Raw genomic sequence first — 1053090 nt, 5'->3', positions numbered from 1 at the left:
AGTGAAAGCTGCTTACTATTGGAAATAAACTAAAATTGGTAAGAAAATGTCTCTGAGCACTATGGGACTTAACATCTATGGTCATCAGTCCCCTAGAACTTAGAACTAATTAAACCTAACTAACCTAAGGACATCACACAACACCAATTGGTAAGAAGAAAAGACAATAAGGAATATACATATTGAGAGGCCGATGTCAAAATACCCAGACTCGTGAACAGAGGTCGACAAGAGGTTCGTGAACTCATACCACTTATTGCCCGAACCGCCCGTTTCTGAGACAAAAATATCCTTCTAGAATGGGAAGAGTTACCCCAAATCATAATACCATACGACATAAGTGAATGAAAATAAACAAAGTAGACTAATTTACGTGTCGAAGTATCACTCACTTTTGATAACGTTCGAATATTGAAAATGGCAGTATTAAGTCTTTGAACAAGATCCCGAATGTGGGCTTTCCACAACAGCTATCTGAACACCTAGAAATCTGAACTGCTCAGTTTCACTAATCATATGCCCGTTCTGCGAGATTAAAACGTCAGGTTTTGTTGAATTGTGTGTTAGAAACTGTAGAAACTGAGTCTTACTGTGATTTAACCTTAGTTTATTTTCTACAAGCCATGAACTGAGGTCATTTACTGCACTACTTGAAACCGAGTCAATGTTGCACACAACATCCTTTACTACCAAGCTAGTGTCATCAGCAAACAGAAATATTTTAGAGTTACCCATAATACTAGAGGGCATATCATTTATATAAATAAGGAACAGGAGTGGCCACAACGCTGATCCCTGGGGCACCCCCACTTGACAGTACCCCACTCAGATCCCACATCAGAACCGTTATCAACATTGTGAATAATGACCTTTTGCTGCCTGTTGCTCCTGTCAATTCCAAGAAATACATTTGTATGTAAAATCACTTGGTACTACTATGAGTAAATCGATGGCGCACTCTTAACGATGCAGAAAATCGTGATTTTGTGTCATTGGAAACGTTTTGCCGCGAATTTTCAAATCCACTGAATGTCTCAGGAAATACGTCTATCATAGCTACAGTTCATTTCATTATTTAACTGGTTAATTAACAATAATATTTTCAAGGCGGAGGGCAGTAAAAGGGAGATGCCGGTGTTGGTGCAATTGTCATATCAAATTGATATACCCTCCCAGCCCCAGATGACATCATGTGTTTACCTCAGACCTGCACATGGGTCCCAGGCATTTTTCCCTTCCCACGCCAGCCCTCCCCAACCCCGACTACACTCATTGTGGGGATTTCGAATTTTAGTGGGGATTTCGAATTTTAGTGGGGATTTCGAATTTTAGTGGGGATTTCGAATTTTAGTGGGGATTTCGAGTTTTAGTGGGGATTTCGAATTTTAGTGGGGATTTCGAATTTTGGCAGGAATTTCTTTGTCCTAGGGCTGCGCTGACGTTCGACACCACAACCCTCCCTGGAATTGTCTTTGAATTAGAAATGGTGGTGCCCTTTCTAGGACTCGAACCCTGGTAATTCTGGACAGAAAGACCAAGTGCTCAACACATGGAAACTGCCCAGATGCAGGAGAGGAAGGTTAGGTTAGTGTACTTTCTTTTTTTTTTGTTTGGGAAACTGATATAAAGATCGGTTCTAAATACATAATTCCCTCCCACTGGAGGTTCGAGTCCTGCCTCGGGCATGGGTGTGAGTGTTGTCCTTAGCGTTAAGTTAGTTTAAGTAGTGTGTAAGTCTAGGGATCGCTGACCTTCGCAGTTTGGTCCCTTAGGAATTCGCACACACAATTACAAAATTAGTCATAAAGATCAGACCTAGTTACACAACTACATGCATAGCATTAGTGTGCCTAAAATCGCAATACAGCTCAAAACATGACGATGCCACGCAACTGGTGTTATCCTGCAGGGAAAAACTTCACAATACCTCTCCAAACTAGCAGGAGATACACTCAAAATCTACCTTTCACCTACAAGCTGGCTGGAAAAAGGTTGGGGTGTAAGGTACTGTCTTTATTTATTTATTTTTTGCAGGAAATATATTCAACTATGAGCTGCTTGTGTTGGACAAAGGGGAGTTTAATAAGTGTATTACCTGTAAGCATACACCTGACGACTGTATGGATCGCTGATTCTCGCCAGAGTTTGCAAAGGACTCCTGCTTGACAAACTTCTTGCAGCTCAAGTAACAGAAGCCAATATACACTACCACAACTGATGGAAAATGCACCAATGTTCTAGTTACACATCTAAATTGTTGTGAAAAAAACCAGCACTCGAAATCAATAGGTCATAGTGGCCCAGTGCACTCTGGCCACTTTGAGGTGACAGTCCTTCGCCAACACGAAACCATGTATAGTCATGGGACGTCAGTACTTTCCAAGGGCAAAGAAATTCCTGCCAAAATTCGAAATTTCCACCAAAATTCGAAATCCCCACTAGGAGGGTGGGTGTGGGATGAGGTGGGATCAGGTGGGGAGAGGAGAGGATGTGGGGCCCCACGTGCAGGCAGAGACAAACATAAGACGTCATCTGGGAGTGGACGTTGTGGGTGTGGGTAGGTGTGGTTAGGGCATAATTAAATGATCAATTTCATTAATTTGTATATCTATTTGATACCAATTTTATATCAAAATTGTACCAGCACCACCATCTACCTACTACTGAGGCCTCATCATTAAGTACTAATGAACACTTCATGCTACTGACACTGATACAAGATATCAGTCCTAGGAATTCCTAGACTTTAAAGAATGTTTTAATTTGGATATCAAATGACAGAAAAAAGAGTTTCTTTGTGTGATATAATTACAAATTAACAATTGTTTGTTTTTTCCTTTACTTGTGTTGGGAAAAATAGCTTCTTGCCAAATTTCATGATTCTATGTCAGTCTAAAGTACCTTATAGATTTTAATGAGACAGTTTGCGACTGTCAGAATATGTGGTGTTCAAAATGGTTCAAATGGCTCTAAGCACTATGGGACTTAACATCTGAGGTCATCAGTCCCCTAGAACTTAGAACTACTTAAACCTAACTAACCTAAGGACATCACACACATCCAAGCCCGAGGCAGGATTCGAGCCTGAGACCGTATCAGTCACGCGGTTCCAGACTGAAGCGCCTAGAACCGCTCGGCCACACCGGCCGGCATATGTGGTGTAAATTGTCGTATCTTTACATCGTATCGACTTACAAGTCTAGCTTTTATACACCATCAAGGAACCATAGACATTAGTATGTGACATAAATTTCAACTCGATACATCCACCTGTCCCTGAGAAAAATGTGTCTTAGCAGACAGGCAGACAGTTGAATAACTAATTCCAAAAAATTATTTTCGTATGATGTAATCACAAATTAACACTTTTGGGAATTATTCATCCATTTTTACTTTTAAACCTTGCTTCTAGTCAAATTTCATGATTCAAGGCCAATGGGAAGTACCGTAAAGGTTTTAATGACCTAGTTTTCAAGTATCTTAACACATTTTATTGTTTGACATAAATAGCAATATATTTTGATTGCATTAATTTAAAAGTTTACATTTATTACATTGCCAAGGAACCATAGACGTGAGTATGTTACATACATTTTCACTTGTTACGTCCATCCAACCTTGAGAAAAAGGGGCCTTAACACATGGAAGGATCGACAGGTATCTGTATACAAATAAGGAAAAACTTTTTGTGTTAGATAATTAGAAATTTTCAATTTTCGAATGTTTTCCTTTCGCTGTAGTGTAAAAACTTTCTTTCTGCGAAATTTCGTGATTATAGGTAAACACGAAGACCCTGGTGATTTGCAAGTATCAAAATGTGAGACATAAATGGCCGTATCATTTGATTGCACCGACTTAAAAGTTTAAATTTATTGCATCTCCAAGGGGCTATAAACTTAACAGACGAACAGACAGACAGACAATCGTATAACAAGTGACAAAAAGTTTTTTCGCTTGATGTAATTACAAATTAACAATTTAATGATTTTATTTCTTTAGGTTGACTTTGAAACCTAGCTTCTTGCCAAATTTTATGATTCTAAGTCCACGGCAAGTACATTGATTTCTTGAGTGAGTTGGTATCAAAATATGACACAATTGACAGTAGCTTTTGAATGCATTAACATAGAAGTTTCAATATCTTACAGCACCAAGGTACCGTAGACCTTAGTATGCAGCATAAATTTAAATGAGATATGTCCACTCGTTCGTGAGAAACAGGGGTTTTGACAGTCAGACGGACAGACAGATAGGCAGACGGACAACAAAATGATCCTGTAAGGTTTCCGTTTATACCGATTGAGGTACGGAAACGTAAAAAGAAAAAAAATGTGAATGTGTAAAAGTTCCCTCGGGAAATATTATCAGCTACAGACCCTCAACATGTGTAAATCTAAAAAACTCAGAAAATTTTGAATTCTTCTGAATCGTTTTCACATTTGAAATATGTGCTTAATCGACAATCGTAGGAGAAACTTTGTCATATTTATTTATACCACCTAGCGAAAGAACCACTCTACCTATCCTGCGCAGCTCGTTGAAAATGCAGCCGAAATTCGCCCTCGTAGTGTCGCAAAACATGGGATTTGCTCCACTTTTGCCCGTATTACAGTTTCTGATCTCGCTCGTGGATTATCAGCTAACCGTTTTAAGGTTTCCTGAGAGAACAAGCCGCATTATTAATTGGGATGCTCAGAAAGGGGGAGATATTTTATAGCTTATCCTTTATCAGCTATTCAGTAAGCCCAGTTAAAGGTCCACACTCCAATATCTGTGTTTATTTGCCGTAAAGGTATTCTTTTGAGGTCCGTTCATTACGGACGGAGGTTCCGCATCATGTCCAAGCTGTCTCATAATGAGCTCATAATTTCCCTGTAGTTCTCTACTGTGCCACATGTGCGCAGGAGAACCGGGGCCTCACCCCCTCTCTCCGGAAATAAGACCACCAGAAGCCTCCTCCAGCCCTGGCATTGCGGAGACCAGTATACGTAGTTACCACGACAGTCTGAGACTGGTGCGTTAGAGCCGAAGAACCATAGGCCCCCTACATTACATCGAGTTTCATAAAACAATCTTCATTTATTCAACTAAGTATATCAAACCTAACAGGTATATATTCGAAAACGTCAAGATTAATTTAGAAACCTTTTTTTGCTACCAAACGTAGTGGGGAGCATACGAGTTAGTAAGTGGTTTGTGAAACTAGAGACACGCCATTAACTATCTGTAATCCTTGAAAAGTACGCTGTTGTCCAAAACATGGACAGTTAGAAGTAAGGACAGTTTGTGATCAGTTCGACATCTCACTTTTGTAAGTTTTAGTTAGAATAATAATGTCAACAGGAATATGAAGGAAAATCGAAAAAGTACCAGGTGAGGTTAGCACAGCTCAGTAGATGAACTCAGTAGCAGTAATTACTCCACACCTAGTGGTGATACGAAAATTAATAAAACATGTCTTCTGACTTCACTTACTTTGTGGAATGATTTACTTACCGTAATTTATAAAAATATTCAAAGTCTGTAATCATTACCAGTAGAAGTTAAACATAAAATTATGATCTTTTTAGACTTTTTCTACCTCTCTATGTAGTCACTGGTGAAATTTATCTAGAAATAGCACCGAAATCCAAGCAATAAACCGAGTGCCCGTTAAATACCAGCGCTCAGGTACGAAATAATCTGTTCCTATTATACTTTCGAAGAGGGCGTCGAAGTTTCGGCATTTTACTGTACTTAAAGACGTAGCAACCATGTAAATACGGTCTACGTGTCCCTGAGCGTCATCATATGTATTGCTACAGACACACAATTATGGTCTCTGTAATCGCAGACATTTTCCTCACATATGGCTTTGCTTAACTGTTTATGGAATTTAATTCTTTTTATCTCCTGCATAGTACTTTATAAAGTTTATCTCCACTGTAATGTAACACAGTTTCCAACAAGATTAACTGCAGCGCCCCAAACTATGAATTTTTAAATAAACTTTCAGACTTTATTTTTTTCTTGGATATCCATAATAGTCCGTGCGTCGCCAATTTTGTAGGTCGGCTGCATGAGAGACATCTTAATAATACAGTAGACGCGTCTTTCTCTGTTTTACAATACGTCAGTGCCTTGATCAATAGCGGAAGACATCTTAATAATACAGTAGACGCGTCTTTCTCTGCTTTACAATACGTCAGTGCCTTGATCAATAGCGATAAATTATTGGAACATGTTCTTAGGCAGACACGAAAAGCTAGTTTTGGACGGATCAGCAGAGGGCAAAGGTTGCATAACAATTTATGGAGGACGTTATTTGTAGTAAGTATACGAAGGCTAAAATTTTGGTGTAAGTTATGCAGAAGTGGATGGCCGCACCAACTAACTCAAGAGGTCGACAAGTTTACTAATATATGGTAACACAGGTGCTCTATCAGAAATGTAAGCACGTGCCGATTATTACTGTCAGTGCAAGCGTGAGATGGCTTTCCCACGTCGACCGTCTTATGATGAAGACATTTCTGACACGGATATTTCCCAATGAAGCAGTGGATTACGTGTTAGCCCATCTAGGGCGGACTGAACCTAGTCACTGTGTCTATTCTAAAGACTACGAGAGGAACCTGCGTCTTTTCCGAACTACGAGTAGGATAATTCCGACAGTGCCTTATGACGCACACAGTCGGGTGTAATTCCTAAGAATTCCTGTCTAAAGACTCCTGCAAAAAGTATACTCGCAGGACAGTCTGTTTAGATTGCATTTATGCTTAACGAAAATTTGTTTAGCGTAACCGTCATCGATGAATGTCTTAACATATGCAAAGTGTTGTCCTTCCATGCTGTATAATGGGAATAGAATACGTAAAATATATTAACATTTAATTAATTTATTGTGAAAATAGGGTGGCTATGCTCAGATCAGAGGGCTGAAAGGATAATCTGGAATTGAATCGAGTATATTACCTATGAGGTAAACAGTTGGGGTCATAAAGTAAGTATCCACGATCGTTTTTTCTGTGTAAGCAAAACGAACTACCGTTTCATTGTGGACCACAGACCTTGCCGAGGTGGGGCGGCTTGCGTGCCTCAACGATATGCAGATAGCGATAGCGTAGGTACAACCAAAACGGATGGGTAATTATGGAGAGGCAAGACAAACATAGGGTTCTTAAAGAGGGCTAGCAGCTTTTTCGGTAGTTGCGCGGGTAACTGTTTGGATGATTGATCGATTGATCTGGGCTTTTAACCATTCCCGGTGGCATGCGGCTATGATGTATGGTTGAATGATGATGGCATCCTCTTGGGTAAAGTATTCAGGAGATGAAATAGTCCACCATCGAAGCTCCGAGCAGAGACTACTGAAGAGGGTGTCGTCATCAGTAACAACAAAATTTGCATTCTTCTGGTCGGAGGGTGGAATGTTAGAGCCCTTATTTTGGAAGGAAGGCAACAAACCTTAATAACGGAAATAGATTGGTTGAAGTTAGATATAGTGGGAATTAGTGAAGCTCGACTGCAGGATTAACAAGATTTCTGGTCAGATGAGTACAGGGTTACAAATGCAAACTCGAATAGCAGTGATGCAGGAGTAGGTCTAATAATGAATAAGAAATTAGTAATGCGGTTAAGCTACGACAAACAGCATAGTGACTGCATTATCGTAGCAAAGATAGACACGAAGGCAACAGCCATCACAGTAGTAGAAGTTTATTTTCCAACTAACTCTAGCCGGCCGTAGTGGCCGTGCGTTTCTAGGCGCCACAGTCTGGAGCCGAGCGACCGCTACGGTCGCAGGTTCGAATCCTGCTTGGGAATGGATGTGTGTGATGTCCTTAGGTTAGTTTGGTTTAATTAGTTCTAAGTTCTAGGAGACTGATGACCTCAGAAGTTAAGTCGCATAGTGCTCAGAGCCATTTGAACCATTTTTTGAACTAACTCTGCAGATGATGAAGAGATTGAAAGAATGTATGATGAGATAAATTACTCAGATAGTTAGGGGAAAGGAAAATTTAATTGTGATGGGGGACTGGAATTCGATAGTAGGAAAAGAAAGAAGAGGGAGAATACTAAGAGGATATGGACTGGGTGAAATGAATTAAAGAGAAAGCCTCCTGTTAGAATTTTGTACAGAACGTAATTTAATCATCGCTAACACTTGTTTTAAGAACCATGAAAAAAGGCTGTATACGTGGAAGAGACCAGGAGGCAACTGGATCAGATTGATTGTATGATGGTAAGGCAGTAATTTCGGATCCAGATTTTAAACTGTAAGACATTTCCAACGGCAGATATGCATTCTGATCATAATTTATTGGTTAATTTGGGTATCTAAAAAACGAGATTGTCAGAAAGTGCAAAATGGCTAAACAGCAATAGCTGATGTACCCATGAAATGCTACAGAAGAAGAAGACAGGTATATACCGCCTATCGGAAAATTGAAAAGCCCTTTTGGAGAAAAGAAAAGTAGCTCTACAAATACAAAGAGTTCGGATGGATAACCAGCAAAGAAGGGAAAGCCGAAAGGTGGAAGGGATATATAGAGGAGCCATACAAGAGAAATGAAGTTGAAGTAACATTATTCAGGATGTCCCAAACGTAATTATCAATATTTAGGAGTATAACAGGAACGATCATTCGAATCGAAAAAGCCTAGTAAATGTGGGATCTAAAATTCATACCTTAAGAATTATGAGCTCTTCTTCATCTTCGATCCTGTGGAACAAATCCCTCATATTGCAAGCTCATTGCCTTCCATATCGACCAAAACAAGGGAAAAAAATTGTCTAGTAACATGAGTTACACAGTGCATACCTTAAGAGCTGCGAGCACTTGGTCAGTAGCAGAGATGCCTTCCACAGTACTGGAGATGAACAAGTGTTCATAGCCCTTAACGTATGAATTTTATCGCATAGCACTTCAGAGCTCATGTTTACTGGATTTTTTTATTTTGGCTTCATACCATCACCTCTAAAATATGAAAAGCAAAGAGCTTGCAGTAGAAGAGATTTATGTCAGAGTATTGAAGATCAAGAAGTTCTCATAGCTTTTAACGTATGAATTTTAAAGCTCACGTTTACGATACATTTTTGCTTCGAACATTTAGTCCTGTAATACACATGAATACTGACCGTTCCTCTTGCGATACCCTGCAGAAATGAAGGAAGTTGGCAAAGGATTGCGGAAAAAAGAAATATGTAGCATAAGTTTGACTAAAACACGGGGTCAGGTGATGGGATACATTCTGAGAGACCAAGGAATCATTAATTACGTACTGAATATGGGGTGACTAAAATATGAGTGCAGTGAGCAGGTTCAAATGAATGTTGGTTGCAATAGATGTTCAGAGATGAAGAGGTTTACACAGGATAAAGATGTGCTGAGAACTGAATAAAAGCGGTCTTTGGACAGAATACCATAACAACAAGCAAACAGGAATTCGATCAATTCATAATAGTATGACTGGTGTTCCTCTTATATGTCAGCCTTTGTAACAGAATATTCAGTGATCAGTTAAATATGAAGTGATCAGCTACAGATCCACCATATGAATGAGCACATTTGCTACATTCGAAAGTTATACATGCCATCATCGTGGTGGGGTCTTACTCATTTCTGACATTATTTGCTTTCCAGTTATCAGTCATCTTGTGTTGTTGCGTGTCATACCTGTTTTGTCACATAAAAAGCAGTGTGTATGTGTGTGTGTGTGTGTGTGTGTGTGTGTGTGTGTGTGTGTGTGTGTGTCCAGTGTCTACTACCAGATCCTTGGATTGATTCCAACCCAATCTGGTGTAAAAACAGCACTGTGGTGTTGATATCCTCCTAGCTCCAAAAGGAGTAGAGATAAAGGCAAAAACAGTTTTTTTTCCAAGCCACCGGCATATAGGCTGCACTGCATGACACGCATGTTGTGTAGGAACAGTATCAGCCTGACAAACCAATCTGCTTTGTAGGGCAGCCTACTGTTCATATCAAGAAATAGTTTCCTGGACAACAACATGTAGGACACCAATATGTAGTCTTGTTGTGGGAGTAGTATCAGCCTGCTTTACTGAACTGTATTTCAGGGGATAGACATGCTGATGGCCAAGGCTCACTACAGATTGAGGAGGAGGAGATGGACAGAAAGAGCGCGGAAGGGGGAGATGTATGAGGCAGGTTAAGATATAGGGGGTGATGGACATATGGAAAAGGAAGAGGTGGAGGCAGTCATGGAAACAGAAAGCGGGTGGAGAATAAGTTCAGAGTGAAATGGAAGCATGTATGGTCAGAGAGAAGGTGTGGAGAAATGGAGAAAGAGAGGGGGAGAAGGAGATGAAGATATTGAGATTGTGGTGAGGAGGAGATAGACAGACTGAGGTGTTAGGATGAGGTAGATGGACAGAGTGAGAAAGAAGTGGGAAGACAGAAGGTGAGGAAAAGGTGTGTGCGATATATATGTCGAATCCATTCAAGGGTGAAACGGCTGGAATAGATATAACGTCCATTTCAGTCATGAAAGTTGCGATGACACTCGTTAATAGGATAAGGTTGTGATAGAGCTCAGCAAGGCTTTCTTGTTGGCATTGAGCTTCTCTTCGAAGACAACCTTATGGACATTTTGGAGCAAACATTGACTATTGTTAACCAAATACGCTAGTTTATCAGGATTGATTTCCATCATTTCCCTCGTATATAATTTACTGGTCGTTGTAACGTCATATATGAACTTCGCTCGCATCTGAAGAGGAGAAAGGTAAATTTTTAGGCAGCTGATGGCGAAGCTCGGCGTCACTCACATAGCGAAAATGTTCAGCCGTCTTAGCAGATGTCCAACAATGCTGACTTCACATTTGTCCATGTGTGTTCTCGGTTGGACTTTGATGTTGGTGATATAATCTTCCTCCTTTATTTTCATAATTTCTCATATCATGCAGAATGTATGTAACAGACTGTAGAGAGGAAAAGTTCTATTCATCTACGCCTAGTTAATGAGCGAATATGATTGGAACGACTATGATTACGATGCACCTTGTAATAACATCTAATGTGGAGTCACGTCAGTTCCCAGTAAGACGTTTAACTCTAACCCCTCCCTTCTTTCATCATTAGTAGTATCCGAAAGGGGATGAATGACCATAAAGCAGCCAGTAGCCAGTGAAAAGGTCCATGGCCCATCCAGAATGTGGCCACCATATTCCTGTCCATGCAAGTAAAACAGGCATAGTTACATTTAGTTTAAACAATAATTACATCTACAACACCTAATCATCTACAGCACAAATTTTTCAAGGGGCCACTCGGCAGAGGAATTGCACGTACAGTACTTTTGACCTACTGACATCATCAGGGACGCGTGAAACGTTGATAGCATCATGACTGAGTCATGGAGCGAGACTGCAGTATGTCGGTAGCGGAAAATGCCACCATTATTATTGACGCTAATACACCACATGGCAAATATTTTCGTCATCGGACATATCATATGGTTAAACCGTGTACAGTGGTTGAGGTTTGAAACACGTTTGTAGCAAAATTACTACTATAACAAAAGCACTAAAAAAAATGTTAAGCACCTGTATGACATTGTCGGAAGCCAGTTTAATTTTACACACAAAAGCAAACGATTATAATTACAATTCTCCGTCACGGATAGCGCAGCCACCAAAGTGCATTAAGGTACTTCGTTTTCAGTGTTGTTGCCACGCCTGGTACGGTACATAAAGGGTGTGAATAGCGTTAGGTACTGAGTAATCACCGTGGTCATCACGGAGATGAGACGTACTCGTACTAGACACAGTGATCAGTGAGAGATATGTCAGATATCTGTCATATTTTTATCCCTTTCTAAACTGTTTATTTGCTTTTGACTCTTGTTAAATGCCTGCGAATGTAACCAACCTCTCGGATAGAAAGGTGTCATTGTATTGTTTAGCTTTGCATGCTTGACAAATGATAATATGGGCCCGCATTCCTGTCTCATTTCGTGACCCAGCCAACACGAAAATGAAATCCGACAATCGATGACAAAGTGGGAAATTAATAAAAGGAACATAGGAAAATCAGATAAGTAAGTCAGATAAGCAATAAGTCAGTCAGATTGCATTGAAATAATGTTATGTTTCGTCTGATGTAATTTTTTCGACTGACCGAATTCTCACATCAGCGGTGTCTGTCTATGGACAGAATGGACTGTTGTATTAGTCAGACAATGGAGAGTACCCCCACATAATGGATGCAGGCAACAATCTGGACAGCGGGACTTCAGAGTTCCTGTCAAGCAAGCCAGGAGTTCATCACGCTAGGAGTTTGGTGGAATGCCCAGTGGTGGTCGGCCTTCTCATTATCCTGAAGTTACGCCTCCGCGAGACAAGCTGGCATTAGCCGTGAGGGGACAGCCTTGGAACTGAAGTTGGGATACGCCCACCACAGACTTGCCTGTGCCAGGTGAGATTTGACAGTGCCCTGATTGACTATGTAGTTACGCCCCCAGCCAGACTTGGCCTCGACTCGCAAATTTTCTCTCTTCCGATAGATCAACAAAGGGAACAGTACAGAGAGCATTCGGTTTTTTAGATAGGTGAAGAGTGGTGGAGAACAGTAGCTTCCTGGTTCAGCGATCGATGGAGAGCAGATAGCGTTCGGGATCCGAGACGGCAGCAGAATGTAAGTGTTCTCGTTGTATTGTTAGGATTTAACTGAGATCAGCATCATGTGAAGTTTTGGAACCTTTCAATCAAGTTAGAGGCGTTTTACAACCGTAGTCATGATTCGTAAGTTTATCACTTCAATTTTGGCACAATTCAGGACTCAACGCTTATTGCAGTGGGTCTTGAGTTACCATGACTTGCTCATTTTGGAGAGGCACAGCGGTGTTACTCCTGGCGTCATGGAACAACGAACCATCGGGTATGTGAAGGCAAGGCGATGTATCACGGACATCTTGCGTCCTCATGTGTGGTTTCCATGTGACGCTATCATGATGTCATTTTCCAACAGGGAAATACTCATCCACATTTGGAACATGTCTCTATGAACTGTCTGCGTGATGTTGAGACACTCCTGTGCCCAGCGAGATCCCCAGATTTGTACCAGATAGAACATGTATGGCCGCACGGAGTGGCCGCGCGGTTTGAGGAGCCATGCGCGGATTGTGCGGCCTCTCCCGCCGGAGGTTCGAGTCCTCCCTCGGACATTGGTGTGTTTGTGTGTGTGTGTGTGGGTGTTTTGTTCTTAGCATTAATTAGTTTAAGTAGTGAACAAGTCTAGGGACTGATGATCTCAGCAGTTTGGTCCCTTAGGAATTCACAGCCTTACGTGGACGTGCATACTCCTACTGAAAAATCACATCACCTTTCAATCGAAGAAATGGCAGTAACACTGGAGTAACGGCCTGTGAAATGTAGCGGGCACTGTATATTTACCCTGCAGATACACCGCATGTGACCAAGAGTTGTAACCAAAGTCCCCCTTCCCGCCCCCCCCCCCCCCCCACCCCATCGTACACAAAAAATGTTGGGGTGAGACTTGTTGTTGCCGTGGTCGAAAGCACTCTGGAATAGGCAGCTCATCAGGTCCATGTGATACCCGTCTACACCTGTCACTTGCCTACAGACAGAACTTATTCTCGACTCTAAAGACAACATTGGGCCATTTCATTATCAGCAGCCGTGCTTGGCGCTGTCGCGGTATCAGTAGTAGCCAGGCCAGAAACGTAAGTTATCTTAATCCTGTTACAAGCAATAATTCCCAGTGGTCCCTGATGGCGCAGCAGGTGCAGTATGTGCCCGGATTCTGTCCCTGGGTGATCTTCGTTCTACCACAGCTGCTTGCATAATGCGTCGATCTTGATGTGTCTGCAATTCGCGGACGTCTAGAACTTAGTCAGATGCTGCCATTATCCACAGATCACTATTCAAATCAGTGACATACCACTGAGGCATTGTGTCCAACCGATGCAACAATCCGTCAATGCGTCCATCCGGCTTCCCGCAGCCCCTCAATGTGACCTCGTTCATAATTGCTGAAGCTGTTAAACAGGAGTACGTACTCGTCGGCCAAACAAGGTTGTATTCTAGAACGAATGTTTCAAACATTGTTCACTTATAAACTCAGCGTAGTCACAGCCTGCAGAGTGAAAACAGAGGGTATGCAGACAGGTCTCATAAGCAGCATCTGATTGCTTATGATCGTGACAAATGAATCACTGGCACTACAACCCCTGGGTACGCACTAAACGCAGTCCTTGAGTCTCTTTTTGATTTATTTTTTATTATTTCGGAAGGGTCCATCTCCCTGAGACTTCTCTACACATTAAGGTCTTACGATAAACATAAGTATGGTACTTCTGCAGCACTGATTAACGTTCCATTAGGTTGTCTTATGAGTCCATTCTAGTCTCTTTGAGTCCAAGAGACAATTCCCTGGAGCCATCTAATCCATTCATCTGGCTACGTGACCCTCCAACCTCCATTTCACATTCACTACAATCCACATCTACGTCACTACTCTGCAGTTCACATTCAGCTGCCTAGTAATGGGTTAATCGATTTTTCTGATCTCTCTCATTTTATGGCATGATCGTTTCTCACTATGCAGGTGAGCGTCAACAAAATATATTCGCATTCGGAGGAGAAAGCTAGTGATCGAAATTTCGTGAAAAGATCTCGCTGTAACGAAAAATACATTTGTTTTACTGACTATCACCACCCCTCGCGCATCACATCCGTGACACTTTTTCCCCTATTTCGTGATAATACAAAACGATCTACCTTCCTTTGATCCTATACCACGTAGCAACACTCCAGAAGAGGACGGACGACCTTAGTGTAGCCTGTCTCTTCAGTAGATCTGTTGCACCCTCAAGGTATTGTATCAGTGATACAGTGTTTGGCTCGAAGCACCATGGGACTTAACATCTGAGGTCATCAGTCCCCTAGACTTAGAACTACTTCAACCTAACTAACCTAAGGACATCACACATTCATGCCTGAGGCAGGATTCGAACCTGTGACCGTCGCAGAAGGGTTCCGGACTGAAGCGCCTAGAACTGCTCGGTCACAGCGGCCGGCGATGCATTATTTGTTTCACTCTCCACACGGCACTTTCTACACGATCGTTCCAGTGTAAGTTGTTCGTAACTGTAATCCCTAAGTATTTAATTAATTTTACAGCCAGATTTGTGAGGTTTAACTTGTAACCGAAATTTAAAGGATTTCTTTTAGTATACACGTTGATGACCTCACACTTTTCATTATTTAGAGTCAGTTTTCATTTTTGACACCATACAGATATCTTCTGATGACTTTACTACACCGTAAATGACAGTATCATCCACAACCATTTAATACAGCTGCTCAGATTGTCTCCTAATCGTTTATATAGATCAGGAAAGCAGAGAGCCCATAACACTTTCTAGGGGATCGCCAGATGTCACTTCTATTATAGGCGGTCGCTTCCCCTTAATTACTACGACCTGTGACCTTTCTGACAGGGAATCACTAATGCAGTCGCACAACTGAGACGATGCTCCATAGGCACGCAATCTGATTAAAAGTCGCTTGTGAGGAGCAGTGTCAAAAGCCTTCTGGAAATCTAGAAATACGGAATCAGTTTCATATCCCGTATCGATAGCACTCATTACTTAGTCTGAACAAAGAGCTACTTGTGTTACAAAAGAAAGACGTTTTCTGAACGCTTCTTGACTATGTGTAAATAGATAGGCTTTTTTTAATTTCGTAATGTTCGATCACAGTAAATGTTAAAAAATTCTACTAATTAATCCTTAAATACACTAACCAAAGCATCACAGTAGTTGTCTTTAACAACACGGATAATTTTCCTATAAGGATATGAAGCACGATTAGAAATGAATTCAACAAATAGTGCAGAGCAGCACAGTCCGTAGGGTACATGTAAAGCACACATGCAAAAAAATCTATTCATTCCAGCCTTTTCCTTGATCCATTTCTTTGTTTCATTGTCTCCCGAACTAATTCCTATCATATATATCTTTGTGTTTTTTGCTGATCGCGTCCTCATATTCACTGTGGCCACCTACGGTTCATACTTCTGCCGAAAAAATTGGTTTACAACATGGCTGGTTTCAGAGGTGATATGCACAATATACATGTTGAAAAATGAAATGTCCGGAATAGTTTAGTACCAACGTCGCTGATAATGTTCTTTCACACCAGTAACTTCCTGGAGATGGTACGAGTAATGCAAAACGAACTCTCCTATAGCAATAGTTAGTCCTCACAGATGGATGGTATTTTACAAAAAAGTACCACTAGTAAATTTCATGTCCGTCGCAGATCTTGACTGCTCCGGAGTACAACTCTGAAAATATGACGCTGCTAAAACTCCAGTTCCACAACGGTGTACTTCCAACCTACGGTTAACTGTGAGATAATGCTCTACTCGAGACGCTGTTCCCCACACCATATCTGTCGAAAAAGTAAGACTGGAGTAATAAAAAAAATAGAGAAAGTTTAAGGTTGTGCTTTTAATGTTTCAGATGTTCTGCATAATTTCTCCCTACTTGAGTACAACGCACAGAACATGCACACAGCCATGAGAAACTGTCAAGAAGTCCTTCTTGGAGATTTTGTGTTCAATTCGCATGTCACATTGGCTTGAACGAAGATTAAGTCGTTAAAGCGTTGATCTCTCATGTGAATTTCTGCATTTTGTCGTTTTGTATTAGTTTTGTATTGATGACATCAAGTCTCGTAACCCATAATGATTTTTTCCACAAAAGAATTGTTCGCATTTTGTATGTCAAACACTTGCTTTAAAGATACTGACCCATGGCGACTTGTGGCACATCAAGTGGACACATTCCAGCCGCACGTCCACTGCTTAACACTGTCTGCTCAGTACTGATCGGTCGAATATATATCTGTTGTTTACAGTAGTTATTTCAAGCTGCCATCGTAGTTACTTCTCTGACGTCGCTTATATGCCAGGAATAAAATCAGTCTTGGAACATTTTGTACGGACGCTGTATGTAGCATTAGCTTGCTTGTCATCCGCATAACATTTTTACTCAACCCGCACGATTTTACAAGCGTGTTCGCTGCTTCATGTTCTGTTTAGTCTACGGTAGTGGAAATCAATATAAAGGCATGGATTATGTAGCAAAATTAACATTGTCAGTTTCAATAGTTGCGCACAGTGTACATCCAATAGTATGAGATCTAGTATACTGATAAATGTGGTCAAATGGTATCGCATTTGATGTCAGTAGTACAGTATATAACAAGACATCAACGATTCAGGTGACCAAGTGTGGAACTCGGTATAAAGACAGTCGGGTCTGGCAGTGTTAGTGTAGGCGTACGTGCCTTTCTGCAGACAGGAAACAGCACCAATAGTGACAATGCATATTGTGTACATAAACCATGATTGTGACAATTCCAAGCGGTAAACAATTATCATGTTACGAAAAAGCAAAAATCGTTGTGTAGAAGGGAATGGTACTCTCTAATCGTTAAATCGCCAACCAACTGAACAGTTAAAGTATTGTGATAATTTCTTTAGATTGGGAGCACGATATGGACACAACGGAAAATGTGGTCAAAGTAGAAAATTATCTGAGACGTCGAAACCGATGCGTAAAGCAAGGGCCACAAACTGTTGTTCTTCTCACCTTGTTGCTGATTAACAATTGCCAGTAAATTCCTGACGTGTACGACAAATTTTGTCAAATGGAAACATCTTGTATTTAATAAATCTGATGTAACACCCAATCATAAACAGTCTAGATTGGAATGTACGGAAAAACATATGTCATGGACTTGACGATGGGAGAATGTAATCCTGAGTGAGGAGAAATTTGACTTAGATGGCCTTGATGGATTTCAGTATGATTGGCATGGTGTAAGAATAGACTGGCAAGTAAGAATAAGTAGAAGTTTTAGTAGTGGAAGCGTTATGATTTGGACAGCCGTCTTCACTAAAGGTAAAACACGCATTAAGTGGATGAACACTAGTATCAACTCAAGTATCTACACAGAGATGCTAGAGACTGAATGAATTAGAATGTATGAGGTCTCAGGGGACGAAAGCCTAATGTTTCGATAGGGCAATACGTCGGTGCCTGGTTCTGCTACAACAAAAATCTGGTTTGTAGATAAACATATCGATGTCTTGCCAAGGCCTGCACGTAACGTGCATTGGAACTCTGTGGGAAACCTTTGGGGAATACCTGCAAGGTGTGTTTATCGCGATGGAGGGCAATTTGAGGCCATATATGAGCTCCCACTCGGGAGACAATTTCACTGCAAGAACTACAGATCCTAACAAAATCAACGCCGAAGAGAATGTCTGAGATAATTAGGAAGAATGGAGGACGGACAGAGTACCAAAAGTGCAATAACACAACAGGACAGCGCGTGGCTGCATTAGAATTTCCATCCAGGAAATGCGAACGTCTTATTTTGTTTCTAGTGCTACGAAACAAACTGCCTAATTCCGTCATGACTGTCTGTGTCTGATATGGATCTTCTAGTTTCATATTAAAATCTATACCCGTATTCTTAAGACATTGTACATTACTGTCGTAGAAACCCTGCCTCTATGCTGATTTCCACTACTGTATTTACTACATTACAAAGGTTTCATACATCTTGTGTACGTATACTGGATTACAAGCGTGATAATGCTAATAGTGGTTTCTTTAGCGCTGCACTATGTTTTACAGGCTCAGCATTGACATTTAGCTTCCCCGTTCCTTAGTAAATTACAGCGAGATCTAGGAAAGGTCATGCGTCGACCTCCGTGTTAGCACAAGTACGGAGATAACACTGCTGGAGATGAAGTACGACCTGTGAGACAGCTCTTGAACTCTGTGTCGATGTATTATTGTTAATCGAATTCTGTGGCTTGTAGTATATGTGGCGCCATCTTTGGTGGGAACTTTGAAGAGTTTTATAGCGGTGTGAAGGGGCGGCTCCTTACTATATATTTTGGTACAGATGATCTCGGTGTACCTTACTTTACCTTGATGACCTGAAAGACTGTCACTGTCGATGTGTTATAGGTATAGATGTGTTACAGAGAAAGTACAAATAAGTTTAAACGAAGGCATTCTTTTCATTGTTATAAAAAATGCAAATGGTTCAAATGGCTCTGAGCACTATGGGACTCAACTGCTGAGGTCATTAGTCCCCTAGAACTTAGAACTAGTTAAACCTAACTAACCTAAGGACATCACAAACATCCATGCCCGAGGCAGGATTCGAACCTGCGACCGTAGCGGTCGTGCGGTTCCAGACTGCAGCGCCTTTAACCGCACGGCCACTTCGGCCGGCTAAAAAAAAAATGCATTTTATTTCGCTTTTACGAATTCCGGTCATATACAAGACATCTGCAACGCTCGACGTGCGCTTTGATTTAAAATATCATTACATCTCAATCAGATAATACATACAAAGTGGCTTCTTTCCTCATGATGAATGCGCAGAAAAACATTTGTTGCCTTCTAAAGTTACTTGAACGGTATAATTTGTAATAATTTTTTTTTAATGTTGCTGTGCCTTAGCCCGTCGTTTCGGCTTGTCACCCTTAACGGCCGTAACCTAGCATTGATAGTATTAACGTATGTCTATTTTTTTCTTTTGAGTTTTCGTAATTTAAAACGTAAGCGGGTGTAGCATGAGTAAGTGCACAAAACTTTCAGAAACAAATACTGTTATTTCATACGAAAATCGAGCTAGATGGTACAGTATTTAACACACTGGATTTTAGAAGATGGAGGTTCAAATCGGCTTCAAACTAGGCAGTTCAGATTTTTCGTAGCTTTCGCGAATTAAGTAAGGCGAACTTCAGGATAATTTCTGCGGGCAGTCTCTCACTTGTTTCCTGTCGCGTCATTCTCCAGTTTCAGAATATACTCTGTCTTTAAGGGCCTCGCTGTAGAGAAGACAATAAGGTCAAATCTTTCAAGAGTAGCTGTAGAAGTCAGATCATACAGTAATAGTTTTTTTTAACGTTGAAAGAAATTTTCGAATCACTAATTATTATTCCACATTAAGGATCAGGCACGAGCTTGGCACATAAAATATGTATGCAGACCAAATTACGAAGTGTATAATTTCCACCAAGTAAATAGCAATTAAATTAAGACATCGGTCAAACATATTTAAATGCAGGATATCAGAGTTGTAGTTTTTTGACAAGACAATATGTAGAAAGCTTCGTGCGAATTTTCTGGTTATACGTAAAAATTTACCAGCGAAATAAGTTTATCCTTATAATAATAGTATAACGTCAGCCCGTTCGCTACTGTAGACGTTTTATTTACTGAAAATTTATTGTCTCTCTTCATAATTATACAGTTAAGGGAGAATAATATACTTTAAATATCAACTTTCAAAAACGGTCAGTCAGGTAGGATAACGATAAAAAAAATAATTTTGTGATATGTGATTTCATTATGTGTATGAGCGACTACAACGTATCTACCTATATATCATATATTGATTGTCTCTGTTAAAATTTTAAGAAATTGAGTTACACTGGGCGTAATATGCTATTGCTGAATCACATTTGCGACTACCATTTCAATCTGTCGCTGGTTGTCTACCAATAATTAGCTATCACCAGTTATGGGAAAGGCTGTCTAGGGTATTAAAATCTTCCTGCATTTCAGCTTCTCAACGTCTTCACTATTATAGTGAGACCACACATTAGATAAATTTACTTTCACCGAACGATTCCGAGATCGACACGGTCGCGTTTAGAGGCCCTCTACGAGTGAAAATAAGGCAAAAAAATATTGAAAGCGAAAGGTACGGAACCGATATTGATCACTCGAATTATCATTATAACAGCTATGTGCAAAATTATGCTAACATGTTTCCGCAACAGCCACACACTCACTCCCAGCATGAGAACTAAAAAGTATACTGAAGCTGATGGAGGCATTTTTCGGATTTTAATTTGAATTGACGTAGAATTTTCGAGTATTTCGTATTAACAATTAGACAGATAAGACATTTGTGGCGTTCCGATTATAAGCAACAAGAAAAGTAGCGATACTTCCAAGATAAACTGAAAATTGAACACAAAAATATTGCAGATGTGATGAAATTCCAAATGTCTGTGTATCCATATCAATTCCCATCCTTGGTGGTAAATATGAAACATTCATATTATTTTCTCCATAGGTTATGGGTCAATACACAGACCTCCGGTACACAAAAAGCAAACAGTTTATCGTTTTATCTAAGTAATATAGGGTAAACTACAAAGGAAAAAAAAGCTCATCATCCCGCTACGCTATGTATTTATCAGCGTATTAGTTTCAGAGCATTACAAATCCATTTTCAACGCAAACAATTCATTTCGTTCAGTTGCTCTTGTGCAGGTAGTGAGTAAACGCCATTTCAGAGCAATGTTGCAGTAATATCAACACTGCTTGATATTATATGAAGACAAAACAAAGTAACCACTACACTAAACATGATGCTGCAACCGATAAACGATGTATTCGTATACGCGTAGGGCCTCGATCAAATACTTTCTCAATTTCTGTATGATGAGTTTTTGTTGTTTCATTATATTATGTGGACGAATGACAGGATGTATACTTCAACGGAGCCACGGATGTTTCGTTACGTCGTCGTATCAAAAGGGAAATGATCATAATGCACTATGAAGAAATGAGTTTTCGATTTTTTATTTTATGTAAAATACCGGGTGATTTTACACTTTAATTTAACGAACGTCTGCAGCATAATTAAATATAATCGTGAAAACCAGTAATGGGTATAAAAGATGTAAAAATTAATGTCAACAAACACTGAAGGATATGAGTACAATCATTCATACACTGCAAAAATAGCTGTGTCAGACGGAGGTGAATATTACACACCTGTCCACAACACGTACGACGTTCATTGATTGATGTACGCTCGTGAACAACAAAATATCGCGACTGATCGCGTTATGACTACCTCGTTCGTCCAAAGGAGGGTATTAAGCTGTTAAGAGCTATGGAAATTAAGTACGATAATGCATTTCATGTAGATTATCCCGCATTGCAGTCGTTAAGACCGATATTTTCACACTGAATTACTCAAAGCGGTATACTCAGTAGGATCAGCGTATACACTCGTAAATTTGATTTACTTTCCGGAAAAAAGAGCGCGATGGACAAACCGGAATCTATTTTTAGGTCTCCAGAGCCACCTGGCGGAGATTGGCGAAACGAGCCAGCGGCCACACCCCGCACGGCGGCCGGCGCGCGAGACGGCGGCGCAGGTAAACTCGTGTAAAGGCAGGCACATGCGGAGCTTAAATAACGAATGCGCGGGGAGTGAGTGGCTACACAGGGGTACACGGATAGGGGCGGGACGGCGACCAGAGCGCAGAGCAGAGGCGGCCGCCGCAGTGAGCCAGCTGGCCAGCCAGCCGGCCGGCCGGGCCTCACGGCAGAGAGGAGCACAGCAGAGCACGGGGCGCGCAGCGATCCTACCTGTTAGCGGCGCGCCGGCGTCCGCGAGAGTGCAGCGGTGGCGCGCCTGCGCGCAGGGTCGTATCTCGCCCGCTGTGGCGGCGCTGCGCCCCCAGGGCTGAGCCGTCACACGCGCCCTCCATTACACACTCCACTCCGTCCACCTGCCCTTCTATCCGCCAAATTGCGATACAGCAGACGTGCTACACTACGCCTACGCTGCTAACAGTCTGCCTACTGCCCATAACTCACTCCTTCAGCTCATTGCACCCCCAATAAATTTCCAGTAAACCCGTCTACATTTTTAGGCTTCCGTACTTCTATCGGTAAAAACGAATGGAATATTTGGTTCTCTGGCCGATTGTTAAAACCCCTTTTTCTCACAAATGAGTAGAGGTACCAAGTTGAAATTCATATCAAATACCAAGGTCCCAGCCCCTTGGCGTTGCAAATAATTTAAGCTTTTAAGTCTACGCAATCAAAAGGTACTTCCATATGCACTACTGGCCATTAAAATTGCTACACCAAAAAGAAATGCAGATGATAAACGGGTATTCATTGGACAAATATATTATACTAGAACTGACATGTGATTAAATTTTCGCGCAATTTGGGTGCATAGATCCTGAGAAATCAGTACCCAGAACAACCACCTCTGGTAGTAATAACGGTCTTGATACGCCTGGGCATTGAGTCAAACAGAGCTTGGATGGCGTGTACAGGTACATCTGCCCATGCAGCTTCAACACGATATCACAGTTCAACAAGAGTAGTGACTGCCGTATTGTGACCAGCCAGTTGCTCGGCCACCATTGACCAGGCGTTCACAATTGGTGAGAGATCTGGGGAATGTGCTGGCCAGGGCAGCAGTCGAACATTTTCTGTTACCAGAAAGGCCCGTACAGGACCTGAAACATGCGGTCGTGCATTATCCTGCTGAAATGTAGGGTTTCGCAGGGGTCGAATGAAGGGTAGAGCTACGAGTCGTAACACATCTGAAATGTAACGTCCACTCTTCAAAGTGCCGTCAATGCGAACAAGAGGTAACCGAGACGTGTAAACAATGGCATCCCATACCATCATGTCGGGTGATACGCCAGTATGGTGATGACGAATACACGCTTCCAATGTGCGTGCACCCCGATGTCGCCAAACACGGATGCGACCATCATGATGCTGTAAACAGAACCTGGATTCATCCGAAAAAATGACGTTTTGCCATTCGTGCACCCAGGTTCGTCGTTGAGTACACCATCGCAGGCGCTCCTGTGACGCAGCGTCAAGGGTAACCACAGCGGTGGTCTCCGAGCTGATAGTCCATGCTGCTGCACACGTCGTCGAACTGTTCGTGCAGATGGTTGTTGTCTCACAAACGTCCCCATCTGTTGATTTAGGGATCGGCTGCACGATCCGTTATAGCCATGCAGATTAGATGCCTGTCATCTCGACTGCTAGTGATACGAGGCCGTTGGGGTACAGCACTGCGTTCCGTATTACCCTCCTGAACCCACCGATTCCATATTATGCTAACAGTCATTGGATCTCGACCAACGCGAGTAGCAATGTCGCGATACGATAAACCGCAATCGCGATGGGCTACAATCCGACTATTATCAAAGTCGGAAACGTGATGGTACGCATTTCTCCTCTTTACACGAGGCAGCACAACAACGTTTCACCAAGCAATGCAGGTCAACTGCTGTTTGTGTATGAGAAATCGGTTGGAAACTTTCCTCATGTCAGAACGTTGTAGGTGTCGCCACCGACGACAGCCTTGTGTGAATGCTCTGAAAAGCTAATGATTTGCATATCACAGCATCTTCTTCCTGTTTGTTATTTCGCGTCTGTAGCACGTCGTCTTCGTGGTGTAGCAATTTTAATGGCCAGTAGTGTACGTCGCATATTTTGATAGTCGCAAAATCATTCATCAAAATCTATAGATGAGTTAATAATATAAATGCCTGGCCAGATGGCCTAGAAGAAGATGTGGGCAAGATTTCGGCTCGCGAGCCATATCCGGGCCCGAGCACCAAAGCGCTCAGCCTCGCTTCACATTTCACCCACCGATATGCTGCGCTGTCTGAGCGCAAGGAGTGGAAGAGGGGAAAACAATGAATGCGTCGCGTTTAAATGGCAGTAGAGTCATACTACATATAACTTGATTTTATATTTCACAGTTCTCAGTAACATAGATCACAGCTGGCTGCTGTGGTCGAGCGGTTCTATGCGCTTCAGTCCGTAACCACGCTGCTGCTACGATCGCAGGTTCGAATCCTACCTCGGGCATGGATGTGTGTGATGTCCTTAGGTTAGTTAGGTTTAAGTAGTTCTATGTCTAGGGGACTGATGACCTCAGATATTGAGTACCATAGTGCTTAGAACCATTTGGACCATAGGGCACAAACAAAACAAGTTTTCAGTATTAATTAATTATTTTTGCCGCGCTGAAGTCATCGTATAATTTTTGTCTGGTGCAGACTGTCGGCACACGGATAGACGCAAAAAATTTCACAGAGTTTCGCATTCAACTTGCTTTGTAATCGTGACTTATTTTGTTTTATCATCGAAAACAGGTTTTTCGACCAAATATGTCGATCGAAATACTGTAACACATTTGCGACCTCGGTGTGGAGACTTGGAAGATCTACCTGTGAAAAGTAATGTTGACGTTTTAACGTAAAACAGTTTTAACGTAAATAGATTTGTAACTGAAACTGGAATTACCTTGCAGGTGAATTACATATGCACATGCACAGGGCCACTTTCAACTAAAACTGCAAACTCTCTCGAAAACAGATGTGAGATAGACAGCGTTTTCAAAACCTGTGTAAAACCGTCGTTGTAGTTCTTGCAAGGTCACAATGAATTCTTCAGACTCGTGATGGCTGGGTGTTGTGTGCTGTCCTTAGGTTAGTTAGGTTTAAGTAGTTCTAAGTTCTAGGGGACTGATGACCGTAGATGTTAAGTCCCATAGTGCTCAGAGCCATTTGAACCATTTGAATTCTTCAGACCTCGTGCTTTCTTCAATGCCGGGACCTTAGAAAATTGGATTGTCTTTGTCAGAATGCGTCCCTTCTATTATGTGATTTTCTTTTCAAATGTATTACCGTCAAATCAGGAGTAAGTTGCCTTGGAATGTCTTACTGTGGGCAGTGTGCAACAAAGTCCATTTAAAATACAAAGTCCGCAATCCATTCAGTATGCTCTTACTGTCGTGCCTTCCACCCTTTACCTTCATAAATTCAATGATAGCGAGATTTAAAAATCGTTCCCGGCGTGCCCCTTGACTCAACCAACCCACGTTCCAGAAATACACTCCTGGAAATTGAAATAAGAACACCGTGAATTCATTGTCCCAGGAAGGGGAAACTTGATTGACACATTCCTGGGGTCAGATACATCACATGATCACACTGACAGAACCACAGGCACATAGACACAGGCAACAGAGCATGCACAATGTCGGCACTAGTACAGTGTATATCCACCTTTCGCAGCAATGCAGGCTGCTATTCTCCCATGGAGACGATCGTAGAGATGCTGGATGTAGTCCTGTGGAACGGCTTGCCATGCCATTTCCACCTGGCGCCTCAGTTGGACCAGCGTTCGTGCTGGACGTTCAGACCGCGTGAGACGACGCTTCATCCAGTCCCAAACATGCTCAATGGGGGACAGATCCGGAGATCTTGCTGGCCAGGGTAGTTGACTAACACCTTCTAGAGCACGTTGGGTGGCACGGGATACATGCGGACGTGCATTGTCCTGTTGGAACAGCAAGTTCCCTTGCCGGTCTAGGAATGGTAGAACGATGGGTTCGATGACGGTTTGGATGTACCGTGCACTATTCAGTGTCCGCTCGACGATCACCAGTGGTGTACGGCCAGTGTAGGAGATCGCTCCCCACACCATGATGCCGGGTGTTGGCCCTGTGTGCCTCGGTCGTATGCAGTCCTGATTGTGGCGCTCACCTGCACGGCGCCAAACACGCATACGACCATCATTGGCACCAAGGCAGAAGCGACTCTCAACCCTGAAGACGACACGTCTCCATTCGCCCCTCCATTCACGCCTGTCGCGACACCACCGGAGGCGGGCTGCACGATAGTGGGGCGTGAGCGCAAGACGGCCTAACGGTGTGCGGGACCGTAGCCCAGCTTCATGGAGACGGTTGCGAATGGTCCTCGCCGATACCCCAGGAGCAACAGTGTCCCTAATTTGCTGGGAAGTGGCGGTGCGGTCCCCTACGGCACTGCGTAGGATCCTACGGTCTTGGCGTGCATCCGTGCGTCGCTGCGGTCCGGTCCCAGGTCGACGGGCACGTGCACCTTCCGCCGACCACTGGCGACAACATCGATGTGCTGTGGAGACCTCACGCCCCACGTGTTGAGCAATTCGGCGGTACGTCCACCCGGCCTCCCGCATGCCCACTATACGCCCTCGCTCAAAGTCTGTCAACTGCACATACGGTTCACGTCCACGCTGTCGCGGCATGCTACCAGTGTTAAAGACTGCGATGGAGCTCCGTATGCCACGGCAAACTGGCTGACACTGACGGCGGCGGTGCACAAATGCTGCGCAGCTAGCGCCATTCGACGGCCAACACCGCGGTTCCTGGTGTGTCCGCTGTGCCGTGCGTGTGATCATTGCTTGAACAGCCCTCTCGCAGTGTCCGGAGCAAGTATGGTGGGTCTGACACACCGGTGTCAATGTGTTCTTTTTTCCATTTCCAGGAGTGTATATAGTCTCGATACTCTTCGTTCATTTCCACTGAAAACTGTTGCAACCGAAAACGGAATAATGGGTGCGACGTCAGACATTTTACTATTCGTTCTATGCAGGCAACAACCCAGAAACTCGTTGAAACTCTACCTTGGGAGGATATGTATATCATCCGATCTGCATACCCTGATGAGGAAAAGTTTGTCTGTGGACAAGGAGAGGAGCTTTCCCTTATGAGTATCTAGATAGTAAGGAAGAACACTACGATACCAGGCTACCCAACATACCTGCATTTACCACTACTTTCACACGCGGTGCCATAACTAGTGCAGATTGTGAGCATGCCGTGAATGTCCCACGTGAATTCAACATTCCCATTTTGGGTGAATACGCAAGACTATACACGGATACCAAGGTCTGCTTACTTGAGGATGTTTTTGAAAAGTTCCGGAGTGTATACATGGCCACGTACTCTCTGGTCCCCGTGTTTTATTACATGGCACCTGGGTTGTCCTTCGACGCGATGCTCAAGAAAACAAGGCGGAGCATCCAACTTTTGACTGATACTGATACACTTCTAGGTCCACTACTTTGCACTCCTCCGTGTCTTAGCACAATTCACGTCCTTGAAAGGCCTCAGTGATGCAATTCTTGACAGGAATGTCTCTATTATACCGGCAGGTTCTGTGTATGCTGGGAATGCAACACCTTTAAATATGAATTGTCTATCCTCATCATCACACAAACCTTAGAGATCAGCATCGACGTTCACACTCCAAGATGTCATTGTGAAATGCTCTGTGCCTGACATAGCACTTGGTCATTTGTGCAGCACGCTTGCACAACACCAGTAAGTGGGCAACAGTTAATCACACGACCATGTAGAACTAGAGCATACACTGCAATGTGTTCCGGGAAATTTGATGAGGATTCAAATTCCATTCGTACATTTATTGGGCCTGATTTAAGTATCTCATTCTGCTTAAAATAGTCTATTATGATTATTGTTGCCAGCTTCTTGAATTTGCGTGCCCTGGTAGGCACCCTTCCTGTTCAATAACTAGCATACATGTCAAATGCTAGACTGTATAGCTTCTGATACCACTGTAGCAGTAAATTGTCATATGGATAGAATTCTGAATTCAAGCATTAGTTAAATCACAGTTGTCAAGTACGGTGAAATCGTTTCTAAATTCCCCTTCCTGTTGGTCTGATACGAAAGTATGATGAATCTCGGTGTTTCCAACTCCACGGAGATTCTAATAGCCCATGTTTGTCTTCTCGCTGTCGGTAGCACTGGATACTCAAAAACCTCCAATGAGCGGAAAGTTAATGGCAGATATGTACCAGTATTCAGAACCTTTAAAAGCTTCAAGCGCTCCTCGTCTGTCACAGTGATGTGCGACATTTTCCACTTACAGGTGAAATAGTTTATCTAGCTTGGAAATATTCAGTCAATTTCTTCTGCCTTTTTGATGTTCGAGCTATCACCGCGGCAATATTTCGTATTTTTCGGAGCAGTAGTGCCTGCGTTGCATTAGCCTGTTCTTGACTTTCAAACCATTCTATACACTTGGACAGCATTGTTTCGGCCTCTGAATGGCTAATAGTTTGTTTTTCTTCATGATTTGAGCACTCGTCTCCATCAGCCCCTTCTTCTTCTTCTTCTTCTTCTTCTTTGGTGGCACTTTCGCTGGCAACAATTTCGTCATCACTCAAAATTTGAAAACCCCCGTCCACTTTGTCACACTCTAACCACTCTGATACTTCTTCTAACGTCAAATTTGTGCTGATTTGTAAATTATTGCACAAATTGACCATCTCGTCAACTGTCACACACTCAGGTTCCCCCGATTCTTCACCTTTAGGTTGAGGCCAAAGTTTATTACAGCCGTTCTTGAGATTTGACATTGACAGATCACTCCATGCACTGGCAACATTGAAAATGGCATCTTTAATACTGTAAGACCTTCAAAACTGTTTTACAGATGTTGATTCATCAGATGAGAGCAAACTTTCGATAAATATTTTTCTGTAACGACGTTTCATGGTTTCGACGATTCCCTGATCCATGGGCTGTATAGTGAAGTTGTGTTTGCTGGAAGGAAGAGACATGTTATGTTGCCGTCATCACTTTTCATTTCACAAGTAGGGTGCGTTGGGGCATTGTCTAATAGCAATAGCGCTTTCTGTGGCAACTTTTTTTCAGCAAATGTGCTCTAACTTGAGGTACTAATTGTTTGTGAAACCAGTCAGAAAAAAGTGATTGATCCATCCAAGCACTCTTCTGGGCGTAGTACTGTGCAGGAAGAGCATTCAAATTCAAATTCTTGAATGCGCGAGGTTTTCTTGATTTCCCAATCACAAGTAGGGGTAGCATTTGCGCAAACCATAGCAGTCACGCGATCTTTTTGTACTTTGAAACCTGCAGCAGCTTTTTCAGAGAGTGATGCTAATGTCTTTTGTGGTAAAGCCTTCCAATGAAGCCCAGTTTCATCACAATTGTAAACTTACTCCCTATCAAGATTCAATTCAGCCATTTTTTCTTTAAATTGTTCCCGGAACTCAGCAATTACAGAGCTATCCGCGGTGAGTTTTTCTCCACTGACATCAAGTTGGCGAATGCCATGACGAAATTTAAACTTGTCGAGCCATCCGATACTGGCTTTAAAAGATGAGTCACCATCAAGATTGTTGTTCATTTCAACAGCCTTGGCCATTATTATAGGCCCTGAAAGTGGAATCCCCTGACTTCTTGCTTGTATAAACTATCGATAATTTGCAGTGCCCAATTCATCATATTTTGCAGGTTTCATTGTCTTTCTTGTTCGCACATCTCCATCCATGCTCTGCATTGTTGACATATGTTGTTCTTTTTTATCAGCATCACGTTTTATATCGTTAACTGTTGTTCTTCCAATACCATAAATCAGCGCTACACTTGTCGCAGATTCGCCCTTTTTTAAGCGTTTTATAATTTCAAGTTTTTGATTAAGTCCTAAAACAACACGTTTACGTTTTTCAGACATTTTATCAAGTTCCTGTATCACACACACCTGCACTAAATACCGTAGTGTAAAATATTAGTCAATAAATCTTATTCAAGTGGAAAACACGTAACACGGCACAGCCCGCTAGATACACTGCGACAATTACAGTCTTCTCGCCACAACTGGAAACCGATCCAGTGGTCATCGTTGACTCACAAGTGAGACAAAGACAAGAAAAGGGGGAGATGTGTTAGCACGTCAACTGAAGGTCGTATTTTATGTACCATTCTACGGCGGGCGGGTACATTCACTTCCCACTAAAATAGAGTAAATAAACAAAGCGAACGCGTCACTGCACCTTAGAGCATTCTGTTATTACAGTATTACTATGCTGTTACAGCAGTGACGGTTAACAGAAACTGACGGTTTAAAGAGTGACGGTTAATCGAGTTTTTACTGTATTTATTCCTTTTTTTAACACGTGGTACCCAGTGAGTTCCTGTTCCTCCTGCTAATTTTGGGGCCGGCCGAAGTGGCCGCGCGGTTCTGGCGCTGCAGTCTGGAACCGCGAGACCGCAACGGTCGCAGGTTCGAATCCTGCCTCGGGCATGGATGTTTGTGATGTCCTTAGGTTAGTTAGGTTTAACTAGTTCTAAGTTCTAGGGGACTAATGACCTCAGCAATTGAGTCCCATAGTGCTCAGAGCCATTTTTTTGCTAATTTTGGATTCACAATTCCGCATTCTCCTGACTTCCACGTAGTATTCTGTAATGTATTCCGCATAAACACACCTTGTAATCTCAGAATGTGGGATTTCTTCTTAACAGACTTAAACAGATCTGTATTTGTAAGCGTTCTTTCCGGTAGGACTGTATGGGGGCTTTTTTTATTTATGAAGACAGCTAGTCCTTTCTTGTGTGGTTTCAGGTATAGCCCTTTTCCGATGGCTGCTGCCTCCATCATGCTGTTATGTTTTCATGTCTCCTTCAGTCCCTCCTGAGAGTTTTGTGTATTCTTGACTGTCCTGGCAATAGCCACAGCACCCCCAGTCAGTTAACCCACTGTCGAGAGACCGGCTACCGCATTAATGAGGAAGGGAATAAGTCCACCCGACGTCTTGGGTACTGGTAGAACCCTGGGTGGTTTAATCGATCTTCTTTTCTTCACTGCTTTCTGCTCCAGGGTGCATACATCGCTGTCAGGATGCAGTTTTTCATGCAGCCTTTGGTTGTGATCTTCTTCCTTAGCGCCCTATACACAGCGCTCATAACTTGGCTGAACTTATTTACACCCAAGGCCAGCTTAATTTAACCACGCGTAATTTTTCAACTGAAAATGCTGCAATGCGTTGACCTCTATAAGTATCCCTTCTCGCACGTATTACCTTAGCTTTATCAGCTAAAATTCTATCGGAGGTGTGAGGATCTTTATTTGCTGCGTAAGTGATGTCATCCTCCATAACGCTTCGTCGAGCAGATTTATTTTCTTATCACCTCGTGCCAATCGTTTTTGATGTTTTGTTCTAGATCCGCAGTAGTTACATACAGGACTGTATAATTCGACTGGTAGTTTGTCGAGAATACCCCCTGCTCCTCTAATATGTTTCCCATCACACACATTATGCTACTGAGGTGATTGTGGTCTGCGCACCCTGTTATGTAGCAAATCGTATGCGTCGATCCAGCTGCTTTGTGATGCGGTAAAACCAAGCCATTTAACCATCGCTCTAATCCTTCAGTGTCGTATGACCCTCTGCACGAGGTACACGTCTGGATACGAGCACTTCTGTAACTCCTAAGTGCAAACGCATTCTGCAATATTTCTGTACCACTGCTGTCCTTTAAGAGGTAGGTTCTAGGTTTCGTTCTATGCACTTTGGAAACTGTGAATATCTCGACTGACCAGTTTGGCATGTATGAATTCTCAAATGTTATCTTCTGATTTTAAATACCCGTACTTACTAAATCACTGACATTAAATTGCTGTTTGTGTTGGTCTAACATTTTAGAACGATTTTATATTGCATCTAGAAGTCTATTATCACGAAGATCGATTAGTCTCTTTTTATTGAGCGATATTTGGTTCGATTATACTGTGCAATTATTTGCAGGAGGGTATCAGTCTGTTCGCGTAAGCCATGGAGATTGAATTGCATCCACATCTGGGCTTTCACTGTTCTGTTCAGAGGTTCCACGATACTCGCCTTCATATGCATGGACGTCGAGTAATGACGTATTTCGTACTGCTCCATCACAGTCTTGAAATATCTATAGTAAAACTCGAAGCCGTGATCTGTCTGAAGGTTGTCTGGGCTTAGATTCGTCCCCGTCTGTGGCAGTCACTCAAACACATGCGTGACATCCTCACCTGTTTCCGCTCTCACGGGTAATGCCCAGGTTATTTACAGTAAATATCAATGACCATTAAAATATATTTTACTTTGTTATTCACACGTGAATATTCCCTCATGTCGACAAGATCTGCCTGCCACAAGTCGTCCAAATCTTTAGTCATAGCGTATCATTGAGGATATGTTTTGCCTGCTGGTTTTTGCAGTTCTCGAATTACAGTGTCCGTATTTATTCGATCATACCTCATTCTCTAAGCTCAGAAATTACTGAAACAACTTCATTCTAATCAGATATATTACCGGTCTCAGCAGATGCCAAGAGCAGCTGTAGCTGGTCAATTAGCTCATTGGGGTCGTCGTAATATATGTACTACGGGAGGCGATTGCTCATTAATGCTGAGTGTCAGTACCATCACCAATACTATATTTTCGCCATCCAATGTACACTGAAGCGCCAAAGATATTGGAATAGGCATGGGTATTCAAATTCAGAGATATGTAAACAGACAGAATACGGAGCTGCAGCAACGCCTATAGAAGACCACATTGTGTTGAAGCAGTTGTTAGATCTGCTGCTACAGCGACAGGTTACCAAGATTTAAGTGAGTTTGAAGTTGGTGTGGTAGTCGGCGCACGAGTAATGGGATACAGCATTTCGAACGTAGCGTTAAGTGGGGTTTTCCAGTATGACCATTTCACTAGTGCACCTTGAATATCAGGAATCCGATAAAACATCGAATCTCCGACATCGTTACGGCCGAAAAGATGCTGCAAGAACGGGACCAACGACGATTGGAATGTATAGTTCAACGTGATTGAAGTGCAACCCTATCATAAATTGCTGCAGATTTCAATGCTGGGCCATAAAAAGTGTCAGTGCGCGAACCATTGAACGAGACATCATCGATATGGGCTTTCGGAGCCGAAGGCCCACTCGAGTATCCTTGATGACTGCACGTCACAAAGCTTTACGCCTCGCCTGGGCCCGTCGACACCGACATTGGACTGTTGATGTCTGGAAGCATGTTGTGTGGTCGAACGAGTCTCGTTTCAAATTATATCGAGCGGATGGACGTGTACGGGTATGGAGGAAACCTCATGAACCATGGACGCTGCATGTCAGCAGGGGACTGTTAAAGCTGATGGAGGCTCTGTGATGGTGTGGGTATGTGCAGTTGGAGTGATATGGGACCCCTGATGTGTCTAGATACGATTCAGACACGTACGTAAGCATCCTGTCTGATGACCTGCATCCATTCAGGTCCATTGTGCATCCCGACGGACTTGGGAAATTCCAACAGGACAATGCGACACACCACACATCCAGAATTGTCACAGGGTGGCTCCAGGAGCACACTTCTGAGTTTAAACACTTCCGCTGGCCTCCGAACTTACCAGAGATGAAGATTATTAAGCATATGTGGGATGCCTTGTAACGTGCTGTTCAGAAGAGATCTTTACCCCACCCCCCCGTCGTACTCTTACGGATTTATGGACAGACCTGCAGGATTCATGGTGTTCATTCCCTCCAGCACCAATTCAAACATCAGTCGAGCGCATACTACGTCGTGTTGTTGCGGCACTTCTGCGTGCTCGCGTGGATTTGTATTTCAAATTGCTTTGGCTTTCTACATTCTTATGCAAATCAGTGAAAAGCGATATTTCATGATACATTTCCAGATCTTTAGGCAAATAATTTACAGCTTTTGTGGGTCTTAGGAAAATAAGGTTCAGTAGACCAGATGTTCTTTGAAACTGTCTGTTGTTATAGGCTGCTTGCAAAACGTGTATGGTTTTTCACCGCTGACACTGAATGTTTTGTCTATCCTAGCGCCTCTGTGATGGTTAATGAAATCGACAATAGCGTCATCGTCGCCGTTATGGAATTTCGCTGAGAGTTCATAGAGAGATGGAGTGATCGGTGTATAGGTCTCTTGCAGTGTCTGCTCCCACTTAAAATGCAATAACCTCAGCTACCGTAAATTCTATCGAACGGTCATCAGTGCCTCAATGAGTTTATGCTTGGTCGACATCTCGTTCTATACTTATCGGACATCTGTGTAGTGTGAGGTTTATATATCCGCTCTTCTTCTTCTTCTTCTTCTTCTTCTTCTTCTTCTAATGCTTCTCGCCCTTGTCGGTAACAGCTATTTCCCATTCAGTTAAGGTGCCTACTTTCTCTTAAATAGCATCACCCATTCATATAATGTCCCCTTCTGAATAACAGCCATTTCTGCTTCAGTTAAGTCGTTTACTTTTTTTTCGATCGCATTAACCTGATGATTCAGTGCATTCTTCAGTCTGAAAAGCGTATGATAACATGTCTCTACTTCCTTGCGTATGACTCCAACTTTGCGTTCGAGAGTTTGAATTTTCGCGTCCATGTACATGCGAATGATTAATCTATGCAGACCCATCTTATCACTTAGCTCCTGGCATGCATTTATCCATGGCGATGCGTATACTGATGTACTCACCTCTTTCCATGGCTATATATATAGTAACTCCTGGAAGCTTCGTCTATAGCTGCCATCTTTCAGTTTTCTCGTGTTATCAATAACGAGAAACCCATACTGTGAGTGATTCCAGCAATCTGCACGTATCTTTACAAAATCACTGAACTATATGAAAACGAGCCTGGTAAATGTGTTTTAAATTCAGGTCATCGTGTTTGAACGCTATAATTAGGTTTGAATTATCCCTCACCAGCTGTTTTTGGATTCTGCAATATGTCTGACTCAGATAAAATACATCAAGAGCCAATTGGTGACCAAAACAGAAATGTCGTCGAATTTGATCTAGGTTTTCACAGAAATATCGTAAAATATGAACACTGTGTTTGGCTTTACTTTTTCTGGTGGAGGGATATCACTGATGTCACTGAATGTCGTGTATTTCACACCATCTACACCCTGCAATATCTCCTGTAATAGTTGGTATATGGGCTGAAACAGTGTTTTTGAAAATACACATACATGCTCAAAGCAGACTCTACGTGGGGGTGTTAGCAGCGACATGAGAACATTTGTCATGCTGCTGTTGGATAGACCTACAATTACTGCATATATATTGTCAGCGAGGAGTATGCCATTCTTTTTCTGGTCTTCATGCACTCTGTCGCTGCTACAGTCTCTTATAACAGTCTTGATGCTTCATCCATCCTGCCATGATACTACATCAGATAATGGCGTGCAATGTGTAATGAAAACTATGCCCTGTCATGATACCATGTCAGGTACTGGTATTAAATGGGCTTTAACAGCGAATTTAGTTAAATGATATAAATTTCTGCTGTTGTATGTTTGCAGTGAAAATACTGGTAGCATTAGCTTTAGTGCTCGCAGTATAATACGAGGTAAGAAATAAAACACATACATGGTTACATACATTTTCATTCATTAATCATACAGAGGGTGGACAACATCAACAACTTCTTTATCTTAACACCAGCACAGAATGTATAAAATAAAGCGTTCTTATAAGCACAGAATAAAGCATGTATTTCTCGCAAACTTATTGGCAATGCATTAGTTTCCATTAACATCATATTTACTCACTGTTGGAAGTTATCTACATCCACACTGTTTATATGGAGATACTCTGCAATGTCCCTATACACAGCTTCAACATAAGGTAGCCATTAGTTCAATCTTTCCAACCCAATGGATAACACCATCTGTAGACCAAACAAGTTTGTAACGGTGGTGTGCTGTAGATAAATGGATGTGTCACCCAATTTCACATGAAGCAATGAGTCATCATACACTGTTGTAATGGATAGAGTTAGAGCAGCGCAATAAATGTCCGGAGGAAAACGGCTCGGGTGATACTCGACGGTCAACTGCTGCTAGATGTAGGCTTTTGCACAACACAGTTCATCCCATTCCATCTCTGTATACCGCACTTTAACACTTCTAGCTGCAATCTCGATATTTTTTACTACATGCCAGTTTCTATCTGCAGATGCTTCTATAACGTTATGTAAACGCTTTGAACTACTAGCGGTTAAGTTATGCACTGAAGTGAAAAGTAGTGCTGCACACGGCTTAATCGGTATCTTCTCATCCAGTAGATCCTCACTTTGTTCATACAGTATCACTGGAATATTCTGTGATGGCGGGCGTGCCTTATATCCTCGACATGATCTCATGCTGCGTTCCTATTGGCTACTTCCGGTTTCACGCGCCTCTGGTGGTATAGTTGTGTTAAGGGGGCACTTGGGGTTTCCTTGCAGAAGGACTGGGGTTCGAGTCACAGAAAGGGCACCGCTATTTTGAATTTCCTACCAATTCCCAGACGGAGGGTGGGGTGGCACGCCAGAACAGCCTTGGGGGACATTTCTGAAATTCCCAGCAAAATTCGAAATTCCCACCAATAAGGTATGTGGCGGAGGGGAAGGGATGGGGAGAGGTGGGGACACATGAGCAGGCTGAGGAAAACATATGGGGATGGGGCCAATTAATTTGTATATCAATTTGATATTAAAATTACTCTCGGAACCCCATCTCCCTACTACTGTTAGCATCGGAGAACTTTAACCTGAATCTGAAGCAAGCTGGACTTAGAATTTTTCGAGGTTTTGGAGTAACTTCGAAGTTGATAAAACTTGTTGCTGCTGCTCATAAGAAAAACAGATCTATCGCTGTCGGAAACTCAAACCCTTGTGAGCTCTGAAATTTATTACGCAATCCCTACCTGCATTCTTTTCAATAACTTGGGCAAATGCGACGAGTGAATAGTTGATCCTGAGAAGTTAATGCAGCCAGACTTTAGAAAAGTCCAACCTTTCACTGTGGCCCATATGGTGTGTTGCTAAATAAAACTTTAATAAATAGATAATTTGCTCAGTAGCGCTGGCAGCTCAGAGCTGTATAAGTGATCTATTGGACATTGACTTCCAAGTGAAATTTGTCCAGCTGAGTACTTCAGTTTTACGTTATCATGTCCAAGTTAGCCAGTGCACATAGGAATTAGTAGACTGTGCAGTACAGTCTCACAGCGTAATTACCGGGGAGTTTAAAGACACATATCCTGTAGATTAGTATGAACAGAGAAAATGAGTTTTTTCGGAAGTATGCAAGGGGAAACGCTTGAGCGGAACAGCGTTTCTGAAGATGTGGTGGTCGCAAAATAAACCATGGTCAGTGAAATAGTCACTCCAGACACCCACCAACTATTCATGTCAAACTGGAATTATGAAAGAAGTTATCAAAAAAATGTGGACACGAATGTATACCTACATGACCTGATACGTGAAGAATAGTTGATGGAGATTTTGATTCAAAGGCTACCATTCGGTGTGGATGGACAAGTTTCACTGTTGCTCCACCACAACGAGGAGACATTACTTTTAATACTGAATAAGATAGAAGCAACTACGGAAGAGGAATTCGGGAGGAATGAAAGAGACAGTAGAGTGATTGTAGAGTGCGGTCAGGAAAAGAGAAACAGCGACATTGGCAGTTTTCGTAATAGTGGGGCACAGAGGAATCCAGTTAATTTTGGAGAATATACGTATCCTAATTTTAATGTCCGCCGAACGCGTAATGTTTGCGATAATGACAGAAATAATAAAGGAAGGGTATTCGTGAGATCAATTCGCACGTGATGGATACTGGCGAAATGATCGCTGCGAACTTATGAATAATAGGAGGAGGACACCGAACCGATCACCAGAAATGAACAATCGTGGAGAACGCGTATCAACAGTTTTGGAATCAGAAAACTAAAAGACGTTCCTAACAGGACCCAGGTAGGAACAAACATTATAAATGGCTCAGCATCAATCATGTTAATAAAATGTGAAGGAAGAAAGATTGGGATTAACGTTCAGTAGACATCGAGGTTATTAGAGACGGAACACGAAATTGGATTGCGTGGAGGGTGGGGAAGGAAAACACCTGTACCCTTTAAAGGGAACCATCCCGGAAAATCTAAATCTGGCTCACTGGACGCGCTTCCTAACCTTCATCTTCCCGAATGCAAGTCCAGTATGCGCCACCCAGCCCGGAATGAAATTTAAAGACCAGAGAGATGGAAATGGAAATGAACGTTTGGCGTCATTGGCCGGGAGGCCCCTTGCGGGGCAGGTCCGGCCGCCTTGGTGCAGGTCTTATTACATTCGACGACACTTTGGGCGACCTGCGCGCCGGATCGGGATGAAATGATGATGAAGACAACACAACACCCAGTCCCTGAGCGGAGAAAATCCCCGACCCAGCCGGGAATCGAACCCGGGCCCGTAGGACGGCAATCCGTCACGCTGACCACTCAACTAACGGGCCCGACACCAGAGGGATGTAAGGCAAGATCTATTATATAAAATAAAGTCCTGTATAGTGGTACGTTAATGCCAGTTTCATACACAGATACACGGAATAAAGATAAATTCTTACGAGACACCGGCACTGAGGTTAGAGCTGTCTCAGCTGTATTATATGATCAGTTAAAGAATACTGAAATCATTCCAGTGGAATTCGTATCATTAGTGTCGTAGGGAACAAGAGTAAACTGATAAAGGGAAAAGCTTTAATAAGGTTTAAGATTGGATTGAGGGAATTCTAGAAGAGCATCATCATTCGCAACAACATTTTGAGTTTGCTCTTCGGTTTCGGCACGAATCGATGACATGTGGCCGGGCAATATTCTATGGAGTAACGAGACACATTTTACACGAGAGGATGGAATGAGTACACAGAACTGGCGAATTGGAGGTACTGACAAACCGCCTGTTGTGCACGAAGAGCCAGTGCACTCGCCATATATGTCTGCGTGCTGTTGGTTCACAAGCACCTTTATTCTCGATCCGTTCTTCTTTGAAGAGGGCCTGTCAGGTGTACCATGACGTCTGCAAGCTACCGAAACCTCAGTATACAGCATTTGATCCTGCTTCGGAAGAGCGCTACTGTGTGGAAACCACTGTTTTTCTAGAGGGGGCAGCACCTCATATTACCCGCCCAATGAAAAATATGCTTGATGCAGCCTTCCAAGAACGTGTTATCTCCAGAGGTTTCCCGATGCGTGGCCTGCAAGATCATCTGCTCCGAATCATTTGACTTTTGGCTCTGGGGATATGTAAAAGAATGCGTTTACCAGGGACACGTTCTGTCTCTACCTGATCTGAAGGCCAGCGAAGGAACACGTTGCTTAGATTCCAGCGGAACTGCTGCAAGCAACTGTTGATCAGGTCGATTTACGGCTGCAGCATCTCTTCGACGTTTCCCATGCTCTTATTCTACATTAACTGTGTAAGTGGTGGTCAATAATAAAATCAACACTATGCTTTTCTCACTAGTTTGACCTTATCTGTCCACTTCACGTTCCCAATCCACTACATATGGATACGTCTTTATTTAATCCACAGAGCCAGATTTACAACCTGTGGCCAAAATTGGAACTAAATTTTTTCAGCCTAAATCTACCAATTTCGCTGCCATACATAATTATAACCACCCTGTAGATAACTGTTTATTTAAAAAACTTGACATACACTGGTGAAATACATACAGAGAAAGTTATTCTTAATATCCTCATTGATTTAGTCTACAGTATGTAGTTCTTGAATTTGGATTTGTATGGTATATTTTAAATATTTTTCTTTGTTTTTGAGTGTGAACAGCAATATCTCATAAAGTTTTGGGAAAAATTTAACAGTATTCACGAATATTCACACATTATGTAATTAATTATTCTGAAATTTTCACATGTTTTTTGGATTCACTATTTTTAAATTTTTTATGTTGGACCAAAAAGTTATTTAGAAAACCATTTTATGCTGTGGTGAGATGTAAGATATGCATCTTAATCTCCATTATCGTAATGTAGCACAAGGGAGAATATTCATTTATATCAACAGTTCAGAAAGCAACTTGTAGCGTCAAAAATGTAAGAATATACGGGTGGCAACTAGCGCTGCCCATCAGTGTCGGACTGTCTTGTGTGAACTTGCATCAACTGTTATCTTGGCATGACACACTCTTCGTTTAATGTTAAGATTACTCTCTCTGCAACGCTTCTTACAGATATTAGTAGGAATGTTGCTTTTCTCTTATGGTGGCACGTGGTACGAAATTGTGTGATAAAGTATTAACTAAACTCAGAAGTATAGTTGTATCGCAGAGTTTGGGTTGTTAATTAACCGTTGATCTTCAAACTTTAAGTGACAGATATTACATATCATCTTGCTGTGGCACCATATGAATGGGTCAACATATTTGGAAGAATAAGGATAAGGGGATGTATAATCTTGTTTTGTCCTATAGCACATTAATGTTGTCATCTAGTGCAAATAAACGTGAACAACGGATGCAAGAACTTAATAGGAAAATTCCGTAAAGAAGGCTGAAAATCATTTGCAAAAGAAGGCAGTAAAACTTGGAAATGAAGTTGATGGGTTTTAATATTTAGCGCAGTCGAAGACAAGAGTGGATGGGCAGCAGGAGATATAAACGGAGTACTTTTGGTGAACTGAGTAGTGTTTTCAAAATTAAACCTCCTATAGTCTGAAACTGCAAATTTTCATTTAGCGTCTACTACCAGTTTTTATTTACAGCAACCAGATATGTACTTTTAACGCAGAATCTTTGAAATACGAACTCAGAGTGCTATGATGAGTCGAATAACCATAATCACCGTGACAGATTAGAGAGAGATAAATGGATGTTTCAGGAAATAAGTTGGCTGAAAAGCTTAATTATGACTGTGTTAAATCTGTTATGAAACCAGGAATTGGAGGCGGCCTGCATATGTAGCCATAAGACTGGAAGGTAAATGGATGAGCGAAGGACTTCATTAGATACCGTGGGATGGCCCAATAGGAGGAAGTTGAACTAGATCAGAAAACATGTACAAACAACGTAGATGCTCGTAAATGACGATCTGGAGAGATCTTCATACTGCAGTGGATGTCCGATGACTTACATTGATGATGATGATGGTGAGACAATACTACTTATGTACTGTCACTGTGACACATGACACTTGAAATCAGTGGCTTTAGTATGAAATTCAGGTGAATCTCATTTTCTCTAGTTATGTTGCTCTCAAATATAATTTCAATGGAGATATTTTGCAAAACGTTCTGTGTGGAAATTATCGATCGAAGCAAATTGAATAATTTATTTATTGTTTCCCATGTCATGCTTTTAACATATGAAACATTCTTAAATACCTACTTTAAAATACGCATCAATAACAAATTGAAAAGAGGCATCAAAATTCATGTTTATCACGTGAGCTAAAGCTTTAAAATTATCTGTAATTCTGTTAATGTCACTGAACGAGCGAAATGGTCACTCACATGTTAAACGTGTTGAAATGCGGACGGTGATAGTCACAGATGCATCTTAGTTTTACGAAAATTTCGGTACAACATTTTTGCTACGGTTTTATATTTTCTGCTACGGATCACGCTATAGACTACTAAATAGAAAACATGACAGCAAAATAATGTTTTATATTAAAAGATCCGTCTAATATTAAGTAACTGTTAAATGTGTAGATACAAAGAAGGTTGGCAAACATCTAACGTTTGCTTGTTAGAGGGAAACTGGATATTAGATCTGATTACGTAGTAATAAATTTGAGTACTTTGTGTGTCAGTTAGGGTATGATAATTATAGTAACCAAATAAAAAAGTCCTCAATGATTATTTTTCATTTCCAAGTAATGCTGTGGCAATATTATTCACTTCACCTATGTTCTTTCTGCAGAAGACATCTCGTTATTTGATCCCTTTAGTAGTGAGAGCAGGCTCATCTATTTTTATGTTCCAGTTTATCCCAGAGATATTTATTTCTATATCCCATCGAAATAATTGCAAAAGTAAAATTCTATGTACCGACTTGACAGAAAATCCTAGGAAGTTCTGGTCTTACGTTAAATCAGTAAGTGGCTCGAAACAGCATATCCAGACACTCCGGGATGATGATGGCATTGAAACAGAGGATGACACGCGTAAAGCTGAAATACTAAACACCTTTTTCCAAAGCTGTTTCACAGAGGAAGACCGCACTGCAGTTCCTTCTCTAAATCCTCGCACAAACGAAAAAATGGCTGACATCGAAATAAGTGTCCAAGGAATAGAAAAGCAACTGGAATCACTCAATAGAGGAAAGTCCACTGGACCTGACGGGATACCAATTCGATTCTACACAGAGTACGTGAAAGAACTTGCCCCCCTTCTAACAGCCGTGTACCGCAAGTCTCTAGAGGAACGGAGGGTTCCAAATGATTGGAAAAGAGCACAGGTAGTCCCAGTCTTCAAGAAGGGTCGTCGAGCAGATGCGCAAAACTATAGACCTATATCTCTGACATCGATCTGTTGTAGAATTTTAGAACATGTTTTTTGCTCGAGTATCATGTCGTTTTTGGAAACCCAGAATCTACTATGTAGGAATCAACATGGATTCCGGAAACAGCGATCGTGTGAGACCCAACTCGCTTTATTTGTTCATGAGACCCAGAAAATATTAGATACAGGCTCCCAGGTAGATGCTATTTTTCTTGACTTCCGGAAGGCGTTCGATACAGTTCCGCACTGTCGCCTGATAAACAAAGTAAGAGCCTACGGAATATCAGACCAACTGTGTGGCTGGATTGAAGAGTTTTTAGCAAACAGAACACAGCATGTTGTTATCAATGGAGAGACGTCTACAGACGTTAAAGTAACCTCTGGCGTGCCACAGGGGAGTGTTATGGGAACATTGCTTTTCACAATATATACTCGTATAAATGACCTAGTAGATAGTGACGGAAGTTCCATGCGGCTTTTCGCGGATGATGCTGTAGTATACAGAGAAGTTGCAGCATTAGAAAATTGTAGCGAAATGCAGGAAGATCTGCAGCGGATAGGCACTTGGTGCAGGGAGTGGCAACTGTCCCTTAACATAGACAAATGTAATGTATTGCGAATACATAGAAAGAAGGATCCTTTATTGTATGATTATATGATAGCGGAACAAACACTGGTAGCAGTTACTTCTGTAAAATATCTAGGAGTATGCGTGCGGAACGATTTGAAGTGGAATGATCATATAAAATTAATTGTTGGTAAGGCGGGTACCAGGTTGAGATTCATTGGGAGAGTGCTTAGAAAATTTAGTCCATCAACAAAGGAGGTGGCTTACAAAACACTCGTTCGACCTATACTTGAGTATTGCTCATCAGTGTGGGATCCGTACCAGATCGGTTTGACGGAGGAGATAGAGAAGATCCAAAGAAGAGCGGCGCGTTTCGTCACAGGGTTATTTGGTAACCGTGATAGCGTTACGGAGATGTTTAATAAACTCAAGTGGCAGACTCTGCAAGAGAGGTGCTCTGCATCGCGGTGTAGATTGCTCGCCAGGTTTCGAGAGGGTGCGTTTCTGGATGAGGTATCGAATATATTGCTTCCCCCTACTTATATCTCCCGAGGAGATCACGAATGTAAAATTAGAGAGATTAAAGCGCGCACGGAGGCTTTCAGACAGTCGTTCTTCCCGCGAACCATACGCGACTGGAACAGGAAAGGGAGGTAATGACAGTGGCACGTAAAGTGCCCTCCGCCACACACCGTTGGGTGGCTTGCGGAGTATAAATGTAGATGTAGATGTAGATCCGCATGAGAAGGAGGGAATCCCATAAACGTCAAGCATCAGTAGTAAAGAATTCCTGTTTATCTTTTCGTTACATCAGTTAAACTTATCAGTTGTCACTTAAATTTATCAATTTCAAGTCTTACTGAACTGAACTGTTTTGTCAAGATATTGACTAACAAGTTATCACCAGCAACTTCCAATGCTCTCATTATATTACAATGCAAGTAAATGAGGAATTGGTTCACCTGATAAACATCATTAGTTTTATGAGTTCTTCCCCGACTAGGGAAATAACAGATAACTGAAAAGCCAAAGGGAGGTAACAAAAGCATGTTAAGTCACACGCAGCTAGTTTGTAATCGTTGGATTCACGACTGAGAATTACTAGATCCGGCATTTGCCTTACAATGAAGGGAAGCCACACAGAAATACCGGTGGAACCGGTGGGTCCCAGCTGTTTTCAATTTCTTTCTTGGAGACAGCGCACAAGACAAACATATTGGTCCAGTGTATGCATATATATTCGAAGGTTAAAATAGAGCATTTAGATCACGTGCTTGGCTTGTTATGCAGCGCACCCTTATCATGACATCATCGGGTTTTTCTGTATACATATCGTCCTTCCTTCAACAAACGGCAGCATACGTTCTGTCATAGTTCCTTTCAAAAAGACACGGCAGCTGACGTTCTCCATCCCTGCTCTATCCGGCCTTGTGCTGTGTCTGCAACAACATAGTTATCGATGATGCGTTAAACTTAATTTTCCTTCCATTCTTCTTCAATTGCCAGTGAAAAACATGCAATGATTAACAGGAAATGATTCCACCGTGGTTGATAAGTTGTATACCGAGGAGGCATGTGACACTAGGTTTCAGTTCATTGAAAAGGTAAAAGAAGTGTTTATGAATTTTAATAAATTGTTATAGTTTCAAATCATTAACGAGACAGTCACATTTTTGGTAATACATCAACATAAGAGAAATTGTACATTCTGAAAATAATATTTTATAGTGTTTTTCTGGTTGCAGTTTTCAATCCAAAGACTAGTTTGATGCAGTTCTTAATGGTAGTCTACCCTGTGAAAGCCTGTTCATCTCTTAATTACTGCAGCCTAGATCCTACCTACTGTGCACATGCCTGGGTCTCCTCTTTCAATTTTACTTCACACGCTTCTTTTCTTTACCAAATTAGCAACGCCTTGATGTCTTAGAATGTGCCCTACCAACCAGTCCCTTCTTTTTGTCAAGTTGTGACATCAATTTCCTTTTGCCCCAATTTGATTTAGTGCCTCCTCAGTAGTTATTCGATCTACCCACCCAATGTTCAGCTTTCTTCTCTAGCAGCACATCTGAAAAGCTTCTGTTATCTACTTTTCTGAAATGTTTATAGTCCACATCCCCCTAACGTGCAAGGTTGTACTCCAGACAAATGCCTTCAGAAAAGAATTTCTAACACCTAAATTTATATTAGATGTTAACAGATTCCTCTTTCTCAGAATTTCTTTTCTTACTAATGACAGTCTGGATTATATCCTCTCTACTTGGGCCATCATAAATTATTTTGGTATCCAAAGAGCAAAAGCCATCTACTGCCTTTAGTGCCTCAGTTCCTAATCTAAATCCCTCGACCTCACCGAGTCAGTTCGACTACATCCCATCAGTGTTGTTTCACTTTTGATGTTCATTTATGATCTATTTTCAAGACAATATCCATTCCATTCAAATGATTTCCAAATTGTTTGCTGTCTCTGACGCAATTACAATGTCACTGGTAAACCTCTAACTAAACTTTGATTCCCTCTCCAAATTTCCTCAAGGTTTCCCTCATATCTGTTCATTGTACTGTATAAGATCAGTGACAGGCTACAGCCCTGTCTCATTCCATTCTAAATAATTTGTCTTTTATGTCCTGCTGCATTTGTAGCTGCAATCAGGTTTCCGTACAGGTTGTAAGTACCCTTTCGGTATATTTTGTTCTTCCTAAAGCAAAATTTCAAACAGTTCAGTCCAGCTAACATTGTCAAAAACTTTCTCTAAATCTACAGACGCTATAAACGTAGGTTTGCCTTTCTTCATACTACTTCCAGTGATAAATCGTAGGACACTATTGTCTCAAGTGTGTCTCAATTTCTCTGAAACCCAAGCTGATCTTCCACGAGATCAGCTTCAACCAATCTTTACATTCCTCTGTAGAGAGTTTATGTAAATGTTTCGCAATCATGACTTATTAAACTCATGAAGCGGTAATATTTTCTTTTGTCACCACCAGCCGTCTTTGGAATTAGAATTATTACCTTCTTCTTAAAATCAGAGAGTATTTCGTCGTGGCTGGCTCTTCCAAAGACCTCAGAAATTTTGATGGAAGCTATCTACGTTATGGGTCTTACTTCTCTCTAGGTTGTAAAACCAGTGCTTCCACCGTAGATGCTGCCACAACAAAATTTACACTAATTTTAAAAATATTAACTTTTTTATGGTTTAACTTTTGTGTACACATTATACTGAATGTTACTAAGATATTGATTTCCTTTTGTACGTTAAATGTGACAAACATTTTATGTACCGTCACTGGTTCGTGCATAGAATTATAAACGATAGGAAAAGTTGGAGGGAAGCTGAAAACGCGCGAAAAACATGTATGGACGGACGTGAGTGAGCACGCCAACTGTAGGGCAGTCACTAGTCTGAGGATACTGTTGAAGTATTTACAACCTGATGTAGAAGGCAACGTTGCATATTGCGGAATATTCCAAATTATTTGGACATCGCCAAGAAGAGATTTTATAGAGAAAATTGCATTAAGAGCCTCATTTGCGTTTTACTCTCCAGTGTACCGTTACAGATCTTTATCACTTCCAGACAATGTAAGGAGTTTTTATTAGAACTTTACTAATGATGGAATAAGTGTTTTCATTGCATTTGTTAAAAATGTGTGTTCAGTTAAACTATGTGTCTACATCATGTTAGCTACATTAGGGTCTTGTTCCTTGCCCATGAACTTTCCGAGTGATTGCACAATTACACAAGTGATAAGTTATTTGAACAGCTAAACACATTAACTGCTCAAGTCTTTGGAAACTTGAGTGAAACCTTTTTTCTATCCCGAGAGCTAATGCAGCCTTCAACTGCTCCACGTCCTCAGACAGTTAAATAACAGCATAAAATATTTTCTTACATTTCCTTGCTTTTGCTTAAGTAAGTGTTACAAAGTGTGTTTCATGTGCTCCGTGTTTATAAGTATGAAAAGTGAAGCTTAAAGAGTTATTGAATACTATATCAGATTTAGGGGCCCCATATTCTATGCACTGTGTTTGTCTACAATTACTTTTTATCAAAGAGTATTGAGTTCAAATCTGTCGTGGAGCACTTGCCGCGAAAGGCAAAGGTCCCGAGTTTGAGTCTCGGTCCGGCACACAGTTTTAATCTGCCACTAAGTTTCATATCAGCGCACACTAAACTGAAGAGTGAAAATTTCGTTCTTCTACGAAATTGTTTATCGGAGAATTGCTTCTAAAATTCGTTAACTGTTATATCTGTTTAAGTGTCCCCGTGTTTTAGACATTGTGTAGGTCGCTTATTACGCAGCTATCTTCAAAGATTGCGTTAGTATTCTACATGTCTGTGGAAAGGGAAGTGATTCTTAATGTATTTTGGTTACCATAACAGTTTTTGGGCCCCCATACACTAGAGACCATGTTGGCCAGCAATCAGTTGATTCGTTTTAAAGAACACGGTGTTTATCAAGCTCATCTGCTAGTAACAGTGTGTCTCAATCTGTTGCTGTATTCGTGCTTAGTAATAGATAATTTTGTGGAGGTAGCAAATGATTTATGCTGTAAGTATGTTTTCGTTTCATTACATTTTTGTTAATTATACTGAATGTAAAGAAAATTAAAATCTTAGGCTTCCTTACTGAATTTTGAAGATTATTGATATTTACTCTGAAATTATTTGTCCGAGTAGGACTGGCGACCGTTTTCATTCATCTTGCTACATACTGTGCTTCAGTTAGCGTTACTGGTTCATTGTCTCTTTTTAATACAAGGCTATTTCAGGTAACACAGACCGATTGCTATAAACCTTTGGATACACGATCACGATCAATTAGCCTTGTGAAAGGGGTAACACTTACTTATTTTGTGTACGATAGACAATATCAGTGCCCCCCTGCGGGTTCGGGGGTAAGAATAGGCCCGCGGTATTCCTGTCTGTCGTAAGAGGCGACTAAAAGGAGTCTCAAACGTTTCGGCCTTAATGTGATGGTCGCCTGAGGGGTTTGACCACTACCGTTCCAAATTTTCTGTTAGTGCGTACTATTTGGGGAAGGACGCCTTACGTGGTGTATTATATATTCATCTTGCCCTAAGATCAGGCACAACCGATATTGTCATGGAGTTGGCTTTCCACCGAGCTTCCAGCCACATCAGCTGCTGTGTGTTCCGGGCAGCATACATGCCCTCCATTATGAACTTCCATCTTTGCCCTTCTGACACATATGGATATTCGACACCCGACATCCAGCACGGTAGTCAGTCCGTTGTGGTGGGGTCGTCATGTACCCTCTTGGTGGTAGCCCCCTGACTACACAGGGATCGCACTGCTGATGCCTGAGCTGCTACCTCCCCACATATGCCGAGGAGTAGATGCCTATCCCTCTGGGGCATCAGGACTCCCGCCAAAGGCCATCCTGCCAGGTGGTCTTTGCTGTGGCTGGGTGGCGCCCGTGGGGAGAGCCCCTGGTCGGAGTGGGTGCCATCGGGGCGGATGACCTGCAATGAAGCGTGGTACATCATCTCTCGCTGGTGGGCCTCCACCAGCAGTCTCTAAGCGGTCGAGGTCTAACCTCAATGGCAAGAAATACGAACCAAGATCAATTCCCTCCCTGGCCACTCCATGGGAGGAACGTATGGCTAAAGAAGGCAGTGGAGAATATTCACCCCGGTACCTCGTGTGTACACGAGTTGATGGGGAATCGTTTATGTCGACCAAGCCCCAGTTTTTTGTAGAGCATTTAGAGGACAAGTTCGGGGAGGTGGAGGGCTTGTCCAAAATGCACTCTGGTTCAGTAAGTACTCATCAAAACAGCATCCTCTGCCCAGTCACGGAGGTTGCTCAATTGTGAGAAGTTGGGGGATGTTTCCGTTAGCATCACACCGCATAAGAGTCTCAACATGGTCCAGGGTATTATATGCCACAGGGATCTTCTACTGCAGTCCGACGATGAATTACGCGCCAACCTCGAACGACGAGGTGTTCACTTCGTCCGGTGCGTCCATCAGGGTCCGAGGGATAATCAGGTAGCCACCGGTGCCTTCATCTTGGCCTTCGAAGGTGATGTTTTACCCGAAAAGGTCAAGGTGATGGTTTACCGTTGTGATGTGAAGCCATACATCCCTCCTCCGATGCGGTGTTTTAAATGCTGGAAGTTCGGCGGGCACATGTCATCTCGCTGTACTTCCGGCATCACATGTCGAGATTGTGGACGTCCTTCGCATCCCAATACTCCAGGTGCTCCACCTCCCATCTGTGTTAACTGTGGAGAACACCATTCCCCCTGCTCGCCGGACAGTAGGATCTTCCAGAAAGAACGGAAGATAATGGAATATAAGACCCTAGACCGCCTGACCTACTCCAAGGCTCCATCCTGTGGCAATGACGTCAACCTACGTCGCTGCTGCCACGACGGTTCTCCCATCGTCACGAATCGGCTCTAAGATCGGTCAGAATCCACCAGCCCCCTTGCTTGTGGGGGGCACTTCACAACCTGTTGCTCCTGCTCCATCTACTTCAGGAGCAACACCCCCCCCCCCCCCCAAACAATCGGGGACATCAGTTCCCCCTTCCCAGCCGGAGAAGAGTAAGACTTCTTCGGCTACTCTCGCAAGGAAGGGGTCCCTTGGGGACCTCCCTTCGCAAGTTCCGACCAGTGGCACAGCAGACACCCGCAAGTGGCTCAAACAACCACCAGCCGCTGGTCGTAGGGCCTCACGGTCGTCGTCCGTCCCTGAGACTGACCCTGTGAAGCCCTCCAAGCCTGAACCACCGAAGGCACAACGAGAGAAACAGAAGAAAGTCCCCAAGAATACCGACATTGCGGCGGCACCCGTCCCACCGCTTCCTACAAGCTCTGCTTCTGAGAACGAGGTGGAGATTCTGGCGTCCGCTGAGGACCTCGATCTCGCCGGTCCCTCAGACGCCATGGATAGCGCTAGCACCGGTGCTCAATTGGAGGCAGCAGGTGACCCAGCGGCGTAATCTGCCTTCCAAGTCCCGTCACACCTTTCTCAGACATGGACAATACCATCCTCCAGTGGAACTGCAGTGGTTTCTTCCACCATCTAGCTGAGCTCCGACAACTTATCAGCCTTCACCCTTTCTTCTGCATTGCTATTCAGGAAACTTGGTTTCCAGCAATGTGAACCCCGCCCTCCGTGGCTATCAGGGTTACTATAAGAACCGGGCAGCTTATGAAAGGGTGTCTGGTGGCGTCTGCATATATGTCCTTAACTCTCTTCACAGCGAGTCTGTACCTCTACAAACAGCTTTAGAGGCTGTCGCTGCTCGGGTGTGGACGCCACAGGCTGTTACCGTCTGCAGTCTTTACCTTCCACCGGATGATGATGTTGCGCAGCATGTCCTGGCTGCGCTGATAGCCCAATTGCCGCCACCTTTCTTGTTACTGGGCGACTTCAACGCCCATAACCCTCTGTGGGGTGGGTCAGTGGCGACAGGTCGAGGCGCCACCATTGAGCATTTATTAGCACAGCTCGATCTTTCGCTTTTAAATGATGGTTCCTCCACACACTTCAGCGTGGCGCATGGCACGTACTCCGCCATCGACCTTTCGGTCTGCAGCCCTAGCCTTTTACCATCTGTCCAATGGAGAGTGAATGACGACCTGTGTGGTAGTGACCACTTTCCGATCTTTCTGTCACTGCCACAGCGTCAGTCTTCTCTGCACCCTTGCAGGTGGGCTATGAATAAGGCTGACTGGGACTTGTTTTCCTCTACTGCCGCTATTGAGCCTCTCTCTAATGATGACATTGATGCGGTGGTTCAATCGGTCACCACCGGCATCGTTACTGCCGCATCCGCCATTCCCCGTTCTTCTGGGTCTCCTCGGCGGCGGACTGTGCCTTGGTGGTCGCCTGAGATCGCTGCCGCGATTACAGATCGCCGGTGGGCGCTCCAGCGTCACAAGCGACACCCCTGCATTAAACACCTCATCACCTACAAACGGCTGCGTGCGCGGGCCCGCCGCCTCATCCGCCAAAGCAAGCAGGAGTGTTGGGAGTGGTATGTGTCTACCATCGGCCTCCATGTCTCTCCATCGCAGGTCTGGGCCAAGATCCGACGCCTCTATGGCTATCGGACCCCTGTCAGCATCCCTGCACTCTCACTGAATGGAACAGTTTGTACAGACTCCGACGAACAGCTTGGCAGAGCATTTTGCTCTTAGTTCCCCTTCTTCCAATTACCCACTAGCCTTCCGCTCCATTAAAGAGCGGATGGAACGTCGGAGCCTTTCTTTTCGAACCCACCATCCGGAATCCTACAATGTTCCATTCAGTGAGTGGGAATTTCACAGAGCCCTTGCCGCTTGCCCTGATACCGCTCCTGGGCCAGATCGCATTCACTGTCAGATGCTGAAACACCTTTCAGTGGACTGCAAGCGACGCCTCCTCGACCTTTACAACCGTCTCTGGGTCGAGGGTGAGTTTCCGTCGCAATGGCGGGAAAGCATTGTCATCCCCGTTTTGAAACCGGGCAAGAGCCCTTTGGAGGTGTACAGCTACCGCCCCATTAGCCTCACCAACGTTCTTTGCAAGCTTCTCGAACGGATGGTGAGCCGGCGCTTGAATTGGGTACTGGAATCTCGGGGCCTTCTGGCTCCGTCTCAGGGTGGGTTCCGTAAAGGCCGCTCCGCCACCGACAATCTGGTGAGTCTGGAGTCGGCCATCCGTACTGCCTTTGCCCGCCGTCAGCACCTGGTCGCTGTCTTTTTCGACATGCGGAAGGCGTACGATACGACATGTATTCATCACATCCTTTCTACACTTCATGGATGGGGTCTCCGTGGCCCTCTGCCCATCTTTATCCGAAATTTTCTGTCGTATCGTACCTTCCGCGTGCAAGTCGCGACCTCCCATAGTTCTTCCCGAGTTCAGGAGAACGGCGTGCCACAGGGATCTATCCTCAGTGTCTGCCTGTTTTTAATCGCAATAAACGGGCTCGCTGCAGCGGTGGGAAATTCTGTTTCCGCTTCCCTGTATGCTGACGACTTCTGCCTTTACTACAGCTCTGCTGGCATTGCAGCTGTTGAACGTCAGCTACAGGGCGCTATCCGCAAGGCGCAGTCTTGGGCTATAGCGCATGGTTTTCAGTTTTCGGCTGCCAAGACCCGCGTTATGCATTTCTGCCGGCGCCGAACAGTCCATCCTGAGCCGCGGCTTTATCTTGCCGACGAACTCCTCGCTGTGGTGGAGACCCAGAGCTTTTTGAGTGTAGTTTTTGATGCCCGGTTGACTTGGCTGCCTCATATTTGGCAACTTAAACAGGCGTGTTGGCGGCATCTAAATGCTCTGCGATGCTTGAGCCACACCAGCTGGGGCGCCGACCGATCTACCCTGTTACGGCTCTACCAGGCATTAATCCAGTCTCGTCTGGATTATGGGAGCCTGGCTTATGGCTCAGCATCGCTGTCTGCATTGCGGGTGCTGGACCCAATCTTACACAGCGGAATACGGCTTGCCACTGGTGCCTTCCCGACCAGCCCTGTGGACAGCATCCTAGTGGATGCAGGTGTCCCTCCCCTGCGGTTACGGCGCCAACGTTTGCTGGGCGCTTATGTTGCCCATGTTTTTAGCTTGCCCGGGCATCCCAACTATCGTCTCCTGTTCCCGCAATCGGTCGTCCATCTGCCAGAACGTCGGCCCCGGTCAGGTTGTACGATCGCGGTCCGCGTCAAAGAGCTTCTCTCCGGGCTTAGGGTTTTCACTGTTCCGCGTCCCTTCCGGGCCACTTTGCGTACACCCCCATGGTGTGTTCCTCGCCCTTGCCTTCGGCTCGACTTGGCACAGGGCCCGAAGGACTCAGTCCCTCCAGAGGCCTTCCGCCGCCGCTTTTATTCCATCCTGGCCACGTATCAGGGCTCTGGCGTTGTGTACACTGACAGTTCGATGGTCGCTGGTCGTGTCGGTTATGCGCTCACTCTAGGGGACCATTCCGAACAACGTTCCTTGCCGGATGGCTGCAGCGTTTACACTGCTGAGCTGGTCGCCATCTTTCGTGCCCTAGAGTATATCCGCTCTTGCTCAGGTGAGTCCTTCGTTATCTGTAGCGATTCCCTGAGCGGTTTACGAGCTCTCGACCAGTGTTTCCCTCGTTCGTTCTCGTCTGGTGATGGCTATCCATGAGTCCCTGCATACTCTTGCCCGTTGCGGCCGCTCTGTGGTCTTTATGTGGACCCCCGGTCATGTCGGTATCCCGGGTAATGAACATCTTGACCGCCTGGCGAAAGTGGCCACCAGTTCACCTGCTCTGGACATTGGCCTCCCGGCGACTGATTTGCGGGCACTATTATGTCGCAACATTTTCGACCTCTGGGACACTGAATGGCGCAACCTGCCCATGCCCAACAAACTTCGCCCTATCAAGGCGACGACGACTGTGTGGCGGTCGTCCCTTCGGGTCTCCCGCCAGGAGTCTGTTGCCCTCTGCCGGCTGCGCATTGGGCACACTCGGCTGACGCACGGCCACTTATTGCGCCGTGAGGACCCACCTCTGTGTCGCTGCGGCTCCGTTTTATCTGTGGTCCACATTTTGTTGGAGTGTCCGCTTTTAACTGTGCTCAGGCAGACGTTCGCGCTGCCTGACGCGCTCTCTGCCCTTTTGACAGATGACCCTGCTGTGGTTGGCTTAGTTTTGCGTTTTATTAGGGCAGGGGGTTTTTATCATTTAATCTAAGTGTTTCTGTTTTTTAGTGTTGATTCTGGCTTTTGGCCTCCGATTTTAAACTGAGTTTTTAATGTGTTCTCGGTGGTTGGCTTTTCCTTTTTTTTCTCTATGGTCGGCCAAACACCGTCACACTCTGTGTGATTTTAATTTGTTTTGTCTGATCTCTGTTGGCGTATTTCTTGTCCCGTGTCGTCTGACGTCTTTCCTGCTGTTCGTTTTTATTCTCTTTGGGTGGTTTTAATTTTTTGAAAAAAGGGACCGGTGACCGTTGCAGTCTGGTCCCTTTTGATCCCACCAACCAACCAACCAACCAATATCAGTGAGTACCATACACGTTTCCTGCGTGTTTGCGTACAGTGAAATAAGCCTCAGTGTCATATGTGCCATTGCCGTGAGAGGATTGTGTTATATGTTCTGTTACCGTGACGGAAACAGTGCTATAAGAATATTTACGTAGCGTTATGGCTTTTTAGTGTTCCGTCAAACTCTTATCACAGTATCGTACTTCCCATTTCAACTTCATCCACTTCCTTTTGCTTTGTATACTATTACCTTCATTTACTTGTATAGCCCTTCTCCAAATTCTTTCCACTTTTCAACTTCTGCACTTAGTACTGGCTTGCCAACTGAGTTCTTCATATTCATTTATGGAGAACGTAATTTAACAGACGATAACTGCAATAATAATTTCTTATTTACAATACAGGTACATGTAGCACATTACTGTAGTACTTTTAAACCATATTTAGCGTTTCTAACTTCGCTTCGTTCTTATATATTGTTCTGAGACAAATCTTAAACTGAAGATGGTTGACTGAGTGAACGGTGTGCATTTTCTTCCTGTTTACATTCATTTATCGTCAACTCCAGGAAATGGATGAGTGCCGGAACTGTGTGCTAGTATAGGAGAATCAAAGTCAGTTTTGTATTACGTTTTTTATAACGTCAAATTTACGAGAATAGTGTACTGCGATTCATTTTTGAACGGATCTTCAGGAGAGGAAATGAATTACCAAATAAAAAATGTAGGGTGCTATTTGAAAAAAGAAGTCCTGCTGTTCACGTCCTCCCAACAAAGCAGGCTACATGTCACAAGAGAGGCAAACATAAGGGTTAATGTGCCCCTAGCAGGTAAACCACACTTGCTTGATGCATTATTTTACTTAGCTTCTCGACAAAAAGTTATTTGGGGCGGATAAAATACATGGGACACACTGTATATACGCTACCTTATCAGAATAATCTGTACACATATTGGTGGACATTAATGTGGGGTGTGTGCACATTTCGCGACTTGAACTCTTCTAAGGACTTTGAGTGAGGTATCTGATCGTATTTGGAGGAAGGGTTGCCAGTAGTTCCCCAACAGCCGAAACCAAACAAGATAGTGATGTTATACATTGAGTTCTGGAGAGCAGTTGACGCGATAACTCCATTGGTACAGGCCACGACTCTGGGCAAGCTGGTCTGTTTAAGGAATTTGATTGTACCCCAAAGGATTGCTTCATAGATGCTGCTTTATGGAAGAGTCCATTGTCACGGTGAGACAATCAGTCATCGTCTCCAAACTGTTCCTCTACAGTCCGCAGCTCGTGGTCGTGCGGTAGCGTTCTCGATTCCCACGTCCGGGTTCCCGGGTTCGATTCCTGGTGGGGTCAGGGATTTTCTCTGCCTCGTGATGACTGGGTGTTGTGTGATGTCCTTAGGTTAGTTAGGTTTAAGTAGTTCTAAGTTCTAGGGGACTGATGAACATAGATGTTAAGTCCCATAGTGCTCAGAGCCATTTGAACCATTTGTTCCTCTACTCTATACAGTACACAGTACAGTAAAATATCTATATATACTTCCACATTTAGCATTTTCTTCAGCGCAATAAGGAGAACACACCCTAACCACAAAACACACCCTCATAACCTAACGACACTTCCTCTGTGTAGTGCTGTTGGCACTACACGTATGACAGGTAATTTTCTCCAGGGATTCACCCAACCCAAATACTTTCATCGGACTGCCACAGGGTATAGCATGATTCATCAATCCAAATCACTTGTTTCCAGTCATCCACTGTCCACTGGCGTCGCTTTCTACATCACCTCAAGCGTCGTTTAGCGCTGACTACAGAAATATGTGGCTTATGAGGAGCTTGTGAGGTAAGCCGACTGCGTGGTGCCAGACAAGAAGGGTAGCCCCAGCATGTGGTCCAGAGACGATGTGGCTGGAAATTCCATGGTGACGCTGTGTCGATGAAGGAGACATGCCGGGACTGCCAAAGATGGCGGACTTGTGAAACCTTAACGGTAGACATTTCACAGTTCATATAGAAATTATTAGTAGCCAGAGGAATCATGATACCTCAAAACGAAACATGTACATTACCATTATTTTCACAATGATTCTGACTGTGGAAGCAGATTTTCAATATCTTTATTAGTTTAAAGTTTAGTATCTCACCATAAATTATACAAATAACACCCAGCAACGAATTCCCAGAATCTATGCGGTTCATCCGATTTTGTCGATCGACGTGTCTTTAGAAGGCTATTAGTATAAACCCAATTGGCTATAAATTACAGGCATGTAACTTGAATAGTACATGAGTCATTGGAGGTCAAAGAGGCCGATTACTATCGATTTCGTCAGGTCATAAGTACTCCATAGTTACACCAAAAAACGGTAGCAGCATGCTTATAAATATGTTTATGCGTCTATGTCTTTGTTTATATCCCATATATGCTATTCATTAAGAAATTGGTTAAATATTTATTGTGTTTTAGAAAGCACATAGACATTAGTCTACTGGCCTACCTTCTGTTGATATTCCTTTGACATATGTTTATTTAATTTGTGTATGTATTTAATAATGTGTGTTTATGGTCCAGCCATAGGAATATTTATTTAATTTCAAGTTATTTAAATGTAAATCCAGTATTTCGAATGTGTTTCGTTATGTTTGTGAGTGTGCGTTGTCTTGAAGGCATGGCGGAAGCGCTCTAGCCAATCACAGCGCTCGTTACTACAGCAGGCGATTACTGATGTGGGGGAGGAGCGTCGTTCGGAGAGAGGACGGGGCAGTTCTGATGAGTGCGGCGCGAGGTACAGTCGCACTGGACACCTAGAGTTCTGAAGAGTGCCGCGCACAGGACACAGAGGAGTACTGGACGTGAAGGGGTGACGTACGGATGTAGGAAAGACTTGCAGAGTGAAGCAGTTTTGCGAATGGTCGTGGGGATAGAAACATTTCGTAGTGCCGACTTACGCACTTGTGACTATTTTACAGTAATAAAGGGCATTCTTAAAGGTACTTTGCTATCGTACCCATTATTTAAAGTCGTTAAAATACGAGTAGTACCTGTAGAATTTACCGGGTGATCAAAAAGTCTTTATAAATTTGTAAACTTAATAAACCACAGAATAATGTAGATAGAGAGGTAAAAATTGACACACATGCTTGGAATGACATGGGGTTTTATTAGAACCAAAAAAAAACAAAGTATTGTTAGACGCGTGAAACATCTCTTGTGCACCTCGTTTGGTGATGATCGTGTGCTCAGCCGCCACTTTCGTCATGCTTGGCCTCCCAGGTCCACAGACCTCAGCCCGTGCGATTATTGGCTTTGGGGTTACCTGAAGTCGCAAGTGTATCGTGATCAACAGACATCTCTAGGGATGCTGAAAGACAACATCCGACGCCAATGCCTCATCATATCTCCGGACATGCTTTACAGTGCTGTTCACAACATTACTCCTCGACAACAGCTATTGTTGAGGAATAGTGGTGGACATATTGAGCATTTCCTGTAAAGAACTTCATCTTTGCTTTGTCTTACTTTGTTATGCTAATTATTGCTATTCTGATCAGATGAAGCGCTATCTGTCGGACATTTTTTGAACTTTTGTATTTTATTGGTTCTAATAAAACTCCATGTCATTCCAAGCATGAGTGTCAATTTGTACCTCTCTATCTACATTAATCCATGATTTATTCAGTTCTCAAATTTATACTGACTTTTTGATCACCCAGTACTTAATTGCAATCTTTCATTTATAAGTTTCTATATATCATTCAAAATTTCTGAGTGATCGGAACCTTCGACCATTCGATTCATATATATATTCATATTGTATACTGTAGACTCAGCAGTATTTGGCTTGTAATGCGGCAACTACGTATCCCAGCCCCTAGACAACGAAACCAGCCGAAATTTTTAATATTTTTACTTTGAGTCTGAGGGTACATAGTTGAGGACCACCACACCATTTCATTTCTATTTGAAAGCCCGCAAGCTTGTCGACCTTTGTTCCCCATTCTTTTAACTTCCTGCGTACAGTCATTATGCTAGCTGTACTCCTGTAACACTGCAACTCACGAGTGCTCCCTTCCGGTGATTTCATGCGATTTTTACAGCTACCCACCTTAATGTTCAACGGTCCCTGTCGTTGAGTACATGAGATATGGGAGATCTCGGTTTAGCTGCGTTTGTTCCTTCTCGTTTCCACTTCACAATCACGTCACCAAAAGTTGACTTTGGCAGCTTAGAAGGATCGGTAGACATGTTACTCATTTACATCCAATTAAAAGTCCACGTTCGAAGTCGCTGAGCCCTCCCGACAGACCCATTCTGCTGTTCCTGCTCCTCTACTGACAACACAGTACTCCCTGCCTCCTTTTATACTGGCTGGCCCGCCGTTCGTGGTATCTAGTGGCTGATTCTCCGATACATAGGTTTGTCCAAATACTTTTGATCACCTAGTGTACTACAATCAGTTAGATCAGTATGATGTAACTATTACAACAGAAACTCACACAGTGCATTCCTAGGAGTTTTCGGTTCGGAAGACCTTCAAGAATCATAGCGTATCGCTATGCTAGCGTAGCGTACGCACTCAGAAAACAAACAGATCATAATATATTTGCATTTCTTATGCTGTTCAGTATCTTCCTATTATCTGCAGCATTATCTATTAAATATCGATTATATTGTCATCTGTGTCATTGTACGTGTACTGACTCATGTAAACACTCTACATGGAGTGGAGGAATATGGGTGAGAATTTTTAGCATACGTTGTATTTTCTGGTTTCTTAGATTTGCTCATTCTTCCAAATTGATTTCACCCTATTTTAGTAAATTCAGCAACAATCTTTCTATTACATATACAAACACACACAGGTACAATCATATTGGCATTCAGACATATACAATGTTTCTCTTTGGCTGTAACGTCTCTTTGTGTCATCTGTTTCGTTATTAAATTCGTTGTAAGCTGCTGACTTTGACTTCTCAGTTGTAAATCTTTCTCCAGTTCATAATTTACCTGAAACTCTTGTAATTTTATTGTAATCAAGATTTTAAACATGGCTGAAACAGTAACTGTTGAAATTCTTCACGGTAAATGATAACAGCCAAACAGTTGCAGGATAATGATTTATTAAAATTCTTGACCACGGTTTCGGTATATCTAAATATACCTTCATCAGAAGAAAAATACACTAAAATCAGAAATTACAATGAAATATGATAGATTATCACATTTCAGTACGTCGTATCACAAGTTAAAATTTCAAAAACTCATTATTTCAGCGTAAGTGCGTTGTAATAAAGTTATTCTGTGCCTTTTCCTGAACGAATAAAATCTCTGTTTTCATTTCCAGCTTTTATTATTTGAAGTTACTCTTCACAGTGCGGCTATAAAGCCAAACAACAAACGATCAGTAATGCGTTTCCATATGCATAAATGTACTTCAACGATTTTAAGAAGAATAGTCTCAATTTAGAATTGGCAATTTGAGTGAACACTGAAATGAATTTAATATCACGTAAGTTTAGTGGTTGAGAGTTTTTTCGTAGTTATCTTTTTTTACTGTTCAGCCACGGTCACCTCCAACGTATCATCTACAGATAAAAGTGGATTTGAAATCAAATATTTTCTGTAACATCTTTTTACAATTTTACCTTGTACTTCTACAGTTCAGCATTTCTTTACATATGACAGCACTAACTTATGAAGAAATTTTGGAGTTTGATACAGGCACTTTAGTACAGATAGTTCGTGCTGCAGATTTATATTTTAATTCAAGCCAAAATATCAGTTCGCTGGAAAGAAAGTCAAAATTCTGGACCAGATACGTTCACTCACACATCTTCGTTCTCTTAATGTATTTGTCCTGGTATATCGAATCTTGTAAATTAGTAGTTTTATAACCATATACATTCATTGGCAGTACATACAACGAAATTGCTGTCGAACAGTAATGTCGATACAGTAAGAGTAATAACGAGTAGAGAATTATACAGTACTTTAATACTTATTTTTCATTCTATAATAGGTACAAATGCTTGTGCATCTGTAAATATGTGTGGTGGTTACTTCTACTACCAACGTAGGACACTGTCGAGTAACTGGTGTTGTAGCTATCCGGAGGCGTAGTTTTATAACCATATACATTCATTGGCATTACATACGAGGTTTGTCCGGAAAATACGTATAAAAGTTGAATAATGTCGTTATGTTACAAGTTGCAGTCCCCGCCAGGTGGGACTACTGCTTTAATCAATCCCATCAACGCTCAGTTCGAGTCAGAGCACTCTGCGTGAAGGTGGGATTGCGCGGCAGCTTGTTGACAGTTACCCTTTTTCACCTGCCGTCGGCATGCAACTCTCTCTGATTGAGGAACAGCGAGTCAACATCAAGTTTCTTGCAAAGCTAGGCAAGAATGGCCGTGAGATTTTTGAGTGTTTGAAACAGGTTTACGGAGACAATTCTCTGAAGGAACCAACCGTGAACAAGTGGTTAAAAAGGTTCCGGGTCGGCCGAGAAGAAGTGAACGATGACCCTCGCCTAGGACGCCCGTCGACATCGAGTTCCGATGGAAATGTTGAACGAATTCGGGCTTGTATCTTAATGGCCGTAGATTGACAGTCAGAATGATTGCTGACGAGCTGTCAATCCCCAAAACAATCGTTCACGAAATCCTGACACAAAAACTTGAAATGAAGAAATTGTGTGCAAAAAACGTACCGAAGCTCTTGACGCCAGAACAGAAAGCAAAGAGGGTTCAGTGTCGTGAGGATTGGTTGGAAGCAGAGGAACGAGGGGACTTTCTCAACGGAGTCATCACTGGAGACGAATTCGATGTGGAGCTCAAATCTCAAAGCAAGGAATGGAAACTAGCAGGAGAACCGAGAGCAAAAAAGTCGCGAAAATCAAGGTCCAATGTGAAGACAATGTTGATTGTTTTCTTTGATTCTAGGGGCATTGTTCACAAGGAATTTGTCTCTCCCGGCCAGAGAGTGAACGGAAATTTTTACGTCGAAGTTCTGACACGTCTCAGAGCTCGTGTGGCCCGAGTTCGACCGGAGTTGGCAAAAGGGGGCAGGTGGATCCTTCAGCACGACAATGCGCCCGCTCACACGTCGCTCGTTGTGCGCGAGTTTTTGGCCCGAAGCTCAATCACCGTGACAGACCACCCGCCTTATTCACCCGATTTAGCCCCAAGTGACTTCTTCATGTTCCAGAAATGCAAAATAGTGCTTCGAGGGAGGCACTTGGGAGATGTGGAAGCCATCAAGGCGGAAACGACACGGCAACTGAACAACATCACAACTGAAGACTTTCAGCAATATTATCAACAGTGTAAACGGCGTTGACAGAAGTGTATCGCGTCTTAGGGCGAGTACTTTGAAGGAGACCGTATTGTAATACCTGAATAATTGTAAAATAAAGTTATTATTCAACTTTTGTACGTATTTTCCGGACAAACCTCGTATAACGAAATTGCCGTCGAACAGTAATGTCGATACAGTAAGAGTAATGATGAACAGAGAATTATACAGTACTTTAATACTTATTTTTCATTCTATAATAGGTATAAATGCTTGTGCATCTGCAAATATGTGTGGAGGGTTACTTCCACTACCATCGTAGGACACTGCCGAGCAACTGGTGTTGCTGTTATCCGGAGGCGTTGACGCACCAGTAGACGAGGCAGAACAGGGAGAAGGCGAGAGGGAAAAGGACGCGCGATGCGGCATCGGCGCGCTGCGAGCCCGTGGGGAAGCTGGCCATCCAGGTGCGCCACCACTGCCGCGGCGAGCACCTTCCGCCCTGGGCCGCCGCCTCCTTGTCAGCCGTGGGGCTGTTGGACTGCTCCTCCAGCAGCTTCTGCAACAAGCGCCGCAGCCCGTCACTTCCCACCACAGCAGTCGCTCGTGTCATTCAGTGCCATATTCAGCTGCCCCTGTGAGTCTTACGCAACCCGCAACGACTGCAAAAACCATGCGCGAGGTTTTCATATTTTCTCGCGCAAGCTGTTAGTCCCACAGAAAAAATAAACAGGACATTTTAACCGTGGCCTTCAGCGAACCCATATCCCACTACAAAGTTACATTACGCTAAATTTCCTACAAAAAGGTCTTGTTAATTTTCCTGTAGGACGAATTGTTTCCGCATAGCGAGAGAGGGAATATGAAGCTCACACACTTGGTTTTTGGAAGTGTTGCAGGTTGCATAAAACAAATTGGTAGGGACAGTGGAATCGCGTTGTATAATATAAAAAATGAAATTATAAACCGAGATCTCTTCTAGGGGTCAGCTGTATAACGATCAGTCCACATTTAGAGTACAGGTGAAATTAGAGTTGACTGTAGTCTGCTGACATGATCTTAGTATTTCGAATTATGATTGATACATTATGATACATCCCCTGGGCATCACGTGTGTTAGTGGTAGTGACTATGTAGTCAGACATGTATAAACACAATATTATTAGCGAGTATTTGCATTCAATAAATTGAACTTATTAAAAAACCATTGTTCCAGAGAATCCGCGACGTTGACAAGAATGTCTGAAAATGTATAATCTATCTTGAACCATACTGTAACGTTAATTTACATGTATGACTACAGAATAGTCTCAGGTTTGAACAAGATTGGTTATTTAGTTTCAAAATCTCTTGCAATGTTTGTGTCGCTGCAGCTGCTACAAATAAATTGTAAGAACCGACGAAATTTTTGTGAGAATATCACTCATCCAGAGCCAGAACCTAGTAGTGACAGAGATATGAAGCCTGGTGTTTTTCGATTACTTATACGGGATGTGGCTTGTGCCGTCAAAAATGTAAACAAATTGAAACCTTTTCACTCGGTACACCAGAGAGTACTTTGATGTAGTACTCTGAACCACCAAAACTGGAAACATGCTTAGTATTTGTGAGTTCAAATTGACATCAGATCGTAAAAGAGAATAGCGCTGGCCAGGATCAGACGGTCACTTTGGATTTGGCCCGACTATTGTTGTCTCGCTAGTGTTACTACGCACCGTGCCGGCAGTACAGCATACATGAGTTGCTGCTCCATTAGACAGACAGCCCACTATGACCCGTCTCCAAATATTAACATTAAAGATGGAAGACGGCGATAAATTTAGAAACTTAAGATGGTGTATTGCAGCAAATTTAAAAATTAAAGATGGCCTGTGACCAGAAATTTAAATAGTATACAGGATAGTGGTGGACAGGAGATTTAGTAATCCAAAGCAGTGGGAAACGTTGAAAAATATGTATCATGGCGGGAAACCACTGTGCAAATTGACAGTATTCGGTTACCTATCAAAATAATTATCGTAAGCACACACCAATTTCCTGGAGTGCTAAAACTTCATAACAATACACAAGAGCGCACGCACACACACACACACACACACACACACACACACACACACACACACACGCACGCACATGATACTTTACAGAATTCTCAAATGTATTAGAGCACTCAGAACCTTTTTTGTACTCTGTATTCAGAATTATTCATCCAAAATATTACGTAAAGGGTGAAAATTGGGGTGTTTCAAAGTGCGGTGCACAGTGCTCAAAGGTATCCAAAGGATTTGAATATATTTTGCACCACATTCTAAAGTATTTATCGAAAATTTAGGTAAAGTATGTAACTTGCAGTATTTCGAAGTACTTTACAAGGTGCTCAGAAGTGTCTCAATACCCTGAATTTTTTGTTTCGTATTCGAATGTATTAACATAAAGCAGAACTTGCGTACATACATAGTTCGATTTCCCGTTCAAGGCACAACGAAACCTCAATTTAATTATTTCCCACAACAAAATTGTTCAGTGATACTTGTTAAGTGTCACAAAGTGAGGACCAACTGACTCAATGAGCGTTTTGCTTATTCCGACAGGTCTTGTTTTGCTGACATTGTAATGCATTTGACTCTCAGCTCGGTGCAACTAGACACCATGCCGCATTGCGTAACACAAGTGATCACTACTGCTGATCTAACTTCTGTGCTGATAAAACGTAGCTTGTGCTGATTAACAGTAGGACAAGACACGTCGGAACAAGCAAAACGCTTAGTGAGCGAGCTAGGTCTCGCCAATGCCAGCCTACATGCCTTGTGATAACTAATAATCATCATTGAACAATTCAGATGTGGGAAATAATTAACTTAAGGTTCCCTTGTTCCTTAAATTGGAAATCTGGCTAGTATTAAAGTGCTACTTCATGTTAATACTTTCGAATATGACACAACAAATTAAGTGCTTTCAGATTCTTCTGAGCACTTTGTAAAGTACTTCGAAATACTGCAAGTTACATACTTTACCTAACTTTTCAAATGGTTCAAATGGCTCTGAGCACTATGGGACTTAACTGCTGTGGTCATCAGTCCCCTAGAACTTAGAACTACTTAAACCTAACTAACCTAAGGACATCACACACATTCATGCCCGAGGCAGGATTCGAACCTGCGACCGTAGCGGTCGCGCGTTTCCAGACTGATGCGCCTAGAACCGCTCGGCCATACCGGCCGGCACATTTTTCGAAAATGATTACAGTCACTGCAATAAAGTCACTATTGAACGTTGTTGCATCAAAAACTAATGCAATAACACAGGACTGAAAACTTCACTATCTGAGAATTTAGTAGTCAACATTGCCTTTTCTTTTCAGTAGTAACGAGCGAAATATATGTGAAATTTCGAATACTGCTGAGTAGTGAGAGACGAGTTTTGACGTGAGAATAACATTGTTTACTTTGTCAACACTCGTCAACAGGTGCAATTTAAGCTGTAAGTTCGATCAGTGATAGTGCTCATGTTTGTTTTGCAATGCAGCATGGGCGTCATATTACACCGAGCTCAGAGTCAAATGCATTGTATGTCGGCAAGACAAAATTGTCGGGACACGCTAAATGCTCAGCGTTGCCAACGCCTGCCTTCTTGCCTTAGAGCGCTTGACAGGCTTCATAGAACAATTTAGGTGTGGAAAGTAATTAATTTGAGGCTTCATTGCGCTTTATACCAGAAATAAAGCTATGAACGTACGCTAGTGCCATTTAATGTAACTTTTGGGTAAATACTTTTGAATACGGCATAAAAACTTCAGAGTATTCGGATACTTTTGAGCACACTGTAAATTACTTTGACTTAATGCAAGATACACACGAGCTATTTGTTGATCAAATACTTTTGAATATGGCGCCACAAGAAAATCAGAGCGTTTGCATACTTTTGAGCTCTCGGTAAAGTGGTTTGAAATACTGTAAGTTACACGCTTTCCGTAATTTTTCTATAAATACTTTTAAGACGCAAAAAAATTCAGAGCGTGCAGGTCCTTTTTAGCACTCTGTAAAGTGTGTGTTTGTGTGTGTGTGTGTGTGTGTGTGTGTGTGTGTGTGTGTGTGTGTGCGCGCTCCTATGAAAATATTTTTGGTTCAAATGGCTCTGAGCACTATGGGACTCAACTGCTGAGGTCATTAGTCCCCTAGAACTTAGAACTAGTTAAACCTAACTAACCTAAGGACATCACAAACATCCAAGCCCGAGGCAGGATTCGAACCTGCGACCGTAGCGGTCTTGCGGTTCGAGACTGCAGCGCCTTTAACCGCACGGCCACTTCGGCCGGCGAAAATATTTTTGATAAGTAATCGAATACTGCCATCAAGCACTGTGATTAGCTGAAAAATATTTACTGCCATGTTTCAATTTCCTTTACATTTGCTCCCATCTGCCATCTTGCATTTTTATATTTCCTATCCTTCACTATCTTAGTATTTTTTTTTAATTTCCTCGCGTTCACCTTTTAATTTTTTAATTTCGCAGCATTTTTAATTTTTGAACTTCCCATCATTCTCTATCTTGATGACGTCATTGGAAACGAGTACCTTCATACACTGTTCTCTGGTATATTTTATTTTGTTCTTAATTACTTCTCCCTTCGGAGATCGGGATTGATATGTAAGGAGAGTTCTCACCCGAATGAAATGCAATTAATGAAATAGAAACTTTTTTTATTTTGTAATCCAAGGTCACAGAAAAATTCTGCATTGCCCATAGACAAAAGCATGTGCATTTATGAAAATGCTTACTCTCAATGAATCAATGAAATGTAGTTGTTGTGCTTTTTCGCAGTTAGTAAGAAAAAAGATGCGTATGACAGGGAAAAAGACGATGTGAACTGCATTCGAAGAGCTGTTCTTCCCATGTTTTGCAAATCTGAGTTCTCTGAACGTTTGTGGAAGGCTTTCATCTTCTTTCAGTCGCTGCATTGTGTACAGTTCATCATATGCACTTTGTTAAGCACACTGTTTTGACTACTATTTTAGCCCCTGATAAAAGCAGAAACTAAAATTGTTAGCACTTTCAGATAAGAGGTTTACTCTCGATTTTTATAAAATAGAGAATCTCTTATAACCTCACACTCACCTATCAGTACTACGTGACATTCCGATGTGATGCGATCATCAGTCTGTACGCATGTCCTCTATAAATAGTGTGCGTAATGTCTCAAGTGTATCTGCTTTGCGATATTACCGTGTATGGAGTAACGTCGCCTGTGCCGTTCATTATTAGAGACCGAAGGAAGAGGATGAAACTGTGTTCATAGAAATCCTACTCCTCTAAAAAGCACTTCTGTCGTCTTTTGCTTGCTTTTCTTCTGTTTTAACGAAAACTTATTGCAGGTGTGTGTAGCTTTTCGTTAAGGTTCATCCTTACAGCCTTCATATCTTGTACCGTATTTGTTGACCCAAGGCCATATATCGAGATTCGGATGTATTCCGTAAACAGCATTTTGGAATTCCTACATGTCATCTCTACGTTCACAGATCTGCAATTTTAACAATGCAAGCGATATATACCTAGTTCGTCCTCGGTATTCGGTTTTGATGTTGCTGGTTGAAAGCGTGAGACGACTGTATATCTTTTTCTGCATGCTACGAGTGAGTCTTTTTTTTTCTCAATATATTTTCTGTTCCATGTGTTTATTTGCGTGTGAATATTATCGTGCTGCATTTAGTTTTATTAGCGATGTTGTCTGTGGTGTCACCGCCAGACACCACACTTGCTAGGTGGTAGCTTTAAATCGGCCGCGGTCCATTAGTACATGTCGGACCCGCGTGTCGCCACTGTCAGGGATCGCAGACCGAGCGCCACCACAAGGCAGGTCTCGAGATACGGACTAGCACTCGCCCCAGTTGTACGGACGACTTTGCTAGCGACTACATGGACGAAGCATTGCTCATTAGCCGAGCCAATAGTTAGAATAGCCTTCAGCTAAGTCAATGGCTACGACCTAGCAAGGCGCCATTAGTAACATTGCATGTATCTAAAGAGTCTCACTTGTATCGCCACAATCTCCAGATGTACCAAAAGGATGGATTAAAGTTAAGTATTTCAGAAGCTACGTACTTTTCTTTATAGCATTCATTACGTATCCTGTTTCAGACCTCACGCCCATCTGCGTGAGCGTAGCGCGTGCCTTTCGGCTTCCTCTCATTGTGTCTAGGCTGTCTTGTCTAGACACAACATTGTCAATGTTGTTTATCCTCTATGCCTAAGGTATACTGTAGTGTCTGTATTATTTATGATATGTGGTCATGGTCATATTACTTTTCAGTTTTTTTTCTGTATTTGCGTCTTAATTCCCTTGATAAGTCTCTGTACTACTTGGGTCTTATATAAATTGTTTTAACTGTGTGTTATATTATTTCTGTCTCTTTTTCACAGTTTTATCTACTAAATGTAAATTTACTGACCCTATTCACGCGCTAAGGGAGTTGCATGTCACATCGGAAGGTTCCCCACATTTTATCAACCGTGTTTACTTTCTTATACGACCCTCAGCAGACAATGAAATTTAGTCTGCCTTCGGGCGCCTTGCTGAGGATAGCGCTGGATTGCAACAGCGACGTGGGGGTACTTCAGTGGGGACGCGGTTTAATTCACAGTCATCCGCAGTGAAACCTTGTAAGACTTGGCAATATGGACGGTATATTGCCCTTTTCTGTCACCATATCTAAGCAAAACTCATCTCGCTTTCGCTTTCTGTCTTTGTGCAGAGCCACCTTCAGACCTGACGCGCCCAAAAGTCAATGCTCTTGTAGGTGGTTAGAAGTGTGCTAATATGTTTTAACTGAACCTGTTTCACTGTAAATATCGAATTTGTGATTAGCGTTATCTCAGTACTATTTGAGCCTTTGTCGACGTAATAATTGTTTCATTGGTTCACAGCCGTTGTGTCGGATAATGTTGAATAAGCTCCCCGTTATCTTCAGATGCTTACTTGAGGTGTCGCTGCAGTGGCTCGCCAGTATATACCCTGAACTCGGTAAAAAAGAGCAGGCGCCAAGGGGTTGGGCTGTAACGTCATCGGAGACGAATCATCGAGCACGGCGACATCCAATGCCCCAGCCGGAAGAAACAGGCCATGGTCTTCGCATGCGCGACGCGAAAGATACGCGACCGCCGAAGCGTTTTTCCTCGAAGTCTTCCGTGAAAAGGTTAGCTGCTATGGAAGACAAAGGGCAGACTCTTGGCGTCCAATTTAAATGTGCGGACTCCGATTCTCCGTCTGTGTTGACTCGTATTTTTTCACCTGCTTTCGATGATGCCTTAATATCGCCAGTGCTGGTTTCAATACCTTGCTGAGTTGAAACCCTGTGTGTCTATAATTCAGGACGTTACTTATACGTAATTCGAATGCTTCTTCCAGTACCTGGAAGTGTACGAAAGGATCTTTGTCTGTCGGTAATTCGTGCTGTGTTCCGTCTCAAGACAGTGTTCAACAACAGCAGACTTTTCTGGTTGACCCAATCTGGTGTGACGTCTATGTTCAGCTCACCTATCCATAACAGTGCGACCGTCTGGCCAGTATACGATTTCCCAAACTGGCACGGGGTTTTATATATCCCTAGTCTCCTTAGACCTAGGTTGTCTTTAACGGAACCCAGCATAGCTTGCAATCGCGCTGGAGGCCGGAAGACGCATTTTATTTGATGTTTCTTGAACAGCCTACCAATCTTAAAGGACACGCCACCAACAGAGGATATAAAAAACATCCTCGTGGAGTTCTGCGTTTCTTCTAGCTGTTCTTGAGGTTTAGTGCATGTAGGTTGAAAAGCATCACGGATCTGTTTATCAGGGTTACCGCTTTGTACAAACACAGACCAAATATGGCTACGCTCTGCTGATAAGCTCCCTGCATCTGAGATAACTCTAGCCCTATGAACGAGAGTCCGTCATACGCCAGTGCGTTGAGATGGGTGATGGCAGCTCGTAACTCGTAGATATAGGTCAGTGCGGTTTACGCAACACACTGTGATCCAAGGAACTGTCTTCTTTTCTGCGGACTAAGACACCTAAGAACTGGAGGTTTCCATTTATTTCTACTTCCTTATTGAAGCAAATGCTCGGATGGAAGGAGTTAAGGTGTTCCAGAAATGCAGGAAACGTTGCTACTCTGTGTGGCCAAACTACAAAGGTGAAGTCAACGTATCTCGAGAAACATTTAGGTTTCAACACCGATGAGGTGTTTTTTCCTCTAAGTCTTCCGTAAAAAGGTTAGCTGCTATGGGAGACAATGGGCTACTCATAGCAATCCATAGTAAGCATCCGAAGATTACGAGCTGCTGCCTCGCTAGAGAAACAAACTGTTGCGCGCTCTCGCATTTTTGCTCACATGTTTAGACTGGCAAACTATACCGACATTACTCATTATATAGCCTCTGCGGCCGCCAAGAGGTTCAAAATTGGTTCAAATGGCTCTAAGCACTATGGGACTTAACATCCGAGGTCATCAGTCCCCTAGAACTACTTAAACCTAACTAACCTAAGGACATCACACACATCCATGCCCAAGGCATTACTCTAACCTGCAACGATAGCGGTCGCACGGTTCGAGACTGAAGCGCCTAGAACCGCTCGGTCACAGCGGCCGGCCCGCCAAGAGGATCAAATAACAAACCACCATGGCATAGGTAAGGGAAAACATCCGTTATAGTAGGCGAGAATTAGACAGTGTCTCCAGGAGCTTGCTTTCATTACATCTGGATATCTCTTCGCGTCTCTCAGCGGGTTCTTGGAAACGGGTGGACGGTGCTATGTGTTCACTTTCGCGATGCCCGTGAGCCAATGTAGTAAGATTATTTCTTTTTGTTGTTACGATCACAAAGTGTATTTCTTTATGGGCTTTCTTTTTCAGTGTGTGTGTGTGTGTGTGTGTGTGTGTGTGTGTGTGTGCTATTTTTTTCTCTCCTACTTAATGAATCGGGCAAATAATATCGACCACATATCTGTACCTGACAATACGCTGAAGTGATAAGTCACGGAATACTTGGTAATATCGTGGCGGACCTGCTGGTGCTCGGTGTAGCGCAATAACTCGGCGTGTCACGCACTCAACAAGCCGATGAAAGTCCTCTGCAGAAATATTGAGATATGTTGCCTCTGTACCCGTTCATAGATTGCGAAAGTGTTGCTGGTGCAGGATGTTATGCACGAACTGATGTTTCGATTATGTCATATATGATGGAATTATGAATGATATATGATGGAATTCATGTCTGTAGATATGGGTGGCCAAAGCATTCGCTCGAATTGTCCAGAATGTTCTTGTAAACAATCGTGAACAGCTGTGTTTGGGAACGCGAAGTCAATGAGTGGCTGCAGATGGTCTCCAAAATGTCGAATATGAGCATTTATAGTCAACGAACGGTTCACTGGGACCGAGGGCCACTCAATTGCATTTAAATACAGCCAACACTATAAAGAGCCATTATAGCTTGCACAATGTCTCGTTGACAACTTGGATCTGTGGGCTCGTGGGGTCTGCATCACACTCGAACCCTACCATCAGCTCTTACCAACTGAAATCGGGACTCCTCTGACCAGGTCAGTCGTCTGGTGTCCAACCGATTTGGTCACGAGGCGCTGCACACTATGACGTGGTGTTAGCAGAGGCACTCAGGTCGTTCGTCTGCCGCCATATGCTATTAACGCCAAATTTCGTCACTCTGTCCTAACAGATCCGTTCATCGTACGTCCCACATTGATTCCTGCGCTTATTCCAGGCAGTGTTCCTAGCCTATTACCACTGACACTGAGGTAACGTCAAAAATTTGGTATTCTCGGCACACTCTTCGCGCTGTTTATCTCGGAATATTGAATTCCCTAACGGGTTCCGAAATGGAATGCCCCATGCGTCTAGCTCCAACTACTATTCCGCGTTCAGAACCTTTTCATTCCCGTCGTGTGGCTATAATCACGTCGGAAACAATTTCACACGAATTGCCTGAGAACAAATGACAGGTCCGCCAATGCACTGCATTTTTATGCCTAGTGTACACGACACTTCCTCCATCTGTATATGTGCATGTCGCTATCACTTGACTTTGCGACCTCAGTGTAATTTTGGAGCGTTTCTTTGTCAGAAGCTGTCAGACAGCAAGCTTACCATAGCGAATGCCGCGCTGCCGTCCTCGACGAGAGCCTCGCTGATCTCCTCCAGCTGTGCAGAGTGCTCCGGGCCGACGAGGCGGTTGTGCCGCTTGGCGGCGCCTCGGCACGCCTCTTTGCGGGCCAGGTAGTTGACCAGCGCCAGCTGCAGCAGTGCGCCGAACACGAACGAGACGCACATCCCGAGCCACACCTCGACGGCCATGACGTAGTTGACGACGGGCAGCGACTTTCTGACGCCCGAGGTCTGGATGGTGATGGTGAGCACCGTCGTGACCACCAGGCACGTCCGTGCCGTGATGGCTCTCTGATCCAGCCAGAACGATAGCCACGACACTATCACCAGCATAAAAGTCGGAATGTAGATGTGCACCATGTAGTAGCGGAACTCGCGTTTAAACACCAGTTCCACTTTAAGGCAGCTGTACTCGCCTGGAACATGGAGATAAACAATCAGTTCATCCACATTTCCACAAACGTTCTATAAATTACTGCAAAGTGTACACTGCCGGCCGAAAAAGTTCCGAGACTGATTTTATATATGACGTAGAAGCAACATCAACGCTGAGTGACAGCTTCAACTAAAATCTGCAAACAACAGATTTCAGCAGTCAGTGAAGTAAGGTGTCAGCATGCTAGTGTCATAACTCGCAATGGTTCAACATCTCTAAATGAAGAGGTCATTTAGTTATGCATAATACACTGAAGCGTCATAGAAACTGGTATAGGCATGCATATTCACATACAGAGCCGACCGGTGTGGCCGTGCGGTTCTAGGCGCTTCAGCTGGAACCGCGTGACCGCTACGGTCGCAGGTTCGAATCCTGCCTCGGCCATGGATATGTGTGACGTCCTTAGGTTAGTTAGGTTTAATTAGTTCTAAGTGCTAGGGGACTGATGACCACAGATGTTAAGTCCCGTAGTGCTCAGAGCCATTTGAACCATTCACATACAGAGATATGTAAACAAGCACAATATGGCACTGCGACCGGCAACGCCTTTATCAGACAACAAGTGTCTGGTGCAGTTGATATATCGGTTACTGCTGTTACAACGGCATGTCAACAACATGTAAGTGAGTTTGAACGTGGTGTTTTAGTCGGTCCACGAGCGATGGGACACAGCATCTCCAAGGTACCGATGAAGTGTGGACTTTCCTGTACGACCAATTCACAAACATGCCGTGAATATCAGGAATCTGGGAAAACATCAAATCTCCGACATCGATGCTCCCGGAAAAAGATCTTGCAAGAACGGGACCAACAACGACTGAAGAGGATCGTTCAACGAGACAGAAGTGCAACTCTTCCGAAAATTGCTACAGATTTCCGTGCTCGGCCATGAACAAGTGTCAGCGTGCAAAACATTCAACGAATCGTCGTCGATATGGGCTTTCGGAGCCGAAGGCCCACTCTTGTACCCTTGATGACCACACGATACAAAGCTTTACGCTTCGCCTGGGCCCCCAACACCGATACTTGGCACTTGATGAGTGGAAACATGTTTCTTGCTCGGACGAGTCTCGTTCCAAATTGTATCGAGTGGATGGACGTGTACGGATATGGAGACAACCTCATGAATCCATGGACCTGCATGTCAGCAGGGAACTGTTCAAGCTGGTGGAGGCTCTGTATCACTGATACGTCTAGATACGATTCTGACAAGTGACACGCACATAAGCATCCTGTCTGATCAGTTACATCCATTCACGTCCATTGTGCTTTCCGACGGATCTGGGCAATTCCAACAGCACAATGCGACACCCCACACGTCCAGTATTGCTACAGAATGGCTCCAGGAACACTCTTCTGGGTTTAAACACTTCCGCTGGCCACCAAACTTCTCATACATGAACATTTTTGAGCATATCTGCGATGCCTTGCAACGTGCTGTTGAGAAGAGGTCTCCAACCCCGCGTACTCTTACGGATTTATGGACAGCCTTGCAGGACTCATGGTATCTGTTCCATCCAGCACTACTTCGAGTCCATGCCACGTCGTGTTCTGGCACTTCTGCGTGATCGCGGTGGCCCTATCGCTATTAGACAGGTGTACTAGCTACTTTGGCTCTTCAATGTATTTAGAAGATGGAAAAAGTATTTGCAAAGAAAATCCAGCACACCTTCACTCCCGAACAAAAACGACGCATGGACGCCTTCGGCGACTTGTTCGAAATCCAAAACGTGGACAATTATGAATGACGAGACTTGGTGTTGTCGATATTAACGTACCGACAAACGACAAATTGCAGAAATTGACATGAAGGGTAAACACATTCGTGATCGAACCGACATTCAAGGCAACGGGTAGTATGAATAAAAAATTGGCCAGGTGCGAGTAGGACTTGCGCACAGGGAGTTCCATATAAATTTGGAAATTTGTGGTAAAGTATTGTGGGACCAAACTGCTGAGGTCATCGGCCCCTAAGCTTACACACTACTTAATCTAACTGGAAATAACTTGCGCTAAGGACAGCACACACTTCCACGCCCAAGGGTGGACTCGAACCTCCGACGGGAGGAGCCGCGCAAACCGTGGCAAGGTCCCTCGACCCCCGGCTACCCCGTGGAGCGGGAGTTCCGTATGAACTTAATTATGTATACATGCAGTTCATGCATTCTGATATCGACGATCTCGACTATTTTTTCCTGATATCGACATTTACACTGGCAAGATATCAGTCCCAAGGATTCCCAGACTTACGAGAACATTTTAATTTCAAGATTGAAATCGAATAACAAATGCCAAAAGAAATGTTTCTTTTGCGCGATATAATTATAGGTTAACAATTTTCTAATTTTTCCTTATCTGTACAGTGAAACCTTTCTTCTTGGCGAGATTCAGTATTTATACGTCAAAAGCAAGTACCCTATATGTTTTGACAATTGAGTTTGCGAGTGTCAAATTATGTGACATAATGGCCATATCTCTAGGCTGCATTGACTTAGAAGGTTCACATTTTTCGTCATCAATAGACAGCAGCTCTTAATGTGTTACATGGACGTGTGTGATGTTCTTAGGTTAGTTGAGTTTAAGTACTTCTAAGTCCTAAGGGACTAATGGCCTCAGAAGTTAAGTCCCATAGTGCTCAGAGCCATTTCAACCTTAATATGTTACGTAAATTTAAATCTGATACGTCCAAACGTTCCTGAGAAAAATGGTTTTGAACAGTCGGACAGATGGACAATGAAGCAATCCGATAAGGTTTCCGTTTTTACCTGTTGAGATATGGAACCCCCTCCCCCCCCCCCCCCCCCAAAAAAAAAAGAACATCTTCTGGAGAAGATTCCCAGATCAAAAGAACATTCTTTGAGAAAGTTGTCAGCATATTCTCTGACGAGGGAGTTATTTCTCACTACCTCCCATTCTTCTTGAGAAGGTTCTCGGTATGTGTTGTCTGCCATGTACGGCACAGAACACACGCGTAATCTTACATTTCATTCCTCTCGCTAAACATATAAATTATTCAGTGTACAAATATATAACTGGCATCAATGTGTTCTGTAAGAGTTGTTTTATGTTTAGATTTTAGTTTTATGTGCGACAACAAGTTAGTACGACTTATTAATAAGACAATTTACGAAAATGATTTTCTGAAGATGCTACAGAATTTTAAATATACGGGAATCTTTTCTGCTAATGAAGAGAGGTGAACACAGTATGCGGATGAAATCGTAAGCATATATCACATTTCCTTCTACTCCAAACCGGAACTCATTCAGAGTTTTCTAACACGAGATAATTTTGGTTAAAGCTTACACGTAGTGGTCCGCACACGTGCCAAGTACTGAAGCAGTCGTCCGTGCGGTTTCAATACGAGAAACATATCGCTAATTTTGTAATCAACTAGTTCCTCATTTTTCTGATCCACATACTTATTCTGAACTTAACAAAATATAAGACTTAAGCTTTGGGAAAAAATGATGCTGAAAAGCTGAAAATGTTACTGACACAGTTGTCTGGTACATACCAGTCTTCTCCAACACCAGTCAGAAAACCTGGGTCTGCTGAATAGCACGAAAATATTTTCATTTCAGCTTCTTTGAAACATCACCCGCGATTCTTTAATGATTTTCGGGAAGGAAGTTCACTAGCCAAATAGTATTTCTGTTGCTAAACCTGTATAAACGTCTACAGTAGCTCTCTTCTGTATTTCTTTGGGCTGTGTATATATGATTTTATTTCTTCCAAGCAACATAAATTCTGCCAGTTTCACTAGCAAAAGCTCGATAAAACTGAACCACAACGGAACTTACTCAGCTCGAAGTATACTACAGAGCTCATTTCAAAAAACGGAGAATGCTCTCCGTTTGTAAGAAACTTCTCTGCCTGTATTGACATGATATCGGAGAATGTTTTTCGCGATGAGCAACTTCTGTCACTCTTTTACTCAAGCTAACAAGATTCTCAAGTGAGTATATTCTCCGTCTCGCTTTACTCATGCGAACTTGAGCATGTTCTCCGAAATTCCGAGAACAAAGTACATTCTCCGTTTTATTCATACGACCCCATGTGACGCGCGAGCTGAATAATTTCCCAAAGCAAGAGTTTCTTGTCAATTTCACGATTTCACTTGGTTATATGAACATTCTGTCCGGTGTACTCAAGTGGGAGGGGGGAATTTACATAGAAACCCGAACCATTAAAACCACCATGCTAACCTTTCTCTATTCTTTTATGAATTCAATCTCGAAACTTTTCCGACTCACGGGGTATGGCAGAGCAACTTCCCATTGTGTCACTTATTAAGAGTCCTTCTCGTCTGAAGCGAGGAAGGAATAGCCGATTAAATGCCTCTGCGCCCGCTGTGAGTAGCCTGGTCTTCACGGTCCATATGGGACATGTACGTAGGAGGCTGCAGTACATTCTGTGATACCTCCTGTAATATTAGCAGTTGGAACTTTTATAAGTAGGCTTCGTTTACGGTTGTCTTTAAGCGTCTGCCGCTTGACATTTGTTCAGAGTTTTCTTGGCGCTTTCTCGTGATTCAAACATACTTGTGACCACTCGTGTTGCCCTGCTTTGTTTTCGCTTAATATCCCTTGTTAATCCCGTTTGAAATGAGTTGCGCAGTTTTATCGGTGGATGACACGAGTATTTTGTAAGCAATTTCCATTTTCCTTGCTCACTGCATTTTCCCAATGTACTAAAGTTTGCCACCTCTTTTACCTATCAGATTATTGTTTCCTTTTTACCTGTAAATTGCTACAGCCAGGAACGTGGATAAGCTGACTCACTGATCTTGTTATTAATTGGTATTTTAGTAGAGCGATAATACTTTTCTTCGTTTTTCGAAGGACACAATTTCACATTTCTAAATATGTATCGCAAGTTATTAATCTTTTCCTAAATTTAGGATATCTGAGCACCGTCTTTCGCATAGTAATTGATTACAGACAACTCCATCACCTGAGAAATTTACGAGTTAACTATTAATATTCTCTGTTAGTTCATCAAGGTGGCAAATGAACAACAAGGGTCACAACGAACTTCCTTGGGCTACGTCTGAAGTCCCTCCTACTTCAACAATGGACCATGGCCAACGAGACTGTTTAAGATCCATGGGAAGAAACGCTTTTTTTAGAGATGGATGTGGCTGATTCGAAGTTAGGAGACCCTCTTCGCTTTTCAATCGTATTCTCTATGTCTTCATGCTTCGCCTTCCCAATGAATATATTATATTTAGTGCAGCATCCCGAGGTAACGTAAAGGCTTCGAAACAGATGAGGCGTCATCAAAGCAAAAATTTCTATTTGCTCGGATTCCCTAAGCACCTTATAATACCCAAATAGCATTACTGCAGATGTACCCACCTGGAAAATGATTCAGTCATTATAAGATACATTTTATCTTCTTGAAGAGCATGGGAAATATGTACCACTATGTTGGGTACGACAACATATGGTAGTTTGGGGAAACGAGAAAGCAGACCAAGCAAACTTGGCATCTTGCAAGCAGCGTTGCTGACTCGATGTTCCATTTTTTAATGTCACAATTTCTTCACGCCATTGTACCTTCCATTATTAACAAGCAAGGACTTCAGCGCACACCGTCATACATGGTGATGTGGAATGGACGATGCACATAGAACCCAAATATTAGGAGCCACAGCTGGCAATCTAAAAGTACTGAGTAATTATTCAGCGACAACAACTGCTTCGTCACTAAGAAGAAGATCAATTATCAATGTTACACTTTTCTTCCCTTTTCTTCTGCCTGACAACAACTGAGACTTTATAACTTATACGGTAGGCTCACGTCGCTTTCAAAATTAGTCTGAATATTTACTTGGCAAATACAGAAACAAACAAAAATAGAATTAACAGAAATGCATTGTTGTGAGTACAGTTCAACCATGAAATACATATTACATAGCTTCGAGGGACTATAGATCGATGTCTTCTTTATTAATGTGGTATAGGAATCATCAGAAGTTAGATAATTACTAGAAATACAGAATCATTAACGCCTTAGTGAAGAAGATTTTGGAAAAAGGAAATAGGACGTCATGGACGGCACAGTGCACCACGTTAGAAATAGATGCGGGACGAACGTATCTAAGAAATTGAAAGTTTCCCTGTAAATAACTGAGCTCAACTACAAAAGCTGTTAATTTTGCATAGTTTGGAAAAAACTTTGTAGATAAAATTGCGCCACCAGCTATGCCAGATAAATCATAGCTACTATCAGACAATAATACGTGAAGAACCATTTTCAATTCTTTCTACGGAAAAGGAAATACAGAAAGCAATTCATTCATTGAACTCCAGTACGACTCCTGTCTTTGACAATATACGCTACCCAATGTTCAGCTATTTACCTTAAAAAGCCATCATTTTCTTATTGCAAATAGTGAATAAAGTATCGTCCAGGAAAACCAGATAAAAAGTTGAACCACACATGTTATTATTCCTGTACTGAAGCCCAACAAATCCTTCAACTGTTGAATCTTATTGACCAACAGCACTATCATCTTAGAAAGTGAAAACTCTGAATATAATGATAAAGAAAAAGCTTTAAACGTGACTGGAGTCAAGAAAACATCTGCAAAAGTCTCAAATTAACTTCAAGAGAGAAAAGCAAAAATAGATAATTTATTAACATACTTAAAGGTTGTGAACGAAAAGGAACATTAATTGGTGAGTTTTGGATATACGTAAGGTATATGACAAAGAGCAAATAAATATTTCTCAGAATTAGGAATGGCTTAGCAAACAATAGTGTTCATACAGGGGATCTGAAATTTCACAACAGAAAGAAAACAGCTACTTAGCTCGATAGAGAAAATCATTGGTCTGAGGTTAGCAAATATTCGCTATCAAGCTCGTACAGAAGATGTAGAATACCAATATATCGGTTAAAAGAAGACACCTCAGTTTGTATTTCAGACACAGAAACTATTCTCAAATGAGTTCTTTTCGCAGAGCAACGGCAACCGTACAGGTCGACTTCCCACAAAATAAATAAAACCCCAACAATGGTTTAACTAATAAAGTTTTATTGTTTACGATCGGTATCAGAATAAAGTAATTCTATCTTCTGGTATATACTGTTACGATGGAAACAGTATGTTACAATTCTGGATAGGCAGTAATTCAAAAATGAGTTCTACCCCATGAACCATGGATCTTTCCGTTGGTGGGGTGTCTTGCGCGCTCAGCGATACGGATAGCCGATACGGATAGCAATACGGATAGCCGGTGCAACCGCAGCGGGAGGGTATCTGTTGAGAGACCAGACAAATGTGTGGCTCCTGAAGAGGGCAGCAGCCTCTTCAGTAGTTGCAGGGGCAACAATCTAGATTGTTGACTGGTATGACATTTTAGCATCAACCAAAACAACCTCGTTGTGTTGGAACTGCGAGCGCCTGAAAGCAAGGGAAAAGCAGAGCCGTAATTTTTCCCGATGGCTTGCAGCTCTACTATATGGGTGGTAGTAGTAGGCGAGTTTTGTTAACTTGGCAGAAAAATAACCGATTATGGCTGAAGTAGAGAGGATATTAAATGAAGACTCACAATGGCAATAGAGGTTTTTCTGAAGAAGAGAAAATTGTTAATATAGAATATAAATTTAAGTGTTAGAAAGTCTCTTCTGAAAGTATTGAAAGTATTTGTATAAAGTGTAGCCATGTATGGAAGTGAAACGTAAATGATAACCATTTCAGACAAGAAGAGAATGGAAACCATTGAAATGTGTTTGCTACAGAAGAACGCTGGTGAGTAAGTGGGTAGATCGCGTAACTAATGAGGAGGTACTAAACAGAACTGGGGAGAAAAGAAACTTGCGGCACAATCTGACTAGAAGAAGGGATCAGTTGATAGGACACATTTAGAGACATTAAGGTATCACCAATTACTATTGAATGGAAGTGTGGAAGGTAAAATTTGTAGAGAGAGATCAAGAGATGAATGTTGTTTTGAAATGATAATTAAATCAAGATCCTACGCTGTCGACAGGCGTTGATACACATTAAGGAGGACAGTTGAAAATGTGTGCCCCTACCGGAACTGGAACCCAGGATCTCCTGCTTATATGGCAGATGCTCTATCAATCCGAGGGCACAGAGGATAGTGCGACTGCAGGTAGTCACCCCTTGCACGCTCCCCGTGAGACCCATATTCCCAACTTAATGTCCACACACTACATTCGTAGTGCCCCTGCCCATTACACTCATAACTCACGGCAGACAATCTGACCGAGACCCATAAGAGTTCGGGCAATACGTGTGCATCCGCACAGAAGGAGGTCAATAGCCGGTTAGCCTTAACTGTATGAAGATGGTATGTTGTTTTTGTGATTCGATGCAGCTATCCATGCGACTCTACCCCATGCAAGTCTCTTTAACGCCGAGTAACTACAGCAACCTACATCCTTCTGGATCTGCTTTCTGCATGCATTCATCTCTTGTTCTCCCTCTACGATTTTTACGGCCCACGATTTCCTCCAGTACTAAATTGGTGATCCCTTGATGCCTCAGAATGTGTCCTACCAACCGATTCCTTCTTCTACTCAGATTGTGCCACAAATTTCTCTTCTCCCCACCTCTACTCAGTACCTACTCACTGTTTACTTGATCTACCCACCTAATCTTCAGCATTCTTCTGTAGAACCACAATTCAAAAGCTTCTATTCTCTTCTTGTCTAAATTGTTTGACGTCGACGTTTTACTTCCATACACTCCATACGAATACTTTCAAAAAGGACTTCCTGACGCTTAAATCTATACCCGATGTTACAAATTTTTCTTCTTCACAAACACTCTTCTTACCATTGACAGTCTACATTTCACATCCTCCCTACTTTTACCATCGTGCTTCCCATGTAGTAAAACTCATCTACTATTTCAAGTGTCGCGTTTCCTAATCTAATTCTCTCAGCATTATCTTATTTAATTCGACTACATTCCATTATCCTCGATTTGCATTTGTTGATGTTCATCTTATCTCCTCCTTTCAAGACACTGTCCATTCCGTTAAGCTACTGTTACAAGCCCTTTGCTGTATCTGACAGAATTACAATGTCGTCGGAAAACCTCAAAGTTTTTATTTCTTCTCCATGGATTTTAATTCCCACTCCAAATTTTTCTTTTGTTTCCTTTACTGCTTGCTCAATATACAGATTCAACAACACCCAGGATAGGTCACAACCCTGTCTCACTCTCTTCTCAACCACGGCTTCCCTTTCATGCCCCTCGGCTTTTATTACTGTCGTCTGGTTTCTGTACAAATTGTAAATAGCCTTTCGCTCCCTGTATTTACCCCTGCCACTTTTAAAATTTGAAGGAGGGAATTCCAGTCAACACTATCAAAAGCTTTCTCTAAGTCTACAAATGCTATAAACGGAGATTTACCTTTCCTTAACCTATCTTCTATGAGAAGTCGTAGGGTCAGTATTGCCTCCCGTGTTTCTACATTTCCCATGAATCCAAACTGCTCTTCCTCCAGGTCGGCGTCTGTCAGTTTTTCCATACTTCTGTAAAGGATTCGTTTTATTATTTTGCAACCGTGACTTATCAAACTGATAGTTCAGTAATTTTCACGATTGTCACCACCTGCTTTCTTTGGAATTGGAATCATTATATTCTTCTTGGAGTCTGAGGGTATTTCGCCTGTCTCATACATCTTGCTCACCAGATGGCTGACTCTCCCAAGGCTATTAGCAGCTCTAACGAAATGTTGTCTACTCCCGGAGCCTTGTTTCGACGCAAGTCTTTCCGTGCTTTGCCAAATTCTTCACGCAGTATCATATCTCCCTTCTCATCTTCATGTATTTACTCTTCCAGTTCCATAATATTGCCCTCAAGTACATCTCCTTGTGGAGATCCTCTATACACTCCTTCCACCTTTCTGCTTTCACTTCTTTGCATGGGACTGATATTCCATCTGAGTTCTTGTTATTCATACAGGTGGTTCTCTCTTTTCCAAAGATCCCTTTAATTTTTCTGCAGGCAGCCTCTATCTTACCCTTACTGATATATGCTTCTACATCCTTACATTTCTCCTCTAGACATTCCTGCAAATCCATATTGCACTTCCTGTCGATCTCATTTTTTAGACGTTTATATTCCCTTTCGTCTGCTACATTTAGCGCGTTTTTATATTTTCTCCTTTTCTCCTTGTTACCCAAGGATTTCTACTAGCCGTACTTGATCCTCTGCTGCCTCCACTACTTCATTCGTTAAATCTACCCATTTTTCCTCTACTGTATTCCTTTCGCCTGTTCCTGTAAATCGTTCCCTAAAGCTCCGTCTGAAACTCTATACAACACCTGGTTCTTTCAGTTTATCCAGGTCCCATCCCCTTACATTCCCACCTTTTTGCATTTCTTCAGCTTTAATCAGCATAACCAATAAATTGTGGTCAGAGTCCACATCTTCCCCTGGAAATACCTTACAATTTAGAACCTGGTTTCGAAATCTCTGTCTTACCATTATAAATCAATCCGAAAGATTTAGAACCTGGTTTCGTAACCTCTGTCTTACCATTATAAATCAATCCGAAAGATTTAGAACCTGGTTTCTAAATCTCTGTCTTACCATTATAATTCAATGTGAAACCTTCCGGCGTCTCCAGTTCTCTTCCACGTATACCACCTTCTTTCATGATTCTTAAACCAACTGTTAGCTGTGATTAAATTAGGCTCTGTGCAAAATTCTACCAGGCAAGTTCCTCTTTCATTCGTTTCCCCAGTCTGTATTCGCCTACTAATTTTCCTTCTCTTTCCTTTCCTACTGTCGAATTCCAATCCCCCATGATTATTAAATTTTCGTCTCCCTTAACTATCTAAATAATTTCTTTAACTCATTATACATTTCCTCAATCTGCTCCTCATTTGCGGAGCTAGTTCGCATATGAATTGGACTTCTATGGTGGGTGTGAGCTTCATGTCTATCTTGGCTATAATAATTCGTTCACTATGCTGTTCATAGAAGCTTATCCGCTTTCCTATTTTTTATTCATTATTAAACATACTATTGCATTACCCCTATTTGATATTGTAACTCTGTATTCAACTGACAAGAAGTCCTTTTCCTCCTGCCATCGAATTTCACTAATTCTCACTATATCTACCTTTAACCTATCCATTTCCCTTTTAAAATTTTCCAACGTACCTGCCCGATTAAGTGATCTGACATTACACACTCCGATCCATAGAACGCCAGTTTTCTTTCTCCTGACAACGACGTCCTCCGAGTGATGAATACAATGAGCATATTCAGAAGGATGTGGGTTGCAGTAATTATTCGAAGACAAAGAAGCTTGCACAAGATAGAGCAGCATGGACAGCTGCGTCAAACCAGTCTTCGGACTGAAGACCATATAAACAACAACAAACTGATGACCGGCCATTACTCACATAAAGCGAAAAAGTAATTAGGTTATCTTCAACCCCACGCTGTCTGTTGAATAACGTTCCGTAGCACAGTTTGTAAATAGCAAACCTAAGATGTTATCAAAATAAGAAAATCCGTTACAAAACAATTATCCAATTACACTGAAGAGCCAAAGAAACTGGTGCACCTCCGTAGTATCGTGTGGGAACCCCGCGTGCACGCAGGAGTGCCGCAACACGCCGTGGCATCGACTCGACTAATGTCTGATGTAGTGCTGGGTGGAACTGACACAATCAATCTTGCAAGGTTGTCCATAAAACCTTAACAGTACTAGGGGGTGGAGTTCTCTTTTGAAGAGCACGTTGCAAGGCATCCTAGATACGCCCAATAATATTCAAGTCTGGCTGGTTCGGTGGCCAGTGGAAGTGTTTAAACCCAGAAGAGTGTTTCTGGAGCTACTCTGTAGCAATTCTGGATGTGTGGGGGGTCTCATTGTCCTGTTTGAATTGTCCAAGTCCGTCGGAAACGAAAATGGACGTGAATGGATGCAAGTGATCAGACAGGATGCTTACATACGTGTCACCTATCAGAGTCGCATCTAGACGTGTCAGGGATACAATATCACTCCAACTGCACACGCCCCACATCATTAAATAACCTCCACCAGCTTGAACAGTTCCCTGCTGACATGCAGGTTCCATGGATTCATGAGGTTGTCTCTATAACCGTACACGTCCATCCACTCGACACAATTTGAAACGAGACTTGTCCGACCAGGCCACATGTTTCCAGCCATCAACAGTCCAATTTCGGTGTTGACGGGCCCAGGCGAGGCGTAAAGCTTTGTGTTGCGCAGTCATCATGGGTACACGAGTAGGCCTTCGGCTCCGAAATCCCCTATCAACGTTGTTTCGTTGAATTGTTCTCACGCTGACAGTTGTTGAGCGTTCCCAGCATTGAAATCTGCTGCAATTTGCGGAAGCGTTGCACTTCTGTCACGATGTACGATTCTGTTCAGTCATCGATGGTCCGGTTCCGTTCTTGCAGGATCTCTTTCTGGCTGCAGTGATGTCGAAGATACGATGCTTTACAGGATTCCTGATATTCACGGTACACTCGTGAAATGGTCGTACGGGAAAATCTCCACTTCATCGCTACCTCGGAGATATTGTGTCCCATCACAAGTGCACCGACTATAACACCACGTTCAAACTCACTTAAATCTTGATATCCTGCCATTGTAGCAGCAGTAACAGATTTGACAACTGCGCCAGACACTTGTTGTCTTATAAATGCGTTGCAGACCGCAGCGCCGTATTATGCCTGTTTACATATCTCTTTATTTATATACGTATACCAATAGCAGTTTTTCTGCCGCTTCATTGTATATCTAGATGTACAGGTTCGGTTCCTCCCTAGTGTATAGAGTATCCATACTGTTTGATTTGGTTTCCCGTCTCGCGGATTTAAACCTTTCACCAACCATAGCTACATGCAACAACGTCATTTGCGTCATGTGTGGCGTCTCTCCCATCAGCTCTCTACTTTTTTCCTGTTAGTACAACCTGAAGAGCAAGACGATGGTTGCTGTCGGGATCCTATGTGTCTTTCGCTTATTGTGTGGTCCTTTTCCTCTTTTCAGTATTTCTTAGGTGTTTCGTGATTCTGCAGACATTGGTTTTCTAATGGATTGTTTCATTTTCGGAGTAAGCAAAATTATATGGGGTACACTCAAAAATAAAATTACCCTACACAGAATTTCGTAGCATCATTAAACGTCACACTAATTTCTTTTGGCCATAAAACTGGAATTAAATAGCAGTCACTACGTAGCAGTTATGAGATACCACCGAAACCTTGGTTCCACAAAACCAACAACAGCAGAAGAAGCATCTCCAGTTTAATAACGATGAGACTAAATTACTGGAATTTTCCAAGCCATTTTTACCCCCTTCTTCCGCCAAAAACACATTTTTAGTATGAGTGTGGAAAGAAGCAACTGTCAGTGTCAAACACTTTGCTATTTGCTTGCCGTCTACAAAGAATTCCGCAGGTAAACACAATGAAGAATCTGATAGCGGAAGATGTACCTTTCCTTGTATCCATCAGCACTTTCTTTCGATCAGGAGTTGTTGCCATCTTTGATCTAGTGAAAAAATATCTGAACAAAACGAATTTATACATTTAGTGCACGTTCAAAATAATAACACTAACGATATACATAGATAGAAAATAATCTAACATCAGTTAATGAAGGGTTATGATTGCACTGTTTACATTGTAATATGATACTTTATCAATAATTATTATGTTGCTATAGAGAAATTTGTTTTTAAATTCACTTTGCCATTACATAACCTGTGTCTTAATTAATATAGTTAATCTCAACGTGTGTTTTGTGTAATGTGTACACACAAGATGGTTGTAACGTCAAGAGTTCGAAACTAATAAAGAACCAAACAAATCAAAATCAAAATTATATTCCGCCGTTGTCTCGAGCTTGAGTCAAATAGCGTTCCGTCAACGGGGTCATGAATAGGATCACAGTTCACTCTAAATCAGGCGGTAGTGAACATGTCCCATCCATTTCAACTAACTCCAACGATAGTGGCAGGGGAGGTGGAGGGAATAACGTATTGCGAGAGAAATACAAAATATATGAATACATAATCGAGAGGATAGTGGACTACTGTTGGCGGAGGCACTAACTACACTGAGGTGACAAAATTCATGGGATACCTCCCAGTATCGTGTCGGACCTTCTTTTGCCCGGAGTAGTGCAGCAACTCGACCTGCAAAGGGCTCAGCAAGTCGTTAGAAGACCCCTGCAGAAATATTGAGCCATGCTCCCTGTATAGCGTTGTTCGTGATGAGAAGCAATGCCTGAAATTCTGTATCTTCAGCACATGACAAAATTCATGGGATACCTCCCAGTATCGTGTCGGACCTTCTTTTGCCTGGAGTAGTGCAGCAACTCCACCTCCAAAGGGCTCAGCAAGTCGTTAGAAGACCCCTGCAGAAATATTGAGCCATGCTCCCTGTATAGCGTTGTTCGTGATGAGAAGCAATGCCAGAAATTGTGTATCTTCAGCACATGACAAAATTCATGGGATACCTCCCAGTATCGTGTCGGACCTTCTTTTGCCTGGAGTAGTGCAGCAACTCGACCTGCAAAGGGCTCAGCAAGTCGTTAGAAGACCCCTGCAGAAATATTGAGCCATGCTCCCTGTATAGCGTTGTTCGTGATGAGAAGCAATGCCTGAAATTCTGTATCTTCAGCACATGACAAAATTCATGGGATACCTCCCAGTATCGTGTCGGACCTTCTTTTGCCTGGAGTAGTGCAGCAACTCCACCTGCAAAGGGCTCAGCAAGTCGTTAGAAGACCCCTGCAGAAATATTGAGCCATGCTCCCTGTATAGCGTTGTTCGTGATGAGAAGCAATGCCTGAAATTCTGTATCTTCAGCACATGACAAAATTCATGGGATACCTCCCAGTATCGTGTCGGACCTTCTTTTGCCTGGAGTAGTGCAGCAACTCCACCTCCAAAGGGCTCAGCAAGTCGTTAGAAGACCCCTGCAGAAATATTGAGCCATGCTCCCTGTATAGCGTTGTTCGTGATGAGAAGCAATGCCAGAAATTGTGTATCTTCAGCACATGACAAAATTCATGGGATACCTCCCAGTATCGTGTCGGACCTTCTTTTGCCTGGAGTAGTGCAGCAACTCGACCTGCAAAGGGCTCAGCAAGTCGTTAGAAGACCCCTGCAGAAATATTGAGCCATGCTCCCTGTATAGCGTTGTTCGTGGTGAGAAGCAATGCCTGAAATTCTGTATCTTCAGCACATGACAAAATTCATGGGATACCTCCCAGTATCGTGTCGGACCTTCTTTTGCCTGGAGTAGTGCAGCAACTCGACCTGCAAAGGGCTCAGCAAGTCGTTAGAAGACCCCTGCAGAAATATTGAGCCATGCTCCCTGTATAGCGTTGTTCGTGATGAGAAGCAATGCCTGAAATTCTGTATCTTCAGCACATGACAAAATTCATGGGATACCTCCCAGTATCGTGTCGGACCTTCTTTTGCCTGGAGTAGTGCAGCAACTCCACCTGCAAAGGGCTCAGCAAGTCGTTAGAAGACCCCTGCAGAAATATTGAGCCATGCTCCCTGTATAGCGTTGTTCGTGATGAGAAGCAATGCCTGAAATTCTGTATCTTCAGCACATGACAAAATTCATGGGATACCTCCCAGTATCGTGTCGGACCTTCTTTTGCCTGGAGTAGTGCAGCAACTCCACCTCCAAAGGGCTCAGCAAGTCGTTAGAAGACCCCTGCAGAAATATTGAGCCATGCTCCCTGTATAGCGTTGTTCGTGATGAGAAGCAATGCCAGAAATTGTGTATCTTCAGCACATGACAAAATTCATGGGATACCTCCCAGTATCGTGTCGGACCTTCTTTTGCCTGGAGTAGTGCAGCAACTCGACCTGCAAAGGGCTCAGCAAGTCGTTAGAAGACCCCTGCAGAAATATTGAGCCATGCTCCCTGTATAGCGTTGTTCGTGGTGAGAAGCAATGCCTGAAATTCTGTATCTTCAGCACATGACAAAATTCATGGGATACCTCCCAGTATCGTGTCGGACCTTCTTTTGCCTGGAGTAGTGCAGCAACTCCACCTGCAAAGGGCTCAGCAAGTCGTTAGAAGACCCCTGCAGAAATATTGAGCCATGCTCCCTGTATAGCGTTGTTCGTGATGAGAAGCAATGCCTGAAATTCTGTATCTTCAGCACATGACAAAATTCATGGGATACCTCCCAGTATCGTGTCGGACCTTCTTTTGCCTGGAGTAGTGCAGCAACTCCACCTCCAAAGGGCTCAGCAAGTCGTTAGAAGACCCCTGCAGAAATATTGAGCCATGCTCCCTGTATAGCGTTGTTCGTGATGAGAAGCAATGCCTGAAATTCTGTATCTTCAGCACATGACAAAATTCATGGGATACCTCCCAGTATCGTGTCGGACCTTCTTTTGCCTGGAGTAGTGCAGCAACTCCACCTGCAAAGGGCTCAGCAAGTCGTTAGAAGACCCCTGCAGAAATATTGAGCCATGCTCCCTGTATAGCGTTGTTCGTGATGAGAAGCAATGCCTGAAATTCTGTATATTCAGCACATGACAAAATTCATGGGATACCTCCCAGTATCGTGTCGGACCTTCTTTTGCCTGGAGTAGTGCAGCAACTCCACCTGCAAAGGGCTCAGCAAGTCGTTAGAAGACCCCTGCAGAAATATTGAGCCATGCTCCCTGTATAGCGTTGTTCGTGATGAGAAGCAATGCCTGAAATTCTGTATCTTCAGCACATGACAAAATTCATGGGATACCTCCCAGTATCGTGTCGGACCTTCTTTTGCCTGGAGTAGTGCAGCAACTCGACCTGCAAAGGGCTCAGCAAGTCGTTAGAAGACCCCTGCAGAAATATTGAGCCATGCTCCCTGTATAGCGTTGTTCGTGATGAGAAGCAATGCCTGAAATTCTGTATCTTCAGCACATGACAAAATTCATGGGATACCTCCCAGTATCGTGTCGGACCTTCTTTTGCCTGGAGTAGTGCAGCAACTCCACCTGCAAAGGGCTCAGCAAGTCGTTAGAAGACCCCTGCAGAAATATTGAGCCATGCTCCCTGTATAGCGTTGTTCGTGATGAGAAGCAATGCCAGAAATTGTGTATCTTCAGCACATGACAAAATTCATGGGATACCTCCCAGTATCGTGTCGGACCTTCTTTTGCCTGGAGTAGTGCAGCAACTCGACCTGCAAAGGGCTCAGCAAGTCGTTAGAAGACCCCTGCAGAAATATTGAGCCATGCTCCCTGTATAGCGTTGTTCGTGGTGAGAAGCAATGCCTGAAATTCTGTATCTTCAGCACATGACAAAATTCATGGGATACCTCCCAGTATCGTGTCGGACCTTCTTTTGCCTGGAGTAGTGCAGCAACTCCACCTGCAAAGGGCTCAGCAAGTCGTTAGAAGACCCCTGCAGAAATATTGAGCCATGCTCCCTGTATAGCGTTGTTCGTGATGAGAAGCAATGCCTGAAATTCTGTATCTTCAGCACATGACAAAATTCATGGGATACCTCCCAGTATCGTGTCGGACCTTCTTTTGCCTGGAGTAGTGCAGCAACTCCACCTCCAAAGGGCTCAGCAAGTCGTTAGAAGACCCCTGCAGAAATATTGAGCCATGCTCCCTGTATAGCGTTGTTCGTGATGAGAAGCAATGCCTGAAATTCTGTATCTTCAGCACATGACAAAATTCATGGGATACCTCCCAGTATCGTGTCGGACCTTCTTTTGCCTGGAGTAGTGCAGCAACTCCACCTGCAAAGGGCTCAGCAAGTCGTTAGAAGACCCCTGCAGAAATATTGAGCCATGCTCCCTGTATAGCGTTGTTCGTGATGAGAAGCAATGCCTGAAATTCTGTATCTTCAGCACATGACAAAATTCATGGGATACCTCCCAGTATCGTGTCGGACCTTCTTTTGCCTGGAGTAGTGCAGCAACTCCACCTGCAAAGGGCTCAGCAAGTCGTTAGAAGACCCCTGCAGAAATATTGAGCCATGCTCCCTGTATAGCGTTGTTCGTGATGAGAAGCAATGCCTGAAATTCTGTATCTTCAGCACATGACAAAATTCATGGGATACCTCCCAGTATCGTGTCGGACCTTCTTTTGCCTGGAGTAGTGCAGCAACTCGACCTGCAAAGGGCTCAGCAAGTCGTTAGAAGACCCCTGCAGAAATATTGAGCCATGCTCCCTGTATAGCGTTGTTCGTGATGAGAAGCAATGCCTGAAATTCTGTATCTTCAGCACATGACAAAATTCATGGGATACCTCCCAGTATCGTGTCGGACCTTCTTTTGCCTGGAGTAGTGCAGCAACTCCACCTCCAAAGGGCTCAGCAAGTCGTTAGAAGACCCCTGCAGAAATATTGAGCCATGCTCCCTGTATAGCGTTGTTCGTGATGAGAAGCAATGCCAGAAATTGTGTATCTTCAGCACATGACAAAATTCATGGGATACCTCCCAGTATCGTGTCGGACCTTCTTTTGCCTGGAGTAGTGCAGCAACTCGACCTGCAAAGGGCTCAGCAAGTCGTTAGAAGACCCCTGCAGAAATATTGAGCCATGCTCCCTGTATAGCGTTGTTCGTGGTGAGAAGCAATGCCTGAAATTCTGTATCTTCAGCACATGACAAAATTCATGGGATACCTCCCAGTATCGTGTCGGACCTTCTTTTGCCTGGAGTAGTGCAGCAACTCCACCTGCAAAGGGCTCAGCAAGTCGTTAGAAGACCCCTGCAGAAATATTGAGCCATGCTCCCTGTATAGCGTTGTTCGTGATGAGAAGCAATGCCTGAAATTCTGTATCTTCAGCACATGACAAAATTCATGGGATACCTCCCAGTATCGTGTCGGACCTTCTTTTGCCTGGAGTAGTGCAGCAACTCCACCTGCAAAGGGCTCAGCAAGTCGTTAGAAGACCCCTGCAGAAATATTGAGCCATGCTCCCTGTATAGCGTTGTTCGTGATGAGAAGCAATGCCTGAAATTCTGTATCTTCAGCACATGACAAAATTCATGGGATACCTCCCAGTATCGTGTCGGACCTTCTTTTGCCTGGAGTAGTGCAGCAACTCCACCTCCAAAGGGCTCAGCAAGTCGTTAGAAGACCCCTGCAGAAATATTGAGCCATGCTCCCTGTATAGCGTTGTTCGTGATGAGAAGCAATGCCAGAAATTGTGTATCTTCAGCACATGACAAAATTCATGGGATACCTCCCAGTATCGTGTCGGACCTTCTTTTGCCTGGAGTAGTGCAGCAACTCGACCTGCAAAGGGCTCAGCAAGTCGTTAGAAGACCCCTGCAGAAATATTGAGCCATGCTCCCTGTATAGCGTTGTTCGTGGTGAGAAGCAATGCCTGAAATTCTGTATCTTCAGCACATGACAAAATTCATGGGATACCTCCCAGTATCGTGTCGGACCTTCTTTTGCCTGGAGTAGTGCAGCAACTCCACCTGCAAAGGGCTCAGCAAGTCGTTAGAAGACCCCTGCAGAAATATTGAGCCATGCTCCCTGTATAGCGTTGTTCGTGATGAGAAGCAATGCCTGAAATTCTGTATCTTCAGCACATGACAAAATTCATGGGATACCTCCCAGTATCGTGTCGGACCTTCTTTTGCCTGGAGTAGTGCAGCAACTCCACCTCCAAAGGGCTCAGCAAGTCGTTAGAAGACCCCTGCAGAAATATTGAGCCATGCTCCCTGTATAGCGTTGTTCGTGATGAGAAGCAATGCCTGAAATTCTGTATCTTCAGCACATGACAAAATTCATGGGATACCTCCCAGTATCGTGTCGGACCTTCTTTTGCCTGGAGTAGTGCAGCAACTCCACCTGCAAAGGGCTCAGCAAGTCGTTAGAAGACCCCTGCAGAAATATTGAGCCATGCTCCCTGTATAGCGTTGTTCGTGATGAGAAGCAATGCCTGAAATTCTGTATCTTCAGCACATGACAAAATTCATGGGATACCTCCCAGTATCGTGTCGGACCTTCTTTTGCCTGGAGTAGTGCAGCAACTCCACCTGCAAAGGGCTCAGCAAGTCGTTAGAAGACCCCTGCAGAAATATTGAGCCATGCTCCCTGTATAGCGTTGTTCGTGATGAGAAGCAATGCCTGAAATTCTGTATCTTCAGCACATGACAAAATTCATGGGATACCTCCCAGTATCGTGTCGGACCTTCTTTTGCCTGGAGTAGTGCAGCAACTCGACCTGCAAAGGGCTCAGCAAGTCGTTAGAAGACCCCTGCAGAAATATTGAGCCATGCTCCCTGTATAGCGTTGTTCGTGATGAGAAGCAATGCCTGAAATTCTGTATCTTCAGCACATGACAAAATTCATGGGATACCTCCCAGTATCGTGTCGGACCTTCTTTTGCCTGGAGTAGTGCAGCAACTCCACCTGCAAAGGGCTCAGCAAGTCGTTAGAAGACCCCTGCAGAAATATTGAGCCATGCTCCCTGTATAGCGTTGTTCGTGATGAGAAGCAATGCCAGAAATTGTGTATCTTCAGCACATGACAAAATTCATGGGATACCTCCCAGTATCGTGTCGGACCTTCTTTTGCCTGGAGTAGTGCAGCAACTCGACCTGCAAAGGGCTCAGCAAGTCGTTAGAAGACCCCTGCAGAAATATTGAGCCATGCTCCCTGTATAGCGTTGTTCGTGGTGAGAAGCAATGCCTGAAATTCTGTATCTTCAGCACATGACAAAATTCATGGGATACCTCCCAGTATCGTGTCGGACCTTCTTTTGCCTGGAGTAGTGCAGCAACTCCACCTGCAAAGGGCTCAGCAAGTCGTTAGAAGACCCCTGCAGAAATATTGAGCCATGCTCCCTGTATAGCGTTGTTCGTGATGAGAAGCAATGCCTGAAATTCTGTATCTTCAGCACATGACAAAATTCATGGGATACCTCCCAGTATCGTGTCGGACCTTCTTTTGCCTGGAGTAGTGCAGCAACTCCACCTCCAAAGGGCTCAGCAAGTCGTTAGAAGACCCCTGCAGAAATATTGAGCCATGCTCCCTGTATAGCGTTGTTCGTGATGAGAAGCAATGCCTGAAATTCTGTATCTTCAGCACATGACAAAATTCATGGGATACCTCCCAGTATCGTGTCGGACCTTCTTTTGCCTGGAGTAGTGCAGCAACTCCACCTGCAAAGGGCTCAGCAAGTCGTTAGAAGACCCCTGCAGAAATATTGAGCCATGCTCCCTGTATAGCGTTGTTCGTGATGAGAAGCAATGCCTGAAATTCTGTATCTTCAGCACATGACAAAATTCATGGGATACCTCCCAGTATCGTGTCGGACCTTCTTTTGCCTGGAGTAGTGCAGCAACTCCACCTGCAAAGGGCTCAGCAAGTCGTTAGAAGACCCCTGCAGAAATATTGAGCCATGCTCCCTGTATAGCGTTGTTCGTGATGAGAAGCAATGCCTGAAATTCTGTATCTTCAGCACATGACAAAATTCATGGGATACCTCCCAGTATCGTGTCGGACCTTCTTTTGCCTGGAGTAGTGCAGCAACTCCACCTGCAAAGGGCTCAGCAAGTCGTTAGAAGACCCCTGCAGAAATATTGAGCCATGCTCCCTGTATAGCGTTGTTCGTGATGAGAAGCAATGCCTGAAATTCTGTATCTTCAGCACATGACAAAATTCATGGGATACCTCCCAGTATCGTGTCGGACCTTCTTTTGCCTGGAGTAGTGCAGCAACTCCACCTCCAAAGGGCTCAGCAAGTCGTTAGAAGACCCCTGCAGAAATATTGAGCCATGCTCCCTGTATAGCGTTGTTCGTGATGAGAAGCAATGCCAGAAATTGTGTATCTTCAGCACATGACAAAATTCATGGGATACCTCCCAGTATCGTGTCGGACCTTCTTTTGCCTGGAGTAGTGCAGCAACTCGACCTGCAAAGGGCTCAGCAAGTCGTTAGAAGACCCCTGCAGAAATATTGAGCCATGCTCCCTGTATAGCGTTGTTCGTGATGAGAAGCAATGCCTGAAATTCTGTATCTTCAGCACATGACAAAATTCATGGGATACCTCCCAGTATCGTGTCGGACCTTCTTTTGCCTGGAGTAGTGCAGCAACTCCACCTGCAAAGGGCTCAGCAAGTCGTTAGAAGACCCCTGCAGAAATATTGAGCCATGCTCCCTGTATAGCGTTGTTCGTGATGAGAAGCAATGCCTGAAATTCTGTATCTTCAGCACATGACAAAATTCATGGGATACCTCCCAGTATCGTGTCGGACCTTCTTTTGCCTGGAGTAGTGCAGCAACTCCACCTCCAAAGGGCTCAGCAAGTCGTTAGAAGACCCCTGCAGAAATATTGAGCCATGCTCCCTGTATAGCGTTGTTCGTGATGAGAAGCAATGCCAGAAATTGTGTATCTTCAGCACATGACAAAATTCATGGGATACCTCCCAGTATCGTGTCGGACCTTCTTTTGCCTGGAGTAGTGCAGCAACTCGACCTGCAAAGGGCTCAGCAAGTCGTTAGAAGACCCCTGCAGAAATATTGAGCCATGCTCCCTGTATAGCGTTGTTCGTGGTGAGAAGCAATGCCTGAAATTCTGTATCTTCAGCACATGACAAAATTCATGGGATACCTCCCAGTATCGTGTCGGACCTTCTTTTGCCTGAAGTAGTGCAGCGACTCCACCTGCAAAGGGCTCAGCAAGTCGTTAGAAGACCCCTGCAGAAATATTGAGCCATGCTCCCTGTATAGCGTTGTTCGTGGTGAGAAGCAATGCCTGAAATTCTGTATCTTCAGCACATGACAAAATTCATGGGATACCTCCCAGTATCGTGTCGGACCTTCTTTTGCCTGGAGTAGTGCAGCAACTCCACCTGCAAAGGGCTCAGCAAGTCGTTAGAAGACCCCTGCAGAAATATTGAGCCATGCTCCCTGTATAGCGTTGTTCGTGGTGATAAGCAATGCCTGAAATTCTGTATCTTCAGCACATGACAAAATTCATGGGATACCTCCCAGTATCGTGTCGGACCTTCTTTTGCCTGGAGTAGTGCAGCAACTCCACCTGCAAAGGGCTCAGCAAGTCGTTAGAAGACCCCTGCAGAAATATTGAGCCATGCTCCCTGTATAGCGTTGTTCGTGGTGAGAAGCAATGCCTGAAATTCTGTATCTTCAGCACATGACACAATTCATGGGATACCTCCCAGTATCGTGTCGGACCTTCTTTTGCCTGGAGTAGTGCAGCAACTCCATCTGCAAAGGGCTCAGCAAGTCGTTAGAAGACCCCTGCAGAAATATTGAGCCATGCTCCCTGTATAGCGTTGTTCGTGGTGGGAGGCAATGCCTGAAATACTGTATCGTCAGCACACTCCTCGCACTATGGATCTCGGATTATTGAATTCCTTATCGACTTCCGAAATGGAATGCCCTTCCGTCTAGTTCTAGCTACCCTCCCGTGTTCAGAGTCTGACGTCGGAAATCTTTTCACATGGATCACCTGAGTGCAGTGACAGCTCCGCCAGTCCACTGCCCTTTTACAGCCTGTGCACGTGATACTAATGTTATCTGTATATATGCATATCGCTGTCCTATGTCTTTGGCACCTCGGTGTATCAGTTTATATGCTCGACCAGATTCAATTAGAATTCATAAGCGTTTATGGGAACTAGAGACCTCAAATATGACAGAAAAATGAAGGAAACAAGAAATGGAAATATTTACTTTATTCGTAACTAATGAGCATTGTCTTAAGGAATGGAAATTGGAAATTTGTGGTAATTCCTATGGGACCAAACTGCTGAGGTCTTCGGTCCCTAGGCTTACACACTACTTAATGTAACTTACACTGACTTACGCTAAGGGCAACACACACAGTCATGCCCCAAGGAGGGCTCCAACCTCAGACGGGGGCTGCCGCGCGAAGCGTGACAAGGCGCCCGAGACCACGCGGCTCTAAAGGAATAAGAACTCCACTCTTTCCTACAACTGTTTGTATTTGTCTTGTTCGAACTGTATATAAGGAAAGGAAGACTAAACATCTGGAAGGATAACTTATAACAGAGGTTGGCAAACAAGGAATCCAGAGAAAAAGAACTGTCAGACGAGGGGATCAAGTAAAGAGGATCAGAATCATGTGAATACAAACTCTGTTTATAAAGGGCAAAACAGTGCAGTTAGCTTAAAATAGTGAGAACGTATTTCTTTGTGAGATCCATAAACGGAAAATGTGACTTATGATAAGGTTTCGAGAAGCATTAATGCTAAATATTTCTCTAAAGTCGGTCCATATTTTTCAGTACTTAGAAGGCAAAGAATACGGTGATACCTGTGTTTGTCCTGGCGTGGCAGTAATCAGTAACGAACTTCTCTAGCGTGAAGCGTGGAAGGCGCAGGTTCTTGACCACCTGCACCGGGTCGCCGTCTTTCCACATGAACACCAGGTCTTCAGTCGTCCAACCATCTGCAAATCGCACAATCTGCAGCAGCTCTCTCCTAATGTATGCTCAAAATTTTCAGCATTATAATAACCAAACAGAAAAATATATCACTAAGTAGCATAAGCAACTTCGTTTTTCTTTTATAACGAGTAAATGTATAACTATATTACGAATGTCCTTCTCGGTGCATTACGTATTGTTAAGGTTGAAGCCATTTATTGACACTGCGTATTACAATTTTTGAGCCTCCAAAACCACTCTCATCAGCGTGAGGTTTTACAATACTTTCTTAAAACATTTTTCTTTACGAACAAACTTGGGATACTGGACTCGCTATTTTCATAACCATCTCTATACGGGCTAACTTATGGATAATGCGCCAGAACTGGTTACTGCAACAGCTGTTTTTCTTTTGCAGTTATTTTAACATCAGGTCTTGCAGCTACAGATGATGACTGTTCAAATGTTAATGCCCAGATAATGCTGTGCAAATCCGTCACAGCACAGTTGTAGTAGGTTGTTGGTAAGAATAGTATAGTACCGTCAACTGTGGTGACAACAATGCGTCCATCAACACCGAATGAACATGGAGGGTGTACCTACCTACTAATCTTGCCTCATCGTGTAGTGTCACAACAGATCAATAGCAATGAAACCGAGGGCTAGTCAGTCGATCAGGGAAGTGCTTTATCACTATTCTACCTGACAAAAAAAGTGAATCGCCCAGATGGGGAGGTGGAAACTAAATGAAACTTCATGGGTTGAACGTGTATGTGATGTTATTTCAGTGATTACAAAATCAAATCAAGTTTACACAGAACTCGGCAGTATGAGCCCACTTATCATTATGACGTTGCACCTCTTCTGGCCTGGATATGTACACTGATTCTGTTGGGGAGGGTGTGACAATGCCTTTGTATCCTCTCCTGAGGCCAGCTGGCGCACGACTAGAGACACACGCCACTTGTGGACGAGTGCTGTTCCGTTGAAAGATGGTACGGCGATACTGTCGCATGAGCGGTAACACATGAAGGCACAGGCTGCCCTTGGCATACCGTTGTGTCGTCATAGTTCCTCAATGACCACCGGATGTGACTGGGGTCATACTCGACGCTGTTGAGCATTGGAGTAATGGGACGTCTCCCTAGGTCGTCGCCATACTAGCCGACGATAGTCATCCGGAGTAGTGCAGAACCGCGATTCGTCGCTGAACACAGTGCGACGCCATTAATTAACAATCCATGCACCCCGCCTCAAGGCACTATACACCGCCAAATGCGGTGATGTTTGCTGTGTTGCTAATGGCAGCCTAAGCACTAATGGTGCGATATGACACAGAAGTTGCGGGGAGTCCATCACCTGTTCTCGACTACAAGCGAAGGTGTGAACTGGGCTGCAACGTGCTTGGTGCACATTAAGACGATCCTCCCTTCTGGTGGTCAGACTTAGCCGACCGGCACATTCACGTCGAGTCAGGCTGCTCTCACGTTTCCACGCACTCCCACTTGTCACATAACCCACAAATCTGGATATTACACGTTCCCACAAGCAGGTGCCTGTTGAACTCTGTCAGGTGCTGATAACTGTGTTTCACAAGATTACGTTGCATCTCCGTGTCTTTCACATGGAAACTCAATATCTGACACTGCCCATAACCCTTATATATCATACCAGGTCTTGTAACAACACGTTCCAAGACATAACTAACGCACTCTTTTGGCTGTTCTGCCTTCAGGGAGTATTTCAACTCTTTGCACTTAGGGCCTACATAAATACCAATGGTACCCACATGAAAGAAATCATGATGCTATCCGACCATAACTTCCACATGTGTTTCACTTTTTTTTGTCAGGCAGTGTAAATGTGTTATCTCGCAAAATGCGAGAGTAATTTGCTGAAAAGCACTGTAATAATAGTTGCAAGGACTCCTCAAGCAGGAAATACATCGGAGGTCATTCATTTTTCTGAGAGATATGGTTCATCTACTACTGCGTAATTAAGTAAAAGAGCTCCACTATATATATTCTCAGGGACTTGAAACTGCTTCGTTTGATAGCATTAATGAGGCAATAAGTAATTATCACATCCCTCTCCTGGAGATTAATGTATGCTTTAGAAACCAGTATCGTTCCTTATCCTTTAAGAAATACCTCAATCTACTTCATGGGGTTGAATGAATCCAGTTAATATCACTACTTAGAATACAAATTGAACGCTCCATAGACCAATTAGACATGCTAACTTCACAACTACGTCACTGCACTTCACTGTTTTGCAAATTGTTCGCTCTTTTCACTTTTTCCGCCATTTGGGAAATCCTCCTGAACGCTCGGAGCGCATTAATAAAATCTTCTCTGGTTCAAATGGTTCTGAACACTATGGGACGTAACATCTGAGGTCATCAGTCCCTTAGAACTTAGAACTACTTAAACCTAACTAACATAAGGACATTGTACACATCCATACCCGAGGCAGGATTCGAACCTGCGACCGTAGCGGTCGCACGGTTCCAGACTGAAGCGCCTAGAACAGCTCGGTCACACCGGCCGGCAATCTTCTCTGGTTTCCGGGTAAGTGGATAGACCACCATGAGCTTTCGCTCGTATACTCCTTGCGCATTACCAAGTGGTAACAAGACGTCACTAGTGCTCACTTATTTGCCAAATAACGCAATAGTTACATTCCGCAGCCACCGCGCCCACTTGTAATTCGGCTGATCCTGTACGTCGTTATTGCGGTCGCCTCAGTTTTTAATGTAAATTACTTCTTCCATAATGCTACTTCAGAAACAGTTCGTTCCTGTAATGGCAGATGTATCGTCAAATGCAATTCGGCGTCCATTTAATAATATTTGTTCTTCTACGGGTGATTTTTCGGAATACCGTACACGTAAATTCCTTTAGTTTTCTGTCCGGCGTTCCTCCACAATTCGCACTATTTGCCCGATGTAACTATAGCGACACTTACATTATACTTTGTTTACGTCGAGTATTTTGATTTGTTTAACGTGCTTCACAGGCATCACGAGTTGCCCTGTTTTTGCTGGTCAATACACACCTGACAGCAGCTTAGGTCAACTGAGCAAATATTCCTGGAAATCAAAGCAGTTGGTGCAACTCAAAGCTAAAGGAGATTTTATTAATTCGTATCATTGCGAAATCATTTACTCGTTTACTCTGAGTAACATGAAAGAGCCAGCCGCCTGGATGAAGTCCCGTTCAATTTTTTTTTTTTTTAAATAATGGCAAATCTTCATTTTCCAATTATTCTCGAATGCTTGTTATTCACTGGTAGAGTAGTTTCGTTCTTCTATACTACAAGCTAGCAAAATCTTTCACACAGAACACCAACGGTCACGTTGTAAGCTACATATCGTGTATATCGAGAGTCGCTTTAGCACCGTTAGTGTTGCATTTGTTACGTCACATAAGCTGCAGCGGTTGGCGCGTAAAGGGAGAGTTGGGACTCAGTGTGAAAGATTAACAGTGGCTGAATCATTCGTCGGAGCCATAGAGTGAGATGCGCCTCCAGAATGTTGATTCAAGTATTAGACAGTAGCCAGTAATGATACGCGTACACGTGTGTGCCGCGATATAGTGCCAACGGTACGTTTAATGCAAAACTTAAGCTGAATTGTGCGTGATATAAGCTCACATTTGTGCCACGCCGCATGGACTGATCTAGTAAGATCGTAATTATGCTCACGAATTGATGATCAGTAGTCTTGAGTGGTCCGACTGTGAAAAAGACTACGAACAAGAAGCGTGAGTACACTCCAGTTCTGCGAAAGAATCGATTCAGCATTTAGTGATATTTCATCACAACTGCGTACCTTAGTTGGTATTATAGCGCCCACCCATTCCCTCAGCGTTGAACTGTGTATCGCATGAGTCTTTTCCGTAAGTAATATTAGTATCAAGAACGTCCAGAATAGCTTCATCGTAATTATTGGTCTATATTTCACGACAGATCTGTTTCGGCTTTCATCATCATATCAGCAACATGAGCATGCAATGTTGGTACGATCATTTTCATACCATACATAATACGTCTTGCACATGTGGTTGATTATGTATTGGTATCGACGTCTAGGTGAACTTGACGTTTATATTACGTCGATAGTAAACTGTCACGTAGCTGTCAGCGCTCACTTGTCCATAAAATTACCTAATTGTAATATTTGTTATATATTTCATATGTTTATCCACTAATTTGACAGTTCTGTTCTCTGATGTTGTATGTTTACAAAGTATACGCAAATAGACAGTGATGATGTATTTCCCACTGGCTGAGTTTCGACGTAGGCTATCTTTTATCCCATTCTGTGTTCCAGTATTTCAACACCGCTTTTCAGGTAGAATTTGTGTTTAAAACCTGTATGTTCGTATAATTTTTCTTGTGGGTAGTTTCTCATGTGTATATCAATTTTGAGTTCTTCAAAAACGATCACACTGGAACTTTTGGGTATGCTACGCACTATTACAAATTTGTATACGCGTGAGAAGCTATCCACAAGAAGTATTAAACGAACGCACAGATTTTAAACACAAATTCTACGCAAGATACTTTATTGAAACAAGGGAACACGAAAAGAGATAAAAATTTCAAAACAAATAACACATAATGACTGAAGATAGCCTACGTCGAAATCCAGCCAGAGGAATGTAACATCATTCCTCTCTATCTGTTATCCTTTCTAAACATATAACATCATAGTAAGAGAACTGTAAAATTACTGTCAATACATATTTAACGTATAACAAATATTACAGTTACGTAATTTTACGAACAACTGAGCTCCTACTGTAACGTGACACGATAGTGCACTGCCTACGTCATTAAGAAAAAGGATACAATGTTCCTTCGGACATGCACGTAAGTCCTAAGGAACATTGCACTGTTCTTCTTAACAACGTAAGCACTGTACTATCGTATGTATCTGCCGATATCAGGCAGCGACATTCAATTAAAATGGCCTCCCCTGTACGGGAACTATAGATTGTGACACAGGACCGACGACATTTGAAAGTTTGGGTCCGGCCGTGAGTCCTGTACGGATAACCACAGCGGTTGAGGTGACCGCTCGAGTAAGGCGGAAATCCGCGTTCGAGTCCCAATTCGGCACAATTTTTCACTGTTGTCATTCCCTTATGCAGCTGATAGCTGTTCGTATTCGCAACTGCGAATAGATTTTACGTACACTGAAAAGCCAGAGAAACTGGTACACCTGCCTAATATCGTGTAGGGTCCCGGGAGCACGTAGAAGTGCCGCTACACGACGTGGCATCGACTCGACAAATGTCTGAAGTAGTGCTGGGGGGAATTGACACCATGAAGCCTGAAGGGCTGTCCATAAATCCGCAAGAGTACGAGGGGGTGGAGATCTCTTCTGAACAGCACGTTGCAACGCATTCCAGATATGCTCAATAATGCCGGCCGGAGTGGCCGTGTGGTTCTAGGCGCTGCAATCTGGAACCAAGCAACCGCTACGGTCGCAGGTTCGAATTCTGCCTCGGGCATGGATGTGTGTGACGTCCTTAGGTTAGTTAGGTTTAATTAGTTCTAATTTCTAGGTGACTGATGACCTCAGAAGTTAAGTCGCATAGTGCTCAGAGCCATTTGAACCATTTTGCTCATTAATGTTCATGCCTGGCGAGTTTGGTGGCCAGCGGAAGTGTTTAAACTCGAGAATGTTCCTGGAGCCACTCTGTAGCAATTCTGGATGTGTGGGGGGTCGCATTGTCGTACTGGAATTATCCAAGTCCTTCGGAATGCACAATGGACATGAATGGGTGCAGGTGATCGGACAAGATATTTACGTACGTGCCACCAGTCACGGACGTATCTAGACCTATCAGGGGTCCCATATCATTTCAACGCCTCACACCATTACAGGGCCTCCACCAGCTTGAACGGTCCTCTGTTGACATGAAAGGTTCATGGACTCAAGAGATTGTCTCCATACCCGTATAAGTCAATCCGCTCGATACAATCTGAAACGAGACTTGTCCGACCAGGCAACATGTTTCCAGTCATCAACAGTCCAAAGTCAGTGTCGACGGGCCCAGGCGCGGTGTAAAGCTTTGTGTCGCGCAAAAAATGGTTCACATGGCTCTGAGCACTGTGGGACTGAACTTCTGAGGTCATCCGTCCCCTAGAACTTAGAACCACTTAAACCTAACTAACCTAAGGACATCACACACATCCATGCCCGAGGCAACATTCGAACCTGCGACCGTAGCGGCCGCGCGGTTCCAGACTGTAGCGCCTAGAGCCGCTCGGCCACCCCGGCCGGCTTTTTCGTGCAGTCATCAAGGGTCCACGAGTTGGCCTTCAGATCCGAAAGCCCATATCAATGATGTTTCGATGAATAGTTCGCACAGCATTGAAATCTGCAGTAATTTGAGGAAGGGTTGAACTTAAGTCACGTTGAACGATGTTCTTCAGTCGTCGTTGGTCCCGTTCTTGCAGGATCTTTTTCCAGCTGCAGCGATGTCGGAGATTTGATGTTTTACCGGATTTGTGATATTTATGCTAAACTCGTGAAACTGTCGTACTGAAAAATCCCTACTTCCTCGCTTCCTCGGATATGCTGTGTCCCATCGCTCGTGCGCAGCCTAAAACACTACGATCAAACTCACTTAAATCTTGATATCCTGCCATTGAAGCAGCAGTAAGTGATCTAACAACTGCGCCAGACACATGTCGTCTTATATAGGGGTTTCAGAAGTCAGCGCCGTATTCTGGTTATTTACATATCTGTGTATTTGAATACCAATCCCTAAATCTGTTTCTTTGGCGCTTCAGTGTATATTACGCGAAGCCTAATGTAGTGTGAGGAGGGCTATGCGAGAGGCGTTCAATGAATTCGAAAGTAAAGTTCTATGTACTGACTTGGAAGAAAATCCTAAGAAATTTTGGTCTTATGTCAAAGCGGTAGGTGGATCAAAACAAAATGTCCAGACACTCTGTGACCAAAATGGTACTGAAACAGAGGATGACAGGCTAAAGGCCGAAATACTAAATGTCTTTTTCCAAAGTTGTTTCACAGAGGAAGATTGCACTGTAGTTCCTTCTCTAGACTGTCGCACAGATGACAAAATGGTAGATATTGAAATAGACGACAGAGGGATAGAGAAACAATTAAAATCGCTCAAAAGAGGAAAGGCTTCTGGACCTGATGGGATACCAGTTCAGTTTTACACAGAGTACGCGAAGGAACTTGCCCCCCTTCTTGCAGCGGTGTACCGTAGGTCTCTAGAAGAGCGTAGCGTTCCAAAGGATTGGAAAAGGGCACAGGTCATCCCCGTTTTCAAGAAGGGACGTCGAGCGGATGCGCAGAACTATAGACCTATATCTCTAACGTCGATCAGTTGTAGAATTTTGGAACACGTATTGTGTTCGAGTATAATGACTTTTCTGGAGACTAGAAATCTACTCTGTAGGAATCAGCATGGGTTTCGAAAAAGACGGTCATGTGAAACCCAGCTCGCGCTATTCGTCCACGAGACTCAGAGGGCCATAGACACGGGTTCACAGGTAGATGCCGTGTTTCTTGACTTCCGCAAGGCGTTCGATACAGTTCCCCACAGTCGTTTAATGAACAAAGTAAGAGCATATGGACTATCAGACCAATTGTGTGATTGGATTGAGGAGTTCCTAGATAACAGGACGCAGCATGTCATTCTCAATGGAGAGAAGTCTTCCGAAGTAAGAGTGATTTCAGGTGTGCCGCAAGGGAGTGTCATAGGACCGTTGCTATTCACAATATACATAAATGACCTTGTGGATGACATCGGAAGTTCACTGAGGCTTTTTGCAGATGATGCTGTGGTGTATCGAGAGGTTGTAACAATGGAAAATTGTACTGAAATGCAGGAGGATCTGCAGCGAATTGACGTATGGTGCAGGGAATGGCAATTGAATCTCAATGTAGACAAGTGTAATGTGCTGCAAATACACAGAAAGATAGATACTTTATCATTTAGCTACAAAATAGCAGGTCAGCAACTGGAAGCAGTTAATACCATAAATTATCTGGGAGTACGCATTAGGAGTGATTTAAAATGGAATGATCATATAATGTTGATCGTCGGTAAAGCAGATGCCAGACTGAGATTCATTGGAAGAATCCTAAGGAAATGCAATCCTAAAACAAAGGAAGTAGGTTACAGTTCGCTTGTTCGCCCACTGCTTGAATACTGCTCAGCAGTGTGGGATCCGTACCAGATAGGGTTGATAGAAGATATAGAGAAGATCCAACGGAGAGCAGCGCGCATCGTTACAGGATCATTTAGTAATCGCGAAAGCGTTACGGAGATGATAGATAAACTCCAGTGGAAGACTCTGCAGGAGAGACGCTCAGTAGTTCGGTACGGGCTTTTGTCAAAGTTTCGAGAACATACCTTCACCGAAGAGTCAAGCAGTATATTGCTCCCTCCTACGTATATCTCGCGAAGAGACCATGAGGATAAAATCAGAAGATTAGAGCCCACACAGAGGCATACCGACAATCTTTCTTTCCACGAACAATACGAGACTGGAATAGAAGGGAGAACCGATAGAAGTACTGAAGGTACCCTCCGCCACACACCGTCAGGTGGCTTGCGGAGTATGGATGTAGATGTAGATGTAGATGTTACGTGACAATTTAATATCTATGTTATACTGTCATCAAGTTTGCCTAGACGTAGGTACCAGTATGTAATCTATCCAGTATGGCAGGTATGTTACTTATGTGAATGATCTCATCATCACTGTATTCGCAGGTTACTCGGAAAACGCAATGAGAGCCGAAATAGGTCTATCGCGAAATAAAGATGATAATTACGTTCCATCTGTTCTGGATCTTCTTTATAATAATATCATTATCTAAGATATACTACGCAGCAGGCTCAAATGAATAAATATTTTGAGTACAACTGCAGTAACAATGACACGGCGGAAGGCGCAGCCAGTGTAGGAGCTGCGGATAGGTGGGATAGCCGAGGTTAGTTTTCAGTCATTTTGGTGCAAGTAGAACCATTATTTATCGATTATACAGGGTGAACATTAATAAATCCGACAAACTGTGGGGACGGGTTCCTGGCTGGAAATGGAGGAGAAAACGTCCTATGAACGTGTGTACGGGAATGTATCGCTGCCACGGTAGATGGCGCTGACGAATGACAGTTCCTCTGATCATGTACCATTTCTTCCTTGTGTGTTGCAGGCTGTGTGACTGACGCAGCGTAGTGTAAGCAGCAGAACTGCCCGGTATTCATGTCGGGAACAAGCCGAGATGGTGTTCGTGTACGGCCAAGTAGATGGGAACGGCCGAGAGGCAGTACGGCTATACCAAAACAAGTACCCAGACCGACACCGACCACATCACCTACATTTCAAGACCATTTTGGGTGTTTGTGTGACCACATAATTGTACTTTGGGTTGCAACACGTTGGTGGACTACTTGCCTGGAGCTTGTACTAGGGTTCGTCTCAGTATTCCATAGAACCCGGTTCTCGAAATCTTGTGTTCGGACGGTCCGCCACCTCCATGCACGTTCGTCTATCTAAAGGACCCATGATCACACAAACGCCCAAAAAGAGTTTGAAATGTTGTGTGGTGTGGTTTGTGTCTGTGAAAGTAGTTATTTTGGCGTAGCCTTGCTGTCTCTCGACCGTTTCCATCTGTTTCGCCGCACACAAACACGATCTCGACTTGTTTCCGACGTGGATACTGGACCTTTCTACTGCTTACAGCACGCTGCGTCAATCACACAGCCTGCAATACACAAGGAACAGACGGCACGTGGTCAGAGGAGCTGTCATTCTTCAGCGCCATCTACCGTGCCAACGATGCATTTTCGGACACATGTTCATGGGGCCTTTTTTTCCTCAGTTTCCAGTCAGGAATCCGTCCCTTGCAGTTTGTCGGTTTTATTAATGTTCGCCCTGTATATCCTGTCAGCTGCACCGAACAAATTAGTAACAAAAGTATCACAGTGGCGACAAATATTAGATGAGGATACCAAGTGCTACCGTATCAACAGCAATGCTGTGTACTGAATGTAGACTCGACACTCACAGCTGGCCATCCTGATGGAGCACACCTGTCGATCGTGTGGGTACAGCCTCAGGTCCATGGGACACGAGAGTGTCATTGAGATTCTGCAACAAACAAGGAAATTATGTTATAATCGTAGGTCATTTACAAAAAAATGCATTGTGTAACTGTGACTGCAAGATAAGAACCCAGTGAACGAATTTATGAAACTGTAAGTTATCATCCCAGTAGTCCAAAAACAAGTGCGTGCGTAAAATTGTTTGTGCAAGCGTGGAAGTCTCTTCTTTCTTTTATATTTCATTAGCGTTCCTTTGTTAACCACAACCTCGTTTACTTTTTGGAGATCCTAGAAACCGGCCACTCAGTGCAGCATAGTATGTATAAAAAGCGCTGATAACCTCGCCATTGAGCACCCATAAACCACACACTCACCTTCATATAAATACGAGCATTTTCCTGAGTGGTTTCTTCAACGCGATAGGGAATTATGAATATTATGCCACTGTTATCCCACATTTCACACCTGATTTTAGGTTTACCAAGACATATTCAGCTAGCAACTGATTGTCGGCGAAGTTGATAAAATGGGTACAACAGTCAGCGTAGGTTCCAAAAGGATATTACGGTTCGTATCACATACCCAATAAAATACGTCTTTGAGTCAAACGCTAACCCAAATGTAACAAATTAAGTACACGCTTTATATTACATATTGGTTACCATTGGTCTAGGGGCAGTTCCATCATATGCGCCGACCGAGCCGGTCATTGTTTGATTATCCGCTATTTGGGAGCTCGTCGCTTCAGTGGTGTTTCTGCTTTTCTGTGTGTGACATCTTCTTTGTCTTGTTGCATACTTCGTTGGGTGGTAGTCAGACAGCGGCCTGGTCTGCTTCTGTTTCTTTCTCATAGCGTCCATGAGTGTTCCACATAGAGGGTCTGTGAGTTTTTCTTTTGATAAGTCGACACGTCACCTTGTAACAGACTCATGCCGATGTGCTCTTTGACCATTTATTATTGTATGTATACTAGCTTTTATCTTTATGTAAATTTATATGTACACGATGTATGAAGTAATTTGTTTATTTTGCTGTATAATCAATTGTGTATATTATGTAAATATCGCTGAGTAATCTCTGAGGGAATGTTAGGGAAACGTTAGGTTTTTGTCAGCGAACAAGTGTCGTTGGAGTAGCGGCATCTCTGGACGCGGGAGGGTGTTACGTCAGAGCGCGCGCTACACAGAGAGAGGAATCTGGTGTGACACTTGGTGAAGTGCGGACGCGTGGGTGGCGTGCACTGTACTGGAGGAGTGATTGTTTAGCTGCACGTGGCAAGTGATGAGCGTGAGCAGTGGAAGTATTGGCTGCAGCAACATCAAGAACCCGACACGCCAATATCATTGCCAATGACTCCCGTGCTCGCTAATTATCATGGAAAGAATCCAGCAGCAGTATCGTCGTCAGCAACTTCGTCGCGGCGAGAATGGACTGAAGTAAGATTGCTGCATCACAGCTTACTGTCAACTAGTTTTGTAACGGCGTTACTCAGCTTTGTGGTGTTTTCCGAGTGAATAATTAACATAGTTTAATCAAAACTGTTTACCCGTGATACTCCTAAAATCATTCACCAAGTGGGTTCCTGTCCTATCCTATTGTGACAATAATCCGAGTACCGTATATGAAAAATGAAAATTGCAGAGCCAGTTAATTTTGCTTATGAACTAAATAATTCAGTTAGATTAAAGATTTGAACTTAAAGCATTCAGTAATTTCAGTCTCACTAACTTGAAATTTGAACTTTAATCTGAGGCGAACTAATTGTTGCAAATAGTAAATCAACTAATCAAATTAAAATGATTCCTGGCACTATGAACAAAAGCACTAACTATAATTATGAGTGAATGCAAATATCAGTGATTATTGTAATTTGTTGTTAGTACAGTTCTGGTTCACACTTTGACTTGCAGTCGTGCTAAAGTATAATAAGTACCTTTTGATACAGTAATATTATCAATTTCTACTTCCCTGTTCAGAAGTCAATAGAGTTTCTTTTAATTATTTTTTGCCATTTTCCAAAATTCATATGAAAATAGTAGACGTTATTGTGAGGTAGCGCCATCTACATCTACATTGATACTCCGCAAGCCACCCAACGGTGTGTGGCGGAGGGCACTTTACTTGCCACTGTCATTACCTCCCTTTCCTGTTCCAGTCGCGTATGGTTCGCGGGAAGAACGACTGTCTGAAAGCCTCCGTGCGCGCTCTAATCTCTCTAATTTTACATTCGTGATCTCCTCGGGAAGTATAAGTAGGGGGAAGCAATATATTCGATACCTCATCCAGAAACGCACCCTCTCGAAACCTGGCGAGCAAGCTACACCGCGATGCAGAGCGCCTCTCTTGCAGAGTCTGCCACTTGAGTTTATTAAACATCTCCGTAACGCTATCACGGTTACCAAATAACCCAGTGACGAAACGCGCCGCTCTTCTTTGGATCTTCTCTATCTCCTCCGTCAACCCGACCTGGTACGGATCCCACACTGATGAGCAATACTCAAGTATAGGTCGAACGAGTGTTTTGTAAGCCACCTCCTTTGTTGATGGACTACATTTTCTAAGCACTCTCCCAATGAATCTCAACCTGGTACCCGCCTTACCAACAATTAGTTTTATATGATCATTCCACTTCAAATCGTTCCGTACGCATACTCCCAGATATTTTACAGAAGTAACTGCTACCAGTGTTTGTTCCGCTATCATATAATCATACAATAAAGGATCCTTCTTTCTATGTATTCGCAATACATTACATTTGTCTATGTTAAGGGTCAGTTGCCACTCCCTGCACCAAGTGCCTATCCGCTGCAGATCTTCCTGTATTTCGCTACAATTTTCTAATGCAGCAACTTCTCTGTATACTACAGCATCATCCGCGAAAAGCCGCATGGAACTTCCGACACTATCTACTAAGTCATTTATATATATTGTGAAAAGCAATGGTCCCATAACACTCCCCTGTGGCACGCCAGAGGTTACTTTAACGTCTGTAGACGTCTCTCCATTGATAACAACATGCTGTGTTCTGTTTGCTAAAAACTCTTCAATCCAGCCACACAGCTGGTCTGATAATCCGTAGGCTCTTACTTTGTTTATCAGGCGACAGTGCGGAACTGTATCGAACGCCTTCCGGAAGTCAAGAAAAATAGCATCTACCTGGGAGCCTGTATCTAATATTTTCTGGGTCTCATGAACAAATAAGGCGAGTTGGGTCTCACACGATCGCTGTTTCCGGAATCCATGTTGATTCCTACATAGTAGATTCTGGGTTTCCAGAAATGACATGATACGTGAGCAAAAAACATGTTCTAAAATTCTACAAGAGATCGACGTAAGAGATATAGGTCTATAGTTTTGCGCATCTGCTCGACGACCCTTCTTGAAGACTGGGACTATCTGTGCTCTTTTCCAATCATTTGGAACCCTCCGTTCCTCTAGAGACTTGCGGTACACGGCTGTTAGAAGGGGGGCAAGTTCTTTCACGTACTCTGTGTAGAATCGAATTGGTATCCCGTCAGGTCCAGTGGACTTTCCTCTATTGAGTGATTCCAGTTGCTTTTCTATTCCTTGGACACTTATTTCGATGTCAGCCATTTTTTCGTTTGTGCGAGGATTTAGAGAAGGAACTGCAGTGCGGTCTTCCTCTGTGAAACAGCTTTGGAAAAAGGTGTTTAGTATTTCAGCTTTACGCGTGTCATCCTCTGTTTCAATGCCATCATCATCCCGTAGTGTCTGGATATGCTGTTTCGAGCCACTTACTGATTTAACGTAAGACCAGAACTTCCTAGGATTTTCTGTCAAGTCGGTACATAGAATTTTACTTTCGAATTCAATGAACGCTTCACGCATAGCCCTCCTTACGCTAACTTTGACATCGTTTAGCTTCTGTTTGTCTGAGAGGTTTTGGCTGCGTTTAAACTTGGAGTGGAGCTCTCTTTGCTTTCGCAGTAGTTTCCTAACTTTGTTGTTGTACCACGGTGGGTTTTTCCCGTCCCTCACAGTTTTACTCGGCACGTACCTGTCTAAAACGCATTTTACGATTGCCTTGAACTTTTTCCATAAACACTCAACATTGTCAGTGTCGGAACAGAAATTTTCGTTTTGATCTGTTAGGTAGTCTGAAATCTGCCTTCTATTACTCTTGCTAAACAGATAAACCTTCCTCCCTTTTTTTATATTCCTATTAACTTCCATATTCAGGGATGCTGCAACGGCCTTATGATCACTGATTCCCTGTTCTGTACATACAGATTCGAAAAGTTCGGGTCTGTTTGTTGTCCATCGTCACTTACAACAGTAAGTAACCATTAATCTAAGTGTTATCTTGTATGTTTTCAAAATTTCTACTCTATTAGTTAATGATATTTCGACTGCAAACTATTTTCTTTCTCGCTTTATTATGTAAATGTTTCAATTGTTTTTGCTAACGTGCGTGCAGCCCTCTGTTGCCGCGCGTGTTCGAGTAATTCTTGACGTTGACTGTTCGGTTCATTAGTTCACCTACCGAACAGAAATTTTGCCCAATTGGCCTGGCGACCGTATTTCTTTTAGCTATAATTATTTCAGTAACTCTTCTTATTCTGTTCCGATCCACGTGGTACCCCTTGTCGTTGGCACAGTACGTGAATGATAGCACAAACTTTCGAAAAACCATACTAAATTTTACAGTAATTAAGTAGGCGGAATATGTCGCCCTAGAAGGCATCTTGTTGTTAACCTCCCCCTCACTTATCGACTTTATATTGAATCTTCGGAACGATAGTCTTTACAAAATTTTATTCCAATTGTTTAGGCACATGCTTACACGGTCATATATTTCTAACATTGTCCATAGAAGGGAAGGAGGACGTTACAACCTGCAGCCCGGATCTTTAGAAATATGTGACTGGTTAGCAGGCACTTTTCGTGTTTCAACTCTGGGTTTCATGGATTCTTCGTGAAATTCTTGAATCCCTTTCAAAAAGACAAGTTCCTGTTACAGCATGGTAATCAGGATCCCTTCCGGTATAGAGATCACTCGCTCAGTATGGTGCGAATACTGACACTGAATATACCAATGTTCCAATCGAAGGCAGAGGATCTTTATCTTAAGGAAGTTTCGGCCCACTATTGTAGCGTGAGAAGCATTTACCCGTGAACGTTTCCCAAGTCAATTCAAGATATAATGATACTACGGCCTACGTTTGGTGGAAATGCAAATGAAAAAGAACATTCCGCCTCATTTGCAATCTTGTGGGTCTCGCATTGATGTTACCCACAGCGGACAGGTGGGGACCTGTTTCCTGTGCAGAGTGGCGAGTTTTGTTCTACGGTCTTCCTTGGAACAGCGCCATAAGTTAACGGTTGTTGACCTTGTCCCCCCCCCCCCTCCCCCTCTCGTAACGAAATTGGGGCTGTATATTCCCAAGTTTCTGGCGATCATCTGACAATTGACACTATCACTGAGGGGGAATTTCCACTATTGCTTAGACGGTGGCGCGCGCGGTTCATAAGCGACGCCTCACTGAAGAGGGTGAAGAATTAGTTGTGCCTTTCCCTCTCCCACCTTCGACCCGGGCCGTGTTTGTCACTCTCTCCTGCAATGTGGTACCACGTAGGCCTGATGAGATGAAGACCGAGGAGGCAGCGTCTGGTATTCCTGCTGCTGCAGGGGCAGCTCGTATGGAGCGGCCCCTGAATCAGTGTGTGTCGCAGTCGTGTCGTTCGCAGCTTCCGTCATAATTCCAGTCGCTAACAAAGCAATTTCCTCCTGTTCCTCTGTCTGTTCTCGGTGATGGGGATCGTGATTTGCCGCTTATTGTTCCTCAGAGCCGTCTCCCGCTGTTTCTGGGATTCACTCTAACTGCTCTCCTTTAGGGAGTCGGTATCCCTTGCAGAAACACCCTTTTGTTGGACAAGCTTCTGACCCTGGGAAGTCACAGATCAATGTGAAAGTATACAAGACCCGCCCACGATGCTTACTGCAAAGGCTATCATGCCTTGCAGCCAGGTTAAACACCGTGTACAGCCGCAACGCGCAGCAGCGCGCAAAACAACCAAGGGTAAAGATTCAGCTGGGCCGGTACTAGCCTCCCGCTCTCGGATTCCTTATAGGAAAAAATGGTTCAAATGGCTCTGAGCACTATGTGACTTAACATCTATGGTCATCAGTCCCCTAGAACTTAGAACTACTTAAACCTAACTAACCTAAGGACATCACACAACACACAGTCATCACGTTCCTTATAGGACTTCGCGGTGGACTGTAATGGGCGTTTGATAGAATATTGATGCTGCTCTGTTGTTCTTTCTGTGTTTCTTTTTTTGATTAATGGCTCCAGCATATATATTTGTCACACTAAATGTTAACCGAGTGGTATCAGAGCAGCGTCTAGCTTCGCTGCATCAGTTTATCTGTGACTCCTGTGCGGATGTAGTGTTCCCGCAAGAATTCTTATTAATCAGTTTCCGTCTCCCTGGACTTTGAACTATTCTTAATGTAGCGCGAGAATTTTCGATGGGAACTCCCTTGCTCTTTCGAGAACGCATTCCCTTTGCTGAGGTAAAGGTTCCCGATTCTGACAGAGTTGTTCTATATGTACCGTCTGTTTCTCGTCATACAGTGGAACCTTCGCGTTTTTATAGAAGAGATTGTTTATCTTCTACGTAGGAGTCCTTGGGGTCTATTGTTGGTTGGTTATTTTAACTGTATTCTGCATGCTTTTGACCAGTCTCCCCGTTTTTATTATTGTCGAGATTTAAACTAGCTGATTAGCTCGATGCACTTGAAAGTTGTTTACGAGTAAATGTTCAACGTTGTTTGAATTCTACTGCGACTTATACTAGGAAAATTGACCGAATTTACTTATCGGATTGGATGCGGGATTCGTATTCTTCGACGTTGTCCCTGCTAGCTATTCTGATCACTGTGCGACGGTCGCCAATCATTCCGTTCCCCGCGGGTGTTAAATGTCGCTCACTTGGCAGGTCCTTCTCTCGATGATGTAATCCACAGTGTGTGGGAGCATAGTCTTCGATCCGCTATGAAGTACTCTACCACTTTGCCCTAGCTAAACCTAACCTCCGTCAAACTTTGATCACCTATTGTGCTTGTAGGGCGACGGATTTCCGGATAACTCATGAAATTTATTCTGCAGATCACAGATGTACGATGTGTTGAAGCAAAGTTGTTGCAGTTGAGGAAGCGACAGATGGAAGGGTTGCGGGTGCGATCGAGACCATGAGCACTAGTGGCGAAGGAATGGACTTCGTTATACTATCTGCTTCGACATAAATCTAGGCATCGCAGCTGTTGCATTACTACTTTTACAGGAGCTGACGGCCGTCAGCTGAAAGCGCACGCCAACGTACTTCACGCCTTACATCAGTACTATGAGGATCTCTACGACGTGGAAACACCTAGCGACTTTCTCTTCGTTCCGGCAATTGATTCTCCAGGTAGGCCACTCACCCGTGAACGGACACCGAATTCTTGGAAGCCCTTGCCCCTATTGGGCGCTACAGGTACATGTATGTTGAACGAGGTGCTAAATGGGGCAGCTGTGCCCGCTCCATTCAAGATGGGGAAAATTGTGTTGATACCTAAATATCCTGGACGTTATACTGTTGGTAATTTTCATCCTCTCACGTCACTGAATTTCGATTATAAGTCAGTGGCGAAAGCGGTAAAGTGCAGGATGTCTGTCTTGCTGGCGACTGTCGTTGTTGAGTATCTAAGTTCTCTCGCTGGTCCCTCTGTAACGCCGGAAATGCATATCCTCCTATTTCCATCTCTTGTACTATACATTTTTTTCCTTATTTTTTTAACTGAAGATATGAGAATTCCGCGTCTTTATATATTGTAATTGTTCTACTCTTTGTATATACATATACACTCCTGGAAATTGAAATAAGAACACCGTGAATTCATTGTCCCAGGAAGGGGAAACTTTATTGACACATTCCTGGGGTCAGATACATCACATGATCACACTGACAGAACCACAGGCACATAGACACAGGCAACAGAGCATGCACAATGTCAGCACTAGTACAGTGTATATCCACCTTTCGCAGCAATGCAGGCTGCTATTCTCCCATGGAGACGATCGTAGAGATGCTGGATGTAGTCCTGTGGAACGGCTTGCCATGCCATTTCCACCTGGCGCCTCAGTTGGACCAGCGTTCGTGCTGGACGTGCAGACCGCGTGAGACGGCGCTTCATCCAGTCCCAAATATGCTCAATGGGGGACAGATCCGGAGATCTTGCTGGCCAGGGTAGTTGACTTACACCTTCTAGAGCACGTTGGGTGACACGGGATACATGCGGACGTGCATTGTCCTGTTGGAACAGCAAGTTCCCTTGCCGGTCTAGGAATGGTAGAACGATGGGTTCGATGACGGTTTGGATGTACCGTGCACTATTCAGTGTCCCCTCGACGATCACCAGTGGTGTACGGCCAGTGTAGGAGATCGCTCCCCACACCATGACGCCAGGTGTTGGCCCTGTGTGCCTCGGTCATATGCAGTCCTGATTGTGGCGCTCACCTGCACGGCGCCAAACACGCATACGACCATCATTGGCACCAAGGCAGAAGCGACTCTCATCGCTGAAGACGACACGTCTCCATTCGTCCCTCCATTCACGCCTGCCGCGACACCACTGGAGGCGGGCTGCACGATGTTGGGGCGTGAGCGTAAGACGGCCTAACGGTGTGCGGGACCGTAGCCCAGCTTCATGGAGACGGTTGCGAATGGTCCTCGCCGATACCCCAGGAGCAACAGTGTCCCTAATTTGCTGGGAAGTGGCGGTGCGGTCCCCTACGGCACTGCGTAGGATCCTACGGTCTTGGCGTGCATCCGTGCGTCGCTGCGGTCCGGTCCCAGGTCGACGGGCACGTGCACCTTCCGCCGACCACTGGCGACAACATTGATGTACTGTGGAGACCTCACGCCCCACGTGTTGAGCAATTCGGCGGTACGTCCACCCGGCCTCCCGCATGCCCACTATACGCCCTCGCTCAAAGTCCGTCAACTGCACATACGGTTCACGTCCACGCTGTCGCGGCATGCTACCAGTGTTAAAGACTGCGATGGAGCTCCGTATGCCACGGCAAACTGGCTGACACTGACGGCGGAGGTGCACAAATGCTGCGCAGCTAGCGCCATTCGACGGTCAACACCGCGGTTCCTGGTGTGTCCGCTGTGCCGTGCGTGTGATCATTGCTTGTACAGCCCTCTCGCAGTGTCCGGAGCAAGTATGGTGGGTCTGACACACCGGTGTCAATGTGTTCTTTTTTCCATTTCCAGGAGTGTATTTATGCATTTATGTCGATGTATAATTGGTTTGTTTTGTAAATATTATTTGTATTTTTACGCCGAGTCTGGCCTAGGGAAAACTATGCTATGGAACAATTACATCGATAGGTCGTGTGGAGAACCAAAGTGTTTAGGATCTTTGGTAGTGTTAACTCTGCCGCATGGAGCGCGTGCAGAGTGAGTCTGGCTGGAGTAGGGTGGTGGAGCAGGTGTGTTGTGTGACGCTCCCGCGAGTTGCCGCGCTTTCGCGTTTTGGCAGCATGTAATTGCGCTCGACTTGCTATGATTGTTTCTGACACGGTGTTGCGGACGGGAAGCATTAGCTGGCGCACATCAAGAGCCCGTTTCGCCTGGTGACCGTGTCGAGAAGAAGGCGCGCCAACATCCAGCTTCTGCAACAGCGACAGCCGACAATGAGTGACTGTCGCCACCTCCCCGATCGACGACTGCAAACCTTCAATCAACCAACAAGGAAGAGTAAAAGCACGTAAAGTTTTAGAACTGTATCGCAGACCTCAGCTTTTCAAACCGTTGCCTCACAAAATTACAGCAACTTAGCATGAACCTTTGTTACTCATTGTCCCAATTGCATTACCAAGCAGGGTCCCTTCCTTTTCCGGAATGAACCCGAGTGTCGTTGAAATTCAAACGCCAGCATCAAAGTAATATCATTCGATTTCACTGCTTTAATTTCAAAGTTCAGTTAAAGTGTTCATAGCTGGCTACAATATTTAGATTACACAAGCACAAATTAAAAGTGCGAGTTTTGTTAGCATATTTTAGCTTACCTGTGACTGCAGCTCAGCTTGGTACGTACTAAATTTTACTATTGTTAATTGTTCAAAATCATTTAATTCCAGTTCAAAGTTAAATCCCTTATTTCTAAATTGCGTAGATTCAAGTAGCTTTTTTTGAGGTAGCCCAAGACTAACCTTATTTTATTGAATTTCGTAGTGCTGCAGAAACAAAGTTTCACTATTAATTTCAGTCACTAAATTAACTTTCAATTTCCCGGTTTTATTAATTCTTTTGCTAAATTAAGTCAGAGTGTAGCGAAATTTATTACTTCTGGCAAACATTGTTTTCACACAACACGTGTCAACCTTCAGTTGCCACGCTTTTAGTGCTAAATATATGTGCAATAAGCTTTCCTTTTCAGTTATTATAGTAGTTGTCCGTAGGAAGCCGGCCGAAGTGGCCGTGCGGTTAAAGGCGCTGCAGTCTGGAACCGCAAGACCGCTACGGTCGCAGGTTCGAATCCTGCCTCGGGCATGGATGTTTGTGATGTCCTTAGGTTAGTTAGGTTTAACTAGTTCTAAGTTCTAGGGGACTAATGACCTCAGCAGTTGAGTCCCATAGTGCTCAGAGCCAGCCATTTGTCCGTTGGACTGGCCACCGTAATTTTCCACAAATCTTAAATATCTAATTAGCGCCAGTTAATTGTTAACGCAACGACCGCACATTTACTTTCTTTATTAACTTTACCCCTTTCTAAAATTAATTTCCACCAGTTTCATTTGCATTTTTCCTTTCATTTAGATGTAACCCTTTCCTCCCTCTTTACCGACAGATTAACTTCGGTGACGATTGCTTTTCCCAAATTTCCATTAGGTACACGCGGTTTAATTTTTACTGTCATTAAGGTCGGTAAGTGAGGGGGAGTTTACACCTCTATTCTTACTCCTCTGGCCAAATACCGTGACGTGGTTTCTGTTGCTGCCGTTACTTTTGTCCATTGCGCCTTTGCCGTTTGGGATTTTAATAACTCTTTCGAACATGTAAATTTTGAATTTCTGCTTCGGATTTTGGAGGTGATCGGATTTACTGTTGACGTTTGTAGAGAGTTATCGAACTCATTCGTGGACATAGCAGCATCGGTGGCTAATGTGCAACTAACGCCCCCGATTACCACCGGTCGGGGAGTGCCGCAGGGGAACCCGCTCTCGGTGTCTTTGTCTTATCTCTGGAGCCGCTGCTTCGGAAAGTTGCGTCCCCGCTTCAGGTTGGACGCTTTCTGGAAGCGCCCTCTCAGTTATCACGTGCGCTGATAATGTTTTTTTACTCCGGCCACCTATGGAGATACCTCTGCTAAAGGCGATTAACGGTGATTATTGCCGTGTCATGCAAGCGCGACTTAACGAAGGTAAAAGTAAACGCCCTAATTTATGGGGTTTCGATGGAACAGCAATCACGTGGACTATTGCCGTGGATCGTCGTACGTCACTGGAAGTTGTTCTTGATCATTGTCCCAGTGGCTACGTTCTATTGGAAACCGGTTATTGATAAAATCGAGGAAGAAATACTGGAACATGAACGACGCTCTCTTACCATTCTTCAGACGGTAGGAATTTTGGGTACGTATGTGTTGTGCAAGACCTGTTACATCGCACAACTTTTCCCGCTTCGATCTATGATGCCTACGAAACGCAAGCAGTTCTCCTGTCTCTTTTTATAGTAGTGTCATATTTTCAGGTTGCAATACGAGATTGTGACGAATCCAAGTTCCCTCGTTGGATTGGGTTTTTCTGACGTTAAGAGGAAAGCACCTGTCTTAAATGTTTGGAGCACCATTTTAACGACTACTCGGGACTTACATACCTTTACGTCACGGCTGTTCGCTTTAGTGCTTCCAATGAGCCTTGATCCCTCTGCTGACTCTGATCGTCTGAATTTTAAGCTGAGACACATTCGAGGATTCTGTCGCACCGTGAGCCATTTGTGGGCTGACGTACAGCAGCGGCCAGCGCTCACGAGCAAATTTATGTTGCCCCGCTGGGAAGGGACTCCTTACCCAAATCCCGTTCAACAATTATCACCACGAATGTCCTGGAAATTTGTGTGGGCCACATCAGCCTCACGGTTCTATCGAAGGAAGCGGTCTCCTCTTGCTACAGACTGACCAAGAATTTGATTTCCACCAAGAGCGTCCAAATCTAACAGTGACACAGACAAATGCAGTTGGTGTGCTTCTCTAGATACGCTACAGCGCCGGTTTACTTACCGCGGTCACCTATCAAACTGTGCCTTTCTAAGGACAAAATTGGTTTTCCTTAGTCTATTGAAGCTGTAGTGGGAGGAAGTATTGAAGATCTGTCTCCATTCAGTAAATAAATGCAGTCAGCATCACCAGCTAGTGACTGCTGCCTATGACTGCTGCCTACAAATTATGGCCCGTAGGAACCCCGAGGATGAAACAATATAATTACATCCTGCCCATTTGGAGGCAACTGGGAAGACTCTGTCGACCAAGACAGTGCGCAAATGTTATGGGCAACAATTAAAAGGAGGTGGGCAAGAGAACACCTGGAGCGAAAATGGATCTGTGTGTCAGATGAAGCAGGATTTGCACGTTGCCTGACGATCGCCGTATAGTTTTGTAGTGTGGAGAGGTGAGGTACAAATGCACGGCTGAGGCAGGCAGTCTTTCAGGTTAATCAGTGACGTTTGAACTGTATTTACTTACATGAACTTGATTGCGCTTGTATGGGACCAGTTGAAACCTGTAGAGCCTCGTCACAGTAATCCTCCTCACACACTGGTTCACCTCAGGAAGACCAACGTCGAAGAGTGAGACAGGACTGAGCAGCAGCGTCAGGACCATTTTGTGGATAGCATGTCAAGGAGAATCTGACCATGCTAGCATCCACGGGATGCCACTATGCAGCACTGAATGTTAGCCAGCGACAGATTTTGATTTCAGTGATGTTTTGGTCTGAATCTGCTTGAGGATATAGGGAACCAATTGAAACTTGCAGTGTCTCGTCACAGTAATCCTCATCAAACAATGCTTCACCTCAAAAAGAACAGAACTCGAAGAGTGAGGAAGCCTTGAGCAGCAACGTCCGAACCACTTTGTGGATAGCATGTCAAGCAGGATCCGAAAAACTACCATCCACAGGATGCAACTATGCACCACTGAATGTTACGCAGTGACAGATTTTCATTTCACATGTGTGGACTTGTGAACAGATTGCCTTTGTTTTTGTTACTGTTTAGTTTTTGTTTCACAGAAATTCTTTATTTTATATGTTTTTGTTACATAAGTCTTACATTTCATTCGATGACCTTACTGAATTTAACCTCGCGAACGATCGTAAATATGGACGCGGTACAAAACGTTCCTTGAGCAGTACGGTCGTAATTAAAATGGCTGTCTAGTGTTGGTTACCACAGTGGAGTTACACGAAGCTAAGAGAAGAAAACCAGCAGGACTGCATTTCCATTACGTCAGGTGATCTGAGCAAAAATATACGCATAAAATAGCTAGCATCGTCGAATCCAGTACCAGGAAGAATTAAGCCTAGGGTTTAACATCCCGTCGATGCCAAAGATTTTAGAGCGGGTGCAAGCCCAGATATGACAAGGACGAAGGAGGGAATCATGCATATCCTTTCCAAACGGTACCTCCCAATAGTGACCTGAAGCGTTTGAAGAAACAGGAAAATTATAAATCCCATGTCAATCTAAAACAGAAGAGCGGAAAGTAATTAAGCATTCTTGTTCCTGTTGTTGTCAGACTGTCGCATAAATGTGACACCCTTGAAGTTCAGCTGTGGACATAAAATCACGCGGAGGCACACAGATGACGTAGGGAAGAAGGATCAGAGCTTAAAGTCCCACCGGTGACGTTGGAGCACTGCGTCGAATGCAAAAAGTTCATTGTCTTGTTGTTTCTCTGTTGACCTTTCAATTCCCGTACATTAGAAAGTGTAGTGTATACTGCGTATCCTTCTTACGATCTACTCATGCTCCAGCGACTGTAAGAGCTTTATTATTAAATACTGTGCGCGGAAACCATAATGGATGGGCTAGGTATGCCAGCCGCCAACCTTGTATACATCTCTGACCGATCGTCACAGAACGGTCGGCTACCGATCAAGAGACGCTGGTCTACTCAAAGATGAGTTCCAACTCATCTTACAGACTGGAAAAAGGTATGTCTTAATTTGCCACGTCCGCAGCTCGTTGTCGTGCGGTAGCGTTCCCGCTTCCCGCGGCCGGGTTCCCGGGTTCGATTCCCGGCGGGGTCAGGGAGTTTCTCTGCCTCGTGATGACTGGGTGTTGTGTGATGTCCTTAGGTTAGTTAGGTTTAAGTAGTTCTAAGTTCTAGGGGACTGATGACCATAGATGTTAAGTCCCATAGTGCTCAGAGCCATTTAATTTGCCACGAGGCAGCAACCCACTGACACACGTGCACCAGCTGTAAGAGGGATGCACGCAGGTGAAATTTTGTCTGTGGGTGTCGTATGGTTGTCCTAGGCAGACGAAAAGACCTCGTTGGGTTTCTGTGTGGAATGGTGACTTTACACGTGAGCAGAGATGAAATTGTTGACGCTTCTGTTGCTAGTGATGTACACTCCTGGAAATTGAAATAAGAACACCGTGAATTCATTGTCCCAGGAAGGGGAAACTTTATTGACACATTCCTGGGGTCAGATACATCACATGATCACACTAACAGAACCACAGGCACATAGACACAGGCAACAGAGCATGCACAATGTCGGCACTAGTACAGTGTATATCCACCTTTCGCAGCAATGCAGGCTGCTATTCTCCCATGGAGACGATCGTAGAGATGCTGGATGTAGTCCTGTGGAACGGCTTGCCATGCCATTTCCACCTGGCGCCTCAGTTGGACCAGCGTTCGTGCTGGACGTGCAGACCGCGTGAGACGACGCTTCATCCAGTCCCAAACATGCTCAATGGGGGACAGATCCGGAGATCTTGCTGGCCAGGGTAGTTGACTTACACCTTCTAGAGCACGTTGGGTGGCACGGGATACATGCGGACGTGCATTGTCCTGTTGGAACAGCAAGTTCCCTTGCCGGTCTAGGAATGGTAGAACGATGGGTTCGATGACGGTTTGGATGTACCGTGCACTATTCAGTGTCCCCTCGACGATCACCAGTGGTGTACGGCCAGTGTAGGAGATCGCTCCCCACACCATGATGCCGGGTGTTGCCCCTGTGTGCCTCGGTCGTATGCAGTCCTGATTGTGGCGCTCACCTGCACGGCGACAAACACGCATACGACCATCATTGGCACCAAGGCAGAAGCGACTCTCATCACTGAAGACGACACGTCTCCATTCGTCCCTCCATTCACGCCTGTCGCGACACCACTGGAGGCGGGCTGCACGATGTTGGGGCGTGAGCGGAAGACGGCCTAACGGTGTGCGGGACCGTAGCCCAGCTTCATGGAGACGGTTGCGAATGGCCCTCGCCGATACCCCAGGAGCAACAGTGTCCCTAATTTGCTGGGAAGTGGCGGTGCGGTCCCCTACGGCACTGCGTAGGATCCTACGGTCTTGGCGTGCATCCGTGCGTCGCTGCGGTCCAGTCCCAGGTCGACGGGCACGTGCACCTTCCGCCGACCACTGGCGACAACATCGATGTACTGTGGAGACCTCACGCCCCACGTGTTGAGCAATTCGGCGGTACGTCCACCCGGCCTCCCGCATGCCCACTATACGCCCTCGCTCAAAGTCCGTCAACTGCACATACGGTTCACGTCCACGCTGTCGCGGCATGCTACCAGTGTTAAAGACTGCGATGGAGCTCCGTATGCCACGGCAAACTGGCTGACACTGACGGCGGCGGTGCACAAATGCTGCGCAGCTAGCGCCATTCGACGGCCAACACCGCGGTTCCTGGTGTGTCCGCTGTGCCGTGCGTGTGATCATTGCTTGTACAGCCCTCTCGCAGTGTCCGGAGCAAGTATGGTGGGTCTGACACACCGGTGTCAATGTGTTCTTTTTTCCATTTCCAGGAGTGTATGTGATGATTTGATACAGCCACACGGCAGCCGTCAAATATGCGTGGCCGGCAACGTGGACGCATATATTCAATAGCAGTGGTGGCCACAACGTGACGTTTGTCTCTTGCCTCAGTTTGATGCCGCACTTCTCGACTTGGTAATACTCTCCACGTGCAACCTTCTTGACGTCTTGATAACGCTGTTCATGGCACTTGGCTCAAATGGCTCTGAGCACTATGGGACTCAACTGCTGAGGTCATTAGTCCCCTAGAACTTAGAACTAGTTAAACCTAACTAACCTAAGGACATCACAAACATCCATGCCCGAGGCAGGATTCGAACCTGCGACCGTAGCGGTCTTGCGGTTCCAGACTGCAGCGCCTTTAACCGCACGGCCACTTCGGCCGGCCATGGCACTTAGCAGTCAGTCTCTCTCGTATCACATAACGTGATAGTTATTCGCTCCACAGTAACATCGTTCAAGTAAAAATCGTTATTATTGTTTGTGCCATAAAATTACGACGTTGTCTAAGAAGTTTAATCGTGAAGACGACAGAGCAGTTTTCAATTACGAGTTGGTCCAGAAAGTCTTTTTTAGAGAGAGAGAGAGAAACTGTAAACCAATGTTTCCTTTGTGTACATTGACACTGTCACAGTTTAGGGAAAGTTATCTGAAACATCAATATGACACTAACCATTATGGTTTCAGTAAAGACTTCCCTGTTGGTTCCCGGCGGAAGAAAACTCATCTGACATCTTTCTCTCTATTTGTTATAGAGGGTGTTACAAAAAGGTACGGCCGAACTTTCAGGAAACATTCCTCACGCACAAATAAAGAAAATATGTTATGTGGGCATGTGTCCGGAAACGCTTACTTTCCATGTTAGAGCTCATTTTATTACTTCTCTTCAAGTCACATTAGTCATGGAATGGAAACACACAGCAACAGAACGTACCAGCGTGACTTCAAACACTTTGTTACAGGAAATGTTCAAAATGTCCTCCGTTAGCGAGGATACATGCATCCACCCTCCGTCGCATGGAATCCCTGATGCGCTGATGCAGCCCTGGAGAATGGCGTATTGTATCACAGCCGTCCACAATACGAGCACGAAGAGTCTCTACATTTGGTACCGGGGTTGCGTAGACAAGAGCTTTCAAATGCCCCCATAAATGAAAGTCAAGAGGGTTGAGCTCAGGAGAGCGTGGAGGCCATGGAATTGGTCCGCCTCTACCAATCCATCGGTCACCGAATCTGTTGTTGAGAAGCGTACGAACACTACGACTGAAATGTGCAGGAGCTCCATCGTGCATGAACCACATGTTGTGTCGTACTTGTAAAGGCACATGTTCTAGCAGCACAGGTAGTGTATCCCGTATGAAATCATGATAACGTGCTCCATTGAGCGTAGGAGGAAGAACGTGGGGCCCAATCAAGACATCACCAACAGTGCCTGCCCAAACGTTCACAGAAAATCTGCGTTGATGACGTGATTGCACAATTGCGTGCGGATTCTCGTCAACCCACACATGTTGATTGTGAAAATTTACAATTTGATCACGTTGGAATGAAGCCTCATCCGTAAAGAGAACATTTGCACTGAAATGAGGATTGACACATTGTTGGATGAACAATTCGCAGAAGTGTGCCCGTGGAGGCCAATCAGCTGCTGATAGTGCCTGCACACGCTGTACATGGTCCGGAAACAACTGGTTCTCCCGTAGCACTCTCCATACAGTGACGTGGTCAACGTTACCTTGTACAGCAGCAACGTCTCTGACGCTGACATTAGGGTTATCGTCAAGTGCACGAAGAATTGCCTCGTCCATTGCAGGTGTCCTCGTCGTTCTAGGTCTTCCCCAGTCGAGTCATAGGCTGGAATGTTCCGTGCTCCCTAAGACGCCGATCAATTGCTTCGAACGTCTTCCTGTCGGGACACCTTCGTTCTGGAAATCTGTCTCGATACTAACGTACCGCGCCACGGCTATTGCCCCGTGCTAATCCACACATCAAATGGGCATCTGCCAACTCCGCATTTGTAAACATTGCACCGACTGCAAAACCACGTTCGTGATGAACAATAACCTGTTGATGCTACGTACTGATGTGCTTCATGCTAGTACTGTAGAGCAATGAGTCGCATATCAACACAAGCACCGAAGCCAACATTACCTTCCTTCAATTGGGCCAACTGGCGGTGAATCGAGGAAGTACAATACATACTGACGAAACTAAAATGAGCTCTGACATGGAAATTAAGCGTTTCCGGCCACATGTCCACATAACATCTTTTCTTTATTTGTGTGTGAGGAATGTTTCCTGAAAGTTTGGTCATACCTTGTTGTAACACCCTGTATAATGTGATGTTGTACAGTAATTTTAAAAATAATTTTTTTCATTATTCCTCATTAATTTTAACTATTAATCTTCAAGCAATGCAGCTCCCTTTGAATCAATTCCATATGTTTGCGGCTCCCAAGGTTAAGGTTTGTACCACCACTGTATTGTTGTAAATAACGCAGGCCATTGGGTGTCCAGCTCTATCCCTCGACACAGATCCCATGTAGCAGCTCGTGATACATGTTAATTTATCCACCTGTCGTCCACAGACCTTGTCGTTCACAGAGCAGCATGGAAGCTGATAGACTACAGTGTTAATAGAATCACAAATTTCGTTAAGCAATGTGTCGCTGTTCGCGAGTTACAACCCATATGGAAGTTTAAAGTGCTGTGACAACCCTGACACTCCGATGGAGGGTAGTTCAAACAAGCAGTAGGTTCGAAAGTAAATTCTTTGCCAATAGCTACGTAGCACTCCACACTTTCATTGAACATCATTACACACGAGACAAACGTTTGCTTTACAGATGTTTCCATGACTGAAAATAAGTTCTTATGAGTAACTACGATATGTAGTTGATTTTAGCTGTTTGTCATATTTAAATCACTACTGTCACTATCCTTTTAAGGTCTCTTCTCCAGCATACCCTATAGACGTAAAGTAAAGAATTAAGCTGAATATAAATAATGCTTACGACATATTCACGTTAAGCTTTCCCATTAAAAGTATTTAAAACGTATTATGAAGATACGTGAGTCTATACTACCATTATAGATTTCTGTTATCATTGAAGAGTTTTTATTTCCTTACCTGGTACTGTAGAGAACGGACCCAAGAGGAAATATTCGTACATAGACATTAGGCATTACTACATCGTGAAAGTGTGCTTTCTTCTCGTTGCTAAAAAATAAATCTGGCATCCATATTCTGCTGGGATCTGTCAGTGTTAGATATTTGATTTTACCTGCAACAGGAAATAATGATTCAACTATTAGTCAAAATATGTATCAGTGACAATTTTCGTTAACTAAATACAGATAACTATAACCTCTTGCCAAGTATTTTTGACTAACAGACTAAAGCTTTCGAATGAGAGCCCGTGCAGTGTAATTTATCTGAAATAGAGCCATATGTCAAGATGTTGATCGACTTTCATAGTCATAGAACGCAACGGTAAATACCGCGTCAGAGAAGCAAAATACATAAGTAAGAGAGGATCAAAATTTCTAATGCTAGGTGGCTACAAATGTGCAATATTAGAAGTGTGATGTAGTGAGGAAATTGGGTGACCAGATGGAAGAGATGAAAAAATTGAAACTATGCTAACGAAAAGAAGATTAGGGTTGTTAGAGACGGAGAGGTTCATGTTTTTTCAAACACCGTTAAATGGTGTATGCATTTACTGCCTATCTCATGATTTTCGTTCTTTACGTCTACTCGTGATACACATACATGTGAAGAGCTGTATGAATAATGGGAATGCATCATTGTCTGTTTTTAACTCTCAACGAACGGATAAAATACTATATCCCACACCAACTTTAGTTTATGGTCACACTCAGTGCTCTGACTTCCTTGGAATGAATGGTAATAAATCCTAACAATTAGTCAATGAGATGTTACAACAGTAAGCCTGGAAGTTCGGAGGGGTTCCACAGCTAAATGCCATTATCGTAATTTCCCTCTCGGAATATCCCTGTTTTCTTCCTGGTGCCCAACAGGTCACATTTGCTACACTATCCACGGTTTTCTCACCCAAATCTGCTTATATTTACTACCTTTCACCTCAGCTACTAACCTTCCCCTATTGTTCCTCTGACCAGCCAAATTACCCGCATTTGATTCCTTCTGTACTGCTACCATACATATTTATCAGATATCATTACTCATTTTCGACGAGAATTGTAATTATCATTCTGTACTACTCAAGTGCTATGCAGAGTGTAATGCTGACTTACTGAGGATGTCTGATTAGGTGTAAGAGAAGGCTTTAAGGTCCTAACGTTTCCTAGCGAAATAAACGCATAAATAAATTTCGTACGAGTTTTCTTTTCTCCGCTTACAAGAGCTCCTTACCACGTGGTATGTGAGAGCTGTGTCTTAAGTCTGTCTGATGATTACGGGTACAGCGTGTTGTCATGTCAATGGCTTATGACGAGAGAAGTGAAAGGATGAAACCCGGTACGGCAAGAGCCTAATCTGTAGACCAGCTCCAAAGGACGTGCCAGTTTTAAAGACCCAATCTGACGGATGGATCACCATGAAATTAGGGAGGTTTGAAATTTAATACAGGACACGGAAAGAAATTATGGGAGTATGGAACATTTTGCTGCTACTTTTCCTCCCTTCACCGTTCAAACATCGATGGTGCAAATTTCTTTTACCACTGGGATTCGAACCGGCCACCTCAGAGTCGAGCGCCTCATACGGCGAAATCGGCTACGGATAGGAACAATGTCCCATGCGCAGAGACTGTCACAGAGACGTTGGACGAGGATAATTGGCCTCAACGTGCTACAGGCTACAATGGCTCGATTGCGAAGGCTTTAAACAACTTTCAGTTGAGCATCTGAGGGGTTTGTTGTTAAGCATATTGTGACAGTAGGAATTGTATTATTTTCTGGCTACACTGATCGTACCGTTTAGATTCTAATTTAGCCGTCGCCGAAATTTTGTTCCATCAGTGGAACTGTCTGAACATCAATCAGTAGGTCGAGGCTGAGAAAGCCGTAATGAGAAGGGACGGGATGAGCGAGTGAGGTAGGCGTGTTTTAGCAGCACATCGTCAAGTTGCATATGAACGTTTCAGCTTAAGTGGCAGCATGCTAGGGTACAGTTTTCGGGTTGCAAACGGACTGCGTGATTTACAGGGTATTGCGTAGGGGGAAAGGTGCGATCATAATGCATCTGTATTTGTGAGTCCATGCAGTGCTGCAGTCGCGCGGCAACTGCATAAAAGTGTCACTCGAAACGCAAATCAGTTCCTTGAATGTCTTTACATTGTCGTCTGTGGTCGATGTCGATGGGATTCCCACCTCATCAGCGCCGCCCGTCTTTGAGCGGCCGTGGTCAAATTACTGACCCATTTCACTACATTTGGACGCAACACTGACTTTGGTCCACGTACCGCTATAATTTCGCGGTGGATATATGTGCACTTCAAACGTTTTCCCACAAAACTCCTACTGTCCCGCGTATTTCAACTTGGAATATTTTTCCAGTGGTCGCGCCATTTCACTCCCACACCGCGATGCACCTGTTCTGTTCCAGAGCAGAATTGTGTTTGCAGGAAACCAAGAACACGTGTTCTCTTCTAAGAACGCAATGGTCTTAGCGTGGGACGACACGTGAAACTTAATTTTTTGAAATCTCCTAGTGTTTCCCTGCGTTCTGGTGAAGCCTGAGTTGAATAATGAGCCGCTCATGGATTGGAGTTTGCTTGCCACCCTTCAGGATCCAAAGTGAGCTTTTCTTGGACTGACTGAGACATTTTCTGTGGTTCAAATGGCTCTGAGCACTATGGGACTCAACATCTTAGGTCATAAGTCCCCTAGAACTTAGAACTGCTTAAACCTAACTAACCTAAGGATATCACACACACCCATGCCCGAGGCAGGATTCGAACCTGCGACCGTAGCAGTCCCGCGGTTCCGGACTGCAGCGCCAGAACCGCTAGACCACCGCGGCCGGCAGACATTTTCTATTGGACACAAAACTCACCAATAGTGGTCCGGTGTTGTTGATACTGGAAGGGTACTAAAACCATAGCAAAATCACTGAATTTATTCTAAAGGCCAGGGCTAACCACGTAGCTGCGGTGTGCCTATTACCTCACTGTAGTTATAAACTCCAGCCCTGAGGCGTCTCACTTATGCCACTCCCCCAGCAGAACGATCTACAAGGTGTACAACTTTGCTTCCGCCGTTTGCCGATAGGTGGCGACCAAGGTAAGTAGCGGTCGAAAGAAACCGATCTTAGACTTCAGGCATTTAGTTTGGACCTCGGTCAACATAACCTCATTCAGTCGATTTGTGCCTGCATCATAAAGTTGTTCTTGATTGAAAATGTCAGTTTACGAGCGTAATTCCCGTCATTAGCGGGAGATGTTACTGTTTTGTTTGAATATGAAGAAAACAGCGGCTGAGTCTCATAGAATGCTCTCAAGTACGTATTGTAAGGACGCTATTAGTGAAAGAACGTGTCGTGAGTGGTTTCAACGCTTCAAGAACGGTGACTTTAACGTCGTAGACCAGCATAGTGGTGGAACAGAGAATGTTTTCGAAGATGCCGAATTGGAGACATTGCTAAGTGAAGACTCACGTCAAACTCAAGAAGAATTGACACGATTAGTGAGAGTGACGCAGAAAGCCATTTCAAAACGTCTCTAGGCTATGGGCATGATTCAGAAACAAGGAACTTGGGTCCCGTGTGAGGTGGAACCAAGAGACGTTGAACGGCGTTTGCGTGTTTGTGAACAATTGCTTCAGAGGCAAAAACGGAAGGGATTACTGCATCACATTGTGACCGGGGACCAAAAATGGGTTCGTTACGATAACCCTAAACGCAAAAAATCATGGGTACATCCCTGCCATGCTTCCATGTTCACGACCAAAACGAATATTTACGGCTCCAATAACATGATCTGCATTTGGTGGGACCAGCGTCGCGTACTGTGAGGTGTTAAAACCAAGTGAAAGAATCACAATGGCTCGTTATCGAACGCAATTAATGCTCCCGAGTGGACCATTAAAAGACAAGCGGCCGCAATACAGCGATAGGCACGATAAAGTGATTTTGCAGCACGACAACGCTCGATCCCACGTTGCGAAAGAGGTCAAAACATACTTAGAAACGTTAAAATGGGAAGTCCTACCCCACCCGCCGTATTCTCCAGATCTTTCTTCCTTTGACTATCACCTGTTTAGATCAATGGCGCATGGCCTGACTGACCAACATTTCCGATCTCATGAAGAAGTCGCAAATTGGATCGATTCATGGATCGCTTCAAAAGATGGACAATTTTTTCGACGCGGGATTCGTACACAGCCCGAATGATGGGAGAAAGTAGTGGCCAGCGATGGAAAATACTTTGAATGATACATGTGTAACCAATTTGTTTCATTAAAGCCTCAAATGTTGGGGAAAAAACGGAGGAAGCAAAGTTGTACACCTTTTACATCGAGGCTATTGATTGATTCTTAAGGAACAATGCCGGGCGAGTGGTGACATAGTCACAGGTGAATCCTATTTTTTGAGAGGGTTTTTCTGAAGGCAGCTACTCCACTCAGTGCCATGAATAGGATGAGGAAATATGGCACTGAACGATTCAATGAAAACATTTTCCTCGAAAAATAATTTGCTGCCTCAAATCCTACGCTTCTTACGACATTCAATAACGAGGATGCTATTGCTCTAGCTGAAACTTATGTTAGCAACCTGGGCCATCAGGCAGTTATATGAACCCTGCACCATTACCATGATATTCGAGAGATAGAAACAAAAGACTATCAGAATGCTGTCAAACGGAAAAGATGTGAGAAGAAAAAGAATATCAGGGAATACTGTTAAGAAGTCCACATCAGCAACGTTCAACAAAACTTGGTTGAAGTCTCAGGTGATGACGATATGGAATGCCTATATTGATTTGGAAGATTCGCAACATCGGGTTACAAAGAACGTTGTGTCAAGTGTCGAGGATGCGTATTGCGGGCCCATATATAGTGAGAGGGTTCTGGTGAGGAATAAAATGCCTAGTTGTACGGAAACTGCCTTAACTTTTCTGAATCTACCTTTTGTTGGAAGGAATAAAGATTTTTTTTCATGAAAAATAATTATATTATCTAATAAATTTTTAACCTCAGCACGTAATTTGTACGAGATTTTTTTTCTCTCTAAACACACTTTTTCGAGGTTAAACCTGGTTTTCTCAACTTATTTAGCCATTTTTAACTGTGTGACCAATAGCAGGCAGCACTTGCTTTCTTTTCGGATTATTGATTGATTAGGTACTTTCCTTTTGTCCAACGATTATGAAAAATTCAGGCAGGTAGGAGGATAGTCTGACTATAAACACTACATTTTTGGAGTTTCCAGATCGACTGCAATTTAGCTAAACAAACTGCCAAACCTTAGAGTGGCTGTTATGCCCCTCCCTCTCACAAGAGCCTTCCCCATCCCCTCCAAATCTCAATCCGGTAGAAATTGACTCTCCCTGGTGTGGTGTTAATATGGTGAACTTTTGCGAGCGTTCGTTTGCACATTATTAGAAGGGAATGAACCATATTTAATGCAGCGTTCATAATCATTTCCTTTAACATTCAAAAAATTATTTGTCATGGTGGCAACACAATGAATAGCGTATTTTCAACTCGTCAAGTTTTACTATCGCAAAATACAAATAACTACAACAACTCGCAAAGTATTTTTGAATATGTGACTAAAGCTTTCTTAAAAGATCTGTGCACACCTCCACGTCTGGTATAAGTGGCAGTGGAGGAAGCGAAACAAATCGAAAAAAAAAATTGGATTTTATGATGACAGTTATCTTGCAACTGCTTTCTCCTGCGATCGCGACCCCTGAGCAAGGCTTTGCGACCTCCCAGGGGGGTCGCGACCCACACCTTGAAAAATACTGTTTTACAGGATGATGCAGGGACTGTATGTGTCCCTGTTGATTGTAAACCGGTCCTGCCGTAGTAAAACACTGCAGAAGTAGAATTTATGAAGTACGGCGCTATAATCGTACTTTGGACACCTGTGATACTTGTATTTGTATAGATAAAATACTTACTTCCAAACACAGTTACATAAATATCAAGTTTTATGGATATTTACGGGTCTGTATCTTGAAGTAAATAATTTCATTTGGGAAATATGACAACCACAGGAGTTTCCAAAACAACTGCAATGTCGTTCTTTACAAAAGACGTGACCAGTCAGGCTTTCAGAGACATCAGAGTACTTAAGACATGGAGAAAAAGATAACTATTATTATGAGTGAAGCTAAAATTAAATAAAATATGTATACAGGGTGTTTTCTGTTGATGACTGAGGATAGTGTACTGCACATTTCACCAGCATTTACCTCATTTACAGTGTAATAATCAGAGCCATTACAGGACTTATGTTTTTAGATTGTTTAGTACCTGCAAGAGAATGTGGTAAGAGCAAGCTATGGGGCAGGTATTGAATTGTGGATGCCTGGTAGGAAAACAGTTAGTCCATATTGACAGGCTTAGTCCAATTATTGGTTCAGTTACGATAGTGCGGAAAACATCAGGTTGTAAAGTTAGTGACATGTTGACATGTTTGAGGGAAGACTATTCGATGCAGAGAAAAAAAAAAAACAAAAAAAAGAAACACTGATGTACGTGCATATTACAGTACCATATACATACATCCTCTACACCTTGTATATTTAGAAGTAGATTTGATAAGCCATATTTAATGTGCATTATTCGAAAAACAAGATGCAATAGTTCTAGTAGCAACTATATCTCTTCTTTTCAGTCACGTAGTTTCCTACATACTTGGCAGGGACATCTCTACCGTGAATGTTTGAATTATGTAGTTACTGATCCATTCTCGTCATTGCAAACAGTGATCTTTAGATGCATATTAAGTTCAGGGGCTATGTTTCCGGCAGTCGCCTTCCTATTACAGATATCAAATATCTTCCTGACACGATCAATACTTTTATTTCTCTTTCACTACAGTGATTCCCAGACAAAGTGTCCCCAACAATTCAGTATGCTGTCATGACACAAGCAGCAAGTGCTTTGTCATTCGACCAAGAAGCGAAAAGCATTGAAATAAATTAGTGAATTTTGTAAATAATTGGAGGTAACTTGTATTCCACGTACTAATGCATTGTTTACATAGTGGGTAGAATAGCGTAAAATGTATGAGATTATAGTTAGTAAATTTCGGCTCACAAAATAATAAGAAGACTAAAAACTTAGAGGAGACTCTTAACACTTCTAGAAAACGTATAGTACAACTGCAAAACAAAATAAAACGTCAGTGCGTTGTCTCTAACTCAGAGAAGAAAACCCAGTAAATGTAATCATTATACTAGCGCGCTTATATTATACGTTTAAACCCCTGAGACATTAAAACACTGATAGTAATGAAATATAATGATAACAATAAGAGATGCAAACCTCCATAATCGTCAAACTTGAGCCTGTCGTCAAACCACTGCTCTCTGAACGTCAACTGCGCGTCATATTCCTGAAACAGTAACAGATATAACAAAATGGATACTCTTCAGTGAAGTTACCTTTGCAAGGTTCATCGGTACGTTATATTCTCGCAACATAAGAAAGTAATCATATGAACACGCATACTATAAGGCTATGCAGCGCCAGGCTTTTGATCAAGCATGCAGATAAATCTGTGTAAACTATCTGAAAAGTTTTTGAGAAAATAAATACTCCATACATTGTGCGGTATCTGCCGTTCACATAAACCATTAACGTTTAAGGATGGCATTGGATAATGATTTCGAAAACACCTCATCAGACGTAGCGTAGATGCTTACCAACAAATAGGCGGAAGAATACTAGTTGTACTATTGACACCGAACAGAACAGTGATAATCCTAGTGTACATGGCGACATCAACCTATGATGAAGAAGTGGAGAGAGTGTACATTGAGAGAGAAGGTGCTATAAACATAGACAAAAGACAAGACAACCTTGTCATTATGAGACAATGGAATGCATCAGTGGAAGAAAGAAGAGATGGCACTATAGGGGGACCATCTAGAGTTGGAGAAAGAAGTGAGATGGGAGATAGATTAGTATAATTGCGTACAAAACATCAACTAGTAATATATAACTTGTGGTTTCAGCACCACCACGGAATAGCTATACATATAAAGCCCCTGGAGATAGAATGAGATATGAAATCGACTTCATTCTAGTTAGACAAATGTTCTGGAATCAAATGAGAGAAGGTCCAAGCATTGACTCTAACTTGTGAGAAACTGGGTGTGAATAGACTAAAGGATGTCATGGTTAGGTCGACAAACGAGGAATAAACAAACATGGCTACAGTTATGTACAACATCAGAAGTGTTGAAGGAAGGAGTCCTTGACAAACAATATACTATGACCAGCAAACGAAATAGTTGGGAAACAGAAGGCAAAGCATGAAAAAAGAATGGACTACAGACAGCATAATAACACAAACAAATTAAAAATGTAACCTGAAACAAGACAATACTGAGGAAGAACAATGGCAATATAGAGCACTGAAGAATTAAATCACCAGTGAGTCAAAACAGGTTAAACAATAGTTCTTGGAAGACCAATGAAAGAGGTGAATGAACTGATCAAGGTAGGAGAGCTGGAATATGCCTGTAAATCAATTAAACTGGTCTTTGGAAACAGACAAACTGCAGTGGAATCCAAAATGAAGATGGAATAGTATGATATGAGCAGAAAGACGCAGTAGAAAGGCGGAAACAATAACTTGAAAAACTATATGCAGGAAATAATGAAGACCTGGAACTGGAGAACGCTGAGGGAATCCATCAGGAAGAAGAGGGAGACTATATCCTGCGCGATGAGTTTAACCTTCAGACTGGCAAATGAACCCTGATATAGCCACTGGAGTTGATGATATACCATCAGAACTTATTAGGTCTGCTGGAGAACAGCTACATGGAGAACTGTTCCATCTCATACGAGTTATGTATGAAACTCGGACGCTCCCAACAGACTTTAAAAAATGTATCACAGTGCCAATACCAAGGAAAGCAGCATCTGCATACAGATGTGAAGAGTATAGGGTCCTCAGCTTTGTATCACACGCCTCGAAGGTCTTGACCTCTATCGTTCTAAAGTGGATAGGAGGCCGGATAGATAAAATGATCACAGACAACCACATTGGATTTAGAAGAGTTTTAGGCGCACGAAAAGCAGTACTCGCCTTACACTTAATTCTTCAGGAAAAAATAAAGAACTGTCAAGACGCATATTTTGCCTTTACCAATTTAGAAAAAGCGTTCGACAGGGTAGACTGGCGACAGCTTTTTAACAAGCTGAGAGAGACTGGCATAAAGTATAAAGGCTGAACATTAATGCAGAGACTGTATAGAGGTGGCAGTGATGATGTGTAGAGGTGATCAAGAAAAAGCTGCTACTAGGCAGGGTCAACGACACGGCTGCTCACTCTCTGTCTTGTTCAACGAATACATTCAGAGGGCAATAGTGAAGTTATGGAGAAACTAGGAAACATAAGAGGAATTAAATTCATGGAAGCAAAATATATTTGCTGAGATTCGCTGATGACATCGCAGTGTCAAGTGAAGATGCAGAAAAATTAGAAACGATGGTGTTTCAAATGGAAATCACCACCATCTCTTCCTATAATATGAAAGTTAGTAAAGGTAAAATAAAAATGTTAATGGTGAGAAGACTAAACACCGTTGTCCAATGCTCAGTTAACAATTAGCCACTGCAGACGTCGAATCTTTTGTCTATGCAGGGAGTAAAATTACATCAGACGGAAGGTCAAGGAAGGATATTGTAAGTCGAACACACCAGGCCAAAGCTCCTTTTGACACGAGAGAGGAAACCTTTTCGCATCCAGCAGCACAGACAAGCATCTCAGGAAAAACCTCATAAAGATGTTTGCTTGGAGTGTGCTGCTGCACAGAATTGACACATGGATCGGCCATCTGCTGAGACATGAGCATATGATGAAAAGTATCATTGAAGAGACACCAAAAGGAAAAAAATACAAGAGGCAGACCGAGACTATAATATATCATCCAGATCATGGAAGATACCAGCTGCACCTCTTCTAGCGCTCTCAAGAGGAAGACCGGAGAAAGAAATGAATGGCGAACTACTGCTAACCAACCATATGGTTGAAGATCTACGAAGATTAAATTCATGTAGAGCACTATTGAGGATCTAACTCGCAGCTTCTAAGGATACAATACTATTTATGATCCAGTAGCAGACATCCATCTGGTTTTCAAATATTATTTAAGATCCAGTAATGCTTAACACCTTATGTCTAATGCTAACAGCTGATGTCTAATGGCTAATACCTAACAGCTAATGGTTAATGTCTGATAGCTAACACCTATAGCCTAACCCCTTACGCCTAACACCTAGTACCTAGTGCTACAAACGTCTATTTAGCATAAACATCGTTCACATACTTCAATTCAATGCTGATATATAGTAATAATACTTCATACTAGTAACGAGTACTGAAAGAGTGTATCTGCAGTGGATGTTAGCTGCTGGAAGGAAAAAACGGTGTTACCACCTCAATACGAGTATATTGTATTATAATATTATTGCCTGGGGACGTCTGCATGATGTATTAGCCGTTAGGCGTTAGATGTTAGTGGGTCTTAAAAAATATTTTATCGCCAGATGGATCTCAGATACTGCAGAGGAGGGAAACCCTTTTACCCCTGCATTCTCTTATAATGCTTTTTCCTCGGGTGTTATGTATTAGCCAGTAGGCACTAGGTGTTGCTGAATCTGAAATGGTATTCTGTTACTAGATGGATGTCAGTTACTGGAGATACAAACTGCATTACCTTTGCAATTTATATAAATAAAAATATAAATTTTCGTTTTTCAATAACTGTAAATCCCCGAAAGTTGCTCACAGATTGCTTTGAATTTTTGTCATAGGGTTGCACTGGAATCCACGTGTATTTTAGTATATCTACTGAAGCATCACATATAATACATAAATATGTTTGTAATAATGATGGGGGAAATCAATAAAATGGTTAATGTTCCTTTATATCGTAAATCTCCAAAATTTCTTCATCGATTGCTTCTAAATTATGACTCAACATTGCATTTGAATACGCGCGTGCTATTATATACCTAGTTTTATACACCTTTAATTAAATATGTAATACATAAAGAGGAAAAGTTAATATCAAAAGTCTCCAAAATTACTTGACAGCTATATTTAAACTAAAGGTCAGTCTTGATCACAACACTTATGTCTCAATAACATAGGTGACCGGTTTCGGTTATATTTATATAACCCATCTTCAGACCCATAGCTACCTTGGAGGATGGTAGGCGGAGCTCTCCTCAGCTCCTACGAAGTTAACTGATCAGTTGAAATGGTCACGCTTAAGAACGATGTAAGAAATAGGTGTCACGTAAAAGGTAGCGCGCTCTTATTTGAAACGGGAGTGGCTCTGGGGAGTGGAGAAGGCGGCAAGAGCGAACTGGCGCGCTACCTAGAGGAAGCAGAAAATTATCTAAATAAATAGAAATATAGACTGAGATTGTAAGCTTCAGCTGCGATAATAAATGAACTGTCGTAATGTGAAGACAAGGCTGCACTGCAAAAGAAATTACTTCTAATAAGGAAAAGGGAAGTATTTCATACTGTGGAAGTTATCAATCTGACTGCAAGAATTTTGAACAGTATGAACTGACTGAATAATTAACTTGGACATGAAAACTAGAGTAATTGGTTTAGCAAAATTTTATCACAAAAGCTATCTCTGATAACATAAGTTAGCCCTGATTGAATAAATAACAAAAATCATAATATTTTCTCATTATCTCTTTTCTGCACAAATCTAGTTAACACATTGCAATACTGCTGTGTCTTGAGCGCTGCTATGCTAATGCTGCAAATTACTGTATCTACACAGAGACACTCGAGAGGTGAAATGAGTTCTATGTTAATTGCAATCGAACTGTTTATCTAACATACTTGGTTGGATGATCCATTAAAAAGAATTATAGGAGTAAGATTGGTAAGAAAATGAAATATGCGCATAAATGATATATGTTTTTGTATATTGAGAAAAAAGTGCTCAAGGCAGATTTTATATTTCATTAACTTCTCAACATCCAAACAACACACTTTTCTATCTCTGAAATCTAACAATTTTCAGTACATTAACCAAGTTAGTTAATGGCGCAGCAATAGTGAAAAAATAACACTATTTTATTTATTTGACATTCCATTAGATTTCATCCTTCACAAATCAGTTTCATAATCATATTGATTGAACAAAATGATAAACTGAGACATCAAATTTAAATCATAATATTGCCATAGCTTCCTCACTAACACTACTTAATATCAGCAGCCTAACTCTAGCACAGCTGAACTTCGACTCTCCCTCTATCAACGCCAAACACTGTCTGTCTCATTGCGCCCTCGCGCAACTCGAAGTTACTCACTTAACTTCTGTGACACACCTTACAACATCGCTGCTCGTGCACAATCGATTCAGATATCAAAAATTCAGATAAAAAGATTATACATGACATCTATCAAAGTGCGGGAAGCAGGTCACAGAATCTGTATGCCGCAGTGACTGAGGCAACATCCTAGTGGATCAGGAGAAGCTTTGCCTGCAAATTTGCACGAAATTGCCTCAGATGAAGACTGCAAACGGCTTACGACGTAGCTGCGAGTCGTTGGGCTACTGTATGTAAAATTTAACGACACCAAGAAGAGAAATCGAGCCCATACAGTAAGATTCTTGCAGGATGTACACTGGGTAGTGTAGCCGTCATAATTGTTCGCCACAACCAAGCCTACAGCCAACAGATAAGGTTTTTTGTATTTTTACTTTTCTACAGCGTGAACCATTAATTTAAACTGTGTTTTAATTATCATTCTTGAACTTTAAAGAAACTGATTCACCCTGTCATTTCATCCTAGTCATACAACTATATAGGGCTCCTTCCTGGTATTTGATTAATCCGAGTATCCCGTTTTACAGACTTACGAAGTGCCAAGTTAATATAAAAAGGCACCATTTAAACTGTTTTTGTGTAAATATTAAAACAAATTCTTAACTATTGCAAAGTGTTACAGTAAAAGTTCGCTTGCGTAAAAGAGTGAAGCAAAGTTACTAGAATCTTTTAAGTGACTATACGTAATTAGTTCAAAGATTAATAGTTTCTGAAAGTAAATTCCAGTAAGAAAGAGGTTTTCTTGAAGTGAAATGTTCAGTATAAAAAGTGTGTGCTTTAGTATTTCAGTTTGTTGATTATGGAAAGTCCTTTTCTAAATATCCCCCCTGGCCAATTTTTTTAGCTTCCTTGAAGTTATCTACTGGCCTTTTCCCCTTTTAAAAACTTAACGTATAAGGGTGTAGTCCAACACTGTTTAAGTGGAGTAATATTTATTTGGAGAACAAATTTAAACAGTAGCAAGAAAGTAGACAAAATTCATACTTCTGCTTTTCCAATACTTCACTGTTTCATTGCCTGGATAGGATGGCGACCATTAGTACACGTTTCAAACCACTAAATGAACTTGGAACTGGGCTGTCCTAGCTTCATTATAATATTATTCATATTGCATTTCTATCTAATCGCTGGGTAAGAGCTTAGGAAAAGAAGTGAATAGTCTGATTTACTTACCCATTAGACACAACACACCGTCAAATCCTGTAGAAGGGGTGACTCTATTGATTAGCTTTTCCTATAAACAGGACTATTCTCCCATAGTGTACTTTATTTGGAAGCTAAACTAAATTTTAGTTATAGGTTTATATGTAACAACGTAAGAGACAGGTTTTCTGTTATTTGGGTAAAAGCACACTAAATTACAATAGTAGTGGCAGAGTTATAAATGGCGCCTGCTAACAAGGCCTTTTACAGTAGTTAAGAGTCCATAAGTAATTAAGCAAAGTCATACATTTTACAGATAGGTAGGATTCTTTTGAGCCGGCCGCGGTGGTCTAGCGGTTCTAGGCGCGCAGTCCGGAACCGCGCGACTGCTACGGTCGCAGGTTCGAATCCTGCCTCGGGCATGGATGTGTGTGATGTCCTTAGGTTAGTTAGGTTTAAGTAGTTCTAAGTTCTAGGGGACTGATGACCACAGATGTTAAGTCCCATAGTGTTCAGAGCCATTTGAACCATTTTTGATTCTTTTGGAAGAAGTATAAAGGTCTCAGGAGCACGAATTTGTTAAGGCAGTTAAGTGAAAGATACCGCGGTATAAATTCTTGAATGTGTGGTTTAAGCAATTATTACAAATCGATGAAGATAAGTATATGCAATACAGAGAAGTAAAGCTGGAGGGTAAGAGTGATGACACTTCTGTAAACAGTGATCAGGAGCTGGACAGAGAGGAATCGGTTTTATTGGTGTAAAAGGAGGTAGAAAATATTGATTACAGAAATGAGACTTATATGCTGTTAAGCCCATCTCACATTAAGAAAGAAGTAGATTCAGAGGAGGAAGACAAGGGGGTAGACAATAATCAAGAAAATGAACAACAACCAATTGATTTGTATACATTGCTACACAGTATGCAGACACAGGTGATAGCACATACAAACAATACTTCAATCCTAAGCGCACAAATGCTAGCACAAAACAAGAACTTTCAGGTTCAAAATGAAAAACTCGAAAGTCGGAATAAAATTGGTCATGCACAGGTTAAGGTTACTAAAAGTGTATCTGAACAATGGAAACACAGTCTAAAGACACTGCCAGTGCAAAAGAAAAACTTAAGAAACAGAGTGGACAAATAGAAAGGAATAACCAAAAGTTAGAAAAAAGTTAATAATAAAATAGGTCTTCTGATTTAGGAAATTCTTAACATGAAGAAAGATATGAAAGATTTAGGTGAAACTGTTAGTAATGTACAGGCAGAAATTGTGGACATTAATGACACGTTTGAAACCAAAGTAGAGAAAATACAGGAACAGATCGAGCCTACGGTAGAGTTAAAGGTTGAAGAAAAATTTTCCCGTGTTAAGAAAGCAATAACGAAAGCAAATGAAGAACAGATATCTCAACTTAGAATGACTGTTCCAGAGACTGAGAAAAATCTAGAAAGGAAAGTAGAGCATTGAGAAGAGAAGTTTTGCAATAACACTTCGAGTATACAAGAAAAAGTTAGTGACCTAGAAAGAAAGATTACGTATAATGGCTCTTATGTGGTAGACAGAACACCAATTTACAAGGTACTACAGGGTGAAGAAAATTCGACCCTTACCAAAAACACAGTGGATTATCCCCTGCGGATTTTATTAAGAACTGTGAAAGGCTCTGAAGCAATGACCTTCAGTGAATATAGACAGAAATTCTTGGACCAATATTGGTCCGAGAAGATACAAAATAGCCTCTGGCATGAGTTTATAATGGTGAGAATGTTCGGAGGTAAATGCCAAATGAACACGAAAGAATTTGGGCTCACTTAAGGAATCTAAGGAGTGACTCCGAGATCATACGGGATCTCTTGAAGAAATTATCAGAAGACTTCAAAAGAAATGTGGGCAGTAGCCACCGTACTTTTCTGCATTTTTAGAAAAAGTGATTGACGAAGACCATTGGCGAGAAAACAAGTTCCGTCAGAATAATAAATGCCGGAATGAAAGAACCGATAGGAATTACAGCAATGTTGAGTAGAATGATAACCAGTATTATGTTAATACTGTTCCTCTAACTATTGCAGAAGAGGACATAGGCAGCAAAACAACTCCCATAGAGAGGAATTAAACTAAATAACACAAATGTTGAGAGTTGGACGGATGCAGGAATATGATTCAGGAGGCCCAAACGCAAGAAATATTCTCGACATAGACAGAGAAGCTTCGATACTCTGCAATACAGAGCAGGTGAGAGGCTGGGCACTAGGCCTGCTGCTACAGGTGGTACTGCTGGTGAATCATAGTCGGCTAACAACTAACTGATTTTGTGCGCCAACAAGCCGCTGCAGCGGACCTTTTTAGCAGTGCAAATGTAGAGTGACATCACAAGACATCAGCTGAGGCTGTGAGTACGCCAGTAGACGGGGCATCGCCCGCTGTAACCAATCCAGAGGCTATGGACAGACAACGTGCAATAACTGAGATGGGGAAGAGTTTGTAAGAAATTGATAATAGGCGTATACAGATGAGAAATTTGTATGACTATATAAAGCAGTGTAACGAAAAAGAAGATAGCGATAATACGACCGCAAAGGAGGTAAAGGAGAAAGGTTTATTGTCTGGAGCTGCGCAGAGTACGCGAGCGGCCAATGCAATTAAATCAAAAAGCACCGTGCAGAGGATGCGTGTCGCTAATGTTAGGGAAAATGAAGAGATCGTAAGTAGACGCAAAGTAGGAGATGCAGATTTACACCTTGCTATCATTCCGTGACAACGAATCTGGAGATAACGTTTCTGTCATTTATAGGCCTGATTTGATGGACAACGAATTTATGCGATTGGTAAAAATCCACAAAGATTATGATTTTTATGAAGTGCAAGCTGATGTCGTCAAGGGAGACAAGGAAGTCAGTTCTGATGAAGATGAACTGCCAACCGAGGAAAACAACCTGCCTGCTACAAAAGATAAACAAGAGGAACTCGTTGCTATAGAACGAATCCAGAAATAGATGAATTTCGAGACTAGTGACGTTCTAGAGTTCTCAAAAAAATGAAAGGGCTTTCATGTTAGAAGCTGACAGTGGTAGCAAAGGCGCCAACATAAAATAAAAATAAAGAAATCAATCAATCTAGTGATTGAGAATCGGAGGAAACGAAGCTTATTGAGAAACTCTGTCTGATAGAAATGAGTATACCAGAAAATGAGAATATTTTGTGTGAAAAGTTGCCGAAACTGGACAGTAAACAGGGAAAAGAAGTTAGTCAAAAGGAAATAAAATCTCTAAATGACGAGACTTGTGAAGAAGCAGTAATGTCAGTACAGGATCCTAAGAAAGAGGAACCACCTGACAAAATGATTAGTAAACATCAACAACTAAAGATCATGAAGGATTTTGCTATCGGAAAGAAGAAAGAACCAGCCGACTTAGAATGTAAGGAGATAATGCCATTTCATGGTTAGAGGGCAATGAGCAAACCAATTTAGAAAACAACGAGAATAGAACTTTAAAATGTTATACTTAAAAGTGTGGAAATCAGTGCAGGTCAAAATTGACAGTAATGATTGTCCACAGATACCAAAATTTTACAAAATATTTAAAGGGATACTGTTTGTTAGAAAAGGGAAGAATAGTAAAGATTGTCAAGTCTGTTAGCCATCACAGTTTGAAATAGAATTGATTACTTGCATTTGACATATGGATATCATGGGGCGAAAAACTGCCATGAGAAAATTGCAAATATTGTCAGAATTGGGGGTAATGCTTCGAAAATGGTTACAGAACGCTTAAAACAATGTCATGTTTGACAAAGTGCTAAAGTGGCCAACAATACCAACAGAGGTGCTATGGAGAATCTCAAACCACTAGGTAACTTAGAACTACCGTCTGTGGACGTATATGGACCCCTACTTAAAACCACTGGAAATTTCACCTACATTATAGTTATCTTAGATGTATTTTCAAAATTTATTAAACTGTATCCAATCAGGAAAGCCAAAGCTAAAGCAGTTTTCCATAAAATATTGGAATGCTTTAATGAGACAGGGATACCAAGGAAAGTAATATGGGACAATGCTCCTCAGTTTATTGCAAAATTATGGTTAGAAGGAATGAAACAAAAAGGAATGCAAGTAATACATATTTCCGCCTACCATCCTTCTAGTAATCCAGTAGTGCGCTATATGCGAGTATTAGGAAGACTATGCAGGACATACTGTCACCAAAACCATAGAACTTGGGGCAAATTAATTCTTAAATTTGAAGTAATCATGAATTCATTGGTTTCACACCTGAAAAATTATGTTAGGCCATAAAACTAAAAGTTTGATAGAAGAAGTGCTAGAATACCAACCCAGTAAAGAAATGGGTTTGGCAAAGAAAAAGGAAATGGTGAGAAACGAAGTAGACGAAGGGCAGAAGCAAGAGCCAGAAGGCATAATGAAAAGGTGAAATTTTCAAAATTTAGTATCGGCGAACTAGTACTTGTTAAAGCCCACGAAAAGTCTAGCGAGATAAATAAAGTTATTTCAAAATTTAACACATGTACTTTTTTGAAATTCAAGTAATACCACACCCTAAAGCATACTTTCTGGTTTATCCTAAATCGATAAAACCACTAGGCACTTGGAACACTGTTGACCTAAAGAAGTATATACCAGAAATTTGTAAATTTGCAACTATTATTATTATACAATGTCTGTATTGTGTATAAATTTTATTGCAACCATATTAATATCTGTCAAGTTTCAGGTCCTGAAATACTTTTGTATAAATGCGCATTGATGGAAAAGTGAAAAAAAACTGTGTCACTCACACGACTGTAAAGTGAAATGCAGCGTAAGGGGCATAACAAACCCATGATTTTTGACGAAAAAGGACTGCCAAAAATTATGTCAAAAAAAAAGGCAGCATGCAAGGAAGGATGCACAAAGTATTCTTAAAGAAAATGTAAAATTGACTGCTTTTGATTTCATAAAGAGGCAGCCAAAAGATAAGTGTGTGCTAATGGTTCGCAGGAGCTAAGGAGGACTGCCATAATACCCATACAGGGGACAGCAAATTGTTTAATTAAAGTGTAGTAATTTTGTAGTATTAATGTTAAAATGTCTGTGTGTAAAGTGTGTTTTTATTATGTAACTTGTAATAGACATAAGTGTGTAGTGTTTCTTCAGGAGGACAATGCTTTAGTGTAAATGAACCAATGAAACCTATTATTTTTGCGTATTTCAATCACGCTTACCTGTAGGGATACATAATGGAAACAGGGGCATATATAACATTCATCCTGTTATTTCATCCTAATCGTACACCCATTTGGGTTCCTTCCTAGTGGGCCGGCCGAAGTGGCCGCGCGGTTCTGGGCGCTACAGTCTGGAACCGCGAGACCGCTACGGTCGCAGGTTCGAATCCTGCCTCGGGCATGGATGTGTGTGATGTCCTTAGGTTAATTAGGTTTAACTAGTTCTAAGTTCTAGGGGACTAATGACCTCAGCCGTTGAGTCCCATAGTGCTCAGAGCCATTTGAGCCTTCCTAGTGTTTGATTAAGCCGCGTATCCTGCTTTACAGACTTATGAAGTGCCAAGTTAATATAAAGATGCACCATTTAAATTGTTTTTGTGTAAATAATAAAAAGGGTTATAGTAAAATTCAGAGTGAAGCCAAGTTACTAGAATCTGTTAAATGACTATACAGAATTAGTTCAATGTGTAATATCTTTTGAAAGTAAATTCCAGGAAGAAAGATGTTTTCTTGAAGTGAAATGTTCAGTAAAAAAAGTGTGTGCTTTAGTATACAAGTATTTTAGTATTTAAGATTGTTGACTATGGAAATTCCTTTTCTAAAGGTCCCCTGGCCAGTTTATTAGCTTCCTTGAAGTTGTCTACTGGGCTATTCCTCTTTTAAAAACGTAATATGTAAGGGTGTAATATTTATTTGAAGAACAAAATTAAACAGTAGCAAGAAAGTAGACAAAATTCACGCTTCTGCTTTTCCAGTACTTCACTGTTTCATTGCCTGGATAGGCTGGCCACCATTAGTACATGTTTTAAAGCACTAAATGAACTTGGAACTGGGCTGTCCTAGCTTCAGTATAATATTATTCATATTGCGTTTCTATCTAATCGCTGGGTAAAATCTTAGGAAAAGAAGTAAATAGTCTGATTTACTTATCCATTAGATACATCACACAATCAAATCCTGTAAAAAGGGTAACTCTATTGATTATATTTTCCTATAAACAGGGCTATCCTCCTGTAGTGTACTGTATTCGGAAACTGAACTAAATTTTAGTAAAAGGGTTGTACGTGGCAACATAGAGACGGGTTTCTGTTATATAGGTAAAAGCATACTAAATTACAATAGTAGTGGTAGGGTTATAAGTTACAGTTCGAGGTGCAAAATCGGACCGCCCTCGCCCGGTTTCCCAGCAACACACATCCGCTGTTTATCGCATAGATCGGTCGTTCGTTATTTCTGTCGTTTAAAATAATTATCATGGCACACTTTCAAACCTGCGCGGTTGACTTAGAGATTAGTGCAGGTACTGAACTTTCCAGATGCCGTTGTGGCAAACGTATACCGAGAGTTCCTCGATTCGGGGAAAAGCACCATCGCGAGAGTCGCCACACCGTTGGAGGGGAAATTACTAAACTTTGTAAGTGAAATCAGCGGTGCCCCATTCTCTACGCCTTAGAATACACCAGTATAAAACCAGAAAAAACTTTTAAACGTAAAAACTATACAAAAATAAAATGCACCGCTGTGTCACTTCCTAAGATGCATTTCAATTATTAATCTATTCCACGTTTATACGGTGTGCACTTTGTAGATACATTTTGCCCGCACTTCGTGGCACGGTCCTGCTGGCTGCGAGGTGTTCGCTGGCCAGATACTCGGAAGTGGCCAGGCAGTCCGAGCGGTACAGTGTGCATTCCTCTCTCATCAGCGTGGGAAACACCCGCTTGCCCCAAAAACTGTCTCAAATAGATTGTCATAGATGTTAAAATATACTTGAGTTGCAAATTCCTTCAGCTCACTGAGGTGTTTGTTCGGATACTTTCTTCCGCAATAGAAATTTCTAGTTCGCCTACAATATGTAGCCATCTCCTTTTTCCAGTTTGGCATTAAATTTTAAATTGTTATTTAATGCTATGGACATTGTCAGTCCAAAAATTTAGATACTAATTAACAGAAAACAGAGAAACATTAAGATACTGGCTATAATGCTTCAGATTTTCTGTAGATTGTGTCCCATGACTCGAGTACAGTGCACCGAACGTCCATAAAACCATGTGGAACTGCCAGAAATGTCCATCTTTGAGATATTGTTAAACTGCATGTTACATTGGTTTAAATGTCGATTATGTCGTCAAAGCTTTGATTCTTCGTGTGAATTTCTGTACTTTGTCGCTTTGTGATAGCTTTGTATTGACAACCCCATGTCTCATAACCATTAATGATTTTCTTTTTTTCCAGAAAACAATTGTCCGCATTTTACATTTCAATCAAGTTGCAGCACGCATCCAAGTCGTTATTTTGTTCGGGAGTCAAGGTGTGCAGGACAAACCTTGCAAACGTTTTCCTCGTTTTGGAAATGTTCTAGAGAAACTCTTGAACACCTCATTTAGGGATTTGTTAAAGGAGGTACTCCACCTTGCGCAAAACACTATTGTTTTATTTTCTTCTAGTATCCAGACATATTTCACTTAAGTATCAGCGTCATTAGTGGGTTTTTATTTATTTTTTTTCTATTAAACAGGGAAAAATGCTTTTTACTACTTCTACAAATATAAATTAAAGTTTTTAAGGAAGTACTTAAAAGTTTGAAAATCACATAAGGTTTTGTATATATACTTTGCTATCACATGCTTTGGTGTTTCTGATTTTGTGTCCTTTACATTACAGTTGCTTTTCGTTCACAGTGTCATTTGCAGCCTTATTGATGTTAACGTAGAAAAGTTATATACCTCGAAATTTCACGATTGTAAATGTTGTGGTTAGGCCTAACATTAATTAATTCTGTTTGTAAGATTGTGTGATTGTGTATAATGTATGTATGTTTTTGTCTGTGTTTGCAGTATGTTTCACTTATTTTTTCCTGCTTTCCCTATTATCTTCAAAGTGGAACATTGCACTATTAATTTTCATTGCCACCTTTCATAAACTACGGAAACAAGATGACGAACAGCTGAATGTGTTCTGGATGGGAATTTTGAATCTTAATGAGGTGTACTTGCCACTGTTGTGTTTTATTGATTGGCGACTCCATAGAGTGCTGGGTGCACAACGACCAGATACGTGAAATTAGAAGGAAGGTCAGCGTTGGCCGTAATTTTGATGGCTTATTGACAGCAAAATCGATTTTCAATCGCATAATGATCATCTTCAGTGCTGTAGTGTGTATTGTGATCGTTTCATAGCTTTGGTTACTGATAATAACTTGACATCATTGCCTATGAGTTTTAATTTGTACACTACAGCACTGAAGATGATCATTATGTATGTGATTGAAAATCGATTTTGCTGCCAATAAGTCATCAAAATTACGGCCAACGCTGACCTTCCTTCTAATTTCACTGATGTGTTTGCTTGTTTGTGTGTGTGTGTGTGTGTGTGTGTGTGTGTGTGTGTGTGTGCGTGTGTGTGTGTGTGTGAGAGAGAGAGAGAGAGAGAGAGAGAGACTAATAACTTTTTTAAAATTTTTATTGCTGTGTAGGCACCTTTGTAGGTAGGTAAAGGTATGCTGTTTTCGTTTAATTATTTATTATTGTGTGTGTGCGTGTGTTTATGGGTTGGTGTTGTCTGATAGTTCTTCATGGGAGGGAACTGAGTTCTGTTGCAGAGGGGCGTATTCATTTATACTATTTCTCCTTCGACTATGGCTTTTTGTATTTGGTAGTTTCCTTAAATCGTTAGTATTGTGCTGGGATGTTGTTGCACTTGAGAATTTTCGAGCCGGTATTGATGTCTTTTGGGATGCGTTACATGATCATAAGATGTTCAGTCAACATGAATACAGCCGAGCAGTTATCACCACCAGCTAGAAAATTCTCAGCTGCAGTAACAGCCCACCACAAAAACTGATAATTGAAGAAAACTGCCAAATACAGAAAGCCATATCGGAAGGAAAACAAGTAATAAATGAATGTACACAGCTCGCTGCAACGAAAGTATGATCTCTGTCCTCAAAGAACTAGGAGATAAACACACATACACAATAATGGAATATAGCTGAACAAAATTCACAAACCTTCACCTACTTACACACACACACACACACACACACACACACACACACACATTGTCAGAGACATACCTCACATAAATTTAAAACTCCCACCAACAACACATTCAACTATTAAAAAAAATGGCTCTAAGCACAATGGGAACTTAACATCTGAGGTCATCAGTCCCTAGAACTTAGAAATACTTAAACCTAACTAACCTAAGGACATCACACACACCCATGCCCGAGACTGGAAACGAACCTGCAACAATAGCGGTCGCGCGGTTCCAGACTGAAGCGCCTAGAACCGCTCGGTCACTGCGGCCGGCCTTCAACCATTCAACTGTCCGTCATCTTGTTTTCGTAGTTTCTAATCAGTGATAGTGAAAGTTACAAAGCGCAGTTTTTCACAGTGAAAATAATGGGAAACCGTCAAAAGTGAGGGGAACATATTACAAATACACTCACAAACACACACACAATCTTCTACGTAGAATTAATAATGGGCTGAACCAAAACGTTTCCATTTGTAAAACTTGAAGGCAAATAACTTTTTTACAATAAATTATATGTGATTGTAAGTGACAGACAGCGAAAGGAAACCAGCTGTAATGCAAAGCATAAAAAAAATCAGGAAAACCCAACACATGTTAACAAAAGTTGAATACACAAAACTCTGTCTGTTTCTCAGATTTCTGAACCCTTTCTGAAACTATATATGTATATATATATATATATATATATATATATATATATATATATATATATATATTGTGTGTTTGTACATATGGTAAAGGGCATTTTTCCTTTTCAATAGAGAGTAAATGTAAGCCCACTGATGACTCTGAAACTCAGTGAAACATGTCTGGGCAATAGAAGGAAAGGAAACGATGGCGCTTCGCTAAACGCGAACACCTCCAGAAAGAAATTAACGTGTAAGCAAACTCGGAAAGAAGAGCTTCAACCTGAAGATGACTTAGGAACGTTGCTCCACTGTAATTTGAAGTACAACAACGTTGACATAATGTCGCACGTCCACTACTAAACACTGCGTGTTCACAACTGACTGGTCGAATGTACATCTGTGGTTTACAGATGTTAGTTCAAACTGGCACCATAGTTAACGGGCTGGCGATGCATATACGCCAGGAGATAAACTGACGGAAATTTTTAGACGGGTGGTGTATGTCTTTTCTCTTGAAATATGTAAGCCCAATGTCTCTTTACTACTGATCTGGGAGTGTTCCTTAATTCTTACGTCAAAATATATGTCAGTAAGGCCAATATAACTTTTTTCACTACTTCAACTTAATATTCTACAGACCCACAGATTTTCCAAACTTATAATTCTATGCAAAAACGGACATAATGTCTGATAGGATAGTCGCAATCAGTGATTTTACAATGTTACTTATAATCCGTCTTGATTTCAAAATGTTTATTCATATGACCGGTTTTGGATCATCTATAACCATTTTCAGACCTGATATTTCGGTTACAGGAGTAACCCGTCCAAATACAGAAACTTTCACATGCTGCGTCACATGTTCTAGATGAACCGAAACCGGTCATATACATAAACATTTTGCAAAGAAGATGGATTATAAGTAACATTGTTATAATTCTAAATTGTGACACATTTGAGTTTACGTTATCAGGTGTTCTTAATCCCGTAATTCTGGAATTTGTGCTCAGTCCTATTTACGTACTCCATAGGTGAGGTATTTGACCTTATCAAATGAAGGTTGCAAATATGACTTTTCATATGTTTATTTATTTATTTCCTTTTTTTTGCTTATGACTTTCAGGATCTCTCGCTCACACTCGTTTGCATCAACCGCTTTTTCCTCCTCCAGTTGGCATAACGGAAAGCTTATAAATCTGTGGATAACGCACATATAATCACATCAGTACAGATTGAATTACTACGTATTTGAAAAACATGTCAATCAGTTTATTACAAATAAATAATTCTTTCTACCTCAGATTATGTAATGTATTTAGTCTTCCAGTGCAGGCTGCTAAATTTCTTAGCGAAATTCTCCACTAGCAATTTGTTCTCATTGTACTGAATAATTCAGTAGGAAACGTGTCTTCTGTAATAAATGATGTCTTCCTTAACTGCATAAGAAAAATAATGCCTGCTGTAATTCCAGATAAAAAATTATCCATAAGCCACTAACATACATACTTCAATTCCGTGAGCTATAAAATGTTAAGGTTATCAGGCAGAGTGCGGACAGTGAGCGATGAAAAAGTGAGAGGATCTATAAATGTCTCAGAAGAAGGAATCTGCTTGTTGCTTCACACAAATCATTCTAACTTAGCCTTATCGAAGCATTCATCTTGCTGTCAACTCAGGGCTTAGTCAACGAGTCGGATTCCTGCAGTCATTCCAGTGTCTATGTTTCATTGCATGACAGATGGACATGCTTGTACTCCGATATTTTAATCTCTAAGCATTCGACTGTGTATCCCTTGTCTGACTTCAGTCTCCAAGCACAAAAGTAACACCGCATCTGAGAGCTAATCGCCGTAGACAAAATACGTAAAGTGCGAGGACAATAATACCAGGTCGGCCGGTGGTGGGCTCTTACCAGGAGGCGCTGGTAAAGCTTTTGGGTTGTGTGGTTGTGATCTGCGGAACTTTTCCGTTCCTACCGTTCCGTACAGTGCTGCGGTGCTCATCTTCTGAAATGCTCCTCGGTCCACTAAGTTTTGCCTATTCGGCAAGACTCAGCGGATTGAGCAGCACTTCTCAAGATGTCCAGCGCAGCTCTAGACGAAATGTTAGGAATGGAAAAGTTTTATGGATGACCACCATATACCCTAGCAGATTTTCTAGCAGCTAAGACATCTGCTCATGAAAGCCTGCGTTTTATGGTCTGCCTGAAAGGTTTAGGCCAACTGTGAAGCAGCACAAGAAGGATGGAGTTGAGCTGGCCCAGATCACCGCCTTAGAGCTGCAGGGCATGGGGGGTGAAGACTGACTACTGTCAATAGGCAGTCACACGTCACACGTCACAAGACGAAATCGACAGTTTGCGTCAACATTATATCAGCCGCCCACGATTTCACATAACACTGATTCGTCAAGTGAAAGGGACTAAGTGCTTCACCCTCCATCCCCCCTTCGCCCCGTCCCCATCTTATTTGCTCAATTCTGATTCATGCCTACGCCAAGTCAAATTGGCACTGAGACTACATATACAGGGTGAGTCACCTAACGTTACCGCTGGATATATTTCGTAAACCACATCAAATACTGACGAACCGATTCCACAGACCGAACGTGAGGAGAGGGGCTAGTGTAATTTTTTAATACAAACCATACAAAAATGCACGGAAGTATGTTTCTTAACGCAAACCTACGTTTTTTTAAATGGAACCACGTTAGTTTTGTTAGCACATCTGAACATATAAACAAATACGTAATCAGTGCCTTTTGTTGAATTGTAAAATGTTAATTACATCCGGAGATATTGTAACCTAAAGTTGACGCTTGAAACCTCCGACGTTCAGTTCTGTGTTGTAACAAACAGCTGCAACATACATCGCGCTTCTACAGAATGATCTGCCAACGTTGCTCGAAAATGTCCCACTGGAAACGCGTCGACGTACGTGGTATCAGCATGACCCTTGACAGGATGTTCGACGGGCGTTTCATAGGACGTTGAGGACGCATAAATTGGTCAGCCCGTTCTCCTGACCTTACACCTCTCGACTTCTTTCTGTGGGGTACGTTAAAGGAGAATGTGTACCGTGATGTGCCTACAACCCCAGAGGATATGAAACAACGTATTGTGGCAACCTGCGGCGATATTACACCAGATGCACTGCGGCGTGTACGACATTCATTACGCCAGAGATTGCAATTGTGTGCAGCAAATGATGGCCACCACATTGAACATCTATTGGCCTGACATGTCGGGAAACACTCTATTCCACTCCGTAATTGAAAACGGAAACCACGTGTGTACGTGTACCTCACCCCTCATGGTAATGTACATGTGCGTCAGTGAAAAAGACCAATGAAAAGGTGTTAGCATGTGGACGTAATGTGCTGTTCCAATCTCTTCTGTACCTAAGGTCCATCACCGTTCCCTTTGGATCCCTACGTAATTCGGTGCTCTCCTATACACACCACACTGGACTCGCATTCGGGAGGACGACGGTTCAATTCCGTCTCCGGCCATCCTGATTTAGGTTTTCCGTGATTTCCCTAAATCGCTTCAGGCAAATGCCGGGATGGTTCCTTTGAAAGGGCACGGCCGATTTCCTTCCCCATCCTTCCCTCACCCGAGCTTGCGCTCCGTCTCTAATGACCTCGTTGTCGACGGGACGTTAAACACTAATATCCTCCTCCTCCTCCTATACACACGATCGAACAGCGGAGGAGTGGTACTCAAACGTCAACTTTAGGTTACAATATCTCCGGATGTAATTAGCATTTTACAATGCAACAAACGGCACTGATTACGTATTTGTTTATATGTTCAGATGTGCTAACAAAACTAACGGGGTTCCATTTAAAAAAACGTAGGTTTGTGTTAAAAAACATACTTCCGTGCATTTTTTATGGTTTGTATTAACCAATTACACTAGCCCCTCTCCTCACGTTCGGTCTGTGGAATCGAGTCGTCAGTATTTGATGTGGTTTACGAAATATATCCAGCGGTAATGTTAGGTGACTCACCCTGTATATTAGTTTTCTTCGAATGATGACAGTAAACTGCACACTTCATCCGAACAAGCCTCGACAAGGCCAACTGTACCGACCGGTCGTCGTACCATCCTCGGCCGATAGGCGTTACTGGATGCGTATATGGAAGGACAAATGATCATCAAACAGTTTCCCGGGCGTTGTCAGTCTTCGTGACTGGAGCCGCTACTTCTCCAGCAAATAGCTGCTTAGTTGTACTCACAAGGGCTGAGTGCACCCAGCCGGCCAACAGCGCTAGGCAGACCCAGCCGGTGACCCATCCGAGTGCTAGCCTAGCCCGACAGCTCTTAACTTCGGTTATCTGACGGGAATCGGTGCTACCACAGCGGCAAGGCCTTTGGCGAATGACAGCAATAAACACTCAAGCGCAATTCACTACTTCTTTAGCGTTCAACGTGGATCGACCTTATTAGAAAAATTCAATATCTGAATAAATTTACTATAAGGCAGAAGCTACAACACGCAGCGTCCCACATGAAGGGGCACTAACTAGCTTATAGCATGTAGAGGGCAGAACTAGAGGCAGCAGGCAAAGTACGTTAGTTGTGACGGACTTACCATATGCTGATCATCTATTCTGCTGATGGAGCGTACAAAGATGTTAACTTTTACCACAGTGGGACTCTCTGCAAACGAGAAAACAAAGCAAACAAATAATTATTCAAAAAACAGAAAAAGTGTCTGCCTCAGCTTTTATCTTGCATTTATTACATATTGCTGCAACCAGCATAATACACGTTTAGCTATGGCGACATGTCTTTTTACGCTAAGGAAAAACAACACTTCAGCAAGAATAGATAACACAAATTAACTGTAAGAAATTGTAGTTTAAGATGATTCGAAAGAAGGCCTAAGAAAGCAAGATAGTATCTAACATTCTGCATGGTGTCTGTTGTTCTATGTCGTGTCTCCCTACAACTTCCGCGCAGCGACGCTCTGAGCGTGTTTTTTAAGGAATTGACTAGTTTGAACCTGGGACCTGTTGCTGGTAAGGAGACGCCAGACCACACATGACATGTAAAGTTCAGAAGAGTTCAGTGAGACTAGCGATGATATAACCAAATACTTCATGATTTCAGCGTCAGCTCCACTGCACTCCCTGTAAAAGAATCTTAATACTAACTAAATTTAGTGGAAGGGGTTCAAGGCTTTCCTATTTTTAGTTAGCTGGTAAAATAACGTCGAAAAAGCAGTTAAGTTTACCATTGGAAATTTTATTCTACTCACAAAATATTGTTTATAAATTGCACTATTGATAAAAGGAAATATTTTAATACAGGATGATAAAAACCAACTGCGTTCAACAAAAATGTGAACGAATATTCCCTGAATGGGTTTCCAAGTTCTACAATGGATCGAAGGATGACCTATGCCATGTCACATCTATAACCTAGGTTTAAATTAAGTTTCACAAAAGAGAAAACTATCAAAATGGTTTACAGTGACCCTCAATTATCTTTAATTGCTTATCTAACTTGTCGTAAATTTCAGTGGCTGATGTGGCTTCTCAATAATTATATAACAGAAAAATCATCGCGTTTCAGATTTTAACTTATGTAGCAAATGTGAATACCATGAGCTTTAATTGACGATCGACACTAGTATTACGCAAAACGGGGGTGTAACAGATGAGACTTCAGCAGTTCTGAGTGAAGCCTTATGCGCTCAAAAATTCAGCATCGCGTGCGTTCATTACCTTGTCGTTGGTTATGCAGCGTCAGAGGGCGGCGGGCGACGCAGCTCCATACAGCTCGCCGTCTCGGAAGCCACTCTCTCCTAACTTCTCCATAGTACAATTTACCGAAGTTGGTTTTAAAAAAAACTATCTGGCTGTGTTTTCATCCGACCAATCAGGGTCTCAATGTTAACCATAAGCTCCGCCTACAAAAATTCTGTCTATCCAATGAGAAACGTCATACTTTTCGTGGTGGGGCAATGTTTTTAAAGTTTGCAACGTAACAGAGACGCGAAAAAGTGTCACGCTAAAACTTGCAGCTGGTGTGGCCCTTTTAGTGTTATCGTAAGATCTATACTGTTCTTCTGTAGGGCTCTATCTATTAACATGGGCTGGGGGGTGGCCCTGGTGGTTAGCTGGCGACGTGGGTGTCCGTCCCTTATCGTAAGGCCTTCTAGCTTAACACGGTTCTGCTCTCGGCTTCTGTTATCGTTTCTCCCCTCGGAACTGCGTCTGTCATACGGTGGGAAGGTATGACATGCATTTAGGCATTCTTGTGTTAGTCTGTGGTATTCCATTTGCTCACTCGTTACTCGTATTACTTTGGTTAATTTAATGTCACGATTTATTCGGAGCTATGTGACATACTACTGGATTTGCTTATCATGTCAGGGTTTTCATGGAAGGTGTTGGATTTGCCTGACACCTTACAAGTAAGTATAGAAAAGAGGTGTGACAAAGAACACTGTGATGACGTTCTGGAACACTGTAAGCTAAGAAATTGCCTCTCATAGCCAAATGAACAATAGTTGACTGTTTTGCACCTTGTGGATATATTTTCAGATATGTATACCGCACTATGTTCTCATACGAGGTGTGACAATAAATAAGGGACCATGGGCCAAAGATGAACGACTAGTAGCTATGAAGTGTGTAGCCTTCTCAGTCGAATGCTGCACCTCTGGTATCTGTAGACAAATCTGTGAGGCCGTGGCCTTCATTCGTGTAATCATTGTCATTTTATTTTGCTGGAATGGCAAGTGTGATAACAGAGAAATCAACTGTCGTGAAGTTTCACATAAAACTTGGAAAAAACTTCTACTAACACCCAACTTTTATTAAAAGAAGTGTATGACGCAGACTTTATTATATATGCGAGGTTTTGAGCAGTTCAGGCGCTTCCAAGGTGTATGATTTTACGGTTTGGTCATCCAAAGCTTAGATACGAATCGAAACATTTAATGTTTTAAAAGTATTAAAATCTCCCTAATAACTTCTGGTAGCAGCATTAGCCGTTAATAGTTTCTTTATTATACGATCACGCACGACCGGTTCCGTAATGATTTAATCGCATTCTGTGGTGGATAACTAACCACTAACTCCGTCCGAACACGCCGAGGAAGGCCCAACGGTACCGACTGGCCGTTCGTCTCTCTCTCAACCGGTATGCATCACTGGATGTATAAATCGCGGGGCATGTGGCCAGCACACCACTCTCTCATTGTAAGGTTTGGTTACTGGAGCCGCCATTTATGAATGTAGTTCCTGAATACGTCTCACAGAGGCTGGACGCACCCCGCTGGTCAACAGCGCTCGGCAGACACAGACAGTGAACCATCAAAGTGCAAACTAAGCCCGACAGCGCTGAACTTCGTTGATCTTACAAGAGCCGGTGACACCTCTGCAGCAATGCTGTTGGCCTAATGTGTATAAATCTATGAAAAATATAATGAGAATTTAAAAAATATAAAATGGTAAAAAAGAGGAAATTCACCCAGAGAAATCGGGAACAAATACCCACATAAATAATCTAAGATTGGGTCACTAAAGATACAGTCTACTGAATTGCATTCGAACTGTGGGAAGCACTTAAATCCGATGATTATAAAATTAAACAGCCAAAATTTCAGTGGGTAGCAGGCGCAGCCAGTGTACATGAGCACTGGGAGCCGGAAGTATGGACCTGAAAAGTTCATATAAAACCCCGGAAAAAAGCTACACAGAATGAATCTGCGTTTGGATAGAAAATTTTAAAGACTTACCAGTGATGAAAAATCAAATGATGACCGCAAAGGCCACATGGTGGAAACGGGCTATTCCTGAAGTAGGAAGGTCAGGTCACCAAACAGCCTGTTTCACATATTGTTATTCAAGCTTTCGGCGCGTAAATGGGTCAGAGATAAGCAGCCGAGTATGGAAGTATACAGCTAGAGGGTGCAAATACGGAGACAGAAGAAACACGATTACGTACCAACCGAAAGTTGGGAACCGTTACAAAATAAAGAGGAGAAAGAAAGTAATTAATATAAAAAAACCAAGAAGGGAATTACAGAAAGCGCGGTATGAGATGCTATGATAAAAGTAGAAGTGCTGTGCAAAAAAAGGCCTGTGATAAAACACGAGTAATAGAAAAATTTTACAGAGTGGTTTATAGAAATGGTTAAAACTACAACTAAACCCATTAGGGGAACAAATTAAATGGAAAATAGTATCCGTTCCACAGCTACATTTACGCTGCTTAGAAATCAAAGATATTTGGTGAATGTAAGAAGAAGATGAATACGCTTGATCAAATAATGAAGATGCAGCAGGATTGGGCTATGTTACACGTCGAAAATCATGCTAATAAATACGTGTGCAGTAACTGTAGATCGTGCGATAAAAGACCAGTCTGTCTTCCGATGCGCAAGAGGCGAGATGTTCACCTACTCCAGTGCAAGCTTCAATGTGTACAATTGGGGAAATGTTGGTAATACATGCAAGCACATCGCTGAGGACTGTATCCATAGCCTCCTACACAATGAGGGTAGAGAAAAGGTAATGGATGACCATGTGGTGGACTTTTTGGGTCATCAGTCTTCTGATTGGTTTAATGCGGCCCGCCACGAATTCCTCTCCTGTGCCAACCTATCAGCTGAGAGTAGCACTTACCACCTACGCCCTCAATTATTTGCTGCATGTATTCCATGCTCTGTCTTCCTCTACAATTTTTGCCCTCTACAGCTCCCTCTAGTACCATGGAAGTCATTCCCTGATGTCTTAATATATGTCCTGTCATCCTGTCCCTTTTCCTTATCAGTGTTTTCCACATATTCCTCTCCTCTCTGATTCTGCACAGAACCGCCTGAACCCTTGCCTTATCAGTCTATCTAATTTTCAACATTAGTCTGTAGCACCACATCACAAAATCTTCGATTCTCTTCTGTTCTGGTTTTCCCACAGCCCATGTTTCACTTCCATACAATGCTGTACTCCATACGTACCCTCTCAGAAATTTCTTCCTCAAATTAAGATTTGTATTTGATACTACTAGACTCCTATACACCAGGAATACCTTTTTTGCCATTGCTAGTCTGCATTTGATGTCCTCCTTGCTTCGTCCATCAAAGGCTATTTTACTGCTCAGATAACAGAATTCCTTAACTTCATCTACTTCGTGACCATCAATCTTGATTTTAAGTTTCTTGTTGCTCTCATTTCTCCTACTTCTCATTACTTTCGTCTTTCTTCGATTTACTCTCAATTCATATTCTGTAGTCATTAGATTGTTCATTGCATTCAGCAAATCATGTAATTCTTCTTCACTTTCACCGAGATAGTAATGTCATCAGCGAATTGTATCATTGATATCTTTTCACCTTGAATTTTAATTCCACTCCTGAACCTTTTTTTTTTTAATTCCGTCGTTGCTTCTTCGATGCACACATTGAACAGTAGGGGCGAAAGACTATATTCCTGTGTTACGTCTCTTTTATCCGAGCACTCTGTTCTTGGTTGTAGACTCTTATTATTCCCTCTTGGCTCTTGTACATATTGTTTATTTCTCGTCTCTCCCAATAGCTTACCCTAATTTTTCTCAGAATTTCGAACATCCTCCACCATTTTACATTGTCGAACGCTTTTTCCAGGCCGACAAATCCTATGAACGTGTCTTGATTTTTCTTTAGTCTTGCTTCCATTATCAACTGCAATGTCAAATTGCCTAAAGCCGAACTGATCGTCGTGTAGCATATCCTTAATTTTCCTTTCCATTCTTCTGTATATTATTATTGTCAGCTACTGTGATGCATGAGCTGTTACGCTGGTTGTGCGATAATTCCCGCACTTGTCAGCTCTTGCAGTCTTCAAAATTGTGTGGATAATATTTTTCCGAAAGTCAGATGGTATGTCAGCAGACACATACATTCTATACAGCAACGTGAATAGTCGTTTTGTTGCCACTTTCCCCAATGGTTTTAGAAATTCTGATGGAATGTTATCTATCCCTTCTGCCTTATTTGATCTTAAGTCCTCCAAAGCTCTTCTAAATTCTGATTCTAATACTGGATCCCCCATCTCTTCTAAATCGACTCGTGTTTCTTCTTCTGTCCCATCAGACAAATCGTCACCTCATAGAGGCTTTCAGTGCATTCTTTCCACCTATCCGCTCTCTCCTCTGCATTTAACAGTGGAATTCCCGTTGCACTCTTAATGTTACCACCCTTCCTTTCAATGTCGCCGAAGGTTGTTTTGACTTTCCTGTATGCTGAATCTGTTCTTCCGACAACAATTTCTTTTTCGATTTCTTCACTTTTTCATGCAGCCATTTCCTCTTAGCATCCCCGCCCTTCCTATTTATATCATTTCTCAGCGACTTGTGTTTCTATGTTCCTTAGTTTCCCTAACAGTTTTGTACTTCCTTCCTCCATCGATCAACTGAAGTAATTCTTCTGTTACCTATGGTTTCTTCGCCGTTACCTTCTTTATACCTATGTTTTTCTTTCCAACTCCTGTGATGGCCCTTTTTAGAGATGTCCATTCCTCTTCAACTGTACTGCCTACTGAGCCATTCCTTATTACTGTATCTATAGCCTTAGAGAACTTCAACTGTATCTCTTCATTCCTTAATACTTCGGTATCCCACTTCTTTGCGTATTGATTCTTCCTCACTAATGTCTTAACTGTAGCCTGTTCTTCATCACTACTGTATTGCTATCTGAGTCTATATCTGCTCCTGGGTACGCCTTACAATCCAGTATCTGATTTCGAAATCTCTGCCTGACCATAATGTAATGTAACCGAAATCTTCCTGAATCACCCGGCCTCTTCCAGGTATACCTCCTCCTCTTGTGATTCTTGAAGAGAGTAATCGCTACTGCTAGCTGAAATTTATTACAGGACTATCTCCTTCCTTGTCCCAAGCCCATATTCTCCTGTAACCTTTTCTTCTAAACTTTTCCCAACAATTGCATTCCAGTCCCCCTTTACGTACTGTATTAATCTTTGTATATTCTCATATACTTTCTCTATCTCTTCATCTTCAGCTTGCGACGTCGGCATGTGTACCTGAACTATCGTTGTCGGTATTGGTTTGCTGTCGATTCTGATAAGAACAACCCTATCTTCCTATTCATAACGAAACCTACTGCCGTTATACCATTTTCTGCCACTGTTAATATGACTCTATACTCATCTGACCAGAAATCCTTGTCTTCTTTCCATTTCACATTACTGACGCCTACTATATCTAGATTGAGCCTTTGCATTTCCCTTTCCAGATTTTCTAGTTTCCCTACCATGCTCTGACATTCCATGCCTCGACTCGTAGAACGCTGATTATTCAATCTTTTTCTTATCGTCACTTCCCTCTTGGGCAGTCCCCTCCCAGGGATCCGAATGGGGGACTATTCCGGAATCTTTTGCCAATGGAGAAATCATCATTACACTATTTCAATTTAGGCCACACATCCTGTGGATACACGTTATGTGTCTTTAATGCAGTGGATTCCGTAGCCATCTGCTTCATTATGCCGTTGATCATTGCTGATTCTTCCGCCATTATGGGCATTTTCCCACCCCCAGGACAAGAGAGTGCCCTGAACCTACGTCCACTCCTCCGCCCTCTTTGACAAAGCCGTTGGCAGAATAAGGGTGACTTATGCCGAAAGTCTTCGGCCGCCAATGCTAATATTTTAATCAAAATTTCAGCAGTGGCGGGATTCGAACCTGGGATCAAAGATGTTTTGAATATTTTACCACATATAATGTCAGTGCTGCGGGATGGCGTGGAGATGCATTTCAGTATTCACGCAGAAGAATGCTTGTGCTGTAAACGACTACCTATTTCTAAATTGTCTAATATCCCTCATCCACTTGAGTCTACTCCGCAATGAACCATAGCTGTTCACCTTAAAGTTTGGAGAGCAACTGGCCTAGTTCGTAACACCCCTACCAGAGAGGGGAAAAAAGGGCGGAAACCAATATAACCTTGAATCTGGTCACGCGATAGGCTTCAGCCAATAGGATGACAGTATCTGGTGATGTCATCTGAGGTGATATAGGGCAGGCTCAGCAGCTCTGCGGCTTCAGTCTCACTCAGTCAGCCTGCTGCAGCAGCAGCAGCAGCAGAAGAAGAACCGTGAAGCGTCAGCAGCAGCGAGATGGAGCACACATATGCAGAATAGGAAGAAATGGAAAAGTAAGTATTGCATATCACATCTTTGTCTGTAGTTAGCATTAGTATTACTATTGAGTATTACTATTGACTGTTTTCATGTGTTGGTCTGTATGTAACGCTTCACCTCCACTTTGTTCAGCAGTAGCCTTCGACATGTCGAGGCCTGCAGGGTTGAAAACCAATATGTCGACCTCTGCCACATCCAGACCTGCAACAACCTACCGCCATTTTGTTCAGACCTGCACTGAGCTCTGGACGTGTAGCCGGCCGGTGTGGCCGTGCGGTTCTAGGCGCTTCAGTCTGGAACCTCGTGACCGCTCCGGTCGCAGGTTCGAATCCTGCCTGGGGAATGGATGTGTGTGATGTCCTTAGGCTAGTTAGGTTTAAGTAGTTCTGACTTCTAGGGGACTGATGACCACAGATGCTAAGTCCCATAGTACTCAGAGCCAATTGAACCATTTTTTTCTGGACCTGTGGCAGCAACAAACTACAGCATGTCTGAGCCTTTAGCGACCAAATAGGATCCTGTAGCACACATAGCCCACTGCAGTCAGGCAGCAGTAGCTGGCCGAGACACAAGCGGCAACAGGGAAGTAACCGATATTGTGACTTTTACGAGTTCCTAACCAGGAGCGAGTTTTATAATATCATCTGTGTGCTTTAAGACACTACTGGCCATTAAAATTGCTACACCACGAAGATGACGTGCTACAGACGCGAAATTTAACCGACAGGAAGAAGATGCTGTGATATGCTAGTGATTAGCTTTTAAGAGCATTCACACAAGGTTGGCGCCGGTGGCGACACCTACAACGTGCTGACATGACGAAAGTTTCCAATCGATTTCTCATACACATACAGCAGTTCACCGGCGTTGCCTGGTGAAACGTTGTTGTGATGCCTCGTGTAAGGAGGAGAAATGCGTACCATCACGTTTCCACTTTTGATAAAGGTCGGATTGTAGCCTATCGCGATTGTGGAATATCGTATAGCGACATTGCTGCTCGCGTTGGTCAAAATCCAATGACTGTTACCAGAATATGGAATCGGTGAGTTCAGGAGGGTTCGGGAGGGTAATACCGAACGCGATGCTGGATCCCAACGGCCTCGTATCACTAGCAGTCGAGATGACAGGCATCTTATCCGCATGCCTGTAACGGATCGTGCAGCCACGTCTCGATCCCTCAGTCAACAGATGGGGACGTTTGCAAGACAACAAACATCTGCACGAACAGTTCGAAGACGGTTGCAGCAGCATGGACTATCTGCTTGGAGACCATGGCTGCGGTTACCCTTGACGCTGCATCAGACAGGAGCGCCTGCGATGGTGTATTCAACGACGAACCTGGGTGCACAATGGCATAAACGTCATTACTTTCGGATGAATCCAGGTTCTGTTTACAGCATCATGATGGTCGCATCCGCGTTTGGCGATATAGCGGTAAACGCGCATTGGAAGCGTGTATTCGGCACCGCCATACTGGCGTATCACCCGGCATGATGGTATGGGGTGCCATTGGTTACACGTCTCGGTCACCTCTTGTTGGCATTGACGGCACTTTGAACAGTGGACTTTACATTTCAGATGAGTTACGACCCGTGGCTCTACCCTTCATTCGGTCTCTGCGAAACCCTACATTTCAGCAGGATAATGCACGACCGTATGTTGCAGGTCCTGTACGGGCCTTTCTGGATACAGAAAATGTTGGACTGCTGCCTTGGCCAGCACATTCTCCAGATCTCTCATCAATTGAAAACGTCTGGTCAGTGGTGGCCGAGCAATTGGCTCGTCACAATACGCCAGTCACTACTCTTGATGAACTGTGGTATCGTGTTGAAGCTGCATGGGCAGCTGTACCTGTACACGCCATCCGAGCTCTGTTTGACTCAATGCCCAGGCGTATCAAGGCCGTTATTACGGCCAGAGGTGGTTGTTCTGGGTACTGATTTCTCAGGATCTATGCACCCAAATTGCGCGAAAATGTAATCACATGTCAGTTCTAGGATGAAATATTTGTCTAATGAATACCCGTTTATCATCTGCATTTCTTCTTGGTGTGCAATTTTAATGGCCAGTTGTGTAGTTTAGTTTCTTGAGTTTCTGCGTGTTACTTTAATATCGAATAACCACAGTTCTCGCTTTTTCGTTTGCGCATGAAAGAAAACCGATTTTGTGGCATAGAAGTTCTTAATCAGAGGTAAATTACTTAGTTTCACCTGAGTGCACCGGCAGTTTGGTTTTTGAATCTCTGCGTTAGTTTTCCACGGTCTTTAGTGTGGACAGGGACTGCGATTATTGTGTGCGGATGCGAGTCGAGTTGGTGACTTTTCGCTCTCAACTTCACACTGTGATGGCTTCGGTTACATAGCTTGAGGCTGTAGTAGATGGGCACTACTGTTGTGGGCCGGTCGTGAGTATCCAACAGACGTCCAGCTAGTCTGAATCCTCCGATCGCTCCTCACCAGTGGCCAGTACCAGTTACTGCTCGCACTGCGGTTGACCCCTCACCTGTGGTCGAGTGGGAGTTCGCCCTGGGGCGTAGCAGGCGGCAAAAGACTTCCCAGGAGGCCGCAAGTAAGGTCTCCCCGGTTTGTCTGACAAACAGTTTCCAGGTGATGTCTGTGGCTGACTGTCGCTGAGCGAGATGCTGTCGCCTGTCCTGTTTCAGAGGAAGCCTTTCAACCTGCAAGATCCAGACAATCACAGAAGGTGGGATTATTGATAGTTGGGAGCTCCAATGTTAGGTGATCTATGGGGCCCTCTAGGGACATGGTTGCCAAGAAGGGAAACGAAAACCAATGTGCACTGTGTATGCATACCGGGTGGAGTCATTCCAGATGAGGAACGGGTGCTCCCAGATGCCATGAAGAGCACAGAGTGCAGCCAACTGCAGGTGGTTGCTCACATCGGTACGAATGATGTGTGTCACTTTGGATCAGAAGAGATGCTCTCTGGTTTCGAGCGGCTAACAGAAGTGGTAAAGTCTGCCAGTCTTGCTTCCAAGAGGAAAGCAGAGCTGACCATCTGTAGCATAGTCGACAGGACCGATTCCGGACCTCTGGTACAGAGTTGAGTGGGTGGTCTGAACCACGACCGTGTAGGCTGCAAATTCCTCGACTTGCGCCAAAGGGTGGTTGGGTTTCGGGTTCCGTTGAATAGGTCAGGTGTTTACTATAAGCAGTATTCTAAAAAAGGACAGACAGGAGTAGTGTAGGCAGTCTCCTTAGTAGGTCTGTTACTTTTCTAAGTGTACTGCCAATAAAAATCAGTCTATGGTTAGCTCTCCCCACAACATTTTCTATGTGTTCCTTCCAATTTAACTTGTTCGCAATTGTAATTCCTAGGTATTTAGTTGAATTTATGGCCTTTAGAGTTGACTGATATATCGTGTAACCGAAGTTTAAATAATTCCTTTTAGCACTCTCGTGGATGACCTCACAGCTTTCGTTATTTAGGATCAACTGCCTATTTTCACACTATTCAGATATCTTTTCTAAATCGTTTTGCAATTTGTTTTGATCTTCTGATGACTTTATTAGTCGATAAACGACGGCAAAGGGCCTACAACAATACATTGGGGAACGCCGGAAATCGCTTCTCTTTAACTCGATGGCTTTCCGTCAATTACTAGGAACTTCTGTGACAGGAAATCACAAATCCAATCACATAACTGAGACGATATTCCATAGGCACGCAGTTTCACTACAAGCCGCTTGTGTGGTATAGCGTATCTTCGTGTGTGTGCGCAGACCAGAAAGAAACAAGTTAAATCTGGATGTGAAAACCAGAGTTTTGAGGTCCCCATCGATTTGAAGGAGATATGCGCGATATTTATTGCATTTCAAAAAGCTTTATTTGGGAAATATTGTTTATGTGCAAAGAAAATAGAAAAACAGCCTGAAGATTTTTTTAAATACTGCATCCGATGTACGATATTTAAATAAATAATGTGTACATAGAATCTCAAGCTCCGTTTGTGTTTTATTTATTACCTCTCTCATTATAGTCCAAGTATTGCACTTACTAATATCGTTATTTTCAGTGCTGCGCCCATAATCATGCAGTAGCCGACAATTGCTCCCTAACATTTCTTCACCAGTCAGTGATAAAATGAATGACGAAGTTACTCTTCATGGATAAAATATATTGCTGAATTCTCTGTGTAGATAATATAGCTGAGTTGGTTAAGAGATGCAGCTGTAGTGGCTACACATACAGTTACCATTCTTACAAATGTGTCTTTCTATATATGCCCACTACTTGTCGATATCATGGCAGGGTGAGTGAAACATCCTCGTCACAAGGGCTTTGTTGTTGGTGACTGGTCCTGTGAAAATTCAAAACAAGACCTGAAGAAGAAGAAGAAAAAGAAGAAGAAGAATGGAACACTCCTTCCTGATAACATACGAACAGTTACTGTAGGTTCATCCGATTATGGCAAGACTAATGTCCTTATGATGCTGTGAACACACGTAGATAACCGAGCGAGGTGGCGCAGTGGTTAGACACTGGACTCGCATTCGGGAGGACTACGGTTCAATCCCGCGTCTGGCCATCCTGATTTAGGTTTTCCGTGATTTCCCTAAATCGCTCCAGGCAAATGCCCGGATGGTTCCTCTGAAAGGGCACGGCCGACTTCCTTCCCCATCCTTCCCTAATCCGATGAGACCGATGACCACGCTGTCTGGTCTCCTTCCTCAAACAACCAACCAACCAACCACACGTAGATGGAATCCTATTTGAATATGTTTGTGTATTTTCAAAAACACTGTTTCAGGCCAAGTATCAGCTATTACAGGTGATACTGCGCAGTGTAAAATGCGTTACACGCACGACATTCAATGAAAGTGGTGTTATCCTGCCACCTGAGAAGTAACAGCAAACACTGTGTTCATATTGGACGATGTTGCTGTGGAGAACAAAGTCCAAATTCTAAAATACTACTGTTTCGGTCGTCATATGGGTGCCGAGGTAGTTTATCTAAGCCAAACGTACTCCAAAATATGTAAACCTGAATATAGCCTTCAAACGAGATAATCTGCATTTAAAACACTTTTACCAAGCACATGTAGGAACTGACAAGTTCTTCAATGATTTTGTAAAGATATGTGCCGATTGCTGGAATCATTCGCAGTATGGCTTTCTCGTTATTGATAAAACAAGAAAATTGAACGATGGTAGGTACAGGCGAAACTTCTAAGAATTTCTGTGTAGATAGCTCGGTAAGAGACTTGACTATATCAGTATAGGCCGCACAATGGGCATATTAGCGTACATGTCTAGCTCTCAATCCGAGAGAATGGGTGTACATAGACAGAACATTCGCTTGTACATGGATGCGAAAATTCAGGCTACTGTGTATAAAGTTGGAGGTATACGCAGGGTTTTAGAGAAATACGAGTATTAGCAGACTCTTCTGAGAATGATCAGATCATTAAATGAGTTAGTTAATGAAATCGATAAGAAAGTAACCGACTTAACTGGAAAGGTTGAGGCTATTGAGGGGAAAATAGATGTACAGGTCGTTGTTGTTGAGACGGAGGAGCAGGCACATAATAAGAGGAAGAAGAGCGGATATATAGTCTCACGTTGCAGAGACATCTGATTAGTATGCACCGAGATGTCAACGAAGCGAAAGTCCTTCAGAGGCAGAAAGCCGTTTGGAGAGAAATTACGGTTACTAAGGTTAGGTCGTATGGATCGACAGCAAACACTAAAAGAGACCTTTAAGCAACGATGGTGCTGCCATTGGCAAATTCACCCGTCACTTCCTGGCCAGGTAGACAGGACATTTGGCGTTAGCAGGGGAAGATCGTTCATGCTGGGTACACAGCCTATAAATGAAACTGATGACACAATATAGGTTGTTGATAGGTGTTTTGAAAGAACACCTGGCTTAATGAATCTTACTTCCCTAAGACCCACGAAAAACCCCGTAAATTATTCAGTTAATGATAGGGAAATGTACCGTGAAATACCGCATTTGATTGATGTACGTAAGGTAGCAGAAAACCAGAGCAACAAGAAGTATAAAATCATTATAAAACCAATACTTGATGATGAATATAAAAACAACAACAGCAGCAGCAGCGGTGATGATATTGATATTGAGCATAAAGCAGTGAACAATCGAATCCCGCAGTATATATATCATGACGACCTCAATGCGCTAATAGATCGACTATGTCTGCTCATGGCATCAGCTGCTGCAGGTAATACGGCTCATTCGAATGAGGTTGTTTCAATAATCTAGGAGCTTAGAGGGAGAAGCATCATCGAATAAGTATGGAGACAGTAATGATTAGAGATTTGGATAACTTATGGTAGGATGATCTTGTAGATATGAACGAATATTCAAATGAGAATAATGGTTTCTGGTATGTTTTAATGGTTACTGATACATACTCCAAATTTGCCTGGGCATTACTTGCTAAAACGAAACCGGGGAGAAGTGTTGCGAATGTGTTTGAGCGTTTGCTGCAGACAGGAATGACCTCCAAACCGATCACGGTGGAGAGTTTCAGGACTGTGATGCATCGGTATGGAAAACATCACTACTCTACGTTCACCCACCTGAAGGCGAGTACCGTGGAACTTATGAACAGAACAATAAAAGGTCAAATGTGGATGCATTTTAATCTTCGTGGATCATGAAAATGGACAGATATCCTCCCAGAAATAATTGCTCTGTATAACGGAACCAAGCATAGCACAATAAAAATGAGACCAATCGATGCTCGTGATAATCTACTCATGGATACAGCGTACTATCGTATCATGTTTCTCTTGACGTTTACAAAGGACAGAAGAAGAAGAAGAAGACTGCATAAGGAAGAGCTTTAAACATTCCTTCATCAGTTGAGGTTCAGGTGCAATTTCGTACACTTTGATTTAAGAAAAAAAAATCATCTGTATTACGTGCAAACTACTTCCTCCCAATTTATTTGAGCATTGGTGAATAAAGTATCGCATTGATTGGACTGAAGACGGACAACAGCGTTCAAACATCACCGAGGCTAATAACAAACTACATCTGGACATTACTGGTGAAAAAGACATTGTAGAAATAGAATCTGGTGCAAACGACCTCGACTATTTAAACGATGTTTTAAAACATTCTGGAAAAGGCATTGAGCTACGTGCAAACATCAATACACTTAAATCTGAAACTAGGACTGTGAATGCAACGATTGGCTTTAACAAGAGAGTTTCAATGGGGGCCTACTGGGTTTCACAAAAGGACAGGTTTTGAAGAAGTATCCTAGTAAATTTTACAAGTCAGATCAGACTGTGGACATACTCTCTGTCAGCACAATCCGAGTCCAGTGTAACATTGCAACTAACTCCTATCTCAACGACAGTCTCATTAATACTATTTACGGATTCTTCTCCTCAGTTGCAACAGGATATAAGATTGCTGAGACTCCCACCAATGCAATATACCTTCCAATGACAATTCAGGCATTGGATTATTTGGAGTTGCGTATTGTAGACCAGACTAATCAACTGTTTGACTTTCGTGGTGATGAAATAATTGCACGAGTACATCTAAGGCGGGATGGGCGTACGGTATAAAACCAGTGCACGCAGTCCAGAGCACGCCACTTTGCTGCCGAACTACGAAGTGTTAACACATGGGAAACCTTAAGTCAATTGGCTTGAAACCTCGCAATGACATCTTCACTCAGTATAACCAGTCAGTAATGATGAGAAAATTATACCTCAGGAATACTTCTCTCATAAACCTGATGCTTCGACCACATTTAACAAGAATGATGAAATTAGGATTGTCATCCAGCACCAAGACGCACTGCCGCTAGCATGCAAGAGTTTCATATATTTGGAGGGGCCACTCAAGAAAGCCGAATGAAGTGGTACAGTGGAATCCAAGCTTACACGTAACGCTGTAACATTCCTGTTTCAAGAGATACGCTATGAAATCAGTTGGCTTGAGATCGACCGTACACGCTATGTCGGCATGACATCAACCCTTATAACATCTATGCATCTCTGCATCACCCACGGATCTGAATGGTTTAGAAAATGCATGATGGTTCATAGATGATCCAGTGGATAGAACAGTTGCAGAGTAAAAACGATTTAGTGCAGACATACCTCGAGAACTGCTTATGGGCTACTTTGATGGCGTGAAGCAGATTGTTATGAATGCTAAATAGGAACTCATTCTCTAGAGGAGAATATGTTCACAATCAACAAGATAATAATTATGGAAAATCCCTCACATCAGTGTATCACACAAGCAGCGTTTGAAGCTTTTAAAAGTTATGAATTGCGGTACATATCTGTCATTAACATTCCACTCTTGGGAGGTTTTCGAGTACCGTGTGCAAGCGACTGAAAGCAGACAAACATGCGTTATTAAAACCTCTTCGCAGCTAGAGATACCTAGGTTCATCATACTTGCGTTTCAGGCTGGTAGAAGAGGGAACATAGCCAATAATTCGACTGTATTCGACAACTGAAAGTTACCTGATGCCAGAATCTACCTGAATTCAGATTTCTACCAATATAACAATTTACACCTGCAGTGGGATGAAAATGTATGGAGTCTAGTATTTGACATGTATGCGAGGTTTCGTGCTTCTTACTATGAAAGTGCTGAAGAAGAAGAACGAGGGTGTCTACCCAGACCGCGGAAATTCAAGGAGATGTCACCGATCATCGTAACAGACTGCACGAAGCAGGTCGACGTAATTATGACTGGACCTATAGATGTACGAATTAAATTTGAATCTTCAGCAAATTTCTGGGGATGCATTGCAGCGCATGCTCTAGTTGTACATGACCGTGTGATTTACTACTGCCCGCCCACCGGTATTGTGCAACGAGTTGTATAAATGAACAGGTGCTGCGCCATATCCAGAGCATTTCACAATGGCGCCTCAAGGTGTGAACATCATTGCAGACACTCAGGGTTTTTATGATTATGAGCGTAGACAGTCTATGCTTAAAGATGTTGCATTCATAGAGTACACAGAAATGCCGGAATCTCAGCAAACATCGCATCATCGAGGTCTTTCAAGGACGTGAGAGTGCAAAGTGGCTAACACATTTCTGCCACGGAATTCAGAGGGATGTTCCTGGCATGCCGTATAAAGATATGGTGACATCGCATCGATTATTTGACCACACGAATACCATCATCTATGTGAAGAGGAAGGAGAAGATCTCATGGATGCGTCAAATTTTCAAGTTTGCTGCTATTCAATACCTGGAATTCTACCAGTGTCCTGCTCTCCACCGACGCAACAAGAAGAAGTTTCTGTGTCTGCTTATGAAAATGTAAAATTACTTTAAAGTTATATGAGAAATAAATGAATTTTTACCTCTTAATATGTGTGTGATTTCTCTTCGCCTTGTTCCCGTTTTGATAGTACACAGTTTCGTGCCGATATTATGTTCTGTGATATAATTTTATGCATGTTGATTGTATGCCTTTGGAAGTGGACGTGGTCACGTGCCTACCACTCCCATAATCCAATATGTGCTGCACAGTAGACGTAATTCCATACAACCATTCTACATATTTTGTTATTCTCTGTCTTAAACTTCACCTCCTTAATAGCAGTCATCTTAGAAAAACTGTCATTTGTGTCTTGCACAGCCTTTGTATGCACATAAACAATGCAATAGGGGATAGGTTTCTTGTAAATAACAACATCAAAAAGGTATGGTAACGAATTTTTTTTTCAGTTCACACACATACGAAATAGTTATTGAGATAAAAATCCAGTTCTTGACATTACAGTTCAGTTCTTGACGTACAATATAGTTCTTGAGGTACTATCTGACTCTGCTATTCCAATGCAGAGATACTTTTAACTTCATAGTACAACAGTAACACTAGTTGAGAATTTTTTTTACAATTTTTTTCCAGTAGAACTGGACGAGAATGTTTGCAATTTTTCCAGATATATAAATCTACGTCAAAAACTAATGTAGAGATACTTCTTTCTTTAACATTAAAACTAAATTACACAGTCCCAGTAACATGCCTTTTACAACAATACTGATGGACATGTACACATAGAAACTAATTTCCACAGTCCCAATAGCAAAAGTTTTTGCATAAGAATTATAATGTACTGTGAGGTATATGGAAATATACACTCAAAAACTAATCTACCTTGGATGGCTAGTGGCAGGTGAAAACTTAAAAATTATTCTATTTGCAAGACGCACATGTTTTGTAGATATACATATCTACAGACTGCAAATACACTGCGTATGAATAATTAAATATACAAATATTTCTTTCTGTTTATGATTTTTAATAAATATAAATACTTTTTGTTTATTCTTTTTTAAATTCTTTTGCTTTTTCCTTTTTTCACATGCTTTCCTTTTTTCACATGCATGGTGTGCATACATACACACTTTTTTTTATTATTTATCTTTTCTATCCACACATGGTGTGTGTGTGTGTGTGTGTGTGTGTGTGTGTGTGTGTGTGTGTGTGTGTGTGTTATGTATACGACAAACACACACACACACACACACACACACACACACACACACACACACTCTCTTTCTCTCTCTCTCTCTCTCTCTCTCTCTCTCTCTGTCTCTTTCTCTGCGGCACCATGAACACCGCTGTACAGGCACCGCTAACAGTCTTCGATAGAGTCTCGATACCGTATGACGTACACCCTCAGCCCGCCTTCCACAGCGCGATGCGCATATATTTGTGATAGCAGATCTACAAACTTCACAATCAGTAATCCATTCGTCTCGCCCTTCATTAGGCCGATAATCTTCTTGTTCTGTGGAACAATACCGTAAGGATTATAAGGCATGTACGAGAATGTGTATTACTTCATATTGATCACAGTTCTTCGCTTAATATGTGAAGCTATCTGTATGAATATAAGGTAATTTAGGGTCTGCGAAATGAGTTTTCGCAAACTCATAATGAAAGCGGTACATGTGGAATTTGGATAGGTCTAGTATGCACGTCCCCACATAAATAGGTTTCGTAAACTCTACTGCCATCCTCACCAACTCCAGAGCAACAAAGTTGTTATTGAATATGGCGACCCACTTAAAATTTGGTCTGGCAATGCATTTTCTTACGCCATAACATCCATCCCGTTTGGTTCTAATTATAATTTCACGTTGTTCCCAGAAATTCTCCATTGTTTTGCCGAAAATTGAATTATTTATCAATTTATAAAAATCTTTCTCAGAGTCACACGTCACGGAAGCTCTCTGTCACATATTCAAATCAATATACTCCTTCAACCAGAGGGACTACTTGAAGGAGATAGCCCAGGTCATCCAAAACCAGTTCCATCCCCAAGCTGAGACGTTGCTGGAGATTACGATAATGAATAACGTATCTCCGCTTATTCGTCAGCATTGTCATCAGTTTTGGGGTGGAGGCTCCTCACAGAACTAGTTTCTCTGGACACAGCGATAAATCAGCGTGCGCATTGTGCAAACTAATAGGGTATGTGAGTTCTGTGCCCACTACATATCCTACATCAGAATTAGCTGCCATACCCCATGATTTTCCACCTAATCCCTTGCATTCATCTTCGGGCACCCATCGAACCTCACCCATCGGCAGTGATTGCTGCGTGGTGTGCCCGTATAAGTTATTTACATTCCAGTACATTGAGTGACTCGAATCAAGTGATGCACTGAACGTCTCTCCCACACGTGGGTTATTCGCCTTTGCATGCCTGTGGACACATTGCATTGATCCCCCACAGTTCCCTCGCTCAAAGAAAAAACCATGTCAGCATCAGTCAATAATTCGATGCTGCTGTTCGTTTTCTTGAGCGTTGTATCCCGAGACAACCCTGGTGCCATGTAATAAAAGCGGGATCCAGAGAATATGTCGTCATGCATGGATTCCGGGATTTCTCGAAAATGTCCGCAAGCAAGGGCATGTCTGTGACCACGTAAATCCATGTGTACTCTCCTAAAGTGGAGATGTTGAATACCCACCACACAGTCGCGGCATTCTCATACTCTGCATGTGTTATGGCATCACCTGTGAGCTTTCTGGAGAGCGTAATTACGTCGGGTAGCCTGGTTTCATTGAGTTATCCTTACTGTCCACATACTTGTGTGGGTAAACCGCTTTCGTAGTCAAAAGCTGAAACTTTTCCTCGCCGAGAAACGCAGCTCGAGTGATATGCATATCCCCCCCGAGATAGGGATTCATGGGTTTCTGGAGTGGCGCCTGCATGAAACGTGGCGTGTAATTTTTGGTGTCATTCGTTTGGAGAATGAAATGCATTTCTCGACACTCTCAGGTGTCATACCCACTTAAGTTACAGAAGAAAACGGGTATGTGTCTTGGTAATCGGTACTTCAAATTGCAAGTATTGTGAGCTGTTCCATGGAACTTCCCTGTAAGATGACAGTGGTCACTACGAGGAGTTTCCTCTTCTCCCACAAATATGATGGCGTTATTGTGCAAATCTTGATTCTCCTTCGATTTTGTCGTGAGAACATTGTCTCTCTAAAGCTTAGCAGCCTCCCATGAGAGTTTTTCGAGCTCAGTAAGCAGACAAACCGCAGGATTATCCCCGACATAAAATTTGTAGTGGTTAAGAGTCGAATCATAGGACTATATAATTTAGTACGCTGCCGCATATGGTACGTTTTTTTTCTGTAAAGGTGCTATTTGAGGTCTTGGATCACGTTCCCAACTGGTCAGAGGAGCGAGGAGGCATTCAAAGTCGGCGTACACTGCAAATGGGGATCGCTCCTGTTGGTGAGTGTCATTGAATTTTATGAATTTGTCTTCCTCAGTAGGCGTAACAACACGTAGCTGGTCCTTGGAATCATACTCTACTAGATGCTCTGCTAATAACTTACCTGGGGAAAAATAATTCAGGCATCTGAAGCAAATACGATTTTTACACTTGCAGTTATTAAGTTGAGAGAATAGGAGTCTGGACATGTCTTTTATCCAATGATAATGATAGCTAATACCTTCAGAGAACAGTAGCATGTTTGCATGCAACTCATGCTCACCTGCAAATATTGAGAAATGGAGGCGGCCGATGACTGTATGTTTGTCCTTCACATCTGAGTTGCTTTTCTTCTCCAGGCCATAAACATGAGCCGGTATTCCGGTATTCTGTGCCTCTAATATAGGTACGTCCTGGATCTTGACGAGGAACTCGATACCTTCAAAGTTATAACACCCACGAATATTATTACCTACATAGCATGTACCGGGATGCTCTGGATGATCTCTGTAATTGTAATTTCTCTCGCAAGCCAGGATTGCAATAATGCATGCCTGATTATTGGTTCATGTGGTTCAAATGGCTCTAAGCACTATGGGACTTAACATCTGACGTCATCAGTCCCCTAGAACTTAGTACTACTTAATCCTAACTAACCTAAGGACATCACACACATCCATGCCCGAGGCAGGATTCGAACCTGCGACCGTAGCGGTCCGGACTGAAGTATCCAGAACCACTCGGCCACAAAGACCGGCGCCTGATTATCAGCTATTTCCGTACGGAGCTTGATATAGCTAGACCCTCCACTTACAGGATCATAGACATGTGTATGAATGTCCAGGTGTACTACTTGGCTGAGGCTTTAGCTGACCCTCTCCCTTCCATCTGGAGAAACTGGACCAGTATAGCAGCACTTAAGGTGGATTCACAAAATCACTTGGCGATTGACGTGCTCCGTGTTATCGCGCCATTTTCCCCCAAAGATAATGAAGACTTGTCTCTTCAGTGCCAGACAACTTCGAAGGGGGGCAGGGGATGCGATAGTTCGACGCAGAGCAGCGCACTGCATTTCATGGCGGAATACCGCGGATCACTGACTATTTTGAGGAGCTCCATCTACACCACAGGAAGGCATACCCTTAGAAACCCGACAGGGTCGTGGTACTGTCCTGCTGTGTTCTCGATCCTTGTTGTTCAAAGACGCCTGCAATCACCGAGTATTCTAACTGCAATATTGTGTCACTAACCTGATGTGCTTCACTAAAAGGACAGGAAAGGGAACCGCCGCTAGCCACAGGATCATATCCAGAACTAATAATACTAAAGGGTGACGAGGTCCATCCTGTCGGACTAGGCGAGGTGCACAGGGGTACGATCCGAGGCACACATACCTTCCGTTGCTGGTGAGGAGGAAACTCAGGGCTGGAGTAGGATTAGTTGGCAGGAGTGAGAGCCAGTGGGAACGCCCTCATTGCGGCGACGGTGTCCGGTGATGCTGCTGCTGCTGCGTGGTGGAGCCTTCACCATCTCCATCCCGGGGGGTGGGAGATCGTTGCTGTTCTTCTTCTTCTTCCGACGCAACGACCAATGGACGCCAGAGGGTATGTGACGGTGTAGAGACAGGCCCTGCAGCGGCCACAGCTAATGTTGCTGGCTCTAGTGCAGCAGCGAGTGACACTTTGCGCGGCGGTACTTGCCGCTCGGGCGCGTCTTTCATTCCTGCCCCCCAACCACCGCTCTAGGCACTCGTGTCACAGCTAGCTGTTGTGGTGTTGGTGGAGACTGTGGCGCCTCTGAAGCATGCGAATAACGACAACAATTAAGAATAATGCTCAAGATTTAAAAAAAAAAAATAGATCCTGTATCAAATGACAACATTTCGGAATAATAATAATTATATGCTGTAAACACAACAATTGCATTACAATCACTTTTCCCACTCTGCGTCCAAGGATTGAGCAGTTCAGCCGGGATTTCCAGTTGCACTGCCATCCAAGCCAGTATTTTCTCATCGTCCTCCGAAAGGGCGAGATGGCGCTGCCTTTCAGCTTCCTCAGCAGCCACTATCTCATGCACCCGCTCTAGCATTTCACCCTCGCCTTGGGCCCATTATCTCTGTCACTGACGCTACCTACAACAATAAGATGTTGAATGTAATCATTTCTTGCAAATTTTAGAGACATACACACATAAAATCGTACTGAAAGTCGTTTTCGTTAACTCACTGAAATATAAACAAGAAATCGTATTCTCTAGTTCACTGGAATTACGTATATCTGAAACACACTGAATATGAAAATTGTACTCTGATACTTACAAAACTGACTCGACTGCTCCTAGTTCTGGGCCTCGACACACACCTTTTAATCTCCTTCCCCAGCCACAGAAACACCTAGAAAAGCAAAAAATATGCTTCAGACAACTGAATGCTTCATGTTACAAAAAATAAATGTATATACATTTCCTAATCCTCATCATTAGAACCACAGTACATTACGTGAACAAAAAAAAAATATTTTCTGTAACAGCCACATGTTAAAAAAAATGAAGCAAAATAAAATTAAAAAGAAATGCACTTACGTTCTTGCTGCGTCTACTCGATTATTGTTGCTGGAGGCTGTTGCTGCAATAGTCTCTCAGCCTCCAGCTGCCAATCTAGATCAGCCAGCATCTCAGAAATGAGGCTACAACGACAAGACAAAAAGGACTGTAATACCAGCTATAGAATAAAAATTCGTCACACACCAAAATTACAGCAACTATCCCTTCAGAAGTTCGGTAGTATGAAGATATGCCTCTACCGACTGCGACCTAAAACGTGCTGTGAGGGATACTAAAATTTCGGGGCACACACAGGTACATTGACTGATTAGGACAATTAACTTATATGATAGACTGTCCTGACGAAGGCATTTGCTGCTGTTGCTACCACTGTCGCTGGAATTTGTACGCTTCTTTTTGTTTGTGGTGTCACCGCCAGACACTACACTTGCTAGGCGGTAGCCTTTAAATCCGCCGCGGTCCGTTAGTATACGTCGGACCCGCGTGTCGCCACTATCAGTGATTGCAGACCGAGCGCTGCCACACAGCAGGTCTACTCTAGAGAGACTCCCTAGCACTCGCCCCAGTTGTACAGCCGACTTTGCTACCGATGGTTCACTGCCTACATACGCTCTCATTTGCCGAGACGACAGTTTAGCATAGCCTTCAGCTAATTCATTTGCTACGACCTAGCAAAGGCGCCACATTCAGTTACTATGTATGAGAATGTATTCTGAACAGATAATACTGTGAATCATGTACCGTCAAGAGCGACGTTCATCATTAATGGATTTAAGTTAGGTATCAAACTAATTACGTCCGCTTTCTGAATTCTAATTCTTTGTCATGTTCCATATCTCACGTCAAAATAGTTCTTCCCTCCTCACGCCAGCCTGCGTGAGCTAAAACGCGTGCATTTTGGCCTCCACTAGTAACACGGTGTCGGCTCTTCTTCCAACACAACATTTTTTTTTCGAAAAAAATTGGCACAAGAACACACAATCAACCACACAAGCCAACTGACGAAGGCAGAATGAGAGTGACTGCACCACCTACACCTACATCTACATGGATACTCTGCAAATCACATTTAAGTGCCTGACAGAGAGTTCATCGAACCATCTTCGCAATTCTCTATTATTCCAATCTCGTATAGCGAGCGGAAAAAAACAAACTCCCATATCTTTCCGTGCAGCTCTGATTTCCCTTATTTTATTGTGGTGATCGTTGCTCCCTATGTAGGACGACGTCAACAAAATATTTTTGCATTCGGAGGAGAAAGTTGGTTATTGAAATTTTGTGAGAGGACTCCGTCGCAACGAGAAACGCCTTTGTTTTAATTACGTCCACCACAATTCCTGTATCTTTTCAGTTACACGACGAGGGTTTATGTAGCCTCTACCCCGTCTATCCGCCATTTTACCGAGGGAGCCAAGAAGAGTGCAGCATTGTAGCACACATGCAAATGAATGCTGGACTGAACACGCACGATAAGTTGGTGCTTGTCCGCCGGCCACAGTTCTGGCTCACTCGTGGAAAACCTCGCTTGCGGTCGACACTTCACTCTGTGGCGACTGCCGCCGCTGGCGGACGCGCCGCGGCTTTGCGGGCCCTGAGTTACGGCCATGCCTCATGTAGCAAACTACTGTGGTAGTGTATTTAACAGTATCTTTTCCGTGATCGTCTTCAGAGTTTCGACGTGGTATATTTTAGTTTCAGTGTATAAACAATATTCCCACTCGATGTATTTTCGAGTGTATTTGTCGTAACGTATTTCTATTTCATGTGCACCTGGGAAGACATGTCAGTGTTTTGTGCGCGAGTGTGTTCAAACCAAATTTTTAAGGCAACATTATCACATTTATTGAGGCGTTAAACACTTTATCTCATCTATGTATGCATGCAAATATTCCAGAGTAGTGGGAGAAGACTGAGAGGTTCCGCAAGTGTGCCGTAGTCTTTTTTTAGAGTATGTATTCAAGTGTGGCGGTATACACTGCAAAACTGAAGCAAATTGCTTTGCAGAGATCTTTTTGAAACCGTATTTAGAGACATATAGAGTTGGATTTAGTAGTTCCTGAAGTAGTTCATACTCAAAGACAAGGGTATTTCCCACAAAAGCGCGTGAAGTGTCTCAGGGACGGTTTTACAAGTGTGCCGCGAAGTTCTTTTAGAGTCCGTGTTCAAGTGCGGTGGTGGTATTCCAAAGAAAAAAGCGTGTAATTACATTGCAAATTGTTTAAATACTCTTGCATCACCTGCAAAGCTCTCTCGCCCGATTTGTGCAGAGGTGCCTTTAGTTCATGTGACACATTTGAGTTACATATGTGACAATATTCCACACTTTGCTTAAACACCAGATTTAATACCTCCCAAAGCAGTTTGTGGTCAATGATGAAGGGTATCTGTGTACCAGGGATGGGAAGGATGAAGACTGCATTTCCAACATGACAGGTAATACTTAGCGTATGGCCGCTCTGTGGCTTGTGGCCACTGCATGCCAGCACTGTCGGCCCGGCGCACTACCTGCCCCAGAGTCCCTGTGGCCCCAGACGCCATGTTCCAGAGCGAGTGAACGTCTTACCTCTTGCACTTTGGAAGACAGACAGGACGTTCATCGAATGATCTACAGTTACACCACATGCATTTATCCACATGAGTTGTGATGTGTAACTTAGGCCCATCCTGTTGCATCTTCATTATTGCATGAAACGTATCTGTCTTACTCATACATCCACCAAATATCATTGCTATCCAAACATTGTGCAGGTGGCCATGGATACAGTCCTCAGCTGCATGATTACAGCTAATATACCATTTTAATTCCTCCTTCTCCAGCACACCTATTTTCCCGCCAAAACTTGAAATTCCCGCCATAACGTCACTGCAATGTTGCCATATCTATGGCTGCCACCTTGGATCCACCATCTTGAATAAATTTGGCAACTATGAAGAGTGGGGTGGCGCCCCTGTTGCCCCACTACTGACATTCACCTCGATGACGGCGTTTTTGGAGACGACCATCGACGCAGTGTAGTAAAAATGTGATTCGCCCAAAGAGCCAAGATGTTCACATTAATCGAAGGTTGAATTCCGTGGGCTCGTGCCCACTGCAGTCATAATCGACGATGTCGTTGCGTCAACATGTGAACACGTAGAGGTAGTTTGTTGTGGACTCCATGTTCAACAATGTGCAATGAACGGTGTGCTCTGAAACACTTGTGCGTGCAGCAGCATTGTGCTCCTTCGGCGGAGTTGCCACAGTTCATCATTTGTCGAACTTGACAGAGCAGACAATCCTCTGAATCCCACAACCTATGAAGAGTCGTGGACGTCCAACTGTTTAGTGCCTTGTGGTAGTTTCACTGCCCTTCTACCTCTTTCCTTAGATGCTCATGACAGTAGCACATGAACGTCTAGTACAAGATGAGTATTACAAAATTACAGAGTGACCCATGAAAATCATTAAAACTGTAACAAAAGACATTAGAGGAACAATTAAATGGAGACAAATAACTGATCAATAGTCATAAATTAATACCGTACGTAGTTAGTGCAAAAATAGGCAGAGCCGTGCTGACAAAGGTATCATAAACTGGAAGGGCCAGCACACAAAAAAACAAGACCTATACCTAACGGAAGAGATTACTGAGGGAAACTGGAGGAGAGGGTGGGGCACAGGCAGTCCAAATTTGTGAGGATGTCACGACGTCAGCGTTCCAGTTGGCCATTCAGGGTGTGATAGTGTTACTGTTTTAAGGAGTACAAAATATGGACCTCCTCCGGAACGATACCGTTATGTTATATCCTTAAATTAGTGGCCAGTTCGGAAATAGTATGTCCAGTTTCACATAGATGAGTGGTAAGCGTAGACATAGAACCCTTGGTGCTCAAATCTTCCTTAAACCGAATTCGGAAATTACGTACCATTTGCCCAACGTAGCGGGTTGAACAGTTGAATGGATCAGCGCTAATGTTTGTGAAAGTTACCCAGAACCGAAAGCCCAAGTGAATCCAAACTGGATACATTTTGTAGAACAATGTACAACAACGAGTGATTGGTAGTGTAGACACATTTTCACGCTTAAAATCCGCAGTTTCCTCTGATGTATGACTGTATACTTAATGCGAGATTCGACAAAAGAAGGTCATCAAATGCAATTGAAGCCTGAAATCAAGGGTCAGTACGCCTTGAATATGTCAGTGTGAGAAATTTTAGCAAATGATGGAGTTGGAACGGGGCAGATTGATCGGTATCAAGCAAAGGGCTATTCAGAACGTAGCTGCACCACTCGTACAAGCCGGCCGGGGGTCCGAGCGGTTCTAGGCCCTACAGGCTGGAACCACGAGACCACTACGGTCGCAGGTTCGAATCCTGCCTCCAGCATGGATGTGTGTGATGTCCTTAGGTTAGTTAGGTTTAAGTAGTTCTAAGTTCTAGGGGACTCATGACCTCAGAAGTTAAATCCCATAGTGCTCAGAGCCATTTGAACCATTTGACTCGTACAAGACATGCTGCTACCCCAGTAATGCGTGTGTGAGAGCATAGAATGGAAGAAATTCGTAGGCTGTGGTAAGGGGGTACTGGACTATGCAATAGGATCCAATCCAACATATTGTCCGCATGATCATAAAAAAACATAAAGTTTTGTCCACATTACATAAGATATCAGTTCCTTATGGCAGCCAAAGTTCATCTTAGCACCTACACACAAATCGTCCACATCGCAACGTGTTCATTGTTCCTCATGACGCATTTCAGCCCTAGTCATCATCATAACAAAATAACACCTAAAACACTGTAGCGCGTCATTTACTGCCTTGCATAGAACAGCTGTTGAAGTGTTACACAGCATCTATGCTTCAGGTTTTATTTTTATCGTGTGATGGCCACGCCCGAACCGCGCCATAAGGAATAGACGGACTAGAAAATCATGTATACTGGATAAAACCCTCAGATGCAGAAAAGAACTTGGTGTGATAGAACTGAAATGTTTTTCAGCGTGTGATTAAAGTGATGTACGAGTAAGTGCGAAGTCTTCTACGTTCAACGTCAATTTGAATACAATCCTTTTGGGTAATAGGACACATTTATTTTTAAATAAATGTACTATTAAGAACAGAAGTTTTGCCCGTTTTTGCAGCGGTCATCTTCAAGCAATGAAGAGGATGACTGCAAGAAGTCGGTTTTAATAGTAGTTCCTGTTTCAAAATGAAGTTGACTAATTTCCAGAAGGATTTTATCCATGTGATTAAATTGTTCCACTTCTATTGGCAGTAACTGCTCGGCCAAAGACGATAACTGGCACACAATAAATTCTGAAATACAAGAGGAATGAGGGCGTGTGATTGTGAGAGAGATTCTTTTAAATGGTGCTCCGACGATAGCACAATTTTGGCATTATCTGATCGGCAAAATGGAGGTATTGAGCTTCGGTTGCAGTCTTTCTTTCGACGTATCATCGTAATATTTATTGATCAAGCTGTCGCAGCTAATGATCAATAATTGATAGGTCTGATTGTTGAAAGCCGGCAGCTTTCCTCAGACTTCCGACTCTTCAGCTGTCAGATATACTGCTGCAATGTGGCACCTAAGCTGTTAGTCCATGTGACACGGAGGCTGCACGTAAAGCACGTTGACTTCTTCATGGGAGTGTTAAAGGTGAGCAAGTGCGTCCACCTCCCACTTCGGATGCTGGTCAAAATCTCGGCTTCTGAAGAAAATTGACTTAAAGACACAGTTACACAACTTCTGTGTCCCACCTGATTGTCACTTTGCAGGATTTTTGGAAGGTCGTATCCGGAACAGTGTGTTGTCAGACTGTGGTGTCTTCCTGAAGGCCATCTTGACATTGCAAGTGTATCTCTGTGTGCGAAAGCGTTCAAGTTCCTAGAAATACTTCCTTCAAATGGAAATCGACACCTTGGTGATACTTAGTAACGCTTTAATTCGAAATCGAAGAGTAAAAGTCACAGAAAATTTCCAATATAGCTATGTATCACCATCATTTGCTTATCGTCTCTCTCCCAGCCTCGTATCACACATTAAATTACTATGGTAATTTCTTACTTCTTAATTAGCGAAGTTTCTAAACAAATTTTTAGTCTCAAATGCTTTGTTGTCTCTACGTAACTGTGAAGTTTTTTCGTCATCCCCTGAGGCTGTGGTTTAAAAACCTGAGCTACCTCCTACATGAACACTAACGTGACCAACCAACAGTTTGTTTTGTTATTTACATTTATCATGCAAATGATAAATACCATGTCCGGCTTCCCGCAGAATGTTTTTAACCAAACATGTTTCACCTATTCAAATAATGCATCATTGGTAGGCTACAAAATAAAATAAAAGATGTTCATCAACACTCATTTTGTTTTGTGACATATAACGCACAGAATTTCAATTGTATAGGTTACAGTTATACCAGTTGACAATTATTAAACTACATGAAATAAAATGGGCATAACGTCTGAACGGTTTGCGTTAGGACGTTGAAACTTCACGGTTGGCTGCGGGTAATTAGTATGCTGGTATGGTTTGGTTTAGAGACGAAGCCCACTTTCATCTGGATGGGTTTGTCAACAAGCAAAATTGGCTCATTTTGGTGTCTGAGCTTTCGCATTTCACGATCGAGAGGTCTCTTCACGCTCAGCAGGTGACTGTGCGGTGTACAATGTCCGCTCATGGACTAATTTGTGCGATATTGCTTGATGGCACGATGACTACCGAAGGGTACGTGAAGATTTTGAAAGATGGTTTCATCCCCATTATCCAGAGTGGCCCTGATTTTGACAACATGTGGTTCTTGCAAGGCGAAGCTCGATACCATCGAAGCAGGAGAATGTTTGAGGAGCACTTTGGGGACCGCATTCTGCCACTGGTGTAACCACAACCACTGGCATGGGCGTCGATTGGCCGCCATATTATTCGGATCTGAATACATGCGACTCCGTTTTGTGAGGCTATATTAAAGACAAGGTGTACAGTAATATTCCCAAAACAATTTCTGAGCTGGAAGCAGCCATTCAGGAGGTCATAGACAGCAGCTATATCCCGACACTTCAGGGGGACATGCAGAATTTCGCTATTCCTTTGCGCCACATCATTGCCAGTGATGGCAGGCCTATCTAACGTCTATAATCTTGATCCGAATATCTGTGGTGACGTTTATATATCGAATGAAGTGTGTGCACGTCGTAGTTTGTAACTAATTTACGTTTTTTCATGTTGTTCAGTAATTGTCACCTTGCAGGATTACGGTTTATCATTTGGTTTTTATGTTTACTGTTCTCTTTTCGAGGACGTTGTTTCTCGTGCAGGCAGTAGACGAACACATATAGGTCTACAGACAAGTATATGTCATACTTAGCATTCCGCATTGACACGAGCTTACTGCAAAGTTAAGCAAGGAGGACTGTGAAATCATGAGAGGTGTAAAGGATGGCAGGAGACAAGTGTGTTGGAATGAGATGGGAGGATGGATAGGTTTGGTAGAAACGATATATATATATATATATATATATATATATATATATATATATATATATATATATATATATGTGTGTGTGTGTGTGTGTGTGTGTGTGTGTGTGTGTGTCGTTGATCTTCAGTTGGAATTACTAAAGTTCTGCTACGGATATAACAAAACGGCGATCGGAAGCCTGTATAAACTCAGAAACTCTCTAATAGCGCACCGCGTTTACATTTTTCTGAATACAGTCTGGTGCTCTCGAACTAAGCCGCGCCAGTGTCATGTCCCGCCTGAGACAATTCGTGTGAATGTATCACCTCCGCTGTATCCTTCCCGTTCCCCTATTTTACGACTTTAAATGATTCAGCACACTCCTTTGCTGCTCAGCAAGAGAAAGAAAAGCTTCCTGATGACGGCCGCAGCTGTAGTGGGAGGAGGGACGAGTTAAACAGAAACACGCGTAGCCGCTGTGGCGCCACCTCCAGCGGCAGCGTGCGTAGTGCCGGCGGAGTGGCGGACAGTGGCAGGCCGTACCGCGGTGGCTGAGGAGGAGAGCAGCAGGCAGTCGGCCCTTATGGCGCCGCGGCCGCAGCCGTAATGCGCGCAGCGCAAAGATGATGGGCGCGCCGCTACTCGCGCGCCAGCTTTGTACGAGAGTCTGAAAGGAGGTGGCAGCCTCACTCCGAAAAGATGCTGGCAGGACAGCCGAGGAGAGGCGAGCGGCTGGTAAACCCCCCACCCCAACCATCGCAACATTAACAAAGCAACTGCTGTGCTGCGTCTACGCCTATTATTTTAAATCAACTCCCTGTCAGCGATGTACATAAAATTGTATGGCAATGCGAATTCGTGATTCTGTATCATATTGAGTCTTCTCAGAACCAATACACATACTGTTTTTCAAGTCATTCAAAAATAGAGAAATTAGTATCTCTACTCTACACTGAAGTGACAAAGAACCTGGTGTAGGGATGCGTATTCAAATACAGAGATATGTAAATAGGCAGAATACGACGCAAAAATGGTTCAAATAGCTCTAAGCACTATGGGACCTAACCTCTGAGGTCATCAGTCCCCTAGTCCGCCCCGGTAGCTGAGTGGTCAGCGTGACAGACTGTCAATCCTAAGGGCCCGGGTTCGATTCCCGGCTGGGTCGGAGATTTTCTCCGCTCAGGGACTGGGTGTTGTGTTGTCCTAATCATCATCATTTCATCCCCATCGACGCGCAGGTCGCCGAAGTGGCGTCAAATCGAAAGACCTGCACCAGGCAAACGGTCTACCCGACGGGAGGCCCTAACCACACGACATTTCCATTTATATCAGTCCCCTAGACTTAGAACTACTTAAACCTAACTAACCTAAGGACATCACACACATCCAGGCCCGAGGCAGCATTCGAACCTGCGACCGTAGCAGCAGCGCGGTTCCAGTCTGAAGCGCCCAGAACCGCTCGACCACCGCGGCCGGCAGAATACCACGCTGCGGTCGGCAACGCATATACAGTGTGGTCCATTGATCGTGACCGGACTAAATGCCCAACGAAATAAGCGTCAAACGGAAAAACTACAAAGTACGAAACTTGTCTCGCTTGATGGGGGAAACGAAATGGCGCTATGGTTGGCCCGCTAGATAGCGCCGCCATGTACAGAAACCAGATGGCAGTTACAAGAGTCGAGGAACATGAAAGGGAAGCAGTGGTTTGGAAGGGAGTGAGACAGGGTTGTAGCCTCTCCCCGATGTTATTCAATCTGTATATTAAGCAAGCAGTAAAGGAAACAAAAGAAAAAATCGGAGTAGGTATTAAAATCCATGGAGAATAATACAAACTTTGAGGTTCGCCGATGAGATTGTAATTCTGTCGGAGACAGCAAAGGGCTTGGAAGAGCAGTTGAACGGAATGGACAATGTCTTGAAAGGAGGATATAAGATGAACATCAACAAAAGCAAAACGAGGATAATGGAATGTAGTCCAATTAAGTCGGGTGATGCTGAGGGAATTAGATTAGGAAATGAGACACTTAAAGTAGTAAAGGAGTTTTGCTATTTGGGGAGCAAAACAACTGATGATGGTCGAAGTAGAGAGGATATAAAATGTAGACTGGCAATGGCAAGAAAAGCGTTTCTAAAGAAGAGAAATTTGTTAACATCGAGTATAGATTTAAGTGTCAGGAAGTCGTTTCTGAAAGCATTTGTATGGAGTGTAGCCATGAATGGAAGTGAAACGTGGACGATAAATAGTTTAGACAAGAAGAGAATAGAAGCTTTCGGAATGTGGTGCTACAGAAGAATGCTGAAGATTAGATGGGTAGATCACATAACTAATGAGGAGGTATTGAATAGAATTGGGGAGAAGAGGAGTTTGTGGCACAACTTGACCAGAAGAAGGGATCGGGTGGTGGGACATGTTCTGAGGCATCAAGAGATCACAAATTTAGCATTGGAGGGCAGTGTGGAGGGTAAAAATCATAGAGGGAGACCAAGAGATAAATACACTAAGCAGATTCAGAAGGACGTAGGTTGCAGTAGGTACTGGGAGATGAAGGAGCTTGCACAGGATAGATTAGCATGGAGAGCTGCATCAAACCAGTCTCAGGACTGAAGACCACAACAACAACAACAGGCCATACGGATATCAACTACGTTTTTTTTAAGTAGGAACCCCCATTTTTATTACATATTCGTGTAGTACATAAAGAAATATGAATGTTTTAGTTGGACCACTTTTTCCGCTTTGTGATAGATGGCGCTGTAATAGTCACAAACATATGGCTCACAATTTTAGACGAACAGTTGGAAACAGGGAGGTGTTTTAAATTAAAATACTGAACGTAGATACGTTTGAACATTTTATTTCGGTTGTTTCTATGTGATACATGTACCTTTGTGAACTTATCATTTCTCAGAACGCATGCTGTTACAGCGTGATTACCTGTAAATAACACATTGATGCAATAAATCCTCAAAATGATGTCCGTCAACCTCAATGCATTTGTCAATACGTGTAGCATCATTCCTATCAACAGCGAGTAGTTCGCCTTCCGTAATGTTTGCACATGCATTGACAATGCGCTAACGCATGTTGTCAGGCGTTGTCGGTGGATCACGATAGCAAATATCCTTCAACTTTCCCCACAGAAAGAAATCTGGGGACGTCAGATCCGGTGAACGTGCGGGCCATGGTATGGTGCTACGACGACCAATCATCTGTCATGAAATATTCTATTCAATACCGCTTCAACCGCACGCGAGCCATTTGCCGGACATCCATCATGTTGGAAGTACATCGCCATTCTGTCATGCAGTGAAACATCTTGTAGTAACATCGGTACAACCTTACGTAGCAGATTAGCATACATTGCACCATTTAGATTGCCATCGATAAAATAATGGGAGCCAATTATCCTTCCTCCCATAATGCCGCACCATACATTAACCCACCAAAGTCGCTGATGTTCCACTTGTCGCAGCCATCGTGGATTTTCCGTTGCCCAATAGTGCATATTATGCCGGTTTACGTTACTGCTGTTGGTGAATGATACTTAGTTGCTAAATAGAACGCGTGCGAAGAATCTCTCATCGTCCCGTAATTTATCTTGTGCCCAGTGGCAGAACTGTACACGACGTTCAAAGTCGTCGCCATGCAATTCCTGGTGCACAGAAATATGGTACGGTTGCAATAGATCTTGATGCAGCATTCTCAACACCGACGTTTTTGAGATTCCCGATTCACGCGCAATTTGTCTCCTACTGATGTGCGGATTAGCCGCGACAGCAGCTAAAACACCTACTTGGACATCATCATTTGTTGCAGGTCGTGGTTGACGTTTCACATGTGGCTGACCACTTCCTGTTTCCTTAAATAAGGTAACTACCCGGAAAACGGTCCGGACACTTGGATGATGCCGTCCAGGATACCGAGCAGCATACATAGCACACGCCCATTGGGTATTTTGATCACAATAGCCACACATCAACACGATATCGACCTTTTCAGCAATTGGTAAACGGTCCATTTTAACACGGGTAATGTATCACCAAGCACTTACCGTCTGCAATGGCGAAATGTTACGTGATACCACGTACTTATACGTTTGTGACTATTACAGCACCATCTATCAGAAAGCGAAAATGAATGGTCCAACTAAAACATTCATATTACTTTACGTACTACACGAATATGTAATAAAAATGGGGGTTCCTATTTTTAAAAAAACGCAGTTGATATCCGTTTGACCTAGGGCAGCGCCATCTAGCGGGCCAACCATAGCGCCATCTGGTTTCCTCCTTCAAGCTAGACAAGTTTCGTTCTTTGTAGTTTTTCCGTTTGACGCTTATTTCGTGAGATATTTGGCCCGGTCACGATCAATGGACCATCCTGTATAACACAAGAAGTGTCTGGTGCAGTTAGATCGGTTATTGCTGCTACAATGTCAGGTTAACAAGATTTAAGTGAGTTTGAACGTGGTGCTATAGTCGGCCCACGACCGATGGGACACAGAATCTCCGAGGGAGCTATGAAGTAGGGATTTTCTGGTATGATCATTTCACGTATGTATCGTGAATATCACGAATCCGGTAAAGCATCAAATCTACGACATCGCTGCGGCCGGAAAAAAAATCGTGCAATAACGGGACCAACAGCGATTGAAGAGAATTTTTCAACGTGACAAAAGTGCAACTCTGCCACTAATTGCTGCAGATTACAATGCTGGACCATCAACAAATGGCACCGTGTGAACCAGTCAACGAAACAACATCGATACGGGCTTTCGGAGTCGAAGGCCCACTCGTGCACCCTTGAAGACTGCACGACACAAAGCTTTATGCCTCGCCTGGGCCCGTCAACACCGACAGTGGACTGTTGATGATTAGAAACACGTTGCCTGGTCGGAGGAGTTTTGTTTCAAATTGTATAGAGCGGATGGACGTGTCCGGGTATGGAGACAACCTCATGAATGCATGGACCCTGCATGTCAGAAGGGGACTGTTCAGGCTGGTGGAGGCTCTGTAATGATGTGGGGCTTGTGCAGCTGGAGTGATATTAGATCCCTGATACGTCTAGACACGACTCTGATAGGTGACACGTACGTAAGCGTCCTGTCTCATCACCGGCATCCATTCATGTCCATTGTAAATTCCGACGGATTGGACAATCAGCGCACACTCCGCTGCAGAGTGAAAATCTCATTCTGGAAACATCCCGCAGGCTGTGGCTAAGCCATGTCTCCGCTATATCCTTTCTTTCAGGAGTGCTAGTTCTGCAAGGTTCGCAGGAGAACTTCTGTAAAGTTTGGAAGGTAGGAGACGAGATACTGGCAGAAGTAAAGCTGTGGGTACCGGGCGTGAGTCGTGCTTCGGTAGCTCAGTTGGTAGAGCACTTGCCCGCGAAAGGCAAAGGTCCCGAGTTCGAGTCTCGGTCGGGCACACAGTTTTAATCTGCCAGGAAGTTTCATATCAGCGCACACTCCGCTGCAGAGTGAAAATCTCATTCTGGAAACATCCCCCAGGCTGTGGCTAAGTCATGTCTCCGCTATATCCTTTCTTTCAGGAGTGCTAGTTCTGCAAGGTTCGCAGGAGAACTTCTGTAAAGTTTGGAAGGTAGGAGACGAGATACTGGAAGAAGTAAAGCTGTGGGTACCGGGCGTGAGTCGTGCTTCGGTAGCTCAGTTGGTAGAGCACTTGCCCGCGAAAGGCAAAGGTCCCGAGTTCGAGTCTCGGTCGGGCACACAGTTTTAATCTGCCAGGAAGTTTCATATCAGCGCACACTCCGCTGCAGAGTGAAAATCTCATTCTGGAAACATCCCCCAGGCTGTGGCTATGCCATGTCTCCGCTATATCCTTTCTTTCAGGAGTGCTAGTTCTGCAGGGTTCGCAGGAGAACTTCTGTAAAGTTTGGAAGGTAGGAGACGAGATACTGGCAGAAGTAAAGCTGTGGGTACCGGGCGTGAGTCGTGCTTTGGTAGCTCAGTTGGTAGAGCACTTGCCCGCGAAAGGCAAAGGTCCCGAGTTCGAGTCTCGGTCGGGCACACAGTTTTAATCTGCCAGGAAGTTTCATATCAGCGCACACTCCGCTGCAGAGTGAAAATCTCATTCTGGAAACATCCCGCAGGCTGTGGCTAAGCCATGTCTCCGCTATATCCTTTCTTTCAGGAGTGCTAGTTCTGCAAGGTTCGCAGGAGAACTTCTGTAAAGTTTGGAAGGTAGGAGACGAGATACTGGCAGAAGTAAAGCTGTGGGTACCGGGCGTGAGTCGTGCTTCGGTAGCTCAGTTGGTAGAGCACTTGCCCGCGAAAGGCAAAGGTCCCGAGTTCGAGTCTCGGTCGTGCACACAGTTTTAATCTGCCAGGAAGTTGCAACATCCTACATATTTTATATTACATTCATTACGACACCCACGATTCACGTTACATGTAATATTCGAAAGGACTTCAAAAAGTAAATTAAATATTATTATGGCATGTCAAGTAACTTTTATTGACTGTTGCACTACACTCCAAAGTGACACAGGTACATGATATTATGTTCAAGCAGTCACCGAGTCTTCGCAAGCAACGGTTGGAACGCTCTATCCGTCGCTAACTCCTGGACGACGGAAATCCGATCGTCGGTCACGGAGTCATTCGAGAACCGCTGTGTGAACGTCCTCATCGTCAGAAAATCTCTTTCCGCGCATGACACAAGAATTGCACTGTATGACGAATCATTATCACCCAAGTCTGTTCGGCCCTGATTAAGTTGTTGTCACTGTTTCACTACGGCTGGAGGTGACATCGCGTCTCCTTCATATACAGCCTGAAATTCATGCTGACTCTGTGTCTAATTTAGACGTTTTGCTTACAAGAATCGTACTTTCCCATGTACTACAACATAGAAGTCATTATCAATTGCTGCACCATTTGAGTCCACACTGTGACGCAGCTGTTATCCGTACTGCAGCAGAACTGTGTCTGCCGGAAACCCTTGACGTGTAATCTCTTCTGACAATGCGAAACTCTTGTTGCACAGTGGTCTTAGCGTGGAATGGTGCTTTCTGAAGTTCCTACGTATAACCTTACATCTACAAACCATTATGACCTAAATAGTCCAGAAAAAAGCACAGTTCATATTTTCTCATGTCAAGCGCAGCAGTAAAGACAGCTTACAGGCAGGTAGATTTAAAGTATGGGCTCTTGGCACCAATGGACATAAGATAAGGTGTCGAAGATGGAGAGAAAGGAAATGTGATGTAACAGAAGAAATTAATGTATTTTATCCATAATTGATGCATCTGAACTCCACGATCGTTCCTTTATAGAGAGGAGAATAACAACCGCTACTAGTCCAATATAAATTGATTTTATTTAACGCACGATCGCTTTCGAGCTTGTGCCCTTCTTCACATGGTTTACACTCATGTACACGTTTCGATACTCAGGGTTGTAGACCACTGTTTGAATAAAAACCAAATGACTCGTGATGACTAAATAGACACAGGTGAAAGATTTGGAAGTGGCTAAAAGACGTGTGTTGTAAAATATAATAGTACTTACCCATAGCTGGTGTATCCATATTGGTTCCATATGACGCTTAGCACTTTTTTTTATAAAAATTTACGTCTTTTACACGTTAACAGCAGATTAGTCACAATGCTAATTATGAGTGCTACCATGTTATGTCATTGATAAAGCAGTGACACTTTAGATGTTTGTAACTACAGAAGCACATGAACTCACGACAACCAACGTGTATACATTGCAGATCAGAGCTTATGGTCAAAGAGCTCAAGTCTAAGAAGTACAAAGATGTTACACAAACGAATACGTAACAGCTGGTACAAATTATCAAACTGAAACTGTCATATGAATGTGGAACCATAATATCATTTACAATTTATAGAACGATAGCTGTAGTTAAATGATTTTTTTTCTGAGAGCACCATCAGGTACAGTTTACAATTTTAAAACAGTACGGTAAAGTTGTGTAGAAATGATTTCTTTGCAAGGTATACTTATTCGTTGGGAATTTGCTGTGCTGATTTGAAGCTATGGATGTAAATTTCGAGCTCTTCAATAGGATTCATTTTCTTTCCTTTGTTGACAATTTGTAGTATCTGCAGGTTGTCTTTAATGGCTGTGGCTGAGTGGCCATGTTCTTTCAAATGTGTTACAAAAGTGAATTTTTATCAAAATTATTTATGCACAAGGCATCCACGTGTTCCCAGTATCTTACAATGACTCCTTCCTGTCTGCCCTATGTAGAATTGTGGCCAGTTGTCACATAAAGGTTTGTGAATTTCCAAATTTTTTCACAGCAAATCAGATTAGATATTTGTGGTAAGATGTTATGGGACGCAACTGCTGAGGTCATTGGTCCCTAAGCTTACACACTACTTAATCTAACTTAAACTAACTTACGCTAAGGGCAATACACACACACATACACACACACACACACACACACACACACACACACATGCCCGAGGGAGGACTCGAACGTCCGACGGGGGGAGATGCACGAACCGTGACAGGACGAAATTAGATACTGGTACTTGTCTTGCTTCAGTGAATGATGTGCTGTCGTAGCTGAAGGATATATGAATACCATTGTCGGGAAAAGGTTAGCAACTAGGCAAGAGATCTTTCCTATAAAGGGGATGCGAGAAAATGTGTGTGTGTTTTTTTTTTGTTTTTTTTTCTTGTTAATCTGATCTAGGAGATGTGCAGTGTTCCTTTTTGATTATCAGTTACATCTGGGTTGTTCGATTCCTGCGTGCAATTCCTTTGAAAATGTTCATTTCTTTTTTTTTTTTTCATCAAGAAACTCCGTCTTCATCTCTACACAAACTTAATTATGTATACAGGGTGAATTACCTAAAACTTGCACCGCAAATATTGCGGAAATGGAAAGTGCTGCTGATGTGCGGTTTCCTCAGAATGGATTGCTATTAGGGGCTCGTATTGTTAGCCAATAAAGAGATTGTAGTAATAGAAAGTTTATTTTCTATGCAAACATATACTTTTTAAATGGAACAATTCCTATTGACATTAACAAACTAAAAGTAGGATAAATTAGAATGTCAGTGGTGTTCGTTGTAGGATTCTAATGCCAGTCGTTTACGACATATCATGTTTTGAGAAGTTGCTGACTGACATTTGCTTGTACCATTCACTAGGCAGAGTTGCTAAGAGCGATGTTGTTGTTTGCTCACAGTGAGCTTATGTGTTCGCTGAGTGCACTGTGACTTGTTAGTCAGTGTGTGACAGTCCCAGCAATAGGACGTGAGTGGACGATGGGGGTTACCAATGTAGAAAAAGCTGACATGGCCATGGAGTATGAAGAGTGTGGGAAGAAAGCAGTTCGTTCTGGTACGGCGTATGCGGCAAGGGATCTCAATAGAAGCCAATCATCTCGCCATCTAGACAACGTAACAGAAGTAACAAACGACACAGAAGAGGGAAGAATTAACGTTCTTGCTGCTGTTGCAGTTGATCCGCATGTTAACTCCCGCGCGCGAGGATGTGGCATGAGTCAGGCAAGTGTCCTGCCCACTCGCCGTCGACACAGGTTCCACCCCTGTCATATCTCTTCCCATCAAGAGATGCATGGAAACGATTATGTGAACCGTGTTAACTTCTGTACGAGGGTATTACGACAGGATACTCCACAAGTATAATGTATCTTGTTTAGCGATGAAGCCACATTTACCAATCATGGCCAGTTAAATCGCCGAAAATTGCACTAATGGTCTTTTTATAATCCCCATTGATTTCGTCAACTGGGGCGTCAACGTTCAGGGAGCGTAAACGTGTGGTGTGGGATAGTGAAGCTTCAGTTCATAGGCCCGCTTTTCATAGACAGAACACTGAACGCCGACAAGTTCCACGGATGCTAGCAGACGTTACTCTGCAGACTAGGAGGAACCTGTGGTACCAAGATGATGGCTGTCCAACCCATAGTACACGAACTACTACAGCAGGTCTTCGTCTCCAAATCGTTGGATTGGAAACAGAGGACCTGTACCTTGGCCGGCCTGTTCCCAGGATTTGACGCCTGCAGACTTCTTTCTGTGGGGAAAGCTGTAAGACGAGGTATGCAAGGACATGCTAACTACATCTGTTGATATGCAACGACGTATTGTTGCAGTCTGCCCGTACATCTCCGCTGAAATACCAGCACGTATGCAGCAGTCGTTCAATACCAGACTGGAAGCTGAAAAATGGCTCTGAGCACTATGGGACTTAACACCTGAGGTCATCAGTCCCTTAGAACATAGAACTACTTAAACCTAACTAACCTAAGGACATCACACACATCCATGCCCGAGGCAGGATTCGAACCTGCGATCGTAGCGGTCGCGCGGTTCCAGACTGAAGCGCCTTTAACCGGGTGGCCACACTGCCCGGCAGACGGGAAGCGTTCATTGCCACTGCCGGTGGTCATTTTGAACACAGCGTGTGATAGTTAATAGTCTCGCTACTGGTCAGAATCCACATAACTAGTGTATGCAGTTGTGTTGTTCTTTACTGTGTGCTACCATAGTTACTGTACATGTGTCGGTGTGGGAGCTTTTCAAATACGAGATCATGGCCGCGTGGAGTGGCCACGCGGTTAGAGGCGCCATGTCACTGATTGCGCGGCTCCTCCTGCCGAAGGTTCGAGTCCTCCCTCGGGCATTGTGTTGTTAGCTGCCTCTGAGCACTATGGAACTTAACTATTGTGGTCATCAGTCCCCTAGAACTTAGAACTACTTAAAACTAACTAACCTAAGGACATCACACACATCCATGCCCGAGGCAGGATTCGAACCTGCGACCGTAGCAGTCGCGCGGTTCCGGACTGCGCGCCTAGAACCGCTAGACCACCGCGGCCGGCCATTGTGTTGTCCTTAGCATAAGTTAGTTTAAGTAGTGTGTAAGTCTAGGGACCGATGACCTCTGCAGTTTGGTCCCTTAAGAAATCACACACATTTGAACATTTTTGTACGACATCTCGTAAATGACTCGCACTAGAATTCTGCAATAAACACCACTGATATTCTAATTTACGCTCCTTTTAGTTTGTTAATGTCAAGAGGCATTGTTCCATTTAAAGAAGTGTATGATTGCACAAAAAATACACTTTATAAGTATTATTACAATCTGTTTATTGACTAACACAACGATCTCCTGACTACATATCCGTTCTCTGAAAACCACACCTCAGTTACACTTTCAATTTCCGTAATATTTGCTGTGCAAGTTTTACGTGATTCATCTTGTATACACAGTTCATCCATCGGCAGAATCGAGAATCTCGACGAGTTTTCCTGTTATCGATATCGATACTCAAAACAAATCGGTCCTGAGAATTCCAAGACTTTCGCGGAATGTTTATATTCTATGTTTACAGTTTAATTTTTTTCTGCTCTGCCACTCACTACTGTAACTCTCTTCTCTCCCACTCCTTGTCCCCTCTTCATAACCTGAGATACGAGAAGGGTGTAATTACGTCATTTTGGGTACCATAAAAGTATAAAAGGCAGGCTCACTAGCAGATTTCACGCAGCCTGCCAATACGTAATAGGTATACCTATGTATAATTTTGAGGAACTACAGCAATGAAAATGGAGATGTACTTTCACACACTTATTATGGGTTATGATGGCTGGGTGCTTCTTGCTCTTTTTTTAAAGTGTTCTTCAGTGTAATACGTCGTCAGAGGGAGAATTAATTACTTGCATTTCAGTCGTAGATGAAGCCTCTCTACTGAGTGATGCTATAAATGTTAATGCAGCCCAGAGCCGCAACGTGGTTCGTCATAAGCATCAGCTGCGGTATAACATTCTCCAGTCATATTAATATGACCACCGGTCAAAAGCCCATACAGTCATCTTTAGTAGCGAGAGACGTGAAGGGAGAGAGTCAGTGAGGTTATGAAAAGTACTGACACTGATGTGGAGCCATGCCGACTCCGGTGCCGTGGCCAGCTACGCCAGGTTTCTCGGTTTAGGATTTAAAAAAATGGTTCTGATGGCTCTAATAACTATGGGACTTAACATCTGAGGTTATCAGTCCCCTAGACTTAGAACTACTTAAACCTAATTAACTCCCCATGAACCATGGACCTTGCCGTTGGTGGGGAGGCTTGCGTGCCTCAGCGATACAGATGGCCGTACCGTAGATGCAACCACAACGGAGGGGTATCTGTTGAGAGGCCAGACAAACGTGTGGTTCCTGAAGAGGGACAGCAGACTTTTCAGTACTTGCAGGGATGATTGACTGATCTGGCCTTGTAACACTAACCAAAACGGCCTTGCTGTGCTGGTACTGCGAACGGCTCAAAGCAAGGGGAAACTACAGTCGTAATTTTTCCCGAGGGCATGCAGCTTTACTGTATGGTTAAATGATAATGATGTCCTCTTGAGTAAAATATTCCGGAGGTAAAATAGCCCCCATTCGGATCTCCGGGCGGGGTCTACTCGAGAGGACGTAGTTATCAGGAGAAAGAAAACAGACGTTCTGCGGATCGGACGGTGGAATGTCAGATCTCTTAATCGGGCAGGTAGGTTAGAAAACTTAAAAAGGGAAATGGATAGGTTAAAGTCAGATATAGTGGGAATTAGTGAAGTTCGGTGGCAGGAGGAACAAAACTTTTGGTCAGGTGAATACAGGATAATAAATACAAAATCAAATAGGGGTAATGCAGGTGTAGGTTTAATAATGAATAAAAAACAGGAGTGCGGGTAAGCTACTACAAACAGCATAGTGAACGCATTATTGTGACCAAGATAGACACGAAGCCCACACCTACTACAATAGTACAAGTTTATATGCCAACTAGCTCTGCATATGATGAAGAAATTGATGAAATGTATGATGAGACAAAAGAAATTATTCAGGTAGTGAAGGGAGACGTAAATTTAATAGTCATGGGTGACTGGAATTCGAGAGTAGGAAAAGAGAGAGAAGGAAACATAGTAGGTGAATATAGATTGGGGGAAAGAAATGAAAGAGGAAGCCGTCTGGTAGAATTTTGCACGGAGCATAACTTAATCGTAGCTAACACTTGGTTCAAGAGTCATAAAAGAAGGTTGTACACATGGAAGAATCCTGGAAATACTAGAAGCTATCAGATAGATTATATAATGGTAAGACAGAGATTTAGGAACCAGGTATTAAATTGTAAGACATTTCCAGGGGCAGATGTGGACTCTGACCACAATCTATTGGTTATGAGCTGTAGATTAAAACTGAAGAAACTGCAAAAAGGTGAGAATTTAAGGAGATGGGATCTGGACAGACTGATTAAACCAAAGGTTGTACAGAGTTTCAGGCAGAGCATAAGGGAACAACTGTCACAAATGGGGGAAAGAAATACAGTAGAAGAAGAATGGGTAGCTCTGAGGGATGAAATAGTGAAGGCAGCAGAGGATCAAGTAGGTAAAAAGACGAGGGCTACTAGAAATCCTTGGGTAACAGAATAAATATTGAATTTAATTGATGAAAGGAGAAAATATAAAAATGCAGTAAATGAAGCAGGCAAAAAGGATTACAAACGTCTCAAAAATGTGATCGACAGGAAGTGCAAAATGGCTAAGCTGGGATGGCTACAGGACAAATGTAAGGATGTAGAGGCTTATCTCGCTAGGGGTAAGATAGATACTGCCTACAGGAAAATTAAAGAGACCTTTGGAGAAGAGAACCACTTGTATGAATATCAAGAGCTCATATGGAAACCCAGCTCTAAGCAAAGAAGGGAAAGCAGAAAAGTGGAAGGAGTATATAGAGGGTCTATACAAGGGCGACGTACTTGAGGACCATATTCTGGAAATGGAAGAGAATGTAGATGAGGACGAATTGGGAGATACAATACTGCGTGAAGAGTTTGACAGAGCACTGAAATACCTGAGTCGAAACAAGGCCCCGGGAGTAGACAACATTCCATTAGAACTACTGACGGCCTTGGGAGAGCCAGTCCTGACAAAACTCTACCATCTGGTGAGCAAGATGTATGAGACAGGCGAAATACCCTCAGATTTCAAGAATAATATAATAATTCCAATCCCTAAGAACGTAGGTTTTGACAGATGTGAAAATTACCGAACAATCAGTTTAATAAGCGACAGCTGCAAAATACTAACGCGAATTCTTTACAGACGAATGGAAAAACTAGTAGGACCCACCTCGGGGAAAATCAGTTTGGATTCCGTAGAAATATTGGAACACGTGACGCAATACTGACCTTACGACTTATCTTAGAAGAAAGATTAACGAAAGGAAAACCTACGTTTCTGGCATTTGTAGACTTAGAGAAAGCTTTTGACAATATTGACTGGAATACTCTCTTTCAAATTCTAAAGGTGGCAAGGGTAAAATACACAGGGTGAATGGCTATTTACAATTTGTACAGAAACCAGATGGCAGTTATAAGAGTCGAGGGACATGAAAGGGAAGCAACGGTTGGGAAGGGAGTGAGTCATGGTTGTAGCCTCTCCCCGATGTTATTCAATCTGTATATTGAGCAAGCAGTAAAGGAAACAAAAGAAAAATTCGGAGTAGGTATTAAAATCCATGGAGAAGAAATAAAAACTTTGAGGTTCGCCGATGACATTGTAATTCTGTCAGAGACAGCAAAGGACTTGGAAGAGCAGTTGAATGGAATGGACAGTGTCTTGAAACGAGGATATAAGATGAACATCAACAAAAGCAAAACGAGGATAATGGAATGTAGTCGAAACAAGTTGGGTGATGCTGAGGGAATTAGATTAGCAAATGAGACACTTTAAGTAGTAAAGGAGTTTTGATGATCGTCGAAGTAGAGAGGATATAAAATGTAGCCTGGCAATGGCAAGAAAAGCGTTTCTGAAGAATAGAAATTTGTTAACATCGAGTGTAGATTTAAGTGTCGGGAAGTCGTTTCTGAAAGTATTTGTATGGGGTGTAGCATGGAAGTGAAGCATGGACGATAAATAGTTTGGAAAAGAAGAGAATAGAAGCATTCGGAATGTGGTGCTACAGAAGAATGCTGAAGATTAAATGGGTAGATCACATAACTAATGAGGAGGTATTGAATAGAATTGGGGAGAAGAGGAGTTTGTGGTACAACGTGACAAGAAGAAGGGATCGGTTGGTAGGACATGTTCTGAGGCATTGGAGGGCAGTGTGGAGGGTAAAAATCATAGCGGGAGACCAAGAGATGAATACACTAATCAGATTCAGAAGGACGTAGGTTGCAGTAAGTACTGGGAGATGAAGAAGCTTGCACAGGATAGAGTAGCATGTAGAGCTGCATCAAACCAGTCTCAGGACTGAAGACCACAACAACAAAAACAAACTAAGGACAACACACACATCCATGCCCGAGGCAGGATACGAACCTGCGACCGTAGCAGCAGCGCGGTTCCGGACTGAAGCGCCTAGAACCACTCGCCCACAGCTGCCGGCGGTTTAGGATCCATGGCGCAAAGAGCACGTTCGAGGTCGTCCCACATATTCTCAATCGGGCTTAAATCCGAAGAGTCTGGTGGCCAGAGGAGTATGGTAAACCCATCCTGACGCTCTTCGAACCACGCATCTAGATCGAGAGTTGTGTAGCACTTTCCATTGTCTTGCTGGTAAATGCCATCGTTCCGAGAAATAACAAACTGCATGTAGAGGTGGACACGGTCGCCAAGGATAGATGCATACTTGTGTTGATCCGAATGACGATATCGCCCAGGGGATGCCACTAAAACATTCCCCAGCACTTAACGCGCACTCCTCCAGCCTGAACCCTTCGAACGATTGTTGCAGAATGTTTGTTTTCAGACGTTTCACGCCCGATGGAGCATGAAACGTGATTCATCTGGAAACGTCACCTCTTGCCGCTCAATGGACGTCCAGTTGAGGTTTTGTCGTGGAAAGCCGGCCTTCGTCAGCGATGAACAGCAGTCAAACGGGTGCATAAGTCAGGCGCGTGCTGCGGAGTCCCACAAACAGCAACGTTCACTGACCTCTCGTCGAGACACTGTTGGTTCATATGGGCAGTCAGTTTCTCAACAGTTGCACTTCTGTTCTCACATGCACATCTCCGCATCTTTCATCCGAGGCCCATGGTACACCACAGTGTCGTCGACACTGGATAGCGCCCTTTTTCCAGGTACCATGGCGGTACGAGAGCAGTTTACAAACTTAGCCATATCGGAAGAGCTTCCAGCCCTTTGCTCGAAATCCAATCGTCATGCCGTTTTTGAAGCCAGACAAATCGCTCCACTTTTGCAATATGACAACGACTGCACTGCTTTCCACGCCACTCCGATAATGCACTGCTAGTCCTGCTAGTCTGGGAGTGTTTGTTGCACGCTGACGTCGCACATAGGCGGTGGTCACATTAATGTGTATTTGGAAAAACGCGCGCGCGCGCGCGCGCGCAGGCCCATCGCGTACCAAAGCGCGCCGTGCTACTCACCTGTGCCATTGTATCCCGGGGGCCGCAGCCGCGCGTCGTAGCGGCTCGGGCTCAGGACGTGCTCCATCACCTGCCTCTCCGCCTCCCGGATGTTAGTCTTCTGATCCGAGCATCTAAAGCAGAAAACCGGTCACCAGATGGCACTCCTACACAAAACGCACTGCACTATAAAGCGTCACCAGTTACACTGTTTTGTTAAAAGTATCCACATACCTATCAGCAGACATTAATATAGGATGTTTCCCCCCTTCGCCTTTACGGTAGTTTGAACTCTGCTGGGGATACCTTCATTGAGGTGAGGTGCGTGAATGTCTATGGATAAATGACAGTCTATTCTTTCTCAACAGCGCCAGTCACTGAAGGTATTGATAAAGGAGACTGGGGTCTGGAATGAGGTCGACGGTCTAAGTCATCCCAAAGGTTTTTCATTGAATTCAGGTCGGGATTATGGGCTGGCCAGACCGTTTCAGGAATGTTATTGTCCATAAATCACCGAATCATATATGCTTCTTTATGATAGTTTGTATTGTGATGCTGATACAAACAATGATCCTGTACTGTATGCAATAACCAACGCTGTAAAATTTGTTCCTATCCTCCCACATTTACCGTTTTCTGAAGCGCAACGCGGGGATCACAACCAAACCACGAAAAACACCCAACAACCGAAATTCCACCTCCTCCATATTTCACTGTTGGCACTTCAGGTTAACGTTCTCCAGGCGACGTCAAGCGTCACATAGCATCGATTACAGAGACGTGTGGCCTTTGAAGAGCAGCTCGACCATTATACCCTACTCTTTTCAACTCCTTACGCACTGCCTTTGTGCTAACTGAACTTCTGGTAGCGCTTTCGAACTCGCGAGTGCTTTCTTGCGCTGATTTCATGCAATTTTCTAGAATCATCTTCTGCAATGCTCGTCGGTCCTTCTCGGTCAGTACGTAAGGTCTGTTTCGTCTTTGTTTAGCTGTGGTTGTTCCGTGTTTCCACTTCACAATCACATACGCCAGCTTTCGACTTGCGCACCCTTAAAACTATTGAAGTGTCTCTGATGCATTTCTTACTCATGTGACGTCCAATGACTGGTCCACGTTCGGAGTCACTGAGCTCTCCCGACCAATCCATTGTACTGTTTCTGCTTCTCTACTGACAACTCAGTAGTCTTCTCATTCTTTAAAATATGTTCCAAAACACCGCGCATACAAACGGTATTCTTCCGGGGCTCATACCTCGAGTTCTGTTGGTGACAGAAAATTATGGTCAAGTGTTTTGGATAGCTCTTGTGCTAGAGACCATTCGCGTACCCAACAGAAGGATCGTCGTACTGTCACTATCCTCCAATACAGGATGAAAATTTGAATATTACACACTTCCGCCTCCTTAGGCAAGAGGAGCAAATCGAATCTCTTTGAATTAGATCTGATATACGGTGGGCTTCAAGGGGCTTATCAAGCAACCGTTAGTTCATACGTAGTTCCTTATAAAGTCCAAAAATATTCTTTTTATCATTTCTTCATGCTAAAACCGGATCGTGAATTCAAAGATGGCTATGCACAAGATATAGCTGTTAATTTTGTGATGTACTTCTAACATCCCAATTTCTAACAGTCCTGAAAATTTTCTTTGTGTCTCTACCTGTTTCCGAGATACGAAGATTCAAATTCACCCAACCTATGCACGTAACATGAGCACGTAAAACCCGGTCGGAGTCGATAACGTAATTTATAAAGTGATGTAGTGCGGAGAAATGTGTTTTAAAATGTCTCCGTTATCATCAGAATGTTGAAGTACTGAAGCACAAGCAACATTTTTGTGCACGTAACAAACCGTCTGTGGTGTAAAATTAGTTTTGCGTTATTTCAATTTCACAGCAGTAAACTAGTAAAATTTTACTGGCCAATAAAGTTCTTGTCATATGAGTGACAAGAGAACCAACGGAGAAATGCTCCTATCGGGGCACAAAAAATGCGAATATGGTTCTGTTTATAAAAAAACTCTCACTGAGAAATGAGGTACCAGGGATCTCACACTATCTTCCTCACCACCTTTAAAATATTTCCAAAAACTTTGGCATATAAACATATAATCGCTTAATGCTGAGAGAGAAGTAGACAGTGACTGGAGAAAATACGGAAAAGTGGGTGTGAGCTAGTTAGGGGAGCTTGTGGCAGTGAGAGATGAGTTGTAAGTTAAAAAGAGAGCGAATATTTTCGCATGCCAAAATTTTTGGGCAAATTTTTAAATGTACTGGACGATAGTAGACGGTGGTTGTGGTACAGAAAGAGCGAAGGAGACAATAGCAGTGTGAGGGAAAGAGAGGAACACAGCGGCAATGGAACATAGTTGACTGTAGCAGAACAGTGCTAGGAAAAGGGTGAAGGAGACAGTGCCAGGAAGGGAGGAGGAGAGGGAATAAGGAATAAAGAGAAGGAGAAACTGCAAGTGCGTGAGAGTCAGTGATAATGACAGACACACTATATGACAATAACAACGAAGAAGAGATAGAGAGATGGTGACAGCAAGAAGAGACAGCAGCAGTGGGAAGGAATGAATAAAATAGTACAAGAGGGACAAAGAGGAGACAGTGAGAGTAGATAGTAGTAGTAGGACAAAACGAAGGAGACTGTGGTTATGAGGCTCGATACGGTGAGAGTTAAGAGAGGTACAAAGAGATAATGACAATAAGTTGGGCTCGATGAGTAAGTAAGAATGGGCAAGTGAGGCTGGATGTGTATGAGCGACTTGCACTAGTGGGTGTGAGCGAGTTAAAGTTAGAAAAGTGTTTGGCATGGAGAGGTGAGCTGCATGTTAAAAAGAGCGCTATTACGTTCGTATTGAGGAAAGTAGAACGAGGAACTGTTTTAAACAAGAATATATTGGACTATTTTGTGCTCCAAGAGGACCATTTTTCCGATTGTCCTCTTACAGTGGCGGGTCCGACCATCACGATACCTAGTGGTCAATTCCGCATCACGTAGGGGTGTTCGGATACTTTTGATCAGATAGTGTGTATGTGAATTCATCGGACAAAAGATTAGTCACTTCCTTAAAAGAGCACCCTGTCCGCGTTGGAGCGCTGTATATGAAGTAGAACTGCTACCAGGCGGTCATGCGACCCTCCACTCCACACCTAAGGCATCGCATTCAAGTGATTTATATGTGCCAGCGGGTCATATGGATTCACCAGAGTAAGATGGGTTGATGTGCAGACCTGAGAGAATAGTAGAAAGAAGCCGTCATGTTTCGATGTGTCTATAACCACGCCGTGAATGAAGTTGCCCTATTTCTTATTACAACGAACGTTCAATAAGTAATACGATACATTTTCTTCTCGGTTAATTTCGATTGGAAATATGTGGAATTTGTTGTGGGACATAGTGGAATATTCATGCTTCAGTCCATGTTGTTTCATTTCCAATATGTGGCGACGCTATAAGTAGCCTTCAAAATTGCGTCTGTAACGGAGGTGCGTTCAATGCACAGATCTGTCAGTGAGTTTCTTTTGGCGGAAAACCAGAACATATCAGATGTTCATAGGCGCTTGCAGAATGTCTACCGAGACTTGGCAGTGAACAAATGCACGGAGAGTCGTTGGGCGAGGGGTTCTGTCATCATCGCCACAAGGTCGCGCAAACCTGTCCGATCTTCAGCGGGCCAGCTCGCCGCACACAGCTGTGACTCCTGCAATGTTGGAACATGCGGGCACTGTCATTCGACGTGACTGACGGATCACAATCAAACACCTTGCTGCACAACTGGACGTTTCTGTTGGTAGTGCTGACACAGGCGTCCACCTGTTGGGGTACTCAAAGGTGTGTACCCTCCGCGGTTCCTCGCCGTCTAACAGAACAAACAGTAACAAAGGCCCTACTGTGCGGAATTACTTGCGCGTTACTAGCCTGATCGTGACAATTTTACTGTCGAACATCGTCATAGGTGATGCAACATGGGTTCATAACTTCGAACTGGAAACATAACGGCAATCAATGGAATAGCGCCACACCACCTCTCCTCCGAAGATAAAGTTCAAAACCTCACCCTCAGCCGCTAAAATCATGGCGACGGTCGTCTGGGGCTCTGAGGGTTTTATTCTGCTTCATGTCCTCCCTCATAGTGCAACAATCAGTTCTGAAGCTACCCTCGAGAAACTGAAGAAATCCCTTCGGCGTGTCAGTCGCCAGAAAAATGCAAACGGGCTTCTCCTTCTCTATGACAGCGCAAGACCTCATACAAGTCTGCGCACCCGAGAGGAGCTCACAAAACTTTATTGTACTGTTCTTCCTGATCCATCCTGCAGCCTGGATCTCGCACCTTGCTGCTTCCCTCAGTTTGGCCGAACAAAGGATGCAGTTCGTGAATGATGTGACGGTTACTGATGCAACAAGACGTTGGCTCCGAGGTCGACTCGTAGAGTGGTATCATGCTGGCATAGAGGCGCTGCCAGTAAATTGGCGTAAGCATACCGCATTGAACGGAGATTATGTCGAAAAATAGGGCTTTGTAGTCAAAAGGTTGGGTAATAATATGGGGTATTGGAATCACTTTTTCAGAAAAAAATGTTGCATTACTTATTGAACGCCGGTCGTTTATCAACACGGATTCTTTAATAGTCACGTAACATGGCGTAAGAGCAGTAGTCACCAGGAGGTTCCAGCCAACAGGGACAGGAGACGAGGGTTACGTCTTGTCATCAACAGTCGGTTTCAACCTCGACAGGACTTGCAGCTGTCCAGCTCAACCAAGACCCGAGCCAACATTGCCAAAGACACCGTATGCAGTAGACTTCTGGAGTCGGGGTGCCTTAGAGAAGGCTATAGCTCACAACAGCACTCGAAGTTGCGCTTCTTCAGTGCGTCAAACGACACAGAAACTGGACACTAACTGACTGGAGGCGTATGGTGCGGTACGACGAATCGTCATTTTGCCCGTTCTCGAATAGCGCAGGGCGCCGAGTGCTCCGACAGTCCAGTGAGGCTTCTAACCAGCAGTGTGTAGAGGTTACCTGCCTGGAGGTGCATCTGTTGAGAGGGTATTATTCGTAGCATGACTTTCTTCCATTTGTTCAGGCTAACAATGGAAATGAAGGATGTTTATTTGTACATTCTCGATGGACAAGCGTCGTCCTTTATCCTACATCTTTACAGTGAGTGAGCTCTGGGCACTCTCCTCTTCCAAGATGACGACAGCCTTGTTCTTAGTGCTTCGTGGATATGATCCTGGTTTCACCAGTAGTCTGGGAGCGTATCACATTTGGACTGCTCCTCTCAGTCACTTCATCTTGTTTCCGCAAGAAGATCTGAGACTGTTTGGACTAGCGATCAAACATGACGCTCAACAGCTCTGTAGTTCATTAGCTCTGCGAACCTAATCATGAAAATATGGCTTCAGTTGGATACAGGTTACGCAAAGAAACTTGTAGACTGTCTTACTCGCCGAATTGGGGCTGTGCTGCACGATGCTGGCATGATATCTCCCGTGGAGGGTGTGACTAATTGTTTTTCCGCTTTGTTTACTTTTACTAGTTAAACAGAAATTCTTTCTGAACTTGTAGCGTAATTCGCTGCCACATGATGAATATGGCAGCTATATTTCCATCGTCGTGGTTATTAAGTTATTATACCGCCGTCTTAACTTCACATGGTAGAATTTGTTATTACCAACTGAAGAAACGTTATACGGGTAGGTTTCATTACAATGCCCAACACCTGAAAGAAATTATTTTCTTCAACCATACTTCCGCCATTTAGATAATTTTTCCTATAAATGAATGAATGGGAACTATAGGACTGTAACAGATCCAGAGTAATAAAACTTGTATACTGAGTGCTGAGGGATATACCTATATGTGAAGGGACCCTATGTGAGGGACAGACTCAGTTGGGAGATAGAGTTCAGAGCTAACTGCAGGCTGCTCGTTACGATCCAGTTTCGAAAAAGGAATTTTGAGGTAGCCATAAATACACGATCGGATTTGCCTGAATTGATTTTGTCCCTTCAGTTGTAATCTAGAAACTGATCGATCACAGCTGCAAAACAGTTCCTGTTTAAAGAAATTACAAGTTTGTGGGGTCTTTAGAGACTTTTAACTGCAATATAAATAAAATGAGTGTAGCTGCAATTAACTATATCAAATGAGCCAGCCGAACAAGGCATATCGTTGGAATTCAGTAGTTCATATGTTAGAACATATCTCTGTCATAGTGACACTAGTTATTTCAACAACTTTAGCAGACGATGAAATTTAGCTTGCATCCTATTGGCTGCAGCTATAGTTCCTTTCCCACCAAGCCACTCTGCCCCACTGATGTGGCATATATTGCGAAAACAAAATGCAACAATTGGGCCTCCACCTCAATGAAGCAGATTTTCTGTGTAAATGCTGTGAGACAAAAGAGCTGACCACTTGACACAGTACCGTCTCCTATATGGCATCATTGCAGCTACCAAGTCAAAAATTAAAAACGTTACATAATGGTACTACGTAAAATGGTTTTCTTTAAATATTTATAAAATAAATTAAATAATAATTTTAATGCAGTAAGCGAAACAATTTTTTGAATCACTGTCCACTGTACTGCTACTGTTCGAAGAGCCACATTACATACGTTTACCCAGTGCCGTAGTAACGGAATACCAAGAATGGTCTCCGTCGAATCGAGAGGTAGTTATGCTTATTTCGCTAACCTACGCGGTTTCCTGCCTAATGTTACACGACTGGCTCTTCAGAGAACCTGGAAGACCTCAACTGTGTTCGGTTTTGTTAACATTAGTATTTAGGAGCTGACGAATAATTAGTTCCACCAGACTTTTGCTACTTCAAGCTAACTGCTTGCTTCAGCAACCAGCACTAGTGCAGTATCATTGGTACAGCGGACAAGCGGTAGTGCTAGTTTATCGAACTGTACTGAGAGGATGGTAGAAACCATTATGAATGAAAATTCAAAACCTTAAACAGAATTGCGTGTTCATGGAATAGATAAATATTGCAAGAAAATTTATCGTTAGTGGGTGATCCTTCGGACAAGCTTCTACATCCCTAATACTTCGTGGGTTGAAATACAACTCAGTAATTAAACTAATCCATCCTGAACCATTTCAGTGGACCTCCAAGGAACTCCAACGTCCATTCAAATATGTGAACTAGTGTATCGAGCCCTTCTGCCGAAACAGTTTGAAAAGAAAACAATATTAACAGAACACTTACTATTCAGAAAAACTTTGTAACGATTCTTAAAGCGAGGAACATCCATATGCTCTATATCCGTTATTTTCGTTATTACTTTTCCTCTCATTGCTAGTCTCATTCTGGAATTTAATAATTAGTTGATTACATTTCCTGTTTCTTTCTTGTAAAATGTGACATCATGTATGATCTTGTGCCCCTGACACTGGTACTACTAAATACGATAAATAAATATAATCTTAAAAGTTCTTCGAATTTTACTTATGATCCGTCTCAATAGATAACTTGCCCAGTTAAATTTGTTCAAAGGCTGCGAAATAGTAGTTTACTCAACAGTGCCATCTCGTTGAGCAACGCAATTAATTATTTCAAATACCAAGCACAACATACTCGACATGAATAAACATCAACGACCTAAAAGAAGAATGGCAAAGAAAAAAGTGTTGGTTGTAAGAATATTATACTGATACGTGAATATGGAACTTGAGATGACAGCTGTAACTACATTTAATTCACCAGTGCTATGCGAAATCAGATCAGGATTTCTGCTCCTGATAACATTGCTCGTGCATCGTTAACACACTGTACGGTTACAAATGCCAACACTTTCGTCACACTGCCATGAAACGTAACGTGCAGTTAGCACGTGGGAAATGGGGCTAGTCCTCATGTGAAGATGAAATGTCTTGCGTGTCACCTTTCGTTTGTGTTACCAAACACGATCCACCGCCCTACTGATGGATTCATTCCAGTTTTCAGGCAACTACAGAAAGCGCTTATCTTTTGGCGCCGAGGAAAGTGGTTCACTGGTTAACAGTCTAACTCAGAGACGGGAGGACGGCAGTTCAAGCCCTCTCCCAGTCATCAACGTATAGGTTTCCGGTAGGTATTATAGATCGCGTATAAGTGCTGCGACGGTTCCCTTGAAAGTGACGCGGCCGATGTCTTTCCCCAACATGGGTTAATGATCCCTCTTCCGTTTAAGTCTTAGTACAGTGAGTGCTACTCAGGCGTTAGAGGAAAACCGCAGATTCAAATATGTACCAAGGGCAAAGAACTCAGGAACCTGTCGAGTAGCGAAGGCGAAAGGGCATCTAAATACCCATGAAAGCAAGAAGTGTTTGTGACATTAATTTCTGAACATGATTGACTGCTTGACTAAGTCATCCACAATATAGATTCGTGTGCAACTTACCGAGTCAGTGTTTAATGCAATATGTAAGTTCCACACGAACTAGAGAAACACAGCCCTTACTATGTCAAAATATTTAACCAGACTGTTGGCCGGCACCTGAACAGTTTTCGCTTTCAAAAGAAGCACGTTAGTACTGCCCATTCTCTATATAAGAGCTGAATCCATGTCTGTCTGTGCCATATACCATAGAATTATTTAAAATGGGTCAAGGAAAAATAGTAATGTTAGCAGGAGAAGCAAATGCTCATCCATTTACACGTTCTCAAGTACCTACAAAAATAGGAAAGAAAACAAAAAAAGACTAACATCATAATTCTTTTCTTTGTGGAGATCACAGAAAAATTTAATTGAATGATAAGTCTTTTAATAAGGTTGTATTTGCAATCAGAGATGAACGGTTGAGGCACTAGGAATAATTAACCAAAAACAGAAACGAAATGCAGAGTTGGAGCAACACATATGCCTTTACACTTACATTATGAACAATTACTTATTAAAGAAATCACATTCAGTTATATAGCACTAGACGAAATCACATTCAGTTATATAGCACTAGACAACAATCTGTTTGTGGCGTTGCATTGTTCCTTCTTAACCTCTTCGTGCATCTAACCTAACTTACTGGTACTGTAAGAACTATTGCAGTGAAACTCTGGTCATGGAATTCTTATACTTCGTTCTTATTTTCTGCAATTTTTACATAGCTTCCATCAAATTATTAAACCTTAATGAAAACAGTGACTTGAGAGTAAAAATGCAACAGTATCTACTTTGATTTACGTACAATATCCGACACTATAGTCATGATGCGTAATGTGTCAGCACTATGAGTACATCTTGGCACTTACGTGACTTTTGACAGATTCACAACCAACAGCACCAAAGCACAAAATCGTCGCAGCTTGCTGGGTGTTGCGCTCAGCATGATTCCTGTAAATGAAATCCGTATTTCAACAGCTTGAAACTCAACATATGTAAAACTAACAGTGCGAAATTCACATACTAAATAACATAGTTCAGCAATGTTCATGTTATGCTATAAGGAGAAGTATACCTGATATGTCTATTTTCTTAATAGCAATTACTAATATCTAGCCACCATGCCCAGACTGATACTGCCCAGAGACGTATGCTCAACCGGTCGAAATGGCGCAGTGGTTAGCACACTGGACTCGCATTCGGGAGAACGACGGTTCAAACCCGCGTCCGGCCATACTGATTTAGATTTTCCGTGATTTCCCTAAATTACTTCAGGCCAATGCCGGGATGGTTCCTCTGAAAGGGCACGGCTATATTCCTTCCTCATCCTTCCCTAATCCGGTGGGACCGATGAGCTCGCTGTTTGGTTCCCTCCCCCAAACCCACAAGGCAACGTGAAGACAGGTCACGTAAAGGACTGTTCTTATGCTTCGTAGCCTCCACAACCTAGCCTAGCAACTTCAAACTCTGTGTTTATAAATGGTTCACTCTCTTTCCTCTGTTATATTGTTCAGTAATTAGTTCATTTAGAACTGTGTGCGTCAGGTATAAAATGAAACTGACCCGGAATTTGTTAAATTAAAACTGTACAAAGTTGGCGAAAAATCTAAACCAAGAAAGTCGGCTATCCGGGCCAAGAGTCGTTAACCGACAATTGGATCCTATAGGAACGTAGTTCCATATCTAACGTTACACTGGCAGTGTGGATGTGTATTCCTATTAAAGATAGAAACTATCTTTAGATTTCTTATTTTTCATTCGATGTATTTTTCAAGTGCATAGATATATATGTAATATCTTCTAACTCTGCAGTTTTACCGGTTGTGATGAAAGGTAAGGGTTAAGAAGTGTGTATGTCATTGAAGATGCAAATGTTTGATATGCAGTTCCCAATGTTTAGAAGGGCCACCACCCTCTCTCCCGGTTACTTTTTAGGATCCGTCACTGAGGATTTTTATTTTAGTTAGTCTTCTTTGTCACAGAGGATGTGGACAAATCGCTCACGCCCTAAAACTCTGGCAAAATAGCGTACTCGGATCTTTTAAAATACGCGCTGAAATTCACAGTCCACTTCGAGAAGGAAGACAACTAGAATATTTTCTGCATACAAGCCCAAATGGAGGTGCCACCATATGAAATGTCTGAGGTGCAAATCGCTAAATATGAAAACACTACGGTAAACAAAATAAGTGCCGAAGAAATTATCAAATTCTCTAAGTTGTGGCAAAAGACATACCTTTATATAGCCCTCATCGAGATTCCTACACACTCTGTTATAACTCAAGAAATCGCCCGCATCTCGTGGTCGTGCGGTGGCGTTCTCGCTTCCCACGCCCGGGTTCCCGGTTTCGATTCCCGGCGGGATCAGGGATTTTCTCTGCCTCGTGATGGCTCGGTGTTGTGTGCTGTCCTTAGGTTAGTTAGGTTTAAGTAGTTCTAAGTTCTAGGGGACTGATGACCATAGATGTTAAGTCCCATCGTGCTCAGAGCCATTTTTTTTTTTTTTTTAACTCAAGAAATCACATTACGATGTCAGCCGTGGCATGGACTAAGTCGATCTCATGTTTAAGTGTAACACAGTTATAGATCGAATAGCATGCATCGTTATCTTGCAGTGCGAACAGAAACATCAAAGCAGAAAATGTCTTCGTGGACATATCCGATGGCTTGCTAAGATACTCGTTAAATGTATAATTGATGTCAAAAAAGGGCAACATTACAGATAGTGAACGCCACGAAGCCTGCTTACAAAGCGTTACCCGGGTAAGGTTAAGTGTACACAGTGAAACGAGACGCACAATGCCGAGGGGACAGTGTTTCAAGTACACGCATCAAAGAAGTAGGAGGAAAAAAGTTCTCAACATCAGCATTCCATTTATGGTAAATTCAAATTTGGTATTAGGCGGAAAAGCCGCGCGGGATTAGCCGAGCGGTCTCGGCGCTGCAGTCATGGACTGTGCGGCTGGTCCCAGCGGAGGTTTGAGTCCTCCCTCTGGCACGTGTGTGTGTGTGTTTGTCCTTAGGATAATTTAGGTTAAGTCGTTTGTAAGCTTAGGGACTGATGACCTTAGCCGTTAACTATCTTTAGATTACTTATTTTTCATTCGATGTATTTTTCAAGTGCACAGATATATATGCAATATCTTCTAACTCTGCAGTTTTACTGGTTGTGATCTTGCAGTGCGAACAGAAACATCAAAGCAGAAAATGTCTTCGTGGACATATCCGACGGCTTGCTAAGATACTCGTTAAATGTATAATTGATGTCAAGAAAAGGGCAACATTACAGATGGTGAACGCCACGAAGCCTGCTTACAAAGCGTTACCCGGCTAAGGTTAAGTGTACACAGTGAAACGAGAAGCCCAATGCCGAGGGGACAGTGTTTTAAGTGCACGCATCAAAGAAGTAGGAGGAAAAAAGATTTCACACACATTTGAACATTAGGCGGAAAGTTTCGCAAGACTACGAAGAATATGAGGACTAATGCTGCAAAAAATTCATAATTTTTGTCGCATAGACCTGAGTTTCGAGCTTAGCAAAGAAGATTCAGAAAACTTAGTCTAAGGATGATACTCTGTTAAACAATCTGCCTCACTAAACAAGTTATCATATGTGAACGACAAAACTAGTTCGAGGAGCGCATTCCATGTTTATGAAAAAATTAAGTTTTGACGTTCAAAGTAGCACCATACGTGGAATGACATACATTACTCGATGGATAGATCCCGGCGAAATGACAGTGTAGGAGGAGTATTGTGGAACAAGACTGCCGCCCATCATTTGATTTTTAATAGACGTCTAGAGCCTGACAGCCCTTCACTTCCAAGGATTCAGTAGTGTAGACTGCAGCCGGCACTGTATCTGTCTTCCTGTCATGAACACAATGATGCTGCCACCTGATCGGACACTTACTGAATAGATTAGACTAGATTAGATTTACTTTCATTCAAATTGATCCGCAGTGAGGAGGTCCTCCAGGATGTAGAATACGTCAGAAAAACAGTAATACATGAGAAACATTTACAGCTGAAACAAATAAGCTAATGTACCTTCTACCGGTCCCAAGTCGAATGATCGTCATTTTTTAATGAACACTATATGAAAGAATCATTTTACAAAGACTCATTTACTAAGATCGCATTAATGCACTGAATTTAAAATAAAGAAATGTTTTTTTATTTGTAAGGCAATCAACATAATAGAGCTACTACAGTACTTATTTACAATGAACACAGTACTGCACTGAAATGGTGCAGAAGTTAGATTGTACTTATACACACACACACACACATACACACACACACAAATCAGTTGGTTCTACTGAGAAATTCATCAATTGGAGTAGAAGGAGTTGGCCACCAATAAATCCTTTAGGCTTTTAAACTGAATTTCTTAGGTTGTTAAGCTTTTTATGGCTGCTGGCAAGTTATTGAAAATGGGGCTTCCTGAATAATGCACACCTTTTTGTACAAGAGTAAGTGACTTTAAATCCTTGTTAAGGTTATTCTTATTTCTAGTATTGCTTTCTGAGACAATATTATTAGACAAAGCTAATCATACACCAGACCGTAGCGGGAAGTACCTTGGTCTAGTTATAACATAGCATTTATATATTAGTAGAGTATTGGACTTTAGAATGAGAAAGAAAAACATCTCCAATTCTTAGTATCGGAATTACGCTACTGTTCAGACCAAAGACGTTATGCGAATGTAATGTAATTGTGTTACACGCTCCATGCGCTAGATCTTATTCCTTGATGGGAGAGAGGGTATCTGTTACCGTAAGAAGATGGCTTCTGTAAGGATAATTCTTGGAAAGGAAAGACGTGATCTAGCTGAGCCTATTGTGCCGCTAGTTGAATAATATAAGTAGAATTATTCAGAAGAACTATGGATTGTTTGTATGAAGTGTTATAATAATATTGTACATTGGAATATTGTGAAGACACTAATAAAAGCCGGATGCAGGAGACTGATGGTGAAGGGACGATAATTATTTCACTCTTTATGTTATTAACCTTTGGTAAGACATCGCAGTGCGTCACTTTGGAGGGTGAGGAGCCTGGACGCCGCAGTCGACTCTACAGCATACAGCTCCGCATGGAGCTGCTAGTTCCTGTACCTGACCCACATTGCACTGAGCGGAGGCCACCGACTGATTTACTGGTTGTCAGTTTTCAGACGAATGTGGATAAATTTATTACATACTGACTTAACACATTGTTGTAGGATTTTCTGAGGACAGCTGTCAGTAAAATCGAGGAGATAGTATAACGTGAGTAGATAGAACACGTTGCAGTTCAAACTAGTGCGTGTTGGTACGTGACAGTGCGGTCATAGAAAGTAAGAGCAGAAAATGTTTTCGCGGGCAGCCACGACGGTGAGCGGTAGAAACAAGAGGCAGTGCTGAAGCAAAAGCTTGCAGACTGTGCGAGCAAAATGTTAAAAATTAATTAAGTCGATAGTGTGCAGGTTATGAGGACGGACACGATGCTGAGACGATTGGGATTCAGGTAATTACTCCAAACAAGAAGAAGAAGGTGAATTTATACAACAAATATCCTACTTGAGATGTGGGTAGACGTCTCATCAAGCAGCAGCTTTAACGACGTTACGGACAACAGAAAAACTTGCAACATTGCGAAAACATGACAAGTTTTATTGCACAGAATTGGACCTCTCCGAGATACATTGTTCTGTCTATGGCATTTTATTTTAATAGATGTCAGAATAAGCAAGTCACAATGGGCGGACGGGACAATATAGTTTCAGAAAAAGCTTACTGCATCAGATTCTTACAAATAAATGAAACATCTGAATTAAAGCTGTCAGTCGTTTATTCATACGAAACGTGGATTTGTAGACTTCACGATGAAAATCTATGTCGTGGAAGTTATACTGAGTTAGCAGTATTGTCACACAAAGGCGCCAGTCAGTGTGTAATTGTTGGGCTATGCACGTATTTGCATGTAATCGTGTAGAGTTCAGCGCTCCACTTGAAAGATTATTAGAATTTGAGGCAAAACAAGCGCCGTAACTATGTAAGTGGTACAGAGGCAAGCTAGTGTTCCGGGGCTAACCACAGCTTACTACTACCAGCGCGATGTCATCATAACGCGTCTGTGCTTAACATACGAAGGATAGCACCATACTTTAGAAGTGAAATTGAAAATTAAAATAACTCTTCCAAACTTCGTCGGTGTATGCTTACAAACATTAATATTAACATTAAGTTTCAGAATGATCAAATGAATGTGTTAGGCAAAATATACAATCTTAAGAGAAAAATATGTGGCACTAAATAATAAAATTTGAAAGCTAAAAATTAGTCAGAATATGTCATAATTAAAAGTTATAAGTCTCAACTTGAACAGAGCAATATTTTGGCCAAAACCCGCGTTTTTACGGAAAATTGAAGCCGCTAAATATTAGACCCACAAAGCTGAAAATTCGTATACGGCCTCAGTTCCATGTAAAACCATCTGACACCAATAAGCTACCTCTGTCAGTTTTCATTTGTAACGAAAACGTCCTTATTCATGGTAGATTAAGTATCATTTGCATTTTTAATATAAAGTTCTGATTACAGCACTTGATTACATTCATGAAATAATACAGCTGTATCAAGTTTCAAAAACTAAATTGTAAATAATAATGGGTACGAGAAATCTTAAACAGGCAGTTCAGAGGTCATGTTCTACTGTTGGTTCCGTTCTAAAAATTCTAGCCGGAAAAGTTTAAATGCCGTCGAGTTAAAACTTTCAGGAACCAAAGCAAACTTAACTCTATCTGTATACAAATTAAGAGGATTGTAAATTGTTAAACGACGGAGTTATTAATTAACATGTTTCTGAGAAAGGGACTATTTAGGTACTCCTACCTGTGCATAGGGCGGTTAATAGCAGATGTTCTATTGGACAGTGCGCTGTGCCCCTATATAAATACAGCCAGAGAGGCAGTGAAAAGAGACACTTTTCACCGAGATATCAGTCTGTCCGCATCAGTCCAACGCCTGCGTGCGTTGTGCTTCGGATGAGCAGACTTGAATGCGTTTTCGGTAAAAGTTGGAAGTGAACTCGCGAGGACTGTACACCATCCACAATCGCTTAGATTTCACGGAAGTATTTGTTTTTGTTCCGCCCATAATGTTGACAAAACCGTGTGGAAAGTGGCGAGGTTTTTTTCACTTTTATGGCGAGCGATTAACTTTTGCGTTTAGAAGTCAGGGCGACAGACCATTTTACTTGGAACATCCCACAGAGGTGGCATCTGCACTGTTAATAATGTTGTTTCCGATAGAGACAGTAATTAGAATACGAAGAGTTATATTTCGTATGTGTGAACTTTTGCAAAAATATCAATCAGTTAAAAATCAAAACTTTTATCTATGGACATAGGTCCTGATACCGCTGAGTAAATGGCAGGTAGGAACAACTTATTTAAGTGAGAACAAAGAGTAAAGTGGACTTACAGACTGGAAGTTATCAGTATGTTCTCCATCGCTTTCTCGTTGATCGCAACATTTGTAAACGGCGGAGGTAGATGTAAAGCACGCACAGATAATTTAAGTGTCTTTTCATAATGAAATAATGAAGTAACAAGTATTTGACTTTATCCGCCACCCCACAAGTTTAAGTCCTTATCACCCCTTCCCCTCCATTTTCCTTGGGCGTAAACACGACGGTGTCTCCACCTTGCCGAGGTCTCCCTTTCGCTTTGACATACTGCTTCTTCGCACGTGACAATGTTTTCAAGCAATGCTACATCCATCGCCGCTGTAAGAGTGCAGGCGCATAGCTCGTCAACGCTAGGACGGAAATTGTGTGAACACCATTTAGCTGAACATGTTTTTCTGCATACATCTTTGAGCAAAATGATGTTTTCATTGGTCTTTTTAACTGTCATATACAGCTGTTGTATCTTTCTAACTGAGTACCTGCATTACGTCAGCAACGACAGGGAATTAGAGAAGTCGATTAGTTGGTTGGTTGCTTTGGGGAAGGAGACCAGACAGCGAGGTCATCGGTCTCATCGGATTAGGGAAGGACGGGGAAGGAAGCCGGCCGTGCCCTTTGAAAGGAACCATCCCGGCATTTGCCTGGAGCGATTTAGGGAAATGACGGAAAATCTAAATCAGGATGGCCGGACGCGGGATTGAACCGTCGTCCTCCCGAATGCGGAAGTCGATTAGTGATAAATGTTAGACTGACTAATAAATATAATGAAGATACAAATATTTGGATGCATGTGTTAACGAAACGCGAAAACTGTGACTGGCAGGCAGGCGGGAGAATGGCGTTGTTTGGCACCTACCTGCTGTGTGTGGACAGCCGAGACGCCAGCGCCCACCTCGCTTCTGCGTGTGTCTGCGGTGGACCCGCAGTGGGCACAGCCTCTAGCCGCCTCATAGCTGCCGGATGTGCCCCATCAGGGTCGGCTCGCCATTGGACGCGACCCACGCCCGGCTGCGCTCCTTTCACTTGTAGCTCCACCACTCACCCGCAATTTGCGACACCTATTAAGCACTTCAGCCCGATCTCGCAGTGACAACGGGTGTATATGTTTATACTGCGACTGTTTGTGTTCCTGCGTAGTTCGTCTCTCTCTCTCTCTCTCTCTCTCTCTCTTTCCCGCCCCCCCCCCCCTCCCCCACTCTTTATCTCTCTCTCAGCTCCAATAAGTATCATGGTACATATGCATCGTACCTCCATTTGGCAACGCGTCGTTACTGTTATTTGTTTACTTATTGTCTTTTACTGGCCTGGTTGAATAGGCACTACATGAAAAAAGAAAGGAAGGGAGATTAGTCATCAGTCCCCTAGAACTTAGAACTACTTAAACCTAACTAACCTAAGGACATCACACACATCCATGCCCGAGGCAGGATTCGAAGCTGCGCCGTAGCGATCGCGCGGTTCCAGATTGTAGCGCCTAGAACCCCTCGGCCACCCCGGCCGGCAAGAGAGATTAGTGTTTGATATCTTAATGTCCCTCCAACAATGAAATCCTTGGAGACTAATCACTAACTCGGATTTGATAAATGTCAGGTATCTCGGATTTTAACATTAGGTTGTCTGCCACTATCTGCTAAAAGTGCATGCACTATTTTCATTACACTTATAACGCTCAATCGGCCTTGACGTAACCACTTCTTCCGTCCTACTCACATCCCACTTAGCCTCCTGTACTGACGCAAAGCTATGGAAATCTTTCTCTGTCGGATGGTTGATGGAAGCAGTTGTGACCTGTGTAATTAATACCTTCACCACTTTTCTGGAAATAATCAGAACACATTAAACTTCTTAATCCCGCTTCTTCCGACGATGAGTCTGTGTTGCTTTGTGTGTGTGTGTGTGTGTGTGTATGTGTGTGTGTGTGTGTGTGTGTGTGTGTGTTGTAAATACTTTAGTAACCACACAGGTGAGATATTTACAACCCACCCACCCACACAAACAAACACACACACAAACACACACACACACACACACACACACGCGCAAACGCACAGAGGAACAGCCAAAATCTGTTCTAATAGAATGCAGGTTTCGTCAGCAAAGTCCCCTGACGAAGTGAACCCACACACACACACACACACACACACACACACACACACACACACAAATACACTGAGGTGCCAAAGAAACTGTTACACATGCCTAATATAGTGTAGGGCTCCAGCGAGCACGCAGAAGTGCCGCAACACGATGTGGCATGGATTCGAATAATGTCTGAAGTAGTACTGAAGGGAACTGATACCATGAATGCTGCAGGACCGTCCATAAATCCGTAAGAATTGGAGGGGCGTGCAGATCTCTTCCGAAAAGCACGTTGCAAGGCATCCAAGATAAGCTCAATAATGTTCATGTCTAGGGTGTGTGGTGGCCATCAGAAGCGTTTAAACTCAGAAGAAAGTTCCTGGAGTCACTATGTAGCAATTCGTGACGTGTGGGGTGTCGCATTGTCCTGCTGGAATTGCTCAAGTCCGTCGGAATGCACAATGGACATGAGCGTATGCAGGTGATCAGACAGGATGTGTACGTACGTGTCAGAGACTTATCTAGACGTAGTAGGGGTATCATCACTATAGCTGCAAACGCCCCATTACAGAGCCTCCACCAGCTTGAAGAATCCCCTGCTGACATGCAGCGTTCATGAATTCATGAGGCGGTCTCCATACTCGTGCACGTCCATCTGCCCGATACAATTTGAAACGAGACTCGTCCAACCAGGCAACATGTTTCCAGTCTTCAACAGCCCAATGTCGGTGATGACGGGCCCAGACGAGGAGTAAAGCTTTGTGTCGTACAATCATCAACGGTACGCGAGTTCTATACTGTACCGGCTCCTAATTTGTACCACTGGTATACAGTTAACATTTCTTGTACTATCCGACACTTCGAAGGTCAGCCTGAACTAGATGCTTCTTGGTGCCAAACTGTCAGCTATTAGTTGTGTCTTTAGGAAGAAATCGTCTGAAGGGGGCATTGGTTTTGTCGTAGTTTTCATCTAATTTTTTTGTGCGCGTAGCGAAGAGAATATAGTTATAAGTGCCAACATATTATTTTACTAAGTGATTAAAATAAACGAAATAATCTTAGTTTTCAAAGAGTCAAGACTCTTTATTCATTGTGGTCCGTTTGTAGAACCCTGACAAACAAGAGACGGCGACCTTGCCTATAATGTGCTGCTACAAGTATCCGATGTCCTACCAGTACAATGTCCGCCTGCTTAGCTGAGTGGTAACGTGCTTGCCTCCCATGTAGGCGGCCCGGGTTCGATTCCCGATGGCGTTGGAGATTTTCTCTGCTCGTGAACCGGGTGTTGTGTTGTCCTCCACATCATTTCATCCTCATCAGCGGTACGCAAGACGCCCAATACGGTGTCGATTGAAATAAGACTTGCACTCGGCTGCTGATCTTCCTCGGATGGGACCTGCCGGTCGACAATGCCACACGATCATTTCATTTTCATTTAGTGGTACAAAAAAAAAATGTGTTTAGCATTATTAGCGCAACATAATGTTTACAAATGATATGCTAATTTTTCTATGGTTTTTTTATCCTAAGCCGTCCGGGGTGGCCGGGCGGTTCTAGGCGCTACAGTCTGGAACCGCGCGACCGATACGGTCGCAGGTTCGAATCCTGCCTCGGGCATGGATGTGTGTGATGTCCTTAGGTTAGTTAGGTTTAAGTAATTGTAAGTTCTAGGGGACTGATGACCTCAGAAGTTAGGTCCCATAGTGCTCAGAGCCATTTCTTTTATCCTAAGTTATTAATTAAACTTTTTGCATTATAGTATGACAACTGAAAGCCGTTTAGAAGGTGGAGCTCAGATGAGTTGCATTTAGCTGTAACAGTATATCTAAGTGTGGGTCATGGATTAAATGTAAGCGCATGCATATACAATGTGTCTAATCTAGCAATTAAGAAGCGTGCTGAAAATAAAATAAATAATGCAAACGAAGCTATAAAAATGTTTGGTTTCAGTAAAGTGTTTCCAACGCAATTGACAATTTTGGAGCGTTCAGTAACTGAAGCAACATATTTTTTTCTCGGCCGATTTCGGTTGAAAAAATGCGGAGATTATTATTGGACATTGTGAAACATTTATGCTTCAGCTTCTGTAATTTCATGAAGTTTTGATAGGTGGGAGGGCTATACGGTGCCTTAAAAATGGCGTCTGTAACGGAGGTGCGTTCCAAGCAGAGAGCTGCCATTGAGTTTCTTTTTGCAGAAAATCAGAACATCACAGAAATTCGTAGGCGCTTGAAGAATGTCTACAGAGAACTGGCAGTGAACAAAATCACGATGGCTCGTTGGTAAGGCGTCTGTCATCTTCCCAACAAGGTCGCGCTGTCCGATCTCCAGTGGGCAGGACGGCCGCACACAGCTCTGATGCCTGCAATGTTGGAACGTGCGGACACTCTCAGTGAAATTCTCCTTCTCCAGGACAACGCAAGGCCTCAGGCAAGTCTGCACACCAGAGAAGAGCTCACGAAACTTCATTGGTCTGTTCTTCATCATCCACTCTACAGGCCGAATCTCGGGCCTTCCGGCTTCCATCTGTTTAGCCAAATGAAGGACGCACTGGTGGGAAGCATTACGTGGATGATGGCTAGATTACTGATGCAGTAAGACGTTGGCTCCGACATCGACCAGTAGAGTGGTACCATGCGGGCATCCAGGCCCTTGCAGTAAGGTGGTATAAGGCCGTCGCACTGAACGGAGATTATGTTAAAAAATAGCGATTTGTAGCTAAAAGAGTGGAGAATAATGTGATGTCTTGAAATCCTGAATAAAACCAACCTGCTTTCCCGAAAATATCTATTTCATTACTTATTGAGCATCCCTGGCTAATTCGTTAGCATATTCTTATATCTGAAGACATTATGTTCGATTGAAGCATGTTAGACGTAAGAAAACTTGGTTTCTACATTCCACAGAACGAAACAGATTCCGCCGTAGTTTCAATACAGTAGAAGCTACTGCAGACAAAAGGTGGAGGGCGGAGGTGGGGAGGGGGGGGGGGGGGGGGTTAAAGAGTCGACCCAAAAAAGAAAGAATGGAAGTCCAAGCGAAACGTCAAGGCCTACCCAAGTATCATGTGAGTTGACGATGACCCCTGCAAGAAATGTCGAGGGTAACGAAGGAGAAGAAATCTGGAACTACAGCTCCACTTCCGAGAAGGAAGCGTTTTGGAGACTCTATAAGGAAGACACCATAGAACCTCATTCGTAAAAGAGAGAAATGGTAGAGCGAGTTGTGCGAGGGAGATCGAATGGAATAAATGATCAGATGCATAATATGCAGATTGTGGATTCATCCAGAAGATGGAAGGCTGGGGAAAGAAGTGAAAAAGTTCCATTGCAGTTCCCGCAAGTAGTGATGCAAAAACTACAAAATGAAATATTTCCTCAAAGTTAGATTATTACATACCTTTATGCTCAGGGATTTTGTTTATGAAGGTGGTACATCTCATGCACCCAATGATGCAAATTAGGACACCAGAGTCCTTAATTGTACCACTTGCAGGCTTTTAGTAAGTTAAGTGCAGTGTGTCTATTTTCCTTAGAATCTCCATCATTTAAATCAGTTACTAAGGACAATATTCTGCAGTTGACGATAGCACTGTATAAATAATGTTCGAACTTAATGTTTAGGCTTTAATAAGTAAAGACTCAAAAGTGATGTAATTTGGGTATCTCTCCTCTACACTGGTGGAATAGGGGGCCTAAGATGCTGCATGAGATTCTAACTGTACCACAGGCGGGGGCACCCTGGAGTCGACACACTGCACGATCGTCCCGGTGCAACGGTAGTGGACGCACCTGAATGTTACATGGACTGGTGGGAGCCAGCCACAGAGCATACACTGACAACGCGCCGAGTGGAGCTGGCAGCCAGCTCAGGTCAGGGGGGGACTGGGCTTAGAGGAGCCGTCGGTGGCTGGGCGAAGGCTGCAGCGTGAATGCGAGGAGGCACAGAGCCCCGAGCTTCGGACCTCGGAGTACGAGTGGTGGCTGATGATGACGACGGTTGTCCATCAGATGCAGCAGCTCGGCGGCCGTCTGATTTCTGCCGTCGGCTCGATTGGCGACGATGGCACGCGCTGCCCATTGACGTGATGTGTCTCGACAAGTCATTTCCGAAGTCTTGCCGCACATTGACGTAACGTGTGGCCATTTGCCATGTCGGCTGTATCGTCAGTCACGTGTCTCTAAGACATTATCTGAACCATCGTGTCCCGAAATTTCTTGGCATCCCCAGTATATCGTCCGCACTGCAACACACCTCCCCTCTCCAACAAAACCTAGCTAAAATACACACTGAGATATACGCAGATATGACAAGTCTGTTGTTTTTGTAATTATAATAACTGCCTGAATCGGAACTCTGTACATGAACTGTGAACAGACAGTAGGATAGACCATATATGCTACATTTCTCCATATTACCATGTTTGCGTCCATTTTCACGAAACATTTTGCATTTTGTCCCATTGAGGCTTTAGGCAAAGCTGATAGTTCACGTAATTCACTTGTCCATTCTGCAGCACAGACCACTAACTCGTACAGATGCGGTTTTGTGATTCCTGGACGTCTTGTAGAATATTTTAATCTCCACGTCACAGCAATCACACTTGATCTATCTCAGATTACAGAATCAATATACATTTACTTTAAATCTATTTTTACCTCCAACGATTCATTACTCATCAACAATATATTCATAATATTTCCCTCGTTATACACAACCCTATTAATCAATTACGGGACATCAAGGATCAGTTGCAACACTTTTGGATCATCTTGCCCCAAAAGAGGATACAATGGCTTTGTGACACCCTTCCCGACAGAATCAGTGCTTGTATTCTGACCAGAGAGGGTGTAACGTCATGCTAAGAAGAGGGCTTGTGCTGTTAAATTATTTGTAAATTGGGCCGGACGCAGTGGACGAGCGGTTTTAGGCGCTTCACTCCGAAACCGCACGACTGCTACGGTAGCAGGTTCGAATCCTGCCTCGGGCATGGATGTGTGTGATGTCCTTAGGTTAGTTAGGTTTAAGTAGTTCTAAGTTCTAGGGGACTGATGACCTCAGATGTTAAGTCCCATAGTGCTCAGAGCCATTTGAACCATTTTGAGCCATTTGTAAATTTATCTGCAATTTGTAACCATTGAAAAAATATAACAAACACTCTAAGCCAGTTTAATTTCGTCCTCCTTGTCTGCGTGCTTCACTCTTTTTGTCAAGCAATGTATTATCATCTCTATCAGAGTTTTTGCTGTCGAGTTAATTATATTCTAAATTGTTTTGGCACAGTATGGAGTAATTGTGATTTGGTTGTCTGTATGTGGCATTGCTTCTTGCATGTCTCCTTTTAAGTTATCCCTGAATTGTTCATGCCAGTCTTCTCAGCTACTTCAAGCAAGTGATTGTTACCTTGTTGGCTACCAGACTGCTGTTTGGTAGTTACTTTTAATAAAATGTCCACACATTTCTCAACCAATTTCCAGATTTCTTTTCTAACTATTGCCCACAAACATTTGATTTTCACCTGAATTATTAATTTCAGACATTATACAGAGGAATTTTATTTTTTAACCAATTTCTTTTTATATTGCACAATATTTCTTGTAATGTGGAATAAATACCTCTTCTCTGTTTGCCCAAATCATTTCTTACAACTTGGTTTTCCTTGCAAATGGATCACTGTCTATATGCCCAAGGCGCTTTTTCCTCCTGTGAGCGTCTAATGGCAGTTGTCCGGCGTGCATGCCAATCTCGTAACGTATGGTGAGCTTCTGCACCATATATCGAGGAGGCAGTTACGGAAGCTGTAACTACTGATCTGTTTCTAACTACTCATCTGTTTTAACTGGCGAATGATTTGCTGTCCATCTGTTCGTGATAGTTAAGAGCAATAGCTGTCATGTAATCAGCATGTTATTGTTCCCTGGCTATGGACTCTATGGGCATTTATGCGCAAATCGAAGTTAACATGGCCCTCGTGACCTTGACGTTGGAGCCAGACATCCACGATCCGACCTAGTTCAAGTGCTTTGATATTACGCGTCTACAGTAGATTACTATTCGGATAGTCAGAACAAGGTTTGGAGACATTCGAAGCGCGCGGCACACTGAACTCTTCGCTTCGACAGGTGTGTCCTCTTACAACACAGCAGTCATTACCAGCTGCTGATTGAACATAATCCACAGATTTTTTGACAATCGCGAGCTCATGAATAAGCTGTCATACCACCATGATTGATACTCTGATACTCTGCTGGCGATTAAACCTGCAACACGATGAACGAATAAAAACTAGGCCGTTAAACTGGCATGAACTGTGCTACATGCTTGGATATGCAGTTACTTAATATTTCAGCGCAACTGCACAAATTACGTGGGTTTAACGTCATATCTGTTGTCTATATAATGAAAGATTGCGTAGCAGTTTTCACTTCCTAAAAACGAATTTGAATGTTGGTTGTTTGTGAAAAGATGACGTTATGCCCCAAGATGGGGAAACGCCTAGGAGCTCGGATTGTGGTCTCTCGAGAATGGGAGTCATCGTGTCGTGATGTTACTACTCTCGTTGTCGGGATCCCACGACTGTATGCAAATATCCAATCGATGAGTGCAGTAGGGCCTCACTCAACTACATGCAGGATCTGAGTAACCCCTTGCGGCTATCACCCGACAGTGGCGACATGTTGATCGCTCGACCGTGCGGAATCGTACAGCTACATCACATACCTTGAGTCAGGATAGGTTTTTTCCGAGACAGGTATCTGCGCGGACAGTGGGACGAAGTCTGGTGCACCAACCTTTGTCAGCCTGATAACCATCGTTGCGGCTGCCCTTAATACGACAGAGGAGAGAGGCATACGAAAAGTATTGTGTTGGTTGGCAGCACCAGATACAGGAGTGGCAATTGTGATGTGAGTGTAGCGCGGGGAATTTCCCCACCAGCAAACATCTATAAAGAATGGCATCAAAATTATATAATTTTGAGAAAGTGTGTAAGACAAACTTTACTGATTTTCGTAAATTCAAATAGTAAATATAGTGTGGAGTAAGGGGAAAAATATTGCTGAGTCACTGGGTTAAGAGAGACTGCGATTCTCCGATTACGATATCTTAACATCTTGTGTGTGAGATTGTTGTAGCGTTGGTCTTGCGGGGAGATGTAGAGTCCATAACCCTGAATAAAGGAGTCCAGCATCCAGTACTGAAGTCAGCACAACAGCCAGCACTGATGAGTAGTTCAGGAGGTCTACCAACACGGTTGCGGTTCAGGACAGAAACTGCCCTAAAACTCTAGCGTCGCGCGAGTCTGACAGCATACCATATCAGCTCAGCAGGCCGCGTTCAGCATTCAGCATGACATCACTGCATTCCACATCGTTATCCACCCCATGAGACACCGTGGTCAGTGATCTGGGAGGGGCTGATTAATCCTTAAAACCACATGTGAACCACACACATTGTGGTCCTGGCTCCTCCAAACAGGGCTACTGACGAGGCGTGTGTGCGTACGTCGCCAGAGGGCTGCAAACGGCGGACAAGGGTGTCATCCAATTCCACTCCGAGCTGATCCAGTGTCCTCAGCAGCCTTGTGTCCACTGGTGGATTCAGGGGAATCTTCTTCGGATTATGTGGTCACCAGCCGTTGCAGAAGACGCGACAACGACTTGTATTCTGATTAATAAATGGAATAATCTCGAATACTGTTTTACTGCACCTAATGACACCACCCAGGGCCTTTGTCTGCATCCTGACAAAGCAGTAAAGATTTCCAGCCCGGCAGTGGGCGACCCCTACAGAGCCTTGTTAAGGGATAAACTGTGTTCTGACATTGCGACAGGGCGGAAGGAGAGAGTGAGGGTGAATGGTGGAAATACAAGAGAAGGTAAGGCGCCAGACTGTGATAATTCATTTCCCTCCTTCAGAGGTCTGCAAACTGAAGAGCGAACACTTAATTTCCCGCTCTCCATCCCTCTGCACAACAGGAAGCAACTACAGGATGTTTCACAAAGCTATACCCACCATCTCGCAGCACATCTTATGTATTGCTGGCCACACGGTGCACAAGCATGTTCGGGTGGTGTTTATACACCTGAAAGTGCGTTAATACGACGTGGAATACGGTTATGAGTTGCTGATGGACAAGTTGGAGGAAACAGGCAGAAAGCATAAGAAACTTACATCAAAAAACTCAAACAGGAATTGGTTGAAATTGACGACAATATTGAAGAATAATGAGAAAGATTAAGAACAGTAATGTTGAAAATACCCAACGAGATACTAGGGAAAAGTAAAGTATCAAACCGGAAAAGAGGTCTGAAAATGTGGAATACAGAAACAGCTAACAATACAAAATAAAAACAAAATGCCTACAGCACCCGTTTACAAACACGAACAAATGAAGCCTGATGGATATATAAACACAATAAATTAATAGGGACGTATTCTACATAAATCTCTGCACAGTGTTCTATACTATTAGAGGGGAAGTTAATTCTTAGTTGTCCTCTACGTCAGCTGCAACATTCTTCCAGGAAAGGCAAGTTCCCTCACCACGAGCACTGCTTGCTTTTCGGTTTAGACTGCCTCCCCGTCATTTTATGTTCATTTCGCTTACGTGAGTAGGCAAAGTAAGTCATTGACCACGTGTTTATGTACTGCAGTTATTTTCAGACTATTGATTATTCATATGCAGTTGTTAAATGTGCTCCTACGCAAAAAAGTTCAACAGTTGAACGGTTAATTGTCTACCACACTGAACAACTGCTCCCAAGCGTAACATTCCGGCGATATGTACTCGACAAACAATGTTTCACTGCCTCCACTGTCAATGACTGGAATACTTTTCACAACATGAGAGAAAAAATGCTTCGCGTCAGTCTCATCTCCTCGAACACCTGAAGGAGTCCAGCGACGTAAATTGTCTCCCACTGCAACAGCATTAGGCCACCCAGATGTTATGGAAATTTAGATATTTCAGTTTGAGTGAAACAATGCATTACAGCAGATTACTGTTCTAGAGTTAAACATTACCAATCCAGCTCCATCAGATATACACACATTCATCTTGTATGTGTGGCAAATCACTATATTCAATTCAGTCCACAAGTGCCAGCAGTTCCTAAACGGAAGAGATTTGTGCAGTCTATCCGTAATACAATTAAGGGTGAGAGAAGTGCAGTAACTTCCTGTTCAGTCATTAATTCACCAAGCGACTATAAAAAAGAATTACGTGACTGTACACTGAGGTGACAAAAGTCTTGCGACAGCTGTGTTGAGATACACAGATGGTGGTAGTATCGCGTACACAAGGTATAAAAGGGCAGTGCACTGACGTAACTGTCATTTGTACTCAGGTAATTCATGTGAACAGGTTAACGGGTGATGGGAATTAATAGACTGTGATCACGGAATGGTAGTTGGAGATAGAAGCATGGGACGTTACATTTCGGATGTAGTTAGCGATTCAATATTCAGCTGTGTCCCCTGTCCGTCGAGAGCCCCAGGCATTGCCTCTCGCCTCGGACAACGCAGTGGCCGACGGCCTCCATTAAACTGGGTGTTGTGTGCTGTCCTTAGGTTAGTTAGGTTTAAGTAGTTCTAAGTTCTAGGGGACTGATGACTATATCTACATCTACATCTACATTTATACTCCGCAAGCCACCCAACGGTGTGTGGCGGAGGGCACTTTACGTGCCACTGTCATTACCTCCCTTTCCTGTTCCAGTCGCGTATGGTTCGTGGGAAAAACGACTGTCTGAAAGCCTCCGTGCGCGCTCTAATCTCTCTAATTTTACATTCGTGATCTCCTCGGGAGGTATAAGTAGGGGGAAGCAATATATTCGATACCTCATCCAGAAACGCACCCTCTCGCAACCTGGCGAGCAAGCTACACCGCAATGCAGAGCGCCTCTCTTGCAGAGTCTGCCACTTGACTTTGTTAAACATCTCCGTAACGCTATCACGGTTACCAAATAACCCTGTGACGAAACGCGCCGCTCTTCTTTGGATCTTCTCTATCTCCTCCGTCAACCCGATCTGGTACGGATCCCACACTGATGAGCAATACTCAAGTATAGGTCGAACGAGTGTTTTGTAAGCCACTTCCTTTGTTGATGGACTACATTTTCTAAGGACTCTCCCAATGAATCTCAACCTTGTACCCGCCTTACCAACAATTAATTTTATATGATCATTCCACTTCAAATCGTTCCGCACGCATACTCCCAGATATTTTACAGAAGTAACTGCTACCAGTGCTTGTTCCGCTATCATATAATCATACAATAAAGGATCCTTCTTTCTTGTTAAGTCCCGCCGGCCGCGGTGGTCTAGCGTTTCTAGGCGCTCAGTCAGGAACCGCGCGACTGCTACGGTCGCAGGTTCGAATCCTGCCTCGGGCATGGATGTGTGTGATGCCCTTAGGTTAGTTAGGTTTAAGTAGTTCTAAGTTCTAGGGGACTGATGACCACAGCTGTTAAGTCCCATAGTGCTCAGAGCCATTTGAACCAATCAGATGAGTCCCGATTTCACTTGGTAAGAGCTGATGGTAGGGTTCGAGTGTGGCGCACATCCCACGCTGCCATGGACAAGTTGGAGGAAACAGGCAGAAAGCATAAGAAACTTACATCAAAAAACTCAAACAGGAATTGGTTGAAATTGACGACAATATTGAAGAATAATGAGAAAGATTAAGAACAGTAATGTTGAAAATACCCAACGAGATACTAGGGAAAAGTAAAGTATCAAACCGGAAAAGAGGTCTGAAAATGTGGAATACAGAAACAGCTAACAATACAAAATAAAAACAAAATGCCTACAGCACCCGTTTACAAACACGAACAAATGAAGCCTGATGGATATATAAACAGAAAAGAAATCAAAGAATTTCATTAAAAGATACCATAGTGAATCCTGGGAAAGATTCATTGTTAATGCTGAATAAGATTCCCACGGAAGACAGAATATAGCGTTTAGGCTTATGAAGCACGTGAATAAAACGGAGAAAGATGTTGCAAACATTAATGTAATAACAGAAAATCAATGGATACACATTGCAGAAATTTATGGTAGGATGAAGATACTGAAGAAAGTTATTCTGTAAAATTGATAATAACTCGGATGAAATAGACATAAAAGATTTAAAACCAGCCTTAAATGTAAAAAAAAGAAATCCTACTGGCTTAGGTGACATTAATACTGAGTTAATCAAATATGGAAAAATATTTTAGAATTTTGCTGCCTCTATTTTTCAAATATATGTTAGAAGAACTGTTTTGTACTTGTAGATTGCAACACAGCTAAACTTATTTCCATATTTTGAAAAAGGCAATAGGAAAGGCACAGAAAATTATAGAGGAGTACGTATACTAACCGTAGAATATAAAATTTATGGGAAAATTCTTAATCGAAGACTATAAAGTAGCGCTGATGCAGTAATCTCAGAACAGTCATATTTCAGAAAGGGAAGTTCGTGTAATGGTAGTATATTCATAATAAGATTAATTATAGAAAAACGTAGGGAATTCGGATTAGAAACGCATTTAGCGTTTATTAATTTTGAGAAAGCCTTTGATAAGGAAAAACACCCCTTTTGGGAAGATAAAAGGTTTTCATAAACAACTTATTCAACTGGCTCTGAGCACTATGGGCTGAACTTCTGAGGTCATCAGTCCCCTAGAAGTTAGAACTATTTAAACCTAACTAACCTAAGGACATCATACACATCCATGCCCGAGGCAGGATTCGGACCTCCGACTGTACTGGTCGCGCGGTTCCAGACTATAGCGCCTAGAACCACTCGGCCAAAACAGCTTATTAATACCACTGATAATCTATCCATAAACACATGAATAGTTATATGTTTATTTTCGAAAATGTCACATTAAATTTTAATAAATCAAGATGTTTAACAATAATGCAGTTTGTCACTTACTTTACTTAATTTATGTATATTGACGGCCTAGTTATGAAGTGGAAAGGTGAAATACACTTAAGAATTAAAACAGGATCTAGCGTACCATTGAATACTCTGATATATGCTGATGACTAAATACTTATGCAGGAAACAGAAGATAATTTACCTAACATCCGTATGTAGGTTGAGCCAAAACACAATATATTACAACTTAACTATATCTACAGATAAAATAAAGATAATGGATTTTAAAGTCAGATAGAGAATAATAATAAATGAAAAAATTTTAGAATAGGTATCCCACTTTAGTTATCTGAGATGTGATATCAGTTTTAACTGTGACAAAGACATTGAGAAGAAGGTTAATAAATATCAAGGTATCTGTTGAACAATTGGAAGAACTTTAGGAAGAAAAACGAGAAAAGAAACTCAGACAAAGTTTTATAAAGTCTGGCTGCACTTACTCTCGTATATGGTTCTGAATCACAGCACAAATAAGAGAAATCACGTATACAAGCAGCAGAAATGAAGTTTATGAAACACATAAGAGGCTCTAATAAAATAGATAAAATAAAGGAATGAAACAATAAGATCAGATTTAAAAATCTTTTCAGTTAGTGGCAAGACAGGACAGAACAAAGTGAAACGGAAGGATCATGTTGATAGAATGACAGACAATAAATTGGCAAAAAAGATGCTGACTTACCGGCCGGCTGGAAAGACAGAACTTGGTAGCCCTCGCAAGAAATGGATAGCTGGATGACAGAGACCAGAACAGGTGCCTGCAACATCTAACCCTTGGAAGGAGATCATGATGATGGTGAGAACTTCAGCTAAGAAGTAGGGAAGTGCATGGCCACAATGCGGCGACCTACCGTCCCTCCACTTCTTCCCCTCTCCCTTCTTCCACACTGTTATACCCTTAGAAGACAGTTTATGCCTTAAAGTTGTTGTATTTAGTTTACGCTTAGTTAACGTATTTAAAACAATTACTATTTCTTTTTAATGTACTTCATTTAACAATAAACATTAATTTTATAGTATCAAAACACTATTTTTAGTAATGTATGATTTTTTACGTCTTCTACAAATCAGAATTATTAATCCTAGAGAAAATTAATGGGAAGTTTTCAGTAGGAAATTTAATTTATTTTCATTTTTTGCTGAGAAAGTGTTTCGATAAGAGCCTCAGTTTTCGAGTTATTCAATAAAAACATTAAAAAGGACTTTTAAACAACCTCCACCACCGCACTCGCATCCCAAGAGCCTGAATTTTTATTATGTTGTTAATGGCGCTCTCTCTTACCACTGTACAGAAATTTGCCCCTACACAATTTTTTCCATTAATTTTACTTCAGTGCCTGGACTACGACACATGGTGTGATGGTATGGAGTGCTATTGCGTATAAAACACGAGCGCCGCTAGTAAGTATAGCCCAGAGGTGCTCAACCTTTCTACTAAATGCAGTTTAGACCATTTAGATATCTACTTATTTAAAAATTCATAAAGGTTCAAGCACGAAACAATAATATAGCCAAAATGATGAATTTTAATTGCACAAAATACATAAAAGGTAATTTTCTCTCCATCAACAGTTGCAGGCCTGATACTCAATTTTCAAGATATTACACGCATGAAAAAAATAAAATGAAATATAGATAGCTAAAATGCTGAAAAACTTTGGCTTTGAACATATCATTGATAAGTTTGTTATAATCTGGTGAATAATTTGTCAGAGACAACCGTACACAGTCTGAAAGGCGAGGATGAGTCGGTTTATTTCTACACTTAGATTTCGCAACGTTCATCGTTCAAAACTCTGCCTCACAAAGATAAACTTATCCACTTTTACAATGTTAAAGTAGGTTTTCACACTCACTAACTTCCAAAAATAATCTGCATTTTATTCTGACTTTAAGGAAATGTCATTTTGAACTCTAATTGTTCCAGTTCACTCTCAGAACAACAAAAAAACTCTCATTTTACTTTAAGTATCTTCTTCATCCAGTTTTTGGAAAGGCTGAGTTGCGAAAGCTAGACCAAGTTCCATTGCCTTGAAAGCCTAAAATCGGTTTTGTTTTCCCACACACCATAGAAGTGGTATGTTTTCCTGTATTTAGCTGTACTCATTTTCCAAAAACATGTAACTTCACCATGGAGGAGGAAACACTGTTGCTTGGCGCCAGCTTTAAAAATGGTGAAATGCAGATGGAGACGAAAGAGGACGTACAGTGTGGTCAGAGCCACCGCCTACAAATACCCTACGAAACACTTTGTCAACAAACTGGTATTTTACAAAAGCAGCTCATTGAAACTGATTTCGAAGAAAGGTTTTGATGTATTGGCGCATAAAGCCTTGAAAATCGACCAAGAACTACGAGGTAAAGTAAGTCAACATTTCGACAGGTCTGTCCCGGTCTATCTCGATACAGAGGTTTCTCGAAGTCTGTCCTGTCCAGCACGTTCTCCTGATTTCTCACCCACAGCAAGCATCTGGACACGGGTTTCCGAGAGACGGTCACAGCACCGTTAGCCAGACACTACGACTGATGAACTCTGGCATAGAGCTGGAGCAGTAGGGAATAAGGTGTCTGTATCAAAGCTCAGTTCGACTCGATTCGCAGGCCGGATTAGAGCCATAGTTGCTGCCCGAGATGTCAGCTCTGTCTACTGACTTTACACACTGTATACGTCCAAATCACCTAAAAATGTAATCGATTATTCTGCCTACTATATTGTATACGCACAATAGGTAAAATTTCGCGCCGCGCGTGATTAGCCGAGCTGTCTGAGGCACTGCAGTCAAGGACTGTGCGGCTGGTCCCGGCGGAGGTTCGAGTCCTCCCTCGGGCATAGGTGTGTGTGTGTGTTTGTCCTTAGGATAATTTAGGTTAAGTAGTGTGTATGCTTAAGGACTGATGACCTTAGCAGTTAAGACCCATAAGATTTTACACACATTTTTAAAATTTCGCTATTTTCTATCCTTCCCGGTGTTGCAGTTTTCACGACCACTACATACCACTACTCGTTCTATAAAGCTTGGTGACGTGCATATACCTTCACTACTGAAAGAGAAATTCCTCCAGATCATGCAACATATTTTGCTGCCACTCTGCAGATTGGCTATGTACACTTCTTTGAGAAACTTAAGGAAACGACACATGAAGTAATGTATTAACACCTTGGTGGAAATGAGTGAAGGGGCGGGAGCATGTTGGTAGAGGTCTTCCAGTCGTGCACAGAAAGCTGGACGCTACATGGCTTGGCGTCAGCACGACTAGAGCGCCAAATGATAGTGGCGCCGAACGTGGGGCGGTTGGAGAAATAGAAAAAGTCAGTGGGTGGCAATCAGCGAGTAGATACGGTGTACTGTCGTGGTCTTCTTCAATGCATCATAGGCAAATTCAACATCTGGATGACTTCACAGGCCGGCCGGTGTGGACAAGCGGTTAAAGGCGCTTCAGTCTGGAACCGCGCAACCGCTACGGTCTTAGGTTCGAATCCTGCCTCGGGCATGGATGTGTGTGATGTCCTTAGGTTAGTTAGGTTTAAGTAGTTCTAAGTTCTAGGGAACTGATGACCTGAGAAGTTAAGTCCCATAGTGCTCAGAGCCATTTGAACCATTTTGATTTCACAGCCGATGAATCACCGGGAAACTGGAAGTAGGGCAAAGTGTGGCGTGTGTAACAGAGGAGTTTAATATGCCACACAGCATTGCCCCATCTGCGTGGGGAGCATTGCGGACCAAAGGCAGTGTTGCACGAAGGAGAGGAAGTGGTCGACCAACTACAACAGCAGCTCGCTGCATTGTGCTGCAGTCAAGAAGGGACATATGGTTAAACTGCTTGTGCAATTGTAACCAAATCTAATGGGACTGCTACACATGCAATCTCACGCTGCACACGGCGAGTGCATTCAGGCGGTCTCCTTGCCCGACGACCAGTGTGTTGCGTGCCGTCGACACCCGCACGTCGACGGTAAAATTTGCGTTGGTGCCGAGAGAATAGGGAATGAACCGACGAGAAGTGGGGTCGCGTGCTCTTCTCGCATGAGAGCGAATTCAGCCTGAGTAGTGATTCTGTACTACCCTCGTATGACGAGAGATCGGAACACGTAATGTACCCAGGACCATTGCCGAACAGGATAGTTTTGGCGGTCCAAGTGTTGTGATTTGGGTAGAAGAAGATGTGGAGAGGCATAATGTTGTATAGGCGTATACATGTCCAAATCTTTGAAAACGGTACACGCAGCGGTAAACGTCATCGTGATACTGTACCCATTCCCCATGTTCGACTTTTCAGAGTTGTACCCGGTTTTGACTTCATTTTTACGGATGTCATTGCGCAACATCGTTCAAAAGCGCAAGTGGAGAAGCTCTTTGAAGAAGAGGGTATTCTTCAAATGGACCGCCCTGCTCATTGCCTTAACTTAAATGGTGTCGAGCACGTGTGGGAAGCGTTGAGAAGACGTACATGCACCAACGACAATCCAAACATCCAGCAATTGTCAGACGCGCTAGTTGAGGAACTAAACGCCCTACCACAACAACTCCTTGCCACCTTGTGGCCTGTATGGGAGCATGTTGCACAGCGTACATTACTGTCCGCGGTGGTCTCACACACACTATTAAGAGCCATGTCCTAGTTTTGTATTGTCCGGGAGACCATCATAAATCGCGGTGACCATAGTGTAATTGAAACTTCCTGTCAGATTAAAACTGTGTGCCGGCCGAGACTCGAACTGGGGACCTTTACCTTTCATGGGCAAGTGCTCTACCAACTGAGCTACCCACGCACGACTCAGGCCCTTCCTTCCAGCTTTACTTCCGCCAGTACCTCGTCTCCAACCTTCCAAACTTCACAGAAGCTCTCCTGCGAAACTTGCAGAACAAGCACTCCTGGATTGAAAGGATATTGCGGAGACATGGCTTTGTCATAGCCTGGGGGATGTTTCTAGAATGAGATTTTCAGCCGGCCGCGGTGGTCTCGCGGTTAAGACGCTCAGTCCGGAACCGCGCGACTGCTACGGTCGCAGGTTCGAATCCTGCCTCGGGCATGGATGTGTGTGATGTCCTTAGGTTAGTTAGGTTTAAGTAGTTCTAAGTTCTAGGGGACTGATGACCACAGAAGTTAAGTCCCGTAGTGCTCAGAGCCATTTTTTTGAGATTTTCACTCTGCGGTGGAGTGTGGACTGATATGAAATTTCCTGGCAGATTAAAACTGTGTGTCAGACCGAGACTCGAAATCGGGAGCTTTGCCTTTCGTGAGTCGTGCTTGGGTAGCTCAGTTGGTAGAGCACTTGCCCACGAAAGGCAAAGGATCCGAGTTCGAGTCTCGGTCCGGCACACAGTTTTAATTTGCCAGGAAGTTTCATATCAGCGCACACTCCGCTGCAGAGTGAAAATGTTATTCTGGATATAGTGTAATTATTGTCTTTAAACAGAAGTGCCGTTTCTCTTCACTTCTGACATGACCGGTGATTGGTTGGGTATGAAAGATTTCACGCGCAGGTACAGCAATCACAAAAAGTTTATCTAAATGACGTAAAAGTACACTTCTGTGTTCTGTAGCATTAATATGGATTGAACCCCTAAAGTAATCTTCCCAAGGTCTCTCTTGATGGGACATTTCTAATTGTGATAACTAAATCACAGACAGTTTCTCTTGCTGAACCACCAGTTCACGGAAAAGTAATAGAACGTCTAAGCCCGAAGGATCACTCTAGAATGACAGTCTCAGAATCCGAACGCCCTAGTTGGCTATGATACCGTATGTGGGATGCCCAACCATGGACGCCAATCCTACCTGGCGATGACGAGAAGTCTGGCGGCGCGAAGTTACTACGTAGGAGGCAGCTCCATTTCGGCCTGCTGACTGCAACTCTGTCCAGGGTCACCGTTGGAACTACAGGACACTTCAGAGAGAGGCTCTGATTGAGGAACCGCGGCAGCGGTCTGCGTAATTGCCAAGCCGACATCCTGTGATGACGTCTCATATTGCGTGACAAATGACTTTTTTATGAGTGCTTATCATCTTCAATCAGACGTGGGAGGACAGTGACCCTGTAGCCCTGTCTGGAGCGGGCTGTATCGATCGATGTCCCTGTGTTCGAGTAGGACGTCACGAACAAGATCGATTTTCCTGTAGTGTTGAATGGCTTTTTCTTTGATAATCTCTTTTAGTGTAGCCATCTGGTTCGCGGATTGCGTACTGTGTATTCTTTCCCACGGTGGTGTTCTTGTAGACTTTCTATACAAATTTATCTATAACTGACAATACTGAATATTCTTTTTTCAAAATCTTGATGCGCGTGTGCTTTAGATACTCTACTCAACTGCCGAGCAATACTTACTGTTAATTGGCCCTGTGTTGCACATTAAACCAGCGTCGTGCAACAAAACATTAAAGTTAGTGAAATACTGATTTTGAAATAACGAAAACTCATCTAATGAAATGCCAAAAGTAACTAAATGTGTACTCAGTGAAAACTATTTAACTAACACTCAATATAGAGGTACATTATGAAAGTTGCGTGACATAAAGTCTGACTTGAAATTTACACAAAAATAAAATACTGCTATACTCAAGAGAAAACCTACTGCTCGAGATTATCTACACTGTTCATTCTCAATTTTGTAAGTTAATCTGCCTACTTAGCACAACACCTGGTAAATGTGACTACGAACTGTTTCCTCACAAAAATGCAAAGTCAGATCTGCACTGAAATAAAAGTGACTTACCTCATGCTCACTATGTTGTTTTGCGCCTGACATATTGAAAGCAAATAGAAACTAACAGATGCAACTCCTAAAGAAAAATATAAACTACCCACTTTTTTTCCTTGTCAGAAACAATCTGTGGCTTAGTGTGGCATAAAGTGAAATTCTCACACAAGAAAATAAACAAGACTTTACTAGGAACGATAGAGAAGGGTTTTACTTTAAAGTAAGTCGTTCTAGGAAAATTGAACTCTGACTATTGTCAGAAAGAACTGAACAATACAAGAAGAATGTAACAATCACTGAATTCACTCAATACAAAAATTAAAGACATTCCAGCGAGTGACATAATGAAAAGAAACAGATCAAAATAATACTAGTCATGAATGTCATTATTAATCTGACTAACAAAGATTTCCTCCAGTTAAGTTCTGCCACCAAACATTTCACTCTTGGGCATGCATTGGATACCCTCAAAAAATCTTCTCCGTCAATATAATCAATAACATATGTTTAAAAACAAGTTTGTATCTCCATAATAAAGTATTCCAGATAATTTCTCTCGGATTCACAAGTATAACATCTCCTTCTCTAAAGAGTCAGCTGCTCGCTACTATGCCTCAAATAAGAACGCTCCAGCGCTGCACAACTGTCTGGCGACTAAGCGCACCACAGATAAACTTAAACGCGGGGTCAAAGATTTTATTCACTACTCGTACCTCGTACAGCGTGTTCATTCATCTTTGTCCCAGTACAGTAAAGGTAAACTATTTACAACGTCAGGAAACACATGAAAACCTTACACCTTTAGTACCTACCCAAGAACTTTGTTTTGGATGACTACCAGAGAGCGAAGTCGAGTCTTTGAGGCTATTTGCCATACTGAACTGCCGTATAACGTGGCCGGAAGCACCTTGGCTTTATATACTCTCGATCTGGTCTTCATAAACAGTTGGTCGCAAATGAAAAGTGGCGCCATTTGAAGCCTTTTGCTCGTCTTTCCCCGGATATGGACATTAAAGTAGAGACCGGCGTCCAAAGTCAATCCGAGGTATCGGACATGGGGCGCCCATAGTACCCGATGTTCGTGAATGTATATGAAGTGTAGAAGAGGTCTTTTCTTAGATAAGCCTACTGTCGTGGTCTAGCGGGCGCTCAATGTCACTTTATTACTGCGGAACCAGGTGACCTTCATTAAGCTTTCTCTTGAGGCGGTTGACACTGTGAAGGTGCATCCGTGCGCTGGTAAAGAGTGCAGTGTCATCTGCAAATCGCAGCACATGGAAGTTCATTGATGTAGGTATTGAAAAGCACCGGCTACAGGACCGAGGCCTAGGAGAAGTGGGCCGGAGCGATATCCTTCGATGGTTACCGTGAACCGCCGATCTTATGGATAGCTGTCGACGAAGTGTGTGTAACAGTCCGGAACTGATGTTTGGGACACCATCTTCTGCACGAACCTTTCCTGCCACAAATTATCATACGCCTCCTCCCAATACAGGAAGGCTGCAGCCGTGGAAGTTGAGGTGTTGAATTTGTTGATAATGTACTCCACCAAATGAATAAGGTGCATTTTTACGGGCCTAATAGTTCCGTGAGTTCGCCCCCATAAACGATGGGCCCTGCCGTTGTCGGGGGAGGCTTGCGTGCCTCAGCGATACAGATAGCCGTAGCGCAGCTTGAGAGGCCATACAAACATGTCGTTCCTGAAGAGGGCAGTAGTTTTTTCAGTAATTGCAGGGGCAACAGTCTGGTTGACTGACTTATCTGGCCTTGTATCATCAGTCAAAAAGGACTTGCTGTGCTGGTACTGCGAACGGCTGAAAGCAAGGGGAAACTACTGCCGTAATTTTTCCTGAGGGCGTGCAGCTCTACTGTATGGTTCAACGATGATGGCGCTCTCTTGGGTAAAATATTGCGGAGGTAAAATTGTCCACCATTCGGATCTCCGGGCGAGGACTACTTAGGAGGATGTCGTCATCAGGAGAAACAAATCTGGCGTTCACATCCCTTAATCAGGCATGTAGGTTAGAAAACTTAAAAAGGGAAATGGATAGGCATAGTGAAGGCATTATTGTCACCAAAGTGGACTCGGATTCCATACCCGCCACAGCAGTACAAGTTTATATGTATCTAGGTCCGGAGATGACGAAGAGACTGAAGAACTGTACGACGAGATAAAAGAAATTGTTCAGATAGTTAAGGGAGACGAAAATTTAATAGTGATTGGTGACTAGAATTCGATAGCAAGAAAAGGAAGAGAAGGAGAATTGTAGGTGGATATGGACTAGTGGAAAGGAATGAAAGAGGAAGCCGCCTGATAAAATTTTTCACAAAACATAATTTAATCATCGCAAACACTCGATTTGAGAATTATGAAAGAAGGTTGTACACGTGGAAGAGACCTGGAGACACCAAAATGTTTGAGACTGAGTGTATAATGGTGAGACAGAGATTTAGGAACAAGATTTTAAACTATAAGTTGTTTCCAGGGGTAGATGTGCAGTCTAACCACAATTTATTGGTTATGAACTGTAGATTGAAACTGAAGAAATAGCAAAGACATAGGAAATTAAGGAGATGAGACCTGGATAAGTTGAAAGAACCACAGGTTGTTAAGAGTTTCAGAAGAAGTATTAGGAAACGACTGACAATAGCAGACGAAAGGAATACAGGAGAAGAAGAATGGGTAGCTTTGAGCGAAGGCAGCAGAAGATCAAATAGCTAAAAAAACAAGACATAGTAGAAACCTTTGGCTAACACAAGAGATATTGAATTTAATTTATGAAAGAAAAAAATATAAAAAATGCAGTAAATAAAGCACGAGAAAGGGAATACAAACGTCTAAAACATGAGATTGACAGGAAGTGCAAATTGGCTGAGCAGGAATGGCCAGACGACAAATGTAAGGGTTTAGAAGCATATACCATCACGGGAAAGACAGATGCAGCTTACAGGAAAGTAAAGAACAGGAAACTTCAAGAGACCTTTGGGAAAAAGAGAACCACCTGTATGAATATCAAGAACACAAATGCAAAACCAGTCCTAAGCAAAGACGAGAAAGCTGGAAGGTGGAAGGTGAACATAGAGAGTCTATACGAGAGAGATGTACCTGAGGGAATTATTTTAGAGGACATAGATGAAAATGAGATGGGAGATATAAAACTGCGAAAAGAATTCGACAGAGCACTGAAAGGCTTAGGGTGAAAAAAGGCCCCGAGAGAAGACGACATTCCATAGGAACTACTGATAGCCTTGGAAGATCCAGCCATGACAAAACTCTTCCATATGGTGAGCAAGATGTATGAAACAGGCGAAATACCTCTGACTTCAAACAGAATACAATTGTTTCAATCTCAAGGAAAACAGGTGATGACAATTGTGAATGTTACCGAACTAATAGTTTAATAAGTCATGGTTTGCAAAATACTAACACGAATTATTTACGGAAGAATTGAAAAACTTGTAGAAGCTGGCATCGGGGAAGATCGGTTTGGAACAATGTAGGAATATACGAGGCAATAGGTTAAGGGTAGGCAAATCTACCTTTATAGCGTTTGTAGATTCAGAGAAAGCTTTTGAAAATGTTGACTGGAATGCTCTCATTAAAATTCTGAGGGTAACAGGGGTAAAATACAGGAAGCGAAAGGCTATTTCCAACTTGCACACAAACCAGACGGTAGTTATAATAGTCGAGGGACAGAAAGGGAAGCAATGGTTGAGAAGTTGGTGTGGCAGGGTTGTAACCTAACCCCTTTTGTTATTCAATCAGTACATTGAGTAAGGGGTAAAGGAAACAACAGACAAATTTGGGGTAGGAATTGAAGTCCAAGGAAAAGAAATAAAAACTTTTAGGTCTGCCAATGACATCGTAATTCTGTCAGAGACAACGAAGGATTTGGATGTGCAGTTGAACGGAATGCACATGGTCTTGAAAGGGGGATATAAGATGAACATCGACGAAAGAAACTCAAGGCTAATGGAATGGAGTCGAATTAAAACAGGTGATGCTGAGGGAATTAGAATAGGAAACGAGACACTTAAAGTAGTAGATGACTTTTGCTATTTGGGCAGCAAGATAATTGATGATGGCCAAAGTAGAGAGGATATAAGATGCAAACTCGCAATGGCAAGAAAAGCATTCTGAAGAAGAGAAATCTGTTAAAATCAAGTACAGATTTAAGTGTCTGGCAGTCTTTTCTGAAAATATTTGTATGGAGTGTAGCCATGTACGGAAGTCAAACATGGACGATAAGCAGTTTAGACAAGTAGAGAAGAGAAGCTTCTGACATGTGGTGCTACAGAATAATGCTGAAGATCAGGTTTGTAGATCACGTAACTAATGAGGAAGTGCTGAATAGAATTGGGGAGCAAAGAAATTTGTGGCACAACCTGACTATAAGAAGAGATCGTTTGGTAGAACATATTCTGAGGCGTCAAGGGGTCACCAGTTTAGTACAAGAGGAAATTGTGGGGGTAAAAACCGTGCAGTGAGTTCAAGGGTTTTAAACAGTAAACAGATTCAGAAGGATATAGGTTGCAGTAGTTACTCAGAGATAAAGAGGGTTGCACGGGATAGAGTAGCCTGGAGAATTGCATCAAACCAGTCATCGGACTGAAGACCATAACAACAATAGCAACAGTTCTGTCAGCTGCAAGTGGCTGATGGATGCGGTGGGGCAGTACTCGGTCGCGGGTTTTACTCATCGTAGTGAGTAGTCTGATAGGCCTGTGGTGTGTGGCATGCCCGCCGGTCGGAGTGGCTGAGCGGTTCTAGGCGCTTCAGTGTGGAACCGCACGACTGCTGCGATCGCGGGTTCGAATGCTGCCTCGGGCATGGATGTGTGTGATGTCCTTAGGTTAGTTAGGTTTAAGTAATTCCAAGTTCTAGAGGACTGATGACCTCAGATATTAAGTCCCATAGTGCTCAGAGCCATTTTTTGTGGTATGCCGGAGGTCCTTACCAGACTTGGGTAGGTGAACAATCCTGGGCGTCTTCCATAGCTGTGGGAAGCAAATGAATTGTAAACACTTGCTAAATGTCCTGGTCAAAAGCACCAGAGGTATTCACGGAAACAGTATTAAGTGTTATGCAGTCTATACCTGGAGCCGAGGTGCCCTTCCTCCTCTGAATGATCTTGATTACGTGGAAGTCGTGAGGAGTGGTAAGCTGTTTATCCGTTGCCGCTGGAACTCGTTAGTGAAGTGCAGTGTTCATTGTTCCTCGCCTCGTTCGTAGTCTGGGAGGGTATTTTGCACCTTCTAGTCTCAGCGAAGGCCTCCGCTACTTGGAGGGGTTCGTAGACGACCTACTAGCTGTTACTCTTATTTTTGCTGGAGACGGAACTCCTCTATCTTATCTCCGCATCTCTCGTGTTTCCATTCTGCGAATCGAGATCTGAGTTCTCGCTGGAGTTTTTTGCATTTCCTCCTGTGGGTTCCAATACGTCTGCCACCTTCTCCATTATCTGTTCTTCTAATGACGTAACTTCTTTAGCAACGGCAGTAATTTTTCCAGTGGAGATGTAGCAAACTTCTGTAGCCGTAGCGGCGCGACGAATCGCTGTCCGAATCTTCGTGTTGTCCTAGTGATCGCTGTGACTATTTCCTCTTTCGGTCTGAGGATTAGCGTGGGACGAATAGTGTTCGTCAGGATTCGCCTATACTGGCCCCAGTCCATTGTTTTCTTGGTCCGAACTCTTGTGAGCAATGTGGTTCTTTATAGTACGGGCAGAAATGGACAGTGGTCAGAGGTGAGATCGTTGATTGTCGAAAGTTTAATTCCACCAGCACAGTTTTGGCGGATGCCAAGGATACCCGGACGGTGTCTACAGTCGAATGGCAAGTACATGGGGTCCCCACTTCTTAAACTTCCACGTCGAGATCTTGTGCTGTTGCCAGGAGTTCGCGTCCGCTTCTGTTGGAGCTGCGAAGTAGCCAATCCTGATGTTTGGCGTTTCAATCGCCACCAACTAAAGTCGAATCTTTAAGCGAGGTGAGTGCTTCAACTTCTTGCCGGAGTACGTTATTGCCGGGGGTGAGGTGTGCTGCCACGAAGGTGATATCGCCCATGTTTGTTCGATATTTTTACTGCAGCGGCCTCTATATGAGCTAGTTGAGGCAGGCCTTCTTAGCGGTGGGTGAGTGAGTGGCGTAAGAACACTGCTGCACTGCCCCCCTTTCCTCCCTCCCCCCCCCCCCCCCACCATGTTATGCTTGCCATTCCAGTAGGATACTTTATCACGCAGTCGGAAATGTTCATTTCCATGGATGTGTATTTCGCTCACAAGTAGAACATCCACATTGTGCAGTGACATGAACTGCTCCACTTCGACCTTCATCCGTTTTATTCCGTTGGTATTCCAAATTGCAACGTTGATGTTCTCTTGGCGAAGGGTTATCAATAGAGTACTGCCACGATTGGTTCCATCAGTACCATTATTTTGCTCAAGGCGTCGTGGGTTTGTTTTACTTTGGTGGCTGTATGTCTGATATTTGAAATCGGTTTGAAGAACGTCGTTAGGAGTGATATTAACTGTTTCATTGCGTCGCCCCAAAAATGCTGAAATTAGAACATTAGACATAAAAAGCGATCTGAATAAGTAAATCATACGATCTGTAAATTATAATAACAAACAAAATTGTGAGGGAAAGAAACCATATTGTTATAGTTACCACTGATGATGATTTACAGTAAAGCGAAACGCGTCTGGTCTTAATAAGCCTTTAATACAGTTGCTAAAGACAGCAGTTAACCTATACAGCTTAAATCACAGAGAAGCTGCGTTGGCACAGTCTCAGGGAATCCTTTAATGACGACTTCCAAGTCGCGGTCTTCTTGAGGCTGCTACCTGAGGTATTTCATATCGTGGCGTTCCAGGTAGTATATTTTATATTGTCGGTTCGTAGAGTACCAGAGACGTTGGTCGTTAAGTTTAACTCACTGACTTAATATAGTTTGTGGGATGGTAGACCAACAACTGGGGGCCTTGCTCGTTCTTCATGATGTCGACTTTTCATGTGCAGATGCGGTAGACTGAGTGTCCATTTGCTGCTGTGGGTAAAGTTCGACGAAAGACTTCCTTATCAGGACGTTGTACGTGCCTTGACCTGTGCAGACGTTCTTGCTGTATTGTTCCTGTACCACGGAAGGGACGACAGTCTTGGCTCGTCTTCTTTTTGTTGATTTGCTGTCGACTTCTTGGGAGTCAGTGTCATGTACAGGTTCCTGGACGGTCCTGTCCGCTGTCAATGGCGCCTGTGAAGTGTCTTGGTCGAGTTCGCTTTCTGAATAGGCGGCTGAATCTTCAGATGCAGAAAGGGGTGCATCAGATTTAGTCTCATCTTCCTAGTCTCTCCTGCTTCATCCTTTTCCAGCGGTGCGGCGCAGCGATGTCTCTTGATCGTGGATATGTTATGCTTCCTCCCTCATCATCTCCCTGATGTAATTTGTTGTCGTCGACTACGTGGCCGTGGTCTCCGAGATGGTTGGTGGGTGGGCGTGGGCGGTCTCTGTACTCGCGAGTTCTTGCCTCAGTCCTTCGATCCTGCCTTTGCCTACACGACGCGGGCTTGTCCTGCCTCTGTAGCAGCTCTGGCCGTCATAAAAAAAACCATACTACGAAACTTAAGTTCAGGCCAGTCCTCAGCTGTGACCTGCTCCTAACACTTCCCGTCCCTATCAGAGAAGGCAATTTTTTTTTTTTTGCTACGTTACAATTCGCATTTCGCTCGCAACAATGACTTTTTATGGTGATTCGAGATCGTCACGCTACGCTCCGAGAGTTCTTAGCGCTGTCTGAGCTGCAGTTACAGTTCCCTCAAAGCAAGCATCGTTTCTAGGGGAAATTGCCCTGTACTGATAGTCCAATATTTACCGAGTGAGTATTGACTGCTATTCAGTGTGATATCGTTTACTCAATATTTCTCTTGTCCGAACGTGTTTGCCTGGTGCCAGGAATTAAGTTTGATAGGGAGGTCAGCTTCCTGTAGCTCTGCTGCCTGTCAAACGCGCCACGGTCCGTCTGCAGTGGTCGGCAACGACAGATCAAAGGGTTTTGGGAAGTTCTCTCTAGTCGTAAAACTTCGGTGCGTGCTCTTTAAATCTGTCAAGCACGAGTTTATCATCAGTTGCGTCGTTTACATAGCTAGGAAGTTCTTCGGGACACGATATACCCGTCGAAGACCTTTGCTTTGAAGACGCTGGAGTTGGGTGAGATGAGTCTTTAGATAGCTAGGAAGTTCTTCGGGACACGATATACCCATCGAAGACCTTTGCTTTGAAGACGCTGGAGTTGGGTGAGATGAGTCTTCGCAGCTGTTCCAAGACGGGGCAGGAGTAGTCCATCATCGGCCACATGTGTGACCTAAAATCTGAACACCACATGTAGTGGAGAAAGCGGAACGCTCATTGATGAGCGAATAAAGAGCGCCTAGTGTGTTGGTTTTCATCGACATGGTGTTTCCATAGGAGCTTACCGTCCAAAGTCACAGCAATATGCTTAACAGATGGCGTCCATGGAATTGACAAGTTGAAGATTGTTATGTGGGGTATGTTCGACGGGCGCCTCCTAGTCAGTAGCAGAGTTTGACTTTTTGCATCCTTAAGACCCGTGCGACAGTCTGTCGCCCATCGTTCGATGACAGTGCAGGCAGTTTGTAGTCTTCACTCGACAGCTACTGGCCACCGACTCTGGCGGATGACTGCGGTGTTATCGGCGTAGACATATCTGGCGTATCTGGTGAACGTGTCAAAGTTCCTTGGTTGTGCGCTGGGGTAAATATTGTCGCGGAGCACGGACACAGCGCGACAACTTAGCGAACAAGTCACATCGCGGAGGTAGAATCGTGTCCGTGATTGCAGCACCGCGGTCGTAGCAGCGCGATCTGTTGATGAATAGCCGGCCTGTGTGGCTGAGCGGTTCTAGGCGCTTCTGTCCGGAACTGCGCTGCTGCTACGGTCGCAGGTTCGAATCCTGCCGAGGGCATGGATGTGATGTCCTTAGGTTAGTTAGGTTTACGTAGTTCTAAGTCTAGGGGACTGATGACCTCAGATATTAAGTCCCATAGTGTTTAGATCCATTTGAACCTTTTTTTATGCTGATGAGTAAAGCGGTTCTATTGGCGCCTGCGGGAGATTCCATAGACAACTAAATGGTCTACGTTTGTGGCATGGTAAGTTTACTAACATGGGAGGCGAGCGCGGGTCTGTGCCTGGTATGCAGTTGCTAGTGCTGGTTCTTGTAGACAGCAACTGACGCTTGCCCACCCACTGGAAGATCGTGTATGTGTGGTTGGCGGGTAACCGAGACACAGAAGTCTCATTGCGAATTTCTTTCTGTTACCGTCTGTTCTGTGTGCTGTAGACACTCTTTTTGTATGTGTAGTCCAAGTTTCATCGAGCTATGTTACTTGGCAGTGACACACTATGCGAAATGTACTTTCGTCCTTAAGTTTTTCACACCAGTGTAAATCCCCAACTGCAGTACAACAAACTTCTTTTTCACCTTCTTACCTTCAGGTGGGATGACATTTGACTGTGAACTGTAGAAACGTTGTACCACTTTCTCTCATTACGTTGCACAACTGCAGACATAAATCATTTTCTTTAATGCTATTAGTGTTACTTCGTAGTGACGAATGTTTGAGAAAACATGGGAATTCCATAGATCCAGAACAGTTTTAGTGACCAGCAGGTTACTTGTGTGTAACTGTACCGCCAGATAAGTTGTTACTCGAGATACGTAGCTTATTACCAGGACGTGCTGAAAAGTAACGTCTCCGAATTTTTTGCGAAAGCTATTAAAGCTTTTAAAATTAAACAACCGTTATTAACATTCTACACATTTATTCTTCATGTCTACGTATATACTGCTCAACTTATTGACCCTGGTGAGGAACACGTTTCTCCCAACGAGAGACCAGTTTGTTGAAAGCATGACTGTAGACTGTTCGACTTTGTCGGCTGAGCTACAACCTCAGCTATGCTTGCACCGCCTTATCACTATCAAACTGAAGTCCTCAAAGGTGTTCTTTAAGTTTTGTAAACAGATGAAAATCGGGTGGGGTCAAGTGAGGACTGCGTGGATGATGATCAGTGACAGTGAACCGATGGCGTCGGATTGTCGTCGATGTTGCAGCACTCGTGTCTGGTACGCCATTGTCATGATCAGAGGGAGGGTGCTCCACGAGTGGACGACTTATACGAATTCGAAACTCTATAACAGCACGCAGTTTGTCACGTACCGACATAATGACATTACGCACCGGCATGTTTCGCCCTACAATTCGGAGCCCTCTAGTGGCAGAGGGCTACAAATATGTTGACATGAAGAATAAATGTGTAAAATGTTAATAAATGTTTCTTTTATCTAAAAAGCTTGAAGAGTTTTCACATAAAAATTACTTTCCACTGTGCCCTCATATATCAGTAGATGCTGTCCATAATAAAAATGTCAAATAGTGCTCACATCACGGGAAATGATAAAGATGGAGGCCACACACTGTGTCCCCACAGTTACAAATAAGTTATGCTGTGTTGTTCTCATCGATAAACAGAAGGCATAAAAATGTTACTTTTTTCACATTATTGTGGAAATGCATACACAACTACGTATAGAGGACTTTGTAGTTTTTACTGAGATCTTGCAATAATTGCAAACAGACATCTGATATTCGAAAGTAATACAGGGTGAAAAGTGTTTAGACCGATAAACTCTGGGAGGTTGTAGGGGACATAAAAAAAATGGTTCAAATGGCTCTGAGCACTATGGGACTCAACTGCTGAGGTCATTAGTCCCCTAGAACTTAGAACTAGTTAAACCTAACTAACCTAAAGACATCACAAACATCCATGCCCGAGGCAGGATTCGAACCTGCGACCGTAGCGGTCTTGCGGTTCCAGACTGCAGCGCCTTTAACCACACGGCCACTTCGGCCGGCTAGGACATCAAAACAAATATTTTTCCCTAGTGTCATTTTTTCCTATGAGGAGTATTTAAACCGGTAGAGAAAGATTTCTCTGGCGGCAAATTAATTAAACCAACAAACACATTCCCATTCTTTTGTGACCAAGATTTTTAAAAATACCTCCATTGACACGTAAACAAAGGTTACACCGTTGGATCAGGTTCTGTCTGACACGGGCAAAAACTCCAGGAATATCCTGAATTGTTCCTGCTGCTGCTACTATCCGGGCAAACAGATCTTCTTCTGATGCAACAGGAGTTGCGTAAACAAGGTTGCGCATCTCTCCCCACACAAAAGAGTCCAGAGGGGACATATCTGGGTATCGAGAAGTCCATGGTACAGAACCATCTCTGCCAATCTACGTTTCTGGGAACCGTCGGTCCAGAAATCGACGCACATGATGACTGGAATGTGCCAGCGCCCCGTCATGTTGGAACCACATGCGTTGTCTTGTAGGGAGAGGGACGTCTTCCAGCAATTCTGGCAATGCTCTGGCGAGAAAATTGTAATAGCGCCTGCCATTTAATGGCCTAGGTAGCAGATACGGCCCAATTAAACAGTCCCCAACAACACCAACACACACATTACCGAAGAACCGCACTTGATGAGTGCTAGTAACTGTGGCATGTAGGTTATCCTCACTCCAAACATGCGAATTGTGCATGTTGAAGACTCCATCTCTCCCGAACGTTGTTTCATCGGTAAACAACACAGACGATGGAAACGTAGGATGCATTTCACACAGTTCCAGGTATCATTGCGAAAATTGTGCTCTAGCTCGATAATCAACTGGTTCCAGGTTGTGGACACGCTGTAAGTTAAATGGAAGTAACAATTGCTCTCAAAGGACTGGTCTTACATTCGTCTGAGTCGTCCCCAGGTCATGTGCAATTGGACGAGTGCTGATTGAAGTTTCGCGCTGCACATGTTGCCAGACAGCTTCCTCAAATTGCAGCGATCTTACCGTGCGACAGTTTCCCTGTCCAGGTAATCTGTTAAATGACCCGGTCTCACGCAGACGTTGGTACACAGCAGCAAAGGTCGTATGATGCGGGATACGGCGATTAGGATATTGTTGATAAACCCGCTGTGCAGCTCGTCTGTTGTGGTGCGCTACGTAGTACGCACCAACCATATCAGTGTACTCACTCCAGGATTATCGCTCCATTAGTAAATAGAGGCAACGCACTACTACACTGGTGGGCAGCAGTTGCCTATAACTGAAGAGCGTAATATGCCCTCTAACAACTGAAGATAGTAATATGGCCTCTAACAACTGAAGAGCGTAATAAGGCCTCCACTAGTTTAAATAATCCTCCTCCCAGAGTTTGTCGGTTTAAATACTTTTCACCCTGTATATTACTTATTGAATTACGATAGTGTTCATTTCTAAATGCTCATGAATTGTTGACCACTCTCCGTGAAGATGGGTAATTCCCAATACCAGGAGTCATCGTCATTTCAGATTTAGGTAGTGTTTAGGGGAAGTTTTTCTTTCACGGGCAACTTCTTGAGTCAGACTCGTATCTGCTTCGTTGTAAGTGAGTGATTCTCGTTCCATGTTTTGAAACCACCTTCGAATGAGCGAGGTGACACAGTTGGTAAGGCACTACATTCATATTAGAGAAGAACTTGACACAAAATCCCTCCAGACGTCCTCCTCCTACTATTGTCAGTGCGTATGTTTTCCGAAATTATGAAAAATTTCGTTTATAAGAAGTGCACTTGTTTTAGAATTAACGTATACTTCGTAGTAGGATATATATTTTCTAAATTTCTGTGACTATATTTACTTAACTGAGTTAATAACTTAATAGGACATAGAGAAACGTTACTTTGTCACACCTGTCAATGAAAATCCATCTTAATTTCGTAATGGTTTACAGTTTACCTATGGAAAGAGGGTATGGAATAAATGCTGGTTCACCAGTTCTATACGTTGACTTTATCATACGCTGAGTAATCATGCATAGAGATGCACACATACAATCGAATTTTGTTTAAGAGAATGGCAGTAATGAATCTTTACCAAGAAACTGTATTGCTTCTGAATAACGTTATTCATGGAAGTACATGTTCAAGCCCACAGTAAATAACATTGAGAAACAAAACACCACGAGTAGATCAGGAAAAGTATTCTCTCATTCGTCCTTTAAATGGTAGTAGGATACAAACGGAAAAGAGGGCATTAGCAGGAAAAGAACGTAAAATGATTGGATGAGGAAATAATTAGTCTGCTGTATTCTTGTTTCAAGAGAATTAATTTGAAAGGTGTTTTGAAATTTTGAAATTATTTATTATTTATATGGAATTATTTTCAGTAGTGTATTTAAATTACATGTGCTCTAAGAATTCGTATAGCTTGAGAGTTGTGACGTTAATAACAGAAGTTAAATACTACGTCAGTAGTTATACCCTGAGAGAGATACGTTATAAAAAGATCGAAAATTCTGATTGAAACTTTTATTTGTTTCTATATATTAAATAAAAAATATTCTGTCAGTTCAGGGACAGGTGTCACTTTATCTAGTTTGTTTCTTTTTTGATTATGTTCTCCAGCAAATCAATTTTGTTTTAAGTTACATAGATATTATTTTGTATTTGTATTTTTAGTGTTTCCAATTTCCGGCACTGTCCTGGGTGTCGTGAGTCATTGACTGTTTGGGTAATGTTCCCTCTTATCAAAATTACCTTGGGCTCTGCACAAGTAATTTTCATTGTAAAAGCTCTTTAACTTAAATACCACACCAAACCACTTATATATTGCGTCTTTTAGTTTTCTTCAGCCAAGTTTGGTTGATTGTTATTTTTAATTTTCTGTCCACTTTCGATATACTTTACATTTTGCATGTACTACACTGCCTACACAAGTAGTATTTTACATGCTGTTGATACTTCTCCTTAAAATTGCATTATCCTATGTATTTATATGATTGTACAGGTACACTATACGTGTAAAAGTGAATTTCCTTTATTGCAAACTTGAGAGAGTTGTTCTTTACCTTGTAGTGGCTTGCCAGACATTTCATAACCACTAACAAATAAATTGTACTTACTGAAGCCAGAAGCACATCTACCTAGAAATCGAGATGATTACTGATTTGCTTCAGGGCAATATATTTCAAAAAATAAACAGGACGTATCTGCAATGAATGTAGAAAGTGAGAGGGCTGGTAAAGTGGATCATAACAAGTATATTTCACAAAGCAACCTATGTCGGCATCTCTTAGCGTACGGCAGCTAGGCTTCGTTGAACAGGATCACGCTCCGCCAAGAGGGTAGGCACACAACATGCCATCCGAGTTGTCATGGTAGTATGTCTTCAGGGCAACAATTTCAATGTACACTCCTGGAAATTGAAATAAGAACACCGTGAATTCATTGTCCCAGGAAGGGGAAACTTTATTGACACATTCCTGGGGTCAGATACATCACATGATCACACTGACAGAACCACAGGCACATAGACACAGGCAACAGAGAATGCACAATGTCAGCACTAGTACAGTGTATATCCACCTTTCGCAGCAATGCAGGCTGCTATTCTCCCATGGAGACGATCGTAGAGATGCTGGATGTAGTCCTGTGGAACGGCTTGCCATGCCATTTCCACCTGGCGCCTCAGTTGGACCAGCGTTCGTGCTGGACGTGCAGACCGCGTGAGACGACGCTTCATACAGTCCCAAACATGCTCAATGGGGGACAGATCCGGAGATCTTGCTGGCCAGGGTAGTTGACTTACACCTTCTAGAGCACGTTGGGTGGCACGGGATACATGCGGACGTGCATTGTCCTGTTGGAACAGCAAGTTCCCTTGCCGGTCTAGGAATGGTAGAACGATGGGTTCGATGACGGTTTGGATGTACCGTGCACTATTCAGTGTCCCCTCGACGATCACCAGTGGTGTACGGCCAGTGTAGGAGATCGCTCCCCACACCATGATGCCGGGTGTTGGCCCTGTGTGCCTCGGTAATATGCAGTCCTGATTGTGGCGCTCACCTGCATGGCGCCAAACACGCATACGACCATCATTGGCACCAAGGCAGAAGCGACTCTCATCGCTGAAGACGACACGTCTCCATTCGTCCCTCCATTCACGCCTGTCGCGACACCGCTGGAGGCGGGCTGCACGATGTTGGGGCGTGAGCGGAAGACGGCCTAACGGTGTGCGGGACCGTAGCCCAGCTTCATGGAGACGGTTGCGAATGGTCCTCGCCGATACCCCAGGAGCAACAGTGTCCCTAATTTGCTGGGAAGTGGCGGTGCGGTCCCCTACGGCACTGCGTAGGATCCTACGGTCTTGGCGTGCATCCGTGCGTCGCTGCGGTCCGGTCCCTGGTCGACGGGCACGTGCACCTTCCGCCGACCACTGGCGACAACATCGATGTACTGTGGAGACCTCACGCCCCACGTGTTGAGCAATTCGGCGGTACGTCCACCCGGCCTCCCGCATGCCCACTATACGCCCTCGCTCAAAGTCCGTCAACTGCACATACGGTTCACGTCCACGCTGTCGCGGCATGCTACCAGTGTTAAAGACTGCGATGGAGCTCCGTATGCCACGGCAAACTGGCTGACACTGACGGCGGCGGTGCACAAATGCTGCGCAGCTAGCGCCATTCGACGGCCAACACCGCGGTTCCTGGTGTGTCCGCTGTGCCGTGCGTGTGATCATTGCTTGTACAGCCCTCTCGCAGTGTCCGGAGCAAGTATGGTGGGTCTGACACACCGGTGTCAATGTGTTCTTTTTTCCATTTCCAGGAGTGTATTTGTAACATCAAGGTGAAAGAGACTATGGGTTGAAGTTTTACGACCTTTATTTGCAAACGCTTTAGTCGACAACACTATGGATTTTCCGCCTCTTACTGGGTCGTGAACGCGTTGCTTATGGCTGTTCAAGTGCCTGTTTGATAGGTGTTGCCTAGAAGTCTACACATGTGCACACTGCGGAGTCTGGTTCGCACTGCATCACTTTGTCATTTAACGGGGATACTCTTGTCTTTGTTACTGCGTAGAGAGGACAGGAAATGGAGCGCTATTCTTGGGAGGAAAGGGCAGACAAGCACTGTGCTTATGGGGCGGTGGATAGAAATGCTCACGCTGCCCAAATTTTGTTCGTCCGGGGGTTTCCGAATCGTCAAGTCCAAGGCCCACGCACATTTACTGCCATCTACAGGTCCCTATGAGGGACAGGTTCACTTGAAGTACGTTTTCCACTGGCACGTTCTCGAAATGGCACATGTACATTTAAGGCCTACTTCGTAACCCAGTGTATTTATTTTGTGTTACATGTGCGAAGGGGTCTGACGGATGTGGTGGTCAATGCACAGTAGGGACTGAAGCGGAGGCGTTAACACTGCTGGAAAACACACCCTCAACAAGCTCGTGGGTGTAAGCCATTCCACAATTTGGTGTGTGGCACAAAGATGATTTTCGCAACTACTGCCTTCAGAAGGTCCAAGCCCTTAACACATACGATTTTCCACGTTAAATTGAATTCTGGTAGTGCTTTTGCAAAAGTGTGCCAGTGCCAATCAACCGTACTTTCCGAACCATGTGCCTTTTACGGATGAGGCATCTTTTACACGACAGGGCACATTCAACAGCCTCAAACAACATGTGTGGACACGGGAAAATCTGCAAGCTGCTTTTGTTTGTGGTCACCAAGATCGCCTCGTTGTCAACATTCGGGCCGGCTTGTTAGGTGGTAATCCTGTCGGTTAATACATGTGCCCCGCCAACTGAACGCAAACAGATACTTAAACATTTTACGAGAAACTCCGCCAGAGTTGTTGGAATATATTCCACTCCACGTGCGACAGCGAATGCACCTGCACACATCGCACATGCAGGGAGAATGCATTTGGATAAAACCTTCCGTGAGAACTGGATAGATCGCAATGGGCCGGCTGCATGGCATACACGTTCCCCCAACTTGACGCCCATTAATTTTTTCTTCTGGGGTCATCTGAAATATATTGTCTATCAAATACCCATTGAGACTGACGAAGAGCTGATAGCCAGCATTATGGCAGACTCCGATGCAATTTCCACTTTGCAAGGGGTGTCTGTGAGAGTGCGAAAATCACTCCAGAGTTGCTGGAACGGCGCGCATTCAAACAGGAGAGCTTAATTTTGAGCAGTTTTTGTAACTACATTCAAGCGCCAAAGAAACTGGTATAGGGATGCGTATTCAAATACAGAGGTATGTAAACAGGCAGAATACGGCACTGCGGTCGGCAATGCCTATTTAAGACAATAAGTGTCTGGCACTGTAGTTATATCGCTCACTGCTGCTACAGTGGCAGGTTATCAAGATTTAAGTGAGTTTGAACGTGCTGTTATAGTCCGCGCACGAGCGATGGAACACAGCAGCTCCGAGGTAGCGATGAAGAGGGGATTTTCCCGTACAACCATTTCACAAGTGTACAGTGAATATCAGGAATACACTAAAACATCAGATCTCTGACATCGCTGTGACTGATAAAATATGCTGCAAGAACGGGACCATCAGCGACTGAAGAAAATCGTTCAAAGTTACAAAAGTGCAACCCTTTCGCAAATTGCTGTAGATTTTAATACTGGGCCATCAACAAGTGTCACCGTGCGAACATTCAACGAAACATCATCGATATGGGCTTTCGGAGCCGAAGGCCCTCTCGTGTACCCTTGATTACTGCACGACACAAAGCTTTACGCCTCACCTGGGCTCTTCAACACCGATATTGGACTGTCGATGATTGGAAACATGTTGTCTGCTTGGACGAGTCTCGTTTCAGATTGTATCGAGTGGATGGACGTGTACGGGTATGGAGACAACCTCTTCAATCCATGGATCCTGCATGTCAGCAGCGGGCTGTACAATCTGGTCGAGGATCTGTAATGGTGTGGGGCGTGTGCAGTTGGAGTGGTATGGGACCCCTGATAAGTCTATTTATGACCCTGACAGGTGACACGTACGTAAACATCCTGTCTGATCACCTGCATCCTTTTATGTCCATTGTGCATGCCGACGGACGTGGTAAATTCCAGCAGGACAATGCGACACCCGACTGGTCCAGAATTGCTACATAGTGGCTCCAGGAACACTCTTCTGAGTTTAAACACTTCCGCTGGCTGCCAAACTCAACATATGTGAATACTGGGATGCCTTGCAACGTGATATTCAGAAGAGTTCGCCACCCCTCGTACTCGTAAGGATTTGTGGACAGTGCTGCAAGGTTCATGGTGTCAGTTCCCTCCAGCACTGCTTCAGACATTAGTCGAGTCCACGCCACACCGTGCTGCGGCACTTCCGCTTGTTCGCGGGGGCCCTGCACGATATTAGGCAGGTGTAGCAGTTTCTTTGGCTCTTCAATGTAGTGTCGCATTCCACTACAGCCATTTTAAGGTGATTCAGATCACACTGTCATTTTGATCCAGCGGACACCGCCATTTTTAACAATTCAAAACGATTGACTATCACAGCTTGATTTAGATTAAGTAAGTAATTCATAATTATTTGTTTTTATGTACATTCTGTACAAATGTATGCTACACATGCTCATAAGTAGGTTTCAAATCCCATTTTGTAATAACTGTCTTTGCGAATACTTCATACAAAACTATTCGTCTAAATGTCTATACACGTAGAACATTTGCATCTAATTCTTGGAGATGATCGATATCAGAAGTGTAGAATGTCGATCTTGGTCGCCAAAAAGTAATCCTACACGACACCAGTGAGATGCTGTCAGGTGACACCCAGAGTACCTTGCCCTCATTACAAATCCTACAAACGATGCAGATACAAGTCACTCATAGAAACTAATAAACACGCATGTGGTTGTTACACACTTATATAATGAAGCAGAAGACATCATATTAGTTATTACAATTTATTTTACCCTCTTTTGGTGTTTTTGTGTTTCATATTATTTTTTATATCGAAATTATTATTACTATAGCGTCTCTGTGAGTCAGAGCTACATTACTTACATATATGCGATGTACTCCAGAACACGTTACACTTCACATTATTACCATACCCACACTTTTTTTTTAATTCTTTCATGTTTGCAAGCTATACATGTTTAAGACGATGGAGGAATCAGTTACACCTTCGTTATGATCTTGTGAATAATTGCACCTAAGGACGTTGTGGCACTGGAAGGTTTTTTCCTTTTGTTTCATTTTCAACTACCCAAAATTAATTCTTTATTGACAAAAACAACCCATCAACATGAATATAGACATATATATCACTGTTAAGAAGTTTACAATAATCATTGGAATTGATATTGGCAATAAAATCATGTATAATCATCTTTCATTCGAAAGACAAAGGGAACTCGGTGAGATTTTTGTGGTGACTATACCTAGAGAGAAATGTATCATTGTCAGAAGGTTTACAATGATCATTGCAATATACATTGACAATAAAATCATTTATCATCACCTTTCAACTCGAAAGACAAAGCGAAATCACTATTGATGTTGAGGCCCCCACAATGGTATCTCTCCAACAAAATTACCTCATCATCATATTCATAACTTTCAGTTTTTACGGTTTTTAGGGTTTGTTTGTCGCTGTTCATTGTTGTGATGTGTTTACACCTGATCCGTCTGCGCTCTCTAATTTTATATCTTGGATTATAGGCAATTGGCTCTTTAGTGGCCTCTGTTTCTGATTGTATCTTATCTGCTTCCCTTTCATGCCCCTCGACTCTTATAACTGCAGTGTGGTTACTGTACGAGCTGTAAATATCCTTTCGGTTTCCGTACTTTACCCCTGCCACCCTTAGTATTTCAAAGAATATTCTTCTCAATAGTTTCAAAAGTTTTCTCTATGGCTACAAATGCAATAAACGTAGACTGACCTTTCCTTAACTTATGTTCTAAGATAACGCTTAGGCTCACTACTGCCTCCTACGTTTCCACATTTCTCCGGAACCCAAGCTGATCTGATGTCGGTTTCTACCAGTTTTTGCATTCTTCTGTAGATAATTCGTGTCATTATGTTGCAACTATCACTTATTAAACTGACAATTCGATAATATTCACACCTATCAGCATCTGCTTCGCTTGGTAGTGGATTTATTACATACTTCTTGAAGTCTGAGAGGATTTCACCTGTCCCATACATCCTGCACACCAGGTGGGATAGTTCTGTCATCCCACAAGGATTTCAATAGTTCTGAGGGAATGTCGCCTAATCGAGAGGCCTTTCGAATTAGGTCTTTTACTGCCCTCTCAAATTCTTTTCACATATCTTCCGTTGATCTTCATTACTTCTTCATCCCTATCGTTGTGAGAGTTAAAGGGCGTGGAAAGGAAGTAACAGTTCAGAAGGGAGTGAGAGTCGGCTGCAGTCGTCCCCAAAGTTACTTCAGTCTGTACAACTAGCAAGCAGTAAAGGAAAACAAAGAAAAATTTGGTATTAAGTTCAGAGTAAAGAAATAGGAACTTCGAGCTTTCGATGACGCTACAATATTATCAGAGACACAAAATGTCTTGGGAGGGCAGTTGAACGAAACGGGCATCGTCTCGGAGGAAGGATATAAAATGAACACCAACAAGCTAATCAAGGCCAGTAGAATATTGTCAAACTAAATCGGGCGATGCTAAGGGAATTAGACTTGGAAATAAGACACTAAAATTAGCGAATGAGTTTTGCTATTCCAACAACTAACTAACTGATGATGACCGATCTAGAGAGGATGTGAAATGCAGACTGGCTTTAGCAAGGACATCATTTTTGGAAAAGAAGAATTTTCTTTATATCTAACGTAAATTTAAATGCTAGGAAGTATTTTCTAAAGGTATTGGTCTGAAGTCTAGCCTTGCACGGCAGGCAAACGTGGACGATAAATAGTTCAGACAAGAAGAGACTAGATGCTTTTCAGATGTGGTTCTGCAAAAGAGTGCTGGAGATTAGATGGGTAGATTTTATACCTAATGACGAGGTACTGGACAGAACTGGGGAGACAAAAATATTGTGGCACAACCTGACTAAAAGATGGAGTCGGTTGATAGGATGCATTCTGAGACATCAAGGAATCATCATTTTCGTACTGGAAGGAAGTGCAAGAACTAAAAGTTATAGAAGAATATAAAAAATTAATATAGTAAGGACGTTCTAAAGGATGTAGGTTGTACTTATTACATGGAGCTGGAGATTCTTGGTTGGGCTTGAGTAGGATGGAGGACTGCATCAAACCTGTCTTCAGAGTAAAGACCACATCAGCTATTATCCTATGCCTATTTTTAACATAGATAATCTCAGTCATGATGTATAACGGGGAATTAGTCCTTGATTGGTAACACTTAATTCAGTTTCATTGAAATATTATGAAAAAGCATTGTTTAAAAATTATACTTTCGTACATTTCTTTCTGTAATTACCTTTTACTGCACTAGATGTAGTCCTGAACAATGGCATAAGTTTAACATAAGACTAGCTGGTAAGTAAACTGTTACAACTACAAAATTCTTCAGTCATGTAATTAATAAATAATTTCAGTTCCTTCTTCTAGTTTCCATTCAAATAAAAATCCATTGATTTAACTTACAAATTTTCAGAATACAGTATTCATACATTTTTATTACATTTCATTACATTGTATTTCATTACATTAACTGCAACATAGACTTACGTGACGCTTTTTTTAAGTAGTCGTTTGAAATTTGTAAGCAGTTTATATCTAATCATCCTAACCAATTAAGATGCCTGCCTCTGGAGCTGAGTGGTCTGGCTATGACGTGGAGGTCCCAGGTTTAAGCTCCAGTGCTGCTAGCTATTTTCCCTTGGTGGGAGCTGTAACTGGGTGAACTCGGCCCCGTGATACCATTTGTGGAGCTACTTGAGTGAAAAGGAGTGGCACCAAGCTAACAATCGCAGGGAGAGCGGCGTACTAATCGCCTCCCTTCCCTTCACACAGCATCCAGATGACGCCATTGGCTGAGGATGACGAAGCTGTCTTTCGGTCCCTACCGGACCTTCTGAGGTCAGTATGGTGGAGCAAGCCAATTGATTAAGATTGTTTTACGATTTATGAATGATATCAGCTGTGCATACATTGATTAAAGTGGGTTAATTGCCATTGTTTATTGGACTTCCTAGTTTGTGATAATAGATTCATTCATATCTAGAAAGATTGCTGTATCAATCGGAAAACTTCTGAAATTTTGTTACACCTAATGCATATCTGTCTTCCACCTAACAATTCAGTTTTCCTGTGTACGTTCTCAAACTCTTCGTCCCAGTCAACAGATTGTAAATAAGTTTTCGGTGTAATAATAAAAACAGTATCTATTTTTTTATTTTCCGCGTCAACTCTTCTACTGTGTAGACCTAACAAGCTCTGTGTCGTTGTTCTTCGGTTATTACCAAAATTTCATCACTTACTTCATCTTTTACATGACCTGCCAGGTTAGCCGAGAGCGTTAATGCGCTGCTTCCTGGACTCGGATTGGCGCGTCGTCTCCGGATTGAATCCGCCCGGCGGAAGGACATCTGTCCACCCCTCCAAATGAACCATGCCATATCGTACTTGACCCTGCGCACGATGTGGACAGAGGTAGTAGCAAAAGCATACTTCATCCTTTACATTCAGTAGAAATTTTTACTGTCTGTGTTTTCTTTTACGAGTAAATGTATTGATTTTGTATGTGTCATATGTTTAGAGTGATGATATATAAAACGTTCCTTGATTTCTTGGCAAATGTAGAAATTTAACTTTTAGACAATTTGAATCTTTTGAAAACTCGTTATCCATGCAGTTTTCAAAAGCCCTACTCTTTTTTAAGTGTTTCAATGTGTATCTGCGTGACTGGTATTCGAAAATCGCATTAATGCGTCTGTGTCTGCAGTTGACCGTTAGAATATTTGTTATGGAAGGAATATTCTGACTGTAAAAGCGTTGCAGGAAGAGACTCAGACGTGCTTCTGAGCAGCTCTACCCTCGAGGCGTTCTTCAAATGTCATGGTTGCTGTGGCATCCGCCGAAAGACGCTGCTGATGGTGGACCACTCGTCGGACGCGAAAAGTAAGTGCAGAGTTCCGTTGGTGACTTTCGCGAAGAGCGGACAGTTATGAGGCACTGAGTTTCTCCCTTCACTCTTCTAATACCTCCCATAAACATACATATCATCGAATCCTCCCATAGACGTACATATCATTAAAGACACGACATTGCGCTGCACAAACATTTAACAGAGTCATTCCCACTTTAGGCACCATCCACATGGCGTAGAAAAGCAATGGTAAACGTCATCCACTCGGTCAGACAGGAATACCTCAAAATGTCACTGTGTTTGGCCTTTAATTATACAGAATCACGGGAAAGAGACACGTTTCGAAGACCTGCATGCTGCAACTCGTCTCCCAGAGGAAGCTGTCCTGTCTTTTCCTTTGTTGTAAGTGAAATACCTTCCGTTAGATTTTTTATTCTAGATCCTCCCCATACTTGAGTAATGTCAGGCATATAGAAGATGCTTCATTACTTGTTTTGCATTAGTTTTCTTCTAATACTTGTAGACTTCCATTTCTCTCTCCTGGGTTCTTTAAGCGAATGAAACGTGTCTTCCTCATATGCTTAACAAGTTTCTTGAAGTTTTAAGACTAAATCTTTAGCCTTTCTTCCTTTTTTATTTTTATTCAAATCGCCGTCATATTTCACCCAGTCTGTTTTGTCCATTAATCCTCACTATTTCAACTATTATCTACCTCATTTAATGTTTAAGTAGTTCTCCACGTTGAGCCCGTGTTATTATTTTCATTAAGGTGAAATATTTGCAAGTCTTGGATGTGAGGTCCGCCAGTTATGCAAAACACCGTTTTTCTCAGTACCACTTCATAATAAATCTATGTTCTGAGAAGCTCCTTGACCTCACGAAGTTCTTTGAAATTCAACGCTCAAAGAAGACAAAATTATTTTGCTTTTGCTTCGAGAAGTAACAGTTCTTCAAACACAAAGCCGACCAAAGAGCATCATCTCGCCATATTCAGAATACTTAAAGACGTACGTCATGTACATTTTCTTCAACGACAGTGAACGCCTAATGAAAAGAATAGTCACAAGATTTCTTCGTAGTGATCTGTGATCTGCTCGACAGACACGCGCGAATTGTGGTTGCTCTTTTCCAACGTCAAATAGGCAAGAATACCATACGTATCGAGAAAATACGCGTAGCAGTACAAATGATTTTACTTGAAATTTTTACATTTCATCTATACAAATACGCTCTTTTCTTCCTCAGACACCCTCCATTTAAACAGGAAATTTTACAGACGCTGACAGATGAGGACGTAAGTTCTGCAGAGGCAGTCGCACATCTTGTGAAATTGTAGGAGCAGCGTCAAGTGAATAAATAACCTGTCTGTAAAGGAACTATGCCAAAATATGTCCTTCGTGGGCACATCAATATGTCAGCATGCCACAATTTCTGTGTCGATGCAATAACATACCTACGATACGATCTATGTCCAAAAGTGATAAATAGATGTCTGGAAAGGAAAAAAAAATGTGGAACCTGACCACAGAATATTTTATATTTACGAACATAACTACTTCCTTGCCGAAACCATTCTTGCTAGTTACAACAAATTCGTAGGGCACAATCTTTTTCAAAACAATTTTCCTCTTATGTGTGTTTGTGTGTGTATGTGTGTGTCGCGAATATTTTTCAGCAAAATTTCGTCGTCTTATGTAAGTGCGCATGGAGTTTATTTCGAGGATTTCTTTTCTAATTTATCAGCAACTCGTGGTCTTATGGTTAGCGTTGCTGATTCTCGATCATGGGCCGAGGGTTGTATTCTGACCGCGTCGGGGATTTTTTCAGCCGTGGAGTGTGTGTCTGTGTTTACCTCACACCACCGGCGTGCAAGTCGCCAAAGTGACAATAAAAAAGCTTAGTGCCATATGATCATTTCATTTGTTTCAATTTTAGTAACGATACCATAGTGTAAGAAGTCCAACTAAAATGTCTGGTGTCAACGACTAGTTCCTCACATCATTAAACAATATTCGCGAAACTAACAGTCGCTTTTAGTGCTCGTGCGGCCCAAGTTGCCTTCTGAAAACAGTTCCAGTATTATTTATACACTGAAGAGCCAAAGAAACTGGCACACCTGCCTAATATCGTGTAGGGCCCCCGCGAGCACGCACAAGTGCCGCAACACGACGTACCATGGACTCGACTAACGTCTGAAGTAGTGCTGGAGGGAACTGACACCATGAACCTTGCAGCACTGTCCATAAATCCGTAAGAGTACGAGGGTCAAGATCTCTTCTGAACAGCATACTGCAAGAGACATCCCAGATATGCTCAATATGTTCACTTGTAACGTCTGACAGAAAAAGTGTTGCAAAAGTGAAGTAAGTTTGTAATTAAGAAGCACATGAAAATGAGAATTCAGGTAAAGATGTAAATGCCGTGCTTCACTTCCAAGGAATGTCTAATGTGGACAGCATCACATCTCTCATTTCTGATCAATAGTAACATTTCTTCTATTTCACTTTAACAGAATTGACCATGGCAAACAGGTCTTTTTCTTTCAGCACTCAATTTGTTGATAAGTGGAAGGTGGAGAGAATTTTACAGAATGGGAAGATCTTTTCAGAATTACAGGATATTTTATTTTATATCACTATGCAGCACAATACGTAGTCAAATTCTAGTGATTTCAACTTACATCGCGTTGTAGTGGTTCTTTCTGAGTAACAGCGTTCCTTCGTTACATTCCTCTTTCCTTAAATTCTTAGATCAGTATTCTTCGTTATGTTTGTAATATTGCTTTCCTTTCTATCACAAACCGCTGGACACAAAAAATTCATGTCGAAAGTAACTGAACTGAAGTAATGCGTGATATTGTTTGCTACTTGTAGGAAAACGAGCGAATGGCAGGTTATAATATGTACACCACAGCAATCAGGCACTCTCGGTACATTCGTTGTTCCTCATGTCACGAACGATGGAACTTACACACTGCTAAACCTAGGGAAGATATTTTGAAGCACAAAGAGGCTTCTAGCCTGTCTCAAGTTATAAATCATGGCACATTCGGCGGTTTACCGAAAAAAAACGAAAATATGTAACTTTGGCATTTACACTGTCTCTCATTTCCGGTCTTCATACTAGAGGCAAAGAAATGAACAAACAAGATTTCTAAAAACATGAACCCAAACGACTTGCTCATGACGTAGCTTTTGTCAAACAGTTCAAACAAGCATTTCTGAAACACTATACGGAACAGAAAGTAATCATTTAAATAAAGGTCTCGTATACCAATGTTTAAATGGGTCTAAGAAGTGTAAAATTATTTCTCCTAGCCCCAGGCAGATTGCTAGCCTCATATAGATAGTCCCGAAAATTTGTGAATGTGAATTTATAATAGCTAAAAAAATACCTGTAACATTTGAAATGAAAAACGTGTGGCGCATGCAATACATAATTCCTGCATAAACACATAGTTAACCTTCTTATTATTTATTGCATGCGCCCTGCGTTTTTCATTATAAATCTTACAAGTATTTTTATAGTTATTAAAAATTCGGAATCATAATTTTTCAGGTTTATCTATTTGGGACTAAGAATCTGTGTAGGAGTAGGAGCAATTAATTTATACTTCTTATTCTCATTTTAAAATGTCGTATGTTAAAAATCTATTTTATCGAAATAATTATTTTCAGCTTTTTAGGCTTATTTGTGTGAAATTTTTTAAATGGATTTTAAACATTTGATGAGATTATAAGAGGCAAGTGTCAAATTTCAGGTTTGGGTCAGTGTCTTTTCATCTGATAATATCTGAAACAAAACAGTGATATACCTGATATCAATCTGTTTAACTGTCATTATCACAAAAATAAAATGAAAAGCAAGCAAAGTTAATTATATACGATTTTTGTGAGCTTTTTATTTCAGTGCTAGCCTTACACCCACAGTTTCGCTCTTATACACATATATCACATATATGGCATGGATCTCCTCCTCTCACTTGTCCCTGTCCATCTCCTTCTCCCCTCCCCCTCTCTGATCATCTGTTCCTCACGTCTCTCTCTTTCCATTTCTTCCTCTTCCTCTCTCTCTGGCTATCTAATCCACCCCCCTCTCTCTACCTATCTCCTCACTCGCTAGGTCCATTCCCTTCTCCCCCTGCATCTGTCTGTCTCCTCCTCCCACCTCTCACTATACTTATCGTGCCCCTCTCTCTTCTCAGCTGTGCCAGTCTGCATGTACTTATATCTCCTGAAATGCATTCTAATAGTACACACACAACACATCTGTTGTGAAGGGCAGCCTAAATATCAGACATTATCAATGTTGTGTTATCAAGTATCTAGTTCATCAGAAACTTAGTTAAAAATAAATATCTATGTACATCAGTCACATGAAAGGTGAAACACTAAGGTATCAGTGTATTTGAAACGTAATGCACATACAAAAAATTTGCAATGGTATTCTTAAAGAACTTTGGTCCTCAGAAAAACAATGGGACATAAAATAAAAATATACACCCCCAATCTACGAAAAACATCCTGGCATTATGTGAGAGTATATGCTGAAATATAGGAATGACAATTCCTATCTCAAGGATCCAGTTTAAGAGTTATAATTAATGTTTATTCTGATACAAAATTTAGAACTCGTGGAAACAACCATCTGGCACTAACACTGCATTCAAATATGGAGCTGGTGAGTTTAATGACCGATCGAACTGAAGTCCTTGCACCAGAATGAGAAGAACACGATAAAAATAATGACTAATGTCAAAATCAAAATACTGCCCAACAGCGAAGAGAATTTTAGAATTACAGGCGACCGAATAGAATCGATCAGTGAGACAATGACATGCAAAGAAGGGCCTAGGATAGAGCAATGGAAGCATTTAATCCAAATCGCTAACCAAATCGCCACCCGAAGCAGGAGACAGAGCACAGCAGTGATCGTGTTTTATGAGACCGTGTGCCAGTAAACTAAATAAAGTTTTGGAAATGATCCACTCCAAAACTAACGTTATGGGAAACAGGACAGAAGTCCCGACAAAAGTCTTTAAATGCAGAGATATCACAGATGTTAAAGAAGACCAATAGAGAAAGAGAGAAGAAAATAATAAAAACACCTTAGACAAATCAGAATTTACCAAACCACAGATTAAATTTCGTTGAAGCATAATTTATCCTTGTGAAATTCAACCCAATCCAATGAAAATGGAAGCAAATCTTTGGTAGTTTCTATTGCTGGTTCATTCCAAAATACTGTCTATCGTCGCCTGATCTTATGGAACTTACGAAGTTATTGCAGAAATGGGATGGGTGACATCAAGAAACATAGAATTAATAATAAAGAGGCGCTGTCAGTTGCCAGTACTTCATTGTCCTCATTTGAATGAAAATCTCTACTTCGGTTGTAAGTTGCGTGAACGTTCGTACGAAGATTTATATTCAGTATCAGATGAGAGAAAGAGATGGATAAAATTCTTGAAGTGATCTTAAGCAAAATATGAAGATTTCGATAAGACAGAATAATTCAATATTTTGCCATGATTGATTGTGTGTTTTACAAAAGAACTTGCTTAAATTCAGATAATTCGAGGCTATGTGTACTCAGTCATATCGTAGACAAATTTATTAAACAGTGCATGATATCTATGCTTGGTTTGGGTCATGCAAATGCGTACTGAACTTACGAGAAATTATAATTTTCGTAAGCATGGTCTGGAAATCAGGACAACATTACATTCTTCCAGTCTCTGTCAGTAAACTCAAGTTTCTACTGTCCAAGGTAAATGCATAGCATCATTCCACAAAATCCTGGATAAAATTTAGCAATATATTTTTAAGGCCCATTGTTGTGATCAAATGGAACTTATACTTGTTATGGAGATCTTCTATAAACATGTGTAGCTCTCTCCATTAAAAAAAATCACAGCAAGATTATGATTAAAAACTGAAAGATGAATACTTTGTAAAAACTATCAATCCCCCAGTTCGTTTTACTAGACTATGGTCCATAATTCTTTCAAATCTTAGGAAAGACTTTACGCAAGAACAGTGAAGTTGATACATTTTGATATCTTCGGTTAGGCCATCATCGAAACCATTATAACAGTTAATGCTCACAGTACAGCAGATTGACCCAATCGCATTTATGTACCTTGCTAACTGCCACGCCCTCCACACACAACACTCTCCTCTGGCCTCAGTGGCATCGATGTCACAGCCTAGTGTTTTAAGCAGTTGTGTAACTGCTTGTGGAATACGGCTCAAAATGTAAACACTGTGGTAAACGCAGAGTAACTCTTCATGTTTTTACAACACTTTTGCAACGCTTTCGTTAGTACGCAGTGACGCCGAGGGCACAATCTAGTGTTATGTAATCTAGTGTTGTGTAATTGCATATGGAGAACAGCTCAACAAATAGGATGGGAAATTAATAACCAAAGCAGCTAATGGTATGTTTAAAGTAACACATGTGGTGCAGAGGCCACCATTGTTTTTGATGTATTCAGATCAACTTTTTAGCCACTTACATGTCGCTGGACCAATTCCAGATATATAAATACGAATGTCAGCGTCCAAGTAGAATGTTACCTTGCACCGTTAGTTTTTTAACGATAATTTTCAAACAATCATTAATTTATATGAGCTGCTATGATACTCTTTTGGATAGTTAAATGTATATTGACATATATATGCTTGCCAGTGAAATTTGTATAGGGGTCATAACATTACTACAGTGTGATTGATATATAATTAGACCTACCTGTTTCTCAAAAAAATGGTTCAAATGGCTCTGAGCACTATGGGACTTAACAGCTATGGTCATCAGCCCCCTAGAACTTAGAACTACTTAAACCTAACTAACCTAAGGACATCACACACATCCATGCCCGAGGCAGGATTCGAACCTGCGACCGTAGCAGTCGCGCGGTTCCGGACTGCGCGCCTAGAACCGCGAGACCACCGCGGCCGGCCCTGTTTCTCATATCTGCATTTCCAACACATGTACTGCTTTTACTTACATAATTACGAACTTAATGTGAATTTTCCAAGCAATCTGAGGCTTTAGCTTTGTTATGCCAATGCTTAGACATAACACTAGTTCAGAGTACTCGTCAGTTTTACTGTATCTAAACATTAACATATTTTCAGTCATATGCACAATTCTTAACATGAATATTCCTGTTTTACGTGCACCTAATCTCATTTGTGTGAATATTTTTCATGCGTTTGTTTTTCTTTCTATGACATATATTTTCATGTCTTATGTTTTGTTCAAATGGCTCTGAGCACTATGGGACTCAACTGCTGAGGTCATTAGTCCCCTAGAACTTAGAACTAGTTAAACCTAACTAACCTAAGGACATCACAAACATCCATGCCCGAGGCAGGATTCGAACCTGCGACCGTAGCGGTCTTGCGGTTCCAGACTGCAGCGCCTTTAACCGCACGGCCACTTCGGCCGGCTATGTTTTGTCAGTTTTACATGTCTAAATAGCCAGCGAATCATAGATGCATAGATGCAGTAGTTCTCTATTTATGCACTGCTACACTACAGCAGGTTGCACCTGTTCAGTTTATTTGCTCTCTTTTGCTATTTTTAATTCTAAAAAGTAATAGATCTTTCTTATGCGTCTTATAGCGGTATGTGCGCCAGAGTTTAATGACTCAGCATTGTATTTTTGTATAATAAGTGTATGAATAGACAGTCACAGACATACAGTTGTAGTATTTGATATACAAATAGTTACGTCTGTCACTCACGTATAGATGTTGCTCGCTACCTGATGATAAAGTTAATAATTGGGTGACAATCTATGATTAATTAATAATCACTGATTAACGTAATTACTGTGATTCATTTTTCAATTGTATTTTTTAAACTTTTAATCTATATTTTAGTTCTCAATTTAGTTTTTACGAGAAGTTTCAATTTCGGTGAGGATATAGGGGTACAGTGCAATATAAATATTTCTATAATCTAGTCAGTTACAGCAGGTATTACTGCACAGGATGTCAATGCAACACTCAAACAGCGTAAGCATCTTAAAGAAATTTATTGCCGAAGACCAACGATGCCTTTTAGAAATCACAGCAAAAAAGCCAAATGCACCACTTCTGTATGAGCCACAACCTGGTTATGACGTATATATGGCTTACCTCTACTTCAGTAATGTCAGAGTGTAATTTTGTTACACAGTAGTAGGATATATTTTTATATATGTGATGTCCATAGTGAATATTCACTCTCCATTAATAAGTCCTAAATCAGTTTGTCCATCATCAACTTGACTTAATCATTGTCCTATCCCAAAGAAGATCACAAAACAATGTAAAGAGGAAATCACACACAGGAGGTGTGATAAAAATACATTTTGATTTAGCGATATCTTTCCAGAAACAAATTGAAAGTAGGTTTCCTGAAAGTCTCGCTTGATTGGAAGACAAATGTCGTAATTGGTAATCCCCTCCCTACACTCTTCTCGCTTCAGCCTCAGCTAGGTGAGATTTTGTGAACGGGAGCGAAGCTCTACAACAGGCTGGTCCACCCTTTAAAGTGAATGAAATATATTCTTTTTTAAGCTCACGAGATGAATATGTCACAGACATACGTCAGTATCAGCCGGACAGTCTATCGATTTAATTTCTTGACACAAGTGAACAACCATAGTTCTGGATAGCACAACTTCGAACGGAATTTCCAAGCAGAAATTTAAAAAAAGATTAAATCCTCCAGTCCCAGCTATGGGTTCCGGGAGTGTTCTCTAGGCTGCAAGTAAAATGCTAGAATTGGAAAACTCCTCCCGAATTTTCCCATTTGCGAGACCTGTTGTTCCAATTCCAGATCCTGGCGAATGCTGCAGGGAACTAATTTGAAGAAAAACGGCGGTTCGTACACGATGATGATTATTTGCCTGATTTTAAGCTGCATGTTATCTTAGAAAGGACTGCTTGTTCCATTTACGCATATATTTGGACTTTCGTACCTCATCGTGCCACTACAAAAACTGCCATTTACACAGTTACTACGTATGAATGTGAGTGTGAGCAAACTGTCTATAAGTAACTACTTTGCTTTTCTCTACGTTGACTGTCTGATTATAAGCAGAAGTAGCTACCAAAAAACGATTTCCGCGATTTCATGAGATTATTGAGTTTGTCACTAATGTTTGACTCTTCAGTAACTTTTGAATCATGTTAACCATAGATTAGGTGAAGAAAAACAAAAGCAGTGAAATTTCGCTCACAAATGAAACTTTTACGCGGAAAACAATAGAAGTTACTTGATTTAGGTAAACAGGGTAAATAACAATAAGAAAAAAGTATTTTTCAAAATGTGCATTTATTATTACAACAGTCATGACAACATTCAATAAACAACCTTACAACTTTAATTCATCATTTAATGACTTACTGCGATATTCTCTGTTCACTCAGACTCTTTTAAAGTTTTTTGACGTTTCATAATGAAGTTAACAAAATAGCACAACATTAGATTACAAGATGTCGGTACTCTTCTATTCTACGCTACGTCTCCTAACGCGAAAACACTATCAAAGCTTGCGCCTTCCTCTTCTTCACAAACTCACTCTCATTTTTCAAAAATAATTGCGCTTTCACAGTTTTTATATACGTATATAATATATTTCATATATTTATTCGTGCTAAGTGCTAAACATTACACACATTTCTAGAATATACAAATAATAGTAACCGTCAAACAATAACAAGGTATTACCGCTCAGACGGGTTGCGACCCTCTCGGCTGCTGTGAGCTACGGCTACCAGCAAAGCTACGTGTGTGCGCTCGATCCCGGCGCCCGACACGGCCGGAGCCCTGACCGGCTCGAGCTCGTGTGGCTGTCGCCTGCGGACTGAAGTCTATGTCTAGCTCTACGTCCCGCCCGGCGCACACGCGCTTTGCACCTACGGTTATTACGAGTATGTTTTGCAGCGGGTAATACATTTCCATATTTCAATTAACGCTTCTCGCTACGGATAAAGCAGTATAGGTAGTATAGAAACGAACGAGAATGTAATGCCCAGAAGGAAACTTCCAATTCAACCTGGTTGCTTGCAACCCACGACCAAACATCACGTGTCACTTTCCGACCGTGTATGAAATGAACCCTTCTGCCTCTCTATTTAGGGCTCTCATTCTGGTAAAACTGTTGTCCAAGTCAGCTTGTGACGTCTGCAGATTAAAGTAGAGACAGAGCTAATTTAAACTGTAGTTTCCGGAAAATTATGAAATTTCAATGGCCAAAACAAAACCGTCACTTTTACGGCAGTAATTTATTTACTAATTAAAGCACCACATATCACACAGTGAATTAGAAACTGATCAGCAACACTTTTGCAACCAGGCAAATAATTAATACTGTTTGGAAGACGTTTACATCGTGAACCTTAGATTTAATAGCGTCAATTTGTCATTACTTTGTTGTGTGGAAGCGTGAAATAAACTCACAAGTATGAAATCATTTTCTTCGGCTTCCCAGTTAAAATCCAAGAACCTGGATCTAATATGCGTTTAGCGTCCATCAGACAGAGACACGTCGTTATAAAACAAAATAGTCTGAAAGTAAAACAAACCGTAAGGTGTCTCACCTGTCGGATGCTTACAGGAGGGCAGAAGGATTCACATTTTGGCCACAGGTTTTCGTAACAAGAAGAAGTGATACTTTATGCAAAAACAATCGACAGTTCATAGCGCCAAGTAACGCTATTCAGTATACCAAAAAAAGTACCGCCTTAAGTGGAACGAGCTTCTGTAAAATTTTTATTTTGTCACTCTGCCACCCTGGATGCATCTAACGTTATTTGCCTCGAATATAAACTGATTCTCGCAAAAGTATACAAGTACTGCACGTGGCCATGCCATAGGACAGATCAGCACTGAATGTGATTGCTTTACGAGCCATTATATGTCGCACTGCCAAATACTTAGTCAAGTGTGTCACTAGGAATGTCTTAACATGCCTCTGGCCATCGAAGACATTGAGAATTCGTCGTCAGAGATAGGGGCATATTGTCTCTCACTTCCAGGCTTCTTCAGATGCTGAGTCAGATCCATACTGAGGAAGGCTAGCAGCGTCGTTCTCAAAGAGCGCACTGAATGTGGGAAAATGGCACAGATCTTCCTTTGAATTCGGCTGAGAGTCTGTAACGTACGGCAGGAAACTATTCTACACCTAGATATACCTACCGTAGCCCTGTAAGGGAAGACGATTGTCAATCTCACTCGCAGAAGTAGTCAGTACGTACACCGACGGCATCCGTCTTTCGAAGAATACAAAAGTAACAACATACACATGTGTTTCCACCCATTGAAAAGTTGTCTCTGAAGGTGGGCAAAAAGTCATTTTGTCTGTATTATCGTACAGCCAACAATTACCATTAAACTGAGTATTGAGTAATGGTAGTCTCTAGAGGTGTAAACATGTTGCACTGATACGCCAGTCTGACACAGGAATGCTAGTACGCCACTCTGGCTCGGGGAGAGTAATACATCATTGTAACACAGGCAGGCTACGTACGAGGATCGGGAAAACGACAAGATCCCTACAGAGAAAATGAGCGTCAATGCGGGAGAAGACATACAAGGAGTTCAGTCCTTTCCCAATGTGTCGGTGACTGTGTTCTGACAGCTATAGTGTGCAGTCTAGAAAGTGTTCGTGCAAGGAGCTGATTGTTTAATTACGAAACTGTAAAAATCTACACATTTACAAATATTTTTCTTCTGCGGTACAGGTGACACAAAAGTACATTTCATGATAATAGTAGATCAGCTTAACGGCGACAATTTTTTTACGTGTGAAGTATTGGCGGGAGAAGGGATCGTATTCGTGTTCTGTACGGGGGCGTGGGAAGGGAGGTAATCGTGCTGTAAGGAAGGTTGTAAGGCGGAAGCTGTCCGCCGCGGATGACCCTGCTTAGTCCAAATGTGTGTCGGTGTGCAGTTTGCTGGTGTCTGTGTGTGCTTGTGAGCTTGTGTGTCGTGTGTGTGTGTGTGTGTGTGTGTGTGTGTGCGTGTGTGTGTGTGTGTTGGCGATGACGTCCCACGCAGCTGGCTGCTGCTGCGATGGCGGCTGGCGGCTCACTCGCGGTCGTCCTCGCGGAACAGGTAGGTGGACCAGTAGACGAGGTTGAAGAGCGCGAAGACGAGCGGGAAGGTGATGCGCGAGATGACGTCGATGCGCTTGGAGCGCGTGGGGAACTTGGAGAGCCAGGTGCGGCAGCAGTTTTCGCGCTTGGGCTGCATGTGGATCTCGCACTGGCGCACCTTGTCCAGGCCTGCGAGGCCGGGCGCTGCGGCCGCCGGACCGCCCGGGTGTCCCACCAACGGCTTCTGCAACAGGCGCACCCGCTCACCGCCGCGCACTCCACACCACGCAGCACAGCTAAGACAGCCACTGCATCCACATCGTATTATACATTTATTTACTTATTTTACTTACGGGAAGGGTGTCAAACTCGCAGCCAGCTGCTCCAGTAGTATCGCACTTACTTGTCACGTTATGCTCGGGGGCCACAAAACCCAACTAGCAGTGAATACCGGGTGATCAAAAAGTCAGCATAAATTTAAAAACTTTAAAAACCACGGAATAATGTAGATAGAGCGGTAAAAACTGACACACATGCTTGGAATGACATGGGGTTTTATTAGAACCACCCCATATTGCGAGACGCGTGAAAGATCTCTTGCGCGCGTCGTTTGGTGATGATCGTGTGCTCAGCCACCACTTTCGTCATGCTTGGCCTCCCAGGTCCCCAGACCTCAGTCCGTGCGATTATTGGCTGTGGTGTTACCTGAAGTCGCAAGTGTATCGTGATCGACCGACATCTCTAGGGATGCTGAAAGACAACATCCGACGCCAATGCCTCACCATAACTCCGGACATGTTTTACAGTGCTGTTCACAACATTATTCCTCGACTACAGCTATTGTTGAGGAATGATGGTGGGCATATTGACATTTCCTGTAAAGAATATAATCTTTGCTTTGTCCTACTTTGTTATGCTAATTATCGCTATTCTGATCAGATGAAGCGCCATCTGTCGGTCATTTTTTGAACTTTTGTATTTTTTTGGTTCTAATAAAACCCCATGTCATCCAAGCATGTGCGTCAATTTGTACCTCTCTATCTACATTATTCCATGATTTATTCAGTTTTCAAATTTATACTGACTTTTTTATCACCCGGTACTTTGATGGGGGACTACCACATGCAAAAAGACTGCAAAAGGAGTTTCCACTCAAATGTTCTGCAGATTCTTTCCTGCAGAATACCCTGCTGTTGGGGCCACGGAGCAACAGCATTCTGACAAAGACTTTGGTCGAGATTCGTCTACTGTTTGTGCTTCAATCCCAAGCAGTACACTCTTCGGCTTCTCGAAGCAAATGCTGTTCCATCGTGGGCCCAACAGCAGCGAATTCTGAAAGGGATAATCTTGAACACTGCTAATTTCACCAATATCGGCTTTGGAATTTGACACCCTTCACGTGTGGCATAGTACATCACCTGAGTTAAATATCACTACCCTAAAATAAAAATATTAAATACGTGTTCAAAACACATAGGACATATAAAAAGAAATAAAACAAAAGATATAAAAACACGTAAAATATAAAAATCCACAAAATATACAGAAACACAGTGACAGGTGAATGTACATATCCATACTCTTTAATATATATATATATATATATATATATATATATATATATATGTGTGTGTGTGTGTGTGTGTGTGTGTGTGTGTGTGTGTGTGTGTGTGTGTGTGTTCCCAATCACCTCCTGAACCACTGGATCTATTTCAACCAAACTTGATACACGTATTACTTACTGCCAGGAGAGAAACACTGTAAAAGTAAGAACCACCTACCTCTCAAAGGGGTGTGGGCAGCGGTGAAAAAGAGGCATAGCTCACCACGCACAAGTAGACTAAATTCATGGAATGTTTGAGAATGAGAACACTTAGTGACTTAAAACAAGCTTCCCACATAATTTCAAAAATTTAGTAGACTTTTTCTCTCTCACATCCCCCACTAAATAATTAAAGGAAAATAGTTCATCGCTTACTACCTTTGCGCTGCTCATAATGTACACCTGTCCCATGGGGCAGGAACTTTTAATTCATTATTTCTTTACTAGTAACTCCAATCGCAACGCATTTTGCAGACATCATTCCCTTATACCACTAAATGTACCTCCAAAAAAAAAAAAAAAAAAAAAAAAAAAATACGAAAATGTGGGGAGAAATTCGCTTGAGATGTAAGTGAAAAATATGCTCAAATATGTGTGAAATATGTTAAATATATGTCACATGTGCACATTCAGACAAAGTTTTGGGTATAAAGCTCCTTCTAAACCTGCGGAGCCAAATTTGGCACACATTTTACTTACTATGTGGAAAAAAGTAATGTGAGAGTAAGAACCCGTTAATTCGTTTTTTTCTTGGGGGGGGGGGGGGTGCTTAACGTCAAAATAGAAGATGGGAGGAAAAGACTGCCAGACAGATGGTGGGAAGGAGGGAAATGGACACAAATCTGGGAGAGGAACAAATGGATAGAGGGAGGGAGAGAGTATGATGTACAGAAGAAGGCGGAGAACCAGATGAACAGAGAAAGGAAATAGGGGATGGAAAGAGAGAAGGGGAGGTTGAGGTGGCCAGAGGAATGAAAGAGTTGGCCAGAGAGAGGGAGGAGCAGGAGATGGACAGAGAGGGAAGGGAGTAGGAGAGGGACAGAGAGTGGGGTGAGGAAGTGATGGACAGAGACGGAGGAGCATGCGGACTTAGATGGGGTGAGATGGAGGTAGAGGGGCAGATGGATAGTGGGGGAGGAGCAGATGAACAGAGAGAAGGGGGAGAAGGGGATGGACAGAAGGGAATAAGGAGATGGATAATGAGATGGGGAAGGAGGAGATGGATTAACAGAACTAGAATAAATACATATCCCGGCTACGCCAGAGACTCGGCTGGTTGCTGATACATTCAACCATCTTTTCGCCAGCTTGTAGTAATTCAAAGTGGTCACCAGCGAAGGTTGTCAATGGGCAGCTTTCAACTATATGTTTAATGGTTTACTTAACAGCTCCGTAGGTTTTTCCCAATCCATGCAACGAATCGGCACATGTACCACAGTTTGTTCGAATTTTATTTAGGGTAGACCAGATTTTGAGAGGCTTATCGAATCCTGGTAGCTGCACTTCTATCTTAACTTGTTAAATGGTCGACGGTAGATCAACGCATGTGTAGACCCATGGGGACTTTCTTGTTGCTCGTGTTCTTTTTCCATAATGCTTTATATTTCCTCTTCCTTTGTTTTCTAGGTTTTTATAATACTTCTAGTTGATGTATTACTTCGGACATATTGTAACGCAGTAACAAATAGTCACAAATTCGTGAGCTTCAGTTATTGGCTACATATGCTAACATCATCTCTGATTATTTTTAACTTCAACACATACACTGCACAACAGAATTAAAGGATCACTTTTTCGAAACACCGTAACTGTTTCCTGTGGCAAAGTTTTAAATGTGGCTCAAACTGACAACAAACTTTCTCTATAATGAGGCAAAAGTGGGGCGACGGGTGACGTCACCAGCGGGCTCGGCGGCGCTTCAAACAGCAAGGTGCCGACACAAGCGGATTGAGGCCACACTTCATAAGTTCATTTGGCGTGTATGGTGGGTTGATGATGTCACATTGCCACCAAATTGCACCACAGTTCTGGCCAACGCCACTGTGTGGGCGTCACACGATGCGAGTGTCGTCACTCCCCGTCTTGCCCATATTTCACGCCTTATTTGGACGACTCTCCGATGGAAGTCTCGGCGGCGACCTCAGTGTTGGAATCACACGGTTTTCTAATGACTGCCCAAGAAAAAGATTTCAGACACACTGACACTCAGAATCGACGCGCAAAGGCTTTGGAGCGTCGCCCAGTGGGCACCAATGAAGCCACCCCTTTCCTTGGTCCTCTGATTCCCGCACATTTCGCAGTCGAAAACGACAGTTCTCAGTGCGATCAGCAGCTGTATGTCGTCCTTAACAACTTTTGATGGACGTTTAAACCCCTCTCTAGGGACAATGTTGAGCTGCATTCACATTGCACGTGATGGGAACCCTTTGGAGTGTAGCGCGACTACCATTTTTGTTCTCGTCTAAAATTTGGAAGAGACGGTTCAGAACCATCGACGAAACTTGAACAAGTTCTTCAGTAGCAGAAGGTGCTCATACATTTCCAGTCCTCCTGTTTCACGCCCTTCTGCAGCAAGATCATGGAGCCGTGCGGTAATGACACATGCGTGAATACAAAGGCAAACTACGCCACTAAGCCCTCTCCTCTCCCGCTCCCGAGAATATTAAAAATGTTTCTTTAAAGGGAAAACCTGCGAAGTAGTCCTAGACGCCTTAGGCAGACCACTTGACAGCCCTCCAATGCCAGGCATCCGCCTGCCTAGAATTACTTCACAGATTTTCCCTTTAAAGTACTTTTTTAAAATTCTCACTAAATGTGGCCGTTTGTCACCGAGGGTATTGCGGAACTGGGTGGTTTGGAGGCACCATTTTCCGTTAAATTGATGCATGTGTCAACATCGCAACCCCCACGCCGCAGGAGGGCCCGAAAAAGGAAGGCTGAAAAAGCACAATCATCTTTTGGTACTTCAGATCACTTTCAAGTTTCGTCAAATGATTCTGGGAGGTCCGTAGCGGTTCGAACTTTACACGAGAGCAAAATTGTGGTCGTGTTACACTAGAAAGGCGTCCTATCACGTGCAACAGGGATGCAGCCCCACAGTATCCTCAGAGAGGTGTTTAAATGTCCAGGGTTGTTAATAGCGTCAAAGCTAGTTAAAAGCATCCTCCAGTAGCTCATCGCACTGAGAACTGTCGTTTTCAACTGTAAAATGTGCAGGAGCCAACGCACCACGAAAAGGTGTGGTTTTATTGACACCCTTTATGCAACCCTCTCAGGCCCTTTCGTGTCGATTCTCAGCGGCGGTGTGTCTGAAGTATTTTTCTCGGCCACCACAAGAAAACCGCGTGATTTCGAGTGGTTCAAATGGCTCTGAGCACTATGGGACTTACCTTCTGAGGTCATCAGTCCCCTAGAACTTAGAACTATTTAAACCTAACCAATCTATGGACATCACACACATCCATGCCCTAGGCAGGATTGGAACCTGCGACCGCAGCGGTCGCGTGGTTCAAGACTGTAGCGCCTAGAACCGCTCGGCCACACCGACCGGCGAACCGCGTGATTTCAACGCTGGGTATCGCCTTTCACACTTCCGTCACAGAGGCGTCCCAGGAAGAGGTGAAATATGGGTAAGACAGGGTGTGAAGACATTCCCACCGGATGACACCTTCATGGTGGTTTGGGCAGAATTGTGGTGAAATTTGGTCACGGGGCTTCGAAAAAGTGATGATTTAAATCTGTTGCGAAGTGTATATTTAATCAGCTATTGGTATTGTTTGGCACACCAAGTACTCCCCCCCCCCCAAAAAAAACGCTCTCAATGTCACAAAAATTTCCTGCCTCACATGTTAAATTGCATAGTACGTATTTTCTTTGATCTAATGGATAAGTTCGCCACAGCAAGAGTCCAAGAGGCGCTAGGCAGGCGCACAGAGAAATTCTCACAGATCCAACATGCAAGTCGTCGCAGTTTCAGGGCATAGCTTATATTCATCAAGCTATTGATACAGTGCAAGACATGTATAATTTCTTAGATGATTTTCCATGTTACAGTTTAAGATATCCAGTGTATAAAATTCATAGATCTGATTTATTTCATATTATAGTTCAGAGTTCCACGAATAAACTCACTGCATTTTCCTAACTGTTATTACAATTCAGAGCCGAAGCAGACTAACAAGCAATTGATTACTTTCATTATTAAAGTTCCGAATTTTCCAATACAAGTTTCAATTTAAACAAGCCCATTTATGAATTTCACAGTTGTTAATGTACGCCCACATACTACATTCGCAGTGTCCCACCCCAACACACTCATTACTCGTGGAAGACATTCTTACCAAGTCCCGTAAGAGTTCGGGGAATATGTGTGCATCCGCACAGAAGAAGAAGGTCATGGCCGGTATTGCCAGAACTATATACTTATATGGATATGGTGTCGGATCTTTCGGAACGAAGACACCATATGCATATAAGTTTAAATATTTGCTTTCGCCACGCGTACTGACCAATCTAAGAACATATTACCCGTAATAGCTTTAATTATTAGTCTGCAGGTGAAGTAAATACTGATGTAATGTTTTCCAACACACAGTCGTGAGTCAACACTAAAAGCATCTGCACTTATGCCCCTTAATACCCTGTATAAAACAAGTAAGATAAAATCAGTACATAGTTTCATTAAATATCAGTACTGTACTGAGTGGTGTCCTATCTCAGTGCAATGAAAGTCATCTTCTTTGATAAATTAGCAGTGACTAACTATCTAGCTCCTAAAAGAGGGAAGTTCTGTAAAATGACTGATACGTTCATGCACAACGTAACTGCAAACCCATTACTTCGCAAAACATATGGCACTGTTTGATGTTATTAACTTTACATAAATCATCCTGAGAGTAGATACCAATCCTAAATGTTCTCATTAATTAACTTACAACTTTCTGTATGGCAGATTCCAATCTGTAGTAGGAATTGTGAACTGCTACATGTGATTCACTGACTATATTGGGAGGCAGTGTCCAGTAAATATTTGGAGACCAATATGTTTGAACACTAAATGGAATGTCTGTTGTAAATATTGAAACAGAAATAAATTCACTTTCATATATACGTAAACTAAAATATTTTATGCTCAGGTAAATACAACACTGTTGTAGATAAGTTTGAATGATATAACGGACTTACTCTGAACCAGGGCTTTGTATTCTGCCAGGTATTAGGAGTTTAATTATTGACTATCTGCTACCTGTGGCTGCGCTCACGGGTCAGCAGCTTTATTATGATGACTGATGGTGAGTAAGTAAGCTGTTGTCCGTTCAGTAACGTCAGCCGTCCTCATGTGTCTGCCTGTTTGGGTAAGCATAACTCGTGATGTGCATCCCACTCTCCCCTCGCCCAAACTGTCCCAATGCACGGTACACCAGCATGTGGAGCATCGCTGGCGAGCGGTGCTTACAGAGGGGCACGGGCTGGAGCATGCATCTATGCATCATTCTACTGAAGTAGGTATAATTACACATAGTGTATATTATGCAGCAAATAGTTTAGAAGTATGGATAAAACATACTGAAGATTGTATCATCATTGTATTCATTACTTTGAATCGTATCACGTAGCACAAATCAACCAATAAAAACATTTTCATAAATACGATAAAGATCAAAATTTAAAACCAAATAGTTTTTTCAAGGAGTAAATATTTTTCCCTACTTAGCAAAATAATCTTCAAATCAATAAGAATCTTGTGCTATACACTTTTTCTAAAGTAGCCTAACCGTAGCCTATGTTCATTCCTGAGGCTTCAAGCTGTCTCCACGCCAAATTTCATCGAAATCGGTTCAGTGGGTTAATAGTGGAATCGGGACAGAGTTACCTTCGTATTTATAATATTAGTCTGGAAAAAACTTTCAACTACGATATCACTTTTCCCATGATCCCCTTTTGATGAAATATAGCCTGCAAGGTGTCCGAAGCTGTGCTGAAGTTACCTGTGAAAAACCTGTGAAAGATATTAACGTGTTGAAACTGACGAACAGGCAAATATGAAGGTTTTAGGTAAAATTTTAAATCACGTGATGATACAAATCAGTTTCCATGAAATAAAGGTTCTGCTGTGTTCTAAGTTACATCCGAGTTACCTGTGAAAGTCACATGAAGCAGTGTTGGAGATTAGCAAGTTCAAACAGAGAAAAAAGCAGATATGATAGCTTTAGATAAAACTTTAAAATGCGATATCTTTCTCCCCTGATCCGATTTTTATGAAGTAAATTCTATGCGGTGCACCATACTGTGCTCAAGTTATCTGTGAACAACCCGTAAAAATTCGTCTAATAGTTTTGGAGATCAGCTTGTTCAAAAAGAGAAAGAGACAGATATGACGGATATAAATAAAACTTTAAATGACGATTTAATTTTTTTCACTATCCGATTTTGATTAAATATTGCTCATATGGTGTCCCAAAGTATACTCAGATTACAAGCGAAAACTCCATGAAAATTCGTCTCGTAGGTTTGGAGATTAGCGTGTTCAAACACATAAATTTACTGTCGGGTTGGGAAAGGGTGGCAAACTCCCGTTCGTGGTCGTTTTAAATGAACAGAAGGCAGGAGACCAGTTTGGGCAGTCATTGTACTAGGCACACTGACCATTACTTGAATGTCAACAGTTGTCACCACCCTGTACACAAGAAAGAGGTCCTGAACACGTTAGTACACAGGGAAAAGATTATTTTTGACGACGACCACCTCGAGTCTGAATTTTAATTTGTGAAACGCATGTTCAGGAAAATGGTTACACCAAGGGAGAAATTGCAGAAGCTTTCAAGTGCCACCAACTAAATACGCCTCGTGAAGCGGCGGAAGAGACCAAGCCAGCTACATTCCTTCCATACCGTGATGCAACTTCTAGCAAGATTGGGCGCGTGCTGAAGACACATGGACTGAGATCAGTGTTCTTGTCCCGCCTCCAGAATAAGAGATATGTTGTGTCCCGTTAAAGATAAAATAGATCTTCTAGGTCCCATAATGTATGATTTTCCATGTGATTGTGATAATATTTACATAGGTCACACTATTCGTACTGTTGATGAGCGTTGTGCAGAGCATTCGCGATATATCAAACCAAGGGAACCTGAGAAGCTGGCCGAGGCTGAACATTGCCTAGAAAATGGGTATAAAATACAATTTCGAGAGGTCTGACTCAAAAACCCTCAAACTCGGATTCTGTTATGAGAGAAAATAAACAGCAACAGTTTTAACAGAGACCAGTGGTACACAATTAGTGGGGCATGGGTACGGGGTTTGGACACTGGGCGAAAGCAAAGATGTAGACTTGACGCTTGTAGAAGCGCGGGAGCTTCAGTTTCAAAAGGTATTCACTAAAGATCTTCATTTTGTCGTGTGCTATCGAGAACTAGCATGTATTTAAATACGCAGTTAAGAATTATTAAACTCGTCTGAAATAGGTACTTGGTCTCCGAAGGAGACGGTTGCGGAATCTCATTTTGCTCGATATTGTTCGTTGCATTTGTTCGGGGCGGATGTCCCGTGACGTACGTTCAAGTTCATCGATGGTCCATTCACTAACTTTTTTTTTCTTTTTCAGAGGGCAGCTAACCCTCTGACCGAACACTTTGAGCTACCACGCCGGCGTCGTAATATCTGCAGTGTCACGTGCTGTGACGTGTGAAGACTGGGGTTAAATTTAAGGATGGAAGTATATCTGTGAAAAGATTCCCCGGAAACTTTGCTATCCTCAGTAAAAGTGAAGAAGAATTACCTGTTTAGCGTCATAACTGTCTAATGAGCAAAGAATGTGAATTGCGAGTAATCCGAAGTAAGACGAAAATAATAACAAGTACTGGTAATACAGGGTGACAATTACTGAACTATACGAAAAAAATGTAAATTAAATACAAACTACAGCGTGCATACACATTATTCAACACGTAAACGCCCTACGGATATTCGGATTTAAGTTACGACATGTTCAGTATGCCTTCCATCAATGGCTATGATATGACACAGACGAACAGCGAAATTCTGCACGACCCGCTGAAGTGTCGGAACATCGACGCTGTCGAGGACCTCCTGAATGTCTGTTTTCATCTCAACATTGGTTTTGGTGTTATTTCTGTACATCTTGTCTTTAATATAACCCCACGAAAAGGAGTTACATGTGTTCAGATCAGGAGAATATGGCAGCCAATTGAAGCCGATGGCAATGGCCTCTGAGTACCCCAGAGTCAGAATTCGGTCCCCAAAGCGCTCCTTCAGGACATCAAACACTCTCCTGCTTCGACGGGGTCGAGCTCCGTCTTGAATGAACAACATCTTGTCGAAATCAGGACCACTTTGGATAATGTGGATGGAATCTTCCAAAACCTTCACTTACCGTTCGGTGGTCGCCGTGCCATCAACGAATATCGCACCGATTATTCCGTGATTGGAAATTGCACTCCACACAGTCACAGACTTCTCGATCGCGAAATGCGGATTCTCAGTCCCATAAATGTGCCTATTTTGCTTATTGACGAACCCATCCAAATAAAAATGGACTTCGTCACTAAACCAAACCATGCGTGCGCATACTGATTCCCATCATACCCCGCGGCGTGCAGTTTAAATGTCCTAATGCAAAACCGTTCAGAAGTTATGGCGATTTTATTTCATATAGTTCCACAACGTTCACCATGTAAGATCAACGATAAAGCAGCATCACGGTTAGTGACCAGATAGTAGACGAAGTTAAGGAGTTTTGCTGCTTTGAAAGCAAAATAACGTATGATTGATGATACATGGGAAACGTAAAAACCAGATTAGCGCAGGCAAAGGGGACATTCATGTCCAAAAGAACCATCAAACATAGACCTTAATCTGAGGAAGAAGTTTCTAAGAATTTATGTGTGGAGAACAGCATTGCATGCTAGTGAATCATAGACTATGTGAAAATCGGAAAATAAGGAAATTGAAGCACTTGGGATGTGGTGCTATAGATTGACTGATACGGTAAGAAATGAGGAGGTTCTCCGAAGAATCGACGAATTAAGCAACATACGGAAAACAGTAAAAATAAGAAGAAAAATGTGATAGGACACATGTACTACATCAGGGAACGATCTCCTTGTCATTGGAGTGAGCTGTAGAGAGTGAAAAGTGTGGAGGAAAATAGACATTGGTATAAACGTACATTCAACAAATAACTGAAGACGTAGGATGTAAGTGTTATTCTGAGATGAAGAGGTTGGCACAAGAGGAATAAGTGGCCACCCGCATCAACCCAGTATAAAGATTAATGACACAAAGAGAGATAGAGAGAGAAAGAGCGAGAGGGGATCGCGTAAAAATGGTTCAAATGGTTCTGAGCACTATGGGACTTAACAGCTGTGGTCATCAGTCCCCTAGAACTTAGAACTACTTAAACCTAACTAGCCTAAGGAAAGCACACACATCCATGCCCAAGGCAGCATTCGAACCTGCGACCGTAGCGGTCACGCGGTTCCAGACTGAAGCGCCTAGAACCGCACGCCTACACCGACCGGCTAATCGCGTAAAAACTTATTTCAGATGCAGTGCAGTTGAAATATTTAACTTGCTAAATAGCGCTGGCGCTGGTCTGGGGACGGTGGGCTACAAAGCATCTTCCATAAATTTCATGATGTTGGACGGATTGAGTTGTTGTCTAAACATTCATTTGCACATACGTTGTTAAACATGTAGTGGGTTGGCCACTTAGAAGATTAAGAGCGTACAATGACACCTCAAGGTCCATATTTGTTTCTAGGTACGAAGATGTTTAATATCAATATATAAAATTCATTGATTGATTGATTGACTTTGTTATACCCTTTCGCCGTATCGCCGACGAGCAACGCTATACAACATTCACCTAAAAATGACGATACAGCGAAACTGTGGAGCTGAGGTGACTGGTATTTTAAACCAGTTAGGTACAGCCAGCGCGGCTTAACGTTCAGAGAAGCTGAATAGCTGATATTGACTGTTTATGTAATGTGCAGTCTGTTTCCTGTCACACCTCCTCAAGTTCTTCCGTGTATTTTTTGAGAGTACTTCTCTGTACTGAACGTCGAGAAGAGTAAATACTTGAGACACACGCAGAATGTAAGAGTTATTGACATTTATAAACAGTACTGTACACTCAAAATCTGGTTAGGTCTTCTGTATTATCGTCGGTGGCTTAGTATTCAGCTTAGGCTATTTTTTATGTTGTTAAGTGGACAAGGGTAGGGAATGAGATCGGTCGTGGCCATATTTTTAAGGAAAATCCAACGTGTGCCTCAAGTGATTTAGATATACCATGGAAACTCAAATCAAGATGGTAACATCAAATAAACAAAGTAGCACATGGTCGAAGATAGTGCAGTAGTAAGATTCCATAGCTGACCATAAAATGCACACCCTGACAACAAAAGTGAAGCACGAATGAGACATGGTCGGATGTCAATGTAACTTCGTACACGCTCACACCATCAGCGGGCACGCAAATAAATAGCTTTCCAATTCTCGAAGGGAACGTGAGTGCATTAGTGGTGTTCGTGTTCAGTGTTGCCATTAGGCGTGGTAGGGCATATAAAAAATTTTGAGTGATCGCTATGGAAGACACGTAGACCTAACAAAGTTTCAAGAGGCCCTCATTGTGGATCTCCATTTGTCTGACTGGTAGGATAGAGCAATATCCAGATTTGTAGGGCGTTCTAATGTGACGATGTTGGTCTGCACGGGTGCGTGAGGACAGGCACACTCGTCGTCAAGATTCCGGTCAAAAAAATGGCTCTGAGCACTATGGGACTCAACATCTGTGGTCATAAGTCCCCTAGAACTTAGAACTACTTAAACCTAACTAACCTAAGGACATCACACACATCCAAGCCCGAGGCAGGATTCGAACCTGCGACCGTAGCGGTCACGCGGTTCCAGACTGAAGCGCCTTTAACCGCACGGCCACACCGGCCGGCGATTCCGGTCAACCGCGTCTGATAACAACAAGAGAGGATCGCAATATTGCGCACCAAGCTTAATACAACTGTTTCACATCTGCATCTACATCTACATTTATACTCCGCAAGCCTCTCAACGGTGTGTGGCGGAGGGCACTTTACTTGCCACTGTCATTACCGCCCTTTCTTCTTCCACTCGCGTATGGTCCGCAAGAAGAACGACTGCCGGAAAGCCTCCGTGCGCGCTCGAATCTCTCTAATTTTACATTTGTAATCTCCTTGGGAGGTATAAGTAGGGGGAAGCAATATATTCGATACCTCATATAGAAACGCACCCTCTCGAAACCTGGACAGCAAGCTACACCATGATGCAGAGCGCCTCTCTTTCAGACTCTGCCACTTGAGTCCTCTGTCAACCCGAGCTGGTACGGATCCCACACTGATGAGCAATACTCAAGTATAGGTCGAACGAGTGTTTTGTAAGGCACCTCCTTTGTTGATGGACTACATTTTCTAAGGACTCTCCCAATGAATCTCAACCTGGCACCCGCCTTACCAACAATTAATTTTATATGATAATTCCACTTCAAATCGTTCCGCACGCATACTCCCAGATATTTTACAGAAGTAACTGCTACCAGTGTTTGTTCTGCTATCATATAATCATACAATAAAAAATCCTTCTTTCTATGTATTCGCAATACATCACATTTGTCCGTGTTAAGGGTCAGTTGCCACTCCCTGCACCACGTGCCTATCCGCTGCAGATCTTCCTGCATTTCGCAGCAATTTTCTAATGCTGCAACTTCTCTGTATACTACAGCATCATCTGCGAAAAGCCGCATGGAACTTCCGACACAATCTACTAAGTCATTTACATATATTGTGAAAAGCAATGGTCCCATAACACTCCCTTGTGGCACGCCAGAGGTTACTTTAACGTCTGTAGACGTCTCTCCATTGAGAACAACATGCTGTGTTCTGTTTGCTAAAAACTCTTCAATGCAGCCACACAGCTGGTCTGATATTCCGTAGGCTCTTACTTTGTTTATCAGGCGACAGTGCGGAACTGTATCGAACGCCTTCCGGAAGTCGAGGAAAATGGCATCTACCTGGGAGCCTGTACCTAATATTTTCTGGGTCTCATGAACAAATAAAGCGAGTTGGGTCTCATGCGATCGCTGTTTCCGGAATCCATGTTGATTCATACAGAGTAGATTCTGGGGTTCCAGAAATGACATGATACGCGAGCAAATAACATGTTCTAAAATTCTACAACAAATCGATGTCAGAGATATAAGCCTACAATTTTGCGCATCTACTCTACGACCTTTCTTGAAAACTGGGACTACCTGTGCTCTTTTCCAATCATTTGGAAACTTCCGTTCCTCTAGAGACTTGCGGTACACGGATGTTAGTAGTGGGGCCACTGAAATCATTTCGCATACCACCTCAACCCGTTAAATTTTTTTTTTTTTTCCTCCTTCTCTGTCGCGCGTGGTAACCGCGTGGTCTTGGGCGCCTTGTCACGGTTCACGCGGCTTCTCCCGTTGGAGGTTCAAGTCCTCCTTCGGGCATGGGTTTTTGTGTTGTCCATAGGGTAAGTTAGTTTAAGTTAGATCAAGTAGTGTGTACGATTAGGGACCAATGACCTCACCAGATTGGTCCCATAAGACGTTACCACAAATTTTCAAATTTCAGTTAAGAGTGTAAGCAAGGGCAAAGAACTTTCGATTTTGTCTCCAATCGATACAGATGTCATGGAAGACCTAAAATTAGCTTTAAATGGCTATGGATGGAGACTAAATTTGCCTCAATGTTGCTGGTGGAACTATTTACGCATCAGTTGGAAGGCAATTGAGAAACAACGGAAAACCTAAACCAGGACAGCCAAACAACTCTGCCCTGGCTACTAGCATCCCCGTGCCTTAACACGTGTGTCACATCGCTTGGTGATTGCGTGCTACTGGATAAAAATTCCTTGCTCTCGGAGGCCACTGAGATTCTCCATTTAAAGTATTGTTTGGCGTGTTGCAAAAGTAAAAGCCAACTACAAAATCGAGGGAGTAAACGAAAAGATTAAAAAAATATATGGAGAGTGACAATATTAAAACGTTGATTGTTAACTGATGAAGTTGCTGAAGTGACCTACCTGTAAGAATGACATTGCTCTCACATTATATTAGGGAATCAGAGATGGTAGAAAACCGGAATAGAAAGTGTGGAAATTTGCACTAAGGTGACAAAAGTCAAGGGATACCTCTTAATATCGTGTCGGTGCTCCTTTTGATTTCCGTGGTGCAGTAACTCGACGTGGCATGGACTCAACAAGCTGATGAAAATCCGCTGCTGAAATGTTGAGCCATTCTAGTTTTATAGCCGTCCGTAATTTTGACAGTGTTGCCGGTGCATAACTTTGTGCGCGAAACGACCTCTCGATTATATTCCATGTCGGGCGATCTGGGTGGACAAATCATTTGCTCGAATTGTCCACAATGTTCTTAAAACCAATTGTGAGTAATTGTAGCCCGGCTACATGGCGCATTCTCATCCATAAACATTCCACCGTTGTTTGGGAACATGAAGTCCATAATTAGCTGCAAATGGTCTCCAAGAAGTCTAACATAATCATTTCCTGTCAATGATCGTTTCAGTTGGACCAGAGACCACAGACGATTCCATATAAACACAGTCAACACCATTATGGGACCACCAGTAGCTTGCCCGGTGGCTTGCTGACAAATGGGGTCCATTGTTTTGTGGGGTCTGCGCCGCATTCGAACCTTGCACCGGCGCTTACCAACTGCAATCGGTACTCATCTGACCAGGCCACGGTTTTCCAGTCGTCTGTAGACCAACCGATATGGTGACGAACCCAGAAGAAGCGCTGCAGGCGATGTTGCGCTGTTACCAAAGACACTCGCGTCTGTTGTCTGCTGCCATAGCCCATTAATGTCATAATTAGCCACACTGTCCTAACGGATAAGTTCCTCCTACGTCCAACTTTGATTTCTGCGGTTATTTCACGCAGTGTTTCTTGTCTGCTAGCACTGACAGCTCTACGCAAACGCCGTTGTTCTTGGTAGTGAAGTGAAGGCCGTCGGCCACTGCGTTGCCCGAGGTGAGAGGTAATGCCTGAAATCTGGTATTCTCGGCACACTCTTAACACTGTGAATCTCGGAATACCGAATTCCCTAATGATTTCTGAAACTGAATGTCCCATGCGTCTAGCTCCAACAACGATTCCGCGTTCAGAGTCTCTTAATTCACGTGGTGAGGGCATAATCACATCGGAAACCTTTCACATGAATCATCCGGGAACAAATGACAGCTCCACCAATGCATTTCCCTTTTATACCTTATGTACGCGACACTACCACCAACTGTATATCCGCATTTCGCTTTGGTATTACTTTTATCAGCTCAGTGTAAGGGACGGATGAGACGTGTACACAGAGGTATATTAGACCTTCCAGGGTGAAAATTAACTGCAGCAACAAGTAGAAACATTACTTTTAGAGAGATCCAAAATGATTTCAATTTTGATTCACTTGTTTAATAATCAGATGTTTCAACCAGCCGCTATATTCTGCAACATCATCAGAGTCATCCAAAGGCAGCCTAATTTCGATAGCATGAATATACCACGACTGTATGATAAAACTAGTGGTGACTTTACTTCGTCTAGCATCGACTCCGGAAACTACGCATACAGAACCGTCGGTAAAGAGAAACAGTTATACCGAGTCCTTTTGCAAGGAACTCCCACGAGCTGCTTGGAAGACTGTCCTCACGCGATACAAATATTTTTTACCTGACAAACACGCATGAGCTTTTCGACAGCCTAACCAAAGAAGCTGGGATTTGTGACGTTGATGGTAACGTAATGACTACATTGAACAAAGGTAAGACCCTTTGTTGTGACTGTATGTGGCCTGTTGAAACTGTTTGCCTGAACAAGTGTCAAACGTGAATTCCTGCCTTTCTCCGGCTGCGCATTTCACAGCTACACCATCCAAGCGCGCCTCACGAATCGACACAATGTCAAGAATATTTGTGTTTGGTGAGAGTGACGGACAGTAACTAACATTCCATTTCAAAGAATAACTGCTAATATTTGTTTCAAATTCGATATATGTAAAAGAAGTGCTGGTTAGAGAAAAAACATGCCACTTCTCACTCTCTGGAAATAAGTACCAAGTAAGCTAATAAAAGCTAGAAAAAGCGTTGCATGTTGAATGCCGCATTTTGTTAGATAGTTATCAGAGTAGTGGAAACCCTCATGGTCATAGCAGGGAAATACTGATCATCGCTGCTCTATAACTGTCGTTAGTTACCACACGGATGACGGCTCGTCAGCAGTACTGGAGTGCCACAAAAGGTCGCCGCTACTACACAAATTTTGGTGACTGCTCCTCAGCTGAAGGGGCATGTCCAGGGCTAATCGACTTCATGCTGCATAATCGCATCCCGTCCGAGTAATCAGTCATGTGATTAAGTGTGAAGTATCAGGAATAAGAGGGTAAAATGAGGTAACTCAAGCTGACAGAGGCGCGCGGGATTAGCCGAGCGGTCAGGGGCGCTGCAGTCATGGACTGTGCGGCTGGTCCCAGCGGAGGTTCGAGTCCTCCCTCGGACATGGGTGTGTGTGTATTTGTCCTTAGGATAATTTAGGTTAAGTAGTGTGTAAGCTTAGGGATGATGACCTTGGCAGTTAAGTCCCAGAAGATTTCACACACATTTGAACATTTTTGAACAAGCTGACAGAGATTTTATTCTGTCGAAAAGGAGACGGCTTTGGGAGGCTTTTACAACTCAAGCGAGAAGAGTTGGTCAACAGGAGAGATCAGACGTGCAGTCACTTTAAAATTCTTAACGGTGTAGTAGCGAGAATGAGACTTGCTGGCACCAAGACAAGTGACCCTGAGGCAGGAAACGGTGGATGCAATGACTTGTGAGGCGTGCCTCTGGGAACGAGGCTAAGCTCAAAAGTGAAGTCGCGATTAATTGAATTGATAAAACACGATGGATGCTAAGATACAGTGCAGTACTCACATATTAATGCAGGTACCATCATACAGTGGCAATAATCGTTATAGTTAACGAAGTAATGGTCCACCTTTCTCAGGAGACAGAGAACGACGTTTTAGAGACGACCGCTTGGAGGAAGAAGAAGAACCTGTTACAGATTTAGGACTAAAGTGCGAAATACAGTGTCTGACTTAGTCATTTTGGCAGTAAAAGCTAATGGGTTCGCGCATTGATCTGTGGCGTAATTGAGTTACTTACGTTGTAATATTAGGGGATTTAACTTAGTCGTTTCGACAGTAAAAGCTAATGGATTCGCATATTGATCTGTGGCTTAATTGAGTTACTTACGCTGTAATGTTAGGGGAAAGTGCCACCCCCCCCCCCCCCGCCCCCCCACCCCCCATCACCCCCTAAAGCGGAACACTGGTGTCCTGACTTTTCATAATTCCGAACTCTAGTATCTCCTAGATACTTATGAGTAGGCCTTTCAACATCTATCCGTAAGGTTAATGTTTATGATTGAACCGTTTCATTTGCATGTTTGATTAAGAACTGATTGGGTTAACAAAATGTAGGTTGCAGTAGCGTAAGCGGACTTTCTTGTGTTGCTTAAACTGGACTTCTTATTTTTTTCAAGTTATAGTCTGCATGTATTAGTCCACAGTCTTACTCTCTTAGAATTCTCTTCTAGATTCCCAGATGATAATAGGATCCGTGTACAGTCACTAAAGCTATTAATGCAGTTCGGAAAAAGATGATGGGTTGTAATAAGGCTGGTAAACAGTTTAATGTTTCAAAAACAATATTTATGAGGTTGTCCAACAAAGTGTGCGTTACTGCTGAGGTAGCAGCAGAACAAAAAGAGGCAGAACTACAGTTCTGGACAAAGAACTTGAACAAGAAAGATTTCACTATTGTCTTGCTATTGAAGATTCTTTCTTTTGCCTCACTCATAATGATTTTCTAAGAACGGCCGTACAGTTGGCAGAGAGAAATAATACTGAAGAGAGGAGAAGAAGAAATTGCTGGGAAACAGCGGATCAGACTTTTTCTTAAACGCCACAAAACCAGATTGTCAGAAAGAAAGCCAACGGTAACATCCTACAGACAGGACTCATGGGTTTGGCAAAGAAAACGCAAAGAAATTCAACAAACTTTTGGAAGATGTCATGTTACTGTTATACTTTGAAACCAAACTAATATTCCTTTGATTTAATTCTCTCTTATAATTCTGTTTAGTGCTACTTTGATTATTTTTACAAGGCAATTATTTCTCAAACTCGCGAAGTGCGCGGTTTTTGAAAAAAAATTGTAATAACGTTTAATTATATTTTGTGAGGGTGAATTTAAATCGTGGATGAAGTTATAAAGTAAACATTACATCTTTTTAAAACATAATTCTTTACTATTTTCTAATTTTTTAGTGGGGGGCACAGTTCTCGGCTCTTTCTTCTAATAGTTAAGATTAATGAGCGTAACAACCAATATCTATAGGAGAATGATTCGCCCCATCTATAAAGATTTATTCCATTGTGACTTACTGTATTCTACGGTATTCTACCGCGCGCTTTCGTCAACAATTGCGATTTAGTCAGTTCCCTACCCATTATTGCAGCCGTCGGCTCGTTAGCTTCGAGTTTAGTAGTGAGTGGACCGGCAACGCATGTGGTGTTATTCCAGAGCTTCTATAATGTGAGTGACATCCGTTTGAAAATCGCTCGCGGTCATTTTGACCGCACTACGTTGTTTGCGTAATTTTTTCTGCAATTAGTTTCCTTACATATTCTCGATATTTTCCATTTCACAGATTTTGAAATATGGCAGAACCTATTAATTCTACAGGTAAGGGATCTGATGCAAGTAGCAGACAACGAGTGAAGACTTCAGACCGAAACTTCGAGGAAACTGTGAGCAGATGGATGGAGGAATCAGATGATAGTGGCTGTGACGATAATCCTGAAGAAACTGAACCCATTGTGAGTGAACAAACACTTATGTCAGAACAAAGTGCAACAGAAAATTACTCTGATGAAAGTAGCGATCCATGTGATGAGCAACAGAGAAGCAAATACGTCTATGGCAAGAATCAGTACAACTGGGCCAAAGCACCTCTGATCCAAGCTGTTAGAACTCCTCGCCATAACATCATTATGAAATTTCCATCCACCACGTTGACTACAGGAGATCGAAAAGACCAGTTTCATTATAGCTTCTCTATTTTGATGACGAAGTTCTCGATCACATTCTACTATGGACAAATGCTCAAATAGATTGCGTCAGGCAGAAGTACTCTCACAAAAGCAAAGCTGAACTTCAGAACCTGGATTTGGATGAAGTTTTGGCTTTTTTTAGGACATCTGATATATTCATCTATCTTTAAATCCAAATGTAAATTACATATTTGTACCTGATGGTTCAGGTTGTGAAATTTTCAAATGTGTCATGTCTAGGAACCGTTTCATAATGTTCTTGAACTGCTTATAGTTTGATGACTTTCGAACAAGAAAAGAGTCTCGAAGGTGACAAAATGGCAGCAGCCCCTTTTCTCTTTAGAAAAATTGTGGTAAATTCCCAAAAATATTCCAATTTAGGCACATGTGCTACTGTAGATGAGCAACTAGTTTCCTTCCATGGTAAATGCTCGTTTGTGGTCTAAATGCCAAAGAAGCCTGGTAAATATGGTTTAAAATTAATATCCTTGTGTGATGCAATGACCAGTTACTTTTATAATGGGTATATGTACACTGGAAAAGGTTCTGATGGTGATACTTTGCCGGACAATGATAAGAAACTGATGATACCAATGCAGTCTCAATGCAGTCTGTGTTGCGACTGTGTAAACCAATCTTTGGCCGTGAACGCAACATTACTGCTGACAATTGGTTCAGCTCAATTCAGGCTGTAGAAGAGTTAAGGAAAAGAGGATTGACTTTTGTTGGAACTGTAAAAAAGAATAAGAAAGAGATTCCGCAAGCCTTCCAACCAAATAAGCATAGGCTAGTTGGTTCGTCTTTGTACGGTTTTGCGCAAGGCATCACTCTATTGTCGCATGTGCCAAAGACAAACAAAGCTGTTCTTCTCGTCTCTTCCATGCATCATAGCCCCGCTGAGGGTACGACTTCTCAGAAACCAGAAATAATATCATACTACAATGCCACTAAATGAGGTGTGGATGAACTGGACAAAAAGTGCTTCATATACTCCTGCATTCGAAGAACGCGACGTTGGCCGATGTGTTTATTTTACCGTTTATTGGACATCAGCACAGTAAATGCATATGTTCTTCAGAAGAATTGATCAGATGAAGCTCCTGTTGACAGAGGCATCTTCCTGAAAGAGGTGGTCCGTAGTCTTGTGCTGAAACATATGCAAAAGTGAGCTCCGAACCCACGACTTCTGCAGGAGTTTAGACTAATGACCCACCGGATTTTAGGCCCCGATGCTCCAACAGAAGAAGCAGAGGAAGCAGAATTAGGTCCTAGGAATAGGAAAACGTGCAGAATATGCCCAGCCAGCAAGAAAAGAAAGACTTCGCAAGTTTGCTACATCTGCAAGATACCAATATGCGGCCGGCCGCGGTGGCCGAGCGGTTCTAGGGGCTTCAGTCCGAAACCGCGCGACTGCTACGGTCGCAGGTTCGAATCTTGCCTCGGGCATGGATGTGTGTGATGTCCTTAGGTTAGTTAGGTTTAAGTAGTTCTAAGTTCTAGGGGACTGATGACCTCAGATGTTAAGTCCCATAGTGCTCAGAGCCATTTGCACCATTTAAACCAATATGCATGTAGTGATGTTCCCAGGTCTGCAAGCACTGTTGTGAAAAATTGGCATTTGGAGGGCATTAATATTTCATGAGGTATTTTTTTTCAGGTTAAAAACATTACATTTTTTGTTCCATTAGTTCTTCAAGAAGAAATAAAAAATCTATGGAAAGAATATTTTCGTTACTAGCTTATGACAAAAATATAAATGTATTAGTTTACGTGATGTGCAGTAAACGTATCTCAATGCCAGTTTATCACTAATTATTTAATGTTAATGTTTTTATTTTCAAGTTTATTTGCATTGTATTAAAGATTCTGCCATATGCAAAACAGAGAATTTCAAAGGGATTCAAATTGTTAACATTACACCCATCTATAATTAAGAGGTCAGACGACCGCACTACAGTGTTAGTGTCTCATGTTTACCACTACGTTAGTTAAAGGTTAACTAACAGCGCTCTTGTTCTTGTAATCCAATCTCTGGTTCTCACTTCAGTTTCACGTTCTACTCTTCTATACCTCATTTGTTCTTGGATTTGATAATGTTTCCGTGTATTGCTATTATCTGTAAAATATGTTGTGAAAATAAGAACTGTATTACGATAGTTTACTCCAGGCAATCAACTAAGGCAAGAAAAATAGATTCAGGAGCGTGTCACTTAAGACTCCCAGTTTTAGATGCATCAAAACTTCCCACGTTCTACCATTAAAAAAGGAAATTTCCTTGTCATGGTATACGGGACCATATTGTCGTGTATTCTCATAGCTTTTGTTAATTTCCAAGCGCAAATTACGACCCAAATTAGTGTGGACATTTATGTGGCTGTATGAAGCCACTTACAAGAGTGTAGCTCCCTAAACAAGGGATAAAAATACGTCCGTCCTCTTCACATAGGTCAGATGAAACAACAATGATTTCTAGCACTTCCACTAACCCTGTAACGATATCCCGCGTATTTAGTGTTTTTCTCCGACATGTCGTAGATGCTTAGATAGGTAAATTCTCTAATCATGCTAATGTATGGCACCTGTTGTCAGCTTGAGTAGCTTGCACGAATAATTATAAGATAATAACAAAATTATTCGTTCTGCATTTTGAACGGCATTATTTTTTAGTAGATCCGTTCACATGTACAGCTACATCTACATGATTGCTCTGTTATTCACAATAAAGTGCCTGGCAGAGGGTTCAATGAATCGCCTTCAAGCTGTCTCACTACCGTTCCACTATCGAAAGGTGCGCGAGAAAAGTGAGCTCTTATTTTATCGTGATGATCATTTCTCCCTATGTAGGTGGGTGCCAACAGAATGTTTTCGCAGTCGGAGGAGAAAACTGTTGTTTGAAATTTCATGAGAAGATCCCGCCGCAACGAAAAGTGCCTATGTTTTAATGATTGCCACTCCAATTCACGTATCATGTCTGTGGCACTATCTCCTCTTTTTCGCGATAATACAAAACGAGCCGCCCTTCTTTGTACTTTTTCGATGTCATCCGTCAGTCCCACCTGATGCGGATCCCACACCGCACAGCATTACTCCAGAACAGGGCGGACAAGGGTCGTGTAAACCGTCTCATTAGTAGACCTGTTGCATCCTCTAAGTGTTCTGCCAATGAATCGCAGTCTTTGGTTTGCTCTACCACAACATTATCTATGTGATCGTTCCAGTTTAGGTTATTTGTAATTGTAATCCCTAAGTATTTAGTTGAATTTACAGCTTTCAGATTTGTGTGACTTATCGCGTAATCGAAATTTAGTGTATTTCTCTTAGCACTCATGTGAATAACCTCACACTTTTATTCATTCTGGGTAAAATGCCACTTTTCACACCATACAGATATCTTATCTAAATCATTTTGCATTTCGTTTTGGTCATCTGATGACTTTACAACACGGTAAATGACAGCATCATCTGCAAACAGTCTAAGACGGCTACTAAGATTGTCTCCTATACCTAAGATTGTCTCCTATACCTTTGATATAGATCAGGAACAATAGAGGCCGTATAACAGTTACTTGGGGAAAGTTGGATATTACTTCTGTTTTACTCGATGACTTTCCGTCTATTACTATGAACTGTGACCTTTCTGACAGGAAATCACGAATCCAGTCGCAACTGGGGCGATATTCCAAAGGCACGCAGTTTGGTTAGAAGACGCTTGTGAGGAACGGTGTCGATAGCCTTCCGGAAATCTAAAAATATGGAATCTATTTGACATTCCCTATCGATAGCACTCATTATTTCATGAGTATAAAGAGATAGTTGTGTTTTGCAAGAACGATACTTTCTGAATCCGTTTTATTCGAGGTACTTCATAATGTTCGAATACAGTATATGTTCCAAAACCCTAATGCAAATCGACGTTAGTGATATGGGCCTATAATTCAACGGATTACTCCTACTTCCCTTTTTGAGTATTGGTGTGACTTGAGCAATTTTCCAGTCTTTAGGTACAGATCTTTCTGCGATAGAGCAGTTGTACATAATAGCTAAATATGGATCTATTGTATCGGCATCCTCTGCGAGGAACATGACTGATACACAATCTGGACCAGAAACCTTGCCTTTATTAAGTGATTTACGCTGCTTTGCGACGCCGAGGATATCTACTTCTATGTTTCTCATCTTCGCAGTTGATCTTGATTGGAATTCAGGAATATTTACTTCGTCATCTTTGGTGAAAGAGTTTCGGAAAACCGTGTTGAATAACTCGGCCTTAGTAGCACTTTCATCAGTGACTTCACCATTGTTATTGCGCAGTGAAGTTATTGATTGCGTCTTGCCACTGGTGTACTTTATGTATGACCAGAATCTCTGGGGTTTCTGCCAGATTTCGAGACAGAGTTTCATTAGGTAAATTATTAAAAGCATCTCGCATTGGAGTACGCGCTATATTTTGAACTTCTGTTAAAGTTTGCTAGTCTTGGGGATTTTGCATTCTTTTAAATTTGGCATGCTTTTTTCGCTGCTTCAGTAACAGCGATCTCACCCGTTTTGTCTACCATGGGGGTTGAGTACCATTACTTATTAATTTATGCAGTGTATGTCTCTCAATTGCTGTCGATATGGACACATGAAGTGGGCGGTTTCTGAAAACTAAAGCGAATAGGAGCATCATCTGTGCACATATTCTGTTGTTGCTACTACGAAATGGCTAACGGCCTATGTTTTACTAGCGGTCGGAAGCAGAGGCTGGCCATGGGAAGGGCAGCTAGATTACCTAATCCGAATGAACCAGTGGCGATGGGGTGGTTTGGGCTACACGTTTCCAGTTTCCAGCAGCGCAGATCAGTTTCATCGATCTCCTCAGAAAAGAAAGCACTACATCGTAAATAATGCTGACGAGGAGATAACGGCTAGTTCCGTAACCCGATTTCCCCGAAACTTTGCTCAATGCTGGGGGAGACAAACACGTGTCTCGGCCTGTTCGTAGAAACTCGGCCGTTTGTGACAAAACGACAGCCAAAGTTTTCGACGTAATTTAGACTACTTCTAGCGTTTGGTAATGTCAGCCGAAACTTAATTAATGTTTTTATTTATTTTTCATTTATATAGCCATGTCCATAGAAGAGTACTACACGATTTCTTACCAAGCTAATGGATACAAGGACGGTACATTAACTGTAACATTGCAACTCGGTTTCACAATAATAGTCATAAATTTATTATACAATATATCCTCGGAGTAGTGAAGCAACTTAAATCACTTAATAAACGCAAGTCTTCTGATCCAGAGTGTATACCAATTAGGTTCCTTTCGAAATATGCTGATGCATTAGCTCCATACTTGACAATCATATACAACCGTTCGCTCGACGAAAGACCCGTACCCAAAGACTCCAAAGTTGCACGGTCACACCAATCTTCAAGAAAGGTAGTATGAGTAATCCACTAAATTACAGGCCCATATCGTTAACGTCGATACGCAGCAGGATTTTAGAACACGTATTGCGTTCGAACATTATGAATTACCTCGAAGAAGAAGGTTCGCAGGAGAGCTTCTGTAAAGTTTGGAAGGTAGGAGACGAGGTACTGGCGTGAGTCGTGCTTGGATAGCTCAGATCGTAGAGCACTTGCCCGCGAAAGGCAAAGGTCCCGAGTTCGAGTCTCTGTCCGGCACACAGTTTTAATTTGCCAGGAAGTTTCTTTACTTCGAAGAAAACTGTATTGACACACAGTCAACATGGGTTTAGAAAACATCGTTCCTGTGAAACACAACTAGCTCTTTATTCACATTCCGTATTTCTGGATTTCCGGAAGGCTTTTGACACTACCACACAAGCGGCTCGTAATGAAATTGCGTGCATATGGAATATCGTCTCAGTTATGTGACTGGATTTGTGATTTCCTATCAGAGAGGTCACAGTTCGTAGTAATTGACGGAAAGTCATCGAGTAAAACAGAAGTGATTTCTGGCGTTCCCCAAGGTAGTGTTATAAGCCCTTTGCTGCTTCCTTATCTATATAAACGATTTGGGAGACAATCTGAACAGCCGTCTTCGGTTGCCTGCAGATGACGCCGCAGTCGTTTATCAAATAATAAAGTCATCAGAAGATCAAAACAAACTGCAAAACGGTTTAGAAAAAATAACTGAATGGTACGATAAGTGGCAGTTCACCCTGAATAACGAAAAGTGTGAGGTCACCCACATGAGTGCTAAAAGGAACTCGTTTACTTCGGTTACACGCTAAATCAGTCTAATCTAAAAGCCGTAAATTCAACTAAATACCTAGGTATTACAATTACGAACAACTTAAATTGGAAGGTTCAAATGGCTCTGAGCACTATGGGACTCAACTGCTGTGGTTATAAGTCCCCTAGAACTTAGAACTACTTAAACCTAACTAACCTAAGGACAGCACACAACACCCAGCCATCACGAGGCAGAGAAAATCCCTGACCCCGCCGGGAATCGAACCCGGGAACCCGGGCGTGGGAAGCGAGAACGCTACCACACGACCACGAGATGCGGGCGTAAATTGGAAGGAAAACATATAAAATGTTGTAGGGAAGGCTAACGAAAGCCTGCGTTTTATTGGCAGGACACTTAGAAAATGTATCAGATCTACTAAGGAGACTGCCTACACTACGCTTGTCCGTCCTCTTTTAGAATACTGCCGCACGGTGTGGGATCCTTACCAGATAGGAGTGACGGAGTACATCGAAAAAGTTCAAAGAAAAGCAGCACATTTTGTATTATCGCGAAATATGGGAGAGAGTGTCACAGAAATGATACAGGATTTGGGCAGGAAATCGTTAAAAGAAAGGCGTTTTTTGTTGCGACGGAATCTTCTCACGAAATTCCAATCACCAACTTTCTCCTCCGAATGCGAAAATATTTTGTTGGCACCGACCTACATAGGGAGGAACGATCACCACGATAAAATAAGGGAAATCAGAGCTCGTGCGGAAAGATGTAGGTGTTCATTGTTTCAGCGCGCTATACGAGATTGGAATAATAGAGAAGTGTGAAGGTGGTTCGATGAACCCTCTGCCAGGCACTTAAATGTGATTTGCAGAGTATCCATGTAGATGTAGATGTAGAAGTAGATGTAGATGTGTGAATGTTATTTTCAGGGGTTACAATCTTTTAAAATTCTCGTATTCGTATGTTTTATTCTTATACCAATTCTTTTATCAGTCCTTGTATTTTATTCTTCAGGCAGATTTGGTGCACTACCTCGAATTACGTCGACTGTAGAAACTTTGGAAACATGGAGGTTTCGAACACCATGAGCGTCGTGCGAACGCGGGTTTGACACAGTGACATTCAATCGTATGAATATCAGTCGGACAAAAAACGTAGTTAATATTGCTAAAGATCTCACGCGTTGGCCATAATTTTGCGACAAACCATGCATAACGGATCACTTTACCGAAAACTGCCGCTTTACAATTGATTATTCATGACACGATACAAGAATCTCACCGGAAACAATTTCAAATAGTTTTCTGACACTTGTATTGTTTTTCCAAATCAATCCACCAGAGATATAGTTAGTATGAAATTACAATGAAATCCAGACCATTAGCTGCTTACAGAGGTTGATAAATATCAACGGGGGCAGCTGAAAATGTGTGCCCCGACCAGGACATGAGCTCGGGATTTTCTGCTTAGATGGCAAGCGCTCTATCCGACTGAGCCAACGAGGACACAGAATATCGTGAAACTGCAGAGACGTATCTCTGGCACGCTCCCAGTGAGATCCACATTTCCATCTTATTGTCCACACACTACATTTGTTGTGCCCCTGCCCACTATACTCATTTCTCGCGGCAGTCAATCTACCGATTCCCGTAAGAGTTTGAGCGATGTGAGTGCATCCACATCGAAAAAGATCATTAACCGGTAAGCCCTATCTATATGAAACTGCAATATCACCAATGGTATCTGTTCTTTCGGACATGTCCGAAAGGACAGATACCATCTTCATACAGATGAGGCTTACCAGCCAATAATCTTCTTCAGTGCGGATGCTCTCACATTTCTCAAACTCGTACGGGAAACGGTAGATTGACTGCCGCGAGTAATGAGTATCGTGGGCAGAGGCACTGCAAATGCAGTGTGTGGACAGGAAGTTGGAAGTGTGGGTCTCACGGGGAGCGTGCCAGAGATACGTCCCTGCAGTCGCAAGATACTGAGTGTCCTCGATAGCTCAGTCGGATAGAGCGCCTACTATATAAGCGGGAGATCCCGGATTCGAATCCCGATCGGGGCACACTTTCTCAGTTGTCTCCGTTGATATTTATCGACGCCTATAAGCAGCTAATGGTCTCGATTTCATTGTAATTTCAATCTTTGAGAGCTGCAAGGTCACCATCTTCATATACATAATTAGCAGGCGAATAAGGACAACATTATTTCAATATATACTGGAAAACATTCGTGTAGTAAACTTCTACGAACATGGGTAAACAGATGACAAGCTAATAAAAATAATAATCGCGTTTCGAACACGGAGCGCAGACGTGTGAAGCCATTGTGCCACCGCTTCGGTTGATCTATGTATTCGCTTAAAAGAACATAAAGTACCACGGAAATTTTGAATACCGTTTCTTCAGAAACGGTCGAGTATCTACGTATAAGCCGAGACACGTGTTCGCTTATTTTGATCCCTGTTCCACTGAGCTAAGTTTCTGGGAAATCGGATTACTTGCCGTGTTCTCCTCGCAGGAGTAAGAACTATCTGAGACTGTAATTCCTGCCATTTACTCAAATAGTTTCACTTCAACTGCTCTCAGTTCAAGCAATGCACGAACCACTCTGCCATGTTCTGGTTCATTCCTAGTTCTTGTGCAGATAAATTGTCTAGTGAATGCGAGCAAGACCGATATAACTGTTGTTCGGACTGAAAGCTGAATTTTTAATGTAATTTTTGTCCACAGATCTTACTCTTAATTTTAACTGTTGAATTAATAGACAACTAATAGCCCCTATTATGTGAAATATTATCCGTTTGGTGTGACCGGGATTTTTACGTAACCCTACAAGGTTTAATCGGGAGATTGGTTTACAAAATGAATATTTTGTAACAGTCCCTTCTAAATCATCAGCAACCTCCTGGGCTATCACAAGCCCGGCCTGTATTAACGGTTATGTCTGAGAAACCGTAACAGAAATATATACTGAACAATGGTTGATGTTCTCTTGATTCTTTGTAGGAAGTGTGTGCAATACTTCAGTGCCAGGCACTGAGGGTGAGAGGGATGTTTGGACTGCAACTAGTGCCTGACACTTTCCAAAAGCCAGACTGGAACGGCTAAACTGGACTGTTTACGTGGGATGGGTTAACCTGTGTCATGTCTGATCGACAGTAAGAGATATTCCGCCAAGTCACAAGCATCTGGAGACAGCTGTACGAAGCATTACAAACAAGGCAGTTTGTTGTGTGGCTGCTTTCTTGACAACTCAGAATTGCAAACAAACACTTGAGCAATTTACTGTGGAGATCGCAGATAGCGCGGGGACCTGCCACAATGAGAAACATGTGAGGATAAGAGTGGAGCTCCCGGATTACACGCCACCTGTCACAAGTCCGGAAGTTTTTCCCCACGCGCGAAGACTGGAATACGTGATTACACGGTTCGGGCAGTCGCTGGGTTGGGACTGCAAGTAGGGCTCGCCATTGGCAAAGACGATACGACGGAAAATTCAGCGGCCTACGGAACAGATCCAGGAGAATGACTAACAAAACTGTAAAGGACGAGGAGCCGAGAGATCATTGAGGCAGGGGGGGGGGGGGGGGGAGGGAGATTCATTCTGACAGGCAGTTAGAGAACAATGGAACATTCGGGTAGTGGAGATGCAACGAGGCAGGTGGAAAGTGAAGAGACAGTATTGAGTATCCAGTCAGTGAGTTAGCAATGCAGAGTCAGAGGAATCAGAAGAAAGAGTGGGTTTGACTTTTGGAGATATTCCAACGCACTTTCATCTCAGTCTTGAGACTTTGAATCGCATCGCTCTTTTATTCCAGTGTTTATCGACACTTTGTGAAACATTCATTTTCTGCTTCGTGCTGAATATATTGACATAGCGGTCCTGTATTTGGATCTTTAATCAGCACGTCTGCATTTTTCTGCGTCTGACATCAATTTGAAAATATTGTAATAACAAGATTTCTGCGACATAATTTCATTGGTCAACAGCTATTGGGAGTGCAAACACAGGAACACCGTTTCCACAGCAGTGTACTATCTGAAGGATGAAGCCAGCCCGCAAGGAAGCCAAGAAAAGCGTTAAGCCGCAGTACGCGGAAAATGAAACCTTCTGGCCGTCAACCTGCCACCACACAACGAGGTATTTCACTTACAGTGCCGACATTGCATCTTTCGCATATACTTTCATGAAAAATTGACTCCGTTAAGTGGCGAGATGAGAGACAAGTCGCCCCCATCTCCTCTACTTGCTCCAGTATTGAATCGTAGCTATGCCCTGAAACTGACATTATAATAGACGTAAATGTTTCCATGTTTCAATCCTTAAATAGATTTGTTTCATTAGCATATTAAATTTCATGATCTTCAGTTTATTTCATTTTGGCACCCGCGTAGGTTGACCTTATATTTGCATTTCATCAATTTAATATTTGAATTTACTAAATTTTGGCGCCTAGTGTGTGGTGACCTTCCTTGTCACTACTTGCATCCGTTTTGAATCCACTGCTCTTTGGCGCCCAGCGTATTGTCTCCCATTTCTCATTTTAATTTTAATACACCAGCATGGATGCAAGCAACAGAAATAAAAATCATCACGATTTTAGTAGTGCACATTTACCGTCTGTCATCTCTCCTCAGAGTAAATCCATTTGTATCTGAAGCCTGTGTGATTTTCTAATACGAAGGGTTCTCATCATGTTACAATTTATGGGAATCACTGAATCTGTATGATGAAACTTTCTGGCAGATTAAAGCTATTTACAGGACGGTGACTCGAACCTAGGACCTTTGCTTTCCCTTTCGCGGGGAAGTTCTCTAACAACTGAGCTACACATGCAGTACTCAAGACCCATCCTCACAGCTTCATCCTCTCCATTACCGGTGAGGATGTTCGTGAGTCGTGCCCGGTCAGCTCAGTCGATAGAGAACTTTCCGGCGAAAGGAAATGCAAAGGTCCTAGCTTCGAGTCCTGGTCCAGCATACAGTTTTAACCTGTCAGGTAGTTTCATATCAGAGCATACTCTGCTGCACAGTGAAAATTTCATTTTGGTTATCTCTATGATGGTTAAGTAATCATTTGTAGGATGATAAAAAAAATTAGGACCCATGTTAGCAAAAGTTACCTCCTTATACTGATGAACCAATCCTCTGCTCAAAATATTTAATACTTTTTATTTCATACCAAACCCATACAATGTTCTCCTAAATGATATACTTTGCTCTAAGCTATTGATAAATGCAGAATCACATTGTTATTGAATTTATAATAACGCACTAGAATTCCACACAAATGCGGGAGTCGAAGGAGATTCTGCAGGATATATGTTGTGGGTTGGCAGGAGAGCCAACACAGTGTTCATAGAGGAAGCCGAAAGGCACGCGTTTTAGCTCACGCAGGCTGGCGTGAGGTCTGGAACAGGACAAGGAAATTAGACTTTAGAAAAAACGGACGTAGCTGGTGGAATACTCAACTTTAATCCATTAATGGTGAACGTCGCTCTTGACGGTACATTATTTACAATATCAATAGTAACTGGTAATGGCGCCTTGCTAGGTCGTAGCAAATGACGTAGCTGAAGGCTATGCTAACTATCGTCTCGGCAAATGAGAGCGTATTTTGTCAGTGAACCATCGCTAGCAAAGTCGGTTGTACAACCGGGGCGAGTGCTAGGAAGTCTCTCTAGACCTACCGTGTGGCGGCGCTCGGTCTGCAATCACTGGTAGTGGCGACACGCGGGTCCGACGTATACTAACGGACCGCGGCCGATTTAAAGGCTACCACCTAGCAAGTGTGGTGTCTGGCGGTGACACCACAATATAGGTATCGACTGACATTGTTGCTCGTCAACAGTATTTCAACTGGATATTATGGTCTGTGCATTATGGAAAGATTGAGCCTAAAAGGCTCTGTCCGATGACGTATGCAGCATTTTTGAGAGTCGGTGAATTCACAGAACAGTCGGCGCTGAAGTTCTAAAAATTCTCTATGGTTACGCAAAGAACACCTGAATGACCTGAAAATAGGAGTGTGGTGTATCCAAAAGAGTTGTTGGACCAATAATTATCCACCAAACACCAAACAACGTCTTTCCATATAACTAACAACATTACTGGAACACATCTTGCCAATGCGTCCGTGACAATAATTGGAGAAGTTTCTGATGATAAAGTAGTTGACTGGCTTCCTATAGTCTTTCATCGTTAAGTTCAGATCTAAAGTATGCAGAGCACCGTTCAGTAGGTTCTACTGTTGGCCGTCGCAGTGCGCCAGACCCCAAGTTGTGATGTCACTGCAAATAGTTATTACTTACGCATGAGTTATGTCGTCGTTATTCTTGCGCGAATGACAGAAAACGGCACGCTAAAGCACTAAAAGGCTTGACTGTTTTTGCCAATCACCATGTCAAATATTTAAATTGTGTAATTCTTTTTTCTGCCAGTTGTATTTATAGAGTTTGATTCTTTGTATATGTTGTGGAAATGTGTGGAGTTGTTTCGTGTTCTTCGGTGAAACACACGTGCGGAAATCCGTTAAAAATTAACTACTTATTAAATAAGTGATAAATATCTTCCATATACTCGCTACCGTTTCGGCAGATTTCGTAAATAATACCTGAGCTTACCGAAGTTTTTATATAGAGTGTATCACGTGCGTGGGGATAAACGTAGGACATAGGAAAACTGCCTAATCTTGAAATTTCAACAATATGGTTTTACATTACACATACCTCACCGAGATGAAATATCCAACATTTGCTACAGGTTTTTCTGCTGCTCTCTCTCTCTCGTATCTTCAATTTCTGCTTTATGCCTTGTGTAGCGTACTACGGAGTTTTACAGTATATCATTTCATTGCTCTTCCTGATCGTACCAAATCTGAGGTTCTGTTTATTGCCTGCTGTTCATTGTTTTAACGAATCACAAAGATGTAGAATTTGAAGTTTTGTTTTATGAGTTCTACGATACGTTAGAGGTGAAAGTATACTCTAATTCTAGAATCGTGCGGATCGAAACGGCGGGATGCGCAGCGCAGATGCAGGTTAAATGCATCACGAAAGCATGTGCGAGAAGCGAGACTGCAACACAGACGTACAGTAACAGTTGTGCGTGACTGTAATGAAAAAGTTGTCGCATACGTTCCACGGGAAAGTGACTAACAAGATGACATCAATCGCGGGAAAATACGTAGCGCAATACTTACTTCCGTTGTAAACTTACAGTAAACAGAGTGTAGTTCGTGTGATCTAAATCCATGCGATTTTTATCTGTTGGGAATTTTAAAAGCTCGAAGAAAAACGTCATTTCTGCAACCAGTTTGACTGTTGGAGAAAGGAAGACTAAGCACTTCTGTGCACATACTAACTGTAGTTCTATCTTTGGATTAACAAGGATATCATCTTTGGTAAAGTGTGTCTCACTTAATAATGCAGTGATACAGTACTCCATGCAGGTGTAATCCGATCGGTGTTTACAGCACAAGGTAAGCAATGGTAGAATATTAAATTCAAATGACCAGTAGCCCACATATATTTAGTGAGTAGTCCTCGTTATACGTTGCCAGGGAAGCAACGTATTGCTATTCGCGTAGATTGAACAGGGAAAGTTTCTGGCGAGTGTTGTCGCAATCGTGCTTATTTTCAAAGGATGAAAAATCTAAGCTGCTGTAAAATATCTGGAATAGTAGCAATGTCTGTAAGAGTTTTAATCTGGCCATACATGACGTATAAGTTACCACAAACAAATTTATTAAACAAGAATAATATGGCGGATTTATGTTTCATAATATGTAAGACGTTGGAACTGCAACAGCAAAATCACGTCAGTATATTTTGCATGGGGTAGGACTACGCAACCAGGTTCGAGTAGCGAAACTGTTTAGTATTAATCGCTTTCCGCTAAATGATATAAATTGCAGAGTGAGACTTGGATCAAATCTTCAGCAGACGTCTGAAATCGATTAAAAGACATTAGCATTACAGATGGGAGCTATATATATATATATTACGAAATATGTACGAAATACAGATTAGCAGTTGGCAACGATACATGTCGACTGATTACGTAAGATGGCCGAACCCTTAACAGAACTGTACGATAAACGTCGTCATAACGGTACCTGTAGATAAATACAAGGCGAAATAATAAAATAAAAATATGTACGACATGAGATAGAGCGATACGTGCAAATATAATTTAAGTTGTGCTGTTTAGTTTCCACCTAACCACCACAAAGGAAACTGCGACATGTTCTGAAAGAAGCGCAATACTTGTGGCACTGTTGTTTTAAAAGCCGTTGCTGGAGGGAAGGAACAAACCAGATCACCATTTCACAAATCGCTCAAATTCTGAAACAAAAGTCTGTTATACAGCACGTAATAAATGCGCAATAAAGTAATCAGTTTATTTTAAGAAAGTTAGTTCAATAGCTCGTATATTTTCCGACACTGGCGCTACATCTGCATCATTTCGAAACTAGTTCCCAGATTATCCGGAAGAGGCGCTTTCACAGCTATGTTTATTGCTGTCAACCTTCCGTCCGGACTAATACTGAAGTTATAAATTGAGATTGTTGTTAAATACGTGTAATAACTGACAAAACAGTAGCGATTATGAATAGAAGGCAAGTTTTTTTTTCTTTTTTAGGCATTACGATTAACAGACGAATTTCAACGTGGATGATGTAATTTTCAAATAAAGTTCGTAATCGGTCTATTGTATTACCGACGTTCACATTGACTAAAATGTTTCTTTTAACGTGTTATGTATAACGGTTCGCTAATGACTGTAGAGCTTGCGACAGTTGCAAGGAATCGCTAATATTACCCAGATCCGCTTAAATCATCTTGAACGCAAATTCTCTTGTACTAAACAACAAATGAACCTAATTGATTGAGATTTCTGTTTGAAATTACTGTATTCATTAATTAGTGGGCTTCCCGCCTATTTTTAGCTTCCATTTAAATTTCAGACACCTGTTACAGCTTGACAGTAGAATTACTACATTTTTTCCAATGTTGCGAACACTTTTATGGTAAGACTTAACGAAAATGCCAGCTACGTGTGCAATAAACGTGCATATAGGCTCCGAAAACTACTATTTGTTTCTACAGTGTTCTGCAGAAAATACAAAATACAGTATCTGCCGCTTGCAACAAAATAACTCCTTATGTCACAAATATGCACACTTTTATGAAAGAAAGCGGAATAATATATGTTTCTCGCTGGAAGATACTTCGCATACCTGTATTCTGGTTAACTCATATGTCAAAAGCTGTGCATGTGTAATCAGTGATATAGTGGTTCATCACGTCGTTCAAACCTCAGTTTTGACATTGGCGTTTAGCATGTGCTTCAACAGTTATTTTACCTTGCGAAATGTACTAGTACTCCAGATAGGCAGAAGAGAATCATTCATTTCAGAATTTTTGTTCAAAAAATGGCTCTAAGCACTATGGGGATTAACATCTGAGGTCATCAGTCCCCTAGACTTAGAACTACGTAAACCTAACTAACCTAAGGACATCACACACATCCATGCCCGAGGCAGGATTCGAACCTGCGACCGTAGAAGCCGCGTGGTTCCGGACTGAAGCGCCTAGAACCACTCGGCCACCGCGGCCGGCAGAATTTTTGTAACAACATGATAAAAATATCTAACATTTTGTTTTCCTGAGAGCCATACACATATTATCTACAGTACATAAATTCATTAACCGCATGAGGTCAGATGACATCGTTTTAGAAACTTTACCTAAATGATTGAATTAATAAATTCAGTAAATTAAGTGCAGATTTCATGATTTAAATAGTGATGGTGTTCACCTTCTGTAATCATAGAGTAAACACTACGTAGACATCAAAGGACAGAGACTGCTTGCGTTACTAATGAGCTATGTATGGTACAATAGTGCACGACAGTTCTCCGGCCTTCCTTTATTTTCACTGTTTCATCAAAATAGATCAACTTAATTCGCAATGGACGAGCCGTTTACGGCGTTGTCTTCTTGCGCTCCACCGAAAGGAGAAAAAAAAAATCTGAACTTCTTCGCAACCTCTCGGAAAAGCAGATGCAAAAATTTACTGAACAGTGGCAGGAACGAATATAGACGTAGCTGGAACCTGGACTTAAAACTGAAGGCGATTCCCACTAACCGAACATTTTGCTAAAGGCAGCAGTATCAGTCTCGTTTCTTTCGTGTCAGTTCTTTTAAACGAAATTTTCCAGTGCAGCACCGTTTCCTGATCCGTAGCAGACTACTCTTCCGATGCCACCGAGATGTTCGGTTTTGAGCAAAACTTGCCACAGCGAAAGGACACTGTTCAACGTCGAGAAACAATCGTGGGCTGTACGCTGTTATAAATCATTCCTGAATAATGTAAACAGTCTCACTTCTTTTGCGTCGAGTTACTGTTTTCTCGTATTAAGCCATTCAGACCTGTATTTCTTCTGCTGGAAGGAAAATTTTTCTTTGCGTGGTAATTCTCTTTGTTGATATTTTAATGGATTTAGATGCAAGATTTTTACGAAAATATGTGGCCCTTACTTTGTAAACTTGGCTTCATTTTATGAACAAAAATAACTAATTACGAAATATTCTGTACTGTTATAAATAGAAAATAATCATTCAACAATTATCAGGTAAAATAACAATAACAGCATTCAATTATACAGTAGAATATAGTGAGCCAAACACACCCGCGTATTCTGGTGGTCGCGAGCTGCTAAGCATTGCTAAACTGATTTGCTGATATTTTCACAGTGATGCCCAACAACTGGCAGCACTTACGCATGATGAGAAGGTTGGACATTTACAAATGTGCTCCTCAGGATTCCATTGGGAAAAATACTTCTGTTGCAGCTAAGGCAGAGTAAAAATTAATGTACACAATTGTAGCTAAAGGGTCTGAAAGGGTTAATAATTTAAACTCGTGGATAAACGGTGGTGAAAGCATATGTCTCTATCGTAAGGCTACAAGTTTAAATATTTGGATGGCTGTGTCCATAATCCACCTTCCTTGCCACAAAATAATTGAAATCGAGTTTAGTGACTGTCACTTCATTGTTGGCTTAATCTTCGTCGTGGGCAAGGATATTTCTTAGAAAATAGTACTTATTTTTCCCGTGATTATCGTTACCAATATCAGCTACTGTTTCTGTCACAAAACCGTTCTTTGCGATGGAAGTCAGTCTGATTTCCAGCAATGTGAGGTACTTGCCGGGGCGTCCATGAAAATTTATCCAAGGGGGTGGGGGGAGGGGGCACGATTCTAACAATTTCATTATTTATATCGATGATTCAGTAAGTGCCATGCCGGAAGTATCACATGTTACAGGAAATACGCAAAATGTGTTGTATATCAAAAGATTGTTAAGACTCCCTTGAATTTTTTTTTTAAATAGATTACTTCGAGAACCCAGAGGCGAACATATTTATTTAGGGTATGCAAAGTACATCATTATATATTAGTAATATAATTATGGGTGCCCAATTTTTGGAAACAATAATGCTAATGGGCATATGTTTATGATTACATACAGTGTAGCTAATAAGTTAGAAAATAAAACTGGAAATATTCACGATATTTTATTCATATACAAATAATGGTGGGCTGATTCTGAAAATAAAAAAAATTGAAATTGGAGAAGAAAGAAACAGAATGGAGAAATCCATGTTGAATATCAACAACTACTTCTTAAAAGTAACACAAATTAAACAATACATGTCCCAGCTTCACACTTGTGTTTACTTTAATGTGTTATATATTTCACCATAAGCAAGTAAGTCAAAAACGTTTTGTTATTGTTTGAAATTATATCTAAAGTTTCTTGAAATTGGCTAAGCACGCTAATTATCAAAAACTGGACGATTTGATAATTTGCGCTCAATTTTAAGCAAAAGCTAGTTTTGCACACATCTCAATGTTTATGATGTCATATCTCCTAAACTATGTGCCATACAGATATATAATTTTGCAGCTAAATTCAGTAGTACACGTCAACATTATCTCGATAATGTATTGCGAATAGAGTTAGTAGTAAAGAAGTAGTAAACTAAATCGTCATGTCTGATGCGCCAGTTTTACTGCATGAAAATCGAAAATATAGTAAGTGATAAATTTGTTTCCTTTCATCATTTTGTGGGAGATGTCAGCAAAAGAATGTTTCGTAAAGGTCTAAAATTTTTGCAATTCTCTAAATGCTCTTCTCTTATACTGGCAGAATATAATGTGGCTATTTGCGCTGTGAGTTAAGCTGTCTCAATACAAATACACAGTTTCTAGCTGTAATACTTCTCATATTGTATTAAACCTTTAAGAAAAGATTATATCTCTTAATGTATAGATTCCGACAGCATTTTAAACTTTTAAATTCCGCGAAATATTGAAAAAATAGAAAATCATATTTTGTTATGCAAGCAAGCTTTTATATCGGCAACTTACGACTGGGATTGTGAACCATGAACAGGTGTAGCCGTTTAGTAACATAGATTATCACAGATACTGAATAGAATGCCTACAGCCATTACGGATGAAAATGTCCATCAAAATTAAGCACTCATTTCAGTAGCGGGCCATGAAATACAGTTAACAGGAGAGTAGGAAAAGTTAGGCCACTGCAAGAAAACACATTCTCCGTTGTTCATTCAACAAACAAGTCTCCCAACAGTACTGCTGGCAGTAAAGCTTTACGTAAAATGTCAGCAGCTTTAAGCAGAAGGAAACATGTGCATAACATGGCGACAATACATTTCAGTAGATGTCCGTAAGTCGGTATTCAGTATTGAAAGTTTGTATCGACGTTCAGAAAACGTTTTAGATAGACAGAAATACGTAGACAGCACAGTATCATTCTGCTGGAATGTGTTATATGTATATCGATGGTATCGACAGTGTCGAGAGCGCTCTCAATAATAAGTGTATAAGTGTGTACAATAGCAAGTTCCGTGCCGTGAGTGTGTTCGCTGTGTAAGGAGAGATGTACATTAATACGAGGGCGTGCTGATAAGAAATAAACTGAATTTTTATGTGAAAATTGTGAAAGCTCTTTCAATAAAACAATCGTTATTGACATTCTATATTTATATTCTTCATGACTACATATATATTGCGCAACATAGTCACTCTAGCGGCGAACACATTTCTTCCAGTGAGATATCAATTTTTTGATACCATCATAGTGGAAACTTTGACGTTGTTGACAGAACCACAAACTCACCTCTACTTGCACCACTGCATCGCTATCAAAGAGTGATCTTTGATGCAGCTGGAAATGGATGAAAATTGGATGGGGTCAGGTCGGAACAGTATGGAAAATAGTCTATGACAGTGAACCGAAGGCAAATGTCACGGAGCTCGTGTGTTGTCCAACACTGCCATGCGGGATGAACTCTTCGAATGCGAAACCTAATTACAGCACGCCGTTTCTCACGCACCCTAGTTATGTTACAAACCGCTATGTTACACGATAAATTTCGGAGCCCTCTAGCGACAGAGGGTTTCAAATAAGGAAATATGAAGAATAAATACATAGAATGCTAATAACAATTGTTTCACTTAAAACAATTTACGAGTTTTTACATGAAAAATTCGTAGGCATTACGTTTCCGGACGCCCTTGTGAAAACAATTCACGTGTATACGAACGTTACCCGCCGGTCATCAAAATACTACGTACAGGTCTTGTACAAGGGCATTATTGGAAAAGTGGTTATCTGTTGTAAACTAAAATGAAGACAGTCATTCCAAAAGCGTGTTTTGTGAATCTGGATGTTGCTGACATTAAGATACACTTATTTGATGGGGAAGACAATGGGCACTGGAAACGGCAAATGGAAATGAATTTGAAAATGGTGAAATGCTAGAGTGTGACTTCAAGAGCAGAAACGAGCGCAGACTACGCAGTTATTTGGGAAGAAGAGAACCTGACCGCAATGAATTACATATATGGAGTAATTTCGAACAAGCATCTTTGATCAGTGAGTGATAGGGATACTGCATTTGAGATAATGCAAAAGTTCGACGAATTATCCTCTGTGGAATCGGCAATACTGCTAACTGTATGGAGAAAGAAGTTAGACAATCCGAGATTACAAGATAATACTGACGTGGCAACATTATTAATTACTTTTGGATAAAAGTGATCGAATTTAAATTAGTATGTGCGAAAGTAACAGAATAAGAAAACTTAAACTACATCTTGAGATTCTTACCGCAACCTTTGAGCTGTATTGGGGACTTAATCGAAGTTTTGAAAGATCAGACAGTCAAATAAATTAAAAATAAAATTCAGATGATATGTGTAGAAGACGAAGATGGATGTAAATGTGCTAATTCCAATACATCACACTCTGAAAACAAAAATAGTACGAGTTACCAGGAGCAGTTATGTTACAGATGCAGCAAACGAGGACAGTACAAGAGAGACTGTCGCGAGTCAGCAACAAGCAGAGATTCATGGACACATTGAGTGCATCTTCGAGCGGCATCGAAGATAATAGCGCTATCAACAGAATGGAAACTGTATGAGCAGATTTGTAACGGAGGAACCGCCCACAATGACATGTAGTAATGGAATGTCAGGTAACAACATACACATTGATAGGTTATTGGATGGTGGCTGCACAGATCACGTTGTTCATAATGAAATTTATTTTTCTGAACGTATAAATTTAAGAGTCAGTGAAAGTAAAAATTGCTAATGGTAGAGTCATGTAGCTTTCAAAAGTAGGAAATGTAATTAGTCATTTTCCAGTTTATGGTGACATGATTCCAACTGAAACGAAAAATGCTTTTTTATATCAAAGACATAGACAGAAATTTGATTAGGTATGCTAAAGTAAGCGAAAAACACAAAATTTTATCTGTAGGCAATATCTCAAAAGTTTTTAAAAAAGGCAATAACTTACTTTGTGATTGCTTTGAAAGAAGACAGAGTGTACAAAATGGTAAATGTAACTTACAAGAAAGAAATTAATGTAAATGGCATTGTACACTTGGACATGTAAATTTTAACGATATGAATATGCTGTTGATCAGTTTATAAGACAGAAAGAAATCATTTTAAATGCATGTCCTCCATATGAACACGAATTAAATAGTACAGCTGAAAGATGAAACAAGTCAATTATGGATATGTCACAATGCCTGTTAGTTGAAGCAAGAATAGGTAGGATATTTTGCCCTAAAGTAGTTCACACTACTGCATACATTAAAAACCGCTAACACCATTGAAAAATAGGTAACACTATTGAAAAGAATATTCCTTGTGAGATACTGTTTGGAAAGAAACCTAATGTTAAACATTTAAAATTGTATGGAAACAAAATTTTTGTATGTGTACCAGAGCAATTGAAAAAGTCAAAGTTGGATCATAAAGCAGACTTCAGAACCATAATACAGGTCAGCTACAATGAAGTCGGATCAGAGTATTCATTAACAAAAAAAATAATGTTTCCTCTTCATGAAAAAATATAAAATTATCATTTCCAGACATGTTTATATCTTTCTTCACGAAGAAAAAATAAAATTATCGTTGCCAGACATATTGATATTGTGGAAGAAGACATATGGTTTATTGATGTAAAGGACTCTGATCATGGGAGTCAACATTTTAGTCATTCTGAGAGGAAAACCACAGACAATCAATATGTAAATGAGCAGATATAAGGAAAGAAAAGCGAAGGGTATTCAAGCAATCACAAAGGACCAGAATGTGGGCTGAGAAGGTCATCTACAGCATGTAAAGTGCCAGACAGACTTAATAATTATATCATGTGTATGTTCATTTAAATATGTAAACTTCTGTAGAGCCAATAGTCAATAAAATTTTGAGAAGGTGATGAGTACCAATAACTGATAAATTTGGAAACAGGCAATTTATAAGCAAATTGAATGCTAAAATAAAACTTAGGAGTTAGTAATTAAAACAGTGAATGTAAATGCTCTTCACATAAAGTGGGTTTTTACAAGACCAGATAACGTTTGCAAAGCAAGATTAGTTGTGGAGACATTCATTCACCACTTGCAGTGATGCAAGTATTGAAAGGTAAGCAGTCATAATGTAGTCAAAAGGGTTTCATTATAGAACAAATGACTGTATAGACTGTAGTTCTAAATGAAAACGTTTTCTCTGAGATTTATGTACAACAACCTCCAGGATATGATGATGAAACCAGAAGAGAATTTAAGGCATTTTCTGGTTTGAGAGAAAGTCATAGAGCATGGTATGATCGTTTGGATGAGTTTGTAAAATGTCTAGATTTTCAAAATAGTAAAGATGATTTTTGCCTTTATGTATTGATAACTGCAAATTATGTTCCCTAAATAACTGTGTTTGTTGATGATTTGCTAATTTGTGGTAGAAGTAAAGGTAAAATACATGAAGTCAAGAATACATTACCTAAGCGATTTCAGATAAAAGGATTTCTTGTGGGATAAATATTTACTATAATTACGTAAAAAATGTTATGACACTGAGTCAGGAAAGCGATATTGAATCTCTGTTCAAGAAATTTCGGATTGAACATTCAAAGTTAATACAGTACATCAATGGAAGTTAATTTGAAATTAGAACCAGTTCAAGGTGCAAGCGACGATACTGAGCACAGGAACTTCATAGGTGTTCCCTTGTGCTTCAGCTGAGGAACACAGTCAGATATAAGTTACCATGTGAAAAATTTGTGTAGATTTCAAAATCGTTGTAATGGCATTCACTATAAGTATGGTTTGCGAGTAATGACATATTTTTATCAAACAAAAGGTTTGTAGTTAATATTTGAAAAGACTAAAAACATTGATTTATTGTTCTTTAAATATGGATTTCACAGGTGATTTTGTAGACTGTAAGTCTACATCAGGCTGTGCAATTAGATTATATGGAAATTTAAAAGTTTGGGAATCTAATAAACTGGGAAGTGTTACAAAATCATCTGCTTTTGCTAAATATGAAGTATTGTTACAAGCTGTCACAGTCATTATGTCAGTTCTGCATATTTGTAATATTATTGATACAAAGTCTGATGAGCCTGTATGAAGACAACTCAGGGACAGTTAATATTGTTAGATATGGAAAATTTACTAAAAATTCGAAATGCATTAAAGTATACTGCTATTTTGAGAATAAATATTTTATGAATGAAAGTATAGATATTTGTGAAATAGATTCAGAATACAATGTAGCAGACATTTCTTCCAAATTTTTGAGCAAGTATAAAACTGAAAATTTTCGAGAAATGTTGAACGCATTTCATTGCAGTAGAAATGTAAGGACACATGTTGCAGTATGGTAAATTTATATTGATAGTATTGACAGTGTGTAGAAGGTTCCCAACGATGAATACATGTGTGTCCACAACTGTCACTCAGTTCTTTGCTGTGAGTATGTTCACTGTGTAAAGAGAGATATATATTGTATTTCCCTTGTTGTTAATAAATATATTTAACACAGTCTTTTTCTCAAGAATCGTTTTGCTACTATGGCTAATGTTTTGCATTAAAATTTACTATTACCAAGCTCGCCATCTAATGATGACATTGGGGCACACATCTGTATTATTATTAAGAAATATATCGTTTGTTACTATCCTGGGATGCTGCTAATTTTAATAGTTTGATTTTTATATTAATAGTACAACTTGCTCTGATGCAGTTGATGATTAGCTCCATGCTGGGAACAACAGAATAAAGAAGAGCATTGTGCATCAATATGTTCTCTAATATCAAGATACATTACACTTTCAGTTCCTTGTTGTGCAGCCATTGAGATCTGATAAAAATTACTAATATTTCTCTGCTGTCAGGTGCTATAGCCAGCATTATCTAAGAACGTTGTACGTTTGATCCCTATTGTATGTCGTTTGACATCTGTAATGGACGCCGCGAGGAGTGGCTACGCGGTTTGGTGTGCAGTGTCACGAATTGAGCAGCCCCTCCCACCAGAGGTTCCTGTCCTCCCTTGGGCATGGGTGCGAGTGTTGTTCTTAGCATAAGTTAGTTTAAGTAGTGTATGAGTCTAACGACTGATGACCTGAGCAGTTTGGTCCTTTAGGAATTCACACATATTCGAACATTTTTTGAGCTGTAATGAACATGATCACGAAAACGTGTTTGATGCGCTTCCTCTTTAGCTGTACACTGTTAGTGACTTCTTTGTTTCTCTAGTAGAGTCAGTAGTCTTCATTAAATTGATCACCACAGTAACACAAATGTTATATACGTCTTGTACAGTTTAATAAAGAAAATAAACGAGTTATGCATTTCAGACAGGCATTCGCTTAAAGTTTAACAAACAACATATGAAAAATCGAGATTAAAAGATTGATGAAAAATTTAAACAGAAATAATAACGTGCACTATTTATCAGACACCTAATGGAGGATATTTAGTACAGTGAAATGAGAACCAATTAAATAGCCCTCTGGGAATTGGAGACATGAATAATGTCAAAATAATTATTGTGTTATTTACATTTTTTAATATGTTTAACTGAATTATTTCAAAATGTTGTCAATTTAATGCATGCAAGTGTGGGAATAGAATTAAATGGAAGAGGTGTTCATATGAAGCAGAAATCTTTAACTTCTTATACTCTTGCAGCAGTACCACATCTGATGTCAGATAGAACCATTCCTGCACGGGTTTACAGTTTCTGTGTCGAGCTAGTGCCTGTAGTAGGTGCCATATAGAAAATGCAGGCTCTGGCATTTGCTCTTTTCACATTAGTATAACTTTGTTTTTATTGCACATTATTTACGTCCCTAGGACGAAGCTCAATATATAAAAATGCTTTGTAACGGCCATTTAAACTCCGCCTCCAACGTTGATATTTCTTTTGTTACTGTGGGGGAAAATTACTGAATATTAAAAGTAACTATGTAGAATCGTTGTTTGTAACGCCTTTCGTGTCATTCTGTAAGAACTATGCATACTTACAAGTGATATTTTCGTTTAATGGTATTTATTTTTCTTATTCTTTCATATGAAGTCTCGCTGGCTATCGACGATGGATAAGCAATAGCAGGTCAAATAATATCTATAGCAGTTGCCAGTATTCTCGAAAATTTTAGAAAAGGTAATACACAACTAGCTTCTTCACCATCTGTCAACAAATAGCATATTTCTAAAGTCATAGTTCAGATTTCTAACGGTTACAATTTTGTGAACACTATCTACACATACAGCAAGAATGTACTTCATTCATTATACAGAAAACTGCTGTCTACTGATATATTTTGTGGTCTGTTAAACGAATTTGAGTCTGTAAATCACAGTATTCTTTAAAATAAATTAGAATATTGCGTTGTAACAGGAAGTGCCACAAAATGGTTCAAATCCTATATCCTCAACAGGAAACAAAGGGGGTCAGTAGGAAATAAACGTTTACTAAGCTACTACGCGTCATCCAGCTGGGAACTAATTACGTGTACTCGTAGAATCCCACAATGTCCCTTCTTAGGATTCTTACTTTTCCTTGTCTATATTAGTGACGTCCTAACTGAAATATTACCACATGACAAGTTTGTTTTGTTTGAAGATGATACAAACAGTCCAAAAAAATAGCAAATCAGGTATAGGCTCAGAAAGATTGGTTAATAAAATTTTCTTTGGCATTAATAAATGGTTCATAGACAATTATTTGTCGTTAAACTTTGAAAAAAAACACTATATGCAACTTAAAACTTATTTGACGTTTCCAACTATTGTACGCCTAAAATATGACAACAAACAGATAGAAGAAGTTGACTGTGTTTCATTCTTGGGAGTACAGCTTGATAATAAATACAACTGGAAGGAGCATACGACAGCACCTAAACAAATCTCTGTTTGCAATGCGAGCGTTGTCAGAGGTTGGTGATATAAAAATTAAAAAAACTAGCATACTATGCTTGCTTCCAATCGATAACGTTATAGGGCATTGTTTTTTGGGGTTACTCATCAAACCAGGCTCAAGTTTTCTGAGTCGAAAAACGTGTAATAAAAATTATTTGTGGCGTGAGCTCAAGAACGTCCTGCAGAGCACTGTTTAAAGAACTGTGGATGCTAACTACTGCTTCAAAATATATTTGTTTCTTAATGCTTAAAATATATATGTCTATTTAAAACCAACAGCTCTATTCATGGAATCAATACTAGAAATAAGAATAATCTTCATAAAGATTTAAAATCACTTAAATCCAGAAAAATATTTATTATTCAGGACCACAACTTTTCAATAACTTGCCAGCAGCCATAGACAATTTAGCTAGTAATACAGTTCATTTGAAAAGGAGCCTAAAGGATTTATTGGTGCTCAACTCATTCAATTCCACTGATGAATTTGATAGTAGAACCGACTGACGTCTATATGTTACTATGTTACTAATAATTTCAAATAAGGTGAGTATTACGTACACCTTATCGGCAAGTACCGATAGACCGTTTAGACGCATAATTCAGTTTCCTACGGTCTTTAGTATGGACAGGAACTGCAGTTATTGTGTGCGGATGCGAGCCGAGTTGGTGACACTTCGCTCTCAGCTTCAGGCTGTGATGGCTTTGGTTACACAGCTTGAGGCTGCACTGGATGGGCACCACTGTCGTGGGCCGGCCGTGGGCATCCAACGGACGTCCAGCACGTTAAGAGTCCTCCGATCGGTCCTCAACAGTGGCCAGCCTAGTTACTGCTCGCACTGAGATTGACCCCTCACCAGTGGTTGAATGCAAGGTCACCCCAGGGCGTAGCAGATGGCGAAAGACTTCCCAGGCGGCCGCATGTAAGACCTCTCCGGTTTGTCTGACAAACAGGTTCCAGGTGCTGTTTGTGGCTGACACTGTCGCTGAGCCAGATTCTGCCGCCTGTCCTGTTTCAGAGGAAACCTCTCAGCCTGCAAGGTCCGGATAATCACAGAGGGTGGAATTATTGGTGGTTGGGAGCTCCAACCTTAGGGTCGTTATGGGGCCCCTTAGGGAAATGGCTGCCAAGAAGGGAAAGAAAACCAATGTTCACTCCGTGTGCATACCGGATGGAGTCATTCCAGATGCCGAACGGGTCCTCAACTGTTCCATGAAGAGCACAGGGTGCAGCCAACTGCAGGTGGTTGCCCACATCGGTACCAATGACGTGTGTCACTTTGGATCAGAAGAGATTCTCTCTGGTTTCGAGTGGCTAACAGAAGTGGTAAAGGCTACCAGTCTTGCTTGCAAGATGAAAGCAGAGCTGACCATTTGCAGCATAGCCGACAGGACAGATTCTGGACCTCTGGCACAGAGTCGAGTGGAGGGTCTGAATTGGAGGCTCAGACGGTTCTGCGACCGTGTAGGCTGCAGATTCCTCGACTTGCGCGAAAGTATGGTTGGGTTTCGAATTCTGCTGAATAGGTCAGGTGTCCACTATACGCAGGAGGCGGCTACACGGCTATCAGGGCCTGCGTGGTGTGGACTGGGCGGTTTTTTAGGTTAGAGGGTCTCGGGAAAACACAAGAAGGGCTTCAGTCACAAAAGGTGCAGGCCGAACACAGAACGTAGATACAAGAACCATCGGTATAATAGTTGTAAATTGTCGTAGCTGTGTGGGAAAGTACCAGAGCTCCAAGCACTAATAGAAAGCACTGATGCTCAAACCGTTAAAGGCACTGATAGATGGCTAAAGCCGGATATAAGCTCAGCCGAAATATTTGCGAAGAACTTAACGGTGTCCGAGAGGATAGGTTAAACACGGTTGGCGGTGGCGTGTTCGTTGCTGTTAGAAGTAGTTCATCTTGTCGCGAAATTGAAGTAGACACTTCCTGTGAGTTAGTATGGACAGAGGTCATTGTTGGCAATCGGAATAAAATAATAATTGGATCTTTTTACCGAACTCCCAATTCAGATGATGCAGTTGCTGAAAGGTTCAAAGAAAACTTGAATTTGATTTCAAACACGTACCCGACTCATACGATTATAGTTGGTGGTGACTTTAATTTATCCTCGATATGTTGGCGAAAATACATGTTTAATTCCGGAGGTACGCATAAAAAATCATCCGAAATTGTGCTAAACGCATTCTCTGAAAATTATTTCGAGGAGTTAGTTCATGAGCCCACGCGAATAGTAAACGGTTGTAAAAAAAAACACTTGATCTCTTAGCAACAAATGATCCTGAGTTAATAACGATCATCAAAACGGATACAGTGATCAGAGAACACAGGGTTATGGTAGCGAGATTGAATATTGTAACCCCTAAATCCTCCAAAAATAAACGAAAAATATACCTATTCAAAAAAGCAAATAAAAATACACTTGACGCCTTCCAGAGAGACAATCTCCACTCATTCCAAATTAATAATATGTGTAGACCAGATGTGGCTTGAATTCAAAGTAATAGTATCGGCAGCAGTTGAGAGATTTCTACCAAACGACGGAGCTGATCCTCCTTGGTACACAAAACGGGATAGAACTCTGTTGCAGGAACAACGAAACAAACATGCCAAATTTAAACAGACGCAAAATCCCCAAGATTGGCGATCTTTTACAGAAGCTCGAAATTTAGCGCGGACTTCAAAGCGAGATGCTTATAGCGGTTTCCACAACGAAACTTTGTCTTGAAAGCTGGCAGAAAATCCAAAGAGATACTTGTCATATGTGAAGTATGTTGGCGCTAAGAAACAACCGATGCCTTCTCTGCGCGATATCAATGGAGATACTATCTGCCAAAGCAGAGTAACTAAACACAGCCTTCAGAAATGCCTTCACAAAAGATAACGAAATAAATATTCCAGAATTCGAATCAAGAACAGCTGCCAACATGAGTAACGTAGAAGTAAATATCTTCGGAGTAGTGAAGCAACTTAAAAAAAGCAAGTCTTCCGGTCCAGACTGTATACCAGTTAGGTTCCTTTCAGAGTATGCACTAGCTCCATACTTAACAATCATATAAAACCAGTCCCTAGACGAAAGATTTGTACTCAAAGACTGGAAAGTTGCACAGGTCACACCAATATTCAAGAAAGGCAGTAGGAGTAATTCACTTAATTACAGGCCCATATCGTTAACGTCTATATGCAGCTGAATTTTGGAACATATATTGTGTTGGAACATTATGAATTACCTCGAAGAAAACGGTCTGTTGACACACAGTCAGCATGGGATTAGAAAACATCCTTCTTGTGAAACAAAACTAGCTCTTTATTCGCATGAAGTGTTGAGTGCTATTGACAAGGGATTTCAGATCGTTTCCGTACTTTTGGATTTCGGGAAGGCTTTTGCCCCTGTACCACACAAGTGGCTTGTAGTGAAATTGCGTGCTTATGGAATATCGTCTCTGTTATGTGACTAGATTTATGATTTCCTGTCAGAGAGGCCACAGTACGTAGTAACTGACGGAAAGTCATCGAGTATAACAGAAGTAATTTCTGACGTTCCCCAAGGTGTTTTATAGGCCCTTTGCTGTTCCTTATCTATATAAACGAGTTGGGAGACAATCTTAGCAGCCGTATTAGATTGTTTGCAGATGACGTTGTCGTTTATTGACTAATAAAGTCATCAGAAGATCAAAACAAATTGCAAAACGATTTAGAAAAGATGTCTGAATGGTGCGAAAATTGGCGTTGACCATTAATAACGAAAAGTGTGAGGTAAGTGACATGAGTGCTAAAAGGAATTCGTTAAACTTCAGTGACACGATAAATCAGTCAAATCTAAAGGCCGTAAATTCGACTAAATATCAATGAATTACAATTACGAACTTCCGCCTCTGGTAGCTGAGTGGTGGTCCTCGAAAAAGAAAAGTGGTCGGTGGGACGGAATGTCATAGCTAACGGCCCGCGTTCTATTGGCAGGACATTGAGAAAATGTAACAGATATACTAAGGAGACTGCCTACACTACGATTGTGCGTCCTCTTTTAAGATACTGCTGCGGGATGTGGGATCCTTACCAGATAGAACTGACGGAGTACATCGAAAAACTTCAAAGAAGGGCAGCACCTTTTGTATTACCGCGAAATATGGGAGAGAGTGTCACTGAAATGATACAGGATTTGAGCTGGACATCATTAACAGAAAGGCGTTTTTCGTTGCAACGGAATCTTCTCACGAAATTCCAGTAACCAACGTTCTCCTCCGAATGCAAAAATATTTTGTTGACGCCAACCTACACAGGGAGAAACGCTCACCACGATAAAATAAGGGAAATCAGAGCTCGTACGGAAAGATATATGATTTCGTTCTTTCCGCACGCTATACGAGATGGGAATAACAGAGTATTGTGAAGGTGGTTCTATGAACCCTCTGCCAAGAACTTAAATGTGATTTGCAGAGTGCCCATGTAGATGTAGATGTATAAATTCAGTGCTATTATACGATCATTGTGATTACGTGTTGTAAAGTAATTTTTTCTGTTTGGTGAATCATGGCTACAGTAGGCTAAGAATTACCATATGCACCTTATAGTGAAAATTTACAAGTTTGGTATTACCTTCCTCATGAAAATACCTTTAAGATTCCACGTCCCTGAGGATCATTTCCCATGGGATCTGAGGAAGGTACATTAGCATATCAATGTTTCTTCGTAAATATGTATTGTATATTCTTGCTTTATGACATGTCCTACCTCTTGGAGGAGCTCTTCGTTATTGTTCTATTGGAATGAAAAGTTCATCTAATCTAATCTACTGGCCGACACCAGTGGGTATACAGCAGCAGTTTTAGAGCTGGTTGTGAATCGTAGTGCTGTGTAGTCGTAGAGAAATGTTATTCTGCTTTTTTCATTAATATTTAAATAGAACAGTATCGAATCAGATAATGAAGGCACGCATCCGCGTCGGGAATAAACACTAGATCTAGAATTTCAGCGCGGGAAGTTTTAGTGATACGTCGTGGCGCACAGAATCTTGGTAATAGTTGGACGATGAACTAACAAAATACAGCTTGTGATGCTAAAAATCGATGTTCTCATATTCTAACATCCACTATCCAATGAAGCAGTTGGTGGCAGCAATACTTTAGTCTCACAGCACAGTTAACTGTCTCAGCGTAGCTACAGTCTTTAGGGGAACACTGCTCGCCAAGACGTAAGCCTGCCTGCTTTCACTGCACTGTCCTAGGTAGACGATGTTTTACAATACGTCTCTTCATTATACGGTTTACGTACAGTATATATGCAAACAAATCATTTGCAAAACTTACTTTTGTGACCGATTTCATACTTTCTTTTAAATATATAAAGCTGTCAGATTTTAGAAATGTTATCGAAGCATTGCTTGAAGTTGAACACATCACTGTTGTAGAAAAAAGAGGTCATCTCTTTTCACGGTAAAAATACTTAACGCACAGTTTAGGGTATCTGCCGTTCGATTTCTTTCAGTTTGTGCTGTTCACATGACAATTGTCTTCAAGTATGCGTTATAAAGACGACCAGTATATGGATTTTGAGCAGCAACTGACGATTTTCCTCTGATTACACAAAAAAATTGTGCAGCGCTGCATGGTTTGGATCCTTGTGCCCTGGAAATTTAAATGCAAAATAAAACTAAATAATCCTGGCCGTTTTTTATACCAGAAATTTTAGTCATACGGCTGGAAGTTATTAAGCAGTCATCCAACAGGTAGTTTTTAGCATTGCTCCTAGACTCAACATTCATTGCTTGATAATTACCAGCTGAGATCGAGGAATCGATACACGTCACTGCGTTACTGCCATCTACGTACATAATGTAATCGATACAGGACTATAACAAGTATGTTTCTTAGCCGTACACTGAACAGTATTATCGGACTTCATACATAAGGAAAAAATAGCGATGGTCAGGCTCCTGACTGGCATGCATTCCTCTCAACGTACGATACTTCTCGCAGCACAGTTTTCAGATTTTTTAAATTCCGTCTCCAATCGCAGTGCGGAAGATTTTCTGTGTTTTCTGGAGGGAGTCAGCATTTCCTCCAGATGCTCATGCGGTTTTCGAATGCCCCATGTACTCAACGAAAATATCAAGTTGTGGGAATCTGAATATCTTTCACCTACGCAACTTTATTGTTATGTCCTTTGCGTGACACGACGGTTACATCTTCCTAAACCGCTATTCCGCAACCTGTTCCTAGTTGCAGGGTGCCTAACTAACGGCTTCCAGGGGCAACAAGAATTCGACTTTCGGTATTTCGCGTAGTTATTGACCGAATTAAAAATACTGTCTCAATCCATTCATTAAGAAATATAATCTTAGGTTAAAACTTGAATACAATACGATAAATATTACAGGTAGTAACAGCGCAATAACAGGTAGTGCGAGCATCTCACGAGAATACTTCGCATATCACGATCGTACCAAGGCGCTGGACAATCTGTGACTGCTCTTTTACCACTGTAAGCTCCATGACAGTATTGCTTTTGATACTAATGTGCAGCTGGCCCATGTTTTCTAAATATCAGACGCACGTCTTGCTGTAAAATATAGGATGGTGTGTTTCACAGCAGTTTCCAGTGAATTTAACATCACGCACATATGGCAATTATCGGACTACGTGTACTTTAAAATGTATAATGCAAATTTCATCACACAAGAACATACATCACGTATGTTTTTGCTACATTTCATGTTTCATTAGTTTTAAAGTCATTTCATATACCTTTCTGCGAAGGAGCGTAAATTTACTGACTTTTGAACGAAATACTTTTTGCTTATTCTAACGTGCAAAACCAATATCATCTATAAAACGAAGCCCCATCAGCACAGCAAGGAAATCTGTATGAACTACCTAGAGATGGAATTGTAGTAAATCCGAAATCGGTAATGGTTTGATTTAAATAAACTTTTTTTGAACTATAGTTCAGTCTGGGTGCTGTTTCAAATTATAAATCTTATAATAATGTATAACTTATTCTGCTAACATATAACAGATTAATCTTCCAGCATATTAACAGTTATAATGTAACAAAATTATTCACACTCTGATGATTTGTCAATGGCATCCCCTCCCATTAAATTTCATTTGTCTCTCATCACTGTCAGCAACTGATTGCTAATAATTTTCTTCTGTACTGCCATCACCGCTTCCTCTCAGATATTTAATTAACGTTTTCGCGCAGTTTTCAATAGCACCTTAGCACTTGCAGTGCTGTTCGCTGCCTTCCATCACATCATTTTAGGCGCTTCTTCCTCAGTTTCCACAAAGAGCTTCTCAGCTTAGGATATAGTCAACGGTTTGTTGTTTGCAGCAGTGCGCTGTTTCATATGGACCCATGTACCTTCAATAGCACTGAAAATACAATGATCTGGAAGTAGAAAATCGGTTTCTTGCCTCTATCTTGTACAATTTGATCGACCATGTACCAATAGGTGGGCAGTCGCTGCTTCGTATGTGCTACAGTTCGAGCATTCTTCGAACCATTACTATGATCCATACCTGGTCTTTTCACCCAATGAGTAACTTCACGTTTCCTTATTGCCAAACTTTGTGTTTCCTCATGAATAGCAGAATAATACAGGGCACTGCCCACAACTATGACTGTTGGCCATGTTAGATTCCATTGTTTCCCAGCCTCTAGGTAATGCATGACCGACAAAGACCCAAAACCTTAGATGCACGGTATTACAAAGGTCATCCATGCATCATATCGACTGGAATCTTCATAGCCTTTCCCCAAGATATACCTCGATAATTCTCATCTGTGTCTTTCAGCATGCATGAAATGAAAATTTACAGCCTTTACGAGAATCCTCTTTCTCAGCCTACATGAAGTGTCGAATGTTCATTTCTCTTAAAGGATGTTCAGCAAAGCATCCCTGGTTTGAAAATTAAATATCTCGAAAACTAAGATCGACAGACCAGAGTAGCAAACGGTATGTTAATTGTGAGAGCTGTAAGAATTTTATGCAGACGTTATACAGATACATAGTGCGAAAAGCTGCTAACAGATGGCGCTGTAATCGTAATACATAGTGCCTGCTAATGTATGCTTCTGTAATCGCAAAAGGCAGTGCCTATGTATAGGGCGCCGCAGTTCAGAGGGACCATTTGCTGCTTTCCGAGCTGTGATGCCGTACCGAGTGGATTACTGTGAAGAAACGAAGGCGGTAGTGGTTCGCCGTTCAACAGAGCTTGTTCTATCGGCGACCCCATTCGGCCCTACAACGACAACAAACCGGCAGAAGTCCACGGACACCGAAACGGACAGCGACATGGAGCAACGCAGTCGTTACGCGACAGCCTCGGCTGAGGCAGCTTGTAGTCTGACAGACAGCTGTTGGACGGGGCTTGCCCCGTCGGCGGCCGCATCGCGCCGGCCACCTACGACTGACCGGTACAGAAGGACTAGCACCACGCAGAAGAGCAGGCGCGCACTTTTGGCGCACGAGAGCATGCCGCTGCACGCTGTGGCCCGCGTACTTGACGCAGGCGGCCCACCGTCCTCCCCTTGCGCCTCCTCCATGAGCAGCGCGGCCGTAGCTTTGCCTTCGCGTGCGCCAGTCTCGGCCGACCAGCAGCCGCGATCCGAAACGGAAACGCCGGCTGCCGCATCGGACGACACCATATCGCAGGAAACAGCACCTGCAACAGATGCGGCACAGACGCCGGAAGCAGAAAGGCAGCTCGCCTTTCTGATGGGCCACATCCCAGGGTCTAAATCGGCGGTCGAAACGAGGGAGGTAGCGAAGCACTCGCGCAAGCGCCCAGCTGAAGGCAACGCGGCAACGAACTCTAAAAGGTCCATCAATACCTCGTTTAGCAGCGCACCATCGCTCTGCACCCAGCGGAGAGCGTTGAGAACGGATCCAGGACCCTTACATCAACCATTAATGACGAGTGATTCATGCAGTCTAACCGCAAGCACACAGCCAGGCGTGTGGTACTTGCCCAACAATCTGCTGTAAATACAGGCAACCAGTTCTCCGACCTCACTGACGATGCAGACGAGGCCATGGGGGACCAACAGCAGAAGAGGTCGCCGCTGCCCCCTCTTGTCGTCACCAAGTGTACAGGCAGCTTCAAGGAATTTCTCAAGAAAATCAAGGCTGTGGTCAACATTTCGCGTAGTAGGGCGCGACCTGCATTGTGTCCTCACGATAACCGCAGAAGATTACCGTTGGGTGCTGGACCTCTTAGAAAAGGAGTGACTTCACAGCTTCATCTATTCCTTGGAGCCGAGGAAGACTCTTAAAGATGTCTTCTACAAGCTCCTCTTCAGTATGGACCCAGGGTACCTGCGTGAGCTGCTCAGAAAAACTGGGCTACCCGATAAGCGCCACACAGCGTATGAAGTCGCCCAGGGACAACTCCGACACGCTACTGTTCATTCTGGTCCTCTACGACACCATCGAGAACCGTAAAATCTCCCACCTGACCCACGTGGTGCACGTCGGTGTCACCTTGGAAAAACTCCGCAAGAGAAGAGGGCCGCCACAATGCTTCAACTGCCAGGGCCTGAATCATGTCGCAAAATTCTGCAAGATGCCGCCTCGCCACGTAAAATGTGCGGGGAACAATCTCAGTCTGGAATGCAAGATCCCGAAGACGGACACACCAAAATGCTGCAACTGCAGCGAGAAGTGTTGCGTGCTACCGAGGCTGCATCACCTTCCGGCGTACGGCTGCAAAACAACGAGGACGGCCAGCGCTTTCCACACTGGTCCCGACCAGGAAGGAACTTCGCTTCCGCTGCTACTCTGCGGCACCCGCCAAATAAGCTGAGCAGCGCTCTGGCGTCCCCACAGACGTCAAGAGCCTGTGCCGACGGTGGTAGTCGTTCACGGGAGCGGACCACCGGCAGAACACCCTGAGCCTACCGGAGCAGGCCGCTGGCGCGGACGGTGAGGGATCGCCCTGACCGCGAGACTGTCACCCCACAGCCCGCCTTTCGAGACCAGGAGGCGGCACCATCTCTCTGCACTGACAAGACTTTTACAGAGAACGTCGCGGAAGAAGCCAGAGCCATGAGAAAGGAGCTCAGGCGGCTTCTACAGCAGCTTCCGCAGATTATTACGTGTGCAGTGCAGTCGGCCGTCCAAGCCATTACCACTCCAGCTGCTTCCATACCCAGATATGGATAGACATATCCAAGGTCTACTCTTTTATGTGTGGAACGCAAACCGCATCAGAACCCAAGCGGGAGAATTCGGCCATTTCTGCATGACGAGCATGTGGAAGTCTGCCTCGTCACCGAGACTTGCCTGAAACCAGGCGTGGATGTGCGGGCAGCCAATTACCGGTGCTACCGCACCGACCAGGCGACTAATGGAGGCGGAACGGCAGTCTGCGTGAAGAAGTCGCTGCGCCATTACAACACCACAACACCAACTGGGAGCCCTTCCAGCAATACCTGGCAGAGACTGTCACCACCACGCCCGATCCAGACGAAGACAGGGTGGATGCCGCACTAACCGCATTCACACGCTACACACTTGCAGCGACAGATGCAGCAGCGCCGCAGTGGCCGAGGAAGCCGAAGGGCAACTCCAGACAGCTTCCCCTGGTCATCTTGGAGGCCATCCGCGAGAAAAATCGGGTTTTCAGTGATTGGCAGATCACGCAATATCCCACCACCAGAGGCTGCTCAACCGACTGCGCCGTGAGATATCGGTGGTCGTTGGCCACCACCAAAATCGAGACTCGGCATGCAAGATAGCCACGTGTAGGATCGACGACGGCAGCGCCTGGGCGATAATCAAGAGCTACCTGAGGAGGGGACAGTGCATCCTGGCCCTACAAGTTGGTCGTGACGCCGCTACAGAGTCAGACGTCAAGGCCACCGTACTCGTGGACGCCTTCACTGCAAACTTTACACCGGTGGACAATGAGGTCGACGAAGAGAGGATCCAGGAGGTTTCTCGCTGTATTTGAGTCAGCAGGACGAGAGCGACGTCATCGGCGCCACCACTGAGGAGGAAGTTCAACGCCACCTCACATTCCTACAGCCCAGAAAGGCAGGGGGATATGACAAGATCGACAATGCACCGCTAAAGAACCTGCCGCCGGAAGCAGTGTGCATTGTCACTGCGATATTCAACTGGCGTCTACCCCACTACATGGAAACACGCCGAGGTAGTCGCCATCCCATAGGCCAGAAGGAACCCTAGGCCGGCACAAAACTATCGTCCAATAAGCCTTCTGTCTTCCGTCTCGAAAACCATCGAGAGGATATACATCAAACAGCTATAGTGTCACGGCAGTGAAGAGGGCCTGTTTCCTGACTAGAAATTTGGCATCTGACGCCGTCACTCGACGCAACACCAACTCTTGCGACTGGTGGAGCAGGCGATGAGGGCCCTGCAACGTCACGAGTACCTAGGCGCGGTACTCCTCGTCGTTTCTTAGGCTTTCGATGGCATGTGGCACGTTTGCCTCCTATACAGGCTGCTGGTCCCGGTGATACCCGTGTTGCACGCTCGCCGGCTCAAGTTTAATGCTGAAAAAAGCCAAGCGTAGGTGTTTACGCGCCTGCAGATTCCAGATGCGCTGCAGCAAGTGCGGATCATGCGAGACCCCATTCCATGGTCTCTCTCTGGCAAATACCTCGGCGTCACCTTGGGCTGGCGCCTGACCTGGGGACTACACATCCGAGGTAGTCGCTAGGAAGGACGCGCTTGTTGTTTCTGCTACTCAGCCCCACGACTACTCTGCTCACATAATGCGGCACCTCGCTGTACATGGCACTCCTCAGACCGGTGCTTCAGTACGCGGCGGTGGTGCGGGGAAACGCGGCAAAAACACACCTGCAGATATTGCAAAGAGTGCAGAACAAAGCTCTCCGACCAGCATTTCATCTTCCCCGAGACTACAGCTCGAAGCATCTCTACAACATAGAGGGAATCCCGAATTCTGCGCGTCGGCGCGGACATCGACAAACCCGCTGGTCAGTGGACTCGGTAACCAAGTTCACTGGTGCTCGGCTACGAGATGGCCAGACCTGCTGCTTGAGTAACAAACCCGGCATCAAGAGAAGAATAACGTAAACAAGTGACAACCGAGAATATAAAGCCAAAACGAGAGGAAAATACACTCCTGGAAATTGAAATAAGAACACTGTGAATTCATTGTCCCAGGAAGGGGAAACTTTATTGACACATTCCTGGGGTCAGATACATCACATGATCACACTGACAGAACCACAAGCACATAGACACAGGCAACAGAGCATGCACAATGTCGGCACTAGTACAGTGTATATCCACCTTTCGCAGCAATGCAGGCTGCTATTCTCCCATGGAGACGATCGTAGAGATGCTGGATGTAGTCCTGTGGAACGGCTTGCCATGCCATTTCCACCTGGCGCCTCAGTTGGACCAGCGTTCGTGCTGGACGTGCAGACCGCGTGAGACGGCGCTTCATCCAGTCCCAAACATGCTCAATGGGGGAAAGATCCGGAGATCTTGCTGGCCAGGGTAGTTGACTTACACCTTCTAGAGCACGTTGGGTGGCACGGGATACATGCGGACGTGCATTGTCCTGTTGGAACAGCAAGTTCCCTTGCCGGTCTAGGAATGGTAGAACGATGGGTTCGATGACGGTTTGGATTTACCGTGCACTATTCAGTGTCCCCTCGACGATCACCAGTGGTGTACGGCCAGTGTAGGAGATCGCTCCCCACACCATGATGCCGGGTGTTGGCCCTGTGTGCCTCGGTCGTATGCAGTCCTGATTGTGGCGCTCACCTGCACGGCGCCAAACACGCATACGACCATCATTGGCACCAAGGCAGAAGCGACTCTCATCGCTGAAGACGACACGTCTCCATTCGTCCCTCCATTCACACCTGTCGCGACACCACTGGAGGCGGGCTGCACGATGTTGGGGCGTGAGCGGACGACGGCCTAACGGTGTGCGGGACCGTAGCCCAGCTTCATGGAGACGGTTGCGAATGGTCCTCGCCGATACCCCAGGAGCAACAGTGTCCCTAATTTGCTGGGAAGTGGCGGTGCGATCCCCTACGGCACTGCGTACGATCCTACGGTCTTGGCGTGCATCCGTGCGTCGCTGCAGTCCGGTCCCAGGTCGACGGGCACGTGCACCTTCCGCCGACCCCTGGCGACAACATCGATGTACTGTGGAGACCTCACGCCCCACGTGTTGAGCAATTCGGCGGTACGTCCACCCGGCCTCCCGCATGCCCACTATACGCCCTCGCTCAAAGTCCGTCAACTGCACATACGGTTCACGTCCACGCTGTCGCGGCATGCTACCAGTGTTAAAGACTGCGATGGAGCTCCGTATGCCACGGCAAACTGGCTGACACTGACGGCGGCGGTGCACAAATGCTGCGCAGATAGCGCCATTCGACGGCCAACACCGCGGTTCCTGGTGTGTCCGCTGTGCCGTGCGTGTGATCATTGCTTGTACAGCCCTCTCGCAGTGTCCGGAGCAAGTATGGTGGGTCTGACACACCGGTGTCAATGTGTTCTTTTTTCCATTTCCAGGAGTGTACATAAGACATGAACCACCGAAGCAGAAATAGCGCACTCTCGTTTAACCTGCATCAACCGTGCTTGGAATGCACGTGTGTCACGTCATTCTATCAGAGGGATCTTTTCCATCACTGAAACGTGGAAGGAGAAAGCCTACCGAAGGAAGAGGTTGAAATCACGTATTCTGTGGAACAACGTGTTTTTACGGTACTGGAATACCACAGACAACAATGGACAGTTTTCAAACACGTTTCAATATTCCAAAACAACCCTACGGGTAAACCACTTGCAACCAAATTCCAACGGAAAGGCAGTGTGCCTGATGATCTAACAGGGAACGTTGGCCACAGGCGAACTGTAGTTACTCCAGAAAATGTCACCTCGTTTTCTGTAATTATTAAGCAAAATCCGAGGAAACCCGTCTCAAGATTTTAGCAGAGACTGATTTTAAGCGATCCAGCAGGCAGAAAATACTGTGTTCTACGACAGACCTGGCGACAGAGTACAGTGCTAGAACACGTGCAAGTATTTCGGAGCACACAGCTGGGCGCGTATTTCGCAATTTGTGGCTCACAGTGTTTACTCAACGATGTCGGCAGTTGCGACGCAGTGAGCACACAATGACCGAGGTTCGAGACCGTGGATCAATGGAATCGTCTCACCTGATCTGATGAATCATGTTTCTTGTTATATCAGGTCGATGGTCGAGTCTTATATCTCTCGAAACACGGACGCCGGTGGGGCAGTGTTATGCTGTGGCGGACATTCACCTGAGCTTCCGTGGGACTTGTGGTGGTAATCTAAGGCATCACGAAGGCTGAAAACAACATGAATATTACAGCAGACCACCTGCATCCAATCAAGTTTGATGTCTTCCTCGACGGAAATGGCATTTTCCAGTAGCAATCCTCATTATAATCTGAGCAAAAGGGAAAAGGGCTCCTTTTATTTTTCAAAGTACTTTCTCAACGAAAAAAAAAAATCGCATGACTGGCTATGCAGCACGCTTTTCTTTTATCGTCTCTTTTCATGTGTTGGGTTTGCACCAGTCGTCGTCCTGGACACAGTTTGAGATGAAATAGAAGTCAATAATCACTAAACTCACCAAAATCGAAATATAGTACAAACTATATTTTAGATTGAACAGATTTCATGGCAAACAACGTGAAAAGACAGCACCACTTACACTCTAACACGCACACGTCTGGTTTGCAGTGCTACAACGTGGCTCCTGCTACGCACTGAAGCGCCGTCCGTCATTTTCTGGCTTCCTGCCGTCGTTAGAGAACGAAACGATACTACCGAGTTGTCAGAATCAAAGACACATCCATCGATCTAATATACTACCGAAGTTAGATTTAGATTCTAGTCTCTGTGTCCATCGTGAATGCTAGTTTTCAGTTACTTACTCAGTTTCGTGTTTTGGAAGACCGTGGCAGTTTGCAAACAGCACCTCCATACGTCGCACATTTTTATTGCATAGTAGCTTTCTGTAACTTCGTAACAAATTTCTAAGTTCTATGTGCATCTACAACTATGTGACTACTCCGCAATTTACAGGTAAGTGTTCGGCAAAGGGCTCAGAAAACCTCTTCCAGATTACTTCTCAACGGTTCCGTTCATGAGTAGCAAGTAGGAAAAGCTAACATATATAACTATCTGTGTGGTCTCTGCTTTTACTTCGTTTATTATGATGCTCGTTTCTTCTTGTGTAGGTGGGAGTCAACAAAAAATTTAGCATTAAGAGCAGAAAGTTGGTGATCAAAATTTCGAGAAAACATCTCGCCTCAACGAAAAACGCCTTTGTTTTAATGACTGCAAAGATACCATATCCATGAAACTCTCTCCCCTATTTCGTGATAACACAAAACGAGCTGCCTCTCTGTGAACTGTTTCTAAGTGTTCCGTCAATCCTGGCTGGTAAGGATACCATGCCGTGCAGCAGTACTCTAGAAGAGGATAGATGAGTATAATGTTTGCTGTATCGGGGATCACAGCCCTCCAGCACAACAGCTCGCCGACAGATGGCAGCGGCATCGTCCCAACATGGCATACTCAATGCTGATCACTTGCTCGAAAACAGGTCTCACCGTATCCCGACATCTCAGCAGTGTTTATGTCACGTGCGACTACAGCCAATCAATTCTCCATGGACGAGCTCTTTGGGTTTCACGCTGACCGCTGCCACGGTTCTTCAAACAGAAGCCCTCATGGAATCGGCCGCGCGGGGTAGCCGCCTTGTCACGGTCCGCGCGGCTCACCCCGCCGGAGGTTCGAGTCCTCCCTCTGGCATGGGTGTGTGTGTTGTCCGTAGCGTAAGTCAGTTTAAGTTACATTAAGTAGTGTGTAGGCTTAGAGGCTGTTGACGTCAGCAGTTTGGTCCCATAAGTCCTTACCACAAATTTCCAATTTTCTCATGGAATCCTCCCGTGACTTGACGTCCAACGCCAGTCTATCTGTCAGGGCTCTTCGCCTCCATCGCTCAGTGGAGCCATCAGCAGTCGTCCTCGAGCTATGCCGAGAGTTGGCCTCTATAGCACGGACCACTGGGACTCTGGTATTGCGGCCCGACACAGTGTTGTGTAATTAGAGGTAATTAATTCCTCGTGAACCAATACCTTGAAAATAGTAATTCTGATTCAGTTTTCCGTTGCTGACAATCCATCGGACTTACGTATCTCACTGGCTTCAAAGATAGAGACGTAATTCTGAACTAGTTCTCGTTGTGTGTAATTATCAGTGATGCCACAGGTTCTGGAAATCAGGGAATACAGTATCAGGGAATTTAAAACACGTCAGAGAAATCAGGGAAATATTAGGGAAATTTGAGAAAAACACTGGAGAAATCTCATGTTTGTCTCACTATATGAAATGGTTTGTTTTCTGAGGTGTCATGCATCGTCGCTGGCTGGGTGCAGCTGAGTACGTGCGCTGTTTCCCTAATCTCTCATTCCTGCTGCTTCTCCCCTTCCTACCGCCCCCGTCAGCTTACCGTCAGTGCTACCGCCATTTCTTGCCACTAGCCCAGCAGCTGCCGACGAGAGACAGGGAGGCATGAGGAGTGTTTGGATCTGATTCTCAGAGATTGTAGACGCAGCGGCCGGAGATGGCGATCATGTGTGCACGAGTTGTGTCTGAGTGATTATGTGAAAGTATATGTGTATGTGTTCTCATTTTCTGACGAAAGCTGTGGCTGAAAATTTAGTTGCGAGTGTGATTGTCTTTTATACGTGCCTGTCTATGGCTCAGCAATCATCTTGAGGGTGAATTGCTACCTACCCTCATTATTGTTCTCAGAGTATTTTAACAAGATATCTGTTGCATGGATTGATCACCGTGGTCTCATTTCATGAACATGCTGTCTGTGGCTCGTGAATAGCTGGCCACACGAGTGGATTTCCACGACGGGCCAAAACCGAAGTCCATTTTCGCGGCTATCTGTAATGTATCGGGGCTATCGATCTGCAGCCATTCGGTTTCCACTACTGTACAGACGCTGCCCATCGGATCTGGTCTCACCGATCTGCCCGCCGGTTCTGTTTGTGTGTAGCGCAATGGCAGCTGATTTTCATAATTTGTCCATGGACCCAGGACTGCAGTGCTCCTCAGCAGGCCAGAGACCATGGGCGATGGATTTCAGGAACTCCATCTTGTCTCACCACAAACATCTTGTACAGTTTGCCGCTTTATGAACGTTTCATTTGTTCTAGTACGTTTTGGCACTTCAAAAGTGGTTTATTTGTTAGAAAGTAAGGATGATAAGAAGCAAATTGTTAGTTGCTGGCGGTTTGTAAGCTATGTACTCATATGTTTCTCTAAAGAAAAATCACACAATAACTGTAAAATAATAGAGATGACGCAGTGGGTAATAACCGACAATAAGAGAGATAGTAGAACCAACATTTTATTGGCGGTCACATAGTGTTGGTTTACAAAATTCTTCCCCGCCTTATACATTTCTTTCAAGAGGCCTGCTTTTTTTCTTAACTTATTTCCCAAATCAGTGGAGGTATTTTAAATTTATCTTGCGACTCCAAGAAAATGCGTATTTTTGTCACCAAATGTGTTTCGCTTTATTGAAATAAAATAACATCAGTGGTCTTAATGAAACACATATACCATTTGGCTTGCTTTTTCCATCTAAAAACAGTTCATTACAAAAGGTGTTGACGTTAGTACTTAAGAGTTTTGCTCACATCAGGAAATGCCATCTACTTTCAAGTTTTTTTTTAGGTATTTCCCCGTTTCCAATATTGATTCTTATACCATAGCTGCAAAGACAGATCGTCAACTTACGTCTTAACTTACCCTTGAGATCTCAGAATTTGTCAGGGAAAAATGCTTAAACTTGTCTGGAAATCAGGGAAATATCAGGGAATTTCACTTGGGGAAACTTGTGGCAAACCTGATTGCGTTCCGAAGAAGGAGAATTGAAGTTTTATGCTCAGTCCAATAAACTTGCTTATCACTGTTTACCTGAGCTTTGGTTTCTGTGATTCGAATCCGGTGTTGACCACTGCAGTGTAGGCTGTCTACGTACTCGATGGTTATAATTAAACTGCAGTTACCCAAAGAGATCCAGTGTGGTCTGTAATTATCTTACGGCACCGAAACTTGATAGATACGACAATGTGTTAATGCAGAACCGATTTACGCTGGAAAAATTTTAGTTCCAATTTAGGCCAGAATATTGGAACACATTTCTCAGATTCCACTGGAACTGCTACAAGCAACTACTGATTACTTCGTTTTACGGATGTAGCATCTCTCGATGTCTCCGCTGCCCATATTGAACAAACTGTATAATTGGCAGTTATTAATAAAATCGACATTATGCCTCTCTCAATTGTTTGACCTTTTCTGTCCCCGTCCAGTTTCTAATGCATTATATATACGTCTTTCTTGCATTCACAGCGCCAGATTTGCACCTGGTGGCCAAAATTGGAACTAAGTTTTTCCCAGCGTAAATCAGTTCCGCTTTAACGCATTAGAATACCTACGAAGTTTCGCGGCCATACGATACTTGCAACCCACACTGGATCTCCGTGAGTAGCAGCACTTTAAATATAACCACCCGGTAGTACCTTTGTTCTATTAAATGTCTAGCCAATAATATGCAATCCTTGGTATGGTTTCCCGACAATGTTTTCTCCCTTAGCTTTTTGTACCGGTATGTTACTATGTTATCTATTGTGAATACCACTTCCCATTTACTATAACAGGTGTCAGGATATCATTCTGTGATTTGAAAGCCATAGACAACGCTGAACCTTTACTTCAACACTTTTTCAATAGTCTAATTCACTCAACTCCTTTAACATCCGTTCACCATAGTCCCAAGCTCACTTTGGTTATCCAAAAATGCGTTGGTTTCGCAAAATGGACTCAAGAGAATTATTTAAGCATCATTTGCCTTTGGCGCCTCCCACGCTACTTCCGTTATATATTTGAGTGACAATATAGCTTTATTCCAAGGCGAAGATATTTCTACTTTCATCTGACGTCACTTACATTTACAAGTAGCTAAAATGCGATCGAAGTAGAAAAAATCACGTAGTAAACTTTATCTGTATAGATCATTGCTCCTCAACTGATACACCCCTAAATGTTTTTAGACCAGAGCTCAGTTGTTGCAGACTTCTGTGAGAGTTCCCTCACAAAGAAGCATGCATCCAAAGTGTCGCCGATTTTACGGATCTTCCGCACGGCTGTAGTGCATACTTAAATGAAACAGATGCTGCTACAGTATGATGCGCTTCTCGAGAGTTTTTGAGAAATCGAGGTTCATAATTTTACGAGCCTGTTGAATACCATTTGAGAGAGCAAGCCGCAGTGCGTACGCGCAACCAGTTAAGGTGACATAATACAAATCTGCACCTACCGCGTTCCACTCTCTTCAATTTCTATTTTTCTTCGTTTTTTTCTAATCTTTCACCAAATACTTGTATCGCTACAACGAATAATGTTTTCTTGTGAAAGGAACAATAATAATACTGATAATCATAGAGGTATGGTATAAGCGAGATATTGCAAGGAATAGAGCCGTAAAGAATGTTTATTTATCGATACATTCATGCGTGCATAGCAGTGAAGTCATACCGGGTGTGGCGGGTCAAAGAAAGATATTTCATTTTAGGTGTCGTAACAAGTAGTTCTCTCGTCTTAACCTATTGGTGCAGTAGCAGAATTTATGATGATATGGACTGAATATTCATGTTAATTATACGTCACATACGTGTTTGTTAAAACATGTTGTAGAGAACTTATGCAGAAGCTATGAATTGTATTCATACTTCGAGCGGTAGAGATCGTTTCAGAATCGAGGGCGGACAGCAGAAGAAGCTCGAGAGGAAAATATCGTACAATAGTAGTAGTCGATCACGAGAAGAAGATTCGATGGCCATCTGAAATAATGACTTAATTGTTTAAAGTAATAGTATTGTTGTACGTTTGTATAAGGGGTTCAAAAACGGTTTAACGTAAGTCTTACGGTTAGTCGTTGTGGAGGAGTTGAACTGGGCAGTTAAGTCCACACAGGGGCATTCTCTCTGTAGTTGCATGCTGACTGTTACAATAAGCTGTAGTACGGATAGTTGCAGCGAAGTAATGGAGCTCACAGTGACATTATAGTCTGAATACTTAGAGGTCAAAAAAATTACTGGCTCGAGATAGTTGGCTGGTTAAACTCTGCGAGTTTCCATCAGTGAAAAACTGACTAGTGGTTACCATTGTGGATCACTGAATAGCTAATTAGGGAGATCTGGCTATGTAGTGGTAACAAGTGAGATTAATTAGTTTTTAGATGATCGAAATCTTTCCTAGATAGAAGCGTACAGGGACCAAGCACTTACTGTTGATACCTGACTGGAATTAAGGTCAAATGCAGATCTAGATTGTTCTGTATTTTGTAGCTAATGTTTCCGTTTAGGACACTCAAAGGTAATTGAGTGTTGGCATAATTTTGTATTTGTGGTAAGCGCACTCTGACAGAATCAAGTATTAGCTTTGTTATTTGGAGGATTTGTGGCACAGTAAGAGGATTGTGTGTTGCGCCATTGCAATAGAGGATGGATTCGTGGTTTAAATTGAGCGATAGTGGTTCAATTTGCAACGTGCTTTGTTAAACAGGCACTAGGGAATTTTGGAACGAAACTACATATTAGTCGTACAGTGCCGAACGCCAGAAAGCAACCACGATCTTCCCCGTGACGTTAGATAGTAACTTACTCGAATAACTTATGCTGGCATGTCACAGTAGTATCATTACGTTCATTTTTTTAGTGGCGAGTGGATATTAAATTAGGAAACAATAGTGGGACGCGATTCCCCAAGACCTGACGAGGCTTAAATTTCGGTTGAATTGCGAAATCTCAAGATCCAAAGTGCTGGTGGCACCAAGGTATTTTGTTCGTGTTTAGATATATGGGATAGTAAAGAATTGTTGGCACTCGTTCACGGCCATCTACTCCAGGTGTACACGAAAGAATTAAATAAAGCTCCAGTCGGTCAACCAAAAATAAAGAAATCCCGAATATTACTTAAAAATAAGTGAATTCTCCCTAAAAGTAACTGCAGTCCCAATTAAAAAAGAAAACAGTTAAGAAATTAACTTAAAGAGACGGAATTTAGAAGTTCATAAAAGAGATTTAAATACGAAGATATTATTAGGTTGCTACTAGTTACTGGAATGAAAGAAACAAAGATCAGAGATGAAATGATTTAGCATTACGTCTGACTTGATGATATTATTTGAATAGAATTTGATGCAAACTGAAAATAACCAAAGAAGAAAATATTACCCTCATAGATGGTTGAAATACAAAGAAATATTTTACAATTAAATACTTGAGAAATATAAATAAATAAAAAATAAAATATTTATTTAATACCGAAACAAGACAGACGTAACGATGTCGATAAAATTTCACCGTTGACTTATATTCAGTCATCCGTTTGATTTAAAATGGTCGGAATTAATTCAAAAGCTAAGGAGAAGCTGTGACATAACTTAACGTAATGTATCGTAAGCACGTCCCCTTAACTGAGTGGTCACCGCGTCTGACTGCCATGCAGCTGGTTCGGTTTCGATTCCCGGCCGGTTCGCAGATTTTCTACGCCCGTGGACTGAATGTTATATTGTCATCACCATCACTGAGACGCAGATCGACCAATGTGGCGACATCTGGAAAGACTTGAGATTCGGCGGCCGACCTTCCCCAGTTGGAGACTCCCGCCATCAGTGCCTTACGATCATACCATTTCAAGTATCGTAAGTTAAGGAAATTCCTTGAGCAATAGGTCCGGTCGCGATTAAATAACTTTGAGGGATAGTTGATTATTGGATTTATATTTAATTAGAGAGATATCTAATTAAGTAACGCGAGGTTCACGAAAGGCGAAGACATAACGACTGTTAAACTGTTTATTAAGACGCGCTTCCTGACTACAGTCTCAGTCAAAGAAAAGATCGATACTAATAATAATAAATTTTAATTGGTTACTATTCCAAATAAATCACATAAGGCTACATATTAATAAAACAGCACAGCGATCATTCACGAATAATTTTGTTGAATACAACAAGCTGATAATACGTATTCAATATATTGTGTTGTACGCTATTATATCTATACAGATTGCTTACCACTGCGTGTTGTTTTGTAAAGCACGAAAGCGGAAGTTTGATAGTATTACATTATTCGGTAAAACATATACCTGTAACGAATGTTAGCTACTCGTTAGTTAAAAGTCCAACTACATCTTCGCAACTTACCAACGACACCTAGTAGTAATGATCAACAGCCAGTTCAGAGGGGTTATTATGCGCAGTTGCTTGTACGAAATTTTAATTAAATAAATAAAAATTAAACTTCTCCTAGAACAGAGTAACATCTAATTTACGAGTAGGGCATACATACACATTTATATTTCTTCATATACGTATGCACGTCATTAGCGCTGTTTTCTGATCCAGGCTGTGAAGCATCATTCGCTACCAAGTACTTGTATAGCCGAACAAGAAGTATTGACTGCTGCGAGGATTGTTTAATTAGCCAAATTTTCCCCGTTCTCGCAGTCTCACTGAACTCCAGCAAAGGGTCGAAAGATGGTATGCACTTTCATTAAAATGGTCGTGCGCCCGTCGAGGCGCATCTGTACAATTGTGTGTGTAGTATCTGTTCTTCCGCCGGCCAGAGTGGCCGTGCGGTTCTAGGCGCTGCAGTCTGGAGCCGAGCGACCGCTACGATCGCAGGATCGAATCCTGCCTCGGGCATGGATGTGTGTGATATCCTTAGGTTAGTTAGGTTTAATTAGTTCTAAGTTCTAGGCGACTGATGACCTCATAAGTTAAGTCGCATAGTGCTCAGAGCCATTTGAACAATTTCGTCTGTTCTTCCGGATATATAATTGTATAAAGTCGATTATTCAACCCTTAGACTATATTGTTACTAATAAAATTCGCACAGAACAATATAAAATTACATTTTTATAACTTTTCAACAGCTTATTCAAGGATCTGCTGCGCCGTTATCTCTCTTTAGTGCCTGTTTTAGATTACTTTCAACGTTTATAATGGACGAGTAGAATGTGTGTTCCTTTTCCCTTTGTTAGAAATCAAGGGCTAATACGATTGCGATCATCCTAACCAGCCGTACAAACGCCACAGTCATATTGTATGCTTTTAGCAAAGATGCTTAGCACTGAATTAGTGTCTTTGCCTCATACGGTGAGATAAGATCGCTAAACTTCTTGCTTATGTCATCTGTGGTTCGTTTTCAAAACTCAGTGGCCATGGGACGTAGTGCTATCACTTAGTTTCTCACTCGCCCCTTAATTTATATTCTGTGGTCTGATGAAAACAGAAAAGAGCTTATTCAAAAGCTATACGTGCGACAGGGCTAAAGGGAAATTCATAAAACAAGGAATATCACAAAAATAACGATACTCCCCCCCCCCCCCCCCACGCCCAATGAACCATGGACCTTGCCGTTGGTGGGGAGGCTTGCGTGCCTCAGCGATACAGATGGCCGTACCGTAGGTGCAACCACAACGGAGGGGTATCTGTTGAGAGGCCAGACAAACGTGAGGTTCCTGAAGAGGGGCAGCAGCCTTTTCAGCAGTTGCAGGGGCAACAGTCTGGATGTTTGACTGATCTGGCCTTGTAACCCTAACCAAAACGGCCTTGCTGTGCTGGTACTGCGAACGGCTGAAAGCAAGGGGAAACTACGGCCGTAATTTTTCCCGAGGGCATGCAGCTTTACTGTATGGTTAAATGATGATGGCGTCATCTTGGGTAAAATATTCCAGAGGTAAAATAGTCCCCCATTCGGATCTCGGGCCGGGGACTACTCAACAGGACGTCGTTATCAGGAGAAAGAAAACTGGCGTTCTGCGGATCGGAGCGTGGAATGTCAGATCCCTTAATCGGGCAGGTAGGTTAGAAAACTTAAAAAGGGAAATGGATAGGTTAAAGTTAGATATAGTGGGAATTAGTGAAGTTCGGTGGCAGGAGGAACAAGACTTTTGGTCAGGTGATTACAGGGTTATAAATACAAAATCAAATAGGGGTAATGCAGGAGTAGGTTTACTAATGAATAAGAAAATAGGAGTGCGGGTAAGCTACTACAAACAGCATAGTGAACGCATTATTGTGGCCAAGATAGACACGAAGCCCACACCTACTACAGTAGTACAAGTTTATATGCCAACTAGCTCTGCAGATGATGAAGAAATTGATGAAATGTATGATGAGATAAAAGAAATTATTCAGGTAGTGAAGGGAGACGAAAATTTAATAGTCATGGGTGACTGGAATTCGAGAGTAGGAAAAGGGAGAGAAGGAAACATAGTAAGTGAATATGGATTGGGGGAAAGAAATGAAAGAGGAAACCGTCTGGTAGAATTTTGCACAGAGCATAACTTAATCATAGTTAACACTTGGTTCAAGAATTATAAAAGAAGGTTGTACACATGGAAGAATCCTGGAAATACTAGAAGGTATCAGATAGATTATATCATGGTAAGACAGAGATTTAGGAACCAGGTATTAAATTGTAAGACATTTCCAGGGGCAGATGTGGACTCTGGCCACAATCTATTGGTAATGAGCTGTAGATTAAAACTGAAGAAACTGCAAAAAGGTGGGAATTTAAGGAGATGGGATCTGGACAAACTGATTAAACCAGAGGTTGTACAGAGTTTCAGGAAGAGCATAAGGGAACAATTGACAAGAATGGGGGAAAGAAATACAGTAGAAGAAGAATGGGTAGCTCTGAGGGATGAAGTAGTGAAGGCAGCAGAGGATCAAGTAGGTAAAAAGACGAGGGCTAGTAGAAATCCTTGGGTAACAGAAGGAATATCGAAATTAATTGATGAAAGTAGAAAATATAAAAATGCAGTAAATGAACCAGGCAAGAAGGAATACAAACGTCTCAAAAATGAGATCGACAGGAAGTGCAAAATGGCTGAGCAGGGATGGCTAGAGGACAGATATAAGGATGTAGAGGCTTATCTCACTAGGGGTAAGATAGATACTGCCTACAGGAAAATTAAAGAGACCTTTGGAGAAAAGAGAACCACTTGTATGAATATCAAGAGCTCAGATGGAAACTCAGTTCTAAGCAAAGAAGGGAAAGCAGAAAGGTGGAAGGAGTATATAGAGGTTCTATACAAGGGCGATGTACTTGAGGACAATATTCTGGAAATGGAAGAGAATTTAGATGAAGCCGAATTGGGAGATACAATACTGCGTGAAGAGTTTGACAGAGCACTGAAATACCTGAGTCGAAACAAGGCCCCGAGAGTAGACAACATTCCATTAGAACTACTAACGGCCTTGGGAGAGCCAGTCCTGACAAAACTCTACCATCTGGTGAGCAAGATGTATGGGACAGGCGAAATACCCTCAGCCTTCAAGAAGAATATAATAATTCCAATCCCAAAGAAAGCAGGTGTTGACAGATGTGAAAATTACCGAACTATCAGTTTAATAAGCCACAGATGCAAAATACTAACGGGAATTCTTTACAGACGAATGGAAAAACTAGTAGAAGCCAACCTTGGGGAAGATCAGTTTGGATTCCGTAGAAATATTGGAACACGTGAGGCAATACTGGCCTTACGACTTATCTTATAAGAAAGATTAAGGAAAGGCAATCCTACGTTTCTAGCATTTGTAGACTTAATGAGAACTTTTTACAATGTTGACTGGAATACTCTCTTTCAAATTCTAAAGGTGGCAGGGGTAAAATACACATCTGGTGAGCAAGATGTATGGGACAGGCGAAATACCCTCAGCCTTCAAGAAGAATATAATAATTCCAATCCCAAAGAAAGCAGGTGTTGACAGATGTGAAAATTACCGAACAATCAGTTTAATAAGCCACAGATGCAAAATACTAACGGGAATTCTTTACAGACGAATGGAAAAACTAGTAGAAGCCAACCTTGGGGAAGATCAGTTTGGATTCCGTAGAAATATTGGAACACGTGAGGCAATACTGGCCTTACGACTTATCTTATAAGAAAGATTAAGGAAAGGCAATCCTACGTTTCTAGCATTTGTAGACTTAATGAGAGCTTTTTACAATGTTGACTGGAATACTCTCTTTCAAATTCTAAAGGTGGCAGGGGTAAAATACAGGGAGCGAAAGGCTATTTACAATTTGTACAGAAACCAGACGGCAGTTATAAGAGTCAGGGGACATGAAAGGGAAGCAGCGGTTGGGAAGGGAGTGAGACAGGGTTGTAGCCTCTCCCCGATGTTATTCAATCTGTATATTGACCAAGCAGTAAAGGAAACAAAAGAAAAATTTGGAGTAGGTGTTAAAATCCATGGAAAAGAAATAAAAACTTTGAGGTTCGCCGATGACATTGTAATTCTGCCAGAGACAGCAAAGGACTTGGAAGAGCAGTTGAATGGAATGGACAGTGTCTTGAAACGAGGATATAAGATGAGCATCAACAAAAGCAAAACGAGGATAATGGAATCTAGTCGAATTAAGTCGGGTGATGCTGAGGGAATTAGATTGGGAAATGAGACACTTAATGTAGTAAAGGAGTTTTTCTATTTGGGGAGCAAAATAACTGATGATTGTCGATGTAGAGAGGATATAAAATGTAGACTGGCAATGGCAAGAAAAGCGTTTCTGAAGAAGAGAAATTTGTTAACATCGAGTATAGATTTAAGTGTCAGGAAGTCGTTTCTGAAAGTATTTGTATGGAGTGTAGCCATGTATGGAAGTGAATCATGGACGAAAAATGGTTTGGATAAGAAGAGAATAGAAGCTTTCGAAATGTGGTGCTACAGAAGAATGCTGAATATTAAATGGGTAGATCACATAACTAATGAGGAGGTATTGAATAGAATTGGGGAGAAGAGGAGCTTTTGGCACAACTTGACAAGAAGAAGGGACCGGTTGGTAGGACATGTTCTGAGGCATCAAGGGATCACAAATTTAGTATTGGAGGGCAGTGTGGAGGGTAAAAATCATAGAGGGAGACCAAGAGATGAATACACTAAACAGATTCGGAAGGACGTAGGTTGCAGTAAGTACTGGGAGATGAAGAAGCCTGTGCAGGATAGAGTAGCATGGAGAGCTGCATCAAACCAGTCTCAGGACTGAAGACCACAACAACAACAACAACGATACTCTCTTATGTGTCGACTGAGATGAAATCTTGCCAATGAGTAGAACACACTAGGCGATGGCAATAAAACAGTTTCAGGGCAATAATTTATGTTCTACGTGTTTAAACTATGCAAAATGGGTGTGTCAGTAGACTGTAACACACAAATAGGCACAAGTTAAGGACGAAATAAAATTTTCCATGATACGTCACTGCCAACATAGCTCGATGAAACTAGGACATAGAAAGAACTGCTACGTATAATATAGAAGGTAACTGAAAGAAATAGGCTATGGGACGGAGAGAAATGACACTTTTTTTCAAATACTGTAATTACACTGAAACCGAGATTTATAATGGTCCCCTGGACGTTACAGAAGGCGTGACATGGTTCTTAATAGTGTGTGTCACCACACGGATGGCAGTCCTTGCTCAGCAACGTGCCCCAGAAATTTGGTAAGGATTTCTTGTGGTAGCGCGGTTGTCAACTGCTGGATGTTTGTTGGTGTCTATGCACATGGATGTGCTGTAATACGTTTCGTTCCCCACCGTATCCATCACTTTCTCGATGGGTTTTAAATCGGGGGAAAAAGACAGGCCAGCCCATTCACCGAATCTTCTATTGTTCTAAGAGCTCCTTCACATGTGCAGTTCCATGCAGTCGCGAATTGTCATCGATAAAAGTGGAGTTAGGGTCGAAAGCACATGATTAAGGAACACAGTGTGAACAGTAACGCTTACTGGTGAGTGTACCAACCTCGTGACCTTCATGGAAGCACGTTGCAGAGCAAGCACTGCCGTCCGCGTGATCACACACGCTATTGAAGAACCACGTCCTGCCTTCTGTAATGTCCAAAGGACCGTCATAAATCATGGTGGCTTCAGTGTAATTATTATATTTGAATAAATGTGTCATTGTGTTCGTCTCATTGCGCATTTCTGTCATTTGCCTTCTACACCATACAGTTTCAGTTCTTACTATGCCGGGCCAACTTGCATTGAGTTATGCTGGCAGTGACACATCATGCGAAAGATGCTTTTGTCCTGAAGTTTTACATACCAATATATTAATGACCAGTGCAGTTGTAATTCGTTGCGGAAAGACGTGGAAATACAGCAGCCCGCCTAAAGATATACCAACCCACATAGAACTATCGCGTTCAGGTTTTTTTTTCCAAAGACATTGGATATCTTTTTGGGAAATTCAGACACGTCCGTAGTGAAGTGACCTGTTCTCTATTGATCTGTAGTCCAGCGTACACGATGGCGTGCTCATTTGGATCTTTCTTTGCTGTGACAAGAAGTAGTAGCTACAGGCTTCTCTTACAAGGGAACGTGCCCAACTGTCAATAACGATGTTGATGAAACTTATCGGGTGTGAAGAAGGCGCAAAATAGTGCAATACACATTTTTTTTGTTTGTGCCCAAAGGATTCAACGCCACAGGCACTGGCTTGGGACGTATACAGCTTTCAATATTGGAAGAATTTTATGAGAAGACTTTCAGATCTAGTTCTGTTGAATGATTATGATGTCAATCTCCACTTGAGAAACACCATAATCAAGCTGCAGTCATTGGCATACAGTGAATTCTCTTCGCCAAGGCTTACCAATGTACTGAAATATGCCTGAATCAAATCAAGATATTTAGAATATCACCCATGACAATTTGAAATCCTTCTGAATTTTGTTTTATCGTCTTCTCCATCGTGTATATTACGTGAAGAAGTTTCGTTCATTTTACGTGCATGGTGTAAAAAGTGTCATGTTTTAAGCATTTTGTACAGTTTATCACTACTGTAATTATATCTAACATAATAATGAGTTACCTACTATTATTATTTTCTATAATCAAAATACACATATGTGGAATAGTAAACTAAGAAAACAAAAAGCCATGAATGTATAACGCAAAATAACAATTTAAAACATAAAACAACAGTAATGAATGTTTAGATATTTTAATTATGTACGTTAAGAATACTTTGACAGCGTATTTTCCAGAAATGGTATTTCAGAAACCGACTCTATTTCACAGGGATATAAATGGCTTGAAAGCCTCTTTTTATTTGTGTTGTAACAAAAATTTTCACTTTTTAAAATTAATTAATGGTGTCAGTGTATTCTGCAAAATTTAAAATTATTACAAAAGTTGAATATACAGTTTTCAATAATATTAACTGAATATCAACTTTCATATGAAAAACGCATTTGTATATCATCGTCCTGAAGATATTCCCTTTAAACCTAAAATGCCAAATTACCTTTCTGGGTGTGTTTGATCCCTTAAAAGTGAGATTAAGCACAAACAAACAAACAAAAAATACTTATTGCACTATTTTGTCCCCTCTGCACACCCGCCAAGTTTCAGCGAGATCGTTTATTTGCACTTGGGAATGTTCCTTTGCTAGTCTTCTTGAGTAGTGCCGCTTTCAGAGTCTTATACGCTCAGTGCTTCCATGGATGCAGAAGTGGCAGATCTCAGTGTTCTGTCATTCTGATTATCTGACTTGTCGTGAAGACAGCTTATACTGGTGTCGGCAAGTTTCGTAACCAAGAGTCAAGTTGTGGTCAGAAAACGATACTGTCTATGAAGAGCAGAAGGACGAAAATAAAAGCATGTGAATGAACTCTTACTCTGCAGCGGATTGTGCGCCATTTTTGAATCTTTCTGGCGGCCGGTATTCGAAGCCAGACTCCCGCCTAGTTCTGTAGGAAGGGTTCACATTCGAGCATCGGTCCTGCACGCAGTTTAAATCTGCCAGGAACTTGCATTTCACCCTTAAGACAACTGTGTGTGAGGATAAGACACCTGTGTGTGAGAATGGTCTGCCTCCAGTCTGTCCACTGGCTAACATTAAATGGCATCTGTAAATGCTGAGTGGATGCCGCTTTTCCAGGTTAGCTGCACTAGCTGCTTTCTCTCACGTTCGCAGCACCAACTGTCGTCCATTTCTCAAACATACAGTTGTCTGTTATGCACAGACGAAGCAAACGGATTACAGTGCTCATGCTTGCGATGTCTTGTTATGGCAAGTGCTACCGTGGGAGCAACGTACTGAACTGTCTTTTAATTTTCCATGTATTTGACAGACTTCTTGTAATTTTTGGAGTTTTCCTTAATTGAAGGAAAAAATGTTATCATACTTAAAGCATCGATGGATACATGTAACTCATTTATATTTTCGATCTTCTTTTTTTTTAATAATGAAGGAAAGGGAAGCATCCAAACACAGATTAATAGAACAGAAAGAACAGAGAGTATACAGTTACCTGTTAGGAAATGCTGCCAACCTTTAAAAAAAGTACATATAAATTAGCTCATTAGTGATTACGCAAACTGTCGGTTTACAACGTTTCGTTTTACTATTGTTAGTGCCCTCATCTGGAGGATTCATGCGATTAAAGCGAGTAGTCAGGGCAGGAAATCGTGTGAAGTAATTTTAAATATCTGCTCCGAAAATTACATGGAACATTTAATTACAGAAAAGATTCGTGAGGGTAACATATTAGATCTCTTGCATACAAACAGTCTAGAACTTTTTGACTCAGTTAACGCAGAGCAGGAAATCAGTGATCACTAGGCCGTTATAACATGAACAACTACGGGTGCTGTTCGGAATATAAATAATGATAAGATGATACAAACACTGACTATAAATGGACAAAATTCAGGAGTATTGTACAACGCGCTTTAGACAGCTGTGTTCCGAGTAAAGGATTTTCTAATTTTTTGAATTTATTGGTCTTTAGCTTACTCCATACAGTCAGTCAATACATACAAAAAGTATACGATATTGATGGAGAATTATTGTTAGAATTTATTATTTACAGGCAGGCACGCGTTGTAGACAGAACATACATAGTTGCAGATATACCAATACCGTACAATCAGTGTAAAACCAAATGTTATAGAAAATTTTAGTGCAGTCCACTGTCACTGATATATTTGTCTTAGATGCCGATAACTACAGCACCAGTGAATCTGTACATCGAGTGGTAAAGTCTACGATTCTGTCTTACTATCAAAACCGTCACGCAGATTGGCAAAGGATTACCGAGCTTCACAAGTTCTTGTAACAGACTTGTAGTACTTCAATGAAGTCTGCGGGGCCAAAAGAAAGTGTGATCGGCGTTCTCTTGTACTCTGCACGAGCAGAAACGTTCTTTAGAATGTGCAGCCTATGAAGATATTAACGGAAATATTCATGGTTAAATTTGCGCGAAGTTGTGATGGTAACAATCCGCTGTGGTTCATCAAACGTGTTACAAAGCTGACACGAAAGCAAAGAGAGTTTCACGGCACATTAAACGTACCAAAAACCTCGCAGACAAACAAATATCGAATGAAGACTATTTTAGCGTAAGGGAAAGCATGCGTTAAGCGTTCAGCGAAATCGAAGGTAAACTTCTGTCCATCAATTGGCCAGAAAATTCTGAGATGTTATGATCTTATTTTAAATCAATAGCGAGAATAAGACATCTGTCCAGACACGTATTGAACATAAACGTAATGAAACGGAGGATGAAAGAGACAAAATCCAAATATTAAATTTCTTTCCCCGACAGTGATTAATCGAGGAAGATTGAAGGTTGTATTGCAGCACCACCTTTCAATCGTCACGATGAACAACAGATCACAGGTGCCAAAAAGTGACCGGGGACTAGAAAATCAACTAAAATAGCTCATCTGACTAAAGGCGACAGAATAGCATGACATACTTACACGACTCTCCACAGAGTATGCTCCGCTTATAGCAACAGCCTACTGCAGGTCTCAGTAGAAAAGAAGCGTTGCAGATGATTGAGAAAATGTTCAGGTCATTCTTGTTTTCGGGACGGGTCGTCGAGCAGACGCACAAAACTATAGGAATCAAACTGGATTCCGCAAACAACGATCGTGTGAAACCCTGTTCGAGCTATTCGTCCAAGGGTCGCAAAAGCCAGTAGTTACTGGCGCCCAGAATGATCCCGTTTTCCTTGATTTCCAGAAGGACCAACCAGCATGTATGTGGGCCTAACGGCAAGCACTGACAATTCGTCATTTGATATTGAGTTACGCCGATTTTACCCCTGCCATACCAAGTTCAGCTGGAAGTCTTCGCTGTGTCTACCTGTTTATGTTGAATTCTCTTGGGTGGTTTGCTCACACTGGTGACAACTGTGTTGTACGTATACTCCGATAACTACATCGGCATAAACTGTGTGCCACTGATGAAAAGTTGGCTTGGAGCGGGACTAATTCTGTCTGTTTGTGGAAATACAGTGTTTGTGTAATTTCTTCATTGTCCACTTTGATCTTCAATTTGACAGATTTTCTATAAATCAGTCTTTCAACAAGCCAATCGGAAATTTTCTTCCCACCTACCGAGTGAGGGACGCAATGATATGACAGCCACCAAGATTAGTGTATTCCTTGATTTCCCTAAATCTCCGAAATTAAATATCGGAACGGTTTCTTTGAAATGTCACGGCAGAGTTCCTCATTCATATTTGTCCAATCCTAGAGTGTAATAACCTAGTCGTCAACGATTTAATAAACTTCAGTCTTTCATTTATTTTCTTCCTCCATCTTTGTCCAAATGAACTAGTTTCTCACCTCTAATTAATTCGATATCAACAGAAAGCTAACACTACTACTGACATTAAATATCAGCTTTATAGACGTGTTATTGTACTACTCACAACTCCAAATGCTGCTTTGATGTAGCCATCCGCGATGTTCTATCATGTGTAAGTATCTTAACATCTCCATAACTATTTCATCTTACGTATATCTGAACCTGCTTTGGTCTCTCTATACAGTTTATACGCCCCCATCCTTCCTTCCCCCTTTCCGGCCTTACCCGTCTTCGTCACCCCCCTCCGGCCAAACAACACACACACACACACACACACACACACACACACACACACAGACACTTGCACGTGCACGTGCACGTACACGTACATAACTCCATTAGCAGATTAACCATTACTTGATGGCTCAGGATTCATTTTCTTTTAATCTTATCTCCTCAGATTTATTCAGAATTTTTTCATTACGTACGTGTGTGAATACCTAAGGAACCAAACTGCTGAGGTCATCGGTCCCTAGACTTACACACTACTTAAACTAACATACGCTAAGAACGACACATACACACACACACCCATGCCCGAGGAAGGACTCGAACCTCCGGCGGGAGGAGCCGCGCAATCCGTGACATGGCGCCTCTAACCGCGAAGCCACTCCGCGCGGCTCAGCATAACTCTGCCGCATAACATTTCAAAAGCTCCTGTTCTTTTCTTGTTCTGTCGATCTGGTTTCATCTTCCTCCACCCTGGCCCATACGATCATGCAGGTTTGTCTTTTACTCTATCGAGCCCCAACGTCACTTTTCTGCATCACTCGGGACTATAACGATTGTGCGAGTTCCAAGTTTCAGTTTGACAGCTGCTTTGTTTCATTTTGTGACCACCACAGTGCAACGTATCAGTTCAAACTTCAAAACTAAGAGTCATGCTTACCCGGGGCAAATACATTATATTTTTCTGAATTTAGTTAATTTAAGGCAATTCCTGCATAATTTTAGACTGGGAATGTTTCATTTAACGTATATAATGTATCTAAACAAATGCATGATGCTCCAATTGGATATTTATATGGTTGTATTTTGAGTAGCACAGTCATGCAAGAGATTTTTGGGACAAACGATCACCATGAGAATTTTTTCAGTATTTTACCCGAGTCTACTGGTCAAAATGTATGGAAACTGGAACACTTCGAATAGAGATTAAAAAAATTATCTCAGTGTTGAAAGGGATATGAGGCTACATTTGATGAAAATACTTTTAGAAAATCTACATAAAATGAAACGTGTTACGGCAATGTTATCGCGTTGCGACTGTTGATACATTCCACAAAAAATCTGTGTGACACAGTTATTCATTTCTAGAGTTATGTCTCTCGCGAATTCCCTAAATTGCATAAGGCGAAAGCAGTTATGGTTTCTTTTGAATGGACGCGGCCCGTCTGCCTTCTTATTCTTCCCCAGCTCGTGCAGGCATTCAAAAAATCAGCCGCACGGCTGTGCAAGAAGTCCGAAGACTTGTTTGCTGCAGCTCTCTATGCTATTCTACCCATTACAAGACCCTTCGTCTCCGCGTAACTACTGCAATCTACATCCTTCTGAACTGCTCACTGTACTCATATCTTATTCTCGCTCTACGATTTTTACCCCCAACACACTAAGTTGGTGATTCATTGATGTCTCAGAATGTGTCCTATCAAGCAATCCCTTCTTATAGTCAGGTTGTGGCACACATTTCTTTTCTTGCCGATTGTATTAAGCATCTCCTCTTCAGTTACATGATCTACCCATCTAACCTTCAGCATTCTTCTGTAGCACCACATTTCAAAATATTCTATTCTATTTTTGTCTGCCGGCCGTGGTGGCCGAGAGGCTCTCGGCGCTACAATCTGGTACCGCGCGACCTCTACGGTCGCAGGTTCGAATCCTGCCTCGGGCATGGATGTGTGTGATGTCCTTAGGTTAGTTAGGTTTAAGTAGTTCTAAGTTCTGGGGGACGAATGACCTTAGAAGTTAAGTCCCATAGTGCTCAGAGCCATTTCAACCATTTTTATTTTTGTCTAAACTGTTTATTGTCCATGTTTCACTTCCATATATGGCTACACTCCAGACAAATACCTTCAGGAAAGACTAATCATTAAGTCGACATTCGATATTAACAATTTCTTTTCTTCAGAAACGTTTTTCTTGCCATTGCCAGTCTACATTTTACATGCTCTCTACTTCTGCCATCATCAGTTATTCTGCTGCTCAAATAGCAAAACTCGTCTACTACGAGGGTCACTCCAAAAGAAATGCACACAATTTTTTTTTTAAATCCATCTTTTATTCTACATGTTTGAAAGTCTTACAGTGTGTAGATACATCCTTTAAGAACAATATTTTCATTTCAATCCCTCTCAACTGCCTTACGCCATCTTGGAGCCAGCGCCTGTATACCCGCATAGCAAAATTCTGAACCAACCTGTTGGAGCCACAGTTTGGCAGCGTGCACAAGGGAGTCATCATCTTCAAACCTTGTTCCACGAAGAGATTCTTTCAGTTTCCCAAAGAGATGATAGTCACATGGAGCCAGGTCAGGGCTGTAAGGCGGGTGTTTCAATGTTGTCCATCCGAGTTTTGTGATCGATTCCATGGTTTTTTGACTGACATGTGGCCGTGCATTGTCATGCAACAGCAAAACATCCTGCTTTTTCCGATATGGTTGAACACGACTCAGTGGAGCTCGAAGTTTCTTTGGTGTCGTCACATACGCATCAGAATTTGTGGTGATTCCACTTGGCATGATGTCCACAAACAAGAGTCCTTCGGAATCGAAAAACACCGTAGCCATAACTTTTCCAGCAGAAGGTGTGGTTTTGAATTTTTTTTTTTTTTCGTGGGTAAATCTGCATGATGCCACTCCATTGATTGCCTCTTCGTCTCTGGTGAAAAGTGATGGAGCCATGTTTCATCACCTGTCGCAATTCTTCCAAGAAATTCATCTCCACCATTCTCGTACTGTTCAAAAAGTTCGCTGCATACAGTTTTTCTTGTTTCTTTGCGAGCCACTGTCTACATCCTGGGAACCCACCTGGCACAAATCTTTTTTAATGCCAACACTTTCAATATTCTGCAAACGCTTCCTTCCCCTATCTCAACGTAGCGTGACAATTCGTTCACTGTGATGCGCCTGTCAGCAGTCACCAATTCGTTAACACTCTGCACTTTGTCTGGAGTGTGTGCAGTACGAGGCTTGCCGCTGCGAGGACAATCCTCTATATTGCCGTGCCCGCTTTCATCGCGTAACCTGCTTCCCCTCCGACTAACTGTACTGCGATCGACAGCAGCATCTCCGTACAACTTTTTTAACCTCTTGTGGATGTTTCCCACTGTCTCGTTTCCACAGCACAGGAATTCTATGACAGCACGTTGCTTCTGACGAACATCAAGTGTAGCAGCCATCTTGAAGACATGCTGTGACGGCGCCACTCGCGGGAACATGTTGAACTAAGCTTGAAAACAAGCGGGAAGGATGTATCTACACACTGTAGAACTTTCACACATGCAGAATGAAAACTGTATTTTTACAAAAATAGTGTGCAATTCTTTTGGAGTGACCCTCCCACTTTAAGCGTCTTGTTTCCTAATCTAATTCACTCAGCATCATGTGATTTAATTATACTACATTCCATTATTCTTATTTTGCTTTTGTTGATGTTCATCTTATATCCTCCTTTCAAGGGACTGTCCATTCAGTTCAACTGCTCTTCCAAGTACTTTGCTGTCTCTGACTGAATTACATTGTCACAGGCAAACTGCATAGTTTTTCTTTCTTCTCCCGCAACTTTAATCCCTACTCCAATTTTTTCTTTGGTTTCCTTTACTGCTTTCACAATGTACAGATTGAATAACATTGGAGATAAATTACAACCCTACCTCACTGCATTCTCAACCACTAGTTCCCTTTCATGACCCTCGAATCTTACAACTGCCGTCTGGTTTCTTACAATCTGTACATAACAATTCGCTCTTTGTATTTTACCCTTGCCATCTTCATAATTTCAAAGAAAGTATTCCAGTCAACATTGTCAAAAGCTTTCTCTGAATTTACAAATGCTATAAACGTAGATTTACGTTTTCGTAACCTGTCTTCTATGATAAGTCGTAGGGTCAATATTATCTCGCGTGTTCCTACATTTCTCCGAAATCCAAACTGATCTTTCCTGGCATGTACCAGTTTTTCTATTCTTCTGTAAAGAATTCGAATCAGGATATTGCAGCCATGACGTGTTACACTGATAATTCGGTAATATTCACACCCGTCAGCACCTGCTTCCTTTGAAATTGGAATTATCCCATTCTTCTTGAAGTCTGAAGATATTTCGCCTGTCTCATACATCTTTCACGTCAGATGGAAAAGTTTTATCATGGCTGGCTCTCCCAAGCCTATCTGTAATTCTGACGGAATGTCGTCTACTCGCAGGGTCTTGTTTCAACTTAGGTCTCCGAGTGCACTGTCAAATTCTTCTCGCAATATCGTGTCTCCCATCTCTCCTTCATCTAAGTCCTCTTCCATTTCTTCCCTGTAAAAATCCTTTACATACTCCTTCCAGCTTTCCTTCTGTGCTTAGAACTTGTTTTCCACCTGAGGTCTTAATATTCATACAACTGCTTTTCGTTTCCCCAAAGGCTTCTTTAATTTTCCTGTAGACGTTATGTATCTTTTCCCTAGTGAGATATGCTTCTAAATCCTTACGTTTGTCCTCTAACCACTCCTGTTCAGCCATTTTGCACTTCCTGTCAATCTCATATTTTAGACGTTTCTATTTCCTTTTGCCTGCTTCATTTGTTGCATATTTATATGTTCTCCTTTTTTCAAAATTTCTTCGGTTTTAATCTATGGTTCATAACCAATAAATTGTGTTTAGAGTCCACATTTGCTCCTAGGAATGTCCTACAAAAATCTGGTTCCGAAATCCCTGTCTTACCATTACATAATCAATCTGTAGCCTTTTGATGCCTCCAGGTCTCTTCCACGTATACCTCCTTCTTTCATGGTGCTTAAACCCGGTGATAGCAATGATTAAATTATAACCTGTGCAAAATTCTACCAGGCGGCTTTCTCTTTAGTTTCTGGATGATTACATTATGATCTGTGCAAAACTCTACCTGGCGCCTTTCCCTTTCATTCCTTTCCTCCTATTCACCTACTATTTTTCCATCTCTTTCTTTTCCTACTATCGAATTCCAGGCCCTCATGACAATTAAATTTTAGTTTCCCTTAATTATCTGAATAATTTCTTTAATCTCATCATACATTTCTTCAGTCGCTTAACCATATGCCTAGCTAGTTGTACTGCTGTGGTAGGTGTGGACTTCGTGTATATCGTGGCTACAATAATGCGCCCGTTATCCTATTTATAGTAGCTTACCCGCATTAATATTTTCTTATTCATTACTAAATCTACCCCTTCATTATTCTATTTGATTTTGTATTTTTAACCCTGTATTCACCTGACCAGAAGTCCTGTTCCTCTGGCCGCCGAGCTTTACTAATTCCCACCATCTCTAACTTCAAGCTATTCAGTTCCCTTTTTAAGTTCTCTAAGTTACTTGCCAGATTAACATTCCACGCAACGATCCGCAGAACGCCAATTTTGTTTCTCCTGGTGACGACGTTCTCCTGAGTAGTCCACACCCGGAGATCCGAATGGGGGACTATTTTATCTCCGGAATAATTTATCCAAGATTATGACGTCATCACTAAACCGTACAGTAGAGCTGCATGCTCTCGGAAAAAATTACGGCGGCAGTTACCCCTTGCTTTCAGGCGCACGCAGTGCCAGCACAGCAAGCCCATTTTGATTGATGTTGGAAGGCCAGATCTGTCAGACATTCAGACTATTGACTATGGAACTACTGAAAAGGCTGCTGCCTCTGTTCAGAAACAACATGCTTGTCTGGCCTCTCAACAGATATTTCTTCGTTGCGGCTGCACCTACAGTATGGCTACCTGATCGGTGAGGCACGCAAGCCATCCCATCGACTGCAAAGTCCATGGCTTGAATTCAGGACATAGACAATGCAATATGGGCAAACCCCTATATCACAGCAGACCCGTCTGGCACGGCCAGCTACGCTCATACAGCGAACTGACTAGCGCAAACCAGGAAAGCCAAACACACGAAACAGAAACAAACCTCTCATACTACACAACGCGCTGCCGATTTTATGATCAAATTGACCTCCCTGATGACGACTTTGGCATTTTACAGGTACACTTTTCTGCGGCTGGCCCAGGAAATATCGCCAGAGACGATCTACAATGGTAACAACTCTCTACTAACATTTCTTAACACCCAAGTACGAACTGCCACTACTAGCACAAATCCACCAGCAGATATACTACCCGACCAGACCGTCGTACAGGATTTTATTTTTACTTTTTTTTCATGGCCCTTGCCGTGGCACTTGTTCATCCCCTCCCCCACCCTCTCCGTCAATCACTTTCTGTCTACTATCTCCTCAATGGGGTCGTATTAGTGGGTGATCGCACCCAGACGTGTGGTCAACATCACAGACCCGTAGCCTTTGACTCCTTGATTAGCATACCTAACACTTTTCGCAGAGAAGACAGTAGAACTTTCTGTGTTGGTCACCGTCCTAGTGCGGGCTTGCAGCGGCTCTACTTCTCTTCGTGCGTCTCACGATATCGTTGTCGACGGGACATTCCCATTATATCGTCACCACTGAAGCTGTATATCGCTAAACTAGATAACAACTAAAATTAATTAAAAGGCTTATTGTGTATGACTAGAATCAGTGTGACTTTATGGTGCCACAAACGAAACGAGAAATATACAATGTTAATGGAAGAACACCAATGGATATATAGTGAAGTAAAGAATCTGACTCAGAATTACGAACATACTTCATAATGAGACAACAATATCTCCAGCTTAAAAACAGATGAAAGAAATTGCTGTCAATGTTAGTCGTGGAAACTACTGTCGGTATTTACGATTTCAATTTCAGTGTGAAGTATGTACTTTATGTCTGCCATACACAGAGAAGACAAAAGTCATGGGGTACCTTCTAATATCGTGTCGAACCTCCTTTCCCCAGCGTAGTGCAGCAAGTCGATGTGGCGTGGACTCAACAAGTCGTTGGAAGTCCCCTACAGGACTATTGAGCCATGCTGCCTGTATAGCCGTCCATAACTGCAAAATTGATGCCAATGCAGTATCTTGTGCATGTACTGACCTCTCGATTACGTCTCATGAATGTCGATGGGATTCATGTCTGGTGATCTGGGTGGCCAAATCATTCATCGTAACTGTCTAGATTGTTCTTCAGACCAATCGCGAACAATTGTGGCCCTTTGACATGGCGCATTGTCATCCATAAAAATTACATCTTTGTTTGGAACATGGAGTCCATGAATGGTTGCAAATGGTATCCATGTTGCTGAACATATCCATTTTTAGCCATTGATCGATTCAGTTGGACCAGAGGACCTAATCCATTACATGTAAACACAGCCCACACTACTATGGAGCCGCCACCAGCTCGGACAGTGCGTTGTTGACAACTTGGGTCCGTGGCTTCGAGGTATCTGCGCCACACTCGAATCCTACCGTCAACTCTTACCAACTGAAATCGGGACTCATCTGACCAGGCCACGGTTTTCCAGTCGCCTAGGGCCACGAGCTCAAGAGGCGATGTCGTGCTGTTACCAAAACGCACTCGCGTCGTTCATCTACTGCGAAATTTCGCGGCACTGTACTAATGGATACGTTCGTCGTACGTCCCATATTGATTTCTGCGGTTATTGCACGCAGTGTTGTTTGCCTATTAGCACTGACATCTCTGCGCAAACGCCACTGCCCTCGGTCGTTAAGTGAAGGCCGTCGGCTACTGCGTTGTTCGTGGTGAGAGGTAATGCCTGAAATTTGGTATTCTCGGTACGCTCTTGACACTGTGGATCTCGGAACATTGAATTCGCTAACGATTCTGTTATGGAATGTCCCGTGCATCCAGCTCCAACTACCGTTCCGCGTTCAAAGTCTGTTAATTTCCGTCGTGCGGCAAATGACGTTGGAAACCTTTCCACATGAACCACCTCAGTGCAAATGACAGCTCCGCCCATGTACTGCCCTTTAATATCTTTCGTACAAGATACTATCGCCATCTGTATATGCGCTTATCGCTGTCCCATGTCTTTTTGTCACCTCAGTTGTAAGGCGTCGGACTTTGTGGACGTCTTACACGAAGTAATTAGAACTGCACTTTTATTTAATTGCGTTAAGAGATCGAGTACAAGTTATTTAGGTCATGAACATATGCGGGCAATGAGGATGATGTTACCAATCGCCCGTAGTGCATGCTCAAGGGCTAATTGGCAGTGAGAATAAGGCATAATGTTTTTGCTGAGGAAGCACAGAAAACGAAGACACGCTCAGTGAACTATTGGGCCGCTCCGCAGTGCGTGGCACGGATGGAACAGTGTTTTTGCACGGGCTTCCTCAATGTGCTGTCGTTGGGAGGTGGCCGTGTTCCGGAGTCAGTGGCGCAGCAGCGGACGCTGGCCTGCCGGCTGAAAGCCATCTCTTAGCAGTACACGTTTATACCGGCTCGGACCGTGGGAGAAGGTGGAATGGGAAGCGAAGCCTGTTGCGGCGAAACGGTTCCAGCCCAGCAGCAGTCCCGCGTCACAGTTTTTTTTAATGAAAAGAAAAAAACAGTGTTTTTGCTGGAAATTTCAACTCAACTGCTACATGGTCTTTACGGATTGGTGGAAAACTGTATGGCTCAAAGCAGAAAGGGGGCACTCATTTAGAGACAACCACTGTGATTGGACAGGAGTGTGCGGTCCTTCTGCTGCACTTTTACAATAGTGGACCTGTTGGTTTGGTGTAGAGGGCAGTCGGGTCTGAGCCTTCTCTGTGAGTGGTGAGGATATGTCACTATGTGCGCCATCTTGTGCACTATAGAGAGGCACCTAGATTCCGATTCATTATCTAGTAGATGTACCGGTGCATCTCTGTGAGCTGTATATTCGTCACTCAGTAAGCAGCGTGGGGAAATTAAGAAGCTCTAAGACCAGTTGGATGTTTGAAATGCTTTTTTTCTCGTGTGCTTGTAGTGAAACTCTGTCTTTATCTATTCGATGGGCAAGCAGCTGATCTCACTCGCACGCGGTACGATACCACAGCAGTTCACAGAGAGCAGTATTACTTACAATATTAGTCCAAGTGAGTAGGCAGGTTTCACAGCTGCAGCGAGCGACAATCGACGGTGTGGGAGCCACAATCAAACAATTAGCAAAGGTCGCTTTCACTGTCGTTTTGGATATGGTGATACCGCAGCTTGTCAGAATATAGCGTCTCGATTCAATCAACACGTTAAGTTCCATGCCACTGTGCTGTATTTAGAAGCTGTGAGACTTATTTTGGAGCTAGTTACTTTTCTTACTATTACTAAACGACATCGTTTTTTGTCAGTATTCAATCAGATCGCGTTGCGCAATTTATTTAAGAGGTTGACAAGCTCAATACGGATTAATACCAGGCCAAACTTAGAGAGATTGTTGAGGATAGGGGATATTCTTGTCAGACGAAGCTTATAACTGGATAAAAAAAATGATTTTGACAATAAATTTTACACATATTCATGCACAAACCATTTTTTTTCTCATTATAATTTCCCGCCCCCCTTACAGGGAGTACATGTACGTAATTATAGCTGGAATTATTTCTACCGCTAACATGAAAGTGTTAATGTCACAGCAAACGTTGAAGGTAGTAGAGGATAAACAAGGACATGATGATAATGAATGCTCCGTCACAACAGAACGCTGAAGAAAAATATTCTGATGGCACTGAATAAAGTCGTTGTTCTGAAACGCCTCCGGAAACACACAATGAGACATCATGCTGCGTATCGGAGTCTACATACGAGTACGTGCTGGCACGATGCATCAAAATCATGGGCGCATTTTCTGTTGGAATGCGTTCGCAAAGAGAACTGAGTGAGTCCGGACGGATCGCGATATTTGGGCCGCCAAGTTCGAACATTTCGTCAGAGATACCGCAGAATTAGATGTATCCAATAATGTTGTTACCAGCGTCAACAAAGCAGTCTTCACTTTGCTAAGCCTAAGAATCCAAAGCCTGGAATGAAATTAATCTGTACAACGCAATTGCTACATATCATCAATGAAATAACTATCCACTAAGCTAAGAGAGGTTTGAGTTTTAATAGGCGTGCAGCTATCCAGGAGCCACTGACTATGGGGACGATTGTGTGACGTCACTTACAGTGGTGCAAACAAAACCCAACATTTAGTATTGGAGCAGCGGGAAACGTTTTCGTAGTGATGTGTCCCGGTACATGATGCGGCACTCAGATGTGCACAGCTGGGGGATGCCCGGCGTATGAAATTTTCCTGCATATTTTGTGATGATAATCAAGTTCAGTAAGTTCGGTGGAAGCTGTGTGATAGTGTGGAGCCATTTCTTCCTGTCTGAGCTGTGGCAGTTAGGCTCCCTCGATGAAAATGTATACATGTCTTTACGAAATCGTTTTAGGCAATAGCGCGTCTTCGACAAGATGTCAACTGATTGATCACGTACCTTCTCGCGTGTAGCGAGGATAATTGCACCGTGGATCGATGAAAAGACTTGATGGACTCATCTGCACAAAGTTCCAACCCGAAACCTATCGGGTATATTGATTCTGATTCTCAGTGCGGTATGTTCTGTAAGAACTAATAACGCGTTTCACGCGAAAGGCAAACTAATTCAGCCTTCGGTGCTGTAGAACTTCGTAGACGGCTATCTCCAAAGTTAAAATGCTCTTTTAGAGCAAAAGTAGGTCCTCTACGTTGTAATTACACAGATTTCGTGAATCCAACCGACAGCAACTTTTCACCATATGGTGGTCCCTCCTAGCACTTGACTTATCAAAATGTAGAACATACGGAGATGCCAACAAATAAAAGATGGAGATCGAGTCCAGCTGAGCACACTTTCCTGTGCGACCCGTCTCTCATCATGCGGAAATAAAAGCTTGTGGGCTAATGATTTCTGCTGTCAGTGCCAGATTTGATAAAACACTCAACATATTAATTTTTTTTATTGTAGTCAAGACGTTATTACAGGCCGCCAATACGGCATAAATCGCTTCTCCCCTGCCGTACAATGAAGGGCCAAGAGAACTCTAATCGTAACATTGATCTCTTCCTGAAAAATGCCGAAGTAGCGGTATCATCAACTGCATTTCCTAATAGAATAATGTTGGAGTAAAATAGAAGGAATATAGCGTTACGTGTCATAGCGGAGCCCTGTAACTCTAATTTTGTCCGGCATTGAGTTTGAACTTGATAGGCTCTCTAGGTTTACTCTTCGGCTATGTAGTTATGTGCAGGGAGTTTTTGTCGTTAAAAAATTATTATGACATGCAAGAATATTTGTATATGATCAGCGCTTAGTGAAAAAACTGTATGTACGAGTACGTATTTGACCGGAGAGGATTAAGGTAGATGAACTGTATAAATCTATACGTGTGAAATGTGGATGTCATGGTGTTACCGGAGGGATCGAAAGAAATTTTATTTCATTCGCGAAGATGGACGCTGTTTTCTAAAGATTCTCGACGATATACTACCCGACAAATTGGATTGGCAGAAGAGAGAGAGAAAATTAGAAACTGGATCATGCATTTCCTTACGAGTTAGTTTAGGCAGTGCGAGGACGTCAGACAAATGTGTAGCACTCTCATACGGGAAGTGCTACAAGAAATATGCTGCGGTTCATACAGAGCCTCAATTTCAAACCTTTCTGAACCCACGTTCCAAAACGAATCACGAAACATACGAATCTCGCGTAATGACACCGATGGTATAAATACAGAAGTTCGGGATGATACAAAGTAGTAAAGGGAGAGAGCATAATGACCGTGGCAGGTTAGGTACGGACATATGTTGGCTTGAGGAGTGCAGATGTAAAAGTATAGAAAATTGTTTTCTACACTTAGCCACAGGAAAGATTAAGAAAAGTATTTTTCCTTTCACCTGAGAAATACATAGTCTTTCGCGAGATACCAGTCATTTTCAATACAGGTTCATATAATCTAGTCAGTTAGTAAACATCATGGACTTTGAACGCAGAAAGCGAAGATTAATTACAAAACTTGGTTTATGTGCCTTTTGCATGGCACTGATGTTCTTTTTTTGTGGTTTTAAAGAGACTACGTCCAAATAACCCCCTCTCGACTGCATCGCGTATGGGCAGACTTTTTACTGTGTTTTAAAATTAGAACCAGATTATTAGTGGACACTATCACTCGAAAGTAATAGAAAGGGACTTTAATTACGGTCGAGACTGGATTCCAGAAACGTTTTTAAGCGTTATCAGCAAACCAGGAGTTAAAATAAAGTTTTTCTTTGTCAATTAGTTAACCAATTTACTGTGGCGTAGTAAACGGTTCAGAAAAAAAAGAAATTTATAGACATATTTGATTTAAAAAAAAGAGCCATGGAGCTGGTAGCAAGCATTTCTTCCGTATTTATTGGTAACTAGTATTTTGTCCACGGGCGTACGCATATGTCACATATACTTCACGTATATGAATGTTTATCGTATATTTAACGTATTTCACACACTTTTGTACACATATTCAGATGTATCTGGTTGACACATTGATAAACACAAACAACACACAGATTGCGCTTAGAATAAGAGGCATTCAAATGAAAACAAGAGAGATGGGAAAAAGTAAGTAAACTGTTAATTATTTCAAAAGTAATCGCCATAATTGTTAATATATTTATCCCACTGTGCGACAAACGCTCAATGCCTTTAGGGAAAAATGTTTTCAGCTACTTACGGAACCATGATTGTATCCAGACGTGCATCTCTTCGTCCGAGTTAAAGCGACAGCCACATATGCCACGCGATTTCCACATTTTTTGGAACCCTAATTAAGATCATATGTGGCCGTCGAACTGCTTTGAATGAAGTGATGCACACCTGGGTACAGCCATGGTTCCGTAGACAACAACCGCAGTGCTTCATGAAGCCGCTGACCGTCTTATCTTACAGTGAGATAAACGTATTAACAGTTATGGCGATTAATTTTGAAATGATAAACAGTTTATTTACTTTTTCCAACTGTCTCGTCTTCATTTGTCTGTCCCTTATCCATTAAAAGTATTCAAAGTTACCTAAACACAGGGAATTAATATCAACAGGTCGTTATCAGACATGTTACAAGTTACGCTTCTCAACGTCATCTCCATTCCTAGGAATGTCAAGCTACCTTACACCATCAGTATATTTATACAAAGAAGGAGTCCTGTGTACACCAGGAATTTCGTTGAAATTGCTCCAGTCATTCCTGAGTTATGCTTTCGTGTCACCTCTTTCCGCCCCAAAACGCGGCCACACCAGTGCTAAAGATGTCTTAGTGTCAGAGTATTTTTCTCCGGACGGCATGTGATACGAGTGTCACGTTAGGGAGAAATTTCTGCAGACTTTACGGCGATGTGCTGACATGTTACCCCCAGGTGTGAAGAGTCATCTGGAGGACTACCAGTGAGTCTAGTGAGGCCGAAGACCATGCACTCGATAGTAACATCGATCGTTATCGAATATTTTTGCATGTCACAGCCTATCACTCCCACCCCAGCGCTTGGGTGGTAGAGTCAGGTTGTCCCGATAGTATTTTGTACAGGCAGTGAGTCATGTAAACACAAAATTTGGTTGACGCACTGAACGACACAAATCAAAGACAAATTATATTTCATACTTTTAAAGTAGATCATTGAGCTAAATACAAGAAAGAAATACCAACAGGCCATTTTAGACCATTGTTACATATCAACCTCTTCTCATCCCAACCCCTATGGGTAGTAAGTTTATCGGCCCGCCACAAAAAATGAGTCAACTATACATCACACCAATATTCAAGAAAGATAGTATGAGTAATCCACTAAATTACATGCCCACATCATTAATATCGATATGCAGCAGGTTTTTGGAACATATATTGTGTTCGAACATTATGAATTAGCTCGAAGAGAACGGTCTATTGACACACGGTCAACGTGGGTTTAGAAAACACCGTTCTTGTGAAACACAACTACCTCTCTACACACACAAAGTGTTGAGTGCTACTGACAATATATTTAAAATTGATTCCTTATTTCTAGATCTCCAAAAGGTTTTGACACTGTACCACACAAGTGGCTTGTAGTGAATGTGCGTGCTTGTGGAATATTGTCTCAGTAACGTGACTGGATTCGTGATTTCCTGTCAGAGATGTTACAGTTCGTTGTAACTGACGGAAAGTCATCGAGTAAAACAGAAGTGAGTTCTGGCGTTCCCCTAGGTGGTGTTATAGGCCCTCTGCTGTTCCTTATCTATATAAACGATTTAGGAGAGAATCTGAGCAGCCGTCTAGGTTGGTTGCAGATGATGCTCTCGCTTATCGTCTAGTAAAATCAGAAGATTAAAAAAAATTGCAAAACGATTTAGGAAAGATATCTGAATGATGCGTAAATTGGCAATTGACCCTAAATACTGAAAAGCGTGAGATCATCCACATGGACGCTAAAACTAATCCGTTAAACTTCGGTTACATGATAATTCCATAAAATCTAAAGGCCGTAAATTCAACTAAATACCTATGAATTACAACCAAGAACAATTTAAATTGGAAAGAATACACAGAAAATGTTGTGGGGAAGGCGAACCAAATACTGCACTTTATTGGCAGGACATTTAGAAAATGTAACAGATCTACTACGGAGACTGCCTACACTACACTTACCGGACTTGGGGTGGAAAACGAAGGCGTTTTTCGTTGCGGCAGAATCTTCTCACAAAATTTCAACCACCAACTTTCTTCTCCGAATGCGAAAATATCTTGCTGACGCCGACCTACGTAGCGAGAAACGATTATCATAGTAAAATAAGGAAAACCAGAACTCTCACGAAAAGATATAAGAGTTCCTTTTTTTCGATTGCTGTTCGATAATGGAATAGTAGAGAATTACTGTGAACCCTCTGCCGCGCATTTAAGTGTGATTTTCAGAGTATCCGCTGTAATGGTACTTGAATTACGTAACCATTACGACACCTCACCTGAACCTCTCGATACCAGCAATATTCTACTGTGTTTCTGTAAAATAGTTAACATATTTCTGCGACAACATTCAGATTTGATTTCATTAATATAGAGGTACTTCGATACATCGATATGTATATATTGCGATGTTATTATTCTTATGTGTATTCTTTCTTTTGTCACTATGATCTTTCACGTACTTGTAACTGTGATTTTTGTGCCCGTAAGCGGTTATTAGAGAGTCAAGCTTTGGTCGTCATGTTGAAAAGACGCAAATTGTAGTCAGTTTATGAAATGTGATCTTTAACAGCGAGGAAGATATTTTCAAGTATGTTTTATATTGTGAAGTGATGTTTTGGAACGAGTTACGTGATATTGCAACAAAAGTAATAAATAAGAAGTGTAACTTAAATTCGGAGTGCTGATTACTTTTTTACATCACCATTATCCTAACTTGCAGAAATTTAATCTTCAAGAATGGTTTATGAAACAAATCTATAAAACTTTTGAATATCGTAGAATAACACCTAGGCCTCTTTGCATCCGAGCTTGGAATCATCACTACCTAGATTTTCGACGATTAAGCCATGAGTTCACAACGAGACCAGCATGGGAAACCGAAAAGATGAGTGCCTAGTTTATCCATTATTTCAAGAAATGACTTTATTAACTGTGCTCTAATGACACCTGCCACTTAATATAACTTTGTTGTTGCCCGAAAATTCAATATTTAGCAGCGTGAGCAACACTACAATCATAATTAATTTTTGACCTTTGTTGTGGTAGGGTTGTTAGATCGTGATGATGCAGATGAATATATAGATGTGTCAAATTTGGTTGAAATTGTTCCAAGCGTCCTTATGTTATGCTTGCGTGCCACCCCCTTCCACCCCACTCTCAGCCGTAGAGGTGTTAAGGAGGATCTTAGTGCCACACTAATGTTTTTCCAAGTTGCAAGCGATACATGTGCCCTGTCTGATATGATACGTCACTGTTTTAGCACTTCCTTCCCATGCACACACACACACACACACACACACACACACACACACACACACACACACCACACAAACCACACAAAGACGTTGGCTGTGCTGTCATCCGCCTCTACGGATGGTAACTACGGATACATTACCCACATATTACTTTTATACAAATAACGAGCACACATATACAATATGTAGGTGATACTGGTCTAGATATTCCTTAGTTATGCTTCTGTATCATGTCATTTCCAGCCACACCGGCACCAATATGGAAGGCAAGTGGTTCTTATTTACACAGTGTTTCTTTCCAGATGGTAAATGATATATTACCAAATTTGATTGAATCTGGTCCAGACGCTTAGGAGGAGATGTGGAAAATACATACATACATATATTTCTATACTACACAAAGATATATATAGAAAAGATTTTGTCAACAATTCATGAAGGTACTGTGGAGACTCTGGTAGAAACATCTTGGCTGTGATGCATCGTACCCCATCAGCAGCTTGGAACGTGTATGCTTGCAGAGTGAGTGCGATGCTGGATCTCCGCCGGCCGCCGGGCGCGCACTTACCTGTTCGGTGCTGCCAGCTGGTGGCGGGGGTTGGGCGCCCGACCGTGGTCGAGCCGCGCCGCTCGCCTCGGCCACGGCGGGCGCCCGCGCAACTCGGTTAGCACCAAAAAGAAGGCCGTCTCGGCACGAGCGTCCCTCTGCGCGGGTGGCGGAGGGGTAGGGCGGGGGCGGGGGAGCTCTCCCTGCTGGCGCCTAACCCAATAACGCTACCCGCGCTCTCCTGCATAACTGCCGCAACACGGTTACTGCGCGCGCTCTGCTTTGACGGAAATGCTTCCGCTTTTGTACGACTAGCAGCATTAACTAGACACCGAATTGTTCGAGAATAGTAGCTCCCTTTTTACCGCATTTCGCTGGTTTACACGCATATTCTAATTTGCGGTATCTTCGAATTATCTTATTAACCGGAATTATCATGCAAAAGAGAACCGGGAAAAGCGCTACGTGATAAAACTGCGCAGAAATTCCTACTTACTGTAATGAACGTCCTGGAATGTAAAACAGTAAGCCTTCCTGAATCGTAATGACTACCGCAACCCGGCTACTTGAGTTATTATTGTCACGAGAACACGGCATGTCCCATCATCCGATTTCCCAGGAATTTCGCTCGGCTTATTCGTAGATACTCTACCGTTTGTACAAAATGACGGTCATGTTCGAAATATTTTCAAGGTACTTTATGGGTCTTTTACCGCGCGATATCTTCAGACGAAATTGAGGCTCAATGGTTAGCGTCGCAGCTGTTTAATTTTACACCGATTGTTTGAAACCCGATTACTGTTAAATTGATTTTATTTCATTTCTATTGTTTTCATTTATCTGCTCATGTCCGTTGAAAGTTACTACATGAATGTTTCTTATCAAATATGGGATAAAAGGGTGTTATATCAAATGTAAAATTATAACTGGATTTCATAATAAGTGTCACAGATTTATTATGTAATATATGCGTATGGCAAGTTGAGAGCTTACAATCTTTTTAAATTTTCATATTCTGATATTTCATTCTCACATCCATTCTTATGTTCATTTTTAAATTTTATTCACACGTTTATTCTTCAGGAAAATTTGGTACATTCCCTTGGATGTTACCGATCGTAGAAACATTCGAAATGCAGATATTTCGAACACCACAAGCATTGCGCAAAGGCAGGTCTGCCACAGTGAGATTCCATGGTATGAATTTCATTCTGGATCGAGCGAGGTGACGCAGTGGTTAGCACACTGAAGTGGCATTCGGTAGGGCGACGGTTCAAACCTGCGTCCGGCCATCCTGATTTAGGTTTTCCGTGATTTCCCTAAATCCCTTAAGGCAAATGCGGTGAAGGTACCTTTGAAAGGCCACGCCGTACTTCCTTGTCCATACTTCGCTAAACCAATGGGACCGCTGACCTCGCTGTTTGGCCCCACCCCCCGAATCAACCAACCAACCAATCTCATTTGGGAAAGAAACGTCGTTAGTATTTGTGAAGATTTCGCACGTTGGGAAAATTTCGCGGTAAATCTTGCATAACGGATAACTTTTCCGAAAACTGACGATTGTAGCTGATTATGAATTAACATACACTACAAGATTTTCACCGAAATCAATTTCAAATAATGCTCTCTCTTTTTTTAATTCGTTGATCTGACATACAATTAGTAGACGAATAAAGAATATCAGTATATACTGGAAAACACTCATGTAGTTCTCTTCTACAGACATGGGCATATAAATGAAAAACAAAAATAAAAGTAATAATCAGGTTTAGAACATGGAGCGCAAAATTAAGAATTAGCAACGCTACCCACTGTGCCACCATTACATCTGAGGCGATCCGACTGATGAAAGGTACATAAATTATCTCTAAAATACCTCGAAAACTTTGTCTTTTTTTTTCAGAAACAGTCGAGTATCCACAGACAAGCCAAGACAGGTGTTCGCTTATTTTGACCCCTCTTCAAAGGAGCAAAATTTCTGGAAAAACGTGTAATGGCATTTGCCGTGTTTTCGTCAGTAAGGAGAAACCACGTATTTATTCGAAGACTCTTTACAATGTTGTGCTTTGTTAGCCACTGTGCTGTAGCCAAACGTTAAGTTCGTATCTTCCTCGAACCAATGAACCACCTCATGAAACAAGTAACGAGAAGACATACAATTCGATACACAATCTGATCTGCTAGGTGACTTGACTTTCATTTACTGAGATATTTTATGCAGGTGAAGGTCTCTTTAAGTACCTGCAAAGCACATATGAACTGTACCTATACTTGTTACAAACTTCATTCATAATTTTTTACTCAATGAATATTACATACTGCCGTTTGACCACGATAAGTTGATCTTTTTGGTGATATTCCAGTAGCGAAGAAAATCGGCACTACTTGTAATGTAGTCGTATGTCTCCGAACGCTGCCAATATTTCTGTGTGAGTCACTTCCGCTTTCGTACACGTAAGAACAAAACACAGACGATGGTGCCAGCACTGCAGGAAGGAGTCGGCGCTGACTTTCCTTCACCGCTCTTCTGCCCACGGCAGTCTTCACGCGGAAGCATGACCTGCGTATTGCCATTCTCGACGACAACCGCGCGATTAGTCGGTTTACTGTGGCGAAATAGTGCGTAACACACACAAGTTCTATCAATCGATTACGGGTAAGAAATATTAGTTACGTGCGAACTGATACTTTTTTGCGTTTCTGGAACAGATTTCTTGTCTCATGTGACAGATTTTCTCCTTGATGTGATCCATCACGGCGCAGTGGTACAGAAACTGGTAAATAATTACGAGACTATTAACACCGAGTCATTGTAAAAATATTACACTCCCATGCCCTAAAACAATGCAATTACTGTATATTTAATGAAAATGAGAAGTCCACGTAAGTGCAGAAAAATTACTATCGTTTGAAATTAAGGCCGTTTGTGAGGTTTGTAATATTCTGCTACCCGAAGAAGGAGCGAGGTAGCGTCCTGTTTTAGGTGTTAGACTCGCATACAGGAGCCGCGGGCTTTCCAGTGATTTCCCTAAATGCTGCTATCTTAATCCCATTCCTTCTCGGTTATGCCGAAAGCAAATTCTTTTCTAGTGAGCGTACGACATCCATTCAGATAATAACAAAAAGTAGTTTCCTGTTTTATTTTCTCCAAATTTCTGAAAGAAGACTAACAGGTATCTGTCATTTTACCGAGAACGGCCGTAAAGCAAAAACTGCGTGCGTTCTATACATGGACTTCAATCGCGGTAACTTTCATGCTTATGAAATTGTTAGCAAAACTGACACACAAAAACTTGTTAGTCAACGCAAAAATCATGCCATGCTATTAGTTCGGTTATTGTAATTCTTTCGAATTCTGTTCTTACCTTTCTTTGTCAACTGACTGTAGAATGTGACAGGATGCGTACGTATATATTGAGAGTGACTTATATTGGAAAGTGACGCATCTCTTCGAGGAGCGAAAAATGCATGTATTCTTGTTTCGGTGAAGACTGTTCTTCCTGACCTGTAATGGTGGCGAGATGCAGTAAGGGCTATTTTTTTGTATAAAATGTCTACGGGAGTTAAATTATCTCGGCTGACGATCCTTGTATTTGCGCCATGTCTAAAGACCTCTGTGTCCATGGGACTGGCGTGATCATAATGGACACTGACGACGGTGCTATCAAGCTAGTAAGAATGGCACGCAACGAATACTTTACAATTTCAGCCAGCAAGCTTCATTTGGACTGGCTCTGGCTGTAGTCCCCCCTACCGTACTGATTTAGTCCTAACTGGTGCTTTAAGCATACAGACAAACAATAATACTTTTTTTACAAAACGGTCCCCTTGAATAAGATATGTTGGTTTAGTCGTAAAGCATAAGATTTTTATAGTGCACCTCTCCATTTATGTCCATTGCCAGCTATCTTTTTCATTTAGTCTTAACTACTTCATCCCGCAGCATGTACCTTATACACTCGGATATTAGCAAATAACAGAACGGGTAATTGAATATGCCCTTTTCTTACGTTTTCGTAAAAATAACTTAAAAATCGTTTTCTGTTTACTGTTCTTCCATCACAGAGCTAATAAGCTCATTGACGCTTCGACGAAGGTTTTATGTTTCAGGTCTGCTTCTTTATGTTTGATATAATCCTGTTTACCCACCGATGAAGAGACTTACAGCGGTGGAAAGAGCGAGGTGGTGCATTGGTTAAGACCCTGATTCCGGAGGAGCGAGTTTCACATTCCCGCAAGGCCTCGTATTTCTTGTTTTCCGTGTTTTAGATGACACTGAGATGGTTCACGCCGTTAGGTCACAATCGATTTGCTTCGTCATCCAACTGTGCTAGTGATCCGTCTCTAACGAACATGTTTTTCGCTTAAGTCTTTCTGTAGCATACCACGAGTAGTTTTTTTTTTTTTCTCTTCTTCGTCATGACCTTCCGTTCTGAACAATTTCATGGCAATAAGAACTCTCATCTGAACCAGGCATTTCTAGGACATCACATACCAACAACTCCGTAAGCGATAGTGTTTGAAAAGGTTTAATTATTTCTCTCCCTCTACAGAACAGACACCGGAAACCCTCAGCAAGGCAGTTTTGTGGTCTCGGAAGATTCGAAATCAGTTCTGGCCAACCTGGATTACGTTTTTAGTGGCCATCCTAAATTACTCGAAACGAATGTCAGGAAAATTCCTACAAGAAGCTACGGTTCATTCCTAGTCCATCCGCGAGGCTAAGCTCTAACCATTGTTCGTAGATCATACAGAAGAAGTGGAGGCCAAGGTGTTCTGCCAGACTGACGATTCCATAGAATCGTCAACTCGACTGAACACGCGGGAATATTTTTGTGGGTCATGAATTAAAGTATGTGTGTGTGGGTGGGCTGAGGGGTTGACGAAGTGGTATCAGGCTTTTATAAGCAGTGCTGTGCTTGAGTACGACTTGAATGGCACGAGCAGTTTACGTCATAGCGCAGGAAATCTAGCGCTATGCTTGAGTTCTCCACTGATCCGTGATCTTGCAACTTCGCACCATCTCCATAATGTGTCTTAGGGTATGTTCTATGTATTTTAGCATATGTTCCATGGTATGTTCTATGTATTTTAATAACATAAATAACTGTGAAACACGGACTGCATTGTCTTCCATGGTGCAGTTCATATGTAAAAACTCCAAACTAAGCAAAACTCCGTGCGAACAGGTCTCTGGAGACCCAACGGTACTGACCGTTGCCTTAAGGTATCACTGGATGCGGTTATGGAGGGGGCTGAGATCATCACATCCCTCTCCCGGCCATTGTCAGTCTTCGAGATCGGAGACGCTACTTCTCAATCACGTAGCTCCTCAATTTGCCTCTCGAGGACTGAGTGCACCCCGCTTGCCCTTAGCGCTTGACAGACCGGACGGTTACCCAGCCAAGGCTTAGCCAAGTCTGACAGCGCTTAACTTCGATGACCTGACGGCAACCGGTGTCACCACTGCGGCAAGGCCGTTGGCCATGTGTAAAAACAGCAACTTATAAATAAATAACAAATCGCAATCACGATTCAGTCCAGTTCACGAGATTTCGCTCGTCCCATTGTTTGCTGACATCTATTAGTACTAGGGTCACGACGGAGCTTGCCGCTGTAATTTATTCTTACGATAATAACACGAGTATTTCATTTATTACGCATTTAATTCATAATAAATATTTTCCTTGTAGTGAACGAGTGTTACCATCTTCTTTTCAAGCTGACTAAAAGCTGGTAACTTCTTTTTATTTTATCCTACTACGTGAACAGGTATAGAAATGCTCCCTTGCAACGCACTTGGTAAATCATTATAGTCTCTAATAACCAAATAAACTAATGTACTGATTTCGGGGTCGTGTGGTCTTTTTTGAGGGAGAACATTTGTCTTTGCTAGTTTTACTTTACAATACTATAAATATTTATACAGGTTGCCCCAGGAGGAATGGTTAATATTTAGGGACATGATGGGAACTATCATTCGAAGCGAAAAGAGTCTAGTAAACATGAGCTGTAGAATGCATACCTTAAGAACAATGAGCACTCATTCATCTTCGATACTGTCTGACAAATCTCTTCTGATGGAAGCTCTTCTCTTTCCATATTCTGAGAGATGGTAGTGTGGATCAAAACAAGAAAAAATGTCCAGTACACATAGGCTCTAAAGGCCACAGCTTAAGCGCTATAAGCACTTGTTCTACTTCACTACTGTGAAACACATATCTTCTACAGACCTGGTAGACATTTCTACTTCGAACAATCGTTCCTATCGTATCCTTAAATACTGACCGTTCCTCGTGGAACGCTACGTGTATCCATCCGTAATGTACGTGAATGCGTGTTTTTAATCAAATGACACTACATGATTCCAGAGACCTTTTCAAGTCCCAAACACCTTTGACGTATATATACAGACTGAAGCGACGAATGAGAATTTGTACTAAGGTCAGGCTTCGAATACGGCTTTCCTGCTAGGCAGATGCGCTAGCCGCTACGCCTCTGTAGTACGGTGGCTTTGCACAATGGTACAAACTATCCCAACTCATCTTCATCCTCAATCCAAATTCACGTGAATGGGAATTTCGATTGAGAAGGGAGGTGTGGTAGGTTAGTCCGTGCTGTTGTCCAAAGCTACTGTGGTAGGGTGGCTTAAGTTGTTAACGCATCTGCCTAGGAAGCAGAAGACCAAGGTCCGAATCCCCGAATTGGTACAACATTTCATTTGTCGCTTCACTCTGCATACATACATCATAGAATTGTTGTTGTAGATTTATTCAAATTTAGCAGCAGTATGTGCAGTGTTGGGGTATAATTTTGTTTCCGCCTGTGTTTCACGAAACTGTCAAATTTTAAGCAGAGTCGTAACATATTATGTGAAGTTCGCATTTCTTGCTTATCGCTTGCACTCGCATCGGGCGAGTGAAATGCCACGTGATTTTTCGAGCAGCGCTCGATGAAGTATCGAGATCTGCGACGTATCGGGAAATCTCGGGCCTGTTCTAAGCCGCATATCGTTTGCCCAGCCCTGCTTATAAGATACCACTATGTCACGTACAGCCTTTGTAAATTGTTTTTCGTGTGGACACGGTCGTGTCCACGAGGTCTGATTGATCGGACGTGTGAGGCGCGGTGGGAGGGGCGCGTGCCTACCATGGCAAAGGTGGTGCTGCCGTCCTCCACGAGCAGGTCAGCGGCCGCCTCGAGCTGCGCGGCGTGCTCCAGCTCTACCTGGCGGCGCTGCTTCTTCATGTTCTCGCGGTGCATGTCCGAGCGGCTCGCGTAGTTGACGAGCGCGAACTCGAGCAACGCGCCGAACACGAAAGTGAGGCACACGCCAGTCCACACGTCGATGGCTTTGGTATAGGACACGGGGGGCAGGGAGGCGTTGATGCCCGACGTCTGGGTGGCCATGGTGAGCAGCGTGGTCACGCCTAGGGACACCCGTGCCGGGATGGCGCTCTGATCGAGCCAGAAGGACACCCACGACACTATCACCAGCATGCAGCACGGGATGTAGATCTGGATCAGGTAGTAGCTGAACTCGCGCTTGAACAGCAGGTCCACCTTCAAGCAGCTGTACTCTCCTGCAACAAGCAAACACACCCACATTCAGAATAGTCGAATACAATCACTCGGAAATATTTGCCCCTGCCGCATATTCTATACGACGACAGAGCTAAAATTTTTAATTTCACAAACCGTCTATTTGCTCTGGTAGGTCCAGGTTCCCAACAGTGGGACAGACTTTTTGAAATCATCTATACGGTGATGTAGGTTAAGACCCCAAGTACGACACGTTTGCAGCCATTCACCCCGGTGGGTCTTCCTTTGCGAGTAATCGACAACAAAAAGCTTTAAGAATGTCGCATGATGCTCAAGGGCTTTAATTAAGTTACCTTTTACGGACTGTTTGTGTGGGATAGCGGCGAGGATAAAGTCTCACATGCAGTACATTGTGGGCTCGAATCTCATCAGGTGTTTTATATTTTTTATTTTATTTTAAAGCTTTATCAAAATGGCTTTGATCATTATTTTTATTTAATTAATTGGTTTAATTTTTTGTTACCTCTATCCCCTTGTCACAGCATTTTAATCACTGTATGAACTTTTCCATTTGTCCTCATTTTTCCTTTATATAATTTTGTACTCGGAATATTTGTGAATGTGAATCTAATTATATTTATTTATCTATTACAATGTTTAAACACTTGAAAATATCGAAAATAACAAAAGACATAAAAATAAGAGACATTCAATCCAAAATTAAAGTCATAACAACCATAGAACCATTTAAATTAAAAAGCTCTCATTCAACAAAAACTCTATAATCAATTATTAAATAATAAATACCCAAAATAAAAAGTATAGTTCTAGAAAAAAATAAAGAAAAAAAACTCAAAGAACAAATAGAAAACAAATTCACGGCCTAAGATGAAAAAATTCATATCATTGATTCCACAAAACAACATTTTTAATTAAAATACTTACGCAACCTAAACAAAAAAATATTCCCCCTTTAAACAAAGAATATTTAAAGGCAATCAATGTAAAAGTAAAAGATGATATTCACGAAAATAACCAAGAGAACAAGTATAAACACCAGAATAATAATTACCATAATCTATTTATATCGAATGTGCAATGGTGTTAAACTGTATTTTTCGTTACGATAAGTACTTTTTCTTGGTAATCATCATACAAGGATTCAAAACATAAATTCCTATTCCACTGTGGACAAAACAAAGCAGATGAAGATTTATAACGAGCGCAATAACATGACAGAAAATATCAGAGGATATAAACGAAAGAAAAGATATCAAAATTAATACATAAAATTAGTTAAACCCATATGACCGAAGGTTCCAAGCGAAAAAAGAATGATTTTAACATAAATTAGAGAAAATGAAGAAGTTGATACGATGGTTAAAATAACGTGATAAACAAATAGAAATAAAAAATTACATATAGATCATGTCACTGAATAAAACTAATGATCAGTCATTCGTTAAAAATTAAAAAATTAAAAAACTTGAAGTACCTGACGAGATTGGGGCCCGCAACATATTGTATTTGAGGCCCTTACCCTATCCATTACGCTACGAAACCAGTACGTACAACATCTTCAAAATTACAGAGCGTCACGCAAAGTTCTGTTTTTTCTTCTTTTTTTTCGTTGCTCGCAAACGAGGCCTAGCAGGGTGAATGGCTGCAAGTTGTCTTTTGCAGCCTTCATGGCTTCAGGAAATAATGCTGATATGATCTTATCGCAGGAAATACACGATCCAGTCACGTTAATCTGACCACCTCTAAAAAACCAGGATAACCACCTATTGCAGCGCTGACATGCAGGGAGAAAGTCAGTGAGGTTCTGAAATTGATATGGAGCCATGACGAGTCCAGCGTCGTGGCCAGCTGCTCTAGGTTTATCAGTTGAGGATCCATGGCGCGAACAAATAGTTGAAATGGCTCTAAGCACTATGAGACATAACATCTGAAGTCATCAGTCGACTAGACTTAGAATTACTTAAACCTAACTAACCTAAGGACATCACACACACCCATGCCCGAGGCAGGATTTGAACCTGCGACCGTAAAAGCAGCGCGGTTCCAGACTGAAGCGCCTAGAACTGTTCGGCCACAACGCCCGGCATATGGCGCGAACAGCCTACAGATTTTCGGTTGGGATTAAATGAGGGGAGTCTGATGGCCGGGGGCAGTACGGCAAACCCATTCTGGCGCTCTTCGAACCACGTACGTAGACTGTGAGCTGTGTGACATGTCGCATTGTCCTGCTGGTAAATGCCATCATGCTGAAAAAGAAACAAACTGCGTGCAGGAATGGACATGGTAGCCAAGGATAGATACATACTCGTGTTGATCCATTGTACCTTTCAGAATGACGAGATCAGCCAGGGAATCCCACGAAAACATTATCCAGACCTCAACGCTCCATTCTCCAGCATGGACCCTTCCGACGATTGTTGCAAGGTGTTTGCTTTCAACGTTTCACGCCGAACACGCCAACGGCCATCTGTCCCATGGAGCATAAAAATTGATTCATCTGAAAAGACCACCTGTCGCTACTCGTTGGACGTGCAGTTGCGATATTGGCATGCAATTTCCAGCCTTCGTCGCCGATGACAGCTTTCAGCATTGGCGCATGAACCAGCGCCTGCTACAGAGGCCCACACGCAGCAACGTTTGCTGAACGGTTGTTGAGCGGACACTGTTGGTTGCCCCTTGGCTCAGCTGGACGGTCAGTTGCTCAACAGTTGCACCCGCAGATGTCTCCGCAGCCGTCGTTCGCTTCTGTCATCTAAGGCCCGCGTTAAGCCACAGCTGACACGGCGCCCGTTTCACATAGCGCCATTTTGCCATGCACGGTACACTAAACCACGACGGCACGCGAATACTTTACTTATTTAGCCGTTTCGTAAATGGTTTCATCTTTTATTCGAAAATGAATGATCATGCCCGTTGTGATGTCAGATGCCGGCCGCGGTGGCCGAGCGGTTCTAGGCGCTACAGTCTGGAACCGCGCGACCGCTACGTCGCACGTTCGAATCCTGCCTCGAGCATGGATGTGTGTGATGTCCTTAGGTTAGTTAGGTTTAAGTAGTTCTAAGTTCTAGGGGACTGATGACCTTAAGAGTTACGTCCCACAGTGCTCAGAGCCATTTGAACCATTTTTTGATGTCAGATAAATCTCTCCGTTTCCGCATTGCGACAACGAGTGCACTATTTTCCGCATCCCTCCGCAAGCTTTATATACCTTCCACTGTTAGTGTTGCCACCTGTCATCTGTGAATGGTTATTCTAAGTTGACGTCAGGCATAGGTGGTGGTCAGATTAATGTGATTGCATTGTGTATTACAACTACATATTTCCAAACTTCATTTCGTTTCTGATTTCCTATTGAAGTAACTGCTTTAATACATCTGAGAATACTTTTTCCTTCAGGGTATCATTGGGAAGTTATACTATATAGCACGTGTAGCATAGATAATCACAGTGTGTAGTGGTATCGACCTTTTCGTGTTGTGTGGTTTCAGTTACAGTCCATTACAAAGTGTACCTTTCTTATAATATTCTTACTACGAGGGTCGTCCACAAAGTAAATTCCGTTTCTATATCCATCCACGGCAGCGCAACGATCGCTGTTCCGAGCATGCGCGGCAGTTACCGTGACTCAAGGAGAAGACATATACGCCATTATAAGATCGCTGCTGCCGACGTGTGCTTTGTAGCGCTTCTTTATAATGTCAGCCGTAATTGAAAATGCCGCCGCTGTAAAATCAGATCTGTGATTCGTTTTCTAAATGCAAAGAACGTTAATCAAAGAAAATTCATGGGCAAATCTGCGAGGTTTACGGACAAAATGCTATGAGTGGTTCAATGGGTAGAAGATGGGTCAGACTGATCAATGAAGGACTGATCAAGTGCAAAATGAAGAGCGAAGTAGACGCCCGTCTTGGTTACTGATGAACTGGTTCACACTATTGAAGAGAATATTAAGCAGAACCGTAAGTTTACACTTAGCGCCCTTGCTATGGAAGTCCCTCAAATCTCACGATCACTAATTCATGAAACAGTTACTGAAAAACGGAAATTTCGAAAATTTTGCTCACGTTGGGCACCCAAAATTATTACTGAACAACACAAAAACAACGGATGGGCAGTGCACTTCAGTTTTTGACACGCTATAATGAAGAAGGCGAAGGTTTTCTTTCTCGGATAGTCACGGGGGATGAAACTTGGGTATCGTACGACATCCCTGAAACATAACGGTAATCAGTGGAATATAGGCACACTTCATCCTCAACGAAGGTTAGGCCATAGCAAATCTCGACACTTCGAAAAGTCATGTGCACCGTTTTTTGGGACAGAAAAGGCTTTTTGTTGATTGATTTCTTACCACTTGGCCAAACAATCAATGCACGTGGTTACTGCGAGACCATTAAGAAATTGCGCCGCGCAGTACAGAACAAGCGCCGAGGATTACTGTCAACAAGTGTTGTTTTTTCCACGATAATGCCCGACCTCACACGGCGAATGTGACCAAACTACTCTTACGGGAATTTCACTGAGATGCGTTTGATCATCCTCCGTACGGCCCGGACCTCGCTCCTAGCGACTTTCATCTCTTCTTACACCTAAAATATGTCCATGGTGGTCAACACTCCAACGATGATGACGAGCTGAAATGACATGTTGCCACATGGTTGAAAACACAGGCGGCAGCCTTCTATAAAGAAGGCATACAAAAACTTGTGCCACGCTGTGACAAGGGCCTATAAAATTTCGGAAGCTATGTAGAAAAGTAGTTTATCAGCTGCAGATTTTTCTACAATAAATATTTTTTCTGCATCTGTTTGTTTCACATAACCAAACGAAACTTACTTTGTGGACATACCTCATATTACCGTTTTCGTCCTTCACCCTTTACGAACCGAAACAATATTATTGTAAATTACGGAAGTGGAAAAGAATCGTATTTGGGATCCAGTAAAGGTGATCTACATGTTTCTGTTGGCATGGTTGTATTCCGTGTCATGAGATGGGACTTTTTTAAACAACAATATCGAACCAGTTGCAGACAGTTTACATACCTGTGTTGGTTTTGCTGTTGCAGTAGTCGGTAAGGAACTTCTCTAGCGTGAAGCGCGGCAGGTGCAGGTTCTTGACCACCTGCACCGGGTCGCCGTCTTTCCACAGGAACACCAGGTCATCAGTCGTCCAACCATCTGCAACACCGTACCACGTATCAGGCCTGCTTCTGAGCAAACATAGTTTTGCCCTTGGAACGTTAGTCAACAAACTAGTTGAAATTACATGACACATGGTAATTCTGACTTGTAGGTAAAGCAAATTCCTGAAGTCTGTGTAGTTATTGTTTCAAGCTAGTATCCACTTCACTGGAATCATTTGAATTACTAAGATCGTTCTTTACAACAAACAAATCTTTGGTTATTAGTTAGCCTTCTGGATTCAAATCAGCGAAGTGGTGCGAACCTTTACATCAAATACCTGGAGACGAATCCCTTTCCCGGTTGCTACAGTAACTATTGCTATTTGTTTATCTCATTATTCAACTGTTTTCCATATCTAGCATGGTGTTCTCAGTATTAAATATTCAATGGGGATCCTGACATGAAATTTAAACTTAAAATGTCCTGGTCGCCTAACCCAATGAAGCAGATTCAAAATCACTAAATCCACTGAAATCAAAAAGCACTTTGGTCACATGTCACATAGAGCAGATAGGCGATGTCTTGACCGCTTTTACGAAACTTTCAGACAATCCGTCATGATTGTTAGTGGGCAGTGCACCATCCATCAAGACATACACTGTACGTCTGACCATCATTGATACTATGCAGCACGAGGCTACTACATGTGCTCGTTCTATCCATAAAGGCAACTAAAACTATGGATTTGTGTACAAATTTCCCAAAATAAAAGGTACTACTTTGTTGTATGTTCTTCCCTTATTCGTGATCGCAGTTCAAATTTGGAGTTTTAGTGAAATAATGAAAACACAGAGAATTGGAATAGCTCATGACAAATATTTCAATAACGTTATCGCTGCGGCTTTTGATACGGGAATACTGCGGAACATGTCCACAAGTTACGACTGTGAGGTGTGCATACTGCTTCACTCCGCTATGTTTTAAACATTGTACTGAAACCCGACGTCTGCACATCGAAGGCGAATAAGACAAAAACGTACGCCAACATAAATCGATTTTGTAAAATATAACTTTTAAGAACTCTAAATCTTAACATACATTAATTCAAGCAGATTTTAGATTTTTTCCGGATAACAGTCCATTTACGACTGTTGTGAATCTGCTGGTCCTAATTGTTACACGGGACGTATTTACGTATTTCAAAATCATTTTAATTCGGTTTCAGCTATTCGAACTACTGTACTTTCTCTGTCCATTTCAAACCAATCACCGCAGGCAGCAAACAGAAGGTAAAACAAATCAAGACAATTCAGGATTTTCTTCTCCACAAAGGCTGTGAAAGTAAGTCATTCTACTGGGTTTCGGCACATGTAAAATGGGGGAAACCTAATATCAGGTGCAACAATAGACTAAAGAAAATCTGCAGGTGACATGCTGTGCAACAATATGCCTTCCGCTAACTGTAGGAAATTTATTGGTAAAGAAAGTGATCATGCGCCTGGTTGGCTGGAAGTGGGACTGAAATAACAGTCGGTCCTTTTCAAAAACCAAGCGGGGTGTGCTCTAAACACCCCCTGGACTAGAATGCTGCCTGTGGTGCAAAGATCCCTTCTCTATTTCGAGGATGCACCATAAATCGGTCCTTAATATGTTCATTTAATTATGTACCACAAAATTTAGGGAAACATTTTCTATTTACTGGTTGAGGGCTGTTCATCCTCTTATTTGTGACTTGCATGCTGATACGAAAAATGCGAGAGGCCTCCAGATTTTGCTGAGAAAGCCTATATCGTAACAGGGTGTGTGCTTTTCTTCAACAGGTTGATCCCAACTAGCATAGTATCAAATGTTACGTATTTTGCAACTCTTGATAAGTATGAAAATCTTTGTTGTCTAAGCAATAACTTTATTGAATTTTATTTTAGTTCTGGTGGCTATTTTTCTATTTTACTTATTTAATTTATGTATTTGCCTACAATACCGCAGGCTCCAAATAACCATACCAACAAATGTTTAGATAATTTTACATGCAGTTTAGAGTGTATATGAAGTTTATTGTTAACAATAATATAGGACAGTGACGCAAGCATATTGTTTTGATTTCTTAATCTGTTGGTCTTACTCTGCGTGTCTGCTGCCAATATCTTTAGTGACTAGAAAATATGACGTCATACAAACTGCAAAGGTTACGTAAATTAACGCTCACATGTGAACCAAAGACGATAGCTAAACATTTCGCAAAATGTCAAGATTTTAGTTTTCCGACTATGACCAACAATTATAAAGGGAACGCTATAATCAGCCGATGACGCAGCAAAAGAGTATCGAGCCCTGATCTGCAGTTGTAAATGTGGATGCGATGATGCGGAACTCACAGCTGGCCATCCTCAGCGAGCAGACCTGCCTGTCGAGCGGGTACAGCTTCAGGTTCATCGGGCAGGAGAGCGTCAGAGAGATTCTGAAACACACACATGCGTTGCGTTGCTCATACTGAACAGCCTTGAAACATAGCGAAGAATATAACTAGTGTATTATCGACTTACATTTCGCTAAGCAAACTACACAAGTGAATGTAACAATATTTGACTATATTACGTATGAGTGTAATGACGAAAGTAGCCTTCTAAATTGTCGGCTGTGATCACGTTGTTATCGACAGTACTCTGATAACAAGATCGCACAGAAACTTCGTTGGTAATTTGCTCCATTACGGTCTCTGCTTGCAGCTGAGACAACGTAGCAGCTCCAGTGCAATCGTGAGAATAGTTGGAGACATTGCGTGCGTTTCTTCAGCGGTTAAGCTGATGCAATCTGTGAGCGTTCCTTCTATTTAATCCACCCTTTTTCCTGTGATACGGTGGCGACGTCATCCCCTTGATAAATTTTGAGTGTAAAGTGAAAAAACATACTCAGGTACGATGTCTCGGTTACCTCGCGCTACCTGGTGACGTTACAGCACAATGTGTCTACAACAGGGAGCTGCTACGTCCATTTCGTGCGTAGCTAAAATAATTTAAAGTCTGTACGTGGAATTTTTAGTCTCTTGTGCTTAATCAGAATACTTTTGCTAACAATAGCAACAACGTGAATTTTTGTTGGTATTTTCCCTCACCCGTAAATACATAGTAATGTACTCATGGAAAGACGGTGGAAGCGTAACATGCAAGCACAAAGAGAACACTTGCTTCTGCTTAGCGTTGAATGGAATTCTGTAACGAGGCACAGACATTATAATCCAAAATTTTTTTGTGTTAGTAAATTTTTCAGTCGCTCTTCTCACCTGATACTGTAGAGCACCGATCCATAAGGAAAAATACGTATATAAACGTTGGGCATGATAATGTTGTGAAAATGTCCTTCCTTTTCGTTAGAGAAAAATAAATCTGGCATCCATACTCTGTTGGCGTCTGTCAGTGTCAGGTACTTTATTTTTCCTGTAATAGAAGAACACACACAAGTGAATCAGCGGGGAATTTTCTTTACCTGATTAAGATCAACTTGTCATAATGATGCAAAATTTTAATACAAAACTACATGTCATATCGGTTTAAGAAGCTTAGCTCACAATATTGGGGGGGAGGGGGGGGGGAGGAATATTTATGTTTATCTTAACTGAGACGACTAGCGCTAGGTAGCTATTTTTCAAATATTGAGGGTATGCGACATTACGTGTCTTCAAGCGCTTTGGGCCTATTAGTATAGCGCAAGTTATGTAGGAGCAACAGGTTTAATTAGTTAGTTAATTAGTTACTTGTTCCACTGATCAATCTCATGGTAACCGTCATAATGTGGAACGTGTAAAGCGCTTAAGAAATGCACACATGAATCAAGGTTTTTCTTTTTTTGTAAGCTTAAATGTTTTTATTTACCTACCCCATTCCCATAAATGGCAAAAGATGTATACATTATACCTACAGATTAACCTATTCCTATTCAAGAATTCATCCATGGTACAGAAGGAGTTGTCAAGGAGATATAACATCAGTTTATTTTTAAAACTATTACTGCTGTGTGGCATCCGCTTATATCGACATTCATTCACATAAACGGTGAAAACTGGTTTGTAGAAGCGTTCATTACCGTCCTCAACACTTAGCAGTTATACCTTACATTTGAAAAAGAAGAGGCGCTCGATCTCATTTTTCAGCGTGTTCTGTGAAAAACCATAAAAAGTCACATTGTTTGGATCAAATTAAAGGACTGGGCATACAAACATGCTACGACTAACATACTAAGATGAGAGACTGAGAAATTTGAAAGCCTGGCGGGAAACCCAATCAACCTGATAAACAAAACTGAAACGATGGTGAACCCCGCGTTGTGTCATTGATGCTGTTTCCATTTTCCTCCTCTGACTTACTTGTATGGTAAGCAAAGGAAACAGTGTTTCATCAAATGCTGTTGTGGATACGACTCGAATTAAAGGAAGGTGGACGGAGACACTGAATTTAAAAACTAGCCTATATGTGCTAATGAGCGGGCCGCAGAACTTCAATTTGCGTTGAAGGCGTCACATTAGATTCAGAATTGTCAAGTTCCCTTCCTCCATAAGACAATGAGAGATGATTTGTGATTTAATTTTGAAGGATGATGCACAATCGTACGAGTCGGTAATATATGGCATTAGTCATCGTCTTCCAGTCTACGAAATTCGGGGATGAAACTTTTTTCTATTCTTGCGATTCGAATCAACTACCTCGGAATCCAGTTATGAATCGCTGTTACGCAGCCAGCAAATGAAGTTGCTTTCCAGACCTAGATTAGAACAGTTGCCTATTAGGCGTAGATCTCTTTTACTAGAGCCGTTCAGAACACTTACCGGGCCGATTCACACCTTAAAAGTGCAATCGCGTGGGTCCTGCGATTCCAAAGTATTCCCGTCAACCCTTCAGCTTTGAAGATACTGAAATATTAACAGCACTTCATCTACAAGGACGTGAAGCATCACATACTCTACTGATGCTGCCTCATTCAATATGGAGAGACTATTGGGAAATGCCATGGAATAAACCAAAAGTTTTGTTTTCTGATTGGTTGAAATACGTCAGCCGAGTATTGGTTGGACACACTTCATAAGTAAAGATATATTAAGCCTGTTTTTACTTTAGACGTGCAAACACGAGGTGTGATGTGGAGAAAGGAGTCACATTTGTATGTTGAAAGCGTGATTTTCCCCTCTCCTTTTCTATGTATTAACTAACTGGCAGTTACTGTGCTCGGTTAGCAACCTTTCATACTGTTAATCCTGCTCGCTTGTAAAGTATGTAAAAATGGTTCAAATGGCTCTGAGCACTATGGAACTTAACATCTGAGGTCATCAGTCCTCTAGACTCAGAATTACTTAAACCTAACTAACCTAAGGACAGCGCACACATCCATGCCCGAGGCAGAATTCGAACCTGCGGCTGTAGCAGCAGCGCGGTGCCGGACTGAAGCGCCTAGAATCGCACGGGCACACAGCCGGCGCAAAGTATATAAGCTCCATATCATTGGGAATAGACATTGAGATCGTTGGTCAGAGACGTCAAACAGCTCCAATAGGAGGGTTTCTAGTTGATCACGTGTTTTGCGAAACAGTTCGTTGTCGTCGGGAACGCTTGCGGCGAAAGAGAAGAAAGCGGCATTCGCTTCGCGGGGATGGTCGGGGCTGAAAAGGTCGGGCGACTGACTGGCACTAGGAGTAACCGTTGGGTCATAGGCTGTTGGTACTTAGCGACTAGTGTGATGTGGCCTGTGATTTTCCAGCTTCTTCTTTGGTTGATTTGTTGTAATATTGCTTCCGTCTATTTTTATAAATTCACGTGTGTAATTTATTTAATTCCGTCGCGGCTTTCTTCGTGTGTTTGCACACATAGCACTAGACAAGCTTCTGTGCTTTCAAAAAGTATCTCCTAGTGTTAATTCTGTGCTAAATATATTTCAATATTGTTTTGGTATCATTTTCGATTGCCCCTATGTAACTTATTCAGTTTAAACAATGTTTCTTTGTGAACTTATACATGTGGTAATAGACAATATTTTGAATGTCTATTGGTCTTAAGCATCTCCCCACAAAGCTTACTCCTCATTCAGCATGATTCCGTAGTGCTTTAACATCATTCCAGATTTTTCGAGAGTGTAGTTCACTCAGCTTTAACGTCTCGTATTCATGGAAATTTGGTACCGTGTTTTTTTTCTGATGAAAACATTTCAAAAGTTTTTTGCTATGGATTTTGGTATATTCCACGTTTAATTAATTTAATGTACTTAGTGCTTCCTTTGTCCATCTCGGCATGCAACGGTGAGTGATTTCAGTGAGGCACCTGTGCTAATAGGGTCTATCTCTGGGCTCGCAGATGAGGGGAATGTAGGAGCTAGTAGCTCTTTTGTGAGTGGGTTACGCTTGATTCCTTTCAGTATGTTTTGCTACCCACGTAGCATAAATTCAGACGTTTCTCCACAAAAACGTCAGGCAATTGATTACGCAACTGGACTTCGTTATCAGTTTCTTCCTTCCCCCAATTACTTGCTAGTTCATTGGGCTAATGAGATGTTTCTTGTTTCTGATGAGTTGTGAATTGATGCTTTTTGTTCCTGTTCGTCTATTCCCCTTCTTAATCGTCCTAGTGCTTGTATGCCGGGATTTCTGATTATGACAGACTCCTAGGTGGGAAACTTCCCAAGAATTTTTGTGTGGCTTACATACATGAACAACTATCTCATGTGCATTTCCCATATGACCCCTTGCAAGGTGAACTTAAAGTGCAAACTTGATTATATACAACTATCGTTATGGTATTGTCCAGTTATACTGGAAAAATTATCTGCTGGCTGCGATTGTATATTAAGGTTTATCCCAAGACTGGAACATATTTTACTCATATATGGTTCATGTTAATCCCAGCTTAAATGGTGACTGATAATCTTCCATTGAATTTTCATTCTTTCGGATGGAATATGTCTTTGGACCATTTACTTGTAGAGAGAAAACAGATTAAATAACGTTTCAAATTTCTCGGTTTTTCTTCCCACTGAAAATCTCGCTCTCGTCCAACTATGTATGTTTTGATGAGCTCAAGAGAAGAGGGGAAAAATATTACCTTCAGGAAAATGTTCGATCAATAGTTCTGTGTTGGTTTTGTCTAGATGTGGATCCTTTATTCTCAGGGCGAACGGGTTGAGCGCCCCGTCGATTAAAAGATCGTTGGAGGAAAGACACAGGCTTTTGGTTGAAGGACTGCAGTTAACGTTTGGAGATGTTCTACAGGCTACACATACCACGTTATAGGCTAATACGTGCTATCTTTATGAATAACTTCAAGTTAATATCCTATGTGAAAAAGGGTCTGGGACAGAAGTACACAAACCAGACAGAACAAGAGGATGAAAATCGGATACGTCCTTTTCCTATCTCCTCGGCTTAATCGATTTTGGCAAACGACAGAAAGCCGAAATCTTGATGGCCGGACCGATATTTGAATCACTGCCCTGCCTAATGCGAACTGAATGCCTTGAATGGCTTGACAGCTGCGCCCACTCACTCGCTTTTATTCTCTGAATGTTATCATACAATTCCTATCTAAGTTCTCGGCACAGCAAGTTTCTACACAGGACTTATGATTTAAATGTGACAGACAGTGAGGTAATACTCAGCTTTCGTACAAATCGACGTCACCTTCATCCCGACTTATAACTACTGCCTCCTACAGGTACGCTAACATTTTACATATTTATACGTTTCTATTTATAGTGCTTGGACTCATTCAAGCATTTATTCTCGAAAGGATTTCCTTGGCCCTTGATTAGGCCCGTGCGGTACAGACAGCGCACGCTGAGCGGCAGATACTTAGCGCAGCCAGCCAGTTGTGTGTGAGCCCGCTGAGGCGCAGGCTTTGTGTGACTCGTGAATAACACGCGACAACTGTCACTTGCAGCTTACCACCACCCACCAGGCTTCGCCCCATTAACTCACTGAGAAGTATACACCTCATTCTCCCTCGTATATTTCAGGAACTTCTGTATTATGGAGGGCGAGTCGAAGACATAGCTATGGTGGAAGGGTTTTGCGAAAATGCAATGCATCTGTTCAGAAAATCGCATTCAAGACACTTGATTACAGGTAATTAGTGTTAGTAGCGTATTGACCTTTACGATTAAACTTTCGACATATTGGCCGATTATCACCATTCGCACGGTAAAGCAACAACATTCATGTGACTTCCTGCTGCTTCTGCATGAATGACAGATATTTATTAGGCGTACTACACCGTACCACATCGTTGACTACTAACCAAGGTACGATCATATGGAGATTCTCGGCAAATATGTGATTGGCTCGAGGACTGTTTGCTTAATAGACAGCCGTACGTTATACTGGACGGTGAATATTCCACACAAACTAAAGTGGTGCAGCCTTTGCCCCAGCGAAGCATGACAGGAGCTTCAATGTTCTACATAAACGGTTTATCACATAGGATCGGGAACACTACTACACTGTTCGCTGATGATGCTGTGTGCACAGTAAAGTATCTTTGTTGAACGACAGTAGAGAACTGCTAAAGTACGTGGACAAGATATATAATTGCTGCAGTGAATAGCAGCTTTCTTTAATTGTGGATAAATGTAAGGTAATACCTATAACAAAGAGAAATACCCTGTTAGTATCTGATTTTAGGATTAATTGCGAACATGTTGAGCACGTGACTTTGTATAAGTATTCATGGCTAATAGTAAGAAGCGATATGAAGTGGATGATCGCTTAAAATCTGTATTACGGAGGGCGAGTGGAAGACATAGCTATGGTGGAAGGGTTTTGCGAAAATGCAATGCATCTGTTCAGAAAATCGCATTCAAGACACTTGACCGACAAATTCTAGAGTATTGTTCCTGGATTTTTGACTCCTCGTCAAGCGAGCGTCACAACAGGCACCGAAGGATTCAAGAGATACGTTGTTAGTTTCGTAATGTTCCTGTTTTGCTCATATATAAGCATAACAGAAATTCTCGTGAAATTTAAATGGGAATCTTTGGAAGAAAGACGATATACTAGTTCTCGCGAAACCCTGTTGGTAAACTTGGAGAACATGTATTCGATAAGAATGTGCGCCCATTATGATGTCGCCAAAGTATATATCGCGTAGGTATGATGAAGATACCATAATGTAAGATTAGGACACGCACAAAGACCCTTAAGGAAAAAAGGAAAATCATCTTCTGACTGATTTTGATGTGGCTCGCCATCATCTCAGAGTTCTACAGTTTTTACTCAGTACCTTGGAAGTTATTCCCTATTGTCTTAACGGATTTTCTATCATCTTGTCCCTTCTTCTTTTCAATGTTTTCCGTGTATTCCTTTTCTCGCCGATTCTGCAGAAAACTTCCTCATTCTTTATGTTGTAAGATCACCTAATTTTTAACATTCGTCTGTTTGACCACATCCCAAATGCTTCATTTCTCTCCTGGTCGGGTTTTCCCACAGACTACGTTTCACTACCGTGCAACGCTGTGCTCCAAACGTTCATTGTGTGATCGCCACCTATCCTGCTTTAAAGATCAGGCAAGCCTTTCATGTCCATATTCGAGGGTGAAGCGTGGACGTCGAGTACCTTGTAGCCTACTCGTGGTTTCACCCTCCTTCAAGCACTTTTCATAGATACTCACAACTGTAGCACGAGAGCAGGCGACGAGCTTCGCCGTTTCTGAGATTCTCGTTTGCAGACGCCAGTTCATAACTCTACCTCTGTGAAAGTCGCTAATGTCAGTCGATTTCGAGTTTGACGCCCGTGTCTTCGCTAAAATGAAACCACACCGATCGCTCTCTCTTTTCTCTAAAATCAGTTACGTGCAGTGTTTACCTTTTTTGGCACGTACTGCTACTGTCGAATCAACTAAATATCTGTTTCCTCTCTGCTCTGTTTACATACTCTCCTTACCGCTTCACGTGTCTGCAACGCAACCAGACGGGATTCCATCTCGTGGTGGGTATTGGTCATAATGTTCTGGCGCAGGTACATAGACACATCAAAAAAAAAGTTTTGCATCACCCCGGTCCCCAGAACTCTTGAAGATAGACGTTGACTGTGGATATTGTATCACAGACACAGTCCTTTTGACTGTTCGGAGATGTCACTAAGCCCGTCCAAAGATGTAAACAACCATGCATGAGCAGCGCCCATTAGACGGAGGGGTTACGGCAGCCGATCAATTCCAGTCATTCCACCAGGAAGGAGGTAAACGACTCGTGTTGTCTGGAGTTCAACCATTCCTAGACAGTCAGTACCAGGGTTCCATTGCGTCCGCATTGTTACTTTGTGCCAGGAAGGGCTCTCAACAAGGGAAGTGTCCAGATGTCTCGGAGTGAACAAAAGCGATGCTGTTCGGACACGGAGGAGATACAGAGACACAGGAACTGTCGATGACATGCCTCGCTCAGGCCTCCCAAGGACTATTGCTGCAATGGATGACAGCTACCTACGGATTATGGCTCGGAGGAACCCTTATACAACGCCACCATGTTGAATAATGTTTTTTGTGCAGCCACAGGACGTCGTATTACGACTCAAATCGTGCGCAATAGGCTGCATGATGAGCAGCTTCACTCCCGACGTCCATGGGGAGGTCCACCTTTGCAAACACGACACCATGCAGCGCAGTACAGATGGGTCAAACAACATGCTGAATGGGCCGCTAAGGATTGGCATTACGTTCTCTTCACAGATGAGTGTCGCATATGCCTTCAACCAGACAATCGTCGGAGACGTATTTGAGGCAGCCCGGTCAGATTGAACGCCTTATACACACTGTACAGCGAGTGCAGCAGGGTGGAGATTCCCTGCCGTTTTGGGGATGCATTATGTGGGGCCGACGACCGCTGCTGGTGGTCATGGAAGGCGCCGTAACGGCCGTGCGATACGTGAATGCCATCCTCCGACCGATAGTGCAACTACACTCCTGGAAATGGAAAAAAGAACACATTGACACCGGTGTGTCAGACCCACCATACTTGCTCCGGACACTGCGAGAGGGCTGTACAAGCAATGATCACACGCACGGCACAGCGGACACACCAGGAACCGCGGTGTTGGCCGTCGAATGGCGCTAGCTGCGCAGCATTTGTGCACCGCCGCCGTCAGTGTCAGCCAGTTTGCCGTGGCATACGGAGCTCCATCGCAGTCTTTAACACTGGTAGCATGCCGCGACAGCGTGGACGTGAACCGTATGTGCACTTGACGGACTTTGAGCGAGCGCGTATAGTGGGCATGCGGGAGGCCGGGTGGACGTACCGCCGAATTGCTCAACACGTGGGGCGTGAGGTCTCCATAGTACATCGATGTTGTCGCCAGTGGTCGGCGGAAGGTGCACGTGCCCGTCGACCTGAGACCGGACCGCAGCGACGCACGGATGCACGCCAAGACCGTAGGATCCTACGCAGTGCCGTAGGGGATCGCACCGCCACTTCCCAGCAAATTAGGGACACTGTTGCTCCTGGGGTATCGGCGAGGACCATTCGCAACCGTCTCCATGAAGCTGGGCTACGGTCCCGCACACCGTTAGGCCGTCTTCCGCTCACGCCCCAACATCGTGCAGGCCGCCTCCAGTGGTGTCGCGACAGGCGTGAATGGAGGGACGAATGGAGACGTGTCGTCTTCAGCGATGAGAGTCGCTTCTGCCTTGGTGCCAATGATGGTCGTATGCGTGTTTGGCGCCGTGCAGGTGAGCGCCACAATCAGGACTGCATACGACCGAGGCACACAGGGCCAACACCCGGCATCATGGTGTGGGGAGCGATCTCCTACACTGGCCGTACACCACTGGTGATCGTCGAGGGGACACTGAATAGTGCACGGTACATCCAAACCGTCATCGAACCCATCGTTCTACCAGTCCTAGACCGGCAAGGGAACTTGCTGTTCCAACAGGACAATGCACGTCCGCATGTATCCCGTGCCACCCAACGTGCTCTAGAAGGTGTAAGTCAACTACCCTGGCCAGCAAGATCTCCGGATCTATCCCCCATTGAGCATGTTTGGGACTGGATGAAGCGTCGTCTCACGCGGTCTGCACGTCCAGCACGAACGCTGGTCCAACTGTGGCGCCAGGTGGAAATGGCATGGCAAGCCGTTCCACAGGACTACATCCAGGATCTCTACGATCGTCTCTATGGGAGAATAGCAGCCTGCATTGCTGCGAAAGGTGGATATACACTGTACTAGTGCCGACATTGTGCATGCTCTGTTGCCTGTGTCTATGTGCCTGTGGTTCTGTCAGTGTGATCATGTGATGTATCTGACCCCACGAATGTGTCAATAAAGTTTCCCCTTCCTGGGACAATGAATTCACGGTGTTCTTATTTCAATTTCCAGGAGTGTATATCGGCAGTATATTGGCGTGGCATTCGTCGTCATGGACACGACAGATCACACCCTCATCGTGCACATCTGTGAATGATTTCCTTCAGGATAACGACATCGCTTGACTATAGTAGCCAGAATGTTCTCCGAAAATGATGTTTATGTTGATCTCTGTTCCAATTTTCTGTTCAGGTTCAGGAACTCTCGGAACCGAGGTGATGCAAAACTTTTTTTGATGTGTGTATATGTCATGTAGGGCTTGTTATTCCTTAACAAGAGTAGCAAAACTCACATTTCGTCGAGCTTTCCTGTTGTGTGTCCGTCGGAATGGTCTTGTAATAATAATATTGTGGTGTCACCGCCAGACACCACACTTGCTAGGTGGTAGCCTTTAAATCGGCCGCGGTCCGTTAGTATACGTCGGACTAGCGTGTCGCCACTATCAGTGATTGCAGACCGAGCGCCGCCACACGGCAGGTCTCGAGAGACTTCCTAGCACTCGCCCCAGTTGTACAGCCGACTTTGCTAGCGATGGTCACTGACAAAATACGCTCTCATTTGCCGAGACGATAGTTAACATAGCCTTCAGCTACGTTATTTGCTACGACCTAGCAAGGCGCCATTATCAGTTGCTATTGATATTGTAAAGAATGTACAGACAAGAGCTACGTTCAAAATTGATGGATTAAAGTTAGGTATTCCACCAAGTACCACCTTTTTTCTGAAGTCTGAATTCCTTGTCCTGTTCCAGACCTCACGCCAGCCTGCGTGAGCTTAAACGCGTGCCTTTCGGCTTCCTCCAAACCCCGTGTGTTGGCTCCTGCCAATCCACAACAAATATTACTGTGCCCATCTCTGTCATCCTGAACGTTTGTGAACAAAAGACTAGCGATATATTATTTAGCCGTAATATGATTTTCCTGCTTTCTTTCTTATTCTGCGGATGGAAGAAAATTAAACTTGCTTAATTATTTCTTATTGTTTTCAACAAATTCCAGTCTCTTATAGCGATTATTCGACAGAGTAAACTGTAGTATTAATTTGATTATTTGAATAGCTAAAACCGCTTTATAACTAAGAGCAGCATGGAACCTCGAAGTGTAACAATCATGCATCTCTGGAAAAATGTCGTTGGACGCAGGCACGATGGCTTGCTATTAAAGTCATGAAATTTTTCGACGTCGAGTAGATAGTGTGGCGTCGAGTTGATAGTGTACAAATTACGAGTGGAGGATAGTGGGATTAGGGTACCTACGCCAAAGAAGAAGCAACACGCTCCCAATGAGTATTCAGTTTATGGTAAGGATATGTTATTTTGTTACATTTTCGGCAATATTGTGAAGAATATAAGGATGTACTTACTTTTCAAAAATTTCATATATTTTGCTTCAAAAAACCTGAATATGTGGTTAGCAAAGCACACGTCTCAACAGTACTAGATGTAGTCAGTTGACAGATTAAACGTGAAGTCGTAGGTAAGCGACGAAACAGAATTACGAAGAGGGCTTATTACATTCCTACAGAACATTGTTTGATATCGCACATCTATGACTAATGCTGATTCACATAAAATAAACAGAAAAATTATATTCATGTTCAATCTAATAATTCTTACTCTTCATTCGCTGAAACAATTTGAGACGCTACACAGATTTGAAGGCATTTCTAGTTGTTTTCCGATACACTGACCTTTCATTTCATTATATACAGTTTAAATACGAATTTCACTGTCAAAATTTTGGAGGCTGTTCTGGGATATTTCCTGAAATTTCGTACAAGAGATCCGTAATCGCCGGCTGATCGTTACAGAGTAACTGTACTTCGTCTAATTCCTTACCCTCTTTTATCTTTCTATCTGTATTTCACTGAAAATTTGTATGCAACAGTTCAACAGTCACCAGTATGCAGTCTCTCATTTTTGGAAAGAAAATTTTCCATTCATTGTCGGTACTTACTGTTGACAACAATCGCGCCCATTTTCCTCTTCACCCTCAAGCGTGCTGTTCGGTTCTGTCTCAGGATTTCGTTTCCGGCAGGACTAGTTGTACTTGAAAAGTGATATACCGTAGTACGAATAGATTTACTAACGAAGAATTTTCCGATAGGCACCTGTTGCGTGAATGCACTGAGTGCAATAGGAGAACGATACAACGACGCTATTCTGAATTGTTACCGCAGCGTTTGTAACTACATGGCGGTACTTTTGCATCTGCCTGAGTCTTGTTGCATTACTCTGTGTTTTGCGTTGTACATTTCGGTGATTCATTATCACAGAGTTTTTCACTGATGTGTAATTATTTCCATGGAAACAAAGGAATGTGGGGTAAGAAAGTTAATGTATTATAATTACATTATTACACTATGACAAGCCCCTTATACCAATATTCTTAGAAAATAGCCCTTAGAAACCTTCTAAATTTTGGCAGTGTAACAAAACGATACAGACAAACTTCGAGCAGCTGCAAAGCGTGGGCCACCTCTATGGCAACAGACATGACTTCCATAAACTGGCGGACTGTAAGCGGGACTTTATGCAATGGGTCTGATCGTAGTCAGGACGTTAAAAATTTAAATGCTTTGTCGGATTTTTGGTAGAAGTATCCCGCGGGATGGATTCAGGCGAATGTTGGGAAGAATGTTCTTCCTCTCCGCCCATTGGCTTCATTCCTTCTGGATACGTCAAAGTTGTGTCGTATATGTATTTGTACAGTGTAAGTGAATACAATGTGTGCGTGTATAGCCAAATTCAAAAAATGTTCAAATGTGTGTGAAATCTTAAGGGACTTAACTGCTAAGGTCATCAGTCCCTAAGATTACACACTACTTAACCTAAATTATCCTAAGGACAAACACACACACCCATGCCCGAGGGAGGACTCGAACCTCCGCCGGGACCAGCCGCACAGTCCATGACTGCAGCGCCGTAGACCGCTCGGCTAATCCCGCGCGGCTGTATAGCCAAGTGCTGTGTAAATATTTTATGATGGTTATGAGAGAAGGGAGAGGGTGAATCCCGGTGGTGTGGTACAGCCTATCCTCTTAGATTGCGCCTTGGGACGCGCCGAAATTAATATCCCCATCCAACAGAGGGACCACTAACAACAGTGTCGCATGTCGCATGCCCTCACTTCGTGAGGCACTGTGGAGAGGTTTAGAATTTGGACCGGGGCACTGGCGTAAAGACTGGCGAATTAAGAAGGCCCCCACGTCTCCTTCCTCTTGCCGGTTAGATACCGGCAGTGAAAACTGCACCCATCACCAGGATTCCAACCAGCTTACCTTCGAGTCGAGCGACACCGCACAGGCGTGCGTTAGCAACCTCGGCTACGGAGGCGGGTTTTAAGGTCATTAGACGGCGTTAATGGCGACCCTCCACATCACAACACTGTAGAGACCGCTGTGCTCAGTGAGCTCAGAGTAGTAACTGACGTTTTCTGTCAAAGGCGTGATCTAGCGGAAAGCCTTTGTCGCTACAACCTCGACGCCTTGTAGCGTTAATGGTCTTAGTTTCTTGATGTGGGTTCCTATGCTCTACTTTTCCTCTAGACACACTCTACGACACCTCGAAGTTTGTCGATATAATTTTGTTATGACCTGTATTTCTCTCTCACCCCGTTATGACTAGGATCTGTGTGTGACTAAGCTCGTGAAATTAATGTGCAGTGTGACAAGTACCAACCTTTGAAGTCATTGAACTTGAGCCGCTCATCCATCCACTGCTCTCTGAATGTCAGCTGGACGCTGTATTCCTGCAACACATGAACACGTGGCCAACTCTGCCTGTGCGACCATTTTCGTACTTCTAGCCTATCCTACTTTGACTCTACACTTAATCACTGACTGCTTGACTTGTAAGTAACTGCGAAAGTTTCTCTTTTTTCTTTTACGTTATTGCTTTTCCTTTAGATTTGGACAATTGACTTTTCTGAACGTAAGAAAACAGTCAAGTACATAAATATCTCAAGGCCACAACAACAAACAACATTAAACATTGATCTAGCATACACATAACAACAGGCCAACATACTCCAAATGATCTGACAATAGTAATGCACGAAATACTAAAGCAAGTGTTGCAAAGAGAGAGAGAGAGTCTGTTAGAAGGAGTAAACAAAGTACATACTTGACACCGATTCAGAACATGCAAGCATACAACAATATTACAAAATAAAAGAGAGAGAAGAGAAGAGTAAGTGTAGCGTGTTACTGGTACCTTGTTCGGAGTCGCACACGCGGCGCCTGATTGGCGGCCGGGTCGGTGAGCCTGGCTCCTGTTGAGAACACGTGTAACAAACACATGACGCTGGGCCGAGGGCGGCGTGCGGGGTCCGGGCGGCATGCAAGCGGGGCAGCGCAGCGGAACATCTACAGGCGTGGGGGAAGGGGGCGGGCAGCACGATTATAGAAATGAGGAAGATGCCCAAATGTACACAGATGCCACTCTTGTTACGTGCCCACAAAAACCACGGGACGGGGCGAGGAGGGGGAGGGGGAGAGGGACGGGCCGAGGTGGGGGAGGGGGAGCGGGAAGGGGTGGGAAAGGGAGTGGGGGGCGCCCAGCACCGCCGCCGTCGCCTGTCTGCTCCCGCAGGGGGTTCCCCTCTCACCTGCTACTTGCCGCCACAACTGTCCCCTGACGAGATACGAGAGCTGTTTCTGGTTCAACAACTCGTTCTCATATCAGCCTAATGATCGAGTTTTTCGTGCAGGTAAATATATCATCGCCAGTGACAAGCAGCTCGCTTTATGTGTTGAAAGACTGACGAGGAAAAAACGGGTAAAAAGTGTGTTAAGGGGGTGTTTAAACGAAATCAATTAAAATTATGGGATCGTATTTATATTATGACATGTTGTTGTTGTTGTGGTCTTCGGTCCTGAGACTGGTTTGATGCAGCTCTCCATGCTAATCTATCCTGTGCAAGCCCCTTCATCTCCCAGTACCTACTGCAACCTACATCCTTCTCAATCTGCTTAGTGTATTCATCTCTTGGTCTCCCTCTACGATTTTTACCCTCCACACTGCCCTCCAATGCTAAATTTGTGATCCCTTAACCATACAGTAAAGCTGGATGCCCTCGGGAAAAATTACGGCTGTAGTTTCCCCTTGCTTTCATCCGTTCGCAGTACCACAACAGCAAGGCCATTTTGGTTAATGTTACAAGGCCAGATGTATGACATATATGACATATACATGCAATACTGATGGCTCCGGTCGGAAACTGATCCACTGAAAGAAAGCGCAACGGCTACATTTATAGAATTAAACATTTGTTGTGTCCCATCACTAATTATGTAAATGTGCCATCGCACAATAGGTCAGGCAACTCGTTTTGTACATTTCAGCTAATGACGTAATAAAGAGAAAGATGGGGCACGAGTGTTAAGCGAGGAGTTTCAGACCCACTAGAGACGTAGAATGCAATTCACCATGTCGAAACTCTTGTCAGAGACGAGTCAAAGCTCTGGTAATTAATTCTTTTAAGTACAGCGTGTACACGGTTTCGTGATATTTGAAAGGCTGCATCTTCTTGCATTTCTCCAAGCACAGCAGGCTATTCGAGTAATAGCCGCGCGGGTTTAGCCGAGCGGTCTCAGGCGCTGTAGTCATTGACTGTACGGCTGTTCCCGGCGGAGGTTCGAGTCCTCCCTCGGGCATGGGTGTGTGTGTTTGTCGTTAGGATAACTTTGGTTAAGTAGTGTGTCAGCTTAGGGACTGATGACCTTAGCAGTTAAGTCCCATAAGATTTCACACACATTTGAACATTATTCGAGTAATAACGAATGTGGAATAAGAGACGTATAGCCAACTACCTGGTAGTGGGTGTCCCAGTTGGGAATTGTTTGAGTTTCAATATTTCTCTTAGAATCAAGCGAAAACTCGACAAAAACCAGAGATGGCTGTCACTTTATAATTTAATTCCGAAGCAATACGTTCCAGACATCAAAAGTAATGCAAAATAAAGTCGATAATCTGTACATGTGCAGTGTATCTAAGGCACTATCGATCGAAGACAACGATGTGCTTCTTCAACAATAAGAAAGGTATATATGGTCATACGAATACTGCAGTTACGCGAACGGAAATCTCGTCATCTATCTGGAGAAAGATGAAGCTTAGTGTAACTTACACAGTAAAAAATGATGCGGACGGAGCTGCTAACATGATTTCTTAATAAAAGGAGAAAGTTAATGCGCCGCCGTTGAGAATTTTCATTTCTACGAGACACCCGCTTTTTATAGCAATTTTTGGTTTGTTCCTGTTTATATGCCATACTCATTTGTGTGAAAATTGACTGTAAGTGTTGCCATTTAGACAGGACCACTTTTTTACACTAGTAACCTTAGTTATGGGTCGATTTGCTAAGGAATGCGTCAGTGTATAGGGACGTACGCAACCGCCTTCCTACATCCGGTTGATTCTGTGTTTGTTCTTTAACATTTGTTTACACTTATATAATTCAGAAATGACTGTGACGAAAACAAGAGTGCGCGGCGAGGAAGATTCTGTGATGTGTCAGTTAAGTCAGACGCGAAATGCGAAGGCTGAGTGGTCCGTAGGACACGTTTGAGCTTGAGTGTGTATGTGTATGCGCATGCGTGCGTGTCTGTGTCTGTACGTGTGTGTGTGTGTGTGTGTGTGTGTGTGTGTGTGTGTGTGTGTGTGTGTGGGTGTGTGTGTGTGTGATCTGACATTATTATTTGAAACAGAGTCTTGTTCGTCACAGTTTATTGCCCGTATAGAGTTGGCAAATGCTTTCCAGCACACTGGTGTAGACTGCATTGATTTCTGTTACAGAAAATATAATGAGACTGTTGATGAACGTGGGATTGAAGTAACGGTATTTATAATTCAGTTCTACGTGTCCTACCATTAAATGAGATTTCCGGTGTTATGTTTTAAAGTGTTAGCGTTTGATGTTAATGCGGCTATTAGGTTTTCTCAACGAGAAAACGGACATCACGAAGCACGTAGGATGGTGTGACAATCGGGGGGGGGGAGCACCGGGAGACAGACAGGGTAGGTGGCGGCGCCTGGCGCCAACCCACGCCTCAGAGCGGCCTCATAGCTGGCTGCACTCACTCGCAAGCCATCGGCCGCTACCTCGCACATCTTCCAACTGTAGCTCCTCTGTTCGTGCGTTCACTGACAAAGCTGCTGGTCCCTTCGTTGCCTGCTCTCGACTTATTCTTCTGTTAAAATCGTGAAACGACAGTGAGGCAAAGTGATTTATTTTTAGTGAAGCAACCCAGTTTAATTTCTTGGTATCCGGAAAGTTAAATGTGAAACTAACAACCGTCAAATACATTTCGACGAATAAGCAGCCACTGTATCACACCGCCACGACCTAATAGCGTTGTTATTAAAATTTCCAGCCAGTGTCTGTCAGTTTATGTATCAAAGGAAGAGATAGAAAATCGGTCAAGCAGAGTGCTATAAAATTTATACATTAGTTTCTTGGGAAATAATTATTATGATAGCTAATATTTCATTCCACTGACAATTATCACTTCAACGGAATTTCAAAATACGGGTAAAAGTGAAAACATGCAAACACCAAACATTTTCTCATTGCCAGTGTCATGTTAAGCAATTGTGTAAGGTAACTGAGAAGGTAGCAACTAGTTCGCAAGACTGTAGTTGTTGCTCAAGTGCTTGCTTCGCTCGATTCAGTTATTTTCGAGTTATGCATGTAGTGCGGTGAGATTCGTTTCGAATTCATACGTTGCAACAAAAACAGAAAGCAGAGCAACTGAGGGAGTTAACAGTAAGCTTTAGAAGTACACATAACACTGATTTATTGTGGAAGCTACGCATGTCTCGGATCTGTTTTAGCTGTGCTTTATTTAGAGGGAAGCAGCGAGTTTAAGGATGGCAGTTTTAGGGCGGGCTGGAGGGCCAACCCGACATGAGGGGGTGGGAGTCTTCGCCCCAGGACACAGTCGCTGGAACAGCATGCCACCAAGCAGGCAAGATTCCTTCAAACAAACAGTCATGGTGTTCCAGGAAATTTGTACTCCCTGGCGAAGAGGCGTATGGTTATTTAAAAGTTCTCTTTGTGTATCTTTGCAACTACTGAAATAATTACGATTAAAACACAGAAAAATAAAATATCCAATGTCCAAATCATTTAAACACACAAAATTAACACATACAAAAGTTACTTTTAAAAAAATAAAATAATTTCAGTCTAACCCGCTCTGTGTTAAAGACGTATATCCCTTTTTAATCAAGCGAAATGTTATTTTAAATATTGCAGCTTTACAAGTTTCCTCTCATTATGCATTTTATTTATACAGCGTTACGTAATGAGATACCTGGTTGTCAAGCGTCAGTTTGAAGTTGCAGAGCTTAATACCTGCTTTGAATAACAATGGTGCATTTTAAAGTGCAGTTATATCTTCCCAAATATTTTGTTTCTTTTACAACATTACAAACTAACGCTACCATTCAGCCAGCATACTTACCTTCGTGAATCTGGAGATAACATCACAGCATCTTTAGGGCATAATTTTCACAGTATTGTATCGAAATATCTTAATTTTTATTTGTAATGTTTCTGAAATGAATGTTGTGAAAATAAAATGCCATAATGTGAGGAAAAGTAATTATATCGAGACCAGAGGAACTGTACTTTTGTGTTTAAATCTTATATTTAAAGTGTATAACCCAGATCACTTAACACACTATATGTTTAACCAATTTAATACCGTATCATGATACTCAAAGTTTAAAATATTTACTCGTACAATTGTGAGAGAATTCTCAACCTCAATTTTTAAAAATTATTTATTTCACTTACAATAACATGTTAGACATCAAACTGTTAATTATTTATAACTGATCCCTTCCCCAATTTCTTAACTCATTCATTAGTGGATGTTAATGGATAGCAGTACAGTAAACACAGGATAGCAGAAGCGGCAAAGGATACTGCTCTTGCTTTTGTGCTACGATATTTGTTTTCGGTTTCCAAGGAAAATCGCAGACTTTTTTTAAATGGATTGGATTTGAAGCATTGAATCAAGACTTTAGAAAGCTTTAAAAATGCAAAATATGTTATTAGCCTGGAACCAACTTCGTCCAGAGAAGGAAAAATTTTTTGGTTGGGAGTTTTAGAATATAATGTAAATGGAATGCTTTGAAATCATGAAAGATATTGCGATTTAATGTATTAAGTAGATTTAGAAGTGATGAATTTAGTGCGAGGTGGTAACGGCTTGCCTTAGGGTGCTCAGCGGAGCTATTTGCTCCATTTTTATGCATAAAAATGTAATCTAAAACTCGGCTCATCACCCGAAAACATACCATCACTCATGGCATTAAAACCTGAGAGACCGCAGAGAAGAGATGTATTGGTCACAGGATTTGTATGAAGCAATTATTTTATCGTTTTATTCAGGTGTCATGAAACATAACGATTTTGTTGTCAAGTGAAATATCCATGGATGATAACAGCTTCAGTGCACTGTTAGCATTGTACGACATCACAGCAAAATGTGAGTCCTGTCGCACTTCAACTACGAATTGGAATGCTAATTTTTAAGGTGCGAAATGCAGTTTGTGCACAAGAATGAACTTTGAGAAGCTCAGCAGTTGGTTGGTTCCAAATCAGCGAAGGCTAAAGGCTGGGCAAAAGCGTGCGCTGTCTGCAGCGGTCTCAGATCGTAGAACCGTCCAACAAAACGTAGCACTAGCGAGTGAGCAGCAGTATGGGTGGTTTCTGTGGGACTTAAACTCTGGCGTCCCAATGTAGACGCCAGTATACGTACATCAACACACAAGTTTACGTGGCCAGCACACTCACCATTTTATAATCGTCTATTTTGCTGATAGAGCGAAGGAAGATGTTCACTTTCACTATGGTGGGGTTGTCCGCTAACGAGGGAGGAAAAAAAGAAAGAACAAAATTATTCAATGCAGAGCAATGTTTTTGATTCTTAATTGATTTTTCTGTCTTTACTTTTTTTTTGTTTGGAAAATTTTACCAGCCACTACAACCAAAAAAACGTCTACCTCGAAATGCGGCGATACTCGTGTGTTTCTCTTCCTTCGGGCACAGCGCACTACGTACGAAACGCAATGGCCAACTCAACTGGAAAAGTACACACTCAACAACGGCAGATAACGTAACTTACGAATTAAAAAATATATATTTACGACGAAATGAAAGAGGAGCTAAGTAAGGCAAGCTATTAAGAATAAGAAAAGAAAAGTAAGAAAGAAAGGTGAGGTGTGTTTGCTAGTGAGGTGTAGCTGGTTGTCGACTAGGGTGAGGGCACGATGCGGGCTCTAGCGCATGCTTCTCCGCCCCGTCCCGTGCCAAGGATGTCAACGAACGAGCGCAGTCCGGCCGCCTCTCGCCTCGCGCCTCGCGCCAGTCGTGTCTCAACGCTCCGGCCTCCAGCGAGTCCGCAAACCGTGCGGAGCGCGGAGAACGTTCGCTGCACAACTTCTCTCGCGTTATCTCTGTACTGGAACTCTAAATTGATGTACCGCGCCTGAGATCGTTCCTCCTCAGTTTACACTGAAAATGATCCAAACTTTACTCGGTAAACTAACTACGGAGTGAATAACTTTCTGCCACAGAATTTTTGTACTTGTCACTGAATATATCACGTTTGCGGACCGTTTCGACCCTCCGTAGTCAAGGACTGATAGTGTAACACTTTTCTGTTGCGGAAAACAATGATGCAATAGTAATTTCGTGCTCTAACAAATGACTTGTTATTTGTTGATTGAGGCCGACAACAATTAACTCCTGATCAACAACTTTGGTGATATATTGTACTGAAATACAGCCAGGTACCAAGTTCGACTGGCAAACTGTGAAATGTTGTTCCGTCATCTTTCGGGCGTGCACTCGGGACAACGACAATTCTTCTTGCGATATTTCGGTTGGAAACCTCCCAGCCATCTTCAAGGCGAGTCGGAGACTGTGTTCATAGCGTTTGCGCGTGCCTATTTATACGGAGAGTCACGTGATACAAAGCTGCTGAGGATTGAAAGCGCGTGCGTCAAAGATATCAAAGTCGCCACTACTGCGCTAGTCATAGATAAGATGTATATAGCAAAGATAAACTTATAAGCGCAGAGAGCAAACAAAATAGTGCTGCTGCGAATCCACCGTGCTTTTAAATAAATAATTAATCTTTAAAAGTGGTAACATCTGTCGGAAGTAAAGATGCAGAAATTCTTTCCGAACGAAGGTGTGAAATAAGCGGTTTCCAAGCATTGTCAAGATGAAATCCTTCGTCACGGTTTAGCAGGTTGTCGGCTAGTTGTATTTCTACAGCTTCCTTAACAACTGAGTCCCAGAAAGATGAAGCAGTATTTAAAATCTTAACATCTTTATAATCCATGGCATGGCCAGTAGAAATGCAATGTTCGGCAACTGCTGATTTGTTGGACTGAAGAAGACGTGTGTACCTCCTGTGTTCGACGCATCGTTCCTGTACAGTGCGCGTGGTTTGCCCTATGTAACGTTTGCCACACTCACAATGAATTCCCTTGCGAGTGTGGCAAACGTTACATAGGGCAAACCACGCGCACTGTACAGGAACGATGCGTCGAACACAGGAGGTACACACGTCTTCTTCAGTCCAACAAATCAGCAGTTGCCGAACATTGCATTTCTACTGGCCATGCCATGGATTATAAAGATGTTAAGATTTTAAATACTGCTTCATCTTTCTGGGACTCAGTTAAGGAAGCTGTAGAAATACAACTAGCCGACAACCTGCTAAACCGTGACGAAGGATTTCATCTTGACAATGCTTGGAAACCGCTTATTTCACACCTTCGTTCGGAAAGAATTTCTGCATCTTCACTTCCGACAGATGTTACCACTTTTAAAGATTAATTATTTATTTACAAGCACGGTGGATTCGCAGCAGCACTATTTTGTTTGCTATCTGCGCTTATATGTTTATCTTTGCTATATACATCTTATCTATGACTAGCGCAGTAATGGCGACTTTGATATCTTTGACGCACACGCTTTCAGTCCTCAGCAGCTTTGTATCACGTGACTCTCCGTATAAATAGGCACGCGAAAACGCTATGAACTCAGTCTCCGACTCGCCTTGAAGATGGCTGGGAGGTTTCTAGCCGATATATCGCAAGAAGATTGTCGCTGTCCCGAGTGCACGCCCGAAAGATGATGGAACATTATGTCCGCCGGGAAAACTTCAAGAATCACTGTGAAATGTTATTCGAGGATGTTGACTATTCGTCTGTAAGGAACCCTTGGTTTCCGATGAAACATTACTATGTAACTACAAATATGTTTACTTTATGTCAAAGATTCTATCTACGTTACAATGGAATATTGTCTCTTATTACAGATTGTTCTTCTTTTCACGGTAAATGATAACAGCCAAACAGTTGCAGGATAAATATTTATTGAAATCCATGACCACGGTTTCGGTATATCTAAATATATCTTCATCAGAAGCAAAAATACACCTGAACAGGAAGACACCTTCATTAGCAAAAAACTTAGCAACATAACAGAGATAGAAGTTTTTTTTCCTTTATTGTTATTTTGACACCTTATACAAAGGTAGGCCGGCAGCGGGCAATACTACGCCGCTCTTCGGCCACAGATAATACATTTATTACAAGTGGAGACATCGAAAAACGAAACAACACGGTGAATGGACAACAGTAGACACACAAAGTTAAAAATACATGAAGTCGTTCATAAGTGCAGCGTCCAAAGAAAAACGTTCAGCACTCGGGCACTAACAGAGACGACAGAAATGGCACACGTGAACGAAGGAGCACAAATGACGAAATACTGAATCACTAACACGATGGCACACGCAAAACACTAGCGACGTTCTCCGGCGCGCGAATGTTCACTTAACGTGTGCGAGTCCGGGGACCTGCCAAAAGAGGAAAAGGTGGGGGAGGAGGGAGAGGGGGAGCGTGTAGATGCCAGTGGCAGAGGAGATGGGAGGGGCAGGAAAGAAGGTGGGGGGTAGGAGAAGCCTGGGGGGGAGGAGGGGAGGAGGAAGAGAGGAGGGAGAGAAGGGAGAGAGGGCGCCCTAAGGAAAAAACACAGGCTGTGAAAGGGGAGGATCAAAGTTGGTAGGAGGGGTAGATGGAGGAGATGAGGGCATCATCAGGGAGGGGGAGTTAGTGGAAGCCACCTTGGGCGAGGGTATGGAGAGTGGAGAGATGGAGAGCAGGTGGGACGTGGGAATACAGGCGCGGCAGCATACGGGGGTAGGAAAGGATGGGAGAGACAAGCGGGTGAGGGGGATCAAGTTTACGGGAGGTGTAGAGGTTCCGTATCCGTTCGAGGAAAAGGAGGAAGTGTGGGAAAGGAATAAGGTCATACAGGATCTGCGTAGGGGAGGGAAGACAGATGCGATAGGCGAGGCGAAGCGCATGGTGTTCTAGGACTTGAAGGGATTTGTAAAAGGTTGGAGGGGTGGAGATCCATGCAGAATGGGTGTAGCAGAGGATAGGGCGGATGAGGGATTTATAGGTGTGAATGATGGTGGAGGGGTCCAGACCCCATGTGCGGCCAGAAAGGAGCTTGAGGAGACGAAGGCGGGAGCGTGCCTTGGCTTGGATTGTCCGGAGATGGGTGGGTCCAGGAGAGGCGACGGTCAAGGGTGACGCCAAGGTACTTGAGGGTGGGGGTGAGGGTGATAGGACGGCCATAAATGGTGATACAGAAGTCGAGGAGATGGAAGGAAGGGGTGGTTTTGCCTACAATGATCGCCTGCGTCTTGGAAGGATTGACGCTGAGCAACCACTGGTTGCACCAAGTGGTGATCCGGTACGGATGGGGTTGGAGAAGGTGTTGGGAGCGTTGCAGGCTGAGGGCGTGGGCAAGGAAGGCGGTGTCATCGGCGTACTGGAGAAGGTGGACGGGGGGGGGAGGGGGGGGTGGAGGCGGCGGCATCTCCGGCGTATACAGAAGAAGAAGAAGAAGAAGAAGAAGAAACACTTACAGCTTTAAGTAACGATGAAAATTACCAAAGTATTACAAGCACAAAAACTTTTAGTCACTTACTAAAATCACATCCTCCACTGGAGATGCATAAAACAATCGTGCCAAAAGCGTGGTTTAAATGATTCTGTTATGTTTTTTATTCATGACAACAAATGGTTTCGATTTACTACAACATTTTGTTCGTTTTTGCTAGTATGTACCTAGTCTTTAATTGGCGTGAAAGTCTCGCGCATAGCACTAGTGCCCTCTCTCGTTGGATATGTTCCTTAGCGCAGGCTTCACCTGCCTGACACTAGGACACAGGCAAATTGGTGTTCATATTATCTATTGTACGTAGGTCTTTTAATTGGTCTGATATGTTTTATTATTAACATAGAGGGTTTGAATTAGCACAACCTTTAAAATTTTGACGCGCATGGGAATGTATCCCGGGTTTTAATGTGCGAGTGTGTCTCGCGCATACCACAAGTGCCCTCTCTCGGTGAAACTGTCTGTCCTAGTCCTCCCACACCCTCTTCACGCTAGTTCACAGGTTAAGTACTGATAGTATGCCGTGTTCGCATCTACCATCTCTTCATAATTATGCTGTACGGATGGAGGTAGTATTTTAACTACTGACGACGCCTTTGGCACGATTTTTCTATGCATCTCCACTGGAGGATGTGATTTTAGTAAGTGTCTAAAAGGTTTGTGCTGGTAATACTTTGGTAATTTTCATTGTTACTTAAAGCTATAAATGTTTGTCTTTATTTCCTTCTATCTCAGTTATGTTGCTAAGTTTTTTTCTAACAAAGGTGTCTTCCTGTTCAGGTGTATTTTTGCTTCTGATGAAGGTATATGTAGATGTACCGAAACAGTGGTCAAGGATTTCAATAAATCTTTATCCTGCAACTGTTTGGCTGTTATCATTTACCGTGAAGATTTTCAACAGTTGCTGGTTCAGCCGTGTTTAAAATTTTGTTATTCTTCTTTTCCTAGCGTACGCTCTACAACCATCTTTTATCCTGGATTTTGCGTTGTTTGATTTCTATGGCCGTAGTCATTCATATTTCCATATTATAACGTAACCTTATGTTGGAACAGAAATTTTCTGCAGAGTGTTCACGTGTTTCACGGTCGTTTTGTTTATTACAAGTCCAATAGAATGATGGAGAACTACACTGAGATGAAAGAAGTCATGGGATACCTCCTAATATCGTGTCTAACCTCCTTTTTCCCGGCGTAGTGGAGCAGCTCAACGTGGAATGGACTCAACAAATCGTTGGAAGTCTCCTGCAGAAATATTGAGCCATGCTGCCTCTATAGCGGTCCATAATTGCGAAATGTTGGCAGGGCAGGATTTTGTGCACAAACTGATCTCTCTGTTACGTTCCATAACTGTTCTATGCATTCATGTTGGGCTATCTGGGTGGAAAACTATTCGTTCAAATTGTCCAGAATGTTCTTAAAACCAGTCCCGCACAATTGTGGTCTGGTAACATGCCGCATTGTCGATTATAAATCAATCGTTGTTTGAGGACATGACGTCGATAAATGGCTAGAAACGGTCTCAAAGTAGCCTAACATCAGGAGGAGCCAGTCCATTTCATGTAAACACAGCCCACGCTATTATGGAGCCACCATCAGCTTACGCAATGCCTTGTTGACAACTTGGATCCATGGCTTCGTGGGGTCTGCGCCAGACTCGAACCCTACCATCAGTACTTACCAATTGACATCGGGACTCATCTGACCAGGCCACGATTTTCCAGTCGCCTAGGGTCCAACCGATGTGGTCACGTGCCCAGGAGAGGCTCTGCAGGCGATGCCACAAAGGCACTCGCTTCGATCATCTGCTGCCACACTGCATTAACGCCAAATTTCGCCAGACTTTCCTAACGGATACGTTCATCGTACGTTCCACATTGATTTCTGCGGATGTTTCACGCAGTGTTGCTTGTCTATTAGCAGCGACAACTCTACACAAACGCCACTGGTCTCGGTCGTTAAGTGAAGGCCGTCGGTCATTGCGTTGTCCGTGGTGAGAGGTAATACCTGATTTGTATATTACATTTTCACTATTGGTCTGTTCCGCATTTTATGTCACTATTCAACTGGAACTAATTATACTCGCTGTTGGTTATATTGCGTTTGTCAGTTTGGGTTTTTCTTTTATTTTAAGTACGCCTGGCTGTATGATGCACGGTGTTTGCTCTTTAATGTTTCGTCTTTTCTGTAAGAGTATATGTATGTTTGTCATATGTTGCTGTACAGTACTTTCTGTATTTCTGCGCCAATGTCGCTGTCATCACTGCCGTCGGCAGTTTGGTGTTTGTCTAATTGCGCTTTTATTTTACTTTAAAGGTGTGTTTATATATTAACTTTGTAATTTTGTGCTCTTCTATTTTTTGCGGTTATGTTTCTTTAGCACTTTATAACCTTTGTTGGCTGCATGGTCCTTGTAACCCAAAGCCAAAATAAAGAAATAAAAAAAGGTAACGAGACTGTGGATTGCGGACTATTGAATTATCTAATGATTTGCGAATTCCAACTACCATACCGCGTACTAAGTCTGTTAATTCCCGTCAGGCGGTCATAATAACGTCTGGAAAATTTCCACATCAATCACGTGACTACAAATGACAGCTCCTCCAAGGCACTGCCCTTTTATACCTTGCGTTCAAGATACGACCCTCATCTGTATACGTGCATATCGCTATCCCATGACTCTTGTCACCTCAGGGTAGTGTGACCATACTTAAACATGTGTCGTAAACAACCTAAAAAAACCAAGGTTGTCCGTACAACGCTTCAACTTTTCGTTAATACTGTGTTATGGACTCGGACCGTGCCCGATTTGCTTCGTTATCTCGGCAACATCGTTTATTTATGTTTACATTCTGGAGTATCGATTAATTTATTGCTGTGGTTCTCAGTGTTAAGTACTGGTCTACGGTTCGGCGTGAAATAATGTCTCAATACGGAGTTTATATGTTTTGTAATAGTTCTAATTGATTTGAGTTATGTATAGATCGTAACTGACCAGCTTGTAGTAGATATCGTCACAGACACAATCGTTAGAGTTTTCTGGTGCACCCTGTGCGATTACAGCAGTCACAATTTTCGACCGTTTCTTGAAATAAACAATACCTACAGAGCGAACCGGTGGAGTCTTTATCTTAAATTGATCCTGTTACATACAGGCTGGTCCATTGATAGTGACCGGGCCAAATATCTCACGAAATAAGCATCAAACGAAAAAACTATAAAGGACGAAACTCGTCTAGCTTGAAGGGGGAAACCAGATGGCGCTATGGTTGGCCCGATAGATGGTGCTGCCATAGGGCAAACGGATATCAACTGCGGTTTTTTAATTAGGAACCCCCATTTTATTATTACATATTCGTGTAGTAAGTAAAGAAATATGAATGTTTTAGTTGGACTACTTTTTTCGCTTTGTGATAGGTCGTGCTGTAATAGTCACAAACGTATAAGTACGTGGTATCACGTAACATTCCGCCAGTGCGGACGGTATTAGCTTCGTGATACATTACCCATGTTAAAATGGACCGTTTACCAACTGCTGAAAAGGTCGATATCGTGTTGATGTATGGCTATTGTGATCAAAATGCCCAACGGGCGTGTGCCATGTATGCTGCTCGGTATCCTGGACGACATCATCCAAGTGTCCGGACCATTCGCCAGATAGTTACGTTATTTAAGGAAACAGGAAGTGTTCAGCCACATGTGGAACGTCAACCACGACCTGCAACAAATGATGATGCCCAAGTAGGTGTTTTAGCTGCTGTCGCGGCTAATTCGCACATCAGTAGCAGACAAATTGCGCGAGAATCGGGAATCTCAAAAACATCGGTGTTGAGAATGCTACATAAATATCGATTGCATCCGTACCATATTTCTATGCATCAGGAATTGCATGCCAACGACTTTGAACGTCTTGTACAGTTCTGCCACTGGGCACAAGAGAAATTACGGGGCAATGACAGATTTTTTGCACGCGTCCTATTTAGCGACGAAGCGTCAACCAACAGCGGTAATGTAAACCGCCATAATATGCACTATTGGGCAACGGAAAATACACGATGGCTGCGACAAGTGGAGCATCAGCGACCTTGGCGGTTTAATGTATGGTCAGGCATTATGGGAGGAAGGATAATTGGCCCCTATTTTATCGATGGCAATCTAAATGGTGCAATGTATGCTGATTTCCTACGTAATGTTCTACTGATGTTACTACAAGATGTTTCACTGCATGAGCGAATGGCGATCAACTTCCAACATGATGGATGTCCGGCACATAGCTCGCGTGCGGTTGAAGCGGTACTGAATAGCATATTTCATGACAGGTGGATTGTTCGTCGAAGCACCATACCATGGCCCGCACGTTCACCAGATTTGACGTCCCCGGACTTCTTTCTGTGGGGAAAGTTGAAGGATATTTGCTATCGGGATCCACCGACAACGCCTGACAACATGCGTCAGCGCATTGTCAATGCATGTGCGAACATTACGGAAGGCGAACTACTCGCTATTGAGAGGAATGTTGTTACACGTATTGCCAAATGCATTAAGGTTGACGGACATCATTCTGAGCATTTATTGCATTAATGTGGTATTTGCAGGTAATCACGCTGCAACAGCATGCGTTCTCAGAAATGATAAATTCACAAAGGTACATGTATCACATTGAAACAACCGAAATAAAATGTTCAAACGTACCTACGTTCTGTATTTTAATTTAAAAAACCTACCTGTTGCGAACTGTTCGTCTAAAATTGTGACCCATATGTTTGTGACTATTACAGTGGCACCTGCCACAAAGCGAAGAAAGTGGTCCAACTAAAACAGTCATATTTCTTTACGTACTACACGAATATGTAATAAAAAATGGGGGTTCCTAATTAGAAAAACGCAGTTGATATCCGTTTGACCTATGGGGGCGCCATCTAGCGGGCCAAACATAGTGCTATCTGGTTTCCCCCTTCAAGCTACACAAGTTTCATTCTTTGTATTTTTTTCGTTTGACGCTTATTTCGTGAGATATTTGGCCCGGTCACGTTCAATGGACCACACTGTATATTTCCTTTCTCAGTCGTTCAGTTCGCCACAATTTTGCGCTGTTGTTATAACATTAAAGAAATTTTGTTGAAAGGGATGAGTAACTTATCTATTTGGTCTATTTAAATACGGCTACAGTGTACAGTGACATAAAACATATCTGACATTCTCAATAACATTACTCTAGTATGGCCTGGAGTTATAGATCCTGTGGATCAGAAAGCTAAGTCGACATCCCCGAACAACCTCAATGTGATCAGACAATGTTTTTACTTTTCATTACGGCGTGGTTTCGGTACAGAATATTCAAACTTAAATGACATTTTCTTTCTTTGGTTGACATTGTTTATAAATATACAAACAGCATCTAATTTATTACTGTTAATCGTTAAATTAGCGACGATCGCGAACATGGATGTCATAAACTGTAGTGTTGTATTATGTGTTTTGTACCCATGTAAGCAGTCTTACAGAAACATTGGCAGTTAAATATTTCTGAATATTTCACTATCAATAAGCTGAACAGTCGTTTTATTTGATAAGCGAAGCGAAAAATCTCTGAATTATTATAATTAAAAAAGCTCTTCTGCAGTCAGTGAATATTTTCTTGTTCTTAGCATCAGCGTATAAGCGCAAAAAAATCTCATTTTTCGCTTGCGCAAGTCGGAAAGCAATCTGAAAACGGCCGCTTATTACAAATAGCCGCATACGCCTATTATGCTGTGGCATGAGCTACTGTCACATGCAAAACAAATTTAAATATTCGCCATTAGCTTACAAAGCGACGTACACTAGTAATTAACCGAAAGCTGAAGACTTTTTTTTACATTTAGCAAACCGCTTCGGAGAACTGATTTATTTCGAAAACCTTTGTCAGAGGCTATTACATCGCTCTGCAAGGTAATTAGACGAAAATCCATTTTTACTCAGACCGAAGACAAAACATCTACGAAAGCGGCTCGGACTTAACGGATTATGGAAGGTAGAAATAGGAATCAAAAGTGTTGATTTTTATGTGAGTAACTAATCCGAGCTAATGGAAAGTGTTAACAACTCGTAACTAACATGAGGGGAGAAGTCTCCTCTGAGACGACTTACCATTGTAACGTCATCAATTTTTGAGATACTTCTCACAAATATGTTGACACGTACTGTTGCTGGGCCATCTGAGACGTGGGAAAGAAATCACACGGTTAATACGAATCGCCATGGCCGTCGGACACGGCACAAGTAATGACAACCAGGTGAAGCTACTGAAGGGTGGAGAAGCAGCTGCAGCAGACACATGCTGCGGGGCCCCGGGACGACAGACAACAGGGGTGTGGGGTGCGGCACTCCACGTGCAGTGGCGGCCGCACAGGCGCTGCCGCGCCGCGCTCCCTCGCCGCGAGGCCTCTAGCTCAGACCACAGCGCAGCGGCTCGTTTCGGGGCTACAGCCTGTACACGTCGCGGGTTGCAAGGAATGTCTTACTGATAAAGATATGGATAGTCGCTTTCATTTCCAAGTAACATTCTAGTAAACGGAAAACCTATGTCCTATAACGCTTGTGTTAGCTGTTATGGTTTATTCCCTGCCGTGTAGAGTAACCGTATGATAGTAAGTTTGTGTCTGCAAACAAACAACTGCCCCGTGAAATTACGTTTCGATACTTCAGAGAGAAAGAAGGGCAAAAGTTCTGACGTCTTGTGAAAAGCGAGGTCTTTGGTGACGGATCACTAGTTGAGGCAGATGAGAATAGGGTTGCAACTTCCTGGCAGATTAAACCTGTGTGTTGGACCGGGACTCGAATCCGGAACTTTTGCCTTTCGCCAGCAAATTACTCTAACCGACTCGATGGAGAGACGTCTACAGACGTTAAAGTAACCTCTGGCGTGCCACAGGGGAGTGTTATGGGACCATTGCTTTTCACAATATATATAAATGACCTATTAGATAGTGTCGGAAGTTCCGTGCGGCTTTTCGCGGATGATGCTGTAGTATACAGAGAAGTTGCAGCATTAGAAAATTGTAGCGAAATGCAAGATGATCTGCAGCGGATAGGCACTTGGTGCAGGGAGTAGCAACTGACACTTGACGTAGACAAATGTAATGTATTGCGAATACATAGAAAGAAGTATCCTTTATTGTATGATTATATGATAGCGGAACAAACACTGGTAGCGGCTACTTCTGTTAAAATATCTGGGAGTATGCGTGCGGAACGATTTGAAGTGGAATGATCATATAAAATTCATTTTTGGTAAGGCGGGTACCAGTTTGAGATTCATTGGGAGAGTCCTTAGAAAATGTAGCCCATCAACAAAGGAGGTGGCTTACAAAACACTCGTTCGACCTATACTTGAGTACTGCTCATCAGTGTGTGATCCGTACTAGGTCGGACTGACACAGGAGATAGAGAAGATCCAAAGAAGAGCGGCGCGTTTCGTCACAGGGTTATTTGGTAAGCGTGATAGCGTTACGGAGATGTTTAGCAACTCAAATGGCAGACTCTGCAAGAGAGGCTCTCTGCATCGCGGTGTAGCTTGCTGTCCAGGTTTCGAGAGGGTGCGTTTCTGGATGAGGTATCGAATATATTGCTTCCCCCTACTTATACCTCCCGAGGAGATCACGAATGTAAAAGTAGAGAGATTCGAGTTCGCACCTAGGTTTTCCGGCAATCGTTCTTCCTGCGAACCATATGCGACTGGAATAGGAAAGGGAGGTAATAACAGTGGCACGTAAAGTGCCCTCCGCCACACACCGTTGGGTGGCTTGCGGAGTATAAATGTAGATGTAGATATAGATCTATCCAGGCACGATTCTCGACCCACTCTCACAGCTTTACTTCCGCCGGTAGCCCCCCGTTCCCCACTTTCCAAATTTCACAGTTCTACGTACCGCGCGGGACTAGCACTCCTGGAAGAACAGGGTAGTCACTGACATCTTTAAAAGAAAGCTTAGCGGTATTCGTTTCAAGTGACTTACAGAAACCTCAGAAAATCCGTATCAGGGTGGCCAGCAGTAATTTGGTCGCCAATTACGATCTTGGTGCGTTAACTTCTGCATCACGACAGATTTGACGTTACAGAGTACGTATGAACATCACACAAGAGACATCCCTAGGTATTGTTCGTAATAAGGTATCCAGAATCTGGACGCACTCCTGTGTAAGAAGTGGAAAACACGTGTGAATTCAGGTACTGGAAAACCATAGTAATCGCTAACACCATAAAGTGGTCGGCACAGGAGAAGTGAGAGATTTGTAGGAGTACATATGACCAAGAGGTTCCATCAGCTCCATACACGAGAGGAAAGATTAAATTTGGCGAGATTGCAGTTGGTATGCCCAGTGCATGTATTTAATTCCATAGGTCACATCGGTGCTGTAACTGCAGTATGGTTCTCTGCGGAAGAACAACAGATTAACACTATATTTCAGCTACAGTGTTGTGATGTCAGATCCCAATCCTGAATCAAATAGACTGTTCAACCATTTATAAGAAGTAAGCTGACGATGAGTCAGTGGAAAGCTCGGCACTTTATTATCACGGAGAAGACACGCAGTCTTAAATAGACGAGGTGTCCCAGAGGTCTTTCCCTGATTACAAACATTCATAAGGTAGAAAGTATGACACACGTCTTTCATATTGAAGTGCAGGTAACATTTTCAAGTTTCTGTGTACAAACAATTAATGCATTTCGATGTGTCCTAGTTTCGCTGCCCGAAGGATATCCTGGGGATATTTGAATCCAATCCGTGGCCGGCCGGGGTGGCAGAGCGGTTCTAGGGGCTACAGTCTGGAACCGCGCGACCGCTACGGTTGCAGGTTCGAATCCTGTCTCGGGCATGGATGTGTGTGAAGTCCTTAGGTTAGCTAGGTGTAAGTCGTTCTAAGTTCTAGGGAACTGATGACCTCGGAAGTTAAGTCCCATAGTGCTCAGAGCCATTTGAATCATTTGAATCCCATCCGTGCGATGGTCGACATTTCGTGCGGAACGGATGTCATGACGTCAGTAATTCTGCGCCGTAATGTTGCGATGTCGTCCATTGGTGCTTCCTAAATCTGGTCCTCGACATAATCCCAAACAAAGAAACCAGGTGGTATTATGTCCAGTGTTCGCGGAGGCAAATTGATGGAACCACCACATCCGATCTATCTTCCCAGAAATGATTGTAGACATAATAGTAAATATGCATGTACACAAAAACTTGAATATGTCACACGCAATTCAAAATATTGTCTATGTGTGATATTCTATGCCTTATGAATATTTGTAATCAGGGTAAGACTTCTCTGACACCGGTATGCTATGACAACTGTCACTCGCATTCCCGAGGACTTCCCAAGCACAACGATCACAATCTATCAAACATCGACTGTTCAGTATATTAATAAGAATAGTATGGTAGCTGAAAGGAAGTATGAAAAGTTCGTGTTACTCCAGTTTTCATGTGCAAGGAGCTGAAACTAACTGGAAAGGATTAAGACACGGATTTCTCTTTGTTTACTGTGATCTAAAGGTCTTAAAGACTAAAACACCCGTCTTGAGCTAACTGAAGTTAAGCATTTTCTTAAACGACAGACTCGTAAACAAATGAAACTTTCACAACATCCCACTGAGGCCACCCTGGTGCAGATGATCTTCAGTCTCCCAAACTGCTGCAGGTAAGTAGTGCTATTTCTCAGGAAGGTAATATAAACCTCCGTGTTCTCCATTAACACGCGAATTGTTTGGTGGGACACTGATAAGTAACGAAATATCGAGACAAGGGGAGTTTTCGAATGCATTGTAAGAAATAGTGTTTCTCCTTTTTGTGTATCCTACATCGGAAATATTCTCAACAAGTCGTACGGGACTGAAAGACTAAAACAGCTTGAAACAACACTTCTTGGACAACAGTCCATATAATCCGAATTGGACATGTTGGCCATTCAAATGCGAAAGACGGTATTGCTCCAGTTAAAGAAATTAATATCTTGGTGTCAAAATGGCAAAGCCATCTTCGACGAAATGAGTACAGCAAGTATGAAATTATTTTTACTGTTATTAGTTGAACCTTGAAGATACAATAGAAATAAAAATAAGACGACAAATATACTGATGAATGATGAAGATGTAGGCGACCATTACTCACTGATCGTGGCTTATAGACAATGTTAACCAGATGATTTGGATTTGTTTGTAAACGTATGAGTGTAATAAGAGTACAAGGGATTACTCTGTACTGGAAGCACCGGTTCAGTGCGGTCGCTATGGTTGCCAGCTGATGAGATAGGCCATTTTTTCTTCAGTTCAGTAGTTTTACGCGTAGTCAGCAAAACCTGGAACTCGAGAGCAGCTGCACGCGCTGTACGTTTGTGGTTGGTGACGCAAGACTAGAGGGAGCGGAGCGGGCGCGGCGGCGCCTGTGCGCCTGTATACAGTAAGTAGTAGAAGTAGTAGTAGTAGTACCAGTACCTGCCGCTATCACACTATCGCTAACGCTAACGCGTGTGGGTGTGGGTGTGGGTGTGGGTGCTACAGCTAGCGCTCTGCCGGCTGCCGGGCTGGGCTGGGCGTGTCATCACATGGCTGCGTGGCTTGGCTTGCATCAAAGAAAACACAAAGTCTGCTCTGCTGCGTCTTACTGCTCGCCACTAAACAAAACCATAAAAAAACTAAGAGAAATGCAAAGGAAATAATCCAGTACTAGTTACGCTCGAGCGGTGGCAGACTCTCCAAAGAAACTGGTAGCATACATTACCCACGCTCTCTGAGGCTTCTGTCAGGGGGCTGGGCTGACATCCTTGGCATCAGACTCTCAATCGGGGGGGAAATTCGTAATGTGATCTGGTTTTGTGTTCAAAACAAAATGCTGAAGAATGCTAGCCTTTGTTTGTTCTTAAAATCTTTTGTATAATCTTTTGGCCACCAGCAAAAACACAATATTATGCCTCTTCTTTCGGCTTCAGCCACACTTACCATCTTGATGTCACTAATTGTTGCAATGCTTCGCACAAAGAGGTTAACTCGTACGATTGCTGGGCCATCTAGAGGTGGTAGACGGTAAAAAACAAAATTGGTAAAACTCATATTTTTCTTATGTTCGTCGAAGGAGTTTTGTTTGTTTAAAGCGTGGCAGGGGAGTGGGCGTGGAGTACTGGGATCTTATGCGAGAGGAAGCAGCGGGGGAGTGTTCACAATAAGTGCTGCATGTCAGCAAATAAACTTAAAAGTCAACGTAAAAAGTACCATTGACAACATACACAAACAGAGCGCTCCAGGCTTCACACCGGCGCTAAATCAAAGGAACGGAAATGTACACAACAAAAACTTCAGCTGTATAAATACATCAGAGGCATGGACAGCGACTGGTTGACAGGAAAGCCACAAGAAACTGAGTGTGTACCGACGTGTAGAAGGCGTCTACTTTGTTCTGAACTGTAAGTACTGAAAGTTGTGTTATGACAAACAAAAGCGATATATATAAGAATGCTTATCACATTAGATCTTGCCTTACTTTACATTTCGATTCATTAGCCAATACATTCGACTTAGTCAAGAAACTATAAGTGGTAAGTTACGAAAGCATCACTTACATCAATAATCTTTTTTAAATAAATTGTAGTATCTTTATATTTTGCATTCTGCATAAAATAACATTTTTTATAACTGGATTAACAAAATACAGCAATTGGCTCCGTCTCGATGCCTGAAATTGGAAACAAAGCGACCAAGAATGCCAGCCACTGTGCCTGCTCTCTTCTGTGAAGCCGGCAACCGTTCTAACATGCACAGTGCTCGGTGAGTGTTCGGTCTAAAGGGGAGAGTCAGTCCTTGCAATGTGCCTGTCTCTGTGCCTTCAAACAACTCTCACACGTATCGTCACGCAGTCATTACCTGATATTACTCGTATCATGTTGCTACCGTTTATTGTGCCGAAATTTAGTTCTTTCATCATCAAAATCTCTAGGTAACATAATATGATTAATACAATGACATATAAAATGAATAACTCCACGCACAGCAACGTTCTTTAAGAAAAGCGATCCTACTAAGTCGTACATCATCTGTGTGGTCCAAGCAGTAAAAATACATAATATAAAAGCAACAAAAAAAATCATAAAATTTCTTGATATTTACCTTATTAAATTTCGTAGAATATAAAATTATTACTGAATGACGTAGACTAGTGTGACCTATGTAGAATCTTTGAGACAGTTCAGTGACAGAAATGATCAGTTTCAAGATGCGTAAACTACGTGACATCTCTGTTTGCAAGAGCCTCGGTTTTGTTAACTCCCGTTTAAAATTCACATATGTTTTGCTTTGTAGATGATACTCTGCATTGATATTTGTACGTTAGACCACTTTAGTTCCAGGCCAGACAGTTCATCTTCATCTGATTCATTAATGTCATGATGAAAATTACAAACACTATCCAAGGTCCGTAGTTTTATTCGAGTACGCCGCCTTGTATAAGTGAACAAGAAATTTCAAATATCCGCGTACTTCTTGCTAACAAGAGGACCGTACGAACTTTCCCTCGCCGATTTGATCCATATTGACAGGATTTGTAGGGCATGACTGCTACTTCAACATACGCAACTCTCAAGCCTTTTTGAAAAAGTCGAGCCGGCCGAAGTGGCCGTGCGGTTAAAGGCGCTGCAGTCTGGAACCGCAAGACCGCTACGGTCGCAGGTTCGATTCCTGCCTCGGGCATGGATGTTTGTGATGTCCTTAGGTTAGTTAGGTTTAACTAGTTCTAAGTTCTAGGGGACTAATGACCTCAGCAGTTGAGTCCCATAGTGCTCAGAGCCATTTGAACCATTTTTTGAAAAAGTCGAGTTTGAACATTTTACAGGTAGTTATATATTTTACATTGTCGCTAGTACTTAAGAAGTCTGCAGCTGAGCGTGTTAAGCGGTTAGCTCCAGGAGCGCGTGATCCCTGCCCACACTTATTTCTTTTTTTTTTTTTTTTTTTTTTTGCGCGTAATTACTATGACTGTACAGGCTGTTTAGTAGTGAATGATTCATTATTATTTCCGCAATCTTTAGCCTGAAAAGAGGAAAACAAATTTCGTAATGAGACTGGGAAAAAATGTTTACACAAGAAATTTCAATCAAATCAGTACGGCCATTCAAATATATTTTATTTTATCTACATTTGTAGCAAGTAGAATGTGTAACTTTGGAACACTGTGAGAATCAGGATGATACTGATCATAGAAACATGGGAAACAATAATTATTGCAACATACAGCATGTGTAATGAACACTGAATCTTTGCATGTGCATGATTTTTTCAATGTGTCTACGGCAAAACAAATTTGGTTTACGCTTGAAAGTGATGCTGTGTCATCATACAATTTCGAGGTGTACCACGCATATTTGTTATTAGAATTACATGTGAATGAAATAATAAAAGAGTACCGGAAGCGAGATTCGACCCACAGACATCGAGAGTATGGAAATAAACTCTCACTCGCTTGGCTGCGGAATGCTTGAATACTGGTGACCGTACGAAGCTTGTAAGCATACATAAAATGTTCAAAGCCGATATTCTCGAAAAAGATTGAGAGTTCCATCGTATGTTGACGTTCTAGACGTTCCCTACACTGCCTGTCAATAGGATTCAGATGGGCGGAATGATGCTCGTACGGTGTCCTTGTAAGTTTATATGGCTGCTGATCAATATCGTAGCGTGAGTTTCAATACCGTAACTAGATGTAAACTTACTGTAAATTAGGAATACCTAACCAAATTTCTCGTAATTTTCTGTTTTACTGTGTCCCAACAGGAAACACAGTGAAATAGTTTCAAAGGCGATGAAGTAAAGTGTGACTGAATTAACAGTACCATAGACTACTGAAGACACAGTTATCACGCAAGGACTGGCAAAACAATCTGCGTTTTGAGAAACTGCTGGTGTGCTTGACTCAGCAGAGTCAACTACGCCGTTAATTGTTGGGAGGATGGCGACGGCTGAGAGCTGCAGGCGTGTGCTGACGACATGCAGTCTTGTCCCGTAAAGCTTTGCCTCTTCCCGTCGTGACTTGAGACGAGCGGGCGCCTCCTCTACGCTGGCACACGCACGTACACACTCCCAGACGCGCTCACAAGCACAAACACAGTACAGTACGCACATACGCACGGCGCTTCAGAACGCTGCAGGACAACAACCGCTCTTCGGTTGTAGCTCTGCCACACGAAACGTCTGCATATCTTTTAATACGCAGAGCAGTCACAGCCATCGGCATTGATTTGAACACTATAGTGGGCCTCACAACTAATTCAACCAGCCAGTTTAGAAGGTCCTAGAGGTACTCGTAGAATCAAAACCATCACACGAACCGTGAATATTTTAGAGGTGTGTGATCCTCCCGAACGTGAACGTCACACGCATTGCCACAGGATCTTTGGTGCAAAACACAAGGCAGTATATTCCATTGTACGCTCTATTTCATCCCATTTACCATTTTAAATGTGCCTAAAAAATGGTACGAGGGCAGTTTGGTAATTCACGTAAATTTCTATGAAAGTGTGGCAAATTTTCTAAAGTGGTATGAGTGTAATGCTTCAAAATCTTATACTGAAGATCGAAATAACTATCCTTTGTTTTCTCCCACCTGATAAACGTATAGTGTACAAAGTGGAAAAATGGATTTCATGCCGTCTGAGAATTTTAATTTAAACCCTGTAAGTGCAACACACATGAAACCAGTTTATGTCAGTATCACATGAACTGCAAAGGACATTAAAAGTGCATATTTATGTTCAATCAGATTGTGCATGCTTGCAGAGAATTTAGAAGGGAGTGTGTGGTTCGGATACACATTTGAGAAGCCTCTTTGAAATTTCATGGTATGCCGATAAAAAATCGCGTCGGTGTGGTATATACGTAATGATTCAGGTATTTTAACTGAATGATGTTTATTGTACACGCTGCAGGAGAAACTGTAAAAGAAATTTCCCGTGGGTAATGGTAGGTACCAAGAATAAAAACCAAGAAATTTTCAGTGAAGCACTTGGAAATTGTTTAGCATATTCTCCAGCACTTTTGCGAATATTCGTGATTGTGTTTAATCTGCTATCAAAATTACAGATGAAGACTGGTGAGATCAGATCGAAAAATGCGAACTCGATCCTTCGACAAAAAATTTGTGGCTGTAGTTTGTTTTGGATTTTATGTGTATAGTCTTAAAATATATCCTCAACAAAGGCAAAAAGCCATAAAACAGAACTCATTATATCAAAAGTGCAGCCTCTGAGCTTCGAAACGTCTCCCTACTAACACTAACTTTCTCCATTAATCCCAGTAATATTTTTCCATTTATCAAACTAGAAAACATTCCGTAATGAGAAGATACTTTTATCTGACGGTGTACTGATCGCTTCCAATAACGGATTAGCTTACTGAACGACGAAACCTAGTTTTCTGGTAGGATAAAACATTGAAAACTCGATCTGCTGAGAGTATAGCTATCGATGAACACTATTATTAGATAAAATTGTCTATTAACTGATTCATTAATTTCAATATCAAGTACCAAGCTTATCAAACTACTCTCGTACATTTTAGAACAGAAACAGTCTTTTGTTGGGAAATTAATTAGTGTCAGTTAATGACATTAAATAATTTCGGAACCAAGACTGTTTTTATTATGATACAAAACGAAACTGGTTGCTGTAGCACTCTTCCACAATGGAATGGAATAATTTTCACACTCATACAATTACGCAGCAAGAAAATCCAACATTCCTCACATTTATCTGTTCCCGGGAGCTCACTGTGATCGACAGTCGTTTATTCACGTTTTGGGATCGCCAGTTAAGCTATAAGAATCATCTGTGAGTCTGTTTGAAGGTTTGTGTGACCACAAGCGTTCCGCAGTTGATAGTAAATGTACCCTGCGGTGCAGACGTCTGGTCTGAGACTCTTTGATGCGGTCTGTTTCCATATGATCACAAGAGTGTACCAGAAGCGGTAACAAGGTTTCCTGGAAAGTAAAGCGAGCTGATCAATTTCACAGTGAACTGTCTTCATGGTTGTGTTTTTCCTAGTCACTAGCGCGCCATCCGTCAGTTCCTGTCTGAAAAATGCGTCAACGAAAGACATTAAGTTCTACACACAAATAGGTATGTATTGGTAATGTGACTGCAACGACTAACTGCAGTGTAATTACCTTTACATCAGTTTTGTTTGCCCTAAACGAAATTACCAGAGCTTCACCGATAAATTACAAATTATAAGCGAAGAATGATTTACTGATTTGGAGAATGAAAAGTTTCTGATTTTTTTTCCATAATCTTGTGATAAGTTTCCGCAATGGTACTTGATGTTAAATGTTAAAATATTTTCTCAGACAGTATCTGCCAAGAAATAATCAGTTTATAAGTTGCGACCAAATACTACAATGGTCATTCTGAGAAAAAAAATTAAGATTCGTCAATCATAAAAAAGTTTCTTTATACCGAACACTGAAAGAAGAAAAATAAGCAGTCGAGGATCCCATTCAGTGTATGGGAGCTCTTTACCGGTGGGACTGTAACACAGCTGGGACGTCATTTCCATTCCATTTCAACGGCAGTTAGTCAGTAATACGCTATTTCCAGTCTGCCTCTTTTAGATGTATTGATATCCGCTCCATTTCCTTCATTTATCATCGCATCGGTGTAATTCGTCTATTCCGCTCCCCCGCTAACGTGGAAGTTGTTTTGCTCAAGCGAATCGATAAACAGCCTGCTCCAGAAATGCATTCTTCGCTTGCGAATAGCGCCCGAGTTATTTCCTTCTTTGTCTTAAGTCTCGGCGCTTATTGAGTAGCGACGGAAAGGAACAGGTCGCTCGAAGAGAGGTGGTTGTCCTGCAACGCATTGCTTAGAACTAATTACTGTATCAGCTAAGGTGTCGGTGACTGCTTCATCATGCCAGTGCTGCGGAAAACGATCCCCGTTTCCTACAAAAGACAACTAAGTTATCACACACAATTAGTGCACAGGAAAGAAATATATACTAATCGTTACAGTTATGCAACACACGACAGTTCAAATCTACTACAGTCAGCTGCACACTTTATGAGCGGTTGAAAAATAATGATTGACACGATTAACTAACATTATGTAAACTAGATTATTCCAGAATGATCTTTAGGAAAGAAAGTTAGCTGGTGAGGAACGTCCCCAATAAAGTGAACAGGGAACAGTAAAAAACTAAATCACTTTTCATTCTGTGTGCTTTTGTGATTAATGTACATGTAACTCATATTTTATCTGTTACTCCTAGAATTATAGGTAGATGTTCTTAGCTAGAAACACGTGTGCAACACACTTCAGTAAAAATTGCAATACAAATAAGAATAATAAGTGGAATAGTGAACAAGTAAAAATCGTTCTAGACTTCTCTGTTAATCATTTTCGAACTGAAGAGGTTGTAGATAATGAAGTGTGCTACAACTGTTCTGGTGGCTTTTTAATTACGTTTTGTCAGATAACAGAACATTTTAGGAGCACATAATTAAAAGCTGGTGGCTACGACGTAAGCATTTTTTAATCATCTATGAAAAGCTTACAGTTGTGACTAAGGGAAGCACTTTGTAGTGTCATTCATTAAATTATGTCTTCGATAGACATCATTACTGATAAGGGAAAATATCTGACGCAAAAACTGCCGCCTGTCGAACAGATAAAATATCGTCATTGCAATACAGTATGTGTCCCCGTTTAGAAAATGCCTGCAGAAGACAAAGTATTTGAACAGGACATAATAAACCTAGGTATTCATTTAATATGTGTCACATACTCAGCTCATAAAACTCAAAGCATGCTTAACTATACTCTCTTAACGTGCAGAAGTAGCCAAGAAAGATCGCTGTATTAGTACGCTTACGTTGAGGTTTATGGCTAAATGTATTATGGTTAGCACAAACACCGACTTTCCTGCCATTTGACAAGAGTGACTAGAGACACTCATTGCTGACGATTGGTCAGGAGATTCGGAAGCATTCCGAACGAGGCTGAGACTATTAAGAGTACACCTCTCCCGAGGTTCAGCACTTTTTACTGTCTACGGTTCCTGGAAGACTGACGTACCACGTGTAGTGTTGTCAGAGGTCTTCCTGTCACGTACTTCAGCCCAGTTGACATAATACTTGGGGTAGTGGAGCCAGAAAATTCATTAGTTTCAGACCGAGGAGCACGTCCAAGTATTTGGTCGCCAGCACCCTGCTACTCGACGTTTGGCTCTACAGACAATAACACGGACCCTACATTACTAACTGCCTCCACTAATACTCATTTAGGGAGAAAGAACTTTATAATTCCAAGGAAGGTTACTAGAGTTGGAAGAAGAGTTAAATAAGATTACATTGGAGCAATTCGGTGTATCAGTTGTGCGGCGTAGAAACAAAGTCCGAACAGCAAGAAATGGGAACATAGCTTTAACTACAGAGGATCCGAGTAGGAAGGGAATTCCCATGTTTGGTTTATTATAAGCGCTAAAATTAAAACCAATATTTCAGATAGCGAAGTAAGTTCGGAATCTTGTTTTAAAACTGTGAATAAAGATTCTACATTGAAATCTTTTTAGGTCTACGCAACAACGTACCATATTCCGATGAGTAGGACGACTTTACAGTGAATAATTGGTAATATATTGTAAACGCCACTACAAGATGATAATGGGAGATTTAAATTCGAAATTAAGACAAAAACTCAGGAAGTATTTTTCAATGGAAGCATGTGATACCAGGAATGATAGTGGCCATACGTTAGTATAGTTAAGGAGAAGAACAATATATTATTATTCTGAATCACGAGAAATGAAATAGACACGACATAAAGAAACGACTAACGTACAGATACTCTCCGTAACGGACAAGATATTCATTTAACTTTTTATCAACTCTATGGAAAATCACTAGGGTGGATTTTAATAAGGCGGAGGAAGTCGCTGCCGCATAATGAACCACTTGCAAGTGGTGAGCGATAAACAGAAAGGAGCAATGAATGCGAATCACTGTTTTGTTTGGAATCCGTACACTTCGAAAATATCTTTGACTCAATTTTAACGAAATCTGTGCTAACAACCCCTAAAAGACAAAGTATTACTTCGACCTACGACAGTATACTGAGCGGAACAGAATAATTTTTCTTATCCTTAAACTGGAAGAAGTCCACCTCCGTAGCTGAGTGGTCCGTGCGTCTCATTTCTACGCCGAGGATCCGGGTCCGATTCCCGGTCTCGTGATGCCAACTGAGAAGTTACTTGAGTGAAAAGTAATGGCTTCGTAGCCAAGAAATCAGTCAACGGCTGGGAGAGCTGTGTGCTGGCTCCATGCCCCTCCGTACGGCACCCGAAAGACGGCAGTTGGCGTGAAGCTCAAGGGAATAGAACGGACGTAGGAATCTTACTTCTATTTCCAATCATAAATTCATGACTCAAAGGATGTTCAGAGAAATTTTACCATATTCTCAGCAATAACGTAAAGTAGATGTCTCCAGAGTGGTGAGCATATAAGAAAGAAGGAAGTAAGGTCATACTTTAACATCCCGTCGACGACGAGAACATAAAAGACAACTCAGATTGAGGAACGGTGAGGGAAGGAATCGGCCGTGTCCTTTCCAAAGGAACGTTCCCAGTATTTATACTGAACGATTTATGCAAACCACAAACAACCTGAATCCGGATGGTGGATAGGGAACTATGCAACAGATATGCCGAAAGCGAATTCAGTGACGTGTGACATGTTTACAGAAGAAATAAACATTATCGTTATAGAACAGAAAATGTGGGAAACAATAGTATTTGAAACAGAAGTAAGAGTTTACAGCAGATGCAAGATGTAACTTCCTAGGCCAAAAATGATCTTATTCGAAGTATCGCTGACAGTCAGGTTATTTCACACAGCAGTTTCAGTCAAGGAAAAATTCCGCATGGAATTAGGTAGGTTGACAGAATTCAGAGGATACGAGTTGGAAGTATTACGTGGAAATATTACTCGCAATTATTACGTAATCACAATTTAAGATACTGCAGGGAAGGAAACGAAGAGGAGTGTTACAAATAAATGGTGGCACGTTAATTAGTAGAAGGGGTGGCCTTAAAAACAGAAATGTAGAACAAATTACCATTTTAACAGATTTTATATATTCACGGAAAATAATGGCTGTTCGTTACATCGAAAGCAAAGTAATTTTTCATTTACGGTACTAATACTCTCTCGCATTTGTTTCAGCCGTCAGCTAATGCGACCAATTTGAATTCAGGTTTTTGAGACACAATGTAAATGTGCGCGTCCCCGTTGTCATTACATGCGTACCAATTTAGGTATCTCTCGCCTTCATTACTTTGCTCTGAAAAAGTCTATTTTTTCTTGATGTTAACGGCTTGTTCTACCCCTGACTTCTGATTGCAAGGATAGCTGCTGTCTATCGCTACACCCACAGAAATGGAAGAGCGTGAGCATAGTGAAGCATGCTTACTGACGTACTGAGCCTCAGTATACAGTATGAACGTTAATTTCATATTTGTGTGTGCTTTTAGTTATGTGTTATGTCTTTTTGTGAAGTTTGCGCCTGCGGCTAGGCCGGCTGCTCTGCGCACACACCCACCTGTGCCGTTGATCCCCGACGGCCGGATGCGCGCGTCGTAGCGACCTGGCCCCAGGATCTGGTCCAGCACCTGTTTCTCCTTCTCGCGGAAGTTCATCTTCTGCTGCGTGCACCTGACACACAAACGCGCCCTGCCTCCCATCACGATACCAACCATGCTCGGCTGTCTCTCTCTCACATACTCACTCATTCATTCTCGGTCACAGCTGCACACACACACACACACACACACACACACACACACACACACACACACACAAAACACACAATGTCTCTTCCTACACTAATACTGAATTAGGCGTCTATGATTATACTCGGTATAACAGATCACAGTAGTCCAAAAAATAAGTAATTTCGTTCAACAGGAAAGAACTCAGCTGGCCTAAGAATGATCTTTCAAGGATCTCAGTAGGAAACAGTTTAGTAAATTCTTCCTACGACCGCTGTTCGAAAAGTAAGGTTCAATAGGTCACGAAATGGAAACAACAGTGAAAATTCGATGAAGTTTTGCACAGGTGTGTTGGGCAGTGTCTCTACTAAACCTGTCGATCACGTTACGTCGCTCTTTTGAGGCCTGAGTACACAGTGAGATGCGGAGAACGGTAGTTCTCCGGCCAATTATAAGTGCCCGCTGAGGGGTTTCGCCTGATTTAATGCAACCCTACATAACGTACTTGTCATGCGTTTCCTTCTTCATGATAAGTCTCGACCGCACACTGCAGGGCAACGACCATGGCTCTGCAGTGTTTTCCACGAGAATTGTTTGATCATCAACCACAAAGCCTGAACTTAGCCCCCTCTGATGTCCATCTCTGCTCACATGAACCGATGGCTATTAAGACAACATTTTGACACAGACAAAGAACTGCACACCAGCACAGAGAAGTGGCGGGAGCACAGTCGACTGCCTTCTATGACAAGGGTATTGGAAGTTGGTACAAGGCTACGACAGATGTCTAGGGCGGAGCGCCAACTATGTAGGGAAGTATCTGGAAGGTGTAGCAAACTGTCGCAAACAAAACATTTTTTTCTTTTTATTGTGGTTTCCATTTCGTGACCGATTGTTCCATCCGTCCTGAGTAGCTTTTTGTACATTTTTCGCAATTCTGTTGAAACACACTGTGATTCAGCTACCTATGGGTTTTAAGGAATCCGCATCATATTCAAAAACCACGCATGAGATTTTTCTATTCTCTCACTCTCTATGTGGAATCTATCAATCCTACAGAGATAATGAACAGCACCTTGTTGCAGGATTTTTAATGTAGTTAAATTTTGTAACGGGACACGACTTCACTTGAGGTCACGGTTTTCGAGCTACTAAAGAAAAACGCGTTTGAAGGTTACTTTTGTAGGCTTTTCTTGAATAATTCGAAAACTGCGATCTCTAGCGAAAACGTATCCCATGAAAAAATTTAACTAGATTTATTTTCCTACAACAATGTCTCATTCAGTTTTTCTGTAGGACTAATAGTTTGAAGGCGTGGTGGGTTGCGTAAACCCATAGGTAGGAGCAGCTGAGTCGCCCTCTGTGGAAGACATTTGTGGACATCTTACATACGTAAGGTCACAGTTGTGTTGCACAAGAGGTCTGGTCATAACGTTACGCTCAATTACATAGATATGAAAAATTCTGGAAAACAAACTTTGGTGACTTCAGAAATCACAGATGCCTTTCAGTCTAGACTTAAAGGTACTAACAACTATAACAACTTTATTAAATGATAGCAGGCAAAGCAATGATTAACATCTATTATTTCCATTCGAAAACGGAGATTTAAAAAAGCTTGTAAAATAGAGCTAAAAATCCGTTGCCAATATTGACCCTACACAAAAAAGTCACAATAATCTTTAATCTTTTAAAATGTTTTGATAAAGGTGGATAAAACATTACTAAACAGTAAACTAGTCTACAAATAACACCTTGTTTATTTTACCAATTTAAATTAAAATCGAATCAAAAGTTATTTACAGAAATCGCAAACTTAAATGTCTCCTTCAGCCCCACAGCTACCTAAGTATATACATATTTGGAATATGACCCATTTAACCCACACTTTTCCGCAAATGATTTGAAGGAATTTTCATCGCCTAAGGTGCAGGTTGCATGACAAGTCTGGTGTACCCGCAGCGTTGATGACGAGGTCGTTATCGCTGTCCACAAGAGGAGGATCGCAGGAATCGTTGAAGAATTGGATCGTTTCGTGGGTCGAATTTTCTTTTTCTGAAGGTATGTCGTATTTCCACGAGCCCTGCCCACTAGCCAGTCTCCAGCCCCGGAAAAGCTCAACGTCGTCTTTTTGACAGCGCTTTTGTGAAGCGATTTGGTTAACTGATCTTTGTATGGCATTCAGTGATGAGGCTTCCAAAGTTTATAGCTGGATGGTCCTGAGAAGAAACGCGTGAGTCCGTATCTCGTGACAAATTCATTTTAGCCAGGAGATCTTTGAGATTACTTGGCTGCCTCTGCTTCTTGGCTTTAGATATTTGCCTTGAATACTTGTGGAGAGCTGTGCTAAAATATTGACATGTAGTAGTTTTGTAACCATTGTATATGTATTGCCATACGATAAATAAATAAATAATGATGAGACTAGTGATTCCTGCTTTGCGTCCCGATTTGTTGGTTCTCTTCTTAATCTTGGGGACAGGAGACATGTCGCCAGAGAATCCGCATTTGAAATCCCCATGGAATTGTGTCGTGTTTAAAGAGGGCCTATATTTACGGTAACCACACCTAAGCCAGGTGGCCCCTGTCACATGTAGCTAAAGACGTGGGTGACTACAGACGTGTTTTTAAAAGTAGCTTAGTATTCTGCTTTCCGTATATGACTGTGAAATTGTTTTAAACTAACCAAAAATACATTAAAAGAAAACTTTTCACATCTGCCAAATGTTTGTACTCTAGAAAAATTCCAATTCGCACAGTAAGCGACTTTACAATCCACAGTAGTTGAAAGGAAGTTTCCAGCTGTTTACTGGTATCTTCTATAAGCAAGCGGTGCCGTTTACAGTCCCGGACGCCTGTCTTCAGCACCTCCCATACCCTTTTGGAGAGGAGTACCCACATTTATGCCTATGCCCGTTTTTACATATTCTCTTCTACAGTATGCTCCAATAGACTGAACTTAATTCGTAACTGCTCTAAGTGTCTGTCGTGGCACAAGCCAGAGAGTGGCTCGTTCGTCAGATCCGAACGTTGCACTCAAGGAGCCCGCAGTTGCTGTTCGATAGGCTAGGCTGTAAGCGTACGCTCGCCCTACCCCTCCAATTAAGAGTCCTATAAGCAGCACTGGCACTCACTGCCATTACCTGCACGGTCGAGTTCGTGAGCGGATATCGACAACCAGTGCAACGTAACGTCAAAAGCCGCCTCTCAGTTCTTACTCAGGACAACAGTGAGGTATCCCACGTTGTCTAAAACTGTCACTGCCTATTTTAATGACTATGAGGTCATGCCATAGAAACCAAATTCGACATTTTAACTCGGTAGTAATCAAACGAAATTGAATTTGCTGTTGTCATCGTTAAAAGAGATTATTCGAATGCCAGAACGTTACCGTTACATGTTTCATTTCCAAGGATACGGGAGCAGGTTGAGAAAATTCAAGACGTAGCAGATGAAGACTGTATTGTTCGAGTTAATCCTTCTTTAAATGAACGCACTTTTCCAACGTTATTTCCTGACGTGTAATTCTGGTAGATCTAAAAATATATTCCTGTATTTTTCGATTTAAACCTTCCTTAAATGAACGCACTTTTTCCAATGTTATTTCCTGCAGTGTAATTGTGGTAGATCTAAAATTATGTTTTGCTATGTTCACCACATCCTCTTCGGTGGACTGAAAATATGTGCCAGTTACAGTGTGAATTAGTGGATGTCAGATGGCGCCGATTGTGATAAATAGGACAGACCTTCCAAACATCCTTATGGCAGATCTGCAGTTTTCCTGTTCCCAAAACATGTTTTCGGGTAGATACATTTTCTGGAAAAAAAATGATTTTTTTTCTTTTGCATCTTCTGCCAATTCGTCAGTATTTTTTCATACACCTGCTTTAAAACCAAAGTATTTAGGCTTAATGCTCTATCATCTGTAAGGTAAACAATAACAAGAACCCATTTTTCACCACACTAAACACTGGCAGCAATTATTGTGCAAGATGAACTAAACCCTACAAATATAAATTTTCCCTCATCTCAACGACATCACAACATGTGGCAGGAGTATATAAAAAGCAGCGGTCTTGGGTAACTTCTTATATGTTCATTACAGTACTGAAAATACTTCTTCCCACTGACATGAGGAATAACGTTGTTCATAAAGGGCCAGGGATAACAACTAGGAGCTGCAGTGGAGCGGCTTATCGCAATGAACTACGCGTCGGGCAGTGAATGCGCTAATCCATAATCTAGTAAACTCTGCTGTGACTACGTATAATGAATCAATCTTAAGGTCGCTGCTTGTACCCAGATATATCGGAATCCACGGACCGGAGCATATTTCCTTAAGAGTAGCGTGTTCATCAGCCTTCTGGTTAGTTTGAAGCGGCCATCCCCGATTTCCTCCGCTATGCTAAGCTCTTCATCCCAGAGTAGTACTTAACCCTATCTTCCCAATTATTTGTTGGATATATTCAAATCTACTATTTCCCCTACAGTTTTCACTCTCTGCAGCTACCTTTAGCACCTTGGAAATTATTCCCTGACGTCTTAACACACGACTTATCATGCTCATTCTTTCCACTGTTCCTTTTCCTAGCCGTTCTCCTCTTATCAGTCCGCTGAATTTTCAGCATCCTTTTGTAACACCACATCTCAAATACTTCAGTTCTCTTCTCTACTGGTTTTCCCCTAAGTCAACGTTCTCTTCCATATAACGCTGTGCTCCAGACACACATTCTCAGAAATGTCTTCCTCCACTGGAGGCATACGTTTGATACTAGTAGACTTCTTTTAACAATGATTGCCACCTTGCCTGCTTCTTCCATACTCCTTGCATTGCCATGCGTTATTTTGTTTACAGCTTACAGAATTCGTTCGCTTGGTCTTCTACGAGGTCCCCAGTTCTGATGTTAAGTTTCTGCTAATCTCAATTCTGCTACTCCTCATTACTTTCGTCTTTCTTTGGTTTACTGTCAGACCATATTCTGTACTCATTAGGCTCCTGATTCCACTTAACATGTCCAATAATTCTCCCTCGCTTTCACTGAGGATAGCAGAGCCATCAGCGAATATTATCATTGATGTCATTTCACCCCGAATTGTAATCCCCCTCCTGAGCCTTTCTTTTTTTCTTTCGTCATTGCTTCTTTGATGTACGGGCTGCAAAGTAAGGAAAGAAGCCTGCAATCTTTCCAGACGTTGCTTTTAATCGCGGCACTCCTGTCTTGACCTTCCAGTGTTATTGTTCTCTCTCGTTTCTCGTAAATATTTGTCCATTACCCGTTTTTCTTTATAGCTTATACCCGCTTCTACGAGGATTTCAAACACCTTGCACCATTTTACATTATCAGACACTTTTCCTGGGATCACGAATTCCTCGTTTTCCTTAAGTCTTGCTACTATTCTTAAAAGGAACTTCAGAACCACCTTTCTGCTGCTTTTACCTTTCCTAAAGCCAAAATGGTCGACATCCAACAGACTCAAAATTTTTTCCAGTCCTTTGTATATTTTCCTCGTCTTCAAATCCAACGTTCTGATATTTTGCTGTTGATTTCAATCGTTATTTCCGGTCCATCGATTGTGAACCTGTGCCGTCCCTGTGAACTGCAGGTAGCACATTTCAAGACAGACTTCACAGCCGGGCCGTCTATCGGCATTCAGTGCTCTACATATTAACTACTTCTGGTATTTGCTAATAGTCATAAAAATATGAGATTCCTATACATAACCCAAAAGACAACACTAAAATACGTTGTCGAGTCACATTAATGTGACCACCTGTCAGACTTCTGAATAACCATCTTTTACAGCGCGGATCACTGCAAGACGAGCAGGAAGACAGTCTGTGAGGTTCTTGAAGGTAGCTACAGGGATGTGGAGCCATGCCGACTCCACTACTGTAGCTAGCTGCGCCAAGTTTCTCGGTTGAGATCCACTGGGCAAACAGCCCGATCGATGTGGTCACACAGATTCTCCAATATCTTTCAATCCGGCGAGATTGTTGGCCAGAGGAGTACGGTAAACTCATCCTGCAACTCCTCGAATGTCGCAAGTACACCACGAGCTGTGACACGTTGCATTGTCCTGCTGGAAGATTCCATCATGCATAGGAAAATCTAACTGCATGTAGGGGTGGACATGGTCTCGAAGAATAGATGCACGCAAGTGTTGATCCACTGTGCATTCCAGAGTGACGAGATCACCCATGGAATGCGACGAAACCGTTCCCCAGACAACAACGCTCCCTCGATTGTTGCAGGGTGTTTGCTTACAGACGTTTTACGCCTACACGCCAACACCTGTCCGATGGGGCATAAAACGTGATTCATCTGAAAAGGCCACCTGTCACCACTCAGTGCACATCCAACTGCGCACTGGCGTGTAAATTCCAGCCTTTATCTCCAATGAACAGCAAACAACACACGTCCGTGAACCAGGCGCTTGTTGCGGAGGCCCATACACGGCAACTTTCGCTGAACGGCCGTTGAGGAGACACTGCTAATATCCTCTTGGTTCATCTGGACGGTCAGTTGCTCAACAGCTGCACATCTGTTCGCCCGAACACATCTCCGCAGCCTTCGTCCACCCCTCTCATCTATGACCAGTGATGCACAACAGTTGCCTCGACGCTGTTTTTTGATAGCGCCATTTTATCCTTGCACGATATACTTTAACCACGGGGGCACGCGAACACTCCTCAAACTTATCCGTTTCAAAAATGCTTTCACCCTTTCGCCGAAAGCAAATGATTATGTGCTTCAGGACGTCAGATAAATCGCTCGGTTTCCCCATTACGACAACGACTACACTTTTGCTTCCCCCGACACGCTTTATGCAGGGTGTAAATTTTAAGTTGACAAACCAGAATAACTCGATAAATAAGCTTCACACGAAAAAATGTGTAGAATCCAAAGTTGATTATTTTCGAGGGAGACATCTGCTGGTGCTAAAATTAGCCCGCCACCCCAGCCCCCTGGGGGGTCAACATTTGGGTCAACATTTGTAAAACTCAATTCCTCTCTCTCAGACCCCACCCTATGGGGAGAGAGGGAGAGTCTTAGTTTTAGCGAATCAGAATTTACGAAGTAAATAAGTATTTTTTATTTATCCGTAACCATTTTCCACGCAAAAATGAGAACATGGATTTTCTTGAATTACAGCGCCAGCTACCAAAAATCGAAACAAATGTTGAAGACAAAATGTACATAGTTTTTTTAATGTAGAATCTGATTCTGCAACAAGAAATGGGGGTTCCCATCTGAAATTTTAAAGTTTCCTCCCGCCCCACTCCCAGGGGGCTGGGGTGGCGGGCTAATTTTAGCACCAGCAGATGTCCCCCTCGAAAATAATCATCTTTGGATTCTACACATTTTTTCGTGTGAAGCTTATTTTTCGAGTTATTCTGGTTTGTCAAGTTTAAATTTATTCCCTGTATACCCTCCACTGCTAGTACAGCCACTTGCCTTCTGTGAGTGGTTATTGAACATTGACGTCAAACGTAGGCGGTGTTCATCTTAATTTGACTAGGCAGTGTATGAATACTGAGAGAAGGAAGTTAGCTGCAGAGCAGATCACGTACTCATCAACTGAGTCCCCTAACATATTGCATCATTCAGAAATCATGTCCCGAAAAATCTAAACTTGCAGTCTTTAACAACAGTGTGCCAGCAACAAGTGATTGAAGTGGGAGAGACGTGGCGTACATGCAAGCTGAGAGGCGCTCTAGTGCGATCGCAAGAGTCAGGCTGAAGAGCGGCCGAACGAAGTAGACACGTGAAACCATGCGGCAGTAGGCTTCACCGACGTCATAGGCTGAAATATTAACACATGCCTTAGAAGGGGAGGCCACGATGTTGGGATCACAGATGTACTTCAGGCTTCGTACACCAGTAGTAGGCCGTTAAAACAACGTAATCTACAAGTAGTAAGGTGCACTACCCCGGCAATTCTGAGAAAATTGCAAGAGAAGGTTTACGCGTCATTTATGGACCTGATGTTTCTGTTCGTAGGTGCCCGACATTACAGTTCATGGTGGTCAACTGGTTAGCGTTCGAGATACGTAAGATGAGCTTGTAAGAGGCGTCGGTTCGACTCCAGCTCAAACCTAATTTTTAATCTATTTTTTTTCATCACTGGTCATATTTAGCAATTTATATGACATTTTAGAGGTTAAGTAATTAAGAAAACTATGTGTATTTGCATGAAATCTTAGTAAATTTCATGTTATTTGACTACTTACTGTTTTTAATTAAATGTCATTATTAGAACAAACATATTTATAGTTATCGACAAGTAAACGAAGAAAATAGAGTTTTCCTGGAAATTTATGCCTGTTGGGATTTGCGAAATCCCTTATACATACAATCTGTTATGGTATTCGCAACTACTTTGCACCCCGACGCTTCGAGCTGCAGAGACAGAGGCAGACCACATTTGGCAGCTAACCTGTGCCGCGGTGAGACGTTGATAATGTAGCAAAAACAAATAGTGTAGGTGCAAATGTTTTGAATGCCACAGAATTTACAGTTGTACTACAAAAAGGAAGGTTTGAACGGAAGTCGAACCGTCGGCTCATACACTTTAGTCTTACGAAGCTCGAACGCGGACCACTTGACCACAATGAACTCTAGCCTGCGGCACCTATGCACAGATACATCAGTTACATAATAGACACGTAAAACTCCTCTTGCGATTTTCTCGGAACTGCCTTACTACTTGCACATTATGTTGTTTTAATGGCCTTCTAAAGGTGTACAGAGCTTGAAGTAAATTCGTGATCCCAACGTCGTGGCCTCCACTTGTAACATGGGATGGAACAGATTGATCCGTCTCACACCGTGACATTTCGATACGGCATGCTGCTGCTACACCTATGCTCAAATGTTGAACCAGTGGGTTGAACACACTCGTATCAGCTTCTAGAGTACATTACAAACAAAGCGTCAGATTGTACTGGCTCGTGGACATCGTCGATGGTGTGCTGAGTTCCAAATTGAAGAGGTATTGGACGAGTTACACTACACTGTTGAAACCATTGTGGATAAACACCAAGCATGGTGATTTGAGTCACCATTAGATACAATATTTCATCTCGAAGTCTTCATATTTACAGCTGTGTGAACAGCAACCGTTACAAGAGGAATAACAGAGGGCCTGTCTTTCAGGCTGCTCCACATTCCATACTTCGGCGACACAGTGCCTCATCTTGTGCGACAAAAAATATGCAATGTGTCTTCAAAACAAGAAGGGTGCTATTGCGTCTCTGACCTGCTACGTCACCCATCGATCTAGTCTGTAATATGGGTAGCCACTAATATTTTGCCAAAATGAATCCAAAGTCGCTGCTAGTGCATTGTACATATGCAGTCAGCGAATTGCTTTATTCCACAGGTACGCTTCCCAGATAACTCTGATTCGATGCTGCAATGTTTAGTGTCAGTTGGAACATCACATATTCTAAATCATTTATACACTCTCATATTGCTAAACTGTAGTACAAAGTTCATTTCTGTCACATGTATCCTTCTCGACGCAGTAATTTTCACGTTACTTGGACTACATTATGGCGCTAACAATCGAATCAGTTCTGACGACTATTCGTCACAAGATTCCCTTTGGGACCCAAGCGAATACTGCTACTTATTAATAGCCAAATTTGTACGGCGTTATTCCAGGGGTTACACTGTTGTTTGTTTGGACGTGAAGCAACATACACTGCCCAACTGTGTACTTAAATGAATCTACTCTGCTAATTCTCTAAGCAGTGTCATGTACATACACCACAATCTTATAAACGTAGTTATTGTAGTAGTAAATGTGTAAAGCGACTGTATCCGACCGAAGCTGACAACCAACACACCTGAATAATCGTAAAATTTAGGGAAACAGGCGTTCGCTTGTTAGGAATGGCCTGAAATAACAAACAAGTAAGCTTACACGTTTATGCCAACAGCAAAGTCATCCACTAATTTTAAATTCAGTAAATAATCAGTCTGTTCGGAGAGACTCGTTTCTGAATTAAATAATGAAAAACTGCGCCAGTACTTATTTTTTTATACTTAGCACAACGTTTTTGAGAATTTATTCTCATTTTAAAGTGTATTTGTATGGACACATATTTTCTATGATATTTGCATGTGTGATTTTCTGCGTCTCTTGTCTTTTTGAGGTTTTACTACAATCGGAAAATTAGAGAAAATTAATCTTGTATTTTTTATATGCTAATGTTAAACATGATATTTTTGTTTGTCTGTTTACAAGTATTGTGTGTTTCCATTACACAGAATTTCGCACGATACAAATTATCACTTACGCTTTTGTTTTTGTGATCAAAACAGAACGCAGACCTATTACGACATTATGGTTTACGGTGAGTTTGTATACAGCCCGGTGTGTTACATTTTCTGTGGATTACATTATATACATACATCCGGCTGTAAGTTATAAAATTTATTTTACCATTACTGATCATTGAATTATAGATTATGTTTCTATTTTCTCGTACTGTATATGAAGATATGTACGTACTGTATTTATGGATACTACTGCAATTGTCAAATTAAGGGTAAGCTTTTGAAAAAAATAAGTGATTCGCTGTGTAGTTTGTCATTGAGAGTTTTTTCTCTTTGCTGTTTGTGGTGTACAGAAATTTCAAGCTCCTCCATTAAATCAATTGTATGAGATTTTTAGAAGTGGCGGTGTATCTTAAGATCTTCTCCTATGTCTATCAATCGGTGTCCAGCGTTTTCATGAAACAGATGAAAACGAAAATAAATTCTCGAAACGCGTTGCGATAAGCATGAAAAAATATGTTAACTGGTGCATTTTTCATTGTTTAGATCATGAATGACACAGCCTGAAGCTTTCAGAAAACGTCGACAGTGATGTACGAAATTAATAGACTTGTTTATGAACGATAGTAGGTCACGAAAGACAGTTTTGACACTTACCAGGCATCTGGCACGTTGGCGGCCAGCAACAGCAGCGCACAAAGCCACCACGGCGTCTTGCAGAGGTCGCTCATCATGGTTCCTGCAAGCAGACCGTATGACATCTCACTAAATCATCAAATGAATCACAGTATAGCATGGGGGATCATACCTGAAATATGATGTTCCTTTGCAATTTCCAGTAGGTTTATGTAACCACTCCCACTTACGTCTAGCCAATATAATAGTAGGTTGGTACATAACCTCGAGCGTTTTTCCATAAGTTCAGTAACTCAACATACACGTAATAGGGCTTTAATCATCAATTATATTTATTCTCCTTCGCTATTTACTACAATCTATCAAGGTTGGGAAAACTTTTCGATTCCCCGACTGTAGAAATCACGAGGGTTTGAGGCTAAAAATTTCTTCCAGCAATGTTCGGAGCGCATTTTCATACGGAATAAAAGTTCAAAATAATGATTCTAATGTTCTGAGCACTATGGGACTTAACATCTGAGGTCATAAGTCTGCTAGAAGTTAGAACTACTTAAACCTAATTAACCTAAGGACATCACACACGTCCATGCCCGAGGCAGGATCCGAAACTGCGACCGTAGCAGTTGCGCGGTTCCCGACTGAAGCGCCTAGAACAGCTCGGCCACGGCGGCCGGCAAAAGACGTTCCTTGAAAGCTGTTCGATAGAGGGCGGTAAAGCTGAAATCTGAGGGTGCAAGATCAGATGAATACCTTAGGTGCGGAATGACTGCCCCACCCTATTTCTGTATAGTGCTTTTGTCAGTCTGTCAGAATGCTGGCGGGCATCATCATAGAGAAGCATCGCTTCGCGTGGTCTTCCTAGTCGTAGTGCTTGGAATGCGTCTGAAAATATTTAAGTTATTGACAGTAAATGTCAGCAGTGATGTTACACCTCGGGGTAACAATTCGTGGTACACCACGCCGTCGCTTTTCCCTCAGATGGTTAACGTTATCTTTTGTGGATGTGTGTAGGTCTTTGTACGGTCAGTTGCTGCTTTGTTTGGCCTCATCCATTCGTTTCTTTTCCTTACGTTAGCGTAAAGACACCATTTCTCGTCACCAGTAAAGATACAGGATAGGAATGGTCGGTGTTGTTCACGAGCCAGTTGATGACGAGCGAGCAGAGATGTCCACCCGCTGATTTTCGTGATTTTGGCTTAGAGCGTACGGTATTCAAACATCTGATTTTTGAACCATCCCCATTGCATCCAAGTATCGGAAGATGGTGGAATGATCATAGTTCATCAAATTTGCCATTTCTTGAGCACAGTTTCGTAGATCATTGTGCATTAATGCGTTTAAACGATCTTCATCAAAGCCCGATGGCCTTTCTGAACGTGGAGAGTCTCTATTGTCAAAACAATCCAACCAAAAACGAAAATTTATTTGGCTGCCGTTTTCTGACCAAAGACGTTAGCCTCATACACGGTGCAAATGTTTCTGGCTGCCACCGCTGCTGTCACCCCTCTATTGAACTCAAACATTAGAATATGTTGGAATGTTCCAATTTCTCCACATGGCATTACATTTTCTAGCCTCCACAGATCCACTTATTATCTAAAATTGACAAGGTAAACTCAAATACCAACACTGAACTACAAATAAAATATGTCAATGGATAAATAAAAGCATAGCAACCGGAATAACGGCATACAAAACAGAAACGCTACGGACTTATGTACCAGCCTAATACAAAGTGGCATTCATTTACAATTTCTATTTAAATTCTACAAAACATTAAATATCAACCGTCCAGCGTAACCTTTACAGTAGTTAAATTAAACGGAACTTCTCTGTTCTCATTTATCCACATTGAACCAATACATGCCTGAAATCACTTACAATAACTAGGTCTAATTCTCTTATTGACTTATATACCACAACTTTTGATACACCGCTGTAAATTCCGTTCTATATTAGAGCATGGATAAAAAGTTGTAAGAAATGACTCTCTAAAACCGAACATACTGTCTACAAAAGAAGGAAGTGCGACTCAACGAATATACTACTCGACTCTTGTGTCAGTCGTTTTATGTTCATTCGTTGGAAATATGTAGCATTCAGCACATGAGTGATATGTACCATGAAGCTTGAACACAAGGCATTTCACTTGAGTACACGTCCATCGGAGTGCGACTTCAAATATCAGCCCGTAAAAGCTTTTCTGTTTGCTGGACAGACAGATTACGAAGTCGTTAGAAAATATTTACGCAACGTCGTAATTTGTTTTGTTGCCGGTGATCCTCAAAACCGAATCCTATAGCTTTTTAGGAATTGTCCTGACACTGAAAGGACCTAATGCAGACGTTTGTTGATTCCAGTAAGTCCTACTCTAAAGGCGCTCACCACTAGATGAATTCATTCTATAAGTATACAGATTCACTGCATTAGTTGTTTTTTCCCCAACATTTTCTGGTGGGAGGCAATAATCAGCTATCGCTAACTACGGCTTATGCACATAGTTAAAAGCCGACACGCAGTCACTTATTAACACTCTGCCGTCCGGCGACAGCACCGTGAAGTCGTGCGTGAAATAGCGGTCAACAGCCGGCGACACTACAGTGGTGTCGTGTGCATAGTGTCGCTCAGTGGCCGGCGAGACCACAGTGATGTGAGCATAGTGCACAGTGGCCAGCGACAGCATTTTAGTATCTTTTGCATTATGTTGGTGTTTTGTTTAGGTAACAATAAGTTGCACATGTCAACAAGTTTTATATTTTTGTAAGTGCTTATGCCCTTTCATCATGGCAGACGAAAGAGACGATACGATTATTTACGATGAAGCGCGGGGCAAAACTTGGAGGTTGCCACTACATCGCGTACGTCTCGTCATGATACAGTTGACAGACTTTCCGGTCACATAAAGCAAGACCAACAACTTGGGCTACGTATTTCCGAAATGGATAAACGAAAATGGAGGAACTGCCATGTATGTCCCAAAAACAAAAAAGAACAACAAGCTTAAAGTGCAAGTCTTGTGGAGTTGCGTTTCATCTTGGAGACTGTTTTGCTGCATATCATATGAAAGAGAAATACTAAGTAACAAAGACAATGCAAATAAACAAATGCCGCGCTGATTAGCCGAGCGGTCTAAGGATCTGCAGTCATGGACTGTGCAGCTGGTCCCGGCGGAAGTTCGAATCTTCCCTCGGGCATGCGTGTGTGTGTTTGTCCTTAGGACAATTTAGGTTAAGTAGTGCGTAAGCTTAGGGACTGATGACATTAGCAGTTAAGTCCCATAAGATTTCGTACACATTTGATTTTTTTGAATAAACAAATATATGAAACAATCAAATTTTGTATTTATTTACGTATGTGTATCTTCGAAATTTCATGACAGTAAGGGAACAGGGTTGAGAACTTACGCGAACTAACGATGAGATTAGTAAAACGTACCATTTTATAATCTCCTGATAATGTCAAGAACGGCCGGCGACAATCCAAGTAATCCGAATTAGCGCTGCTAGTGTCAAGCGAATAAATTTGTACGAGACGTGCGGACGGGAAAGTGTTTATAAGTATTAATAGCAGCAGTCTCGTCCCTCTTTTTATCGAACCCTATGTTTAGAACGTTAAAAGTTTTGTTTCTCTTTCCTCCAATACGCGTTTCATCCGAGAAGTTGAAATTCTAAGTGCAATACAGTCAGTGAATATATGGTGGTATATTGCAAAATTGCCCAACGCTTGCGCTTAAATATCTGTTCAACCAGTTCATAATCCGCTGAGTGTTCGCAGGTACCTGTTGTCGGCAGATAAGGCTATCCTATTACCTCCGCGCTGGCACGCCAGCCACGTTGCGGTGAAAAATGCTGTTTACGCAGCTGCCGAGCAGTGTTGTGGTGTTTTATATTAGCTGATTAATCCCGGGGAGGGCTTTGTTTAGGCGGGCCGTTCTAATCCGGCGCCAGGAAGCGGCTAATGCGGACAGAACAATGCGGTCAGTGGGCGCATTGTGCCCCGCGACAAAGCTCGCCCGCCGTGTACTCCGCGCTCCGCCGTCTCTTAAAAGCGGCCGCGGAAGCCACCCCCAAAAAAACTGAAGAGTACCTTCGACAACAGTCAGTCTCAGATTCGCATAACGCACAACTATCACGAGAAACTGGCGTCCCATAAACAAATGAAGTCATCGACAAAAACTTCATACAGGGTGAAGGAATTTTTGGGACTGGATTATATCAATAGGAAGCAAGAGTAATGGTGGTATAAGTAAACTTCTAAATTTCTGTGTCAATGCTGTCAAATGGCTGGTATTAAATCAGTATTGTGGGAAACTGCTGCGAAAAGGAACAAGCCCCCCCCCCCCCTCCCCGCACCACTGGTAGCCGCGCGTGTTAATGCGACCGTTTCTGTGACGGGGAGATATGTCAACCCATGACCGACTCCTCCCCGCAGATTAACGACGAAGGGTCGATGTGCTGGCCAGCCTCGATGTGGCTTTTAGGAAGTTTTCCACATCCCATTAGGTGAATACGGAGCTGTTTCCCTCGTTCCGCCTCAGATACACGTTATGCAGACATTTAGAACACTTTCTCACACTTGCACACAGATTTTACTTTATACGCAGACAGATTGGGTACATTGCTTCTGCCCTGTGGGATGAATAGGAACTGATGACTTAGTTGTTTGATCTGCTTAAATATTCAACCAGAATCTAAACGCCATTACGCAGAAGGAACACGTATAAGAATTCCGCATCCCGTTATTAGAGATCGGCCCCAACCACGGGAAAAAGGGTGAGGATGGAAATCAGCAACGTGTTTTCAAGAAAACCATTCCTGCTTTCGCCTTAAAGGAGTCGCAAAAATTACGTAAAAGCGAATTCTGAATGGTTGGACGGAGATTTGAACCTCTGTCCTCTCGAACGCCAGTCCGGTATTTAATCACTATGCCCCTATTTGATTTTGTATTTATAACCCTGTGTTCATCTGAGCAGAAGTCTTTTTCCTCCTGCCACCGAACGTCACTAATTCCCACTACATCGAACTTTAACCTATCCATTTCCCTTTTTAAATTTTCTAACCTACCTGCCCTATTAAGGGGCCTGACATTCCACGCTCCGTTCCGTAGAACGCCAGTTTTCTTTCTCCTGATAACGACGTCCTCTTGAGTAGTCCCCGCCCGGAGATCCGAATGGGGGACTATTTTACCTCCGGAATATTTTACCCAAGAGGACGCCATCATCATTTAACCATACAGTAAAGCTGGATGCCCTCGGGAAAAATTAGGGTTGTAGTTTCCCTTTGCTTTCAGCCGTTCGCAGTACCCGCACAGCAAGGCCGTTTTGGTTAATGTTACAAGGCCAGATCAGACAATCATCCAGACTGTTGCCCCTGCAACTACTGAAAAGGCTGCTGCCCCTCTTCAGGAACCACATGTTTGTCTGGCCTCTCAACAGATACCCCTCCGTTGTGGTTGCACCTACGGTACGGCTATCTGTATCGCTGAGGCACGCAAGCGCCCCCCCACCAACGGCAAGGTCCATGGTTCCTGGGGGGGGGGGGGGGGGGGGGGGGGGACAGTACATAAATGGCGAAGTAAATGATAGGGTTACTGATAATGTTGGTAGCATTGGTAGGTAAAGAAACATAAATGAATGTGTGAGACAGAAACTGAGATCCGGTGAGTTCAATTCGTATTTTGTTTATTTATTCGTTTGTTTTGCACATCATTAAAACCGTACATCGTTCAGTGTTAATTCATTGTGAATTTTATTTCGATACAAAATATAAATTGCACTTTATAAATAATAAAAGTCAGTTGATCGCGTAACTCCTGCGCTTTTATACGACCAACGTTAATCATGATTAAAGGCAAGAGTTTCCCGTTGTTACTGGTAAGTGTGAATGTTAATTATGAGTAACAGAAACATGTTTTATATGAGCTCGACGAAGTATTGAAACGATATTTGACATGTTTTTGTTTTGCGTTTTTATTTTTTATTTTTTATTATTTATTTTTTTACGAAATTGTGTTTTCTAGCGCTATATGATTAATCTATATTTTTCTTTATTTTTACTATAACATCCCTCTGTTTTACGTTACAGATCAATAATTTTAAAATAAAATCTGAATCAAGCATTGGCTGTTTGAATGTTGGTACAAATACCGTGGGAATTTATAAATAACAGACACGAGAATAAGCGCGTATAACAGAAATGTTCCGTAGGTTGCACGGGCCTTTACGTATCCTCACTCATTTTCTAGACGGTCCACTGCTTCTGTTTATAGCGGATGTAAGAAGACATTAATCGCATACGCAAAGAAAGGGTTCGAAATGAGGTACGCCCGATGGTATGCAACAAGTTAACGTACAGGTAACGCGGTAACGATGTTAACTGACCAAGGGCACTAGGAAAACTACCGCAGACTGCGCTTGACACTGTACCATACAAGCGGCTTGTAGTGAAATTGCGTGCTTATGGAATAACATCTCAGTTATTTGACTGGATTTGTGATTTCCTGTCAGAGAGGTCACACTTCGTTCTAATTGACGGAAAGTCATCGAGTAAAACAGAAGTAATTTCTCTCGTTGTCCAAGGAAGTGTTATAGGCCCTCTGCTGTTTCGTATCTAAATAAGCGATTTAGAAGACAATCTGAGCAGCCGTCTTAGATTGTTTGCAGATGATGCTGTCGTTTATCGACTAAGAAAGTCATCAGAAGATCAAAACAAACTGCAAAACGATTTAGAAAAGATATCAGAACGGTGCGAAATGTGGCATTTGACCCTAAATAACGAAAAGTGTGAGGTCATCCACATGAGTGCTAAAAGGAACTCGTTAAACTTCGGTTACAGAATAAATCAGTCAAATCTAAAGGTCATAAATTCAACTTAATATCTAGGAATTACAATTACGAACAACTTAAATTAGAAGCAACATACAGAAAATATTATAGGGAAGGCTAACCAAAACCTGCGTTTTATTGGAAGGACACTTAGAAAATGTAACGGATACAGTAAAGAGATTCCCTACACTACACTTGTCCGTCCTCTTTTAGAATACTGCTGCACGGTGTGGAATCCTTACCAGATAGTATTGACTGAGTACATCAAGAAAGTTCAAAGAAGGGCAGCACGTTTTGTATTATTGTGAAATAGGGGAGAGAGTGTCACTGAAATGATACAAGATTTTGGGTGGAAATCATTAAAACAGAGGCGTTTTTCGTTGCGACACAATTTTCTCACGAAATTTCAATCACCAATTTCCTCCTTCGAATGCGATAATATTTTGTTGACGCCGACCTACACAGAGTGAAACGATCATCATAATAAATTAAGGCAAATCGGTGTTCGCATGGGAAGATATAGGTGTTCGTATTTTTCCGCGGACTGTACGAGGTTGAAATAATAGAGAATTATTTTGAAGGTGACGCGGTGGGCTGTGGCAGGCACTTAAATGTGATTTGCAGAGTATCCATGTAGATGCAGATGTAGATGTACCGTTGACAGTCTACGGTAGCGTACGGTAGTTTCACAACTCTAGTCGTGACAGACATCGATTACTTTCCGGAAGTTAAGAAACGGAACGCCATCCTGTGCTCCACATCCTACAACGTTCTGTATACCGTGTATCATGAAGTATTCAACGGGGAGAGTGAAGAGAAGGCGGAGGAGAAGAAGAAGGAGAGCAAGGTGGTTGTGACGAAGATGGAGACGGAGGCGCCGTTGCTGGGCAGGTGAGCGGAGAAGTGCGCAGCAGGCGGCGCGGGCACAATGGGTGCGGCGGCGAGGGCCGGATTACCGGCGGGCCGCCGGCCGCGGGCCACAATGCCGCAATTAGCGCCGCCAGCGCGCCCTGGCCGCCGTCTTCCAACTACTTACCGACGGGCCAGACCTCCAGCCAGTCTGGTTACTCTGCATCAAGCTGAAATGTTCGTTTACAACGAAATAGCATGTCTGTCCTAGAACTTCGCACGTTCGTCAGGAATTAGCTCGTCTGTAACCCTGTGATCGAGACTGGCCACAAACAGATTGTAATGATAAGCTGAAATGTTCTCTTCGACTTGTCTCAGGCTTCCGTGGCGGGTCGCTAAGTCGCTTTCGTGGCCGTTGCAAGAATCTGCACACACTTGGCGGTCTGCTACGCGCGAGACAAATTATGCAGTGCATCGATCCACGGGTTTAATGGGGAGTATTTTCTGGGGGGCATCTATTTCTCCTCCGTTCTGCTAAACTATTAAAACAGTATACACTGAGTGACAAAAGTCATGGGACAGCGATATTCACATATCTGACGACGGTACACAAGGATGAAACAGGCAGTCCACTGACGGATCTGTCATTTGGGCTCTGGCAATTCATGTGAAAAGGTTTCCGACGTGATTACAGGAACGGTGGTAGGAATTAGACGCATGGAACATTCCATTTCAGAAATCGTTAGGGAATTCAATATTCCGATCCACAGTGTCAAGACTGTGCGAAAGAACACCAAAGTTCAGGCATTACCTCTCACCACAATGGCCCGGCCCGAGTGGCCGAGCGGTTCTAGGCGCTACAGTCTGGAACCGCCCGACCGCTACGGTCGCAGGTTCGAATCGTTCCACGGGCATGGATGTGTGTGATGTCCTTAAGTTAGTTAGGTTTAAGTAGTTCTAAATTCTAGGGGACTGATGACCTTAGAAGTTAAGTCCCATAGTGCTCAGAGCCATTTGAACCTTTTTTTTTTTTTTTTTTTTTTTGTCAGCAATGCATTGTGCAAATTAGTCGTGGCACCATAATGTTGTGGGCTGTGTTTACATGGAACTGACTGGGTTCTCTGGTCCGAATGAACCAATCATTAACTGTAAATGGTTAAGTTCGGTTACTTCGAGACCTGTTGCTGCCTTTCATGGACTTCCTGCCGGCCGGAGTGGCCGAGCGGTTCTCGGCGCTTCAGTCTGGAACTGCGCGACCGGTACGGTCGCAGGTTCGAATCCTGCCTCGGGCATGGATGTGTGTGATGTCCTTAGATTGGTTAGGTTTAAGTAGTTCTAAGTTCTAGGGGCTGATGGCCTGAGATGTTAAGTCCCATAGTGCTCAGAGCCATTTGAACCATTTTGAACTTGCCTCGGGCATGGATGTGTGTGATGTCCCTAGGTTAGCTAGGTTTAAGTAGTTCTAAGTTCTAGGGGACTGATGACCTCAGAAGTTGAGTCCCATAGTGCTCAGAGCTATTTGAACCATTTTATCCATGGACTTCCTGTTGCCAAACAACGATGGAATTTTCATGTCTGACATATCATTGGGCTATAACTGTTCGCGATTGCTTTGGAGAACATTCTAGACAATTCGAGCGAATGATATGGCCACTCAGATCGTCCGAGATGAACACCGTCGACATATATGGGAAATAATCGAGAGGACAGATCGTGCACGAAATCCTGCACTGGCAACACCTTCCCAATTATGGACGACTATAGAGGCAGCATGACTCAGTATTTCAGCATAGGACTTCCATCCAGTTGTTAGGTCCCCACAACGTCCAGCTCCTGCACTACACCGGGGAAAAGAAGGTCCGACACGATATGACAAGGTATCATATGACCTTTGTCACGCCACTGTATTAAATCAATATAAATAAGGGTCGCCAGCATCGATATGACCCGTAAGACAAGATTAAACTTCTATGCGGTGTTCAAAAAATCTCTCCGCAGTGCCATATGATTGTTAGCCGCGCGTGCTGTATGCCGCAGTGAATATACCGAAACGAAACTCAGTGAAATACAAGTTATTAATTTATTGAATTTTCATTTTTAGTCACAAATTTTCACATTAAATGTTGAAAGTGTCCCCCCCTGTTGTTGAATACACAATTCAATTCGTCTAAGCCGGCCGCGGTGGCCGTGCGGTTCTAGGCGCTGCAGTCCGGAACCGCGGGACGGCTACGGTCGCAGGTTCGACTCCTGCCTCGGGCATGGATATGTGTGATGTCCTTAAGTTAGTTAGGTTTAAGTAGTTCTAAGTTCTAGGGGACTGATGACCTAACATGCTCAGAGCCATTTTTTGAATTCGTCTAATCATGCTTCCAAACACAAGCTGGAACATTTCTTCTGTAACAGAAGCAGTGAAAGTGGATATTGCAGTTTTCAATTCATCAATGGATTTTGGACGGTTTTTATACACAGTTGCTTTCGCTGCACCCCAGAAGAAAAATTCAGGTGGTGTTAGGTCAGGCGATCGTGGAGCCCAAAGTCTGTGTGACATTATGCGATCACCAAAAACATCAGCAAGCAGTGACATTGAAAAACGAGCTGTATGCGCGGTTGCACCATCTTGTTGAAAATAACCGTTCATTATTTCACTTAACACAAGTCCTCCTATGAATGAGTACAGAATATCACTGCAGTGTCGTTGTGCGTTTATTGATCCGTTGAAAAATATGGGACCAACAATCCGACGTCTAGAAATTGCAATCCAAACTCCTATTTTCACAGAATGAAATGGTTCCTCATGAATACACAATTGATTTGCAGTACTCCACAATCGCGAATTTTGCGAGTTCATGTACCCGGATAAATGAAACGACGCCTCATCAGTGAAAAACGTTTCATTAAGAAAATCCCTTCCACTTTGCTGAACGAAATTTTTGAACCATTGATAATAATGCAGTCTCTTTCCATGATCAGTATTTTTTAGTACTTGCACGACTGTCTCTTTGTATGGGAAAAGTTCTAATCTTTTCCTTACAACTGTGTGGGCCGTTCCGACACTAACAACGATTTCCTGGGCGAGTTTTCTTACTGACTTGTTAGGACTCATGGACGTTGTATCCCGGGAAAACTGAATTAAATGTTTGACGAACTGAAACTGTGTATTTACCGCCAGCTTTGAACACTTGTCGACTAAAAACACACGTTCTTCAATGGTTAGCATTTTAACAGTGACAAAAACGAAACAAACGAACAAAGGAATTAAACTTCAACGTTCACCTCAACATGTATCGACACACACCAACGATGCTACTGACTCTGGCCGAGATAAACGAAACAGTGGAACGTTTGGAGAGTCCACTTTAAGGGAAGTAACCCAGGCAGGCGAACAATCATACGGCACGCGCGGCTAACAATCATGCGGCACTGCGGAGAGACATTTTGAACACCCCGTACTACTCCAAAGTCAAGAATTAAAGCCCTGTGACAGTGTAACGACGTTCTGAAAGAATCTGCGATCCGACTACTAACCTGGAACATGTTAACCACTAACAGTTCAATATTTTAAGTTCCCCCGGTAACCTTGACAACAACGGAACATTAATACAATTCGGAATCAATACGGAAAGAGTGACACAGTAACACCTCGCTAAAATTTCCCGGGAAAAGAATAGAGTTTACTGGCCTCAGTGACAATCTGCAAGTCTGTCTCATTCACTAAACACCACCGTGCACTGCTACACTGGTGTGCAGAACTTAGGGACGAAAGCAGCTTTCGTACGATGTGTCACTGCCAACATAGCTGGAGGAAACTTGGGCCATACATAGAAAGAACTGTTACAGTACACTACAGAAAGTAACTGAAAGTAATACGCAATGACACGAACTGAAATGATACTTTTATTAAAAGACAATAATTACACTGAAGTCACTGCGATTCATAATGGATCCCTGGACGGTACAAGAGATTCAAATGGCTCCAAGCACTATGGGACTTAACATCTGAGGTCATTAGTCCCCTAGACTTAGAACTACTTGAACCTAACTAACCTAAGGACATCACATACATCCATGCCCGAGGCAGGATTCTAACCAGCGGCCGCAGCAGCCGCGTGGTTCCAGACTGAAGCGCCTAGAACCGCTCGGCCACCGCGGCCGGCCGCTACAAAAGGCAGAACATGGTTCTTAATAGGAGGTGTCATCACTACGGACGCCATTGCATGCTCTGCAACGTGCTCCCATCCTGGCCACAATGTTTGCAAGGACTTCTTGTGGTAGGGCCTTCCATTCATTCAGCAGCGTGGTTGAGAGGTGCTACGTGGCCGTTGTTGCGGTGCACTACGTCTCCTCAACAAGTGCTCTACGTGTACAACACACTCCACAAGCCACCTAATGGTGTTTGGTGGAGGGTACGTCTGGTACCACTAACTGAGCCCCCATACCCCGTTCCAGTCACAAATGGCACGTCGGAAGAATGATTGTCGGTACGCCTCTGTATTGGCTCCATTTTCTCGAATTTTCTCGTCGTTGTCATTAGGCGACATGTATATGAAATGAAGAAATATTCGTCCAACTCTCCCCCGAAAGTGCTCTCTCAAAATTTCAATAGTAAAGCTCTCCGCGATACCGAACGCCTCTCTTGTAATGTCTGGCAATGAAGTTTGTTGAGCGTCTCAGTAATGTTCTAGCGCCGACTAAACGATCCCGTGATGAAGCGCGCTATTCTTCGTTAGATCTTCTCTGTCCCTTCTGTCAATCCTACAGGAAAAATACTCAAGAATTTGTCGAGCAAGCGCCTTATAAGTCACTTCCTTCGTGGGTGAGTTACATTTTCTTAAGATTCTTCCTATGAATCTCAATCTCGCATCTGCATTTTCCCACTATTTGTTTTGTGCGGGCATTCCACATCAGGTCGCTCTGGATATTTACTCCTAGATATATTACCTTAAATACTGTTTCTAGTAATTCCTCATCAGTATGTAGTAGTACAGTAGTGGTTTCTTTCCTATGAACTTCGTTTACGTTCAGGATCAACTGCCAGAGCCAACACCATTTATCAACCCTCTGAAGAGCATTCTATAAATCCGTACTGTCTTCTGGCATTGCTGTTTTGTTATAGACAACCGCATCATCTGCGAACAGTCTTAAAGAGGGTCTGACGCTTCCTACTAGGTCATTTATAAACAATGTAAACAATAACGGTCCCATCACACTTCCTCGAGGTACTAGGGAATGGGATTTAAGCCAGGGGCATCGACAGGCCATCCATTCACCTAACAACCTTTCATTCCAAAAGCTCCTCCGCCTTCGCAGTATGACGCGGCGGCGCAGTCACACCTATAAAAATGAAGTTGCGTCGAATGCACACCTGAGAAGACGCACGTGGAGAAAGAGTACGTTTCAGTATAACGATGACCGCCGAGTGTATCACGCTCAAAGATTTTGAGGTCCGTACATCCATGCAGTATCATGCCTCACCTCCCATAACACGTGGATAAACAAAACGATCATATTCCATATTGTTACTGGGTGCCTTGCACACCCTGATAACATAACACATAATTCATCGATGTTACTTGGCAGTGACACATTATGAAAAGTTGCTTTAGTATGTCAGTTGTGCACACCAGTATACTTGGCTCCACAACTCAGTTTGAGGTCTCTGCCTGCTCGGTGTCTGCACACTCGCTAAACGGCAACATCTCCCTTGTTTCGATCTGAAATCCAGGACCGAGCGCGAGAACGGACTTTCGCAGTGTCTCAGTTTTTCTTACTGCAATAAATAACTCCGGTGATTACGGGGACCGCAATCTCCCGGCCCCTGTAACGCACTGCTAAAACACCGCCTCCGCCTCAGACAGCGCACGACTTTCACCCCAAAGTGGGCTGCAGGCAGACTCTTCAATCTCGCAAGCTCCAAACTGTTGCACGAAATTATTTAACATTTCGGTTTCCAGCCAATCAGAAACGGACGTAGAAAGTAGGTATTCTCATTTGCCATTTTCGGCTGCCAATTACAGTGCTCACGTGAGGTACTATTTCCTACAAATTTATCTGCAGTGGATGATGGAAACACTGCCCGTCCTGCGGAAATTACTGCACTTTGAGTGGGCCTCTTATACGCAGATTACTATCCACTTACGAGGATCAGGGAAAGACAGAACGTCAACAGCAGGCCAGAAAAACTTCATTCTCCCAGACACCGACCACGTCGTAGATATCTGCAGCTATATACACACTTCGCAAGCCATTGTGCCACTACTTGTCGTTTCCTTTCTTGTTTCTTTCGCAGACAAACGACTGTCTACATGCCTCCGTACAAACCCTGATTTTTCGAAGCTTATCTTCGTAGTCCTTACGCGAAATATATGTTGGTGGCAGTCGAATCGTTCAGCAGGCAGCTTTAAATTCCGGTTCCATCGAATTTTCTCAATAGTGCACCTCGACAAGAACGTCGCCTTCCCTCCAGGGACTCCCATTTGATTTTCCGAAACGTCTCCGTAACTGTTTTTCGAACCTACCGGTAACAAATCTAACAGCCCGCCTCTGAGTAGCTTCGACGTCTCCCTTCAGTTCCACCTGGTGCTCATCCCAAACACTCGACCAGCTCTCAGTAATAAGTCGCACTAGCGTCCTACATGCGGTCTCCTTGGCAGATGAACCACACTTTCCTAAAATTCTCCCAATAAACCGAAGTCGACCATTCGCCTTCCCCATCACAATCCTCAGATACTCGTTCCATTTCATATCGCTTCGCAATGCTACGCCCAGATATTTAAACGACGCCACTGTGTTAAGCAGGACAATACCAATTCTGTATCCGTACATTAAAGGTTTGTTTTTCCTACTCCTTCTCCTTAACTAACATTTTTCTACATTTATAGCCAGCTACCATTCATCATACCAATTATACTGTATATTGCTGCGCACACAGTTCGCCAGACCATATATGTGTATAGAAAATAATAGCAGTCCTGTCACACTTCCCTGGGGCGCTCCTGACGATACCCTTCCTTGATGCACACTCGCCTTTTAGATTAGATTAGATTTACTTTCATTCCAATAGATCCATAGTGAGGAGGTCCTCCAGGATGTGGAACATGTCAGAAAAACAACAATACATGACAGATATTTACAACTAAAACAAATAAGCTAATGTACCATTCCACAGGTCCCAAGTGCAATGATCGTCATTTTTAATGAACACTATATGAAAGTCATTTTACAAATACTAATGTACTGAATTTAAAATAAAGTTATTTATTTATTTCTAAGGTAATAAACATGTAATACAGCTACTATAATAGTTATTTACAATGAACACATTACTGCACTGAAATGGTGCAGAAGTTAGATTGTACTTACACACACACACACACATTTACAATGAACACATTACTGCACTGAAATTGTGCAGAAGTTATATATATATATACAAATCAGTTGGTTTTACTGAGAAATTCATCAATGGAGGAGAAGGAGTTCGCTACCAATAAATCCTTTAGGCTTCTCTTAAACTGAATTTCATTGATTGTTAAGCTTTTTATGGCTGCTGGCAAGTTATTGAAAATGTGTGTTCCTGAATAATGCACACCCTTTTGTACAAGACTAAGTGACTTTAAATCCTTGTGAAGATTATTCTTCTTTCTAGTATCGATTCCATGAATTGAGCTGTTGGTTTGAAAAAGTGATATATTTTTAATGACAAATTTCATTAAGGAATAAATATATTGAGAAGCAGTAGTTAGTATCCCTAGTTCTCTAAACAGGCTTCTGCAGGATGTTCTTGAGTTCACACCACATATAACTCTTACTGCACGTTTTTGTGCCCAGAAAACTTTAACTTGGCTTGATGAATTACCCCAAAAAATAATCCCATATGACATTATGGAATGAAAGTAAGCATAGTATGCCAGCTTTTTCATTTTTATATCCCCTATGTCTGACAAAATTCGCATTGCAAACAGAGATTTGTTAAGACGCTTCACCAGTTCTGTGGTGTGCTTCTCCTAGTTGAATTTATTATCAAGCTGTAATCCCAAGAATTTAACACTGTCCACTTCTTCTATCTTCTTGTCATCGTATGTTAGACATATGCTCGTGGGACACCCCTTACAAGTTCTGAACTGCATGTAGTGTATTTTTTCAAAGTTTAGTGACAAAGAATTGGCTAGGAACCAGTGATTAATGTCCACAAATATTTTATTAGCTGATCTTTCTAAGACTACGCTTGATTTGCTATTTATTGCAATGTTTGTATCATCGGCAAACAAAACGAACTTGGCATCTGGTAATGTTACTGATGAAAGGTCATTGATATACACAAGACGACAACATGCTGCGTTCTATTTCTTAAGAAGTCTTCGAGTTACCCACATATCTGGAAACATAATCCGTAGTCTCGTACCTTCGTTAACAGTCTACAGTGAGGTACCGTGCTTTTCGGAAATCTCGGAATATACACTCCTGGAAATTGAAATAAGAACACCGTGAATTCATTGTCCCAGGAAGGGGAAACTTTATTGACACATTCCTGGGGTCAGATACATCACATGATCACACTGACAGAACCACAGGCACATAGACACAGGCAACAGAGCATGCACAATGTCGGCACTAGTACAGTGTATATCCACCTTTCGCAGCAATGCAGGCTGCTATTCTCCCATGGAGACGATCGTAGAGATGCTGGATGTAGTCCTGTGGAACGGCTTGCCATGCCATTTCCACCTGGCGCCTCAGTTGGACCAGCGTTCGTGCTGGACGTGCAGACCGCGTGAGACGACGCTTCATCCAGTCCCAAACATGCTCAATGGGGGACAGATCCGGAGATCTTGCTGGCCAGGGTAGTTGACTTACACCTTCTAGAGCACTTTGGGTGGCACGCGATACATGCGGACGTGCATTGTCCTGTTGGAACAGCAAGTTCCCTTGCCGGTCTAGGAATGGTAGAACGATGGGTTCGATGACGGTTTGGATGTACCGTGCACTATTCAGTGTCCCCTCGACGATCACCAGTGGTGTACGGCCAGTGTAGGAGATCGCTCCCCACACCATGATGCCGGGTGTTGGCCCTGTGTGCCTCGGTCGTATGCAGTCCTGATTGTGGCGCTCACCTGCGCGGCGCCAAACACGCATACGACCATCATTGGCACCAAGGCAGAAGCGACTCTCATCGCTGAAGACGACACGTCTCCATTCGTCCCTCCATTCACGCCTGTCGCGACACCACCGGAGGCGGGCTGCACGATGTTGGGGCGTGAGCGGAAGACGGCCTAACGGTGTGCGGGACCGTAGCCCAGCTTCATGGAGACGGTTGCGAATGGTCCTCACCGATACCCCAGGAGCAACAGTGTCCCTAATTTGCTGGGAAGTGGCGGTGCGGTCCCCTACGGCACTGTGTAGGATCCTACGGTCTTGGCGTGCATCCGTGCGTCGCTGCGGTCCGGTCCCAGGTCGACAAGCACGTGCACCTTCCGCCGACCACTGGCGACAACATCGATGTACTGTGGAGACCTCACGCCCCACGTGTTGAGCAATTCGGCGGTACGTCCACCCGGCCTCCCGCGTGCCCACTATACGCCCTCGCTCAAAGTCCGTCAACTGCACATACGGTTCACGTCCACGCTGTCGCGGCATGCTACCAGTGTTAAAGACTGCGATGGAGCTCCATATGCCACGGCAAACTGGCTGACACTGACGGCGGCGGTGCACAAATGCTGCGCAGCTAGCGCCATTCGACGGCCAACACCGCGGTTCCTGGTGTGTCCGCTGTGCCGTGCGTGTGATCATTGCTTGTACAGCCCTCTCGCAGTGTCCGGAGCAAGTATGGTGGGTCTGACACACCGGTGTCAATGTGTTCTTTTTTCCATTTCCAGGAGTGTAGAATATGCCTGTTGCCTTCATCCATAGTTCGCAGTGTATCAGGCGAGAAAGGGGCAAGCCGTGTTTCACACTAACATTGCTTTCTAAAACCATGCTGGCTCATGGACATTACTTTTTCGGTGTCTGGGAAATTTAGTACAATCGAACTCAGAATATATTCTAGAAAGCTGTAGCAAAACGATGTTAAGGATATTTGTCTGTAATTTCCAGGATCCATTTTTTCACCTTCTTATGTACAGGAGTCATCTACGCTTTTCTTCCAGTCGTTAGGGACTTTGTACTGCACGAGAGACTCTCGATAAAGACTAAGTAAGGAGACAATGTCGTACAGTACTCTTAGGAAAATTGGACTGAGATTTCATCCGGACCTGGTGACTTATTTGTTTTCAGCTCATTCAATTGTTTCTCTGCGACAGTGATGCCTGTTTCTATGTCATCCATGCGGGACTCTGTGCGATGGTCAAACGAAGGTATATATAAGAGATTTCTTAAACGCAGAATTCAAAACTTCGAGATTCGTCTTTGGCCACACCAGTCTCGTCAATCAGTGAGTGGACGGAAGCTTTAGACCCGCTTAACAACTTCACATAGGATTAGAATTTTCTCCGATTCTCGGCCAGCCCCAACAATAAGAGCAGCAGCTGAGACATCATACATAACATAAATATAAGATTTTAGATCACGCTGACGTTATACTAAAAAAAAGCTCAATGTAGTGTGTGTTCCACAGAACTGATTTATTTTGTTAACTGTTTCGCGGATTACAAGGCCATCGCCAGACTTCAACTGATTATCGACGTCAAACAAGGTACAACATTCGTGGATCAAATGGTTCAAATCGCTCTGAGCACTATGGGACTTAACATCTGAGGTCATCAGTCCCCTAGAACGTAGAACTACTTAAACCTAACTAACCTAAAGACATCACACACATCCGTACCCGTAGCAGGATTCGAACCTGCGACCGTCATGATTGGTCGTCCACGACTCTTCACAGAGCTTGGGTATCTGTTCTGCAAACTACACTACTGGCCAATAAAATTGCTACACAAAGAAGAAATGCAGATGATAAACGGGTATTCATTGGACAAATATATTATACTAGAACTGACATGTGATTACATTTTCACGCAATTTGGGTGCATAGATCCTGAGAAATCAGTACCCAGAACAACCAACCCTGGCCGTAATAACGGCCTTGATACGCCTGGGCATTCAGTCAAACAGAGCTTGGATGGCGTGTACAGGTACAGCTGCCCATGCAGCTTCAACACGATACCAGTTCATCAAGAGTAGTGACTGGCGCATTGTGACGAGCCAGTTGCTCGGCCACCATCGAACAGACATTTTCAGTTGGTGAGAGATCTGGAGAATGTGCTGGCCAGGGCAGCTGTCGAACATTTTCTGTATCCAGAAAGGCCCATACATGACCTACAACATGTGGTCGTGCATTATCCTGCTGAAATGTAGGGTTTCGTAGGTATCGAATGAAGGGTAGAACCACGGGTCGTAACACATCTGAAATGTAACGTCCCCTGTTCAAAGTGCCGTCAGTGGGAACAAGAGGTTGCCGAGACGTGTAACTAATGGCACCCCATACCATCACGCCGGGTGATACGCCAGTATGGCGATGACGAATACACGCTTCCAATGTGCGTTCACCGCGGATGAAACCAATCATGATGCTGTAAACACAACCTGGATGCATCCGAAAAAATGACGTTTTGCCATTCGTGCACCCAGGTTCGACGTTGAGTACATCATCGGAGGCGCTCCTGTCTGTGATGCAGCGTCAAGGGTTACCGCAGCTGATAGTCCATTCTGCAGCAAACGTGGTCGAACTGTTCGTGCAGATGGTTGTTGTCTTGCAAACAACCCCATCTGTTGACTCAGGGATCCAGACGTGGCTGCCTGATCCTTTACAATCATGCGGATAAGATGCCTGTCATCTTGATTGCTAGTGACACGAGGCCGTTGGGATCCAGCACGGCGTTCCGTATTACCCTCATGAACCCACCGATTACATGTTCTGCTTACAGTCATTGGATCTCGACCAATGCGAGCATCAATGTCGTGATACGATAAACTGCAATGACGATAGGCTACAATCCGACCTTTATCAAAGTCGGAAAAGTGATGGTACGCATTTCTCCTCCTTACACGAGGCTTCACAACAACGTTTCACCAGGCAAGACCGGTCAACTGCTGTTTGTGTATGAGAAATCGGTTGGAAAATTTCCTTATGTCAGCATGTTGTGGGGGTCACCACCGGCGCCAACCTTGTGTGAATGCTCTGAAAAGCTAATCACTTGCATATCACAGCATCTTCTTCCTGTCGGTTAAATTTCGCGTCTGTAGCACGTCATCGTCGTGATGTAGATATTTTAATGGCCAGTAGTGTAGGATAGACGGTGATCTATGACATCTCTGCCGAAAGAACACAATGCTGGAGTACACACAAGTGTTTCGGAGCACACCGTTCATCGTACATCGTTAAACACGGCGCTCCGCAACAGACCACTCCTACGTGTTCACATTTTGATCCAACGGCATCGTCAATTACAATCACAGTGGACGCCAGACCATCGAGATACAACCGTCGATCAATGAAAGCGTGTCGGCTCTTCGGGTAAATCACATTTTTACTACACTAGATCATGGTCGTCTCCACAGACGTCGTCATCGAAGTGAGCGGCGACTCGAAAGTGCGACGCGGCTCGGGCGCAGGCTGGAGGGACTAGAATTATGCTAGGGGAAATTTTCTCCAGCGTTTGTAAGGGACCTGTGGTAGTAATCGAAGACACGTTGATAGTTGCGAACCACCTGCATCCATTCATGCTTGATGTCTTCCCCGACGGCGATGTCATTTTTCAGCAGTATAATTGTCCATGTCTCTGAGCCAGAACCGTGCTACAGTAGTTTGAGTAGCATTAGAGTGAACTCACGTTGATGTCTCGGCTACCAAATTCACCTGATGTAAATCCCATGAAAACCGTATGGGTCGCTATCGGGCGTCATCAAGCAAATCAGCGGTCTGTTATTTACGCGAATTACATGATTTGTGCGTAGACATCTAATTCCATATGCCTCCACAAATCTACCAACAAACTAGGATCCCTGATACGCATAATCAGTGATATATTTCGTTCCAAAGACGGACAAGCAAGCTATTAAGCAAGTGGCCTTAATGTATTTCGACATTTGATGGGATTTGGAAGAATTCCATTGTTCTGATGTTGTAATGATAAGAGTATATTTTTCGCCAATATATATGAAGGTAAAGAAAATCTTTTATTTTTTATTTCAAACGTGCTAAATAACAATGCCTCTTGGTCACCTCTTGGTCACAGGTTCAGTCAACAAAGCATCTGGCTTGTGTTCATGTATTAGAGTGTAATTCTGGTTTCTATGTGCAATTATAGTATTTCTGTTTTTTTAATTACTTCAGTGTAAATGGTGCTTAAATTACCTTGTCCTATTGAGGAAGAACCATGCCAGATGTGTACGTTGAATCACACTTCCACACACAGAACAGTTACACTTGTGTTTTGTTGTTTCGTAGGTTTTATAGTTGCTGGGGACTTAATTAATTATTTGTGTTAACGGAAGTTTTCTTTCATTCTTTGTTGTTATTCTATGCAGTCAGATTGCGTACTAATATCAGTCAGGGCCAACCGGTTACGAGACTGCGCAATCGGACAGTCACCTAATAAAATTAAAATTATTTGCACAATAAAATATAATTAAGCCCCCATGCACGTGGCGACCGCTGCTTCGGATCGTCCCTTGGAATCTTCTGATAGTAAAAATAGCAGACAGTAGTATTGTTGTAGTAATTCATAGTTTAGTAATTGGAATCTATATTGCATGTGTAGATTTGGTAACTGAACATTTGTAGTTATCTTGTTATTCTTTTAATGGTATTTTGGCAGAATTTAATTTTTGATGTCTTGTATACGGGTTTGACAATTTTGTGCAATTATGAAGATTTCAATTGTTCGTTAATCGTGTTTGTCGGTAAGCATTTCGTGTGAATGGTATTGTTGGAGATAAAGTGTCATTGTGTGTAATTTTCGTATAGTGACGAGTTTTGTATGTTTTGTAAATGATTACGCGGTCGATGAAAAAGGCAATAATGATGTACAATGAGAATGACGAAATTGTTAACATGGCGAACTCGCCAACACATGAGAACGGTATGATGAATAATGAAATAGAAAACAATTAATTAAGTCGTGAAAGTAGTCCGGAACCAGTTCAAAATTTTTCACAATCAAAAATTTTCAGAATTCGAGATTAACGACAAAAGATTCTGGAATAGTATCGAACACAGATAACTTTACGGCCATTTCGAAGGAAGTTAGTTTTGCGGGAAATGATAGGGGTGAAAAGAATTTCGAACCAGTTAATATGGAGCAGTTGATGAGTGCAATATTTAATTTGGGATCTGAATTAAAAACAGTGGTATCACGGATGGGAACAATGGAAACACGGTTAGACTCACTGGGATCGCAGTTAGGATCTGAATTAAAAACAGAGATGGAAACTTTGGCAACACGGTTAGACTCACAAATAGGAACAATTAAAACAGAGATAAGAACAATTAAAACTGATATGGGAACAATGGAAACACGGTTAGACTCACGAATAGGGACATGTTTCAAAAACATGAAAGATGAATTAAAGAAAGAAATTAGAGAGGAAGTACAACCGATTTTGAATGCTCACGATAACAGATTAATTTCAATAGAAGTCAGACAAAAGGAACAGGATAGAGAACAGGAAGAAAGAGATCGCGTGATAGTACAAAAATTTTCAGAGTTAAATTTACAACGTGCACACGATAAGGAAGAAATATTTGAAAGATTCGAGGAATCCGTGCCAAATGACAGAATAAATAACCTAACACAACAGTATGAACAGTTAACTACTAAATGTGTCAATGCTGAAACCCGAGTCGCTACACTTACGGAAGACGTAAATAAACAGAAACAACAAATAGGTGACTTATCGGAAAGAGTTGAGGAGATTGCAGATAAATTGACAAGTCTTAGTTTAAATGGGGACAGAGATTCATATGATATAGCTCCATTGCCATTTGCAGAAACCGAAGAGTACCAGAACATAAATAAGCATGTTGGAAATCAGGGAAAATTTAATGAACGCGTTAAAAGGGAATTTGAGGCATTACGAAAGCAAGTCAAACAAATTGAAGGCAAAATCGTAGGTAAAGACAGTAGAAGAAATTTAGAATCACAGATAGCAGAGGGGTTTGAAGAAAATAATTTGTTTCATTTACGAGATGCAACAAGAGAGCGCCAGGCGCGCGAGCTTGACAATAATCGACATTCGGACTGGGAGAGACGCGGCAGGTCTTTGTCGCCACGAGGAGAAAACTTTGATTATAAACACTTTTTAACTGTTCGGAAATTTAAGATCTTTCGCAATTCTAAGAATGACATACATCCATGTTCATGGTTAGAACAATTTATGCACGCAGTTCCACCAAATTGGCCAATAAGTCACAAACTGGAATTTATGTGCGGCTATTTAAGTCCTCAGGGGATTCGCTATACTAAGTGAATATGTGCCGTAGCGTGCAAGGGCCCCGAGCTGTTGTAGTGCTATTTCCCTTTTAGTTTTCTGCACTGCTGCCTACTCTTTTACTATTCTTTGTATCTATCAAAACAACTCTTCAACTATCAATCTATCTAGAGAGTCGGTAAGGAATAACCAGATATGACTATTTTACCCAAAAGTGATTTCGGAAATTACCATTTGGACTTACTGTAACCTCAGCAGCATTCATTAGTGGTTTAAACGAAATTTTACCTGTTTATTTTCGTGACAATATTACTTCATATGTTGACGATATTCTTATTGCTAAACGTTCTTGGAGCGAGCATAACAAAATTTTGAATTCATTATTGCGTATTTTTGCAAGAGTTGGCATTACTGTGAACTTGGAAAAATCTGAATTTGGTCGTTCTCAGGTGAAATTTCTTGGTCACATTATTTCTACAGAAGGTTTTCTTCCTGATCCAGAGAAACTAGACGCTATTCGTAATTATGCTGTTCCTACCACAAAACGTGAAGTTCGTAGTTTCCTTGGTGTCTGTAATTTTCTTAGACGCTTTGTTAGATTGGACAATTTGGCCACACCTCGTTTATGTGAACTATCTGGAAAGAATTCTAATTGGTGTTGGGATGAGGAAGCTCAATCAGAATTTGAACAACTTCGTGATGCTTTAGTTGCTGCTCCACTTCTTTCACATCCGGATTTATCTAAAGATTTTTGTTTGGCGACTGACTCATCATACAAAGGCCTAGGTGCACACTTATTTCAAGAGATAGAAGAAAACGGCGTTGTAGTACAGAAAACTATTGCATTTGGAAGTCGTGTTCTCTCTAATTTAGAAAAGAATTATTCGATTACGGAACTTGAAGCTTTGGCTGTTGTATGGGCTTTCACAAAATTTCGCATATTTTTGTATGGCAGGCATACTAAGGTTTACATCGATCATCGAGCTCTGGAATTTCTTATGTCAACAAAATTAACTCATGGAAGATTGTCACGATGGGCGTCGTATCTACAGGAATTTGATTTTAGTATTGTTTACATACAGGGTTCTTCAAATATTATTGCTGATGCTTTATCACGTGCACCTATGGGTTTGAAACAAAGTGCTGAAGAGGACTACAAAGAAAACAATTATTGTTTGATGTATATTCAAGGTGTTGCGTTTGAGAATTTTATTTCGTCTTCGCTCCAGGACAACGCTAAGGAGCAAAACAAGTTCCAATCTGGGAGGACATTAAGGAGAAGTGGAGGAGAAAGGAAAGCGTAGCGATTAGACAGTATTATTTAGGTCGCAATGATATTCTTTTTAAACGAAAATCGGTCGACAACTCTGTTTGGTTAGTTTGTATTCCTGATGAGTGGGTCAACAAATTGATTTGGTATACACATTTCAGTTATGCACACTTTGGTCCCAGAAAATGCTTTCATAAATTGCGAGAAAATGGCTACTTCAGTAATATGGAAAAACGTATTCGATCTGTTCTTGCCAAATGCAAATTATGTCAAAAGGCTAAGCAGCCAACTATTTCTCACAGAGCACCGTTGTTTCCTATCATTCCAGCGAAATTAAAGGACATGGCTGCAGTCGATTTGTTCGGTCCAGTGGTTCGTTCTACTAATGGTTTTGCGTACATTTTGGTAGCAGTGGAATTGACATCAAAATATGTGTGTTTTACACCTTTACGCAAAGCAACAGCTCGTTCAGTATCTAATGCTTTCATCAAACATTTTCTTTAAGAAGTGGGTCATGTTGATAAGGTTATATCAGATAATGGATCACAGTTTCGTTCTAAAATTTGGCTTCGTACTCTAAGGCGTCGTAAGATTAAACCAATTTTCATTTCACTTTTTCACCCTCAATCTAACGCTTCAGAGAGATGGATGAAGGAAATCAATAAATTGTGTCGACTTTATTGTCATCAGAATCACAGAACTTGGGATCAGTATCTTCATATTTTTCAAAACATTCTGAATGAACTCCCTAATGATTCAACTTCTTTACCGCCTATATTGATATTAAAAAATAAAGCACCGACAAATCGCATTTCTGAAATCGTTCCTTTTCCGCCTACACGGAAACTGCGGCATTCTGAAGTTGTGAACCTGGCTCTACAAAATATTGCATCTGCGGCTGCTAGAAGAGAGAAATCAGCTAAACGTCCTGGTCGTTTAAAAACCTTGTCAGTTGGTCAAAAGGTGTTAATTAAGTCTCATCGTTTGTCTCACAAAGGAAAAGGCTTGTGTCGCAACTTTTTTCTGCTTTATAACGGTCCATATAGAGTTCGCAAAATTATTCATGATAGCACTGTCGAAGTAGAAACTCTTAAATCACGGCGCTCTAAGGGAATACATCATATATCGAACGTTAAAATTTTTGAGGAATGACATACTTTTGAGAAACTAACAGTTATACGTAAACACACGGAGAGTACAAGGATACCGCGCCGTGTTCCGGCGGCGGCATATACTCAAAGCAACAGTCAAGTCTGTGCGGCCCACAAGGCAGTCGTTGACCGCAAACAATTACTTCCTACGTCATGCGTACCTACAGCTGATCGAGCGCTCAGTGCGAATGCACTGACAGCCGTAAACAAATACACAGTCTAATTTCTCCGAATAAATTCAGTATAAAGCTATAGTGACTTGATAAATTATGTTATTAACGTTCAGTATTTTTCAGGATACGGTTGTATAAAATATTTAAGAACTTCAGGAAAATTCTGTGTGTGTCCGACGTTAAGAGGACTTGCTATCGAGAAACTAATAAACTAAAAAGGTAACTATTAATTGAGTTTATTTTTCAGGTAACATATTTCCACTTGGTACGTACTTTAGACGTAATTTGCTGCTCGCGATTACGTGATTCATACTTCGTGTTAACTGATTTTGACAATGATTGATTAATGAACAGGGTTGTTAATTATGTATATTATGCATCGCTTGGCTGCACTGCTTTTTCACTGATGTCATATTTTTTTAATTATGTGCCTGCTGTGCTTATTTATTTAAATTATAATTGTCACCTGATTAATTGAGCTGATGTGGTTATGTATGTGGGTTACACTTTGTGATTTATGTGCTTGCGCCTTCATGTTTACTTATTAAGATTACATATGAACATTTATTTGCTTATGCTGGTATGATGCTAATGACCTGTTTATTATGTAAGATACATATTTGCTGCTTTGCGTATGGATTGCATATTTATACATATCTGTTGTTGTCATAACTACTCTTTAATTTGGTGTATAGAAATGCTGATATACTGTGTACAAACAGAGAGTTTAGGTCACACTATGGTATTAATTATAGATTGTTCACTTGGCAGAGCCTCGTTGTAGGGATTGTGCTACATCCACTTGTTCTCTACTGGTATATTTACTCGCTATTGCATGTTTCGCTTACGCTTGATGCCTTATATTTTAAGATAAGAAAATGAACTGCTGTAATTCTACGAACGACATTGGTACAAGAAACTTCATAGAAGCCACATGAGCTGGAGGTTTAATGGAAGCTGTATAAATTTATGCTAATAGGAAGGAAGCTAACGATATGACATACCAACACTAGGTTTAGACCATTGACAGTTATTACACTGCATTCTTCGTGAGCAATTGAGATAGTAAGTGACACTTGACACAAGAAATACTCCACATGTTTGCTTCTGTTTTGCCATGATTCTTAAAGTGGTGTACACACTGTGAATTATTATGATCATACACACTCCGTACTCATACTTACTTACTGAAAGTTATTCGAACTAAAGGCTGTTAGAGGTCATGTATGCATTTCTTTTATTTTATGATGGACAAGGTAACCAAAATGTATTTTATAATTCATAATGAGTAGAAGATTTGGCTCAGGTGGACTACACAGAGGTTGTGTGTGGACATTGTGTCTTCAGATTGCATGGGATGATAAATTGAAGTTTGCACTAGGATTTTGTCTGTACTTGTTCGAGGAGAGTTGTTATGGAAGTGAAATGATATTGGTAATAAGGTTTCTATGTATCGACGTATTGAAGAGGTATTATTGAGGTACTGAGATTGTGTGAAGTTGATGATTATTGGAGTTTTGGTGGACAAGAGGTATGGTAAATGATATTGATGATATTGATGATAAGGTTTATATGTATCGATGTAAGAGGTATTATTGAAGTATTAAGATTATGTGATGATGATGATTATTGGAGTTTTGGTGGATAAGAGGTGAAGTAAGTGAGGAGCATTTTTTTTTGTTCGTCTATATGGAACAAGGAGGATGAAGATGGCAGACTAGAACACTCAAGTGGAAAGAAGATTGTCCACACACACACTTTGTTAAATCAATAAGCAGTATTTTTTTTTTTTTTTTTTGAGAGTGGAAGTATTGGCATATCTTGGCACACTGACAGTTGTTCAGCAACTGTACATTTTGATTTGGCTTGGCAAACATTGGTCTTGACATGATGACTATGACGTTGACTAACTATTATTGACTGTTATACACTGTTACCACTACTACTTGATACACATGTTGAACATCAAATTCTGACAGAATTGCATTTGCATAGTTAACACTATTCAATTACACAGTAGTACTTAATGTGGATGAAAGATGAGTGAGTGTATCTTGGGTGTTTTCCTTTCCTAATCCCAAATAATTGGTACCGACCTATCTTCTGAATATTATTTTACTTGTTTGTTGTGGCTTGCACTGACACCCATAATTATTATAGGTTTACTGGTATTTGTGTATTTGTAATAGTTAATAGGACAATTATCTGATATCAATTGTGTGTTTATTATATTTTGTATGTTTAGTGTAAGAGCATTGATAATAATTTTGTAAAAGCAATTGTGTGTGCCTTCAAACTGTTGTTTGTGCTTGCACCTATTCAACATTGCTGGGTGCCACTTGGAAATGTTTAATTTCTGCTGATAAACTCTGATGAACTGTCTAATTGGTGATAGTGAATATTATGGACTGTTACCTGCATTTGTTCAACATGATGGATGCCACTAGGAGATGTTTAATTTCTGCTAATGAACTCTGATGACCTGTCTAATTAGTGATAGTGAATATTATGGACTGTTACCTGCAGCTGTTCAACATTGCTGGGTGCCACTGTTGGAACTGCTTCTATTGAGATAATGTCACTTGTTGGTGTCTGCACCTGCTCAACATTGCTGGGTGCCACTGATGGAACTGCTTCTACTGAAATGTCACTTGTTGGTGTCTGCACCTGTTCAACATTGCTAGGTGCCACTGATGCAATGCTTCTACTGAAATGATGTCACTTGTTGGTGTATGCGCCTGCTCAACATTGCTGGGTGCCACTGATGGAACTGCTTCTACTGAAATAATGTCAGTTGTTGCTGTCTGCACCTGCTCAACATTGCTGGGTGCCACTGATGGACTGCTTCTACTGAAATGATGTCACTTGTTGGTGTCTGCATCTGCTCAACATTACTGGGTGCCACTGATGGACTGCTTCTACTGAAATGATGTCACTTGTTAGTGTCTGCACCTGTTCAACATTGCTGGGTGCCATTGATGGAGTGGTTCTAATGAAATGATGTCAATTGTTGGTGTCTGCATCTGTTCAACATTCCTGGGTGCCACTGTTGAAGCTCTTTAAATACTGCTGATGAACTGTTATGAGACTACTATTTGCACCTGTTGATCATTGCTGGGTGCTACTGTTGGAACTGTCAACTACTCTGAGGAATCCTACTTGTTTATTGAACAATTGAAAGGATTTTGTGTGAATATTTGTATAAACTGAGTTTTTGTGTGTTTACTGTTTATGAGATGTTATGAGACTCTAAACTGCACCTATTCGTCATTGCTGACGCTATTGATTGAATTGTTTAACCACGTGATACTTGTGTAAACTGATATGTAAAATCATATATATGCAAGCATTTGTATTCCTTACTGTATTTTATATATTAGGTTATTGAAGGGTCAGTGCAAAGCCAAAATTTATTTAGTTATGTGATATTTACTTATTAATATTACATTTTAATTTTTGTCTGTATTTTTTGGACGAATTTGGTGGTATTTTCACCACCAATGCTGGCAAAAATACCACAAAATTCTAGCCCGTAGAGGAGGGGCATATGAAAGGTGGCTACACTGAGTCACAGCGCCAGAGATTGCGCCAAAGAGTATTATTCAGCCGCCTCCACTGGCAGTGCTTGTCGAGATGTGGTAGTGGAGAGTGCTTGTCGTGAAGTCGTCGTGGAGAGTGCTTATTGAGATGTGGGCAGTAGGAGTTCTGATGTAGCCGTGACTAGTTGTGAGCATGTTGTATGCAGTTGTTCTGATGGGCTAGACAGCCGATGCTGTTCGATTGCGGATGTTGTAAAGATTAGAGTGTATTTTTCGTCAATATATATGAAGGTAAAGAAAATCTTTTATTTTTTATTTCAAACGTGCTAAATAACAATGCCTCTTTGTCACAGGTTCAGTCAACAAAGCATCTGACTTGTGTTCATGTATTAGAGTGTAATTCTGGTATCTATGTGCAATTTTAGTATTTCTGGTTTTTTTATTACTTCAGTGTAAATGGTGCTTAAATTACCTTGTCTTATTGAGGAAGAACCATGCCAGATGTGTACGTTGAATCACACTTCCACACACAGAACAGTTACACTTGTGTTTTGTTGTTTCGTAGGTTTTATAGTTGCTGGGGACTTAATTAATTATTTGTGTTAACGGAAGTTTTCTTTCATTCTTTGTTGTTATTCTATGCAGTCAGATTGCGTACTAATATCAGTCAGGGCCAACCGGTTACGAGACTGCGTAATCGGACAGTCAGCTAATAAAATTAAAATTATTTGCATAATAAAATATAATTAAGCCCCCATGCACTCTCACCACGGACAATCCAGTGGCCGACGGCCTTTATTTAGCGATTGCGAGCAGCGGCGTTTGCGTAGACTTGCCACTATTAACAATGAAGAAACACTGTGTGAAATAACCGCAGCATTCAGTGTGGGACGTAGACGAACGTATCCGTTTGGAGAGTGCGCTGAAATTTGGCGTTGGTGGTTTATGACAGAAGACGAAGGCGTGAGTGCCTTTGCTAACAGCACGACATCGGCTGCAGCGCCTCTCCTCGGCTCATGACGATGTCTGTTGGACCCTAGACAACTGAAAAAAGTGGCCTGCTCAGATGAGTCTCGATTTCGGTTTGTAACAGCCGATGGTAGGGTTCCAGTGTGGCGCAGACCCCCCGAAGCCATGGACGCATGTGGTCAAGAAGGCACTGTGCAAGCTGTTGGTGACTCCATAATGGCGTGGGCTGTGTTTACATGGAATGGACTGGGTCCTCTGGTCCAACTGAACCAAAAATTGACTGGGAATAGTTATATTCGGCTACTTTGAGGCCATTTGCAGCCATTCATGGACTTCAAGAAGAACATTCTTGACAGTTCGAGCAAATGATTTGGCCACCCAAATCGCAAGACTTGCGTCCCACCGAAAATTTGTGGGACATAATCGAGAAGTCAGTCCGTTCACATAATACTGCAGCGCCAACACTTTCGCAGTTATGGACGGCTATAGAGGCGGCAAGGCTCAATATCTCTGCAGGGCACATCCAACGACTTGTTGAGTCAGTGACACGTCGAGTTGCTGCACAACGCCGGGCAAAAGGAGGTCCGACTCGATATTAGGAGCTATCCTACCATTTTTGTCATCTCGGTATACAAACAAAGGCAGAATGAGTGGTTCAGTTTTGTTTGACTCACAGAAGAGTATCACGGAAGCTCTAAGAAACCAGAACTGGCAAACGCTAGAGAACCAGTTATCTCGTAAAAGCCTGCTTACGACGTTTCATTTATCAGTTTTAAGCTAAGGATCTAGAAGTAAACTTCAGCTCCCTTCGAACGTACTTACCTGTGGTTTCTAGATTGAACTCGATGTATAATCGATGGAAGTTAATTCTACATCTACATCCATAATCCTCAAGCCACCTGAAGGTGTGTGGCGGAGGGTACTTTGAGTACCTCTATCGGTTCACCCTTCTATTCCAGTCTCATATTGTTCGTGGAATGAAAGATTGTCGGTATGCCTCTGTGTGGGCTCTAATCTCTCTGATTTTATCCTCGTGGTCTCTTCGCGAGACATACGTAGGACGGAGCAATGTACTGCTTGATTCTTCGGTGAAGGTATGGTCTCGAAACTTCAACAAAAGCCCGTACCGAGCTACTGAGCGTCTCTCTTGCAGAGTCTTCCACTGGAGTTTATGTATCATCTCTGTAACGCTTTCGCCATTAATAAATGATCCTGTAACGAAGCACGCTGCTCTCCGTTGGATCTTCTCTATCTCTTCTATCAACCCTATCTGGTACGGATCCCACACAGGTGAGCAGTAATCATGCAGTGAGCGAACAAGTGTACTGTAACCTACTTCCTTTGTCTTCGGATTGCATTCCCTTAGAATTCTTCCAATGAATCTCAGTCTGGCATCTGCTTTACCGATGATTAATTTTATATTGTCATTCCATTTTAAATCACTCCTAATGCCTACTCCCAGATAATTTATGGAATTAACTGCTTCCAGTTGCTGACCTGCTATATTGTAGCTAAATGACAAAGGATCTTTCTTTCTATGTATTCGCAGTACATTACACTTGTCTGCATTGAGATTCAATTGCCATTCCCTGCGCCATGCGTCAATTCGTTGCCGATCCTTCTGCATTTCAGTACAATTTTCCATTGTTACAACCTCTTGATATTCTACAGCATCATCTGCAAAAAGCCTCAGTGAACTTCCGATGTTATCCACAAGGTCATTTATGTATATTGTGAATAGCAACGGTCCTATGACACTCGCCTGCGGCACACCTAAAATCACTCTTACTTCGGAAGACTTCTCTCCATTGAGAATGACATGCTGCGTTCTGTTATCTAGGAACTCTTCAATCCAATCACACAATTGGTCTGATAGTCCATATGCTCTTACATTGTTCATTAAACGACTGTGGGGAACTGTATCAAACGCCTTGCGAAAGTCAAGAAACACGGCATCTAAAAGTGCTGTCAGCTGGTTTTATGGCAACTTTTCAAAAACGACACAACTTACAATTTATTTGATTTGTTCTACATTTATTGTCAGTATTGGCAATACGGTAACATGTTTCATCTGTTACATAAACAGAAGATTACAGGCAGATTCTTCCAATATCCTACTAATCAGACTAACAGTGGCAGATGGGTGTATTTTCACAACCCAGTTATGACAAAGTAATACCACTACATTTTCAGTTTACACGGTAAGTCAACACTACGTTTTGTGATAACTGATGTTACTGCACAGAAATATATGCAATTAACACGAAGAAAATGGCACCGTTATACAAACAGGCAGCAATCTTGTAGTACTGCACTATCGATGTTTAGGCACGAGCTGAATTTTTACCGAAGAGATTCCCAAAAGTTACAGCATGATATTTGCATAAAAACGTTAATCATACTAACGCGGAGATATCAGCGTGGTGGTAGCCGAACGCAGACGAAATATTTTTTGGTGGGAAGGGGTTTTTATAACCTGGCGTAAGATATTTTGGGATTTTGGAAACTACGTATTTGTTTATAATACTGCTTGGTTAAAATTTATTAAAATAGATGATCTATATGTTGAAGCAATAACTTTTTTTACAAAACAGTAAATTACAAAAGGTTACAAAACTATTTTTTATAGCTACGCCGTTAATTCCCTACTACATGTACAGTTGCTATGTTTCAAATTATGGTAATTATGTAAGTTCTTAATTAATGACTGAATTATTGGAGGGTGTCAGTCAGTCTAGAAAAAACGGGGCAACAAGTGTCTAACGATAAACTTTGGAATCAAGCATGTGTAATGACACAAAAAGTAATTGTGATTTTGGATGTTTCAGAACTTCAAGTTAATTAGTTACAGAAAATTTAAAACACGTTACCTTGAAGGCTAGATTCCAGATTTTCTAATGTTTTGTATCCATGTCTGTAAAATTACTGATTAACTCAGTCGAGATCTACAATATCCGCTAGTCTATACTAATAATTTCAGTTGTTAAATACTATTAATTAATATGATTTCCTTAAACCCAAATGCATTCTTGCAATTGGTAAATTGAAAATTATTAATTAAATCCAGAATTTACATGAAATAGTGCCTGAATAATAATTATACGGGTTTAGGCGTATACAACAGATATACGATGTGCATAGATATAGTGGAGACGGTGTAAGAAAATCCCTGACAGCTCGCAACATCGTTTACAACGGCTGTAGGAAAAAAACACTAGACTCCTAAGGAGCTGTGACAATACTGAGGCGCTGCCATACAAACGTATACAGAATCGCATTACGTTATTGGTCGAGATAGGCCAGCGAAGCTGCAACGATCAGCCCGCTGCAACTGTCAAGGATCAGTTTACGCCGACTCGACTAGAGCCTCAAAAAGAAAGAAAAAAATTATTAGTAGGAGTGCAATCATATCAAGTGGGGTAGTTCTAGCTGGCTATCTTATACCCCCGACGTCACTCCCGTAGGGACTGCTCAGGCAAGATTAGACAGTGTGCACCAAAACATAGTCATTCTTCCAACTCTCCATTCGTGACTAGACTGGGAAGAAACGCTAGCTTTTTTTCGTGGCAGTATTTATTTATGCGAACAAAAACGTGGAGCACAAATAGATAACATTTGTAAGCATTACAGAACACGCTGTAGACATGTATGTGCGGAATGCGTTTCGTTCTAACGGTAACAGTGTTACGGAGATTCTACAGAGATTCTCAGAAACTGCAGTGGCAGACACTACTGGAAATAAGTTGGTCCTAACAAAGTTTATTACTGTTAAAATTTTGACATCGTACATTCCAAGAAGAGCAAGGCAATATATTACTTCGTTCCACATACACCTCACCAACTGACCACCAAGGGTAATCCAAAAAAATGTATCTCGTACATTAACTTAACGGCAATCGCTCTTCCCGCGAGTCACTCGCTAATGACGCCAAAAGTATCCTCCGCCCCACAACCTGAAGTGCAGTGTGGAGTATAGACGTAGATGAAGATGAAAGGTATGGTTGAGTAAGGAAGAGGGAATCTGCGGAGAAAAGGCTTACTAACACGCTTTGCTCATTGCATAGAACGGAGTCCTATTAGTCTGTTTAATACACTGATCTTGTAATGGTGAAATGTCTTGTGAACATAAACATGAGCTTGTTAACGATTACTCGTTCAACGTAAGATGAAACTAGCAATGGAAGGCAGAGGCCAGAGAGTTACCTCTTTTCGTTTGTGTTAAGTTAAACTGTGATATTAATTATGACTAATTCTAATGGAAAATTGCAAAGAAAATTGAATGCAAAGAACGCGATCATTTTTGCTTAAAATTTGTGTTCGCGGCGCGAACGGGATGTTTTGATGTTATGGAGCTGCTGGAAATTTTTCAGCAGTAGCGGCCTACTGTAATCTCAGGCATTAGTCCAGCGGGCTGACTGATTTACGACCGACGCTGGCATCCGCGCCGTCCAGACGACACGAACGGCCATTTCTCTTGCGGAGTGTTCCCAGAATCGCATCACCCCGATTTGAAGCTACGGTGTTTTGAGCTAAAGTGATATTTTTCTCGCTCGAGATGTCATGTTGAAGAGATAATTAAAAGTATATGGTTCGCTTGGGTTGATGTTGGGCTAGATTAATGATATGCTAGCGCCAAAACAATTGGTCAAAGCTCTTTAGAAGCTTACGTTAGTTTCTCAGAATCGCCGCATATTTAACGATTTTTCTTCATTGTTTCTCATAAAGCAAGGAAGGAATTGAAATCAGAGCATATAATAAAATAATTTTCAGTTTTCGTATACATTGATTACTGGTGGTAACAAATTACACATTAGGTTTTTAGGGAAAACTATGTTTTATGGATCTGTTCTCGTAAAATCTCATTTAAAAATAGAGGAATTAAGCTCTCATTAATATCTGATAATGAAATGAAACAATATAGTTCCAGAAAGAGATTTTCAAGTCCCAAACATGTATGACGTGTATATGCAGACTGAAGCGACGAATGAAAATTTGTATCAGGGGCTCGAATCTCAGCCTTATTATAAATTTTCATTCGTCGCATCAGTCTGCATATACAGTATATATCACCTGATAATTATTATCAGTAAGCTAACAATGAAAATCTTACAATGTGGAGGCACGACATTAATACACTGATCACCCAGAGCATTATGATCGCCGAGCTACTATCAACATAAATCCGTCCAGGCGATAGCAGCCTCACCTGGCGAGGAATGACTGCTAGTCAGGCACAAGCCCGGTACACGGCGTATGAGCGAGCGTGCTGCCCGTGCACAGAATGAGGAAGGCGCGCCATCTGAGTTGGACCCAAGGCAGATTGTTATGGCTCGGAGGCTCGGAACGAGCATTTCGCAAACTGCACGACTTGTTGGGTGTTCGATGAGTGCTGTGGTGAGTCTCTTTAACACGTGGCGAAACCAAGGTGAAACTACGTACAGACGTCCTGGGGTTGGGTGGCCACCTCTCATTACAGATGTCGGACGTCGTAGACTGCGCAGACCGGTAAAATACACTACTGGCCATTAAAATTGCTACACCAAGAAGAAATGCAGATGCTAAACGGGTATACATTGGACAAATATACTAGAACTGACATGTGATTACATTTTCACGCAATTTGGGTGCATAGATCCTGAGAAATCAGTACCCAGAACAACCACCTCTGGCCGTAATTAAGGCCTTGATACGCCTGGGCATTGAGTCAAACAGAGCTTGGATGGCGTGTACAGGTACAGCTGCCAATGCAGCTTCAACACGATACCACAGTTCATCAAGAGGACCAGACGTTTCCAATTGGTGAGAGATCTGGAGAATGTGCTGACCAGGGCAGCAGTCGAATATTTTCTGTATCCAGAAAGGCTCGTACAGGACCTGCAACATGCGTTTGTGCATTATCCTGCTGAAATGTAGGGTTTCACAGGAATCGAATAAAGGGTGGAGCCACGGGTCGTAACACATCTCAAATGTAACGTCCAGTGTTCAAAGAGCCGTCAATGCGAACAAGAGGTGACCGAGACGTGTATTCAATGGCAGCCCATACCATCACGCCGGGTGATACGCCAGTATGGCGATGACGAATACACGCTTCCAATGTGCGTTCACCGCGATGTCGCCAAACGCGAACGCGACCATCATGGCGCTGTAAACAGAACCTGGATTCATCCGAAAAAATGACGTTTTTTCCAGTCGTGCACCCCGTTTCGATGTTGAGAACACCATCGCAGGTGCTCCTTTCCGTGATGCAGTGTCAAGGGTAACCGCAGCCATGGCCTCCGAGCTGATAGTCCATGCTGCTGCAAACGTCGTCGAACTGTTCGTGCAGATGGTTGTTGTCTTGCAAACGTCCCCATCTGTTGACTCAGGGATCGAGACGTGGCTGCACGATCCGTTACAGCCATGCGGATAAGATGCCTGTCATCTCGACTGCTAGTGATACGAGGCCGTTGGGATCCAGCACAGTGTTCCGTATTACCCTCATGAACCCACCGATTCCATATTCTGCTAACAGTCAGTGGATCTCGACCATCGCGAGCAGCAATGTCGTGATACAATAAACCGCAATTGCGATAAGCTACAATCCGACCTTTATCAAAGTCGGAAACGTGATGGTACGTATTTCTCCACCTTACACGAGGCATCACAACAACGTTTCACCAGGCAACACCGGTCAACTGCTGTTTGTGTATGAGAAATTGGTTGGAAACTTTCCTCATGACAGCACGTTGTAGGTGTCACCACCGGCGCGAACCTTGTGTGAATGCTCTGAAAAGCTAATCATTTGCATATCACAGCATCTTTTTCCTGTCGGATAAATTTCACGTCTGTAGCACGTCATCTTCGTGGTGTAGCATTTTTAATGGCCAGTAGTGTAGGACGGGCGGAGAACTGTGGTGGAACTAACTTCAGAGTTTAATGCTGGGCAGAGTAAAAAATGTGTCCCGCAGCCGACGACCTATGCAAGTGCCAATGTTAACACTATAACATCGACAACATTGATGGCACATGACCATCGGCATTGGGCGTTGGCGCAGCGGGAAAGCGTTGCATGGACTGATGAATCCTGATACCTTTATCATCATGCCAACGGTAAGGAGCGAATCCGTCATAATCCAACGGAACAGCTCCTTGACACCTGTACTGCAGTTCGAAGACGAGCTGGCAGCAGCTCCATCATGCTCTGTGGACATTCACGTGGGCATCCATGGGACAATTCAAGCTCGTAAAAGGCACCATGACGGCCAAGGAGTATCGTACACTTGTTACAGACCATGTACAACCCTTCATGATGACCATGTTTCCGGACGGAAGTGGCATTTTTCGACAAAATAATGTGCCATATAACAAGACCAGGAGTGTGATGGAGTGGTTCGAGCGACAGAGTGGCGAGTTCCAATTGATGTGCTGCCCCTCCCCCCCCCCCCAACTCGCTAGATCTGAGCCCGATCGAGCGCATCTGAGATGTGATTGAACGTGGCGCCAGAGCTCATCGCCTTCTCCACGGAATTTACGCGAATTAGGTGATTTGCGTGTCTAGATGTGGTGCCAACTTCCTCCAGCGACCATGCCACGACGGGTCGCCGCTGTTATCCGTGACAAATCTGAACATATCCGCTATTAGGTAGGTGGTCATAATGTTCTGCCTGATCGGTGTATATGTATGTACTTCCTTAGAATGTGTTTACTGAGAGAGCTGGCGTAACGGTTAGCACATTGGATTCCCATTCGGAAGGGCGACGGTTCAAACACTCGTCCGACCAACCTGATTTACGTTTTCAGCGACATCCGTGAATTACTCCACGGAGTAATTCACGGGATGGTTCCTTTAAAAGGGCACGGCCGATTTACATGCCCACCCTCGAAACAGTCGGCGCTTGTGCGGCGTTTACAGTAACCTCGATATCGACGGGACGTTAAACCCTAATCTTCCTTCTTTTCTTACTTACTTTCTTGCGAATATATTTCCGCAACCTTCATACTGTTCGTTGATGGAATCGATTCATGAAGGCATTCGTTGATATTACACTGCTTGCGTTCGATAGGATTTGTGACTACAGAACTTACAGGCTACTCGATTCTCCGGATGTTAAACCTCGTTGATATAGGAGTGCATTTCTCATATTTCTCCATACCGACAGACATTAATGACCGTAAAACGTTTCATTATCTTTTCTCTTGAAAACGTAACTGAGGGGTAGGAGCAAAGAGATAGAAGTGGTACTGCCCACAAAAATGAGATAAGTGCTTCTAGAGCATGGTAAGGCGTGTAAAATTGTTGTGCCAAAGGGATACAAGTGAAATTCCATTCTGTGCTTCTCCATAGTGAACTAAAAGGAAACTAGTTACAAGAAGTTACAATTACGTACATGTGGGGTTGTACTGATTTTTTATGTTGCATATTATCTAAATACGAGTAACTTTCTTATTTTCTTCCACCTTTCTAAGCTGCAAAAGAAATGGTGATCATGTAGCATTGCATAAATGTTTTTTATGGCTGCAAATAGCAATCTTATGATAACTGAATTGATAATCACAAATAATAAAGGATTACAGAGAAAACATAATCACATTCTTCTTAATTCACAACATTCTGGAAGGAAAGGGATACAAGCGCATACAGACTTTAAGAATTGTGATATAAAACTAATCATTTATATTAACCTGTAATTCCAACATGTGAACAATAAGTTAACATGCGAGCGAAAGAAGAAGAAGCCCACATAAATAAACTGACACTAATACGAATCTGACTTATGAATTGCTTCATCTGCTGACTTATAGCCTCTAGGCAGATTTTCTAAAAAAGTTATATTAAAAATAGGGCTTGTTTCAAGTACTTGATTTTTCACTCGTATAAAAGTGTTGACAATTTTGGAATGATTTTATTTGTTAAATGATTAAAAGCAGATCTAGAAGAATATGATTTTTCCAGTCGTTATTATTTTTGGGTGTGTTCTCCTGAATGAATGTAGAAATAATTATACCAGCATGATTATTTTGCATCTACATATACCAGCTTTAGTCTGGAACGTAATTAATTGTAATGTAAACTTGTGAATAATAGAATTAATGAATTTAGATAAATTGTACAGATGTCAGAAGATATATTGATTGTGTCCGGTATCGTCTATAATCACTAGTAGGGTAGCATAGAATCTTCTTCCAATATAGAAAAAAATTATCTAATAATTCAGCTACTGCTTTTTGAATCTATTTGTAGTAAAGAACATGCTCTCTCTTGAAACATATTAACTCGGGGTCTATTTTCAGTGACTGAGGCTCACAGAAAATGTTATCTGTTTTGTCAAAACGTTGAATCGTCATGGATGGTTGACGTACGGTATCTGATATTCACCTGTGTTAGCACACATTTGTGAAATGTTTGGTGCAGAAACAGTTACGGAATAGAGTGGAATAATACCGAGCAATCAGCTTTGAATGCAAGACAGTTATAAAATTATGTATTCGGGGTTTATCGTAACAATCAATAGCGAAAACTGACACGAATGTACGACAATACAAACAAAAACGTTCCAGTAAGTATGATTCCGCGAACCACCTGTTTGCTAGATAAAAGCGAATGTGTGGTTTAGAGCCGGCACTCACTACAGAGTAAACATTCTCCTAGTTAATACAAAGGAACTTGAAACGTAAACTTTATTCGAATTTCACAAATGTGCCACTATTCCGAAAGGTGGTACATGCATTATGGGGCATCGACATTTTCTTGTGAAAGACGACACATAACGCGCGAGTATGATCCAAGATGGCCAAGCAGGGGGTGTACCTTGGCCCCCAAAATCACCTATCTTCTAGATTTTTCTGTCTGCGGTCACATTAAAAGTGTATAGCATTCCGGTGGAAACGGTTGAAGAACTAAAGTACTATAGTGCACAGACTTGTTAAGTTTCACGAGATGGTCCAGAGATGTTTGAAGGAATTCGTAGCTCAATGCAGAAGCGAATGTAGTATTGCATCCAAAAGCAGGGACGACACATAGAACACCTCCATAACAGGTACTTGTAACATGTAACGTACTGAAGCAATACTGTATTTCTTTCAGAAATAGACCGTGGATGAAATCTGAAACCAATTAGAGAGAGACTTAGTCAAAAAGTTTACATTTTAAATGCATTTGTACTAGTTAGGACAATATTACGTAACGAAGTCATTGGCGGCTTGTAACCTCACATTCAGAAGTACCTCATAGAGTCTCTGAAGATCCATCTTTATACAGAAGGTTACGGGACCACGATTCTTATATATAGAATGTCGAATCAAAACAGCTTTCAGCCATCTAAATTTCCAGCTAGTATTTTATTTGAACAGCCAGTTTCGACCTCAAGCGCTTCACAGATTTGTAGGAACATTCCCATCTCTAGTCCAGTCAAAATAGGGGCCAGCACTCAGTGACTGGTATCCGTAGATTTTTGACACAGCACTTGGCGACTAAGTGAAGTGATTGGACTAAAGGCGGGAATCTTCCTACAAGTCGGCAGGTTGCGGACGTGAAGGTGGTGTAACGCAGCGCCGAAACTGGTTGCTCAAATAAAATAATAATTGGAAATTTAGACGGTTGAAAGGTGTTTTGATTCGACATTCTATCTCGTAAAGGGACGTTTACCCTCTTTACGAAAACTTTTTGTTTTTATTATCACATATTTTCACCTATCAATTTTCGCTGTTAATTATCATAGAGCCCGTAGATTCGTGTCTTGCTGCATGTGTGACGAGACTGTTGCTCGTTTCAGATATATGTCTTCGAAATCGAAATGATAGTGTCACCAAGTCGATGATTACATGAATTCCATTCCCACCGAGCAAGGTGGCGCAGTGGTTAGCACACAGGACTCGCATTCGGGAGGACAACGGTTCAATCCCGCGTCCGGCCATCCTGATTTAGGTTTTCCGTGATTTCCCTAAATCACTCCAGGCAAATACCGGGATGGTTCCTTTGAAAGGGCACAGCCGATTTCCTTCCCCATCCTTCCCTAATCCGATGAGACCAATGACCTCGCTGTTTGGTCTCTTCCCCTAAACAACCCAACCCAACCCAATTCCATTCTCTGTAATGATCAATTACACTAGAAGTTGGGCCTTTGTAAGTGAAAAAAAAATCTCCCTGCATAGTTAAATGACTTTGGTATCAGTTCCAATTTCTTTTTTTATATTGGAAAATGCTGCGCTTTTGAGAAAAAAAGGAAAGAAATATTTCACACGGCTAATTAATTACAAGAAAGCTTTGTGTAAGGTGGTTGGAAAATGCGAGAATGCATTTGTCACATTTGAATCTTCAAAGTTAATACAGTTGATTTTGTTCGCCGATTTGTCTGTTTGATTACATGTGGTCCGGCAAAGCCCATGGAAGCCCGTTTTTATGCATCAGTGAAGGCGAATCGGTTCAAACCGTTGTAAAACGTGATGGTCATTGTTTTCAGAGATACAAAATAGATAAATCTTGGTGACTGCATAGAAAACAGCAATACGAAAAGTAGGTATAGAGCTTTAATTATCGCCTCGAAAAAATTAACTTCTGTAATTAATTATTTGTTTGTTGGCACATGTCCAACCGTGCAACGCACTGAAATCACCGCTACCAGAGAAACCAAAACAAAATGGCTCAGCTCATTAATAACGTCCAGTACTGGGCAGTAGATCTTTTTCCGTTTTTGAAAAGCGAGGAAAAATGATAACACCTTAAAGTTCCGTCGACGACGTGGTCATCAGAGACGGAACAAGCTCGGAATAAGGAAAAATGGAGAAGGAAATCGGCCATGTCCTTTTCAAAGGCACCTTAGGGCATTTGCATTAAGCAGTTTTGGGAAGTCACGTGAAACCTAAACCTGGTTGCCCGAAAGCGATTTGAACCGTCGTCCTCCCGAAAGCAAGTCCACTGCACTAAACCTCGCACGGTTTCTATGTTAGTAGGGAAACAACGCTGCAACAATTCGTGCTGAGCTAGTGGACTTGCACAGTAACAACGGACCGTCATATGAAACAGTGGCAAGATGGCCAACACACGTCCAGTATGGTCAAACAAGAATGACTGACGAAGAATGAAGTGGCAGACTGTTTCTCTCTGGAGAACCAAGAATAGCAATAGCAGTGGAGGCTCTTGTGCTCCAAGATCAGCATTTCGCGATTCAGGTGACAGTGGAAAAAGTGAAAACCAGTCATGGATCAGTTTTTAACATCTACTGTGTTCCACAGCTGCACACACACCCATTTAAAGATGCCGCCGGACAGAGACTACAGTGTAGATATTGTAGCTGTGTCGTGCCAATCCAGATTGCTTCTTTAGCCGCCTAATCATCATGGACGAGTGATGGGTGTACACTATGACACAGAGAGAAGGCAGGTAATCAAGCAGTGGACATCTGTTGATTCGCCACTGCCAAAAACAGACGACGACCCAACCATCATTGGGCAAAGTGACTCTGAGTGCTTTTAGGGGCTACCATGGCGTGGTGCTAACAGATGATGCTCGTAAGAGCAAGCCGTCACAGGAGAGTACGGCCCAAGTCTGTTGACAAGATACGGGAGACTGTCGAGTCGAAGCATCGCGTTGTTGTCTCTGCTACACGACATCTACATCCACATGGATACTCTTCAAATCACATTTAAGTGCCTGGCAGTGGGTTCGTCGAACCACCTTCACAATTCTCTATTGTTTCAATCTCGTATAGCGCGCGGAAGGAACGAACGCCTATATCTTTCCGTACGAGCTCTGATTTCCCTTATTTTATAATGGTGATCGTTTCTCCCTATGTAGATCGGTGTCAACAAAATAATTCTGGATTTGGAGGAGAAAATTGGTGATTGGAATTTCGTGAGAAGATTCCACCGCAACGAAAAACGCCTTTGTTTTAATGATGTCCACCCCAAATCCTGTATCAATTCAGTGACACTCTCTTCCCTATTTCGCGATAATCCCCTTCTTTGAACTTTTTCGATGTCCTGCGTGAATGTTAATTGGCAAGGAACCCATACCTGGCAGACTATTCTAAAAGAGGACGGACAAGCGTAGTGTAGGCAGTCTCCTTAGTAGGTCTGTTACATTTTCTAAGTGTCCTGCCAGTAAAATGCAGTCTTTGGTTAGCTTCCCTCACAGCATTTTCTGTGTGTTCCTTCCAATTTAAGTTGTTCGTAATTTAATTCCTAGGTATTTAGTTGAATTTACGGCCTTTATATTTGACTGATTTATCGTGTAACCGAAGTTTAACGGATTCCTTTTAGCACTTATGTGGGTAACCTGACACTTCGTTATTTAGGATGAATTGCGAATTTTCGCACCGTACAAATATCTTTTCTAAATCGTTTTGCAATTTATTTTGATCTTCTGATGATTTTATTAGTCGATAAACAACAGTGTCGTCTGCAAACAACCTAAGACAGCTGCTCAGATTGTTTCCCAAATCGTTAATATAGATAACGAACAGCAAAGGGCCTATACACCACCTTGGGGAATCCCAGAAATCACTTCTGTTTTACTCGATGGCTTTCCGTGCCCCAATTCATTTTATGCAAGACACAGTTTCACACGCGGCTCCTTTGAGTTATGATATTTTGCCTCGTCTATCCCCTGACTCTTCCTCCTTATTCTCCTGAGCTGGCATCCAGTGATTCTTCCTGTTTCATCGGAAGATTAAACCATTGTTTTGGAGGCGTTCCCAGAGTGACGACAAGATGGTTTTCCAGGCGGAAAATTTTCTGAACAGCCAAATGCAGACTTCTGGTACCAAGGTCTCCGTCTAATCATTCGTCGTTGGGAAATATTGTCGCACTGGAGGGTGACTGTAGAGAACTAAAACCACTGCCACGTCTCATAACCGCAGCTGAATTTTTTCGAGGTGGTAATTAAATTTTTATAACCACCCCTCAAATTCCTGGACTAACTACATCAGAAAAGGATTAGCACAAGTATAGATTTAAAATAAGAGAAAAACATCGCGCTAGCCAGGAGATAGGATGCATACCTCGGTCGCCGGGAGGAAGCCGTCACTGCAGACTGCGGGGTCACGATCTGGAAGTTTCCGCTAACCGGCGGACGGGGTAGGAGGCAGCTATCGAACACCCACAGCGGGGAGCGGCGCGGCGCGGCGGGGAGGACGACCGTGTCGCGATTAATACCTGGTGCTCGTTACACCAATCAGCGGGGCTTAATGGGCGGGCGAGAAAAATCGCGACCAGCGTCGCCGCGGGGCGCCGGCAGGGATTTGGAAATTAATTGTGGACGCGGTGGCCGTGAGAAATTGGGTTTGCGCGGGATTACGCGGCCGGCGGCAGGCGGTGGGCGGTGTCCGCCGCGGATGAGGCGCGCTGACCCGAAAAACGGCGCCGGCCGCGCCGCGCCGTGCCGTGCCGCGGGTCCTCGCGCCTGATTGCGGCTCTGAATGCGGCCGGGCGGACACCTCTCCTCCCCTCTTCTCTCCTCCAAGGCGCACTAATCTCTGCCCACATCCGGAGTAATATGTGCTACACGTCTTGGCCGCAGGGGAATGTCTACCTCAAGGCACTGTGCTGGCTCCAGCCCTTTTCAACATTTATATCAGTGCTCAGTCGTTAATCTCAGATACCGTAAGATTTTTGTTCTTTTTCTTATACACACAGCCACGTCTACAATCTACATCACTGTAATACCCTGGTGATACCAGAAGATCTCACGTAGATCATACGTAGTTGTCTCCAATTGTCACGTATAAATTTGAAATTTGGCTCAAAGCTGCCTACAACCTTTCTCCTGTAAGGATGCAAAAGCGTGGAGCCCTGTGACGTCACTCTTGTGCTCGGCGCCGCTTCAAACAGCAACTTGCCGACACACTCGAAACAAAGGCCACAGCTCATAAATACTTGTGAGGTGTAAGGTGGGTAAATGTCGTCAGATTGGCACCAAATTTCACAGCTATTCTTTCCAACCTCATCTTGGACGTGTCACATGATAGGAATGTCGTCACACCCCCTTTTACCCACATTTAAAGGCTTATTTTGACAACTCTGCGATGCAGGTCAGAACCACGATACCCAGCGTTGAATCATACGGTTTTCTTATCGGCACTTGGAATTGACATGAAAAACGTCCAAGACGTGGCATAAAAGGCGACAGACAAATCAGCCTTTTTATTGGGGCGTTGATTTCCACACAAATCGTGGTCGAAAACAACAGTCAGCCGCGCAACTAACAACAGGACCACGTTCTTGACAATGTTCGCTGTGCTGACAGGCCCCGGACGATTTATCCTTACTCTAATGACGTCGTGGGGCTACAATCCTATTGAAGGTGATCTGACCCCTTTAGTGTATAATGCGACCGCAGTTTTTGCTCTTCTATACGGGGCGGAGCCTCTAAGTACCGTCCAAAGCCATTCGATGAAATCTGAACGAGATCCGAATCAGCGAAGGGTTCAAAATGGTTGAAATGGCTCTGAGCACTATGGGACTTAACATCTGAGGTCATCAGTCCCCTAGAACTTAGAACCATTTAAACCTAACTAACCTAAGGACATCACACATATCCATGCCCGAGGCAGGATTCGAACCTGCGACCGTAGCGGTCGCGCGGTTTCAGACTGTAGCGCCTAGAACCGATCGGCCACCTTGGCTGGCGCAGCAAATTGTGTTTATGCTTTTTCAGCCCTCATGTATCGCGCCCTCCTGCGGTGAGGTCGCTGAGTGGTCTAGTGGCTAGAGTTGCTGCCTTTGGATCACGGGGTCCCAGTCCGATCCCCGGCGGGGTTGAGGATTTTCTCTCCCCGGGGGCTGAGTGTGTGTTTTTCTCATCATTTCATCATCATTCGTGAATGTGGCGAGATTGGACTGTGTAAAGATAGGGAATTTGTACGGGCGCTGATAACCGCGCAGATGAGCGCCCCACAGACCAAGCATCATCATCACGAAGGGGTGTAACATCGACATGTGCGTGGATATAACGGCAATGAGTCCCTTAAAGGCCCCCCAGTTTGGCAAACCCCTCGGTGTCACCCACCCAGCTTTATTAAGCACCTTATGAGTGCTCCTACCAGAGAGTTGGGCACCCATTGAGCCGAGTGGTGCCTCGAAGATGCCGTAGGTTTTTATTTTCCTAATGTTCCGCCCTGTTTACCAGAGCAAAAACTGCGGTCATACTACAGACCAAAGGCGTCAGGTTATCTTGTGCCCCATGATGTGTTTAGAGCAGGGTTGAATCGGGTGGGAGGTGGGGAAGGGGGGGGGGAGGAGGAGAAGGGTGTCAGCAGTGTCGACCGCTGTCAAGAACCTCGTCTTGTTGCTCATCGCACTGCGAACTACCGTCTCCGACCACGAGATATGTGGTAATCAACGCTCCTTAAGCCTACTCCTGAGGTTTTTTCTTGTCGATCCTGAGCAGCTGTATGTCTGAAATGTTTCCCTCTCGTGTAAAAAAACCGCGTGATTTCAACCCTGGGTGCTGCGCTTCTGATCTGCGTCCTGGAGGCGTCAGAAGAAGGGATTAAATGTGGGTAACAGGGGCTGTGACGACCTTCTCATCGTGCGACACGTTCACAGAGATGTTGGGTAGAATTGTGGTGAAATTTTGTGCTGATGTCACGTCACTAACCCATCTAATACCTCACATGAACTTTTGAGCTGCGATCTTATTTTTGCATTTGTCCACACCTTGCTGTCTGAAGCGCCCGTGCCTGAGGGTGAGGTCACAGGGCGCCACGCTTTTGCGCCGTTATAGAGGAAGGTCGTAGGCACCTTTGAGCCCAATTTCAAATTTATGCGTTGCAGTGAGAGACAATTACAGTGTTTCGAAAATGTGATACGTTCTTTAGCGCAGTATATAACAGCAAGAGAGATTTAAGAACCAGATTTTAAATTGGCAGACACTTCCGGGTTCGCATGTTGTTGACTCTGACCAAAATTTATTACTTAAGGAATGCAAATTAAAGCTCGTTAAATTTGCGGGTAGGTAGGAAACAGAAAAGATGGGACCTTCATAAGTTGAAAGAACTAGAAGTTGTTTACCGTGTCCAAGGAAGCTTTAGTCAACCACTGACTGACGTAGGCGAAAGAAATGTAGTTGAAAATGAATTAGTAGCTTTGATAGCTGAAACAGTGGAGGCAGTAAAGGAAGAACTAGGCAAAAGACGAGCCCCAGTAGCAATCCCTAAATAACACTCGAGCTATGGAATTTAATTGACGACATGAGAAAATATAAAAAAGCAAGAAATGGAGAAGACTGAAGTCAATACAGACATGTAAAATATGAAACTCTGACAACACTGAAAGTGTACAAACACGATTAGAGAAGAGATACAAAAACTGTTGAAGCAAGCATAACTATGAGAAAACCGGCCGTGGTGGCCGAGCGGTTCTAGGCGCTACAGTCTGGAACCGCGCCACCGCTACGGTCGCAGGTTCGAATCCTGCCTCGGGCATGGATGTGTGTGATGTCCTTAGGTTAGTTAGGTTTAAGTAGTTCTAAGTTATAGGGGACTGATGACCTTAGAAGTTAAGTCCCATAGTGCTCAGAGCCATTTGAACCATTTTGAACTATGAGAAAAATAGCTGCTGTGTTCAGAAAAGATTTGGAGAAAAAGGAAGCAGCATCACGAGCTCAGTTAACAAGCAATTGCTAAGCAAAGGAGGGAAATCTGATAGGTGGAAGGAAATTATAGACAAAGATGGCTAATAGGTAAACGAAATATATCCAGGGTGTTCATAAATTCCCGTTACTTACTTTTAGGACTTGTGGAGAGGAGTGAGTATATAATATTTTGAATAGGAGCCCATATCCGGAAACGTACCGTTCCGGTGCTACAGTCGCTTGAGAACTTGTTTGCTAGAAAGGCGTGCAACAGGGTAGCCATAGTGGGCCTGGTAACGTCGGAATGGCTGATGTCATTTGACCACTTTCATACCTCTCTGACCTGGTTAGAGCCTCATTCACGTGTCTGTGAGTGTTGGAGAAATATGGTTCAAATGGCTCTGAGCACTATGGGACTCAACTCCTGAGGTCATAAGTCCCCTAGAACTTAGAACTAGTTAAACCTAACTAACCTAAGGACATCACAAACATCCATGCCCGAGGCAGGATTCGAACCTGCGACCGTAGCGGTCTTGCGGTTCCAGACTGCAGCGCCTTTAACCGCACGGCCACTTCGGCCGGCGGAGAAATATGGTTGAGTACACATTTGCATAATACACCAACATGATCCTTCTGAATGGAGCTCACGATAACGGAAAAGCTGCTTGTCACTTATCAGAATCATTCTCCAAAAAAAATGGTTCAAATGGCTCTGAGCACTATGGGACTCAACTGCTGTGGTCAGAAGTCCCCTAGAACTTAGAACTACTTAAACCTAACTAACCTAAGGACAGCACACAACACCCAGCCATCACGAGGCAGAGAAAATCCCTGACCCCGCCGGGAATCGAACACGGGAACCCGGGCGTGGGAAGCGAGAACGCTACCGCACGACCACGAGATGCGGGCATCATTCTCCACAACGTCCGGCTCCACCGTATACCCGATTTGCCACAGTTGCGCTACGGTTTTGTGAAAGGGTACATTCACCGTCAGCAGGCGTGACTATGGTGATCCAAGGAGACGCCGCACACACGAACTGGAAGAGGCCGTACTGCGTCACGTCAAAGGAAACTCGTCAACGACTACACGAGCAATTTCTTTGGCTATTAGCAAGTACTACTGTAATATAAGTGATGTACTGAGGCACGCCTAATCAATTACTTTTGAAAGTGGTCGCGTTACCAAAATGTTTTGAAATGGATACAGCAAGGAAACGGTACGTTTCCGGATATGGGTTCAGATTCAGAAAATTAGCTAGCCACACCCCTCTACAAGTCCTAGCAGTTTGTAAAGGGAATTTTTGAACACTGCATAGAAGCACTACACAAAGGAAACAAAGTTAAGGACACAGAAAGGGGTAAGGGAAGAGGAAGTGGATGAAGATTAAATGGGGGAAGCACTATTTTGAGAGTAATTTGGCAGTGCGCTAATAGACTGTGGTGGAAACAGCGCATGTAGAGTAGAGGATATTCCCTCTGTAACACTGCCAGCCTGCTCTTGCAGGTTACCACAGCAGATTGACGCTGGCAACTGCTTCAGCGTTATTCCACACCACCGGTCCCAGAACGTCAGTACGACCACCGTTCAGTAACCAGTCGTGTTACTGAAACCTGGGATGACACTTTTTTCAGCGTTACGACAGAGTGGCTACGTGACACGTGGGGCGTCTGCAAGACAGGGGAACATAAATAAGGGTACCTGGAAAACATAATAATACGCAAGATAATAGAAGTCCTATGACTTTCCTTCCTCATTTATTTTCAACAGTTTTCTAAATTGCTTGATTCCGTCCACTCTTCATCTCAGAGTATCGCTTACACCCACAGTCTTCGATTATTTCTTAGATATATTCCGAACCCTGACTTCCCCTACAGTTTTTGCCCCCTATGGCTCCCTCCAGTATCAAGTAAACTATTCTCCGATGTCTTAACACGCGCTGTATCATCTTCTCCCTTCTTTTATTCAGTGTTTTCCACATTACTTCTTTTCTTGCTTATTTTGTGAAGCACCTGCTCATTTATTATCTTATGAGAATATTTATATGGATATAGTGTCTGTCCTTTCGGACATGTTCGAAAGAACAGACACCATTGATGACCTGCAGCCGTCTAGAACGAAATTAGAATTATATTAATATAACTTCAGCTGCTAACGGGCGTTGACATATATCAACGGGGAGAGGTAAAAATGTGTGCCCCGACCGGGACTCCAACCCGGGATCTCCAGGTTACATGGCAGACGCTCTATCCATCTGAGCCACCGAGGGCACAGAGTATAGCGCGACTGCAGGCACTATCTCTCGCACGCCTCCCGCGAGACCCACATTCTCACCTTGTATGTCCACACACTACATTCGTAGTGTCCCACCCCCAACACACTCACTACTCGTGGAAAACTTTCTTACCAAGTCCCGTAAGAGTTTGGGGAATATGTGTGCATCCGCACAGAAGAAGGTCATGACCGGTATTGCCAGAACAATATACTTACATGGATATGGAGTCTGTTCTTTCAAACCTGTCCCCGTTGATATATATCAACGCCCGTTAGCAGCTGAAGGTATTAATACAATTCTAATTATGAGAATATATGCCTGTTATCAGAATATGTTTCTTTCATATATGTTAAATACATGTGTATGTATTATTACTGAAAGAATGTTTTCTCGTGTGATGTACTGCTAACCACATGCTAAATAAATAAATAATATTATCAGGAATAAAAATAGGAGCGAAAGATTATCTACAAGTTGTCCAAAAGCCAAATCGCAGTTATAAGAGTCGAAGAAAATGAAATGGAGGCAGTAGTTCAAGGAGGTAAGACATAGTTACAACTTACAGCCCCTCCCCTTGTTTACTCAATCTGTATATTGAGCAGGCAGTAAAGAAAACCAAATAGAATTTTGGAATAGAAGTTAAGGTTTAGTGAGAAGAAATAAATACGTTGAGATTTTCCGATGACATAGTAATTTTGTCAGAGGACTTGGTTAATCAATGTGGAACGGATAGTGCCCTGAATAGTGAGTGTAAGATGAAAATTAACAAAATTAAAACAAGGGTAATAGAACGCAACCGAATTAAGACAGGTTTTGTTGAAGGAATTAGATTAGAAAATGAAGCAATGGAAGTAGTGACGACTTTCCCTGCTCACCTATTTCCCTGGCATAAGCTAGGTAATAGTATACCTCCATACATGACGTCCGGCCGCAGGAACAAGACAGTGCTCAATTTAAAAATGGGTGAATGACCATCATGTGAGGATCGAAACAACGATGGTAACAATGGCAAAAATAGAGATATTAGTCATGTGTCGGAGTGTCTATCAGATGAAGCTTCTGATAATGTCTTAAACTCTCTCCCGCCTGTCATGCAATCCTGTTACCTTTTGCGCTGCCTTTCTCCATATCGGCTCAGTTCCTTGTTCGTCCGATACCATCACTGCGCAAATGAATACAAATAACTAATACGAGTCGACTCTCAGGTTTTCTGCAGGCATTGTCTTTCATAGAGCACTGTTTTCTAGCATATTATCAATTAACTGAATCCTGCCAATTTATTTACGTGCAGGACAATGTACGAGATGGTCCTGCTTTATTTCCTGAAGTCCTTAATTTCTGTCGGACGATCAAAACCAACGGAAGACATCGAAGGCAGATTTAATGAAATACATGTATTTTTCATCTCAGAAACTCATGTAATTGCCTCTGTATGTCCATCTTTTCACAGACGATTGCGCGACGTCGGCTGTTCAGAACAGAATGTCAAATCAAACATCCTTCAGCCGTCTAAATTTCCAAATTGTTATTTAATTGGACTATCAGTTTCGGCAATATATTACGCCATCTTCAGACCACATGATCGACATGTAGGAAGATTCCCACCTCTGGTCCAGTCAAAATAGTGGGCCAGCATTCAATAATTTGTATCCGTACATTTTTGAGACAACGATCTTCTCAAACTGTTTTTTCTTAGAAAAGACCTCTTAACACATGCGAAAGCTTTCAGTACACATTGTTGAAATACCGTTTAGCCATTGTTCCGAACAGCATTCGGAGAGTATTCAGAGAAGTCACGCAAAACATTCTTGTGATCCAGTTTCCGTGTGATCTTTCCCGGTGTCGGCTCATAATAGTGGGGGAATTTGAATTGTAGAAGAGGCTGAACCAATGAGAATGCCTTTGCGTGAAAAACAAGTCAATTATTTTGCAGTTACAGCACCAATTGGCTAAAAAGTCTCAAGTGTTCAACGAATTTCGAGAGCTGCCCTGAACTCGAAAAATCTCGACATTATAGATTCCATCGTGGACCCTCGTACATGAAACAATAAAGGTCCACCAGCGACATAGTGTTTACGTACCAGTCGACTGTATGGAATCAGCGCACGAACATGGGTCGACTTAGAGGTGTGACGCAATGACAGAAAGGCGCTACCGTGTTCGCCCAAGCCTATGACAACACTGTGAATGAAGATGCCTGATTTGATGGTGTATCAATGATAACTGTACCCCTTGTCTACAAGGCATGATAAACCACTAGCTGCAGTGTAATTCGGGGTAATAAAAGAGGTCGTAAGAAGATACTAATCGATAGGAACCGCGACGGGTGTCATGCCATGTCAGTGACAATCGGTTTCGACCCGAAATGAATTGCTGCTGTCTGGTAATGGAAGTCCACTTCAACCGATATTCGATCGAACGTTACGAAGGGGACTCCATCGCTGGACATTTGGAATCGCGTACCCCGCAAAAGATGACCGTTCACAGTGGAACATAGAACTGCATGTTTCCAGTCGTGTTGTGTATAATGTTGTCCGACGAGTGGCCTCTTTTCAAATGATGCAAAGAGTTGAATACACAGACAGCCCAAAGAGACGTTTAAACCGCAGATTGGGGAGGATGTAGGTCAGGTTTGAAGTGGTTCTGTGGATATTTTTCGTACCATGACTTAGGCCTACTCACTCAGATTACTCTGAACATGGTGCAGGATGGCTTGGTTCAAATGGCTCTGAGCACTATGGGACTTAACATCTGAGGTCATCAGTCCCCTAGAACTTAGAACTACTTAAACCTAACTAACCTAAGGACATCACACACATCTATGCCCGAGGCAGGATTCGAACCTGCGACCGTAGTGGTCTCGCGGTTCCAGACTGGCGCGCCTAGAACCGCTCGGCCGCACCGGCCGGCCCATGGTGCAGGATGTTTAAGTATTCTCGGTGATGGTGATTGCGCTGTAGACACTCCCGCCTTTCTAGATAAAACAACTTTATTCACAGGCATGTGCTCCTGGTTTGATGAACATTCGGCATCCTATTCAACTTGACTGGTCTTAGTCAACAGTGAGCGAAAAATCTGTAGCATTGCTTATTCTTGCAAGCATTATTATTTTCTTGTCATCCAGGGCACCTTTCGTGACGTAGCATGCAGCTGACGTCACACAGAAGTATTGATCAGTGTTTGAGACCAAAGAAAATTGCCACGTGTCGGTTTGTACAAGGCACTACAGTTCTTTGAGCTGCTTTTAGCTGACGTGGAATCAGTGGAGTGTGTTACGCCATGAGTGGTTACTCGGGTACGGCTTGTGCGCCAGAACTTCCAACCTATTCAGTAATTAAACCGTCAAATAATAACCAGACAAGTGCAAGTAGTACTCGCGTTTTGAGCGTTCGGCACAAACTTAACCATATACACAGATAGTTCACCTATAGGTCTTGATGAGTGAGTTTGCGAGTATCAAAGTATGTGACATTAATGGCCGTATCTTTTGATTGTGATGACAAGGAAGCTTAAAGTTTTTACACCGTCAAGGGATCGTAGAACTTAGTGTGTGATCTCAGTTTCAAATTGATACGTCTACCCATCCCTGAGAAGAAGGGATCTTAACAGAGGGACAACGAAATGATCCTGTAAAGTTTCGGTTGTTACCGATTAAGGTACGGAAACCTGAAATTTTCTAAAAGGGTAAAGAGTCTCTCTTCAGTGAAGTCATTATGACATATTTATTAAAATAATATAGATATAACATTTGTAAAATAAGATATGAACAGCGTGAATCACTTCCTGCCTTGTGGGGCTGTCACAGTGAATGTTTCAGGAAGTGATCCGTACTGGCAGTGGGTCATGGTGTGTACTCTTTGGCAGCAGTAGTGTGGTTGCGTGGTTTTGTCGTTGCGTCTCTTAGCACTGCCGACCGGTTATTTGTTAGAAAGTTATTTATTGTTCACTGGGTCCGAAAAGTATTCTTGTAACGTACGGGGATCATCTTACGAGAGGATTATAGATCATTGATCGTTGTTAGCACACGACTTGGTGATTATGGCTTTTGTTACACGCACTAAGACCACTTCGTGACTGAAATAATTGTCTAAGCCTGAATATCTGCATCACGTATAATAACAATTAATTTTAGCCAGCAGTACCTGCTCGAGAACCACCGCCTCGCCTATCACTGCGCTGGGGCAACCTACATGGAGTGAAGACGTCAGGTTAGTACAACTTACAGAAGTGTGCGACCTCTTTCATTGTGTTAAGACCCAACTGTGTCCGCCCCCCTCCCTCCGGCCCACTCACAGACACAGACTGTAGTCTCAGTACAAATGAGGTCAGTAACCTGGACACAGTACTAACATTTGTAGGGGGACGATATTTCTGAAAATAAATTTCGCCATTGTACATAGTAAACAACATCCCCGCAATTTAATACCTCTGTGGACTCTTATAGGCAATGAGTGTCTTCATCTCGATACGGCAGATTTGATGGAAATTGTGGATCTTGTTTCTTGCCGAATTGAGGCCGTTCTCAAAGCTAGAGGCAGCGTTAGACTGTATTACCTTTATGCTTTCTAGTGGGTTGTCTATCGTTTTGTCCGGTGAGCTTACGTTGCTGAGTTATCAGCTAACCTACACTGAGATGACAAAAGTTATGCGATAGCGATGTGAATATCTACAGTATTGCCAACACAAGGTATAAAATGGCAGTGAATCGGCATAACCGTCATTTGTACTCAGGCCATTCAAGTGGAAAGGTTCCCAGCCTGATTAAGGCCGCATGACGGGAATTAACAGACTTTGAACGCGCAGTGGTAGTTGGAGCTAGACGTCCATTTCGGAAATCGTTAGGGAATTCAATATTCCGAGAACCACAGGGTCAAGAAGGTGCGAAGAATACCAAATATGAGGCATTACCTCTCACCACGGACAACGCAGTAGCCGACGGCCTTCAGTTCACGACCGAGAAGCCGGGCGAAGTGGCCGAGCGGTTCTAGGCGCTTCAGTCTGGAACCGCGCGACCCCTACCGTCGCAGGTTCGAATCCTGCCTCGGGCATGGATGTGTGTGATGTCCTTAGGTTAGTTAGGTTTAAGTAGTCATAAGTTTAGGGGACTGATGACCTCAGAAGTTAAGCCCCATAGTGCTCAGAGCCATTGAACCACGACCGAGAACAGCAGCGTTTGCGTGGACTTGCCAGTGTCTCAATGTAGGACGTACAACGAATGTACCCGTTGGGATAGTGCGATGAATTTTGGCGTTAATGTGCAATGGTAGCAGACGACAGACGTGAGTGCCTTTGTTAACAGCACGACATCACCTGTAGCGCCTCTTTTTTTTTTTTTTTTTTTTTTTTATGGGACTCAACTTCTGAGGTCATTAGTCCCCTAGAACTTAGAACTAGTTAAACCTAACTAACCTAAGGACATCACAAACATCCATGCCCGAGGCAGGATTCGAACCTGCGACCGTAGCGGTCTTGCGGTTCCAGACTGCAGCGCCTTTAACCGCACGGCCACTTCGGCCGGCTTGTAGCGCCTCTCCTGGGCCCGTGAGCACATCGCCCGGGCCCTAGACGACGGAAAAAACATGGTCTGGTCAGACGAGTACCGATTTCAGTTGGTGAGAGCTAATGGTAGGGATCGACTGTGGCGCAGACTCTACGAATCCGTGGGCCAAGGTTCCCAACAGGGCACTGTGCAAGCTGATGTTGCTCCATAATGGTGTGGGCTGTGTTTACATGGAATAGACTGGGTCCTCTGGTCCAACTGAACTGATCATTCACTGTAAATGGTTATATTTGGCTATTTGAAGACCATTTGCATTCATGAACTTCATGTTTCCATAGAACAATGCCACTGGGTCATAACTGTTCGTGCCCGCATCTCGTGGTCGTGCGGTAGCGTTCTCGCTTCCCACGCCCAGGTTCCCGGGTTCGATTCCCGGCGGGGTCAGGGATTTTCTCTGCCTCGTGGTGGCTGGGTGTTGTGTGATGTCCTTAGGTTAGTTAGGTTTAAGTAGTTCTAAGTTCTAGGGGACTGATGACCATAGATGTTAAGTCCCATAGTGCTCAGAGCCAGCCATAACTGTTCGTGACTGTTTTGGAGATCATTCTGGGCAATTCGAACGAATTACCTGGCCACTCAGATTGCCCGACAAGAATCCAATCGACGTTTATGGGACATAATCGAGAGGTCAGTTCGTGCACAAAATCCTGTACTAGCAACACTTTCGCAGTTATGGACAGCTATAGAGGCAGCATGGCTCAATGTTTCTGTAGGTGACTTCCAAAGCTGTGCAAGAGGAGGTCCGACAAGGTAGTAGGAGAGACCCCCTGACTTTTGTCACCTCATTGTTAAGTGTCCAGCTTTAGGGAACAGAGAGCGCCTGCTGCAGCGACGTACCTGTAGGGATGCTGAGGCTGAGCTGTCCCTCGGACTTCAGAGGCGGTGGGAGCAGGGCGAGCGCGCGGCTGGCGGCCGGGGCGGCGCGTCCGGGGGGCAGTGCGAGTCCGCGGGCGGCACGCGGCGGTCTCTGCTGGCCTCGACCCGCGCCCGCATTACCTGCAACACGCAGCGCGCACTGACAGCGACCACCAGGCGGCACTGTGCTTACGAGCTGTAAAGCTACCGTAGCCTAATGTAAACTGTCGTAAGTGGACGTACCCCACGGCAGTCTTCGTAGTAGCTTTGGGCAGTTTAAGAGCTACCCGCGTTACCTGTCCGTTATAGTGTGCTGCATACCGTCGGGCGTTATCTCATAACGCTCTCTTTCTTTGCGTGTGCAATCAGCGTCTTGCTAGATGCTCCTAAAAATCGGAAGCGGTGAACAGTCTCACTAGTGGTATATAAGGGGACGAAAAATTCTTTTTTTCTACCTAGTTCCCCTCCTATGTGTCACTTAAAAGTAAACAATACTTACAGCAAAACTGAAATTGTCTACGTCAACGTTTAACTCTGGTTTTGTTCACTTGTTGACTTGTAACGTGGAACAGTGGGACGAGGTAGTAAAAAAAAACGAAAACAATACAGATTTATCATGTTGTTGTTGTTGTGGTCTTCAGTCCTGAGACTGGTTTGATGCAGCTCTCCATGCTACTCTATCCTGTGCAAGCTTCTTCATCTCCCAGTACCTACTGCAGCCTGCATCCTTCTGAATCTGCTTAGTGTATTCATCTCTTGGTCTCCCTCTACGGTTTTTACCCTCCACGCTGCCCTCCAATACTAAATTAGTAATCCCTTGATGCCTCAGAACATGTCCTACCAACCGATTCCTTCTTGTACTCAAGTTGTGCCACAAACTCCTCTTCTCCCCAACCCTGTTCAATACCTCCTCATTAGTTATGTGATCTACCCATCTAATCTTCAGCATTCTTCTGTAGCACCACATTTCGAAAGCTTCTATTCTCTTCTCGTCTAAACTATTTATCGTCCATGTTTCACTTCCATACATGGCTACACTCCATACAAATACTTTCAGAAACGACTTCCTGACTCTTAAACCTATTCTCGAAGTTAACAAATTCAGAAACGCTTCCTCAGAAACGCTTTCCTTGCCATTGCCAGTCTACATTTTATATCCTCTCTACCTCTACCATCATCAGTTATTTTGCTCCCCAAATAGCAAAACTCCTTTACTACTTTAAGTGTCTCATTCCCTAATCTAATTCCCTCAGCATCACCCGACTTAATTCGACTACATTCCATTATCCTCGTTTTGCTTTTGTTGATGTTCATCTTATACCCTCCGTTCAAGACACTGTCCATTCCGTTCAACTGATCTTCCAAGTCCTTTGCTGTCTCTGACAGAATCACAACGTCATCGGCGAACCTCAAAGTTTTTGTTTCTTCTCCATGGCTTTTAATACCTACTCCTCTTTTGTTTCCTTTACTGCTTGCTCAATACACAGATTGAATAACATCGGGGAGAGGCTTTCTCACTCCCTTCCCAACCACTGCTTCCCTTTCACGTCCCTCGACTCTTATAACTGCCATCTGGTTTCTGTACAAATTGTAAATAGCCTTTCTCTCCCTGTATTTACCCCTGACACCTTAAGAATTTGAAAGAGAGTATTCCAGTCAGCATTGTCAAAAGCTTTCTCCAAGTCTACAAATGCTAGAAATGTAGGTTTACCTTCTCTTAATCTAGCTTCTAAGATAAGTCGTAGAGTCAGTATTGCCTCACGTGTTCCCATATTTCTACGGAATCCAAACTGATCTTCCACGAGGTCGGCTTCCACCAGTTTTTCCATTCGTCTGTAAAGAATTCGCGTTAGTATTTTGCAGCCGTCACTTGTTAAACTGATAGTTCGGTAATTTTCACATCTGTTAACGCCTGTTTTCTTTGGGATTGGAATTATTACATTCTTCTTGAAGTCTGAGGGTATTTCGCCTGTCTTATACATTTTGCTCACCAGATGGTAGAGTTTAGTCAGGACTGGCTCTCCCAAGTCTGTCAGTAGTTCTAATGGGATGTTGTCTACTCCTGGAGCCTTGTTTCGACTTAGGTCTTTCAGTGCTCTATCAAACTCTTCACGCAGTATCGTATCTCCCATTTCATCTTCATCTACATCCCCTTCCCTTTCTATAACATTGCCCTCAAGTACATCGCCCTTGTATAGTCCCTCTATATACTCCTTTCACCTTTCTGCTTTCCGTTCTTTGCTTAGAACTGGATTTCCACCTGAGCTCTTGATATTCATACAAGTGGTTCTCTTTTCTCCAAAAGTATCTTTAATTTTCCTGTGGGCAGTATCTATCTTACCCCTAGTGAGATAACCCTCTCCATCCTTACGTTTGTTCTTTAGCCATCCCTGCTTAGCCATTTTGCACTTCCTGTCGATCTCATTTTTGAGACGTTTGTACTCCTTTTAGCCTGCTTCATTTACTGCATTTTTATATTTTCTCCTTCATCAGTTAAATTCAGTATTTGTTCTGTCACCCAATGATTTCTATTATCCCTCGTCTTTTTACCTACTTGATCCTCTGCTGCCTTCACTACTTCATCCCTCAAAGCTACCCATTCTTCTTCTACTGTATTTCTTTCCCCCATTCTTGCCAATTGTTCCCTTATGCTCTCCCTGAAACTCTGTACAACCTCTGGTTTAGTCAGTTTATCCAGGTCCCATCTCCTTAAATTCCCACCTTTTTGCAGTTTCTTTTGTTTTAATCTACAGTTCTTAACCAATAGATTGTGGTCAGAGTCCACATCTGCCCCTGGAAATGCCTTACAATTTAAAACCTGGTTCCTAAATCTCTGTCTTACCATTATATAATCTATCTGAACTCTGTCAGTATCTCCAGGCTTCTTCCATGTATACAACCTCCTCTTATGATTCTTGAACCAAGTGTTAGCTATGATTAAGTTGTGCTCTGTGCAAAATTCTACCAGGAGGCTTCCTCTTTCATTTCTTACCCCCAATCCATATTCACCTACTACGTTTCCTTCTCTTCCTTTTCCTACTATCAAATTCCAGTCACCCATGACTATTAAATTTTCGTCTCCCTTCACTATCTGAATAATTTCTTTTATCTCATCATACATTTCTTCAATTTCTTCGTCATTTTCAGAGTTAGTTGGCATATAGACTTGTACTACTGTCGTAGGCGTGGGCTTCGTGTCTATCTTGGCCACAATAATGCGTTCACTATGTTGTTTGTAGTAGCTTATCCGAACTCCTATTTTCTTATTCATTATTAAACCTACTCCTGCATTACCCCCATTTGATTTTGTATTTATAATCCTGTATTCACCTGACCAAAAGTCTTGTTCCTCCTGCCACCGAACTTCGCTAATTCCCACTGTATCTAACTTTAACCTATCCATTTCCCTTTTTAAATTTTCTAACCTACCTGCCCGATTAAGGGATCTGACATTACACTCTCCAATCCGTAGAACGCCAGTTTTCTTTCTCCTGATAACGACGTCCCCTTCAGTAGTCCCCACCCGAAGATCCGAATGGGGGACTATTTTACCTCCGGAATATTTTACCGAAGAGGACGCCATCATCATTTATCCATACAGAAAAGCTGCATGCCCTCGGGAAAAATTACGGCCATAGTTTCTCCTTGCTTTCAGCCGTTCGCAGTACCAGCACAGCAAGGTCATTTTGGTTAGTGTTACAAGGCCAGATCAGTCAATCGTCCAGACTGTTGCCCCTGCAACTACTGTAAAGGCTGCTGCCCCTCCTGTTAGTCAGACAACTTTGGTATTTATCTATAATAACAGGAAACTCTTGCCTTTGGTCATGATGAAGAACCTCCTATTGAGTACAAAATTACAACAATAAATAAATGTATCTTTTTATGTTTGTACATTTAAACTGTACTTGAATCAGACGTAAATGCTTTGGTTACGTAAAATCCCAGCAGTTATGCGATCGCCTAATTTTAATTAGTTACAAAGTGCGATGTATATTGTGTAAGAATACAAAACACACAATGGACTAACACTGTACGGTGTGCGGTTCCAGTTATGTGCAAACCAAAAGATCAAGCAAACAAACAAACAAAAAAGAAAAGTCATCAGCTTCCAGTTTCTCTCTTAGACGTTCTTTTATCTTTCTTTTCCTACGACTGCTACCGTAGTTTTCGTAGGTTACTTCTCTCTAGCACTAGTATAAAAATTTAGTTAGTTACATGTGCCATGGCTCATCTGAACGATTCTTTTACCGAAATGATGTGGAACGACTCAGTTTACAGGATGTTTATGCATGATTAGTGTTAACGTTAATGAACATGTTATTTTTTTCGTCCCATTCACTCAGTTGCACTTAAAAACTAGGGTTTTTTACAGGCTACCATTCTGAAATAAAAATTCGTACGTCGAACAAGACCTGTTCAGGGGATCCTACTTTATGTGAGATTTAGAAGTTGCTTTGCTGCCTGTCAGACATTTTACTTATTGGACAAATAACCAAAATTTTCTGTTGCTGCATATTGATAGCCTTTCTGAACCGCTGACAGCTTTAATAATGCGCAACAAGGAATATTTTTAAGGTTCTGTGTCGTACTAGGTAAAAATGGAATTCTTATAGAATCACTTAGTTGTCCTGCCTGTCTATCTGTCCAATTGTGTTCAAAACATCTTCTCTCAGGAACGGCTGGACGTATCAAGTTACAATTTATGTTACATACCAAGGTCTATGGGCCCTTGGCGGTATAATATACGTTACCTTCCAAGTGAATGCAATCAAAAGGTACGGCCATTTATATCATATTCTGATACCATGAACTCACTAATCAAGACCTATAGCGTACTTTCCTTTCGCCTACAATCATGTAATTTGGAAAGAAACATGGTTTCACAATACAACTAAAGAAAAAATCACAAAATTGTTAATTTTTAGTTATAACGCCAATTTTTTTCTTTGTTTGATGTCCGAGTGTCTGTGTGTCCGTCCATCCGTTAAGACCCCTTCTTCTCAGGAACGGGTAGACGCATCAAGTTGAAATTTATCTCGTGTTCTAAGGTCTATAGTCCCTTGACTGTGTAATAAACGTAAGCTGCTACGTCAACGGAAATGAAAAGAAACGCCGGTCGCTGTGGCCGAGCGGTTCTAGTCGGTTCAGCCCGGAACTGCGCTGCTGCCACGGTCGCAGGTTCGAATCCTGCCTCGGACATGGATGTGTGTGATGTCCTTCGGTTAGTTAGGTTTCAGTAGTTCTAAGTTCTATGGGACTGATGACCTCCGATGTTGAGTCCCATAGTGCTCAGAGCCATTTGAACCAGAGCTACGCACTCGCACCCACCTATCCTGTCCTACTCCAAACCTGTATCGAATTACTTTCCTCCCCCTGCGCTTTCCCAGTTTGAACGCATTCTGGTTTCTTACACTCAACACATCCAATGGTTTCATCCCAAATTTTGAACTCTTTGCTGCGTTTACACCAGCAAATACACCCAATGTGAGACCTGAGTGTCTCCACTCAGTCCTATACCTACACTATCTCCACGAGTTCCCTATGTTCTAACCACCATCCACGGACAGTCTCATGAAGTTATTCACAAGATAATTTTGTGTCACCTCTCTTCTGAATGGTCTGATGCGGCCTGCCACAACTTACTCTCCCGTTCAAGTCCCTTCATATTAGAGAATCGCTGACGACCAACGTCCTTGATTGTTTGTTGGATAAAATAAAATATTTGTCTGATTCTACTGTTTTTACTCCGTACGGATCTATCTAGTACCATACAAGCTATTCTCTACTGCCTTTACACATGTCCTATCACCCTAACCCTTCTTGCCGCGCGGGATTAGCCTAGCGGTCTGAGGCGCTGCAGTCTTGGACTGTGCGGCTGGTCCCGGCAGAGGTTCGAGTCCTCCCTCGGGCATGGGTGTGTGTGTTTGTCCTTAGGATAATTTAGGTTAAGTAGTGTGTAAGCTTAGGAACTGATGACCTTAGCAGTTAACTCCCGTAAGATTTCACACACATTTGATATTTTTAGCATATTCCTTTCCTTGCCTATTCTACGAAGAACCTCCTCATTTCCTATCTTTACAGTACACTTAGCTTTCAACATTTTTTATGGCACCAGTATCGAACGTCAGATGCTCTATTTTTCCAGTTTCCTCACTGTCCGTGAGTAACTTTCATACAATTCTATTCTCTGAATGTACATTCTTAGAAATTCATTCCTCATATTAAACATATGATGCTAGTAGACTTCTTTTAAACGCAGAGTGTCCTATGTGCCTGCATTATTCTGCTTCTTACATCCTCCTCACTTCTTTTGTTGCTTCCAAGTTAGCAGATTTAGTCCACTTTGGCTAATTTGTGGAACCCGATTTTAGTGTTAAATTTATCGCTAATCTTATTTGTGCTTCATTACTTTCGTCTTTCTTTGAATCACGCGCAATCCATATTCTTTTCATTCCATTTGACATGTCCTGTAATTCTTTCTCACTTTCACTGAAGACGGCAATGTTATCAGGGAATCTTATCACCGACATCCTTCCCCGTGAATTTTAATCTTATTCCGATCCGTTCTTTCTTAGTCCATATTCGGTACTCTTTAGACTGTAATTGTTCCTCATATTCACTGAGGACAGCAATGTCATCAGCGAATCTTATCACTGATACGCTCTCACTCAGAATGTTATTCCTACTCCGAACCTTTCTTTTCCTACCCGGCGTTTACCAACACAGAGTGACTTTTCGATGGATGTATAAATTTCGCCTGCTTAGAAATCAATTTGCGGATGAAAATACTCATCGACTCTTTTGTTCCCCAGTGGTTTGTGGAAACAGCCTCCGCAAACCACTTGTAGGCAGAACAAACAGTAATGTGCGAGACTTCCTTCTGGTTCACGTTGGCATTACACAATGGTTCACTGTTTTGTACCACAGCACTACGCAAGAAGGCAATAAAGTTCAATCTCGAAGGCTGAAATAAAATAAAAAGATGAATACTGTTGTCCTTCGTAAAAAAATAGCTCATTTTCGCGTAATCTAATCTGAAGTCAATTGTATCACAAAAGTGCAGTTTGTTCATTTCCTCGTCAAATCACAAATTAGATATACAATTTAAAAAAATCACACATTAGAGATACATTAAAAAATAACTGTCATTTTGAATAACAAGAAACAAAATTACACGCACAAAACGTACGTTACATATGCAATAGTATACTGACAAAATGAATTACCATCAGAAATGTTGCAACTGTTTACCTCCAGCTTGAAGACCGGCTTACATTCTTCTCTTGAAAGATGTGAGCCCACACAGGGAGACTTTCGTGCCTTACCGAACTAATTCAAATGCATGGTGTGTCCCTTCTTGCAAATTAGCAGCATCTGCTATTGCTGTATCGTGTGTCACTCTTTTCAAGTGACATCATAGACAGAAATTCAACTGACTTAGACATGGAAACTGAAGGCCATTATGCAGGTTCCACACCTAACTACCAAACATGTTACTTGTGTGATGCCCCACATGGCTGCTAAAATGAGCAGGTGGTGCCATCGTAAATGAATTCGGCCTTGTATATAACTCGACGCTTATTTATACACTAAAGAGCCAAAGAAACTGGTACATCTGCCTAATATCGTGTACGACTCCCGCGAAGTAGCAGAAGTGCCGCAACACGACGTGGCATGGACTCTAATAATGTCTGAATTAGTGCTGGAAGGAATTGACACCAGGACTCCTGCAGGGCTTCCCATAAATCCGTAAGATTGCGAGGGGTTGGAGATGTCTTCTGAACACCACGTTGCAAGGCATACCAGATATGCTCAATAATGTTCATGTCTGCGGAGTTTGGTGGACAGTGGAAGTGTTTAAACTCAGAAGAGTGTTCTTGGAATCACTTGGTAGCAATTCTGGATGTGTGGGGGTCTCGCATTGTCCTCCTGGAATTGCCCAAGTACGTGGGAATGCACAATGGACATGAATGGATGCAGGTGATCAGACGGGATGCTTACTTACGCGTCATCGGTCAGAGTCGCATCTAGACGCATCCTTGGTCCCACATCACCCAACTGCACGCGTCCCACGCTATTGCAGAGCCTCCACCAGCTTGAACAGATCCCTGCTGACATGCAAGGTCCATGGATTCATGAGGTTGTCTCCAGCCCGTACACGTCTATCCGCTCGATGCAATTTGAAACGAGACTCTTCCGACCAGGCAATAGGTTTCCAGTCATCAACAGGTCAATGTTGGTGCGGACGGGCCCAGGCGAGGTGTAAAGCTTTGTGTCGTGCAGTCATCAAGGGTACACGAGTGGGTCTTCGACTCCGAAAGCCCATATCGACGATGTTCAAGCATTGAAATCTGCAGCAATTTGCGGAAGGGTTGCACTTCTTTCACGTAGAACTATTCGCTTCAGTCGTCGTTGGTCCCTTTCTTGCAGGATCTTTTTCCAACAGCAGCGATGTCGGAGATTTGATGTTTTACCGGATTCCTAATATTCACGGTACACTCGTGAAATGGTAGTGCGGGAAAATCCCCACTTCATCGCTATCTCGGAGATGCTGTGTCCCATCCCTCGTCCGCTGTCTGTAACACCACATTCAAACTCACTTAAATCTTGATAACCTGCCTTTGTAGCAGCAGTAACCGATCTAACAACTGCGCCAGACACTTTTTGTCTTATATAGGCGTTGCCGACCGCAGCGCCTTATTCTGACTCTTTACATATCCCTGTATTTGAATACGCATGTCTACACCAGTTTCTCTGGCGTATGCATTCTTAACGTAACATCTTCATGAGCTTTCGAGGCTAAAATTTTTGAACACTGTGTGTGTCAGTAGACTTTGTTTCCTTAAGAGTGCACTAAGCAAAAATAATGGCTCTGAGCACTATGGGACTCAACTGCTGAGGTCATTAGTCCCCTAGAACTTAGAACTAGTTAAACCTAACTAACCTAAGGACATCACAAACATCCATGCCCGAGGCAGGATTCGAACCTGCGACCGTAGCGGCCTTGCGGTTCCAGACTGCAGCGCCTTTAACCGCACGGCCACTTCGGCCGGCAAGCAAAAATAGTGAATTCCTTGTCGTATGACATGTTTCAAGTACTTATCTATGAAACACCTCTGCGGCATGTACCAAGCACGCTTCTATCTTCGGATTATTTGGGTCACGGACTCCTTCACTGTTACACGGTATGAAGGATTGTGCCCCTCTTAAATGCCTGTTGACAGCAAAGGATTGTTTCTCGGATTTAAGAGCCTCCTACTTGTGAAGACTTCTCTGTGCAGACGACCGTGTGCTTCGGCGTTGCCGTCTCCCTGACCATACACGAGTTGCAAGTTCCCGTAATGCTCACATAATACGATTGCTTCTCGCTTCCCGTAAAACAATTTTTATTGTACTCGTAACACCACCATTTTATGGAATATTAAAAAAGAATTCCATTTTTCACCTCGATTGTATTAGGATCACAATACTTTGTTCGCACGATTAGCTGATTTCGGCGATGTGCCATTTTAAAGAGCTTACTCACAACCTCATATTTTTACATAGTAACCCTGTCTGAACGTAAAAAATATACGTTTGTCAATTAAATACATATTTAATAATACATTTATGGCTATAGCATCTGATATGGAAAAAAACATATACAACAGCACTGACAACTGTCTCGAGTAAGGGAAAGGATGTCACATTCACTCTATTCAGTCTCCACGTTGTGCTGCTGACCACGCCTGGACGAAGTCCGGGATTCCTCATGTTACAACTCTCAAGGATTAACGACCAAGCTTTTCGTGCATTTACTAACCGATGTTCTTAGTTAAGACGAAGCAATTTTTTGAAATCTTTTTAATGTGATCATTTACGTGTGAATTAGTTTGTTATATTCTTTCGACTTGTCTTTTGTGAGTTACAGCAGAAAAGAAGCAATAGCTACGTAAGTGTCATTTTGAGTGAGAAACTGCTACGTAAGTTTTTTTTAGTCGTTTTATTATTCCCTCTAAGTCGTTTTATTTTTCGGCGCGCATCGGAAATTCGCCTTTTAATGTATCGAGAGCAGTAATAGTTCCTATAACATCCCCTCGCATTTCCGAAATTACATCCATATTTGACAGTTTCTCCTTGTAAAAAAAAAAGAACAAATTTCTTATGCAGTTTCCTATGAAGTCTTCAAACAAGTCACAAAGTTGTTCCGACATTCCACGATAGTATTTTGTACACTAGGCGACAGTGCAGAGCTGATTTGGGAAGTCAAGGAACGCGGCATAAACATAGCCGCCGCTGTACAGGGTGACCCAGGAAGAATAGTCAGTATTCAGGGATATGACAGGAACACTCATTTAAAGCAAAAGAACTTCATACAGACATATGCCTTCCGCTGAATGGTTTCCTAGATAGAACACATTCACGTACATTTGCTACTGAGCTACTAGCACTCTCGTATGTGTCCTACCCACCCAACATCTTCGATATTTTATTTTAGCCCAACTTACCTCTTTCTTTTAACTTCTTTACTCGGGATGTATTTCTGCCATTAAACTAGCCCTTTGAACGCGCAGTTGTCCTTGGTGTGTTGTGAGAGAAGTAGTACGAGGGACTGAGATTGTATCAGAGAGAAGTTCGGTTAAGTGTTAGTATACGCTCTGGCTTGAAATCTACACTGACGAAGAATATGCAGATGTATGTTTATGACTTCTACGATGGCAGTGCCCTTGCGCCCTTGCTGCTGTCGAATTATACCGTTGGCGTTTCCCGACACGTCGAGTACCTGATCGCAGAGTGTTTACCAGAGTTTTCAGCACTTTGTGTAAAACAGGTATTCTTCCAAGTTCCGATTTGTCTCCTGATCGTGCAGTTCAACAGCCTGTGCAGCAACACATTGTTGAAATGGTGCAGCGTAGTCCTGCTACCAGCGCATGGCCACTTCCTGCACGTATCGATGTCTCACGTACACATGTATGGCGAACAAGACTTGCGGAAAACTTATGCTTATTTCACATACAACGTGCTCACAACCTTCATAATGGCGACAATGCCACCTGACTTGGATTGTTTCACTGGTTAAATGACAATCGCAATTTTCTTCCATTAACACTATTCACTGATGAAGTCACGTTTACACTAAGTGGAATCAATAACACTTATAATAATCTTCGATGATTGCAGGGAAATCCACAAGCTACAATGGAAACCAATTTATAGTTCGTTTTTCGATTTATATTCGATGCGTCATTATTTTGATAGATCGAGTCATTTTAGTAGAGAGAGTGACGGGATAGAATTACTTTGTATTTTTTGCAAAATTCGTTTTTCCGACACCTTGAGGACCTTGGTCACTGCAGTGTACTTCCAGCACGACGAAGCCACTGTATATTTTTACCAGACGTGTGAGGCAACATCTCAATCGCACTTACCATTATCTGTGGATTGGTTGTGATGATAGAATTATCTGGTCACCAAGACCGCCAGACCCTACGCCATTAGATGTTGATTTATGGCCTTGGACGAAGTTTATAAACGAAATGAACTACTTGGTCGCATCATGGATACTGCTGTCCTCATTAGGAAACTTGCAGAGGCATTCAGACAGCTAACACAACATATGTTCCCGGGAGTGCACAAATGCGTAGTAGTTGGTGGTAGGATATTCGAACATTTATTTTGAAATGCACAACAGCTGTAAAGTGACTTGTACGATAATTCTTAGACGTGAATGTGTTAAAAATGCGTATTTTTCACTTGGTACTTAGTGTAGCGCATGCTGCAATGTTTACTAGCAGCTGTGCAAGTGTATATGCTTACACCTGACAATGTATTGAATTGTAGAGAAAATTAATAACAATGTGCATTAACTGTGTTTTATCTCAGAAACCATTCGGAATAGAGCGTTCGTCTGTACGAAGGGTTTTGCTTCATATCCCTGAATATTGACCATTCCTCCACCGTATGCTCTTCGGTGATCTCGTCGACCAACAGAGCGAGCTGAATTTCACAGTACCTTTGTTTTCGGCATCCAGTTTTATTCCTAAAGAGGACATATTCGGTCTCGAAAACAGGGAAAGTGTTCTAACTTTCTACACAGATTTACGTCAGCAAAATAAGCCTGTCGTTATGTGCGTCCTTACAATGGGGATAACTTGCGCCTTCTCGCAATCTCGCCCGCATCAACATTTGTCTCGAAGCGCACGCTGATGTGTACCTAAAACGTTTGGTGTTTCTTCGTACAAAAACACGTTCTCAGAAAATCGATAATTCTGTGGAGCAGCTTTACCAGGTAATACGTGGCTGTATGCGCGCCTCGCGGCTGGCGGTGTGCCCAGATGTCTTACAGTCAGGTGCCGCCGGGAGTTCCACTGAAATACTCCTCAGCTATCTAAACTCGTTCGCTTGAGCTTTCTCAAAACACACCAGCGGTTCTGCGATAACTGTTTACGTAGATTATTTGAGGCGTTCGCGTGCACTTCCGCTTTTGCTGGGACTCCAGGAGTTCGTTGGAGTAAACAAAGTGAACGCTGCCTCGCGGCAGCAGTTTGGGTCCCTGCCCTCTGTAGTAACTGTCACTTGTATGCGTCAAATGCTGTTTGTTTTGGTTCTGTAGTCCAGATCGCCCCCACCTCGTCACCTCCCGCCTCAGTCACCACCCACCACTCCCTCTCCCCCCTCTCTCTCTCTATCTATCTGTCTATCTCCTTCTCTCTCTTACCTTAGAAGTTCAAAAGTATTACTTGCTCTGCACCTTATTCTTAGAATGTTTATTCAGTGTCTACTGGCTTAGTAAGAAAGTGTGAGACATCAGAACGTGTTGGCTGCGTGACTTACGCATTTACTACGTACGAAATTGCATTGCCTGTATTGTTCAGGTTAAGAGCGGTCGCCTTACCATTTCTCTCTCCCCCTCTCTCCCTTTTAAAACACTTTTGAAATGGAAACAACTCAGATTAAACAAAATTCACTTTTCTCATCTCTGAAGGAACACTGCATCGTAATTTGAGCAATAAAGACACTGCAATATCGTATTTATCGGTCGACACCGGACAAGCGAGCTTCAATTAAAATGTCTCTCTTTTATGGGAACATACGTAACGAATGTATGAGTACAGGTTGTTAATGTGTTTGACGAGACGTAGAGGTTTGAGTTTGGCTGTGAGGTGTGCTCGATTAGCCTGACGATAAGGTAACTGCTCGCGACAAGCGGGAAGTCCAGGTTCGAGTCCCGGTCCGGCACAAACTTTCAGTTTCGCCATTCCAAATACAGTTGACGGTTGTCCATATTCGCAACTGCGAATATATTTCTTGTACTTCACAACGGCTATTGTCGCCGCAGCACCTGTTCCTTCGGACATGGACTTGTCCGAAGGAACATTGCATCGTAATCTGATCAACAAAGGCACTGCAATATCGTATTTATCCGCCGACACTGGGCAAGCGAGTTTCAATTAAAATGTCCCCCCTGTACGGAATATACACAATGGATGTACGAGTCCAGATTGTAGGCACATGGCTGACGACATATAGAACTTTGGGTTTGGCCGTGAGGCGTGCTCGGATAGCATACATGTGAAGAGGCAGCTCGCGATAAGAGGGAAATCTGGGTTAGAGTCCCGATCCGACACAAATTTTCATTGACGTTATTCCATTATACAGCTGATGATTGTTCATATTTGCAACAATGGATACATTTCATGTATTTTCTTTGTGGTCTTCACTGTCTTTCAATCGTCGAAATCGTGCCAGAGTCTACTGTTTCCAATTGCTTAGAGATATGACAACAGCCAAATTGCAGTATGTGGCCAAGCGAATTTCATGGTTCAAATGGCTCTGAGCACTATGCGACTTAACTTCTAAGGTCATCAGTCGCCTAGAACAAGCTAAACCTAACTAACCAAAGGACACCACACACATCCATGCCCGAGGCAGGATTCGAACCTGCGACCGTAGCGGTCGCTCGGCTCCAGACTGTAGCTCCTAGAACCGCACAACCACTCCGGCCGGCAGCGAATTTCATATTCAGAGTCAATGAGGCTGTCTATCGTTAAAATATGTGGCAATATTCCGTCGCTTTTCTCTCTAGAGAATTCCCAATTTCGTTACCACCAGTTTCAGTTATCATTACTATCTGTTGCTAACGATGAAAAAAAACGTGTCCCCTATTAAGCAGCTGCCGAAAAGCCACACATCAATGATGAAGTCTAGGTTCTGGGACGAATAAAATAATTTGTGGACGATCAGCCCTTGGTACAAACAGCAATAGTGGGCCTTTACTATAATAAAATATAATGTCATGTGTTTGAACAGGCTAAAAGATCAGATATTGCGTCTGTGCATAATCGCGAAGCAAACACTGAAACAAGTCATAACCATTAAATATCAATATCCCGAGCTTCTTCATGTGGAACAACCACTCAGTCACTTAAAGAATATTAAGAATATGTAGTGTATCAATGAAGGTGATCGCCTCTTCCTACCGATTTTGAAGTTTGACTACTGATGTTGCTGACTATGGGATTAAGAAGAGTAAACGTCTACGGTTATCAGTCTTATATTCACCCTCATACCCTCATCCCCTCCTCTCCCCCTCCCCCCCCCCCCCCCCCGCATATTATTTCTGTGTCTGTAGATGCATTCCCATCCAAGACAACTTACTATGTATGCATGTCATGAAATTTCGACCTTTTCACATACGTGATTAGATATCCCATAGGAACGAAATTTCTTTAGAAAGCTTAGATGTTGCACAGAATCAAAAATCACTACCTATGGCACTGAGGATATCGAGGAAGAAGATAAAGTGTTGAGTTCCGCATGATCGAACTTTCCGGAACCTGTGATGAATTCCGTGGAGAATGCTACTCTGTGACAGATAGTCATAATACGCTCTATTATGGAGCTACAGATATATGTGAATGATGTACGGCATTAGTTCTGTGAATCAGTGAGCTCTCTCGTTAATACGACGAGTGGGACAGAAATGATAACTAAGCAACAGAAAAGTACAAACTACAAAAGTAACGTCTCTTAGTACCTTTCTATATCTTCGTTACTGTTTAACTTTTTGCATGAAAACGGTGATATCTGGATAACGGCAAACATATTGAGGCATAACTGTGTGGGCCACATTGCTACATTTCATTACTACTTGCGTACTTTGCTGCCCTGAGAATCAATCGACGTGCAACGTTCATTTATTATCTAGGTACGCTCAGTATCTTGGTTTATCATAGCACTGGAAGCAAAGGACCTGAGGTATGAAATATTTAGTTGTGGAGAACAAAGATATGTTACCACTTTCTTACAACTTAGTTTTATTCGCTAGCGCGAGTGCGACACTCAGTTCTGCAGTGACTTCTGCAGCTGCCGTCCTCTTATTTTTCACCAGAATCTTTTTTAATGCCCGTCCGTCACGATCGCTCAACACACACTTTCATCCGTATTGTAACTTAGCTTCCTCTCAATGCGGCATAAATCTTCGATACGGTGCCTCTTGAAACCCAAACACTTCGGCAATCTTGGTTACGGAAGCACCAACCGTACGAGCACCAACAACTTACCCACGTTCGAACAGACTTAGCTCCGACATAATGTACTGACAACTACAGAGAACACTGACATTTCCAAAGTACTGAGGACACCGTATAGACCCCGCTCGTGGTCAGATATGATAGCTCAACGTGCTACCTTAGCTAGCATCTGCATTTATGATCAAGCATGCATTTCTCGCGGTGCTTCCATGTTTGGGTCCAACCCATGTGCACGTTGCAGTAATTATGACACTGAAAGTAGGAAATTAAAAATGACTGGTAGGTGACCGCCAACTTTCTGAAAATAATTTACCTCCCAGTCGTTTATAGGTGCGCAGCTGTGACTAATACTCTGTAAAGAAGTCATGCGGGTAACATTTCGTGATGCATATTACAAAGTAAGTTATGTCGTCAGCGTAAATGCTTGTGGACTCACGGTTCGATACGGAAGGATTTTCACACCTGCATCCCAAAGATATCCTTCTCCAAAATTGCTGATTAAATTTATATCAACTTGTAGAAAATGTAATTCGTTTATGCGTAGCGCCTAGTCTAAGCACATGTCCCACAATTTTCTAGACTGATGCAATGCATTCTCTTATTGATTCCGTATCTGGACGCCCCTTTGTCGGCAGAATTTTAAGCTCTAACGTTCTTTCCTTCTGTCATCCTATACTCCATGATACGTAAAAACTCCCGTTGGTGTCGTATCATATATCCAAGTATTTTCTGTATTTCAGGTATAAATCATTGTTGGACAATGTTTTTGCAATAAAAAAAATTATCCATCAAATGCGACAACATCCGATATCGTTATATACAGAGAAACAGAGGGAGAAGAAGTAACTGTGATAACACTATAAAATATGTTTCAGCTACACTGAAATTGCAACCGAAATTCACGAAACCATTGCACGAAAACGGCAATACATACGTGACCTTTCTTCTCAGTAGCATATTTTCGGGTGATATTAACACACTCTAAATGACAAGGAAGCTGCAAAGATGAATCTGTCAGATTTTTAGAAGAATTTAGTGAAATATAAACACGCAGTCACTCTCCCTTGTCAGTATACTCAATAAACAATCGATGTGGAGACTTCGTTAAGGCTAAGAATTGTTGTCAAAGTTTCTATAGAACCATAAATGTAAAGTGTTCGTAGTGGAGAAACAACAAAATCCAAGTAAGTGTATCTGCTGGCCTATGACGTGAGCGTCAAGACGATGTTCACTTGTACGAAACATTACACGACATTTCTCTCCATGGAAAAATGATCACTGTGAGGGAAATCCCCGAGAATGCGGACAATGCAGGTTGGCGCGTGAATTTGGCAGTAGAGAGAGATGTGTTCTGGAACTGTTCAGATGCAGAGCAGAGATAACGCGGCGCGAAAGTGACGGTTTTAGTACGGTACGGTAACGTTGCTTATAGACAGTTAAAAGTGAGCTTACAACAAACACGAACTGGACTTGTGGTGTGTCAGCAAGTCAAATGGACAATAAGGCTTGCAGGATGCAACATTTCGGCGGAGACGGCTTGTGAGCGATATAGTTGCTGTTCCCGCTCAAAAAGCATATGGCACGCCTTGTGGAAGTCTGCGTAATTTACGACGGACTGCACCGACCAGCAGCAAGGTATGAAGTGACCAGTGTCTGCAGCTAATGTTGCAATGTGATCTTACTACCATATGAGATCCATTGATGAGCTCACGCCAGCACAAGCAACGAACTAGTAGTTATCGTACGACAGTGTTTTTATGAACAGTGCATTTTATACCGCCGCCATAACAAGTACATTTATCCGTAGCGAACCAGTTTATGTATTTATCAAGTCAAGTTCTCTACAGTGTAATGTCTGAGTGAAATAATAAGTTTGTGATTCAAAGTGCATTCCACGAATGTCATCAATTATTTACAGAAAATAGTTCATTATTATCCCAAATCCATCACTGTGTGTGCAGCAATACCAGTGAAAAGGCTACGTGAGTATCGGCGTATTAATGCAACAAGACGATATAATCGGAGTTAACACCGAAAATTTCCAACAAACGCTGGATTATACAACTGACAGAAGACGCCAGGTACTGTACCTCATTAATTACAGTTCAACCCGATATGGTGGCTTTTCAGTACATTATCAACGTAAAAACTCATTCAGTTTCATTAGAACAAAATGATTCTAAAGTAATGTTTTTAACGTCTCTAGTAACCATCAGTTCTATAGTGTTCACTGATTATTCAATTAAAGAATTTATTGCCACCACAGTACTCATTGTACCTTCAGTACAATGCAAATTCAGTAACATTAAAATCATTACTGACAGTTAGTGTAGATCAATCTAATTTACAGCAAGTTCAAGTGTTTATCATATGTGTGTGTATATTGTGTTACGTAAATGTTGTTCCACTGCTAGGCGTGATTAACGTACGCCAGTTAGTGCATTCTGTTCAGTCACTTCAAAGAGGTTATTTTTGTTAATGAAAATCAGAATTCATTTAACATTCGATTTCTTGTACGCCATCGCCAATATTTATCCAGTAATTCCGTGTAGTAGTCTGAACTACATAGCAAAGCTGGTCTAAAAATATTACAGTACATTCGGATAGTGGCATCGCAACACGTATTGTTGTGCTTCTGAAAAAAAAAAATAGCGTAAGTCTTTCCCCCGCAGACTACGGAACTTACATTTCGCTTAGTCAAGCTGTGCTTTCTATGCCATCAGATTGTATTCTGTGTAGTTGTTGATTGCAGGTTCCTGCATTAAAAAAGAAGATCGATATCATATTCCTGTTGAGTACGTTCCATGCTTGACGTACTCCTCCAAGAGATGAGTCATCATCGTCATCCTACTTAACCGCTCGGAAATCACTATAAGACGATTCGTCTTATTGGTGAAAAAGTTAATTGCCTTTACCTGCACACTGCCACATTCCATTCATTCTCCGTTTTCACTACATCGCCGGACAATTAAATTTCCTTCAAGTACCTGTACACTCTTTTCAGAAACACCATCGTACTCTCGGGCACAGATTACAGCGTGATGTTCAGTTTACATATCTGTCAACCGAATGTTAGACGGTTTCGTATTACATAGTAGCGAAGATATATGTACGTGATCGGATATACTTCGGAGAATACTGACAAAGTTTGGTGCGTATGTCAAAGAGAACGCTTAAAACACTTTCCTAGGAGCTGTTCTAGAGGCGCTACATAGGTGCCTGAGAATTAAGTGACAAATTGAAAGGTGTAACACGTTTTTCTCACAGGTTCATGATGATGATGTACGGTATTCTAATGGATTAAGAGAAGGGGACAATATTCTTTGATCGCCCTATTTAGAAATGGGCCACGAAAGGAAGCAATTAATGCAACTAATAAGTTATGAAGCACCCTAAGTCATTTACTACCCTGCAACTTTCAGAGTATGCGGAGCATTGTTAAGTGCCCGATACACACTTCCCGGTTTTGTAATGGGACCGTGTAGGATGATGATTATGAGGATGATGTTTGGTTTGAGGAGCGCTAGACTGCGCGTTCATCAGCGCCTGTACACATTCCTAATCTATACACCGTCCAATCTAGTCACTTTCGTGAATGATGATGAAATGATCAGGACAACCCAAACACCCAGTCCCCGGGCACAGAAAATCCCTAACCCGGCCAGGAATCGAACCCGAGACCCCGTGATCCAGAGGTAGCAACGCTAGCGACTAGATCACGAGCTGCAGACGACTGAGTAGGAATCCACATCCACTGACGTACAGCATCAGAATACAGCAAGTATCTTTATTTTCACTGCTGGACTGTAACCATTTCCATCAACGTAACAATACTGTTACAACATTAACTAATTGCTTAAAAATGTAATAGCTACTAAATACTCAATAAATTATTATCGCACTGCCACATATACTCTAGGAGTAGTATACCTACCGAGATGAAGTTCTTTGGCAGATTGCCATTCGTTGGCCGCGTTAATGATGACGATGAGAGCTTTGCGATTTGAGCACATGTGCAATTTCATTTAGTTACTGGGTCGTTGGATTCTAGCGGGACGAATAGGAATTTTGAGGAACAGAGCTACGATGAATATCAGTGAATACAAAATGTGAAAGTAATGTAGACCATAGTTGAACAAAATGTGAAAATAATGTAGACGATAGGTAATCAGTGGAAACGTGATGAGAGGAAGAATATTAACTGACAATACAGAGAGAAAAAAGATGATAAATTGTTCATAAGGAAGTAGCGTTCAAATTTAAGGTGGCTCAGTGGTTTAGGCGAAAAATCGTATGTGATGGAAGGGAAATCGTAATTATATTATATGATGTTAAACCCAAATTTTCGTAATTTTATTCTGGAACTTTCCAAAATGGGACTAACCAGAGTGAAAATGAAATTGGAAGAGTGGTGACGCGCTCGAGCGCGAACTGAAGCTGTTAAAATTCTTTAATGAACGTGACTATGATTACTTTGGCTTGTATGAATTACTAAATATAGACCGCACGCATTCTGTTACCTTCTTGAATTGAATGTGAAAAGTAACCAATTTATATTTAAATCGTACAGGAACATGGGGTGAGCACTAGACACACGGTCACAGCTCTTACGCTTACCTTGTTTGCCTGTGTGTGCGCCCCTCTCTCCCTCAGCTAAGGAATTTACGATTCTCTTTAATTAAACTGGCGGCCGCTAATAACCACTGAGATGTAGAACGAGCGGTAGTGGAAGCGTACCATGCGAACTAGTAAACTACTGCTTATTACCGTTTGGCACGGAAGCGGTAGAATTTCTGGATTGATTTTCCATTCAGAATTGGTCCTTCTCAGTTGGGATTAGCGATACAATGAGAATACAGAAACAACTGGAATACGTAAATGTGAATTTGGACGTAAAGCGTGAGAAGCCCCAGCCCGCTGACGCGACTTCCACTTTTTGGCAACGAGTCATACTTAGGTCGCAAAATCAGATCGATAATCTCTCAAGATTTTGCATGCATTGATTACAGTCGAGTGTGTGAAGCTGTGCCCGCGCAAACAGTTGTTTGGAGGGTCATCAGCTGAAGTGGGCGCAGCTTAACGATTCGGAGCACGAAGCTGTGTAGCCGCAGCGGCAATTTGGACAGATTTGGGTCGCGGTTAGGCCGGGCACGTCAGAGCAGCGCAGCCAGCAGGCAGCAGACGCCCTTGTAGCCTGCAGGGGCAGAGGACGGGTGTGTGGTCGGCGCGAGTGGACGCTAGCCGTGAAAGCCGATCATCTGCGCCGCTGCTTCGAAAATGTGAAAATCCACCGCTGCGCTCGTGTCAAACGTTCCTTTGTGGAACTATTTACCTCGCGCTGCCATGTAACCTGTTCAAGTGACTTTAGAGTCTCTAGAGCGCCTGCAGACACACTCCTGCAACACATTCATTTCTCATGTCCGCACATTGCATCAAGTGACCACACTCTCAGAAACAGAGAACTGACTTCGTTGCCTCGTTTCTTTCCCGTTTGGGCACTGGTAACTAATTAGAAGTCATCATCATGCCCATCAGCCGGCCGCGGTGTCGTGCGGTTCTAGGCGCTGCAATCCGGAACCGCGGGACTGCTACGGTCGCAGGTTCAAATCCTGCCTCGGGCATGGATGTGTGTGATGTGTTTAGGTTAGTTAGGTTTAAGTAGTTCTAAGTTATCGGGGACTGACGACCTCAGAAGTTAAGTCCCATAGTGCTCAGAGCCATTTTTGAACCATGACCATCAGCCTAGGTTTACCTGTTTCTTTATTTCACAGACACACACACATACACACACACACACACACACACACTCACACACACACTCACACACACACACACACACACACACACACACACACACACACACACACACACACACACACACACACAGCCACCTGGGGTAGCCGAGCGGGCTGAGGCGTCTTGTCACGGTCCGCTCGGCTGACCCTGTCGGGGGTTCGAGTCTTCCGACGGGCATGGGTGTGTGTGCTGTCCATAGCGTAAGTTAGTTAGATTAAGTAGTGTGTAAGCTTAGGGACCGATGACCTAAGCAGTTTGGTCCCATAATATCATATCACAAATTTAAACACACACACACACACACACACACACACTGTAGGTCCTTTGCTTCTTTACAATCTTTACACCTAAATTATTTTTGTGTTTCTTATTCTTTCACATGCGCCGGCCTGGGTGGCCGAGCGGTTCTAGGCGCTGCAGTCTGGAGCCGCGCGACCGCTACGGTCGCAGGTTCGAATCCTGCCTCGAGCATGGATGTGGGTGATGTCCTTAGGTTAGTTAGGGTAAAGTAGTTCTTAGTTCTCGGGGACTGATGACCTTAGAAGTTAAGTCTCATAGTGCTCAGAGTCATTTGAACCATTTTTTTCACATGGAGTCTGGTTAGCTGTGAATGGTAGGTACCGCCAGTACGTCAAATAATATACGTCTAAGCAAATAAGACGAAAAGTATATAGCCGACCGTTAACAGTTGGCTGTTGAGAAGCACTGTTAGAACTGCCCGCATTCGCAGTACTTCGTAGCGCGTCACAGCGCTGCGCAGGCGTTTTCGAAATATGTTATTCTGGTGATTCGATTGGCATAGAAACAGAGCATCAGAGAATCGAACTACACAGTAAAATCTTACTGCCGAGTCGCGAACCGACACGCAGTTTAGAATTTTGCTGTGAAAAGTTCCGTGGTACCTCGTGGCACAAAGAGTGTTGTGCTTTATCCGAAACTTGGTTGCACGATGGACGACAGGCAAATAAAATACTGTTCATGGTCCTAAATATCTCTGTTCTTTTGGTGGAACCTTAAGTACCACATTGGGCAACGGACTTGCCGCAGTGGATACACCGGTTCCCGTCAGATCCCCGAAGTTAAGAGCTGTCGGGTGTGGCCGGCACTTGGGTGGGTGACCATCCGGGCCACCCTGTGCTCTTGCCATTTTTCGGGGTGCCCTCAGCCTCTTGGTGCCAATTAAGGAGACACTCGACCGAACAGTAGCGGCTCCGATCAAGAATACCATCATAACGACCGGGAGAGCGGTGTGCTGACCACAAGCCCTTCCTATCCGCATCTTCAGCTAAAGATGACACGGCGGTCGGATGGTCCCGATGGGCCACTTGTGGCCTGAGGACGAAGTGCTAAGTACCACATTCATCTGAACCAGTTATTGATTCAACGTAGGAGGAGGTGTTACTGCATCGCAGAAGACCCGTCGTAACACACATACACTCTGGTGCGTGATAAAAATTCAAGTTTCGACATTATTTTTATCATCGATCTTCTGTCTCATCTTTATCACTATGCATATGGATATTTCTGCTGCTGCAGTTTCCCATACCTTCTTTTGGTAAAAAAAATCAACTACGCGTTTTCTAGACGCGGTGCAGCACATAATAATCAATTCCTGGCCCATTTGTATCTTTTGTCGTGCAGTAAGGAATTACAAATGTATTCCTAATTTTTTGTAAAATTCTCCCACCATCACTTATGAAGACGTATTTGAAATTTGATAAAAAATCTTGCTACAGTCACTTAACGCCTGTTTTTTTAGCATTTCTTTAGCTACTGTCCTATTACTTAATTTTTATTATTTACACTAATACACTCCTGGAAATGGAAAAAAGAACACATTGACACCGGTGTGTCAGACCCACCATACTTGCTCCGGACACTGCGAGAGGGCTGTACAAGCAATGATCACACGCACGGCACAGCGGACACACCAGGAACCGCGGTGTTGGCCGTCGAATGGCGCTAGCTGCGCAGCATTTGTGCACCGCCGCCGTCAGTGTCAGCCAGTTTGCCGTGGCATACGGAGCTCCATCGCAGTCTTTAACACTGGTAGCATGCCGCGACAGCGTGGACGTGAACCGTATGTGCAGTTGACGGACTTTGAGCGAGGGCGTATAGTGGGCATGCGGGAGGCCGGGTGGTCGTACCGCCGAATTGCTCAACACGTGGGGCGTGAGGTCTCCACAGTACATCGATGTTGTCGCCAGTGGTCGGCGGAAGGTGCACGTGCCCGTCGACCTGGGATCGGACCGCAGCGACGCACGGATGCACGCCAAGACCGTAGGATCCTACGCAGTGCCGTAGGGGACCGCACCGCCACTTCCCAGCAAATTAGGGACACTGTTGCTCCTGGGGTATCGGCGAGGACCATTCGCAACCGTCTCCATGAAGCTGGGCTACGGTCCCGCACACCGTTAGGCCGTCTTCCGCTCACGCCCCAACATCGTGCAGCCCGCCTCCAGTGGTGTCGCGACAGGCGTGAATGGAGGGACGAATGGAGACGTGTCGTCTTCAGCGATGAGAGTCGCTTCTGCCTTGGTGCCAATGATGGTCGTATGCGTGTTTGGCGCCGTGCAGGTAAGCGCCACAATCAGGACTGCATACGACCGAGGCACACAGGGCCAACACCCGGCATCATGGTGTGGGGAGCGATCTCCTACACTGGCCGTACACCACTGGTGATCGTCGAGGGGACACTGAATAGTGCACGGTACATCCAAACCGTCATCGAACCCATCGTTCTACCATTCCTAGACCGGCAAGGGAACTTGCTGTTCCAACAGGACAATGCACGTCCGCATGTATCCCGTGCCACGCAACGTGCTCTAGAAGGTGTAAGTCAACTACCCTGGCCAGCAAGATCTCCGGATCTGTCCCCCATTGAGCATGTTTGGGACTGGATGAAGCGCCGTCTCACGCGGTCTGCACGTCCAGCACGAACGCTGGTCCAACTGAGGCGCCAGGTGGAAATGGCATGGCAAGCCGTTCCACAGGACTACATCCAGCATCTCTACGATCGTCTCCATGGGAGAATAGCAGCCTGAATTGCTGCGAAAGGTGGATATACACTGTACTAGTGCCGACATTGTGCATGCTCTGTTGCCTGTGTCTATGTGCCTGTGGTTCTGTCAGTGTGATCATGTGATGTATCTGACCCCAGGAATGTGTCAATAAAGTTTCCCCTTCCTGGGACAATGAATTCACGGTGTTCTTATTTCAATTTCCAGGAGTGTATATTGTTCTTCATGAGAGATACTTGTAAACCGGCCATATATTGAGATTATACTCAATTTTCTAGCCATCATTAGTTATGTCAATAGTCTTCAGTGGCCCGTATCTATAGTATATGTGATATAAACAAGTTTAATTTGCAGCCGTTTTTGGGTTCGTCCAGTAAATGTGTCGTCCACAGTTTTACTTTCACGGTTTGGAAGCATTCCGAATAACCCACTGAGCGCGGATGGGTAACAACAACACGAGAAGAACACTTAGAGGTGAAAGGTAACCTCCTAAGACGCTTAGTAGAAACGTATTTCGGTTGGTAGGCTGATGGAAGCTAATGAAAGCAATCGTTCAAGTAGTGGGCAACTGTGGAAGGAGGAGAAATCAAGAATTGCGCTCATAAAAACTGAGGCAATCATTTGCTGAATACGTAGTTCGTATTTGGCTAACAAACATTGTAGACGTGCCTGGACGGGAAAATCGATCACATTACAGTCAGTTACCTGAATTTCTGTGACATCGAGCTGCCGAACCGCGGAGAGCTGTATGTTCCTCAGGAATAAATAAAGAGCCTAGTGGATGCGCGGGTGTCAAACGTGTATCAGTGTTATTAACGGTTTTGCAAGAAAGGTGCAAGGTAGTTGTCCGCCGGCCGGTGTGGCCGAGCGGTTCTAGGCGCTTCAGTCTGGAACCACGCGACCGCTACCGTCGCAGGTTCGAATCCTGCCTCGGGTATGGATGTGTGTGATGTCCTTAGGTTAGTTTGGTTTAAGTAGTTCTAAGTTCTAGGGGACTGATGACCTCAGATGGTAAGTTCCATAGTGCTCAGAGGCATTTGAACCATTTGAAGCGGCAGTTGTCCGGGTTCCAGACAAGAGCAAAATACAGATTCACGACCACACAGCCGCTTCGGGCATCTAACTCAAATTATATCAAGTGAAAATCAATGCTGCACAATTTGTGTCACCTAAAGCCAGCAAGAACCGTTAACTGGAAACAGGCCTACGAGCAGGGGCACAGTCCTCCAGCCTTTGCTTTCACTTCATCACCGACGCGCCAGTCTCCTTTGGTACAGTGAAGGTTGCAACAGGAGACATCAACAAGGCACAACTGTGATTAGTGAAGACAGAAAATTCTCCCTTGTTGTCAGTGACTGTCATCTGCTAGTGTGGTGTCGACTGGGACAGGGGCAACTATTGGAGAATATTGCAAATAAGTCGAACTATCTCAGCTCACCACGGTGTTGGAAGCTCCTGTTTCTGACGTCTGTTGAAGACATAACGGAAAAAAGAGGAAAAATAAGGACGATAACGATTTAACATCCCGCCGATGATGACAAAAGAACACACGGCAAAGATTTTAAATAAAATGCTCGCGCCGTTTTCGAAGGACTTACACTGCATTAATCGATTTAGGGAGAGGCTCCTGTGTTACCTAAAGAAATGCTGTTGTGTTAAATTCTGACTTTCCGCGACATTTATAGAAAGTAAAGCCGACCATCTCATAAAGAGGTGAAGTTGTAGAAGACTCAGTTTCTTCTTTAGCCGTATCTCATATGTTTCAATTCGTTCATAAACTTAATATAATTTATATACTTAATACAATTTAAAACTCCACACAAATCGCTTCGGTTCAAGAAAATGCCAAAAGGTGACGTGTTGGATCGAAACTAATTGAAGAGTACTAAGACAAAAAGTTTTAACAGCTTGGAGTGGTTGTTTTACAAGAAAATAACTCTTGAAAACATGCAAATCACGAATTTATAGCCGAATAATAGATGATAAATATTAAACTGTACAAGAGCCAGAGAGTGATCACAGAAACCATTGGAGTTATGAGGAAATGTAGATCATTGGGAGAAAGGTCAGATAAGGATGACCTTTAGCACAGTCCTTAGTCGTTTTTAGTGTAATGAATATAAGGACCTTTAAACTGTAATAATTAAGATGAAGGTAAGCCAAACCCTGCACTGATGACCAAACACAACAATGAAAGAAACGTGCACATATTTGAAAATAATCGGTTACATATCTGACTGATGTTATGGTGGATACTAAGCATAAGAAAGAGCAATAGCAAATTTCCGATCTCCAACAAACAGAATACAGGAAATCAAAAAGTGCTAGATTATTAAGAATGTTATTCCGTTAGAGAAAGAATAACTTTGGCGGAGAGTTTGCAAACCAAAGATAGCCGAAAAATAAACATTTTGACAAGACGTACATCCCAGTTAAGTGTCACTATATAGCTGGAAAAGATAAACATGCTTGAAAGGTAAAACCGACACATCTCGAAAGTAAGATATGGCTATGGACGAGAATAATAAAGGCAGTAGGAATGAAAGACAGGTGAGGTAAAGCAATAATAACGATTACGTCTTCATAGTAGGATAAATTTCTGAACAGACCGTTAGAGATCTAGAATTAAGTCTCGATCACCGAAACTACGAAGGGAGTGATATAAATGAGTCAAATTGAGTTACTTCCTCAATTTAAAACGTAATGTCATAGTTTCGTGATATTTCGCGATTAATATACACTGACTATGTATTAAAATGAAACAACTAAATGCATGTATCTTCTTCATTTAAGGATGTTATTTCGCGGTACCATCGTGTATAATGCATGGAAAGTTTCACCTCTGTAAATTATGCTTTCCTGTAACACATTATGCTTTGGAATTCGTACAAATATCTCATAAGCTATTCAACCTCTGCTATACACTGTTTACTCTTTAAGCCCGACTACTCTTTTGGTAAAGCCTCGACGCCAGTTTGGTGAAAGCGTCGTCGCTATGGCTGGGAGACCGAGTTGCCACTGGTGTTACGGTAGGCCGAGTTTATGCGTTCGTGAAACGGCTTCTGGTGCAGAATATCGCTAAGACAATTTCTCACCGCCACTGTTACACAGCTATGACCCAAGGTGAGATAAAAGGACAGGAAAACGAAGGTTCTAAAACACTCCAACAAATTAGTAACAAAATGACACAAACGAGTTTAAAAGGTTTACTTATCTATGTGATTTGTTCATTAATGAAGTCGGCAACTCTGCTTGTAATATAATACAAAAAAGGCTCTCAATGGACAAGTGCAAATAATCGTAGGCAAACTCCACAGTACATAGCAAATGCAATTTACAACAACAGTCTGTTCACTTCTAAGACTTCACTAAACGACGTTCACTGCCTAAGTCAGCCCTGGACGACGGTCTATAACCAAGTGGGCGAGAGCTGCTGCTCTATCTTCAGAACAGGCTTCTGTCCATTGTCGTCCGGCCATTGGCGGATGTACTCGGCTGGCAATTGGCCGAGACGAATTCGATATCTTCATCCTCAGCGGCGCCCGTGGCGCTGGTGGAACTCGCGCAAGTGGCGAGTCTCTATGACACTGGCGCGAAGTCGCACCTTCGCGCCTCGTACTTTTGCCCTGGCTGAATCTTGTTCGAACGACACAGCAATTTTAGTTGGTGTGACGTATTTGCCAACATTAATATAAAGTACCTGAGTTTTCAGTCGGCTGAGGTCGTTGAAATGACGTGACATTCGACGTCACACCCATCATCTTTTGGATATGTGCTGAAAAGGCATATGAGTTATCTTTGTATAGGCAAGAAGGTAATTCAAAAGACACGCAGTGCCGAAATAACACAGGAGAGAGCAGTCCACAGGAGTTCTTCCATACGTGGGATCACCGACAGCCAAGACCACAAGGATGCTGAAGAAACACGATGTCAAAACAGGCTTCTCAACACCACAGAAGATTAGAGATGCGATATGCTCCCCCAAGGTTCCTGAGCGGCTGTAAACGTATGGCTTCTCCAACAGCCCATATGAACACACACTGCTTGACATCGGACAGACACGACCCTACTTTCTTCTGTGTGCCTTGGAGCGCACCAGGTACGCCTTCACAAAGACAAACCGACCGTCAGTGAACATAGTGTGGATGGAAGCTCTCAATTTTGAGCTGACCATACTGCTGTGCAGGTCAGTGGATTTGGGGCAACATAATAAAGGAGGCCTCGTGAACACAGAAGGTGATTATTAAGTGAGGTCTGCCAAGCACCCTTTATTGGCCGCAATACTTCCCATCCAGACGGTATGATTGGTGGAATCTAATGACTAATGACTACATCAGGGCTGGAGCGTTGCCCGTCCCCCCTTTACACCCACTCTGTGATACTCCTATGGGCTAGACCTTCGGGTGGCATGCCTATGTAAACTCGAGCAAAACAGTGTTTCGATATTTCAGCAAGTAATGATAAGAGTGACACTCGAAACATCTCTCCATTTCGACTTACGGACCTAGCTGGAAAGCCAATAGTTTTATATTGGTTCTTTTCAGTGGGAAAGACAACGAGATGATACTTAGTGTTGTTAAATATTTTTAATCTGATGATGGTAATGCTTGTCACGAAAGTGTCAACAAAATCAGCTTGCATTAATAGTATTTATTAAAAATTCTTTTTGATGCTCTACTTTGGGACATTAGTACCCACCCACTACATGCGGCTAAAGCACATGCAGACATACGGTCAGTAGCTATTAAAAAGCATCATCTTTGTAGTCCATTACACACTGATGAGCTAAACCATTATGACCACCTCCTTAATAGTTTGTTTGACTGTCTTTGGAACGAAATAAGTCACTGATTCTAGGCATTAGGTATCCGACAGTTTGTTAGTAAGTTTGTAGACGTCGGCGTTATTAGGCCTCTACGCACAGGTCTTGTAATTCGCGGAAATAACTGGCCGCTGATTTGCGTACGCGATGATGGCGCCCGATAGCGACCCAGGATTTACATCAGGCGAATCTGGTCGCCGAGACAGCAGCGTGGGTTCACTATCATGCTCCCTAAACCATTGTAGCACGGTTCTGGCTCGGAGACACGGACAATTTTCTGCATCTACATCATTACTCTGCTATTCACAATAACGTGTCTGGCAGAGGGTTCAATGAACCACCTTCAGCCTGTCTCTCTACCGTTCCACTCTCGAACGGCGCGCGGGGAAACGAGCACTTAAACTTTTCTGTGCGAGTCCTGATTTCTCTTATTTTATCGTGATGATCATTTCTCGCTATGTAGGTGGGTGGTAACAGAATGATTTCGCAGTCGGAGGAGAAAACTGGTGATTGAAATTTCATGAGAAGATCCCGTCGCAACGAAAAATGCCTTTGTTTTAATTATTGCCACTCCAATTCACGTATCATGCCTGTAGCACTGTTTCTCCTACTTCGCGGCAATACACAACGAGCTGCCCGTCTTTGAACTTTTTCGATATCATCCGTAAGTACCACCTAATGCGGATCCCACACCGCACAGCAATATTCCTCAACAGGGTGGACAAGCGTGGTGTAAGCAGACTCTTTAGTAGACCTGTTGCACCTTCTAAGTGTTCTGCCAATAAATCGCAGTCTTTGGTTTGCTCTATCCACAAAATTATCTATGTGATCGTTCCAATTTAGGTTATTTGTAATTTTAATCTCTAAGTATTTAGTTGAATTTACAACCCTCAGGTTTGTGTGACTTATCGCGTAATCGAAATTTAGCGGATTTCTTTTAGTACTCATGCGAGTAACATCACACTTTTCGTTATTCGGTGTCAATTGCCACATTTCGCACCACACAGATAACCTGTCTACATCGTTTTTCAATTCGTTTTGGTCGTCTGATGTCTTTACAAGACGGTAAATGACAGCATCATCTACAACCAATCGAAGAGGGCTACTCAGATTGTCTCCTACGTCGTTAATGTAGACCAGGAACAATAGAAGACCTATAACACTTCCTTGGCGAAAGCCGGATATTACTTTTGTTTTACTCGATGACTTTCCGTCTATTACCATGAACTGTGACCTTTCTGTCAGGAAATCACGAATTCAGTCGCACAACTGAGGCGATATTCCATTGGCACGCAGTTTGGTTAGAAAACGCTTGTGAGGAACGGTGTCGAATTATACTGTTAAAAGATGACATCGGCATCGGGAAAGGCATCAATCATGAAGGGATGCTGTCAGTGCGTCTTCGATTACTTCCACAGGTCCCATGCAAGTGCTGGAGATGTCGTCTATAGCATAATACCGCTCCCATCGGCCTTCGTCTATTGCGCACTCCACGGTCAGAGCCGCCATGTGATTCACGCGAAGAGCTGACACGTTTCCATTTATCAAAAATCCCGATGGTTCAATGCGTACTGCAATCGTAGTTGACGATGTCGTTGACACAACATGTGAACACGTGGGGGTGATCTGTTGCGGAGCTTCGTCTTCAACAACGTACGAGGGACTGTGTGCCCGAAACACTTGTGCCTGCACCAGTATTGTGCTCTTTCGGCGGAGATGGCACACATCACCATCTATCCTACTTTACAGAGCAGACAAGCCTCCAAACCCCACGTTCTGTGAAAAGAAGTGGTCGTCCAACCACTTAGCGCCTAGTGGTAGTTTCACTTTCCTTCTACCTCTTTCCGTAGATGTCACGACAGTACCACGAGAACATTCGACCAGCTTCGCCGTCTTCGAGATACTCGTTCACAGGCTCTGCGTAATAATAATTCGTCCTTTGTCTAAGCCGTTTATCTCAGTAGATTTCCCCATTTTCATCCGATACCGTCGCTAGTGATCCACCGTCCGTTTTAGCTACACTTACATACTTTTGTTAGTGCGTAACGTGCTCGCAACGCCATTAGGCGGCATCCAACGTCACGGTGGTCAGTTTTCTTAATGTTTGGCTCATCAGTGCATGTACAATTCCGTACTCAATGGAACATGAAATAAACTGATAGTAAATGATCGAAATACATCCCATCAATTCAAAAAGTTTTGAGCCTAGATAAGTAAAAAAAAAAAATGGTTCAGGTATCCTACGTAGTCTCTGCCCTCTCCATACAAGTGAGCACAATGAACACAACGTCCATACAATCGTATGAAACCGTCAGAAATGTTGTTCAACTTGCGAATCACGATAGCTTGAATGTTTCTCACGTCGTCAAAGCGTTTACCCTTATGTGAATTTCGTAGTTTGTCGTTATGTAGAAGGTTCGAGTTGATAAGACCAAGTCTCGTCACCTGTGATGGTTTTACGCAGAAGAGAATCATCCGCGTTTTGCATTTCAGTCAAGCCGCGACAGGTATCCACGCGTCATTGTTTATGTTCGGGCGTCGAGGTATGTGGGACCAACTATGCACACACTTTTCTCTTATTCAGAACATTCCGAAGAATGTCTTAAAGACTTTATTTAGAGATTTGTTCGATTGCGATTTTTGATACATCAACGTTTACACACAAAGATCGCACGACCACTACTCAGCACTGCCTGCTCAAAATTGTCTGATCGAACGTACATCGGTTGTTTATAGTCGTTAGTTCATGCTGCCACATAGGGCACTGACGTCGCTTTACGACAGGAAGAAAATCAGTCCCGGAACTTTTTTGACGGAGGGTGTTCGTCTATGGTTCGCATGCAGCAAAGAAAACATAGCACAGTAAAACACCCATTCTGTCATCGCTACGAATATGTGAGCATAGTAGCCATTCGAAACTTTGTGAAAAAAGGCAATGTAGGTAACTCACAGCTGCCATGCTACACTGTACAACAAAATTGAAGGATCACTTTTTCGAAATCCATCAATTGTCTTCCATTGCGATGCGTAAGTTTGAAGTTTAGCTCAAAGATGCCAACAACCTTCCTCTGTAACAGCACTGAATCGTGGCACCCTGTGACGTCGCACTCGGGCAAGGTGTCGAGACATGCGAAAAAAAGTCCAGAGCTCAGAAGCTGATGTGAGCTGTAATGTCGTTTAATGATACCACATCGGCACCAAATTTCACTAAAATTCTTCCCAAAGCCAATGTGGGCGTACCACACGATGAGAATGTAGTCACAGCCGCTCTTCCCCACATTTCACACCTTCTTTTGACGTCTCTGCTGAGGAGGTCAGATCCGCGACATCCAGCGTTGAAATCAAGCGATATTCTTATGGGTCGCCAAGGAGAACATTTCAGACACATCGCCGCTCAGAATCGACACGAGAAGGTCTCAGGTAGTGGCATAAAGGACGTCAATGAACTCACCCTTTTCCTTGAGGTGCTGATTTCCTCACATATCTACATCTACATCCATACTCCGCAAGCCACCTGACGGTGTGTGGCGGAGGGTACCTTGAGTACCTCTATCGGTTCTCCCTTCCATTCCAGTCTCGTATTGTTCGTGGAAAGAAGGATTGTCGGTATGCCTCTGTGTGGGCTCTAATCTCTCTGATTTTATCCTCATGGTCTCTTCGCGAGACATACGTAGGACGGAGCAATGTACTGCTTGACTCTTCGGTGAAGGTATGTTCTCGAAACTTTGACAAAAGCCCGTACCGAGCTACTGAGCGTCTCTCCTGCAGAGTCTTCCACTGGAGTTTATCTATCATTTCCGTAACGCTTTCGCGATTACTAAATGATCCTGTAACGAAGCGCGCTGCTCTCCGTTGGATCTTCTCTATATCTTCTATCAACCCTATCTGGTACGGATCCCACACTGCTGAGCAGTATTCAAGCAGTGGGCGAACTAGCGTACTGTAACCTACTTCCTTTGTTTTCGGATTGCATTTCCTTAGGATTCTTCCAATGAATCTCAGTCTGGCATCTGCTTTACCGACGATCAACATTATATGATCGTTCCATTTTAAATCACTCCTAATGCATACTCCCAGATAATTTATGGTATTAACTGCTTCCAGTTGCTGACCTGCTGTTTTGTAGCTAAATGATAAAGGATCTATCTTTCTGTGTATTCGCAACACATTACACTTGTCTACATTGAGATTCAATTGCCATTCCCTGCACCATGCGTCAATTCGCTGCAGATCCTCCTGCATTTCAGTACAATTTTCCATTGTTACAACCTCTCGATACACCACAGCATCATCCCCAAAAAGCCTCAGTGAACTTCCGATGTCATCCACAAGGTCATTTATGTATATTGTGAATAGCAACGGTCCTATGACACTCCCCTGCGGCACACCTTAAATCACTCTTGCTTCGGAAGACTTCTCTCCATTGAGAATGACATGCTGCGTCCTGTTATCTAGGAACTCCTCAATCCAATCACACAATTGGTCTGATAGTCCATTTTTTGCGGTCTAAAGCGATAGTTTTCCGTGTGATAAGCAGCAGGAAGATGATCTTGATAGTATTTGGCATTGGTGACACTCTCTGACGTTTGAACCCTTCTCTAAAGACATTGTGAGGTTGCATCCTCACTAAATGAGATCGCAGCACTTTGGAGTACAGCGCGACTACAATTTTTGCTCTTGTGTACAGGATGGAACCACTAGCGACCGTTCAGGATCATTCAACGAAATCAGAACGTGATCCGAAGCAGCAGTGGGTACTTATGCTTTTTCAACCCTTCTATTTTCCACACTCCTGCGGCGTGAACACGTGGGAGTACAACATTAACATGTACGGGGATGAAACGGCAAAGGGTTCGTCTGAGACCCCCAGTTCCGCAACACCCTCAGTGCGACCCATGCAGCTTTCTTGAGCACGTTGCAAATGTACCTGTCATAAACTTCGACACCAATTTAACCGGCCAGCTGCTGTAGCGCCTGACAGTTACGCAACCCCCTCAGAACCTCTTTATGAGGTTTGCCTACTTTCTGTCACTAACAAGGGGAGGCCGCCAATTGTGAAATTCAGATTCGATTCATACTGCGCGTAATAGAAGCTCATGGCCAGAGGTGTAATGTGGCAAAGCACCAAGATGCACTTCTCAGCCGTTGTCGAGAAAATCGACAGTTAAAAGAAACCGTTGCGGTGAAATACTCTCTACGATTTGCACTGCACTCCAAAGGGCTCCGATCACATTCAATGATGATGCAGCCCCACAATGTCTTTAGAGGAGGATTGAAACGTCCGAAGGTGTCGGCACTGTTAAAGGTTGTCAAGAACATCTTCCTGTTTCTCATTACACTGGAAACTGTCGTTTTCGTCAGCGAAATGTATGGGAATCAACGCCCGAGGAAAAGGGGTCGTTTCACTGACGCCCTTTATGCCTCCACCTAGCCCTTTGCGTGTCGATTCGAAGCAGCGGTGTGACTAAAATGTTTTCCTCCACCATTCACAAGAAAACCGCTTATTTTAAAAGTTGGGTGTCGCACTTCTGGCCTTCACTGCAGAAACGGCAAAAGAAGGGGTGAAATGTGGGGAAGAGCGTCTGTGACGACCTTCTCGAAGTGGTGTGGTACGTCCACATTGGCGTTGGGAAGAATTGTGGTGAAATTTGGTGCCAATATGGCAGCATTAGACCACATACCACCTAACATGAGCATCTGTGCTGTGTAATTTTTTTTTCGCATGTCTTGACACCTCGGTGTTTGACCCTTCGCCAAGCCTGAGGGTGACGTCGCAGGGATCCACGGTTTTGCACCATTACAGAGGAATCTTGTAGGCACCTTTTAGCCAAACTTTCAAACTTACAAGTCATAATTGGAGGGATTTACGGGGTTTCGAGAAAGCTACCTTTTAATTCTGTTGCACGTCACCCAAACTTCAAACTTTATCCAATATTTTTAAGTACATTGAAGCGCCAAAGAAACTGGTATAGGCATGCGTATTCAAATAAAAACATATGTAAATTGGCAGAATACGTGTTGCTGTCGGCAACACCTACATAGGATAAGTGTCTGGCGCGGTTGTTAGATCGGTTACTGCTGCTACAATGGCAGGTTATCAAGATTTAAGCAGTTTGAACATGGTGTTATAGTCCGCGCACGAGAGACGGGACACAGCATCTCCGAAGTAGCGATGAAGTGGGGATTTTCCAGTAAGACCACTTTGCGAATGTTCCGTGAATATCAGAAATCAGGTAAAACATAAAATCTGCGACATCGCTGCGGCCTGAAAACGATACTCCAAGAACGAGACCAACGGCAACTGAAGAGAACCGTTCAGCGTGACAGAAGTACAGCCCTTCCGCAAATTGCTACAGATTTTAATGCTGGGCCCTCAACAAGTGTCAGCGTGCGAACCATTCAACGAAACATCATCGATATGGGCTTTCGGAGCCGAAGGCCCCCTTTTGTACCCCTGATGACTGCACGACACAAAGCTTGACGACTCACCTGGGCCTGTCAACACCGACATTGGACTGTTGATGACTGGAAACACGTTGTCTGGTCGGCCGAGTCTCGATTCAAATCGTATCGAGGGGATGGACATGTATGGGTATGAAGACAACCTCATGAATCCATGGACCCTGCGTCTCAGCAGGGGACTGTTCAAGCTGGTGGAGGTTTTGTAATGGTGTAGGGTGCGTGTAGTTGGGGTCATATGGGACCCTGATACGTCTTAAAACGACTCTGATAAGTGACACGTACGTAAGTAACCAGTCTGATCACCTGCATCTATTCATGTCCATTGTGCATTCCGACGGTGTTGAGCAGTTCTAACAGGACAATGTGACACCCCACAAGTCCAGAATTGCAACAGAGTGGCTCCAGGAACATTCTTTTGAGTATAAACACTTCCGCTGGCCACCAAATTCCCCAGACATGCACATTAATGAGCATATCTGGGATACGTTGGAACGTGCTGTTCAGAAGAGATCTCCACCCCGTCCTATTCTTACTGATTTATGGAGAGCCGAGCAGGGTTCATGGTATCAGTTCCCTTCAGTACTACTTCAGACATTAGTCGAGTTCATGCCACGTCGTGTTGCGGCATTTCTGCGTGTTCTTGGGGACCCTTTTTACTAAGGTCATTAGCGCCCAGTCACAAACGTTAGTGCACTAATAACGTAGAAAAACGCAAGGGGGCAACAGCAGAAAGTACTTACAAAGACGCAGACGCGTCATCAGCTAAAAGTTCCTGTAAGGTAGACGGCAGACACAGGACAACACGAGAGTGACCAAAACGGGGACAGGACAATAAAATATGGCGCACCGTCAATGGATGACCACAGGGGCACTGCGGGGCGGGGTCACGGGGCAACAGGTAGAAGTGTCTAAATCGGCAATGCCCAATCCGCAACCTGGCCAAAATGACCTCCTCTCTCCGGGAAGGGCGTGAGGAGGTCGTCCAAGCCGTCGGGATCGGTTTGATGGCCCTTAGCTTATTTTCATGGAGAGAGAACCAAGCATCATGCCACAATGATGAAACGCGCCGACAAAGAACCCCACTAACATCAGTTGATGGGACACAAAAGGAAGCTGTCCGAGGCAGGAGGACAGCAGCCTTAGCCGCAGCATCAGCAGCTTCGTGCCCAGGCACACCAACGTGGTCAGGAATCCACAAAAAAAGACACGAGCGCCGGTATCAGCTAGCGACTGAAGGGACCGTCGAATTCGTTGCACGAGAGGGTGGTCCGAGTATGGGTCACGGAGACTCTGAATGGCGGTCAAAGAATCAGAACAGATGGCATAGGAAGACTGACGATGGCGGCGGATATACTGAACAGCCTGATAGAGAGCAAAAAGCTCAGCTGTAAAGCTTGAACATTGGTCAAGGAGCCGGTATTGAAAGGTATCATCCCGAACGACAAAGGCACATCCGACGCCAGCAGTAGTCTTGGAGCCATCTGTGTAAATAAAGACGTTATTAGCGAGCCTCGAACGAAGTTCGACAAACCGCGAGCGGTATATCGAATCCTCGGTCCTCTCCTTTGGGAGTGAGCTAAGGTGAACGCGAACCTGAGGCTGGGGCCAAGGTGGCGTCGGGCTCTCACCCACTGGAAAAGTCGTAAGGAGGGTAAAATCAAGTTGCTGAAGCAGGCGACGAAGGCGAACTCCAGGAGGTAACAGGGCAGAGACATACAGCCCGTATTGGCGGTCGAGAGAGTCGTCAAAGAAGGAGAAATATGACGGGTGGTCGGGCATTGATATCAGTCGGCAGGCGTACCGACAAAGCAACATATCGCGCCGGTAGTTTAGCGGTAATTCGGCAGCTTCGGCATACAGACTCTCAACAGAGCTGGTGTAGAATGCTCCAGTCGCCAGTCGCCAGACGTAACCCCCGATGGTGGACAGAGTTTAGTCGGCATAAGACGGACGGCCGGTCAGAAGAGTAGACAAAGCTCCCATAATCCAGCTTTGATCGGACAATGGACCGATATAAGCGAAGCGGGACCATTCGATCTGCACCCCGATGAGAACACGGAGGACATTTAGGGAACGGGTACAACGAGCAACCAAGTAACACACATGTGGAGATCAGCAAAGTTTCCTGTCAAATGTAAGACCTAAAAGTTTGTTGTCTCCGCGAATGGGAGAGCAACGGGACCGAGATTTAAGGATGGTGGAAGAAAATGTTTGTTCATGCAGACCGTTTTCTCACCAGAAAAACGGAAACCGTTAGTGACACTCCAGGAATATAGACGGTCTAGACAACGCTGAAGACAGCGCTCCTTGAGAAATGTTCTCTGAGCGCTGCAGTAGATCGTAAAGTCGTCCACTAAAAGGGAGCCTGAAACGTCAGCTGGAAGGCAATCCATTATTGGATTGATAGCTATGGCAAAAAGGGCCACGCTCAAAACGGAGCCCTGGGGTACCCCATTCTCCTGGCGAAAGGCATCTGACAAAACAGAACCCACACGTACCCTGAACATTCGATCCATTAAAAATGCATTAATAAAAAGAGGGAGGCGACTGCGAAGGCCCCAAGTGTGCATGGTGCGGAGAATGCCCGCCCTCCAACAGATGTCGTAAGTCTTCTACAAATCGAAGAACACAGCCACGGTCTGGCGCTTACGCAAAAAGTTGTTCATAATGAAGGTCGACAAGGTAACTAGGTGGTCAACAGCAGAGCGGCGCCTACGAAAGCCACATTGGACATTGGTAGGGAGGCGTCGAGATTCAAGGAGCAGACGCAGCTTGTTAGGGAGATGGGGCTATAACTGGAAGCAAGGTGTTTGTCCTTTCCTGGTTTGGGTACGGGAACAACAATTGCTTCACGCCAGCGTGTGGGAACATGACCTTCAGTCCAGATGCGATTATAGGAGCGAAGAGGAAAGCCTTTACCTGCAGGAGAAAGGTTCTTCAGCTTCTGAATATGGATACCATCGGGCCCCGGAGCAGAGGATTGGGACCGGGCGAGTGCACTTTCGAGTTCCCGCACGGTGTAGGTGGCATTGTAACTTTCACGATTCAAAGACTGGAAAGAAGGTGGCCGTGCCTCCTCTGCTTGTTTTCTGGGGAGGAAGGCACGGTGGTAATGAGCAGAGCTCGAAACCTCCGCGGAAAATCGGCCGAAGGCATTTGAGACGTCCTCAGGATCCACAAGGACTTCATTCGCCACAGTCAGGCCAGAAATTGGGGAGTGGACCTTGGTGCCAGATAGCCGGCGCAGGCCACCCCAGACAACCGAAGAAGGAGTAAAACTGTTGAATGAGCTGGTGAAAGCCACCCAGCAAGCCTTTTTGCTTTCTTTGATAACACGACGACATTTTGCACGGAGTCGTTTGTAACTGATAGAGTTCGCCATCGTAGGGCGGCGTTGGAAGGTGCGTAAAGCACGTCGCCGAGCACGAATAGCGTCGGTGCATGCTGTAGTCCACCAGGGGACTGTGACTCGACGTGGAGAAGAGGAAGTACGAGGGATGGAATATTCAGCAGCAGTGAGAATAAATTCCGTGAAGTATGCGACTCTACACGATATTAGACAGGTGTACCAGTTTCTTTGGTTCTTCAGTATATCATGACTGATATCAGAATAAGAGAGTCGACGCACATGAGATGTGCTGCTACAGAAGAATGTTGAAAATTAGGTGGACTGATAAAGTAAGGAATGAGGAGGTTCTCCGCAGAATCGGCGAGGAAAGGAATACATGGAATACACTGACAAGAAGAAGGGTCAGGACGATAGGACATCTGTTAAGACATCACGGAATAACTTCCAAAGTACTAGAGGGAGATATAGAGGCTAAGGACTGTAGAGGGTAACAGAGACAGGCATACATCCAGTAAATAATTGAGGACGTAGGTTGCAAGTGCTGTTCTGAGATGAACAGGATGGCACAGGAGAGGAGCTCGTGACGGGCCGCAGAAAATCATTCAGAAGACTGATGACTCAAAAAGAAAGAAAAATCAGTCCCTGTCTGCAATTTTTAAACCCAGTTAGACGACTCAGTTGACCAGTCTTCCGGGATTATCCGTGATGACACACTTTTTGTATTTCCCTTTGTCAGGAGTATTCTTTTTTGGAGTTGCAGTAGTTTGTTGTTGAATGCATTTTTATTTTTAAAAAATGCTGCAGAGGAAAAAGCAGAGGGGGGGATTTGCAGCACGAGAACTGGTACCGGGGGAATGCCGTGTGGGGACAGGAGGCGGTGGGGTGACGTTAGCGTTCCACAGGGAGCGGGGACAGGCAGCGGAAGCGGGGCTGGCCGCGGCCCGCCCGCCGAGGCTTCGCTCATCCCGCGGAGGGCGGCGCCTCCCTCAGAGACTCGTTAAGCCTGCGCTCCGCTTCCTCTGGCCCGACGCACCGATTAGGTTGCGGAAACTGAGTTATCCGCGTGGAGGCGCAGGCGCGGAGCTCAGCTGATAAGTCCGCTAATTTTCAGCAAAATAGCGAAACGTTTTATTGACCGCCGTAACTGTTACTAAGAGTCATTTCTGTTGATGCGCACAAACACACTCAGTGCACACTTGTTTGTTGGCAGATATCCAGTCAGAGGTTTTATTTATTTACTCGAGTCCAGAACATAACATACATATACATATACAGCGCGCTCCGTTGGTCGTGACCGGGCCAAATATCTCACGAAAGAAGAGTTGTAAGTAGGCTGTTTAGGTTTTCTTATTGGTAACGCCAGGTAGCGCTCTGTATGAAAGTCACTGGCTGTGCCTTGTGCAGTCTGTGGCTAGTTTGCATTGTTGTCTGCCATTGTAGTGTTGGGCAGCGGCAGCTGGATGTTAACAGCGCGTAGCGTTGCGCAGTTGGAGGTGAGCCGCCAGCAGTGGTGGATGTGGGGAGAGAGATGGCGGAGTTTTGAAATTTGTAACACTGGATATCATGAACTGCTATATACATTATGACCTTTGAACACTATTGAGGTAAATACATTGTTTGTTCTCTATCAAAATCTTTCATTTGCTAACTATGCCTATCAGTAGTTAGTGCCTTCAGTAGTTTGAATCTTTTATTTAGCTGGCAGTAGTGGCGCTCGCTGTATTGCAGTAGTTCGAGTAACGAAGATTTTTGTGAGGTAAGTGATTTGTGAAAGGTATAGGTTAATGTTAGTCAGGGCCATTCTTTTGTAGGGATTATTGAAGTCAGATTGCGTTGCGCTAAAAATATTGTCTGTCAGTTTAAACACAGTCATGTATAATTTTTCAAAGGGGACGTTTCAGGGTCAAACGAAAAAACTACAAAGAAGGTGGTGGTGGTGGTTAGTGTTTAACGTCCCGTCGACAACGAGGTCATTAGAGACGGAGCGCAAGCTCGGGTTAGGAAAGGATTGGGAAGGAAATCGGCCGTGCCCTTTCAAAGGAACCATCCCGGCATTTGCCTGAAACGATTTAGGGAAATCACGGAAAACCTAAATCAGGATGGCCGGAGACGGGATTGAACCGTCGTCCTCCCGACTACAAAGAACAAAACTTGTCTAGCTTGAAGGGGGAAACCAGATGGCGCTATGGTTGGCCCGCTAGATGGCGCTGCCATAGCTCAAACGGATATCAACTGCGTTTTTTTTTTTTTTTTTTTAAAAATAGGCGTTCCCATTTTTATTACATATTAGTGTAGTATGTAAAGAAATATGAATGTTTTAGTGGAACCACTTTTTTCGCTTTGTGACAGATGGCGCTGTAGTAGTCACAAACATATGATATGGCTCACAATTTTAGACCAACAGTTAGTAACAGGTAGGTTTTTTAAATTAAAATACAGAACGTAGGTACGTTTGAACAATGTATTTCGGCATGCTGTTACAGCGTGATTACCTGTAAATACCACATTAATGCAATAAATGCTCAAAATGATGTCCGTCAACGTCAATGCATTTGGCAGTACGTGTAACGACATTCCTCTCAACAGCGAATAGTTTGCCTTCCGTAATGTTCGCACATGCATTGACAACGTGCCGATGCATGTTGTCAGGCGTTGTCAGTGGATGACGATAGCAAATATCCTTCAACTTTGCCCACAGAAAGAAATCCGCGACGTCAGATCCGGTGAACGTGCGGGCCATGGTATGGTGTTTCGACGACCAATCCACCTGTCATGAAATATGCTATTCAGTACCGCTTCAACCGCACGCGAGCTATGTGCTGGACATCCATCATGTTGGAAGTACATCGCCATTCTGTCATGCAGTGAAACATCTTGTAGTAACATCGGTAGAACATTACGTAGCAAATCAGCATACGTTCCACCATTTAGATTGCCATCGATAAAATGTGGGCCTGTTATCCTTCCTCCCATAATGCCACACTATACATTAACCCGCCAAGGTCGCAGATGTTCCACTTGTCGCAGCCATCGTGGATTTTCCGTTGCCCAATAGTGCATAATATGCCGGTTTACGTTAACGCTGTTGGTGAATGACGCTTCGTCGCTAAATAGAACGCGTGCAAAAAATCTGTCATCGTCCCGCAATTTCTCTTGTGCCCAGTGGCAGAACTGTACACGACGTTCAAAGTGGTCGCCATGCAACATGTGATGCATAGAAATATGGTACGCATGCAATCGATGTTGATGTAGCATTCTCAACATAGTCGTTTTGACATTCCAGATTCTCGCCCAGTTTGTCTACTACTGATGTGCGGATTAGCCGCGACAGTAGCTAAAACACCTACTTGGGCATCATCATTTGTTGCAGGTCGTGGTTGACGTTTCACATGTGGCTGAACACTAACTGTTTCCTTAAATGACGTAACTATCCGGTGAACGGTCCGGACACTTGGATGATGTCGTCCAGGATACCGAGCAGCATACATAGCACACGCCCCTTGGGCATTATGATCGCAATAGCCATACATCAACACGATATCGACCTTTTCCGCAGTTGGTAAAAGATCCATTTTAACACGGGTAATTTTGCATCACGAAGCAAATACCGTCCGCAGTGGCGGAATGTTAAATGATACCACGTACTTATACGTTTGTCACTATTACAGAGCCAACTATCACAAACCGAAAAAAATTGTTCCGACTGAAACATTCATATTTCTTTACGTACTACACGAATATGTAATAAAAGATGGGGGTTCCTATTTTAAAAAACGCAGTTGATATACGCCATCTAGCAGGCCAACTATACCGCCATCTGGTTTCCCCATTAAAGCTAGACGAGTTTCGTTCTTATTAGTTTTTTCGTTTGATGATTATTTCGTGAGATATTTGGACCGGTCACTAGCAATGGACCACCCTGTATAGCCGATAGATAGCAATTTACAAACAGTATAAGTACATGATTATATTCCATATGACATCAATTTACAAACAGTATAAGTTCATGATTAAATTCCACATGACATCCACAATTCCGCCGTTTGAACGGCTGTATCATTGGCGATAGCCAGATCGTCCATCGGGCATGGGGCTGGGAGGTTTCTACAGTTGAGCAGGTGTTGATGATCTTGCTGTTCGCCACATTCGCATAGTTCATCTCCTGGAGGGAAACCCCATTTCTTGAAATCGACTTTGCATCGTGATACACCAGTTCTCAGCCTGTTAAGGACTTTCCATGTTTTATATGGGAGGTGACATCCTTTAGCAAGCTCTTCTTTAGCCTTGTTCCAGTACCTCTGTGATAGTGAGTTACGCCAAACCTGTATTCGGCGATTTGCAGGTGACGTTAAGAGTGGTTCAGTTGAACTGAGGAAACTCTTTCTCGATCTTATTTAGAACTGGTTCATTCACAAGCTGAGTTGTGAGGACTTTGTTGGGGCTCCGCAATAGCATTCGAGGCTGCTTTTTACCGGATTAACGGTTTTCAACATGGGCGCTTGAGTACTGTAGCTTGAAAAGTTTTTAGTTTATTTTTGGTATCCAAATAAAGTGATGTGAGTTTTATATTTTCATTCTATGTGTCATATTTTTGTGTAGACATTATTCAAACAGTAGTTTTCAACAGTCAATATGTTGAGCCACACAGGTTCTGAGTACAAGAGATGTGATGTTTGGTTCTCAGTAGCACTGTCGTTGCAGTAGGCATCCTAAGCGTAGCTAGTGAGAGTCTGGTGTTGGCTATGCTACTGGGCAGATGGAAATACCTTGCAGAGCACAGAGGAGATACAGATGATGATGAACTTTGGTATACGATTTGGTAAGGATTAACTGGACAAATTTTGCTGCTAGGTTGCTGGCTTGCACGTAATTGGGATGGTGGAGAAACGGAATGTTTGAGTGTTTTTTTTATTGGTTTGGGTTAGTTAGATCATTGTTCAGACGAAAGTAAGTAAAGTTTATCAATTCACATGACTTGCACTCTGAGGTCATAGATTTTACCACTCCTTTACCATTTTCAGTAATTAATCACTTCACAGATTAATATTTTTATAAAAGATAATTTTTGTGAAGATGATTGTAATAATTAAACAATGAGTTTCAGTTTTTGCAATACAGTGTTTGAAGGGCTTGTTTCCATTTAAGTACTTTGCAAGTTCAAATTCCATCACCGTCACTTCACGAAAGAATTTCATTTTTTCTTTATTATTTGTTTCGTCGCATTGCGCTTTAAGTGAAGCGTGAGCTGCTTAGAATAGTCACACGTCCTCGCACTGCACTGCGCAAGGCTTTTTCTTTCCTGTTTAGCCTGTTTGCCACTGCGCTACTCATTATGTTCGTCACTCGAGCAGTACTAAGTCTCCGATCCCACAGGTAACACATATGAATTTATTAGGGCCGTTACGAACCCAGGCGTGCACCTCTTCATCCGAAGCAAATCAACGACCACGAAGATCTTTTTTCACAACTCCAAAAATTTGAAAATCGCATGGTGTGGTATCCGGACTGTATGGAGCCCGTGTAAGGGTTTCCCAGCGAAACTTCTACAGTATAATCAAACCAACAGGCACACCAGCTCAGAAAACTCATGGTGACCTTTTTCTTCGAGTGCAAGCACCCGTTGCTCATTGACTTTCTAGAACTCGCCGCCCCAATTAACGCACAGCGGTACGTGGTACACCTTGCAAACACTGAACCACGTCATGAAGTAGAAACGCGCAGGAACGTTCACGGTCAGCATCATTCTGTCGCAGGATAATGCCCGCCCACAAGATGTCAAGGCTGTTTCGGCTACGCTGCAGAAGTCTCGCTGGTAAGCCCTTAGATGTCCCACATACTGTTCCAAACTCTCTCCACGGGATTTCTCACAAAGTGATAAATGTACTATATTAATGAAAAAATAAATAGTCTACTTAATTATTTTCCATCTGTCTCGTTTTATTTGACTGCACCTTACACATTGTTCATACGCTCGATATTTTCGCCAGGGCTAATAGTTTTGGATCGCCTTTTTCGTAGATTAACACAAATTCAGCCAGTTATGAGTTCAGCCACCCATTTCGTACTCAGTCGAATTTAATATGGAGTATTTCACTGACTTGGGATGAATTTCGGTTTGCGATTAACCATTTTGACGACAATTTAAGAATCACTATGAACAAAACTATAAAGCAGCGCAAGATGGGAATGGGAACCTCACTTGAGGCACAGGTATAATTAACTTTTCTAAAACGGGTGAATAACTCATTGACATGAAATTATCGAGTAAAACAGAAGCGATATCTGGAGTTCCTCGAGGAAGTGTTACAGGTTCTGTGTTGCTCCTCATCTATTTAAATGATTTACGACAGAATCTGAGCAGCCCTGTTAGACGATGTTTCCTTTCCAGGCTAGTAAAGTTATCAGAAGATCAAAACCAATTGTAAAATGATTCAGGCAAGATATCTGTATGTTCCAAAAAATGTGAGGTTATTAACACGAATGCTAAAAGGAACGCTTTAAATTTCGTTTACATGATAAATCACATAAATCTAAAGGCTGTCAATTCAACTAAATACCTATGCATTACGATTACGAACAACTTAAACTGGAACGATCACATAGATAATCTCGTGGGAAAAGCAAACCAAAGACTGCATTTTATTGGCAGAAGTCTTAGACGATGCAACAGGTCTACTAAATCCATGCTCTTACGAATTATTACCGCAAGGTGCGGGATCCGTGCCAGACAGGATTGACGAAAGACACCGAAAAAGTTAAAAGAAGGGCAGCTCGTTTCTTATTAGTACGAAAAAGGAGGAGAGTATCATGGATATGATATGCAATTTGGGGTGGCAATCATTAAAACAAATGCGTGTTTTGTTGCGGCGAGACCTTTTCATGAAATTCCAATCACCAAATCTCTCCTCGCTATTCGGAAATATTTTGCTGACGCCAACCTAATCAAGTAGAAATGATCATTGTAATTGAAAAAGAGAAATCGGAGCTCGCACGGTATGATTAAAGCGTTGGTTTTCGGCGCCCGCTGATCGAGAGTGGAACCGCAATGACATACGAGGGAGGACGTGCTGAAAAGTAATACCTCCGAATTTTTATCTGAAAACTATTAAGCTTTTTAAACAAAATAAACGTTATTAACATACTACATCTTTACTCTTCGTGTCCGCGCATATATTTCTCAGCATAGTCACCCTGGCGACGAACACATTTCTCCCAACGAGAGACCATTTTGTTGATACCGTCACTGTAGAATGTTTAACATTGTTGACGGAGCGACAACTTCACCTCTGCCTGCACCACATCATCATTATCAAAGTGGAGACCTCGAAGATGTTTTTCGAGTTTTGGAAACAAATGAAAATCGGGTGGGGCTAAGTCGGGACTGTATGGAGGATGATCGATAATGTTGAACCCAAGGCGCCGGATTTTTGGAGATGTCGCAGCGCTTGTGTGTGATCTGGCGTTGTCATGATGAAAGAGAGGGTGCTTTATTTGTAGAAGAACTCTTGGAATCGAAATTCGATTACAGCACGCTGTTTCCCACGCGCCTCCATAGTTACGTTACACACTGGCATGGTACATGGTACACTTCGGAGCCCTCTAGCTGAAGAGGGGTGTAAACGTATAAGCATGAAGAATAAATCTGTAGAATATTAATAACGCTTCTTTTATTTGTTTTAAGAGTTTTTACATTAAAAATTCGGAGGCATAACTTTTCAGCACGCCCTTGCAGTTTGAAGGTGTTGCGATTGGCCTTCCGCCAGGCATTGGTGAGAAGAGGTTAGCCTGCTTAGCTGTGCGCCGGCACGGTAGCTCAGCGTGTTCGGTCAGAGGGCTGCTCGCCCTCTGTAAGAAAAAACTGAGTAAAGGAATCAACGATCAACTTGAACGGATGTCTTTTGACGTTCGTCCAGACCAAACGCAACGAACAATACCGAAAAAAATGAAAAAAAAGTGGTAACGTGCTTGCCTCCCATGCACCGCACCAGGGTTCGATTCCCGGTCGGGTTGGAAATTTTCTCCGCTGGTGGACTGGGTGCTGTGTCGTCCTCTTCATCACTGCATCCTCATCACCGGCACACGAGTCGCCCTATGTGGCGTCAACTGAAATAAGACTCGCACTTAGCGGCCGAACTTCCCCGGTTGGGGCCTCCTGGCAAGCAATGCCATACCATCATTTCATTTTTTTGCTGAGAATACATGTAAAAATAGATGTAGATTGTTGCGCAAGTGTGGCAACAAAACAGAAACAAAGTTTTGGTGATATCAATATGATATGAAAAAGCGCCTAAACAAGTCAGTGTTTGCAATGCGAATGATGTCAGACATAAGAGATATAAATATGAAAAAACTGGCATGTTTTGCTTATTTTCACTCCATTATGTCATATGGTATCCTATTTTGGGGTAACTCCACAAGCAGAGAAAAAATTTTTAGAGTACAGAAGCGTATAATAAGAGTAATGAGTAGTGTAAATCCAAGAACATCATGTCGAAACCTATTCAAAGAATTGGGCATATTAACCACAGCTTCTCAGTATATTTATTCCTTAATGGAGTTTGTTGTAAATAATACATCTCTTTTTCCAACTAACTGCTTAGTACACAGTGTCAATATTAGGAATAAGAACAATATACATAAAGATTTAAAATCACTTACTCTTGCCCAGAAACGAGTCCAGTATTCAGCAACGCATATTTTCAATAAGTTACCAGCAACCATTAAGACTTTAGTTTCAGACAAGGCACAATTTAAACATAATTTAAAAGAATTTTTGGTGGCCAACTCCTTCTATTCCATCCATGAGTTTTTCAACAAGTGCAGTAGACCATTTTAATGAAAATTTATTATACCTTAATTTTTGACAATACTTGGTTTGTAACAGCCAAGTAACTACCTACTGTGTGAGTGATGGATGTATGGAAAGCAGATGTAAGCCTTAAGTCTGTAAATAGTGGAAGTTTAATTTTAAATCTTGTACATAATCTGACTGTTCTTAACTGAGGATCACTTAAATGAATAACTTACTTTAATTTTTAACAATACTTGGTTGTAATAGCCAAGAAACTGGCAAATGTCTGAATGAAGGATTAAATGAAAGGCGATGTAAGTATTAAACCGGTAAATATTAGAAGTTTAAATTTAACTCACGTACATAATTTTACTGTTTATTGACTGAGGATCATTAAAATCAATGAAAGTCAAGTTTTTGTAATGTGTTGATGTGACATGTTCCACACCCAGGATGATTCCCTCTTATATGGGTCTATGGAATGAATAATTAATCTTATCTAATGTAATCTAATCAACGCAATCTAGATTCTGGACCGGGGAATTTCTCCTTAGCCTTACATCTTTAGATAATACTCAAGTATTCTGGATTGTTAATTACATGCTCCAGAAGGAACGCTTCCACGGTAAGAAAACAGGAGGTCATCGCCTCGGCACAGAAGCCTTCGTAAGAACGCTTAGCGAGAAAGCCGTAGCCGTAGCCGTAGCCGTAGCCGTAGCCGTAGCCGTAGCCGGGGCAACGAGACGCGTGGGTGAGGAGGGCCGCGAGCTGAGAGCTGGAACAACACGGCACAGCGCCTCATCGCAGCTCAACAAGCGGCACTTCGCCGCTGGCCGGGCGTCCGCTTGTCCTGATTTGCAATTCCGCTCGCAGAGGCTCGAGATCAAGCAGATCTGTCACTTGTAAAGGCGTTGATTGTCTGCCTTCGATGCACCCGTTCCTACTGTTTATTTAACTATCGCGAAAGTACTACTATTCCAAGGAGATACATACGTAACAAGCGTGCGTGATGGACACCAGCATCGGCAAATAGACTGAGTTTCGCCATTTTACGAATTGATCACAAAACAACATAGCTATGGGGCTACTTTTTAAGTTAAAAAATATCGAATATTATCGATTTTATGTTCATCTACTTCAATTGTCAAGATCAGGCCTTCTCTTACATCTATCCAGGGATTCTACATATTTTATATTTCAGTAATTACAAGTTAACCTAATACAGAACCTAAAATTCCGAAGTGACCGTAAAATAGCGCAGAAAGGAACTGTCTGTATTCATTCATGACAAGTACAACAACAAACACAAATTAGAGTCAGCTGGGTCTATACCAAGAGCGCTACCAGCAATATGGCACTTATTTGTGCACGGAGGGTAGGATATGTTGTTCCAGATGTGGACAGCAGCAAAGCGGGAGTTTCCGAATGTTCTTACTTTTTGTGGATGGGCACATGCAGGGTAATAGGTACGTGAAACTTCGTGTTTCCATCCTGACGAGACGACAGGTTTACAGCCGGCCGGTGTGGCCGTGCGGTTAAAGGCGCTTCGGTCTGGAACCGCGTGACCGCTACGGTCGCAGGTTCGAATCCTGCCTCGGGCATGGATGTGTGTGATGTCCTTAGGTTAGTTAGGTTTACTTAGGTCTAAGTTCTAGGGGACTGATGACCTCAGAAGTTGAGTCGCATAGTGCTCCGAGCCATTTGAACCATTTGAACAGGTTTACAATCTCTGATGCGAGGTAATGGGGGTGCATGCACATTCAAGAGACGATGAAGTAGACAGGGATAGTAAAATATTTATCTTTGCTCTTAGCGAATAGCTCACAGGTGACTGTCGCGGAACTATCTACTTAATGGAAGAATTCCAGCTCAGAGAATAAGAAACGTGAAAATCGCGGAACTAAAGTCAAATACGAACGTAAGAATCTGCTGATAGTAATTGGAATAATGTAACCAATACAATCACAAGCATCAATGCCTGTTTCCAAGGATACGAACCCAACTGAACATTTGTGGAATCAACTTCATCGGAGTTGTTTCGACCGTCTTCTTCTCCTGTGTTAGTGGATAGTGCAGTGGTACACAGAATTGGTTCAAATGGCTCTAAGCACTATGAGACTTAACATCTGGTGTCATCAGTCCCCTAGACTTAGAATTGCTTAAACCTAACTAAGCTAAGGACATCACACACATCCATGCCCGAGGCAGGATTCGAACCTGCGACCGTAGCGGTCTCGCAGACTGCAGCGCCTAGAACCGCACGGCCACTTCGGCCAGCAAGTCCCATAGTGCTTAGAGCCATTTGAACCATTTTCTGAAACACAGATAGAGACACTTCCATAATATGGTTTTCTCAATTGTATTTCATCCCCGAGCCTGACATGAAGTCACATGGTAATTGCACTCTGTGTGACATACTTCGCAAAATACAATCTTCGTTGCATGTGCACTACTCGCTTCGATTTTAAACCGTTCAGTACAGAGCGTAACATAATTTAGATAGCTTTATGCATCTAACTACAAGTTTATGTTCTTTTCATTTCTCCGCACCCCTATTCCAGTCACGTCTGTCTAAAAAGAGAATGTCAGTACATACATTTTTCCCTGCCACATTCATGGTCTCTTGGATGAAAGATAACCGCCGTACTGGAGAAGGAGTACTCCTACCACCATTCTGAACTGTCTGGTTCGGCTCGGCACTGGACTTCTCACGTCAAGCAGTCTGGAAAACCGCAGCCGTCAGAGTCAGTTGCCGTAGGCAATAACATTTTAACCGTAGGGGAATCTGTCGACTGTTGCAACACTGACTACACAGACAGCAGTGCAGCAAACCAATCGTCACGTCAGCTGTGGAGATTAACACGGGTGAGCAGCTGTTCAGTCTGTGATCATCTCCTCGCCGTGATGTACAGAAGCCATCCCCCCGAACACGTTACTCTACTAGTGCTGGAGACAGCCAGTAGCAGAAGGACAGAAAAACCGGCTTTAAACGAAACACGATCAAAAGCCGCTCGGAATGACGGATCACAGTCCTCATTGGTACACGCTCATGACAAGATACAAGAGCGTCGATAAACGCAATAACTACATTGTCGTTTTGGGGATATTAAGCTGCATGAAATGGGATTGTAACACAGCTGCCAGTATCGGAAAACGAAACAGTAACGTACTTCTCGATTACGTGTTCGTTGTCTCATGGCGCCCTGCAGCAAGAAAGTATAGCCCACAATTGCTGAAGAATTGTGTCATAATGTTGGAAGAAACATATGTCGGACATGAAAAAGCTTATGTAGCCCTCTATGTTACACGGCCACAATACTGTGCACAACATTAAGAGTACGTGTGCCCCTTGGACGCAGCTACGACCGACGTCTGCGAGTCTAGAACGGTGGTTGAACTATCATAGACCTGAATACATCCCCAATGATTTCAGTGTCTCCTGGAGTCCACTCCACGACGCTTCTCTGTCAGCAGAATGGAATTTCACAATTAGGTTCAATTGGTCGTTGACTGAGTACCTGTGCAACGCCGCCATGTTGACGAAAATGAGAAACAAAACGTGCAATACTTGTTGCGTTTATCCATGTCCCTCTAAATAATATGACTTCGTAAAAATCCCATACAACTAAACAATAGTCAACAATGGGACGAATAAAAGTTTTATAAGTGACTTCAGTCATAGACAGGAAACACTGTCTGCGAATTGCTTTCCCGGAATAAACTTCAAGTGTTTATTCTATCTTTCATTTGGCTACGAATGATCACAGCTATTTACTCGTATTTTGGAAATATAAACAATTGTGTGGAATTACTGATAATTTTTCTGTCACCTCAGCCTTTGATGGGAGGAGCTAATAATGTACACAACTGGTCTGTGAAATGTTTAACGCTACTAGGAAACTTGTTCGGAGTTTGTCTAAAAGTCTGTGGACAAACGTAATGCTTTGGAGTCCGTGCAGCAATGTCGGCCATAGTGCTGCGGTAGGGTAATGGTCAGCGTTCATGCCTATTAAGCAAGGATACCCGGCTGCAAGTCATTCTGGAGGCGAACCACGGCCGAATTCTAACAGCAGTGACTGAAAGACGCACTCGCACCAGCAGACGACAAGTTATACCTACCGCGAGTACGGAGAATCAAGGCCAAACTGCTACAAGTAAAGAAACAACAAATGAGAGGCGTCCTTACCAGATGCAAAACATATGGCGAAGTGGAAGAAGAGCCGCTCACCGTGCACCAACTTAACAGGGAAAAGAAGAGAGCCGCAGGAAAGTGCGCAAGTGAGTTGCAGGACAAGGAGGGGAAGATGCTTACGACTAAAACGGAATTAACAAAACACGTCGAAGACTATCTGCGAGACATGTTCCGATGAGAAGAGACAGACGACGCGGCAGCTGCTGAAATCTTGCACCAGACGAGGAGTGTGCTGACAGACGCAGACAGGGCGTTGCTGGCAGACAATGTCGACGAGGACGACGTCAAAGGAACGATGAAGACCAGCACCAGGTGAAGAGCACCGGCCGCCGACAGCCTCCCGTTCGAGTTCTACCTCGCGTAATGGAACGTGCAGTTCATAGACATGGTGAACGAGATACTCAATGGAGCTGAAATTACACATGGGTTTCCCGAAGGAATAATAACCCTAATTCCAAGGATAAAGCCGCCCGCCGCATTGGAGAGTTTTGCCCGATTACGCTCATCAACGCCGACTATAAAATAATAGCGAAATGCATCGTAAATAACCTGAAATCGGCGATGGGAAAAGTCATCTGTTCGTGGCAAACATGTGCGGTACTAGGAAAAAATATATTTGATGCCACATGCACCTACAGGGACATAATAGCACAGGCAGACACCATCAGAAGCGCCGGTGCCATAATTTCGGTAGACTTCGAAAAGGCTTTCGACGGGGTCGACCACAGGTACCTCATAGAAACACTAAACAGACTCTGTTTTGGGTAAAAATTTATCACAACCATACAGAAGATACTAAGTACTGCAAGACCGACAATAACAGTCAATAGTTGGAAAACAAAACAGATAAAACTGGACAGATCCGTGAGGCAAGGCTGTCCATTATCAATGGCTCTCTTCGCTATAGCACTGGACCCGCTGCTGCAGAAACTCTCAAACGACATCAGAGGATTTTCCGTAGGAGACAAATCCAACGCTGACGATCTAGGTAGGCATCTTTATTGAAAATCAGGAAGACACTGGGCGAGTAGAAACAATAATGAACACTTTCCAAAAGCGTCAGGCACCCAAACCAACCTCAGAAAAACAGTGCTACTGACGATCGGGAATCAACGGCTCAAACCAGACGGGCAATGGTATTAAATAGCAGAGAGCCATAAAGTCCTCGGAATATTTATACAGCCTGGTCCGCTTAGAATGGCGGCATACAACTGGAGAGACGTGCTACGCACCATCTCCAGACAGCACGCGAACCGAAAACTAACGTACAATCAGAAAACAGACTGGGTTAAACACGACGATCCTGTCGAAAGCATGGTACCTGGCGCAAATCCTAAGCATCCCCACCGAAATTGCGCTAGCAATTAAGAGCGCAGTATACTACCTGCTGTGGCGCCGAAATACATTCAGAGTGGCGCAAGCGACCCGCTGCCAACAGAAGAAGGGGGACTAGGTCTAGTGGATGTAAGGACCAAATGTGCGGCACTCCCATTGAAACGAACGCCCGCCATCCAGGACAAAAACTCTGACAGCGTCACAGCCACAGTAATTGCAAGATACAAGCCCACATCAGAAAAAGCGCCGGTCGACACGAGGCACATCCCTTTCAGTATGCGACACGTCAGGCTGCACTATGTCAACAAAAGCTACGCTGTGATCACCGTGGCGAATCTCGGTCACAGAACAGCCAAGAGAATGTACTGGGCCCTCAGGGGGAAGCCGGCGAAAAACAGAACTGAAAACAAACTTTCGCTGTACAACAGGAAACAAATATGGAAAAAGTCTCCAAAAACGCGTTGTCTAAAGATGCAAAGGAGACATGGTACAAAATAGTAAACAGAACGGTAACAACCAACCAAAGACTTCCGGAGGGAATGTCACCAATATATGGGAAGCATGCCAGCAGATGGTGGCCCACATCAACAGAACGGCGCCAGGAAGCAACACAGTGGAAGCAATCACTGCCCCAGACTCCAGCCCATTTCCACGGCCCCAAGCGGCTGGTGACTCTCTGGATCCTCGCCATGACGGCACACGCCATCATAGCGAGGAGGCAGACCGACCACATGGCCTTCCGGATGAACCTCTGGGAGGAGAACAAGACGATTTGTGGACAACTTGGTTGTGGAGAGAAGCACCGATTAGTATGATTAATTAATTATTCAAAAACAGTCTTAATCGCATTTATTATTATTATTATACCGCCAACCGGTTTAAACCCGACGTAGGGGTCATCTTCTGCGCGTTTACACCATTGGTCGACTGTTGGTTGTGTCACTCCTATCTGCATAGTTTCCTGCCGTTATGTAGACAGGAGTGACACCACCAGCAGTCGACCAATGGTGTAAACGCCCAGAAGATGACCCCTACGTCGGGTTGAAACCGGTTGGCGGTATAATAATAATAATAAATGCGATTAAGACTGTTTTTGAATTATTGGGAGAACCAGCAGCACAGGCGCTACCGTGAGAACTTCGCCTGCAGATTCCACTGCAGACAACAATTAGCAGAGTCCTCCCCAGCCTGTGGCCCACAGCAGCGCCACCAGACACCCCACCACACTCACCACAAGAAGAAAGTGTGCAGTGAAAGTGAATAAGTGCCTCTCGACTGAAATCGTCAAGTATAGTAGACTAAAGTATCTCTTCTCAGTAAAACAGTGCTGCAAAGTGCTCCCCGCTAAATATCTGTCATGCTCACATCCAAATAAGAGTCAAAAGTTCTTCCAATAGTCCTACCAGTGTTTTCTAAACGTATGTTTGTTATGAAAGAAAACATTTACTTCCTGTCATGCAGTGTTGCATAGCATCCAGGTATACTTCGTTCTTTGTACTATATTGTTCTAGGGTACAAGCGTTACTTAGTGAAAAATGCCTATTACTCAGAAAATTTGAATGGTTTCCTTTAAAAAAAAAAAGAAAAAGTCCCGGCCGTAGCCCAAATTTTAATTCATTCATTCAGCTTCCATAAATATCGTAGATGAAGTTGGGACTTAAATGTCTAGAGGGAAGTTTAATTATAATGCTTTAGAATAAGAACCAAATGTTATAAAATACTAATGACTGGAACGTTACCACTACGGTTTCACACAATAGCATTCAGATGCATATTCTTACAATCAGTGCTAACTTTAGAAAGACAGCAGAACAGTTTGATACGCGCTTTTTGATACTGCCAAAGTTCCATCAACTTACCAGTTAACCCTCAACTGCCGGTGACTGTTGCTTATGGTTCCTCGGATAGAGCTGCGAACAGAGAAACGAAAAGCTGTAGTAGCAGTCAAAAAAATTCAGAACATTAGATATGACAAAAGGAGTCAGCGTCGATAGGACAAGAGACATACTCATTCTGATCAAAGGATCTGGACGCCACAGTGTAGTGCGGAATTGACCATTGGAAGTCTCGACAGGCTGGTCCGCCAATATTAAAGGAGGCGGTGAGCACTGTGTCGTCAGTAGAGAATCACTAACAGCAGAATGGGTGTGTTATGACAGCTCAGTGACTTCGAACGTGAACCACTCATTGGATTTCACCTGTGTAAAAAATTCGTCAGGGACATTTCAACCCCTCTAAAGCTGCGCAAGCAGAGAACCACCACAGGTAATCCAAGACCAGGCAGACTTTATGTACTGGGCATGTACTCACGGACAGGGAACGACACACCCCATACGAGGTGCGACAATAAAGTAATGAGACTGATGTGAAAAAAATTATGCTTATCGTTTTAGTCAAGTTTAGTGTTGTCTCCTTCAAAGTAGTTCCTTTTCTGATTGCACACACTTTTTCCAGCGCTTCTGCCATTGATGGTAACATTTCTGGAACTCATCTTCTGTAATATCCTCCAAGACCCTCGTCACAGCTTTTTGGACATCTTGTGTTGTTTGAAAATGGTGACCCTTGACCGCCGTTTTGATTCTTGGAAATAGAAAAAAGTTGCACAGAGCGATATCTGGTGAATAAGGTGGCTGTGGTAGTACTGAAACTTGTTTTGAGGTTAAAAATTGCTGTACTGACAGAGCATTATGGGATGGCGCATTATCGTGATGCAGAATCCAATTATCAGCAATGTTAGCACGGACACGAAGATCTCTTTCACGAAGTCTTTCTAAAATTTCTTTGTAGTAATATTGGTTAACTGTTTGTAGAGGAGGCACCCACTCTTTATGTACTGTTGACACCCGTCCGTGAGGTTGATGATCGTCCACTGTGGTCTTCATCTTCAACATTCGTTCAGCCTTCACTAAACATTTTATGCCAACGAAAGACTTGAGCTCTTGACATAACCTCCTCTCCAAAAGCCTTCTGAAGCTTACTGTAAGTTGCCGTCACGTTTTTACCCAATTTAACGTAAAAAGAAATGGCATACCGTTGCGCAATATTGTGCGGTTCCTTTTCCATGACAAGAGACACACACACATGTTAACGTATTACAGCACAACTCACGACTGAGCACTTGTATCGACGTGCCGCTTGGGCTAGAAGCAGCTTATAGACTAAGGTCAAAGATATTGTGCCTACGCAAGCCTGCAGGGTTGCCACATCTTGCAAAGAAAATCAGTCTCATTACTTTATTGTCGCATCTCGTATTTACATCTGCTATAAAGTGTTAGGCTTCTCTCGATCAAATAGCGTATTTTTGCACTCCAAGAATGTCACCGTGAAATCTGATAAATCCTCCACAAGTTAGCTGTTGCTCACACGTGTCAGATGAACTCTTTGCTGCCAAAGTGTGGTCTATATATGACTCCCATCAGAGACAGTAGTCTTCCCGTTTTTTTTCGCAGTAGGTTCTGTTGTTTCATGATCATCTTTCTCGGATAGGGTGCTATCTCTGAGCAGTTTTATTGTTGCTTTCATTTTCTTCTTTTGTCTGACGGATACTAGGTAGCAGTTTTCCTTGTCTGGACGCCAAATAGTGAGGAAGAATTATGTGTATATATTTCGAGGCTCTGGTAAGCCATATTTTGGATTTGCCTTTGAGTAAATAGTAAGTTCTTAATACAAACACAGCATGCTGCAGTCTTTATTTGTATTAAATCCCACATATTTTATGGTTATATAAAAAAGATACAGACAAATCCCAAATATTTGCTTGTAACGTTGACATTTTCTTCAAGCAAAGCAAGCATAGCGCTAGTGTCGTTTCAAAGTAACAAGAAATGTTGCAACCTGAAAGGAAATGAAGGTACAGATATAGAGATGTAAAGGCAGATAAATAGTTAGAAATATTACAAAAGGCAGAAATGTTGATACTCATATGACGGATCTAAAACCAATTTATCTGAAATCGTTGGTCTCGAAAGATCCACATATTCACCACCAACATAAACAGGACTGTTACATAAGAACACAATTCGCACCCTCAGCTCTGTAGCTGTTACACCGTCTGCCAAAAATGTATCAGTTTACATGGAATCTTTCATGGTTTAAAGCTTTCTATCACGGTAGAAAGCCTCACAGTTATGAATCTGCTGAAGATGTTCGCATTTTTATCTTTCTCTAGCTCTCTAGAGCATGATAATGAAGTACCGCTTAACCGGACGTTGTCGGTTCGAAATCAGTGTTAAAAGAAATTTTCATCAATATTATTTTGTCCACAGTGGGGAGAGACGTAGCAGCATGTTCTAATTATGATCCGAGCACTGCTATCTTTCAGGTTTAATCACTACATTCTCCTCGGCGTCTGACATTTTAATGCTGATGTGTTCGTCAGAGTGGTGCTGTCTGATAGTAGTAGGCTTTGGGTCGGCAGCAAGTCCCACAATCTCCCTCCTTTCTGCCATATCCACTGCAAACCACAATTGTGACGGTACAATGCACCCTTATTCACATCACTCACTCACATTACTTCGTGAAGAAAAGCTGTAGTAGTGTCCGAATGAAGGAAACTTTTGCAATTATGGAGCTGAACATACCCGTCCGGGTCTATCAACTAACAATGCCATCTGACTTTAACTTAGAAACCTGTCTTTAATTCATTAGAGCAGCAATTTTCCTCTAACAAACGGTTGAGTTTTGGTACCATCCAAAAAACTGACAGTGTAGAAACATGAATTACGCAAAAATTGATATTTCTACGAATTGTTGTTTAGATAAATCTCTTATGAACCGCGAACAACACGATACGCTCTGCAAAAGCTTCAGCTCTCCTCACATTCTACTATACTATACAATTATACGAAAAAGAACCCAGCATTCAAAGTTAAATCTTCGCTGAGAGATGTCAGTAAACTTTGAAAACAGGACGTGATAATGTTATCACTTTTTGCGAGTAAATTTTTTTTCAGAATTTCTTGCTAGAGATTGTGAATTTATATTTTGTCCACGATGATGGTGGAAATTAAGTAAAATACTAAGTAGTCAGGGCTGATGACCTCAGATGTTAAGTCCCATAGTGCTTGCAACCATTTTAATTAAGCAGTCAGTTATGGAAACAAATAACAGGTAATTAAGGATTCTTAGGAATGGTACAGGCCTACAGGTAGTTTCAGTTTGCAGATGGGCAAATAACTGTGTCATTTCCAGATAACTTGGTGCCGAACGACTGAATTGAAGCCAAATAACTTGTGAGACAATTCTATCAGTGGAATACGAGAACGTACGAATGATTGTTTACTCTGCCACAAAGATTTATTATGTATATGGTTGCTAGTATTGTAGAGTACACAAACAGATCAGTATATAGGTGAATGAAAGTCACGCCGCTTTCATTTCCATTTCAATCATTAAATGAGTGTTATCACGTTCCTCTTTTTCCCGTTTACCAAATCAAATGGCTCCAAGCACTATGGGACTTAACATCTGAGGTCATCAGTCCACTAGACTTAGAACTACTTAAACCTAACCAACCTAACGACATCACACAGATCCATGCCCGAGGCAGGATTCGAACCTGCGACCGTAGCAGCCGCGCCCGTTTACCACATATTTCTGTCTTGCCCATTGCTGCTAGTGGACATAATCAAAACCTCCCTTCTAATAATTACTGTTTATTGTTGTATTTATCATGAAAGAATGTAAACTGTGTATAGTTTTTACCTGTACTATTGTTATTTTTTATTCCAAAATCTAGTATAACATGCTCATCATAATATATTCATGTAAAATATTTAGAATGCTTGGGTAGATGGAAGAGAGGGTCTGATGACCCTAATCTTGAGAAATTACACAGGATTATTTTTTTCCAACGTCTACGAACTCTAGGAATTGATCGACGAGAGGATACGGAACTAAAAAGATCTACTGAAGTTATGTCCGGTAATGCATGGTTTCCGCGCTAGAGACCATTTATTCAATCATGCTTCGTTAAAGAGACTTTGGTCTAATACACGCTGTACCATGCAATCACAGTTACCGACAGTATGCATGGTTTCCCCATAGAGGGTGGTACTCTTCCTCACAATTCGTGCCCTAGTTGCCTCTCCTGCCGTAGTAATTGGTAATGTTGTGTCCGATTCACTTCTCTTGCTGACTCACCTTGTATTGGATGTGATACAGCGTTGTACCCAATACTTCCGCATTCAAATCGAGAGCTTGCCGACATGGTGTTTACTTACGAAAAGGTAAATGGCAACGGGCGGCGGGCAACAATGGAGACCTTTCCATGCCGAAAACAACCATAGCGTTCTACGTTTGCAACGGCGTTGCGCCGTTTTCTGAGACAGGATCGTTTCAGGAAGCAGGAAATCATGAAGGACGTACACGAAATGTTCGCACAGCAGACTCGGACGAAAATGTTATTAACACTATGGAAGGCGACCGCCGTGTCTGTACCTGTAAGTTGGACCGCCAGTAGAGGGTAAGCCAGACGACCGTATGGAACATTCTCCATGACAATTGTTACTACCCTTCCCACTTACAGCGTATGCAGGGCTTACTAGCGACAGACTTCCCACATCGGGAGCAGTTTTGTCTCCGGTTCCTTCACCAAGCAACCACAATTCTGGGATTTGTGTCATCCATCCTATTCACAGATGACGCTACCTGCAAGCGGAGTGGTATATTCAACTTCCATAACAGTCATCTGTGGATGACAGCGAATCATCAGCATCGGTGCAGCCGGAATGTTTGGGCCTGGATAATCGGCAACTGTATTTTGGGCCCAGTCTTCCTTCCACGTCGCCTAACAGGCTGGAACTACAGGCGTTTCTTGCATGTGACTTTTCCTACCCTGCTGGAAGAAATGCCATTGATGATTCTAAGGATTATGTGGCTGCTGCATTATGGTGCTCCAGCCCACTTCGCGTAACGTCTGGACACATCTCAATCGTGTCTTGACTTACCGATGTATAAGACGAGGGGGTCCAACCGATGGCCTGTTCATTCACCAGATCTCAACCCGTACCATTCTTGATTATGGGGCCGTCTCAGAAGTATCGTGTAAGCATAGCCCATTGCACATGCGGAGACATTGGAGCAGAGTATTCATGCTGCTTTTGACACTGTTCGGATGCAGTCTGGCCAATGTGAACGTATGAGACAGAGCATGCTACGCCGCGAACACGTATGCGTTGAGGCACATGGAAAACATTTTCAGCACGTATTGTAACTGTGGCTGCATGGTACAGCGCGTATTAGACTGCTGTCTCTGTAACAATGTGTGACTGAATGAATGATCTCTAGCATGGAAACCATGCATTTCCGGGCATAAGTTCATTAGACCTTTTTTGTTCCGTATCCTCTCATAGATCAGTCCCTAGAGTTTGTACACGATGGGAAAAAATCACGCTGTATAAATCAATAAATAATAAAAAATAAATATCACATTGAGTGGGGGTAGGAAACAATAATGCAGGCGACTTAACCTTGATGTAAGTGGGTCCAACATGATGGAACCTAAACTGACTTTATAAATATTGATCATGAACACCCACGTCAGACGTTCTGTGAAAGATGGGTGGCAAGAGAAGGCAGAGTTTTGTTACCAGCTCATACAACTGATCTGAACCGTTCTGATTTGTTCATGTGGAGTCATGTGAGAACTTTTCTGTACGAGCCACGCGTCGGAATTGAACAGGTCCTAAAAGCAAGAATTATCTCTGGCTGTCAAACTGCTCTACCAACACCAGCGGTGTTCGAAAGAGTATGATGAAACTTTGTGTGACAATGTCAGGACTGCGTAGAAGACGCAGGGCGCCACTGTTGTGAGTCTAGCACATTGAGCATGTTGCACAAATAAGAAAAATTATCACAAACGTATTCCTGCTTGGCTTTTTATCATCAGAAGAGGCGGTCGCTGTGGCCGAGCGTTTCTAGGCGCTTTAGTCCGGAACCGCGCTGCTGTTACGGTCGCAGGTTCGAATCCTGCCTCGGGCATGGATGTGTGTGATGTCCTTAGGTTAGTTAGGTTTAAGTAGTTCTAAGTTCTAGGGGACTGATGACCTCAGACGTTAAGTCCCATAGTGCTTAGAGCCGTTAGAACCATCATCAGAAGATCAATGGTAAATAAACAATATTCTGCTTTTCGCTCATACCCTTAGACTGATTCCTTGGAACAAGATTTCCTTATCTTAAGCTAGCATACTGTATTTTCCCCTTATCCACCATCACACCATTACTGGCAGTTCGTATCATTTCAAGGAAAGACCCAGCATATCGACTATGAGTGCACCGCAGCAGTAGTCATTGTCGCGTGGCGGAGAGTGTGGGGAACAATGGGAGGACAGGAGGGGGCGTGAGAGGGGGGTTGCTAGAGGACGGGACGACAGCAGTGGTTCGATGACCCAGCGCCAATGCCTTGCGTCGGCGCCTGGCTCCATCCACAGGCTTACGTTAGCAGCATCACACGTTTGTGGGACGGGACTGACTTACCTGCAACCTCTAAAGTTCGACACAACTCAGCAGTTACGGTCTTTCCGGATGTGACTTGCTTTATGATTTACCATTGTAGGATGACTGACAAGTTAGTACATTTCTGAACTAGGGTCTTTCCTGAAACTCACTCATTAATAAAAGAACAGTTAACTGAAAAAGCCCCAAGTTTTTATTTGTTGACAGAGTGACGTTACATTCTTTGCCGAACGTACAAGGTCTTGGCTATTTGCGCCGAAAGAACTTTTAACGAACTTTATAATTAGAGCTCTTCTTTAAAGTTTGAACTTGTCATTAATGATTAATTGCCGCGAAAAAGAACTTCACTTGCGTAAAAGAGCCGAAGTATGTAAGTAACCTGAAGCGCTTCTTCCTTGCGTTCATGCAGAAGAACAACCATAAATGCAGTAAAATAATTCAATTTAAATAATCAATATGACTTTGATATTCAATTAAACATAACAGTATATTCGCTGCATTATTTACATATTTATGACGTACAGTTAATCTTACCATTTCACACCTGGAGCCTGAAGCTCGGCCTGTTCCCGATAGAAGTAAGAAAAATTGAGTGCACTTCTCATCGATAGAGTGTGAAATACGTTACACGACGATAACAAAGAGCTATTCAAGAAGTAACGAGGAAGAAACACATCAAAAGACAAGAAAAAAGGTGGTCCAGCGGTAAAAAGCATGACTTGAAACGGCGAGATCGCGAGACAAAATCCCGATCGTACCACAAATGTTTCATTCTTCGTCTTAACCTTCACATCCCAACGATCTGAGAAGTCGCCAGAAACGACACGTCATTCTGATTCCACGTTAAAACTGCGGGTCCTCTTTCCCTGATTGGATAACGTGGGTAGTTTAGGTACCCGCAAATTGCCGAAGTGGCGTCCTGTTGAAAGACTTACACCTGGCGATTGTCATTCAAAATTCTCCCATTTCAATTACTTTCACATTTATCAACTTACACAGAACGAGGTGTCCTCAACAATTAACGGTAATTTTTTTTTAGAATTTTATTTATTTGTCTACATCAAAGGTATCCTCTTCAAGAAATTCCCATTACATGTTATTCTCTTAGCAGCAATTTTTTCAGTCCCCAATACCCTTCTGGGGCCCGATTTTTGGGATAGTTTTTAGCTCTCTCTGCGATGCGTTTTTAATCTCACCTATTCTTGTATGACGACTGTCATTGAAGGATTTCCTTATTGCTGGGAAGAAAAAAAACCGCATGGGACCATCTCTGGCGATTATGGAGACTAAGGCATCAATTAAATATTGTTTTTGACCAATAACACACCACCAAGCGACGAAGTACAAGGTGCATTATCGTGGTGCAAAATTCATGGATCGTTTCGCCAAAAATCCACGCGTTTCTTTTGGATTGCTTCCCACATAACAGCGTGGAATTTGTAAATGGTAATGCTTACCAATCGTTCGACCTCCTGACGAGAACATGGTGCATTGTGCCGTTAAAAATCGAAAAACGCAGTGAGCATAACCTTCACATTTGACCGCACTTGACTATCTTTTTCTCGGTCTTGGCGATTCAGAATGCTTCCACGGGAACCACTTAGCCTTACTTTCGGCGTTATATCCGTAAACTCACGTTTCATCACCTGTTATGACACGTTTCAATAGTTATGAAGCGCTGTTTATTTTGTCTAGAGACTCCGAACCGACTTTCATTCAACGCTGCTTTTATTCGAAATTCAACAATTTTGGAACAATTTATAACGTCACGACTTTCACGCCCAAAACATCGGTAAACATTTCGTAGCATGAGCCAGATGATACCAACACCAACAGCGACTTCTCTGACTGTGATTCGGCGTTCGTCCACAACCATTTCTTTCAGTTTTTCCACGATTTCTTCGGTTGAAGATGGGGAATCCTGGCACTCGTCGTCTTCATGGGCTTTATCGGGACGCTTATACCACTCGAAAAGCTTGACTTTACTCATAACAGACTCACCAAATCCAATGTTTAACATTTTCAAAATTATGCTGCACTTTACTCCATTCTTACAGCAAAATATGATACGAATTCTCCAACCAGTTTCTTACGTCATAAATAATCGCTGATACTACCAAAACACGCATAATCTTTTTGAAAACACACCAAATATCCGCTGTGGAGAACAATGTACAGATACTTTTCAGGCGTATTTACCAACACAATGAAAAATATCGTGCGAATCGGACTAATTCAACGCGTGAAATGGCAGAATTTTCGTCACTTTTAGAACACACCTTGTACAAGAGACTTCGTTATCAATACATTTTCACGTGTTTGCTTCACAGTGAAATTTCCGGAACAATGTAGTGAAGGGATATGAAAATTATCATCACATCCCGCTGAGCATCATAAGCAAAATTGTTGAATCAGCAACAGCAGCGGCACATATTTCTATGCTAAAATGATGCCAACAGAAATTCAACTGATTTGGCGAGTGCATGGAGCCCAAAACCTCTGAGAAAAAAGGTCCAGTTTCAGAAAAAAGGAAACAGAAATGGTATACCAACTTGTAAATGATATTCATTATAAATTATCAGAATCCATCAGTATTATGATATACAATACCACAGAAGTAACTGAAAGCTCAGAATGCATAGCACTTCAAAATCAAAAAAGAAAGTTCTGACAGAATAACCAAAAGTCTATGAAAAGAAGATTCTGAGAAACATCGTGAGCGTATTCAAAGAGAACCACCGGTACTGGAATAGACACAACTAATGTCCATCTTTTCAGGAGAAGAAAATATGAGAGTGTGCTGAAAAGTAATGCTGCCGAATTTTTCATCTGGAAACTCTTAAAGCTTTTAAAATTAAAAAAAAAACGTTATTCATATTCAGATCTTTATTCTTCAGGTCTACATATTTATTTGTCATGGTAAGTTACCCTAAAGACGAAACATATTTCTCCCAACGGGAGGCCAATGTGTTGATACCGCCACTGTAGAATACTTCACTTTGTTGACGGAGCCTCAACCTCACATCTGCTTGCACCGCTTCATCACTATTAAAGTGAAGTCCTCGAAGTTGTGCTTTAAGTTTAGAAAACAGATGAAAACGGGTTGTGGCCTAGTCTGGACTGTATAGAGGAAGCTCAGTGACAGTGAACCCAAAGCGTCGCATTGTTGCTGATCTCGCAGCACCCGTGTGTGGTCCGGCACTGTCATATGAAAGAGAGGGTTCTCCACGTGTGGACGAACTCATGGAATTCGAAACTCGGTTACAGTACGCTGTTTCTCACGCACCGACGACGGTACATTACACTACGCCATGTTACACGCTAAAATTCGGAGCCCTCTAGCAGAATAGGGCTGTAAATACGTAGACACTAACAATAAAGCCGTAGGATCTTAACAACGCTTGATTTATTTGAAAAAGCTCTAAGAGTTTTCACATAAGAAATTCGGATGCATTGGTTTTCAGCATGTCCTCGTAAACATCACTCGAACGTGAAAATTTCGTTTTTGGTCTCCTGGTACGAATGAGATCAATTAAATATTTGACTATTTTTTTAATTAGAAAACCGTAGCGTTCTGATGCACCTATGTGCAGAAGTACGTGTAATAGCTCAGTACTCATTTGACATTACCTCTTTTAAATGTGACATCTAAAGAATAAAGCTGGTGACCATAGAGTTTCCAGTAAAATTGGGTGGGAGGGATGGGAGCGGCCTACATTTGCTGTCCGAAATTCCGCAAGAAATGACAGGCGATCACATATATAACATTTATGCCTTTATACGAGGCGTGTTTTTAAGTAAGGTCCGTCTCAACAAAAGTACACAACGAAAGGTTATTTCAAAAAAAGTAAATTTATTTTCAGAAAGTACAAACTTCACTCTATTTTTCGACATAGTTGCCAAGTTTGGTGAAATACGTGTCATACCTCTCAACCAATTTTAAAATACGCTCTTCATAAAAACTTGATGCCTGCTCCGATAGCCAAGATTTCACTGCCGTTTTCACGTCGTCCTTTTCATTGTAACGGTTGCCACTGAGGTGCTGTTTGAGGTGGAGGAACGGATGGTAATCGCTCGGTGTAAGATCAGGACTGTAGGGTGGGTGGTCTAAAACTTCCCAGCCAAAACTGTCCAATACATCGTGGGTCTGACCTGCAGCGTGAGGTCTTGCATTGTCATGGAGAAGGACAATTCCCTTTGTCAGCATGACACGTCTTTTGTTTTGAATCGCTCTGCGTAGCTTTCACAGGATTTGGCAGTATGAGTCTGCATTTTTTTGATAGTGGTTCCTCGTTGCATGAAGTCGACCAACAAAACACCATGCCAATCCCAAAACACCAACGCCATGATTTTGAGCTGGAGCAGAGTTTGTTTCGCCTTCACCTTTGCAGGTGAGTGTGTGTGTGTGTCTCCATTCCATACTTAGTTGCTTCGATTCGAGCGTAATATGCGAAACCCATGTTTCGTCTCCAGTTACGATCTGACTCAAGAAGCCGTCACCTTCTTCGTGATAATGAGTCAAGAACTTCATCGCACACTCAAATCTCTGGTTTTTGTGGTCCTCTGTTAGGAGTTTAGAGACCCAACTGGAGCATAGTTTCCTAAACTTTAGGTGTTCAGAAACAATGTTGCATTGCACTGATCTCCACAAGTCAGGAAATTCGTTTGACAGACCTGTTGTTGGGAAGCGCCTGTTCTCACGATTCCTCGCTTCAACCGAAGCCACCAAATTGTCTGTAAAAAAAGAAGGGCGACTGAAGAGGTCCTCATCATGGACGTTGCCACCGCCATCTTTGAATTCTCGTGCCCATTTACGCACTCATAACAGTATGACCGTACACTTTGCAAATTTGTCGATGAATTCCTGGAGCAGACAGGTTCCTTGCTGGAAAAAAGCGTATCGCTGAGTGAACCTCACACGCGGCGGGCGAGTGATAGTCTTAAACATTTTGAAAGCACAGGACAGAACCGTACAGCTTAGCTACAGAGCTGGTACACGACGCACGCGCTCGTAGCGGTATGCGCGCGAACTACTAGTGTCTACAACAAAACGGACCTTACTTGGAAACACCGCTCGTATGTGAAAATCCATAAGAACTAGCCTATTGCATGGCTCCATGGTAAGTGATAATCACCTGCAGGCAGCAAACATGTAGAGTGATCAGACATCGTTATGCTTTCCTGTGTCTGTAGTATCATAAATCGATACCACCCCCACTGCCGTCTCACAGTTGGCAATGGAAACACACGTTTACGATAGAAGCTGATAGCGGTCTCGTGGGGAGACAGCGGATCCAATGATGCGTGCCTGCTGAGCCACGCCTTGAGCAGCTCGCGACTACGAGGGCGCTTGCCACTGCGATATAGGATGGTCGTAGCAGGTACAAGGTCCAGTCTCAGTCGCAGTCTTTGATGGTCTTCAGTCTTAGTCAGTCCCTGACAGTTTGCTCGTGCATTAATAGCAGGATCCTCACGCTGCACGACGCGATGTCGTTTGCTTCTTGTAATAGGTGGACGCTTTTTTTTTTTTTTCTTTTGTACAGTTTCTTCGCAATGGTTGGAGAAAGCTACAAGTAATAATCATGTTTGCTCCAGTCCAGCTTCTCTACCACGCTGTAGCTCACGTCTCCTTACTGTTATGCACAAAGCAGTGTACAACAGCGCCCATCGCTTGGGTCACACTAGTAGCTGACGTCACTTCGAGGTAGTCTGTCGCTGCTGACGTCTCAGGTTTGCAGCGCCACCGTAATTTTCCCATTCATTTTGTATTTATAGTCTTCGGCTTGTTGCATTGTATTGACAGTGGTCTATTCGCCTGAGCTCTCCTATTGTCCCTTCGTTGCGTGATTATTGTTGTTCTTGACGATATTTAAACTTTTGTTGATAACAGTTTTTGAATTAAAAGTGATTGTTTTTCGGTACAGATGCGGTGAACACAGTAACCTACAAGTGCACGTGTGAAAATCATAACTATCTAGTCCCTTACTGAGCTAAGACTAGCTCTTTGCTAGGTCTGAATATGAGTCGAGACCCTATTTTATCTGCACGTGTTCGATGAAGCAAGCACACAAACAGGCGAAAGCCACTGGAGAGAGGTTGTCGGTTATTAGAATATAAACGACACGTAACAACAGATTTGAAATAGATAAGTATAAGTTATGGTGAAGTCTATGTTGATTTAATTCTATCACATTTCTTTGTGGGGGACCGTAGCTGGAACAATATTTTGGAGCGTAGCTTTGTGACTGCAGTGCGCTGCACCGAGCTGGTCCTGTCAGCGTTTCGCCGGCCGACGTTGCCGAGCGGTTCTAGGCGCTACAGTTTGGAACCGCGCGACTTCTACGGTCGCAGGTTCGAATCCTGCCTCGGGCATGGATGTGTGTGATGTCCTTAGGTTAGTTATGTTTAAGTAGTTCTAACAAGGGAACCTCCCCATCGCACCCCCCTCACATATAGTTATAAGTTGGCACAGTGGATAGGCCTTGAAAAACTGAACACAGATCAATCGAGAAAACAGGAAGAAGTTGTGTGGAACTATGAAAAAAATAGGCAAAATATGCAAACTGAGGCAACATTAAGGAGAATGTGAGCTTAGGAGCGCCATGGTCCCGTGGTTAGCGTGAGCAGCTGCGAAACGAGGGGTCCTTGGTTGAAGTTTTCCCTCGAGTGAGGAGTTTACTTTCTTTATTTTCGCAAAGTTATGATCTGCCCGTTCGTTCATTGACGTCTCTGTTCACTATAATAAGTTTAGTGTCTGTGTTTTGCGACCGCAACGCAAAACCCTGCGATTAGTAGACGAAAGGACGTGCCTCTCCAATGGGAACTGAAAACATTTGGTCGCAAGGTTATAGGTCAACCGATTCCTCCACAGGAAAACACGTCTGATATATTCTATACGACACTGGTGACGGCATGTGCATCACATGACAGGAATATGTTGTCGATCCACCTAACTTGTACACTTGGCGAATGGGTAAAAAGGTTCTTCTACCTTGCCCGACTTAGGTTTTCTTGTGGATGTGATAATCACTCCCAAAAAAGTGATGAAAACATAATAGTTTGTCACATAAACTGCAACAAATGAGTGTAACAGTTTCACAGTCGCACAGTTTTCCCTGTGATCTGTCAAAACATATGTTTTTAACGTTTTCAAATTTTTCTGTGTGTAGTCCGTCAAATCCTGCATATGTCAGAGCAAATCTGAACATGTCCTGGAATTTTGGAGAGCGAAGTTCCTTATGTGTGAGTGCCTGAACTTTGATAATTGTGTGCAAATAAAAAAATTAAGCTTTTCAGTCGAGTGAAGACTTGAACCACGGACCTCTTGCTCCGCAGCTGCTCACGCTAACCACGGGACCACAGCGCTCCTGAGCTCGCACTGTCCTTAATGTTGCCTATCTTGCACATGAACTACTCATTTTGTATATTTTACTTATTTTTTTCATAGTCTTACACAACTTCTTCCTGTTTTCTCGATTGATCTGAGTTCAGGCCTATCCACTGTGCGAACTTATAACTAAATCTGAAGGGGGTGCCATGGGGAAGTTCCCTTGTAAGTTCTAGGGGACTGATGACCTCAGATGTTACGTCCCATAGTGCTCAGATCCATTAGAATTTTTTTTTTTGGCAGCGTTACGAACGATAGGTTTCGTCGTAGTAAAATAGACCTGTTGCTGCCGTCTGCCACCCAGGTAGCTCATCAGTGCACGGGGGAGGGGGGTTGTGCTGCAAGGCAGCAGTGAGATGAGGTGATAAGCAGCGGCTGGTAAGGTGTGAGGTGGCGGCAGACGGAGCGCTGCGGACGAGCAGCGGGCCGGCCGGCTGGTGACGGGTGGGGGAATTGCCTTTATTCAGCAGCGCCTGGCGGCGCGTCGAGGGCCCTCCAGCGCGCCTTCCTGCCGGCGTGCGTGCGCGCAGCGCCGTGCGGGCTGCGTGCCCAGCAGGGGCACGCCGACACGTCCACCTGCCGCGCAACCCTGAGGGACGTCCAGGTTAGAGGAAGACTGCACTGTAGTTCCCTCTCTAGATTGTCGCACAGATGACAAAATCGTAGATATCGAAATAGACGACAGAGGGATAAAAAAACAATTAAAATCGCTCAAAAGGGGAAAGGCTGCTGGACCTGATGGTATACCAGTTCGATTTTACACAGAGTACGGGAAGGAACTTGCCCCCCTTCTTGAAGCGGTGTACCGTAGGTCTCTAGAAGAGCGTAGCGTTCCAAAGGGTTGGAAAAGGGCACAGGTCATCCCCGTTTTCAAGAAGGGACGTCGAACAGATGTGCAGAACTATAGACCTATATCTCTAACGTCGATGCCGGCCGAAGTGGCCGTGCGGTTAAAGGCGCTGCAGTCTGGAACCGCAAGACCGCTACGGCCGCAGGTTCGAATCCTGCCTCGGGCATGGATGTTTGTGATGTCCTTAGATTAGTTAGGTTTAACTAGTTCTAAGTTCTAGGGGACTAATGACCTCAGCAGTTGAGTCCCATAGTGCTCAGAGCCATTTGAACCATCTAACGTCGATCAGTTGTAGAATTTGGGAACACGTAGTATGTTCGAGTATAATGACTAATCTGGAGACTAGGAATCTACTCTGTAGGAATCAGTATGGGTTTCGAAAAAGACGATCCTGGGAAACCCAGCTCATGCTATTCGTTCACGAGACTCAGAGGGTTCCCAGGTAGATGCTGTGTTTCTTGACTTCCGCAAGGAGTTCGATACAGTTCCCCACGGTCGTTTAATGAACAAAGTAAGAGCATATGGACTATCGGACCAATTGTGTGATTGGATTGAAGAGGTCCTAGAAAACAGAATGCAGCATGCCATTCTCAATAAAGTGTGCCGCAGGGAAGTGTCGTAGGACCGTTGCTATTCACAATATACATAAATGACCTTCTGGATAACATCGGAAGTTCACTGAGGCTTTTTTCAGATGATGCTGTAGTGTATCGAGAGGTTGTAACAATGGAAAACATTACTGAAATGTAGGAAGATCTGAACGAATTGACGCATGGTGCAGGTAATGGCAATTGAATCTCAATGCAGACAATTTTAATTGGCTTCGAATACACAGAAAGAAAGATCCTTTATCATTTAGCTACAATATAGCAGGTCAGCAACTGGAAGCAGTTAATTAGATAAATTATCTGAGAGTATGCATTAGGAGTGATTTAAAATGGAATGACCATATAAAGTTGACCGTCGGAAAAGCAGATGCCACACTGAGATTCATTGGAAGAATCCCAAGGAAATGCAATCCGAAAGCAAAGGAAGTAGGTTACAGTACACTTGTTCGCCCACTACTTGAATACTGCTCACCAGTGTGAGATCCGTACCAGATAGGGTTGATAGAAGAGATAGAGAAGATCCAACGGAGAGCAGCGCGCTTCGTTACAGGATCATTTATTAATCGCGAAAGCGTTACGGAGATGATAGTTAAACTCCAGTGTAAGACTTTGCTGGAGAGACGCTCAGTATCTCGGTACGGGCTTTTGTTTGAGTTTGGAGAACCTACCTTCACCGAGGAGTCAAGCAGTATATTGCTCCCTCCTACATATATCTCGCGAACAGACCATGAGGATAAAATCAGAAAGGTTAGAACCCACACAGAGGCATACCGACAATCTTTCTTTCCACGAACAATACGAGACTGGAATAGAAGGGAGAACCGACAGAGGTACTCAAAGTACCCTCCGCCACACACCGTCAGGTGGCTTGCGGAGTATGGATGTAGATGTAGAATAGATGTTACTAGCCAAAGAGCACCAGCAAAAGCATTCTGTCATTGCTTTCTTGAAGGAAATAACCTTGTACAGACTGAAGTAATTCCGAGAACACGCGTAATTCCAGACGAGGCTTCGAACTTCCCCCTCCTGAAGAAAGGTTAATTCGCGAGGATGTCAAAGGTCAGACTACAATCCCTTCCCTAAAACTAATATATTTCACTTTACACTTGGACAACTTTCTGTTTAAAAGACAACTTTGTGCTTAAAAGACAGAGCCCGGGTATAGGTTAGAAATACCATTTTGGCTATCTGTTACGATGATATGAAAATGGCTCCCGTCCCGGGTAAATAAAAAAGAAGTTGTATTTGCAACTTTGGCTGGGTTGTCATTGCACTGCTATATTTTCTCTCATCATTTATTTGCTGCCTATTATTGCTATTCGTAAGACTTTTTTTCCGTTTCCCATTGGACAATTTTCAATTTTTTTTTTTTTTTTTTTTTTAGAACTGGCAGCAGACGCTGGTTATGCTTTTAGCTTAACATGAATTACAAATATACTGTTGAATACGCACTCAGTTCTTTAAATTAAATCCGAGGCATTTTTATTCTCCTATTTATTTTTACAGGGTTCACTCACTCTTCGTTTTGATTTGCTTTATGTACACGATCATTGACTGGATTAATCATCGTTTTGTTAATCTCAGGATACTGCATACACAACGTATTGGTCTAACTTTAGTTAATTTTCAACCTTATCTTCACAATTATTGCACCTAATTCTTCCGTTATTTGTTGAGTTTCCCTTGGATTAGAAACAAATAAAACAATTTCATCAGTAAGCTTAGGGTTTGCATTCACGTATGGAGCGCGGGAAGAATTATTGTTTAAGTGCCTCTGTGTGCCAGTAATTAATTAATCTTGTTCTCAGGATGCCTCTTTCAAGTAAGTGGAAAACAGTCTTAGTGAAATGCCGTTGCTCTGTCTAACTCACTTCCCAAATTTAAATTTTGTTAGTTCTTAATTTCATATACATTAAACTATAGCCTTATTTGAGATACAAAACCGCTTTCTCATTTTTCAAATGCTGTCATCATATAGACTGTCAAAATAGAGTCAAATGCTGCACAGATATTAAAGATAGAACGACAATACATACTCCTTGGTTATTTCTGTAACGTTCTTCACTGCTAAGCTACCGTACCTTAATTTCGTGATAGCTCTTCTGTTTCCTTATTTTTTCATTGCAACTATTAAGGTGTTGTTCTATATAATTGTCTCAGTCTTCTTAGATATGGATTTTGCGAATAATATTGCACATTTAATTTTTAGAGAATCTCTTGTTAATTTGTTTTATTTTTCTTTCAGTTTATTTGCCAGCAGTACTTTTATAATACTTCCATTATGCACTGTCGATGTTACTTCCGATTATGATTGACAGTAGTCCTACACTCTAAATTTCACCTCACAGGAAGTTTTTATCCAATGGAAGTCTGGCTAGATGTTCTGTAAGATCGAATCCTATTGACTAAATGATGATTCAGAACTGAATCAGAAGCCTGTCTAAGATCAAGAATACGGAATCCATCTGTAGACGGTTATTTCTAGCCTCCTAATAGACGAAGAGGTGGTTTTGAATGTGACGTGATCTCCTATTTCATAAACTTGTGCTTCTTTTAACAGATGAGATTATTACCGCAAGTAAATGCAGCATCTCCATTTCAAAAAGTTGTGTTTATTTTAACAGATGAGATTATTAGCGTAAGTAAATGCAGCATCGTATCCGAGGTGAATTGACGTCCACTGTTCAAATGATGCATAGAGGATCTGAATAAAAGGCTTTGGTGGTTCTGTAACGACCTTCGTTGTAGATTTTTCTACCAGTCCTGTAGGAGGCGGACTTCTCATTACCACGGATAGCCTAGGCATACGCCACTCATATCTCAAACGAGCCAGAGATTTCATAGATGTAAGGGGCTAAATCTCCTGTTTTAAAACAAAGATATGGTGGGTGTATCATCGATATTCTAAACTGAATTTGTTATTAATTTCTGAAAAGAATACAATAGTGGACTGTAAATAAGTCGCAGAGAACGTGAATATTAAATAGATGGTAGCCAAATGTCGAAACTTGGACAATGACGTCACAGACATGAAATCCTCCCAAAAAAAAAATATTCACGTTCATCTAGTACTACGCACTAACATCCAGACGAAATCGGAGAAAGAAATACGTAACACCTAAGAGAAGTATAATGGATTACCGGCAAGATCGATTAAATTTTCATGGAGTTAGAGGCCGGTATACTGTGCAGCCGTATTTACAAGGTACTTTATATTCGAGATCCAAGAAGAAAAAACATAGCTCATGGCTTTACTATACGGATTAAACTGTGGTGGAAAAGCACGAAAATACTTGATGTACCTATTACGACATTACGATACCGTTTAGTGTACCTACCAGTCCAAAAAGTTTCGGGATTTGAAGCATAAGAAAATAAAAAACATTAAGATGTTGGTTTTAATGCTGCAGGTGTTCTATATAATCTCGCCCCACATGCGTAACACACACAGAATGTTCATATAAGTAAGTGAAACTGTCAAAGAAGAAGTTCTTTGCGATGTTTTTCAACTCACGCGTTCTATTGGTTTGAATGTCAGTTATGTCGTCAAAGCGTTCATATGAATTTATACATTCGTCGTTTTGTGACAGATTCGTATTGGTAACACCAAGTATCGTCATCTTTGATGATTTTTTCCAGAAAAGAATTATCGGTGTCGCGGTAGGGCTCCACATGTCGTCGTGTTCGTTCGGGATTCAAGGTGTGCGGTACAAGCTTTGCACACACTTCTCTCTTCTTCAAAACATTTTGGAGAATTTATTGGATACTTGATGTAGAGACGTTTAGTTCGTTGCTCCACTGCGATTTGTGTCACAGAAACGTTGACATACACGCATGTCCGCTACTTAACACTGCCTGTTCACAACTGACTGGTCGGTTGCACATCGGCAGAATACAGTTTTTAGTTCAAGTGTCACGGTAGTTACTGCGCTGGGGTTACTAGTACGCCACAAATTAAACCAGTATCGGAACTTCTCGGACGGAGAGTTTACCTGCAACGGTTCATACGCGCAGGGGCCGGGGTATAATGGTCCTGAATGTGGGCTGTTTGCGTCTGGCACACAGAATTAGAGCCGTGGGAAATCAAATTGGCAAAGTGAGCTAATTTCGATGGCGTTATGCATGACCGGATCTTCGACAGATTAGAAACCTACAGTGCTCAAAACAAGATGGATCAGGCCTCGTGTGTGGCCGGTGCGTTCATTCCGCATCTCCTGGGAATATTTTAGGACAGAGGAAACATTCAGCTGCAGTACGGACATGTCACTCACATGCTATGCATGACCCACCGTCAGGATTGCTATACTGGCTTAATAGTCTGAAGTCCAAAAAGAACAGTACGTGTTCTCACTAGCAGCCTTACATAAGCCTCTGGGTGACATGTCTCCCGTGAGAATGTCTATCTCGCCTTCGACAGGCTGCTCTTCAAGCCGCAGAGCACTGCATTCCTCAGGGAATGCCACAGTGAGTGGCCTCAGAGACGTCAAGGTTGTCTCGTCATCACAGACGTCTCGCGACCTAGCCTGGAGAGTGAGTCTCGCCATCTATTCGTCTCGCGTGCCTGGGAAACTTTACATCGGGCATGGGACGCTCTACGTCGAGGAATTTCAGTCTTGAAACCTGTAGACGTTCAAGCCTTAATTGTGAAACTGTACAATCACTTTTATGTATATACTATTAGAGTTGAATCACGCATGAAGTATCGCGAATTTTATCATGATAACTAATTTTTCCGTCGGTTCTTCGTAGAACAACATTATAAAAAAATTAAACGCACTATACTGCTTATGTTCTACGGAGTTAATGTATTGCGTTAATTGGTTTTCTGCTTACAAGGCCATCATCAGAAATTAACTGATTAATGCCGCCAAAGAAGTTACAATGTTTATAAATAACATTAGAAAAGATGTTACACGTCTAGAGTGAGACACAAACACACTGTAAATGACATCTTTGAAGGTGTGGTGGTACTGACATTTAAAAATTATGGTTCACCTTTCTATATTTTAAATTGCGGCACTACCACGTTGTTAAACATGACATTTACTGTGTGTTCCCTCATATTCCTCCATTTTCCTGTCTTATTGTGATTGTTTATGTACTCCATATAATCTGTTGTACTAACTGTTAATTCTTTCTTTTAATTCATTTCTGCAGCGATTTCCACATTTAACACCCCCTGATGTAGTCTTGTCAAGTACTAATTTTATCTTATGTTATTGGGTTTGTTTATTAACGTAAACTGTTATTTACGCACGGTTTTTCTAATGAAATGTTGATGATTTTACTGTTTGCTCTCTTCATATTTATTTATTGTTCAATGTTTTACCTTTTAAATTGCATTGCCAAGAGACAGTGTCTCAATCAAGATATGTAACATCTTGTCCAGAGTAGTTTATAAAAATTGTAATTTTTTGGCGACAATAGTCACTTAACGTCTGAATGACGCCCAAGTAAGTTGGAAACCGGTTAACGCAATAAATTAATCTTGTAGAACATAAGTAACGCAGTGCTTTTCGTTTATTATCGCGAATCTGTTAATGTGACCTCAATTCCCATGAAAAAAAGGTTGGTTGAGCTTATTTCTGGAAATTGGAATTTTTTTTAATAATGTTTGGGCCATTAAAATCTTATTTCGTGTCATTGGACAGATAAATGTCCGCCTCTCTTGAAATCTTTTGTCTCTAATGAAGTTGGCGAAGTTTATTTCTGTCTTTTCATGGCAGAGGTAAGGCTGTTTGGAAAGTTCTTTGCCCGAATTGACGTGAAAGAGATTTCACTGAATGAAGTCAGGATGAGGTTACGTGAAGTAACTGACCCTTTAACAAACAGACAGAATCTGGTTTTGTTAGTACAAAAGCTAAGGATTTTCTAGTTGATCTTCCAAAAGCGCAATATCTGAAATTTCAAGATGAATGCATATCATTTTAGGAAACAATTATTGACTATCTGATGAGATGGAGTAAATTGCAACATTTTAACTGGTTATTTCAACAGATAAGAATTACATAGTATCAAGGAGAATATTCTTTCAAATGGCTAGGTCAGCATAGAAATTGTAAATTGAACGAAAGTGCTTTGTTCAATCAGGTCAGAAATCAAAGCCTTTTATGATAAAAAGTAAGTCAGATGCCTTAATTCAGTGGTTTGTTAGCTACCAAGAAGTCGGTACTGTTCCTCGGAAGCTGTATGTTAGAAGAGCAGTGCTCGGAATTGCAGAAAATAGTTCAGCCCGATGGAGGGCACCAATAACTTGTAAGTCATTTTCAGCCAGGTGTCCCGATACTTTTGATCACATAGTGTAGATACCCTTTTGGTTTTTGTATCATCCACTGACATTGCTGTTGCTTATACCAGAACTTCCTCGTTTGACAACCATACGGAAACACGGAGCAGTCAGTGCAGGTTTCTACTACAAATTTTGATTCGACCAACTAAACCACAATTATTGCACAGTGTCATTGGTTTCGTTTGTCACAACAATCATCTTCACATTTTACTGCCTTCATCACATTTTTTCATAGGAATAAGATAAGACAGTTATACTGTCTAGCGTCTCCTGTTCCATCTTGCTCCGTCTTGCACAGTGCAGTCACTATCGGGATGAACCACAAGACGGGACATCTGCAGCGCCTACTTCTTAATGTACACTACTACACTGGAGAAACAATACACAGTTGACCATCAAATTTTCCCCAACAAGAATAGCAAATAGCGTCATTACACCGTGCGCTTATAATTAAAGTGCAGCTAGTTACAAAGATGCAGTGTGAACTGTAATTACCGAGGGGCAGCGAAACTTAGTAGATATTCTTAGCGATATGCGAATTTTGGCGACCTGGTGCAAACTCCTGAAGCCATTAAATGCGTGAAAGACGTATAGAAATGTTTCAAAATGGCTCTGAGCACTATGGGACTTAACTGCTGAGGCTATCAGTCCCCTAGAACTTAGAACTACTTAAACATAACTAACCTAAGGACGTCACACACATCCATGCCCGAGGCAGGATTCGAACCTGCGACCGTAGCGGTCGCGCGGTTCCAGACTGTAGCGCCTAGAACCCCTCGACCACCCCGGCCGGCAATATGTCTGTTCTCTCAGATGCTGGTCACATGGGACTGTTGAGATCCTGTATGGTGCTAAGTGTGGCCCTCTTGAACCAACTCTGTGGATACCAGTGAAGAACCGAGTGTACATGCGGTATGTGTACATGCGGTATGTGTGATGACAGTGGTGGCTGCCTCTGGTACTTAGAAGTGGCCATGTTAATGTGACTCGACTTAGATGTAAACTACCACTGGTGTGAGTGAGCCGAATGATATTTTCGACAATCCGTTTTCATTTTCGTGAATAACACCAAAAAGGTAAAGTCTGAAGTTACAGATACGACCTATCTGTTCTGCACATACACCAATCAAGCAGGGTGAATATCTCTGGCTTCAGTTATCTTTGCGCACTCGCCATTGGCATACGCTGTGGGATTTCCGTATTTTATTCCAGCACTCTGAAAGCAGTAACGAGACTGGAAATTGTTCTAAGTTCAATTAAGGACTTAAATCAGCATTTCTCGAGAAAGAAATAGGAAGGTGCTCAGAAAGAGCACTGTTATTGGGTACCCTGGGGGTTGCAGCAGCTGTCAAAGTGAGAGCTCTATGTGGAACTTTAGAGACGTAGCAGAACTCAGCATTCGGGAGTAAGCGAGCGCGAAACGCATCCTTGTAATCAACTCAACAGCTTGAAACTGCTTGTGGAGAGAACAGTAGAAGATAATCTAGCAACACAGCAATCGTTTTCGCGAGAAAACAAGCGTCACTGCTGCCAGAACATGGGCACAATTGCTCAGTCTCAGCAGTTACCGATGAGGAAGGAAGGAAGAATACGTTTTAAATTCCTTCGATGCCGAGGTCGTTAGAGACAGGACACACATGGACTGAGGAACGCTGGGGAAGAAATTCGACGATGTCTTTTTGAAATTTGTCTCAATCGCGTAGGGAGACCCCGAAAAGCCTAAACTCGAAGATCCGCTGGAATTTTAAGATTGATGTTCCGTAAAGGTTACTGACATGTGTGAACTATTCGTCGTAACAGAGGCCTCAAGTAATTTCTCGTACAGGACAGCGCCTAGTGGTTCACAGAAACTTCCCAGTGCCCTACACCTGCAATCATACTTTCGATTCCACGCTGACCGTGGTATTGTTTCACGCAGGTGAAAGACTGTTTGCTCAGAGCCCAATTCGTCGTATTTTGCTCCGGCCTGTTTCGTTGGAGTAAATAGTTATTAATTTCAGTCCCTCGCTTCGGCGGAGCAGTGTTTGGAAATAGGTGTGCCATTATTAACAGTGGTGCGGCGGTGTGAGCGGCGGCGTTGCGTGGGAGCCGGGCGGCTGCTGGGCGGAGCCGGGATTGATCTCGTCCCGTCGCCATGGCGACCCGCCGGTGCAGCGAGGCCCGGGCAATGACGTCACCGGTTCCAGCGGTAGGCCCGGGCCTCCGCCGCCGCAGCCTGGGCGCGCCCGCCGCCAGCGCCGCCAGCGCCGCTGCGGGTAAACACAAACAGCTGCCGGCCTGCCGGCCCAGCCCTGGCCACACACGCCGTCCTCTCTCTTAAGCCTTTAAGCAAGAGACCCGTCACACGACGAACCAACGAGAGCGTGCTCTCGCTACGAGCTCCGTCATACAGCAGACCAGTGAAGGCGTGTCTTCACTAACAGATCCATCATACGACGGACCAATCGATTCCTGTCATATATCTGTTAATTTATCTGCTTTTTCTAGATTGTCTACATCTACATCTACATCCACACTCCACAACCCACCTTGCGGAGAGTGGCAGTGGGTGCCCTATACCACTATTAGTTTTTCCCTTTTCTGTTGTACTCGGAAATAGAAGGAAAAACGATTGGATTGTCTATATGCCTCTGCATGAACCCTAATTTCTCGTATTTTATCTTCGTGGCCTTCCTTCTTCAATCAGCTTCAAATGCCAGTTCTCTAAATTTTCTCAATGGTCTTCCCTCTACGGATTCCCATTTGAGTTCCCGAAGCATTTCCGTAACACTTGCGTGTCGTTCGAAACTACCAGTAACAAATCTAGTAGCCCGTCTCTGAATTTTTTCGGTGACTTCCTTTAATCCGACCTGGTACGGATCCCAAACGCTCGAGCAGTACTCTAGAGTGGGTCGCACCAGCGTCCTATGTGCAGTCTTCTCTACAGGTGAACCACACTTTCCCAAAATTCTCCAATAAACGGAAATCGACCGGTCGCCTCCACTACCACAATCCCCACATGCTTGTTCCATTTCATATCACTTTGCAACGTTATGCTCGGATATTTAAACGCCGTGAATGTGTCAAGCAGGACACTACTTATTTATTTCATTAATAGTACATGGTAAACCATCGCCTTGAAATGTAAGGTGGGTCGGATGATCTTGAATCCAACAGCAAAAACATCTCAGCATTACAATGTTTTTGGTATACAGTTGTTAATACTTTTTTTATAAATAATATGAAGAACATAATATAAAAATTTCTCTACGGTTACAGTGACTTGAGTGCTTAACAGTTGTTAAAATGGTTCTATACAATTTGTTTCTGCCTAGCTGATGAGAATATAATTTATACATGCAAATGTCAAAGAAAAATTAAAAGAAAACTGTAACACAATGTGTGTGGCGAAAATAATTTGCACTGTGTAGAGGGAAGTGATATACTGTATCTGGATGTGTAATATAACCTATGTAGCATGTTGGTTGGTAATGGCCTACTTCTACCTATTTCTGGTGAGATAGTCTCTGCAGAACCTCGAGCTATTTTCATCTAAAATGGTTTGTGCCTATGTATGTTTACTCTGTTTGTGTGTATTGGTATATTACTGGGAGTGTTGCAAGTCAGGACACTACATGATATTCAGCAGCTGTTTGTTTGTCCTATGGTTGGTAGTTGCTGTATATTCTATATGATTCTATATGATACCTTAGATACATACATCTGGTATTATACAGATTGAATACTGACCGAGCATTTGATACATGGGATACAAGAATTTTAGCTTTACATCAGAAATGCGCTTATGTTTGTAAGTTTGTTAGTAGAAAAAGAATTTAATTCGTTGCTACTTGGGCACAATATTCCTTAAAAAACTTAATACATTACATTTTTAATTTTATACATACTTCATACAGAAAATACATTTGATGTAGAAAATTAATTCATTGTAGCTTTAAGTAGAGAAGAGAATATATTTTTGTCTACACATACTAACACGAACAATACTGCTTGTGTGCAGTATAAACACTATGCAATATGTCGTTGGGGAGTAGGAACCTCGGAATAAAAGTTCTTCGATACTAATGCTATATCCGAACATAATAGGTCTGATCGTTTGTTCTTCGTACTCATCCGCAATAACTTATATTTTTCTACATTTAGAGCGAGCTGCCATTCGTCACACCAGCTAGTAAGTGCTAATCGATTAATAGTAAATTGAAATATTGGAATTACAACTGGAATATATGGCACAACAGTGTAATGACAAATAAAATAAAATTGTGTACAAAAAATAAGTCAGGAAAAATAATCATTCAACCCACCATGTAATATGGAAAATCATTTTTTATTGTTGAACACAGAAGGATATGTCTTTACATAAAGGAGACCTACTATACTCTACTCTGTTACCTAACATAAATTATACATTTCATTTAAAAAATAATAACATAAAATAATTTATAGGTTGTAGCACAATAATCAACATTATAGTCAGGACCAGTGAAAGACCCGGATTCAAAATAAGGCGGTTTTTCTTATATGAACATTAGATCACGTTTCTGCGACTAGCGTTTCAAATGGTTCAAATGGCTCTGAGCACTATGGGACTCAACTGCTGTGGTCATCAGTCCCCTAGAACTTAGAACTACTTAAACCTAACTAACCTAAGGACATCACACACATCCATGCCCGAGGCAGGATTCAAACCTGCGACCGTAGCAGTCGCACGGCTCCGGACTGCGCGCCTAGAACCGCGAGACCACCGCGGCCGGCTCTATCGTTTCAGTTCTAAGTGCTGGAGACATTATCACGAGCGATAAAGAGGGAGTCACTATTTTCAAATTTAAAGAAGTTGAGCTAGCGAAACTGCTTATATGTAAACGAGCAATGTTTGGTTCGTGACGTCGCCGTACCGCTGCCTAAGGTAACAGAGTCGTGCTGACGTGTATTATCGAGCTTATACTACGTAGGATTCACGTTGTTTCCTTTACTTAGCACTAAGATGAGAAAGAGATAAATACTTCAGTGTGCTACATGCTTCCAGGGTGTTACCTCAATGGTAAGAAAATTCCGGGAAGAAAAACACAGTGTCGAAGGGAGCGAGACTTCTGATTCGGGTATTTACTCTAAAGATGAAGAAACGAAGTGCTCACTCAAATATTTCACTGATGAAAAGTAAATGGAAAAAAATAGTCACCAGGAGACATCATGCTAATACCGTGGAACACCGCCTCTAACTTGATGATGACCTCAATGCGGCGAAAAATAGAGTCCACATGATTCTTACAGTATGCCACATCCCGCTCAAGTTATTCATTCACGATTAGGCCATGTAGAGCAACTAAAACGATGGGATGTTGATTGATACGTTTCACCAGCTGTGCAAAATAGTCCCAGACAGTTTCTATGGGATTACGATGGGGTGGTTTAGTCGGCCATTCCAGGTACGGCAGTGTGCTTGAATGCATACACAAAGCCCTGTGAACACAAATGTGGTCAATTTGGGAAACAAGAGAACTCACAGCATATTCGGTATGAAGATCCAGAAGAAAAGGCAACACTTCGCCACCAGAAATACTGAAATAAACATCCCTGTTCAAATTCAAGGTAATATGAATGAATAGACTCAAGTCATCGTACGATAAGCACCCCCAAAGCATCACAATTAGAGTTGTAAAACTACCGTAGGCTACCATAGACGATAATAACCAAGTGTCGATTACGATAGTTTTCCTGGTGGCCTTGGTAAGTTAAGATCGTAAACGTGTTACCTGAACGTTAGGTGTGTTGCATACCTGTCGGGCGTTGGCTCATTCCGATCGCTTTGCTTGCGAATGCCGTCAGTCCGTTACCAGATTCCCCTAAAAAACGGAAGCGGTGAACCGTCCAGAAGCTGAGTGAGGGTATATAAAGGGCTGCGCAACCTACGAAACAGTTTTGTTCTACATGGCTACCCTCCTGCCTGTTACTTAAAAATAAACAGCATTTATAGCGAAATTGACATTATTAATGTTTAATTCTGACTTTATTCTTAAGTCGTTAATTTGTAGCTTTAAACAGAGGATGCCGTAGTCAAAATAAAAAGAAATACTGATTTATCATATACCTTCAGAAAAAGCAAATTCCTCAAAAAATAAAGATAAAATTTTTAAAAAACTTACAAACCAAAACGTATCAACATCATTTCAGTACTTTGTTGAGCTTACATAATACATGTTTCTGTTATTCATAAAAAAAACTATCGCACTTATCAGTACTAACAGGTAACTCCTGCCTTTGATCATGATAAAGTATGTTCTATTTAGTACAAAAAACAACAATAACAATACAGATTTTCTGTGTTTGTATATGTAAACTGTACTTCCATCAAAAGTAACAGCTTCGGTTACATAAGAGAGCAAAAGTTATGCGATCAACTAATTTCTCTTACTTACAGAATGCAATTTACGGTCTATAAGAATACAAAACACACGATAGGCTAACACGGAAAGACGTGTGGTTCTAATTATGTGCAAAACAAACAATCACCAAAAACAAAGAGAAGACGTCGGCTCCCAGTCTGCCTCTGATTCATTCAGCTATGTTTCTTTCCCTACAAAAGCTACTAATACTACCGACAGGTATATCATTTACTACGTAACTTATGTACTGTACCAAAACTACCAAATCATAGTTTTGGTATAGCGCAACTCTAATCATAATCCACTTCCGGTCTGAGCTGCACCCTCCTCACACTAATGGGTAAATGACTCATTGGGCTGCAGACGCATTAGATGCCTTGTATCATTTGAGGAGAGGCGAAATTGCACCCGTCGGATCTCACTACACGCCTCAAGTCAGTTACTGTCCAGTTTACGCGATGTTTCGTTCGTTGAAAACGACGCTGTGGGCAATGGTCTTTTCTGAGGTAGCCGACTGCAATTGTCCTCTCTATACAACTCCCTTCGCCATGTTCTCTTGGACACTACTTGAGACTGACCTGCTTTCACTGGCAGCGGCAATGGAACCGACTGTTATAGACTCTCGGTCCTGTCGATTAGAATACTCTTACGACCACTGTTCTTAGGCCGCGTAACATGGATGCGGGTGATACGCCATTCCTTGGAGATAGGATGGACAGTCTGTGTTGACACCTCAGCATATTAGGATACTTCGTTCACATGTGCTGTCATGGACACCTCTCCCATTGTGTCACGCTACCACACCGACCAATGTTTCTGCACTGATTGCGTATCGCCAACTACTACGAACTCTCCCCATCACAACCACGACTTACATCAGAAATGGAGGATCACATGGCCACATGGTAGCAGTTCTACCTCAACTGCAGGCGCTTCAAAACCACCATTTTTCATGATGTGGCTAATAATTTGTCCGTTGAGCTATAGTATGTATTTTATTTCGTCGCGTCTAGTCTCGTGTCGTGCGTCCGCTTAGCCATTATTTGCCTACCACACGAGGGCACACGGTACATCTATCGCCGAGGTTAACCGGTTACTCGCACACTGCCTTATCAGAGAAGGCAGTGACTACTTCTTAGGCTTATAAACACAGTTTGTAGCAGGTTACTATTCTGACACCCTTAACAATGAACGAGCATTCTATCACCAGAAAGGAAAATTCTCCTATCGTGGCATAAAAAGGCGAATATGTCCGAAGCATAGTTAGGGATGTAAAAGAAGGGAACTATCTTTTGATCTGTCTGGCAGCTTCAAACACATCTTGGCATATTCGCCCTTTTTCACACGTTAACCCTACTACCCCGGCGCAGTGAGCTCTCTTACACCCGCACCCTTTTGTATGTGTGGTGAGGGGTTTAAAAAGAAATAGACACAAATTTACTGCCTTTAGAGACTGGGATGCATCTACAGTAGGAGGTATCCGAGAGAGGGGACACGTTCTGTTATATTGCACGAGAAGCCAAATGCCATGTTCGATAACATGATGGCATGTGTCATACGACTTGACATCATCAAGTATCACGCTGCTTTGCTGGACAGGATGCATTATATGATTTGACATGGTTACTAACACTAAGAAATAAAAAAACGAGAATATGTCAACATATATTGATTAAATATCTTTTAAGCTGTCAGATAAGCAGAAAAGCTTGTTCCGTTGTTCTGCATCATTAACTCGGACCAGGCCATATTCGCCTTTTTGTGCTGTGATAGGAGCATTTTCATTCTGGTTCTCAACTTTTATTCTGCCATAATTTTTACATTAGACCGCCTTAGCTTATCTACAGATACAAATTTTTGTTGACTCGGGCAACAACTGATCTGGTACAGGCTTTTTACTGCCTTTCGAACAATGTTGGTCGCATCTTGGCAACGGATAAAACTTTCACAAAACAACATGTATTGTCTACCTTCTTAGAAACATTGAACCGATTCGCACAAGTTGAAACATAGCAGGGACGCGAGTAAAGAAACTCACAAAAAATGTGGTTTTTTTTCAAGTAAAATCCGAATAAACCTAGATTTTTGAAAGCGAGGTGTCAATTAAACGGTAAGAACGCATTCTTAATTGACTCACTTTAAACTGTTTCCATGCCTTCAGCTCAGTTAAGAACTAATTGTAAATGCTACATTTAGCTCGGCTTTAAACCATCGTATATCGCCAACGGATAATAATTATTGGATAAAAATAATTCGTTTTGCCTTTATCATTTATCTCCCTGTTTACAAAGTTTGAACCGATTCTTATAACTTTAAAGCATAGAAGTGGCACGCTTCAAAAACCTCCCCTAAAAACGTTAAACCATCCTATTTGGACAATAGATAAAGATTATTGGATAAAACGTTCAAAGTTTGAACCAATTCGCACAAGTTTAAAGTATAAAAGTGGAGCGCTTCAAAAGCTTCCCAGAAAAACTTGTTTTCTGTACCTAAGACACAAACGAAGCGATATCTTTCAGATGGTTAGAACATATCTTAGACCACAGTCTGAAACACCAGTGGAGCAAACTTGAACCATCAGTCTCGCTCCAGTCCGGCGGAGTTATTTAAGGCTGATTGTTTTTGTCCGTAAAATTAGGACGAGGCCGATTGTCTTTGAACGTAAAATTCGAACGATGCACATGCAAATGGGAACAATAGTTGAGCATTAATTTCAGCCCAATTAATATCTTTTTCGAAAGGAATTAATCAATTTGCACAATGTGAATGGGCGCCAGCTCCGATTCGTTGTTCACACCTTGCTTAATATACTGTAACATAGCTACAATGTGACAGATGTTCGAATGGTTAAACAAATGGCCGCTGGTCCGGTCTAAACCAAAAACTTTTACTCCATGTTCCTAGCTCAAACAGGGATCGAGCACGAAGACCCAGGTCTCCCTCCCCCTCCCACGCCCCCCCCCCCCCCCCCTGCCTCAAATCCACTCCTCTACCAAACTGCGATTCTGCGCGCACCCATTTCAGACATATTTGTTAAAGAGCTTCCGCGCTGTAACGAAAATTTACAGTCCAACTTCAGTTTCATAAAAGGAAGATAGATTTAATACAACGAAGTGTGAACCCGGGCCGGCCGGTGTGGCCGTGCGGTTCTAGGAGCTTCAGTCTGTTCAGTCTGGAACCGCGTGACCGCTACGGTCGCAGGTTCGAATCCTGCCTCGGGAATGGATGTGTGTGATGTCCTTAGGTTAGTTAGGTTTAAGTAGTTCTAAGTTCTAGGGGACTGATGACCAAAGATGTTAAGTCCCATAGTGCTCAGAACCTTTTTTTTTTTTTTTTTTTTTTTTTTTTTGCGAACCCGAAGATGACAAGAATATACATATTTAATAGAGGAAATAAAATCTTGGAATGAGTTCGTGATTAAGCAATATAGATAGCATTATTCGCAAAAGGAACTGACTTTGACACAGGGCTACGTACAACCACTACGTTAAAGTTGTCTACATTAGTATTTCGCAGAGCAGCCGTGGAAAGAAATTCTGACGGCTTTCAAATACGACCATTAAAATTACTGACGATGAGAAAGAAGTAGATACTACAGTGCAATACATGCTTCCAGGGTTTTAAAGTAAAGCAACTGGTGCTTAAGTTACGGTAATAGGGACTCGTTGCCTAAGACAGTAAGATGTGTGATTCGAGTGTTTACTTAAAAATGGCTCTGAGCACTATGGGGCTTAACATCTGAGGTCGTCAGTCCCCTAGAACTTAGAACTAGTTAAACTTAGCTAACCTAAGGACATCATACACATCCATGCCCGAGGCGGGATTCGAACCTGCGACAGTAGCGGTCGCGCGGTTCCAGACTGATGCCCCTCGAACCGCTTGTGTGTTTACGCCAAGGTTGAAAAATCAAAGAGCTTACAATAAACATTCCACTGAAGATATGGACGTTAAGTGCGATTCATTTCGGTGACACTATGGACAATGTAAGAAAACATGAATTCAGCAGAGTATCACTACTTCTGACAAGGCTCATTTGAAAGTGTTGTTTCAACAGTTATGACAGGAAAAATATTAACTGCTAATGACTCGCCATGCGCATCAGGTGGACGACAGAAAATAAGTGTTTTGCAGGTACAGAGATCAATCTTCTTTGGGACGTGTGTATTACGCTTCACAAAATGGACATCGTCGACATTCAGGATATGTTAAAAACAAACCATTAACCTGCATTATGAACACCGAATGAAAAATGGCGCCTCACAGAGATCACAAATGTTCGCACGACCATGATCGAAGATGAAATTCTTGGAAGTCCCAAACCACGCAGGACGTTCACCTGGGTATCCACTCTTCAAGAATGCGTACAGAATCATACTGGTGTAACGGCGTGGCGAGAGCTGGAGGAATGTGATGGCATGCAACCGAATGCAAAACAGTCTGTCGTGGAGCTTATCGGTGAATCTTTAAGGCGTAGCTGCGGATTTTGGAATAAAACGTTTTATAAGCACGGAAAAAAAGCTTCCAGAAGCTGAATTTGTCCAGTGTTTCCAAATGGTATGTATTGCAATGCCACATATGAACTGCAATGTCACCCACTTTTAAGGAAGGGTAGTTGCTCTAAAAGGGTAATTTTTTACATGCACACCAGGAATCAAGCAAAAGTAAGTTATTGTGATCAGCTATTGGCCAAAAGCAGTGCTCATACCATAGTCGTAGTTCCCTTAGGCCCTGTTTCCCGCGCTTGCTTGCTGTTACGTAATTATTCCCCACTGCCCTTGCAACATAACGCACACGAGGAAGAATCATAGGGGACATAGCACCTCCAACATCTCGCAGCACAATAAATAACTTTCCAGCCAATTTGCCATCCAGATTAACAGTCGGCATAATTGTCTCTTGTACGTCTAATTCCCAGGTTTCATTTCATGTGCATTTTCTCTTCAAATCCCGATTGGTCGGATTTGAAAACAAATTTCTTACAGCACGATGGGATTACTTGGTTTATCTCATATTCAAATTTTAGTACTGATTCGGCAGTTTGCTGTGCATCGTCAAATTGACGCTTTTGTTTGAAATTTCCTTACCTTACGTCTTCCAGTTCTGTAGTACTGTATAAAGTTATGGAACCGTCAACTATTTCCCTGAAATCACTGTAATCCATGTCGGCCGCAATTTCATGTGCATAACGTAGCAGATCACTAATATGTACGACCTGTAAACGATATCGAGCATCCCTGAATGAGCAAAACACCAGTTTTTGTGGCAAGTGTGCCTTCTCCTCCCTTGAATTGCTGTGGACTTATTCGAAATCTGTTGATATTTTTTCTACTATTCTGCGCATGATCTTCTAATTACGGAATTGTGTTTAGTACCTACTCCTTGGACAACGATGGCTCTTTACTGCGTTTCACTGGAGACGAGATCTGTGGCTCCCTTTCCGACAAGAATGGTGAACTACGTGGCTCGACACCTGTTTCAATATGACTTTCACTGGTTAAGCACGTATCGTCCATCACTGTACTCCTCATGTACGTTGTCCGCACAGTCGAGCATGTACGACACCACACGTTCCACTGAAGCATCTTTCAGAAACGCTAATATTTCGTCTTCTTTCTCACACTGTAAAATTCCTTGGGTTCCTTTCTGACAAACTGTCAACTTCGGCAACTGTTGTGGTAGATATAATGCAATGTTCGCTTTGTATCAACACCACTAGCACTGTTGCACCGTCATGAGTTACTCGTCGACTGAGCAGTTCAAAAAAATGGTTCAAATGGCTCTGAGCACTATGCGACTTAACTTCTGAGATCATCAGTCGCCTAAAACTTAGAACTAATTAAACCTAACTAACCTAAGGATATCACACACATCCATGCCCGAGGCAGGATTCGAACCTGTGACCGTAGCGGTTGCTCGGCTTCAGACTGTAGCACCTAGAACCGCGCGGCCACTCCGGCCGGCTAAGCAGTTCAATTACGCTGCGTAACCTCGTGCTGTGTTCACCATTGGATACCTCCAGTTCCACGCCGTATTGCCATTAACAGCCAGTATTCTATTTGTATGGTAGGAAACATGTTGGGCGTCGAATGCCGTAACTATCATTGGCCTTTTGCGACCTCGCACTCAAGCGATTCCTTGTAAGGTACATGCTGGACTAAAACGCTAGTAAGAAACTCTAATAAAAGTTATTCTATATGTGAGATTCGACTTTTATCGATAGAGATACACGCATGATAAAATAGGAGGGATAAGATATGGTTAAGACAAACACATACTCCTGTGCGTTCCTACTGAAAAATGAAACATTGGGAATCGTATAACCAGTGTTTTATTTAGATGAGACGTGAATTCACGAACATTAAACTATAAATATATGCTGACTAACTGACTTTGAGGCGAGCAGTATTGTCGAAGGGATGTGCTGATAAACATTTCAACGCAGCACAGCATTCAGCGCGTGATGGAAGTCGACTTATAACAGTACCAGAGTATGCGCTTTTGATATATACGTCTCTCTCTCTCTTGTTTGGCGTAGTCATGACTGTGCGGTCTCCCTGCCCTGGCCCTTAGTTGTATTTGTCGGGCAATAAAAAGACGTTCGGAAGCTGGTCATAAGTGTGAACGATATCGTCAATCCGATGGTCTTTCAGAAGCGTTAGAAAACTTAACATTGTGACACAAATGAGGCGTAAAAATCAAAAAATATATTAGTTTTGTAATCATGATAGTAACAGGGTCTGCCTGTTTTTGTCTAATTTCCCCTATTACTTAGCGTAAGACAAAACTTATTGCCGGCCGGTGTGGCCGAGCGGTTCTAGGCGCTACAGTCTGGAACCGCATGACCGCTACGGACGCAGGTTCGAATCCTGCCTCGGGCATGGATGTGTGTGATGTCCTTAGGTTAGTTAGGTTTAAGTAGTTCTAAGTTCTAGGGGACTGATGACCTCAGCAGTTAAGTCCCATAGTGGTCAGAGCCATTTGAACCATTTGAACAAAACTTATTGGCTGCAGAAAAGGACTACATCGAAAAATAAGCACGTAATCTTTCACTGCCAGGCCGAAAACTTTTGTCTTTGCTCTCTCATCAACCGCTCCTTTAAACTAAGCATTTTCTATCGCGCCATAACAAGAATAACAATTCCTTTACCTCTAGGTGATATCTCGATTTCAATTTCTCTCGTTCGCTGCGTCACATGATTTGAAATTATCTAAGCTAAATACATAACATTCGATTGACAACAAGATAAACGCGCATAGTGCGCTTGTATGGTAAACCAGAGACTAGCGAATTACAGGGAACTCCTGTCGAGAGGCAAAGTGTAAAATCGTGTTATCGAATTTGCGATTGATGTTGATATGAAAACAGCTGGGAGGCCCGCAGTGCGGCAACCTGTGCCAGAAATAGCTAATACGCTGCGCTTTGTAAATAATGACTTTTATCGCCAACCAAAATAAACTGTGTACCAAAATATAGCAGGCGATTCTACGGAAACAGCGGAGGCAAGTCAGTAGGGCATGCGTGGAGATTTCTCATCTCTAGAACTGTAACAACGATACGGTGATTAATTATACTTTATTATACAGAGAACAATTACTATGGATCAGCTATAACAGCAAATCAGGTTTTTGTACTTTACGGAAATGAAATATTTCGACACGTGTTTTGGAACTATAGTTCAATTTCTGACAGGCTTTTTCTTTAGTAGACAAACAATACTCTGCGACAAATAAAACCATTTAGTTCCTTCTTTCATCATAAACAAATACATTATTTACAATAATCTACTTGCACACTCCGTAAGATTAGTGCATGGGGAAGGTTACTTCTCGTTGCTATTCGCTACCTTGAGTCTGAAACGAGGGAGAAACGAGTGCCTCTGGGCGCTCTAAACTCTCTAATCTTATCCTCACCATCCCTCCGTGGCGCACACGATGGAAACTGCAGTATTGACCCGGATTCTTAATCGAATAGCGTCTCTCCATATTTATTATCAGGGTTTCCAGAGAATAACTTCGCCTTTCTTGCAGGATTCCCATTTCAGTTTTTCAAATCATCAGTTACATTTTCTTTCGGTTTGTTAAATGCTATCTCTGCGGCTTCGCGTTTCCTTTGATGCCTGCTGGGATTCCCAGACAGTTATACTAGTGCATCTATACAGTTTCCAAAACATATGCACCGCAATTCTAAATCTTATGTTCGGCTTCCCTACTGCTTATTTCACGTGATTGCTCGTCGCTCGTCCAACGTCATATGGCCTCTTCTAATTACAACCAAAAGTATTTAAACAACGTAGCAGGAACGAAAAGGTAATTGTTCTCTTATTTACGTGAATTACCTTGCATTTATCTGCAGCATTTCCTTAAAATCATCCAGTCACGTTACAACGGCGTCTTCTTTGAGCACTCTGAGAATGCAGCTGGACGTAGCTCATAAATCGTTTCTGTAATCATAGCTTACCACTGTCGTAATTCACTCATTCTCATAAAATTGAGTTTCATCAAACTTTTTTCTCTGTAACGTCATGATGGTTACAACTATGGTAATGCCAGCATAATTATGCTTACAGAAAGCATCGTATTCGATATTGTGTGACACATTAATCGTCCTGTATTATCCATATACTTCCGCAAAAGGTTATTGTGAAAGCATAATATACTTTAATCCTGTGTTTTATCGTCTGAACGTTAGATTAAGTAAGAATTTTGCAGACGGATCCTAACAGCAGTTAGCTGTTAGCTCCTGAAGGCATAACACACGTAGTTGTGCCTGAAAACCCAATAGTATGGCGTGGAATACCTGCATACGTAAATTCCAGCAACCCGGAGACCTTCATTAGCACAGATTGAATTCGAACAATCAGACACGTGTGTTGGAAAAACTTAATTTAAATTTTTGCGATGCCGATACCTATCACAAAGTAAGTATTAGCCCATGATATACGCTTTCTGTTGCTCATCAAAACATGTCGCTGGCCTCAGTCAACTATTCATTATGTAGTTTACATTGCTGCACAAAGATTAATATAAATCCACAAAGTCAGCGGGGTGACATTTCATAGAATGTTAATGATATTTTGTTTCGGATATCTGTGGAGTGTTCGTTACCTTATGAATGAAGTATGAAGAGTTATTAACTATTCCCAACTAAAATTTCTAAATTTTCTTCATGTTCGCTATGATTTTTGTATAGAGATCTGTCGCTTCTCGTTCATCCATTGCTGTTGGTGCATGACGATTTCCAAGTGTTTAAGTTCCTCTTCATAAGCAAGTGTTTCAGGCAAACATTTTAACGTTGTTTTGATTACAATTACAGTACTTCACAGATTCTCTTCGTCATTCATAGTTTGTAGACCAGTGTCAGAGGTTATAAAACTCTCGATAAGGAACCATTATTAAATCCCCCGTGAACTTGTTGAATTAATCATTTTATTATCTACTGGAAGCGATTTCAAGAAAATCTTCAAATCAATTGGGTTACCGCTGCAATCGAACGTGGAAAGGCGTCGTGTCTGCGCATTGAAAAAAATGGCCTTCTGCTACAGCTCCCGTGCGAGTCAGTTGTTACAAACCTTGACCACTTTAAATAACAGGAAATAACCGTGTCTGAGCACTCAGCACGTCTGAATTCCTCACAGACCGGCCTCGTGAGTGACACTTTCTTAGTGGGGGGTCAGAAGGGCTTCCACTCAATTTCGACGTAACAACTGGAGAGCTATTTTAAGGATGAACGGCGTTTTTGATTATGCAAGACAGCTAGGGTGGAGACGTTTTCTTTTACTTTCTATAGAGGTCTTGCACAAGCATTCGAGGTGGACATAAATTCTGTGTGAGATGTGTCGATACTGTGATGAATGCATGTTCAGCGTAATGTTTGTGTTGTTGGAGAGGATACAGAGCATAAAACTAGCTTGCAGCACAGAATCCGTCCCACTAGAATATCAAGAAGGCAGCCGCCGAGCCATGTCCTCACCCTGCAGATGAATCAACGAAGCGTCACAAGTTCTCACTCCATATTATACTGCGTAGACGTTTGGAACAGGAACTTTACGTAAACATTTATCTCTAGTGGTCTAAATCGTGGTTATTTAAACTTCTATCTCAAACACTAGAACCTTCAAATGCAGCACCACGAATAAGCGTACAGAAGCGACCTGGCGTGGCTTTACCTTCCAGTGGTACCTGAGACAGAAGCTGCAGACATTCGGTAGGCATTTGGCCGTTTAGAAGGACAGCACCATGCAAGTTCTTCTTCTTTTTCTTCTTCTTCTTCTTCTTCTTCTTCTTCAAGGATTGTCCCGACATGAGACAGGTCCTCTGATGGCAGGCAACAGCCCAGCCACGAGATGGAACTTACATTATTTTTAAACCTGTGCCCGGACACCGCCGTCGCAAACGTCTGTAAGCCTAAGCGAGAGAAGTCGCGTGAGCCGAACTTTGTTCTGGATTTGCTGATTTTTAATGTTCGTGTTACGTTTCCGACGTGAAATGGAGAGTCGTACTGTCATTTCTTTAGACTAGTATGGAAAGAAGCCAAAGAATATGTCTCAGGCAAGTGATGTGTCGAAGCAACGGTTCTTAGGCCGGCGTACTGACTCGATTGTAATCCAGCTGTCCTGTTTACTAGATGAAGCGCCACAGAGCTTAACGATAGTGGAATTTAATGTCGGTAACTTGAAGAGGTGTCTGATAATACAGGCTGCACGATTGGCAAAGCTTTTCTCTTGTAAAGAGGGGCTGCCTAGCTTATTACACGTGTGAGTTAATGTTTACTATAAAACACTTTTATGGTTGACTCATGGCAATCGGCTGGGGATCAGCAGAAATTCCTCAATTGACATTTCGGCCCGATACCATTCATCCATCTTCCGAGTGCACTGAGAGACTGAAACTATGACACTCGTATCCGTGATTCTGTCACGATGGCTGTGAATTTAAAATAACGGAAGGAAGTGTAATAGCTTCAGTCTCTCAGCGCAAACAGATGGGTATAATGTATACGGCTGAAATATCACTTGAAGAAAATGAGGTTCTGCGGCTGCACCGTCGAAATCTAATACACTCCTGGAAATTGAAATAAGAACACCGTGAATTCATTGTCCCAGGAAGGGGAAACTTTATTGACACATTCCTGGGGTCAGATACATCACATGATCACACTGACAGAACCACAGGCACATAGACACAGGCAACAGAGCATGCACAATGTCGGCACTAGTACAGTGTATATCCACCTTTCGCAGCAATGCAGGCTGCTATTCTCCCATGGAGACGATCGTAGAGATGCTGGATGTAGTCCTGTGGAACGGCTTGCCATGCCATTTCCACCTGGCGCCTCAGTTGGACCAGCGTTCGTGCTGGACGTGCAGACCGCGTGAGACGACGCTTCATCCAGTCCCAAACATGCTCAATGAGGGACAGATCCGGAGATCTTGCTGGCCAGGGTAGTTGACTTACACCTTCTAGAGCACGTTGGGTGGCACCGGGATACATGCGGACGTGCATTGTCCTGTTGGAACAGCACGTTCCCTTGCCGGTCTAGGAATGGTAGAACGATGGGTTCGATGACGGTTTGGATGTACCGTGCACTATTCAGTGTCCCCTCGACGATCACCAGTGGTGTACGGCCAGTGTAGGAGATCGCTCCCCACACCATGATGCCGGGTGTTGGCCCTGTGTGCCTCGGTCGTATGCAGTCCTGATTGTGGCGCTCACCTGCACGGCGCCAAACACGCATACGACCATCATTGGCACCAAGGCAGAAGCGACTCTCATCGCTGAAGACGACACGTCTCCATTCGTCCCTCCATTCACGCCTGTCGCGACACCACTGGAGGCGGGCTGCACGATGTTGGGGCGTGAGCGGAAGACGGCCTAACGGTGTGCGGGACCGTAGCCCAGCTTCATGGAGACGGTTGCGAATGGTCCTCGCCGATACCCCAGGAGCAACAGTGTCCCTAATTTGCTGGGAAGTGGCGGTGCGGTCCCCTACGGCACTGGCGACAACATCGATGTACTGTAGAGACCTCACGCCCCACGTGTTGAGCAATTCGGCGGTACGTCCATCCGGCCTCCCGCATGCCCACTATACGCCCTCGCTCAAAGTCCGTCAACTGCACATACGGTTCACGTCCACGCTGTCGCGGCATGCTACCAGTGTTAAAGACTGCGATGGAGCTCCGTATGCCACGGCAAACTGGCTGACACTGACGGCGGCGGTGCACAAATGCTGCGCAGGTAGCGCCATTCGACGGCCAACACCGCGGTTCCTGGTGTGTCCGCTGTGCCGTGCGTGTGATCATTGCTTGTACAGCCCTCTCGCAGTGTCCGGAGCATGTATGGTGGGTCTGACACACCGGTGTCAATGTGTTCTTTTTTCCATTTCCAGGAGTGTATGATCAGTCAGTACAATGCGAAAATATGAAGTTCTATATATCTAAATACAAAATGTCAAATAAAAAACACCGTCTACACGTCCAATTTTATATTATTTTTTCTTTCAGTTTCGGCGTTAGACTACGCCATCTTTAGACCCACTGACCGACGTGTAGGAAGAATCCTACCTCTTTTACAATCAAAGTAGGAGGCAGCATACAGTCTCTGATGTCCACAGATTTCATTTTAACTGCGCGATCACTTCTTTCATCAACTGCAGGCTCAGTTGCAGATTGCACGAGAGGTGGGATTCTTGCCACGCGTTGGTCAGGTGGCCCGAAGATGGCGTAACATAACGCCGAAACTGGTAGCAAAATTAAAATTAAATTGGAAACACAGACGGCTGAAGTGGTTTTTGATTTGATATTTTACATCGAACAGCCGAGGTCCCGCACCCATACAGTACGAAGATGGACTTAACAGAGTATATTTAAATGGTTATTTATGATTTCTGCGCCGGCCGTAGTGGCCGTGCGGTTCTGGGCGCTACAGTCTGGAGCCGAGCGACCGCTACGGTCGCAGGTTCGAATCCTGCCTCGGGCATGGATGTGTGTGATGTCCTTAGGTTAGTTAGGTTTAATTAGTTCTAAGTTCTAGGCGACTGCTGACCTCAGAACTTAAGTCGCATAGTGCTCAGAGCCATTTGAACCATGATTTCTGCAACCAGTAAGTTACAATTTCGATAAAGTGATAATCTATGATGATCGAGTAAAGTAAAGGCGGCATGTCGCATGAAATATGAAAAACTTCATTTCGGAAATCCAGGACTCATCAGGGTTAGCAAACCAGAAGAGCATTGCTGGTGTAGGTTTCGTCGGTGAGAATGATTTACTCAGCTGCTCATAGGAAATTTCTGCAGAAATTAATGAGTTATTCGCCATACTGAACCTGTTGCTCAGTGGTAAACTATTCACCTCACATGCAGAAAGTACACGACACCAAAGATCATCTGAAGGCAGATTTTGACACAACGCACAAGACTGACAAAATAGTCCCGTTATGAAATTTTCGTGCAATAATGGACAGAGACACTAGTAGGTCTTGGAGGACATAATTGGGAGATAGAGCAATTGATCTATTCTTAACTAAATGTGAAGAATACGATTTTTTGATCATAAATATATTTGATGAGAAACATCGCTTCAAAACATCGTAAGGACATCGAAGATCCGACTATTGGTATTTAGTATACACTGTCGTATGAAAGAAGACCAGAGGATATCTGGATAACTAGGTCAGTGACAAGTGATGATGACTGTCTGATAACCCACTGATATATGCAGTCGTAGATGTAGGCAGGAAACATGGTACATGGTGAATTCAGACGTGGTGGAGAGCGCAAACAGCAGTAGAGAGACTTCTAAAAATTCGTGCAGGTTTTGGAGTGGAGTTGTTTGCTCGTGAGGGCACGGGGGCGCGCTACTTGTGCTGAGCACTTGTTGGAGGCCTCTCCAGAGCGGTGCCGAATGCGTTTTACGCAGGCACTGCGGGTGGCAGATAGTGCATAGCAGCTAGCAGCTGCAGTCTGTACAGTATCACTATTCTTAAAAGTCTCTTACACAACTCTTACATCGGCTTAACTTCTCACGCTTAGTTTCTCGTTCAAGTTCCCCTTAAGCACGCTGGTCAGCCAGAACATTATGACTACCTACCTAACAGCCGGTATGTCCACCTTTGGCACGGATAACAGCGGCGATGCATTATGGCATGGAAGCTGGAGGCCTTGGTAGATCGCTGGAGGGAGTTGGTACCACATCTCCACACACAAGCCACCTAATACCCGCAAATTCCGGGGAGGAGGGCGATGACTCTGACACCACGTTCAATCACATCCCATATGTGTTCGATCGGGTTCAGATCTGGTGAGTTGGAGGATCAGCACATCAATTGGAGCTCGCTGTTGTGTTCCACGAACCACTCCATCATACTCCTAGCCTTGTGACACAGCGCATTATCCTGTTGAAAAATTCTACTGCCGTCGGGAAACATGATCGCCATGAAGGAGTGTCCATCGTCTGCCTTCCGCAACCAGTGTACGATACTCCTTGGCCGTCATGGTACCTTGAACGAGTTCCACAGGACGCGTGGATGCCCACTTTAATATTCCCCACAGCATAATGGAGCTGCCGCAAGCTTTTCTGCGTCCTGCAGTACAGGTGTCAAGGACCTGTCCCCCTGGTGGCCGAGCGGTTCTAGGCACTTCAATCCGGAATCGCGCTGCTGCTACGGTCAGAGGTTCGAACCCCGCCTCGGGCATGGATGTGTGTTATGTCCTTAGGTTAGTTAAGTTTAAGTAGTTCTAAGTTCTAAGGGACTGATGACCTCCGATGTTAACTCCCATAGTGCTTAGAGTCATTTGAACCATTTTTTTGTTCCCCTGTAACACGACGGATTAGCGCCGTCCCGACGGTATGATGAAGGAGATATAGGGATTCATCAGACCATGTAACGCGTTGCCTCTGCGCCAACGTCCAGGGCCGATGGCCGCGTGCCTATTTGAGTCGTAGTTGCCGATGTCGTGGTGTCAACATTGGCACATGCAAGGTCGCCGGTTGCGGAGGCTCTTTGTTAGGAGTGTTCGGTGCACTGTTTGTTTTTGTTTTGTTTTAGAGCGCGAAAACAACTAAAGTCATACGTGCCCACGTCAGAGTCATAGAATACTAAAAAAAAGAAGTTAAAGGGACTCACATGTTAATCCCAATAGATGGAAGGAAAGAGAGCTAAGAAAAAGGACTTCCTCTTGGAACAAGGTCCACAAAATACGCCATAGAGACAACGGAGGTCCCTAACTAAAGATTAAATGTCTTTCGCTATACTGCTACCATAGATAAAAGTAAAACGCGGCCGACAGTCCGCGCGTCGTTCTCCAAACCGGCAAGTATACATCAGAACGGAACTGGTCAAAAAAAGGGCATTCGGTGAGGAAATGGCGAATTGGCGAATCGTCAAAGGCTGATGACAATGAGCACAAAGTTGTGGTGCATCGCCTCTTAACAAATGCCGATGGCTAAAGCGACAGTGCCCAATACGCAACCTAGCTAAATAAAATAGTCTCCCGCGGAGAGAGGGTCGAGACGAGGTCAGCCAAGCCGCTGGGAGAGGTTTAATTTCCCGTAGCTTGCTCCCATGAAGGGAATACGAGTGGTCGTGCCAAAGGGGCACACCACCTGCTGACAAATGGCAACACGTATATCATCGGAAGAAACGGAAGAACCAGCGGGCCAGGGTAAGATGACTGCAGCTTTCGCAGTAGCGTGAGCAGTCTCGTTTCCCGGCAGACCGACGTGACCAGGGACCCATATAAACATCACTGTGGCTCCTTCAAGAGTGAGCAGGTGGAAACTTTCTTGGATCCGTTGCACTAAGGGATGGACTGTGTACAACACACAGGCGCTCTGAAGGACACTGAGAGAATCGGAGCAGAGGACGCAATTGAAAAGCCTGTGTCGCCGGATGTACTCCGTGATCTGATATAGGGCGAAGAGCTCTGCTGTAAATACTGAGCAGTGTTCCGAAAGACGACACCGAAACTGGTTGGTGCCAATGACGAAGGCACACCCGACACCACGGTCAGTCCGAGAACCATCAGTGTACACAAAGGTACTATCGTTAAGTTCCGTGCAAAGGTGGAAAAACTTACAGCCATAGAGCGAATCTGGAGAAGCTGCTTCAGGAAACAAATGAAGTCCAAGTTGGACACAGGATGCCGCACGAAGCCAAGGTGGTGAACAGTTCACAGCCATGGGGAAAGAGGCAGGTAGCGTGAAGCTAAGCTACCAGAGTAGTAGATGAAAGCGAACTCCAGGAGGTAACAGAGAAGAGGGACGCGCCCCATACAGGCGATCAAAGGAGTAATTGAAGAGGAAGGCATAGGATGGGTGTCCTGGCATGGTAGACACATGACATGCGTATCCGCTGAGGAGAACATCACGTCGGTGTGACAGCGGTAGTTCAGCTGTTTGTGCGTAGAGAATCGCAACCGGGCTGGTGTAAAAGCCGCCAATGGCCAAACGGATTCTACGATGGTGGATTGTATTTAGACGGCATAAGAAGGACGGACGCGTAAATGCATAAACGGAATGTCCATAGCCTAGTTTTGAACGGGCAAGGGATCAGTACAAACGGAGGAGGGTGGTCCGAGGATGACCCGTTCCCCAGGAACTACCGCGTAGGACACATAGGACATGAGGAATCGGGTACAGTGGACGTCCAGGTAAGACACGTGGAAGGACCAAGAAAGTTTTCTATCAAGCACGAGCCCCCAGGAATTTTGTATTTTCAGTGAACGGAAGAGCAATAGACACAGTATGTAAAGGTGGAAGAAACCCGCTGCGTAGCCAGAAATTCATACAAACGGTTTTGTCAGTGGAAAAGCAAAAGCCGTTATCGGTACTCCACTAGTAAAGACGGTCGAGACATCGCTGAAGAGGCCGCTGAAGGTGATAAGTCTGTGGAGAACTGCAATAGATAGCAAAATCGTCAACGAAGAAGGAGCCGAAGATGCCGGTGGGAGAGACACCATAAGGGGTTAATGGCTATAGCAAAGAGGACGACGCTCAGGATGGAGCCCTGAAGCACAATGTTTTTCTGGATAAAGGTATCCGAGAACGCAGAACTCACACGTGTCTTGAAAACTCTTGTCTCTTAAAAATTCCTGAAGGAAACGGGGCAGGTGGCCTCGAAAGTACCACATGTAGAGAGCGCCGTCACAGTTCGCAGCTTGTCCTGTTTTACCAGTCTGCCCAGCCTATGACGCCCAACATCTGTAATGAGGGGTGGCCGCCAAACCCCATGAATCTGGACTTGGTTTCACCTTGGTTTTGCCACGTGCTGAAACACTTCCCATAGCACTCTTCGAACACCTGACAAATCGTGCGGTTTCCGAAATGCTAGTGCCGAGCCTACAGGCCATCACAATCTGCCCACGGTCCCACTCAACATACGGACTCATAATTTCATTCCTCGCCAGGTGACGCTGCTATAGCCTGGAGGTTCTAATGGCTCTGAGCACTATGGGACTTAATATCTGAGGTCATCAGTCCCCTAGAACTTAGAACTACTTAAACCTAACTAACCTAAGGACATCACATACATCCATGCCCGAGGCAGGATTCGAACCTGCGAGCGTAGCGGTCACGCAGTTCCAGACTGAAGCGCCTAGCCTGGAGGGTTTATATCGATAGTACGTCGTTTGTTATAACGTTCTGGCAGATCAGTGTATAGCTTTGTTAATAATTAACAGTGGACTGCTTTTTAAATTTTGCATCTTCTACCATTGTCTAACCGAACGACATCATGTTCATATGATTTTTTGTGTTGTTTTTTTAGTCTTTTGTCCAAAGACTGTTTTGTTGAAGGTCTTCACACTAGTCTATCCTGCGTAAATTTCTTCATCTCTGCATAGCATCTACAATATACATTCATTTGAATCTGCCTACTCCACAGTGCCCTTCATTACCAAATTGATGACTCCTTTATGTCTCAAAATGTGCCCCATGAACCGATCCCTTTTCTTCGTCAAGTGATGCCACAAATTTCTTTTCTCCCCAATTCTGTTCAGTACCTCCTCATTACTTAGATGATCTCCCCATCTAATCTGCGCATTCTTCTGCAACACCATATTTCAAAAGCTTCTATTCTCATCTAGTCTAAACTTTACATCGTCCACATTTCACTTCCGTGTAAGGCTACACTCCGGAGAAATATTATTAGTTAAGACTTGTTAACACTTGGAGATATATTCGATGTTAACAAATTACTCTTTTCCAGGAACCTGTTTCTTGCTATTTCCAGACTGCATTTTGCATTCTCTCTACTTGCACCACCATCGATCATTTCGCTGCCCCAACTGCAAAACTCATCTACTATAGTGGGTCTACAAAACGCTTCCGCTCGAAGGTCATACTAACCCCTCGCCTAGATATCGGTGCCTACATAATCGTTTCGGAGTCACACTGGGTTGCATATACGCTGCAACAACGCTTTCAGCTGTAAACTTTTTGATAGCCCCTTATAGTTTTACTGTTTCATTTGCTAACATAATTCCCTTATAATCTTTTGATTTGATTCGACTAAACTCTATTACCCTTGTTGTACTTTCCGTAACATTGACGCTTACAAAATAACAAGGACATACCCTCGCTTCTCTAATAAGCCACTGGATGTTACATGGTAAAAGTAACCCCAAAATTGCGACGTCACGAAAGAACAAATCGAAACTAAGATAATGTGTAGAATAATGAAGCATCAATACTTTGTTAAGATTACAGAGAGATATTACACTCGATGGCCCATCTAGTGGCTAAAATCATCAGCATTAACGTTAAACCCAGTAAATTAAAAGCAGTCAAAGAAGAGGGCGCGTGAACGTGTCAGTATATATACCGGATGTCTCTCCAGAAAACTGTCTAGCCTATTTTTTCTGGTGTTTCGACAGAACCGCAAAATGAAGGTTTATTTCTCGTCACAAACATAATGTTTTTTAATGTGTAATTTCATTCTACAAAGCGGTCCCAAATACTGTTACATTCTGTTTAGCGTTACGTAGCAGAAAAGGCAAAACACGGGGAACTCTAGAAGTGCTGCTGCTGCAAAACGGTGGCACACAGTCTGCAAGGCGGAGACTGGCTGGCGCAAGGGACGGGCCAAGTCGGCAAGGAAGACTTTGCAGCCAAGTTCTTATCGATATGATTAGTACCATAAAACATGTTATTAACCCGAATAACGCGTTACATTAAATGTAACACTTTCGTCGAATGAGCGAATACATTTTCACATAAAAAATAAATAAAGTCGTTTGCAATAAGAAACAATCACCTTCGCCCCAGAGCCCAATTTCCAAAGGAATCTTATCTGTTTCGGTTCTTGAGGAAGAATGGTCTGTCATTCCTCCACAGACATTCAGGCACCTCACTGTAACTGTCTCCAGCAGAGTTAAAGCCGTCATAAAGCCGAACGGTGAAAACACCCCATATTAATGTCCACTAATAAGTATCCGGATAATTTTGAGCAGATAGTGTACACATTGCGAAAACGAAATTGGAAACATTTGCAAGATTACCAGATAACATGTGCCTAACGAGTATTAGGAGAGTACAAACTGAGTGACTACATGGCATATCCACGACCAGCCTATCTCATTGGTCTTGGAAACATTCCTAGTGTACTGTAAGCACCCAGGAAGAAATCATTTGAAAACGTCAACCCTACAGCAATGATATTGGTATTCAAATTTTTTGGGGGGGCACTGGCGTGGTGGCCGGCCGCGGTGGTCTAGCGGTTCTAGGCGCTCAGTCCGGAACCGCGCGACTGCTACGGTCGCAGGTTCGAATCCTGCCTCGGGCATGGATGTGTGTGATGTCCTTAGGTTAGTTAGGTTTAAGTAGTTCTAAGTTCTAGGGGACTGATGACCACAGATGTTAAGTCCCATAGTGCTCAGAGCCATTTTGAACTGACGTGGTGCGATATAGGTCCAATTACAGTTTCTGTGCGACGGTTACATTGACCCTTCTGTACGGCGTTCACAGTTTGGTTAGAAGATGCCACTAAGGGGAATGAAAGTTGAGTCTTATTGTCCAAAAAACCAGAAAGTCGCAATTTGCAATGACAACGTGGAAGCAACTGCAGATGTTCTTTTTATCTAATTTATTGGCTTTCGAGACGTGCTCACACAGCCATGTCAACAGTGGAGCGTCAACGATGACGATACAAACATGAGGACAACATAACACCCAGTCTCCGAGCGGAGAAAATCTCCGATACGGTCGGGAATCGAACTTGGCCCATTTGGTTAGAAATCCATCGCTCTTACTGATGATGTTCTGAAGTGTAAAAGTCTACACTCTTCCTGCTATATCCTGTTGTACAGGAACAGTCACGTAAGTGTTGGACGGTAAGAAGAAAATGGAAGCTTGCAGTATTGAGTAGCATGGTGCACAGACACCAAGTCTGACGGTACAGCGACTCATTGAATATAAAATTCCATCTCGGCGCCTGAATATTAAGGACAGTCTGAACAAGTACCGCCACAAGCGGGTGTTTATGAGTCCGAGGTTCTGAACCTCCTTCAAGAAACTTCACGTGTCATATCTTAATAATACAATAGCCCGTAACATGCGATGACGAATAAGCTAGTCTCATTGCCGTGCACATTCGCCTTTTATGTCATCCTTCGAACAGGTGTGGAGTACGATAGAGGCGTGAATGCCTGAAAACATGTCTCACTTCTCTTTGACTTCACAGTACGACGCTATGACCGCAACAGGTGAGGCTTCAAATCAAAGTGATTTCTCAGTCAGTGTTCAGATTGATCATTTGTGTACTGTCATGGACGGAAATTTCAGTTAAAGTCCGTTTCAGTCGCATCATATCCCAATTTTCTTTGCGTTAATAAACAATTCTTTTCATAAATCAGAAAAATATTACCAGATACCTTAGTAAATACAGAGCAATTTACATGAAAGTATGTTGCTGCCAAAGAAGCGCTAGACAAACCTATCATACACGAACAAGAGCTGATGCAGTTTTCTCGCATCAACCCGGCATAGCAGGCAACTGCTTGTTTCAGATAGACATTGTAAGGAACACCTATATTTCTGAAGTGGAAATGGGGAACTATCACGGAAACTGTCTGGAAAAGCGTGTAAAATCCCCTAACAACCGCACCTAGACTGGCTGGTGCACCAGACTAACGGTCGTTTTCCAGTGCAGCAATCCCATCCGAGACCATCTCATCCCTGACAGGCTATATAAGCATTTGTGCTTATTGATTTACGGAAACCATTGCAAAGCTACATCGGGAAGGATGGAATGGGGTATGAACACCGTCCGTTTTGAATAAAATTTCAGAGCCTCAGCCACTGCTTCACGTACATCTAGATCAAACTACATATTCCGCACCGTACTCTTTTTCGTCTTAACTGACTACTCGAAACATGTGAGTTTATTGCAACGCCCCTGGCGTTTTTTTTTTCTGCACTGATTCTCATCTAAATCGAATGATCATTTTCGTTCATACGTCAGTGCCAAAATTCGTGTGTTATGAAATCTGTCTGTTGTGCAGTTTGGCACCTGAACGGTAAAAGTGGGGTTATGCGAGACTATCCCTTTTGCGAAAGAATCTAAATATAGCAACAAAATGTAGGAACACCCAACGATAATAACGTTTATTAAAGACCAAAGCAAAATTAATAGTGGATATTTTAGTCGAATGTCGTGAGGTAAATGCTCTACACTCCTGATAAAGGAAAGAAATATACACTTGCAAACACATCAAACAATATTTAAAACGTAGTGAATAGCGCCTTCTTTACTTTATCCTTCGTATCTTGTTTTCTTGCTAACGTATGTGCCTAATAACATCGAAAATTATTTTCCTCATCAAATAATTCTGACTTTTTGACTGTTAAAATAATTGTCATTGAAACACTTTCATGTATTAACCTTCTTATTTATGCTTGGTGAAGGGTTTTTCTCTGTAAATCGTGAGTACCTGTTTACTTACAATTATTTCGTTTCTCTAGTAGGCGAACACCAGTAGGAAAAGTCCCTGGACCTTGTTCAACCTTTTCCGTGTGTCACAAAAGCGAAGCAAACAACAAATTACATATTAAGAAGAGTCGAAAGCACAAAATCCACTAATGTTACAGGAGTGAGCTCCTCAGAAGGGGTTAACTTCTAACGTTAGCAGACTCAGCGAAAGTCCCCTGTTCTGCATTAACGAGTGTGCAACAGACTTTCCCACGAAGATCACGTCCTCGGCACAGTACAGAGCTCATTGACGTGATACACACACTCGTCATGAGGTTGGCGACTAATTTACAAGCAGGCACGAAAGGCACACGCACTTCAAACAGTCGATTTTTACCATAAAGTTGCTCGTGTGAAATGGGCTTTATTCTCATGTTGCCTACGTCAGATTACAATGATGTCAGCATAATGGCCGCACAGACTTCTTCCAATATACGTTCTCTAAAATTATCCATCAGGATAATACGAGAACTACGTGTTCTTTCTTCCAAGGATTCCCACTTAAGTTCCCTGAGCACTCCTTTCGCACTTTCACATGGGCTGTGCCGACCTGTTGTTATTTTAGCAGCGCGTCTCCGGATTCATTCGATGTCTGTAGTGACGCCCGCTTGATAAGGACTCCGTACACGGGAACAAAGCTTTAGAATTGGTCTCATTGGGATCTCGTATGCGATTTCCTTTACAGATGCAGTGGATTTTCTCTAAAACCATCCAGAAAATCAAGTCTTCAATTCGTCTTCTCTGACTCTGATTCTGCACGTTCATTCAATTTCATATCGCTTCTTAGTGTTACCCCTAAATAAGTACGCTACGTAATGTGCTCAAGATGTTCACCAATAATCTTGTAATTAGATACTACCGGTTTCTTTCTATTTTTATGGGCATTATCTTACACTTTTCGACTTTAAAGAGATCCGTGAATCCTTATATCAGGTGTAATTTATGACCAAGTCTTTCCGCAATTCCTTACGATCGTCTAAAGTTGATACTTCCCTGGATACAACAGCATCTTCAGTGAACAGTCCTATACTGCTACTTATCCTATATGATAAATCGTTTATGTACTTTGAGAAAATCAGAGATCCTATTATTCTTTCTTGGGAACACCCGGTGTTAAGTACATTCGCCGCCCAGTATAATGTATTGGTTTCTAATAGTCACATTTACGATGATACTCTGCATTATCGTATCGTGGTTAGTAGTTGACGAATTTCGAACTCCTTTCGGAAATCTAAGAAGATGGAGTCCACCGATCCACCTGTGTCTACTGTTTGCAACATTTCATGTATGAATACAGGAATCCGTATCTCATGCGAGTGTCTTTTTTTTTCGAATTCATCTAGATTGTTTGTGTGGTTGTTTCTTCCCAAGGACGTCATAATGTTTGAGCTTAAAATATACTCTGAGATTCTGCAACAGACGGACGTCAGAGACATTATCTGTGCATCCGATCTTTCACTCTTTATGTAAACAGATGTGTCATGCGCCCTTTCACTGTTAGCATACAAGATACTCTTCATAAACATGAAATAGGAAATGGGTCTAATTACGGGGCGTATTCAGTGTAAAATCGAACCTCGTCTGGGTGTCCAGATAAAATGTAAATGAAAATAAAGTGGTAGCTGTATGATATAACAGGTAAAGAAAAATAGAGGAAGGATCGACAAGTTCGTATCTCCGTAAGTCACTGAAGAGGTCGCATAGTGCATCTCTATACCGACAGTGCCACGTTGTACCTGCCACTTGTGACTAGTGGACTTAATCCAAGCAGATGTGTCTCGCCTCTGTGGAGCTGTAGGGACAAGTCGGCCTTGTGTTGTGGAGAGGGTGGCGGTTCTAAAGCCAGAGGAGCCAGCGCCGCCATGAAAGGGAAGCACAGGGGCTGATGTGTTTCGGAGCGCGGACAGCTTACGCAGATCAGGGCTGAGATCCGCCCGCCTTACCGTGGGCTGCATTGCCAAGCCTCTGCCCAGACTCCTGGCTTGTGAATGCTACGTGGCAGAACCCTCTATCTCTCTTGCCAAATACCTCCTCAACACGGCAAGGCGTCGCGTGGGCTATAGCGTTAGTTCGATTCCACCACTCAGATTTTTCTGTGGCCTTCTAATTCACTTTAGCAATTTCTTTCACACAAATAAGAATTCGAAAGTTAATGAAATATTAGCAGCCGAGTTTAGTTGTGGTATGCAGATTATAAAATAAAGAGTTCGTATATTCACACTGGATTTAGAAAGAAATACGAGCGCTTCTCATCTCTATGAATCGAATAAATTTCACTTCAGTGGCCTTGGGTTCCTACGAAGATAATGTGGAACTGTGACAGACTTACGAGGGAAGATTAGGGATTACTGTCCTGCTGCTGACGAGGTCATTAGAGACGGAGCATAAGGTTACGTATTGGAGGACGAGGCTAGAAATTTTCTAACGTGACACGACGTACACTGACGTTAGAAAAGTCATCGAATATCGATATGCACATATACAAATGCCGGTAGTATTGTGTACAAAAGATACAAAAGGGTAGTGTATTGGCAGAGCCGTCATTTGGACTCAGGCGATTCACATGAAAAGGTGTGCGACGTGATTACGGCCGCACGACAGGAATTAACAAACTTTGAACGCGGCGTGGTAGTTGGAACTAGACACAAGTGGCACGTCATTTCGGAAATCGTTACGGAATTCAATATTCAGAGATTCACAGTGTCAAGAGGGTGCCGAGAATACCAAATCTCTGGCATTGCCTCTTACCACAGGCAACACAGTGGCCGACGGCTTTCACTTAACGACCGAGAGCAGCAGAGTTCACGCAGATCTGTAAACGCTAAAAGACAAGCAACACCGCGTGACACAACCCCAGGTATCATTGTGGGATGTACGAAGAGCGTATCAGTTAGGACAGTGCGGCGAAAACTGGCGTTAATGGACTACGGCAGCAGACGACCAACGCGAGTGCATTTCTAACAGCACATCACCTGCAGCGCTTCTCCTGGGCTCGTGACCATATCAGTTGGACCCTAGACTGCTGTAAAACTGTGGTCTGATCAGATCAGTCCCCATTTCAGTTGGCAAGAGCTGATGGTAGGAATCGAGAGGTGGCGCAGATCCCTCGAAGCCATGGACCCAAGTGGTCAACACAGCAATATGCAAGCTGGTGCGATTGGTTTGAAAAACATTCTGGCCATTCGAGCGAATGACTTTGCCTCCAGGTCTGCCAACATGAATCCCATTGAACATTTTTGGTACACAATCGACAGGTCGCTTCGTGTGCACAAAATCCTATAGCGGCAAAACTTTCGCTATTATGGATAGCTATACAGGCAGCATGGCATGGCTCAGTAAGTCTGCAGAGGATTAGTAGCGAATTGCTGAGTTCTTGGAACGCCGAGTTGCTGCACTACGCTGGACGAAAGATGGTCCGATAAAATACACTCCTGGAAATTGAAATAAGAACACCGTGAATTCATTGTCCCAGGAAGGGGAAACTTTATTGACACATTCCTGGGGTCAGATACATCACATGATCACACTGACAGAACCACAGGCACATAGACACAGGCAACAGAGCATGCACAATGTCGGCACTAGTACAGTGTATATCCACCTTTCGCAGCAATGCAGGCTGCTATTCTCCCATGGAGACGATCGTAGAGATGCTGGATGTAGTCCTGTGGAACGGCTTGCCATGCCATTTCCACCTGGCGCCTCAGTTGGACCAGCGTTCGTGCTGGACGTGCAGACCGCGTGAGACGACGCTTCATCCAGTCCCAAACATGCTCAATGGGGGACAGATCCGGAGATCTTGCTGGCCAGGGTAGTTGACTTACACCTTCTAGAGCACGTTGGGTGGCACGGGATACATGCGGACGTGCATTGTCCTGTTGGAACAGCAAGTTCCCTTGCCGGTCTAGGAAAGGTAGAACGATGGGTTCGATGACGGTTTGGATGTACCGTGCACTATTCAGTGTCCCCTCGACGATCACCAGTGGTGTACGGCCAGTGTAGGAGATCGCTCCCCACACCATGATGCCGGGTGTTGGCCCTGTGTGCCTCGGTCGTATGCAGTCCTGATTGTGGCGCTCACCTGCACGGCGCCAAACACGCATATGACCATCATTGGCACCAAGGCAGAAGCGACTCTCATCGCTGAAGACGACACGTCTCCATTCGTCCCTCCATTCACGCCTGTCGCGACACCACTGGAGGCGGGCTGCACGATGTTGGGGCGTGAGCGGAAGACGGCCTAACGGTGTGCGGGACCGTAGCCCAGCTTCATGGAGACGGTTGCGAATGGTCCTCGCCGATACCCCAGGAGCAACAGTGTCCCTAATTTGCTGGGAAGTGGCGGTGCGGTCCCCTACGGCACTGCGTAGGATCCTACGGTCTTGGCGTGCATCCGTGCGTCGCTGCGGTCCGGTCCCAGGTCGACGGGCACGTGCACCTTCCGCCGACCACTGGCGACAACATCGATGTACTGTGGAGACCTCACGCCCCACGTGTTGAGCAATTCGGCGGTACGTCCACCCGGCCTCCCGCATGCCCACCATACGCCCTCGCTCAAAGTCCGTCAACTGCACATACGGTTCACGTCCACGCTGTCGCGGCATGCTACCGGTGTTATAGACTGCGATGGAGCTCCGTATGCCACGGCAAACTGGCTGACACTGACGGCGGCGGTGCACAAATGCTGCGCAGCTAGCGCCATTGGACGGCCAACACCGCGGTTCCTGGTGTGTCCGCTGTGCCGTGCGTGTGATCATTGCTTGTACAGCCCTCTCGCAGTGTCCGGAGCCAGTATGGTGGGTCTGACACACCTGTGTCAATGTGTTCTTTTTTCCATTTCCAGGAGTGTATTTGGAGGTACCCCATGGCTTTTGTCACCTCAGTCGATAGCTGCCATGCTTACTACGTTAAAGCTTTCGCTCTTACAATCGAAAGTTTAACTTACAAAACGAAGCTGGACCCTACGTCATAATTATTTCGAATTACCACTAAGGGGTCCTAAAAAGCATCCCCAGTAAAATGGATTAGACCAACACGCTTTTTTCTCGAAAAAACGTGGGTCAGACGTAAAGAAGCAAGATGTACTGCAGCACGGCTTTAACCTACATATCACCAAAAAATAAAAATAAAATTACTTACAGATCTGAGATGCAGACACCGGCTTCGACAAACTCAAGTATAATTGGTTTCGGTCTGTCTTCACGTACACAGTTTTACAGATACTAAGGAATGTTGCCGAAGTAAATCAGTCGGCCGAAGTGGCCTTGCTTTTCTAGGCGCTACAGTCTGGAACCGGGCGACCGCTACGGTTGCAGGTTCGAATCCTGCCTCGGGCATGGATGTGTGTGATGTCCTTAGGTTAGTTAGGTTTAATTAGTTCTAAGTTCTAGGCGACTGATGACCTCAGAAGTTAAGTCGCATAGTGCTCAGAGCCATTTGAACGATTTTTGAAGTAAATCAACATAAGAGCTTACGAACTAGGACTTCTGAGTATGCTTCTTGATATGGGTTTAAGGCAAAATATATGCAATAATCGCATAGTAATTTTGTCCATAGTTTCATCTCGACGTCCCTTCAAATGACAATCCGTTTCGTAAGAAAAAATGAAGAGAAAAAAGTTCGCAGACACGTGACTTGATCACTCGAACAACGCTCTGATTAACAAACACCAAACTCACCATGTATATAATATACACTTCGGGATAGATCAAATGTTCAAATGTCTCTGAGCACTATGGGACTTAACATCTTAGGTCATAAGTCCCCTAGCACTTAGAAGTACTTAAACCTAACTAACCTAAGGACATCACACACATCCATTCCTGAGGCAGGATTCGAAACTGCGACCGCAGAGGTCGCGCGGTTCCAGACTGAAGCGCCTAGAACCGCTCGGCAACACCGGTCGGCCAGGATAGAAACCCCGACCTTTTCGTTATCTAGGAAATTATTAGCCTCCGGAAATGATACAAATGTAAATTAAGTTTTGACTGTCCTATCGACTCCAACAGGTCCTAAATGGGGACTACCATATTTTAGACCTTGCTGTCCCTGATAAAGGAAGTGTGATGATCACTCCTTTAGACGAATTTCGGTATAATGCCATGTTTCTTGTGCAATCTCGCGCAATCTCCCAACAGGATTTGTTGATCATTTCTGCTCTGAGAAACAAACTCCCAACAGGATTTGTTGATCATTTCTGCTCTGAGAAACAAACTTGTGACGAAATGCGCAGCTCGTCTTTGAATCTTGTCAACCGCATCTGTTAATCCTACTTGGTAAGGACTCCAAACAACAAATGAAAGGACTTTGTAGGTGCCTTCCTTCATCCGTGGACTACAGTTCCTTAGTGTTCTGATAAGTATCAGCAACACTTCATCGTTTATATTGCATCTATTCTGAGCAAACGATTGCACTATGAATGAGCATTATGCCATACGCCCTCTAGAAGAAGTGTTGTCTCACGTCTCCAGTATTTCCTTCTTCTTAATCACGGGCCATAATAAATAGTGTCATGATTGTCCGTTTCCTTCATAGCACTTTAAAACTTCTGAACTTCCACTTCCCTTTTTTCTCTGTAGGAAAACAAAGGGGGAGGAGCAAACGGAATGAAACTTCACGGATAGGGAGTATGTGCTGTTATTTCAGTGATTACAAAATCAAGTCAAATTTGCAAAGAACTATGCATCCACTAATCAGTTGACGTTGAACCCTATCTGGCTTAGATGCATGCACTGATTCGGTTGGGAAAAGCGTCATAATGCTGTTGTATCCTCTCCTGAGGCAAGCTGTCCCAAAACTGTTGTAACTGATTCTTGATGTCCTAGATAGTGGCACAGGAAACGCGTTCACATCCGAGCTGGCCCACACATTTTCTATCGGGGACAGCTCTGGTGGTTTTGATGGGCACGGTAGTACATCAGCATCACGCAGACAGTTCATAGAGACACGTGTCAGGTGAGTGCATTGTCTTGTCGAAACGTTGCACCAAAATACCGTCGCTTTGGTGGTAAAACATGAGGACGTGACGTACCGTTGCGCCATTAAGGATTCCCTCCATTACTAACATCCATGATCTGAGGTCACAGCCGATGGTTCCCATACTATGACGCCAGGAGCGACACTGCAGTGCATCTCCAAAACGTTGGAGAATGGGACCTCTCCCCATGTAGCAGCGATACGTGCCAACGATGGCCATTTTGGGAAGTGCAGAATAGCTACTCATCGCTAAACGCAATGTGACGCTGTTTATCAGAAGTCTATACTACCCGCTCACAGCACCGTTCCAGATGTACCGTCTGTGTCGTGTTGGTAACGGCATCCAACGCATGGGGCGGTAACTGCATAATCTGGCCGCTGCTAGTCTCCTATCAGTGCTGTAGCATGACAAAGAACGACGCGGGGAGTCTACTGCTTGTTCGCGGATGGTAGCCGCAAATGTGAATGGGGTCGCGATGTGCTTGGTGAACAATGTGGCGACCCTCCCGTGTGGTGGTCGTCCAGAACCTTGACGATAAGTATGTCTGCCCTGACATTTCCGTGCAGTTCGATGTCGGACCTCTGTCACATTCCAATATCCCGCAAATCTGGGTGTTGCATTATTCAATCAACCAGCTAAGTGGAGACTTTCAACGAGGCACCTTTCAAACTCTATCACGTGCTTATGATGTTGTCTCACGCGAGTACGTGGCATGTCCGTGTCTCTCACAGTGACCACTCAAAATTTGACGCTGTTCGCACTCATTTCTACCTTGCCAGCCGTGGTAGCAACACTAAGCACGAACAACTCTAACGCACTCTGGTAGTCGTTTTACCTGCCACAGAGAATCGTTGCTCTAATCGTTTACTTATCCGCTCTATAGATTTTGTGTACATGTTAAAAATTATAGGAGCTAGCACACTCCGTGGTGGAACGCCGTTCTTTACATTCCTCCATCTGCTCCGCTGACCTTGAAATTCAACAAAAAAACCTTCTGTTCTGAAGAAAGCACCCAATAATTTGGGTGAGTTTGTAATCCCCAGTTATTTTAACACCAAACGGAAGGTATCTGCAAGGAACAACATTCTCCGGATATTATCGGGTACAACATGGGGGACTTCTCCTCGCGTCGTAAGAGCTTCTGCTGTAGCTCTTTGTTATTCAGCTGCAGAAAATGCTTGCCCTGTATGGGGCAGATCTAGTCATGTTAAACAAGTGGATATCGCCTTGAATGAAACCTGCGGACTCATTATGGGCTGTTTGAGATCTACACCACTTGATAAAGTTATTGTCTAGCGGGCACTCCACCTCCAGATATCCGTCATGAATGTGCCTCCAGATTGGAAAAGTCTAAGGCATTGAATCTGAAGACCCACGCACATCAACCAACAGTACCAAGGCTCAAATCAAGGAAAAGCTTTCTCCATTCAACTGAAAGCCTCACTGAACCACCTTAGAACTTTAGAGTCAACTCATGGCGTTCCAGATCCAGCCACCTCGCAGGATGGATGATCCCGACCGAAAGCCTCCCATCAGGTTACGAAGAAATCTGGTCAATATGGAAGACCCTCAACAGGCTGCGTTCTGGAGTTGGAAGAACGAAGACCAACTTGAAAAAGTGGGTATTTGCATGCGACTCCACAGCATGTGAATGTGGTGAAGAACAGAAAATGAGTCATCATCTTGTCTGCAGCCTATGCCCAACGTCATGTACGCCACAGAATGTCATCGGTACCACCAAGGAAGCATGCATACTGGTCACGCCGCATTTAATTGTAATTGTAATGCTTATAGTACCATGTTTTCGAACATTTCGTATAACTTGTAAGCTATAGTGTGTGTTTCTGACACGATTAAATAAATAAAATCCGCGGATGGTGTGTACGTGGACAAAACTACATCGGCATCCGACTATCTCTTCTGGCTGCTTAATTTTGTTTCAGGTAGTATAATTTAACGTCCCATTGATAGATAGTCATTAGAAATGAACCAGATGTGACAAGAGTGAATGAGAAACTAGTCAGCCCTTACTGATAGAACAAACATGTCTAAAGAAATTTCGACCAACTACAAATAAAGCAAGGAGAAGGCACGAGAATAATGAAAGAAGATTGGATTTGTGTGTGAAAGTGGCTACTCCTAAACAGCAACATAGTTTGTCAGGTGATAATACGTAGAATTCTAGGTCAATGTGGATCACAGAGTTTATTAGACCAAACAAGACTTCTATAAAAGTATATCGTATCACCACTGGGAAAGACAGTAGTGGTGTTCGATCTGTCATTCCACTGCACGAAATCTCAACAGCTTTGCAGTATCAAGGAGGCGAAGTTCCTTCATGGATTGTACTGCTCGCTTTACCTGCCAGTTGGTAGTTATTTGTATGACAATACATTCATTCAGCGGAGAGTTTCTGATAAGTGTAGTAATTAACCTGTGTTGCTGCCTTGTCTGCTAGAAATAGCAGCAGCAGAACATCAGTTTAACTGGTATGGTGACGTAGTTTATCGTTTACACAGTGACGTAACACGGCAGTATTCTTAGATTCATTATAACAAAAGATGTTTTCATTCAAGGTGACATTTTAAAGCAAGTGAAAGCTTGGAATCAGCCCTTCCAAGTACAGTAACTTTACAGCTCGGCCGCTGTAACACAAATTCGAACAACTTTGAGGCAACTTGAGTTTGACACCGAAAGAAACTGCGCTCTCCTATGAGAGCTAACATTGCTTTGAGACTATAAAGTTCCATTGCTTCGTACAATTCAAGATGTCAAGTGACCCACAGAGGTTCTGACTGATAGTACTTCTTTTCCCGACCCGACGTAAAATCTGCACATCACTAACATGGTCTAAGAGACAGTGAAGAGAAGTGGTATCCTGATACATCACTGTTCTAATGACTACATTTAGAGGTAGCACTAAAGTCGAAAGCTGTTGGAAATATAATTTGTAACTTTTTGTAACTTTTTTGATCTTTTTCGTGTCCACAAGCCACATTATAAAGGACTGTTGAAATCATAGAGACCACGTAGGTTCGCACCCACAAAACTGCAGGGGAGAGATGTCTTTTCATTTCATTCAGTGCTAGTCACGCACCATGTGAAGCGGTGCGAGAGACAAACACTGTCCTACTTGTGTGGCATAAGGTTTGGAAACATCCTCTTAGATCATACCTGAAAGTTGGAAACTGCAGAATACGCGCTCTTGAGCAGAAACCATCTCTGGACTATTGACGAGGTGAATTAGCTACGTGTGTTTCGAAAACGCTAAATTATATCCTTGGAACAGAACTTTTAATTGTTATAATTAGGTTGCAAATACACTTCTTTTAAACACCGCGGAGACGAATGTCAACGAGTTTAATGGAACTGCTTCCGCTGCAGCTATAGAATTGGAGTAAGGACAGGTGAATTGAAACTGAAGTTCGAAAATATTCAGAGTCGTCAATCCAACCAACTGATGGCAGCCTCGGACAGGAAAATGGTTGACAACAGATGAGTTCAACGTAAATGGTGCATGAGAGAAAATTAGTAGCAAAAATTTAAAGTAAAAATTATAAGACCCGGAAAAATTTGCGAGTATACTCTGGCTGTAGCCTCGGTACAGATCACTGTCATCTAAGTACGAGTATTTTATTTCTATTAATCTGTCAGTTTTGTTTCGTTTGATAGTACTACTGGGTAGACGAGTAGGGCCGGTCGCTGTGGCCGAGCGGTTCTAGGCGCTTCAGTCCGGAACCGCGGGCCTGCAACGCTCGCAGGCTCCAATCCTGCCTCGGTCATGGATGTGTGTGATGTTCTTAGGTTAGTTAGGTTTAAGTAGTTCTAAGTCTAGGGGACTGATGACCTCAGATGTTAAGTGCCATAGTGCTTAGAGCCAATTGAACCATTAGACGAATAGGATACGCTATTTTATATCATATCTTTCATATAATTTAGTTAATAGTTGCAACGGTTATTGACACAAACTTATCTGACATTTGTATTCATGAAGTGATTACAAACTGTAGGACACTGTGCGAAATAGACAACATGTGCAGAATACTACGAGAGAGGGATCAAACGACATAAATTTTTTTGGGTGTAGTAACATGTAACACAGCAATGTTTTGACTGCTGTTACAGGCAACCTTCATCAAGCTGACTACTTGAGGCCTCTCGTAGTAGCTGTGTTTGTGGTGAGTCCATGTCCCTCGTGCTGCCACATGGGAATAGGAAGCCTTTACAGGGCCAGCGGTACCAGGGAACGCGTGATCAGCGCTAAGTCGCCGCAACAGCTTCCACCTGCTTCTTCGTTGATAACTAATAAAATTTGCAAACTAACACTTCCATCATTACGAAGGACGCCTGTCTACGTCTACATCTACGTACATATTCCAAAAGCCATCGTATGGCCTATGACGGGAAGAGCACTGTACCACAACTGGTCAAAAAATGGTTCAAATGGCTCTGTGCACTATGGGACTTAACGTCTATGGTCATCAGTCCCCTACAACTTAGAACTACTTAAACCTAACTAACCTAAGGACAGCACACAACACCCAGTCATCACGAGGCAGAGAAAATCCCTGACCCCGCCGGGAATCGAACCCGGGAACCCGGGCGTGGGAAGCGAGAGCGCTGCCGCACGACCACGGGCTGCGGACACAACTGGTCACTCCCTTTCCTTCCAGCGAGGAATGCCATCTTTACCTGTGCTGGTCTGCTTGTTATATTCTCCGTGCTTCGTCCATCAACCCCAGCCCGCGGTTTCATATTCCTGCAGTATGTAGAAGTCAAAAGTCCGCGCATCATCGGTAATATTCGTGCTATCGCACGGCGTAACAGGTCCGTATCATTGAATAACTCACGCTACACCTGTCACCACGTAATGTACACCAGAGCCGAAAGGCAGTACATGACAAAAGATACCTTGTATCCTAGGAGATTGGTTAACTACCAATTCATATTTTGTGTTCATTAGACGGTTCATTTCATTTGACAGGTTCTGAGCAATGTAGTCAGCGAATATCATTGGTATCCTTTCGGTCTGAATTGTAATCACACTACTGAACATTACTTTTATTTCTGTCATTGTTTCTTCCAGGTGCAGTTTGAACACTGGGGGAATCCTTTGTTACACCATTCATTATCCAAGCACTTCGCTCTTGGTCTTTCATTGTTGTTCTTCCTTCCTGGTCCTTGTAAATTTGTATATTACCTAGTTCAAACATCTTGCTCCATTTTACATTGTTAAACGCTTTTTCTAGCTGAACGGGTACTATGAAGGAGTTTGATATTTCTTAAGTCTTGTCTCCATTTTCAAATGCGACGTCAGAATCGCTTCTGTAGTGCCTTTATGTTTCCTAAAGGTAAAACTATTCATTGACAGACCCTCTATTTACTTTTTCATTCTATATTATTTCATGTCAGCACTCTGGATGCATGAAATGTTACGCTGATTGTGTGAAAGTTCTTGTATTTATCTGCCATTACTGCCTTAAGAATTGTATGGATGATATTCTCCCGAAAAAAAAAAGAAATATCTTCAGACAAATATAGTTTGAATAATCTCTTTGGTTGCCACTTTTCGTAATGATTTTATATATTTCGGAGGAATGTTGCACATGTCTTCTACCTGGTTTGCTGGCACTTCTTCTAAAGCTATATAAAACTGCCCAAAGCTTGATTTTTTTCCGTGTTGACTGGGTGCTAGGATGCAACATGCGAGGCATTCTTGTTTCAGTGTAGTGTGTGCTACGACGCGAGACGGAACGGCTTCTTGGTCATTTTCGTTTAGCAGACAGGACGGGGTGTACAAGGTGGTCGGAAACAGTTTGAAAAGCTTGTGAGCGTATTCATGGTTGAGCTAAGAAATAACTGTTAAGAAAAAAATCGATACGTTGTGGCGTTTCCGATTTAATTAGAATTGAAGTTAGCCAACAGGCCGTTGCGCGTGTAGATTCAGGGGCCCGCAAGAGGCGGTGTCACCAAACGTGTTCTTCGTTTGATTTCTTAAAACCGAACAAGAGAGAGATACAAAAATTGGACATGGTACGGTAGGTAGTAAGGATCGAACCCGAGTCAAAGGCTGAGCAATCTCGTGCGTTATCGTCTACGCTATAGAAACAACTGACACTAATTGCATCTGGCGGGCAGCTTGAATCTGCAAGCGCAACGGCCTGATAGGCTAACTTCAATGCTAATTCACTCGGAAAGGGCACAACGTATCAAATTTTTCCTTAAAAATTATTTCTCATCACTACCTACCCTTCAGACGCTTATATATTTCCGATAGTGTTTCTGACCACCCTATATAACCACTCTCTCATTTCACGTAGCTGTCTTAATGCTCCCTTTGGTGCTTTTCTGGATGGTAAGAGCTAAAACGAGGTCTAAGTTTTATGGGCTTTCTGCACAAGTCTTGATCTGCCACCGTGAGTCAATACGTATGTAGTTAAGCTAAGCTCAAGAACTTGTGTCGTATATGGTACCTATGAGATCTGAATTTGTTACTGCCTCAGTACTGTGTCTTGATGCTTCACTCCGCAAAGAGTCTTTCCGAACCAGTCACTGAGAATGATTCTCTCTGCATTCGGAAGGAGAAATGTCAGCGTTAATAATTCATCTTGGGAGGAAGTCGTGCAGTCATGATCAACTGAGTCATCAGAAGTTCACGTTTTATTGTGCAGTGTTATTAATATGGAGATCGGCGAGTGCTCTTTGTGGTGCTTCTGTTTTATGTTGGTAATTAAGTAACGTTAAAGTTTTCTTCTCAACGGACGCATCGAATTTAGTGGTCTGGGTAAATCGTGTATAGGGCTGGTAACAAGGAGTGCGTCTATGACAACACGTTGCTTTCTATTAAGTCGAGACTCTGCTTTTTATTTAATGGAAAGCTAACTGTCTCACTATAATTACAGTGAAGGAAAGAAGCTAGAAAATAGCTTTTTTTGTGCTGGTTGGAAAACCGTGGGTATTCGTGGGAAGTCGGTGATGTATACCAACCAAGAAAGGAGATGCTACCTTGCAGCAAGCTGGCGTAGAGAAGTGAAATAACTCCTTGAACTCGTTGCTTTACGAAAAAAAGTAATATGAAACACGATAACAAAAGCCTGTTCGGTTGAAAACCAAGGTGAAGTTATAATACCCTAAACAGGATACTTTTAATGTGGTCCTATCAACATGTCACTCATGAGAGATGGATGCCAGATGACTAGATGTGGAAGAAATTGGAAAGGTCACCTCAGAAGTCCGACATCAGTTTTTCTTTCGTAGTTCTATTTTGCGGAGCGGATGTAAGGAGCTTGTCAAAAATTCAAAAGTAATAACTGAACAAATCAACAGACATATAAATATATATTTCATTAGTGCAAGGCGAATACTATTTATGAACTAGTGACATTACATCCAGAGCAATACAAGTACGTATTATCAAAAAGAAGACGAAGAGCAAAATTAGCGAATCGACTAAACACGAGACAAAAAACAATGTGGACATTTTTCGTAAACAGTAGCACGATGGCGATTATAAACTCATTTTATGAGCTGACATGACGTCACGAGCAATAATTTAGTGTGTCGGCAGAGCGTTAATTCTGTAGCATACACCAGCCTCCACTTCTCACTACCTGACACGGGTTTGCGTAACACAGGTAATGATCTTAGGACTGCGAGTAACCTTCCGGGAATTCGTTAAGCGACCTTCCGCACGAACAGCGGCGGCGGCGCCCACCGACACGACCCGCAAATCGGCTTCAGCGGCGAGCGCAGCCGCAGCCCGTGGTTTCATATGCCTGCAGTATGTAGAAGTCAAAAGCCCACGCAGCATCGATAACACCCGTGCTGTAGCGCGGCGTAACAGGTCCGTATCACTGAATAACTCACGGTGCACCTCTGTCACGGTGGAAAGTACGGCAGAGCCGGAAGGCAGTACATGACAAAAGGTACCTCGTATCCTAGGAGATGCGATCATCGCAAATTCACAGTAATACCGGACAGTGTGCTTCTCAACATCCTTCCTGTATCCTGGAAATATCACGGAATATTACAACATTTGTGTCTAAAATCTTTTCATTAACTAGATTTGTAATCCGTTCATAACAACACAGAACTTGGTGGATAATTTATCCTCTTTGGAACAAATAAGTGCTATTTACCTGAACACCACTTTTCTTAGCGAGCCCAATATGTCGCATAACTGACCTCGTTCTGATGCATTTGCGCGGTCATCAGCAGAAAAATAATGCTGATTGTTCATTATTTACATGGCACAGGTGTCCTACACGGCTTCATATGACCAAAGCGCCACTGAAAGCAGATATCAGATCTCTTGGCTGTCTACACACTAAAAGTTTGACTATCGTTTGGCTGTTAGTTTTGTGAGAGGTAAAGAACACTTTGAACATTTGTGAAAGTTAAACAAAAACTTTGATCCTAAACATATTACAAAATATGTCATGGTTGTTGGAGTATATATGTAAAAGACACCCTTGTTTAATGGGATCGTTCTTTTGAAAATAAACACATCGTAGCGCTATGTGTTAGTTAAATTTAGGCAAACTTTATCTTCATTCATGTGGAAGAAGTAATCTTCTCAAATAGCATTATTATTTTTGAAACACCCTGTATTAAGCGAACACAGAATGTACACAGTCAGTTCCAAGCCGTCCTCGTCAGTTTTTAATCTTATAACTTTTACGAAGGTTACTTGAACTCTCAGCTTGACAACGCATATAGAGGTACAAAATAACACCCTAGACGAATTTCTCTCGAAACGTTAAACGACTAAATACGATCTATTTCTAGCAAACACATAAAAGCAGGAAAAAGGCTGCACTCAGACTAAATAGACCACACAGTACGTTCCATAAAATTAGTGGAACCGCGCGACTGGTACGGTCGCAGGTTCGAATCCTGCCTCGGGCATGGATGTGTGTGATGTCCTTAGGTTAGTTAGGCTTAAGTAGTTCTAAGTTCTAGGGGACTGATGACCACAGATTTCAAGTCCCATAGTGCTCAGAGCCATTTGAACCATAAAATTAGTGGGGACTTTTGTACGTACAACTGCGGTAAATGAATAAAACTGTTACGAAAAAGATTCGCATGTGGCAACTATAGCTTGACGTCAGCTATTTTCGACACATGAAAATTTGTGCCGGATCTGGAGTCGACCCCAGATTTTCAGCTTCTAGCGAACTGTCACTTTAACCACTATTTCTTTCCTTTTTGCCCATAGGAAGATTCAAAAATCGAGAAAATGTTTGTCATCATCACAGTAAAGATACGATATGGTCAAACTCTTGATCCATGGCACTGCATTCATCTTAGTATGTGGATAAAACGTCGTACCTGGGATAAGAAGGGATGTCGGAATCACTGCTATAGGAGTAGCTCGCTGAATGAAGGCCAACATAAGTCTCGTCAACTTCTACACCTGCACGCAGACCCACATTTCAGACGATGTTCGCCTGTATCAGGTAGATGGCACTGGGGGCATACGTGTGGAATCGAGTCTCTGGCGATTCATATATTTGTGTTTGACCACCAAATAACAGGCCACTCTGGTGTCGGAATCGAGAAGAGCGCCATGCACTGAATGTCAGACCACCAGCCAAGTAACCGAGGGTAAATACACTCCTGGAAATTGAAATAAGAACACCGTGAATTCATTGTCCCAGGAAGGGGAAACTTTATTGACACATTCCTGGGGTCAGATACATCACATGATCACACTGACAGAACCACAGGCACATAGACACAGGCAACAGAGCATGCACAATGTCGGCACTAGTACAGTGTATATCCACCTTTCGCAGCAATGCAGGCTGCTATTCTCCCATGGAGACGATCGTAGAGATGCTGGATGTAGTCCTGTGGAACGGCTTGCCATGCCATTTCCACCTGGCGCCTCAGTTGGACCAGCGTTCGTGCTGGACGTGCAGACCGCGTGAGACGACGCTTCATCCAGTCCCAAACATGCTCAATGGGGGACAGATCCGGAGATCTTGCTGGCCAGGGTAGTTGACTTACACCTTCTAGAGCACGTTGGGTGGCACGGGATACATGCGGACGTGCATTGTCCTGTTGGAACAGCAAGTTCCCTTGCCGGTCTAGGAATGGTAGAACGATGGGTTCGATGACGGTTTGGATGTACCGTGCACTATTCAGTGTCCCCTCGACGATCACCAGTGGTGTACGGCCAGTGTAGGAGATCGCTCCCCACACCATGATGCCGGGTGTTGGCCCTGTGTGCCTCGGTCGTATGCAGCCCTGATTGTGGCGCTCACCTGCACGGCGCCAAACACGCATACGACCATCATTGGCACCAAGGCAGAAGCGACTCTCATCGCTGAAGACGACACGTCTCCATTCGTCCCTCCATTCACGCCTGTCGCGACACCACTGGAGGCGGGCTGCACGATGTTGGGGCGTGAGCGGAAGACGGCCTAACGGTGTGCGGGACCGTAGCCCAGCTTCATGGAGACGGTTGCGAATGGTCCTCGCCGATACCCCAGGAGCAACAGTGTCCCTAATTTGCTGGGAAGTGGCGGTGCGGTCCCCTACGGCACTGCGTAGGATCCTACGGTCTTGGCGTGCATCCGTGCGTCGCTGCGGTCCGGTCCCAGGTCGACGGGCACGTGCACCTTCCGCCGACCACTGGCGACAACATCGATGTACTGTGGAGACCTCACGCCCCACGTGTTGAGCAATTCGGCGGTACGTCCACCCGGCCTCCCGCATGCCCATTATACGCCCTCGCTCAAAGTTCGTCAACTGCACATACGGTTCACGTCCACGCTGTCGCGGCATGCTACCAGTGTTAAAGACTGCGATTGAGCTCCGTATGCCACGGCAAACTGGCTGACACTGACGGCGGCGGTGCACAAATGCTGCGCAGCTAGCGCCATTCGACGGCCAACACCGCGGTTCCTGGTGTGTCCGCTGTGCCGTGCGTGTGATCATTGCTTGTACAGCCCTCTCGCAGTGTCCGGAGCAAGTATGGTGGGTCTGACACACCGGTGTCAATGTGTTCTTTTTTCCATTTCCAGGAGTGTAGTTTTCAGTTGTATTTCGGGAATGGCCTCGCATCATATGGTAATAAACATCACGTGCCCTCTGCAGCCGCTCACCCCGCAGATTAGTGTTGACATAACTGAAGTCCACAAAAAACTCTTTTAAATGAGATACTGTCGGCGAAATATGCGCCACTGCAATGGGTGGCTCGTGAGAGGCGGACGCCAACTCTTCAATCAGAGTTCCTGTGAAGCTGTGCTGGCGGTGGTTCCACATCTTCATCATCGTGGCGATATATAAAGCAGCTGCTCTAACCTGCACAGTGACCATTCAGAGACTGCCCTTTGTGGTAGGGAGCGCGGGGGTGGCGTATCGCACTTTGATGATTATTACCACACTGCTAAAGTAAACAAAGACTGCCTGTAAACTGCGTGTCGTCATCTTCGGCGCAGGGAGGACCGTGTCCAGATGGGGTATCCTGGACTCCAAATAGAGATTGACATTAACCACCCGCTGGTCCACGTTCAAAGATCACAGCAAGTTGCTACCCACATCCGCACAGATGTCTTATAGGAGACGAGTATGAGAAGGTGTGCCGTCTGGCGAATTTCATGCGTAAAGGTAACACCCAAACATTTGATCGTGTCCCGGAGTGGGTATGGGGCAAAGCTCCCTCCTGGGAATCCGCTCTCGATAACCATTGCTCCAGACTTCTCCAAGTTGAAGCAGCTTCCAGCTATTGCCCCATACTGGGCAATTCAGTCCGCTGATCTTCGGACTTCGTCTGGCCTACGCACTAAAAGCACCACATAAGCACGACAGACTAAGGTAAGGTTTCTGAATGTAAATCCCAGCAGCCGACGTCGTAGTCCGTGTAACAGCGGCTGCATGGAAATGGCATACATAACCACCGACAGGGGTCAACCTTGCCTCACAGATCGGGCGACAGTGATCTTGTCCGCTATACGTCCGCTGATCGTAACCTTTGAAGTCGCGCTACGCAGAAGGCGCACGTCGAGACACGTCTGGTCTGTAAAGACGACTTGGTGAAGGACACTCAGAATGCGGGCAGCCAGAATTTTCGTAAATATCTTGAAATCGCTGTTGAGCAGCGTAAGATGCCGGTAACGGTCAATTCCCCTTCCAGCAAACGGCTTCGGGAGAAATACACTGCTGGCCACCGTAAATGCAACACCCTGAAGGAAGTATCCGAATCAAGTGAAATTTACACCATGGGTTTGCAGCGATGAGATACGCAACTGATTAGAATTTCAGCGCAGACGCACATCACGCGCCCCTGTGGCGCCACCTCATAGCGCCATTTAAGGCTTGGCGATTTCGACGAGTGTACGTTCGGCACGTGTGTTTACCTTGTGGTTGTTTCACAAGACGATCAGTTATGCCTCGTAGACAACAGCGAACATCTTTTGATCAAGTATCCGAGTTCGACAGAGGAAGGATAGTGGCTTACCGAGATTGTGGATTATCATACAGAGAAATCGCTAGTCGTGTTGGACGAAACCAAACAACTGTAATGCGGATATGTGACCGTTGGATGCAGGAGGGTACGACGGACCGACATGGTCTATCGCATTCACCTCGGTGCACCACTGCACGTGCTGATAGGCAAATTGTGCGCATGGCAATGACGGATCGCTCAGTGACATTCCGAACCATAGCACAGCACATTGCGTCTGTAACGCATCATCCAGTGTCTGCGCGTACCATTCGACGCCGTTTACAGCAGAGTGGTCTGTCCACAAGACGTCCATTGCTTCGTCTACCATTGACGCAGAACCACAGACGTCTCCGTCGCCAATGGTGTGATGACAGACGGATGTGGACGGCGGAATGGAATGACGTTGTCTTTACTGACGAGGCACGCTTCTGTCTGCAGCACCACGATGGTCGGATTCGAGTGTGGAGACACCGTGGAGCGAGGATGCTGGACAGCTGCATTATGCACCGCCACACTGGTCTTGCACCGGGTATTATGGTATGGGGCGGTATTGGATATTACTCTCGCACGCCTCTAGTATGCATTGCCGGTACTTTAAATAGCCGGCGCTACATATCCGAGGTGCTGGAGCCAGTTGTCCTTCCTTACCTTCAGGGCTCGGCCACAGCCACATTTCAACAGGATAATGCGCGACCACACGTGGCACGCATTGTCCAAAGGTTCTTCGTCAATAACCAGATTGAATTGCTTCCCTGGCCGGCTCGATCTCCGGATCTTTCGCCGATAGAAAACATGTGGTCCATGGTTGCTCAACGAGTGACCCAGATTACATCCCCAGCTGCCACACCAGATGATCTTTGGCAACGTGTGGAAGCTGCTTGGGCTGCTGTACCCCAGGAACACATCCAACGTCTCTTTAACTCAATGCCGAGACGTGTGGCAGCGGTGATCTCCAACAATGGCGGCTACTCTGGCTACTGATTCTGGCAGGAACCACATGTCACAGACGTCTGTAAACGTAATCATTTGATACTTGGTCAACATGTTATCTACAAAATAAATCTTGTTGTGCTACCTCTTGTCTTTCTTGGTGTTGCATTTACGGTGGCCAGCAGTGTATAATGATGCCGTCGACAAACCCAAGTGGCATCTGCACTGCAGGTTTCATCAGTCCTTAACCACTTCGGCTATCCTATCACGCCTCCAGGACCAATACAAACATCCATGTGTCACTTAGTCACAACTCTAATGCTTGCAGAATTTGTGATTCCCGCACACAGAGACAAATATTAGGGTATATCGTCATTTCAGCTCGTCGAGACATGCATACATCATTGATGGTTACAGTGCCTGTGTGTATATACACTCCTGGAAATTGAAATAAGAACACCGTGAATTCATTGTCCCAGGAAGGGGAAACTTTATTGACACATTCCTGGGGTCAGATACATCACATGATCACACTGACAGAACCACAGGCACATAGACACAGGCAACAGAGCATGCACAATGTCGGCACTAGTACAGTGTATATCCACCTTTCGCAGCAATGCAGGCTGCTATTCTCCCATGGAGACGATCGTAGAGATGCTGGATGTAGTCCTGTGGAACGGCTTGCCATGCCATTTCCACCTGGCGCCTCAGTTGGACCAGCGTTCGTGCTGGACGTGCAGACCGCGTGAGACGACGCTTCATCCAGTCCCAAACATGCTCAATGGGGGACAGATCCGGAGATCTTGCTGGCCAGGGTAGTTGACTTACACCTTCTAGAGCACGTTGGGTGGCACGGGATACATGCGGACTTGCATTGTCCTGTTGGAACAGCAAGTTCCCTTGCCGGTCTAGGAATGGTAGAACGATGGGTTCGATGACGGTTTGGATGTACCGTGCACTATTCAGTGTCCCCTCGACGATCACCAGTGGTGTACGGCCAGTGTAGGAGATCGCTCCCCACACCATGATGCCGGGTGTTGGCCCTGTGTGCCTCGGTCGTATGCAGTCCTGATTGTGGCGCTCACCTGCACGGCGCCAAACACGCATACGACCATCATTGGCACCAAGGCAGAAGCGACTCTCATCGCTGAAGACGACACGTCTCCATTCGTCCCTCCATTCACGCCTGTCGCGACACCACTGGAGGCGGGCTGCACGATGTTGGGGCGTGAGCGGAAGACGGCCTAACGATGTGCGGGACCGTAGCCCAGCTTCATGGAGACGGTTGCGAATGGTCCTCGCCGATACCCCAGGAGCAACTGTGTCCCTAATTTGCTGGGAAGTGGCGGTGCGGTCCGCTACGGCACTGCATAGGATCCTACGGTCTTGGCGTGCATCCGTGCGTCGCTGCGGTCCGGTCCCAGGTCGACGGGCACGTGCACCTTCCGCCGACCACTGGCGACAACATCGATGTACTGTGGAGACCTCACGCCCCACGTGTTGAGCAATTCGGCGGTACGTCCACCCGGCCTCCCGCATGCCCACTATACGCCCTCGCTCAAAGTCCGTCAACTGCACATACGGTTCACGTCCACGCTGTCGCGGCATGCTACCAGTGTTAAAGACTGCGATGGAGCTCCGTATGCCACGGCAAACTGGCTGACACTGACGGCGGCGGTGCACAATTGCTGCGCAGCTAGCGCCATTCGACGGCCAACACCGCGGTTCCTTGTGTGTCCGCTGTGCCGTGCGTGTGATCATTGCTTGTACAGCCCTCTCGCAGTGTCCGGAGCAAGTATGGTGGGTCTGACACACCGGTGTCAATGTGTTCTTTTTTCCATTTCCAGGAGTGTAGTGCCTGCATCTTCGCAATATAATGTGCTTCAGACATAGATGCTCACTTGTAGTCGTCAATGTGTCGGTTCATTCAGATATGCATGCATATGTACCTGTGAAGGTCACAATATGGTGAAGATACAATGTACTCATACGTTGTAACCACCAAAAAATAATATATTTCGGACACCACTTTTAACGTAAACATATGTACTGTGTTACGCGAAAAGTGGAATACTGAAAAAGAACTTAAATCTCTAGGACAAAATTTTTATAAAAGTTTATGCCGTCGTTGGATAAGCAGCAGCCAGCAGCAAGTCGTATACCGTAAGTTCACTTATTTGTTACATAGTTTAATTCTTAATTTCTTTGCGTGTTTTTGGGTACTTGCATTGTGTAATTCATAAATTTCGGGCGTATTATAGTATTTGAGAGTTGTAGCACCGCGCTTTAGTACCTGAATAGTGTAAAGTCGCGTTGTCGTCTGTCTTCTGTTTTTGTTTTGAAAGGCCAGTGTCGGTTGGTCACAGCCAGTGTGCTCCCTGCCGTCGTTGGATAAGCAGCTGCCAGCAGCAAGTCGTATACTCTTAGCTCACTTATTTGTTACATAGTGTGGCCTGAGCTCCCAGTTGATGCACATCGACAGCGCAGGAAGATATGTACATAGCTTCTTTTCTGTGTTTACTTCGTAGATTCTTACTTAAATTGCGTGTGAGTTTCGTATAGGAGGTGTAATTTCGAGTTTTCGTTACTGTAATCGTAAATTCAGGCAGATTGTAGCGCATTCGTTAGGCATTTGTGCAGGTTAGTTCATACATTCTTTGCGAGTTTCCCTTGCGTTATCTAGGCACGGACTCGTGTTTCAGTAACTGTTGTTCAACATCGATTAGAATGGACAGGGACTGTGATTGCTGTGTTGGGATGAGGGCTGAGTTGGCATCCCTTCGCTCACAGCTGCAGGTGGCGCTGACTTCGGTCGCGCAGCTTGAGGCTGTTGCCAATGGGCACCACTGTGGGGAGCCGGACTTGGGTATCACGGGGATGTCAACCTCGTCCCGTCTGTCCCCAGATCGGTCTGCCGCTGTGGTTTCCCCGGTTGCTGAGGCTGAGTCCTCGCCTGTGGTTGATTGGGAGGTCGTTCCAAGGCGTGGCAGGCAGCGAAAGACGTTCCCGGAGGCTGATCAGAAAGCCTCCTCGGTGCGTCTGACAAACAGGTTTCAGGTACTGTCTCTGGCTGAGCCAGATGCAGCTGCCTGCCCTGTTTCAGAGGATGATTCTCAGCCTTCAAGGTCTGGGCAATCGCAGAGGGTGGGATTATTGGTAGCTGGGAGCTCCAATGTTAGGCGCGTAATGGGGCCCCTTAGGGATATGGCGGCTAAGGAGGGGAAGAAATCCAGTGTGCACTCCGTGTTCATTCCGGGTGGAGTCATTCCTGATGTGGAAAGGGTCCTTCCAGATGCCATGAAGAGCACAGGGTGCAGCCAGCTGCAGGTGGTGGCACATGTCGGCACTAATGACGTGTGTCGCTTTGGATCTGAGGAAATTCTCTCTGGATTCCAGCGGCTTTCTGATTTGGTGAAGGCCGCTGGACTTGCTTACGAGATGAAGGCAGAGCTCACCATCTGCAGCATCGTTGACAGAACCGACTGCGGACCTTTGGTGTAGAGCCGGGTGGAGGGTTTACATCAGAGGCTCAGACGGTTTTGCGACCGTGTTGGCTGCAGATTCCTTGACTTGCGCCATAGTGTGGTCGGGTTGAGTTCCGCTGAATAGGTCAGGAGTTCACTACACTCAGCTGGCGGCTACACGGGTAGCGGAGGCTGTGTGGCGTGGACTGGGCGGATTTTTAGGTTAGAAGGCCTCGGGAAAGTACGGGGTGAGCTGCAATCTCAAAGGGTGCATGGCGAATACAGGACGTGCTTGGATCAAGGAACAGTCGGAATTGTAGTTGTAAATTGTTGCAGTTGTGCTGGGAAAGTCCCTGAGCTTCAAGCGCTAACAGAAAGCACAGAAGCTGAAATCGTTATAGTACAGAAAGTTGGCTAAAGCCTGAAATAAGTTTTGCAGAAATTTTTACGAAGTCTCAGACGGTGTTCAGGAAAGATAGATTAGGCAGAATTGGTGGTGGGGTGTTTGTGTCTGTCAGTAGTGGTTTATCTTGTAGTGAAGTCGAAGTAGATACTCCGTGTGAATTGGTACGGGTGGAGGTTATACTTAACAGCCGAACTAAGTTAATAATTGGCTCCTTCTAACGACCCCCAGACTCCGATGATATAGTTGCTGAACAGTTCAGAGAAAATTTGAGTCTCGTAACAAATAAATAGCCCACTCATACGGTTATAGTTGGTGGGGACTTCAACCTTCCCTCGATATGTTGGCAAAAATACTTGTTCAAAACCGGTGGTAGGCAGAGAACATCTTCCGAGATTGTCCTAAATGCTTTCTCCGAAAATTATTTCGAGCAGTTAGTCCACGAACCCACGCTAATTGTAAATGGTTGTGAAAACACACTTGACCTCTTAGCCACAAACAATCCAGAGCTAATAGAGAGCATCATGACTGATACAGGGATTAGTGATCACAAGGACGTTGTAGCTAGGCTCAATACCATTTCTTCCAAATCCACCAGAAACAAACGCAAAATAGTTTTATTTAAAAAAGCGGATAAAATGTCACCAGAAGTCTTCCTAAGAGAAAATCTCCATTCCTTCCGAACTGACTATGCAAATGTAGACGAGATGTGGCTCAAATTCAAAGATATAGTAGCAACAGCAATTGAGAGATTCATACCTCATAAATTGGTAAGAGATGGAACTGATCCCCCATGGTACACAAAACAGGTCCGAACGCTGTTGCAGAGGCAACGGAAAAAGCATGCGAAGTTCAGAAGAACGCGAAATCCCGAAGATTGGCTAATATTTACAGACACGCGAAATTTGGCACGGACTTCAATGCGAGATGCCTTTAATAGGCTCCACAGCGTAAACATTGTCCCGAAATTCGGTAGAAAATCCGAAGAAATTCTGGTCGTATGTAAAGTACACAAGCGGCAAGACGCAGTCAATACCTTCGCTGCGCAGTGCCGATGGTACTGTTACCGACGACTGTGCCGCTAAAGCGGAGTTATTGAACGCAGTTTTCCGAAATTCCTTCACCAGGGAAGACGAATGGAATATTCCAGAATTTGAAACACGAACAGCCGTTAGCATGAGTTTCTTAGAAGTAGATACCTTAGGGGTTGCGAAGCAACTCAAATCGCTTGGTACGGGCAAGACTTCAGGTCCAGATTGTATGCCGACTAGGTTCCTTTCAGATTACGCTGATACAATAGCTCCCTACTTAGCAATCATATACAACCGCCCGCTCACCGATAGATCTGTACCTACAGATTGGAAAATTGCGCAAGTCGCACCAGTGTTTAAGCAGGGTAGTAGGAGTAATCCATCGAACTACAGACCTATATCATTGACGTCGGTTTGCAGTAGGGTTTTGGAGCATATACTGTATTCAAACATTATGAATCACCTCGAAGGGAACGATCTATTGATACGTAATCAGCATGGTTTCAGAAAACATCGTTCTTGTGCAACGCAGTTAGCTCTTTATTCGCATGAAGTAATGGCCGCTATCGACAGGGGATCTGAAGTTGATTCCGTATTTCTAGATTTCCGGAAAGCTTTTGACACCGCTCCCCACAAGCGACTTCTAATCAAGGTGCAGGCCTATGGGGTATCGTCTCAGTTGTGCGACTGGATTCGTGATTTCCTGTCAGGAAGGTCGCAGTTCGTAGTAATAGACGGCAAATCATCGAGTAAAACTGAAGTGATATCAGGTGTTCCCCAGGGAAGCGTTCTGGGACCTCTGCTGTTCCTGATCTATATAAATGACCTGGGTGACAATCTGAGCAGTTCTCTTAGGTTGTTCGCAGATGATGCTGTAATTTACCGTCTAGTAAGGTCATCCGAAGACCAGTAACAGTTGCAAAGCGATTTAGAAAAGATTGCTGTACGGTGTGGCAGGTGGCAGTTGATGCTAAATAACGAAAAGTGTGAGGTGATCACCATGAGTTCCAAAAGAAATTCGTTGGAATTCGATTACTCGATAAATAGTACAATTCTCAAGGCTGTCAATTCAACTAAGTACCTGGGTGTTAAAATTACGAACAACTTCAGTTGGAAAGACCACATAGATAATATTGTGGGAAGGCGAGCCAAAGGTTGCGTTTCATTGGCAGGACACTTAGAAGATGCAACAAGTCCACTAAAGAGACAGCTTACACTACACTCGTTCGTCCTCTGTTAGAATATTGCTGCGAGGTGTGGGATCCTTACCAGGTGGGATTGACGGAGGACATCGAAAGGGTGCAAAAAAGGGCAGCTCGTTTTGTATTATCAGGTAATAGGGGAGAGATTGTGGCAGATATGATACGCAAGTTGGGATGGAAGTCATTAAAGCAAAGACGTTTTTCTTCGCGGCGAGATCTATTTACGAAGTTTCAGTCACCAACTTTCTCTTCCGAATGCGAAAATATTTTGTTGAGCCCAACCTACATAGGTAGGAATGATCATCAAAATAAAATAAGAGAAATCAGAGCTCGAACAGAAAGATTTAGGTGTTCGTTTTTCCCGCGCGCTGTTCGGGAGTGGAATGGTAGAGAGATAGTATGATTGGGGTTCGATGAACCCTCTACCAAGCACTTACATGTGAATTGCAGAGTAATCATGTAGATGTAGATGTAGATGTAAAATTGGGACTCGATAAAGGATCGCTATTTCTCTCACGAAGAACCCCTTGAGTGCGAGGTCGTAAGTTCATCTTCAGTAGGGGTCAGGTCAAGGAGTTGTGTTAACAATTGTCATCATTTCCTTTGGACCTTTGTTCCATTACAACGAGGGGTCAGCCCTGTTACTATGGATTTGGCGATGTTAGTGTCAGAGGGTGGCCGGATACCCTTCCTGTCGCCACCCCGAATCATTCGTGAGTTCCATATTTCTACCAGCAGTCTAGCTGGTACAGAGGCTGTGAATAGGGTATTAAAAGGAATAGGATACAAAGGTCGAGAGGTCCTCGTAAGCCACACGTTTCTACAGTCAGCGCTAAGCGACACTTGAAGTGGTGTACAGAGGACGCCACTGGACAGTGGATAAATGGAAACGACTGATGTGGTGCGATCAGTCACGCTATACCATGTCGCAGTCCGATGGAATAGTTTGTGTTTGGCGAGTGCCTGGACAACGTTACCTGAAATCATGTTTAGTGCCAACATCGACGTACGGAGGAGGTGGTGTTACGGTAAGGGGTTTTTTCGTTGCTAGCGTGTGCTACAATTATTGACATTAAGAAACTGCTAAATCCGGAAGAATATGGATACATATTACAGCATTGTACACTACACACAGTAGAGGAACAGTTCAGACCAATAACTGTTTGTATCGGGCCGGCCGGTGTGGCAGAACGATTCTAGGCGCTTCAGTCTGGAGCCGCGCAACCGCTACGGTCGCAGGTTCGAATCCTGCCTCGGGCATGAATGTGTGTAATGTCCTTAGGTTAGTTAGGTTTAAGTAGTTCTAAGTTCTAGGGGACTGATGACCTCAGATGGCCGGCCGGTGTGGCCAAGCGGTTCTAGGCGCTTCAGTCTGGCACCGCGCGAGCGCTACGGTCGCAGGTTCGAATCCTGCCTCGGGCATGGATGTGTGTAATGTCCTTAGGTTGGTTAGGTTTAAGTAGTTCTAAGTTCTAGGGGACTGGTGACCTCAGAAGTTAAGTCTCATAGTGCTCAGAGCCATTTGAACCATTTGAACCTCCGATGTTAAGTCCCATAGTGCTCAGAGCCATTTGAACCTTTTTTTTGTATCGGTATGAAAGTGCATCCTGTGGTGAAGCTGCATATTTCAGGCAGTGGTTTGTTGGAAATATCATTCCTGACACGGACTAGCCTGCCGACATGAACCCAATGGAACAGTATTGCAACGAGTTACAAAATCGATCTCGCTCCAGAGCCCAGTATCCAACATCGCTACCCTCTATAGTTTCGGCTCTTGAGGAAGAGTGTGTTGCCATTCCTCCACAGACGTTCAGGCACCGCATTGAAAATATCCGCACCAGAGTTCAAGCTGTCGTAGAGGGGAAGTGTGGAATGTCACTTTATATTACTGTCTGTTGTGTACGAATTCGTAAGGAGAGATGGGCTACAAAGTGGTGTGGCAACTGTCATCGAAGGAAAGCTGGACAGTAGAAATAATTAGCTATCCAATTAACAGAAGAAACAGATGATTTATCCTGACAAACCAAAACATTATGACCATCTGCTTAATAACTTGTTTGTCCGTCTTTGGAACGAAATATACCACTGATTCTGCATATCAGGGATCCGAAAGTTTGTTGATAGGTTTGTGGATGTATGTGCCATTAGATGTCTACGCACAGGTCACGTAATTCGCGGAAAAACCGGAGTGTTGATTTGCGTGCGGTGATCGCGCCCGATAGCGACCCAGGTGTGTTCCATAGGATTTACGTCAGGCGAATTTGGTGGCCGAGACATTAACGTGAGTCCACGATGATGCTCCTCAAATCATTCTTGCGCGGTTCTGGCTCCGAGACACAGACAACTATACTGCTGAAAGATGACATCGCCGTCGGGCAAGACATCAAGCATGAATGGATGCAGGTGGTCCCCAACTCTCAGCTTGTCTTCGATTACTAACGCAGGTCCCATGCAAGCGCAGGAGAAAGTCTTCCCTAGCATAATACTGCTCCCACAAGCCTGCTCCCGTGGCGCGCTGCACTCTTAGAGCCGCCGTTCACCTCGATGACGGCGTTTGTAGAGACGACCATTGACTTAGCAAAGCAAAACTGCTCGACGGTTTAATCCCGATGGTTCCGGCCCTCCTGCAATCGTAATTGACGATATCATTGGGTGCACGTGTGTACACGTAGGGGTCGTCTGCTGCAGAACCCCATGTTCAGCAATGAACGATGAATGGTGTGTTCCGAAACACTTGTGTGTGCACCAGCAGAGATGTCAGAGATCATCATCTATCCTACTTTAAAGAGAAGACAAGTCTCTGAATCCCGCGTTCTGCAGAGTGACGTAGCCATACAACCATTTAGCACCTAGTGGGAGTTTCACTGTCCTTCTACTTCTTTCCGTAGATGCTCACGACAGTAGCACGTGAACATTCGACCATCTTCGCCGTTTTCGAGATTCTCGTTCACAGGCTCGGTGTAATAATAATATGCCCTTTGTCAGAGTCGCTTATCTTAAGGTTTTTTCCCCATTTCCAGCTCATATCTTCGCTAGGGTATTCCCCCATCTGTCTCCACTCCGCTTACATACTTTCCCTAACTTGTCACGTGCCCACAACGCCACCAGGTGGCTTCCAACGTCACAGTGCGCAGTGGTCATAACGTTTTGCCTTATCAGTGTACTTAACTAGTATTTCCCCAAGTGTGTGATATACTAATAATGCTGCAGGAAACGGAGTCCAGCTGTGAAAATGTCAACAAAGATGCTGATCTCTATAGTAAGCACAAACAATGGAGGTGAAACTGCGACTAGGTGAGTGCGAGTGGGCTGGCCGTTCTGTATTGCGGAGGTAGAGGACGCTCATAGTACACAGCTACTGGAGTTGGGGCTCAGGGGACGCCGCGCCATTGGGTGCGCCAGATCCCGCGCCACCGCTATCGCCGTCAGACGGAAACCTGCCATTCCCTTACCAACCTCGATACGCCGTTGGTTGGTATCGATACGTGGTGCCACACTGTCGACTATAGGTGCCCAGATATTTTTAATCTCATCGTGTGTGTAGAGATAAACTCTGAGCCCCGCATGCCCCGAACGCGTTGCGCAGCGTAGGTGAGGCAGGGGCGGCGAGAATCAGGTCTCATCAGCCCTCACCTATAAAAAGACTTCCGTAAGACAGCAGCTAGCGCGGGCGCGAGCAAACTTAATCGCGGCGCTTCATTTACATAATGCGCGGGCATCGCGCCGCCCGGCCGCCGCGTTGACCCGGCCTTGTTCCACGGCGCGGCCCGCCCCCACGCCGCGCGACAGGCAATTAAGCTACCTGCGCAAACAGCGAGCACCCACATTAATTAACACGCCGGCCGGGCCGGGCCCGCGCTCACAAATGATGCTGTCACCTCCGCGAGCTGTCGCTATCCGCAGCAAAACCCTAAAATATCCCCCAGTGGCTAATCCTAGCACCGACGTTTTGATCTCGCGTAAATGAAGAATAATTTTGGGATGGACAACAACGATTCATTCAGCTATTAAAACGAATCGACAGCTGTGATGTATGCTGAGGAGAAAAAGCCGCAACACCAAGAAGGAGCTGTGCAGCATAAACGAAAGTTGGTAGGCATGTTTGTACATCTGAAAGATAATGTCTATTCAAATTTCACGCGCCGGCCACAGTGACCGAGCGGTTCTAGGCACTTCAGTCCGGAACCGCGAGACTGCTACGGTCACAGGTTCGAATCCTGCCTTGGGGATGAATGTGTGATGTCCTTAGGTTAAATAGGTTTCAGTAATTCTAAGTTCTAGGAGACTGATGACCTCAGATGTTAAGTTCCATAGTGCTTAGAGCCATTTGAACCATTTTTGAACTATCGAATTTCACGCTATCTGCATAAGAGTGGCGCTACTAGCGTCACTATGAGGATGCAAATGAGCTTTGCTTTAAATACACGCTGTAACGGTCGTGACCGTCAGTTACCTTTGAGACTGGGCGTGGTGAGTTTATGTCAACCAAGTATGCCTTTAAGGTTACAAAGACGCCATTACCAACAGCTCACTGAGTTTGAACAGAGTCGTGTAATAGTGTTACGAGAAGCTGGATGTTCCTTCTGCAGTACTGAAGAAAGAGATGGCAGGAACGTAGTCACTGTACATGATTTCTGGCAGCGGTGATCACGAGAACTGCAAGAAAACCGGGCTCCGGGAGCCCATGTGGCACTGTCGAAAGGGAAGACAATCTTCTTCGGCATGTGGCTCTGGCGCATCATACTGCATATGCAACAGCAATTTGAGCAGCAATTGACACCACAGTGACGCAACCAACTGTTGCAAATCGGTTACATCAAGGACAGCTACCAGCTAGACGCTCTGTAATGCGCGTTTTAATGCGCGTTCCACTGACACCAAATCAACACCATTTGCGGCTTGTTTGGTGTCAAGCGAGAGCTCACTGGAGGGCAGGATGTAGGTCTGTTGTGTTTTTCGATGGAAGTTGGTGCTGTCTCGGTGCCAGTGATGACCGTGTGTTGATTAGAAGAAAGTTGAGATCTTCCAACCAAACTGTCTGCATGCTAGACACTTGGGACATACATGTGGAGTTATGGTCTGGGGTGCCATTTTATGGCAATAGGACCATCCTGACTGCAGATTTGTACATCAGTCTCGTTATTCGACCTACTGCGCTGCCGTTCATGAACAGTATTCCATGGGGTGTTTTCCAACAGGATAGCACTCGCCCACACACCACTGTTGTAACCCAACATTCTCTACAGAGTGTCGACATTATGCCTTGGCCTGCTCGATTATCAGATAAGTCTCCAGGCGAGCACATATGGGAAATCATCGGACAATAATTCCAGTCATCCACAATCAGTATTAACCCCCCTGTCCTGACCGACCAAGTGCGAGTAGCATGGAACTCCATTCTACAAACTGACATCCGGCACCTATACAGCACAATGCATGCATCTTTGCATGCTTGAATTCAACATTCTCGCGGTTACACCGGTTATTAATGAACCAGCATTTCACATTTGCAATGGTTTATCTCGTGCTTACATTAACAGGTAATATTGCAATGTTACTCACTTTAAAAAGTTACCTCGACTCCCGAAAGTTCGTTACTCTTTATTAATTATTTTTTGGTGTTGCGATTTTTTTCCGTCAGTGCAGTTCTATTCAACTGGCCGATCGTTCCATAAATGCAAGATCTATTGCGGCTCCTCAATCTGTTCCTTCGTGGACGCCTATGTACAGATGCAAAAAATATTGTGATGTGGCCGCAGAAGCTACAAGAACAGCGTCGTCGTGTTGCTTTTCCACTGCATTCAGTGAGCTCTTAGACTAGACCTATCGCTATTGCTGTGAATCACTGTTAACATACAGCTGCCGGTAAATCAAATCCGTGGCCGGACAGAGCAATACCGAATGTAAGCTTTGAGACCAATACTAAAGTAGGTCTTACTTTTACCAAGAGCAAGTACCGTGAATGAATGAAATTATTCCCAGCTATACTAACACATACTGGAAGTCAGAGCCACCTCTTATTCCCAGCAACGTAGTAGGTTTTGTGCGGGACAGCTCCCAGCTCCCCTTAAGTGACGCGCGGAGTAGCCGCGCGGTCTCAGCAGCCTTCCCATGGTTCACGCGGATCGCCCCGTCGGAGATTCGAGTCCTCTCTCTGCCATGGGTGTAGGTTGTGCTTAGCGTAAGTTACTTTAAGTTAGACTAAGTTTTGTGTAAGCCTAGGGACCAATGACCTCAGCAGTTTGGTCCCATAGAAATTTACAACAACAAAAAATTTTTCCCCGCAAGTAACCCTGCGAAGCCTGATGAGAGAGCACTGCTCATCTTAATTTAGATATTTTTTAAAGAAAATCCTTTTGAAGCAACTGATGTATTTCGGTCGAAGCACGAAGTCAAAAATGTTCAAATGTGTGTGAAATCTTATGGTTCAAATGGCTCTGAGCACTACGGAACTTAACATCTGAGGTCATCAGTCCCCTAGAACTTAGAACTACTTAAACCTAACTAACCTAAGGACGTCCCACACACCCATGCCCGAGGTAGGATTCGAACCTGCGGCCGCAGCGGTCGCGCGGTTCCAGACTGAAGCGCCTAGAACCGCTCGGCCACAACGGCCGGCGAAATGTTATGGGACTTAACTGCTAAGGTCGTCAGTCCCTAAGCTTACACACTACTTAACCTAAACTATCCTAAGGACAAACACACACACCCATGCCCGAGGGAGGATTCGAACCTTCGCCGGGACCAGCCGCACAGTACATGACTGCAGCGCCTGAGACCGCTCGGCTAATCCCTCGCGGCAGCACGAAGTCAAAATACTTCGATTCCTATAACTAGTTTTTCTTTAAATAAGATGTTTAGTTACTATAAATTAATCAAAACAGCGACAAAGATACTTCATTAACTCTTGTAAAACTTCACCTAGAAAAAAAATCCATTTTCAGTTTCATAATACTTGATCGAATGGAAACTTTCGATACGCATCACGTCAACGTTCTGCTTCGTTTTTATTTTAGTGCCTTTTTATTAGTTTTTGCTTTTGTGTATTTTTAGCTCTTCCACACCCTTTCATCCTGTTTGAATCAATGAATTATAAACATTATCTGCATGCGAGGGCATAGTCTGTGAGGGGCTCTCGTTGTGATTTGAATGCACTGAGTTATAAGGGCCATCATTATATACGATCCAGACACATTGATCTGACCTTCACCTACGTGCGACGTCAACAAGCAATAACCATTCACACACGGCTGGTAGCAGCACTAGCTGTGGAGGATGCATAACGCATGCCGGTGGGATGCAGAAATCAGCGCAGTAGTTGTAATGCGGAAACCAGCTACGTTTGTAAACCGTTCGCGTACCACCGTGGTTCAAGTATCCCGTGCATCAAGAAATGGCGCTATCCATATCCGACGCCGTGGCAACTGTGGTGCATCACGAGCCATAGATGACAGGGGGTGAACAACGGCTGTAAAGATGTCTACGGGTGAATAGCAGTGCAACTGTTCAGCAACTGAAAATCAGTCACGTGACGAAGTTCAAACAAGTCCAACCGGAATCGAGCAAAAGTCAGACATATCACGTGATAAAGATTTTCCCCCGTTAGCAAGCAAACCCGACGTACAACAATCTACACACGAAAGCGCTGCTTCAATAACAGCTACTAAGAAATTGGAAATTTGTGGCAAGGTCTTATGGGAACAAACTGCTGATGCCATCGGTCCCTAAGCTTGCGCACTACTTAATCTAACTTACACTAAGGATAACACACACATCCATGCCCGAGGGAGGACTCGAACCTCCGACGGGGCGAGCCGCTCGGGCCTTGACAAGGCGCCTCAAACCGCGCTGTTACCCCGCGCGGCTACTACTAAGAGACGACGAACGTACGAAAGAACAGTTCCAAAGACAGCATTACTGAAATGAGACAGGCGCCTAAAAAGGACACTCAGGAATCTGCTTCTGACGCAATACTGGATAATACAGTCGGCAGTGACTCCATGACACAGAAACTCAATCATTTACCAACACGACAACGTGAAGTCTTGGCGTCACCTTCTTAACATATTGCCCGCCACCAGGTGCCACAGAGAATAGAGGCAGTCCATGCAAGTAAGGAAAACAAACATGTCACGGAAACCGGCGACAGTGTTCAAACATCCTCTTGCTTGCCTACCACTGACAACATTTCAAGCGGGGTAGCCGGTGTACGCAAATAGTAGGCAAGTGACAGCCACAATGTAAATACAGACCAGCTAAAAGTATAGCCACCTCGTTTGCATGCCTGTCAAGTCACAGCGAGGTATAAGAACATGGCGTCAGTATGTTCCTCCTGTCACCCTTACCTCTAAAGCAAGGAAGCACCAGCACACACGTACAAGAGTGTAACCCAACGTAAACAACATTAAAATCAATCTTGAGTATAACATGTAAAACTAAAGTTAATAAAAGTTACGAAACTTACACTGCGAGAGACACTTAAATGAAGTGGTCCGAGGATTTACAAATAATCGGGTTGCATGCACAAGCTAATTAAGCAAATCACATACGAATCTGACGCCGACATTACCCTATTACAAGATGTGACACAAACAAACTTGAATGTAGCTGGGTTTCTAACAATCGATCTCACGCTTCTAAACATTTACAAACAGTCAGGAAGTACCAAAAAGGCGGAACGAGCTGCCTTCTTGAAAGATGAAATAAAGTATCTTCTAAGACAAACCCGCCTAATCTACGTATAAGAGCCGACATCAACAGTGTACTTCTTGCGAAAGGCCACTGACCGAATTTTAATTACTGTAAAAAATTACACAACTTTGTGAAGAATTTGAGGTTCCAGGATGCGCGAGAATTTAAGCACCCCACACTTGTGAAACCTACTTTCCTGTGGTCGACTTCTGCCAACCGAACTGATAAAAGGTACATAATAGAGAACATTCTTCAGTGAGTGCTCACTGCAGATATCAGCCCGTTGCATTTTCAGATCACTGTGCGTCATATGTAAAGTTAAACCTGGCTAAACAGCCCGCAGAAAGGCATACAGGCCACTGGACGTTAAACGTTTCTCATTTAGATGATAAAGACTGACGCTGTCAGAACAACGTGGAACAACTGCCTACGTACACCCGGCAATTTCACGTCATAAGCTGACTGGTGGACCAACCTTGCTAAAAGACGCTTAAGAACATGTCTAACAACACACGGAAGAAGTAAAGAAAATATTTAAACTTCCTATCAGATTAAATCTGTGTGCTGGTACTGTACTCGAGCCAGTGACTACTGCCTATTCGCGGGAAAACGCTTTACCGACAGAGTTACCAGAGCACGACTCGCGAACCCGTGTTCTTAGCTTTACTTCCGTCAGTATCTTATCTCTCATCTTCCAACCATAACATTAGTTCCCCTGTGTAATTTGCAAGACTAGCACTCCTGGAAGTAAGGTTATTATGGAGACATGGCTTAGCCACAACATGGGGAATGTTTCCAGAACGAATTTTTCGCTCTGCTGCGGAATGTGCGATAATATGGTATTTCCTGGCAGATTAAAATTGTATGCCGGACCGGAATTCGAATTAGAGAGGATAGGCGATGGTGTACTGGTGGAAGTAAAGGAGTGAGAAAGGGTCGTGTTCGGGTAGCTCAATAAGTAGAGCCCGCGAAAGGCAAAGGCCCCTGGTTCGTGTTCTGCTCCGATATCATGTTTATCTCGAACCACGGGATTTTACTTCACCATCCTTAAGGAATTGTACAAAGAAACAAACCTTACAAATGAGCACACGTAACGGATAATCGGAGTTAAAGCGAAAACTCATAAGCATCAAAAGGTAAAGTTAGAAGGCCTGAAGATCAAATCCAAAGCAAGATTGATAGCAGAAGCCGAGACAGAGTGCATGTATCATATCATCAAATATCAAACCAACCACAGACGCACTTTGCTAGATGAGTTGCAGTCAGAAGGTAGGAATATATTCACTCACCAAAACGAGATGGTGAATGAAATAAGACGGCATTACTAGAATTTCTACACGGTGAGTCATACCGATGAGAATTTGATGGCTGAAGCCATACAACAGGTATGTATAAATCACTGAAGACGGCAATACAGAATTTGTAGCTGATTTTAGCATGGATGAAGTATTTGAATTCATATTAAATCACTAGCTGATAGGTCTGCAGAACCGGGCAGCATTCCCAAAGTGTTTTATCACAAATTGTTGGATAACACTGCAATTACTTTTACTGCAATTTTATGTGAATTAATTAGAGATGGAAAAGGGCAAAATTATTCTGTCTCAAAGTTGACAGTTTTGGAAACAGGAGCCGAACCTAAACATTTCAGCAGATATACCACGGGGGGTTTTCAGCTTAAATTTTCATCAATATGAGCACTTACGAGCATACAATTTTCTATCTGTTTATTACTTCTTGTTGGTGTACTAGGTTAATAGGAGGTGGGATACTTTTGACAGTATAAAACTGAATGGGCTACGCGTGTATGTATGTGTATGTGTGTGTGTTTTTCAAAATTTAAAAATAAATTGTTCAAATGGCTCTGAGCACTATGGGACTTAACTTCTGAGGTCATCAGTCCCCTAGAACTTAGAACTACTTAAACCTAACTAACCTAAGGACATCACACACATCTATGCCCGAGGCAGGATTCGAACCTGCGACCGTAGCGGTCGCGCGGTTCCAGACTGTAGCGCCTAAAACCTCTCGGCCACCTCGGGCGGCTCAAAATTTAAAACTAGCCCACTTGTGCTAAACCATTCTTTAAGTGAAATAATAAGCTCATAATCGCATTTATTACAGCATGTGCATTTGCCTCTGTAATATTGTCGCACACTCCGCAGTCACGTTAGAGGTCACACTTTTGAACCCCTTTAGGAACTTAATGTGCAGTGTGATAGTCGTGATTTGTTTCATAATGAAAAGTGGATCGCACACCCACCACATTATCTGAATGGTTTTCAAAGTTGGACGCCCTACAGTGACCATAATATTAATTTTCGGACATGGGTTCCCGTCTGAAAATTGGTCACTATACTCTCCTATTCAACAGAGTAGTGTTCCACTGGCTCAGCCCTTGCATATACAATGAGGTGAAAAAATTCATGGGCTAGCGATATGCACATATAAAGATGGCGGTAGTAAGGCACACACAATTATAAAAGGGCAGAGAATTAGCGGAGCTGTGATTTGTACTGAGGTGATTCTATGAAAAGGTTGCCGACATAATTATGGCCGCACAATAGGACTTAGACTCTGAATGGTAGTTAGAGCTAGGTACGTGGGACGTTCCATTTTAGAAATCGTTAGGGAATTCAGTATCCTGAGAGGCACAGTGTCAACACTATGCAAAGAGTACCAATTTTCAGGCATTGCCTCTCACCACAGACAAGGCAGTGGCCGGCGGTTTTCACTTAACGACCGAGAGCAGCGGCGATTGCGTAGACTTGTCGATACTAACAGACAAGCAACACTGCATGAAATAACCACCGAAATCAAATACGACAAACGTACACGTTAAGACAGTGTGGCGAAATGTGGCTTTAATGGGCTATAGCAGCAGACGAATGATGCAAGTGCCTTTGCTAACAGCACGACTTCACCTGGAGCGCTTTTCCTGGGCTCATGACCACGCCACTTGGACCCTAGACGACTGGAAAACCGTGGCCTGATCAGGTGAGTCACAATTTCAGCTGATGGTAGGGATCGAGTGTGGCGCAGACCCCACGAAGCCAAGCACCCAAGCTGTCAACAAGCTGATGGTGGCTCCATAATGGTGTGGGCCATGTTTACATGGAATGGAGTGGGTCCTCTGGATGTTTGGCTACTTGGACACCATTTGCAGCCATTCATGGACGTCATATTCTCAAACAACGTAGGAATTTTTATGGGTGACAATGCGCTATGATGCCGGCCCGCAATTGTTCGCGATTGAAGAACGTTCTGGACAATTGGAACTAATAGTTTGGCCACCCAGATCGCGTGGCATGAATCCCATCGAACATTTATGGGACATAGCTGAAAGGTCAGTTCATGTACAGAGTCCTGCACCGGCAATACCTTCACAATTATAGATGACTATATAGGTAGCATGGGTCAATATTTCTGTAGGGGACTTCCAACGACTTGCTGAGCCCTTTGCACGTCGATTTGCTGCACTACTCCAGGCAAAAGGGGGTCCGACACGACATTAGGAGGTATCCCATGGCTTTTGTCACCTCAGTGTACGTTACACTAGTGGCTGATGAGTTACATAACGAAATAGGTTACGAAAAACAATCCGAAATAACTTTGGTGACGCAGTTGCCAGACGTCGACGTCCTTCTGAATCCTAACTATATTTCCTGACACGTATTCTTTCTTCATAGATTATAGTTTGGCGTCGCGCGCAACACACTATGTGTTGTCGGCTATCCTTCCACACACCGTGTATAAAAGCTATAAATGCTGGGACTATAATTGCTGTCGTTTCTTACCATTAAGTACATTATCAGCTCTTGTTGACTTGTTGATTCCAAAGCTTTATTCTTCATTCTTTAATAGTTCCGTTCATGAACTACGCACTATTTTTAACCATATGTTTACGTTAGCAATAGATCGTTAAAACATCCGTATACCGGTATTTCGTGCAAGCAGCGAAAAAGGAGTATCTGTATTCAGCATAACGACCGGGCAACATCATGTAGTGGTTGCGAAACAGTACTGAACAGGAGTTGGGTGCGAGGGTGTTCAAAGCAAAGCCCAGCGACCAAGATTTAGGTTTTTTTGTGTTTTCCAGGAGCGTAACGAGGCTGGGGCAGCCGCGGCCTCATCTCGGAGCCCCCGAAGATACCGGGCCCTCTGGCGCCGAAAGAAAGAAACGAAAAACACAAGGAAAAATTGAAGAATAAACATTGATAAGCTATAATCAATCAGTCAAGTGAAGTCTGTCGCTGTATTAAAATAATCAAACTTGGTTTTCGAAATTAGTTGTGATAATCATTAGTCATCATTAGTCAACGTTAGCTAGCAGATGACGCTGTGCTCTGTGTGTCTTTGTACTCATAAGGGAAAGGAAACGTAATACGGTGAATTAAAGTTCACAGAAATGTTGTGTTTAATTGAATCTGAAGCGACCTAAATTTGTTGATACGTTCAATGAAAATACTCTTTGCACTTATATTGAAAGCTAAAATTGGTAGCGGCAGAAGACAAATGAATATCAGTGCGGAATGACACACATTTTTTTGGATTCCATTGAAGCAGCTACTCCCGTGAGCCGCTGCTCCGTGAGTACCCGGTTCTTCTTGTGTCAGATCAGGCGGCACACAATGGTGATGCGCAGATGATAATGCTACAAATAACTTATCAGCAAAATGAAACACAGCATTAAACAATGACGACTCTACTATCAGCAATATTGCGCACAATATCATTTGATCACCAGAGCTGGCAGCTCGCATTCCAGCGACCGCTATAGACTCAGTTCTAGGGAGACAATAAGGCAAGAAAATGTGGGAGCGCTGTACTTAGACTGAGGATACGAACTGCACTGGCACTAAGACAGAAGCTGAACCACCTTATTTCATTATATGTAAGCAGAAATAACTATTTCATACCGCGGGGTAATTTGCAAGAATGATTACCTGTCGAAGTCGCGCGGTCCAAACGATAAACGATACATATCGAACGTGCGATCGTAAATCGATCATGCAACCCTGGTGGCGGACGTTACGGTGGTCGCTACAGAAACTACAAAAGAGGACCGTCAAAAAAATACTTGTAATTGCAAAGGAGACGAGTTAGCTTACTCGTCGTCGGTGTTTCATCATGTGAAAGCCCATTACGGTGGTCTGGATGGATAATTTGGAAGGGTCGAACCATGTATTCTTCCTGATACTCGTTTGTTTTCCGCACTGTCCACAATGTAATTGTAAACGGTATTTCAGCCTCAAAACTGTTCTTACGAAGTTTTACACTCTTCGCACTACCACAGTGTACACAGTTCCTTCTTTCCTCGTCCGGTGGTACTCCATATTTGCGACAAAAATGCGAACAATTTTCTACGCTGGATAAACATGGAATTAGATTTTTCCAAATTTTCCGCCGAAGAAACGTGAAGAACACCAGACATCCCACTCACTAACGACATAAATCGTCTGGGATTCCCTAGCAACTCACAAATAATTCGCAGAGGTATGTAATTTAGAGCAACTAAAGGAATGACGGAAAAGAGATAAAAATGACGATCACAAATAATTCATCACAACGCCCGCCACCAAAGTCGCATGATCGATTTACGATCGCACGCTCGATATGTATCGTTTGGACCCCACGACTTCGATAGGCAATCATTCTTGGAAATTACCACGCATTTAATTCTGTTAATGAGACACCTATGATTAAAAGGCAAATTAATTTTTCTACGAAATTACAGTTTAATAATTAAAATTCGTCTATAATAGTTCGGAATTCTTGCAGAAATGTATTATGTCTTAGCTATGTGACTGAAAAACGTGTTTCAAGTCACCATAGTGATACACTAGACTTGTCGAAAAATATCTGAACGAGCGAAGACATATGGCACGGAAAGTTCGTAGGAGAACTGACAGAGACTAACCTTGATAAACAGTCTGACTGACTAATTTGCAAAATCAATATAAAATTAATGCATCCTAAAGTCAAAGACAACTATGGTCATTAAATATACATGCCTGTGAGGACTTACGTTATACGTCCACAGAAACGTGTGATAGATTTATGCATGTATTTCGGTGCCACGGACTGGCAGAGCTCAGATATCTGGCTTCCCTTTTGACTGCAGCCGCTGATCTGTTCGCAAATTGCAGCTCACGGTTTCTTAAGAGTTTACTGCCTGGAGCGGATGCACACACGTTGCTCGCCAGTCTTCTCGTCTGAGGCTGTTGCTCAGCAACGGCGTGGCCTGCTGCAGAGAGCGCTGTATTGTTGAGAACTGCGTCGCTTCGCGATACACATTCAGTGTAGAGCAGGGCCGGCCACGGCGTGCCATACTTCACACGTGGAGTGTGTGCGGGCCGAGGGCGTGCCGTCTCGGCTCTACTCGGTCCTCCTCGGAAGCAGCCGGAGCAGAGCGGCATTGCCTTTAGTATCGCCCTGTGGCAGTTTGCGGTTCGGCATAATCGTCGTATCAGCGCTGTTTCCCCTTCGCTATTTTTTTGTGGTATGGAGGTCGTTGACAGGGCCGAAGGCTGTTTGTGCAAAAAAGGGTGTTTAATGATCACAAGCCTTTAAAAGTGAATGGGAATGATAGAAGTAGGGTATGAGAATTCTCGGTTTATGTTATGCAGTCTCATAAGCTACAGGTACTGCAAATATGCTACGAAATGACGCTTCAGTCCCACGTAGAAAGAATTTAAAGAATCAGTTGGCAGTGAAACAGCTAAAAATTACAACGATACCCAGATAAGATTACTTGTTCTCTACATCTAGAAGCACTTTGTGCTAAATTTTGAGACGTGGAGCACGTGAAGAAACTGGTGGTACGAATAGCTAATTTTCTGAAGTCGCGCCGGCCAGTGTGCCCGAGCGGTTCTAGGCACTTCAGTCTGGAACCGCGCGACCGCTACGGTCGCAGGTTTGAATCCTGCCTCGGGCATGGATGTTTGTGATGCCCTTAGGTTAGTTAGATTTAAGCAGTTCTAAGTTCTAGGGGACTGATGGACCTCAAATGTTAAGCCCCATAGTGCTCAGAGCCATTTGAACCATTTTCTGAAGTCGCACAGCATTATTCCCCTGACAGATGTAACCGTTTTTGGTGGAACTGAAAGAAGAGTATGGTGACATTACAGATTACTGAAAAGTACGTTGGTTTAGTCAGGAGGTGCATCTGGAACAATTTTTCGATTTGAAACTCGCTATTATTGAATTCATTACGGAAAGAGGAGTGCAAGAGCGAAAATTACAACATCCGGTATGGAATGCAGATCACGTATTTTAAGTCGACTTGACTACACACTGCCGACATATGGACATTGTAAGGAAAGAAACAACATGTTTCTGATTTGTTGGGAATGCATTTAAAGAAGAAATCGCGTTGAAAAAGCGGCAAATTCTGGCAAACACAGTCCAGTTCCCTAAGCTTATTGGCGTTAAAGAAAACGTTTGAGGAATTGATTGTGGCCTTAAAAGAATTACAGGTTTAGTTTCCGACACGTTTCCAGGACACTGCCAATCATACATCAGTTTTCAAGCTGTTTACGAGTCCGTTTGCCACTTCAGTTGGAAGCTCTCCTGTGCATGTGCAGATGTAACTGACTGATCTGCAGGGTAATTCCTGTTTTAAAGGCAAATCCCTTAAACGATAACATTGTCCAGGACGTCTACATTCCTTTCCTCAGAGTTTCAACGTCTCCATAACGACGTTGCAACAGTTTTACAATATTACAATCAACATATGTGTGTGAAAGACTTTTCTTCTATTATGAGACTAAACGAGTCACGATTACGTGGCAACCTAAGTGCGGAAATCTGAAATTTTCTGCGTCCGTCCGTATGCTGACAGTTTGTGCCGAATAAAAATTACATGTCTTCGGCGGGCCAAAAATAATTACGTAGTACAAAAATTTGTTTTGGATTTTATCTATGTTGTTGAGAAACGGGAAACATAAAACCAAATCTTACACCGAATGTATTGTCATTTAAGTGAGGCGGGCTAGCAATTTCTCCCTCCTCGCGCTCAGACAGCGTGGCGTGGCGTGGCGTGGCGTGGCGGCGGGGGAAACGTGCCAGCCAGGCCGAGAGCAGTGGTACTCGTGCCAGGGGTCGAATTCCTGGCCACCTCTGCTCTAGAGAATATGTGAAAAATAATAACTGCACAGTTAAGGAATCCATCTAGTGTTCATAGCAGGGGCGTAACAAGGTTGGGACGAGCAGTACACTGGCTCCAACGATAGGGTGGCCCGGAAAAGGTGGAAAATAGGAAATAAAGGAGAAAAAATTAAAACGGAAAGTTATACTAATCAATCAACAGAACTCTTTCGCTCTGTTAAAATAATAAAACATTGTTTTGGAAATGCCCGCATCTCGTGGTCCTGCGGTAGCGTTCTCGCTTCCCACGCCCGGGTTCCCGGGTTCGATTCCCGGCGGGGTCAGGGATTTTCTCTGCCTCGTGATGGCTGGGTGTTGTGTGCTGTCCTTAGGTTAGTTAGGTTTAAGTAGTTCTAAGTTCTAGGGGACTGATGACCATAGATGTTAAGTCCCATAGTGCTCAGAGCCATTTGAACCATTTTTTTTGTTTTGGAAATCATCCTGACGTAAAGATGTGCGAATCATTTACCTCCTTTACCTATATCGGAGACCAGTCTGCTTTAGGGTATCTACATCAGTTCAATGAATATATAGAACTAAATGAGACTAAATATGAGCAAGTGTTTTGGCCAAGACTATGATGAAGCATCAGTCATGAGTGGCGTATACAATGATGTGAAAAAAGTCGCTTAAATTTAGTCTTTAAAGGTGCTGCAGAGACTAAAATGTTAATTAAAAAACATCTCTGTATCTCGAAACAATTGAAAACATCTAAAAATTTTTCGGTCTCACCATGCTACGGTGATACGCTTGAAGAACTTGTTTTATGAATACTTCCAAGATGAGAGTAAAGACACCAAATCCAACGTGTTGGACTGGCACATCAGAAACTATTTATACTCTTCAAGAGAGATTCATTGATGTTCTTAAAGCTCTGGAAAACATAATTCTTAAGAGGAAGAAATATGGACGAAGTTTAACAATGTATCTTAAAAACATTTAATATAAGCCACTGGAAAAAATTAATACAGCATCTATCGCCTTGCAGTTTGGACGTTGCAGCTGCATACTTCTTTTTGGCAACGGCGCTGTCGGACACAAAGATTGTAAATGAGGGTTTAACGCCCTGTCGACGACGAGGTCATTACAGACTGAGTGCAAACACGGGTAGAGTAAGGATGCGTAAGGAAATTGGCCATATCCTTCTCCAAGGAACCATCCCGGCATTTGCCTCAAGCGACTTGGGGAGAAATCATGGAAAATCTCAACCTAGATGGGTGGACAAGGATTTTAAGATGCGCCAAGCCGTTCCCGCAGTATGACACTTCACATTTTTAATAAGCGAATCAAATTAACCATCAATTAAAATCATGTTTAGACCGATCAATCTTATTTAATTCTAGTTACGAGGTTAACGACAGTGATTGTAGAGGAAATACCACCTTTTAATCTTATTCTATGTTTTATAATCGGGTTTTTGTGCGTGTAATGGTATATTTTTCACCAGATGTTTTGGAAAGCCAGCGGTTAGACAGAACAGGGGACGTCAGCCAAGATACCCCGCTGTGTTACTCTCTGGGGACAAGGGGTGACTCGTGAAGAACTCACAAGTGTTGACCCCAACCAGACGTGATAGGTATGCAGCTGCCCCGTATTGTTTGTTGGCTCGGCATCGTTCTGGTGTCCGAGGAGCACTGTTTCCTCATACTTCAGAAAACAGTACACAACGCGAGAGCCCAGCAGAACGTTAAGAACGGTGACCAATGGACATTCGCCCCAGCAAATAAATCGCGATTTTATAGCTAAGTCCTTCCGTTAAAGTACTTTCTGCTGAGGGCATCGCACCTCGCCCAGTGAGCCCTGAGAGGACTGGCGGAAGGGGGAACCATTTTAATAGATCACTATCTGCCTACTTCTCCCGAAAAGAGCCAAAGTGTTCATATACATTTCCTGCGTTTTTCACTGCTTGGTAAAGGGGCAGGCAAAAAGCCGGCCTATTCATGAAAGATTTTTGCACGGTTTCTTGATGGGAGAGAAACAGTAGCGTAAAAATTCCGCCTTTGTTTACAGCTGTGAGGATTCTTTCTCTTCGGTAGGTGATTTTTAGACGCACAGACTGAGCAGAGCACGCACAAGGTAAATTTCACTTAACAGCAAAGAGACGAAGAAGATACATTGCTGGGCAGGCGATGCTTTAGCATGACCGAAGTTAGGAATTTTCCAACCTTGCAGTAAATTCATGTATGCTCTCCTAAAACCAAGCAGACAGGTATATTTGTATATTTATCTTCATTTCTCTTTCCGGTACGATCGCAAAGTCACGTTACCCACCTGCGGCTATGTTGTGCTGAATTAAGACGTTAGGAAGTTGATTATCACTTACTGTATTACATTGACAGATACCTTGCAAATCTTAGAAGTACACCCGACAACTCCTGGAATCCATTAAATAAACAGTTCTTTATTAACCTCAGCAAATGAAATTTTAACATTTTAGCCTTCCTCTTTTTGAAAAGCTATGGTTTGTTTTCTACGTCCACCCTCCTTACTGACGGAAAGCCAAACATTTTACTGCTCAAAATAGCTAGTGCAAAGGGCTACATACATTTTGAAGTAGTTGCTGGCTTCCGCTTCACTGATGAAAAATTTCAAAGCCCCGTAGCAATATAGTAATTCATTAACAATTTCAAAAATCTGTGATACTCATGTTAAACAGGTGTCAGCAGTTCAAAAATAGACTTTTCGCAAAGCTTCGTGTACGTCGCTGAGAGAAGCGCCAGACAAGAGCTGCCTGAAACTGGAAACTGGCACGGTATGTACCGCTTCATAACACACGATTAATGGCCAATAGCTGTGCTAATATCCGCTCCGGCAGTAAGCTATTTGTGTGTCATGGCATGTTGGTTCACTAATGTCATAACCTAACGTGATGGGCAATGCGCTCATAAAGTGTAGCAGCAATTCACGTACAGTGTTCATCTACTGCTGCTCTGGCATTTAGGATACCTAAAAGTTCTGGAGGCCGTAAAATGATATTAAATCGTTACCAAACTAACATCAAAATGCAAAATTATATGCAAGTAGAGAACTTTAAGTTTATCGGTTGCTATATTAACTATTGATCTGTTAACTCACAACCGTTGCGTATTTGCGAGAAAATTCTCCATAAAAATGCAGAACATGTGGGTATAGAACACACGTTGGCACATCTGAGTTAATGCATGATTTTCGATTTTGTTTATTTGTTGGAATCAAAGCATTTATTTCACAGGTTTATCAAATATTACGATAAAGATTTGTTACGAATAGATAATTTTGAATACTTTTCAGAGCATTAAAGATAGCATTACTTGCAGTTTTTATTGAAATCTTTGTTCTTTGCTGAAAATTAATTTTAAAAAGCTGAAAATATGAAAGATTTCGCTTCTTCTTTAAAGTCACAGTTGCAACGCCGTACTTTCTGTACAAATATCTGCTCAGTCTTTTCTTTCCTAGTATACGTCGCACATGCAAAACTATTAACTCAAAGACGTTTTCTTACTGGCATTCTTCACCTGAGTAGCTCCTCCTGGAAGTTCGACTTGTGACTAGTTTACATCAGAGTAACCTACAGATGAGGCTGGGAGTGTAAGAATTTTGAAAAGGGATGACTGTTCCGTTGAAACCCCCACCAAAAATCAGGACCCAAGTTACAGTCTTAGTTGGAGATGTCCATAGGGGTGCAAATACCGAGGCCCAGGAGTGTATTTTCTGACTCCTGGGAAGCATTCGGTACAGTTCCTCACTGCTGAAGTAAGCCTCCTTCGAAGTTTCGTAACAGGTGTGGTATTACATTAAATACGAGCAAACAGAACTAAATACGTCCCTCTCTTGATATAAAGTGTCGCCAGAAGAGTAAGTAGAGTTCGGTCAACCAGTGAGTTCTGCGGATCGCCCCATTCTGCTCTCTCACGATGTCTAATGACTACCGAGGTCGCTCATACGGAGTAACTGGCAGTAGGTGGCAGCACAATGCATCTGATATGAAAAACGTACGATTTTGAGGATGTGCGGATACTTTTGATCACATAGTGTATTTCTCTGATGCTACCAACATATCCGATTTCGTTCAGGGAGGTAAGGCCATTGGAAAATTGCTTGCTGAATGTAGATAAACTACCAGACGAGCAGTGCTTCGATAAAAAAAGAAATATCACCTGACACACAATAGAAACGGATGTAATATACACGACGTTTCAGAACGAACTGTAAATATACCGCATAACAATTGCTAAGGAACAGAGACATTAGTGGACAGGAATAATAAGAGGCAGAGATGGACGACATGAAACACAGAACTTGCGTAATTGAGGTGGAGTGGATAATTCAAAAGAAAAAATGGTTCAGATTCCACAATATGGGATTGCAGGATAACAAATATAAACAACGTTCATCGTTCATGTCTGATACAGGTCAGACTCCCTAAAAAAGATCGATTACCGATTCTAAGTAAGGAATATGCCTTCCTCGGGCACTAATGCACATTTTCCACCTGTTATTCGTGCTGGTTACCAAACTGTTAAGAAATCCATGGGGGCTATTGTCTCACACCACTCTCAAGGTGGTTTTCAGTTCTTGTACGGTTTAGAGACGGGGTGTACGCTGAGAAACACGTGTCTGTCAAGAGCACTCCAGACAAGCCCTTCGGCTCAGGTCTGGGGAGTACACAAGCCCTCCCAAACGTTCAGTATCTTCACTTTCCAGTGTGTTCGAGATCTCAGCGATGCTGTGCGGGTGCGCATTGTCGTTCATAAACAGAAAGTCGGGCCTAACGCACCCCTAAAGAGGCGGACATGATCCAGAATAATCTCCCTGCAATACCGCTGGCTGCAACGTTATCTCGTGCAAAAATATGCAGCGGTGTTCGGCTACTGTGCATACTGCTTGCCCACACCATAACGCCTACGTCATACCGATGACGCTCATGAGCATTCTGTGGTGGGTAACGTGTTCCCCTTTCTCCCCACACTAACTGTTGACGAAAATCACTTGCCACAGTGAAGCGGCATTCGTCGGAGAAAATCTCTCTAAATCAATGTTGCTGACACTAACCAACATTCTCCTTACACCAACGAACTTTCTCTCGATAATGGCGTGGTTTAAGTGGGATGTATTTAACATGCTTCCTAGAATACAAACCAACCAGATTTAATCGCCGCGAAGTGGCTGTGGCAGACACACGTGTATTGGTAGCGGCTGCAGGGTCTGCAGCGATCATCCAAGGAGTGAGAAGTCTGTTCCATTTCGCCACTAGGGCTCCGTATCGACCCCCTTGTGGTGTGGTAGTCTGTCTATCACCAACGGCATGTTTTCGCATAGCATTTCCACCTTTAGCGGCCTTTTTAAATCGCGGGTTGACATTTTGGGACCAACCTATTACTATGACCACAATAGTGACAATCTGACCGCCTTCCAGCCGTCCAACTGCTCGTCAAATATCGAAAAAACTCAAATGATGTCTTGCAGACGTACTGTCGTCCAACATGGAATGTCGCACTAATCGGTTCCACAACAACCTTCGGCAAACACCGTCCTGCATGAACTGTTAAATGCATATAGAGCGTTCGTGCACAGGCTTCGCTGCACTTTACACATCCCGCCCTCTACATTTCCTTTTACTACCACTGGTCGGGTATTCCGTAGCAGTTGTCGGTTGTTCCGTACTAATTGGCAGCAGTTCCTTAAAAAGTGTAACTTGTTCCTTAGAAATTGTCATTAAGTGTATGAGAGCATTAGACTGTGGTAATACAGACTAATTCTAATAAAACATTCCGTATAACATATGTGCAGTTTTTGTTGGTTTCAGATATACAACTGGCTACAGAGATAAGTTTTCATTTCGTGTGTTGGTACTCTAGTTACTATGGGTTTATTTATCGACTGTCATTTTTGTTTTCAAGTTCAAGTTGTAAACTTCCACTGAAATTACGCTACAATTTTACAACTGTGGTTGTGACTTGTTGGCCAATTCTACAATATCGTTTATGTATGCCGCAAGCATTTACAGATTCTGAGTATGCCGATCTGGTACTTATGTGCAGATTTTGAAACTGCTTGGAGAGAATACGGTAGACGATTTCCTAATCGCAGATTGCCAGATTCAGGATTGTTTAATGGTGTTTTCATTAAACAGCATGAGACTGGGGCAGTGGCCAACAGCCATATTTCATCTGGCGGTCCGAATAAAGAGAGTGGGGATGAAGTAGAAGACATTGTTCAGTTGGTAGATAATAACCCTTTTACAAGCACACGCAGAATTTCTACACGTATCGGCGTTGCACATACACTGATAAGCCAAAACATTATGACCACTGCCCACCACGACGTTGGATGCCGCCTGGTAGCGTTGTGGCCACGCGACGCGGTAACAAAAATGTGTAAGCTGAGCAGACACGGACGGGGGATCACCGTTTCAACGTCAACATTAACAAACACTATACCGCTATAATTGCCTTCTCAAGAGCTACCGAACGCAGTTATAAAAACTATACGTCACCATTTAAAAAAACATACTTGTTTCAATATCTCCGTTGATACCAGTGCTAAAAACATTAACCAACCATAAACATACGTGCCACTCGAAACTCTACCACTTGCCGAAAACTGACGAGACTAAACCTGTTATAAGACACGTCTAAAATTCGGTTATGCACAGATGGGCTCTTTTTTCGTGGAACACTTCATGGAGTTATTGTAGTTTAGAAACTCCACACAATAGAAGACAAATTCAGTTTTAAATTTTATGTGATAAACAGAGACAACTTCGACAAACATCATCACTACATGCCTTTTTGAGATGTTGGTTTGGGCATGAGTTTAATTTCAAGGCAATGAGCACCATTATTCTCTATTAGTATTTATTCTGTTCATTACGGACAATAGATTTGATGCTATCGTGGAGAGAAAACTGTTAACGTTGTATCACGTGGTTATAATTAAAGTGCAGTTACTCACTCTTGTCCAGTATGGGCTGTAATTATCATATGACAGCGAAACGTGGTAGATATTTTGGCCACCAGATGGAATTCTGGTGCTGTACACTATTTGTATGACTGTTGACATCCACGCTATCATTTGACAAACCGTAACGTGCGTGACCAGTATGGCCATCGAGAAGAGAGACCGAGCACTGTTAGTGAAACTGTTTTACGTAAACGGCAGCAATTACAGTGCTGCATTGAGAGAGTATCACGGACTGAAAGGTCTGAGGAGAGGCTAATGCCATTGAATGCTTTACAGAATTCGAAAACATGGGTGGGCGTAGTGTTGGACCTATAAGAGGAAGGCGACCTATGCCGGTGGAAGTTACGGATGAAGTTGCTGTTGCTGTAACTGAACATGCGCCGCGTGCCCCATCCCATGGTCAAGAGTACGGGAAGTTTTGTGACTATATTACACTGGTACTGGCACAAGGTCCAGATGACCCACGAACAGAAACCTCATGATCCACAGCAACGTTCTGAATTTGCTCTCCGTTTTCTGGCACGGATCGAAGTTGTTGAGATGTGGCCGGACAATATTCTATGGAAGGACGAGGCACATTTTACACTAAAGGATGCAGTGAATGCACAAAACTGACGGATTTGGGGTACCGTTAAACCGTGTATTGGCAATGGCCTTGCCGCAGTGGTAACACCGGTTCCCGTGAGATCATCGAAGTTAAGCGCTGTCGGGCGTGGTCGCCACTTGGATGGGTCACCATCCAGGCCGCCATGCGCTGTTGCCATTTTTCGGGCTGCACTCAGCCTCGTGATGCCAATTGAGGAGCTACTCGACCGATAGTAGCGGCTTCGGTCAAGACTACCATCTTACGACCGGGAGAGCGGTGTGCTGACCCCACGCCCCTCCTATCCGCATCCTCCACCGAGGATGACACGGCCGTCGGATGGTTCCGGTAGGCCACTCGTGGCCTGAAGACGGAATGCTTTTTTAAACCGTGTATTGTGCACGAAGAGCCATTGCACTCGTGGTATGTGACTGTGTGGTGTGGATCCACAAGCACTTTTTTTATTCTAAGTCCTTTCTTCTTTGAACAGAATACACCCAGAGAGCCTATTAAGTGTACCGTAATGTATGCACGTTGTCGACACCTCTTTGCACACCATGTGATTCCTTCTTTTGAAGAAAGCAACTGTGTGGAAACCCTGTTTTCATGCAAGACGGGGCAATACCTCATGTCGCTCTCCCAGTGAAAGACCTGATTAACGCAACCTTCCACTAACCTGTTATCTCCGGCGATTTTCCAGACGCGTGGAATGCAAGATCATTTGATCTGAATCCATTTGACTTTTGGCTCTGCGGATATCTGAAAGAACGCGTGTACCAGGGACACGTCCGGTCTATGCCTGATCTGAAGGCCAGTATACAGAGTATACAAGAATACGTTGCTCAGATTCCATCGTAATTGCTGCGAGCATTTGTTGATCATGTCGTTTTCTGGATGTAGCATTTTTTCGACGTATCCGGTGCTTATTCTGAAAAAAATGTGTAACAGACGGTTCTCACTTGTTTGACTTCCCTACCCACGGTCTGTTTCTATACGTCTTTCTTGCATTCACAGCGCCAGTTTTGCGCCTGGTGGCCCTAACTGGAACTAATTTTTTCCAGCGTAAATCGGTTCCGAATTCATGCGTTACGATATCTACGAACTTTCGCTCCCATACGATAATTATAGCCAACACTGGACCTCTGTGAACAGCTAGACTTTAATTATAGCCACCGGTAGTAGGAGGTATGAATTTAGTGGTGTGAGAAAGTTCACCTGCAATCTCCACTCGGTTAATGGAGCACCGCGTTGGCTATCATAGTTCCTGAGTCAAAGAGTTTGTTTTCACAGTTGATTGCTGAGCGAGATGGCAGCAACTCATTTAGTCTTCTGTCCTCCAGTCTATAAATAATTAGCTGGTATTTATTTTCTGCTGCTGTAAGACGAAGGCAGATTCTTTGGAAAAACGGCCAGAGGAGACTGTATACTAGTCTGGATAAACCGGGCGCTCTAACCAGGTTTTGTATTCGTAGTGTCTTGCAGCCTTCAGGTAGTCATATATGCGGGACAGTACGATTTTTGTGGGTAAAACATCTAAAATTCTGAAAATGTCGCATCTAGACGTAATGAAATGCTGCCAACAGTTTGACAAAGGCGGCAAAGACGTGGGTGAGGGTGATGGGGAAGTCTAGATGTTGCACCATGGGATTTACATCTTTTCGTAAAGCTAAAAGAACGTTTGGAGGAAAGAGGTTTTCCAGCGACGAAGATGTTCACATAGGGGTTCTCGAATGGATTCGTAAGCAAGGAGCGGATTTCTAGCGTGGAGAAACTGAGCTTTTGATAGAGCGTTCTGACTGTTGTTCACAGAGATTTGTTAGCTATGTTGAAAAATAGTCATGTATCTTAGTCACCCTGAAGTATAGTGCAGTATTCAATAAAATTTACTTGACTTGGTATAATAATCTGTAACTTACTTTGTGAAGTCGTCTCCTATTTATCACACCGCTACTGTAACGCGATTATACGGTTTTTTTATTTATTACTCCACTCATAACAGCTAATAAATACTTACTTCTGAACTGTCACAGTTTGCATATTACTATTTACAGTTATTAGTGAGCCGTTACGTTAGTGTAAAAATTGTGGCGAGATTCTTCGTTGTTAACGCCTCTGTAATTTACTTCTTTTCCGTGCAGTCAGTTGGTACACGTTGGTGCACACAAACACACACATGCTGACTGAAAATGAATGTGCTGCACCACGGACACACTGACCGAACGCTATCAAACCTAAACTCCAATTTTTCCATGTCTGTGAGGTATGTTTAGTAAAATTTCTTCCTCACACGAGCTTATTTTCAGTACATAAAAAGCCATTCTTACGCATGAAATATGATTTGAATGTCTGATGACTAACGTTACTGCAAATTTTGAGCACGCCAAAGGACGTGCAGGTGCATCCTATCGCCATCTTTCGGACATGGAGAAAAGCGCAATCATTGGCATATCGGATATGGGAACATCGTAGCCACAGACCGTAGATTCAGCTGGCTGTAGTACAACGAGTGCGGGAATGACGAGTGACGAGGCAGACTCGAGGCTTTGGTGTGGCAGGAAACGAGTGGGACTACAACACGAGAACATTGTAGATTTATTTGACTGGCTTGATGAACGGATGGACGACAACAACTCAAATTTGAGCATAGGTTAAAGGCAGAGTGTCACCATGATTCGTCAGAAACGCTTTTCTGGAAACTTTGTTGAAATTTCGATTTGCCATACGTCGTTTACCGCTGACACCGTATCACAACAAGTGTCATGACCATAGAAAATTTTACTAATTTTAATATATGTTAGTTAGACCATAACGAGAAGTGGATACAAGCTTTCAGGCGCATGGAACAGATGGGTAATAAACAGGATGAAATAAGGAGTCCCCAGTCAACCGAAAGCTGTTTGCTTCTCAGCGGCTGACCCTTGAAGATTGTTCTTGACGGTTCGCCAAGCAGACGAGGGTAGAGGTCACAGGTGTCAGTGGTAATCTTCCGACGCAGGTAATGGATCTAAGAAAGCTTCCAAGGGAAAGTTCCGGACAAATATTGCAGAGAGCCGTGTGCACACAGAATCAGTGTAGAACGGACTAATTAATGTAGAACGGAAAAAAGGCCCAGAGAGGGGCAGATTATGGACAGTAGTGGTAGAAAGATTCAGCAAGTAATCCGAGAAGACGGAATGCAGTGACGTTCCACAGCAGCTCATGGTGGAGCAGCAGACACTTTAACTACGAGAAGACGGTGATAGACACTGGCGGACACACGGCATCTGTAAGCCAAGTAGCAGTTTTCAGTATTCACTGGAACAACACTGAACAGAGACAGCCTGTCTCTGTCTCAGAGAACTAAGTCAGAGAAATTTCATTGAATAGCAGGAAAAAGTACTGGTTGACACTTGTCTCTTGTACAATGCGGCAGGCGACACTTTGCTGATAGTGAATTATTTCAAACTTTTGGTGATACGTGATTTAGATCAAGTGGCAAGCAACTAGCAGCGAAAACACTCTTCTCTGACAAAGGTACTTCCTAGCGATTATTGAAAGCATCTGACATTCTCTTAAGAGGCTTTGGTCTGAAACCTTAGTAAACAAATGTGTTGGTTGGAACAGTAAGCGAACGACTAAAAGTAATAGCTTGCTACTTCAGCAAATCAGTCTTTCCAATTCCACGAAAATTATCAATCTGTTGTAACTGAATGCCCATCCACCTAAGGTTAATCCCTCTCATCTCCGCTATAAAGGTTGACCGATGTTGTCGCTAACGTCTTGATTGCGCCACACAGATAGCGCGGAGGGAAAACGAAAAGGAAAATAATGGTGTAGGAAGAGTGGGCCGGGACGCGACACAATAGAGACTTGGATATTGTAGGGCCAGAGTCCACTGGAACGTTAAGAAGCATTTTATGGTGTTCAGCAATCTGTCTCGCATCTGTCTGAGACGCTCAGAAAACAACTGTGCGTGGAAGCCCTGCAGAAGAGTCACAGCAACCAGCGGTACTCTAGATCCAGACTTCTCCAACCACTGGAAACATGTTGTGGGGAGCTATTGGCTATGGCAAAAGAACTGATTTAGTAACTGTTACGTGGAGGCTGAACGATCGGCAGAATGGTAAATCATGTCGTCATATCGTTCATGACCACGGTGCACTCCAGCAGTGCACTCTGCAGTTCACACCACAAACACGAGAGAAATGTACAGCTCTTTGACTGACCTTCCCGGTCCCCTGATTTGTCACTCATAGAGTATGTCTTGGGTGTGATGGGAAGGCGTAAACTTCCATACCATCCACCAGCCAGCCATGTTTATGAAGTGACACAGTGTATGAGTTCCCGGCATGGCAAAAAGTTTCATAAATGACATTGGGAGATGGTTTCGTTCCATGCCATAACTAATACAAGAGTGTATTTGTGTTCATGGGGAATGACACGTACCAGTTCCGAACGAAATGAAGCCTAACACGAGGGTCGTCCACAAAGTAAGTTCTGTTTCTATCCGCGGCAGCACTACGATCGCAGTTCCGAACATGCGTGGCAGTTAACTCTGCCTCAAGGAGAAGACATGTACGCCATTTTCAGATCGCTGCTGCCGACGTTTGCTTTGTAGTGCTTCTTTATAATGTCAGCCGTAATTGAAAATGCCGCTGCGTGTGAAATCAGATCTGTGATTCGTTTTCTAAATGCAAAGAAAGTTAAACCGAAGGAAACTCGTGGGCAAATCTGCGAGGTTTACGGACAAAATGCTATGGCTGATACAACGGTTAGAAGATAGGTCAGACTGTTCAATGAAGGACGTGATCAAGTGCACGATGAAGAACGAAGTGGACGCCCATCTGTGGTCACTGATGAACTAGTTCACCCAATTTAAGAGAAGATTAAGCACAAGCTCCTAGCGTCTTTCTTCTCTTCTTACACCTAAAATCTGTCCTTGGTGGTCAACACTTCAACGATGATGACGAGCTGAAAGAACATGTTACCACATGGTTGAATACACAGGCGCCATCCTTCTATGAAGAAAGCATACAAAAACTTGTGCTACGCTATGACAAGTGCCTACAAAATTTCGGAAGCTATATAGAAAAGTAGTTTAACAGTGTAGATTTTTGTACAATAAATATTTTTTTCTGAAACTTCCTGGCAGATTAAAACTGTGTGCCGGACCGAGACTCGAACTCAGGATCTTTGCCTTTCGGGGGGAAGGGCTCTATCATCTGAGCTACCCAACCACGACTCACGTCATGTCCTCACTTCTGCCAGTACCTCGCCTCCTACCTTCCTACCTTCATATCAGCGAACACTCCGCTGCAGAGTGGAAATCTCATTCTGGAATATTTTTTCTGTATCTGTACACGTTTGTTTTATATAAGCAAACGGAACTTACTTTGTGGACATACTTCGTAATTTATATCGGTTGCGTGATGAACATCTCCACACAGTCAGATGAATATCGGTCTGGTGCTCCACGGTGTAACACTTCCTTTAGTATATTAAATTTATGTTATAAATAAGAAACATTTAATTTCGAGGATTCCATCTGAAAACATTAGACGCATGTACAAGAAAGCTGTGCCAGCTATTTCCAGGACACAGAGCACGCCCATAAGCGAAACATAAGAGAGACGTGGTATACACAGCGGATAGTGGGCAAGCAGAAGGTGCGGTGACAGTCAGCTGTGGGGGAGGGCGGAGGGCGGGCCTGGGGAGGGGCACCGTGTTTAAAGCCGGTGTCAGGGGCATTAGCGGCCCGCCTGTGCAAACACCGCCACCGCCACCGCCACCGCCTCCCGCTGGGTGACGCAGGCGCCCGCTGCAGCGGCGGTCGCGTCGTCGTATTTGTGCGGCTCCTCCGCCTCCCCGGGCGGCCTTTTTACGAGCGCGCAGGTGACGACCGCTTTACGGCGTGCTTCCCGCGGCCACCGCCAAAGCGAAGGCGATCGCCGCCCGCTCACAGGTGCCACCCAGCGCCACCGCCTCGCCCGGAAACTGCCTGCCCCTGCGGAGCCGCCCGCCTTTATTCACGGCCTGGCGGGCGCCTAGTGCTCGCCCCACGCTACACACTCTTACCCAAGGGTCGGACGCAGGTCACAGTATTGCTACCAGAGACGGAACACCCGTAAATGTACTAGAGCAATTCGGAGAGAGCTTACTGCATACTGCAGGGGGAAACACCTACGTAGCAACGTCTTCTTTTTATTGTGCGTTTGTCCCGCATCGGCATGGTTATTGACAGACCTAGCATGGTTACTTTAAAATGTGGATGGATGTTCTTCCTGTCACTACACCCGTCACCCTTCCCCCACCCCCTCCCCGGGATGGTATATGTGCACCCCAATTGTCTGCGTGTACTGCCATACATGTGAAAGGTTTCGAAATGTTGGCGAATCTTGCAACTGACTTGGGAACCAGCGCGGTATTTACCTAATGGGATGCGCGGAAACCACCTAAAAGCCGCAAAAAGGCACACCGACCCTCGTCGTTAATGCCCTGGGTGGATTCTATCCGGGACAGGCGCGCCTCCCCGTCCTGAAAGTGGCGCTTTAACACGCAAGGCTATCCGGACTGGTCATATAGCGACATCTACTGCAGGCAAATGAACTAATCAAAAATGTACAGTAGCCAATATTAACAGCCGTTGTTTCCGAGTATCCGTCCATAGCCGAGGAGGTGGTGTGATCACGAATATTTTCGTTGATGTTCTGGATTAAATTCGAAACCTCTCTTCAGTAGCCGGCCGAGCGGTTCTAGGCGCTACAGTCTGGAGCCCCGCGACCGCTACGGTCGCAGGTTCGAATCCTGCCTCGGGCATGGATGTGTGTGATGTCCTTAGGTTAGTTAGGTTAGGGCACTGTTGACGGTGATCTGACCGGCGGATAGGGACGTTGAGCCCGACGGCGCTCTTGGTGCTATTCGAGAGGAGTAGGCTATGTGCTGGTACCGGGTTCAACCCTTTCTCTCACCGCCAACATCATCATCATCATCATCGTCATCATGATTGTTTAAACACTTCTGAGCTCAGTTTAATTAGTCTAATCTTGGTTTAATTAGTCTACCAGCCGGCCGCTGTGGCCGAGCGGTTCTAGGCGCTTCAGTCCGGAACCGCGCTGCTGCTACGGTCGCAGGTTCGAATCCTGCCTCGGGCTTAAGTACTTCTAAGTCTAGGGGACTGATGACCTCAGATGTTAAGTCCCATAGTGCTTGGAGCCATTTGTATTTTTTAGTGTACCGTTGCCTTCACGAGCCCTACGGAAGATGTAGTCTATTCCTATTCTCCTCGCATAAAACTGGCCCTTGAAACTCGGTCATTAGCTTTTAAGTCGATAATTGACGCCTGTCTTCAAGCGCCTGCCCGTTAAGTTTTTTCAGCGTTTCCATGACGCTGTCCCGTGACACTATAAAACCTGTAACCATTTATAAAAGTTCAGTATCTCCTGTTAGTATTACCTGGTATGCACACACTTGTGCGATATTCTATGATGGGTCGCACAAGCGTTTTGTAAATAATCTCTTTTGTAGACTGAACGCATTTTCCTAGTACGATACCAACGGAGAGAAGCCTGTCATCTCCTTTACCTACAACCAAGCCTACGCGATCGTTCTATTTCGTATCGTTACAAATTGATTGTAACACCAGCTATATATATATGACTAGCTAAGCGTCCGCTGTTTATCTCATGTAGACTGTATTGTTTGCGCAGATTATTTTCTTTGATACAACTTTTATGTTGTTCCCGATTGTACCATCATCTAAAGTTTTTACACTAATTAAGGTCGTAGAAGCACGGTCTTTTTCGCATGTACTTCTGAACAAAAAGTGATATCGGTAGTTTGAGTTGGAGGCCTTCATTAGTCCTGCCTTTTGAGTTCTTATGGCAATATTTACATATAAAATTTCGTCCCGTAACACATATTTCTTTAAAAGCCAAATACCAATTAAAAGTGTTTTAATATTAAGAAATATTTTCTAAAATTTTTCACTCCCTATTTCACCCCATTAGGGTTTGAATTTCCAAATGAAACACGTATTTTTTTTTTATTTCTAGTTGAGATGTCAAACACAAATTTTCACAGATGTAACTTCAAAACTACTTTACCAGTTCTTCAATATAGATTTATTTTCAAAAAAACTTTCACCCATTATTGCACTCCCACAAGAGTTAATTTTCCAAAAATGCTGAAACTCGAAGTTCTTTATTTCTGACCGAGAAACCAAATACCAATTTTCGTAGTTCTAGGTTCAAAATTGTCTCCATAGCGACATATTTTCAAAACACTTTTGATCACCTATATCACCCCCTTAGGGGTGGAATTTAGAAAAATCCCTTCTTAAAAAATGCCTACAATACCTCTCCAAATTACTGTCCTTAGCGGTTTGAACAAGTCAGTCAGTCAGGACTTTGCTTTTTATAAACAGAGATTACTGTAAGTACACCAGTGTACTCACTGATTACGGTACGTGTTAAAAATAGTCATATAGTAAACAATTCAAATACTTTGAATAATCTGTATCAATGCGCTGGTGAGCACTAAGTACATGAACACCAGTCACAGCCATCAGCTGGAGGTTTACAGTGCAGCTACAAGTATTCTGTTCAAGTTGTGAAAATAGCTGTAGGTCTAGTTTTTTATCTCAGAAACCGTAGTATGTCCACAGTTGCCAGGGGACACGCAATAACTGCAGTAAAAACAAGGGCTATATGAAAGATTATCGGCCTGTCTCAGATATGGCGTTGATGCCCATGTCGCTACCTGAAGTTCAATAACGTAAGCTAAGTACTAGCGTGATCAACGCATCCGTTTTGTTCATACTGCCTTTTGTAGTACTCGTGTCAATAAAATGGATAAACTCCAATAATGCACTGTCATAAAATCGTTTGTTTTGGACGGCTTTTGAGCAATGGAAAGTGATAAGAATATTGTTCCTTCGCATTCAAAAATTAAGAAATGAGATATGAAATTCAGATGTGGATGTATTTTTCTTGAAGGTAACCGATCTGAAGCCTGTCTCGAAAATTCAATCAGAGATGACGAAGCACATAACATGATGCTGAATGATCAGCGATTAAATGTATGTGAAATATTTGAGTCCATTGGCATACCAGAATAAAAAGAACAGTAAATTTTACATGGGGAATTAAGAGTGAGAAAGCTTGTCGCCTTTGTTGAAAGCTGGAAAAACAAGATCCGAGAATGAAATAACTGTGCAACGGATGGAACGTTTCAAAAAGTACATAACTGAATTTGTGCGCCCTATTATTATCTTAGATGAGACATTGGTCCAACTCTCCACACAAGAAACGAAAAGCAGTCGAAGCATTTAGTAGAGTCTGACGATCCCACACCAAAAAAGTTGAATTTCTTTTTCTACAGAGGCTACCACTACTGTTTTACGGGACTCAAACCAGATTATTCTTGTTGTCCACATTACAAAGAATAAAGCAAGTAACTAAAATTATACAACTCTTCTAGACCTACTTTACAGTAAAATACTTTAGATTCAGTGTTGATAGCAACAGAAACGATCACATTCCGTTATGACTATGCTCCTGATCACAAAAGGGGCTCTAGTCACAGGTAATGAAATCCTCAGGGTTGTGGTGTACAAATTATAAGGATGTCTGCTCTAGTCTCCTTATTTCTCAACTTTTACCTCCCGTGTATTTCTACACCTAAAAATTCTGTGGGAGTCGGTATTGGCAGCCGTATATGAATATTTTTCTTGTCTTCCAGATCGGACTTCGTGGATGGAAAATGTAAAACTAAGTGCATTGCACTAAAACAGTACCAAATTGTAAAATAATTAATTTTTACACTAAAATGTTTCGATGACAAGCCCAGCATTTTTCCCTTCTCTCTGTTGCCCAAACCAATTCCGGAATCTATGTGGCTAAAGAAAAAGAAGAAACGTTTCTTGCATAAGTACACGGTGAAATATTCATCTTTGTTTTAGCTTGCAAGCATAGAAACAAAATACAGTGACCGTGGTCAACGCTGCGTTTATCTTCAAGGTGCTCATTCCCATCCTTCGGAAACAAGGCCCTACAACCGCATAATGACTGATAAGTTCCGGTGTATTTAATTTAAGTACACCGACTACGGTGTATTTTAGAGTAAACAAGTAACTACGGCTTTGCTTAGGGCGCGGCTACTAATGAGAAAGGAGAGCAGAGAAAGCCGCGAAGGCGGCCCGCGGGCCAGATGCGGAGAGGGCTGGCTACTTTAAGCTCGCGGTGAGCGCAAGAGAGGCCCACCAAAATGGTGACGCACTTGGAAAATTAATTTGCTACTCAGAGAATGGCTCAGCCACCGACTGCTGACCTCAGGGTTCAATTCGAGGAAAACTCCTCTGAGAAAGCTACTGCTGACCCAAAGCACGTTACGCAGGAGTAATAACTGGAGAAGCACAGCTACTTGTCGGTTCTAAGAGTTCATAAAACCATCACGAAAGTAGCACATGCGATCCCTTCGTGACGTAGAAACTAAGTGCAAGTCAGATTTAATCGTGTTAAACGATAAAGCGTAATCCTTCCCAAATAAGGATACAAAAACAATTAAAGACGAAAACTGTTATCAAGAACATAACGAATAAACAAGGACAATAGTGGCTGCAATGTATGTTCTTCACAGCCTCCATCATTACAACAATACACCAGAGACTTCTTCAACTAAAGTTTTCGTTGACCAACAGCTATTAGTCAGAATGAAACATCCATTGCTTCATCTTCAATGATTCATACTTCATGCAAATGCTAAAAATCGTGATAGCTCCTAGTAAATTTAAGTCAGATAATCTATATAGTGTTTAGTGTCCATTTGTTTAGAAATTAAGCATGCACGTCATGGTACATTTATCTTTGTAAATATCATGTGTTGTACAAAAGATATCATTTTTTCGATTCTAATGGATCAGGACAGTGTCTTTCGGAGATTCATAGTCGAGGTCAAAGGTATAAATTACGAGACGCGAATGTGAGAGTCGGGGCGGGAGGGAGCAGAGTGAAGATCATACGAGACATGTTGGGTCGGGGAGGAGGAGCGAAGAACATCCATGCCCGAGGCAGGATTCGAACCTGCGACCGTAGCGGTCTTGCGGTTCCAGACTGCAGCGCCTTTAACCGCACGGCCATTTCGGCCGGCACGATATTGATAATAAGCATTTAGCGTCATCTACCTTTGATCATAATTTATAGAAATACGTAGATGCTTATATTCTTATAGACAGGTGTTGATACTAGTGCATATTGCTGTGTATAACATTCTGTTGATTATGAAGCTTCTCGAAAGCAATCGTATATGGTAATTAGTAACAGCCTACCAACAGCTAAGCAAGCATGTGAATAGTGTAAGGGATATACTTATACATAGCTCTCACCGAAATCTATCAAATGTCGTTGAATGTCGCATCAGTTTCATTAACGGAGTCAATTTAAAACTGTGGTAATGTAGTATACTTCTGGATTAGTTGCAGCTGTGGAACAGCTGGTCGTATTAGACAGTTCTGATCATTAGTAACAGAGTATCAAATTTATCTTTAATTTGCCATTTTTGCCTACTGAATATCTTTATTCCTTCAATAAATACCACGAACAATGTGAACAATATAAAATGCTACTACTACACTTTACATCCTGTCTGAGAGCGGCCATCTCTTTACGCTTAAGCAGCTCGCACAGTTCACATTAGCCAGCTTTCTCCCACTCCTTGCCAATGACGGCGGATCTCCTGGGTAACGTAATGCTTCCCCCTCTAAGGACGTCTACCTGTCGGCAAGCCTCTCGTCGTCACCCCGCAAGTCCATCTGCGTGGGCAGACCCTCAAGCGAAGAGCTGAAAAGTCCCCTGTTTTCCACATAACTCGTAATTTTTGAAAACTCTTTGCCATGTTCAGTATATTTTCATTCTACTTTATTCTCCCAAAATCTTCTAAGAAACTTGGATACTGACATGTCTAAAAATATAGGGTAAAGTGACCTACATATGATACAAAATCCAAAAAGAATCTATATTTTTGAGATAAACAGAGTAGCTGTTAGGGAAAAATTGTAAATGTTAGAGAGTACAAACAGCTTTAAAATGACACTGTATTTAACTGTTTAAAGTTACGAAAGTAGACTAAAAGAAGTATGGACTGCAATTGTTGAGTATGATACTTCTCGTTTAAAATAAGAACTACATGTGATATTGTACACGAAACCAGAAGGTTCAGGTCTTAAAAACGATAAGGACAACAGACAAGACAATACAAACGTATAACTGGGATTTGTTCTGTGCAGGATATTTCTAGGATATTTATGGCATGAAATGAACGTCACAGAGATCTACAGAAATTTCTTTAAGAGTTATTCCTATTTGTAATGCTACCAAGTCAACCAGCAATGAGGAATAACTGTTTACAATCATACTTAATACACTGACATGGCTGGCTCTGAGCACTATGGGACTTAACATCTGAGGTCATCAGTCCCCTAGAACTTAGAACTACTTAAACCTAACTAACCTAATGACATCACACACATCCATGCCCGAGGCAGGATTCGAACCTGCGACCGTAGTGGTCGCGCGGTTCCAGACTGTAGCGCCTAGAACCGCTCGGCCACACTGGCCGGCCAATACACTGACATTAATACAAAAATAAGAGATACGTTAGAAAGAATCATTGCTTTATATTTTGTCATGAACATCAACAGGACCGTTAAACACAAAGCAGATTCCTCGTTTGGTATTTCCCACACCAGTAACAACATGAGGAATTGGAGTTTTTCCCTATCACATCACTCTTATTAATAAGAGAAGTGTTTTTCATTTAATTGAAAAACTTTACTGTCCATGTCCACAGACTTTAGAGACATATCTTCTAGGTCTTTCCCAGTACCTTCTTTAGGGTGCTGACATATCTGTAGCTGTATGAATTACTCTTTCCTGCCGAAATTTAGCCAAGATTTTATCTCCTCTACCTAAATGTGTTGGATCTGTCATTACAATAGGTGCCTGAGAAGCAACTGGCCTTCGAAATGTGTCCTTTGGTTGCCTCCTCGCAGGCAACTCAGGCTACTACCCAGGTTTTGTCTGACAAGGCACATTTTTAAAATTCTCAATAGCTATGGGCGGGTGCAACCGAGGGTTTGGCTGAAATGGGGGATTTTAGAGAGACACTTTGCCGTTTTCTTTACGCATTTCTCAATGTCGTACCCTTATGTGATGACACCACAGGAGAGCATGAAACAGGAGCACTCAAAAAGCATAAGGACTCGTTGGCTACGTAACTTTTCACAACTAAGTCCTTGTATAAAAAGTTCTCAGTTCATTTGCCGCGTCAGGTTCGCATAAAATTCCAAGCTTCCGATGATAGCTTCCATTATCGTCGTCAGGAGCTAAAACTGACTGTCAGTTTTAATCCCTGACGACGATGATGGAGGGCTGGAATTTTACCGAATTTGACCCGGTAAGTGAACCGAGAGTTTCTTATATAACGACCCATTGATGCTTCCGATAATGTTCAAATTTCGTCGAATGGTTCTGAACGATCCCTAATGGTCACACCCTGTACAGAAGGCATAAATTGTGGTCGTAGTGCTCTCCAAAATGGGGACAGCACATTCAATAGGCTTGCAGCTTCGTGATGTCCATCGCGTAGGAATGAATCATCCACGAGGTGTCAACAGTACCAAAGTTTCTGCAGAAGGTCTTCCTGCGCTCATAGAACTGAGAACTGTCGTTTTTGACCACGAAATGTGTGGGAATCAACGTCCACGGAAAGGAGTGGTTTCATTGACGCCCTTTATGCCACCCCCTACCGCCTTTCCATTTCGCTACTGAGCGGCGGTGTGACTGAAATGTTTTCCTACGCCATCCAAAAGAATATCTTGTGATTTCAACACTTTGAGCCGCGTTTCTGACCTCCATCGCAGAGGCGTCAAGAGAAGGGGTAACATGCGGGTAAGAGGGGTTGTAACGAGCTTATCATCGTGTGACATGTCCGCGGTGGCGCTGGAAGAATTCTGGCGAAATCTGGTGGAAATGTGACATAGTTAACCAATGTTACACGTCAGACAAACTTCTGAGCGCTGGCCTTTCTTTCGCACGTGTCGACACCTTGCTGTTTGAAGGGTCGTCGAGCCCGATGGTGACGTCGCAGGGCGCCACACCTCCCCCCCCTTTACAGAGGAAGGTCGTTGGCACCATATTTCAAACTTATCCGTCGGAATGGGAGACAATTACGGGGCTTCGAAAAAGTTATCTTTTAATTCTGTTTTGCAATGTATTTTGGTGTAGAGCGTATAATATTTAAGGATTATGTTGACGGCTTAATAATTATCTCCATGTAATAAATGTGACAGTAATGAATAATTCAGCAGATAGAGCGTAAGTTTCTGTGTATGTAACACAAATGTGGAAAATGTTGCTGTGTTCACATTTAGTTTCAGTCTAAAGGTGCTGTTTGCCAAAATTACTTTCTACTTACAGTGAAACAGAAAAACAAATTATGAATAACTATTCCAAAACAATAGCATCATAATTGACATATGTGATAGATATGGTTTTCTTATGAACAGTTGGTGTATCACTTTTACGACACCTTACCCTAAATGCTTGCACCAAAATGATCCTTTGCTTTGGCGATGATCCCCCATGGCTCGCCCGAGCCCGGTATGCTATTTCAGGCGAGAAAGAGCCGCGCCGTTCCAGGCTATCAGACGAAGCAATACTATATTTGTATACGTATCGGTTCCATATTTGCAATCTTGCCATCTTTTATTCACGGAATATGAATAAGGCGACCGGGAATGGAGGACAGCGGTGTAGATCCGAAGCGATCTGGACAATGCCGGCGGCAGACAATGGCGCTGGTGGAGGCGCGGCGGCTGGGCTGCGCTGCGGTGTGCGGCTGGGGGTTCGGCTGTGTGGCGGGTTGCGTCATTAAAGGGGCGCCCGGCCTCGTTAGGGCGGCCGCGAATAATGCCGACTCGGCCACGCAGGTCTCCGCGCCTCTCGTCTCTGCCCGTCTCTCCTCGTCTCGTATCGGCACACCAGGACCACCAGCCAGCCCAGAGGGCAGCCGCTGCGGTCGCATCGACTGCACGCGATCGCCAACTCTGCGGACTCAACTCTCGACAAGCGCGTATTGCGTTCTCACATCCCAGCTCAAAACTTATTGCTTATGGTCGGTGGTAAATGTTGGACTGTATTGTGACAACGTCGCCTGGATTTCCGATACGTTAGACATATACCATTCCCTCTACATCTTGGAACGCCAGCTCTCCGCCTCGCCTTCCGTATCTTTCAACCCTCTCCCACTCGATCCCAGCGTAACTTATTAATTTGCTATTTCTCCTCTACCACAATGACCACCTACTGATTTCCTTCACTTCCCATAAGCTTGATACTCCCCTGATCGGCTGGCTGCTGTGGCCTAGTGGTTCTAGGCGCTTCAGTCCGGAACCGCGCAGCTGCTACGGTCGCAGGTTCGAATCCTGTCTCGGGCACGGATGTGTGTGATGTCCTTAGGTTAGTTAGGTTTAAGTAGTTTTAAGTCTTTGGGACTGATGACCTCAGATGTTAAATCCTATAGTCCTTAGAGCCATTTGAACCATTTTGAGCTCTCCTGATTCATCTCCGATTATCAAGCTTCGTATTCTACAGAACTTGTACCGGCACATCCTCCGAAGCTCACATACCAATGCACACTTCTCATTCTGACTCAACGAAACTCTACCACTTCTCCCTACCTGACCACTAAATCCCTCCCACAATCAATTCATCTACATCTACATATATACATGGCGGTGAATACCTTGTACCACTGCTAGTCATTCCGTTTCCGGTTCTACCTGTAAATGCAGCAGGGAAAAAAGACCATCTATATGCCTGCGCAACAAGTCTAATTTCTCTTATCCTGCCTTCGCGTGTCTTACACAAAGTGTGCGTTGGTGAAAATAGAAATATTCTCTGCAAATATAGGTTCTCTAAATCTTCTCAACAGCTTTTCATGAGAAATACGTTTGCGTTCACGATGCATCTCCATAATGTTCGCGTGTTGATTGAACGTACTGATAATAAATCTAGCAGCACGTCTCTGAAATGACTCGATTTCTTCCTTTAATCCTACATGGTGTGGATCGAAAACATTCGAGAAGAACTGCATCGCCCAAGTGTCATATACACGGTCACCTTTATAAATGATCTACATTTTTCTAAAATTAGCCCAATAAATTTAAGTCGAGCATTCCTTTTCTATATTGCCGACCTTACGAGCATGTTCCATTTCATATCGCTTTGCAAACATTACGCTTACACCGACGAGCTGAAACATTATGACCACCTGCTTAACAGCTTGTTTGTCCGTCTTTGCAACGAAACACATCACTGATTCTGTGTATCGAGTCTCCGACATTTTGTTGGCAGGTTTGTGAAAGCATGTGACATTAAATGTTGATATGTGGCGCCGTTGAAGCCAGTCGCTTCTCTGTATTCATTTAAGATCTCTGTGATCGACTCTGTATCGCGTGGCCGCGGGTTTCCTCTTTGGTCGCTTTTCAGCTATTTGGGCGCACGTCGCTGTGGGGCAGTGGAGTAGCACGAGGGGAGGCTTTGAGACTTAGTCTCCCCTGTATTCGTGCTTAAAAAATATTCAATAGTAATTCATAACTAAAATATAAACAATTTTCTGCTAAGAGCTCTAACTGTGCGAAGACATCAGTTTCGTAGCCCGCGCCGCACCCTGAGTATTGGTGTATTTACCTGCTTGAGACTCGTTTGCTCTCAGTCTCTGCCTCCCTTGCTTTAGCTGGCTGTGTGCGCCTGCACCTTAGTGGCATTTTCGGCTCCCATCCACTTCCCCTCTTCCACGAAGGCCGGTGCGCTTCCTTTACTAGCAGGTATCGAGACTCGTCTCTGCCGCTTCTATGCGGGCTTTTAAGAGGGAAGTGGACAGTCGCGCTGCTTGTGTTCATAGTCATTTTTGTGTGATTTTAGTACATATTTTCGTTATGTCGGCAGCATGAGTGGGCCTGCAACTGAACACCTTATAGCATTTTTATTAAAAACTCCTTTTTCTACATTAACGTACGAAAAGTACGCACTTTTCAGACAGCCTGGTACAAAAAGTATATGTGGCTGACTGCGAATGCAGTTAATAACATATTATATTGTTATATACGTCTTCTGTTTGGTGGTGAAAAGGAATGATGCAATGAGAGCATTTGTACAATAAAGAATTTTGACAGGAAAGCACAAAAGCATCAGATATCAAAACGTCACCTGCAGAACAAAGAATCATTTAAGTTATTGGGCAAAAGTAGAATGAGTACGCCCTTTCAAAAGCCGCTCGTCTGACAGCAACAAAATACAACAAATAAGTTACATCCAGCAGGAGAGTATTGGCTCGTCTTATTCAGGCAATTGTATTTCTTTGTAAACAAGAACTAGCCTTTGCGGGCATCGAGAAGACGAATCCTCCGGCAACAAAGGTAACTATCTGGAATTGTTAGATTTACGAGCTCAAGGAGAGCAGATAATCCGAGACCATATGTCATCATCTTCAACCTGTAAAGGAACTTCTCCAGATATACAGAATGATGTAATAGAAATGATAACTCTGGCAGCAAATGAGAAAATAAGATCTGAAATTCAGAACTGCAGTTTCATTTCGACTCAAACTGATGAAACATTTGACGTGCCATGCAAGAGTTAAAAGAGTATAGTATTCAGATTCTGTATTGCAAACAAAATTGAGGAAAGATTCGTTGGATTTTACGATGTTTCTGGAGATAAAACTGCTGAAGGTTTGTCAAACATTCTTTATGCAGAATTGAAAGAACGGAATGTGGAAAGAAAAGTGGTTAGTCAAACATATGATGGCGCTTCGGTAATGGCGGACAGAGAAAGAGGACTACAACAACTAGTGAAGCAGTTTTGTCCCTATGCGCTGTTTATTCATTGTTACTCACACCAACTGAATTAGGTACTGTTACATGCTTCCAAAATCATACAAGTACGCATGTTTGTAAGTGATCTTACTGCATTCCATTCGTTTTTCAGCAAATCATCAAAACGAACTGTACTGCTAACTGAGAAAGGATTTAGACTGTCACATGCAAGCAACACTCGCTAGAACTTTCATTACAGGGCCGTTTCAACAATATCTAGTCATTTCTCAGAGCTATGTAGTGTTTTTAATTATATAGTTGATGACACAGACTTTCAGTAGAACCCAGAATCTTTGAGCTGTGCTGTGCGTATGAAACGACGGATGGATATTCCTACTTTTGTCCACTTGCTTTGCTTCTACCGAGGGTGATTTGTTTATGTTGATCATCTCTTTAATGTTTTTCAGTCAAAATCTGTCAGTATAACTGCTTGCCACGACGAAATAAGAACTGTTTTTGAGAAACCTACGACAATTAAGAACGGAATGCATTAAATGTAGCCGGCCGAAGTGGCCGTGCGGTTAAAGGCGCTGCAGCCTGGAACCGCAAGACCGCTACGGCCGCAGGTTCGAATCCTGCCTCGGGCATGGATGTTTGTGATGTCCTTAGGTTAGTTAGGTTTAACTAGTTCTAAGTTCTAGGGGACTGATGACCTCAGCAGTTGAGTCCCATAGTGCTCAGAGCCATTTGAACCATTAAATGTAGTTTGTGTTTGAATGGCAACTTATGATTCTGTGACAGCCAAAAGACATCTTTCAGGGCACTAACTTACGAGATACTGGTTTTGCAAATTGTTCAGATAAAAAGAAGATTTCATGACTTTCCCCAAATTCAGTTTGTTGAACTTTTGAACGAACAGTGTTTCCCAAACTATCAAAAAGAATTCCCAAAGTTGAAACTGCTTCAGTTATTAGAACAGTACCCTTTTTTCAAACAAGAACAACATATACGCTGATGTGAAAAAACACTTATCTCCAAGAATCCTCGTAAAGTACATTGTCGCCCGCATCTCGTGGTCGTGCGGTAGCGTTCTCGCTTCCCACGCCCGGGTTCCTGGGTTCGATTCCCGGCGGGGTCAGGGATTTTCTCTGCCTCGTGATGGCTGGGTGTTGTGTGATGTCCCTAGGTTAGTTAGGTTTAAGTAGTTCTAAGTTCTAGGGGACTGATGACCATAGATGTTAAGTCCCATAGTGCTCAGAGCCATTTGAACCATTTGAAAGTACATTGTCAACAATCATTTAGACTCTATTTATGAAGAAACAACGAAGTTCCTGCGTTCGGTTTTGACCCTATCTGCAACTACAGCAAGCAGTGAGTACTCTTAATCGAATGGAGAATTGTTTAAGGACTTCAGTGTCCAACACCCGGCTGTCGTGTTTGAGCACGTTAGCAATAGAAAAGACACTACTTGGAGAGCTATCCAATGATGAGATCTTTGTAGACCGAGTTATAGACTTGTTCGTGGACAGAAAAGACAGGCGCATTGCACTTGTGTACAAGAAAATATAAATGCTTCTTCTCTTGCTGCTGGAGTTCTACAAATTTGTCATCGTTTCTTGAACAAGTTAATTATTATTATTATTATTATTAGTGGCGATGGCAGTGGTAGTAGTAGTAGTAGTAGTAGTAGTTGTAGTTGTTGTAGTTGTAGTTGTTGTTGTTGTTGTTGTTGTTTTATTTGATGCATTTTGTTTCATTTGTTTAAATTATCGTTTATTATACTATTTTGTCTCCCTATAATAAATGTAGAGTCTCCCCAATCTTTACAAGCACGCTACGCCACTGCTGTGGGGAGAGGGCTGTTTGGGTCGGTTGGTTGACGCTCCGGTGTGTGGTCTGGTTGTCGGCGGTCGCGCTTTGCGCATGCTGTGCCTATTTCCGTCACGTGGGCAGTGGGGCTGTGGACGGAGGCCTGTGTGCGGTCGGGAGTGTGTACTGCGTCTAGTGAGACGGCGATAGTCTCTTCTGTGTTGCTAGACGATATGAACCTGTGACAGTTGCTTTGGAGGGTATCAGCCTGCAACGGAACACGCAACAGAATCAAACGGTGGGAATTATTCAGGTTCTTAAATGTCTGCTGTATACAGGGTGGTCCATTGATAGTGACCGGGCCAAATATCTCACGAAATAAGCATCAAACGAAAAAACTACAAAGAACAAAACTCGTCTAGCTTGATGGGGCAAATCAGATGGCGCTATGGTAAGCCCGCCAGATGGCGCTGCCGTAGGTCAAACTGATATCAACTGCGTTTTTTTAAAATTGGACCCCCATTTTTTATTACATATTCGTGTAGTACGTTTGAAATATGAATTTTTAGTTGGACCACTCTTTTCTCTTTGTGATAGATGGCGCTGTAATAGTCACAAACGTATAAGTACGTGGTATCACGTAACATTCCGCCTGTGCGGACGGTATTTGCTTCGAGATATATTACCCGTGTTAAAATGGACCGTTTACCAATTGTGGGAAAGGTCGATATCGTGTTGATGTATGGCTATTGTGATCAAAATGTCCAACGGGCGTGTGCTATGTATGCTGCTCGGTATCCTGGACGACATCATCCAAGTGTCCGGACCGTCCGCTTGATAGTTAGGTTATTTAAGGAAACAGGAAGTGTTCCGCCACATGTGAAACGTCAACCACGACCTGCAACAAATGATGATGCCCAAGTAGGTGTTTTAACTGCTGTTGCGGCTAATCCACACATCAGTAGCAGACAAACTGGGCGAGAATCGGGAATCTCAAAAACGTCGGTGTTGAGAATGCTACATCAACATCGATTGCACCCGTACCGTATTTCTATGCACCAGGAATTGCATGGCGGCGACTTTGAACGTCGTATACAGTTCTGCCACTGGGCACAAGAGAAATTACGGGACGATGACAGATTTCTTGCACGCGTTCTATTTAGCGACGAAGCGCCAATCACCAACAGCGGTAACGTAAACCGGCATAATATGCACTACTGGGCAATGGAAAATCCACGATGGCTGCGACAAGTGGAACATCAGCGACCTTGGCGGGTTAATGTATGGTGTGGCATTATGGGAAGAAGGATAATTGGCCCCCATTTTATCGATGGCAATCTAAATGGTGCAATGTATGCTGATTTCCTACATAATGTTCTACCGATTTTACTACAAGATGTTTCACTGCATGACAGAATGGCGTTGTATTTCCAACATGATGAATGTCCGGCACATAGCTCGCGTGCGGTTGAAGCGGTATTCATGACAGGTGGATTGGTCGTCGAAGCACCATACCATGGCCCGCACGTACACCGGATCTGACGTCCCCGGATTTCTTTCTGTGGAGAAAGTTGAAGGATATTTGCTATCGTGATCCATCGACAACGCCTGACAACATGCGTCAGCGCATTGTCAATGCATGTGCGAACATTACGGACGGTGAACTACTCGCTGTTGAGAGGAATGTCCTTACACGTATTGCCAAATGCATTGAGGTTGACGGACATCATTTTGAGCATTTATTATATTAATGTGGTATTTACAGGTAATCGCGCTTTAAAAGCATGCATTCACAGAAATGATAAGTTCACAAAGGTACATGTATCACGTTGGAACAACCGAAATAAAATGTTCAAACGTACCTACGTTCTGTATTTTAATTTAAAAAACCGACCTGTTACCAACTGTTCGCCTAAAATTGTGAGCCATATGTATGTGACTACTACAGCGCCATCTATCACAAAGCGAAAAAAGTGGTCCAACTAAAACATTCATATTTCTTTGCGTACTACACGAATATGAAATAAAAAATGGGGGTTCTCATGTTGAATGTTTATGTTTCGTGGTTCCTGTGCAAAGCCAGTGTGAACTGCTGTTGTAGTCAGTGATTGCAAGAGATTTAATTTGGCTGCAAAGAGTAATTGCATTCCTGTTTTGAAATCCTTCTAATGTTTTAATGATTGTGTCGCTGTGGATACTGCCCAGTTGCTGTGTGGTTTTATGTTATTTCAGTGGTAAAATAAGCGGTGTGCGTCATCCGTTGCAGCTGGTCGTTTAAACCGCGGGACGACGACTTGGCGGCAGCCAGTGACTTGTAATAGATGGCGCGGTCGCTGTGTTTATCAGCAGACTACAATTCTTCCGCGAATTTAAGTTGAGGATTTTATTTTTATTTCTGGTGACTCCGAGGTGCCCGTCTTTCTTTCTTCACCGTTCCTTACGGCTTTCATTCAGTCTCGACCGGAGTTGTAGTTTCCGCGCACCTCTGCCGGCCATTGCTTATCTCTGAAATTTTGTAATACCTGAAAGATGCATTTCATTGTACTGGGTTTTTAATATCCTATTCAGAGGGAGAAATTGTGAGTTGTTGCTGTTATTATATCTTAAAAGATGTCCTGTTCCTGTGGCAGTTTTTCTCAGTAAACAATTATTTATTTTATTGTTGGTATGGTTCTTAAGATTTATGTAAAGAGAGTTTTAAAACTATTTATTGTTTGGGGTGGGCTTTGACGCCTGTAGTCATATTGTCTGTTTAGTAATGTTTCAAATGCTAGAGCACTTATGTATATTATTCTGTTGTAACAGCAGTTTGAGGTTGTCATGCAAGTGTTAAATAATATCTGTTGAAAATTACAAGCTAGAGTTTGTGTTTGATTGGTTATTATTGCCTTGTCTTTATTCAGTTGAAGTGTCCATGAGCGTGTGTCGCATGTCTCAGATGGGTACGCACAGGTCGTGTAATTCGCGTAATAAACAAAGCGCTTCTTTGCTCAGGCGGTATGCCGCCTGATAGCGACCCAGAGAGGATCCATAGAATTTACATCAGGTGAATCTGGTCGACGAGACATCAACGTGAATTCACTATAATGCTCCTTAAACCACTGTAGTAAGGTTCTGGCTCCGAGGCACTCACAGTTATACTGCTGAAAGATGTCATCGCCGTCGGGGTAGACATCAAGCATAAAGGGATGAAGGTTGTGGTAGCCGTCAACGTGTCTTCGATTACCACCACAGATCCCCCGCAAGCGCAGGAGAATGTCTCACATAGTATACTACAGCTCCCACCAGAATGCGTCCGTGGCGAGTTGCACGTTTCGATCCACCGTTCTCCTCGATTAAGGCGTTTGTGGAGACGACCATCGACCTAGTGTAGCAAAAATGTGATTCACCCGAAGAGCCGACACGTTTCCATTAACCGACTTTCCATTGATCGACGGGCAAGTCCTGATGGTCTTGTACCCAACGCAAACTTAATTGATGACGTCGTTGCGTCAACATATGAACACATAGGGATGGTCTGCTGCGGAGTTCCAGGTTCAAAAATCTGCAATAAACGTTGTACTCCGAAGCACTTGTGAGTGCACCAGCATTGTACTCTTTCGGAAGAGATGCCACAGATCGCCGTCTATCCTACTTTACAGAACAGGCAAGCCCCCAAACCCCACATTCTTTGAAGAATCGTGGACGTCCAAGCAGTTTAGCACGTAGTGGTGTTTTCAAAGTCCATTTCCGTATATATTCACGACAGTAGCACGTGTACATTTGACCAGTTTCGCGGTTTTCGAGATGCTCGTTCATAGGCTCTCCAGAATAATAATCTGCCCTTTATTAAAGCCGCTTATCTCAATGGATTTCCCCATTTTCAGCCCATATCTTCTCTAAGGTGATCCCTGTCCGCTTCTGCTCGGCTTACATGCTATTGTTGCCGCGTCACGTCCTGCAACGCCACCAGGTGGCATCAAACGTCGCGGCGGGCAGTGGTCATGATATTTTGGCTGAGCAGTGTATTTAATCGACATGACTGTGTCAAGTTGTCTCCTATTAATACTGTATTGGAACATGCCAGGATTCTTTATCCTATTCATTCGAATTAACTTACCATTTTGCTACATTTAGAGCAAGCTGTCATTCATCACATCATAGATAAGTTATGTTTAAGTCATTCTGTATCTTCCTCCAACCATTAAACGACGACACTATTCCATACATTACAGCAGCATTATCAAAGAGTCACAGATTCGCGCTCACTCTATGTATCTGATTGTTAATGTAAATAGAGAACAAGAACGGCCTCATCACACTTCGCTGGAGCATCATGATGATATTCTTATATCTGACGAACACTCGCCGGACAGGAGAACGAACTGGGTTCTACAACATAAGAAGTCTTCGAGACATTCGTATATCTGAGAACTGATTCCGTATGCTTGAATCTTCGTTAACAGTCTGCAGTAGGGCACCATGACGAATGCTTTCCGGAAATCTATGAACATCGAATATGTCTCTTGCTCTACATCCATGGGTCGCAAAATATCGTTCGATAAAACTTCTTCACATATGCCGCCCTCTCTTTTTGACAGCTTGATTTATGGTCCCCTGCAGCCATACGTATTATTAAATTAAAGTCCCACCCAACGTTTTTCTGTCTGCATGTGAACGTTAATCTCTGAAACTACTGTAGGGATTTTGGTACGGTTTTTATTAATATATAGACCATTTTACGAGAGAGGTTTGTGTATATCTATCTTCTTTTCTTTTAGTGAGTATTTTCTCCATCTAATACGGATTATGTTGTACTCCCGCCTTAGAAGATTTATTTTATTTAACTTTGCGGCCGGTTGCCCCTCCTGTCGCTGGAGTCACCTAAGCGGGAGCGCTTGTGATTGGGGGGAGGGGGGCAGTCCTCTGTCCCCTAGGCTATCTATCTATATGTGACCTTATCTTGACTCCAGAATGAGATTTTCACATTTCCATAGCGTCAAGGGGTGAACGTTTTTAAGTTCCAAATTTGTTTCAAATGCTTGATTAGCGCGCCAGCGAAACAATCATACACCGAGTTGACAAAAGTCATCGGATACCTCTTAATATCGTCTCGGACCTCCTTCTGCCCGGCGCAGCGCAGCAACTAGACGTGACGTGGACCAAACGAGTCGTTGAAAGTCCCCAGCAGAAATGTTGAGCTATAGCCGTCCAATACTGCAAAATTGTTGCCAGTGCAGAATTTTGTGCACGAACTGACCTCTCGATTACGTCCCATAAATGTGAGATGGGCTTTATGTCGGGTGATCTTAGTGGCAAAATCATTCGCTCGAATTCTTCGTAACGTTCTTCAAACCAATCGCAAACAACTATGACCCTGTGACATGGCGCATTGTCATCCACAAAAGTTCCAGCATTGTTTGGCAACATAAAGTCCATGAATAGCTGCAAATGGTGTCCAAATAGCCGAACATAACCAGGATCCTTTCGATTCCGTGTGAACACATTCCACACGATCATACCTTGTTGACAACTTGCTTCCATGGCTTCGTGGGGTCTGCGCCACATTCAAACCCTATCATCAGCTCTTACCAACTGAAATCGGGACTCATCTCACGAGCCCACAGTTTTCCAATCGTCTATGGTCCAAACGATATGGTCACGAGCCAGAAAGGAGGTGCAAGCGATTTCGTGCTGTTAGCAAAGACACTCGCGTCGATCGTCTGCTGAAAAAGCGCATTAATGCCAGATTCCTCCGCACTGTCCTGACGCATACGCTCGTCTTACGTTCCGCATTGATTTCTGCAGGTTTTCGCTGAGTGCTGCTTGTCTGCTAGAACTGACAATTCTATGCAAATGCCGCTGCTCTCGTTAAGTGAATCCGTCCCCCACTGCTTTGTCCGTGGTGAGATGTAATGCCTGAAATTCGGCATTCTCGGCACAATCTCGACACTGTGAATCTCAGAATATTGAACTCCCTAACAATTTCCGAAACAGAATGTCCCATGCGTCCAGATGCAGCTACCATTCCGCGTTCGAAGTCTGTTAATTCGCGCGGTGCGGATATAATCACGCCTGAAACCTCTTCACGTGAATCATCTGAATTCAAATGACAGTTCCTCCAACGCAATGCCCTATTATACCTTGTGTAAGCAATACTACTGCCATCTGTGCATGTACATATCGCTATCCCATGACTTTTGTCAGATCAGTATATAATGTTCATTAACTCACCCGTAAGCCACACGCTCACTCCAGTCGCACGAGCTCCTCCATGGGCGAAGAGACCTGAAACAACAGAAAACATATTACTTTCCGCTCACTCACTTGTCAAACAAGTTGAAACCATCATTGCTGTACTGGATGTTACATTATCTACTACGATAAAAGTAGGTAAACTTACCACTGAAGCATTTTTATTTTTTATTTTTAACATTTATGTGAAAATCAGTCATCTGTAACAACGCTGGTAACACGCATGACGCATTTTCATTAGTGTTAGTAAATGGAGTTTTTCTTCTATGCAAGTAACTACATTTTCTCAAGACATTTTCACGAGAATGAATTAACCTTCCTCTCGAACCTGTACGAATTAAACTGAAGATTGTCATACCTCCAAGATATGCAGGCAGATATCGGGTTCATCTACGGCCCTGGCCTTTTTGTACCAGCAGCCGCCTGCTCGTTGCCCAATGTCGTAACGATAGCGGTAGATGCCGCGTTCCCGTGAAATTTCTTCGGCAGAATAATACCTGAGGCCGACGATCTTCGCTTTAGTCCATTAGGTATTCCGTTTACCAATCTATATTGGCACTGAACGAGGATCGGCTCCCAGTAGAACGAGTTTCCAGAAAATCACCGACGTCAATCGATGTCTGATTGCAGGGTTGCGATACGGTCCAATCTGCTGGATTTCATGTGATGGTGCGTAAAAAAAGAAATAAAATAAAAAAATAAAAAAGGAAAGGTAGTTCTAAGAGAGAGAAGAATGAGATATGTGAATTCATTAAGAGGTTTTTGATAACTTCAGTCGTTGACTTGTACCTAAATGAGAAATCGCAGTGGTCCAGTCATTCTATCCCAGGGTCGAAAAGAAATCAGAACTCGAATCTTTTACACCAAATGGTCATCCTCTAGGCAGCCAATTATGCAGAGACTGTACAGTAAATATTATTCTTACAACACATGGCACTACAATGGAAGGGACATACTCTAATTTTGTGAAGAAGTACCATTCCATGATGGGAAATATAGTTTACAAGAGAGTATGTCAAAACTGATTCGCAATGTTGACACAACTCTTATATAGTTCATACTGACCTCCGTCCTCCTTTATTTTATTGTTATGCTGTTGTGGTCCTGCTATGAGAGTTTTATCCTAATTCCTCTATTTGTCTTCCTTTTGTTGCAGGTAGATTATGACCGTTCCATTAGAAGATTGTATCAAAGAGGAACAACAAGCGGTGATACAGTTTCTTGTGGTCGGAATGTATACATGGGGCTGCAGTCCATTAAATACTTTCGGCACAATACGGGAACAGTGTCTTGCCGAGTCGGACTGTCTACGAATTGACTGCAAAATTCAAAAATGGTCGTACAAGTGTTACGCATGAGGATGGAGGCGGAAGATCTTCCGCGACCACAAATGATAACAACACTGAGCGAGCACGTGACTTGGTTCTGGTACACAGACGAGTGACTATTGCTGAGTTAGCATATCGCTTGGAAATTAGTCACGGTTCCGTTTGACGAAATCATCCACAGCAAATTTGGTTTTCATAAAGTCCCTGCAAGATGCAGCCCGAAACAATTCATAGTGCTGCATGAACAAACGCGCTTCTAAATCTACCAAAAACATTTCGATCGCTGTGATAACGAACGTTACGACTTCTTAGACAGAATCATCACTGGGTGACGAAACATGGATCCACCATTACGAGTCGGAGAGTAAACGGCAGAGTATGGAATGGAAACATTAACAATCACACAGCAGGAAAAAGTTCAAAGCCCAACCATACACACATAAACTGATGATGCTTACAGGTTTTTGGGACACACAAGGCTCAATACTGAGACATTATCAGGAGTGGTACAGCAATGAACAGTGCGCGTTACGATGAGATGGTTGCTGACAGACTAAGGCTTGCGGTTAAACGCCGTGGATTACTGTCGAAAAGTGTTGTGTTATTGCAGGACAATGCTCGTCCACATACCGCTGCCCACACTGATGGAAAGCTCCGGAAACTGAAGCAATGCCCCATCCGCCGTCAGGTGCTGATCTTGTCCCTTACGACTAACTCTTGTTTGGTTCACTCAAATGGTTCAAATGGCTCTGAGCACTATGGGACTTAACTTCTGAGGTCATCAGTCCCCTAGAACTTAGAACTACTTAAACCTAACTAACCTAAGGACATCACACACATCCATGCCCGAGGTACGATTCGAACCTGCGACCGTAGCGGTGGCGCGGTTCCCGACTGCAGCGCCCAGAACCGCTCGTTCACTCCGGCCGGCGTTTGGTTCACTCAGCGAGGCATTAAGGAGAAGTCAATTCACATCGGACCAAAAAGTGGAGGACGCGGTACATGAGTGGATCGATGCTCAGCCGAAAAGCTTCTCTTCTGAGGGTACCAGGAAGCCTGTGCAACGATGGACCAAGTGCGTTGAAAGCAAGGGGACTAGATGGGAAAATGATGTTAACGTACGTGTACTATTTCTACTGCAGTAAAAGGCATAGTTACGTTGCGAATAGTTTTTTTGCTTATCCTCGTAAAATAATAAATCAACTTTTTATTTGTTTTTTTAAAGATAAATGTGAGGCAGGAAATAATAGAGGCTTGTTAGAAGAGTTAAAGGCGTAACAAATGTCCCCGCTAGGTATAGATCCGAAGTTTTCAAAATATAGCGAGCTTTATTGTGCGTGTGTCCTCCTTTGCAAGGCGGCGACGAGAATGGCCGTGTGGAGGGGAGCGGTGGGTCGCGTTGCGGGGTGACCCTGACCCTCCAGACGGCGTGAGTCAGGCAGGACAGCCGACAGCCGCGGGCGGCCGTCTCTACACCGCCCCGCTCTGCTCTGCTGCGCCCACGACAACAACGCTGCACCTCGCTGCAGAAACGCTGAAGTTTCGCTTCGCGTCGCTTGCCATTGCCGAGCATCCCTCAGTTCTCCACAATTACTTACGAAGCTGCAGTACGAACGAGGGTTTTTCACAAAGCTTTAATTACCTCATAAAAAAATTTATATAAGTGATTTATGCAGATTGTTATGAATTCATGGTACACAATGAAATCCTCACCTGGCAGAAGAGAAAGTGGGGTGTAATTGGATAGCTAAGGAGAAAGCTAGATAACAGTGACTACTTTCATTGTTGGGACTACAAATTTATTTCAGAGAAAGGTAAACAAGGCACGAACAATACATATGAACTATGGAGAATTATTTTTGATGATTTAAATTACATTTAATATAACCCAGAATTGTGCAACATGTGGTTAGACCCAATACATCTACATCTACATTTACACTCCGCAAGCCACCCAACGGTGTGTGTGGCGGAGGGCACTTTACGTGCCACTGTCATTACCTCCCTTTCCTGTTCCAGTCGCGTATGGTTCGCGGGAAGAACGACTGTCTGAAAGCCTCCGTGCGCGCTCGAATTTCTCTAATTGATCTCCTCGGGAGGTATAATTAGGGGGAAGCAATATACGAGGTGCATTCAAGTTCTAAGGCCTCCGATTTTTTTTCTAATTAACTACTCACCCGAAATCGATGAAACTGGCGTTACTTCTCGACGTAATCGCTCTGCAGACGTACACATTTTTCACAACGCTGACGCCATGATTCCATGGCAGCGGCGAAGGCTTCTTTAGGAGTCTGTTTTGACCACTGGAAATTCGCTGAGGCAATGGCAGCACGGCTGGTGAATGTGCGGCCACGGAGAGTGTCTTTCATTGTTGGAAAAAGCCAAAAGTCACTAGGAGCCAGGTCAGGTGAGTAGGGAGCATGAGGAATCACTTCAAAGTTGTTATCACAAAGAAATTGTTGCGTAACGGTAGCTCGATGTGCGGGTTCGTTGTCTTGGTGGAACAGCACACGCGCAGCCCTTCCCGGAAGTTATTGTTGCAGTGCAGGAAGGAATTTGTTCTTCAAAACATTTTTGTAGGATGCACCTGTTACCGTAGTGCCCTTTGGAACGCAATGGGTAAGGATTACGCCCTCGCTGTCCCAGAACATGGACACCATCATTTTTTCAGCACTGGCGGTTACCCGAAATTTTTTTGGTGGCGGTGAATCTGTGTGCTTCCATTGAGCTGACTGGCGCTTTGTTTCTGGATTGAAAAATGGCATCCACGTCTCATCCATTGTCACAACCGACGAGAAGAAAGTCCCATTCGTGCTGTCGTTGCGCGTCAACATTGCTTGGCAACATGCCACACGGGCAGCCGTGTGGTCGTCCGTCAGCATTCGTGGCACCCACCTGGATGACACTTTTCGCATTTTCAGGTCGTCATGCAGGATTGTGTGCACAGAACCCACAGAAATGCCAACTCCGGAGGCGATCTGTTCAACAGTCATTCGGCGATCTCCCAAAACAATTCTCTCCACTTTCTCGATCGTGTCGTCAGACCGGCTTGTGCGAGCCCGAGGTTGTTCCGGTTTGTTGTCACACGATGTTCTGCCTTAATTAAACTGTCGCACATGTCTCCTTCAACTGTCGATGAATTTCAATTGGTTTAACACCACGCAAATTCAGAAAACGAATGATTGCACGCTGTTCAAGTAAGGAAAACGTCGCCATTTTAAGTATTTAAAACAGTTCTCATTCTCACCGCTGGCGGTAAAATTCCATCTGCCATACGGTGCTGCCATCTCTGGGACGTATTGACAATGAACGCGGCCTCATTTTAAAACAATGGGCATGTTACTATCTCTTTCCAGTCCGGAGAAAAAAAATCGGAGGCCTTAGAACTTGAATGCACCTCGTATTCCATACCTCATCCAAAAACGCACCCTCTCGAAACCCAGGCAGCAAGTTACACCGCGACGCAGAGAACCTCTCTTGCAGAGTCTGCCACTTGAGTTTGCTAAACATATCCGTAACGCTATCACGCTTAGCAAATAACCCTGTGACGAAACATGCCGCTCTTCTTTGAATCTTCTCTATCTCCTCTGTCAACCCGACCTGGTACGGATCCCACACTGATGAGCAATACTCAAGTACAGTTCGAACGAGTGTTTTGTAAGCCACCTCCTTTGTTGAGGGACTACATGTTCTAAGGACTCTCCAAATGAATCTCAACCTGGTCCCACCTTACCAACAATTAATTTTATATGATCATTCCACTTCAAATCGTTCCGTACGCACACTCCCAGATATTTTACAGAAGTAACTGCTACCAGTGTTTGTGCCGCTATCATATAATCATACGATAAAGGATACTTCTTTCTATGTATTCGCAATACATTACATTTGTCTATGTTAAGGGTCAGTTGCCACTCCCTGCACCAAGTGCCTATCCGCTGCAGGTCTTCCTGCATTTCGCTGCAATTTTCTACTGCTGCAACTTCTCTGTATACTACAGCATCATCCTCGAAAAGCCGCATGGAACTTCCGACACTATCTACTAGGTCATTTGTATATATTGGTAAAAGCAGGAACTCTGTAGGGAACAAACGGGCAGTGTTTTTTTTTTCCCGTCAGGAACGGTACACATTGATACTCAATAAAGTAACCTTCATTCTACCCTGTACAATACTCATGGGCCCCCTTCTCACACTTTAAATACTTTGCCGAATCATCTGATTTTCTTGTTGACGGGTAGGTCTCTTTACGAAGAAGACAAGGCGTTTTATTATCATCTTCAGAACAGCTGTTTGTCTTACGTGTCTTCAGACTCTTATGACTCTTTTTTATGATGTAGACCCGGAGACCTTCAACATTTTTTTAACCTGTAGGGAAGATGCTTTAGTTGCATTGAGTTCATTTTTGTATGAAGGCACCGTAATCACGGTGTATTTTCCTCTTCACCTGGATGTTGATGGTTCGTCGTAATGAGGAATTGACTTCACACTCTCCGGCGATACAGTGAATGAAGACTGTGTCTGCATATCAGTCGACGGACCAGGATGTGGAGAAGGAGCAGTAACTGACTCTGTTGTGTTCTCGGAATCTGGCATTATTCTTTCTGTTGTATCTGATCGTGCAAATTCCTCTTCGCCAAATGCATTTGCATTAAGCGGGAAGGTGACCATCTCTTTCAATTCAGATAGGTCATTCTGCATCGTTGCTGTTCTATTACATGTAAGTCCAAAGAACTCATCTATTTGGTACTGAGTTGCCACTCTTCCTGGATGGCTGTTACGCCATGTCTTAATTTCCTGACCGTTTGAAGCGCTTAATGGCCCCATCTCAAACGAAAACACACTTCTTCAATAAGGGATAATTAATCATATTGTTTGTTAGGAAAATAATCTAAAACTGGTACAAAATAATCGTAAATTGTAGTTATAATTATTAAATTGTAGTTATTAAAACGTGTACATACAAGTAGCGCATCGTTGAAAGTATATGCTTCTTATGTCACATATATAAGTTGTAAGCAACGAAATCATGGGGTAAAATCAACTAGTTACCGTTTTACCCCATCAGCTCTACTCGGTTTTACCCCAACTATACCTTACCTGAAAAATCCCTTCTGTATTAGAAAGAAACTGAAGAATCGTTTAATATGGCATATGTTCATAAAGCCTGTTAAAGGTGTTATTGATTGTATTACTAGTTTTAACTTCTAATATGACAGAATAAGTTCCTTATTAAACAGAAAATATCATAAAATAAAGCACACAAACATAAAAATCTAACAAATCATTTTTATCTACATCAACGCATGTGACACTACGAAGCCTCATGGCGGTACTGACGTTGCCGGGTGTCTTCATGGTCTAACGGCCAAAAAAAAAAAAAAACAAAAAAAACAATGTTACAAACTCGCAAAAAGAATATGATGATTGCCGGTTTCATCCTCATACCCGATTGCACCCCAACTTTCATTACCGTAGCACACCGCTAGAGGCGTGGAGTGTCTTGCAGTAATAGGTTTCCTGAATATGAAGATGAACTATGTTGCAACAATGCACGCTGAGTTGGTGGAAGTGTGCGACAATAAGACACCACCATATGACACAGTGATTAAGATGGTGCAGACGCTACCTTGTCGTCAAACAACTCTGAATGACGAAGGGCGAACTAGTAGATCCTCTCTGTGTGAGGAGCCGTGAGTAGCAAGAGAAGCAGACACCCTGGTGCCCGAGCACCGACGCCTCACAATAGAGGCAATATAGACAAAAGTGAAAATGAGCCATCGATTAATTTTCAATATCTTTCTCGACATTTTGAAAATGATAGGTTGCCATCCGCTGTAATTTCGCGACTGCTCAGACTCATCAACGCACACGCTGGCTGCAGTTGTATCCAACCAATCCAGATTTAGCCGCCACATCACCATGGGCGTATACTGGGTGTAACACTACGCCCGTGAGACAGAGGAGCAAAGGAAGCAGTGGAATTATGTGGATCCACCACCGCCGAAAAAGACGAAGGCCGACTCGAAGCTTCGAAGCCCCATTACTTTTTCCCTTACGGATCCACCAGTTAATAACATTTGGCGGATAAACCAACTGCTCGCAATTCTAGGAATACCGACGCATTGAATGTTAACACTAACACCACTGGCATCTGAATCTCATCCTTTACTTTTTGCATGGTATTTTTAACATCAGTGACAATGTCTGGCACTCATTCTCGTTTCACTTAGTTGTATCGATGCACATGCTGTCCTTGTACCTACAGTGTGCAACACGCAAAGATATATGCTCCAGTCTGTGTGCTTAAGAACTATACAGTATGTTTCAAAGACTTCCCATGAAACGGTTCGGTGTGGCAGGTCACATCAGATGGAGCAACATCTGTTAGAGACAAAACATTTGCTGAGGCTTCCTGGCGACAATAGGCGTCCCTTTGTATTGGTTATGCCCCTGAGAAGCGGCTGGCATAGGCATTCTGCTGCGTGAGTATGCTTTGTGGTTGCCTACAAGCCAATCAGATGCTCCCCATGAAAGAGAGCAGACCCAGCCCAATAAAATTAAAAGTTTCTGATTTACATCTAAAATACTTCCCTCCGCTTAGAGACACTCATTCTTAAGGTGCAGACTAGGAGGAATCTGTGGTACCAACATGATGGCTGTCCAGGCCGTAGTGCAGTAAGTACGATAGCATGTCTTGAAAAATCGTTTCAAAATTGTTGGATTAGAGACAGAGGACCTGTACCCTGGCCGGCCCGGTCCCCCTTTTTAAAGCCTGTAGATTTTTTCTGTGGGGAAAGCTGAAAGTCGCCGTCTGAAAAGACATACCGACTGCACCCAATGATATGCAACGGCGTATTACTGCAGCTGCTCGGACATCTCCGCTGAAATGCTAGCACGTTTGCAGCAATCGTTCCATACCAGACTGGAACATAATATAAAACATATGATGGTCAATTGTCTCGTTACTGATCACAATCCACATACCTAGTGTATATATTTGTGTTGTTCTTTTGTGTGAGCCACCACAGACATTGTACAAGCGTCGTTGTGAAAACTTTTCAAATTAAGATACCTAGTAAACGACTCGCACTGCAACAAACACCACTGAGATTCTAATTTACCCTACTTCTAGTTTGTTAATATTGTAAGTATGCTCTTTAGGTTTTTATGTTGGTAACGTCACGTAGCGCTCTGTATGAAAATCACTGGCTGTGCTGTGTGCAGTCTGTGGCTGGTTGGCATTGTAGGAATATTTGTTGTTGTAGTGTTGGGCAGTTGGATGTGAACAGCGCGTAGCGTTGCGCAGTTGGAGGTGAGTCGCCAGCAGTCGTGGATGTGGGGAGAGAGATGGCAGAATTTTGAGAGCGGACGATCTAGACGTGTGTCCATCAGAAAGAGTAAATTTGTAATACTGGATATCATGAACTGATATACACTCCTGGAAATTGAAATAAGAACACCGTGAATTCATTGTCCCAGGAAGGGGAAACTTTATTGACGCATTCCTGGGGTCAGATACATCACATGATCACACTGACAGAAACACAGGCACATAGACACAGGCAACAGAGCATGCACAATGTCGGCACTAGTACAGTGTATATCCACCTTTCGCAACAATGCAGGCTGCTATTCTCCCATGGAGACGATCGTAGAGATGCTGGATGTAGTCCTGTGGAACGGCTTGCCATGCCATTTCCACCTGGCGCCTCAGTTGGACCAGCGTTCGTGCTGGACGTGCAGACCGCGTGAGACGACGCTTCATCCAGTCCCAAACATGTTCAATGGGGGACAGATCCGGAGATCTTGCTGGCCAGGGTAGTTGACTTACACCTTCTAGAGCACGTTGGGTGGCACGGGATACATGCGGACGTGCATTGTCCTGTTGGAACAGCAAGTTCCCTTGCCGGTCTAGGAATGGTAGAACGATGGGTTCGATGACGGTTTGGATGTACCGTGCACTATTCAGTGTCCCCTCGACGATCACCAGTGGTGTACGGCCAGTGTAGGAGATCGCTCCCCACACCATGATGCCGGGTGTTGGCCCTGTGTGCCTCGGTCGTATGCAGTCCTGATTGTGGCGCTCACCTGCACGGCGCCAAACACGCATACGACCATCATTGGCACCAAGGCAGAAGCGACTCTCATAGCTAAAGACGACACGTCTCCATTCGTCCCTCCATTCACGCCTGTCGCGACACCACTGGAGGCGGGCTGCACGATGTTGGGGCGTGAGCGGAAGACGGCCTAACGGTGTGCGGGACCGTAGCCCAGCTTCATGGAGACGGTTGCGAATGGTCCTCGCCGATACCCCAGGAGCAACAGTGTCCCTAATTTGCTGGGAAGTGGCGGTGCGGTCCCCTACGGCACTGCGTAGGATCCTGCGGTCTTGGCGTGCATCCGTGCGTCGCTGCGGTCCGGTCCCAGGTCGACGGGCACGTACACCTTCCGCCGACCACTGGCGACAACGTCGATGTACTGTGGAGACCTCACGCCCCACGTGTTGAGCAATTCGGCGGTACGTCCACCCGGCCTCCCGCATGCCCACTATACGCCCTCGCTCAAAGTCCGTCAACTGCACATACGGTTCACGTCCACGCTGTCGCGGCATGCTACCAGTGTTAAAGACTGCGATGGAGCTCCGTATGCCACGGCAAACTGGCTGACACTGACGGCGGCGGTGCACAAATGCTGCGCAGCTAGCGCCATTCGACGGCCAACACCGCGGTTCCTGGTGTGTCCGCTGTGCCGTGCGTGTGATCATTGCTTGTACAGCCCTCTCGCTGTGTCCGGAGCAAGTATGGTGGGTCTGACACACCGGTGTCAATGTGTTCTTTTTTCCATTTCCAGGAGTGTATATATGATGACTTTTGAACAATATTAAAGTAAATACATTGTTTGTTCTCTATCAAAATCTTTCATTTGCTAACTATGCCTATTAGTAGTTAGTGCCTTCAGTAGTTAGAATCCTTTATTTAGCTGGCAGTATTAACGCTCGCTGTATTGCAGTAGTTCGAGTAACGAAGATTTTTGTGAGGTAAGTGATTCATGAAAGGTATAGGTAATTGTTAGTCACGGCCATTCTTTTGTAGGGATTATTGAAAGTCAGATTGCGTTGCGCTAAAAATATTGTGTGTCAGTTTAGTGTTGATCAGAATAAGTAAAGATAGAAGTGTCTGAGTACGTTCAGTTCTGCTCAGCTGTTTGAAAATCAAATAACTTAAGGGGTTTACCAGCACAGTAATTCATAAAGTTTTCTAAGGGGACGTTTCAATATCAATAGGTATTCTTCATTTAAAAAAGTGTATGTTCGCACAAAAAATACACTTTCTAAGTATTATTACAGTCTGTTGATTGTCTAAACAATAAGAGCCCCTGACTACCATTGCATTGAGCGAGGTAGCGCACTGGCTAGCACACTGGACTCGCATTCGGGAGGACGACGGTTCAATCCCGCGTCCGGCCATCCTGATTTAGGTTTTCCGTGATTTGCCTAAATCACTCCAGGCAAATGCCGGGATGGTTCCTTTGAAAGGGCACGGCCGACTTCCTTCTCCGTCCTTTCCTACCCCAATGAGACCGATGACCTCGCTGTTTGGTCTCTTCCCCCAAACCAACCAACCAACCAACCAACCATTGCATTGTGTGAAAACTGCACTTCATAAGCGCTTTCCATTTACGCATTATTTGCAGTGGAAGTTTTAGGTAATTCACCCTGTTTATATATTCGAAACTGATACAGGTAAAACAGGATTGTGACTGGAGTGGTGGTGCGGTGACACTTCTGCTGAGCCAACATTCGAGTTAGTAGTGTCTGGAACAATTCTTCTCGAGACATGCCTAGTATCCCCTAACTCTGTCTCAAAGTGCACGGAACTAGAAACTGCCGTAAGAGCGCACAATCAGGTGAGCCATCAGCGAGAGGAAGAGGGCTGGCAAGTGCGGTGACAGGCCCGCTGGTACGGCAAGGAGCGGCTCTATTCGTGGCGGCTGGCGGCTGGCTGCCTTCCCACGGCCGCCATGCGTGATGCACGCCACTGCAATCCCACCCCACACGACACGCGGCGGACGCTTTGATCCGCAACGACTACGGACCTGCCGAAAAAGTCGTGCGGATACTTGTTTGTCCCCGTAACTGCGACCGGCTCTTTTTCTTCTAGAAGAACGCCCTGCGTAGGTGGCCCCTCAACCAAACCATCTCCTCACTCATGTTCAAAAGTTATCACACAGGCGAGTGGAGAAGGGCAGGCGCACAGTGACAACAGATCACTGTCAGAACTGAACACTGTTTTTCATTGCGAGAAGCGGAGCAACAGTGTCTTCCTGCAAGGCGTCTTGGGCCAAGCCGTAGTGTCTGTATTCTTTGCACTACATAAAATCACATACATTGTTGCTAAATGCTTAAAAAGATAAATTACAGAACACAGAAGACGTACTTGCACTCAGATGTCCTCAGAAAAGTATTATACGAGGCCTGTTCAGAAAGTAAGCTCCGATTGATTGCCAAATTGAAACCACAGTGAACATCAGAAATGTTTTACTTCTAACAATTAGCTACACCTTTCAGCTACTTCTCTACGTAGTCGCCGTTCTGACTTAGACTTTTGTCATAGCGTTGTACCAACTTTTCAATAGCCTCATCATAGAAGGCAGCCGCCAGTGCTTTCCGCCAGTTCTCCACGCTGGCCTACACCTCGTTGTCTGTGTCAAAATGTTGTCTTCAAAGACAGCGGTTCATGTGACGAGAGATGAAACTCAGGGGGAGACAATTGCGGACTGTATTGTGGGTAATCTAACATTTCCATTTGAAAACGATGCAGGAGCATCTTCATTGCCCCTGCAGAATGCGGCTGAGAATTGTCTTGAAGAAGAAACAGCACGACAGTTATGTAATGTTAGCTGCATAGCTTCAGGCGAAATTTCTCACCAGGCCCTCGTACTTGGCGGCAGACACTATTTTCTAGACATCTTTACGCACTCACTGCGAGCTCAGAAATGAGAAGAGCGACGTGATGCTAGCTGGGGTTATACTAGAGACACTACCCAACACATCTGTGCAAAGCTTTATAGGATTTTCATAGTCGTTTCCATTTCGCGACCGATCGGAGCTTACTTTCTGAACGCCCCTCGTACTTTGCTTAATTCAAAAATGCCGCGCGGGATTAGCCGAGCGGTCTTAGGCGCTGCAGTCATGGACTGTGCGGCTCGTCCCGGCGGAGGTTCGAGTCCTCCCTTGGGCATGGGTGTGTGTATTTGTCCTTAGGATAATTTAGGTTAAATAGTGTGTAAGCTTAGGGACTGATGACCTCAGAAGTTAAGTCCCGTAAGATTTCACACACATTTGAACATTTGAATTCAAAAATTTACCTGCGTGCGAGTCGCCACATCCACAGGAAGTACTAATGTACCGCTTGGAGCATAATCACATACCATAGTATTTTGTCAAATTATGAGATAATGTTACTGTGACTGTGTGAAGCTACAGACAGAGTGTGAGTGAAAGTAGTATCAGAGACCAATGTGTTCAGTATTCAATTACAAATCTGACTTTCGTGGTGTCAAACGTAATGCCCACTTCTATAATATTTCTGTGCAAAGAACAGTTTAACGAGATTCGTTTATTTTAGTTTCAGCTAATGTTCATGCAGTAAAAACTGCTGAAAAAGCTGTTGCCCTACTTGCATCTCTGCGAATGTTTGTCAGCTTTGATTCAGGGATAGCCAGGGAATGACACTAGAAATGAAAACGAAACATTAATAGAAAATAAACTCAGTCTGTTCGAAAAAGCACGTATCTGAAATCAACATCTGCTGCTGGGTAGCATTCAACAGTATGCTGCTCCGCTCTGTGCGCTGAAACATTTTGGATCCTCCTCGGTGTTATGTCCACAAGGTGGTCGAGTCGTTGCTTTCAAAACTGCCCCATTCTTTGGCTGCAATTCTTCTGCGGTTATCCAGCTGAAACATTGACTCTCAAAGTGGATAGCAAGTGAAGGACACTATCTCGATATTGCACAGCTTTCAGATTACCATCGATGGCGAGGAAAGGCGTGCGACATACTTTCATTATACCCGTCCTGAACGTGACCCATCTGCCTGCTGAACCGGTGGGACTGCGGACCTGAGACACGTGTTGGTGCCTGCCTGTCTGTCCCCACACCGATATGTCGTGTGTTTCAGGGAAGACACAATGAGAATATCGCCCAGGTAACCACTGAAGAGCAGTTTTCCTAGAATATTGAAGGAAGTAAACAGAAACTACTACGCGGAGTAAGTTATTTACAAGGAAGTCATACAAATATGTTTAAGTGGACGAAGGCCAAGATGAACAAAAAAAGGATAAAGTCTGCATTCGCTAATGTTCGATTTGTGTAAATTCAATGCTGAATATCACTTGGAAACATTCGAAGGTTAATCACGCGATCAGTACAAAGGTGGCATAAGATCAAATTCCGAAAAGGTCAGGTCACTGTCCTAAGCTAGATAGGGATTTGGAGCTAAACATTACAGAGCGACTGTTCGATGATGATTCCTTAGCGAGTTTCTGATTGATGGGCTCTAAATGCAGCTGGTGCCTCGCCCAGACAGCTCGAAGGAATACCCGGTTCGATAGCTGAGACCGAACGGCCGATCCAAGCAGCCAAGCAAGCATAGTCTCTAGGCGAAATTGTCCTGTACTGGTGGTGCAGTGTTAACAGGGTGGGTATTGTCTGTCATTCGGTGTGGTATTGGTTAGTTATCGCTTCCCGTGTTTGTATGTGTCTGCGTCCTGTTGCTCGTCTTCTTGTGGACTTCATCGATGTGGTGCTTCCAGAGGATTTGACGGTCAAAAGTCACACCACCGTACTTTACTAGTTGGCATCCATGGAATTGGCAAGTCGAAGAGCAGATGTGGAGGATGTTCGGCGGACGCCTCCTAGGCAGTTGTAGAGCTTGACTTTCGGCAGTATCAAAACCCAAGGGCCAGTGTGCTGCCAGAGCAGGCAGTTCGTAGTCTTCGCTGGACAACTTCTGACCACCGACTCCAGCAGAGGAGTACGGTGTCATCGGTGAAGATGTATATGGTGACACATGGCAACGCAGGGAGATCGAACAGGAGATCCGTGGTTGAGTGGCGTCCTAAATACTGCACGAATAAAGCACAAACTACTCGCGAGCACATGGCGGCGTTGTCGTAGAAGTGCACTCTGCTGGCAACGGACTCGGCACATTTCGTGGCGGTTGTCAGAGACACTGAGCACAAGTCGGCACGTAACAGGTGCTCTTGACGTTGTTGTTCAGACAATTTACAAGCATGCGGGAGGATTGCGGATCGTTGTACTGCTTGCAGACGCTGGTGCGTGAAGGGGCGAACGATGCCTGTAGCGTGGCCACCTGCAGGACGCGAGTGTGTTGCAGGTTGCCTACTTGTACGGAGCACACACCATGCATTCTCATACAGCGATCCTCAGGCTTCAAATTCTGATCGGTTAATAGGTCTCAATGCCTTTGATTTATGTTGTGTCCATGTGCACCGTTGCTCACCTTCGGAGCGCAATCAGTGACTTCAGCTTCATCAGCATACCTGCTGATGATTCACTGTCCTGCACCACACGTTCGCAATCGTTGGACGTTGACGTTACACCTGACGAAGCCAATGGGGACTGTCAACAGATCAATAGTGCGTGTTTCGGTGGTTTATATGGCCATGATTGGTAAATGTGGCTTCATCACTAAAAGACATACATGATACATCTTGAGCGTCCTGTCTCAATGCTCAGGCACAGAAGTTAACACGATTCTCATAATCGTTTCCATACAGCTCCTGGTGGAGATAGATGTGATAGGAATGGAATCTGTGTCGCTGGAGAACACGTAAGACACTTTCCTGGCTCATGCCACTTCCTCGTGCATTTTCGCGGGAGCTAATGTCCGGATCAATTGCAGCAGCTGCCAGCTGCAAGAACATTAATTTCCCTCTCTTCTGTCATCACTTGTTTCCTTCTGTTATGTTGTCTAGATGTTACACAACCCCTTTCATTAACTGGATGAAGAGACTGGTAAATAATTTCCGAGATGGTTGACGTCTATTGGGATATCTTGTCGCATACACCGTCTAAAAACGAACTGCATTCTTCCTGTACTCTCCATACATCATGAGCATGTCGGCTTCTTCCCATCGTCCACTAACGACCAACTGCTTGGACTGCCACACACTGACTAGCAAGTCGTAATGTACTCAAGTAACACACAGTCACACTGTATAAAAACATAACAACATCGTACCCAACAACAATGCAGGTTGAATGGCGAAAACAAGTGTCGGTGTGCAAAATTTTCAAAATACAAAATAGAATATATTGTTAACGACTCACACTAGAATCCTACAACAAACAACTCACATTCTAATTTAGCCTGCTTTTAGTTTACTATTGTTAATGTTTGCACAAAATGCATTCTAAGCATTATTACGATCTGTTTATTGGTTAATAATATGAGATTCTGACTACCAATCCATTCGGTGAAAAACGTACGTCAATAGCATTTTTCGTTTCCGCAATATTTGCGGTAAAGTTTTAGGTGAATCGAATTTTCCAGGATAGGCCTATATGTATATGCAGCTGTACAGAATGTTTCGAAATCTTTCCGTGAAACGTCTAGGCATAATAGATAACGTCACTGTAAACAATTTTTAGCCGGCCGGAGTGGCCGAGCAGTTCTAGGTGCTTCAGTCTGGAATCACGCGACCGCTACGGTCGCAGGTTCGAATCCTGCCTTGGGCATGGATGTGTGTGATGTCCTTAGGTTAGTTAGGTTTAAGTAGTTCTAAGTTCTAGGTAACTGATGACCTCAGCTGTTAAGTCCCATAGTGCTCAGAGCCATTTGTAAACAATTTTTATTGGAGTCAAAATGACGCTGACGCCTCCGATTGACTGTAGGCAACCTTTAGCATTCGTTGGTCCTGGGGCGACGAGATATAGCGGAACTAGTACGGCCCACTAACCAGACTTGCTGCGTAGAGTGATTTTTAACAAGAAGACCTTAAGAATGAGTGTCTCTGAGAGAAATATTTTAGAAATAAATCACGAACTTTTAGTTTTGCTGGGTTGGATGTACTCTTTTTCATGGGGAGCAGATGACTGGATTATAGACAATACTCAAAGCACACCCACGCTTCAGAGTGCCTACGGTGCTGCTTCTCAGATGCATAACCAATACAAAAGCATTCCTATTGTCGCCGGGAAGCATTAGCAAATATTTGATCATTAACAAAAGCTGCTCCGCCTGATGTGACCTATCACACATGACCGTTCCATTCAAAGACTTTGAAACACCCTATATAGTTCTTAAGCAAAATGTTTGGAACACATACCTTTAACTGCGTGTTGCACACTGCAGGTACGAGGGTAATCCAAAAAGTAAGGTCTTCTATTTTTTATAAGTACATAGACCTGTTTATTTCAACAATGGTTTACATCAATTTACAGCTTGAACATTTAGCTACTTTTCGACATAATCACCATTTCTGTCGATGCATTTTTGTAGACGCTGTGGCAGTTTTTGTATGCCCATGTCATACCAGCTCACCGCCATGCTGTTTAGAAAGTGATGAACGTCTTCTTTCACCTCGTCGTCGGAGCTGAATCGCTTTCCGGCCAAATGTTCTTTTAGCCTAGGGAACAGGGTGGATAGGTGATTATGTTCCACTGAAACTGTTGCAGGAGAGCAACGGTTTGCCGAGCGATGTGTAGGTGAGTGTTGTCTTGGCGAATGTGTGCTCCCTTGCTCAACATCCCTCTTCTCCGGTTCTGAATTGACCGTTTTAGTTTTTTTAGAGTCTCACAGTACCTGTCAGCGTTAATTGTGGTCCCAGCGATTCAGCTCTGACGATGACGAGGTGAAAGAAGAGGTTCATAACTTTCTGAACAGCATGGCAGCGAGCTGGTATGACATGGGCATACAAAAACTGCCACTGCGTTTATAAAAGTGCAACAACCGAAATGGTGATTATGTCGAAAAACAGCTAGATGTTCAATCTGTAAACTGATGTAAACCATTGTAGAAATAAACACGTCTATGTACTTATAAAAAATTGGAGACCTTACTTTTGCGATTACCCTCGTACAACTATAGCATGCGCATCGATACGAACTAAGTGAAAAGAGAATGAGCACCTGACATCGTCGCTGACGTTAAAAATACCATGAAAAAATAAAGGATGAGGTTCAAAAGACAGTGGTGTTGGTGTTAACGTTCAATGCATCGGTATTCCTAGAATTGCGAGCAGTTGGTTTTGTCCGCCTCATAGTATGGTCCTACATACGTAATTCCACTCATGAGTTATAACTTAATCTAGATACAAAGCTCCTTGTCAACTTAATGTGGCACCAGTATTGACAACTTGTGGTCTCTCTTCCACATCGAAATGTGGCCACTGTCAAGGCTAGTGTCGGTGTTACACTGTATTAGCCTGATGTCTGCTGGAGGTGTCTGTTCCTTATTTCTCTCTCTCTCTGTTTGTTTTCCAGTGTGCTTCTTATGCAAAATTCTAAAGTCATACGCGATAAACAGTAACAAATGCATTTCAGTGATTAACTCCTTATCGTTTATTCCAGCATACTTTTACCAACCGAACCTATCTACAGTCAATGAGATCGATATTGGAACCTCATTATTTCGAAGGAGGCTTTTCACAGATGATGCAGTTGTCTATAAGAAACTATCAACGCCAGAAGACACTATCGATATACGTAATGACCTACAGAGTATTGTTGAATGGTGCAGGCTCGAGCAGTTGACCCAGTACGTAAAGAAATCTAACATATTGCGCATACTTAAGAAAGGAAATCCTCTACTGTACAACTACACTATCTATGGGAAACTGATGAAACCAGTAATTATCGTTATTCTCTAGGAGTATCTATCCAGAACGAGCTTAAGTGGAATAATCACATAAAACAAATAGCAGGAAAAGCAGATGTCAGACTCTGATTCATAGAAAACGGTTTGAACGACATGTAACTCATTCACGAAGCAAGGCGCTTGTTTGACCGATTTTTAAGCGGTGTTCGTTAGTCTGGGGCCTTTACCAGGTAGGATTCATACAAGAGATAGAGAAAATCCAACGAGAAGCGGCGCTTTTCGTCACGGGATAATTTAGTCAACAGCACAATAGCATTACATAGATGCTCAACAAACTCCAGTGGCATATCCTGTCACTCCGTCTTCAGGCCACAAGTGGCCCATCGGGACCATCCGACCGCCGTGTCATCCTCAGCTGAGGATGCGGATAGGAGGGGCGTGTGGTCAGCTCACCGGTCTCCCAGTCGTTCAGATGGTTTTCTTTGACCGGAGGAGCTACTATACCGTCTAGTAGCTTCTCAATTGGCATCACGAGGCTGAGTGCACCCCGAAAAATGGCAACAGCGCATGACGGCCAGGATGGTCACCCATCCAAGTGCCGGACACGCCCGACAGTGCTTAACTTCGGTGACATATGCTAGAAGAGAGTAGTGTTACGGAGAGTTTACAGATGAAGGTACGAGAGAGTATTTTCCGGAATGAGTCGGACAACATAGTATTTCCTCCCTTCACATCCCAAGAAATGACTACGATGAGAAAATTCGAGAAGTTAGAGCTAATACAGAGCTTCCCGACAATCATTCTTCCCACACGCCATTCGCGAGTGAAAGAGGAAAGATGCTATCAGTTAGTCTTACCAGAAGTACGCTCTGCTACACATCTTCATGTGGCTTGCGGAGTATTGATGTGTAAAAGCCCTTGCACTGAACAAAGAAGCAACGAACACAGAAATTCCCTTCTCTTTTCATTGCCTCCTCCCCGCTCACCCCACCCCTTGCACAACGTGCAGATCCTGACACACACAGCCACCAAAAAAAACGAAAACTGAACTGTATGCAGCCATCAAAACATAAATAGAAAACGACAGAAGGGCATTTGAGAGTAGTAGGATTTGTATCGACACTTAGTTTCACCTTCTCCTTCCCCCTCATACTAATCAACGGCATAAGCGACATTACTCTAGACACGGTAACTTCGCTGTTTCCTACACAAAACACGTATACTTAAGACACTATACACACTTTTTATACAGAATATGGGTACAGACTGATGATCAGGTTGCAACGGAATGTCTCGTGCCGAAGCGGCAAGGCTTCATCAAACAGCATCAGGTTAAGACGTCAAGTATCACTATTGATATGTGTTGTAAGAAACTGTCCGTTTTAGAAAAATCGAAATTTAGTCTCTCTTCTGAGAGTGTGAACAGTTGCAGTCACTTTATTTATTAGAGGCTAAATCGGTATTCACTATTAATATTAATGATAAAATGATTGAGAATCATAGGAAGAATCTTAAAGAAATGTAGCTCATCCTCTAAGGATGGCTTACAAGGTGCTTATTCGACCGACTCTGTGGAGTATTTTTCACCTGTCCGGGAACCTTAACAGGTAGGACTGACAGAAGACGTAGAGAAGATTCAACGAAGAGCGGCTCGTTTCGTGACGGGATCGTTTAGTCGGCTTGAGACCGTTACAGACATGCTCATCAATCTCCAGTGGCAGACGTTACAACAGAGGCGTTGAACATCACACAGAGCTTTACTATTGAAACTACGAGGGAGTACTTTACGAGAAGAGTTTGAAAGCGTATTGCTCGCATTAGGAGTGATTTAAAATGGAAAGATCATATAAAGTTGATCGTCGGTAAAGCAGATGCCAGACTGAGATTCATTGGAAGAATCCTAAGGAAATGCAATCCGAAAACAAAGGAAGTAGGTTACAGTACACTTGTTTGCCCACTGCTTGAATACTGCTCAGAACTGCGGGATCCGTACCAGATAGGGTTAATCGAAGAGATAGAGAAGATCCAACGGAGAGCAGCGCGCTTCGTTACAGGATCATTTAGTAATCGCGAAAGCGTTACAGAGATGATAGATAAACTCCAGTGGAAGACTCTGCAGGAGAGACGCTCAGTAGCTCGGTACGGGTTTTTGTTGAAGTTTCGAGAACATACCTTCACCGAGGAGTCAAGCAGTATATTGCTCCCTCCTACATATATCTCGCAAAGATACCATGAGGATAAAATCAGAGAGATTAGAGCCCAGACAGAGGCATACCGACAATCCTTCTTTCCACGAACAATACGAGACTGGAATAGAAGGAAGAACCGATAGAGGTACTCAAGGTACCCTTCGCCACACCCCGTCAGGTGGCTTGCGGAGTATCAATGTAGATGTAGATGTAGGTGCTTCCTCCCACATACATCTCGAGAAATGACTACGATAAGTAAATTCGAGAAAGTAGAGCTAATACAGAGGCTTACCGACAATCATTCTTCCCACGCGCCATTTGCGAACGGAAAAGGGAACGGGAGGGATCAGCTACTGGTACCAGAAGTACCCTCAGCCACGCACCGTGAAGTTGCTTGTGGAATATTGATGTAGATGTAAATGTAGATGTATAAGAACCGAACGTGGTTTGTTCTGGAACTCTCACACGCTCTGCCAGCAGCTCATTAAAAGTTGCTTGACCCCTGCGCACTGACGGCCGTTTGGAAGTGCTCTGCTACTATCGTGAAAAGGCTAGCGTCGGAGAACGGCGACACTGCCAAATAATACTTCCTAATTTCCCGTAAACCTGAAAGCAATTCATTTTCAGCCTTTATGCGACAAAAATCCCTTTGCGAGCGCTCTAACAGACTGAAAGGGCCAGGAGGCAATGTTGTTATCATTAGTCTTTTCATTTAGCGTGACGTCAGCCAGGGCGGATCGATAAGCTTTCGGCTTTAATTGACGCTCACATTGAATATAGCATCGGCGCCGCCGCTGCTGCTGCTGCCGCTCCCAGCCTCTCCTCTGACACCTGCCTCAACACCTCTTGTCAGCCGGTCCACACAAGTGGGTCCAAGTAATCGAAACATTGCACTAGTCGGAAGATAGGTCCCTACAGTACTTTTTGTTGAACGCCATTTCATTACAGCAGACTCTTATCAGCGAATATCTGCGTTCTATGCGATAATATACAGGGTGACACAGAAAAAACGGGGACTTTTGAAACATCCAACAAAACTATAAAAAAATTCTACGTACAAAAAAATTTATTGACAGCAATTGAATCACTACAATTTGCCTTTTAAGATACAGTAATCCAGACTGTCATTGTATGAAGATTACGCCCACCAGATGTCATCCTCCTATACGTACACATTCTTCCAGTCTGCTCTTGAGATTGCTCATTAATAGAGACCGGATTATATGCATTTACATGTTGTATATGCGTTTTCATATTTGGCTCCTTTGAATATTTTAACCAAAAACTAGTGACGATGCATATTTTCGCTCTATGTTTACAATATTTTATAGTCTGGGAGACGAGTCTTTGGTATTGACAGCTCGGTAGCGTCTTTCCGTTGCCTAGCGACCGCAGGCAGGCAGCCAATGACGGCCTGACTTTGAGCGGGTAGCAAGGGCCACGTTGCCGCTCTGAAACCCGGTCGCGCGCGCTTATGAAACTTACCATTGTCTCGCGTGCAGGCGGTGCGGTCGTTCGTCGTTTGTCTGAAGTTGAATTCGCAGTTTATTTAGTTTTTGTTGTTTTTAGTGTTTCTTTGTTTGTTTCGTTGTAAACAATGTCTAGTGCGGCGGGTAGTACCAGCCCAACAGAAGAAGTAAAACGGAGGAAGAAAAGTGTGCTACACACCCAGGCCCGTGAATTCGTGTGCTCTGTGAGGGATTACTTTGAGAAAGAGAAGGACAAAGGTGGGCCCTTAATTCCTGTTGTTCAGGTTGTGAAGAGAACTGCAGCAGCATTGAAAATAAGTAAGAACACTGTTGTAAAGATAGGGAAAGAACAGTATAGTGTAGATTGTGACGAGAGTGGCACAACAAAGCTGCACACACCAGGAAAGAAGCGACCGAGAAATAAGCAGGTGACAGCTTTGGACGATTTTCACAAAGACGCTATTCGTCGTCATATATTTATTTATTTATTTATTTAACCTGGCAAGATTAGGGCCATCAGGCCCTCTCTTACATCTAACCAGGCATTCTACTTATTTTACATTCATATGTTTTAGTAGGCATGTTAAACTACATCTAGTACAAAAAGTGAAATAAACAATTTGAAAGGTACACCTGGAAAAATACATACATATAGAGTTTATATTCTTAGGTCACAAGTACTGTTATAATTAGACATTATTGAAGAGACAGATTTTAGATAGGAGTGCCGGCAGCAGGGAGTATGAGGGAGACTCATGGTGAAGGGAGGAGAAGAATAGAGACATGATGAAACATAATTAAGGAAATATAAAGGGAAAGAAGATTGCGTGGCTAATAGAGAAAGATGAAAAGGAAGGCATCTCAGGAGCAAGATAGGAGACGCTAGCTTTGCTATTTGACAGATGAGGGGATTGTCCTTGTACATTAGTTTTGTGGAGAACTTTGTGAGGATGATAGTAGGAAATGCTTCAACTTCTTCTTAAAAGCAGCAGGAGATCGAATTTTGCGCAAGGTAAGGGGCAGTTTGTTCCAGAGGCGGACAGCGGCAGCTGAGAAGGAGTTTGCAAAAGTTTTTGTTTTGTGAGTGGGCACAGTTAGGATACCAAATAAAAGTGACCTCGTGTTTCGATTATGATGACATGACAGGTTTTTAATCTCTGAAGCAAGGTACTGGGGTGCTGCGCGATGAGGAGTCGGTGGAGTAGACATAGAGTGTGGTAGTCACGCAATTTGTCCGGCCGCAGCCACCCTAGCTCGGAGTATGAAGCACTAACATAATCATATTGGCGAATGTTGCAGGTGTAACGCACACAGGCATTCATGGTTAGCTCTAGCCGTCTTTTGTTTTCACTACTCATGCCTTGTTGAATCACATCACAATAGTGGAGGTTCGGTAGAACGAGTGCTTGCACGAGCTGGCGTTTCAAGTCCTGTGGAAATATGTTCCGAAACTTTTTGAGAGCATAGAGACAAGCAGACGTCTTTCGGCACACTGCGACTGTATTCTCCGCCCAGTTGAGATGCTCATCCAAAGTTACACCCAAGTTCTTCACTGTTTTCTGATATGGTATTGGAGTACCGTCGAGCAGAATAAGAGGTAGCCGTTCGCGGAAATCTGAACTTATTAATTTCTGATGGGCTATTAAGATTACTTGCGTCTTTTTTGCATTTAGTTTAAGCCCCAGGTTTTTCGCCCATCTCACTACTGAAGACAGATCATCATTCATCTGAGCGATTGCAGTGTTTACATCTTCAGGTCTGACGCTTAGGTAGAGCTGGAGGTCGTCGGCATAGAAATGATATTTACAGGAGGACAGAACCGACGAAATATCGTTGACATATAAAGAAAACAAAAGTGGTCCTAAGACTGATCCTTGTGGCACTCCCGAGGAAACATGTTTCCAGGAAGATTTTTCATTTACGCAGACAACACATTGCTGTCTGACTTTTAAGCAGCTTTCAAACCATCTCATTGCACTATCAGAGAAATTAAGCTGTTGCATTTTTCTGAGCAATATGTCAAAGTTAACAGTGTCAAAAGCTTTGCTGAAGTCCAGTAGCGTCAATATTGTTGCCTTTCGATTGTCGATGGCATATTTCAGGTCATCAGTTACTTTAATTAGAGCAGTGTTTGTGCTGTGATGTTTACGGAAACCGGATTGAAATTTGTCATATAGGCTGAATTCATGCAAGTGTTCAGTGATTTGGTCATGAACAATATATTCAAGTGCTTTGGAAACAGCAGGCAGTATGCTAATTGGTCGGTAATCACTAGGTAGTTGCGGGTTTTCGATCTTAGGGATGGGTCGAATTAGGCTTCTTTTCCATGCAGTAGGATATATTCCGTTCACGAGGGAAAAATTAAATATGTCAGTTAAGACAGGTACTAAGATATCGGCAACATTCTTAATCATGGTTATACCGATACTGTCGTTGCCTATTGCATCAGAAGAGATTCTCATTATTGCTTTTCTTGCCGTATTTGTTGTTACATGTTTTAGATGGAAGGTATCGTTGTTAGTTATCCTGTTTGGGGATTCTTGTGGACGGTAATTATCAGCTGTGCTGGTATTCAGAGGTGCAGAGAAGAATTCATTTAATTCGTTAGCTGACACATGAAAAGTAGTTTCCGATTTTGCCTTTCCGACCCCCAAGCTACAGAGATTCTTCCATAGAGTCGTGGGCGTCAGATCGCTGCATACAAGGGAGCGAGCGTGCCTGATTTTAGCATTGTGAATGCATTGTTTCACTCTGTTCCGTAGCTTTCTATATTCTTCGAAACGCTCGGGTTTCGGATCTGCCTTGAAACGCCTGTGGGCAGCATCCCTATTAGTCATCATTTGACCTAATTCAGCTGTCAGCCATGGAGCAGGAGATTTTCTTACACGGATTGTGCGCACAGGTGCATGTTTGTCATAGAGGGCAGTGAGTTTATCACCAAGTTCATTAATTTTGCCGTCGATTGTGGGTTTTCTGATTATTTGATGCCATAAGATTTCTGAGCAATCGGCTGTTAGAGCGTCAAGGTCAATCCGTTTCATGTTCCTACAAGTTATGTAACGCGATTTGATCCTTGGGGGCTGCACAGAGTAGGCCAGGAATATTACATCATGTGCTGAGAGGCCAGGGGCCGATGTTTGACCAACATCTCTTACTTTGTCAGTCTGTTTCGTTGCGATTACGTCTATAAGAGTATGACTGTGCGCCGTATGGTGTGTAGGTTGTAATGGAAGAATGTTCATGCTATTGCAACTAAACAGTCTTCTTAGGTTTATTGCGGAGGGAGTGTCTCTTAGCAGGTCTATGTTCAAGTCACCCATTACGATGACATGTTCGTATTGACACTGAAGTGAATGTAATTCCGACTGGAAGGAACTCATTGAGCTTATTTTTGGCGGCTTGTACACGACGCCAGTCAAGAATTTCCGACTTTGTATATTTATTTCAATGAACATGAATTCAGCCTCTTTTTCTTCAGCAGGATTTGACGTACATAAGACTTTCGCTTTGAGATCTGTTCGTATATACGCGCCGACCCCGCCACCTCGCTTTTTTGATGTGTCTGCCCTAAGAAATGTGTACCCTGGGAGATGAAAAGATGCAGAGGATATGTGTGGTTTCAACCACGTTTCGGATAAGAGGATTACGTGGTAGTTTAGTTGGTTGAAGAGGAGGCTAAGTTCTTCGTAATGCGCAGGTAAAGACTGGATGTTGCAGTGAGCTGCTAAAAGCTCTGACACGTTCCGCCGAGCAGCCTGGAGTAGGGTGGCAGACTGGTTTGTCCCTTTGTTGGGCACTACCTGCCCCAGTGCCGAAAGAAAGGCGCCTGCTAAAGATTTCCTGAGGTTGCGGGAGTATAGAAAATGGATTAGTGGTATTCTGTGCAAGGAGAATATGACCAAAATAGTGACGGCTGTGTGTCACTGTGTGTCCTCTGTCGTACGAGGAGAAATGTAATTAGCGTATTTGAAACAGCTTAGGGTGGAAATAAGGGAGGAGGGAGTGATTTAAGAGGCCGATGCTGCCAGCAGAGAGAAGTAAGCTTAGTAATTATTTGATTATCGTAGGAAGCTAGAATTAAATTGAAATTTACTAAAGTGATACTGGTAGTGATTATCGTAGGAAGCTACAATTGGATTGAAATTTGCTAAAGTGATACTGATAGTGATTTTTGTTATGAACAATTTAAACTGAAGAGATGGGTGATTAATGAACTAAAGGAGAGACTAATAATTGCAATAGAACTATTTCAGAACGGAAGAGAATAAACTGAGAAAATGAAAAAAGAATTAGCAGTAACTAAAATTAAGTAATGGTTAGAGCTACAGACACAAAAAATAGTGAAAAGTTAATACAGTTACAAAAACAATTAGTTGAAGGTACAAATATGGGTATAATTAAAAAATTAATAAAATTACAAGACTATATCTGAGTATTGGGGCTGTTACAATTGCAAATGGTGTTAAGTTTGCACTTTTGGCTCGAGTAGCTTCACTTAATACTATTCAGTTCTGTCATGTTTGTGACTGTCTTCTTTCCAGCTGCTGTCTTAATGATTACTCTGCCATCCTGAGTCCACACATTCTGAAGACCGAAATGGGATATGGCACTGTTTAAAATCTTTAGCCGTTCGTGTGTCAGATCTTCCCTTATTGTAAGCCCTGTCCTTGCTAACTTCTTCTTCTGGGTAAAGATCTCTGCCCTTTTTCGGTACGAGACAAATTTAATTATTATTGGACGAGGTTTGGTGGCACCTGGTAATTTTCGTCCCACCCGATGGCTCCTGTCAATGTCTGCCTTGGTCACTTCAACGCCTAATTTTTCACGCGCAACCTGTATAAGCAGGTTGTCCGTGTCTTCTTCCTTATTTTCTACTACTCCAAACAGTCGTAGACTATTTCGCCTTTAATACTGTTCTAGTTCGTCAGTTGCGGCAGATAGTTTGACTTCCAACTCTCGTGCCTTTTTCTCGTATTCAGACACAGACTTTTTTAGTGCTGTAATTTCGGCAGTATTGGCCTCAACAGTTTCACGCATTTTGGCCAATACTGCTGCCGTTACAGTATACAGTATACAGTATACAGATCATATATACAGCTATTATAAGAGAAGGGAACATCCCACTCTATCTAAATTACAGGTGTCGCTTCAGAAAGACGATCTTTTTAAAGGGAGCAAATTTTCATTGCGTACAGTGTTGAAAGACATAGGCTTCAGCTATTCACTGTTTAACGGACGCAAAATATTAATGGAAAGGACAGATGTAGTTGCATGGCGGTGCAGATTTCTGCGCAGGATCATGGGTGTGGAATTCGAAAGTATAGTGTGGTTAGATGAAACTTTACGTAGAGACTGGAATGATGGAACGCCCGAGGGGACAATGGCAGTGCCTGTTGGCAAAGGAGGGCGTATTATTGTCTTACATGCAGGAACATCGAAAGGTTTTGTGCCAAACTGCTTGAAAATGTTTCGGTCAAAAAAGACGGGAGATTACCATGAAGAAATGAACAGTGTAGTATTTCAAGAATGGTTCGAGACATCGCTTATGACGAATCTGACAAGTCCATCAGTGATTGTTATGGACAATGCGCCTTATCATTCCGTTGTTCACGATAAGGCACCAACCTTGGCAACAAAAAAAAGACGATATCATTCAGTGGTTGAAACGGCAAAAAGTAGATTTCAGAGAAGATTTAAGGAAGGCGGAACTGCTCGAAATTGTGGCACAAAAGAAACCCCAATTTCCAACATATGTAATTGACGAGGTTGCTAAAAGGCACGGGCATGAAATCGTTCGGCTTCCTCCATACCACTGTCACTTCAATGCAATTGAAGGAGTCTGGGCGCATATAAAAAATTACATTGCTGCAAACAATAAAAAATTCACGATCTCTGAAGTGGAAACTCTCCTTCCAGCAGCTATCTATAAAGTGACAAGCGAGACGTGGGCTAAAATTGTAAACAGCACTGCAAGTGCCATCAGAGAGGCGGCCAAAACCGAAGGGGTTGTGGAAGAATGCATCGAAAATTTAATTATACATCTGGGAGAGAGCAGTGATAATTCGACTAGTGCTGAGGAAGACAATGTCAAATCAGATTCTGACAGTGATGTGAGTGGTGTTTTTCCATTACAGTAACTACAACGTATTCAGGAATGTAAGGAGGGAGTTTGCTATCGATCTACAACCAGATCATCATATTGTGAGCACTTTCTTCAGATTATAACTCTTAATACACTGACCAATTATTCTGTAGCTTGTAGTAGAACAAATTAATAATGCTAATACTTAACAATGGAAACCAAAAATGCTAATGTTCAACAACTTGCGAAAATAGTTTTCATTTCAGTTGTGAAGTTTAGCAAATAACTTTATTACGTTCCAGCATCTTAGATACTTGTACTAAATAGCTCTTATCAGTTTTCGAGTTAATATATTTCAAGCATCAACTTTAAATAAATTCACGCGTACCAATACGACTTGTATTTTGTCTCGCTTTAATTTCTGCGGCTAGAGAATGCGTGTAGCAGACAGGGCGCCGCGTGCTGTGAGCCACGTTCGGCAACAGCGCCGTTTGCCCGCCGGAACTGTCAGTACCAATCACTCGTCTCACGGACTATAAAAATTTTGACGGGCGTAATTATTATTTTTCGTAAAATAACTAAAATAAATATTAGTGTTTTGTTGCTCTCTTTATTTTAGTAGGAGACCAGCCGTTTTTCCATAAATCTCGTAAAGGCAGTTTTCGACTAAATTGCTTACCAAGAACCTGTTTTAATACATCTTCCCGAATTCAATTAGCGCTGTAATACTTGGAAATCAGGCTTTAATTTGAAGTCACAAGCGAAACGCATTCAGCGTTGTGTAAAATTGCTAACAAACTATAAACTGTGTTTTATGACATTGTAATACTGGTTAACAATATTATCGCGCTGACCGCAAGAGACTTCCTCAGATGCCAATAAAACAAAACACTGGTTTAAACAATGTGAAATATCTGAAGACTAGCTCCTCTCTACGAAAGATATTAAAATATTTTTCTTTCTTTCGCTCATCTAGACGTATTACCCATCACCTGGTAATCTCAATTTATCTCTTGTGGCTAGTCATATATGTCCCACGATTGCAGGAGGGCACTCTTTTGTAGTGTATTTTGATTTACAGTATGTTACATTTTGCAGCCAAGATGTCCTTCCTTAGTTAGTTGTAAATGATATCTTTTGTGAACACAGCCTTTATTTTACTTTTACCAGTTTGGTTGTTATGTTGATACAGTTAGCAAATTTTAACATAGAAAGCGACAAATACAGTTAAGGGATATTCCTTAGTGCAAACTAAGGATACTGAGGGACGGGTAATACACCAGGAAAAATACGGGTACATGAAAAAGTGACCTGTTTCCACTCCACAGATTCTACGAAGGACTGTCTTGTCATAATTTAAGACGAAAATGAGTCGCATTGTAAAATAAAATCAAAAATTTTACATTGGTGCCGAAACGTACGTCTGTATGACTGAAGGAAAAACGTTTGTTTTTCACGGATGACCAGTTACCTAAAACCAAGTTTATTTCGTATACGCGGATAAAAATTAGAACTTCAACGTTCATCAACGTGATTGAAATATATTTAAATTAACACGAGATTAATGAGGATATATAAGACTCCATAGTGACATAAATACCAGTTATACGAGTAAATCTCAAGTACCGCTTTCAAGTATCTTTATTAATTCACACGCAGAACTATATACATCTCCTATGAGACTATTTTGTAAACAGTAACTTACAAACGGCACATTTTAAACAGTGGAAGCAGCTCTTAAAATACTGTCGCTTTTTTTACGCTGCTAAGAGAGTATGTTTGTATGCCTTGGGTTTCACAGTGACACCAAACTGAGGAGAGCAAAACAGATGACCCCCATCTTTCACTTTAGCTATTTATATACCGCAGAACGTAGACTCCCACTCGTTGTGGGCGCTGCCAACCCTGTAAGACTTTTCTCTCATCTAGTTGCAACATCTCTCACAGCTGTTGTCTCTTTTGAATGAATTAGTAGTGCTGTCTACGGTATAAATCTTTTTTTTATTTCTTTCTTTATTATTTTTTTCCAATCGTATTGACCAACTAGGATCACGTTAACAACTTCAGTTCCTCTTCTTTTATTTATTTATTTATTTATTTATTTTTTTTTTTTTTTTTTTTTGCGGTCGCAGTCTGGTGACACAAATTAGGCTGTTTTTGTTAGTTTTCGGGCAAGGTAATGGTGACAATGCTACATCACACAGAAATCATGACAAAATACTGGTGCACGTCATGTTAGAATTACTCCGCAATTGATTTCTTCAGAAAATATTTTATTTTTTTGTATTCGCCTTGATTCTAGCAGAACATTTTGAAAGTTGATTCCGTTTTGTTCCGTAGCGACTAATACTTCTTGAAATAACTAATGACTTTTATTTGGTTTGAGTTTTGTTCAAGTTTTATTTCTAGTATTTTGTTATACAGAATGATATATATTTTTGATGCACTTTATTGATTTCTTGTATTCTGTAAATAACTTCATACGCATACTAGGACAATTAAGCATTCGTTGCCCCGCCTCACAGATATTTCAATCGAGATAGCAACTATTTCGCTGATGTACCTCTTTTACCACTACGACAAGTTGCAATTAAATATTTTTGATTCTTATTCACCACTCTAGATTACGTGCGAAGCAATGTTCAGCAATTAACTCTCTCGAATAATACTTACAGAAAATGTTCGTTTGACGACTTTGTAACATTTTATAGATGAACAGCACACGACAAAGCTCCTGCATCACGCTTCTTGGTCACTCCAGTATGGTGTGATGTGTGTACTTTTACACCAGTGTGGTGAAGCTCGTGCTTAAATGTGCCACCTGTATCGTAAACGAACTGTAAATCTGTGATTTTTTTATGGTCATTCACATTCAGACCCATTGCGACGGTAAGGAACGGTTGCTGCTGACTGGTTTCTCATCCAGACAGCATCCCATCCGGGCAAGATAGTGGGGTCTTTACCTGTGATTACTCGTACTATGCAACGTCCCCTTAGAAAAATTTATGAATTACTGTGCTGATAAACCTCTTACATTATTTGATTTTCAAACAGCTGAGCAGAACTGAACGTACTCAGACATTTCGCTCTTTACCTAATCTGATCAACACTAAACTGACACACAATATTTTTAGCGCAACGCAATCTGACTTTCAATAATCCCTACAAAAGAATGGCCCTGACTAACATTAACCTATACCTTTCACAAATCACTTACCTCACAAAAATCTTCGTTACTCGAACTACTGCAATACATCGAGCGCCACTACTGCCAGCTAAATAAAAGATTCAAACTACTGAAGGCACTAACTACTGATAGGCATACTAAGCAAATGAAAGATTTTGATAGATAACAAACAATGTATTTACCTTAATAGTGTTCAAAAGTCATAATAAATATATATAAATATCAGTTAATGATATCCAGTATTACAAATTTACTCTTTCTGGCGGATACACGTCCAGATCGTCCGCTCTTAAAGTTCTGCCATCTCTCTCCCCACATCCACCACTGCTGGCGACTCACCTCCAACTGCGCAACGCTACGCGCTGTTCACATCCAATTGCCCAACACTACAATAGCAAAATTCAACAATGCAAACCAGCCACAGACTGCACACATCACTGTCAGTGATTACCATACAGAGCGCTATGTGGCGTTACCAACATAAAAACCTAAACAGCCTACTTACAGTACTTTAAACACTTTGGCTATGCATCTCTCTGTGGAAAAAGGATAGCTCGATGTAGTGATAGGGCCGAGCCACGTACGTCTGCTTTCATGGCCCACAGCTAATTCTCTGCAAATAATAACCTGTACCTGTGATCCTGCAGTCAAATAGCCAATCCATTGGCTTGAACTGCGAATTAATAAAATACATAGAAATATAAAATGAAAGTTACACGAATAATTTAATAATTTTATGTTCTAACGTCTGTAATTGATGTAAATGACTGAAAATTAGGCTGGACAATGTTTATGCAAGAAGAGACATCTCAAATAAACCAAAAGTGGTCCTACGATAATCAAGTACAATATAGACAGAAATACACTTCTAAAATGCAACAAAGTTATGTTGATAGCGTTATGTGAATAGTGGCAAAATCCCAAAACTAAATTGTTAGCCGGCCGCGTTGGTCTCGCGGTTCTAGGCGCGCAGTCCGGAACCGCGCGACTGCTACGGTCGCAGGTTCGAATCCTGCCTCGGGCATGGATGTATGTGATGTCCTTAGGTTAGTTAGGTTTAAGTAGTTCTAAGTTCTAGGGGACTGATGATCACAGCTGTTAAGTCCCATAGTGCTCAGAGCCATTTGAACCATTTTGAACTAAATTGTTATCAAATATACGGGGAAACTAAGCTCGTTTCGTGATCAGAATAGACGAAATACTCATCAGCTTAAAACAGTACAGAGTTCACAAATTCACACACGCGATAGTAACTCGTACTCTGTCTGTTCTTAGTTCCGTAAATCAAGCGGCAAAAGTTACAGTCCTACTCTGGAGCACATTCAGATCCCGTGAAATATAAAGTTTCTCCAGAAGTTATAGTATGGTAGCGGATGTTCACAGCGCAAATCAAACTCCTCCACTATCCAATATCCCTCGTTACTACAGGCAGGTCTGCCTCCTTCCACCACTCGACATAAGGTGTCTAAGAGTCGCTCCCTCGAGCGCTTCACCCAAGAAGTCCCAGTCCCCACTTGAGTTCACCATTGTTCTGCCACTGTCCAACTCTCATTGTCTGAAGGCGGTCCCCAGCAAAAATACATCGTCCTCAGGTTCTACATACATATGTTGACTCATCCTTACCGCTTCCCCGACTCTAATATTTAAATAAAGAAACGTTATAAAAATTCTGTCACTCACAGATAATTTACAGTAATCATAAATAAAGGTTTTTCCACAAGTAAATATGCCAGTATCATTTCGCAAGTGCTCTCACGTTAAATGAGAATTAATTGTCGTCAAACATTATTTAAATAATTATTTATGGCCTCTTGAGAGAAGCGTCTGTTCGTTCTCTTTTGAATTGCACTGGTCGCTAACACATGCGATTGCTGCTTTTAAATTAGCACGGTTTTTCATAGCGCTTGCAGTCAACATTTAAATAAGTTACTGGCAAAACAGTAAATTGTTCATTAAATAAAAACCCAAGTAGAACAAAATATGAGGTATTCGTGCTGTATTCATTTGCTGTGTAATTGTGGCATACGATGTGCTGACAAACATTTGCATAATGATACAGATAAAAAAAAGACGTCATAAATTAATAAATAAAACAGATAGAGATACTCGTACATAGATTTTAGCGATGATGGCTATAGTGAGATACTGTTTGTTGAAATTCCATGAAGCGATTAAATGTTGTTAATTCAGAGAGGCTAACTGCGTGAAATTTTCTTCCCTGTCAAATATTGATTTCTGTGTTTTTAAAGATATTGAAATATTGCTGTGCCAGTGGATGTGCCTCATTTTTCTGAGATCACTGATGTATTCAGATTCGCTTTAATATTTGGCTGTGAGTTATTGTCGAATCTCAGAGACCTGTAACGTAGCCATCTTTAACAATGTCTCTTTCTCTGCCTCGTGATGACTGGGTGTTGTGTGATGTCCTTAGGTTAGTTAGGTTTAAGTAGTTCTAAGTTCTAGGGGACTGATGCCCATAGATGTTAAGTCCCATAGTGCTCAGAGCCATTTGAACCATTTTTTTAAGAATGTCTGACACTCCGCCATTTTTTGAAGCATTGTCTCCTGCACAAAGGCAATGTAAGTGATTGCCGTCCAAATTTCCAGCTTTGGGATTTATCCGTTTCTGGTGACGCTGCTCGCCTCTGCACTTGCTCACGCCCAAAACTCGTCCAGCCGACTCGCACCCAATGCACCAAGCAAATTCACTACTCCTCAATACCAGTACCAGGTGAACGAATCACTGGCGCCGGCCGCAGTGGCCGAGCGGTTCCAGGCGCTTTAGTCTGGAACTGCGCGACCGCTACGGCCGCAGGTTCGAATCCTGCCTCGGGCATGGATGTGTATGATGTCCTTAGGTTAGTTAGGTTTAAGTAGTTCTAAGTTCTAGGGGAATGATGACCTCAGATGTTAAGTCCCATAGTGCTTACAGCAATTTGAACCATTTGAATCACTGTCCTACATAATCCTAACGTTAAACCATCCTACTTACATTACGACCTTACTTTGTAACTTTTCGTATCGAAGATGTTGTACACTGAAGCGCCAAAGAAACTGGTATATGCATGCGTATCCAAATACAGACATATGCAAACAGGAAGAATACGGCGCTGCGGTCGGCAACGCCTATATAAGACAACAAGTGTCTGGCGCAGTTGTTAGATCGGTTATTGCTGCTACAATGACAGGTTATCAAGCTGTAAGTGAGTTTGAAATTGGTGTTATAGTCGAGGCACGAGCGATGGGACACAGCATCTCCGAGGTAGCGATGAAGTTAGGATTTTCCGGTACGAGCGTTTCACGACTGTGCCGTGAATATCAGGAATCCGGTAAAACATCAAACCTCCGACATCTCTGCGGCCTGGAAAACATCCTGCAAGAACGGGATCAACGACGACTGAAGATAATCGTTTGTACAACGAGACAGAAGTGCAACCCTAATTGCTGGAGATTTCAATGCTGAGATATCAACAAGTGTCACCGTGCAAACCATTCAACAAAACAACATCGATGTGGGCTTTCGGAGCCGATGGCCCACTCGTGTACCCTTGATGACTGCACGAGGCGAAGTCTTACGCCTCGCCTGAGCCCGTCAATACCGACATTGGACTGTTGATGACTGGAAACATGTTGCCTGGTCGGACGAGTCTCGTTTCAAATTGTATCGACCGGATGGTCGTTTACGGGTATGGAGACAACCTCGTGAATCCATGGACCCTGCATGTCAGCATGGCACTGATCGAGCAGGTGGAAGCTCTGTGATGGTGTGGGGCGTGTGCATTTGGAGTGATATTGGACCCCTGATACGTCTAGATACGACTCTGACAGGTGACATGTATTTAAGCAACAATATCCATTGTGCATTCCGACGGACTTGGGCAATTACTGCAGGACAATGCGACACCACACACGTCCAGAAGAATTGCTACAGAGTGGCTCCAAAAACACTCTTGTGGGTTTAAACACTTCCGCTGGACACCAAATTCCCCAGACTTGAATATTATTGAGCATATCTATAGTTCAATTCTTTTATCTTGGCGGCTCACGCATGTCCGCCCAGACGCGGGAGATCGCTGCGTTGCCAGTTGCACTCGACGCACGCGCCAAGAGAAGCAGCGCCATGGTATAGCATAGTTCGCAAGCTTACGTTTAGTGGGGTGCGCGCAGTTCGTGAAGTAAAGCCACCACGGCCGCATTAACCCTTTCGCTGCTACAGAGACGGGCTCCCCGCATTCCGCGCTGTGCGCGATTTTGTCACTGCACTGCTCGCCTGTGCTGACACATGGTGTTCCGACTGCTTTGACACACTTATCATTCGATTTCACAAAAACTATTTGGCCCAAAAATTAGATTTTTACACATTTTCTTGACTGATACCTTCCCCCATAAATGACTTAATTTTGTTTCGATTATCAACGCAGTTATTATACAGCATTAAATATAGTAAACCATTGCACGAAATTTTGAAGAGTTTGCAGAGGTAAAAGTCCATAGAGTATACTTTCCGTATGCTCGATTTTAGTTGCCACAACGTTGCGAATGAAATGTGGACAAGATACCTAAATTTCATATAAAATTTACTGTATAACAACATCTCATTTCATTTAAGTACCACATAGGTGTCGTATGTAATATTGAGATATATTCCGTCTTTCGCAACTGTAACAAAAGTTTTATTTACACCGGGCGCGTTTGGCATTATTTTAAAGCACTTCAATCAATCAAAAGGAAGTAGGCACAATACATTAAACAAAACTGTAGACTTACAAAAACATTCGAACTTGAATATACCGTCTATTAGTGAAGTGCTCTGAGCTATGTCAAATATAATTTTTGTGTGTGGCACACACAAACAGCATTTATTTGCTAAAACACTGATCAGCCGACACAAACGTTGAATTTTGTGTTACTGCAGCACAAAACTACGAAAGGTGACTTGGCAATGGAGGAGACAAAATACTGTCCACTGAAGATGCTTCAAAAGAGAGAAACGCGTCTGGTCTAAATAAGTCGCTTATTACAGTTGCAGAAGAGGAATATATTTCAATACCATTGGTAAAACTGCGACTGTGGAACAAAAACAAGAAAGAGAACGTGAGTACCATTGTGTATGTGCCATACCTTCCATTGACTGATGTGCTTTAAAATAAAGCCAAACGCGCCCGGTGTAAATAAAACTTTTATTACAGTCGCGAAAGACAGAATATTTCTCAATATTACATACGACACCTATGTGATACTTAAATTAAATTAGATTGTGTTATACAGTAAATTTTATATGAAATTTAGGTATCTTGCCCACATTTCATTCTCAACATTTTGGCAACTAAAATCGACCATACGGGAAGTATACACTATGGACTTTTACCTCTGCAAACTCTTCAAAATTTCGTGCAATGGTTTACTACATTTAATGCTGCATAATAACTGCGTTGAACATCGAAACACAATTAAGTCATTTATGGGGGGAAGGTATCAGTCAAGAAGACGTGTAAAAATCAAATTTTTGGGCCAAATAGTTTTTGTGAAATCGAATTATAAGTGTGTCAAAGCAGTGGGAACACCGTGTCTCTGCACAGGCGAGCAGTGCAGTGATGACAAAATCGCGCACAGCGCGGAATGCGTGGAGCACGTGTCTGCAGCAACGAAAGGGTTAATGAAGAGACCATGCACTAGAAATTTCAAAAAATTGCATTCAAACGAATAAAATTCGTGAAGTAAGACACTTCGATATTGTTTTTAAATAAAGAAAATATTTAGCACTGCTCAAGGTTCGAATTCTTCACCTTTCGCTTACAAACCCAACGCCATAACTGCTAGCTAACGCAGCATTTTTTTAACTCTTTATTTTTTTTAATTAAATCTCATTTTGCTCGCTTTTGTTCGTTGCATCTGCTCGGGGCGGACGTCGTATGACATCCATTGAAGTTCGTTGTTGATCAATTAACTCAGTTTTTTTTTATTACAGAGGGCACGTAACCCTCTGACCGAACACGCTGAGCTACTGTGCCGGCAGCTCGTCCTACGATGTAACTGCTTGGGGACTGTAACAACACGTCATGCAAAATACTGACAAACACTGTTGGTATGACTATGAATTACTCACACTTCGTCGAAGTACAATAGGAAATAAACAATCACCGCTGTTCTTTATTGCGAAAAAGCGGTTCGTGAGATTGATACAAACACCTTTCCTTGCTATCGCCTGAATTAGGAGTCTTATTGCTTGTTTGGTTTAATTAATTAATAGAATATGAAGCAGCTGGTACAAAGAATGCTTTTTCCAAACTTTCTACAAAAGAAAGTCTGCTATCAAGACATTGCTTTTGTTCTATTACTTTATTTATGACTGAACGTTTCTAAAATTGAAGACACTCGTCCGTGCTCTGTTCTGCAGTCGAGATCTGGCAACGTCGTTCTCTGTTCATTGGCTGACTGTGTTTTGTGACGTCAGATGCGCAGAACGAACCTAAACTCGGCCGCCAACATAAATGACGCGCACTTTAGGATTCCTTGCACGTGCTATGCAGAAGAGATATCTACCCTTTCGTATTCTAACGATTTATGGTCAGCCCTGCAGGATTCATGGTGTCAGTTCCCTCCAGCACTACTTCATACATTATTCTAGTCCATGCCACGTCGTGTTGCGGCACTTCTGCGTGCTCGTGGGAGCCCTACACGATATTAGGCAGGTGTACCAGTTTTATTGGCTCTTCAGTGTATGTCAAAGTGAACTTTAATCACATAAAACGCCTACAGTTATTTTTAAAAATCTCACCGAATCGAGAAGAAAGTGCTCGAATCGGTCACGTTTTAGGGAATTAGAAGTTCATCCAACATAATACCCTGACTGCTGGTTTCCAATAGAACCTGTATTTTGATACAGTCGTTGAAGTCCTTTGTTTACAATGGACAAAATAATATTAAGATCTTCATTTTGACCATCGGTTGATTTGTAATTCAAACAGATAATCATCTTGAAGATGCTTAGGGTAAAGAAAAGGTAATGTCTGTAGTAAAAGATTTACCAATAAGACGTTCGAAAGCTAAAGCTACGTGTTCTCGCCCTATCGGTTTATCGGTTTGTTCAGTATGGACCGACCGCCGTCCCATTCTCTACCAATAGCACCACTCCGTTTCAATCATCCTCTTCCCCTTCCCCAAGGAAAATCCCTGGCATTATTGAGAGTCAAACCCGAGTCCTCTGCGTAGCAGTCAGACAGGCTGACCTCTTAGTTACGGAGGCGGACGCCAAGTTGACGTGATATGACAAAACTAAGCTATAACGACGAAATGGCATATCTCTTGAATCGTAATCCTATTAGGAGAAATTTAATAGCGCATAAAGACCTATTTGACACAGAATACAATGCAGGAATACAGATTACACGTCAAATATTAACCCAGATCCCATTTAGTGCTTAATTATTAAAGAACCCAAACTATCGCATGATTAACGTTCTCAAGCAATGAAAAACATTATTCTCCACATAAGTATATGTTAGTATTAGACCAGGTACCTCAGGTGTTTACATACCCCCGACGACGTGATCGTTAGAGACTGAACATAAACTCTGGTTGGGGGAGGACGGGGAAGGAATCGGCCGTGTCTTTTTGAAGCAACAACCCCAACATTTGTCTTAAGAACATTACGGAAAATATAAATCGGAATGGCCGGACAGGAATTTGAACCAGCGTCCTCCCGAACTCCTTAACCACTGTGCCGATTCGCTACATACCATTATCCATAAAAGTTTATTTTTGTTAACATCATTCACATATCAAGGAAAAATCAGTATTTACAAGTAATAAGTCAGTCCATCGTTACACTTAAATAACTTTTTTAACACTACATACTAAGGCCGCGTATGCAGTGTAACTGATATTATCAGGATGTTCATCCTACATTTTCGATAAGTTCCTAAATTTCACCATCGCTCGAATTAGGGGTAAACAGAACTGACGATTGCCCGCCATTCCGGGCTCTGACTTGTGCAGACTGTCGGTTGTACTCGTAATTTGTTACAGCTCACGTCAACAAGTGCAAGGCGTCTTCAGCAAGTTTATACCTCCGGATGTAACAAACTGTCGCGACACATTTCACAGCACATATATTGTGCTTACTGTAGGAAGCAGGAAGCCTAATACTGCGGCATTCGGCGGAATAAAAGGAGCTCACTGTCGTATCTGAATGGCTTAAACATTAAAATACGCATGAAAGTTTTACATAAGTGCTTGGAATTTCGTAGACGAACGTAGTCTAAAGACACACTATGCTTTAACCGAAAGCTTGTGAAATTTATGTAAAACAAGATCGCAAGAACAGCATCAACTTAGCTAGATTATGACTAACCTGAATCGAAACGAACAGCTGTCACACTATGGTAGTATTCTAGTTCTTCAACAGTTTCCATGTGCTGCCTACCCCAACAAATAATCTCTGTCGACAATACTGTGACGCAAATTCTCAACAGTTTACACCTACTGTAGAGAACAGAGGACTAATTAAATCTCTTGTGTGAATTCGTAATACGTAGGATGTGGTTTAATAAAATATAAATACCTTGAAGGAATTTTTAAAACCTTCGAAAATTCTACACATTTTTGTGTAAGTCATCTATTACTACCAATGTTTTAAAAATACTGCACAGTCTAGGACACATAATCCAGAACAGTCTTCCTATTTACAGTTTAAAGCTGAAGAAATCTGGACACGGAATTAAGAAAATAAAGAAATAAAAACTTTTCAGGTTGCCAGTGGCATTATAATTCTGCCAGAGACAGCAAAGGATATGGAAAAATGGTCGAAGGAAATAGAGTTTTGATTGGAGATTGTAAAATGAATATAAACAAAAGCAAAACGAAGTTAGTGGAATGAAGTGGAATTAAACCAGGCGATGCTGACGAAATCAGATTGGGAAATGAGACAGAAAAAGTGGTAGATTAATTTTGTTGTTTGGGTGCCAAAATAATTGTCTATGGGCGAAGCATAGATGATATAAAATGCGTTTCTGAAAATGATAAATTTTTTGACATCTAATACAGGTTTAAAAGTGAGAAAGTCTTTCTTGAAGGAATTTGTATCGAGTGTAGCCTAGTACAGAAGTGAAACATGGACGCTAAGTATCATAGTTTAGATAAGGAAAGAGTAGAAGGATTCGAAATCTAGTGCTATACTAAAATGTTGAAGATTACATGGATACTAAATCATGAGGAGAAACTGAAACGAGCTGTAAAAAAAAAAAAATAAAAAAAAAAAATAAAGGAAATGTATGGCACAACTTGATTCAAAGAAGGGCTCGGTTGCTTGGTCATATCCTCAGACATCCAGAAATTGTCGCTATGATGATGGAACGAACTGTAGCGGAGTAGCCGGCCGGGGTGGCCGAGCGGTTCTAGGCGCTACAATCTGGAACCATGCGACCGCTACTGTCGCAGGTTCGAATCCTGCCTTGGCCATGGATGTGTGTGATGTCCTTAGGTTACTTAGGCTTAAGTAGTTCTAAGTTCTAGGGGACTGATGACCTCAGAAGTTAAGTCCCATAGTGCTCAGAGCCACTTGAATCATTTGGAGAGGAGTAAAAATTGTAGAGGAAGACCAAGGCTTGAACACTAAGCAGCTTGAAATGGACGTAGGTCGCAGTAGTTTTGCAGAGATGAATAGGCTTGCACGGGATACACTAGCGTGGTGAGCTGATTTAAGCCAGTCTTCGGACCGAACACCACCGCAACAACAACAACAAGCTGTCCTCGAAGAGCTTGGTGGAGCTGTGCAGCTCTGACGGTGCGGAGCCTGTAACGTGTGCTACGTGGGGAAAAAAACTGCTGCGTACAATATTAAAGTGTCTATCGCACTCTGATTACTTGTCAGTAGGCAGCGGGCATCGCTAAAAAGAAAACACATATTCTAGCATTGCGTACTCTGCCAACATTAATGTTGTGCCTCTCCCATCACTGCACTTAGCCCGCCAGCAGCTTAACGGAGCACAGCTGCGAACTCCTTTCAAGTTGTCGAACAAAGCGTGGCCGGAGCTGCCAACTCCTTACCTGCGAGAGTCGCGGGCGCCATCAGTGCGAAGTGCGCGCGCATTACTCCGGCCGCTGCCGGGCATTAGGGCCCGACTGTCGTTTGTCATCCGACGGCGCACTTAGTTGTGTTACCTGTCGCACCGTACGCTGCCTCGTGGACAGTGCTTGTAGGTTGCCATGGCTGCAGATGTTGTCGTTTTGCGGTATTCTGCAAGTCTGACGAGGAGAACACGTCAAGCGCCATCACCCGATTTCCTAGGAACTTCGCTCAGTGAAAGAGGAGTCAAAATAAGCGAACACGTCTCTCGGCCTAGCCGCAGGTAGTGGACCGTTTCTGAAAAAACGACGGTCAAAGCTGTCGCAGTATTTTCTAGGTATTTATGTGCCTTTTTTTCGCGCAATATTCTCAGACGAAATGGTGGCTCAGTGGTTCGCTTTTTAATTTTGCGCCCAATGTTCGAAACCCGTTTATTGTTTTTAATTGTCAGCCCCGATAGCTGAGTGGTTTCCCGGTACGGTAGCTCAGCGTGTTCGGTCAGAGGGTTAGCTGCCCTCTGTAATAATAAAAAAAAATGAGTTAATCGATGAACAACGAAACTAAACGGATGTCTTACGACGTCCGTCCCGAGCAGATGCAACGTACAAAAGCGAACAAAATGAGATTAAAAAAAAAAAAAGTGGTGAGCGCGGCGGTCTGCCATGCCGAGGGGCCCGGGTTCAATTCCCGGTTGGATCGGAGATTTTTCTCCGCTTAGGGACTGGGTGTTGTGTCGTCCTCATTATCATTTCATCATCATCAGTGGAAGGCAACAGGAAACCCCCGCTGGAATCACTTCCCTAGACGCTCATGCGGTGGACCTCTCTGACGAGGCTTCCGCCATGGCAAGACCTGCCGTAAGGCAGAACACAAAATTTATTTTTATTGTTTTCATTTATTTAACCCGCATCGCACGTCTCGTATCAAATCATGGGATCAAGGGCGTTATACTGACTGTAAAATCACAGCTGGATTTCAAAATAACAGTCGTACATTTATTTTATAATATATGTGTGTATGGCATGTTGAGGGGTTACTTTTTTAAAAAAATTCTCATATTCTGATACTTCATTCACAATTCTTGTATTATTTCTTATATTTTTTCACATGCTTATTCTTCAGGAAGATTTGCTGCATTCCCTTTCATTATACCGATCGTTGAAACGCTCTAAACACAGATATTCTGAACACCACGAGCACCGCGTGAAGGCAGGTTTGCCAAAGTGACATTTCTTCGTATGAATTTCACTCATCAGATAAACATCATCGACATTAGTGAAGGTTTTGCGCATAGGCAATAATTTCACAGCAGACTACACATAAGGCAACACTTTTTCGAAAACTGATGCTTGCAATAAATCATGAATCAGGATACACTACAGGAATTTCACCGCAAACAATTTCAAACAATTTTCTTATTTTTTATTCATCTGCCATACAGTTATGAGGACAAGGTTATATAAATATACACCAGAAAACATTCGTATAGTAATCTCCTACAGACATGGGTATATAAATCATACAAAAATAAAACTACTAAAAAGGCTTCCAGCACCCTGCGCCAAATTAAGAAGTCCCGAAGTTGACCACTATGCCACCATTTCGTCTGAGGATGTCGCGAGCTATAAGACACATGAAGAACCAGGAGAATACCTCGTAAACTTTCACCATCCTTTTCTCAGATATGGTCGAGTATCTACAGGTAAGTCGAGACACGTGTTTATTTATTTTGAACCCTCTTCCATCGAGTGACGTTTCTGGGAAATTGGGTATTTCCTCAGCTAATTCTTTTTTTTGGGTGTGATTCAACAATACATAGGGCATAGGTGCACATACTTTTATATGAGGTACCTTAAATGTATTCATTTTACTGTGTTACTCGTTTTTTATCTCTGCGTCTAATTATATTTCTGTAAACACGTCACATAATTTACTACCTGACGTTTCCCGCACTGTTGTAACTGCACCATTAAGTGGACTACGCCTGTCAGTATAGACTAACCGTCTTATGTGCACGCTTCCACACTTCAACACCAGTCCTGCTGCCCAAGGGAAAATCACATTAAAGGCTTGCTCTTGCCATATGCACTTGTATGTACTAACCAAAATAACAACATGCTGCTCCTTGTAGCTATCATTGTTAGTCTGCAAAATAGTGATGTAATGTTGGTCAGAAAGCTGTCCTTAGTCACCGATAAAGATATCTGCACTTATACCCCTAACATACTGTATACGACACCGATACGGATTCCACCAGTTTTCATCGATATAGTGCGAAATTCAGCATTGAACGAGAAGTCAGGCAAGGAGATTCTGTATCACTAAAGTTGTTCTGACCAATTCTAGAGGATATTTAGAACATTTCTGAATCGATACTGATGATATTACACAGGATTATTTCCAAATACCTTTGGACTTTCAAAAGACGACTGTAAAAACTGCAAGTGATACAGAATATAGACACGCGCCAGTGGACAGAGCATCTATTCAAGTTCGTATGTCACAGGTGCTCAATATGGGCTCAGTTTATGACGTGGCAAAAGTCAGTACGTGTGGGTAGTTCATTTATGTCGCAGACATTATTTGCCTAGGAAGACTCAATGGCAGCCCGCTTAAGGAACCTGTTCGCTGGGTTGCCTATATGCAGGCGCAAACTAATTCGTTGCAACTGTATGGGATGCATGATTTGTCTACGTGTTCCGACACCCCGACCCCCAGGGCAACCAGCAACAGTGCTTATTACGAATCGAAATATGGAGAGATGCTCTGTCAACTGATCGGGGTGCACCCAGCCTCGTGATGCCAATTGAGGAGTTACTCGACCGAATAGTAGCGGCTCCGGTCAAAGAAAACCATCGTAACGACTGGCAGAGCGGTGTGCTGACCACACGCCCCTCCTATCCGCATCCGCAGCTGAGGATGACACGGCGGTCGGATGGTCCCGATGGGCCACTTGTGGCCTGAAGACGGAGTGCTCTCTATCAACTGATACCTGTTTGTTTTCTGTGTGTCTTCTGAAACCCCAGAGGTACTTATAGTAACCCTGCGCTGTTCGCCTATACTTCATAAAACGTCAACAATGGAGATCAAATGTGACTGCATGGGACAGCAAACAAACTTCTGTTACAAATGTGCGAGAGGCGTTCAATAAGTAATGCCACACATTTTTTTTCTGAAAGCATGTTGGTTTTATTCAGGATTCTAATACACCATACTATTCTCCACTCTTTTGGTTACACAACCCTATTTCTCATCATAATCTCCGTTCATTGCGACGGACTTACGCCACCTTACTGGGAGGGCCTATAAGCCAGCATGGTACGATTCTGCTGGTCAATGTCAGAGCCAACTTCTCGGTGCATCAGTATCTTACCTATTATCTATGTGCTGCTTCCCGCGGAGTGCATCCTTCATTGGTCCTAACAGGTGGAAATCGGAAGGTGCGAGATTGTGGCTGTAGGGTGGATGAGGAAAAACAGTCCAACGATATTTTGTGAACTCCTCTCTAGTGCGCGGACTTCTGCGAGGCCTTGAGCTGTCATGGAGAAGGTGAAGTTCGTTTGTGTTTTGTGGCAAGGAACATCTCGAATGAGTGTGTCCGCACATTCCGACATTTAAAGAGACCCTGTTATACAGCTGCGTGCGGCAGACTGGTACGCAGGAGATTGGGCAGGTTTAGGCGACTTCGCTGCGACGATGACAGACACCTCGCCCAACAACTTCCCGTGCACTTGATCACTCCCAGGATTCCGTAGACGTTCTACAAGCGCCTATGATTACTGGCGACGCTCTGGTTTTCCGCCAAAAGAAACTCAGTGACAGCGCTATGCTTGGAAGGCACCTCCTTCACCCCTTTCAGACCCCCACCCAAACTTGAAATGAAAATTTTGAAATAAATGCATTTTTGTAACTAAAAAAAGTATAGAATCGTGAAACAATTGCTTAGAAAATTTTATTTTTTAATTTTCATACAAATTTTGATCCCACACGATTGTGTGGGTCGGGATTATCTTACATATTTATGTCATTTCTTGCAGTGATATTCACGAAAGCAATTAGTGTCTTTTGACAAATAAATATTACACTTCATACATCTTGTTCTCGTCCTCCTCTTGCAATTTTTTTGCCTGCAGCAACGAGCTGAAGGTAAATCATCAACAGTTGGCCAGTGATGATATCCGTCTAGCCGCTTCTCATCACATGGTGTGTTTGCTGGTTTGTACATTTTATTTGGTGGCTCTTCATCGGATTCACTTTCATGTTCCTGTCCTGAAGAAGAAGAAATTAGCGCTTCCCCAATCACTTGCCGGAATCAAAGAACATCTAAAGTGTTTTTCATTTGTACTTTATTGGCTTCGCATTCAACTTTGTATTGTAACCAGGAATTGACGCAAGCCAAATCAAGTTCATGAATCACAACTTTTAAAGTCCATTTTTTTGTCTTCAAGAAAGTCCTGTAGGTCTCCATCATTTGGTCGCAGAGGTCCACTCCTCCCATACACAGGTTGTACTTCACTACGACTGCAGGACATGGCACTAAGATGTACTTCTTTTCTGGTTTACTCCATCTCTCCACATTGCTTACAGGTTCACATCCTGTACAAGTAGAGGCAAGGGTCACAGCTTTTGAATCTTTCCACTGGACAATGACTATTTTATCATCGTCCCTGCAGAATTCATCCATATCTCCTCTCTTCAGTTTTGATTCTTCTGTCAGGTGAACTGGTTTCACTCTGTTTTTCATTATGGTTCCTGTTCCTGCCAGCCCTAAGTAACTGTTGCAATAATGGCAGAGCTGTAAAATATCTGTCAAAATATAGTCTTGCACCTTGAGGTAACGTTTGAACAAGGCGAAGTATTACAGATGGCCCAGGCCGGCCGAAGTGGCTGTGCGGTTCTAGGCGCTACAGTCTGGAACCGAGCGACCGCTACGGTCACAGGTTCGAATCCTGCCTCGGGCATGGATGTGTGTGATGTCCTTAGGTTAGTTAGGTTTAATTAGTTCTAAGTTCTAGGCGACTGATGACCTCAGAAGTTAAGTCGCATAGTGCTCAGAGCCATTTGAACAGATGGCCAAAGACCAAGGCCATCTGGCAGAGGAGTTGATTTACCTTGATAAAATTCAAAATCAAGCACTAAACCTTTCGTTGTTGCCAAACCAAAGTTTTTAATTCCCAAAGGGCGCGGTTTGTTTGGAACATACTGAGACAACGTGCAGCGTCCAGTAAATGGTACCATTTGCTCATCAATGGAATAATCATTTTCAGAGGGGCGTGGAAGTCTCAGACAAGCACTGCGTACAACATTAATTGTGGGTTGTACTTCCCACAATCTATTACTTTCTGATTCACGTGGAATGTTGCTAGTGTCCACAACATGCAGTGCTGTTCTGAGAGTGAAGAACCTGTCTCTAGGCATACAATCTGCAATAGTTGGCATACGCAATGACTTCTGCCAGTACATACGTGTACGAGGATATCTAATGCATCCCGTAAGTATATGCATGCCATACAGCTTCTTTATCTCTTGAGGATTTGTATGAAGCAACTTCCCTTTCTTCGAAAAGTAGTAACTGTGCAGTCAGATGCTAACTGAAACAAACCTTCTGGGTAGTACTCGCTGAAATAGCTCATTGGAGTTTCAATTTCCTGTCCTACCTCACGCTCTGACTGCGCAAACATTTTGGAGGTGAATGGTCTTTTTCAAAATGGCTCTGAGCACTATGGGACTTAACATCTAAGGTCATCAGACCCCTAGAACTTAGAACTACTTAAACCTAACTAACCTAACGACATCACACAACACCCAGTCATCACGAGGCAGAGAAAATCCCTGACCCCGCCGGGAAGCGAACCCGGGAACCCGGGCGTGGGAAGCGAGAACGCTACCGCACGACCACGAGCTGCGGACTGGTCTTTTTCTCCATTTGACAAACGACGATATGTTTCCACTGGTTTTTTTAGAATTCTTTCTACTGTGTTGACTGGAAAAATTGTCCTGAACTTCTGGAGCAACTGGTAGTATTGTTGAAGAAGCATTGTTACAATTTTCCTCCTCGTCAGAAGATTCAGAGCTTTCTCCAAGTCTAGGTTTGATTGTTGGAAGAGTCCAAGTTGGATCTAACAATTCGTCATCACTACTGAAGACTTCCACTTGAGAGTCATCTAATATGGCTAGAATTTCCTCGTCAGTAAGCCCTAAAACGAAACAAACAAACGAACTGTGAAAATAATGCGTAAATACAATAGTAAAATGACTTATCTATTCCGCAATCTGTTCCGAATCGTATCCACAAACTTCGACCGAAAACGACCATATGCTGGTAAAATAGTCCCAACAGGCACAATTGGGCGTGTGGACGTTACAGTCATTGTAGCTATGAAAGTATTTAAATAATTGTGGCGGACATATTTTTATTTACTTCTGTACATCTTTCGGAATCTCAAACACAATTTTCCAAATATCAAAACGCAATAAATAAAGCACAATAAACATTTACCTCGACAGACACGCTTCCGACCCGCCATCTTGAAAATTACCAAAGATTAAGACACAAGATCTCGCGTCTGTAACGAGATATCGATATAAATCGCATTGTATACGAAACAGCGATTCCAGCACACTCGTGTGACTTGGGACTCAACTGCATAGCGGAATAATATGATGCTGCAACGCAAATAAACTGCACCCACAGAATTGTGTGTATCGGGTCTGAAAGGGTCACAGACGAAATTTTGAAGGCTACGCATAGTGCTGCCACCAATCGAAAATTCATTAAACTATAGGCGGTGAAATGCGAACATTCCACGGTATCCCACAACAAACTGTGCATTTTTCAACCGAAATAAGCCGAAAAAAAAATTGTTTCATTACCTACTAAAAACCCACCGGGCACTTGGAAGACAGATTAAGTTCTCCCGTGAAAATGGTACAAAACGTTCTTGTTACATGGGACCGCAGACTGTATGCATTGTTGAAAGTACGTCATATTCCGCTTATTTTTCTGTTGCAGTTCGACGTTACGTCGTTGTCAAGCATAAATAATAGGTGCTATGTTGTGGCGCAGATAAATGTTATAAGTAACGGTGCCCTGGCAGGGCCGTGTTCCACTTTACAACAGATGTGACCACTGACATAAATGCATAATTACGTCACTCGCGAACTTTCTTATGCAAGTCGAAGCAGAAATTCGGCGGTATAGTATAAGTCACAATTTAGTAACAAAAGCATTTGTTGCAGCATTTCAAACTGTAAGTAAACGGACAGTACGAATCTCCAACATACCCTCTTTCCCTTTAGACAAACTTAACTTGAAAAATACAGAATAAAATTAGATTTCTGTTCTGTATAAAAGCAAGTGGTTGTCCACTGTACGTTCCTTAGGAGGAAAGTTCTTAAAGTTTCCTGAAATATTTTCGGTTCACGGTCATTAATTTTGTGGTAAGTTCCTATGGGACCAAACTGCTGAGTTCATCGGTCCCTAGGCTAACTTAAAGTAAATTGCGCTAAGGACAACACATATACCCATGCCCGAGGGAGGGCTCAGCCACCGACGGAGGTAGCCGCGCGAACCGTGGCAAGGCGCCCGAGACCGTGCGGCTACCACCGCGGCTCACAGTCATTATTTCTTTGCATTTACAGAAATTCATAAAATTATTTTCTGATCATGCCAGCATTCTACAAGCACTATTCCTAAAGTCTGACGCCTTGACAACTGCACACCGATAATGACTTATTAGATAGATAATTTTCAGTAGGAAGTAGATCAGGACATCACTTTCTCCAGCGATTTTCTAAAGGCCAGCCCGGTGCAAGGGGCACGCTCACTGGGATAAGCTCGGTGGCCACGGCCAAAAAAGTAGGTTTATACATTCACTGGCACGCCTGTAACGCTGCAGGAAGTAGCTTCTAGAATAGTTAGAGTACAGATTAGTTCTAACCCATTGAACAACTAACTTATCATTTCCTGTAGCATGTAAGTATGTTAAAATAAGAATTAGAAAGCGGTGCTAAATATCACTGAATTGTATTGTAGATGTTAAGACCCACTAATGTATACCGTCCGGTGTGGTCGAGCGGTTCTAGGCGCTTCAGTCTGGAACCGCGCGACCACTACGGTCGCAGGCTCGAATCCTGCTACGGGCTTGGATGTGTGTGATGTCTTTAGGTTAGTTAGGTTTAAGTAGTTCTAAGTTCTAGGGGACTGATGACCTCAGATATTAAGTCCCATAGTGCTCAGAGCCATTTGAACCATTTGAACCATTTGAACCCACTAATGTATAAGGTGGTGGGTTGTTATGTATGATATTATTGGATTGAATAAAGAATTAAAAAAAAAATAAAAAACAAAATAAGTCTGACACCTAATAGCTAATTCAGACTGGACGTAATTGTGTATTAGTAACGCTGATGGCATATTCTACTGTTCGTTTCATCAAAATCTATTGAAAACTCTCTACGTTTTCAAATGACACGATTTTCAAGTTTAGTAGAAAATTTAATGAATGAAAAAAGTTTAAATTTTATTTTCTCATCTCAGGGAAAAGAAGAGACTCAAAAATTATAATAAAGGTAAATAGTACGTGGAAGTATAACCAGAAACATTTTATCTTGGATGACTACTTCATTTTGTAGGTATTATTTACCAACAACGCACAGATTTATATGTATTGTAGTAGGCAGGGAAAAACACACTGAACTGTTGGGCAAATAAGAAAAGAAAGTAAGTTCTGTGAGTTTCCCTTTACTTCGAGCGCTAAAACATAATTTATATTACTTTTGGCATTACTTTAGATTTTATTATCAGATATTCCCACGTATGGAATTATCGTGAAAGACTGGCAGTACTAACAATGGTTCAAATGGCTTTGAGCACCATGCGACTGCACTTCTGAGGTCATCAGTCGCCTAGAACTTAGAGCTAATTAAACCTAGCTAACCTAAGGACATCACACTCATCCATGCCCGAGGCAGGATTCGAACCTGCGACCGTAGCGCTCACGCGGTTCCGGACTGAAGCGCCTTTAACCGCGCGGCCACACCGGCCGGCACTGGCAGTACTTATATGTCATTTATAAAATAATAAATATGCCACAAGGGCATTAGTCACAAAGATATTTTTTATATTAAATATCTTTGTGACTAATGCCCTTTTGGCATATTTATTATTTTATAAATGACATATAAGTACTGCCAGTCTTTCATGATAATTCCGTTCTTATAATTTGTATCATACGTTTTTAGTCATAATTCTATGACCATGCTATAGACCGTTTTTTGGTGTAAATTCTGAGGAAGACACTCCTAACAGTGTCGAAACCCGGTTAATTCGTTAAAAATTGGTGACCGAGGGCTGTTTTCTTTTAATTGTAACTATTCGCGGTCTCTGAACGTGCAGCCATGTACAAAATTTTGTCTACTTAAACCTAACTAAACTAAGGACATCACACACATCCATGCCCGTGGCAGGAAATGAACCTACGACCGTAGAGGTCGCGCGATTCCAGATTGTAGCGCCTAGAACCGCTCTGCCACTCCGGCCAGCACAAGTGAAAAACAAAGGATGCTGCAACCGACTGCAGTGTTGACAAAGACGTAAGTTCGTGAACTTTGGATCAACCACTGAAATGTAATTAATGACATAAGAAAATGGTTCAACTGGCTTTAAGCACTATTAGACTTACCATCTGAGGTCATCAGTCCCATACACTTACAAGGGAACCACCCCATCGCACCGCCCCCCCCCCCCCCGCCCCCTCAGATTTAGTTATAAGTTGGCACAGTGGATAGGCCTTGAAAAACGGAACACAGATCAATCGAGAAAACAGGAAGAAGTTGTGTGGAACTATGAAAAAAATAAGCAAAATATACAAACTGTGTAGTCCATGCGCAAGATAGGCAACATCAAGGACAGTGAGAGCTAAGGAGCGCCGTATTCACGTGGTTAGCGTGAGCGGCTGCGGAATGAGAGGTCCTTGGTTCAAGTCCTCCCTCGAGTGAAAAATTTACTTTTTTTTATCTTCGCAAAGTTATGATCTGTCCGTTCGTTCATTGACGTCTCTATTCACTGTAATAAGTTTAGTGTCTGTGTTTTGCGACCGCACCGCAAAACCGTGCGCTTAGTAGAGTTATTTTTTTTCATAGTTCCACACAACTTCTTCCTGTTTTCTCGATTGATCTGTGTTCCGTTTTTCAAGCCCTATCCACTGTGCCAACTTATAACTAAATCTGAGGGGGGTGCATGGGGAGGTTCCCTTGTTAGAACCACTTAAACCTAACTAACCTAAGGACATCACGCACATCCATGCCCGAGGCAGCATTCGAACCTGAGACCGTAGCAGGCGCGCGGTTCCGGACTGAAGCGTCTAGAAACGCTCGGCCATTGCGGCCGGCTAATGACATAAGACGGTGCTGAATGAACAAGAGTCGGAAATGAGTTTAACCGTGGCATCGCACACACGTATATGGAAAGCCATTTAACCCCTATAGCTCATTTGCACAGAGTGATTGTTCACTTTGGCGCTTCCTGCGGCCAGGAGAGGTCAGCGCGCGAAGCTGTTAGCCAACACCGGTAACTGCCGGCGGGCGCTGAGCTTCCGCCGTGTATCAGCGCTAACAGGCGGCCGGCACGCGATCCGCCCATTACTGGACGCTCGCTGTTTGTTGACAGGAACCAGTCGCTAGGCAATACCGCCCTGATTGACAGGCGGATACCTCTGACAGAGTGTACCTGCCGGGTGACAAAGAACCGTCAGCCTGTGTACATCCCCGCTACGGTTCTTTCCAAAAACAACACTTCAGCGATAAATGACACTGCATGGCGGGTCCCCAGGAGAAGAAGAACCCTGCGCATTTTCTGTCTGGTAGCGTAACTTCAACTTTGAATAAGTTTTCCGAGATATCCTCCACGGCTTTACGCGCACGTCAGTACAATAATAAATGTGCGATAATTACAACTGCATTAAACCTGTGCACATATTCTGAGCAACGAGTGAATCCTAGGTATCTACGTCGCTCAAGTCAGTCTTTTATTGTAGTACAAAGATTTGTGCTGGCATATGAAGATGTTTTCGTTGATCAAATAACTTCTCTTCAGCACCCAGCGTTTGGACAACAAACAGAGACCGTACGAGCTCAGATAACTCTTCGTTCACAATATCCAGAAGTCTGTAGGTATCGGTTCCCACGCTCAGACCATGTTTATTAATATGTGGTAGCCCCAGTACAATTCCACCTTGTCGCTAGGTAGAAGTTCGTATCAGAATGGACTAGATGAAATTAGATGAGGATAACTGCTCTCCCCATGAATCCTACATCAAAGCGGTCACAACATGGATGTGAAGCAAGCTACAAATTTTGCTCATGAACTAATAAGTTTAGATTACAAGCACTCTCTACAGTTTTATAGATGAAGCGTACGGCAAGCATATAAAAAAATTTTCGTCTATAAATTATTCAAAATATGCACGCTAATCTACATAGATTTTCTAACATAACCACTGTTAAAAAAGTACATTTTTCCAAGAATCGTCACTGACTTACAATAGTACATTATCAATCGTGATCTGAAGCCAATTGTCAATCTACAGTACATGAGTGGTATTATCCCGCTTTTTCACATTGGATTTCGATATGCGATTTTTCGCAACTAATATTCAGAACTACACCTACATTTACTTTTTTGCCTCCTCTACCATTGCATTTTATCCCAGTGGGGAAACACCGACTTAAACAAATTATACTGTATCAACTGTAACAACAGAATATTTTTATAATAACATGCCCCATGCATGTATCGGCGATTTACGATGTACAGACATGGTTCTACTGGCCATCAAAGATATTCCACCGCGATCACCACACCAATGCCTTGCTATCTACAAGGTCCTATGTTAACTGGTTCTTCTACATCTACATCCATACTCCGCAAGCCACCTGACGGTGTGTGGCGGAGGGTACCTTGAGTGTCTCTATCGGTTCTCCCTTCTATTTCAGTCTCGTATTGTTCGTGGAAAGAAAGATTGTCGGTATGCCTCTGTGTGGGCTCTAATCTCTCTCATTTTATCCTCATGGTCTCTTCGCGAGATATACGTAGAGGGAGCAATATACTGCTTGACTCTTCGGTGAAGGTATGTTCTCGAAACTTTAACAAAAGCCCAAACCGAGCTAGTGTTCGTCTCTCCTGCAGAGTCTCCCACTGGAGTTTATCTATCATCTCCGTAACGCTTTCGTGATTGCTAAATGATCCTGTAACGAATCGTGCTGCTCTCCGTTGGATCTTCTCTATCTCTTCTATCAACCCTATCTGGTGCGGATCCCACACCGGTGAGCAGTATTCAAGCAGTGGGCGAACAGGTGTAGTGTAACCTACTTTCTCTATTTTCGGACTGCATGTCCTTAGGATTCTTCCAATGAATCTCAGTCTGGCGTCTGCTTTACCGACGATTAATTTTATATGGTCATTCCATTTTAAATCACTCCTAATGCCTACTCCCACATAATTTATGGAATTAACTGCTTCCAGCTGATGACCTGCTATATTTCAGACTTCAGACTTCATAATTATAAATGAAAGCACAACATTCATGTAAAATTACAAGTTTTCCATAGTTAACGATCATGTCAAGATTGCATGCTTGTAGCTGCTCATCTGCATTTCACAGTCTTTCCCTAACTGTTCGCACTGTGCCAACTTAGGTCGTAGCGACGAAATTTAGATAACATACTGTAACGTTTGTAAAGTCATTTCTCTACTTATGGTTCAATTGGTTCAAATGGCTCTAAGCACTATGGGACTTAACATCTGATGTCATCAGTCCCCTAGACTTAGAACTACTTAAACCTAACTAACCTAAGGACATCACACACATCCATGCCCGAGGCAGCATTCGAACCTGCGACCGTAGCAGCAGCGCGGTTCCGGACTGAAGCGCCTAGAACCGCTCCGCCACACCAGCCGGCTTCTACTTATGAAACTTACATTTCATGGTGTATCAAATGCTGCACATTGCACATATCGTCAGTGTGAAATTCACTCACCTGCTAACAGTAAGCGTAATAAGATCCACGGTAATCTTGCTGAAACTCGATGAGCGGCTACTCAGCTTCGAATGTGAGACTAGTCACGAGGAATTTGTTTATACGTCGGTGCCGAGGGTGGTGGTGGTGGTGGTGGAGGAGGGGTTACAAGAGAGGGGGAGATTGGGAGGGTTATTGCATGTGTGCTATCAAACTTCTTCGTTTTAAGTGTGGGTGCGATAGGTTTCTACGAAGCACGCGTCGCGCTCGGGAGAGTGCTCGGTTGCGGAAGATGTGACACGCGAAAGCCTAGTCGAAGCCAAGCGCAACTAGCGTGCTGTGCGATTTCCACGAAATCGCCACTCGAGAGCCTCGGGTAAGTAGTTTTTGCCACGAACTCGCGCAGGTAGTAAATTTGAGCAGATAAATACCACCAGTCGTGACACGTCGTACGAGACCCGCCAGAGACCCGGGTCACTGGCGGCCACTCGGCGTTCGTGCTACTCCGAGTTCAAAGAACTACACAGCAGCGGAACGGCCTCATTTGAACACAGAAAATGCTCAGGCGAGTTTAGGAGACAAGCATTTTCTCACGTGAACGTATGTCCACCTGGTAAAATATCAGTCACCCACAAAAAGAGCCCCATGGTCGCACTGGAGAGCTGCAGAGGTAGTAGAACTCTGTATAAGGCGACCATGGAACCCTCCACCGCTGCCATTCGGTTGTATGGAATCAGAACAGAAAGTTGGGGACACATGGAGATGTTACGTGATACCACGTACTTATACGTTTGTGACTATTACAGCGCCATATGTCACAAAGCGAAAAAAGTGGTCCAATTAAAACATCCATATTTCTTTACGTACTACACGAATAGTTAATAAAACATCGGGGTTCCTATTTTAAAAAACGCAGTTGATACCCGTTTGACCTATGGCAGCGCCATCTAGCGGGCCATCCCCTAGCGCCATTGGTTTCCCTCTTCAAGCTAGACAAGTTTCGTTCTTTGTAGTATTTTCGTTTGACGCTTATTTTGTGGGATATTTGGCCCGGTCGGACCACCCTGTATATATGCATCGCCTTAACTGTCATATTTAAATATTTCGCGTTTCAATCTAAAAATCGATTTGGATTTACATACACTGAAGGTACAGTAGTGGATTATGAAGCTCCTGTACAATATTATAAGGCAGCTTCACATGCACAATGACTATCAGATTTCGCGAAGAGTGCACCTTGCGAGCTTCACTTTACAGTCACCCTATGGTCGCCTATCTAATTCTGTCTGCGTTTCAGTTTGTCAGCCTAGGGCAGCTATTCATCGTGCCAGTCCTGTGAGGTAATCGGAAATACCTTTCTCAGAAACCTGATATCAGCATATATATTAAGTTTCTGTCATTTTTAGTCTCTCATCTGCGTGACGTGGTCTCGAAATTCCATTTTATTTGTAGATTTACTCATTCCTAAAGCACAGCTAATTGCAGCGAATTGTACTTATTGAACTTTCTACAAGAAATATTGTCTCATTTCTCATTCAATTTCAATTTCCCTCCATCGAAGAGGAGATGGTAATTCTGAAGACTCCGGCTTTTAGAGACACGTGTCGGCATTTCAGATAATCAGTAACACACAAGTATGTACACAATAGCAGAAGTCGTTAAACTCTCGGGTCATCTGCTCACGCCAGTTAACATCGTATGATACAACATTCCAGTGCAATATCAAAGAAAAGATATTACCGTTTAATGCTAGAAGTAAGGAAACAGCTATGATCGAGAAGTGGATACTTGATCGTAACATTGCGTCTTATGTTAGAGAATAGAAAAAATGTTCAAATGTGTGTGAAATCTTACGGGACTTAACTGATAAGGTCATCAGTCCCTAAGCTTACACACTACTTAACCTAAATTATCCTAAGGGCAAACACACACACCCATTCCCGAGGGAGGACTCGAACCTCCGCCGGGAACAGCTGCACATTCCATGACTGCTGCGTCGCAGACCGCTCGGTTAATCCCGCGCGGCCTAGAGAATAGACCAAAGTCATAGAAATCCATAGGAATGTTTGGGCAATCTAAGTTGATCGACGTAAAAATAAATTAAAAAATATAGTTAATTATCTATTTTACATACTCCACAAGCCCCCTTATGGTGGGTGGCAAATGCTTCTTGGTGCAGTACTGTCATTCCCTTGTTGCCGTTCAGTCGTGAGTAGTGCGAGGGAAGATTGACTACTGGTAAGCCTGTCTACCATTACTTTCGTGGTCTTTCCGCGGGGTACATGCAAGTGGAAGCAATACATTGGTTGGCACTTCTCGGAACGTACACTCTCAGAATGTTAACAGAAATCCACACTGTTAAATGCAGCGTTTCTCTTTTAGCAATTCCGTAACTCTTTCGCGCTTATTAAACGTACTTGTGACGAAATTCGTCGCTCATCTGTGAACCTTCTCTGTTTGTGATGTATCACATTTCTCCTGGCTGCGACATAACTCTATCCGTTTAATTTTGTGGTTTTACATAACGTTTTTGTCTGATTTTTTCTCCTCAAATATCCTTTATTAGGTTAGGGCCCGCTGCTTCGCTCGCGTAAACTGCATGGCCTGCACAGATTTTTTGTTTCTATTTAGTCAAGTTTTTATGTTGATCACAAATTTCAACACCTTCTAAGCTTTTCACGCTAAGGCCAAAAGTACTTCGTGCTAAAAAACGATTCTGGTAGCTGGAGTCCAAAGTTTTTGTTAATCATGTCTTTAGCGTTCTTGCTGAGATATTTCCATAGCAATTTTCATCCCCTAATAAATTTCTTCGTATCTAACCGAGAAGTGAAATACAAATTTTCATAAATGTAGCCATAAATTTTTATAATGCAACGAAATATTTTCTTAAAAATTTTCATCCCCTGTTGTCCTCCTTTAGGGTTTGAATTTCCGAAAACACCGAAAGGAGCATTTTTTATTTCTAACTGAGAAGTCAAATGCTAAGTGTCACAGATATACTCTTAAAAATCCTTTAGTTGTTCTTCAGTAATTACTTTTTTTTTAAAAAAATTTCATCCACCCTTTTACTCCGTTAGTGGTTGAATTTCCAAAAATGCAGAAACACGTATTTTTTATTTTCTGACTGAGAAACTAAATACTAGTTTTCGAGTTCTAGCTTCAAAATTAACTTAATAGCGACGTCTTTCAAAAAGCCTTTCATCCCCTATTCCACACCCTTAGGAGTGGAATTTCGGACAATCCCTTCTTAAACGATGCCTACAGTATAAGATCCACACCCTCTCCAAACTTCAAGTTTTTATCCTCTAGCGGTTTGGGATGGTCGATGATGAGTCAGTGAATCAGTCTTACCCTATTTCATCCTCTTAAGGATTGAATTTCCAAAAACAGTGAAACACGTATTTTTCATCTATAACCGAGAAGCCGAACATCAATTATCAAAGATTCAGCTTTAAAAATCCTTTCGCAATGAAATTCTTTCATAAAACATTTCACCCCATACTCACCCCTACAAGGGGTTGAATTTCCAAAAACAAAAAACATGCCTATCTTTCATTTGTAACAGAGAATTTCCAAAAACAGTGAAACACTTTATTATTTCTAGCTGAGAAGCTAAATTTAAATTATCATAAATTTAACTTTAAAAATGCTTTGATAATAACATATTTTCATAAAAAATCTCATTCCCTATTTACTCCAATAGAGGTCTAATTTCCAAAAACACTGAAACATGTATTTTGTATCTGTAACCGAGAAGTCAAATACCAGTGTTCATACATGTAGATTTAAAAATACTTTAGTAGTTGTTTACTAATGATAAATTTTCAAAACAAGCTTTAATCCACCATTTCACCCCTATAGGGTCACATTTCCAAAAATGATGTAACACTTATTTCTTTACTTCTGAATTGAGAAACCAAATACCAATTTTCATGCGTCTAGCTTCAAAACTGCCTTAATAGCGCCATTATTTTTTTTTTTTTTAAAGAAACCTTCATCATCTGTTTCATTCCCATATGTTTGGAATATCGAAAAACTCGTTCTTAAACGATGCCTCCTTAGCGGTTTGGGCTGTGCGATGATGAGTCAGTCACGACGTTATCTTTTATATACAGAGATTATAGGATAGGGTTAGGCGCTCACTTGACCAATATTATCTTTATCGCCGTGTCATTTTCAGGAGTCATAAATGAAATGAAAGAGAGGAAGATTTAATTTGTCTTTTTGTGGTTGTGAAGTTGAACCAACTCAAACTGAGTCGGCTTCGCGTTTTAGTAACAGATGTGCTAAAACACTTAGTGAGTCTCAAAATATAGGTGGCTGACAGAAATACGAAAACAGAAAAAAAACACATTACTGTTCCTAATACGATGTAGGAAACCCTCTGGCATTCAAACCAGCTTCAGAATTCATACATACTCGTCTTTTATGGCTTTCAAGGATACATCATACCACTCTTCCTGCAAGATCGTGGGAAGTTCAGATGGATAGCAATCACGCACCCTACCCTACAAAATAAACCACAAAGGCTCAATAACCTAGAGATCTGGTGACTGTGGAGACCAGGGGAGATACACCACTTCGTCCTCGTGCTAACGAAACCAGTCGTGGACGATGGAACTGTGCGAACAGAGGTCCTGTCGTCTTGGAACAGAGTATCACCATTGGAGAACAGACATTGTACCGTGGGATGGACGTGATCAGCCGAAACAGTCACACAGACCTTGGCAGTAATGCGACATAGACTGAGTAACCATGGGAACCATAGAATTCCACGATATGGCTGCCCTGATTATCACCGAACTCCTGCCACTCTTGGGACATAAACCCACCAGAAGTTGAAAACAGTAAGATAAGGCTGATCCGACCAAATGACGTTTCGTCACAATCGTCTTCAGTGACCGTCTGTCACGGTCAAGCATATACACACTTGCACCCGCGTTGTAACTTAGCGAATAATATTTTTCTGCTTTCCCTGCATGCGGTATAAATCTTTGATACGGTACCTCTTGAAACATCAAACACTTCGGCTACGGAAGCACGCACCATCAATAATTTCCTCTTGTTCTGTTTCACTTAGCTCCGACATAATGGACTCACAACTACACTGAAGAGCCAAAGATATTGGTACGCCTGCCTAATATTGTGTAGGACCCCCCACGAGCATGCAGAAGTGCCCCAACACAGCGTGGCATGGTCTCGACTAATATCTGAAGTAGTTCTGGAGGGAAATGACACCATGAACCCCTCAGGGTTGTCCATAAATCCGAAAGAGATCTCTTCTGAACAGCACGTTCAAGGCACATCAGATATGCTCAATAATGTTATTGTCTGGGGAGTTTGGTGGCAAGCGGAAGTGTTTAAACTCAGAATAGTGTTCCTGTAGCCACTTTGCAGCCATTCTGGACGTGTGGGGTGTCGCATTGTCCTGCTGGAATTGCCCAAGTCCGTCGGAATGCACAATGGACAAGAATGGATGCAAGTGACCAGACAGGATTCTCACGTATGTGTCACATGTCAGAGTCGTATCTAGACGTATCTGGGTTCCCATATCACTCCAACTGCACGCACCCCACACCATTACAGAGCCTCAACCAGCTGCAACTGTCCCCTGCTGACATGCAGGGTCCATGGTTTCATGAGGTTGTCTCCATACCGGTAAACGTCCATCCACTCGATACATTTTCGCACGCTGACACTTGTTGATGGCCCAACATTGAAATCTGCAGCAATTTGCGGAAGGGTTACACTTCTGCCACGTTGAACGATTATCTGCAGTCTTCGATAGCCCGGCCGCAGCTATGTCGGAGATTTGATGTCTTACCGGATTCCTGATATTCACGCTACACTCGTGAAATGGTCGTACAGGAAAATCCCCACTTCATCGCTACCTCGGACATGCTGTGTCCCATCGCTCGTGCGCCGACTATAACACCACTTTCAAACTCGCCTAAATCGTGATAAACTGCCATTATAGCAGCAGCAACCGATCTAACAACTGCGCCAGACAATTGTTGTCTTATATAAGCGTGGCCGACCGCAGCGCCGTACTCTGGCTGTTTACATCTCTCTGTATTTGAATATGCATGCCTATACCAGTTTACTTGGAGCTTCAGTGTATAGAGAACACTGTTCGAACCACGACTGACACTTGTATATATATTGACGACATCGCACAGGGGCTGTTCGTGGTGAAATACAAAGCGCAACCTGCAGGCTTGATTAGCATCTGCATTTATGTTCAAACATGCATTTCTCTCGGTATTTCCATATTTTTGCCCAACCGCTGTACGTTGGCGTGGACCACATTATTCAGCAAATTAGTCAGACATTTTACATTTTTGTTAACAATTAAGAGGGAAGGGAGAATATCGACGCAACCAGATTTCATGCATCAATTATATCTGTTCTCTGACTGACAAGCAATACTGGTCGGACAACGGTTTTGTAAATTCCGTTGGAGGCTGGACTACACTTCCTGACGGTTCTTCCGATCAATCTCAGACTAACATCTGCTTTTCCTGAAGTTATTTTAATGTGTTTGTTCTACCTTAAATCGCTCCATCCGCGTAGCCCGAGGTATTTAATGAATGTGACTGCTTCCAGTGATTATCAGGAACTGCGTAATCAAGCAGTAGTGAATCTTTTGGAAATTTGTGGCAAGCTCCTATGGCACCAAACTGCTGAGGTCATCGGTCCCTAGGTTTACACACTACTTAATCTAACTTAAACTAATTTACGCTCAGGACAACACAAACATCCCTGCCCGAGGGAGGATCGAACCTCCGACGGAGGGAGCAGCGCGAATCGTGGAAAGGCGCCTTGACCACGCGGCTACCCCGCGCGACAGTGAATCTTTCCGTCCGTTTATGCATAATACGTTACATTTGTTTATGATGTGGATCAACTGCCAATGCTAGCGCAAAGCGACGATCTTTTACAGGTCTTCCTGAACTTCGCTACAAATTCCTGAAGTGGCGACTTCTCTGTGTCAGCATCATCCGCTACCAGTCTCAAGAAGTATTTTCCAACGTCTTCTAATCCGTTATTTATGGTGATAATCAGACAACACCTAGGGTGGGCACTGCGAAATCTCACGTAGAAATCATTTATTAGTGTAGCAATAGCATTATTGCAACGGTTGAAGGAAAAGTTTGAATGTCTGTGGCGTAGAAAGAAGAAAAAGAGTAGTTTCATATAAGACTGTGAAGAAAAAATGTACCATCGTCGCCGTGAAATGAAATGGAAATGGAAAAAAGTATGGCGACGAAAAATTTGACATTTTCTTATCGATTGGGCTTATAGAATAACATTTTACGCAAATTTTTGTTTATAATGAAAGTCTGTGAACTAATTATAAAAAAAATTAAAAAATGGCAGAGGAAAGACACCTGACGTGGCTTGAGAGAGACATATGGTACTGTTCGTGCTGAACTTCCAGTTTATTTTACTGTGCTCCGAGGAACGCCATCATCGTTTATAAAGAATGTCCGTCCTCGGAGACCAAAAACAGGAAAAGTTAACGTAATATTGGTAAACTGCAGGAGTATCCAGGGCAAGGTTCCTGAATTAGTATCTCTTATTGAAGGAAATAGTGCGCATATAGTATTAGGAACGGAAAGTTGGTTAAAACCGGAAGTGAACAGTAACGAAATCCTAGACACAGAATGGAATATATACCGCAAGGATAGGATAAACGCCAATGGTGGAGGAGTATTTATAGCAGTAAAGAATTCAATAATATCCAGTGAAGTTATTAGCGAATGCGAATGTGAAATAATCTGGGTTAAGTTAAGTATCAAAGGTGGGTCAGATATGATAGTCGGATGCTTCTATAGACCACCTGCATCAGCAACCGTAGTAGTTGAGCGCCTCAGAGAGAACCTGCAGAACGTCGTGAAGAAGTTTCGTGATCATACTATTGTAATAGGGGGAGACTTCAATCTACCAGGTATAGAATGGGATAGTCACACAATCAGAACTGGAGCCAGGGACAGAGACTCTTGTGACATTATCCTGACTGCCTTGTCCGAGAATTACTTCGAGCAGATAGTTAGAGAACCAACTCGTGAAGCTAACGTTTTAGACCTCATAGCAACAAATAGACCGGAACTTTTCGACTCCGTGAATGTAGAAGAGGGTATCAGTGATCATAAGTCAGTGGTTGCATCAATGACTACAAGTGTAATAAGAAATGCCAAGAAAGGAAGGAAAATATATTTGCTTAACAAGAGTGATAGGGCACAAATCGCAGAATATCTGAGTGACCACCATCAAACGTTCATTTCTGAGGAAGAGGATGTGGAACATAAATGGAAAAAATTCAGAAACATCGTCCAGTACGCCTTAGATAAGTTCGTACCGACTAAGGTCCAAAGCGAGGGGAAAGATCCACCGTGGTATAACAATCATGTACGAAAGGTACTACGGAAACAAAGAAAGCTTCATCATAGGTTTAAGAGTAGTCGAATCATAGCTGATAAGGAAAAGCTGAACGAAGCGAAAAAGAGCGTAAAGAGAGCAATGAGAGAAGCATTCAACGAATTCGAACATAAAACATTGGCAAACAATCTAAACAAGAACCCTAAAAAGTTTTGGTCATATGTAAAATCGGTAAGCGGATCTAAATCCCCTATTCAGTCACTCGTTGACCACGATGGCACCGAAACAGAGGACGACCGAAGAAAGGCAGAAATACTGAATTCAGTGTTCCGAAACTGTTTCACTGCGGAAAATCGTAACACGGTCCCTGACTTCAGCCGTCGCACGGACGCCAAAATGGAAAATATTGAAATAAACGATATCGGAATTGAAAAACAACTGCTATCACTTAGTAGCGGAAAAGCATCCGGACCAGACGAGATACCCTTAAGATTCTACAGTGATTATGCTAAAGAACTTGCCCCCTTTCTATCAGCAATTTATCGTAGATCGCTGGAAGAACGTAAAGTACCTAGCGACTGGAAGAAAGCGCAGGTCGTTCCCATTTTCAAGAAGGGTCATAAATCAGATGCGAATAATTATAGGCCTATTTCGCTTACGTCAATCTGTTGTAGAATAATGGAACATGTTTTGTGTTCTCGTATTATGACGTTCTTAGATAATACAAATCTCCTTCATCATAACCAACATGGATTCCGCAAACAGAGATCATGTGAAACTCAGCTCGCCCTATTTGCCCAAGAAATTCACAGTGCCGTAGACACTGGCGAGCAGATTGATGCCGTATTCCTGGACTTCAGGAAGGCATTTGATACGGTTCCGCACTTACGTTTAGTGAAAAAAATACGAGCCTACGGAATATCGGACCAGGTTTGTGACTGGATTCAGGATTTCCTAGAAGAAAGAACACAACATGTCATTCTTAACGGTTCAAAATCTGCAGATGTAGAGGTAATTTCGGGAGTACCGCAGGGAAGCGTGATAGGACCTTTATTGTTTACAATATACATAAATGACTTAGTTGACAACATCGGTAGCTCCGTGAGGCTATTTGCAGATGACACGGTTGTCTACAAGAAAGTAGCAACATCAGAAGACTCGTACGTACTCCAGGAGGACCTGCAGAGGATTAATGCATGGTGCGACAGCTGGCAGCTTTCCCTAAACGTAGATAAATGTAATATAATGCGCATACATAGGGGCAGAAATCCATTCCAGTACGATTATGCCATAGGTGGTAAATCATTGGAAGCGGTAACGACCGTAAAATACTTAGGAGTTACTATCCGGAGCGATCTGAAGTGGAATGATCACATAAAACAAATAGTGGGAAAAGCAGGCGCCAGGTTGAGATTCATAGGAAGAATTCTAAGAAAATGTGACTCATCGACGAAAGAAGTAGCTTACAAAACGCTTGTTCGTCCGATTCTTGAGTATTGCTCATCAGTATGGGACCCTTACCAGGTTGGATTAATAGAAGAGATAGACATGATCCAGCGAAAAGCAGCGCGATTCGTCATAGGGACATTTAGTCAGCGCGAGAGCGTTACGGAGATGCTGAACAAGCTCCAGTGGCGGACACTTCAAGAAAGGCGTTACGCAATACGGAGAGGTTTATTATCGAAATTACGAGAGAGCACATTCCGGGAAGAGATGGGCAACATATTACTACCGCCCACATATATCTCGCGTAATGATCACAACGAAAAGATCCGAGAAATTAGAGCAAATACGGAGACTTACAAGCAGTCGTTCTTTCCACGCACAATTCGTGAATGGAACAGGGAAGGGGGGATCAGATAGTGGTACAATAAGTACCCTCCGCCACACACCGTAAGGTGGCTCGCGGAGTATAGATGTAGATGTAGTAGATTGCTTCCCCACCTAGATCCATTTATGGTACTCACAAGATCCCCTTCTCGCATAACGATGTGAAATCGACACGTCGATAACAATGATGAGCGCTACAATGCCGATCGTGTGGCGCGAAACAGCACTGCAGTCTGGTCCGCGGGGTTGCATATTTCAGTCTCGTTGCCTATTCATATTTCCGAACAATTGTTCCTCATTCACATATTACACAGGCGCTGGCGGAGGGTTATGCATGTTCACGAGAGATGAAAATGTATTGACGTGGTCGTTTTATCATCTGGCCGGCGAGTGGGAGAGAGGGGGAGAGGTGGCAGAGAGAGAGAGAGAGAGAGAGAGAGAGATGGCGGGGTGCGGCTACACAGCCTGTATGGCTCCGGCAGCGGGACTGTCGATAGCCAACTGCCGAATAGCGGCCGTGTGAAGCAGCGGCAGCGGCAGAAGCAGGGGGGCCAACTTGTAAAGGTCACGGGGCACTGCGGACGCGGCCGCACGGACCGTTACACCGGCTGCGACAAGTGCAGCTGCTGGACCAGCCACCGTCGCTACCTCTACGAGCGTCCTGCGGGGTGAACGCACTGCACGGCCGCCCTAACATGACCCTGCTATTGTCGCTTCGACGTACAGGAAGAGTGGGATTTGGCTGGACTGGAGTTGGGCGAGGGGTTGTGCACACGGGATCAATTTAACAATAATTTATTCAACATCAAAAAATTTTAAGTAACGGAACTGAATTCACTTACAGTAGAGCAATATAACAGTCGGTAGCCCAAGAGACTGAAAGACGTGCACTTCATTCAGCATTCAGTGCTCGTATTTCATGTTTCTAATCCCAGCATTCTGGTATTCGCGAATTCTTTACAGACGAATGGAAAAACTGGTAGAAGCCGACCTCGGGGAAGATCAGTTTGGATTCCGTAGAAATGTTGGAACACGTGAGGCAATACTGACCTTACGACTTATCTTAGAAGAAAGATTAAGGAAAGGCAAACCTACGTTTCTAGCATTTGTAGACTTAGAGAAACCTTTTGACAATGTTGACTGGAATACTCTCTTTCAAATACTAAAGGTGGCAGGGGTCAAATACAGGGAGCGAAAGACTATTTACAATTTGTACAGAAATCAGATGGCAAAAAGGGTTGTAGCCTATCCCCGATGTTATTCAATCTGTATACTGAGCAAGCAGTAAAGGAAACAAAAGAAAAAATCGGAGTAGGTATTAAAATCCATGGAGAAGAAATAAAAACTTTGAGGTTCGCCGATGACATTGTAATTGTGTCAGAGACAGCAAAGGACTTGGAAGAGCAGTTGAACGGAATGGATAGTATCTTGAAAGGAGGCTATAAGATGAACGTCAACAGAAGCAAAACGAGGATAATGGAATGTAGTCGAATTAAGTCGGGTGATGCTGAAGTAATTAGATTTGGAAATGAGATACTTAAAGTAGTAAAGGAGTTTTGCTATTTGGGGAGCAAAATAACTGACGATGGTGGAAGTAGATAGGATATAAAATGTAGACTGGCAATGGCAAGGAACGCGTTTCTGAAGAAGAGAAATTTGTTAACATCGAGTATAAATTTAAGTGTCAGGAAGCCGTTTCTGAAAGTATTTGTATGGAGTGTAGCCATGTAATGAAGTGAAACATGGACGATAAATAGTTTGGACAAGAAGAGAATAGAAGCTTTCGAAATGTGGTGCTACAGAAGAATGCTGAAGGTAGATGGGTAGATCACATAACTAATGAGGAATTATTGAATAGAATTGGGGAGTAGAGGAGCTTGTGGCACAACTTGACAAAAAGAAGGGACCGGTTGGTAGGACATGTTTTGAGGCATCAAGGGATCACCATTTTAGCATTGGAGGGCAGCGTGGAGGGTAAAAATCGTAGAGGGAGACCAAGAGATGAATACACTAAACAGATTCAGAAGGATGTAGGTTGCAGTAGGTACTGGGAGATGAAGGAGATTGCACAGGATAGAGTAGCATGGAGAGCTGCATCAAACCAGTCTCAGGTCTGAAGACCACAACAACAACAACAATCCCAGCATTCTGGTATTCGGTAATATAATAATTCAGGCAATATTAATAATTTCTATGGGTTGCCTAATTTATTTGACGATGTTTACAGTTTGTCTCACACTAATCTGTGAGAGGAGCGTGGCGCTAGGAATTTTCTTCATTTATGGGCGAGGGCAGCAGTCTCCCTAGCGGCAATAATGGCTTCCCGTTTGCCATCCTTTTTCCGATCGCCAGGGTACAAGTGGTGTCGTTTGAACGATCAAAGTTTCTCCTGTTCCCAGTTCCCCAGCCTGCCTTACCAACCTTGTAACTGCTATTCCTGCTCGATTTTAACGTCGCGAGGTCGCCTCCCTGTGAGATTCCGGCCCTCTGATTGGCCAGTTCAGGTGAGCGGCCGTTTATCCCGGGTAGTCGCCAACCGTCCTCCGCGGGTGGATAGTGGACAAAGGAGCAGTAAGGGCAGTTCTAGTGTGACCGTGCCGGAGACTGGAGGTGCTGCTTCCAGGAGATGAAGTTCGGTAAGCGTGAGCGCCGACGTGCACTGTAGCTTGGCGCCCTGAGGCCCAGAGGGAACCTTATAGGTCATTTTACTGATGTGCGTTCCTTGAATTACGGTTTACGCAATTTTTCCGGGCTATAATATTGTAGGTTTGCTTGTACAGTTGGGCATAATGTGCAAGATATGTTGGTTAGTCACAGTAGCTTTCAATACGGCACTAAAGTATATACTTTCATGCTCACTTTCCCGCTTCGTCTGGCAGTAGCTCTTTCAGTTCTCCCGTGCAAAATTCGACTCAGAATTTAGGTATTCCTAGCTTGAAAACTTGTGCCCTTTGTCCTACGCCACGTGGAGAGTGTCTGGCGCCCCTTCATGTTTCGTTAACGTAGTCGGACCGCGAGCCAAAGTTATCTAGTGTCGCCTGTATGAATAGTTTCTCATCTTGCTGGTTATATTCCTTTAGTACAGGAGGCTACCTAGCGATTCACCCCCAGTAGCATCTTTCTTAGTCCTTGGTTGATTCATGGTGGTGATCGTTGCATGCCTGCAACCCCTTCCTTTAGTAAATTGAATCCCATTTGATAATACGGCGATCGTTCCTGAAATTCCTTTGTTCCTGCTATCGTGGCTTATTATGAACGTACGTTGGGGCAGGCTGCTGTACTCAATTCTCTCCTCTCCCACTCCCATTTGGTTGTATAATTGTTCAATACTCAACTTTTAAATAAATGAGCCCTTTAATCTTTACATTCTCCCTTTCATTACGTGAAATCACCCTCAGTGTCGCAGTAGAATAATGCAGAACAAAAACGGTTGCTATAAGGTGTTGCAGGTCTCGCACCTTCAATGATAGGATAAAGACTCAATATCGCGCGACTGGCACGATCATTGCACGCATGGCACCGAGAGTAGAATAATAATTTTCAATTCTCCCCCATTGATAAACTGGGAAGTGTTCACGGCTCAGTGTGAATACGTGAGCACTAAATCCACTTGATGTGGTGGAAGTAGTGGCCTCTGTTTTACCTTGCTGGTTTAGAAAAAATATCAGAATTACAGCCTCTTCAGCAAGGGATAGTAACCTGTAAAATAAAACGAGCCACCGCTTTTAAGACTTATGTAGGGCCAGAATACTGAGCCACAAAATATCCTTAGCAAAGAACAGAACAGAGTAAAATATAGAACAATTTCAATCTGGCCCTGGAAAGGGTGACTAGGTAACAATACAAGAATTTAAAACGTTGGGTACGCTGCCCTTACTATATAAGCTTCAGTCAAATATTGAACCACAAAATATCCTTAAGAAAGAAAAGAACAGAGTAATATATAGAACAATTTCAATCTGGCCCTGGAAAGAGTGACTACGTAAAAATACAAGAATTTAAAACATTGGGTACGCTGCCCTTACTATATAAGCTTCAGTCAAATGAAAACAAGACAGGTGGAAAAAATGGGCCAAGTGCGAGTGGGATTTGCGCTCAGAGATTTCCGTACGAACTTAACCATATATGATGCATCCTGGGTATCGAGAATCTCAACAATTTTTGCCTGTTATCGATATCAATACTGGCAAGATGTTAGTCCCCGGAATTCCAAAACCGTATCAAAATCTCTACAGTAGTTCCTCAAGCTAGGCCGGACATAAAGAAGGAAGCGAGTAATGAACTTTAGTTTATGTAGGTAGAAAAAGAAGATTTAATAACACATTTTTTAATTAATTACTAAAACATGACTACAATTTACATTTTCGTTTTCATGCAGTAATGTTCGACGATTATGCTTCTGACGTGTGATGAATGCAATGTATGCTCAAATGTCAAAAGATATTTTTATGTAATACAATTACATTTTAACGTCCGTCCCGATAACTGAATGGATGCCGGCACGGCAGCTCAGCGTGTTCGGTCAGAGAGCCGGTTGGCCTCTGTAATTAAAAAAACTGAGTGGAAGGATCAACAAACGAACTTGAACGGATGTCATGTGACGTCCGCAACGACCAAACACAACGGTCAACAACGAACAAAAACAAAAACAAAACAAAAAAATGGTCAGCGTGACGGACTGCCGTCCTAAGAAGCCCGGGTTCGATTCCCGGCTGGGTCGGGGAGCTTCTCCGCTCAGGGACTGCGTGTTGTGTTGTCTTCATCATCATTTCATCCCCACCCGGCGCGCGGATCCCCCTAATGTGGCGTCGAATGTAATAAGACCTGTACCAAGGCAGCCGGACCTGCTCCGCAAGGGGCCTCCTGGCCAATGACGCCAAACGCTCATTTCAGTTTAACAAGTTTCAGACTTTTTACTCTACTTGTGCTATGAAACCTTCCTCCTTGCCGAATTTCATGATTTTAGGTCAAATGAAAGTTTCCCATACTTTTTGATGTGAGATACATTGACTTAAAAGCTTAAATTTTTTGCATCACTAAGGGACCATAGACAGTAATCTGTAACATAAATTTGGACTTGATGTAACAACCTGTTACAGAGAAAACGGGGTCTCAAAAGACGGACGGGCAGACAAACAAAAAAATGGCAAAAAATATTTTTTCCTGTGTTATTACAAATCAACAATTCTCGATTTTTTTCCTTCACTTTTCTTCTGAAACAGTGTTTCTTGTCATATTTCATGATTCTAGGTCAACGGTACGCACCCTACTGGTTTTGATGAGTACGTTTGCCAGTATCAAATTATGTGACATAAATGGCCGCATCTTTCGATTGCATTGACTTAGAAGCTCACAATTTTTACGTCACAAAGGACTCATACACTTTAGTACGTGGCATAAACTTGAACATGATATACCAAACCGTTCATGACAAAAAGGGTCTTAATAGTCAGACAGACAGACAGAGAGATAGATCGATAACAAAGAGATCCTACAAGGGTTCTGGTTTTACAGATTCAGGCACGAAACCCTAAAAAGTAAGTAAATTGTTTATTATTTCAAAAGTAATTACCATAACTGTTACTACTTTTATCCAAATGTGAGAGAAGACAGTCAATGCCTTCACTGAAAAATGTTTTCGATTGCTTACGGAACGATTATTGTACCCAGGAGTGCATGTCTTCGTCTGAAGCAAAGCGAATTTCTTCAGAGCTTCAAAAACATGAATTCGCATCGGGAAGGACTGTATGGAAGATTTCTAAGGGCTTCCCAGCGTAGCTTCTGCTGCCTAGTCGAACCGACAGGTATCGCAGCTCCGGGAATGTCATGATGACATTTCTCTGTGACGATTAATACACTACTCACCATTAAAATTGATACACCAAGGAGAAATGCAGATGATAAACGGGTATTCATTGGACAAATATTTCATACTAGAACTGACATGTGATTACATTTTCACGCAATTTGCCGGCCGGAATGGCCGAGCGATTAAAGGCGCTACAGTCTGGAACCGCAATACCGCTACGGTCGCAGATTCGAATCCTGCCTCGGGCATGGATGTGTGTGATGTCCTTAGGTTAGTTAGGTATAAGTAGTTCTAAGTTCTAGCGGACTTATGACCACAGCAGTTGAGTCCCATGGTGCTCAGAGCCATTTGAGCCATTTCACGCAATTTGGATGCATAGATCCTGAGAAATCAGTACCCAGAACAATCACCTCTGGCCGTAATAACGGCCTTGATACGCCTGGGCATGGAGCCAAACAGAGCTTGGATGGCGTGTACAGGTACAGCTGCCCATGCAGCTTCAACACGATACCACAGTTCATCAAGAGTAGTGACTGGCGTCTTGTGACGAGCCAGTTGCTCGGCCACCGTTGACCAGACGTTTTCAGTTGGTGAGAGATCTGGAGAATGTGCTGGCCAGGGCAGCAGTCGAACATTTTCTGTATCCAGAAAGGCCCGTACAGGACCTGCAACATGCGGTCGTGCATTATCCTGCTGAAATGTAGGGTTTCGCAGGGATCGAATGAAGGGTAGAACCACGGGTCGTAACACATCTGAAATGTAACGTCTACTGTTCAAAGTGCCGTCAATGCGAACAAGATGTGACCGACACGTGTAACCAATGGCACCCCATACCATCACGCCGGGTGATACGCGAGTATGGCCATGACGAATACACGCTTCCAATGTGCGTTCATCGCGATGCCGCCAAACATGGATGCGACCATCATGATACTGTAAACAGAACCTGGATTCATCCGAAAAAATGACGTTTTGCCATTCGTGCACCCAGGTTCGTCGTTGAGTACAGCATCGCAGGCGCTCCTGTCTGTGATGCAGCGTCAAGGGTAACCGCAGCCATGGTCTCCAAGCTGATAGTCCATGGTGCTGCAAACGTCGTCGATCTGCTCGTGCAGATGGTTGTTGTCGTGCAAACAACCTCCTCTGTTGACTCAGGGATCGAGACGTGGCTGCACGATCCGTTACAGCCGTGTGGATAAGATGCCTGTCATCTCGACTGCTAGTGATACGAGGCCGTTGGGATCCAGCACGGGGTTCCGTATTACTCTCCTGAACCCACCGATTCCATATTCTGCTAACAGTCATTGGATCTCGACCAACGCGTGCAGCAATGTCGCGATACGATAAACCGCAATCGCTATAGGCTGCAATCCGGCCTTTATCAAAGTCGGAAACGTGATGGTACGCATTTCTCCTCTTTACACGAGGCACCACAACAACGTTTCACCAGGCACCGCCGGTCAACTGCTGTGTGTGTATGAGAAATCGGTTGGAAACTTTCCCCATGTCAGCACGTTGTAGATGTCGCCACCGGCGCGAACCTTGTGTGAATGCTCTGAAAAGCTAATCATTTGCATATCACAGCATCTTCTTCCTGTCGATTAAATTTCACGTCTCTAGCACGTCATCTTCGTGGTGTAGCAATTTTAATGACCAGTAGTGTATACAGTGGTACTTCGACACTTTACAAAAACTGCAGCTCGCCATCAAGTCCAAACACCCTAGGAATGTTAACAGACGGCATCATTCCGTTGGAGGATGATGCCCGCCCATTACTTGTCAAGATTATTTCGACTACGCTATAAAAGTCTCGCTGGAAAGCCATACATATTGTCCATACAGGCCCGATCTCTGCCCATGCGATTTTCATATTTCTGCAGCCCTGAAGAAAGACATTCGCGGCCGTCTATTTGCTTCGGACGAATAGGTATACGCCATGGTACGATCATGGTACCCGCAAACATTTTTCCATGGAGGGGTCTTGTTTCACAGGAGGATAAATGTATTCTTAGCTATGGCGTTTGCTTTTGTCATAATATACAGCTTAATTACTTTTCTTTCATCTATCTTTCATTTGGCTACACGTTATACAATGCAAGTGAAAACTTTGGAAGCCAGATACTACTTGACTTATTTATGGTCAAAGTTATAACTTATAACTACACCTTGTCCTATTGTAATTACCAATACCAGCTACCAGGACACCCTTTAGTAACAACACTAGGAAGCTACCCAGGCAAATGTCTGAATGAATAGTTACTCAGTTACATACTTGACAGTCCTTTCGTATAAGGCAATGCAAAACAAATCTTAGCGAACATGCGACATTCGCTGGTTAACAGGCAACGAATTAACACAATAAAACCATGAACATTATCTGATGCACTGTCGCAGTGAAAAACAATAAACCTTTGAGAAACCAAGACAGAATCAACTCTTAACTCATTCTTTAGAGGGTCAACCACGTCAACTCTATTCCATTTGGTATGTAAAGTGTATAGGAGACACATGAAATACCCTCAGACTTCAAAAACAGTGTAATAATTTCAAACAAAGTAGGTACTGGCAGGTTTGAGTATTAACAATCCATCAGTTTAATAACTCATGGTTGCAAAATACTGACAGAAAACTGAAATGAATTGTAAATAGATCAGTTTACGTCCCGGAGGAATGTGGGACCACACGAAGCAGTGGTGACCCTACTATCTTCTAAGACAGAATTAGAAAGGCAATCTTACATTTATGGTACCTGTAGAGCTTTTGAAAAAGTCAACAGGAATACATATTATGAAATTCTGAAGGCAACAGGCGCAAAATACTTCTACTGAAACCAGACCGCAGTTATAACAGTCGAGGAACATGAAAAGGAGGCAGTGAAATTTGGCTATAGCCTGTTCCCAATGTTATTCTATCTGTACAATGAGCAGCTAGTAAAGAAAACCAAGGAGAAATTTGGAAAGAAAATTTAAGTTCAAGGGAAAGCAATGAATACTTTAAGGTTTCCCGACCACATTTTAATTCTGTCAGAGGCGGCCAAGAACAAGATCATTTGAATGGAATGGACACTGCCTCGAAAAAAGGTTATAAGATGAATACCAGCAAAAGTAAAATAACGGTAGTGAAATGTAGTCGAATTGACTGACGCGATGATGAGGGAATTAGAGATGGAAAAATGAGACGCTAGATGTTGCAGATGAGTTCTGCTATTTGGACCGCAAGATAACCAATGAAGTCCGAAGTAGAAAGGATAGGGCTATGTAATGCAAAATGGTAATATCAAGCAAAGCGTTTCTATAAAAGAGAGATATGTTGAAATATAATCTAAATTCATGAGTGTTAGGAAATATTTTCTGAAAGTATTTGTCTAGAGTATAGCCTTATATGACACGTAAACGCTGACTATAGCTTGAGAGACCAATTTGGCACTTTTTATACAACAGCCGATTCCGGCATCCTTTGCTTTAAGTTTTGCCAGGTATTTCGGATAACTTTTGGGAAAGTTTCAACATCTACATTAACAAGCTTATATCACTTATATCACTGTACTTATATCACTGTACTCGTTTTCAAGAGCTTTCAAAAGCCATTCGAAAACATCACCACATTAAAAAAAGAAAAGAAAACATAGATTCGCTGTCGCTGTTAATACAAGATTTAAGTGTAGTACCCAATCACTCACACAACAAAATTACGTATCCCTGTCATTAGCAGAAAACCCGTTTTCGGTACCTCGTTCCGTTCATGAAAAAAAGGGGTGCAAGGGTGTACATCGCGAACATCAACAATCTTTTCACACTATTTTGAGTTCTTTTGAACGATGTTTCACGTGTGACGATATTATTAATAGCAGGATGACGTCTTACTACGACGTGATCAGTTCAGTCGCACACCGGCTGCGACACCGTCAAGTATTTTGTAAAGAAGTCTACGGATTGTCTAGTCAGTACGCAGTGTAAACATATCGCACAAGTGTTACTAATTCTCTTTTCCATTCACGACAAAAGCTTTTCTTGGAACGTTCGTGAGACTTCTTAGTAGGTATTATTAACGAATAATTCACCACTGGCATTGAAAGCATCAACTATGTACACTAAGGTACAAACCTTCTTCATTATCTACTAGACGACAAGAAAGTATTGCGAACCTCTTCCTTTATTTTTCGGTCCAGATATAAGAACAGGTGACGGTAGTATCCATCATAACACGGGTTAATCAAACAGTGGATTAATTATGCATGCTTCTCTTTAATCTTCATTAGTTATTCACGAGATCTGGACCGCTGACAACGCCAAGTCGTTGAGCATTAGTTACACTTGGCATTACCTCCAGGAAAGGGGAATAAAGTGTTTTGTGTAATAAAAGAGCTGTGCGCGCTCCGCAGAATAATGCCTCGCACAGTGGCGGTGCTAGCTTGGCAGATCCACCTGCGGCCCGCAGGTGGCGACTCATTACAGAGGGGCGGCTGCGCACGCGCACTGCAACCCGGCGGCAGCAGCGGCGCGCGCATGCGCACGCCTTCTTTCATCGCGCATTCCATTAAGCCGGCCCTTGCGGCCGCGAGCCTTTCTTATTTAAAATTGCCTCTCGTCGCATCGCCCTCGCTCTGCTAGACGCCGCCATGAAAGCACAAATAGCCGCTGGCTGTAATAAGCCGTAATAGAGTAGGCGGCGCCACTCGGCTCGCTGGAGATCTGATTTCAGGGCCCGCGACGCGCTGGGTGGCTCCCTCTTGCCACCACGCCGTTGCGGCGGCATTCCGCCACGTCCCCTCACAACGTCGTTAAGATCACGGGCTTGCGAGGTGCTGCAGGAGGCGCCAGGTGGCTCAGACTCGCTGACGCTGGAAACTGCAACGTCCAGAAAGAATAGTCCGAACGAACACGAACTCGGTGAACGGCAGAGGAGTGTACTAGCGATGAATAGACGGTCCAGTCACATTAATGTGACCACCGTCTATGTTCGACGTCAACGTGCACAGACGGCGGGTAGCAGCACTACCAGTGGAGGGTACACAAAGCGGGTCGGGGGGATGCAGGTAACAGCGCAGTCGTCGTAAAGCGGAAACGGAGCCATTTATCTGACGTCCAAAAGGATGAGATCATTGTCTTTCGGGACAAGGCCAAAAGCGTTTCGGAAACGGCCAAGTCTGTAAACTGTTTGTGTGTCACCGTTGTTAAGATATACGGCGCATGGCAGAATGACGCCATCCAAAACCGGCGCCGAGGCAACTGCGGTGCACTTCAAATGGTTCAAATGGCTCTGAGCACTATGGGATTTAACATCTGAGGTCATGAGTCCCCTAGAACTTAGAACTACTTAAACCTAACTTACCTAAGGGCATCACACACATCCATGCCCGTGGCAGGATTCGAACCTGCGACCGTAGCGATCGCGCGGTTCCAGACTGTAGCGCCTAGAACCGCTCGGCCACTCGGGCCGGCTTGCGGTGCACTGCAGGCCATAGACGAGAGGCGTGAACGACAGCTGCGCGAAGATGTGTGCGGGCGACCAGACGTGTAACTATTCAGCAGCTGACAGTCCAAATGAAGCAAGGGCCTACCAACAGTGTCTCCTCAACGACCCTACGACGAACGGTGGGTGTCCGCAGCAGGCGCTTGGTTCATGCAGCCAATGACTGCTGTTCAACGGCGATGAAGGCTGGAATTTACACGTCAGTACTGCAACTGGAGTGACAACAAGCGGCTTTTTCAGATGGATCACGTTTTATACTCCACCGGACAGATGGTCGTTTGCGTGTACGGCTAGTAACGTCTGAAACTAAATGCTCTGCAACAATCGTCGGAAGGGTCCATGGCAGGGGATGGAGCGTTATGGACTGGGGAATGCTTCCGTCGCATTACCTGGATGTTCTCGTCATTCTGGGAGGAACGATGGATTGACACAAGCACGCATCTGTCCTTAGCAACCTTGTCCATCCCTATACGCAGTTTGGTTTTCCTCGGTAGGGTGGCATCTTCCAGCAGGACAGTGCAACGTGTCACGCAGCTCGCAATGTACGGGCGTGGTTCGCAGATCACCAGGATGACTTTACTGTACTCCTCTGACCACCAAACTCGTGGTATCTTCCAGCAGGACAATACAACGTGTCACGCAGCTCGCAATGTACGGGCGTGGTTCGCAGAGCACCAGGATGACTTTACTGTACTCCTCTGACCACCAAACTCCTCGGATTCACACCCAATGGAGAATCTATTGGGCCACCTCGATCAGGCTGTTCGTAACGTGGATACCCAACCGATAAACCTACCGCAGGTGGCCGCGGCACTGGAATCGGCATGGCTCCACATCCTTGTACGTACCTTCCAGAACCTCATTGACTCTCTTCCTGCACGTCCCTCAGCGGTTGGAAATTCGAAATTTGTGGTAAGAACTATTGGACCAAACTGCTGAGGTTATCGGTCCCTAGGCTTACGCACTACTTAGTCTAACTTAACTAACTTACGCTAAGGACAACACACACACCCATGCCCGAGGGAGGACTCGAATCTCCGAAGGGGGGAGCCGCGCGAACCGTGACAAGACGCCCATAGACCGCTCGGCTACCCCACCGGCTCTCTCAGCGGTTATTCAGGCTTTTGACGGGTGATCACATCCATGCTACTGGACAGTGTAATTAAGGTTGCAGACAGACAGGGTACATACAGACCAGAAGTGCTCCTTCCTGTGTGACTCAGTATTACACCTAATTAATTCACTGAAGCGACTTCAAACAACATGGAAACGTGTTAATAAAGCACCAGCATCATGCGAACAGAAGGGCTCAGTGGTTCATTACATGTGCAACGACCGATTCTGCAGCTCACACGTTTGTTTGTAAGAATCATACTGGAGTTGGGACATGGACTTGTAAGAAACTGGTATAGTAAACAGAACTGCAGAGCAAACAATTGACACTGGCTACATATTGCTCCCTTACTAGAACATATACGGAAGACAAAAGAGAATAGCTATACTGGGATGAGCTGTTAGCCCATGTATTTTATGTTAGGCATAAAGCAACCGAATATAAAAGAGTCTTCTGTCTACCTTGAAAAAGAACGTCACAACATAAAAAGTAAATTTAGATCTGAACACAATTAGCATTTCCAAAATTTATCAAACGTAATCTGAAGCTCTGTTTCATGAAAAATACAGCATTAGAGGAAGAATTTTGGTCTTTAGGTAAAGTTGCTTTCAATAAAAGAATTAGCATAAAATTCTCAAATTCGCCAACGAAAAACGATTTGTAGTTTGGTTGCTTTTTAGCTTAGTAATTTTTTATTCATTTATGCTGAAAAGCGTATAAATAGCAAGGAGAATGTTTTTCGGTAAAATTGACAGCAAAGATTTCGGCTTTCGAGCAGTAGAGCTAAGAAAAAAATTTTAAAAAACGCGCATTGACTAAGAAGCGAAAGACGGTATTATGGTGAGCAGAAACCTGGGCTGAAAGAGAAGAAAAGACGCAGAAAATGTGTTTGTCAGTCAGTAACTCCAGACCTCCGGAGTAAAAACCCAATTGTGACCAAGGACTTTTCTGGCACTTATCGCTTCTATTACCTTTGGCAATGATTTATTAAAGTGAATCATGGTATGTTGCGCCTAGGGTCGGAGGCCATTTTACTTGTTGGTTCCCTAAAACTGACTGGGTAAGGCACATCAGAAGCCGACGGAAAGTGAGGGCAAATCGTCACCAACGTGTCCAGAAAACTACTGAGGTACTCAGGCCAACCTTCGCATTGTTCGCCTCTGTAAACGAGGCGGCTAACGCACACCTGTCTGATGGGACTCGACTCGGACTTAGCCGGTTCGAACCTCGACGGTAAAATAGAAAAAAAGTTTACCATCGACATTTGTCCGGCAAGGGAATAGGCTGTGACGTAGTGCATCTGATTACCGTTCCTTATGCCAGTGCCCTGAACTTAATTCCAAACCTTCCCGGAGTGTCTCATGCATGAGGCTACGTGGCACAGTTGAGGGTGATCCGTCCGAACGTTAAGCACGGTGGCACCCTTGAGAGGATTAAGCTATGTGCCGGCACCAAATGTTACCCTATTCCTTCTCTCATTATTCTACAACACATACATGGCACCACACTGCACTGAGCCGCAGTGGGATAGCTATATACACATATACAGATAGCGACAGTATCGCATACACACGGTATAAAGAGCAGTGCATTGGCGGAGCAGTCATTTTTATTCAGGTGATTCGTGTATAAAAATTTCCGATGGGATTATTGTCGCACGACGGGACTTAACAGACTTTGAGCGCGAAGTGGTGGTTGGAAATAGACGCATGGAACATTCCATTTCAGAAATTTTTAGGCAATTCAATATTCCGAGTTCCACACTGTCAAGAGCGTGCCGAGAGTACAAAATTTCAGGCATCACCTCTCAACATGGACACTGCAGTGACCAAAGGTTCAAATGGTTCAAATGGCTCTGAGCACTATGGGACTTAATTGCTGTGGTCATCAGTCCCCTAGAACTTAGAACTACTTAAACCTAACCTAAGGACATCACACACATCCATGCCCGAGGCAGGATTCGAACCTGCGACCGTAGTGGTTGCACGATTCCAGACTGTAGCGCCTAGAACTGCTCGGCCACCCTGGCCAGCGACCAAAGGTCTTCACTTAACGACCGAGAGCAGCAGCATTTGCGTAGAGCTGTCACTGCTAACAGACTACTAACACTGCGTGATATAACCGCAGAAATCAATGTGAGACGTACGACGAACATTTCCGTTAGGACAGCGCGCCGAAATGTGGCATTAACGGGTTATGGCCACAGACGACCGATGCGAGTGCCTTTGCTAGCAGCACGACATCGCCTGTAGCGCCTCTCCTTGATTCGTGACCACACCGATTGGACCCTAGACGACTGAAAATCCGTTACCTGGTAACATAAGTCCCGATTTCAGTTTGAAAGAGCTGATAATAGGGTTCGTTTGTGGCGCAAACCCCGAGAAGCCATGGACCCAGGTTGTCAAAAAGGCACTACGCGAGTTGGTGGTTGCTCCATTATGGTGTAGGCTGTGTTTACAAGAAATGGGCTGGGTCCTCTGGTTCAACTGAACCAATAATTGACTAGAACTTAGTTATATTCAGGCACCTGGAGACCATTTACAGCTATCCGTGGACTTCATGTTCGCAAACAACGATGCAGTTTTTACCGGATGACAGTGCGCTATTTCACTGAGCCACAACTGTTCGCTATTTTTTGAAGAGCATTCTAGATAATGGAGCGAATGATTTGGTCACCTATCGAACATTTATGGGACATAATCTAGAGGCCAGTTCGTGCACAAAATCCTGCACTTGCAACACTTTCGCTATTGTGGAGGGCTGTAGAGGCTGCATGGCTTAGTATTTCTGTAGAGGACTTCCAACGATTTATGAGTCCATGCTACGTCGAGTTGCTGCACTACCCTTGGCAAAAGGAGCTCCGACACGATATTAGGTATGAGGAGCTATCCTATGACTCTTGGCACCTCAGTGCGTACACGCGTTACAATCGCCTGCGCTCAGCAGGTACACTTGAGACACAGTTATCATACTTCACGTGCAAAGCGACCGTTGGGTTCGGAGTAAGAAAGCTTTTTCTGACAAGAAGGTTGAAAAACTCCTTGGATTCTCCAAACCAATAGGATTTTTAAATAATACTACGTTCGCTTTCTGCTATGTAAGTTTATTGTGCTATTGCAGTTTGGGTAATTTTGTGTCACTTGTAAGCATAAGATTTGATGTTATATGTTGTAAGGAGGATATAAGATGAACATCAACAAAAGCAAAACAAGGATAATGGAATGTAGTTTAATTAAGTCGGGTGATGCTGAGGGAATTAGATTAGGAAATGAGGCACTTAAAGTAGTAAAGGAGTTTTGCTATTTGGGGAGCAAAATAACTGATGATGGTCGAAGTAGAGAGGATATAAAATGTAGGCTGGCAATGGCAAGGAAAGCGTTTCTGAAGAAGAGAAATTTGTTAACATCCAGCATTGATTTAAGTGTCAGGAAGTCATTTCTGAAAGTATTTGTATGGAGTGTAGCCATGTATGGAAGTGAAACATGGACGATAAGTAGTTTGGACAAGAAGAGAATAGAAGCTTTCGAAATGTGGTGCTACAGAAGAATGCTGAAGATTAGATGGGTAGATCACATAACTAATGAGGAAGTATTGAATAGGATTGGGGAGAAGAGAAGTTTGTGGCACAACTTGACCAGAAGAAGGGATCGGTTGGTAGGACATGTTCTGAGGCATCAAGGGATCACCAATTTAGTATTGGAGGGCAGCGTGGAGGGTATAAATCGTTGAGGGAGACGAAGAGATGAATACACTAAGCAGATTCAGAAGGATGTAGGTTGCAGTAGGTACTGGGAGATGAAAAAGCTTGCACAGGATAGAGTAGCATGGAGAGCTGCATCAAACCAGTCTCAGGACTGAAGACCACAACAACAACATGTTGTAAGTAGGCTGTTTAGGTTTTCTTATTGGTAACGCCACGTAGCGCTCTGTATGAAAAATCACTGGCTGTGCTGTGTGCAGTCTGTGGCTAGTTTGCATTGTTGTCTGTCATTGTAGTGTTGGGCAGATGGATGTTAACAGCGCGTAGCGTTGCGCAGTTGGAGGTGAGCCGCCAGCAGTGGTGGATGTGGGGAGAGAGATGGCGGAGTTTTGAAATCTGTAAGACTGGATGTCAATTATGACTATTAAGGTAAATACATTGTTTGTTCTCTATTAAAATCTTTCATTTGCTAACTATGCCTATCAGTAGTTAGTGCCTTCCATAGTTTGAATCTTTTATTTAGCTGGCAGTAGTGGCGCTCGCTGTATTGCAGTAGTTCGAGTAACGAAGATTTTTGGTGAGGTAAGTGATTTGTGAAAGGTATAGGTTAATGTTAGTCAGGGCCATTCTTTTGTAGGGATTATTGAAAGTCAGATTGCGTTGCACTAAAAATACTGTGTGTCAGTTTAAGCACAGTCTCGTATATAATTTTTTAAGGGGACGTTTCATAATGTAATAAAAATAGGTTAAAGAGAGAGTTCTGTGCCACTCTTGATGGCAATATAGTCAGTGGTTGCTATCAATGACAGCAGTAGATCTGCTATTTAAGATAGGTTGAAGATTTCTTCAGGTTGCTCACAGAATTATCTTATACCTCGATGACGTCAATTGGCGCAATATCAGTGTGAAACCAAATTCTAAGACAGCAAATTTAACCAATTGTAGCGAAGTTGGTCTGTCGAACCTCGGCATTTCCCCTAGTTCGGGGCATGCTGCTACAAAGTGCGTGTGTGCAACCGATGAATAAAAAAGCGTTGTATGCAGCAACGGAGATGTCTTCGACTACACAATGTGACCATACCATTTGATAACCGCCATCTTACCCATATGTCCGTAACGAATCAAATATCTTATTCCACAGTGTTGGCTCAACTCAGGAATGCTGCAATGGATATCGACCTGCGTGGCTTCTACGCAATCCACAGCGTGTTACCCAGGTCATATCTATGACAGTGTGTCTACATTCACTGACCAGAGACAATAAATACCTCGGACTCCAATGGACACTTGACCACTGCCGTTGGTGTGCTGAGTCCCTTCAACCTGTCCTACAGACCTTGCGGACTAATATGACAGTTTGCATTGTTGGCCGGCACAACGGACAAATGCCATACATTACGGACGGGGGCTACATTTCAAGAAAATTCATCTCCATTCTGCCGTACTGACGAAAGGAAACTGCTACATAATTGACGTAGTCGACATTTCTGGGATCTGAATGGTCGGCAACTTCTTCGTCAGTCATCTCTGGCAACCACTGTTGTTGGTTTGTGGAGTCGCACAATCAATGCCGCACATGACCTCAGTGGCCCCACCTGACTAACGTCCGAGAGGCAGATATACTGTTCATACAGCCATGTGGGATGATACAGTCGCGTCATAAGCTTTGAGTCAGGAATCGTGCTTATTAGTTCAACGACAACACTGTACATGGGACAGACACCACGTCATCTCTTCAGACGAGTTCCGGTTCTGCGGTTTCGATAGATGTATACGTGTGTAGAAGCTCCAAGGACGAACAGCGTTGCAAGATTCCATTCGTCGTCGTTGTCATCATACGGGCTCAGCATCTTGCGCGATGGTAGTCGGTTATCCTTAGCAACAAAACACGATCTTCTCTGGTTCACATACCCATCATTTACACACCAGTCTATATATTTATGACGGTTTAAGACCTGTGCCTGCGCGTTACTTTCGAGTTCTCCGTGGCATTATACTTCAACAAGATAGCGCAGGACTGCATGGTGCCGTGCTGCCCTGATCTACCTCCATAACTAGGGAGCTTGACTGTTGCCTTGGCCAGCAAAACCTTCCAGTAATTCACTTATTGAGAACGTCTCGTCATGGACTGTTAGCCACAACGATTTATGAACTTACAGAACTGTAGTAGTTTGGAACGACGTACACGTGTCTGTCATCCATGATCAGTTTGACTCGAAGCCGTGCTCAGTTAAAGGCATTGTTGCCGCCGGATAATTCATCTCTGTGTACTAAAATTCGCACTCTCTGCATTAAAAAAATTTAAAAATTTCTTCTTTCCACCGTACTGTATCAGCATTCCCACAATATGCAAAATTTCGTATTTTGCTGTCTTTGCTGGTGTTACAGTTTAAAATGACCACTATCGATGTTTAACAAGGAATGTGTCAGAAGCCCATTGTAGAAGAGAGAGGGTCCAACCCAGTGACCTGTGGTGATACGTTCCTCTCATTCACGTGGAAACGTCTAAGATATCAAGTCTGGCTAACGGCAGCTAGTGTCAGCATCGGTTATAGGGAGTATGTTCTCGAGCCACGCTACTGCCAAACATCTTCAACGCTTCATAACTTCCTAAAGCATGACTTCGCCGTTGTCTGCTCATAGGACATTAGGTGCTTATCGCGAGAAGCACACAGCTCTTTCAGTGTCGTCGCATTTTGCTGTTGAGTGCTCCATAGTTGATGCTATTTACTTCAAAATACGAAAACCGCATGAATAGTGTAGTTGGTGCTATTTTCATTAAGGCAAACCAATGCCATTCAGCATATTTCGTTTACTGACTGAAACACGAACTTCGACGTTCGAAAGATAAGCTATCGGAAAGGTATCGAGCTTTCTCTTGCAGTTCAACGGATCTCGGTAATTCAAACGCGTGAAGCGGAAGAGATAGCAACACCGTAGTCGTACACTTAAATACCAGTACCGGAATATGAACCTCCGTATTTCTGCCTTTAATAAGAAAGCCCGTTTTGTGGGGATGAGATGGGAAAATCTAAGACGGTACTGTTTTATTTGATGTGTGATGAGACGCAAACAGCTTTAACGGGTCTAAACTCTAATCCTGCTCTACTGGAAAATGGGCTGTGCTGGATTACTGGTCCAGTAACAACAACGGTATGATACAGAGGCCAGCGAAAAGGTTGTAACTGGCACAGTTATATATAAAACACGTTAGTTACAGCTGACTGAAAACAGCAATAGGATGAAGCAGCAGTTGCATTGTCCACATTTCTGTGTGTATCCCACCTGATGACGTGACAGCTGTCGACGTAAGCCCCATTATAACAAGTTAAGAACGTTAAGCAGATCTTCGCCAAATAAAAGTTAGATTTAGTATTTGTAAACATAGACACGTATTCCAACGAAAATCTTTATCATCAGCTATCTTCCACTATTCTTGCTTCCACCGAAAATCCGCTAAGTAGTCTCGCATATATTTCGTTGTTCAAATACCAGTTTAACGTTCAAGACTGAGCACCATGCCTCCATTTGTAAGATTAGCACGAAGGCCAGCTGATGATGCACTTCAGTGACAGAAACTGAATCTTGCACAGTTACTGAGAAACCGCACAAAAGGATTCAGCTACGGCGCTTATCTCGTTGCTACAGCCCTGGAAAGATGTGTAACATTCGTCTTATTTTAAACAAAGCAAACATCCTACAGAAAATTCGAATTTATTAACTTCCGCTAAAGCTGTATATGTTGTTCATCGATGATTACGAAAATTAAAGCTGTCGTTAAAAGATTGGTTTATGAATATTTTAAACAAGCGTTTTCTTCTCATTGTTAAAATACGCTTCAACCAATCATCATGTCAGCCTTTACCGCTGATATGATGTAATTTATAGGTGTCTGTGATGCAGTTAGAACAGAGAGGTTAACATTGGTGTTTCTTTAACCTAATCCGAGGGTAATATAGATCCAGAAGGATGGCTACCTCACTGAATTATATAGGGTTTTCTTCATTTAAACTACGTTCTACGTATCTCAGTTCAGTTTTTTCTAGATACGCTATGTGATCAAAACTATCCTGACACCAGGCTGAAAATGACTTACAAGTTCGTGGCGCCCTCTATCGGTAATGCTGTATTCAATATGGTGTTGGTCCACCCTTAGCCTTGATGATAGCTTCCACTCTCGTTGACATTCGTTCAATCAGGTGCTGGAAGGTTTCTTTGGGAATGGCAGCCCATTCTTCACGGAGTGCTACACTGACGAGAGGTATTGATGTCGGTCGCTGAGGCCTGGCACGAAGTCGGCGTTCCAAAACATCCCAAAGGTGTTCTATAGGATTCAGGTCAGGACTCTGTGCAGGTCAATCCATTAAGGGATGTTACTGTCGTATCACCACTCCGCCACAAGCCCTGCATTATGAACAGGTGCTCGATCGTGTTGAAAGATGCAGTCACCATCCCCGAATTGCTCTTCAACAGTGGGAAGCAAGAAGGTGCTTAAAACATCAACGTAGGCCTGTGCTGTGATAGTGCCACGCAAAACAACAAGGGGTGCAAGTCTCCTCCATGAAAAACACGACCACATCATAACATCACCTACTCCGAATTTTACTGTTGGCACTACACACGCTGACAGATGACATTCACCGGGCATTTGCCATACCTACATCCTGCCATCGGATCGCCACGTTGTGTACCGTTGATTCTTCACTCCACACAACTTTTTTCCACTGTTCAATCGTCCAATGCTTACGCCCCTTACATCAGTCGAGGCGTCGTTTGGCATTTACCGGCGTGTGTGTGGCTTATGGGCAGTCGCTTGAACATGAAATCCCAGTTTTTTCACCTCCCACCTAAATGTCATAGTACTTGCAGTGGATCCTGATGCAGTATGAAATTCCTGTGTGATGGTCTAGATAGATGTCTGCCTATTACACATCACGACCCTCTTCAACTGTCAGCGGTCACTGTCAGTGAACACACGAGGTCGGCCTGTACGCTTTTGTGCTGTACGTGTCCTTTCACGTTTCCACTTCACTATCACATTGGAAACAGTGGACCTAGGGATGTTTAGGAGTGTCGAAATCTCGCGTACAGACGTATGACACAAGTGATACCCAATCGCCTGACCATGTTCGAAGTCCGTGAGTTTCTGGAGCACCCCATTCTGCTTTCTCACGATCTCCAATGACTACTGAGGTCATTGATATGGAGTACCTGGCATTAGGTGGCAGCACAAAGCATCTAATATGAAAAACGTGTGTTTTTGGAGGTGTCTATTACTTTTTGAACATACAAACATGCAAGGATTATCAGCGCCGAAACTTCAATTATTTAAATTTATCTATTAGATTCTAAAAAAACTATTTTCTAAGTCAAAGCTTCACATTTATATTTACGTATATATACTGATCAAGCCACAGCATTGTCATGGCGGAGGATACATTGTACCAATATCACAGATTTCCTTCACTATTCCATTCTCGTATAGATCGTTTTACAGTTCTCCGAATGCACACGAATTTCTCTCATCTTATTCTCATAATTCCCGCACGAGATAAACGACGGAAACAGCAGAATAGTCATTCAATTTTGAATATCAGCTCTCTAAAGTTACCAATAGGATTTCGCATGAACAGAGTAGCCTTGCTTCCAACGATTCACAAATAAATTGCCCGGCACTCTGTCTTATGGACTATACCGACCTGTTATGTTCTACCAGCATGTTTCTCAGTTCGTTCGATGTGTGATGTTGTTATTCTTGTAGCTTTCATTCTGAAGATCGATTTGTTGCAGCTAACCCGTGCTACTCTATCCTGTGCAAGCCTCTTAATCTCTGAGTAACTACTGCAGCTTACATCCATTTGAACATGTTTACTGTTTTCAGGCCTAGCTCTACCTCTAGAACTTTTATCTTCCACTGTTCCCTCCAATATTAACTGATGATCCCTTGAAGTCTCAGAAAGTGTACTACGAGTATCAACTGATCTTTTCTTTTAGTCAAATTGTGCCACAATGTTTTGTCTCCTCCCAAGTAGCCATGTAATATGCAGCATTAATCTGTAGCATCACATTTCAAAATCTTCTATTCTCTTCTTTTCAGGAGTGCTTATCGTCCACGTTTCACTTCAGAACACTGACTATTACCCCAAATACTCGCACACTACTCCACCATGATCGCGCTAGCGTCTTGTGTGTGGCTTCTGCACTGCTGTTTCCAAAACCGATAGGTCTTCCATTTACCTGTCCTACTAATTTTACGTGTTAGACTTAACTCACCTAACTTCGTAGTATTACACATAAGTATTAAGCTTTTTGACGGGCCGGAGACGATTGTCGTATGCCGTCGGATTATTTACCGTTGTAGCGGGAACTAGCGTGCTTTTATTAAAATTGAAATAGTGCTGCCAGCCATCACACTAAGTGGAAATACTGTCCTGATGGTTCTGTATTTCCTTACGTCCGTTCAGCGACGACATTTTCCTGTAGATAACACCCCTACACGAACAATCCGATAGCGTCTGCGACCCTATATGGTCCGTCGTTTATCCATATTAAGTTCGCCTCCGTAGCTGAGTGGTGAGCCCGGATGACTTCTTTGCGGAGGACCTGGGTTCGATTCCCGATACTGCTAGCGATTTTTCCTTGGTGGGAGGTCTGGTATGCGGTGCTACTCGACCGACTGCTTGCAGTCCCAAGGTCAATAAACCCGACAACGGCTGGGACAGCTGTGTGTTGACCACATGCCCCACCATACCTCACCCAATAACATCACAGGCAGAGGGTAACACGACAGTATTCGAGCCCCATTGCCCCGTCTATGGTCAACAGCGGAACATTACCTTTTTATCTTCTATCCAGGTGAAAAACATTAGTGGCCCGTTGGCTCTTCTTTAGGGGATAAGTGATGTTACTTTCGTTATTGTTGTGCATTCGCCGTCCATACTAACGCAATGAGAACACTTAGTGAAAAATTCTTCGAGGAAATCACATATCTGTGAGGATACTCTGTATGATGGTATCTTGTTTAGCAGGCGATAACATGGCATAACATACTACCCTCAGTTGAACTGATAAGAAAAACAAAAGCGTCTCCATACATCAAGCGTTCGCCTTGCCCTCGTTCTGTGGACAAATCACGGTTGGGCAGTCCCGAAAGGCAAGAGATGTTAAAATAGCTGTGAATAAGTTCAAAATACGCTGCAAGAACCATAGTTTTGACAGTACTCAGGTAGCATACTTTTCAAGATGACGAATTGTTACAGGTAATAACGCCATTGAAGATGGGATAACCTGCAACTGCAGCGAAACACGTGCGGGCAGCGAACAAGAAGATCGCATTGTGTTGTGCTGAAGGCGGCCACCGCATCCCAATCGTCGGTAGCGATCAGCCCTGATTGCACGGTACCTCAAGGACTGAATAATTGACCAGCAACAGGCACCGTCCCAGCGGCAGTTAGCAGCACGCATGCCCGCTGGCCGGCACACACGGCAGGTATCGACGCACCCATCGCTGGCAGTGGCTGCTCACTGCTCACCGCTCACGGCTTCCCCGGAAGATAACGGGGCGCCGGCAAACACGCTTTGCACTGCGGACGTAGCCGGCTTATCTGATGGCTGCGGCGGTCATGCGTGCGCCAGTAGCGTTTACCAGGCACGTTACTTTTTAGAGCCCTCTAGAGAACGGCAGCAGAACTGGTATGGAAAGCACTGTAGCACTTCATTAAACTAGCACTTTAAGGCAGCCCCCAAACCGGAGGACGGTTTGGACACCACCTGCAGTGTGCTACACTACTGGCCATTAAAATTGCTACAACACGAAGATGCCGTGTTACAGACGCGAAATTCAACCGACAGGAAGAAGATGCTGTGATATGCAAATGATTACCTTTTCAGAGCATTCACACAAGGTTGGTGCCGGTGGCGACACCTACAACGTGCAGACATGAGGAAAGTTTCCAACCGATTTCTCATACACACACAGTAATTGACCGACGTTGCCTGGTGAAACGTTGTTGTGATGCCTCGTGTAAGGAGGAGAAATGCGTACCATCGCGTTTCCCAATTTGATAAAGGTCGGATTGTAGCCTATCGCGATTGCGGTTTATCGTATCGCGACATTGCTGCTCGCGTTGGTTGAGATCCAAAGACTGTTAGCAGAATATGGAATCGGAGAGTTCGGGAGGGTAATACGGAACGCCGTGCTCGATACCAACGGCCTCGTATCACTAGCAGTCGAGATGACAGGCATCTTATCCGCATGGCTGTAACGGATCGTGCAGCCACGTCTCGATCCCTGAGTCAACATATGGGGACGTTTGCAAGACAACAACAATCTGCACGAACAGTTCGACGACGTTTCCAGTAGCATGGACTATCAGCTCGGAGACCGTGGCTGCGGTTACCCTTGACGCTGCATCACAGACAGGAGCGCCTGCGATGGTGTACTCAATGACGAACCTGGGTGCACGAATGGCAAAACGCCATTTCTTCGGATGAATCCAGATTCTGTTTACAGCATCATGATAGTCGCATCCGTGTTCGGCGACACGCGATGAACGCACATTGGAAGCGTGTATTCGTCATCGCCATACTGGCATATCACCCGGCGTGATGGTATGGGGTGCCATGGTTACACGTCTCGGTCACCTCTTGTTCGCACTGACGGCACTTTGAACAGTGGACGTTATATTTCAGATGTATTACGACCCGTGGCTCTACCCTTCATTCGATCCGTGCGAAACCCTACATTTCAGCAACATAATGCACTACCGCATGTTCCAGGTCGTGTACGGGCCTTTGTGAATACAGAAAATGTTCGACTGCTGCCCTGGTCAGCACATTCTCCAGATATCTCACCAATTGAAAACGTCTGGTTAATGGAGGCCGAGCAACTGGCTCATCACAATACGCCAGTCACTACTCTTGATGAACTGTGGTATCGTGTTGAAGCTGCATGGGCAACTGTACCTGTACAAGCCATCCAAGCTCAGTTTGACTCAATGACCAGGCGTATGAAGGCCGTTATTACGGCCAGAGGTGGTTACTCTGGGCACTGATTTCGCAGGATCTATGCACCCAAATTGCGTGAAAATGTAATCACATGTCAGTTCTAGGATGAAATATTTGTCTAATGAATACCCGTTTATCATCTGCATTTCTTCTTGGTGTAGCAGTTTTAATGGCCAGTAGTGTATACGGGCGTAGTTCTATAGGAAGCTCTGATTAGGGAGGGGGGAGCGACAACATGTTTTTTCAGGGTTCCGGCGCGAGCTAAGCTGCATGCGATAATAGGGCCATGATACGGTGCCTCTGTCTTTGCAGATTCTGTTGAAGTGCAGTAGGTCTAAAATACTGTGAGCTGAGAATCTAATCGAGGCAAAATGCTACTGAAGATATGCAGAGCTACCACAAATAATTGAAGAGGTTTCACAGATCTATCTTAACCGATCTAAAGTATTCGACATCCCAGTGTAATGATGATTTGATCACTTGATGTCAGTATAAAAGGAGAGTATTGTGTTGTCACTAGAGAATCAGAAACAGAAGAATGGGTCAGTCTGCAAAGCCAAGTGACTTCGATCATGGAAGTCATTGGATGTGAACTGAGAAAAAATCCATCACTGGCATTTCAGCGCCTTTAAAGCTGCACAAGTCGACATTGGTGACGTGACTGTGAAGTGGAAAAAAGAGAAACAACCGTAGCTACATCAACAACAGGCAGGTCTCATGTTGTAACAGAGCCAGTCGAGCATTGCATTTCATAAAATCAGCAGAAAGAATCACTCCTGAGTTTCAAAGTGATACCAGCAGTCAACCTCGAATAATGACACTGCGTCGGGAGTTGGAAAGCATGGGGTACAGTGGCCGAGCACCCCCTCAGAAGCTACGCAGTCCTGTAGTCAGTGTTAAGTGACGCTTGAGGAGGTGTAAAGAATGACTGGAAACGAGCGATTTTGTATTATGAACCACGCTAGGCCGTGTGGCGATCCGATGTAAGGGTTTGGGTTTGTCGAATGCCAGGAGAAGGTTACCTACCATCATGACCTATGTAGTGGCGACATTGAAGTGTGGAGGGAACGGTGGTACGGAATGGACGTATTTTTCGTGGTTAGGGTGTTGTCTCCTTATTCCACTTAAAAATACGTTAAACGGGGAAGGATATGAACACATTTTTCAGCAGTCTATACTCCATACAGAAGAGGAACAGTTCGGAGACGTTTCCTGATTGTGTTAGCATGACAGAGCACCCTTTCACAAAGCAGCATCTGTGAGGCTACGGCTTGCGGCCAGTAACGTTCCTGAAATAGACTGGCCTGCTCAGAATCCTGACCTGAACACAATGGTACACCTTTGAGATGTGTTAGAACATCGACTTCAGATCCCAGCGCCCAACATCGCTACATTCTCCAGTTTAGTCCCTTTAGGAAGAATGGCCTGCCATTTCTCCAAAGATAAACAGAAACCTCACTGAAAGCGTTCCCAGCAGAATTCAAGATGTCATAAAAGCGAAGGATAGGCACATCCTACATTATGCCCACCAATAACCATCCTGGTACTTTTAGATCAAATAGTGCAAATTGCTGGTCATTAAAACTGCAGCACCAGGACTGATAACAAGTAATGAAATTTTACATATGGTTTGTACAGTATGAACAATCTGTGATTAAATTTTTAGGTGATTCGGGGATACAGAGTGTGTGAAACGTAGTACAGAGCGCTACGACCTCGGGTTGTAGGAATGATTCCAACCCAGCTGGTCATAGAGTCAAACTGAGCTTGTAAGACAGATACAGTCGACATTCCATGCTGCTTCAGCTCTACAGCAGAGTCCATCAATCCTAATGGCTGATGACTGATAACACGCCACTCTCTCGGTAACCCATGACCAGATGTTTTCAGTGTGTGAGGAAGACAGTCGAACTCCTGACTATAGGGGTAGGCCAGGGTAAGACGGGCATCATCTACATCAGGGGTTCCCAAACTTTTGTTTGTCAGCCCCCCTTCTGCCGAAAAGAAAACTTCCGTGCCCCCCCCCCCCCCCCTTAAAAAAATATAGAGATTTTTATTAACTATCGAGAAACTATTGAAAAATTTGTGATGGTGAAGTCATGTAACATGGTGGGCTGTTAATGTATCGAGTCTCAGTTATTACGTCATCAGTCTAGTCTTGTGATTATAAGCCACTCCGAATGTAAAGAAAGTCCTTGGTAAACAAGGAAAAATATTTGCGACCTTTGCAGATTAGTGGATGCGGGCCATTATTTTAAGTTGAGTGTAGCTTATTACTTTCACTCATTATCAAAATAGCCACTCAGTCACGGTGTTAACGAACATCACTAATTTGTACGCCTATAGCGCTCCCCATTGTCATTGCGCATAGGTTGGCATTTATGTCAACGACGACAGCTACCGAACGGCGACAAAGGCCCAGTTCCCAGAACCAGACAAAAAATAAAAAAATTAGTTTTACGGAATAATCGTGCAGACTACACAGAACTTTAAAAAATACGAATAAAACAACTTCGTTACCTTGATTACATTCCCTTGCTGCACACCATTTCTTCACCCGTATACGATTTTAGGACTACTCTTCGCTTGCCATATCTAGGATAATCTTTCGCTGTGTCTTCATCCAGAAGAAATAGTATTATTAGTTGAAATAACATGCCACACGTAACATCAGAATCCATAAGGATCAGGCGCAGTATTTATATTTAAATCAGATTCACTGTGTTTATTTTACATTGTTTCTTCGAAATAGTTTTTTATAATTTTACAGTATTACCTACATGTAAGGATAGTTAGGAGGAAAATAACAAGTTCTCTTACAATGTGACGTATTTATTATAAAAATATTATTTCCACACACATATGACAAGAAACAAACAAATAAATCAATGTGAAGGATGAGCTTGCATATTTTTTACAAAATTTTGAATTCTTGGCTGAATAGTAGAAACTGCGCAACGTAAATCATTGGCAATACTGAGTTCGCTTCTAAGCTTATTTTTTATCGCCACTACCGCTGAAAATGCTCTTTCGCACAAATAAGTGCTTGAAAACGGTAAATACAGTTTCAGTGCTTGTTCTGCTGTGCTGGGATACACCGTGAGATATTTCACCCAAAATAAAGGCTTATCCATCTTCTCAAAGTCATACTTCGCTGCAGAATCATTTTTAATTTCTAAGACTTCCTCTTGTAGTCTGTCTGGCAACACATCCACGTCAACGTGAAATGAATCCGTCGCTAACCTATAATAAATTTTATCATCACAACTGTTAGGGAAGTATCGTTCGAATTCATCAGTGAGGTGCTGCAAATGGTTCGATATTTTACTCTTAGTATCAGTATCCTTAAAATCGTTTTGGAATCGTGCTTCTTCCAGGATTCCATACAATCTGGGAAATCAGAAATAATTGCAGGCTAAAATTTTACGTTTCCATAGTTGCAACTTATCAGTAAACGCTTTGATGGCATCCCGATGAAAAATTATGTTTGACTCTCCACCTTGTAATTTCAAATTCAATGTGTTTAATGATTCGAAAATATCTGACAGATAAGCCAATGCAACATGAACACCGGGCTTTCTAAATTCAACGTACAATTCAGCATGTTTGTTATTTTCCAAAAACTGCATCACTTCGTCTCGAAGTTCAAATAATCTTCCTAGCATATTTCCTTTTGAGAGCCAGCGTACTTCTGTATGAAGTACTTTGCTCAGAAGGAACACTTGTACTAGTTTCGCATTCACGTCGTGCACATTTTTCTGGTGACAAAGGGCATGACCCTGGCGTCCAAATTACGAACCCGCCAGTTCATTTGAAGCGTTTACAGTCTATTAAAGCCACTGTAATCGCATCACATGGGCTGGCTCTGAGCACTATGGGACTCAACTGCTGAGGTCATTAGTCCCCTAGAACTTAGAACTAGTTAAACCTAACTAACCTAAGGACATCACAAACATCCATGCCCGAGGCAGGATTCGAACCTGCGACCGTAGCGGTCTTGCGGTTCTAGACTGCAGCGCCTTTAACCGCACGGCCACTTCGGCCGGGCATCACATGGGGATCCGCGGGTTGACAGGGCAATAAAACGGCATTTTTGCAGTTACGCAGTATAAGTGATTATTACTCTGATGAACATAGCCTACTACGGCTAAAAGTTATAACGTGATTACGTTCAGTTCATGTGTACAAATGTACGGAATAGTTAATACCTGACTTTTCTGTTTTCCAATTGTCAGAAGTAAGTTGTTTACAAATCTGATATATTAGAATTAATGCATATCGTCTTCGCAGTTTTGAGAGTTCTGTGTGTGACATTCTAAACGTGAAATTCTAAACGTGATCTTCAAAAGCTGTATATTCTAGGATAGGTTACTGAGATAGGATTGCGGGAAGTGGGACGCCAAACGATTGCATTTAGCACCATAATCTATCATTAATATCTGCACATTCATTTTTATTAAAATATCGATATTAAAAAGAAATATTCGGTTTATACCACTAACTCCACCCGCGACCCCCTTGCAACATCTACATACGCACTCCGCAAGCCGCTGTATGATGCATGATGAAGGGTACTCTGTACCACTGTTAGTCATTTCCTTTCCTGTTCCACTTCCAAATACAGCAAGGGGAAAACGACTGTCTATATGCCTCTGTACGAGCCCTAATTTCTCTTGTCTTCATGCTCCTTACGTGAAATTTACTTTGGCAGCAGTCACCTTCAGATGCGAGTTCTCTGTATTTTCTCTTTAGTGCTAATCGAAAAGAACGTCGCCTTTCCTCCAGGGATTCCCATTTGAGTGCCTGAAGCATCTCCATAGGGCTTGCGTTTTGTTCTCTTCTACCGGTGACAAAACTAGCAGCCCGCCCGTGAAATGCCTTGATGTCGCCCATTAGTCCGACATGGTGCGAACCACAAACTCAAGCAGTACTCAAGGACAGGGCGCACTAGTGTCCAATATGCGGTCTCCTTTTGCAGACGAATTACACATTCCTAAAATTCTCCCAATAAACCGAAGTCCACTATTCACCTTCCCTACTACAGCCTTACAAGCTCGTTCCATTTCATATCAATTTGTATTGCTACAGCCAGATAATTAAACGACGTGAGTGTGTCAAGCAACAAACTACTAATGCTGTATTAGAAACATTACAGGCTTGTTTTTCCTATTCATCTGGATTAACTTACATTTTTCTACGTTTTCCAGCTGCCATTCCTCACACCAACTATAAATTTTGTTTAAGACATTTTCTACGTGGCCAACAGATGGTGCTGGAAAGCAACACGTAAGCGACGCAGCATGAGAATCGTGTATAAAATGAGTTGTAGTTAGATAGGGAGTCAGATCATCCCTAGCCTGGCTAATAAACGCGTGCTGGAAGGTACGACTTTTGTGGAGGATGGCGCTCCACACGAATTACTACCCGTGTGAAGGATCTCGTGCTCACATCGTTTGGTGAGGATCGCGAACTGGACCGCCACGACCGTCATGTTTGGCGTCCTAGATCTCCAGACCTCAATCCGTGTGACAATTGGTCGTGAGGTTGTCTGAAGTCGCAAACGTACCGTCGTCGTCTGACCTCATTGCGGATGCTAAAAGACAAAGGCCGACGGCAATTTCTCACCATACCCACTACACGCTATACAGTGTTGTCCACAACATTCTCCCTCGACTATAGGTACTGCTGACGAACGACGGCCAACATTTTGACCATTTGCTATAATGAACAAAATTCAGTCAATTGTTTTGCTAATTATTGCTTTTGTATCATATGAAGCACCATCTGCTCGACCTTTTTTGCGCTTTTTGAAGTTCCAGTAAAATCACATGCCATTTGAAGCATCTGTGTCAATTTTTGCCTTTCTACCTACATTACTCCGTGAAATATTGAACTTTCAAATGTTAACAACTTTTGGGTCACCCTGTACTTCCGTGTTGGCTATACCGAGCCATTATCGCCCTAATAATGCGTCTCTGAAATTCGACGACGTCTAGCACACGCTATAGAAATAAAATAATAAGGTAAGAAGAGAGAATATGACAAAAGTTAAAAACCATTGGCTATTCCTGTGCTCCTACATCGATCAGAGGTTCGGTTTCTCAAGGATAATAAAGAAATGAAGTTCTGAGATGTACGGCTAAGGTCGCAAGTTCTCTGAGTGTCAGTCAATACGTCTAAAGATCCAGGGTGCAGTCCGCCGCCACTTATCGCCCCTTTCATTCTGACAATCAATTTTTAATGTGAAAAATGCAGAATTGCATCGTGGTCTGGCGTCCACGTTAAGTTGTAGGCCCCCCAACAGCTTGCTGGTTAATTTGGTTCAGAGGTCGGCGGAGGAAAATGTCGTACCACTTCCAACAGGACATTGCCTAGCAAAGCACTGCAGTTTTCAAACCAGCCTTATTATTGAGAACAACAATAACTTATGAGAAAACACAAGAAGGGAAATTATAGGTTAATACAGACAGGTTTACGGAATAAACTTCTATAGAATGGGTCACAGTCTCCTTGTTCAACAAAGAGCAAAAAGTTAACTGATATGACGAATGAATACATGGGAAGACTAATAAAGCCAATAGGAAGCCCTAGCCCTGAGCCTACTGCATGATGGAACAACAAGATTCCTCTTTTTCCTGGCCATATCCGGTATCTTCACGTGCTCGACATGTTATTCTAAATTTCGCAATGTTAGCGGTAGAGGGTGGCCCTTGTCGGGACGAAGCATGTGTACCCCAACCCCATCTCTCTGTGTCTAGTGGTATCAGATGGAAAGTTTGAGAACGTGTGTAAGTTTGTGTATTGTGTGGCTGAGGCGGGACGTGGCTGCCAGGCCGGTAGTCACCTAGTGGGATGGGATAAACCGTCTAGAAACCACATCGAGATTGGCCAGCGCACCGGACCAGTCGTTAATCCTCGCCTCCCCATATCCCGGGAGCGACACGCTAAGGCGCGCAGGTGTCCGGTAGGTCTGACTTTAAGAGTAAATATTCATTACTGGTCAGCTTTGATTTTCATCACAACACTCAGGGTTATACTAAGGAAACATTACAATATCGTTGTACTAAAAGTTCAAATGGTTCAAATGGCTCTAAGCTCTAGGGGACTTAACATCTCAGGTCATCAGTCCCCTAGAACTTAGAACTACTTAAACCTAACTAACCTAAGGACATCACACACATCCATCCCCGAGGCAGGATTCGAGCCTGCGACCGTAGCGGTCCAGACTGAAGCGCCTAGAACCGCTCGGCCACCGGCGGTCGGCTGTACTAACAGTACTGAAAAACATGTATACTAATAACAAAAGTAGTCTAAAGGCTCTTGTGTACTAGCTCGCTTAACATCATCTCACTTCCTAACGACGTCTGGCAACCAGTGCTGGAGAGTCTCACGCAGGCAAATATCCCAGAAAATTATTACACGTGTCTGGCGATATTAGACACACTTCGTAACCGGTGGCAACAATTAAGCAAACTCCGGAAGTGATTGGTGGAAAAGAACTTTACTGAACAGTTTCTTACGAAATGTTGAACTATTTTTTTGTACAGCTTCTCGGTATAGAAGTAAGGGTAGAACACTTGCGCAGTAAGAAAACTACGTACTTCAACAGCCGTAAGTCCGACCAAGGGAGATAAATTTCAACAATTATCATGAACAAAGAGGCTGATGCTTTTCCACTGATGGACTGTGCGGCTGATTCCGGCGGAGGTTCGAGTCCTCCTCGGGCATGGCTGTGTGTGTGTGTGTGTGTGCGTTTATCCTTAGGTTTGTCCACCTTTGTTGAGGGCTTTTACCCAACGTGCCACTGTTCTGTATGGCATTGCCGAGTCCCCGCAAGGCTCGTGAAGACCTTGATGACACTTTCGTGCTGTACGACCTGTGGCACATTCAATTTTGATCCAACTCCGTTGTTCCGGTTTCGAAAGCATGGTGACACCGTTACGTTAGATCGATCGCTCACAAGTGACTGTGTTTCCCTCGAGTGTGCGCACGCCGGTGACGTGAGACGGGCGAGTCCATTTGCTCGGAGATAGGGTAGGTATGTCAACAACGTGTCCTATCAGCGACAATAGTAGATTACATTGCATAGTGTCTCCACTGCAGTGTTTCCACTATTTAAGCTCCGACCTACGTATTATTTAAGTACACAAATTAACTCAAGTCAGGCCGAAATCTATACGGAATCGAACAATTAAATTGAATCCGGAAGTTCTGAGGAGACAAGATACAATACAATCTGCAAATAGAAAAAAATCAATTACGTAAAATTATGTTTTCGAGGTGATAAACAAAATTTTATGACATCATCTTCTATTATACGTAAATTGAAGGTAGAGAAGGGAAGAAAGGAGAGGAAATGGGAGGGATCACTGCTGTCAGCTGCGTTGGGACATTACGCAGAATCGGCGGCGACGAGCGAAAATGTGTACCGGACCGGAATCTGCACTTACTAGGCATCTGCGGTGACACCACAGATTCATATAATTTCGGAAACTTCATACACTTAAAGAGGACTGACAATTGTTTTTGTTATTTCGTGTTCGATATTTGGCTCTGTTGATTACATCTGAAATTTTACTCACGTAACGGAGACCAATAATACTATGCCTTTCGTCCCGGCGGAGATTTGTCCTTAGGTTAATTTAGGTTAAGTAGTGTGTAAGCTTAGGGACTGATGACCTTAGCAGTTAAGTCCCATAAGATTTCACACACACATTTTCCACTGAGAAAGATATAAATTATGGCTTCCGATTCTGCCAAAATATTGCCTTGTACACAATTTTCTTTGAACTGATATTACACTTAATTTTATTAGCAGAGGCAGTTGCATTTTCATTGTCGTGCATCTGCTTGGTGAAAATGCGAAGAACTGATACCAGCGGAAAGTAATGCATATTGGACTGCACTTCTGGATTAATACCTAAGCCTCATTTTCATACTGCACTCTCTTGCAAGGGCGTTCCAAGCTCCCAGCTAAATTCCGTATCGTCACGGATTCACGCGACATTCTCTTCTTCTAGCGGGAACGGGGCAGGCAAAAGAGAGCGCGCAGAAGAAAGGGCGGAGTAAAGTAGAATGGTTGGCGCCTTGGAAAGGTTCCCGCGCGCCTGTTACGTGCGGCTCAATGCGGCCATTCTCTCGCAGGCTCCGGCAGAATCCCTGCCAAAGTTGCAGCGCCCTGGGCCGGGCCCGCCTCCCCGGGCGCTGGCGGCTCATTCGCCGCGCCAGCCACGCTCCCTACACACTACACTACACTACCTGCGCCCCATTGTCTGTGCTCCGTGCGCACTGCTCCGCCGCACGTGTTTGTCCTTAGCAGTAAACTGCCGTTTACAAAACTTTGTTGGAGTAGCTTCACGGACTTGAGCGGTCGTTTGCATTCAAGTGAAGCTAGTCAAGATTCTACCTTTGCTAGTTCTATTGCGAAAACTCGTCAGAAACTTATGCACCTCATCAAACAAGGCCAGAAAAGAAATAATCATATTATTGGTCGAGTAACGTAAAAAGTTAACGTTTATAAACTGACTATGAACATGACGAGACGGGAACATCCTAGATCTACCTCTATTTACGTACCACAGAAGTCAATGTACAGTGCATGGTGGAAGGTACATTGTCTCAATATCTTGGTTTTTCTTTTTGTATTCCGTTTTCGCCCTAAGAGAGTAGAAAACGACTGCCTCCATGCCTCTGTAAGCGCCCTGATCTCTGTTATCTCATTATCATGCTTCCTACGCGAGATATACGATGATGGCCGCATAGCGGTCGCACTGTCTTCTTCAGACACAGGTTCTCTATCTTCATCCAACAGGGTTTCAGCAGTTTAAAGTAACCAAGAATTTCTGTTACACTTTCGTAAGAATTAAACGAACCTATTACAATTCAAGCAGTGAGTCTCTGAATCTGTTCGATATCTGTCGCCATGACTACTTCATACGGAATTAGACACTGGAACAATAGCCCAGAATTGATCGCACTAGCATTTCGTAAGCGAATTCCTTAACATATGCATTTAATTTTCAGAGTACCCTTCCAAATAATCTAAGCGTTCCGCTCGCCTTCCCTAATACTGATTTTACGTAATGGTTACAATTCACATCGCTTCTTAGAATTACACCTAAATATGTATGATATGTGATGCCATGGGGGACTGGAAAGCAGTTGTAGGGAAAGAGGTAAAAGAAACGGTTACAGTAGTAGGAATGAGAGAGAAGATAGAATAACTGAGTTCTGCAATAAGTTTCAGCTACCAATAGCAAATACTCTGATCAACAGTCACAAGAGGAGGAGGTACATTTGGAAGAGGACGGGAGATACGGACATATTTCAGTTAGATTGCGTCATGATATGGCAGAGATGCCGAAATCACATATTGGATTCTAAGGCGTGCCTAGGAGCAGTTATAGGCCCAGATCATAATTTAATAACGACGAAGAGGAGGCTAAGTTTAAGAGACTAGTCAGGAAGAATCAATGCACAATGAAGGGAGATATTAAACACCAAGGAATGAAGAGATACGCTTCAAGTTCTCTGTTCCTGTAAATATTGCGACAATAATTTACAACTATCGAACACTTTCCGCACTACTGCATTACAGCAAGCAGGAATTCGTCCCTGATGTTACGTGATAATACACTGTCGTATTACTAGTAATGCATTACGTAGTTCCACTGCTACTTGACAGTACTACAGAACACAAGCAATGAACACTTTACAGCACACCTTCCATACAGCACATAGCAACCAGAAGTCAAGTTCACCACACCAATGTTAGAGTGACTACCTTCAATATATAAAGGACCAAGTAACCTACACAATACTTTTGTTCTACGTAGTTACCTTCCTGTCACTTAAAAATAAACAGTATTTATAGACAGATTGAAATTGTCAATTTTTAATTAAAATTTTATTCGAAAATTGTTGATCTGTAAATAATGCCCTACATCTCGTAAACATTTAAAGATAATCATTTTCATGCTGCATTAAGAAATGCCGACAAAACGATTATTTGCTTTGCTACCAGTTTCGACGTAACTAATAATCGTAAGGCAACATACATCATCAGTTAAAGTGCTTCCCCGGTAACCAGGAGGTGCGGACTACTGGTTGAGTTCATCATTTAATTTTGATAGGGGAATTTTGGTTCAGAGAGACAGCCAACACGGTGACACCGGTGAAACAGGACTCATCATACAAACGTCTTGAGGTGATGTGCCTACTCAATGCCTGGCGCCTTGAAATATCTCACATGAGACTTGTGCTAAAGCTTGAGGTGACGGATGGAGCAGCAGTGTGTAAACATCCTTCTGTGGCATCTTCTGGGACTGTCATTCAACAAAGAAACATTTGTCCACGGAGAGCACTTGTCTCTACAAACTGCCTGTAATTTTTTACATTCTCCCACGGCCAATGATTTTGCGCAACAGAAATGCTGTTGAATGATCTCGGACCTAAGCGCGGACCCAGCATAGTTGTGTGAAATATTATACGTCATAAACAGCATATGTGGCGTACCTTTCTCACTACACGATACAAGGGCTGTGTGAGGGAGGAGGGAAGATTAGGGTTTAACGTCCTGTCAACGACGGCGTTGTTAGACTGGCCACCAGCACGAAATTGGGGAAGAATGGGCAAGGAAATCGGACGTGCTCTTTGAAAAGAACCATCTCCGAATTTGCCTTTAGCGATTTACGTAAATAACGGGAAACCTAAACCTGAACAGCCATACCTCCGAATACGAGTCCAGCGTCTTAACCACTGTGCCGTATGCCGGCCGAAGTGGCCGCGCGGTTCTGGCGCTGCAGTCTGGAACCACCAGACCGCTACGGTCGCAGGTTCGAATCCTGCCTCGGGCATGGATGTGTGTGATGTTCTTAGGATAGTTAGGTTTAACTAGTTCTAAGTTCTAGGGGACTAATGACCTCAGCAGTTGAGTCCCACAGTGCTCAGAGCCATTTGAACCACTGTGCCGTATCGCTCGACTGCTATACGAAACGCGCTCTATCTCCCTAAATACCAATGGTATGCTACGTCCTGCTGACATGGAACTAGCGCTTTAACTACACTGCCAACGTTTCTGTCCGTTTAGAGCGTTTATTGGTCGTTGTACGCGTAGTAGAATAAGTACAGTTTCATGACATATTCACTAATTCCTCTGTGTGCTTAGCCGGAATGGTATTTTGGTATTCACGCTTTCATTCCTCGCACATGTAATATATAAAATATTTTCTTTTTCCAAACTGTAGCTTACAGGCACATTGCACCATACAGAGAAAACCGTGTATACGTTCCATTATATAGGCGCCTTGCAGGCCATCGTATCGAACGTGGCCGGCAATCTTTCTCCTAATGCATTAGCGCTGTGCCGATGGTAGCTTAGTATCGACTTCGAGTGTAACAGTTCATCAATCACCTGTACAGGCCATACATTAACCCATGGTGCTCGTCACAGAAAACCGAATATACGAAGATATGCTGAAAAATAATGTCTCTTAAAGCATTTTGAATAAAACAAACGTTATTAACATTCTTCATTTTTCTTCTTCATGTCTAAATATTTGCAGCCCTCTGCCACTACTGGGCTCCGAATTGTAGCATCTGGCAAGGCGGTGTGTAACGTAACTATATCGGTGCGTAAGAAACAGCGTACTGTAATCGAGTTTCACCCAAGGCACCCACACAGCACAGGCACAGTAGAACGTCGATGATATTCTACACACCGTTTTGTTGTCCTTCATGGCAAGCCATCCTAGGCTTATATTTCAGCAAGATAATACCCTTCTGCACACAGTGAATTTTCCTACCGCTTGTTCGTGATTTCCAAACCCTACTTTGAACAGCGAGGTCGCCATATCTCTCCCCACCTGAGAATGTTGGAGCATTATGGGCACGGCTCTCCAACCTCCTCGGGATTATGACGAACTAACGCACCAACTGGATAAAATTTGGCACGATATCCCTCAGGAGGACAGCGAAGAGAGGGCCAGAGGTGGACCAACGGCGTTATTGACTTGCTCAGTTTGTGAAGCTCATTCTCTTGAATAAGTCATCCAATTTTTCTGAAACTGTAATCGTTTATTTGTCTGCACATGCGTATAACATCCACCGATTCCCGTGCCTTTCAGGTAATTCCTTTTTTTCTCTTAGAGTGTGTATCTGAAAGTAGCATAATACCATCATATACGGGATGGATCGAAAAGTAATGCCTCTTGCTTCATAAAAAAAATTAATAATGAACATATAGTAAGGGAATTATTACAGATATGTGAAATGTCCTGTACACAGCACTACCGGTCAACATAGTCACCATACATTTTTAAACATTGGTGCCATCGCTGAACCCAAACTTCAAAACCAGTTAGAAAAATTTACGAGTGTTACTTCTTGACGTATGATTTTAAAACAGTTTTAACTTCATCAATGAAGGACGTATATGAGGACTCTGTCATGGATATCAACGATGTGCGGCGTTGTTTGAAGAAGTTTGGCAATGGAGAAACGGACTTGCAGATAAAACGCGCAGCGTCCCACCGACAACATCTATCGTCAATGTCTTTGAGGACGTGCTAATCAAATAGCTCAAGGAGATAGACGCATTGCACTTCACAGTCAACCGCTTTGAAATCATTCTGAGAAAAATGGGTCAAGAAGCAAAATTCTGGATTCTTCCAAAGTGGTTTTGATGCGTGGGTTCAACGATGACGCAAACGTGTAAAAATGCATTGTGACTACGTTGAACGGTACTGCTGTGTAGACGATATATCAGACTATTATCTGTACTAGTGTCGCATTTATATATTCATTGTTAATTTTTTATGCCACAAAAGCCTTTACTTTTTGTTCCACCCTGGTATATACAAAACTAAAGGATTCTAAGTATGAAGCCCATACTATTTTTAGTTCTCGACAGAATCGATTTTTTTCATAATTTTGTGTTCTGCCAAGCTGCAAAAGCTAAAAACCTAAAATTTTAATAGTTTATGCATTTGGGTAACGAAAAATGAAACTGAAAATCTGATTTAAACAATTTCAATATTTTTCTTCTTGTAAGTAAAATTTCTATCGGCTTATCTGATAGACTAGCAATTTTCAACATATTATTCATTATGTAATATAATTACTATGGAGGAAGGCAATGGCAAACGACCTCCACAAGGACCTTGCCCAGTAAGGCGGCGCGGGTCTCCTGCGTCGCTCCCCTACGCTCTGTAAAGAAGTATGTGACTCATAATCATCATCATAATGACTATGTACCAATTTTCATGTTTGTAATTGTAATAATCAAAGATACAGTGCGTTTTGTATCATCACATTCTGAGGTGATAGCCTGCAAAAGTTCCTTTTGAAAAAAATCGCTTTCATGTTTATAGGAGTAAGGGATTCTAATTAATTTCATCATATCAAGAAAACTACGAATAATAGAGAAAAAATTGGTGTTAACATAGGTTCCCAAGTGGAGGAACTATTCTAAGCATCATATGACTTAAGGTACCTTTCTTAGCCTCAAGCAGATGGCATGATGCAAGGAAGTTGAGCGTTCTCTCAGACGTCCAAGCCCGTGAACGATACTCATGTCGTTCTGGAACAGGGGATTCAAGTCGATGCCTAGTAGTCGGTGCAACCAGTCTAGGCTGCTGAGCTGTCTGTGCGATTAGTCCGTGCTAGCATGCGTGTAAGTTATTACCTCGTGCCTTGTACAGCAGTTTCGTCTTATTGAATGTTGTATTTTGGAGATAACAATGCTATTATTATATTGAAGTTTAAGAAAGTGAGTGTTTCGAGTGGTATTTTAATAATCATACACAGTGAATTGCGAATTAGCGCCTTTCGGAATTTGGGTCTTTGTGGGCTCTATGCGTAAAATATCGCGTGGCAAGTGGAGTATTTGAACTTACCAATGTTATCCCCAGCATATTTACTGTCTAACTAGATCTCCAATAATCATTTAAATTAGTTAAGTCGAGAAATTGGGACAATAACAGTCTTTGAACATAGTAGCGTGTTTGGTGCGGCGTCTTCGGTGTGAACTACCAAAATCCAATAGACGCGTATTTTACTAGGTTAGATTTAACCATATTTTTAAAAGCATATCTTACATTAATAACCAAACTCAAGACAGTGGTTTTCAATAGATCTGAGATGTCAATAGATGGCCTGAAGACTACAGGTAATTTTTGGACTTCTTTTCGATTACCCATTCGTGTGACGTGCCGGCCCTTGTTGCGTGTGTCGAAAATAAAATACTTTCGGTAGAGGAGATTAAACAATAAAGACTAAAACTAACGACCAAAGGAAACTGGCCTCTTTAGGTTGACTCTGCATTACTGAACAGAGCAATAATTTTCCGTTTTCCGAAGTTATTTGCCGATAACCACCACACACAAGAAATATGCAAACTACTACCCGCTGGTATTACAGAGAGACTGTGTTACAATGCTACAGCAATTCAAATTGTCTGGGCGTCACTTTAGATAGGTCGCTTAGCTACCGCAACAAACTTCCGAAAACAGCCGCAAAAGTGAACATCCACAATAGTTTATTGTAAAAGCTAACAGCAACTTCTTGGGGAGCAGACGCAAACACTCGGAGAAATCAGAAGTGGCTTTATTCATCAGAGGCGTACCGTTCAGCCGTATTTCTCAACAGTTTCCACACTCACTTAGTGGATGTTCAGCTTCGACAGGTCATTGAATCTGGTACGCTTCTCTCTAGGTCTGTTCAGTGGTTCCCTGTATTAAACATTACACCACCTCACACAAGAAGACAGCAAGCCCTCGTTCGTTTGTGGATAACAATGAAGAATTCAGCAAGGCACTACAATCTTATTGAAATCTCGTCACCCAGCCTTGAAGAACTTCCATGAACCTGTTAGCCACATTGTTCTATCTTGTGGCTGCTTGGAAACTGGAATGATCATCTTCGCCCAGTAACGCTGATAGCGAATCGAAAAACGAACTACCAAACTCCCGAGTTTCAACTTTCCACGCGCCACCTGACGTAAATTGATCCGAGCCAGATGTGCGACGACCATAACAACTGCTACTCTTTACAGCTGGGTATGGTGAGACTCACCAAAGTGTGACTGCACTGAGGTGGCACAGACATCGCCACATATCGTTCAGCACTGCGACTTCGTGTTTCCTCTGGGTCCTTTGAAAAACTAAAAGTGTCCATAATTAGAGTTCCAGTCTCAAAATGCTGCAGAATGATGTCAAATTTGAATAGCATATTATTGACGCAAGGGGAGATGGCATGGAACAAAAAATTAATGAATGTTTGACCAATAGATGCCGCCGAAAGCATCAATATACGACACCAACAGACGCGCGGCAGTCGGCTGTTCCTGAGTTTGCGTTCGAGACGCCCAGTATGACTGCCTCCATGAAGGGTGGCGCTGCCGGTAAAGCTCTTTTACAAGAACAGTGACTGTGCGCCAGTACTCCCACGGAAGTCCCGGACATCCAAGAGAATGACAAAAGGCATTGGTCCGATGTCTGCTAAGGGTCTGGAGAAAATGATTACAACATTGGAGAAGACAGGTTCTTTTGAAGTGCATTCTGCCAGAGGCAGGAAAGCAGTTGATCCGATGTCTGTAGAAGATGTGGCCACAGCACTGCATTGCAGGTGGGATCGAGCGTTGGTGCGCAAACATGCAGTGCACAGGGAATTGCCTGAATGTTGGCCACGCCTGTGAGCACGGTGCATAAATTCAGGAGTTGCTTCCTGACGACATGTAGCGGGAAAAACGGTAGCTCTGGATTTCTTGTTCGCATGGAAGTGGACAATGAATGACCATGGAACATTTTGTGGACAGTCGAGTTCCATTTCCATCTCCGAGGACATGTCCGTACTCAGAATTACAGATTATGGGCAACGGAAAATCCGCACGCGCTGCAATATTCTACAAAGGTCATTGTGTAGTGAGGGTTGCCGGCATCGCTTAACGCAGAAGGTAAGTGCTGCGTGTCCTGTTACCTGTAACGTCACTAGGTGACGCTACGAGAGTCTCTTGCGCACCAACGTCATTTCAACCCTTCAACAGCGTGGATGTGTGGGTAGGATCATTTTTATGCAAGACGGCGCTCCTCCGCACTTTACACAACTAGTGAAGCTACTGCTGCAAAGACATTTCGGAAATGCTAGTATAATCAGCCGTCGTTGCCTGCAGTCTGGCCGTCCAGATCGCTTGATCTGGCATCCAGCTGTGAAAGTTATCTGAAAGACGTCGTGTTTATTGCTCCAATTAGCAACGTTGGTGAAGTGTAGGCACGCATTGCGCAATGCATTCTGAACGTGAACCGCGAGACGCGTCGATCTGCTGTGGAACATGTTATTTCTCGATTTCAACTTTCGCCAGAAAATAGTGGACAGCATTTGAACATGTCTTGTGTCAGCCTCACCACAGTCAGAAAGCGATGTTATCATGCTTTTCATGCGGTTTTTGGTCCCAGGACAATTAAAAACCGATTTTTCCCATGGAATGTGGTGCGACCTTGTTGTGGTGGATGGGCTTACCTAACCAACAGTGACACAACTGTTGACTGCCGAACTTGCGCAGTCACGCACATTGAGCAGTACAGATGGCGTAATTTGCAACTTAAACCATAGTCCGATTCATGTCATTTGTTTTACTTTTACTTTACATGGGGAAAGGGCCTTATCGACCATACGCCTGCTCTGTGAGTCTCTTCCACTTCTGCCTGTCCAATGCACTGTTTGTCCAGTTGCTGTTGCTGTTCATCCTAGTTGTGTCCTCCCTAATGTTATCTCGCCATCTGATTCTGGGTATCCCTCTTCCTCTCGTTCCATCTATTGCTCTGCTGAATGCCATTCTAGGTGGTCTATTCTGTCAGTCTTGCTATATGGCCTGCCCAATTCAACCTTCTCCTCTTGAGCACTTTGACGATGTTACGGTGTTTGTACAGCCTTCTTAATTCTTCATTTCTTCTTATTCTCCATTCCATGTTATTTTCGTCGTATACGGGTCCAAAAATTTTCCTTAGCACTTTTCTTTCGAATATTAACAGTTTTTCTTCAGTTTTCAGTTTTTCTTCATCTTTCTTTCTAAATATTAATGTCTCACATCCATATAACATCACAGGTATAATGGTCGATTGATATAAGCTGATTTTCAAGTTACTGCTAAGTGATCTTTTTCTAAGAATTTTGATGAAGCTAAAAAGTGTCTTGCTTGCTGTTGATAAACGGGCATGTCATTTGTAGTCGGCAGAATTTACGTTAAGACGCTTAGGGCGCCATCTATTGGTAAAACTTTCGTTAAATTTTTTGTTCCACGGCGTTTCCCCCTGCATCAATAATCTACTGTTCAAATTTGACGTCATTCTTAGCAGTAGCTCTCTTTCTACGACCTCTTGAAACTGAAACTTTAATTAAGAACATCCTGTACATGAAGCTGATTCAAAAGCAGTTGAGTGACTGGGAAAAATGGACATTGATTTTTGACATATTTTGTTCTGTTTATTTAACTGGTTGTTTATAATTTTTATTTGGAATTGTTGATTGGCTTGTGATCATCTAAGAGCATCACGGTGAAAGCGAGGCACCATTGTAGGTAGAAAATACTAGAGAAACAAAACCACATTCGGTTACTTTAATTGATATTTGTATTAGACGACAGGGAAATATCGAGCGCATGCGTTTAGTGGTGCTGCAGTTTCCGCTGGGCAGGTGTGTCGGTGCTTTATAATAGCAGCGCGACCTTTTATCGCGGCAGCAACCGCGGCCCCGCTTTGACGCCGGCTGCGGTCGCTCTGGCCCGCTGATCACGCTGGACCGCAGCGCGCTGGCCCACATTCAGTATGCAAAATCACGCCACGTACTCGCAATACAGCCACCATGTTTCAGAAGCGTATTTTCGGTTTTTCGTTTGATAAGTGAAGTGTGGTATTTTGCGCGTCACTGGACGGATCGGGCTACCTGCTGCAACCTGTATTTTACGATCGCTCCATTTTGTGTGTTATACATGTGCTAACGCTGACAGGTGGATTTTTAGGCGTACATCGTCACTCGCATATATCAGAAACATCTTTCACAATATACGTAGCTTCCATTCACTTTTGCTGTAAGCAAGCTTAGTCTACAGTATTTCTCCTACTAGTTATCGTCTGTTACGGTCGTACCAGCGCTATCTGTACGTTAGGGGTGTTGCCTACCTATGAGGGGTTACCTCATAACGATAGCTTCCCTTACGTATACGACCAATGTCTTACTGGATTGCCCTAGAAACCAGAAGCGGAGAACCGTCAAAAAACTGAGTTAGGATATACAAAGCGCCGCTTAGCCTACGGAACATTTTTGTCCTAGACAGTTATCCTACTGCCTGTTATTTAAAAATAAATAAGAGAGAAGTGACTGCATACACTACGCTTGTCCGTCCTCTGTTAGAATACTGCGGCGCTGTGTGGGAGCCTTACCAGGTAGGACTGACGGAGCACATCGAGAAAGTTCAACGAAGGGCAGCACGTTTTATATTATCCTGAAATAGAGGCGTGAGTATCACTGACATGATACAGGATTTGGGATGGACATCATCAAAACGCGTTTTCGTTGCGGCGGAATCTTATCACGAAATTTCAGTCACCAACTTTCTACTCCGAATGCGAAAATATTTTGATGACGCTGACGTACATAGGGGACACGATCATCATTATAAAATGAGCTGCACGGAAAGATATAGGTGTTCGTTTTTTTCACACGCTGTATGGGATTGGAATAATAGAGAATTAGTCTAAAGGTGGTTCGATGAACCCTCTGCCTGGCACTTAAATGTGATTTGCAGAATGTCTATGTAGATGTATTTGTAGCAATACTGAAATTTTCAATGTTTAATTCATGTTTTATTTGAAAATTGTCGATTTGTAATGTGAAACAGAGGAATAGTGTAGTAAAATAAACACGGGAACAATACAGATTCATCATGTAGTGCCATTAAACGCAGTTTCTACGAAAAAGGTAAAATACAAGTAAATAAAACGCAAAACAAAAATATGTCAGACATCGTTTACCACTTCGTCGAAAGCATATAAAACATGTTTACGTTATTCATAAGTAACTTTCTCATTATCAATAATAACAAGAATTTTTTTCGTGGTAAAGAACGTTCTATTGGGTACAAAATAACAACAATAACTACTTACATTTTAATGTGTGTGGATGTAAACTGTACTTGCATCAAACGTAATTAGTTTGGTTACATAAAAGCGCAGAAGTTACGTGATCAATTTATTTTTATTGTTTATAAAATGCAATTTATATTCCAAACAAAAAAAGAAAAAAGTTTCCAATTTCTCTGCTGCACATTCATTTTTTTCTTTCCCTACCAATGCTACCAATACCACCAGTAATCTTACGATTTACTACGTCATTTATGTACTATACCATAACAGTAGTCTTGGTACAGTCCAACTCTAGTCACGGATAATGCAGTACATAGCTTTGAAACATCCTGCCAGACTGAGTACGTGTGCCACACCAGTGTGCGAATACGGACACTCTCTTTTCAAGAGCGCTGACCTTACCTGCTGAGAATTTAACGTGCACCTGCTTTTCGGACTCCAAAGATAAAGAATTTGGCAAAGAATGGCTTAGCTACAACCTAATCATAACGTTTCTCATCCTTACAGACGATATCACACTGTAACGAAATAGGTTAAAATTGTGTCGCTGGTTTAAAACCTGTAATCCACCGTTATGTGCCAATCTTAACAGCAGTAAAATTGGGACATAACGATGGATTACAGCAGTGGTACTTGTTATTATCATATCTTGGAAACATTATTTATTGTTAAAATATTTAACGCATGTTCCTTTCTTGTGATCTAGATTATTTGTCCATTTGCAGTAAATACACTCTGAATACATCGCTATAGTACCACAATCGTAATGGCGATTTCTTTACCATAATACAAGGACATTCAAAGTTATTAATGATCGCCACAGTATCAGTGACACGCTCAACACTTTCATATCCCATTCTCCCCTTTTTCTTAGTACGGATAACTGACGTTCTACAAGTATCATACAAGATAAAGCGTATGAAAGTAATGAGGCTACATTTGCTACCAAAATATTCTTTCTCAGAACTGCGACAAATGAAATAAAAGACTCGATTATGATTCACTAATTGATTTTTCGTCAAGTCATTCTAACCGTACTGAAGGACTCATTGTAAGAAATATTATGTAGGCAACTATAAATTTTCGTAAGTACAAGACTATGCAAGATTACTACATATTTACATATCGATTCAGATTCGCTAGAGGTAGATTGTGTGACCCTTACATGGCCAAAATATGCTCATAAACATGGCTTTTGTAATTTTAAGCAAAATTATTGTCTAGTTAACTTACGTAGGACGAAATTTCATAACTAACGCACTTTATGGCTCCATAGACAATATCTGTCCACCAGCAGCACAGAGTAATCTGACGCTAAGCAAAAGGTGGAACATTTGGATATTTCAAAAAGTGGCAACAGTCACCAAATTTCAGTAAATTTCATAAAATTATACAATTATTTATGCCATTCAGATCGAGGTAATTTCTATAGCGGGAGATAACTGGAAAACATGGACAAATCAGACCATCCCAATTAATTAAACATCTAAACATTGCTTATATCAATGAAAGCACGATATGTAATTTTATTAGCAAAAAAAATCTCGTAGAGTGAGGCCATGCGACAATGTTGATAGTGATCTATCCAACGTATGGGGCTTAAAGCTCTGTGGTCCCTTACTTTTCACTCCTTTCTCTATCACATTCATCAAAAACGTATGCACGATATTACTTTCCACATGCATTCATCAGCGTTACCTACAAGATTCACATTTATGATACACCATTCAAGCTCAAGTTCACAGTGCCTGAAGAAACAGACGTTTATAGCTAAGCGGCTGTACATAGTCCTTGGAGTTTTCTGGTCAGTAATACCTTATGTCTTTAGTAATAACCTAGAAAGATAGAAATTGAAGTAATGGGAGCAGACTACGAGGATGCGACGAGAAATTGTATCTTTCTGTGTTCTACGGAATTATTTTTGGTTCAGTTTTCCTGCCCAGTTATGTTCGTAAACTTGTTATTGTCCAGCTACGACATTACTTATATTTACCTCTCCACAGTGGCAGCATATACGATTGTAAATGACGTCTGAAAAATGCTGGAAAGAAAAACGATGCCCCCATACGACTTCCTATTGTAGGTTCCTTCGGGGAATTTTGCCTGAAAATCGCAACTTCTGAATCGCGGCTGCTCTTTAAAACAAGTTCCTTGTATGGATTTACTTATAGTGTCAAAACATTTTCTTATAACAACAAGATTTTACTCTAGAATTAATCTTTTTGCATGCACTGCAGCCGAATCATCTAGAATCTTCAATTGATTTTTAAAGTGGAATAACAGAAATTTCATTCTGGTTGGCTGTTTATAATATTATTACGTGAAATCGTTGCTGTTGTGCAGTTATGTTTAACATACTTTAGGGAAATGAATTTTTCATTTAATCGGTCCTCAGGCACGTTATAAACAGAATCTAAAATTTCAGTCACTTCAAGCATAGAATTGTCCTTTTTAGTTGAAGAATATTCAATTGAACAGACATCAGTGAATGCAAATGCCACAAGTAGGCTTTACCTAACCTACGTAAAAAAAAAAAAATGTTTTGTGACTTGCTTTCAGATTTCAGTAACCTTTCAATGGCTGGGAAAAGAGACAATCGCCTAGTTTTCGCATGAGACAGGATTTGTTTATAATTTACGTCAAAAAATTCGCAGAAAGAGTGTAACTGTTCCGTTCTAACAGAGTAAATAGAAAAAATATAATTATGAATTTTCATGATGACACACACCAAATCAACAGAAATATTAGCAGCCCCTTGCTGAATTGCGTTATGCAAATTGTGATCGATAATATCGAGGATCCTGTTGGCACCTGAAGATATTTAAGAAATGAGCGATAGAACGGGAATAATAGCAAATCTAATTTTATTACGACGAACTTCGCGAAAAAGGAGGATAATGTAAAAATCTGCCCGGACCCCGGACACAGAGATAAAAAGGAGGACAAGTCTGGATTTATCCAGACGTCTGGTCACCCTAGACTGATAGAAGAGGTAGGGAAGTTCCAACAAAGAGCAGTGCGTTCCGTCACGGGATCGCTTAGTCGGCGCGAGAGTGTTCAAATAGTTCAAATGGCTCTGAGCACTATGGGACTTAACTGCTGAGGTCATCAGTCCCCGGCAACTTAGAACTACTTAAACCTAACTAACCTAAGGACGTCACACACATCCATGCCCGAGGAAGGATTCGAACCTGCGACCGTAGCGGTCGCGCGGTTCCAGACTGTAGCGCCTAGAACCGCTCAGCCACCCCGGCCGGCGCGAGAGTGTTACAGAGATGATCAACAAACAACAAACTCCAGTTGCTGACGCTACGAGAGAGGCTTTGTGCATCACGGAAAGGTTTACTATTTAAATTGGGAGAGAGTATTTTCCGGGAAGAGGTGGACAACGTATTACTTCCGCCCACAAAACGCGAAGATAAAATTCGAAAAATTAGCGCTAATACAGAGACTGACCGATGCTCATTTTTCGCACGCGCCATTCGCAAACGTAAGAGAGAGGAAGAGCTCAGTGGTACCCTCCGCCACACACCGTCAGGTGGCTTACTGTTATAGATGTAAGTGTAGAAGTTGTGTCGTCAACAGGAGCGTCCCCGGAAGGGAACGGGCAAGCATAGAGGTCCGGCCGGCGTGGTGCGGGAACATGCGCCGTTCTGTTCCGTGACTGCGGCCAGCATGTAGGCAGGGCTATTGAATGCACGCGACCACTGCGCCAAACTGCTATCGGTTCACTACGTTTCCGTGTGGAACGCAATGACTAGAAAGTTCGGTGAAACACACTAGGCAGAAGTCGAACGAGGTGGCCATTTTGATAAAGTTTCCAATGCTCGTAACTTTCACGGAAATAATACAATAGGAATATTATTACTACTGGTACTGCAACTGTCACATTGCAAACTTCAGTCTCATGTACACCAGTGGGGGAATAACCTTAATCAGAAATTCTACACTGTGAATGTACTGTCTTCACTTCAGCAGCTACATCTGTTTCTATCTGCAGCCTTTACTAACGTTCGAACTTCTTAACTCGTTTCTCTGCCAGTGATACAGACAAGGAGACGTCCCCAGCGGTGGGATCGACTTTTTGCAAGCAAACATACGGCGATGCAGGTTAAGATCCCGGGAGTCATACCCTTCAGCCACTCAACCTTGTGGGCTCTCGTTTGCGAGTAAGTGACAAAAAAAATTTCTAAATTTTGCACGATGCTCAATGACGTTAAAATAATCGATCTACTTAGTCCGGTTGTGTGGTGCAGTGGATAGAAGAATTTGCTACATGTGCTAGAGGTTGTTGGGTCGAATCTCGTCGGGTGCAGTAACAATTTTTTAATTTTTAAATCTTTTTCTAACTGACTTTGATCATTATTATTATTCAATTAATTGATTTCTATGTAATTTTTTATTTCTATTCCTTTGTCACGCTATTTTAATCACCGTATGAACTTTTTTAATTTGTTTCATTATTTCTTTGTATCATTCTTTTTCCAATTGGAATTTTTTTGTGAATTTCAATTTGATTATACTTGATGTATGAATGCAGAGTCTCGCGGCGATAACATTGAATAAAATGTTCTCGGGTTTCCAACCGCGTCAATTGCTTAAAACTACACGAGCTTTCGGCCAAGCACTCTTTGGCCACTGTCAAGTGGTATGCCTGCCAGTGGGCTGTTGGTGCGCCCTTATATACGCTAGCTGCCGGCTGTGACGTCACTGGTGCCGGTGACATTGCCATATATGGGCATGTTTTGAGTCAGCGTTCGATGTGCCCTCTTCAACCGCACGATCGCTGGATCCCATGCAGCGCTGAGCTGTAAGTCACCGTCTCCGTTCAGGGTGTTTGCGGTAATTTTTATTTCAATAGGTTACTTTATTAAACTGTCCCAGAAGCCGTTAGTGCGAGCCACGACAGAGGTATCGTCAAATTTTATGTGGTGACCGTTTTCTAACGCAAGCTCAGCTAACGCAGATTTCTCTGGATAGCGTCGGCGATAATACCTCTCATGTTCTTTCCTGCGTTGTTCCACAGTGCGCACTGTTTGTCCGATGTACTTCTGGCCACACTCACAAGGTATTATACTTATCTATTATAAAATTCAATTATTTGAAAATTTCGATTTATCAGTTAAAGAACAGAAGTCCAAATAATCTATTTATATTGACTGTGCAGTGGGGTGAAAAAATTATTTTTCGTTACCACATGTGCAATTTGTTTTGCTGGTAATCGCCATACAAACATTTAAAACATAACCTAAGTACCTATTGCAATTGCACTATGTACAAAATAACGTACATGAAGATTTAAATGAAAGAAAGGTTTATAAGTACAACGAAATTCAAACAAAATGAGAAATAGATAGAAAGAACGCAATAACGTGGACCAAAAACATAAAAGACATAAAATTACTTAAAGGCACATGAACAAAGATATCAAGTGGAAAAAGGATGATAGGAAGAAAAATGAGAGCAAATGAAGAATTTGATATTATGATTAAAATTATGTAATGTAGGAACGGAAATATAAAATCATAGTTGAATCAGTTAGATAAAGATTTAAGAATAAAAAGTGGGTAGAGCACAAGGCAAAATTTGAACCCACAACCACCTGCATGTGGAGCTACTATCTTATCCGATACACCATGCAACCATACTAGTTGCGATACCATTTTTATAGCTACTCTGTGTCACATAAAATTCCGAATTTTTTTTCGTCAGTTACTCGCAATTGAAGACCCACCAGGGTGAACGGCTGCAGTGTGATATCTTGGATCTTAACGTACATAACCATATAGACTGTTTCAAAAAGTCAATCCCACTGCTGTGGACCTCTCCTTGTGAGAGACGTAATGGAAGACGTACATTTATCTGAGTACATATTTCATTAAACTACATCCCATCAACTAGGTACGGTATTTTATCATTTCATATGCAGCCTTTACCATATTCTACTCGGGCCAATGACCATAGGAACGAGCAGGCTGGAATGTTTCCCGATGTTCGACCTCAGCGGAGACCGAACTTCCGTTGGGGCAATACAATATTCCACCAAGAGCCTTGTGGAATTTCTTCGCCAGTTAGAGATTTTCCCGTGAAGTTAGGGAACTCCGGTGACTATTAGGTAATAAAAATACAGCACGAAAGGAAGCCGCAACTTGCATAGCGTTGCACTAGAGATAGAGGGTCAGAACCAATGAGAATGCCTGAGTTTGTTCCAGACGCAAATGAAGGTGTAGCCACAGCTCTGACTAGCTCAAAAAACGAAATTTTAAATACTTTCAGGAATTGGTAGCTAATTGCGAACGTGATAAATCGATACTAAACTCCCTTGGAGGGACTCAAGTGAGTTCTTGACGTTCTTAGGGACGCAAGATAGGAGTCGTAATTTGCGGCAATAATTCACTTTCTTAGGACAGAAATGTATGATCAGTAGCGATCAGAAGTATCACTTTTCGGATACGAAGCTTAAAATCACGGTTACATTTCCATGAGCATGAGTGGAATTTCATCGGAAGTTCCGACTCTCTAAGGCAGAGACCTTTATACATTTATTTTAATTTATTAATTCTTTTTTTTCACATAACGTGCACCCTAGAACAAGGGTGTACAGAATTGCTGGTAACGCGGGCCGCAAACCCCTCTTTATGACTACATAAGTGCCACAAGTGCGGGCCGTGGACTGTGCAGCCCTGCCTTGGAGCTTAGGTCCTATGAAGATCATGTGTCACAATTATTGTTATTATCCACAAAGCAATTAGGGTATTTCTCGTGATATTTAGTTTACTGTACTGCCCTGATTCCCATATCAAGATCACATTATTAAACCATTACTAACAATAATATGATAGTAAAATTGTGTAGAAACGGAAGAAAGATAAAAGGGTAGAAAAAGAAAATTAGTGACTGTGGATCGGGATGGAGAAGAAGGCAAGGGACTACATAGTTAGAAAAATTTAATAAATAACAAAATAATAGTACAAATATGTTTAAAAATACAAAAATGAATACGATTCTGCTAGGGGTAAAACTGCGCGTAATTCTATTAGGTTTTGTCCAACATGATGAGGGACAATCCATCAGTCGCAGTACATGACTCCATATCCGGAGCGCTGCAGCAACCCGCCACCTGGCATCGAAGTCAGAAAATTTAGCGTCCTTCATTCCGCATATTTCTAGGCCTGTCTTGAGTTCGTTTGGTTTAGAAAATATCATACACTCGTACTCTTCAAAAACTTCAGTCGAGACTCGTGGTGCTTGCTGAGAACATCCTGTCTTTCAGACCAAGCACTGACATCAGAGTGGGCCAGAGCTGTAGGACCTGTAATACTTCTCTCTACTTTGTTTTGATGCTGGGTCTTCTGTTACGCGGTGCTATTGACGCTGATGATGACAGCTGTTAGGGTACTTAGGAAGGTGAGCACGATGCGATTTAGCATAGTCGGATGAAGGAACACAAGCAGGTCACAGATTGTTAAGCGAATAGTTAGCTGTAGAAGATGTTAGTCAAAGAAGTGGATTTGATATGGCCTGCTAGTAAGAAAATAAATGAGATTGTTTCGGTGGAAGAGTGTTTGATAATGTGCGACTGGTTGCACTTCGACATCCCTTGATCTGTTATCTTAACAGCTTATAATTTAAAGATTCCGGAGATTGTTTCCGTGTAATTTAAAGATTCCCATGAAGTTACTGAGTGAGTTTGGAAATTATTGTTCCCTCCCTGGTGGTAGGGCTCGGAATTTATTTGAGTGAAATCAGATTTACACAAGGCTTACGTCGGTGGTGACAGTTTGGTAAGAATTTAAACGAGAAAGGCAAAGATTACCGAGTTCGAGTCTCGGTCCGACACACGGTTTTAATCTACTAGGAAGTTTCATATCAGCGCACATTCCGCTGCAGAGTGGAAGTTTCATTCTGGAAATTTAAACTTATCTTGCAGGTCAAATCGAGAGTGGCGACTCGTAGCAAAACTGTTCCACAAGCATCTACATCTACATCGACTTGTGTATCTGTCTACTCAACAAACCACTGTGAACTGCGTGGCATGGGGTCCTTTCCATTGTACCACTTATAATCGCTTGTATGTGTTTCATTCATGTATGGAGCGTAATATAATTCATTCAATCTAGTCTTCACGGTCCCTACCGAAGACATACGCTATACGAAGTGCGACAGTAAGGTAATGAGACTGATGTGAAAAAAAATGTTGCTTACCGTTTTAGTTAAGTTTAGTGTTGTCTCTTTCAAAGTAGTTCCCTTCTAGTTGCACACACTTTTTCCAGCGCTTCTGCCGTTGATGGAAACATTTCTGGAACTCACGTTCTGTAATATCCTCCAAGGCCCTTGTCACCGCTTTTTGGACATCTTGTGTTGTTTGAAAATGATGTCCCTTGACCGCCGTTTTGACTTTTGGAAACAGAAAAAAGTCGCATGCAGCGATATCTGGTGAATAAGGTGACTGTGGTAGTACTGAAATTTGTTTTGAGGTTAAAAGTTGCTGTACTGACATTATCATCATGCAGAATCCAATTATCAGCAATGTTGGCACAGACACGAAAAACTCTTTTACCAAGTCTTTCTAAAATTTCTTTGTAGTAATATTGGCTAACAGTTTGTCCAGGAGGCACCCAGTCTTTATGAACAATTCCCTTGGAGTCAAAGAAGCACGCAAGCATGCATTTCACTTTCGTCTTTGACATGCGAGCTTCTTTTGGTCTTGGTGATCCCTCTGAGCACGATTGCAAACTTCGGCGTTTTGTCTCTGGATCGCACTGAAAGAACCAACTTTCATCACCAGTGATAACACCGCTCAACAATTCTGGATTGATTTCCGTTTGCTTTAACAGATCGGTTTCTCGCTGTTGTGGTGTGAGATTTTTGGGGACCATTTTTGCACAAATCTTCCTCATACCAAGATCTTCAGTTATTAGTAGATGAACCGTTTCTCGATTGATGTTCAGTTCTTCTGCAATCATTTTCACGGATCATCTTCGATCAGATCGTACGAATTCACGCACCCTGGCCAAGTTGACATCCGTCCGTGAGGTTGATGGTCGTCCACTGCGATCTTCATCTTCAACATTCGTTCTGCCTTAACTAAACATTTTATGCCAACGAAAAACTTGAGGTTTTGAGATAATTTCCTCTCCAAAAGCCTTCTGAAGCTTACTGTAAGCTGTCGTCACGTTTTCACCCAATTTAACGCAAAAAGAAATGGCATACCGTTGCGCAATATTATGCGGTTCCATTTCCGTGACGAGGGACACGAACACGTGTTAACTTATTACAGCACAACTCACGACTGAGCAGTTGCATCGATGTGCCACTTGGACTAGAAGCAGCTTATAGACCAAGGTCAAAGTTATTGTGCCTATGCAAGCCTGCAGTGTTGCCACATCTTGCAATGAAAATCAGTCTCATTACTTTATTGTCGCACCTCTTATATTCCTGTATTTCTCGCTTAATACTGGACCTTCAAACCTCTTAAGTACCCCATTAAGGTACGGTTGATGGCTATCATCAAACGTCTGCCATTTAAGGTGGAGTAGTTCAGGGGATTGACCCTACTATGCCTAAAATTATTTCGTTCACCAATGGTGGCGTAATTACATTGAGGGATGAACTGCCACAAATCGCATGCAGATGGAGCAAATGGACAGCAGCAAAGGATGTTTCTTTACGATTTCAAGCTATGGGCAGGGTGGGGAAAGTTAGAAAATTGTAAAAATGGGCACAGAAAAAAACTCGGAATTGTTTCCTCTGTGAAACGGTGATAACGATGGAAGTATTACACTAGTTGTTACTTCTCCTGTCTCCAAAACAGGGAGGTTTTAGGGATTTAAAAGTGGCGCGCGCATTTTAATCTATCGTTATCGCATCTACACTACCGGCCATTGAAATTGCTACACCAAGAAGAAATGCAGATGATAAACGGGTATTCATTAAACAAATATATTATACTAGAACTGACATGTCATTACATTTTCACGCAATTTGGGTGCATAGATCCTGAGAAATCAGTGCAGAGAGCAATCACCTCCGGTCGTAATAACGGCCTTGATACGCCTGGGCATTGAGTCAAACAGAGCTTGGATGGCATGTACAGGTGCAGCTGCCCATGCAGCTTCAACACGATACCACAGTTCATCAAGAGTAGTGACTGGCATATTGTGACGAGCCAGTTGCTTGGCCACCATTGACCAGACTTTTCAAATGGTGAGAGATCTGGAGAATGTGCAGGCCAGGGCAGCAATCGAACATTTTCTGCATCCAGAAAGGCCCCTACAGAAACTGCAACATGCGGTCGTGCATTATCCTGCTGAAATTCAGGGTTTCGCAGAGATCGAATGAAGGGTAGAACCACGGGTCGTAACACATCTGAAATGTAGCGTCCACTGTTCAAAGTGCCGTCAATGCGAATAAGAGGTGGCCGAGATGTGTAACCAATGGCACCCCATACCATCACGCCAGTATGGCGATGACGAATACACGCTTCCAATGTGCGTTCACCGCGATGTCGCCAAACACGGATGAGACCATCATGATGCTGTAAAAAGAACCTGGATTCATCCGAAAAAATTACGTTTTGCCATTCGTGCACCCAGGTCAGTGGTTGAGTACACCATCGCAGGCGCTCCTGTCTGTGATGCAGCGTCAAGGGTAACCGCAGCCATGGTCTCCGAGCTGATAGACTATGCTGCTGCAAACGTCGTCGAACTGTTCGTGCAGATGGTTGTTGTCTTGCAAACGTCCCCAACTGTTGATTCAGGGATCGAGACGTGGCTGTACGATCCGTTACAGTCATGCGGATGAGATGCCTGTCATCTCGACTCCTGGAGATGCGAGACCGTTGGGATATAGCACGGCGTTTCGTATTACCCTCCTGAACTCACCGATTCCATATTCTGCTAACAGTCCTTGGATCTCGACCAACGCGAGCAGCAATGTCGCGATACGATAAATCGCAATCGCGATAGGCTACAATCCGACTTTTATCAAATTGGGAAACGTGATGGTACGCATTTATCCTCCTTACACGAGGCATCACAACAACGTTTCACCAGGCAACGCCGTTCAACTGGTGTTTGCGTATGAGAAATCGGTTGGAAACTTTCCTGATGTCAGCACGTTGTAGGTGTCGCCACCGGTGCCAACCGTGTGTGAATGCTCTGAAAAGCTAATCATTTGCATATCGCAGCATCTTCTTCCTGTCGGCTAAATTTCGCGTCTGTAGCACGTCATCTTCGTGGTGTAGCAATTTTAATGGCCAGTAGTGTATTCTAACCCTGGTTGCACGGTAACGTAGCTTTGCAGAAAGCGCAGCGCTTTCTCGTCGGCAGCTATTATCCCCCGTTAATTAAGTCTACTTGCATCTGGAGCAGTGTATCCGGTTTGAGTTTTGTGCACGTCTCAGCCCCGTGCAGAAGAGCACGGAGAAGGAGCAAGGCCGGGCTGACCTACAAACGCTCTGCTGGAGCGGCGAGCCCCGCGCTAAGCAGGGGGAGGCGAGGCTGCCATTAAGAAATGAGAGCGGCGCTGATCATTTCGGTCCGAGGGAAGCGCCGGGACGCCGGATATTTACGTGCCGCCTTCATCTGGCGAGGAGGAAGGAGTAGGGCCCCGCCGAGCAGCGCCGATGATACGCAGCGGCTTCCATTTCCTCCTCAAGCAGTGTCGCCGCCCTTATTATCTACTTTATTCTGGAGACCCGAGGGGACCAGATTTACATAATTCCGCTGCAGCTAGAAAGTGACACCACTGCTAATCAAAAGACTGTGGCAATATGGAGGGCTCACCGGAAGTGCATAAAATTCATTACAAAAAAGACGAAGGAAGGTTAGTCGCTCTCACCGACGACAAGGTCATTAGAAGCACGGCAAGCAGTCGGACAGGCCGAAGGCGGGGCAGTATATCAGACGCGGCTGTATCAACGCGTCATTCGCTTTAAGCGTGTTACATTCCTGACGTTGCTCTACTGAGAATAAGATGGAGGTGGCGGGGAAAATGAGCGCAAGGAGAGCTACGAGAGAAGCGTTCAGTGACTTTCAAATTAAAATTTTGACAGGCGATCTGAGACGAAGCCCTAAGAAGTTTTGGTCTTACGTCAAATCAGGAGACGGTACTCAGGCACTCACTGATCATGCGGGCACCGAAACGGAAGATAACAGAGAGAAGGCCGAAATACTGAATCCGGTCCTTCGGAAATGCTTCGCCGCGGAAGATCGCAGTACGTTCTCTGCTTTCAATCATCGCACGAATGCCGAAAGGGCAGATATTGAGGTAAGTGATCGCGGAATAGAACAGAAACTAAATCGCTAAGTAGCTGAAAGTCGTCTGCACCAGATGTAATGCCTGTAAGGTTCTACAGAGATTATACGAGAGAACTTGTTGTCCTTTTAACAGCAGTTTATCGTAGGTTGCTGGAGCAATGAAGGGCATCCAGCGACTGAAAAAAAATGTCAGGTTATTCCCATTTTCTAGAAGGGCCATAGGATACGTGCACATCATTATAGGCCTGTTGTAGAATTATGGAACATGTTTTGTGCTCACGTGTTATGACCTCCTGGAGAACGAAACTCTCCTCCACAAAAATCAACATATATAGATCCACAGTGCTGTATACTCCAGAGCTCAGGTTGCTGCCGTGTTCCTTGACTTCAGGAAAGCATTTGACAGCGACGTGCACTTACCGTTTAGCGAAGAAATACGAGCTTACCGAGCATCGGAACATATTTCCTACTGGATTCAAAAGATAGAACTCAAACTGTCGCTCTGAACGGGGTTCAAATGGTTCGAATGGCTCTAAGCACTATGGGACTTAACATCTGAATCTGAGGTCATAGTCCCCTAGACTCAGAACTACTTAAACCTAACTAACCTAAGGACATCACACACATCTATGCCAAAAGCAGGATTCGAACCTGCGACCGTAGCACCAGCGCGGTTACGGACTGAAGCGCCTAGAACCGCTCGACCACAGCAGCCGGCTCTTAACGGGGCAAAACTGACACATGTAAGGATAATTTCCCGAGTACCCCAAGCAAGAGTGGTTGTACTGTAGAACCGTTACTGTTTACAGTGTATATAGATGATCCATTAGAAACCATAGGAAGCTCTTTAAGACTGTCCGCAGAAATCTATTACCGTATAACTACATTGCTGGCGACAAAATACTGGAAACAGTATCTATTGTAAAATATGGAGTAGTAACTATCCAGAGCGACCTTAAATAAAACGACCACACAAAACAAATAGTAGGAAGACTAGGTGCCAGTCTGGGATTCATAGGAAGAATCTTAAGGCAGTGTGGGATCGCTTAGTTGGCTTGAGAGCGTTGCGCAGATGCTCAACAAACTCCAGTGACAGACTCTGCAAAATAAGCGTCGTGCATCACGTCAGGTTCACGATTCAAATTCCGAGAGAGTACGTTTGGGAAAGAGTAGAACAACATGCTAATATCTCCCACATACGTCTCTCGTAATGACGGCTATGAGAAAATTCGAGATATTACAGCAAACACGGAGGTCTACCGACAATAATACTTCCCATTCGCGAATAGCGAATGGAACTAGTTTTGGGGGGGGGGGGGGGGCGATTTAGTCAGTAGTACCAGAAGTACCCTCCGTCACACACCTTTAGTTGGTTTGCGGAGTATAGATGTAGATGTAGGAAATGCATCCAGGCGAAAGAATTGTAGACGATTCAAGGAAATTCTTTGCCGGATTCCACGAGACAGGGAGACAACGACGTGGTGGAGTCTGGGTAATGACGTTAAGGACAAGTAGCAACAGCTTGGTGAGTATCGCTGAAGAGCATACTGCACGGAAAAGTATCGAAGAGGCGTTTATCCAACGATGATGACGAACAAGATGTAATATCTTGCATTTGTAAAATTTACTGCACCACAAGGGTATCGCCACGAAACAACACAGGGAAAGAAATGTGAACGGAACGTGTTTCCTAGGGCTCTACGAAATCCTCTGGTTAGTCAGTACGTCTAGTCAACGACTAAGAGAAATGTAAACAAAATCGCATCGCCCAAAAGAGAACAGACGATCCGCCAATGGAATTAAGATTTTTGTTTTCGTGTCTTTTGTTGTTCATCTGGTGAAACAAAATAAAACAAGTGCTTAATTTCAATCTCTAAGGCTTCTCCGACAATCCAACAAGAGCGGTAGAAAGTTTTGTATTGTACGCCTTCGTATTCGGCAGCCCACAGGACAGTCTGTTTGTTCCAGGACGTTCTGTGATTTATTGCTTGCCCCTCTGAACCTCAGTATTTTCTGCGCAACCCACCATTTCATTGAAAGCTCTGAGTCAGGGCTTTCGTAGCGTCGGTGGTCTCATGCTAAAGGCACTGGTACTTCAAAATAAAATCACTAAAATGGTGGGTTGCGGCAGAAACCTCAAGGGTTAGACCGTCTCTAGGCCACTGCCACTACGTATCATGCCAAGGCCAAAAGATTACGAGCAAATTTTTTATATAAGTACTTGTACTTTTAGCGTCAGCAACAACACCTAAACAATTACTACTAGCTCATAATGGCAACAATCTTCACGGAGTCACTCCAAGGAATATCTAGTCGTTAATGTGAGAGGAAGGAAGGGAAACTTTTCGTGTGTAACAAAACCCTGTCACAGTCATCCTTCTGATTGCTCCTACTCTCATCACGTATCTGTGCGTTTTTGTTATTATGCACTGAAGCGCTAAAAAAAACTGGTATAGGCATTGGTATTCGAATACAGAGATATGTAAACAGGCAGAATACGGCGCTGCGGTCGGCAACGCCTATATAAGACAACAAATGTCTGGCGCAGTTGTTGGATCGCTTTCTGCGGCTACAATAGCAGGTTATCGATATTTAGGTGAGTTTGAAAGTGGTTTTATAGTCGGCGCACAAGCGATGGGTCACATCAACTCTGAGGTAGCGATGGAGTGGGGATTTTACCGTGCAACTATATCACGAGTGTACCGTGAATATCATGAATCCGGTAAAACGTCAAATCTCCGACATCACTGCGCCCTGAAAAGGATCAAGAACGGGACCAACGACGACTGAAGAGAATCGTGCAACGTGACAGAAGTGCAACCCTTCCGTAAATTGCTGCAGATTTCAATGCTGGGCTGTCAACAACTGTCAGCGTGCGAACCATTTAACGAAAGACCATCGATATGGGCTTTCAGAACCTAAGGACCACTCGTGTACCCTTGATGAATTCACGACACAAAGCTTTACGCCTCGTCTGGGCTCTGGACCCATCAACACCGACATTGGACGGTTGATGACTGGAAACATGTTGCCTGGTCGGACGAGTCTCGTTTCAAATTGTATCGAGCGGATGGACGAGTACGGGTATGGAGATAACCTCATGAATGCATTGACCCTACTCGTCGACAGGTGATTGTTGAAGCTGGTCGAGGGTCTGTAATGTTGTGGAGCGTGTGTAGTTGGTGTGATATGGTACCCCTGATACGTCTAGAAACGATTGTGACAAGAGACATGAACGTAAGCATCCTGTCTGATCACCTGCATCTTTTCATGTCCATTGTGCATTCCGAAGACTTGGGTAAATTACAACAGGACAATGCATCACGCCACAGGTGCAGAATTGCTATAGAGTGACTCCAGGAACACTTCCGCTGGCATGAACATTGTTGAGCATATCTTGGGTGCCTTGCAACGTGCTGTTTTGAAGAGATCTACACACTCTTACGGATGTATGAACAGCCTGCAGGAAACATAGTGTCATTTCCCTCCAGCACCACTTCAGACATTAGCCGAGTCCGTTCCATGTCGTGTTGCGGCACTTCTGCGTGCTCGCGGGGGCTCTTCAGTGTAGCTTGTGCATTTAAAATTCACACTATCTCTGTGTCCATAAATTATTTTACACAGCCAACGTAAATAATTGCGCGCTGCTACCCCTACGCATCTGGGATCTCTGGAATTGACCCACGGTCACTACATTGATGTCCAACTGTACAAGTAGAATCGGAGCGCTTCTACTTAGATTAATGTGAGCGATTGTTCTTCTAGATTCATCATTGAGTAGCACTTAATCTAGCGACTGCACGTTAATCAACTCGGTACCTGTGCTAGCCACATAGACACAGTCGGTGCGCGAGTAATTGATTTACCTCACGCTAAGACCAACGTGAGCTCTAACATTCTCCAACGACAACAGGGATCACAGAAAATATTTTTTTTAACCGAACTCCTTCCTTTCGACACATTCCCACGGGATAGGAAAATTAAAACTGCACCGTAAAATATTTACAATGAGATTGACGCGGGACTCTGCCTTGTTAATGAACTGTGCAGAAGATGCTGGAAATAGCCACCGTTGACGTCAAGGCTGAGCTCCATTTATCAAACTGTGATACACGCTTAGCAGCTCTGACCGAGGGACAGCAGCAGTAGTGTTTTGGCATAGTTCTTCGAATGTTGTGAGGCTTATCTGAGTAAACCTCGCCCTTCAATTTGCCCCACACTTAAAATCATAGGGAGAGGTCAATCGATCGAGGAGGCTGCGAAACACCTCATGTACTCGTGACAACATTGTGAATCAGGTGTGTGCTGTTGCTCATTGTAAATGAAAATATCCATTCAGTTGTTCGTCTTCTGTGACTTAACCCACCACGGATTAAGTAGGTTCTAGACTTGCCGTTTAGCCTTAATAGTTCGATGAAAGGATCGTGTTACGATGCGGACACGAGGCAGTGCATACCTGACACCAATCTTGGGATAGTGCAACACCTCTTCGAAGAACTGATGGAGATTTTGTGGTTCAAAATGGCGTATGATGTGTGAGTTCACATGCTCTAACTGTGTGAACCAGGCCTCATCTGAGGATCCATAATTTCAGATTGCATTTTATCCAGGAACCGCTGGCAGAACTCAACACGCGAAAGTTCATTTGATCGCTTTAACTTGAATACGGCAATAGATTTGTAAGCATATATGTGAAAACCCTCTTGGATAATGTTTCGACACGACGATCTCTTAATTCCCACTTCCGCATATTGATATTTCGTCGGACTTTGTTCCAGGCTTTCTTTCAATCGAGCAATGCTTTCTGGTGTACGAACTCTTTTCGGATAGTTACGGTTTTTATTCGCTATAGAGCCCTTTTCCCGTTATTTTTGCACTACGTTTTGGACTGCAGACTTTTTGGAGGTTTTGCCAAAATACACTCCTGGAAATTGAAATAAGAACACCGTGAATTCATTGTCCCAGGAAGGGGAAACTTTATTGACACATTCCTGGGGTCAGATACATCACATGATCACACTGACAGAACCACAGGCACATAGACACAGGCAACAGAGCATGCACAATGTCGGCACTAGTACAGTGTATATCCACCTTTCGCGGCAATGCAGGCTGCTATTCTCCCATGTAGACGATCGTAGAGATGCTGGATGTAGTCCTGTGTAACGGCTTGCCATGCCATTTCCACCTGGCGCCTCAGTTGGACCAGCGTTCGTGCTGGACGTGCAGACCGCGTGAGACGACGCTTCATCCAGTCCCAAACATGCTCAATGGGGGACAGATCCGGAGATCTTGCTGGCCAGGGTAGTTGACTTACACCCTCTAGAGGACGTTGGGTGGCACAGGATACATGCGGACGTGCATTGTCCTGTTGGAACAGCAAGTTCCCTTGCCGGTCTAGGAATGGTAGAACGATGGGTTCGATGACGGTTTGGATGTACCGTGCACTATTCAGTGTCCCCTCGACGATCACCAGTGGTGTACGGCCAGTGTAGGAGATCGCTCCCCACACCATGATGCCGGGTGTTGGCCCTGTGTGCCTCGGTCGTATGCAGTCCTGATTGTGGCGCTCACCTGCACGGCGCCAAACACGCATACGACCATCATTGGCACCAAGGCAGAAGCGACTCTCATCGCTGAAGACGACACTTCTCCATTCGTCCCTCCATTCACGCCTGTCGCGACACCACTGGAGGCGGGCTGCACGATGTTGGGGCGTGAGCGGAAGACGGCCTAACGGTGTGCGGGACCGTAGCCCAGCTTCATGGAAACGGTTGCGAATGGTCCTCGCCGATACCCCAGGAGCAACAGTGTCCCTAATTTGCTGGGATCCTACGGTCTTGGCGTGCATCCGTGCGTCGCTGCGGTCCGGTCCGAGGTCGACGGGCACGTACACCTTCCGCCGACCACTGGCGACAACATCGATGTACTGTGGAGACCTCACGCCCCACGTGTTGAGCAATTCGGCGGTACGTCCACCCGGCCTCCCGCATGCCCACTATACGCCCTCGCTCAAAGTCCGTCAACTGCACATACGGTTCACGTCCATGCTGTCGCGGCATGCTACCAGTGTTAAAGACTGCGATGGAGCTCCGTATGCCACGACAAACTGGCTGACACTGACGGCGGCGGTGCACAAATGCTGCGCAGCTAGCGCCATTCGACGGCCAACACCGCGGTTCCTGGTGTGTCCGCTGTGCCGTGCGTGTGATCATTGCTTGTACAGCCCTCTCGCAGTGTCCAGAGCAAGTATGGTGGGTCTGACACACCGGTGTCAATGTGTTCTTTTTTCCATTTTCAGGAGTGTATTTCCATTATTAAACTCTTGCTCGTTTTCAACAAATTGAGCTTTACGTAACATTCGGTTATGCAAACACTGCTGTTTTATCATAACCAACGTTCCATGTTTCATTCAAGTGTTCACTAAAAACGTCAGCTTCTCGCTCACTCAAACATACTGACACAGCGAAGTGATCGGGATGAGATGAGTATGCCCACAAATGTGACAAAAACAACCGACTGATACAATGAAATCACGGTTTCCATCGTTTTTAATGTCCTTAAAAAAGGGTTAAATTGTCCGGGGAGGAGTGGCGTCAGCAGTGGCAAAATTTGTCAAGAACGTCGTCCTCTTGTACGTGGCAATGCAAAGTGTCGTTTTCTAATGCGAAAAAACAATAAACGTCCCTATGGAAGGGGTGGTTTTATTGATGCTCATTATGCTACCTTATGAGGCCATTTCTTGCCGATTCTGAACGGCAGTGCGTTCGTAATGTTTTCCTCGGCCACCCACTAAAAACACACCTTATTTCAACGCTAGGCATCGCGGTTCTGACCTTCATCGTAGAGACGTCAAATGAAGGGGTTAAATGTGCGTAAGTAAGGGTGTAATGTGTCTCCCATCGAGTGATACGGCAACGGTTGCGTTGGCCATAATTATGATGAAATTTGGTGCCAATTATACATCGTTAAACCACTTTGCAGCTCAAATGAGCTTCCTAGCTCTTGCCTTTTGTTTGCATATGTCGACATCTTACGGTTTGAAGCATCGCCAAGCCCAAGGGTGACGGAGCAGTTTGCCACGCGTTTGCAGCTTTACATCTACATCTACATCTACATCTACGAGATTACACTGTATTTCACAATTAAGTGCCTCGCAGAGAGTTCAATGAACCACCACCAAGCTGTCTCTCTACCGTTCCAGCTGGAAAAACGAGCACTTAAATTTTTCTATGCGAGCCCTGATTTCTCTTACTTTATCGTGATGATCATTTCTCCCTATGTAGGTGGCTGCCAACACAATGTTTTCGCAATAGGAGGAGAAAACTGGTGATTGAAATTTCATGAGAAGATCCCCTCGCAACGATAAACGCCTTTGTTTTAATGATTGCCACACCAATTCACGTATCGTGTCTGTGACACTATCTCCCCTATTTTGCGATAATACAAAACGAGCTACCCTTCTTTGTACTTTTTAGATGTCATCCGTCAGTCCCACCTGATGTGGATCCCACACCGCATAGCAATACTCCAGAATAGGGCGGACAAGCGTTGTGTAAGCAATCTCTTTAGTAGACCTGTTGCACCTTCTAAGTGTTCTGCCAATGAATCGCAGTCTTTGGTTTGCTCTACCCACAATATTATCTATGGGATCGTTCCAATTTAGGTTATTTGTAATTGTAAAATGGTTCAAATGGCTCTGAACACTATGGGACTTAACATCTGAGGTCATCAGTCCCCTAGAACTTAGAACTACTTAAACCTAACTAACCTAAGGACATCACACACATCCATGCCCGAGGCAGGATTCGAACCTGCGACCGTAGCAGTCGCGCGGTTCCGAACTGAAGCGCCTAGAACCGCATGGCCACCGCGGCCGCTGTAATTGTAATCCCTAAGTATTTAATTGAATTTACAGCCTTCAGATTTGTGTGACTTATCGCGTAATCGAAATTTAGCTGATTTCTTTTAGTACTCATGTGAATAACTTCACACTCTTCCTTATTCAGGGTCAATTGCCACTTTACGCACCATACAGATATCTTATCTAAATCATTTTGCAAGTCTTTTGATCATCTGATGACTTTACAAGACGGTAAATGACAGCATCATCTGCAAACAATCTAAGACGGCTACTCAGATTGTCTCCTATGTCGTCAATACAGATCAGGAACAACAGACGGCCTATAACACTTCCTTGGGGAACGCCGTATATTACTTCTGTTTTAATCGATGACTTTCCGTCTATTACTACGAACTGTGACCTTTCTGACAGGAAATCAGTCTCATAACTGAGACGATACTCCGTAGGCACGCAGTTTGGTTAGAAGACGCTTGTGAGAAACGGTGTCGAAAGTCTTCTGGAAATCTAAAAATATGGAATCAATTTGACATCCCCTGTCGATAGCACTTATTGCTTCATGAGTATAAAGAACTAGTTGTGTTTTTTTCTCTGCCTCGTGATGACTGGGTGTTGTGTGATGTACTTAGGTTAGTTAGGTTCAAGTAGTTCTAAGTTCTAGGGGACTGATGACCATAGATGTTAAGTCCCATAGTGCTCAGAGCCATTTGAACCAACTGGTTGTGTTTCACAAGGACGATATTTTCTGAATCCGTGCTGACAATGTGTCTATAAATCGTTTTCTTCGAGGTACTTCATAATGTTCGAATACAGTATATGTTCCAAAACCCTACTGCAAATCGACGTTAGTGATATAGGCCTATAATTTAGCGGATTACTCCTAGTTCCCTTTTTGGGTATTGGTGTGACTTGAGCAACTTTCCAGTCTTTAGGTACGTATCTTTCTGTGAGCGAGTGGTTGTATATAATTATTAAATATGGAGCTACTTTATCAGCATACTCTGAGAGGAACCTGACTGGTATACAATCTGGACCGAAGGCCTTGCCTTTATTAAGTGATTTAAGCTGCTTCGTTACTACGAGGATATCTACATCTATGTTTCTCATCTTTACAGGGGAAGTGAGCCAAATTTCAACCTCCTGCGTCGCACTAGGAGATAATTACTGGTTTCAAATAAGTGATCCTCTAATTGTATTGAGCAGTGAAGAAGTAGACTGGTAAAATATGCAGCTAAACTGACACGTGAGCCACCAAAGTGAAGTCAAATCAAAGAATAGCTTCTATCTGGCTGAAGACTACACGACGTTTATTGATTTATTTGCGCGTTTAATTGGATAAGTTGCGATATAACTACTCGTGTATTCTTGTAATCTCCCAGTGCAATCCATCAACACACCTAGAACAACCCTCATGACTTGTCAGCTGCTACAATTATAAACAAGACAATTACACTGTGTTAATATGAATTATTTTTATATTTGAATGCATTCACATTTTTATTTTTTAAATGTTTTGTATGATGGTAGTACAAAAATTTTAGGTGGTTATTACTATCTAACGAAAGAAAAAGTAATGTAATGTCTAACTCTTCCTATCGTTATCGAACTTCGGAGCGATATGACGTCCTGGACTATTGTTCACAATATATTTCGATACTGCTTATTAATTACAACTGATTACGAATCCCTCGCACAGTATTACACAAACTTCGCTGAAAACGTCTTCTACTGAATATGCACAGACTGCAGTGTGAGTGGATATAAAAACAAATTTAGCGTTTCTGAGTATTAGGCCAAGTTAATTAGATTTATTGTAAGCATAACATTATTACCATCGGCGCACGCATATTTCAACGATCGTAAACGCTATAAATATAAAAAAGAAAACAAAGCACACTGTAAAATCCTCAACTGAGGATATAGTGTATTCTTTGAACGCTCTAGTTCATTCAAAATGCGCGTTATTGAACAACTTTATGTTCTACATAAATTCATTCCTTCCATTTCCATGTCATGCAATTGTAATGAACCATAAATATTGTTGTAATATTAACATAATTTCTGCGCACATTAATGAAGCAGTCTGTGATGTATATGTAAATTTAATTTGTGTCTCAAATTGCTCCCGGTTAACGAATGATATATTGCGGGGTCTTTGACATCAAGTGGTGCGTCCACTGGCGTAATTTTTTCGTCCATAACTGCATGTCCACTGTAAAATCCAGCGCTGCATGCAGGTTATCTTGTTGAAAGTTAGCAAGACCAGATAATCACTTGGACAGTTCTCGTGAACAACTGTGTCTCAAGTGCATGACGAATTGGGTCAGTCAAAACTACGTGTACAGCAAATCAATTCTTAGTTGTAAACTGCCTGATCCCAAGTGCAGAAAAAAGTGCGAAATTTGGTGCAAGTTAAATGAAATCGGTTGGGCGCTGCATCATGCTATACACCGTTGTATTTAATTTTATTTTGACAATCGGTTCCCGTGAAAACCTGACTGTCTTCGGACTATCCGTACAACTGTATATCAGGTGCATACAATAACTGTACGTAGCACTCAGAAAACATTTTTAATCGAGTATTCACAGTTTCACTTAAGAACACAAAGAACATACTTATAAAAACCGCATTTAACCGAGCAATTCACAACTACAATAATTATTCAATGCTCGTACTGTGACGGTACACGCCGAAACGCCGTACCAGTACCTCCGACGAAAAAAGCTTTAAAATGTTTTAAGACGTTTAAATTTAAAAAAAGGAACAGTACCGCAACTTCCTTTTTTTTTATAATTCGCTTGTCAACTTCCACAGTTTCCCGCCTGTCATATCTTCTTCCTGAAGGACCCTTGAATTCACCACATCTATTAACACTTTCTATTGATTTCTAGGTGGACTTCCACGTTTTCTTCGCTCAGTTGATGTCCATTCATAGATTCTTCTTGGTCATCGATTATCATCCAGTCGTTGGAGTTGACCACACCAAGTTAATATTTTTTTCCGTCTGTGGCATCGAGAATAGTCTCTTTTTCTCCTATAACTTCTCGTAATCTGTCATTTCTGTTATGTTCTCGTCTGGAGATTCGACAACATTTTTTGATATAACTTGTGATATAACTGCTAACGGGCTTATGCACTCGTGTCTTCCATTATAAACTATCAACACGTGTGGAGTAACCCTGCTGCCTTGTTTAATGTTACATTTATAAAAAAACGACAATTATTATCACACTGTATTTATGTGAGTTACATTTATTTCACAATGGTCGATCAAAAAGTTTCCGTTCGAAGACCGTACAGACCAGAGTCGGATTTCCAATCAGAAAAAATCCTCGCAAGCATTGAGGTAATCTTACCAACGACGCAACATGTTGAAGATATTCCGTTGGTAAAACACTTGAGTCCTGCTGTGTGAAGAAGTCCGGAACTACCTGCTAAGCTGTTCAAAACCACCTGCACATATTTCCAAATTTAGTCTTCCAAATTTTAGAAGCTGGTGGCTGGTGGTCATTGATCAGCAGACCAGATTCCATTCGCATCCACTGTTTCTTAGTAAACTTCCCAAATTTGTCAGAATTGCTTCAAGTAGTGCATAGGATTACGGTCGCGGTGACACTTGAGAGACAGAGAGACAAGGTGGAACAAACAGTCTCTCTGCAACTAGTAATCGTATTCCAGTGCCTCATAGCATGAGTTAATAGTTGACTATGCAGTTTTTATATACTCATTTTATACCATATTGAAACAAAATTCATTCTTAAAACTTAAGGAATTTTGTGTGTCAATAATATACGACCTATACAAATATATTTAATTTAGCGTTTCCTAACAGGATAGAACAGGGTGTTTCCTCAAAATGGAACTTATGTCATCAGGTGATAAGAAGCAATAATTAACAAGTGATACAGCAGATTTCTTAAAAAAAATATTATTGTATTCATTAATTTAAGAACAACAGAGTAATTTTCAATAGTTTGAAACAAACATTCAAAAGTTCTGTCACTGACTACTAAGCAGTTCAGGCTTTATTCAGTTCTCTTTTCCTGTTCTCGTGCTTTGTATTCATGGAGAAGAAGATTCAATAGAGCATTCGTCCATCACGATTAGATTATTCGTAGTTTTATTGAATCACTTTAGTCGAATGCCGGGACAGTTCGTTAGACAAGATCACGCCTTCCCCAATCCCAGCTAAGCCAGTCATACGTCTGTAATGACGTCGTTGTCGACGAGACGTTGGAAACCCTTACGTTCCTTCCTTATTTTGTGTTGTTGTACGAGAAACCAGTAAGCATCAAATGAGAAAACGTGATTGTTCTTAGTTTTAATCTGTACACTTGCGTTCTTCCTTTTCTATAATTTTGCAGCAATAGAAGTGGTCGGCATTACCGATTCGTCACCATAAAAACGTTAGATTTATGTGGTAACTCACTTATGGCTAGAATCATAGGTTGTAGCAATTATATGCAACCGCTCACTCACAGAAATATCCGTACCTTGAGACTGGAAAGTTGGTCAAGTCTCACCAATACCCAAAAAGGGAAATACGAGTAATCCGCTGAATTACAGGCCCATATCATTAACGTCGATTTGCAGTAGGATTTTGGAACATATAGTGTGGTCGAACATAATTAATTATCCCGAAGAAAACGATTTATTGACACATAGTAACCACGGATTCAGAAAATATCGTTCTTGTGAAACACAACTAGCTCTTTATACTCATGAAGTAATGAGTGCTATCGACAGGGGATGTCACATTGATTCCATATTTTTAGGTTTCCAGAGGGATTTCGACACCGTTCCACACAATCGTCTTCTAACCAAACTGCGAGCCTGTGGAATATCGCCTCAGTTGTGCGACTGGATCCGTGATTTTTTGTCAGAAAGGTCACAACTCATAGTACTAGACGAAAAGTCATCGAGTAAAACAGAGACAATATTCGGTGCTCCCCAACGAAGTGTTATAGGCCCTGATCTATATTAACGACATACGAGACAATCTGAGTAGGCCTCAGATTGCTTGCAGATGATGCTGTCATTTATCGTCTTGTAAAATCATCAGATAACCAAAACGAATTGCAAAATGATTTAGATAAGATATCTGTATGGTGCGAAAAGTGGCAATTGACCGTGTCATCTATCGTCTTGTAAAATCATCAGATAACCAAAACGAATTGCAAAATGATTTAGATAAGATATCTGTATGGTGCGAAAAGTGGCAATTGACCGTGAATAAAGAAAAGCGTGAAGGTATTCGAGTACTAAAAGAAATCCGTTAAATTTCGATTACGCGATAAGTCACGCAAATTTGAAGGCTGTAAATTCAACTAAATACTTAGGGACTACAATTACAAATAACCTAAATTAGAACGATCATATAGATAATGTTGTGGGTAGAGCAACCCAAAGACTCCGATTCATTGGCAGAACATTTAGAAGGTGCAACAGGTCTACTAAAGAGACTGCTTACACCAAGCTTGTCCGATCTATCCTGGAGTATTGCTGTGCTGTATAGGATCTCCATCAGGTGGGACTGACGGATGACATCGAAAAAGTTCAAAGAAGTGCAGCTCGTTTCGTATTATCGCGAAACAGAGGAGATAGTGCCACAGGCATAATAAGTTAAATGGAGTGCCAGTCATTAAAACAAAGGCGTTTTAGGTTGCGAGGGGACCTTCTAGTGAAATTTCAGTCTGCAGTTTTCTCCTTCGATTGCGAAAACATTATGTTGGCACCCACCTACATAGAGAGAAACGATCATCACTATAGAATAAGAGAAGTCAGGACTCGCACAGAAAAATTTAAGTGCTCGTTTTTACCGCGCGCCGTTCGAGAGTGGAACGGTAGAGAGACAGCTTGAAGATCGTTCATTAAACCCTCTGCCAGCTACTTTATTGTGAAATTCAGAGTAATCACGTTGATTTAAATATAGATGTAGATGTAGAGTCCCGTCGCACTGGAAAAGTATGATTAGCTTTCGTGACAAAGTCCTCTCTCACTGGAAAATGGAAAGTGTTGTTGCAGGAAATCTATATACAGCATGAATATGTTGAAAATGTATGGCAATATCCTCGCATCGGACCGCCGAAGCCAGTTACAAACGTTCTTCAAGCCTTCACGAGTAATCTTACCTTCATTAATCAGGAAGTATCACGTACCAGTCGACAAAACTCCAAATGAAATTACTCATTGTTATTAATCCATTCCACACCTTCGCATCCATTCAAGTCACACGCCTTTACTTCAGACTGTTATGGAATATCATAATTATACGTTCTCCGTCTAGACTGTCATCACTATAATCTATTCATATAGCGTCTATCCCCCTAGAAAGCATGAGTGACAGAAGCCTCCCATTTCAAAATTTTGAGGTTAACAATGATATCAAGATGGCCTCTGGATATTCGGGAAATGCGTTCATCTACATCTACATCTACATGGATACTCTGCAAATCACTTTTAAGTGCCTGGCAGAGGGTTCATCGAACCACCTTCACAATTCTCTATTATTACAATCTCGTATAGCGCGCGGAAAGAATGAACACCTATATCTTTCCGCACGAGCTCTGATTTCCCTTATTTTATCGTGGTGATCGGTCCTCCCTACGTAGGTCGCTGTTAACAAAATATTTTCGCATTCGGAGGAGAAAGTTGGTGATTGGAATTTCATGAGAAGATTCCGTGACAACGAAAAACGCCTTTCTTTTAATGATGTCCAGCCCAAATCCTGTATCATTTCAGTGACACTCTCTCCCATATCTCGAGATAATACAAAACGTGCTGCCCTTCTTCGAACTTTTTGGATGTACTCCGTCAGTCCTATCTGGTAAGGATACCACACCGTGCTGCAGTATTCTAAAAGAGGACGGACAAGCGTAGTGTAGGCAGTTTCCTTAGTAGGCCTGTTACATTTTCTAAGTGTCCTACCAATAAAACGCAGTCTTTGGTTAGCCTACCCCACAACTTTTTCTATGTGTTCCTTCCAATTAAAGATTTTCATAATTGTAATACCTAGATATTTTGTTGAATTTACGGCTTTTAGATTAGACTGATTTATCGTGTAACCGGAGTTTAACGAGTTCCTTTTAGCACTCATGTGAATGACCTCACACTTTTCATTATTTAGGGTCAACTGCCACTTTTCGTACCATTCAGATATCTTTTCTAAATCGTTTTGCAGTTTCTTTCGATCTTCTGATGACTTTATTAGTCGATAAACGACAGCGTCATCTGCAACCAACCAAAGACGGCTTCTCAGATTGTCTCCCAAATCGTTTATATAGATAAGGAACAGCAAAGGGCCTATAATACTACCTAGGGGAACGCCAGAAATCACTTCTGTTTTACTCGATGACTTTCCGTCAGTTACTACGAACTGTGACCTCTCTGACAGGAAATCATCACAAATCCAGTCACATAATTGAGACGATATTCCTTAAGCACGCAATTTGACTACGAGCCGCTTGTGTGGTACAGTGTCAAAAGCCTTCCGGAAATCCAGAAATACGGAATCGATCTGAAATCCCTTGTCAATAGCACTCAACAATTCATATGAATAAAGAGTTTGTTGTGTTTCACAGGAACGATATTTTCTAAACCCATGTTGACTGTGTGTCGGTAGACCGTTTTCTTCGAGGTAATTCATAATGTTGGAACACAATATATCTTCTAAAATCCTGCTGCATGTCGACGATAACGGTATGGGCCTGTGATTCAGTGGACTACTCCTACTACCTTTCCTGAATATTGGTGCAACTTCCCAGTCTTTGGGTACGGATCTTTCGCCGACGAACGGTTGTATGGAGCGTTCTTCCAGTACTACGGTGTGAGAAGCCAATACGTCTTTTTCTTACGATAGCATATCCGTTGCAGCACATTCGTGCCCTGTAAAAAACGCTGATTCTGGATTCTACATCGTGGAACAAGTGGAACGCTGAAGAGGGACGTTTCAGGCAGCCACTGGGCGACAGTCGCGCGTTTCCAGCCGGCAGAAGCTGCCGGCACAAAGCGGTCTGTCAGCCCCGTTGTTGCAGACGCCAGCCGCCAGCTGCACTGTGTCCTTCCCCTCTAGCTGTTTGTGGAGAACGTTTTGTGACTCTCCGGTACACAGGGACAGTCTGACGTGACTGAGCCGTGCGTGAAGGTTTAGCCGTATTTCCACAAACTGGGGGAGAACTTACCTAACGTTTAAGAAATTCGTAATTTGATATCTGGAATGTGAATACAGTATTTCTGTTAGTATTGGGAACTTAAAAGACGCCTCCTTTTACTTCTTTAGGCATATATAGAAGGAATGATCGAACTGTGTTACATTTTCTTTTTCTACTTACGAGCTCATTCCGTTTTAGATGAGCAACAGCACGTATCAAACACATGACAATAATCTGAACTAGGAACATGATGTAAAGATTACGGTACAGTTAACCGTGCGGTCTAACGCACAGCTTACCGGATTAGGAAGGAGCGCCTGGTTCCCGGCAGGAATCCACCCGGCGGACTTGTGTCGAGGTCCGGTGAGCTGGCCAGTCTGTGGGTGGTTTTTAGGCGGTTTTCCATCTGCCTCGGCGAATGCGGGCTGGTTCCCCTTTTTTCACCTCAGCTACACTATGTCGACGATTTCTGAGCAAACAAGTTCTCCACGTACGCGTACACCACCATTACTCTACCACGCAAACATAGGGGTTACACTCGTCTGATGTGAGACGTTCCCTGGGTGGGGAGGGGACGGGGGAGGGGGGGGGGGGCGGGTCCACCGGGGGCCGAACCGCACGATGACCCTGAAAGAGTGGTTCGGTATGGGGCGGTGGAGGGGTAAAGTGGACTACGGTGGTCGTCGTGGGGTCGCGGACCACTGCGGCTGCGGTGGAGACGGAGCCTCACTGTCGTTTCTAGGCCCCTGATTAGCATACAATACAATACAATACAAAGATTCCAGTAACTCCTGGTAACAATGTCGCCCTCTAAAACCCCTTACTTTCCTTGCATATTGTTTTCAACTCGGAAAAAAAAAACATATGGAGAGCTCCACACAACATGAAAAACCGTGAAGTCTTGTGAACAATTTGAAATATGGAACAGTTTTCGATGGTAATACTACTGTCACAGTCCTAATAAGTTTTCCTTCTTTTTTGCTGTCGAATTGTTTCTCTTTTGCCATTTGTTTAGTGCTACCACTTTTGCGACTATGTACTCCATACCAATGGTGGCCGTTCTTACTGCCGATAGACGATAAGCTATGTGAAGTGGCGGCGTTACATCAGAATAGGGAAAGGCAGTTGGGCGCTCGCTCCCGTTTGGACGCATATAGTGGAGCAGAGTGGAGGTGAACCAATATTTGGGCGTCAAACTTATTTATTATTAACTCATTTACGAATTAACTGGGGATGTCTCCAGCGATGGCGATATGTCAAATGAGATAACAAATTTGATTGTTATATGTTTCTTGCAGTGACATACACAACACATGCAAATGCATTGTGCGCTCTGTACTCAGCATATAAAGATCGATCAACGCCGTAGTCATAATCTCGTCGCCAAAACTGACTGGTTATGTTCACTCAGTAAGCGCTTAGGACCCAGTACAGTACACAATGAGCAATCTAACAACTTTTTCCAATACACAGGGTGTAATGGATGTAAGGGTATATATCTTTACATGTGGTACCTTAATGTATACGCACATCAGCGTGTACATTGGTTTTTTTGTACATCGAACAGTCTTTCCACAAACACATCACATACTTTACAAGCTGAAATTTCAACACGGTTGTAACTGCACCACTAAGTGGACTAGACCTGTCAGTATAGACAAACCGTTTTGCGTCCACACTTCAGTACCTGATGCGCCGCCCAGGGGAAAATAAGAAATAATGGCTCGCTTTTACCATGTGTACTTGGAGGCACTAACCAACCTAAACACATACGACTTGTAATAGCTATAATTATTAGTCTGCAAATGGCGTAAATACTGTTGCAGAATTGTTCAGTACTCTATCCTCAGTCACCAATACTCGTTACATCTTTGAAATGTATGCAGGTATTCCTTTTCTGGGCAACATGCTGGCGTAATATAAGGGTTTACGGTATGTCAGACTCCACCCAAAAAGATTCCAATCATTACTAGAAAAACCTCCATAGTTTAAACTCTCCGGAATGAACTGTCCATCTGTGGAGTGAAGCAAAGAAGCTTCACAGCAGGGGACCGAACTGGGCAGACCTGGTGTAGCCAGTGAGTTTCAATGAGACCTGTAGACCTCCAGGGCTCTTCGGTTGCTTTACGTAGTGGTCCATCCCTCCCCCCCCCCCCCCCCCCCCTCACAACCACCAGCCCCCTAGAGATAGCCTTTCACCGTCAGCATATCTCAAGAGGGGTGCCGTTTAATTGGAGAAACGCCTCGGCACACAAACAAGTCATTTTCTGAGTGGTAATACCAACAGGTTTTATATGTCTTGGAAAAAAAGCGACTGCGTTGGTTTTAATGCAATTACTATGAACATTTTCCTATAGTAGTCTTTAATAGATGAAGTCACGAGTGCACTGACAGGACGGTTTCATTTCCATTGGGAATGGCAGTGTTAGTAGAATAACGGAACAGTAGCTGAGACGGCTATCTTGCTCTTCACATTTCCAACGTTTTCCCCCTGATATAGCGAGCGAGAAGCCTCAAGACAAACATTAACAAACCTTAAAGCCAGAACAATATGACTGCCTACTAAACGAAGCTTTGATCCCAGTCTGGAATGCAACACAACAGAGATAATGTGTGGCGTGGATTCCACAAGTCACCCGACGGGGTTGCCGAGAACGCTAACGCGCTGCTTCCTTGACTCGGGTAGGCGCGCCGGCCCCGGATCGAATTCGTCCGGCGGAATAACGACGAGGGCCGGTGTGCCGACCAGCCTGGATGTGGTTTTGAGGCGGTTTTCCATATACCACTATGTGAATACCGGGCTGGTCCCCCCATCCCACCCCAGTTACACGACTCGCAGACATTTGAAACATGTTCGCACTATTTCATGATTTACACTCGACACAGGCAGCTGGGGTACATTGTTTGTGTCCCAGGGGGTATGGGGCGGCGACAGGAAGAGCATCCGGCCACCCCTTCAAAGTTAACCATGCCAGCCGGCTGGTGTGGCCTAGCGGTTCTAGGCGCTTCAGTCTGGAACCGTGCAAGCGCTACGGTCACAGGTTCGAATCCTGCCTCGGCCTGGATGAGTGTAATGTCCTTAGGTTAGTTAGGTTTAACTAATTCTAAGTTCTAGGGGCTAATGACCTCAGAAGTTAAGTCCCATAGTGCTTAGAGCCATTAGCCATGCCAAATCCGCATTTACAAAGCAGACCCCGCCAGTCGGGATAAATGCTTGGAAAGAGAGAGATGGATTCCACAAGTCCTCAGTAGGTTTCCAGAAATCTATGGCACCAGATGTCTACTCACAGGTGACGCATATTAACGTAAATTACGGGCTAGTGATTTGTGGGGAATGACCCGGCTTCCGATATCATCGCAAATGTCTCCTATCGCTTTCAGATCAGGCGAATTTGGTGGCAAGACATCCTCATAAGTTCACTGTCATATTCCTCAAACCACTTTAACACGATTCTGACTTAGTGATACTGTCAGTTATCCTGCTGTAAGATGCCATCGCCATTGGGAAAGACGCCAAGCATGCAGGTATGCAGGTAGAATTATAAAACTACTGTAGGCTACCGTACGCTACCACAAGTAAGAGTAGATTATCTTAGTTTTCCCAGTAGACTTAGTCACCTAAGATCCTATCTGTGTTACCTATACCTCAGGTGTGTTGCATACCTATTGGGCATTTAGATCACTTTGTTTGCGTCTACAACCAGTGTCTTACTAGGTTCCCCTAGAAACCACAAGTTATAAGCCGCCTAGAAACGGAGTGATGATGTATGAAGGGCCATGTATCCTGCAGAACATTTTTGTATTACATAGCTATCCTTGTATACGTTACTTAAAAAATAACACTATTTACAGCAAAATTGAAATTGTTAATGTTTAATTCAAGTTTAATTCGAACATTGTTGAATTTTAATGTGAAACAAATTATGTTGCAGTAAAAATAAAAAGAGCAATAGACATTTATCATGTACCGCTAGATGACGTAATTTCGTAAGAAGAAAAAAAACGAAAAAATTAAGAAATATCAAACAACTCTTCAATACTTTGTCGAGCTTATATAAAATATATTTCTGTTATTCACAAAACTTTTCCCACTTATCAGTAGTAACAGAAAATTCTTGCCTTTGATCATGATGATGAACGTTCCACTGACTACAAAATTACAACAGTAATTACAGAGATTTTTTTAATGTTTTTGGGTGCAAGTGTAATTGTATCAACGTAAAAAACATTCCATTGGCCACAAAATAACAACAACAATTACACACATTTTTTTGATGTTTGTGGATGCAACTTCACACGTACCGACGTAATTGTTTTGGTTACATAAAAGCGCAGATGTTAAGCGATCAATTAATTTTTCTTATTTATAAAATACAATTTATATTTTGTAAGGATATAAATTACGCAATGGGCTGACACTGAACTGTATGTGGTTCTATTTATGCACATTGATTTATGTTTCTTTCCTTACCGATACTGCCAATAATACCGGTGATCCTAACATTCACTACGTCATTTGTGTAGTGCACCAAAACTACGGAACCGTAAACAAAATATCCACGGGTGTACTGCCGGTATACAGTGTCGAACGGGCACAATATGTCGCCTTCATCAGGTGAACTGACGGACTGAGCTCCTGTGAACGTGCCGGCACGGAGATCCGTACGCTATGGCTGCTCAGGGGGAACTGGGTTCGGTCGCGGCGGCAGCCGATTTAAATACCCTCCACCCGCGGCGCGCTCACTCCGCCGTCCGCGCCCCGGTCGCGCGGTGGAACAGATTGCGACGGCGTCTGAGAAGACGTCGGTGTGATGGCTCTGTCAGCCGTGGTCGTCACAACTATACGTTTGCTGGATTTACTCTCGATTAACCCAATCGCTGGTTCCCACGCCTTGCTAAGATTATAGCCACAGTCACGGTTTATGAGGTCGTCATTGGTGCGAATTTCGATGGCCTCTCTAACAACGCTGCCCCAGTAGCTCGACGTCTGTACCAGAATCCTCGTGCGTTCATACTCCATAGCGTGATTTTCAGACAAACAATGTTCAGCGACCGCCGACTCGCTCGGATACTTCAGTCGAGTGTGCCTCAGGTGTTCACGGCATCGATCCTCGACGGTACGCATCGTCTGACCAATATACGACTTGCCACACTGACACGGAATCTGGTACACGCCGGCCTTCCTCAAACCGAGGTCATCTTTGGCGCTCCCCACCAGTGCACGAGTTTTATTCGGAGGACAAAACACAGTTCCGACTCGGTGTTTCTTCAAAATGCGGGCGATTTTCCCCGAGAGAGCGCCTGTATATGGAACAAACGCAGTGCCTACCTCCTCCCTCGTGATTTAATCCATCTCCACAGGTTGTGCTGTAGTGGTTGGGCGGAGAGCACGTTGAATCTGCCACTCTGAGTACCCATTTTTTCGAAATACCGTAGTGTTGACAGAGCGCAACTCTGTATGCATGTGATCCGCAATAATGTTCACGTGCTCCACAGCGGTCATGATGTCTTTGTTTACCAGCAAAGGTCCGATGGAAGTGCAGCTGAATGTTCTCCGCCCTACTCGCCTGCATCCGTGCCGCGGTGCGTGTCTCGAGCAGCCGTATCAAATGGTTCAAATGGCTCTGAGCACTATGGGACTTAACTTCTGAGGTCATCAGTCCCCTAGAACTTAGAACTACTTAAACCTAACTAACCTAAAGACATCACACACATCCATGCCCGAGGCAGGATACGAACCTGCGACCGTAGCGGTCGCGCGGTTCCAGACTGTAGCGCCTATAGCCGCTCGGCCACCCCGGCCGGCCGCAGCCGTATCCAGATACGATCATCTGCCTGGTGTAACAAGAGACGTAAATCATCCGAACAGTCGACACCGTCCCAGTGAGCGATGGTCCACTCTACGTTCTGGTGCGCACTGCAATCGCGACTCACGACGTCGTTGGGTTAACATGGGCGCCCGTAGGGATCATCTGCAGCAGAGCCTCACGTTACACACACAGGGTGTGCTCCAAAATACTTGTGCCTGCCCCTACGTTGTACTGAGTGTACTCTGTTGTCAGATCTCCCACAGATCGCCACCTGTTCTAATGTACAGAGCGGCAAACCTCCGACCTCCACATTCTGCAATGAGGCGCGGGTGTCGAACACCTTGTCGCCTATTCGTAGTTTCACCGTAATTCAAACATTTTCTACAGATGTAATGACGAAGTAAATATCCCAGAATTCGAAACCAGAACAGCTGTTATCATGAGAGACATAAAAGTAGATATCTTAGGTGTTGCGAAACAACTCAAATCACTTAAGAAAGGCAAGTCTTCCGGTCCAGATGATATACCAATCGGATTCCTTTCAGAGTATGCAAACACAATAGCGCCTTTCTTTGCAATCATATACAGACGATCACTTGACGAAAGGTCTGTTCCTAAAGAATGGAAAGTAGCATAGGTCACACCAACATTCAAGAAAAGAAATGGGAGTAACCCATTGAATTACAGACCCATATCAAAATTCAAATGTGTGTGAGTTCTTAAGGGACCAAACTGCAGAGGTCATCGGTCCCTAGACTTACACAGTACTTAAACAAACCCATGCTAAGAACAACACACACACCGATGCCCGAGGGAGGACCCGAACCTCCGGCGGGAGGGGCCGCGCTGTCAGTGACATGGCGCCTCTAACCGCGCGGCCACTCCGCGCTGCAGACCCATATCACTGACCTCAATTTGCAGTAGGATTTTGGAGCATATACTGTACTCGAACATTATGAACCACCTTGAAGAAAATGACTTACTGATACATAACCAACACGGATTCAGAAAACATCGTTCGTGTGCAACGCAGCTGGCTCTTTATTCGCATGAAGCAATGAGTGCTGTCGACAAGGGATCTCAGATCGATTCCATAGTCCTAGATTTCCAGAAGGCTTTTGATTCCGTTCCTCACAAGCGACTATTAATCAAATCGCGTGCATATGGAGTATCGTCTCAGTTGTGTCACTGGATTCGTGAATTCCTCTCAGAGAGGTCATAGTTCGTAGTGATAGACGGTAAATCACCGAGTAGAGCAGAAGGGAAATCTGGCGTTCCGCAAGGTAGTGTCATTGACCCTCTGCTGTTCCTAATTCACATAAATGATCTAGGTGATAATCTGAGCAGCCTCCTTACATTGTTTGCTGATGAAGCTGTTATTTACCGTCTAGTAAAATCATCAGACAATCAATTCCAATTACAAAATGATCTACAGAGAATTTCTGTATGGTGCGAAAAGTGGCAATTGGGACTAAACAAAGAAAAGCGCGAGGTCATCCACGTGGGTACTGAAAGAAATCCGATAAATTTTGGGTATACGATAAATCTCACAAATCTAAGGGCTGTCAATTCGACTAAATACCTAGGAATTACAAGGCCGAGCAATTTAAATAGGAAAGACCATGTAGACAATATTGTGAGGAGGGTGATACAAAGACTGCGCTTTGTTGCCAGAACACTTAGAAGTGCAACAAACCCACTAAAGGGACAGCCTACATTACACTTGCCCGTCCACTGCTGGAATATTGCTGCGCGGTGTGGGATCCTTACCAGGTAGAATTGACGGAGGACATCGAAAAAGTGCGAAGAAGGGAAGCTCGTTTCGTGTTATCGCGCAATGGGGGCGAGAGTGTCGCTGATATGAGTTGGGGTAGCAGTCACTGAAACAAAGGCGGTTTTCTTTGCGACGAGATCTATTTACGAAATTTCAATCACCAACTTTCTCTTCCAAATGCGAAAATATTTTGTTGACACCCACCTACGTATGGAGAAATGATCATCAACAAAAATAAGAGAAATCAGAGCTCGAACGGAAAGATTTAAGTGTTCCATTTTCCCACGCGCCATTCGAGAGTGAAATGGTAGAGAAATAGTATGAAAATGGTTCGGTGAACCCTCTGCCAGGCACTTAAGTGTGAATTGCAGAGTAACCATGTAGATGTAGATGTAGATGATCTGGACAGTAGCATGCTAACGGCTGACAAGCTTAACGTTTCCGACATGGTCGTTCTCATGTGCTGGACCATAACTGTTTAGCCTCTGTCAAAGTAGGTAATGAAACTTCCTGGCAGATTAAAACTGTGTGCCGGACCGAGACTCGAACTCTGCAGGAGAGCTTCTGTAAAGTTTGGAAGGTAGGAGGCGATGTACTGGCGGAATTAAAGCTGTGAGGACGGGGCGTGAGTCGTGCTTGGGTAGCTCAGTCGGTAGAGCGCTTGCCCGCGAAAGGCAAAGGTCCCGAGTTCGAGTCGCGGTCCGGCACACAGTTTTAATCTGCCAGGAAGTTTCATATCAGCGCACACTCCGCTGTAGAGTGAAAATTTCATTCTAGAAACGTAGGTAATGTCAGTTAATTTTTCCATTTACGACCCATATCGTCGCTAGAGTGAGTCGCTATTCGTCTCTGCTCCATTTATATACAGGGTGGTTACAATTATACTTTCCATACGGAAAACTATTTACCGTATGGATACCCAACTTTACAGGAACGATGTTCAGATTGTGTGCTGCAGGATTTGCGTTGTTAGTAGTGTTAGTGTAATAACTTGCCGTTAGACGCAGGTACTGGTACGGCGACGTAGAGTTGAAACAGAAGCACCAGACCGTAACAGAAAGCCAAAGTGGGTCTGGACAAGGTGAGCAGGGCTTTACTCGTGAAATTAAAACAGTTGCAATAGTGTTGCTGCTCTTCGTGAGTATCGACCCATTAAAGGAACGCAGAGAGGTTGTCTTTCTGCACCGGGGTTGAAGATCACGATTCGGAAGTTCGCATTGACTGGCGATTTGCGAATTGTCCCTGGGAGAGGTCGACGGCCAACCGTGCCACAAATTGTTGAAGAAGTAGCTGTTACCATGGCTGAGAACGCTGGACGCAATGTGTGATCTTGAAGCAGTTCGCAAGCTGTCACGACAGTTGAGCATCCCATGGTCCACCGTTCGAAAAGTGCTGCGAACGATTGTGGAGTGATAGCTCTCGTGCAGATCCAGATTGTCGTGGATGCAGATGGTCGTCACATTGAATAACGTTTGTAACCTGTAACCTAAACATGGTACGCAATCGGCAGATGTTACCATTCCATGAGGATATTAAAATATATTTCTTTCAAAGGGTAGTTATTCCTCTTTCGCACGTCCTTAAAAATGCTTTCACAAAGTGTCATTGTTCTACGATCACTTGTCTTTCATGGAGGCCCTCTCACGCAGCGGAGGTTAGAATACAGCCACGCTATACTTTCCTTAGTGGTTGAGGTCCCCGCAGCCGTATCACACGGCATTCCATCTCGCGCTGGACACTGTTCGTAATCTTTTGACTCGTCATTATGCGTCGTTGAACTCATACATTCAAGAACTTTCGATTGCCGTTTAGTACTTAAATGCTTAATTTAAAGAAATGACTTCAATATCTCGGTATAAAAGTTTACTCAGAGTATTAAATACCAGCAAAATACACTACTGCCCATTAAAATTGCTACACCATGAAGATGACGTGCTACAGACGCGAAATTTAACCAACAGGGAGAAGATGCTGTGATATGCAGGTGATTAGCTTTTCAGAGCATTTACACAAGGTTGGCGCCGGTGGCGTCACCTACAACGCGCTGACACGAGGAAAGTTTCCAACCGATTTCTCATACACAAACAGCAGTTGACCAGAGTTGCCTGGTTAAACGTTTTTGTGATGCCTCGTGTAAGGAGGAGAAATGAGTACCATCACGTTTTCGACTTTGATAAAGGTCGGATTGTAGCCTATCGCGATATGCGGTTTATAGTATCGCGATATTACTGCTCGCGTTGGTCGAGATCCAATGACTGTTAGCAGAATATGGAATCGGAGGGTTCAGGAGGGTAATACGGAACGCCGTGCTCGATCCCAACGGCCTCGTATCACTAGCAGTCGAGATGACAGGCATCTTATCCGTTTCGGTGTAACGGATAGTGCAGCCACGTCTCGATCCCTGAGTCAACAGATGGGGACGTTTGCAAGACAACAACCATCTGCATGAACAGTTCGGCAACGTTTGAAGCAGCATAGACTATCAGCTCGGAGACCATGATTACATTGACGCTGTGTCACAGACAGGAGCGCCTGCGATGGTGTACTCAACGACGAACCTGGGTGCACGAATGGCAAAACGTCATTTTTTCGAATGAATCCAGGTTCTGTTTACGGCGTCATGATGGTCGCATTCGCGTTTGCCGACATCGCGGTGAACGCACATTGGAAGCGTGTATTCGTCATCGCCATACTGGCGTATCACTCGGCGTGATGGTATGGGGCGACATTGGTTACACGTCTCGGTCACCTCTTGTTCGCATTGACGGCATTTTGAACAGTGGACGTTACATTTCAGATGTGTTACGACCCGTGGCTCTACCCTTCATTCAATCCCTGCCAAACCCTACATTTCAGCAGGATAATGCACGACCACATGTTGAAGGTCCTGTACGGGCCTTTCTGGATACAGAAAATGTTCTACTGCTGCCCTGGCCAGCACATTCTCCAGATCTCTCACCAATTGAAAACGTCTGGTCAATGGTGGCCGAGCAACTGGCTCGTCACAATACACCAGTCACTACTCTTGATGAACTGTGGTATCGTGTTGAAGCCGCATGGGCAACTGTACCTGTACACGCCAACCAAGCTCTGTTTGAATCAATGCCCAGGCGTATCAAGGCCTTTATTACGGCCAGAGGTGGTTGTTCTGGGTACTGATTTCTCAGGATCTATGTACCCAAATTCCCTGAATATGTAATCACATTCAGCTCAAGTATAATATATTTGTCCATTGAATACCCGTTTATCATCTGCATTTCTTCTTGGTGTAGCAATTTTAATGGCCCATAGAGTACTTGTCTATTCGTTCTCTATCACTCGCCGAAAACGTTAACAACGACTTCGTAATACATTGTGAGAATCAAGAACGTTCACATTACGTGAGACACACTATACTTACTCAAATGAATCAAAAATTTGGAACTATGCACTTAATACAGGTCAAGAGTAACCGAAAACCTTGGTGTAAAAAAGGTTGTACGTTGTAGCTGTTAATAATACCATAATAAAACGAGAAAAATAGTTATTCTATTGCAGGACTTTAATATTTCAGTAATCTATATCTTTTAACACGAAGCTAAAACAGAAATTTCAATATTTAATAATGAATTCTGGCAGTATAGTAAGAAAATTCTGATCTTAATAATAACGTCTTTCGTTAGTTTGCCGGCCAGTGTGGCCGTGCGGTTCTGGGCGCTTCAGACTGGAACCGCGTGACCGCTACGTTCGCAGGTTTGAATCCTGCCTCGGCATAGATGTGTGTGATGTCCTTAGGTTGCTTAGGTTTAAGTAGTTCTAAGTTCTAGGGGACTGATGACCTCAGAAGTTAAGTCCCATAGTGCTCAGAGCCATTTTTTAAAATAAAACTGATTTCGTCAAAAAAGATCAACTGTATCAGAACGAATTTCGAAAGTGAATAAAAAGTCAAAATATTATGTATATAGCTGAGACACCCAAAATAAATTTAGACATCTGATTCATTTTTTGGTCTCCAGGTGGCTTATACTTACCGATGAAACAAGAAGCGGAATAAACTGATGGAAAACAACTTTGCTTCAAAAAACCGTACAAAATTTTATTTTATACCTTTTTTATATTTTCCTAGCACTGAAGGAGTAAAATTATATGTAAAGTTATTAAACGTTCTCAAAACTACAATGGACTTACCATATTTTTTTAACATAAACCCTTGACTTACATTCTTTTCACAAACTTTGTAAGGCACTTACAGCATTTTCAAGAAAACAAAAGAATGGCACTTACTTCTTTTTCCATGTAAGTTTTGTTCCCTTTATACACTTTCATAAAAGGACTGTTTTCATGTTTTGTATTTTGATATACACAATGTTTTCACAAAATTAATATAATCATCCAATATTTAAGACACACTTTTAGTTGAATATTGAAAATTTTTATTTTTGGCACTTACATCCTATTCCATTTTTTTTTACACAATTATACGGTTTTAAAACAAAAAAGCACAAGGTTCGTCAGGAAAATACAAACGTTTTCAATTCGTTATTGCGGCTTCTTCGTCTGACCCGCAAAATTTGCAGGGCACCTATTTCTGCCACTAGCTTTCCTCTTTACGTCGACAAAAGGAAAAGGAAGTCGAAAATCAGACTCGACACTGCATCGTGGCTCCCAGCTCGTATTTGTTCCGCTCTGGTTTTCGGCGGTATTGCGAATCCTTCGGCTTATTACTGACGCAGAGTCCGCGGAAGCTGCTGTGATGAGGAACAGCGTAAGAAATGAATACCTGGAGTCCGGATCGGATGAGCCCCCGCAGCCGCACGTATCTTTATCCGCGAAGGCTGAGACAGAGATGCGGCGCCTCAGACAAACAAATGAAAAGAAAAATGTGACGGCCCGGGGAGAATCCGGCGCGCTGAATACTGCGCCGGGCGGCCCACAAAAGGAACCCCCGGCCCCGTTATTACCTCCGTCGATATTGTGCGCGCCGCCTTCCCCAAAAGCTGGAATCCGTGGCCCATGTGAAACCAGCGAGCTTATATATAATTGGTACCCTAAAATGCAGCAACACGCCGAGGCTCTTCTGCGATGGAGGATAAATAATTGTTCCTCGGAAATTCGTTCAGCAGCTTTGAGTTCACATGGTTTTCTTTTGTTTTTTTTCTGGATGGCCACCGGACAAAGTGTAAAGTAAAAATTATTCCATTCCATCCTGGGGTGTTGACATAGCTATCTTATTATGCTAATACTAGAAACAGTCGTAGGTTGCAAAATGTTCTTTATTAACTCAAGAACGACGCCTTTCGCCCTGGTGGGGTATCCTGAGCTTATCTCATGAGCGCTGCTTACAACAGTCAGAGCAGCACAGAACAGAACCACGCGTACAGGCTCTGAATATGGACCCACATCAAAACGGCGCTGGAGGCCCGTCCGCATTCACACAGAGTTTACACATGAATAATAAGAACACGAGTGAAGTATTGGGCTAGTAACAGTGCATCCCTCGCTTACAGCGCTGTCTAGTGTCTGTCATTGTTACTAGCCCAATCCTTTGCTCGTGCTCTCATTATTCATGTACGTATGCTCTGTGTGAATACGGACAGGCATGCGGTGCCGTTTTGATCTGTGGCCATACTCAGAGCCTGTACGCGTGGTCTTGTTCCTCGCTGCTATGACTGTTGTCACCAACCCTCGCGGGATAGCATGATGATGCTCTACCTGGGCGAAACGCGCCTTTCTTGACTTAATAAAGAAATTGTGCCGGTCCTACAACTGTTTTTAATATTAAAGTGTTAAATCTCTTCCTTAAAAGAGCTCACTCGTCGCTTTGGAGCGCTGTTACAAGGCCCACTACTTCTGAAGAAGATATTTTTACAAATATCGATATCTAGGTCAAGAGCTAGTAAACGTTTATTTTCAACTGGTTGGCTGATTTTTCAGCCTCTTCAGATTTACACAGTTCCCGTTTCGCAGACATGTTTAAGAGTTCTAATATGCTTGTGGAGAAGGCGGTGTTGACCTCCTGTTTTCTGTGTGAACTTTTGCATGTTACAGTTTGTGGTTTTCCGAGTACGCACCTATGGGGAAAGAAGGTTGTGGAATGGTATGGCGGTCGACTCCCACCATATGCTTGCCTGTAGATATCGTAAGTAATAGCCAGAACTGACACAGGTGAAAGTATACGATAATGGCAGCTAAATCGTTCCAGTAAACACTGGGCCGAAAACGAGCCATTTGCGAGGTACTTGTGAATGTGTTTTATGAGCCTCCACTGACTTTACTATGAGCTGTTGCCCTTGTTAGTACAAATGTGCACACACAAAAACAAAAAGATGCAGCACGAAGGCAGAAGGCGTGCCAGTCTCTCGGTAACCAATGACAAGGTGTTTTCAGTGGGTGAGAGGTCTCTACAACGTGCCGACCAGGAAAACTGTCGAACACCCTCTCTATCGAGGTAGGCCAGGGCAACACGTTTTCAACGTGCGGTCTTCCATTATATCACTCAAATAAAATCTAAGAGGCAAAAAGACGACGCCCCACGAAGATATTATCCAAATGGCGCGGAAATCGGTAGTCGTGATATATATGTACAATCAGATGGTTATAATTTTTAAAAAAATTGGCTTATTTATTCAAGAGAAAGACCTTCACGAACTGAGCAAGTCACTAAAGCGTTGGCTCACTTCTGGTCCTCATGCAAGCAGTTACTCGGCATTGATTGACAGAGTTGTTGGATGTTCTTCTGGTGGGATATCGTGCCAAATTCTGTCCAGCTGGCACTTAAGATCGTCAAAATCCCGAGCTGGTTGGAGGGCCCTGCCTATAAGGGTCCATACGCTCTCAGTAATCATGTGTTTGTCTGTACATGTACATCAAGTCTACCAGTTTCCGACCCATCCGGATAATTCCTCCACGATGCATCGTCTTCTTTTTGTCTTATAGTGTATTTGAAATGTTAAATGTTCATTTAAGTGCTCGTCTAATTAGTTTCAAATTTCTTCTACGGCACCTGGTGTTGTGCCTGCTTGAGGGGACGTCGACATATTTTGCTACTGATGCAAGATGGAAAAGTCGAGCAAGGCCGGTACCTCGGCTTTAATGCAAGAAAGGAAGAATGAATTGATTGTTGGTGTTAATAACGGTCATCCCCTTTACCTCCTCTGCATTACTGCAGATGTGTCACTGAGCACATTTGTTCTGTGCATGCAGTACACGTAAGGCGCCTAGTTGTTTCCACTGCACTGTGTGGAATACGAAGATTCTATTACAGTTCACTAACCTGCTCTCTTCAAGTTGATGTCCCCAGCGCAGAAAACAGCACGCAGGTCGTAGGTTCTGTATCTTGAGGCTGAAACTAATTTTTAGCGAGGTTCTGTTCTGAAATAATGTATCACTTCTTTGGGATGCCACTCGCGTATTTTAATATAGCCACACGAGAAGACTACATGATCTTAATACAACACATTCTGGCCGGCCGAAGTGGCCGTGCGGTTAAAGGCGCTGCAGTCTGGAACCGCAAGACCGCTACGGTCGCAGGTTCGAATCCTGCCTCGGGCATGGATGTTTGTGATGTCCTTAGGTTAGTTAGGTTTAACTAGTTCTAAGTTCTAGGGGACTAATGACCTCAGCAGTTGAGTCCCATAGTGCTCAGAGCCATATGAACCATTTGAACCAACACATTCTGATACAGCAAAGTACATGATCAAACACAACGTTTACGAAAATGTATCTTTACACTGTTTGTGGCACGGGTCTGTGCCTCATAACTACCGGAGTGAATCTTTTAATACTGAATAATGGCAAACACATTCTGCCACGGACAACATGACTGTACATCTCGACTGCCTAATCCAGAGTGACGAACAGGAACTTAAATAAAAACTGGAAACACATGCTACGACAAACAACAAATCTGTTCTTCTCGACTGCCTAATCCAGAGTGACGAACAGCCCGAAACACTTCACGCGCCATACCAGAAAAGGCTTGACCCGAACGCTTCCGAAGTGCTTCGTCTGCAATTTCGTCAGTCTTTTGTTTTTGATTTAATTTGTTTTTAATGATTCTAGAATGACTGATTGATAGTCAGCTGTTGAGAGATATTTATATTAAAAAGTGACGTCATTCCAATGAGTAGTTTAACTAATAATTATAACTATACTTCAACGTTGTGGCGCCCTTGCTCCGAACACAGCAGCCAATCACAGAGCAGTAGCATTATGCAGGCGGTCTTTCTCACGGGAATGGTACGGAATCTAACATCTGTCACAGGTACCTCACACCACATTTCATCTATATACTTCTTGCATCTCCACTGCTCTGGGAACAGCTTCTTGGAGCCTAATATGATGGCTGACTAAGCCAGAAATATTACAGCTTCCAAGATGATCTGCGATAATTCTGGGCCACCTAAGAGGTATTAAGCACGCCACTTGATACGGTTGAAGAACTGGACAATCGAATTCTCACGATTAGACAGGTGACCCGTTGGTGTCTGAACGAACTAATAACACACTCCAGACAGGAGTGCGGTATTGAATCGGAATGTGAAGACGACATGTGGAACGCTTCCGGTAACAGGTACGAGAGTACATACAGTAACTGTGAGATGTAACGTGCTGAAGCAGTACTGTAGTTCATATTAAGGTAGGCCATGGATAAAATTTCAGCCCAATTATGGGGGGGGGAGACCCGAAAATTTGCATTTTAAGTAAATTTATACGCTTATGAAAATACACTATAAGACAAAAGAACGACACACCACGTAAGAACTATCCGAATGGAGCGAAAATCGGTAGATGTGATGTACATAGAAAAACAAATTATATAAAATATATAGTAAGATGTAAATATATAAATATATAATATATATAATAATATATAAATAATATTATTTAAAACAAATAGATTATTTATACCCCAGAAAGGGTGCCCACGTATGGTCCTTACGCAATCAGTTATTCGACTTGGCATTGATTGATAGAACTGTTGATGTCCTCCTGAGAGATGCGGTACCAAATTCTTTCCAATTGGTGCGTTATATAATCAAAATTTAGAACTGATTGGAGGGCATTGCCCACAGTCTTCCAAACATTCTCAACTGGGGAGAGATCCGGCGACCTTCCTGGTCAACGTAGACTTTGGAAAGCGCCAAGACCAGTGGTAGAAACTCTCGCCGTATGCGGGCGGTCGTTGTCTTGCTGATGTGTAAGCCCAGGATGGTTTCCCATGAAGAGCAATAAAACGGGGCGTAGAATATCGTTGATGTATAGCTGCGCTATAAGAGTGCTGTGGATGACAATCAAAGGCGACCTGATATGAAATGGAATGGCAGTCCAGACCATCCAGTTGAATCTTGTCAGGCCGTATGGTGGGCGGCAGTCAGATTGGTATCCTACCAGTGTCCGGGGCGTCCCCAGACACGTCTTCGCTGGTCACTGGGGCACAATTCGAAGAGGAACTCATCACCGAATAAAACTCCAGTCATTGTGATTCCAGGCCGAATGTCCCCGATACCACTGCAAATTGGCTTGCTGGAGTACAGAGATCAATGTTTGTCGGTGCAAGGGGTACTGTGGGCTCATACCCCTTCGTGTGAGCGGGCTATTAATTCTCCTTGTTGTCACTGGAGCACCATTTGGACGTCGATGATAATTACGAATCCGAGGTTCTCAGTGTCTTCCTGACGATTCCTCGGTTCTCACGTCCTGTCTCTCTAGGTCCACCACCTCCTTCTTGACGCGGTGTACGGTCATGGTTCACTCATTTTTTCCAACAACGTGGAATAACGGCATGGCACTAACTCGAATGTCGAGCGGATGCCCGAGTGCTCCAACTGGCCTCTCTCAAGTGCTGACATCGGCGTATACTGTTCACGCGACTGTTGCGAGGCATAGTTACCGTCTAACGCACGGCTTTCCGGAGTGAGAAGTAGTGCCTGGTCCCCGCACGAATCCGCTCGATGGACTTGTATAGAGTCCGGTTAGCCGGCCAGTCTGTGGATGGTTTTTAGGCGGTTTTCCATCTACCTAGGCGAATACGGGATGGTTCCCCTTATTCCGCCTCAGCTACACTATGTCGGCGATTCCTGTGCAACCAAGTTAGACACGTACGCGTACTCCACCATGCGAACATGGGGGTTACACTCGTCTAGTGTGAGGTGTTCCCTGTGGGAGTGGGGGGGGGGGGGGGGGGGCGGGGTCCACCGAGGGACAAACCGCACAATAACCCTGAAAGAGTGCTTCGGAGTGGGGCAGCGGAGGGGTGAAGTGGACTTCGGTAGTCGTCTAGGGTTGTGGACCACTGCGGCTGCGGCGGGGACGGAGCCTCTCCGTCGTTTCTATGCCCCCGGTTAACATACAGTACAGTACAATACATGCAATACTGTCTAACTGAGTACACGGAATAAAATTCGCAAAGACTTTATGCCCTGGTATCATTATGTCCCCTGTTTACTATCCTTGAGAGCTGCACGATGAAACTGCGCTGCAGCGCCAAACTGCGAATACATAGAAAGAAGGATCCTTTATTGTATGACTATATGATAGCGGAACAAACACTGGTAGCAGTTACTTCTGTAAAATATCTGGGAGTATGCGTGCGGAACGATTTGAAGTGGAATGATCATATAAAATTAATTGTTGGTAAGGCGGGTACCAGGTTGAGATTCATTGGGAGAGTGCTTAGAAAATGTAGTCCATCAACAAAGGAGGTGGCTTACAAAACACTCGTTCGACCTATACTTGAGTATTGCTCATCAGTGTGGGATCCGTACCAGATCGGTCTGACGGAGGAGATAGAGAAGATCCAAAGAAGAGCGGCGCGTTTCGTCACAGGGTTATTTGGTAACCGTGATAGCGTTACGGAGATGTTTAATAAACTCAAGTGGCAGACTCTGCAAGAGAGGCGCTCTGCATCGCGGTGTAGCTTGCTCGCCAGGTTTCGAGAGGGTGCGTTTCTGGATGAGGTATCGAATATATTGCTTCCCCCTACTTATACCTCCCGAGGAGATCACGAATGTAAAATTAGAGAGATTAGAGCGCGCACGGAGGCTTTCAGACAGTCGTTCTTCCCGCGAACCATACGCGACTGGAACAGGATAGGGAGGTAATGACAGTGGCACGTAAAGTGCCCTCCGCCACACACCATTGGGTGGCTTGCGGAGTATAAATGTAGATGTAGATGTAGATGTATTCGTCCATCGGCAGCCAAAGTTTACAGTTTTGCATTTTGTGACAAATTTCCGTAAATCTTTCGTGGTGCGATTTTTTTTCTGAAGTTACTGGCGGCTTGTAAGCTAACATTCACAATTAATTCTCGAACACTTCGTTCGTGAACACGTGTTTACGGGAACATTTTTGCTTCTTTTATCGTATACTTCCGGACGTGTAACTTTTCGGTACTAATTATGATACAGCCTGCGTACTCTGTAATCCTATCAGAGAGTTGTTAGTGGTTTAAAACTGAATTAATATTTGGATCAGATCAACCTCGAATGTTTTGTTGTTACATTTTTCACCGTTCGGCGTTTCCAGCACCAAGAAGAATAACTGCACGAATATATCACCTCATTATTGTTACTCCCGCGTGAAGCGGAGGAGGCTCCCCTGCTACCTTCTCTTTTTCTTGGGTTTCAGCATCTCGTCTCATCGACCGGGGTGCCATTAAGACGGGGCTCGCGGAGATTTAACGAGGGTGCGGGAGGAATTCTCAGAACTTCTGTACCTTCGCCTGCAATGACTAGAAGGATACCAGGCAAAACGGGAGTTGATTCTTTCAGGTTGTGTATCCACTACCATAACGGAGCTATAAGTCCTCTGCATGCATCTGTGAGGTACCAAGCACGTTAGAGTTGGCTTTTCGTCTCGAACATAGAAAACAAAAATACTTGGCCAACAAAAAATCGGATAAGAGTTTTAAACGAAATCAGAAATAATTTTTTTCGTGGGACGTACAGTGGTAAAGTACAAATTCCTTTACTTCTGCTGACCTGTTTTTCATTGCTTCGTTGACAGTCTGTAAGTTGCAGTTCTTACTTTCTACAGCAGTTTCCATTGCCAAATACAGTCTTCCTGCCTCCCGTTGCAGGTGTCCCATCAACCAGTTTTAGCGTTTACTGCAAATGTCTTTCCGATCTTGTTACACATGGCTTTTAATTTCGTGCTCACAATCTTTTCTGTAAAGATATTTCATTGCGTCCTGTTCCTTCTTTCTCGGCTTTTCGCCCACATACGTAGCCTCTCGATAAATACACTGCTATAGATTAATATTAATATTTTTCTCATGGTTCTAGGCCCATAATTGAAACTAATTGATTACAACTTAGAGGAAAAGTGTAATCGCTCTCTGCTATTTGTATTTTATACCTTCATTATGTCGTTCGTGCCGTGTAGAATTGTGTCCTAGAAAGATAAATTGCTCTGTCCCAAAAATTAGATTATTTACATGTTGCTGTGACTAGTCACAATCAGAAGACTGCGCCACTGACCTGCGACAAATTTCCAAATCTCTCCTCTTATGTTCTGTGAAGTGATAGCTCTTGTATTGTCCCTGAAACTGGCACTCTTAGCTCTGAAACGGGCCAACATTTTCACCAACTTTTGTGAGACCTTAAGACCATCTAAGATTACAAGAAAAACTGTAGAGGGAATATGATAGAACAACTGATTAAAATACTGTACCGAAATACAGTGAGGTGATAAAAGTCATGGTATACCTCCGAATATCGTGTGGGACCTCCTTTTGCCAGCCATAGTGCAGTGATACGACGTGGGATGGACTCTACAAGTCGTCGGAAGTTCCCTGAAGTAATATTGAGCCCTGCTGCTCCTACAGCCGCCCATAGTCGCAAAAATGTTGCCGGCGCAGAATTTTGTGCAGGAGATGACCTCCCTATTATGTCCCATACATGTTCAGAGGGAGTCATGTAAACACATCACAGCCCACACCATTATGAAGCCACCTCAAGCTTGCACGATGTCTTGTTGACAACTTGCATCCATTGCTTCGTAGGGTCAACATCACACTCGAACCCTACCATCAGCTCTCACCAACTGAAATCTGGACTCTTCTGACCAGGTCACGGTGTTCCAGTCGTCTAGGGTCCAACCGATGTGATCATGAGCCCAGGAGAGGCGCTGCAGGCGATTTTCATGCTGTTAGCCATAGCCCATTAACGCCAGATTTCGCCGCACTGTCCTGACGAAAGCGTTCATCGTACGTCCCACATTGGTTTCTGCGGTTATCTCACATAATGTTGCTTGTCTGTTAGCACTGACAACTCTACGCAAACACCGCTGCTCTCGGTCGTTAAGTGAAGGCCATCGAACACTGCGTTGTCCTTGGTGAGAGGTAATACCTGAAATTTAGTATTCTCAGCATATTCTCGACACTGTGGATCTCGGAATATTGAATTCCCTAACGATTCCCGAAATGGAATGTTCCACGCGTCTGGCATTCAAAGTTGTTCATTCTTGTGAAGTGGCCGTAACTGCGTCGCAGAACTTTTGATGCGGATCACTTGAGTATAATGACAGCTCCGCCAATGCATTGCCCTTTTGTACCTTGCGTACGCGCTGCTAGTCTACTGGCGTCTGTATATACGCATATCGCTATCCCACGACTTCTGTCAGCTTAGTGTACAGGGACAATAAAAACAGTGTGGAATACCAATTCGTCTTTGGTCTTCGTGAAAGTGAAAGGAAAATGGGACAGAAGGATACATGCAATCTTATAAAGTGCCAGAACTCGAGGTTGATACGTTACTAACAGGGAGCTTAATCATAAAAAGGTGGCGAGCGTCGGTTTCCGGTCGGAAGATGGGGGTTGAACGGCGAGCATGTTCTAATCGAAAAGCAGGCAAGCAGTAAGTAAATGCAGACTACCAGATACCAGACTTTGTCACAGTCGACGGCTCGGTGTCCATGTAGGCTAATGACTCTAGAAGGTCATGTAGCACTGTTGACCTTGACAAGTCTGTCAGATGAAGACGTTAAGCTAGACGGCCCCCTTGGCATTGTTCCAGTAGAGTAGGCTATGTGCCAATACCGTGCTTTACCCTTTCCATTCCCGTCCTGTACCTACCAACAACCCAAACACAACTGTACGCTCTACACTCTTTCTTCACAAAATCAAAGAATGGAAATTCCAGGCAGAAATATTAACAATGTACAAAGAGACAGGTAGATACTTACCGTAAAGAGGACAAGTTAAGTTCGGCCGCAGCCTTCATCAGTAAAAGAGAGAAACATACCATTCAGACACACAAGCGCACTGCATGCACACATGACCGAATTCCAGCCCAGGATGCTGGAGTTGGCGGTCATGTGTGCATGCGGTGTGCACGCGTGTATGAATGGTGTGTGTCTCTCTTTTTCTGATGAAGGCTGTGGCCTAAATCTTTATGTAAGTATCTTTTAATTGTGCCCGTCTACAATTTAATGTGTCCTCTTCACGGTAAGTAGCAATCTGTCTTTTGCTACACTGTACACATTCTTTACAGTCATTCTCAAAATACCAATACACATTTGGCAAGTTGGACATCCAAACTGTCGGAATGGTGACACGTTGAAAGGCTTTCATTAGCAAATTAATCACATAGATGTAAGTGCAGAGCGGTTCATGTACCGCGATAACGCTGTTTCCGGCGTTGCGCGGGAAAAAGTGGCCATGTATACACGCTGCAGACTGCCATCACTACACGGCGCTGCAGCCCACTGCTCGGAGACTGTGGCGGGTTGCGGATCTTATTGGATCCATTCCAGATTTAAAAAGAAAAACAAAAGCACTGCCAAAAGCGCACTAGTGGTGTCGTCTATTGCACTGTGCTGTTTGAGATAATCGCAGGTCCGAAATTTCCTGGTAAAATTAAAACTAGAATGAAATTTTCAAATGGTTCAAATGGCTCTGAGCACTATGGGACTAAACATCTATGGTCATCAGTCCCCTAGAACTCAGAACTACTTAAACCTAACTAACCTAAGGACATCACACAACACCCAGCCATCACGAGGCAGAGAAAATCCCTGACCCCGCCGGGAATCGAACCCGGGAACCCGGGCGTGGGAAGCGAGAACGCTACCGCATGACCACGAGCTGCGGGCATATGAAATTTTCACTCTACAGTGGAGTGTGCCCTGATATGAAACTTCCGGGCAGATTAAAACTGTGTGCCGGACCGAGACTCGAACTCGGGACCGCTGCCTTTCGCGGGCAAGGGCTCTACCAACAATTTTTTTTTTTTTTTTAATCTTAGTGTGCTCTATATTGTTCGTTGAATTTGTTCGTGGCGGACGTCCGACGACACTCGTTCAGGTTGTTCGTTGACTCATTTACTCAGTTTTTTTTGTTACAGATGGTAGCTAAACCCTCTGACCGAACACGCTGAGCTACCGTGCCGGCTTCACAGAAGCTCTCCGCTCTACTGGCGGAATTAAAGCTGTGAGGACGGGGCGTGAGTGGTGCTTGGGTAGCTCAGTTGGTAGAGCACTTGCCCGCGAAAGGCAAGGGTCCCGAGTTCGAGTCTCGGCCCGGCACAAAGTTTTAATCTGCCAGGAAGTTTCATATCAGCGCACACTCCGCTGTAGAGTGAAAATTTCATTCTAGAAACATCCCCCAGGCTGTGGCTAAGCCATGTCTCCGCAATATCCTTTCTTCCAGGAGTGCTAGTTCTGCAAGGTTCGCAGCAGAGCTTCTGTGAAGTTTGCAAGGTAGGAGACGAGATACTGGCGGAATTAAAGCTGTAAGGAGGGGCCATGAGTCGTGCTTGAGTAGCTCAGTTGGTAGAGCACTTGCCCGCGAAAGGCAAAGGTCCCGAGTTCGAGTCTCGGTCCGGCACACAGTTTCAATTTGCCAGGAAGTTTCAAAATTAAAACTGTTTGCCGTTCTGGGATTCGAATATGGGCTGTTTACTTTTTGCGAGGATGTGGTCTCCGGAGTGAGCTATCCAAACTCGACTTTCGAATTCCTCCCGCCCCCCTCTCTCCTTTAAGACACCACTCTTTACTTCCACCAGTATCTTTCCTCCCGCCTACCATACCCCTGCGTACCTTGCGTAACTAGCACTCCTGGAAGAAAGTACTAGTTATGCAAGCTATGCAGGAGAAATTTTATGGGGTATTGGAAGCAGGAGGAGAGGTACTGGTGGAAGTAAAGCTGTGAGGACGAATCGTGAGTCGTGTTTGGATAGTTCAGTCGGTAGAACCACTTGCCCGCGAAATGAAAACATCCCAGATTCGATTACTGGTCCAGCGCACAGTTCTAATATACCAGAAAGTTTCAGATCAGCACACAGTCCGCTGCAGAGTGAAAATTCATTCTGGAAGCCTTAGGTGTTTTGGTAAATAGTTAGTTCCCTGAAGAAGAAGGTTGCACTGCACTGTTCACATACTCATCACAAGTTACGATTTCTGGGGAAAAAAACGGTCCAATAATTAGTGTTGCACTAATTTCAAACCACACTCTTCTTTTTACATCAGTCAGAGGCTCTTGATGTAACTGACAAAGATTTTCAAAACCTCAAAACCGTTTCTTTTTCGAGTTCGCTTACAACGAGAGACGCAACCATTCGTCAGTGAACAAATAAGAACATTTCGTGATTTGCCTCTCCATCACGCACAGACTGCGGTAGCCTGTTGCCGTTCAGATGTCGAGCAACAACATATGAATTGACCAGTAGAAGCACTACCGTTACTTTAAAAGGGTTCAGAAAGCCATGTATTTTACGATTATAATTTATGCCTGCTTATAATTACGGATATTTTTATTTCAATTCATTTCTCCAATAGTTTTCGTTACTACTGTTGTTATTGACTTTTCTAAAGATCTCCTGTTCACATTACCCTTTTTGTCAGTTCCTTACATTTTCGCATGGAATCTATCTGCCAGTAACCGTTTATTTAAGCAATCTACAATCTCAAACTTTGTACTAATAACATTCACATATAATTCGTCTCCAATTCGTACTTGTTACAGGGCAACTCGTTAGGAACTAAACAGCCTCCACATGTCTCCTTGACTAAAGAAAATGTCTAACATTGCTGTCGATCTATTTTATGATGAGTTCACATCTGCACCTGCGTATACCTAACAGAACTAGAAATAATAAATGACAAAATAACATAATTTGAAAATTACTACATTGGACTCATTTGACGGAAGGGTAATCTGCTTCACGATTTATCCTACACAGCTAGCAGAAGTTGCAAACTCTTACTCGTTCTCAGTGAGCCCTGAGTCACGTGGAAGACTTAAAAGGAGTGTGCGTGTTGTTACCTCTTATCGCCATCTACAGAATATGTTAAACGAGAGTTAGAGGCGTGAAGGGGAAGGAAGATCAGGACTTCACGACAGTCGACAACGAGGGCATTAAGTAGGCTCGGGCACAGATTGGGCAAGAACAGAAATGGAAATATGCCGTGTCATTTTAAATGGAAGTACGGGTGTGGATCACGTGGCGGGCTAGAAGTGGTGTGCGCGTCACGGGGTGTGGTTATATGCATACATTCAAGTACAATCGTATCCGCTGGTCTGGGACACTTGTATTTGCCCCACCCTGTACAAAGACAGAAAGATGGTAATTTTTTATTGTCAACATTTGCAACCTTTATCATTAATTATTAGACGGATAAAACTTTAAACGGGAGTCTGAACTCAAATAGTAGCAACTATTTATTCACAACCGATACAAAAGAGTTACATGTCCGCACCTGTTACTGTCCTTCAAAGTAGTCACCAGTGTTGCGTAGAACCCGTTGCCAGCGATGCGGAAGGTGTAGTATATCGTTAGCAGAGCCTGTTCTGTTGATGGTGCGAATGGAACGGGCTACTGCCTGTCGAATCTCTGGAACAGTTCTGAAGCGAATACCACGAAGTGGTTCCTTCATCTTCGGAATCAAATCAAAGTCGCAAGGACTTAAGTCCGGGGAGTATGGTGGATGGTACAGTACTTTCCAGTCCCATCGACCGAACAGAGCAGCCACAGATTGCGTTGTATCCGCCCACGCATTGTCGTGCAAAATGGTGGGTGCGTTGTTCAGAAAGTGTCGCCGCTTCTTTCGCATAGCTGGTCGCAGGTGATGCTCCAAAACCGAACAGTGATACTGTGCATTGACGGTCTGCCGTGGAGGAACGTAATGCGTTAGGATAACACCATCACAGTCGTATACGAGAGTCACCATAACTTTCGCCATACTGGGGCTCTGACGCACTTTCGACTTTCGCGGAAACCCATAATGACGCCATTCTTTGGATTGGCGTTTCAGTTTTGGCTCGTACGATGTGGTCCATGTCTCAGTGTTACGAGACGGCGAAATAAAGCCTCTCCTTCGCACTCATAGCGCTTCAAATGGTTCAAATGACTGAGCACTATGCGACTTAACTTCTGAGGTCATCAGTCGCCTAGAACTTAGAACTAATTAAACCTAACTAACCTAAGGACATCACACACATCCATGCCCGAGGCAGGATTCGAACCTGCGGCCGTAGCGGTCGCGCGGTTGCAGACTGAAGTCATAGCACTACAATTGCCTCTGAGCAGAGTCGTAAGGCATCCATTTCTGCATTTCCGTCAAGACATGCGGAACCCATCGTGATGCAATTTTTCGCATGCCCAGGCGTTCCTTCAGAATGCGAAGCACAGTCGTATGCGCTAATCCTGTTTCGTGGGCGAGCTTACGAATCGTATGGCGTCGATCACTGTCCACTGACGCATGCACTTCTTCTTCAGAGACGCTAGGACGACCTGCCCAATGCATGTCTGCCACAGTTTGCCGATCTTCGTTGAAGGCTTTTACCCAACGTGGCACTGTTCTGTATGGCAATGCCGATTCCCTGCACGCCTCTTGAAGACCTTGATGACACTGTCGTGCTGTTCGACCTCTGACACATTCAATCTTGATCCAACTCCGTTGTTCCTGTTTCGAAAAAGATAGTGACACCGTTACGTTAGAGCGCTCGCTCACAAGTGACTGTTTCCTTCGATTGTTCGCACGCCGGTGACGTGCGACAGGCGAGTCCATTTTCTCGGAGGTAAGGTAGGTACGTCAAGAACGTGTGCTATAAGGGACAATAGTAGATTTCACTGCATAGTGTCTCCACAGCAATGTTGCCACTATTTAAGTTCCAACCTGCGTATAAATAATTATTTTCAGAATACATTAGGCTCCTGTAAATTAAACCTGGAATGTAATTTCAATTAAGACAGTCATAATAAAACTCATTTGAACTACATCCTGTTCTAGAAGGATCTGGAAGCTACGTACGTAACACTTATAGAAACTTTAGACGCCAAATGCGCTATGATAGTTTCAGTTGTTGTTGAGATTGGTCAATGTAACTATCAAGTCCTTTCTGTTGTGTTGAAACGTTGCTCAGTGCATTTACTTAACAAGTGGTGTTGTAGAAAGTGTCAAGAATTTATGAATAAATACTACTGATGTCAAAAAGCAATAATGTTCCAGGGACTTTCAGTGAAAAAAAGAACCTTGGACCTATTAACTGGAAAGCAAAAACAGGAAAAGACACACCAGAAAACGAGACAGCCATAGCAAGGTAAGTAACTTCTATCCTCTAATATAATGTTTCTGCTCTTATGAAATTACAGCCGGCCAGTGTGGGCGAGTGGTTCTAGGCGCTTCAGTCTGAAACCACTCGACCGCTGCGGTCACAGGTTCGAATCCTGCCTCGTCCTTAGGTTAGTTAGGTTTAAGTAGTTCTAAGCTCTAGGGGACTGATGGCCTCAGTTGTTAAATCCCATAGTGCTCAGAGCCATTTTTGAAATAATATAAACGTTGATAACAATAGAATAGTTAGTTCAACGGCGGATATTTACTTTCTTTACATCTACGAGCATTTTGATAACAACGGATGTGTAACGATATTAGATACTTTTTCATCCTGGTACACGATTATATCCTCGCGCCACAGTGCAGTTGTTCGCCGCCAGGGACGTTAAAACAATGTGGCGCGCCATATTGATAAAATTGAGTACCGTACGTAGGTGTTGACTAACGTAGGTGCTGACTAACGACTGTTATATCATTCGCTGTTTCTATAGCTGGTTCGTTGTCTGATAAATGCAATGTTATGTGACGCCTTCTCGATACGACACCCTTCGGTTAGCACATTATGGACGCGTCAGTTGAGGTCGCCGCTTGTTTATGCACGGCACGCCAAGCCGTCCGCTTTAATTATGGTGACGCGCCGTGTCCCGCTTTGAGCGCGCGCCAGTAAACACACGCCGACACCACCCGTCCGGCGCAGAGTCTGTCGGCAGACATCTGGTCCCGCTGCGTAGGCTGCGGAAAATGTGGTCGTAGTCGAGAACGCGGATCGTTAACGTCCCGTATTTCTCGCTCTCTTCAGGAAGCTTGCCACCTAAATATCGTCCAGTGCATTCAGATCTCTACTTGTGATTTCACTTCGCTATCCATCTCTGCGTTCGAAGGAAGAGAGGATGTGACTGTTGAATTACTGCGCATCGCATGACAAAATCATTACCAGTAAGTTTTATAAGCTTTTGTAGCTACCCTAGGTTTCGAAAGCAAGTTTTCGTCTTCGGAAGATGTTTTATGTCAGTTTTCATGTGTGTGCGTACGATGTTCTTGTGACCTGCAATTAGTTTTTCACATCGCTCCCAGCAAACATAATTTAGATGAGGTACTGCCGGAAGTAGAGCTGTGAGAAAGGGACTCGAGTCGTTCGTGTAGGTCAGTTGGTAGAGCACGTGCCTGCTAAAGACAAGGGTCCCTAGGTTCGATTCCCAGGTCCACTTAACAGTTTTAATCTGGCAGGAAGTTCCGTCATTTACACTGTTTATTCAAAAGGTCTCATTTTTGTCGAAGCTGTGGAAATGTACACAGATCACACGCAAAATACATCTTTTACATTTTGTAGTTGTAATAGTTGACATACTTGTTCATTTTCATGCTGTATTGTGCCTAAATTAATGCAGTGGCTGATCCTTCACAGTCGCGATGTACGAAGAGTTGCCCTTTTATCTTTCAAGTAAATATCTCTAGCACAGCATTTGTGAATCGTTCCTGTATAATCATGACACATACTTACAGATAAATTCACTGTTTTCAAAGAGAAAATGTCAAAGTAAAAGTCCCATTCCTGTCCCTGAAAGAACCAAAGCGCTACAAAAGCGAGGAATTATGCCAAAAGAAGCCTGAGAAATGGCAAAATAATTAGTCTGAAGCCTCGTTCTATATGTACGTCTGCATTGTAAGTTACATTATGGTGTGTGAAGAAGAGTATTCCATACCGCAATAGTTTCCCCTCTTTCCTGCACCATGAAGAATGACTGTCGATATGTCCTCGCATGAATTTGAATTTCCATGATTTTACCGTTAGGGTCAATCGGCAAAATGTGTGTGGGTGGGAGAGATATGTTGCCCGAGTCATAGAACGCCTGCTATCCACCTTTTGGTCACAAGCTTCCCCGAGATGTCCGATACCTCTCTCATAGCGTCTGCCATCGGGTAGCATCACCTGTATCTCACTTCCACATTCACTAAACGATCCTTTGATGAGATGCGCCTGTCTTTTCTATTAACGCATGTTGTTAAATGTTCCAAACTGATAAGCAACAGCCCGCATCTCGTGGTCGTGCGGTAGCGTTCTCGCTTCCCACGCCCGGGTTCCCGGGTTCGATTCCCGGCGGGGTCAGGGATTTTCTCTGCCTCGTGATGGCTGGGTGTTGTGTGATGTCCTTAGGTTAGTTAGGTTTAAGTAGTTCTAAGTTCTAGGGGACTGATGACCATAGATGTTAAGTCCCATAGTACTCAGAGCCATTTGAACCATTTTTGATGAGCAACAGTCGAGAATCTATGTAAAGCCTGGGAGTTGCAGGGGTAAGCTACGTGATCCTGCTGTCATCTAAGTCATTGTTCTAAATTTTGGATAAAAATGTTAATCATCATATTGAAAAACATTTTCGGAGTCACTTTATTTAGTTACTGGCTTTACTAAACTCACTACCGAAACTCTATCAAGTTTGAAAGAAATTCACTCTGACACAGTTTCCGAATAGTATCAAAGAGCCGAATCATCACGGTTTCAGAAAGTATCGCTTGTGAAAAACTCGGCTTCTCCATTATATACTGCGAACTATGGATCAAAGGCAACAAGGATATTCCATATTTCTACATTTCTGAAAATCGCTCGACACGGTGCCCCACCGCACATTGTTAACAACGTTACGAGCGTATGGAGTAGGTTGCCAGGTATGTGAATGGTTCGCAGACTTCTTAAGTAAGAGGAACTACTACGTTGTCCTCGACGGCGTGCGTTTATCAGAGACAAGGATATCGTCAGGAGTGCCCCAGAGAAGTGCGACAGGACCGCCGTTATTTTCTATATACTTAAATTGTATGGCGGACTGGATGAGCAGCAGTCTACAGTTGTTTGCTGATGATGTTGTGGTATGTGGGAAGGTGTCCTCGTTGACTGTAGGAGGATGCAAATGACAGCTAGCTCCAAATGTAGAAAAATATAAGTTAATACGGATGAGTACGAGAAAGGCACCCTTAATGTTCGGATACATAATTAGTAGTGTCCTGCTTGACAGTCACGTCGTTTAAATATCTGGGCGTAACGTTGAAAAGTGGTACGAAATGGACGAGCATGTTAGGATTGTAGCAAGGCGAACGATCGACTTCGGTTTCTTGGCAGAATTTTGGGGAAGTGTGGTTCACCTGTAAAGAAGACTTCATGTAGGACGCTAACGCCAGATATTCTTGAGCACTGTCCGAGTTTTTGGGGTCCGTACCAGGTCGAATAACAGGAGGACACCGCAGCAGTCCAGATGCGGGGTGTCAGATTTGTTACACGCAGAGTCGAGTAACACGGAAGTATTACGGAGATGCTTCGGGATCTCCAAAAGGCACCCCTCGGAGGAAGGCGACATTCTTTTCGAGGAGCACTATTGAGAAAATTTGGAGAACCAGTACTTTAAACTGACTGTAGAATTACTTTACTTCCGACAATATACATTTGACTTAAAGACCACAGAGATAGGTGAAATTTGGGCTCATACGGAAGTATATAGCTAGTCGTATTTCCCTCGCTCTGTTTTTGAGATGGACGGGACGGGACATGACTTGTAGCAAAACAGGGTATCATTCCCAGGTGGCTTGCGGAGTATGTATGTAGACGTACGTGTAGAAGGAGGTATGCCACCTGTCATTTTACACTACTGGCCATTAAAATTGCTACACCACGAAGATGACGTGCTACAGACGCGAAATTTCACCGACAGGAAGAAGATGCTGTGATACGCAAATGATTAGCTTTTCACAGCGTTCACACAAGGTTGGCGCCGGTGGCGACACCTACAACGTGCTGACATGAGGAAAGTTTCCAACCGATTTCTCATACACAAACAGCAGTTGACCGGCGCTGCCTGGTGCAACGTCGTTGTGATGCATCGTGTAAGGAGGAGAAATGCGTACCATCACGTTTGATAAAGGTCGGACTGTAGCCTATCGCGATTGTAGTTTATCGTATCGCGACATTGCTGCTCGCGTTGGTCGAGATCCAATGACTGTTAGCAGAATATGGAATCGGTGGGTTCATCAGGGTAATACGGAATGCCTTGCTCGATCCCAACGGCCTCGTATCACTAGCAGTTGAGATGACAGGCATCTTATCCGCATGGCTGTAACGGATCGTGCAGCCACGTCTCGATCCCTGAGTCAACAGATGGGGACGTTTGCAAGACAACAACCATCTGCACGAACAGTTCGACGACGTTTGCAGCAGCATGGACTATCAGCTCGGAGACCATGGCTGCGGTTAGCCTTGACGCTGCATCACAGACAGGAGCGCCTGCGATGGTGTACTCAACGATGAACCTATGTGCACGAATGGCAGAACGTCATTTTTCCGGACGAATCCAGGTTCTGTTTACAGCATCATGATGGTCGCGTACGTGGTTTGAGACATCGCGGTGAACGCACATTGGAAGCGTGTATTCGTCATCACCCTAGTAGCGTATCACCCGGCGTGATGGTATGGGGTGCCATTGGTTGCACGTCTCGGTCACCTGTTGTTCGCACTGACGGCACTTTGAACAGTGGACGTTACATTTCAGATGTGTTACGACCCGTGACTCTACCCTTCATTCGATCCCTGCGAAACCCTGCATTTCAGCAGGATAATGCACTATCGCATGTTGCAGGTCCTGTACGGGCCTTTCTGGATACAGAAAATGTTCGACTGCTGCCCTGGCCAGAACATTCTTCAGATCTCTCACCAATTGAAAACGTCTGGTCAATGGTGGCCGAGCAACTGGCTCGTCACAATACGCCAGTCACTACTCTTGATGATCTGTGGTATCGCGTTGAAGCTGCATGGGCAGCTGTCCCTGTACACGCCATCCAAGCTCTGTTTGACTCAATGCCCAGGCTTATCAAGAGGTGGTGGTTCTGGGTACTGATTTCTCAGTATCTATGCATCCAAATTGCGTGAAAATGTAATCACATGTCAGTTCTAGTATAATATATTTGTCCAATGAATACCCGTTATCTGCATTTTTTCTTGGTGTAGCAATTTTAATCGCCAGTAGTGTATCTGTGGACACCCAGCCAACATATTCATGAACAACAGCATGAAGAGCAGCTAATGGGATCACCAATTAATGGACTCTTAGCCAATATATTCGGGAAAAACATGTAGTGAGTAGCAGCTAGAGATTCAACACACAGAGCCATGGTCTGGTCAGATTCCTGAGGCTACCGAACAATCAGTCTCCTGCTGCTAGGTAGGTAGGCACAAGGCATTTGGAGAGCCCCTGTAGTGCAGGTCTAGGAATCTACACCCATTTTAGTGACAGAAGAGGTCTCCGGTTTAGACCAGAAGCTCCAAAGCAGCGGGCCCTGGAACGAAGTTGTAGATCTGAGGCCCCTCGAGTAGTGCTAAATACGTTGACGTCTTCGTTCAGTCTTCGTACAGAACCAAGAATGGTCTCAAGTCCCACGTGAAAGGCGTCATTGGTGTCGAAGTAAGCGACAGACTGCAGCAGACTGTCACTCTTGTTTCAGTTTTTCCTGGGATGAGTTGTTCCACCTTGCGGGCATTTCTTCATGATGTTATTCTCTTAGAACCCATCACCTGCCTAATATTTGAATGGCTTAATCTAACAGCCCCTTATTTCCCGTCTTTAGCCACATTCTCTTTAAACAGATAAAGGTAAACTGGAGCCACTGCTCACATTAATACATCAGCATGACGGTGTTAAGAAAAGTCTTAATAACATATTTCACCTGTATTTTTGTGCCAAGGAGCTGTTTTGGTGTCTCTCATAAATTCTCATTTTCTCTTGCAGGGTTCACGTACTGGTCGTATTTCATAATATTAGTGTTGCTGTTACCTGCGAAATAAGACAGACTGCCATGTTTTGGCGGCGCCACTGTCTGACAAACCGAAATAAACCACGCGGGGCCTTCGTCTTATTTCTGTGATCAATGCGGCTGTCTGTAGTTATTAATGTCTAAGGAAAGCCTACACAATTTATATGTTTCCACAAGAAAATAATTCTGAATTCTCTATATCAAACTTCTCTTGCTGCTGCTAATGTGGTGGAAAGATTAAACAGTGAAGAAACTCTCGGATAAACAGTGAAGAAACTCTCTCGTTACAAAACTTCTCTACAGGAAGGGCACCCGGCCACTGACATTATGAAATCAAAAATGCAGACTCCGTGAAGCTGCGAACACTAGGCATCTTCTTGAATTTAACTAACAAGGGGAGGCCGCCAATTGTGAAATTCAGATTCGATTCATACTGCGCATAATAAAAGCTCATGGCAAGATGTGTAATGTGGCAAAGCACCAAGTTGCACTTCTCAGCCGTTGTCGAGAAAATCGACAGTTAAAAGAAACCGTTGCGGTGAAATACTCTCTACGGTTAATAAATTTCTACAGCGTCGTGGCGCAGCGGTAAGCGCTCGGGTTCGTAATCCGAAAGTCGCCGGATCGAATCTCGCGCCATGCACTTTTTTTTATTATTAGTCTTTTGTAATTCAAATATATATATATATATATATATATATATATATATATATATATATATATATATATATATCCGGCGACCGTCGGAATATAATTATTAATGAATTGCTTATGCATGTTGGTGAAGGCGGATCGCTCTCCAATTGTACCGCCTCCATTTTTCAGTTTTTTTAACAGGGTGTACCAAAGCTCTCCCGTCCGCACTGATTTTCGACGATGTTATAAGTTACGCTAGGGACCGCATCTACCTTCTTTCGAAGTTAGCAGGCAACTACGCTGTTATGCGGCGGCTCGTTTCGGCCCATTCAACATCTGTCCTTCAAGTGTAACGAGCGAGTAACGGAGTTCACATTTCATACCTGCCACAGCAAATTTGTGTTCGTGGGGTCTCTATTCTAATTCGAACGTTTGACTTACGCTATACGTATTCGTTTCGGAATATCGTTTCTACGTCTTCCGTTAACTATACGTGGTTAACATTATGAAGACAATTAATAACACTTGTGAAATACAACTTTGTTTGCGGAAAACAATGATGTTCGAAGTCGCCAGTTTTTCCACGACAAACGACTTTCAACAACTTATTAGATGCATAATTGTTGCAACTGATTGCCGGGAATTTATATATATATATATATATATATATATATATATATATATATATATATATATTAGAATTACAAAAAACAAATACTAAAAAAAAGGGCGCATGGCGTGAGATTCGATCCGGCGATCTTCGGATTACGAACCCGAGCGCTTACCGCTCCGCCATGACGCCGCAGAAAATTATTAATCGTAGAGAGTATTTCACCCCAACGGTTTCTTTTAACCGTCGATTTTCTCGACAACGGCTGAGAAGTGCATCTTGGTGCTTTGCCACATTACACCTCTGACCATGAGCTTTTATTATGCGCAGTATGAATCGAATCTGTATTTCACAATTGGCGGCCTCCCCTTGTAAGACGAGAAAATATTACTGCACAAGTTAGACCATTTCGGAATTCGATCTTCTCATACTTCAAGAACAGACAGCAAAAGGCCACTGTCCACAGTAGTGAAAAAGGCTATGAGGTGGCGTCTGATTCGGGCACAGTCAAGTGTGGGGACATAGTTAAGTGCTTCATGGGTCAGTGCAGGCACCACTACTGTTTTTTTATATACATAGGTGAACGGTATGTTTCTAATATGAAAGTTGAGTTTAAAATATTTCTGTTTGCTGATGACATAGGCGTGGTAGTTGAGTTCAACATATGCAATGTATCAAATACTGTAGTTCAAGATATAAGTTTTTGTCTTATAGAGAATGCATTGGTACTAAATCACAGTAAAACTCAGTTTCTACAGTTTATCATAAACAGATCAACTAAAATTGACATTTTGATTACATAAATTTGGCATATGATTAAGAGTCTGAACAATTCAAATTTCTGGTGCCGAAACAGATAATAAACTGTCATGCTACATACAACAAAATAAGCCTATCTATATATGCAAAATTAAAACACTATAAAACAGTTACACAACCAGAAATAACGTATGCAGCTGAAACTATCTTCAAAACAACTAATACAGCAGAAATTGACAGAATACTAAAAATAGAAAGAAGAATAATTAGGACATGTATAAATAAACAGTATAAAATAAATGGACATTGGAGAATAGCATCAAATGAAACAGTAATAAGAAAATAGAACCAGTCATGAGCACGATCAGGAAGAAACGCATCTCATTCTTTGGACATCTGATGAGAACTCCAGAAAACAGAATTAGTAAAAAAATAATACAAAAATTGTGGAATAGCAAGAGCGACATTAAATGGATCACAGAAATTAAGGAATATATAAAAGAACTCCAAATTACAGTAGATGACCTAAAAAACAAGACAGAGAAAACCAGAATACTGCAAGACCCGCAAACTAGACTACAAATGAAAATCAATAAAAGGAGTACAGGAAGAGTGGTCTCAGATGAAGAAAAATAGAAAATATCTGAAAGAATAAAGAAATATTGGGCAGACGGAAGAGCAAAACACCTTTCATATAAGAATAGACTCTAATAATTATACTACCTAAATATCATATTAAGTTATTGTTGAGCCAAATTGTATCCCTGTGTAACAACTTGTTTACAATTTGTATTTTTGACTAGAGTGGTCCAATGAAGGCCATAAAATAAATAATAATAAACTGTCATGGAAAGCCCATGTTCAGGGTCTTGTTCAAAAACTGAATGCATCTTTATTTACAATTAGAACAGTATCTGCAATAAGTGAGGGTCCAAAACGAAAATTTTCAATAAGCTACCAGAAGAATTCAAAAAAATCTTAGCAGTAAGCCTCGCACATTCAACTCCAAACTGAAGAATTCCGTCATGGATCACTTCTTCTATTCTGTCGAGGAGTTCCTGGAGAAAAGTGAAGCTAATTCCTTATATTGTTGTTTATGGCAATATATACTCGCGGATTGTCATTTGCATAGGATTCGTGTACATTTTATTTTATTTTTATTTATATTAATTGCATGTACTGACTCTTTCCATGACCATGGGGATTTTCTGCTCGATTTTGCCCAACGGAACTAGACGTATAAAATTTTAAAAAAGTACGGGATAAGGCCAGGAAAAGGAAGACATTCTAAGCTTTATGCTCACCCAATGTGCTATATGTAACAGTATGTTTCTCTGAATGACTTACAATGAATGCCAGATGGGAAAAGAATGTCACACACAGTGTTGCTGCAAGACTTACCGCACTGTCAGTACTAAAAGACTGGATTAATAAAAATAAATAAAAGTTTTAATGTTTCAAGTTGATCTACATAGTCTCCCTCTCCCCTCCCCCACTCAATCAGGCACACACACACTTGAGCATAACGCACAGAACTTTCATACAGTCAAGTGAAACTGTCACGAAAGTAATTATTTGGAATATTATTCAACTATCGATTCACTTTCGCACTTTCTTCGGCCTTGGGAACCATCAATAATCCATTCAGCACTTTGTTGTTTTGTGGTACGTTCGTACTGATAACGTCAAGTCTCGTGGCCCGTGATGATATTTTCTGCGCTTTTAATTTCAACCAAGTTGTGGCAGGCGTCCACGCGCCGTTTTTGTATGGGAGTCAAGGGGTGCGGGACAAGCATTGCACATAATTTTCCCTTCTGCAAAATATTCTGGGGCAGGTTTGAACCCTTGATTTAGGGATCTCCGTAGGTTGCTCTAATGCGATTTGTGATACAACCATGTTGATACACTCCAGCCACAAGTCCACTACTTAACACTGCTTGCTCGAAACTGATCGGTAGAATGCACATCTGCTGTTTACGATAGTTGGTTCAAGCTGCCACCGATAGTTACTATGCTGACATCGCTTATAAGCCAGGAATAAAAGCAGTCTTGGACCGATTTTGTATGTATGTGTCTGAATGTATGGACTCACGTAACGATGCGAGCAGGGTGTGAAGTAAGTTTAGTATTATCTGCTCACCAAAGATAAGCTGGGGCTATTTTTCGACTTTATGAGGACTTAACATATCAGCGATATTGATGGATCAATTTTAAGGTAAATGAAATACATTTAGCCTAATCCCATCGACGGCCCTTCATGCTGTGAGTATGAGTCTGTTGTACACAAAAGTCCTATAAATCTTAGCCTTCTCGAAACTATATCCTACAGATGATGGTACAAATGTACTGGAACATATTTGGTCAATAACAAGATTTGTTGTTTGCGTACTCTTGCGCAACGCAATTCCCATTATTTAACCTGCAAAAATGGCTGTTGTCAGAGCATCGATTGATAACCTATAATTAATAATAAGATATAAAGAGGCCTCGTTTCACTAGTCTCCCTGATTAATTTTTGTGAATCTCAGGAAACGAAATTCCAAATTATAACATAACGTTTTGGTTCCGTCTGTTACAGGTAATCAACGTTTATTAGAAGAAAAGCACTGTGAATACAGAAACCGCATGCCGCAATTTTAATGAATAAACTATCGATGGCTTGACCCACGCGATATTCTCCCAACTCCAAAACTGATATAAATCTAGTTCATATCCTGGCCACCATCTCGGTCGAGTTTCAATCCTGTCGAACATATCTGTTTTCTCAGATAGTACCAACTCAAATAGTACGAGCTAGTTTCTCATAATCACAGGATCTGCATGCTTTGAATGTCGACTTCTGGCGGCATTTACCTGAAGTTCTATTCGCAAGCACAGTGCAAATTTTTTGGATGCTAACTGCAGAATAACACGTCGCTGAGCCGGTGGTGGCCATGTTGTGGCGTGTCAGTGTATATTCGACTGAAGTCGTCTATACAGTTAGGCACGATCTTAATAGCCTGATTTTCAAACAGTGATACTAACATCTCTAGAAATTAATTGCATTCTTAAAGTCAAAAAAATGTTAATGGTACTTACTGAAGAGTGGAGCGTTGAATAATAAATCTTGGAACGTCACCATGTAAGCCGATCCATTGATCTTCTAAGGCAGCCTTCGGTTATGCTACAGTTCTTAATGATTCAAATGTTGGTTGTTTTTTGGTATTACCGGTTATTTACCGCACAATATTTGATTTAGCGACACTTGAATGAAGGTTGAAAGATACTTGTCTTTTACTAGTGCAAGGTACTGTTAGGATGAGCTGCGCAAAATATCTCTTTCCTCATTTCCTAAATAGCAGGGATGACTATCCAAGTAGTGCCTACGTTTGCTTGTCTCTAAAAAGTACCAGACACAACATTTTAATTAATAGGCCAATTTTTTAAAATATTAATTAATTAACTTGACAAAAGATGCCACCTTATAGATCTTTTGATGGTTTAACAAAATACCAATCCATATACTGATATGCAGTAATCAGGGTAAATCTCATTGAAACATTATTAAGGAGAGCTGCAAACTGACTGATTTTAAGGATCCTGACTAGGGAACGGTATGGCGCTCTGAGATGCAATCGCAACGAATTTAGCAATAATTAACATTTATTTCCACATTAAATGAAATACACACACAGATGTTAAGTTAAAACACACTTACGTGGAACGCTGACGCGTGAATCTCGACACATGGTACGTTATACAACGCAACAACTGTACCAACACGTATGGGGGCAAGTCTGCTAAATTACTGTTTACAATTTATGAAGATCGCACACCATGTTCACACTGATCGCTCACACAGCAAAAGACAGAGTTTAGAAGAAAGCTTCGCAACTGCACAAGTAAGTTCACTTGGTCAGAGTGTGACTGGCTTTAACGCTCAATTTCAGAGAACAAAGCCGCTTCTGAAATTCCTTACAACTCAGTAATTTTGTAAGTAAATTTGCCAAACATGAACACATCTACTCCGCGATGAATTTGAGGTTCCAATTCGAACACGACAGGTGTTTACGTCGAATTGGAGCGTCATGGTTTACAAAGAAACGCACTTCGTGCAGTAAAGTACGGGCTACTAAGTGATGTGTTGGTAAATGTGCCAACACCTTGTAGATAGAGGAGGCCGAAATGCACACTATCTAACGCAGACGGGCGTAATTCTGGAACAGGATAAGTAGTGAATTCTAATAAGAAAAGTATGCAGCTCCTCGAATACTTAACTTTTATTTATCGTTGTTGTACATCGTTCTTCTTGTTGAGACATTTCATACGATAACTATCAAACGATGTAAGGCTAATGGCGCCTTGCTAGGTCGTAGCCATGGACTTAGCTGAAGGCTATTCTAACTGTCTCTCGGCAAATGAGAGAAAAGGCTTCGTCAGTGTAGTCGCTAGCAAAGTCGTCGTACAACTGGGGCGAGTGCTATCCCGTATCTCGAGACCTGCCTTGTGGTGGCGCTCGGTCTGCGATCACACAGTGGCGACACGCGGGTCCGACATGTACTAGTGGACCGCGGCCGATTTAAGCTACCACCTAGCAAGTGTGGTGTCTGGCGGTGACACCACACTAAGTCCGTGAGAGTGAAACAGAAATAGGGCGACTATGCCTGGAGAGAAAGATGGGCGAGAGTACGTGATATTACAGCGGCATTTCGGCACCAAAGGAGAATATCTTTTTCAATTTCAAATTCATAACTACGTTCTGCATGTCTCTGTGTAATGCATTATTATGGGTCCACGCCATATATTTCCTTCCTCACTGTTGTCTGCTAGTATGAACGTGTGGTTCGTCTGTAGCTGACACTCCAGGTTCCCTTAGTTGTCAGGAGGTTTTCTTGACTGTTAAGAGTAGTTGAGCCAACTTTCGTGTAGAGTTATCAATATGGCTACGTTGGCTCAGAGAGGCATTAATGGCCACTTGACAGCACCCATTGTGAGGTCGGACAGGTACAAACCGCTTACGCTCTCTGGGCCCTCCCGGGTTGCTGTGTAGACCCCAGCGACAGGGCAGGTTAGTGGAAGCCGGTGAGTAAGGATGTTCTGAGTGGTATCTCTAGCTGCTAAGCTGAAGTTTGTAAGAGTTAGCTTCGCCTGAGTTTCCGGTAGATGGTTCAAATGGCTCTGAGCACTATGCGACTTAGCTTCTGAGGTCATCAGTCGCCTAGAACTTAGAACTAATTAAACCTAAGGACATCACACACATCCATGCCCGAGGCAGGATTCGAACCTGCGACCGTAGCGGTCACGCGGTTCCAGACTGAAGCGCCTTTAACCGCACGACCACACCGGCCGGCGTTTTCGGTAGTCACTCTGTTGTGTGGCACTGATAATCACGCTGAACCAATTATTTAAGTCAAGGAACGGTATGAATTTCATCAGTATTCGGGTTATTAGCTGAGATCTTTTGTGCAAGTGCAACTTGGCGTGGACAAGCGGTGCCGGCTCGTGATGTACAGTTTTAGTTAGTTTTGTGTATTATGTATGAATGTGTCGTGTGCTTTGTGGAATGTTTGTTTTAAATTTTATTTAATTTATCGCCCTATTTCTGTTTCACTCTCACATACTCTACTGCACCACGTGCGTTTCTTTGTAAACCATGACGCTCCAATTCGGCGTAAACACCTGTCGTGTTCGAATTGGAACCTCAGATTCATCGCGAAGTAGATGTGCTCATGTTTGGCAAATTTATTTACAAAATTACTGAGTTGTACGGAATTTCAGAAGCGGCTTTGTTCTCTGAAATTGAGCGTTAAAGCCAGTCGCACTCTGACCAAGTGAGCTTACTTGTGCAGTTCGGAACATTTCTTCTACACTCTGCCTTTTGTTGTGTGAGCGATCAGTGTGAACGTGGTGTGTGATCTTCATAAATTGTAAACAGTAATTTAGCAGACTTGCCCCCACACGTATCGGTACAGTTGTTGCGTTGTATAAAGTACCATGTGTCGAGATTCACGAGCCAGCGTTCCACGTAAGTGTGTTTTAACTTAACATCTGTGTGTGTATTTCTTTTAAAGAGGAAACAAATGTTAATTATTGCTCAATTCGTCGCGATTGCATCTCACAGCGCCATTCCGTTTCCTAGTCAGGATCCTTAAAATCAGTCAGTTTGCACCTCTCCTTAATAATGTTTCAATGAGATTTATCATGATTACTGCATATCAGTATATGGATTGGTATTTTGTTAAATCATCAAACGATCTGAAGGTGGCATCTTTTGTCAAGTTAATTAATTAATATTTTAAAAATTGGCCTATTAATTAAAATGTTGTGTCTGGTACTTTTTAGAGACAAGCGAACGCAGGCACTACTTGGAAAGTCATCCCTGCTATTTAGGAAATTAGAAAAGAGATATTTTGCGCAGCTCATCCTTACAGTACCTTGCACTAGTAAAAGACGACAGGTATCTTTCAACCTTCATTCAAGTGTCGCTAAGTCAAATATTGTGCGGTAAATAACCGGTAATACCAAAAAACAACCAAAGCATCACGAGGGAGCGATAGTAAAATTTGTAATAAACGCAGAGGACTCGTTCCTCGAATGTCTCCCTTGAATCAACTCTGTCCAGACAAGCAGTTTTAGCTCGTCGCATGTGATCGTAGATATAGAAAACCAGGCTGCATTAAACCGTGAGTGTCGCTGCGATAGAATTCTCTAAAATGTTAGCAACACTGGTCTCAACGACTAATAATTACTGAGGGTGCCTTCATCCCCTGCGCCTTTTCGTTATTGAGAACCAATCAGAAAATAATCGGGTGGTAACCCGATTACGTCTTTGTGTTTAAACTTATTGCTAATGAACTAAAATTTGTAAAATGTTCCATAAACAATAAAAATACACAGTTCAGATAGAGCTAGAATTCAATTGTAGTTCGTATATTTCACGCTAGTTGTTCTTTCACTCCGTTTAAGTTATGAAAAACACCTGATGGTTTAGGCAAATCCACTTAAAAGCTGCACAGTAATGGAAACAGAATAGAAGCCCGTGTCGCAGAACAGTGATAGCGCAGTCACTGCTGCTTTCGCGACTTTTTCCTTTATGGGCACCCTGATGTAACTGTGTTTCCATTCAGCAATTTTTTCTTTCAAATGAATAATTTTGTCGCATTAACTGCGTATCACACAAATTTTAGATGTAATGAGGAAAACCCAAATATTTCATAAACGGTCAACAAATTGTAACAATGTTTTTGCAAATGGTACTACGTAAAGAGATGGGTATTTTTTCTGTTTGATGAACTCAAGTAATTTCTTTATCAACCAGGACACTGAAATACATGTAGTTCTTTACAGACGAAAATTTGTAATTTTTTGACGACATTCTAGACATACTGAATAGAAATGAAAATCTATACAAAGCTTGGAGCGAGAGGCTTCTAACAAACGTCCCGTTACACGATGTTTACTTGGCACTGAACGTGGAACTGCATAGAGCCACAAGACCTGTGGCACATTTTTCTGTTACCTGCAAAAGTTTACAAGCTTTACATCACTGAATTCTCTTTGCAAGAGACCTTAAATTTTGCCAAAGGGAAACAGCCCCATAAAAAAAGTTTCTTCAGTATCAAAACCAATTAAATATGAATCACAGAAAAATTGTCACTTCTTTGACTACTATCATTTTTCGTAGACGTTGTTTCGAAACCTTGAGCCGCTTACAAAGTACTAAATATGGCCCGCTCTATATGAGGTCAGTTCTAAGAGCAGATTCACCTTCACAAGTAGAGTTAGCTTGGCACGGAATGTTTCCAAAAATTTCCTCAGAATTTGCTTCTCATTCACTTTTTCTCCGTCTGCATCATTTCTCGATTAACTCATTTCCTTCCTCATCCGCCAGAAACGAATTTAATCCGAAAACCGATTACAGAGTGCTGAACAGTCGTGAGAAACATAGCTGTGTGTCGGATAAGCTAAAACGCGACGAACTGTGCGAGGTAATTGGTCGTCTCGTCGCACGGCTGGCTATGCAGAGGTGGCGCTCGCGTGACGTCGCGGAGGGCCCTCATCTGCATAAACAGCGGCACCAGAAACGCTCCGCAGTGCTGTCTACGTGATCACAGCAGCCGCCGCTCTCCCATCCGACGCACGCGAAAAGCCCCAAACTCTGGCCGCCACTGTGTCCGCAGTCTGGCTGCGGGTAATTTTAAGGGCTGGAAAAGTCTGCCGCAGTCCCGTGAACCTACCACGGCACGATAACGTCTGTTTCTGGAGTGAAAAATAGAAGTGTACAATATTGTGAAAAAGTCTTGTTGTCGTGTGCGATTTAATCGCTGCCATGACTGCGAACAATTTGTCACATAGCGCTCACAATTTATGAAAAGAGCTCTACCGCTTGAATTGTTCTCATGAAGAGAAGGAACAAAAATACATGTCATCCTCTTTGTTTTGCGGCATCGTTTTCCACGGTTTAAGATATACAAGTTTTATAGGATAAATATATTTTACAACCGTAATGAAAATGTTCAGACCAAACGCGTTTCGTATTGTTCTAAAGCATCTTCAGTGGTCCCTGTAACGATTCGGTTTTTCTATTTTACAGTTTTATTCGACACGATAAGTCATGAGATAGCGATACGTACATACACGGATGGCGATAGTGTAGCGTACACAAGGTATAAAAGGGCAATGCACTGGCGTAGCTGTTATTTGTGCTCGGGCGATTCATGTGAAAAGGTTTCCGACGTGGTTATGGCCGTTACAGAGAACCATCGACTGCTGATGAATGGAGTCGCATTGTGTTCAGCGATGAATAGCGGTTCTCTCCTACCCCAGATGACCAGCGTAAGCGAGTATGTAAGCGATCCGGAGAGAGGTCCCATTCTTCCAATATTTTGGAGAGACACGGCAGTTTTTCTGCTGGCGTCAAGGCGTGGAGAACCATCAGGTATTGTGTTCAGCAATGATTCATGGGCCTGCACTTTGCCGGTTACTCACCGTCAGCAAGTATGGAGACGGCCTGGCGAGAGATACCACTCTTCCAACACTTTGAAGGCGCTCATCGGTGTTACTCCTGGCATTATGGTGTGAGTAACCGTCGGGTATGACGGCAGGTAAGGTTTGGCTGTTGACGATTTTTGTCATATGCTACCCGACTGTCCGTCTGTCCCCTGTTTCTCAGGAACGGGGAGACGTATCAAGTTGAAATTAATGTCATTTTCTAATCTCTAAGGCCCCTTGGCGATGTAAGAAAACTTAAGCTTATGCAATCAAAAGACGCGGCCATTTATCTCACATATATTTGGAAACTCTCAAACCCACTCATTAAATACGGGAAATGTATTAGCAACTGCGAATGTGAATCACCATCGGCTGCATATTGGAATGCTGACAGAGAACATTTGTGGCGGAGAGGGACTCGAACTCGGTTCAAATGGTTCAAATGGCTCTGAGCACTATGGGACTTAACTTCTGAGATCATCAGTCCCCTAGAACATAGAACTACTTAAACCTAACTAACCTAAGGACACCACACACATCCATGCACGAGGCAGGATTCGAACCTGCGACCGTAGCGGTTGCGCGGTTCCAGACTGTAGCGCCTAGAACCGCTCGCCCACCCCGTCCAGCCTCGAACTCGGATTTTCCGTTTTACGCGAGAGGTGGTTAATCGCTTCGGCTATCCGTGCATGAATCGCGGCCAGGACCAAACTTCCATATGTTGTTATCCATGTGTCACAAACTACACTCGTTCGTTGCGTATATTACAGTCCAGGAAGGACATGTACGTACGCTCCAAGGAGCATTGCATCGTTCTTATTAAGAACACAGGCAGTGCTATTTCGTATTCACTAATTAAAATCTGCGGGGTCCTTCCCGTTCACCTACAATCATAAAAGTTGGCAAGAAGCAAGGTTTGACATACAAGTAAAAGGAAAAATCCGAAAATCGTTAATTTGTAATTATATCAAACATAAAAAATATTTCTTTTGTCATTTGGTAACCGATTTCAAACATGAAATTGAAACATTCTCGAAGGTTTTGGAATTCCCAGGACCGATATCTTGTCAGTATCAATATCGATAACAGGCAAGAATCGTCGAGACTCTCGAGTCCTGAGATTGATCAACATTCTACATATATAATTAAGTTTGTACGGAAGCCTCAGAGCTCGGGTTCTACTCGGACCTGGCCAGTTTTTAAAGAAGCAATTAGCTAGAAACATTAAGAAGTGTTTCATCAATATATTCAGATTACGGAAAGCTTTTCTAAATTGTTATGCGAGTAAGTTTTCCATTAAGAGAAAAGAAACAAAGCTCTTCGCTCAGTTCATCGATATGTAAAGAGATGCGAGTATTAACCATACAGAAAAATTATCCCATTTTTACTCCATATATACCCTCTTTCTGTTGAACACAAACATGTCGTGATCGCTAAACGTCATATTGCTTTCCTTGAGAATCACTTGTGCGACGGCGCGGTTTCTTCCGTCCCTTTTACGACGAACCCGCACCTACCTGTGAATATTGTCTCAGCAGATCATCAGTAGGGAAGCCGAGCGAAACCTACTGTACTTCGACGTGAACCAGGCTGCAATTAAAGTCACTAATCTACGTTCCGAGAGAAAGTTTTATCACGAAATGAAAGGTTGGAAATTTTGTCCTCAATTAATATATCCTGAAACTTAGGTGAACAAGTATCACTGCCAAGCCCGTGCTAGTCTCAACACAGTCACTTACAATCCCTTTCACTCACGTTAGCAAGTTTATGGTGTTGCATTTCCCGAAAACGTAATAGCTACAAAAATACGGATTGTTTTTTATTGAGAATGCTCGCCAAATATTAAGTCTGTCGGTACCTAATGCAGTCACAGTTTTTACCCACCGACCTGCTCAATAAGCCACACGGAATTTATGTCTTTTCCCGTCACAAAATTCACTTAAAAATTCCGAAATTTCTACACACCAATCGGAATAATTATGCCGTCACTTTACAACGCTTTCGATGTATGAAACACTGCTAGATCCGGCAACTTATCGTATCCATCGGAACTACTACTACACACGTCCGAACTGTTTCATGGCTAGGCTCCGACTCCTCTCTAGAATACTCTAAGTCTTCTCTACCAGCAGAGAAAGGCGCGCGAAGAATATTGCTTTACCATTGGTCAGTTTACTCAACAGGCAATAACAAAACAACATTCTCCCGCGTCAGTCCGCGTTTTTCATCAATAACCAATCGCAAGTAAACCTAACGACTGAACTTTTTACCGACGTAATTATCTAATATGCTGAAGTTTTATTTATGCATAAAGTTATTTACTATTGTTATTTACACCTGAATTAACTTTTCCTTCACCATTACATACTTTACAAATCTATTCTATAAAAATCCCCTTTGTCCACATCCATACTTATTCGAAATGTTCACACACTAAATCCCACTACATAACTCGTTAAACAGTTATCTTCATATTAACCTTAAACCACACTCACGCGTCATTCATACTGCTAAAATACAATTATAACATTTTACATACACAAAAAGACATAATAACACTTTATGAAAATACTAGAACAGTTTATGAAAAACATTCTATTACTTTAGTGCACCCTAGTGGGCACAATCGAAACTAAATCACAGCCCCCTATCCAATACTGTCCTCTATTGGCTGATACGTAAACTACGTGCGCGTCCAGTCTCGCGTCACCGTCTGTCACTCTCCAGCTCTGAGACACATCTCCCACTTAACCGCCTCCAAGGCACGATCGGTATACGGCGCTACGCCTCACTCGGTTCTACTTACGTTTCAGATGATGTTTACCCATTTGGAACTATCTTTCTTTTTATTGTTTTATTTTTAGCTATGCTGCAAAGTAATGCGAGTGTTCTGGACGCCACTTCAAATGATAATAGTAAATGTGTCTTATCTGTACTGCGTGGCGCGGCTTACGTTTATAGAGCAGGAGAAGCGCCGTCTTTCAGGCTCAGGGGGCCGCTCTCTGGCGCAGTACTTACTGGCCGGGTGTAGAGGTGAGCAATGGCGGCAGTGGGAAGTGTCCTGAGCCGCCAGTAAATTGCGGCCGGACAGGCCGTAAGCTGCGCCAAGGTGTGGCGGCGGGCATTACGGCCTCTTGAGTCGGCCCGTTCCGTGTCTCGCGCTCGTCCACTACCGCGCCGCGACGAACTCCAAGTTCGAGACGTGGAGACCCAAGCGCAAGCAATAGCCGGTGAAACTATGAGGTAAGATATGCAGCACCGTAGACGCCATATCCGATAACATGGGAGTTAACGCACAGCATCCTTTTTCGATTGATTTTCCGAAGCTTTTACACCAGCACGAAGAAGTAAGAAGAGTACAGTTCATCGTTGGAGGCTGAACGCCAACTCAGTTGGAGAAGAATATCAGCAATAATTAGTTGTATACACCAGGAGAACTACTCTGGGAATCGTATCAAGTGAAAGGAAAAATTCCTGAGGGTATTTTCGTTCCGTCGTTACAACTACAAGAAAATGCGTGTTTTTCTCATCAGTTGTGCTTCGCTTTATTGAAGTAAAACATAAGTGGTCTGTTTTACAATTTAATTTGTTTTTAAGATCGAAAAACAGTTCGTTAACAATTTGTTGGTTCTCACTTACTTTAACTTATGCTTGGTTTTTCGCCTACATCATGAAATGCCGTCTGCTACCACGCCTTTGGTTTCTTTCTTCATTAGACTCTCATGCTTGTAGCCTAAGTTTTCGATACTTTACAGAACTATACATTTTTTACATTTTACACAGCTCATTTTCGTACATCACTGTTTACTGTTTATCTGTATACTTTTAAGTATGTATTGTCTTTTGTAGTGTTGGCAACACTGACACTACTTTGTCTTTGACCTACGCCTTTTTTTTTCTTTTTCTCTGTAGTTAATTATATATCTGTTACTCTATTTAATTATGTTGCCATGTATTTATATACTTTGCAAAAATAGTGAGGGAATAGTAATGGAGTTTTTTGTGAACAGATGGGGGGGGGGGGGGGGGAGAGAGAACCACTTATGTGCACTCAACAAGCACTTAAGTGTCTCTCTCTCCATCTATTCACAAAAAAAAATCGAAATTCGTGTAGAAGCTACTTTCGCCAGGACAAAAACTGATCTGCCTTGAGGAATTGCAGAACTTACTGGGCGCTACCGACTACGATCTTCAGTTTCCCAACACAGTTATAACTAAAAATGATTCACAGATCAACAAAACTGACTCAGAAACAAAAGCACAGTCGTTTGCAATGGAAGCATCCTCGTCCTCAAGGCTCATGAAAACATGGTAAAATCGAAAGAAAATCAAAATGATGTTGAATGTCTTTTCTGATAAATATGGAATTGTGCATCAGGAACACATACAGTGTGGTGCAAAAAAAAAAAAAAAATGCTTCTGGCAGCAAAAAAATGACTGTTGCGTATGGATAATAAAAATGGTTCAACTGGCTCTGAGCACTATGCGACTTAACTTCTGAGGTCATCAGTCGCCTAGAACTTAGAACTAATTAAATCTAACTAACCTAAGGACATCACACACATCCATGCCCGAAGCAGGATTCGAACCTGCGACCGGAGCGGTCGCTCGGCTCCAGACTGGAGCGCCTAGAACCGCACGGCCACTCCGACCGGCGTGTGGACAATACTCTAGCTCATTGGTCACATCTGATTAAAAATTTACTAGCCATAAACGAAATAAAAGTTGTTCGCCAAGTTCCCTTCTCACTAAACAAGACTTCGTATTATGGTAGTTTCTGATATTAAAGACGACACTGAAAGGATCCTCTTTGAGATAGATATATGATATGAAACGCGATCGTAGAGCTACGCTACAAATCACTTAAATGACGTCTGTAAATTCCACAGAAGTTTCTAGCAGTGGAAGGAGGCTACCCCAGATGGTGAAAGAGAAATGCAACCTGAAGATATGGAAAATTTCTGTTTCAGTGCAAAGGTGGGATTGCTACCATACTGTATGATGACAACAAACACATGAGAGTTCTGAAAACATCGAATAACCCTAAAACACCACAAGAGTTTCTGAAAAAATAAGACTGGAACTGAAACGCCCCTGTGAACTTTTCGCCACCTGTTGGTAGGTTCAAATGGTTCAAATGGCTCTGAGGACTATGGGACTTAACATCTGAGGTCATCAGTCCCCTAGAACTTAGAACTACTTAAACCTAACTAAGCTAAGGACATCACACACATCCATGCCCTAGGCAGGATTCGAACCTGCTACCGCAGCGGTCGCGCGGTTCCAGACTGTAGCGCCTAGAACCGCTCGGCCACCCCGGCCGGCTCTTGCTAGGTACATGGAAGGTATTCTTAACTTCCATCACCTATGAGACCTCTGTGTGATCTGTCGACGTTTCCAGAATGCAGCCCTCTACCGCAATGTCTACTCGATCACGGGCCACGCCTACCATCCTTCGACTAACCTCACTAACTGATTGCCGGAACTGGTCGTTAACTTACATGAAATTATTTTCACCTCGTCCGAAAAATCTATGAATTTATTGTGTATTAAATGTTAAAATAGTATTTCAGTCTGGAACTAGGACACCACACTTTCCCAGACAAGGCTTTATCAAAAAATGGTACAAACATCTGAGCACTATGGGACTTAACATCTGAGTTCATCAGTCCCCTAGAACTAAAGACATCACACACATCCATGCCCGTGGCAGGATTCGAACTTGCGACCGTAGCAGTCGCGCGGTTCCGGACTGCGCGCCTAGAACTGCTAGACCACCGCGGCCGGCAAGGCTTTATCGTTTGAACTTCGTGAACGCATCGCTGCTACCCACATGGGGCTTCAAATGTCAATGGATCCTCTCCACTACTTTTAAGCTCTCCACTGTATCCGTTTTCTCTAGATATTAGTCCTAGAGCATCGTAGGGCAGTCTCGGATATATCTGGAATAAACAGAGAAGAATCGATCCGTAAGGCGTTCTCGAATGGATCTCTTGAATGAACGCTGCCCGGGAACGCAGATAATTCGTCACAGATGGTCATAGATGTTCAAAAGTAAATGATAGGAAAATGCTGGCAGTACATGGATCAACGTGGACGTTCGTGAGCACACTCAACACGCTGCCAAGACACATTGGTAACCGTCAGAGACTGGAGATGGTGGATATGGCGTTATATAGCATGGGCTCCAAAACACTGGAACAATTCAGACTGGATCTCGTAAGAAGAAAGGGCTGACCATCAAAGGAAAAGACAGGTCGCAGTGCAATTGCTAATAGTGTTGATCAAAGCTGCACATGTAGGAAGAAATCATGCTGAATGTGGTAATGTCGAGAGAATAGTTTTATTGATTAGTGAAACTACCAATAACAGTTAGTAGTAAGTAATTATATTATGTATAATAATGAATCCAATATACATGCCGTTTGGATGGATATGATCTGTAGTAACTGCCTAGTTTATACTATAGTTCATAACTGTCAACGGTTAAATAAAAACTAAAATATAACAGCATTCATTCGTCTCGTGCGCATATTAAACAGTTTAAAAGATACTGAAAACGACAAAATCAATTTCTTTCCTCCTCCATCATTTCGCCCCATCACATAAACTAGCCGAAAATGCACATTTCGGAGCACACAAAAGGCGAATATGCTCCTCTTTAAAAGACTGACAGGAAAGTGGACGACCAATGGCATCAACCCGCCTTCCTCACCAAAAATTTTGGCATTACACATTTGCGCTCTTTTACCACAGCACGCTTTTAATCCTTTTACCCAGTCTCTCTTTGCAGGTAATCATTCTTAGTCAGCATTTCTTTCTCACTGCCACTATACGTCCTCCTCCCATTGTTGTACAAGTACAGGGTTGCACGATTAAAGTTCCAGTTTCAAAACGCTCCAGAAAAAAAAGAACTACTGCTCAGAATGATGTCAAATTTGAACAGCGTATTGTTGACGCAGGGGGAAACTTCATAGAACAGAAAAAAATTTAACGAAAATTTGACCTATAGATGGCGCTGTAAGCGTCAGAATATGGGCACCAACAGACGCGCGGCATACGGCTGTTCCTCTGTTTGCGTCCGAGACGCTCAACATGACTGCCTCCATGAAGGGTCGCTCGCTGCTGGTAAAGCTCTTTTACAAGAACAGTGACTGTGCGCCAATAGCCATGCAGAAGTTCCGGACACTTAAGGGAACGGAAAAAGGCATTGGTTCGTCGTACGCATGCTAAGGGTCTAGAGAGAATGATTACAAATTTGAAAAGGCAGGTTTTTTTGAAATACAGTGGAGCAGAGGGAGGAACGCTACTGATCTGACGTCTGTCGAAGACGTGGCCACAACACTGCAGGGGAGGTCGAGCGGCGGTGTTCGAACATGCAGTGCATTGCCCGAATGTTGAACATGCCTACGAGCGCGGTGCAAAATGCTACGAAACATCCCGCATTGCTCTGCATTCAAAATCACCCATCTTCAGAAAATGCTTCCTGCTGATTTGCCAGCAAGACAAACGCTCACTCTGGAATTTCTTGCTCGCATGGAAGTGGACAATGAATGGACATGGAACATCGGCGGACAGATAAAGCCCATTTCCATATTCAAGGACATGCCAATGCGCAGAATTGCAGAATATGGGCAACGGGCAACGGGCAACGTTGAATCAACACGCACATCAGCCGGACCACTTCATTCGAGAAAGGTGACTGTGTGATGCATATTTGTGTAGGCGTGAACGTGCCACTGTACAGAGGCAGCACGTCATAAAGTTTTATGAGGCCTCCCGGCCAACAATGCTATACCATCATTTCATTTCATTGGTGTAAAAAAGGCGATTAAAATTATATAGTTTGGTGACCTCATAACCTTTGTGATGACCATAGGACCTTTTCCGTGTGTTTACCACGTCAGTTAAAACTGCATTTACGCCTCGGACCGGATATTACGTGCTTATTTAGCGTACATAAGTACCGTAAATTTGAACCTCTGGATCCAGGTAACGGAAACTGATACTGAAAAAAGTTTCAAGTTTTCCCGAAAACATCATCTTAAGAATATATTGTAACAATTTAGATGATTTGTCATGAATATTTTGTACCAAAAAATCATGGTTTTTCGGGGTTTTCTCAGGAACCGTCTGTGAACTAATGGTGTTTTTATGAGCCGTCTAAAGCCTACTCTAGACCGCACATAATGCCGAAAAAAAACAAAAGAAGAAAGAGATTCCTCAATTTGTTTGAGCTGGAGAAAGTATGTAACGTTTCAGTACATACTGTAGGATAGCTACAGTATGTTCGTTCTTCCGATAGGTATAGTAATAGTCGCTAGGCCAAGGCCTATCCAAAACGCTTGCCCCCTTGTATTTGTGGTCAATAGAACCCGAGATATGACCGACTGAAAAATCACATTTTGCTCGCGGCTCTTTTGAACACATTGGCACTGTCGTGCCCGGACCGATACGGATTTAATTATTTAAAGTAATGTCTGCTTTCAAACAGTCGATAAAATAGTTTTCATTGGAGCATTATATTTTTTAGATTTTTATTTTTCCTGTTTCCATTGTTATGACGTATATATATAATGAAGAGGAGTCTGGTTTTCTAGAATATTCCAGAATATTTTAGTTGTCCGCACTATGACGTTAAAAATACGAGTACCCGAGTACTAGAATCGTCTGCGGTTCACAGCCTAAGTCTTACGTTCAGTTCAGTCTTAAAACATGTCAGTCAGTAGTCGACGCCCCAGATTTTTGTAATTAAATACGTGGACATGTCTCAAATTGCATTGTAATTTAGCAATTGTAAAGGAAGGTCAAGACATAAAATGCCGGGAATATACTTGAGAAAAATTTACTACCAGAAAATCGTGTACCAGTAGTGGAACCCATAGAAATTAAGGTGGAACATGAGAAACAACGACAGTGCTACACATTTTCTTACACACTTAATAGTCACCTTGTCCAAAGAAATACACTTTAGAGAGTCATTGTCAAACGTGTAGGGTATGCGAAGAGCCATCTAGTTCAGGATCTCAAGAACTCAGTACTGCTGAAAGAGGCTTACTAGGCCACCGAAATGAGATACTGTAAGGAACACAGCCATTTGGAACACACACAGCATCTAGAAGAGCTGGAAGTGACTCATTCAGGAGCTCATGGATCTACAAATGTGTCTGAAATCATGCAGTATACAATCCTTCTCACAGCTGTTTAATAGTACATAAATGATGAGTCTCACACAACGAATAAACACACACACACAATTTTTTAACTGTTACCTGGGGCAACGGACAATCTTATCACAGAGACAAGTTAAAAACAGCTTCAATCCTCCGGTTACAGCCAAGGCTTTCCGAAGGTACCCTTGATCATCTCCCGGGTTCGATTCCCGGCGGGGTCAGGGATTTTCTCTGCCTCGTGATGACTGGGTGTTGTGTGATGTCCTTAGGTTAGTTAGGTTTAAGTAGTTCTAAGTTCTAGGGGACTGATGACCATAGATGTTAAGTCCCATAGTGCTCAGAGCCATTTGAACCTTGATCATCAGACAAATATCGGAAATATTCCCAAGTGGGAACCCCTTTACCTCACTCATAACATGCTGGGAATTACCTGAAACATAACAAAATTCCACAACAGTCTGCCCCGCCCTCATGGCTGGAGCGTGAAAGATGCAAAAAGAAAGACGAAATATCGGAGCTGCGCAACTGGCTTAGAATAGGAGGAACCGAGGGTGGCCGGCCAGAGTGGCCGAGTGGTTCTAGGCGCTACAGTCTGGAACCGCGCTACCGCTACGGTCGCAGGTTCGAATCCTGCCTCGGGCATGGATGTGTGTGATGTCCTTAGGTTAGTTAGGTTTAAGTAGTTCTAAGTTCTAGCAGAAAAGTAACAAATTGTGTTAGCTGTAGTACTAATATAAAATTCAAATGTATCAAATAGGACCCACTAATTGTATAAGGTGGTGGGTTGTTTGTATGATATAAGAATATTGAGAATAAAGAATTTTTTTTTTTTTTTAAAAAAAAAAAAAAAAAAAAAAAGTTCTAGCGGACTGATGACCTCAGATGTTAAGTCCCATAGTGCTCAGAGCCATTTGAACCATTTTTGACCCGGGGGTGACGTGGCGGGGGGGGGGGGGGGGAGCAGGGAAACACAGTCGCGCTTTTCTTATCCTTTCAACTCTGACGAATGGAATACTGTAGTGCTAAAAAATCATAATTTCTCTATGGAAGGCAACAATTACGGATTCACGCGATCGCCTAAGAGGAATGCAAGATCCGTTTGGCAGCGAGTGTCTTCCACACTGATTAGAGATCCTCAAGAATATTACAAAAATATTCACAGAACGATTGTGCTATCGATATTGCCCCGTGCTCTTTCACCACTGGTTGCAAAGTTGGGATTTATGACGTTTTTCAGCGGTCACATCTATTTCCAACCCAAGTAAGGAGCAGAAAATGTGAAATTTGAGAAGCAGCAGTAATCCCGAAGTAAGTCGTTAGTAAAAGACCGATGCTATTCGTTTGCTTCACATGACCACAAACAATAGGACTTGATAAAGCGCAATAATGGACGCGAGTCCATTTACTTCTATTTTATCTCGTTAGCGAGCAATTCCAGTGCAGCGTGGTGACTGACCTCCATATAGCGACGTAATCTATGTCCCCTTCTTACGTTACCCCCATTTGGAACTCCGAAGTTTGATTGATGATCTTTCCTAATGGTACCATTAGGCCATTCACGATAGAATCGCACCGCAGAAGGATGTGAATAATATAAAAATTTCCCCAAGTCACATAAGCTGCCCACCTCATACAGGATGTCGGCGATCAATCCTTGTTGCACCTTTCTCTGACCTCGAATACGATGAGTAGATTGCTTATGAGGAGCAGTCTTATGCAAGAGTAGCCCAAGTAACGTCTCTGAATGCAGTCAGAGGTGTGCAACAAGCTCTCGGAAAGGAATAGTGTGGCGCTTCCTAGCGTTTTCGTTTGTGTGAGCTAGAAAGGCTAACACAGTTCGTATTCTATGGTGTGTATTTCACTGCAATTGAAATCTTATGGACTCTTTTCGAGAATATCAGCTACGGTTTCTTGAACGGAGATTGTCCATAAAAGAGTGTTTTTTAAGAGGCTTCGATACACTGTGTGAGTGTAGTTTCTTTCCAGTGTCGGTGGTGGTTCTGGGTGACAAGATTAAATAAATCAAATTGAAATAGACAACACAATTTGACTAATTGAACATAACCCCGAGAGTGCCAATAGAATGACACCTGCGCAAGTGGGTGTTTGACGGATACGAGTGTGGAGCACGATACGCGAACAGGAGCGGAAGGAGATAATGTCAAGCCTCAGGGATTCTATGAATGCGTAATTGGTGATCACGAATTAATTCCACAGATGCTGTTTACTGAGGAATCAGTGCTTACCCTCGTCGGAACCAGCAATATCATGTCGGCGGGAGATAATTCAAACTCTTCTATGAGGTATTTTCAGTGCAGGTTCTTAATCACAAGATGCTGTGTGTCATTTTTCATAACGAAATCTTTTGTCACATCCCAGTAACCAACCTTCTCGACGAGGAATGGAATCTGCAGTTTACCAAAACAATGTGGCCGGAGTATTTGGGATGTTCCTTTAGCAATTAAGACTGGATATTGCTTTTCAAGGATGGAATCGCTACATATCCCTACATTATCTCAACTAGAGCGTTGTGTCGGTTACGGTGGTCTTATAACACCATAATTAATAGTATGAACCCCATATCTTCCTGCCATAGGGCTAGTTAGGGAGCAGACTCTTCAAGAAAGAAGTGCAAACGAGAGACGCATTGCTTTCTCGTGCCTTAAATACTTGAGCATGCATTAAAGAATAATCGAGCCATTGGCACCAAATAGCTGCACACCAGCTTTTGATACGTATCGCAAAATTCACGGCAGTCTAAGAAGAAAGACATTTTACAGGAGTTATCAAGCATATTATCAATAAAAGAAACACGTAATGATATGTTAATGTACTTTTATCTGCGTCATTTCTATTCTTGGCAGTTTCAAGCCTGCATGAAAGAAACTGTCGAAAAAGGAGCACATTGTTATCACATTTTTCCTTTGGAATGATTCACGCTATCATTTCTTAACGAATGTCTATTTTCTGCTGACATATCCTGTATATGAATTCAAGGAGAACTATGCCTCGACGTACGTCAATAGCTACGTATTAGTTACTTCTAAGAAACGGTCGTAGTAATCTGAATGAACAGAGAATTTTGAACGATACGCTTAGCAGTACAGTGAACGGAATCGATCAAAATATTAACCAACAAAATAGGACACTTCTGTAATAGGCGAATGCCATTCTTCGTCGGTCAGTAAAAGTATACGTCGCAAGGTCAACATAAAGACATACACTTTGGCGGAATTAGTTTGAATGAAAATGTCTGTATTCAGATTTCATCGACTAACTGCACATCGTAGTAGACGTGATCGATGTTTCCCACCCCATGAGTCAATAACGCATACAAACGGCTCCATTTTTACGTAAGGTTGCAGAACTTTATCCAAAAACTAAAAATACGAGTCGGTTTCTTTTGTGATCCCTCCCGATTTTGTGGCAGTTGCGTACAGATGCTGTTGCCGTTTTGTTATTGGATTTAAGTATTACTGGACTCGAGGACCGAATCTGCCCCTGACTTAGTAGGGACAAACAAATGCTGTGGGTAACAGTTTTATGGAAATTGATAATCCGTGCAATCAAGATGATAAAATCTAGTTTTAATAATATTTAAAATTGTTGTTTCTATTATGAATAATTCCATTGTATCTTAAGACGTCACAAAAACTACTGATAACATTATATTTGAAGAGGAGCGCAAAAATTCGAAGCTGCGCTCTACCCACTGTGCTACCAACTCATCTGGACACAAGTTGCGCGAGAGGACTGATGAAGTGGCGTAGAAACTCTAACCGTTATCTTCTCGGAAATGGAGTGTTGGCACCAATGCCAAATTATGTGTCTCTTTATTTTCACTCTTCTTTTACCCTGCCAAGTTTCGACAGTATCAGAGAGTGACCTAAGGAAGGTTTCCTTGTTAGAAATGAGAAGCAACTGAACTTCCTTATTTCTTTTCTAGATTGCAAAGCCTAGTTGGCGACACAGCTATATGATGTGTCCGACGAACGAGATCCCATGTCAAAGTTGGTATTTCACGACGGTAACACAAGTAAGGACAGGCGCTGCCTACCGCAGCAATGAATGGGACTCGTCGGCGTATACACACCCTCAAGAGGTTGTCGTTGCTGGAAGAATAGTTTCATCAGACTGCAATGCTGCTCGCCTCACTCTGCAATCATTGTTTACGACGATCATTGGTCTGAGCCGGATCCAGTAACGCGAGTTGTATACTAAGTCAGAAATTTATAGTCACCTTACACTGAGAGACGATAATCATTCTGTGTTGTATCAGGTGATAAGTCATAGAGTGCAGCGACAATAACAAATACACTTATCATTACTGTGTATCTGGAAGTTTACAAGTTAAGTATTTTAGATTGTTCACAGATTAATAATTTGGTATAATATTTTGTGTATGTTGTAGTACTCACTCGACCTACTCCAGAAGTACCAGAAGTGGATTTTGGTTTGTTATGACCCACTAAACAATGGCGTTTGGCTGGGGCCTCCCGTTGGGTAGACCGTTCGCCTGGTGCAGGTCTTTCGAGTTGACGCCACTCCGGCGACCTGCGCGTCGATGGGGATGAAAGTCCCTGAGCGGAGAAAATCTCCGACCCAGCCGGGAATCGAACCCGGACCCATAGGATTGACATTCCGTCACACTGACCACTCAGCTACCGGGGCGGACTATGACCCACGTATGAGCTGGTACGAATGTCTCAAGTGTTTTTTTTTTCTTTCGGCTCTATATGTCACATTCTAGAGTTACCAATAGATTTGCAAAGGAGCCTTACTTAACCCTTTCTCTACTAGAAGAAAGTCATTAATATATGGTTCTTTTAATTGATGACGTAGTCAGAGATAACAGTGTGAAAAAATGTTCCCCACCGTTTCGTTCACCAACGCATGAGATGGTAGGACGTACAGGGTTATTCGTAGGAAACTGTAAATTTGTGGTAAGGTCTTGTGGGACCAAACTGCTGAGGTCATCGGTCTCTAAACTTACACACTGCTTAATCTAACTTACGCTAAGGACGACACACACACACACACACACCCATGCCCGAGGAAGGACTCGAACCTCCGACGGGGGGTGGGGATGGGGGGGGAGCCTCGCGGAACGTGACAAGGCTCCTAAGACCGCGCTGCTACCCCGCGGGGCGATTATTCGTAAGTACCTCTAGGATTTCATTTCTAAAGACGACTTCCGAAAAACAAGACATACAGAAAACAGACACGCATCAGTGGACAAAGCATATCTCCAAGTTTTTAAATCGTATTACAGGTGCTCGCTATGGGCACCGTTGTGACGCGATAGTCGCCAGTATGTGAGTGCAGTTTATGGACACGAATTGTCCGGGACGGTAAGACAGCAACCTGCTAAGCAACTATGTTCAATAGGTTGCCTACCTGTAGGCGCGGTGATGTGGAGCGGATCGCAGCAGAGGATTAACAATGAAAGACATTGTAAATCTACTGAGTCTACAGTTGCAAGATGTAATTATAAGAATTCTGCAAACCAAAAGAACGCTCACGTTATTAGCAGGACAATGATGCACGGCAATAACCTGCAGCAAATTTCCACTGATTCTCATACAACCAATAGTGGGAAACTTACGTCATATGGTAGTGAAAGGGTTAAACTGTGATGGGACAGTGTGGAAATGAAATAGAGGTACTACTGTCAGAACCAATGCACAAGCGATCCCCAAAATATAATACAAGTAAATCCACAATATGTATGGACAAATTCTCGAATTCTAACTTCATTGGAAATCTGTCGAGCGATCTTGGAGAATACGTTCGATGCGAGAGAAGACAGGCATAGAATTGTTCAGATATGAGTGAGTGATCACAGCAGTAATAAGACCTGTTGCATTCGAACCTTGTCCAACTCATGCCATAGCGAATCGAAGATGTTAGCGAGACTGTTACACGGTCCCGTCACATTAATGTGACCACCGCCTATGTTCGATGTCAACGTGCAATAACAACTCACAGACGATAGGTGGCAGCACTATCAGTGGAGGGTACATAAAGCATGTCGGGGAGACGCGCAAGCCGACCTCGTTTTCTTTTCAAATTTATAGATCGCAATTTCAGCTACCCCTCTCTCCTTGTCCCCTACAGCCACCCCTGTCTCAACACCACGACTTACCAGTTCCGCAGTCCCCATCACCAGCACTCTCCTGCCTCCCTTCATACCCACCTTCCTTTTCATCAACGATCTACCGTCACAGGTCAGGTCCTTTTGCAGTATTAGCGAAAGTGTACAGCATTCCATTTTTAACGGTCAGTGTCTCTTCTGATGAAATCTTCTCGGGCTTCCATCCGTGTAGCTGCATTGAAAATCCGCGACGTTTCGATGAGTGCCATTCTCATCATCTTCGCCAGATGATGGTTCAGATGGCTGTAAGCACTATGGAACTTGACATCTGAGGTCATCAGTCCCCTAGACCTAGAACTACTTAAACCTAAATAACCTGAGACCATCACACACAGCCATGCCCGAGGCAGGATTCGAACCTGCGACCGTAGCAGCAGCGCGGTTCCGGACTGAAGCGCCTGGAACCGCTCGGTCACACAGGCCGGCTCGTCGTCAGAAGATGTAGAGAATGACTCATCGAAACGTCGCGGGTTTTCGACGCAGATACCCGGATGGAAGCCCGAGAAGATTTCATCAGCAGTATACACCGGGAAAGCCTACATTCACATATGAATTGTCTCTTCTGTCGTGTTCAGTGTTTTTTAAGTGTTTTCTCTACTGTCTAGTGCTTTCCAAGTGTTTTAGCTATGCTACCTGTCCACATTTTATCACTGTTTTTAAACTATTTATAAAGACAGCATTATTTATTACATTCTCCCATTAACATCACTTTTAAAGCAATATTGAATTCGTGGTAAATATATCTCTTTGTTTTTTGTTTAGTTTCTAAGCCAGAAAATAATGTCAACTGGCTAAAGAGCAGGTTGAGTGCACCGCTGCCAGCCCACGCACCCGCTTACTTGGGGCGAGTGGGGATAAATAACAACTAAGGGAAGAAAAGTCTCGCAAAACACTGCAGTCGTTGTCGTAATGCAGAAATGGAACGACTTATCTGATGTCCAAAAGAACATGATCATTGGCTGTCGGGGACGACGATGGAAGGATTTCCTAAATAGGTAAGTCTGTAAACTGTTCGCGTAACGCTGTAGTGAAACTGTACTGCGGATGGCAAAATGGCGTTATCGAAAACGGGCGCCGGGACTACTTTGCTGCACGAGTGGCCATAGATTAGACTGATGAACGACGGCTATGGATGCGTTTACGGACAAACAGACGTGTAACTGATAAGCATCTGACTGCTCAGATGAGCCAAGGGGCTACCAACAGCGTCTCATCAACGACCGTACGGCGAACTTTGCTGCGTATGGACCTCCGCAGCAGGCGCCTGATTCGTGCACCCGTGCTGACTGCTGTTCACTGGCGATGAGGGTTGGAATTTGCATGCCCATACCGTAACTTGCCGTCCACTGAGCGGCGACAGGTAGTCTTTTCAGATGAGCCGCGTTTTATGCTGCATCGGAAAGATGGCCGTTGGCGTTTACGGCTTGAAACGTCTGAAAGCAAACACGTTGCAAACAGAACGGACTGTTATGGTCTGGGAAATGTTTTCCTGGCATTGCCTGGGTGATCTCGCCAGTCTGAAAGGCACAACGGATCAAGACAAGTATGCATCTATCCTTGGGAACCATGTCCATCGCCACATGCATTTTGTTTTCCTCGGCAAGATGGCATCTACCAGTAGGTGTATCCACTGTTTAAATGTATCCACTGTTTAAAAGTACATAACTTGCAATCTGATAGACAGAGCTGTCTCATTTTTGGTGAAAGTGTAGTTTAAAGTCCAACTTAAAGATATCACTGTAGGTGTTCAAAATGGTCACAATTAACATCCACACACAAGCGATGCCGCCGAACTGCAGCACGAACTACTGACTGCGATGTTGTCGTTTGGACATTTGCAGATGAATCTACGATGGATTCTCGAATTTCATCCAATGTGCGAGGATTTTGTCGATAAACGACGTCCTATAGTGTTGCCCACAGGTAAAAGTCCAGAGGAGTTAGGTTTGGGGAACGTGGTGGATACTCCACAGCACCTCTACGGCCTATCCATCTTCCTGGTAGATTTTCGTCGAGATACGCCATAACACGATTTTGGTAGTGGGCTAGGGCACCTTCTTGTTGAAAGTAAACACTTCCATCTCCATACAAGTCTCGGATGGCAGGTAAAATGGATGTCTGAAGCTTCTGAAGGTACACCTCACCGGTAACTGTACCAGGAAGATTGATAGCCCGTAGAGGTGCTGTGGAGTATCCACCACGTTCGCCAAACCTAACTCCTCTGGACTTTTACCTGTGGGGAATACTAAAGGACGTCGTTTAGCGACAAAAGCCACGCACATTGGATGAACTTCGAGAATCCATCGTACATTCATGTGCAAATATCCAGCTGAACACGTTGCAGTCAGTAATTCGTGCGGATATTAATGGTGACCATTTGGAACACCGACAGTGTTAAGTTGGACTTTAAGCTACACTTTCACCAAAAATGAGACAACTCCGTCAATTAGTTTGCAAATTATGGACTTTTAAACAGTGGATACATTTTTTTGTACCCCTCTGTAAATGCAACGTGTCACACAGCTCGTACTGTACATGGATGTTTCGAAAGCACTAGGGCGAGTTTACCATACTTCCGTGGCCACCAAACTCCCCGGATTTAAACTCAATCGAAAATCTGTGGAAAAATCTTCATCGCGCTGCTCGCTCCATGGATTCATAACCGAGGAACCCTGTCGGTATCTTCCAGAACCTCATAGACTCTGTTCCTGCACGTCAAGCAGCGGCCCGCGCTGCAGAAGGTTGTTGGTTACCCAGACTTCTGAGAGGAGCCCACACTAATGTGACTGGACAGTGCAGAACGAGTTGCGAAACACGGAGAGCAGCGCGAATGCGCGCCGTACCGGCAGGCGGCAGCAGGCGGTGGGCGGGAGGTGGGAGGCGGGAGGCGGTATCGGCTCGCGGCTTGGCGCGGCTCATCTGCGGGTCCGGCCGGCCGGCCGGGGCGCGGCCCAATCGATAGCCGGGCTGCAGCGCGCAGATGCCGCACCAGCCAGCCAGCAGCAGCAGCTCCACGCCGCCGCTCTGCGCCGTCCGCCGTCCGCGGTGACAGCCGCGCGCTCCACGCACCACCACCGCCACCACGGCCCTGCTACGAGTCTCTCATTTGCGAGCCCTGTAACGCTGACTACTCACGTACTTTCACGAGACTTTCGTGAGTGGCAATAATATACTGACGGAAATAAAATCCAACACCAAAAAAAATTATTAATGTTCAGTAATGAAATTTCGGGAGCACATTTATCTGGGTAAGATGAGTGATTAACATTGTAACATTATACACTACTGGCCATTAAAATTGCTACACCACGAAGATGACTTGCTGCAGACGCGAAATTTAACCGACAGGAAGAAGATGTTGTAATATGCAAATGATTAGCTTTTCAGAGCATTCACACAAGGTTAGCACCGGTTGCGACACCTACAACGCGCTGACATGAGGAAAGTTTCCAACCGATTTCTCACACACAAACAGCAGTTGACCGGCGTTGCCTGGTGAAACGTTGTTGTGATGCCTCGTGTAAGGAGGAGGAATGCGTACCATCACGTTTCCGACTTTGATAAAGGTCCGATTGTAGCCTATCGCGATTGTGGTTTCTCGTATCGCGTCGTTGCTGCTCGCGTTGGTCGAAATCCAATGACTGTTAGCAGAATATGGAATCAGTGGGTTCAGGAGGGTAATACGGAACGTCGTGCTGGATCCCAACGGCCTCGTATCACTAGCAGTCGAGATGACAGGCATCTTATCCGCATGGCCGTAACGGATCTCGATCCCTGAGTCAACAGATGGGGACGTTTTCAAGACGACAACCATTTGCACGAACAGTTCGACGACGTTTGCAAAAAAATGGCTCTGAGCACTATGGGACTTAACATCTGAGGTCATCAGTCCCCTAGAACTTAGAACTACTTAAACCTAACTAACCTAAGGACATCACACACATCCATGCCCGAGGCAGGATTCGAACATGCGACCGTAGCGGTCTCGCGGTTCCAGACTGAAGCGCCTAGAACCGCTCGGCCACACTGGCCGGCGACGACGTTTGCAGCAGCATGGACTATCACCTCGGAGACCATGGCTGCGGTTACCCTTGACGCTGCATCACAGACAGGAGCGCCTGCGATGGTGTACTCAACGACGAACCTGGGTGCACGAATGGCAAAACGTCACGTTTTCGGATGAATCCAGGTTCTGTTTAAAGCATCACGATGGTCGCATCCGTGTTTGGCGACATCGAGATGAACGCACATTGGAATCGTGTATTCGTCATCGCCATACTGGAGTATCACCTGGCGTGATGGTACGGGGTGCCATTGGTTACACGTCTCGATCACCTCTTGTTCGCATTGACGATACTTTGAACAGTGGATGTTACATTTCAGATGTGTTACGACCCGTGGCTCTACCCTTCATTCTATCCCTGCCAAACCCTACATTTCAGCAGGATAATGCACGACCCCATGTTGCAGGTCCTGTACGGGCCTTTCCGAATACAGAAAATGTTCGACTGCTGCCCTGCCAGCACATTCTCCAGATGTCTCACCAACTGAAAACGTCTGGTCAATGGTGGCCGAGGAACTGGCTCGTCACAATACGCCAGTCACTACTCTTGATCAACTCTGGCATCGTGGTGAAGCTGCATGGGCAGCTGTACCTATACACGCCATCCAAGCTCTGTCTGACTCAATGCCCAGGCGTATAAAGGCCGTTATTACGGCCAGAGGTCGTTGTTCTGGATTTTGATTTCTTAGGATCTATGCACCAAAATTGCGTGAAAATGTAATCACATGTCACTTCTAGTATAATACATTTGTCCAATGAATATCTGTTTATCATCTGCATTTCTTCTTGGTGTAGCAATTTTAATGGCCAGTAGTGTAGGTTAATGTAAGTGCGACACAACGCATTGCAAATGTAAAATGCTAATACATTAATAACCGGTGTAACCGCCATCATGTTGAATGCATGTATCCAAAAGTGCACGCATTGCGCTGTACAGGTGCCAGATGTCAGTTTGTGGGATGCAGTTCCATGCCTGTGGCACTTAGTCTGTCAATACAGGGACGGTTAACGCTAGAGTTGTTATCCAATGATGTCCCGTATGTGCTCGATTTGGGACAGATCTAGTGATCGAGCAGGCCAAGACAACATATAGAGCATGTTGGCCATAACAGCAGTATGTTGGGAGCGTTATCCTGTTGGAAAATACCCATGGAATGCTGTTCATGAATACCAGCACAACAGGTCGAATTATCAGAATGACGTTCAATTTTGCAGTCAGGACGCGTGGGATAGCAACGAGAGTGCTCCTGCTGTCATACAAAATCGCATCTCGCACCATAACTCCAGGTGTAGGTCCAGTGTCACTAGCATACAGACGGGTAGGTTGCAGACACTCAACTGGCCTCCTCCTAACCGACCCACGGCCATCACTGGCACCGAGGCAGAACCATCTTTCATCAGAAAACACAGCGACCTCCACCCTGCCCTGCAATGAGCTCTCGCTCGCCACCACTTAAGTCGAAGATGGCGGTGGTCTGGGACAGTGGAAGCCGAGCTTGGCTCGGAGTTGTCATTGAAGTAATCAATTTGTAACAGTTCGTTGTGTCACTGTGGTGACCTGCTGCTCAAATCGCTGCTGCTAATGCAGTACTAGGCGTCAAAGCCACATACGGAACACCGTAGTGCCAGGTGGCCCTCCAAAGCCCAGTGTTCTTGCGACCGTACACTCTCGTGACCACCGCTGCCAGCACTCATGAACAGTACCAACATTCCTGCCAAGTCTTTCTGCAATATCGCAGAAGGAACACCAGTTTCTCGAAGCCCTATTACACGACCTCGTTCACAGTAACTGAGGTGCTGATAATGGCGTCTTTTTTGCCTTAAAGGTGTTCTTTTCTAACATCAACTCACCACGTCCAATTTCAAAGGAAACTGACGCTCTCAACCGTGACAGCGTGTATTTAAAGCAAAACTGATTTGCATCCTACTAGCGCCACTCTTGTGCGACAGGTGCGAAATTTGAATAAATACCTTCTTTCAGATGTTTATGTCGCAAATCTCCTTCTTGGAGTTGCGATTTTTTTTTCCATCATTGCTTGTTCTCCAATTCTTCTTGGAGCATACTCTCTCGGAATTTCACTGATAAACCTCCCCGTGATGCGCAACATATCTCTTGTAGCGTCTGCCGCTGGAGATCGTCGAGCACCTTTTCAACGCTATCACGTGACTAAGCGATCAAGTGACGAAATGCCCCGCTCTTCGTTGGATCTTGTGTATCTCTTCTGTATGAGGCGATCAAAAAGTTTCCGTTTCTACATCTACATCTACAATCCGCAAGCCACCTGACGGTGTGTGGCGAGGGGTACCTTGAGTACCTCTATCGGTTCTCCCTTCTATTCCAGTCTCGTATTGTTCGGGGAAAGAAAGATTGTCGGTATGCCTTTGTGTGGGCTCTAATCTCTCTGATTTTATCCACATGGCCTCTCCGCGGGATATACACTCCTCGGTGAAGGTATGTTCTCGAAACTTCAACAAAATCCCGTGCCGAGCTACTGAGCGTCTCTCTTGCAGAGTCTTCCACTGGAGTCTATCTATCATCTCCGTAACGCTTTCGCGATAACTAAATGATCCTGTAACGAAGCGCGCTGCTCTCCGTTGGATCTCCTCTATCTCTTCTATCAACCCTATCTGGTACGGATCCCACACCGGTGAGCAGTATTCAAGCAGTGGGAGAACAAGTGTACTGTAACCTACTTCCTTTGTTTTCGGGCTGCATTTACTTAGGATTCTTCCAATGAATCTCAGTCTGGCATCTGATTTACCGACGATTAATTTTATATGATCATTCCATTTTAGATCACTCCTAATGCCTACTCCCAGATATTTTATGAAATTAACTGCTTCCGTTGCTGACCTGCTATATATTAGCTAAATGATAAAGGATCTTTCTTTCTATGCACTCGCAGCACATTACACTTGTCTACATTGAGATTCAATTGCCATTCCCTGCACCATGCGTCAATTCGTTGCAGATCTTCCTGCATTTCAGTACAATTTTCCATTGTTACAACCTCTCGAAATACTGCAGCATCATCCGCAAAATACCTCATTGAACTTCTGATGTTATCCACAAGGTCAATTTTCTTGTAATTTAGTACGACAGCCGTATGAAATGCGAGAATCGTATTCCCATTTGTGAATGTCTCTAAACTTAGGGTCCACGGTGCATTGGTTACAGTGCAAATTTGTGCCGGGCTGGGACACGATCCCGAATCTTCCACTTGACGCGAGCGTTCGCCCTGGTCGCCTCAGCTACCCGAACACGCTTCCTGGACCGCAAATGCGAGTATCTTTCTTGCACTTCTTGTAATTGTTTAGACGTTCTTGTGGCGTTGCTAACGTAGCTTCCAACGCTTTCTCCGAGATGACGTAAGTGTGTTTCGAAGTCTTTGTATCAAACATCATAGGGAAGAACTTCTGTTGGAGACAAAAGTTCGTCGACGTTTCCTGACCATGCCAGAGGTCGTTTTGTATTGATTGATTATGCTCACGAGAGGCGCAGTGCCCAAGCACTCTTAAATCTGCATATGAATTGTGTGTTGCCTATAAACCACTCGTCTGCTCCGTATGAAATGGCGTAGGCCCAGCAAAATTAAAGTTAGTGCTTCCCTTCTAAAAAACGTTTCTCGGTTTAAAGACACTCATTTTTACGGTTTTATTATTCAAGAACACTATATAAATTTACTGGGGTAGGTAGTATGCAGTATACCGGGTTAGTAGTCCCTGTTAGTTCGGTGAACACTAATCGTTCCAGAGCCGGCGAATACTAAAGGACGGCTAGCGACGCTGGGAAGTGGCAGCAAACACTTATACACATAGTAACTTGAAACAGTACTGCACAAATGCTGAATAGGTCACGTAATAAAACATCATCAGTTGGTGAATGCATCTTACGTGTTTCGGGATAAAATGTTGGCAGATATCTGTGAAATAGAAGATACAAAGTCATATAGTAACAGCAACAACGTTGCCATGGCGCTACACAAAAATATCCGCAGGTTACAAATAAAGAATACGTATCAGATATATCGAGTCGTACAGATGAACAGAAGGTACATTGTACGTACGTAACTGTCAGAGGCGGACTGACCGCTGCACAGTGGTAACAGCATCACGAAACAAAATTCTACCTTCAGTGGAGCTACACGGTGCAAATGACGAACAGCTATTCATGCGCTAAAGATCTAGTCGAAAATATGAAATATTTACATACTTGTATTAGTGGCTTACAGCGCCAATGTGGCAGACAAAAATCTTAAAATAATAAGTAAAAGAAGAAAAATGTTTCAGAAACAGTACAGATGATTACAATGGCGTACGTTCCACGATGAGAAAAATTGTGACGGATGATCCAGATAATATAAAATAACAATATTTGGATCATCAGTAACTATATCTGTCATCGTGGAACGAGAACGTTGTAAAGATCTGCACAGGTTCTGAAACTTTTTTTTCTCATTATATCTATTATTTGGCGCTATAAGCCACCAATTTAATTATGCGTATATTCTATATTGTCAGCTGGAGCTTTCTATCAATATGACTTTATGTACTATTTTTAAAAAAATTTAGCACATAATCAATTATTTGTCACTTGACGCTGTGTAGTGCCACTAAGGACAGGCTGTCGCCGCCTACCGGTAGAATTCCGATTCGTCGTGCTGTTATCATTCTGCCTCTGACAGTTACGTACGTATCATATAACTTCAGTTCGTCTGCACAACTCGATGTATCTGGTACGTATTCTTTACTTGTTAGCTGTGGAAATTTTTGTGTAGCGCCGTGGCGTCGCTGTTGCTATTACTAAATGACTTTATAATCTCTGTTTCACACATATCTGATGAGGGGTTACCCCCGAAACATGTAATATTCATTCACCAGTTGATGTCGTTTTATGAAGTGACCAGTTCAGCATTTGTGAAGTACTATTCCAATTATATAATATGGTCGTATGCTTCCTTATTATCACATCTGCAAATGTATAGAATATTTCATATATTACGCAATTTTTAAATTAATTGGTAAAGCTTTGTTTTCAAGTTTACAGCATTGTATTTATTACTATTAATACCGATTCTCAGTCCAACTGCTTGATCAATCTTTGTTTGTGTATTTCAGGATCTCAGTTGCCGTGGAACAGTCCACAAAGAAGGAACGTCTTACCACTGTGAAAACCCGTTACAGAACCGGCGAGTGCTATGCAGAGATTGTTCGGAGACTTCGCGGTATCTTGGGACGTTATAATCTTCTTAAATTTCTGCTGCTGATAAAGAAATTCGGGGAAACCCGGTCCGTTGAACCTTAAAATCGCCCGGACGAAACAGTACCCTTTGTATGGAACACATCATTGCACTGGTGCAAGGCAGTGTGTTTGTGAGACCTCACAAGTCACTTCAACGTCGTTCTCAACAACTGGGAACTTCGACGGCCTCTTTGAAAGGAATTTTGAGGAGGGATCTTCATATGTACCTATACAAGAGTCAGTTGACGCAGTATCTTAAACCCACAAATCACTGGAAATGGGGAAATTTCGCTGAGTGGATTCTCACAAAACAGGAAGAGGACAACAATTTTGCAAAAAGAATAGTTTTCAGGGGCGTGGCACATTTTCATCTGTGTGGGTTCGTTAACCGACAAAACTGCCATATATGGGGTGAAGAAAACCCTAGGGTGATCCACTGCCAATCACAGTTTGGTGTGGCTTATGGGCAGATGGTGTGATCGGCCCCTTCTTTTTTGAAAATTTCGACGGTAATGCGGGAACAATTATCGGTAAGCGTTGTCGTGGAATGGTCAGAATTAATTTCGGGTCTGCTCTGGATGAAGTGGATACAGTCCATAAGTAATTTCAACAGGAAGGGGTTACATGTTACAGATCCCGCGAGACAGTAACCCTACTCTATGAAAAATTCCCTCAGTCTGTGATCTCACTTAGTGCGAAATGACCTCACCGACCTTATGACCTTACTGCATGCGACTTCTTTTTATGGTGTTATGTGGAATCTAATTGAAACTTCCCCTTTGTATGTAAAGAATAACAGTGCTGGAAAAACTCTTACGTTATTTAATTTTCAAACAGCTGAGCAAAACTCAACGTACTCAGACAGTTTCCTCTTTACTTATTCTGATCATCACTAAACTGACAAACAATATTTTAGCGCAACGCAATCTGACTTCCAATAATCCCTACAAAAGAACGGCCCTGACTAACAATAACTTATAACTTTCATGAATCACTTAAGTCCAACCAACCACAGACTGCACACAGCGCAGTCAGCGATTTTCATACAGAGCGTTACCAACATAAAAACCTAAACAGCCTACTTACATAATGTCTAAGAGAACAAACCACAAACAGTTACGCCACTTAAGGAAACAATTCAACGTGTCATCAACGACATCAACAGAGATATCTGTGAAGGGGCCATCACGAACTGCATAGACCGAGTAACTGCCTGCCGAAACACTCGGGGGGATATATAACAAGACAACAAGCACTCCGTCTTCAGGCCGCCGTGTCATCCTCAGGTGAGGATGCGGACAGGAGGGGCGTGTGGTCAGCAGACCGCTCTCCCGGTCGTTATGATGGTTTTCTTTGACCGGAGCCGCTACTATTCGGTCGAGTAGCTCCTCAATTGGTATCACGAGGCTGAGTGCACCCCGAAAAATGGCAACAGCACATGACGGCTGGACGGTCACCCATCCAAGTGCCGGCCACGCCCGACAGCGCTTAACTTCGGTGATCGCACGGGAACCGGTGTATCCACTGCGGCAAGGCCGTTGCCCGGGGGGATATATGCCTGTATGCCTGATATAATTTTCCGCATTCAAATAGGTGTATATGTAGATGAAAATAAGAAAGAATTATATTTCAATGCATTTTTGACTTAATTATTGCATGTTTAAAAATTGCGTAATATATTAAAGACCCTATAGTAATGGTCCTATCACACGTTCTTGGGTTAGCCCTGCAGTTACCTTTGTATATGTAATTTCTTTGTTTTAAGAACGACAAGCTGAGTTACGTATCCAAGGGAGTAGTGACTAAAGTCATAAATCTGGTCGATGCCGTTTTGCAACCATTTTCCCTAACCGTAGACAGTAACCCTTAAATGCTAAATACACCTGCATCAACATATACAGTCCGCAAGGCACGTTACGATTTGTGGAAGACAATATTTCCTGTATCACTAAAAATATTCTTACACACGCTCTGCATTGTGTTACCACAGCTATTAATACCTTAAGGTTAATGTATAACATAGTCTAAGCTGACCTTAAGAAATATTTTAATTTTCACTGCTATTTATGTGACAGCTGTTCAGGAGCTTGCCAAGTACTAGTACCAAGTGTTGCTTGTCACTTCCTTGTGAACAGGTACGATGTGTAGCTGGCTCATTTTGTCTTGGGTCTTCTCATTGTGCTACAGTGACATTTGAACTCGTTGTTAATCTATAACGAGTTTTGGCACAAACCACGTGTTAGTGAAACTGTTGTCGTGGGTACTAAAGCACTTGGCAAAGTCCTAACATCGTCGCCTCAAGAGGTTCGTTGAACTTAACCAGTAGTGGAAATTAAAATAGTCCGTAACAGTATCTGAAGCGGTGTTTCGCACATACCTTATCGTGTTGCGTTGTTATTTCTCCCCTTTGCTGCACGACTCAGGAATCGTGCGCGGGAAGAACTATCTTTGGTCATCTCCTGTATGAACACGAATCTCTCCAATTTTACGTTAATGGACTTTTCCTGAGTTATACACGGTATGTGGGAGGAATCAGCATGGTAGTTGACTCTTCTAAGAACGCATACGCTCGGAATTTAACAGTGAGCCACAGCGTGACGCTCTATTCCTCTCCTGTAGGTCTGATATTGGTGAATGGAGATACATCACCGAGGCACATTCGCACTTAATAAACGAACCCGCTCTTCTTTTGGTCTTCCTTATTTCTTCCAGTGACGCCCTTCTTTCGAATACTTCTCTGCGGCCGTTCAACTCTAAATCGCTCCATACGCCTACTCCAAAATAATTAATGAACGTAGATTTTCTAGTGTTTGTTATACAATCCTGTAATCGAACAATGATGAGACCTTTCGCCTATTTATTCGCAATATAGTACATATGATTTTGTTTAAGGTCAAATGCCAATCAATCCCTGCACTGTGCTTCGATTTTCGGCACGTCATCCTGCACTTCGCTACAATTTTCTGGCGTTGAGACCTCGCTGTATATAGCAGCTACTTTTGCTAACAGCTTGGCGGAGCTCCCGACCTTCACCACTATGTCATTTATAGATACTGTGTGAAACATGGTTGGTAGGTACTCAGAGAGCGCACAGGATAAGGTTATGATTGTGGATGGGGCCGTAAACAGTTACTGTGAGTTGCACAATCAAACACACAACTTTATTTTTCTAACAACCACTTATTTACACATTGCTTTAAAAGATCACAATTAGACAATACAGCCGAAGGCCTAGTTAAAGAAAACTTGAGATGCTTTCTGGGCTGAAGGCCCAAAACCACACCAAAAACAAGAATGGCTGAAGGTCTGGCCTAGAAATCAAAAGCAAATAAAAATAGAAGTTAAAATTTTTTTAAAAGAAAACATGCAATTGAAAACAATTAGCGGCTGAAGGCCTACACTACATGTCTGAAGGACAACTATAATCAAAAGCCGGTCTAAGGCGCGCGCTGCAGTCATGGACTGTGCGCCTGGTCCCGGCGGAGGTTCGAGTCCTCCCTCGGGCATGGGTGTGTGTGTTTGTCCTTAGGATAATTTAGGTTGAGTGGTGTGTAAGCTTAGGGACTGATGACCTTAGCAGTTAAGTCCCATAAGATTTCACACACATCTGAACATAATTAAATGACATTACAAACATTTTTTCTAACCAAGAAATTTCTTTTTAAACTTACAACAAAACGGCCGAAAGCCTAATTAAAGAAATATTAACTTATTGCACGGTTGAAGGCCACAAACAAAACTGAAACAACGGCTGAAAGTCTGAATAACAAGTCAGACAAACAATTTAAAATAAACACCTTCCTTCTTATAAAAAATTTCTTTAAAGAATACACACAGCTGAAGGATTTATTGAAAGGGGATCATGTAAATCCTCGGCTAAAGGCCACACATAACACATCGAACAACTAACGGCTTAGGGCCTGGATTACGAACAGTGGCAACCCAAACTAGGGACGGCCCAAGGACCGACCAACAATTTAACCAATTCCCTTCCGTCCGACCAACGGCACAACGATGGAAAATGTCGGCCGAGGACGAGGATACAAACAGCGCTACGTCTTCAGAAATTGGCGTCTAAAAACCGCCAAGGGAACAATAACCACTATAAGCAAAATGTGAACCAAACAACTTAAAAGGCTCTCGAACTACACGCCGTGCCGGGCAGCATCAACACGGCGAGGAAAGTCTCACTGCCCGAAAACTACGCGGACGACCAGGGCAGGTAACTGGGGCGTTAACGGCCACAGGGCAGAAAATACTGCTGGTGCACTTCGCTGGCAAGTAACAGTCAATTTAATAATTAATCGCAGTATAGGAAGACGAGTGAAAGATTTCGCTGACTCCAACACATCATATGTTGCTGCTAGCCCGAATGGCCCAGGGAGCAACAACCTGCAAATGAACAAAGAGATGTCACAATAGTTAAGGGTTCATGACAAGTTAACTGATCACTCAACTTCAGCGTCCAGGTTCGGTAGCCAACGAACTTTGTCGCTCTCGCTGATAGCACCTCACGATCCGACAGTGCGTGCAGGCCGCAAGTGGTCCCGGCCTGGCTTCGCACTGTGGAGACTTCCTCGCTGCTCCATCCCAACCGACTGACAACCACACACATCACCACCACCCGGAAACACTAGCGGTCACACCAAAGATAGTACGACATTAGTACTATCGATAAGAGCTGCTGCTGCCACTCAAGGAGGCAAACCAGCAACTTCGTAATGCCAGTCAGTAAGGAAAAAACAAGATGCCACTCGATATGACAAAACAACAAACGGCATGAACGTGAGCCGCACAGAGTTCACTGTGAACAGTGTCTGTCCTGTAAAACATTCATAGTGTACGCCAGAAATTATTTTTACATGTGAAGATTTCTCTACGTTAAGAACGACATGCTTTGTTCTCTTTCATAGTAACTCCTTTATTCAGTCGCAAAATTGGTGTGATATACCCTCCGCTAGTATTTTGTTCATTAGGTGACAGTGTGGAACTGCATCAAACGCCTTCCGAAAGTCAAGGATCACGTCATAAACGTGGGTGCCGTTAGCTACTGCCTTCTGGATTTTCGTAAACGAAGAGTGCGATCTGGGATTCACTAAATCTTTTTTTGTGAAATGTTTCTTGATTCCTAAAGAGGAGACTTCCGGTCTCAAAACTTTTTATTGGACTCAAAAACTTTGTCAGACACAAATTTATTTAACATGGTAATGTATGACATTTAGAATACAGTATCTGGAAACTAGGCGGATGATCCTAAAATGTATACGTTAGGTCGTCCAGTTTTCGTGTGCTATCTCTGTGAGCAGTTGCATATACTAATAGAGAGATTTTTTGTTTCGCAATTCCGACCATCTCTTCTAATGTATTCTTTTCATCTAGTTGATGCAGACTATTGACACAGTATTCGCAGTTGTCGTACAATTCTCACTTCGAACTCACAATACACTAGACTAATCTTTCCAGCAGGTGATGACATCACCCATCTGGAGGCAACGCGACTGGCTACGACAGACTGCTTTGATTGTGATTTAGTTTCTGTCGTGATGTGGTGGGTGCATGTACATCAACAGTAACCGATCGGTGCACTAAATCAGTTTTCAAATGATCGAAACGTTGAAAAACAAATTAGTTTTCGCGTTTTTTTGCCCAATATTCAACAAATGAGGCACTTATCTTAAATACCATTTTCTGGTATGACGATAGACCATCCAAAACAAAGATTTTTTTTGCAGTAGGGAATTCTAGTACGTGCCTTTAAACAAAACGCATTGAGAATACCACCATTTCAAAAAGCACTATAAATAAAACTTTTCCGCGAATAAAACCGACAAGTAACGTATGTTATTGCGTAACGAGTATCAACATAACGAAACAAACTTGTATTGATATCCAAGTCATCACCGAGCCATATAGTAAAATTTTCTCATTGTTCTAATATGAAAAGCTGACACAATACAGTGCTTACTTTTAGGATCACTGTTTTTGATGGCTCATTTATTTCATACTCTCTGAAATTTTCTAAAATGGCTCTGCAGCGCGTGAACGGCAATGCATGGTTTGAAAAGACTTGAGAAAGTCGCACTGTTAGAATGTAAGCAACCTTTTTCTTTCTTAGTTGTAACTAGTTGTCTACGCAAAGATACATTTCATTCAAAGAAAAGTCTGCAGACTATAAGCTACGCTGATTTGTTTACTCTGTGTGACTTAATCGCAGTTAACGGCTACGTCCATGTAATGTAGGGGGTACCATTGAGTATGTTATTTGTGACTGGCAAGAGCGAAAATTACACAACAGCCTTTTTATTGAAACAAGGAAATTAAGCTGAGACATTTTGGTGAAGACAAAAACAATATTGAAAAGAAGATTTGCTTCTGGAGAGCGTAATACGAAATTAATCTGCGATCTTGTCAAAGTGCCGGCATTTCTATTTGGTAGCAAAAGCAGGCAAACAATTCTCGCTGAGTGTGTCGTCTAATGTTTCTTGATTCGCTTCTTTGTGTGTGACGAGAAAGTTGAGGCAGCAATGAAATGGAGAAAGGAGTGAGAAGTTTAAAAAGAAAATAGCACACAATGCACCAGGGACATATTGTTTGAAAATAAAAAAATAGTTTGATGCTTCAACGAAAAATGCCACCACGTAAATTTAAAAAAAAAATAACACGACGAAAATTGAGACCCTGATAATATGATACTTGCGTGCTAAGGCGAGTAAGGATGAAAGAACAACTTCTTCTGTTTTGCTGTTGACGGATTTATAAAAAGATACTGTCCTGCGTGAATGAATAAAATCAGTAGCTTCAATGTTTATCAAAATGATTGATACTTACGATACCTGTAATCGTAATAATAAAATCAGAAATCAGAATTCGGTACTGTTTTCATTGATGAGAAATCTGCACGATTGTACACAAGAACAATGGACGCCAAACGAGTTGACGCACTCGGACCTGCATTTAGGACGGCGGCTATAATGCCCTGGCAGCCATTCAGATTTAGGTGTTTCGTCGTTTCCTAAATCGCTTATTCCAAATTCCGGGATGGTTCTCTCGAAAATGGTATGACCGGTTTCCTTCCTGATGTATCCATAATCCTAACTCCGCCACTAACGGCCTTGTCTTCTACAGAATATTAAGCCCCAATCTTCCTCTGTTTTGTTAGATCTGTGACAAACGTTTTGCCTCAGTGACGTGAGAACACTTGAAAAACCCTTCGTTGTTATGTCTTTTACAGACTGCACAAATATTATGCAGCTATAGAGGAGCTGTGCTTTCTGCTGCCTGAGTCTCAAAACGTGCACAAGCCTGCGCTGCTACTGTAAGCAGCTCGGCGAAATCGCGAGCTCTGCAGACGAGAAACGGTGCGGATTCCAGCCGGCTGTAAATTAACGGAAGGACGGGATTAACGAGCCGAAATTGGCTGTCCGTCACGGAGAAAGAGCCCGCGGCTACCCGCGCGCGAAGTTCAAAGGTCGCGTGCTGCAGGCTGGCGAGTGGCGACTGGAACTCTTCATAAGGCCGGTCACAAGACGCGCGCAGCAATATAGCCTACCGCGGCCAGGGCAGAGGCCCGCGACCCACTCTAGGTATGTCCACCTAAATTTCCCGTGGCTCTCTCCTTTTATGAAGAACGAATACCAAACCCCAGGAAAATTCCTAACGCAAGACGGACTAGATACTCATTCCTGGATGATCTTTCTATCGGCACGACCTTAAAAATCAAATATGGGGCTTATGATGAAATGTTGGCGTCGTTCATATACAATAAACAGCCGGGTGCGTCTTTGCCGATTTTGTTTTTGTATTAGTATACTAGACTTTTCCCCTACGCTTCGCCCACTTATGCGATTGACACGTATACTGAACACCCCTTTTCCTCCCCCTCTCTCTGTACACCTTTTCCTCCCTCTGTTTGTCTGTCCACATTATCCTCCCACCTCATTCTGTATATTTACCCCTCCCCACTCTCTCTGTCTCTTCACCTTATCCACCCCCTCTTTTTCTCCACTTCCTTTAACCTCTCTCTCTGACTACATCTTCCTTCCCCTCCCTCTGACCATACCACCCTCCCCTCCCTTTTTCCATCTCTACCTCCCCTTCTTCCTTTTCCACCTGCCCACCACCCCTTTACACCATCTGCCTAAAGCATTTCCTTCTCCTCTCCTGGGAGGTTATAAACCCCATAGTGCTGATACGCTGTGCCAAATATGGTTCAAATCGATATACGAATAGACAAGTGACCCATACAAGAGTATTCTGTTACTACTGTAATGAAATTTGGTTCTTTTCTGCAAACCAAATGGAATTGCAGCTACTCTGTATCAAAGGCACACATTGTACAAGGTGATGGAGCAGTTAGTAAGACTTGCAGGACAAAGTTTTGGGTTCTAATACTCTTCCGACTATCAAGAAAATATTATGACGAGTGCTCGAATGATTCCATAAGCCCATTGCAGGTTTTATGCCCCATTACTGCCCAACATGCAAAGAATGGTGGTAAATATTGAATTATCACCTTGAAAATATAAAGTTGCGTAATTAATTTTCTGTTTGTTTGCAGGAACCTCCGTGGTACACATTGAAAACCTCTCGCCACTGTACCGTAGCACGATGGTAGAAGCGTCAAAACAAAACGACCCGACCCAAGTTGAGCATCATGCTGCTATTGGTTTTATGTATTTCAAGGAGAACAAAGTTGCGAAAATTCATATTGAGTTGGTAGTAGCGTACTGCAACAATGCACCATAGTATGACACAGTGGTTAGAAGGCGCAGGCACTTCCAAGCGATCAAACAAGTCTGGATGACGAAGTGGAAGACTGTCTGTCTGTCAAGAAACAGGTGATTGAAGACCCGTCGGACCATGGAACATTTCAGTCTGTATTTCACGTGACCACCTCTCAATGATGTCAACAGTTGCTAGTAACAACATTGCTTCGGATTTCTCATTAAATTACACGTCCTCTTTCCTCGGTAGGTTAGGGACACACTAGTCGCCGAAATGGCGTCATATTGAAGTACTTGCACAAGGCCACTGAGCAGCGTGGAATTATGATGTCTGTTACAACAGAAGTGGAGCCCCTGGTGGCCGACGACCGGGGCATAACAATCGAGACGAAAGTAGAAAAAAATAAAAATCAGTCGTGGATCACTTTTCAACATCCTGAATATTTTTGACATGACAAAGGCCACCGCCCGCTGAGTTGCGCTACTCGTAGAACATATTCAAAATGCCCGCAGTACCATGGCCGCAGTGGAAAAGCTGCGGCAGCGACCGACCAGTCCTAATGATTTCTGTAGCAGCCTAATCACTATGGACGCGTTCTGGGTGTAAGAACCAATGACAAAGGAGCAAGGCAAGCAGTGGGAATATGTGGATTCGCCACCGCCGAATACGGGAAAGACCCAACCATCATCAGGCAAGAGGATATGGTGTGTTGTTTACACTCCCGTGGTGTGGTGCTAGCAGATTATGCTCGTAAAAACCATTACAGGAGCATGCTACGTAAATCTCCTGACACGGCTGCAGCATGGTGTCCAGACGAAGCGTGGTGGGAATTAAGAGAGATTCCCACGACAAAGCTACAGCTCGTTCTGCACACGACACTATCCCTAATGCTCATTATTTTTCCTATCAAAACTTTCCTCACCCCTCGTTTCTACTGATGAAGTGTAGAAATGCTCAGCCATTCTCCATAAATTAAAATCATCGCTGAGTCCCGTTTCATCGAGATTTCAAATACCAAATGAGTGCTTCAACAGTTTTCAACACATTAAATCAGCACTGGGCGTGTATTCGGTAGGAGACATGTAGAATTCCCGTTGGTTTTACTCACTCCAGGCTAATTCTTGAACTCCTGTTCCAACAGGCATGATTGATTCCTCGCGCACCCCCCCCCCCCCCTACCCCCACCCCCACTTCGCACTTCCTTTTTCAATTCGATTGGAACTAAGTTTCTAACTGTAAATCAGTTTCAAACAGGGAGTAATATTTTTGTACAGAACTACTTGTCGAGGCCATACTAAACGCGGCTTTCAGTTTATTTATTCTTGCAGTTACTTCTTTATCTCCAGTATTTCAGCCTTGACATTTGAGAAACTTGCGGATATTTCGTCGACAAGAAATAATTCCAAAATAAAACTGTGGATTCGACGATAACTCCGTATGTTCTTTTATTTGCATGTACACTAAGACGAAATAACCAAGAAAACACAATTAACACTAAACAAAACTCTCTGTCGATAGTAAAGACTGTCTGTCAAACAAGCGATTCACCTTTTGTCTCTTGCGTTACCTATTTGCATAGAAACCGTTATTTTATTTTATTTCGTCATAGCATTACGTCGACGATTTTTCTATCAGATCTTTAGCAGAAATCTGCTACTTTAAATGTAAGTTTCTGGTATTTTTATATTTCATTTTTTTTCTGTGAGACTGTATATGTAGCACCGGTTTTTTTCATTTTTTCTTACTTTACAGCACCATCAAACGTTTGAAGTAATCTCTGTCCGTACGGCCACAGTCAGAATTGTGTGATGAGCCAACAACAGCTGTTCAAAACTTATGTTTCCTTTCATTTACTCTTGGAAATGCCGTTCAGTGAAACAATTAATTCATACTGTAGGACATAGGATCTACATCCATACTCAGCAAACCACTATGATGTGCATGGCACAAGTACTTCATGCTGTACCACATATTAGGATATCTTCCTGGTCTCTTCGCATACGGAGCGCTGGAAGAATAACTCCGTAATTGCCTCTGAGCACCCTGTAAGTAGACTTACCTTTTTTTCGCGTTCCCAGCTGGAGCGATGCGTGGAAGGCCAAAATACATCTCCATCAATACTCTGCAAGCTGGCTGACGGTATGTGGCGAAGGGTACTTCTGGCACCACTAACTGATCCTCCCAACCATAAATTGTTCTACTCGCGAAAGGCACGTGGGAAGAATGGATATCGGTAAGACTCTGTGATGGCTCTAATTTCTCAAATCCTCTCATCGTGGTCATTTCGCGAGTAGAATGTGGGAGAAAGTAATATGTTGTCACACTATTTCCAGAAAGTACTCTCTCAAAATTTCAACAGTGAACCTCTCTGTAATGCACAATCCCTGTCTTGTAGCGTCTGCAACAGGAGTTCGATGATCATCTCTTAACGCTCTCGCACCGACCAAAAGATCCTGTGACAAAACACGTCGCTCTTCGTTGGATCTTCCCTTTCTCTCAGTCCTACCTGGTAAGGATCCCAGATAGATGAACAATACTCAAGAATCGGGCGAACAAGCGTTTTATTAAGCCACTTCCTTCGTCGCTGAGTCACATTTCGTTAAGGTTCCTCCTACGAGCTACAGTCTCCATATGATTTTCCTGCTATTTGTTTTATGCGGTCATTCGACTTAAGATCGCTCTGAGTATTACTTCTATATGTTTTACGGTAGATCCTGATTCCAACAATTTGTCATCAAGAGTCTAGTTGTTCAGTAGTGGCTTTCTTTTCCTATGTATGTGCAATATGTTAAATTTATTTATGTTCAGGGTGAAGTGCCAGAGTCTGCACCATCCATCAACCCTCTGTACGTCATTTTGCGAATGTCTTCTGGCGCTGTTACTTTCTTAAAGACAGCCGTATCATCTGCGAACAGTCTTTAAGAGCTTCCGACGGCTTCTGCTACATTAGTTATAACTAGCGTAAACATTAATGGTCCTGTGACACTTTCTTTGGATACTCCAGAGCCGGCCGCAGTGGCCGACATGCTCATGATGTATGGAGAGTGCAGGAAAAATGCAGTTCGCTTTTAGACGGAGTATGCGACAAGATATCCCAATAGACGTCAATCATCTCGGAAATTATTTATCAATCTCTTCATCCAGTTAATGAAAGGGGTTTTGTAACATCTAGACAACTTAACAGAAGGAAACAAGTGATGACAGAAGAGAGGGAACTTAATGTTCTTGCAGCTGGCAGCTGCTGCAGTTGATCCCGTTCAAATGGCTCTAAGCAGTACGCGACTTAACTTCTAAGGTCATCAGTCGCCTAGATCTTAGAACTAATTAAACCTAACTAACCTAGGGACATCACACACATCCATGCCCGAGGCAGAATTCGAACCTGCGATCGTAGCGGTCGCTCGGTTCCAGACTGAAGCGCCTAGAACCGCACAGCAGTTGATCCGGACATAAACTCCCGCGCAAATGCACTAGGAAGTCTCATGAGCCAGGAAAGTGTCTTATGCATTCTCCAGCGACGTAGGTTCCATTCCTATCACAACTATCTCCACCAGCAACTGTATGGAAACGATTATGAGAATCGTGTTAACTTCTGTGCATGAGCATCGAGACCAGACGCTCAAGATGTATCATGTATCTCTTTTAGTGATGAAGCCACATTTACCAGTCATGACCAGATAAACCGCCGAAACACGCACTATTGATCTGTTGACAGCCCCATTGGCTTCGTCATGTGTAACGTCAACGTCCAATGAGTGTGAATGTGTGGCGCTGGATAGTGAGTCATCAGCAGGTATGCTGATGAAGCTGAAATCACTGCTTGCACTCATAAGGTGAGCAAGGGTGCACATGGACACAACCTAAATCAAAAGCATTGATGCCTATTAACTGATCAGAATTTGAAGCCTGAGGATCGCTATACCAGAATGCTTGGTGTGTGCTCCCTACAAGTCAGCAACCTGCAACACACTCGCGTCCTGCAGGTGGCCGCGATAGAGGCATCGTTCGCCCCTACACGCACGAACGCCTGCAAGCAGTACAACGATCCGCAATCGTCCTGCATGTTTATAAATTGTCTGAACAACAACATCAAGAGCACCTGTAACATGCCCACTTGTTGTCCTCAGTGTCTCTCACAACAGCCACGAGAGGTGCCAAGTCCGTTGCCAGCAGAGTGCAGTTCTATGACAACGGCACTGCGATCCCCATGTGCTCGCGGGTAGTTTGTGCCTTATCTGTGCGCCGCCACAGTATTTAGGACGCCACTCAACGACGGGTCTCCAGTTCGACCTCCCTACGTTGCCATATGTCACCAGATACGCCTACGCCGAAGATACCGTACTCATCTGCCGGAGTCGGTGGTCAGAAGTTGTACAGAGAAGACTACAGACAGCAACACACGGGCCCTTGGGTTTTTGATACTGCCAAAACTCAAGCTGTACAACTGCCTAGGAGGCGAACATCCTCCACATGGGCTCTTCAACTTGCTAATAACGGACGCCAACTGTGAATTACCGTGGTGTGACTTTTGACCGTCAAATCTTCTGGAAGCACATCGATGAAGACCACAAGCAGACGAGCAACACGACGCATACACATTCAAACATGAGAAGCGATAACTAAACGCCAGCCGCTGTGGCCGAGCGGTTGTAGGCGCTTCAGTCTGGAACCGAGCGACCGCTACCGTCGCAGGTTCGAATCCTGCCTCGGACATGGATGTGTGTAATGTCCTTAGGTTAGTTAGGTTTAAGTAGTTCTAAGTTCTATGGGACTGATGACCTCCGATGTTAAGTCCCATAGTTCTCAGAGCCATATGAATCATGTGATACTCCGGAAATTACTTTTACATCTGACGATCTCGTTCCGTTAAGAGCTACGATTTGAGTCGCAAATTTCGTATTCTTTTCACTAGACGACGGTGCGGGACGGTGCCACCTACGGATATCATGGAGCAACAGAGCGTGCTCAATTCCGCAAGATCTCTGTTTGCGGAATTCATATTGACTTGAATAGACAACATTTTCTTTCTCCACAAAGTCTTAATTCTTAAGCATGAAATATGTTCCATAGCTCTACAACAAATTGACGTCAACGATATAGACCTCTTATTATGTGGACCTTCCTGCGACCTTTCTTGGAAATGGTAGTGAACTGCGCTTTTTCTCAGAGCCAGGTATCCCTCGTTGCTCCATCGAACTAGGATAAACTGCTGCTAGAAGTGGAGCTAGTTCTCTCATATAATCTCTGCAGAATCTTACAGGTATTTCATTTGGTTCTAAAGCTTTCCCACTACGACGGCATTGCAACTGCCTTTCCATTCCGCGATCAGTTATATTAATATCTGCCATTTCGACGTTCGTACGATTTTTAAATGGCGGGACCGTATTACGTCTTCCGCCATTATACAGATTTTGAAGGCTGAATTCAGTATTTCGGCTTTCTGATTGTTATCTTCCGTTCGAGTATATACCTCAGTTAATGCAGCTTCCCGAAATTAATTATTCTTCAAGCACCTGTCCATGACGCTCTCCCATGAGTCAAGCAAACTTGTCACCAGTCGTGTTGCCACTCTTCGTATAATTTCAGTATTGCCTATTAGTCCTATTTGGCATAGGACGCTCAGGTTTGAACAATCTTGTAGGGAGGATCGCACGAGTGTTTCATAAGCAATCTCGTTTGGTGACTGCCTTTCCCAGCATCCTATCAATGAACTGAAGACTACCACCTGTTTTACCTCCGATTGAGTCCATATGATCATTCCATTTCGTATCCCCACAAATTGTTACACCCAGGTCTTTCAAGAGCTGCTTTTATTTTTATTATTTGTTTGGAAGTCCGATCGGTCATGAAATGCAAACCACTATGAAAATCAAGAATGTTTGATTTGCAACATTTAACCACACTTTCCGGCTTCTTCTTTACATAGTTGCCCCTCCGACTTTGACATATTTCGTAGCGTTGTGCCAATTTTTTAAAACCCTCACCACAGAAGGTCTCTTGTGCTTTCCGCCAGTTCTCTACGCTGGTGTGCAGGTCGTTGTCTTTGCCAAAATGCAGTCATCATAGGCAGCAGTTCACGTGAGGAACGAGATGAAAAGCGGAGGGAGCCAATTCTGGGCTATGTGGTGGGTTCTCAAACTCTTCCCATCTAAAACGCCGCAGGAGCGTCTTTGTTGTAGCTGCAGTGTGCGCTCATGATTATGAAGAAAGACCATGCCTGATGACAGCATCCTCCAAGCTTGTTCTGAACTGCCCTTCGTGCACGATTTTTCGAGTCGTCTAATCTACTCGCTAAACAAGATCGTTATCTGACAGTCGCCTCCTTTCCTGACCGCCTGCATCACGAAATTCTGTACGTCCTGCTTCAAAGTTCCTGCCCCACTGCCACACTTTTTTTCACGCTTGGCAGTTATGTTCTGCCTTCTGCAAGAAATCAGGCTTAATCCCTCGGCGTGAAGAAATCGAATGACAGCACGTACTTCATACCTGGTGGGAGCCTCTGTTGTTCTAAGTATGTTTACGTGCTCACTGTGTGCTCACAACTGGAAAGTGCAATGTGATACGATCGACGACCTTCCTAGAGACAGTGCGCAACACACCAGCACAAAGCTTCGCTCGATTTTAATATCGCGTCCTATCGTACTTCAAAAGAAAATGCCCTTCTAATTAAAGATTTGATTGACTCCAGTTGCGACACATTGATATCATTGTGTACAAATATCTATGACGTACTTAAGTCTGAAAATCTGAAGCCATAATGGATGTTACCGATAAACTGTATGCCCATTTGACTGGGCATATTCTGGTCCTGTTAGCAGTTGATAAGAATGGTAAATCAGCGTGCACCCTTGTGAGATACGCTCATTGGAAGAGGGGTCAAAATAAGCGAACACGTGTGTCGGCTACTCCGTAGATACCGACCGTTTCTGAGAAAACGACGGTCAAAGGTTTCGAGGTACTTTATGTAGCTCATAGCGAATAAACTGTTCACCCAAAGTGGTAGAACAGTGGTTGGCGTCGTGGCTTCACACTTTTGCTCCCCAGGTTCGAAACCCGATATTTATTTTTATTTCTGTTTGAGGCGTAGCGCCTTCGCATCGCTCCTGTCACTTGTTAAGACGATATCGCTATAGGCATGAGTCATCAGCAGATGTCACCAGCTGACATGGACCTGAGTTACAGAGTTGCTCGTAGTTGTACTAGTAGGCGGCAGAGGTCAGCAGTTGACGGACAGTGCTACCAGTCGTAGTCAAAACAATGTTGTAAAGTTATGTTTGACTAATATTTAATGTATTTGCATTATTATAATTGTTTTATATGTGTAGTAATTAGCAGTGTGAGTGTTGTATGAGTGAAGAAGAACAGAATTAAATGAAAATTGTTTTGTTTATTCACGAAGTACCAGTTAAACTATACAGGGATTTACTATAATTAAATGGGCAGTCAGTTTATGGTACTAATAAATCGTGAGCAGAACACAAATTAATCGGTAATTTCGGAACGAGTAATTTTATAATTGATACTTTCCTAAATTTATTTATTTAGCAATTTCCATAGAAAGAAATATTTTACTATGATTGGTCATTGAAGTAAAGCGCGGGTTAGCGCGGGATAATACTGCAACCTGATTTGCTGCTTGTGATATCAGCCAATCAGAAAAACGCAGGCTCGCGTCAATCAATGCAGGGAACAAAGCCTTTGGCGTGATCTAGAGTCAGTCGGGGCTGAGGGTTCGAACTAGTAACATGTCATTGAAAGCAGCTCCGACGAAAGTACTATAAAATCGCGGGAAAATGCTAATTACGAGTTCGCGAAGTAGTACAAAGCGTATTTAAGTGAACGGTATAGTGGAAGTCGTGTGGAATTTCGGACAGAATATCAAAATTATTGCTTTTGACTGTTAGTTAAAACCGCGTGGCGTGTTGTGCGATCTAAGACTGGAACAGGTATTACGTGTAGAGCAGAGTGCTCAACATGTGAGCGAGCATTCTCATAACTAAACAATCCAGTGAACCTTATTAACTTCGGTAACGGGTCTAAATACCATAAACTGGCTACGTGTGTGATTGTGGTGTGCGTGGGAACTTTACATTGTGTAGCAACTTAGTACGGACTTGGCAGTATTAACTGTGATCTTTATCGTAAAAATACACCTGAAAATTTACATTGCCAAGTTAAAACATTTATTTCAGTACTAGCACATCCCGTTTACCGGACAATTCTATGTATGTTGCGACCTGCAATAGACAGTAGTGGTCTAGTATTTCCTACTACAGCTTTTAGCTAGACAAATGAACATTGCTGGACATTGGCACGGCGGTAAAAAGTAACGTGCCGCGCTGCATGTTCCTCATTTATCTATTTATGTATATCTGGCGAACGAATTAAAAAATAAAAAACAATAAATTAACGAGAATTATTTGAAACTGTTATTGGTGAAATTCCCGTAGTGTATCTTGATTCATAATAAGTTGCAAGCGCCAGGATAGATAAAGTGATCCGTTACGCTTTATGACGAAATTATTGCCAACGACGTTTCTTTCCCGAGTGAGATTCATACGAAGAAATGTCAGTGTGGCAACCTTGTCTCCGTTCGATGCTGCCGTTATTCGGAATTTCGGTTTCGAATTTTTCTACGATCGATATCATCCAAGGAAATGCACAAAATCTTCGTGAAGAATAAACATGAGCATAAAGTATAAGAATTCATACTTTAAAATGAAATATGCGGTAATGATAATTAAAAAAATTAAATCCTTAAAATAACATACACACGTACCCATATATTAAATAATAGATGTATAGCACGTATTGTGGAACCCAGTTGTAATCTTACAATTAACATAACGTCTTTGTATCCCTTAACCTGATAAGAAACGTGCATATAGGAACGCTCTACCGATATGGATATATTATATAAATATATAAAAATAAAGGAAAGAAACAGGCGTCGAACACGGGGCGCAAAAACTGAGAGGCCGCGACGCTGGCCACTGTGCCACCATTTCGGCTGAGAGTATCGTCTGCTAAAAGTCATCTAAATCAAGTCGAAATCTTTGGCCGTCGTTTTCCCAGAAACGTTCGAGCTACGGATAAGCCGATACACGTGTTCGCGTATTCTGTCTCCTCCTGTTCCACCGAGCCAAGTTTCTGGGAAATCGGGCTGTGGCACTTGCCGTGTTCTCCTTGTTACTACGCTGTGCCGGCAGGCAGACTGCTTAGTTTTCTAGGGGCAACCACTGTCCGGAAACGAATAATCCTAAAATCATCCTAATTAGTTATGCAGCCTATTAGTCATAGGTGTAAGGTGTTCAACAAACTGTAACTAACAGAATTCCTGAGCCTGTACTGCGTCTTCCCAGAGCCTTTATTGTCGTTATACTTGTGTAGTTGTGTTTCGTACCAAAGCAGTAAAGTTGTTGACAGCGTTACAGCATGTACCAGCACACAGGAAATTAAATGAGCAATGTACTTCTTGCATACGGTAAATTCTTTGTCGAAGGCAGTGATGCTACATGGCTGCACGTGCGGAAAGGTTTCTCAACAGGAACTCTCCACATTATCTGATGGAAAGTTCAAGACCATATAACTCGCCTGGAGTTTTTCCAAAACTGTCTACCTTACGCGCAGCTATGTGCATTTTTCGTGATTTTAAATTTTCCTCTACGTACAGAAATAGTGTGTGTCATTGAGAAATTTACTGTAAGTATGGTATATTGCATCAATTATTCAGCATTTCTGTCCTCTGTTGGGTGTCAATAATAGAGAGCCGGCTGTCTGTACATGGTTCGAACAGTTGTCTTTGAAGAGGATATTTTGGAATACTTCGCAGAAAAAAGATATTGAAGATTATAGTTTAACATGCCGTCTGCAACGAGGTCATTAGAGACGGAGCACAAGTTTGGAATGGTGCAAGGATGGGGAAGGATATCACGCGTGCCGTTTCAAAGGGGCCATCCCGGCATCTACCAGCAAGTTAGGGAAATCACAGAAAAGATAAATCAGAATGGTCGGAAGCGGATTTGAACCAGCGTCCTCCCGAGTGCGAGTCCAGTGTACTGACAATTGCGCCACCTCATTCGGTACAATTCGAAGAGGAATCCTCCACCAAAACTCGCCAAATGGCGCAATCACTGATCAAATCTCATACTAGCGTGTAGATTCGCGCGGCTACCCCCGTCGGAGGTTCGAGTCCTCCCTTGGGCATGGGTGTGTGTGTTGTCCTTAGCGTATGTTACTTTAAGTTAGATAAGTAGTGTGTAAGCCTGGGGACCGATGACCTCAAAAGTTTGGTCCATTAGGAACCTACCACAAATTTTTTACCACCACTAGCGTGTGGAGAGTTGTTTGGGAACAAAAGTTACGTCCACGTCAAGTACAGCCAGTCCAGGGTACAGTAGTGCGGGGCTATCAACAATGAATACAGTTTTCACGATGATATTTACAGCGTTGCAAACTCCAGCCATAATTCTCGACTTTGGTGCTATTTATGTTCACTCGGGCGGCAATGTGAACTTGGACAAGACTCACATCTAAAACGAGCTCCTTGTTCAAAATGGTTCAAATGGCTCTAAGCTCTATGGGACTTAACATCAGAGGTCATCAGTCCTCTAGACTTAGAACTACTTAATCCTAACTAACCTAAGGACATGAAACACATCCATGTACGAGGCAGGATTCGAACCTGCGACCGTAGCAGCAGCGCGGTTCCGGGCTGAAGCGCCTAGAACCGCTCGGCCACAGCCGCCGGCTGAGCTCCTTGTACAGGCCTTTAAGGCCTAAGGGATGTCGACCGGCCTCCGTGTCATACCTCGTCTTGCGGCATTATATGAATGCGGTATGGAGGGGCATGTGGTCCACACATGATTCTCCTGGCCGTTTTGCCGCATTTCCAGATCTTGGAGCCGCTACCTCTCACTTAAGCAGCTCATCAACTAGAATCACGAGGCTGTGTGCACCCCGTAACAGTCCATCCACTAAGGGAAAGTCGTTGGCAGTACAGGGAACCGAACTTCGGTCTTCCGCATGGTAGCCATCCATGGTGACCACTCAGTTACTGAGGTGCGCAACACTCATCTTTAGACAGACTGTTTTTGCGACTGTTTGGAAGCATCCAACAGAGTTCAGTGTGAACACAGAAACCATATCTAATGTCAACCAGGCTATTCAGCACTGACCCTCGTCAACATATCCTATTAGATGAGATACCACTATGATTTCGTCAGGTAAAGTGGCTGTAAAATGACGAAGCTCCAATTCATTTTGAAATCGAAGGATTCGTAGGGGGAACCCGTTCGGTGGCCACTGTGATCAGCGGACCTTGCACCTCTTGTCTATATTCTCTGAACCACATTTCACCCCTTCTTTTGAGGCCTCTGCTATTAGGGTTAGAACCCCGACGACCAAGGCTCAAAGTAGGCGGTTTTTTTTATGAATGGCCGAGAAAAACATTCCAGCCACACCACTTCTCAGTATCGGCACGAAAAGGCCTCAGGTGTTAGCGTAACGGGCGTCGATCAAACTACTCTTTCCTCTGTGGCGTTGAGTCCCATTCAATTCGCGATCGAAAACGACGGTTCGCAGTACTATGAGCAATATGACGACGTTCTTGATAACCTTTGACACCTCTGACAACTCCGGGCGTTTCAGTCCCAGTCTGAGGACATTGTGGAGCTACATCCCCATTAAACGTGATCTATCAACTTTGGAGGACAGCGCGACCGCGATTTTTGCTCTTGTGTACGGCCTGGAACCACTAGGGACCATTCAAGACATCTGAACGTTATCCGTGGCGGGAAAAGTTATTTATGCGTTTTTCCCTCCTTTTCCTCGCCCCCCCTCCCCCCCCCCCCCCCCACCCCGTATGTCGTGTGCATGCGAGGATGCAACATTAAGACATGCTTGAACAAAACGCCAAAAGCTACCGCAAAGACCTCCCAGTTCGGCAACACCCCGGGTACCACCCACGCTCCTTGGTTGAAAACACTACGAATATACTTGTCTGGAAGTCTTACATACGTTAAGCCTCTTGGCCGCACTAGCGCCTGAGTGTTAGGCAACCCTTTCGACACCCCTCAGGCGACGTATGCCTGTCTTCAGGCGTTAGAGCAGCCGCAAAGCAGAATGTCTGTCCAAGGGACCCTTTGCCGTTTTATTTACAGACATCTTAATCTTGCACCTTCCCGTGATCACGCCATAGGAGGGCGGGAAAACGGAGGGGCCGAGCGGTTGTAGGCGCTACAGTCTGGAACCGCGCAATCGCTACGGTCGCAGGTGCGAATCCTGCCTCGGGCATGGATGAGTGTGATGTTCTTATGTTAATTAGGTTTAAGTAGTTCTAAGTTCTAGGGGACTGATGACCTCAGCAATTAAGTCCCATAGTGCTCAGAGTCATTTGAACCATTTTGAAAACGGAGGGATGAAAATGCATAAATATCCTTTCCTGCCAAAGATCACGCTCAAATTTCGTGGAATGATTTTGAACGGTCGCTAGTGGTGCCACACCGTACACAAAAGAAAAACTTGCGGTCATGCTGCCCTCCAAAGGGTTCAGATCTGTTTTAATGCGGATGCAGCCCCACAATGTCCTTAGAGAAGGATTGGACCGTCAGAGGATACCAGCAGTGTGAAGATTGTTAAGAAAGTCTTCCTGTTGCGTTGCGAAATGTGTGGGAATCGACGCCCCAGTGAAAAGGGTGAGTTTATTGATGCCCTTCATGCTGACCACTGACGCCTTTTCGTTCCGATTCAGAGCGGTTGTTTGTCTAATGTTTACATTGGAATTGTGGAGAAGTTTGGTGCCAAACTGACATCATTAAACCACCATTCACATCACATGAACTTCTGAGCTGTGGCCTTTTTTTCGGACGTGTTGACGTCGCACGGCGCCACGCTTTTGCACAATTGTACGCACTTTTGAACAAAATTTCAAAGTTATGTATGGCAATGAGCGATAGTTACGGGGTTTCGAAAAATTGATCCTTTAATTCCGTTGTGCAGTATAAAAGTGAGAGTGCTTTAGCCATACTTTGTCGATCGTGCATCATCTTGCACCTAGAAACGGAAGGAAATATTTTGCCATATAGCATGTGATATTTGAACATGAGCTGAGTTTCTTTACTCTTAACAATTTTACTTGTCTGTAATGTTTAAATTTATGTTAGTTTCCAATAGCTTCTATTTCAACTTGTTACTAGTGTTTGATAATACTTTTACATAATTTGATTGCGCTTGCCGATTATTGGTGTGAAGTGAGTAATAATGTAACAGATAGGCTATTAAATTCAGTACTGATAAGATTTTATTGATTGTGACGCTTTCAAATTTCGATAAAATATTTGTTCTTAGGCACAGGACCATGTTGTACATTTGAACACTTTTTCACGTTTGGAAAGACGTTACATTTTCAGAGTAATTGTTGTAATTTCAAAAAAAGTACAGCAGCACACAAAAAACTGAATGCAATCACTTAAAAAAGAAATAAGAAAATATATTAAACTTCAATAGATGCGAAAGTCTGAAAAGTGTTACATTGTGCAACACTCTCCCCTACGAGTAATACCTTGACTATATGGGATTTTTTAATTTCTTTTTTTTAATGAAGCAAGTCTGTATTTTGACAAAAACGCGCTCTCTTCATTTGAAACATCATCAGCGTTGCCTCCTTTCATCCTTCGCGTGTGATCTCCCAGACAGTGGCGGGGTTATTGATCACACACAGCATTGCACTGCACAGAAATAAGTACGTGTTTGTATTATTTCGCTGTATGAAGCTCGTGATTACGCACAGAAACGCCCAAATGATGCTTCTGTGTGTTTGTACGAGTTTTTCACGTAATGTCAGACAAGGATACCAAAGCGACACGAGCAGCTATATGGAAGCAAGATTTTGCCATCTCTGTTCGTAATCACCAACTTTATTCAGGACAAACGAGTAGGCCTATCTATTGCTATGTAGTTCATCGCTCCATGTATGAATAGAGAACTTACGACAGTACACGTTACGGATGTATATTGACGACAAACTTTCCACTAATGTTGTTCTGAAACAAAGATATGATCAAAACCATGATCTGTTACATTTCTAAGAGACAAAATTACCAAAAATTGATGGTTTTGTTGAGTGACGTTCACCAAAGACATTTCTTAGCTCAATATCGACCTAACCTGTTTACTAAGAAATACTCGAAAAAAATCATAAATATGCTCGTGTGGTGACAGTTTTGCTTGGACTTTGAAACAGTAACAGTTAATGTTTCTTGAGATTAGGAAGAATATGAAATGAAAAACGGTGGCAATAGTGCATATTTCCGCCAATTGTAATGTTGCAGCACAAGGCACTTATCTTCCAAATCACTGGATGGCCACAATTCGATAGTTAGTCCTGCGAGACTTAGGCATTTGAGCTGGGCCTCTCTGTCCTGTAAGTTGGGAGGTCCGGTCTCTAAGGAGCAATAGTATATCATCCCATAAAAGCTCTGTGGGGAGCGATGCAAGTAATCGACCAAGTAAGCCCACATGCAGCTGCGGAACCTTCTAACTCGACGCTAGACCTTACACATGGGTGAGGCGTTCTCAAAGCTAGCCACTTCTACGTAGCACCTGGAACAGACTCGCCGTCCACTCTAGCAGAACTAAAAGAGTCCTTGAAACATGTTTCATTAGTAAACATAAGGCGGAACAGATAGGAACAGGCAATCTCATGGAACAGTCTCGACCGGGAAAAAAAAAAGAGAACGTTAGGATTGCACCCTCCATCAATGTCAGGTTCACTATAGGCTTAACTGTTTGAGATGCTTCGTATTAATAATAATTCACCAGAGCTGCTTTTTTACATTTTATTTACCACAACAAATTTCGATCGATGGCTCACTCTCAAATGGTACCTAGATACAATCAAGTCACTACACAAATTACAGTAGCATGTATAATTTTTGTTGTCAAATCTTAAATTTTATTTTTCAATTAAAATCTACGTTTGTTGTGTTACGTTTGTGCATGACTGTCACAATATCGATTTATGTGACAGAGTTATGCTTCATTATTAAATTTATGTCGTTGATAGAAATCGATTTTTATCATATTCACAATTTAGGGTTCTCTTTTGTTGTGAATTGCCCAGCACTGGCCAGAATTTTGATGAAGTTACCACCATATTACCACTATATTACTAAGTTCTGTTTGTTCGTTTGAAATGTTAACTGGAGTTTTTCCCAGATTTGTGTAGATTTCTATTTCCTATAAGGCGTTCATGTAGCTTCATTTTTTTCGCTCTATGAAGAATGGAAAGATTAGTGCTTACGCCTACTGTACAGAGTCGATTATCTCGAAGAAGCATACTAAATGTGGAGAGGTTGTTTTCCCTTTTGTTTATGTGCTCTTTTTAGCAAATTTTCGTTCTGTTTGTTCGATATGGGATATGTCACAGACTTTGTACTTAGTTTTATATATTACTGATTGGCTGTATTTTTGAGCTTTGTCTGTTTTGTGTGTTATGTTCATTTTTGGTTTATTCTATGCGAGAAAGCTAATGTTAACTTAGTATTACGAAGTTTTTTACTTACTTTTTTGGAAATATTTCCCATATTTGGTAATGTAACGAATATTTCGTTATTCTGTCTTTCTACTTTCGCTAATGTTATCTCGTCATTTTTGTTTGAAAATTTGGCGCTAATTTTCTTTGTGTAGCTATATTTTACCGAATATTCTAGGAATGCAGCCGTTGCTTGCAACTACAGTTTCAATTATATCCGATTCTGTCTTTGTTCTCTTTAGTAAGGGGAACTCAAAAGTCGCGATTTATCATGGGATTAAATAACATTAGCGAAAGTAGAAAGAATTCTCAGATTACCTGAATTTCTGCTTTACTACAGGTAGAATTATGTATTTAATTAATTCCAGATTATATTGTTATTCAGATCCTGTGGAAAATTATTGATTTTTGTGCGTAGATTAATTGCTTCGGGAATATAAAAAACTTGTTCCTCGATGACCTGGAACTAAATGGCGGTAATCGGAAAGTTAGTGTACTGCCACTTATTAATTCACAGACGACTGCGTACAAAATTGTAATGCTTTTCTCTGCTTTCAACTGTTGAGTCAGGAACTGAAAACGGTACTGAATAGTAACTGCGATTTAACGGATCATCTCAAACAAAACATTTCTGTCACTCAGAAAACCACTTTCATCACGTGTTAATTATTATCACTACTTTCCTCGTCCTGCTTCATTAAATCCATGAAGGTTCTAGCCGATACTTCTGGCCCATAATTCACAGTTATTATAAAACTTTTCGATGTGGCTATCGTTATCTGTACTTCAGTCCTGTTCAGTGTGGTCAGAAGAGACTGAACCGTAGCTGAATTCTGATAATGAGTGGATTTCGTCAACATTAGTTTTTTATACCGTACACCAAGGAACTTACCTGGTCAGCCAGAATATTATGACCACCTACCTAATAGCCGGTATGTCCACCTTAGGAACGGATAACAACTGTGACGTATCGTGGCATGGAAGCCATGAGGCCTTGGTAGGTCGCTGGAGGAAGTTGACACTTACATCTGCACACACCAGTCACCTAATTCCCGTGAATTCGTGGGAGGAGGGCAATGAGCTCTGACGCCACGTTCAATCACGTTGAGATCCGGCGAGTGGGGGGGGGGGAGGGGGGAGGGGGGGGGGGAGCAGCACATCAGTTGGAACTCGCCACTGTGTTCCTCGAACCATTCCATTACGCTCCTGGCCTTGTCACATGGCGCATTAATTTGTTGAAAAATGCCACTGCTGTCGGGAAACATGATGGTAATGAAGGAATGTACGTGGTTTGCGACCAGTGTACTATACTCCTTGACGTCATGATGCCTTGCACGAGCTTCACTGAGCGCTTGGATGCCCACGTGGATGTTCCCCAAACCATAATGGAGCCGCCGCCGGATTGTCTCCGTCCCGCAGTACTGGTGTCAAGGAACGGTTCTCCTGGAAGACGACGGATTCCCGCTCTCCCATGGGCATGATGGAGAAGGTATTGGGATTCATCAGACCGTGCAACGCTCTGCCACTAAGCCAACGTCCAGTGCCAATGGTCACATGCCCATTTGAGTCGTAGCTGCTCATGCCGTGGTGTTAACATTGGCACATTCATGAGTCGTCGGCTGCGGACGCCCATCGTTATGAGCGTTCGGTGCACTGTGTGTTCAGACACACTTGTACTCTACCCAGCATAAAAGTCTGATGTTAGTTCCGCCACAGTTCGCCGCCTGTCCTGTTTACCAGTCCGCCCAGCCTAAGACGCCCGACACCTGTAATGGATGTTGGCCGCCTTACCCTATGACGTCTCGACGTGGTTTCACCTAGGTTTCGCCACGTGTTGAAGACATTCATCGAAGCACTTCTCCAACACTCGAAAAGTCGCGCAGTTTCCGAAATGCTCTTGCCAGGCCATCACAGTCTGCCCTCGATCAACTGCAGATAGATCGCGCGCCTTCCCCATTCCACATACGGACAGCACGCTTATTGATTGTACATGCACCGCCCTTGTGTCTCACTAGCAGTCATTCCTCGCCAGATGACGCTGCTATTCCCCGGACGGGTTTATATCGACAGTCGTTCGGTGATCGTAATGTTCTGGTTGATTAGTTTGTACTAAAGATCTCTTAACTTAAAAATAGACGAAAAATGCATAAATAGTTTCTGATGGTTTGCAGAATTTTCAAAAAGCGAAAGTGAAATGGATATTTGTGTTTGAATTTCTTCTATTCGGGTAACTCGCGATCGATGAACTTCAGTTTCGTGTAAGTTTTAACATAGTGGTATTTCCCGAGCTGCCTTGAATGTAACAAAATTACAAAATGGCTCTGAGCACTATGGGTCTTAACATCTGAGGTCATCAGTCCCCTAGAACTTAGAACTACTTAAACCTAACTAACCTAAGGACATCACACACATCCATGCCCGAGGCAAGATTCGAACCTGCGACCGTAGCGATCGTGCTGTTCCAGACAGAAGCGCCTAGAACCGCTCGGACACACCGGTAGGCAACAAAATTACAGGGATCTATTCATTCCGCATAGAGAAGTACGTCATAGATACATCGCTCTCCGTAGGGATGCTAAAGTTAGCTGATATCAGACAAGAAAGCGTAGTTAATGGAAAACATCTATCTTGTCAATGGAAATCATCTACCTTGTCCTCTCGTTTCACGCGGCGTTTTAAAGAAATTCGACTCCTGTTTGAACAGACAGCACACACTGATTTGCTGATGGCTCACTGTGAGGCATTTTCATGAAAATGCCCAGAAAAGATATCCTATGGAGTGGAGGTGAGACAATTGCAAATGAAAATCGAATTTAAGAACATTCTTTCTGCAACGGTCGAACTTACTATTAATAAACATTTGTAAACTGGAAACAGCCAACACCAAAAATGGGTGTGATTTTTTTTTAGTCGCAGTATTTCCTCCACTCATCCCTCGATACGTCAACAGACAGCCGCCCAGCTTAATAGCTGTGCTGTGAAGTCTTTTACTGCTATTGTCTGAGATTTATGTTCAACAAACACAATTAACACGGTGAAACGCTTGTACAGGCATATACAATTTGTTGCTGTCGTGGTCTTCAGTCCAGGGACTGGTTTGATGCAGCTCTCCACGCTACTCTATCCTGTGCAAGCTTCTTCATCTCACAGTGCCTCCTGCAACCTACATCCTTCTGAATCTGCTTAGTGTATTCATCTCTTGGTCTTCCTCTACGATTTTTACCCTCCACGCTGCCAATACTAAATTGGTGATCCCTTGATGCCTCAGAATATGCCCTACCAACCGACCCCTTCTTCTAGTCAAGTTGTGCCACAAAATTCTCTTCTCTCCAATTCTCTTCAATACCTACTCATTAGTTATGTGATCTACTCATCTAATCTTCAGCATCCTTCTGTAGCACCACATTTCGAAAGCTTCTATTCTCTTTTTGTCTAAACTATTTATCGTTCACGTCTCACTTCTATACATGGCTACACTCCATACAAATACTTTCAGAAACGACTTCCTGACACTTAAATCCATACTCAATGTTAACAAATTTCTCTTCTTCAGAAATGCTTTCCTTGCCATTGCCAGTCTACATTTTTTATCCTCTCTACTTCGACCATCATCAGTTATTTTGCTCCCCAAATAGCAAAACTCATTTACTACTTTAAGCGTCTCATTTCCTAATCTAATTCCTGCAGCATCACCCAATTTAATTCGACTACATTCCATTATCCTCGTTTTGCTTTTGTTGATGTTCATATTATATCCTCCTTTCAAGACCCTGTCCATTCTGTTCAGCTGCTCTATCAAGTCCTGACAGAATTACAATGTCATCGGCGAACTTCAAAGTTTTTATTTCTTCTCCATGGATATTAATACCTACTCCAAATTTTTCTTTTGTTTCCTTCACTGCTTGCTCAATATATAGATTGAATAACATCGGGGATAGGCTACAAACCTGTCTCACTCCCTTCCCATCCACTGCTTCCCTTCATGCCCCTCGACTCATAACTGCCATCTGGTTTCTGTACAAATTCTAAATAGCCTTTCGCTCCCTGTATTTTACCCCTGCCATCTTCAGAATTTGAAAGAGAGTATTCCATCAACATTGTCAAAATCTTTGTCTAAGTCTACAAATGCTAGAAATGTAGGTTTGCCTTTCCTTAATCTATTTTCTAAAATTCACCCAAATATATTTACGTTTGTTGGTGAATGACGCAACCAGCTATAGTCATTCAATAAACTATCATTAACGGCCGTGGAGTTCACAATATTCAACAAGAATAATATAACGTATTTATGTTTACTGATTAGTCGATATGTAGTGATTGGGCATAAGTTACCAATTCATATTTCTTTTCGAGCTAGATGTGAAAAGAGAAAAAAAGAGGAAGAGGAAAAGAAAGTGAGCAGAGTCGCGACTCCTTAGAGGTTAGATCCAAATCGAACGGACGCGGCCGCCTGGTTCCCAGGGAGCAGTTCAATCTCGTTTGACGACGCGCTTACTGCGACGGAAGGCCTGAATTCACGGCTGTAATGGCTCTCCTCAACGGCGGCTTCGCGAGGCTCGGCTGATCCCCGTGCTTGAGGAGATTTCGCCTGGCCAACAAAACTTTCCCGTTACGTTCTGTAGCAGGCCGTCCTCTCACTCCGCGAACAAACCGATCACTAATGCGGATCGCTTTCCCGTTTTGACGGTTCCAGTTGATTCTCGTGCTGTGAAGGCTCATATGGCGTAAAATGGTCGAGAATCAGTCGTGTTTCATATAATCAGCATAATTACAAGTTCCGATAGTAGATCGATCGAACAAATGAATGTTACGTAATTTATTTTCGAAAGCTTTGTTCTAGTTCCAATTGTGACAACGCTATCCGGTACTCTGAACGGATGCTTATATTCAGCGTGACGGATTTTGTTGCTGATGTACACGTCGTCACCGTTTAGCTGCAAGTCAGACCTTCCTGATCATCAACTGCATTAAGACTTCTTATAAATTTCAATTCGTAAGATAGAGTCTTATGTTCTAGATTATGGTTTTCACGACAGCTTCTTCTTTTGGTATTGAAACACACACCTCCAGTTGCTACTTAGTTGGTATTAGTACACAATCCATTTATAGTTGGAACAGTTCGTTACATATGTTAAAACATCGCAATCAAAGATAAGGTCAGTTGGCAAAGTTTTAGAATCATATGCCCAAAGCTACCTGTAACTATTTACTTGACCAGACTTCAGTGGGCGTTAAGGCGTTCGTCGCTTCCATATGTATCACATATATAGCAATGTAATGTTAAATCCGTAAAAGGGAATGAAAATGTTAGTTGACATACAATGAAGCGACAAAGAAAGTGGTATATGCATGCATATTCAAATACAGAGATATGTCAACAGGCAGAATACGCCGCTGCGGTCGGCAACGCCTGTATAAGACAACAAGTGCCTGGCGCAGTTGTTAGATCGGTTACTGATACTACAAAACAAGGTTGTCAAGATATAAGTGACTTTGAACGTGGTGTTACAGTCGGCGCACGAGCGATGGGACACAGCATCTCCGAGGTAGCGATGAATTGGGGATTTTCCCGTACGACCGTTTCACGAGTGCACCGTGGCTATTAGGAATCTGGTAAAACATCAAATCTTCGACATAGCTGCGGCCGGAAAAAGATCGTGCAAGAAAGAGACCAACGACGACTGAAGAGAATCGTTCAACGTAACAGAAGTGCAACCCTTCGAAAATTGCTGCAGATTTTAATGCTGGACAATCAACAAGTATCAGCGTGCGAACCATTCAACGAAAAATCATCGATATGGGCGTTCGGAGTCGAAGGCCCACTCGTTTACCCATGATGACTCCACCACACAAAGCCTTACGCTTCGCCTGGGCCCGTCAACATCGACAGTGGAATGTTGATGACTAGAAGCATGTTGCGTGATCTGACGAGTTTCGATTCAAATTTTATCGAGCGGATGGATGTGTACGGCTATGAGACTAAAAACCCATGGACCCTGCATGTCAACAGGGGCATGTTCAAGCTGATTGAGGCTCTGTAATGGTGTGGGTCGTGTGCAGATGAAGTGATATGGGACCCCTGATACGTCTAGATACGACTCTGACAGGTGACATGTACTTAAGCATCCTGTCTGATCACCTGCATCCATTCATGTCCATTGTGCATTCCGACGGACTTGGGCAATTCCAGCACGACAATGTGACACCCAACACGTCCAGAATTGCTACAGAGTGGCTTCAGGAACACTCTTCTGAGTTTAAACACTTCCGCTGGTCACCAAACTCCCAAGACATGAACATTATTGAGCATATATTGGATGTCTTGCGACGTGCTGTTCAGAAGAGATATCCAACCCCTCGTACTCTTACGGATTTATGGACAGCCCTGCAGGATTCCTGGCGTCATTTCCCTCCAGCACTACTTCAGACATTAGTCGGGTTCATGTTAGGTCGTGTTGCCGCACTTCTGCGTGCTCGACGGGACCCTACACGGTATTAAGTAGGTGCACCACCAGTTTCTTTGGCTCTTCAGTGTATATAAGGAATACGACGAAATTAACTGTCATATACATTTTGATGGTGGTAAATGATGGTATAAAACCTTGCAATATCAGATGCTGTTTGCCAAAGTTGCATTTAGGGTGGAATAATAGTACTTGGAAGTAGATCATTCAGTTAAAACAGCGCGATTTGAAGGTACCAATATTGCATATAGTACAGCATAAAGACTGAGGGCATACAACTTCATTCGCGTAATCAGTAAACTACGGTGTTAGTTAATAAGTGGAAACTGTAAATAAAAGGTGTAACTAACTTATTGCACTTAATGTGGTAATCGAAACTATTAGTGAATGGCGAACAAATCATCTCCGGCAAGCCGATGGGAGTAAAGTCACTTCTTCATGTATGAATCAGTCTCGCCATAATCGCTGGAGCAACTTCATTGAGACGTTTTAAAAACCGTTCCTGTAATCTGGACTTACCCGAGTCCCACATTTTCATGCACTTGATGTTGGCAATGCTCACAACGCTATAACTGTGACGACATTGTCAACCGGGCTGCGAACTCAGGAGACAGAATTGAACGAAGTGGATAATCTTCAACTAGTTAAATCTGTTCAGTGTGGCTCGATAATTCTTTATGGCTTTCACTTTTTTCTTGAGAACTTAAAGAAATATTTGTCGTTGTCGTAAAAAAACTGCTTTTGTGTAGCGACAAAAACCTAAATTATCGTAATATCTTATTTTGTAGGAACATAATTTCTAGTCAGTGCTCGCATTGTCGTTTCAGTTTGTAAAAAATTAAAAAAAACACAGAAATTTCAGGCAATAGCAACAATTAGAAAACCGAAAATCTGTAGCTAATACACCACTTACTTCGTAACAATTAACTAAAATAGTATGAACTTCGGATTGCAGTAATTTAGGGGACAAGCAAAATATCTGAAGTCGAAACCTGGTAAGTTTCATAAAATTATGTATGCTTGTTTTTCACTTGTTTCAGTATTTCTGCAATTAAAACTCTGAATTATTTTCTATCAATAATAGAAAGGACCAAGCAAGTTACATCTTCTTCTTTAGGGGACTCTTATCAGTTCATCCCAAGTCAATTGCTAGAGAACTATTGCTGAAATGTCTTTTCCTTAGGAAAACTCGTACAGAAAGGGGCGGAAAACAAAACTAAAATTCTTTTGTACATATGATTACAATGTTACAACACTCGTCGGAGGTAGCGTGGCAGAAACTGAAATCAGCAGACAAGGCCACAAAAATTCCGAAAAACTGATCGATTGCTCCTATCAATTTTTGAGGATGCAGTTTCCGGGCATATCATTCGGCAGTGCTTTTCACACTCGTGCCGTATCAAGAAACAATAAAAAAAAGACAAAAATCTTATCAGTTACTAACGGCATTGAAACATATACTGCCGGAATGTAAAGTATTAAACCATGAAGACATTGACCAAACGTAACTTAAGTAATCATACTCTAGTATTTCCATGCCTGTAAGACACGGTCGACTATAGTTTCAACCTTATGTAAGCTTGTTTTCAACATTTTCGGTACAAGAGAAAACCAAATTATGTGAGTACACTAGTAGCCATTAAAATTGCTACACCACGAAGATGACGCGCTACAGACGCGAAATTTAACCGACAGGAAGAAGATGCTGTGATATGCAAATGATTAGCTTTTCAGAGCATTCACACAAGGTTGGCGCCGGTGGAGACACCTACAACGTGCTGACATGAGGAAAGTTTCCATACACAAACAAAGTTTCTTATACACAAACAGCAGTTGACCGGCGTTGCCTGGTGCAACGTCGTTGTGATGCCTCGTGTAAGGACGAGAAATGCATACCATCATGTTTCCGACTTTGATAAAGGTCGGATTCTAGCCTATCGCGATTGCGGTTTATCGTATCGCGACATTGCTGCTCGCGTTGGTCGAGATCCAATGACTGTTAGCAGAATATGGAATCGGTGGGTTCAGGAGGGTGATACGGAATGCCGTGCTGGATCCCAAAGGCCTCGTATCACGAGCAGTCGAGATGATAGGCATCTTATCCGCATGGCTGTAGCGGATCGTGCAGCCACGTCTCGATCCCTGAGTCAACAGATGGGGACGTTTGCAAGACAACAACCATCTGCAAGAACAGTTCGACCACGTTTGCAGCAGCATGGACTATCAGCTCGGAGACCATGGCTGCGGTTACCCTTGACGCTGCATCACAGACAGGAGCGCCTGCGATGGTGTACTCAACGACGAACCTGGGTGCACGAATGGCAAAACGTCATTTTTTCGGATGAATCCAGGTTCTGTGTACACCATCATAATGGTCGCATCCGTGTTTGGCGACATAGCGGTGAACGCACATTGGAAGCGTGTATTCGTCAGCGCCATACTGGCGTATCACCCGGCGTGATGGTATGGGGTGTCATTGGTTACACGTCTCGGTCACCTCTGTTCGCATTGACGGCACTTTGAACAGTGGACGTTACATTTCAGATGTGTTACGACCCGTGGCTCTACCCTTCATTCGATCCCTGCGAAACCCTACTTTTCAGAAGGATAATGCACGACCGCATGTTGCAGGTCCTGTACGGGCCTTTCTGGGTACAGAAAATGTTCGACTGCTGCCCTGGCCAGCACATTCTCTCACCAGTTGAAAACGTCTGGTCAATGGTGGCCGAGCAACTGGCTCGTCACAATACACCAGTCACTACTCTTGAACTGTGGTATCGTATTGAAGCTGCATGGGCAGCTGTATCTGTACACGCCATCCATGCTCTGTTTGACTCAATGCTCAGGCGTATCAAGACCGTTATTACAGCCAGAGGTGGTTGTTCTGGGTACTGATTTCTCAGGATCTATGAACCCAAATAGCGTGAAAATGTAATCACATGTCAATTCTTGTATAATATATTTGTCCAAGAATACTCGTTTATCATGTACATTTCTTCTTGGTGTAGCAATTTTAATGACCAGTAGCGTATATAGCGGTTGCTGAGTGTGTCTAATGCTCCTGGAGACCGACAGGAGAAGATCGCATGCATAGAGGATTTTCGAGAAGGCTTATCGTCATCTTGCGGACTGAGGGACGTCGAATCAGTAGAATGAGGGATGTGGGAGCATCATACCGACAGATCACATAAAAAACATATCTGTTTAATGTATGTGAAATCTTGTATCAATCATTCGCCTACTTAAAAGAAATTCGTACATGTGAACGTACTTTTTTGGCGATACAGTGTATGTTCTCTTATTTTATTTTTGTAAAACAAACTGGATTGTAATACCGAACAGATGAGTTAGTTGTATCGTAGCCAAAGATAGCACTTTATTCTGTCACGTTTCTAGAATAGATTAGAATTCTTTTTAACAAGAGAATTTTCTCTCTTTCATATTTTACTTTCCGCGTACTTCTGCCTTTTTCTGTCGTGAGTTTCAGCTGTACACTTGTAAGTGGCAGTTCCTGTTATTCAGATTAAATAGATCATATTTTAGTCATAATGTGTACTGTACTTATTTCAAAGCAATTTACCTTTTACGATTCCTGTCCTGTAAATACCATTTTACATGTATTTTTATTGTTCCAGTGGCCACAAGAAAAAGACTGAGGGCGGATTCTTCGGTGATACAGCGACCAGACGCGTTACGTGTTCTTTCGTTATCTATTCATTATCAGAAAGCAGAACCGCCCTGAGATTTATTTACCGATCGTTTCCACTTTCTTGTCTACAATTTTGCATAAGAGTTCTGTTAAACAGTTCGGTCATCTATTACATAACAATCACGCCGCTGCTCGCTTCGTTGGCCTGATATCGTGGATCCATCGTTTAAATACGAAGACAGACCGTCATATAAGCCCACACCGGCTCATAATTATTCTGAACTTCCAGCAAACTATGCCAGGCACATAAGTGTGATTTGCAGAGTATCATGTGGATACAGATGTAGAAAGATTAATTTTTTCTGTTTATCATAATTAGAGCTTTGTCTGTCTCGTCGCGGTATTCAAATTACGCAAAACTTTTGCACCCACAGCCATTTTATTTCGCGACCTTCCGAGAAAAAATTTAACCAAATATCTCAGTCATTAGAGAGAGGAGGAGGAACTCTTCAAGTGAAATGCAAAACGAGTGATTACGGATGGACTAAAGACAACAGTATGGAAGGGAAGAATAGGCTTAGGTCCTAACTGAAGGACATCACGAGAAGCTCTGTCGAATTAACGAATGGCAACAGTTAGAGGCGCGCGGAGTAGCTGCGCGGTTTCAGGCGTCATGTCACGGACTGCGCGGCCCCGGCCGTGTTTGCACCTTTTACAGTTCACACCATATCACAGAGAACAGGTTTTTGAATGGTGTACAGCCAGAGTCAACTGGGACAGTGGGTGGCCTTCTACGATGTTTAGCGATGAGTCTCGCTTCTATTAATGGTGGTCACATGGACGCCAATGAGTCCGCAGACCATCTGTTCAAAGATCATCATAGCAAGGAGCGATTCTCGGGACCCACACCTCTCCAACTGCTGGAATCATGTTGTAGAGAGCTGTAGGGTAAGACAGCAGGACTAATTTGGAAAATAATGAACGAAGGTTCAATTTGCGCCAGTATGTGCCAAGAAGTGTAAACCCTTTTGTCATAACCTTTCACAAACTGCAGTTTACACAACAAACGCTTGAGTAATGTACTGGTCCCTGACTGACCCGTCCAGTCGCTCACGGCATATGTCCGGGATATGGTGGGAAGGCACAAATTTCCAGTACCAGCCTCCAGCCAGCAATTTTCGTGAACTGACACTATGTGTTTCGGGCTGCAATAAATTCCTCTAGGTCACATTAGAGAGTGTCTGCTTTCAAGCAACAACGCATACACTTGCGTATTCACACTCGAAGAGCTCACACCTCATATTGATGTTGATAATGCACATCAGTTTCGAGCGGAATGAAATGTGATTAACATCTCCACAAAGTTTGATAAATATGGGAGCACCGCTTCATGGTTTAGCACTTTCCATCAGTATAGAATGAAATGTGGCGTAACGGAAATGAAAAATAGTACATAAATTTGATAAATATTACCCCTGAGAATGTATCTGAATGAATCGACCTGCAAACAAACAAAATAGAGAAACGTAATGGGTGGAGAAGAAGCGAAAGTGTATTCACCACTGTACTGAAAAAGACTGAAAATTTGGTACAGTCTGGCTTCGTGCTGGTATGCATTTTGACAACAGCCGTCATAGAATGAGCCGCAACAGAAGACAATCGAAGCACTTGAGATGTAGTGCTACAGAAGAATGTTGAAAATTAAGTGGAAAGTAAGGTAAGGAATGAGAAGCTTCTCCGCAGAATCGGCAAAGAAAGGAGAAAGGAGAATTTGGAAAACACTGACAAGAAGAAAGGATAGGTTGATAAGTCACGTGTTAAGACATCAGGAAATAACGTACTAGAGCGAGCTGTAAAGGGTACAAACACATATGCTATGGAAGACATACAAACTTTCATAGGTGTAAGATCAAGATATATTTTAAAAGCCAATTGGCTGTCATGCACAGCCAGTTTGGGATACTAAGGATCCTATATTCAGGTGGTATTAACTCTGTATGGTTGGCATTTATGTTCGCACCTACTTATAGACTAAGCCGACACCACAAGCAGTAGACAGCAATGTGAACGTCAGTGCGACCACGCATCACACTAAGTCTTGCTGAGCTATCATATGACGACTGGAGCCCTAAAATTCGAAACATGTACATTTAATACAAGTTCGTAAAGCATCAACGATTGGACCAGTATTCTAAAATTGACATAAAAGTTAGAGAAATACGTATCAAATCGTTGTGCGATGTACGTATGTTGGTATGAGAAAATATCTGTCAACTCCTGCCAAGAATCGTCTTCATATGACTGAGTATTTTCGTCTGGTCTCTGATGGCGTCATTTCTCAACGGCACATTACACACTGAGCAAAAATAAGAAGTTCCGCTGGCGCTCTACCAGAGGAGACTGATTAGTTTCTAACGGCTATAGAGACCTCAACTGAGAATTCCTTTCACTTAGCAAAGAATACATTTTCGTTTTATCAGGAACTAAATTACACACCACTTGAAGAGTATCATTCGGATGTCACATGCTACGTGAGATTTGAGCACGCTGCTTATCTTTCTCCTGCAGTAGTCTATGTGGGTGGAATTAATTTAGTCGACTCAACAGAAAACTTTTCCAGAAAATTCCACATGCGCGCCGACCTTAGACATAAAAACTAATTCAATTATAGTGCCACGTCACTGCTCCTGCAGCCGAACAAAACTAAAGGATTTTCTTTATCAGTTTTCAGGAGAACCTGTGTGGAGCCCAGAAAGAAGGAAAGTGGTCCATGCAGGTATAAGACTTAGATGAATGTCAGTGGAACACTGCCAGCAAAACCAAGTGTTCGGCTTGCGCTCCCCATACCGCACAGGAGTGTAATCTGATACGAACTTTTGCAAGAACATAAACTACTCCGCAGTGTTATAAAATCATTCTGAAATATTGTCAGGCTGTGCTCCATCAATGAGAAAAAAAGTGCAACAGCTCTACAGACTCTTTCTTCAACAACTAAAAACAGTTGTTGTGTGAGCTACATTTCGTTTAACCATACTAAACCAACAAGTTTCATGTTAGTTACTGGATTTCAAGTACTCACGCGATAGTCACCTGAGTGACGAAGCTTCCTGAAATCACTTCTTACTTCCAGCGACTTTGTTATTACCGAGTACAGAGATGGCCTATTACCAAAAAACACAACAATCATTTATTGCCCTGTTTTCCTTTTCCACTTAAAAGTGTAGTATATCACGCCAGCCCAAAAAGTTTCGAGTTTTGATTAATGTAAAACAGAGAAAAGTTATTATGCTTGTTTGAAGGCTTCGGGTATTGTATACATTCTCCTCCCGCTCGCGTACAACGCACAGAACGTTCATACAACATGTGAAATTGTCAGAAAAGCCCTTTATTATGACGCAATTCAACTCGAGAGCCGCGTTTCCACCTTCTTCGGTTTTCGCGATCCATCAGAGACTCCTTGTGCACTTTGTCGTTTTATGGTAGATTCGTACTGATAACGCCAAGCCTCGTCACCAAATCGTATCCATCGTAGACTGCATATTTTTCTACATTGTATCTTAACTAAGCACTTAGCTGAAATTCCTTTCTACCAATTGTTACCTTTGTGTTAGAGTATGTACACAACATGATCTGCCTCGTAAGAAGTAAACATAATGCATGACAAGCATTTCCATTAATAAATAAATGGTTTGTTGTCACTGAACAATCTGCAGATATGTGTCATTGACAATAGCTACGTACAACATGAAAGGGCATTTATTAATGCCGTGTTATTCATTTGGGAATCGAGGCACAGTTGGCTGATTAATGAGTCAGTTCTTCCTGATTACATTGTACTGTTTCGTAATTAGACCGTCACAGTCTGCTTAAGCGTTGCAGCTGAACATCAGTGGGCTTTCCTTCATTACCATATAATCTGATTATCTGACGCTGATGAGTGTCCATCTTCGTACTTACGGACACGGCTCATTCTGACATGTTTCCGAGAAGCCTGAGCAATATTTCGAGCAAATAAACAAAGCACCAGAGCTACAAGTTGGCCTAATTTCTGAATGCAGAGAAATAGGTAGGAAAGGTAAAGTACCAGTGATACAGAAATTATAATGGATGGAGAACTGGTCCATATAATTAATATTTGAGAGATTGTCGGTCTCAGTAATGCTAGATGAATCATTCTGGTATTTGCCTTCTGCGATTTAGATCAAACAAGGAAAAACCTAACTGAGCACGCTTAACTTGAAACACATGGAAGTACGGGAGTCCTGCGACCATTAAACGGTTAACTGATCACGCAATTATCAATGAATAAGGCAGCTGAATAGCAAGAATCCACTTGTTATAAAAAAGCTACAATCGATGCGTTTCGGCCATGAGCCATCATTAGAACATCAGAAGCAAATTCAATGCAAAGTATCGAGCCAACCAGTAACTCTACTAACGTCAATGCACAACTGATATAATATTTTGTATTAAGCAGGTTACTGATATTCTGATGATGGCTCATACCAGAAACCCATAAGTTAATTGTTTTTATACCAAGTAGACCTTGTTGTTTAGCGACCTGAAGCAGTCTTATGGCGTGCTCAGTTAGCTGAGAATTAAACTACTCTGCCCTACATTATGACAATCTAAGATGAAATATAGTGATCTAAGATGAAAACATTACTACTTTGTACCAAATTAATAATTTTATTCACATATCATTTTAAAATGGCCTAGACAGCACACTAATGTCGGAAGATTCAACCCAGTGTAGCGCCTCGTCGAATGCTTCATACAGAGCGGGCACTCATTTGTAATGTGTCTCATTGTCTGAAAGTGACCACAGTCATATGTACTGCAGTGCAAAGGCTCCTTTTGTGGATGTTGTACTGGGTGGTTATAATTAAAGTGCAGCTACTCACAGAAGTCCATTGTGGTCTCTAGTTATCGTATGGCAGCGAAACTTGGTAGATATTCTAATGCGTTAATGCCGAACCGATTTACACTGGAAAAGATTAGTTGCAATTTTGGCCACCAGGTGCAAAAGCAGCACTGTGAATGCAAGGAATACGTATGGAAATGTTACCTTATGTAATCAATTAGGAACAGGACGTGGGCAAAAAATGTCAAACAGATGAGAAAGGCATAATGTTGATGAGATTATCAACTTCCGCTTACACAATTTGTTCAAGATGAGCACCGAAGACGTCGACGAGGTGCAGTAGAGCGCCATATTTTGAGCTGGTGGCCAAAATTTGAACTAATTTTTTCCAGTGTTAATCTGTTCCGCTTTAACGCATTAGAATATCTACCACGTCTTCCTGGCATACGATAATTACATCCTACAATGAACCTCTTTAAGTAGCTGCACTTCAATTATAAGCACCCGGTGTCTGAACATAACTTCTTCATTCCAGTACCGGTTAAGCTGTGCCCATACCTCCCTAAAATGAGGAAAGTATGGATCTTAAACAGTTTGGTTGTCCGTAAGTTGGTGGTTCCGGGTTTTCGTGCCTTGCCACTTACATTTCCAACACTGGACTCGCGTGAGGGAGGACTACTGTTCAAATCCCCGTCCGACCCAGATTTAGTTTTTCCGTAATTTTCCTAAATCGCTCCAGGCAAATACCGAAATAGTTCCTTTGAAAGGACACAGCCGTTTCCCTTCTCCATCCTTTGCTAATCCGAGCTTCCGCTTCGTCTCTTCCTCTCTTCCTTTTTCACGTTTCCATTCAGTGTACCATTTGATCCCGGTGGGTATGTTGTTCTTCCGAATGTAAGTCGAGGGACTGATTCATTTTTAAAAACTTGCCTGCAAAGGTTGTAGACAGACGCCTTCCGACGAAGGCGAGCTGGAAAGGTGTTCTACAGTTTTGGCAGCCAGCAAGTAGGTGTAGATCTGATTGTGCCACTAACGGTACTCACAGCTGCATTGATTTAAAGTCACTTCTTTCACATGAGCGCTGTACAACGAAACTGGCTCTCAGTATTCTTCTGTGGAATACACCAACGGAAGGGATGCTCCACGGATAACTGATCTACATGTTACCCATGTTTCACATCAATTGTTTCAACAGCATGTTCATAGAAAATTACTAAACTGTCAGAATGGTCATATCACTCTCACTAAACTCTATGGCCATACACTGAGGTAACAAAACTCATGGCATAGCGATATGGATATATACGAATGACGGTAGTATAAGCCGGCCGCTGTAGCCGAGCGGTCCTAGGGGCTTCAGTCCAGAACAGCGCTGCTGCTACGGTCGCAGGTTCGAATCCTGCCTCGGGCATGGATGTGTGTGATGTCCTTAGGTTAGTTAGGTTTAAGGAGTTCTAAGTCTAGGAGACTGATGACCACAGATGTTAAGTCCCATAGTGCTTAGAACCATTTTGAACGGTAGTATAGCGTACACAAGGTATAAAAGGGCAGTACAGTGGAGAAGCTGTCGCTGTCATGTGAAAAGGTTTCCGACGGGAATTAATAGACTTTGGACGCGGATTGGCAGTTGGAGCTAGACGATGGGACATTCCGTTTCGGAAATCGTTAGGAAATTCAATATTCCGAGATCTACAGTGTGACGCGTGTGCCAAGAATACCAAAGTTCAGGCATTACCTATACCACAGACAACGCAATGGTCGACGGCCTCCACTTAGCGACCGAGTGCCGCTACAATTGCACAGAGATGTCAGTGTTAACAATCAAGCAACACTGCATAAAATAACCGCAGGGATAATGTGCGACGAAATATGGCGTTAATTGTCTATGGCAGCTGACGACTGGCGCGAGTGCCTTTGATAACGGCGCGACATCGCCTGCAGCACCTCTCCTGGGCGAGTGACCATGGGGTTGGACTCTGCACGACAGCCTTGGTCAGATAAGTCCCGATTTCAGTTGATAAGAGCTGATGGTAGTGTTTGAGTGTGGCGCAGACCCCACGAAACTATGCATCCAATTTGTCAATAAGGCAATATGCCAGCAAGACAGTATTTACTTAGAATGGACTGAGTCGTCTGGTCCAACTGAATCGATCATCGACTGGAAATTGCTATGTTCGGCTACTTGGAGACGATTTTCAGCCATTCATGGACTTCACGTTCCCAAACAACGATGGAATTTTTTTGGATGTCAATGCGCCATGTCACTGGGACACATTTGTTCGTGACTTGTTTGAAGTACATTCTGGACAGCTCAAGTCCATGGTTTGGCTACACAGATCGTCCACACATGAATCCCTTCGAACATTTATGTGACGCAACCGAGAGGTCAGTTCGTGCATAAAATCCTGCACCAGGAACACTTTTGCACTTACGGACGGTTGTAGAGGCAGCATGGCTCAGTATTTTTGCAGGGGACTTCAAAAGATTTGTTGAGCTAACGCCATGTCGAGTTACTGCGCCACGACGGGTAATAAGGGGGTCCGGCAGGATATTAAGTGACATCCCATGACTTTTGTAACCTCAGTGTAATTTACCGGTGGACGTAGTGTCTTGGACAGTAATATGAGTATCTAGTACCGTTCTCTGTAACTGCACTCTACGTAGACCCGATTACAAAGATCTCATCTCACAAAATTCAGTTCCATGTGATACCCAGATACCCTCAAATGGTCGAGGCATGTTTGTGGTAATGCAGGCCCACCCATACACGTCACACTGTGTTTGAAATCCAGTGCTGAGCCTCGGTGCACACGCTAGCCAGAGGAGTTCAAAAATGGTTCAAACGGCTCTGAGCACTATGGGGCTTAACATCTATGGTCATCAGTCCTCTAGAACTTAGAACTACTTAAACCTAACTAACCTAAGGACATCACACAACACCCAGTCATCACGAGGCAGAGAAAATCCCTGACCCCGCCGGGAATCGAACCCTGGAACCCGGGCGTGGGAACCAGAGGAGTTGAAGAGTATCTTCGAGAGCGCGTTGCGTGACACGAGAAGTTTCTGCACAGACATAGTCTCCCTGTGAGAGCACTGCTCTTTGATGTTAAAGAAACGCACCAGGCTGAGCTGGCTTACTGGACGAGTGTGGCGACATGAGGGCGAATGTCGTGTGCCCTTCCTGGACTTATCCAAGTAAACATGCATAAAACGGTTTAGTACTACAGTCCTAAAACGACCGCCGACGTACATAGTTGGCATCAAAAGGATAATTTTCTGGGACTGGAAGACGTAATAAGGAACCATCCACAGTATGGAGAGCTATGGTACGTCATAAATTGGCAAGGGACGCCACCACAGCTAATATTGCTCTGTATGCTATCGTCGGGTGGAAACTCTGCATTGGTAACTGACGTCAACGGCCCATGGCGGTTTTCTGGTAAACATTATATCTGTATCAAAGTGTCACAGTGTTGCCAAGTTGTTCGTGAAGTAATTTCAACGGCATGCACACAGGAAATAAAGCAAATTTGATGATGTCATACGATACTGACAAAGCATATCAAAACTCGTCATATTGTGGCGAACGGTGATGGGAGGCATAAGTTTGAATGGTTTAAGACACGTAAGTGGAAGGATGAAAATGCAGGTATGTATTGTAATCACATAAAATTGTAACTTCAAACATACATTGCCTGAAACCTTCAAAATTTTTCATGGGTCTGGACGATGATCATTAGCACATTATGGCTAATATACACAAAAAGAGGATGCTCCAAGTCTTCGCGTCAAAGCTATACTCATGGCAAAAGACCCAGAACTGAATGCTTTGAGATTAGAAACTAATAGTTCGAAAATAGATTCTTTTTTACTTTAAAATTTACGCTATAGCTCATTACAACTGTTCAAAGCGAGCACCACCAATCTTATTTTTCCAGTCGCTCTCTCTCTCTCTCTCTCTCTCTCTCTCTCTCTCCCTCCCTCTCTCGCTCTCTCTCTCTCTCAGCTATACCTGTTGACCTGTTGTCTTTTGTACAAAGGAACAGTCAGCTAGGATCTTTCTTATATAATAAAACAGCCTCAACGGCATAAAGACTTTTCTTTATTTACTGGTGACCGTTTTCGACCGTTCTTCTGGTCACCATCAGACCGCTCAGCCATGGGAGTCTGCTGAAGCTGGCGAGGAGCAGACGCCATTCTAGGAGGCATATAACCACTGATTACCTAGCCTTGTTAAGCTAATATCTTACCACCCACCTCCACTTCAGTTGTGCTGGAGATCTACAAGCCAAAGACTTCACGTAATCCATATAGGAAAAAAATATGACGTACAAACAACGTAGACGGTTGTGTATCGTTTTTTAAGGTAGCGCCGTCATCTACGACGCAGAAACAAACACAAACTGTTAAAAAATTTCCGAGACTAATTTCATTCCTGGCGTATAACCAACGCCTGCTCAATAACTACGGTGGCAGCTAGGACTAACAACTGTAAACAAGTGATGTACATTCGAACAGTCAGTTCTGTGTAGGCAGTCTTAAGCAGTGGGCGTGCGGCCTTTAGTGTATCAACATAGTTGCGTCACGCATCACAATGGAGCAACATCGGTAAATCAAGGGTTAAAGACATTCTCCAGAATGTTTTCAAGAAGAGAAGAGTGTTTGCGAAGTCTGTCCCCACACCTTGACTCCCGAACAAAAACAAAGACGTGTGGATGACAGCAACGACTCGATTGAAAAGCAAATGCGGACTATACTTTCTGCAAAATAATCATTACGTGTCAAATACCACCAAACGATAAAGGGCAGAAGTTCACATGGAGGGCCGAAGTTTTGGCGACGTAACCGATTTCAAGTCAATGTGACGCGTGAGTTGAACAACATCACAAATAAGGTGTTTTCTGACAGTTTCGCATGGTTGCATGAAAGTTCTGTGCGTTATACGCAAGTGGTTTGACTAGGTAGAGCACTTGAACTTACGAGGCTAAGCACAGTGCTGCAAAGAATTCTCCAATGCAATCTGTTCATCGATATATGACCTTGAAATTACGATCGTATTAAGACTCAAACCTTGTAACATGTGACTGAAATTTCATTCCTGTGGGAATAGCATTGATTTCTCATTTGTCATTAGTTAATGACGAAAGTTTCCTGTAGGTGAAGTCCCTACCCAATGTTAATGTGTGAGTCCTCGACATGGAGGAGGTGGCTTCGAATCCAGATTATGGAATAAATACTCACCGTGATGTTTGGTTGTGAAAGGCAGAATAGATGATAACCGTACCATTCTTACCAGCAGACAGTGTACCGGTACCTTCGCATCACCTTGTGGCATTGTGCATGTGGCTCTGGAATATTCATGCTGAACAAATGAAATACGCAATTTCAGTACCAAACAAATGAAATCCTCTCCGATTCAGCCATCTAAAACAGTAGGGAACTTTACAGCCAACCAATGTCAGATCCTAGTAAGGATGGGAAAAATCGAGCAGTTAAAACCGGTACCGGTATTTTAATTCTTAATAACCAGTAGTATTCGGTATTTGTTTGGTCTCGGTTCTAACAACTGGCTTTTTTTCGAATAACTGGGCCAAAAAATCGAAATATCAATTAGCTGCAGTAGCACAGCTAAAATTTTTGTTTATAAAATTTCTATTGCTTTGCCGCGCGGGATTAGCCGAGCGGTCTGAGGCGCTGCAGTCATGGACTGTGCGGCTGGTAAGTGTTTGTCCTTAGGATAATTTAGGTTAAGTAGTGTGTAAGCTTAGGGACTCATGACCTTAGCAGTTAAGTCCCATAAGACTTCACACACATTTGAACTTTTTTCCATTGTTTTGAAATATTGAACTATTTAACAAAATGGAAAAAGCAATTAGTGCTATTTTAATAACAGCGTCGATTGGAACGAACAACAAACACATGGTATAAGATTTGGTACAACACTTCTGAGAGAATAAGGTATGTGTTACCATGTGGCGTGGCGCGTAGGGTGATGCGCGTGTAGTTGCAGTGTGCGAAACTTGCCTCATCTGGTCCATATGGTAGTTTCTCGCTGTTGTCGTCGGACATCAGTTGCATTACAGAATGGTACCATCCTCAGTCTGGAAGTATTTTATGAAGTGTGGTTGCAATAAAGTATAATGCCCCATTTGCATCAAAAGATTAAGAACCGGAGGAGCCACAAGAACTTTCGACATCATATAAGTAGAAAACTTAAAACTTAACAATTGATTCATAGTTGACAATAAAAACAGAAAGTAGCTGATCTGCAGCATGTGTCTACATAATATACCTTTATGTGCCTGTAACTGGACAAATTAACGAGCCGGCCGCTGTGGCCGAGAGGTTCTAGGCTCTTCAGTCCGCAACCGCGCTGCTGCTACGGTCGCAGGTTCGAATCCTGCCTCGGGCATGATTGTGTGTGATGTCCTTAGGTTAGTTAGGTTCAAGTAGTTCTAAGTCTAGGGGACTGATCACCTCAGATGTTAAGTCTCATAGTGCTTAGAGCCATTCGAACCATTTGAACAAATTAACTTGAAAAACAGAGTACTTCAACTACAGTTTTCACCCTTAAACACTGTCTATCCGTAATGGCAAAATGGGGTGTGATCCTCCATTACAACATTATTTTGAGAAAAGTATCAATAAATTAGAATCAATAGAAGACTATTGGGGATTTTTTTGTAGTATTTAACCAATTATCACTTTTCGAAGCAAAGCAGCGAACGGTGCAATGACTAAGTTTTCTTTTATTTGACTATTTAATATAATATTTTGAGATATATGATCTTGAAACCGAGGGGTCACAGTTTGGGATGTTTTTGGTCGACTTCTGTTTTTATTGGAGAAAATAATGGAATTAAAAAACTGAAAATCGGTTGTTTCAGAAACCAATTCTAGCGGTTTTAACAATCAAGCTAAACTCGCATTGAAAAAAAAAACGATATAATTAAAACCGGTTGTGTCAGCAATAACCGCCATCCCTACATCGACATCTACGTGATTACTCTGCTATTCACAATAAAGTCCCGCGCAGAGGGTTCAATGAATCACCTTCAAGCTGTCTCTCTGCCGTTCCACTCTCGAACGACACGCGGGAAAAATTAGCACTTAAATTTTTCTGTGCGAGCCCTGATTTCTCTTATTTTATCGTGATGATCATTTCTCCCTATGTAGGTGGGTGCTAACAGAATGTTTTCGCAATAGGAGGAGAAAACTGGTGATTGAAAGTTCATGAGAAGTTCCAGTCGCAACGAAAAACGCCTTTGATTTAATGATTGCCACTCCAATTCTCGTATCATGTCTGTGACACTATCTCCCTTATTTCGCGATAATAGTAAACAACAATACTCCAGAATAGGGCGGACAAGCGAGGTGTAAGCAGTCTCTTTAGCAGACCTGTTGCACCTTCTAAGTGTTCTGCCAATGAATCGCAGTGTTGGGTTTGCTCTACCCACAATATTATCCATGTGATCGTTCCAATTTAGGTTATTTGTAATTGTAATCACTAAGTATTTAGTTGAATTTACAGCTTTCGGATTCGTGTGACTTATCGCGTAATCTAAATTTAGCTGATTTCTTTTAGTACTCATGTGAATAACTTCACACTTTTCTTTATTCAGGGTGAACTGCCACTTTTCGCACCATACAGATATCTTATCTAAATCATTTTGCAAGTCGTTATGATCATCTGATGACTTTACAAGACGGTAAACGACAGCATCATCTGCAAACAATCTAAGACGGCTACTCAGATTGTCTCCTATGTCGTTAATATAGATCAGGAACAATAGAGGGCCTATAACACTTCCTTGTAGAACGCTGGATATTACTTCTGTTTTGCTCAATGACTTTCCGTCTGTTACTACGAACTGTGACCTTTCTGACAGGAAATCACGAATCCAGCCGCACAACTGAGGCGATAGCCCGTAGACACGCAGTTTGGTTAGAAGACGCGTGTGAGGAACGGTGTCTAAAGCCTTCTGGAAATCTAAAACTATGGAATCAATTTGACATCCCCTGTCCCTAGGTCGTAGTGTTGGTTCAAAATGGTTCAAATAGGTCTGAGCACTATGGGACTTAACATCTGAGGTCATCAGTCCCTTAGAACATAGAACTAATTAAACCTAACTAACCTAAGGACATCACACACATCCATGCCCGAGGCAGGATTCGAACCTGCGACCGTAGCGGTCGCGCGGTTCCGGACTGTAGCGCCTAGAACCGCTCGGCCACCTCGGCCGGCGTAGTGTTAGTGTTGCGTCAAATCTGAGTAATTTATTTGGTAAGAAGAGTGCGTGGCTTGTCTGGCCCATTGCGTCTGGACAGTACCTGGAGGCCTGTTGCTAGCAGGTAGACAGTGTCGTTGACCCCTTAGCAGAGCGCTAGGCCTAGGGGGCACCGGTGTTGCGAGCGTGAGCAGGCGCTAGGCCGGTGGGACGGCGCGGCATGGCCCCCAGAAATAGCGAGCCGGGCGCGCCGCCACGCACGGCCGCAGCGCCCGCTATTCCCGTCTCTTGTCCTCCGCCTGCAGCCGCCCACCGCGCGAGCGTGTGTGAAACGACTAACTGCGACGATTACCACCTGCTGTCCTCTCACCCCCAACCTCTTCCGCTAAAATGTGATCGGCTTTGAGGCTGCAGTCTTTCCGCGCGGATGTGGTGCGATATTAAGTCTCAGGGCTCTCACACAGCGTATGTGTCGAAACGTTACTATTTTTTGCTTGCAGACCGCGATGTCGCTATCGAGCTACAACGCCGAAATGTATCGTCCCTGTACTTACGTTTTTGTCAACGCTAATACTTACCTAAAGCAAAGTACATCTTTTTTCGCTTGTGCCATTTTCCCGCAGTTTTCACAGGTTCGGTATTATGACAATCGGATTTGGCATGGTTAATTGAAAGGGGTGGCCGGATGCCCTTCCTGCCGCCACCCCAGACCCCTCGGATCAGAATCAGTGTACCCCAGCTATCGGCGTCTAGTGTAAACCATGAAATAGTGCGAACGTTTCCAAATGTCTGCGAGTCGTGTAACTGAGGTGGGACTTGGGCACCAGCCCGGTATTCACCTAGTGAGATATGGAAAGCCGCCTAAAAACCACATCCAGGCTGGCCGGCACATCGACCCACGTCTTTAAGCTGCTGGGTGTATTCGATTCGGGGCCGGCGCAGTTGCCCGAGTACAGGAAGCAGGTCATTAGCGCTCTCTTTTTTTTCTTTTTTCCCCCCTCATTTTGTTCGTTGTTGATCGTTGTGTTTGGTCGTTGCGGACGTCACATGACATCCGTTCAAGTTCGTTTGTTGATCCTTCTACTCAGTTTCTTTTTATTACAGAGGCCAACCGGTTCTCTGGCCGAACACGCTGAGCTACCATGCCGGCGCGCTCTCGGCTAAGCTGGCGGGTCACTTACAGCAAAGTAAATCTGTTATAAATTTGGTTCTCTCCCCCGGGACTAACTTTTACACTAGATCTCTTAATGTGAATAGCTCCCTTCTACGACATCTGTGTCTGTACTGCTAAAGTACACTGTCGTGACAAAAGTTACGGGATAGTGATATGCACGTATACGGTTGTCGGCAGTATTGCTTACTCAAGGCATGAAAGGGCAGTGCAGGGTGGGGCTGTCATTAGTACTCATGCGATTCGTATGAAAAGGTTACCGGCGTGATTATGGTGATTCGCAGTAATGTTCACGTAGGCATTAGCGATCATGATGCCTACGATTACTATCATAGGTTCCATGGAAACCGAAGTGAATGTAGCAAATACTGCCCTCACAGGGCTGCGTCCGTGGCAGAGTGCATGTTTCGAGCAGCCGTTCGCCTGGATGATAACGTATTCTGACACGGTCATCGACCTGCTGTAATAAGCAACCTCATTCATCCGACCATACGACATGTTTCCATAACCACTGCACTGTCAAAGATGCCATTTACTGCATGTGCGTACCTCACTCTTCACGTGGAACATTTACTATGTGCACGTACACTCTGTAATCAAAAGTATCCGGATACCCCCAAAAACATACGCTTCGCATATTAGGTGCATTTTTCTGTCACCTACTGCCAGGTACCCCACATCAGCGACCTCAGTAGTCATTAGACATCGTGAGAGAGCAGAATGGGGCGCCCCGCGGAACCCGTGGACTTCAAACGTGGTCAGGTGATTGGATGTCACTTGTGTCATACGACTGTACGCGATGTTTCCACACTACTAAACATCCCTAGGTCCACTGTTTCCGATGTGATTGTGAAGTGGAAACGCGAAGCGTCACGTACAGCACCAAAGCGTACAGACCAAACTCGTCTGTTGACTGACAGAGAACGCCGACAGTTGAAGAGGGTCGTAATGTGTAATAGGCAGACATCTATCCAAACCATCACACAGCCATTCTAAACTACATCAGAATTCAATGCAAGTACTAAGACAGTTAGGCGGGAGGTGACAAAACTTGGATTTTATGGTCAAGCAGCTGCTCATAAGCCACACATCACACCGGTAACTGCTAAACGACGCCTCGCATGGTGCAAGGAGCATAAACATTGGACGACTAAACGGTGAAAAAACGTTGTGTTGAGTGACGAATCACGGTACACAACGTGGTTATCCGATGGCAGGGTGCGGGTATGACGAGTGCCCGGTGAACGTCATCTGCCAGCGTGTGTAGGGCCAACAGTAAAATTCGGAGGCGGTGGTGCTATGGTGTAGTCGTGTTTTGCATGAAGGGGCCTTGTACCCCTTGTTGTTTTGCGTGGCACTATCATAGCATATGTCTACGTTGATGTTTTAAGTAGCTTCCTGCTTCCCAGTGTTGAAGAGTAATTCGGGGATGGCGATTGCATCTTTCACAGAATTTTAAGGCGGAGTGCTTTTTGGAGCCAGAGGAATCGGACATTCCATTTCGGAAATCGTTAGGGAATTCAATATTCCGAGATCTACAGTGTCGTGAGTGTCGTAAAAAAAATGTAAATGTCGTGTGACTAGGGCGTCCCGTCGGGTAGACCGTTCGCCAGGTGCAAGTCTTTCGATTTGACGCCAGTTCGGCGACTTGCGTGTCGATGGGGATGCAATGATGATGATTAGGACAATACGACACCAAGTCCCTAAGCGGAGAAAATCTCCGACCCAGCCAGGAATCGAACCCGGGCCCTTGGGATTGACATTCTGTCTCGCTGACCACTTCTTTTTTTTCATTTTGTTCGATTTAGTTCCTTGCGTTTGGTCTGGACGGACTTCACAAGACATCCGTTCAATCCGTTCAAGTTGATCGTTGATTCCTCGACTTTTTTTTTTGCAGCGAGTACGCAGCCCTCTGACAGAACCCGCTGAGCTACTGCCGGCTTTTTTTGTTCCATGTTGTTCATTACATGTGTTCGGGGCGGACGTCCCATGACACCCGTTCAAGTTCATTGTTGATCCGTGCACTCAGTTTTTTTTTCTTACAAAGCGCAGCTAATCCTCTGACCTACCCTATCCTGTGCAAGTTTCTTCATCTCCCAGTACCTACTACAACCTACATCCTTCTGAATCTGCTTAGTGTATTCATCTCTTGGTCTCCCTCTACGATTTTTACCCTCCACGCTGCCCTCCAATGCTAAATTTGTGATCCCTTGATGCCTCAGAACATGTCCTACCAACCGGTCTCTTCTTCTCGTCAAGTTGTGCCACAAACTCCTCTTTTCCCCAATTCTATTCAATACCTCCTCATTAGTTATGTGATCTACCCATCTAACCTTCAGCATTCTTCTATAGCACCACATTTCGAAAGCTTCTATTCTCTTCCTGTCCAAACTATCTATCGTCCATGTTTCACTTCCATACATGGCTACACCCCATACAAGTACTTTCAGAAACGACTTCCTGACACTTAAATCTATACTCGATGTTAACAAATTTCTCTTCTTCAGAAACGCTTTCCTTCCCATTGTCAGTCTACATTTTATATCTTCTCTACTTCGACCATCATCAGTTATTTTGCTCCCCAAATAGCAAAACTCCTTTACTACTTTAAGTGTATCATTTCCTAATCTAATTCCCTCAGCATCACCCGACTTAATTCGACTACATTCCATAATCCTCACTTTGCTCTTATTGATATTCATCTTATATCCTCCTTTCAAGACACTGTCCATTCCGTTCAACTGCTCTTCCAAGTCCATTGCTGTCTCTGACAGAATTACAATGTCATCGGCGAACGTCAAAGTTTTTATTTCTTCTCCATGGATTTTAATACCTACTCCAAATTTTTCTTTTGTTTCCTTTACTGCTTGCTCAATATACAGATTGAATAACATTGGGGAGAGGCTACAACCCTGTCTCACTCCCTTCCCAACCACTGCTTCCCTTTCATGCCTCTCGATTCTTATAACTGCCGTCTGGTTTCTGTACAAATTGTAAATAGCTTTTCGCTCCCTGTATTTTACCCCTGCCACCTTCAGAATTTGAAAGAGAATATTCCAGTCAACATTGTCAAAAGCTTTCTCTAAGTCTACAAATGCTAGAAACGTAGGTTAGCCTTTCCTTAATCTTTCATCTAAGGTAAGTCGTAAGGTCAGTATTGCCTCACGTGTTCCAATATTTCTTCGGAATCCAAACTGATCTTCCCCGATGTCGGCTTCTACCAGTTTTTCCATTCGTCTGTAAAGAATTCGTGTTAGTATATTGCAGCTGTGAATTATTAAACTGACAGTTCGGTAATTTTCACATCTGTCAACACCAGCTTTCTTTGGGATTGGAATTTTTATATTCTTCTTGAAGTCTGAGGGTACTTCGCCTGTCTCATACATCTTGCTCACCAGATGGTAGAGTTTTGTCAGGACTGGCTCTCCCAAGGCCGTCAGTAGTTCTAATGGAATGTTGTCTACTCCCGGGGCCTTGTCAAACTCTGTCAAACTCTTCACGCAGTATCGTATCTCCCATTTCATCATCATCTACATTCTCTTCCATTTCTATAATATTGTCCTCAAGTACATCGCCCTTGTGTCGACCCTCTAAATACTCCTTCCATCTTTCTGCTTTCCCTTCTGTGCTTAGAACTGGGTTTCCATCTGAGCTCTTGATATTCATACAAGTGGTTCTCTTTTCTCCAAGGGTCTCTTTAATTTTCCTGTAGGCAGTATCTATCTTACCCCTAGTGAGATAAGCCTCTACATCCTTACATTTGTCCTCTAGCCATCCCTGCTTAGCCATTTTGCACTTCCGTCGATCTCATTTTTGAGACGTTTGTATTCCTTTTTGCCTGCTTCATTTACTGCATTTTTATTTTTTCCCCTTTCATCAATTAAATTCAATATTTCTTCTGTTACCCAAGGATTTCTACTAGCCATCGTCTTTTTACCTACTTGATCCTCTGCTGCCTTCACTACTTCATCCCTCAGAGCTACCCATTCGTCTTCTACTGTATTTCTTTCCCCCATTCCTGTCAATTGTTCCCTTATGCTGTCCCTGAAACTCTGTACAACCTCTGGTTCTTTCAGTTTATCCAGGTCCCATATCCATAAATTCCCACCTTTTTGCAGTTTCTTCAGTTTTAATCTACAGTTCATAACCAATAGATTGTGGTCAGAGTCCACATTTGCCCCTGGAAATGTCTTACAATTTAAGACCTGGTTGCTAAATCTCTGTCTTACCATTATATAATCTATCTGATACCTTTTAGTATCTCCGGGATTCTTCCATGTATACAACCTTCTTTTATGATTCTTGAACCAAGTGTTAGCTATGATTAAGTTATGCTCTGTGCAAAATTCTACCAGACGGCTTCCTCTTTCATTTCTTACCCCCAACCCATATTCACCTATTATGTTTCCTTCTCTCCCTTTTCCTACACTCGAATTCCAGTCACCCATGACTATTAAATTTTCGTCTCCCTTCACTATCTGAATAATTTCTTTTATCTCATCATACATTTCTTCAATTTCTTCATCATCTGCAGAGCTAGTTGGCATATAAACTTGTACTACTGTAGCTGGCGTGGGCTTCGTGTCTATCTTGGCCACAATAATGCGTTCACTATGCTGTTTGTAGTAGCTTACCCGCACGCCTATTTTTTTATTCATTATTAAACCTACTCCTGCATTACCTCTATTTGATTTTGTATTTATAACCCTGTATTCGCCTGACCAAAAGTCTTGTCCTCCTGCCACCAAACTTCACTAATTCCCACTATATCTAACTTTAACCTATCCATTTCCCTTTTTAAATTTTCTAACCTACCTGCTCGATTAAGGGATTTGACATTCCACGCTCCGATCCGTAGAACGCCAGTTTTCTTTCTCCTGATAACAACGTCCTCTTGAGTTGTCCCCGCTCGGAGATCCGAATGGGGGACTATTTTACCTCCGGAATATTTTACCCAAGAGAACGCCATCATCATTTAACCATACAGTAAGGCTGCATGCCCTCGGGAAAAATTATGGCTGTAGTTTCCCCTTGCTTTCAGCCGTTCGCAGTACCAGCACAGCAAGGCCGTTTTGGTTATTGTTACAAGGCCAGATCAGTCAATCATCCAGACTGTTGCCCCTGCAACTACTGAAAAGGCTGCTGCCCCTCTTCAGGAACCACACGTCTGTCTGGCCCCCGCAACAGATACCTCACCGTTGTGGTTGCACCTACGGTACGCCCATCTGTATCACTGAGGCACGCAAGCCTCCCCACCAACGGCAAGGTCCATGGTTTAAGGGGGGGGGGGGGGACGAGTATGCTGAGAATACTGAAGTTCAGGCATTACATCTCACCACAGACAATTCAGTGGCCGGTGAGCTTCAATTAATGACATAGAGCAGCGGAATTGGCGTAGAGATGTAAATGCAAATAGACAAGCAACACTGCCTAATATAACCGCAGAAATCAATATGCAACGTACGACGAATATATTCGTTAGGGCACTTTGGCGCAATACGTCAATGGGCTATGGCGGCACGCGGCTGACGCAATAACCTGTGCTAACAGCACATCGCCTGCAGCGCCTCGCCTGGGCTCGTGACCATATCGGTTGGACCCTAGACGACTGGCCTCGTCAAACGAGTCTAGATTTCCGTTGATAAGAGCCTGATGGTATCGCGCCGAACCTACGAGACTATGTACCTAAGTTGTCAACAAGGCAGTGTGCGATCTGTCGATGCCTCCATAACGGCGTGAGCTCCGTTTACATGGAATGGACTGAGTCCTCTGGTCCAACTGAATGGATCATTGACTGGAAATGGCTATGTTCGGCTACCTGGAGACCATTTTCAGCATTTCATGGACTTTATGTTCCCAAACAACGATGGATTTTTTATGGATGACGATACACCATGTCACCGGGCCACAGTTGTCCGCGGTTGATTTGAAGTACATTCTGAACAGTTCGAACAAATGATCTGGCCACCTAGATCGCCCGACGTGAATCCTATCGAGCATTTATGGGTCATAATCGAGAGGTCAGCTCGTGCACAAAGTCCTGCACCGGCAACGCTTTCTCACTTAAGAACGGCTATAGAGGCAGCATGGCTCACTATTTCTGCACGGGACTTTCAATGATTTGTTGAGTCCACACCAGGTCGAGCTGCGGTACTACGCCGGGCAAAATGAGGCCCGAAACAATATTAGGAGATATTCCATGACTTTTGTCACCTCAATATAAACACAAAGGATACATTCCGCGAGGGCGTGTTGAAAAGTAATGCCTTCGAATGTTTTGTCTAAAAACTCTTAAAGCTTTTTAGATAAAACAAACTTCATAACATTATAACTCTTTATTTTTCATGTCTGCATATTTATTTCTCAACATAGTCACTCTGGCGACGGAAACATTCCTCCCAACGACAAACCAGTTTGTTGGTACCGTCACTGTAGAACGTATGACTTCGTTGACGGGGCCACAACCTCATCTCTGCCTACACCGCTTCACCACTATCAAAGTGAAGTCCTAGAATGTGTTCTTTTAGTTTTGGAAACAGATGAAGATCGGATGGGACCAAGTCAGTACTGTATGAGGGATGACTGACGACGGTGAACCCAAGGCGTCGGATTGTTGCAGATGCGTCTGGTCCCGCATTGTCATGCTGAAGAAGAGGGTGCTCCATGAGTGGACGAACTCTTCAGATTTGCGCTTTCAGTTTCTCAGGCAATGACAGAGTTATGTTGCACACTGCCATGTTGCATGCTACAATTTGGAGCCCTCTAGCAATGGAGGGTGGCAACTTGTGTCAGCAAAGCGGAAAAGGCGACTGAGTAAAATGCATGACATGCAATCCCTCTACCAATATTGAGAACAGGGTAAAAAATTCGCAGGCATTACTTTTCAGTCTGCCCTCGTTACTGGAAGCAATGTCCCTAGTTCCTGCTCTATTGTCGTTTGGCACGCGAGATGGACTGCCGGTACCTCGCTGTGCAACCCGAATTCATCTATTCCAGCGTGCTGGTTACTATGCCAGACTTACGTTGGAGGAAGTTATATGTTTTCTGACGTGATTCGGAACGTGACATATAGGAATTTTTAGAATAATCTTCCCTTGATCTAAGTAGATAACGATCCCACAAGGGATTGCTAGAACAACGATTTGGTATGTGACCTACTTCGTGTAAGAATTACACTTTCTTAGGATTCTTTCGATAAATATAACTTTTGAATCTGCTTTGCACGGCTTTATTTATATAATCGTGTCATCTTAAATCACTCCAGTTAGATGGACCTTTTTTGATTATGTACATAAGTTAAATTACGTCGTAAGCTGCATTAAAAATATTTCAGTTGTCCATTTATTTACGTTGAAGGCCAGCTGGCAGTCTTTGCAATAGACAGTGACCCTCTGCAAATCTATCGGCATTTTATAAAACTTTTCTATCGACGCCACGGCCCTGTACACAATTATGTCGTCTGCGGTAAGATGCTCCATATCATTTAAATTCAGGCTGTATCAAAAATACTTCTACAAATTTTAGGGTACGATTGCTTATACAATAATAAAATTGTTCACATAAACACGTACGAAAATCCTTCGTTCCTAAGTTATTGGAGGCAATTATCGTTCAATGTTAAACTGAATTTTTAACGAAGAACTATAATTCTTTCTGATAGATAATAGTGTGATATTATCGATGTATGTCAGTTTGCTGAAGCACTTACTGTGTCCCTCATGTCCACGTGCTGCTACGGAAACGTGTTTATATTTGACATTTGTAAAATATAAGGTTAGTCTATCCTGAACCACATGTACAGTAGTAATAGTGAGTTACCTGGTAAGTTCCCGTTTAATTAATGGGGGTGGCAAATTCATCACCTGAACACCAAGATGTAATTTTTAAGTACGGCTGCACAGATAGTAGGTATACATCTGAATACAGACAGAAAACAACTGCGTCATCCAGCTCTTGCTGCCGTTCATCAACGCGTTACTAAGGCATGAACAGTCCAGCGCTATTTGAAAACGTGTGACTGTCTATGATCCGACGAGAGCATACGGGAGGTCAAGCAAATGGCGGACATTTTGACTTCTTGAATTGAGAATTTCATAAAATGGCCTTTAATTATCACTCAAAGGCGAAGGCTTTTCGTTCATGTGTTTATATAGATCACCTCTAAGAGCTGTAAAAGTGTTACTGATACGTCCGCTATATTGCAGACTGAGAAGAAATAAAAACTTTGAGATTCGCCGATGACTTTGTAATTCTGTCAGAGACAGCAAAGGACCTGGAAGAGCGGTTGAACGGAATGGACAGTGTCTTGAAAGGAGGATATAAGATGAACATCAACAAAAGCAAAACGAGAATAATGGAATGTAGTCGAATTAAATCGGGTGATGCTGAGGGAATTAGATTAGGAAATGAGACATTTAATGTAGTAAATGAGTTTTGCTATTTGGGGAGCAAAATAACTGATGATGGTCGAAGTAGAGAGGGTATAAAATGCAGACTGGCAATGGGAAGGAAAGCGTTTCTGAAGAAGAGAAATTTGTTAACATCGAGTATAGATTTAAGTGTCAGGAAGTCGTTTCTGAAAGTATTCGTATGGAGTGTAGCCATGTATGGCAGTGAAACGTGGACGATAAATAGTCAAGAATAAAAGACAAGAAGAGAACAGAAGCTTTCGAAATGTGGTGCTACAGAAAAATGCTGAAGATTAAATGGGTAGATCACATAAGTAATGAGTATGTATCGAATATAATTGGGGAGAAGAGAAATTTATGGCAAAACTAAAGTAGAAGAAGGGGTCTGTTGTTAGGACATGTTCTGAGGCATCAAGGGGTCACCAATTTAGTATTGGAGGAGAGCGTGAAGGATAAAAACCGTAGAGGAGGACCAAGAGATGAATACACTAAGCAGATTCGGAAGGATGTATGCTGCAGTGGGTACTGCGAGATGAAGAAGCTTGCACAGGATAGAGTAGCATGGAGAGCTGCATCCAACCAGTCTCTGGACTGAAGACCACAACAACAACATTGCAGAGTGCAATAATTTCGTCGTGTCGCATTTAGGTACGGCAGAATCTGCTTTCCCTTGAAAATTCACCCCCCACCCCCACCCCTCACCCTTTAAGAGAGAGACGTTTGCCAGGACGTTATCAGTAAATCAAACACGTTTTCCGACAGCCTGTAAAGTCGTATTTTGTTTGACTGGTGGCAATTCTTCATTAATCCATTCTTGCAACGTAAGCTTTATGCACCACGCAAAGCTTTTTCCCTTTCTCGATTTTTCTTGTAATTTTTTGGATTCCGTACCACATTCGGTAAAAACTTAACACTTATAGGAACACTTTGTTGCCCGTCTGTCAAGTCTCCTTTTCTCCGAACAGGAAGAGGTATCAAGTTGACGTTTATGTCACATACTACGCTCTACAGTCCCTTGACAGTGTAAAAAAATTTACGTTTCTAAGTCAATGCAGTCAATATATACGCCCATTTATGTCACATATTTCCGATACTCGCAAACTCTATCATTAAAATCTACTGATGAACTAACTGTATAAGTAATTAAGTTTGTACTGTCCCTCACTGCGCGAGTCCTACTCCCATTTGTTCCATTTGTAATTTCCACCTCTAATTACAACGGCAGGTTGTCTTGACCGCTGACCTTTTGAGGGAGTGCAGAATTTGTGACAGTAGTATGCGTTACTCTGGAATATTTGTAGATACTCAGTCACTTCCTTTTATTAATTTCCGTATACCCCTGTTTCGATTGATCATGGGACGAGTTTGCAGTCGATTGTGGTGTTACATTACACCGTGTTGAGGCCCCTCAGGGATACCACATGATCACACGGAAACTGGGTAATCACCACTATACATCTTATAAAGGACACAAAATATCGGTCTTCGCTATACTGTACTTTCTTTCCTACTTATGATGTGAACGGCAGAAAGCCACCAGACAGAACTGCCATCTAGTTTCGCAGATACAGAAAAGGGGAATTTAAGAAACCGTAACTACCAAACACAGGGCCGCACTGCCCTGCTGAACATTGTGTAGTAATGCTTGAGGCACTGAACTAGCAGTGAGTAGGACTGAGGTTCAAACGGCTTTCTGTCCATCGTCATTTACACTATCTGATCAGAAGTATTCGCTCGCCTATTGAAAGACATTAATATGGGGTAGTGTGCCGCCATCACCTTTGTGGAGGCTTGAAGTATACCGTAAACACTTTCAATGATGTGTGTAATTGTCTGTGGAGGAATGGCAGGCCATTCTTCTTCAAGTGCCGAAACCACAGAAGGTAGTGATGTTGGACGCTGGGATCTGTAGTGAAGTCGACGTCCTAACTCATCACAAACGTGTTCCAATGGGTTCGGGTCGGGATTATGGGCAAGCCAGTCCATTTCAGTAGTATCATTGTCCACATAACGTTGTCCAGCACATGCTGCTTTATGACATGGCGAGTCGCATGCTGATGCTAAGAATCCTCGTCTCCGAACTGTTCCTCTACTTGTCCAGTACACAACATATGTTCATATTCTTCCACATGTTGCGTTTTCTTAAGCGCATTAGGGACCACACCCTAACCACGAGAAACACCATCATATCATAACACGACCTCCTCTGTAATTCACTGTTGACGCTACACGTGATGGCAGCTAAAGTACTCCAAGCATTCACTGAACGCATTGTTTGCCCTATCTGAAGTGTCAGTTAGCACTGACTACAGAGATTTGTAGCTTCTGAGGAGCTGCTCGACCGTTGTAGCCCATTACGTTTCATCCCCCACTGATCATCATTGTGCTAGCTATAGTGCTGGGTTAGAACCAACCCATTTCCCCACAGCATGGTGGCGAGGAGCTGTTTGCCTCCTTTCTACTCCACTTGTTGACCACATAATGGGGACGTTCATTTTTTTTTTTTTTTTTTTCGCATAAGCGACATTCGAAGTGACTTCGTCTGAGTCGAGCAGCGCCACTCTACCGTGCCCTAGAGTCCAAAGTTCCGGAGATGAGTAACACAGAATGCTGAACGAGTCCAAGGCAAAATCAGGTTGGCGCGAACTGTCTGCGTTTCATTCTAGTCTCGTGACAATATTTCAGGAATAGCAAAGAACCAAAGTTAATGAAAGCTGGAGGTTAACTCTTATGTTGCGAAAAGAGAAAATTTATAGCAACTTTTTTTTGGCTGGAGAAACTGGGAGATAAATGTTACCCCCTGAAAAGAGAAAATATGAAGCATCTATCTTCGCAGAACATCTTTTCAAAGCCAATGTAGAGCTGTATTCGTTATGTGCCAAAAATAGAGGCAAGATGAGATTAAATTTAACAAGAATTATTTTTTCACACAATGTAGGCTTCCACTTAAAACTTCCGGGCTGATAGGCCGTGGTCGATGTATAAAATTCCCCCCTGACGTTTCGTCTCCGAGATAAAGCGGCGAACTGCAAAGAGAACTCGAGGAAGCGATGATTATATAGGCAATGCAGAGGGCGCCACTGTCCATCATTTGGCGTCGGCTATGTAACTGTCTCTGTCAATGCCAACATTCTCGTTTGAAAGTAATCGATTGGAAGTTTTAAGTGAAGAAGAGTTATTTTTGTCCGGAAGCAATCACACAGAAAGTTCAAAAGCATACATACTGACAAAATTGTGGCCAAATAATATCTGTTCCATTCTGCGCATGTCTGCAACGTGCAGTATTGCTGCTAAATACCCCTTCAGTTTGTTTGAAGCTCTAAACCACAAAAATCGTGAGAAAGCACGTGGGGACTTAGGAAAAAGACAAGAAAAATCGCTGAGACGTTGAGGCTGAGGTCGGCTCTTGGGATATGTCCAACTGGCTGCACTCATTAATCATAGCTCACAGAGGGAAACTTTACAGCCTCTGGTGCCATTCTGGAGTCAGTTCTATTCAGGCGCGAATCCAGGGTAGCGTTAGGTTACAGAGGTTATGGTGGACTTCTACCCCTCTCCTTTCTTTCTTTCTTTCTCGGGGCCTTTGTCCCGCTCCAACGCGGGGTTGCCTTTGTTAGTACGGATTTGGCAGTGGTAATTGCAGAGGGTGGCCGGATGCCCTTGCTGACGCCACCCCAAACCCCCCGGGACGGAAGTAGTGTACCCCAGCTGTCTGCGTCAAGTGTAAGTCATGAAATGTCTGTGAGTCGTGTAACTGAGGCGGAACTTGGGCACCACACCGGTATTCACCTAGCGGGATGTGGAAAACCGCCTAAGAACTACATCCAGGCTGGCCGGCATACCGGCCCACGTCGTTAATCCGCCGGGCGGATTCTATCCGGGGCTGGCGTGCCTACCCGAGTCCAGGAAGCAGCGCATTAGCGCTCTTTGCTACCCTGGCGGGTACTTCTACACCGGTATTCACCTAGCGGGATGTGGAAAACCGCCTAAGAACTACATCCAGGCTGGCCGGCATACCGGCCCACGTCGTTAATCCGCCGGGCGGATTCTATCCGGGGCTGGCGTGCCTACCCGAGTCCAGGAAGCAGCGCATTAGCGCTCTTTGCTACCCTGGCGGGTACTTCTACCCCTCTCCCCCCCTCATAAAAGACAACATTTTAGTAGATCTACAACTACATATATACCACGCAAGCCACCGTACGGTAAGCGGCGGAGGCTAGCGTTAGGTTATGGGGGTCTTGGTAGACTCCCCCTCCCTTTAAAAAAACGTTTTAGTAGATCTACATCTACATTTACATACGTTCTCAGTAAGCCAGCGTGCGGTGCATGGCGGATGGTACCACGTACCCCTACTATTCATTTCCTTAGTCCACTCGCAAACAGAGTCCTATTTTCTCGAATCTTATCTTCGTGGTCCTTAGGCGAAATGCTGAACACTCGCCGACGGGGACAGCGTACTGGGTTCTATTACTAAACAAGGCTTCGAGACACTCTCATATCTGATAACCTAATCCGTATGCTCGGATCTTCGTTAACAGTCTGCAGTGCAACACTGTGTCAGACGCTTGCCGGGAATCTAGAAACATGGAATCTACTTGCCATTCGTCCATGGTTTGCAGGATATCAGGTGAGAAAAGGGCAGGCAGAGTTCCGCACGAGCGAAGCTTTCTAAATCAGCACTGATTTATGGACGGAAGCTTTTTCGTTTCAAGAAAATTTATTATATCCGAACTCAGAATGTGTCCTTGAATTCTGCAGCAAACCAATATTAAGGATATTGGTTTGTAATTATGCGAATCCATTAGTACCTTTCTTAAATACAGGAGTCACCGGCGGTTTTTTTGTTTTTTTTGTTTTTTTTTGTTTTTTTTTTTTCAGTGAACTGTAACTTTGCGCTGGGCTAGAGATTCGCGATAAATGCAAGTTAAGTAAGGGGCCAAAGCCACCGAGTAATCTCTGTAAAACTGTAGTGGGATACCATCTGGACCTGGTGACTTATTTTCTTTCAACTCTTTCAGTTGCTTTTCTACGCCAGGAATGCCTGTTTCTATGTCCTCCAAATGGAGTCAGTGCGACAGTTAGACGACTGTATCTTTGGTACGATCCTCCTGCGTGAATTTCTTAGACATGGAATTTAAAACTTCAGATTTCCTTTTACTGTCGTCTAGAGGCACACCAGGTTGATCGACGAGTGACTGGATAGAGGCCGTCGACCCGCATAGTGATTCTACTATGACCAGCGTTTTCTCGGGTTGTCGGTAAGATCTTTCGCAATGGTGAGATGATGGAAATTGTTGTGTGCATCGCGCATCACTCTGCTTTTGGACACACGAGTTTCCACTAACTTTATCCTGTCGACATCTGCGGTTAGTAATTGTTGTACTCACCAAATAAGTTTGGTTTTCAACATAAAGGTAGCAGGACGCGACCCCATGGAAACCAAAAGCCTCGAAAACAGCAACGTATTCTAGAAATTATAAACCATGTTTAACACAGGAAACATTTTTGCTGTTTGCGATAAGGGCCCCCCCCCCCCCCCCCCCACAGGGATGGCGGTAGAGAATCTCTCTCCCAGGGGTAGGGCCCATGCACTGGCTGAGCGATCCAACAAATCACAGGAAGTTAAGGAGGGGAAGTCAGTAAGTGAAAGGTCGTCCACGAAGGAGAAAAAAATAGAAACAGAACAACTGTCTTCGCGAACGTATGCAGAAGGGTCTGAAGTAAACAGCATTCCTCTCATTTACACGCTCGTATAACCATCCTCTGCAGCCCTGTGCTCACAGTCTTAGTACTTGGAGAAATGCTGTTAATGGAGAGTGCACAACTCGATTTTTATGTTTTGTAAATTACTATTTTGTCAAAGCTGTGTTGGGAGGTAGTTGCTGTCATTGTTCTCAGATTAATTGGGTGACACATGTAGTTCTCAAATCATTTGACGAATGCTTTCAAATGCTGAATTATAATTACCTGTACATTATGCTAAAGCGACATATTAAACACAAACGTAAACAAAGTGCTATTACTACCTTAAAACATTTAATATATTTTATAAAATCCGTGGAAAGTTAAAAGGGGGTGAGGGGTGACTGTAAGTATTACTTTAGGGAGGGGGGGGGGGGGGAGATTGTAAGACGGGGACTGTAGCAGCAGCAAAAACTGTGACTACCCTCCTCCAGCCCGAGCCCTGGATCCACGCTTCACTGGCTGTGTTACGTCTGGTGGGACAACATTAGAAAGCAGTCCCCGAGTGAGTTAACATTTCAGTACAGATATATTTTATTCTGTCGACATAGTTCGTTTACAATATGTATGGGTAGTACTATTCAAAAGGTTACACTTTGATCTTTCCCAGTTGAAGCGACAGGGGATATTTTGTGGTGACCTGGTAGTAAATCATACACGCAGTGCCAAAGCTGCCTTGTGGAACACTATCGATTGGAGTGGCTGGTTTTTAAAGTTGATGACAACGGGTGGAAAGCCAGCCGGCAGAGATTCTGTACCGCGTTACGCCATTGCTGATGCCAGTGAAATAATATCTCGTCAGCCAGTTACGTACACGTTATTAGGAGTGCACTGTGCTTTATTGAAGGCTCCTCATCCAGCGGGTCACATCTGGGGACATATCACACCGGGCTGGTACTTAGTGTGAAGCCAGTAACGTAGTAATTTTGCTCATTAAATAACTACATGCGGGACCGGCATGTGCCCGGCAGTGTTTGTTCCGACGATCTGACCCTGTCTGTTTCTACATCTACATCTACATACATACTCCGCAATCCACCATACGGTGCGTGGCGGAGGGTACCTCGTACCACAACTAGCATCTTCTCTCTCTGTTCCACTCCCAAACAGAATCAGGGAAAAATGACTGCCTGTATGTCTCTGTACGAGCCCTAATCTGTCTTATCTTATCTTTGTGGTCTTTCCGCGAAATGTAAGTTGGCGGCAGTAAAATTGTACTGCAGTCAGCATCAAATGCTGGTTCTCTAGATTTCCTCAGTAGCGATTCACGAAAAGAACGGCTCCTTTCCTATAGAGACTCTCACCTGAGTTCCTGAAGCTTTTCCGTAACACTCGCGTGATAATCAAACCTACCAGTAACAAATCTAGCAGCCCGCCTCTGAATTGCTTCCATGTCCTCCCTCAATCCGACCTGATAGGGATCCCAAACGCTCGAGCAGTACTCAAGAATAGGTCGTATTAGTGTTTTATAAACGGTCTCCTTTACAGATGAACCACATCTTCCCAAAATTCTACCAATGAACCGAAGACGATTATCCGCCTTCCACACAACTGCCTTTACATGCTTGTCCCACTTCATATCGCTCTGCAATGTTACGCCCAAATATTTAATCGACGTGACTGTGTCAAGCGCTACACTACTAATGGAGTATCCAAACATTACAGGATTCTTTTTCCTATTCGTCTGCATTAATTTACATTTATCTATATTTAGAGTTAGCTGCCATTCTTTACACCAATCACAAATCCTGTCCAAGTTATCTTGTATCCTCCTTCAGTCACTCAGCGACGACACCTTCCCGTACACCACAGCATCATTAGCAAACAGCCGCACATTGCTATCCACCCTATCCAAAATATCATTTATGTAGATAGAAAACAACAGCGGACCTACCACACTTCCCTGGGGTACTCCAGATGATACCCTCACCTCCAATGAACACTCACCACCGAGGACGACGTACTGGGTTCTATTACTTAAGAAGTCTTCGAGCCACTCACATACTTGTGAACCAATCCCATATTCTCGTACCTTAGTTCGGAGTCTATAGTGGGGCACCGAGTGGTTTCCAGCTTAAGTATTGCGTTGTCATGAGAAATATTTTTTATATGTGAATATAAAAGACAGCAATATTTAACTAAGGCTAATATTTGCTTTCCGTCTATCTCTTGAAAGAGTCCAATGCAATTTCTGTGGTATTTATTAAGTCATTTCTAATTTTGTTATTATACAGTGTAGCTGGAAACAGCCCACACAAATATTGTTTAGTGAGTGTTACATGCTACTCGCAAGATCGGCTAGTAAGTGTTTTTCATTACATTTAAAAAGTACTCTGAAAATTATAATTTCTTGCGCGTAATTGACAGGCTATCCTCACATTAGATTGATACTATATTCGATTCAATGCTTTTTGTATGGGGTAGAAACACCATGAATAGCCAGTATTTACAACACCTGCTAAGTGTGATTGAAGACAGCGCGGCGGTGTAGACGTTCTCAGTCGCCACTAAAAATACTGTTTACTGTTATCACTGTCAGAAATTATTCCTGAACCGCAAATCCTGATAGACGAATTTAATGCTGGGTAAATAAAATTACAGAGTCAAACACTAACGTTGGCCTGGTTGAGGCAACACCTACACTTTGCTGAGAGACAAATTAGGATCAGATTCGGCAGATACTTGAAATGCTGCACTCCCGAATATTCTCCGCACTGTTGAGACTATACAGCAGACTATACAGCGTGGTTTAGGTTTTAAAATTACTTAAGAACAAATCCAAGTTTTTAATGTAAATCAACATAACATTTTCGTTGACACCCGACATCCCATGAAACTGCCCATATTGTTTATGCTATAATCCACAGAAACATCACTAAAACGAAACTGGAAGTATCAAAAAAAGTTATGAATGCTGATGACAAAAAACTAAGGGTATTCGAGAACCCTTAAAAATCAAAGCTTCATGAAGATACCTTGCAGATCGAATTGTGGTGGGGCAACAAGAGAACATGTGAGACACACGGCGCTTCGACTGCAGAGCAAAATACAATGATGAGGATCATCTTCGCATATATACCATTGGCACGAGGAATGTTTGACTATTAGCACCGAGTACGTCATACTGGACGGCGAATGTACCACAAAAACGAAAATAACACCAGGTGTGCTCTAGGAAAGTGTAATACGATCTCTAATGTTTTCATTATACGTTAATGATTTATCACATACGATCAGAGGCACTATGAAACTCTTCGCTGACGATGCAGTTGTGTACAGGAAAGCAGGGTCGTTGGACGATCGCAAGAAACTGCAGAAAGACCTGCACAAAACATGCACTTGGTTTAGTGGATGGCAGCCCTCTTTAAACGTGGATAACTGTAAGATGAATCCAACAACAAAGACAAAGAACCGTATCGTATCTGATTACAACATTAGTGATGATCATTTTGAGCACGTCATATCGTATTAAGTAGTGTGGTGGTGTCGAGTGGAGAAACCCAGTACAGAGTTCTGGAACCCGCAAAGTGCCTTTCGGCGATAATAAGACATGATTAGCAAGTTAATATTGATTAATTCAGATTTACAGTTATGTGTCTTCTCGGCAGCCTCGGTTGACGCCTCGTGCCAGAGATACGGAGGAAATCCGCTGTTTCCTGTTGTGGCTCAGCTGTGCTAGAAGCCAACGCCGCTACATCAGCAGTTCGGCCGAGGTCTTGCGGGCTGCCGTCTGGTAAGCGAAGCCTAGCGTTACATTGCGCCCCCACGCTGCGTTAGAGCATCCTTGACCCCATTCTAGAAGATGACGATGATTCGCATTGACCCATCGGGACGCACTGCACTGTTGGGGCTGACCCTGCCCCACCAGATAAGTAAATCTTGGCACCCAGCAGTGCCAGCAGCAACGATCAGGAACAGAGGTACCACACGGTCCTCGCACCCAGCAGTGACGCTGATGTTAGTGCGATAAGCACCGCTACGTGTGCTGGTGTTGGAAGACCCTCACTCTCCCGATCAGCGAAGTAGAAGGCGGCCAATGCAAATTCCCACGAGTGGCAGTTCATGGTTACTTGGATGTTATTTTTTTAGGAACGGCAAGCAGCGTGTTCACGAGACTGTTGGAACATCTAACACATGGATGTCACTACACCGTGATAGTGCTTCGGTATAAATGCCATCGATCTTAATGACCAACTGAGTTCAGAGCTGGAGAACTGAAGCATACACGGAAACGGACAGGAGGCAGTGTTGTGAGGCTCTGTTCGTTATGACCAAACGTGGCCTGCTACTTTGCCAGTGGTCAGCAGTCCTCGTTCCACTGTGTTTGTTAAACAATTTGTTACAGGCTATTGACTGCACTGTCACGTTTCTGAAAGGTGTTATCGCGTATAAGGTATAGCTTGTTGCTCTACATAACAAGAGGTAAGAAATATACCTCTGTTCTCTCTCTCTCAGTGGATGTTGTGCTGAATGATCAATGATGATTTTTGCCAATATAGCAATGTGTGCTCATATCCGTGACCGACTTAACAGTGATGATTGTTTCTTTCTACTGCACAGCCGTATCACCACCTCTTCCTGGTGTCGCCTGTGGCTGAACTAGAGGGAACTTAAGTAAATTTTTAATTTCTTTCCCTTTGCTACTCTGTGGCGTAACAGTATTTAGCAGTAATACTATGAAGCAATATGCAATAGGGAGATCACATAAAATCACTATTAGGGAAGGCCAATAAAAGACTCATATTTGATAGAAGAATTATGGGAGAGTGAAGTGCATCTGTATAGGAAGCTGCAAGCGACGCTGGTATGACTCCTGAACAAATACAATGATACATGGACGCTTACATCGACTTAATTGAAATGTAAATGTTTCCTGGAATCAAAACCATTTCGGGTAACGAGACTTGGTGTTATCAATACGAACCTACCACAGAACGACAAAGTGCAGTAATTCGCATGAAGTGTCAAAATGGTTCAAATGGCTCTATGCACTATGGGACTTAACTTCTGAGATCATCAGTCCCCTAGACTTAGAACTACTTAAACCTAACTAACCTAAGCACATCACACACATCCATGCCCGAGGCAGGATTCGAACCTGCGACCGTAGCAGCAGTGCGGTTCCGGACTGAAGCGCCTAGAACCGCTCGGCCACAGCGGCCGGCACATGAAGTGCCAATGTGGTGACGACATAACCGACATTCAGATCATTGTAACACACTAGTTGAACAACGTTCCAAAGAAGTACTTTTCTGACAGTTTCACAATGCTGTGGGTACGTTCTTTGTGTTGTACTTCAGTGAGGGAAGACTATGAGGAAAATATGAAGCATTAAAATATCATCTCAACTTTTCTCTACTTCTTACTAATCCAGACTAGAAACTTTTTTGACTGATGGGGTAGGTGAAAAGGTCAAATAGGTTCGTCTAAGGTATTGAAGGATCAGCAATTAAAGATCTATGAAATTGCTAACGCGACATGAGATTAGAATAACGAGCACGTTGCCCTCTAAATATAGGACCAGTTATCAGAAAATTCTATGCAAGATCTATGCCACGCTTGTTGAATAATAACCAAAAGCAAACGTGATGTGTTTTTTTTTAGCAACGTTTGGACCGTTTCCAAAATAAATTCAAATAGCTGTGATTCGTTACTCTGAATGAGATGGAAAGTCCCCGGCTTCACGCCGGAATATAAACAATAATTAAAACTTTGGGCGGATGCCGGTGGTTCCGCGCCAAGGAAAGAAAATTTTTGTTTGATGTACTGAAATAGCTAATGATTTCGGGTTACTATACCGATTCATCTTATTGACTATCTTGCAAGGGGTGAAACAATAAGCAACTAGAACTATATAAGTTTTCTGTGAAGACTCAATGAAAAAATGATGCGTGATCAGACGCTTTGATTACAAAATAAAAGATGAGTTTTGACGAAGGCAATATACGTGCTGACATGGTGTTTTGCTAATGGGAAAAGTGAGCAATCTGAAGTAAGATTGTTGGAGCAGTGCTGTTTCCAAGATTAGTTACCCTTTTTCCACTTCCAAGGAAATTCGAGACAAATGATGAGTTGATGGCAGCCATATTTTGCAGACCATCCAAATCCCACTTCAGGGACGTACTGGACGCCCTAGAAAATCGTTGGACAAATTGCATTGATGTAAATGACACTGTGTCGAAAAATAATAGCATTTTTTTCAGAATGAGATTTTCACTCTCCAGCGGAGTGTGTGCTGATATGAAACTTCCTGGCAGATTAAAACTGTGTGAGGCACCGAGTTCGAGTCTCGGTCCGGCACACAGTTTTAATCTGCCAGGAAGTTTCAATTGCATTTTTTGCAAAAAAAGAAAAACTGCCAGATCGAGATAATTTCGCCTCGCTCTCCTGTGTGGTAAAATAATAATCGACATTTGTAAACGAAAACTTCTCACGAGGTTACGTTTTGAGAGTTGGCAAGATAATGGTTGCAGCTCTCCGACGTAGATACGTGTAACTTCCAAGGGAACAATTATGAGTCTAAATTTCGCTGCCTCTTAGCCGGCGTATTCGACACTGAAAGTGTGCTCACAATGAATAGACGCGCAGCTTTGAGCCGGCGCCTAAATTTAGCCGAGTTTCGAAATACTGGGCGATGAGAGAGCGGAGTGTTTCCTGGGAGCGCCTGAGTGCGTGGCTACCTAGAGCGCGAGATGGCCGGCCAAGAGACGCCGATCAATGGCGGACCACGCTCATACATCTGTCCGCTAACAGGCCGCTTTCAGCTGACGGCTTACGTTATCCCTTGCGGTTAATGCTGAGGGGAACTATAGCATCATTACCCACAGAAAGTGCCCCATTACAAACGCAGAACGCGTGTATAACACTACGTCGTCAAAACTCAAAGCTCTTTTTGGGATATGAAGGGGTTATGCATTAGCTCCAAATGTACAAGACAGCAACTAATGTAGTCTGTCACTAAAATTACGAAGCCAAGAATAAAATTTTTTGGCAGAGCAGTGACAGACAACATTTCAGAACATAAAAACTCTTATTTTCTGACACGCTGTTTTTGAAATACGATGAATTAACGTGCTGAAATAACGAGTCATCAGTATACAGCCAAGTATTGTAAAACTCGATTAAAATAACAATACGTGCTAAAATCAAACAAGAACAACAGACGTAGTCCTACACAACGAACAGGATTCAAAATACAATACTGAGATAAAGAGGGGTCATGAGCTACAAATGCTATCATTTAAGGGTACGCTTGGCAGTGACTGTGATGAATATGTAGTCAAATAGAAATTGTTGTAACCAGCCACATTAGTTGTTTCCATTACGCGTTTTTCAGAATAAAACCTTCATCATCATCAGGTGAATTCATATTATTAATTATGCTTGGACGTATTGTGTGTACGACATTTGCGTAACCTGAAGCACTGTCTTTGACTGGTCACTGGCATCTTTTCCAGTTGTTCTTCGCTGTTATTACCTCCTAACACTCCATGTTTGCTTACTTCAGTGGATAGTATGTGATTTCAGTACGATGGTGAAAGCAGCCTGTGACCACAGAAAGAAAAGATTATTCAGAAGCCGTACTTATATTATTATTTATATTTATATTATTTATGTTATTAATAGACAGAAATCCACCTGACCGAGCGGTTCTAGGCGCTTCAGTATGAAACCGCGCGACCGCTACGGTCGCACCTGCCTGGGGCATGGATGTGTGTGTTTAGGTTAGTTAGGTTTAAGTAGTTCTAAGTTCTAGGGGATTGATGACCTAAGAAGTTAAGTCCCATAGTGCTCAGAGCCATTTGAACCATCTGAAAGAACCTGTTGGTGGAGCTGTAATGCTCCGAAACTCTTCGAGATGAATATAGTATATATACAGAATATAACATGACGAAAAAACGACGCACCACAAAGGAATTATCCGAATGGGGCGTAAATCTGACAGGTATAATAATAATGTCGTGTGGCGAGGGCCGCCAGTCGGGTAGACCGCGCGCCTGGTGCTAGTCTTTCGATCTGACGCCACTTCGGTAACTTGCGAGTCGATAGGGATGAAATGATGATGATTAGGACAGCACAACACCCAGTCCATGAGCGGAGAAAATCTCCGACCCAGCCGGGAACCGAACCCGGGCCCTTAGGATTGACAGCCTGTCGCGCTGACCACTCAGCTACCGGTGACGGACATCGGTAGAGGTGATGTACATGAACAGACAAACAAATGATTACAATTTAATAAAAATGGACGATTTATTCAAGAAAAGAGCTTCACAAATTGAGCAAATGAATGACGCGTTGGTCCATCTCTGCTCCTTATACAAGCAGTTATTCAGCTTGGAACTGATTAATAAAGTTGTTGTATGTCCTCCTGAGGGATATCGTGCCAAATTCTGTCCAATTTGCACGTCGAGTCATCAAAATCCAGATCTGGTATGAGAGTCCTGCCCATAATGCTCCAAACGTTCTCAATTTAATGGAGATCCGGCTGTCTTGCTGGCCAAGGTGGCGCTTGGCAAGCAGAAACTCTTCCCATGTGCGGGTGGGCATTATCTTGCTGAAATGTAAGACCAGGATGGCTTGCAATGAAGGCAACAAAACGTACCGTAGAATATCGTAGACGTACCTCTGCGCTGGAAGGGTGCCGCAGATGAAAACCAAGGGGGTCCTGCTATGAAATGGAATGGCACCCCAGACCATCATTCCTGGCTATCGAGCCACATGGCGGGTGACAATCACGTTGGCATGCTACTGCTGTCCGGGGGGTCTACAAACACGTTTCCTCTGATCAACGGGGTTGAGATTCAAGCATAACTCATCACTGAAGACAGTCCTTTTCCAGTCTATGAGATTCCGGCCGAGAACGTGTCTGGAGACGCCCCAGACAGTGGGTGGATACCAGTCTGACTGTCGCCCGCCATAGGACCGGATAATCAGGGGTGATGGTCTGGGGAGCTGTTTCACTTCATAACAGGTGCCCTTTGGTTGTCATCCGCGGCGCCCTCACAGCACAGCGGTAAGTCGAGGATATTATGCTCTCCGCTTTGTTGCCCTTCATGGTAAGCCATCCTGGACTTACATTTCAGCAAGATAATGCTGGCCTTCAACGTGGCGGGAATTTCTACTGCTCGTTTCAGTGCTTGCCAAGCCCTGCTTTGGCCGACAAGACTGCTGGATCTCCCTTCAATTAAGAACGTTTGGAGCATTACAGGCAGGGGCTTCCAACCATTTGGGGATTTCGATAATCTAACGTACAGTTGGACAGAATTTGGCACGATATCCCTCAGGACATCCAGCAACTCGTTCACTCCGGGCCAAGCCGAATAACTGCTTGCAAAATGGCCAGAGGTGGACAAATGCCTTACTGAGTTGCTCATTTTGTGAAACTCTTTCTCGTAAATAAATCATCCAATTTTTCTGAAATTGTAATCATTTGTTTGTCTGTACATGTACATCACATCCACCGATTTCCGTCCCATTTGGACAATTCCTTCGTGGTGGATTGTCTTTATCTCTCCCCGCCCCCCCCCCCCTCCCATCTCTCTCACTCTCTTTTCGAGTGCACTATAGATGTACGGTTACAGCAGTTTGTACTTTCAAATGAAGATCATAAAAATCAGTAACATCAATCACAGATAAAAACAACCCAGAGTAACTCAAGATAAAGTCTATAATAAAATAGCAATATGAAATAGTTAACAAGGGACCAAATTGTTCTAGGCGACTAAATAAATGTAAATGTCGTGTGACTAGGGCCTCCCGTCGGGTAGACCTTTCGCCGGGTGCAACTCTTTCGATTTGACGTCACTTCGGCGACTTGAGCGTCGATGGGGGATGAAATGATAATGATTAGGACTACACAACGCCCAGTCCCTGAGCGGAGAAAATTTCCGACTCAGCGTGGAATCGAACCCGGGCCCTTAGGATTGACATTCTGTCGCGCTGACCACTCAGCTACCGGAGGTGAACGACGTCAACGATATAGGCCTATTATTATGTGCATCTTCCTGCGACCTTTCTTCGAAACGGAAGTGACTTGCGCTTTTTCACAAAGCCAGGTATCCTTCGTTGCTCCATCGAACTACGATAAACTGCTGCTAGAAGTGGAGCAGAATCTTACAGGTATTTCATTTGGTTCTAAAGCTTTTCCACTACGTATTGACGCTCCCTTTCTATTCCGCGATCAGTTATCTTAATAGGTACCATTTCGACATTCGTACGATTTTTAAATGGCAGCACCGTATTACGATCTTCCGCAATGATTCAGATTTGGAAGGCTGAATTCAGTATTTCGGCTTTCTGACTGTTATCTTCCGTGTGAGTATTACTACGAATATATACTACGAGTATATACCTCAGTTAATACCGCTTCCCGAAATTAATTATTCTTCAAGCATCTGTCCGTGACGTTCCTCATGAGTCACGCAAACTTGTCACCAGTCGTGTTGCTTTTTTTTTTTCCATCGTTGTGTTTGGTCGTTGCGGACGTCACATGACATCCGTTCAAGTTCGTTTATTGGTCTTTCCACACAGTTTTTTATTACAGAGACCAACCAGCTCTCTGACCGAACACGCTGACATACCGTACCGGCAACCACTCAGCTACCGGGGGCAGACTCTAGACGGCTGACCATTTTATAGCCCGCATGATTGGGGTAACTGGAACTATGTAAAATAGTCTTGTATAGCTGCCATAACCTGTTCGTTAAATTCAAATGTTCTACAATCACTTACTGCATGATGTGCAGAAACGAGTGAAACTCAGAGTGTGTCAAATTTGATGAATAGGCTGACTATACAACAATTCCGTAGCCCTCAATTTCCACGTTGACAAAGCACGTTCATAAGCAGGTGCATTGTCCTGAAGAATAATGTTCTCCCCCTTTTGCCACCTAGGCCTCTTTACATACAGGGGTTGAACGAAGTAAAATTAACATATATATAATAAAAGTACTCAAAGGAAGCCTGTCGTACATTCCCGATCGCAAGTATTGTAGCTGGAACAGGAAAGAGCATAGCTGTGCTATGCGAAGCATTAACCGTCACACATTGCTAGGCAGCTTGCGTATCGTAGATGTACACTCCTGGAAATGGAAAAAAGAACACATTGACACCGGTGTGTCAGACCCACCATACTTGCTCCGGACACTGCGAGAGGGCTGTACAATCAATGATCACACGCACGGCACAGCGGACACACCAGGAACCGCGGTGTTGGCCGTCGAATGACGCTAGCTGCGCAGCATTTGTGCACCGCCGCCGTCAGTGTCAGCCAGTTTGCCGTGGCATACGGAGCTCCATCGCAGTCTTTAACACTGGTAGCATGCCGCGACAGCGTGGACGTGAACCGTATGTGCAGTTGACGGACTTTGAGCGAGGGCGTATAGTGGGCATGCGGGAGGCCGGGTGGACGTACCGCCGAATTGCTCAACACGTGGGGCATGAGGTCTCCACAGTACATCGATGTTGTCGCCAGTGGTCGGCGGAAGGTGCACGTGCCCGTCGACCTGGGACCGGACCGCAGCGACGCACGGATGCACGCCAAGACCGTAGGATCCTACGCAGTGCCGTAGGGGACCGCACCGCCACTTCCCAGCAAATTAGGGACACTGTTGCTCCTGGGGTATCGGCGAGGACCATTCGCAACCGTCTCCATGAAGCTGGGCTACGGTCCCGCACACCGTTAGGCCGTCTTCCGCTCACGCCCCAACATCGTGCAGCCCGCCTCCAGTGGTGTCGCGACAGGCGTGAATGGAGGGACGAATGGAGACGTGTCGTCTTCAGCGATGAGAGTCGCTTCTTCCTTGGTGCCAATGATGGTCGTATGCGTGTTTGGCGCCGTGCAGGTGAGCGCCACAATCAGGACTGCATACGACCGAGGCACACAGGGCCAACACCCGGCATCATGGTGTGGGGAGCGATCTCCTACACTGGCCGTACACCACTGGTGATCGTCGAGGGGACACTGAATAGTGCACGGTACATCCAAACCGTCATCGAACCCATCGTTCTACCATTCCTAGACCGGCAAGGGAACTTGCTGTTCCAACAGGACAATGCACGTCCGCATGTATCCCGTGCCACCCAACGTACTCTAGAAGGTGTAAGTCAACTACCCTGGCCAGCAAGATCTCCGGATCTGTCCCCCATTGAGCATGTTTGGGACTGGATGAAGCGTCGTCTCACGCGGTCTGCACGTCCTGCACGAACGCTGGTCCAACTGAGGCGCCAGGTGGAAATGGCATGGCAAGCCGTTCCACAGGACTACATCCAGCATCTCTACGATCGTCTCCATGGGAGAATAGCAGCCTGCATTGCTGCGAAAGGTGGATATAGACTGTACTAGTGCCGACATTGTGTATGCTCTGTTGCCTGTGTCTATGTGCCTGTGGTTCTGTCAGTGTGATCATGTGATGTATCTGACCCCAGGAATGTGTCAATAAAGTTTCCCCTTCCTGGGACAATGAATTCACGGTGTTCTTATTTCAATTTCCAGGAGTGTATATGTAGTAATGTACCACCTAGTGAACGAGAATATCCACCCGTCTCTTACTAGCTATCACAGCACTCGTAAGTGAAATATACTCTTAAAATTTCGTTATGGCTGACGTTTCAGATTTCACAAGAGAGACTCTCTTGCCGGAGCCTCAGCAACGTAAACGGAAATCCTCATTGACCTTGGACGAAATACCCTGTGGACCTTAATTGCAGTTTATATCAAACTGAAAAAAATAATCATTTTCCAGGTATAACGACACCGAACGCAGTAGCTAACTGCTAGCGATAGAAATTCTTTGAAGCAGATTGTAGCCAACAAGGAGTACACCCGTCTACAGTATCACCTGCCCGGATAGCAGAAAGCGTTAAAGCGCCGCTTTCGGGATTCGGGAAGACGAGCCTATTCCCGATCGAATCCGAGGCCTAGTGATTTAGCCAGCCTGAATGGGGTTTTGGACAGCTTCCCACATTCCATTAGGTGAATACCGGGTTATCACCCTTGTCCATACTCAGATACACTTTACGCAATCATTCAGAAAACTTGCTGACAGTTGCACATAGGTTAACTCCACGTGCGGACAAACGCGGTAGATAGATGCCGTACTTAGCGAAGGGAGCGGTGAATAAGAGACTGGGGACCTTCGATATTTAGTCTCTTCGAACCCTTAATCAGCAGCAGACTGTAACATTAAAAACCATCTGGTATGGAGAGGGTGAATATTTTGCAGGAGGAATGAGTAGGTAACACTGACTGATAACCATGACTTGCATCTCTCCATTCGACAGTAATTCATGCAAAAGGCACCCCAACAGCTTTCTAATAAGAATTTCCTTATTCACAGGTGTTCATCCTATTTTGTCCAACACCTGTACGTTTCCATTCTGTTGTTGTAGGAGTCTGTTGTTGTTCGTCTCTTTGTAAGGTAATCAACCTTTTGCGCGCCAGGAAACAGTGTCTTGGAGCCACAAGTTCCCATCCACTGCCTTGATTCCTTTTTCTTTTCTGTGGTGAGTGGCAAATCCACGTCTCGTCCAAGAAATCGAAGCAGAAAATCAGTCCAATCCTTTTTATATGATATATAGACGGGCAAGCAATAGATTTTCGCATTTATTTTGGTCAGTTGGCAGCAAATACGGTTTTAATCTTGATAAAAGCTTTCTCAAAATTAATTCTTAATGTTAAATGCAACATAAAATTTATTTTAGTACTACTAAGGCGACATCAATGTCGGATAACTTTAATTGTTGGTCGATACCACACTGCGCATCTTCTTGATATTTTCATTTGTGATTTGATTTTAAGGACTACCTTCACGTGTATCGCCTTGAAGAGACGTATGACAGCCTTTGAACTGAACATCTCGTATTTAGCTGTTGAAACTCATGGAGCAGACCCCTTATAAGACTTCATCAATTTGTAACGAATTTCCATGAGCAATAAAGAATCAAAAAGAAAGAAGTTAGTTGTTTGAACGAAACGCATATACAGCGCAACTACTTTCAAAATTCAAGCAAATAGATATGTTCTTAGATCAAGTTGACAGTCGATTTACATTGTTATGCAACATGAACATGCATGACAACAACTACATCTTTTATTTCAACGCCAGGTCCTTACCAGACTGAGAAATTTTCTAATTGCCTTCGTATTAGGCACATGTGATATCTGCAGCACATAGCTCATGATGTACGGTACGTAATGCGATGTGCACTGGTTAAGGAGGTATAAATGATCACGGACAGGCTATATGTACATATTTCGTTCACTAACGCCATGCGTAAAATAAGCGGAACGGTGACTCGCCTTCAGGGAAAAAAATCCACTAATTCTTAAATAGCGCCGTTTGCGAAGTGTTTACATATTCCCGCAATGAAAACATATCTTAGGTGATTAATGATACCACTAACTTTCATGAAAACTGCGTAATTAGATGTGTCATTGATGTCATCGGTCGTGAAGCGATGAAAAAAAAAAGATGTGGATCTATTCTAACTGCCAAACTACTGTAGATAGAGTGATCCTTCTCCAATGTGACACATTTTACGTCTCATAGGGTGTATGCTTTGTACAGGCATACAACAAACGCTTTTGGAACAACAGAAGCTTGTGGTCGCAGCAGTACAGTGTAAAAAACATATTAGTGGTATTGTCTTGAACCTGAGCGCTTGTGGAATGCACTCTTGACCAATCTGGTTTGAAATCGTTCCTCGAATATTACTTTCACACATTACCTTCAAGCCAAAAAATTCTGCTTTTAACACGGCTGTAACCGCCACGAAATGACTGTATGAGCACCATTAAACGTCTGAAGTTCTCCCCTCGTCGCCGGCCGGGGTGGCCGAGCGGTTCTAGGCGCTACAACCTGGAACCGCGCGACCGCTACGGTCGCAAGTTCGAATCCTACCTCAGGCATGGATATGTGTGATGTCCTTAGGTTAGTTAGGTTTAAGTAGTTCTAAGTACTAGGGGACTGATGACCTTAGAAGTTAAGTCCCATAGTGCAGAGAGCCTTTTGAACCATCTCCCCTCGTCCTTAAATTTCCCATATCTTAACCTGGTTAAGCATCTGTGGGGGTACCCGGATCGTCGTACTAGCCGTTTGAATACCGCACGACTCATCCCTCAGCAATGTGAGAGACACACCAGAGAGTTTTCGTCGAATTGAGGTACATCAAACTCGTATAGCTGCTGCGTGTGCTTCAAGTTACCCTGGTTATCGGCACGTGGTAACAACAGTTTGACCCATCAGTGTACAATATGCGCTTTAATTACTCGAGCCTTTTTGAACAATCATACTGAGCGTTTAACATTTGTTAAACAACTACGGTATTTCTGACATAATGATAATACCACAAACAACCCAGATACAGAGTTAAGAAAAGTAATTCTTAAATCTAAACAACAAATTGTGGAACAATAGTGAATGCTCATAAGAAAACGAAAATATTAAACTAAATTCAGTGTCTAGGTTTTCCACCTCCACTACGCCTTAGGGGCTAATTTGGTGTACAAGTTGCAAACATCATGTATTTTTGCGTTTTTAAGTTTGTTATTGTTAGATCATGTCGCTTTGTACCAAAAACGGGCGCTGATAACGCTACATTTCTACAACGTAAATAGTTTGAACGTCATATTACCTGTAGTTTATTACATTATTAATTTATATTCCACATCTACTGCTGGCCTGTTCTGTAGTAGGGGAACTTCCGCTCCCTCAGCATGGAAGCTCTATACCAAGTTACCATTATTTCTACATTACCTACACAAATAACCTACAATTAATTTAAATTTACCACACAACAGTGTAGAAGTAACATAGCTCGTGGTCAGAACCCAGCGGAGGTCAGTGTCTGTGGGAACTAACACGTTTGCTGCCAGATCATACCGGCAGTCCAGTGGAGCGCGTCACCGGCGGCTACAGGCTGCTGGTTGGCGGTCCTGCCATTCCTGCTCCTCTACCGATCAATACTGTATGAGATGCAGCCACTGTGCAAGCTCTTTGAGGTACCATTGGTTGTACGTAACGCGCTTGTCCTTCGAAGTCATCCTAATCATTTACAAATGTTGACGCTATCCAAGGACTATTTTGTCCATTTATTTTTATCTCTAACTATTTCACTTACACTTTTATTTGGCAGTGTTTGCCTTGGCACAGAAGCAACATGTGTAGGGGCTCCGGAGGAGTAACAGTTGAAGAGCAGTTCCGACAGTCTCGCCACCCCGAACTGTGAGAGCTGGCAAAAATCTCTGCTCGCTCCACTTTGGATACGATTATGCTTGCACCATGTAGTACGCAGAATCTGGTACTCAGCAAGTTTAATAGTCGTGTTGTCAGTTCACAAGAATAACTGTGGAGCTGAACATGATCACTCTAATTCCTCAGCGACCTCGGTGTCACAAGAAAGGAAAGAATATTAGGCTTTAACGTCCCGTCAAGAAGGAGCACAAGTTCTGTTTGGAGAAGGGTTGGGAAGGAAATCAGCCGCACTCTTCAAACGAACCATCCGGGCATTTGCCTAAGCAATTTAAGGAAATCATGGGACACCTAAACCTGGATGGCCGCCATCCACCAGAATAGGAGTGCACTGAGTGTCTCGCACAAGCTAATAGTCTAATGGTGGGCCTCAAGGCTGGTTGACGAGACTGCAGCCGCATTGCAAAACGTTGATGAATTACATCGTGGATGGGAAGAGTTCTGATCTCTGCTTTCTTATTCGCAAACGAAAGACAGCTTCCTATCTCTAATAAGAGGTGATGTGATATTGCTCAGAAGGAAAACTCCCCATCGCACCCCCCTTCAGATTTATTGGTAAGAGGGCTCAGTGGACAGCACCTCAAAAACTGAACAGAATGGTCCGAGGACAAATAGTGAAATATAGAACAGCGTAAAAGATCAACAGCGTCGTGGTTAAGTGCTCACAGCGTCGCCAAGCGGGCGATCCGTCTTCAAATCTCCCTCGTTCGCTGTATTCTAATTTGTGTCTGTGTCGTGGTGTAACGTCCGTTTGCAACAGTGAGGTGTAAGGTAGGAACCTATAATGACAGTTGATTCTGCACTACTACTGTATTAGCAGTCGAATGGGAACCGCAAACATATGATGGCAGAGTGATAAGTCAACCGAATCCTCCATCAGAAAACATGTGTGGTGCATCGTAGGCGGCATTAGTGACAGTATGTGTGTCATATGATAGGAATTTCTTATCGACGCACCTAATTTATACGCCTGGTAAGTGAGTGAGATATGCCTCCTTGCCCAATTTAGGTGTTCGTCTGAATGTGAATGTGATCACTCCCAAGGAAATGATGAACACATAACAGTTTGACACATAAGCTGCAACAAATGAACGCAACAGTATCACTATCACGCAGTTTCTCTGTGCTCTGTTAAAACATGTTTTTAAGGTTATCAGGAGAAAGAAAACTGGCATTCTACGGATCGGAGCGTGGAATGTCAGATCCCTTAATCGGGCAGGTAGGTTAGAAAATTTAAAAAGGGAAATGGATAGGTTAAAGTTAGATATAGTGGGAATTAGTGAGGTTCGGTGGCAGGAGGAACAAGACTTCTGGTCAGGTGAATACAGGGTTATAAATACAAAATCAAACAGCTGTAATGCAGGAGTAGGTTTAATAATGAATAAAAAAATAGGAGTGCGGTTAAGCTACTACAAACAGCATAGTGAACGTATTATAGTGGCCAAGATAGATACGAAGCCCATGCCTACTACAGTAGTACAAGTTTATATGCCAACTAGCTCTGCAGATGACGAAGAAATTGAAGAAATGTATGATGAGATAAAAGAAATTATTCAGGTAGTGAAGGGAGACGAAAATTTAATAGTCATGGGTGACTGGAATTCGAGAGTAGGAAAAGGGAGAGAAGGAAACATAGTAGGTGAATATGGATTGGGGGTAAGAAATGAAACAGGAAGCCGTCTGGTAGAATTTTGCACAGAGCATAACTTAATCATAGCTAACACTTGGTTCAAGAATCACAAAAGAAGGTTGTATACATGGAAGAATCCTGGAGATACTAAAAGGTATCAGATAGATTATATAATGGCAAGACAGAGATTTCGGAACCAGGTTTTACATTGTAGGACATTTCCAGGGGCAGATGTCGACTCTGACCACAATCTATTGGTTATGACCTGTAGATTAAAACTGAAGAAATTGCAAAAAGGTGGGAATTTAAGGAGATGGGACCTGGATAAACTGACTAAACCAGAGGTTGTACAGAGTTTCAGGGAGAGCATAAGGGAACAATTGACAGGAATGGGGGAAAGAAATACAGTAGAAGACGAATGGGTAGCTCTGAGGGATGAAGTAGTGAAGGCAGCAGAGGATCAAGTAGGTAAAAAGACGAGGGCTAGTAGAAATCCTTGGGTAACACAGGAAATATTGAATTTAATTGATGAAAGGAGAAAATATAAAAATGCAATAAATGAAGCAGGCAAAAAGGAATACAAACGTCTCAAAAATGAGATCGACAGGAAGTGCAAAATGGCTAAGCAGGGATGCCTAGAGGACAAATGTAAGGCTGTAGAGGCTTATCTCACGAGGGGTAAGATAGATACTGCCTACAGGAAAATTAAAGAGACCTTTGGAGAAAAGAGAGCCATTTGCATGAATATCAAGAACTCAGATGGAAACCCAGTTCTAAGCAAAGAGGGGAAGGCAGAAAGGTGGAAGGAGTATACAGAGGGTCTATACAAGGGCGATGTACTTGAGGACAATATTATAGAAATGGAAGAAGATGTAGATGAAGATGAAATGGGAGATATGATACTGCGTGAAGAGTTTGGCAAAGCACTGAAAGACCTGAGCCGAAACAAGGCCCCCGGAGTAGACAACATTCCATTAGAACTACTGACAGCCTTGGGAGAGCCAGTCCTGACAAAACTCTACCATCTGGTGAGCAAGATGTATGAGACAGGCGAAATTCCCTCAGACTTCAAGAAGAATATAATAATTCCAATCCCATAGAAAGCAGGTGTTGACAGATGTGAAAATTACCGAACTATCAGTTTAATAAGTCACAGCTGCAAAATACTAACGCGAATTCTTTACAGACGAATGGAAAAACTGGTAGAAGCCGACCTCCGGGAAGATCAGTTTGGATTTCGTAGAAATGTTGGAACACGTGAGGCAATACTGAGCTTACGACTTATCTTAGAAGAAAGATTAAGGAAAGGCAAACCTAAATTTCTAGCATTTGTAGACTTAGAGAAAGCTTTTGACAATGTTGACTGGAATAATCTCTTTAAAAATTCTAAAGGTGGCAGGGTAAAATACAGGGAGCGAAAAGCTATTTACAATTTGCACAGAAACCAGATGGCAGTTATAAGAGTCGAGGGCCATGATAGGGAAGCAGTGGTTGGGAAGGGAGTGAGACAGGGTTGTAGCCTCTCCCCGATGTTATTCAATCTGTATACTGAGCAAGCAGTAAAGGAAACAAAAGAAAAATTTGGAGTAGGTATTAAAATCCCTGGAGAAGAAATAAAAACTTTGAGGTATGCCGACGACATTGTAATTCGGTCAGAGACAGCAAAGGATTTGGAAGAGTAGTTGAACGGAATGGACAGTGTCTTGAAAGGAGGATATAAGATGAACATCAACAAAAGCAAAACGAGGATAATGGAATGTAGTCGAATTAAGTCGGGTGGTGCTGAGGGAATTAAATTAGGAAATGAGACACTTAAAGTAGTAAAGGAGTTTTGCTATTTGGGGAGCAAAATAACTGATGATGGTCGAAGTAGAGAGGATATGAAATGTAGACTGGCAATGTCAAGGAAAGCGTTTCTGAAGAAGAGAATTTGTTAACATCGAGTATAGTTTTAAGTGTCAGGAAGTCGTTTCTGAAAGTATTTGTACGGAGTGCAGCCATGTATGGAAGTGAAACATGGACAATAAATAGTTTGGACAAGAAGAGAATAGAAGCTTTCGAAATGTGGTGCTACAGAAGAATGTTGAAGATTAGGTGGGTAGATCACGTAACTAATGAGAAGGTATTGAATAGGATTTGGGAGAAGAGAAGTTTGTGACACAACTTGACTAGAAGAAGGGATCGGTTGGTAGGACATGTCCTGAGGCATCAAGGGATCACAAATTTAGCATTGGAGGGCAGCGTGGAGGGTAAAAATCGTAGAGGGAGACCAAGAGATGAATACACTAAGCAGATTCAGAAGGATGTAGGTTGCAGTAGATACTGGGAGATGAAGGAGCTTGCACAGGATAGATTAGCATGGAGAGCTGCATCAAACCAGTCTCAGGACTGAAGACCTCAACAACAACAAGGTTTTTAAGTTGCGCTCCGTTTTGGAAGTCTGGACTCTTGAATTGCTTTGTTGTAACATAGTTCACACCCGTTTATTTGTTGTATTTGTATCTCGGCTGCTCTCACTATTCATCACATTTACTTGCGACGGAAACGTATTCTTACCACATGACTCATATTCTATAACCAATGTATAGTATGAAAACTGCCAAGACTACAGAAAGAGAACAAACATTTCAATGATCGGATGACAGTTCACAATGTTGTGGGGTAGAAAAAACGAAAAAAAAGCAGGCACGACGGAGTGTTGAAAATCGCTCGTCCAGTTTCCAGTCCAGCACCATAACCACTTAACTACGACGCCGCGACTGTACCGTTTCTCTCGATGTAGCACTTATCAAGCTTGGACCGTTCATTGTTTCTATTTTCCTTTTTTTTCAAATCTCAGTACACCTTCTTCCTATTTTCATGCTTGATCTGTGTTCAGTTTTTGACGGCTCTCCACTGAGCCATCTTACCACTAAATCTGAGGCGGGTGCGATAGGGAGATTCTCTAGTTTGTACCGGGAGCCATCTAGCTGCTGTAAGTAGAAGTACATCAGATATTACGCAAATGACTTGCCGTAGCTGAATAAACGCTACTTAGGTGTGAAACTGTTGAACCATGTGCCTGAATAGTACTCATTTGATGGGTAACCCAATGGTAGTGCTGTCATTGACATTTATAAAGCGGTTCTTCTTTTTTTTCCGTGAAGGCTCATTATGAGCCACAATTGTTCAAATGTCTACAACAGATAAGAGTAATAATGAGAACAGAAAGAAGCAAAAGTGTCAAGAGTGTTAGAGCGTACCATCACGTCAATATCTAAGTTGTAAGAGACCAAACAGTAGTTCACATTGGCCACTACGAGATAGGAAATCAACTGCGACGTCATTGAGGAAACCATCATGTCTTTTACCCGCAATAATTTAGGGAAGCTGTGGTAAAAAAGGCATCCGGGTCGGAAAGGAATTCCTGTTCTCCAGAATACAATCCTAAAGTCTTAACCACCGCGCTCTTTGCACGAACGGGTGCAGTACTTTACATGGCTGTTAAGAGAGACGTCCGTCCACTCCCCTTAAATGGACTGACCAACGCGTCGAAGAATCTGAGAATACAGACATGACCAATAGCAATCTACCGCGACAAGGGCTGTCTACTTATATTCTTACCCACTTACAGCAGATCAGAGAGGCAGGAAGCAGTATTTTTGTAATCTACATTATTTCTAATCCACAGATACTGATGTAAGATGGCATTTTTCCTGCCTACTCGGGAGTTTTCATATTTTCTCAGATGGTTTCTGTAGATAAAACTAGTACTCCGCACTTGCTCTATTCGATAATGTTACCCAACCAATAAGCGAGCAGCACTATCACACCGAACATAAAGTGGTATGGTGTGCGGCATTATTAAGTTACTTGTGTTCAAAAAAAGGAGGATTCGAGTTTAGGTATGTTTCTGGGCGTTCTTGCCCCACCGTCTTTGTCGCAGAATAGGTCCTAAAGCTTTCTTCTTATTAGATGTCAAAATTAGGGAGAAGTATTTGTGAGCTTCTGTGTTATGAACTGAGGCATAAGCAAACTGGAAAAAGCACTATTCATGAAGATAGCTCCCAGTCTTTAAATATTTCTAATTTATTCGCAGGTATAATAGAGAATTACTGTCTATTTTTGTGAAAAAGTGTATTTACACAACGTTTACACACGTCGCTGTTACGTTATTACGTAACTTCACAGTTATTAGCTTTAGAGATTGTTGTTGTTGTTACGTCTTTAGACTGATTAGAAGCAGCTCTCCATGCAAGCATACCCTGTGTAAGTCATCTATGCATAACTACTGAACGTACATCCGTTTTACTCTGCTTACTGTATTGGAGCTTTGATCTCCCCCTACAAGTTTTACCACATTCACTTCCCTCTGTTACCAAACTGCTTAGCCGGCCGGAGTGGCCGAGCGGTTCTAGGCGCTACAGTCTGGAACCGCGCGACCGCTACGGTCGCAGGTTCGAATCCTGCCTCGGGCATGGATGTGTGTGATGTCCTTAGGTTAGTTAGGATTAAGTAGCTCTAAGTTCTAGGGGACTGATGACCTCAGAAGTTAAGTCCCATAGTGCTCAGAGCCATTTGAACCATTTTTGAACCAAACTGCTTATTCCTTGATGCCTCAGGATTTGTCCTATTAGCCGATCTCTTCTTTTAGTCAGGTGTGTGGCACAAATTTCTATTTTACCCAACTCTTTTCGGTACGCCCTTACTAGGTATTCGAACTAACAACACAATCTTCGGCATTCTTCATAGCACCACGTTTCGAAAGCAACTGTTTTACTCTTGTCTGAACTGTTTGTCATCCAGATTTCAGTTCCATACAAGGCTACACTTCAGACAAATGCCTTCAGGAAAGAGTTCCTAAATTTAAATTTGCATGCGATATTAAAAATTTCTCTTTTACAAAAAATATTTTCTTGTCATTGCCAGTCTGCATTTTACATACGCTCTGGTTCAACCATTATTCATCATTTTGTCCCTCAAATAACAAAACTTATCTGTTATCTTTAGTGACTTATTTCCTATATAATCGCTGCCTTAATTCGACCACATTACAGTACCCCTAATTCACCTTTGGTTGATGTTATTATATTAATTAACAGTATCTCACTTCGACTTTAACCACTAGGCTATTATCAGCATTAATTTAATTCTAAAACAAACAAACAGTAACAAGCTAACCAAGCGAATACTTCAGCATACCTAAACTTTATGTTTGATCTCGGTACCCGTTTCGAAGGCTACCAAAGCTTTAGCATTGCTGCTTAGTATGATAACTTCACTACGGAATGTAACAGTTTTACTAAGTGTAGCCGAGAGATAAAAGTTTGCTTTGCCTATATGAAAACATTCAAAGCCGTTGTGTAAATTTTCAGACTTTTTCTAAGAAATTCATAGTACAGAATATTATAAACAAACCAAAAGGCGATGGGAAGCACAATTCTGCAGGAAAAGGCGATATAACATTACCCGAGTCATCATTGTAATGCATTCATTTTTCCCATTTGCCTTTATGGCAAAAAGGTGTATGGTGGTGACGTAAAGTTCCTTGTCAGCAGACTTTGCGCCAATGTCCTGGGTTAAATTCCAAACCCATCCGCAGGACAGAACATAAAAGGACGAATGAAGAAGTTAAATAATTCGTGAAGATAATGAGAGTGCTGGATAGGATTTGACTCAAATGGGGAAAAGAGCTGGTCTTTGTTGAAGATATCACCCTTGGATTTGCCTGAAGTAATTTAGAGCTGTGTCATAAATGTGGGACAGTCATTTTAACTTCATTCCTCCCGAACACGAATTTAATGTCTTAAATAATTTGCCATCTCGTGTGCCAATTACCCACAGTCACACGTTTTTTGTTTTACACAGGACAAAAACAACTTTGCAAGATACTCTGCTGATAAGTTCGCGATTTCGAGTGGGAGAACTATTAAGCATCTTTGCGGCATATTCTCGAACTATCTGAACCAACAAACTTGGCCGTCTAATTGCTGGTCAACCCAAAAATATAAAATTTATTAGTTTCACATTCAAGTTGTTTCCCTAGAGTGTTCGGCTCACTGGCGCAGTCGATATAGCAAAAAATGTCTAACAAACTTAGAAAGCAACCTTTCGTCTGTGATACTTTTCCGTAAATTAGGTTGGAGAAATCTGGATGATTTGAAGAAAAGTAGAATTTTTGCGTAGAAAACTTATAACTTTGAATGGTACTAAAATCAGCACTTCAGTGTTTATCTGTTTACATCGCTGACTGATTGTCCGATGCGCCATACGGTTCGAACCATTTTGCCTACCGTTAATATTATAATTACTAAAACCGGTGTTAAGTTCTTGCTGTTCGCTGTTACTGTCGTAGTAAGTTATACGTCACTGACAGCATTTCCTGTTGGATAAACCAACAGTGCGTACTCTACGACGTCTTGACACGTCAGTGCTAGTCCTTCACTACCGCCAGATATTTTCCTCACAAAATCGACAGTGCTGTTTCTCCCAAAACAAGAAGAAAGAAGTCATCTATATACACAAGACGAGCAAATTCGCTACACTTTCGCCGGCTGGCCTACAGCCAACTACTTACGAGGTTCATTACGCTCACTCAACTAGGGATACAAGCACAAATGTGGAGAAAAACAAAGAACAGTAGTACAGAAACTTGCTACAGTGCCTAAGTGCCATGCCTATGGTTCATGCCGACATGCCATGAACAGGCCAAACATTACTCTTCACGTTGGCCCGTAGTGTTATCAAAGTTCGCGATTCGAAATAATGAAGGATGATATTTAACAACCCGGTAATATCGACGTCATTAGCTTGGAATGGAGAAAAGCATCTGTCGTGGGCTTCTTGAAAGATACATCCCACAATTTTACTTCTCCGGTTTGAGGACACTGCTGAAAATCTGAATTAGGAAACTTGTTTTTTTTTTTTCTCAAATGTCTAAGACGTGTAGATCTCTGACAGCTCGATACTCGGGTTTAAGTAAGAGCGATCCTCGACTAGGGCTGTCAGTGAGGAAAATGAGAGATACCCGTAATCAGGGGATGGGTCTCAGGAACAAGATTAGGCTTCCCCGTCGAGGGATTAGTAAATCGATTTGGTATGAAATATCAAAAATACTTCGTAAAATACTTTTACTCGTGGAGGCACACACGTTGGAACTCGTTCCCATCTATTGCCGATTGTAACCTACTACGGCAAGCAGTCACTATGAAGTGGATTGTTGTAACATAGCCTTTATTTGACATAAATAACGGAAAAAAAATTTAAGCATCAGGACGTGACTTGAGTTCGGTAATTAGGTACACTGCGTGCCAGTATAAAAAGCGACTTTAAAGGATATAAGAACGACTGGGGCTATTCGCAGTACACTCACAAACTCCAATGCTGAAATTTGCCGCCTCTATTGTCAGTATGGTATTAATATATACCTCTAGTCCCAGATCTTTAGTGTCAAAACTATAAAAATTATAGGGTATGCTAAACTGAGTATTAATGGTCGGAAATGAATATTTAGTTTTATATAAACATAAACAAGATACACCACATTGCATTTGTTCAAAAGTATCGACCGCTAGTCTCATTGGGTGGATTAGAACGACACATACACTACTGGCCATTCAAATTGCTACAAGAAGAAATGCAGATGATAAACAGGTATTCATTGGACAAATATATTATACTCGAACTGACATGTGATTACATTTTCAAGCAATTTGGGTGCATAGATCCTGAGAAATCAGTACCCAGAACAACCACCTCTGGCCGTAATAACGGCCTTGATACGCCTGAGCATTGAGTCAAACAGAGCTTGGATGGCGTGTACAGCTACAGCTGCCCATGCAGCTTCAACACGATACCACAGTTCATCAAGAGTAGTGACTGGCGTATTGTGACGAGCCAGCTGCTCGGCCACCATTGACCAGACGTTTTCAATTGGTGAGAGATCTGGAGAATGTGCTGGCCAGGGCAGCAGTCGAACATTTTCTGTACCCAGAAAGGCCCGTACAGGACCTGCAACATGCGGTCGTGCATTATCCTGCTGAAATGTAGGGTTTCGCAGAGACCGAATGAAGGGTAGAGTCACGGGTCGTAACACATCTGAAATGTAACGTCCACTGTTCAAAGTGCCGTCAATGCGAACAAGAGGTAACCGAGACGTGTAACCAATGGCACCCCATACCATCACGCCGAGTGATACGCCAGTATGGCGATGACGAATACACGCTTCCAATTTGGATTCACCGCGATGTCGCCAAACACGCATGCGACCATCATGATGCTGTAGACAGAACCTGGATTCATCCGAAAAAATGACGTTTTGCCATTTGTGCACCAAGGTTCGTCGTTGAGTACACCATCGCAGGCGCTCCTGTCTGTGATTCAGCGTCAAGGGTAACCGCAGCCACGGTCTCGGAGTTGATAGTCCATGCTGCTGCAAACGTCGTCGAACTGTTCGTGCAGATGGTTGTTGTCTTGCAAACGTCCCCATCTGTTGACTTAGGGATCGAGACGTGGCTGCACGATCCGTTACAGCCATGCGGATAAGATACCTGTCATCTCAACTGCTAGTGATACGAGGCCGTTGGGATCCAGCACGGCGTTCCGTATTACCCTCCTGAACCCACCGATTCCATATTCTGCTAACAGTCATTGGATTTCCACCAACGCGAGCAGCAATGTCGCGATACGATAAAACGCAATCGCGATAGGCTACAATCCGACCATTATCAAAGTCGGAAACGTGATAGTACGCATTTCTCCTCCTTACACGAGGCATCACAACAACGTTTCACCGGGCAACGCCGGTCAACTGCTGTTTGTGTATGAGAAATTGGTTGGCAACTTTCCTCATATCAGAACGTTGTAGGTGTCGCCACCGGCGCCAACCTTGTGTGAATGCTCTGAAAAGCTAATCATTTGCATATCACAGCATCTTCTTTCTGTCCGTTAAATTTCGCGTCTGTAGCACGTCATCTTCGTGGTGTAGCAATTTTAATGGCCAGTAGTGTAGAATGTTGATATTCTCTCTCCCTCTCTCTCTCTCTCTCTCTCTCTCTCTCTCTCTCAAATATACTCATTGTCTGTTCTACAATGAAACATTTAGCTAAGACTCTACCAGTGTGTTCTCCTTCAATTTCTAAAGGGGTTTTAACCATAAAGTGACGTTATGTTACACCATAGGATGTCACAGGTAGAGCGGCCACATTACAATTTTGTATTGTTTTCCAAACGAATGAAACTAACGTCGATACAGAAACTAAGTAGTTTAGAAACACGTGCATCACGTACACTGCTAATTTTTTAAAACCTCACACCACCCGAAATATTCATTTCAGAACACTGGGTCCCGGTCTCAAAATACTCGGTTTATGATCGTTTGTCGTATGTATAATTTTGAACCTAAAGGTTTGAGACACACCATACGCATATCCTGAACGAAGTCAACCAGTCAGTAGCTTATCATTTATTTAGAAGGACAATAACACCACACCGATTTCACACTGTTCTAGGCTATTCTCGATGTTGGTACAGTTATTTAATGCAGTGACAAAACGTAGTTTATATTGTTGTTTCCTAGTTTTATGTTTGTCTGACTAATCACTGTCCTTTTTTACACAGAGCTAGTTCTTTAACATAGTAAACCATGAGAAACGTGCTTAGAAACAAAGAAGTGTTACCATTGTATTAGCGCATTACTTGTATTTGAGTGCTCAGTGATGCGACACACAGAAAAACGCGAAATAACACCATGGTGTTTGCAGTTATCGCTCTTCATCCCTTACGTGTTCTTTTCCTTAATTTTAAATTGCGTTGAATGTTTCTATCGCCACTTAGGATGAGGTAAGAAAGAATGAAACCCGTGTGATGTTATTGGCTATTTACATAAATGGTGGAAAAATGATGTGTTGTCATGCTTTCATTCATTTGCTTTGAGACGCGGAGTTTCACATACGCATTACGGATATATTAAAAAAACTGACCCAATCAAAGAATCTTATAATCCAAGGAAGTGACTTCAGTTTCTATATCAAACAATCTGATTAAGCATCTAAACACACTGACGGATCTCGTGAGATATGCTCTGAGATGGCCTCCTAATCAATATAGCAGTGACAACCCCTCCCCCCCCCCCCCCCCCCTGACCCCCCTTGTGCCTTCAGAGTCCACCTGGCACAATCTAAACCTCTAACGATAGTGAGCAACGTCTCGCTATTCGAAAGCCTCAATTATGTTCAGATACTCAATACGCAAAACAGTTTTCGAGACCAAACAAAACTGACGATACGATCTCTGCAACCGACTATCACGTATTTGTTCAGTACTATTTTGAAGTAGTTAATAGTGTACTTAAATCAGAAAAAAGAAACTCTTCTTTAAGTGATTAACTCCTGGGAAAAGTACAAGCGAATTTCTTGTTAATAGTTGTGGCTAGTCATTTAATGCTAGGGGAATCGGATTACTGACCGAAGCAGCAGCCAAGAAGGTTGTTATCGCGTACTCAGAACCCTGTATGATTCTGATACTCAGTTACAATTGTCAGCGCAGCGTGTCCTGAGCATAGTCCGCATTATGCTGCGTCGCCACCACGCAATTTGCTGCATCAGTCACAACATCCGATTCAAAGCCTTCTGCCCTTGCATTTCATTACATTTTCGTTAACATTCTTAAATGAAATGCCATAGTGCGACGCCAGAGTTTGGTGTTTCGACGGGCAGTGATATTTCCAAAGAGACTGTCGCAACGTTCGGCTACCGCAGAAATATGGCGGATCTGCAATGTGCAAAAGAGGCCGATGTGGTTACTCTGTTCTGCCCACAGGTACAGTGTGCTGGCTGTCACAGAAAGTGTTACGCCGTCAGTCGAGTTCCACGTGGGTAGACGTCCGCTGTGATAGCCGGAAGTACGAGGCAGCCGCTTCGTTAGGCCTAACTGTCCATACAACTGGCCACAGCTAATTACTCCCGCCTTCGTGCTGAATTTTCCTACGCGAACGAACGCTTTAGCGTCATTTTCATACACTACGTGTTCAACGCCGCAACAACAAATCGCCACCAGTCGAACTCTTCCAGCATAAGATTTCGATGGAGAACGATGTGCGCTGAAGAACGCTGAAGTGTGGACAAAAGAGAGCTTTCACTGGGCGGCAGGCCAACGACACGAGCGAAAATAGACAACAGAGGCATGTTGTTCCTTTAACTAGACCACCTGCGTTACCAGATTTGCTGCGTCTAAACTGAATCGTCAGCTTCTCAGGCACAAAAATGCGTCCTCAATGCGAGCCAAAAAAAAAGTCTGTTTCAAATGTTGTTAAGTTTTTTCTGCGTCCATGCATGTTACACGTATGTCGTACACGTCACCTCATAACTAAAAGATAAAAATGCCTTTGTTGTCAAGCTCTAAGTGAGTGCTGACGCAACACACGTTTCGAAGCACCAAAATACAGGCCTATATGTGATCAAAAGACTGATTTGACATGTATAATTAAAGTCGCGATGCCAAGTTAAGATATGCTGGTTGTGAAACTACTATTTGCTACCACTGACCGTGATAAACGATATCAAACATTACGTTTCAGTTGTCACATATTTGAGTGTTACACAAATATTATACACGAACATAAATTAAAATGTGTCATTACATTGGTATATACAGAAGATGTACATACTTCTGCAACTTTATTCATACCCAGATGTAAGTAACTTTACATATGACAAATATGTGTCTTCACTTGTAGAAGAAAATGTACGGGATTACAATTTTATGTACTAGTTACCATCACGTGTAAATAGAATTTTAGTGTACGGTTAGTCCTCGTATACTTCCCAAGCCACTTGCCATAGTTGAGAGCACATCTCAACAATGTTGTCCCCTCTCCATGCTAACCCATTTACTAATAATGCTTCCTCATCTGAGTAAGTCCAGGTGTACTTCCCAAGCCACTAGCCATAGTTGTCAGCACATCTTAACAATGTTGTTCCCTCTCCTTACTAACCCATTTAGAAATAATGCGCCCTCATCTGAGCCATCTTATTTTCATCTCTCCTTCCAAAGATATTCGACGGAGGCAGCAGAACTATGGCACAGTCTACCTAGAAAAGAAATTCTGTAAATTTTACGGGAAACCGTTTCACGTGATCATCGTCCCTTCCTTCGAAAAATTCCTATTCCGGTTCCCAAAGCAATTTTGTTACTCTTCCGCGTAGGCTCTACCGAATTCTTACGCGAGTCTTAATTATTTCGATGTCTACCGTCGGATTTGCTTGACAAGATCACCAAACGTTAGAGCGATACTGTAGAATAGGTCGCACTAGTATCTCGTCTTAGTCTCCGTAAAAGACGCGTCGCACTTTTCCGGAACTATTACGACGAATTTAAGGTTTGCTTTCGTCTTTCCTCCTAATGATGTGGACATTGGAACATGTCGAAAACTTTCTGCTGCTTGCGGGTAGGAACATTATTAGGGCGTAACGTATTATAAATTTTGCGTACGAGGAAAAATATGTCTCTCCGTTGTAGATCTGTGAGAATATATTCTAAAAAAAAACCTTCGATGAATCATTCGAGGCGTAACTGGAGAGGATAGATTAATCGATCATCGCCCGGAGGCTCAGAGATACGGTAGATGACAGAAAGATTTTGGCAGGCTGGAAAGCAGCTCGGCGTAGCGCAATGAAACGCTGCGCGGCCCCACCCATAGACACCGCGTACCTAGTGCGCGCGCGTAGCCACGCACCCGCACGCGCATAAACACACACATACATGCACCCATACATACACAAACACGCACGGGGTGGCGAGGATGCGTGGTTTGGCTAGCGGCCCACGGTGCGGTCTGGGGCGCGCGTGCGTGGCAGCGGCGGCTGCGCCGGCAGCGGCGACGGCGGCGGCGGCAGCGGCGGCCTACCTGCGGTGCGGCGTGGCGAGGCGTGCGGCACGTGCGGCGGTAGTCGCGCCACTGCTGGTGCCGGCTGCCCGCTGCCGGGCCGCGCCTCGCCTCGCCGCTCGCGCTGCGCCCGCGCCTATCGATCGCTCGCCTCGCAGCCTCCGCTCCGCTCCTCTCCGTCGCCATGGCAGCTGCAGCGCCGCTGCGCGCGGATACCTGGCCGTCCCCGCCCACGCCCAGCGCCCGCCGTACAGGTGTACCGCGCCACCGACACTTGTTCACACGCCGATACACGCGCAAAGGCGGCCGCCTGCCTCCTTCCCCTGGGGCCGTCTGCATTGCATTTCTGCAGATACCTCCCACTTTTCGAAGACAGATTCTTCCCCTGCAGGTGTCCCTATCTCACGAACGTGATCACTGAAGGTTACCTAAAGTGCTCAGTTCTCGGTCTTATGTTCTGCGACATAGACGTCTACCTCCTAGACCCATCTGCGATGCATTTCTGCAGATACCTCCCAGTTTTCAAAACAAGGGTAGGTCTCATCTGACTTCACGCATCGCCAAAGGTTACCCAAAGGGTCTTTTCCTTGGTAGAATGTTCTGTGACATACGGAGATGTTTCGACCACTCCAATGGGCACCCCTGGGGGAACGCGACATTCTTTTCGAGGAGCACTATTGGGAAAATTTAGAGAACCCGTATTTTAAACTGACTGTAGAACTATTCTACTGTCGACAACATACATTTGACGTAAGGACCACAGAGGTAGGTGAAATTTGGTCTCATACGGATGTATATAGCTAGTCGTATTTGTGAGTAGGACAGGACGGGACATAACTTGTAGTAGTACAGGGTATCATCCCCAGGTGGCTTGCGAAGTATGTATGTACATGTAGAAGGAGGTATGCCACCTGTCATTTTACATTACTGGCCACTACAATTGCTACACCACGAAGATGACGTGCTACAGACGCGAAATTTAACCGACAGGAAGAAGATGCTGTGATATGCAAATGATTAGCTTTTCAGAGCATTCACACAGGGTTGGCACCGGTGGCGACACCAACAACGTGCTGACATGAGGGAAGTTTCCAACCGATTTCTCATACACAAACAGCAGCTGACCGACGTTGCCTGGTGAAACGTTGTTGTGATGCCTCGTGTAAGGAGGAGAAATGCGTACCATCACGTTTCCGACTTTGATAAAGGTCGGATTGTAGCCTATCGCGATTGCGGTTTATCGTATCGTGACATCGCTGCTCGCGTTGGTGGAAATCCAATGACTGTTAGCAGAATATGGAATCAGTGGGTTCAGGAGGGTAATACGGAACGCCGTGCTGGATCACAACGGCCTCGTATTACTAGCAGTTGAGATGACAGGCATGGCTGTAACGGATCGTGCAGCCACGTCTCGATCCCTGAGTCAACAGATGGGGACGTTTGCAAGACAACAACCATCTGCACGAACAGTTCGACGACGTTTGCAGCAGCATGGATTATCAGCTCGGAGACCGTGGCTGCGGTTACCCTTGACGCTGCATCACAGACAGAAGCGCCTGCGATGGTGTACTCAACGACGAACCTGGGTGCACGAATGGCAAAACCCCATTTTTTCGGATGAATCCAGGTTCTATTTACAGCATCATGATGGTGGCATCCGTGTTTGGCGACATCGCGGTGAACGCACATTGGAAGCGTGTATTCGTCATCGCCATACTGGCGTATCACCCGGCGTGATGGTATGGGGTGCCATTGGATACACGTCCCGGTCACCTCTTGTTCGCATTGACGTCTCTTTGAACAGTGGACGGTACATTTCAGATGTGTTACGACCCGTGGCTCTACCCTTCATTCAATCCCTGCGAAACCCTACACTTAAGCAGGATAATGCACGATCGCATGTTGCAGGTTCTGTACGGGCCTTAGTGGATACAGAAAATGTTCGACTGCTGCCCTGGCCAGCACATTCTCCAGATCTCTCACCAATTGAAAACGTCTGGTCAATGGTGGCCGAGAATCTGGCTCGTCACAATATGCCAGTCACTACTCTTGATGAACTGTGGTGTCGTGTTGAAGCTGCATGGGCAGCTGTACCTGTACACGCCATCCTAGCTCTGTTTGACTCAATGCCCAGGCGTATCAAGGCCGTTATTACGGCCAGAGGTGTTTGTTCTGTGTACTGATTTCTCAGAATCTATGCACCCAATCTGCGTGAAAATGTAATCACGTGTCAGTTCTAGTATAATATATTTGTCCAGTGAATACCCCTTTATCATCTGCATTTTTTCTTGATGTAGCTATTTTAATCGCCTTTTGTGTAAATGTCCTCAGTTGTTACGTTCTGCGACATAAACGTCTTCTTTCTGGAGCCGTTTTCAACGAAAGGACAGGTGTCATCTGACGTACGCAGTAACCAAAGGTTATCCACACGATCTAGTTCTTGGTACAATGTTCTGCATCAATAATATCCTTTCCCTGGAACTCTCTGCGATGCATTTCAGCAGATACCTACCAGTCTCCAAAGAAAGAGTAGGTATCATCTGACGTACTCAACCGCCAAATGTTATCGATAGGGCCTAGTTCTTGTTCCATTGTTCTGCAACATGAACGTCCACTCCCAGCAGCCCCCTACGATGCATTTTTGGACATACTCCCCATTTATCAAAGAAAGATCCTTCTGTGGAGGTGTCTCATCCGACGGACACAGTCATTAAGGATTACCCACAGTGCCTAGCTCTTTTGTTCAAGTGTCTTACGAGATAAGTCCTGACCGTGGAGTCTTCCGCGAATCATTTCTGAGGATACCTTACAATTTTCAAAGAAATAATCCTCCGGGCAGGTGTCCTCACACAACGAAACAAATCGCCAAAGGTTACCAACATTGCTTAGTTCTTGGTCACATGTTCTACGGCATTTATTTATTTAGCCGTCGCCATCTAATCAGCATTTAGGGAGCCAAAACGTAAACAATAATTATGCACTACAAAACATAAACAGACGACATAATATAAGAGCATTGAGATAAAACCTTTAAGAAGATATTTTCTAAGCCTGCTGTTGATTGACATGCTTGTAACGTATTGAACAACATACTTCGTTAATGTCAAGCAAAAGACAGAGAAACAATATAAAAATATTAACGAAACTGTTGTCTCAGAAATGTAAATATACAAATACACGTTAAACGAAAGTGTTTCATATGCTGAGTAAAATTTTAAAGGCTTTAAACGACTGTTAACATAGATCCCCGTGTTGCGTTATTGCTACGAATATATATTGGCAGCTTGTAAAAAAAGTAAAAAGCTCCGTACTATATGTGGCATTAATCAAAGAAAGTAGAACCGCGGTTCTGTAGGAAACACTACAATAACGATTGACTATTTCTCTCCCATTTTGTACATGCAGAGAGAATGTGATTGACGTTACCTTTTGTAGCGTTAGTGCAGGCATAGAATGGAACTTCATTAATTAAACTGTGGTGAAGATGCATCGAAAACTTTCCATGGTTGAATCTCATTCGAAAGATCGTAATATCAGCGATATGGGCTAGCGAAAGTAGGAGAGCAAAGCATTCTTCACATCAAATTCACGTAACTAGCACCAGAGATGATCCTCTCCCACCCGTCTCCCCTCCCTTACACGCCCCCTGCCCTCACACCTACGCCCCTCCTACCCCCTCCCCCATCCTATGCCATGACCTTTCACCGACCTTCCCTTTTCGTAATCTTCATTCCTGTTTTGGAAACAGACCAATCAAGGGTCTTCTAAGCTAACACTGATAATTAGATCTCCGAATAACAGCTCAGTGTTTTACTATCCAATCACATTTCTCAACATATTCTTAAGCCACTCATTTTTAGCCCAGCCACAGCTCGGCATTTTACTGTGCAGTCATATTCCTCAACTCCTTCTTAAGCAACGTTCCTTTCTTAGAAATAGGGTGATCATAGAGCTTCCTATGGAAAGAATGGGCGCGCACAACATAATTCTCGTTCAGTAGTGTTGGGCTGTTGCATAATATATGTACGGCTTCAACGTATTCCGTACTGACAGGCGATATTATTGACTTACTTTGCTAGATATCCTGTTTTCGATGTAGCTATTGAGCAGTATGCGCCCAAAAATATGCCTACTGATCTTGTGAGATTCGCAGACAGATGCTAGCATAATGATCTAGGTGGCTTTTCTGTATTTTTGCTTTTTGCAAGAAATAAAGATTTCAAGTTACAGGTTCTTTTTGTTTTCTATGAAGCAGTTTACTTATTTTATTAGCAATTCCTTTATTTTTCCTGTATTTATAGCACTATTTTTCCTTCTTGTACTACAATATATTCTGTTTCTATTACGATGTACGCAGCATCTGCATTTGTTAATTTGTTCTTGTTAATGATATATGTAAGACCTTTCTCCAACACCTCAGTTTCTGCTTCACTCAATTGCATGTCAGTCAGATTCATTATTCTTGGATAAAATTTGTATTGGAAGTCTTGACTCTGAGGATATTTGTGCGTATAATGTGGAGTTGTCCTGCAGTTGTTCTCCCAAGAGCAAATTTAATATTTTTGTATTGATTATACTTTTTGTTGATTTTCGAATTGTTGCTTTCCCTGTGGAGTTGCTTGGCGCCTTCTTGTAGGCTATGTGTTTTAGGTCTCCAGTAGGTATGCTTGACACACAATAGTAATACTGGTAATATTTGCAGCCATTCTTCCTAAGTCGCTAATTCAGTTGAATTTATCATGTAGAACAAATTTTATTTTGGAAATTTGTGGTAAGGTCTTATGGGACCAAACTGCTGACGTTCAAAAAATGGTTCAAATGGCTCTGAGCACTATGCGACTTAACTTCTGTGGTCATCAGTCGCCTAGAACTTAGAACTAATTAAACCTAACTAACCTAAGGACTTCACACACATCCATGCCCGAGGCAGGATTCGAACCTGCGACCGTAGCGGTCGCTCGGTTCCAGACTGTAGCGCCTAGAACGGCCACTCCGGCCGGCAAACTTCTGACGTCATCGGTCCCTAAGCTTACACGCTACTTAATATAATTTAAACTAACTTACGCTAAGGACAACACACACAACCATACCCGAGAGAGGACTCCAACCTCCGACGGGGGAAGCCGCGCGTACCGTGACAAGACGCCTAAGACCGCTCGGCTACCCCGCGCGGCACAAATTTTGTCTGTCCCAGTGGAACATAATGTAAAATCGAATGTAATGAAAAGTTTTATTAGGTACTCAGTAACGTCAACTATACTTTGCTGGTGTAAACTTGATGTATTATCATCTTCCCCTCTACAATGGTGTTTAGTGAAGTTAACCATTATCGAAAACCTTCTGAAAATTTCTTGTGATTGTAGTTCTATTATGATACCCATAGTTCATGGAATATAATTTGCAGTAACCGATGCTGTCCTCCACATTGCAGACAACACTGTCATCAAACTTCAGTGGGTTTTACTTGATATTAGCGATCTGATAGCACAAAACTAGTACACATTAAGTAAACAAACTGTTTTACATTTTGCTCACACATACTTTCAAGTACAGTAAGCAAAAATTACGTTCTTCGTTAAGAAGTGGTTGTAACTTCAAATATTTTTCCTCGCAAAACATTAAAATACGAAAAACGCCAACCAATTCATTATGCTAGCATCTATTTACGAAGACCACGAGGTCAACACATACATTATTTAGGCATATACAGCTCACAATAGCAATAGCTATATCGAAAGTAGAATAAATAGCAAAAATATGTCAGTTATATCTCTCAAACTGCACATAATATAATACTCCACCGTTTTAGACCCTTTAGGTACAGAAAACGAACTAATGCTGGCAGTGGTGCGAATACGTCCGATGCCATGTATACATTACGCCGTTTTAAACATCACTGGGCGAGAATGGTGTTATGCAACGTCCATCGTTGACGTAGAATACTCACTAATTGGCCTGTTTCCAAAACAGGGAGCTTTGACTTACGAGGGTGTTGGAAAATGTGATTGTATAGTAAAATTCTGAGCAGTTAGTAATAAAAAGGAAGAGGAAGATCCTGGATTTTGCGTATCTGGAATGATTTCGACCTGTGTATCATCAGCAAGCAGTAAAGGAAACAAAAGAAAAATTAGGAGTAGGAATTAAAATTCATGGAGAAGAAATAAAAACTTTGAGGTTCGCCGATGACATTGTAATTCCGTTAGAGACAGCAAAGGACTTGGAAGAGCAGTTGAACGGAATGAAGAGTGTCTTGAATGGAGGGTATAAGATGAACATCAACAAAAGCAAAACGAGGATAATGGAATGTAGTCCAATTAAGTCGGTGGATGCTGAGGGAATTAGATTAGGAAATGAGACACTTAAAGTAATATATGAGTTTTGCTATTTGGGGAGCAAAATAACTGATGATGCTCGAAGAAGAGAGGATGTAAAATGTAGACTGGCAATGGCAAGGAAAGTGTTTCTTAAGAAGAGAAATTTGTTAACATCGAGTATAGATTTAAGTGTCAGGAAGTCGTTTCTGAAAGTATTTGTGTGGAGTGTAGCCATGTATGGAAGTGAGACATGGACGATAAATAGTTTGGACAAGAAGAGAATAGAAGCTTTGGAGATGTGGTGCTACAGATGAATGCTGAAAATTAGATGGGTAGATCACATAACTAATGAGGAGGTCCTGAATAGAATTGGGAAGAAGAGAAATTTGGGCACAACTTGACTATAAGAAGGGATTGGCTGGTAGGACATGTTCTGAGGCATCAAGGGATCACCAATTTAGTATTGGAGGGCAGCGTTGAGGGTAAAAATCGTAGAGGGAGACCAAGAGATGAATACATTAAGCAGATTCAGAAGGATGTAGGTTGCAGTAGGTACTTGGAGATGAAGAAGCTTGCACAGGATAGAGAAGGATGGAAAGCTGCATCAAACGAGTCTCTGAACTGAAGACCACAACAACAGCACATCATCAGCGTCTAATAGAGTTGACTTAGTCTTTTTGGTTTCACCCTGACGTTCACTTGTACTGGGCCTTTTGTTGGTTTTTGTGATAGGTTTAGGTTGGGTGTGGAAGGGAGTTTGTGGGATGAATGGGAGTAGTAAATATTTACTTGCAAGTAGCATTGTATGTGCTGCAGCTCTTGTTGTGCCGGCGGACTAGTGGCTGCTTCTGATGATGATGTAACTGCTGTTGTTGCTGGCGAAGCTGCGGCTGGTGACACTGCTGGCGATGTTGTTTCTGCGACTGCTGGAGGAGATGGTGCTGTTAGCTGAGCGGCCTGGGTTGGAGTTTTATGGACAGGATCTGTGGAACTCCGACAGGTAGTCGTTGCCGATGAAGTTGTCCCACCACCAGACGAGGTCTTGTAAAGTGTAACTGTTGTTGTCGTAGCATAAGTTCCAGGGGCTATGACCTCATTCTGAAGGCTTGGTCATCATAGTGCGGACGGCAATTGAGGCAGTACGAGAGAAACTGACGTCTACGCGTCGATGTGGTCAGCACAACTGGGGAAAAATGGAGTGTCGCCGATGACATTCTGCTGCTATAAGAGAGCGGTTTTAACTAACAAATTTCGAATCGAGAGGAGTAGCTTCTAGCACTTCGATTACTGAGTGTTGAGAGACACCAACCACTGCTATGTACGATGTACGTCTCTCATTTAAACATATAATGGCTGTCACAGCAGACTCGAAAGAGAATGACGTTCCATACTCGTAAACAATTTAAATACCACCGCTGTCGTATTGTCATACGTGTGTAAACATAAAAACCCATGAGGTTGGATTCCATTTGGAAGTTTGTGCACCACGACCACACAACAAACGAATCTCCAGTATGGATCGTATAAATTTTAAGCCGTCTTTTTATTCCTGCATATCGATTTGAGTCCCGCAGTGATCATATTCAGTGCTAAATTAAAATAAACTATCAATTTACAAACATATGTGTCATTTTACAATAGAAAGCATTGAACTTTACAAGATAAAATACGTACCAAGACTAAGTCTCGTGGACTCACATAATCATGCACAAAATATAACTTTAAATATGGGTGTTTATCGTGAAGAACATGAGAAGTAGTATGTAAGATTCAAATAGAGACAGCTGCTTAGAAAAACCTAAGCAGCTAGGTTTCATGTTTCTGATGGACGCCATCACCGCCTTCTTTGTTGAATACGTTTACGATACAGAGCATTTGCTTTTACGGATGAAAATAGTAGGTTGTACAGAGATTTATATGAAATAGAATACAGAATAATAGAGTTAAAAATATACTGCCATAAAAGCACAGTGCAAGAAAATATGCACGCTACCAACGCTAACTAGGTTATTGGATGGACTTGCAGGCATTTTCAAATTGCTTATGCATCAATTCGATTGTCTTTTCTAAATATACGAGTTAATGAAATCATGATATCATCAATAAAATTGTAGCAAATATTTAAAATACATATATTTCTTATCAAAATGTCTCGTCCACCTAGAAGTGAAACATGCCTTTGAGTGAGCGTTTAACTTGTAAAATACACTCCTGGAAATTGAAATAAGAACACCGTGAATCCATTGTCCCAGGAAGGGGAAACTTTATTGACACATTCCTGGGGTCAGATACATCACATGATCACACTGACAGAACCACAGGCACATAGACACAGGCAACAGAGCATGCACAATGTCGGCACTAGTGCAGTGTATATCCACCTTTCGCAGCAATGCAGGCTGCTATTCTCCCATGGAGACGATCGTAGAGATGCTGGATGTAGTTCTGTGGAACGGCTTGCCATGCCATTTCCACCTGGCGCCTCAATTGGACCAGCGTTCGTGCTGGACGTGCAGACCGCGTGAGACGACGCTTCATCCAGTCCCAAACATGCTCAATGGGGGACAGATCTGGAGATCTTGCTGGCCAGGGTAGTTGACTTACACCTTCTAGAGCACGTTGGGTGGCACGGGATACATGCGGACGTGCATTGTCCTGTTGGAACAGCAAGTTCCCTTGCCGGTCTAGGAATGGTAGAACGATGGGTTCGATGAAGGTTTGGATGTACCGTGCACTATTCAGTGTCCCCTCGACGATCACCAGTGGTGTACGGCCAGTGTAGGAGATCGCTCCCCACACCATGATGCCGGTTGTTGGTCCTGTGTGCCTCGGTCGTATGCAGTCCTGATTGTGGCGCTCACCTGCACGGCGCCAAACACGCATACGACCATCATTGGCACCAAGGCAGAAGCGGCTCTCATCGCTGAAGACGACACGTCTCCATTCGTCCCTCCATTCACACCTGTCGCGACACCACTGGAGGCGGGCTGCACGATGTTGGGGCGTGAGCGGAAGACGGCCTAACGGTGTGCGGGACCGTAGCCCAGCTTCATGGAGACGGTTGCGAATGGTCCTCGCCGATACCCCAGGAGCAACAGTGTCCCTAATTTGCTGGGAAGTGGCGGTGCGGTCCCCTACGGCACTGCGTAGGATCCTACGGTCTTGGCTTGCATCCGTGCGTCGCTGTGGTCCAGTCCCAGGTCGACGGGCACGTGCACCTTCCACCGACCACTGGCGACAACATCGATGTACTGTGGAGACCTCACGCCCCACGTGTTGAGCAATTCGGCGGTACGTACACCCGGCCTCCCGCATGCCCACTATACGCCCTCGCTCAAAGTCCGTCAACTGCACATACGGTTCACGTCCACGCTGTCGCGGCATGCTACCAGTGTTAAAGACTGCGATGGAGCTCCGTATGCCACGGCAAACTGGCTGACACTGACGGCGGCGGTGCACAAATGCTGCGCAGCTAGCGCCATTCGACGGCCAACACCGCGGTTCCTGGTGTGTCCGCTGTGCCGTGAGTGTGATCATTGCTTGTACAGCCCTCTCGCAGTGTCCGGAGCAAGTATGGTGGGTCTGACACACCGGTGTCAATGTGTTCTTTTTTCCATTTCCAGGAGTGTAGTTTGTAATGCATATATTGGTTTATTGAAAGAATAAAAAGTCTTGCATCCGTAATTTTCCACACTATAGTGTAAATAGTTCATACATTGACACTGTGATAGATTTATTTGAATTTGACTCGCCAGAGGGCAGAGCTGTATGATTTTGTTCTGGCTTTCAGTTCCAGATGGACAACATATTTTAAAAAGAAATATATATTTTTATACATCTGTTACAGTGTTATTGATGACATCATGGTTTCATTAACACATGATTCCAGAAAAGACAATTCTATTCACACATAAGCAATTCGAAATTCCTTGTAATTCCATTTACAACCTAGTTAGCTTTAGTAGCGTACATATTTTCTTTGACTATGTTTTTATGGCAATATATTTTAACTCTATAATTCTGTACTCTACTTCATGTAAATTTCTGTACAACCTATCGTTTTCTTCTGTACAAAAATGCTCTATATCGTAAATGTATTCACGAAAAACGGCGCTGGTGGAGCCCCCACAAATGTGGAGCTTAACTGCGTAGGTCTTTGTAAGTAGCCGGCTCAGTTTGATCCTTACTTGTTTGCTAACATGTTCTTCACGATAAACACCCATGTTTGAAGTTATATTTTCTGCATGATTGTATGAGACTTCCGACTTAGTTTTGGTATGTATTTTACCTTTTACAACATAATTTTTTCTATTGTAAATGACACATTTGTTAGTACAGTGATCGTTTAGGTTTGACTTTGTGTGTTTTTATTTTATTTTAGCACTCAAGATGATAACAGAAATCGAATGCAATAATAAGAAAACACTTTCAAATTTGTACGATCAATGCTGGAGTTTCTCTTGTCTACAATAAAAACTCATAGCACACAGAGTATTGCTCTCTGCGAGATGATTTGACACAAAACACATATTTCTCGTTTTAGAATATAAAAATACAGTCTGACGAATTAATATTTGCACTTACATCACTTGAGAACAAAAAAGCAACAGGAAAAGCTGGCATTAATCCTGAATTATTAAAATATGGAGGAATGATGCTACACCAGTGACTGCTACATCTCTTCAATGAATGTTGGAAGAAGAAGAGTATTCCCAAAGACTGGAAAACAGCTAGAGTGATATCAATTTTTTAAAAATGAGATAAAAACCTATGCAGTAATTACAGAGGAATAAGTTTACTGACCTCAGTATACAAGGTGTATACTAAGTTTTTAAAAACAAGACTTAAAAACACAGCAAAAGCAATACTGCATGAGGAACAAATGGGTTTTAGGAAAGGACGCTTCACAATAGATGTAGTTTTTATTCTGCAGCAAATAATAGAAAAACCGAGAGAGTATAATAAAGAAACACACATTGCTTTCATTGACTTTAAAAAAGGCTTTTGACAATGTGAATAGACAGAAACTTTGGGAAATAATGACGAATCGTGGGTACCCAAAGCATATAGTAAATGCGATAAAAATTTTATATCAAGACACAAATACCACTCTAGATCTCAGTGGTAAAACAACTACTGAGGTACCAACTAACAATGGGATACGACGAGGCTGCTGCAGCTCTCCAAATTTGTTCAACATCTATATTAATGAAATAATACATATATGGGAATCAGAATTTCAGAAAGGCGTCTACCTAGATAGGAACTTTCTTTTAAATAATTTACTATATGCTGATGGGGCAGTGATCCTAGCAGATAAGGAAATGACCTTCAGTAAGGAATCTACTTGCTAAAACAAATAAGTGATAAATTTAATATGGAAATTTAAAAAGAAAAAACTAAGACAATGGCCTTCATGGGGAAAGAACCAACCAGAACCAAAATAGTGATAGATCAGAAGATTTTAGAGCAAGTAAACCATTTCAGCTACCTCGGATGTGAAATGACATATGGCTACAGCAGAGATATTGATATTAAGCTCAGTAAATTCAGTCGAGTATGTGGAACAATCAACAAGAACCTAAAAAACAAAACCAGGAAAGACAATCAAATTAAATTTTACAAAACTGTTGCAGTTCCCACACTGCTCTATGGAAGTGAGACATGGGTGATTACCAAGAAGCAAGAAAGCCGGATTCAGGCACAAGAAATGAAATTCCTTAGAGGTATTAAAGGTTGCACAAGAGAAGACAGGCTAAAAAATCAAGATATTAGAGATGAACTGCAAATATTTAGCCTCAGTGATAAAATTCGAAATTACAGAAGGAAATGGAATGAACATCTACAAAGAATGGAGAGTGAGAGACTTCCCTTAAAGGCAAGAAATTATAAGTGCCATGAGAGAAGAGACAGAGGAAGACACCGACAGAGATGGGTACTGTAACAGGAAATTCCTGCCTAATACCTCAAGAGAAGATGAAGAATGCAGCGGCTAGATCTTGTGCGTCACATGGCACAGTAAAGTATGCACCCAGAATATCTAGGCAAAATCGAAAGGAGTAATTTGCTTCTTTGCTTCCATTTAATCACAAGTACACGCGATCAACGTTTAGTAGGAGTTCCAGTCTATAAAACTATGAAGTTAAAAGAGTGACGACAGTTGCAGTCGGAGACTGGCCTGCTGACTTGCTACATAATGATGACAATTCATGAACATGAAAATACCTTGGAGGAAGCGAACGGCAGATCTGCGAGCGTATGGGTCCACAGTATGAATTAAAGGTTGAATATAAATTGGAAAATAGCTGCAGTGAACCATTTAACCGTCTTTGAATCCAAATCCGAGTAATTAACATAGAATGAACTGGAGTACCTCAGCTTTTCACGAGTGATGAAAGCGTACTGGTACCGTATTGCTCGGTAAATAAGAAGTGGCCCAGTACACTGTCGGCTTGCGTTTGGATACATGAAGCACGTAAGGCTAGTACGAAATGGAGATAAGATGCTGAAAATTGTCTCCATACGAGGAACACTTAATTAATAGCTAACATATTAAGGGGTTTATGTTTTATGGGAATACACTGTATTCTGTTAATAATACTTCATATCTTTTTAACTTTAACTGAACATAAAGGAATGTGAGACAGCAAATACGTCTGATTAGGCACGGGCTTGGACTACCAGCGTCATGTTTCATACATTAAGGGCTTGTAGCGCAGGCAGAGTTGCTACAACTTTTAACGAGAACTGATGTACATAACACATCGTTCCCGTTTTCCTGGAACAAACATGTTAAATGATGTACGCCAATTTCTATCGTTGCTCAAGTAACGATTCTGTTTGTGACCGAATAGGTAATGTGGAAACATTTTACATATCAGGCACGGGAGACTTGATTACATTGCTCTCTATGACTTTTCCTGTAGCAGACGAGCGGAAAACTTTCGGGCATGAGTTCCTGTTCAAACTCGCCCACCTCGCGCCCTTGAAATATGTAACGAAATTGACCAATACCATGTATCCAAGTAGCAACATTTTTTCTAATACAAATGCCTTTTGTAAGGGTCAACAGTCCACTTCAGAAATCAATTTGACGGACCATTCGTAAAGAAAAATAAATGAATATCTACACCTAAGCTTGTAGTCTGCAGATCACTGTCGTGAATGTCAGGGGTATTTTTTACTCTATCATACATTAAGATTTTATTCCCGCTCCATTCAAGAATGGAATGTGGAAAAATTATTGCTTAAACGCTTTCCCGTGAGCTATTAATGATCTAATTTTATCTTCAAGGTACGTACGGGAGGAAAACGTAGATGGCTGAAGAAAGAACGTTGATTCCACCATGAAAAAGGGAATCTTGCAATGTTGTAAAGAGATTTTCTCAAGATGTTAGCCTTGTTTTTTCAAGCACCTCTCATTTAATATTTTTCAGCCTTTGTATGCATTCTCTAAAACTAACCCGTGACCTCTCTCGTTACAGTCATTTGTTTGTGCTGCATACCCTCCGTTAGTCCCAACTGATAGGGAGACCTACAGACTTAAGATGATTTCCAGCATGCAGCACACAGATGTTTTGTTAGCCATCTCCTACGTAAAAAAACTGCAGTTTCATCCAGCTAATAAACTGAGGCTTATCATTTTCATTATCTAGAACCAAGCGTCGTTCCGTTTCATATTCCCTCACAATATTGATACCTGGGATTGGTATGATATGACTGGCTGCAGCTGTAAATTATTAATCCGGCAATTAAAACCAACTAGTACTTTGCATTTCGTGAAGTGCACAAATTTATATTTCTCTACACAAAGAGTTAGTTGCATGCCTAATATTTTCTGAAGCTCCTATTGAATACTACAATTTTTATGGGACAACACTACCCGTAGATCGGTGCGTCATATACAAACAGCAGCTAATAGTATACGCCGAGCTATTAATTTACTCCATGAACGATATCGACCGATGGCATTTTCCAGGGGCACACCAGATTTTTACTTAATGTCTGTGAGGGTCGGCTTCTGCTTGTCAAAGAATTATCAGTTAGTAGCAAAGCTACTGATATCCCGGGAGAAGGCACCATTTTTTAGTGCTCGACGATCTGGTACTGAATGGAAATATGTTTGAAACTTTACAAACATCGAAGCTATCTGCATATTTGAAACATAGAGCGTTGTAAAATCATGTGCAGCAAGCGCAAAGAGCTTTTCCCACGACCGATGACTGTGTAATGCTGTACAGAAGGAAATTTTGCTGCAGGCACCTCATTATTGTTGAACTCAGATATTCTAGAATGTGGTAGAGATAGAGAAGAGTGATAAAGGCCTGACTGTATGTAATTTCCAATCTCTTCCCATTGCTGGAAATAGTCCCTGCTCAACAGATCGGTGACAAATTGGTAAGGGTGAAGCTAATTTACTTGCATATTATATTGGAACAGGGATTCTGTCAGGCCCCAAGAACTTGTTGGGATTTAGCGATTTCATCTGCCTTTCGACACCTCAACGATTAGATCTTAAACATCTCACATTTTCATTGGTGAGGCATCTAAATAGTAGCAGCATTACTAATATTTCCTTTATGAAGGAACAACTGAAGACGGTATCATACATTTCTGTTTCCGTTTTGCCACTGTCCTTACAGATCATGTCTAAATATTAATTTTAGTGCTTTCTGGCACACGTAACATATGATCACAAGTCATTAAAGTTTTGGGAAAAATTATTTATTTATTTATTGGTGTTCGGTTGCACCTATTCAGCCCGTCCAAACATACAATGTTTTAAAAAGTTAAAACAAGTTGCAACTCCTTGGTGACTAATCCAGAGATCCAGACATACAACGTAACAGGCAGTTAAAACAAATTAATACAATCAGATTTCAAATATGCACACACACACACACACACAAACACACGACACCTGCCCAGTTTTAACAGCTACAGTTTAATTTCAACTTTTAAAACAAATGCCACTAGTAATTTACAAATTCTAAATTCTTCATAAACAAACGGATTAACACATGAGAAGGAAGTGGTTGATGCATGTGGACCAACCCGGCAAAAATCTTCACAAACTGTCTCTCATTACCTATGCCAGAAGAGCAGCATCCCAGAACCCACTTTTCAGCATTAATCATTGGGAATTCGTTAGGTGCGGATGGATTTGTTTGTAACAGGTACCTTCGCGCAGGTCTTTGGTCTCTGACGCCCTGCTCCATTCGTTTTTGACCATGTCTCTAGCTACAGCAATGAGCTCATCCGCTTGGTCCCGTTCTTGTAGACCAATATCGTTACGCCCTTAGCCAACTGGTCAGCTTCCTCGTTAACCATAATCTCAGTATAGCCCTTGATCCACATAAATGATACCTCTGTACCGGTGCTGTGCATCTCTGATACAGCAGCATCTGTTTATTATAGTAAACAACAACTCCCTTTATCCTTACCAATCGAGGACAGTAGTTGCACACGGAGAGCGAGTCTGTAAGTATTGCGATGTGGGCCGTTGCTATGGCCATGCCGTATCCTAATGCACGTTCAGTACCTACGAGTTCCGCCGTGTAAGTTGACGGCTCTTTGAATAGGCGACGTAGTTCACTCTTTTTATTGTTAATATCTGCACAAGCACAGTCGACGTAGTCCTTGTACTTAGACCCGTCGGTATACACACACGTGGCACCGGGCCATTGTTCGAAAATGCCTTTTAAATTACTGTTATCGATTACTGGGTTCTCAGAGCAGCCCAGATCAACGGATACATCTAGTGCCTGCTTGATATGTTCGTACTCTTGCTCAAAGTAGATATTCTGGTAGTTGCTGAGCGTTGAAAATGTCTCCACTAGTAGTGGTGTTGATTTATGTACCCAGTAACGGTCGGTGTAGCAACGCACTGTAAGGTCGCCAATTTTGTTTGTCAGCAAATCCCCCAATCGTTGTAGGTGTTCCAGAATAAATTTTTCGCTGATATATTATACGAGGGCTGTCCAGAAAGTACGTTACGATCGGTAGCGAAATGGAAACGACTATGAAAATCCGATAAAGCTTTGCAAAGATGTGTTGGGCAGTGTCTCTAGTATGACTCTAGGTAGAATTATGTTGCTCTTTTCATTCCTGAGCTCTTAGTGAGCGCGTAAAGATGTTATAGAAAATAGTGTCTCCCGCCAAGTACGAGCGCCTGGTGAGAATTTTCCCCTGAAGCTATGCAACCAACTTTACATAACTGTCGTGCGGTTTCTTCTCCAAGACAAATCTCAGCCTCATTCTTCAGGGGCAATGAAGATGTTCCTGCATCGTTTCAATTGGAAATGTTTGGTTACCCACAATACAGCCCGTAATTGTCTCCCACTGAGTTTCATCTCTGCTCAAACGAACCGCTGGCTATGAAGACAACATTTTGGCACAGACAACGAGCTTTAGGCCAGCGTAGAGAATTGGCGGAAAGCACTGGCGACTGCCTTTATGATGAGGGTATTGGAAAGTTGGTACAACGCTACGACGAATGTCTGAGTCAGAACGGCGACTACGTAGAGAAGTAGCTGAAAGGTGTAGCTAACTGTTACAAATGAAACATTTCTGATTTTCACTGTGATTTTCATTTCGCGATCAATCGTAACTTACTTTCTGGACAGTCCTCGTATATAAGGGTGCTTCAATTGTTTCAACTAACAGTGCGGTCGTCGGCATGGATCCAAGAGATCCTATGCACAGTCGCAGTGCTTTATTTTGATATCTGACTAATGCTTGCATGGTCCATACCCCATGTGTTTCCCATAGTGGCACGAAGTATATTCAGAGCGTTTTCAAACTTAATGTTGACATGGTCTATATGGCGAGGCCATCGAAGTTTATTGTCTGTATGAAGAACCGCTTATCTGACACATCTTCTGAGGAGAATCCGGAATTCATCCAGGTGTATGCTTCAGTTGGTTTCAATCTGTTCTACGACAGCGTTTCGTTGCAACAGTCATTGTTTCCACTAATACCTTCTTAGCTGCGGATCCTCACTTCACTTTTTTCCTACTCCGCAGTAGACTTGAATTTTTAAGAAATTTACTGAAATTTGTTGTGTGCAACAGAGGAACTGTACCATTTGCTGTTGGTCTGACAAGCAAATATTTTTGTTTTAGAACTTCATTAATTACTTGCTTGCCCTTGAGCAACATTTTACGAACATCTTTCTTACTTGAATTAAGTGATTTTTATAGACAGCGGTTTGCCGACTGAAAATTTACAACACGCACAGTGGGTCATATCAATGTCTTAACCAATCACTGTCTGCTTTCCTGCGCTAAAAGTGTATTAGATGTTTTTCGTCAACCGTTCTGGAATAATTTTCATCAGGGAAAGGACAGAGAATGGATTAACCACAACAGTGGGACTGTTCAAATGTTCAAATGTGTGTGAATTCCTAAGAGACCAAACTGCTGAGTTTATCGGTCCCTAGACTTACACACTACTTAAACTAACTTATGCTAAAAACAACACACACACATACAAACACACACACACACACACACACACACACACACACACACACACACACACACACACCCATTCCCGAGGGAGGACTCGAACCTCCGTTGAGAGGGGCCCCTCAGCCCGTCACATAGCGCCTCAAAACGCGCGGCCACTCCGCGAGGCACAGCGGGACTCCAACTGAAAATTTGTTATTTATAACAAAACATTCTGCCGGTCATACATTCGCCAGGGCAGAAGTTTAATGACAAGCCCTGCCTCTCCCAGTAATTTTTTTTTTTTTTTTTTTGCAAATTAGCCATTCGGAATCGATTTAAAGCTTTAATCTGACACCTGACATCCAAAGCTGCACGGAAACTGTCTTGCAAGGGCAGTGGTCGCATGTTGAAACTTCGGATCGTACTTTGGATGGTTCCAACGTAAAAGCATTGCCTATGAAAAGAAGAGGTCTACTTTCTAGTATCAGTTTGGACAATATTTTAAAAATTTTTAATGCAGTTAATACTCCTCTCTCAATGAAAAAAATATCTCGCCTCCAGCTTTTACCGTGATTTGGCACTTGTTGGCAGATTAAAACTGTATGCCGGACCGATACTCGAAAGATCCCAGGTTCGCATCCTGGTCCAGTGCACGGTTTTGATCCGTAAAGAAATTTCAACAACACAGTCCTATTTCATATTGATTTACATTTTCTAGCAAATAATCTTCGTTTTATGGTAAAACGATAGCATTTCAGAATTCTGATTTCTTAATGTCTGCAAGACTCCTGAATCCGGTAAGCTAATACGTAGCATACAATGACAGGAATGTTAACGTAATTTTTATTACTGATGTATGATTTTATCTGTGGACTTATCACTTGATGTTTCTGTAAAACCAGTAAACTCTCCATTTTGTTAAAGAAACTCATTCAAATGAATAAAATGACTTCAATCGTCTGAGTACTTTACAAATGAGTTACTGTGTCAAATATTTGACTATAAGTAAGTGAACGAGAAAAGTTTAAAAATGATTTGAAATTATGATTAAAGTTAGTTGGAAGTCGCTAACTGCTCTCTTTATGAAACACTGGATGGATACAGTCTGGGTAATTTGCGCTCTATTTTAACAAAAACAAGGTTTTCACGCATCTTAATGTTTATGAAGTCATATCTCCTGAACCATGTGTCGTACAAAAACATAATTTTTAAGTTCAGTCAGTGTTACATGTGGATACTGCCTCCAAACTGTGTTGCGAATAATTTCGGTAGTAAAGAAGTAATAAATTAAAACGTTATGCCTTATGCTGAAGTTTGTCTGCATGAAAAGCGGAAATATAGTAAGCGATAAAACTTTTTCTTTGTATCGTTTTGTGGGTGGAGTGAGCCAGAAAAAATCTGATAAAGGTTCGAAATTATGTGTAAAATTTGTTAGAAATCACTAAGTGCTCATTCTCAAATACTGGAGGAATAAATTCCTGGTACTTGCGCGTTCTCAGCCAAATTTTTGTTGCCCCTGGAAGCCGTTAGGTAGGCAAACAGTCACTGATCCGCGCTGCGGGATAGTCGCTTAGTGATTCAGGGCTTATCGTAACTGATGGCGTGAAAGTGAAAGTACGCGGTACTAGTACGTAGCAAAAAAGTCTCGGCAAACATATGATTTAAGCATACCTTAAGAACCATGAGCACCAGCTCGGTAGAAGAGATCTTTTTCAGAGTAGCGAAGGTGAACAAGTACTCATACCTCTTTAGAGCCCATGTTTGTTGGATATTTTTTCTTGTTTTGATCCATGCTACCACCTCTCAATAATGGAAAGCAGGGAGCTTGCAGAAGAAGAGATTTGTTTCACTGTATCGGAGATGCATAAGTACGCATAATACTTCAGGCATGTGTTTTACAGCCCATGTTTAGTCAGACATTTTTGATTTTAAAATCGTTTACTTTCGGCTGTATGCATTTACTCTATTAATTGTGATAAACACTGTATAGAGGATTAATTGTGAATGATACATGTACACTGCATTTAGTAAGACCCATATACACAACAAATTATTTAATTATACCAGCACTGTTTCTTAATTTGTTTCACAACTTTTATTATGGTTACGGCGCAACTTAGGTTACGGATTATAAGCCCATTTTCAAGTACATTACAGATTCCAAAGAGGATAATACAAAGATAAACATGATGATGAGGTAAAGACAGACATCTCAACTTCTGAATGTGTCGATTCTTGGCTTAATACAAACTTACTTCAATGACAATTTTTGACAAATTACATAAGAAATTAAACGATTCATAAATTACACTAAAGTGACTAAAATACCTAGCAATAAAGTTATACATCAGCCAAGAACTTTTTATCTGCTAATGGACTGAGGTCCAAGTTTTATTTCTATCTCGGAGTTGTGATATCATCTAAAAGAGGTGAATGAACTGGGTTTGCTCGTTTAATAATAAGTGTGGGGATGTACACATGTTTGTTTTAGTTTCTAAAATATCTAAGTGGCTGAGTTTTAGCCCCCTTTTCCTCTGCGTGTGAGATTTGTACATCTACTATGTATCTGTGGTCTTCCTTAAGGCAATGTCCCGCAAACGCTCAATAACGCTTCTTCAATCTCCAGCTTCTGTGATGTTCTTTAAGCCTTGTCCAAACTAACCTCCCTGTCTGTCCAATGTAGCACGTCTGACACTCCCGTCATATGATCTTATAAACCACACTTTTTGTGATGGCTAATTGTTTGTCTTTTGCATTGAACACGCAACTACCTGTTGTCTGAGGGACGTAGAAAAGCGCAGAGAAATCCTTTGTCTTCAAAATGTCCTCAATCCATCAATAGATAAAAAGTTCTTGGCTGATGAACAACTTTATTCTTAGATATGTTTAATCACGTTAGTGTAATTGCTGAATTGTGTAATTCCATTAGAAATTTATCAAAAATATTCATTGAAGTAACTTTGCTTTGAAACAAGGATTGATACATTAAGAAGTTGAGATGACTACCATTGCCTTATCTACCGCTATGTTTATCTTTCTATTATCATCTTTGGAATCAGTAACGTACTTGAAAATGGGCTTACAGCCCGAAACCTAGGTTGTGCAGCAACCACAATAAAATTTGTGAAACAAGGCAAAAAAGCGGTTTTGGTTTAGCTGATTTACAATATTTCACCAAGAACCCACAGTTGATGTAATTAAAACAAATTATTTATTCTTTAGAATTTAAAAAACATAATTATATCGTCATGCAAAATAGAATTATGTCTTCGTCTCAACGTTACAGCAATTTACAGACCTATTCTACGATAAACACAAACAATGATTCCTGCATATTGTAAAACCGCAACTTAAAAAAAATCACAGAGTAATGTTATATAAGTTTACTCGTGTTGGTGAGACTCCAAAGAGTATACAGAGATCACCGATGAATAATTTCTAATTAATTACATTACACACGTGATAAAACATCCGGATTACTTATTATTCCTACCACAAAAGCTAGTGTTGTTAAAAATACAAATGTCAAATACTATGTGTATATTAAAAAAGATGTTTTAGAAGGTTTGTACTGCCACATACCGGATAGGGCAAGGTTCGATAAGGCACTAGTGCGAAGAAAACTATATTGAGCTACATGAAGTGTGACAAAGCAAATACAATGCCATAGCCACTACCACTAACAGCACGAAATATTTACTCCAGGCGAACGCATACCTCTGGTCAGTAATGTCTTTTAACTGCATGTGTTTACACCACTAATTATGACACAGCCTGTATGAGCTTGTGATGTAAAGCTGTAGTGTTACACAATTTTTGAAGATGAGAGCCAGGCAGACGCAACACCGCTTTCTAAAACTGTGCAGAACTTCAGCACTCTTTTAGCAGCGCTGCCACCCATATATAGGACCACTGAATTGAAGGCATTAAAATGCAGCGTGAAGAGTGCAATGGTCGACCACAGTTACTCTAAGGTTGTCACCATACACCTGAGGTAGAAATTGTTCAGAGCGATCAGCACGTCATGGAATTAGCTTTTAATTCAGGAGATACTACATCCGTATTAGGCCGGACAAAGAGGTACTCATTTCATCACAAGGGTATGAAAGCGCAAGATAGAGTCGAATCACTCTGTTGATGCCTCATACAAGAATCAATGGGTCGGTGAAAGTCAGCCGCTCGTTGGGCCACAGAGGAATCAAGCATGTGTCTTCGCCATATGACTCAAAGACCAAGTATAATTAGCTGAGTGTCGAATTTTGAAGTAATTCATTAGATACGGATCCATACGCTCATGATGACATTAGCAGACTGTTGGCGGTTATGAAAAGATTTGTGGTCGTTTTTCGTGGCATGAATTGGATCTACTGACATTCTTATGCAGATTATGTCTTGTCAACCACTAAGAATAGTCTGGACTTCTTCATGCAGTACATACGGCTAGGACTACTTAGTATTCCAACACAATTAAAGATTCGCCCTTAGACTAAGCAATATTCGAGTTTCCTGTGAAGACCATTTCGGAGATTTTCCGATTTTTTTCGTGGAGTTAGTTACACATGCGAGGATGAGCGAATACTGTCTTGAAATCGATTGCACATGCCTGAGATAAAACCAGAATGAAATAAAGAAATACTGTTGTAAGAAGATTGACTTTCACTGGAATAAATTTTCATGTTAGGTATCTCGCTATTCGCTCAATGCAGACCAAGTTGTTCCTTCTTGGGACAAGCGAAGGAGTTTCTAACTCATCTACATAATACTCCGCAAGCCACCTAATGGTGTGTGGCGGAGAGTACTTTCGGCACCACTATCTGATCACTCCAGCCCTGATCCACTCGCGAATAGTGCGTGGGAAGAATGATTGTCGGTAAGCCTCTGTATTGGCTCTAATTTCTCGAATACGAGAATAATATGTTCTCTGACTCCACCTGAAAAGTTAATATGGCTCTGGGCACTACGTAATTTAACATCTGAGGTCGTCAGGCCCCTAGAACTTAGAACTACTTAAACCTAACCAAATAAAGGACATCACACACGTCCATGCCCGAGGCAGGTTTCGAACCTGCGACCTTAGCGGTCGCGTGGTTCCAGACTGAAGCGCCTAGAACCGCTCGGCCTCCTGAAAAGTGCTGTCCCGAAATTTCAATAGTAAATCTCTCCGTCATGTACAATGCCTCTCTTGTAACGTCTGTCAGTGGAGTTTGTTTAGTATCTCCATAACTCTCTCGCGCTAGCTAAACGATCCCGTGACGAAACGCGCCGCTCTTTGTTGGATCTTCTCTATCTCCTCCATTAACCCTATCTGATAGGGATCCCAGACAGATGAACATACTCAAGAATCGGGCGAACAAGCGCCTTATAAACCACTTCTTTCGTGGATGAGTTACATTTCCTTAAGATTCTTCCGATGAATCTAGGTCTGGAGTCTGCTTTTCCCACTATCTGTCTTATATGGTCATTCCAAAAATGGTTCAAATGGCTCTGAGCACTATGGGACTCAACTGCTGAGGTCATCAGTCCCCAAGAACTTAGAACTACTTAAACCTAACTAACCTAAGGACATCACACACATCCATGCCCGAGGCAGGATTCGAACCTGCCACCGTAGCGGTCACGCGGTTCCAACCTGAAGTGCCTAGGACCGCACGGCCACACCGGCCGGCTGAGCAGCTACTGAAATTACATCTGATCTGTAGCTGGACTATGCTCTAGATTAATTATTTTTGGCTTTTAGAAACCGTCCAGTCTTTTCTGGATGATAGCGTATAGTCAAATACTGTTTTATACTTAATATTTCATATGGTCGTTATATAAGACTGCTATGCCGTAGGGTTCTCGTTGCTGTTGACAGCTTCCTTATGTACTCTACATCGTGCTCAGCTGCGTTTGATAAATAATATGGATGCTCAGAATCCAGTCCGACTATCTACTCAATGATCCAATGTAATTTATGTGAATCTTGGTTTTTGTTTGCATTATAAAAAAGAAAGTACGTTTGGCGTTCTTGAGTGAGAGGCTCTTAGGCATGACATACTTTAAGCATTATTGTCAAAAAATAAGATAACTGTTATGAGTAAGAGTAAATGCAAACACTGTATTTGTATTAATAGTTATCAGATAGGGGTTGGGACGGAGAGGAAGGAGGAATACGGTTAGCTCGAGACTATTAATAGTTGCCTATCCATGTCTGAGAAACAGATCGTCGACAACATTTTCTTGTACCCCCATTACAAATAATACACTGCAGGAGGATGGGATTGGAATCCCGAGCGCTGTGCAATGATGCCTCATCTCCCTTAGGCTCTTTTACGGCTACTTTCCTCCGTAAATCTTGTTGCCCTCATCTCTCCTAGGCTCTTTACGGCTACTTTCCTCCGTAAATCTTGTTGCCCTTATAACTTCATTACAACTGTGTAGCAAGTCAATGACATTAGTGAATACAAAATTGGAACTTCTCTCTGCGTCCGATGCAGTGCATATCGATTGCATAGGATGCGGCTCAATCTTCTCTCCACTACTAGGGACAACATTTCAAGACACTCACGCTTCGAAAGAACGCTCGTGCTCACATACACGTTTCTCCCACTTAATGTGCAACTTGACTGAAAGTTCACAATTTTTTGTGACGTATTTACAGCATCAAAAAAGATCTCCCATTACTAAAAAATTACGAGACAAGGGATGAGAAGAAAGAACTTGACAAACTAACTTTTTCAGTCGAATTGGAAGCTAACGGTGAGTTTAACCAACCACACAGATAACGAATACAGCCTTCGACGAGCGAATACGGATGTTAGCGGGACACATTGGCCCTGCTGCTAAATAAGTAAGCAGGAAAGACACAACGGATGATACGAGTCTAGAAAAACAGAGACAACTGCGTAACAGAGTCCAACAAACACGAATTCTTGCTAACAAAACGAAACGTACACGAAAACAGCATGATGACACCTATAAGTAAATCGTTTAATAATTTTGAAATCTTATTTGATTTATCTGATGAGTTGTCGAAAATCTTAAAAAGTGTTTTTTTCTACGCAAAGTTAATCATTCGACAAAGTTCTGTGCTCAAATGAGTGTTAGACATGCCTGCACCATAAAAACAGATTTTTACGGTTAGAGGTAGGAGCTGTCTTCGGAAATTCCTTCATCGTAGATCAGAACACAGTTATTACTTTCGAGTTCAGTGTGGATGCGATATAACAGGTATGGAAATAAATGAGTGAAACACGGGAAAAACTTTTGGAATGAATTTTGCGGACACTCAATGTATGTTCAGATCTTCAGTTAAAGTTGACTCAACTGCATAGAAACTTGAATTAAGTTCATCAGCCATCTCCATAATTGTACGTCTACGATCAGAGCGCACTAAGCCACGAACTTTCACTACATTTTCATTCGTTTTTGAGGTGGAAGGATGGCCGGACCGTGGTTCATCTTCACATGACTCGAGGCCATTTTTAAATCTGTTGAACCAGGCAGAAACATTTTACTGTCTCATACAATTATCTCTCAAACAGGAGAATATGGGCTTGGGACAAGGAATGAAAGAGGAGAAAGACTAATTGAGTTCTGTAACAAGTTTCAGCTAGTAATAGCGAATACCCTGTTCAAGAATCACAAGAGGAGGAGGTATACTTGGAAAAGGCCGGGAGATACGGGAAGATTTCAATTAGATTACATCATGGTCAGACAGAGATTCCGAAATCAGATACTGGATTGTAAGGCGTACCCACGAGCAGATATAGACTCAGATCACAATATAGTAGTGATGAAGAGTAGGCTGAAGTTCAAGACATTAGTCAGGAAGAATCAATACGCAAAGAAGTGGGATACGGAAGTACTAAGGAATGACGAGATACGTTTGAAGTTCTCTAACGCTATAGATACAGCAATAAGGAATAGCGCAGTAGGCAGTACAGTTGAAGAGGAATGGACATCTCTAAAAAGGGCCATCAAAGAAGTTGGGAAGGAAAACATAGGTACAAAGAAGGTAGCTGCGAAGTAACCATGGGTAACAGTAGAAATACTTCAGTTGATTGATGAAAGGAGGAAGTGCAAACATCTTCCGAGAAAATCAGGAATACAGAAATACAAGTCGCTGAGGAATGAAATAAATAGGAAGTGCAGGGAAGCTAAGACGAAATGGTTGCAGGAAAAATGTGAAGACATCTAAAAAGATATGATTGTCGGAAGGACAGACTCAGCATACAGGAAAGTCAAAACAACCTTTGGTGACATTAAAAGCAACGGTGGTAACATTAAGAGTGCATCGGGAATTCCACTGTTAAATGCAGAGGACAGAGCAGATAGGTGGAAAGAATACATTGAAAGCCTCTATGAGGGTGAAGATTTGTCTGATGTGATAGAAGAAGAAACAGGAGTCGATTTAGAAGAGATAGGGGATCCAGTATTAGAATCGGAATTTAAAAGAGCTTTGGAGGACTTACGGTCAAATAAGGCAGAAGGGATAGATAACATTCCATCAGAATTTCTAAAATCATTGGGGGAAGTGGCAACAAAACGACTATTCACGTTGGTGTGTAGAATATATGAGTCTGGCGATATACCATCTGACTTTCGGAAAAGCATCATCCACACAATTCCGAAGATGGCAAGAGCTGGCAAGTGCGAGAATTATCGCACAATCAGCTTAACAGCTCATGCATCGAAGCTGCTTACAAGAATAATAACAGAAGAATGGAAAAGAAAATTGAGAATGCGCTAGGTGACGATCAGTTTGGCTTTAGGAAAAGTAAAGGGACGAGAGAGGCAATTCTGACGTTACGGCTAATAATGGAAGCAAGACTAAAGAAAAATCAAGACACTTTCATAGGATTTGTCGACCTGGAAAAAGCGTTAGACAATATAAAATGGTGCAAGCTGTTCGAGATTCTGAAAAAAGTTGGGGTAAGCTATAGGGAGAGACGGGTCATATACAATATGTACAACAACCAAGAGGGAATAATAAGAGTGGACGATCAAGAACGAAGTGCTCGTATTAAGAAGGGTGTAAGACAAGGCTGTAGCCTTTCGCCCCTACTCTTCAATCTGTACATCGAGGAAGCAATGATGGATATAAAAGAAAGGTTCAGGAGTGGAATTAAAATACAAGGTGAAAGGATATCAATGATACGATTCGCTGATGACATTGCTATCCTGAGTGAAAGCGAAGAAGAATTAAATGATCTGCTGAACGGAATGAACAGTCTAATGAGTACACAGTATGGTTTGAGAGTAAATCGGAGAAAGACGAATGTAATGAGAAGTAGTAGAAATGAGAACAGCGAGAAACTTAACATCAGGATTGATGGTCACGAAGTCAATGAAGTTAAGGAATTCTGCTACCTAGGCAGTAAAATAACCAATGACGGACGGAGCAAGGAGGACATCAAAAGCAGACTCGCTATGGCAAAAAAGGCATTTCTGGCCAAGAGAAGTCTACTAATATCAAATACCGGCCTTAATTTGAGGAAGAAATTTCTGAGGATGTACGTCTGGAGTAAAGCATTGTATGGTAGTGAAACATGGACTGTGGGAAAACCGGAACAGAAGAGAATCGAAGCATTTGAGATGTGGTGCTATAGACGAATGTTGAAAATTAGGTGGACTGATAAAGTAAGGAATGAGGAGGTTCTACGCAAAATCGGAGAGGAAAGGAATATATGGAAAACACTGATAAGGAAAAGGGACAGGATGATAGGACATCTGCTAAGACATGAGGGAATGACTTCCATGGTACTAGAGGGAGCTGTAGAGGGCAAAAACTGTAGAGGAAGACAGAGATTTGAATACGTCAAGAAAATAATTGAGGACGTAGGTTGCAAGTGCTACTCTGAGATGAAGAGGTTAGCACAGGAAAGGAATTCGTGGCGGGCCGCATCAAACCAGTCAGTAGACTGATGACCAAAAAAAAATTATCTCCAAAAGCTGTTTTTAATAGTTCGTAAGTCTCAGAAACTGATTTTCCGGTTTCAAAACAAAATTTCACACAAACTCGTTGCTCCGTTTTTACGTCCATTTTCACGCAGACAGAATCCGGCAACAAGCCCTAACAGACCCACACTCAACCAGCTGCCACAAAGAACTGAATAAAGGAAACGCAGTTTCCTGTCAGAGGGCGTTCAAGGACAAGACAATGACTCTGTGTACCTGCCCGCCAAACCAGTAAGCAGTAGCGGATCCATATATATTACTTAACATCTAATCAGATTTGAACTGCTAGCTACATGTAAAACTATTCTATTTACATGACGTGCAAGGTAAGTATTTACGTTTCTGACATACATTTTTTTTCTCAATGAACATGGTGTGTAGAATTTTTTTACAAGAAATATATATATAGGGTGGTACAATATGCAATGTGTGGTTTTCATGAACAATAAAACGGGCGAAAATGATGTTTATGTTGATCTCTATTCCAATTTTCTGTACACGTTCCAGAGCTATATACACTACTGGACATTAAAATAGCAACACCACGAAGATGACGTGCTACAGGCGCGAAATTTAACCAACAGGAAGAAGATGCTGTGATATGCAAATGATTAGCTTTTCAGAGCATTCACGCAAGGTTAGCGCCGGTGGAGACACCTACAACGTGCTGACATGAGGAAAGTTTCCAACCGATTTCTCATACACAAACATTGTCTGGCGTTGCCTGGTGAAACATTGTTGTGATGCCTCGTGTAAGAAGGAGAAATGCGTACCATCACGTTTCCGACTTTGATAAAGGTCGGATTGTAGCCCATCGCGATTGCGGTTTATCGTATCGTGACATCGCTGCTCGCGTTGGTGGAAATCCAATGACTGTTAGCAGAATATGGAATCGGTGGGTTCAGGAGGGTAATACGGAACGCCGTGCTGGATCCCAACGGCCTCGTATCACTAGCAGTTGAGATGACAGGCATCTTATCCGCATGGCTGTAACGGATCGTGCAGCCACGTCTCGATCCCTCAGTCAACAGTTGGGGACGTTTGCAAGACAACAACCATCTGCACGAACACTTCGACGACGTTTGCAGCAGCATGGACTATCAGCTCGGAGACCATGGCTGCGGTTACCCTTGACGCTGCATCATAGACAGGAGCGCCTGCGATGGTGTACTCAACGACGAACCTGGGTGCACGAATGGCAAAACGTCATTTTTTCGGATGAATACACGTTCTGTTTACAGCATCATGATGGTGGCATCCGTGTTTGGCGACATCGCGGTGAACGCACATTGGAAGCGTGTATTCGTCATCGCCATCATGTACCGTGTGTACCGTGTGTACCGTGATGTGCCTACAACCTCAGAGGATATGAAACAACGTATTGTGGCAGCCTGCGGCGACATTACACCAGATGTACTGCGGCGTGTACGACATTCATTACGCCAGAGATTGCAATTGTGTGCAGCAAATGATGGCCACCAAATTGAACATCTATTGGCCTGACATGTCGGGACACACTCTACTCCACTCCGTAATTGAAAACGGAAACCACGTGTGTACGTGTACCTCACCCCTCGTGGTAATGTACATGTGCGTCAGTGAAAAAGACCAATAAAAAGGTAATAGCATGTGGACGTAATGTGCTGTTCCAGTCTCTTCTGTACCTAAAGTCCATCACCGTTCCCTTTGGATCCCTACGTAATTCGGTGCTCTCCGATACACACGATCGAACAGCGGAGGGGTGGTACTCAAGCGTCAACTTTAGATTACAATATCTCCGGATGTAATTAACATTTTACAATGCAACAAACGGCACTAATTACGTATTTGTTTATATGTTCAGATGTGCTAACAAAACTAACGGGGTTCCATTTTAAAAAACGTAGGTTTGTGTTAAAAAACATACTTCCGTGCATTTTTGTATGGTTTGTATTAACCAATTACACTAGCCCCTCTCCTCACGTTCGGTCTGTGGAATCGGTTCGTCAATATTTGATGTGGTTTACGAAATATATCCAGCGGTAATGTTGGGTGACTCACCCTATATATATATATATATATATATATATATATATATATATGTGTGTGTGTGTGTGTGTGTGTGTGTGTGTGTGTACAAGTACACACAGTACACATTCCTCTCACACATGGTGTGCATAATTATTAAATTTTCACGCACACACACACACACACACACACACACACACACACTCACACAAATACTTACACCATGATAAAAGGGCCATAGGGTCATACTATTCTGCAACATTTACACCCAATCTCATTCTCTCCCTCTCACTCAGTTCGAGTCCCTCATGCCTTCTCAACAACTGAATAGTGTGAGTAATGGACAGTTTCAGTCCTATCATCACAAATGACCCTTTTATCGTCATAAGTCGATAGGCTGCCTTTAGATTGCAGCACAGTGTCCACCTCACGTCCTCTTTGGATCACATTCTAGTTCGCTGCACCATAATCTGGGGCTGCACCATTCCTAACTCCACTCTACAGAGGGCACTCGATACCACATGATGCACACCCTTAGCCTTCCTCAGTGTGCCACCTTCCAACGTGTGATAAACAAACATTTTTGCTGGCAGACCTGCAAACTCCACAATCAGTTAACCATTTGCTCGTCTTTCATTAGACTGATAACATCCTTGTTCTGTGGGACAATACCGTAAGAATTACCGCCCTTGATGAAGCTGTGTTGAATTCTTCACCATGGTACCTCATTACTTCATATGGATGACAGTTCTCACCCAATAGATGAACCTGTCTATATCCATACAAAGTTACTTAGGATCAGCGAAATGAGGTTTTGGAAGCTCATAACAGAATCAGCACATATGGAATTTGGACATTTCTAGTATGCACATCTCACATTGACAGGTTTCATAATTCTACTGCAAACTTTGCCATTTACACAGCAACGAAATTCTAGGTGAATATTGTGACCTGTTTAAAATTTGGCCTAGAGATGAGAGTTCTTACTCCCCAACGCCTATCCGATTTGGTTCTAATCAAAATTTCATGATGTTCCCTCAAACTCGCCATTCTTTTACTGAAAATTGAATTATTCATTAATTTTAAAAAATCTCTCTCAAAGTCAAACATCACGGAAGCCCTCAGTGCTGTATTCAAATCAATATATTCCTTCAACCAGAGATAGCCTGGATGTTTCTAACCAGCCTCATCCTCAATCTGAGGCAATACTGGAGATCGTGATAGTGAATACTGTATCTCTGCTTATTCCTGAGTATTGTCATCAGTTTTTGGATGACGGCTCCTTGTGGAACTAGTTGCTCTGGATGCAGTGGCAAACCAGTGAGCACATCATGCAAATTAATAGGACATGTGAGTTCTGTCTCCAACACATACCCCATATCAGAATCAGCCTCCATACCCTCCATATTGCCACCTTCTACTTCTTCTTCAGTAGCGCTACAGCCCTTGGTGAGCCTTGGCTTCTTCAGCAATCTTCCTCCATACTTCTCGGTTATTTGCTGCTCTTTTCCACCCCCGGACTCCCATACTGGTGATATCCATTATTACCTCGTCGATCCATCTTCTTCTAGGTCTCCCTTTTCGCCTAACTGAATGGATCACACCTTTCATCATTTTCTTTGGAATTATATCCTCTGCCATTCTCTCCAAGAGTCCTAGCCATCGTATTCGTTGTGATTTCGCAAATTTTACTATGTCCCTGCCTTGTATTTACTCTTGTAATTCGGCATTGTAGCGTATTCTCCAGCCTTCTTCCTCCCTTATTGGTCCATAGATTTTGCGTAGTATTTTCCACTCAATGGCTCTTAGTGCATTTCTATCTTGTTCTGTCAACGTCCATACCTCCGAGCCGTATGTGACAACTGGGCGGACTAGGAAAGTATATATTAGCAATTCAGTTTTTCTTGTAACAAAGCTATTTTTGAAAAGTTGCATATTTGCGAAGTAAGCTCTGTTTCCTGCTTGTATTCTTTCCCTTATAACCTTTCCAATACTGTTATAATTTGTTATTGGGGCTTCCGAGTAGTTAAAAGAGGACACTGCATTGAAGCATTTCCCATTGAGGTTTAGGTTTTTAGGGGTTCTTCTGGCCTCAGATTGTGACATTGCCGTATATTTTGTTTTGTTTTCATTTACTATGAGGCCAATTTTTAGGGCTTTTGTTTCCATCGCCCAGAATATATTTCTTCCTACTATATCAATGTCATCAGCGTATGCACATATCTGGCACGTTTTCATAAATATGGTGCCTCTTTTGTTGATTTTATTTACTGCACTATGCAGAGCTATATTGAATAGGACAGTGGAGAGACTATCCCCTTGCTTCACACCTTTATTAAAGTCAAAGCTTTCACTTGTTCTGCTAAGGACCTTTACTTTTGCTCTCGTCTCTGTCATTGACATTCTGATTAGTCTTATTAATTTAGCACATATACCAACTTCTTTCAGTACTCTGTATAGTTCTTGCCGATTTATGCTGTCAAATGCTTGTTTGAAGTCGATCAATAGGAAATGCAGATCTATGTCATATCCATAGAACTTTTCCATCATTTGTCTTATCACAAATATTTGATTGGTTGTTCCTCTGTCTGGTCAAAAGCCACACTGATTTTTCCACCTAATTCCTTGCATTGTTCTTTGGGCGCCCATCAAAACTCTCCTATCGGCAGTGATTGTTGCATGGTGTGCCCGTATAAGTCATTGACATCCAAGTACTTCATGTAACTCGAATCAAGGGATGTGTTGAACCTCTCACTCATATGTGGGTTAACTGCGTTGGTGTGCCTATGGGCACATTGATAAAGTCCTCCACAGATCCCTTGTTCAAAGAAAATGAGCATGTAAGCATTGGTCAGTAGTTTGATGCTGCGCTTCTTTTTCTTGACCATACCAACCCAAGACAACTCAGGGTCTGTGTAATAAAAGACGGGATCGAGAGAATATATGAACATACACTCCAGAATTTCTCGAAAACAATCACAAGCAAGCACATGTCTGCGTTTACGTAAATTTTTGCATACTCTCTTGAAGTGGAGATGTTGAATTCCTGCGAGCCGGCCGTGGTGGCCAAGTGGTTCAAGGCGCTACAGTCCGGAACCGCGAGACCGCTACGGTCGCAGGTTCGAATCCTGCCTCGGGCATGGATGTGTGTGATGTCCTTAGGTTAGTTAGGTTTAAGTAGTTCTAAGTTCTAGGGGACTGATGACCTTAGCAGTTAAGTCCCATAGTGGTCAGAGCCATTTGAGCCAATTCCTGCGAGAAATTTGACAGTATGCTCATACTCTGCATCAGATATGGAATCGCCTGTAAGGTTGCTGGAGAATGCAGTTATGTTGGATAACCTGTCTTTGTTGAGTTTTGCCAAACTATCCAGATGCTCATATGGAAAAACCCCTTACTAGTCACAAGCTGAAACTTTTCCTCATAAGGGAATGCAGCTTGGGTGATGTGCAATTCCTTCTGAGACATAATTTCAACAAGTTTCTGGAATGATGCCTGCATAAAGCATTACAAGTCAAGGAAGCTGAGAGTAATTGATGGCCTCGTACATTTTGAGAAATCAATGCATTTCTCAACACTCTCAGGCAGCACACTCACCTGATTTTTCTATATACCACTATTAGCCAAGTGCTCAACAAGAAAGTGAGCATCATACCCGCTTAAATGATGAAAAAGGACGGGTGTGTGTCCTGCTAATTAATAGTTCAAGCTTCATATGTTATGTGTGGCACCACGTAACTTCCCCATAAGATGACAGTGGTCCCTACAGGGAGTTTTAACTTTTCTGTCTAACGGCAGCACAGAAATATGGCAGTCAACTTCATTATTGCCATATCTTCATTCTCCTTCGATTTCGTCATGGGAATGATGCTGCTGTAAAGCTTATCACTCTCCCATGGAAGTTTTTCAAGCTCAGTGAGAAGCCAAACGTCAGGATTATCCTTGACATAAGATGGTTAAGGCTGGAATCATAGGGCGATGCAACTTGTTACACTGCCACATATGGTATGTATGTTTCTGTGAAGGTAGTATGTAAGGCTATAGGTCACCTTCACATCAACTCACAGGAGCGAGGAGGCATTCAAAGTCAGCATACACCACAACTTGGCATCGCTCCTGACGATGAGCATTCTTAAATTTTATGAATTTGCTTTCCTCAGTAGACATAATAACGCATACTGGGTCCTTGTAAGTGCAGTCTCCTAGATGCTTTGCTAGCAACTTGTCTGAGGAAAAGGCACTGAGGCACCTGAAGCAAATATGCTTTTTACACTTGTGTTTACTCAAACGAGTCAGGCCATGTCCCTCATCCAAACATAATGATGTCTCTCTCGAACAGAGAATAGCAGGATGTTCACAAGCATGTTACACTCACCACCAAATTTTGGAAAATGGAAGGATCCAATGACAATATCTTTATCCTGCCTGTTCTGCTCATCCGACTAGCATTTCTCCTGGCCATAAATATGAACCAATATACTGGTATTTTCACCTCAAATTTAGGTATGTCCTGGATCTTGATGGGGAACTTAATACCATCTGAGCTATAACACTTATGAATGTCAAGATCTCTAGCATGCTGTGATGTGTGATGCGGTTTTTTCATGTAATTTATTTCGCTAGCCAGCATCTACCATGCAAAACAAGCTTCTTCGGTATTATTTTCGACATGTACATGCCTTCTTAACAGCTATATCCTTAGGAAGCTTGAAATAGCTGGACCTTCTATTGACTGGATCATAGACATGCCTATGAATGTCAAGGTGTAGTATTCGGTTGACCCTCTAGCTTTTGCGAAGGAAGATACAATGTGAGCTAAGACAAATTCTGCCCAGAACTTTTGCCAATGGCGTTGCTGATGTTTGCTGCTGCTGACCACTTCATGACAGATGTCCCTTTGACAGGTGAGCAAGTGTGATCGCAGCCTCCAGCAATGGTTTCTCGGTGGGCCCCGACATGGGTTTCTCCATGTGGCGCAATGCATCACACATGCACTGTCTTATGGTAGCTCTTGTGGCTATCGCATGGCAATGATAGGACACATACTGGCACATGGCACACCTTTAGCCCACAGGCTTCCACAGGAGAGAATGGAACTGTCAACAGCTCTCGGCACTCTGCATTTTGCCGGCAGTGCCCGCTGGCAGATGCAGCCCCACCTCCATGGCGTGTATATGTCCACACTCAGCTCCCCGTGCAGTACCCGGCAGTGCCTGGATGACAGACACACACAGTGATCAAAAACGGCAGTTAATTATCGCAAATCAATCAATTCCTCAATGCTTACAATTACTACATCATGGGAAGTGGGGGTGGCGGGAGGGGGGGATGCAGACGTGAGCTCCATCCAAGTGGGGGAACCCCGTCTCCCACAAACTGATTAAATAAAGAATATGCTAATTGAATTGAAGAATATATTATTGATATTGATTTTAACTTCATCTCATGAGATCCTTCCTCTCCAACAGCTCAGCACAGACTCAGTATTTTTCTCGCCAATTTCCAGATGGCGGAGAAGAGAGGAAACATGTGGGAGGGGAAGGGAGAGGTGGGGGATTACTCAAAGGGGGAGGGGTAATTAATTCATCAATTTAATTAATTAGTTAATTCATTTTATATCAAAAATGTACTCATATTGGCGATGGAGAGGGGGAGGGAAGAGTTCGCGATTTCCCAGAAGGGTGGGAGAAGGAAAGGGGTAGGGATTTCCCAGAAGACTGGATTATTCCCAGGGGGTCATAAGTCAACCCCAGGGAGTCATAAATCAATTAACACAATCAAAATGCCCACAACCCCCTTTACCCCAATACTAATGTCAACTAAATGATTTATATTGTTCCATTTCAGTTGAAATCAGAATGAATATCAAACTACTTTATTTATATTTCGATTTCTGCTGGATTATATATTTGACATTGAATGTGTAAAAGTAAATATATAATTGATTGATGATATCTCAATCAATGCAAATCATCTTCATTTGAATATTCACTTTCATCTCGTGTACGCGCTGATTGCATTTGTGATGATCGATTCTGTTCAATTTTATATAGCTCTTTACTTTCGTTTGCATTTCGATTAGATGGAAAATTGGTTTGGTTTGGAGCATTATTAATTCTGAGACCGCAGTGCTCTGTCTTATTGACGGCATTGCATTTTGTGATTAAAGTGTGTCAATTCAATTCAACTGTTTCGATTGCGACGCAATCTGCGATGCGAATAATCACAATTCAACTGAAAAGGACAAGTGATTCACTCCTGTTACTGTATAACCGTATGTCACTTAAAAACTCTCTTTATTTCGTAGGTAAATCTGTAAATTTATTTGAAGGATAACAACTGAACGTAATTCGTTTCATGGAACGAATGCGAAGGACTTACAAGAGAATCACATTTCAAATAAAATAAACAACTGAATCAATTTTTCGTCACTATGTAATCGACTGGCTTGATTCACAATTTCACAATCAGCTCACAAACAACATCTGTGCACGTGCCAAGTAAATTAGAGTTGCAATAGAAATAAAATACTATTGGACAAATCGTGAAACAACATAAAAGTAAAAAAATAATATAATTTTATTTTAATTTACGCTGGAACGAGTTTTTCCACATTTTCCTCTAGATCTTCTAGATTTTTTCAGTTAAAACATTTAATTGATCTATTTCCATCCCGGGATCATAACGAACAAAAAATAATAATCAACCAAATATGTCGTTCCTATCGTCAGTTATGATCGAGAATGCATACAAAAATTATGATTTTTGCAGTTCGCCCGAATTTTCCGACTATTCTTTGTAACTGTCACGACTTTCTCCTAATAACTTTTCCAGTACCATAACGGAAAGAAAACAAAGGAAGAATTACGCATACCCATCGTTCGCATCGTGAATTATGACCTTGAGTTCATACAAAAATTCCATAGAAAAAAGCTCTTTCAGATTTATCCCAAATTTTCCTGTTTCCCAGCAACCTTATAATTTTTATTTCCCTTATAAGTTTATTCGGACTACTTCGAATCTTTTTTAAATTATCCAAATCAGTCCAGCCATTCTCAATTGATGCACTTACCAACAAACAGCACTTAATTTTTATTTATTCAGATACGTTCTATATGTAAGAGACATAACTTTGTTTCCTAGAGTCTCTCTGAACTCTCAACATTGACTAGCAGTCGTAGAAACACTACCATCATGTTAGTTTCGTAAAGTCTCACTGGACTCGTGCTACCTTCATAAGATCCGTACGCTCAGTATGAACGGAGAGTAGTGTGATGATTATCTGAGGACAATCTGAGTGTGGCAGCGTAAAGAGACGCGCGGACCAATCACAGATGCAGGCAGTGAAGTGATGCGAATTCGGCGTCCTCTGGTGGCGTTTCTAGAACCACTTGACGGCGTCTGGCGACCTCTCTCTAGCAGCGGCTCGCGGTGGCCGATTTAAATGTTTCTTCTGCGGAGATGAGAGAGGCGCGCGACGCGCACTATGCTGTCAACGAAGAAACAATCAACAGCGCATTTAAAATATTATAATTTCTCCGAAACGACGTTTCGGATCTCCGAGATTAAGTCGTGATTCAATTTGTCTTTCTGAATTATATGATACTAGCAGCAGAAATTATTAAAGTTCCACTCGAAAAAGCAATGCTGATACAGATATCTCTGTAGTTAACATAGGACAATTAAAAAATTGCCATGTGATCTCTCCACTGGCAAAAATACTCCCTTCTAGCCTTCGGGAGAGGGCCGCCAAGGAGGAAGCCACCTCGAGTAAAAGAGCGGGTAAGATTCTACGAGTGGAATACACGCAGTCTACATGTGATAGGGAGTGTAAAGAACCTGAAACGAGAAATTCATCGCTCAGAAAGTAACGAGGATCAGAAAAGTGAAAAGAAAAGCAGATGAGGATTTCTGTTCAAGTAACTGTAGAGTAATATCAACTGCAACAGGAAATGGCATTAAGAAAGTAGTGTATATGAGGCAGCCAGTCAAGGAATGTCTTAGGGAACTGGTTTAAAAATTATTATTTCAAAGACTCCAGTCAAGTCTTCTCCAAGTTTTCTTCCAGGGTAACTTCAGCTATGCCTACGTGACCCAAACTGTCTGCCTTTCAGAGCCAAAGCAGTTCTGACCGGTTAAAGCTGGTGACAAGAGATGAATTCAGCCCTCTATTGAAGTTACTAGCGATTTCACACTACTGGTTTAGCCAATAGTGGGCATGAGAGGCAGGTCACGTGTGTGGATGCCAGAAGGTTCAGTATAGCAGAACTGTTGCTTCTCTCTTTTGTCCCTGCGCCCCACAATCGGCCACCAACAAAACTTAATATGAACCGCCTTCTCTCGAGGCGCCCACCTTCCTTAGGTTGTTCGATCTCCTAAACTGGCAAACTCCTGGTAACTTCCTGCCCTAGGCGCGCCCATTCTATCCCGTATACTAAAACACACTCTAAGACAAATAAGAACGGCTCATAACGAAGGAATTATCCGGATGAAACGAAAATCTGTAGATGTGCCATACATGTAAAGACAGACAATTGATTACAGTTTCAGAAAACTTGGGTGATTTATTCACGAGAAAGAGCACCACAAATGGAGCATGTCAAAAATACATCGGTCTATCTCTGGTCCTTATGCAAGCAGTTATTCAGCTTAGAACTGATTGGTGGAGTTTTTGGATGTCCTCCTGAGAGATATCGTGCCAAATGGTGCGTTAGATCGTCAAAACCCCGAGACGGTTGAAGGGTTCTGCCCGTAATGCTCCAAATGTTCTGAATTGGGGAGATACGTCGATCTTGGTGGCCAAGGTAGGTTTGATGACCACGAAGACAAGCAGCAGAAACTCTCGCCGTGTGCGAGTGGGCGTTATCTTGCTGAAATGTAAGCCCAGGATGGCTTGCTGTTAAGGGCAACACAACGGGGCGTAGAATAGCGTCGACCTGCCGCTCTGCTGTAAGGGTGCCGCGGATGACAACCAAAGGGGTCCTCCTATGGAATGAAATGGCAGTCCAGACTATCACTTGTGATTACCCGGCCGTATGGCAGACGACAGCCAGGTTGGTATCGCACCACTGTCCGGGAGGTCTCCAGAAACGTCTTCGGAGCTCAGTTCGAAGCGGGATTCATCACTGAAGACAATTCCACTTCAGTTAGGGGGTTTCCAGGCCTAAGACATGACTGACGCCCTGAACAACAGTGGAATACAAACCTGACTATAGCCCGCCATACGGCTTGACAATCAGGAGTGATGGTCTGGGGCGCCATTTCTTTTCATAGAAGGACCCCTATGGTTGTCATCCGCGACACCCAAACAGCACAGCGATACGTTGGCGATATTCTGCTCCCCGTTTTGTTGACCTTCATGGAAAGCCATCCTGTTCTTACTTTTCTATAGTGCCAGCCCGCACATGGTGAAATTTTGCATTACTTGTCTTCCCGCTCGCGAAATCCTACCTTGGGCCACAAAATCGCCGAATCTCTAGCCAATTCAATATTATGGGTAGAGCCCTCCAACCAGGTCGGAATTTTGACGATCTAACACGCAAGTTGGACAGACTCTGGCACGGTACCCCTCAAGAGGATATCCAACAACTCTATCAATCAATGCCAAGGCGAATAACTGCTCGCATAAGAGCCAGAGGTGGGCTAACGCATTACTGACTTGTTCAATTTGTGAAGCTTTTTCTATTGGACAAATCATCCACTTTCTTCTGAAATTGTAATTATTTGTTTATTAGTACATGTACATCATATCCACGGATTTTCGTGCCATTCGTATAATTCCCTTTTTCAGCCTTATAGTGTATGTGCTCTATTTGACTAAATTTCCTGGTCTCGTGTAACATTAGGCCTGGATGCCCATTCCCAAGTCTTGACCGCTCGATCATCACTTGTGCAGTAGAATTCCTTATGAATAAGAAGCAATAACAGAGAGTGAACCACACTGGAACATTTCAGTGATGTGGTTACTCTCACCAGAATCAAAAGCAAACCAACTCTAACAGCAACAGTTCAGGTATACATGGCGACGTTACAAACTGAATATGAAGAGATAGAAAAATATTCAGACACTAATCGGGTAACTCTATAAAGGGAGATGAAAATCTAATAAAACTGAGGCATTGGAACGCAACAGTAGGGAAAGAAGCAGAAGAGAATACGTACTACGTAATAGGAATGAGATAGGAGAAAGATTGCTTGAGCTCTGCAACAAATTTCCGCCAGTACACCAAATACGCTGTTCAAGAGTCACAAGAGGAGGAGGTATACTTGGAAAGTCCTTAAGATATGGAAAAATACCATCTACGTCATATCATGGTCACTCAGACTTTGCGAAGTCAGTTATTAGACTGTAAGCTTTACCCAGGATCACGATTTATCAATGTTGTTGAGCGTGTTGAATTTTAAGAGAGCCGTTAGGAAGAATCAGTGGGTAAAGAAGTGCGATACGGATGTACTGAGGAATGATGATGTGATTTTGAAGTTCTCCAACGTTGCAGATAGTACGATAATGAGTACCACAGCAGACAGTTTCGTTGAAGAGGAATTGATTTCTCTACAAAGGGCAATCGCGGATGCTGGACAGACAAATATGGGTACGAGGAAGGTAACTACAAACAACTTTGGATAATAGAAGAAATACTTTGACCGTTTTATGAAGGTAATACAATAATTTTCAGCGAAACACAGAAATGCCCAACATAAGTCACTTAGAAATTAAGCTGAAAAGAAGTGGAGGCAACTAATGCGAAACGCCTGTAGGAAAAATGTGAAAGAATCGAAAGGAAAGTGGTCGTCGGAAGGGTAGATTCAGCAGAAAGAAAACAACCTTCGATGAAATCAAAGCAAAAGTACCAGTGTTAACAGTGCGAAAGGAATTTCGCTGTTAAATTCAAAGGAGAGGGCGGATTGATCGAAAGAATATGCTGAAGGCCTCGACGAGAGAGAGTAACTGTCAGCTAACGTGATAGAAGGAGATATACGTAATTCGGTAGGGATACATAACATTCCTTCCGAATTTCTGAAATCTGGGGAACGTGGTAACCAAATGACAATGAAGAATCTATGGAACTGAAGACTTACCATCAGACTTTCAGCAAAATATCACCCACACAGTCCCGAGGACAGGAAAGGGTATATAAATGCGAGAACTATTGCACAATCAGCTAAACGACACATGAATCCAAGCTCCTGAGAAGAGTAATACACAGAATAACTGGAAAGAAAATTGAGGATCTGTTAGATAACGATCACGTTAGGAAAACTAAAGGCGGCAGGGAGACAGTGCTGACGTTGCCCTTGACGTTAGAGGCAAGAATTAAGAAAAATCAAGAAACCTTAGCAAGATTCGTCGACCTAGAAAAAACGTTCGACAACGTAAATGGCGCAAGGTGTCAGTAATTCTCAGAATAATAGATATAAACTGTAGAGAAAGTCGGATAATATACAATATCTACAAGAACCATGAGGGAACAATCAGAATGGAAGATCAAGAACGAAGTGCTCGGATTAAAAAGGGTGTGAGACAAGTATGCACTCTCTCTCCCATACCGTTCAATCTATCCGTCGGAGAAGCAATGACGGAGAGAAATTTTCAGAAACTGGATAAATATACAGCTTGAAAAGATAACAAAGATAAGATTTGCTGATGACACTACTATCCTCAGCGAATGTGAGGAAGGATTACAGGACCTACTGAATGAAATTAAGTCTAATGCTAACTTGTAGACACTAAAGAAAATACATTCCTGGGACCAACGCTGGGGATTTGTGCATGGATCAGTGTCACTGGAAACGATCTTCTCTTAGAATATATATGCAGTAAACTGTAACCAGCAATAGAGCTAATTGTATTATGACCACTGAGTGTCTCGACAAAAAGAATTGAGATACTAGCAGTTTTAAAATTGATCTCAATTTGTTAGGGTGCTGAAAGAGATGTTGCAAATAGGACTCTGCTATAGTGTTTGTTGAACGTATCGCACTGTATAGACAGTAGTCTACCTGCCTCCAATCAGTGCTTTCCTTTAAATAGTCGATGTTTCTGTAGGAGTTATCACTAACGTTTGTGCCCTAGAGAACGAATTTGTCATCTTTAGCTCTTATGTTAAGCACATGTTCCATGGAGCCCAATCAACCATTCGCAAACACATGAGCAATAGTTTAACTATCCTGCTTCCATTTTTGATGTTTTCCCCATATCATTCCAGATGAATACTGGGTTGTCTTCCACTAACTGGCATTAATAGACGTCTACCTTTTCATCGTACTTCTTCTTATTATTATTATTTCGTATAGGCCAACTAAGGACCACGACATTCAACTGTTTCGTTTAGAATGGGCTTTGACATTTGCACAGTAGTTACGCATCCTCTGGCTGTGTTGTTCCTTCCTCTCCTTCTGTTATTCCCAATTCCTGAAGATCTTTCTCCACTTCCATCAACCATAGTGGCTTGGTCTTCCTCTTTTGCCAGTAACATAGAAGCTGGTTGAACATTCTGTCACGAAGCATCGTATAAACGTGTCCGTAAAATGCTAGACATCTTTTCCTAGCTGCATCTGTGATTCTTTCACAGTAGTCGTAGAGCTCTCGGTTGGGTCGCCTTTTACAATTGTCACCCTCCTTGACTGTCCCCAGTAACTTCCTCATTATCTTTCTCTCGTGGATTTCGACCTTTTCAGTACGTCCCTTCCTACTGAGTATTAAACGTTCTGAAGCATATAAGGCTTCAGGACGCATGACTGTCTGGTAGCGCTTCAGTTCAGTGTTACGGGAGAGACATTTTTTATTATAAGTATTCTTGGTCAGCTGGTATGCCAGATCTAGCTTGTTTACTCGAGTTGATAGTGCTGTTCCTTCAGATAGATTAGGTTCCAGCCATTCTCACAAGTACTTAAACTTGTTCGTTTTCTTGATCTCTCCCTGGTCTGGATGCAGTGTATTAGGAGATTCACCTATGTTCGTGATGTAGTGCGTTTTTTTCACGTGATAGGTGAAGCCCAACCTTTGATGCTTACTGTCTGAGAACGTGGAGTTGTTCACTGAAGTTTCTACTGAATCTGATAGAAGTGCTAGGTCATCGGGAAATACCAGGCAATCAACATTGAGCCCATTTCACTTATGTCCCAGAGAGATACCATTTCATCGTACTTCAATATTATTATTATTATTAATGTTATTATTATTTTGCCATGTGAGGTGGCACAGTGGTTTGCACACTGGATTCGCTTTCTAGTGGACGACGGTTCAAATACATGTCTGGATTTTAGATTTTGGTTTTCCGTGATTTTCTTAAATCACTTAAGGCAAATTCTGGGATGGTTTCTTTGAAAAAGTGTGGCTGATTTCCTTGCCCATCCTTTCCTAATCCGTACTTGTGCTCTGCCTTTAGAGACCACGTGTCGACGAGGCACTGAATTCATAGTATTCCTTCCTTATTAAGTTTTGAAAAAGAAGTTATGTTCCATATAGTTTATTTATAATGATAAATGTTTTTGTTTTCATTCCGAATTTCATTCTGGTACCTCACAGTTCCATTTTCACTGTTTTATTTTTTCGTAATAAGGTCTGTGTACATTCAACGTAATCTATGACATCGTGTCATTGACGCAAATATAAAATTTATTTAAAAATTGTGTAAAAATAGAAATGTTTCTCACATTCCTCACTGGAACTGTTTCTACGCTCTCTGCTGAATGTGAAAGTACTTGTTATTTTTGTGTTTGATTTTAAAGGGATAGGTTACAATTACTAAGGTTTATTCCGAAATATTTTCTTTATTTATTAACTGCAAGTGTCTTATTTATACCGGTGTCTCTCCTAAGGCTCGTCAGGCGCCTTTTCAAATTGTTCAGATGGCTCTGAGCACTATGGGACTTAACGTCTGAGGTCATCAGTCCCCTAGAACTTAGAACTACTTAAACCTAACTAACCTAAGGACATCACACACATCCATGGCCGAGGCAGGATTCGAACCTGCGACCGTAGCGGTCGCGCGGTTCCAGACTGTAGCGCCTAGAACCGCTCGGCCACTCTGGCCGGCAAAAGGTCGATATCGTGTTGATGTATGGCTATTGTGATCAAAATGCCCAACGGGCGTGTGCTATGTATGCTGCTCGGTATCCTGATCATCCAAGTGTCCGGACCTTTCGCCGGATAGTTACGTTATTTAAGGAAACAGGAAGTGTTCAGCCACATGTGAAACGTCAACCACGACCTGCAACAAATGATGATGCCCAAGCAGGTGTTTTAGCTGCTGTCGCGGCTAATCCGCACATCAGTAGCCGACAAATTGAGCGATAATCGGGAATCTCAAAAACGCCGGTGTTGAGAATGCTACATCAACATCGATTGCCCCCGTGCCATATTTCTATGCACCAGGAATTGCATGGCGACGACTTTGAACGTCGTGTACAGTTCTGCCACTGGGCACAAGAGAAATTACGGGACGATGACAGGTTAATGTATGGTGCGGCATTATGGGAGGAAGGATAATTGGCCCCCATTTTATCGATGGCAATCTAAATGGTGCAATGTATGCTGATTTCCTACGTAATGTTCTACCGATGTTACTACAAGATGTTTCACTGCATGACAGAATGGCGATGTACTTCCAACATGATGGATTTCCGCCACATAGCTCGCCTGCGGTTGAAGCGGTATTGAATAGCATATTTCATGACAGGTGGATTGGTCGTCGAAGCACCATACCATGGCCCGCACGGTCACCGGATCTGACGTCCCCGGATTTCTTTCTGTGGGGAAAGTTGAAGGATATTTGCTATCGTGATCCACCGACAACGCCTGACAACATGCGTCAGCGCATTGTCAATGCATGTGCGAACATTAAGGAAGACGAACTACTCTCTGTTGAGAGTATTGCCAAATGCATTGAGGTTGACGGACATAATTTTCAGCATTTATTGCATTAATGTGGTATTTACAGGTAATCACGCTGTAACAGCATGCGTTCTCAGAAATGATAAGTTCACAAAGGTACATGTATCACATTGAAACAACCGAAATAAAATGTTCAAACGTAGCTACGATCTGTATTTTAATTTAAAAAACCTACCTGTTAACAACTGTTCGTCTAAAATTGTGAGCCATATGTTTGTGACTATTACAGCGCCATCTATCACAAAGCGAAAAATGTGGTCCAACTAAAACACTCATATTTCTTTACGTACTACACGAATATATAATAAAAAATGGGGGTTCCTATTTTAAAAAACGGTTTCCCCCTTCAAGCTAGAAAAGTTTCGTTCTTTGTAGTTTTTTCGTTTGACGCTTATTTCGTGAGATATTTGGCCCGGTCACGATCAAAGGACCACCCTGTGTATGACAATAACTGTACAACGTTTTACAACCACTGTTTTTACCTGTAAATTATTTTTGTTACAAAAACTTGTTTTCAATTGTCCTGCTTGCTGTTATTGATCACGATTACAGCTCCGTGGTTATCGACGTAGACAGCTATGGCAGACAGTGTTACACCACAGGTTTTGAAAACACTGCATTTTTCCGCTAATTTATGAGAGTAAACTGTATTCTGCTTTCTAAACTCATTGTCGGGCAGAAACATGGCAGGCGCTGACAAGTGATGAAGGGTTTAGATTACAAAGCTATCTGAAGACCCCTTTCCCCAAATCAGAGGCCTTGGAAGTTCCTTCAAAAGCAATTTACAATGAACAAATATGCAGTGGCTGTCGTGTGGTGGAAAATGCCTTCGGTATATTCGCTCAAGAGTCTTTTTAACGCCTATAGACTCACAATCGCCACTGCGGACGATGTAGTCAGAGCGGCATATTTGTAACCTAAGTTGCGCTACAATTGCACCACTAGTTTGTGCAAGCCTATTATTATTTCATCTGAACTGTATTGCACACTACAGTATGCATCTGGTACTATATAACGCAAATGCGCATTTATTGAAAAACAAAGAAAACACCTGCTTGATATCCCGAGAACTTATAATTAACTTTCCCTTTTTAACACGTTATAACTCGGAAAATAATTACCGCACGAGTACCAAACTTGGTAGCTTTGATGTCCAGAAAATGTGGTGCATGATTTCCATCCGTCACTGCACCACCGCCCACTTCCAACTATGGCTACCAGTTGCCATGGTCAGTCATCGTTATTCATAGACTCACACACCTGACTAGCCGCATTGCACTTGTTTACGTGTCAACATGAGCTTGGACAAAACGAGCATTTGTGAAGCTCTATTATCAAAACAACAGTAATGCTGCAGCTGCCCTTCGAGCATATCACCCGCTGAAAGGATTACGGAAGCGTCCTGTTTCTCCACCTGCAGTGCAGAGCATGATGAAGTACTAATCAACTGGAGAACTGGGAGTCGTTCCAGGAAGAGGCCGACGACCGGTTGCACCGTAGATGGTTGATGAATTCACTATTGCTATGCCAAACAGCGCTGCGCGCAGTTCCCGATCGTCAGCCAGTGCGCGTGCTGTGTTACGACAGTTGAACATCCCGTGGTCCACTGTACGGAAGGTGCTTCGAACCACTCCCAAATGGTATCCGTACGATATTCATATCGTGCAGCAGCTTACACCACAGGACGCACAACGACGTGTTGACTTCGCTCTCCACTTTCTCGCAAGCATTGAAACTGACGAGGGCTGGCCCTGGACTATCCTATGGACAGACGAAGCTCAATTTTCTCTGACGGGTGAGGTGAACCCACAGAATTGCCGAGTGTGGGGATCTTCATCTCCAGTCCCTGTGCATGAAGTTCGTCTGTATAGTGAACGTGTCACTGTACGGTGTGGCTTTACGGCTACGCTCATCATGAGCCATTCTTTTTTGAACAGGCTGGCTCTCAAGGACCAAAGACGTGCAGCGTGACTGGCCAGCGTTACTGCGATATGCTTCACCACCATGCCATATCCACCCAGCAGGAAAGAGACGCACTGAACTCAACAGTTTTCAAGCAAGATGGGGCCCCACCGTACATCGCAAGTGAAGTTCACCTGCTTCTCCGCAACACATCTGGAAACAACTGAATTATCAGCCGATCGTTTCCAAATGATTGGCCACCACGGTCACCTGACCTCAGTTCCTGTGATTTCTGGTTGTGGGGCTACCAGAAAAATAGGGTTTGCCAAGGGAACATTCGCCCATGTGCTGATCTGAACGGCAGCATACAAGAGGGATAGTCAGTATACCTACGGACATGCTTCCTTCTGCGGTGCAGAATGCAATTCTGCGCTTTCAGACTCTTCTGGGTGCCATTTTGAGCCCCTTTTGTGGCAGTAATGGTACCGGAATGTAATAGTATGACGTACCGTAGCAGCACATTAAAAGTGTTTCAATTGAATTGATTTTGCATTTTCTCTTCCCCATGTCATTGACACTAATGCTACCAAGTTTAGTAGTCGTACGGCGATTAGTTTCCGTGTTATAACTTGTTAAATACGGAAAGTTTAATTATAGTCACCCAGTATAATTGTGTCAATTTCCTTTCTTGTTGCCGTCTTCTCCATAACATTTTTAGAATCACGGTGTCGCACATCGCACAAAAATACATTTTCACGCACCAAATCAGTCTTTCTGTTTCTGCAGTCATCTTGTGCGTACATGTCCACCATCTACCATCTGCACACCGGGGGCAAGGGCGAGCTACCGCGGGCGGGCGCCTCCTGTTTGGCCAGGTAGCTAGCGTGCAACACAGTGCCCGCGGCGTGTGCCCGCGTAGGTTGCGCGCTCCCTGTTTGACATGGCCCTCATGCTCTCCTACATGGAAGACGTTATACAGGTGGACTAGCAGTAAAATACGAGTTTAATGACAGGTACAAATATTTATCAACACTTTGTCAATAAATTATTGACTGCCTCGACGCTATTACAATGAACGTTTAACGTTATACTTAAATAAAGAATTTCGATGGTAACATTTTATCAACCCCAAAAGTTTGTCGCCCCAAACGTTTGTCGCGCTGTGGAGCTGCACATATTGCACCTGCCTAAATACGGCCCTTTGTGCATTCCCCTAATTTTGTGAGTTTCTTGGTGTGTATGTGGAAAACGACTTCCTGTAGTCCAGAGAAGAGGACTTTTGGAAAAGGAGCTACTCTGAAATCTCAAGCACGCAAATTTATATACAGATTGCGTGTTCACACCAAAACGGAAAAGGACAACTGGTTGAAATGGCTCTGAGCACTATGGGATTTAATTTCTGAGGTCATCGGTCCCCTAGAACTTAGAGCTACTTAAACCTAACTAACCTAAGGACATCACAGACATCCATGCCCAAGGCAGGATTCGAACCTGCGACCGTAGCGGTAGCGCGGTTCCAGGCTGTAGCGCCTAGAACCGCTCGGCTACTCCGGCCGGCGGAAAAGGACAATTGTGGGCCTTTGATACCAGTGAGTAAAGTGATTGAAAGAGTAACAGAAGCATTGAACATTTTTCAGCGACAGTGAAAATTGTCACAACCGATAAAGATGCTGCCACTTCAGCTGGGAGCCCTGTTATTGTGACAAATGGAAAGTCACGGAAGAGATCGTGTAATGTGACTGAAGCAGACAACTATACAAAAGTGCTGTCAGGTGACATATACACGCGTACTACAGCAGGAAGGACTACCCGACACTTAAAGAGTTGATGGCATCGCTGTCAGGCAATGGTTTGTTCACAGGCAGAACTACAAGTCTCTCTACTGTCTAAAATGAAATTGGTTTCCGATGGGAAAAGTACTCAGGAAGAAAGGCACTAATAGAATGCCGAAACATTGTGCCATGGAGACGTCGTTTCCTGCTTGAGTTGCTAGCAATGAAACGGGAGAATGTAATGTGAACTGAGAAACATTGATAAACATGTGTCATGCACGATCCGTCGCGTGAACAAACGACACGCGCCGGAAGTATGAGCGTGCCAACTGGTAAGTGCTTCGCGGGATTGGCCGAGCGGTCTGGGCGCTGCAGTCATGGACTGTGCGGCTGGTCCCGGCAAGGTTCGAGTCCTCCCTCGGGCATGGGGGTATGTGTTTGTCCTTAGGATAATTTAGGTTAAGTAGTGTGTAAGCTTAGGGACTGATGACCTTAGCACTTAAGTCCCATAAGATTTCACACACACACACACACAACTAGTAAGTGCGGCAATTAATTATGGATCAAATGGTTCAGATGGCTCTGAGCACTATCGGACTTAACGTCTGAGGTCATCTGTCCCCTAGAACTTAGAACTACTTAAACCTAACTAACCTAAGGACATCACACACATCCATGTCCGAGGCAGGATTCGAACCTGCGACCGTAGCAGCAGCGCGGTTCCAGTTTGAAGCGCCTAGAACCGCTCGCCCACAGTGGCCGGCCAGAATATTGAATTTCTTTCTCAGATGACGAGGTCAGCAGCAGCGAAGATACCAAAACATGTGACGTGTGACGAGAGATGATCAGGCAGATGACGATCATCTTGCTGTTTCCGTTCTCCAGCCACGAAAAACAAACGTAACTTCTACATTCAATACTTTATGTGTAACATTTATGCATTTCGCTGTACCTTGCTAATGTCAAAAATCTGTTTGTGTGTGTTTGTGCAAAGAAGCAAACCTTGCAAGCGCAAGAGGAACAAAGAAGTTTAATCAAGCAACACATCGCTCAGTAGAATGCTGCCAAAAAGAAGACTGCAATGAGTTGAGCAGCATTGTTAGGATCTATAGGGGAGGGGGAGGTCTGTCAACCCACTCACCACCCTGCTAAAGTTCGTGTCATGTAAGAAGGCGGCCCAATTTTCAGCCATTCTGCGCATACCCCTCCACTGGCCACTGACGACCAATAATATTGCCGGCCGCGGTAGGCGAGCGGTTCTAGGCGCTACAGTCTGGAACCGCGCGATCGCTACGGTCGTAGGTTCGAATCCTGCTTCGGGCACGGTTGTGTGGGATGCCCTTAGGTTGGTTAGGTTTAAGTAATTTTAAGTTCTAGAGGACTGATGACCTCAGATGTTAAGTCCCATAGTGCTTAGAGCCATTTGAACCATTTGATTTGACAGAACGTACAAACTTGACTTTCTCGCACGTGAATGGGATCACACCGTTTTGCGTTTACCCACGTGTCACTGTCATTGTAGCCCCATCATTTGTGCATGAGGTAACAGACAACATCCCACCAGTAGCATGGGCACAGTCTTTGTGGCATGTTGAAAAGTTTCGGAAAGAAGAATTTGACTGGGAAGTAATGATGGATATAAGCCTTGAACCTATCATCGTAAATTTACAATCACATTGTTCGGAAACATACACAAATAGAAGTGACGATGGTATTATGATGTAGACTTTGGAAAGACGTAATAATATTTCTTAGTTTTAAAGACTCATGGTTTAAAAATGTGTTTGAACATATCATTTGCATACATAATAATGAGAACTTCCTAAACTTTTTGAGTAGGACTTTGTATCCTTTTAATTATGCAGACTACAATGTTCAACACTTATTGCCCAAGGAGAAGTTAAGCTTCTCCCACCATGTTGTAAATCTCTGTCATTTTCAAGGCACGAACTGGATACGGCCCTAAAATGACAGTAACTGTTACTTGTCAAGATATCGGTGATTTTCAATGTTATCGGTCAGATTCCCTGGAGTTATTCGCAGATGATGGTTAATTGTTTGCTTGTTCAATGGATTATAAATGCGGCCTCACACTGTAATATCGAACCTGTTATTTTACACTCCTAATGCCTGTAACAACTAAAAATATGACAACTTACTAACCATTTTTACGATGGTCTTTTACATTAATCTTTTCTACCACTAATTCCTTTTTTATATGCAGTGATTACACTTAACTACAGTCAAACAAACACACACACACACACACACACACACACACACACCTCACACTTTTTAAAAATTCTATTGAGCGGAAGCAGTTATCAAGCAAATATAATGATTTCAGTTGTGCTTGAAGTTAGTTTTGTTGTGTATTAGATTTTTACTTATAATGCAGTTCAAATCGATATAAAAGGTAATTATTGCAAGCAGTTTCAATTACCTTGTCGTTAGACAATTGTCGTTTTGTGAAAAATTGTACTTCACGTCTAGACAAAGCTGTGTCAGCTGTTCTCATCTCCCGACGCCAGGCAGAGTACATCTGTTCAAATGGTTCAAATGGCTCTAAGCACTATGGGACTTAACATCTGAGGTCATCAGTCCCCTAGACTTAGAAGTACTTAAACCTAACTAACCTAAGGACACCACAAACATCCATTCCCCGAGGCAGGATTCGAACCTGTGACCGTAGCAGCAGCGCGGTTCCGGACTGAAGCGCCTAGAACCGCTCGGCCACAACGGCCGGCAGTACATCCGTGGAGCAGTGGACGCAATGTTGTCAAGGCGTGAATTAATATTTCTCTCATGGCGATTGATCGAAATTTGTTTTAATACTTATTATTCCCCTTATAGATATGAACGTACAATACAATGTACTGTAGGCAAACGAGCCTGACTGTTGTCCGTAGCAATGCACTTCGGCAACGTGGACTTCGTTTGCCAGCTTGATGACGCGCATGCGCAGTTCTGCTCTCCCCACGCTTCCTTTCCGCTCCGCCTCTATGCGTGGAAGCGCCGTGCTAGGTGACGCAGACTGCAGTCGCTGGCCCACTGCACTCCCACGTCAAAGACTGCCAACTGCGCTGCCAGCTCTCAAGCCTCACTGTACTAACAAGGGAACATCCCCATCGCACCCCCCTCAGATTTAGTTATAAGTTGGCACAGTGGATAGGCCTTGAAAAACTGAACACAGATCAATCGAGAAAACAGGAAGAAGTTGTGTGGAACTATGAAAAAATAAGCAAAATATACAAACTGGGTCGTCCATGCCTAAGATAGGCAATATTAAGGGCGATGTGAGCCGAGGGGCGCCGTGGTCACGTGGTTAGCGTGAACAGCTGCGGAACGAGAGGTCTTTAGTTCGAATCTGCCCTCGGCTGAAAATTTTGCTTTCTTTATTTTCGCAAAGTTATGATCTGTCCGTTCGTTCAATGACGTCTCTGTTCACTGTAATAAGTTTAGTGTCTGTGTTTTGCGACAGCACCGCAAAACCGTGCGATTAGTTGACGAAAGGACGTGTCTCTCCAATGGGAACCGAAAACATTTGATCGCAAGGTCATAGGTCAACCGATTCCTCCACAGGAAAACACGTCTGATATATTCTATACGACACTGGTGACAGCATGTGCGTCACATGACAGGAATATGTTGTCGACCCACCTAACTAGTACACTTGGCGAATGGGTAAAAAGATTCTTCTACCTTTCCCGATTTAGGTTTTCTTGTGGATGTAATAATCACTCCAAAAAAAGTGATGAAAACATAAGGGTTTGTCACATAAACTGAAAATAAAAAGTTAAAACTTTCGGACGAGGGAAGATTTGAACCAAAGACCTCTAGTACCGCAGCTGTTCACGCGCAACCACGGGACCACGGCTCTCCTCGTCTCACACTGCCCTTAATATTGACTATATTCCACATGGACGACCCAGTTTGTATATTTTGCTTATTTTTTCATAGTTCCACACAACTTCTTCCTGTTTTCTCGATCGATCTGTGTCCAGTTTTTCAAGGCCTATCCACTGTGCCAACTTATAACTAAATCTGAGGGGGGTGCGATGGGGAGGTTCCCTTGTAAATATACGTTGTTTAAGATACCAAATCAGCCATCTCAACTGTCGCTGAAGAGAAAATTACCAGACAGATATGATAACAAAACGTGAAAAGCGATAAAACTGTTTCCCGACGCAGAAAAATACTAATTCTACAATCGTTGCAATGTCAGAGCTAGAAACTGAGCCATAAATCTCATAACCTTCAGCACAGACGTCTTTTGAATATGAAGTAATTAGATTAAATAAAGTTACTCATGTGTTGGAAAATCAAGTGAAGTGTAACGGGCCTCACACACTAGCGACGGATCGTAGTGATCCGTCGCATGAGCGACTGATTGCTTCGTACGTCGCACCTGTCTGGGCATATCGCAGCGATCCGACGCTAACGACATGGAAATCCCAGGGAATGTAATGGACTGCATGCGATTCGTACTTGCGGTACACCTGCCTGACTGGTCATCAGCGAAGTGTGGCAATATGGCTGCGACTCATTTGTCTAGTCAATGATTGTGCAGTTTTGTTTCGTCTCGTTTAGCCCATGTTGAGTAAGAACTTCACGTTAGAATTTGTAAATATCCAGGGACCATGAACTACTCTGAGAAGTGGAGACTGGAGTTGCCATTCATATTTTTAAAAAAAATACAAAACACACTCTCCGATCTACATCTGTATCTACATCTGCACTCTGCAAACCAACGTAAGGTGCATGGCAGAGGAAAGCAGTTACTAGGATTTCTTCTTGTTTCATTCACGTATGGAGAGTGAGAAGAAAGATCGTTCAAATGCCTCTGTGGATGCAGTAATTATTCTGATCTTATTCTCACGAACCCTATGTGAATGATACGTAGGAGATTATTGTATATTCCTATAGTCACCATTTAAAACCGGTTCTTGAAACTTTGTTAGCTGACTTTCTCGGGATAGTTTACGTATATTTTCAAGACCCTTCCAGTTGAGTTCCTTCAGTATCTCTGTGACACTCTCCCACTGATCAAGGGAACCTGTGACCATTCGTGCTGTCCTTCGCTGTGTACATTTAACATCCCCTGTCAGTCCTACTTGGTACGGAGTCCACAAATCTGAGCAGTATTCTACGATGGGTCGCACGAGTTATTTATAAGCAATCTCCTTTGTAGACTGTTTGCACTTCCCTAGTATTCTACCAATAAACCGACGTCTACCACCTACTTTACACATGACCGAGCCTATTTGATCATTCCATTTCATATCCCTAGAGCGTTACACCCAGGTATTTGTATGAGTTGGCCGATTCCAAGAGCGATTTATTGATATTATAAGATATTAATGTTTTTTCCTTTTGTGAAGTACACAATTTTACATTTCTGAACATTTAAAGCAAGTTGCCAGTCTTTGCAGCATATGCGATTGCAGTCTTTCTCGGCGTATTCCAATGATGAATTCTTCCCGGGTTATCAGCCGAGTGGTGGCATCGTCTTGTCGCAACGTTTCGATGAGATGACGGGTACGAAACTCATCGAAACGTTGCGACAAGACGTTTTGCTCTTTTTGATTAAGTATGGTTTTAGGGATTCGGTTGATATATATATATATATATATATATATATATATATATATATATATGGCAATCCTGGCAACCGAATCCCTAAAACGAAGCTAGATCAATTAACTCATCAATTCCTAGCGTCGCCTTAGCTGAGGAAGAATTGTAGTTTTATTACCTACGTGTAAATACAAATTATATATTATTATTTTTAATGCAAGGAGCGCAACATAGGAACTGAGAACTTAACCCTTTGCACCACGTAATCAGATAACAGTGCAGCGTCGCGCGCTCTTGTTTAAATCGTAGCTGCTTGGGCGGCAGCGCGCCGTAAAGAATTGTGCGTATCTCTTTCTGGAAACAATGAGGCCACTGACCTACAGTTAGGGTATATATTGAAACAAAAAGTACGCTTCCATTCAAATACATTTCCAGAAGCTTACAGTAAAAACTTTTCATGGTGTCATATTTTTACAGTAGGAACTTCGCTAGCGCAAAAGTGACGGTCTCTCAAAAATACTTCTTATCCGATTTTAAGGAAACTATTCAGTATAAAAAACTGAAACTTTAAAAATCTCATAGTGAAATATATTAGCTTGATAATAAACAGACAATATTTTCGTAATTCGTTACGTTAATTGTTCAGCTTTGAAATAAAGTAAGCCATTGCATGTTCTTATAGTGAATTTTTCATGTTCCTACAAGTTTACTTTTTATTTACTTTGGATCATACATTATTGGCTTTGAAATGTAGCTACATATCAAGGTTTTATTTACAGTTCACCGTAAAGCGATATCTATTTTCAATCTTGAGTTATTAGTTTTTGTATCCCGCCTGTATAGGCGGTGCGTGGGTCTGCTCCAGTGAACTGGTGCTGTAATATATATATATATATATATATATATATATATATATATAATTTTGCAATATTTTTAATTTTATTTTTTGAGTGTCTGTATGACACTTGGCGTGGATTAGCGTGATGTTTATCTCTCTTTTCAGAAAACAAATTGCCACAATGACTGATCCTGAAAGTGACAATAATTATGATAAACAAGATAGAGAAATTGCAAAAACATCTCATTGCACTCAAAAAAAAGGCAAAGCGTTTATACTAATTTCGTGTTGAATGGTTACAAAGTAATTCATGAATAGCCAAAGGCAGCACAGTTTTTTGCGCGCTAAGCAAAATTTCCGATAGGGATTTTTCCATATATCATGGTGGGTTGAGCGACGTTAAACATCACGCAAATGTAAATGAACATGAAAAGAAAGAGCTTTTGAGAAGCTCACCGAAATTAACGACAAGTTTTTTCCAAAATGTTATTCAGCAGAAATTAATGTGATAACCTTGGTTGAACGAACGGAAACAAATCATTGTGGTAAAGTAGTATTTCATAGTCTTCCAAGGAACTGTGCCATGAAATTGCTTCCATATATATTACCAGATTCAGCTACTGCAAAAAAAAAAAATTCCTGTGGCAGAACTAAGTCTGAAAGTATAGTCAAAGACGTACACGGCCCCAAAGCTGAAGAAATTGCAGTGTCAGCTCTTAAATCTTGTGATCGTGACGGAAATCCTAAAATTTACTTAAGTATCGTTACAGATACATCTAATAAAGGAAACAGGAAAATGTATCCCGTTTGTATTCAATATTTTTCCCATGAAGACGGATGTCAAGCAAAAGTATTGAATTTTTTTGAGTGTGCATTTGAAATGGCTGATGCTATAAGCCAAGAGAATTTATAGTCATTTCTCATTTTGCACCTTAAGAATGGAACATTTGACCGAGTCTGTAGCCTTTGCGCAATTGGAACGGACTACAAGCTGGCTTTCTTTGGGTACACCCATATAACAGATTCTGAAAGCTTACCCAGAATAATTTCCTATTTCTTATGGATTGGTAATGAGTGTCCCAAAGACTATAAAACACTGTTACCCATTACAACAGACGATGAAAGCGACGAGGAATCGCATTGGTTAGTAAGGCGTCTTTGTACTTACATTTTTGTGCCAATGTATGCACAATGTTTGAAAAGGTTAGCTTGGCGTTGCAGGACATAACAACCGCTTCGACCCAATTATAAAGAATTTTAGAAAATGTGGCAGGTCTGCAGACAAGAATTGAAAAAAAAATTGGGTTGCATTTACATATCGCACGAAACCGCACTGATGAGAAAGCTTATGGAACGTCTGTTTCAGATTTTAAATTATTTGATCAAAATGCACTTGCGTACTCCAAAGCCACTTTGATTTTAATGAATCAAATCCATTCATAAAGCTGGAACGATTGTCACTCTCTGGTGAGTCGACGTTTACAGAACTTTGTGATGCTACTTCTGTTTTAGGATTCGATTCAGATGAATGATTTTCAACCGATGAGCTATTTGAAGACTACCGTGTGTAAAGAAAATATTGACTCACATCGATCAAAATCGTAGTGTAGATAAAAGTTGGTACAAATATTTAAAACAGCAAAAGATCATAAGTTAAATATATTATTTGGTATTGTATCTCTTGCTTTGAGCACACCGTTCTCAAATGCGTATATGGAACAGGTTTTTTCTTTAATGACCAACAAACGGATAAATACCCATAAACGTTGAAATTTCGCGTAATATGGACATAACATATTCGGAATTTATTAGAACCGTATCTTACAAAAATAACTCCACATTGGTGAAAGCGACTCGGAGTAACAAAAATATCCATGGAAAAATAGTAAATAAATATGTGTATGTAATAATAGTAATCGTAAAATAAGTATAAACGCGTTTTATTTATTTCCTACACTCGATGGTCCATAATCCCCCCTCCCTCGCCGAGCTTTCGAACAATTGTCCCGATTTTTGTACCCATAAAGATGGCAACGCTGGTTGTGGACACTACACATTAAAAGCCGCTCATATGATAAGTTTAAATTTTCTAACAGTTATGCAAATAACTAAATTAGAATACACAAAATATCAAATATCATTGCTTTTTCAGTTGCCAAAAACATACTTTAGGGTGTTCAGGACACCCTCCGCCAGTTCTCATGCTAAAAGCAAAAATAATAACAAGTGTCAGTTTTTTTAATTTTACAGCCATTTCATTGCTGACGCATTTCATGTTATACTAAGTGAAGCCATTGTTGTCTAGTACCGCTATTCTACCTGCTTTTCAAGTGAAATAAAAATCTTGTAGACAGTGTTCCATCAGTTACTGTATGGCAACAACTCAATCTAAAGCATGTATACGGATGGATGAAGAAGATAAATACAGAGATTACTTGAAGAAGTTGAGCATGAGAAGAGTATGATAAATCAAATTCAGAATGATCTGATGGTTCAAATGACTCTAAGCACGATGGGACTTAACATCTGAGGTCATCAGTCCCCTAGCCTTAGAACTACTTAAACCTAACTAATCTAAGGACATCACACACATCCACGCCCGAGGCGGAATTCGAACCTTCAATCGTAGCAGCAGCGGTTCCGGACTGAAGTGCCTAGAAGCGCTCGGCCACAGCGGCCGGCAATCATCTGATGAGTGCAAAAAATTGGAACATGAATCTGATACAGAGATGGATGGTGATGATGATGAAATACGTTTTGAAAATAACTATTACTACTTGGGGAAAGATGAATTACTGTACTGGATGAAGAGCTCTTGAGACATAGCGCCTATGCCAGTTTAACGATAGCCTGTAACTTCATACCGAGAAGAGTCATGGTCGTAGCATGACAAATGTGTTTCTTACAAATCTGTTAATTCCAAGTAGTTATGGCTATGGCCGAACGATATCGTTATCGTACAGACAATGAATTCCTAAGCGGTCAAAACAACTTATTTTGGAAACTAAATGTAATCTTCCGCTGATATTATATCGTTTATTAATTATTGCTGGTTTAATATGTTTAGCTATTAATATTGGAGTTATTAATATGAACTAGTATGATAAATGAATATTGTCGTGTCTGTGTCAGGACATTACATTTACGTTGTATGAGCAGGCGAGCTGGAAAGTAATCCATGCGAAATATTTTTGCGAAAACTCGTAAAGCTTTTTAAATAAAACAACGTTAACATTCTACATCTTCATGTTTATGCAATTATTCCTCAATATGGTCACCCTGGCGACGAACACATTTCTTCCGAGAGACCAGTTTGTTCGTACCGTCGCTGTATAATGTCTGACTTTGTTGACGAAGCCACAACCTCACCTCTGCCTGCACCGTTTCATCACTAATAGAGGTCTTCGAAGGTGTTCTTTAAGTCTTGTAAACAGATGAAAATCGAATGGGGCCACGTAGGGACTGTATGGAGGATGACTGATGACAGTGAACCTAAAGCGTTGGATAGCTGCACATGTCGCAGTACCCGTGTGGTCTGGCGTCGCCTTGCTGAAGGACATTTGCGGGCGAACGCTTCGCATTCGAAACTGGATTACAGCTCTCTGGTTCAAATGGCTCTGAGCACTATGGGACTCAACTGCTGAGGTCATTAGTCCCCTAGAACTTAGAACTAGTTAAACCTAACTAACCTAAGGACATCACAAACATCCATGCCCGAGGCAGGATTCGAACCTGCGACCGTAGCGGTCTTGCGGTTCCAGACTGCAGCGCCTTTAACCGCACGGCCACTTCGGCCGGCTACAGCTCTCTGTTTCACACTCACCGACACAGTTAAATTACACACCCTCTAACGGCAGAGGGCTGCAACATTTAGATATGAAGAATAAAGATATAGAATGTTCAAAACATTTGTTTTGTTTAAAAAGCTTTAAGAGTTTTAACATAAAAAATTCCGAGGCATTCCTTTTCAGCACGCCCTGGTACTAAGGGGAAATATGTTATGTGTAATTCATCAGTTTATGGTACTGGGAAAGGATACTACGATAATACGATTTGGTAAAGAAAAAATATTCCGTTATTAATGAGTTTTCTAAAATTGTTTATTTATTAATTTCTCTGAAAAGATATCTGTTGTGATTGGTTCAAATGTACATGGGTTACAAAAAAAAAGTAGTGGCAACGCGGTTATAATTCATACCAGACGTTACTGACAGATGTTCACCGCATTACATGCCCTCAACATAATCGCCTCGATCACCTTCCCCCACAGAGATGGAAGGTGTCATACACCGTCAGCGCCGACCGAGCGGTTCTAGGCACTTCAGTCCGGAACCGCGCGACCGCTACGGTCGCAGGTTCGAAAAAATGGTTCAAATGGCTCTGAGCACTATGCGACTTAACTTCTGAGGTCATCACTCCCCTAGAACGTAGAACTAATTAAACCTAACTAACCTAAGGACATCACACACATCCATGCCCGAGGCAGGATGCGAACCTGCGACCGTAGCTGTCGCTCGGTTCCAGACTGTAGCGCCGAGAACTGCACGGCCACTCCGGCCGGCGTCGCGGGTTCGAATCCTGCCTCGGGCATGGATGTGTGTGATGTCCTTAGGTTAGTTAGGTTTAAGTAGTTCTAAGTTCTAGGGGACTGATGACCTTAGACGTTAAGTCCCATAGTGTTCAGAGCCATTTGAACCAACACCGTCAGCACATCCACCTCTGTCGATGTCTCGCAGGGACCGCACAAAGGCAAGGATGATGACCTGCCTTCTCTTGTGTTTTAACGCGTGCCAAGAAGAGATTACTTCATTTTGGCGAACAGGTCGTAGTCGCTCGGACTCGTATCTGGTGAATACGGCGAATGTTCCAGTATCTGCCACCTCCACGAACATTGGAGCGCCTGCACGGGGTTCGCCGTATGGCATCGAGCGTTGTCATGAAGCTGATGGGATGCAGTGCCAGAAGGAAAGATTGTTGTGCGCTCCGACAGCGTGCCACTTCACTACTGAGCGACGCACGTACGTCGTTGTTTCCTATCATACTGTTGGGGTGCTCGAATTGGCCTCCCGCACTTTACAGTCGGTACACACAGCAACTGACTCAAATATAGCCGTGCCGCTCGCTGCACTACTTCAGCTGACCTTCTATACGATACAGACAACGGGCGTGCCACTGACGCACATCCTTCCTGTTGCGGTGGTGTTGAAATCACTTTTTTTTTCCAACGCACGTAAAAGGCGTGGAACAGAGTCGTTTAATTCTGATAGCGGGTTGGCTGTGAGATTTCTCAGACAGTCAGAAGACAGCACGTTCGCGCGGATTTTGTGGGCTAGAAAATTACTTTGTGGGATCTAGAAGGGATCTAGATCTCAGCCACCATGACGATACCGGGAGCTCTGAAGATAAGTAGTAATTTTGCGGAATTATTAATTAAAATTGAACATGTAATGTCAGAAAGTGTTTACGAACGAGTGATAAAGTCAAACGTGGGAATTCCGGACTTTCTGTGTGAACTGTGACTTTTTGAATAACTTAAAACTGCGTGGCGTGTTATACAAGTCATGATTGGGAATCGTTCTGTTCAAGAGAACGATTGATATAACACAGAGTGAATATTCGCTCATATACATCATGTCTCCTCCCCCAAATCAACCGATCATATACGGAAATGTAACTCCGTAATAGTACGGACTTGGCATTAAAATTGTAACAAAGCAGTAACAATGTATCGTAAAATTCATTCAAGGCCATTCTCTCATTTAATCGGACAGCTAGTTAAAAACTTGGAACTCAAAAATGGTTCAAATGGCTCTGAGCACTATGGGACTCAACTGCTGAGGTCATTAGTCACTTGGAACTCAGAAAGAACTTTTGATACATTATTTAGATAGATTAGTGCGACTGGTTCTACCACATCTCTTCCATTCGAGGCACGTTATTCGTTTTCTAACAGGGCAGGCAGGGGTGGCTCCACCAAGAACTGTATGGACACGACCACAAAATACCACTACTCACCTACCAGGTGTGAGAAGTGCACCTAGAACTACGAAAACGACCTTAGAGCGCTTCCTTTTTTTATGGAAGTGTGTTCCAGAAAATAAGTGCATATACTAATGTGTACATAAGAAGCATTTGGGAATCTTTGCCAGGAAACGAAACGCTTTTGTTGGGTTACTTGGTCTGGGCAATTTTTACTGCTGTGGACGTATGAAACTAAAGAACCTGTGGGGCACAAATTATTTTGCAATTGAGATATTTCACACTAAGTTGAGTTTGTACTTGTTTCCGTTCCTGTTCAGATGCGCGCTGTTTGATGACATAGAAAGCAGGCAATAGAAAAGTAAATAGATAAACTTGCGCCTGTCAGGGAAATACTTGAATCGTTCTTGGCGGCTACCCCGCGCGGCAATGTGTTCATTAATGATAACGCTAATCATGTATACATATCCTACGAACTGACTCGTTCAACATCATTTCGATAAAAAAAATCGTACAAATGATCTATGAAACATGTAACTAACCAACTCGTACAAGGATGTTAATGATAAGTGAAGTCACTGTTTCATTATATGGCTGTACTTATCACTAACACACTTATGTTGGCAAGGCAGCAGTCAAATAACAATTTGTTTGAATCCCGTCATGCCGACGTCCATGTGTAATTGCTTACGGAAGTGCAACCGAGCCAGATGGCGCAATGGCGTGGGACTCGTATTTGGGAGGTCGGCGTTTCAGATCCGCGGCCGGCCACCCACATTTCTGTTATTTTCATAAATCGCTTAAGGCGAGTGCCGGGGATGGTTCCAGTGAACAGACATGACCGAAATCCATCCCCAACCCGAACTTCTGCTCTGTCTCTGATGACCTCATCTTTGGTGGAACGTTGAACCCCAGTTTTCCATCTACGGAGGTGCACTGTTTATCGCTTAAGTGCTTTACAAGCATTTGCGGGCAGTTTACTTACTTGTGTACACATCCATATGAGATCTGAACGTTAAGGTCACTTTCTGACATGCAGTTTTATGGTGTCACTGAAGCCGAAGCAGCTGAATGTGCAGAATGTGCAGACACCAAAGTAATGCAAAATTCCAAATTACTGTTGAAATTATGTAAGCAGACAATTGTGAGTTAATTGTACGTTAACTACGTAACACATTCAACCAGAATCAACTCCAAATGCGTGTAGGGGAATAAACTAACTTCCTACGAGCATGTCAACGTTTAAAAATCTCAACATAACGTACACATCTGCTACTTGCTCTGATGTATTGCTTGTCTGAGTGATTTTGTTGGGGAGCTTTTACACTATTGTCGTATTTTTTTTTTTAATAAAAAACCACGTTTCTTGCCCTAAAAATTAGCGTTAGACGTCATTTACGAGTGACTGCCAAACTTACGAAGTTTACTTATGCACGTCATTCGTGTTCCTCGTATGGATAGTACCACCATGTGGCACTTATAGTCGTGAAGTTCCTGCTCGCTCTTGTTGTCAACTGTGAGAGAGGCACGTCAAGCGAGAAATTAGAAGTTTTTCCACGGCATTTGGTGCACGCGGACCGTATTATTTACACTGGATTGTGTCATGGGCGATGGCAGTGATGCATCGACCACGGCAGACTTGCGGCTGGTCTGATGCGACCAGGTTTACGTGGAAGTGTACCTTGCAACGCGCACGCAGCCAGCTGTTATCAGACGCCCTTCTGGTGAGTATTTTGTCACACGACCAGCCTCCACCAATGTGCCGCTGCGGCCAAAGTTACACGCAGCTGCATGGGGCAGTGGGCACGCTAGACTGCCAGTGTGCGGCCAACCGTCGATGCGATGTGTGATCCCTTACATTTCATTCTTTGTATGTTGCTAAGTTTCTGCAAAAAGATCTTTCGGCCATAATGGACTTCAATACGGAAAAATTTATTATAAAAATTAGAGAGAGGCCTGCTTTGTGCGACCTGACATCCCACGAATATGCCGGTAAAATTTTGAAAAAGAGAATGTGAGAGGAAATCACTATGATGTTCGGAGGCAACTGATGTGCAACACCATAGGAACACAATTCGCTGTGTAAGTTCTTTTGCGTTTACTTATGTTTTATTAACACAACACGGACATGTAGTTCAGTGACTCGACAGGATAGCCGAGAGCGCTACTGCGCTGCTTCCTGGACTCGGGTAGGCGCGCCGGCTCCGGTTCAAATCCGCCCCGCCGCGTGGGATTAGCCGAGCGGTCTAGGCGCTGCAGTCATGGACTGTGCGACTGATCCCGGCGGAGGTTCGAGTCCTCCCACGGGCATGGGTGTGTGTGTTTGTCCTTAGGATAATTTAGGTTAAGTAGTGTGTAAGCTTAGGGACTGATGACCTTAGCAGTTAAGTTCCATAAGATTTCACACACATTTGAACATTTTGAACAAATCCGCCCTGCGGATTAACGACGGAAGCCGGTGTGCTGGCCAGCCTGGATGTGGTTTTTAGGCTGTTTTCGACATCCCCCTAGGTGAATACCGGGCTGGTCCCCACGTCCCGCCTCAGTTACACGCCTCGCAGACATCTGAACACATTCACAGTATTCCATGGATTACACTAGACGCAGACAGTTGGGGTCCACTAATTCCGTCCCAGGCCGTATGGGTTGGCGGTAGGAAGGGCATCCGGCCACGCCTTAACATTAACCTTACCACATCCGATTCTAACAATGCCGACCCTGCGAAAGCGCGGGATACAGGCAAAAGCGAAAGAAAATGAAGAAAAAGAAGAAGAAGAAGAAGACATGCAGTTCAGAGAATGTAATCCAGTTACCATGGCAGAGCATCTTAATGTACAAAGTAATCGTCAAAAACGTTTCGTTAGAGTGAATTGGTTCTATGCCTTCGCATTCGTTGTAGAATATCTTCATGAATTGGAGTATACAATGTATCTAAAAAAATACATTGTTTGCCTCCACAGCGGCAGAATGCCATGCGTGGGGTCAGGGTTCGAATCCTAGCCGGGTCAGAGATTTTCTCAGTTCGGGGACTAGGTGTTCTGTTGTCTTCATCACCATTTCATTTCCATCGATATGCAAATCGCCGAAGTTGCGTCAACTTAAAAAAAGACTTGCACCAGGCGACCGGTCTACCTGACGGGAGGACCTACCTAGATGCATATTTCATTTCATCTAAAAATTAAACCCATCTCTGTTTCGTACATAGCTGCCTACAGCGAAATCAACGTCTCCATTGAGAAGCCCGTGAATAATCCACTTATTTGGCAATGTCCCGAGCGCGCACCTACGAAACGTCTTCTTCGATAATGACGCTAGTTGAAACTACCTTTTGCGTATCAAGTCGTAGACCAACTTACGGACACACAGTTCTGTGCGACAGTGGAAAAGCGTAATGAGCAAGTAAAACGTAAGTCACTCCCGTTTTGTTTATGTCTGAAAAGTGTTTGTCTTCCGGAATCTACATCTACATGGATACTATGCAAATCACACTAAAGTGCCTGGCAGATGGTTCATCGAACCACCTTTGCAATATTTCTTTATTAATCCTTTCTCGAACAGCGCACGGAAAAAACGATCACCGGTATCTTTCCGTGCGAGCTCTAATTTACCTTATTTATTATGATGATCGTTTCTCGAAATGTCGGTCGGCGTCAACAAAAGATTTTCGCATTCGGAGGAGAAACTTGGTGATTAAAATTTCATGAGAAGATACCGACGCAACGAGAAACGCCTCTATTTTAATGATGTCCACCTCAAATCATGTAACATGTCCGTCAGACTCTCTTCCCTATTTCTCGATATTACAACACAAGCTGCCCTCCTTTGAACTTTCTCGATGTACTCCGTTAATCCTGTGTGGTAAGGATCGCATATCACGCAGCAGTACTCCAATAAGAGGACGGACAAGCGCAGTCTCTTTAGTATATCTGTTGCATCTTTTAAGTGTTCTGCCAATAAAAAGCAGTCTTGAGCTCGCCTTCCCGGCAACATTTTCTATGTGTTCTTTCCAATTTAAGTTGTCCGTAATTGTAATTCCTAGGTACTTAGGTGAATTTGCTTTCTTTAGATCTGATTGATGCATCGTTTAATCGAAGTTTAACGGATTGCTTTTAGCACTCATGTGGATGATCTCGAACTTTTCATTATTTAGGGACAATTACCAATTCTCACACAAATATCTAAATCGTTTTGCAATTGGTTTTGATCTGTGATGACTTTACTAGACGACAAACGACAGCATCATATACAAGCAACCCACGACGGCTACTCAGAATGTCTACTAAGTCATTTATATAGAGAAGGAACAGCAAAGCGCCTACAACACTACTTCGGGAAACGCCATAAATCACTTCTGTTTTATTCGATTACTTTGCGACATATGCTACTGTGATATCTCGGACAGGAAATCACAAATCCAGTCGCATAACTGAGACGATATTCCATAAGCATACAATTTGATTACAAGCCGCTTGTGACACAGTGTCAAAAGCCTTCTGGAAATCTAGAAATAGGGAATTGGTTTGAAATCCCTTGTCAATAGCATTCGACACTTGGTGTGAGTAAAGAGCTAATTGTGTTTCATGAGAACGAAGTTTTCTAAATCCGTGTTGGTGTGTCAACAGACCGTTGTCTTGAGGTAATTCCTAATGTTCGAACACAATATATGTTCCAAAACCCTACTGCATATTGACGTTAATGATGTGGACGTGTAATTTAGTGGATTAGTCCCATTGCCTTTCTTGAATATTGGTGTGATCTGTGCAGCTTTCCAGTCTTTGGGTACGGATCTTTCGTCGAGCGAGCGGTTGTATTCGATTGTTTAAGTACGGAGCTATTAAATCAGCGTATTCTGAAAAGAACCTAATTGGTAGACAAGTCTTGACCGGAAGACTTGCTTTTATTATGTGATTAAGTTGTTTTATTATTCTGAGGATATCTGCTTCGAAGTTACTCATGTTGGGAGCTGTTACTGATTCCATTCTGGAATATTTACTTCGTCTTCTATGGTGAAGTAATTTTTGAAGGTTGTGTTTAGTAACTCTGCTTTAGCAGCACTGTCATCGATAATATTTCCTTTGCTATCGCGCAGCCAGGTTTCAAGACAGTTTCGTTGCGGAAACTATAATAATCATCTCGCATTGAAGTCCACACGAAAATTCGAGCTTCTGTAAAAACCGCCAATCTTGGTGATTTTGCGTTCGTTTAAATTTGGGATGCTTTTTTCGGACCTGTTCCGTGTACCATGGCGTATCAACTCCGTCTTTTGCTAATTTATTTGGTGTAAATCTCTCAATAATTGCTGTCGATACTATTTCTTTGAATTCAAGCCACAACTGGTCTACACTCACACTGCTAATTTGGAAGGAGTGGAGATTGTCTCTTAGGAAAGCGTCAAGGAATTTTTATCTGTTTTTTGAATAGATATATTTTTGTTTATTTTTTGTAGATTAGCGAGTTATAGCATTCAATCTCACTACGACAACGCTATATTCACTAATCCATGTGTCCTTTTTCATGCTCGTTACTAGCTCAGGATTATTTGTTGCTACGAGTTGAAGTGTGTTTTCACAACCACTTAATATTTGAGTGGGCTCATGAACTAGCAATTGTATCATCTGAGTTGGGAGGTTGGTAAAAGGATCCAATAATTATTTTATTCTAAGAATGATCTCCCCATACTATCTTAGAGGAACTATCTATTTCAGTTTCGCTACAAGATAAAGCATTTCTAACAGCAACAAACATGCAACGAGCAACTATACTTAGCTTATTATTTCTGAACGCTGTTAGATCCTTCACAAACATTTCGGCTTAGCATATCTCTGGCTTTGGCCATCTTTCAGTGCCAGTGACAATTTGAACATCAGTGCTTTCTATTAGCGCTTGGAGCTCTGTTACTTTACCAACGCAGCTGTGACAATTTACAACTGTTATGGTTCCTAGATCTACGTTCTTCCTGTGTTCGACCTGCACCCATTGAGGCTGAAGCCCTTTTTGTGTTTCTCCGAGACTCTCTAACCTAAAAAAGCTGCCCAGTCCACGCTACACAGCCCCTACTACCTGAGTAGCTGCCTCCTGCGTGTAATAGACTCCTGACCAATTTAGCGGAATCCGAAACCCCACCACCCTATGGCGCAAGTCGAAGAGTCTACAGCCTACACGGTCACAGAACCGTCTGAGCCTCTGATTCAGATCCTCCACTCGGCTCTACAACAGAGGTCCGCAATCGGTCCTGTCGACTATGCTGCAAATGGTGAGCTGTGCTTTCATCTCGCAAGCAAGACTGGCAGTCTTTACCACTTCTGATATCTTCTCGAAACCAGAGAAAATATCTTCCGATCCTAAGCAACACACATCACTCGTACCGACATGAGCCACAACCTGTAGTTGGCTACACCCTGTGTTCTTCATCCGGAAGGACCTGTTCCACGTCTGGAATGACTCCACCCAGTATGCACACGGTGTCCACAATGGCTTTTTCCCCCTCCTTGTCAGCCATGTCCCTAAGGCTTATTGGAGAGCATTCACTTACAGAACACTGATTGTTGAAATTTTGGCCTATCGGGACATTTATCATACGATCCCACATCTAACGCAACAAATTTGTAGTCTACATTACAAACAGCCATCAGTACAATAAAGAAGTATTTATTATAGTTAAGGAACATCAATTCACTGCTTGCTGGTTTCACCAGTCACACATGCTATCCATGAACAACGTCGATATATTTTGGGAAATGCTTTAGTTTCAAAATCTTTTGCTGTTTGCAGTCAATCGTTTTTGGTCGGCTCTGACAAACACTCCTCTTCCAAGATAATCTAGGTTGACGAACATACCCTTCTTGCAATTTCTGTGGTTTTTAACAACCTACACCAATTCGAAAAGCATGATGCAAAGCAACAAGCGAATTTTTCTGCATAAAATTTCTTGGAACATTTTGCTAAAATAACCCATTAATTATTCTAATAATTTTCTTAAAAATAGCGTAGGTCACGCCAATTCCTACCACATAACATTTCTTATAACGAATTATTGGTGATTTATTCGGGAACAACATATATCAGGTACACCTGCCTAACTTTTAACACACACATTAAATGTCAACATAGTAACACACTGCTCGTTCATATTCTTAGCCGCATCGTATGGTATGAGTACGAAACATATAGTCAAAGAGCACACTCTAACATAAATCACAAGGAAATTCACTATGTCTTCATAACCTGTGCGTCCTTCATGCCACCATTGGAAGGAATTATCAGGAATGTTAATCCAGTCTTCCGTGTTAGGCTCCTTGTAGACTTCGCCACACCATGGCAATTCAAAACATCAGATCCCTTCTTGAATTTGGACGTGGTTGTCCCTGAAGATGATGGCGCGGTTAAGTCCAGATAAGACCAAGAGATTCTGCATTGTTTGTACTGGTGTCTTGCCTCTTCTTAGTTTTGTCTGGTTTAGCTAGTTTGTCTAATAATGCATTTTTGTACGGAGACCCAGATAACATCACGAATTTTTGTGTCATTTTCTTTTTGTTGTGGATCGACCACATTTTGGCAATGGATAGGCTTACACCTGTTCATGCATCAGTTCTCTGAACTTCATTTGTGTTACGTTCTTGGTTTTTATCCTGGTTACTGCACAAACAAGTCGTCTTTCACTGAGGAGCAGCATTTGTCCTTGAGCGTCTGTTGACCTCCTTTGCCTTCTTCAGTTGGAAATTCGGCTCTCTCAGTGATTTCTGATGGAGCAAAGTCTTCTGCTGTGAAGACATCCGGATTGAATGGGAATACTCCCGTCCATTCGAAGGGTTTCTCAGCTGTTTGAATTGCGGCTTCTCTAGAAAGTGCAGCTCGAAACAGAATACTCCCATCTGTTTGCCTAACGGGTCTTTCTGCATTATACTGAGTTCATCATAAGAATAAACCTGACGTAAACATTACACCATTATTTTTCCGTGTGTGATTGAATCTCACCGAATTTCGTTTCACGTGGAGCGGAAGGCAAGCTATGTCCAATACAATCAAGTACGAGCATAAGGATACGTTTTATGCTGTATTACACGCATACAGACTGAGCGATAATGCCGGACAACTGCTTTACCTATGCATTTAACTTTGACAGCACTGGCCAGCCAGCTGGTCCAACTAACCTGCAATGTTCTGAGCCGTTACAGTTCAGGCGTAAGAAGAGACGAACAGAGAAACAATATTCGAATGTCATTTAATTTTTAAAAAGAATAAAATAATATTCGGCAAAACCTCAGCACTACCGTTAAGGTATTAATTAGTCAGTCGTCTCGTAATCTTTCAGCTCCTTGCTTATCCTAATCCGAGAAATACATTTCAGTTCTGGAATTGTCCTCTGCTACGTTGATAACGAGTGGATCAACAACAGAATCCACGAAGCCACCCAAGCGCCGCAGTTTCTCCTCTTCTTTTATGGCGTGCCGTTCTATATCCCACCAGCGTTCGGCAGTGACATGTGAAACAGCTGCATGCGTTAGTTCCCGCGCGTCTGGCAGCTTAATAGTCTTGTTATTTCTCGCGACAAATCCCTTAACTTGGCTCCAGATCATTTCTGTTGGGTCCATACTGTAACAGTACAGTGGCAAACGTAAAAATGCAGCATTGGTATGGTGTGCTCGGTGCTGTGAAAATGATTGTTTTTCATGTTTCTATGACACTTATCACTCTGGTTCGTGTGAGACTACATCTGTGGTATAAAACAATGGACATAGTTCAAATAAAAAGTATTTGGTTTTTGTTCTAAAAATTGTTATGTTTTCTTAAATTAAGCAACCTTTATCAACAATCTTTCACAAAATGTCAATAATTAAGAATTTGTATTTGAAATGAAAAACAGAATTACGCGTGCAGTACGTACACAGAAACAAGACGATGTACATTATTCATAAAAAATGATAATGAATTTTACAATTACGAGATGTAGGATAAGCTGTATGGAAAGAGTGAGTAATGAAAGAGTATTGGAAAGGGTTGGTGAAATGTCTGCTGAAAGTTGTAAGAGAAAGGAAAAATAACTAATTGGGACATTCATTGAGAAGGGAGTGCTTGCTAGCAGATGCTTTGTAAGGATTGGTTTGTGCGAGAAGACTGATAGGAAGAAGGAGATACAAGATGATAGACGACATAAAGGGAAGAGGAAATTGTGCAGAGCTGAAGAGGATGGCAGAAGACCGGACAGCCTGGAGAACTACCATGTGAAAACCTGCCTTTTGGCAGAACATTGATGATGATGAGATGTAGGTATTTCAAATCGACCGAAGAAAAAAGGGTGACCAAGGCCAGACTTGAACCAGCGATCCATGAACTGTGCTAGATATCCATCTGCTACGCTACCAATGTGCGTCTTTGTATCTCAACTATATTAAGTACAGTCCGTCGGAAAACATCAAAGCCAATTTTTTCTGTAAATTTATGAAAAACAATTAGAACAGTCTATTTCTCGGCATTTTTGAAACGTGTTGCACACACGTTTTACTACGGAGCAGAAAGCAGACTCAGCCATAACTACTTCCAAGAGCGTAACAACATCAGTGTACGTGTGCTACGGCTTCTGACCAACCAGCGCGTTTGCGTTTTTTTTACATCGGGTTTATTCTTATGACGGGCAGAGTACAGTAACCGTTACAAGCGGAGAGGCGCAGCCTTTCCCACTATCTTACAGCTTACTCCTAATCGATGCGCCGCACACTTTAAAAAAGTATCACAAATCGCAGTCATTATTCCTTGGTTCCGCTGTTCGTCGTGCCGTGGTTTGTTACACACAGAACGGTGATTCTTTTGGAAAATAATTTTGATAGTGCTTATTGCTTACGATATACAATTTAAAAATTACGTTATTTGAAACAAAACTTACATTTACCAGCTACAACCAGTAAATCTGGCGGAGCTCTTCAAGATTACTTGTGATGTCGTCACTATGGAACCAAGAATTGAATGTAATTTTTCGTTGTCGGTCAGTGTTACAGCGTAGAGAAAATGCCACTGCGAACTCTTACCAGGCGCTTATTCTCACCCGAACTTGCGCTATGGTATGCGGAAACTCACCCAACATATCACTACTTGTAGTTTCAGTTACAAAGAAAATACTTTATTGTTAATTAAAATACTATATCATTATTACAAAAGAAATGGCTTAACATTAAAGTTTCCTATACACGAGACAAATGGAGGTTAAATAGTAAAAGTGGTTCTGCAGCTACGAAAAAGATTCCATATCCGTATTTTACTCTATTATCATTTCTAAATGTTACCACTCCACCCTCGCATGTGCACAGCAGCGTGTCACCTGAAAACGCTGAGATTCAGGCCTAAAAAAAATTAAGTCCCAAGGTGACCGCACCAGGCTAGGGTACCGAGTAAGAAAGGAAGGCACAAGGCGAAACTGGTACACAACTAATAGATATGCTGCAAAAATCTGCAGAAGCTAAGCAGCAACCGTACACACAAATGATGACAGACGAGGACTCTACGAGAAACCACCGATGATAGCAGTACTGACAAGAGTGTTACATCAACACCACTCAGACATTTCAATGAATCATCTAGCTAACCAATATTGTTTAGTGATGTGACACTTATAGTTTTATTATTGTAAGATTTTACCTTAATGTGACTAGCAGTGTCTGTTCACTTCCTGCTGGCTACAGTGCCCAGCGTTGCCTGGGATGTTTAATATCTGCACACACAAAGTGATTGGCCCCGTGCCTCGTCGATACTCATAGCGAATGCAAGCCGCGTGGGAAACTGCAATCGCATTAAATCGAAGGGCATATTTAAACCACTGGGTATCAACGGAATGCGAGGAATGGATACGACTTCACCTGCAGCTTACCCTGTGATGATGGTTGCCTCTATTACATTCGGAAACAGGGTCCTCAGGGCCGCCGCCGGCCGTTGTGACCGAGCGGTTCTAGGCGCTTCAGTCCGGAACCGCGCTGCTGCTACGGTCGCAGGTTCGAATCCTGCCTCGGTTAGGTTTAAGTAGTTCTAAGTCTAGGGGACTGATGACCTCAGATGTTAAGTGCCATAGTGCTTGGAGCCATTTGAGTCCTCAGGGCCAGCCACGTTGGTTGGTTTGATTGGTTGGTTGATTTGTGGGACGAGACCAAACAGCGAGGTCATCGGTCTCATCGGATTAGGGAAGGATGGGGAAGGAAATCGACGGTGCCCTTTCAAAGCAACCATACCAGCATTTTCCTCAGGCGATTTAGAGAAATCACGGAAAACCTAAATCAGGATGGCCGGACGCGGGGTAGAACTGTCGTCAGCCTTGTTCCCCTGCTTATGTAACAACTGTATATATCTGTCAAATTCTCGAGCTTTCGCTCGTCCCGCGATCTTGTTGATTGTACTACCTCCAAGACGAATATTGTCGCTGTAATTTATTCTCGCGATAGGAATTACAGTCACCTTACCACGCTATATTTCGTTTGTTAGGAATTTAATTTTTCATTAATTTTCTTCTTTGTTCCATCTTAATGTAGAAATTTGAAGTAAATTGGTCAAGTACTTTTCGAGATGCTTGGTAACAGCGTTTCTGCTTTACATATATACTGTAAATTTAAAAAATACGCACATCAAAAAAAGTGTTGCATCACCCCGGTTCCCAGAACTCCTGAAGAGAGATGTTAGCTGTGGATATTGTATCGTAGACACAGTCCCTTTCACTGTTCAGAGATGCCACTAAACCCGGCCAAAGATGTAAACAACCATGCATGAGCAGCGACTATTACACGGAGAGGAGCCGGCCGCTGTGGCCGAGCGGTTCTAGGCGCTTCAGTTCGGAACCACGCTGCTGCTACGGTCGCAGCTTCGAATCCTGCCTCAGGCATGGATGTGTGTGACGTCCTTAGGTTAGTTAGGTTTAAGTAGTTCTAAGTCTAGATGACAGATGACCTCAGATGTTAAGTCCCATGGTGCTTAGAGCCATTTGAACTATTTTGAACACGGAGGGAGTCCGACAGCCGATCAGTTCCAGTCATTCCACCATGAAGGAGGTACACGGCTCGTGTTGTCTGTAGTTCAACCATGCCTAGACTGTCAATACCGCGGTACGATTGCGTCCGCATTGTTACTTTGTGCCAGGAAGGGCTCTCAACAACGGAAGTGTCCAGGCGTCTCGCAGTGAACCAAAGCGATGTTGTTCGGACATGCAGGAGATACAGAGAGACAGGAACTGTCGGTGACATGCCTCGCTCAGGTCGCCCAAGGGCTACTACTGCAGTGGATGACCGCTACCTACGGATTGTGGCTCGGGGGAACCCTGACAGCAACGCCACCATGTTGAATAATGCTTTCCGAGGAGCCACACGACGTCGTGTTACGACTCAAACTGTGCGCAATAGGCTGCATGATGCGCAACTTCACTCGCAATGTCCATGGCGAGGTCCATTTTTGCAACCACGGCACCATGCAGTGCGGTACAGATGGGCCCAACAACATGCCAAATGGATCGCTCAGGATTGGCATCACGTTCTCTTCACTGTTATATACCTTCAACCAGACAACCGTCGGAGACGTGTTTGGAGGCAACCTGGTCAGGCTGAACGCCTTAGACACACTGTCCAGCGAGTGCAGAAAGGTGGAGGTTCCCTGCTGTTTTGGGGTGGCATTATGTGGGACCGACGTTCGCCGCTGGTGGTCATGGAAGGCGCTGTAACAATATGTGAATACCATCCTCTGACCGGTAGTGCAACCATATCGGCAGCATATTGGCGAGGCATTCCTCTTCATGGATGACAACTGGCGCCCTCATCGTGCACTTCTTCTGAATGACTTCCTTCAGGATATCGACATCGCTCGACTATAGTGGCCAGCATGTTTTCCAGAAATGAATCCTATCGGACATGCCTGGGATAGATTGAAAAGGGCTGTTTATGGACGACGTGAGCCACCAACCACTATGAGGGATCTACGCCGAATCGCCGTTGGGAAGTGGGACAATCTGGAGCAACAGTGCCTTGATAAACTTGTGGATAGTGTGCCACGACGAATACAGGCATGCATCAATTGAAGAGGACATGCTACTGGGTATTAGAGGTACCAGTGTCTACAGCAATCTGAACCACCACCTATGAACGTCTCACTGTATGGTGGTACAACATGCAATGTATGGTCTTCATGAGCAATAAAAATGGCGGAAATGATATTTATGTTGATCTCTATTCCAATTTTGTGTACAGGTTCCAGAACTCTCGGAACCGAGGTGATGCAAAACATTTTTTTTATGCGTGTATATAGGCTTTGTCAGCCCAAATGTTCATTTAGGGTGTCGTGTAGAAATCTGAAATAAATCGACCAAGAAATCTGGGATATTTTTGGAATACACATACATGTACGTTTCAAGACACATTACGAAACCTAACATAGACAGTGATCTTCCTCTTGTGTTGAAGGTAAAGTGTGGATAATTGCAACAGGTCGGAATAAAACATAGATGCATAGCCACATTGTGTGTCTATACCTCTTATGCTGTCTTCAGTTTTCTTCAATATGTCATCAAATCCTTTTATAGGTACTGTAGTGAAATTGAAGTATTTTTCTTAGTGGCCGCGAAGTTCACAGAAGCAGTAACAAACACTACATTTGTAGAGTGGAACTGCAAAGTAGGATGTACTCAATATCGTTTCATTTTTCGGTTCGCCTCACGATTCCAGAGGTACACAGCGGTAGCTATCGCCATCATCTCGTCGCACGATTGAGCTGTGGTCAGACGATTGCCAGCCGTGCTGGTCGCGGTAGCTGCGGCCACGGCCAGTCGGCGGTCGTTGCCGTGGTCGCACCAGCCCTCACCTCGAAACGTCATGGTTGCTGCATGCTCTGAAGCGAACTACTGCATCTCATGGAATGTGCTCGACAACGTGATTTGCGACCTTAGCTCTCCCCAGATGCATCTGGCGCGTAAGGATCCGGTCGCACACGTCCGGGCCGTGTCCGTGCTGAGATGTCCGAGTATAGGCTGTCACCCGGAGGAAGAAATGCACCGTTAAAATAAATGTAGCGGTCCACAAATGAACGGAAGATGCTCGAGTAACGACTGTGAGCTGAGAGCGTGCCGGGAAGAATTTGTTCTGTTTAAATTTTCAGCGACGGACAACGCGACGGCAAAATTACATCGTAAGCTGCGCAACTGTGCAAACCTTTTGTGTACAAAAAAAATGGATGTGGAAAGTCTAAGAAGTTCCTAAGTTTTTCGTAAATTCTTTTTCGTTTACCTTCTGTTTACTCTTTTTTGAAACTACCTTAAAAAAAAGATGCCAAGTGTTCTTTGGGTGAAACTGAGTGTACTGGTGTTGCTTTTTTCCCCACAGTGCCTGGAAAACAAGTGTTGAAATCCTTATTTACTATTACGAAAATTAGTGAACATATTTACAACTTTCACAAATGGAAACACAGACTAACAATTCTGAGTCACTACAAGGAACAACGGATGAGCCTCGGTCACATGTGGCTCCTAAAGGAATGGACCGGAGCATGGGCATCACTCGTCCGACACTTATTGGTCCTGACATGGCCCGAACATGTGTGACCAGACCTTTTTAAATCACATAGTTTCTTTACGAAAATGGACATGTGTAAAATAGCAACGTTAACTCTGTTAGAAATTTCCGAAGAAGAGCAGAGAGAATCGCGAAGAAGATTCTGGATTTGTCGAGGGCTTAAACAGTGAATTGCTGATAGAGGGACTCTGCATAATGCTGTACAACGATCTGAGATACTGTAAATTCTAGTAGAAGCTATTCGTTAACTCAGTTCAATCTTCATCCCATTTTTTGTTTTAAATTTAATATAGCTAAAGTATTGTGTCTAATGTCAAGTCTGCGCATGCATAATATCCATATTCTTGGTGTCACATCACATAGATTTCTAGATTCAGATTCGTTTCGTAATTTAATTTAAATGGAAAAGGAGATTTGTTTTGAAGCTGCTCACCATCACTGAAAAAGACATTCATTGGCAAGATACAAACATGATGCAGTCCATAAAAGCAAGAGAGAAGTGTACACATTTTACAGAAAGTTTCATAATAGTAGAAACATCCAGTGTGTAGCTTGTGTCAGTTTTCTCACACAGACTGGCAGATGTGTTAAACTGCATATGAACCAATATAATGTCATTGTCCTTTGCAACAACAATTGCAGCAAATACACTATTTATAATAAATAACATCACTTCTGCAGATAATATTTTTATTAAAGTAATAAGAAAACAAAATGTGAAAAAAATGGAAGGAGGTGGATGTAAACCTACTATCATTCTCTTCATAGCTCACAATGCTATAAACTATGCTATGGCTTTGACATGACAATCAGACTTCCGTGTATGGTATACACTCTCTAAATAGTGTCTCAACAAATGTCATTACTTGATGTTTAATATGCAAATTGTACCAAAACAGTACCCTTTTGATAAATCATTATTGTGCCAAAACACTGAAACGGTATAGTTTCATAGGCACAAATTATAACTCTAAAAACATCAACTATAGGAAGCCCTTGCCTACAAAATGTAGCTTCCTGTCATTTTATTATAACAAATCATAGCTAAAACAACGCATTTTCAAAAGATCCTAATTTGCTCATGTTTTGAAACAGCTTATAGTCATACCACATACTCTGATGAAGAAAATCTACCAAATACGACATTTAACACCATAAAATATGGCGGCTCCTATGTTCTGCTCATGACTTATAAACGACGCCACATCTCATTGGCCACATGCCTACCCACAAGGGAAAAATCTGTCATGCAAGATTCTTTATTTCAAGCTCTACGGTGTACCAGAACTTGGAATTCTATGCTGTAATGTCACCAGCAGCTCATCCATAGATATCTTCATGTCCCATGACAGAACAGCTTACGGGCTCAAAGCAGCAGTCACTTGCGGCGCCATGCTCAGAAGGGGCGGCTACGATGCCTAAGCGCAAAACTG

General features: G+C 43.0%; 2 protein-coding genes, 1 non-coding gene and 1 pseudogene across 9 annotated transcripts; 1 reads left to right on the top strand and 3 right to left on the bottom strand.

The window, feature by feature from the left end:
* Positions 1-61415: 61415 nt before the first annotated feature.
* LOC124612933 (glutamate-gated chloride channel-like) lies at positions 61416-217451 on the bottom strand. The gene is made up of 10 exons (XM_047141435.1): positions 217329-217451; positions 209884-209965; positions 200657-200769; positions 153955-154022; positions 133263-133332; positions 125911-126064; positions 106666-106748; positions 96488-96622; positions 71766-72199; positions 61416-62183 (listed from the first exon to the last, which is right to left on the bottom strand). Exons 2-10 carry the CDS (start codon positions 209958-209960, stop codon positions 61974-61976), a joined length of 1344 nt encoding a protein of 447 aa, XP_046997391.1. The 5' UTR covers positions 209961-209965; positions 217329-217451; the 3' UTR covers positions 61416-61973.
* A 52000-nt stretch (positions 217452-269451) lies between these two features.
* Positions 269452-976544, bottom strand: LOC124612901 (glutamate-gated chloride channel). Of its 7 annotated transcripts, none has more exons than XM_047141399.1 (13): positions 976480-976544; positions 676499-676552; positions 549727-549777; positions 494571-494729; positions 438178-438259; positions 427066-427178; positions 417434-417501; positions 396140-396209; positions 383412-383565; positions 382507-382589; positions 380051-380185; positions 374592-375025; positions 269452-272479 (listed from the first exon to the last, which is right to left on the bottom strand). In XM_047141399.1, exons 5-13 carry the CDS (start codon positions 438252-438254, stop codon positions 272228-272230), a joined length of 1386 nt encoding a protein of 461 aa, XP_046997355.1. In that variant the 5' UTR covers positions 438255-438259; positions 494571-494729; positions 549727-549777; positions 676499-676552; positions 976480-976544; the 3' UTR covers positions 269452-272227. The 7 variants fall into 7 exon arrangements, with proteins under 7 accessions (XP_046997355.1, XP_046997346.1, XP_046997327.1 ...); XM_047141390.1 differs by lacking the exon at positions 417434-417501 and adding an exon at positions 412587-412654; XM_047141371.1 differs by lacking the exon at positions 417434-417501 and adding an exon at positions 402267-402337.
* Positions 837435-837509, top strand: Trnas-cga. Its single transcript has one exon. It is a non-coding gene; the product is annotated as a tRNA-Ser (tRNA).
* Positions 884361-884477, bottom strand: LOC124552240 (annotated as a pseudogene).
* Positions 976545-1053090: the final 76546 nt, after the last annotated feature.

The sequence above is a fragment of the Schistocerca americana genome, chromosome 1, assembly GCF_021461395.2.
Source record: "Schistocerca americana isolate TAMUIC-IGC-003095 chromosome 1, iqSchAmer2.1, whole genome shotgun sequence".
NCBI classification, from domain to species: domain Eukaryota; kingdom Metazoa; phylum Arthropoda; class Insecta; order Orthoptera; family Acrididae; genus Schistocerca; species Schistocerca americana.
This window is presented reverse-complemented; position numbering and strand designations above follow the sequence as displayed.

Excerpts from the sequence above, each read along its gene's own strand:
- LOC124612901 (XM_047141371.1), bottom strand. The coding sequence starts at position 438,254 with ATGATGAGCGACCTCTGCAAGACGCCGTGGTGGCTTTGTGCGCTGCTG. Across the intron at positions 380,186-382,506 it reads CTCGCTGAGGATGGCCAGCT|ATGGTTGGACGACTGATGAC; the intron begins GTGAGTTCCGCA and ends ACGGTGTTGCAG. Across the intron at positions 272,480-374,591 it reads GCAGCACCACCTTTGCCATG|AAGCCGTTGGTGGGACACCC; the intron begins GTAGGCACGCGC and ends CGCCTGTTGCAG.
- LOC124612933 (XM_047141435.1), bottom strand. The coding sequence starts at position 209,960 with ATGCTGAGCGCAACACCCAGCAAGCTGCGACGATTTTGTGCTTTGGTG. Across the intron at positions 154,023-200,656 it reads CCCGGGATACAATGGCACAG|AGAGTCCCACTGTGGTAAAA; the intron begins GTGAGTAGCACG and ends TCTCGTTTGCAG. Across the intron at positions 62,184-71,765 it reads GCAGCGCGGCATTCGCTATG|AAGCTGCTGGAGGAGCAGTC; the intron begins GTAAGCTTGCTG and ends CGCTTGTTGCAG.